At 33.8% G+C, this 989,163-nt stretch overlaps 2 protein-coding genes across 2 annotated transcripts; both read right to left on the bottom strand.

Moving 5' to 3' along the window:
- Positions 1-14,248: 14,248 nt before the first annotated feature.
- LOC114337267 (uncharacterized) lies at positions 14,249-735,893 on the bottom strand. Its single transcript, XM_050641250.1, has 56 exons — positions 735,635-735,893; positions 717,909-717,953; positions 711,004-711,271; positions 706,392-706,689; positions 702,129-702,562; positions 693,741-694,098; positions 685,641-685,938; positions 682,435-682,608; positions 677,662-677,771; positions 673,317-673,508; positions 672,899-673,027; positions 665,673-665,850; positions 660,628-660,826; positions 653,153-653,739; positions 644,778-645,073; positions 642,783-643,184; positions 641,541-641,726; positions 638,782-638,960; positions 636,115-636,329; positions 628,856-629,018; positions 628,262-628,487; positions 623,848-624,321; positions 622,772-622,969; positions 584,485-584,763; positions 571,842-571,994; positions 551,312-551,533; positions 515,674-515,829; positions 511,495-511,733; positions 502,175-502,493; positions 500,152-500,285; positions 483,924-484,160; positions 482,509-482,707; positions 465,774-465,976; positions 456,072-456,221; positions 397,237-397,411; positions 391,419-391,622; positions 314,162-314,407; positions 308,510-308,734; positions 276,901-277,230; positions 244,572-244,740; positions 236,418-236,599; positions 232,452-232,841; positions 228,472-228,757; positions 224,156-224,567; positions 221,598-221,709; positions 220,654-220,783; positions 217,848-218,053; positions 194,434-194,590; positions 189,049-189,445; positions 184,368-184,568; positions 181,364-181,485; positions 174,656-174,777; positions 155,606-155,717; positions 43,346-43,477; positions 30,849-31,048; positions 14,249-14,413 (listed from the first exon to the last, which is right to left on the bottom strand). Exons 1-56 carry the CDS (start codon positions 735,696-735,698, stop codon positions 14,360-14,362), a joined length of 12,528 nt encoding a protein of 4,175 aa, XP_050497207.1. The 5' UTR covers positions 735,699-735,893; the 3' UTR covers positions 14,249-14,359.
- A 226,215-nt stretch (positions 735,894-962,108) lies between these two features.
- Positions 962,109-982,959, bottom strand: LOC126893030 (membrane-associated tyrosine- and threonine-specific cdc2-inhibitory kinase-like). Its single transcript, XM_050662972.1, has 5 exons — positions 982,932-982,959; positions 978,776-979,263; positions 974,390-974,555; positions 962,258-962,400; positions 962,109-962,195 (listed from the first exon to the last, which is right to left on the bottom strand). Exons 1-5 carry the CDS (start codon positions 982,957-982,959, stop codon positions 962,109-962,111), a joined length of 912 nt encoding a protein of 303 aa, XP_050518929.1.
- Positions 982,960-989,163: the final 6,204 nt, after the last annotated feature.

Raw genomic sequence — 989,163 nt, 5'->3', positions numbered from 1 at the left:
TTTTGCTTATTTATTTTTATATTTGTACCGATTATCCAACATCATTTTATTTAATAATGTTATGGCTTTTCATTTCCTCAGGTAGCTTTACCTCTTTGGCAATGTTAGTTGTAGCCTTGCGACTGCGGGTCTTCTAACAACCTGACCAAAATTGGTAACCTTGCTCCTGTAGTAATCCTTTTACAAGTTAACAAACAACTTTTTTAACTTGCTACACTATACTGACGAAGCCCAAATAGGCCGAAACACCGGTGTATATAGTTGCACAGAAATGTATGGAATGATGACCCTTCATCATTTTATATATTTCCAACTAAATTCACATTCACTTTACGAGTATTAGCCAATGATTTTACTTATTTATTTTTATATTTGTACTCGATTATCCAACATCATTTTATTTAATAATGTTATGGCTTTTCATTTCCTCAGGTAGCTTTACCTCCTTGGCAATGTTAGTTGTAGCCTTGCGACTGCGGGTCTTCTAACAACCTGACCAAAATTGGTAACCTTGCTCCTGTAGTAATCCTTTTACAAGTTAACAAACAACTTTTTTAACTTGCTACACTATACTGACGAAGCCCAAATAGGCCGAAACACCGGTGTATATAGTTGCACAGAAATGTATGGAATGATGACCCTTCATCATTTTATATATTTCCAACTAAATTCACATTCACTTTACGAGTATTAGCCAATGATTTTGCTTATTTATTTTTATATTTGTACTCGATTATCCAACATCATTTTATTTAATAATGTTATGGCTTTTCATTTCCTCAGGTAGCTTTACCTCCTTGGCAATGTTAGTTGTAGCCTTGCGACTGCGGGTCTTCTAACAACCTGACCAAAATTGGTAACCTTGCTCCTGTAGTAATCCTTTTACAAGTTAACAAACAACTTTTTTAACTTGCTACACTATACTGACGAAGCCCAAATAGGCCGAAACACCGGTGTATATAGTTGCACACAAATGTATGGAATGATGACCCTTCATCATTTTATATATTTCCAACTAAATTCACATTCAATTTACGAGTATTAGCCAATGATTTTGCTTATTTATTTTTATATTTGTACTCGATTATCCAACATCATTTTATTTAATAATGTTATGGCTTTTCATTTCCTCAGGTAGCTTTACCTCCTTGGCAATGTTAGTTGTAGCCTTGCGACTGCGGGTCTTCTAACAACCTGACCAAAATTGGTAACCTTGCTCCTGTAGTAATCCTTTTACAAGTTAACAAACAACTTTTTTAACTTGCTACACTATACTGACGAAGCCCAAATAGGCCGAAACACCGGTGTATATAGTTGCACAGAAATGTATGGAATGATGACCCTTCATCATTTTATATATTTCCAACTAAATTCACATTCACTTTACGAGTATTAGCCAATGATTTTGCTTATTTATTTTTATATTTGTACTCGATTATCCAACATCATTTTATTTAATAATGTTATGGCTTTTCATTTCCTCAGGTAGCTTTACCTCCTTGGCAATGTTAGTTGTAGCCTTGCGACTGCGGGTCTTCTAACAACCTGACCAAAATTGGTAACTTTGCTCCTGTAGTAATCCTTTTACAAGTTAACAAACAACTTTTTTAACTTGCTACACTATACTGACGAAGCCCAAATAGGCCGAAACACCGGTGTATATAGTTGCACAGAAATGTATGGAATGATGTCCTTTCATCATTTTATATATTTCCAACTAAATTCACATTCACTTTACGAGTATTAGCCAATGATTTTGCTTATTTATTTTTATATTTGTACTCGATTATCCAACATCATTTTATATTATATATATATATATATATATATATATATATATATATATATATATATATATATATATATATATATATATATATATATATATATATATATATATATATATATATATATATATATACCATAAGAGCAACGACTGTATATCAGAATAAGTAGTAGAGTGGACAGTGGAATGGAAAACCATACACACTGTGCTGCTTGAAGATATCAGTCAACAGAGAGGAGAAAGAAAAAGCTAAGTTGTTAATGCTAATCCATATAATTTTCGGAAACGTTTCGTTCCGTGCTCACAGAACAGCATCAGTCCAATATCTAAAAGAAAAGCTGCCTTTAGAAGTAGAACAACTGATAATAGTCCGCTTACTACAAGTCAGCAGAACCATGAGCAGTCGTCTGTATGAGAGAAAAGAAATGTTAAAATAAACTTACATGTGAAGCAATAAAAGTTGATGTTAAAAAGCAGCAGATCTGAGGAAATGGTCCTCCAATTAAATAATCACATTTAAAGTGAACATTGTGTCATCATGCACGAATATTTCATTATAAAATAACCAGATATGCAGATTGTATAAGACATAGTATTAGTGACAGATTGCCTAATTACATGGTGTGTGTGTGTGTAAAATACTAACTCCTGGACCATAAGTATATGTTGAGTGTAAAGAAATAAAGCCAATAAACTGTGTACAAATGCAGTAAGACAAAGATTAAGTCTGTCTTTTTTTGTCAGAAATCCAAAAAAACCGTCGCTGTGAATTTTAACTTTTTTAATCCACTGTGTTTTAAATAATTGAAAAAGCATTATTGTTTTTGTTGTAGCTTGAAGATGGAAAATCCACCATGTACAAATAGTTAAAAATATAAAGACGATACAAAACAAAAAGGTTAAAATATTTTACCATATTTTAACCTTTTTGTTTTGTATCGTCTTTATATTTTTAACTATTTGTACATGGTGGATTTTCCATCTTCAAGCTACAACAAAAACAATAATGCTTTTTCAATTATTTAAAACACAGTGGTTTAAAAAAGTTAAAATTCACAGCGACGTTTTTTTGGATTTCTGACAAAAAAGACAGACTTAATCTTTGTCTTACTGCATTTGTACACAGTTTATTGGCTTTATTTCTTTACACTCAACATATACTTATGGTCCAGGAGTTAGTATTTTACACACACACACACCATGTAATTAGGCAATCTGTCACTAATACTATGTCTTATACAATCTGCATATCTGGTTATTTTATAATGAAATATTCGTGCATGATGACACAATGTTCACTTTAAATGTGATTATTTAATTGGAGGACCATTTCCTCAGATCTGCTGCTTTTTAACATCAACTTTTATTGCTTCACATGTAAGTTTATTTTAACATTTCTTTTCTCTCATACAGACGACTGCTCATGGTTCTGCTGACTTGTAGTAAGCGGACTATTATCAGTTGTTCTACTTCTAAAGGCAGCTTTTCTTTTAGATATTGGACTGATGCTGTTCTGTGAGCACGGAACGAAACGTTTCCGAAAATTATATGGATTAGCATTAACAACTTAGCTTTTTCTTTCTCCTCTCTGTTGACTGATATCTTCAAGCAGCACAGTGTGTATGGTTTTCCATTCCACTGTCCACTCTACTATATATATATATATATATATATATATATATATATATATATATATAATATATATATATATAATATATATATAATATATATATATATATATATATATATATATATATATATATATATATATTATATATATATATATATGCTTTCTGTTGTTTTCCGGGTTTGACTCCGCGTTGAATAATTTTGGTTTTGATAAAAACCATTATTTTGACGACGTTTCGGCAAGATCTCACTTGCCATTGTCAAGTCAGGTAGTTCCGCTTCTCGCTGCTGCTTGAAGTAAACTGAATTTTTACTCACGATACCGTCGCTTATGTAGTTGATCCTGATGCTGCTTGCCCTGCGCGAACTCTGGCTCTTGTTATTGGTCCGGTGTAGGTTGCAGTCGTCGGCGGGATGTTACGCGTGGATGTTGCGGCCTGATTTATTTTGGTCTTTTTCTTCAATACCGTTTTCCAAGTTGTAGGAAGCCGTTGCGCATCATCTCTTTGGTTTAAGCCGTTGGGATTTCTTTCAATTTCTATCGATTCTCTGATTTCCCGTTTTCTTTTTATTTCGATGTTAGCTAACATCGTTGTTTGGTTCAGGTTTATTGTGTGTCCTGTATTTGCGACATGTTGAGCCAGGGATGACGTGGTTTCTGCCCTTTCGATAGCATTTCGGTGTTCTTCTCGTCTTACCTGAATTCTTCGGTTGGTCTGTCCAATGTACGACTTTCCACAATCCCCACACGGAATCTCGTATACACCTTGGCTTTCTAACGATATTTTGGTCTTTGGTGTTGGTAAAATAGTTGAGATCTTTCTGTCCGTATTAAATATCGTTTCTATGTTGTGTTTTCTCAGCACTCTCCCTATTTTCTCTGTCGTACCCTTCACATATGGCAGAATGGTTTTGCCGATCGGCTTATTGTCTTCTGTAGGGTCCTTATCTCTTCTTCGAGCATTTTGAGCTTTTTCGATGTTGTATGTTGAGAAGCCGTTTTTTTCTTAACGCTGTTTTCACGTTATGCATTTCTTCATTTTGATGTTCTTGGTCTGTCAGTCTTTCGGATCTTGTAATCAAGGTTTTGATGACTGAATGCAATTGTGCAGGATGGTGGTGTGAAGCAGCATTTAGGTATCTATCGGTATGTGTCGGTTTCCGATACACTGTATGGCCTATGTGTCCGTCTTGTTTCTTTATTATTAACACATCTAAGAATGGAATTTGATCGTTTTCTTCCAGTTCCATGGTAAACTGAATTTTATGGTGGATATTGTTGATGTGTTCTAAAAAAGCCTTTAGTTTTTCTTCTCCGTGGGTCCAGATAATAAAAGTGTCATCCACGTATCTAAGCCACAGTTTGGGTTTGTATTCAGCTGTTTCTATTGCCCGCTGTTCTATTTCCTTCATAAACAAGTTCGCTATTACTGGTGACAGTGGAGAACCCATCGGTGCTCCCTCATTTTGTTTATATATTTTTTCCTTATAGATGAAATAAGTGTTATTTAAACAGTGCTTGGTTAGGTTTAGTGTATCCGGTGATATTGGATACTTTTTGCTTATGATGTCCAGTGATTCATCTATAGGAACATTCGTGAAAAGTGAGACAACATCGAAGCTGACTAGCAAATGTCCCGGCTCAAGAGTCACACCTTTTATACGCTCGATGAAGTGGCTCGCGTTCTTGACGTAAGACTCCGCTTCTTCCGCGTATGGTTGCAGCTGTTGGGCCAGAAATTTCGCCAGCGGTTGTAAGGGAGATCCGATGGAACTCACAATTGGTCGCAGTGGTAATCCTGCCTTATGTACCTTGGGTAGGCCGTAAAATTTTGGGTATCTAGATGACTTCTCTCTAGGTATGAGATGGACCTGGTGTTCTTTATTGATATTTGAGGCTTTGATCTTGGCTTTTGTTATTTTCTCTAGATAGGTTGTCGGGTCTGACGAGATGCTTTGATATGTTGTATCATTTAAGATGTCGTTTATTTTTGTTTCGTAGTCTTGAATATTCATCACTACCGTAGCGTTGCCTTTGTCAGCTGGAAGCACGATGATTTCTTTGTTGTTCTTCAAATTATGTAAGGCTTCTTTCTCTTCCCGTGTTAAATTTCTTTTTGGTGGTTTAGCTGTTCTTAATATTTTTGATACGTCTTGGCGTATGATCTCGGCTGTTTCTGCTGGGAGATTAGTAATTGTAGTCTCTACCTCAGTAATGATGTTTTCTACGGGAATGTATGTAGGTGCAACGGCAAAATTGAAACCTTTTGCAAGAACACTATTCGTGGCTTCATCCAGTGTCAGATTTGAAAAGTTATATACTAAATTGTTTGTTTCTATTTGTGGATTTTCTTTCTTTTTTGGCCGCTGTTGTAGTAACAAATTTTCAGCGTATAAAAGGTGTGACTCTTGAGCCGGGACATTTGCTAGTCAGCTTCGATGTTGTCTCACTTTTCACGAATGTTCCTATAGATGAATCACTGGACATCATAAGCAAAAAGTATCCAATATCACCGGATACACTAAACCTAACCAAACACTGTTTAAATAACACTTATTTCATCTATAAGGAACAAAGATATAAACAAATTGAGGGAGCACCGATGGGTTCTCCACTGTCACCAGTAATAGCGAACTTGTTTATGAAGGAAATAGAACAGCGGGCAATAGAAACAGCTGAATACAAACCCAAACTGTGGCTTAGATACGTGGATGACACTTTTATTATCTGGACCCACGGAGAAGAAAAACTAAAGGCTTTTTTAGAACACATCAACAATATCCACCATAAAATTCAGTTTACCATGGAACTGGAAGAAAACGATCAAATTCCATTCTTAGATGTGTTAATAATAAAGAAACAAGACGGACACATAGGCCATACAGTGTATCGGAAACCGACACATACCGATAGATATCTAAATGCTGCTTCACACCACCATCCTGCACAATTGCATTCAGTCATCAAAACCTTGATTACAAGATCCGAAAGACTGACAGATCAAGAACATCAAAATGAAGAAATGCATAACGTGAAAACAGCGTTAAGAAAAAACGGCTTCTCAACATACAACATCGAAAAAGCTCAAAATGCTCGAAGAAGAGATAAGGACCCTACAGAAGACAATAAGCCGATCGGCAAAACCATTCTGCCATATGTGAAGGGTACGACAGAGAAAATAGGGAGAGTGCTGAGAAAACACAACATAGAAACGATATTTAATACGGACAGAAAGATCTCAACTATTTTACCAACACCAAAGACCAAAATATCGTTAGAAAGCCAAGGTGTATACGAGATTCCGTGTGGGGATTGTGGAAAGTCGTACATTGGACAGACCAACCGAAGAATTCAGGTAAGACGAGAAGAACACCGAAATGCTATCGAAAGGGGAGAAACCACGTCATCCCTGGCTCAACATGTCGCAAATACAGGACACACAATAAACCTGAACCAAACAACGATGTTAGCTAACATCGAAATAAAAAGAAAACGGGAAATCAGAGAATCGATAGAAATTGAAAGAAATCCCAACGGCTTAAACCAAAGAGATGATGCGCAACGGCTTCCTACAACTTGGAAAACGGTATTGAAGAAAAAGACCAAAATAAATCAGGCCGCAACATCCACGCGTAACATCCCGCCGACGACTGCAACCTACACCGGACCAATAACAAGAGCCAGAGTTCGCGCAGGGCAAGCAGCATCAGGATCAACTACATAAGCGACGGTATCGTGAGTAAAAATTCAGTTTACTTCAAGCAGCAGCGAGAAGCGGAACTACCTGACTTGACAATGGCAAGTGAGATCTTGCCGAAACGTCGTCAAAATAATGGTTTTTATCAAAACCAAAATTATTCAACGCGGAGTCAAACCCGGAAAACAACAGAAAGCACATATAGCTCCCGCGGAAACTTCAAGTGTAACATATATATATATATATATATATATATATATATATATATATATATATATATATATATATATATATATATATATATATATATATATATATATATAACAGGTATATAATCTTTGCTGAACAGTTAGGAAACAAGGTTGAAATATTGGGGTAGCAGCAATCTCAAAGAAAACTCTTTATAATAATTCCAAGCTTTCGATAATGTTTATTATCATCTTCAGGGAAACTACAAATATAAATATACAGTATTTAACAATTAGTCTAACTAAAATCAATAAAAATTGTTATCTTTTTGCCATCAAAGTGTTTTGGATTTTTGATGGCACAAAGATAACAATTTTTATTGATTTTAGTTAGACTAATTGTTAAATACTGTATATTTATATTTGTAGTTTCCCTGAAGATGATAATAAACATTATCGAAAGCTTAGAATTATTATAAAGAGTTTTCTTTGAGATTGCTGCTACCCCAATATTTCAACCTTGTTATATATATATATATATATATATATATATATATATATATATATATATATATATATATATATATATATATATATATATATATATATATATATATATATATATAATGAACCAAAAGTATTTGCTGACAACGTAAGGAAGTAAACGTTCAATATTGGGTTTGCAGCAATAAAAAGTGAAATGTGTACTCTTGTACATTTTTTATTCCGAGCTTTCGGACATGGTTATGTCCTTCATCAGGGAGCTACAAATGTGATGAATAGTTTGTTAACGTTGGTATAATTAATTAAAAAATTCGCTACTTACAAACTTATTGAGATTGTATCATCAATGATGTTATATTATAATGTTGATAAAATTTATCACAGTCTGTCATCTCTGTTAAGTCTAAAACTTACTCCTATATTTAAAATCAAAAATTGCTTTACATTCACAACACTTAATTGTTATAAAACCATGCCATGACATTGTTATTCTTAATTTTATTATATCGCCATTAGTTTTTGTCACGACAATCAAGTAGTTTTTATTATTGGCTTTTCGGAACTCTCCGTGTGTAAATTTAAAAATATTCGAATTGACAGATGAAAACTCCACACCCACAATATCAAGCAACTGGTAGTACAGCAAATTATAGGCCTATCATTGGGTGTATTGTGGCAATATAAATTATTTTATATTTGTTAATATTAGAAAGGAGTGAAGCTTTATAATAATTAAGTGTTGTGAATGTAAAGCAAATTTTGATTTTAAATATAGGAGTAAGTTTTAGACTTAACAAAGATGACAGACTGTGATAAATTTTATCAACATTATAATATAACATCATTGATGATACAATCTCAATAAGTTTTTAAGTAGCGAATTTTTTAATTAATTATACCAACGTTAACAAACTATTCATCACATTTGTAGCTCCCTGATGAAGGACATAACCATGTCCGAAAGCTTGGAATAAAAAATTTACAAGAGTACACATTTCACTTTTTATTGCTGCAAACCCAATATTGAACGTTTACTTATATATATATATATATATATATATATATATATATATATATATATATATATATATATATATATATTTGTACAAATATTATCGATCGTACTGTGTTAAATAGTAATGTTTGAATAACGGCGATTCGGTTAGTTGATTCAAGTTTGTTCTCAAAAACTAAAGCTATTACTCCAAACACATTGAAGAGCAACATAATTTACAAAATAAATTGCATTGGATGTCAAGGTTGTTACATTGGTCAAAGTAAACAATGGCTTAAGCAACGTGTCACTCAACATAGAAGTGACTGCAATATAAGAAAAAACTGTTGTGCCTTAGTAGATCACCACGTAAATAAAGGACATAAATTTGATTTTAATAATGTAAAAATATTGGAACAAGTTGATAATTATAAAAAGCGACTTTTCCTTGAAATGGTACATATTAACAAAACTCCAGAATCAATTAATTATAAGACTGACACTAACCATTTGAGTAATATCTACTGTAATATTCTAACTAATACATAACATTTAAATAAACAAATTACTCAGTTTATCTTCTAATAGTTAATCTACCTCAATTTTATTTAATTTCTAAATACCAGTCTTACACTAACTCATTAAGTACCATCAATTACATTTTATAAATCAATTTAACTTACTCTAGGTCCTTTCTTAGTTTTCTATTACCTTTCCACCTTAAAATTTCGTAAATGTATAATTTCCTTTTTTTTTACTTTGACCTATTCACTAAAAATTGTATTTATCATATAACATTCTATTAATATAAAATATATTGCAGTTACCATAACTCCCAAATAAGTCAAAATAAAATCTGTCATTTTCTAAATCAATTTTAAAAATACATAATGTTAAAGAAATTTAAATTTTTACTCTTATAGTTGTAAGTATCGAAATATTTAAGTTTGCCCATGTCTAATATTAATAAATTTGCAGTTTTCTCCTGAAGAAGTCACCAAATAGTGACGAAATATTGAGACTTAAAACAAATAGAGTTTTCTTTCAACTGACCGAATCGCCGTTATTCAAACATTACTATATATGTATATATATATATATATATATATATATATATATATATATATATATATATACAAAATATGCATAAGATGGAATGCAACCACAGACACGTGTTTCTGACTTATTAGTCGTCATCAGTATGGTATAGCCAAAACTCTCCTTCTATATATATATATATATATATATATATATATATATATATATATATATAAGATTATGGTATTCTTGACTGTATATTCAAATATCAAGCAGTGATTCTTGAGGATGCAGTCTATTTTGGCCCACAAGACAAAGAAAACTCTTTGACTTACTGTCAAGCTTTCTATATATATATATATTATTAATTTGGTTTCTTGGGTTTAGGTTCATAAAAACCCAATAAAAAAAGTTTTTATGAGCCTAAACCCAAGAAACCAAATTAATAAAATATATTAAGGTTCAAGAATCTAACTCAAACTATATATATATATATATATATATATATATATATATATATATATATATATATATATATTTCATACGAGTGACGTCATCCATATGGACGTGATGACGTAATCGATTATTTTTTTTATGAGAATAGGGGTCGTGCGATAGATCATTTAAAAGGGTATTCAATTTTGTATTTAGTAATATAAATATTAACATAATTGTTTATATAGTGTCAAAAAAAATTTAAATTAAATTAATTGAGAAAAAGGAGGAAAATTTTAATTCAAAATACATTTTACTTCTGTCGGAAAACAGAAAAACCATGTTTGTTTTGCAAATAAGCATTGCTTTTCGGATAAATTAAATGTTCAAACTTCCAAGAGGCAAGTGGTTGACGGGAGCTAGTTTAAACTGTGAATTTAAGCGAAAAATAAGGCTTATTTGTCAAATAAACATTTTTTTCTGTTTTGTGACAGCAGTAGAATGTATTTTGAATTAAATAAATTACATACATTCTTCTTTTTGTGTCAATTAATTTAATAATATTTTTTTCTTGGACACCCTGTATAAATAATTATGGTAGTATTTATATTGCTGAATAGAAAATTGAATAACCTTTTAAATGAGCTAGCACACGACCTCTATTCCCTATTTAAAAATAAGGGGTGGGGGAAGTGGAAGGGAGGTGGTTGACAAATGATAAATGTATGTACCGTAAAAATGTGTCCCCCTTAGATTACAAATCGACCTGTTTCGTCATTTCCCTAAAATCTAATAAATACTGCCAAATATCGAGGTGGACCGTTTTCTTTGGCCCACTCTGTATATGTTATAGTGACAAAACCAACTTACAAACTGCAGGTCTTTGTTAACAGATGTCTATGAAGAAGATATCGAAGATCTACTACACCTGACCCAACAAAAGAGGGTAAAAAATGAAAAAAAAAGTCAAGAAAGTGGGTTTGGAAGGATCACACACTCCGAAGAAATACTTACAGTATTGCATAGATTGCCTTAGAGAGGAATCCCCAAGGAAAAAGAAAGAGACGTCGTCCAGCACAAACTTGGAGAAGATCAATCATGGACGAGATAAGAGGTCAAGGAAAGTCTTGGAATGAGGTGAAGCCTTTAGCGCAAAATAGAACCCGATGACCCGTTTTCACTAAAGCTCTATGCTCCAATTAGGAGTTCAAGAACATTATATGCACCTGTATTATAAAGAAATTTCATGGCTTTAAAATTGTTGTGTTTAAGGAGTTAACAAACCTGTGGTACAAGAGATACAATAGTTCGTCTCTTTACAGATGTTCAAATTGGTTTTTCCAATTTTACGGCAAAAGATATAGATAGGTATTGTTTACTTACTCCGTGGCGTTACAACCCTTCGTGGGTTTTAGCCGACTCGACAACAACATAGGTATTGTTTGTCAACATAAAAAATTCTTATGACAATATTGATTTGAATAGAGTATGTGATAAAGTTGTCTTTCTTTATCACAGGCACACAAAATCTATGGCATATTTACTATCAAATAGTAAAAGACGGATCAAATCTAATTGCTTATTGATCCCAAACCAATTCGTGATTCAACTATTTGTGATCAAGGGAGTATTAGTATATTCGTCCGTAACATTCAGGAGTGAATTAACTTGTTGTGTCTTCGCCTTTGAGAAAAACTTTTCAAGCCTGAAGCAGAAACATCAGTGCTTTCAATTTCCTCATAGTGCTTCCTCCATGCGTCTTGCTTGGTTTCTGTTATAGCTCTATAGTATTACTATCGTATTACTGTTATTCTGTTATAGCTCTATAGTATTAATCCAAATCGGGTTTCGTTATCAAAATACAAAATACTACTAAATTAAACAAAAATGTTGTTGCTAGGTGAAAAAAGTTCTTCTAATAATTTATTTAATCTGACTTATTTATGTTGGCAATTCAGACGTATATTATACATTTTAAAGTAGAAGACTTTCAAATGATATCGCCAATACTTATGAGTTGCGTTCCTGGGACCACTTTACTAAAAGATAGTTCATTCGATTACATGAAATCAATCCCAACTCAAGAATATCCGTCACAAAAAAATTGTAGCATGTGATCTGTCTTTAAAAAGTTAACCAAATGCAACGATGACAGTAAAATTCTCGCGTTAGAGATTCCATAGTAAATCACGTGGGAAAACCAGGAAAAAACCTCGAGATACTATCCCGACATCGTAAGTATTTGGTCTTACATTTAATTAACTTTCAAAAACTAATACCAAATTCTGAATTTAATATGTTTAAATTATATATAATATTAATAATACATAAGTATACAATAAATAATACTAAAATATACTCTTACAGTATGAGTAACCACATCCTACTCCATTCTACCGAGGAATTTGCGACACAATTGGTTTCATTTAGCATAATTAGAGCCGCTTCTTTGATTTTTCTCTTTTTACTATCTGATTCATTCAGGACTATACCTACTTTCCTACCTATACCTACTCTCCACTGAACTCTATGTTCATTATCCCATGCGTGTTGACATGTTTGAGATCTATCAAATTCTCTATTTTTAATATAAGACTGATGTTCACTTATTCTAACGTTTAATGGTCTTGATGTTTCACCTAAATAAAATTGTTCGCATTCACAAGGTATTTTGTAAATGCAATTCTTTGTTCCTCTTGTTCATTGTTAGGTTTAGTTTTAGATAGAATAGACCTCAATGTGTTTGTTGTTTTGAATGTTGTGAAATTGTTGAAATAATGAACATAGAGTTCAGTGGAAAGATTCAAGTATAGTCCTGAAAGAATCAGATAGTAAAAAGAGAAAAATCAAAGAAGCGGCTCTAATTATGCTAAATGAAACCAAGTGTGTCGCAAATTCCTCGGTAGAATGCAGTAGCATGTGGTTACCCATACTGAAAGAGGAAGTCAATAGAAAGAAAATACCACGATTAGTAAGTCAATAACATATCGAGTTAGTACAAATTTTATATTTTAGTATTACTTATTGTATACCTATGTATTACTAATATTATTTATAATTTAAACATATTAAAATCAGAATTTGGTATTAGTTTTTGAAAGTAAATTAAATGTAAGACCAAATACTTACGATGTCGGGATAGTATCACGAGGTTTTTTCCTGGTTTTCCCTCGTGATTTACTATGGAATCTCTAACGCGAGAATTTTACTGTCATCGTTGCATTTGGTTGTCTTTTTAAAGACAGATCACATGCTATAATTTTTTTGTGACGGATATTCTTGAGTTGGGTTTGATTTCATGTAATCGAATGAACTATCTTTTAGTAAAGTCGTCCCAGGAACGCAACTCATAAATATTGGCCATATCATTTTAAAGTCTTCTACTTTAAAATGTGTAATATACGTCTGAATTATAAATGAGTCAGATTAAATAAATTATTAGAAGATTTTTTTTTACTTAGCAACAACATTTTTGTTTAATTTAGTAGTATTTTGTATTTTGACAACGAAACCCGATTTGGGCTTCGAAACGTTAATAAAATTATTTTTTCAATTTAATTATGGCTTATTTCCCATCTAAATAGTTAACTATAGTATTACGTCTGTGGGGTTCTGTATTCTCCCCACTTCATGGTTACTTTGCCTTTATTAAAGTTTTCTCGGCCTTTTCCTGAACACAGACATATATTTATTCCACCATGGCGTATTCCTGGCGGAACTCTTCTCCATTAGAGTGCAGGTTTCTTGAGATGCTGTAATGACATCTTCGTTAAGTCCGTAGTGCCAATATTAAGTTTCTCTTCAATTAATTTATTGAATGTTTGTTGCAATCCTTCTAGTTCATTTGTATGTATTTACAATTTAGTCAAATGTTATTTTTCTTTTGTTTCTTGTCCATCCATTAGTTATATACCATACCCACTTAAAAATAAAAAAATATTAGACAGGACGATTAAAGATAGGAAAATAAAAGTCGTTTATTTATTTAAAAACCCCGTTTACTTAAAATTACTGATCTTATCATTTAATTAGGTTTGTGTAAAAACATCAAAAACTTACATTAAAAATTTATATAACAAAAATTGATCTACCAACTAAACCCGTCGAATATATTTATGTCTTCGTCTTCTGACCCTGGCGTCTAAAACAAAAAAAAAACATTAATAGGTGTCTATTGTAAAGATGACATTCTTCATTATAAATTTTATTTATATTAAAGTTGTGTTTTACTGAGTCTGGCGTCTGAAGTTGTGCTCACTACGGAGAGCAATGGTTATAATTCGGATCGCTATGTAAAATAAATACATTATTTTAAATGCGGGAATTTACGAATATAAATACCAGGGAGCAAGGGTCGGAGCAAGGATACAATCCATTGCTCTCCGTAGTGAGCACACCCTAACAGAGCTCTGTACCCTTTACACGCAACAATACAGAGGAACTGATCTGCATGCTGAAAGAACTTAAACGAGAATCTGAGAAAATCGGTTTAAAGATGAATTTAAATAAAACAAAAGTGATGACCAATCAAAATATCACATCGACTTAGATGGAAGTGAAATCGAAAGTGTCGAAGAGTATGTATACGTAGGTCACACGATCAAACTAGGCAAACAGAATCAAACGCCAGAAATAACTAGACAAATCCGAATGACTTGGGCAGCCGTAGAAAGACTCAGTGATGTGTTAAAAATAAAAAGATACCAATAAATCTAAAGAAAAGGGTATTCAACAGTCGTATTCTACCAGTTATGACTTATGGAATGGAGACCGTGACACTTACAGAGTTGTCAACCAATCGATTAAAAACAGCACGAGGTGAATCGAACGAGCTATGTTGGGAGTATATCTGAGAGAACATATACGAAACGAGGACGTGCGAAGCAGTACGAAGGTGGAAGATGTAATTGGAAGAATTGCGCAAATGAAGTGGAACTGGGTGTGGGTAGGATACGTGACACGGCAAAACAATGACAGGTGGACGAGAAACATTGTACATTAGAGACCTCGCGAATACAGTCGTAATAGAGGAAGGCCACAAAAACGATGGCTAGACGACATCAAATCAAAAGTGGGGAGAAACTGGCACCAAATAGCACAAGACAGAGAAGAGTGGAGAGCTCATGGGGAGGCCTTTATCCAGGAGTGGATGCAAACAGGCTGAAGAAGAAGAAAAAGAAGACCCTTTACACACCACATCTCAAAGGCATACATTTTTTGGCCTTATTGTGTGCGAAAGTTCATATTTCTACTCCTTATAGAAATAGTGAGAATGCAAGTGCATTCATCAATATTATCTTTATTTCTTGAAAGATAAATCTGTCTTTCCAAACTTTAGCTAGGCGACTCATCGCATTTTTTGCTATATCAATGGATCTCTGCAATAACCAAAGCAGAGACAAAATCGGTCAGAACATCACCATCGATGACTTTAACTTTGAGCGCGTTAGAGAATTTAAGTACCGTAAGATGGGGCTACTTTAATCCCCGGGGGCTACTTTAATCATAACTTCCCGCCTAAAATGTATTTCATTTCAATCGAAACTGATCGAATATTTCTCTGTAATTTTTATACGTGGCAACAGTGGAATGTTATTGTTAACCATTGTGAGTCGTGTTTCACGTGTTCTCTGGCAAATATACATACATGTAAGTGTTATTGTAAGAAACAATAATTTGTGCATATTTTAGCACCAAAATTTCTTCTATGGTAAGCTATAGGCATGTTATTTAGGTAACAAAATCATTTCGTTATGTTAATATAGGTACTTTCATGATGTAGGTTTAACCTCAAATTTTAACGTACTGTATTTTACCATGTTCTTATTTTTAATATTGTGTCGCGGGGTAACTTTGATCGGAGAGGTGGGGCTTCTTTAATCAGTGATCAAAGTAACCCCAGCGTATAAAATAGTCTACTAGTGTACATTTTCTTTTTCAGAAATATGGTGCGTACGTACACAAAACGTCTTCGCAGTAGGCCTTACAAAAATTACGATGAAGAAACGGTAGAACGAGCACTTAATGACATCGTTACTGGAAGTCTTACCTTAAGAGTAGCTTCAGCAACGTATAAAATTCCGTTTGGAACACTTCGTAACAAATTCAAAGGGGCACATATTAAAAATCCAGGAGCTCAGCCGGTTTTCAGTCATGTTGAAGAAAAAGCTATTTTAGCAGCAGCGGCTAAGTGTGCAGATTATGGTTTTCCGCAAACTTTACTCGATATAAGAATGATGGCCAAATATTATTTGGAACGTCAAGGAAGGGTGGTCAATAAGTTTGTCAATAACATACCGGGAAAAGATTGGGCCCTTAGTCTATTAATACGACACAAAAATTCATTTGGCCAACGTTTATCCACAAACATTAAACAAGTACGAAGTAAAATTTCCAGAGAAACGATTGAGGCTTATTTTGCAAACTTATCAGATACTTTAAAAGATGTACCACCTGAAAACATATTTAATTATGATGAGTCCAATGTATCTGACGACTCAGGAAAGAAATGGGGAATATACAGACGAGGGGTAAAATACCCCGAAAAAATATGTAATCATTCCAAGACGGCAACTAGTATAATGATTTGTAGTTCTGCTAGTGGAATACTGTTACCTCCTTACATTATCTATAAAAGTACCCATCTTTACGACACGTGGAAAGAAAATGGTCCTGTTGGAGCACCTTGTTGCGATCAACCATGTTGTTCGAGAGGCAGTAGATACAATAGAACATTTAGCGGTTAGATACAGTCACTTTTCGCGACTGGTTTATGACTTCCTTTTTACCGCATGCCAAAAGATTACAAGGCAGAAAAGTACTCTTAGGAGATAACCTTTCTTCACACCTAGATGGGGATGTAATAAAAACATGCAATGAGAACAACATCAGTTTCGTTTGCTTAGTGCCAAATTCGACTCATCTGTGCCAACCCCTAGATGTCGGATTTTTAGACCCATGAAGAGCGCATGGCGTGCTACACTAACAACTTGGAAACTACAAAATTTACGTCTAACTACTGTGCCTAAAGATCGTTTTCCTATCCTTTTAAGACAGTGTTTAGATCAGATGGATAAATCAAAGTTTCAACCATCCAAACACAGGTCAAGTGAGCCACGTCCAGGTGATAAAGAAGAATCTGCGGTACGGCGAAATTTAATAAACAGTTTTGCTGCTACAGGTATATATCCCCTTAATAAATGTGAAGTATTAAATAAATTACCTTCAAATGAAAACGACGGTGAAATTGTGCAAAATGTAGAAAGTGTTCTAACGAATTTTCTAAAAGAAAAAAGGTTTGGCAATAACGACAACAATACGTCCAAACCGCTAAGAAAGAAACGATTAAATGTTGATCCGGGTAAGAGCATAGCCACAATTGAGAGCAGTGATAGTGAAAATTCTAGCATTCACGACGCACAAGAGTCCGATCATGACAAACTAGAATCTGAAACTGATGAATTAATTTCTGATGAGAAAGAGACTGGTAGTACAAAACATCATGGAAAGAACGAAAGTTCAAATATATCAAATGACATTGGTGAATGTTCTGGTATGGGACCAATAAAAAACTCTCCTTTTATAAAACCTAGTGTTGATAATCTCGAAAAAGATTGTTTCGTTGTGGTGCAGTTTATTTATGACAAACAGTTAAAAACTGAGAAAATTAAAAAATTTGTAGCTCAAATATTGGAAGCAGATAAAGCAAAACAGTCATATCTTATAAATTGTATGAGGCCATATGGTGAAAAAAATACTACTTTTATTTTTCCACATGTTAATGATATTTGTGAAGTACCCTTACATAATATCATTTTAAAATTGAGTCAGCCTATAATACACAGAGGTCGACATACTTTTGCAAATTCTGTCTTTGATTAGTTTTCTGTATAAAAACTTTCGTGTTTAATTAAAGCCTTGAAGAAATGTTAAATTTTTGTATATATTTAATACCTACCCTTGAATTTTCACCTATTTTTGTTTATAATTATCAGCAAACATAACAACAGTTTTTCTAATATTTTGTTTTTGAATTTTAGGGGTTACAATAAAATATCAGGTAAATTGTATGTGTGATCAAAGTAACCCCACTTGAAGTGTAACTTTGATCAGGCATTTATCTTTTTTTTTCTATTAAAATATTTTATTTTTTGAGAATATTTTTATATAGTGTAATAGCTAAGTAAAAACCGATTTAAATATATTTTTTTCAAAAAGCAAATCATAACTTTATGATTGCTAGGTGCGATGAAAGATTAATTTTGATCAAAGTAACCCCATCTTACGGTACCTTGGAACAACAATAACTGAAGACAATAACGGATTACAAGAAATAAACAATAGGATACAATCCGGCAACAGATGTCTTTATGCCCTTCAAAACCGTATGAAATCGAAACAACTAACCAGACGTACAAAGATACAACTATATTATTATTATTATTACAAAATAAGTAAGGGCAGAGGAGCAAGCTCCTATTATGCCCAAAAACAAAGAAACATTTCATTATAAAATTAATAACAAATGCTAAAGTACGATCAAGACGGATAACAAAATTATGGAAACAGTAGATAATGCGGTCCTAAAAATAATAGTGTCCTATTATAAATCAAATAAAGAACAATCAAGTCTATTTTTGAATATGTTTACACTAGGTGCTGATATGGTATCTTGGTCCAAGTTATTCCAGATATTAAATATTCTGTTCGGCAAGAAGTTCACCCTAGATCTTGCTGTTGTCTGTTCCCTCTTTAATTTGTAACGATGGCCTCTTAGTCTTTCATCTTGATTTAGAGTAAACATGGTATACAGGTTTCCAATATTGTATTTTAAAATACGGAAAGGCATAATTAGGTCACTGAGAAGACGTCGATGCTCGAATGTTGTCAGATGAGCCATGGAGGTGGTTATCTTCATAATTAGGTCATACACGGCCAAAAGCCAGTCTTGTGGCTTTCCGCTGAACATTTTCAAGTAGGCTTTTATCGCGACTAAGACTAAGATCTGGATTCCACACTGGACCGGCAAACTCAAGAATAGGTCTGACTTATATTGTGCACAGTTTACTAACAGAGGTTAAAGATAAACGTGTAAAATAATTTGCGGATCAGAAACAGTTTCTAATTTGCACGTTTACACACCGACACTATGTGATCAGATCAATTTAAGTCACTATTAATTATCACTCCAAGATCGTTGTGAGAGGTTACTGACATGATGGGATGTCCATGAATAAAGTATGATAGTGATGGATTATTTTTGCCGATATGTAGTACAACGCATTTTTCGATGGTAAGCGGAAGTAACCATTCGGAAGACCATTTAAATATTGCTTCAAGATTGTGTTGAAGAACATGTTGGTTAATAATTGGATTCACATATAACTTGGTATCGTCAGCGTAAATGGAAACATTACTGAATACAATGAGCGGAAGATCACTAGTGTAGATACAAAAGAGTAGTGGCCCACGTACTGGTCCTTGTGGGTCTCCGCTCTTGACTGGTTTATCTAGTAAATAGGCTTCCCCAACACGAACCCGGAAATATCTGTCAGATAGAAAATTTTGAATCCACATTTTTAACGTTCCTCGGATACCAAAGTGATCCAATTTAGCAAGTAATCGACATTTAGGAACACGATCAAAAGCTTTAGAGAAATCTAAGTAGACTACATTAACAGGAAGCCGGTTATTTAACGGTGACGTCCAGTCGTTTAAACAGTGAAGAAGGTTTGCGATGGTTGAACGATCCTTGATAAAGCCATGCTGTTGTTGGAGAATGACATTTTCTTGAAGGAGAAACTCAGACATAGCTTCCGAAATAATGGATTCCATGACCTTGCCGACAATAGGAACTAGGCTTATTGGACGATAATTGTTGCAATCAAGTTTATTTCCTTTCTTAAATATAGGAGTAACCGAAGCCAATTTCCAGGACAATGGGACATACCCCTGATTAAAAGAAACATTCATTATGAGAGATATGGGGATGGCTACAGATTCTGCACACTGTTTAAGGAAAAAGGATGTTAGTCCGTCTAATCCACGTGATCGATTATTGCGTAACTTACGTAAATACTGTTTAATTTTATCCGGTGTGAACGAGATATTATCAAGAGTTGAAAGAAGACGTGGGCACATTATTGGAGGAATGGTATCGTTCGGTTCATCTGTAAAAACCTGGGAAAAAATAGAGATAAAAATTCCGAAGATTCATGATTCGAAGAACATAAAGACCACTCAGCTTTCTGAAGTAGTGGTATGGACACTTTAGAAGATAAGGCAATCATACACTATAAAGCAATCATATGACCAGTAGTGGTGTATGCGTGACTACGTATTTGGGAAAGAAAAATCCTAAGGAAGATCTTTATGCCTGTGCTTGATGAAGCAGCAGGACAATATAGGATAAGAACTAACAAAAAGTTGGAAGAACTATACCCAGACGCCAACATAATAAAAGAAATAAAGTCCAGAAAACTCCAATGGGACACCTCAGAAGACATTCTGACCAAAGAACAGTGGATGCCCTCGACTTGGGTGACGAGATAATAAAGGAGGAGACCTGAAAGCTATGGGCGTGGAGATCTGGATGGAGATTGCTCAAGACAGAGAAGAGTGGAGGCATCTGTCGAGTCGGCTAAAACCCACGAAGGGTTGTAACGCCACCGAGTAAGTAATGGGTCTCCAAACTTCGGTTATTCAGTTGCTCTCTCTAAAGTTGTTATACTCAATCCAAGATAATTGAAGCTGTCTACTATTTTCTATTCTCACATGTGGTAACTCAGCAGACTATTGTTGAATCTGTCTATAATCAAAAGTAATGTCATCAGCAAATCTTAAATTTGAGATTTTTCTACCATAGTTTGGTTGGTTCATTTGTGGTTCTACCAAATGTTTTGCTACAATAACAAAAAGTCCAGCAAATACACGTCAGTTGCAATGTGGGGGTAAGCTTTCACGGTTGGTCACTTCGAGTATGGAGCAGCAGGCCTACGCCTCTCCGATGAGACTCCAATAAGAGTCGAAAATCGTCGATTCAGAGTGCTGGACTGCGCTCCGTATTCTAAGTGAAAAATAAGATTGTTTTGCCTTTGCATTGCAACTGAATAAAAATGGTATACATTTTTATTTTTATTTTATATTAGTATTATTCCTATAGAGTAACTAGGTCCATTTTCCGTTGGAAATTTACCAAGCTGCAGACGGGGGTTGTGAATTGCATAGTGTAGAATTCCTTCCCCTTTGCCTTCACTGCAGCATCCATCTGGCTTCCATATTGTAGAAGCCTTGGAGGTGTCACCAGGGAAATGGACCAATAAGTTTTCAATTTAAAAATCTTTTAGTAATATTATTAATATTTTTCAATATTATAAATGTTGCTATTAGGATTGAAAACTTTACCTTTCAATTGCCAGACGACGCTAGTCACCTAATCCATACACGTCAGTTGCAATGTGGGGGTAAGCTTTCACGGTTGGTTACTTCGAGTATGGAGCAGCAGGCCTATGTCTCTCCGATGAGACTCAAATAAGAGTCGAAAATCGTCGATTCAGAGTGCTGGACTGCGCTCCGTATTCTAAGTGAAAAATAAGACTGTTTTGCCTTCGCTTTGCAACTGAATAAAAATGGTATACATTTTTAGTTTTAGTCACTAGGATAGTTGCAAAACTTTCCTGCAGAGAATTACGTGTAGAATAAAATCATGCTTTGGAGGTGATCTATATACATGTAAAAGAAATTATACATAGACAAAAATCCTTCATCCACAATGGTTCCAACTCGATAATTGGAGATATGAATATAATCTATCTAGAATCTAATTCCAGATGGCTTCCAAATACCAAAAGAATTCATGTCCCGAAAGTCAGATCACAAACATAACCATGTAGAAAGGACATATAGGAAGTAAATTAATTATAAATTTATATAACCAGTTTCTCATAAAGATAAAATTAATTTCACCTAAAAATGTATTTAAAAAAATAAAGCAGGAAATTCGTACTAGATAAATTAATTTATCATCTCGTCGTTTCTATCTTTTAATCTAAAGCACATTTTGCTTTTGACAATATTCAAAAGATTATACCAAATCTCTTAAGAGTTTTCAATTTAAGTAAATGAAAAGAAAATATTCAGATTTTAATAACACATTCCCAACTTTTTCAAAATGAATAAAAATCGTCATTTATTTCAATATTCAATTCAGAGGTAAATCTAATATTAAAAAGTGTATGGCTCTTAAGTTTATACAAAAACATTTATTAGAACTGTTACCCAAAAACAAGGGACCAATATATTCCGTGAATAAAAACATAAAGGAGAACATTGCAATGGCAAATAAAAAAAATAAAAAAAGCAAATAATTAAATAGGAATCTATAAGACAAAAGGTACCAGACACAAAAAACAAAACTTGTAAAACCACACAAAACTACATAATACAAGGTTTTGGGCCCACCATTTAAAAAAATTGTTACCTCCCTTATGAGATTTTTTTATTGTTATTCATATCGAGTCGGACAACTTTTCTATTTCGGAAAATTTTCGGGAAGGGACGTTTCGCAAATATAAATGTTTCTAAAGTTTGGAGCGTCCGACAACTGGAGTATCTCTCTTGTCGTTTCTCCATTACTGAGGATCGTGATTTCTTCCAATATTCCTAACAATGTTTCTCGATTGGTCTCTATCTTCAGCTGCTCTAAGAGCTTCGCAGAATGAGTTTCCAGCTGAATTCTTAATTTGGTTGGACCATCTAGTTGGAGATCGTCCTCTTGATCTTCTCCCCGGAACGTTTCCAGAAACAATTAATCTCTCCAAACTGTCGTCGCCTCTGCGATCCACGTGACCAACGAATTGCAGAATTCGTTGCAGACATATTGTGGACATCCTTTTTAATCTTGACTTGGTTTAGAATGGAAACGTTTGTCCTATGAGCTGTTCAAGGTATGCGCAGCATTTTTCTCCTACACCACATCTAAATGGAATCAATTTTTTGACGCTTGCGTGCGCGAAGAGTTCAAGTCTCTGTCCTGTATAGAAATATTGAGAATACAAGGGCATTCACCAGTCTCATCTTGATATTTTAAGAGATAGATCTGTCTTTCCAAACTTTAGTTACGCGACTCATCGCATTTTTTGCCATACCAATACTTCTCCGAACTTCTGCTTCACAGTTGCCATCGTTAGTTATACTAGACCCGCGATAGACAAAGCTGTATACTATCGGGTATTCCTGTAACATATTAGTCAGCTAAATAGTGTGGAATATGTTGACCACCATTATTTTTGTCTTAGCTTTATTGATTTTCAGACCAACTTTATTGCTTTCGTACCCAACTCTTCGCAAGAGATCAAGCATTTCTTGCTCATTTGCTGCTATAAGTGTAGTGTCAGTTCGCCACATGTTCGCCATAAATGTTGAATAAGTTAGGTGACAACACGCATCCTTGTCTAACACCTCTCTCGGTCTTGAATTGGTTTGAGAACTACTGATCTAGTCGTACTGTTGCTATATTGGACTGGTACAGATTTTCAACAAGTGTAACCAGATGCATTGGTGTACCCATTTCTGGAGTATCTACCCTTAAACATTTGTGGAACACACATCCCATAGGTGAGGGGCGTATGCATCATAAAGAGTCATAAAATTTATACCTTCACAGCTGATTTTTTCAGGACTTTTTGGTAAAAATATATACGATTAACTGGTAATATTGTCCGACAAATTTTTAAGGGTACTCCAGTTGTCAGACGCACCTAAATTTAGAAACCTCTATATTTACGAAACGCCCCCTCCCGAAAATTTATCGAAATAAAAAAGTTGTCCAACTCGACATGAATAACTGTCTCATGAAGCAGGTAATATATTTTTTAATGATGGGCCCAAGGACTAATATATTCTATGATATTTTGTCTACTGAAGAAACTCCTTTTTTGCAAGCTGTCAAAAATAATAAAAATTCTGATTTGTTGCATTACTTTTGGTTAAAGAGATTATTTACACACTTGCCATCCCTGTGTTTATAAAGATGATCCCTTTACAATGTTTCCTAGCCTACCTCTTGTAGGATGATCATCTGTATCCGTAAAACTATAAAATGCGAAAAAATGTCATATCCTTAGGAATAAAGCATCTAAAATACGATTTTATCTCGTTTTATGGTGCCATATATTAGGGTCAGCATATTCAATAAATCTACTCCCTGACCTGTGTTTTGTACTTTCAAATCTCTTAAAGCTTCGCGCATATAAATAAAAAGAGATAACTATAAAAGCAACTGACACTAGTTTATTATGTGCAAAATAGTACGTTAAAAATGTAACAATGTTTGCATTACGTGATCTTCTTTTTAAGGGTTTATCGTTTCACCAGACAAGACTGAATTGGCATCAATTGTTAACTGGCATCATTTTTAGTGTTGTAAAAAATTCTCTCTCCAATCTTTAGAATAAACCATTTTTTTTTGTATGTCTTCATTTCTCAGAGATGATTTGACGAGACAGAAAATGACGGAAAAATACTGAATAAATGGAAAGAATATTTCGAAGAGCTTTTAAATGAAATACACACAACAGAATATGAAGAAGAAGAATTGAAGGAAAATGTCAATCAAGAACGGACAGAGGAAGACTGTCTAATGAGAAAAAAATAATAGAGAAGCTAAAGAAAAATAAGAGCCAAGGAACGGATGAAGTAACAACTGAACTGTTCAAATATAGAGTTCCAGTACTCATCAAGCATTTTAAAAAGTTACTGAAAGAAATATGGGAACCAGAACACATACCGAAAAAATGGACTGAAGCCACACTGTAGTCAATCTCTTTCTTTCTTTTTCCATTATTTTTAATTTTCATTCACCCGTCTCTTCCATTCTTTTTTATTTCCTGCCATTATTTTCAATTCCTCGACTAATTTTTGTTGAACTTTTCTCACCTCTACTACTTTCGGTATCTATTTTTTTTTTGTTGGTATACCTTTTTTTTACAATGTTCTTTGTTGTTTCGAGAACTTTTCTTGTAATTCTGTTGCGTTGTCTGTTTCGTTGCGTTGTATCATCAGATACCCATACCAGTTCATTTGTCTCTGTGTTATTTTATTCATTATTAGTTCTTTGTTGGCCGTTCTCCTAATAGTCTCGTTGCTTATTCTATCCCATTTTGTCTTTCCAACTATCCTTCTTAAGTGTCTTATCTTCATTGCATTTTTCCTGCTTTTATGATTTTCCAGAATTGTCCAGTTTTCACTTGCATAGAGAAGAGTCACTATTGTGTTTGTATATATTTCTATCCTTGTCTCTCGTGTAAGTTATCTTTTTTCCAGTATTGCAGCATAGTAAAACTTGTTTGATTTTTTTGCTCTATTTGTTACTTCCCAATCTATTTTCTTCTCAAATTTTTAATATTGCAACGCCACTGGAAGCCTCTTCGGAAATATTTCGTGGAACTTCTCGCAAGTGCATTTGGAACTAACTGTACATCTGGAGAAAATTCACATTTTAACTTAAAGATATATTATGTCCTTGCTTACTAATTCCCGTTAACCCTAGAGGATCGTACTTAAGGGTTGAAATATCCACTTATTCTAATTTATGTACTTTTAAGCGTCGTACTCTTGCGTTGAAACCGAAATCTCAAATTAGATATGTAGAGTTTTAAGGTATTTAGTTCCTGATAAAAAATATAAAATTACTATGATTAGTTTAATAATATAAAGTTATCATTCCACCCTACTAACATAAATCTACCATAGTATGTTAAAAAACAAGAACGACGGCGAATAAGGCAAAACATTACTATAAACGATCACAACTTCGAAGTCGAAGTGGTTAAATAATTTAAATATCTAGGAGCAACAATTACAAATGACAACAAATTAGAGCGAGAAGTTGAAACGAGAATAATGGCAGGAAATAGATCATTTTTGCAATGCAACATCTAATGAAGTCAAAACTTCTTTAAAGAGGTGCAAAAATCTAGATATATAAGACCATACTACGATCAGCAGTCGCGTATGGAAGCGAAACACGGACGCTAACAAAAAGAGAAGTAAATAAATTGCTGGTGTGGGAACGTAAAATCCTTCGAATGATATGCGGCCCTTGCAGAGACAGCGTGACAAACGAATGGAGGCGCAGTTACAATAACGAGCTAGAGTCTCTATTCGGAAAAGAAAATCTAGTCAGATATATAAAGCCCAATAGACTCAGACGGTCAGGGCATGTGATACGCAGTAGCGACAATCGCCCTAAAAACAATGTGTTCTGGGACAGGCCAGATGGAAGAAGGTCTGTAGGGCGGCCTAGAAAAGGTGGAAAGATGCAGTCAAAGAAGATCTGGAGAAAATGGGAGTGAGACAATCGGAATTAGTGGCACAGCACCGATAAACATGGAAGGCAATAGTAAACGCTGCAAAGACTCACGAAGAGTTGTAGCGCCATTGATGATGATGATCATAGTATGTTACAGTCATATATTGACAGAAATTTACAATGGGTACAACGAACAAACAATTACTTAACAAAATGTTAAACCAAAAACTACATAAGACAGTTCTAAAATTAGTCTTCCCACTACCACAGAAAAACCCAGTACCTTCTGCTCTATCACATATTATACAGGCAAGGTATCAACAAAAATTGCCAAAAACATAAAAAAGAAAGCAATTAAATACATTAAGAAAAATAAGAGCCAACAGAAAAAGAAAATACAGAGTGGTGAACACAAACTGACATGTGGTGATTGCCCAAAAACTAACATTAGTCAAACTGGTAGAACTTTTGACAAACGGATAGCAGAACACAAAAGGGCTTTCAATAATAGAAAAACAGATTCTACGTACGCACTTCACCTGGATCATAATTATTCCTTTAATAAACAGTATCAAATTCTTCATATTCAAAATAAAGGCATTAAGCTATCTTTATTAGAATCTATGGCAATTAATAAATTTAAAAAACATATAATTCTTAATGACCAATTTGAGACAAACAGCTCCCCACTCCTCAAACTATTCAATTAGAGACTTTAAAGTGTAGACGTATAGTGAAAACACATCACTTAAGAAGAGCACGTTACCGAAACAACTGTAGTGACATTAATGTATAATAAATGTTGTAGAAGTATTGAAAACAAAAAGTTTTAGTGTCTTATTGTTAGATAAGATGAATTTCCATTAAATAACGGTAGAAAAAATAGGGGGCTAAAAAATGCGAAGAATATCGAACAATCAGCCTAATGAGTTATATGTTTAAACTCTTTCTTAGAGTCATCCATGGATTTTATAATTTTTAAAAATAGAATTTATAAGAAGTTCGAGGAACAAATATTGGACAGACAGTTCGGGTTAATTAATGTAGTGGGTACCAGAGAGGCGCTTTTCGGAGTACATGTCCTGATTCAAAGATGCAGGGACGTTAACTGTGATGTATACGCATGCTTGATCGACGATGAAAAAGCATTTGACAGAGTTCAACACCACAAAGATGATTATAATTTTAAAAGAAGCAGACTTGAATGATAAAGACCTCAAAATAATTTCAGAACTCTACTGGAATCAGACCGCATATGTGAAAATTAACGGAGAAGAAATATATCACATAAAAATACTACGTGGAGTTAGACAGGGATGTATATTTAATAGGTACTCAGAGAGAATTTTTAACGAGGCTCTATACGGAGTAGGCGAAGGCATCCTTCTAAATGGAGAAAGAGTAAATAATATTAGATATGCTGATGACTTCATGGTGATAGCAGATAGTTTAGAGGGATAGAGACTAATGGACAGAATCAACGAGTACAGTCAACAGTACGGACTAAACATTAATACCCAAAAAACGAAACAAATGGTTATCAGCAAGGAGAATATAAACGGGGCCCATCGATACATTATTGGAACGCAGATAGAGCGCGTAGAACAGTATTGGTACCTGGGAACTATTATAAATGAGCAGTGGAGTAACGTACAGAAAATAAAGTACCGCATAGGAAAGGCAAGGATGGTCTTTAACAAAATGAGCGCCATATTCAAAAGCCACAATATTATCCCTAGATACAAAAATGAGACATTTGAGATGTTATGTTTTCTCTGTATTATTGTACGGTGCGGAGGCATGGACGCCTACAGACACCACTATTAGAAAACTTGTAGCATTTGAGATGTGGCTTTATATAAGAATGTTGAGAATATCATGGACAGCAAGGATCACGAACAAGGAAGTTCTAGGAAGGAAAAAGAAGGAACAGGAGATTGTGTTTACCATCAAACGCGTAAAATTGCAGTATCTGGGACACTTTATGAAAAATCAGCACCATTACTCGCTACTGCAGTCCATATTGCAAGGTAAAGTCGAAGGTAAGCGAGGTAAGCGAGAATATCATGACTGGGGAATTTGAGAACATGGTTTAAAAAAACCTCAACGGAACTTGCCGCAGCGAGCTAGGTTATGATTGCCAATATGATTTCCAACATCCCAAAACGGATAGGGACGAGAAGAAAAAGAAACGGTCGAATACATCAATAATATAAATCATTTTTAATTTATCTAAAGTAACTTGTTCCTGTTTTTATATCAATTTGAGGATTGCATCTACATATGAAAATTTTAGATTATGTTTAATAGAATAAGTTTGTAAACAGATCCTCAAGGAGTAGTTTAGCAAATAGTAAATGTTGGAGAGTCGATTCCCGATCCAAGCCGCGCCGGCACAGCATGGCGAGGAAAAAGAAATAGTGAGTTGTGAGTGTATAAATTTTCTGGGATATAAATTTGGATTGAATTGAGAATGGGCGGGGGATATGAGAAGTAGCAACGGACAAGTTACTGGCAATCTAATCTGAGAAGTACCATTTGTTAAACTGAAGGATTACTAAACGAGGAGAATGTGCGGTCGAAATAGAGAAAGGAGACGCAAGATGGAACGCTGTATTTGTCTAATAATCCTAAAAACGTGTTTGGATAAAAATATTCCGTAGGGACTTCGTTCGCGACTGGGCTAAAAAAGGCCTTTCTTCGTGTAGACCAGTCGATGTGACGGACGCCGTCTCAGGAAATTCAGATTCTTTTGTTTTATTTCTAAAAAGTTAATTTCAGGTGTCAGCCAATTTGAAATGATTTTTATTTTCCTTAAAAGATTTCAAGGAATTTTATGTTACAATGTCGACAGTTACGTCTACGGATTTTCTTAATATAAGTGAGAAAGGAATGATTCGTTTAATGGAGGACATTGTTTTGTAACGGCAGTGAAAAATTCAAACACACGCAGTGAATTTAACTTTTTATTCTTCATATGGTGCCATTTGGTTGAGAATATTCGTGCCCTATTAGTAAATGAATTTGATTGGTTAGCTAATGAATCAACTAATTAACTAACTATTATCTAGCACATTAATATCTAGCACAAAACGAAAATAATCAAATCAAAAAGGAAAACGAGGAAGACATGTAGTGAGTGGGGAAAGCACTAGAGCACGAGGCAGATCGGAAGAAAGCACTAGAAATTGTGGATTAACATTATGAAGAAAATATTATAGTTACGGCTAAACAGCTAAACGACGACTCAACACTATAGGTGTACATTACATTTTGCTGAAGATCAGGTGGTGGTTGCCCAGGACAAAGATGATCTAAAGTTTACGAAAATCCGGCTGGTTTGTCATGGCAAACAATAATTGGGCCTATACGTCAATGGGCAAATGAAATAGAATTAGGTAGGACACGTGGCACGAAAATCCTGTAATTTGATCGATCCATCTTGTTAGGGATCTACCCGTGTTCATCAGCCTTCCACTTTTCCATGTGTAATGAGTCTTTCCATGTTTTCTATGTTTGCTCTCATAATATATCCAAAGTATTTTAATTGTTGGAGATGGACTTTGGTGGAGAGTCGTTGGCTAACTCTCAGCTCTCTTAAAATTGAATTATGTGTCCTACGGTCGGTCGAAGGATTCTTAAAATTCGTCTCCAATAGAACATTTCAGTGGCGTCTATCTTTTTTCTCTTCGGTTGACTCAGGGTCCAATATTCACGTACATAGGTCAGTATTGGAAATATTAAGCAGTTGATCAACCTCATCTTTGAAATTTGATAGTGTTTCCATATTTTGGTCATTTCTGCTGTGGCAACGTTTGCTACGTTTAATCCCTTAAACGTAATCTAATCTATAATGACCCTGTGTTTGTGATTGAAGATGTATAAGAGAACATAGATTCAATGGCTAGGACATGATTTATGAATACCAAAAGAAAAAAACGTCCTAAAAGTTCTGCAAATAGGAGAACAAGGGATGCAAAGGAAAAGGAAACCAGGAAGGAAGTGGTTTGATGCCATCCGGAGAAGAAATTGGAATAAGGGACTGGACAGAATAATTACAGGACCGAAAAAAAGTGGAGGAAAGTCGTCGAACACGCTGTATATATACATACTATAAAACAAATACTTCTGTCTTTTTTAAAGTCACTACGCTTGACATAATTTGTTTAGTCTTTTAATATTCAATTGCGAAAATAGCATTAAAAGATTTTCTAAATATTACGTATTCATTTGTACATACTATGTATATGTGTGTTTTAATGCTTACCTCAAAGTTGAACCTCGTTGAATTAGCCATCGTACAAAGAGAACATTCCATGTAGGAAACTCCTGTATTAGGAGCAGTACACTCGCAGTCGACGCAGTGTGTAGGCATAGCTCTCCTCGCTAAGGACTTTGCTAACACAGTAGCAAACTTCTTGGCATTTTTCTTCTCTGTTTCGAGGAATTTAGCACTGTATATTGTACCTAAAATAAAATAAAATAAATTAAATAAACTAAGAAATTAATACAATCTACTATTTTTATTGGGAATAAGCCACAATTAGACTTTAAAATAAGTTTATTTTGACGTTTCGAATTCCATTTTGGAAATTCTGTTACATATTATTCAATGAAGATCAAATGATTATCAAATGATCAAAGTAAGCGTTTTTTAAGAAATGTTCGTCTTTTCAATTAACATGACTGATTTTATTTTACTAGACTGCGTACTAACACAGGTAAACCCTAATTAAGAAGTTTACTGGGGATTAACAATTAGACTCTAAGGTCTAGATTACGCTGATATAATATACCTAGGTATGGTTCTTGGCACATACGAAACACGACATGTAACTTAAAATAAAAATATTACAAGAACCAAAGAAGGTTAGAAATAAATATCAATAAAATAATTGGGCACCACCTACAACCAACCTATTACGACCCGTACATATCGTTACGTTAGCTACCTATCAATGACCTTCTAGAAAATTCTATTAATAAAACTCTAAGTAAACAGCACTCATCTACCTGCGAGAGGTACTGGGGTTCTCAAACCTTCTCGATATTTCGCTCATCCTAGCAGTAAACCGACCAGTCTTTTCCAGAAAGACTCTTCCAAATGAGCTGGTATTTACGTTACGAAAGGGTCCCGTTATTCTAGAAAATTCAAGATATTTCATTTGTAACATCAGTCTGAATAAGACAAGATTATTACTTGGATGATTTTAAGTCGGAAGTTTAAAAATTGTATCGAAAAGTCTGATAATCGCCTAGTATTGTCTGGAGATAACTTTGTATTATATAAATGATGTTTTAGTGTAAACAGTATTTAGTATAATAAATTAAAAATAAGTGTCAATAAATTAAAATAAAGACTAAATAAATTAAGTTTAAAATCGTTGCAATATCATAGATAACAATTTAACTTTTATTAAAAAGGATCAAGAAGTTGGTTATTATCTCGGATGTAATTGAGAGACCTCATATAATACACACATCAAAATAATCTAGATCTAGGGGACAAAAACAAAATGCGAGATTACAGACGGATTTCCAATAATTTATTTCAAATATTTAAAAAAGAAGTTATAAACAAGTGTCCCGAATATAAAATAATCATTTTTTCTTAGAATTATAGCAATCTCTCTTCGAAAAATTAAGAGAGAGCTCCATATAAGTCAAAAGGTGCTAACATAAAAAAAAATAAAAAACTAATTTATTGTCTCTCAACTTCCAACAAAGTAGTCTTTAGGTTAAGTTTGTATAGTGTATGACCTCCACGGTTCTTGATTACTGCCCTACATCTACTCTAACTTATGATCACATAATCAGTGTCTTTCTGCGGTATTCTGCTCCACTCCATTGAAAGAAACTCAAAACAGTTGCTGTCTTGTATTGAACGCAATATTTTGTTGTAAAGTGCATCTTCCCAATATGTCCCATACATGCTCAAATGGGTTTAAATCTGGCGATTGTGCAGGCCATGATAAAACCTCAATTTCAATATCTTCGAGGAATGATTGCAAGATCCTGGCACTATGTGGACGCGCATTGTCGTGCACTAATTGAAATTGGGAACCAGCTTGTTGTGGAAAGGGTACAACAATAGGTTCGAGAATAATATCGCGGTAGTCTGTTGCATTTATAAACCGTTCCAGACAAACGAGATTGGTTGTTACACCAAGAGTGATGCCACCCCATACCATTATACTGCCGCCTTGCTCACTATGAACCTCCTGCGCGGCGATCAATCGTTCAGCATTGCCAGATCGTCTCCAAATTCTTGTCAGTCTCGTATCTGGTGCCAATCCAAATCGAGACTCATCTGTGAACAAAAAGGAGGCCCACTCACGTCTAACCCAATTTGCTTGTTCTTGTACCCACTGAAGTCGACGAGCACGATTTCCTCTGGATAACACAGGCCCTCTCACAGGTCTATGAGCATCTAAAGCTACTTCATTCAGTTTATTTCTAATAGTTTGGCAACTTAAAAACACTTGATGGGTCTCTTGCAGCCTCATTTGTAATTGTGATGCAGTTCTAGTGAGATCTCGTAAAACATGCAACTAGTGTTGCCAGGTCCGATTTGTTTTTAATCGGTACATAAGCAAAAACAGATCGGGATTTAGGGTTGTAGATCGGGACAAATAAACAACAATGACCGTTTTGGAGTGCAATTTTCAGAGTCAACTCCGAATTGCATGAAAATCTGGTTTTAGGTTCTACTTACTGTCTACATCAAAGTTGAACTTGTGCCGTTGGTTGCTTTTACTTGGGGGGTGACAGTTACAGTTACCCCTGCTCGGGGGTAAAAAAATGCACGTTTAAAGTAAGTCCCAAAATGGATTAACTGACTAACTCTAAAAAACTGTTGTTCTTTATAATTTTTAAACTAAGTCAATACTTTTCGAGTAATTTTATCGAAAAAAATATTTTTAGAAAAAATGTAGCTTTTAAAAAGGCAAAATAATTGTATGTTCAGAAAGTCTATAAAACCAGTAAAAGCAAAGTTGTAGCTCATCAAAAATACGTTCTTATTCGTCAAATTCCAAATCGAATTTTTCAACTTGAAATAACCAAAAAATTAAGCAATTTTCGGGCAAAACCTATTAAAAATTTTTAAAGTGTTTAAAAAAATCTTTAATTTTGTTGTATATGAAAGTCTCTAGCAGTCTTAAAACTAAGCGAGTTACGCTCAAATTAAAGTTGGCTCCTTTTTTTGTTAAAAAAAAAATCGTGAAAATCTCCCCCTATTTAGCACCGTAAATAAAATTAATCGTTCCCCTTTACCATTTACTTTATATGTGTATTGTTTATACGATCTGTAAGGTTTACCAGTGGGAGTGCTTAGTTTTGAAAAAAAAATTGGTTTTATAGTAAAAATAAATTTTCCTCAAATATTGGAAAATGCCCTTTTTTCAAAATAATTTAAAGAGTATTAGGGATATTAAAAATCTCAAGGAGTAAAAAATAGGTAGGTTTTGCTTTTATCATTATGATAGATTCATTTTGTTTCTCTGTAAAACAAAAATTGGTTAAAATTGGTTGTTCATATTTTGCATACACTCGTGATTAGTGACTTTTTAGGCCCTTTTATCATGTAAAAAATATATAATAAGTAAAGTAAATTGTTTGTAAAGCGGTAACGATTAATTTCATTTGGGGTGCTAAATATGAGAGATTTTCACGATTTTTTACCCAAAAAAGGAGTTAACTTGATTTTGAGTATAAATCGCTTAGTTTTGATGTTCGAAACTTTTTTAAAACATAAAAATAAAGCTTTATTAGAAAAGTTTTAATTGGTTTTCCCGAAAAGTGCTTCATTTCTTGGTTATTTCACGTTGAAATATTTAATTTGGAATTTGACGAATAAGAACGTATTTTTCATGAGCTACAACTTTACTTTTGCTGGTTCTATAGACTTTACGAGTTCACATTTTTGTTCATTTTTTTATATTACGCTACATTTTTGCTAAGAATATTTTTTTCGATCGAATACTTACTTTTTGAGTTATTTGTGAAAATCTTCTGCAAACATGATTTTTTTGTCGAAAAATAAACATTTTCAATCGTAAACAACTCTGTAAAGAGTAGAGTAAAAAATTCTGTAGAACTAAAATTGCTTAGAATTAGTCCATTTTTCCAACTCCGGACTTATTTTAAACGAGCGGTTTTTCACCCTCAAATACCTATCGGGGGGTGACTGTCACCCCCCGAGTAAAAGCAACTAATGGCGCACAAGCCGTCCAAATTTTCATGCAATTCGGAGTTGATCGTGAAAATTACACGGTATCGCCGTATTTTCCGTTCATTTACTGGACTACAAGGTGTTTCTAGAATCTGTATTTAATCCTACGTAATAATAATAATCGGTCGAAATTACAAAAAAAATCGTAGATTTAGTAAATTATTTATTTTTTATTAAAATTGTATTGTTCATTCGATTTTGCCGCTTTTAGGAGTGCCTTGTTTTTATAACATATTTATAAAATTCACTGCAAGTCCTCCTGAAATTGGTTTTCGTGGGTGAAAATCGGGACACTTAGTGTCCCGATCAGGTAAAAATCGGTACGCGGCCCCAGACCCCTGAAAATCGGGACGTCCCGCGCAAATCGGGACACCTGGTAACGCTACATGCAACCTAAGAAAACGGTCTTCAATTTGGTTGGTTACCCTTGTACGGCCTGTATGACGTTCAGCAACGTTACTGGTTTCATGAAACTTTAAGCACCAACAACTAATGACATTACTGTTTGTGTGGAGGACCTCAGCCACGTCTCTTTGACTTCTGCCAGGTCTAAGCATCCCGAGAGCACGCCACTGCATTTCGCAATTTAAATGGTGTCTCTTCATTATTGGCAATTGCAAAACTAAATAAAAATCCACATAGACATCAAAAATCAAGTACCAATAAAGAAATATTACTTCTTATCTTATAAACAAAAACGCATACTGAAAACGTTTTGTTTTATTTTTTACAGCCATTCTTCTCAGCATTACCGTCCAAGTTCTTCTTCAGCATTACCATAATCGAAAAAACAACAATAAATATTAAAATCATACATTTATTTTTGTATTTGCTGCTAGCTAACATTGATTTAAAGCTGTTAATATAGGTGTCCACTAGATTATTTTGATGTGTGTATGTAGGAAAGTTACAGAACGCCAAAGAGCTACGCAGTGTTATAATCTATAAATGATTTTTTTCGTGTCTAATAGACCTGAACAGGACAATGGGGTTAAATACCACAGTTGAATTATTTACGTATTTAAGAAATCCATTCTGTTTATCTAAAGTTGCAGAATGTTCCAAAAAATGAAACTACAAATTGTTTAGACAACTTTATTCTGGCCGAGCATAAGATGGGTAATTACGTTGACCTCAGTTAGTCCAGAATTGCATTTGACAAGAGTAGGGGCTTGTTTTCAGCTCTCATTAGCTGAAGTTTGCCAACTAGACTAAAAGTAATTTAACATTACTAAATAAGGGCAACTAAAGCGTCACTGTATCAAATTGGTTTGCATGAAAACGTTATTTTGCGTATTATTTACCATTGTTACATGATCTAATACCTAAATAATAATAAAAATATAGAAATTATATTTTATTATCCACTGGCGAAGCGTCCATGTAACCATTGTTACCATTGGTAACAGTTGAAATTTGCAAATAAATATTTTATGACTACTATAAAATAATTCCATTTATATTTTTTAAAAATAGAAATATTTGTTAATAGTATCTACCTAATTCAGTAAAATAGCCAACTAGACGCACGAAAATATCAGCGAGTTTATGTAAAATCGGTTGCACGTTATTATAATACGCCCTTACCACAGTATAAAGAGGTTCCATATACTGTGCCCTTACCGTGCGCCGCGCCGTTATTTACCACTTCTGTGAGTGGCAACGATGGTAGGATCTTTGTATCGGTCAGGACTGGATCGTTTCTGAAAATTTTGCGGGCACGTTGGCTCTGAAGCCGCTGTGGATTAGTATTCGTGTTACCAAATTTTAATTTGGTGACGTTAGGTAGGTCCGGTGTCTATCGGGACAGAAAATACCGACCGTAAGAATATCAGACTTAATAAATGCAATTTTAATTATTATTATAATTATAGGTAATAATATAATTCCATTTATGAAGTCTGTTATTCTTAGGGCCGGTATTTTCTCGATTAAATTCCGGTTAGTTAACCGTACCGGCCCTTTGGATTCGATTATTGCATGATATGCATTATTAATTATTTGTTTATAACTTGTAACTGTACTTGCTTACTATACAGATAACACATCTATACCTTTTTATCCTATATAAATCATATTAATCGATTTTAATTACTTGTCGAAATATATTAATTAACAACAACATTATTATATGACATATAATAATATTGATTATACAGTACATTGTAGTGTATAATCAATGAAATAAAAATTATTTAATATTTTAGGCTAAAAATGACAAATGAATGTACTGATTAGTATACTAATTATACAATTTGGATTTTTTAATAAAGTATAAAGGTGATATAATACATATTTTACCTAAAAACAACAAATATGTTTTTAGTTTGTAGATACTTTATATAATTTTTTAAATTTTTAATTTTTTAATTTTATTTCTGTATTTCATCTATTTTTATGATAGACCTGGATCGCGCGTACCAAAAAAAAGTTGATTAATAGCAAGCTGAAAATTCACGGTGTCTAGTCGGACAAACTTTGATGTATGGGAACACTGTATATATAAAAATATTTATAAAATACATCTGGTTTTGGTAACACTTTAGAAAAAGTCACGCGTCGCCACTGATATTATCATAATAGGTACCTTATTTATTTATGTAGTGTAGAGTCGGCCGTTGAGTAATGTGTTTTATTTTGATTTTTTTAATTAAGTTTCCTGGCCCCAGAAAAGATATATGATAAGATAACTTAATTCACAGTGTTTTGTTTTATAATTAATTTTATTTTTTTCCACTGCCACAGAGCTGTATAAGAATGAGATTTTTTCGAAAAAATCTAATCATCTAATAAATGTCAAATTCGTTTTTTTTTTTTTTTTTAATTTATTATGGTCGCCTGAGCCAAAAAACGTGTTTGATAAGATAACTCCCATCATAGTATGTTTTTTATCCGATAAATAATTTTTTCCATTACCACAGAGCTATATAAAACTAAGGATTTTTGAAAAAAACTATATTTTTTTGTATGGTAGATTTTTTTGCATACAAAAAAAATAAATTGAGCTAAAGCTGACTTTCGTTTGAACACAAAAAGTAAACGAAAATACGCCCTCTCAACCGCTTGTGTGTGACAATGGTGTGCTGTTACATATGCCAAAAGACTGGTGTCGGGATTTTCAACAACTTCCCTTAGTTGGTCTTTTGATAGCTTCATAGCTACACGAGGCTCTGTTCATAAAACTTTCTGACAGTCGATAATCTCAAAGTATTCCTTAGCGCATAAAAAAATAATTCTGCTACTATGAAATATCGCTTATCTTTGTAATTTAATTATTTCCTCTTAAAAATTGTTTAAAATCCCAGTTGTCTTATGTGTTTACGTTCACCAAATAATAGCATAATCAAAATAATATTCTCTGGACTGCCAAAGTATCCCTTTCCTTAAATATTTTTGTCAGAGTCATATTGTCTTCAATAGATGTCTTGCACCATAAAGTCATGATGGTTGAGTCTTAATGCAAAACCACAGGGGCGCATACACTTTTATTCTAAAATGGCTTAGTATTTGTAAATTTTCCGAGGGGTTTCCGATTGCTACATATAACCGAAAGATGCGGGAAGCAGTGGTAAGCCATCAAGAATGAACTAAGATCGTCACTGCGGAAATCGTCAGCTGATGATTCTACTTTTGAAAATGAAGCTAAGATAGAGTTTCGCAAACATACAGTCGTTCTCCAAGAGGCCCGAAAATGCACGTGGTCCACTGGTACTGCTATCCAGTGTTCAAATTGATGTATTATAGGCAACTTGTTGGCAGACAAACCACTGCAGGGACCTTTCGATTTTATTCTCCAGTAGGTAACAATACAGGGTGTAACGAAAATACAGGTCATAAATTTAATCACATGTTCTGGGACCAAAAATAGTTTGATTGAACCTAGCTTACCTTAGTACAAATGTGCATACAAAAAAAGTTACAACCCTTTGAAATTACAAAATGAAAATCGATTTTTTCCAATATATCGAAAACAATTAAAGATTTTTTATTGAAAATGGACATATGGCATTCTTATGATAGTAGCATCTTAAGAAAAAATTAGAGTGAAATTTGGACACCCTATAAAAATTTTATGGGGGTTTAGTTCCTTTAAACCCCCCCAAACTTTTGTATACGTTCCAATTAAATTATTATTGTAGTACCATTACTTGCACACATTATTTTTAAAACTTTCTTGGCTCTTAGTACTTTTTCGAAAAGTCAGTTTTTATCGAGATATTTTGAATATTTTTCAAATCCACCACATATTTGTATATGGTTAAGTACGATTATGGAGACTTTGTAATAATATGAAAATTTATGTATGATTTGCATTTTTAGCTATATTTTGAACCGTATTAAAAAAGAAGCCATATCTCGATAAAAGGTGCCTTCTCGAAAAAATATAAAGAGGCAAAAAAGTTTTAAAAACACTGTGTTTAACTAATGGTACAGCAGCAATATTTTAATTGGAACGTACACAACCATTTGGGGGGTTTAAAAGAACAAAATCCCCATAAAAACTTTATGTAAACATATTAAAAAATAAGCCTCAACTCGATAAAAACTGTCTTATCGAAAAAATACTGAGAGGCAAAAAAGTTTTAAGAACATTAAATTTAACTAATGGTACCACAAAAATAATTTAATTGAGACGTACACAAAGTTTGGGGGGGTTTAAGGGAACAAAACCCCCATAAAATTTTTATGGGGTGCAAAGTTTTAACTATAATTTTTCTTTAAGATGCTCCTGCCATAAGAATGCCACATATACATTTTCAATAAAAAATCTCAAATAGTTTTCGATATATTCGAAAAAATCGATTTTCATTTTGTAACTTCAAAGGGCTATAACTTTTTTTATGTGCATATTTGTACTAAGGTAAGTCAGGTTAATTCGAACTATTTTTGGTCCCAGAATATGTGATTTAATTTATGACCTGTATTTTTGTTACACCCTGTATAATGCCTCCTTTACGCCTGTATTTATGACAGTACCGTTCAGTACGAAAGCGTTGACGTCCAAGGTTACGTTATTTTAGAAGTGAAATAACGATTGGTAATGTTAACTTTTTTACACTATCGTATATTTTATTTGAGTATATCATCACATTTTTTGAAGTAGGTTTCTAAATTAATTTTTGTCTATTTATTATTTAGTGGCGACATAGCCAAATAAAGTATACGTTAGTATAAGATAACGTATACACATGAACCAGCCACAACAATACAGATTTTATTTAAACTTTTTTTGGGGTACAAAATAAATAACCCTGATGTTTCAAAAATTAGATAATAAAAAAATATGAAGATATGTGTTTGAAAAAGTTAATTTTTTTTATTTTTTCCACTGCCACAATGACATTTTATATTAAAATAATATAGAGCCTTTATGGGAGTGGAGAAAAATATTTTTAGCTACTCATTTTGGGCTTTAAATTTGTGTTTTAGTACAACGCAACTTTTTTGACCTCAGGTGTTGTTATTTTACAGAAAAAAATTTTTCGGCCCACCCTAAGACCCATACCTAAAATATAATACAGTGGATTAAACGTATAAAGAAAAAGTCGAGACTACGTAAAAGCACACATAAAGCAAGTAAAAGTGAAGAAAAAGCTTGGAAACAACATATGAAAGATAAAATAAACCAGAATTAAATAGCTATGTTCTTCTGCATGTGCCATGTCCGTTCCGAACGTAAGCTATTAACATGGATATTCTGACTTTGTTTACGGCAGGTCTGAATAGTTCGGCAGATGACAATCCGAACAATTGCCGCAAGTTTTAGAGCCATGCGTGTCTCTTCTTCCCTGGACCCCTTCTGCAGTCTATTTTCCCTTGGATAATTAGCTAAAATACTCTATATTTACTGTGCCTCATAAAGTGACACAAGTATTCCAACTTTCGTTTATTTGTAGTTATTCCTACCCAGTCCCGGACTATAAATCTTGAGGTCCCAGGCAACCCAAGCTAGGAGGCCCCTTAAGAAACTTTTGTCTTTTCCCTCCAAAAGCTCGGATAACCCCCTCCATCTCCGAGCGGTATTCGTTTTATATTATATTAGTGGACATTTTGTAGATTTATACTTAAATTCTTGTTTCCTTTTGTAAAGCTTCTTGCTTGAAGAAAAAAAAACAAATAAATAGTCAAGAGACTGTTAATTTATATAATTTTGCTTAAATTTTGCAATAAAAAGTTATAATATTTTAGTATAATAATTTTAAGGTATAATAATTTTTCTAATGAAAAACAAAGAAGGTCGTAGAGAAAGTATAGTATTCTACTCACATGTAATGGCTATTACTCACTCTGATGAATAACGACACTCGCCTTCGGCTCGTGGAATTGAGGGTAATGCTAGTCTATTTTGTGCCGGCGACAATTTTTAATAATAATTTTTTAAAATGACCCTTTGCCTGCTCCATTAGCGTAAGATAAATCTTACAAGCTACTGACAAATTTCGAAACTTCGATTCGAATTTGTTCTCATAAATAACCAAAAAATACTATGAAGCAGAAATAAATTATTTTCGCTACAAGTTATGAAGATGGACCAAAAAATATTTGAACTGAGTAGTTTATCTTAAATTTCAGTTTCGATATCAAATCATGAGTATAGTTTTCATGTAGTTTTGAAGCATACACCTTTATTTGAGTATCACTCAGTTTTGGAAAAACAAACAAACCACCAAATACTGAGTTAGTGACTCGTAACTGTCAACTTACGACTCACCTCAATAATTAACTTATCCAAAATTGGTAGATTCCTTTCAACCTTTAACTTTTCTCCTCCCTGTAGAAAAACTTCATTGGATTAGCATTAGCATCATCAAAATGTAGTTTTTCTGCTAGCGTTTGTTTACTCTCGTCGGTATATTCAGAGTATTGTAGATCGCAGACCTTCTGCTCGTAGTAAGCAAAATTATCTCTTTGGGATTTTAAGAATTCCAAAAGTCATTTTAGAAGCTGAACTGCAGTTTCAAGTTCAACCTCTTCTCTCTGTAATGATTTACTGACCGCGTTGATGAGTTCTAGAATTGTTGCACAGAACTCATTCAATGTGAATGTTTCTGTTGAAACATTTATTGCAACAAACACCTAGCCTTTAGCCTCAGGAACTGTTTCAGCTTTCTGGTTAGGGGCTTCAGCAAGAGTACGAAGAGCAGATTTGAAGTTGTAACCTTTAGACAAAGCTCTTGTTGCATCAGCGCTTGCAGTCCATCTAGTGCTGCTTGTTCTTTCAAGGACAAGGTTTAGATCGTAGCTTCCCAACGGTGGGTGGAGGCTAAAAAAAAGATGTACGCGGACTGAACAAATCCAAAATACGATAATGCTCCAACGGGTCCAACGTAACTTTTAGCAGCACTTACTCCAACTAAAGCGAGTGTGCAGCAAAAAAATTGAAATTGCAAGTTTGTTAATCGTAAATAAATGAGCCTGGATACCATTGTGTTTGCCTAGCATGTAGCGAAAGGCATGGGTAATGATGAAGGAGAGGGTAGCGAGGGGGCGCTGACTCATTTGTTGCTCTTGCTGTCATTACTACTTTTTTAAGAAACCGTGCAGACTGATAGGCAGTACTGTTTCGTTCTACCAAACGGCATTCAATAGCGACTTATTCTCACAACATAGGCTTTCTATGTGAACAAAAGTATGCATTGTAATGTAGTTTTATACGTCCACCATCACTTTTATGGTATTACGTGATATTTGAATTTTTCAACATAATATGATTTATAGTTTTGCTTTAATTCGAATTATTATTTTTCCGTTTTAGGCCCTGCGAGGCCTCCTCTGGGGCCAAGGACCCTATAGGCAACTGCCTACTTTGCCTATTGGTTAATCCGGCACTGTTCCTACCTCCCTCTCCTTACCTATCCGACGTAGTACCTCCTCGTTGGTCACGTACTCGGTCCAGGATATACGTCGGTAAGCCCACATTTCGAAGGCTTCTACTTTTTTCATTAATGTTACGGTCATTGTCATCGTCATTGTTCACCTTTTTGGGTTCAAAAAATCTTAGAATATGAGGATATGGAGTGCAGATAATCTACATTATTTTATTGAAACACCTTTATATCCACAGAAACTTGGAGTTTGGGCTGATATAAGCAAGCGACGTACTGTAGGACCCATATTTTTCGAGGGTATTCCAAATGCTGAAAGATACCGTCAAGAAATGTTACAGAATACAACGCTACAAAATTTGAGTTTTGTTATGTTTTTCGACAATAGGGTCATAACTTTAAATAGGTCTATTATATTCCCCTCTGCGATTTCTTTATGTTGCCACAATTAAATCTGTATATATACAGTCAAATGTACCAAAAGTTTTAATATTAACTATCCTAATTGGGGTGGCTTATTTCCCAATTAGAATAGTTAATTACAAAAATGCCACAAAGAAATAGCTTCAAAGTTTTAAAACTTCAAAGTAAAATTTGATTATTGCGTATCTTTAAAAATAATAAAAAAAACTTTAACAGTAATACAGAAATGTAAAAGATAATTTATAAGATCTCTTTGATACCGTAAATTACATTTTCACTTACCATTTGTTTCCAGAGAAAGAGACATACAAAGACCCAAAGTAGATTTAGGAGGCATGATTGATTTTCTGAGTGTCTGATCCCCGACAAGGTTTTTCACGTCTCGTTTGGTATACGCGAATCTTCTGTCTATACCTGCAAAACCAAATATGATAAGTAATTAGAATTGCTTATTGTTCAGCAGTTCAATTTTCAACTCCAACAACTTCATCTTGAATAAAACAAACAGAGCTTTAGTTTGACAAAAAATGAATACAAATATTAGGTATAGTGTTTAAATGTATCTCTATACAGGGCAAATCGTAAGTAATTACTTAAATTGGCTAAAGACTCAAATAAAGTAAAATAAGGTTATCTTCCAAATGTCACGTCATGTCCACGAATCGGAATATATAAGCATTTATGACTCATTACTTGTTACTGATTAATGTTTATTTGAGTCTTGTCTGTTTGTTATACTAAAGTATGCGGTCAAGAAATCTATAGCATTTAATAGACACCTGGTTCTCATTTAGGTATCAGACTGCAGAATAGACCATGTGAATATTTATTTACGAAGCTCAGATGGTCTGGATGGCTTCTTTTCCAATCATGCTACTAATTTAGCTTACTATTTTCCTCCACTAATCCCTGTTTGTTGCTTTTTCTTCCCAACCATCAATTTCTTCTTTTCTGAGATCTTTCTTATTGGGCCCCGTTTAGGATCATCGCTGGTATCCTCTCTCTTTCCATTCTCATCACCTGCCCCATACATATCACTCTCTGTGCTTTTATGAAGTGACTGATTCTTGGCTCGTTATGCAGATCCTCTAGCTCCCTGTTTGTTCGTCGCACCCAACCTTTCATCATGTTTTAGCTACATATATAGCTCTAAGCTTAAAATACAGTGTTTTTCTCTGAGCTATTGAACCACTGAAGCGAATACGTCAGATTATGGAAAAGGGAAAGAAAGGGATTCTATATTTCCTATAAGACGAGTAAAAAACCAACAAGATCCCATGCTAGCCAAGAAAGAAAAGAAGAATCTGACAGCGACGACGCAGGTGATGCTTACTTACTAAGACAAGTGTACAAAGATCTAAGAGAAATAAATAAAGATAATATAAATAAATAACGATAACGATAAAAATAATAATAAGCATATAAACAAGAGGTATTAAAATTTTAAAAATCTAAGCTAAAAAAAAAGGAATTAGAAAAAACAAAGTAACATCTAAATGAGGTGGAAATAGATTGGGAAGGCTAAAAAAGGTATCGAAAAAAACAATATTGTTGTGTTGTAACTGAATTAAAGATTAGGATATGGCAAATGTTATAAGAATACACCTAAACGAGGAAGTAAATATAGAAGGAGCAATACAACTAGGGCCGAAACACGGTGAAAACATAGAATTATGAAAAAAGGGTCAGTTGAAAGAGTTAAAGGGAGAAACGGTATTAATAAATAATAATCTAACAACCAAAGAAAAATAAATAGGAAAACACATAACTGAAAAATGTAAAGAACTCTTTAAAAAGATCATAGTAGAAAATAAAGGCCTTTTTAAATACATTATGATGAAAAAATGAGGTGTAGCGGAGAAGGAAAAGAAGTCGGAGAAACGGAGACAATTTATGCCAAAAAATAAGGAAAATTATAAAGGTAAAACTGACTAATTTGAAAACTTACAGAATTCCAAAAAACACACGTAGGAGTTTACACCTTTTCTGTCAATAAATAACTATATATTCAAAAAAATATATCGTTGTTTAAAATCTTCCATACGTTGATCTTACATATTACATTTCTTAAGGAGGTATGAAATGAAAATACTTCTTCTTCTTCTTTGCCCTTTAGTTGGTCCAATTTTGAACATAGGCTTCCCCCAGTTTCCTCCATTCGCTTTTGTTTAGTGCTTTCTGTTTTCAGTGCGTTCCTCCTATCTTTTTAATGTCATCTCCCCATTTCATCTGGGGTCGTCCTCTTGATTTCTTTCCTGTCCATGGTCTCCATTGTTGTATCGTGGTATTCCACCTATTGCCCGTTTGTCTTGCGTTATGACCTGCGAAGCTCCATTTTAGCCTGGCTATATGTTGTCCTGCGTCTTTGACTTTTGTATTATTTCTTACCCAGTTGTTTTGTTGTGTCTTCATTATTTTATCCATGTTTGCTTTGGGCAAGGTATGCGTATGTGAGAATTGGGAGTATGTACTGGTCAAGCACTAGTGTTTTTAACTATTGTTCTATTTTTTTATTCTTTAAGGTGAGAAATGATAAGAAATGAAAGTACATAACTTCAGAAATACTCTCTGGAATTTCAGATCTATCGGAGCAAAATTACCGGCAATACAGCATGTTGAATATCCCTACGTTCGACTCACTTTACAGCAGCTTCGCGCCAGCGTTCTTGAGGGTAGTTAGAAACGTTCAGCAGCTGTTCCCCTTCTCTTTTTTAAATTACTCAGTGATTAAAAAACATATTCCGGTGTGCATCGCTTAAGGATTTGACAGACAAAAAAGAAATTGAAAATAAAATTTATCAAAACTTCCTCAAAACTGCAAAAGTTTCAAATGCGGTGAACATTGTAACTCCAAAAAAACTACTTAAACGATCCACCTGAAATGTTCCATACATTTTTTTTACTAAAATGACTTTCTTTACATACTTTAGATATTTCGTGAGGTAACGCTGTCGAGATATTGTTTCACAATAATAAATATGTTTACAGTGTTACCTCGAGAAACTCATAAACTAATAAAATCTTTTTAAATTTTTTTTTTCACATGATCCAATAAAGAGTTCTAATGTCCACCGCCAAATCCATTTTTTTAAGTGTCTGTAAAAATTTGCTACCGTTGGCTTGTATTTCAATTTCTGCCTTGAATGTTTTTTAATATTCTTTGAATTATACTGACTATGGTTATTTAATTTATGTAAAAATATTCTAGAATAGTTTTAAAAAAATCAGCTTGAAATGTTGTAAATATATACAAAGTGTTTCCTATTGTGGAAATACCGCCTGATGAAGCTTTAAAAATACATGTTTTGGTGGTCTTTTTTCTTTACTGTGATCGCCAAATTTTCTTTTAGAATGTTTGTCCAGTTTTTACAATAGCTTCCCCATGCTGTATGCTACTATCCAACACATAATACTGAAGCTTTAATGCATTCACAGGCACAGGGTATAGAAAGCAGAGATCTATTGTGTTTTTTATTTACTATATCATGTTACTGAGTTGAATAACATGTTTTTGTCGTGGTGAATTCAGTTTCCCGTTAAAGTCCCACTTCACTTTGTTTTTATACTAAAAATATCCATGTACTCCATACAGAAGGATTATATATAAAAGTTTCTTTTACATTTAGGTTTGTGGAACTCGTAGAGAAATTAAATATAATACTAGATACGTCTCTCAAAATAAATGTTGCTATGGTCATTAAATACACTTTTATGGAATAAGTAAGAAGCTTATGCTTAAGTATCGAGTAAGTACTCTTTGCATCGTAAAAGCAGTTATACAATAATATTTATATAAAGAACATCGAATATAGTCGGCTTACTTTTAAAACCATGTAAGTCTTTTTACTGTTTCTGAGTTTTTAAAGCAATCACTTTGAAAATTTCATTGTTTACCATCATACAAAAATATTGTATTTATATTATATATTATTTAAAATATTATATATTATATTTATGTATTTAATAAAATATCAATTCACAAGAATGATGCATGATACATAAAGTTTTTTGTCCTTCCTGCAAAATTAGTCTAAAATGACAAAAGGTTTTGAAAGTAAGTCGACGATATGCAAGATAGACGAAAGCAGATAATAGACCTGGGCATTTAGCACAAAATAAATCGATTTTTAAATGTACAGTACCTAGAAACTTGCAACTTTTTGCATTATGTTCAGGATGATGTCAATAAAAAAGTCTACTATAGAAAAATGGGTGGAAATGCTTATTTGCATTTTAAACTGCATAAAATGCATCGAAAAAGTGCATAAATATGTCAAAATAAGAGTATTAAGGGCCAGATTTTGTCACTCGGGGGATTTTTGGGGTCGCTGAAGACGAATACGACATCAGAACCGACCACCGGAGCACCTGGAGCCCAAGTTCATTGCTAAGGAACTTCATCTGGAGTTTAGAGGGTTTTAGACACTAAATTGATGCAAACAGACTACTCGGGTTGTTCTGGGGCAAGAATATGCCATCAGAACCGACCTCCGGTGCACCTGGTGCCCAAAAACGTTATAAACTCCAGAAGATAACATGCCTTAACAGTGACATTGGGCACCAGGTGGTCCAGGAGTAGATTCTGATGAAGTACTCGTATTCAGTGACCCCAAAAACTGCCTAGCAATCTATTAGCATGCATTCAGTGGCGAAAACTTTCGAAACTCCAGAAGATGATGTTCCTTAGAAGTGACAATGCGCACCAGGTGCTCCGGGAGTCAGTTCTAATAGAGTGTTAGTATTTAGTAACACCAAAAACCCCCGTGTAACCTGTTTGCATCAATTTAGTTCCGAAATCCCTCGAAATTCCAGAAAATAACGTGATATTAGACAGCAGGTACTCCGGGTGTCGTTCTGATTGAATATTCGTTTTCAGCAACCCCAAAAACGTCCTGAGAAATCTATTTGCATCAATTTATTGCCAAAAACCCTCGAAACGCCAGAAGATGACGTGCCTTGACAGTGACACTGGACAGTAGGTGCTCCGAGGGTCGATTCTGATGACGTATTCATGTTCAACGACTCCAAAAACCTCCTAGTAATCTGTGTGCATCAATTCAAATCTCTCTCAAATCTTCGTTTTAGTTTTTCTGTGGGGTCATAAAAATGTTATCGCCTGTTAATTGAAGACCTTATTAAAGAATGGCATCATAACCCAAACTTGTGGTGGCATAAAAGGGTGGCATCACTAAAGATTAAAATTAATGATTTTTGTTAAAAAAAAATTTGTGAAAAAAATAAATGGTTTTAGTAACAAAACTCATTGGTTTTATGACCTTTATAGCTTAAAAAAGCTTTAGGCTTAAAGCCAATTACTTGCATAAAAATCAAATAATTTAAAATTGTTTTACTGCCTTAATAATTTGGTCACCCACTGTAGATAAATACTTTATTTGGCTCCTTAGTTAGTTTTAAGTTTATTCTATTTAATTTTAAACCAAAAATGTTTATTTTTCCTTAATGTTAAATATTCCTGTCGAAGAATACTACATATTCACCGTCACATTTATTGTTAAAAACGATTTATTTTCCGTTTCCGTTCAGGAATTCTGCCTTTCTCGATACAATACTAACGAAAATAATTTTCCCCAAAACTTTTTCACACCCTCATCTAAGTGCTAAAAATCCCGCGAAGCACCAAAGAAAAATGTGGAAAGCTCGCCCTAGCTCATTTAGTTACCCCACCATCCCCATTCTTCATATTTCGTGCATTTGTGTTGGGTAGGAAAACGAAGGCAAATTTGCAGTTTCACCAATTATAGAAAATTTTGTTAAAGGGTCGTTGGGTTGAAAATAAACGTATTTCTTTATTGATCCTACAAAGAAAGATATCTAACAGCAACGGTTTGGTCCGGTGACTTTGTTAGTTAAATTCACGTACATATTTTTTGTCAAATGATATTTATTCTTTTCTTTCGTTTTCCTTACAGTTTAGAGAAAAATTTGCTTATTTATAAAGAAGCTGGGGTTTTGTGATCTTAGGATAACAAGATTCTAGGAATGTAATGATCGTGAAAAACTTTTTTCACAATCACATTTGGTACTGAGAAAAAGTATTCAATCACTGTCAGTTGGTCACTATTATTGTAGAACTAAATAACAAACTGAATACTTTAGGATAAAAGTGCGAAATTACAATATTTCTTATAAACAGTTATTGTTCGAATTCCTATGAATTTACCTCTAAATACTATACAGATACTTGAAAAATAGGATTAAGCAATAAACTGGAGCTATACTCGTTTGTCATGCAGATCGCAAGATTAGAATGTTAAAACCATCAAATGATAAACTATAATTACTATAAATACACGCACACACTCTATTTATTAGATATGCCAATACTATCTCTCCTATGGCACTATAGCCCAAGTATCCCAAGTATCTCTGTCCTTGGCTGCTCTCCTCCAGTTATCCATCCTCAATATCTCTTTACCATCGGTTCTCACTTCGTCTATCCACCTCTTCCTTGGTCTTCCTACTGACCGACGTCCCACCATAGTTCCAGTAAGCGTTCTACTAAGTGTTCTGTCATTATGCATTCTTTGGCGTCCTTCTAAGGTGTCCTTCCCAGTGCAATCTTGATGTTTTTGCTATAGAGAGTTTCTTATAGAGGGTTATTTGTAATATCGATACAACTCGTGATTGAATCTTTTTCTCCATATACGATTGTCGCAAATGGGCCCCAATATCCCCCTTAATATCTTTTTTTCAAAAGTATTAATAATGTTTATTGTCCTTTCTCTCTCATGATCCACGTTTCATCATTTGATATTCGCAGATGACATCATCCTTATAGCCGATCGTATGGATGATGCAATAATAATGTTGAACGCTTCCTTAGAGGTCGGATTAAAGATTAACATCAAGAAGACGCAAATAATGACTAATCTTGTGCTAAATCGTAATATTGTTGTTGATGGAATGGATATTGAGCAGACTGCCTCTTATAAGTACTTGGGACATGAAATTCGGTTGGAAAGAGATAACCAGACGTGCGAGCTTACACGTCGCATAGGATTAGCCTGGGCAGCGTTTTGTAAACTTGAACTATGTATGTATTTAAATCGGACTTACCCATACGCCTCAAAAGGAAAACCTTTGACCAGTGTCTGTTACCTGTACTCATTTATGGAGCCGAAATATTAACACTCACAAAACAGATAGTGAACAAGATTCGCGTAACTCAGAGGGCTATGGAGCGCCAGATGTTGTCTCCCTGAGAGACCGAATCCCAAACGAAGAAATACACCGTAGAACAAAAACAACAGACGCTGTTGAATTGGGTAGGACAGGCCGCCAGATTGTCAGACAACCAATGGACAAAATCAAGTGTCGAGTGGAGGCCATGAGAAAAAGCACTACGGAGCAGAGGAAGCCCACCAACCGGATGGACCGACGAAATGACGCATGTTATCGGTAACTAGATGCAAGCCGCACAAAACAGAGACAGATGGAAATAGATGAGGGAGACCTATGTCCAGCAGTGGACGCATACAAGTTAATGATGATGATGATCCATCCGACAGAGTCCTGTGATGCCTGATGTTAAGTCCAGGAATGTTTTAAACATCACACTAATTTTAATACAATAATATAAACAAATAAAAACTATATAATATCTAAAGGGTTTTTGCCCTCATATCTTGGTGGCTCAGGCATGTATTTTAACCTGTAAAAGAGTACTGATGATGGAATTGTTATTCCACAAACGTCCTGTGATGTAGCCCTTCTTAGGGATTTTAGTACTTTTATAAAGGATTCTATAAAATCTTTACGAATAAAATAAATTAAAAGTATCTGTAACAAACAGCATCAAATGTAAATAAAGTGTGATTCATTCAGAGGTACTTTTTTTGGTGGGGATGTGATGGGAGATAGTGCATGAATTGCATCACCTGACGTTGCGTTTTTATTCAGTATTGTTTGACATTTCATCCTGGAAAGACTTAGCCCGGAACAGAGGAATTATTCAGCTGTATTACGAATAGAGGCGGTCTATGAGGAATGTGTTCCGTGCGCTTTTAGCAACTTATGGTCCACATAATTGGCCTCCCGAATGCACAATTCGCTATATCATGAGTAAGTTTGAAACCCACCACACCAGTTTTCATTATTGGATAAGACGTGACCAAATAGACCACATTCAGCACATACTGAAGAAAATATAGCGGCGGTAGTGGATGATGTACGTGAAAATAATGAAGAATCGATTCGTCGCCGTTTCCAACTATCCGTTTCCTTGGATTGTCGTATGCAACAACTTAGTGTATTTTACGTAAGTATCTTGGTTTAAAAGCATACAAAAGTTCAATTAGTGTCAGATCTGAAGCCGATCGGCCTTCCGAGTCGTCATCGTTTCAGTCGATGTGCTCTTGATAAGCTTGCAGAAGATCCACTGTTTTCGAAAAATAAATTTGTTTGTCGTGAATAAAAAAACAGCGTATTTGGGGTGATAAACAACCCGAAGGGGTTCAAGAGTCACCATTACATCCAGAAAAAAAAACAACTGTTTGGTATGGTTTATGGGCTGGTGGAATCGCTGGTCCATATTTCTTTAAAACTGAGGCCGGCCAGAATGTTTCTGTGAATGCAGACCGTTATCGCGCCATGATAACGAACTACTTGGTGCCTGAAATTATTGAAGCTCGTGGTCTCGACGGCATTTGGTTCCAACAAGATGGCACCACTTGCGATACAGCCCGTGAAACCAGGCTTTACTGCGAGAACGATTTGGTGAGCAATTTATTTCATGCTTTGGACCACGGAATTGGCTGTCTATATTCTGTAACATCACACTTCTAGACTTTTTCCTTTGTGGCTACCCAAAGTCCAAAGACTACTAAATAAACCAACAACGATTGAGATATTGGAGGGCAATATTGCTCGTGTCATTGGTCAAATACCAATCGAAATGATCTAACACGTCATCGAGAATTGGAACTTCAGATTGGACCATCTTAACCGCAGTCACGGTCAACATTTGAAAAAAATGATTTTAAGAAGTAATGGTAAAGGATGGTTTTTTTGTATGATAATAAAGATTTTTAAATAAAATTAATTTTTTTCTTTGTTTTTTCTTTTGGAAAAAAAGTGCCTCTAAATGAATAACCCTTTAAAAAAACCTTTTTCCATAATCTTTTTCAACAGTGTATTCAGCCTATTTTTAAAAACGTAGTGTTATAGAAAAACCGTTCATTTATATTATGGTAAGTGGCGAACTTAATGAAATCCTCAAAGTCCGCTAATATCGAGCAGATAGTGGTTAGTCCTTGTGGGTTTGTGGTCACTAAGCTTTTGGACATATAAACTACTGTGTATCTGTTTGGAAGCTCATAAATAAGTAAGGGGCTCTCGTGGCATTAACGGAGCCTTCTCATGTTTCATTAATTAATCTTTTTTGGCCCCATTTCTATTCGACTTGACGTTTACATTTGCGTACACAATAAGAAAAATAAAAAAAATGCTTACACATAATATTTTATGCATACTGTTTGCCTCTTGGTTTTGGGTATAGATATGAAATAAGAAAAAGAATTTATGTATACTTTTTTATAACCCAAGGATTCTGTGCCTTGTAAATAAAATTTAATTTGTTCGTGGTCAATTTTATACGGAGCTATCGAAAAAAAATCGTATTAGAAAGCGTCTAATAGCGTCAGTTGTTTGTAACATCAAGTGTCTCATAATATCATTAAAAAAGTTTAAAACAGTACTGATATAATTTTTACGTGTGTGGAGATTTAAAGTTAACAAAGCATCAACGACATATACCTAGTACTCAGAAACACATATAGTGTATAAAGCTACTGAGGAAATGAACCAAAAGTACATATAGCTTTTTATCCCAATAGACAAAATATGTCTATTACTATGTAATAGTATATTATATTTTCAAAAGCCCTGGTATCACATAGTGGTGTAGGACGACAATATATTAAAATTCCATGATCCCACCAACGCGGAGAAACTTTCCATGACTTTCTTTCCATATATTCTACGGTTGACTCTAGTTCCAAATCTTTTCTTATTTGAGTGTTCCGTAGTCTATCTCTTTTGGTAACTCCTCGAAAAGGTATTTCATTTCTACCTCCTGTATTTTACTCTTTTGTCGTTCTAATAGAACCAACGACTCGCAACCAAATGTTAATACAGGCCTATATAATTGTTTTGTACTCATTAGATTTTGATTTTCTTGTTATTTATTTTTATTTATGAATTTTTTGCTCATTGCATAGTATAGGTTCATCGTTTTTTTAATTCTATTATTAATTTCTGTTAACTGTCTTCCGTTATCTTCTAATTCTACTTCCAAGTATTGGAAGGTTCGTGCTTGTTGTACATATATTTACTTCTTCTATTTTTATTTTTATCTTTTCTTCTTTATTTTCTCCCATGACCTTAACTTTTGTTTTATTTTAAAATTTGTCATTCCATATTTTTTTACTATTTCATTTCGTATTTCTATATTTCTTTGTAGTTGCTTCTCATTTTCGGCAAATATAAAGACGTCGTCGGTCGTCAGCGAATGCTCCTTCTGAAATGTCAACTTTTCTTAAATTTCGATAACCCTATAATGCATGTTTTTCACTTTTACGTTACATTTTTTAATTATCTCATCCATGTAAATTATAAATAGTGTTGGACTAAATCCTCCTCCTTCTCTCAGAACCTTATTTGTAGTAAATGGTTTTGATGTTCTTATTGACTGATGACATAATTCATATTGTTGTAAATATTCTTAATTACCCTTATCATTTTGATAATAATACCTATTTTTTCTAATATTTCTACCGTGGTACTGTGTCAAAAGCCATTTCAAGGTCTATGTAAAGTAGGCCGTATATATTTTTTTCCTGTTGTTGGTATTTGTCCAAATGTACTTTGATGAGTTGTGATTCATCTAATCTTACACGAATCCTCTTGTATTCTGCAGGGAATACAAGACCTTCTAAGATAGCAAGCATCCTATACTGAAGTCAACGTACGAGACCTTGGTTTTTTTTTTGTTTGTTTGCGTTCACCTATGAATACTACGTGTTTGCTACTGAACTTCTTTTCCAATTCACGTATTTTTCTATTATTTGTTTACTATGGTATTATGGTAAATAATATGATCATGGGTGCTTCTGCCTTTTCTGAATCCGCTGTGTGATTCCTCGAGTGTGTTGTCAATTTTTTTATTTATTCTATTGTTCAGTATTTTTTCATATATTTTCATGGCAGAGCAGTGTTATTCCTCTGTAGTTGTTGCAATCCGTTCTATCGTCCTTTTTATAAATCGGTACTATCTGAGCCTTTAGTCAGTCTATTGGTATCTGTTCTTCTTTCCATATGTTATTAAATATCTTTAGTAACAACTGTGTTGCATTTTATCCCATTTTTTTTCATCACTTCACTGATTATTCTGTCATGCCCCGGTGCTTTTCCGTTCTCCATTTCTTCAATAGAGTCTTGCAGCTCATTTATGGTTATAGGACCTACATTATCACCTTCTGTTCTTTAGTTTAACACGTTTTTTTTTTCGTAAAAGCAGTGAGGTTGTAGGATCTCTTGGAAATATCCTCTCCATCTGTTCATTATTTCATTTTCTTCTGTGAGAATTTCGTAAGTTTTATTCTTTGTTTTCTATGTCTTGAATTTTTTCTTTTCTCATTGATTTTAAAACTACACAAATAAACCGGACTGTATCGTCGCCCCCGCTAGCGAAATTATTCCGATTCGATTTTTTTGCACAAACTTACTCAAAAAGAGGTCCTTATAACATATCCACAGGGTGCCGGGCGGTGCCGTGGTCAAAAATTGTTTAAACAATTTGTTTTAAACGAATTCAAAAAAATAATTTTTTTTTAGATAATTTGGGTTATTCTGAGCAAAAAGGGTCTCTTGTGATTTTTCTCTAAAATTGATTGTTGTCGAGTAATATGGCCATTTTCGCATTTTTCAAACTTTAAATCGCGTATAACTCGACAATCAATCAATTTTTAGAGAAAATTAACAAGATATTTTTTTGCTTAGAATGTCCCAAATTATCTAAAAAAAATTTGTTCGAAGTGAAACAATTATTTTTGTGAATTTGTCTAAAAAAATTCTTTAAACAATTTTTCGACCACGGCACCACCCGGCACCTTGTGGATATATTATAAGGACCTCTTTTTGAGTAAGTTTGTGCAAAAAAATCGAATCGGAATAATTTCACTAACGGGGGCGACGATACATCCTGGGCTATAGCACTAATTTTTAATAATTAAAAATAACAGCTTTGTAATAAAATAATGACAAAAATCTCTTCAGCCCTTGAAAAAGGGATTTGAAACTTGATTTGAACACTTTTTGAAATTCATAATAACAATTTTTAATCGAGTTATTAAGCCTTGAAAATGCTCATTTTCGCATTTTTGAAATTTTTAATCGCATATAACTCGACAACAATCAAGTTTAGAAAAAATGAAAAGAGACCTTTTTTGTTCAGAATGACCCAAATTATCTAAAAAAATATTGTTCGAAATGAAAAAAATATTTTTATGAATTTGTTTAAAAAAATTGTTTAAACAATTTTTCGACCACGGCACTGTCCGACACCCTGTGGATATGTTATAAGGACCTCTTTTTGAGTAAGTTTGTGCAAAAAAATCGAATCGGAATAATTTCTCTAGCAGGGGCGACGATACAACCCGATCTAAGAACAGTTTCTTATTTTCTTTACTAATACTAATAGTAAGAGATATAAATTGAATTAATTTAGCTCTTGCATTTTCTTTGATAACGATACACGATGATGATGTCGTTTTTCCGGGTAGTATGAAGTATGATTCATGATTATAGAGCACCCCTCGTACATCTTAGAAGCAGCGTAACTAACAGTGACATGACAGGTCTAAGGCAAGTAGAAATTCCTCATAGAGTATTAGAGGTTACAAATTAGGTACGTATCACTCATGAATTCCGCGAGACAAGTGCTTTGTGTAAGTCTAACGAAATTTATTATTTTAAACACAAGTCCCCTTGATGTCGCGGTTTTACCCCCACCCCTCACCCCTTCACTCCGGTATCGCCGTCAAGTTAACAAACCATTAAAAGGGATGTAAGCAAACTTTACCAAAACATAATTAATTTATTAATTAAAAAGTTATTAAGGATTTAGATTTAGAATATGCGGATTATAAAATATTAACTTCGCGGAAATTTACTAAATCTACTTATTATTTTCAGCAATATACAGAGAGGTCCTAAATTATGGAATAAGTTCATTTTCTCTAAAATGGACGATTATAGAGAAAAATCCTGAAACAGGTCGATTTTTGTTATTAAATTACAACTTTTTGGCATATATTTCATACTAGTGACGTCATCCATCTGAGCGTGATGACGTAATCGATGTTTTTTTAAATGCGAATAGGGGTCGTGTGATACCTCATTTGAAAGGGCGTTCAATTCTCTATTCAGCAATACAAACATTAATATCATTATTTATACAGGGGGAGAACCGGCAACGGTGTAGAACCAAGAGAAGGTTATTGAAATACCACCTACTATTTTACCGAATTTTGGATGTAGTAGTAGAAATTAAATAACAGTTTCCAATATAAAGTGTATATAAAAGTGCATACTGACGATACAAGTGAAAAATAAACAAAAATTACTAATTAAGTGTGAATTAAGAGTGTATAAACAAACACACAAAAAACGGGCATAGGAAAGTGAACGAGTTTCAACAGCCAGCTGGTAGACGGGTCACGCTCCACGTCACGGCGACGTTGCCAGACTGTAGTAAAAGTCGCGGAAAAAGGGAAAACTCTAAAAATTAAAATACTTAGCGAAGAAAAATAAAATAAACTACTTAGTTTGAGGACTCAAAGAGGAACCTAGCTTTTGAAGAGTCGATCTGGGCGAAGTTCCTATCGTTGAGATACCAACTAAGATACCGTGAAATAAACAAGAACATGGCGGAAGGCGATAATAAAATAATACAAAGCGAAACAAACAAGAACATGGAGGACAGCGACGACTGTTCGGACGACAGCAAAAGGAAAAGAGATCCGGACGATGCGACTCAAAGATCAAAAAATAGAAAACTCTCACAAATACCATCTAAAACAAATAGTAAAAGCAAAAACTAGATCTATTAATAGAGATGGTGTCGGAGCTGAAAAAGCAGAGTGACAAAACCAGTGAAGATATAAAAATGATAAGAGAAGGAAATAAGATATTGAGACAAGAAAATCAAAAACTAAAAGAAGAAAATAAAGATATAAAAGAGAAGCTAGAGGAAACAAATGATAGAATTGAATGGCTAGAGAGAGAGAAAAGGAAAAATAATATAGTGATGTCAGGAATTGAAATTGAGACAGAAAATAAAACAGAACTTAAACAATTCGTGGAGAACATGATAAAAAACACACTACAGATAAATATTAATGTAAAAACAGCTCATAAAATAGGAAGAAAAGTATGCTTAATTGAAATAAATAATGAAGTCGAAAAAGAACAAATCATGAAAAACAAATACAAATTAAAAGAACTGCAGCAGGAAAAGGTCTACATAAATCATGACATGACAACAAAGGAGCGTGAGAAGAGCAAGCAAATAAGAAAAATGGCAAAAGAAGAAGAATTAAAAGGGAATAAGGTGAAAATTGGATACAATAAAATAACTACAAATGGCGAGATATGGAAATGGAATAAGACTATGAAAAAACTAGAAGTAATAAATCCAAAAAACGAATAGCAGAAATTGAAAGCGACATGAAAACAAACACAACGAACCTGGCAAATAAAATGGACACGAATAAAAATATATATGAAGCTACAAATATAGCGAGGAACAAAAATGGTGAGATATATAAAAATACGGAACATAAGGAAAATGAAAAGGAAATCATAAAAATGGCTACATGGAACGTGCGAGGTATTAACGGTAAGGAAGAGGAAATAATTGAAGAGATGAAACTACAAAATATAGACTACTTGGGAGTAACTGAAATAAAAAAGAAAGGTAGAGGAATAGTAGATCTAAATGAGGATTACCGCTTATATTGGTCAGGAGTTGACTTAAAAGAATGGGGCGCGGGAGGTGTAGGCCTAATAGTAAAAACAGAAAAGACAAATAACATAATAGGTGAAAGATATATAAACGAAAGATTATTGGTAGTGGAAGTAAAACTAGATAATACAAATATAACCAGCATAATCGTAGCATATGGGCCAAATGATAATGCCAAAAAAGAGGAAAAAGATGAATTCTTTGAAATATTACAAGCAGAGATGGATAACGAAGGAGAAAACATTATATTAATGGGAGACTTAAATGGTAGGGTGGGAAGAGACAATAAAGGGATTGAACGATACTTAGGACAACATGGAGAATAAATTAAAAATGATAACGGAAACAGAATCGTAGACCTATGTATAGCAAATGATATGGTTATAACGAATTCAAAATTTATGCACAAAGACATACACAAATATACTAGAGAAATCTCATCGAGAAAAGAAAAATCCATAATAGACTATTTCCTAATAAAAAGAAAAGACCTAAAGATGATAAAAGACGTAAAGGTAAAAAGAGAGGCTGAAATAAGCAGTGACCATTACTTGCTTATAATGGAACTAAGGGTGCACACAGATAACACAACAGAAAAAAGAAAGAAGATAACTAAAGAAAAATAAAAAGCTACAAATTAAGAGACATAGATAGCAAAGAGGAATACCAGAAGAAGTTAACCAAACAGTTCGAGACTATAAAGGCAATTAACACAGGAATAGAAAATAAATGGAAGCAATTTAAGGAAATCATATTGAAAACAGCAAAAGAAGTATGCGGAACAACTAAAATCACAAACATATATTCGAAGAAAAGTAAATGGTGGACAGCGGAAATACAACGTAAAGTGAAAGAAAAGAAAAAAGTATGGAAAATGTATCGAAAAACCAAATCGGAGGACGATTTCGAAAAATATAAAATGGCCAGAAACGACATTAAACAAGAAATTAAAACGGCAAAAAAGAAGTCTTGGGAAGATTTTGGACACAAAATGAATGAAAACTATTTTAATAACCAAAAATTGTTCTATGGTACATTGAAACAGCTAAGACAAAAGAAAACACATAGATTAAGAAACATAAGAGATAAAGAAGGAAATATATTAACTACAGAAAGAGAAATAATGCAAAGATGGAAGCAGTACTTTGAAGAACTAACAGAATGGAAACAATATCAACATGAAAGAGAGGAAGACATGATCGAAAATACAGAGGAAATGCAGCAAATAACAAAAGAGGAAATTGCAGAAGCCATTGACAAATTAAAATTGGGAAAATCTCCAGGCCAAGATGAAATCACAGCTGAAATGTTAAAGTACATGAGTGAAAATTCAAAAGAAAAATTCCGAGAACTACTAAATGAAATATTCACAGCAAAGGAAATACCATCTGATTGGAAAACAGATATAATAGTACCACTGTTTAAGAAAGGAGACGCAAGAAATTGCGAAAATTATAGGGGTATTACATTGACAAGCGCTCCTGCCAAAATATTCAATAGAATAATTGAAAAAAGGCTAAGGGAAAAACTAGAAATAAAACTAGAAGAATCCCAGCATGGCTTCAGAAAAGGAAGGAGTACCCAAGATCTGATATTCATATTGAGACAAATAGGAGAAAAACTATTGATGAAAGGCAAAAAGATACACACATATGCTTTATTGATCTGAAAAAAGCTTTTGATAGAATAAGAAGGGAAGATATATGGAAATGTTTAAAGAAAAATGGAATAGAAAAGGATATGATAGAAATAATTAAAGCCTTATATAAAAATAATAAAATAAAAATAAGGACTCACAATCAAGAATCTGATGAATTCCAGGCAAAGATAGGACTAAAACAAGGCTGTGTACTAAGTCCATTACTTTTCTCAATGGTACTAGATGACGCAATAAAGCAATGCAAGGAGAAATCTAAAGACATGATATTGGGAAAATGGAAAATGAACAATGTACAAATACAAGAATTACTATTTGCAGATGATATGGTATTGTTAGCTGACACGGAAGAGAAACTGCAACAAATAATAAACACTTATATAAAAGAACTAAGAAAAATGAACATGGAAATAAAAATAGATAAAAGTAAAACAATGGTTATGGCAACTACAAAAAAAGTGATAAAAATTAAGGTAGAAGGACAAGTTTTGGAACAAGTAAACAGCTACAACTACCTAGGTAGAATTATTGAAGAAGATGGTAAAATAGACAAAGAAATAAACAATAAAATAGGAAAAGCAGGGATAATTTATAATACATTAAGAAATACGTTCTTTGGAAAGAAAGAGGTACCCAAAGAAGTCAAAACACAAGTGTACCAAAAAGTGGTTCGACCATCAATCGTCTATGGGAGTGAGTCGTGGACGCTAACAAAGAACAACAAAAGAAAAATCAAAGCTACAGAGATGAGATTCTTGAGAAAAATAGAATGGGTCACACGAAGAGACAAAATAAGAAACGACACAATAACTCAAGCTCTAAAGATAAAACCCATAGAGACAATTATAGGGGAACGACAGTTAGAATGGTTGGGCCACATCCACAGACTAAACGACACAAGAATAACGAAAAAAGTATATGAAGTCAGAGTACAAGGGAAAAATAAAGTAGGTCGCCCAAGAATGAGATGGGAAGAACAAGTTAGACAAGAAGCAGAGAATAAAGGACTGCAATGGAGTATGGCAAAACAATTGGCTCAAAATAGAACAGCATGGAAAAGAAGTATCAAAGAAGCACCACAAGATTAAAACATATGGACAGAAAAATGGGTCAAATAAGTAATTTATATTTATTAAAATTGTATTGTTAAAATAAAAGTATTGTATAATTATTAAAATGTATTGAAATGTAGATATTGAACTAGTTGTAAACAGACCAACACCGAAAGGTACGAATGGGCTTAACTGATTAAATAAAAATAAATAAAAATTTATACAGGGTGACCAAAAAAATAATTTTTGGAATAAATTAATTGACGAAAAAAGAAGAATGTATGCAATTTATTTAACTCAAAATACATTCTATCGCTGTCACAAAATAGAAAAAAATGTTTATTTGGCAAATAAACCTTGCTTTTCGCTTAAATTAAATGTTCAAACTGCCAAGTGGTAGGTGGGGGCTGTTTGTGATTTAATTTAAGCGAAAAGAAATGTTTATTTGTCAAATAAAGGTTTTTTTTGTATTTGCTGACAGCACTATAATGTACTTTGAGCTAAATAAATTGGATACATTCTTCTTTTTGCGTCAATTAATTTAATTCAAAAAATATTTTTGGTCACCCTGTATAAATAATAATATTATTGTTTATATTACTGAATAGAGAATTGAAAACCCTTTCAAATGAGGTGCCACACAACCCCTATTCCCATTTAAAAAAATCATCGATTACGTCATCACGCTCAGATGGATGACATCACTAGTATGAAATATATGTCAAAAAGTTTTAATTTAAAAACAAAAATCGACCTGTTTCCGGATTTTTCTCTATAGTCGTCCATTTTAGAGAAAATGAATTTATTCCATAATTTAGGACCTCTATATATCAGCAAATCGCTGTCTATTCGCACTGGATAAGCTTATAAAATCAAAAAATCTTACAAGAAGTTCCAAGATCAAAATTTATAAATCCATCGTTAGACCAGTACTAACATATGGATGCGAAACGTGGACCATGACCAAATCAAACGAAGAAAAGCTCAGATGTTTTGAACGAAAAATACTTAGAACAATTTTCGGACCTCACCACGACATTAACACAAACCAGTATAGGATCAGAACCAACATCGAATTAAAAGCACTTTACAATGACACCGATATTGTCCAAGAAATTAAATCACAGCGACTAAGATGGGCGGGCCACGTGCACAGACTTCATAACGAAAGACTTGTAAAACTGGTATGGGAGGAGATTCCTACAGGCAAAAGACCACTTGGACGTCCCAGAATGAGATGGAGAGATAACATCCAAGCAGATCTCCGGAAAATGAACATTCCATTTGACCCTAGGTTGATGGAAGACCGAAGAAATTGGAAGAAAGTTGTACAGTCAGCCAGGACCCACCCAGGGTTGTAGCGCTACGTGATGATGATGACTTATTATTTTCTATTAAAATCAATATACAGCAGCATTTTTTACTTTCGACTCCGTAACTATGGGGTTTTACGGGGTTGGATAGTTCCCAACGCCAACTTACTTTTCGGAGGACCATTTCACCTTTGGAGTGTTGGACAAATTCACATACTTAGGCTCCCTGGGAGCTCACTGAGGCTCACCTAGGAGAACATCATGCCGGAAGAAATCAAGCGAAGGATAATCCCAGCAAACAAATGCTATTTTGGACTGACTAGACATATGAGAAGCAGAAACTTAAGCCAAAAAACAAAAATGACCATATACCACTTCGTTCCATGTCTCTCATCGGTCATCCTCTACTTCTTTTCCCCTGCACCTTCGTTTCCCATATCTTCTTAACTGGTACTTCTTTTTGTAGTCGTTGTAAATGCCGCCACCAACTTAATTGTCTTTTTTCAGCATACTCCATCATTGTCTCGATTTTCAGTTCTTCTCTTATGTAGCGTATTCCTTACCCTATCCCTTCTAGTGACTCCTTGAACTCTGCTAAGATAACTCATTTCTGCAGCCTGTATCTTACTTTTGTGTTGTCTATTTAGTACACAGGATTCACATCCGTATGTAAGTACTGGTATGTTTAGATACTTCCTTCTTGTTAATAATTGTTTTTCCTATAGCCTGGTACAGTCTATTCACTTTATCAATTCCTTTATTGATCTCTGCTCCCTGTCTACCCGTATATTCAATGGTTACTCCCAAGTACTCAAATGAGTTTACCTGTCTAATCTCTGTATCATCTATCTGAACATGTACATCCTCTCTTTCTTTGGCTATTACCATTACCTTCGATTTTTCTTCGTTCATAGTCATACCATACTTTTTTAAAACTGAGTTCCATGTTTTTACGTTTCTTTGTAACTCGCCTTCAGTCGCTACTAAGCTTACTATATTGTCGGCAAATGTACAATCTGCTATATCAGTGATTTTCATATTTCTATACCCTATGTGTAGTGGTCTGACTTTTGTTTTTGTTTCTTTTATTATTTCGTCCATAAACGTAATAAACAGTAACGGGCTCAAGCTTCCCCTTGTCTTACACCTTCAGTTGTTCTGAACTGGTCAAATATCATATTTTTACTTATAACACGGTTTTTACTGTCTCTGTATATTGATTTAGTTACACGTATAAGTTTCTCTGGTATGTTTCTGTTCTTCAGACTTTTCCATACTTTTGATCTAGGTACTTTATCGAATGCTTTTTCTATATCAAGGAAACTGAGGTACGTTTTTTTCTTCCTAGATAATCTTTTATTTATTATATCGTTTAACGTAAAAATGTGATCTTGTGTAGATCTACCAGGTCTAAAACCACTTTGCGATTCTTCTAATGTTGGTTCTATTATTTTTCTCAATCTCTTCTCTACTATTAGCTCATAAACTTTCATCACTGTACTTAACAGAGTTATTCCTCTATACAGGGTGATTGATTAGTGGGGTAAAGCCTAATAGATCCTCTATAGTAATAGATAGCAATAAAAGTGAATAACAAAAATTGTAGCCAACCTTGAGCTTCATATTATAAAATTAGATAGAATGTTACAGGGTGTTCGATAACACAGCGGCAGACCAACCTTATATTTTCTTTAAATTGAACACCCTATATTTTATTTTATATTCGAAATCCTATTCACTTATCTATCACAAAAGTATAAAGGTTTGTTATGTTATACTGGGTATTTACAAAGTTATTACAAATTTTGTATGAAAATCGTAACAAGTTCAACTCCCTGTATAAATAAAAATAAGCACAACAGCAATGGATTATTAATGTCATATTTTTTTATTTATTATCAAAATTTTCAAGAATTATTGACATTGCTAATTTTCTTTATATCAAATACAGGGTGGGTCAAAACGCAAGTACATTATTTTCTTAGTAATGTTAAATGATACACCCTGTATTTTATATCATTATTGAAAAGTAACATTGCCGTACTTTAATTTTTATATAACATTCCCTATATCCAAATTCATTAGTTTTCGAGATAGTTTCATTTTTCAGAGCAAATTATTTTAGGTGTCTAAATTTATTTAAATTTTAAGTAAGCCATGACTGAATTGACAATTGACGAGTACTGATTATCAATCCGGTAATCAATGTAACAATGTATCAAATAAAGAAATAAAAATAATTTATTAGTACATAATACATTTTACAAAAAAAAACACAACAACAACATGCAACATTTTTGAAACAATTAAAAACTACTTTTTGTAAATGTAACAAATAAACAAAGAAAATTAGTAATCAATTTTACAAAAAAAATACAAAATACAACATTTTGTGAAGACAATTAAACACTACTTTTGTATGTAAATGTAACAATGTAACAAATAAAGAACGAAAAATAATTTATCAGTAATACATTTTGCAAAAAAGACATGTTTGAAAAAATTAGAAACTACTTTTAATAAAATATTTTTAATATTTAATTACATAAGGTGTTCAAAATTACCTCCTAACACATTTATGCATGCCTAAAAACGATCATTGAATGATCTATTTACTCTACGAAGCATTTGTAAATTAACACATCGAAATACACTTTGTATTCTATTTTTCATCTCATCACTTGTTGTTGGAGGTATTTTATAAACTTATTAACGGAACCCCAAAAAAATCAGTCCAGTTTATTAAATTCTGGTGATTTGGGTAGCCACGCTACTTGTCAATTGAAAAATGAAAATATCTCGAAAACTAATAAATTTAGATATAGGGAATGATCTAAAAATTAAATTACGGTAATGGTACCTTTCAATAGTGATATAAAATATAGGGTGTTCCATTTAAAATTACTGAGAAAATAATGTACTTGCGTTTTGACTCACCCTGTATTTGATATAAATAAAATTAGCAATATCAATCATTCTTGAAAATTTTGACAATACCTAAAAAAATATGGCATTAGTGAACCATTGCTGTTTTGCCTATTTTTATTTATACAGGGAGTTGAACTTGTTACGATTTTCATAAAAAATTCGTTATAACTTTGTAAATACCCTGTATAACATAATAAACCTTTATGTTTTTGTAATGGAGAAGTTAACAGGATTTCGAATTTAAAATTATAGGATGTTCCATTTAAAAAAAAAACATAAATTTGGTCTGCCACTGTGTTATCGAACACCCTGTAACATTCTAACTAATTTTTTAATATGAAGCTCAAAGGTGGCTACAATTTTTGTTATTAATTTTTATTGCTATCTATTACTATAGCGGATCTATTGAGCTAATATTCTAATATCTAATTGAGCCCTACTAATCAATCACCCTGTAGTTGTTGCGATTCTTGTTGTCACCCTTCTTATGTATTGGTACAATCAGACCAATTTCCCAGTCTGTGGGCATTTGTTCGTCTCTCCAAATCATTTGAAATAGTTCGAATAACTTTTGTAATCCCATATCAGTCTTGGTTTTAAACTGAGATGATTATTGCAATGAAATAACTTTATTTTCATAAAAGTTTTTTGAAACCAGTTTCCACTAAACTAGAGTTCTATAAATGTTGTGAATGGCATGACGTAGAAGTTCTAAAAACATTATTGAATAAAAGTGAGCACGATAATTTCCATGTAATTAACGAAGTTTCAAATCAACCCTTATGTAATTTTGTTATAAAATGTCGGTGTTGCGTCAGTTGAATTCCAATAGTAATTAATTATATAAGTTTGGAGGAAATCCTAGCAATAGCGGCTGTATCAGTACGTTTTGCTAACCGGCAGAGATACTATTGTGACCATTGACATGCAAAGTTAACATCCAGCGTCAAACAAAATGCATAAATCACCAATTTATGGTTACAGAATATTGGCGCTAAACGTCGGAAAATGTAAAATCAGGTTTTCATTGCAGAATGTTACAAAAGGTTAATTACATGCTATTAAGAATAGTGTGAATTGATTTGTTAAATTAAGTAATACACGGCTTCTACATAGGTAGAAAATCCAAAACAAAGTAGATTAAAACCAATTGACGAATCAGTAAACTAATTTAATGAATAAAAATAAATGAATACTTTGCATTATTGTGTACTACACAGAAAAGGAATCCAAACAAATAGTTTCGATCTGGGATTTAAAAGCAATAGAACTCACACGGTCTTGATAAAGGAAATTAAACCAATAGGAACAGTACAGTTATAAATTTTGTTTTTAAAGGTAAAATACATTTTAAAAATGTATTGTTCTTCTTCTTCTTTTTGCATGATAACCCTGACCCTGGATGGGTCTTTGCCTGTCTGGCTATGTACTTCCTATCAGATCTCGCTTGTGTCCTTCTCCTCCATTGTCTTATATTCATGGTTTTCAGGTCGTCTTCCACGTCATCCAACTATCTCGTTCAGATCTTCCTTTTTTCGCCTTCCTATCGGCTTCCATTGTAATATTTTCTTTGTTGTTTCTGCATCTTCTTCTCTCCGCACATGTCCCAGCCATAACAGTTTTTGACTTTTCACAAATCTTACAATATCATACCTTTCATTCAATTCTTTAACCTCGTCGTTTCTCCTGATTCTCCATGTGACGTTTTCCTTTTGCACCAGGCCATATACTTTTCTCAGTATTTTTCTATCGAATGTCCTAAGTTGGGCTTCACCTTTTTTCGTCATTACCCAAGTTTAAAACCATAGGTTACTACGGATCTAATCAATGTTCTGTAGATAGTCATTTTGGTTCTTCTGTCCAATAATTTTGATGTCATTAATCTTTTAATAGCAAAGGATGAAAATTCTCACTGGAAATCTTCTTCTTCTTCTTCTAATGGTGCTACAACCCTTTGTGAGTGTTGGCCTGCTTAACAATGTTTTTCCATTCTGCCCTGTCGGATACTTTCCTTCGCCTCTGCCTGATGTTCATGGATTTAATATCCCCCTCCACGTCATCTATCCATCTTTTACGGGGCCTTCCTCTTGTTGTATTTCCTTGGGGCTTCCATCTCTGGATTACTTTCACAGCTCGATTATCTGGCATTCTTTCTAAGTGACCAAGCCAGCTTAGTCTTTGAGACTTTCCAAATCTAACAATATCTGCGCTCTGCATTAGTTCATCCAGCTCGGCTTTTAATTCTCCACGATCCATCGCTGCAATTTGTTGGTCCAAATATCTTCCTTAGTATTTTGCGCTCAAATATTCTTAGTTGATTTCCCACTGGAAAATACGTGCATTAATTTGGCTACTTACGAAATTCTTCTGATTGATTTCTGTGTCCAGGAAAGTCATCCACACGCTCAATAGTATAGTTGCCTATTGCGATATTATTTTCTTAGTTAGATGATCTTTTTAGGGTTGTGTACTTCGTTTTTGTTTCGTTTATTTTGAGCCCTCTTTTTCGTGCTTCTGGATCAATTGTTCTTCTTTGAACTCCTCCATTAGTCGTGGTTTGCTATGAATAGCTACATCGTCAGCATATGCAGTGACTTTTACTGTTTTGAAAAATTATATTGTGGCGTCTTCTTAAAGGTTATCGTGGAGTCTTAGTGTCCACCAGCTAAAATTACCTTATCATTTACAATAGCATTTGCTCTATTTGATAAATATTGTATTGTATCTAGACCGTTAGCTAAAATAACGGTATCATCTGCAAAATCTTACTACTTAATATTAATTACGATACCTATATCTCAACTGTCTCCATTCTTTTCTTTTCGTAGTTGCACAAGTTTCTGATGTCTTTATTTAATGCCTTCTGAAAATCATTGAAACAAATACTCATTATCTTATTTACATCTACACATCTTTGCGCTAGCACATTAAAAGCTAAAAGTGCTTTTCTCGTTCCCATTCCTTTCCTGAAACCAAATTGGGTATCATTTGTATCCTCTTCCAGTTTTTTGTAAAAGTTTCCGTATATTATTTTAAGGAAAATTTTAAGTCTGTAGCTCATTAAAGATAATGCTCTGTATTGTGAACATTTTGTTGTATGTTCTGTCTTTGGTAATGCACAAAGGTGGAAAATAGTCATTCTTGGGGGAATGTAGCTGTTATTGATACAAACCCTCAAATCTAAGAAGCTTTTAAGAATTTCTAAAGCCGGCTACTCACGGTACTGCGGTGTCATTCGACAAAATCATCGATGAAATCAATTCTGCAGTATTGCCGCAGAGAGTAAAATCTCTCTGTGGTAAAATTGTACGATTTTGTTGGATGCACGGTCACACACGATCAAAATTTTTGTCAATTAGTCGAATGCGACAAAATTAAACGACGCTGTAATACCGTGGGTGGCCGGCTTAAAACAAGAGAAGCATAGAAAGGAAAAGAAATTAATGGATCTCATCATTCATTTAAAATAATGTGATGTACATCCCTTCTTTAAACTAAAACACGTTTTAAATATCGTGCATATAGGACACCTATGTGTTATTTAATTTTAATCCGCTTTGAAATAATACTGAGTCTCAACGGCGCGCGGCGGATCCAGCAACCTTGCAAGGTGGGAGCAATGAAATACAAATTTTCTCGTGACTGGCTTAAGGATTTTTTTTCGGGATGGGCTGTTATTTTTTTATTGTTCATGTACTATGTCCTTTCAGAACGTTGGTTACCATCATAGGTATCTTAATTTTATTTATTGTCACCCTAAATCAACCATAAAGTTCTTCTTCGTCCTGGACTGCGTTTGCTGCTATTTTCACTTGAATAATATCGCATATAGCAACCTATATTTGGGACCTCTCATTAAACGTCAGAAATAATCCAGCTATCTCTTCTTGATGCTTTTTATAATGGCAGTAGTCTTGCTGAGACATTCTAGTATTGTGGAATTTCGAATCTTCTCTATCCAAAAAACTCTTAAAATTCTTCTATTGCACCACACTTCGAGAGCCTCAAGACCATTTAGATTTAGATCGATTTTGTTCACAGTCCAAGATTCGACACCATACAGTAAAACCGAGAACACGTAGCAGCGAAGTAGTCGGATCCTTAATGCCAATTTTAGGTCTCTGTTACATATTACTTTGGACATCCTTCTAAAAGCGGCTCTTATTTGAGGGGTTTTATTAAATGTTCAAATTACCATAACATAGCACCAGCAATTACTATTTTTATCTGGTTTCTGGCAATGAATTGAATAGATGGCAATAAACAGATTTATTGTGGGACTTTTTCATTTATTATGTTCCAAAGACTTTTAATAATTTTCGATTTCAAGGAATTCTGCCATATTTATGTTTCAGTTATTCAGTTATCAACAGGACACAAAATTTACTATTTATGTTCAATCGTAATCTCTTTCTTAAAATCAGTGTCAGTAGACACCAGGGCCCTGATTCTAAATCAAATTTCGACACTAAACAAGTCGCTTTCAATATGGCGACGTCGAAATGCGACTGTGCGAGCCTTGTGGATTTTCGTTGAACTAACGAAATGACGTCACAAAATAGCGACTATCGAAATTAATAGCGACTCCAAAAAAGTGATCGCTATTATAATTTCGATGTCGAAATTATTTGACACGGAGATGAATGAATGGCCAAAAGCGAGGTTAGGTTTAGTTTAGATGTGTTTTGTTTATTTCTTGCAAGGAAAACTAAAGCAAAAGGCATTAATATGGCTGGATTTAACTGAAATTTGCTTGTTTTGAGGAATTAGATAGAGTAGTATTAATTTAGAAATATAATAATTGAGAATCTCCACAACATGAACCATCAACTCAATGAAAGATGTAAGGTAATAATCTGGGAAAATTAGTAAAAAACAAGGAAAATTAATTACCAGCTATTTTATTGCTGGACATGCTGAAATCAAATCTTAAAGGCTGTATGACACTATGCATTTTCTTGTATCATTTCTAATATCGTTTCTGATATCAGAAGTTGTATACATTTTCTTGTACGTACATTTCTGCCCTGTATGACACTATGCAAGTTCTTGTATCGAAAATTGTATGAAATTCGGCACGTGATTGGTCGAAATTTTGTTTGTCACCCTGTGTCACGTCTACAGCTGATTTTAAGGATTTTATAAACTTTTAAAAACATAACATTTTAATGTTAACCAGAATTTTTACGTTGACTGTTGATTATTTGTGTTTTTATTTTGTTTTGATATTTGTGGTAAAATATTTGCATCAGAATTATCTGCAGTTTGATCCAAATTAGGAACTATATGTATTGTATTTTCCTCTATTAAAAAATTATGCAACATGAAACTCAAAGTTATAGTTTGAACTTTACTAGGAGCTAAATATATGGTTATTAGTAGAACAGTAGTCCATACCAAACGAAAATTCGGGTTTTCCAAACAAAATATTTAATTTTCAACTAAAATTTGAGAGAATTATTTATCAATAATTAAATAATTTGGTGACAGTGACATAAATCTTTTTTGTCTTGAAGATATGAAAATTTGTATGTAAAAAGAGGACCGGAATTAAAAGGTATCTAATGGTTCAAAGATTAAAATCCTGTTGTTTATAACTCTGTCGCAAATGCCGGTCAAATTTGACCGGTTATACCTGGAATCACTCCTCGCAATTCAATTTTTTTTTCTTCGAAAAGGGCACAGAAGCCGTGCCGTGCCCTTTTCAACAGCGTTAACTTAATTTAATTTAATCTAATATTTTCTGAGGGGTTCCATTTGTTTATAAGCCAAAAAATTGTTTCTTTATAACATTCCTGAGACCGCTCAAATGGTCCAATTTCAATCCTGTAAAATACGTTGAATAGGTATAGTGCTTTTTTATACGAAAATCATAGTTATTCTGGTGTACCATAATCTTTCTGGTTATTATTTCGACCGAAATTTTTTAACTAACATTTTAATTATTGCTAAACTATTGGTTAGATTGTCGCCGGTCTCCTGATATACAGAAAGGGGCTAAATTATGGAATAAATCCATTTTCTCTAAAATGGACGATTTTAGAGGAAAGTCCCGAAAGAGGTCGACTTTTATTTTGAAATTAAATTTTTTTGGCATATATTTCAAACTAGTGACGCCATCCATCCGAGCGTGATGACGTAATCGATTATTTTTTTAAATAGGACTAGGGGTTCGTGTTGTAGCTCATTTACAAAGGCGTTCAATTCTCTATTCAGTATTATAAACATTAATATTATTATTTATACAGGGAGGCCAAAAAATTTTTTGAATTAAATTAATTGACGCAAGAAGAAGAATGAATGTAATTTATTTAACTCAAAATACATTCTATTGCTGTCAGAAAATAGAAAAAAATGTTTATTTTGCAAATAAAGATTGCTTTTAGCTTAAATTAAATGTTCAAACTGCCAATAGGTAGGAGGGAGGCTGTTTGTGATTTAATTTAAGCGAAAAGAAATGTTTATTTGTGAAATAAATCTTTTTTTCTATTTTCTGACAGCAGTACAATGTATTTTGAGTTAAATATATTACATACATTCTTCTTTTTGCGCCAATTATTTTAATTCAAAAATTATTTTTTGGCAACCCTGTATAAATATCTAATGATATTAATGTTTATATTACTGAATAGAGAATTGAACGCCATTTCAAATGACCTACCACACGACCCCTATTCTCATTAACAAATTATCGATTACGTCATCACGCTCAGATGGATCAAATATTTAATTATTGATAAATAATTAGGTACTTCCCTAAAATTTTAATTGAAAATTGCAGATTTTTTGGGAAAACTCGGATTTTCTGAGTAAAATTTTTGTTGAAGGAAATCGGAAAAAAAATAACTTTGTGCAGAACTAAATTACGGTGAATTTTTATTTGAGTGTTTTTGGCTCAAAGGAAAAAATCTTAGGAGTTACAGAGCACTAATTGAAAAAAAAGAAGATTTAGGAGTGCTAATTTGTTTATAAATAAAATAACACACTTTCTGCGGACTTGTCATACCCCATATTACTAATATATGCAATCTTAAGATTCGATTTTAGCAATAAAATAGCTGGTAAATAATTTTTCCCAAAAATGGCATTTTTTCGATAATTTTACCAGACTATCAACAAATTCCAATAAGCCGGAGCGCCAACCCAAATTCTGAGCAGTGTCAACGTGATAAGGTTAATGTCCCCAGTTGTAACTAATATCGAAATGAATAAGAATCGCTATACTCTGCGGCTGTCATGGCGGTGTCGAAATGAAATTGCGACTGTCGAAATGAATTAGAATCAGGGGCCAGGCGAGGTCTCAAGGAGGGGGCAATTGACTCCATTGACCCCCCCTTGGATCCGCGCCTGCTGAGTCTAGTATATAAAGGCCTGAAAACAAATATTCATGGCATGTTATTTTGTTAACTATGAGATAATTTGGATGTTTTTGTTGGATAATAATGTGTACAAATTTTCAAAACAAGCGTTAACTCCCTGTAAAATATGTTATATTGTTGTTATTAATATTTTTCGGTTGTCCCGGTTATGGACAACAATAGGTTGTTTCTGTGGGTTAAATTCTATTATGCTGGTGCACAGCGTAATGTCGACATACATTTTATATAGAATTATAGTATTTAACAAAAAGTTCTTCGCTGAAATATTTCATTCAATTAACCTCTCTAGCAATGGTGGGCAAATAGGCAGAGAAGTTAGTAAAATAAAGCTAGTTCCAGTAAAAATTAAAATTTGTTTTGATAAATTTACTGATAACAATGTGTAATAAACAAAATATGCAAAATATTTTTAAGAGGAGTGCGACGGGCATGTATTTTGTCTAATGTGCTGTAGAATATCTATGGAGAATATTTTTGCAGAGGCGCTTAAAGGCTCTGACTGTGGTATAAAGGTCATCGGGTATCCGATAAAAAAAAATTGGTTACGCCGACGACACCGCGATAATCACAGATAACGAACATGATATGCAGTTGACGCTAGGTAAAATAAATACCGCAGGAAGAATACATAGCTTGAAGATAAATACTGGAAAAACTAAATCCATGGCAATAAGAAGGGGCGCACTTTTAAGAGTACAACTACAAGTAGATAAAATAGTAGCTCCAATCGAGCAAGTAAAAACATTCAAATACTTGGGAATGATGTTGAATGACCAATGGGATTCTCAACAAGAAATAAAATGCCGTACCGAATAAGGAAGACAAGCTTTCCTTAAATTTATATCGCTACTTTGTAACCGCAATATTTCCTTCAATCTCCGTTACAGAATAGTTAGTGCTATGACATGTATGGTCCATATTGTTATACGGCATGGAGACATGGACGTTGAATATATCTTGCATTAATAAGTTCTCTAACTTCTTCGAAATGTGGACTTCGCGAAAAATGTTCCACATATCATGGACAGATATAGGGTGAGAAACGAGGACGCCTTAAAAAGAACAAATACTGAGAGATAATTGCTTAACTTGGATAAGGTACGAGAAAGTGGATACCTGGGACATATCCTGATAGGGAAAAAATACGCAATCCCTCAACTAATCATTCAAGGAAAGATTGAGGGCAAGAGCGGAGTAGGTCGCAAACAAATGTAGTGCCTGCGAAATATAAAGAACTGGATAGGCATAACTAACACTGGCGAGCTTTTGCATGTGGCAAAAGACAGACGACTGACCTTAACATAATTCGCCAAAGCACCAAGTGCAAATCAAAGATCTTACATTGTTTATATACAGGGTGTTTCATTGGGAAAGTAACATACGTTAACTGTAGAAAGAGGACACTTAGGCGGTCTCAAAAATACCATACTTAATGGGTTTTACTCCATTAATAACAAAGATACTGGGTGTTTTATCTATTTTGCCATTTCCTTAATTGGTCATAACTTTTTAACCACACTGTATATTTATTTTATATTTGGCACGCAAATATCATTTAAGGTGTACAATAAATTAATTTATTTACAATTGTAAAAAATCCAGGTCCGGATTAAAAAATATTTGAAACATTTTCCGACCCAAAAAAACACCCTGTACATTAAATTTTTTTAAAATAGATTTTTCAGTTGAAAAGAGGATGAAATACCAAATTTAGTGGTATACTTTGAGTTTTCGGCAAAATGATTTTTCTGGTCAAATTTTGAGTTTGAATTCTGAAATTATGTGAATTGCGAGAGCTCTAAGTAGAAAAAAATTGAAATACAGCTTACAACTTGTCAACCGCACTGTATATTGATTTTATATTTAACACGCGAATATTCTTTTAGGTACCAAATCAATTAATTTATTTACAATTATAAAAAATCCAGGTCCGTATTAAAAAATATTGTATAAATATTCCGACCCAAAAAAATACCCTGTATATTAAATTTTTTTAAATAAATTTTGCATTTGAAAAGATGGTGAAAAACTAAATTTAGTAGTATACTTTGAATTTTCGGCAAAATGATTTTTCTGGTAAAATTTTGAATTTGAATTCTGAAATTATGTCAATTGCGAGAGCTCTAAGCAGAAAAAAATTGAAATACAGCTTACAACTTAACGACTTACGACTTAATTTTAATTAATATTTATTTAGCGAATATTTATCTTTAAATAATGAATAAATTATAAAGGGTCAATAAAGAATACATCAATTTAATCAACAAAGTATCTAAAAATTATAACAAACAGCGAAAATTTGCAGTATAATAACTATTCAAAACTAAAGCACTTATTCAAAATTACCACCATAAAAAATTATTGTTATATGTGCAAATGTTTTACCAATTTAGATTAAATAATGGTATTGATTAAAATTAAGTCATATTTTAATTTATTTTACTTGGAGCTTCGCAATGCACATAATTTCAGAATTCAAATTCAAAATTTTACCAGAAAAATCATTTTGCCGAAAATTCAAAGTATACCACTAAATTTAGTTTTTCATATTCTTTTCAAATGCAAAATCCATTTAAAAAAAATTTAATATACAGGGTATTTTTTTGGGTCGGAACATTTATACAATGTTTTAATCCGGACCTGGATTTTTTATAATTGTAAATAAATTAATTGATTGGACACCTAAAAGAATATTCGCGTGTTAAATATAAAATCAATATGCAATGCGGTTGACAAGTTGTAAGCTGTATTTCAATTTTTTTCTACTTAGAGCTCTCGCAATTCACATAATTTCAGAATTCAAATTCAAAATTTGACCAGAAAAATCATTTTGCCGAAAATTCAAAATATACCACTAAATTTAGTTTTTCATCCTATTTTCAACTGAAAAATCTATTTTAAAAAAATTTAATGTACAGGGTGTTGTTTTTTGGTCGGAATATTTTTCCAATATTTTTTAATCCGGACCTGGATTTTTTACAATTGTAAACAAATTAGTTTATTGTACACCTTAAATGATATTTGCGTGCCAAATATAAAATAAATATATAGTGTGGTTAAAAAGTTATGAAACAATTAAGAAAATGGCAAAATAGATAAAACACCCAGTATCTTTGTTATTAATGGAGTGACCCATTAAGTATGGTATTTTTGAGACCGCCAAAGTGTCCTCTTTCTACAGTTAACGTATGTTACTTTCCCAATGAAACACCCTGTATTGTTTAGAAGTGAAAAATGACGTTTACTCTTTTGTATATTTTACTTATTACTAAAGCGCGGCATGGCATATATGCAACATGTTTTTGAAAAAATATGCACATATGTATGCATCTTTTTTCATGAACACTGTTATAACATATAGCCGCGGTAATCCACGATCCACGTTCCCCATCTGGTAATTACAAGTTATGGTGGTAAACTAACTCCAGGACTCTAGGGAGTCTCTCCCTATACATCTGTTTTAACATTTGAAATTAGCTTATTTACTAACGAAAATTCTGTTCTGATGGTTTCTGCTACTCGGTTTATCCCGTGCAGAAGACATGTAACATGCACCAAATTGGGGTAAAATACTTTAAGGTTCTGTCCTACTTTTACCATATAGGATGCGGCATCCGATAGAAGCACCAACAACTTTTCTTCGGGCACTGGGTTTCGAAGAAAGGAGTTTGATAGAGACTGCTGTATGAATCTGAATACCGTCACATTATTGGTTTTGTCCAACTGCTTCGAAGCTATTAAGTACGGGTTTGCAGAATTATTTTCTTGAAGTGCTCCAATCATCAGATGTGCGATATATCTGCCACAAGCATCGGTACTCTCATCCACAACGATCTAGAAGTTTTTCTCGCCAAATGAAGATTTTATTTCCTGAAGAACTGTCTCGCAGACCGAATGAATGGTTTGGTTGCAATAGCTTTGTAAAAAACTTCTAAATTGGGGATGCTGAAGTTTTCTTAGTGGTATGTTAGCTGCCATCATAGTTTTACACAAGTCTTCTTGAAAAAGTTCCTTATCTGACTTAGATTTTGCACCCACATTTTGAAATACGTTTTTAACATTCTGTTGAACAGGCGCACATTTCATTTTTGCAAACTTCCCGATCTGCAGCACTGTTTTTAAATGCTGATCCACGTGAAACTTTTTCTAACAAACAAAATTATTTTTGAACAGGTTTTGCAAAAAACGTTTTCTCCACCAAATTCTAACTCGGAAGTACCCTTAATCCACGTCGCAGTTTTTACTATTTTCGCCATTTTTAAAACCAATCAAAACTCGCTATTTAGGCATATGTTAACACACCAAAGCTTTTCGACAAACTGAAATTACTAACCTGACTTACCTGACTCTAGTTATGCCTACCCAATATTTAATGTGCAAACCAACAACCGTATTATAAGATCATAAAAACCTCCTTAAAATGGTATGGGATTGTCCATTTTCTAACAGTAGTAGAATTATTCCCAAATATAGTGTCTCATTCATTATTATAAAAGTCATTTAGATTACGGTAATAAAAATAAATAGTCCCTTGTGAATATTCTATTGTTGTCTAATGACCACAGTGAGATCGGGTTAAAAAAAATACCTGAATACGACCATTCAACTTGGAAATTCCTTAAATCCTTCGATCTTATCAGAATCAGGGAATAACTTTTGGGTAAAGATGACCATAATATGCAGGTGCATTAAAATGTTCTCAAAATATGCATATTTTTTCAAAAACTGACAAAATATGCACGTATATGCAATTTGCATATAATCCGCGCTCGTACTTATTACACATGTAGTGAAATTGTTAATTGATTTCACCATCGTCTCAATAAAATTTAGGACTGGCCACATTTGGTCAGCAAAATTTCCATTTTTATATACCCACATAACAATTTCATGTTCTTAGTAGATTCATAGAACATACTTTTCAGAAAAAGTATATACTTAGAATATGCGTAATTACCATTGCGAATGTGCAGAGCATATACTGAGTATATACTACATTACAGTACTTAAACGTTCTATGTATATACTTAGAATGTACTACCGCACTTCTTTTCAGTATATACCAAGAACATACTTTTTAGAAGATTCTAAGGAGGTGCTATAAACCTTCTATTTATATACTTAGAATGTACTATCGCACATATTTTTAGTATATGGGAAGAATATTCCAAGGAAGTGCTATATACCTTCTAGTTATATACTTAGAATGTACTACCGCACATATTTTTAGTATATGGGAAGAATATTCCAAGGAAGTGCTATATACTTTCTATGTATATACGTAGAATGTAATATTGCACATATTTTTAGTATATGGGAAGAATATTCCAATGATGTGCTGTATTTCTCAGGAGTATGTTTTCAACCTTCACCCAATCTCATCCTAGGTTCTACTAATATTATTTACATATTCTAATTGCATATGAGAATGTAGTTATTACATTCTACAATATTACGTAAAAAGTAAGTATAAAATATATAAACTTTAGTTATGTTATATAGGTACCTATGTATAATAAATATTATATGGGTAAGTAGCCTATATATAAAATATAAGTAATATATTTAGTTATTATGTGCACATCAAAATAAAAATGCTGCTTATATAATTATATAATAGCCAAATATATATATCTGTAAATTACTAAAATTTATAGGTATCTATATACATTATACATACTTTTACTTACTAGGTATTTAGGAAATATTGAAGTAACAATATATGAATTTATTATTTTCAAGCTGCTTTTTATGTTCTTAAAAATGTTTTAGTAGCTAGAAATACTTCGCTTCGTCCTAACAGCGTAAACATAAATGCCTAACTCTGGACCTCGGAGGTAAACTATACTATGTCGACATGGCGTTTTTTTTAATAAGTATTTTTAATCCACTTATTTTATTAGTTGGATTACACAAATTGGTTATTTATTATCTCTAAGATATTGTCATATTGTCTTTCAACCAATTATGGGATACATCAGATTTTTATTAACATATATTAAAACTCTCTAAACTTTTTTGCAAACATACGCTAAACAAAATTGTTTGAAATGACATAGTGTAGTTTACCTCCGAGGTCCAGAACTGTACTCTGGAAACTATTTTCATATTTTACCCTTTTGTTACCTACCCCCTTCCCTTGTGCAGGTATAAAATATGCAATGCAAGGGGTCAGAATGACAATGAATAGCCGTTTCCGAATTCCCGAAAATTATAGGTAAAAATACTTATGGTATAAACTCAAATCAAAATGGTATTATATTCATTTCAATTGAAAACGAAACGAGAATTTCTCATTTTTCTTCAATAGAATTAAGTTTTAAACTTTTTTACCATACAATTAAAACGGTTTAAAAAAAATGAATTAGATAGTTCAGTAGTACTTACCTACCAAAATACCTAAATTTTATTAATTATTCTTAACGCGAAGTTGATAATCTATAGGCTAACATTATTCTTCTTCCTATAGGTACATACAGTATATTATTTTTAAGATATTTTAAAAGTATATACAAGTATGTGTTAAGTATATACTTTTGCATATACTTACGCATATACTAAGAATATTCGATTAAGGTATATTCCAAGAATAAACTTTTACGAACATTCCGAGATACTACGTACATGAATGTGCTCAGTATATTCGGTGCAAGAATATTCTTTGAAGCACATGCAAAGAACATGAAATTTAGAATGTTTTTTATGGTACATGCTATGCTTGTACTACGCATATACTAAAAAGGATATACTTCGACGAATGTTGGTAGGATATGCTTAGAACATGATGCGAACATCATTGTTATGTGGGTACCTACTTATATTATTTTGTAGATATAAATATAATAGTATAATAGTATAAAGTGCTTTATGAAAACAATATATCATCTAGTCTTCTAAATTGTTCCATTGAAATATTCCCCTTTCAAGCGAAGTAAACTATGGCAATGTGCATAAAACGTAAAGAGGGCTGATATCCTCTTAGTGAAACTATGACCCTCTTATCCAAATCTCATATCCCAACCCTAGCCCTTCGAAGTCGGTATATTTAATATCGAATTAAGAGAATAAGGAGAGGAGATATAACAATGTCTAATTGGAATCCGTAATGTGGAAGCATCTGACGATAACTGAATGGCAGTGGATGAACGTCCGAAAGTCAGGGCGTTTAGTTAATTGAGGTAAAGTTTGGTCAGTTAACGCTCGATGGGCACGCGCTTGCCGCTCAGCGCCCCGGCCGGGCCTAAATACGGAGCTGACTCTTTACACCTGACTTAACAAAATTAACCCGAATTAGTATCATCGTTTATACGAGTCGTGCTAAAAGGTTTTCATATTTTATGATATTTTCTACTACTCTTTTACAACTTCACTTTTGTTTCTACATTTTCAAAAACTTTAGTAATAAATTCATATTTATTATGAATAATTAATAGCGTTAACTAATAAACTGGATAAGTGATAGAAAATTATATTTCGAAAGTTATAATATCTAATATTATATGACTCTCCGTCCGTCCTCGTCGCATTAAGAGTCCGTTCACATGAGAGGCGCTTAACGCGCGTTTTCATAGCGCGCGATTACAACTACATGCATTTTACTTGAGACTGTTCACATGCTAACTAGAGCATGATAAATCTTCTTCAAGCTGTTGGCATCCAGTAAAATAAATAAATAGTAAATAGTAAATAAATCGCGCGTTATCAAAACGCGCTTTAAGCGCCTGTTATGTGAACGGGCTCCAAGGATTTTTACACATGTGAGCGCTTTGCGAGCGCTTTCGCCGCGTTTCACCTAATAAGCGTAAACGCCGCGTTTCAAGTTACGTAGAAACCAATGGTATCATACACACGCAAACGCGCGTTTAACAGTTAGACCCCTTTCACATGACAAGCGCTTAACGCGCGTTCTGATAACGCGCGATTACAACTACATACATTTTATACACATTTTATTCAGGCCGTTCACATTCTAAGGCGCGTTTCAATGATTTAAAACGTGCGTTAGCATGTGAAAGGTTTCAAATAAAATATACAGGGTGTTTCATTGGGAAACGGAAATACTTTATTGGTGAATAGAGGTCACCGAGCCGGTTCTAGATATAGTACATTTTTTGCCCTACCGACTTTTATAACCGAGTTACAGGGTGTTTTATCGATTTTGCCCATTTCTTTCCTAAGAAATAACTTTGGAACCACCCTGTATATTTTTTTAATATTTGGTACACATATGTCTCATTCAAAACCCAAACGACAGACATACTAACCATAAGATAAATCCAGGTCCGGACTAACAAAAAATTATAAAGTAATTGTGACCTTAAAACAACACCCTGTATATTGAAATTTTGAAAATCTGTTTGCATATTTGAAAAGAGCACAAAAAATTAAGTTTAATGGTTCGCTTCAATTCTTCGGCCAGACAATTTTGTGACTTTCATTTTGAAATTATATTGAATTTTTTAAGAACTTTGACAGTAAAAAGCAGATATTAACTTTTAGTTATAAATTATTAAAGCTAATGAATAAATACTAATTTTAAAAATAATCAATACTTATTTACCACATTGGAACGACGCAATTACTAATGACAAGAAAAATCCAGATCCGGATTAAAAAAAATTATAAAGTAATTGTGACCTTGAAACAACACCCTGTATATTGAAATTTTGAAAATTTGTTTGTGTATTTTAAAAGAGCATAAAAAACTGCGTTAAAAGGTGCATGTCAAATCTTTGCGCAGATAATTTAATTACGGCAATTTTGAAATCATATTGATTAATTCTGTCAAGGTCACAAGAAACTACCAGAAAAATGAAGAACAATCCAAATGTACTTAGAAAATCGATTCGAAATATTTTAAAACGAGCAAGGAACTGCATCGAACAAAATGGCGACATTTTGAGCAACTGTTATAGTTCAAATATTTTTAATTTATGTTAAATTGTTGAATTGTAACGAATTTTTGTTTTATTAGATATAGCAGTTTTTTAATTCTTTACTAAATCATTAAAATATCCCAATTCTCGCAATTGTAATTTTGAATGATGTGCATATAGCTACAAATCCAGAGAATCTATGAAGCCAGCGTAGGAAGTAAGTATTAAGTATTTTTAAAATAAGTATTGATTCATTAACATTAAATTATTATTAAAAGTTAACAATACCTGGTTTTTAATCTCAGAGTTCTTTAAAATTTCAATATAATTTAAAAATTGATGTAATTAAATCAACGGCGAAAAAATTAAAATAAGCCTTTAATCACAGTTTTTCATGCTCTTTTGAAATGCGCAGACAAATTTTTAAAATTTTAATATACAGGGTGTTGCTTCAAGGTCACAATTACTTTGTATTTTTTTCTTAATCCGGACTTGGACTTTTCTTGTCATTAGTAATTGGGTCGTTCCAATGCGGTAAATAAATATTGATTATTTTTAAAATGAGTATTTATTCAATAACTTTAATAATTTATAACAAAAAGTTAATAATGTCTGCTTTTTAATGTCAAAGTTCTTAAAAAATTCAATATAATTTCAAAATTAAAGTCATAAAATTGTCTGGTCGAAAAATTGAAGAGAACCGTTAAACTTACTTTTTTGTGCTCTTTTCAAATATGCAAACAGATTTTCAAAATTTCAATATACAGGGTGTTGTTTTAAGGTCACAATTACTTTATAATTTTTTGTTAATCTGGACCTGGATTTTTCTTATGGTTAGTATGTCGGGCGTTTGGGTTTTGAATGAGACATATGTGTACCAAATATCAAAAAATATACAGGGTGGTTCTAAAGTTATGGCTTAGGAAAGAAATGGGCAAAATCGATAAAACACCCTGTAATTCGGTTATAAAAGTCGCTAGGGCAAAAAATGTACTATATCTAGAACCGACTCGGTGACGTCTATTCACCATTAAAGTATTTCCGTATCCCAATGAAACACCCTGTATATAGTTGTATAATGTGCCGTTTGGTGTGTGTTGACGGAATTAATTATATAAAATAAATATTAATTAAAACGCAAACAACTGTCAATAATATACTTATTTATTTTGGTAAAAAAAAGGTGTTTTGCTTACAGATCTCGTAAGAGTGTCGGACCACTTGCCGGGATGCGAAATCGACCGAGACTGGTGAAAACCACTCCGCTGAACTAAAAACATTAGTTTGTAGTTTTTAAACTAATTTATGGGCCTAGGGTCTGATAAGGTAATTTCCCATACAAGGGCGTATAACATCTGTTTTTTTTTTAAAGCTGAGAACTGATATATTTCGTTTCTTAAAACTAACAGGCCATTCTACGAATGTGAATTTTAAATGGAGCGTATTATTTCATTTTGAAAAAGTTATTAAAAATAAAAATTAAAGTTAGCAAAAATAGTAATTAAAGCGTATCGCTATACACCCCCTTCGAGAAATATAAGCCGCTAGGTAATACATATCATATAATGAAAATTGAAAATAACAGAAAATACATTGCAGTGTTTATACGAGGAGAAAAAAAATCACTGAATTCACTAATGCCCGACACTTTCTTGATAACTTCCGGTAAATCTTGCTTTTCTCTTCAGTCTGTTGTTTTCATTGTCTGTGTTCGTTTTGCTGGACACTGTCATTCTTTTTGGCTCGTGATGGATACTTTCGTGAAGCTCGTACGCCGGCTTCAATCTATCTATGGAAATTGTTGTTTCTTTTCCATTTACACGGACGACAAAAGTCTTGTCACCTCGCTTAATAACTGGAAAAAGACCGTGATATGGGTTTTCTAAGCTGCTTTTGATTGTATTACGGCGGATGAAAACGTGAGAGGTGGTTTTCATGTCTTTGAAAATGAAGGTGTTTTGGATCCATGATGCGATGGTTGCGTAGGACGGAGGTTTTCGAAATGGTTTCGAAGCGTTTTTAAGTATATGTGAGCACTGTCGTCGGTGTTTCTTCGCGACGAAAACAATAGTTCACCTGGCACACAATGGTTCTCCGTACACGAGTTCGGCGGCTGAAGTACCTAAATCTTCTCTCCACGCTGCTCGTATGCCCAGTAACACTGAAGGTAGGCTTTCGGTCCATCGGATGTTTTCATGACATCGAATTGCTGCTTTTAACTGTCGATGAAACCTTTCTACCATACCATTTGCTTGCGGATGATAGGTGGTTGTCCTTAAATGGGTAGTTCCAGTTAATTTTCAGATTGATTTGAAGAGATGCGATTCGAATTGTCGGCCTTGATCTATTGTGATGCGCTTGGGAGTGCCAAAACGAGCTATCCAACCAGAAAAAAATGTTCTGGCTACTGTGTCTGCTTCTTGACTAGGCATCGGGAAAGCTTCTGGCCAACGTGTGAAACGGTCGACGCATGTTAGACAGTATCTGTTTCCTTCTGAGACCGGCATCACTATAATGTCTATGTGGACATGTTCGAATCGGCTGGAAGGTGGTAGAAAACTTCCAGTAGGTGAAACAATGTGGCGCGATATTTTCGATTTTTGGCACTGTAGACACGCTCGAGTCCATTTCCTCACATCTGATTTAATGGATGGCCAAACATATCGCTGTGTGATCATCTTCACAGAACTGTTGATTCCGGGATGTGCTAGGTTATGCATGGTGCGAAAAATTGTCATTCGAAGTGGTTTCGGTACAAATGGTCTGGCTGTAGATGTTGATATGTCACAGTACAAACTCACGTTTTGTTCGGAAAAGCGTATTTTCTTCATTTGCAGTGATGTTTTCTCACTTAAAAAAGGTTACAATTCTGGATCAGTTTCTTGTGCGAGAGCTAAGTCCATGATGTCGATATCTTTCTTGATGCTATCGACTCGAGATAGTGCGTCTGCCACAATATTTGTTAATCCAGAAATGTGCTGAATGATAGTGCAAAACTGTCCTATATAGTCTAAATATCTAAACTGTCTAGGACTACATTTATCTAGCTTCTGAGTAAAGGCGAAAGTGATTGGTTTCTGGTCTGTGTATATAGTTATGTCCTTGCCTTCGATCATATGTCTGAAGTGTTTTATGGCTAGATATATAGCTAATAGTTCTCTGCCGTATGCACTATATTTCTTTTCGCTAGGTGAGAATTTCTTAGAAAAGAAAGCTAAAGGTTTCATACCTGTATCCGTTTTTTGTTGTAGTACAGCTTCCGCACAAATATCAGAAGCGTCACAAGTGATGGAGATATCATCATCGTTTACAGGGTGGCTCAGTGAAGCGGCGTTAGCTAAACTGTTTTTGCAGTCAAAGGCTTGGATTCGCTGTGGTGTCCATTCAATTGGTGCTTTTCCTTTGACATTACCTTTTAGGGAATCATGTAGTGGTGCTTGTAGCTCAGCTGCATTGGGTATGAACCTTCGGTAGAAGTTTAACTTACCTAGAAATCTGCGTAGGTCTTTCACTGTTTTTGGCTGAGTGAAATTTTGTACGGCTGCTACTTTTTCTTGTGGAGGTGTGAGTCCTCCGTCTAATACTGTGTATCCCAAAAAGGTAAACTCGTTTTTGCCGAATTGACACTTTGCTGGATTTATCACAACGCCAAACTGCTTGAGCCTTTTAAAAATTTCTTCCAAATGCGACATATGCTGCTCTTCGGATTCTGACGCAATGAGAATGTCATCGATGTAGGCGTAGGCGAAGTCCAGACCACGTAAAATCTCGTCTATGAAACGCTGGAATGTCTGTCCTGCGTTTCGTAAACCAAAAGACATATATAAGTATTCGTACAACCCAAATGGTGTGGTAACGGCGGTTTTTGGTATGTCTTCGGTGGCTACTGTTATCTGGTTGTATGCTCTCACTAAATCTATTGTAGAGAAAATTGTCTTACCAGCTAGTGACTGACCGAAATCTTCGATGTGCGGAATTGGATATCGATCTGGAACTGTTCTTTGGTTTAGACGTCGATAATCTCCGCAGGGTCTCCATTCCTCACCTTTCTTCGGGACCATGTGCAGTGGAGTAGACCAGTTACTTTTTGATGGTCTTATAATGCCTAGTCGTAGAAGATTTTCGAACTCTTTTTTAGCCCATTGCAGTTTGTCAGGTGCTAATCGTCACGGTTTCGAAAAAACGGGTGGACCTGGTGTTGTATCGATGTGGTGCTTGGTTTGATGCTGAATGTCTTTCACGATACCGGCGAGTCGCGTGATTTCCGGAAATCGTAGCAGCAGTTCATGGTAACGCGACACTTCCGCGATAGTCTTTACGCTGCCGTCGAAACACTCTTTAACGAGTCCCTTTGTTCGAAGGGTTGTCGTACTGTCTACTAAGCACTGGTTAGAAACGTCCACTAGGAGAGCGAAACGGGAAAGAAAATCAGCTCCAATGATAGGCTTTGAAATGTCTGCCACTACGAATCGCCACGTAAAATCACGCCGTAGTCCGATGTTTAATGTCAAGTTCACATAACCGTATATCGCGATTTTAGTGTCATTGGCCGCGTATAGTTCATATGAAGTCTTTTCGCGTGCACCCCGTACATATTTCCGCGGGAAAACGCACAGATCGGCACCGGTGTCGATTAAAAATTGTTTTTTAGTATCATAGTCTGTTACGTAAAGGCGGCGAGACTTTGGGCTTGGATCGGATGCCGCACTCACCGACTTCCCGCGATGTTTCCCTGATGCTTGCACGGAGGAGAGTACTTTTGAGCCTGGTCACCAAAACGGTAGTGATACCAACATAATATGTCACTATTATGTTCCCTACTGCAGCTACTGTCTCTAGGATATGGTCTGCGTCTCGAGTTGCTGCGGTTGCGACGGTATGTTTGTTTGTGCTTGAGCCTGCGACAAGCTAGCTAGCTGGATTTTCATGTCGGCTAATTTGGCTGTCAATTTATCAATGGTGCTTTCAAGAGCGTTAGAAGCTTCTGAAATTTGGGCCCTAGGAGCTATAGCTTCAGATATTGTGTCAGATAGCTCGGCAACTGCGTCCAAACTAGCTTTAGCTTGAGTAGCTAGAATAGCCTGTGTAGACGATGGCAGTCTACCTAACCACAGAGACCTTACAATATTGTCTGGTACCGTTGTGCCTGCTAAAGACTGTAAATGTCGTAAGAACTGGAAAGGTCTTCGATCGCCCAGTTCCTCATGCTCAAGTAGTCTTTTAATTTTTTGTTGCTGTGATGCACTAAGTCTCTTAATTAACTCTGACTTTAATTTTACATACCTCTCTGTGGCTGGTGGTGAAACAATAATGTCCCTAACTTCTAATATGTAAGCTGTGTCTAAATTGGCAACTATATAGTTAAATTTTGTGGCGTCACTTGTTATGTTTGCCAGTGTAAATTGATTTTTCACTTGCAGGAACCAAATTTCAGGATTGTTGGGCCAGAACGGTGGGATTTTAACTGAAATCCGATCCATGTGGTGAACCATCCTGTTCTAAAGATCTGTTATCGATACCTTCTAAAGACATTTCCAATAAAGTAAAGAAACTTAGAAGGTATCGATAACAGATCTTTAGAACAGGATGGTTCACCACATGTCGGGCCCCACGTTGGGCGCCAAAAGTGAGGCGATAAACTACCCCAGATAATTGAAATAATATTCGAGAATAATATTTCAATCAACTACGATAGCTATCGTCTACCCTAGACTAGCTCAATCTCCCAAGTTGTGAGTCCACCTTGTCCTAATCAAAAACATGAACAATGAAAATGCAGAATGGAGCAAATAAAACAATAATGGGAGCTTCCCCGAAACTGGAGCCACTAATGTCGCCGGCGATACATCAATGCAGCAGCAACTAGACTCCTAACAACCATCCAACACCTGTAGGCCTGGTGGCCACAACATCCACGTCGCCAGAGCCCGTTGCAGAACAACAGCAAGACACCAAGAACCCGCAGACAGATACCAAGTGCCATCGATAAGTATAATCTCTGATCTGTAAAGTTTCGGCAAGGTCTTGTAAATTATTTTTTTGATACTTTAATTATGTCTTTTATGAAAAATAAACATGATTAGTTAAATATTATTGTTTTGTTTGCTCCATTCTGCATTTTCATTGTTCATGTTTTTGATTAGGACAAGGTGGACTCACAACTTGGGAGATTGAGCTAGTCTAGGGTAGATAATAGCTATCGTAGTTGATTGAAATATTATTACGTAATACTAAAAAGATGTAACGTTACAAACGTCACATCTTTGCTATTTTATTTTCAAATAATTATTTTATTCTATTTTCTTTAATAATTCTTTAATAATAATCATCTTCTATTTGTTTTACCTTTTTTCCCGTTAAAAATTGGTTGGCGCCCTCTTTCGTTATTTATAGGCATATCTCAACATTCTTGTTCTATCTCAGAATTCACATTCTTATTCAATCGTTCTGTGGTTCATGACAGTGACTTCGCACTGTCGTTTCTCGTTTCAAATTTTAAGCCCCCACTCACGAACTCTGTCAATGTCAAGTCAAACCCTTTCTCTTTGTCAAAATGAAGAATATTTTTTCATTAAATTCTAAAATCTACTTAAGGCAATGTCTGGCCTCATAGCCATATTTTCAAACAGACGTTCTTAATTGGGTTTTCTGGACAAACTACAACTACAACAGAATAGAACAACCCTTCACCTCGTGGGAGGACTTCTTCAAGCTGGAGCCCCCAATGTCGCCGGCGATGCAGCGATAGTACATAGCATAGACTCCTAACAACCATCCAACACCTGTAGGCCTGGTGGCCAGAACATCCACGTCGCCAGAGCCCGTTGCAGAACAACAGCAAGACACCAAGAACCCACAGACAGATACCAAGTGCCATCGATAAGTATAATCTCTGATCTGTAAAGTTTCGGCAAGGTCTTGTAAATTATTTTTTTTAATACATTAATTATGTCTTTTATGAAAAATAAAAACATGATTAGTTAAATATTATTGTTTTATTTGCTCCATTCTGCATTTTCATTGTTCATGTTTTTGATTAGGACAAGGTGGACTCACAACTTGGGAGATTGAGCTAGTCTAGGGTAGACGATAGCTATCGTAGTTGATTGAAATATTATTCTCGAATATTATTTCAATTATCTGGGGTAGTTTATCGCCTCACTTTTGGCGCCCAACTTGAATTGTCTTACTCAAAGATTTGAGCTGTGGATTTGTAGTTCGGTAGCAAATAATAAAGCATTAATAAATACTGTTTTAATATTATATTCATGTTTTGCAGTACATCTTAGTATTTGCAAATTTTTGATACTTTTTGAGCATTTTCTATATATTTAACCATTTTTCAAATGTTTGGGGTAAAGAGTATTACCATTTTTATAATATATCTTATATTTCAGCATATTTAATTTGCATTTAATACATTGTTGCTTTTTTACATAATTTTTTTTCCTCATTCTTATAATGGTACTTTTATAGTGAGTTAAATGGTCTGTTCTTTTTTTCAACTTAACCAGTTTTTGTGGATAGTGTACTTTTAATTCTTTCTTTGATTTTTATTAAATTTTTTTCTCTTCAACATGAAACCTGCACATCTTACCACAAATGAATTGACATATGAGCTTCACATTAGAGATGTCTCTGCTCCTGATGATATTGAAGAAAAACGTACAGTTCTTACTGGTCTTCTTTCTCAGGAGACTAGTAACCGTAGTTTTTTAGATATTTCAGTCACTTTGTCTTTTGAGGATGATTATAAACAAGCTCTAGCCTCTTATACTGAACTTCAGATTCTCATATCTGAATTTACAGGAACCAAGTCTGATATTCTATATAAAACCTTCAATTCTCGTCTCCAACATTTGTCTGGTAGGATTTCTCGTTTGCGGTCATCTTCCGAAGAAGAAGAAAGGTTGAAGAAAGCTATCCGCTTCGATTTGTTAAAGTTAGAAGGTACTTTGTGTAACATTGTAGAACAACCTGATCTTCTAGACCAACCCATGACATCTACTAGAGTTAATCTTAATTGTTCGGAATCTTCAACATCACCTTCCAAACCTGTTCCTGTGTATAAATGGGGTATCAAAAAATTTTCTGGTAAACAACCTTTAATCCCTTTTCTGGAACAGATTGAAATTTTTAAATTTTCAAGGAACTGCACAGATGAAGATTTATTCATCTCTGCATGTGATTTGTTTGAAGGTGCTGCTTTTACTTGGTGGCATAATAATTTCTCTCAAAAGAAATTTCATTCGTGGGCTGATCTAGTTACTTCTTTAAAAGAAACTTATTTACCTTATAACTATGAAAGAGATTTATGGGAACAAATACGTTCCACAAAACAGTTTTCACGACAACCAGTTTCTGCATATATTTCCCATATGGAATCTTTGATGCTCCGGTCGTCCAAATCTATTTCGGATATTGAAAAGGTGGATGAAATTATCAATGGTCTTCTTCCTGAATATGTTAAAGCTCTTGCTTTCCAAGATGTTAAGTCAGTTGCTGAGCTTACAAAGTATTGTAAGAAGTTTGAATCTGCTTTGGCAATTTCCTCACGAAGCAAATTTTCTGTAGAATCCCTTCGTTCAACCCCAACTTGTTGGAATTGTGATGTGAAAGGACACAATTTCCATGTCTGTAGAAAACCCAAGAGAACGTTTTGTTTCGGTTGTGGCTCGAAGGATGTAACTACTGCGGAATGCATGAGGTGCTCAAAAAACGACCAGCGAGGACACGCTTCGACAGACAGCATGCCTCAAAGCAGTCAAACGTCTGTCCCAGGAACATCGAGCAAAGGCAAGAATATTCCGGGAAAAACTTTTCAAAAAGGGTCGAACAAAAATCTGTAAACATTTCTAAACCACTTCCATCTAAATCTACTTCTACTTTTTCTTCAGTACAATCTGAAATTTTACCTTCTTCTAGTACTTCTGTTTCTTCTAGTGATTTATCTAATTCAAAAGTACATTTCAATTCCGGTCCTTTATTAGATATTCATAATAATGATAATAGACCATATATTTCTGTTTCTATAGGTAATGAAACAATTTCTGCACTCCTTGATAGTGGTAGTAATGTCAGCATAATTGGTTCTCCTTCCTTAGTTTTACTTAAAAAGCTTAATTTAAATCTTAATTATGATGTTTCAATTCAACTCACTACTGCTGATGGAAACATACAGAGTACTTTAGGATATGTTTGGTTACCTGTTACTTTATTGAATAAAACTCAATCACTTAAAGTGTTAGTAGTTCCTTCTATTTCACATAAAATGATATTAGGTATGGATTTTATTCAGTCGTTTCAACTCTCTTTGGACTTCTCTGATTTTTCTTTTACGGCAACAAATTTTTCTACTTGTGTAGTTAATACTATCATTAGTTCTGAAAATCTTTCTGATATTCAGCAATCTCAACTTAATTCTGTTGTTAAACTTTTTAAAGAAATAGGTCCTACAGATTCTATTGGCAGAACTCATCTGTATACACATCATATAGATACTGGCAATGCTAAACCTATTAAACAGAGACAGTATCCATTATCTCCTGCTATGCAGAAGGTTTTGAATGCTGGAGTTGATGAGATGCTTAAACTCAAAGTTATAGAGCCCTTAACTATTAGTACACCGTGGTCTTCGCCATTGTGGCTCGTACCAAAGAAAGATGGTTCACATCGAGTTTGCTTTGATGGTAGGAAACTTAATTCAATTACAGTTCCTGATAGTTATCCTATGCCTTTAATTGACACAATTATTTCTAAAGTAAGAGATGCTAAGTTCATATCTTCTATTGATCTTAAACAGGCTTTTTATCAAATTCCTTTAGATGAAGAATCCAAATTGAAAACTGCTTTTTCTGTGCAAAATAGAGGTTTATTTTGTTTTAATGTTTTACCTTTCGGTCTTAATAATAGCGCACAAGCTATGTGTAGAGTCATGGACTCTGTTATAGGTCCTTTATTAGAACCTTATGTTTTTTATTATCTTGATGATATTATCGTTGTAACTCCAGATTTTGATACTCATGTCAAAACTTTGAAGATGCTATTCAAACGTTTGAAAGATGCAAATCTCACTGTCAATTTTGAGAAATGCCAGTTTTGCAGATCTTCATTGCAATTCCTTGGATTTGTAGTGGATGATCAAGGGTTAAGAACTGATCCTGGTAAGGTCCAGTCTATTTTGGAATATCCTGTACCCACAAATACAACCCAGATACGTAGGTTGATTGGCTTAATTGGTTATTACCGTAGGTTTTTAAACAATTTTGCTACTATTTGCAGTCCCATTTCTGACTTATGAAAGGCAGGAAGAAAGGTCAACCTATTACTTGGACTCCTGAAGCTGATGCTTTTCATAAAATTAAACAGGTTCTTACAACAGCTCCTGTTCTTGCAAGTCCTGATTTTTCCAAGCATTTCTATCTTGCTTGTGATGCAAGTGACACTGGTGTGGGTGGTGTTTTATTTCAAAAGGATGATGGATTAGAACATCCTATTGCTTACTTCAGCAAAACTTTAACTAGAGCTCAGCGAAAGTACACAACTACTGAGAAAGAATTATTAGCAATTTTGCTTTCAATTGAAAAATTTAGATGCTATATTGAGGGTAGTGATGACTTTACTGTGATTACAGATCACTCCTCATTGCAGTGGTTATATAACATGAAGAATCCTTCTCCTAGAATTGCTAGATGGATAATGAAACTGTCTTGTCACAAATTTACTGTTGTTCATCGTAGTGGTTCTTTGAATGTAGTAGCTGACTCTCTTTCAAGAATTCCTGAAGCATCTCAAGTTTCTCTATTAAATTTGTCTGATTTAAAAACAGATGCTTGGTATAAAAATATGATAGCAAAAGTTACAGATAATCCTGATTTATATCCTGCTTTTAAGGTTCAAGATAATGTTCTTTATAAACATGTTTTTTCTAAATCTAAATTTTCTGAATCTACTCCAGAATGGAAAATTTTTGTTCCTGCTCCACATAGGAAGGAAATTTTACATATGTATCATGATGATCCTACAGCTGCTCATTTAGGTGTCTTTAAAACCCTTTCTAGGATATCAGAACTTTATTACTGGCCTAAAATGAGATCTTTTGTTGTGAACTATGTTCATAAATGTAAAGTTTGTGCTTCTTGTAAGCCTAGTAACTTACCTCCAGCTGGTTTTATGGGACAATATCGTGATATTAATTTTCCTTTTCAATTTTTATCTGCTGATTTACTTGGTCCGTATCCTAGATCTAAAAGTGGAAATCGTTTTCTTTTAGTTGTTGTTGACTGGTTTACAAAGTTTATGGTTGTACATCCTTTGGCTAATGCTACTTCTAAAGCTATTGTCAAGTTTATTGAAAATCAAGTTTTTCTAATTTTTGGTGTACCGCAAATCTTTGCAGTTGATAATGGAAAACAATTTGTTTCCAATGATTTTAAAACTTTGATGGAAAAATACAAGGTACAAAAAATTTGGTATAATGCTAGATACTTCCCTCAGATTAACCCTACTGAACGAGTTAATAAAACGATTGTTACTGCAATCAGATCTTTCATCCAAGACGATCATAAAGATTGGGACAAGGAAATTTTTAAAATAGCCCAAGCCATTCGTCTAGCTAAACATGAAGTAACTCAATTTTCTCCTTCATTTTTGACGTTTGCTAGAAACATTCCTGTTGATGGTTCATTCTTTGGTGCTATTAAAGAAACATCTAATAATATTGTTAACATCAATAATAAATTGTTTGATCCCAAGCCTTTAGAGAATATGTCTTCTATCTTTGATGAAGTTCAGAAAAGAATACGTCACTCTTACAATATCAACACTAAACGCTACAATCTTCGTAGACGAGATGTAAGATTTCATGTAGGTGATAAAGTCTGGAAGAAAAATACCCTTCTTTCAAAAGCTGTGGATGATTTTTCTGCTAAATTAGCTCCCAAATTTATTCCATGTATTATAAATAGAGTTTTATCTCCTTTGGTATATAATCTTAAGGATCTAGATGGTAAAGACCTTGGCAATTTTCATGTGCAAGATATTAAGTTGAATGTTACTGATTCTAGTGATGATGAGTCTCAATAATTTTGTTTAATATGGTAAAGCAATATTTCTTATTGTATATCTTTATATTATAGCATTTTGTCTGATTATGATAAACATATTAACCTTTTTCATTTGACAATACCCTTGTTTAGATTGGTATTATTTTACCTTGGGTAATTTTTTTGATTTTGATACAATTAAAAGCCTCATCCGGCACTTGTAAGTTGTTTATGGCATATATGTTGCTGCATAGACACCTAGTGTTTTTATTTTCCTAGGATACATGATATCCTGAGGATATTATGGGCCAGATCATATGAATCTGTGTTCCTTTTTTTTTGTCTTCGAGACAGTTGAGATACAGTTAAACCTGTTTATATATTTTTAAGGATGATGTGTTTTTTCTTATTTCTTTTGGAGTTAAAACAATTCTATGCATATCTACTTTTAGAAATCTGGTGTAGAATTGTGGCGCTTTGAAGTATGATTGTAGTATACCTACTTTCACTTGTTTTCTTCTATTTTTTGTAAACTATATTTATGCAGTATTTTACTCTTTTGTGTAGATCCCTGGTTTATATTTAGTGAGAATAACATTTATTATGTATCATTATCTTTCTTTCATTACTAACCTACTTTTAATCTTTTAGGCCTTGTTTTATGCAGTTACTGTAACTCTTTTGTGTAGAACTTAGTCATATTTGACATATCAGTACAGTTAGTACATTTTTTTTGAGGTGTTTATCAATAATTACATTTGCATTTTATTATTTATATGCTTTTACTCATATTGTTATGTGATTATTATTATTATTACCTGACTTTAGGTACTCAACCTATTCAGAGTACTTGGTATATTTTTTGAGATTCATTCAACATTTTCTTTTGACAGTCTTCATTTTGACTATTCCTTTATTTGAGATATTATCTCTATTTTATATATTTGCCTTACTTTATGTATTTGCCTTTAACGTATATACTTACTTGATTTGACTTTAATAATTATAAATTAGACTTCATACTATGTGTATAGTATGTTGTCTTGCAAAGGAAGTCGTTGTACTTCCGAAGAAGAATTTCTGAAGACAGAATTCTTCAACAATGCATATCTGAATATGCCAGATGCATTGTCCCCTTTGTTATTTTTTTTATTGTGTGCCTGAGCTTTGGTGCAGATGTACATTCGTACCACTGGATCTTCCTTCAATGGTAGATTGTCTCCAGGGTATGGCGTCGGGGGGTCCATGGCACCATAGGATTGTCGTCTCTGAGGAGCGCTGTCGTGGTTTAACCGTGGGTTATGGGCTACTGCGTTCGTGCCAACATGGTTTCAATCGCTCCTTTGGTATGGTCCATGTACAGTACCAAGGTCTCCAGATCCCCGATTAATTTAAATTTATCCCTCCAATATTTTTAGTTTGATGGATACTAAAATCCATTGGGTAATATTCAATGTTGGATAATTGAATATTCCCCTGAGCGTTTCCCTCAAAAACTGTATATTATATTAATTATTAAATTTTATTTAAAAAAAACATACTGTACCATTTTACTGGTTACGTTATAACAGTACCTTATTTAATTTCAGTTTAATGAATACTAAAATTCATTGAATAATTTTTTATTTATTTTTTTTCGCTCCAGAGATAGTCTCTGTAGTCATTATTAATTATAAATTACTAATTTTAGTGTGATGAATACTAGAATTCATTGGGTAATGTTTTTTATTTTCCCCAGAGTAACATCTGAAAATTATCTTTATACTTTAAAACTTTTTATGATTCATAATTTCAATTCAATAAATTCATTAACTTAATAAATTTATAATGAGTATTTATTTTTGATTTGTTCTTAACGATTACTACTACATATATTTATTCCTGGTTAGAACTTTTTGTTCTTGTTTTCTTTTAGAAAAATTTCTCAGCTGTGTTCAAAATTTTTCTGATGGGTGGTAGGAGTGTGTAACGTTACAAACGTCACATCTTTGCTATTTTATTTTCAAATAATTATTTTATTCTATTTTCTTTAATAATTCTTTAATAATAATCATCTTCTATTTGTTTTACCTTTTTTCCCGTTAAAAATTGGTTGGCGCCCTCTTTCGTTATTTATAGGCACATCCCAACATTCTTGTTCTATCTCAGAATTCACATTCTTATTCAATCGTTCTGTGGTTCATGACAGTGACTTCGCACTGTCGTTTCTAGTTTCAAATTTTAAGCCCCCACTCACGAACTCTGTCAATGTCAAGTCAAACCCTTTCTCTTTGTCAAAATGAAGAATATTTTTTCATTAAATTCTAAAATCTACTTAAGGCAATGTCTGGCCTCATAGCCATATTTTCAAACAGACGTTATTAATTGGGTTTTCTGGACAAATTACAACTACAACAGAATAGAACAACCCTTCACCTCGTGGGAGGACTTCTTCAAGCTGGAGCCCCCAATGTCGCCGGCGATGCAGCGATAGTACATAGCATAGACTCCTGACAACCATCCAACACCTGTAGGCCTGGTGGCCAGAACATCCACGTCGCCAGAGCCCGTTGCAGAACAACAGCAAGACACCAAGAATAAATGAAAGATATCCTTGCCATTCCAAGAAATAATCCAGAAATGTTGCAGAAAGGCAAGGTTAAACAGAATGAATAGTGTAAAATAATGTTAGTAGTTAAATAGTTGTGGATTACTACACACATATGAAGATAATAGATAATATAAAAATTTTACCATGTGGTACAACAATAAAAAGTACGAAAATAAGGTTAGATAGGAACATAAAAAAGATTACGGATATATGCTTAGAAAAATGTGTACATTTATATTTAAACACTTACCCCAATTAAGAACGTCTGTTTGAAAATATGGCTATGAGGCCAGACATTGCCTTAAGTAGATTTTAGAATTTAATGAAAAAATATTCTTCATTTTGACAAAGAGAAAGGGTTTGACTTGACATTGACAGAGTTCGTGAGTGGGGGCTTAAAATTTGAAACGAGAAACGACAGTGCGAAGTCACTGTCATGAACCACAGAACGATTGAATAAGAATGTGAATTCTGAGATAGAACAAGAATGTTGAGATATGCCTATAAATAACGAAAGAGGGCGCCAACCAATTTTTAACGGGAAAAAAGGTAAAACAAATAGAAGATGATTATTATTAAAGAATTATTAAAGAAAATAGAATAAAATAATTATTTGAAAATAAAATAGCAAAGATGTGACGTTTGTAACGTTACAAACTGAAGCACTGAAGCACTGGTATTGTCCGTCATTTTCGACGTTCACTGTATTTTAAACCAGCAAAAGAATATTATTAACACTTTTTCAATTTTCGCGGCGTTCTAAATATTCTCGGGGTCACCAATAAAATGTTCCGTTTGGTGTGTGTTGACGGAATTAATTATATAAAATAAATATTAATTAAAACGCAAACAACTGTCAATAATATACTTATTTATTTTGGTAAAAAAAGGCGTTTTGCTTATAGATCTCGTAAGAGTGTCAGACCACTTGCCGGGATGCGAAATCGACCGAGACTGGTGAAAACGACTCCGCTGAACTAAAAATATTAGTTTGTGGTTTTTAAACTAATTTATGGGCCTAGGGTCTGATAAGGTAATTTCCCATACAAGGGCGTATAACATCTGTTTTTTTTTTAAAGCTGAGAACTGATATATTTCGTTTCTTAAAACTAACGCAAAAATAGTAATTAAAGCGTATCGCTATAGTTGCAATCGCGCGTTATCAAAACCCGCGTTAAGCTCTTATCATGAGAACAGGCTCTTAAATCGCGGCGAAAGCGCTGACAAAGCGCCCGCATATGTACAAAGCTTTAGACAATTCTCTAAATACATGTACATATACCAACAAACTAATTGTAGATGCGCTTAAAAAGTTAAGGATCCTAGGTTTCCTAAGAAGAATTGTTAACTTTGTGTGGGTAAAAGGTCACTCCAATATTCCAGGCAATGAAAAGTAGACCGTTTGGCTAAAAATGCTACTTTAGCTGGTCTTGAATACAGCAAGTTGCCCACATGGGATTTAATTACAGCTGGAAGAAACACGTTAGACTTAATTGGAAAATTGAATGCTAATCCTTTACCCACAATAGCAAAAATACATAAGTACTGAAATATAGATGGCAGTTTTGATGACCTTAACCACTGATTGTCTCAGTGCTGGTATAATCAAGAAGCCATACAATTTTTATTTGTACCGAACGTACCAAAGGTAAAATTTAAACTGGCTTTTTTCCTATGTGTGAACTCAAAATTGTAGGACTTTAGTTGTATTTCTTACTGTTTTATCTTTTATATTATTTGCGTTTGCGGACTAGATGGACCGACGACGTAAAAATAGTGGCGAGAAACTGGCTACAAGCGGCCCAGTGTGGAGAACACTGTAGACAACTGAGGAGGCCTATGTCAAGCAATGAACGCGATTGGCTGATTACATATTGGTCATGTAGCGAGAATTTCCAATAAGGTATCCATAATAGCCTGCTCGAGAGCAGGTTGGTATGTACACTTAGTACATCTGATGAGTTATTTCGGGAAGTCTTTTGTATTTCGTTATCTTCATCTCTTTGTATGTAGTTGTAGGTTAAAAAACATTTTCTAAACATTCCGCAACATACTGCAACACTTTAAATACTAATTTCATAATAGTAAGTCGTAGGACAAAATTTTCTTGGAGCAAGTATACGAAACTTAAATGCACATCTAGCGGTGTCTTATACACGCCTTAATTTAAATTGCACTTTCTTATCATATTGAGGAGACCAAGTAGGCCGTGGAATATGATGATGGTGTTCGAAAAGTATAATCGCATTTAGGGAAAGTTCAATATATAAAATAAAACTAGTTAAAGTCCAAAATATTTATTGCAAGTTTTCTCAAAAACTATAAACGATAAAACGTGAAGTATTCCTTTAAGAGCTTGCTCTATTTTTTAAACAGTTGTGTATTATTTTTTATATACTTCAATAGAGCAACATTAAAAAAATAAGGCATCAATATGTTCTTATTTATCTAAAACCATTGGATATAATGCATTTATAATAATTATATTATTTATAATGCACTTATCTCATAATAACAGATGTGGACTGCCTCTCAGTTAGAAAAACATCATACCCAGGGCTGCTTTATCCATTACGCAATATAGGCAGTTGCCTAGAGCGGCAAATTATGAGAGCATGAGAGGGCGGCAAAAATACTGTACAAAAAATATTTGTATATAAAAATTAAAATCGAATAACATTTAAGTACATAGTACATCCATCAATGGAATATAAGTGGGCATTCATTTCTAGAAAACAAATTGCATTTTCTTAAGACTATTCATTCAAAAAGACAGAAGTCGTAAATTTAGGGATTATTGGGCCGCCGGCAGCACAGCAAAGGCGGCGGGCGCACTATTATATAATTTTTTTTAAACTGAAACCTTTTGGGTTATTCGTAGTTGAAAATTTGCCATTTTCATTGAAAAATGTCGCCTTTTCGGACGGTTTTTTGCGAATACCTTAAAAATTATGCATCTAACGAAAAAAACTATATAAAAATTTTTTGTAGCTTATGAAAAATCAAAGAGATTCGTTCCTTCATAAGTCTTCTGGTGATAACATAAAAAGAGATATGGTAGGTGAAAAGAATTTTTTTTGTGCATGCTCAAATGGGTGTGTTCAACTTAATAACAGAGAAATGGTCAATTTTAAGGGTATAATGCTATCAATATCTTTTGTAATTACTGCCTGAAAAGACCTTTAAAACGACCGCACTGTTAAATTTCGATTTCATTCAAACTAAGAGAGATATGGTGCAACAAAAAAGGATGACTAATTTATTTTAAGATAAAATGCGAAGTATGTGTATTTTAACCCCTCATCCACCAGATTTAAATGCATCGTTTTGCTTCTACAAAACCTTTTACTATAGTGTTATTTCTATGTTCAATAAGTTGGACGGGTTTAAATGGTATGGTTTTTGAAAAAAAAAATAAGATCAAATTATTTTTTTTAAATCTTCCTTTTTCTCCATGTAACTAGAAAATTATAATGAAATACAGTAATGAAAGACAAATAAAATTGTTTATCGAAAAGAAAACCTACATTTTTGTAAGGTATTTTTTTACGTATCTCTTATCACTTTCGAATTACATGGAGAAAAAAGAAGGTTTTTAAGAAAATTTAAAAATGCGCTCTATAATTTGATCTTGTTCTTTTCAAAAATCATTCATTTAAACCCGCCCAACATTTTAAATATAGAAATAACACTATAGTAGAAGGTATTCTAGAAGAAAAACGATGCATTTAAATTCTGTTGGATGAGGGGTCAAATATACTTCTCATTTTTCCTTAAAATACATTAGCCATAAGATTTTTTGCACCATATCTCGCTTAGTTTGAATATAACCGACATTTAACAGTTCTCGTTTTAAAGGTCTTTTCAAGCACTACAAAAGGTATTCGTAGCATTATACCCCTAAAATCGACAATTTCTCTGTTATTTTAAGTTGAATACACCGATTTGAGCATGCACCAAAAAAATCTTTTTTCACCTACCATCTCTTTTTTTTTATTAAAACTAGAAGATTTATGAAAAAATAAATATCTCTGATTTTTCATAAACTACAAAAATGTTTTATATAGTTTTTTCGTTAGATGCACACTTTTTATGCAGTGGCGTGCTGCACATATAAATGAATCGGTGTAATCACCGAGAGGCCGCGGCCTCTTGAGGCCGGGCAAATAGGTTTTCTTCACAAAAAATTTTAGATGTAACAAAACAATATTTTTTTAAACTAAAAGGGAAGTTCCCTAGGTTGGCTGTATACCATATAGTTAAAAAAACCGTGCCGTTTTTTTAATTTCTATCGAATGTTAATTTTGCTAAAAATATTAATAAAACATTTCAAAAAAAATTAAAAATTTTTCAATTGTAAAATAGGTACAGTCTAACACGTTGACGGACATTAGTCAAAAGTGTAAGCACGTGATGTGGCACTATATTTATGTATTTTTCAAAGTAGAATATGAATAGATAACTTGCTGAATTTCTTAATTTGTGGAAACAATGAGTTTTTAACATTTATTGCAAACATGTGGACGACGACCATTATTGTTTAATTCATTTAATATGCATATGACACCGATTTTTTGTCACAACTCGTTATTTTAAAAAGACGTCTATAGACGTTGTGTCACATTACATCAATGGAAATTAGACGTCTATAGACGTTCTCTCTGTCAACGTGTTAAGTAGGTAAATGAATAAGACTCTATATACATAAACATATTGCTACAGATAATATTTATTTTCATACATACAAGTATATTTATGGTTTTCCAATTTCCTTCAAACATGTATGTACTTGCAGAATAATAAATGGAAAAACGTCTTGCATATTTTTGACCGAATTATTGGAAGTATTAAAAATGATTTGATCAAGACAAATCGTTTTATGATGATATAAGCACTCTACATCCTAGAAATTTTGATACAAAAAAAATGGTATACCTTTAACGGCATTTAAATCATTTATTGAAAAATTAAGAAATTTTTATCCTACCATATCTGCGACTGCAATAATTAGAGAAGAACTCGTGGATTTTGCTGATAAACGGATTGCATTAGAGAATAGGATTTTGCAAAATACTGAAATTATAGAAGATCGAGTTAATGATGAATATGTTCAGTCTACAGAAAATATGAAGGACGATATCATTAATCTAAGTGATAATCAACATGAAGTAACAAATAAATGACAATGTTGTTGATACCGTGAAAACTTCATCTCCGTGTGGTACTAACAACTGTAAAGATTGTATAGCTTGCTGTTATGCTGTTTTGCATAAGTATAACTTATATCAGTGTGCTTATCCAAATTTAAATACTATATAAGCATTTATTAACTCTGTCAGTATCTTGCGAAAGAAGCTTTTGAACGTTAAAATATATAAAAAAAACGGTTAAGAAGTACTTTAGCACAAGATAACTTGGAAACATTTATGCTAATGGCTATAGAAAAAGAAGCTTTGTATGAGCTTAAAAATAATGAAATAATAATCGACGAATTTGCTCAAAAATCTACTTTATTGCGGAAATTATTGATCGAGAGTTAAGTAATTATTTTATAAAATAATTGCAAAAGAATGTTTAGATTATTGCGTTGTATTAACATTTTAAATATCGTTACATTAAAGTATTTGCACTGTACTTGTATTTTGTACTCTCTTGTATAATTGATTTACTAAAATTGAACTTAATACACAATTGAAAACTTATTCAAATTTTATTTTATTTTTATCTTAATTACATCACATTCATATTATATTTATTCAGGAATTTACGGTTTCTACCTTATTGCATACAATATTGTCATACATGTCATTCATTATTTGTAAGATTGCTTATTCTTAAAAAAATACAGCAAATTAAACAAAAAATCATTGAATTCGAAGTTTTATGTTTGATTTAAAAATAATTTTATATATTTTTTTATTTTATAATAACGAATAAAACATCCTGATAATATAAGGTAAACTAAGGATGGGAGGCCGCTTTTCTATAAAATCACCGGGCCGCTTAAAAAGATCCAGCACGCCACTGTTTTTATGGTATTCCCAAAAAAACAGTCTCGGAAAAGTGTCATTTTTCAATGAAAATGGCAAATTTTTAAGCACGAATAACTCAAAAAGTATTGAGTATTCAAAAAAAAATTATAAAACAGTTATTGCTTAGAATTAGGTTGTTTGGCCACTTCCGGTGTTAGTTTGATAAAAAAATTTCCACACCCGAGAAAGGGTGGGAACCACCCCTAAGTTAAAAGTGTCATAGGATATAGCGTAGACTTTGTTTCTTGAGCTATTCCCAACTTACAGTGAAAATATCAAGTAAATTGATGCCAAATCGTAGGAGCCAAATACCCTCACTCAGGGGCGTAACAGAGGGCCCCGCAGCGTGAAGCTTGCGGGGGGGCCCCCAATCGCTTAAGGGCCCCATCTTGTCATCTGATATTATGTAAAAATCTGTTATTGTTATATTATTTTTACGTTGTCTGTTTAAATTTAAAAACGTAAAAATTTCTAACTAGACGTATTTGCCAAGTGAATCATCTCATAATATCTAGAAACTTAATCCCTTCCGGCCTACCGAAATTTTATGGCAGCGACAATAAACTATATAATGCTTTGTACGTGACTATTGAAAGATATTAGAATTGCAATTTGACGAACAATATTTTTATATATAAAAATGGGTTTTCTTTCTCTCTGTTCTTTACCTACTTTTAGTATTTCGATACAATATTATCACCAGTAATTTTATATTGGTTGTTTGCATTGAATGTTATTTATGTTTGTGTTGTTTTACGGTTATAGTTGCATCAGTTTGGTACGCATTTATTTAACAATTATTGACGACTTTTCTTGTGTAGGTAATCATTGGACCATCTCCCAACAGATAAACGGTAAGATAAGGAAATTATAACACTTTCGCTTTAGGGGAGTCAATGTAGAAAAGCTTGGCATTGTTTCGGTTTCGGAAAAAATTAAAGAAGCTTATATTTCTCTAAAACATTTTTTATTAGTTTATATATCTTATCTTAAAGTGAAAAGTTCTACTCACAGATGCCTCTAATTGTTTATTAATTCTTTAAACAATAAAACTGTTTTAAAGTTATTTTTCTACAACCGTGTTAAAAATGCAATTTTTAGCACTCCATACGTGCGTTAAAAATGCTACTTTAAGGCACTAGTGCTTTAAAATATTTTTAAGGCACTGCGGTTCGTATTGACCGTATAGACAATTTTGATGTAATGTCAAAAAAATATAAAAATGGAATGTCAGTCACGTTCAAGTAAAAGTTTTTGTAGATATTGTCCTGTAATTACGTTTGTAGAAAAAATATTGTATGATATGCGTGTTAAAAAGTACATTTTTAAGGCACTCATGTGAATTGCAGAACTCGCTATCGCTCATACTGCAAACTTTCACATGCGTGCCTTAAACGTGTACTTTTAACACTTATATCATAAATAATTTTAAAAGATATCGGCGAATTCATCATTTTAATTTGTTCAAAAATGTTTCTATTTGCTTTTTGATTATGCTGAATTCGAACATGTCATAAAATCAGGGCCATAAATCCGATGTTGGGGGCCCCGGGGCAAACGTGATCTGGGGCCCCCTACCGGGAGGTCTGGGGTTAATCACCCAGTAGAAGGAGTCCGGGAAAATTGATATTTAACCACTTGAAAACGCATTTTAATGTACTCCATGGCTGAAGTTTCCTGTACCTACCTACATATATTGCTATTTTAGTTGACCAACACAAAAAAAATTGAAATCACATTATTTTAAGCAAAATATTTACCATCAATATAACATCTTTTCTGTTTTCATAAAAAATATACTACATATAATGTTACTTACATTCTTCGGCTATAATGTAGGTTTTTAATCGCGTTATATTGCCTATAGGCAGTATAACGCGATTACAATCGCGGGGCCCCCTTCGCCGGGGGCCCCGAGGCACTGCCCCGGTTGCCCCAATGGCAGTTACGGCCCTGTCAGACATTACAATTTGAAAATTCAAAATAAATTTTTTTGAGCACTTATACAGTATGTCTGCGTGGCTTCGAACCATATGGGAAACATTTTTATTATCAATTTTACGAAAAAAGTTATTCTTCATGAAATGCTCCGAATGGTCTTAAATCTGAGATACAAGATAAGCCAGATAAACCATCAGATATCAAAGCTTATCAATTTTATACGAGGTAAGTCAAAAAATAGGAATTTAACTCAAGGACAAAGTACTTTTATATTTAACAATATACGATTTTAATTTTAATATGTAATTACATCCTGGTAAATAAAAAATTCATTTTTTCAAATATTTCTCAAATTACCGATAACCAACATCATTTTATTACAATAATTATAATAACTATTTTATTATTAATTTTTAAATTTCACGAAAAAATTCTTTATAAAATTCTTATCAGATTCTTTAAAAAGCTCTGCATTATCTCAAAACGAAGATTCAATCTTAATATATCACATTTTACCAACTTTATACGAAGTATGTCGAAAAATATGAATTTCTCTCTAAGAGTTAAGTATCTTTATAGTTCACAATATTTCAACTGCAATGATATAATTGCATATTTAAACATAGTTTTTAATTGCGAACAACTTTTTATCATAAAATTTTTCAATATTCGTGCAAAAAAAAATTTTTTAGATTTCATTTTTTTTTCGAAGTTTTGAGTCCCCCTGAGTCTAAAAAGCAAATAAAAAAAACTAGCCGGAAGTATGTACGTACGTACGTTTTTGCCCAGCAAAAACTACCGGACCGATTTTGATGAAATTCGGTATAAGTAAGTTTAAGAGAATTTTGTCGAGAAACTAAGCTTTTAAAAAAACCTCTCAAAGTGGGGCCGAAATAAGGGGGTTATTTAGGGCCCATTTTTGCAATTTTTGAAATTCAACTCAAAGTAAGCTCATCGATAGGTAAATAAAAATACGGAATTTGACATTTCCAAATTCAAAATGGCGGCCAACATGGCCGACCGCCCACCCGACACATTTCCCTACCTATCTAAAAATTTGTTTAAGATTAATTAATATAATAAGTTTAATTTGAAAAAGTCGTTATATAGCCTAAAGATGGGGATATAAGAAGGATGTTATCGTTTTTCAGAAAAAGTTACGGGTTGTCTATATTTAAGGGGTCAAAATTTGACATAAATTTGAACCAGATTTTCTCAAAAATGGCTCCAAGGAATTTTTTCATTTTTTGATATATTTTTGATATCCTATCGATGAATTGAATGACATTAGTCAGATTTCTTAACTCCCCATAGGATGGAAGTTATCGAGTTTTTTATAAAAAAATATTCGAGTGCCCGTAACTTCCTTCGTAATAGAAACTAAAATTTGAAATTTTGCAGACATGTATGGTACTTTATTATATATTATCAAAATAAATTTTAATAAAAATATCGCTTCGGGTTGAACCGGAAATGAATAAAAAAATCTTAATTTTTTTAGATACGGCCTATATATTTTTACATATTTTAAAAGAATGCAAAATTACCTTTCCAATGACATAAAATTTATTGCTGTAACTCAAAAACTCGAAAAGTTATGGTAAATAGAAATTTTGCTATAAACTTATGTGTGTCCTCTCTCACGCGATCATAGCAGAGCATTATTGTAGGGCAGTCAATGAGGGTATTTGGCTCCGAATTCCATCCTACTACATTGATATACTTGATATTTTCACAGTAAGTAGGGAATAGCTCAAGAAACAAAATCTACCCTATATACTATGGAGCTTTTTATCTTGGGGCGGTTCCCACTTCTTCAAGTGGGTGGAAAATTTGTTGGTCAAAATAAGCACGAAAGTGGCTAATGAACCTATTTCTAAGCAAAAACTGGTTTATACTTTTTTTGAGAACTCAATACTTTTTGAGTTATGCGTAGTTGAAAATTGGCCATTTTCATTTAAAAATGACACCTTTTCGGACGAATTTTTTGTGAATACCTTAAAAACTATGCATCGAATTAAAAACACTATATAAAACATTTTTTAGATTATAAATAATAAAGAGATTCGTTCCTTCGTAAATGTTCTATTTATAATACAAAAAGAGATATGGTAGGTGAAAATAGTTTGTTTTTTGGTGCATGCTCAAATTGGTGTATTCAATTTGAAATAACAGAGGAATGGTAGGTTTTAGGTGTATAATACTACCAACACCTTTTGTAGTGTTTGAAAAGGCCTTTAAAACGAGCACCGTTAAATGTCGGTTACATACAAATTAAGCGAGATATGGTGCAAAAAAATATATGACTAATGTACTTTAAGGAAAAATGAAAAGTATATACATTTAACTCTCCATCCACCATAATTTAAATGCATTGTTTTTCTTTTGCAATACCTTTTAATATAGTGTTATTTCTACTTTCAAAAAGTTGAACGAGTTTAAAATGAATGGTTTTTGTAAAAAATATGATCAAATTATAAAATGAATTTTTAAATTTTCTTAAAAATCTTTCTTTTTCTCCATGTAATTCGAAAATACAAATATTTCACCCCTGAGAAGTGGTGGGAACCGCCCCCATGATAAAAGCGCCATAGTATATAGGATATACTTTGAATTATGAGATTGGGCTACTCCCAAAATTTCATTAAAATCCATGCAGTAGGATAGAATTCGGAGATAACATCTTGTTCTTAATCTCGCGCATTGACTGGCGTAATCGAAATAGAATGAAATGCAAATATTGTAAACTATTAATTTCTCAGAAAAAATGAACTAATTTGAAATGAAAGTATGACTATAATATTCTATTAATTTATGCAATAATATATACATCTATAGCGTGTCCCCGAAATATGGCATCGAACATTTTCTCAAATGCAGGAATTAATGATGCGTAGAACCATAAAATACTTTTAAGTACAGAAGGTGTTTCTAAAATATCAAAATAACGAGTAACTTTGTTATTTTTATAGAATGCCAGTATCTAGTACCATAACGATAATAGATCGGTACGATAAAGTTCTCGGGCGACCCTTCCGTCCAGCGTTTTTGATATAGGTACCTCGTATAAAATCAATAAAATTTATTTAATATCTGATTATTGCAACTTAGGTTTTATACCATGAAGAGCATTTTATGAAGAATAACTTTTTTTCGTAATATAGATATGTAATAAAAAAGTTTCCCATAGGTTCCAAGCTACGCAAACACATTTTTTTGGAATGGGTCTGTATACCGATAGAGATGAGAAATGTAAGTTGTTATGAACAGTGAATGATAACGCTAACACAAAAAAGTTTTTGTTAAATAAGTCGTATTTAGTAATTGTTTAACGCGGGAGCAGTCCCGCTCACTTCTGTCGCGGGTAAGCAGTCGCGCGTAGAACAAAATCTAACAATACGAATTTAAAACAAATTTCAATTTTATAATATTTTTGTTTGCTTGTTATGTTAAAAATATCTATTTCTAACAATTTTAAAACTAATTGGTTCCCACCAAAGCCATAAATTCCACCAAAAAGAATAAAAATGAAATTAAAAAAAATAAAAAAAATCCTAAGCATTACTACAATCTTCTTCGAGGCACTTACAAGTGGAAAGTTATGCTGCAAAATTGTTCATTAAGTTATCACGGAAAATTATAAAAAGTTGGATTTTTTCTAACGGCGCGACTGCTCCCGGATTAAAAGGGGCCCCATTTCAAATTCTGCGGGGGGGCCCCGACGGAGTTTGTTACGCCACTGCCCTCACTGACTGAACTAATAGATACCTACATCATTCATACATGAATGCATTCACTATAAGGTTCATTTGGATACCACAATAAAATCATCAATAATTGGCATATCTAAATATTTAAAGAAGAGTGGATTGAAAGATATTTTCCCTAATTTTGATATTGCTTTGCGCATTTATTTGTGCCTCCCAGTTGCCAACCAACGTAACGTGTCCGCTGAAAGGTCATTTTCGAAAATGTCAAGAATTTAAAATAGTCATGAAAATAATTTCCGATCAAGTAAGACGCAAGAACGTCTTAACAATTTGTCGATTTTGTCCATAGAAAGTGACGAAACAAAGGCGATAAATTATGACTACATTATAGATGATTTTCCCAAAGAAAATCAAGAAAGAAATCTCGATGTGATCGACCTGGAATGACAATTTTTATGTATTCTTATTTAAATAAAAAATCTGCTTGCAATTTTTTTTTCGCAAAAATGGTACATGCTTGAAGGGCGGTTACTAGAGAATTGCCTAGGGCGTCAATTGACCTAAACGCGGCCCTAATCATACCTAGGCCACATACTGAGAAATAATGAGTAATATGTTCAACTAATAGTGAAAGGAAAGATCGAGTGAAAGAGAGGACTAAGAAAGAAAAGACTATCGTATCTAAGAAATATCCGACAATGGATAGGGCTAAATTTTGAACAGCTAATAAGAACAGCTGAAGACGGACAAGAGTTTTCAATAATTGTAGTATAGCTAACCTCTATTGAGGGGAGGGCACTTTAAGAAAAGGTGGAAATAAATGGAAAATGCATAAAAAGAGAGATGTTTTTTAGATTAGACATCATCTTATTTTAAAAGTACTTTTAAAAAAAGAATGAGACCGTAGAGGAAAAGTTTTCGTGAAACGAATTCATGACAGTGACAATAATATTCTTTTATTATATCGTAAAGAAACTCTTACGACAAATTGCAAGTCAACTATCAATATTTTGTGGTCAAGATCATAAAAGGTCCCATTGCAAGTCAAAATGTAACTCCCTTAAATGCTGTAAATTCGCTGAAGTTTATGTAACTACAGTTTACACCACACAAATAAATGAAGTATTGTGAATTTGTAATACTCTGTCTTCTATTTTGCAATAAGTTTAAAATGAATTCGCACATAAGGTCCTGTCGCAAAGATGTCTAGATATGAATCAGGAACTGTACGTATGTTTTATAGGCTATAATAAGGCTTTTGATAAGGTTAGCCATGACCAACTGATTGAAGATTACCTCAAGATGACTTCATAAATATAAGAATAATTTCAAAGTTATACTATGGTAACAAAGCAGTAGTGAGAATAGAAGACATAACATCAGAAGAAATAGAAACACAAAGAGGTGTTCGACAAGGGTGTATACTTTCACCAATATTATTTAATAATACGTGGAAGACATATTACGTAAGGCAATGGATGAAAAAAACGTAGGCATTAGAATTAATGGCATGATCCTAAAAATAACCTGAGATACGCTGATGATACAGTTCTCTTAGCAGAATCACATGAAGACCTACAGATACTACATAATAAAGTGACCGCAGTAAGTGAAGTATATGGACTATTGCTCAACATAAGCAAGACAAAATATATGATAATAACACAGACAACTCAGGACATTTTTGAGAAATATGTACAGAATCACTCTACTGAAAGAGTAAGAGAATTCAAATAGCTAGGTACAACCATTAATGAAAACAATGACAGTTCTAAAGAAATAGGAATCAGAATCGAACATTCCAGAAGCACATTTACAAAAATGAAGAAGCGTCTCTACTGTCGGGATTTACACCTGTAGTTAAAAATACGACTGCTGAGGTACTATGTGGTATCCATATTGTATTACGAGATGATAGCGTGGGCACTGAAGAAAATTGACGTGGGGAGACTGGAGGCATTCGAGATATGGATGTACCGAATAGTAGTGATGATCTGATGAGTAGATAGAATAACCAACGTAGAGGTAGTAAGACGTAAGCATAAGGAAAGAGGAGTATTTCTAACAATTAAGAGAAGAAAACTGAGATATATGGGACATGTAATGAGAGGAGATGAATATCCAATACTCTAATAAGTCATTATGCAATGAAAAATCCAGGGAAAAAATTCATAGGAAGGAGACGTTACTCATAGCTGAAGAATCTTAGGGAATGGTTTGGAGGTAGTAACAAATTATTATTTAGAGCCGCAGTAATCACGTATGGAGCGCAAATTTGGACACTAGTCAAGAATAATATGGATAAATTTATAACACAGAGAGCAATAAAACACAGATATTGCACATACACTTGAAGGACAAAAATAGAAACGAGTGGATTCGAAATATGTATTACAAAGTTGAAGGATGTAAGAGAAGAAGTAACCAAATATCAATGGAAATTTGCGGGGCACAATATCAGACATAGAGACGATAGGTGGAACAAGGAAATACTACACTGGAGACCGTACGAATACAAAAACAGTAGAGGAATACCACAGAAGAGATGGGTTGATGACTTGAAGAGGTAAGACGGTCCCAGATGGATGAACTTAGCTCAGGACAGACACAAATGGAGACAAGAAGGGGAGACATCCTAAAATGGATAACATGGGCTACGTAGATAGATATATAGATATAATGTAGCTACGGAAATCTCGAAATAGAACTGGAAGATCAAATGAATAGACCCAAAAGAGGAGCAAACTCCTTTGCCTGACTGAAACAATATGGAGACATAAAAATATCGGGAAAATGAAAGCCAAAATTTACAAAACAGTCAACAGACTAAAAATGACATATTTATGAGGCAGAAACCCAACCTGACAGATAGGACAAATAGAATGCTAGAAACTACAGAGATAAAACCCTTATGTCCACTTTACATCAACAATAAATTGAACAAGAAATTGACAAAGGCCATTATTCAAGGCCAAATTTGACGAGTGCAAAATGTATGGTTTGTAAAAGAAAATGAAGGAATTTGATGAAATAGAACAATTGGATATGTTTTATTTTGTCAAATTTCTTTATTTTCTTTTTATTCACGGCAAAACTGGATGTAGAATTGTGTTTTGTATAAGCCAAATTTGACCTTGAATAACTTTGTCAATTTCTTGTTCAATTTATTGTTGATGTAAAGTGCACTTTTGAAAAACCGATGGTAAGACACTATGGGACAGATAGAAGAAGATTTATTAACTTCAAACGTAACAAGGTTGGTTTTTACATAAAATAAAAATAATTTACAAAGTTTTAAGACTCGCCTACGATTTTTTCTTTGGTTTTTTTCTTTAAAAAAGATAATACAATGTATAAAATCAAGAAATTATTAATATCAGATTCAATAGTATTTTTCTTTATATCAAGGTAAATCTATTATACCAAGTTTCAAAATTCTACAGTGTTTCTTTCAAAAGTTATAGCACAAATTGTTACGTCCTACCCTGAATTACCTAGAATTACTTGTTAAAAATATTTTAAAATAAATTTTTCCTTGGAATTAGGTACAAAATGTTTGTATGTCTGGGTGCAACAACCCACAGAACTGGTTTTTTCAGCGAAAATACTGTTTTCGATAATATTCGCAGACACATCCGGTGCATGTCGGCAGCGTCAAAAGGCACTACGATCGATTATAGATCATAGCAATCGTAGAAAAATTCTTTCATTTTTCATTATCATTGTTGCAAGCGTCACGTACACACTTAGTTCTAACAAAATAGCCAAATAGTAAGTGTATTATTGAAATAAATGTAAAATGATACTGAATTTGTAATACATACATTTATTTTCATGTTAGAGTTAATATTACTTGTGTATATTGTGTAATTTTATCTATTAACAGTTTTTTTGTTGTTCCAGTACACTGTTAGTGTTGTGAGCAAAAAATGGAAGTGAATTTATGGATAGGCAGGAAAGCTGGCATACCATGGTGAGTTTTATAAATGATTTCATATTATTTATTGTACTATTAATGTTATTATGTAAATATATTTATTTTTGAAGCCCACTAGCACTAGACATAATAACTTCAGTTCATCATCATCATTCTCTTTGCCTTATCCCTATGCGGGGTCGGCTTCCCTAATTGCATTTCTCCACACAACTCTATCTTGGGTCATAGCAATGTTAATCCCCTTTACCAACATGTCTGCCTTATCGTCTCCCCCCAGGTCTTCTTTGGTCTTCCTCTCCTACTCCTTCCAGGAATCTGCACTTCAGCTATTCTTCGTATTGGGTGATTAACGTCTCGACATTGAACATGACCAAACCATCTTAACCTATGCTCTCTCATTTTGGCATCAATTGGTGCCACACCTAGACTTCCCCTAATATACTCATTTCTAATTTTATCCTTCTTTGTCACTCCACTCATCCATCTAAGCATTATAATTTCCGCCACATGCATTCGTTGTTCCTCTTTCTTTTTCACTGCCCAACATTCAGTTCCGTTCATCATAGCCGGTTTTATGGCTGTTTTATAGAATTTTCCCTTCAGCTTCATTGGAATTTTTCTGTCACACAACATACCACTCGCTCCTTTCCACTTCATCCATCCAGCCCTAATTCTACTGCATGCATCTCCATCTATTTCTCTGTCTTCAGATAGACAAAGTAAAAAGCTTTAGTTCGTTCGGAAAACTATTTCGATGAGATTTTTTGCATAATCTCTTTTTTATACTGTCATACTCTTCTTCTTTTTGTGTAGACATGTGTGTTTTGTAGACATTGTTTTTTCAATGTGCCTCTAGTAAGTTGTCGTTCCATCGTTTTCGTGGTCTTCCCACTGATCGTCTTCCTATTGGGAAACCGTCTCTCGCCGTCCTTGCTACTCTATTTGCTGTCATTCTGCTTATGTGGTCATTCCATTCTACTCTTCTGTTTTTACCCAGTTATATGAATGTTGTTCACCTTGCATCTTCGTCGTATATCTGCACTTCTAGCTCTATCCCATAGTGTCTTACCATTGATTTTTTCCAAGTGTTTTCATCTCTGCTGTTTCTAGTATTCTTTTTGTCCTTTCTGTTTCTGTATCAGATCGTGTTTCTGCCGCGTATGTCATTATTGTTCTGATGACTGTTTTGTAAATTCTGCCTTTCACTTCTTCTCCGATATTTTTATTTCTTCATATTGTTTCATTCAGGCAACCTGAGGCTCTGTTTGCTCTATTTACTGGATCTTCCACTTATGTTTCGAGCTTTCCGTATAGCTAGATAGTGTGATGCCTAGATATTTAAACTCCATGACTTGTTCTATTATCCTCTCCAGCTCCAATCTACACCTTATAGTCCAGGGTAATAAGGATTTTCTCGGGAGACTCAAAGATCCAGGTAGCTGACTACTTTTTTAGTTACTGTAGACCTATAGGAAGAAAACCTACCTGTTTCCTGCCTAGAGTTCGCGTCCGTTTTTTATTTATTAACAATTTAGTACAAAAACCTCGATTTTTTCGATTTTTTGCACCCCATTCAAAAGCTAAATAGTTGACATAAAACTACAAAATTCAATTTTTTAAAACATTGAAAACCCTTCAAAATGTCGTTTTTTCAAGTTAAAAAATTAATTTGTTGCTACACAAACTGGAAAATAAATGAAACTCGATATTTGTTACTAACTATTACTAAAACTACCTTAGAACTTTAGTGTTTCACCCAAAAATTGGATATTGGGGTACTTAACAAACCTTTAAAATTTGAGATCGATCCATTAATTAGTTTAAGAGTTATTCTATCAAAATGTATTAAAAAAAGTTAAAAAAATTAATCAATATAATCAAAAATCCTAATGTCAAATTTTTGAAATTTTATAGTTTATAAACATTTAGAATAACTTTACAAATATTGTCCGTAGGAACAATCTGTTTATACATATATTCGAAAAGCTAGTATTTTAACACAAATTTTCAAATAAAAAAAATTTAGCCTGGGTTCATTAGGGACAAAGTTAGCCATGTGTGTTTTTTAATTCACAGCTAATTTGTTTATAATAATTAAGGAATTTCATTGATGCCATTTTAAATAATGGGATTTGTATTTTTTGTTAAAAAATTTGCATAAACATTGTATCTTCACAGCACTCTCTACGATTTTTCAAAATTGTAGTTCAAACGGTTACTAGGGGGAACCTACAAATCCACCGAGTTAAAATACCGAAAAAGCCATTTCAAACGAATAGGTATAATTTTCGGCCGCATATGAAATGCCTCCCGAAAAAGGGTTTCTTACCTGTCGCTAAAATGGTCACATACGAATTGCCTCCAAGCTTTAAATAAATTACATGCTTCTAATTTTTATGTGAAGGTGAGACGTTGCCACATCTTCGTCCCTTTGTAAATTTTTGGTAAAATTGGTATTGTGTGATTTAATTTATTTTATTTTCAACCTTTATGTATTAAACATTATTTATTGACACTAGGCGATATTTATAAATTTTAACTAACTTATACATATATAATTAGTTTTATAATCATTATAATAAATTTTATAATAACCATTATTTTTTGTTATTTAATAATTTAACAAAAAATACAAAAACATAATAAGTATTTTATAGATTTATTAAAAATAACATCACAAAAAACTTATTTGGGAAATATTACAAAATGTGTATAGAAATATAAAATTACAAAATATTTTTCCTAAATTTATATGATACTACTTCGACAACTTCTAATCTGTTTATTTTACATTCTCTTAATTCTAAAATTTTTTCATTTAGAAAATTTATTTTTGTTGTACTTTACGCAACAATTTTTTTTTGGTGTGGAAACAGAATTCATTTTAATTTAGGTATTTATTTGAAATTGTAAAATTATATCAATAAAATTATCAATGTTAGGATGAGGGCAGTAGAAAGAAGAATTATTATACTTGGAATGAAAATTTTCGCATGGATTTGTGTTCTTTGTAAGGATGAAAGTGCTCAGCCCAAAGATGTGGAGGAAATGTCGAATTTTCAGGTATGTAATTATCAACAAGATAATCACAAAACTGGGTGACTCTTTCATCGACTGGTTTAAATTCTGCCAAATCTATAGCAAAAAAAATCGCTAACATCTTCAGGATGTAAGAATGAAAGACCAAAAATATAAATAAGAAAATGCGTAATTTCGGTTGAGTCAACACCTTTTTTCTGGTATTCTGGGGCTAATCCCAGTGCTTGAACCTTTCTATATATGTGGTTCTAGCATAATATAAATTTTGTCTCACCCTAGTGATATCATTGATAGTAAATGTCTCTATAAATTTTTTTACAGATGAGTTTCGTTGGTTTTTCGCTGAGATCTTCCGCGGCTGCGCTTTTTACTGAATTGCTTACGGCTTTTCTATTGTAAATTTCGGCAGACAACTTCTCGTGGTTATGATCTAATATGGATTCAATTATCGTCTTTCCATATCCCTGTGTTTTCACAAATTCTTTGCAGGTTTTTTAGTAGGTAGGTACATGTCTACCGTTTTACTGTAACTTTGGTAAACATTTTTTGAAAACCGAATGTAAAACTGGTAAAACCATCAATTGATAGTAAAGGTTTGCCCTTTAAACTGACATTTATCGTTGATTCCATTGTTAATGATGGATGTTATAACTTAAACACAATTTCATCTTAAAATCGAAGAACTGACAAACTTGAAATAGACAAACTGACTGATGCAGGAACTAATAAACTTTCAAGTATGTATTTGTACAACATTAAGCCCATTAGCACAATTTACAAAAGAGAATATAAACAAACAAAAAGATTAAGGTAAAAGTACCTATTCATGGAATCGTTAAGAACAGATTAGAATCGGAATTGGAATTACCCAGAAAATACCCAGAGAATATAAACAACCAAAAAATTAAGATAAAAGTCCCTATTTATCGAATTATAACATGAAATTATAAATATGGAAGAGATTATAATCGGAATTGGAATTACCCAGAAAAGCTGGATATTAGATTTAGTCCAGAGTAATCCCCCTCCAGGCCGAAACCAAATTTTTTGAGTAGTTGGACATCTATATTAATAACCTATATTATGTTTCCTGCAGCCGATTTTGATGATATACGCGTACATAGTTATAAACAAATAAAAATCAAAAAACCGTAAATTTTCGCTTCTTTCGTCTATTACTAAAAAGTGAAGCATTCTAAACAAATTTGAGAATAAGAAACTCATAAATCATATAAAAAAACTTCAATATGACGTTCGCTGAATATGTCTATCCTTATTTGTTGCTTAGAAAATTGCAAAATAAATCATACATTTTGTGATTTTATAAATGTTCATAACTTATGTAAAAATTAAGTTAGAACCTTCTTTTTATACGGGGTGCTGAGACTTCTTGTGCTTAAATTATATTTTAAATTTCAAAGCAATTGGTCAAATAGTTTAAAAGTTGTTTAATTTGTTTATCCCAAATTCATTTTTTTGCAACACTATAAGTAAGCCAGAAAATTATGAGGTTACAGTAATACTTCGGACAGTTTAACCTTTAACTACACGCGCTGGCGTATTTTTTACGCCAGATATAAGAATTCTACTGCAAATATATTTAAAAATTTAATTTTTGACCTTGTTTATGTCTCTAACCTATCAGTAGAATGTGCTTTACAATTTGGTTTTAGTTTCGTTATAATCGGCGTTCTGGGAAGATCGTAATTTACAGTTTATTATTTGTTGTTTCCGGTGGTGCACAATATGCGCCACGATTATATTAATATAAGTAGTAATATAAGTACATATTTCAATTGTTTTTTAGTCATTATGGCACAAAATATATTTTTCTTTATAAACAATACTTTTTCTCCCGTAAAAAATCACATTTCAAAAAACTTTTTATTAGCAATTTTATTTATCATGGAATCCAGTTATTCCGTAATTCCAGTTATAAATCCCAATTGGTTTACTGAGAAGGAACTCCAATTATTCACTGATGCCAAATAAGGTTTATAACAAACAACTAAGCGTATTTTTTCAAAAAAAAAAAAATAAACAAATCCGCTGTTATTTTGTATTTTCTTGTGGCGTATAAAGTAAAATTATTTTGCAAAAACATGTCGATTTTTTGCTTACTTATAAACTATTAAAATAACTTTTTAACTGTTACCCGTAGAAAAATTATTTTTTCATATTTTAGAAAGACTGAATTTTTATACACATTTAGAAAGAAAAACAATTGTCCTAGGATAATTAGCGACGAAGTTAATAATAATAATAATAATAATAAACCGACTTTTATTTCCAAAAAATAATAAGTATAACAAAAATGTACATTCTCTAAAGTAGAGGGCGAAGTTTATTTTTGCTGTGTTCTAAGACACAACAAAAATATTCTTCCACTTAACGCCAGTGTAATAGTAGTCTTATGGTTCTAACAAAACAGTAGTAAAGAATATAATATTGAACAGTAAGATAGTAAAAAATGCACCTCACAAGGAAGACGGACCCATTTACTTTTTTATTACTATGAGAAAGAGAAAAAAAATCACGGCACCTTAATTTTGAATGTTTAGGAGACGGCGTTTAAGCAAGAATTTAAATTTTGGTATGTTACATGTTTTTAATGTAGATGGAATCTTATTATATAAACTGCTGATTTGATAACTATAAGAGCGTCGATAAAGCTCACTTGAAAAAGGAGGAATAGTCAACAATCCCCTATTTCTTATATTTATATTGTGAACATCAGAGCGATATTTTATTTTTCGATGTAGGTAAGATGGTTTTTTATTTACAATTACTTTATGACAAAGAGTGAGAAAATGATGTTTTCTTCTATTCTCCATATTTAGCCATTTATACCTCGTCCAATTTACTTACCGTTGCACGTCATTTGCGCCATAGCCTGTGACACGATACCAACACGAAATATTTAGGCGGTGGGTGTGTTATTTTTTAGAATCAAAATGATTCTAAAGGGGAACACACCTACCGCCTAGATATTTCGTGTTGGTATCGTGTCACAGGCTATGGCGCGGATGACGTGCAACGGTAAGTAAATTGGACGAGGTATAGTTTCTTTTAATTTATGCGATACTCTTTGGCGCCTTCTTATACCAAAAATTAAACGAAGACACGAATTTTGAACTTTTTGGATCTCATTTTTATATACTAGAGTTAAATTTGGTCCATACAATACATCCGCGTAATTAAATAATAATAATACAAGTGTTTCACAAAGCTGTTTTTCATATGAATTGAAAATAAATGGCGATTTCCATAAATCATTTTAATATTACAGTAAGCGCGTTGTATCAGTATATTTACATGTTTCTGAAACCTTAGTTCGGAGTCAAGAGTAACACCTAAGTTTTTTGCAGCATTTACAACTTCAAGTTTTTCATTGTTTATATAAATGTTAATTGAATTTATCAAATATTGCTGATGATGCTTATTACCAAATAACATTACTTTTGATTTCGTTGGATTAATAATCAGGCAGTGCTCAGTTGCATAATCAATCAATGCTTTTAGATTTTCATTAATAATTTTGCAGGCATTTTCCACATGATCTGGCTTAAAATTTAAATACAATTGGGTATCATCAGCATTATAAGTGCACGTTGAAATTCCGAATTTTGGTTAAAAGTTGAGAAGTATATATAAAAAACAATAAAGGTCCAAGTATGGAACCTTGTGGAACACCTGATTTAAGTAATAGAAAGTTTGAATTTACACCATTGATATAAACTTGCTGCTCTCTAAATTTGAGATACTGTTCAAGTAAAGTACTGGCATTATTAGAAAATCCTATATATTTTAACATACTAATCATAAGATCGTAATGTATCATATCGAATGCACGACTGAAATCTAATAACACTAACACTGTGCACTCACCTTGATCTACTCCTTTTAAAATATCATCAGTAATATGAAGTAAAGCAGTAGTACAACTATATCCTTTACGGAAACCTGACTGAATAGAAGGAAGTAATGAATTAACATGTAAATAATCTTTAATTTGTGTTTCCAAAGCTCTTTCTAAAACTTTCGACAGAGTAGGCAAAATACTTATTGGTCGCAAATCTTGAAATTCAACAGGATTTTGCTTTTTAGGCAAAACCTTAATAATTGCTTTTTTCCAGGAAGTTGGAACGACACAGTTAGTTATGCAAAAATTAACAATATGAGTAATATAGGAAATTATATGTGGACAACATAGTTTAATCAAATTAACATTTAAACCATCACATCCCACAGAATTAGTTTTTATGTCACAAATTGCTTTGTAAACAAACAAGTCATTAATTTCATAACAGTTAGCACCCCTTTTTTTAATTCACATGTTCTTGCAAAATAATTTTGCAATATTTAGAATTATTTTTTTGTCATTTTTTTAAATTAAATTAATAGTGTAAATCTTCTTCTTTTATAAACTACCCAAAGTATTACTGTAACGTCATCATTTTTTGACTTATAGTGTTGCAAAAAAAAATAATTTGGGATAAACAAATTAAATAACTTTTAAACTATTTGACCAATTGTTTTGAAATTTAGGATATCATTTAAGCACCACAAGTCTCAACATTCCGTGTAGTAAGAAGGTTTTAAGTTAATTTTTACATAAGTTATGAATATTTATATAAACTCAAAATTTATGATTTATTTTGCAATTTTCTAAGCAACCAATAAGGATATACATATTCAGCGAACGCCATATTGAAGTTTTTTATACGATTTATGAGCTTCTTACCCTCTTTGTTTAAAATGCTTAACTTTTTGGTCATAGACGAAAAAAGCGAAAATTTACCGTTTTTTGATCTTCATTTGTTTATAACTATGTACCTTTTGAACTATTTATAATGGGAAATAAGCCACAATATTATTAAAAAATGATTTTTATTAACGTTTCGACGCCCAAATCGAAAAAATGGGCGTCGAAACGTTAATAAAAATCATTTTTTAATAATATTGTGGCCTATTTCCCATTATAAATAGTTAAAATTGTAAAAATGCCACAAGAAAATAGCTTCAGAACAACAACTATGTACCTATATCATCAAAATCGGTTGTAGGAAACATAAGTTATTATTATAGATGTCCATACTACTCAAAAAGTTTGGTATCGGCTTGGAGGGGGTTGTGTCACCAACAGGATATTTTTCCCTTATTTTTCTGAACTAATTGTCGGGTAACAACTTTCTTTTCTAAAAAGAAATATGTCGCAATGTGATATATTTATGTGAAACAAATTTTATGTACACTGCATTAAGAATTAGAAAAATCAAAATAGATACTACCTATTTAAATTATGATTTGGCAACATTGTATCATTATACAGGGATTAAATAGACAAAATATCAGCCTAAATGATTAACGAAACGGAGGCATTTCAATTGTACCTGGGAGGCATTTCATGTATGAAAATATGTACCTGAAAAAGTGGGATGCATTTCGATAACGCCGTAATTTTCTGTATCTCCGGATCGACTCAATGGATTTTGATCTTTCCTTTTTAATGTGTATGTAATTTCTACGTACATTACAAATATGCAATTTGTTTATAAATTTATTAATTAATAATCAGTCTAATTTGTTTAAACAATTCTTAAAAAAGTATTTTTTTACAAAAATCTATTTTTTTAATCATAGTATCATTAATGATCATACAAAAAGTTAAAGTTCACTTTAATAAATAAATTATTTTTATTAGATAATTATTTATTAAAGATAATTTATTTATTAAAGTATACCTTAACTGTTTGTATGACAATAATGATAGTCTGATTAAAAACATGGATTTTTGAAAAAAAATTATTTTTTCAAATTTGTTTAAACAAATTAAACTTTTTATTAATTAATAAATGTCATATTGCAAATAGACAAATTACATATTTGTAATGTACAGAAAAATTACATACAAATTAAAAAAAGAAAGATCAAAATATATTCAGTAGATCCCGAGATATAGAAAATGATAATAGTTTTAAGTTGCCTTTTTTAGTTTTTGAAATCGTGCATTTGTCGTCTCCCAGCTCCCCCTTCACTTACCACGAGTAGTCACCAATTGAACAAAATTTTAAAATTCGTATAAAATAACAACTTTTCGAGTACAATGATTTTTTCTACGGACAATATTTTTAAAGCTGTTCTAAATGTTTATAAACTACAAAATTTCAAAAATTTGACATTAGTATTTTTGACTATATTGATAATTTGTTTATCTTTTTTTAGTACCTACATTTTGATAGTATCACTTTTCTACTTTCATTTGACATACGCAGAATTGCCTTATCTTCATTATTTTCTGTCTTATGTTATTGCAAAATAAATGTCTCTGGAATAAACAAATAGAATAACTTTTAAACTATGATTAATGTATTTGTAGGAATATTATGAAAATTTTAAATTATGTACCTTCTGGAAAGAAACTTAATCAAAATATATCTTTTTGGTTTGAGAAAAACTTGTTTATCGTAGCATCATGCTATATATATTATTGTGTATCATTTTATCAATCAAAGATAGAATAAAAACTATTTTTTTTTTAATATAACGCGGACACATAAATTTGATACACCCTGTATATTGATTTGTAACTATTTATTATAAGTTAGTTTTTAAGCAATGGGTTTATCCTTAATGAGTTTTTCCCTGAAGAATTAAAGACATTAGTAAATAAAGTGTTAAATAGACAAATTATTTCTGGATTATAATTTAAAAAAAGGTTGCTTTGTTACTAGCGAGGCCAAAAGCCACAGGTAATTATTATGTTTAGAAAAATAATGTGGAGAAAGTTGGAATTTTAAGTCCTTTGTTTAAGCCCCAAGTCAATTTGTAGAATTCCCGAAAAGTAATTATCATTAGTAGAAGCATTTGTTTGGAAAGTGCATGGGTTTTTTCGAATGAAAAAAGTGGAATGGGAATGAGAGAAGGTTGAATGTCAGATAGTTTGAAAAAAGGAGATTATTATGTGACCGGCATCGCAGAAGAGCAGTCAAAGTTTTCGTGAATAGTTCAGAAGCAAGTACCAGTGGTTGTTAGATAGTGAATAGTGTAGCTGAAAAGTGGAACGAGAGACAGATCAAATTGAGAAGAAATACCTCTTTGATTCTGTAAAGTCAAGGGAGAGAATATTATTGTGAGAAAGAGAGGAGAGAATTTTGGAGTTTTTTTTTAACGAGTACTGGTCAAAAGAGGCCTGGCTCGTGTTTTGGAGATTTAGTTGCTAGTATGCTGTTGGATTGATGCTGAGAACGGAGAAGGCTTTGATGGGTAGCCTAACATAATCAACAAGGAAGAGCTGTTTGGGTCAAGAGGAGACATCATTGTGTGTGAATCAAAGGTCAGTCAATAACTTATGTGATAGATTTTCTGTATGTTCAGAAGTTAATTTTTTTGGGTATAAGCATATGAACTAAGATTCCAATATTTCAAAAATTTAATAGGAAGTACAAGTAGTTTTGCGAATATCTAAATTTGTTTGTTTAGTTTGTTTTATCAATGTTATCAAGAACAAACCGATAAATATTTGTTGAATTAAAATTAATTTAGGTGGTAAAAGTTTCATTGGGACAGTAGTGCCCACAGGATTTAATTGATAAATTTGCAGAATATTGCTTTTGATAATAAAAGATATTTGTATGTGCTTATTTATGGTATTTCTATTTATTTCTTTTTCCTATTTTATCCCGATAAGGATCAACTAAGAGATACTGAAACCACGGGAAAGCATAAGTATAACCTAAGATAATATAGTTATTTTTTTTTGTATGATAAAAATGCACCCTGAGATTTTTCTTAATTTTTATGTATGATTTGCGACAATTGACTAATTAATTAAATAAATACTAATTATTATAAAAGTAAGAGAAAGCAGATCATAACAATATATATCACTGTAAATATCTTAAAAAATGCTGCAAAATGACACCTCTCCCAGCATTCTAGCTCAATCAGGTCAGCTTCTACAACCATTCCAATAAAGTATTGTCGCGGTGTTTTGGACCTTTTTGGAAAATTTTACATAACCATATTTCGAAAACGGCTTGAGATAAAAATTAAAAATTTTGTGTTTCCCTTATTAGCCACCATGAGTATTCCAAATTATAATCAAATCTCAAGAGGGGTGGGAATTAGGTGTGTTGAGTTGATATGGAATGACCCTGTAATTAATGCAAAATATCTGTATGTTCTAACAAATTTTCTTTTTGTTACAGCATCCAGTGCCGTGTCGTTAATGTCGGGTCGTTATTATCGGTAAAGGTAAGAGTATATTTATGTCTGGTGGAGATATGAGATATATAAAAGATTAAATAATAATTAATAATAATGATGAGCTACAAAATTTTTGATATAATAATTTAAGATTAAATATTGAAATATGTTTTAACATGTGCGAACATTTTAACATGTTAAATTATGTGCGATTTTGATAACTGTTAAGTGGGATCATTATAGATAGTTTCTGGGTCAATAAGCGTAACTAATCTTCGGGGGCGCTATTGTTGACCGTACGTAAACTTTAAAGACCTCGCAATTTAGTATTTAGAATATACTTCATCGAGACCCTCAGCGAAGTTTACGATCGGTCAAGAATACCCAGGATATTGTTCAAGGGTGACCAAGGTAAATCCAAAAAGTTGTCTAAAGGAGGAATTTTTATACGAAGAACGAAGAGGAAATGAAGTAGAATAAAAAGATAGACGAAGAGGAGGCGAGCAATGTAATCGCTAAAATGCAAGAAAATTACAAAAGCTCGCAACCCACAAATGGATTTTTTGCAGGAGAGTAACAAAACATGCTCTGCATGCGAAAGTCATTAGACCTAAATGGAGAATTGTTGATTTAAAATCAATGGTATTAGTATCACCTTGTTATTGAATCAATAATTTTCTAGTTAGGTTTTGTGATTTTCGCATGCAGAGCATGTTTTGTTACTTTCCTGTACAAAAACCCATTTGTGAGTTGCGAGCTTTTGATCTTAAGCGACGACAAGTATTGATAAGAAATCAACAAAATTCTTTCTTTAGACAACTTAATGGACAACTGATAGAAACTGTTTTGTGATGGCGTGTATCTGTTAGAATGCCCGAATGTCAGAATGAGTTGGTCGCCGCCGGGATCAGAGGATGTCCGGAGTGATTCACGCGAACTAAGATGAAAAAGATGCAGAGAAGCGCCAGTTTACGAGTAATGGATGCTGATACAGACGAGCAGAATTGGAGATATGATTCTACGTAGATTTTACTTTAAAGGTAAGTGTTTGCGCCAATATGAATATATATTTCATTTATTTTAATTCGGGAACGTCTTGGCAACACAGTTCTAAGTAAGCATAATCTTCTGTCCTTTATGTTAAGTCAGTCAGTCGTTAACAGACATACGGTCGGAACGTATAGTACACTTTGACAATTTTAATTTGATTTTGTGTGTGTTTTCCGTGAGACAAATTGACGATACCAGACAACATATTTTCGGTAAGTTCCCTTCTTTTATCCCATCCTTCATTTTCCTTAATGCCACCGAAAATAGTGCTTCAACATTTAACAACACGAAGAAAATCTAAGAAAATCTCGGTAAGTTATTATTATTAAATTTTTTCCATTTGGTTTGCTAAAAGCCAAAACATAATTTGGTCAATTTCGAGCTCGGATATTCAGCGTAGGTTTACAGTTTGCTTTGCTTAGTTTTGTATTATTAAATAATAATATTCTTATTTAGAAACAAATTGTTCGGTAAAATTTAATGTCGGCACGTATCGGAAAAAAAAACTCTGTGATAACTTTTTGCTGATTTTTGTATTTGTATCGTTTTTGTTTCTCGGAACAACTTGGGCTTCGGGCGTGAAAGAAGTTAGGTTTTTAAATATTTGCGGTGTTGTCAAACGTGAATATTTTTCGAGTCAATCGGTTACGGAAAAATTCGGATGTATGAATAAAAATTATTTTGTAAACAATACTAAATTTGATTCACGGTTCTAAACAAAATAAAGAGTTTGCATAATAACTGCCCGGAAGGCTTGTTTTTTAACAAATCTCTATAATTAATTAATTTTATTCAAAATTTATACTCAGACCTGGTTTGTTATATGCTACAGTTTTCTTAAAGTAGACTTTGTTTTTTTTTCTGATTTTGCGGATTGATTTCAGTAACAATGACTACTTACGAAAGGCAATTTAAAATATTAACGGCTAAAAAAGAAACGCTTTATACAATCATTCAGACTTTATATGACTTATCGAAAAACTTAACTACGGATAACACCATTAAAAAATTCACAAACTTGTATCAGTCGATGGATTCGACAAGGACAGAAATTCTCAAAATTTTGGATGAAATCAACGCAGTCGGGTTTGACGTTGATGAAAACTATAAACCAGATTTTCAGGTGATGTCTGTTATTAACGAAATGTGTTGTGAAGCAAGGGCGGCTTATACAAAATTAAAACCAAGCACCAATATTGTAAATCCAACTTTACAGCAAAGTACACAACAACAGTGTAATATACACAGTCTTTTGCCAAAAATCACTATTCCAGATTTCCACGGAGAACCAAAGGAATGGGAAACTTTTTATTCGATTTACAAACCATTGGTACACGATAATTTCCAGCTGACGGATGCAGATAAGGCTCGGCTTTTGGTTTCACATTTAAAGGGATCGGCCCTTAGTATTTGTGCGGGAATAGCTACTTCTGGGGATAATTATGACACGTTATGGAAAGCACTTTTAGAAAAATATCATAATAAAAGGTTGTTAGCAAACACTTATTTACAACAAATTTTTAATTTTAAATCCTTGCAATCGGAATCTGAAAAAAATCTAAACAGTTTTTTAGAAATCTTTGACGCCTCGGTTAATGCCTTAAAAAAGTTGGATGTCCCGGATTTAACGGATTTTATTTTACTTTATCATGCACTCTCAAAACTGGACAGGGAAACGGTAAAATCTTTTGAAAATCACATGCGCGGAACGGTTATTCCTACTTACACGGATTTAATTAAATTTGTTAAGGATCAAACAAAAATTTTGCATAATAGTGACTCACAAGAGGCTAGCTCCGGTGGCTATCATAAAAATAAAAATTCGAAATCATTTTTTGTAAGCCAGCATGAGAATAAAAACAATAACAGAATGCCTTTTTGTGTTTTATGTAAAAAATCGTCACATTTTTTGGGTAGGTGTGATAAATTTAAGGCTATGAATCCTACACAAAGGTACGATTTGGTAAAAAATAATAATTTATGCTTTCTGTGTTTTTCCCAGTCACATGGTGTAAGACAGTGCTTAAAAAGACCGTGTGCCCAGTGTGCCAAGAATCATCATTTTCTTTTATGCGCAGGAAAACCGGAAATAAGGGGTGCGAAGGAAAATAATCAAAATAATCAACCAAATTCTGGTGTCGGTATTCCAGAAACGGGTTCCAATAACCACAATTCGGGTTCAGTTAATTGTGCGTTTCAAAATTCTAGTTTTTTGAGTAGAAATCAGGAAAAAACGGTTCTATTAGCAACGGTAACGGTATGTGTGTTAAATAGTCCTTTACAAAATGCAACGGCGCGGTTTATTTTGGACAACGGTAGTCAGTGTAATCTTTTGACCACGGAATGTTGTAAAAAACTAGGTCTTAGATATACAAAAATTAATTCTTCGGTACAAGGTTTGGGACAAAACTCTCAGTCGGTAAGGGGAGTAACGGACATTATTATCGCTTCGCGTTTTGATCAGACTAAAAAATACGATGTTCAAGCTTTAGTTATTGATCATATTACAGATAAATTGCCAAAAACGAAATTAAATTTGCAAACTTTATCGGAATTTAAAAATTTACAATTAGCGGACGATAAATTTTTTGAACCTAAATCAATCGATGGCATAATCGGTGCGCAGTTTTTTCCTATTCTTTTCGGCGGTAATCGGATTTTGAGTTCTTCAGGTTTAGGGGCGGCTTTAGAAACAACGTTCGGGTATGTTATTATGGGTCAGGTGGATACGGAATATTCCACTCCCATAAATTTGCTCACTTTAAGGGAAGAAACATCGATTGAACAAATTTTGACAAAATTTTGGGAATTAGAGCAGGTTCCAAAACGGGAAATTCCGGATTTAGACGCTATAGAATGTGAAAATATTTATAAAACCACGGTTTCCAGGGATATATCGGGCCGGTTTACTGTTGCATTACCTTTTAAAAGTTCACCAAAAAATTTGGGAAATTCAAGGGTTTCGGCGGAAAATCGGTTAAAAACCTTGGAAAAACGGTTAACAAAATCGGACAGCTTGCGTGCGGATTACAATAAAATTATGCAGGATTTTTTGGATCAAGGTTACTTAAAATTATTGGAAAAAGAAGATTGTGACTTATCCTATTATATTAGTCATCACCCTGTAATAAAATTAGAGAGTTTAAGTACACCTATACGTATCGTATTGGATGCATCTTGCCCTTCAGACAGTGATGTCTCCTTGAATGATTTATTGCATAGCGGGCCTAAACTGCAGGCGGACATATGCACTTTATTAATAAATTTTCGGCTTTTTCCAGTAGCATTGAGTTCGGATTTAAAAAAGATGTTTTTACAAATAAAATTAGTACAAGATCACTGGCGGTTTCAAAGAATATTATGGAGATTTGATCCAAACGAGGAAATAAAAACGTATGAATTTACGGTGGTTGCGTTCGGTTTAAGGTCGTCACCTTTTTTAGCGCTACGGACGGTTCAGCAATTGATAAATAAAGATGGCAAAGATTATCCTTTAGCTAAAAAATATATTTCTTCGGGGCTATATATGGATGATTTTTTAACGAGTGTTCCGGACGAAATTGAAGCTAAAGAATTATATAATCAATCGGTAAATCTCTTCAAAGGTGGTTGTTTTGACTTAGTTAAATGGTCGACTAATTTGGACAATTTGTTATCAGAAATTCCGCTGGAAAAACGTTTACAAAATTCGGTTACATTTAAATCGGAGACTAAAGTTTTAGGGATGCAATGGGATCCGCAGAGGGATGTTTTGAATTATAGGTTAACCACCCCCGATAAAAATTGTACAAAACGTAAGATTTTATCTCTTACTGCAAAATGTTATGTTCCTATTGGTCTGATTGCTCCATTTATTTTGCATTTAAAGTTAACGATCAGGGAGTTATGGCAACTAAAATTGGGTTGGGATGACTCACCCCCGGATACGATTAAAAAATCATGGGAAAAGGTATGCAATGAATGGCAAGATTTTTCAAAATTTGAGGTCCCTAGACATGTAGGAGCCATGAGGGATGTTCCGATTATGATTTTGGGGTTTGCGGATGCAAGTCAAGACGGTTACGGTGGGGTAGTTTATTTAAGGGTTGTAAATTCTAGCGGTGAAGTGAGTGTGAGACTGGTTGCTGCAAAATCGAGATGTGCACCTTTAAAAAAGACCATGACCATTCCGAAGCTAGAATTATGCGCGGCTTTGTTGTTATCATCTTTGCTGAAATTAATATTTGAAAATTATAGCAAACTTACTCATATTTCACAACTAGTTGCGTATTCTGATTCGACCACGGTGGTGAGTTGGTTAACTTCGGCAAATACCAAAGATATTTTTGTAGCTAATCGAGTGCAGCAAATTAAAGAAAACCTTCCTAATATTTCATGGCAACATATTGAAGGTAAAAATAATCCCGCGGACTGCTTGTCAAGAGGGTTGACACCCTCACAATTAATAAATCATGAACTTTGGTTACAAGGTCCTAGTTGGATAAAATTACGGGAATCGGACTGGCCTTCTTCAATATTAGAATCGGATATTTCGGAGGTTAAGGTTTTGGTTATTGAGGAGGAGAAGCAGGGTGAAAAAATTCATCCCTTACTTGAATTGGTTGAACGTCATTCTAGCTGGCATAAAATTTTACGGATTACGGTTCGGGTTTTAATGTTGTTAAAATTAATTCCTGTGCAAAAATTAATTACGGCTACTGTGCTAAGAACAGCAGAATGTTATTTAATTCAGTTAATTCAGTTAAAACATTTTGAAACTGAAATAAAAATGATAAAAGAAAACAAACAATGTAAAACACAGCTTAAGAAATTACGGCCATTTTTACAAGACGGTTTACTTATGGTGGGGGGACGACTTAATAATTCATCCCTTAGTTTTTCGGGAAAACATCCACTAATTTTACCGGGAAAAGAAACGTTAGTTGAACGGATTGTTGATTTTTATCATATAATTTATATGCATACGGGGGCATATTTGCTTGAAGCTTTATTGCGTCAAAAGTATTGGATTCTTGGTGCAAGAAATCTTATAAGAAATCGGGTTTTTAAATGCAATCGTTGTTTTAGAAAGAAACCGAAAATTTTGACACCGCTCATGGCAGATTTACCGGTATCGAGGGTAACTGCTACTAAACCCTTTTTACACGTAGGGGTTGACTATTTTGGGCCAATAAATATTACATTAGGTAAAAAACGTAATGCGGCGGTTCATAAATCGTATTGTTTATTAGCGGTTTGTTTAAGCACAAAAGCGGTTCATTTAGAATTGGTGAGTTCTTTAAGCACACCACATTTTATGCAAGCATTTAAAAGACTTTTAGCAAGAAGGGGCCCATGCAAGGTTTTGTATTCTGATCAGGGATCATCTTTTGTTTGTGCGAAAACGGTTTTAAGTGAAATTAATCGGTTTGCTAGTTCGGAAGAATATCAAAATGCACTGTTATGTGAATTAAATTTGAACGGTGTGGAATGGAAATTTATAAGTCCACAAAGTCCGAGTCACGGGGGTCTTTGGGAAAGTAATGTAAAGAACGCTAAGTCGCATCTCTATAAGGTCATAGGGGATCAGTTGTTAACATATGAAGAGTTAAATACTCTATTAATTCAAATAGAGGCAATCTTAAATTCGAGACCTCTTTGTCGTCGACCAACTGATTCATCTCAAATATCGGTATTAACTCCATCACATTTTTTAAATTTAACACCGTTAGGAAGTTTGCCGGCCGACGATTTAACAGATTTAAATACAAACCGGTTAGATAGGTTCCAGTTAATCGATCGAATGGTGCAAGATTTCTGGAAAAGGTGGCGTTTGGAATATTTGACTACCTTACAAACTAGAGAAAAATGGAATATAGATTTGCCTAATGTTAAAATCGGAACGGTTGTTATTTTAAAGGTAGACAATGTACCTACACTTTGTTGGCCGTTGGCCATTGTTACTGAGGTTCATCCGGGTAAAGACGGAGTTGTTAGAAATGTTACTGTAAAAACTTCGAAAGGGACATTTACACGACCAGTTTTGAAGTTATGCCCTCTTCCGAATCAATAAATTTACAGTAATATCTTTTGTATATAGTTATAGGTATTTTTCATTAGAATTTATTTATTTTTTTTCGATTATTTTTTTTTTGAGTTACGGTAATTAACTCTGAAAATTTTGGTATATTAATTTATGCCTGGTCCTTTGAGTATTTATTTGGAACTAGTTTTTTTTATTGTGTTTTCGGCACAAATTGCATACAGATTTGGCTGAAAAATGGGTTTTTCAGGGCGGGGGCTATGTTTGCGCCAATATGAATATATATTTCATTTATTTTAATTCGGGAACGTCTTGGCAACACAGTTCTAAGTAAGCATAATCTTCTGTCCTTTATGTTAAGTCAGTCAGTCGTTAACAGACATACGGTCGGAACGTATAGTACACTTTGAAAATTTTAATTTGATTTTGTGTGTGTTTTCCGTGAGACAAATTGACGATACCAGACAACATATTTTCGGTAAGTTCCCTTCTTTTATCCCATCCTTCATTTTCCTTAATGCCACCGAAAATAGTGCTTCAACATTTAACAACACGAAGAAAATCTAAGAAAATCTCGGTAAGTTATTATTATTAAATTTTTTCCATTTGGTTTGCTAAAAGCCAAAACAAGCTTTAAAGCCCTTTCCAGTCAGATGATTTCATTTGGGATCAAGGCAATGTTACATTGATTTATTTGACATTTCTGTCATTGACTTATTAGACACTGCATTTGAGATTCATTTGACACTTTATTGATTTATTTGACGGTGCATTAATTTATTTAACAGTTCGATCAGTAAGCCTTAATGAGAAATGAATGTAAAACTTCGAAATTCAAAAATAATTAGGGCTGGAAATGGTTAAGCAGTCCTTTTTTAAAAACGATTTTATAACTTGGCTTGGTTGTTGTCACGGTCTCCGCAAATTTTATAATCCATTTTAAAAATAGTTCTAGGCTACCTAGGTACCTGAATTTTTCAGAATAGCTTAGAACTAGCTAACAATGCAATATTTAACTGCTATTATACAGGGTGATTGATTAGGGGGTAAAGCTCCGTAGATCCGTTATAGTAATGGATAGCGATAAAAGTTAATAACAAAAATTGTAGCCAACTTTGAACTTTACACTACAAAATTAGTTAGAATGTTACAGGGTGTTCGATAACATAGTGACCGATCAGTTATGTTTTTTAAATGGAACACCCTGTATTTTATTTTATATTCAAAATTTTCTTAACTTCTCCCTTTTACAAAAATATAAAATTTAGTAGGTATGTTATACAGAGTATTTACAAAGTTATAACCAATTTTATATGAAAATTGTAACAAGTTCAACTCCCTGTATAAATAAAAATAAGCATGACGGCAATGGTTTATTAATGCCATATTTTTTTGTTTATTGTCAAAATTTTCATAAATAATCGATATTGCTAATTTTCTTTATATTAAATACTTCTTCTTTTTGTAGTTCCTTCTCCTATCGGAGGTTGGCTATCATCACAGCTATCCGTACCTTATTTGAAACCCAGGGTGAGTCAAAACGCAAGTACATTATTTTCTCAGTAATAAATGAAACACCCTGCATTTTATATCACTATCGAAAAGTACCATTACCGTACTTTAATTTTTATATAGCATTTCCTATGTCTAAATTTATTAGTTTTCGAGATATTTTCATTTTTCAGAGCAAATTATTAATTACGGGTCTAAATCTATCCAAATTTTAGGCAAGCCATGACTGAATTGTCTAAAACTGACAGTTTACGATTACTGATTATCAATCTGTAATCAAAGTTGGTTACAATTTTTGTTATTAACTTTTATTGCTATCTATTACTATAACGTATCTACGGAGCTTTACCCCACTAATCAATAAATCAATTACCCTGTATGGATAAATCGATTTTTTTATTTCGAACTATTTTAAAAACGTGAAATATACAATATTTTAAAATACGTTAATAAATCGATATCTACAAATTTATGGTGGGTCAGTGGCATTAGACTGCAGATTGAGAGTTCCCTAGTTCGAACACGGCTGTTGCGTATCTTTTTTTAAAATTATTTTAATACATAAATAATTAAAAGTTGATATATTTAAAATTCATATTTTATAAGCTAATTATTATATATACCATTTTAAACAACCGTGGTTTTATAAAAAGTACTTTTTCATACTAGTGTAATTTTTGGAATTATAATTTTAACCGTTAATACACCTACTAAAAATTCATATTTTATTCTTTGGAAACATGTTTTGTCCTGTGTATAACAAAACCGTGTTATTATAAAAAGTACTTTTGTATTATAGTGTAATTTTTGGAATTTTAAGCATTTTATATCGTCAAATTATTTTATGTTCTCTCCTATAAATAATAAAAACGTGTTATTATAAAAAAGTTCTTTTTTATAAAAGTGTAATTATTTATTGCGTTACCACATTTTCCAATGTTTTCGTTTCGATGTTTCCGTTATCTCATTGAAATATATTTACAAATATTTTCCACTTTGTTTAGTTTATTTTGTTTACAAAAATTTTTAATTCGTTTTTCAGAAAGTTCTTCTTGCCCTCTCGCAATATTTTTTGATCATTTGTGTCAATTTTTAATACTTATTATTGCATTTTGCTCCTTCTTTCTTTGTTCAGTTTCTCTATTTTTTTTTAATTGACCTATTTGTTTTTTCATTTGTTTGTTGTATCTTTCTTATTCGGCCCCTTATGTTTTAAGGATATTTTGTTATTTTGATATTTTTGTTAATTTAGGCTTTATGTATAGCTACAGTTTTAATGTCTTAATTAAGGCAGTTTTGATAATCTCGTGTTATTCGTCTGCCAATATCGCTTTTTGGATTTTTTCTAGAGTATATTTTCCCAAATCTTTGCTGGTTGCTTTGTTTCTTTTTCTTTCTTCATCTTTCTCATTTATTCTTTACTTGTGTTTATATTCTCTTTTGTGTTTTCTCTTTTTTATCAGGGTTTTAGTTTCACTAGTTTTTAGAGGTGATTGTGATAAAATGCAAATAACTCGGATAGAAAACTAACTTGATCCAATTTTGGCGTTTATTCTTCTCCTTCTTTGCCAACCATTTTCTATCCACTTCTCCTGAATGTAGGTCTCTCTCAATAGCTTCCATTTTTTCTATTTTCGCTATCCATCGCTCTTGAGGTCTTCCCATACTTCTTGCCGTCCTCCTTGTTCTCTATTCTAGGATCCACTGTATTCACCTATATCTGACCCTGTGACATGTCCATTTCAGTTTTTTGTAGTTTCTTCCACGATATTCCTGATCTTCGGTCTACGTCTTATCTTGGTGTTTATAATCTTGTCTCGCAGTGATATTCCAAGCATGTTTCGTTCCATTGCCTTTGTGTTACATCAAGTTTGTTAGCAGATTTTCTGGTAAGAGCTGCGGTCTCCTAGCCGTATGTTCAAGCTGGTAATATGCATGCGTTGTAGTATGCAGCTGTGTTCTTCTTTTAATTTCAACATATTAATTTAGCTTTCCCAATTTGATGTATTTTTAACATTATCTCTATGGTATGATTTTGTATGGTTATATTTGTCTGGTCCTGGCTCATTATTTTTCTTTTACTGACATTTTTATGGTATTTTCTAGCGCAAGGGTGAATAGTTTGGGATAAATGGTATCTCCTTGTCTCACTCTTTATATTATGAGATTCGTTTTTGTGCTTTCGTCCAGCTTTATTTGCATAGTGGCATTTTCATATATATTTATAGTTACGTTAGTGTATCTTAAATCGATACGTGCGTTTTCTAGAGATTCAAGTACAGCCTTTAATTCGATGAAGTCAAATGCGTTTTGAAAATCCACAAACACCAAATGAATTGAAACGTTATACTTGGTACATTTTTCTATTACTGTTCTTACAGTTTGTAAGTGGTCTATGGCCCTAAAATGTTTTCTGAATCCAGCCTGCTCTATTTGTTGATGGAAGTCGAGCTTATTTGTTAGGTTATGATTTTGATTTATTTATACAGGCTTATTTATACAGAAGGGAAGCAGGGATTGGTAACTAATTTTGGATGTCCGTTTTGTCTCCTTTCTTGAATAGTAGGATGACTTCTGAATTGTGCCATTCTTGAGGAACTTTTCCTTCATTGATTTCTTTTTTAAATGTTCTTCTTCCTTGCCGGATTGATACCTCCATGGAAGGTTGTCCTCCATCTTTTGCGCGGTCGGCCAATACTTCTATCGATTGGTGATTTATCTCTTGCTATTTTGACCACACGTGTCTCCCCTTTCTGCTTTTGTGGTTATTCAATTCTTTTTTTTTTCTATTTAGTGCCTATTCGTTTATACGCTGTACGTGACATTTTCTTCTAATATCTTCACTCCTCTTTCGATCTCTCAGTGTATTTCCTGGAATTCTTCTCAGCACTCTCATCTGTCGTTTCCAGTAGTCTTTGTGTTGTAGCTGTATCTGGTCTTGTTTCTGATGCATATGTCATTATTGGTTTTACACTGGTTCTATAAATTCTTGATTTCATCTCAGTGTTAATAGCTGCACAATGTAATTCCAAGGTATTTTATTTCTATTACGTGTTCAATACTGATGCCATCAATTTCTATTTAATATCTAATTGGTTCTTTACTGATTACTATTGTTTTAGTTTTCTGAGATGAAATTGTCGTACTGAATTCTTTTGCTTTACGTTAAATCTCTGGACTAATATTTGCAGATTATCTTCATCTTGGGCTATCAACATTGCGTCGTCTGCATAACAGAGTATTTTTACTTCTTTGTTTCCCATTCGGTATTCTATTCCTTTATTTTCGCTTTTGATGATTTCATCCATGATTAAATTGAAGAGCATAGGGCTTAGTGAGTCTTCCTGTCTTTCAGCTGCCTATGTCTATAGGTCCTATAGGTTGTCCATCTATCCTGGCTTCCATTCTGTTGTTTTGGTAGATGTTTTCAATAGTTTTTATGATATCTAGGGGAACTTCTCTATTATACAGAAGATGGATTGCATCTTTAAGTCTTTCTCGGCCAAATGCTTTCTCTGATTCAATCAGACATAATAATGCTGGTGTAATATACTTTATTAGTGATTTCTCAGTAATTTGCTTTATTACGAATATTGCATCTGTACACGATAAAAAGCAAAACAAAATTCTGTTGTTTAGCTGCTAAACTTATCGTCTTGATTAATTAGTTGTAAGTTTTAGTTCAGTATTTAAAAAGTTGATAACTCTTTAATTTTCTGACTGCTTTTTACCTCTTTTTTTTTTAAATACTTAGTAGAATTAATTTGCTCGTCCTCCATTCTTTCAGTATTTCATTGTTTTATAATTTTGTTAATTTTTTATTAAATAAACCTGTAATATTTCCGGATTAAGAGGCTATCCTAGTGTAAAAGTACGAAATTCATATTCTTTTTTTGTGAATTTCTAAAATAAATTGGACTGTACCAATTGTTTTGAAAATGTGCAAGAGATTTATATAAAGAAGTACAGGTAAAACAATATTCCTAAAAAAATATTGAAAATTAAACGATTTATGCACCATCTACTGGCACCATGAAAATAAAAACATGGCCCCACTGCTGCAGTGATTGAGACGAATAGAGATCCTGAAACATAAAATTTTAAAGTAATTATTGAAATATAAGTTATTTCCTATACCATCAACTAGGATTTTTAAAAAATATTGAAATTTTGGAAAAATGACGAACTGTTAAAAAATGTTTTTAAATTAGCTAAAACATTTTCCGTTTCAACAACCGCCAAACTGACATTTTTTTATCCGATCAAAAAGCCCCTAGTTGATGGTATAGAAACTAACCTATATTTCAATAATAATTTTGAAAATTTATGTATCAGGATCTCTATTAGTCCCAATCACTGCAGCAGCGGAGCTATGTTTTTATTTTCACGGTGCCAGCAGATGGCGCATAGATCGTTTAATTTTCAATATTTTTTATGAAAATTGTTTTACATGTACTTCTTTTTATAATAAATGCTCATGCAAATTTTTAAAACAATTGATACAGTACTTTTAATTTTAGCAATTCCCAAAAAAGTATATGAATTTCGTACTTTTACACTAGGATAGCCTCTTAAAGCGTAGATAACATAAGTATTTTAAAAATTTCTTAAAACTAACCTATTAAAAAAATATAAATTTACTCAGTTAGCATTTTTTACAAGTTTAACCTAAACCCAAAACGCTTTCTATTTGTCATGTGCTTCCAAAGAAATTAATCTGACCTATAACTTATTATGTCATGTCCACTAACTCCCAGCAAAGCGTCATTTATTCGGGGTCCCAACAATCATAAAGAAAATTGTAGAACATAAATTATGGCTAAATAAAAAGTCTAATTTGCCAGTCCTTATGAGCACTAGTCGTGTTTTAGTGCAATCAACTTTAACGCCTTTATTTCTAGGTAGCTAAGTGCTACGATTTTTAGGCCAGTCTTTGAATTATTTACCCCTTAATTATCCTGTAAATTAAATTTTATGGTGTCCCTAATGCACAGATATATCAGACTGGGAAACGGGACATCTAATCCTATAAAAATTAATAGAGGTGTAAGGCACGTACGCTTCTTGTTTATTTTATTTATTTTCTATGCGGAAGCAACGAGAGAAGAACTATTGGATAAAAAACACTAATTTTTGTGTTGTAATATACTAATTTAATATACAGTGGGTGATCAAATTATTATGATCAGTTACAAAATTTTAAGTTTCTCACATTTTTTGGAAAGATTTATTGTAAAATCATATGCGGCTACACAATTAAGATATGCTAATGTTTTGTCACTAATAACCTTACTTTTTTGACGTTGACTCCAATTTGCACTTGGAGGTTTTTGAAAGATTATTATCGTTTTATCTATGTATTATGTTTTAATAATGTATTAGTGGTGATTGTGAGCGAAAAAAATTATCAGTTTTAATTTTGAAGACATTTTTTAAAAAATACGGATTTTTGTGAGTAAAATAATAATGGGTAAGGCTAAAGACGGCCCTGGAACTAAAATACGTTAGATGGCTCAACAGTGCCAAGTACCGCAAGCAACAGTGAGTAACATAAAAAAAATCGATACCAACAAACTCCTGACTCATCAACGCGCCCAGAAATGTGGTCACTACATCCAGAGACGATAGAAAAACGAGGGATATCTTCGTAAGCACCCGAAAGAAATCACGAAAAATCCTTACGGGACTTATTCGTGAAGCTGGGATGGCAGTTTATGATATGACAGTCCGCAGAAGGCTTGCTGAACAAGGTTTCAAATCATGTCGTCCTGCCAAAAAAACAATATTCACTATTGTAATGATGAAAAGAGACTGCAATGGGTAAAATCACACCAATTGTCCAATTTTGGTGTTCTTCGGCCCTTTGCAGTCTCATTTTCATCATTGCAATAGTGAACATTAGTTTTTTGAGAGGACGACGTGATTTGAAACATTGCTTAGCAAGCCTTGTGCGGACTGTTATGTTAGAAACTGGCATACGAGATACAAAGAAGTGCTTACGAAGATATCCCTCATTTTTCTCTCGTCTCTGGGTGTAGTGACAAGCTTTCGTCCACATTTTTGGGCACGTTGATGAGTCAGGGGTTTGTTGGTATCCATTTTTTCTTGATATTGCTCTGTTGCTTGCGCTGCTGACGCTGAGCCATCTGACGTTGAGAAAGCATTATATTCAATACAAATGTATTTATCTCCACTATTTTAGTTACAGGGTCGTCTTTAGCCTTACCCATTATGATTTTATACTCAAAAATCGATATTTTTTGAAAAATGTCTTTAAACTTAAAACTGATGGTTTTTTCGCTCACAATCGCCATTAATACATTATTAAGGCACAATACATAAATAAAACGATAATATTCTTTCAAAAACAAAATAAACACATACAAATTAAATTCTAACCTCCAAGTGCAAATTCTCCACAATGTGTAGGTTGACATAATTGGACACGAATGACAGTTCAAAAAAGTAAAGCAATTAGTATATCGTAATTGAGTAGTGTAGCAGTACATGATTTTATTATAAAATTTTCGCACAAATATGAAAAACTTAAAATTTTGTGACTGATCATAATAATTTCATCGCCCACTGTATGGGGATTTTGCCTATAAATTAGATATGATTAAGTATTTTTTTATATATTCTTAGGATTTCCACAGTTTTCACTGTATTTCTTCACTCAACCGGTTTCTCCAGTTCTTTCTGTTTTACCAGTCCCCTTCCTGCAGATTTCTTCTTTACATTGCTTCGTTCACTTCAACTCTGAAAGATCTTTGAGGTCTGCCTCTCTTCCTTCTTCCTATCGTACTCCACTCTGTTATTCTATTTATCCAACGATTTTGGTCTGCTTTTCTGACATGCCCGTGCCAGATTAATCTCTTCTATTCTATGTAGTCTATTATATCTGAGTTCATTCCCATTCTTTTTTAATCCCTATGTTATTTTATTATATCTCTTCTTGTTACTCTGCAGTTTTTCCTTAGAAATTCCATCAATGTTGCTCTTATTTTCTTTTTGTTTCCTCATTTATTGTCCAATTTTTACACCCATAAGTGAGAATACCTCTTGTCATGGTGTTATATAATCTTCTTTTTGTTTTTATACTGATGTTCTTATCACTCAGTACCGGGTTCAATTTTAGTATGCAGTCTCTTGTTTGTCCTAGTCCGTTTTTTGTATTTTCTTCAGTTGTTCCTTTGGTTGATATTATGAAACCTAAATATTTGTGCTTGTCTGTTCCTTTATAGAATAGAATAGAAATATGCTTTATTGTCATGGAAAATTTAACAATTTTATAGACAAAGCTTACAAGAGTCATAAATAAAAAAAATAAAAACAATAACAAATACAATTTACTAAAATCATATAAATCGTCATAATTTATTTGTTTTGTTTTCGTCATCTTTGATTTGTTTCTTCTTCTTATCGTGCCTATTAAGTCCCCTTGACGTTGACGATTAACATGGCTAAACTGTTTCTGTCTCGAGCTATTCTAAATAGTTGCTCCGCTTTCTTTATGCTTGTCCACTCCCTGATATTCTTCAACCAAGAGGCCTGTTTTCTACCAATTCCCCTTTGTCCTTCGATTTTACTCATCATAAGTTGAAGAATATTATATCGATCTCCCCTTACTACGTGTCCAAAATAGGCCATCTTTCTACATTTGATATTATCGAGCAGCTCGCTCTTAAGTCCTGCCACATTTGTCAGTCTAGTGCATTTGATTTCTGTACTTCGTCTATTTTCATCTGTTATATTTCTTTATTCTCTGTTGCTAGGTATTCAGTTTTCTTTGAGTATATTTAGATCCCATTTTTTATACATTCCTGTTCCAGTTTTCTCATCATAAAATTGAAGTCATCTTCATCTTGTGCGATCACTATTTGGTCATCAGCAAAACTTTGGGTATATAGTTATATAAGTAGTCGTTTCTTACTGGTATACCCATTTCTTCGGACTTTCTTTTCCAGGGTTTGTATTTTGGTACACAGGTTAGGGGATGTGGAGCAGCCGTGTAGTAGTCCTTTTGTCGTCTTAAATGATCAAATTCTCTTGGCCGTTTTGATAGCTACTTTGTTATTCTTTTTTATTTATTTTGCTCAACAGGCCATGTAGGCCCTGGGCGTGAAAAACACAATTATATATATTTTTTTACTATACATATCTAAAATATACAATATTAATTTGTCTATTTAAAAAATACATCATATAAATATATACATATATATATATATATATATATATATATATATATATATATATATATATATATATATATAGCTCTCAGTTTACAATTCATGGCACATTCTTCTGTTACAATTTCTCTTGCGCTCTTCTTACCACTCCTCCCATTCTTTTCGGTCTAATACCTTGTTTCTCCAGTTATCTATTTTTAATTCTCGTAAATCTGCTTGGACGCTGTCAAACCATCTTTTACGGGGTCTTCCTTTCCTTTTTTCCCTACTGGTTTCCTGTTCAATATCATCCTGGTCATTCTATGGTTTTCCAATCTTTGCACATGTCCCAGCCATTTTATTCTATGCGCCTTTATTATTGCGGTGATTTTTGGTTCCGTATACAGCTCTTCCAACTCTTTATTTGTCCTTCTTCTCCATCCCATTTGTGTATTTATGCCGCCGTAAATTGATCGGAGAATTTTCCTCTCCCATCTTTCTAATCTTTCTTCATCTGCCTTTCTTAAAACCCATAATTCAGCTCCATATACAACCGTAGCTCTAATCACTGTCTTGTAAATTCTTTCTTTTGTTTGTTTTGAAACAAACTTCGACTTCATTAAGGATCTCAGCATTCCGTATTTCTGGTTGCCTTTTGTAATTCTGGATTCTATTTCTTTATCTTCATGTCCATTTTCCTTTACTTTCACACCAAGGTAAGTAAACTCTTCCACTCTGTCAAAACTGTATATGTAATCTTTCTCCCCTTGTATTTTTATAAACTCTTCATTGTCTTGCTGTGTATCACCCATTATCATGTATTTAGTTTTCTTTTCATTTTTCTTTAGACCAAACCTATTTGCTTCTTTTTCTATCTTTTTCACAATTCTTTTCAATTCTTTCTTTGATTTTGCTAATATTGTTAGATCATCTGCAGAAGCAATACATTGATGTTCGTTTTTAAATATGGTTTCTTCCATTTTTATGCTGCAATTCCTCATTATTACTTCAAGAACAAGATTGAACAACGTGGTTGACATCGGGTCTGAGTCCTTGTTTGATTTCGAAGTCCTCTGAGATGTCTTTCCACACTACTTCGCTTTTCGTTTTTGCCAACGTCATTTCAAGCTAATCAATTTTTTGGGGATTTGTAGTTGTTTCAAAGCACGGTACATTTCTTTTCTATTGATACGATCATATGCCTGTTTGAAATCTACGAACAGCGCATACAGGGTTGTTATTCTTTTAGAGCGCTTTTACCGTTTTTAATAATATTCGTGGAACTTCAATATCTTCCATGGTTTTCCATAGCTTGCTTCTAGGTACCGAGTCATAGGTCTTCTTAAGTTTTACAAAATTTAGATGGACCAATCTATTTTTTTCCGTCGTTTTCTCCATTACTTTCTCTATTAGTTGTTCGACCGTGTAAATATGATCTAAGCTTGCTTTCCCCACTGTGAAACCTGCCTGGTCTTCTTCAATTTTCTTCTTTATATGCATTTCTAATTTTTCCTGAGTATTTTTTATATGGAGTTAATTTTAGCCCAGCAATGCCCAAATTATTTTTTTTCAAATTTCAGAATTTTATTTATAGGTACATAATTATTATTAATATTGATCTCAATATGGAAATATTTATGAAATTGTTTTATAAAAAACTAAGTTTTCAATCTAATAGCACATAAAACAACACCCAAAAATGTTACTCTACATCCTACCAGATTGAAAATGGTTATTCATTTTTAAATTGTTTTATGTTTGCCTGTTTGCCCAGTGATCTATAAATAGATCACTGGGCGTTAGTGATATTTTAATTGCAAATATAGATGAATGGTTAAAAAGGTTCTGTTCTATGATATTGTATAAAACAATTCTTACACAATGTTACAGGAGGTACATTTTCTATATGTTACTCATTTGGGATTACTATTGAGATAACTTTACAAAATAATGAAAATATTGAGATAAATTCTTCTCTTTACATTTTTCCACGAAGTATTCTTTTTCATCGAATGTTACATTCGTAAATACTTTAGACGCTGATCTTCTCGATCTTCCTACTGTAGTAGCAACATACATTACATACTTCCATATAAAAATTTTTAGGGGGGGCAGACGTAAAGATGTTGCACATTAAATTTTGTATACCTACTTTGAATGACAGTGTATAGTTAATGGCACCCGAAAAGAGAGGGGGCACGCCCCCCTTGCCGCCCATGGGTATGAGCGCCTATGTGGATCCAGGTCTCCTATGAATCTATTATTTGCGGTGAAGAAATAAAATTTCTACGTGGTAGAAACTGCAGGACCACTAACTGTCTGGCCCCAAGTTTCTTTATTGTTAAGGACATTAAAATCTAATTTATTATTCCCTTAAATGCATCAATTATCCTAATTAATGTTTTATTATACAGCCAGAAAAATTAAGTAGAAAAATCTCTTCCGTATATTTTTACTAGCAGCCATCAATTTTATGACGGTCACAATTATAAAAATGATGGAATCTCTTTTATTAGGTATGCACAAAATTTGAATACGTTTTTACGTAGATTTCGAAAAACACTTTTATCAGCTTCATGTGCTGATGAATGCTGCTTAATGGGTTCCATCTAATTTAGTACCTACAAGAAACGTGCACTGACAATTAGATTGGCAGACAGACAGACTGACAGAAAAATTAAAAAAGACATGAAACCTAGACTGTAATCAATTTAGCATAAGCTGATATAAAGTTACGTACAGAAAAATCTACTGTAATAAATTTATGACCAAACTTATAAAATTTATTCGAAAATTAGTTTAATACTATGTTTATATGGTATTAAGTATTAAGCCACAATTATTGCTGAAATGAAAATTACATTTTTAATCAACTAATGTAAGATTTGCCGATGACCTAGTATGTACTCATAAGCAACAATACAGAGGAACTTACATATCTACATGCTAAAGTAGCTTAAACAAGGATCTGAGAAAATCGATTTACAAATGAATTTAAATAAAACAAAAGTTTTGACAAATCAAAATATCACAATCGACTTGGAAGTAAGATCGAAAGTGTCGAAGAATATATAATATACACTCATTGGCAAAATTAACGCCCACCTTGTATTTCTTTCAATTTGGTGAAATTATCAATCTTGGACTATATTTTATGAAAGATAAGGTGAAAACCACCTTTGAGGAAAACAAAACAGTAAAATTTTTGGAAAAAAAAAGTTGTCTATCAAAGAACTCTTAGAAAAATCCAATGTATAAAAACCTTCAAAGGAAATTCAAACAAACATAATTTTGAAAATCATAGTCTAATTAAAAAATATATGAGTATTAATAATGGGTGTTGTATTAATGAACGCCTCTGGCCGTTATAGGCCAGGGTAATAAGGCAATATTATACCCTGTTCGTGACACTCGAGCAGCCAGGGTACTGAAGCGTTTTTTCGACAGGTAATACCTATGAGAACAAATTGTAACTATTTCCTGCGTAGGATCTAACGGCCATTTTTATTTATAAACAATTTAATGTCGAAAAACGGCATTTTTTCCGTTTTTTCTCAAATCAATGGATAACAGTGTACCTTGTGGTTACATTAGTACAAACATCTTCGTGAGCATGGAAAAAGCTTTAAAATGACGTATTACACAGATTGATATACTTATTTATTGTTAATATAATTGAGAAAAAAGGTCTAAATTGCAAAAAAATTAATTTCGCAATAACTATTGTAGAAATTAGTGTACAGCTTTGAAATTTTTGTCAAATGAGGGTTCTGTAGTGCCTAATATGTGACAAAAATTTCGAAGCCATTTATTCAATTGTTTATATTTTATTCAAATTGTTTATCCCAGAGAGCTTTTTTTTGCAATAAAATAAGTCAGAAAAACAGAATGTTAGAACCATTCTGCAGGTGTCAAATAAAAGAGCATAAGCTAAACTTTAAAACTTGTTTAAAAAAAGTTAATAAAAAGTGCATTTATTAGTAATAAATAATTGTGCAAAAGTCTCGTCAATTTTTCCTTATAAACAATTTGAATAGCTTTTTTGTTATGGCCGGTACAAACATTTTTTTACATATTCTACAAGATGGTATTTTTACACGAACTTAAAAAAAAATAATTTAGCCTAGTTCAATTAGGGCCAAAGTTAGCAACATTTTTTTAAAAATTTACAGCTAATTTGTTTATAATAAATAAGGATCGAAAATAGCGCTTTTTCACTTTTAAAGACACGAAGTGTTCATAAAAAATTTTTGACTCTATTTGCTTTTCAAGGGAGTCGTCAATATAACTTCAGAAATGAAGTATGTAAATCCATGCGACCTAAAATTGAAATATTAACTTCAAAATCCTACAGTTTTTTGTATCTTGGGAACCAACCAATGGATTTTAATGTTTTTTTAATTTGTATGTACTTTTAGCGTACTTTACAAGTATGGAGTCAGTTGATTCATAAATTATAATAACCAATTTAATTTATTTAAACAAAAAAAAAACAATTTATTTATTTTTTACCGTGTTTTAGGTGCACAACTACCAAGTAATGTTATGTAGGTATATATTAATTGATAAAAAATTGTTATGAATATATATAATATATACAGGGAGTGGCTAAATTATGGAAAAAATTAATTTTCTCTAAAATGGAGGATTGTGGAGAAATCCCGAAACAGGTCGATTTTTATTTTTAAATTACAATGTTTTGGCATATATTTCATATTAGTGACGTCATCCACCAGAGCGTGATGACGTAATCGATGATTTTTTTAAATAGCAATAGGGGTCATGTGACACCCCATTTGAAAGGGTGTTCAATTCTCTATTCAGTAATATAAACATTAATATCATTATTTATACAGGGTGGCCAAAAAAATAATTTTTGAATTAAGTTAATTGACGAAAAAAGAAGAATGTATACAGTTTATTTATCTCAACATACTTTCTATCGCTGTCAGAAAATTTATTTTCGCTCAAATTAAAGGTTAAAACTGCAAAGAGGTTGTTTATGATTTAATTTAAGCGAAAAGAAGTGTTTATTTGTGAAATATTTTTTTTTATTTACTGACAACAGTACAATGTATTTTGAGTTAAATAAATTACATACATTCTTCTTTTTGCGTCAATTAATTTAATTCAAAAATTATTATTTTGGTCACCCTGTATAAATAAGGATATTATTGTTTATATTGCTGAATAGACAATTGAACACCCTTTCAAATGAGGTGCCACATGACCCCTATTCCCATTTAAAATAATCATCGATTACGTCGTCACGCTCAGATGGATGACGACACTAGTATAAAATATATGCCAAAAAAATTGAAATTTAAAAATAAAAATCGACCTGTTTTTTTTTTTCAAAGATTTTTCTTCAAAGTCGTCGATTATATTATATATTCTCTGTATATATTATATAATAAAAGAAAAATTTCTATAAAAGTGCGACTTTTACTCTATAAGTTTGCTTACAGTTGCAGTAATTTGAATTTTGTGATTCATTGTTTATCAAATCATTTTTTGTCTTAGATTTTATATTTATATGAATAAAAAATATAAAGTTTTTTTCAATTACAAATTTAAGAAGATTTTTTAATTTTCTATTAAAAAAAAATCAATGTGAGAAGAACTCATTTGGAATGTATGTATAACAGCTACTAAGTTGAGACATTTTTTACTTTTTTTGTAAAAAGGACATGTAAACATCTATTTGTAAGCTAATTTTTGAAGTATCCGAATATCTCTTTTCTTGTAAGAGCTGTAAATAAAAACACTGCTTTGAAGGTTTATTTAATTAAAAATATCAAGCGCACTAAAATTAAAAAAAAAAAACAAAACAAAATTAACAACAAAACGAAACAATTCAATAGTGAGTATGTCCATCTCTTGCAGCAACGACTTCTCGCAATCTGTTTGGCATCGAATAAAGGTGTGTTAATATTGCCTGGGGAATAGTCCGATATTCCTCTACCAAGGCCATAACTGTACCAAATTTTCTGGAGGCCTGGGATAACGGCGAATAGCTCTTTTTAATTCATCCCATAAATGCTCAACAGGATTGAGATCTGGGCTGCATGCGGGCCATTCTAATCTTATCAATCCAACCTCTATTTTATGAGTCAATCAGTGTTTTACTTACAAAAAATGATGCAGCTCTTACAAGAAAAGAGATATTCGGATAATTCAAAAAACAAAATTTTAGCGATGTCTCTGGGATATTAATATGACAGGACTATGACACAAAATGAGCCCTTCCGTTTTCCCACAGAATTTTTTAAAGTTAGTAGAAAATACAACGCTTCCATTCACCCCTGTATAATGCCATGCAAGCAAATTTTTTTTGTTACCGGAAAAATATGAAACGATATCAATATATGTATCTACAAATTGGTGCAAGAATCTTAAAAATCGGAGCACAAATAATAAAGTTATAAACTATTAAACTTAATAAAAAATTTTGGGTGGCCGAATTTTGTGCCGGTGAGTGTAGTAATAATATATTTATTACAATTTTTTATCAATTAGTACATACATAACATTGTAGTTGTTCACCCAAAATACGGTAAAAAATTTTTTTTTTGAAAAAAATTTTTTTTAAACAAATTAAATTGTTTATGAAATAATTTATAAATCAACAGACTCCATATTTGTAAAGTACGCTAAAAGTACATAGAAATTAAAAAAAAAAACATTAAAATCCATTGGTTGGTTCCCAAGTTACAAAAAATTGTAGGATTTTGAAGTTGATATTTCAATTTTAGGTCACACTGATTTTATGCTTCTACTTCGTCGGTTGCAAGCGGGTCGCGTTTGTACTTCATTTTTGAAGCTTTATTGACGACTCCCTTAAAGAGCAAATAAATCCAAAATTTTTTCTGAATACTTCGTGTCTTTGAAAGTGGAAGAGCGCTATTTTCGATTCTTATTTATCATAAATAAATTAGCTGTGGATTTTTAAAAAAATGTTGCTAACTTTGGCCCTAATTGACCTAGGCTAACTTATTTTTTTCTAAGGTCGTATAAAAATGCCATCTTTTAGAATGTGCAAAAAAAATGTTTGTATCGGCCATAACAAGAAAGTTATTCAAATTGTTTAATAGAAAAAATTGACGAGACTTTTGCATAATTATTTATTACTAATAAATGCACTCTTTATTAACATTTTTTAAACAGGTTTGAAAGTTTAGCTTATGCTCTTATATTTGACACCTGCAGAGTGGTTCTAACATTCTGTTTTTCTGACTTATGTTATTGCAAAAAAAAGCTCTCTGGGAAAAACAATTTGAATAAAATATAAACAATTGAATGAATCACTTCGAAATTTTTGTCACGTGTTAAGCACTAATGAACCCTCATTTGACAAAAATTTCAAAGTTGTACACTAATCTTTACAATAGTTATTTCAAAATTAATTTTTTTGAAATTTAGATTTTTCTCAATTATATTTACAATAAATAAGTGTATCAACCTTTGTAATACGTCATTTTAAAGGTTTTTCCATGCGCTCGAAGATTTTTGTAATAATGTAACCACAAGGTACACTGTTTTCCATTGATTAAAAAAACGGAAAAAATGTCGTTTTTCGACATTAAATTGTTTATAAATAAAAATGGCCGCCAGATCCTACGCAGGAAATAGTTACAATTTGTTCTCATAGGCATTACCTGTCGAAAAAACGCTTCAGTACCCTGGCTGCTCGAGTGTCATGGAAAAAACCTTATTACCCTGGTCTATTAGCAGTTCTTGGTATAATACGATTTATTTGGTGCTAAATGCCCTGGTCTAAAAATAGGAAGATGATTGATCCATCACATCTTGACCACACCAAATTATGGAAATAATTTTTTAAAATGTTCTTTTGTATTTTGTATGTGACAATCGAACATAAAGTAGTGAAATAATTTTTTAAAATGTTTTTTTCTGTGTTTTTTATATAACTATCGAATAAACCAAATTTAATTTTAATTTATTTCGTATTGCCACACAAATATAGCAAACTAGTTCTTTCATTTCTCACTTTAAATTTTCAACATATCTAAAAATTTAATGCTGGTCTTGGGAAAGATTTTCGAGACGTCCGTCTAAATAGCTCCGATTAAAATCAATTATGAAGAAGAGAATGGTAATTAAACCAAAAAAGTTTTAATTATTCAATTAAACTTCAAATTTGCTTACGAAAAATTAAATTCAGCTGAGGTGCAGTAGAAGATAGAGAGTTCAGAATATATTTTATCGTTTACCCAATTTTTCTTTGATTAGAAAATGATTAATTATTGGACAGTTGAGCGCTCTATTCAGCGTTTTAATAAAAGTAAAATATAAAGCTGTTAAAATTGTATTTTCTCAATATTTCTGTGGTGCATAATTTTTTATTTTGCGATATGTTTAAAGTTTGTTAAATCTGCTCTAAAAATGGCTTCTCTAAAAATGAGTCAATAAGTCAAATCTCAAAAAGTATTTTGTTTATATGGAATTGAGCCACAATTATTGGTGTAATGAAAATTAAGTGAAATAAGAACACCAGTATAAAACAAAATAAAAAAGGAATATATAACACCATGTCAAGAAGTATCCTGACTTATGGGTGTGAAGATTAGACAATAAATATAAGAAAACCAAAAACAAAATACGAGCAACAGAGATTCAATGCCTAATGAGAAGCTGCAGAGTCACAAGAAGATGTAGAATAAAAACATAGATATTATGAAAAGAACGGGAATGGAATGGATATACCTAATAGAGTAAATAGAATAGAAAGGACATGTCAGAAGAGCGGACAAAAAAGAGCGTGGGATAAACATAATTTCATTTGTGTATACACATGTCAAAATCAGTGTATTAAGGGCAGATTTTGTTATTCAGGGGGTTTTTGGAGTCACTGAACACGAATACGCCATCAGAACCGACCGCCCGAAGCACCTGGTGCCTAGGATTCTGCTAAGGAGTCATCTGGAGTTTCGAGGGCTTTTGGTACTCAATAGATGCAAACAGATTACTTGGAGGTTTTTGGGATCGTTGAACACGAATACGTCATCAGAACCGACCTCCGCAGCACCTGGTGGCCAGAGTCACTGATGAGGCACGTCATTTTTTGGAGTTTCGAGAGTTTTCGACATTAAATTGAAGCAAATAGATTACTCGGGGGGTTTTTGGAATTGCTGAATACGAATACGCTATCACAGAGGTCACCAATAGTTTCCCTGAGGGTCCGTTTCGAAAACCTATGACACTCCGGGGTCCGGATTTATGCTGCCTGTGTCTGACTGTTCTGATTCGGTTTCTTTGTGGATTCTTGTTAAAAAATATCCCCTATAAACAAATCAGAAGGGTGCCTGGCGAAATTTTTGGACAGAAATTTTTTAATATATTTTTTAACAAATTCAAAACATTACCTTTTTGCCCGCGAAAATATGTTTTTAGCATTTTTGGGTCATTTTAAATAAAAAAGATCTGTCATTTTATTAAAACTTCAGAGTTTTCAGGCATCGCAAATGCATATTTTCGCATTTTTCAGATTTTAAATCGCTTATAACTCGAAAACTATCAACTTTTCAGAAATATGACAAGAGACCTTTATTATTTACAATTACCCAAGAAACCTAAAAATGCATTTTTCGAGGCAAAAAAGTAATTTTGAATTTGCTTAAAAAATTGTTTCACCCGGCACACTTCTGATTTGTTTAAACGGGACATTTTTGAACAGGAATCCGCAAAGGAATCGAGTCAGAAACATTTTCCATACGAAAGTGGCCTCACACATGGACTAATATGGAAAGGAAAACTAATAATATCTGATTGTTCCATGGTTACTGCATACTTTTCTGTAAGTTTTCCTGGTACAATAAATAAAATATAAATTCATTGTGTATTGTTTTGATGTTATTATCAGTATATTTTGAAAACAGCAGTATTGTAAATTGTTACGGAGAATATTTTAAAAATTAGGAATTTATATTTTGAATGCTAAGGAAGTTTTTAGACATCTTCAATTTTGTAGAAAGGAAACTGATGAATTTAAAATAAATAATCATAGTACAAAATGCTAATTACCATGTTTTTTTTTCTTATTAGTTTCAATGCAAGGTGTTTGTTGCAAACTTATTAAATCTGAAAATTATTTTAATTAAATGCAAATCTGAAAAGTACTCATACTTAACATACAGTAGAGAGGAAATAAATATAAAAAAATGCACATGACAATTTTATATTACAGCTTACTTAATTTCAAAATTAATGACAAGTAAGTATAACAATAAGGGGGAAAACTCTTTACAAAATTCAATTGTCAGAGAGAAAAATGACATTTTTTATGTACAACCTGTCTGAAGTAGTTTAGTGCAACTGAGTCTCGTTAGGGAGTTGAGATATTCATCTGTTAAGTGAGATCTCGAAGATGTTAATATAAGTGCACAGGAAGTACGGAAAACACTCGAAAAGCTGAAGAACAGAAAAGCTGCAGGTAAGGATGGAATACGAAACGAATTACTGAAATATTGTGGAGCAGCAATGACAGAACAATTAACAACATTAATTAACAAAATCATAAAACACAATAAAATACCAGAAGAATGGAGAACGAGCGAACTAATTCTACTATTCAAAAAAGGAGATAAAAAGTAGCCAGAAAACTACAGAGGTATCAACTTGTTAAATACTACCCTAAAACTTACAACTAAAATCTTACAAGACGTAATGAATCAGAGGATAAGTTTAGCACATGAACAACAGTGTTTTCGTACTGGAAAATCGTGTACAGATGCAATATTAGTCATAAAGCAAATTACTGAGAAATCGCTAGAGTATAATAGACCAGCATTTCTATGTCTGATTGACTTAAAGAAAGCATTTGACAGAGTAAGACTCAAAGATGTAATCCATCTTCTGTATAATAGAGAAATTCCTCTAGATATCATAAAAACTATTGATAACATCTACCAAAACAACAAAATGGAAGTCAGAATAGATGGACAACTTACAGAACCTATTGATATAGGCAGCGAAATAAGACAGAGATACTCATTGAGTCCTATGCTTTTTAATTTAATCATGGATGAAATCATCAAAAACGTCAACAAAGGAAGAGGATATAGAATGGGAAACACAGAAGTAAAAATACTCTGCTACGCAGACGATGCAATATTGATAGCCCAAGATGAAGATAGTCTGCAAAGATTAGTCCACAGATTTAACATAAGAGCAAAAGCATTCAATATGACAATTTCATCTCAGAAAACCAAAACAATAGTAATCAGTAAAGAACCAATCAGATGCAAAATAGAAATTGATGGTATCAGTATTGAACAAGTAATGGAAGTAAAATACCTTGGAATTACATTGTCAAGTTACGGAGACCTAGACAAAGAAGTGAGAAATCAAGTACAAAAAGCAAATAGATTGGCAGGATGCCTTAATAACACTATATGGCGAAACCGACATATTAACACTGAGATGAAGTCAATAATTTATAAAGCCAGTTTAAGACCAATAATGACCTATGCATCATAAACAAGACCCGATACAGCCACAACACAAAGACTACTGGAAACAGCAGAGATGAGAGTACTGAGAAGAATTCCAGGAAATACACTGAGAGATGGAAAGAGGAGCGAAGATATTAGAAGACAATGTAACGTACAGTGTATAAACGAATGGACACTAAATATAAAAAAATAATGGAACAACCACATAACCAGAATGGGGGAGACACGTGTGGTCAAAATAGTACGAGATAAATCACCAATCGGCAGAAGAAGTATCGGCCGACCGCGCAAAAGATGGAGTGACAACCTTCCATAGAGGTATCAATCCGCCAATGAACAAGCAGAATTGCTTATAAAGAGGAAGAAGAAGAATAAGAAAAAGTGAGATCTCTACCGATTTTTAATAAAGTTCATTCTTGATAAAGCAGCTTTGCACACATAAGTTGAGCCAAACATAGTACACAATTTCATGGCCAAACATTTTCAAAATTGCCAAAGACTAGGTATATTCTGAATTTATTGATGGTCCGCACAAAACTAGCTCACGGTCCGGATGCGGACCGCGGTCCCGTAATTGGTGACCCCTGCGCTATCAGAACCGTCCTCTGAAAACCGAAAATGCTCGAAATTCCGTCGGTAGACCACCTACAAGATGGACCAACGATTTAAGAAGCTCAAATAAAAAGTGGATGAGAGCGGCTCAAGATAGACCGGATTGGAAACAGGTGGAAGAGGCCTATGTTCAGCAGTGGACTTTTGGGGCTAGATGATGAATAAAACTAAATAAACTAAACCGATCATTCAAAACTTGTAACTGCCTTGCTATCATTCCCGTGTTATTTTTTTTATATTCGTAATAATACAAAAAGAATAAAAATGTCGCCACTATCAAAAGAGAAATCAAAAGTGGTTTTTCAGGGTCATTGCGCCCGACTGCGCTGAAATCAATATTGCGCCCAACTGAGCGTTAATTATTATCCTCTTTTGTTTTTGTTTCGGGAAAGCTTTTATTTCACATACGGCTGGCTCCCTTATTATATATTCTGACCATCCACAGATTTGCGTTTCAGACTTATTAATATAAATTATAAATATAAAAATAAATTTCTATTTACTATCAAAACTGTATACACGGTGAGTCACCACTAACAGGACGGAAGATTAGAGCGAAATGGTAAAAGATTAAAAAAATGTTTACGTTAACAATTTGTAAGTTGATAAAAGCTACATTTTAAAATTATTTTGAAATATACAGGGTGTGCCAATAAATTGTGCCATATTGCACTTTCTAATTGTCGTCAAAAAATAAAGTAGGGTCCTATAGTTTCATTTCTTCAGGGTTCTCTATACCTAAGTACAGAGTGTTCTGAGTTATGTCGACTTTTCTTAAAATGAAAAGTTTTAAAATATTCACAACTTACTTAAGCAATACCAAATTAAAAAAAAAACTATGACATCTATGTGTAGAACATTCTTATACTAGTCAAAAGAGGAAACTTTTTTTAATACTACTATTGATTAAAAAATGATGTTCCATTTAAAATAAGCCTCATATTACACATTGAATAATCCTATAATGAAATTATAAATTTTGAACATCCTGTAAAAATATGTTTAATAATTAAATATGGAATAGATTCAACGAATATCCTAGATGTAAGAGTAAAGGAGACCGCACACATCTTATGGAAAATATAATCTCACTCAAATGAAATAAAATTTACATGAATAGATGCGTCCTGAAATTTCAATAATTTGATACCATTGCGCCAACTCTGTATTTTGATTAACAAGAGCGAAAATTGATAAAAATAAATCTAAAATCAAATAGGAATGCACGTGGGTCAAAGAGAGAAAAAAGGTCTTGTGATTCGCTTACTCCATAAATCTTTCTCGAGGGATTAGGGCAGAGGCTTACTGTTATCATTTCCTATTATTATTGATAATAAAGTAGGTATAATTTGGTTAGTTGTACCGCCTCTAATCGGCTTAAGCTAGTGGTGAATAGACTGATTTCAATAGCCGCTAGACTAATATTATTTATGAATGCCAGTTTTATGGACTTCAAAATGCGATTTTGATAAACTTTAATTACAATTAACGCCCTAATTAAGCAAAATTCAGAGTTGGCGCAATGGTATCAAATTATTGAAATTTCAGGACGCATCTATTCATGTAAATTTTATTTCATTTGAGTGACATTATATTTTCCATAAGATGTGTGCGGTGTCCTTGTTATAATTGCTTAAAGAAGTTGAGACTGAGCATAGGTGTACCAAGGGGGGCTTGGGGGTTATAAGCCCCCCCATTTGGATGTACTTTGAGCTCTATACGCTTAACACCATTACTATTACATAACCCCCAGAGACCATCAAGTAGTTGAAACCCCCCTCCCTTAGGATCATTCTGGTTACACCTCTGAGACTTAGTCTTGTTTTAAAACTTTACATTTTAATAAAAGTCGGCTTAACTCAGAACACTTTGTATTTATGAAACTATACCTTACTTTTGGCGAACAATTAGAAAATATAATAAATACAGAGTATCCCATAAGAAAATATAATTTAATATTTCTTCTTAAACTCTCCTCTCCTCAATGGAGGTTGGCTACTACAATTGCAAACTCTTCTCTGTCTTCAGCTATTCTTATTAGCTGTTGAAGATTTAGCCCTGTCCATCGTCCTTTGTTTCATAGCCACTGTAGTATTTTTCTTCCTAGTCCGCTTCTTCCCTCGATCTTTCCTTTCACGATTAGTTGATTATATTGCTATCTACTTATTATTTCTCAATATGTGGTCTAGGTATATTATTCTTCTAACTTTCATAGTGTTGAAAAGTTCTCTTTCGTAACTTATTCTGTACAGCACTTCTTGGTTTGTGGTGTGGTATGTCCATGGAATTTTGAGGATTCTCGTGTAGATCCACGTTTCAAAAGCCTCCAATTTATTTACGGTTGATTTTTGAGGGTTCGCGTCTCAATTGCATAGAGAAGAGTCGACTAGACATAACAATTTGACAGACGTAGTCGAATTTTTTCACGATGTGAATATTTTCTGGCGGTTTCTAGATCAGGATATAGGCTGCTATCGACCAATCATCCCAGGTACTTAATATTGATCTGTTCTAAAATGTGCCTATTTACTGTGCAAGGTTGAGGTACATTGTGGTTTTTTGGATTGACACTTTGATAACCACTTTGGTGTCTTTGATACGCCGTACTTTATTGGAACACCCTGTATATTTCAAAATAATTTTAAAATGTAGCTTTTACCAATTTACAAATAACTAATCTAAAATAATTTTTAAATCTTTTACGCTTTCGCTGTAATCTGTCCTGTTCTGGGTAGTGATTCTCCCTCTTCTTCTTCTTCATGTGCCGTGCTCGATCATCGAGCGTTGACTATCCAATTGGCTATAGTAATTTTATTGACGGCAGCTCGGAAAAGGGATGTAAAGGATCTGTTAAACCATTTTCTCAGGTTTTTAAGCTATGACGTTCTTCTTCGACCTGGCCCACTTCTTCCGTCTATCTTGCCTTGTATTAATAAATGGAGTTTATTATATCTCTTTGGGTGTCTCATAACCTGGCCAAAGTATTCAAGTTTGCGATTTTTATCTGTTCTGACGACTTCTGTGACTTTTCCCATCCGATGCAAAATAACTTTGTTACAACGTATTCGTAGGATTGATTCTCCGATACACCCAGATTTCAAAGGCTTCCAGTTTCTTGACATATGTATCCGTTAAAGTCCAACCTTCGACACTTTACAAAAGAGTAGAGAACACATAACATCTCACTCGTCTAATTTTCAGATTCAAAGTATCTCAAATTATTAATATTGACGCCATTCAAATACCACATTCAACATGATCCACTGTTTTATTGAAAACAAACTAAAAATAGTTGTTAAATATTAGTAGGGACAAATGCAACCCTCCCTACTCCTCTTCGTATTTAAAGTTCTCCAGAACTCTCCCGGCCAATCCTGATGTTTGCACGTTGATGCAATTAAACATTTTTAATAATGTGTAGGTCTTTATCATCAACATCCATCTGCCAAAGAATGGCGATCATTTCAGTATATTTGTACTCGATCAAAGGCCTACTTAAAGTTATTGAAACACATATAATCCGGATGCCTGGCATCTTTGTACCATAACCTGAATACTAAATACTGCTTCTCTGGTTCCAAGGTTATTGCAAAATCCAAACTGTATATCACCCAGTTGTTCTTTTCTCTTTTTTTCTCTTGTTCTCGTTTTTGATTCTCCCTGTATTGAGCAATGCTTTAATATTTGTAGAATAAAGTTTTAGATCTACTGAGCAAGTACATTAAAGAGCAATTAGTAAAATCATTATTAATATTTCAGGCCGTAAATTATTCTTTCGTTTAAAATTTTAAATCCTTGTCATGAATAATTATAAATGATAATGTTGCATCCCAGCACTAAATTTTCATTTAGCTTTTGCGTAAACCAGCTTACATTTTTATCGTACAGCCACTCTCGGTATAAAAGTCTGGGAATAATTAGCCAACAATAAAACGAACAAAAAAATACTCACCAAATGGAATTTTGATTTCTCTTTCCTTTTGCATCGCAAAATGACTGTTCATTAGGATGTGCAGGGAGATGGAACTTTCTGATAGGAACTGATGAAGTGTTGAGTAGTCATGCTGAAAGCAAATGAACAATAATGTAATAATTTTTTAAGAGTGTTATGTACAGTTGAGTCCGCGAGTCTTTACACGTGCGTCATTAATAGCTGCCGAGATAAAACACATACTTTTTATCTAGCATCATTCTCTTCCACGCATGAAACTTATGACAAACCAGCTGCCGTTTGTTATTAAGTAAAAACACATGTTATTTTTATGAACTATCTAGACTCAGTGCATTGAAAAGAGATAGATACAAAAAAAGACGATTCGGTATGTTTTCATATTTTAAGCACAATTTGTTTGACGTTTCTGCTTTGTTTACTTTTGTGGCTGTCAGTCAGTTGAATTTTTTGCGGTTTTTGTCGAATTTTTGCGTTTTGAAGTTTCTTTATATTACACAAACAGTTGTTTTCACAACTAATTTTATATTGGGCTTTGAAATTTTAAGGTAAATAATTATATTTTGGCAATTAATATTTAAAACATACAAAGCTAACGTCATTCACACAGTAAAGAAATGATTGTGTTTAGATTTCCGTCAAAGTGAATAAAATAACAAAAATAAAATATGTTATTAAATTTTTTTATAAATTGTTTATTTATTTATTAATCAATAATAATAAAAGAATTTATTAAGCTACTTCAAATGCTGCTGTAATTCTGCACAAAAATTTTGAAGCAAAACTTACATTTGACATTCTATATATTTGATAACGTCAAATTTTATAATAAAACCCGTAATCGAAACAGTAGCCACTTTCTGTCAGTTGTTGTTGCGTGAAATAGATTTCCGACTTATTTCGTATGCTTTAAATGATGACGCACGGGTAAAGACTCGCGGACTCAACTGTACACAATAATCCTCTAGTGGAAATCAGTGTTGTCTACGATCATTTATTAAATTTACTAACGAGAATAAATTATAACTTTAACATTCCAGTTGGATACTTAGACCATATACACATGCGAAATTATTAAAATAATTTCACAGAGTTTAAGGACTGTATTATAGGGGTGGTTCAAATGAATTAGGACAGGTAATTACAATATACACTACTACTACTACTATATGTCGGTTTATAACTTTCTTCGCCGTTTTCCAACTTTCAATCGCCACTTCGTCCGGTTTTTCCATAGGTCCTCTTCTATATTTCTTTCTCTCAGCTCTTTGTCTATTTCTTCGCTCTAACTTTTTTTCGGTCTACCTCGTTTTCTCTTTCCTTCTGGTTGCCATTTTAATTTCCTTTGGTATTCGTTGTTCATCTCCATTCTTTGCATATACAGGGTGTTTGGTAAAGAATGAGCCATAGCTTAACCTTAGATTCCTGAGGTTAAAATAGGTCGATTTAAGCTAACTTACCTTAGTACAAAAGTTGATAATAACCGAAATACAGGGTATCAAAATCAAACTTTTATTTTATTTATTTTTGAATATATCCTGACAGGCATGGGACAACAACACGAAATTTGGTAAGTGGTGCTGGTACTGTACACCCTAATAAATTATGATCAACAAACGTTTCTGGCTACTATCAGAGGCGTGCGACGGGGGAACGTAAATGGTTCACCCTTCCCAAATTCTACGTCACTTGACAATTTCTATTTTAGTGCAATTTTTTGATTCTCCAATACTTTCTATGTAAATAACATACTCTTCATTCGTAACGATAAAGCCATTAGTTTTCGAGATATTTGAAGCTAAAAACGAAGGAGCATAATACATTAATCAAAATAAGCGTGCTTTTTCATTTTTAACTTTAAATATCTCGAAAACTAATGACTTTATCCTTACGAATGAAGAGTATATTATTTGCATAAAACATATATTGTAGAATCTAAAAATTATGCTAAAATAGCAGTTTCGTCAGTGGCGTAGAATTTGGGAAGGGTCAACCATTCACTTTCCCCTGTCGTACGCCTCTGGTATTAACCAGAAACGATTATTTAACATAATTTAGTAGGATGTACAGTACCTACACTTTCTGCCAAGTATCATAAGGATATGTCAAATAGTTTTATAGTACCGGGCACACATATTTCTTATAGTTTTAAATAAAGAATAAATTATTTTAAAAAAATAATACTTTAAAATGATTTGAGATATCCGTATCATACTTGGCAGAAAGTATAGGCACTGTACACCCTACTAAATTATGTTAAATACTCGTTTCTGGCTACTACCAGAGACGTACGACAGGGGAAAGAGAATGGTTGACCCTTCCCAAATTCTACGCCACTGATGAAACTGCTATTGTAGCATAATTTTTAGATTGTACAATACTTTCTATGCAAATAATATAGTCTTCATTCGTAACGATAAAGTCATTAATTTTCGAGATATTTGGAGTTAAAAATAAAAAGTCCCACTTATTTTGATTAATGTATTATGCTCCTTCGTTTTTAACTTCAAATATCTCGAAATGTAACGGCTTTATCGTTACGAATAAAGAGTATGTTATTTACATAGAAAATATTGGAGAATCAAAAAATTGCACTAAAATAGAAATTCTTCCAGTGGCATAGAATTTGGGAAGGGTCAACCATTCACGTTCCCCCGTCGTACGCCTCTGGTAGTAGCCAGAAACGATTGTTTAACATAATTTAGTAGCGTGTACAGTACCAGCACCTCTTACCAAATTTCGTGTTGTTGTCCCATGCCTGTCAGGAAATATGCAAAAATAAATAAAATAAAAGTTTAACTTCGACACCCTGTATTTCGGTTATTTTCAACTTTGGTACTAAGGTAAGTTAGCTTAAATCGACCTATTTTAACGTCAGGAATCGAAGGTTAAGCTATGGCCCATTCTTTACGAAACACCCTGTATGTCTGTAACCAGATAAGTTATTTTGGCGATAAGTCATCGGTGATTGTTCGTTTGATTTTTCTAATGCGTTCGTTGGTAATCCTTTCTCTTCTAGATCTTCCTGCTGCTCTTCTCCAAAAATCCACTTCCGTTGCCAGTGTTCTTTCTTTCAGTGGCCATTGTGGCCATACCTCATAGCTGTATAGAGTGATACTTTTCACTATAGTCTCATATATCCTTTTTTGTTTTCTTTGCTGATGGATTGGTCCCATCAAATGCCAAATGCTGTTTAACGTTGTGATGGTTTTCCTACCTGATGTATTTCTTTCTCGTATGGATTTCCCTAATGTTCCATCTTTATCGTGGTCGTGTCGTCTAATATGAGATATTTCTGTTCTCCAATGCATAGGTTTCTTATTATTCACTTCTAGACCCCATATATCATAACATACTATATGTATTCTTCTCTTAATCTAAATGAATATAACGTAGAGCAAACTTCAGAGTTTTGTGCAATTTATATACCTTCAATGAGAACCAATGTTTTAACTGTATACAGATCAGGTAATGGTGACTGTGACTTGTTCTTGGTGAATTTTGAGAATGTTATAGCATTCTTACTTAACAAAGCAGACAAACTGATTATACTTGGGGATTTTAATATAAATTTTAAAATTAAATCTGACTCTTCTTATGATATTCAAAATCTGTTAATGTCTTTTGGTCTAGAAATAACGATAAACGATTATACTAGAATCACATCTCAATCCAGTAGTTGCATCGATAACATTATGACTAACTTTTCTGAAAATATCTACAGGGTGGGCGTATTTGAACCTTGTTTCTCTGACCATCGAGCACAATTTATATCTATTGATTCTGATCTTAAAGTTGTTGACACTAATCAATCACTTCAACGGTCTATTACTTCTTCTGGTTTGCAGAAGCTTAAATATGCACTAGCTAGTACAAAGATGGACTTTTTCTATGACACCAATAACGATCCCGATGTCTTGATGTTCTTTTTAACTGAAACTTATATCAACTTAATATTAAAGTTTTTTCCATTAAAAAAAGTACGACAAACTGCTAAAATAACACCCGTGCAATGGTTTAATGACGAATTAAGGTCTTACAGATCTAATCTTTCTCTCATTAAACACATGGCAGATGTCACTAAGGATCCCGATATTTTCAAACTATATAAACAACAAAAATATGAATATAATCGGCAGTTACAAAATGCTAAAAAGTCGGCTTACTCTGGTTTTATTACTAACTCCAATAATAAACCTAGAGACTGCTGGAAAATATTAAACTTCGAAAGAGGCAATACAAGATCCAGTTCGGTACAACCAGATCTATCTCCAGACGAAATAAATCAATTTTTTATTACAATCGCAGAGAATATAATTACATCCCTTCCCACTATTAATAACGATATCCTCTTCAGTTACAGAAACTATCCTTCCTCGAGTAAGTCCTTTTGTTTCCGACCCGTTGTGGAAGATGAGATCTCTCAAATAATTAAATCTCTTAATAATTCCAATTGTAAGGACGTTCACGAAATTAATAGCAAAATTTTAAAAGAAACTTACCAAATAGTTTTAACACCTTTCACTCATCTTATTAACTTAATTTTATCAACTGGAGTATTTCCAGAAGCACTAAAGTACTCAAAGGTACTACCTATCTATAAAAAAGGTGATTCCTCGAAAGCTGACAATTACAGACCCATAAGCATTGTTTCTACATTCGGGAAAGTGATTGAAAAGGTGATCAAACAACAATTATATTCTTATTTTGAGTCTAAAAGTTATTTTAGCAACTCGCAATATGGATTCAGAAGTGCTCGTTCTACTACAAACGCGGTATATAATATTGTGAGCGAGGTGATTGAGGGGCTTGAACGTGGCAATCGCATAGCAATTTCTCTCTGCGATTTGTCGAAGGCTTTTGACTGCGTTTCACATGACATTTTGCTCCACAAATTAAACTATTATGGAATCAGAGGTATCCCTCTTAAGCTTATCTCTTCGTACCTATGTGGTAGACACCAGGCTGTAGTGTCTAAAGGTTATCTCTCCGATTTTCGACCCGTAAAACATGGAGTACCACAAGGTTCGGTCTTGGGACCTCTTTTATTCATTATATATGTCAACGATTTGCCTCATTTCATATCTCCGTACAAATCAGTACAATTTGCGGATGATACGACATACATAATATCAGGTAATAAAAATGAGGATTTAAAAATGGCTTACGAGGAAGTCTCTGATAAATCTAGCACATGGTTTGCTGCGAACAAACTAAAACTCAATACTGAAAAAACGCAGGACATGATTATATCTGCAAGTGGTTTACATGGCGATCCAGATGACAAAGACACTGCTAAACTATTAGGAATAACCATAGACAATCGATTGAACTGGTCGGCTCATATTTCACAAGTAAAGGCGAAGCTGTCTAGTTCATTGTTTCTTATTCGTCAACTAGCAAGGGTTGTCAACTTTGAGACATTGAAGGTGACATATTTTTCTTTATTTCACTCACACCTAAGGTATGGATTAATCTTATGGGGCAATTCAACAAATGCTCTTCAAATTTTCAGGATGCAAAAGAAAGCTATCCGGATTTTAGCAGGGGTTAGTTATCTGGAACATTGCCGACCTCTCTTCATCAAATTAAAAATTATGCCGCTACCTACTCTGTTGATATATCAAGTTCTGACTGAAATTCACAGAAAAAGGTCCTATTTAACAAAGCAGTCTGATGTTCACGTTCACAATACGCGATACTCTCACTATTTACGAACAAATCGCTCTAGATTGCGTCTTTCAGATAAAAATTGTCTTAATTATAACTACTACAATATTTTACCAAAAGATATTAAACAGCTAAGCTGTAACAGTTTCAAAAAAGTAATAAAAAGGTATCTGTTGAAACATTGCTTTTATTGCTCGGAAGAATATATGACTCATTGCAGAACATCTACTGAAATGCTTACCGTGACACAAAATATTTTTTGTTAATCTATATTCTTGTTTGTGATACATATTTATAAGTTGTGTTTTATATTTCTGTTTTATATACCTTGTAATTTTTATATTCCTTATTTTGACTTTGTAATTTTGACTTGCTACAAACAATTTTTTTTTTGTAAAGTAGTTAAATAAATATATCTATCTATCTATCTATCTATCTACTCTTCAATTAATTTTTGGGCCATATATTTTAAATCGTCATAATCTTGAGTGATTATTACTTGATCATCTGTAAAGTTTAGCGTATATACCGTGAGTGATATCCCCAATGTCCTACGTTTTTGTTTTCATGTTTTTAAAACACTTCCAAGGTATATTTTAAATAAAGTGGGGGACAGGCAACATCCTATCCAGCTATCTGTCTATCTTTCCTCACATCGTTCTCTCTTCTTCTACGTTTTCATTTCTTCGTAAGCACCCGAAATAAATCACGTAAAATCCTCACGGGACTTATTCGTGAAGCTTTGATGGCTGTTTATGATATGACAGTCCGCAGAAGGCTTGCTGGGCAAGGTTTCAAAGCATGTCGTCCTGCCAAAAAACGAATGTTCACTATTTTAATGATGAAGAAGAGACCGCAATGGGTAAAAGAACACCAATTGTCAAATTTTGGTGTTCTTCGGCTCTTTGCAGTCTCAGTTTCATCATTGCAACAGTGAACATTAGTTTTTTGAGAGGACGACGTTGATTTGAAACATTGCTTAGCAAGCCTTGTGCGGACTGTCATGTCAGAAACTGGCATACGAGATACGAAGAAGTGCTTACGAAGATATCCCTCATTTTTCTCTCGTCTCTGGGTGTAGTGACAAGATTTCGACCACATTTTTGGGCACGTTGATGAGTCAGGGGTTTGTTGGTATCCATTTTTTTCTTGATATTGCTCTGTTGCTTGCGCTACTTGACACTGCTGACGCTGAGCCATCTGACGTTGAAAAAGCATTATATTCAATACAAATGTATTTATTCTCCACTATTTTAGTTACAGGGCCGTCTTTAGCCTTACCCATTATGATTTTATTCTCAAAAATCGATATTTTTTGAAAAATGTCTTTAAACTTAAAACTGAGGGTTTTTTTCGCTCACAATCACCATTAATACATTATTAAGATACAATATATAAATAAAACGATAATATTCTTTCAAAAACAAAATAAACACATACAAAATAAATTCTAACCTCCAAGTGCAAATTCTCCACAATGTGTAGGTTGACATAATTTGACACGAATGACAGATCAAAAAAGTAAAGCAATTAGCATATTGTAATTGTGTAGTGTCGCAGTACATGATTTTACTATAATATTTTTGCACAAATGTGAAAAACTTAAAATTTTGTGACTGATCATAATAATTTGATCACCCACTGTAAGGTCTTTATTTTCTTGTTCCGTTAATAATTCTTTAAAATAGTTGGTAAATCTTCTTTAAACTCTTCATCATTTTCTGATACTTTTCCATTATCCTTTTTGTCTAATCCAAAATGATCGCAAATTCCTGAAATGTACTGTATTTATCCTCTTGTTTTATACAAGGGAGAAAATAAAGTAACTGTATAAATAAAAATCCAAGTAAGCGATTTTAGCCAAAACACTCACCTTCACCTTCTCATATAAGAAACCATCTAAGAGTAAAGTTTTCTTCGAGATTCTCAAGGCACATTAATAGTGTAATATATCAAGCTATCGGGGTTGTATAGCTGGGCTAGAAAGCTGCAAAAGGCATGAAAAGTTTGTAAAGAACCCCTCCGAAGGGTAGCGCGTGTATGGTGAATGATTAAAGTGGAGAATTGATTATACAGATTGTTATAAGTAGAGGGTAGTGCCCCATTTATTTAACCTTTAATTTGTCTTTTGGCAATTGCCTCATACAGAAGAAGGAGGGTTACGTCGACTTAAACTTTTAATTGTTATCTTTTAAAAAATATGAGATGACACAAGTCGTTACCAAATAGGGGAATAGGGGAAGGGGATGTTTCCGATTTAACGTTAACTGTTTCATTCATAGAACCGCTTCGTTAGGGGTCTCACAATAAATCTGATAAAGTTGAAAGATATAATTGGAGGTAGAGGGTTGTTTTGTTGAGAAGGGTGGCTATACATTTTCCATATCAGAGTGTAGATAATAAAGACATTAGATAGTCATTTCACTAGGAGTATTTGGTGACGATTTGTTGTTAATTGGAAATAATAATTTCTTGTGTTTTCGTTTATATTCAACATTTTTTTTTTGATTTAAATTTGTTATAAAAGTTATTCTTAGTAACAATTCAATTCGAAATTTTATTTCCAAAGAAATAAAACCTGTAACGGACTAAGTTTCTCGTTACGCCTATTCGTGGTTTCTATTATTGGCAAACCAAACGAATGATTAATCAAAGAAGACACGGGGAAGTTTAAAAGTTGCACATCACTACATGTTTATTCATCATGGCCAAATTTCAACGAAAACTTGTTCCCGATACTCAGGAGTAAAACTAGTATAAAATAATTCGCTGTAAAACGAAATTGAGAGGCATTTTTTGTTTCAGTTTATTCAGAGAGGATCATAAACGCCCTTACATTGCGGCGGCATCGAAACGGCCGGCGATGAACCGGCGGCATCGAAACGTCCCATTCCGGTATATATGGTCATCTCTGAAGGAACTGAAATATAAAAGGCCTCTATTTTGTTTCACAGCGAATTATTTTATATTATTATTAGTGTTTAAATTATGTATAGAATTTGAACTTACTTGGCAAAAATTCAGGTTCAACTCAATGAAACACTTGTTTTTTTAATCGTCAACCTGACATATTTGTCTGTAAAATCATTTTTCTAAAATTGACAATCTAAAGTAACTATTTTAATGTGTATGAAAATTAATACTACAGTCGAACCCGCTTATTAGAATTTCTGTTATAGGAATATCCCAGTTTATGGAATATAAATTCGAGGTCCCGAAACGTTTCCATTTACTTCTTAATAAATTTATCCGTTTATTGGAATATGTTCTAAATAAATAATACCGCTTATTAGAATATTTTTCAGGTCGACGAATAAATTTTTTGTACAATTTACTAAAAAATTAAAATATGTTTGGTATTATGGTTTGTCGTCAAGGGCCTGTAACATCTGTATTGCTGGTTTATATATTATTAGGGTTTCATAATAAGTAGATAATAAATGTTTATTACTTTTTTACGAAAAACGCATGGGTCATAAACAAACTTTTATTTGTCTACAAAGTTCTATACCTACATATTGTCACCCACTTAGTTGCCTGTTGTAAAATTTTTAGAAGCAGTTTACATATTTAGAATTTACCCATAGAATACCTACTTGTTTGCAAGAAGTGAATCATGGCTTTGTTAAATTTGAAAAGAAAAGATCTTTAACCAGACGTGAGGTTGAATAATGTAACAATCCATGTCTTGCCGCCAATACAACGTCGATTCAACCAATGGATTAAGGATGACCACAAGGATTAACAACAAAAAAGATATAATTACCGATGATTTTTCAAGAAAAAATAGGTAATTTTGTTATATATGCATATGCATTTTAATAAGAAAATATTCTTACATATCTATTGATGTGATCTTGATTATTGATATGAGATAATATTCTTATTTGTCATTTAATTTAATCAATGCATTAATAATAATTTAATTAATTAACCAGATCACATATCAATATGTTTTCAATCTCAGGGCGAATTATAAAATTAATTACTTACTTACGTGGCTTCTAAGTATTTCTCAATGGTTCCTAATCGGGATAGGAAAGAAAAGAGTAAAATAATACACACATATGGGTTACAATTATAATCAAAATATTGTTTATTTTATTTAAATGGCAATCACTGCTTAATATTTGCTAGATCTTATTATTCTTAAACATAACATTTACAAATGGGAATCTTATTTCCTTTTGGTTTCCAATTGAAAGTTTTTATTAACATTTAACTATTAGGATTTATTAGCAACAATTCTATTTAAGTTTCATGAAGCTTTTCTGATATTATTTATTATGTTCTTCAATTTATAATGTGGTATTTAATACGAAAAACCCATACATTCATGTCCAAACAAATGAGACTGACCTTTTTCTGGTGAACTGAGAATGTCTTCACACAAGACCCGTTTCCTGCTATCCTTGGCTGCGATCAAAACCTCGTCCTGGCTTTCAGTAATGTTCTCCTTTGAAAACTAGCTCGTATATCTCTCGTTCCTGCTTCTGTCGTGATGCTGTATTCTACCTTTTTCGAAACTGCAATCAGCTACCGGGACACTCTTGGCTCAAGGAGGTTCTTTTACTCTCAACCTGGCCTACCTCTCGTTCCACGATAGATACTCCACACTCACGGAACTACACCGGCTTTTTCACTCTCCGTACACTACCGTCTACTACTGGACTTCCTTCTCGACAGCTCAAAACATTCTGATCTCTATTTTTCATTCATTCCCCTACTTTCTAAATATCCCTTCCAGATTCACAAATCAAACTTCCACCACCAACTCTCATTCGCAGTATTCCTCAAAACCAATTTTTAATCTTTCTAAATATGCTTAATGGATTTCAAACAAAAATAGTTAATTCCCATTCTAAAATTACTTTCTACTATTTACAAAATTTAATGACCTATTATCTACTTGAACTGAGTCTTATTTAGCATAGGCTAATGATCGAACCTTCCGCGAACAACGATAATGACCTATTATCTATTTCAACTGAGTCTTATTTAGCATAGGCTAATGATCGAACCTTCCGCGAACAACGATAATGGTACGCGCCATTCACTTTGTTTATTCTCGGCGCATTGTCCCGAGTTTCGTAAGCTTCTTCTAATCACTTCTTAAAATTACATATAACAATTTGTTGTATACAGGATGTTCTAAATTTATATGCCCGTGGTTGAGAAAATTGAAAATATTTTATATTAAATTGAATTCTGTTTATAATTATCAAAATTTAATTTTCATATCAAATAGAAATATAACACTATATATTGCATACATTTCATATTAATTACTGTATTTATTCACATACATATAATGTAATTAAATTTGATATTTAATACATAGATAAGTATTAGTTACACTTCTACTACTGTATTATGTATTGACATAAAAAGACGTAAAACCATATACATATACATTATACATATTAGCATAGTATATGAATACTATTATTACGTATATTCGGTACACTTATTTCGGCTAGACACCAATGATCGGTTATTCGAATATCGCGGTTGTAAGAACAATTTTGCCTGGCACGAAGGCTATTAGGGGTGGGCAATCATCATTGCTATTCTAACTTTTGACACTACAGCCCGAAAGAGTTCAGTTGAGCTGTATCCAAACCATTCTCTGAGATTTCTCAGCCAAGACATTTTTCTTCTACCTATGCTGCGCCTTCCTTGAAGCTTTCCCAACATTATTAATTTTAATAAGTTCATATCTGTCACCACGTGTTGCATGACGCAAGTATTGCAGTTTTCTTATTTTGATGGAATCCAGTACCTCCCTGCTGTTCTCTATTCTTCTTAGTACTTCTTCATTGGTTATTCTGTCTGCCCAGGAGATTCCCAGTATTCTTCGATATGTCCACATTTCAAATGCCTCCAATTTATTGAGACATTGTTTATTAAGAGTCCATGTTTCCACACCATGCAAAAGAACAGGAAATACATAACACTTTAGTACTCGTTTTCTAAGATTTAGGCTGAAGTCTCTACTACATAATATTTGTTTCATATTAGTGAATGTATACTTCTAGCCTTTTCTATTCTAATTCTGATTTCTTTGGTATAATCGTTGTTCATTAATGTTTGTCCCTAAATAGTTATAGATAGATTGCTATAGATATTCAATTAAACCCTTTTCGCTCTCACTGCTCCTTGGAATTAATAATGTATGATTTTTTTGCCATAAAAGGAAAGATACATTTAAAATCATATAAATAAGTTCGAATATTAAGTGTATTGTTTTAAGTGCACAAGTGTAAATAGATCAGCGTGGATGTAGCATATAGCGCTAAGACTGATAATCAAGAATCCAAAGCACAATAAAAGTTCGCTTGGGTAAATATGTAGCAGGAAACATGCAACGTTTATTAGGGAATGAAAGGGTGTACTACCCCCAAATTTGCACAGTATGTAAGCTTTTAGGTTAGAACAGACAATTATTATACATGTATAAATTTAAATGTGAAAAAGGAAATTAGGCTGTATGGTTTTGCTCTGTTTCTGGGCATAATCCCTTTTAAAAAGCTGATATTTCTAAATATTATAAGATTGTGATACACACATCGGAAATGTCGAAGGATATTTTTAAAAAGGGGCATAATTTCTTCGTTAATTGTTTTAAATAAATAATAATCGATTTGTAGTATTTAATGGTATTTAATATACTTGCTTGCTGTCACAAGTATATAAACTATTAACAAGAGTTATTACCAACAGACTAGGAAGTAAGTTGCATTTCTATCAAAAGAACAAGCAGGTTTTAGAGCAGGCTATGGCACCAATGATCATTTACAAGTCACTAAGAACTTAATAGAAAAGAATGATGAATATAACAAGCCATTGGGCCTGATATTTGTTGACTCAGAAAAAGCTTTTGACACCATAGGTCATCAAAAAATGTTAAAAGCCTTAACAGAGTGTCGTATAGATCATCGCTATATAAACATGATTAAATACATCTATCAAAATGCGACATCAAGCGTGAAACTGGCAGATAAAAAGACCAACGCATTTAAAATAAAACGGAGAGTGCGACAGGGAGACACAATTTCGCCAAAATTGTTTACAACATTATTAGAGCATATTTTTAAGAATGCAAATCTGAGTGTTTAATATCAACGGAGAAATACTTTGTCATTTGAGATTCGCTGACGATATTGTTCTTTTTGCTGACAGCATCCATGATGCAGTATCGCAACTGGAGAAACTATACCTAGCCTCCTTACAAGTTGGATTAAAAGTCAACCATACAAAAACACAAATCATGACAAATCTTGTGTTAAGCGAATAGATTTCAGTAAATGGCATGCCTCGTATGCGTAGGTATATACCTCGTATTTAGGGCATGAGATACGCAAAGAAAGAGATAATCAAACGTGCGAACTAAGCCGCTGCATAGGACTCACTTGGGTGGCATTCGGCAAGCTGAGCTATGTCCGTAAGTCAGAACTGCCTGTGTCTCAAAAAAAAGTCTTTGATCAGTGTGTGTTGCCAGTACTTACATATGGTGCAGAAACTTTAACAATATCCAAAAAAGTAAGAAATAAAATTTGTGTTACCCAAAGAGCCATGGAAGGCTCAATGTTCTCGTAGAAGATCTACCCAAGAGTTCTCGTAGGGATCGAATTACGAACAGAGAGATAAGACGTAGAACAGGAGTGACGATGCCATAGAAAAAAATTTTACTCTAAAGTGGAACTGGGTAGGGCACATAGCTAGAATTTCGGATAACACATGGTCTGATGACATAAAACAGATCGACAAAAATTAGATGCAAACAGCACTAAACAAAAATGCATGGAAAAGACTGAGGGAGAACTATATCCAGCAGTGGATAGATCCGGGTTGAATGATGATGATGAATATACAAAAAAATTTCTTGAAATGTCAAAAATATTGGGAAGTACAATTTAAAAAAATGGGTCATCACAAAATATGGTCGTAAGAGGAAAAAAACAAAATGAATACAAAGTATCGTGTCCACCCTGGTTTATTAAGGCTCTCTACATCTGTCGTTCATAAACAAAATGAGATTGTCAATACCCTGTTGAGGTACGGTTGCCCATTCTCCTATCATGCGTTCTCGGAAAGGAAACGACATGTATATGTTACCCATATTTGGAGTAATTCTTCGTTGAAGCATGTCCCATACGTGCCCGATGGGATTTAGGTCGAGGGATTATGCTGGCCAAGGCAACACATAAATACCTTCGTTGGTAAGCCAGTATGTCACTGAATGTACGACGTGTGAACGAGCAGCATCATGCACGAGGTGGAAGTTTTAACCAATCGCTCTAGCAAACAGACGAGCGATAAGTTGTAGAATGGTGTCGAGGCACTGCTGAGCTGTCAGAAAACGGTTTGGAAAAACGAAGTCCGTTCTGCTACCAACTATTATTCCACTCCATACCATTACTCTGCACCACCTCTGTATGTGTAAACGCCCTGAACATGTTTTAAGCGTTTTACATTTCCAGATCGTTTCCATATTCTTACTCGACGAGAATCTGGATGAAATCCAAATCTAGATTCGTCGGAGAATAAAACTGTAGCCCAATAATTTACACCCCATCCCAGTTTTGATGTTCTTGACACCACTCTAATCTTGTAGCCCGATTGCCTCTAGAGATAGGTGGACATCTCAATAGCCTTCGATTGTGGAGATTGGCTTCATGGAGACGATTTCCTACAGTATCACAGCTTATGGTCATCTGGTGTGCCCTCTATAGTCGCTAACCAATTCAGATGCTGTATTTGTTGGTTGTCTTCTAGCGGTTAACACTAAAAATCTGTCTTGACCTGCAGTTGTAGCATGGTCACATTCTTAATGACATTAGACTGCACTTCCAGTGTCACAAAAATGCCGCCACAATTGATTTGTAACACTTTTGGAGACTCCCATGCGCTCAACTACAGTTGAGTCCCTGAATCTTTACCCGTGGGTCATCATTTAAAGCATACGAAATAAGTCGATGATAAGTCGGAAATTGAAATCTACTAAACGCAACTGCAAGTCGCTTACTATCACTTGCTGTTGCGTTTAGTAAATTTCAATTTCCGACTTATCATCGACTCATTTCGTATGCTTTAAATGATGACGCACGGGTAAAGATTCAGGGACTCAACTGTATATTATTGTGCCACATACCACATTGAAGAAGGCCTATAGCCCTACACATCCAAAGTTAAATGACGTCGTTCCATGATAAAAAAACAATATTTTCAATGCACTTCGTAAATAAGAACTTTATAGCAGGAACAAAATCGAAACTATCCGAATATTTGTACTGCATTGTAAAACCTATAGTTTGTTCCTCTCGTTTAAAAAGCTTTGTCAAACATTCGTTATCACTTTTGCCGTTATGTTTTACTCACAAAAATCTACAGGATGAGCCATTGTATAAATTCAATTGAAATTAAATGATCACGTGAATAATTTATTCTTTATTTATTATATTATTATGTTATATTATTTCTATTATATTTATTATTTTTCTATTATACTTATTTTATTATATTATAACAATATCCCTAGACTTTTCCTATGTGTGTGTATTAAAATCGTATTATCATTTCGTAAAAATCTTCTAGTTTGATTTTATTGGGATCCCATTAAATTTCACTGAAAATTCCAAAGTTTGTCTCTAGGTTTAGATATTAGGAAAGTTCATTGATTTTAGCTTAAAACAAATAAAGTAAATTTAATTAGAGCGGAGGAAGTTCTAAGTTATGTGATAAATGCATGAAATGCTTCGAATCTTAATTTAGAGGTAAAGCGAACCCTTAAACCTAAATATAAATTTGTGTAGCAAGAATCGATCTAATAAGATAAGTCTCTCAATAGATAAATTAAAAGGTGCAAGAAAAATTACAAATTTGGTTCCTTTTTTATTAATTCGAATAGTTTCGAAATCTTTAAAAATTTTAAACAACAATCTTTAACAATATTAAATATTGTTGATAGTCTATATATTTTTTTTGTTTCTACTTCTCTACTCTCGGTTGTGGAGTAGAAAATACTCCGAAGATCTTCCATAATGACTTAAAACAAATCGAAACCACAGTCAAAACTTCTTGAAGGGACGGTAAGCTGGGGAGATGTTCGATATTTGGTACTATCACCAAATAATTAAACTCTATACTAAAATCACAATAAAGATGCATTTGAAATAAACAAACCAAGAAACGTGGAATGTTACGAAGAGCACTCCCGAATCATAATTTACAATGTATAAACTTTGTGATATTTATTGTGATTTTAGGATAGACTTTGCTTTTGACATTTTACAAAAGTTAGAATGATGGCTTTTGACCAATCGATCGGAAATAAATTTGTTGTTTTGCCAAATTTGTTTTGTTCTGGAGTAGTCATAGTAGTAGTTTAGAGGAAAAGGAAAGATGTTATTGGTATGCGGTCAGACAATGGGCTAGTGATTTTTAATCCCATTAGGGTATTATTTTTAATCCAATAGATAAAAAGGAACACAATCGCTTTAATTGTGCCACAGTATAAGAGGGACAGTAGAACCACTCTCCGAAAAATTGGAAGTAAAATCTGTAGTCGCGCATGGCGACTGCGCAATGTTGGCAGTCGCTTTTGCCCCACTCTCGCATTGCTATTCGCATAGAAACGTACGGCTTTTAACAGGGAAAACCCGCATCCACCACTGGTGAATTACCAATTGCGTACTGCCGGTATTACTTCCTGAGATCAAAGCGCCGACAGAAGAGTGATTTTACTGTGGAACCTCTATATACTGTGATTGTGCACTGCAGCGAGATGCTTTTATACATAATTCTAGGCAGATTAGAGCCCAAAACTATTGATACAAAAATGAGACTGGTAAGAAGTCTAGTTTTTTCAGTTTTCACTTATGCATCGGAATGCTGGACCCTTATGGAGAAATATACAAAGATTGTAGATGTATTTGTGTAAAATATCAGAGAGTTCAGGTTCGTTAATGCAGTGGGTACCAGAGAGGTACTTCTTGGAGTACAGGTACTGATTCAAAGATGCAGGGAAGTTAACTGCGATGTATACGCGTGCTTGATCGACTATGAAAACGCATTTGACAGAGTTTAATACCAAAAGATGATTAACATTTTAAAAGAAGCAGACTTGGATGATAAAGACCTAAAAATAATGTCAGAACTCTACTGTAATCAGATCGCATATATTAAAATTAATGGAGAAGACACAAATCACATAAAAATACTACGTGGAGTTAAACAGGGATGTATCCTATCGCCGTTGATATTTAATATGAACTAAGAGAGAATTTTTAACGTTGCTCTATACGGAGTAGACGAAGGCGTCCTTCTAAATGAAGAAAAAGTAAACAATATTAGATAGAAATGCCGACGACACCATGGTGATTGCAGATAGTTTAGAGGGACTTCAGAGGCTAAAGAATCAACGAGTACAGTCAACAGTACGGACTAAACATTAATACTCAGAAAACGAAACAAATGATTATCAGCAACAATGTACAGGAAATAAAGTGCCACATAAGAACGGCAAGTACGGTCTTTAACAAAATGAGCGCCATTTTCAAAAGTCACAAAATATCCCTAGATACAAAAATGAGACATTTGAGATGTTAGATTTTGTCTGTATTGTTGTACGACGCGAAGGCATGGACGCTTACAGACACCACTATTAAAAAACTTAAAGCAATTGAGATGAGGTTTTATAGAAGAATGCTGAGAATATCACGGACATCAAGCATCACGAACAAGGAAGTCCTAAGAAGAATGAAGAAGGAACCGGAGATTGTGTTTACCATCAAACGCATAAAATTGCAGTATCTGGGACACGTTATGAGAAATTAGCACCGTTACTCCCTGCTGCAGTCCATATTGCAAGGTAAAGTCAAAGGTAAGCGGGTACCCGGTAGAAGGAGAATATCATGGCTGCGGAATTTGAGAACATGGTTTAAGAAAACCTCAATGGAATTGTTTCGAGCCTCAGCGAGCAAGGTTATGATTGCCCATATGATTTCCAACATCCGAAGCGGATAAGAACCAGAAGAAGAAGATGTATTTGAGATGTACTTCTGGAGACGAACGCTGAGAATACCTTGGGTGGACCGAAGAACAAATGAATTTATAGGCACTGAAACAACCAAACATAAAGACGAAACTAAAAAAAAACAAATGTCAGGACAAATAATAGACTATTTTGGACAAGTACTTCAAGGTAGAAGGCAATGAAGTCGAGATAGATCGCCCACACGATAAACGGACTATATTGTTGCTACTATTGGCTCTGCGGTTGTCAGAATGCTAGAATGGCAAAAGATAGAGATAATAGGGGTAACATTGGAAAAATCAGCTAATATCTTCATGATATCACGATACATGAAGCCACTAAGAAGAAGAAGAAGGATTTTTCATGTCCCACTTTCTGGCAAATTTCCACTTTCAGCTTGTATCTTATAATAAAGAAAGCATGACTGTAGTTTTTGTTAGAAACAATATTATTAAATGTTTTAGCTAATTTATTAGCTATTTCAAGAGGTAACCGGTGAATTGCTCGAATGCAATTGCTCGAAATCAATTGCTCGAATTAATTTCTCGAAAATCAATTGCTCGAAATACATTGCTCGAATAAAAAAAGAAAATTAAATATCTAAAATATTTATTCACAATAACACAAAATATAGGCATAAGAAAGATTCTTGAAATAGGACAAATTATGTGATATTCCACGTATATAATCGTATATTAATTTATGCTGAAAAAGTATTTATTACAAATCTAAAATATCTTTGAACTTTTAAAATAATAAGAAAAATAACGGTTTTGATTTTCTTTCATTATGATAATTAGGGATTATAATAATTTACAGGTATTAGGGAAAGATGAAATCATTAAATGCCCATTAACATGCTTACCCATCACCAACGTTTCTTTATTGGGTATGTATTATTATTATTTTGCAGTATTGTGAATAAATATTTTAGATATATAATTCTCTTTTTTATTCGAGCAATTTGTATTTCGAGCAATTTTCATGTCGAGCAATTGATTTTCGAGCAATTGATTTCGAGCAATTGATTTCGAGCAATTGCATTCGAGCAATTGACCTAGAACCATTTCAAGAGGACAGTTAGAAACTTCATTATTAATTTTCAATTTTGAGTTTAAATCATGTTATTATTATAAAGTATTTTTGGTTTAAAACTAAAGTATACTTTATTATACACAAATGTTAGTTTAAGTGGAATACCCGTTTGTTCGCAAATCATGCAACCTATCCATGTACCCTTAAGGGTAAGATTAAAATGTACATACATATTTCAAGAATCTTAATTCTAAAACGCAAAGCTTTGTTCGCTAATGAAACTTTTAGGTGAATTCATTAAAGATACTTACTAGCATGTTGTTCTTGTTACATTCAGAACAAGGCACCAACACAAAATTTCTTGAAACTCCGGGCCGGAATATAAGATTATTTGCAAACATAATGCCGTTGAATATATCAGTATTCCCTTGCCCTAAAACATAAGAACTTTTTGTTTTAGCAGTTTCGCATCTGGATACTCCAACAAGTAACCCACGAAAACACTTATTTGCTTAAATGCATATTTTCCAATGAGTTAAATGGAAAATACTCGAAGGAAAATTAATAAAATTACAAATCTGTTAGGGTAAATTAAAAACTGATTTACAGTGATAGAAAAGACTTTTTTTTATTTGAAAACTTGCAAATTTACAATCTACTCTGTAAGTAAAATACTTTTATCATCATCAAAGGCGTTACAATTCTTCGTGAGTATTTGTCGCGTTTACTATTGCCTTCCATGTTTGTCGGTCCTGTGCCACTAATTCCCATTGTCTCACTCCCATTTTCTCTAGATCTTCTTTGACTGCATATTTCCACCTTTTTCTAGGCCGTCCTACAGACCTCCTTCCATCTGGCCTTTCCCAAAACACATTGTTTATAAGGCAATTGTCGTTACAGCTTATCACATGCCCTGCCCATCTGAGGGTAACCGGTCAATTGCTCGAAAATCAATTGCTCGACATGAAAATTGCTCGAAATACAAATTGCTCGAATAAAAAGAAAATTATATATCTAAAATATTTATTCAAAATAATACAAAATATAGACATAAGAAAGATTCTTGAATTAGGACAAATTATGTGATATGTCATATATATATAGTATATTAATTTATGCTGAAAAAGTATTTATTACAAATCTAAACTATCTTTAAAATTTTAAAATAATAAGAAAAATAACGGTTTTGATTTTCTCTCATTATGATAATTAGGTATTATAATAATTTCCAGGTATTAGGGACAGATTAAAATCATTAAATACCCATTAACATGCTTACCCATTACCAATGTTTCTTTATTGGGTATGTATTGGATTGGGTCATAGGAGATATAGAGACACTGCTGATAGGTTATTGCGTTTAATTAACAATTATGAACCACAAATTAACATCTGTGATTATATACGTGGAATTTCACATAATTTGTCATAATATTAAGAGTGTCTTTCTTATGTAAGTACTTACATATTAATATTTTTCATTATAATTAGATATATACTTGTCTTTTTTATTTTATTTTATTTTATTCGAGCAATTTATATTTCGAGCAATGTTCATGTCGAGCAATTGATTTTCGAGCAATTGCATTCGAGCAATTGCATTCGAGCAACTGACCTAGAACCCCATCTGAGTCTATTGGCCTTTATACAGGGTGTCCAGAAACTCTACCGACAAACGAAGACAGGAGATTCCTCAGGTAATTTTAAGACAATTTAACCAAATTCACCCAGTCCGAAAATGCTTCCTAAGGGAGCTAGAGCTCTTTGAAAATGGCGTCTTGTAATTAGTTTTTCTTACATACCTCCAGAACGCTTCTAGTTAGAAAAACAAAAATTGGTACGCATATTTATCTTCCAGAGATAAATCGATTCCATCCATTGCGAATTTATAGTACCGGTCATAGGCGTTCGTTTTGGGTAGAGTAACGGTTATTTGATCGCATAACTTTTTTATCTTTACATTTTAAGCATCTTTCACTTTGGATTATTAAATCGTGAGGTATGCTAGTACTAAAAGGTACTCTTGATTTAAGTCGGTAGGACACACCGTTTTCTAGAAAAATCGATTTGATAATTTTTCGTCTCTCGAATTTGATAAAAATTTTAAAAAAATTTGAAAAACAAACGGTGTATTTTACCAACCTGAAGCAAGAGGAACTTTTACTACTAGAATACCTCATAATTTAATAATCTAGTGTCAAAAATGCTTAAAAATTAAAGACAAAAAAGTTATGCGATAAAATAACCGTTGTTCTGAAGCTATTTCCTTGTGGCATTTTTATAATTACGTATTTTTTTATGGGAAATAAGCCACAATTTTACTAAAAAATGAATTTATTAACGTTTCGAAGCCCAAATCGGGTTTCGTTGTCAAAATACAAAATACTATTAAAATAAAACAAACATGTTGTTGCTAAGTAAAAAAATTCTTCTAATAATTTATTTAGTCTGACTCATTTATATTGGCAATTCAGACGTATATTATACATTTTAAAGTAGAAGACTTTAAAATGATATCGCCAATATTTATGAGTTGCGTTCCTGGGACGACTTTACTAAAAGATAGTTCATTCGATAACATGAAATCAATCCCAACTCAAGAATATCCGTCGCAAAAAAATCATAGCATGTGATCTGTCTTTAAAAAGACAACCAAATGCAACGATGACATTAAAATTCTCGCGTTAGAGATTCCATAGTAAATCACGAGGGAAAAACCAGGAAAAAACCTCGTGATACTATCCCGACATCGTAAGTATTTGGTCTTACATTTAATCTACCTTCAAAAAACTAATACCAAATTCTGACTTTAATATGTTTAAATTATAAATAATATTAATATTACATAGATATACAATAAGTAATACTAAAATAAAAAATTTGTACTAACTCGATATGTTATTGACTTACTAATCGTGGTATTTTCTTTCTATTGACTTCCTCTTTCAGTATGGGTAACCACATCCTACTGCATTCTACCGAGGAATTTGCGACACAATTGGTTTCATTTAGCATAATTAGAGCCGCTTCTTTGATTTTTCTCTTTTTACTATCTGATTCTTTCAGGACTATACTTGAATCTCTCCACTGAACTCTATGTTCATTATCCCATGCGTGTTGACATATCTGAGATCTATCGAATTCTCTGTTTTTAATATAAGACTGATGTTCACTTATTCTAACGTTTAATGGTCTTGATGTTTCACCTAAATAAAATTGTTCGCATTCACAAGGTATTCTATAAATGCAATTCTTTGTTCTTTCTTGTTCATTGTTAGGTTTAGTTTTAGATAGAATAGATCTCAATGTGTTTGTAGTTTTGAATGTTGTTGAAATGTTGAATTTATTTCCTATCGTTTTAAGTTTCTCGGATAGTCCTTTTATATATGGTAATGTTATTTTCCTCGTATTATTTCTTGTGAATGTTGTAGGATCCCGTTCTAAGTTGTTCTGTTCCATTCGATCTAATCTTGTCAATTCCTTATTTATAAACGATAAAGGATAATCATTTTTTAATAAAACAGATGTTAACAATTGTTTTTCTTCTAAAAATGAATTTTCGTTAGAACAAGTAATTTTGGCTCTATCATATAAGGATTTAATGATTCCCTTTTTAACGTTGATGTTGTGATTTGATTTGTAATTGAGATATCTGTTGGTGTGTGTTGGTTTTCTATACACTTGAGTCTCATATCCAGTATCCTTCTTTGAGACTAAAACATCGAGGAAAGGCAAAGTGTTATTGTATTTTTTAAAGACATTATTATTATATTTTTAAAGACAGATCACATGCTATGATTTTTTTGCGACGGATATTCTTGAGTTGGGATTGATTTCATGTTATCGAATGAACTATCTTTTAGTAAAGTCGTCCCAGGAACGCAACTCATAAATATTGGCGATATCATTTTAAAGTCTTCTACTTTAAAATGTATAATATACGTCTGAATTGCCAATATAAATGAGTCAGATTAAATAAATTATTAGAAGAATTTTTTTACTTAGCAACAACATGTTTGTTTTATTTTAATAGTATTTTGTATTTTGACAACGAAAGCCGATTTGGGCTTCGAAACGTTAATAAATTCATTTTTTAGTAAAATTGTGGCTTATTTCCCATAAAAACAAATACGTAAAAATAACCGTTGACCTACCCAAAACCGACGCATATGACCGATACCAGAAATTCGCAATTAATGAAATCGATTCATCTCTGGAATATAATTGAACGTTTTTCTAAATAGTTTTTTTTTTTTAATTTTTTTGAAATTTAAAAAACGAAAATTTTTTAAAATCAATTTTTCTAGAAAACGGTGTATCCTATCGACTTAAAACAAGAGTGCCTTTTAGTACAATGATACCTGATAATTAAATAATCCAGAGTCAAAAGTGCTTAAAATTTAAAGACAAAAAAGTTATGCGATGAAGTAACCGTTGCCCTACCCAAAACGGACGCCTATGACCGATACCAGAAATTTGCAATGGATGGAATCGATTTATCTCTGGAAGATAAATATGCATACCAATTTTTGTTTTTCTAAATAGAAGAGTTCCGGAGGTATTTAAGAAAAACTAATTACCAGACGCCATCTTCAAATAGCTCTAGCTCCCTTAGGAAGCATTTTTAAACTAAGTGAATTGGGTTAAATTGTCTTAAAATTATCTGAGGAATCTCCTGTATTTGTTTGTCGGTAGAGTTTCTGGACACCCTGTATATCTGACTAGATTTTCCTTACCGAACAGAGACTCTAACTCGTTATTGTAACTGCGCTTCCATTCGTTTGTCACGCTGTGTCTGCAAGGGCCCTATATGATTCGAAGGATTTTACGTTCCCACACCAGCATTTTATTTACTTCTCTTTTTTGTTAGCGTCCATGTTTCGCTTCCATACGCGACTGCTGATCGTATTATGGTCTTATAATCTGGATTTTTGCACCTCGTGAAAGAAGTTCTGACTTCATTAGATTTATCATTGCAAAAAAAGATCTATTTCCTGCCATTATTCGCGTTTCAATTTCTCGCTCTATTTTGTTGTCATTTGTAATTGTTGCTCCTAGATATTTAAATTCTTTAACCCCTTCGAAGTTTTGATAGTTTATAGTAATATTTCGCCTTATTCGCCGTCGTTCTTGTTTTGAGACGACCATGTATTTTGTTTTGTCTTCATTTATTTTTAGACTGATGTTTAATACAGCTTCTTCAAAGCTCGAGAAAATATCCTTAAAGTCGCGTTTACACGATGACAATTGGCGAGACAATTGTCAGAAGACAACTGACTGGCATGAAATTATTGTCTTCGTGTAAACACTTCAGGCCAATTGCCTTGCCAACTGCCTTCACAATTGGCCCAAAATTCAGTTGTCTCCGGGAGTAGACTGAGGACAATTAGCTGCGCTCAGTAAGCCCCCCACCACTCGAAATCTCAATTGTCGCGACAATTGGCGCCGTGTGAACGGTGTAGGCCAGTTGTGCTGTCTTGTTTTTTGCCAGTTCCCTCTAGATGACGAGCAGTCGGCCATGTTTTAGCTGTCTACTGCCATGGCAATAGTTGGCCCCGTGTAAACATCTTCTCTTTCAACTGGACTGGACTCCGACAATCCGCAACCACGTGATGACAATTGTCCAATGACAATTGTCTCGCCAATTGCCATCGTGTAAACGCGACTTAACTTCTAATGTTGATTGCGCCACTGCATCTACGTCATCGGCAAAGGCCAGTATGATCTTTGCTCCCCGAACAGTTATGTCTGGTTTGATTTTTTGGTAATTTTTTCGCATAACATATCTTAAGGCCAGGTTAAACAACAATGGAGATAACGGATCTCCTTGTCTCAGTCCAGAATTTACGCAGAAAGCATTTGATATTTTGCCCCTATTCTAACTTGTGCAAAGGAGTTACTTACACACATTTGTGTTACCGCAGGTGCAGTTAGTTTCTTGGGTACGCCGAGCTCGATCATTGCCTTCCATAATGTTGCACGAATTATTGAATGGTAAGCCTCTTTGAAATCTATAAAGATCTGATGCACGTCCTAATTATATTCCCAATACTTTTCAAGCATTTGTCTCATTGTAAATATTTGATCAATAGTCGAGCTTCCAGGCCTGAAACCACACTGGTAGTCACCAACTATTTCTTCGGCGTATGGTAGTAATCTTTTTAATAATACCGAAGCCAATATTTTATACGTAGTGTTGATTAGTGATAGAAAAGACTTTGAGGAACTAAAAGGATGTAATTTTGAGAGAGATATATTTCAGGGAATTTGTTATACACTAGGCATGAAGAAGACAAGGACTACAGCCTCTCACCCGCAATCGGATGGAATGGTGGAGCGGATGATTAAGACAGCCGGCAAGTATTTGACAAAGATGGTGTCCAATCACCTGCGAGACTGGGACCAGTACCTTCCGTTTTTCGCAATGACCTATAGATCCGCTGTTAATGAATCAACGGCCAAACACCAGCAAAAGTCCGATTTGGATGCGAGATGCGTCTACCCTGCGATCTAGAGTTTGGATGTCGACTTGGAGAAGATGTCGCTGGTGAGGATTATGTAAATGAATTGCGAAGAAGAATCGACAATATCCAATAATTGGTCCGTTCTCATCTTCAGATCGCCAGCGAACGAATGAAGACACGGTCCGATATCCAAGCCGAAAATAGATGCTTCAAGAGGAGCGACAACGCACCGTATAAATACTTAGGACATTAATTTCGATTGGGCAGAGATATCCAGACATGCCAACTCCAATAGGATTAGCATGGGCAGTGCTAAATTAAACTATGTATTTAAATCCCACATAGATCAAAAAGAATATCTTTGATCAGTGTGTGTTACACCTGTATTCAGTCATAGAGCAGAAACATTAATACTCTTTGACAAACTTTGACTCAGATCTTTCACACAGTCGTGGATATGATATACTTAGTTGCTTCAGTCAGTTATCCATCCTTCCAGGGTCAGATTTCACAAGAGGTGCTAAGGATTTCCCCTAGTATTTATTTTATACATACCTATTTGAATTTGATCGAAATAAGTTAATATAGATTTAGCATCAGTAAATGTTTTTCCATCGACAACGATACTTCTTGGTTCCTCGAATACTCCATCTCCACCAAAAGTGACAACGGCATAACTGTAAAATAAAAACAGAAAATTAGTTCAGTTGTTTGCTGGTTTCGTTATGGTCTTAGAACGGTTATAAATGATGCTGTGAATAGTTAAACTTTTCGTTAAAACATATTTAATAAACCACTTTTATAGCGTTATATGCCTTTCCGTTACTAAACGTCCCTCCTTTCTATTGTGGCGGTCATCATCTCTTAAATTTCTTTCCGACATCTCCTTGAAGATGCGCTTCATCCATGTGGTTTCTGGTCTTCCTCGTATTCGTCTTCTTCTTTCATTTTATCTGCTTCATTCTTCTTACGTGCCCGTACCGTACTAGTTGTTGCTTTTTGATGTCATCTATGATTGTTCTTTCTATTCCCATTTGTTGTCTAATGTCGTCGTTTCTTATGTGTTCTATTCCAGATCTTCTTACTGACCTCTTCCAAAAATCATCTCCATGGCTAGTTATTTAGCGTTGTACTTCTCGGTTAATTGCCAAACTTCAGTTCCATAGCTTAATATTGGTTTTAATATTGTATTGTAAATTCGTTTTGTATTTTCCGTTCTAATATTTTTTTGCCACAGTACCGAATTCAGGGCTTCTGTTATCTGTCTTCCATTTACTATACTTTTTTAATATTTTCTTCGTTCGGTCCTGTACTCGTTAGTTTTATTCCGAGATATACATATTCAGTGCAGCTTGCAATTGTCTCCTGTTCCAGATTTAGGTTCTCCGTTCCTTTCCTTCCTACGCATAGATATTGATTTTTTTTTGTATTTACCTCCAGACCCCATTTTCTACATGTCACTATTAGTTTCCTTGCCATATGTCCTGTGCAATCCATCTTCCTTGTCCTGTGCAATTACAATTTGGTCATCTGTATAGTGCAGCGTGTAAAGTATCGTATCTCATATCGGTAGCCCCATTCCATTGCCCTTCTTCTTCCACTGTGTCAGGGTCTCATCAATATATATTGAACAATACTGGCCATAGTGGCCATACCCAGCACCCTTGCTTTAGCCCTTTAGTGACCAGGAAACCTTTTGATATTTTATTTCCAGTTTTAATTTTGGATGTCGAGTTTCTATATAGTTCTTTTATAGATACATCTTTTTTTCTCTATTACTTCCCATAGTCTATAATGTGTACCGGGTCATATGCCTTCGTTAGATCTATCGTAAATAAATCCAATTCTTGGGTAGGGATGGCAACGATGTATCGATAAATTAAATATATTATCGCCCACACAGGATTAATATACCATATTGGCAAGTTATAAAATTATAATAAAATCTTATAATATAAATTATATTCTTAGTTTTTTGAGACGCTTAGTATACTATAGGTACTAAAGAAATATTCTATTACAATAAAGAAATATCATAATCAAGATTTTCGACCAGTATTATTTAATTTGAATCTCGTATACCTACCCTTAGCTTGTTTTCCAAGTTTCAGGTAGTACCATATATTTTTTAACTTTTATGTTTAACAATGTTTTTCAAGGGGACATGCTATGTAAACCCTAATAAAACGATTTCAAATTTAACATTTGTCACGTTCACGCAGTACGTTCTATAAAGTTTTATAATAACTGTATTGTATTTACTGAAACCCTAAAACTCAAGATGTCAATATTACTGGTGTTGGAATCCAACATTTCGTTTTTACCATCTACCATCGAGAATTCGTCCACGTAGGTACCTATTATTGAATTTGTGTGCAGTGGTGTCATGGCAAAATTAGCAGTGCCGGAACGAACTGCTATATAATTTTTGTTTACAAAACCTAAATTCTCTATTTTTTTTTCTTTTCTTAACCAGTGTGGGAACGGCGTTCCCACGCGTTCCCACACCATGACACCACTGTTTGTGTGTAGTTAATAATAATAAAACGAGAAACAATAATGGCTCCACCCAAAAGCAATGTTTGGTTGTATTTTAAAAAAATTAATAAAAAACAATCTCGCTGCAATTTTTGCTCTAAAGTCTAAAGCTTTAAAAACATCAGGAAATACCTCCAATTTATATGCCCATTTAAAACAAAAACATGGTGGAGCTTTTAATCAAGAAAACCAAAGAAAAGACAGCGAGAATACGAACATAAGTGAAGACCAACCATCAAAAAGCAATGCAATGGTTGATGAAGATAAAACTAAGAATGTACAGGTATGTAACTTAACACCTACTTTGCAATATGTTTACAGATTGAGTAGTAGTTACTTGTCGTAATTCATAAGAGTGAGTAATAGTCATTACATTCGAGTAGAATACTACACTTTATCTATGACCTTCTTTTTATTAGTAGAAAAATTATTCTCCTCTTTTATTTTGTATATAAATTTTGAAGAAAACGTCATCCTTTTGTTTATTATTTTTTATAATTTACTTTTTTAATAGTTTATTTTAGTAAGTCTTTTATTTTATTTAATTATATAAGAATATATCGAAATATTGCATATATCGATATATTATCTCTGATTTATATCGTATATCGATATCGTCATTCGATGTATCATATGATACGATATATCGATGTGTAATTTTTTTCCCCATCCCTAGTCTTGGGCGCTTGGCAGTCTTTTTTTCTATTACTTGGGTTATGCAGAAAATGTTGTTTATTGTGGATCTACCTCCCTAAAGCCACTTTGTTCCTCTTCTTATTATAATTCTTAATATTCTTCTTCTGTAAATATTCAATTATTATTAAATTATAATTTTATGTTTGTCTTATAAAATGATGAATCACATCAATATGCTTTGATAGCTTATGAAATGCGGAATTAACAGACAGCTTCTCTGCATCTGACTGTCAATATTATACTGTAATATTTATGTTAGTTAAATGTATTAACTGTATTTTAAGAACAATTTCAAAAACAAAAAATAGAAAAAAGAAAATAGTACCTGTTATTTCTAATCTTCAAATCATCCAACTCCTTCTCAATTTGTTCAACAAGCAAGTCGAAATTTCTTGACTTTTTCAAATCCTTATTACACATTTTCGCTTCGACTATAAAAACGATATCTGCACTTCGTGGAACATCGCTTCCCTGTAATCGAATTAAGTCACCTTCTTGTATCTGCGTGCCATTTAGTAAATTACACCTAAAACAAGAAAAACTAATTGCAAAGGTCCAAAAAAGACACTAAATCTCGGCTGAGGTTAACAGTTATTACATTATCTTGTCACTTTTATCCACGGCGAGACCACGAGGGGTCCAAGCTTTGGGATAGCCTTTTTACTTTTAGTCCATTCACTCGCGGTAAAATATTGCAAAACCTCCGGATTTTAAAGAACCTTGGATTGACATGAAATTTGGCATAAACATAGCTAACATGTCAAAGAAAAAGGTGATATTGTGCTTTTGCCCTGAGGGTGAGTTTCAACCCTTCTCGGGGGTGAAAAAAGATACAATCAAAAATTCTAAGCCACTTTTGTTGTATGGAGTTTTTTCACTAAGTCAATAATTTTCGAGTTATTAGCTAATCAATATGTCCATTTTCCAACAAAAAAACACATGTTTAGACGGTTTTTTAAAAAATGTCTATTTCACAAAAATAAACACTGCTTTTCGCTTAAATTCAATGTTCAAGCTGTCACCCTCGTTGACAGCTTAAACATTTAGTTAAGTGAAAGCAATGTTTATTTGTGAAATAAATATTTTTTTCTGTTTTCTGACAACAGTAAAATGTATTTTGAATTAAATAAGTTAAATACATTCTTCTTTTTGTGTCAATTATTTTAATTTAAAAATATATTTTTGGAAATCCTGTATAAATAATTATGTTAGTGTTTATATTGATGAATATATAATTGAATAACCTTTCAAATAAGCTAGCACATGACAACGATTCTCATTAAAAAATCATCTATTACGTCATCACGCCCAGCTGAATGACGTCACTAGTATGATACAGGGTGTTTCATTAGGAAACGGAAATACTTGAATGGTGAATAGAGGACACTGAGGCGGTTCTAAATATACTACTCTTATTGCCTCACCTATTTTTATAACTAAGTTACAGGGTGTTGTATCGATTTTGCAAAAACTTTTTCTGGACCCATAACTTTAGAACTACCTCGTATATTTCTTTAGATATTTATTACATATATATCTCATTGAGAACCCAAGCCACCCAACTACTAATCACAAGGAAAATCCAGGTCCGGACTAAAAAAATTATAATTCATTTAGGCCTTGAAACACCCTGTATATTATTAAAATTTTCAAAATCCGTTTGCACATTTGAAAACTGCACATAAAACTGAGTTTATTGCTTAGCTTTAATTTTTTGCGCAGAAAATTTAATGACTTTAATTTTGAAATGAAATATTGAAATATTTAAGAACTCTAAAATTTAAACGCAGGTTTTTAAAACACTTTTAATAATAAATTATTAGAGTTATTTAATAAATATTCATTTCAAAAATAATCAATAATTTTTACTACAATGGAACGACCCACTTAATAATCTCAAGAAAAATCCAGGTCATGATTAACAAAAAAATATAAAGTAATTATGACCTTGAAAAAAAAACACCCTATATATTGAAATTTTCAAATTACGTTTGTACATTAGAAAAGAGCACAAAAATCTAGGTTTAATGGCTCGCTTCAATTTTTTGCGCAGACAGTTTAATTACATTAGGTCAGTGGCGGCCCGTGAGGTAGTGCCATAGAGCCATGGCACTACCTTGCTAACTATCCATAAACATATTTTTATCTTCAAAACTTTTTAATTCCTATTAATTTTTTTGTGTGTATTTCTTTTGATCTTCATAAATTATATAAAATATGGCAACTATGGGCGCAATACAATCCCTGCCGACAGCGGAGAGTATTCGACAGGAGAATCTCCTTCGCGCCGAAGTCAGTACTGGCACGAGTAAAGAGAGAAAGATTTTACGAGCATTATATGTAAGTGACAGAGAAAGAGCTATATTGGACTATTAGTATACCTTAACATTAGAATCTCTGTGCCAGGCACGAGGGTATGAAGCCAGGTCTATTAATTTTGAGTTTCTTGACGTGCTGGTTTGTCGCATTTATTATGTATATTTTCTGTTAAAAAGTTTTTGTATTTATAATTCAACTTTTAGTGCATCATGATCGTGGGTATTTTGATAATATTTTGATTATTTATTAAGTTTAATTTATTAATTGACAATAAATATTGGTATTTTAAAAATTTTTTTGGTGGTTTTTCGCTAGAAAAAAAAAACTACAAATGTTATAAGGTGTTGTGGAGCTTTCGAGTTAGCTTTAAGAGGTCACGACGAAAAAGAAAATTCAGAAAATAGAGGTATATTTAAGGAGCTGGTCAATTTTTAGCGCCGAATTAGACAACGACTTAAAGGTTCATATTATTCAAAGTACCAGATCTTTCAAAGGTCTACCTTCTCCGGACATTTAGTTGCTTCTAATTTATTTATGTCGGAGAAGTTTTCTGCTTATAAGCATCATTTCTCCGAATCATTTCTTAATGAACCATGGAGACAATTTTAATTTTTAAGCAAAACTCGGTTTAAAACTGAATTAGAAGTAGGTACTGTATTAGCGAGACGAATTAAGTACTACCTCTGAGGCTGTTTGGCTATCGGTTTTATTGTAGAGGGAAGGTTTAAAAAGCACATTTGAAGAAACTATTAAACTTTTAAGTATTTTAGTTACCATTCCTATATCAACATCTAAATCAGAACGCTGTTTTTCGATGTTTACATCGAAACCTAGTGCTTTAGGTATACTATCTGCAGAAAAGCATTTTGTAAATTGTATCGATAATTTTAATTATAAAGTCATTGAAAACTTTCCAACCAAAAAATAGAAGAATGAGCTTCATATATCGTAAACTTTAAAAGTGACATTACAAAAATTTGTGCATGTGTGTGAATAATGAAATAGTATTATTTTTATAAATTGGTAAATAGAGACTAAATCGTAATAACAATTTTCAAGCACTATCAGCAGTAAATGCTGGTGGTAGGTTAAGAGGTTTTTATTATTAATTAATTTACGGAACTGTTTTGATCAATGTTGGACAATTGCTTGGCACCTCAGATCAATAAACTTAAGATATGTACATAAGATTAAAGTATCCGCGCATATTTTTTTTTAGTTTTTGTTGTCAGTATACCTTTTTTTGACAATATCGTGAATCCGTCACTAAAAATTTTGGCGGCTGCCCGAGTTGTGGCACTACCTTCTTAAAGTGGTACGAGCCACCACTGCATTAGGTCTTTGTGAAATTACATCGAAATTTTTGTTAGAGCTCTCACAGTTCTTAAAAATTTCGACATAATTTCAAAATTAAGGCCATTAAATTGTCTGGCCAAAAAATTGAAGAGAACAATGAAACTTAGTTTCTTGTGCTCTTTTCAAATGTGCAAACGGATTTTGAAAATTTCAATATAGGTACAGGGTGTTGATTCAAGGTCACAATTATTACTTTATATTTTTTTGTTAATCCGGACCTGGATTTTTCTTGTGATTAGTAAGTAGGTCGTTCCAATGTAGTAAATATTTATTGATTATTTTTAAAATGATTTTATTGATTATTTTTCATTCATCAACTTTAATAATTGTTATTAAAAGTTATTATATTAAATTTCAAAATTAAAGTCATTAAATTTTCTGCGCAAAAAAATTAAAACAAAACTATAAACTCAGTTTTGTGTGCCCTTTTCAAATATGCAAACTAATTTTGAAAATTCCAATATACAGGGTGTTGTTTCGAGGTAACAATTACTTTATGTTTTTTTGTTGAACGGGACGTGTATTTTTCTTGTGATTACTAAATGGGTCGTTCCAAGGTAGTAAATAAGTATTGAGTATTTTTAAAATGAGTATTTGTTGATTAACTTTAATAATTTATTATTAAAAGTTAATACCTGTTTTTTATCCTGAGTTCTTGAAATGATCAATATAATTTCAAAATTAAAGACATTATATTGCCTGGCCAAAAAATTAAAGGGAACCATTAAACTTAGTTTTTTTGCTCTTTTCAAATATGCAAACAGATTTTTAAAACTTCAATATACAGGGTGTTGTTTCAAGGTTACAATGAATTTATAATTTTTTTTAGTCCGGAACTGGATTTTTCTTGTGATTAGTAGTTGGGTGGTTTGGGTTCTCAATGAGACATACGTGTATCAAACATCAAAGAAATATACAGGGTGGTTCTAAAGTTATGGATCCAGAAAGAAATTGGAAAAACGATAAACCACCCTGTAACTCGGTTATAAAAATCGGTAAGGCAATAAATGTAGTATGTCTAGAACCGCCTCAGTGACCTCTATTCATCATGTAAGTATTTCCGTTTTCCAATTAAACACCCTGTATCTATATATGCCAAAAAATTATAATTTAAAAATAAAAATTGACCTGTCTCCGGATTTTTCTCCAAAGTGGCCTATTCTCGAAAAAACGAATTTATTCCAGAATGTTGAACCCCTCTGTATATAAATTTTATTTAAAAACATTCGAAATATAGTTGAATTGTGAAATCGAATTTTGTAGATGAAATAGAACAAGCAGCGAGTAACCCTGTAATGTGTGTATATATATATGTAGTGATCGATACTTACTTTACACACGTGTCTGGTATCCTCAACGGTGTATTTGCATATGAACATAGGTTAATGTAAGATACGGCTGACATGCAAGCCTCTTGTTCCGTTGTACTATTCAGGCACATATAGAGGAAACTGTCCTTTGGTATTCGCGAAAAACATGTGCTAAGTTGAGATACTTTACTCGTGAAAAATTCCTCACAAAGAGCCAATATTTCCTGAGACGGCTGTTTTCTACTCCCCCTTTGCGCTGTTGGAATGTCGTTCCTGCAATTTTTGTCTAGGGACCAACTATCCCCGAAAATCTTTAAAGCTGAATTAGTGACTCGAGTTTTGTTTGAGGTTAAGAAGTCGTCGGTGGGCTCGTTGTTGTAAGTTCCCCAAAGACCGGCGGTTTTTCCAAAATACCAACCTAATTTGAAAATTATTCATAAGTCGGGTTAAAAAATAAACGGAAAATAAATATATAAAACATACAGTAAGTACTATAAAACAAAGGTCAAATATTGAAAAAATATCTCAACCTTGGAAGAACACCGTCATATATAAAAATGTGACAATTTTCAGAAACGGCAATTTTAAAAATCGATAAATTTAAGATATATCATAAACTTTACCTATAACTGCAAACAGGAAATTATGTAGCCAATCCCATATTTTTCTAATTTTAATTTAGGTCATAAATTTTTTGAGTCGTGACGTTTTTCTTTAAAAAACGTGTTCTAGGATTAATATCTAGATGTTAGGAAATAATTCACTTCTGTATTAAAATTGCTTTATTTGTTTTTTTTTTACAAATTATGTATATTTGTCACAAACATAAGAACAAAGACGACATAGTGTAAAAACTAAAAAATGCTGTTATTCTGCAATAAGTTCTTCTTCTTCTTTTTGTATAGACATGACTCTGTCTGGTTTTTCAATGTGCCTCTAGTAAGTTGTCGTTCCATCGTTTTCGTGGTCTTCCCACTGATCGTCTTCCTATTGGGGAACCGTCTCTCGCTGTCTTGACTATCCTATTTGTTGTCATTTGGCTTATGTGGTCATTCCATTCTATTCTTCTGTTTCTTACCCAGTTAATAATGTTATACACCTTGCATCTCCGTCGTATATCTGTACTTCTAGCTCTGTCCCATAGAGTCTTACCATCGATTTTTCGAAGGGTTTTCATCTCCGCTGTTTCGAGCAATCTTTTTGTCCTCTCTGTGTCGGGTCGTGTTTCTGCCGTGTATGTCATTATTGGTCTGATCACTGTTTTGTAAATTCTGCCTTTAATTTCGTTTCCGATATTTCTATTTCTCCATATTGTGTCATTCAGGCAACCTGCGGCTATATTTGTTCTATTCACTTGATCTTCCACTTCTGTTTCGAGCCTTCCATAGCTAGATAATGTGATGCCTAGGTATTTAAACTCCATCACTTGTTCTATTATCTGACCTTCATCTGAATTTACATCTCATTGGATCTGCTGTTATAACCATGCATTTTGTCTTTTGCGAGGAAATTAACATGTTAAATTTTCTGGCGATTATGTTGAATTGGTGCAGCATACGTTGTAAATCATCTTCACTTTGAGAGATTAGTATTGCATCGAATAGCAGATTATTTTAAGTTGTTTTTCTCCCATTTGGTATCCTTTTTTAGTTCTTACTTTTTTTATTATTTCGTCCATGATCAGGTTGAACAATATTGGACTCAATGCAGTAAGTTATCGTTAAAAAATATTTTATTTAAAAATTTAGTCTTTCCAAAAACTTTCCATAATCCACTCTTCATCATTTTTGGCAGAAGTCAACTTTAGCATGAGTCTACCCCTAAATCCTTGAGATATTTTTATCATTTGACATAATTCCAACTTGATTTATTTTTTTCAACATCAAGTCGAAATAATTTGTAGATAGTTTTTTGATCAAAAGCTGAAAAAGTTCTAATAACTTTTTAAAAGACTTCTTCTTTAAGTGCCGCCTCCCAATAGGAGGTTGAATATGATCATCACTGTCTCTACTTTATCTACCGCTTCTCTGCAAAGTTTTATAGAACTGCATTTAAACCAGTCCCTTAAATTCTTCAACCATGACACTCTCATTCTTCCTATACTTCTTCCGCCTCTATCTTTCCCTGTATTATCAGTCTTAGCATTTCATATTGCTGTTCCCTCATTACGTGTCCTAGATATTGTAACTTTCTTATTATTTTTATTGTTTATTATTTCGTATTCTTTGCCCATTTCTCGCAATACTTCCGTATTCGTTTTCTTCTGTGTCCATGCTATTCTAAGCATCCTTCTGTAACACCACATTTCAATTGACTGTAGTTTATTTATGTGTTCTTGCTTCAATGCTCAGCTTTCAAGTTCATATGGCAGTATCAGAACACGTAGCATCCCAAAGCTCTTACTCTCAGTTCTAATGTAAAATCTTTGTTGCAGAGAATTGTTTTCATTTTAACAAACGCATTTCTTGCTACTTCTATCCTGGCCCTTATTTCTGTTGTTTGGTCATTATTGTTTGAAATCCAGGTTCCTAGGTATTGGTATTTATCAATCCTTTCTATCGGTACATTTCCCAAATGTATGCTTGTTGGTATGTTTGTTATCTTAACTATTATCATGTATTTGGTCTTCTTTATATTCAATTTCAGTCCATATTCCTCACAGGAACTATTTTGTTTAGTAATAGTTGGAGTTGTTCAGCAGAGCTTGTCATAATCACGATATATGTTCATATCATATGTTGTTGGTAGATCTTACGTTAATTATTATTCCTTCTCTTTGAGATAGTAATGCTTCTTCAAAAATGGCTTCACTATATACATTAAATAGTAATGGAGATATAATACATCCCTGCCTAATACCTCTCCTGATTTCAATTTCTGGACTGGATTCCTTATCTATTACAGTTTATGTTCTTTACTACCAGTAAAGGTTTGTTATTATTCGTAAATCCCGTTTGTCTATATTTTTGTCTTTAGAATTTGGACTACATTTTCATGTTTAACTTTGTCAAATGCTTTTTCAAAATTAACGTAACAAGCATCTAAAAGACTGACCTCACAAGAATATTACAACTAATTTTAAACATAACCTCAACCTCTTTACATAACTGACCCAACTCAAAATAATGAATTATTCTTTACGTATAAAGTATTGTATTATCTTAATATGTTGTATACTTGTGTCTAATTCTAAGGTAGCGATATAGTGTATATTTTAATTCAAGACACTTACACACACCCAAACTTATATGGAATCATCTGATATTTCTTACGATTCCGTGCGAATTTAAAAAAACGAACACATGAAGTTAAACAATATTTATTTTAAAGCAATTTAATAACAAATACATAACAATTAAATAAAACAATAAAGTATTTAACAAACAAATTGAAAGTAGTTGTTTTAAAGTTAATAGCATACAAAATTTCAATGTAAAACAAATCATGTTTAACTTGTTTTTATTTATTTTTTTTGTATTTTGTGGTAGTCAGTGTTATCACCTCTAGTCCTTATGCAAGCTTCAGTTTGCGTGGGCACGCTCCTAATCAAATTATCAACATTTTGTTGTGGTAGGTTGCTCCATCCTTTAAAAGCAGCTTGTACTAGCCGTGCGGTGTTTTATGGATTATCCCGTCGAGCTCTAATTTTTCCTTTAAGCATATCCCACAAATACTCTATAGGATTAAGCTCGGGTGAGCAAGCAGGCCACTCCAAACAAGGGATACCTTCTGCTTCAATGATGTCTGTAGTCACTCTAATGGTATGTAGAGGTCCATTATCATGCAATAAAATTAAATTTTCCCCTGTTGCACCTCTCCAGAGCCTGACTACAGGTTATCAACATACCTGTGAGCAGTTAAAGTTGATTGGATGAAAATTAAAGGAGTTTTTTTACGGATCACAATTCCTCTCCAGAACATTACACTTCCCCTTGTATATTTGTGAACAGATCTGACAGTTTTCGTTCTTGCTTGTCTTCCTCGACCTCTAAGTACACGATTTCGTGGGTCATCTGATTTTCCATCTGATTACAATAAATCCTGACTGTTTTTGAAAATAGCACATTTTGTCAATTCCTAATGTTCCAGTTTTTGGTGGTGAAGACACCAATTTAGGCGATCAATCTTGTGCTGCCTGAATAACTCGGGAACCCATAACTGTCTCCTGCTGTATACTTCTTGGTACGAGCTCTTCTTCTCATCGTTTCAACTGAAACAGTTACACCTGTAGCTTCGAAAAACTGCCTTTGGAGCTGCAGGTGAGAAATGGTTGGGTGTCTTCCAGATGATTGGACAATTAAATGATCGTGGAGAGCCGTTATTACTTTTGGCGACTTTCCCTTGCTTTATTTTTAGTTTTCCTGGTTCCTTTTACCTAACATATGTTTTGGACAGAACGCCCTGTATTACGCCTAGCTCTGCAGCTATGTCCATCTGAGAACATTACTTTCTCTACAAGACCAATAATCTTTCCTCGTTGTAAGTTTTATAACCCCACATGATGCATATTTTCGTTTTTGGACGCAAAAGTTAGTTTACTTATTTTCGTTCAACTTGCAACTCAAGCAAATAATCTATACCGTACCGGGCTGTACTATCCGATTGTCTTACATATTTGTTTATTTTCAATAAAAACCTTTAACCTTCGCAACAATAACAAGTTTTTTCAAAAGAAATAAATATTAAAAGACTAAGTTTTCACTCTAACGGCATATAAAGCAACATAATGTTACTCTACATCCCACCAGACTGAAAACAATGGGAACCTTCTCTGGTTACACCTCCGAGGCTTCTACAATTTGCAAGCCATAGCAGCCATTGCGGCTGTATTTTCGTTTTGCAACGAAATTGAAAATGGTTATTCATTTTTGAAATAAATATTACTTTGAAATACATGGTGATTCCATATAAGTTTGGGTGTGTGTATTTGCAAGAGACAAATTGGTAATATTTGGAGCAGATACAATAAAGCTACTTATTTTTCCTAGCGGGTCATCACCTTGGATTAGGTATCCGAGAAACACAAGAAAAGGTTTATAGGAAAATTTAAAGAAGTTGCCCATCAGAAGTTTCCAAATATAGATTTGCAATCTAAAACGAAGAAGAAGATATGGACATTTAATCACGAGATGGGTGACCGGAAAGACATTGTCGAACCAAGAAACAAATTTTCTGCCAAAAGAAATGAAAACGTAGAGCTGATGAATCAATAAAACCAATAAAATATATAATACAGATGATCTTAAATAATTGAAAGATTGAGAAATGTTAATCGTCCTTTATTTAAAGTCTAAATTTAGAAACTTTTATTCACTATTTTAGCTTTAGCTCCGAAAATTGCAAAAGTCAAAATAAAATATTTCCGACTGTGTACTTCGTCTGATATTTTCCGAAAAGATATCTTACCCGACATTTCAAACATGCAGGTATGGAACTTCATATTACACTCCAAAATAAATCCTAACTGACTTTCTGCTTTGAATATTCCTGAGTCTTTGTAAAGATATGTTTCTCCAATTTGCATCGGTAGACGCTCCATTTTAGATTCTCCAACAAGAACTTTCTGAAACAAAAAATATTTTGCTATATATCGTCTGTAATACACAGTGAGAAGTGAGAAAGTTGCTTTATACTATGGTTTTATATCAAAAAGGTGAAAAGTCTACGAAAAATAATTATTTCAAATTTTGAAATACAAAAAATAAAGGGACTAAAGCAAATATAAAAGTAAAAGAATAATCTAGTATGAAAGAAAACTATATCTAAATTTCGGATAAAGGTGTATCAAAAGTTATACACGAAGCATCAAAATTAACGCACATTTGATGTCTCGTATTGCCTAAAACTGTTGTCCGATTATTTGAGTGATTGTTTTAGTATGTTATAGCTTTATTCTTCAGGAATATCGATGTAATAATATTATTGCTAAAGAGATAAGTGTCATTGTATACCGGGTGTAACAATGATAGTGCGTTTTTTCCTCAAAGTTTGGAACACCCTGTGGAATATTCTAGCGTATATAAAATATTTAAATTAGGACCCAACTGTAGCCTTAGGTTTTCTTAACATTTTACTTTTTGATTCATTTGCTTATGTTAGATAATAAAAAAGTTAGGTACTTTAACAACTAGCAATGTTATTCATCAATACAGGGTGTTTTTAAATAAATGTGCGACAAACGTTAAGGGGTAATTCTGCATGAAAAAATAATGAACGTTCGCTTTATAAACATATGTCTGAAAATGCTTTGTTTCCGAGGTACGGGATGTTGAATTTTTTCTTACAAACTGACGATTTAATTATTGCTCTAAAACTGGTTGAGATATACAAATGAAGTTTGGTAGGTTTTAAGGGGTAGTTATTGTGAATTTTTTGACATACAATTAAGAATTTTGTATTCACCATTGGCGTGCATACGGGTATAAACATTTTAGATAAATCCCGTATGCATGTCAATGGTGAATATAAACTTCTTGATTGTATGTCAAAAAATGCGCAATAACTACCTCTTAAAACCTACCAAATTTCATTTGGATATCTCAACCGGTTTTAGAGCAATAAATAAATCGTCAGTTTGTAAGAAAAAATCAACATCCCGTATCTCGGAAACGAAGTATTTGTGGACATCTGTTTATAAGGCAAACGGTCATTATTTTTTTATGCAGAATTACCCCTTAAAGTTTGTTGCACTTATTTAGAAACACCCTGTATTGATGAATAACACGGCTAGTTGTTAAAGTACTTAACTTTTTTACTATCCCACATCAGCGAATGAATCAAAATGTTAAGAAAGCCTAAGGATATAGTTGAGTTTTAATTTCAATATTTTATATACGCTATAATATTACACAGGGTGTTCCAAACTTTGAGGAAAAACACACTATCATTGTTACACCCGGTATACAATGGCACATACCTGTTTAGCAATAATATTACTACATCGATATTTTTGAAGAATTAAGATATAATATACTTAAAAATTCACTAAAATCGGACAGCACGTTTAGGAAATACGAGCCATCAAAAGGTCCCATTTTTAAGGTGGTGTAGGTGGTCAGTAACTTAATTTGGAATTAAATGTAGTTCTAGTAGAAAAGGTTAACAAACTTAAAAAGGTCTAAGAGGTGTAGGCAGAAAGCAAGTTTCTTGGCTAGGGGTCATTCAAGATTGGACTGAGCTACGAACAGCAAGTCGACAACTTTTTTATATACCTACCAAAGAGGAAGAATGCTTACATGACCTTCATACAGACTATGATCATCATCATTGGCTCTACAGCCCATGGAGGGTCTTGGCCAGTTCTAGAATCAGCATATATTCCTTCTCTTCCTTCCAATCCTTCTTTACCTTGGTTTTCCAATGTCTTACACTCGTAAGTCGTCGTTCATCTAATCCTTAAATCGTGCTCTGGACCTGCCTCACCTCCTCACTCAATCCGATATTTGGTTATAAATGTGTTTCGACGGCTCCATCTAATTTATTCTCTCTAAGTGGCCTAGCCACCGTAGCCTATTTATTTTGATAGACCTAACAATACTAAGCTCCGTGTAACGGCAGGAAAACTCAAAATTATAGCGTCTACGTCATAATTCGTTTTCCTGCACGCCCTTATAATATATCTGAAGATTTTACGTTCAAAACAAACTAAACGTTCTTCGTTACTTTTTGTTATCGTCCACGTTTCTGTCGAGTAAGTGAGGACGAGCTTGATTAGTTCTGTATATCAATATTTTCGTTCTTTTTGTTACTATGTTTTAGTTAACAGTTCCTTTAATCCATAGTGTGCTTTAATAATATTTTGTATTTTGACAACGACGTCCGATTTAGACGTCTAAACGTTAATAAAATCATTTTTCAGTTAAATTGTGGCTTATTTCCCATTTAGAATAGTTAATTATTTGCTAGATTTATACATCTGTTAATTTCTGCAGTTACTGTATTACTTTGGTTCATTTTTGAGCCTAGATATAGTTATGAACTCTCTTCCTTCTTCGAAACTTTATGTCCCAACCGCCAGATCTCCAGGTTTTGCTACTTGATTATTGTTTGTGAACATATACCTACCCAGTTTTGTTACTATTAAAGGCTGATTTATGTTACACCGGGAAGTGGACGACACAGCGCGCAGAACAATAGAAATCGCACGTCCTCGGCACTTCCCGGTCTCGCCCCGTTCCGTTGTAAGATAAATCAGCCAATGCTTTTCATATCGGACAATCTTTCAACGTGCCACGTCCCCGTTGTAACACAAATCCGGCTTTAACATGTGTTACTATTATTAACGTGTAGCCCCATTCTTTTTGCTGCTGCTTCCAATGCCGTGAACAATTGAACCAAGTCCGCCTTTCTTCTTGCGATGATATAGATGTCGTCTGCATACGCTAGTACTATTTGTACTCTCCTATTAATAATGGTTCGTCTTGTTATTATTCCAGATTCTCTAATAGCTTTCTCTGGGGCAATGTTGACATACAGACTAGATATTTAGAAAAATCGTTAGAATTATGTTAGCTCTGGGACATATTTCTTAATAATACATGCTAAATTGTTTTCTTATTCAATAGTCTAATCGAATACTTGCAGAAATATCAATATAACTTGGTGGATAATAAGACACTAACTAATATTTGTATACTAATTAGACGATAAACTAATTCCCTATGTGCTTTAAAATTAATTGTCAAACATTTAGCAGTTAATTTATAGGTTGATCTTAATATTGGTGTTCGTTATATTATAATTAAACAGAATCATCAAAGTATAAACAGTAACCTCAATAAATGTGGAATAGTATCTGTACACCAACGTGTATTTGGTAACACTGTAATCGTGTTGATCAAGAGTTTAATCGTTAGAGAACTGAAACGACTAAATTTGGAATATGCCAATAAAGCCGTATATAATATGACTCAAAAAAATATAAGTAATTTGTTTCAACAAATAACTATAGAGAGATCAGTGTAACGCAGTCAATAGCAAGAATCTTTTACACAGTTATAAAGGAAAAAGTAGAATTGCAAATGGACCATTACGGCGAAAAATAAGCTGGATTTCTAAAAACGAGATCATGTCTAGAGAATAATAATATATTTATCATGAGACAAGTGATAGAAAAGAACAAAGAGAAAAATGTTGAAACACATATTATGACCTTTACCCACTTGGAGAAAGCATAGGATAGCGTGCCCAGGAAACAACTGTGGGAAGCGATGAGAATAATGCACGTTAGAGAGAAATGGGTGTACATAACACGAATACCGTAAAAAAACACAGGTTCAAATAAACTTGTGTAATGAAATAACAAAAACAATTATCGCAACCAAAGGCATCAAACAGGGTTTGGTCTATCACCTACACTTTTTAACATACATATATATCAATCCTGTTTTAAAAAGATGGCATAGACAATGTGGAATCTTGGGCACACCAGTATAAGATAATATATTAGATTCACTACTTTTCGCCGATGCCTAAATCATTTTTGCACAAAACAGGGAGGTCATGGAATATATAATAAGGAAATTAAAGGAAGATAATAAGCTATGGGGCTCAAGATAAATATGTGTAATACCGAACACCTATGTATTAGATCCAAGTATATTTAAACTTAAGTTTAGAAGAGACTATAAAAAGTTGTAAGACTTTCAAGTATTTAGGGTCAATAATAAACCGAGATGGTACTTGTATGAAAGATTTAGAAATGAAAATAGCACAGGACAACAAGCCACGAAAGCACTCCATGGAGTGATACGGAACAACACTCTAACTAAAGAAAAAAGGATTTTTCAGACCAGAATGCTGCATATTACCCCATATGGAGCGGAAGTATGGCCAATGACAACAACAATACGAAATAAAACATGAACAGTTGAATGGAGTTTATGAGAAGATGTCTATAAATCACCAGAGAGGATAGAATAAGAACAGAGGAAATATGGAACAGAATATAGACTGCTCAATTACAAAAATGTTGGAAAACAGAGAATGGTACGGGCAAGTACAAAGAATGTCGGAGCGCAGGTAGCCGAAAAGAGTACTGTACTGGGATCCTTCGGGAAGGAAAAGAGGAATAGGAAGGGAGAGGAAGACTTGCTATGAAATGGAAAACTTACTTAGGAAATGCTATGATAGATAGAGAGATAGATAGAACTCATATGAAAAAGCCAAAGAAGAAGAAGTATTTTTTGCAAATCTTTATCTTTAGGAAAAACCCTGAACCTTTTTAAAATCAAACAGACAGTTTTTTAGATTTTCTGTATTTTTCTAACATCTTTGTGCTTTTGATTACAGTTTAATTGAGTTTTTACTAGAGTAATTTTGTTCTAAAAATTGTTAAAAGAATTCAAAGAGAATTTTCCGGACAAAAATCTAGTCGACGACTTGGCGCGAAAAACGAAAATGACTTAGGATTATATACGCGAAATATAAAATCAATATATGGGCCAGTGGCACCACGGATGCTCATTCTCACTCTAAATAAGAACATTTCCGATATAATTGCACTCCAGGAAATGAGATAAAGAAAATATTTAAAATTATGAAGTTTGCGATGATGCTAAGTATATTACCTAAAGCAATGTTTAGACGCCGCGATAAGTCTCATCAATTTGTTGTGACGATAAATTGCTGCGATTTATTGATCATTGAAACGCTGTCTACACGTTGCCGTATGTTGCTGAGATTTATCGCGATGTGATTGACCACGACAAACTGAAGAGCGGAGTATTGTGTACACTTTACACCCTTCGATAAATTATAACGAGTTGTCATCCTAATAGATCCTGTTAACTTCTTCATCACAAAAATATAAAGGTTGGGTTTGTTATACAGGGTATTTACAAAGTTATAACCAATTTACTATGAAAATCATAACAAGTTCAACTCACTGTATAAATAAAAATGAACACAACGGCAATCGTTTATTTAGTTTTTGATTGCCAAATTCTTAAAAATAATTGATATTGCTAATTTTCTTTATATCTAATACAGGGTGGGTCAAAACTCAAGTACATTATTTTCTCAATAAAATTTAAATGGGGTACCCTGTATTTTATATCACTATTAAAAAGTACCATTACCGTACTTTAATTTGTATATAGCATTCCCTATGTCTAAATTTATTAGTTTTCGAGATATTTTCATTTTTCAATGGACCAGTAGCGTGACTACCCAGATCACCAGAATTTAATAAACTGGACTGATTTTTTTGGGGTTACTTTAAGAATGAAGATTATAAAATGCCTCCAACAACAAGAGATGAGACGAAAAATAGAATACAGAGTGTATTTCGAAGTGTTAATTTACAAATGCTTCGTAGTGTAAGTAACTCATTCAATGACCGTTTTTAGGCATGCATAAAATGTGTTAGGCGGTCATTTTGAACAACTTTGTAATTACATAAATATTTAAAATATTCTAATTTTTTCAAAAATGTGTTTTCTGTTCATGTCTTTTTGTAAAATTCTTTACTGATAAATTATTTTTCGTTCTTAATTTGTTGCATTGGTACATTTACATACAACATTAGTTTTTATTTGTTTTCACAAAATGTTTGTTTTGTGTTTGTTTTTTTTTTGCAAAATTTATAACTAATAAATTATTTTTCTTCCTTTTTTCTTACACTTACACACAAAAGTAGTTTTAATGGCTTACTTAAAATTTGGAAAGTTTTAGACCCGTAATTAATAATTTACTCGGAAAAATTAAAATATCTCGAAAACTAATAAATTTAGACATAGGGAATGTTTTATAAAAATTAAAGTACGGTAATGATACTTTACGATAGTGATATAAAATACAGTGTGTTCCATTTAAAATTACTGAGAAAATAATGTACTTGCGTTTTGACTCACCCTGTATTCAACATAAAGAAAATTAGCAATATTAATCCTTTATCTCAAATTTTGACAATAAATAAAAAAATATGGTATCAATAATCCATTGCTTTTGTGCTTATTTTTATTTATACAGTGAGTTGAACTTGTTACGATTTTCATATAAAATTGGTTATAATTTTGTAAGTACCATGTATAACATGACAAACCTTTATATTTTTGTAATGGAGAAGTTAAGATGATTTCGAGTATAAAATAAAATATAGGGTGTTCCATTAAAAAACAACGTAAGTTTGATCTGCCACTATGTTATCGAACACCCTGTAACATTCTAATTAATTTTGAACTGTGAATCTCAAAGTTGGCTACAATTTTTGTTATTAAATTTTATTGCTATCTATTACTATAACGGATCTACGGAGCTTTACCCCACTAATCAATCACCCTGTACATATAATTCTTATAGTTGATAAAAGTATTATAAATTGTTGATTAATTAGCAAAGTATCAAATTATAAGCTTAATGGTATCCGTTTAATTTTATAGGTAAATAAATTCTAATTCGGTAAGATTCTCCGAAATTGATGAAATACATGCAATCCAACTTCAATTCCGATAAATCGCTGCAATGTACCGTTTACACACGACGATAAATTGAAACAACTCGATCGTTACAATAAGTGGGTGCAATCTATGAAATCGATGCAATCCAACTCTAATTCCGATAAATCGCTGCGATGTACCGTTTACATACAACGATAAATTGCAACAACTCGATTGATATCGATAAATTGTTTGATTTATCGCTGTGTCTAAACGCCGCTTTACAACCATTCTATACAGGATAGTTGAAAATAAAAATTATGGATATTTTTTTTACATTGTTTCAAAGTGAATTCTTTGGAGAATTCTTTCTGTATAATAAGAAAGAGTATAAGGAGACGTAATATTTTAGATTTGAGGAATATCTAAAAAGTATCGTCTTCATCACTGGATATTAGCGGTGGTGGTGGCAAATATTTCTCTATTTTCAGCTGTAGGCATTATTTATTCAGAGCCTTGTTCTATCCAGTTTCTAATATTAGGCACTCGGGACAATGTTTTCCTTCCAATCCCTCTTTTCATATATTCTTCTTCTTTAAGTGCCATTTCCGCGACGAAGGTTGGCAATCATCATGGCTATTTTTCTTCTCCCTTCCAGATCTGAATCTAAGTTGATCCTATCCCAATTCTTCTTCACATTTTTTATATCATCTGCTGTGAATTTTAGATACTTGTCTCATAAGATTTACTAATCTGAAATCTGCACATATCGTCTGGAGCATGTTTTGGTAAAGGAATAAAAATAAATAGATTCTAACCATTTTTCTGGTATTTCATCATTTTCTATCAATTTGAGTATTTTAGTCCATTCTTTCATCCAGAGCAGCTCTTGAATACATTTTTTCCATTTTTGTATTTGATCTTTGGTGTTATAAATTAATTGTTCGTTGGTATATAGAGGATTCGATGACAGCGGTAATAAAAATAGGTGAAGAGTATCTAAACAACTTACGTTTCGCCGATGTTCTAGTCATAATAGTTGAGGATCTAGGAATGACAAGTAAGATGGTGCAGTAACTCGTTGTGGCTACAGAAAATGTAGGTTTAAATATAAACATCTCTAAAAACAAAAATAATGACAAATTTGGTACCCAACCAGAACATCAGTATTGGTGGGAAAGAAAAGAACTCGTAGATAGATATGAATACCTGGGAAATGAAATTATGGTTGGCAGGGATAATCAAACCCATGAACTGAAGAGAAGAATCGGTCTTGGGTGGGCAGCATATGGAAAACAGAGAAGTTTTTAAAAGTGAGCTGCCCACATACCTCAAAAGAAAGATATTTGATCAATGCGTTCTACCAGTCTTAGCATAGGGAGCGGAAACGACATATACCTTAACAAAAGTCTCGGCTATCAAACTAAGAGGCACACAGAGAAGAATGGAATGATTCATGTTAAGAATACCTCTGCGAGAGAGAATAAAAAACGAAGAGATCAGGAGAAGAACCAAGCAATTGACGTCATTGACACAGTCAAAATTAAAAATGAGCGATGGACAAAGAGGCTATTGGAGTGGAGACCAAGGGAAGACAAGAAAAGCGTCGGTCGGCCACCTACAAGATGGAATGACGATTTAAGAAAGCTAAATAAAAACGGGAGAAAGAAAAAAAGGAAAAAACTACAGAAAGGAAAAAAGGAATCATGCATGAATTACAGAGGAATCTCACTAATCAACACTACGTATAAAATATTGGCTTTGATATTATTAAAAATATTAGTACCCTACGCCGAAGAAATAGTTGGTGACTACCGGTGTGGTTTCAGGCCTGGCAGGTCGACTATTGATCAAATATTTACAATAAGACAAATGCTTGAAAAGTATTGGGAATATAATCAGGACGTTCATCAGATCTTTATAGACTTTAAACAGGCTTATGATTCAATTAATCGTGCAACATTATGGAAGGCAATGATCGAGCTCGGCGTACCCAAGAAACTAGCTGCGGTAACACAAATGTGTGTAAGTAACTCCTTTGCACTAGTTCGAATAGGGGGAAAATATCAAATGCTTTCTGCGTAAATTCTAGACTGAGACAAGGAGATCCGTTGTCCCATTGTTGTTTAACCTGGCCTTAGAATATGTCATGCGAAAAATTTATCCAAAAACCAAACCAGACATAACTGCTCGAGGAGCAAAAATCATACTCGCCTTTGCTTATGACGTAGACGCAGTAGCAAAATCAACATTAGAAATTAAGGATATTTTCTCGAGCGTTGAAGAAGCTGCATTAAACATCGGTCTAAAAAGAAATGAAGACAAAACAAAATACATGGTCGTCTCAAAACAAGAACGACGGCGAGTAAAGCAAAATATTACTATAAACGATCATAACTTCGAAGTGGTTATAGAATTTAAATATCTAGGAGCAACAATCACAAATGACAACAAATTAGAGCGAGAAGTTGAAACGCGAATAATGGCAGGAAACAGATCTTTCTTTGCAATTAAACATCTAATAAACTCAAAACTTCTTTCAAAGGTGCAAAAATCGAGATATATAAGACCATAATACGACTAGCAGTCGCGTATGGAAGCAAAATATGGACGCTACAAAAAGAGAAGTAAATAAATTGCTGGTGTGGGAACGTAAAATCCTTCGAATGATATATGGACCTTGCAGAGACAGCGAGCGTGACAAACGAATGGAGGCGCAGATAAAATAGCAAGTTAGAGTCTATATTCGGAATAAAAATCTAGTCAGATATATAAAGGCTAGTAGACTCAGATAGGCAGGGGATGTGATACGCAGTAACGACAATCGCCTTATAAACAATGTGTTCTGGGAAAGGCCAGATGGAAGAAGGTCTGTAGGGCGGCCTATAAAAAGGTGGAAAGATGCAGTCAAAGAAGATCTATAGAAAATTGGAGTGCTACAATGGGAATTAGTGGCATAGGACCGACAAACATGGAAGGCAATAGTAAACGCGGCAAAGACAACGAAGAGTTGTAGCGCCATTGATGATGATGATGAAATAAAAACTGGATGAGTGCGACGCAAGATAGACGGGTTTGGAAACATGAGGAAGAGGCCTATGCTCAGCAGTGGACTTTTGAGGCTGGATGATGATGATGATTTACGAGAGGGTACTTTGTTTTTTATTGAAATATGAAAAGTCTTTCACTTTATTAAAAGAAGCACGCCTATTTTCTAATTCTTTATTTCTGTACATTTTTATTCTAGCCAAGTAGTTCCTTCACAAGTGTCCCAAGGTAATAACTAATCAACTTTAGTAGTCGGAAGTTCCTATATTTGCTGATATCAAAAACTATACGATTTTAACTTTAACCCCTACATTATATTTACAAATAATAAAGTAATCAAAAATTTTGATGGATGGAATTATGGAAAACTAATAATAATTGAACTTTTGTTATAATAATAAATTTAGTGAAATTCGATATATTTTTGTAGTTAAAAATAATTGTTTATAGTTAAGTTGATCTAACAAGCCTATGTGGTAATAAGGATTATATACACAACAAACCCAAAACGTATCGCAATACGTTATATTTTGAAGGTAATGTAAATATTTAATAATAGTAGAAAATTTAAAGGAAAAGCAAAATTTTAGAAAATAAGATTATCAAGAATATTTATTCTACTTTTTTTAATCAATAATAAGAGTAACAATAAAATTATGAATATCCGATTTGGTTCGACACGAGTACCTGAGCGAGGAACATCGTTTTTGCTGTTCTCGTAAATTACCGTGTTTATAAATAGTTTTTAAACTTATTTTACGTTTTTAAACTAGTTCCGGACAAAAACAAAGTGTAATGTATACAAGTGTAGAGTGTATCTACGTGTACTTTCGCAACTTTCACCGGTATGGTCCATAATAAGTTGAATAAAAAGGTGCAATCTCCTGACTTTCAATAATTATGGCAAACCAAACTGATGAAGCTGTCTTTGACTACGAGGACAGCTCAAAACCAACAATGTCAACAAACCAAACTGCAAACAACACCAACTCAACCACCAACAATAACTTATCGTACACTGCTGTATTAAAAGCCGTCCCGAGGCCATCGTTTCCAAAAAAAAATCAGGCAGTAGTTCTTCATGCCGAGAACAGTTTAAAAATATATGACTACGTTCACGCAATTGGTAATATCATTGGAGCCAAGAATATTTGCTTCGCATCTAGAATATCTAATAATAGGGTATGTATTTACTTATCTTACGCCGAACTAGTTGAAAAATTGATAAATTCTCACCATTAATTCAAATCAACACATTGTCTCTCAACATTCGAAGGCTTATATCTCCAACGAAAAGAATTTTAATTTCGAATATTCCACCTGTTATTCCTCATGAACTTGCTGAAAACGCTATAAAAAGTCTTGGTTTACACCTAGCATCCCCCATATCGTTTCTCAAAGCAGGTATCCCTGGAAATGAATACAGCCACGTATTAAGTTTCAGGCGCCAAGTTTGTATAAATTCCCCTTTTGAAAACTAGGAAATACAGACATCATTACTTATTCCATACGATGGCACCGAACATAGAATATTCCTTTCTACAGATAGAATGGAATGTTTCCTGTGCAAGCAAACCGGACACGTTGCAAATAATTGCAACAATCCACCATCTTCCAGTATTCCTGCACAGTCAGAGACCCAAGCCCCAACTTCTAACATTGAACCTAGCACAAACATAAATGAAAGCGACCAGTCATCTCAAATTCAAGCAACAGTCCAAAAAAGACCTCCTTCATCTTCCATCATTCCTACACAGACAGAGACCCAAGCCCCACCCATTAACATTGAACCTAGCACGAGCATGAATAAAAGCGACCAGTCATCTCAAATTCCAGCAACAGGCTTAAAAAGACCTCATTCGGACTCACTTAATGACGAATCTAGTCTTCCTACATTTCCCTTAGCTGATACCTCCGAAATGCAACCTCCTGATATTCCCAATGAATTAAAAAGTAATAAGAAATCCAAGAAGAAGATGCGAAAAACGGATGATACTATTATCACCGATATCACTAGACTGGACATAACTGAATACTACAACAAAAATCCACAAAATATCCTCTCTCTAAACGAACTTTTTGCGTTTTTATAAAATAGTAAAGGTAGCAGTGACCCCTACTATGAAGCCCTATAGTTTACAAACGACGTCCACACACTTCTTACCAATTTAGATTCTATGTATACACACCTTTCTGAAAGAACAATAAAAAACAGACTCACACGATTAATAAAAAAAATCAAACAACAATGCAATGATAAATCTGCAGAAAATAATGATACATCAACAATACCGTGTCTTTTACAAACAGATCATAGTGATGACGAGTCATTCTCCGATACTTCTCTTACCTCCCAACAGTCACAAACGTAAATAATATCTTTCACTTTACTTTATGCTTCACCCCAATCCAGTGGAACTGCGATGGATTTTATCCACGCTTAGAACACCTTCAACATCTCACCTCTGAATTCTCCCCAGTTTTTCTGTCTCCAAGAAACAAATTTTACCCATTCTCATACACCTTTTCTAAAAAACTACATTGGCTACCATTTTATCAGAACTTCGCACCTACGATCAAGTGGCGGTACATCAATCTTCGTTTCCTCTGATGTATACCATCAACAATTCCATCTAGACACCGATCTCGAAGTTACAGCAATAACCGCTTGGTGTCCACAAAAAATCGTAATATTCAACTTATACATCCCTCCAAATTACAAACTATCTCCAACTGAAATCAAAAATTTAATTAATCAGCTTCCAAGTCCATTTATTCTAGTTGGTGACTTTAACTCCCATAGTCCTATGTGGGGGTCCAAATATACATCTGCGCATGGCAAACTAATTGCAAAGGTGATAAATGATTTAAATATAAATGTTCTAAATACAGGTAGCAGCACATATTTTCATGTCCAATCTGGCAGCACATCATCTATTGATCTAAGTATTTGTGACCCTGGTTTTGCTCCTCTCCTCTCCTGGTACACATTGGAAGACCTATACAATAGTAACCACTACCCAATCATCATCTCTAATAATACTTCTCAACCCATTCAAACTAAGATTAAATGGAAAATTTCAAAAGCGAACTGGAATATTTTTAGCGAAACTGTTAGGGAAAAACCGATCAGATCTTGTTTGAATATGATGTAAACAAAAACGTAGATGTTTTTACTAATTGTTCACTCTCTTCAGCTGAACAATGCATTGGCACATACAATACAAATTTCACAAGAAAAATAGCTGTTCCATGGTGGAATAATACATGCCAAACTGCTGTAAGAGAATGTAAAAAAGCTTTAAATAAATATCGACGAACACGCAATGAAACAGATCTTATACATTTCAAAAAAATGAGAGCCTTATCGAAACGTACCCTCAAGGAAAGCAAGAAGGATTCGTGGAAAAAATACGTTAGCTCTATTAACACAAACCCCTCTCAAGTGTGGAATAAAATCAGACAAATGAAAGGACACAACATATCATATAAAATTCCTGCACTCATCCAAGAAAATAAAGTTATTACCGATGACCAGGAAATTTCAGAAATAATTGCTGAATATTTTAGCAACAAAACGAAAGGTAAAAATATATCCTTAGAACAACAAACATCCACAAAAACTTACGCAACAAATTCCAGTCATGTAGAGTGTATAAATCTTCATTTTTCTTTGTCAGAACTCGAATTTTCCATTTCCACTTTAAAAAATTCGGCAGCAGGACCCGACATGATCCCCTCAATTTTCCTTAAAAATCTACATCCAAGTACACAATCGAAACTACTTGAGCTATATAACATTATGGACAAGCCAAGAATTTCCTTCTCTTTGGCAACAATTGCTTGTTATTCCAATCAAGAAATCTGACTCACTGTATAACACAGTAAACTGTTTCAGACCAATCTCTTTGACATGCACACTGTGCAAACTCTTAGAAAAGATGCTAAATTTTCGACTTATCTGGTATCTTGAAAAGCAATGTTTTTTGACAAAGCCCAATCAGGATTTAGGAAAAATCGCTGTACACTAGACAACCTAATTATCTTACAAAATGAAATTGCACATGCCTTCGCCAGCAACAGAGATTTAATTGCTGTATCTCTCGACATAGAGAGCGCATTTGATATAGTTCAGAAATCGGTAGTTCTAGAAACACTTCAAAAAATGAAATTATATGGTAATGTATATTACTTTCTCGAGAACTTTTTGTCTAATAGAACGTTCAGAGTCTCTACCAACGGAAAATTCTCGGCAATACATCTTACTGAAAATGGTATACCACAAGGATCGGTTCTAAGTACTACTCTATTCTTGATGAGTATAAATAATATTGGCACACTGATTCGACCCCCAGTCAAATATACAATATACGCAGATGATCTGGCAAAACCACATCATCCACTTGCGCCTTAATTCAAACTGCTTTAAATGATATCCACAGTTGGTCAAAAGGAACAGGATTTAAATTTTCATCAAAAAAATCTAAAATAGTTCATTTTAGTAAAAAACATAATCTCAACTTACTTAATTTAACCTTAAATGGCACCCCACTACAAGTAGTTCATCAACAAAAAATTTTAGGTGTAATCTTTGATAAAAGTTATCTTGGAGATATCATATTCAAGAATTAAAAGGTACCTGTCTTAAAAGAATAAATATCTTAAAATCACTAGCGCATCATCAGTGGGGAACAGATGAAGATATGTTGCTGAGAATTTACCGATCTTTAATTCGTTCAAACTATGGAAGTATATTATACATGTCAGCTCCCAATTCACAACTAAATTGCCTCAATATCATCCAAAACACCGCTCTTCGAATATGTCTTGGTGCGTTTAGATCTAGTCCCATTTAAAGTATTCAAATCGAAGCTAACGAACCACCTACTCATATTCTGCGTCAGCGACTTCTTTTGTCATACTTTGTCAAAGCATCAGCTAATCCAAATAATCCAGCCAATGGATTAATCAACTCTACCAAACCAACGATAGTAAACAAACAGAGAACAGTAATACCAGCTTCTCAAATTCTTGAAAAACTAGTAGGTAATATAGACTTACGAACTACTACTCCAATCTCATATTCTAACATTCCACCATGGACAATAACATTGCCCAGTATAAACACCAGTCTATCAAAACATTGTAACAAAAAAGAAACCCCTAGTTCCGCCCTAAAGTCATCCTTCCTTGAACTCATCCACACCAAACGTATGACTCAATCATCTACACAGATGCTTCTAAACTCGAAGATCAAGTTGGTTCGTCTGTGACTACCACCAACGAAGTTATAGCTACCGTCTTCCATATTACTGTAGCATCTTCACAGCCGAACTATATGCTGTCATGAAAGCACTTAGTTGTCCAACCAACAAAAACAAAAACCTTGCAATCTGCAATGATTCGCTATCTTCCATACTATCCATCAAGGACTTTTACTCCCAAAACCCACTAATTCAAAATATCCACAATACATGCCACCTATTGTTAGATAAGAACGTATCGGTTAGCATTATTTGGACTCCATCGCACGACTCCATCGTGGGTATTACAGGAAACGAAAACGCTGATCAAGCGGCCAAATAGGCATCCCGTTCTGACATTCCAATGGAGACTATACAACTTGGTGTAGATTTACAACATACAGTAAACCAAATGTGCTTGAGAGTCTGGCAAAACCTCTGAAATAGAACAAACTCAAAACTCCATAGTATTCAACCCAGAATACTTACCTTAAAAATACCAGCACCTTGTAGAAGGAACAAAGTTTTCATGACAAAACTAAGAATTGGACATTGCCGTTTTACACATTGTTACCTGATGAGCCAGGGATATCCTCCTTGGTGTCACACCTGCAACATTCGTGTCACACCTGCAACACTCGTGTCACCGTCAAACACATACTAGTTGAGTGCCAGCTATACACGAACACCCGAAGACAACATAAACTGGATGAAGACCAAACCGCCACTCTTAATTATAATAGTAACTTTAATAATGTGATAATGTTTCTCAAAGACTCTCGGTTATACTACGCCATATAAATGTTGTTTTTATCATTTTGCTGATATTGTAATTTCTTAATTTAAATTCTTTATTTTCTTAATTCTTGTAATTTAAACATACTGTAAACCTTACTTTTGTAACCGTATCAATGGCCTGCGTTGCTGAGACACGTTAATTTAAAAAAAATACAAATTATATTAGGAGTTATATAATAATACAATTAAAATATTAAATTTATAAGACAAGTAAGATTTCATCTAGGCTCAAGCGAAAAATTTTTCGTATAATAATTTTATTGTTAATATTTTCAGCTGGATTTTTGAAATTACAAACGTCAGCAGCTTTTCAAAATATCTTATACTCATCATCCACTATAAGTAGAATTTTGTGTTGCCGCTTTTTCTACCTTTTTATAAATAAATAATTTTTCCAACATGAAACAGTTTTGACCCTTCTGGAAATCTACATGCCAGTGTATCCGAGATTATTTATCCATTATTAGGAAACTAGAATTTTCACGTGCCGTTTAACAAAAACCTGTGGAAAATTCTATGATTTTAATCAGACCAATAATTTTGACGATTTTGCGGAACGTATCAGAGAAAAAATAATAAAGCGCAACTGTGGATCGGTCACTGCTTTTAATCATCCTAATTAAGTTTCTGCCATAAGAGTATTTTGTATGGGTGGAATTTGGTCTTCTTCGTCTTTGGATAATCGCTTAATTTTTTGTTCCTTATGTCCTTATATCATATAATTTACTTAGTGCGACAAATGTGAAATAAAACAAAAGCTGGCCAAACAAACAAATTAAAATTTGAACCATTGACGTGATAAATGAACTAATTAAGCAGGTAGATACAATTTAAAGTTTAATTTTTTTTTTCAATAAATAAAATAAAGGATTGAAACTAATTTAAAAATTTAGACCAATGTATAGAGAATTGGGGACTACCAGCAAGGATTCAGAAAATGCAGATCCACTACAGATGCAATCCACATAATTACACAAGCAATCGAGAAATGCCACAAACACAATATAGATCTTCACCCCATCTTCGTAGACTTCAGACAAGCTTTTGACTATATTGGAAGAACTATTTATTGAAAGGAAAAATCAAGATATACCGGCAAAGCTAATCAGATTAACAAAATTGATTATGGATGGATCTCGAGATAAAGTAATAATAGAACAAGGTAGCACAACATCAATTGCAATAGAAACAGGAGAGCGACAAGGCGATTACCTGTCAACCACACTATTCAACATAGCATTAGAAGGAACAGTCAAGGCCAGCGGAATTAAAAGAACTATAGCACATTCCTCAACACAAATAGTAGCATATGCAGATGACATAGTTCTTATGGAAAGAGGCAAGGAAATATTAAAAGAAGTAGTAACAACACCAGCAAATGAAGCACCGACAAGAGGTCCATAAATTAACGAAGGAAAAACAAAATATCTACTCTGCTCTAGAACAGAAGACAACAAGATGAGAGAAATCTAGAACAGAAGATAACAAGATGAGAGAAATCAAGATAGAAAACTACACTTTTGAAAGAGTTCAACCAATTAAATATTTGGCGGTAATTGTAAATGGCAAAAATAAGAGAAGTGAAGAAGTAACGGAGCGAATATTAGCAGGCAATAAAACACACTAGAGAAACCATAGGCTAATGAAGGACAAGAACTTATTCAGAAATACACAACTGAAAATATACTGTTGTTACAATCAGACTGGTAGTTACATATATGCAGCTGAGACAATGTGCCTCACAGATAAAGATGAATGAGAATTAAGAATATTCGAAAGCAAAATATTAAGAAGAATTGCGGGCCCTATAAGAATGGGAGACGGAGAAATGAGAATGAACCACGAACTAAGACAAATAATGAAGGGAGAAGATATAATACGAGTTATTAAAGCGTAGAGACTGAGATGGCTAGGACACATAGAGGGAAGGAAAAACGTCCTACTGATTAAGAAGATCACTAGATGGAAGCCAGAAACTGAAAGACCAAGGGGAAGTCCCTGAGGGACATCAAAATTTTGAAAGTGAGAAACTGGAGGAAAATCTGCACATATCGAAATCAGTGGAAGAAAAATAATACCGAATGATTCATCACAATAAGCTAATCAGAGAGCTCTAAGTAAGAGCGGCAAACATTCCATCCGTAATGAGAAGCCCTAATGATGATGATGATGATAGAGAATTGCAAAGGCTTTAAAACGATGTCTTCTTTGATCCCTATTGCCATTTAAAAAGTTGGGTTACTTCGTACTCTGGCTTAGTGGAAAAAATAAATAATCGAAAACACCGAAAAATTGTGTCTTGCTTGAATAAAAAATTTACCTGTTACTGGGTTTTTTAAAAACAAAAATAGTAGATTCTTTGTAAAAGGTATATTCAAAAGTCCCTCGATAAGGGTTACATTACATCACAGAACGTTTTCGGATTAAAAAATCCGTCATCAGTGTTAAAAAAGCCAATAGTGTGCATGCCTGAACTACCAAAATGTTTTGGGTAAAAACCCTTTAAATGTTGAAAAATATTATTACATACTACATATTTTTAATAATATTTTGTAATGTTGCAAATATTCCTGGATCTTACCCAGGGCAAAACAGGACTCTTCCCACGTCGTTGGAATGTAAGGAGGATTGAAACCTCACATATTGGAGTTGAAAGGCAACTCTTTGTTGCACATGTTGTCACATATTGGAGTTGCCTTTCAACTCCAATATGTGAGGTTTCAATCCTCCTTATATTCTAACTACGTGGGAAGAGTCCTGTGTTGCCCTGGGTAATATCCAGAAATATTTGCAACATCACAAAATATTATTAAAAATATGTAGTATATATATAATAATATTTTTCAACATTAAAGGGTTTTTACCCAAAACATTTTGGTGGCTCAGGCATGCACACTATTGCCTTTTTGAACACTGATGATGGATTTTTCATCCGAAAACGTTCTGTGATGTAATGTAACCCTTATCGAGGGACTTTTGAATATATCTTCTACAAAGGATCTAGTATTTTTGTGATTTATGGTTATAGGTATACAGGAATTTTATTTTCCTCGTGATTTTTTTAAAAACGTCGTATTTCCTGATAATGCCTCTGGTTCGTTTTTGTCCGGTCACCCTATATGCATTATTTTGTCATTTTACTTTCCATTCCTTTGAATAATATTTAGTAATTTCCAATTAGAAACATACATCGAGCCTTCAATTCCATAACTGCAGATTTGCTTCAGCTTCGTATTGTAAGTGACTACTTTGTTAAAGATAATCCTATTTTATATCCTATTAACCAATAAAGTTACCGAAGTCTACACTCAAGTTGTTTACACTTTATGGGAACAAAAGGACTATAACTTTTTGATTGGAGAAGTTGAAGTTAGTGTTGGTGAATTGTTGGATTTTCTTTGATGTGACACTGTATACTGCTTACGGTTAGGAGAATGTTTTTCTATTTACGTAGTAGTTTAGTTTAAATAGGGTGTCGATAGAAAATAAAGATTTAACATGTCTCATTTAGCATGTCATTCAATCTATTATCTTTTATAAAGTACTCCGCACAAACCTTATGGAAATTAGGTCCCAGTGGATTTAGTTAATACTTTGGGAAAATACACTTTGAAGCATAGTGATTAAAAGTTCTCATGGGCACAACTCGATCGTACGGAGGGTTTTCAAGATATAGAGGCACAAACTCAGAAAATTGTAAGATATAAGTACTGGGTGTTCCAATATTCTAATTCCGTGAGTTACTGGTTATCTGGTAACATGTAAAAGTTTGGATCAAAGAAAAGTAATACATAGTCCTACAGAAAAATATGGAGAACAGTGCCTACGTTCCTTCCGATGAAGGCTCCAATAAGAGCCGAAAATCGCGATTCAAGGGCCTGGACTGCACTCCGTATTCTAATTGAAAAGTAAGATTGTTTTGCCTTTGCATTGCAACTGAATAAAAATGGTATACATTTTTATTTTATAGTCATATTACTCCGTAGAGTAACTAGGTGCATTTTTCCGTTGGAACTTTACCAGCTGCAGACGGGGGATGTGAATTGCATAGTGTAGAATTCCTTCCCTCTCGTCTTCACTGCAGCATCCATTTGACTTGCAAATTGTAGAAGTCTTGGAGGTGTCACCAGGAAAGTGTACCAATAAGTTTTCAATTTAAAAATCTTTTAGTAATATTTTTAATATTTTCAATATTATTAATTTACTATTAGGATTAAAAACTACTTCGTCTTTCGTCTAATACATAGTAGTCTAGGATTTTTTCCTGGCTATCCAATGGCTACCTTTACTTTGACCTTGACCTTCAACTGACGTCATATTCTAGAGTTTCGAGGGTTCTCGGCATTAAATTGATATAAACAGATTACTCATGGGTTTTTGTGATTGCTAAACACGAATATGCCATCATAATTGAACACCGGAGCACGTGGTGTTCTAGAGCACGTTCTAGAGTTTCGATGGTTTTCGGCATTTAATTGTTGAAAATGAATTACTGGAGGGTTTTTTGAGGTCGCTAAACACGAATATGCCACCAGAACCGACTCCCGGAGCACCTGGTTTCCAAGGTCAATGAAAGGGGCTCCTGGAGTTTCGAGGGTCTTCGGTACTACATTATTGCCAACGGATTAATTATAGGTTTTTGGGGTTGCTGAACACGAATACGTGATCAGCACAGACACAGGAGCACCTGGTGTCTAAGACAGGTTATCTTCTGGAGGTTCGGAGGAATCAAATGGAGCAATCAAATGGAGGAATCAAATGGATTACTCTTAGGTTTTTGGGGTTGCTGAACATGCATACACTATCAGATCCGAGCCACGAATCACATTGTGTTTAACGGTACGTCATCTTATGGAGTTTCGAGTGTTTTCGGCATTAAATTGATAAAAACGGATTACTCATGGATCTTTGGGGTCGCTGAACGCTAATACGCCATTAGATCCGACCCACGGAGCACCTGGTGCCTAAGGTTATTTATCTGTTCGAGTTTCGAGAGTTTTCGGCATTAATTGATACGAATGGATTACTCATGGCTTTTTCGAGTTGCTGAACACCAATACGCCATCGGAACAGACACCGGAGCACCTATCGCCTAAGGCACGTTTCTATCTTCTGGAGTTTCGAGAGCTTTCGGTACTAAATTGATGCAAACGGATTGGTACACACCGAGTACACAGAGGTTTTCTGAGTTGCTGTTCAAAGAAAGCGTACAAATTGGTGAAAAGTTTTTTTGCTATTTGTATATTTTTATTAAAATAACTATGTTGTGCTATTCAATTGTTTTAATTAATTATAAATATGAATTCAATTTATATCTGACAATGTTTTTCCTTCATTTATTTTAAGATCGATTTACTATATTCTATTTTGATAGTGTTCTTCATTGTGGTCACTAGATACTCCAGAGGGTTTTATCTAAGTTATATTCGTGTTCAGCAACCCCAAAAACACAACAGTAATCCGCTTGCATACCCCAGAAGATGATGTGTCGTAGGCACCAGGTACGCCGGTATCTGTTCTTATGGCGTGTTTGTGTTCAGCAGCCCCAAAAACCCATGAGTAATACCCATCTGCATCAATTTAATGTCGAAACCTGTCGAAACTCTAGAAGAAGACCTGCCTTTGGCACCACCAGGTGCTCCGTGGGTTGGATCTGATGACGTATTCACATTCAGCAGCCCCAAAAACCTGTAAGTAATCAGTTTGCATTAATTTAGTAACGAAAGCTCTCGAATCTCCAAAGCATGACTTGCCTTAGGAACGAGGTACTCCGATGTCTGTTCTGATGGGGTATTCGTGTTCAGAAACTCCAAAAACCTATGAGTAATCCGTTTGCATTAATGTAGTACCGAATACCCTCGAAACTCCAGGAGCTCTTTCATTTACCTTGGAAACCAGGTGCTCCACGAGTGGTTCTGGTGGCATATTCGTGTTTAGCGACCTCAAAAAACTCTCCAGTAATTCATTTGCATCAATTAAATGCCGAAAACCATAGAAACTCTAGAAGATGACGTCCCTTGCAATGTCCCTGGCCACCACGTGCTCCGGAGGTCAATTCTGATGGCATATTCGTGTTTAGCGATCCCAAAAACCCATGAGTAATCTATGTATATCAATTTAATGCTGAAAACCCTCGAAACTCTAGAAGATGACGTCCGCTGAAGGTCAAGGTCAAAGTTAAGGTCGCCATTGGATAGCCAGGAAAAAATCCTAGACTACTAGTACTTTTATTTAATCCAAACCTCTACATGTTGCCAGATAACCAGTAATTCAAGGAATTAGAATACCCGCTAAATCTGATAATTTTCAGAGTTTGTGCCTCTATATCTTGAAAATCCTCCATACGATCGAGATGTGCCGATGAGAACTTTTTATCAGGATGCTTCAAAGATTATTTTCCCAAAGTATGAACTAAATCCACTGGCATCTAATTTCCATAAGGTTTGTGCGGGGTACTTTACATAAGATTGTAAGGGGTTGTAAGTTTACTAAATTTATAAAATTAAATATCTACAAAATAGGTGCTTGTTTCGTAAATTATCTTCATTCGAGCTGAAATTTTTATTTACGAGCCATCTCTTCGGATTTGGCAACACACAATATTCAGAGGTGGCCAAATCAGGAGAATAAGCTGGATAAAAGAGCAATTCGAAGCCCAACTCATGAATTTCAGTGAAAAAGAAAAAAATTAATAGAAAAAGAAAATAATCGTTTTCGTTTTGATTCAATTCGAGTCTCTTGCCATCCTCTGACACGGTGTTTCTGGATCTTTATCCTTTATCAAAGAGGCTATTGCAAGTAGACTGAATTGAATCAACTCGAGACGAAGAAGAACTGCATCTATTAAAATATCTGCAGTATATTGTGGTTAGACTGTCCTCTAACGGGGAATGACAAAATAAATAAAATAATTTCGACCACGAGTCAGGATTCTGTTAACCGAGATACTATAGTATCAAGCGGCGCCGCTAGGAGGAGCTTCTCCAACAATGCGTCTCAGAATACTTTAAGAACACTTGGTCATTTTGTACTCTAAACCGAGTAAAGCATGAAAAAGAAAAAGAAAATAATCGTTTTCGTTTTGATTCAATTCGAGTCTCTTGCCATCCTCTGACACGGTGTTTCTGGATCTTTATCCTTTATCAAAGAGGCTATTGCAAGTAGACTGAATTGAATCAACTCGAGACGAAGAAGAACTGCATCTATTAAAATATCTGCAGTATATTGTGGTTAGACTGTCCTCTAACGGGGAATGACAAAATAAATAAAATATAATTATAAAATAAAAATATAAAATAAAATATAAAATATATTTTATTTATTTTAAAAAAATTAATGTTTTGGATATACTTACTTGGGTCGACATATTGATTCTAACCACTTCTTTTCCTACTAGTAAAATCAACTCATTACTTTTTCCTACGTTATCATAAGATACAAGAACTGTAAAGTTCTTATCGACGAAATCGGATGCTAGCAAATAGGTACATTTTCCACGGAACTCGTAGTACTTTTTGTCAAACGTTACATAGTACTTTGATCCTACAATCATCGCATGTCCTAAAAATAAGCAAAGGTTTATTATAGCAGTATGGATAGAGACCAAGATTTAGGCAGAATACAACTATTAATGACCACAACTTCAAAGTAGTAAAAGAATTTAAATATCTGGAAGAGGTAATCGCAGATGATAACCACATTAAAAAAAGATCTCGGCAAGGATAGCTGCGGGGAACAGAGCATTATACTACATATCATCAATAATAAGATCTAAGCTGCTAAAAAATCTAAATTAAGACTGGAAGTAAAACATGGACATCAGCGGAAAATAAATAAGCTGCTGGTATTTGAAAGGAAGGTTCTCAGAATGATATTTGACTCTTAAAGAGATTTATTAACAGCAGAATACACCACCAAGATTAAAGTCGAAAGCTTACAGGACAACTCCACAAGATACCTATTCCAAAAAAGACCAACGGAAAAAAGCAGCAACATGTATATCACAGAAAGTGACGGAGTCGAAGAAAGCTGGGCAAAAATTAAGTCTAATATCTTAGCCTCAGCCAAGGAAGTTCTTGGTGAAAAAGACATTAATAAAAATAAATCGCTTCCAAGACGAAGAACTCCATGGTTTTGTACAGAAGTGAAGGAAAAATGTAAAGAGAAGAAAAAAGCTTACCTAAAATACATGTCAACTAAAACACAAGACGCATACGATAATTATAAGACTATAAGAAACGAAACACATTCAGTAGTAAGAAGAATAAAAAATGATCACTGGGAACGTTTTTCGAAAGTAATGGAACATGATTTTTATGGTCTCGAAAGGAAATACGGCTCTTTATAAGAGGTCAAAGAACGGAGGTAAAGGAACTAATACAACCAAAACACATAGAAAAGGATACAAGGATTGACTATCTAAAAAAGCTCTATGCAGAGGAAGAACAAATGATGCTAGAACCGGAAACACCAGAAATTACCACAAATTAAGATGTTAATATAAGTGCACAGGATGTACAAAAAACACTCGAAAAGCTGAAGAACTGAAAAGCTGCAGGTAAGGATGGAATACCAAACTCTACTATTCAAAAAAGGAGATAAACAGCAGCCAGAAAACTACAGAGGTATCAACTTGTTAAATACTACCCTAAAACTTACAACTAAAATCTTACAAGGTGTAATGAATCAGAGGATAAGTTTAGCAGATGAACAACAGGGTTGTTGTACTGGAAGATCGTGTACAGATGCAATATTCGTCATAAAGCAAATTACTGAGAAATCACTTGAGTATAATAGACCAGCATTTCTATGTCTAATTAACTCAAAGAAAGCATTTGACAGAGTAAGACTCAAAGATGTAATCCATCTTCTGTATAATAGAGAAGTCCCTCTAGATATCATAAAAACTATTGAGAACATCTACCAAAAGAACAAAATGGAAGTCAGAATAGACGGACAACTTACAGAACCTATAGATATAGGTAGCGGCATAAGACAGGAAGACTCATTGAGTCTATGCTTTTCAATTTAATCAAAAACGTCAACAATGGAAGAGGATATAGAATGGAAAACAAAGAAGAAAAAATACTCTGCTACGCAGACGACGCAATATTGATGGCCCAAGAAGATTAGTCCACAGATTTAACATAAGAGCAAAAGAATTCAATATGACAATTTCATCTCAGAAAACCAAAACAATAGTAATCAGTAAAGAACCAATCAGGTGCAAAATAGAAATTATTGATGGTCTCAGTATTGAACAAGTAATGGAAGTAAAATATCTTGGAATTACATTGTCAAGTTACGGAGACCTAGACAAAGAAGTGAGAAATCAAGTACAAAAAGCAAATAGATTGGCAGGATGCCTTAATAACACTATATGGCGAAATCGACATATTAACACTGAGATGAAGTCAAGAATTTATAAATCCAGTGTAAGACCAATAATGACATATGCCGATACAGCCACAACACAAAGACTACTGGAAACGGCAGAGATGAGAGTACTGAGAAAAATTACAGGAAATGCACTGAGAGATAGAAAGAGGAGCGAAGATATTAAAAGACAAAGTAACGTACAGTGTATAAACAAATGGACATTAAATAGAAAAAAAGAATGGAACAACCACATAACCAGAATGGGGGAGACACTTGTGGTCAAAATAGCACGAGATAAATCACCAATCGGTAGAAGAAGTATCGGCCGACCGCGCATAAGATGGAGTGACAACCTTCCATAGAGGTACCAGTTCTCCAATGAACAAGCAGAATTGCTTATAAAGAGGAAGAAGAAGAATAAGAAGAAAGATATGTATTGACAGGAGGGTGGAGAATGCTAAATTGGTGCTATAATAAGATCAACAGGTCATGTCGTAAGATCAGAGGAAGACAGAGAGTTAAAGATAATATTTTTTGAGAGACCAGATGGTACAAGATCAGTAAAAGATGGAAGGATTTATCTAGGATTGGGATACAACAATGGGAAATGGAATCTCAAGATTGTAGAAGATGTGAAGCTATAGTGGATGGGGTGAAGCCTTACCCCGAGTCGTAAAGCCAGTCAAAAAGAAGATGGGTAAAGACGGTTGGCAGTTGTTTTATTATTTGAGTGATTTCATTAATAAATGACAATTTTACCACGAGCAAACCAACTAACTCACCCTTAAATGGTGGCAGCCAATCGTTAGGGTCAATGTATGGTTTATAATCGTAGTACAAACTCCAAAATGAAAGTTCAGTTTCTTCTAAGTAGCTCTGAAGATCGAAAAACCTTTTTATTTCTGGAATTTCCTAAAAATATTCATTACAGTTAAACCAAGAATAATTCCTATAAAATAGTGTTTTTGTATTAATGTATAAACTTAAAATTATGTATGTATAATAGTTCAGTCAAGTCAAATAATTTCTTGAATTTAAAGCATCATCATCATCACTGGTTCTACAACCCATGGTGGGTCTTGGCCTGTTCTAGAATTAACTTCCATTCCTTCTTATCCTTTGCCTTATTTTTCGAATTTCGTACTCTTAATACTCGTAAGTCCTTTTTCATCTGGTCCTTAAATCGTGTTCTCCCACTCCATCCGGTCTTTGGTTATAAATGTATTTGGACGGCTCCATCTCATCTGGTTTCCAACAGTCAGCTGAAAAACACCGTTAGTCTAGCATCCTGCAAGTCACCCAGACACCTTGCCCCAGCGTTTCTTCGGACTGTTTGCTTTTACTGCCTACACGTACATTCAACACATACTCTGAAGAGGACCACAATCCTAAACAGGGACCAAACAATGTATTCCTCTCAAATGAAGTCCTTTACATATACACGTAATATATATTGCCTATCTATCTATCCATCTCATTCATGGTCCTCTAAGTGGCCTAGCTACCGTAGCCTGTTTATTTTGATGGCCTACGCCATAATCCGTTTTCCTGCAAGCCTTTGTAAATATATCTGAGGGTTTTACGTTAAAAATAGCCTAACCGTTCTTCATCACTTTTTGTTGTCGTCCATGTTTCTGACGCGCTCGACTAGTTTAAAGAGTTTAAAGCATAATTAAGAATAAAAAAGATTAGGATATTTCTTATATGTTTATTGCTAAAACTTTACCTTGAATTTGGGTGTTTCATTAAATGAGTGCCACGACATCGGTAACTTCTGTTGCAGTAGCATAATTCCATCATTTGGTTCGAAAATAAATTTAGTCTTTGGTACTCGTTGTCTACAAAAAAAAAAGAATAAATACAATAGTTAGACTCGCGAAAAATTTAAATATTTTATTTAAGCACTACAATTGCAAACTCGTCTCTTCTTTAGCTAGTCCAAATTTAGCCCTGTCCATTGTCGGATGTTTCTTAATCACGATAGTCCTCTTTTTCCATCGACCTTTCCTCTCACTGTTCGTTGAGCATATTGGTACTTATTATTTATCAGTATGTTACTTAGCTATGATGTTTTTCTGTTCACTACGTTGAAAAGCTTTAGTTCTTTGCCTATTCTCCGCAGCACTTCTTCATTTGAGGTATGCGATGTCCATGAAATTTTGAGTATTCTCCGGTAGATCCACATTTTAAAGGCCTCCAGTTTATTTCTGGTTGATTTTTTGAGGTTCCACGTTTCCACTGCATATAGAAAAGTCAACCAGACGTAGCATTTTGATAAACGCAGTCGAATTTCTAGTTTTATTCGCGAATAACTTAGCAGACCTTTTATTTTTTTAAAACTATGTTCTGATCTGTTCTATTCTAGATCTAATTTCTAGATCAGGATTTGGGTTGCTATCGATATAACATCCTAGGTACTTACATTTAGTGACCTCTTCTAAAATGTGCCCATTAATTGTGCAAGATTGAGGTACATTCTAGTTTTTTCGGAGTGACATCAATTTTAGTTTTCTTAGTGTTTATTTTTATATCGAACTGCTCTTAGATTGAGTTGGTCATGTCAAAGAGTCGTCGTAGACCCAAGTTGGAATTCGCAATCAACAGCATCATCGGCGTATCTGATGTTAATGATTACGCCATTCACCTTGACTCCATCCTTGGAATCCTCCAGTTCATCCTTAAATAGAAGCTCGGAATAAAGATTAAATAGCAGAGGTGACAAAACACATATTTGTCTAAATCCCCTCCTAATTTCTACTTCTGGCGTTTTGGTTCCAGTAAGAGAATTTTAGTAGTTTGATGTCTTTCGAATCTAAACCGACTTCTTGTAATTCTTCTAATAGTAGATCGTGTCTAACTCTATCAAATGCTTTTTCGAAGTATATGAAGCATAAAAATATATGTTTATGTTGGTAGTAGCATTTTGAGCCAGACTAGTAAACTGAACAGTGATTCCCTCCTTCCCAGAGTAGAGAATTAAATTTATAAAAAAATAAAAAAAATTAAAATTACACAAATGTTACATGTCAATATTTTTGAGATATTCAGTTGTCCTTTTTTATATTCAGTTGTCAGCCTAATTTATAACAAGTAAGTATGACATTAAATAGAATTTAATATCGATATTGACAGGAAAATAAGTATTAGAGGAAATAGTGGTCCTATTGTGTGTATTCATAATGCGCCGTCTTCGAACTATCGGGAAGGTTTTTATCTGTATCCCGATACATGAACTGAGATTTTTCTCATTTCGTCTTCTTTGGAAGTTCTCGCTGATGAAGCGCGACATACGTACAAGTAGATGGCAAATTGGACGACATGAATATTCTGTTCGTATATATTCTTGTAAATACTTTTTATATGCCCACAAAATCATCTTGATGTGATTTGTTTATTTTGATGTTTTAATTTTCCCTTTCCAAAGGAAAAACCACAACAAGTGCTGCAAGAGCGGCACAAGACATCTCTTGTTTTCACGCATGCAGAATAGAGTGCGTCTAAAAAACATTAAATAAGTCGACGAAGCAGTAGTTTTTGCAAATACCTTAGAAGGTTTGAAAGGAATAATGTCCCGCATATCAGATAAAAGTAGAAAACATGGACTTAATCTCAATACGAAAAAAAAAACAAAGTAGATGGTAGTCAGTGATAGCAACAATTTGTTAGTACAATAGTAGATCGTGTTAGAACATCTCTCATTCAAATGCGGTTAATTTTGTAAAACATTGGTTCAAATCTTGTCGTGCGATAGTTGCTTGTATTTGATGAGTTTTCCCTATTCCCCCCGTAAATCCGCCACTGTTCAGTAGTTTGCTAAAGATTAGGCGGAACTGCTGTCATGCTGGCCTTGGATATGTGTGAATCATTCATGAAAACTTGATAATTCTTATGTCGCTCTAGAAGCACATTTTCTATCGCACTTCTTCAGTTTTATGAGGACTTTTCTGGGGTTTTCTGAAAACTAAAATACGATGTATCTATTTTTGACCAGGAATTCATATACAACACGCAAATATGCATGAAGAAAATGAGTCTCTCTTCTTTCCATAATAATTATTTTCGTTCACTTGACCGTGAATTAGTGCGCTTAACGTGAACCGAGCACCTGAATCCAATATCTTCAGAATAATAGTTTTTGAGACCTAGGTCCCATGGACTTGTTTAATCTAGGCACTGAGAACTATCATTGACCGAAATTTCGTTTAATTTGACCGGAGCCGCTTTTCCATAAGAAGTGTTGCGGGGTCCTTTCTGTAATCAAAAATACACATCTAACAATCTTACCTATTTTCCATTTCCAAAGCTGTTGTGGATAAATCGGAAATCTTGAAATAAACAGTACGAATAAGACCATGCAGTTTCGTCTCCATATCAAAATATTCGTAATAATATTTAAAATAATCGTAGGCTTCCCAACCTTTCGCAATAAGGAATTTAACAGACGGTATTTCAGCTATTTGTTGTAACTCTTCCAAGATTTCATTTATAACATCCATCGTCTCCTTTCCAAATGGAATTACTGTTAAGTATTTCTCCTTTAAGAAGTTCCAACCTACTTGGGCATATTTGTATATACTGGCAAACGTGTTGGGACCAGTTATATCTTTATAGAACTTATCGATGTCTTGAGAGAATTTGGTGAATCGTAGGAAATACGGAGATTCTATGATCTCATTTTTTCTCATATATAGGAAATCTGTAATAAAAATATAAGATTAAAATTATGTATTTTACGAAGTGTGATTTTTTAGTTTTGCATAAAGCCACTTAGAGGGCGCCACCAATAAAACCTTACTGACACCAATATAACCTCAATCTTTTGTTGACGTAAATCCAGAGTTTCATTGCGATAAAACAAATCGTGTAGATAAGTACAGTGAATTTTTTAAATTAGCAAGTCGATCGAAAAATAGATCTTGGAGAACATTTTCGAGCAATATTTTTTTACTCTTTTCGGAGAGGATTGTGCCAACAGCATTATCTCGCTGAAATGCTTTCTGTGTTTGGGAATAAAACATCACACTAGTCAACTATTTACCGCTGCTATTGCAAATTTCAACGTGGTCTCTCCAGTCTCACGGACGAATCCAGGCCAGGTCCACCCAAAACAGCAGTCACACAGAAGAACATTGATGCGGTTCGTCGGCTATTTAAAGATGACCGCCGTGTAACATACCGGGAGATAGAGGTATCTTTGGGTATTCAAAAACCTCGATCCAAAAGATTCTACATGAAGAACTGGTTGTTACGAAGTTGGTTTACCGTTGGATCCCTCACAGAAGAGCAAAAAGCGGTTCGCGTCAATTGATGCCGAAAATATAGTTTATAATATAAATGTTATGGACCATATGATTAATTGGTCATTTTTCATAATGCCCGGGCTATATAAAAAATGCCCAATACTGTCGGTCAATATAATAAATACTATTAAATTCATCACATTGCCCGGGCATTATGTATAATGCTTGGCATCTACTAGACAGGATGATTAAAACTACTTTTATTTTTATTAAATATGAAATATATTTATTTTGATACAATCAAGTATGTAGTAAAAACTAAAATATTTCTTATATACTAATGAAAACAGTCTTGCAGTCTTCTGTGAAATGGCACATGAGTACATTTAATGAATAAGTATACATAAAAAATATAATACGTATTAACGGTAATTGAGGAAACCAAAAAAAGAATTCTGTGTTTTTATTTGCATTTTTTTCTAATGACCGAAATCGATGGTAACACACAAAGCGGCCAGTGAGAAATTAAATCGTTTTTCTTCTAAATCAAACTCAATTTTAAATAAAAATACACTTACCACCTTTGCGTGCTACATCATCGAAATTTATTTTGTATGAATGACTTACAATACATAACTATTTGTTGAAACATGTTCCACTATGGTGACACTTGGAGTTACATATTTTTTTTTCTTTACGACACTTACACTTATCAGATTTACACCCACCTTTACAACCGCACCTACTGTATCCTTGTCCCCCACAGTTAGAAGATTTTCTTGCGCATTCTCTAAGAGATATCTCAGTGTCTGGAATCTCTTCTATGGAGATAAACTTTTCTTTACAAACGGTAAACTGGTTTCTTGAATATAACTGATTTAGTATGCCATATTTTGTGCCTAGTTTGTAAAGCTTTTTTTCAGTTATCTCTGTCACGATAGCTAGTAGATTTCTTTGATCACTACGAGCTCGGTCCACATCTGGCACTCGTATCCTAACTGTGTTACCTAGTTTAGCCGATGGATATTTGGAATTGGAAAATTTTAACATCTTCTCTGCTTGTTTTTCTAGATTCGTCAAAGCCAATTTTCTTTTCTTCCTTACATCGTTTATTCTAATATCTATATTGGAATCCAGATTTTCATTATTTTCTAAATTAACTACAATAGCCGTTTCTACCGCATTTGTTAAAAATTCTGGAACTTGACTAGATTCACGAGATGAATTTTGAACATGAGATGAACTTGATTCGGGCAACATTATTGAAGAGTCCACATTTATATTATTATTTTGTATTATATCCGGTTCTGTAGATAGCCCAGCCTCTTGATTTTTGAACAGGACCTCTAAGTCTTCCTCCGAATTAACATCAGTCAGAACTTCTTGGGGTGGAGAGCTTTTTAAACCAACTGTCAACTTTGTGCCGAACATGGCTTCATATGGACTACAACCTATACCAGTGTGATGAGCTCTATTTTTCATTAGTTGAACAAAACGTAAGCCTTCAGACCATTTGTTTGTATTGTTGTCTTCTAACCACGAACTAAGCATATTCTCTACGTCTTGATTGGCCCTTTCTATAGATCCTTGACTCTGAGAATGCCTGGGTTTGCCATGTACCATTTTTAACTCGGGACACATGCTACACAGCTCTTTGATAAGATGGTTAGAGAATTCTCTGCCATTATCACTATGAAGCACACTCGGCGCCCCAAATATTGTGAAAATATCCAAAAGTACATGCGATACTTCTTCTGCTCTTTTACTTGTAAGAGGTCGAAGTTGGACAAATTTGGTAAGATGGTCTTGATAAACAAGCACAAATTTATAACAGCCATCGGCTTGTGACTGCATATCGATTAAATCGACTTGGCATCTTGAATTCATTTCCTTGCTCAATATTGGTTTCACCACCAAGCCTTTCTTTGGAACATTATGTTTTTTCTGACAGGTCATGCATAAATTTAAATAGATAACAATCATCTCCCTTGTAATATTTTTAAATTTAGAATGTACTTCCTTCTCCATTCGGTTTCTACCACCATGCCCGATAGTAATATGAAGATCGCGCAATGTATCAAATATTTCTTCTGTATGGACGTAGTATTTAATTACGTTATCTTATTTAACAGGAACAATCAATTTTTCTACTTCTCTAATCGTCATAACGTCGAATCTTCGTAAGCGCTGATAATCACTCGGCGTTTTATTTGTCTGTTTACTTTTAGAGTTTTTTACCTTCTGTATCATTTCCATGTAGGCTGTTTTTGTGAAAATTTGTGAATTTTGACTTTTTACTGAAACTAATTCAGTTAACCGATTGTTAAATCGATTTTTCATATCACTTAATGGTTCTTCTTTTTCCATAGTTCACTATGCAATACTTTATAAACAAAGAATTAACAAAGAAATGTCACAAACAAACCACTTGTCGTATATACCATTACTAACATTCAACTGCAATATGATTTATAAATAATGGCCGACGTGCTTCGGTGACTGTAACCTTGGATACAGCGCGTTGATTCGCTGCTGAAGATCGCATGATTTACTAAGAACGCCGATTTATCACATTGCCCGGCCATAGTATAGCATTTTTCATAATGACCAGACAATATGATAAATTGTAAAAAGTTATCAAATTGCCCGCTGAAGTTAGTCATTATTAATAATGACCGGGCATTATACATAATGGCTAACATAATCACTTTGTCCATAACATAAACACCAATCCGCTGTGTACGTGTTTCAAGATGAGGAAAAACCAACAAAAGTGATCCGTTCTCGAAGTGTGTCAAAGAAAATGGTCGCAACTTTTGTGTCAAAATCTGGTCATGTGGCAACAATTGGTTTAGAAGATCGAACAACGGTCACTTCCAATTTGCTATATAACCGTTTGTTTACCAGAACTTATCGCGAAACTCTGGCAAAGCAAACACAAAACGGCGAATCATCTTACATCAAAACAATACAAGTGCTCACACTGCCAAAGAATAATAGAGATTGTGGAGCTTCAAAATGTCGAATTGTTAAACCATCCACGGTATAGCCCCGACCTAAGTCTCAACGACTTCTTCACATTCCCAAACATCAGGAATTTAGTGCGTCGCGTCAGCAGCGATTTCAGTCGCCAGGAGCCATCGATGTTAAAACAGCAATTTTGCAGGTGTCCACTGAGTCCGGAATAACTGTTTTACCAATTGGTTTGAAGGTACGCAAAAGTGTATCGATCTTGGTGGGACACATTTTGAAAAGTAATAAGGTACTTTAAGTCTTTATATTTTTTGTCTTTATGGCTATATGCAAAACTAAAAAGAAAGCTTTATTTATTTTTTAAAAGCTCTAACTTTAATAGCTTACCTAAAAATTCACTTCCTGTACTCCAAGCGATAGATTCTAGATAATGGATGAATTTCAAGAACGCTGGTTCTATACTTGCCAATGTTTTATGCCAATATTCCACAACCAGAGTATACATTTGAGACCACAAGTTTTCCATATATTGTATTATAGTAACATGAAGACTCTTAATAAAAGCATCGTATTTCTCAACTATTTTATCTAGACCTATGGTAAGGCTTTCAACGGGATCTCCATTAAGTAGTCCATGAATAAAGTCTGTTGCGTTTTTAAAATAGGTTTTAATCTGAAACAATATTAAATGCATGTATTATCGAAATTTACTTCTAAAATGATGAAAAACAGAACAGCTTTGGTCATATCTTTCATGAGTTAAGGAAGTTTTATGCACACTGGATGTGACAAAAGTGTTTTCTAAATAAAATAGGGAGTTAAAACAAAACTGAAAAGTCCTGTGGATCGTTACACAGCCTCCCCACGATTTTAACTTGGTGTAAACCATGGTTTTAAATCGGAATATAAACTATGCAAGAAAATTGGAACGATACAAAAAAGACTAATTCGTTGCAGTCTTGCAACACAAGGGTAAACTGGATGTTCGACTTGAAGCGTCGACACCAGGTACGGTTCGTTGACTCGCAAACACAACGACTAATGGTAGAAAATGGCTGAGCCTAACCAAAAAGGTGGTACAGACCTGTGTTAAAGTTTCTGGATGCGACAAATGTAGGTGCTTCCAGCTTAACAAAGGCGGGTAGCCAACAACCAACTACATATAGCCAAAATTTGAATGGTAAGTCAAACAGATAATTGATTTCGCGCGCGTCACTGAAATTCAAAGTCGCCGGTTCATTCTACACGAATAGTACTAACAAATATTTTTGTTCAAAATTATCTCAGCTACATTTCTTGTTTGAAACATTTCATACATGTTTTTAGGGTTTTAGGGGAAGCCCGGGGTAGGCGTGGCAAACTTTTTGTATCTTTTTTGGGGTCCAAAAATAGTCATTCTCAGCAAAATTCAGAATGTTTGTCTCGTTTTTAGAGATCAAATCTGGACTGAACTATAACCGATAAGCAATAAACACAAAAGTACGTAATCGTGAAATTATTGCCTATTGCTTCGTAATGCCGATAATCCAACATTGCTCACTTTTTGATTGTATTTCGTATAGGATATAATATATAATATAAACAATCGACTGAATAATAAAAGAGCCTGCTAAACCACGCAAAAACCCGTTTAGCTAGCAATACAAGTGATTTCGGTGTATTTCGATCTATTCTGCGGTGTTCCGATACTCAATAGTATGCTGTGCACTCTAATTAGCTAATATGTTTTTAAATTACCGATCCCCTCCATTCTATCCCGTTCTGCAATAATGAGCGACCTGCTGTATTGAATTTAATATTACTTTCCTATTAGCTTTAAGATACGCCGTATTGTTGTGTGTTAGTATTCGATTTGCTTTGCTAATTGGTATCAATAAAACTAATGACCTACACTCGCATGCACAATTAACCACCCATCTTGTATTTCTTTCAATTTGCAGAAACTGTCAATCTTGGACCACATTTTATGAAAGATATGGTGAAAACTATCTTTGAGGAAAAGAAAACAATAAAAAAGTAGTTTATTAAGGGATGGTTAGGAAAAATATATGTTTAAAAATCTTCGAAGAAAATTCAAACAATTTTGAAAATTATAGTCTAATTAAAAAATATGAGTATTAATAATAGGTGTTGCAGCCTCTATCTCTTAGTCTTGGAGCCAGTTCAGCAATACATTCATGATATCCTGGGTATACGATTGGAGCATATATTGTCAATCCTCTACCGCAGCCATCTTTTGCTCCCCGAAGGATGTAGGGGCTGAACTACGGTACCAGATGCTATCAAACGATATCGGGAGACAGGTTCATATACCCGTAGGTCAGGTCTGATCAAGGCCGACATCGATGTATTCCAATTCGAGATAGCCGCTTCATTGTTAGCAACGTGTGGAGAAATCGCTTTTGCACCGCTCCTGAAGCTCGCACGTGTCTTTTTGAGGTAAGAAATGTTAGTGTGGGCACAGTATAAAGAGGGACAGTAAAACCTCTTCCATGTCGGCACTTTGATCTCAAGAAGTAATACCGGCAGTACGCAATTGGTAATTCACCAGTGGTGGATGCGGGTTTTCCCTTTTAAAACCCGTACGTTTCTATGCGACTAGCAATGCGAGAGTGAGGCAAAAGCGACTGAGAACATTGCGCGGTCGCCGTGCGCGACTAAAGATTTTACTTCCAATTTTTCGGAGAGTGCTTCTATTGTGGTGTGGGTTAACGTACCATGAGAAGAAGACTGGCAGAAAGAAATTTGAGGGCATTCCATCCAGCTTGTGCCCTACAGCTGTTCCCACAACACCGTAGAGCTAGGCTTGGTTTTGTACGAAAATATGCTGACTGCAATGTGGCGGAATAGAAGAACATACTGTTCTTAGTAGAGAGCAGAATAGCCTTAAGACGTCTAGGCGGATGTCAGTGTGTCTACAGACGTCAAAATGAACGGTGTGCTCCATGCACTATAACCATAACAGTGGCTTACCGAGGAGGATCAATAATGATTTGGGGAGGTATCTCTTACGAAGCTCGTACTTAACTTGTGTTCGATAGGGGCTGTGTGAATGTTCAAAAATACGTAGAAGTTGTCCAATACCATGGCATGCCTTTCGCGCTGTTCATTGGTGAAAACTTTAGATTAATGCATGACAATGCACGTTGTCAAACCGCCACATTCACCCGTGGGTACCTTAATGAGTTCGGGATTCAGGTTTTACCATGGGCGGCACGCAGTCCCGATCTTAACCCAATTTAATACATTTGGGACAACCTCAAAAACCGGTTAAGAGCAAGAGTACCAGCTCCTACCTCTGTGGAGAGCTCAAAACGGCTGCGGTAGTGGAATCGCAAAAAATACCCCAATCGGATATCCAGGATGTCATGAATTGATTACCTAACCAGCTCCAAGAAGTGCTAAGGGCCAGAGAGGCAACACCCATTATTACTACTCATATTTTTTTCAAATTAGACTAAGATTTTCAAAATTATGTCTGTTTGAATTTTCTTCGAAGATTTTGATTGGATTTTTGCCAAGTATCCCTTGATAAATGACTTTTTTTTAATAATATTATTGTTTTCTTCCTTGAAGGTAGTTTTCACGGAATCTTTCATGAAATGTGGTCCAAGATTAATATAGAAAATTCCAAGTCCAAGTTGGAAATATTAATTTAGATCAAGGTCAGCTTCCTCTTGATGGAGAGGAGTTAGAACGGGTAAATCATTTCAATTACCTTGACAGCTGGTTAAATGTAAATTGTGACTCTGATGAAGAGATAATAACTAGGATCGAAATATCACGGAAGGCTTTTATGACCTGGAAACCAGTTTTATGTACCATAAACCTGTCGATGAATATTCGAAAGAAGGTGCTGAAATGTTATGTGTGGTCTATCCTATTGTATGGTTGTGAGACATGGACGTTAAAAACCACAATGCTAAACAAAATAGAAGTATTCCAATTGTGGTGCTATCGACGAATCTTAACAATATCGTGGGTTTCGCACACTTCCAATGAAGATGTTCTTCAAATGCTGAATTCAGAACGTCTGCTCATAAGCATCATAGAGAGGAGAAAAACAGAATACTTCGGCCATATAATTAGAGGGCCTAAATACCATTTGCTTCGCCTTATAATACAAGGAAAAGTGGAGGGAAAGAGATGGATTGGTCGAAAGAAACTTTCATGGCTGCGTAATATTAGACAATGGTTGACAATGGCTGCACAGTAGAAGAATTATTTCGCGTAGCAGCCGATAGAGAGAGATTTCAGGAAATTGTAAACATGCTGACGGCCAACGTCTGAATACAGACACGGCACCTAAAGAAGAAGAAGAAGGTTCCAAGATTGACAATATTTGCAAAGTGTATCTTCATACTTACTTTCTCATAGACCCAAATAACGCTCTTTTTAATTTTATGTCCAGAGTCCCCCATTACCGTCCAAATTTCTTGAACAATTTTTGGTAACGACTGCAATTTGGATTTAATAGCTAAGTCGTCAAAAACTGTGATGACAACACCGATAAGGTCTTTGACATAAAAGTCGTTAGCATAGTATGAATTATTTAGGAAAGCTTTCAGTTCTTCAATATCGTCTTCTATGATAGTCAAGTTGTGGAGATCTCTATGAAAATCTTGCAGGAATGGTTTAGAGTCGGTCCAGATACCAATAAGAGCATCGATAGTTTCAGCTTTGATGTACTGTTTGGTATTATTTATTGATTCTAGTGTATCCTGGTAGAATCGTCTGAGACTTCCCCTTATTCCACTCTGAAATTAAAAAATATATAAATACGTGTATAGAAGAGTCAGGATATTATTATCAAACTTATAATATACGTTCGTAATGGAAGAGTAAAAATCAGATAGATAATATCATAATAAAGTAAACATGATAAGACAATAGTCGAATACAGGAGTACAGTGACGACTATCGAGAGTGACCGAATAGTAATAATAGCAAAATTAAAAAAAATAATAACCAACATATCGAAAACTTGTTAGAGATAGATTAAATTATCAATTAGAGCGCCGTAAAGAAAAACATGTAATGTATAAACAGACTAGAGGAAGAAATAAATGAAAGGCTAGAGAATCCAGTCAAGGCATACCGTACAGGCTGCTACACACTACCAAACTTATATGGAATCATCTGATATTTCTTATTATTTCGTGCGAATTTAAAAAAACGAACACACGAAGTCAAACATAACTTATTTTAAAGCAATTTAATAACAAATACGTAACAATTAAATAAAACAAGAAAGTATTTAACAAACAAATTGGAACTAGTTGTTTTAAAGTCAATAGAATAAAAAATTTCAATGTAAAACTAATAATGTTTAAATTGATTTTTTTTAATTCTCTAATTTTTTTGTAGCCAGTGTTATCACCTCTAGTCCTATGCAAGCTTCAGTTTGCGTGGGCACTCTCCTAATCAAATTATCAACATTTTATTGTGGTAGGTTGCTCCATCCTTCAAGAGCAGCTTATACTAGACGTGCGGTGTTTTGTGATTTATCCCAGCGAGCTCTAATTTTTATATTAAGCCTATCGCACATATACTCTATTCTCTCTGCTCGGGTGAGCAAGCAGTCCACTCCAAACAAGGGATACCTTCTGCTTCAATGATGTCTCTAGTCACTCTAATAGTATGTGGAGGTCCATTAACATGCATTAAAATTAAATTTTCTCCTGTTACATCTCTCCAGAGCCTAACTGCAGGTTATCAAATTATCAACATACCTGTGAGCAGTTAAAGTTAATTGATTTAAAATTAAAGGAGTTTTTTTACGGATCACAATTTCTCTCCAGAACATTATATTCTCTCCCTTGTTGTATATTTGTGAACAGATCTGACAGTTTTCGTTCTTGCTTGTATTCTTCGACCTCAAGTACACGATTTCGTGGGTCATCTGATTTTACACCAATCCTGACTTTCCTGAAAACAGCACATTTTGTCAATTCTCAATGTTCCAGTTTTGGTGGTGAAGACACCAATTTAGGCGATCAATCTTGTGCTGTCTGAATAACTCTGGAACTCATAATTGTCTCCTGCTGTATACTTCTTGGCGCGAACTCTTCTTCTTATCGTTTCAACTGAAACAGTTACACCTGTAGCTTCCAAAAGCTGCCATTGGAGCTGCAGGTGAGAAATGGTTTGACGTCTACCAGCTGATTGGACAATTAAACGGTCGCGGCGAGCCGTTATTACTTTTTGGCTACTTTCCCTTGCTTTATTTTAAAACTTTCCTAGTTCCTGTTACCTAGCATAGGTTTTGGACAGAACGCCCTGTGTTACGCCTAGCTCTACAGCTATGTCCCTCTGAGAACATTACTTTCTCCACAAATACCAATATTTTTCCCCGTTGTAAGTTCTATAACCCCACATGAGGCATATTTTCGTTTTTGGACGCAAAAGTTAGTTTATTTATTTTCGTTCAATTTGCAACTCAAACAAATAACCTATACCGTACCCAGCTGTACTATCTGATTGTCTTATCGATTTGTTTATTTTCAATAAAAACCCTTATTCTTCGCAACAATAACAAGTTTTTTCAAAAGAAATAAATATTGCTTTGAAATACATGGTGATTCCATATAAGTTTGGTTGTGTGTATTTCAGTAGTAGCCGAGAAGTGTATAGGAACAGTGCATATAAAGAGTAAAGAGACATTAAGACTGGTTCGATGAAGAATGCAGTAATGCTTTGGCAAGAAGGAACAGGGCCAAACTACAAGGAAACAGAAAAATTTCGTAAAATACGGTCGAAAATTATGTGTCTAGATGAAGAAAGCTTAAAAGAATTTGCATTAAGGAAGGGGAGGTACGGTGCACATTTTTGTGGATTTCATTTGAAACTATGAGAGAATTATTTTATTTTTACATTGAATAATAGTTATTTATGTACCAAGTCCGTAAAGTGACTCTTTATCGAACGAGTCTGATATTATGAGCCGAGCGAGCCTAGCGAGCGAGGCGAATAACAGACGAGTTCGATAAAGAGTCTTTACTGACGTGGTAAAACATTAACACTTACTTAATTACATCCTAATGAAAAAAGAGTGTGTGTACTTGGTACGCACGTAAGACGTTATACTTCTATTATTATGATTTCAACGAAATAAATATATTTTAAACAGTTTAATCGTATTTTTATTTAAATATTAAATCAATTTTAACACTTAAAATAAAATACCAAAAATTAAAAATACCGTTAATAGTTACGTTATGTTTATGAAGTGTAGCCTACCGTAGCGCAGTTGCTTTTCCCTTGATGAATAGTAGAAAATCTAAATAAATATATTTGCTAAAGAATTATCATTAATATCTGTCACCATCCTGTATACATATAATCCAATTAACAAAAACACCATTATACAATTTGTATTTGCATTAATACAAAACTTAAAATATTTAAGAATTTTATTAATTTTAGACGAAATAAACATTTCGTGTGACAGTAATGACGATGACAGAAAGCTTTTGCATGATGGCCGATTTCGATGTTTAATCGATAGTTGTTATCAATATTGAATAAGTACTAAATCTCTAAAGTTTTGATTTATATTTTATGAATATAATTGCAGAATACTACAAAATTTCAATTTTTGACATAAATGTAATTAATAATAACGTAAATTTTGTACAACATTTTTAATAATTAAAGTAAATAAATTTTAAGTTCACTCAAATAAATAATCGATTACTGCCATCGACCACTTACATTCAATCTCAGTTTATTTTGATTAATCGCGGCAGGTAAAGTAAAATTCTTCTTTCAGTACAATAAAGTGTTACTTTACTGCCGCAAATGGCGTCAAATGAGTACAATAATGAATGACTTAAGTGACGGTTGACGATAAACATATTTAGTACAATTCAAAGTATATTCAAAAAAAGTTTCAAGGCAAAATATTGCAAAATAAGCCAACGGTGGAGTTTTTGTCAGTCAAATCGTAAAGTGATGCACTCCGGAATATATTGATGAATCGCGGAGTAATCTACAAAAGGGAAGGAGAACAGCTGTTAAACGTTTCTCACTACGCTCAAGCGCGCTGGCGCGAAGCTGCTGTAAGGCGGGTAGAGGTAGGGATATTCAACAAGCTGCATTTCCGGTAATTTTGCTCCGATCAATCTGAAATTTTTAGAGTATTTTTGAAGTTTTGTGCTTTCATTTAAAATCATAAAAAATCGAAAATTACAATATTTATCGAAATCGTTACAACCTTTTGGAAAAAATTCTTTATATAGATTAAAAGTTATATTATTACTACGACTATTAAATTTTTGTTTTAATAGTTAAAAAATTCAACTGTAATATATTGCTCATACTTCAAAACTTACCGTCACATCCGAGATTAGCTCTGGTCTCCATTTCAAACTCGACGTTATCAGTCTGGAATGATTAAGACGTAGGTAATACGCTACATCGGAAATTCTCCTATCGTCATAATCGCGCCAAATATCAAAAAGTGCACTTCTGGCGTCTGGAATAACGCCATAACTGTGTAAACTCTGGGTTCCGTCTGAAATTATTAATATGGAGAACTGCGTAAATAAAATTAAGGTTGAAAATTACTTGAGATTTGATTTTATACACTATATACTAAACAACAAACAAAGAAACAATATATTTTTGACGTATGTAAAATATTTAAATCTCTGTTCTTCTTCTTCTTCCTTTTTATAAGTAATTCTGCTTGTTCATTGGCGGATTGATACCTCTATGGAAAGTTGTCTACCGATTGGTGATTTTTCTCCTGCTATTTTGACCACACGTGTCTCCCACAATCTGATTATATGGATTCCATTCTTTTTTTCTATTTAGTGTCTATTCGTTTATACATTTTACGTTACATTTTCTTCTAATGTCTTCAGTCCTCTTCCGATCTCTCAGTGTATTTCCTGTAATTCTTCTCCGGACTCTTATTTCTGCTGTTTCTCTATTGTGGTTGTACCGGATCTTGTTTCTGATGCATCAGTCATTATTGGTCCTACATTGGCTTTATAATTTCTTGAATTCATCTCAGTGTTAATAGGTCGGTTTCACCATATAGTGTTATTAAGGTATCCTGCCAGTCTGTTTGCTTTTTGTACTTGATTTATCACTTCTTTGTCCAGGTCTGTGTAGCTGGACAATAGAATTCCAAGGCATTTTATTTCCATTACTTGTTGAAGACTGATGCCATCAATTTCTATTTTACATCTGATTGGTTCTTTACTGATTACTATTGTTTTAGTTTTATGAGATGAAATTGTTATATTGAATTCTTTGCTCTTATGTTAAAACTGTAACTTAATCTTTGCAGACTATCTTCATCTTGGACTATTAGTATTGCGTCGTCTGCGTAACGTGTATTTTTACTTCTTTGTTGCCCATTCTGTATTCTCTTCCTTTGTTGACGCTTTTGATGATTTCATACATGATTAAATTGAATAAAATAGGGCTCAATGTATTCCTTATGCCTATTTCTATAGGTTCTGTAAGTTGTTTAACTTTTCCGACTTCCATTTTGTTGTTAGGGTAGATGTTTTCAATAGTTTATATGATATCTAGCATCTAGGGGAACTTTTCTATAATACAGTAGATGAATTAAATTGTATAATGTATAATCCCTCTGGGGATCAGTGGAGAACGTTGTTCAGATGGAAACACCAATAGCGATAAAGGAATTTATTTATAGAACCGACACTAGGGTATTTTTACCCCGGGAGAACTTTTGAACACTGACTTGTTACTGGTACGCGTTTAGTTGAAGACTGATGAAGACTCTATGTGAAGTTACATCTTGACAGCTTGAGTTGATTCTTGAGAATGATTCTAAATGAGTATACTTTCTCAGCGGTGGCACTTAGTATTGGTGTCAAGCCACGCGCTGAGTATATTTACAAATATTGAGAACAAAGAAATATATTTGATCATCAAATTAAATAATGCAATTGCCCGAATTATTGTTTACAATTTACAATTCGTGAACTAAATTAGAAACCCGTACATGTATTATACCATAACAAATTGGCTCATGTGATATACGGGGTGATAAAAATATACTGTTCAATATCGGATATGAATAATGAATGTTTGATATTGGACATAAATCTTTGAGTCTTACTCTGCCAAATGCCTTTTCAGGTCAATCAGACAGAAGCTGTTATCTAGTATACTCTAATGATTTCTCAGTAATTTGCTTTATGATGAATATTGCATCTGTACACGATCTTCCAGTACGAAAGCCCTGTTGTTCATCTGCTAAACTTATCCTCTGATTCAATAGTTCTTTTAAAATTTTAGTTGTAAGTTTTAGTGTTGTTCTGAAGCTATTTTCTTGTGGCATTTTTTATGATTAACTATTTATATGGGAAATATAGGGAACGTAACTCATAAATATTGGCACTATCGTTTTAAAGTTTTCTACTTTAAAATGTATAATATATGTCTGAATTGCTATTATAAATGAGTCAGAATAAATAAATTATTAGAAGAATTTTTTACTAAGCAACAACATTTTTGTTTAATCTAGTAGTATTTTCTATTTTGACAACGACACCCGATTTGGGCGTCGAAACGTTAACAAAATTATTTTGTTCAATTTAATTGTGGCTTATTTCCCATATAAATATGTAAGTTTTAAGGTAGTATTTAACAAGTTGATACCTCTGTAGTTTTCTGGCTGTTTTTATCTCCTTTTTTCAATGATGGAATTAGTTCGCCCGGTATTTTATTTTGTTTTATTTTTGTTAATTAATGTTATTAATCATTCTGTCATTTTGAGTCAACTAAAAGTGCTTAGGGAATTTTTTCTTCTTCTTCTTCTTGCAATACCGTCTCCTATCGGAGGTTGGCTACCATCACAGCAATCTTAACTTTTTTGGCTGCAGCTCTAAACAATTGTATTGAACTGCACCCGTACCACTCCCTTAAATTTCGCAACCAGAAAATCCTCCTACGTCCCACATTTCTCTTTCCCGAGATTTTTCCTTGGATTATGAGCCTTATCAGGGAGTACTTTTCTCCTCTCATTATGTGGCCTAGATATTCCAGTTTTCTCGTTTGTATGGTTTTTATGACTTCGCATTCCTTCCCCATCTTCAACAAAACATTTTGATTTGTTACTCTCTCTGTCCATGGTATTTTCGACATTCTTCTGTAGCATCACATCTCGAATGCTTCAATGATTTTGATGGGAATTTTTTAATAAAATAAAACTACAAAATTTATCTACTACAGATTATTGATAAATACAAGGTACATCCTGAAGTGATTACAGCAAAAAAACAGACTCTTATGGAAAATGTCCAATTTAAAACTTATCCTGTCTGGACTATTGATTTTCGAAAATAATTATTTGCCATTTTAGCTAAGTGCATGATTGAATCGTGCTGGGATTTTAGCTCTCGTAAAGTTAATTATATCTAAAATTCCTGGATAGATACTGAAATTATATTGGCACTACTTAAACAAATTATTTGCATTGCAAATATTATAATATATTAGAGCTGTACTTAAAATGCCTGAAATTAAATTCCAAATTTACCATATTTTATACTTGAAATAGTAGTTAACGTGGAAATAATAATTACCTAATATACTTCCAACATTGCAAGTGACTTCAAATTTATCATTTACGAATTATTTTATAATTACTATCATAATAACTATATTAGCTAATTATTTTTGAATAATACTCCATTGTAAAACTGGGCAATATGAAATCAGATTTTAATAATACGAGGGTCATTCGTAAATAAAGGTTCACTATGCTGATGAGAAAGAATGCAGCGTCCTAAGAGAAATGTGACAACACTGTCTTACACATCAATTCTCCCTCTCTCCCACCCCATCGCTTTCGCCTCGCTGCATTGTTCAGCAGCCTTCGAAGTTGGAGGTCCCTGTCGCTGTTACCGCCAATGTGAAATTCATGCTGTGATACGTTTTTAAAATGCAAAATGGATTTCACCTATTGACATTCATTGTCAGTTAATCGAAGTTTATGGGTAAAAGTGCATATCTGTTTAACATGTTCGCGAATGGTATAGGGAATTCAGTGAAGACAGAACGAAAATTCACGATAAATCTGAAGGCCTGACAGAAGTATATTTTTCTATTATTCAAAGCCTTTTTAGTGTTACGCTATACGTTTGATAAAGGTTCTGCCAGTGACCGATGTAAGTTTTTTGACGGTCACCACATGTACTTTTGTATACTTAGTACTTACTTATTCCTCTTCACTCCATGCGGAACGTAGGGTGTCAACTGTCTACCTCCATTCTGTACTATCATTTGCGCTGATCTTTATTTCTGACCAGGTTTTCCCAATGGCATTAATTTCCTTCTCGACACTTCTTTTCCACGTTTCTACGGGTCTACCTGGTCTTCTCTTTCCATGTGGTGTGTATTCTAGGGATTCTCGACCATTGAAGACCAGTCTATAACTCTGAACTGATCCAAACAATCAATAGTATCAAGAGCAAATCATCTTGTAGTACTGATGGACTATCTATAAAAATTTTCTCTAATCTCACAGAAAATGTGTGGAAATCCTCGTCTCACTAATTAATGATTCCTTTGAAAAAGGTAAATTTCCAGAGTGCCTAAAGACAGCTATTATTATTCCTCTGTATAAGGGTGGTGAAGAATCTGTTGCCTGCAACTATAGACCTATTGCCTTACTACCGGTACTCTCCAAAATTATTGAGAGACTCATTAAAACTCGACTTATGTCCTTTATCGTTGATAACAACACTTTATCACAAAATCAGTTCGGCTTTTTAACAAATAATTGTACCACTGATGCCATATTTTCTGTACTACATGAGGTTTACCAAGCACTAAACAATAATCTTTATACTGCCACTGTTTTTAATAATTGTACCACTGATGCCATATTTTCTGTACTACATGAGGTTTACCAAGCACTAAACAATAATCTTTATACTGCCACTGTTTTCTGCGACTATGCCAAAGCTTTTTATTGTGTAAATCACGACATCTTGATTACAAAACTAATTTCTATGGAATTCGAGCTATTTCTTTGAATTGGTTCCAATCCTACTTGAATAATAGGAAACAACTAGTTAGAGCCAATGATACTGACTCTAGTCTCAAAAACATTGTATGTGGAGTACCACAAGGTTCAGTATTGGGTCCTCTTCTGTTCCTTATCTTTATAAATGACATCACTAATTTAAAAATCGATGGGAAAATTTTTCTTTTTGCTGATAATACCAGTATCATCTGGAGCAACTCAACTATTGCATCTCTTCATGAAACTATAACTTCGGATCTAATGACGATAAAGACCTGGTCTGACTCTAATTTACTTTCTTTTAACGTAAATAAAACAGTAGCATTCTCCTATAAAGGAGCTCTTCAACCTTTGCCTCTAACAGCCAGATCAGTACCGTTGATTCTGTAAAATTTCTTGGTATTTTTTGAGACAGCAACCTCAAATGGCCCCTTTATATCGATTCGTTAAGTAAGAAACTCGCCTCAGCTTGCTATGCAGTAATATCTGTCTTAAGGGAACTCAATTTAGCATCTTCTAAAATAACATATTTTTCGTTGTTCAAGTCTCATCTTCGATGTGGTCTTCCTTTTTGGGGTTCTAGAACAGCTGCTCAATTTGATGTTATTTTTAAATTGCAAAAAAGAGCAATAAGATATCTGTTTGACCTCAGAAGATCTACACATTGCAGAAGTTACTTCAGAGATCACGGAATTTTAACACTTCCATCTTTATATATTCTAGAAACGGTTTGTTTAATTCGTAAACACCTTCACGTCTTTCCAGCAAGGCCCAATCATCTTTACTCCACCAGAAATTCAATATTTGACATTTATTTACCGATTCCATCCACTGAGTTAGTAAAAAAATCTATATTATATTCCGCAAAGAAACTGTACAACCATCTCCCGTTACAACTTAAATCTGCAACATCTTTCCCAAAGTTCCGTAAAATGACAAAAGCCTATCTATCTAAAAGATCATACTATTAAATAGAAGAATTTCTTAATGAATAACTAAGAAAATTGGGTTTCATACGCAGTAGCATAAACTTGTCAGTTCCTTATGTTGTATTTTATTTTATTTGTTGTAAGTATGTTCAATTTGCAATTTATATAAATTTTGCAATAAATTGTTTTTGTCTTGGCTTTTATATCTTATATATACTGTACATATATTGACGATTTATCTAATTTTAGTAAATTATAGTTGTTATTTTTTATTGGTATTATGTTTTCTTTTGACTGTATGTAAGCTTTGTCCATAAAATTGTAAAAATTTTCAGTGACAATAAAGCATATTTCTATTCTATTCTATTTTCTCGCTATATCTGTGTCAGGTTTCCTTAGTGGGTGCTCCATCCAACTCAATTTCCTTTTGCATATTGTCTGAGATATAGGTTCCTGGTTAGTTCTTGTCCTCTTGGTTTGATATGCGGTTTGGCCAGTAGATTTGTCTCGATACATTTTCTTGACACTTTCCAAATTTCTGATCCGTATAGTAGCACAGTCTTCACGTTGCTGTTGAATAATCTTATCTTGGTTTTAGTTGTCATCTGGCGTGAAGACCACATTTTCCTTAGCATATTAATGCGTTTTGAGATATTCCTATTCTCCGTTTTACGTCCTATTCCGTCCCTCCTTTGTTGTTCAAAATACTACCCAAGTAGTTAAATTTCTCTACCGTTTCTAATTCCGTACCTCCCAGTGATATACCCATTTCTCTTGGTGCAATTATTTTCATTATCTTAGTTTTTCTGACGTTTATGTTAAGTCCGACTTTCTTCCCTGAACCTGTTACTTTTTCAGTTTTGCATGTGTTGTCTTTTTTCTCTTAAAAGGCATATATCATCCAAAAATTTCAAGTCCTCAAGTTGGTTGAAAACATTCCATCTGATTCCAGTTTTATTACCAGTAGCCTTGGACATGATTCATTCGATTACTATCAGGAATAAGGTCGGAGAGAGCACACAGCCTTGCCTTACTCCTGTACCAATATATATTTGTTCTGTAACTTCCCTTCGTGCTGTGGACCCTTCGTACAATAGTTTTATAATTCTGATATACTTGCAAAGCATTTCGTATTTCTCTAGCAATTTCCATAAGGCTTTGCGATCTACACGATCAAACGCTTTCTCGAAGTCTATTAAGTTCACATATAGCTTATTCTGTAATTTTGTATACATCACTGTGTAATTGCCTTTTCTTTACCTCTGGATGTTCCTATTGTATTTATATAAGTTATTGTTTTTTTTTGAAAGCCGGTACTACTCCTTTCTTTTTTATTGTGTCTGTACATAAATCACAACTTAAGTAAAAAGAATATACAGGTTGTTAGTAAATAAGTATGAAAAACTTTAAGGGCTAATTCTACATAAGAAAATAATGCCGGTTTGCTTTATAAACATATGTCTGCAAATGCTCCGTTTCTGAGATACGGGGTGTTGAAATTTTTGTTTCAAACTGCCAATTTATTTATTGCTCTAAGACCAGTTGAGCTCTGAAAATAAAATTTGGTCGAGTCTTAGGAGGTAGTTATTGCGCATTTTTTGACATACAATTAAGAGTTTTGTATTCATTATTGGCGCGCCTACGGGTAATTGTCTGAATTTTTTTAAAGAAACAAAAATAGTACGCCACTGATTTTATCATTTTTTATCCTAAATTGAACGAGGAATTAAAAAATAATTTTTAGTTTGACACATCTCAGTGGCGTACTATTTTTTTTCTTAAAAAAATGGAGACCATTACCCGTACGCGCGCCAATGAGGAATATAAAATCCTTCTGTTACCTATAAAGCAGATCATTTTAAATATTTCTAGCAGCTTTGCACATAGTTAAAATCTTGTTAGTTTTCTCTTATTGTTCGAGTTTAGTATTATTATATTGGATAGTTCTTGATAATGTATTAAGAAATGAAAAATACGCGTCAAGATGATTTATTTTTCTGCATAAAAACGGTGCACCATATGAAAAATAGACAGGAAAGGTTTTTTATCATAAATTAGACGTGGAATTTAAAAATAATTTTTTATTTGAAATATTTCAGTGGCGTACTATTTTTTTCTTTAAAAAAATTCAGACTATTACCCGTATGCGCACCAATGATGAATGAATAATTCTAATTTGTATGTCAAAAAATGCGCAATAACTACCTCCTAAAACTCACCAAATTTCATTTTCATAGCTCAACTGGTCTTAGAGCAATAAATAAATTGGCTGTTTGAAATAAAAAATTCAACACCCCGTATCTCGGAACCGAAGCGATTGCGGACATATGTTTTTAGAGCAAACCGGCATTATTTTTTCATGTAGAATTAGCCCTTAAAGTTTTTCATACTTATTTACTAACGCCCTGTATATAATATATTATTATATAATGGAGACAATCTCATTTCCTTGGTGTTCTTAGTTTCCCCGTAATTATAATAATGAGTAAAGTAAAAACAGAAAATATTTGAATTAAAGAGTAAGGACATTTATCATAGTTTACCTTCTGTCATGTTGAGGTTTAGGTAAAGCAACTTCTTCTTGAAATTAATGTAAAACTCCCCTTTGGTGTCATTAGTATCGTAGATGGCTGACATGTTTGCAGTATAAACAGGATATTCTCCATTGTACCTTGCCCAGAAATAGGATTTTCCGCTTGCAATGTTATCCCTCTGTAACCAAATGATAATAAAATATTTTTCTACGTTTAAACTACATTTTTAATAGAATATCTCAATACGGCAACATAAGATACTAAATTTATATATTTTACATAATGTTTTGCACAAAACTGTATAAAAATATACAAGATATAAAATATGTTGAAATAGGTTATATTTAACTAATGTTGAACAAATTGGAATGAAAATGTGTCATTTTTATTCCCATAAGATATTTTTATCTCCATAGTATGAATAAAAAAATCAAATTGAATAAAAAACATGGAAATGGAAATTTTTTTTGGACGCAACAAAGAAAACACAGAAATTTATTTTTCAACAAAATCTTTTTTAAAATGTTTTAAAATTTGAAATTACAAAAAATTAAATAGTGAATTCGAGAAAAGTCACTGTACTAGGTGATCTCAATACAAATATTGAAAAGGAGCAAAGTGGAAAGTATGTAGGAAACTCTGCATTGGGAAATATCAGCGAGAGAGAGAGAGAGAGAGAGAGAGAGAGAGAGAGAGAGAGAGAGAGAGAGAGAGAGAATTGCCTATTACAATTTTGCCCAAAGCAGAACTTGATTATTACAGAAAGCTTTGCACAAGAAATTTGAAGTTAGACCTAAGAATTAGGTTGAATAGGTGCTACGATTTCTCGACTGTGTTTTATGGAGTGGAAGCTTGGACCTTGAATGCTGCATCAATGAAAAAACTAGAATCATTCGAGTTGTGGGTGTATAGAAGAACAACTTGGTGATACACTATTTGGGTTCCGCAATGACCTTGAAACCAGAGAAGCACTATTTAGTATTCGGTTTATACGTGTTTTATTGACTTTGAGAACGCCTTTGATTAAGTAAAACATATTGAAATGATTGCCATTCTTCAGCAGGTGGGTATTGATGATAAAGACCTACGCATTATTAAAAATTTTTACTGGCATCAACGTGCAAACATCAGGATTGGCCGGGACACTTAGAAACAGCTTCAAATACGAAGAGGAGTAAGGGAGGGCTTCGTTTTGTCCCCACTAATATTTAACATCTATTCTGGGTTCGTTTTCAATAAAGTAGTGTATAATGTTCAATGTGGTATCGAAATGAATGGCGTCAATATTAATAATTTGAGATATACGTGGATGACACGGTGTTAATTGCAAGCACTTACAAAGAACATCAACATCTGATTAATAGGATTACTACAACGTGTGATGAATAGGAACTCAAGCTAAATACTACAAAGACAAAGGTGATGGTTGTCAGTAAAATTCCAATACAACCGGAAGTGGTAACAGCTTATGGTTAACAACTGGAGAGAACTAACAGTATCATCTACATGGTTGTAATCAAAATGAGAACTGGGACATGTGCAAAAAATTAGAATACGTATAGAGGAGGCCAGAGCTGATTTATTTAAGATGAAGAAACTGTTATGTGGAAACAATATTACTTTGGGTCTGAAAATTAGGTTAGTGAGATGTTATGTGAGGCTATTATTTCCAAAAGTCGCTATTTGATTTAGAGACATTTTTTGGGAGGTCGAAGAAGAAAAAAACGATTAACGGCCGTGTAATGTTTAGCTCACAACGTAAAGAATTTTAATAGTGTTGGTTAAACATTAAGCGACATCTAAACAACGAAGTTGTTTTTCATTAGATGGGAATTTTCATTAGATGGAAAAAGTTACGGAAATCGTCAGAACAGTTCAACATCACAAACTGGAATATTTTGGCCATGTTATGCGACTTCCAGAGAGATATAATATATTCCATTTAATAATACAAGGCAAGGTAGACGAAAGAAGGGGGCCAGGTAGAAGAAGAATGTCATGGCTGAGAAACCTGAGAGAATGGTTTAAATCTTTGACATCTCTTTTCCGAGCTGTCGTCAACAAAATTACTATAGGTAATTTGATAGACAACGCTCGAAAATCGAGCACGGCACAAGAAGAAGTGTACAGAAGAATTCTGAAACTATCGTGGATAAAACACAAACATCTTTCTAGAAGCACGTGTTCGGCGTTGAACGACCTACTAGAGAATTCGATCGGACTATAAGTAAACAACTCTCGCCTACCTATCAGGTAGCGTGGTTTTAGAGTCGCCATGTTATCTCCAGAGCAATTCTATTTATTCCAAACAAGCTGTTGAAAATTTCTGGTGAAATCGAGAACCGAGGACAGGGATATTTAAAAAGAGAATTTGTATTGTACAATTATTGAGCCTGAAGAATACATTACAACTGATAAAAGCGCGTATTATTGCCGGGAAATATAAATGTACTTATATAAGTAGGGTTTAGTATAAATAAAATAAAATAAATGTAAATAAATTAAATTAAAAACTAAATCAAATAAGTGTTAAAATCATTAATAAATTAGGAAAAACGTCACATTATATATTAAATCATGTATGTTAAAAACTAAATAATGACACCACTTAAAATATGTATATTGTTATGATCTGCTGTCTCTTACTTTTATAATAATTAGTATTTATTTAATTAATTATTCAATTGTCGAAAATCTTACATAAAAATTCTTAGGGTGCCTTTTTGTCATACAAAACAAAATAACTAAATTATCTTAGGTTATACTTATCCTTTCTCTTGGCTTCAGTATCTCTTAGTTGATCCTTATTGGGATAAAATAGGAAAAGCAAATAAATAGAAATACCATAAATAAGCACATACAAATATCTTTTATTGTCCAAATGTAATACTCTGAAAATTTATCAATAAAATCCTGTGGGCATAACTGTCCCAATGAAACTTTTACCACATAAATTAATTTTAATTCAACAAATATTTATCGGTTTGTTCTTGATAACATTGATAAAACAAGCTAAACAAACAAATTTAGGTATTCGCAAAACTACTTATATTTCCTATTAAATTTTTGAAATATTGGAATCTTAGTTCATATGCTTTTACTCAAAAACATTAAATTCTGAACATAAAGAAAATCTATCACATAAATTATTGACTGACCTTTTGATTCACACACAATGATGTCTCCTCTTGACCCAAACAGCTCTTCCTTGTTGATTATATTAGGCTACCCATCAAAGCCCTCTCCGTTCTCAGCATCAATCCAGCAGCATACCAGCAACTAATTCTCCAATACAAGAGCCAGGCCTCTTTTAACCAGTACTCGTTAAAAAAAACTCCAAAATTCTTTCCTCTCTTTCTCACAATAATATTCTCTCCCTTGGACTTTACAGAATCAAAGAGGTATTTCTTCTCAATTTGATCTGTCTCTCGTTCCACTTTTCAGCTACACTCTTCACTATCTAACCACTGATACTTGCTTCTGAACTATTCACGAAAACTTTGACTGCTCTTCTCGGATGCCGGTCACATCATAATCTCCTTTTTCAAACTGTCTGAACATTCAACCTTCTCTCACCCCCATTCCACTTTTTTCATTCGAAAAACCCATGCATCCTTCCAAACAGTTACTTCTACTCATGATAATTACTTTTAGGGAATTCTACAAATTTACTTGGGGCTTAAACAAAGAGACAACTTTCTCTACCATTACTTTTCTAACTATAATAATTACCTGTGACTTTTGGCCTCCCCGTAACAAAGCAACCGTTTTAAAATTATAATCCGAAATAAGTTGTCTATTCACATCACTTTATTTACTAATGTCTTTAATTCTTCAGGGAAAAACTCATTAAGGATAAACCCACTGCTTAAAAGCTAACTTCTAATAAATAGTTACAAATCAATATACAGGGCGTATCAAATTTATGTGCCCGCGTTATATTAAAAAAAATAAAAATTTTATTCTATCTTTGATTGACAAAATGATACACAATAATATATATATTGTTATGATCTGCTTTCTCTTACTTTTATAATAATTAGTATTTATTTAATTAATTATTCAACTGTCGCAAATCATACATAAAAATTAAGAAAAATCTCAGGATGCATTTTTATCATACAAAAAAATAACTAAATTATCTTAGGTTATACTTATCCTTTCTCGTGGTTTCAGTATCTCTTAGTTGATCCTTATCGGGATAAAATAGGAAAGGGAAATAAATAGAAATACCATAAATAACCACATACAAATATCTTTTATTATCAAATGCAATACTCTGAAAACCTATCAATTAAATCCTGTGGGCATAACTGTCCCAATGAAAATTTTACCACATAAATTAATTTTAATTCAACAAATATTTGCCGGTTTGTTCTTGATAACATTGATAAAACAAACTAAACAAACAAATTTAGGTATTCGCAAAACTACTTATACTTCCTATTAAATTTTTGAAATATTGGAATCTTAGCTCATATGCTTTTACGCAAAAAAAATTAACTTCTGAACATAAAGAAAATCTATCACATAAATTATTGACTGACCTTTTGATTCACACACAATGATGTCTCCTCTTGACCCAAACAGCTCTTCCTTGTTGATTATGTTAGGCTACCCATCAAAGGCCTCTCCGTTCTCAGCATCAATCCAGCAGCATACCAGCAACTAATTCTTCAAAGCACGAGCCAGGCCTCTTTTGACCGGTACTCGTTAAAAAAACTCCAAAATTCTCTCCTCTCTTTCTCACAATAATATTCTCTCCCTTGGACTTTACAGAATCAAAGAGGTATTTCTTCTCAATTTGATCTGTCTCTCGTACCACTTTTCAGCTACACTCTTCACTAACAACCACTGGTACTTGCTTCTGAACTATTCACGAACACTTTGACTGCTCTTCTGCGGTGCAGGTCACATAATAATCTCCTTTTCCAAACTATCTGAACATTAAACCTTCTCTCATCCCCATTCCAAATTGCTAAACCAATCAGAAATATTTCTCTCTCCCCACTCCTCTATTTTCATTCGAAAAAAAACCCATGCATCCTTCCAACAAATACTTCTACTCATGATAATTACTTTTCGGGAATTCTACAAATTTACTTGGGGCTTAAACAAAGAGCCTTAAAATTCCAACTTTCTCTACATTATTTTTTCTAAATATAATAATTACCTGTGGCTTTTGGCCTAGCCCGTAACAAAATAAAACAGAAGGTACCTAACATATGCGTACCTTCTGTTTTCGGCAGAGAGCGCTGCCTAACGCTAAGATGTAAATACCAAATAAATAAAAATTTAAATAAATGGTAAAAAACAGCACACGTCGTTTCTCTCCTGGCTATGAGTTGGTGTTCAATAGGATGATACAGCGCTGTTTCGGACTCTCGTCACTCATCAGCCATCCGAGGAGAACACGAAATCGTAACCAGAATAGACTCGACGTGTCAGGGGAAATTCACAATTTCAGTTAGGCAGTACAAGAGCGCCATCTACTCTGATGGCAGTGCCGCAGGTCATCTCAAAAAGAGAAGATTCCAGCTATCTCTTGTACTGTATAGAACGATGCGTACCTTCTGGGTTCAGCAGAGAGCGCTGCCTAACCCTAAGATGTAAATACCAAATAAATAAAAATTTAAATAAATGGTAAAAAACAGCACACATCGTTTCTCTCCTGGCTACGAGTTGGTGTTCAATAGGATGATACAGCGCTGTTTCGGACTCTCGTCACTCATCTGCCATCCGAGGAGAACACGAAATCGTAACCAGAATAGACTCGACGTGTCAGGGGAAATTAACAATTTCAGTGAGGCAGTACAAGAGCGCCATCTACTCTGATGGCAGTGCCGCAGGTCATCTCAAAAAGAGAAGATTCCTGCTATCTCTTGTACCGTATAGAACGATGCGTACCTTCTGGGTTCGGCAGAGAGCGCTGCCTAACACTAAGATGTAATTACCAAATAAATAAAAATTTAAATAAATGGTAAAAAACAGCACACATCGTTTCTCTCCTGGCTACGGCTTGGTGTTCAATAGTATGATACAGCGCTGTTTCGGACTCTCGTCACTCATCAGCTATCCGAGGAGAACACGAAATCGTAACCAGAATAGACTTGACGTGTCAGGGGAAATTCACAAGTTCAGTGAGGCAGTACAAGAGCGCCATCTATTCTGATGGCAGTGCCGCAGGTCATCATCATCCTATTGAACACCAACTCGTAGCCAGGAGAGAAACGATGTGTGCTGTTTTTTACCATTTATTTAAATTTTTATTTATTGGGTATTTACATCTTAGCGTTAGGCAGCGCTCTCTGCCGAACCCAGAAGGTACGCATCGTTCTATACAGTACACGAGATAGCTGGAATCTTCTCTTTTTGAGATGACCTGCGGCACTGCCATCAGAGTAGATGGCGCTCTTGTACTGCCTCACTGAAATTGTGAATTTCCCCTGACACATCGAGTCTATTCTGGTTACGATTTCGTGTTCTCCTCGGATGGCTGATGAGTGACGAGAGTCCGAAACAGCGCTGTATCATCCTATTGAACACCAACTCGTAGCCAGGAGAGAAACGATGTGTGCTGTTTTTTACCATTTATTTAAATTTCTATTTATTTGGTATTTACATATATATAAGAAATACTGGATATTAGTGACTGTCAATATCAACAAACAAGTGGTTTATTAGGGTTGCAGTCAGAAGTTTGGCCAGGATATCAAAGAAACACTCTTTTGACTTTTTGTCTAGCTTTCGGGGTATTTATTTGGTATTTACATATATATATATATATATATATATATATATATATATATATATATATATATATATATATATAAGAAATACTGGATATTAGTGACTGTCAATATCAACAAACAAGTGGTTTATTAGGGTTGCAGTCAGAAGTTTGGCCAGGATATCAAAGAAACACTCTTTTGACTTTTTGTCTAGCTTTCGGGGTTGTTTGACCCCTTTATCAAGACTCTGTAATATAAAACAAAAATGTAAGTATTTTAAAATATTACATTGTTTTAGTAAACCTTCTAGTCGTTGAGATTATTAAAAAGAAGCTTGATGATGCTCAACATTTCAAATTAACACAAATATTGAAAACAGAAAACAAAGGACACAATACATTTTAAAATTTTTGAATAATTAGCAGAAATACAATAATTATTCTGTCATGTTGACCTACTGATAATGTAAGTCAAAAACTCTGACACATAGAGAACAGAAAGAAGAAACAATCAAATTAAAAAGTATCAAATAAAAAAGTAATTAAGTGTTATGATTATTGTGGTTCTTTTTAAAACATCAGAGGCCCATACAAGGTGTGTTTAAATTCACTAACTGTACTTAAGAGTATGCAACTCATTATACGTCCATGTGTATTTTGTAAAACAAACAAGTATTTTTATGTTTTGGTTTTTAGTGTTGCGCAAGTAGATAACAATATATGTTGCTAAGTTTGTCTATATCTGATTTTTTATTTATACATGAGTTGCTAGATTTTATGCAACACATTTCCACAAAAACGCGTTTAGAGTGGTTTGTTTCCCTTGCCAAAATACAGGAACGCTCGAAATTGAACTAATGTTTCAATGTTATAGCATGTTCTGTTAGTGCACATGCATTTATTTTGTTAACTTTTATGTCACTACGGTGACTGATAGCTCTACTATGGAAATTACGAGATGTTTCGCCAATGTACATGTTGTTACAATTGAAACAAGGTATAGAATATACAACATTCGAAGATTCGTGTATAGTGAAGGGATCCTTAGTTTTTGTGTATAACATAGACACCGTTTTCACATTCCTTGTTGAGATTTTTAAGCCATTCACATTTTTGAAAATGTTGAATAGCTTCGGTGTCAGATCAGGAATGTAGGGCAAGGAACCAAAAGTTATTTTGGGTGGTACTACTGATGTGTTGCCTGTCAGTTGTCGGACTTCATTATTATGACAATTTCGTCCGTCAGCTGATTGACAACAAGGAGAACCAAAAATAAGTTTGTTTAGAAGCCCTATGGGATAAGAATTTTCTAATAATATGGATCTCAGCTTTTTTAGTCCCCTATCCCTAAATTCCAGGTGCGACAATTTAGTGACTCTACTTTTTAAGGCCAAAACCAAGTTTTATTTTCATCTTAGATGGGTGTTGGGAATGAAAATTTATGAAACGGTTACTAAAACAAGGCTTGCGATACCACTCAGTCTTCAGAATGCCATCCCTGCCACGATGAATAAGCATGTCTAAAAAAGGAATCATATTATCCGCCTCCCTCTCAACCGTAAACTTAAGGTATTCACATTGGTCATTAAAAGTGTTTAAAACATCAGTTACTTTGTTCTCTGGAACCGATAAAATCAAGTCATCTACATATCGTTTAATAAGAGGTATGTGAAAAGGTATTCTTTCTTTACACGTTGTTATAAGTTCATCCAAAACAAAATTACATAGGATGGGAGATATTTTACTGAAAATTTATAATGCAGTGGCACCTAGGTTTTATACACTACCTAAAGTTCATAAACCCATTATCTCAATGAGGCCAATTGTTTCTTCTATTGATGCCCCTAACAGTAAACTTGCTAAACACCTCACGGATATTCTCACGATTTCCTATAATGAGTCTAACGAATTCTATATTAGAGATTCTTTCACTTTTAGTAACTTCATTAACAATGTTAAAGTTCCGAATAATTATATATTAATTAGTTTAGATGTTGTGTCACTTTTTACAAACTTACCGTTAGATGCTATTCTCAACAGCATCAAAAATAACTGGAATAACATTGCTCCACATACCAAGATCAATTTAGATGATTTCATTAGAATTCTAACGTTCATATTTGACTCCAATGTCTTCTTGTTTAATGGTACTTATTTTAAACAAATATTTGGCACTCCCATGGGCAGTAAAATATCTCCCATCCTATGTAGTTTTGTTTTGGATGAACTTATAACAACGTGTAAAGAAAGGATACCTTTTCACATACCTTTTATTAAACGATATGACTTGATTTTATCGGTTCCAGAGAACAAAGTAACTGATGTTTTAAACACTTTTAATGACCAATGTGAACACCTTAAGTTTACGGTTGAGAGGGAGGCGGATAATATGATTCCTTTTTTAGACATGCTTATTCATCGTGGCAGGGATGGCATTCTGAAGACTGAGTGGTATCGCAAGCCTTGTTTTAGTAACCGTTTCATAAATTTTCATTCCCAACACCCATCTAAGATGAAAACAAACTTGGTTTTTGCCTTAAAAAGTAGAGTCACTAAATTGTTGCACCTGGAATTTAGGGATAGGGGACTAAAAAAGCTGAGATCCATATTATTAGAAAATTCTTATCCCATAGGGCTTCTAAACAAACTTATTTTTGGTTCTCCTTGTTGTCAATCAGCTGACGGACGAAATTGTCATAATAATGAAGTCCGACAACTGACAGGCAACACATCAGTAGTACCACCCAAAATAACTTTTGGTTCCTTGCCCTACATTCCTGATCTGACACCGAAGCTATTCAACATTTTCAAAAATGTGAATGGCTTAAAAATCGCAACAAGGAATGTGAAAACGGTGTCTATGTTATACACAAAAACTAAGGATCCCTTCACTATACAGGAATCTTCGAATGTTGTATATTCTATACCTTGTTTCAATTGTAACAACGTGTACATTGGCGAAACATCTCGTAATTTCCATAGTAGAGCTATCAGTCACCGTAGTGACATAAAAGTTAACAAAATAAATGCATGTGCACTAACAGAACATGCTATAACATTGAAACATGAGTTCAATTTCGAGGGTTCCTGTATTTTGGCAAGGGAAACAAACCACTGTAAACGCGTTTTTGTGGAAATGTGTTGCATAAAATCTAGCAACTCATGTATAAATAAAAAATCAGATATAGACAAACTTAGCAACATATATTGTTATCTACTTGCGCAACACTAAAAACCAAAACATAAAAATACTTGTTTGTTTTACAGAACACACATGGACGTATAATGAGTTGCATACTCTTAAGTACAGTTAGTGAATTTAAACACACCTTGTATGGGCTTCTGATGTTTTAAAAAGAACCACAATAATCATAACACTTAATTACTTTTTTATTTGATACTTTTTAATTTGATTGTTTCTTCTTTCTGTTCTCTATGTGTCAGAGTTTTTGACTTACATTATCAGTAGGTCAACATGACAGAATAATTATTGTATTTCTGCTAATTATTCAAAAATTTTAAAATGTATTGTGTCCTTTGTTTTCTGTTTTCAATATTTGTGTTAATTTGAAATGTTGAGCATCATCAAGCTTCTTTTTAATAATCTCAACGACTAGTAGGTTTACTAAAACAATGTAATATTTTAAAATACTTACATTTTTGTTTTATATTACAGAGTCTTGATAAAGGGGTCAAACAACCCCGAAAGCTAGACAAAAAGTCAAAAGAGTGTTTCTTTGATATCCTGGCCAAACTTCTGACTGCAACCCTAATAAACCACTTGTTTGTTATATAGATATATATATATATATATATATATATATATATATATATATATACACCAGTATGTTTAACTCCTCCTTTCGGAAAGCAGCTATAAGTCGTCTCCCAGAAGGAGTGAGTATATGTACTTTTCGATTTGAGTATATCGCTTGAAACACCTTTATGATATGCAGTGTGGAAAAATATAAATCATTTTTTTTGTTATTTTTTTAATCTACTATTTTTCTCTCCTCCTTACATTGTGCAATGTTTGAATCTTCCACGTGTATAATTACATTATCCATTTCTAACAGGTTTCGGTCTTCCTGAGTATATTTTTGTTACAAAATGCATTTAATAGATTAACCAACCTGTGTTGCCAGATTTAGACGTTTGTCTCGCCATGGCAAAATTTTAAAAGAACTGTGACGTCATGAAATCACCTGTTTGTTCATAGTGATGCGTTTGTTTAAGTTTTATTTTTGATGTTATACCTTTGCTTTAATTTGGTTTTGTTTTGTGGTTTTTAACATTTAAATGAAATGAATACTTGTGGTGAATCTGATAATAATTATTATAAATATATTATTATCTCTGTTTTTAAAATGTTATAGGTATATTTTGTTTTAGTTTAATTGCGTTATGTACCTACTTTCGTTAATGAAAAAGTCGATTTCTAAAATAATATTAATGTCTGTAAGGTGTAAATTTTGTTTATTCTTTTGTTATTTAACTCGGGTTCCGTAAATTTGAATCAACATAACAAAGATATTTTAGTAAATTATGTTTTACTTCAGCATTTGCCCTAAAACGAGTTTGGAATCTTAAAGTTATTGATAAAACATTAATTCTTCAACTAGAAAAATCCATACTTATAAAGAATGTAGGCATCTATTCTATTTATAAATATGTGTATTATAATCAGATCCTGGAAGCTCGTAAGATTCTATTAGAAAACATCATCAGTTTTTTATTCATAAGTTCTCTTTATTCTTGTGGTAGGTATTTGTCATACCCCTATTGGGCTGGTCCCCCCACTTTGCACAAATTAAAAAACAACTGCGATAAATTACGAGCTATATATGAGAGTTTTGTACTTGTTTTGGGATTCTATCCTCATCCATTCTTTGTACGTGACCAAACCATCTTAGTTATATTTAGTTGATTTCCTCATTTATTGTATGTGTGACCTTCATTATTTCTCGTATCCGTTCATTGGTGACATGTTCTCTTCTTGATCTTCCAGAAATCCATTTCGGTGACCTTTAACATTTGTTTTGATTTTTCCTTCATATGCCATACTGTGCAGCTGTACGTTATAATGCTTTATACTACGGCATTATAGATCTATTTCTTGTTTTGATTGTTTATCTGCTTGTCCCAGAGTACTGAGTTTAAAAGCGTAATTGCTTTCCTGCCCTGAATATTCCGTTTTTAATGGCCCCGTCCAGTGTTCGTGATTTTCGTGGTTTTAGCTCCCGGTATTTATAATCGTTACATTTACTAATTGTTTCTCCTCCGTCTAGTAGCAAGTCCCGCTGCGTTCCATCGATATTCATATATTTGTCTCTTTGATCTCTAGTCTACATTTCCTATATTCCTCTATTAGCTTTCTTGTCATGTAACAGATATCATCGTAGTCTTGTCATCGTTGTCTTAACCCCCCAAACAACCCTTTAATTGATTCAACAAAGAGAAAAACGTTGGGAAAGATTAAAATATTTATCGTACCGCAGATATGATTCGTATAGCATATAAAGTATAAGATTAAACTCTTAAAATTCGCGCATTTTGATTATTGAGCTACAACCCCCTCTCAACATCTTCCAGCCTTAAGAGAGAATTGAACTTAAATTGAATAAAATTAATTATTAAACATCTAATAAATTCCTTACTTGAAAAAACTTTTAATAGAATAACCTTTCGATTTTTTAGGAAAAAGTGAAAAATAAAACAGACGCCATTTTCCACAAAAATTAAAATATTTAGTAATCCCTATGCGACTTTTTTATTTTTGGCATAAGTAATGACATCATAAATTTTGACCTGTTTATAGAGTTTTTTTTGACACAGAACGAAATTTATGTTTCTTTGTTAGCAAAGATTTTACTTGTCTTTTTTTTATTTTTGAAGGATACAAAATAACCGAGACAGAAACACTTGAAGCCTAAATTATACTGCGAAAACCATGTAACCGGGGCCCTTTAATTAATCCCTTTAAAAAATGTATTTAAATTTAATAAAATTTTATAGCTAATAAAATTGCCTTTCAAATGGTTTTTGGATCAACCTGATATAATAAAAATTAACGGAGTTATGAAAAAAAAACAATAACATTTGCTTGGAAAAATGTTTGGAGCATAAATTTGGATGCTATCAACTTCTTCTGTAGCTCAGTTAATAGGTATTTCAAAGTATTTTGACAAGTGTTAAGTAAGTGTATGTTATAAAATGCACCGTTTTCTCGTTATTTAAGCTTGAACGCTTAGATTTGAGTAGGTACTCGCCGAAAAAAAAATATACATTAAATTAACTATTCGCTCCGTGCATGACTCCACAATTTGGCATTAAACATATACACATTTAAAATATTTGACGTTAATATGTAATATTTATTTGCCATTTTTGATTAAATTTGTTATACAGACATATAGTCTAAGATCCGAATAGGAGGTAGAAATGTACCCATCTGCTTGCCGGATGAAACACGTTTATTTATTAAATTTCATATATAGACAAACTCGACCAGCATGAGTTGTCTATCAAAATCGTGTCATAGCAATCCCTAAGGGGGAGGGCGTAGTTTTTTGCACAAAAAAGGGCGAAAATCAACATATTTATTATTGTTAAATAATAAGCATAAAGCAAAAAATATGTCGACAGCGTTACCTCAAGGAATGTCTAAAGAAAATGTATACGCAATTCCAGGTGGGTCGGTCAAGTAGTTCTTGAGTTGCAATGTCTACAGCCTTTGAAAAAAGCAGTTTTGAGGAAAAGGCGTTTAAAGTATTGTCAACTTTTATTTTCAATTTCTTTTTTGTCTGTCAAATCGTCAAATGATGTACACCGGAATATATTTTTGAATCGCGGAGTAATTTACAAAAGAAAATGAGAACAGCTGCTGACCGTTGTTCTTACGTTCAAGCGTGCTAACGCGAACCTGCTGCAAAGCGAGCCGAAGATAGGGATATTCAACACTATCTTCCTACCTTCGACTCGGTTTGCAGTATCTTCGCGCCAACGCGCTTGAGCTAGAAACGGTCAATAGCTGTTCTCATTTTCTTTTGTAAATTACCCCGCGATTCAAAAACATTCCGGTTTGCATCACTATATGTTTTGACAGACAAAAAAAAATGAAAATAAAAGTTGACAATACTTTAAAAGCGTTTTTCTCAAAACTGCTATTTTCAAAGACTTTAGACATTGTAACTCAAAACCACTTGACCAACTCACCTGGAATTTTGTACATATTTTCGTTAGACATTCCTTTAGGTAACACTGTCGAGATATCGTAATACACTTTGTTTTATGCTTATATTTTGTTTAACAATAATGAATATGTTGATTTTCACCCTTTTTTCTGTAAAAAATTTCATTGTTTTGTCTTCTGAGTGATACTAAAAAGTCAAAGATCATTAAAACTAAAAGAAACTTGACAACGTTACCTCGAGAAGTCATAAGCTAATAAAATCTTTTTGAATTTTTTGTCTACCATGATTCAATGATAAATTCTGATGTCCACCGTTGGCTTATTTTTCAATATTTTTTCCTGAATTTTTTTTTAAATAGTTTTCGAATTATACTTAATATGCTTATTTAATTTAAAAATAAAATTATTCTCTCATACTTTCAAAAAAAATTCAAAAAAATGTGCTTAAAATGTTGATTTCAACCCCTACGGTCCCCCTTAAGGATAGCTATGACACGATTTTGATAAGCAACCCATGCTGGTAGTGTTTGTCTATGTATGAAATTTAATAAAAAAAATGTTTCATCCGGCAAGCAGATGGGTACATTTCGACCCCCTATTCGGATCCCGTACTATTAAGTGTGTTCGCGGAGACAGTCAAGGACTAGTCCACGACAAGTGGAGCATGCGCACTTTAAAATAATATAAATAATACCGTTGATAGATAAATATACACGATATATTTAATATTATTAATTATACAGACAATTAAAATATACGGGGCAGAAAACTTGGTACTGAACGACAGACAAAGCAAAAGATTACAAGCTACAAAAATGAGATAGTTTAGAATGGTGGTGGGAGCAAGAAGATTAGACAAAAGAAGAAACGAAGATATAAGACATGAACTACAGGTAAAATCGTTCAACGAAAAAATTAAAGAAAAGACGTTAAATGGGCTGGACACATAATAAGAATGACTGTTTACATAGAAGTGAAAATGGCATGGGAGGCCAAAGCAGTGGATAAAAGCACGAGGGGTACACCAAGCAAAAGCTGGAACACTAATGTAAACGAAATACTGGAGAAAAGAGGAACATCGTGGAAAGCAAAAGTTTTAGCAGCAGATAGGAAGAAGTGGCGGAAATTTGCAGAGAGCAGCATATAACCTATGGGTATAAGAGGCAATCGATTATGTATGTATGTATTAATTATTAAAATACAGGTATATTTACTAATAAACGATAATACATTACATAAATATAATTGGAATTAAAATGCCCATGCGTTTGTCGTGGACTAAAACTCACTATATTAATTTTAATTAAAATAATAGTAAGAATAGCGAAATGTATGTTTTGATCTATATTATAGAATTATATGTACACACATCTAAATCAAATGTAAGATTAAACAAAATAAAACAAATATAAAAAATAACTACTAAATCCACTGAAAAACTAGAACGAACACACAAATAAACATAGTTTAATAAACAATGGAAAAAATAACAAAACAAAAAAAAAACAGAAACAAAAAACATCAAAAATAAAAAAACACTGAAAAATTATACACGCATTTATTTATGAAACCACTATATAGGTAGTCATAAATAAACGGTGCTAATACTTCAAGATATTAGGCGATAAACGACGCGAGAGACCAACAGTCGAATATTCCTAAAATAGATTTAATTGCATGCAGTGTTGCCCGATTTGCGGAATACCTATGCTATGTAAAAATATAAACATATATTCAGCGGAAGACCTACCATCGGAAATACCTACATTTCGTATACTGCAGTCAATATACGTAGAGCGGTGGCGCCGCCGCAACTCTCGGTCATGTCTCAAACTAAATTATACAAAATGTTAAAAAAACCATAATAAGTCGTCCCTCTAAAAAGTTGTAGAAAGGTGAAATATGATAAATTAAATCGATTTACATTGATTTCTTTCGCTCCTCCATATACTGTGGAGCTATGTCGGTCGGACGACCTAACATATGAAAAATGTCAATGAATGGAAGAGTGAAACATGGTGGGGTATATATATATATATATATATATATATATATATATATATATATATATATATATATATATAAAGACGTGTGTGTACTAAAAAATACTTTTCTAAAGACTTTCTTTGATATTTGGAAACTAAAGAAATTAATTTAAACTTTTTCTTTAGTGGTTAAATCTCTCTTTTCACGGTCTGGCATACGGAACAAAATGAGACCTGAAGGTAGATATGTGTTATAGACATTAAGGATTCAAAAATATGCTGGATGCATATAAATCATGTTCTTTTCAAAGCTCGGAAAGTTATAATTGAGTAAAAAAATGTTTTTTCTTCCTCAGGGACCACTTTAAACAACTGACCTGGAAGAAACCAAATTTGATCTCAATTATTTCCTGTTAAGCGCTTTGCCGTAGTTCAGGAAGAAATATATTTGAACATAGGGGAGAAATTTGAAAGAAACGTAAAACAATAATGACTTTGTTTACTGCCTATTATATATTTTATATAGGGTGTGTCACTCAAGGGAACTGAGTTTAACGGGAAAACTATCAGTGATGTTAAATATTCTTGTAAATAATAGTGGGTATAAATTACAGGGTGTTCCAATTTAGAGCAACTATTTTTTTCTTATTTTCAATTCTATTATAAAAATTTTGTAGGATTTAATTTGCAAATGCCTTTTCGATATTTTTCAATTTTCCTTCTGCAATAATCTATTTGTTTATGTATTTGTTTCACTTCCTTTATTAGAGCTATACATTGTTCTTTATTATTTTTACTTAGATATATTATCGTTTTTACTATTGCTTCTCTTTGCTTTAATACATTTGCCATTTTTGCATATCCATTTTTAAACATTGGTATACTATAGCGTTGATTCAATAATATAGCATATTTTTTTGTTCAAACCACCTTATTTAGGAATTCTAACTTTGTTTGTATTTTACCCATTTGTATCTTATCGATTCTTCTTCTTCAAGTGCCATTTCCGCTACGGATGTCGGCGATCATCTTAACTATTAGGACTTTAGGGACGGTTGCTCTGAATTCATTTGAAGACGACTTATAAATTCTATATGTCATTGTAGTCTATTTTCTTCTATTTCAGAACAATCATTAATTGTTGTTCATGTAGTATTAAATCTAGGTTGATCAGGACGCTGCTAGCATTGATACAGAATTGTTCACACTCATTGTGATGTGACGTCACTTATAAATAACTTTTATTGAATTATTTTCTATCTTATGTGTTTCAGGTACGTGATATAAATACAACTGATGTTAAAATCCTACGTGTCAGTAGGATCGTCAATACTATGTATATTCAAAAAGGTTTGTACCTATATTTTTTATTGAAATAATTTACGCGCTCAGAGCAACAGTGGCCTAACTCATAATCCACAATTTTACCAAAATGATTTTATTACATTAAATTTAAATCATATTAAAGCAACCAATGCTTGAGCCACTCTTCGTCTGAAAATACTTAAATAAGGTATAACTTAAATGTAATAAAAGCGTTTTGGTAAAATTGTGGATTGTGGGTTAGGCCACTGTTGCTCTGAGCCACTTAATTTGCCTGCATATAATAAAAACCCACGAGAGTTTGTAAATTATTGTGATTGTATTATTTGTATTTGCTAGTAATTTACATTTCATTTATTAATGTTCCTCCTGTATGACTTCTTTTTGCCATCAGGTGTCGAACATGATTTTAAAGTGAATATCTATCTTTTGCTATGGTGTGTCTAAAGTTTTATGTTCTATCTATTCTATTCCTTCTTCTGCCAATAGATTTGCTATATCCCACATTAAACGTTTACCTTCAATAGATATATCTCTCTCACTTTCTCTATCTCCGTCTCTCTCTCACTCACTCTCTATCTCTCTATCTCTTTACCTCTCTATCACTCTATCTCTCTATATATCTCTGTATTTCTATTTATCTTTCTATCTCTCTCTATCTCTTTAAATCTCCCACTCTCTCTATCTCTCTATTGTTCTATCTCTCTCTATCTCTGTAACTCTCTATCTCTTTATGTCTTTATTTCTTTATCTCTTTATCTCTTTATCTCTTTATCTCTTTATCTCTTTATCTCTTTATCTCTTTATCTCTTTATCTCTTTATCTCTTTATCTCTTTATCTCTTTATCTCTTTATCTCTTTATCTCTTTATCTCTTTATCTCTTTATCTCTTTATCTCTTTATCTCTTTATCTCTTTATCTCTTTATCTCTTTATCTCTTTATCTCTTTATCTCTTTATCTCTTTATCTCTTTATCTCTTTATCTCTTTATCTCTTTATCTCTTTATCTCTTTATCTCTTTATCTCTTTATCTCTTTATCTCTTTATCTCTTTATCTCTTTATCTCTTTATCTCTTTATCTCTTTATCTCTTTATCTCTTTATCTCTTTATCTCTTTATCTCTTTATCTCTTTATCTCTTTATCTCTTTATCTCTTTATCTCTTTATCTCTTTATCTCTTTATCTCTTTATCTCTTTATCTCTTTATCTCTTTATCTCTTTATCTCTTTATCTCTTTATCTCTTTATCTCTTTATCTCTTTATCTCTTTATCTCTTTATCTCTCTATCTATATCTTTCTCTCGATTTTTTTCTCTCTATCTTCCTATCTCTCTCTCAATCTTTTTGTCTTCAATTGTCTAACACCTCTTCAAATTTTGACATTCAGCAAATTGTGGTCGTCCGTTGCCAGTTTTTTTAGACATTTGGCCTATTTTAAATTCTTTAGTAAATCACATTTTCTATTAATCTTTTGGTATTTCTTTTCTTCAAGCCACTTTATTTCACCATTCTGTGTATTTGTGTTTTACCCATTTGTATTGTATTTATTATTCTTCTTCAAATGGCATCTCCGCGACGGAGGTTGGCAATCATCATAGTTATTCGGACTTTGGAGACGTCTGCTCTGAAAAGTTCATTTTGATGTACATCCGTACCATTCATTTTATCACCCTAGCTTCTTTCCCTGTTTCATGGAATCTTTCCCTGCATAACCAGTAGTAGGAGAAAGTTGTATCTCTCTCCATGTGTAATATGTCCGAATTATTCTAATTTTCTTGTTTTGATTGAATTTTAAAATTCCATTTCTTTATTAATCCTTGTAAGATCAAACCAGATTTTGTTTTTGCCTATTTATCTTCTTTGTTGTTGAGTTATTACTAATTCTGACTATACAAATAGTATTCTTATAAATAATATTACAATTATTATTCGATCAATTTCTCATGAAATATGATAAATAGTAATTTGTAAAATCTAAAAAATAAAGTAATGTACGCAGATCATGTAAACTTGATGGGAAGAACCGCAAGAGACATCACAGAACTTTAGGTGGGGCTTCCAGAAAATGCGAAAGAAATATGGCTAGCCGTCTACGTAGATAAAACTAAAGCCTTAATATAAGCTAGGAAACAACGAAACTTGCAGAATTTGACTATAGACTACGCTAATATTGAAGTACTGTTTGTCTAACTGTTTCCTACGTTTGACAAACTATAGCAACACAGTTCGCATAACTGGGTGTACAAATAACTGAGGACAGCAGAAAGGAGGAGGAAACTTGGAAAAGGATAATGCTTGGTAACAAAGCATGCTTCGCTCTGTCGAAGGTGTTTCGATCCAAAGATATCTATAAGGAAGTAAAGTTTAAAATATACAAAACCATCATCAATAGCAACATATCGCGGATCATGATAGAAAAGACAATAAACCTTATTAATCCTTTTGAAAAAAGATATTAAGGAGAATATTGGGATCGATTTGTGACAATGGTATATGGAGAATAAGGTTCAATCACGAGCTGTACCAAAATTACAAAGAACCCTCTACAGCAAATTATGCAAAAGTACCGGGTGTCCCAATAAGAATGGCTCTCGGCCGTATCTCAGGAACCGTTTATAGTACAGCTTTGAGAAAAAAATATTTATAAAAAAAGTTGTCTCGGGAAAAGCCTGGAAATTATTTTTATAATTGTGGGTCCACCGCTAGAGGGCGTAATTGAATATCAAAAATTAAAAAATCTAAGTTTTTCAAAATTTTTCTAATGAAGGGGCACTGGAAATCCGATCATCGTATTCATCATAAAATTCTGCGCATATTTGATTTCACAAGTTTCAGTCTACCTTTGCAAATAAGAGGAGGGGGTGAGTGGGAACCTTGTTATGAACAAATAGCTGTAAGTCCGGTTCTGCTAAATAGAATTTTGCAAACTTGGTCTTGTTGAATACAGATTTTTTTCATCAATATAAGAGTTATAATTTCGAACCAGCCTAATAAGCAATATGCCAGCTAGGAGGCGTTATTTATTTTTTTTCAGAAATCTAGTTTTCTTTAGCAATCATTAAATACAAGTATGCATTTTTAATAATGTATTACAAAATTAGATTAAATTAGCAATAGAATAGCGAAAACCGCATGTCGATACCTTTGTTCTATCTCGAGATATCTTCAGAAACGTGTAAATTTAAAAACATAACTGCTACTGTTACCGGTAAACGAATTTAAGGAAAAGTAGTGTGCTATGGAAAAAATAAAGAAACATTTTCCAGATGTCAACGTTTATAAAAGGGCTTTTCAACGCTTCTCATTTGTTTCTGGCCTCCGTCATATGTCGTATATTAATATTATACACGGATTTAACGACACGTGACAGAGGCTCGAAACAAATGAGAAGCGTTGAAAAGCCCTATTAATTAAAACAACAATAAGACAAAAAATATAAACATAACATATAAACATACATATAAACGAACAATATACAAGCATATAAACAATAAACAATAAACAAACATATAAACATAAAACATAACAAAGAAATAAAAATAACTATTTAGTGACCACCTAAATGTTCAAATTGTTGCCATCGTTTTCGATGCAAGCATTTACTCTTTCAAGAGTAGATTGAACAGCAGTCTCAATTTCTGCTGTCGAAATGCTTTGAATGGCGTTTCGTATTCTCTGGATCATATTTTCTCGACTAGTCTAGTAGTAGTGTAGTAAATGATTGCATCGAAAGTGATGGGCAACAATTTAAACATTTAGGTCGTCACTAAATATTTGTTTTTATTTCTTTGTTATATTTTATAGTGTTGTTTGTCTTATTGTTGTTTTAAATAATGATATTTATATACGATGACATCTGGAAAATGTTTCTTTGTTTTTCCATAGCACACTACTTTTCCCTAACTTAGTTTACCGGTGACAGTAACAGCTATAATATTTAAAATTTACACGTTTCTGAAGATATCTCGAGATAGAAAAAAGGTATGACCTGCGGTTTTCGCTATTCTGTTGCTAATTTAATATAATTTTATAATACAAGATTAAAAACACATACTTGTATTTAATATTTTCCAAAAAAAACTATATTTCTGAAAAAAATTAAATAACGCCTCCTATCTGGCATATTACTTATTAGTCTGATTCGAAATTATAACTCTTACATTGATAAAAAAGGTCTATTTTCAACAAGACCAAGATTGCAAAATTTGACTTAGCAGAACCGGACTTACAGCCATGTTTTCATAACAAGGTTCCCACTCACCCCCACCTTTTATTTGGAAAGGTAGACTTAAACTTGTGAAATAAAATATGCGCAGAATTTTATGAAGAATACGATGATCGAATTTCTAGTGCCCCTTCTTTAGGAAAATTTTTGTAAAATTTAGATTTTTTAATTTTTGATATTCAATTACGCCCTCTCACGGTGGACCCACAATTATGAAAATAATTTCCTGGCTCTTCCCGAGGCAACTTTTGTTATAAATTTTTTTTTCTTAAAGCTATACTATAAACGGTTCCTGAGATATGGCCGAGGGCCATTGTTATTGGGACACCCGGTACAAAAAATTGCGTCATCTGAGGTCATGAGGTCATCTCATAAGAATAGACAATGACCAGAACACCTAGTAGAACACTTAGCAAAACTATGGTGGGACGTCGGTCAGAAGGAAGACCAAGGAAGAGGTAGATAGATGAAGTTAGAATCGATGCCAAAGAGCTATTGAGGGTGGATAATTGGAGAAGAGCAACCAGGGATAGAGATACTTGGAGGCGGATGCTAGGGAAGGCCAGGGCCCAACTTGGAGAGAAAGAGAAAAATGAAAAATGTAAATAAATATTTTTCCACCTCATCCTTCCAGTGGGTAATCTCAAGTTTTTTCAGATTTTGTTCCACTAGTTCCATGTATCTAGTTTGGGTCTTCCCTTTGACCTTCTCCCTACTGGTGTTTGCTTCATTATATGTTTTGGTGTTTCGGTCTCCAACATTAGTTCAACGTGGCCCATCCAGCGCAGACGTCCGATCTTTATGGATGTTATGACGTCGGGTTCGTTGTATGCTGTGTATAGTTCAAAATTATATCTTCTGCGCCATACGTCATTTTCTTTCACCCCCTTATATATGTGTCTGAGAATTTTTCGTTCAAACGTACCTAATAAGTTCTCATCGCTTTTCGACAGTGTCCATGTCTCTGATACATATATAAGGACCGGTTTTATCAGGGATTTGTATATTTGGCATTTGGTTTTTCTCGTGATGTTGTTAGATCTTAGATGTTTAATTAGTCCATTATATGTTTTATTAGCAATATGTATTCTTCTCTTAACTTCTACGCTGACATTGTTATCTGCGGTAACTAGTGAACCTAGATATGTAAAAATTTTTACGCTTTCGATGTTATAATTCCTATTGTCAGATTCTGATTTATTCACTTACCTCTACCGAAAGTATACTTTTCCTGACCTGATTGTAGGGAGCGAAGTCGTACTTTTCTTCCCTAGGGAGTAAAAGTAAAAGTGACGTCATGATATTTCATTGATGAAATAACTTATTGACGCCCTATACAATATTTTATTATCTATTATAAGTATCTATACATTTGAACGTTTATTTATAGAACAACCTGTATTTTGCAGAATGGTAAAAAAACAGTAAATTGTTATTTTGATTTAACAATGTTTACATTAATAATTTGACTTATATTTGACTTATATTTAACAGTTGACAGTTATAATGTACCTATTAGTTAGTTTTAGTTCTCTAATAAATTTTGTTAGTTAGTTACATAAATAAATTATTTAAAAATGAAAAATGACTTGTTATGACTTGAGGAAGGTGGAAAAATCATATGTATAACATGGGAGTAAAGTGCCCATTTCTCCCTTGAATTCTTCATTCTCGGGAGGAAAAGTAGCACTTTCCTCCCTTGTTATACAAATGGCTATTATTTTTATCTCGACAACCCTCAAAATTTGGCACCCCGTGTGATCACTTGGCTTTCCCGCCCCTTTATCCGCCTGTGTATACATACATGGCAGCTTATACTGTTATCTTCAAATCTACTGTTAACTTTTTAATTGGTACACAAATTTATTGTATTTTCATTATAAATTTGCATTATTATTTGAACACTTTTTATATCCAATATCGTAATTTATAATTTAAATTTTAATCACCATTACAATAATTATAACATGTACTTCTATTATGATTTACAGAACTTCATAAATAAAATTAAATAGATATTGCATAATTTCGTTATTATTTCTGATATTAAGTTACAAAATATCATTTTTTCGCACAAATATTTTACTGTTATACACGAAAAGCTATTTGTGAAAGTATTTTATTTGTTATCATTCGATGAGCTTTGTTACAAATTCTTTTTAAAATAATACTGATCAGTTTCAATTCAAGTACTTTACAACGGGATACAGGCACTACGTTTTCTATGAGTGTAAGCCGATCGCAAAGACATCATCGGACTTTTGACCGTTCTTTTAATTATTGTTAGTTATTAAGGACTTATTTCTACAAGTTCGAGTCAACAATTCTTAAATATGAGAATTGTAGGCTAATATTACGAAAACTACAAAAATAAAAATAGCTTATGCCGTATATAAAAATAACAAAGAAACTTTTCAAAACTTCATTTACACCCAAAAAATCTTACTAAAAATCTTACTAGATTTTTTGTTGACTTGTACGTTGAGATCACCATGCAAGTTTTCGGAAGGCAAATAGTAATATGCTTTTAAAAGCATGTATATATCTTTTTCTTCCTACTTCATAAATAGGCTCATGCCTGTTTTACTTCGGTTTTTTTTAGCCCCAATTGACGTTGTCCGACCATCTTTTCCAAGGTGGTCCCAATGATCTTCTTCCATTAGGCATTAGGCGATTTGGCTCTTGCTATTCGTATACTATTCTATTTTCTGTCATTCTTTCTATGTGTTGATTCCATTCTATTTTTCTTCTTTTAGTCCACATGTTTATTTCCTCTATATCACATCTCGCTCGCATTTCCTCACTTCTTACCCTGTCTTTTAGAGTTTGGTTTGTTATTTACCGTAAGACTTTCATTTCAGCTGTTTCCAGCAGTCTTCTTGTTTTCGCCGTATCTGCTCTTGTTTTCGCTGTGTACGTCATTATCGGTCTTATTGTTTATTTATATATCCTGGTTTTCGTTTCCGTTGTGAGGTATTGGTTTCTCCAGATTGTGTTGTTGACACATCCTGCTGCTCTGTTTGCCATATTCACTTGTTTTTGTACTTCTTTTTCCACTTTTCCGTAACTTTACAGTTTTATTCCTAAGTATTCCGTTTCCATCACTTGCTCTATTATTTTGCTATTTACAACCAGTTTATATCGTCTCGGTTCCGCTAATATCACTATCGGTTTAGTTTTCTCTTTTGAGATCACCATACTGTAAATGAGCGCTGTGTTTTCGAATTCTTTAATTAATCTTTGTAGGTCGTCTTCAATTTTTGGCTGTTATTATGGCGTCGTCGGCGTAGCATATTATCTTTATTTCCTTTTCTCTCATTATACAGTATGTCCCTGTAAGTTGTATCCATATGGAAAACTTTTTTATTATTAATTTTACGAAAAAAACTTATTCCTTATAAAAAGCTCTGCATGGTCCAAAACCTAAGATTTAACTATAAAATATCAAATTTTTTGAATATTATACGAGTTATGTTAAAAAGTTTGAATTTCACTCAAGAGTAAAGTAGCTTTATTTTTCGTAATATTGGAAATTGCTATTATGAAAAGTTGTTTGGAATTAAAAACTATATTCTAATATGCAACTACATCCTTCTAATTGAAAAATTTTTTTTTTAAATTATGTACCGGGTGTCCCAATAAGAATGGCTCTCGGCCATATCTCAGGAACCGTTTATAGTAGAGTTTTGAAATAAAAAATTTTATAACAAAAGTTGTCTCAGCAAAAGCCTGGAAATTATTTTCATAATTGTGGGTCCACCGCTAGAGGGCGTAATTGAATATCAAAAATAAAAAAATCTAAATTTTAAAAAATTTTCCTAATGAAGGGGCACTGGAAATCCGATTATTGTATTCTTCATCAAATTCTGCGCATATTTGATTTAACAAGTTTAACTCTACCTTTGCAAATAAGAGGTGGGGGTGAGTGGGAATCTTGTTATGAAAAAATGGCTGTAAGTCCGGTTCTGCTAAATAAAATCTTGAAAACTGGGTCTTGTTGAAGACAGATCTTTTTCTTCAATGTAAGCGTGATAATTTTGAACCATCCTAATAAGTAATAAGCCAGCTGGGAGGCGGTATTTAATTTTTTTCAGAAATCTAGTTTTCTTGGAAAATATTAAATACAAGTATGCATTTTTAATCATACTTTATAAAATTAGATTAAATTAGCAATAGAATAGCGAAAACCGCATGTCGATATCGTTTTTCTATCTCAAGATATCTCGAGAAACGTGTAAATTTTATACATAACTGTTACTATCACCGATAAACTAAGTGAATGAAAGGTAGTGTGCTGTGGAAAAAACAAAATAACATTTTCCAGATGTCAACGTATAAAAATATAATTAATTAAAACAACAATATAAAGAGAAACAATACTATTAAAATTAAATATAACACAGAACAAAAAGAACTACTTAGTGACGACCTAAATATTCAAATTGTTGCCCATCATACACTACTCTAGAATACATTATCCAGAGAATACTACACGCCATTCAAAGCATATGGAGAGCAGAAATTGAGACTGCTGTTCAATCTACTCTTGAAAGAGTAAATGTTTACAACGAAAATGATGGGCAAAAATTTGAACGTTTATGTCATCACTAAATAGTTGTTTTTATTTCTTTGTAATAGGGCTTTTCAACGCTTCTCATTTGTTTCGAGCCTCTGTCATATGCCGTATAATCCGTGTATAATATTAATATACGAGATATGAACGAGGCTCGAAACAAATGAGAACCGTTGAAAAGACCTAATATACGTTGACAGCTGGAAAATGTTTCTTTGTCGTTTCCATAGCACACTACTTTTAATGAATTTCGTTTACCGGTGACAGTAACAGATATGTTTTTAAATTTACACTTTTGTAAGATATCTCGAGATAGAAAAAAGGTATTAACATGCGGTTTTCGCTATTCTGTTGCTAATTTTGTCTAATTTTGTAATATGCTATTAAAAATGCATGTTTGTATTTAATATTTTCCAAGGAACACTAGATTTCTGAAAAAAATTAAATAACGCCTTCTAGCTGGCATATTACTCAGTAAGTTGGTTCGAAATCATAAATTTTACATTGACGAAAAAGATCTGTCTTCAACAAGACCAAGTTTGCAAAATTTGATTAAGCAGAACCGGACTCACAGTCAGTTTTTCATAACAAGGTTCCCACTCACCCCCACCTCTTATTTCCAAAGGTAGACCTAAACTTGTCAAATCAAATATGCGTAGAATTTTATGAAGAATACGACGATCGGATTTCCAGTGCCCCTTCATTAGGAAAATTTTGTAAAATTTAGATTTTTTAATTTTTGATATTCAATTACGCCCTCTAGCGGTGGTCCCACAATTATGAAAATAATTTCCAGGCTTTTCCTGAGGCAACTTTTGTTATAAAATTTTTTATTTCAAAGCTCTACTATAAACGGTTCCTGAGATATGGCCGAGAGCCATTCTTATTGGAACACCCGGTACAACTCATTATTTTTTCAGTTATTTCAATTCTGATAACTCTTTTATTATTAATTTTACTAAAAAAAGTGATTCTTAATAAAAAGTTCTGGATGGTCTAAAACTTAAAATACAACCATCTTATATCAAATTTTATCAATTTTATACGAGGTATGTCAAAAAAGATAAATTTAGATCAAAATTTAAGATAGATAAATAAAGATATCTTTTATAGATAAATAAAGACATACTGTTTTTTTAATTTTTCAGGACATTTAGCATACTTATACTTTCATAATTGAATTACATATATTTTTTCTTTCCTCCAAAAACATAAGTATACTGTAATTTATCAGAGCCATACCTAAAGTTGATAGTGTTCCCCAAATTTACATAATTCCTTGGTAGAAGTTTCGAGCTCGAATATTCTTCCCACATATATGTTCTTTACCCTTGGTTTGTATTAATTTTAGACTTGTTCCCATGTAAATTAAATATATAATTGTCTTAATTCTCTAACTTTAAAATCATTTAACTTGCTTTCATACTTTATCAATTTTTATTAGTTTTTTGCAAATATTATTTAACGTTAACGTATCAATCATTTCCTTTTTATATTAACTTTGAATCCATCCCTAGTACCTAGCCCCCCAGGACGGTACTAGTTTTACTTGTTATTATTATTAAGAACCACTAGTCAAAAAAGGGTTTTTGTATCCAGTACTACGTTGGTTCATTTAGGGGCTTGTTACCCGTCAACTCATTGAGAGTTATATAAAAATATTATTTATATTAGGTATTTTTATTATTATATTATCAGGTAGTATTCAATTAGGCTGTACGTATTTTATTCGTACTATTATTTGGTGAAGGGTTGTCATTTAACCTAGATGTAAGTTGAGGGTATGCTTCCTAGGAAAGCTACTCCAATAATAATTTAATAGGTAATTATATTTATATCACAATAGGTAATTATTTCTCATTGTCATTTTAGAGTTACATAGTTACACTTGTCATAACTTAGAGGTTGTCAATAATCTAGATAGTTATATATAATAAATATTTATTTGTTTTGTATACCAATTATTTTTTTTTCCCAGTTTTGAATTTAATAATTTAATATATTGAATATTTTACAGCAGTGTAAGATACCTGGAAGTTTGGTCCATTCCAACTTCTGGCGCCCACAATTCAGTCTATTTTATTTATCTTCTATATTCTTCTATTTTTATTATATTATTATATTTATTTAATTTATTTTCTGAACATATATTTTTATCTTAAGATTTCCCTTTTCTAGTCATCATCTCTCTTTAGGTTGAGCTACTGTTCTTTGACAGGCATGCAAACGAGCCGTATCCATCCTTGAGTGTCAAGTTGTTCTCTTGCTAGCCAACTCTATTCAGTTTGCCTCTGTCTCTCCATACTTCCATTATCAGTTCATCACCCTTCCTTCATTCATTTCATCTTATCATTTTAGTTCAACAAATACTACTGCAAAGTGGTAAATTTTTGTTACAATTGGCCTGGTACCTTTATAGTTCAGAATATTTCAATTAGAAGAATGTAATTACATACTGAAACATAGTTTTTAATTCTAAATAACTTTTCATAATAACAATTTTCGATATTGTGAAAAATAAACGTATTTTACTCTTGAGCGAAATTCATATTTTTTGACATACCTCGTATAAAATTGATAAAATTTGACAAAAGATGGTTGTATTTTAGATTTTAGGTCATGCAAAACTTTTTATTAAGAATCACTTTTTTTCGTAAAATTAATAATAAAAGAGTTATCTGAATTAAAATAACCGAAAATAATGTTAGTTACCCAAATTTTTTCAAAAAAAAATTTTCAATTAGAAGGATGTAATTGCATACTAGAATACAGTTTTTAATTCCAAACAACTTTTCATAATAGAAATTTTCAATATTGTGAAAAATAAAGCTACTTTACTCTTGAGTGAAATTCAAACTTTTTGACATACCTCGTATAATATTCAAAAAATTTGATATTTGATGGTTAAATCTTAGGTTTTGGACCATGCAGAGCTTTTTATAAAGAATAACTTTTTTTCGTAAAATTAATAATAAAAAAGTTTTCCATATGGATACAACTTACAGGGACATACTGTATATCTTGTTTTTTAACTTTCTTTATGATTTCATCCATTATCAGATTAAATATTAATGAGCTCAGCGAATCTCCTTTTTAATGCCAGCTTCATACTTGATAGGCTGCGATAGTTTTCCTTTACATCTTACCATAGCTATGTTATCTTTGCATTATTCTCAATGGTTTTTACTAAATCCAGTGATATTCCCTTTTCATATAATCAATGTATCGCGTCCCGAATATTCTCACTCTATCAAACGCTTTCTTACTAAACTTACTAAAAATCTGACTAGATTTTTTGTTGACTTATATTTTGATTATCACCATGTAAGTTTTCGGAAGGCAAATAGTAATATGCTTTTAAAAGCAAGGAGCTTATATCTTATAAAAAAATAAAAATAATTCACTCCTTTTCTAACTTGGCTGTACCATACTGATGACGACCAAATAGTCAGATGTACGTATTTACGGTTGCCTTCCATCTTTTTATCCATTTTCAGCAGCACTCAAGATGAAATATTTATTCCGAAAACATTCTGTGATTTAAACTGAAAGAGTTCTTTTAAATAAATACACCATTTATAAAGGATTTTTTACTAAAATTTTTTGTTATACATTATATGGTTATAGTATTTTGGTAAAATGCTCATAAAGTACCTAGCGTACAAAAACTTGTCAACATACTATATTGTAACAACAAAAATAATTTAATTCATACATTATAATATGTCAATAAAAAATAATAGTAATACTAAGAATAGGATATGGTATTATAGAAAACATCAAAAAGCTGGGTCTAAATGAAAATCTTTACGAGACTATTCACAAAGCTGTGCTACTCTCGACGTCGGGATGTGTACGAAAATTTTTGAGAGATACTTCGGCGTATCAAGTCACCTAGGGCTCGATAACACGGAAAGAGTCCCACCAGAGCTCAATCCTTTTGATACCGTAGGTATCTGGGATGAGTCAATTTTCCCCTTAGAGGAAGTGTGGGCCGTACGGCTAAATCTGGATAGAACATTACATAGTAGGCGCGTACGAAAATTTTTGGGAGATACTCCAGCGTATCAAGTCGCCTAGGGCTCGATAACACGTAAAGAGTTTCACTAGTGCTCAATCCTTTTGATACCCTAGGTATCTGGGATGAGTGAATTTTCCCCTTAGAGGGAGTGTGGGCCGTATGAGTAAATCTGGATAGGACATTACATAATAGATGCGTACGAAAAGTTTTGGGAGATAATCTGGTGTATCAAGTCACCTAGGGCTCGATAACACGTAAATACTTCCACCAGAGCTCAATCCTTTTGATAACCTATGTGTCTGGGATGAGTAAATTTTCCCCTTAGAGGGAGTGTTAGCCGTACGGCTAAATCTGGAAAGGACATTACGTAATAGATGCGTACGAAATTTTTTGGGAGATACTCCGGCGTGTCAAGTAACCTAGGGCTCGATAACACGGAAATAGTTCCACCAGAGCTCAATCCTTTTCGTACCCTAGGTATCTGGGATGAGTGAATTTTCCCCTTAGAGGGAGTGTGGGCCGTATGAGTAAATTTGGATAAGACATTACGTAATAGATGCGTACGAAAATTTTTGGGAGATACTCCGGGGTATCAAGTCACCTAGGGCTCGATAACATGGAAAGAGTTCCACCAGAGCTCAATCCTTTTGATACCCTATGTATCTGGGATGAGTGAATTTCCCCTTAGAGGAAGTGTGGGCCGTATGCCTAAATCTGGATAGGACATTACGTAATAGATGCGTACGAAATTTTTTGGGAGATACTCCGGCGTGTCAAGTAACCTAGGGCTCGATAACACGGAAATAGTTCCACCAGAGCTCAATCCTTTTCATACCCAAGGTATCTGGGATGAGTAAATTTTCCCCTTAGACGGAGTGTTAGCCGTACGGCTAAATCTGGATAGGACATTACGTAATAGATGCGTACGAAATTTTTTGGGAGATACTCCGGCGTGTCAAGTAACCTAGGGCTCGATAACACGGAAATAGTTCCACCAGAGTTCAATCCTTTTCATACCCAAGGTATCTGGGATGAGTAAATTTTCCCCTTAGAGGGAGTGTTAGCCGTACGGCTAAATCTGGATAGGACATTACGTAATAGATGCGTACGAAAATTTTTGGGAGATACTCCGGCGTATCAAGTCTCCTAGGGCTCGATAACACGGAAAGAGTTCCACTAGAGCTCAACCCTTTTGATACCCTAGGTATCTGGGATGAGTGAATTTTTCCCTTAGAGGGAGTGTGAGCCGTATGGCTAAATCTGGACAATAAAATAGAAAACACTATACAAATATTAATAGCTGTACAACACTGGCATAAATCACGCAAGTCAAGCAGTATTTATCTTACCTTTTCATGACATATAATGTAGGGACACCCTCCGACCGTCGCCGGCGATATCGAATGTCCAAGTAGCATGTAAAATATTGGTGCTTTTGAATAACATGTCAATGCCCAATATTTATTTTATTTGCTTTACCTTTCATTTTCTGTTTATTTCATCTCTCTCGTACGAAGTACGGGGATTGTTCAGATACGTTTGAAACATTGTCGCGTGTTATTTATAATTTAACTTGATTACTGGTAAATATGGTATTGAACATATCTTAAGTAGAGACAACTAGACCAATGAGTTAATACGTAGAAGAGGGTTGACTTGGGTAGCTTATGGAAAACTAAGAGACCTTTTCAAATCAGCTCTTTTCATCTGCTTGAAGATAAGGGTGTTTCATCAGTGTATGCTGCCAGTTCTAATCTATGGTGCGGGAACGCTAACGCTCACCAAGACGTCCGCAAACAAAATTCGAACAACACAGAGGGCAATGGAACGGTCTATGTTGGGATTAACCTTAAGAGACCGAATAGCCAACACAAAATTGCGCCGTAGATCAGAAATAACCGACGCAATCAAAAGAATATCGACCTTAAAATGGAAATGGGCAGGGCATATAGCGCGAACGAGGGACAGCAGATGGACGAAACGTATTCTCGAGTGGAGAACCACACAGGATGCCTTTCGAAGCAGAGGACTACAACCAACAAGATGGACAGCTGACCTGAAGCGGATATGCCAAAATTGGATGCAAGCGGCTCCGGACAGGAATTTTTGGGGTGAACTACATTCAGCAGTGGACAAGTACAGGCTGAATGATGATGATGATGATGGCATTGAACTGCCCTTATAAATCGCGTAGGAATGAAATGTTTCAACTGACATTATAAATACTATACAGGCGACTACAGGAAATTAATTGTTCCTTGTGGATTGTAATTAAAACAAATTTCCTTACCTTCAATTCAATTTCGTTATTTAGCAGGTTAATTTTGGCCAGTGTTTCCGATACAGATGAAGGTAAATATGATCGCTGGTAATTCGTTATATGTTCGGTGCCCAAAGCATTGGGATTCCAGTAAAAATCGCCCGTGGAATTTAAATTTAAATTCGTCGCAATGTGTTCCGCCCAAACATTGTACGTGTAGTTATAGGTCACTGAGTTAGAATTATCGTTTACTTTTCCGCATAGAGTCAGCTTTTGATCTGGATTTAATGAATACACCACCGACAATTGCCCATCGATTGACGAGTTATCGTATCCATATTCGCTACTCATTGTGATGTCCTGCAAATAGAATAAAATTACTTTAAAAAGTATTTGGATACAATCAACTTTTTGTTCAAAATTATTTTTTCATAAAAACTATAATGTTAAACATTGCAGTGTATTACATATTGCTTTTTTACTTAAAAACCACTGGTTTATAAGAGACGTATGCTAAAATATACAGCTAATTAAAAAAATTATTGAGATATGCCAAGACATCATCGAAAATGCACGGTTTCAGGAATATATTTTTTTACATTCTACAAGTTTTCCTGATGCGGGTTGAATAACTCGAAATATGTGTAAGATAATGGTGGAGCTGGAATTGAAAAGAAATTCAATCGTCTACTTTCATTTGGTGTCACTCTCTCCCCAACAATGTTTAACCTGATTTCTTTATCAACTCCCTGTCTCCAACTTCTTCTAGGCCTTCCTGGTCTGTGCCTACCTCTTGGTTGCCATTCGAGAATCTGTCTTGGCATTCTATTCTCCGGCATTCTCTTTACGAGTCCATACCAGCTGAGTTATTTCGTTCTGATGTCGTCAACAATAATATGTGTAACCTCCATGGTTTCTCGGACTCTCTCGTTTGTTATTCTGTAGCGTCTAGATATTCCCTCCGAACGGCGCCACAAGTCCATTTCTGTTGTTCTAAGCATTTTCTCTTTTCTATCTTTTAGGGGCCAAACTTCGCATCCATGTGTTGTGATGCTTTTTATTAGAGTGTTGTATATTCTTCTTTTATTTTCCTTATAGATGTTTTTATCCCACAGTACGCTGTTCAGTAAGGATATGACTTTCCTTCCCTGTATATTTCGTTCCTTAATAGCTGCATCTAATTTTCCGTCCTGAGTGATCTTTATTCCCAGGTATTTTTAGTCTTCACATGTTATTTCTTGATTTTCCTCTACTAGGAGGCTATGTTGGTCTCCTCCCATACTCATGTACTCAGTTTTTTCCCGTGACCCGTCAAAATGGCCCGTCAAAACAGCCCCTGATACAAAATAGCCTCGACAAAATAGCCCGTAAACAAAATAGCCCCGACAAAATAGATCACACACAAAATAGCCCCGGTCAAGAGAGCTCCGGTTAAAATAGCCCCGGCTAAAACAGCCCGGCGAAAACACCCCCAATAAAAAGTTTTTCCTTTTAACGGAGTACCATATTTATTTTAAATCAGTATTCTAATTGGGAAATAAGCCACAATTTAACTAAAAAAATTATTTTATTAACGTTTCGATTTCCACTTCGGATGTCGTTGTCAAAATACAAAATATTAATAAATTAAACAAAAATATTGTTGCTTAGTAAAAAAATTCTTCTAAGAATATAATTTAATCTGACTCATTCATATCGGCAATTCAGACTTAGAGTATGGTGCAAATTAAAGGAATAAATTAGTTATTTCGTAAACCCGCAACGTTAAGGAAAAATCATGAAACAGGTCGATTTGTATTTTTGAATTACGATATTTTGGTATATATTTCATACTAGTGTCATCATCCATCTGGGCGTGATGACGTAATCGATGATTTTTTTAAATAAGAATATGGGTCGTGTGCTAGCTCATTTGAAAGGTTATTTAGTTATCTATTCAGTAATATAAACATTTACATAATTATTTATACAAGGTGTCCAAAAACTTTTTTTGTAACTTAAATTATTTGACAAAATAAAGAAGAATGTATGTAATTTATTTAATTCAAAATACATTTTACTGCTGTCAAAAATGAGACAAAAATGTTTATATCACAAATAAACATTGATTTTCGCTTAAATTAAATGTTCAAACTTCCAAGAGGCAGATGGCTGGCGGCGGGAGCTGGCTTGAACATTGAATTTAATCGAAAAGTAGAACACATTTAATCGAAACAGAAAACAAAGTTCGAGTTCTCTGAAAAGACCATTTTTCTTTAATGTAGTTGATAAACACCTTAATAGAGGATAATTACCATTTTCGAAAAAATGTATTTTTAAGGAATTATTTCATGATGAATTCTGAAGGGAGCTTTTTTGTCGGGACTATTTTGTCTGGGCTATTTTGTGGGCAAGCTATTATTCCGCGGCTATTTTGTCTGCAGACTATTTTGTGTGCGGGATATTATGTCGGGCCTATTTTGTCGGAGATTTTTCGACGGGGCTATTTTGACGGGGTACCGTTTTTTCCATATTCACTTCTAAACCCCACTCTGTAAACCTTTCTAATAGTTTTCGCACCATGTAACTAAGATCTTCAGTCAATGATCACCTGGTCATCCGCAAAGTACAGCATGTACAAAGTTGAGTCCGTTAGTGGTATGCCCATATTCGTACAGTTTTTCTTCCATTTGTTGAGTGCTGCTTCTAGGTATATTTTAACCTGATATTGGAAGTAATCATAAGGAAGACAAACTTTGCAAACAAAACATTAATATAGATCAACTTCAAGTAATAGCATATGCAGATGATCTAGTCATTATAGTGAAGACGAAGATGGCACTTACAAAATCAGTGGAAAAATTAAGGAAGCGAAGACAATAGGGCTAGAAATAAACCAGCACAAAACAAAATACATGACGATAGGGAAGGACAACACTACAACTCACAAATGTCTAATAACACAGAACCATAAATTTGAAACTGTATCCACCTTTAGCTACTTGGGAGTAACAATAGGGAAAACCGAATAAGAGAGAACGCAGGAAAGAATTCTGAAAGGCAACAAAACATAAGGAATTAATAGAAATCTACTGAGAAGCAAGAAGTAAGAGAATAAAGATGAAAATCATCATCATCATCATCATCATCATCATCATCATTATCATCATCATCAGTAGCTCGACAACCCTTTTTGGGTCCTGGCTTGTTCTAGGATTTTCCGCCATTCTGTTCTGTTGCTTGCTTTGTTCTTCCAGTGGGTAATCTCAAGTGTTTTTAGATCTTGTTCCACTTGTTCCATGTATCTAAGTTTGGGTCTTGCCTTTGACCTTCTCCCTACTGGTGTTTGCTTCATTATATGTTTTGGTGTTTCGGTCTCCAACATTCGTTCAACATGGCCCATCCAGCGCAGACGTCCGATCTTTATGGATGTTATGACGTCGGGTTCGTTGTATGCTGCGTATAGTTCAAAATTATATCTTCTGCGCCATACGTCATTTTCTTTCACCCCCTTATATATGTGTCTAAGGATTTTTCGTTCAAACGTACCTAATAAGTTCTTATCGCTTTTCGACAGCGTCCATGTCTCTGATCCATATATAAGGACCGATTTTATCAGGGTTTTGTATATTTTGCATTTGGTTTTTCTCGTGATATTGTTAGATCTTAGATGTTTAATGAGTCCATTATATGTTTTATTAGCAATATGTATTCTTCTCTTAACTTCTTCGCTGGCATTGTTACCTGTGGTAACTAGTGAACCTAGATATGTAAAAATTTTTACGCTTTCGATGTTATAGTCTCCTATTGTCAGATTCTGTAGGTTTCTTTGGCCTGTCAATTTGCTAGCCTTCATGTATTTGGTTTTTATTTCATTAATATTTAGCGCACTGTTTTGTGCCGCTCTTTCTATAGCATTAAATGCTTCTATCATTTCTCTTTTGCTTCTGACTATGATATCAACATCATCTGCAAATGCCAATATTTGTACACATTTTGTTATTATTGTTCCTCTGGTGATGACTTTTGACTCTCTAATTATTTTCTCTAATGTGATGTTGAATAGAATACAGGATAGGGCATCTCCCTATCGTAGGCCCGTTCTAACATGGATTGTATCTGTTAGTGCGTTTTGAATTCGAACCCTGCTTTGTACTTTAGGTGTTTCTTTTACAACGTCAATGAGATGAGTTGGAATATTAAACTCTTTCAGGGCGTTGATCAGAAATTCTCGATGGATACTATCATAGGCACTCTCAAAGTCAATGATGTGTTTCTATATTAAATTCACTAGTCTTTTCCAAGATTTGTCTCAAAACGAAGATCTGATCTATTGTGGACTTCTGCCTGCATAAACCACATTGATATCCCCCAACTATTTGTTCCGCATATGGTCTCAATCGCTCATACACAATATTTGACAGTATTTTATATGCCACAGTCAGTAGCGTTATTGCCCGGTAGTTTTTACATTGAAGCTGATCTCCCTTTTTATGTAGTGGAATGATTACTCCTGTATTCCAGTCTTGTGGCAGTTGTTTATTATTCCACATGTTCACTATAAGTTCGTGTATCGCATTCAATAGGGAGTCTCCGCCTTCTTTTATTAATTCTGTGCTAATGATGAAAACATAAAACCTTAATAAGGCCTGTAGTTACATATGGGATGGAAACAACGACGACTAACAAGAAAGAGGAGGATAGATCTCTGAAATTTGAATGAAAAATAATGCTAAACGATATTGGGCCACAATGTAACAAGATAAGGAGAAATAAGAATGAAAACAAATGCCGAAAGAAGAATCAAGGGGGAGGGGGAATATAGTCAGATACATAAAATATCTTCGCTTGGAATGGATAGGACATATACAGTGACGCCCACACTCAGATATATTGAGAAGGGTAACTAACTGGACACCACTATGGCCTAGGTGTAGAGGAAGACCTAAAATAAGATGACTGGATAATGTAAAAGAATACATACGACCATTGAATGTTTCGTAGTCATTATTTTGCTTTTTAAGTAATGTTTTATTTGCACAATAAGCTTTATTCGCTGTCAGTATTTTTTCTTTTATTTCTGCCATCCTTTCACCGGTTTTACTTATTGAAACTCCCAAATATTTGAAATGTTTTCTACATCTTCAAACTCTGAATTCGTTATTTTGGTTTTTCCTTTTATTGTTGTTTTCCCTAGTCTTATTATTTTTGTCTTTTCTTGATTTAATCTGATTCCCATTGTCTCCCGTTTCTCTTTAATTTCTTCTAGCATCTCTTTCATTATGTTTCTATTTTTTGCAACAATAACAGTATCGTCTGCGTAGACGATTATTTATCCACCTCTTGTTCTTAGGTTTCCTTTATTTATATTCCGTAGTACATATTCTAAAGCTAGATTATACAGTATTGTAGATAAGGCATCTCCTTGTTTCACTCATTTATTTATAATGAGTTCATCTGTCTCCCCTCTTTGTGTCTTTATGCTAATTTTGGTATTTCCCATTGTCATATGTATTAATTTTTTGAGTTTATGTAGGATTGTTAATTTTTCCAGGACTGTCATTAATTATTTTCTCTATTTTTAATTCTAGTTTGTATTCATTTGCTTTTTCCATTATTTGTTTTATTGTGTGTATAGCATCTATTGTTGATCTTTCTTCTGTGAATCCATATTGGTATTGTCCGACTCTCTTCTTTGTGATTTTTTACCACGAAAATCGATTAGCCAGATTAAATATTGAATTTTGTAATCAACTATTTTTAATGGGAATAAGCCACAATTTTACTAAAAAATGATTTTATTAACGTTTCGAAGCCCAAATCGGGTTTCGTTGTCAAAATACAAAATACTACTAAAATAAACAAAAATGTTGTTGCTAAGTAAAAAAATTCCTCTAATAATTTATTTAATCTGACTCATTTATATTGGCAATTCAGACGTATACTATACATTTTAAAGTAGGAGACTTTAAAATGATATCGCCAATATTTATGAGTTGCGTTCCTGGGACGACTTTACTAAAAGATAGTTCATTCGATTACATGAAATCAATCCCAACTCAAGAATATCCGTCACAAAAAAATTACAGCATGTGATCTGTCTTTAAAAAGACAACCAAATGCAACGATGACGGTAAAATTCTCGCGTTAGAGATTCCATAGTAAATCACGATTGAAAACCAGGAAAAAACCTCGTGATACTATCCCGATATCGTAAGTATTTGGTCTTACATTTAATTTAACTTCAAAAAACTAATACAGAATTCTGACTTTAATATGTTTAAATTTTAAATAATATTAATAATACATATATATATATATATATATATATATATATATATATATATATATATATATATATATATATATATATATTACTAGATCTATACATAGATATATTATTAGATATATACATAGATATATAAATACTTTAATATGTTTAAATTATAAATAATATTAATAATACATAGATATCCTGTGGGAGTTTTTTGTCAGTTCTTCTATCAGGCGCGGCCCCCTGCGAGTGGGGGATGCTTTCTGGGTATTCGTAGCGCCAATACCCAGAGAGTAGCAGGGATACTTGCCGTGGAACACAAACTGACACCTGGCAGTAGGTATAAAATGCACACCCATTAGAATGGAGATAAACAATTTATGTTTAGGATCGCTGCATGGGGATCGCCAGGGCACGTCTGGAGCCGGCGCTGGACGTGACAGCATACGGGACGTCGGTGGCAGGTTGTTGAGGAGGCGGGCCCCTGTCATACAATCAGCTACAGTCCAACCACAACCACAAGCGAGCCAAACAACAAGAGCTCCACCCGCCGAAGGTGCTGCGCTGGATCATCAGCCGGCGCTCACTCAAGCGGGACGACCGAGGCAGCGCATGAAATGGACTGTGTCCATTAATGAAAACATTTTGCGCTTCTATTACAAGGTGACAAACCTCGGTCAAGAAACAATCGGCTACCGACAACAGCTGTATGCCGAATTTTGCAGGTCATACCCAGATATTCAAGTATCGGAGCAAAGAGTACCAGATCAATACCTGGTAATCATAAGGAACAACCTTATCCCAGAGACTAGACCCAATTCGATCAAAAGCGAAGTCGAACGGGAGATTAATAACCAAGAACAAGTTTTAGATCAAGTCCCTAATCAAATCCTCGATGAGCAGATTCCTGGGATTCCTATGCCAGAAACTCAACCTGATAATACACAGCAGGAAAACAACGAGTTGCGCGATAGTCTAGTGAACGAAATGGCTCGTGCCGTACAAGAGTTTAATGGAACAAACCCACTTAGCAGACCACCTCTACCACGAATAAACTCTTGTAAGAAACTAGGTGCGCTGTTACAAATTGTGAACACTGAAGTTCTACCCAACTATGTCGTAGAAGCTCACACGTTAGAATATTTGCATATCGATGGCTTAGTGTGAAAACCTCGTATCTCATTTTTTTTTTCGAAAATTACATTTTGGTGGTTTTAGTTTGAAAACCTTATATCTCACGATTTACAACTGTTAGAAAAAATCCAAATACACTAGACTATTTTCTACAGCCGAAAAAAGAAACCACGTATATCAATAGCTCTCTTGATTTATTGTGAATACCACGTATATTTATAACCAAGACTTTGGTACTTAATTTGGAGTATTTGTTTGAGAGATTCGACTTGCAGAAATGTTTTTTGTGAACAGTAAAAGGTAGTCCTGTGTACAGAAACATTTTATGAACCTTAAATCAAAAGATTTGTACTGTATCAACCTAGTATTTGGAGGTGTGCAATAAGCTATGAAAAATGAAAACCTCGTAAATAATATTAAACACAACCTCATTTAAGATGAAAAACACGTATATCAAGATATACGAAGTTATCATAGTTACTTGGGCAAAGGCTCTATATACTGCAAGGATATTTACGTGTTTTTCATAGTTAATATTTGTATTTCCAATTTAATAGCAACATTTAACACTTTTAGCTCTAGGCCAATATCAGATATTTGTCTCAATGTGCTCGAATTAAAAATATGTAGCGGTAATTTTTGTTTTTAGGTTATATTATGCAGAAAATAAGTTTTTTGCCTCTCCTGTAAAATTGTAATTTAATGAGATACGAGGTTTTCACACTAAGCCATCGATATGCTAATCTACTGTGCAGCAACAGCAATTGCTAATGTAATGGGTGTTAAGATCAGAGCACGACGGGGCACTAATAACGAATGAACTGGTAACAGAATTGCACCCTGGGAAAAAAGACTGCTCGGAAAGATCGAATTACTACGTAGGGATATTGGTATAATCACAGAATACATACGAGGTGTAACAAGTAGAAAAGTCATCAGGAGTGCTGAAGAAATAATGCTGACTACCGCAAGACACTCAAGATATGATCCAGAAAACAACACAGCCCATCAGTGTCTGGATACATTAAAACAAAAGCTCTCCGTTTATTCAGGATGACTAAGGAGGTACAAAGTTAGTAACAACCGCAAAAGCGACAATGCTCTTTTTGAAAGTTCTGAAAAGGCGTTCTATCGAAAACTCAATTCCACTGTAGAACGTGTCGATAAGACTTACCCAAGCCAAGAAGAAATTCATGAGTTTTGGGGAAATCAACTTTCCACGCCAGCTGCTCTTAACAACAATGCTGGATGGATAGAAGATACGACACAGAACTGCCAACACTACATTACCACCCTTTACGAACGCTTCACTACTGAAGAAGTCTCAAATACCATCAAAGAGCTTCATAAATGGAAATCTCCTGGACCAGACGGAGTTCAAAACTTTTGGCTCAAGAAGTTTTGGAGTGTTCTTGAATGCTTATCAACACTAATTAATCATGTTATTTCTAATCCGCAGGATATACCATCATTCCTAACTCAGGGAACCACTTATTTAATTCCGAAGGATCAAAATAACACCCAAGATCCAGCCAAATACCGCCCAATTACTTGTCTTCCAACTTTGTATAAATTGGTCACATCATGTGTAGCCCGGCGTATCTACCAACATTGTGCTCTGAACAATATCATAGAGCCTCAACAGAAAGGATGCGCTAAGGGTTCCATGGGTTGCAAAGAACAACTCTTCATCGACTCAGTCATTTCTAACCAGGCATATTCCAAAAAGAGGAATCTTTTTACTGCCTTCATTGATTACAAGAAGGCCTTTGATTCAGTGCCGCATGAATGGCTTATAGATATATTGAGAATATATAAAGTCGATGATAATATAGTGACCTTTTTAGAGCATATAATGACGGAGTGGAAGACTAGAATTCACCTTCAAATACCTGGTGAAAATAACATCGAAACTGAAAATATTGCAATCAGCCGGGGCCTGTTTCAAGGAGATTCGTTGAGTCCACTGTGGTTCTGTCTAGCTATGAACCCACTATCTCAGCTATTGAACTCCACAGACGCAGGTTTTAGCATCAAAAATAACAACAATGTGGTGACGAAGCTTAATCATTTATTGTATATGGATGAATTGAAATTAATGGCTTCCACTCGAAACCAACTCGATGAGATGCTAAAAACTGTAGAAACTTTTTCTAATGACATCAGTATGCACTTCGGACTAGACAAGTGCCGTATTTTAAATATAGTCAGAGGAAAAGTACAGCCCGGAGGATTCGATATGCAAAATGGCCAGAACATCGAGGCCATGGGTGAAAACGATATGTATAAATATCTTGGAGTAAAGCAAGCGCGGAAAATTGACCATAAACAAATGAAAACAGAGATAACTACTGAGTTTATACGAAGGGTAAAACAGCTGCTTCGCTCACACCTTAACAGTAGAAATTTGTTTAAGGCACTAAACACCTACGCATGCTCCGCGCTGAGCTCATTTGGCATTGTTAAGTGGACAAAAACGGACATAGAAAATTTTCAGCGAAAAGTAAGAACGAACCTCACAAAGGCACAAAAACACCATCCAAAAAGTGCAGTAGAAAGAACGACAATACCACGGAATTTAGGAGGAAGAGGACTTATGGATATAGGTGAGCAATTAGACAAACAAATTGCTAATTTAAGATCTTATTTTCAGATGCAGGCTGAAACATCCACTCTACATCGCGCTATCTGCGCAGTAGATGACACAACACCGATTAAACTGAGGGAAGCTGAACTGCGCATAAACCACCTTACTAAGGACGAACAAGTGCTCGCCTGGATGGGTAAACCTCTGCACGGGCGACATCCCAACGAGGTCAGCCAAGATTATGTCGACAATATAGCGTCGAACTACTGGTTGGCATCAGGAAAGATGTTCTCTGAAACGGAGGGTTCATTACTGGCCATTCAGGATCAGGTTATACCAACCAGAAATTACCTGAAATATATCATCAAAGACCCTCATGTTCAAAACGACAGATGCCGATATGGATGTCAAGCCCAAGAAACCATCCAACATCTTACAGGGGGATGCCAGGCATTTGCTGCAACTGAGTACAAGGAGCGGCATGACGCAGTGGGAAAAATCATTCATCAGGAGATTGCTATCAAACTGGGACTTCTCCAAACCGACCATCTCCCATATTATCAATACGTCCCTGAGAGTATGCTTGAGGATGGCACCTACAAGCTATACTGGGACCGCACTGTGCTCACAGACCAAACAGTGGCGCATAATAGACCAGATCTCGTATTAGTCAATAAATTAACGAGACAAACAACCCTCATTGATGTGGCGATTCCTAACAACAATAATCTACGTACTAAATTTACTGAAAAGATCGCCAAGTACAGAGATCTGGAAATTCAAATACGGAGACAATGGAGAATGCAAAGTACCCAGACGATACCGATTGTTATGTCTACTACTGGAGTCATTCCGAAGACCCTCCTCGAAAGCATAAAAAAGCTGGGTCTTAATGAACATCTTTATAAGACCATGCAGAAAGCAGTACTACTCGCAACGGCCAGATGTGTACAAAAATTTTTGGGAGATACACCTGCATACCAAGTCACCTAGGGCTCGATAACACGGAAAGAGTCCCACCAGAGCTCAATCCTTTTGATACCGTAGGTATCTGGGATGAGTCAATTTTCCCCTTAGAGGGAGTGTGAGCCGTATGGCTAAATCTGGATACATAGATATACAATAAGTAATACTAAAATATAAAATTTGTACTAACTCGTATGTTATTGACTTACTAATCGTGGTATTTTCTTTCTATTGACTTTCTCTGTCAGTATTGGCAACCACATCCTACTGCATTCTACCGAGGAATTTGCGACACAATTGGTTTCATTTAGCATAATTAGAGCCGCTTCTTTGATTTTTCTCTTTTTACTATCTGATTCTTTCAGGACTATACTTGAATCTCTCCACTGAACTCTATGTTCATTATCCCATGCGTGTTGACATATTTGGGATCTATCAAATTCTCTATTTTTAATATAAGACTGATGTTCACTTATTCTAACGTTTAATGGTCTTGATGTTAGTAGAGAGATTTTAGACCCTCTACTTTTTGACGTACGTTAAACGTAAAACGTTATACTTGTCATGCGCAATGAGTGATAAATAAGGGATAATGTATGTGCTTAAAATAGATTTTGAAACCCTTCAGAAAATACACACACAGATTAACGATAATTGACATTTGGCAAATGTAACCTATAAAACGGCAGTTGTGTGCTATAACTTATTTTATTGAATTATTTGCCATAATGGAAGAAAATGTATTAAGACGTTCACCAAAGACAATTTACTACTTTAGGAACACAAAACACCCATCCTAGGTTTAACAAGACAATTCAATCAAGTGTCAGATTTCTCAAGAAATGGTGTAATTTAGAATTATTCTACCAGGGTTGCCAAGCAGATTATATTCAATTATATTATAATATGTTTATTACCTGATAGTTTTTTTTTAAATAAATTTTGATTACAATTTTATACATCGTTACTATATTTTTTATTCTAGTTGTCTCTGGTTCAGCTCATATGACTTTTTTTTCGTTTTTTATGATTTAGATATATGACATTTGGCAATCTTACAAATACGTATTCCCTTAATAACGTGAATCTTATTTCTACCTAAATAAGGGGACACCTTATCCGCTAATAAGGTAATATGTTATTTTTCAGTTAATGCGCATGAGCAGAATAGCGTATAACGTTTAACGTTGCTGAAATAAGGGGCTTAAGAACTCTCTAGTAAGTCAATAATAATGATTAGTAAGTCAATAACATACGAGTTAGTACAAATTTTATATTTTAGTATTACTTATTGTATATCTATGGGTTTACGGGCATTTCGCCCCCGCCGTTTCGCCCTTGACCGTTTCGCCCCCGCTGTTTCGTCCCCAGCTGTTTCGCCCCCGAACCGTTTCGCACCCGAACCGTTTTGCCCCCGGGATTTTACCTAACATTTTTAACTAGTTGCATTGAATTATAAATACAATGTTAGTAGTACATTTACCTATTGATCATTTTTTTTAAATGCTTGAATACTAGCAAGTTCGAAATCCGTCATAAGTAGAGTTGGCTGTAATCCAGGTTGCAGATGCAAAAATTTTACATACGTAGCTCTTGTTTTATTTGGTAAGAGAGCGTATACTAGCGGTACAACGGCATTGCTTTTGGTGGCGTGGATTGTATAAACTTGTTGAAACTCGTGTAAATAAAGTACAAATAAATATCGTATATAAATCGAACCGTTAGTTTTATTTAACTATAAGTTAAAGGTAGTTACAGTAAACGCTACAGTGAAAGCACTTATAAGAAAAACAAACAAAAAAATGATCAATAGGTAAATGTATTACTAACATTGTATTTATAACACAATGCAACTAGTTAAAAATGTTGGGTAAAATCCTGGGGGCGAAACGGTTCGGGTGCGAAACGGTTCGGGGTCGAAACGGCTGGGGACGAAACGACGGGGGCGAAACGGTCGGGGGCAAAACGGCGGGGGCGAAACGTCCGTATCCCATATCTATGTATTATTAATATTATTTATAATTTAAACATATTAAAGTCAGAATTTGGTATTAGTTTTTTGAAGGTAAATTAAATGTAAGACCAAATACTTACGATATCGGGATAGTATCACGAGGTTTTTTCCTGGTTTTCAATCGTAGCAAGCAAGCAATTTGATTCAACCCGACCTGTGGGAGATGTCCACCCTATCGAAAAAGTACATTCGGGTGTAACAATTCATTGGGGCGAGGTGTTTTGACCCGAGTAAAAACAGGGATCACCCCACCTCGCTCCAATGCCCCAGGCCATCCCTTTCCCCCCATAGCACGCTGATACGCGATGGGGGCACAACTATCCTAGCCAAATGCTCTTCACAATGGAATCCTGGGTAATAAGATTCTATGTGGTACCCTAATCGAATGCAAAAAACTAGGCCAGCGTGAAGTGCTCTATGCCTTTATCTTCTTAAGGTTTTCAATCGTGATTTACTATGGAATCTCTAACGCGAGAATTTTACCGTCATCGTTGCATTTGGTTGTCTTTTTAAAGACAGATCATATGCTATGATTTTTTTGTGACGGATATTCTTGAGTTGGGATTGATTTCATGTAATCGAATGAACTATCTTTTAGTAAAGTCGTCCCAGGAACGCAACTCATAAATATTGGCGATATCATTTTAAAGTCTTCTACTTTAAAATGTATAATATACGTTTGAATTGCCAATATAAATGAGTCAGATTAAATAAATTATTAGAAGAATTTTTTTTACTTAGCAACAACATTTTTGTTTATTTTAGTAGTATTTTGTATTTTGACAACGAAACCCGATTTGGGCTTCGAAACGTTAATAAAATCATTTTTTGGTAAAATTGTGGCTTATTTCCATTAAAAATAGTTGATTATAAAAATGCCACAAAGAAATAGCTTCAGAACAACATTGAATTTTGTTTTCAAATTTTTTGCTGCATGGTTAATATTGGTCTCAAAAACTTTGCTTTCTTTCAACATAGGTATATATTGATATTTTGTTGTTTGCAATTTTTTTTCTGCAACCTTTCAACCTTATTACCTTTAAAAATTGCAGATAATCAGAAATGCAAAACAATTATCCGAATTTTTTGTCAAGAGCGTGTTAAACCCATTCATACGAAATGGCCCTGTGTATTCTATACATGAATAAATGAGGGAACTGTAATCATAAAGTTCCAAGCAATATTGAGACTGGGATAGTAAACTATTTAACTTTTATCATTGCATGAAACTCTTTGAATTGTTGCCCTTTGTGACTCCTGCTGACAATCAAACAAATAATTTGATCCAGTTCTAAAAATCAATGGATTTCCGAGGTGTTCATCAATTTTCGATACTAAAATTTTTTAGTCCCTTTTGAAGTTAAAAATTGTGATTGTGTATATATGTAGTAGTTTTTTTATTAAACATGGCAGACAACTTTGTTGAAATCATGTCAATAGTGGTATATACTTTTTTTAAATATTTGTTTCGCTATATTGGAATATGCATTTGCAATAAATATTAGGGCCAAAAATTTAATAAAGTACCATTGTATCTGGTATGAGTTATCAGGCCACAACAATACATTGAAACAACATACTGGTTTGCTAAGCTTCAACCTAAGCTTTTTTAAACTTCAATAAATACATACATAATCATGATTTCGTTGATTAATGCAGAAATAATTATACAAATTATATAAAGCAACTGTCGGGAAAAGTTGTAAAATTGTAAAAAACTAGAGAATATTATTTTAATAATCTCAAATATTGAGCTATAACGCAATATTTAACAAGTCTGATCTTGAGAAAAAAGGATCTTTCTTGAGCGGTTGCTAGTAGAGAAAAGTTCCATGATATTTGTTGGGAGTATTGACTCAGAAATTAGACAGGCAGAGACGTTATCTCCCAAACTCTTTACGGCAGTACTTGAACATGCTTTCAAACAATTGGAATGGGACGCCAAAGGAATAAATGTCGACGGCGAAAGGCTCTCTCACCTATGATTCGCAGACGACAGCTCTTTTAACAGACAACTTAAAAGAGATTAGAACTATGCTTACTGAGTTAGATACCGCCTGTAAGAAAGTTGGTTTAAACATTAACTTTGGAAAGACACAGTACATGACAAACCTGGTACCAAGCGAAAATCCAAAAGTCAACTTCAACGAAATAGCACTGGTCCATAAATATAAATACTTAGGACTTGGAAGCCGAATTGCCAGGGACAATCAAACTGCCGAATTACAAAGAAGGATCACCTTAGCATGGACCGCATATGGAGCTATCAAACATCTTCAAGAGCAACATGCCAAATTATTTGAAAAAGAAAACGTACAAAACAATTAACGTACATTAAGAAACATTATCTTTAACCCACGCCACAGCAACCAAATTTAGAGTGGCCCAAAGAAGAATGGAACGGTCACTTCTTGGATTGACTCCCAGAGGCAGGGTTAGAAACGAGGAAATCAGAAAAAGACATGCGTCATAGATATCATATAGCGAGTAACATGGCTGAAGAGGAATTAGGCGGGCCATGTAGCCAGAATCAAGGAAGGGAGGTGGACCCAAAAGATTTCAGTGTGGAGACCACGAGCAGACAGAAAAAGTAGAGGTAGACCACCTACACGATGGACAGACGACGTCAAAGGGATAATTGGTAATTTATCATGTAGTAACTGGTAATTGATCATGTAATAAATAATCATGTAATAACTGGTAATTGGTTGCAGGAAGTCCAAGACCGACAAAACTGGAAGAAATTAGGGGAAGCCTATGTTCAACTTTGGATGCAGAAGGCTGGATGATGATGATGATGATGATGATGATGATGATGATGATGATGATGATGATGATGATGATGATGATGATGATTGACTCCGTGCAGCATATCTCCATGTTAAGAGCTCTTACAGAGTGCAGTATTGATCTTAGGTACGCAACTCTTCTTCGGAGTATAATAGCGCAACAGTTTTAGTGAGAATGTACTAGGTGACACAAATACATTTCCCTTGGAGAAAGGTATTTAGCAAGGATACACCGCGTCTCCTGAACTAATCAGCGCTTTATTACAGAGTGCTATGAGAGACAATAATTAAAAAAATATTAGAGTCATAAATTGGGACTTTCTGAATAACTTGAGGTTAGCAGACGAAATAGTCCTTATTGCAGAACGGATAGATCATGTATGCCACCTTATTTAAGACCTATCTGGCTAACGAGATTAGGAAGTGATAACAAACAAGAGTTAAACATAAGGCTAGGACTGATATGGGCAGCTTACGCAAAACTGAGGAAAGTCTTTAGATCAGATATTCTCATATTTTTGAAAAATAAGGTATTTGATCAATGTTTACTCCTCCCAGTTCTAATATATGGAGCAGAAACATTGAAATCATAAACACTGAAACATTGAAACATAGAAACAATTTCTGGACAATACCAGAAAAGTAATCAATAAGATACAAGTGGTACAGAGAGCAATAGAGAGGTCAATGTTGAATGGATTCCTCAGAGATAGAGTTTCAAATCAAATAGTTATGAGAAAAGTGGAGTTACGGACACAATTAAAACAATTACAACGTTGGAATATATCTTGGCGGGACATGTTTACAGAGTCAGAGATGGAAGAGGGATCAAGAAAACGTTAGAATGGAGACCTAAACACGATGCTTATCGTAATCGAGGACGTACTTTAACACGTTGACGGACAGTGCGTCAAATGTATAAGCAAGTGTTGTGACACTATATGTATTTTTCAAAGTAGAACAGGGAAAAATGCAACGTCTATAGACGTTGTGTCACATTACATCAATGGAAATTAGACGACTACAGACGTTCTGTCCGTCAACGTGTTAACAAGAAGGTTGAAACTGGATTCAGGGCGCTCAAGATCGGACGCAATGGAATTATTGACGGATGGAATATGGATCATGACTGAAAAGACAATAAACCTTATCAATACTTTTGAAAAAAAGATATTAAGGAGGATATTGGAACCCATTTGCGACAATGGTATAATAATATGGAGAATAAGGTTCAACCACGAGTTATACCAATATTACAGAGAACCCTCTGTAGCAAATTATGCAAAAATGCAAAGATTGCGCTGGGCAGGTCACCTTATCAGAATGGATAACGACATAACACTTAGTAGCACGCTTAACGGAACTATGGTGGGACGTCGGCCAGTAGGAAGACCAATGAAGAGGTGGATAGACGAAGTGAGAACCGATGCTAAAGATACTTGGAGGAGGATGCTGTGAGAGGTCAGGGCCCGACTTGGACTGTAGCGCTATAGGAGAAAGAGGTCTATGTTCAGCAGTGGACTCAAAACGGCTAATGATTAAGATAATTATGAAGTAAACATCTCAAGATAGACAGAAGAATAAAATAGCTGAACATTTTGCATCACATAGGTAAACTCTGAGTTACAAAATTCTGTTAGCTTGCGTTTTCAGTGACTGATGCCTTGATGAATTAATTTTACATTATATGTTAAATATATTTTAGTATAAATGTCCTCACAAACATCATGTATTGTTTCCAAAACATTAATTCTAGTGAGGTTCATAGGCTCAGTAAATTTGTGTATTGAATAGTCGTAAAACGAGAGAAACGAGGCAAGATATTCTCACTGGACTTGACCAAAACATTTATTTTAGCACATAGAACCTGTCACGAGTTAAGCAATTACTCTGCTGCCAAAAACACAAAACTACACTGTTAAATATTTCAAAGGGCTTACGCAGATTACTATATTCTTTATATATTACAGAATAATTCTGATGTACCATCTATTGTCTGCTCTTCTCGCTAAATGTCCCGCCCACTGCCAGTTTAAAGATTTGATTCCAAAGACCAGGGTTTTCTGTCTGATCCGTTCTAATGTTTTACAATCTCTCTTTGTTATGACGTCTAAGATGCATCGCTTTGAGTGACTTTGAGTTTCGTCATTATCTTCTTCTTTCTTCTTAGTGTCCAACTTTCGCACCCGTATGTCATGATTGTAGTATACAACTGATCGAGTGCTCCTTTCTTCAGATGGACTGGAATTCTGAATTTGCCCAGAAGATACCCAAACGAATTTCATTCTTCTGTTGATTTCTGGGACTAAGAGCCAGATGTCTGTATTCATTTTCCCAGCTATACATACTGGTCGACTGTCGACTTTTTGACATCCACTAACTCATTGTACATGTTTTCTTATTTTTTCCTAAGTTCATTTTTAAATCAACTTCATTCCTAGCTGCATTTAATTGCGTGTAAGTTCTTGTAGTTGTCTAGGACTATTAGCGATCAGAAGGATGGCATCTGCAAATCCTAGATGACTGGGGTATTATCCATTAATGGATAATCTTTTGTTCTACCAGTTCATTTTGCTGAATATATTTTCTACAGTTGCAGTGAAGAGCTTTGGCGATATTGCGTCTCCTTGTCGAATGCCTCTGGTAGCGGAAAATTTCCTAGTGTTTTCATAAAATTTTTCCTTAGCTTTTGTTTTTCTGTATATATTTTCTAGAGTCTGTATGTACGGTTTGTTAATGCCTTGGTTGGTTCTAAGCTTATATTACTGCCTTAGGATATATAGAATCAAAAGCCTTCTCGAAGTCTACGAAGGTTCATGGTAACGGTATTCCATATTCTTTAGTTCTGTTCATTAGTTCTCGAAGCGTATGGATATAATCAAGTGTGCTATCTTCTTTGTTACCTTCTTTATGAATAAGAAATATGTTTGGTGTATTCCAGTGGTCTGGTATGGATCTTGATCTTATGTAGCTCGTAAATATACCTGATTAGATGTTCCAGGTTATTTGCCAACGTATTTAAATAGAAGACGAAAGACTAAATTTTCAATCTAATAGCACATAAAATAATATTAAAAATATTACTCTACATCCCACCAGATTGAAAACAATGGGAACCTTCTCTGGTTACACCTCCGAGGCTTCTAAAATTTGCAAACTATAACGGATGCTGAGACTAAAGAAGATGAGGGAATTTTACAATTTATAATTCACGTCCCATCCGCTTAGCGCGGTAAAGTTCCAACGAGAATGGTTCCCTTCGTACTATAATCAGAGTCAACATGTAAATCAAAAGTGAATAACCATTTTCAATTTCGTTGCAACAGGAAACTACAGCCGCATTATATTCAAGTTCAATCAGAGAGTGCAGCAAGCACCTCTACCGGTTTCGAAACTTATTAGTCTCTCATCAGGAGGCACATATATAGACTAGAATATAGATTGACCTAGAATATAAAGCGGCTGTAGTTTCGTGTTGCAACGAAATTGAAAATGGTTATTCATTTTTGAATTTAAATAATTCTGTGATACCATCTATTCCAGCTGCTTTACCGCATTTCATTTTCATGGTTGTCGATTCTACTTCCTCTAGAAGGACTTCTGATATATCTTCTGGGTTACTGGTTGTTTCTTCAAGTGTTTCAGAGGCTTTGCATAGTTCGTTGTAGAATTTATTCACGAGTTGTATTATTTCATGTCTGTCTTCAATCCTGGTGTTTTCGTTTGTTATAGCAACAACTTGATTCTTCCCAAGAATTACCTAATCCTGGCCGTCATCATGTTTACAATTTCCTGAAACCTTTTTCTATCAGCTGCTGCGTGAAATAATTCTTCCACTGTGGGGTTACACCATTATCGTGTAACATTGTGGTCTTTAACGCCCATGCCTTACAACCATACAATAGGATAGACTTACACATAACATTTCAGGACCTTCTTGCGAATATTCATCGACAGGTTTATGTTACATAAAACTGGTTTCCAAGCCATAAAAGCCTTACGTGATATTTTGATCCTGATTATCATCTCTTCATCAGAGTCAAAACTTACATTTAACCAGCTGCCAAGGTATTTGAAATCCTCACTTTGAAATTGTCAGTTTTACCACACAAATTGAACAACAAAAAAACCAAGTTTAAAATCTTAAAAAATTGATTATTTCAATAAATTTAACAAATGTAGTGCTACTCCTTACCAATTTTAAACCATTTGTTGTCTTGTCTGTGTAGTTGTGATCAATTCTATGTGTGTGTGTCGTGTGTTATGTTAATTTATTTATTTATTTTTAAAATTAATCAATGTAAGTGTCTACACCCTGTAATTAATAATACATTCTTTTCTGAACGTATACCAACTTCCAATAGCTTTAACAACCCCCGTTTATTTATATTTCTATTAACTTTAATTACATTTCATTTTATTTTAATTTTTTCTCCCGTACTTCTCTACAGTTAAAAGTTACTAGTATCAAGCACCTACATTGATGTAAACTCACTGACATCCCTTAGTCTTTTGACTGAAAACAATACAATCTAACAATTGATTTCCATTTTGTCTTTTCCTTACTTCGACCTTTGCCCTCAGCTCAAAACATCTAAGAGCAAGGACCTTTACAGTCATACAAGTGCATACACAGAGTTAATTACCACTTTAGCTGCATTTACGAACATTTCCATCCGAAGGTGGTCTTTCTCATAGCTAATACACATAACATTAAAATTAAATTAATAGTCTCTCCGTTAAAAATTAAAACAAATTAAAACTTCATTCCGCTACACTCAAAAAAGTTCAACTTTTCGATTTCTCCAATTACAAATCACAAACAAAATACCCTACAGATAACTGTTGGTGTTCTATATTTCTTTTCTTCCGTCTATCTTTTGTTTCACATTACACATCTACCTTCAAGATCTATTCCAATATACTATGTGTTAACCTACGAAGTATGTCCGCCTACCCAGTCCTACACCTAGTTATCCTACTAGCATAATCTGGACGTGAAAACATGTTACCGATGAACTTACAAATCATCCCTTGCAAGGGCATCATTTCATTCACTTGTAACGTTGACAAGATGATCTGTATATTGTAGAGATCGAAACCGGTCGTCGTAGTAAAATTAAAAGATTGTGAGTACGTCTGTCTTTCTTACTTAATTTAAAATAAACTCACATATGCAACCCCTTCTGCATTTGAAATGGTTTATCCGTTCTATCCACTCTCCATTAAAAGAAAGCAGACCTTAATCTATATTAAGTCATCTATGTACTTTATGTTGAAGGCTTCTTGAAATGTTGATGTTAAGGCTTCTCCGATAACTTACTTCACTGACTAGATTTAGTAATGTCTGGAGATCTTCTAAATTTTCTGCAAGAATGGTTGTATCGTCAGCGTATCTAATATTGTTGATTACTTCTCTGCCTGGTCTTACTCCCTCTTGTCTGTTATCCAAAGCCTCCAAAGATTTCTTCAGAGTACAGATTAAAAAGACTGGGTGATAAAACACAACCATGTCGTACTCCGCGTTTGATGGGTAGTTTTTCAGTAAGACTATCTCAAATTTGGATAGAGGCTACTTGATTGTAATAATTATTTATATACTACTCAATACTAATTATTCAATACCCAAAAAGCCTAACGCAATGAAATGTCAAGAATATAGAATGATCAGCTTGACGAACCGTTAATTTTCGTCCAGGTTAAAAGATTTAAAGCAGTGGTGTGGAAATATTTAGCTGGAAATACTACCACCGTATCAACTAATGCATGATCGATCAAAGATTTATCTGCTTAACATATATACGTGGAATGTGTTAACCACTACAAAATTTGCCAACCGTATCTACATTGACCTTTCATTTATTCCTTTTTGCAGTGTATGGTATTTGCTGTGGTTTGGCAATCGATATGATTCGTTGCGTCCGCATGTTTTCATTCGATTCTGAGGTCTTGATTGAAATTATTATTTAGTTCTAGTTCCCTTCCCCAAATCACTATTCTATCTATTCAAAATGTCTGCTATGAAACCGAATATGGGTAACTTTGTAGAGTTAAACTCTCTTTTTGTGTTTACGATTTTGACAGACCGCCAAACTTGTTGATATAAATTCCGGGATAATATGCATGGTTTATCCTAAATTTATAAATAGTCAAAAGTATGCGGGTATGCACCCTCGGGAAACATCTTAGGGTAGTTGGGGTAGTTACCCCCTACCAATAGGGGTTGCTGAATTAAACAATATTTATAACTACTTGTTTATTACCAACTATAAAGACCACAGTAAATTGTTGATGTGCTCACGGTAAAACCATCTGCTAGTGCATCTGGATACGGAATGATCTTTTTAATAATACGAATGAATTAGAATGAATCACGATGCCTTCATGTTTATATAAACAAACTTGTAACATGTAGTTTGTTTATATTGTCGACTCAGCTTGACCATGACTTACGAAGATATGAATTAGTTGACTATGCAATATTGTCGACTGGTGCTTCTAACAAATCTAGGTGACCTACTAAAATGTAAACAAATGTGTATGTTTTGGTTTCGTTTCTAGTACATTTAAGAATTAAATGAATATGTGTTGATCTCAATTTTGGATGTTGATAAACCCTTACATCCATCCCTTTCGGGAAATTTTCTGACTACATGCAAGGAAGAAAATTGTTGTTTGATAGCGCCACCAACTGGTTACTGTGTTTTAATCGATACAAAATTAAATATTTATTTCCTATAACTAATTAGTAAATAAAGTAAGGTACAAAAAAATGTTCTACATCAACACTGTTCCCGTTTCACTGTCACTCACTGTGTCCTCGGACAGTAAGCATATAATCTATTCTTATGTATTTCCTTGATTTTATTGTTTTCTGTTTTGATCTTACAATTAACGTTATTTACCTCTGTTATTGCGAAGGGACCTACATAAAGACTATCAAACTTACCATTCTCTTCCCTTTTTACCAGGACTAGGTCTCCTATTTTAAAGTGTTGTGGTGTTGCTTTGAGCTTATTCTTTTCTTGTCGTTCTTTTTTGTGCTTTAGTAAGAAGGTTCTAGCTCTCTCGTGTGCGCTTTGTAGTTTGTAGCGTAACTCATTGTAGTAAGCATCTATATTGTAACATGGTTGAATCTCCTGTGTAAGGTCTTCTGGTAGGTTAACCTTCCTGCCATATAACAGTTCAAACGGTGTGTAACCATGATACGCGTTAGGGGTTGTATTGTAGCAGTATGTGAACATCCTGCAACACACATCCCAATTTTCTCTGTCTTAATCTATGAATGCTCTTACGTACTCGTTTAATGTTCTGTGCAGTTTTTCGCAACTTCCAATGGACTGTGGATGGTATGCCGTTGAGAAGTTGTGCTCTATCTTTAGTAGCTTTGTTAGTTCCTGCATTACTTCATTCTTATACTCTGTGCCTTGGTCTGTTCTTATTTGCTTCATAAGTCCGTATGTTGGTATAAAATGATCAAAAATTCTTCGGGCTATTGTCTCTGCTTCTTTATTGCACACGGGTATACTGACCGCGTATTTAGTAAGTTCACATAACATTGTTATACAGTATCTATTACCTTCGTTACTTTTAGTGAATGGACCCATCGTATCTATGTATACTATGTCCCATGGTTTGGAAGAAGTGTCCGATATCACGAATTCTTCGACATGTGTTCTTTTCGGTTTGTTAATTTGACATTTATGACATTGTTTAACGAATTTTTTTCGTCTTTTTCCAAATTTTTCCATCTAAATCTTGCTTTTAGCTTCTTTATTAGTCTATTATTTCCTACGTGTCCTCCAAACATCGGATGATTATGATATTCTTCTATTAACCTGTGTTTTTCTTTGTCATCTTCTATTGTTTCTGGTACTTCACATATGTATATTTCTACATTCTTCAATATTTTGTTTCCTTGTTTAATAAATTCCTCAATTGTGCACAATTTAAAAATAATATCGTTTACGTATATTTTTACTTTACGTACTGCATTCTCTACCGCCAGCTTATCAAGCTGTGCCAACATTTGGTTTAAATCGAAATGATTGAATCCTGCGGCTATGCTTTTGCTGCAATTTATTTTGTTTTTGACTCTAATGCTCAGCCTTGGTGAGATTAGTTCTGCTCCAAAAGACAAAATTGGTGGTCTATGCGCCTCTAAATTATTTAGTACCTTTCTTACTGTCTGTTTGGGGACTTCTGGCTGTAGTGCGAGTTCACTTTCTGCCTTTCGTTTGCCTTGCTTCTTTCTTCTGTTCTCTTGCTTGAGCTCGTGTTATAGCTAATATATGGGTATTGTTTATGTATAGGTTCTTTAGTTGATGTAATGTTATTCTTGAAAGACTGTCTGCGTAGTTATTTTTCCCTGTTATATACTCTATTTCGAAATCGTATTCCTCTAAATCTAATCTGATCCTTGTAAGTTTCGAAGTTGGTTCTTTCATTGCAAATAAATGTGTTAGTGGTTTATGATCCGTTTTTACTAAAAATGTTGGTGCTCCATATAAATAACATTTAAAATGATTAATTCCCCAATGAATCGCTAGTAATTCCTTAACGATTATAGGTTTATTACATTCTCCTTTATTGAAACTTCTTGATGCGTATGCTATTGGTAGGTCTGTTCCGTTATAATCTTGACTTAAAATTGCTGAACAACTCTCGTTGGATGCGTCTGTTGTTAGGATGAATTGTTTATTGAAATCTGGATATTTTAGGATCGGTGGCTTCATCAGAGATGATTTAAGCTTATTGAATGCTTTTTCACATTCTTCTGACCAAAAAACTTCTACTCCTTTTCTCGATAATCTGTTGAGTGGTCTGCATATTTCAGCAAAATTTTGAATAAAACGTCTATAATAGTTACAAAATGCTACGAATCTTTTTGATTCTTCCGCTGTCTTAGGTGTCGGGTATTGTTCAATCGTTGCATATTTCGCTTTGTCTGGTGATACTCCTTCCTGAGAAAGATCATGTCCTAAATATGTTACTTCTCTTCTAAAAAATTGACATTTTCCTGGGTTAAGTTTCAAATTGAATTTTCGACATGTCTCGAATGTCTTTTTCATGTTTTTCAGATATTCCTATTACTACTATATCGTCCATGTAAACAAATGCTTTGGCTGGTGTTAATCCTGAAAATGCTATTGACATCATCCTTGAAAAGCTATTCGGGCTCACGTTTAATCCAAAAGGTAATCTGGTAAATTGAAATGCTCAATTTTCCGTGCTAAACGATGTGTATTTCCTAGATGATTTTTCTAATGGTATTTGGTGAAAACCTGACATTAAGTCTATAACTGAAAACCATTTTGCTCTTCCTAGTTGATCTAATATCGAGTCTATTCTTGGTAAAGGAAATTTATCAGTGACTATTTTCTTGTTCAGTTGTCTAAAATCTATGCATAATCTCCATGCTTTATTTCCATCTATAGCTTTTTTCGGTACCAGCACTACTGGGCTGTTGTATTCTGATGTGGACGGTTCTATTATTCCTTGGTCTCTCAGTTTTTGTACTTGTCGGTTTAATTCCTCTGTTTGTGCATGAGGTGTCCTATAGTTTTTCATATATACCGGAGTTTGCTCTTTAACTCTCAGTTTCTGTTCGTAGAAGTTGTTACATGTTAGCATGTCATGCCTTAGGGCGAATGTATCTGAATAATCTTTGCATAAAGATACTAATTTATCGCGCATGTATTCTGGAATGTCTAACTTCAGTGATTCCCGTAATTCCTTTTTCCTATCCTTGCTGTCGTTGATCAGTCTATATATGTTGAATAATTTAATGTCTAATGTTTTGATTGCGTTTGTCTCTACTTTTACTGTTTCGAAGGTTGTGTTCAAAATTTTCATGTATGGATTATTACTTGAAATAATTGCTCTCGCTATGAATATTCCTGGTTGTATTTCCTGTTGTCCCACTATCCTGTCGTTCTTCAGCGTTTGAAAAATTTTTACGACTCTGTAAATTTCACATCTAGGCGGTATTATTATCGTGTCATTATCTATATTATCCAAAATGTTCGTACTAATGTAACAATCGTTGTCCTCTTTAATGTGCATTTTAAGGTTAGCGTAGTCTAGTATGCATTGAGAGTTTGAAATAAAGTCTCTCCCAATGATTCCGTCGGTTGGAATAGGAAAGCTAGGTTCAACTAATTGAAAGATATGCTCAAATCGAGATCCTTTTACTTCTAGTGTTGTTTCAACTTCTCCCATTGTTTGTAATTCTCCGTTAGTTACTCCTTTTATTTTCGACTTTGTGTTTGGTTTCACATGTTCCTTCATAAAATCTTGTGAACATTTCAGTATTGAAATATCAGCTCCTGTGTCTATGATAAATGTATTTGTATGTTCTAGGATTCCTGTTTTCATTCGTACAAAATTCGTTAGGTTTAAGTCGAAGTTGTAAATATTATATTCCACTTCTGACTGTGTACTTTCCTTGTTTCGTTCATTCAAAACCCCAACTGCTGGTTTTCTGGTTCCTCTTGGCTGTTCTCTAACTCCAGTAGCCTTACGTTTCTGTTACGTCCTCCTCTCTGGTTCCCTCTGTACGTTTGGTTGTTAAATTGTCTATATCCTCTGTTCGAATAGTTCCGTTGGTTTTCTGTTGCTTCTCCTTCGTTCCGTTGTCCGAAATTATTTCTTCTTCCTCTATCGTATTTGTTATGGTATCCTCTTCTGTATTGCTGCTGTCCTCTCCTATTTTCATAATTCGTCCTATAATTGAACACTCTTCCCTGTGTGTTCTCTGTCGTATCAATCGATAAAAATTTGGATACTACTTCCTGCGGTGTTGTGAAATTACCTGCCTCCAGTATTAACTTAGCTCTATCCGTATTAACATTCCGTTTCATTGTTGCTACAACTGTTTCCGTTGTGTATTTTTTCGCTAGTTCCAATGGCATTCCTTCCGCTATGTATGCTACCTTTAACTGTTCCGCTAGTTCCTCTACTTCAGATGCGTACACTGCTGCATCTTTGCTTCCTTGCCTTTTCTTTGGTAACTTGTCTATTATCGTTTTCGGATTGTCGCCTCTTAATTCTTTCTTCAGTGCCGCGGCTATAAGTGGGATCGTATCCTCTGTAGTTATCAGGTTTCTAGCCTTATTGGTCAATCTTGTCTTTATTAATGTTATCGCTGTTTCTTCATGTCCTTCTGCTATTTTTCCAAGTAGTTCTAGTGCGTCTAAAAATGGTTGTAGTTTACCTGCGCTTCCATCAAACTCGTTGGGCAATACCTTGCTTGCAATATTCAAAAATTCGTTGATTGTCAGAGCCATGTTTAATATTTTTATATCTTGTTTTATGTCGCTTTTTCCCTCTTCTATTTCCTCGTCAATTTTTTCCTCTATCTCCTCGTCACTTGTTTCCTCTTCTACTTCTTCGTCGCTTTGTTCTTCCTCTATTTCCTTGTCGATTGGTTGGTGTATTGAACTTGGAACTGCTGTTCTTAAGTTTACAGCTTGAAATGAGCGTATAACTTTGTCTTCCAAAAGAATCAGAGACACGAAAGCATAAATTCGATAGTCTTACGAGGTATAGTAAATATGTATATAAAATATTATGTCAAAAATAGTAAAAATATAGTAAATTGCAATAAAAAATCATTATATCAATCAATATAAATCACCATAAAAATCAGTATTCAAATCAAAATGTCATAAAAATCAGTAGGTAAAATAATAATTGGATAAAGAGTCGGTAAAGATAAAAATATATGCTAGTAAATATATAAAAATCATATAAAAATGTAAAAATGTATCAATACGTCCTATTGATAAATAAATCAATACCATAATACTTGAGAAAAGTTCTCGATAATAGATTCTAGATAATAGATGAGCAATTAAAAATAGATTAAGTAGATAAAAAATCAGTAGGTAAAAATTAGATTATGTGTATCTTACATTACGGTTATATTACTTTATTATATGCTTATACGAATTAGAACTAATATCTTGGAAATATCATAAGAATAAATAATAATGGACTTACTACTTTTAAACGTCTGTGTTCGTATCACCAAAAGTCCTCGCTGCACGTCCCATACCATGTTCCATTTTCACACGATGTTCCATCTCCATACCATTCCATCCTCAGCTCCGTCTCGGGCCTGACGTCTCCATCCTTTTTCTATATACCACACTGTTCTAGGGTGGTCGAGGTGCAAGAAACCTCATCCATTGACGTTTCTCTTTCCATTTCTCGTTCCATATGCTAGTTCCTGTGTTCGTCCCTGGTCTTAGATCGCCATATGCGGGTATGCACAGTCGGGAAACATCTTAGGGTATTTGGGGGTAGTTACCCCCTACCAATAGGGGTTGCTGAATTAAACAATATTTATAACTACTTGTTTATTACCAACTATAAAGACCACAGTAAATAGTTGATGTGCTCACGGTAAAACCATATGCTAGTGCATCTGGATTAAGAATGATCTTTTTAATAATACAAATGAATTAGAATGAATCACGATGCCTTCATGTTTATATAAACAGACTTGTAACATGTAGTTTGTTTATATTGTCGACTCAGCTTGACCATGACTTACGAAAATATGAATTAGTTGACTATGCAATATTGTCGACTGGTGCTTCTAACAAATCTAGGTGACCTACTAAAATGTAAACAAATGTGCATGTTTTGGTCTCGTTTCTAGTACATTTAAGAATTAAATGAATATGTGTTGATCTCAATTTTGGATGTTGATAAACCCTTACAAAAGGCCGTTCTTGCCAGCAATGGTAGTAATGCTAGTGATATTTAAAATCAAAAATCAATTGGATTACAGAATGTTGAGAAAAAAAAGGAAAGAAGTAATAAAATTACATATAATTAATATTACTTATTAATATTATGCTTGAAAACGACAACTAAGAACTCTATTGGGATAGCACTGTGCTCACAGACCAACGAGTGGCACATAACAGACCGGATCTTATACTAGTTAATAAACTTACTAGACAAACAACACTATTAGATGTGGCAATACCTAACGACGATAATATGCGTGTTAAGTACAACTAAAAGATCGCCAAGTATAGAGATCTCGAAATACAAATAAGAAGACAATGGAGAATGGAAAGTATCCAGACAATACCTTGTTCTTTCTACTACTGGAGTCATTCCGAAGAACCTCATACGAAACATCAAAAAGCTGGATCTAAATGAACATATCTACAAGACTATGCAGAAATGGGAGATACTCCTGCGTATCAAGTCACCTAGGGCGCGATAACACGGAAAGAGTCCCACCAGAGCTCAATCATTTTGATACCGTAGGTATCTTAGAAAAAGTAAATTTTCCCCTTAGAGGGAGTGTGAGCCGTATGGCTAAATCTGGTTAATAATATTAAAGGATTAATATATCATTATATATCATTAAATTAAAGCCAGTAAAACGGCCGGATGCCTAAACGACACAATTTGGAAAAACAAACACCTAAGATTGGAAACAAAGGCCCGAATATATGTCAGTTATTAGGCCAGTTATGACTTACACTGCCGAAATAAGACCAGATACAAGCAAAACACGAAGACATCTGGAAACCAACGAAATGAAGATCTTAAGAAGGATTGCTGGAAAAGGACTGCAGGATAGGGTAAGAAGTGAGGAAATCAGACGCATATGTGGGGTAGACAATATAAATACCTGGGTAAAGAACAGAAAAGAAGAGTGGAATGAGCACATAAGCAGGATGTCTGAATCAAGGATAGTAAGAATAGCCAGGGACAAGTCACCGTTAGGCAGCAGAAGTATAGGACGCCCAAGGAAAAGATGGAATGACAACTTAGGGGCAGAATGAAAGGCACCGTTGAAGAAAAAGAGGCAGTACTGCCTATATAAAAGAAGAAGAATATTATATCATTACAAGACAGTTAATAGAAAAATACAGAAATAACAAAATAAACCATCCATCCAATGGCACTACAGCCCAAACCGGACATTGGCCTCCTTCATTAGGGTTTTTCAATAATTTCGATATACTGCTGTTCTTTTCCATGAACGCGTTTTTAGGAGGTTTTTAGCATTCTCATCTACTTTCCTCACCTACTCATCGTCTTTCCATCTCTTTTTTGTCCTTCCAACAGGTCTTTTTCCTCGCATTCTTGCATTTAGCAATTTTTTGGGGATTCTATTCTCGTGCATGCGGACCACATGTACTACCCACTATAATCTCTGCAGTTTAGTGTATAGTGCTAGAGTTGGTTCGTTATATTGATCGTATATTTCTTTATTATACCTAATTCACCAGTTGTTATTTTCACTTATTGGGCCTAGTATTCTACCTAATATTTTTCTTAGAAACACGTCTAATGTATTGGCATATATCTGTGTCACAACCCTTGTTTCATACCCATAACTTACTATGGTCCTGATTATTGTTCTTATAGACCCGGAGTTTTGTTTTCCGGTATACGTCTCCGCTATTTGAATATGTCGCCCCTCGCGAAATAAGCTGTACTTGCCAGCATTATCATTCTATTTATTTCTGGTTCTTCTTCATTGTTTGCGACCAGGTCCATTCCTAAGTACTGTATCCTCCATAAAGTGTTGTTTTTGTGCCGGTCTATTTGATCTGGCCTATTTGATCTGGTGTTCTGTAGCGTCTATAAATTGTTGTTGTTGTGCCGGTCTATTTGAACTGGTTTTTATAAGTAGTTTTGATTTATTGGTATTTATTGCTAGCCCTACAGCTTCTGCACTTTGTTTCAACTCAACGTAGGTTTCTTCCGCTGCATTCATTGTTCTGCTGATTATGTTTATATCATCTGTGTATGCTGCTAATTGGGTAGATTTGTTTGTGAGTATGTTATTTGCACTTACCGTCAACCGTCTAATTACATATTCAAGAACAAGATTAGAAAGCATTCGAGCCAATCGGTCGCCCTGTTTCAGTCTTGCGTTATCAGAAACACATCAGTGATCTGTCCTTGAATACATACATGTGCTTCTGTTTCTGTCACTGTCATTTGCACCAGTCGTATTCATTTTGATGGTACATATATGCCAAATTCTTGCCATATATGATGTAGAATTGTTCTATCTACTGAATCATAGGCTTGCTTAAAATCTACAAAGAGATTGTAAACGTCCATGTCATACCACATCTTTGGTCGTTTTTATCCCGAATAAAGTAAAGATATGCCTCTATAATTCTGGCATAACAGTTTATCTCCTTTTTATGAATAGAGCAGATTATACTTTGCTTCCCTTGTTGAGGGGGTTTTTTCTTCTCTTAGAGAAAAAAAGAGAAGAGAAGGAAGAAACAAACGCTCATAATATATGATATTCATTGATCTTCTCAATAAAAAAAGAGTTCCGTTGAATATGTAAATATTGTGACAGATATGTATGAGGAAGTACCAGCTAGTGTTATGACAGGTGTGTGATAGTTGATAAAGAAAACAACCTTAGTTCATGTCCTAGTCAGTGGCCTTTAAACTGTAAAAGTGCTATTGTGTTTGTGTTTCGCGAACTAGTGTGAATTGGACAGTGAATTTTGCGGTTGAAATATAAAAACTTTATGAAAAAACTTTGACCAGATCTTAATTTAGTAATAGTAAAAATTTTTGTAATTAAATTACAAATTTGTTAATGTATTCGTCTATTCCCACATTAGTGGGTGATCCATAGAATTGCAATACGTTCTAAATGGTAGAAAGATCGCCATCTTAATGTATTGTTTATCTTTCTCCTTGTTTCAACGTTAAATTTTGTTGATCATTTTCTGACATCCTAAAAAAACTTATATATGTATAAATAATACTTTCTACTAATTAGTTCGAAAAACCTAAAAAGAAAAAGGAATCGGTCTGTTTCTCACAGTCGTAGTGCTAATAAAAAAAGTAAACTGTAAACTATAACAATACATATTCATACATACCCTTTCAAAAGAAGGATGCTTAATTTGAAGTAATAATTGTTCGCGATGAAGCGAGGCACGTCGCCAATCCAGTCCCGCTTGAACTGTTTTATTGTCCTTGTCATACACCAGAGACACGTCAGTTGATACAATTGAATCACTTATATTGTAGAAACCCTGAGCCGTGAAGCTGCGCCGGGGGTAGATCACGTTAATGACAACTTTCTGAGCGTCAAACGTTTCATCCTGAAATTAACGGGTGGAATCATTCATTTTATGCAATAAACATGCTCTGCAGAAAAACAAGATCAACAAAGTAAATATTTTTATTATTATGAATATTATATGAATAATGTGTTATTAGAAAATAATATGAAATATACAATGATAAAAATAATTTAAAGATATATAAATTCAATTCTAAAGACGGAACGATTCTAAATTTTTATAATTTTTTTTATTGGATTAGTGTGTCTTTCCCATGGAATGCTGGATGAGCCATACAGTCTGTGTCTGTAGTCAACACCCCTAAATATTTGATGGATTGGACAGTTACTTGATGGAAGTTAATTTTATCTAACAATTAAACACTGAAAACGTTTGTTTTCTATAATTCCACAAAATTTATTATAACTATTTATTTTCTATATTACCAGACTACACAACAAACATTACTTCTCCGTATATCATAAACCTACCCATACTATCACAACTATACACAATTCATCATCCCATCATACACAACTTAAATTAGCAGCCTACCATAGCATGATACATAGACTAACAGAAATTCCCATGTCAAAAAATAACTTCGAAATAGAACTGAACATCATTAAACAAATAGCAGTAAACAATGGCTATAATGAGCAAACAATTAATAAAATTTTAAACCAAAAACTCCATAAGAAAGCCCTGAAATTAGTCTATCCACCACCACAGAAAGAACCCAGTACCTTCTGCTCTATCACATATACTGGCAAGATAACAACAAAAATAGCCAGATACATAAAAAAGAATGGAATAACACCAGCTTTCAGAACTAACAACAGCTTAAGCAAATATATTAACAACAATAAGAGCCGAAAGAGAAAACAACTACAGAGTAGTTTCTACAAACTAACTCGTGGTGACTGTCCGAAAACTTACATCGGTCAAACTGGCAGAACCTTTGACAAACGGATAGCAGAACACAAAAGGGCATTCAACAATAGAAAAACAGACACTTTTACATACGCACTTCACCTTCTAGATCATAATCATTCTTTTAATGAAGAGTTTCAAATTCTGCATATTCAAAATAAAGGCCTTAAGCTATCTTTATTAGAATCTATGGAAATTAATAAATTAAAAAATACAGATATAATTCTGAATGACCAACTCGAGACAAACAGCTCCCCACTCCTCAACCTCTTCAGTTAAAGGCTTAAAAAGGCAAACACATAGTAAACTAAACCACTTGAGAAAGGCACTCTGCCGAAACAGCTGTAGTCACATAGTTATAATAAATTTTGTGGAAGTATAGAAAACAAACGTTTTCAGTGTTTTATTGTTATAACCCCTAAATATTTTTTAAAGTGTGTCTTTTTCATGGGATGCTGGATGAGCCATATATTCTGTGTCTGTAGTCAACACCCCTAAATTTGAGCGGGAATACAAAGTGTATCAATACTCATACGCTTATGAAACGCATCTGGCGGATCATCAGGCACCTGGTACTCTTTTTCAACTTGTCTTGACTAAAAGTCTTCATTTGTTCCTATCAATCACATTTGGCTAACTCTTGTTTATTCCGACCCCTAAAGGCTATTACATTTCCGAAGGCAGACGGGTCACTATATTTGTTTCTACTACATAATCTTCACAGAGTGATTGTAGGTATAAGCAATCCACCACTTACTGAGCAACGGCTTTGGTCAGATGAGTTGGTAAGTGGTAGGGCACTGCAGACAAAGAAGAGAAAGAATCAATTGAATCATTCATATGGATTATTTTAATGGCAAGCTTGGAGCTGGAAATAAAATACAATAAACAACACAGAGCACATCGACTTGGAATCTAAAGAAGAGACCTAGAAAAATTCGCAAAAGCCTCAGAACCAGTTCTCACCAACACATTGATTCCCTCAATATAGCCCAGGGAGAATTATTAGGAAACAAATGGATTACATTTTAGCAAATAAAAGACTCTGAAACAGTTTTACATCTAGCACGACTTATCTTAGAGCAGACTTGGGGACGGACCACGTTCCACTGGTGAGAGTATTCAGAGTCAAACTCAAAAAAGTACAGAAAAGGAGATCACAATCAACCGATCTACGTATGCTAAAAGACCTTAATAAGAAAATAAGGGGCCAAACCATGTTAAACCATCAATTGGCCCAATTAGAGATGAATCGAACGAAGAACAAACGTTAAAACAGATTACAGATATTCTTCAAAGTGTAATTGATAAACACTTATTTATAATCAAGAAAAAGTCATGAGATCTTGAAACTAACAGATCAAAGAAGAAAAGCGAAAAATGACCCAGACAAATATTAAACGATAAATATTTCACTAAGAAGAAATTAAGACACTACAGTCAAAGTACGATAGTTACAATGCACATAGAAAAGATAAAGAACTCACAGGCGGACGAAGACCGAGACGGAAAGGAAATCTAACTATTTCTGACGGAAACGTCATCTTGGATAAAAAGTAAGAAAAGGAAAAGGATACCTAGAGAAACTATTTGAAGACCAAAGAGATAATATCTTTAAGCTAGAAGAAGAGGTAACTGATGGACCAAGAATATTACAGCATGAAGTTTATTCTGCAATAACACAGCTTAAGGATGACAAAATCATATCATTGTATATTATACAAGTAGAATTACTCAAATTAATGGAGAACGAATCAATAGCAATAACCACAAAGATACTCAAGTACATAATACAACTCTGGAGAAGTACTAACACAATAGCTGAAGTCCAAAAAAACTAGAAGCCAAAAAAATGCGAAAAATACCGTACGATAAGTCTCATGAGTCATGTCCTAAAGTTTTTCCTAAAGATAATCTGTAAGAGAATTTACCAGCTGTGTGAAAGACAAATTTCTTACAACCAGTTCGGGTTCATACAGTCGGAAAAATGAAAGAATACCCATGAACGAACATATAAAACACGCTGTATTTTCCTGTCACCGTGTCACAAAGAAAATTGTCCAGTTCAAGTACATGTAACAATAATTATTACATGTACTTGCGCTGGCCAATTTTTTGTGTGACACGGTGACAGGAAAATACAGCGTGTTTTATATGTTCGTTCATGGGTATTCTTTCATTTTTCCTACTGTAAATGTTGTTAGTACGAGAGAGGCTTTGTTCTCAAAGTCTTATTCCAGAGATGCAGAGACTTAAATTACGAAGTACATATACGCATGTACAGGGTGTCCAGAAACTCTACCGACAAACGAAGACAGGAGATTCCTCAGATAATTTTAAGACAATTTAACCAAATTTACCTAGTCCGAAAATGCTTCAGCTAAGGGAGCTAGAGCTCTTTGAAGATGGCGTCTTGTAATTAGTTTTTCTTAAATACCTCCAGAACGCTTCTAGTTAGAAAAACGAAAATTGGTACACCTATTTATCTTTCAGAGATAAATCGATTCCATTCATTGCGAATTTCTAGTACCAGTCATAGGCGCCCGTTTTGGGTGGGGCAACGGCTGTTTTATCGCATACCTTTTTTGTCTTTAACTTTTAAGCATTTTTGATATTATTAAATTGTGAGGTATTTTAGTACTAAAAGGTACTCTTGCTTTAAGTCGGTAGGACACACCGACTAGAAAAATCAGAAATCTAGAAAAATCGATTTGAAAATTTTTCGTTTCCTGAATTTGAAGAAAAATTTAAAAAAAGTTTAAAAAACGGTGTATTTTACCAACTTAAAGCAAGACTAACTTTTAGTACTAGAATACCTCATAATTTTATAATCTAATGTCAAAATTTTTTAAGAATTAAACACAAAAAAGTTATGCGATAAAATAACCCTAGACCTACCCAAAACGGACGCATATGACCAGTACTAGAAATTCGCAATTAATGAAATCGATTCATCTCGGGAATATAAATAAACGTACCAGTTTTCATTTTTTTAAATGGTTTTTTTAATTTTTTTTTTTTTTTTTGGAAATTCAATAAACGAAAAATTTTCAAATCAATTTTTCTAGAAAATGGTGTGTTCTACCGACTTAAAGCAAGAATACCTTTTAGTACTATCATACCTCATAATTTAATAATCCAGTGTCAAAAATGCTTGAAAGTTAAAAACATAAAAGTTATGCGATAAAATAACCGTTGCCCTACCCAAAACGGACGCCTACGACGGGTACTAGAAATTCTCAGTAAATGTAATCGATTTATCTCTGGAAGCTAAGTATGCGTACCAATTTTCATTTTTCTAAATAAAAGCGTTCTGTTATTTAAGAAAACCTAATTACAAGACGCCATCTTCAAAGAGCTCTAGCTCCCTTAGGAAGCATTTTCGGACTAGAAGAATTAGGTTAAAATATCTTAAATTTATCTGAGGAATATTGTGTGTTCGTTCGTCGGTAGAGTTTCTGGACACCCTGTATAGTTGATTATATGAAAGCGTTTGATCGAGTAAAGCACGCCAAGATGATGCAAATTTTAAATTAAGAAGAAATTAACAACCAAGATCTGAAAATTATTAAAGAACCTTTAATGAAGAATAGACCAACAACTAGGAGATAAGAGCGCGCATTACATATCTAGTAAAGCTAGATCCAACTTAAACCGGATTCTTCTTCAAGAGCCACCACCTCTCTCTTGGTATAAAAGTAATAACGCTACGGCTTCTCTCTCCTTTTTTATCGTGTTGAATCGTGATCTTTGAACAAAGATATGTTTAGAAAATTGGGAGCATTTAATTCTTTTTGGACAAAGTTATCTTATATTATTTTTAGTTGCTTTTCCAGTAATGTTCTTTTCATTTGCCTGCATATTCATTTAGCTTCTCCCCTTTTGGTAATATAATGTTCTTTACTTTTTTTCTGTATTACTCATTTCCCATTTCTGCGTTGTTCCTGTGCGCTAGGATTCAAATGCTCAGTGTTTTGATAAGATCTATTGTGTTTTCGTTCATGACTATTTTCCTCTAAATGTATATGTAAGGAAAATAGCTCTCAAACGTGTCTTTAGCTATCCAATATGGTTTTCAAAAGGAAAGCTATCATGAATAAATACTCCAAAACATGCAGTACAGAACGTTAGATTCATATAATTTGATTTACTCTGTCTTTATATACAAATTTTAGCAATTTTTGTAGGTGTTTCGTTTCGTACTTTTCTTGTTATATATGTTACATCTATTATGTTGTTTATAAACACGTTTGATAATTTAAAAATTTTACAGTACAAACTGCTACTTTATTAAAAGTTGTGACTTTTATTTTTGAAACTAAAAATTACTTTAGTTTCACGACTCTAAACTGTATTCAAAGAAAGCATTTTTATTTTATGTTTTCTTTTATATTTGTAAACAAAATTAAAACCTTTAAAACTCCCGAGCAAAAATACAATCATAAAATTGCGAGAATAAAAGGAAACTTAAAAATTCTACCTGCGTACAACTCAGATTTGAAAGTTTTGATATAAAAAGAAACATTTTATTACCAGACTCTTGTTCAAAACATTGAGGTTGTATTCGATCCAGTGTGTGGGACTCAATTCCAGTCGTGAATGCTGCTTGTACCCTTTATCCTGGGCCTCGTAGTCCGTCCAGAGCTTAACAATTCTTTTTGAGTGGACGGCAGTTAGAAAGTATTCTTGACCGTTCCACTTTGTTAGTACATCCAATTCCCCGCTTACATTAAATTTCCTTCGATTTGCCAAATTGTAAAGATGAATTGCACGATTTTCCTGCAAATAAAAAATATAAAATAACCAGTGAACTGCACTTGAAGGCAAAAAATAGACTTAAAAGTAAAATAGGTATAGTTTTGATTACCCCGTTTGGCAAGTGTCTATCCACACACAATGTAAATTTAAAAGTAAAATATTGTTAAAAGTATTTTTTATTGTTGTTATGAAGCCATTTTCTTGTGGAATTTTTGCAATTAACTATTTTTAATGGGAAATAAGCCACAATTTTATTAAAAAATTATTTTATTGACGTTTCGACGTCCAAATCAGATGCCGTTGTCAAAATACAAAAAATATTAATATTAAACAAAAATATTGCTTAGTAAAAAATTCTTCTAATAATTTATTTAATCTGACTCATTTATATCTGCAATTCAGACATATATTATACATTTTAAAGTAGGAGACTTTAAAATGATATAGCCAATATTTATGAGTTTCGTTCCTGGGACGACTTTACTGAAAGATAGTTCATTCGATTACATGAAATCAACCCCAACTCAACAATATCCGTCACAAAAAAATTATAGCATGTGATATTATCCTGTAATCAACGGGCGCTCATCGATTTCAGTGGGCACAAGAACAGGCAAATTGGATTAGACGTGAGTGGGCCTCTACTTTGTTCACAGATGAGTCCCGATTTGGATTTGCACCAGATACAAGACGCACCAAAAAATTTGGAGACGATCCGGCAATGCTGAACGATTGGCCGTCGGCGTCGTGCAGGAGGTTCATAGATAGCAAGGCATTATAATGGTATGGGGTGGCATCACTCTTTGTGGAAGAACCAACCTCGTTTTTTTGGAAAAATTTCTAAATGCAACAGACTGTTGCATATTATTGCGACTGTTGCGATATTATTCTAGAACCTATTGCTGTGTCCTTTGCACAACAAGTTGATCTCCAATTTCAATAAATGCATGACAATGCGCGACCTCATACTGCCAGGGTCATCCGAACATTCCTCGAAGATAATGAAATTGAGGTTTTACCATGGCCTGCACAATCGCCAGATTTAAACCCAATTGAGCATGTATGGAGGATAATGGTCAGACGCATTTTACAACAAAATATTGCGTTTAATACAAGAGACCAACTGTTTGAGAGCCTTTAAATAAAGTGGAACAGAATACCGCAACACGACATAGACCATCTGATCATGAATTTGCTTAACAGATGTAGGACAGTAATCAACAATTGTGGAGGTCATACACTATACTAACTTAACCTCAAGACTACTTTATTGGGATTTGAGGGGCAACAAATTAGTTTTTATTGTTTTTGTTACCATTTTCTGACTTATGGAGTTCTCTTTTAATTTTCTTAAGATCTTTTGCGGTAATTAAAAATAATGTTTATTTTATATTCGGGACTGTACAATAAATATATTATACACGGCTCACTAAAATAATTAGTTACGCCCCTGTACTACTGATTACTTAAAATTCAAGTAGTATTTATGTAACCTTTCTGGAAACTCCAGGTTATTGTTGAGACTCGCATTTGAACCCCTCGCCGGGGCAGATCGTCAAAAGCTTCCTAACGAGAATCATCTCTAATCTATCGACGCTCCCGCTATTCGTAAAAAGGCCGCATTTTACCGGCTTTTTTTGCTATCGTTTTATACCGCTCAGATAATTCAATCTGCTCAGTATTATCGACGATGATTTATTTAGCGTATTAGTGAGTGCCTTACAAATGAACCAAATGGATTATGGAATTCAATCAGAGCTCTGATGTGACACGTCATCAAGGAATAAAACTGTAAGTACTCTACATGTATGTGAACATAACTTATTAGTCGTGATACTGTATGCATTTTGAACCATATACCTCTCGTAGCAAATATTCTTTGTGCCATTTATGCAGATAATACTTTAAATTACATATGAAAAATCGTTATCTACTCTTAACCAGCTTACCTATGGGAATATACTCTATAACCGTACAATAAGTATAGGTTACTATTGTTAAGGATACTTTACGTATTGCCTAAACATTTCTGTTCCATCGAGCCGTATCATATTAATTATTTATTAATTAAATCCTCAAGGTCCTTCGTATTTGCATATTTTGATAATCTCTATTCTGAGAATAACGGTTTTTCATTTATAGTGTCTTTCTGTTGCATTTGGAAATTTCCAAGCCACGCCGCCCCGGCACAAAAATAAAATATTCCTCTCTTTCTGCACTCAAATTCTCAGTATTTAACCCAGCACGTCTCTACAATAGCTGGTAGGTTGTTAAGCCCGGTCTACACGTGCAATTTCAGAAACTACTTGCTTTGTTCAAATAAAGGAGTCGTTTTGTTTGTATGAAAAAATATTTGCATATATTACATTATTTTATTTTCGTAAATATATTTTTCTGTTTATAGTATACAAAAAGTGTACTCATTTCTTGGCTGATAGTACGGGTGTTATAATTTTAACATTGTTTGTTCAACCTTTTGATTTAAATTAAATTTATAATTTTGAATCCGATTAAGCCTGGTTCACAGGTTACAAAAATTATTAAAAATAATTTTGTTTTCTTGCATAAATTGTAAGTTTTTGCTACATTTAGCTTCGCTTAAGCTCATTTTACACTTCTAGAAAACTATAGAAAATAAATAATTGTTTTTTCCTTCAATTTAATTAATTTAAATACTTGTTAAGGGTGTCTCACACTTGCTGAAAAATACCCATTTTGGAAAATTGCATATATTTTGAAATTTTATAGTTTTGCATTTCATATACTAATCTGCGCTCATACAGGGTGATACTATTAAGCCAATCTCACACTATTAAACGTGTAATATATAATATATTGTACATATTCTCTCATTTTCGCATCGATTTATAGGTTTAGACATTTGCAAATAATCTATCTAATCTCACATTCTCGCAACATGGCTGACCGATCAAAATATAACCGACAGAGGCTCACCGCAAAACTTGATATAACCAAGTTGGCTGATTCGGTTCCCACAACTCTTAATTCTCTAAACAAATATAAAATTCGTGAAATAATTTCACAACTCAAACATTCTTACGGACTTTTCCGCGATGCTCAAAATGTGCTGGAGACGATCCCCGAGGAACCTACCCCCTCTACTGATTCCTCTGTGGTTTTTGATAAATATTTGGATACAATTTCTCTATTGGAAGAAAGGTTAGAGGTCATTGAAAGTTCTAATGTGACTGCTACCCCCTCCCTCCAATTTGACCCTAATTCTTCTCTAACCTCACAGTCTATGGCTAGGCAACGAACAGTAAACCTCCCTCGTATTCAGTTAAAACCATTTAGTGGCTTAGTTACTGAATACAATTCATTCATTGAGACCTTTGATACAATAATAGGATCTGATACTACATTAAGTGATCTGGAAAAACTCATTTACCTCAAAAGTTTTCTAACTTCCGAGCCTTTGACGCTTCTCGAGCATATCCCACTCACAGGTGACAATTACAAAATAGCCCGGGATAACCTGACACAAAGGTACGCCAACTCTAAATCGCTTATCAAAACTCTCATCTCTCAAATTCTTGATGCGCCTCCTATTTCTGGAAACGCAAATCACTCACAATTAAGAAATTTTCATACGGTCATGTCAAATAATTTCAAGGCCCTATTGAACTTGAATAGGCCCCCTTCAGATCTCTTGCATTTACTTCTCATACATATCGCTACTCAGAAACTCGACGCACCTACCATTAGGGCTCTTGAGTTCCAATCCGGTGGTAGCCAAGCTACCCCTGATTTTGTCCATTTTCTAGGGGAAATCGAGACACGCGTTGTTCATCTTGAGAATATTCAATCTCAATCAAAACCAAAATCGACTACTACTTCCAGACACTCTTTACACCTAGCCTCAGACACTTCTACCAGTAACCTTTCGCCTCGCTTAGGTCCTAAGAAATGTTCCTATTGCAACGACTCTCACTCGATCTACTCTTGTCCTCAGTTCAAGCAGTTGAATTCTAAAGAACGTTTTAGTTTTGTCAAACAAAATAAATTTTGTATTAATTGTCTTGGGTCTCACATGCTCGATCAGTGTAAATCCAAATTCTCTTGCATAGTTTGTAAATCTCGTCATCACACGTTGCTCCATTTCGACAAAACGGGTCATAGTAACCCTTCCGCGGCTGTTGGCCAACACAACTCAAATAATCATAATAAAACCGCTATCTCAAATAACTCCCATACACAGGGTAATTCACAACAGGGGCCCTCACATGTTAGAGCTCCTGAAACGGAAGTTAATCTTCAAAATTCGACTCCACATTCAATGGCTCTATCTGCAGCCTCGCTTGATAATCATTTGGTGTTATTAAGCACACTCCAGGTCTATCTTGTCGCTCCTAGCGGCAAGAGGGTCTTCGCAAAGGCACTCTTAGACTCGGCCTCACAGGTTTCATTTATTAGTGCTGACCTCGTAAAGGAACTGTCACTCACCACTAGAGATGGAAAATTACGGATCAATGGAATTAACTCCACCTCATCCTCGTCTCAATCTATTGTAGATACAACAATTTTCGCTGTCGCTAACGACGTTCCTTTTGACATCTCGTGCTCTGTACTCCCAAAGATAACAAATCCGCTTCCTCAAATTTCTATTTCGGCGAGCAAACTAAACATACCCTCAGAGATACCATTAGGTGATCCGATGTTCCATGTAACATCCCCAATTGGTATCCTGCTCGGTGCAGACCTGTATAACGATATCATTCAACCTGAAATAATTCGTTTGGGAAAAGGTCTTCCCGTTCTTCAACGCACTCTACTCGGGTACACGATATCAGGGTCAGTTCCAGACTTTGCTCTTAAGTCGAAAAATACTAAAAAGGCTTTGGAATTTTATTCAAACTCTCTCGTTACTTGTTGTTCTCATAACACTCCTTCCGCCGTAAATGAGCCGGTAGTGTCCAACGAGGAACTATCCGATCATTTACAAAAATTCTGGGAGCTGGAAGAAGCCGCTCCTCAGAACACCGATCTCATTAATGATCACCCCGCTGAAATTAATTTTGTAAAACATGTTAATGTTCTCCCCAATGGACGATATGAGTCCACACTCAATCTCAAACTCCCTATCGAAGATATAGACATGGGAAATTCGTTTCTCTCGGCAAAAAGACGTTTTCTCAGTCTCGAGAAACGTTTTCAACTCAACCCTGATTTATTGGAAAAATATCAGGACATTATATCGGAATATCTCAATAACGGACAAATAATTCAAGTGCCGTTAAAAATGCTAAATGACTCAGGTAAACCTAATTACTTTCTCCCTCACTTTCCCGTTTTCAAATCCAACTCTACTACTTCCACTCGTATAGTTTTCGATCCAAACAATAAATCGTCTACGGGAATCTCCCTCAGTGACGTCATAGACAAAGGTTATGTCGTCCAACATGAACTTTTTGACATTCTCGCTAAGTTTCGTCAGTTTAAATTCGCACTAGTAGGCGACATCAAGGCTATGTTCCTACAAATCGCCATTTGTCCCACTGAAACATTTCTGTTAAATTTTCTCTTTAGGGACAATATTCAGCAGCCTTTACGGTGCTATCAATTTCAAAGATTACCCTTCGGGCTCCCAAGTAGCCCATTTATCGCTCAAAGAGTTATCAAGCACATCGCTGACAACAACAAACATACCCACGAACTTGCTACTAGTGTTCTGCAAGAATCTATCTATATGGATGACCTGATCAGCGGTGCTGACAGTCTTCATGAATTAAGTTGTCTTTTCGAACAATTAACTTCTTTGCTAGAAACCCATGGTTTCCTCCTCCACAAGTGGAACTGCAGTTCTTCAGAATTTCTGTCTCAACACAATTTAAATCCCGTCTCTGAAGTCAGTCTTAACTTCACGGGATCTGATAAAGTCTTAGGCATATTCTGGGATTCAGAACGCGACCACTTTTCGTTTAAAACTCCTATCTTCAAATTGGCTAATGTTGTTACTAAACGTACTATTCTCTCCTACATTGCTACTTTGTATGACCCGCTAGGATGGTTATCCCCTGTCCTTGTGAACGCTAAGCTCTTGATACAGGAAATATGGTCCCAGAAATTGGACTGGGATCAACCCATTGACTCACCCATCATTATGAAAAATTGGCAAAACCTCTTATCGACATTCAAAACTATAGAAGAGGTCAAGGTACCTCGATGCTTACTTTTACAAAAGAAAGTTGTTGATGTTCAATTAATTATTTTCACCGACGCATCGGAAAAAATATACAGCACTTGTGTGTATCTCAAAGCGACATACTCAGACTTTTCTGTATCGTCGCGGCTTATCGCTTCTAAAAACAAAATTTCTCCGCTAAAAAATAAACTCACCATCCCCAAATTGGAACTTTGTGGAATAGTGTTGGGAGTCACTCTGGCTCATAGACTTTTTCACATCTTCAAGAAAAATTTGAGTATATCTTCATCTCATCTCTTTGCTGACTCTACAATTGCCTTGTCTTGGATACTTTCTAAAAAACACATTTGGAACATTTTTGTACAAAACAGAATTCAAAAGGTCAATTCCTTGTTGGAAACTTTTCCTTGTGATTTCCATTTCGTCAGAAGTCACGAAAACATCGCTGACCCCGCTTCCAGAGGGATAAATGTCTTTGATAATCCCCAGACCACCGAAGACTGGTTATGCGGACCTAGCTTTATTAGAGACAATCCCATCGATTTTTCTCTTCATCAAATTCCTCACTTTCAGGATGATCTTCCTGAATTAAGGAAGTTAGTTGTCTCAAACATAGCAACAAATCACGAACTCAACGACACCTTTGAAAATCTATTCGCTAAATCTTCTTCTTTTCGTAAAATTCAAAGAATTGTCGCTTATCTTTTTAGATTCATCAGTAATATTAAAAAGAAAATAAATAACTCTCCACGAGATACGGATATATTGACGCCACCCGAAATGGAGATCGCTGATCACGCGATCATCAGGTATATCCAAAGTATCTACTTTAAAAAAGAGATTCTTGAATTGAAAAATGCTAAACTCGTGACCAATAAAGCCATTCGTAAACTCAACCCCTTCCTACAACATAATGATGGGCTGATTCGTGTGGGAGGACGTCTCCGACACGCCCCCATATCGTATAATCAAAAACACCCCATTCTACTTCCTTCTAAATGTCGAGTTGTAGAACTAATCTTGACTCAAGCTCATCATAAGTTATTACATTCAGGCGCGCAAACAGTACTTTCGTATGTCAAAATGAAGTACTGGCCAATTGACGGATTAAGACAGATTAAACGCTTAATTCGTAAGTGTGTAAACTGTTTCCGATTCATGACACCCAATTCTGTTCAACAGATGGCAGATATGCATCCCGATCGTGTACTCCCCACTAGACCCTTCCAAGTCGTCTCAGTGGACTATGGGGGGTTCTTCTTAATTAAGTCCTCACATTTGAGGAAGGCACCGCTTTACAAAGCATACGTAGCCTATTTCATTTGCATGAGCACTAAATGTGTTCATATCGAACTCGTCACAGGATTAAGCGCAGAAGCCTATATTCTTACTCTGAAAAGGTTTATTGCCAGAAGATCCACGCCCAGTATTATTTGGAGCGACAATGCCACAAATTTCCATGGGGCAAAAAATGAAATGCGCGAATTCTATGATTTTTTCTTAAATCAAAATAATTCGGAACAGATTAAGGAATTCTGTACTCAAAACTCCATAACTTTCAAGATGGGTGTTCCCCGCAACCCCCATCAATTCGGCCTCCATGAGGTAGGAATAAAGAGTGTGAAGTATCACCTCTATCGAATTATAGGAAATTCCCACTTCACCTTTGAAGTGTTTAACACAGTATTATGCCAAATCGAGGCTATTCTAAATTCGAGACCCATCACTAGGATGTCGTCTGACGCCAATGACTTCGCTTTCCTATCTCCAGCTCACTTCTTAGTTCAAAGAAGTTTAACCGCGCCCCCTGAACCAAGTGTTTCAGAGATACCTGAAAATAGGTTGAATCTTTTTCAGCGTATTAGTAAAATTCAACAGCAATTTTGGAAATTGTGGAAAAAAGACTATCTTTGCCTCCTGCAGCAAAGAAATAAATGGACCGACCCTACTGACCCTGTCAAGATCGGGGATTTGGTTCTGTTGAAGGAGGATGGTACTCCTCCACTCTTATGGCCAACTGCCAGGGTAATAGATGTATTGCCTGGTAAGGATGGTCTAGTTCGTACTGTCAAGATTCACACTACTCACGGTGATTTTCTTCGTGGTATTACGAAAATCGCTGTGATTCCCCTGGAAGATTAAAATCTATCCCTAGGGGGAAAACTTATCGTTTTCCTCCATTTTATCGTTGTTACCCCTTGTGTATATAAACTCTAATTTCTTCAAACATTTCTTATCGTTGTGCACATCTTTGCCAATCCCCTCTCTTCGAGGTGATATAGGCCATCTCTCTCGCCTGTCGCCCCCGGCAATATGTACAATAAATATATTATACACGGCTCACTAAAATAATTAGTTACGCCCCTGTACTACTGATTACTTAAAATTCAAGTAGTATTTATGTAACCTTTCTGGAAACTCCAGGTTATTGTTGAGACTCGCATTTGAACCCCTCGCCGGGGCAGATCGTCAAAAGCTTCCTAACGAGAATCATCTCTAATCTATCGACGCTCCCGCTATTCGTAAAAAGGCCGCATTTTACCGGCTTTTTTTGCTATCGTTTTATACCGCTCAGATAATTCAATCTGCTCAGTATTATCGACGATGATTTATTTAGCGTATTAGTGAGTGCCTTACAAATGAACCAAATGGATTATGGAATTCAATCAGAGCTCTGATGTGACACGTCATCAAGGAATAAAACTGTAAGTACTCTACATGTATGTGAACATAACTTATTAGTCGTGATACTGTATGCATTTTGAACCATATACCTCTCGTAGCAAATATTCTTTGTGCCATTTATGCAGATAATACTTTAAATTACATATGAAAAATCGTTATCTACTCTTAACCAGCTTACCTATGGGAATATACTCTATAACCGTACAATAAGTATAGGTTACTATTGTTAAGGATACTTTACGTATTGCCTAAACAGGGACACTTGTTTATATTTTTTTTTAAATATTTGAAATAAATTATTTAAAATCCTTCTGTAATCTCGCATTTTGTTTTTGTCCCCTAGATTATTTTGATATAATTATTATTAATGGTGTTTACTGGGAGTTATACTAAACACGTAGTTGTTTTATATAATTAGTTATATATTACATATTCTGAAAAACTAACAGTTAAATCAGCTTCATATAATTAGTTGCCTCGGAATAATGACTATTTTACACTGTTTTTATGTACAAATAATTTGAATAACTAAATGAAAATTTTATGGCTGTTTTTAACTTACGAAACTCCCGTTAACAGTAACATTAAAAACGAAATGTGAAGATATTATATGGTCAAATAATTTTATGGTAGCACGAAAGTTTGTCCACAAATTTAATAAAATTAGTAAACTATTAGCAAATAGAAAATAAACTCTTTGACTCCTCTTATTAGTAGAGGACAAGGAAATAGCCTCCATAAAATCAATAGTGCCACATTAACTACAGAATATCCAACACTATTGACAGCGGCTCCCTGAAACGTCTACTAGTAGGCTAATCCTTTCAACACTAGACTAAACCAAATCAGATGGCAAACAAAATGTGAGGTATTGTGAATTCAAGAAACCCAAAGAGACCTAACTGCAGCGGAAATGAAAATTAAGTATGTAACTGATTGCGGAGATATCACATAAGAGGCATGGGAGCACGGTATTTGTTAGTCTCATCTGTGGGAACGACGAACGTAAATGGTTTAGAGATAACCATTGAGATTTATAAAATGCACAAGAACCTCGGTATATAAACCCCCAAACTAGCCTTTTATATTTTCACCCGCATCTAACTTCCAATAACAGCCCAACCAGCTTATACTGGGAGACTTTAACAGTCACAGTTTACTCTGGGGTATGTAGATTCGGACTCAAACTGAACGCAGTAAAAGCATGGGCTGAGATTAATGGTTTCACATTAATCCATGATCATAAACTTCCACTTCCACTATCAATCCTATTCAGAACAAAGGATATAACCCGAATATATTTTTTTCAATTACTAATCTCGAAGATCGATGTACCAAATGTATGTGTATAATATTGCCCACACCAAAAACTCAGCACAGACCAGCTGGTATAAACATCTTTCCGATTGTCATACCACAAGCTCTCCCATTCAGAAGAAGATTTAACTTCAAAAGGACAAACTGGGAAAAGTATGCAGACATGCTAGATTTTGAGCTGCTATATTTTGATCCAAAATCAGAAAACTATAAAAAATTTGTAGAATTAATAAAAAATGTGTCTATGAAAAGTATCTCCAGGGGCGGTGGCGCCCAAAATCCCGACAGCCAAAATCCCGACATGCAACAATACTCACATAAGTAAAAATTCCCGACCACTACATTTTGAATATTTATTGTTTTCTTTTCAAATGCAATACCAAATCATATTATGGAGTATTGAAATTGAAAGAATATTACTTACTAATAAGTACGGGTACTAATTATTATGTATTTTAAAAGAAAAAATTATTTAAACACTTCATTTTATAATATAAAAGCTATACTTACTGAAATGGAAGGTTGTAAGTGACATGATAATATCTATTATATGAAAGTAAACTTGAATTCAGGATTTGATTATACATACAGTGCTAGTCAAAAGTCCGTACCCTCCTTCGTATCTTTTGAACGGTTATACCTATAATAGTGAAATTTGGAGGGAGGAAATAAACGGACGTAAGCTTCTTAACTAGTCATGACAGGTGACGTAATTATGACAGATGACTTTACAGCGCCACTGTGACAGATAATTTTAAATGGGACCTTATGGCAAGTGATACCTTGTTTGAAAGGTATTGAAAATACCTATTCAGTCATACTAATTTTGTTTGAGTTTAAGCTAATTTTAATGAATAAATGAAATAATTATAAAATTGTAGTTTCGCATTTAATTACATATTAAAAATTCAAAATTCCGCATATGAATACTTGTCAAAAAAGGTTGACGTTGACGTAAAAACTACTAGAGAATTGAAAAACGTCAACGTTTTTGACAAAAAAAACATATCCGGACATTTGAATTTTTATTAATTAAATGCGAAACTACAATATTATATTTATTTAATTTATTTGCCAAAATCAAAATCAACTAAAACCCAAAAAAATTAGTATAACTGAACAGGTATTTTGAATATCTTTCAAACGAGGTATCATTTGCCATAAGGTCCCATTTAAAATTATCGGTCACAGTGGCTCTGTAACGTCATCTGTCACTATTACGTCATCTGTCATGACTAGTTAAGAAGCTTACGTCCGTTTATTTCCTCCCTCCAAATTTCACTATTATAGGTGTAACCGTTCAAAAGATACGAAGGGGGGTACGGACTTTTGACTAGCACTGTATATTATTGGACTATATATTGGCAAAAAATAATTTAATTCATACAGGGTGTTTCATTAATAATTGTCCATATAGTAACTGGAGAAACCTTAGTACAAAATACGAAGAGTTAACCTAAAACACTTAAATAAAATGTGGTTCCTTACTGAGTTACAGGGTGTTTTATCTTAAAATTTAAAAAATATTTTTGCTCAGCATTTTAAAACTATTCGGCGTATCCTTTTCATACTTAGCAGGAAGTATAGGTACTGTGTACTGTACAAACTACTAAATTATGACAAACAAACGTTTGTGGCTATTACCAGAGGTGTACGACGGGGGAAAGTGAATGGTTGACTCTTTCCAAATTCTACGCCACTGGCGAAATTGCTATTTTAGTTCAATTTTTGGATTCTCCCATACTTTCTATGAAAATAATATACTCTTCATTCGTAACGATAAAGTCATTAGTTTTCGAGATATTTAAAGTTAAAAATGAAACGACACGGTTATTTTGATTAATTTATTGTGTCGCTTCATTTTTATTTTCAAATATCTCGAAAACTAATCATTTTATCGCTATGAATGAAGAGAAACGCTATTTACATAAAAAGTATTTCAAAATAAAAAAATTACACTAAAATAGCAATTTTGTCAGTGGCGTAGAATTTGAGAAGGGTCAACCAGCCACTATCCCCTGTCGTACCCCTTTGGTAGTAGCTAGAAACGTTTATTTATCTTAGTTTATTAGGGTGTACAGTACCTACACTTTCTGCCAAGTATGATAAGGATACGCCAAATAGTTTTAAAGTACAGGGTACAAATAATTTTTAAATTTTAATCATATTAATCATTATCATAAATTAATCAAAATAACTGTGCCATTTCATATTTAAGTTCAAATATCTCTAAAACTAATGACTTAATCGTTACCAATAAAGAGTATATTATTTACGTAGAAAGTATTGGAGAATCTAAAAATGGCACCAAAATAATAATTCCTCCAGTGGTGTAGAATTTGAGAAGGGTCAACCATTCACCATCCCCTGTCGTACGTCTCTGGTAGTAGCTAGAAACGTTTGTTTATCATAGTTTAGTAGGGTATCTAGTAGTCGCACTTTCTGCCAAGTATGAAAGGGATACGTTAAATAGTTTTAAAATGCTGAGCAAAAATAATTTTTAATATTTTAGATAAAACACCCTGTAACTCAGTAACTAACCACATCTTATTTAAATGATTTAGGTTAAATCTTCGTATTTTGTGTCAGAGTTTCTCCAGTTACTATATGGACAATTATTAATGAAACACCCTGTATACCCATGTTAGAAATTTTATTTAGAAAATTAGTTCATATTAAATGGTAAATACTTTTGTTTAGTAACACAAAATAAAAACAGATGTCCCTAAACAAAAAACAAGAAATAAATGTAATTATATGTTAAAAAGAAACTTATTAAACCTGTTGGGATTCTGGCCTGTCGGGATTTTGGCCTGTCGGGATTCTGGCGTGTCGGGATTTTGGCAGTCGGGATTGTGGCTGTTGGGATTTTGGTCGTCGGGATTTTGGGGTAGACCCCTCCAGGGGATGTAGACAACAATACGATCCCGTGATGTCCACCTAATCCAAAGAACTAATGAGTACGTACAAAGCAGCTAACCCGCTTGGTGGTGTTCCTAAGGAACATAAACCACCTTTCAAGGTTACATAAAACCTGGGTACTACTCAACTCCTTGTAAATGGAAGAACTAAGAACCAAGACAAAGATCCAAATACTACCAGAAGGCTGAATTAGGAGAGAAACCATCTATGAACTATGAACTCCATCTACACTAAAAGAACTCCACGACGGTATGCACAGTTTAAAAAACGGGAAAGCTGAAGGTTCGGATGATATATCCAGTGAACAAAGAAAGCTTCTATACCAAGGAGCAAAAAAATGGATCTTATACCTCTATAATACGTGCTGTAAATCATGCGAAATTCCAAAATTATGAGAAATTCAAAATTAACTCTCTCTCTTGTCGTTTCCCAATTACTGAGGATCGTGATTTCTTCCAATATTCCTAATAATTTTTTTCCATTGGTCTCTATCTTCAGCTGCTCTAAGAGCTTCGCAGAATGAGCTTCCAGCTGAATTCCTAATTTGGTCGGACCATCTAGTTGGTGATCGTCCTCTTGATCTTCTCCCCGGAACGTTTCCAGAAACAATTAATCTCTCAAAATTAACCGTCTTGTTAAAACCAGGAACGGAACCAAAGAATAGACTCATCTTGGCCAAAAAAAAAAGTCTACAAGCACCTCATCCCACAACAAGAAGAATTTTCTTCTTCTTCTTTGAGTACCATCTCCTTGACGAAGGTTGGTAATCATCATGGCTATTTTGACCTTCGGGGCAGCTGCTCTGAACAGTTGCCTTGAGCTGCAACCAAACAATTCTCTCAGGTTCTTGAACAAGGAAACGCGTTTCCTTCCTACGCTTCTTCTACCCTCTATTTTTCCTCGAATTATGAGTCTCAAGGTGTTATATCTTTCGCCTTTCATCACATGTCCGAGATATTGAAATTTTCTTTCTGTTGTTATGTTTTCAATTTCCCCGTCTCTGCCTATTCTCCTTAACACTTCTATATTAGTGACCAGAGCTGGGCCGGGTACTGATAAATTGTACTCGGGTACAGAGTACCGGGTACTTTTCCATATTAAAGGAACGAGTACAGAGTACCGAGTACATTGCTCCAGAAAAGTACTCAGAGTACAATACTCAAAGTATAATTACCCGAATTTCTCGGGTACTTCTACTTATTTCGAGTACATTCGAATGTAAAACCCGAAAAAAGGTAAGAAGGTAATACAGTAGACTCTCTCTATAACGAACACGGTTATTACGAGGTTTCGTTTAAAACGAGGTACGCTAGATGTCCCATGAAATTCCTACTGAACTGTAACACCTCTATAACGAGGCATATTTGGTTATAACGAGGAAAAATTTAATCGAAGAATATGTTTCTTTACCTATTTTTAGCGCAGTAATGGCTATAAATAAACTGCCTGTATACAGATATCCCCAACCTGTGTGGTTATCGAGGCCAGTGTTATAATAACATCCACCGCCTATAAAAAACTTCTTCCTAATTTGTTTCATTTTCGACAGACATTGAATATTATAGGAAATTTACAATTTATGATGGCCGAAGCCTTATTGTTGAGGAAACAGTATTTAGCATTTTATATTGCTCCGAATGGCTTAACTATAGGAAGTTAATGTCTTAGAAAAGTATATATATATATATATATATATATATATATATATATATATATATATATATATATATATATATATATATATATATATATATATATTCGTATGTATGTACAATATTATTGTTGTCTGATATAACGAGATCCGCTTATAACGAGGTAATTAGTTCCATTTCAGTTCTCGTTATAGAGGGAGTCTACTGTAATTATCTCTGCATCTCTAAAAATATTTGAGGCGCTCAGAGCAACAGTGGTCTAACCCACAAATTGAGCATTTTTAGATTAATACATCAATAAATCCAGAAACGTTGGATCTATTGATCAACACTGGTCTACACAACCTAGCTTCATATTTGGCTAGATGGCACTATATAATTTATTGTTGCCTTGATAAATATACTGGAAATACGAATTCAACAGTGGCCTAACCCTCAATTGTGTGGCTCCGGCCAATGTTGATTTTACAGTTAGTAAAAACATCTATCAACAAGTGTTCATCGTATCAGAATAATACGCATAATTCATAAGAATGACTATTTTTAATTTTTAATTTTATAAAGTAATATTTAATCAATTTCCTATTTAGTAGCCAATTTTGTGGCTTATTACGAACTAAAATAGTAAATTAGATATCTAGTAATACAAAGTATTAATTTGTATTAATGTATTGATTAAAATAAATAATTCTTCTGCGTCTTATTCAATTTGTAAAATTTGTTTCTGTCGGTAGCCTACTGTGTACAGGTAATGCTAACAATTACCACAATATTTTCTCGGAAGGCTTTGTACACAATGATGAAAGACGATACTACTTGTACGTGACGACCCAAAGATACCAAAAATGTAGGTATATTGCTAAGTAATAATAAAAATTTTTACTACCTTTTTTTTATTTAGTTTCTTTGATTGTGTGAATAACACCTTAAACTTTTCCCAGGGTACTTATATGCAAATATCAACCCATCTTTTCAATAAATAAAATGAAAGGTAGATTTACATAATTAGCTAAGTCTTGATTATCAACAACAAAGTATCTGGAACGAGATCGATTTATTGTATTTCATTATTTTGTCCAAATAAAGCATTCAGCTGGAAACTCATTCTGCGAAGCTCTTAGAGCAGTTGAAGATAGAGACCAATGGAGAAACATTGTTAGGAATATTGGAAGAAATCACGATCCTCAGTAATGGGGAAACGACAAGAGAGAGAGAGAGAGAGAGAGAGAGAGAGAGAGAGAGAGAGAGAGAGAGAGAGAGAGAGAGAGAGAGAGAGAGAGAGAGAGAGATTATTTTGTGCAAATACTGTAGTAGCACCTAGCACCTTTTTGTGTTTATTATTATAAATATTTAATAAAAGTGCTCTAACCTTAATGCAAAATGAATTACGAATTTTCTTTTAATGAAGGTAGGTTTAATTATCCCATAACATACATTTTAAGTAACTAAAAAAATTAAGAATTCAGTATTTATTGGTAAAAAACTTGGCCTATCCAACAATTTTAAATAAAGCAGCAGTGGCCTAACCCACATTTTTTCTTTAAATTTTTTCTTTAAATTTATCAAAATTTTGCTCACTATGCATCATTCGAAACATAATAAAAAACTAAATTAAAAAATATCTCAATATAAATTTTAATTACCATATTGTTAGAATACTATTAAATCAAATTTGAATACGCGTTTTTGCGTGTTGCTGTTAATTTGCTCTCCCACATGCAGCGACAAGTTTAGACTTGCAAAAAGTACTCGGAAAATGTACTCGTATAATAAACGCGGGTACCGGGTATTTTACCCATATGCTACGGGTACGAGTACCTAGTACTTTATTGAAAATGTACTCGGATACCGGGTACTGAGTACCCAAAATGTACTCAGAGTACAAAATTCGGGTACTTGTACCCGGGTATTGTCCAGCTCTGTTAGTGACTCTATCTACCCATTTTCAAGAATAATTTAGACCCGGCAAATCTTGCACCGGTCAACTCCTCGCACTAATAGAACACATTGAAAAGGGCTTAGAAGAAAAAAGGGACAACAGCCTTTAATACAGTAGCGCATAGGACATTGCTTCACAAATTGTACAAGACTATCAATGACCACCATATAGGTAGGATCGTACATTATTTACTGCAAAACATGCTTTTTCGTCATGCTGGAAGCGAAAGTATGTAGGTGGAGAGTTCAAAAGTTCAAAAGAACAGGTATCCCACTTTTTCTATAGTTTCCAATATATTAAAAATTTAGTAAAAAATATGTAATTGGTATAACAGAAAAATATTAAAGTTGTCATTCATTTTTATCAAGTGTTTTATAATAAATATGTTTTATAATAATCTATATATAAACTCCGCCAAGTATTTATTTTTCGCTGCCAAATGTATATAAGAAAAAACTTTCTCCTGAAAATCTGAAAAGCCATATTTTAAAAATTCAAACTTTGCGATTCAGGAACAGAAAAGTTAAATTGCTTTAACATTAGAATTATTGATTTTTAGCATCCTCAGATACGTCAAAGAAAAATTTCTGGCTCTTTAAATATAAATTGAAGGGCTCTCGAATTTTTAAGGAGCAAAATGACAATGCCTGATTTAAATTGTCGTTTTCTAGTTCGAGTGGTCAATTTCTGCAAGTTAAAGGTGTGAATGAGAATGGTGAATATCAAATAATTATTTTATGTATGAACCCTATTATATTTTTTTTACAAATGACAATGGGAATGTGAAACTAGAAAAATATGAAAATTATATTATGATACCCATAACCCTGTGCATATCGACCATGTTGAGTTCTGATGTGATTAAGTGTTCACCAAGTCTTACATGGAAGGTCAAATACAGGAGGTGTCTCTGTGATGCAAGGTATGACCGTATATGGTTAAGTTTCCGAGCATTCATGGATCCATTTGGTGATCATGTTGAACCTGGTGGCTGATTCTGCGGTTTGTATTGCGAGATTTTCTGGAGCGCAGTCGACTTTTGGTTGCATATTCTGTATAGTTATGAATCGGCAGCGCCGTGTTGATAAGGATCTTGTTATATTCTTTGGTTAGCAGATTGAGTCGGTGAAGATGTGGTGATGGGATGTCAACATTCTCATGGTGTTATTTAGCTAGGTATCAATCTTTTTAACGTAAGCATTGTGGATTCATATTGGTGCGGAATATTCAGCTATAGAATAAACAATACATAACCTGAAGATCCGAGTGTGGATGACGATACCCTCCATGTTGTGCCACGGAGCTTCTAGTCCAGGGCGGATCTGGTTTGAGATGGACGTTGAGAGGTGACTTAAATTTTTTTGCAGAAATTGCTTGAAAATAACTCAAATAATAATATTTGAGTTATCCTCCCATTCAAAATGGTTCGTAACATTGTTTAAATAATCAAAATGTCAAAATATGTAGGAAAATTTCGATTTTTTTATTGGTTTTTTGATTATAACTTTAAAATTATTCATTTCTGAGAAAAGTTGTACTGACATAAAAGATGCGTAATTAAATTTCCTACAATACAGAATTGGTTAAAAATTTAAAAAATAGTCACCCTTGTTGCAAAATAGCAATAATTGCGAAAAAAAAACCATACAAAAACAAGTATTTGCATTTTACGTTTTTCAACCATTTACGCTACACTTAGGACCTTCGTATTTTACCCAGAAAAACTTTATTATATAGTAAAACAACACTGTAAATTTCATTAAGATCAAAAGATTAAAATTCATTTTTTAAATGTTGCAGGACTGAAAATAAAGCAGATAGCAAGTTGAATTTTTTTTGTTTATAGAAGTGTACTGTACCTTTCATTTGCAATTTTCAAAATTAAAATCGATTAAATACCACGGCGTCAGGAAATTTTTTAAATAAACATTAATTTTTGGTGCTACGCGCAGGACAGCGGTGTTCGATTCACACAAGTTGATTTCCACCAAAATTTCTTCTAATCTTTATCTAATATATTATTTTCTTACTCTATATTTTGTTGTAATTTAATATTTTAATTCCACAAAAATCAAACTAATTTTATTATTGTTTGTGAAATAATTGTTTAAATAATTGCATATGTTTAAAAATAATAAACTTTTATTCTAAGTTAAAATATATGAACAAAGAAAGTTTTTGCTAAAAAAAGTGTTATTTCAAAAGATAGAGTATGTGTTTTTATTTTGCAATAAACAAATTTATTTATTTATATCGAAATGTAATAAAAATTAAAATGTATCAATCATTATCAAAGGTCATTGGAATGCCCAATCAGAGCAAACTATCCGCTGTCCTGCGCGTAGCACCAATAATTAATGTTTATTTAAAAAAATTCCTGACGCCGTGGTAGTTAATTTATTTTAATTTTGCAAATTGCAAATGAAAGTTACAGTACACTTCTATACGCAAAAAAATTTCAACTTGCTATCTGCTTTATTTTCAGTCCTGTAACATTTTGAAATAATGAATTTTTTTTTTGCGAAAGCTGGATTGCAAAATTTATTTTGCAAAATCTATTGAACCGATCTTAATGAAATTTACAGTGTTGTTTTACTGTATCATTCTTTCTGAGTTTTTTTGGGCAAAATATGAAGGTCCTAAGTGTAGCGTAAAAGGTTGAAAAACGTAAAATGCGAATATTTGTTTTTGTATGGTTTTTTCGCATATTGCTATTTTGCAACAAGGGTGACTATGTTTTAAATTCTTAACCAATTCTATATTGTAGGAAATTTAATTATGCAACTCTTAAGTCAGTACAACTTTTCTCGAAAATGAATACTTTTAAAGTTATAATCTAAAAACGAAGACAAAAATCGAATTTTTCCTTCATTTTTTGACATTTTAATTATTTAAACAATGTTCCGGACCTTTTTGAGAGGGAGGATAACTCAAATATTATTATTTGGGTTATTTTCAAGCAATTTCTGCAAAAAAAATTGAGTCACCTCCCAACGTCCAAATGTACTAATATTTTTACAGATGCGCCCTGGTCTATTCTGAATGATGTTATTTCTAGTTTTTAGCTTCTCGACAACTATACTTAAATGTCCTCTAAAGCTTAACGTTCTCTCCAAGCTCACTCCTAGGTATTTTGGATGTTTATTGTGGTTGAGTCGTCTATTATCGTTAAGAGCTCTTGATGCCAGATTGTTGTTTAAATGGAAGCAAGTTACTTCGGTTTTAGAGACATTGGGGCAAAGTCTCCATTTTTGAAAATAACTTCCCATAACCTCTAAGTCTTCCGTCAGAACCTCTTCAGCTTCTTCTAGTGATTTTTTTGTGTTAATAAAGCCCAGTCATCAGCATAGCCAAACTTTGTTGATGTTGTTGTTGGCAGGTCTGTGATGTAAAAGCTAAAAAGCAATTATGTGAGCACCGAGCCTTGTGGCAGACCATTTTGAGTTTTCTCTGGTTGCTTACTCCGAATCCCATAGTTACTTGAAATACTCTGTAGGTGAGTATATTGTTAATTAATCTAGCGGTGAATTTGTAAGGAATAGTGCGTAAGAATTTATAAAATATTCCTTCTTGCCAGACTGTGTCGAAAGCTGCTGAGACATCTATGAATGCAGCAGAACTCTTTAGTTTTCTTTGAAAGCCAGCTTCTATGTAAGTACAGAAAGATAACACCTGGTAAGTGCGTCCTCGATGTAGTCTAAAACTTGCTTGTTCAATTGCGATAGCTTTGAGAATTGTTGGGCTTATTCTGTTAAAAATTAGTCTTTGAACTAGTTTATACATTATAGACAGTAAACCAATTGGTCGATAGCTTTTTGGGTAGTCAGCTGGTGTTTAACTGTTCGATCACCCCCGTAGTACAAATATTTAAGATGCAACGGTAAACCATTTCTTCACCCCGCGCGGCCGTACCGGCTTGTACCTGGTTACCCACATCTGCCAACCCCGAACACCCCGAGAACACAGAACCCGAGGACATTCTTCATTCAACATTCAAATACATAACATGTACAATTTGTAAAACTTTATTTATATTTAAATTCATTAAAAGTTTTCTTATTCTAAAAATATTTCTTATGTATAAAATTCGTACATAATTAAATTGGTCCTTCGAACGGATTAATCAGTGCAATTAAAATTATTAATTAGTTATTGTGCAAAATTCCGAAAAATCGCTGTGACAATCCAGGCCGCATTTTTCGACGATAAGCAGACGAGAAGCAGATCATCCGGAACGAGAATCAAAAGGTCAGTGTAAGCGTTCTATATTCTATTCTACCAATTCCTTTACGATTTTATCCCCGTTTCGACTTGATTTATTCACTTTAGTCTTTCTCAAACGTTTCATTACTTTTATAAAATATAACATTTATTTCTTTCTGAATTTACATACATTTTTCACATTATTTTAAACTCATACTTACATTATATTGCGTCACTTCTTATATTTAACCTTTTTTTTTAATTCTATCGATTATAATAAGCATTTTAAACCATTTTTAAACCTTACGTTGTCTACTTACGGGCTTATTCTTGTCATTTTACATCACATTCTACATTTTGTTATTTTACATTTACACATATTAAGGTAGGTTTACATTTAACAGTACATAACACTTTTATTAACACTATAATTATTCAAAATGTCGCAGGAACAAAATGTTCCATCCCAAAAAAACGATGAGCTTGCTTCTGAGCTCAAAAGGCTCCACATCACGCGTGGAAATTGTAAATCTCAAATAACAAAATTCAAAACCTATCTAGATAAAGAAAAATCAAAAAAGAATCCTGATTTTGCTCAGCTTAAAGTTAGACTATCAAAAATTGAACCTCTTTTTCAAGCTTTCGATGACATTCAGATTCAAATAGAATGTTTAGAGACTAGCAAGTAGCAAATCAAAACGAGCATCTAGAATTTGAAGATAGCTATTTTAGTGTCGTTTCTGAGGGTCAAGCAATCTTAAATTAGTCTACTGATCAACAGGTAGCAAATGCATCAATCTCTAGCAATCCTAATAGTTCTAATGCAGCAACACAACACGTTAAGCTGCCTTCCATAAGTTTACCGTATTTCGATGAAAGTTTCGATCAATTCTTGTTCTATAAAGATACCTTTCAAGCATTAATTCATAATGACAAATCCATACCTGACATCAATAAATTCCATTACTTGCGCTTATCGTTAAAAGGTCAAGCAGCGGATTTATTGAAATCGCTTGAAATATCAGCAAATAATTACAGTGTCGCATGGAATCTACTAGTTCAACGCTATGAAAATAAACCTCTATTAAAAAAGAACCATATAAAAGCCTTATTCGAGACAAAACCTGCTACAAAAGAATGCCATGTAGAATTAAGAAACATTCTAGATGACATGAATCGGCATTTAAGAGCCTTAAAAGTCCTAGAAGAACCTGTAGATTCCTGGGACGCATTGATAATTCATTTATTCTCCATAAAGCTGGACTCAACAACTCGTCGTGAATGGGAGAGTGAATATGCCAAACATGACAAGGTAACTAGAGAAATATTTTGCAATTTTCTCTCTGAAAAATGCAGAATTTTGGAAACTTTAAATATTCAAGGTAATAAAGTCAAACAAAATGTAAAAACCTTTTTTCAAGTAATTCTCCAACTTGTTATTTTTACAATAAAGAGCATACAATTTATAACTGTAAATCATTTATCGAGTTAAGTCCAAGGTCTAGACTAGCTGAGGTCAAAAAATTGAAACTTTGTGTCAATTGTTTGCGAAATAATCATTCAACTAACCAGTGTCGGTCTATGCATTGTCGAAAATGTGACAGTAAACACAACACCCTGTTACACTTTGGTGTCAACAATCAAGATAACAATCATAATTTCAACTCGAATAATCCTGGTACATCTAGAAGAAATACCTCGCAAAATAATCATAACTCCAATTTTAATGCTAACCATTCCACTGAAACTTCTAATTCTCCTGAAATTAGCTCAAATTGTTTAATTGCAGGTAATAATTCCCCAAGCATTGTTTTATTGTCAACTGCCCTGGTATACATTTTTGATAATCATGGTAATGTATTTTCTTGTCGTATACTTCTTGATAGCGGCAGTGAGTCAAGTTTTATCTCTGAGGAAATGTGTAACAAATTAAACGTAAATACAACTCCAATACAATGTTCTATTACAGGGGTTGGGCAAAAAACAACAAATATTTTAAAACAAACTGTTGTATCGGTTCAAGCACGTCAAGTCCCGTTTAAAACTAGTTTCAAATGTTTAGTTATTCCTAAAATCACAAGCAGAATACCCTCAAACTTTATTAATACGTCAAGCCTAAAAATTTCTCATAATCTGATACTAGCAGACCCAACATTCAATGAACCCGGTCCAATCGACATTTTGATTGGTGCTGATAACTTCTGGGATCTGCTCATGGTAGGTCAGGTAAAACTTGGCAAGCATTTGCCTATATTACAAAAAACTCAATTTGGTTGGATCGTCTCGGGCACTATACATTCACCCCAGTTCATACAACCTTCTAACATTTCTATCTCATGCAATCTAAGCACTTCTGATCAGGCTATTCATTCACAAATAGCTAAATTCTGGGAAATTGAAGAAATCAAAGTTCCTAAATCCTCATCTTCAGATGACATTCTCTGTGAAGAACTCTTCAAAACTAATACAATTAGAAACTCGTTGGGTCAATTTATCGTCCAACTACAGTTTCAGAAACCGGCTTGCTCTCTTGGCGATTCAAAAGAAGTAGCAACCAAATTCTTATTCAATTTGGAGAAACGATTACAAAGAAATCCTGAACTAAAGGCTAACTATACAGATTTCTTAAGCGAATACGAAGCCCTTGGTCACATGACCCAGATAAATGACTCTGAATTATCAGATAAACCTTGCTATTATTTAACCCACCACGGCGTGGTAAAGGAGTCAAGTACTACTACTAAATTAAGAGTGGTTTTCAATGGATCAGCTACAAAAGCTAGTGCCTTATCACTTAATGACATTTTAGTAGCCGGTCCAACTATTCAAGATGATCTATTTTCTATAGTTTTACGGGCAAGAAAACATAATATTATGCTGACCGGAGACATAACTAAAATGTACCGGCAAGTATTGGTAGATTCATCACAACGCTCGCTACAACTTATTCTTTGGAGGTCTAATCCTGAATCAGAAATACATACGTATCAATTAAATACGCTTACATACGGCACAGCACCTGCAGCCTTTCTATCTACGAGATGCTTAAAGGAACTGTCAATACAATGTAAAGATACACATCCAGACATTAGCAGAATAATCGCAAAGGACTTTTACGTTGATGATCTTTGCACAGGGTGTTCATCAGTTGATGAGGCAATATATCTTAAACAAAGGCTTTCTGAAATTCTCATTTCTGGTGGCTTTCCACTCCGTAAATTCATGTGCAATGCACCAGAAGTACTTTGTGAACAATCTGAAGGAGATAATATCATATTAAATTTCAGTGAGGATTGCAATAACAAAACTTTAGGTCTTCTCTGGAACTCTCAATCTGACACACTACAATTTTCAATAAAATCTCCTTACAATTCATGTCCAACAAAACGAAAAATCCTATCTTGTGTCTCTCAAATATTCGACCCATTAGGATTAGTTCAACCTGCAATAATCATAGCAAAATGCATTATTCAAAAATTGTGGCAACACAAACTTGATTGGGATGAATCAATCCCACAAGACCTTTATACTAGCTGGATTAAATTCCATAATCAACTTCAAGATTTAAATACATTAAAAATCCCTAGGCATGTTCTACCTATCAATCCACTTCTATTAGAAATCCATGGCTTCTCTGACGCCAGTGAAATGGCATACGGTGCTTGTATATACATTCGATCCTTAGATTCAGAGGGTACTTATCATTGCCACTTACTTTGCTCTAAAACAAGAGTGGCTCCCCTCAAAACAATTACGATTCCTAGGCTCGAATTGTGCGCAGCCTTGTTGCTGGCAGAGTTGACTCAAAAGGTCATAATCTCTTTAGATCTTTCTATTACTCAAATCTTCTACTGGTGTGACTCAACTATAGTCTTATCATGGATCAAATCTCCTTCTACTCAGTGGAAAATTTTTGTCGCTAATAGAGTGACACAAATACAATCATTAACAAATTCGGATTCTTGGAGATACGTCAATACTCATGAAAATCCAGCTGACTTGCTCTCTCGGGGTCTTAGCCCTACGTCTTTATGACCCTAAGTAATGGCCCTAAGTGGTTGCTGTATCCTGAAGAACAATGGCCCACTAGTGTTTCAAACACTATAGGTAATTCTGATCTACCTGAGAGGCGCAAAGAAAAATTAATTTCCTTTCAGTCTACAGTTACTGAAGGACTAGATCTTATCAACAGATTTTCTCGTCTTAACAAGCTTCAACGAGTCACTGCTTATTGTTATCGATTCTTCGATAATCGCCGTGTACCTAAGGCAAATAGAAAATCCGGAGCACTTGATGCTCAAGAACTTAATCATGCTCTTCTTCTTCTTCTTCAGGTGCCATCTCCGCTACGGAGGTTGGCAATCATCATAGCTATTTTAATTTTTGAGGCAGTAGCTCTAAATAGTTGTTTTGAGCTGCATCCAAACCATTCTCTCAGGTTCTTCAGCCATGAAATTCGTCTTCTGCCGATGCTTCTTCTGCCATCTATCTTTCCCTGCATTATGAGTCGCAGGATGCCATACTTCTCGCCCCGCATCACATGTCCGAGGTACTGTAGTTTTCTTTCTTTAATTGTCAGTTCAACTTCCTTCTCTTTACCTATTCTTCTCAGTACTTCATTGTTCGTAACTCTATCTACCCAGGAAACCCTCATAATTCTTCTATACGTCCACATTTCAAAGCTCTAAATACATCACAGGACAAATCATGCTCTAAATACTCTTATTAGAATTGTTCAAAGGCAAGAATTTCCTAATGAATATCTTGACTTATCAAAATCTAAACCTATTAACTCTAAAAGTAAGATTTTACGATTAGCCCCATTTTTAGATGACAAGGGCATAATTAGAGTTGGTGGCAGACTTAAACATTCCAAATTTGATTTTCAAAAGAAACATCCTGCAATAATACCCGGTAAACATGTACTTTCTAAATTAATTGTAAATCAAGAACATTTGCGCCTTCTTCATGCAGGGCCACAACTATTACTAGCCTCAATACCAGAACGGTTTTGGCCTACTTCTGGCAGAAACTTAATCAAACAAGTTGTGAGACAATGATTACCTTGTTTTCGCTTTAGTGCTTCTCCCACTCCATATTTGATGGGAGATTTACCAGAGCATCGAGTAACGCCTCAACGGCCTTTCTATAATACAGGTACAGATTTTTGCGGACCCTTTTTATTAAAGGATCGACAAACTAGAAATTACAAAACAATTAAAGCTTACGTGTGTGTTTTTGTGTGTCTCTCAACGAGAGCGATGCATTTGGAACTTGTAAGCAGTCTTACTACAGACGCTCTTATTGCTACTCTTCGTAGATTTTTCGCTAGAAGAGGTTTAAGCGCAAATATATATTTCGATCATGGCACCAACTTTGTTGGCGCTAAAAATGAGATTTATAAATTTCTACGCACGAGTGAAAATGAAGTCAAATCTATTTTAAATTCTGAAAACGTCAGATGGCATTTTATACCACCTCATGCTCCTCATTTTGGTGGTATCTGGGAAGCGGGAGTCAAATCCACTAAATTTCATTTAAAGAGGGTACTCGGTCAAATCCCACTTTCTTACGAATACTTCGTAACTGTTCTTCATTAAGTCGAAGCGTGTTTAAATTTCCGACCTTTATCCCAGATTTCCAATGATCCCAATGATCCACAGTCTTTGACACCTGCACATTTCCTAATTGGAGAACGCATTACTGCTTTACCTGACCATGACTATTCTACATTCAAAGAAAATTCGCTCAGTAAGTTTCAACGTCTTCAAAGAATCATCCAAAGTTTCTGGAAGCGATGGTCAAAGGAATATATTTCCGAACTCCAGCAACGGTCTAAATGGAAAAAGACCTACCCCACAATTTTGAAACCTGGACTCCTCTCGTCTTGGTTAAAGAAGATGAAATCCCGCCAATGAAATGGAAAATTGGCATAATTGAACTCATTCATCCTGGTGTTGATGGTATAGTCAGAGCTGTTACCATTAGAACTGGCTCCGCCGTATACAAACGACCCGCCATGAAGATCTGTGTACTTCCAGAGGATCTTCCCAATCATTAGTTGCTTGTTGAAGCCTACCAGCTGTCAAGGGGGCCGGTATGTTTAACTGTTCGATCACCCCCGTAGTACAAATATTTAAGATGCAACGGTAAACCATTTCTTCACCCCGCGCGGCCGTACCGGCTTGTACCTGGTTACCCACATCTGCCAACCCCGAACACCCCGAGAACACAGAACCCGAGGACATTCTTCATTCAACATTCAGATACATAACATGTACAATTTGTAAAACTTTATTTATATTTAAATTCATTAAAAGTTTTCTTATTCTAAAAACATTTCTTATGTATAAAATTCGTATAGCTGGTTTACCCGTTTTTAGTATTGCTATGACTTTTCATTGTTTATATTCCCGTGGGGTTCTGTCGGTCTGAATTATATTTGTGAAGAAATGTGCTAAGAAGGGGTTTGTTTATAATCCAGATTTATTCATAAATTAGAGAGAAAATAAGTACGAAGCTTGTTCAATTGAAACCCATTTTTCAGGGTTGTTTCGTTTTAAACATTTTGTTTTAAACAACTGTTTTAAACATGTTTTAAACATTTTTTTATTTTTAAAACAGTTTCAAACACTTGAGGGGACCAGATGCTAAGTGATAAAATAGTTCAATTGAGAAAAACGAAGTCAAAGTTATGAAAAGCTTTTGTAAAGTTAGTATTCATTTTCATTCAAATTATTTGAAATTTGGAAAAAAACGTTCGCACTTGTACCCCTTTGCTTCAAATTTTGCACTTGTTGCTCTTTGCCACTTAAATACCTTACGAATTTCTTAAATCCTTAAACTGAAATAAAAAAAAAATTACGTAAAAATTAAACATTCTTATTTATGAAAACTGACTTGGTACATTTTGTGTTATTATTTCGAATACTTTATTATATATATTTATTGGAATATACACACACCGGCAAAATTAGCCGAACACCTTAAAAATGGGACATGTTTGAGGTCTCGAATTTCCTAAACCAGTAGTCCGATTTGAGTGATTCTTTTAGTATGTTATAGCCTTATTATTTAAGAATACCGTTGTAGTAATATCGTTGCTAGACAGGTAAAGATCATTTTATACCGGGTGTACAAATCATACTGTGTTTTTTTTTTTCTTAAAGTTTGGAACAGCCTGTGGAATATTCTAGCATATGAAAAATATTAAAATTAAAACTCGATTGTAGACTTAGGCTTTCTTAACATTTTCCTTTTTGATTCATTTACTTATGTGGGATAATAAAACAGTTATGTGCGTTAACATCTATCCATGTTTTTCATCAATAAATCCTCATAGTAGGGGAGGAAAGTATGATAAATTCGCAGTTACTCGAGCGTTATGGGGACCTATTGGATTGTGAAGAGTATGTGCTGAAACCAGAAACATGTTAAGTTAAGTTTTCCGTAAAGTGGGGGACTTTTCATTTTTTAATTTAATTTTCCATTTGAAACAATCGTTTTTTTCCGATTATAGCGCTATCTATCCATAATTCGAAAAAATGTGTCGAATTAAAGTTGCTTATTTTTAGGTAAAGAATCCATATCTGCAATAAAAATTGGGGGCTCCTATTTAAGATTTTAAATTAAATCCACCCACCCCACCTCCGTGGGGGCTCGTGTTTGGTGTCATTCATAGATTTTCCAAAAATAGTAAATACGTGTATTTTGGAGTTTTTCGATCTGATGTTCATTTCGCGAAATATCGCAGGGTTCGTATTTAAAATTTTTCATTTACCACTCACCCCTTTCCCTGGGGGTTCGTTTTTGGTATCATTCGATAGACTTTTGAAAAATATTGAACACGTATTTTTTAGTTTTCGATCTGACGTACATTTTGCGAAATATTCGCTTTTTGTGAAACTTTGTGACTCACCCATTTTCTTAGGCCCCGTCCAAATCTTCAGATTTTTTAAATATACACTATTTTGCGCGTACTTAACGTACCTTATCTTAATATGACGATTTCGAATTTTTCTAAAAGGATAGATTTTTTTTCGGATCCCCCTTAACGAACTCCCCTGTATTAAGAACCAACATTATGGTAAAGGTACATTTACAGAGTACAAGGTTTCTCACTATTTGCTTATGTTGAATAATAAAAAAGTTATGTACGTTAACAACTAGCCATGTTTTCCATAATAACTCCTCATTTTCTGCTTAGTTTAATAAACAATCCTTAACTAGGCTATGATAAAGTTTCACAAAAAAAACGAACATTTCGCGAAATAAACGTCAGATCAAAAAACTAAAAAATGCGTATTCAATATTTTTCAAAAATCTATCGAATGGCACCAAACACGACCCCCCACGAAGGTGTGGTCTGGGGTCACTTTAAAATCTTAAATAGGAGCCCCCAATTTTTATTGCAGATTTAGATACTTGACGTTAAAATAAGCAACTTTTATTCGCAACATTTTTTCCAATTATGGATAGATGGCGGTTTAATCGGAAAGAACGATTGGTGGAAATTAAAAATTAAATTAAAAAATGGAGAGTCCCACACTTTATGGAAAACTTAACTTAACTTTTTTTGGTTTTAGCACCCACTCTTCTAAATCCAATAGGTCCCCATAACGCTCGAGTAACAGCAAATTTAGCATACTTTCCTACTTTCCTCCCTTACTATGAGGATTTATTGATGAAAAACATGGCTAGTTGGTAAAGCACATAACTTTTTTATTTTCCAACATAGGCAAATGAATCAAAAAAGAAAATGTTAAGAAAGCCTACAGCAACAATTGAGTTTTAATTTCAATATTTTATATATGCTAGAATATGCCAGAGGGTGTTCCGAAATTTAAGAAAAAAACACAATATGATTGTGACACCCGGTATAAAATGACATTTACCTGTCTAGCAACAATATTATTACACCGATATTCTTAAATAATAAGGCTATAACATACTAAAAGAATCACTCAAATCGGACAACAGGTTTAGGAAATTCGAGACATCAAACATGTCCCATTTTTAAGGTGTTCGGCTAATTTTGCCGGTGTGTGTATATCTATTTTGAATACTTTTTTAAAGGCTTAATTTACAAAGATACTAAACAAATCCCCAAAAATAATATCCAACACCTTAACCCGCCATTACACGCGCTATGAGGGAATCCCTCACCATATTTGTTTATAATCAATGAAATTGTGTAAACTAATACGATAACCTTAAGCACCCAGGAATGTCTTTAGCATGGTTCATGATGAAAAAGTTATAGAATATTTCAGGCGGTCAGTGTGGTGTGTGATAGTTGAAAGAAGAGACATCCCTCTTCAAGTGAGGGAATTCCTCACTGCGCGTGCAATCACAGTGAAATCACGTTTCTATTATCTCAAAGCAACTTTTAGGTTTTTATTTAATATTTAGGTAGGTTTAATTAAAATATTATTGTTTGGATTAGGTTTGGAACAGTGGCACAACGAGGGGGGGGGTTTGGGGGTTAAAATCCCACCCAGAGCATATAGAAATATATATAAAAGAAAGTAGGAAAATGTAACTTGTCTTTCACAAATAATACAAAAAACTTTCGGTACCCAAGCAAACCCCCCCTCCCCCCCCCAGAGGAAAATTCTAGGTGCGCCACTGGTTAGGAACCCTTTTTAAATTTACCTATTCTAATTGGGAAATAAGCCACAATTTGACTTGAAAAATTGATTTTATTGACGTTTCGAATTCCACCTCGGACGTCGTTATCAAAATACAAAATATTAATAGTTAAATTACATAAATGCCACAAAGCGATAGCTTCAGAACAGTTGTTAATTTTAATTTGTATTTTTAGTAAAATGAATTCGCGTAAAGGACGTTAATTTCTTAAGTGGCTTGCTGAAATTGAAAATTAAGAAAATTTGCTTTTGATGTATATTATTTTTACTTTTGTTTTGTTAAATTATTAAAAAAAATTGGTTTACGAGACTTTCTATAATATGTGAGTACAACCCATTTTATATTTCTACATGTTGACATTCATTCTTCCTCGAAATAAGTCGAATTTATGTAGGTGAGGGCGACGCTCATACGCGTGCAACCACGTCACAATAGAAGACGCGTGTAACGGCGGGTTAAGGGCAAAGGAATACAAGTGTAGTTATAACTGTTTGCCGCAACTTCTTTTTAAATATCTCGTAAGTAGTCAAACTAGAACCTGCGGTATGTCGCCACCAGTAGTTTAATTCACCTGTATCTATTTCCCACTAAATTTTTAATACTATCTAGTATTATTTTGTGCACTTAACTCAGTTTACAATAGGTTTGTTCTAGCAAACAGTCAAACTAGTCAGAAACCGTCAGCAAACAGTTGGTCAGTGAGAGAACATAATACAGTCACCAGTGCTATCCCCTCTACTCGCGTTGGTCCACTATTCGCTGATGGTTTCAAACCGTTTGAAACTGATGCTAGAACAAACCTATTATTTTGTCACTTGTTCCCCTTAGCATCTAATCCCCTTACTTAAATTAAACAAGCTTGTTTTTTTTCATTTTCTTTATTAAAATAATAAATAAATATGAAAAAAATTCTCAAATACATTATACAAACTTTTTAACATACACAATATTTATTTATTAATAACCGGAACTTAACAAAAATTGGAAAACTTAAAACGTTTTGCATACAAGAGTTAATAAATTTCTCAAAACTGTTCCAGCCTCATAGTAACCTTGTAAGCTAAAATTATCAATCTGATATATGATGTTTAAAAACTGAAACCAACTTAGCAGCTTTGACATTGCCTAGCCGATTACGTAGTTTGAAATGATAAACCGTATGTTGAGGAGAAGAGTCTGACGATGCATTAGCTGTGTGGAGCTGTTGAGCAAGTTCCAATGCTGTAGTGTTTATATTTTTTATAGAACGCCACCATGTCTATGGTATTACATTCTCAATTAAATGTTTAGAATGTTGAGATGTATCAAAAAATAAGTATGTATTTTAATACATGTAGCGCCATCGGTTGATAACCAATGTAAACATATTGTATTGTATTGTAAGTTGCCTATGTGACGTATTGAAATAAAATAGTCGTTGATATTGAACAGAACATGGCGTTTGCTCATTTCTAAGTACCCCAGAATATCCTTCCTTCCACATTAATTTTAAGAGGATTTGGGTCCAGTTAACGAGTTTTAAGGTAGTTTTAACCTGAAGGAATAAGTTGAAGGTTTTTCTGGAAACGTTGTCACGTCGGGTCAAGTGAAAAGTGAGTTAGCAGTTTGTTCGTTGTTCGTAGACAGAAAATGGCGGCGACTAATTATTTAGCAAGTGTCCCAAAGTTAATGGGTCGTGAGAATTACAATGACTGGTCGTTTGCAATCGAAAACGTGTTTGTGCTTGATGGACTATGTGATTGCCTGGTACAGGGCGGGGAAAAAGATGAAGACAAGCAACAGAAAGCGAGAGCAAAACTTTGTTTGTGCATAGATCCCTCCATTTATGTACATATTCTCGAAGAAAAAACAGTGTTTGACGTGTGGACAGCACTAAAAAACTGTATGGTGGGAAAACTTTTATGCGAAAGATTGATTTACTTAGGACTCTCATAAATATACGACTGGATAATTGTGATAGTATGGAACAGTATATAGGGCAGATGATTGAAACAGCCCAGAAATTAACTCAGAGTGGATTCGAAATTACTAGTGAATGGGTCTGTTCGTTGTGACTCGCGGGATTGCCGAATATATTTGCTCCAATGACAATGGCTTTGGAACACTCGGGCATTAAAATAACAGCAGATTCAATAAAACCCAAGTTAATCGATATGCAGAAAGATTGTAACGGTAGGAACACAGACAGTGAAAAATCTACCGGTAGTGCTTTTGTAAGTCAAAGTCAAGGCAAGTTCCGAAAACATCCCAAAGAGGGCGGTGGTAGTTCCAAAAAAATGACAGAAATGACAATCATAACAAAAACAAAGAACATGTGATTTGCTATGGATGTCAACAGGTCGGCCATTACAAAAACAAGTGCCCAATTTTGAAACGGGAGTTTGAGAATTTTCGAAAACAGCAGAGAAAACAGGAAGATAAAAGTGCCTTTAGTGCGGTCTTTTTAAATGGTGGATTTAATAATAGTGATTGGTACATTGACTCTGGAGCTAGTGTGCATCTTACGTCAAGAAATGACTGGATAAAGAATGCATCCCAGGATATGGAGCTCAAAGAAATTTTAGTAGCCAACAATGAAAATATATCTGCGTTGTGTACCGGAGAAGTAGAGTTAACTACAATAAGTAGCAACAAAAACTTTGACATTGTAGTTAAAAACGTTGATTGTGTACCAAATATTACAATCAATTTACTGTCAGTTAGCCAGTTGATTTTAAATGGCAACAAGGTTATTTTTAACCAGAAGGGTTGTGAGATTTTTAATAGTAAAGGTACAAGTGTAGCTACAGCTGATTTAATAAATCAAGTTTATAGACTTAATTTTGTCAAGTCTCAGCCAGTGGCGTTCTCTACGTATTCTCAAGATGGTTGTGATTTGTGGCATAGACGTTTCGGTCATATCAACTTTAGAGACTTGGGTATAATAAAGGGACGGGGCAGTTGCAGGCTTGGACTATAAAGTGCGGTCAAGTTTGCATAATCTGTGTCAGGTGTGCTGTGAGGGAAAGCAGACTCGGTTACCGTTCAAGAGCAGTAGAAATAGTGCTGCAGAACTACTCGAGGTTGTGCATGGTGATTTGTGTGGTCCCATGGAGGTGATGTCCATCGGAGGATTCAGATATTTTTTGGTTCTTGAAGATGACCTGAGTAAGATGGTTTTTGTTTATTTTTTAAAACACAAAAGTGAAGCTCTAGATAGGTTTAGGGAATTTAAATTGCTAGTTGAAAACCCAAAAGGGCACAAAATCAAATGTTTTAGGTCTGACAACGGAGGAAAATTTTGTAGTGCTGACTTTGAATCTTTTTTAAGTAAGAATGGTATAACACATCAAAAAACAAATCCTTACACGCCAGAGCAGAATGGTACTTCGGAGAGAATGAACCGTACGCTGGTGGAGAAGGCGAGGTGCTTGTTGTTCGATGCAGATTTTCCTAAGCAGTTTTGGGCTGAAGCCATTAATACGGCTGCTTACTTAAGAAAAAGGTCTGTGGTCAGAGGTCTTAAAGGTAGAACACCATATGAACTATTCTATAATAAAAAGCCAGATGTGAGTCATGTTCGAATTTTTGGTAGTGAGACAATGGTGCATGTACCCAAAGAAAAAAGACAGAAGTTTGACAAAAAGGCAGAGAAGATGTTCTTGGTTAGTTATGGTCAAAATGTGAAGGGCTATAGGCTCTATGATCCCATTAAGAAGAGTGTAATTACTAGTAGATGTGGTCATTAATGAAAAACCAAAGCTGCTTAAAAACTTTGATTTTTTAGAATCACCAAGCAATGAGATTGCGTTGACAGAGGTGTTACCTCAAGTGGGGGATCCAGACCAAGGTAAATTCCCAGACAGACTCTCAGATGAGGAAGAAAACCATCATATTTTTGATGATGACCTCAGAGATGACTCAAATGACCCAGAGTATGTTCCAGATAAAGTGATCACACCAGAAATACCAAGTATCTCAAGACGATCCGATAGAACCAAGAAGCCCAAGGTCTTCAAGGACTATGTGACATTCCAATGTCATAAACAGCAGGAAGTAAATCTAGAAGATATTCCATCCAGTGTGTCAGAAGCTCTATCCAGACCAGATTCTGACAGATGGAAGAGGGCCATGGATGAAGAGATGCAGTCTTTTGCAGAAAGTGATGCATGGGAGTTTGTCGATACTCCAAAAAGTGGAACTTTAGTTGAGTGTAAGTGGGTTTTTAAAACCAAAGTTGATTGTGATGATCGGGCGTGTTATCGAGCTCGCTTAGTGGCTAAGGGATACACTCAACGTGAAGGTGTGGATTATGAGGAGACGTTCTCTCCTGTAATAAGGTATTCAAGTTTACGATTGTTATTAGCCTTATCTGTAAAGTTAGATTTAGATGTTATTCACTTGGACGTGAAGACAGCTTTTTTAAATGGTGACTTTAAATGAAACAGTATTCATGCGTCAACCAGAAGGTTATATTTTTAAAGGCAATGAAAATAAAGTTTGTCATTTAAAAAAGGCCATTTATGGATTAAAGCAGTCTTCTCGAGCCTGGTATCAAAAAGTGAATGAAATTTTGATTGGCCAAGCATTTAATAAATCAGACTATGAATCATGTGTCTATATTAAGAAAATTGATAAGAGCTTAGTTGTAGTGGCTCTATATGTGGATGATTTTATTATTTTTAGTAATGATAAAGCCCAAACTGATTTATTAAAGGCAGAATTATGTTCAAAATTTAAAATTAAAGACTTAGGTCAGTTAAAATTGTGTCTTGGTATGAAAATTCATAGGGATAAAGATACTATTAGATTAGACCAGAGTACTTATATTGCAAACTTATTAAGAAAGGTTAATATGGACCAGTGCAATGTTGTAAGCTCACCGATAGATAGTTTTGATTTTGGAGAAAGTAGTTTCAAAGAAAAAATTGAAAATCCTTTATATCAAAAGTTAATTGGTAGTTTAATGTTTTTAGCAGTTTTGACAAGGCCAGACATTGCATATAGTGTAAGTTTTCAATAAGTGTAAGTCAATTTAATAAAAGTCATAATGAGTATCATTGGAAATGTGCTAAAAAGATATTGAGGTACTTAAAGGGGACTAAAGATATTTGTTTGACATATAAAAGGGATGATTTAGATTTAACAGGGTTTGTTGATGCTGATTGGGCCTCAAATAAGTTAGATAGAATATCTTACACAGGTTTTGCTTTTAAACTTTCGGGTGGTGCAATTTCTTGGAAGAGTGTTAAACAGAAATCAGTGGCTCTTTCTAGCACTGAAGCAGAGTATGTAGCTTTAGGGGAGGCTACTAAGGAAGCCATTTATTTGAGAAATTTGTTGTCGGAAATTCAAGGAACACTGGAATCAGTTGTTTTGTATAATTACAATCAAGGGGCTCAGAAGTTATGTATGAATCCAGTATTCCATGAAAAAACAAAACATATTGACATCCGTCACCATTTTATCAGAGAGGCTGTTCAAAATAATGTTGAATTGAAGCATTTATGTACTGATGAAATGTTGGCTGACATCCTTACTAAAGGGTTGAAGAATGTTAAAAATTCTAAATTTAGGCTAGGTTTAGGTTTGAAGGTTTAGATTTTTTTGATAAGTGGGGGTGTTGAGATGTATCAAAAAATAAGTATTTTAATACATGTAGCGCCATCGGTTGATAACCAATGTAAACATATTGTATTGTATTGTAAGTTGCCTATGTGACGTATTGAAATAAAATAGTCGTTGATATTGAACAAAACATGGCGTTTGCTCATTTCTAAGTACCCCAGAATAATCATTCCTTCCACATTAATTTCAAGATAGAAAACATATGGTCTAAAGGGACACTTTGGTAATTAATAATAATTGGCAATGCTTCTGAATGATAATTTATAATGTATGGATGATAAGTTTATTTCCACTAAAGCGCTTATCAAGCAAATTTCTCAAAAAATGAGCTGGGGTCAAAGCCATTTCTATACGCTCCTTGAAGCTCCTTCCTATCACGTACAAAAATTCACCATTTACATGTTTCAAAAAAACACTAAACACCACAAAATAATTTACAGTAGGCGTTATTGCAATAGCCAATTTGCAATACGAATTTATCAATAATAAATAGTCTTCCCCCAAGCAATAGCTCCTAATTGCAATTGGTTTTCTTATGTATTATGTTAAAGAAAAGTTCAAATCAAAGTTATTAATAATATGTTTAAGAAAATATGATTTAAACAATGTTTTCTTTTAAGTTTTATTATTTAAAATAAAAAAATGTTTAAAACAAAAAAATATGTTTAAAATAAAAAAACATGTGTTTTTAACATGGTTTATTTGTTTAAAACATGAAATTTAAAAACAAAAAAAACATGTATTTTGTATAAAATTAAAAAAAAACATGTTTTTTTTTTCAACCCTGCCATTTTTGGTCCAAAGAAAATTATTGGCAAATATATCTACAAATAAGTACCACTACTCTAGTATCTGAAGCATGGAAGTTTATAAAAAAGCTTCTAAAAGCTCACAAAGAAAAAAAGAAATTAAAAAACTCATAAGTATATCAGATTGGCAAGAATATTACAAATCTATATAGACAGAAACAAGAGCACATTGCGAAATAAATTACAGAGAAAAGTAGCTCATTTTCTTTCCTTCCTCCCAAGAATGTTGAATATTTCTTTTCTTTTTTTTTTATATTTCGTAATGTTTGCGTGTTTGTTACCTGTTTTGCGCATGATATTTTCCACATTCTTTGATAACACCACATCTCAAAGTCTTTTTTCAGTTGCGTCCGTAATTGTCCAGGTTTCAACTCTACCCTGCTTATTGAAGCTAATTAAAGAACATTTTAAGATTTAAATTTTTCATTGGAACAATTTTTCTCTAAAATGTTTAAGAAACGTTTTATAGGCAGTTAGTTTTTCACTTTATATGATTGTTTAAAAAAATCAAAGCAAAGTTAGCTGTACGTGTTTAAGGATGTTATCAGCTATCCCTCATATATCTTTTAGCATCTTCAAAAGCTTGTAAGTATAATTGTTTTACGTGCAATCGATTATTTTATCACAAAATACACTGGGGTAATACTTTTCATTTTTTACCTAACCTCGATTTTCAGTGTATCGAAAAACACGTCCGTATACTGAGACAGCTTAGCATCGAAAAATAAATAAATATCAACAAAAATATTTGAGCGTATTACTCCCCCAAATTGTCGGAAAATAAGCAGTTAATTAATATAATCAGTTAAGTACGCGCAGCACTTATGATCAGCAGCCGCAGCCGCAGAGTTTAAGTGATGAATGTGTGCCGACTCGAGCGATCCATTCGTTAATGTGAAATATCGGTCGGACGAGAAAAACAAACGGCCAATGGACACAACTCATAAGCCTGCTCCGAGCTCCAAGCTCCAACTTGGAGAGCAGGTTGAACAAGCCGATTTGTTCCTAATCCATCGAAAAATAAATTATCACCAATTCAAACTTTTCTACGACGCTAACTTTTTACCGAAATGAACTATACTTCAGTTGAGTTAAATTTATACCCCATCGTTTTACACATTGCACTCCTTTACATCGCTCGGTTCTTTAGAAAGCGATGAATTATTAGTTATTACATGCATACATGATGTTTTGTTACTACTTATGCTTACTAGATGTCTAGCTAAATATTAATATAGTAACCTTGACTTTAAAGTTCAATATATCTTCTCAGTTAAGACAATAAATTTGGTAGTTATGGAAGTAAATTTAGCAAAATTTAAAGAGCAAAAGGAGCATTACTTGTATGTTCAGCCTTAACAACACTGAATATTATCAGTTATGTCATCTAGCATTTTCACTAAAATTTTGACAGTAATATTACCTCCTTGAGAACGGTTTATTATTTGGGCACGATTTACTTTTTTTTTATATCGATTAAGAGTTAGTAATTAAATAACCTGACGAAAAATGGTCATATTATCATCTTCTTCTTCTTCTTTTTGTATAGACATGAATCTGTCTGTTTTTTCAATGTGCCTCTAGCAACTTGTCGTTCCATCGTTTTCGTGGTCTTCCCACTGATCGTCTTTCTATTGGGGAACCGTCTCTCGCTGTCCTGACTACTCTATTTGTTGTCATTCGGCTTATGTGTTCATTCCATTATATTTTTCTGTTTCTTACCAGTTATTAATGCTATCCACCTTGCATCTCCATCGTATATCTGTACTTCTAGCTCTGTCCCATAGAGTCTTACCATCGATTTTTCGAAGGATTTTCATCTCCGCTGTTTCGAGCAATCTTTTTGTCATCTCTGTATCGGGTCGTGTTTCTGCCGCGTATGTCATTATTGGTCTGATGACTGTTTTGTAAATTCTGCCTTTCATTTCTTTTCCGATATTTTTATTTCTCCATATTGTGTCATTCAGGCAACCTGCGGCTCTGCTCTATTCACTTGATCGTCCACTTCTGTTTCGAGCCTTCCTTAGCTAGATAGTGTGATGCCTAGGTATTTAAACTCCATCACTTGTTCTATTATCTGACCTTCCAGCTCCAATTTACATCTTATTGGATCTGCTGTTATAATAGGCATTTTGTCTTTTTTGAGGAAATTAACATGTTAAATTTTCTGGCGATTATGTTGAATTGGTGCAGCATACGTTGTAAATCATCTTCACTTTAAGAGATTTGGTATCCTTTTTTAGTTCTTACTTTTTTTATTATTTCGTCCATGATCAGGTTGAACAACAAAGGACTCAAGGAATCCCCCTGTCTTATCCCATTGCCGGCTTCAGTTGGGTCAGTTAGTTCATCTTCCACTTTTACTTTTATTGCGTTGTTCTGGTAGATGTTTTCTATCGTCTTAATTATTCCCAGAGGAATGTTTTCTCTCGAGTATAACAAGTGGATAACGTCCTTTAATGTGACCCTGTCAAATGGTTTCTTATGCTTTATGCAGTATAGTTATCATAAGGGTTTATGCACCTAACGAAAATGCTGTGATAAGACATAAAGAAGAATTTTACCATAATCCACTGAACATATTAGAAGGAAGTAAGAAAAACAAGGAAGTTATTCTGGGAGATATAAATGTCAGAGTCTAAAGAAGGAACAAGTCAGATTATTATAAAGTATGGAGGGACTATTTTAAATCAAAACGAATTATGGCTCCGTGGCTATTGACCGCCACGGCTGGCTCTGACGTAATCTAATCTGGAGGTCCAATTTTCGACGACTTTTTTCCAACATTTGTGGCCGTTTATCGGCAATAACGCGGCGAATGTTGTCCTCCAATTGGTCAATCGTTTCAGGCTTATCGGCATAGACTAGCGACTTCACATAATCCCACAGAAAATAGTCTAGCGATGTTAAATCGCACGATCTTGGAGGCCAATTCATGGGTCCGAAACGTGAGATTATGCGGTTACCAAACGTTTCCCTCATTCGTGCCAAATCCATTGTGGCACGAGCTGTGTGACATGTTGCGCCGTCTTGCTGAAACCACAGCCCTTGCACATCATGGTTGTTCAATTGAGGAATAAAAAAGTCAGTAATCATGGTGTACAGGACTTATATTATCATTCCAAAATAAAAGCAACTCATATTCATTTAATTTTTAAATATCTTAAAACAAACATTGCCTGTTGTTGTAAATAACTAGGTGACACAAATTTCCCAATATAATGCACTTGTTTCAAGATCACCTTAGTCAGCTATTTTGATATAATTATTTCATTAGGTCGAATCGTGTCAACAATCATAATAAACAATTGGGATTGATTATAGATACGTAACAAGTAAAGAAAGAGATCATTCATTATTCAGCATTCATTATTCAACCATCAAGGTAGTTATAATATAGACTTTCGTCCACCAACTTGTTACTGATAATAAGTAGTAGTGTTCAATAAATAAAGTATGAACAAATAGTGTATTCCTAACAACCAACCCTCTTCTCAGAGTAACTACCCCGTTACGACACGTATTCTATTATATGGCGACCTGGAGAGACGAACTGGACTTCTGAGGTAGGGATCAGGAAAGATGGCGAGCTTCTATAATTGGAAGAGAAGGAAAAAATTGGTAGATGGAGTATGAGATGGATTTGGAGAGACCTAGCCGCAGGGTAGAAATGGTAGATGTCGGCAGGAATGAAGTTCGGAGACTTGGGACCACGCCCAGCTTCAAGAGGACTTGGAAAGCAAATAGACAGTAGTGGACAATGTCAATAGTGAATGTGAGTAACTCTTAACTATTTTTTTTTAAATTGCATACAGTCTCACAGACACGTACAAATTTTCTTTTAGTAAATATAATGCATAATATATAATTATTATGGAAGTATTAGGGTAATTATTTTTTAATATAATTAGTAAATTAGGTCTAGTTTTCGTAATATTCGTTTCAAGAAACATTTACTTGACAAGTTACTTGATATTTTAACTACATAAGTGATGTTATATTTTATTTTTTGAAAATAGATGAACTTTGATTTAAATACCTAGATAGAACTTTTTTACGATTTTTTTATTTACATAATAGCTATTTTTAACTCAATACGAGTACATATTATACATAAATCTATTTTTAACTTGAACGGATTAAAATGCTATATCAGGCTTTTATTTGGCATAATATTATACTTTTGTTACCTGACCCTGAACGAGTCAGAAATACATACATGAGGAATTTGCTGAATAGAGTTTTACGCATTACATAAGACATAAAAATTACTGAAATTATACACTAGGAAAGGTGAATTAGAAATATTTTTAATGGAATTACGATAATGAAGATTGAGAGAATTTTTTTTACAAAGGACAAGACAAAGAGAAGAATCCTAAAAAGGAAAATAAAAAAACATGAAGATGACAAAGAAAATAAAATTATTTATGTACAAGGATATACAAGAATTTTTATACAATGATTTTAAGAAGAAAAGAAAGTAATGATGTAAGAAGAAAATAAAGACATACAAGTTATAATGACGTAAGGAAGATATATATGACAAGGAAACCCCATTGGAGGAAAAAGACAAAAGAATATGGACAATTAAGCCTTAAAAATTATCATAATGAAGGACAAGTTTTAAGGATAATTTAAAGAAGATTTGACTACAAAAGATTAGGAAACCGAATAATTAAAAAGAATTTTATACAGTAAAAAGTACTATTTAAGAAGAATATGTTTTATTGCTTCAAGTACATGTAGATATTTAGTATAATATTAAGTTACTTTAATTTTTTTTTAAGGTAAACTAACTTTAAATTCTATAACATAAATATACTTATTTAAGCCAAATGAAGTCATGTAAGACTGTATCTCAATAATTGGTTCGCGAATAATTCGGTTCGGTTCGCGAATGGTCACTAATTACGTCACAAAAAAAAGTCTCTGTTTCTCTAATTATTAGAGAAATAGAGACTTTTTTTTGTGACGTAATTAGTGACCATTCGCGAACCGAACCGAACTAAGCTGAACTAAGTGAGAAAAAACTATTATTTAGTAAATAGCAAAATCTCACATTATTTATTTAGCGTTTATTCATAAGTTTTTCTCGTTCTTAACTTTTAGGTTAATTTTATAGGTAGTAGATGTGCACATAGTATAGGCCCTAGATAGGAAAAATAACCCTAGATAGATAGATGTTATATAGATAAATAGGATTGAAATAGAATAGTCCTAGCTAGATAGAATAATGATAGGTAAATAGATTTTTCGTGATTTTTTTTAAATAAAATATAGTCTATTTTTATTACGACTTTCTTCCGAATTTTTATTGAATGTTGAAGTTTTGATACCGACAATAAGATTTTTGATTTCAAGTTTTTAATATTGGTCGAATTTTAGTATAAATTTATATGATTTTTAATGTTTTATGATAATGAAGTAATGAGCTAACTGATTTTTTTAATATATTAAAAGCATAATTAATATGAGACAATCTAGACAAAACAAAAAAAAACACAATCTTGTCAAGAAAAAAGGTACAAAATGAAGATCAGAAGTGTGTTCAATAAATAAAGTATGGACAAATAGTGTATTCCTAACAACCAACCCTCTTCTCAGAGTAACTACCCCATTACGACACGTATTCTATTATAATGGCTCTATAGCGGTCACCATTACCGTAACGTTCTGGTCAGCATTGTTTTTGAAGAAGTACCGACCAATGATTCCACCAGCCCATAAACACACCAAACAGTCAATTTTTCTGGATGTAGTGGTGTCTCAATAGGGTCTGAATAGGCACCAAAAGAAGAAGGAATAGGGAATTAAGAAAACTGTGAGAGGAGAAGATACTCGTGACTCCAAAACTCGCGGCAATGGTTCGGATTGTCATCTGCCGAACTATTCAGATCTGCCATAAACAAAGTCAGAATATCCATGTTAATTGCCCCCGTTCGGAACGGACAAAGCATATGAAGAAGAAGAAGAAGTGATCAAAAGAAAACGAAACGAAATGTGGGACAAAAATATGAAGAAATAAACATATATACGAGTGGAACTCGAGTACCTGAAGCCTGGAAGTTTATAGGAGACCTCAGGAAAAATCATAAAGGAACAGGGAGGTTAAATCCCACAAGTAGGTACGTCAGAGTGGGACGAGTATTACAAATCCTTATTTACCGAAACAAGACTTTATTGCTAATTATATTACAGATACTTCAGAATAGATCCAATAGAATCAGATAAAGACGAAGTACAAATAATCAGTGTGGACGAGGTAAGAAGATCCTTAAAGAACATGAAGAACTGGAAAGCTACGGGATAAGGAAACATCCCCATTGAATTAATAAAACTCGGACCATCAATGCTAATAAAATTGTGGCAGTAGATCTTTAATAAATGCCTAATCAAACAAGATAATTTTCCAGAAGGTTGAAGCTTGGCGTGTATAAGCTACATCCACAAAATAGGAGACAAAAAGAAATGTAAAAATTGGTTTACTATAAAGAGGCCGAAATCATTAGATCGAAAGCAGTAGACCGAATTCAGTAGACCGAAAAGCACTTCACCGAAACCTCACTGGACCGAACAGTAGGAGACCGAAAAGCAGGAGCCCGAAAAGCATTAGATACATAATACAGGGTGCTCAAAACAGGATTGTAATCTGAGCAAGGGTAACATCAACCTCCCTTCACCCGTAATCCAGGCTTATGACTGGCAGAACAAAGTACTGGCTAGTTTTGAGGTTGTTTTTTTGCTTTGTTTTTTGTTTGTTTTTTTTTGTTTTTATTTGTTTTTGGTTTATGTCAGACTGTACAGAGTAACAATTTACACCTTCTATATGTAAAATAATAGAAAAAAAAATACAATAATCAAAAATACAGATATACAAAATCTTAGCATAATTTACTGCAATCGTTTTTAATTTATGTACCATTTCGGTGTAATGCTGTTCGGTCTAGTGAGGTTTCGATAAAGTGCTTTTCGGTGTAATGAGTTTGGTCTACTGCTTTCGGTCTAATGATTTTGGTCTAATTGTCGTGTACCGTAAAAATTACAGAGTTAAAATCATTGATAACTTATTGGAAGGTTATACGGTCGATTGATAAAAGAGCGGTCAGAAATTTACCGAATCATTTAGTGTTCATCGACTTAGAAAAGGCCTGTGATACAGTACCCTTAAAAAGATTGTTTGAAATGTTGACGAAGGTAGGCCTAAGTAATGCATACATAAAAGCTATGGCAAACATGCACATAAGTGCAAAAAGTGCCGTTAAAACGGAGAATAAAAATAAATGTCAGCAGACGCACTTTCTGTTACAAAAAGCCTTAAATAAAGGCAATAATGTTCTTTATCACACTCTATCCAAAATCTATATTCAAGAAGCATTAAACAACTGAAAGAGAAAATGCACAGCTTATTTTAAATCAGCTAAAATTATACTGAGAATGAAGAAGTGGAAACTGTAGATACATATTTTTTATATTTACAGTATATAACTGTTGATGGATTCGACCGTTACTTGATGTAAGTTCATTTTATCTCACAATAAAACACTGAAAACTTTTGTTTTCTATACTTCCACAAAATTTATTATTTACGACTATGTGACTACAGCTGTTTCGGCAGAGTGCCTTTCTCAAGTGATATAATTTACAATGTGTTTGCCTTTTTAAGTCTCTAACTGAAGAGGTTGAGGAGTGGGGAGCTGTTTGTCTCGAGTTGGTCATTCAGAATTATATCTGTATTTTTCAGTTTATTAATTTCCATAGATTCTAAAAAAGATAGCTTGGCTTTTATTTTGGATATGCAGAATAGAAAATAAAAGTTTTCAGTGTTTTATTGTGAGTATATAACTGTATATATACCATTGCACAAACGAAATTTTTACCTCTGTATGATTTTTAATTATGGTATACAGCCAGCTATTGGGATTTTCCCATTGATTTTAATGATTTTGTTTTTATATTTTTTGTTTCAATGGAGTTTTACGATTTTTTAGATCGAAAAAGATGTAATAGCCTCACTTTCTTTTAAGAAGAACCCGATTGTTGATAAATATATATTTTTTCTGTAAAATAATAAATGCTTGTGCATTTTAGTCATCATTAAATAACACAATCAAATAAAGAGGGTTATGGTTTTCTGAAATTAAATGAATATTTTTTAGATTTTTTTTTAAACATTAAACCTTATATCTCCTGTATATTGAAAAAATAATAATCTTTCATTCCCTTCTATTAACTCTACGCGAGGGTCGCATTTTAAGATAGTGTGACGCCATTTTTTATTGGGATTTTATGATGCTGAATCTTTATATACTGCCTATATTTTAAATTTGAACTTACGTCTTACAAGTGGCAGTGGTGCCATCCTATCGTTTATCCAAACCAAACCAAAGTAGAAATCGATAACGATTTTGCATATGCCGAAGTAGGTAAATATATATTGAGATGTCTAGATAAAATTATGAGTTGTCACCGTTATTACAATTACCGCTTGACGAAGAGAAGAGAAAACAAATATAAACACAACACAAACTGAATTTCGTTGATATTGATGGATTAGTTCAAACGCCCGCCCGCATGGTTATATTTAATACAATACAGCACAAAAAGTGTTAGGTGTTGAGTTTCCCACGTTGTCGTTATTGTAATTTTAAACTGATTTTAAATAGTAGTTTGTTTTATTTTTTATGCATTCATACGTACACATGTACATATACATAATATACATAAATACATACAAATATAGGCTATTCTTTATAGTGTAGTTAGTAATATTTTTATGGTCGATATCTATACCGGTGTCTTTGATGGGGGCTTCCATTTTTTTTCTGATATAGAATCGTTAATTTTCACCACTATTTAAAAGAAAGCCGTTCAAACATAGGCTCTAACTATCATTTTATCACAAGACCCTATACTCAAACTTCCAACGAAAGTTCTAGGATCACTGATCATGCGCAGTGAAGAAAGGTGAACGCACAATAAACCCGAGTTGTATCTTTGCAATAAACAAACATACCTTTTATAGAGGTGCATAAAAAAGCCCTAAACAACAGACTACTGAAGAGGAACATACCAGCAACAAAAGTAGATTCGGAGATATCCACCAAGGGTTAAGGGAACTTATTAGGCAAAAAACAGCAGAGCAAACAAAAGAGCCAGAAGAACAAGAACCCAAGAAGACAAAAACAGATAAAACAGACTAAATAGGCAGATCAAAGATGAACTCCAAAACATGCTAGAGCAAAATGGGACAAACATTCGTGAACTAACAACAAGAAAACAGCAAAAACATGGACCATGTGTAGAAACTACAGAAAATCATAACAAACAACAGGAAATCAATGTCAAGTCTACACGGAGAAAACTACATAGTATACACCGTCGAAGACTAGACCGAAGACATGAGAACCACCCTAAAAAGACAGTGTTCTATAAACAATCACAAACAATAAGACTAAAGGACAAAGTCTAAGAAGACTACTACAGTAGACTGACAGAAGTGCAAGATCCACCACTGAAACACAACCCCAAAGAAGTGAGTGACTTGATCTGTAAAACCTCACCAAAGAAAGCACCTTAACCCGGTGAAATAACCTTCCTAGATGGAAGCAAAGCATTCGATAGAGTCTTACACAAAGAACTGATCTACAAAATGAAGAACTATGAATACAGCACTCCTATGATGTAGCTACTCTCCTAGTACGTCGCAAGCTGAAAATTGAGGATTTATATAGCATAAGTCTTAAAGTTTCGCAAAAATTATTGCTAAAAAGATTAAAACCAATAATAGAGGAAAGGAACCTCATAACAGCTCATCAGTTAAGTCTTTGGAGAGTCATTTGAATTTGGATCAATATATTTTGGACTTTAATAGAAAGAGCACTGGAAGGACAGAAAATGTGTTCAGCGTCTTCGTGAATGCTGATCAAGCTTTTGATAAAGTATGGCATAAAGGCTTTATTTACAAACTAAAAAGATTGCTCCTAAAACAATGCTCTCAATGATTAGAATATTACATTTTAAACAGATTCTTCAGAGTCAAGCAGGCGGTCTATTTTGCATTGAAATAAATCAAAGCTGGTAGTATACTGAGATCGCTCCTCTACCTGCTATACAATAATGATATTCCAGACTTTGAAGAAGATATGATATGCACTTTCACTGACGCTCAAGCTATCGTATCAGTTGAAGAAGACCATAAAGAAAATGCAAAAAAATGTCCAGTGAAAAAACTGTAGTCATTCTAGTTGTGACAGTTCACAAACCAAGAGGTTTTGAAAAGAATGAATATTTGAGAAATGGAAATTTTAAATACAATCAAAACAAGAAAATTGGAATATCTCGGACATAATATTATACGTGGAGAAAGATAGGCATTGCTCCAAATGATTATGCAAGAAAAGATCCAGGAAAGAGAAGCAAAGGAAGATGTAGAATATTCTGGCTAAGAAAATGGTACCGATATAAATCAAATCAACCCTCTCTAAAGTACGAATAGGTATGATGATTGCCGACTTCTTTCCCGGAAATGGCACTCGAACAAGAAGAAAGTGCAGTATTACCCCCACCCGCTCAGATTTTTCTACCGGCTATGATCCCTATTTTAAGGACTGCCTTGTCAGCCAGTGTTGAATTGGATATTATCTCATACGAAATTTTAATTTTTACAATTGTTCGCAATACCTCATGCTCTTTGTTTTGTAATTTTCCATTATTATTAGTAAACTCATACACAAGTAAAAACTTCAAATTGTATTCTGGTATAAAATCGTTTATTAAAAACTATCTAAAATGTCATCCAAATGGATTGCAAAACGTTTTCGTTCTAATTCAGAACATCTTCAGTGCCTATAATGAAGTATTTCTACGTTAGAATAAAGCAAAAAGTCAAAAATTGTTGACTGTTTGAAAGAAAAAGCATGTGGGAATACTTACATTCTGCTGAGTAGTTTGAAACTAGTACACTATTTAAAGTGGTAACCCCATAATATATGGTTTACATATTATCTATTAATATAATATGGTGACTACAAGTCGATGTTGTTAGATTTATTTGAATACATGCCCAAAGGGCAACATGCTTCCTTGCTCGAGAATTCTAGGTACTTGCCAGTTCAATGGGCACAGACCAACTGAGAAAATAGGAAATGGACGTTCAATAAGACAAGAGTGACATGACATGACAAGATAAAGCCGATTTTTTGGTTAAAGCTTAAAAACTGTAGTTTGATTTTGGATTTTTTAAAAATTTAATGGTTGTTAATAAATATATGAAAATGCAATTTAAATTATTTAAATATTATTGTAGAGTTTCAAACAAACTTTTTAGCTTATTTTGTTTCTTTTTATTTTTTGCAACAGTGATAACTACGCCGCTGTGTTAAAACCCGCATACACGGCTCTGCCTCTATCAACTCAGCGAATTCCGGGATTAACTTTCGTGATCGTATGATCAGCCAGCAGGAGATGCGCGGGGAAGCGCGAATTCAGGGTCAAAAGTCAGACCATAGGAAAATGAGATCACATTAGACATTCCATTCGATTCGTTTTTTCGCATTCGTAAGATTCACATCACACAAGAGACATAAGAACTAAAACACTACGCGAAGCTACCGGCCTTTTGTAACGTCGTATATCTAATTGTAATTATATTTGTTTGTCTAACCGGACTGCCCTTAAAATAATTAGTTCATTTTGAAGTTGTTCATTTTTTATTTTTATTTGAATAAATCATTATAACGAGTGTTAAGTTTTCCATCACCTGATGCCAGCTAACACAAGGGTAAATGCGAAGATACAATTTCGCCTTCTCTCCAGATTTTCTAATTATAATCTATTGTAAAGTCTCAATCAGCAACTCCCTATTCCAGAAAAACTTATGGATTTGAATAGAGAGTTGTTAATTGAGACTTTACAATAGATTATAATATTTAAATAATTTAAATTTCATTTTCATATATTTATTAACAACCATTAAATTTTCTAAAAATACAAAATCAAACTACACTTTTTAAGAAAAAAAAAATCAATGGGAAAATCCCAATAGTTTTAAGCTTTAACTTTTTAAGCTTTAACCAAAAATCGGCTTTATCTTGTCATGTCATGTCACTCTTGTAATATTGAACGTCCATTTTCTATTTTCCCAGTTGGTCTGTGCCCATTGAACTGGCAAGTACCTAGCATTTTCGAGCAGGGAAGCATGTTGCCCTTTGAGCATGTAGTATATTAAATCTAACAACATCGACTTGTAGTCACCATATTATGTTAATAGGTAATATGTAAACCATATATTATGGGGTTACCACTTTAAATAGTGTGCTAGTTTCAAACTACTCAGCAGAATGTAAGTATTCCCACATGTTTTTTCTTTCTAACAGTCACAATTTTTAACTTTTTGCTTTATTCTAACGTGGAAATACTTCATTCTAGGCACTGAAGATGTTCTGAATTAGAACGAAAACGTTTTGCTATCCATTTGGATGACATTTTATATAGTTTTTAATAAAAGATTTTATACCAGAATACAATTTGAAGTTTTTACTTCTGTATGAGTTTTTTAAACTATGGTCAGCCAACTATTGGGATTTTCCCATTGATTTTTTATTATTATTAGTGGCTAGTTTTCTTTGACCCAATTTTGTTTTATTATTTATGGGTTTTGTTATTTTCATTGTTTCATAATGTTATAATCATATAGATTTTATCTTTTATTTATCTTTATATTTTAACTACTTGTGCATTTTATATTATAATTTTTTAGGATTTTTTTAATATACAGGGTGTTTGGTAAGGAATGAGCCATAGCTTAACCTTAGATTCCTGAGATTAAAATAGGTCGATTTAAGTTAACTTACCTTAGTACGAAAGTTGGTAATAACCGAAATACAGGTTGTCAAAGTTAAACTTTTATTTTATTTATTCTTAAATATTTTGGTAATCGGGAATTTAATTTTGTCACCCTGTATTTCGGTTATTATCAACTTTAGTACTTAGGTAAGTTAGCTTAAATCAAAATATTTTAATCTCGGGAATCTAAGGTTAAGCTATGGCCCATTCTTTACCAAACACCCTATATAATATATACCTATTCCATTTGCTATAACCAGCTCGTTATAATCACCTATTATATTTTTAGATGCCTTTTTTTGTGTTTTCCTTATCAGGGTAAAAGTAGTCAGACCAAAAAATACTTAAAAATATTACAAGGTTAATAAACTGTGTCTTTTGTTTATATCCCACATTAACGGCCCTTTTACTTTCCTATAAGTTGACTCGAGAGCAATGAAAGGTTTCCTACCACAAAACCATATAAACGTAAACAACATTGTAAAGCGAATTTAGTAGTGAGCAGTTTTTCTTTGATGAAACTTTCTGCCTATTGCTATAATAAATCCAACGGCAGTATAAAGCAGATTTATTTCATGCACCACCCACCTTCTAACTGCAAAATGACTGCATCCAAAAGTCAATTACCGCTTTCAGATATTGGTTAATAACTCCCATGGGTCTGCAGAGACGTTATTGGAAGTGTTCTTAACAATGTAATGGCGAACAATAGCTATGTAAACACATACGTGCATTTTACGGGTCTATTAGGGATTCAAAGTTTTGCAGCTGAGCTCCATAACCGCATGTATTGTCGTTAGATTTTACTTTGTTTTTACAAATACACCTATTATAATTTGTGAAACGGAATAATAGTTTATGGTCATGTATAGGTACACATAGTTTTAACAGTTATGCATCTAAAATTATGCTCATTATCATAATTGATTTTTTTAGTGAACGTATTAACGGAGTCCGCTTTTTTTTATTATTTTAGATTTTTCTTTGGTGTTTACACAGGTCGGCAAAGGTTTACTCAAACTTCTTTTGTTGAACGTATACCGGGTGGAGGAAAAGAAATGTTATGTTCGGGAATACTGTAGTCAGGACAAGGTGAAATGTGGGTATACATGGAAATCGTATTGTAGCCTTATGTTTTATGAACATTTTGTTTTTTTTTAATGTCCCTGATGTCTTCAGAAACAAAGAAAATACAAGGTTTTATTAATCAACATGTGTTTTAACTGAAACAAAACTAAATTAACAATAAAAAATAACAGTTAACAAAACTGCGTGAGCGGCATGCACAGCGCAACATAAGATAGGCGAGATTGTTTAATGGAGGCTCTGTGATATTTTGGGGATGTTTTGAGAGTAAGTACGAATTTGGGGTTTTTACGTGAAGGCTCCTTAATGAGCGAGAGGTACAATACACAGAAGATAGGACCTCCTCACGTATCGCATGTCGTTATTATATTTAAGTGAAGTGAATATTTTTATATTGAATTGGCCCCCTCACAGTCCCGATATTACTCGTATTTGATCACGTACGGGATATTGTCGGTAGACAATTAAGACTTCGTTAGCCCTATTCTGTTTTCCTGCAAGATATAGAAACTATGATTACTGCTATATGTAACTCCATAGAAAAAACTCAAATAGCCTGCTTAATATCCAGCATGTGGATAAGCTATTTGTATAAGAGGAGCAACCCGCGATATTAGCTAATAATTTACGTTATGTTTCTTTCTGTATATTTTGATATATTTGAGAATATTTTTCAAATATACACCGTTTTTTGGCGTCAACACCTTTCCGGTAGGCATCTATGGAGGAGTATCACCGAGCCGCAAGCCCTTATCCCTTTCCGTACCGCTCTCCCATAGGCCGATCAGATACCAACATATTCCAGACCAAGCCGGAGATTCTTTAGAATTTTAGACTACGACGTCAGCCTTTTTATTTTTCTATTCACCAGCCGGGGCTCGAACCTCGATCGCATATCCTCTAGATTTGTCGAGCGAGCGCCTCTGACCGCTTAGTTTAGTATTGTTTCACTTAAAAAACATGTTAAAGAGTAAAATCATACATCTTCTTTGTTTTTAAAAATAGAGAAATTAAAAAAAATCAAATGTGCACAAAATATAACACTACAACATAATTTCGATGTATAACCACATTTGTACCTTTTCCTCGCTACGGGGTGTCTCAAACTTAACATAAGAAAAACATTTCTTTTCTTCCACCAGGTATAAGTACAAAAAAGAAGTTTGAGTAAACCTTTGCACAACCGTGTAAATACCGTTAGTCTGTTTACGAAAACATCAAGTATGAAAATGAGCATAAGTTTGGGCGATGCATAACTTTTGAACGTATGTGTATTTATGGTATTTATATACGAGTAGAATAATAAGTAGGACAGATGATCTGTAGTGACCAGACTATTATTATTATAGTCATTAAAATAATAAAATAACAGCCTTTTTCGTGACACTTTTTGATGTAGGTATTTAACAACTGCTTTTGTTAAATTATTTAATAAAAATATGTAATAAACAAAATATGCAAAAAATTAAATATCATTTTTTACTTATAAACAATATATAAACAATGTAAGATCGATATTTGAATTTAAATATTAAAGGTAAAGGAAAACCGGCAAAGTATGAGGAAAAGTGAGACAATTTTACCAAAAAAGTATGGAAAATCCTTATTTTATAATTTCTCTGCTCTATTACTAATAACTATTAGGTGGATGCGAGTTTTGCGACTTTTAAATAAAAAAAAAATGATTTTTCAACGTCGGCGTCTTTAGTTACATAGCGATAAATAATAGAATCAATAAGAATGTGCCAAATGGGCATGAGCTTCGAGAAAAGACTTGATATCGATGAGAGCAAAGGTCTATAGGGTACATTACGTTTATCTGTTCCCTCCCTACTCCCTATAACCTAAAGACAAAATGATAGAGAACCGAAGAACAAAATAATAGAAAATTAAAAGCACTCCTCGAAGTTTTGGAAAGTGAGGCAGGTTGTAAGTTGAAGTATGGGAGGAATTGACGGAGTCTAGCTATAGATTACGCCAGATAAGGATTTCATGGGGGATGCTGATTTATCGAGCTTCTACGCTGTCACGTGACTTCTCTTTTTTGCTTGAGAACTATCAACGGTCACGTAACAACTTTTTCCTAGCAGTGATGCATGTGTACGATTCGGTCAAGAATATCAATGGTGAAATTTACTGTCTTGCATTATCTCGATTTCAAATCAAAAGTGCTTCAGTCTGTAAAGGTAGAAGTTTCTTTTATTTATTTATGTATAAGATTTACTTTTATATTTCACACTGAAAAAACATTCTCAGAATGTTTTTTTAAAATATGCTAATTCATATAAATAAAAGACAGTAGTATAAAAAAAATAGCAAAGAAACACAATTCTTTTTAACATGAATGACAAACAGAATTCCAAAAATAATGATACTGTTTATTGATTACACCAGTGGCGGCTAGTCCTATGAGGCAGGTGAGGCAGTGCCTCACCGGTATATCAATCGACTCTTTACATTATTTCGTTATTTCATCATCAATTCTTTAAATACAATTTAACTGTTTGAAATTTGCTAAATAACTTTATTTTCGTTATTTCATCATCAATTATTTAAATACAATTTAACTTTTTGAAACTTGCTAAATAACTTAATTTTTATTTTAAAACTTAATAACTTTATTTTTATGATAAAAAATAAAAATAGGTAGGTACGGCCCTGACCCCGTATCTTTGTAGTTAAGCGTTCTTCATAAATACATCGGTAGGTACCTACCCTACGTGGAAGTATATATGCGTTTCATTCTCACTTTCTCAAATTATAGCAGAAGCACTGCCTCAGATGGGTCCTTGTCTAGCATATTACGAAGCCGGCGGTGATCGGCCGGCCGCAATAAAATTTAAACTGAGAATAATTTTTGGAGCCGGGATTAAATATCCTTTCAGAGGCTCGCAAAAATATGCCTCTAGCATGGTTTTGCAGTTTTAGTTAGGTAGTTTGTTAAAGAAGTTTGTTCTGGTTACGTGTACTTGGCCTTCTTACACTCTGGTTACTTACTATTAGTATAATTAGATGTTTAGAATATGTTATCATGCTGTGACTAGCTGTATGCCATTTTCCAAATGTCAATTAAATAAGTAAATTAATAAAAAAATTAGAAATTATGATTTCTTTCATAATAATTTTACTTTTAAGCACGCTGTTTAATAAAAAATATAAAAAACCAAAAAAATAAAATTTAACCCTTAGTTTATTTAACATAAAAAATCAATCTTATAATATAACAGTAATTTGCTTACTTGCTTGTTTTTATTTCCTATATATTCAATACATTTACAATATAAGATTGGTTCCAAATGAAATTATCACGTGTTTGAAGGTATATTGATTGCGCACAATAATTTCATTTTGGCAAGTGATTAATAATAAAAGAATCAGTCAACAGCGTAACCAGGATGATCCTAAGGGGGTATGGGTCTCCGGGGGTATGGAATTAAGGAGGATGTTAAGAGTATGGGGCGCTTATAACCCCTAAAAACGCCCTGGTTACACCACTGAAATCAGTTGTACGTTCTTGTCATGTAGTATATAATGTAAATTTTGCTTAATATGACTGTACAACGCTGATGAGACCAAGAAAGGACGAAACATCTGACTCACACTGTTTTGATATGTGGTATCATATTAATTATTTTTAGCTAAAAAAACAGCTATTAAGAGTATGAACGATGTTATAGACTTAGAATTTCGACTTTATTTTGCGAATAAAATAATTGTTATTTAATATCGTTTGCAAGCCTTAAAATAAATACGGTGCCGTTTTTTGACGTTATGACGCTACAAAATCGACCTTCCGGCTATTAAAGAAAAGCTAACCATAATAATACAGTAAACTCCCTCTATAACGAGAACTGAAATGGCGTACTAATTACCTCGTTATAAGCGGATCTCGTTATATCAGACAACAATATTATGTAATATATTATGTTTAGGATGTAAAAGAAGAAGACCAACGACAGACAGATGTCAGCGACGTAACGCCATTCCGGCTAGCATCATGTAACTTGTAAGTTGTAGCTTCTTGATTGCTAATAAAAATTTGTATGAACAATACTGTTTAATATTTGATTTACATGACGAAAGGAACTTAAAACAGTACATATCACCACTACTGAAATGTTTTGAAGCCTCCTACATAGTTTATTAGGTGTCGATCATCGACTTCAACAATGAAACTTGGCCATCGCAAATTGTAAATTTCCTACTATATTCAATATCGGTCGACAGATAAATAGGAAGTTACAGGCGGTGGAATTTATTACAGCACTGGCCTCGGTAAGCACACAGATGTTGGACATACCTCGTTATAAGCGAAACTTCGTAATACCCGTGTTCGTTATAGAGAGAGTCTATTGTAATATTCCTCAAGTGTGGTGTGCCTCACCATCTTATACTATCACGAGCCGCCCCTGGATTACACATTCTTAAAGTTAGATCGAATTATAACATATCTATATTTTAAATAACATGCACACATACGTATTAACGAACGAACATCAGAAGAATTCGAAATTAAAAGAAGAGTGCGACAGGGGTGTGTATTGTCACCACTACTTACTTACTTACTTATTCCTCTTCATTCCATGCGGAGCATAGGGCGTCAACTGTATGCGTCCATTCTGTCCTATCCTTTGCACTAATCTTTATTTCTGCCCAGGTTTTCCCAATAGCACTTATTTCTTTGTCCACACTTCTTTTCCACGTTTCTACGGGTCTACCTGGTCTTCTCTTGCCATGTGGTGTGTATTCTAGGGCTTGCCTCGCTATGTCTATATCAGGTCTTCTTAGTGTGTGCTCCATCCAACTCCATTTCCTTTTGCATATTGTCTTAGATATAGGTACCTGGTTAGTTCTTGTCCATAATTCTTGGTTTGATATGCGGTTTGGCCAGTAAATGTTAAGAATCTTCCTTAGGCATTTATTTATAAACACTTGCATCTGTCCGATACATTTTCTTGACACTTTCCAAGTTTCTGCTCCGTATAATAACACAGTCTTCACGTTGCTGTTGAATAATCTTATCTTGGTTTGACTTGTCAACTGACGTGAAGACCACATTTTCCTGAGAATATTGAATGCGTTTTGAGCTATTCCTATTCTCCGTTTTACGTCCTCCTCCGTCCCTCCTTTGTTGTTCAAAATACTGTCCAAGTAGTTAAATTTCTCTACCGTTTCTAATTCCGTGCCTCCCAGTGATATTCCCATTTCTCTTGGTGTATTTATTTTCATTATCTTAGTTTTTCTGACGTTTATGTTAAGTCCGACCTTCTTCCCTGCCTCTGCTACTTTTTCAGTTTTGCGTTGCATTTGTTGTCTTTTTTCTGTTAAAAGGCATATGTCATCTGCAAATTCCAAGTCCTCAAGTTAGTTAAAAACATTCCATCTTATTCCAGTCTTATTACTAGTAGCCTTAGACATGATCCAGTCGATTACTATCAGGAATAAGGTTGGAGAGAGCACACAGCCTTGCCTTACTCCTGTACCAATATCTATTTGTTCTATTAACTTGCCTTCGTGGACTATGCGTGCTGTGGACCCTTCGTAGAACAGTTTTATAATTCTGATATACTTGGGAGGCATTCCGTATTTCTCTAGCAATTTCCATAAGGCTTTGCGATCTACACGATCAAACGCTTTCTCGAAGTCTATAAAGTTCACATATAGCTTATTCTGTCACCACTACTATTCAATGCATACTCTGAAGAAATTATGAAAAGAGCTCTTGAGGGAGAAACAGCAGGAATAAAGGTCAATGGAACGCCAATTAACAACATTAGATATGCGGACGATACTATCGTAATAGCGGTCAACCTCCAAGACCTCCAAAATCTAATGAACAAGATAGTTGAGTATGGAGAGGAATATGGATGATCAATAAACATCAAGAAAACTGAATTTATGAGGATATCAAAATCCAAAAAAAAAATGATGAAAGCCCGACAATTGACGGTCAAACTTAAGTACAAGTTGAAAACTACAACTATCTTGGCACAATAATTAATCACACAAACGGTTACTCCAAAGAAATTAAAGTTCGAATAGAGAAAGCATGAAAAAACTTCAATAAAATGAGAAAGGTACTTTGTGCAACAGAACTGAAATTAGACTTGAGAGTTTGGCTCGCAAGGTGTTATATTTTCTCAACTCTGCTTTACGGGATAGAAGCAAGGACACTTAACGCGTCGACTACTAAAAGTTGGAAGCATTTGAACTGTGGGTGTATAGAAGAATCCTGAAGATGTCATAGACCGTGCATGTAACAAAAAACGAAGTCATGAGAAGAGTCAACAAAAGAATGGAAATATTGGAACTTATCAAGGCACAAAAGCTGCAGTACCTGGGGCATGGTATTCGTAATGAGAGATACAACATACTTCAATTAAATATATAAGGGAAAATCCAGGGCAAGAGAAGTGTAGGAGGGAGAAGAATCTCATGGCTGCGTAACTTGAGGGAATGGTACGGATGCACATCGACCAAACTGTTCATAGCAGCGGCGTCTAAGATCAGAATTGCCGTGATGATTGCCAACCTCCGTCGCTGAGATGGCACGTAAAGAAGAAGAGAAAGCTAGATCCTCTAACAAGCGGTAATTTCAACAATGTGAACATACCGGGGTGATGCTACTAGTAGTGTGGGTCGATACAACCAATGAAAATATGCAAGATTTCGTCCACCTCTATCTTTAATATTTATATACATCAAGGCACCAATAACCAGTGAGGACACACTTTGTGCTAATATGAAGCACAAACGATCCAAAAGAATAAACCATAGCAATTAATCTAAGGTTCTCTACACCACTCAAATCAAGGAACAAGGTAAGAGCAATTTCAAAATGTAAATATTTATTATTTAATATTTAATTATTTATTTATGATATTGATTTATTTATGTAAAATTAAAGAATGATATGGTTGACTCAACTTACTAATGTCAGTTCTCTCGGTGAGTGCCTTGGGATGCTTTATGTATAAAATACATTTCCAACAATTAACCTCAAAATTGACATTATGCTGAGAAGAAATAGCATGTTGTGCTAAAGCGCAACAATTTTTGGATAAATTAATATCACTACGATGTGAAGTTAATCTACCCTTAAGTGAACGTCTGGTCTGCCCTATATAATAAGTGTTTACCACATTCCTTGTGCAGAATGTAACTTGGGGTTATCTTCTTCAAGTGCCATCTCCGCTACGGAGGTCGGCAATCATCATAGCTATTCAGACTTTACAGGCGGCTGTTCTGAAAGTTCACCTGATGTAGATCCGTACCATTCTCTTAAGTTGCGCAACCACGACATTATACGTCTCATTGGGCTTCTCTTTCATTTAATATTTCCTTACATATTCAGATGGACCAAGTTGGATCTCTCTCCACGTGTATCCCAGATACTTCAATTTTCTTTTTTTTATTGTACTCACAAGATTTTAATTTCTTTATTTATTTTTCTCAGAACCTCCTTGCTTGTGTCGTATTCTGTCCACAGTTTCTCGTCAATGATACCAGTTTTTCGTTGATGCTGCTTTCATTGCATGAAACAAAGACTAGAAAACGTATCACTTAGCCAACCTAAAACTTAGCTCCAATTTTAAATCTGTTGTAAAGATCACTGTTCTCATTTTGTTGAAATTTGCTCTAGGCTTTTCTATTTTGATTTTTCTTTCCTGGAAGTAAATATTTATGGAGTTAATCATTATTCCAAGATATGCATATTTGTCCACTTATTCTACATGGGTTTCTTTTATTAATAGATTCTCGTGATTTTTGTTAGTTTTCGATATTCTCATAAATATTGTCTTCTTGCCGTTCATTTTTAGACCGCATTCTCTTCTGGTCACCAGTCTCGCAAGATATTCGAGCTTGAGGCTAACATGGCAGTGTCATCCGTATATCCAATGGTGTTAATGGGAACTTCATTTACCCTTATTCCAGCTGTTTCACCTTCAACACCTTTTCAGGATCTCTTCAGGAGTAGGTATTAAAAATAATTGGCGACAATACGCATCCCTGTGTCATTTTAGTTTCCTCTTTAGCACATGGGGCATCAAGATAATGGTGCGGTAGTCGTCGCATTCTCTTGCGTTTTTCTTTTTTGGGGGGCAAGTAAAGATAGACGTTAACTAGTCTTTGAGTAATATGCATGGTAATAAGGTATCCCTTATGCAAAATTAAATTAACAGTTACTTTTTTAAAACAAACAAATAATTCACAATTCTATGTCATACGTTCACTCCAGAGCATTACCAGATTAGTTGAATGATGAAATAATAAGCTGGTTAATAAAACAGTACTCCGCTGTAGTTTCTGAAAAATTACGACAATTTAGTAAATTTTTGTAAGAATTTAATACGAAGCCAGATGCCAGACTAAATTTCTTTAAACTCAGAGTTGTTCCTTTTTCACTAAGGAGAAAAGTTGAGATGGAATTGAATAAAATGGTCCAGAAGGGTATTATCTCAACAGTAGAACTTTCGGAATAGGGAACCGATTTTAAAAATTAGATCGAGGTGTTGGGATTTGCGGTGATTTCATAATAAATATAAATCCTTTTATCTAACCAGATAAATATCTACTACCACGGATTGTTTATTTATTTGTTAAGTTACAGGGTGGTCAAAAATTCTCTAAATTTGTCCTTGTTCATGCACTTGTTGTATGATAGTTGAAATTCATTCAGATTTTTTAATGGAATCGAATCGAATTTGGCATATAAGCGCTGTAAGAAGTAATAACTTCTGTCGGCACTCCTCAAGTGCTAATCTTTTTTTATATATGAGGATCATTCGTAAAAAAAGATTTCCTATGCCGCTAAGAAAGGGTGCGACGTGGTGGGAGAAATTTGGCTACACTGTCTTACACACCAATTCTCCCTCTCTCTCACCCCATCGCTTTCGCCTCGCTGCATTGCTCAGTGTTGGCCTAGCAGCCTTCGAAGATGGAGGTCCCGGTCACTGTTACCGCCAATGTAAAATTCATGCTGTGATACGATGGATTTTACCAATTGACATCCTTCGTCCGTGATCGAGGTTTAAAGTGCATATCTGTTCAACATGTCTACAAATGTAAAACAAATAATGTTTAAATTGTTTTGATTTTTTTTTTTGTTTTTTTGGTAGTCACTGTTATCACCTCTAGTTCTTATGCAAGGTTTAATTTGCGTGGCCACGCTCCTAATCAAATTATCAACATTTTGTTGTGGTGCGTCGGTCCATTATTCAAGAGCAGCTTGTACTACCCGTGCCGTGTTTTGTGGATTTTCCCGGTGAGTTCTAATTTTTCTTTTAAGCATATCCCACAAATACTCTATAGGGTTAAGCTCGGGTGAGCAAGCAGGCCACTGCAAACAAGGGATATATTCTGCTTCAATGATGTCTCTAGTCACTCTAATGGTATGTGGAGGTCCATTATCATGTATGAAAATTAAATTATCTCCTATTGCACCTCTCCAAAGTCTAACTACAGGTTATCAACATACCTGTGAGCAGTTAAAGTTGACTGAATGAAAATTAAAGGAGTTTTTTTACGGATCACAATGCCTCTCCAGAAAATTACACTTCCCCTTTTATATATGTGACCAGATCTGACAGTTTTCGTTCTTGCTTGTCTTCCACGACCTCGAAGTACACGATTTCGTGGGTCATCTGATTTTATAAAATCCTGGCTTTTTCTGAAATTAGCACATTTTGTCAATTCCTAATATTCCAGTTTTGGTGGTAAAGACATCAATTTATGCGATCAATCTTGTGCTGCTTGGATAACTCTGGAACTCATAACTGTCTCCTGCTGTATACTTCTTGGCACGAATTCTTCTTCTTATCGTTTCAACTGAAAAAGTAACACCTGTAGCTTCCAAAAGCTGCCTTTGAAGCTGCAGGTGAGAAATGGTTGGATGTTTTCCAGCTGATTGGATAATTAAACGATCGTGGCGAGCCGTTATTACTTTTTGGCGGCTTTCCCTTGCTTTATTTTTGGGCTTTCCTAATTCCTTATACCTAGCATAGGTTTTGGACAGAACGCCCTGTGTTATGCCTAGCTCTGCAGCTATGTCCCTCTGACAACAATATTTGCTCCACAAGACCAATAAAATTTCCTCGTTGTAAGTCCTATAACCCCACATAAGGCATATTTTTATTTATTTTCGTTCAATTTGCAACTCAAGCAAATAACCTATACCGTACCGAGCTGTACCGTCTGATTGTCTTATCGATTTGTTTATTTTCAATAAGAACCTTTATTCTTCACAACAATAACAAGTTTTTTCAAAAGAAATAAATATTGCTTTGAAATATTCCATATAAGTTTGGTTGTGTATATGTATTTTTGTATTTTAATTTTTCCACTCGAAATCTATCTCAAACAACAGGATCATATCCCCTTAAACAGCGATGCGGTACAGAAATAGTCGTCATCATTGAGAAGAATTATTTGCACGCCAGCAGGAAAAAATCCAATATACATCGTCTCGTATTCCAAAACGTGCCATGAGGACTGATGAAAAAGTATGTAACTCTCAGAGTAGAAAAACGCGGAAATGATATTTCGCTTAATCTCTTTCTAACGATTCTTTTATAGATCATGCATTTTCACTTTACAAACACATACTTATCTAAATCGCCCTTCGCCATTTGCGGAATATCATTAAGCCGTGAATGAGAAATATGCTTTAAGAACTTACAAAAAAATGCAACTAAAAATACTTTTACTTAGAAAAGTTCTTAGAAAACAGTATCTACAAGGGCTATCCAGAAATTGCGTTACGTTTTGATCTGTCGCTAAAGGTATAAGCCGCTAAAGTAGGGGCTAGCGCGGCCATCGTAACATCGTGGCGTTCTTCCGTTCAGTAGCTGTCATAGATAAATAATATATAGTATTACCAGATAGATAGGCAACTCACTGTAAAAATTTGGTTCCTTACGCCATTTGCGAGCGATGTGTTAACTAATCACCATTTGGCGGGAAATTCAAATGGACAAGCATTAATTTTATCCGTTTAGCGCCTCTTGCGGGCAATTTCGTTACTAATTAAAATATCTTGTTATTTTACAAGAAATAATCTCATCTATATTATTAAAATAAAATACCAAAACTTACTAAGCTTGTTAAAGTATTTTATTTAAATAATATCTAAGTAATACCCATAAATTATTCGGAATTCTCAAGTTGCAAAATATGTTATTTTTGCTGTCAAATTTAGTAAGGAAGGTTAGTTAGAAAAGGGATATAAAAAAGTTAGACAATTTTTTTCTAAATATAGGTACGTGTATTTATTTGTTGTTTCAGATAAAACAGTTATAAACTAATTACTATTTACCTATGCATTTTCTAACTTTTCTATGATTTGTACACAACAATAATAAACCATGTTTATTTTTTTATTAACACAACACCAAAGTTCTTTCGCAACTAAAACAAAACTACACACTACACTTTATAAACGAAGGATAAGGAACCAACTGAAATTGAAATTACTAAGAATAAATCGTTACAGATAATACAATAAAAACTGTAAACTAATAGAAAATTATTTGTATTTGCACTAACTCTAACTGTCATTACGTCATTACTTTTGACAATAATTGACATCGTCGAGTTAAGCCTCGTTTGATTATTTTATTTGTGACATTCAGGTATGGTGTTTTAACAGAAATGATTGGTTAAAGTCTTCGTGAGCGAGAAAGGCTGTCGTTTCTCTTTATTTAGCTGAGCGGTGTGGAAGTGGTGGGGGAAATTCCCCAATTTTTCCATATGAGATTCCGGGGCATGGTAGCTGTTCAGCCGTCCTAGCGCGAAGTCACTGTCTCTTCTCGTTATTTTACAACATCTGTTTGAAATGTGTGCCGAGATTGAAAACCTCGCCAGTTGTGAGGTGCGATAATACGGTTCTTGTTGGCTAAAAACAACAAACCAATTGAAATTTATCGCGAAATGTGTGCTGTTTATGGGAACAATGTGATCACTGAAGGTAGAGAGCATCAATGATGAATTCAAAATTGGCCGAACCAATGTGCACGATGAAGAACGAAGTAGACGGCCAAGCATTGTGACTGATGAACTTGTTTCTTCAATTTAAGTGGGATGTGTTTTATCATCCGCCGTATAGTCCGTATCTTATACCTACCGACTACCACCTGTTTCGAGCCATGAAGACCTGGCTTGCAACGCAGCGCTTTGATGACGATGCGGAACTACGGGACGGCGTTGAACACCTGGTTGAATAAGTGCCTGAATCTATTGGGAGATTATGTATAAAAATAGTATTTCGGTGTTTCTTTCAAATGTATATAATAAAATATTTCTATTGTACTTGTTTTTTTTATTCCAAAACGTAATGTACTTTCTGGATAGCCGTCATATATAGTATATTTGACTTAAATGTCTTTAGGCTACGGCTCCACGGGCTGGAAATTGACGCTAGCAGTAGCCGCAAAACAAACTTAAGGTTCCGCAGAACGGAATAGGAATAGCCGAACTGTACCGACTACGCACAAGTCCTGTAGTCGGTACAGTTCGGCTATTCCTGTTCCGTTCTGCGGAACCTTAAGTTCGTTTTGCGGCTACTGCTAGCGTCAATTTCCAGCCCGTGGAGCCGTAGCCTTACAGACATGTTTTTTGTTTTCACGCATTTTGTCTCAAATTTCAAAGTTACAACCTTCAGGAAGATCTTTAGTCTTAGGGTGTGGTGTGGTTTCTTAAAACTGACTTAAGATTCGTCTCACTAATACACTCACACGTTTATGTACGGATTGAACTGGTCGCAAAGAGTCTCCATTGTTTTTGCGTCAGTAAAATAAGCGTACAAATTAAATATTCATTAATTCCTGATGCGTTATAATCCCTAGGGATTATAGCTAACATTTCGAACAGTATTCAAAATCCTATTCTTTGGTGAGGTAAATTATTCTGCCGTGTCATTTATAGCTTGCTGTTTGCCTTTTCTGCTGCCATGACTCTTTACCATTTCTTCCTGTCCTTGCACTTCAACTCTTTAACATTTATTGTTCTTAATTTTCTTCTACATCATCCAGCCATCTTCTTCTAGGCCTTCTTCTACATCTGGACCATAGTGTGTCTAGTTAGTTATCCTTACCAAAATATCTAATTGTAGACGTCCACATAGCTCTTTATTTATTTATTTAGCGTATGGCAATTTGATACACAACATTATCACACATATGTTATAGTCTAACATCTAATGTATTAATATATTCAATCGACGCTGGTGTTGCAGAGGCGAAGTCCAGAGGATCTCCATCATACTTTTTCCGAGGGCATTCGGCAATCATATGCTGGATGGTCTGTTTCTCGGTGCCGCAGTCGCACTCAGCAGAGGTTCTCATTTTCCATTTATAAAGGGAATCTGCGCAGACTCCATGACCCGTTCTTATCCTGTTAAGAGTTGACCATGATTTTCGGGGGAGGTCAAAACCTGGTGGAGTTTCTGTGATGCATGGTGTGTTTCTCATTATTAGGTTAGGTCTGTCGCTCTGCATGTTCTTCCACTGGGAGTTCATTTGGAAATTGTTGGAACTCAAGTTTATTGCATCTCTAGTCGGAGGTTTTCTGGAGCGCAATCGATGTGAGTTAGCCTCGGCGACATATGTGTGTATAGGTAACTGCGGGTTGTTAAGCAGCTTTTGGAATTCTCTAAGCAGAGCATGCTGACGACGAAGGTTAGGTGGAGGTATGTGGCTCAGTAGTGGAAGCCACTCCACAGTTGTAGACTTGATCGTTCCAGATATGAGACGCATGGCGACATTGAGCTGAGTATCTATAATTTTTGTGTGAACGCTGTTCAGCCAAACAGGGGAGTAGTATTCAGCTGCGGAGTATACGAGTCCAAGGGCTGAACACCGAAGTGTACTTGCTGTTGAGCCCCATGTAGTCCCGCAAAGCTTCTGTATGATGTTGTTACGGGTTCTCAGCTTTGCTGCGGTGTTCTCAAGATGTTTCTTAAAGGAGAGTGTTCTGTCCAGGGTGACGCCGAGGTACTTGGGATTATAGTTGTGCGTGAGCAGTTGGTTATCAATGTACACTTTAAGTTTTGTGTGGGCCATATTGTTGTTCAGGTGAAAACAGCTAACCTCGGTTTTTTTGGGGTTAGGTTTAAGTCTCCATTGTTTAAAGTACTTAACCAGGCGTTCCAGATCTTCCGTTAGGATTGCCTCGGTCGGAGTTTTGTATTAAGGAGTTTTGAGTTGCAAGTGCCCAGTCGTCTGCATATCCAAATTTTTTAGATCTGGTAGGGGGCATATCAGCTATATACATACTAAATAGCAGCGGTGCAAGTACGGAGCCCTGGGGGAGGCCGTTGTTAGGCGTTCTCTGTTTGCTCACTGTAGTTCCCATGGTTACACGAAAGTTTCTACTGCTCAGCATAGTATTTATGAGTCGGGCGGTTGCTTTGCAGGAGATTATTTTCAGGAGCTTATAGATGAGGCCATCTTTCCAAACCGTGTCATATGCAGCCGATAAATCGATGAATGCCACAGACGTCTTCAGTTTTCTTTGGTAAGCTGCCTCTATGTAGGTAGTTATAGAGAGCACTTGGTCAGTGGTGCTTCGTTGAGGCCTGAATCCTGCTTGTTCAATTGGTATTTTTTGAAGTAGCTTTGGGCCGATCCTGTTCAGGACCAGTCTTTCGAGGAGCTTGTAAGCTGAACTGAGTAAAGCGATGGGGCGGTAACTCGCTGGGTTGTCTGTTGGTTTTCCAGGTTTTAGAATGGCTATGATTTTTGTTTGTTTAAAGATGTTTGGTAGGTTACCTGTTTTGAGTATATCTGTATAGAATTTAGACAACCAGGTTTTTGCAAATTTCCCACAATGGATCAGGAATTCGGGAGGTATACCATCTGTACCAGGAGCTTTGTTAGGTTTAATGTCTTTGATGGCGTTTGAGACTTCTTCTGGAGTGAACGGTGCGGAGTACTCTGTATCTGATGGACAGGCAGCTTTTAGATGTTTAAGCTCCCTTTTTATAGTAGTGGTAAACTTTTTATCACATGCTCCTCTGGAGGTGGCAACTATATGCAATGCAATTTTATTAGGGTTGAAGTCGTGGATTTGTCGTGTTGCCAGTTTGTCACTTCCGAGTTTTCTTAGGAGCGACCACGCTTTACGGCTAGACTTTTTGAAATCTAACGATTCGACTTCATTTGTCCATTTCTTCCTTCTTGCTACATCAAGGCTCAGGAGAAGTTCGTCCGCAATGTCACTTTCACCGGTTTCAAGATATTCTTCGTAGAGGTTTTGGCTTTCCTCACTCCATCCTGGTATGTATTGCTTACGATGGCCCCTGGGAATGTGTTTCTTTGCTGTAGCAATTATTGCCCCTCTAAACCTTTCATAATTTTTGTATGTTGGTGGAATCCATCGTAGGATTTTATCGAGTTCGTTGGTAAAGGCGGGCCAGTTACCTTTGTTAAAGTTCCAGCGTGGTCGTGGAATGGTTGTGACTAGTGGGATTTGGATACCAATCTCAATAATGATCGGCCTGTGCTGGCTATGCGGGAAGTCATGAAGTACTCTTCTCTTGGTTGGTAAGGGGTAGCTTTTCTGGTTTTTGCTCACAAAACATAAATCTGGATTGTACTCTTGTTTCCATGCCGCCGATTTAAAAGTGCCCCGGTCTTTGGCATCGAAGACGTGATGGAGGTGGTTACTCTCTGCCCAGTCTAGCAGTGTCTCCCCGTTTTCATCGTTATTTCTGTATTTCCATTCTTGATGATGGCTGTTAAAATCACCTAAATAGATGGCGGGATGGGGCCTAATGTCTATGACGTGGCTTGGCCATGTAATACTTGGGGGTTTATAAACATTTGTCACTTCCATTTCACATATTTTGGTAACGGTCAAATGTATATTATCTTGCATGGTGGAAGATATGAGGTGAGCGTTTTCTACGGAGTTTTTTACGTAGTTGGCGGTACCATAAGCATGGTGATAGGTTGCTCCCAGAAGATCATAGCCTGGAATTTTGCCTCTACTTGCGAGTTGTTGTTCGTTCGCAGCATGGGTTTCCTGTATGACTACCAGGTCGATGTCGTTAGGAAGTAGTATGTTTGACAGCATTTCGCTTTTGGATCGACTAATGCCTTCAATATTTATCTGACAAATCCGGACAATGGGTCCCAGAGTTCTAGTCGCTTGGTTCTCATAAGAACCATTTCTTGGTTGGGTGTTTGCAGTTGTGTAGACGTCCACATAGCTCTTATCCACTCGAAACGGAAAGAGTATATGTATCTGACTATATTTTCGCCCTTTATTTCCTTTACAATATCGGCATTTGTTTTCATTATTATTTCTCTTCTTTGTTCTCATTATTTTTCCTTCGAATTTCAGAAGGCTATCTTCCTCTTTCTTTTTAATCGTCGTTGTTTACATTCAATATTTGTAACAACAGGTCTTATAAAGTCTTATATCTATATTCTATAACTTTTTTCTCTTACTTGGAGTCTTGCTTCTTCGCAGATTTCTATTAATTCCATATGTTTTTTGCCTTTTATAACTTTTTCCTCTGTTCTCTATTTTCCGGTTTTCCTTATTTTTACCGTCAAGTAGCTAAAGGTAGGTACAGTTTCAAGTTTATAGTTCTGTGTTATGTATTAGATATTTCTGAGTTGTTGTGTCGTCCCTCCCTATCGTCATGCATTTTATTTTTTACTGGTTTATTTATAGCCATATTCTCTGTGCTTCCTTATTTAAATTTTCAAATGCTCTTATGCATATGCATATTCCCTTTTTAAAATTTAGAGGTTGTGAAACTGGAAGTGAGGGTGTTGATAAATGACAAATGTCTGAAATTGCTCTCTGTCCCCTTTGGAATAAAAATCGATCTGTTTCACTATATATATATATATATATATATATATATATATATATATATATATATATATATATATATATATATAAGAAATACTGGATATTAGTGACTGTCAATATCAACAAACAAGTGGTTTATTAGGGTTGCAGTCAGAAGTTTGGCCAGGATATCAAAGAAACACTCTTTTGACTTTTTGTCTAGCTTTCGGGGTTGTTTGACCCCTTTATCAAGACTCTGTAATATAAAACAAAAATGTAAGTATTTTAAAATATTACATTGTTTTAGTAAACCTACTAGTCGTTGAGATTATTAAAGAGAAGCTTGATGATGCTCAACATTTCAAATTAACACAAATATTGAAAACAGAAAACAAACGACACAATACATTTTAAAATTTTTGAATAATTAGCAGAAATACAATAATTATTCTGTCATGTTAACCTACTGATAATGTAAGTCAAAAACTCTGACACATAGAGAACAGAAAGAAGAAACAATCAAATTAAAAAGTATCAAATAAAAAAGTAATTAAGTGTTATGATTATTGTGGTTCTTTTTAAAACATCAGAGGCCCATACAAGGTGTGTTCAAATTCACTAACTGTACTTAAGAGTATGCAACTCATTATACGTCCATGTGTGTTTTGTAAAACAAACAAGTATTTTTATGTTTTGGTTTTTAGTGTTGCGCAAGTAGATAACAATATATGTTGCTAAGTTTTTCTATATCTGATTTTTTATTTATACATGAGTTGCTAGATTTTATGCAACACATTTCCACAAAAACGCGTTTACAGTGGTTTGTTTCCCTTGCCAAAATACAGGAACCCTCGAAAGTGAACTCATGTTTCAATGTTATAGCATGTTCTGTTAGTGCACATGCATTTATTTTGTTAACTTTTATGTCACTACGGTGACTGATGGCTCTACTATGGAAATTACGAGATGTTTCGCCAATGTACACGTTGTTACAATTGAAACAAGGTATAGAATATACAACATTCGAAGATTCCTGCATAGTGAAGGGATCCTTAGTTTTTGTGTATAACATAGACACCGTTTTCACATTCCTTGTTGCGATTTTTAAGCCATTCACATTTTTGAAAATGTTGAATAGCTTCGGTGTCAGATCAGGAATGTAGGGCAAGGAACCAAAAGTTATTTTGGGTGGTACTACTGATGTGTTGCCTGTCAGTTGTCGGACTTCATTATTATGACAATTTCGTCCGTCAGCTGATTGACAAGAAGGAGAACCAAAAATAAGTTTGTTTAGAAGCCCTATGGGATAAGAATTTTCTAATAATATGGATCTCAGCTTTTTTAGTCCCCTATCCCTAAATTCCAGGTGCGACAATTTAGTGACTCTACTTTTTAAGGCCAAAACCAAGTTTGTTTTCATCTTAGATGGGTGTTGGGAATGAAAATTTATGAAACGGTTACTAAAACAAGGCTTGCGATACCACTCAGTCTTCAGAATGCCATCCCTGCCACGATGAATGAGCATGTCTAAAAAAGGAATCATATTATCCGCCTCCCTCTCAACCGTAAACTTAAGGTGTTCACATTGGTTATTAAAAGTGTTTAAAACATCAGTTACTTTGTTCTCTGGAACCGATAAAATCAAGTCATCTACATATCGTTTAATAAAAGGTATGTGAAAAGGTATCCTTTCTTTACACGTTGTTATAAGTTCATCCAAAACAAAATTACATAGGATGGGAGATATTTTACTGCCCATGGGAGTGCCAAATATTTGTTTAAAATAAGTACCATTAAACAAGAAGACATTGGAGTCAAATATGAATGTTAGAATTCTAATGAAATCATCTAAATTAATCTTGGTATGTGGAGCAATGTTATTCCAGTTATTTTTGATGCTGTTGAGAATAGCATCTAACGGTAAGTTTGTAAAAAGTGACACAACATCTAAACTAATTAATATATAATTATTCGGAACTTTAACATTGTTAATGAAGTTACTAAAAGTGAAAGAATCTCTAATATAGAATTCGTTAGACTCATTATAGGAAATCGTGAGAATATCCGTGAGGTGTTTGGCAAGTTTACTGTTAGGGGCATCAATAGAAGAAACAATTGGCCTCATTGAGATAATGGGTTTATGAACTTTAGGTAGTGTATAAAACCTAGGTGCCACTGCATTATAAATTTTCAAGGATTTAGCAACTTCTGTTGTTATGGATTTGGAAGAAGCTAAATCCGAAACCAGCTTGTTCGCCTTTTGTTGGAGGGTGCATACCGGACTGTTCTTTAGTTTGATGTAACTTTTTGTGTCATTTAGTAAACTATTACTTTTTTCAATGTAATCGTTCTTATACATTGCTACTGTTACATTTCCTTTGTCACTCCTCACAATGTAAATTTCCGGATGTGATTTTAAAAATTGTTTGCACTCATTATATATATCGTTCAAAAAATGCCCTTCTTTACTTGTTTTGTGTAAATAGTTAGTGATAACATTAGTGCTGTGAGATCTCATGATGTCTTTCTCCTGGTGTTCTAGACCAGAAATTAGAAACTCGATATCTGAAAGCAGAGAAGACATCCTGAAATCTCTAGCACTAGGAAACAGGCAAAATTTTGGACCCAGCGACAAAAGTTTTTTAACATTGTAAGGAAAATTGATGTCAGTTAGATTTTTAACCCACTTATCTTGAAAAGTTATTTTTGAGAATTGATCTATTTTTATTCTGTCAAATTTTTTGATGTTTTGATTTCTAATTTGGAAAAATACTTTATTATATTTAATTTTTTGTCTTCTATAAAATTCTTGTAGTAAAGGAGCAGGTAAATGTTGTTCTAATGTATTATTTAGTTGATGTAAATTATTTTCTATATGTTTAATATCACTTATTGTAACTGAAATTTCTAAGTTTAGGATTTTTGTTTTTAAATTTGAATTAAAGTTTTGAATTTTACTACCTAATTTACCTCCTTTGTGATGTAATAAGTTGTTAATGTTAAACTTTCCATTCTCTATGTGTACAGGAAAACAAAGATTTCTTCTACACTTCAGAAGGAAAATCCTTCTATTGTTGAGTGATGCAAGCTTGATGTTAAAGTTGGCCCATTGTTTAAGGAAATCCACGCTAGCAGAGCCATATCCTCTTCGGATGTTCTCAAAAAACCCCATATTGTAAATACAAGAAATACTGGATATTAGTGACTGTCAATATCAACAAACAAGTGGTTTATTAGGGTTGCAGTCAGAAGTTTGGCCAGGATATCAAAGAAACACTCTTTTGACTTTTTGTCTAGCTTTCGGGGTTGTTTGACCCCTTTATCAAGACTCTGTAATATAAAACAAAAATGTAAGTATTTTAAAATATTACATTGTTTTAGTAAACCTACTAGTCGTTGGCAAGGGAAACAAACCACTGTAAACGCGTTTTTGTGGAAATGTGTTGCATAAAATCTAGCAACTCATGTATAAATAAAAAATCAGATATAGAAAAACTTAGCAACATATATTGTTATCTACTTGCGCAACACTAAAAACCAAAACATAAAAATACTTGTTTGTTTTACAAAACACACATGGACGTATAATGAGTTGCATACTCTTAAGTACAGTTAGTGAATTTGAACACACCTTGTATGGGCCTCTGATGTTTTAAAAAGAACCACAATAATCATAACACTTAATTACTTTTTTATTTGATACTTTTTAATTTGATTGTTTCTTCTTTCTGATCTCTATGTGTCAGAGTTTTTGACTTACATTATCAGTAGGTTAACATGACAGAATAATTATTGTATTTCTGCTAATTATTCAAAAATTTTAAAATGTATTGTGTCCTTTGTTTTCTGATTTCAATATTTGTGTTAATTTGAAATGTTGAGCATCATCAAGCTTCTCTTTAATAATCTCAACGACTAGTAGGTTTACTAAAACAATGTAATATTTTAAAATACTTACATTTTTGTTTTATATTACAGAGTCTTGATAAAGGGGTCAAACAACCCCGAAAGCTAGACAAAAAGTCAAAAGAGTGTTTCTTTGATATCCTGGCCAAACTTCTGACTGCAACCCTAATAAACCACTTGTTTGTTGATATTGACAGTCACTAATATCCAGTATTTCTTGTATTTACAATATGGGGTTTTTTGAGAACATCCGAAGAGGATATGGCTCTGCTAGCGTGGATTTCCTTAAACAATGGGCCAACTTTAACATCAAGCTTGCATCACTCAACAATAGAAGGATTTTCCTTCTGAAGTGTAGAAGAAATCTTTGTTTTCCTGTACACATAGAGAATGGAAAGTTTAACATTAACAACTTATTACATCACAAAGGAGGTAAATTAGGTAGTAAAATTCAAAACTTTAATTCAAATTTAAAAACAAAAATCCTAAACTTAGAAATTTCAGTTACAATAAGTGATATTAAACATATAGAAAATAATTTACATCAACTAAATAATACATTAGAACAACATTTACCTGCTCCTTTACTACAAGAATTTTATAGAAGACAAAAAATTAAATATAATAAAGTATTTTTCCAAATTAGAAATCAAAACATCAAAAAATTTGACAGAATAAAAATAGATCAATTCTCAAAAATAACTTTTCAAGATAAGTGGTTTAAAAATCTAACTGACATCAATTTTCCTTACAATGTTAAAAAACTTTTGTCGCTGGGTCCAAAATTTTGCCTGTTTCCTAGTGCTAGAGATTTCAGGATGTCTTCTCTGCTTTCAGATATCGAGTTTCTAATTTCTGGTCTAGAACACCAGGAGAAAGACATCATGAGATCTCACAGCACTAATGTTATCACTAACTATTTACACAAAACAAGTAAAGAAGGGCATTTTTTGAACGATATATATAATGAGTGCAAACAATTTTTAAAATCACATCCGGAAATTTACATTGTGAGGAGTGACAAAGGAAATGTAACAGTAGCAATGTATAAGAACGATTACATTGAAAAAAGTAATAGTTTACTAAATGACACAAAAAGTTACATCAAACTAAAGAACAGTCCGGTATGCACCCTCCAACAAAAGGCGAACAAGCTGGTTTCGGATTTAGCTTCTTCCAAATCCATAACAACAGAAGTTGCTAAATCCTTGAAAATTTATAATGCAGTGGCACCTAGGTTTTATACACTACCTAAAGTTCATAAACCCATTATCTCAATGAGGCCAATTGTTTCTTCTATTGATGCCCCTAACAGTAAACTTGCCAAACACCTCACGGATATTCTCACGATTTCCTATAATGAGTCTAACGAATTCTATATTAGAGATTCTTTCACTTTTAGTAACTTCATTAACAATGTTAAAGTTCCGAATAATTATATATTAATTAGTTTAGATGTTGTGTCACTTTTTACAAACTTACCGTTAGATGCTATTCTCAACAGCATCAAAAATAACTGGAATAACATTGCTCCACATACCAAGATTAATTTAGATGATTTCATTAGAATTCTAACATTCATATTTGACTCCAATGTCTTCTTGTTTAATGGTACTTATTTTAAACAAATATTTGGCACTCCCATGGGCAGTAAAATATCTCCCATCCTATGTAATTTTGTTTTGGATGAACTTATAACAACGTGTAAAGAAAGGATACCTTTTCACATACCTTTTATTAAACGATATGTAGATGACTTGATTTTATCGGTTCCAGAGAACAAAGTAACTGATGTTTTAAACACTTTTAATAACCAATGTGAACACCTTAAGTTTACGGTTGAGAGGGAGGCGGATAATATGATTCCTTTTTTAGACATGCTCATTCATCGTGGCAGGGATGGCATTCTGAAGACTGAGTGGTATCGCAAGCCTTGTTTTAGTAACCGTTTCATAAATTTTCATTCCCAACACCCATCTAAGATGAAAACAAACTTGGTTTTGGCCTTAAAAAGTAGAGTCACTAAATTGTCGCACCTGGAATTTAGGGATAGGGGACTAAAAAAGCTGAGATCCATATTATTAGAAAATTCTTATCCCATAGGGCTTCTAAACAAACTTATTTTTGGTTCTCCTTCTTGTCAATCAGCTGACGGACGAAATTGTCATAATAATGAAGTCCGACAACTGACAGGCAACACATCAGTAGTACCACCCAAAATAACTTTTGGTTCCTTGCCCTACATTCCTGATCTGACACCGAAGCTATTCAACATTTTCAAAAATGTGAATGGCTTAAAAATCGCAACAAGGAATGTGAAAACGGTGTCTATGTTATACACAAAAACTAAGGATCCCTTCACTATGCAGGAATCTTCGAATGTTGTATATTCTATACCTTGTTTCAATTGTAACAACGTGTACATTGGCGAAACATCTCGTAATTTCCATAGTAGAGCCATCAGTCACCGTAGTGACATAAAAGTTAACAAAATAAATGCATGTGCACTAACAGAACATGCTATAACATTGAAACATGAGTTCACTTTCGAGGGTTCCTGTATTTTGGCAAGGGAAACAAACCACTGTAAACGCGTTTTTGTGGAAATGTGTTGCATAAAATCTAGCAACTCATGTATAAATAAAAAATCAGATATAGAAAAACTTAGCAACATATATTGTTATCTACTTGCGCAACACTAAAAACCAAAACATAAAAATACTTGTTTGTTTTACAAAACACACATGGACGTATAATGAGTTGCATACTCTTAAGTACAGTTAGTGAATTTGAACACACCTTGTATGGGCCTCTGATGTTTTAAAAAGAACCACAATAATCATAACACTTAATTACTTTTTTATTTGATACTTTTTAATTTGATTGTTTCTTCTTTCTGTTCTCTATGTGTCAGAGTTTTTGACTTACATTATCAGTAGGTTAACATGACAGAATAATTATTGTATTTCTGCTAATTATTCAAAAATTTTAAAATGTATTGTGTCCTTTGTTTTCTGTTTTCAATATTTGTGTTAATTTGAAATGTTGAGCATCATCAAGCTTCTCTTTAATAATCTCAACGACTAGTAGGTTTACTAAAACAATGTAATATTTTAAAATACTTACATTTTTGTTTTATATTACAGAGTCTTGATAAAGGGGTCAAACAACCCCGAAAGCTAGACAAAAAGTCAAAAGAGTGTTTCTTTGATATCCTGGCCAAACTTCTGACTGCAACCCTAATAAACCACTTGTTTGTTATATATATATATATATATATATATATATATATATATATATATATATATATATATATATATATATATATATATATATATAATAATTGTCTAGACTGATTTCAGTGGACCACTCTGTATATTATTTTACTGCTTGTTAAATTAACTATAGTTTTTATATTTTTATTTTGTTTGTAGTTTATTATTTAAGTAAAAGATTATAATATGTATAAATCCTTTGGACATATTTTTAAATAATAACAAACAAATGTTCGTTTCTATTTCCTATCCTTTAAGAACATTTTTATGGGTATGTTCCCTAGAGTATTCTAATAATATAATAATAGGCGAAGCAACGAAGCACTAAAAAGCCTAAAACCTAGGAATTTTGTGCAGTAAGATGAATCGTCATACAACTTTTTGCATTCGATTCGAAAGAGTGTCAGACAATTTTGTGAACTGAATTGATCACCTGCAAAAAATTTTATTCATAAGAAAATGCATTTTCACAGTGCATCTCGAAGAGATGGAAAATGAAAAAATTAAAACTCATGAAATATTGACGGAAATGAGTTCAATTTTTATACTTTGTGGGTTTGGAGGTCACTGAACACGAATTTCATGACGGCGATGGTCTCCGAGGTACCTGGTGCCCAGGGTGGAACTCGTCGCCTGGGACGATCGAATAATTCAGGAAATGAAGATTGGATCGAAAAACTGAAAAATACGTGTTCAATATTTTTCAAAAATCTATCGAATCACACTAAACACACCCCCCTCCACCCTTTGGAGGTGGGGTGGGGCTAACTTTAAAATCTTAAATGGAAACCCCCTTTGTTATTGGATATTTGAATTGTTTACGTAAAAATAAGCAAATTTTATTCGAGACATTTTTTCGGATTGTGGATAGATGGCGCTATAATCGAAACAAACGATTTATCCTGATACCAAAAGATACGTGTTTAATATTTTTTAAGAACCTATCGAATAACATCAAACACGACTCTCCAATCCATCCCTTGGAGGTGAGGTGGGAGGTAATTTTAAAATCTTAAATAGGAGCCCCCATTTTTTAATGCAGATTTGGATTCCTTACCTAAAAATAAATAACTTTTGTTCGAGACATTTTTTCAAATTATGGATAGATGGCGCTATAATCGGAAAAACACTATTTATTAGCGCCATCTGGCAACAATTCTAAAAAATGTTTTAAATAAATGTTACTTTTTTTCATGAGGAATCCAAATCTGCAATAAAACATGGGGATTCCTATTTGATTTTAAAGTTAGCCCCACCCCACCTTCAGGGGGTGGAGTGGAGGGTCGCGTTTGATGTTATTCGATAAGTTCTTGAAAAATATTAAACACGTATTTTTTTGGTTTTTTATTTGGAAGTGTATTTCTATAATTTACCTATGGTATCACGAAAAATCATTTTTTTTCGATTATAGCGCCATCTATCCACAATTCGACAAAATGTCTCGAATAAAAGTTGCTTATTTTTATGTAAGCAATCCAAATCTGCAATAACAAATGGGGGTTTCCATTTAAGATTTTAAAGTTACGCCACCCCACCTCCAGTGGGTAGAGTGGGGGAGGGTCGAATTTAGTGTCATTCGATAGATTTTTGAAAAATATTGAACACGTATTTTTCAGTTTTTCGACCCAATCTTCATTTCGCGAATTATTCGATCGCCCTAGGCGATGAGTTCCACCCTGGGCACCAGGTACCTCGGAGACCAGCGCTGTCATGAAATCCATGTTCAGTGTTCAGTGACCTCCAAACCCCCCAAGTATAAAAATTGAACTCATTTCCGTCAATATTTCCTGAGTTCTAAATTTTTCATTTTCCATCTCTTCGAGATGCACTTTGAAACTGCATTGATGCACAAAAATTTTTGCCGGAGATCAATTTAGTTCACAAAATTCCCTGACACTCTGTCGAATCGAATGCAAAAAGTTGAATGACGATTATCTTACTGCACAAAATTCCTAGGTTTAATGCTTCGTTGCCTTGCCTATAACATGATTGTGGAGCTATAATGAAAAAATGCTAGATTTATAACCTCCAATTAAAATTATAAAACAGGTCAGCTTTTTATTAAATAACCCCCAGACTAAGTTACCTTGAACGAATTAAGTAGATTAGCCACGCTTCGTGTACAACTGGCGGCAGGCAAAATATTTTTTGTTAAAAAGCACAAAACTTACCCTGGCCGATTCATCTGGCATTCCGTAATTGTGTTTGTAGATATAATCCGCACCAACAGGCATCAGATCATTCTGGAGTTCCACATGGACCGTGTCCTTATCCTTACCCGCCTGGGACTCCGACAAGCGGTTATATTTTCCCTCCAGGACTTTGTCTCCATTATATTTGACCGTTGCCGCACCTACACTGGCTTTTGTTCTTTCCTAGTGACAGGACAGAAAGATATAGAAGGTTAATGGGATGTACAGGTCCGTAATATACATATTGGTCATAAATTATACTATGATTTTTTATTATTGATCCAAAACGGTGTAAAACATTTTTATGAAAATTTATATATGTGTTAGCATGACACGGTTAATAAAACCGAAGTAACGAAAATAGTTTTTTATCGATTTTTCTTGATGCTTAGTCTCACCCCAAGTTTTTGTTGTTTTTTGTATGTTCGGCAGCAAATGTTTCCCCAACAACCTCAACAACAGATTATGATGTACAACCAGTGTCCAATATCAAACATTCATTATTCATATCCGATATTGAACAGTATATTTTTATCACCCCGTACATCACACGAGCCCATTTGTTATCATATATGTACATGTGCGGGTCTCTAATTTAGTTCACGAATTGTAAATTGTAAACAATAATTCGGGCAATTGCATATTTAATTTGATGATCGAATATATTTCTTTGTTCTCAATATTTGTAAATATACTCAGCGCGTGGCTTGACACGAATACTAAGTGCCACCGCTGAGAAAGAACACACATTTAGAATCATTCTCAAGAATCACTTCAACCAGGCCAGAGGTGCCTTTAACTTCATTCATTACATTCAACATGTAGTATCATAGAGTCTTCAACTAAAGCGTGTATAAGTAACAAGTCAGTAGTCAAAGTTCTCCGGGGGTAACAACCTTTAGTGTCGGTCTTATAAATAAACTCTCGAATTGCTATTTGGTGTTTCCCTTATCTGAAGAACAGCCTCCACTGAGCCCTAGGAATTATACAACCAGCTACAGAATAACATACAAAGCGGCATCCAAAAAACAAATGATTACTCAAGCGAGTCGATGGAAAGTGACAGAAAACAACTACAGAAATGTGAGGTAAACAAAAATTAATGAAGATGATACTACAACTACCATCAGAAAATGTAACATCTTGGAAGCCAAGGATGCTATAAACGGTTCAAATGAAAAAAGTCAAACCAACGAGCCCAAACCACCTCCGATCTGCGTCGAGAGGGTCAAAAATATTAACCCTTAACTCTCATCCTTTCTGGCATAGACTGGATCAAACCAGCAATCTCGTTTTACGTTATTTGTTCCCACTGATTTATATACGCCTGTTATAACGCTACTACAGTTTCAAACTCGCCAATAATTTTACTGAACAAAAATATTAACCCTTAACTCTCATCCTTTCTGGCATAGACTGGATCAAACCAGCAATCTCGTTTTACGTTATTTGTTCCCACTGATTTATCTACGCCTGTTATAACGCTAGTACAGTTTTAAACTCGCCAATAATTTTACTGAACTACTCTTTTCAAGATGTCCTACACACGCTCTATAGGTTAAAGTCTGGACTTCTAGAAGGCTAAGCTAACACCAGAATGCAAACATCTGTAAAGTGTAGCATTGTTACCCTGGTTACATGCGGCCGAGCATTATCCTGCATTAGATAAAAAATGCATAAAAGATGTCACTTGTTCTTCCAAACATTTCCTAATTTACCTCCTACTACTAATATATCAAGATCTCTATGTGCTTTCAAATAAATGCCGTCCAATGCCACTATAATTCCACTACCAAACTGTACTCTAGGAGAAAAGCAAAAGTGTTGCTTTGCATAATGACGGTTGTTCCATTCGGTATGTGAAAGAAAGGCTTGACGTTCCGTAAAGTACTGTTTCAACTTTGAATAGATGACTGGATCATATTCATGGTACTATAGTAGGTATCACCTAATACCATAAGCAGATGATGAGGTAAACAAAATTTATTATCCTATACCTGCTCTGGGCCTTTATATCGTCGTAGCTCATCGAAGACAAGCACTGAAACTGGTCAGAAGTAGTGCACAAAAAGCAGAGTTATTTGCTACATATCTTGAAAATATTTTCAAGCCAAATGCACATGTAGAGGATAAAGAAAGATGGGAAAAGCCTATTCAATTAGAGGAAGAAATTTGACTAATTACATCAAAAGAAGTGCTTGGAGAAATAAAGGAAATATTAACCCGAGGAAAGCTCCTGGCTATGATTTAATTACAAGTAAGGTACTGAAATCTTCCTCGAAAGGCTATCATACAACTACAAATCTAATTAATGTTGCATTCAGATAAAGATATATCAATGATAGGAAAATAACAGAAATCGTTATGATTCCTAAACCAGAAAATCCAGTACCTACATGAGGTTTCGTCATACAGACCGATATCTCTGCTTTTTGTGATATCGAAGCTCTTTAAAAAACTTCTCTTCAAGAGACTTGAACTAATTATTGAAGCAAAATTCTAATATCATTCCGACACATCAATTTGGGTTTAGGAATAAGCATTCAACGATCAACCAGGTTCACAGAATCACAAATATTATGGAGAGATCGCTAGAAGAAAAGAAAGTCTGTTCAGTTGTCTTCATCGATGCTTTACAGGCTTTCAAAGTTTGGCATTAAGGTATATTACCTAAATTAAAAAAAATGCCCAAACAGTAGCCACAACTTTTACAGTCGTAGATAAATGAATGGCATTTTAGAATTAAGCAGGAAGACTCTTTTTCAGTTTTAAAAGAAATGAGAGCACGTATCCACAAGACAGTGAGTTGAGTCCATACATTTGCTGATAATACGACTATCCAAGCTGTAGGGACAACTATTGAAGAGACAATCAAGGTCGAAATAGCAGTTAACCAAATCAATAGGTAGTTAAATGATGGAGAATCAGACTGAATAAAGCTAAATCTATTTATGCTAATTTTACCAACAAAAAATACAATTTATGCCAGGTATAATCAACAATATCCAAGTACCAAATGGAGATACTGCTAAGTATTTAGATACAACATTAGATGACAAAATACGCTAAAAGGCACACGTCAAGAAAAAAGGGAAAAACTAAATACTCGTATAAGGTATAAAAAAATGTATTGGCTAATTGGAAGAAACTCCACTCGATTTTTCCATAATAAGGCACTACTTTACAAGCAAATATTTAGACTTATTGGACTTATTGATGCCTACAATGGGGATGTGCTAGTGCTAGACCAAGCAATACAAGAATAATAAAAGGATTTCACAACAAAATACTAAGTTATTACTTTACAAGTAAATATTGAACCTGGTATGGACTTATGTATGCTCACTATGGGGGTGTGCTAGACTAGACCATGCAATACAGTACTAATAAAAAGATTTCACAAAAAAAAATTAAGAAAAATTGTAGATGCTCCTTGGTACGTGGCAAACAGTGACCTCCATAAGGACCTAGAAATGGAAACTGTGGATATATTCTTCAAGAAGATCTAACGACTTCATAGGTAGGAGAATATTGAGGTAATCCAGATTCTCGATACTACTGGTCAACCTAGAAGATTGAAGGGGACAAAGCTTTTTGAACTAGTTTGAATGAAAAGCTAAGTATAAAGCCTATCCGAGTGCACTACCTTGTTAGTTTAGATACGCTATAGAGTAAGCTCTTAATTTTAAGGAACAGAAGTAATTTAGGCTGAATTGATAATTGAAAAAAAAAATAAAAATCAGCCAGTAATATACCAAAATGGAATAAAATTGATTTTACAAATAATAAAACACTGAAAACTTATTTTCAGAATTTAATTCCTAAATAAAATGAATTCTCATCAAGTAATGGAAGCATAGAATACATAGAAATGCATAGAATGCGTATAGCAAGGCTCAAGTGACAATGGGTCGGACATGTTGCCCGAGATAATCCCGAAAAATGAACACAGAGACTAACAAACTGGAGACTAAGAGAGAACAGGCGAGGAGTAGGCAGACAGAAGAAGAGGTGGGCAGATGATATCAAACAAGTCGCGGGCAAGCAGTGGATGAGAATTGCCAAGAGTAGAAATCAATGGAAGCAAATGGAAGAGGCCCATGTCCAGCAGTGGACGAACGCAGGCTGAAGAAGAAGAAGAAGAAGAAGAAGTATGGTAGAATAAAAGATTTTATGGGCAAAAACATGGTAAAATTTATTTTTTTTATATACAGCACACAAAATCCAATAGATAAAGATAGAGACGTTAAAAAGTTTTATGTTTATAAAATGTCTTGTAAGTAGCTAAGTTATACAAATGTAGAAACATAAAATAAAATTGTGCCTCTGCTAGACGAAGAAGATTTATCAGATGATTTATAATGTAATATTTCTAAAAAAAAAACAAAAAAAATATATCCATCATAATAGCAACGGAAAGAGAAGAATATCAGCGTGTTTGCCCAATTAATAAATGAATAGAAGAAAAAGCATAATAGACTAATTATTATTCTGACTAATAATCTGATCTATAAAAATTACCATATCTTGTTTAATATTGCCAATAAATCTAACCAAAATAAAGCAACTGATGCTGAAATGAAAGGTGATCTTAAATTAGTTATATAGCTACTTACAGAATAATCAAAGTCAACCAACGCAATATGTGTTGTAGACAGGGGTAATTCAATAATTCATTTACCCTTCGTGTGTCGATTCAGCAAAGTGGGGTAAATACAAGATATATGCGAATATGCGCATATGCGTATGATATTGCCATAATAAACCGCAACAAAAGGGTATTAAGCGAAAAAGCTATAGAGCTGAAACGGGAAGCAGCTACATTTAGTCTATATATAAATAAACGCAAAACAAAATATATGAAGTGCACAAAGTCAAATCAACATGAGAATCTGAAGGTACCTATGAATATGCCTCCACTTTTCCTTATCAAGGCTCAATAATAAATGACAACGAGAAATACAAGCACGGATTCTTATCGGTAATAAGTTTTTTTATTCATACAAGGACTTAATGTAAAGTGAGTTACTCAATCGTGAGTCTAAGCTTAGAATCTACAAAACGGTAACTAGACTAATGGCAATATATGAATGTGAAACATGGAGCCTGTCAACGGCTGATAAAAATCAACTGAGAATATTTGAGCGCAAAATACTAACAAAGATATTTGCACCAATTCATTGCAGTGATGGTTCGTGGAGAATTAAAATGAACTACGAGCTGGATGAAATAAGCAGATATTGTTAGATTTGTAGTCACAAAGACTAAACTGGCTTGGTCACATATAAAGAATGCCAGATAATCGAGCTGTAAAAGTAATCCAGAGATGGAAGCCTCAAGGAAATAGAACAAGGGGAAGACCCCGTAAAAGATGGATATACGACGTAGAGGAAGATTTTAAAACCATGAATATTAGGGAGTGGCATAATAAAGTATCCGACAGGGCAGAAAGGAAGAACATTGTTAAGCATGCCAAGACTAACAAAGGGTTGTAGCGCAATTATAAGAAGACGAAGAAGATTTTTAGCACACGAAACCCAATGGATAAAAATAGAGACGTCAAAAAGTTTCCTAAATCTAATATTTCTTAAAAAAAACAAAGAAAATGGATAAGCCTGCTTATCTAATTAATAAATGAATAGAGGACAAAGCATAATAGACTAATTATTATTCTGACTAACAATCTGATCTATAAAAATTACCATGTCTTGTTTAATATTGCCAATAAATCTAACCAAAATAAAGCAACTGATGCTAAAATGAAAGGTGATCTTAAATTAGTTATATAGCTACTTACAGAATAATCAAAGTCAACCAACGCAATATGTCTTGTAGACAGGGGTAATTCAATAATTAATTTACCCTTCGTGTGTCGATCCAGTAAAGTGGGGCCTGTTTGAATGTCACATTTGCTGTCTAAAAGTGCATTATCATCATCCCAAAATACCTTGATGTATCGATTGTACGTGTTGCTGAAAATAAAAATGCATTATTGGGGCTGATTTTGAGCTGAGCTTTTGTGTTAAAAGTGTGCTCTCATATACGTTATTGAATTTTTCCCTTAAATGATATAGCGAGGTAGGTCTTTTAAACTATAAATTTCAATAACTTTATCATTGAAAACTGCATTTCACACAGGTGACTGCTTCACATATGCTTTTAGCTTTTACTTTGACATCAAATGCTTTGATATTTTGCACTTTAAAATACGCGTGTTTACATGCATGGATTTTCAGATTATGTTATATTAAACTATACTATATGTCTTTTATTTTTTATAGTACTGAGTCCAAAATAGTTTTACCGAAAACGATATAATATCATATTAAATTAACTGAAGTCTTAACATTATATTTATTTACAAAGCTTAAAGGATATTAACCCTTAAACGCCCAACCTTTTTTAGGTTCCATGTACGCCCAAGGGTGGGTAAAAAATGTCCACCTCGAAAATAGCTAATATATTTATTGAGAGTTGTTGGAAATGGATTAAACTTGAGAATCTTATGCTTCATAAACACAGCATCTTCTAAAATATTAATATAAACAATTTACAAACCTTACAACAAAATTACAATGTACATCAAAATTAACCATACCAGTAAAATTCATTAATTCAGATTTGTCGATTTTCTCCACATTCTTCCTTTCAACCTCCTCATTGGCGGATAATTATGTCGATAATGTAATTATACATCGATAATTATATGGATTATGTTCCTACCAACGAGAAATTATAGAGAAACCTTTAGTAACAAGTTTTACCAAGGGTGTAATTTTTATGCCCACCCATATTGAACTCAAGATATTACTTTTATTTTCTAAAATATCGGTAAAACCAAAATAACATTCGATAAATTGCTGTATTTGTAACAATAAATAATTTTTGAAAAATTTTTAAACACGTAATAAATATGTTACAAGGGAATATGCATTAGGTGGGCATTTTTTATCCACCCTTGGGCGTTTAAGGGTTAAAGGCCCAGTGGGGTTTCTTATTGTCCAATCATGCTCCTTGCCTACTAAATTGACTTCCTATTCTCCTCCATTCTTTTTTTGTTTGTTTGTTTTTCTTTCTTTCCAATAATAAATTCCGTCTTTTCTGAGATCATCGTATCAATAATAAGTACACTGTATTCCAGGGTAATAAGGTTTTCTCCATGATACTCGAGCAGCCAGGGTACTGAAGCGTTTTTTCGACAGGTAATGCCTATGAGAACAAATTGTAACTATTTCCTGCGTAGGATCTGGCGACCATTTTTATTTATAAACAATTTAGTGTCAAAAACGGCCTTTTTTCCTTTTTTTTTCAAATCAAGGGAAAACAGTGGACCTTATGGTTACTTTAGAACAAACATCTTAGAGAGCATGGAAAAATCTTTAAAATGACATATTACAAAGGTTGATATTTTTATTTATTGTTAATATAATTGAGAAAAAAGTCTAAATTGCAAAAAAATTAATTTTGAAATAACTAATGTAAAAATTAGCATACAGCTTTAAAATTTTTGTCAAATGAGGGTTCTTTGGTGCGTAATATGGGACAAGAATTTCGAACCAAATCATTCAATTGTTTATATTTTATTCAAATTGTTTATCCCAGAGACCTTTTTTGCAATAACATAAGTCAGAAAAAGATAATATTAGTAAGTAAGTAAGTAAGTAATGTAAGTAAGAAAAACATAATGTTAGAACCATTCTGCAGGTGTCAACAAAAAAGAGCACAAGCTAAACTTTCAAACTTGTTTAAAAAAGTTAATAAAAAATGCGCTTATTAGTAATAAATAATTATGCAAAAGTCTCGTCAATTTTTCCTTATAAACAATTTGAATAACTTTCTTGTTATGGCCGGTACAAAATTTTTTTTACACATTTTAAAAGATGGCCTTTTTACACGAACTTAAAAAAAAATAAGTTAGCCTAGGTCAATTAGGGCCAAAGTTAGCAACATTTTTTTAAAAATTCACAGCTAATTTGTTTATAATAAATAGTGATCGAAAATAGCGCTCTCTCGCTTTCAAAGCCACGAAGTATTCATAAAAAAATTTTGGTTTTATTTGCCCTTCAAGGGAGTCGTCACTAAAGCTTCAAAAATGAAGTACAAACACGACCCGCTTGCAACCGACTAAGTAGAAGCATAAAATCCGTGCGACCTAAAATAATTGAAATATCAACTTCAAAATCCTACAGTTTTTTGTATCTTGGGAACCAACCAATGGATTTTAATGTTTTTATTTAATTTTTATGTACTTTTAGCGTACTTTACAAATATGGAGTGAGTTCATAAATTATGTATGTAATAAACAATTTGATTGGTTAAAAAAATTTTTTTTTCAAAAAATTTTTTTTACCGTGTTTTAGGTGCACAACTATAATGTTATGTATGTAATAATTGATAAGAAATTGTAATAAATATATATACAGAATGAGTCTGTAATTTGGAATAAATTCAATAGTTCAAATACTGATTGTGTTTTTGAAAAATACTTTACAGACATCATTTTGTTATTTTTTATTATCTTGTAAATGGTAGGGAATAAAAATTTGATATTTTGCAGTTGTGTATAACTTTACACACCCTATTAAAGTAGCTATAGTGTTGCCGTTTAAGACAATCAACGATGACGTCATATCTCTAAATTGGGACACCCTCTATACATTATTATTGTATGTAAAAAATTTCGATTTGAAATACTAACCGACAGATCTGAGAATTTAAAAAAAAACAATCAGTATTAAAGCTATTGAATTTATTCCAAATTACAGACTCACTCTGTATAAATTACTATGTATATAAAAAAGAAAAATTTTAATAAAAGTGCGACTTTTACTCTATACATTTGTTTAGAGTTGCAGTAATTTGAATCTTTTAATTGACTATTTAACAAATCATTAACATGCCTTAAAACCCCTCTGTGGCTCAGTGGTAAGATCGCCTACCTTTGGATCGAAAGGCCCGAATGGTCGTGAGCTCGAATCTCACCAGGGTCAGAAATTTTTTGTTTATTATAAATTAATAACTAAAAATAGTTTCTGTCCTTGTGGAATCGGTACTCACCGGAGGGACCACAGACGTTCGAATACAATTAGCGCCTCTTTGAAAAAGATAATGACGTCGACTTTGCAAAGTAACAAGACACTTACTCAACAAACACACTACACATGACACTAGGTACCTAACTGCAAAAATTCAGCGTACCTACCATGCCAATGGCCATTAGTTGTCGAGGCATTAGCTAAATAAAAAAACATGCCTTAAATTAAAAATATATTTATGTGAAAACGTTATGAAATTATTATAAAAACAAACATTATTTTTTTTTTCAAATAAGTACAGTGTTTTACATTTATAATTATGCACCTAAAACACGGTAAAAAATTAAATAAAATGTTTTTTTGTTTAAACAAATTAAATTGTTTATTGTAATTTACGAATAAACTGACTCCATATTTGTAAAGTACGCTAAAAGTACATAAAAATTAAACAAAAACATGAAAATCCATTGGTTGGTTCCCAAGATACAAAAAACTGTAGGATTTTGAAGTTCATATTTCAATTTTAGGTCGCACGGATTTTATGCTTCCACTAGGTCGGTTGGGAGGAAAACTACAACTTTGCTCCCTACAATCAGGACCGGAAAAGTATACTTTCGGTAGAGGCAGGTGGAAAAAATATTTTTATAACATTTCCTAATTCCTTTCCTGTTTTCGTTTTTCCAAGTAAATATTTGATATAAATATATAATCCATAATCCATCGCTAATAATACCACTCATATTAGAGAACGTTAGCGCATGTGAAAATTAACACTTGAAAACGAAAACGATTAAAATCCTGTTCATACCTTGTTTTCGTTCAAACCTAACGTAAAAACCTCGAGTATTTATGTCTGATGCTGAATTGGGATACACAGCATCTCAGTAAACATCATATTAAAAATAAACCTTTTAATAATTAAATGCCCGTGGTAATGTTTGTTTTTAATAAATACGATTAACCTAGTTTTTGCATCGATGCATGCTAGTATTTGATACAAGGTCGAGTTGCAATAATATTCAGTGGGTGTTTATTAACAGTCAGCACTTTTGAATCACGTTCACCTTGGCTTACCAAAACAGTAAATAAACAATAATCGACTTTAATTATATTTTTACGAGAACAGATAAATCAATTAGCAGTTGAGATTCCAGGGGGTAACATCGATTTCAAGTAAATACTATACCACCAGTTACTTTCTGTGATATATTTAACGTGTAAATAAATGTATTAACAACGAACGATATTTACTACATCAACCCTCATAGTCGGGGTAACGACCCCTAAGTATCCAGGGTGGCTCAGAAGACAGGAGCCACCAGATGGCGATCCAAGACCAGGCGAGAACGTAAGGAACAAGTAGTCTAGAACGAGAAATGGGAAAACACGTCAATGTTCTTGCACCTCGACCACCCTAGATAGCAGCGGGGTGCCCACATAAAAAGGATGGAGACGTCAGGCCCGAGACGGAGCTGAGGTATGGAAAATGGAATGGTATGGAAAATGGAATATGGTATGGAGATGGAACATCGTGGGAAAATGGACAATGCTATGGAACGTGTAGCGAGAACTTTTGGGTGATACGAACAAAGACGTTTAAAGTGGTAAGTCCATATTAGCTATTTTTATGGTATTTCCTGATTCGTATAAAGTATAAAGTATAAAGTAATATTAACGTAATTATAATTTAAGACGCACATTACCTTTTAAGTTTTACCTATTTTTACTTAATTATTCTATTTTAATTTCCTTATGATACCAATATTTACCAAAATATACAGAATTTTTTTTAACCCTGATATTAGTTATTATAGGACGTAATGATACATTTTTATTTGATACTGATTTTTATATGATTTTTTATATATTTACCAACATATTTTATCTTTGCTGATTCTTATCCATTTATTATTGGACTACTGATTTTTATTACAATTTTATTGGTCTACTGCTTTTAATGGTGATTTATATTGAGTGATATACTGATTTTTTTATGGCAATTTACTATATTTTTTTACTATTTTTGACACAATATTTTTCATATATATTTACTATACCTCGTAAGACTGTCAAATTTATGCGTTCGTTACGGGTACAAGAATAAGAAAATTATGAATAAATGAGTAGCAACAAAGTTACTTGGGAAGACTTCGTCAAAATAGTTGAGGAGATTACGCAAGAAGTAACAACGCAAAGCAAAAGGGTCTTGAAGAAGAAAGGATATAAAAGAAGAAGTAACGACACAGTTAATTAAATTGTATAACAAATTTACACATTTAACGAAGAAAAATTGGGAAGCGCTATCGGACAATCAAAGAGAAGCGTGCAACAAATATTTCGGAAAAATAAGAGACAAAGTTATACGCTCATTTCAAGCTGTAAACTTAAGAACAGTAGTTCCAAGTTCAATACACCAACCAATCGACAAGGAAATAGAGGAAGAACAAAGCGACGAAGAAGTAGAAGAGGAAAAAAGTGACGAGGAGATAGAGGAAAAAATTGACGAGGAAATAAAAGAGGGAAAAAGCGACATAAAATAAGATATAAAAATAAAAAAAAAAAAAAAAAAAGAAGGTTCCCATTGTTTTCATTCTGGTGGGATATGCTATATGCCATTAGAGTGAAAACTTAGTCTAGATATAAAAATATTAAACATGGCTCTGACAATCAACGAATTTTTGAATATTGCAAGCAAGGTATTGCCCAACGAGTTTGATGGAAGCGCAGGGAAACTACAACCATTTTTAGACGCATTAGAGTTACTTGGAAAGATAGCAGAAGCACATGAAGAAACAGCGATAACATTAATAAAAACAAGATTGACTAATAAGGCTAGAAACCTGATAACCACAGAGGATACGATCCCACTTATAGCAGCGGCACTGAAGAAGGAATTAAGAGGCGACAATCCGAAAACGATAATAGACAAGTTAGGAAAGAAAAGGCAAGGAAACAAAGATGCAGCAGTGTATGCATCCGAAGTAGAGGAATTAGCGGAACAGTTGAAGGTAGCATACATAGCGGAAGGAATGCCATTGGAGCTAGCGAAAAAATACACAACGAAAACAGTCGTAGCAACAATGAAACGAAATGTTAATACGGATAGAGCTAAGTTAATACTGGAGGCAGGTAATTTCACAACACCGCAGGAAGTAGTATCTAAACTTTTATCGATTGATACGACAGAGGAGAACACACAGGGGAGAGTGTTCAATTATAGGACGAATTATGAAAATAGGAGAGGACAACAGCAATACCGAAGAGGATACCATAACAAATACGACAGAGGAAGAAGAAATAACTTCGGACAACGGAACGAAGGAGAAGAAACAGGAAACCAACGGAATTATTCCAACAGAGGATATAGACAATTCAACAACCAAACATACAGAGGAAACCAGAGAGGAGGACGAAACAGAAACGTAAGGCTACTTTAGTTAGAAGACAGACAAGAGGACACAGAAAACCAGCAGTTGGGGTTTTGAATGAACGAAACAAGGAAAGTACACAGCCAGAAGTGGAATATAATATTTACAACTTCGATTTAAACCTAACGAATTTTGTACGAATGAAAACAGGAATCCTAGAAAACACAAATACCTTTATCATAGACACAGGAGCTGATATTTCAATACTGAAGTGTTACAAGATTTTATGAAGGAACATGTGAAACCAAACACAAAAGCGAAAATAAAAGGAGTAACTAAAGGAGAATTACAAACAATAGGAGAAGTTGAAACAACGCTAGAAGTAAGAGGATCTCGATTTGAGCATATCTTTCAGTTAGTGGAACCTAGCTTTCCTATTCCAACCGACGGAATCATTGGGAGAGACTTTATTTCAAATTTTCAATGCATACTAGACTACGCTAACCTTAAAATGCACATTAAAGAGGACAACGATTGTTACATTAGTACAAACATTTTGGATAATATACATAATGACACGATAATAATACCACCTAGATGTGAAATTTACAGAGTTGTAAAAATTTTTCAAACGCTGAAGAACGACAGGATAGTGGAACAACAAGAAATACAACCAGGAATATTCATAGCGAGAGCAATTATTTCAAGTAATAATCCGTACATCAAAATTTTGAACACAACCTACGAAACAGTAAAAGTAGAGACAAACGAAATCAAAACATTAGACATTAAATTATTCAACATATATAGACTGATCAACGACAGCAAGGATAGGAAAAAGGAATTACGGGAATCATTCAAGTTAGACATTCCAGAATACATACGCGATAAGTTAGTATCTTTATGTGAAGATTATTCAGATATATTCGCCCTAAGGCATGACATGCTAACATGTAACAACTTCTACGAGCAGAAACTGAGAGTTAAAGACCAAACTCCGGTATACATTAAAAACTATAGGACACCTCATGCACAAACAGAGGAATTAAACCGACAAGTACAAAAGCTGAGAGACCAAGGGATAATAGAACCGTGTACATCAGAATACAACAGCCCAGTAGTACTGGTACCGAAAAAGGCGATAGATGGAAATAAAGCATGGAGATTATGCATAGATTTTAGACAACTGAACAAGAAAATAGTCACAGACAAATTTCCTTTACCAAGGATAGACTCGATACTAGATCAACTAGGAAGAGCAAAATGGTTTTCAGTTATAGACTTAATGTCAGGTTTTCACCAGATACCATTAGAAAAATCATCGAGAAAATACACATCGTTTAGCACAGAAAATGGAGCATTTCAATTTACCAGATTACCTTTTGGATTAAATGTAAGCCCAAATAGCTTTTCAAGGATGATGTCAATAGCATTTTCGGGATTAACACCGGACAAAGCATTTCTTTACATGGACGATATAGTAGTGATAGGAATATCCGAACAACATCACCTAGACAACCTTAAAAAGATATTCGAGACATGTCGAAAATTCAATTTGAAACTTAACCCAGGAAAATGTCAATTTTTTAGAAGAGAAGTAACATATTTAGGACATGATCTTTCTCAGGAAGGAGTATCACCAGACAAAGCGAAATATGCAACGATTGAACAATACCCGACACCTAAGACAGCGGAAGAAACAAAAAAATGCGTAGCATTTTGTACCTATTATAGACGTTTTATTCAAAATTTTGCTGAAATGTGCAGACCACTCAACAGATTATCAAGAAAAGGAGTAGAATTTTTTTGGTCAGAAGAATGTGAAAAGGCATTCAATAAGCTTAAATCATCTCTGATGAAGCCACCGATCCTAAAATATCCAGATTTCAATAAACAATTCATCCTAACAACAGACGCATCCAACGAGAGTTGTTCAGCAATTTTAAGTCAAGATTATAACGGAATAGACCTACCAATAGCATACGCATCAAGAAGTTTCAATAAAGGAGAATGTAATAAACCTATAATCGTTAAGGAATTACTAGCGATTCATTGGGGAATTAATCATTTCAAATGTTATTTATATGGAGCACCAACATTTTTAGTCAAAACGGATCATAAACCACTAACACATTTATTTGCAATGAAAGAACCAACTTCGAAACTTACAAGAATCAGATTAGATTTAGAGGAATACGATTTCGAAATAGAATACATAACAGGGAAAAATAACTATGCAGATAGTCTTTCAAGAATAACATTACATCAACTAAAGAACCTATACATAGACAATACCCATATATTAGCTATAACACGAGCTCAAGCAAGAGAAAAAAAGAAGGAAGCAAGGCAAACGAAGGCAGAAAGTGAACTCGCACTACAGCCAGAAGCCCACAAACAAACAGTAAGAAAGGTACTAAACAATTTAGAGGCGCATAGACTACCAATTTTGTCTTTTGGAGCAGAACTAATCTCACCAAGGCTGAGCATTAGGGTCAAAAACAAAATAAAGTGCAGCAAGAGCATAGCCACAGGATTCAATCATTTCGATTTAAACCAAACGTTGGCACAGCTTGTTAAGCTGGCGGTAGAGAATGCAGTACGTAAAGTAAAAATATACGTAAACGATATTATTTTGAAAGTGTGCACAATTGAGGAATTTATTAAACAAGGAAACAAAATATTAAAGAATGTTGAAATATACATATGTGAAGTACCAGAAACAATAGAAGATGACAAAGAAAAACACAGGCTAATAGAAGAATATCACAATCATCCGATGTTTGGAGGACACGTAGGAAATAACAGACTCATAAAGAAGCTAAAAGCAAGATTTAGATGGAAAAATTTGGAAAAAGACGTAAGAAAATACGTTAAACAATGTCATAAATGTCAAATTAATAAACCGAAAAAAACACATGTGGAAGAATTCGTGATATCGGACACTTCTTCCAAACCATGGGACATAGTATACATAGATACGATAGGTCCATTCACTAAAAGTAACGAAGGTAATAGATACTGTATAACAATGTTATGTGAACTTACTAAATACGCGGTCAGCATACCCGTGTGCAATAAAGAAGCAGATACAATAGCCCGAGGAATTTTTGATCATTTCATACCAACATACGGACTCATGAAGCAAATAAGAACAGACCAAGGCACAGAATATAAAAATGAAGTAATGCAGGAATTAACAAAGCTATTAAAAATAGATCACAACTTCTCAACGGCATACCATCCACAGTCCATTGGAAGTTGCGAAAAACTACACAGAACATTAAACGAGTACGTAAGAGCATTCATAGATGAAGACAGAGAAAATTGGGATGTGTGTTGCAGGATGTTCACATACTGCTACAATACAACCCCTAACGCGTATCATGGTTACACACCGTTTGAACTATTATATGGCAGGAAGGTTAACCTACCAGAAGACCTTACACAGGAGGTTCAACCATGTTACAATATAGATGCTTACTACAATGAGTTACGTTACAAACTACAAAGCGCACACGAGAGAGCTAGAACCTTCTTACTAAAGCACAAAAAAGAGCGACAAGAAAAGAATAAGCTCAAAGCAACACCACAACACTTTAAAATAGGAGACCTAGTCCTGGTAAAAAGGGAAGAGAATGGTAAGTTTGATAGTCTTTATGTAGGCCCTTTCACAATAACAGAGGTAAATAATGTTAATTGTAAGATCAGATCGGAAAACAATAAAATCAAGGAAATACATAAGAATAGATTATATGCTTACAACCCGAGAACACCGTGAGTGACAAGTGGAACGGGAACAGTGTAGATAACGAACATTTTCACTTTTATTTTTTTTCTATTTAATTAGTATTTATAGGAAAAATGTATATATTGTACTTCGTAAAACGCAGCAAGTAATTAGTGGTACTATTAGAAAAATTTTCTTCCTTTTCTGTAGTCAGAAAATTTTCGGGGGAAGGGGAAGATGAATTGGGATACACAGCATCTCAGTAAACATCATATTAAAAATAAACCTTTTAATAATTAAATGCCCGTGGTAATGTTTGTTTTTAATAAATACGATTAACCTAGTTTTTGCATCGATGCATGCTAGTATTTGATACAAGGTCGAGTTGCAATAATATTCAGTGGGTGTTTATTAACAGTCAGCACTTTTCAATCACGTTCACCTTGGCTTACCAAAACAGTAAATAAACAATAATCGTCTTTAATTATATTTTTACGAGAACAGATAAATCAATTAGCAGTTGAGATTCCAGGGGGTAACATCGATTTCAAGTAAATACTATACCACCAGTTACTTTCTGTGATATATTTAACGTGTAAATAAATGTATTAACAACGAACGATATTTACTACATCAACCCTCATAGTCGGGGTAACCACCCCTAAGTATCCAGGGTGGCTCAGAAGACAGGAGCCACCATAATGCAATGTGATGGATTTATTTTCAAAAGTATTTTTTCGATTTTCGAAATCATTTTAAACGAAGGGTGATATATCTACACTAAAATCAAAATAAAGATGCACTAGAAATAAACAAACCAAGACACGTTGAATGTTACAGGGAACACTCCCAAATCATGATTTACAATGTACAAACCTACATTGTAAATCCCAAATCATAATTTACAATTTTTATACATTGCATGTTCAGCAGTGGACTTTTGAGTCTTGATAACGAAACAATATACCTGAAAAAACAAAAGATAATAGACAAATATGATGGTGAGTCCAAAGAAAATGAAATCTCTTTGTCTAAGGCCGCACCTACATTGGATCCGTTTTTGTCCGATCAGATCAGATCCGACGTCGGCCGACGCGACGTCGGAATAAAAAATAAACCCATAGTATTAAATGGGGGTGCCTACATTGGATCCGTTTTTCTCCGATCCGATCAGATCAGATCAGATCCGATATCGGCCGACGTAGGGAGTAGCTTCTCCCCTATTCTCATCGAGAAGTGTTTGGTTTCATTCCGGTTTTTGCATATAAGTAATTGAATTTTTTGTTTTAACTATTTCATGAAATAAATCAACAATAAATAGCTTCCAAATCTTAATATTTCATTTTGTAATATGTATCTCTACAAGATAGATATTTTATAATGTTGTATTGAATAAAATGACAAAATCTCTTTATTTATACAGGTATAAAATTTAATACCGCTAGCACAGAATATGAAACAATTATTGTTTCCTATTATAGATAGATAGATAGATAGATAGATAGATAGATAGATAGATAGAATTTTATTGTTTATAAAAACTTTACAGTTTCATAACAAGAAATTTAGTTCGCTACATGTACATAAATAACTTAGATATAAATAGCATTAAAAAAGTATAAAAATGCAAGTAAGTTCTAGAATACAAACTTATACATATATAGACATACCTATATTACATATTATATAAACATACACACCTATACCCACCTACCCGCATACACATACATATACATAATTACATATCTAGGAAGAACAAGATAAATATATAATGAGATTAAGGGAACACGTAACTGCAATATTACTTACATTATAAATTTTAAAATAAATAAATAAATAAATAATAAAAAAGAAACAAACTTGTGAGTTATTCGGATACTTTTAAGTGCTACTAATAATCTTTTAAGGTACGCTAATAATACATTGAGAAATTAGAGCTTGCGTTATTAATTTTTTTTTATTCGTTAATTACGAAAGCTCGTAGCTTCAGAATATTCCATATATGATTTGAAATTGTTTTCGCGGTAGAGGGCGTAATTTTATTCAGGGTGTTTGCTAAATGTTCTGGATTTAACAGATTGGTAATATTTTGTGGTCTCATTGCTGTGTAAATAGGACATTCGAACAGAAGGTGACGCAGAGTTTCCAGCTCACGTTTGTTGCATATTGTACACAACTGTTTTGGATCAATCTTATATGTTAGTCCTTGAAAAATGAACCGAATACAAAACTCATTCGACAGTCTAAGTTGTGCTATTGTTCTGGTAAATTGTAGAGGCATTCGAATATGAAGATACTGTTGCGGTTGATCGCTCAGGTCTAAAGCCCTATAAAAAGTGAGAAATGATGAGTCATTCAGTTGTCGCAAATCATTTTGGTTTACCTTTTGTTTAAATGTGTCTATTAAGTCATTTTTGTTTGCTTTTAGGAACGCTACATTGATATCTCTCCATGATCTTTGACAGTTTGCAAATTCTAAAAGATTTTTAACTTGTGATGCCCAATTATATTTATTCTCTATGCTTGTGATTTCCAGTTGACATAGAAAGCACATTTTAGGTAGTCGATTTTCTCCCATCTCATAAAGTTTAATGAGCCAGTTTAGCATGTGTTTAAATATCACAAGTGAAAATTTAGCTGTACTTGTTTCAAGTCGAACAGCAAAATCTGGCGTATTGATAGGAACCAAAAGGATACGTTTTAAAAATGTTAATTGCACCCGTTCTAGTATGTCGGCGTATCGTAACCCCCCAAATGGCAATGCAGTTAGTTACTATACTAAGAATTAAGGAATTTAGCAGATGTATTCGGGATGTCCAACTATCCATCTTGGTTTTTGTCATGAGCGGTATTGTTGTTCCGATGGCATGTTTGGCCTTTTGAACGGTATCATATGCCATTTCTCTAAAAAGCGAAGAAGACGAAAAAGTAATGCCCAAATATGTAAATTTAGAGACAATATCGATAGGTTTGATCTTATAACTGAAAGTACAGGCTTTTGGGATACCGCCTCCTCTAGAAAATCAACTATTTTGGTTTTGCTAGTGTTAACTTCAAGATAATTTTGGTCACTATATCTTTCCAGTGCTCTTAGACTCTTACCTAATTCCACTTCAGACTCTGCTACGATGACTAAATCGTCAGCATAAAGTAATAATACGATGTCTCGTTTATTTCCGATGTTTATGCCAGTAACCCCGCTATCGAGAAAAAATGTTTCTATGTCTGCGAGAAATAATGAGAATAGAATCGGGCTTAATGATTCACCCTGTAGGACTCCGGCACTTATATCAAGTTGAGAGGTGAATCCATCTGAGGCAGCTACTTGCATTGATGCTTCATTGTATATATTTCTTAAAAGTAAAATTATGCGACCACTAACCCCTATATTGTACAGTTTTTGCCATAGCAAGTTGTGGCTAACAGAATCGAAAGCCCTCTTGTAGTCCACAAATGCAACGAATACTTTGCGTTTTTTTAACCTTAATCGTGACTGTATGATCGAGTTAAGAACAAATACATTGTCAATGCAGCTTCGATGTTTTCGAAATCCAGATTGAATTTCAGGAATAATGTTGTTATTATCTGTCCACTCATTAAGTCTGTTGAGTAATACTTGTGTGAATATTTTTTCTAAGCAAGACATTAGAGCAATTCCTCTGTAGTTAGAAGGATTGTCGATAGGCCCCTTTTTGTGTATCATTTTTAATATTACTTCAGTCCAAGTTCTAGGTATTGTAGCTGTATTAAATATGTTATTGAACAAACAAGTCATGTACAATATCCAATTATTTGGTAGATATTTATAAAACTCATAGGATATTTTATCATTTCCTGGACTTTTGTTGTTTTTGCAATTGTTTAAAACTAAATAAATCTCATCAGGTGTTATGGATTTGTCCAGAAATTGATGTCTAACATCGTAATACAGGGTGTCCCGGAAAATAGTGCGTTCCTTTAAGGTATGGAGAGAATACACAATTTGGAACAAAAAAGTCCTATACCATTTTTTTCTAAAGTTAACCGTTTCCAAAAAAAAGTAACATTGTTTTCCATATACCTGTATTTTAATGTTTGGAAATTTTAATAAACTGGCAACATCGTACGCACTACGGAATAATAACATAATAAGAACTCGTTTGTGATTGTGATTAACAGTATTTAAAATAATCCAACCTTTTTTTTTTTTTTTTTTTTTTTTTTTTTGGGAGGTGAGAATCTTCAAAAGACCGTCTGGGAAGGTGTCCCAGGTGTGTCGGATTCGATCCGTCACGCTTCACCGTGCCGAACCGCCTACCGACTAAACTCACCTCCTCTTCCTCCAGCCGACAGGTCTGGAACCGCTCTTGGCGAGCATGTCTGACCCGTCGACCTTACTCATAACTCCCCCCGGGCACCCTCTGCGTGCACTCCGTAGATTAAGCGGCCACCCAGCCGCCCCGTCCCGCACACACCCCGCACAAAGACCGGTCGGTGAAGACGACCGTCCCGTGCAGCCCATGTGCGGGTGGGGCGACCGGGGTGCCCCCAATCAAACATGAACTAGCAAAAGGATACCAGTCGACAGTTACGAGCAACTCCAAACATTCGTGCTTTCATCAATTCGCACTCACACTCATACCCATTCATTCTACAGTTAACAGGAAGCAGTCAGTGAGGTTGGGTGTAAAAATCCTCCCCCACTACCTGATACAAAACAAAAAACAGACTAAAACAAGACAAAACAGAAAGTAAACAAAACAATACAAAGGCGGTCAGCATGGGTTAGATGTAAAAGGTCCTCCCCCTGCTGACTACCGCTTACAACACGCAACACATTTGAGTAATAAAATTGATTTAAAATGATAAATATTGTATAAATAAGATTGAAGAAGTAAATAAGAAGATAAAACAAGATAAAATAAATAAATAAGTAAAACTAGTTAAAATAAGACAGACAGCGCAGGTTGGATGTAAAGGATCCTCCCCCCACTGGCTGCCATCTGCGACACAAAAATAAAAACGTTAAAAAAATAAATAAATAGACGGTCATCCCGCTTGCAGTCGCCTCTCTTTCTCCTCTTTGTGCTTCATTGTCTTCGTGACAAAAGCAATGATCAGGTCGAAGTCTCTCTTGCTATTGATAGCTTTATCAATTAGCTCGTGAGGCTCGCCTAGAGGGGATCCCAGTCCCAGCTGCAGCTCGGTACGTCCCGCCTGGTATGCAGGGCACACGAAGACGACATGCTGCGCGTCATCCACTACTCCACACTCAGGGCATAGATCGTCCATGGTTTTCCCTATACGATGAGTAAACTTCCTGAACGATCCATGTCCCGTCAAAAATTGTGTGAAATAGTAGCCGACGCGCCGATGCCGGCACTCGTACCACCTCACCACATCTGGAATCAGGGATCTCGTCCAGGCCGCCTTCTCGACTTCGGCTGCCCATTCCCTCTGCCACATCTCTAGACTTCTTTTCCTTTCTTGTGGACCTGAACCTATTGCCCCGTTGCCCCTCTGGTACATTCGGACTCTTTCTCTGGCCAGGATGTGCACCGGTACAGACCCAGCCACCACCTGTAAGGCAATGGTTGATACGGTTCTATACGCGCTGCACACCCTGATCAGAGGTTTCCTTTGTGTCCTAAGAAGCACGTCTTTATACATTTTCATTCGAAGGACCTCGTGCCACACTGGGGCTCCGTATAAAACTATGGATAAGATGGATTGTGCCATCACTATTCTCTTCTGGGATCCAGGACCCCCTATATTTGGCATAAATTTATTTAGTATAGAGGTCCTTTCTTCTGCCTTCCGACATGCTTCTTGTACGTGTTGTCCGAATTTAAGCTTGTCGTCGAAAATAATTCCGAGGTACTTAACCGTCTTTTGGGGTCTTATTACAGAGCCTTTATATCCAAATATTATGTCATCTCTCTTTCTTGGTCCCCTCAAGATAATGGATTCTGTCTTCTCTACTGCTAACTTTAGATCATTTCTCTCTATCCAATCTGCGGTCTTCTGTATTGCTTCGTTTACTTTTTGTATTATTCCCCTATTCATGTCGTCTTCGACCAGTAGTGCTAGGTCGTCCGCGTATGCAATCGCTCTCACTCCTCTCTGCCTGTTTACTTCTAGTACCCCGTTGTATAGTATATTCCAAAGTAAGGGTCCCAGGACTGACCCCTGGGGTACACCCGCGGTCATTTCTTTCTTCTTTTTCTTCGATATGCATACGGTTCTTTCAGATAGGTAGTCCTTTATTATGTTGGACACATACTCTGGAGCCCCAAATTCGACTATTCGGTCTACTATGTGACCCCAGTTTGCTGAATTAAAAGCATTTTTTATGTCCAACAGAACAAGGACCACCCATCTTTTTTTACTTGCTTTAGCCGCGTCCCTTATCCAGGTCGCGGCATCGACTGTCGATTTACCTTTTCGAAATCCATATTGTTGATTTGATAGCACTCTTTGATCTTCCAACACGCCCTCCAGCCTCTTCTTGATAAGCCCTTCGTAGAACTTACCAAGGCAGTCCAGAAGGCATATTGGCCGATAAGAGGCTGCTGAATCGGGGGGTTTCCCAGGCTTTAGGAGTAGAACTAAGTTCGCTTCCTTTAAGTCCCTGGGAAACTCTTGCTTCTGCAGTAGGTCGTTGTATATTCTTCTGATCAAACCTGGTTTCTCCGTTGCTATTAATCCAAAAATAATCCAACCTAACAGTAGGTAATACTTATGTATTTACTATTTGTTTACTAAAATTATTTTCTTTTGAAATGTATTGAAATACCTATTGCATAACTTTAAACGAATTACACATCTTTTAACATAAAAACACATCTTTTAACTGAACCATTATTATGTATTTAGTAAGGTTTAAATGGGTTGAATGCTGAGTATTGCCGAGTGCTTTAACTGAGTTACATAGTTTTAATAGTTTACAGTGGAACTTAAATACACCAGATAATGTCTCAGTAATTTGTTTACTTGTGAACTGAAATAACTAAGTTGTACTTACTTGAAAATAATTATTATACCGAATAGATGTTTCAAGTAACCTTTCACAAACACCATCCATAGGTAATAACATAATAGGTAATACACTCACTATTCGAAAACATTTTCGGCATTGACACTAAACAGGATTCTTTAAAACTATCTGTTTACTATCTATCTTCTATCTATTTATTTACATGGGACTGTCTATGCTTAAATTTGCGTACCGCACATAGTTGTCAGATTTAAATTTGCCTACCAAAATACATTTTAATTTTTTGGTCAAACGGTTGCATTTAGAAAAAAATGTTATAAAAGTTTTTTGTTCTACATAGTGCCTTCTACCTATACCTTTAAGGAACGCACTATTTTCCGGGACACCCTGTATGTAATAAACGAAATTATTTTAGGAATGTATATATCTCTGTAAAAAGTTTGCCATACATTCATGGGTAAATTTGATGAAGGCGAATAACTACGAAATTTTTTTAAGGTTGACCAAAAAGTTTTAGGGTTTCGGCTGTTACTTAAATCAGTTATTATGTTATTAAAATAGATTTGCTTTTTGAATTTTAGTGTTGTCTTGTATTCTTTTTTTATCTGTACATATTTTAGTTTGGTGCTTTCTGAGAAATTATTTACTTTACATATTTTTAATTCATGTTTAAGCTGCTTTTTTAAACAGACATTCATAATCGAACCAAGGGGATGAGAATATTTTGGTATGAAATGATCCTGTTTTTTTGATCATATTTAACTTTGTGGCTGTTTCTGTTATTGCAGTATATAGATTATTGTATGAATTGTGCAACTGAGAATTATATTGAATTCGGGGAGAGTTTGCCATTAATATCTTGTGGGTTAATGTTAGTTCTTCATTCCATTTATATATAGTGTGTGAAGTATTACTGGAGGAACCATTAGTACAGTTATTTCCGTCAAATATATTTAAGTTTAAAGAGGGAGCTATGGCAAAGTGATCAGATGAGCTATATTCATTTAAAACATAAAAGTTCTGAACAAGTGATAGCGATGAGTTGGATATCCAAGCAAAGTCAATTACACTTTTACCTATAGAACTAACATACGTAAACTGAGCCGGTGAGTCTGAAATTGTACGACCGTTTAATAAACAAAAAGAGTTTTCTGACATAAAATCGGTAATATTACGCCCTCTGGTGTTAAGTACTTTATCATTAGATGTTCTCTGGTCAAAGACATTTGTATCCTCTAAAATCTCAGGTGGTACTAAATTAAGTTCAGCTACTCTACAGTTAAAGTCGCCCCCTATAACTACAGGCGTGTTTTGAAGATTATCTATAATATCTAATAAACATGTTTGAAAAATATCCAACACGTGTGAAAGATCTAATGAGGGTTTAAAATACACTGAGCATAGTATGATTTTTTCATGGAGAGAAAGAGTCAACTCGCAGATTATCCACCAAGGGGAGGCATCTAATAGCTTTAGTTTAAATGAATTTTTATAGAGTATACAGATACCGCCACTGGCTCTGCCGGTCGACTTTTCCTTTACAGCAGGTGAGCTTAGAATATTATATTTTTTTAAAAAAGCAGGAGTAATTTGAATTTTATCTGATAACTACGTTTCACATACACATAAAATAGAAAAATCTTTATTTTCTTCGACAAAGTCTTTTAGATTAGTGAACCCTTGACAGTTCCAAAACAACAAAATTAATGGTTGCTATATATTATTTCTAGTGTCTGCTTTGGAGATTTTTATTTCAGATGAAGAGCGTGGTGAACCCTCTTCTTCCCGATATCTTTTTGAAGAGGGCAACTCAACAATCTTGGGTATGTTTTTGACGTATTTTATTGTTAAGTTTTTTTCGCCGTCATTGCTACGTTGCTGAAGTTGTTGTCTTAGCTCTCTCAAGTGTTCTATGTGCATTTCTTCATGGTCCAGAAACTTTTTTTCTAAGACTTCAACTTGTCTATTAAGTTGTTGGTTTTCTGATTGTAGTGCAGTTATATTTTTGTTACAGGCAATAATTTCTGCATTTTGGGCTGTGACCAGCGCAGATAAATCTTCAATTTTTGTTGTAAAGGTAGCTTGCATTGTGTTAAGCTGAGCCATAATAGCGTTAAATCTAATGGATTCAACATCTTCATGTGCGCTTGTCAATTTTGTGTTAAGACAACTTTCACATATCCAAGCTCGTAGCGTATTTGGTTCGAGATCCGTAGGTTGGGGACGAGCACAGACACCGTGCCAATGCGCTAGACATACTGAACAATTTACGGTACTGGAGTCGTTTGCTTCCTTCGGTGGTATTAATTTTTGACACGCTTGGCAGTTATTTGTAGTCGACATAATTAATATTAGAAATTCAGAATGATTCAAGATGACTTTTTGTTTTCTTCTTTTTGTTACTTTTTATATTTTGCTAATTAATTCTAGTCACTTACTTGAAATGTTTAAATTGATAAGAATGCTTATTCACTTTATTTCACTAACTATGTAATTAGTATTATTACTTATTGATTAACATTTACTTCAACAAAGCGGAGCGATGTTTACACATCGAAGGTTCGAACTAAACTCCCGTGTTTCCTATTATGTCCCTCTAGGTAAATAGTTTTATTGGTATGGTCAATTTCACTTTGGTTATAAAATTCTAACGGGTACTGCGTGTCTCAACAACAGCCAACACATTAACACATCTTCATTGGAACTCATTTTCGGTGGTCGGTGGTCGGAAGTTAACGGAACCAATGTAGGCCCCTCGCCGGAAAATCGATCTATATCGGATCTGATCTGATCGGAGAAATGCGGATCCAATGTAGGTGCCGCCTATCGGATCTGATCTGATCGGAGAAAAACGGATCCAATGTAGGTGCGGCCTAAGGCGAATCGCTTCCTTCCCTGGTTATGGACTACTTGACATATTATATGACATGTAACACTCAACGTAAGTTATTAAATATTGCTGAAAGCAGCTAACGTGTTAACTCCTTTAAGATGATCAACCGCTGTTTAAGAATTCTGATAGCTGAAAATGAAGACGACCTACAACGCTTCCTCTACAGATATAACCTAGCGACATAAAGTCTCAATGATCTTCTCGGCCGAGTCTCCTCTTCGCCTTTCCAGCAATGATCTCCATCATTTTCTGTGGTCACCTGTCTCCATTCATACAGCTTACATGTCCATACCGTCAAACTCTTGGCTTAAATGGTGTCAATTATGGTTGTCTTAATGCCCCTTATTTTCCGTATCTCATTATTTCTTATTTAGTTGTGAAGTTTTGTGAATTATTCCAACTTACGTCTCATTTCGTTCATTTTATTGAACAGTAGACGAGCGACACACTTGTAATTTGAAATTATGGAAAAAGCGACCATGATAGGTGAACAGCAAATTTTGGTCATTCTTTATGTTTTTGAGGTTGTTGAATCCGAATATGAAGTTTATTTTTATCTAGAAGTGGTGAAACATTCAAAAATCAAATTTTAAGCAAAAGTGAGAAAAATCAATTTTGATGATTTTTCAACTTTAACTCACTGTATCTTTAGTCGATGTAAATATTTCCTTTTGAAAATTTTACTGTATCATCTTTGAAATATTTAGATAACAATGAGATTGTCTTGAAATGTTTAAAATAATTAAAAGATGAGTTGTTAATTTTTAAACATTTTGTCGTCGGATTTCGTTAGTTTCATGTTTACTTAAAAAAGTTGAGTGTACTTGAAAGAAATAATTACAGTGACCAAAACCAAAGATACAGCAAGTTTTATACTTGAAAGAAATAATTACAGTGACCAAAACCAAAATTGGTCATTCACCTGAAAGTTGATTTTCGTGGTCGGTATATCGTCATTTTAGGGGTTGCTGCCGCTCGCCTACAGTTATGTTGTTTGGTTCAGCCATCTAAGAACCTCCCCATTTCTAATATTGTCGACCCAGCTTATCTTTGGTAGTCGTCCGTATAACCAAATCTCAAAGGCTTATTATTAGCAGTTGTCTGTATGTAAGGCGTCCAAGCGTTTAGCATAGCCTCATTTGGAATCCACGCTTCCACTTCATACAGTTACAATGGAAAGATATAGCAATATTTAATTCGAACGCGAAGATCAATATTAAGATCGTGGCTGCAAAGTACGTTCCTGGTGTTGTTTGGTCTTCCTTTCCAATTTCGTTCATAAACTTCTCCCAGATAGTCCTCCAGAAAGTCAGCATTTCTTAGTATTTGGTAATTAATAGTTACTTAATTTGATTAAAATGCCTTGTTTCTGTTTTAGCTTTAGCATTGCTACTTTCTGATTCTTTTTGGCGACCTTATAGTTTTCAAGACCTGTGTTACCGATTTCGTTGTCATTGTTTTTTACAGTTTTCTATTTTCGTTTATTTTTTATATACCGTGTGTTTAATTTTAAATTAGATACAGGAGTACACACAATACATGGCCACACTACTTCCCCGCTTCCCAGACCCGAGTCGCACGGATTTATTCAGTCATTCGTCAATTCTACAGTGGCAATGGAACTCTTTCCCATAAGCAATGTTGCCGATTTTAGCGTTTCCTTCAGTCGCGTATCTATAATCGAAAACTAAACGTATGGTATATATCTTCATATCCGTAATATTTTCAGCACTATTATAAATAAATAATGTCTTTAAATGATAATTTATTATTATAATTACTACTTACATATTATAATATCCTATGCCCAATGAAAAACGGATTATATTCATTTTAGGGGAAACGATTTCCTGTTTAGTGGTAAAAGTCCTTATTTGTCGGGAGTTTATTAAAAGTGTTTGATGATCTCTCTATTAAAAATCATTTTTTAAACTTTCATTCATCATACACTTCATCCACAATAGCTAATCAAATAGAGTATTTTTAGATTTAATCGGAAAAATGAATGTCGAAAAATAAAGCCCTAATGGGTATTGGCATTTTTAGATAAAACGGCGCACTTAGTTTATGTGGAATTCAGTTTTGTTTTATATTTTTTATAGTATTTAGTTTATCACATAACTTTATACAGGGTGTTTGCATTTTTACGTTCAGTGTAAAACATTTTTGCTTACCGATATCGTCAACAAATTTGTAGCAGAACTTTGTGATTCATTCAGTTAAAATCCAATAGAATCTTAATATTTACAATAAAACAAAATAAATAACAGAAAGGAGTCTAACAAGAGAACTTGTTTCATGATGTGGGATGAAATAAGTTTCTACCTTTTTAATATAATAATGGAACACAATTAAAAGTTTCAATTAAATTAATTGGTACCTACTAAGTAAAAGTAATTTATACTAAAGTAATTTATAATAATAATTAAAGAGACAAAATATAGTCAAATACATAAAACAGTTTCGCTTAATTTATTAGTTAAAAATTTTAAAAATTGAGTTTAAAAGTGTTTATTTAAAAAAATTCCTGACGCCGTGGTAGATAGCCAATTTTAATTTTGCAAATTGCAAATGAAAGGTACGGTATTCTTCTACATGTAAAAACAATGTCAACTTGCTATCTGCATTATTTTCAGTCCTGCAAAATTTTGAAAATGCATTTTTTTGCCAAAGCTGGATTTCAAAATTTATTTTGCAAAATCTTTTTAACCGATTTTAATGAAATTTACAGTATTGTTTTACTATATCATAAAGTTTTTTTGGGTGAAATATGAAGGTCCTTAGTGTAGCATTGAAAAACGTAAAATTCGAATACTTGTTTTTTATGGTTGTTTCGCAATTATTGCTTTTTTGCAACAAGGGTGACAATTTTCAAAAAGGGCCTCGCAGAAGCCTTGTGGGAAATGGCTCTCTGTCAAATGCTCTGAAACTTTGGGTTCTGGTAGTCCTCGATGTGTAGAACAAAAGACTCAATGGGCGCATAGCTCCAAAAAATCATGGTTTTAAGATATAATCCTCTGAAGTTACAGGTACAGTGAGGACGTTTGAGTTGGAATAAATTCATTTCCTCGAGAATAGGCGACTCTGGAGATAAATTACAAATCAGGTAGATTTTTATTTTTAAAGTATAATTTTTTGACATATGAAAGGTACGGTATTACTACTATAGTAGTACGGACATCCTAGTGACGTCATCCATCAATAGGAGTCGTGTGATAGCTCATTTGAAAGGTTATTAAATTATCTATTCAATAATATAAACATTGACAATATTATTTATACAGGAAGCCCAAAAAAATTATTTTAATTAAATTAATTGAGACAAAAAGAAGAATGTATATAATTTATTTAATTCGAAATACATTTTACTGTTGTCCGAAACCAGGAAAAAATGTTTATTTGATAAATAAATATCGTTTTTCGCTTAAATTCAATATTAAAAGCTGCCACCCACCTGTCTCTTAGTAGTTTGACCATTTAATTTAAGCGAAAGGGGTCGTGTGATAGCTCATTTGAATGGTTATTTAATTCTCTCTTCACTAATATAAACATTAACATAATTATTTTTACAGGGTGCCCAAAAATTTGTTTAATTAAATAAATTGAGACAAAAAGAAGAATGTGAAAAAATTTTATTTTGAAAAATAAACATTGCTTTTCGCGTAATTTAAATGTTCAAACTGCTAAGAGGCAGGTTTGTTGTCAGCTTGAATATTGAATGTAAGCGAAAAACAATATTTATTCATCAAATAAACATTTTTTCCTGGTTTCGGACAACAGTAAAATGTATTTCGAATTAAATAAATTATATACATTTTTCTTTTTGTCTCAATAAATTTAATTCAAAAAAATTTTTTGGGCACCCTGTATAAATAATATTGTTAATAATAAATATAATTATATAAATATAATAATAATAATAATAATAATAATAATCCACAACCGAAAATGTGACAATGCACTTTTTGAGAACTCTGAGAAGGCGTTTTACCGAAAACTCAATTCCACCGTAGAAAGTGTCGACAAGTCTTACCCAAGCCAAGAAGAAATTCATGAGTTTTGGGGAAATCAACTTTCCACGCCAGCTGCTTTTAACAACAATGCTGGCTGGATAGAAGATACGACGCACAACTGTCACCACTACGTCACTGCTAACTACGAACCATTCACGACTGAAGAAGTCTCAAATGTCATCAAAGAGCTTCAACTGGAAATCTCCTGGACCAGACGGAGTTCAGAACTTCTGGCTTAAAAAGTTTTGGAGTATTCATGAGTGCTTATCAACATTAATTAATCATGTTATTTCTAATCCGCAGGAATTACCATCATTTCTAACTCAGGGAACTACTTATTTAATACCCAAGGATCAAAATAACACCCAAGATCCATCCAAGTACCGCCCAATTACTTGTCTTCCAACTTTGTATAAATTGGTCACATCCTGTGTAACCCGGTGTATCTACCAACACTGTGCTCTAAACGATATCATAGAGCCTCAACAGAAAGGATGCGCTAAGGGTTCCATGGGTTGCAAAGAACAGCTTATCATCGATTCAGTCATTTCTAACCAGGCATTCACTAAAAAAAGGAACCTTTTTACTGCTTTTATTGACTATAAAAAGGCCTTTGATTCAGTACCGCATGAATGGCTAATAGATATTTTGAAAATATACAAAGTCGATGATAACATAGTGACCTTTTTAAGGCATATAATGAGAGATTGGAAGACTAAAATTCACCTCCAAATACCTGGTGAAAAAAATATTGAAACCGAAAATATCGCAATCAACCGGGGCCTGTTTCAAGGAGACTCGTTGAGTCCACTGTGGTTCTGTTTAGCTTTGAACCCCCTTTCCCAGCTATTAAACTCCACTGACTCAGGTTTTAGCATTAAAAGCAATAATACTGTGGTAGCGAAGCTCAATCATCTGTTGTATATGGATGATTTGAAATTAATGGCTTCCACTCGAGAACACCTAGAAGAGATGCTAAAAACTGTAGAAACATTCTCTAATGATATTAGTATGCAGTTCGGTCTAGACAAGTGCCGTGTTTTGAATATAGTCAGAGGAAAGGTACAGCCCGGTGGATTCGATATGCAAAATGGCCAGAACATCGAGGCCATGGGCGACAACGATATGTATAAATATCTTGGAGTAAAACAGGCGCGGAAAATTGACCATAAGCAAATGAAAACTGAGATAACTACTGAGTTTATAACAAGGGTAAAACAGCTGCTTCGTTCACAGCTTAACAGTAAAAATTTGTTTAAGGCACTAAACACCTACGCTTGTTCCGCGCTTAGCTATTCATTTGGTATTGTTAAGTGGACAAAAACGGATATAGAAAATCTTCAGCGAAAAGTACGAACACACCTCACAAAGGCACAAAAACACCACCCTAAAAGTGCAGTAGAACGAACAACATTACCCCGGTATTTAGGAGGAAGAGGACTTATGGATATAGGTGAGCAATTAGATAAACAAATTGCTAATTTAAGAACTTATTTTCAGATGCAGGCTGAGACAACTACTCTACACCGCGCAATTTGCGCAGTAGATGACACAACACCGATCAAACTGAGGGAACCAGAAATGCGCATAAACCACCTTACTAAGGACGAAAAACTGCGCACCTGGATGGGTAAACCTCTGCACGGGCGACATCCCAATGAGGTCAGCCAAGACTATGTCGACAATACAGCGTCGAACTATTGGTTGACATCAGGAAAGGTGTTCCCTGAAACGGAGGGTTCATTACTGGCCATTCAGGATCAGGTTATACCAACCAGAAATTACCTGAAATATATCGTCAAAGACCCTCAGGTTCAAAACGACAGATGCCGATATGGATGTCAAGCCCAAGAAACCATCCAACATATTACAGGGGGCTGCCAGGCATTTGCTGCAACTGAATACAAGGAACGGCATGACGCAGAGGGAAAAATCCTTCATCAAGAGATAGCTAACAAGCTGGGACTTCTCCAAACGGACCATCTCCCATATTATCAATACGTTCCTGAGAGTATGCTTGAGGATGGCAACTACAAGCTATACTGGGACCGCAGTGTGCTCACAGACCAAACAGTGGCACATAATAGACCAGATCTCGTACTAGTTAATAAATTAACAAGACAAACAACACTAATTGATGTGGCGATACCTAACAACAATAATCTACGTAGTAAATTTACTGAAAAGATCGCCAAGTATAGAGATCTGGAAATTCAAATACGGAGACAATGGAGAATGCAAAGTACCCAGACGATACCTATTGTTATGTCTACTACTGGAGTCATTCCGAAGACCCTCCTCGAAAGCATAAAAAAGCTGGGTCTCAATGAACATATTTATAAGACCATGCAGGAAGCTGTACTACTTGCGACGGCCAGAAGTGTAAGAAAATTTTTGGGAGATACACCTGCATTCCAAGTCATCTAGGGCTCGATAACACGGAAAGAGTCCCACCAGAGCTCAATCCTTTTGATACCGTAGGTATCTGGGATGAGTCAATTTTCCCCTCAGCGGGAGTGTGAGCCGTATGGCTAAATCTGGGATAATCAATAATAATCCTGTGGGAGTTTTTTGTCAGTTCTTCTATCAGGCGCGGCCCCCTGCGAATGGGGGATGCTTTCTGGGTATTCGTAGCGCCAATACCCAGAGACTAGCAGGAATACTTGCCGTGGAACAAAAACTGACACCTGGCAGTAGGTATAAAATGCACACCCATGAGAATGGAGAATAATAATTTGTGTTTAGGATCGCTGCCTGGGGATCGCCAGGGCACGTCTGGAGCCGGCGCTGGACGTGACAGCATGCGGGACGTCGGTGGCAGGGTGTTGAGGAGGCGGGCCCCTGTCATACAATCAGCTACAGCCCAACCACAACCACAAGCGAGCCAAATAACAACAAGAGCTCCACGTGCCGAAGGTGCTGCGCTGGATCATCAGCCGGCGCTCACTCAAGCGGGACGACCGAGGCAGCGCATGAAATGGACTGTGTCCATCAACGAAAGCATTTTGCGCTTCTATTATAAGGTGACAAACCTCGGTCAAGAAACGATCGGCTACAGACAACAGCTGTATGCCGAATTTTGCAGGGAGTACCCAGATATTCAAGTATCGGAGCAAAGAGTATCAGATCAATACCGGGTAATCATAAGAAATAATCTTATCCCAGAGACTAGACGCGATGCCATCAAAAGCGAAGTCGAACGGGAGATTAATAACCAAGAGCTAGTTTTAGATCAAGTCCCTAATGAAATCCTTGAGGAGCAGATTCCTGAGATTCCCATACCAGAAACTCAACCTGACAATACACAGCAGGAAAACAACGAGTTGCGCCATAGTCTAGAAAACGAAATGGCTCGTGCCGTACAAGAGTTTAATGGAACAAATCCACTTAGCAGACCACCGCTACCACGAATAAACTCTTGTAAGAAACTAGGTGCGCTGTTACAAATTGTGAACACTGAAGTCCTACCCAATTATGTCGTAGAAGCCCACACATTGGAATATCTGCATATGCTAATCTACTGTGCAGCAACAGCAATTGCCCATGTAATGGGCGTTAAGATCAGAACACGACGGGGTACTAATAACGGAAAGACTGGTAACAGAATTGCACCATGAGAAAAAAGACTTCTCGGAAAAATTGAATTACTGCGTAGGGATATTGGTCAAGTCACAGAATATATAAGAGGTGTAACAAGTAGAAAAGTCATTAAGAGAGCTGAAGAAATAATGCGGAGCACTTCAAGACACTCGAGATACGATCCAGAAAATAACACAGCCCAACAGTGTCTGGATACATTAAAACAAAAACTCTCCGTCTATTCAGGACGATTAAGAAGGTATAAAGTTAGTAACAACCGAAAATGTGACAATGCACTTTTTGAGAACTCTGAGAAAGCGTTTTACCGAAAACTCAATTCCACCGTAGAAAGTGTCGACAAGTCTTACCCAAGCCAAGAAGAAATTCATGAGTTTTGGGGAAATCAACTTTCCACGCCAGCTGCTTTTAACAACAATGCTGGCTGGACAGAAGATACGACGCACAACTGTCACCACTACGTCACTGCTAACTACGAACCATTCACGACTGAAGAAGTCTCAAATGTCATCAAAGAGCTTCATAACTGGAAATCTCCTGGACCAGACGGAGTTCAGAACTTCTGGCTTAAAAAGTTTTGGAGTATTCATGAGTGCTTATCAACATTAATTAATCATGTTATTTCTAATCCGCAGGAATTACCATCATTTCTAACTCAGGGAACTACTTATTTAATACCCAAGGATCAAAATAACACCCAAGATCCATCCAAGTACCGCCCAATTACTTGTCTTCCAACTTTGTATAAATTGGTCACATCCTGTGTAACCCGGTGTATCTACCAACACTGTGCTCTAAACGATATCATAGAGCCTCAACAGAAAGGATGCGCTAAGGGTTCCATGGGTTGCAAAGAACAGCTTATCATCGATTCAGTCATTTCTAACCAGGCATTCACTAAAAAAAGGAACCTTTTTACTGCTTTTATTGACTATAAAAAGGCCTTTGATTCAGTACCGCATGAATGGCTAATAGATATTTTGAAAATATACAAAGTCGATGATAACATAGTGACCTTTTTAAGGCATATAATGAGAGATTGGAAGACTAAAATTCACCTCCAAATACCTGGTGAAAAAAATATTGAAACCGAAAATATCGCAATCAACCGGGGCCTGTTTCAAGGAGACTCGTTGAGTCCACTGTGGTTCTGTTTAGCTTTGAACCCCCTTTTCCAGCTATTAAACTCCACTGACTCAGGTTTTAGCATTAAAAGCAATAATACTGTGGTAGCGAAGCTCAATCATCTGTTGTATATGGATGATTTGAAATTAATGGCTTCCACTCGAGAACACCTAGAAGAGATGCTAAAAACTTTAGAAACATTCTCTAATGATATTAGTATGCAGTTCGGTCTAGACAAGTGCCGTGTTTTGAATATAGTCAGAGGAAAGGTACAGCCCGGTGGATTCGATATGCAAAATGGCCAGAACATCGAGGCCATGGGCGACAACGATATGTATAAATATCTTGGAGTAAAACAGGCGCGGAAAATTGACCATAAGCAAATGAAAACTGAGATAACTACTGAGTTTATAACAAGGGTAAAACAGCTGCTTCGTTCACAGCTTAACAGTAAAAATTTGTTTAAGGCACTAAACACCTACGCTTGTTCCGCGCTTAGCTATTCATTTGGTATTGTTAAGTGGACAAAAACGGATATAGAAAATCTTCAGCGAAAAGTACGAACACACCTCACAAAGGCACAAAAACACCACCCTAAAAGTGCAGTAGAACAAACAACATTACCCCGGTATTTAGGAGGAAGAGGACTTATGTATATAGGTGAGCAATTAGATAAACAAATTGCTAATTTAAGAACTTATTTTCAGATGCAGGCTGAGACATCTACTCTACACCGCGCAATTTGCGCAGTAGATGACACAACACTGATCAAACTGAGGGAACCAGAAATGCGCATAAACCACCTTACTAAGGACGAAAAACTGCGCACCTGGATGGGTAAACCTCTGCACGGGCGACATCCCAATGAGGTCAGCCAAGACTATGTCGACAATACAGCGTCGAACTATTGGTTGACATCAGGAAAGATGTTCCCTGAAACGGAGGGTTCATTACTGGCCATTCAGGATCAGGTTATACCAACCAGAAATTACCTGAAATATATCGTCAAGGACCCTCAGGTTCAAAACGGCAGATGCCGATATGGATGTCAAGCCCAAGAAACCATCCAACATATTACAGGGGGCTGACAGGCATTTGCTGCAACTGAATACAAGGAACGGCATGACGCAGTGGGAAAAATCCTTCATCAAGAGATAGCTAACAAGCTGGGACTTCTCCAAACGGACCATCTCCCATATTATCAATACGTTCCTGAGAGTATGCTTGAGGATGGCAACTACAAGCTATACTGGGACCGCAGTGTGCTCACAGACCAAACAGTGGCACATAATAGACCAGATCTCGTACTAGTTAATAAATTAACAAGACAAACAACACTAATTGATGTGGCGATACCTAACAACAATAATCTACGTAGTAAATTTACTGAAAAGATCGCCAAGTATAGAGATCTGGAAATTCAAATACGGAGACAATGGAGAATGCAAAGTACCCAGACGATACCTATTGTTATGTCTACTACTGGACTCATTCCGAAGACCCTCCTCGAAAGCATAAAAAAGCTGGGTCTCAATGAACATATTTATAAGACCATGCAGAAAGCTGTACTACTTGCGACGGCCAGAAGTGTAAGAAAATTTTTGGGAGATACACCTGCATTCCAAGTCATCTAGGGCTCGATAACACGGAAAGAGTCCCACCAGAGCTCAATCCTTTTGATACCGTAGGTATCTGGGATGAGTCAATTTTCCCCTCAGCGGGAGTGTGAGCCGTATGGCTAAATCTGATAATAATCAATAATGCAAAGTACCCAGACGATACCTATTGTTATGTCTACTACTGGAGTCATTCCGAAGAACCTCATCGAAAGCATAAAAAGGCTGGGTCAAAATGAACATCTTTACAAGACCATGCAGAAAGCTGTACTACTCGCAACGGCCAGATGTGTACGAAAATTTTTGGGAGATACACCTGCATACCAAGTCACCTAGGGCTCGATAACACGGAAAGAGTCCCACCAGAGCTCAATCCTTTTGATACCGTAGGTATCTGGGATGAGTCAATTTTCCCCTTAGAGGGAGTGTGAGCCGTATGGCTAAATCTGGATAATCAATAATAGCCTGTGGGAGTTTTTTGTCAGTTCTTCTATCAGGCGCGGCCCCCTGCGAATTGGGGATGCTTTCTGGGTATTCGTAGCGCCAATACCCAGAGAGTAGCAGGGATACTTGCCGTGGAACAAAAACTGACACCTGGCAGTAGGTATAAAATGCACACCCATGAGAATGGAGAATAATAATTTATGTTTAGGATCGCTGCCTGGGGATCGCCAGGGCACGTCTGGAGCCGGCGCTGGACGTGACAGCATGCGGGACGTCGGTGGCAGGGTGTTGAGGAGGCGGGCCCCTGTCATACAATCAGCTAAAGCCCAACCACAACCACAAGCGAGCCAAACAACAACAAGAGCTCCACCCGCCGAAGGTGCTGCGCTGGATCATCAGCCGGCGCTCACTCAAGCGGGACGACCGAGGCAGCGCATGAAATGAAATGGACTGTGTCCATCAATGAGAACATTTTGCGCTTCTACTACAAGGTGACAAACCTCGGTCAAGAAACAATCGGCTACCGACAACAGCTGTATGCCGAATTTTGCAGGACGTACCCAGACATTCAAGTATCGGAGCAACGAGTATCAGACCAATACCGGGTAATTATAAGAAACAACCTTATCCCAGAGACTAGACGCAATATCATCAGAAGCGAAGTCGAACGGGAGATTCATAACGATGTTGTAATTGAAGATCAAGTCCCCAATGAAGTGCATGAGCAGATTCCTGAGCTGGCCATACAAGAAACTCAACCTGACAATACAGAGCAGGAAAACAACGAGCTACATGATAAACTAGTAAGCGAAATGGCACGTGCTGTACAAGAGTTTAATGGAACAAATCCACTTAGCAGACCACCGCTACCACGAATAAACTCTTGTAAGAGACTAGGTGTGCTGTTACAAATTGTGAACACTGAAGTCCTACCCAATTATGTCGTAGAAGCCCACACATTAGAGTATCTGCACATGCTAATCTACTGTGCAGCAACAGCAATTGCTAATGTAATGGGCATTAAGATCAGAACACGACGGGGTTCTAATAACGGAAGGACTGGTAGCAGAATTGCACCCTGGGAAAAAAGACTGCTCGGAAAGATTGAATTGCTGCGTAGGGATATTGGTCAAGTCACAGAATATATACGAGGTGTAAGAAGTACAAGAGTCGTCAGGAGAGCTGAAGAAATAATACGGAATACTGCAAGACACTCAAGATACGATCCAGAAAACAACACAGCCCAACAGTGCCTGGATACATTAAAACAAAGACTCTCAGTTTATTCAGGACGACTAAGAAGGTACAAAGTGAGTAACAACCGAAAATCCGACAATGCCCTTTTTGAGACTGCTGAGAAGGCGTTCTATCGAAAACTCAATTCCACCGTAGAAAATCTCGATAAGTCTTACCCAAGCCAAGAAGAAATTCATGAGTTTTGGGGAAATCAACTTTCCACACCAGCTGCTCTTAACAACAATGCTGGATGGATAGAAGATACGGCACAGAACTGCCAACACTACACTACTACTCTCTACGAACCCTTCACCACTGAAGAAGTCTCAAATATCATCAAAGAGCTTCATAACTGGAAATCTCCTGGACCAGACGGAGTTCAAAACTTTTGGCTCAAGAAGTTTTGGAGTGCTCATGAATGCTTATCAACATTAATTAATTATGTTATTTCTCATCCGCAGGATATACCATCATTCCTAACTCAGGGAACCACTTATTTAATACCGAAGGATCAAAATAACACCCAAGATCCAGCAAAATACCGCCCAATTACTTATTTCCAACTTTGTATAAATTGGTCACATCCTGTGTAGCCCGGCGTATCTACCAACACTGTGCGCTGAACAATATTATAGAGCCTCAACAGAAAGGATGCGCTAAGGGTTCCATGGGCTGCAAAGAACAACTTATCATCGACTCAGTCATTTCTAATCAAGCATATTCCAAAAAGAGGAACCTATTTACTGCTTTTATTGATTACAAGAAGGCCTTTGATTCAGTGCCGCATGAATGGCTTATAGATATATTGAGAATATATAAAGTCGATGATAATATAGTGACCTTTTTACAACATACAATGACAGAGTGGAAAACTAGAATTCACCTTCAAATACCTGGTGAAAGTAACATCGAAACTGAAAATATCGCAATCAACCGGGGCCTGTTTCAAGGAGATTCGTTGAGTCCACTGTGGTTCTGTCTAGCTATGAACCCACTATCTCAGCTATTGAACTCCACAGATGCAGGTTTTAGCATAAAAAATAACAACAATGTGGTGGCGAAGCTTAATCATTTATTGTACATGGATGATTTGAAATTAATGGCTTCCACTCGAAACCAACTGGACGAGATGCTAAAAACTGTAGAAACTTTTTCTAATGATATTAGTATGCACTTCGGACTAGACAAGTGCCGTATTTTAAATATAGTCAGAGGAAAAGTACACCCCGGAGGATTCGATATGCAAAATGGTCAGAACATCGAGGCCATGGGTGAAAACGATATGTATAAATATCTTGGAGTAAAGCAAGCGCGGAAAATTGACCATAAACAATTGAAAACAGAGATAACTACTGAGTTTATACGAAGGGTAAAACAGCTGCTTCGCTCACACCTTAACAGTAGAAATTTGTTTAAGGCACTAAATACATACGCATGTTCCGCGCTTAGCTACTCATTTGGTATTGTTAAGTGGACAAAAACAGATATAGAAGCTCTTCAGCGAAAAGTACGAACACACCTCACAAAGGCACAAAAACACCATCCTAAAAGTGCAGTAGAAAGAACAACATTACCACGGAATCTAGGAGGAAGAGGACTTATGGATATAGGTGAGCAATTAGATAAACAAATTGCTAATTTAAGAACTTATTTTCAGATGCAGGCTGAGACATCTACTCTACATCGCGCTATCTGCGCAGTAGATGACACAACACCGATCAAACTGAGGGAACCAGAAATGCGCATAAACCACCTTACTAAGGACGAAAAAGTGCGCGCCTGGATGGGTAAACCTCTGCACGGGCGACATCCCAATGAGGTCAGCCAAGATTATGTCGACAATATAGCGTCGAACTACTGGTTGACATCAGGAAAGATGTTCCCTGAAACGGAGGGTTCATTACTGGCCATTCAGGATCAGGTTATACCAACCAGAAATTACCTGAAATATATCATCAAAGACCCTCAGGTTCAAAACGACAGATGCCGATATGGATGTCAAGCCCAAGAAACCATCCAACATCTTACAGGGGGCTGCCAGGCATTTGCTGCAACTGAATACAAGGAACGGCATGATGCAGTAGGAAAAATCCTTCATCAAGAGATAGCTATCAAGCTGGGACTTCTCCAAACAGACCATCTCACGTATTATCAATACGTTCCTGAGAGTATGCTTGAGGATGGCAACTACAAGCTATACTGGGACCGCACTGTGCTCACAGACCAAACAGTGGCACATAATAGACCAGATCTCGTACTAGTTAATAAATTAACAAGACAAACAACACTAATTGATGTGGCGATACCTAACAACAATAATCTACGTAGTAAATTTACTGAAAAGATCGCCAAATACAGAGATCTAGAAATTCAAATACGAAGGCAATGGAGAATGCAAAGTACCCAGACGATACCGATTATTATTTCTACTACTGGAGTCATTCCGAAGACCCTCCTCGAAAGCATAAAAAAGCTGGGTCTGAATGAACATCTTTATAAGACCATGCAGAAAGCTGTACTACTCGCGACGGCCAGATGCGTACGAAAATTTCTGGGAGATACACCTGCATTCCAAGTCACCTAGGGCTCGATAACACGGAAAGAGTCCCACCAGAGCTCAATCCTTTTGATACCGTAGGTATCTGGGATGAGTCAATTTTCCCCTTAGAGGGAGCGTGAGCCGTATGGCTAAATCTGATAATCAATAATAATAATAATCCCCCTTCAGCGAAAAGTACGAACACACCTCACAAAGGCACAAAAACACCACCCTAAAAGTGCAGTAGAACGAACGACATTACCCCGGTATTTAGGAGGAAGAGGACTTATGGATATAGGTGAGCAATTAGATAAACAAATTGCTAATTTAAGAACTTATTTTCAGATGCAGGCTGAGACATCTACTCTACACCGCGCTATCTGCGCAACAGATGACACAACACCGATCAAACTGAGGGAAGCAGAACTGCGCATAAACCACCTTACTAAGGACGAAAAAGTGCGCGCCTGGATGGGTAAACCTTTTCACGGGCGACATACCAATGAGGTCAGCCAAGATTATGTCGACAATATAGCGTCGAACTACTGGTTGACATCAGGAAAAATGTTCCCTGAAACGGAGGGTTCATTACTGGCCATTCAGGATCAGGTTATACCAACCAGAAACTACCTGAAATATATCATCAAAGACCCTCAGGTTCAAAACGACAGATGCCGATATGGATGTCAAGCCCAAGAAACCATCCAACATCTTACAGGGGGCTGCCAGGCATTTGGTGCAACTGAATACAAGGAACGGCATGACGCAGTGGGAAAAATCCTTCATCAGGAGATAGCTATCAAGCTGGGACTTCTCCAAATCGACCATCTCCCATATTATCAATACGTCCCTGAGAGTATGCTTGAGGATGGCAACTACAAGCTATACTGGGACCGCACTGTGCTCACAGACCAAACAGTGGCGCATAATAGACCAGATCTCGTATTAGTCAATAAATTAACGAGACAAAAAACCCTCATTGATGTAGCGATTCCTAACAACAATAATCTACGTACTAAATTTACTGAAAAGATCGCCAAGTACAGAGATCTGGAAATTCAAATACGGAGACAATGGAGAATGCAAAGTACCCAGACGATACCGATTATTATGTCTACTACTGGAGTCATTCCGAAGACTCTCCTCGAAAGCATAAAAAAGCTGGGTCTTAATGAACATCTTTATAAGACCATGCAGAAAGCAGTACTACTCGCAACGGCCAGATGTGTACGAAAATTTTTGGGAGATACACCTGCATACCAAGTCACCTAGGGCTCGATAACACGGAAAGAGTCCCATCAGAGCTCAATCCTTTTGATACCGTAGGTATCTGGGATGAGTCAATTTTCCCCTTAGAGGGAGTGTGAGCCGTATGGCTAAATCTGATAATAATAACCTGTGGGAGTTGTTTGTCAGTTCTTCTATCAGGCGCGGCCCCCTGCGAATGGGGATACTTTCTGGGTATTCGTAGCGCCAGTACCCAGAGAGTAGCAGGGATACTTGCCGTGGAACAAAAACTGACACCTGGCAGTAGGTATAAAATGCACACCCATGAGAATGGAGACTAATAGTTTATGTTTAGGGCCGCTGCCTGGGGATCGCCAGGGCACGTCTGGAGCCGACGCTGGACGTGACAGCATGCGGGACGTCGGTGGCAGAGTGTTGAGGAGGCGGGCCCCTGTCACACAAACAGCTACAGCCCAACAACAAGAACAACAACCACAAGCGAGCCAAACAACAGCAAGAGCTCCACTCGCTGAAGGTGCTGCGCCGAAACATCAGCCGGCGCTCACTCAAGCGGGACGACCGAGGCAGCGCATGAAATGGACTGTGTCCATGAACGAAAGCATTTTGCGCTTCTATTATAAGGTGACAAACCTCGGTCAAGAAACGATCGGCTACAGACAACAGCTGTATGCCGAATTTTGCAGGGAGTACCCAGATATTCAAGTATCGGAGCAAAGAGTATCAGATCAATACCGGGTAATCGTAAGAAACAACCTTATCCCAGAGACTAGACGCAATACGATCAAAAGCGAAGTCGAACGGGAGATTAATAACCAAGAGCTAGTTTTAAACCAAGTCCCTAATGAAATCCTTGATGAGCAGATTCCTGAGATTCCCATACCAGAAACTCAACCTGACAATACACAGCAGGAAAACAACGAGTTGCGCGATAGTCTAGAGAACGAAATGGCTCGTGCCGTACAAGAGTTTAACGGAACAAATCCACTTAGCAGACCACCGCTACCACGAATAAACTCTTGTAAGAAACTAGGTGCCCTGTTACAAATTGTGAATACTGAAGTCCTACCCAATTATGTCGTAGAAGCCCACACATTGGAATATCTGCATATGCTAATCTACTGTGCAGCTACAGCAATTGTAAATGTAATGGGCGTTAAGATCAGAACACGACGGGGTACTAATAACGGAAGGGCTGGTAACAGAATTGCACCCTGGGAAAAAAGACTTCTCGGAAAAATTGAATTACTACTTAGGGATATTGGTCAAGTCACAGAATATATAAGAGGTGTAACAAGTAGAAAAGTCATTAAAAGAGCTGAAGAAATAATGCGGAGCACTGCAAGACACTCGAGATACGATCCAGAAAATAACACAGCTCAACAGTGTCTGGATTCATTAAAACAAAAACTCTCCGTCTATTCAGGACGATTAAGAAGGTATAAAGTTAGAAACAACCGAAAATGTGACAATGCACTTTTTGAGAACTCTGAGAAGGCATTTTACCGAAAACTCAATTCCACCGTAGAAAGTGTCGACAAGTCTTACCCAAGCCAAGAAGAAATTCATGAGTTTTGGGGAAATCAACTTTCCATACCAGCTGCTTTTAACAACAATGCTGGCTGGATAGAACATACGACGCACAACTGTCACCACTACGTCACTTCTAACTACGAACCATTCACGAGTGAAGAAGTCTCAAATGTCATCAAAGAGCTTCATAACTGGAAGTCTCCTGGACCAGACGGAGTTCAGAACTTCTGGCTTAAAAAGGTTTGGAGTATTCATGAGTGCTTATCAACATTAATTAATCATGTTATTTCTAATCCGCAGGAATTACCATCATTTCTAACTCAGGGAACTACTTATTTAATACCCAAGGATCAAAATAACACCCAAGATCCATCCAAGTACCGCCCAATTACTTGTCTTCCAACTTTGTATACATTGGTCACATCCTGTGTAACCCGGCGTATCTACCAACACTGTGCTTTAAACAATATCATAGAGCCTCAACAGAAAGGATGCGCTAAGGGTTCCATGGGTTGCAAAGAACAGCTTATCATCGAGTCAGTCATTTCTAACCAGGCATTCACTAAAAAAAGGAACCTTTTTACTGCTTTTATTGACTATAAAAAGGCCTTTGATTCAGTACCGCATGAATGGCTAATAGATATATTGAAAATATACAAAGTAGATGATAACATAGTGACCTTTTTAAGGCATATAATGAGAGATTGGAAGACTAAAATTCACCTCCAAATACCTGGTGAGAACAATATCGAAACCGAAAATATCGCAATCAACCGGGGCCTATTTCAAGGAGACTCGTTGAGTCCATTGTGGTTCTGTTTAGCTTTGAACCCCCTTTCCCAGCTATTAAACTTCACTGACTCAGGTTTTAGCATTAAAAGCAATAATACTGTGGTAGCGAAGCTCAATCATCTGTTGTATATGGATGATTTGAAATTAATGGCTTCCACTCGAGAACACCTAGAAGAGATACTAAAAACTGTAGAAACATTTTCTAATGATATTAGTATGCAGTTCGGTCTAGACAAGTGCCGTGTTCTGAATATAGTCAGAGGAAAGGTACAGCCCGGTGGATTCGATATGCAAAATGGCCAGAACATCGAGGCCATGGGCGACAACGATATGTACAAATATCTTGGAGTAAATCAGGCGCGGAAAATTGACCATAAGCAAATGAAAACTGAGATAACTACTGAGTTTATAAGAATGGTAAAACAGCTGCTTCGTTCACAGCTTAACAGTAAAAATTTGTTTAAGGCACCCAACACCTACGCTTGTTCCGCGCTTAGCTATTCATTTGGTATTGTTAAGTGGACAAAAACGGATATAGAAAATCTTCAGCGAAAAGTACGAACACACCTCACAAAGGCACAAAAACACCACCCTAAAAGTGCAGTAGAACGAACGACATTACCCCGGTATTTAGGAGGAAGGGGACTTATGGATATAGGTGAGCAATTAGATAAACAAATTGCTAATTTAAGAACTTATTTTCAGATGCAGGCTGAGACATCTACTCTACATCGCGCTATCTGCGCAGTAGATGACACAACACCGATCAAACTGAGGGAAGCAGAACTGCGCATAAACCACCTTACTAAGGACGAAAAAGTGCGCGCCTGGATGGGTAAACCTTTGCACGGGCGACATCCCAATGAGGTCAGCCAAGATTATGTCGAAAATATAGCGTCGAACTACTGGTTGACATCAGGAAAGATGTTCCCTGAAACGGAGGGTTCATTACTGGCCATTCAGGATCAGGTTATACCAACCAGAAACTACCTGAAATATATCATCAAAGACCCTCAGGTTTCAAAACGACAGATGCCGATATGGATGTCAAGTCCAAGAAACAATCCAACATCTTACAGGGGGCTGCCAGGCATTTGCTGCAACTGAATACAAGGAACGGCATGACGCAGTGGGAAAAATCCTTCATCAAGAGATAGCTATCAAGCTGGGACTTCTCCAAACGGACCATCTCCCGTATTATCAATACGTCCCTGAGAGTATGCTTGAGGATGGCAACTACAAGCTATACTGGGATCGCACTGTGCTCACAGACCAAACAGTGGCACATAATAGACCAGATCTCGTACTAGTTAATAAATTAACAAGACAAACAACAATAATTGATGTGGCGATACCTAACAACAATAATCTACGTAGTAAATTCACTGAAAAGATCGCCAAGTACAGAGATCTAGAAATTCAAATACGAAGGCAATGGAGAATGCAAAGTACCCAGACGATACCTATTGTTATGTCTACTACTGGAGTCATTCCGAAGAACCTCCTCGAAAGCATAAAAAGGCTGGGTCTAAGTGAACATCTTTACAAGACCATGCAGAAAGCTGTACTACTCGCAACGGCCAGATGTGTACGAAAATTTTTGGGAGATACACCTGCATACCAAGTCACCTAGGGCTCGATAACACGGAAAGAGTCCCACCAGAGCTCAATCCTTTTGATACCGTAGGTATCTGGGATGAGTCAATTTTCCCCTTAGAGGGAGTGTGAGCCGTATGGCTAAATCTGGATAATAATAATAATAATAATGCTTCAGGATGGCAACTACAAGCTATACTGGGACAAGCACATAAATGGCTTATAGATATATTGAGAATATATAAAGTCGATGATAATATAGTGACCTTTTTAGAGCATATAATGACGGAGTGGAAGACTAGAATTCACCTTCAAATACCTGCTGAAAATAACATCGAAACTGAAAATATCGCAATCAGCCGGGGCCTGTTTCAAGGAGATTCGTTGAGTCCACTGTGGTTCTGTCTAGCTATGAACCCACTATCTCAGCTATTGAACTCCACAGACGCAGGTTTTAGCATCAAAAATAACAACAATGTGGTGGCGAAGCTTAATCATTTATTGTATATGGATGATTTGAAATTAATGGCTTCCACTCGAAACCAACTCGATGAGATGCTAAAAACTGTAGAAACTTTTTCTAATGATATTAGCATGCACTTCGGATTAGACAAGTGCCGTATTTTAAATATAGTCAAAGGAAAAGTACAGCCCGGAGGATTCGATATGCAAAATGGCCAGAACATCGAGGCCATGGGTGAAAACGATATGTATAAATATCTTGGAGTAAAGGAGGCGCGGAGAATTGACCATAAACAAATGAAAACAGAGATAACTACTGAGTTTATATGAAGAGTAAAACAGCTGCTTCGCTCACACCTTAATAGTAGAAATTTGTTTAAGGCACTAAACACCTACGCATGTTCCGCGCTTAGCTATTCATTTGGCATTGTTAAGTGGACAAAAACGGACATAGAAAATCTTCAGCGAAAAGTAAGAACGCACCTCACAAAGGCACAAAACCACCATCCAAAAAGTGCAGTAGAAAGAACGACATTACCGCGGAATTTAGGAGGAAGAGGACTTATGGATATAGGTGAGCAATTAGACAAACAAGATTGCTAATTTAAGATCTTATTTTCAGATGCAGGCTGAAACATCTACTCTACATCGCGCTATCTGTGCAGTAGATGACACAAGACCGATAAAACTGAGGGAAGCAGAACTGCGCATAAACCACCTTACTAAGGACGAAAAAGTGCGCGCCTTGATGGGTAAACCTCTGCACGGGCGACATCCCAATGAGGTCAGCCAAGATTATGTCGACAATATAGCGTCGAACTACTGGTTGATATCAAGAAAGATGTTCCCCGAAATGGAGGGTTCATTACTGGCCATTCAGGATCAGGTTATACCAACCAGAAATTACCTGAAATATATTATCAAAGACCCTCATGTTCAAAACGACAGATGCCGATCTGGATGTCAAGCCCAAGAAACCATCCAACATCTTACAGGGGGCTGCCAGGCATTTGCTGCAACTGAGTACAAGGAACGGCATGACGCAGTGGGAAAAATCCTTCATCAGGAGATAGCTATCAAGCTGGGACTTCTACAAACCGACCATCTCCCATATTATCAATACGTCCCTGAGAGTATGCTTGAGGATGGCAACTACAAGCTATACTGGGACCGCACTGTTCTCACAGACCAAACAGTGGCGCATAATAGACCAGATCTCGTATTAGTCAATAAATTAACGAGACAAACAACCCTCATTGATGTGGCGATTCCTAACAACAATAATCTACGTACTAAATTTACTGAAAAGATCGCCAAGTACAGAGATCTGGAAATTCAAATACGGAGACAATGGAGAATGCAAAGTACCCAGACGATACCGATTATTATGTCTACTACTGGAGTCATTCCGAAGACCCTCCTCGAAAGCATAAAAAAGCTGGGTCTTAATGAACATCTTTATAAGACCAAGCAGAAAGCAGTACTACTCGCAACGGCCAGATGTGTACGAAAATTTTTGGGAGATACACCTGCACCAAGTCACCTAGGGTTCGATAACACGGAAAGAGTCCCACCAGAGCTCAATCCTTTTGATACCGTAGGTATCTGGGATGAGTCAATTTTCCCCTTAGAGGGAGTGTGAGCCGTATGGCTAAATCTCGATAATAATAATAATAATCAAAGCGGAGCAAAGAGTATCAGATCAATACCGGGTGATCATAAGAAACAACCTTATCCCAGAGACTAGACGCAATACGATCAAAAGCGAAGTCGAACGGGAGATTAATAACCAAGAGCTAGTTTTAGATGAAGTCCCTAATGAAATCCTTGAAGAGCAGATTCCTGAGATTCCCATACCAGAAACTCAACCTGACAATACACAGCAGGAAAACAACGAGTTGCGCCATAGTCTAGAAAACGAAATGGCTCGTGCCGTACAGGAATTTAATGGAACAAATCCACTTAGCAGACCACCGCTACCACGAATAAACTCTTGTAAGGAACTAGGTGCGCTGTTACAAATTGTGAACACTGAAGTCCTACCCAATTATGTCGTAGAAGCCCACACATTGGAATATCTGCATATGCTAATCTACTGTGCAGCAACAGCAGTTGCCAATGTAATGGGCGTTAAGATCAGAACACGACGGGGTACTAATAACGGAAGGACTGGTAACAGAATTGCACCCTGGGAAAAAAGACTTCTCGGAAAAATTGAATTACTGCGTAGGGATATTGGTCAAGTCACAGAATATATAAGAGGTGTAACAAGTAGAAAAGTCATTAAGAGAGCTGAAGAAATAATGCGGAGTACTGCAAGACACTCGAGATACGATCCAGAAAATAACAGAGCCCAACAGTGTCTGGATACATTAAAACAAAAACTCTCCATCTATTCAGGACGATTAAGAAGGTATAAAGTTAGTAACAACAGAAAATGTGACAATACACTTTTTGAGACCTCTGAGAAGGCGCTCTACCGAAAACTCAATTCCAACGTAGAAAGTGTTGACAGGTCTTACCCAAGCCAAGAAGAAATTCATGAGTTTTGGGGAAATCAACTTTCCACACCAGCTGCTTTTAACAACAATGCTGGCTGGATAGAAGATACGACGCACAACTGTCACCACTACGTCACTGCTAACTACGAACCATTCACGACTGAAGAAATCTCAAATGTCATCAAAGAGCTTCATAACTGGAAATCTCCTGGACCAGACGGAGTTCAGAACTTCTGGCTTAAAAAGTTTTGGAGTATTCATGAGTGCTTATCAACATTAATTAATCATGTTATTTCTAATCCGCAGGAATTACCATCATTTCTAACTCAGGGAACTACTTATTTAATACCCAAGTATCAAAATAACACCCAAGATCCATCCAAGTACCGCCCAATTACTTATCTTCCAACTTTGTATAAATTGGTCACATCCTGTGTAACCCGGCGTATCTACCAACACTGTGCTCTAAACAATATCATAGAGCCTCAACAGAAAGGATGCGCTAAGGGTTCCATGGGTTGCAAAGAACAGCTTGTCATCGACTCAGTCATTTCTAACCAGGCATTCACTAAAAAAAAGGAACCTTTTTACTGCTTTTATTGACTATAAAAAGGCCTTTGATTCAGTACCACATGAATGGCTAATAGATATATTGAAAATATACAAAGTCGATGATAACATAGTGACCTTTTTAAGGCATATAATGAGAGATTGGAAGACTAAAATTCACCTCCAAATACCTGGTGAAAACAATATCGAAACCGAAAATATCGCAATCAACCGGGGCCTGTTTCAAGGAGACTCGTTGAGTCCACTGTGGTTCTGTTTAGCTTTGAACCCCCTTTCCCAGCTATTAAACTCCACTGACTCAGGTTTTAGCATTAAAAGCAATAATACTGTAGTAGCGAAGCTCAATCATCTGTTGTATATGGATGATTTGAAATTAATGGCTTCCACTCGAGAACACCTAGAAGAGATGTTAAAAACTGTAGAAACATTCTCTAATGATATTAGTATGCAGTTCGGTCTAGACAAGTGCCGTGTTTTGAATATAGTCAGAGGAAAGGTACAGCCCGGTGGATTCGATATGCAAAATGGCCAGAACATCGAGGCCATGAGCGATAACGATATGTACAAATATCTTGGAGTAAAGCAGGCGCGGAAAATTGACCATAAGCAAATGAAAGCTGAGATAACTACTGAGTTTATAAGAAGGGTAAAACAGCTGCTTCGTTCACAGCTTAACAGTAAAAATTTGTTTAAGGCACTAAACACCTACGCTTGTTCCGCGCTTAGCTATTCATTTGGTATTGTTAAGTGGACAAAAACGGATATAGAAAATCTTCAGCGAAAAGTACGAACACACCTCACAAAGGCACAAAAACACCACCCAAAAAGTGCAGTAGAACGAACGACAATACCCCGGTATTTAGGAGGAAGAGGACTTATGGATATAGGTGAGCAATTAGATAAACAAATTGCTAATTTAAGAACTTATTTTCAGATGCAGGCTGAGACATCTACTCTACACCGCGCAATTTGCGCAGTAGATGACACAACACCGATCAAACTGAGGGAACCAGAAATGCGCATAAACCACCTTACTAAGGACGAAAAACTGCGCACCTGGATGGGTAAACCTTTGCACGGGCGACATCCCAATAAGGTCAGCCAAGACTATGTCGACAATACAGCGTCGAACTATTGGTTGACATCAGGAAAGATGTTCCCTGAAACGGAGGGCTCATTACTAGCCATTCAGGATCAGGTTATACCAACCAGAAATTACCTGAAATATATCATCAAAGACATAAAGCATAAAAAAGCTGGGTCTTAATGAACATCTTTATAAGACCATGCAGAAAGCAGTACTACTCGCAACGGCCAGATGTGTACGAAAATTTTTGGGAGATACACCTGCATACCAAGTCACCTAGGGCTCGATAACACGGAAAGAGTCCCACCAGAGCTCAATCCTTTTGATACCGTAGGTATCTGGGATGAGTCAATTTTCCCCTTAGAGGGAGTGTGAGCCGTATTGCTAAAAATTATAATAATAATAACCTGTGGGAGTTTTTTGTCAGTTCTTCTATCAGGCGCGGCCCCCTGCGAATGGGGGATGCTTTCTGGGTATTCGTAGCGCCAATACCCAGAGAGTAGCAGGGATACTTGCCGTGGAACAAAAACTGACACCTGGCAGTAGGTATAAAATGCACACCCATGAGAATGGAGATAAATAATGTATGTTTAGGATCGTTGCCTGGGGATCGCCAGGGCACGTCTGGAGCCGGCGCTGGACGTGACAGCATGCGGGACGTCGGTGGCAGGGTGTGGAGGAGGCGGACCCCTGTCATACAATCAGCTACAGCCCAACCACAACCACAAGCGAGCCAAACAACAACAAGAGCTCCACCAGCCGAAAGTGCTGCGCTGGATCATCAGCCGGCGCTCACTCAAGCGGGACGACCGAGGCAGCGCATGAAATGGACTGTGTCCATTAATGAAAACATTTTGCGCTTCTATTACAAGGTGACAAACCTCGGTCAAGAAACAATCGGCTACCGACAACAACTACTTTCATTGATGGGTAATATATTTACCGAGGCACCTAAGTTATTCCTAATATAAACAACAACACCATCACATTTATTAGCTAATGATTCATTATGATGAATAATAAAACTTGGTATTATATAGTTACTAAGATCAGTTATTTCTCTAGTTTCTGACAAAATTATAACATCGAACATGTTTTTGAACATTTCAATGTACACTAGAAGTTCCTGAAAATTTTTTTGTATACTTCTTATATTAAAGTGAACGATGCCCAAAGAGTATCTATCGCCGTCAGTCCTATTCTGCATGCTATCCTCAAAATTGTTAAACACCATTGTGTTAATCTCATCATTATCTAAATTATCCAAATAATCAATCATTATTCAGATTTCTACGTCTGAACTCTCGAAATAACAAAAAGAGAATAAAAGAAAAATTATCTTACAAGTGCTAAACTGGTTAATGCAATTATGTAGTACGTGAGAGAAAAGTATATAAAATAAAATCAACACAAAAGCAGTTAATACTGAACAGATAGAACACTTCATTCTGGTTCATATTTTGTAGAAATAAGTAGATAAGAACAAAAAAAATATATATAAAAATATAAAAAGAAAATAAAAACAATAAATTACCACAACCTAATTGAATCAAAATAGATACCTGAACAATATAAAGAGATAACTAATTAACTAATTTTTCAAATTCGTCTTTATTTCTTGCAATCATCACTTTACCGTCCTTAGTAATATGAAGTTTACCATTATCAGACCAAACATTTGTTAAACCAAATTTTTCTATAGCGTGGTTCAGCATCTTGACTCTTAAGGGGGTTAAATCTTCACGTAAACTATACCAGTGCCTTTCAATAACTTTTTTTTTTCTATAAATAAGTTTTTTAGTAGTAATATGTAGTAATAATACATAATAACTAATAGTAGTTAATTGTGGAATAGGTTACAGGTTTCGAACGTCAGACTACGAAAATGCCCCATGTATTTTGTCGGACAGAACTTCCAATTGATTTGTTACCCTTTCATTAAACTGTCATGTAAATAGGACTGGTATTTATCACTAACTGGGCATTCTAACAAGTCCGACACGTAGAACATGTCAAATGACAGGAATTATGACAGGTGATAAATAGCAGTCTGATTTTTGCATGAGAGTTTAATGAAAGGGTAACAAACCAATTGGAAGTTCTGTCCGACAAAATACATGAGACTTTTTATTGTCTGACGTTCCAAATTTTTAACCTGTTCCACAATTAAAACTTCCCCTGTTCCAGTGTTCCGGCACATCAACGTTTGTTCGACTAGACACCGTTAAGCTATTAACAAATTTTCAACTTGCTATTAATAAACTTTTTTTAGTACGCGGGATCCAGGCCTATAATATATGGACATATTGTGCTCAGGTTACGAGGGACTTGTATAGAACATCAGTTTATTTGTTTTGCTATTGTAAAGCAATTATCAAGAAAGAGAAAAATTAAAAACCTACGATATGCTGATTACACGTTTATATTGGCGTCTACAACAGAAGGACTGGAACAAATTATGAATAATATGGGCAATGTGAGTACGGAATATGGTTTTGAAAATAAATATACAAAAAACCAAAGTAATAATCATCGATAAAAACAAAAACAACTAAACAGAGATAAGAAATATGGGAGGCTACGAAGCGGTCAGACAATTTAATTACTTGGGTTCCTTCATCACTAGAAGTGAATAATGCGAAGACGAAACCCGTCAACGCATCACAATGGTCCGATAGGTAACAGTCAAACTCACAAAAACATTGAAGAACACTGGCATCGCAAAAAATAAAAAAATACGCCTTCTTCCAACATCAATATTTCCTATCGCCACTAATGCTTCAGAAACATGGACTATCAAAAAAGCAGATTTGAAGCGTATAATGGTATTTGAAATGTGGGCCTACCTTAGAATGTTGCGCATGCCATGGACCACACATTGCATAAGTAATTTAATACTAGGAGAACTTAAGGTACTAGTACATTTTGAAGACCAAAAATAAGCATTTTTTCAAGATTTTTTTTTCTCAGAAACTTTATTAAAAATGAACATAAAGCTTTTTACATATTAATATGTAACTATTATAGAATACAAAAACTATATCTTTTTATATTTACGCACGTACACTAATATTGTAGAGGGCGCCAAAGTCGAGGCCTCGAGAAAAAGTAGTTCCGATGGCGGACAGTTAATCTCAGGATTGGGATCTCCGACACAAAAAAGTCGTACGGCATTTGAAAAAGGAAGGTTTCTTACGTGACAATTTACCACTGTTAGTGAAAAATTCAACAAAAAAAATATTTTACGGAAATTTGAAAAATGTTTGTGAAAAAATCGCCTGTTTTTCTTCAGTTTTTCACGGTTAAACAATATTTATTTTTCATTTTTTGGTCAAATTGTGGTAACTTGTCACGTTAGAAACCTTCCTTTTTCAAATGCAGTACGATTTTTTTGTTTCAGATATCCCAATCCTGAGATTAAATGTCCGCCATCATTTTTCGAGGCCTCGACTTTTGCGCCCTCTACAATATTAGTGTACGTACATAAATGAAAATAGATATATTTTTTATACTCTCTAAGAGTTAAGATATTAATATGTAAAAAGTTTTATGTTCATTTTTAATAAAGGTTCTGAGAAAAAAATTCTTGAAAAAAACGATTATTCTTGGTCTTAGAAAGTGTACTAGTACCTTAACATAAAAACTAGACTCACCACAACTCTCAACCAAAATATACTGTTTGGTTGATAGATATTTTGGACATAAAACTAGAAGAGAGTGTATGAAACGAATGATAGTTGAAGGCAACTTCTTCTTCTTAACGTGCCCTATCAAGTCACCTTGACGTTGGGAATTAACATGGCGAAACTGTCTCTGTCTCGAGCTATTCTAAATAGGTGTTTTGCTTTCTTTATTATTCCTGTCCACTCCCGGATATTCTTCAACCAACTGCTTTCTACCAATTCCTCTGCGTCTTCGATTTTACCCATCATAATAAGTTGAAGAATACTATACAGGTCTCCCCTTACTACGTGTCCAAAATAGGCCACCTTTCTATATTTGATGTTATCAAGCAGCTCGCGGGCAGCATTTGCTATCTTAAGGACTGCCACATTTGTCAGCATAGCCGTCCATGGTATTTTCAGTATACGTCTGTGCAGCCACATTTCAAAGGCCTCCAAACGATTAATGGTGGATATTTTTAATGTCCATGCTTCGACGCCATACAAGAGGACTGACCAAATGTAATATTTAATCATGAGCTTTCGAAGTTGAAGTTACAAGTTATCATTACAGAAGAATGACCTCATTTTTAAAAATGTCGTGCGGGCTAACACGATTCTTAGTCGAGGCATTGAAGCACAAAAATAGGCCTTACTGTCGATTTTTGGCGCAGTAAGACGGATTTTAATGCGGATTGGTGCGTTGGATTCGTGAGAATGTCAGGAAACTTTGTGAACTAATGTAATGAATAAGAAATCTCAAATTGCATTTGTGCATAAGAAAAATGCATTTCAAAAATGCATTTCGGTAAATAGTGGGAAAAATTGACTCAATTTTCTTACTCGGGGGTTTTTGGGGTCGCTGAAAACGAATATAAGGTCGGAGAGAGTGTGCAAACTACCTGGTGTCTGCAGCAGGTGTAATAAACGTCTTCTTCTGGAGTATTGTGGTAATTTATCATATAATTAGCTTAAACTCATAACTCGGGGGTTTTTGGGGTCGCTGAAAACGAATATGAGGTCGGCGAGAGTGTACAAACTACTTGGTGCCTACATCGGGTGTAATAAACGTCTTCCTCTGGAGTATTGTGGTAATTTATCATATAATTGGCTTAAACTCATTACTCGGGGCTTCTTGGGGTCGCTGAAAATGAATATGAGGTCGGCGAGAGTGTGCAAACTACCTGGTGCCTGCAGCAGGTGTAATAAACGTCTTTCTCTGGACTATTATGGTAATTTGTTAAATAATTGGCCCAAACTTGTTACTCGGGGGTCTTTGGTATCGCTGAAAATAAATATCGCAATGACTTAATTCTAATTTCATATCATTTAAAGCAGTTTGAATTAAGGCGCAAGTGAATGATGTGGTTTTGCCTTGAGAGAAAATTACTAGATACAGAATGTACTTAATGGCTATTGCCAAAAATAAAAAGATTGTCATTGAAAAAATTCTTTCATCTGTTGATGCATTTACCCAGCATTTAAAAAGGGTATATTTACAAACACAAATTTGGCTGCATGGAGAGGACAGTAACATGAACCCAACCGATTGGGGATGGGAATTACAAAATAATGTACTAATTCCAGTTAGAATGACTCAGCCACCTGGTCCTCCATACATTTTAAATTTAATATTTTGTAGTTGTAAGTCAGACTGCGGCAACTTATGCGGGTGCAGGAAGCATGGGTTAGTTTGTAATTTAGCCTGCAAAAATTATGCAGGCTCTGATTGCACAAATATTGCATTGAACTCGGGAGAGGAAGGCAATAATGAAGAAGAAGATGATAATGATGAAGAAAATGAATTTTAAAGATAAATTACGATAAATTTTGTATAATGAACTTTTTTAACCGTAAGTATATTATAATAATAAAAATTTATGTTTATTTATAATAAAAATACCACCCTTTTCGATCACTATAGTTACATCGAAGAAAATAGATTACCCCAAAAACCTCCGAGTAACGAGTTTAAACTAATTATATGATAAATTACCATAATACTCCAGAGAAAGACGTTTATTACACCCGCTGCAGGCACCAGGTAGTTTGCACACTCTCGCCGACCTCATATTCGTTTTCAGCGACCCCAAAAACGCCCCGAGTAATGAGTTTAAGCCAATTATATGATAAATTATCATAATACTCCAGAGGAAGACGTTTATTACACCCGCTGCAGACACCAGGTACTTTGCACACTCTCGCCGACCTCATATTCATTTTTAGCGACCCCAAAAACCCCCGAGTAATGAGTTTAAGCCAATTATATGATAAATTACCACAATACTCCAGAGGAAGACGTTTATTACACCCGCTGCAGGCACCAGGTAGTTTGTACACTCTCGCCGACCTCATATTCGTTTTCAGCGACCCCAAAAACCCCGAGTAAGAAAATTGAGTCAATTTTTCCCACTATTTAACGAAATGCATTTTTGAAATGCATTTTTCTTATGCACAAAATTCAATTTGAGATTTCTTATTCATCACATTAGTTCACAAAATTTCCTGACATTCTCACGAATCCAACGCACCAATCCGCATTAAAATCCGTCTTACTGCAAAAAAATCGACACTTCAATCCTTCAATGCCTCGACTATCTACATTTTATCTCTTTATCTGGATCTAGTTGTTCAGTAATATGGCAACCAAGATATTTAAAAGTGGGTACTCTTTGAATTATATGACCATCAACATATAACCGTGAATCTTGATGGGCCAAACGGCTAAATACCATGTATTTTGTTTTTGAACAGTTTATGTTTAGGCCAAACTCTCTTCCCACTATGTCAATGGCATTTAAAAGGTGTTGTGAAGGCAACATAGCGGGCAAAAGATCCGGAGGAAGATGTCCAGCACGATGGTCAGACCAAATAAAGGACTTGACTGGTTTCTCATTTCTTCGAATCAAAACAGCACGCAGAGAGAGAGAGAGAGAGAGAGAGAGAGAGAGAGAGAGAGAGAGAGAGAGAGATAGATAATTTTACTTGACGCCATTACATCTCTACGAAGGAGAAAAGATAGAGGAGCAGTGCCATTGTGGTATCGTGGCCACCTACTTTATATACATAGTCCAGTTAAGATTTCGGGTGATTTGTTTCTATCTAGTTTTTAGCTGCGTCTTTAACTTCACGAATCGTTAGTTGTTCCTCTTTTCTCTCGTCTGTTCCGCTTACCTCGACTCTTTTGTCTTTCAGGTTTTTTCTTCCTCCTCTACATATTAAGTATTCAGTATAGTCTTTCTATATTAAGTAGCCGGCCAAATTATTCCATCCATCGATCCAATACATCTTTCCTTTGGTTAATATGTCACAATTCGGATTTCTGAATCGGTTTGTAGTTTTTTTTTTATTTAAAGACACAAAGTCGCATCCACCCAAAGGTTATTAGCGACATTCCTGTAACATTTGTAATAATATTAAATTTAACATTTGTAACAATTAATCATTGTAACAATTTATTAGAATTTATGAACAATTGAACATTTGTAACAATTAATGAAGTTAAATTTTGTGTAACATATTTATACATTTTAAGTAACCTAATAAATTGTCCGGAACTAAATTTTTGTTGAGGAGTGCTTTCAGGTTATTTGGCAAATTGTAAAACTGTTTTTGATTTACATATTTAGGACAGTCTATCAAGAAGTGCTTTATACTGTCTACTGTATTGCATGTTTCGCATTTTGGAGGTTCACTATTTGAGAAGAGATAGGCGTGTGTATACCTAGAGTGTCCAAGTCGTAGACGTGTAATAATAGTTTGGCAATTTCTGTTTCTGACAGTGGACTTCCATGAAAAAATGTCACTTTTGATGGTTCTGAGTTTAGAACCAGAGTCATTCCACTCCCGATTCCACGCACTTAACACCTTATTTTTGAAATAAACTTTTAGATCGCCTGCGACACTCCGACACTCTGTTTCTGATGCGTCACTGTTGATAGCGTTACGCGCACTAGTATCTGCTTCTTCATTCCCTTCTATACCTATATGAGATGGTATCCACAGGAAGTGGATTCTTCTAAAATTATCTTGAGCTTTCATTAATTCGGCCTTGATCATTTTCTCAATGGGGTGTTTAGGGTATACATTTTGCAGAGCTTTGACTGCGCTGAGAGTGTCAGAAAGGACTAGACAACAAGGGATGTTTTTAATATTTATTTGCTTGATGGCTTTGAACAAACCAAATAGTTCTGTAGTATAGATGCTGGAATTTATAGGAAGTTTAAATTGAAAAGTGTCATTTGGGGTTACCACTGCTGCTCCAACGCCAAGGTCACCTTTGGATGCATCTGTATAAATTTTAATCCACTCATTGTATTGTTGATCTAGGATTGAATTTAGTTTGACTTTAAAAATAATAGGACTGGTTTCATATTTATTATATATACTTAACGCTGTATTGACTTTAGGCTGTTCGATAGTCCAAGGGAGATAGTTATTGGTATTCGTTTGAAATACTGTTGGGAATTGAATGTTTAGTCTGGAACTATATAATCGGATTCTCTCGTAGTAAGGTTTGGGGGCACGGGGCTTATTATTGTAATAGTTGATATATTTGTTATTAAAAGTATTACAGAAGAGAGGTGTTTTATATCTGAAGCTATAGATGTAGCATGTGCTAGAGCTAAGTACATTCTTCGGTAGTTTAGAGGTGGTTCGCCGGCTTCGCTCAGTATGCTTTCGGAGGGAGTTGTCCGGAAGGCTCCAAGTGCAATTCTAATACCAGCGATGTGTATGCTGTCAAGTTTTTTAAGTAATGTTTTTGAAGCAGATGCATATGCAATTGATCCATAATCTAATTTAGATCTAATTAGTGTTTTATATATTCTCAACAGAGTTTCCTGATCTGATCCCCAATTTCGGTTTGCCAAGGTTTTCATTAGATTCAGTCTTTTATGACATGTTAAAATTGTCTGTTTTATATGTTCCTGCCAAGTAAGTTGTTGATCAAACCACATACCTAAGAACTTTGCCGTTGGTTTAAATGGGAGCATAGTATTATATAATTTTAAGGTAGAGGGCGTTGATGAAACCTTTTTGGAGAAGAGTATTCCTGATGTTTTTGTTACTGAAAATTTGAATCCGGTCGTTAGAGACCATTGTTCTAATTGGTTTAGAAAATGCTGCAAAGCGTTTGTCATTGATGCGGTGTTATTTCCTTTGATATGCGCAACAAGGTCATCTGCAAAAAGTCGAGCCTTTAGAGGTTTAGTAAGGTTGTTAATAATATTATTTATTGCCACTAAGAATAATGTAGGGCTTAGGACTGATCCTTGGGGTGTTCCATTTTCTTCACTTTTCTCCTCTGAGTAAGTATTATGTAGTCTCACGCAAAAAGACCGGTTCTGTAAAAAGTTTTTAATAAATTTCAGGCAATTTCCACGAATATTCCATGAATGTAGTTCTTTCAGAATATTGAATTTCCAACAAGTATTAAATGCCCTTTTCAAGTCGAAAAATATTGCAATATAGTTTTGTTTGGTTGCTAGCGCTTCATGAATGTCAGATTCTAGATCAAGAATATTGTCAATGCCCGGGCGATTTTGTCTGAAACCGTTTTGTTCCGGATTCCGGAACTAAACGATTTGGTAATTCTAATGTCCACGTTAATCTAAGATTTACCATTTTTTTCATCAATTTGCTCATAGAGCATATTAAGCTGATTGGTATGTATGAGTCAGGTTCTGGGATTGATTTTTGAGGTTTTAAAAAAGGTAATATAATAGCTTTAGACCAAATTGATGGAAATTTATTATTTTGCCAAATTAAGTTAAAAAGTTGAAGAATAAATAATTTTGCTGAGTGAGGAAGATGTTTTAAAATATTGCCAAGATATCGTCTGGGCCCGGGCTAGTGTTTTTTAATTGGGATAAAGCATTTTCCAGTTCTTCAAAAGTGAAAGGTAGATCTAATGGATCATTTAAATTGTCATTTTATAAAAGATCAGTATTTTCTGTTATTATTTTTCTTTCAAGGAATGTATCATTGTAGTTACTGTTTGAAGACATTTCTCTAAAAGATTCAGCTAAAGTGTTAGCTATCTCTTGAGGAAAGTTGAAATCCTATTGTCAATTTTTAATTTTGAAGTCATTGGCGTGTATTTCAAACCAGAAATTTTTCTTATTATTTTCCATACTTCGCTGACAGGAGTTGAGGAATTTATTTCTGAAACATATTTGGACCAGGAAGCCTTCTTAGCTTGTTTTATAATAAGTTGTGTCTTAGATTTAAGTGATTTGAACATGATTTTATTTTCAGGTGTTTTATGTCTTTTATATTTATTAAATGCAGTTTTACTTGCTCTAATAGCTGCTCCACATTCTGAGTTCCGCCAAGGTACAGGAATCTGATTATTCTTTGTCTTTTTTGATTTCCCAACGAATTGCTCAGCACTACTCATAATAATGCTATTTCAAATTGTTTAAAGATTCATCAATGCTTTCAGCCATTTTACAGTTTGGCATTGAGTTGTCGATATAATTTTCAAATTTTAACCAATCGGCAGTTTCAGTTTTCCATCTGGGTATGAAAACGTCATGGGTCAGAGCCATAGAGTTTTTTATTACTGTAGGATGGTGCGCTCCCATAAGTGTATTGTAAAACTTCCCAAAATAATCGTGGTGTGAGTGCAGTGTCATAAAGACTTAGATCAATTGCTGAAGAATTTCCGGTATTAATGTTAAATCTGGTTGGAGCTTCGTCATTAAGAAAATTCAATTGAAAATCTGAAATTATATTTTCGACAATTTTTCCTCTAGCATCTGAATAAAAGGAGCCCCAAATAATATTATGACTATTAAAATCGCCTACAATAATGCGAGAGGATGGTATTTGACTTAATAAATTCTTTAAATCGTTGTACGTTACTTGGCGACTGGACGGTAAGTAAACGTTGCAAATAAAATACCTGTTTGATGATTGTATTTCCACGACTACAACTTCCAGATTTGTAGCCACTGGAAATTCTTTCGCCGATAGTGATTTTTTTACTAGTGTGTCTACACCACCTGAAGAAAAATTATTATTTGTTATCCTGTCTTTGCGAAAACAGTCATATTGGTTGGAGTTATATTTTTTTGGGACTCAGATTAGTTTCCTGTAGGAAATTAGATTCCTGTAGATTTCCAATTAGATGTTGGAGCATAGCAAGGCGATGGAAACATCCATCAATGTTCCACTAAAGTAGGGACTTGAATTTTAATATTGGCTTAATTGAGATGTGTCACTTTCCCAGTCCGATGCCTCACTGCCAAAATAACTATAGATTTTTTTCTTTATGGACGTGAATTTACGTTTTATTGATCTTTCCTTTAAATGGGGGTAAACTTGACTGAGCATATGGGACAAAGCTGATAGGTCTGTGGTATATTCTTGAATTGTGGTTATATGATCTGTTGATCCCGTGATATTCATTAGGAGCATGTTAAGTTGTTCAAAGTTTAGAGGGAAAGGTAGAGGGTGATTTTCTATGAAGTTTTTAGCAGGGTCAAGTAAGAGAGAAAATGAGCATTCAGAAGTGCTTGCTGAACTAGTTTTAGCTTTTTTAGATTTTGCTTGGGCTTTAGGTGGTGGAAAAATGTTACATTTTTTTGAAGATGGATCTGCTTCAGGTGAAATAATTTCATCATAGTTACGTTTTGGTTGATTGGTTGGTTGGTTGGTTGGTTGGTTGATTAATTATGTGACTGCCCTTATATGATGCATCTACTTTGTTCGGTATCTCTGGGAAATTAGAAGTAGACATTTGTTCACACTGAGAAGCGTTTGTATCATTGGGTGCTTGCGAAGATATATTTGTTGCGCTGGATACTGATGCTTCATTGTTTTGGTTGGGGTTTAGTTGAGGTTGAGCTAATGGTTCGGAGCACTGTGATGCAATGTGACCTGGCTTCTTGCATCTAAAGCAAACTAAACTGTCTTGAGGAATGAATATTCTATATATCGTGTTGTCAAAAACAAGAGTAAATGACTCTGGTAGTGTTAGACTGTGAGGACTGATATAGATTTGTTTTCGAAAACTAAGGATGTGATTGAACTCAGGTATAGAAGCACTAATTTTAAGGAATGTCATGGGGGAGACAGGAACTATGCCGATTTTTTGCAACTCATTGATTAGCAAGTCGTGCGGTATTGAAGGACATACGCCGGAGAGCACAAGTCGTTCCGCTGGTGTAACTAACCTTCTTGCTCTGACAATTTCACCTTGTATTTCTATTTGACCATGATTATTCATAAAATCATCCACTATTTGTTTATTGGATAAATACATACATATGCGATTATTAGATAATCTAGAAGAGAAGATTATATTTTTCGGTTGAATTATATTTCCAAGTGGGAGAAGGTAGTCTTGAAGTTTGGTGTTTTCTAAGGCACTAAAGATAATTGCTTGGGACTTTAAAGGAAATTGCACTCTCGACGCTGCCAAAGAGTATGACTGTGATGCGTTTATTTGACTTTGATGGTCTTGTATTGTAGAACTGTTTTGTGATTCCATGTTAGAATTCATTTTGATAAACGTTAAGTGAAAAGTAAGTCCGACCCTGTACACCTGCTAAAACAGGTATATCGGTCTTTACTAAAAGCGGTTATTTTGCTGGTACAACTGGATTTGTTTGTTGACAACAATAACAAATAATTGCAATTTGCCGACTTTAATGCTAATTTAACTGGATATTATGTAAAGAGTTTGTACACTTACAGTTTATTTCAATATATCACTAAGATTCACAATTTATAACTTATATTAAACTTTGTTAATATTAAAAATATTCGGAGCCCACATTGAATACAACATTATAGTTATCGGTGCAGAACCGAACTCCTCGGTTTGTAGTTGCCTTGAATTATTTTCTGTTGATATTAACTTTCTTATTTTTATTTTTCCCTATATAAAACTACTGATATCTGAATAAAACCTTTTTTTTTATTGAAATACGTTATTGTAAAAATGTAGTAATGGCTTTTACTGAATATAAGTGTGTTTAATTTTTAAACGAAAATCGAACAGTTAAAATCTAACGAAATTTTGGATTTTTTAATTTGATTTTTCAAATGTGATGCGAAAGTAAAGCATGAAAATTGACTAGACTTTTCAAATAAATCATCCTTTGATATTCATCAGTGCACCAAAAAATGATAATTGTCATTTTTGGCAATTGTTTTAGCTCAAAATATTAACTTTGGAGTAGAATTTGAATTGCAGGTAGAGTAATGCGCATTAATTTAATTATCATTCATCGCAATACAAAATCGCGTCAAAAATTGTTGAAAATAATTTATTTTTACAACTGTAAAAGTAATTTTTATTTTATAATTGAAAATGTGTTCTACACAGAACTACAGATATAGAATATATATGATATGATATGATATTATATTATACATTTAAAATTTTCACTGAATAAATATTGCAATATACAGGGTGGGACATTAGTGTGACAAAGTCCAATTACTCGTTTGTAGTAAGAGATACGAAAAAAAGTTATTTAGGTAAAAATTGGGGCGCAGATAGGACCATAATTTAACAATATTTTTAAATTTACAGGGCTACCCGTATTTACAGGGTGACACAAAATTTTGTTTTTTAACGGAACACAAGATAATTACGTTTTTTTGTTAATTTCGTAGCAATATTCACACCCTGTAGAATTGTAGTGATTTGGCATCAAGATTTCTATTTATGTTCAAACGATTTTTAATATAGTCTACTGTTGTTAAACATTAATAATATAGCAAAATGTTTAATTGTAATATACAGGGTTGGTCAAAACTCGGAATGAGTATTTTCAGTTTTTTATTTTTAAGCATTCCCTATACCTAAGTGCTTTAATTTTTGAGTTATTCGTGATTATGTAAGCCAATCATTAATTGCAACAACAATTACGTATAAATTTTATTAGGTGGCCGTGAAAATATTAAATCATAAATAATTTTTCGGAAAAAAATACATATCAATCTAGACTGACACTTAATTTATTAATATTGGATGAGATATCACAATACCTACGTAGTTAAGATTGTTGGTGCGTAAAAGATTAACAAAAACATATAATATTGTATCTAGTTAGCTATGACACTAAATTTGCATATCTTTTAAACTACCTTAAATAATATCACAATACCCTATATTTTCAGAAAGAAGACATCGAGGAGAATCCAAAAAATGTAAAAATATACAGGGTATTGATTTCCTAATCTGAGCCTTACAAGCTTCGCTTTGGCTCGATATTAACATCCAATAATAAATAATAAAGATGTAAAAAAAATTTAAATAAAATTTATTTCCTTTATGTTCCGTAACATAATTTTGAGACAAAGGGATGTTATTAGTAGTATTAATTAAAAGTTGCTACCAGGAGTAAAACAATTTAAAGGCCATGGAACGGGGTTAAACAAAAGCAAAGTTTTAATAATTTGGCACGGCGTCCTTTTCAGATAAAGGATAATGGTTATTTTATCTTATTTTATGTAAGAAGATAACAAATAATTCCACCCTTTTATACAAATTAGGTTTTTTTCAAATTAATGTCTTTCTTATTTCCTGGAATCAGCAGAACCCCAGATTTAATCTTAATAAGAGAAGAGGAATAAATGAATGTATAATACTCACGCATTGGTTTTTGTGCTGAAGGACGCTCCACTGTTGTTGAAGGGCTTACGGGGCATAGTCAGTTTCAGTATTCCGTTCATATTGGCCAATTCCTTATAATCCACTGTGCCATATGCAACAGATTGATCTTCCGGCGAGGATGCTTCAAATCTACAACAGGTATCAACTACATATATTTTTTATTTCACAAACTGTTTGATATAGCTCTATCAATATTTTGCTTCGTACATTTACAATATTCGACTCACTTTAATATAGAACTTTTTATAGATTTTTATTTTAATGTTTATTTAAATTGAAAATAAAGTGGGATTTTTAATTCCTACAATAAATATTTATAGGGCAGTAAAGACAAAAAACAGCTGAAAAAATCACATACAGATTTTTGAAGGTTCTACAGGGTATATAATATGCTGATTTTGCTTTCATTTCTAAACAATTATTTTTTTTTAGTAAAGATCCAGCAGAAATTTTATGATTACGAGTATTGCTATCTGATCATTACTGCGATCAATAAGCAAGTTAGTTGTATCTTAATTTAATACTACAGGAAACGTATCTAAGGTCATATTCACCAATAATCCTTATAGTCGAAGCAATAAAGCACTGAACCTCCGAAAAAAAAAACGACAATACTGATCTCAATAATTCTTTTTGCATTCGATTCGTGAATGCGCCAAAAAACTTTGTGACCCCTAGCCATGAGATAAAATTGAAAAACTGCATACAAAAAATGCATTCTTAAAGTGCATCTCAAACAGACAATAAAAAAATTCAGAACTCGTCAATTATCGGCGGAAATAAGTTCAATTTTGTCACTTGGGGGTTTTTGCGGTCGCTGAAAACGAATATGATATCGTAGGTAATCTCCGGAGTATCTGGTACACAGGGTACCTACTGTTTACCTCTTCTTTTGAAGTTTTCGGCAAATTCATTACTCGGGGGTTTTTTGGGACGCTGCCGACGAATATGACATCGAAAGTGATCTCCGGAGTACCTGGTGCCCAGGGTGCCTACTGTTTATTTCGTCGTGTGGAGTTTTCGGCAAAAAATTTATTAGAAAATTAGTCAAAAATCATAACTCGGTGGGTCTTTGGGGTCGCTAACAAAGAAATATGACATCGGAAGTGATCTCCGAAATACCTGATGCCCAGTGAGCCTACTGTTTACCTCGTCTTCTGGAGTTTTCGGCAAATTCATTAAAAAATTAGTCAAAATTTATTACCTAGGGATTTTTGGGGTCTCTGACGACGAATATGACATCGGAAGTGATCTCCGGAGTACCTGGTACCCAGGGTACCTACTGTTTACCTAGTCTTTGGGAATTTTTTCTGCAAATTCATTAAAAAATTAGTAAAAAATCATTTGTCACGAGATAAACAGTAGGTACCGTGGGCACCAGGTACTCCGGAGATCGCTTCCGATGTCATATTCGTCGTCAGAGACCCAAAAACTCCCGAGTAATGAATTTTGACTAATTTTTTAATGAATATTTGCCGAAAACTCCGGAAAACGAGGTAAACAGTGGGTACCCTGGGCACCAGGTACTCCGGAGATTTTATGACATCATATTCGTTTTCAGCAACCCCAAAAACCGCCCGAGTAACAAAATTGAACTTATTTCCGCCGATAATTGACGAGTTCTAAATTTTTTTTATTGTCTGTTTAAGATACACTTTAAGAATGCATTTTTTGTATGCAGTTTTTCAATATTGTCTCATGGCTAGGGGTCCCAAAGTTTCCTGGCGCATTCACGAATCGAATGCAAAAAGAATTATGAAGATCCGTCTTGTCGTTTCTTTTTTGGAGGTAAGGCCGATTTTAGTGCTTTATTGCTTCGTCTGTTAAGTTCTAATCATAATAATACTACTAACTAACGTGTACAGTGTGTACACTTAAGCCTCACTTTGCTCTGCACTTTCACTTATCGCGCTTACTTAACTTATCGCACTAACTCGAACGGCTTCGTTCTCTTAAAGTCTTCTTAGCGTTGTCTATGATGAGTTTGATGACGTCGTCATTCACATGGTTGGAGAGCCTTTTTTTATGACTCTAGGCAAACTTACTTATTGTCTGGCTAACCGTATCCATCTGGAGGTCTCGATGAAGATCACAATTTCTGAAGTACCAGGGAGCGTTAACGATGATCCTTAACAATTTATTCTGATATCGTTGTATAACTTAGATGTTACTTTTTTTTGTACAGCCCAATAGCTGTATGTCGTAATACAGTTGAACCCGCTTATTAAAATATCGGTTATAGGATTATACCGGTTTAAGGAATAGAAATTTGAGGTCCCGAAATATTTCTACCAGGCATGAATGATCGGTTATTAGAATATTCCGGTTATAGGAATACTTTTGCTTGACACGAAAGCTATTCCAATAAGCGGGTTCGACTGCATGTCCATATCGGCTTAAGGACTTGCTTATACAATAACAATGTGTTGTAAGTACACAGAACGAATTTTTTCTCATTAACCAGTACATCTTTCTGAACTTAATTTCTAAATCTTCTTTCTTTTTAATATGAGTTTTCCAGCGAAGCTTTTAATCGAATGCCATACTCAAATATTTAGCCGTATTTGAATAATGCATTGGGTTTCTATTTATACTGACTGGAATATGTTCTTCTTTTTTTTAGTAAAATTGACAGGAACAAATTTTGTTTCATTCAATTTGATTCGCCATCGCCTGATCCAGATGTTAATTTTTCAACATAATTTTGTAGCATGGTTGCTGCTTCCTCGTGGTGTTTTCCAACTGCTAAAATACATGTGTCATCTGCAAATGTCGCAATTATGTTGCCATGACTTCTAATTAATAAGATAAAGAAGAATATCAGGACAAGAAATATATTAAATTTTCCTAATAAAAATAATAAATAATACTGAAAATTTACTTTTACTACTTTTTCATCAATGTTCTTGTATTCAACAAAGTGTTATTTCTGCGTCGAAAATATATTTTTTGTGTATACGAAGGTTGCTATATCATGTTTGTAAATTTTTTAACAAACTGGCAGTGGAAATACGAATATTTGAAAACAAGGCTGTGCATGTCACATTATTTTATACAGGGTGTTTGGTAAAGAATGGGCCATAGATTAACCTTAGATTCCTGAGCTTAAAACAGGTCGATTTGAGCTAACTTACCTTAGCACGAAAGTTGATAATAACCGAAATACAGTGTGTCAAAATTAAACTTTTATTTTATTTATTCTTGAATATTTCCTGACAAACAGGAGATAACAACACGAAATTTGGTAAGCGAGGGTTTTTTGAGATGAGATATCTAAATTCGCCATTAAAAATCATGTATTACCCAGAGGGCGCCACATACGTCTTTCAGCCCTAATTTAATATGTTCAATTTTTTTATCCCACACTATATATTTTTGAATCAAAATTTTTATTATCTTAGTATGTTTACTTAAAAAAGGTATACTATATTCATCTCGCTAAACTCAACTGTTTTCGAGATAAACGCATTTTAATTCTGCGGTACAACATAATTTTTTGCATAATATCATTGTAGTTAGACCCGAAAAATAAACTTGAAACCATAATAATTGTGCCAGTTCTCATATTTGTGTCATTGCATGGCAAATTCCATTTAAAGAAATTAGCGATACATTTTTGTAAATTTTTATTGTTTAAAGTTGTTTTTCGGGTGTAACTACAATGATATTATGCAAAAAATTATGTTGCCTCTCAGATATAAAATGCGTTTATCTCGAAAACCGTTGAGTTTAGCGAGATGAATGTAGTATACCTTTTTTAAGTAAAAATATTAAGAGAATAAAAGTTTTGATTCAAAAAGTATGTAGAGTGAGTAATAAAAAAAATTGAACCTATTAAATGAGCGCTGAAAGGCGATGTGGCGCCCTCTGGGTAATACATCATTTTTGGTGGCGAATTTAGATTTGTCGTCCCAAAAAAACCCCGCTTACCAACGGGGTAATTTCGTATAACTAGCCCATGTCTGTTAGGAAATATTCAAGAATTAATAAAATAAAAGTGTAACTTTGACACCCTGTATTTCGGTTATTATCAACTTTCGTACTAAGGTAAGTTAGCTTAAATCGACCTATTTTAATCTCAGGAATCTGGTTAAGCTATGGTACATTCTGTACCAAACACCCTGTACATATTAGATTATTCATAGATGTGGAATCATTGTAAATTTATTTCATATTGGGGTTCCTTTTGTCTGGTAGTTACGAATTTAAGGTACACTGTAGAAAAATAAGCAACAATGTTTTTACCCTACTGAGAAGCAGTAAAAAAACAGACATCTCAATTCACCCCGTTGTTCTCAATGGAAATACCAATAAGTCGTTGATTATTATCGTTTGGTACTTCATGTTTACTGTGATTACCAGTTACTGCAGTATACAGAACTTCTTTTCCAACTTTCGCATTACAATCACCCGTTATTATCTTCATATCACTTGTAGGTAAGCGTCCGTTTTTGTCCGATGTTCCTAGTAAAGATCTTTTATTTCGTCGCCCTTCTCTTCTGATGGTGCATGAATATTGATTATACTCCCGTTCGCATATTTACAAATGCTCCTATACTACGGCACCAGAGTGCTGAAATCGGTTAGCCTTTGATATACACTATTACGCTACACACCCTCATTGATTTCGGCACCTATTAAATTATAAGACATCTATTAAAATATGGTGCCTAAGTTTTTATTGCAATTAATATTATGTAAGTATTGTATATTTCAATTTATTGTATTCAAATAGAAATGTCGACACTGCAATAAACCTAGCATAAGAATGTGTTTTTTGACCCTAACCCGAGAAGCAAATAAAACAACAATTAAAAAAAACGCCAGTGAATAAAAAACAAATAAATATTTTTTATTTTTATTTATTTATAGATACAGATATAATTACTCGTATACAGTGCGTCCATAAAGTTTCGCATACATTCATTATTAGCTAAATAAACATTATTAGAAATTACCGAAACATGTCGACTTTTGATTTTAATTTATGATATTTGGCATATATATCATACTAGTGACGTCATCCGTCTGGACGTGATGACGTAATCGATGATTTTTTTAAGGAGAATAATAGGGGTCGTGTGCTAGCCCATTTGAAAGGCAATTCAATTCTCTATTCAATAATATAAACATTAACATAATTATTTATACAGGGTATTCAATTTTTTTTATATTAAATTAATGGACACAAAAAGACGAATGTGCGTAATTTATTTAATTCAAAATACATTTTACTACTGTCATAAAACAGTAATAAAATTTTTATTTGGCAAATAAACATTGCTTTTCGCTTAAATTAAATGTTCAACCTGTCAAGATGCAGGTGGGTGGCAGCTTAAATATTGAATTTAAGCAAAAAGTAATGTTTATATTTGAAATAAACATTTTATTTCTGTTTTGTGACAGCAGTAAAATGTATTTTGAATTAAATAAACTACGCAAAGTCTTCTTTTTGTCAATAAATTTAATTAAAAAATTGTTTTTGGACACCCTGTATAAATAATTATGTTAATGTTTATATTACTGAATAGAGAATTGGATTGCCTTTGAAATGAGCTATCACACGATCCCTATTCTTATTGAAAAAATCATCGATTACGTCATCAGCTCCAGACGGATGACGTCACTAGTATGATATATACGCCAAAAAATCATAAATTAAAATCAAAAATCGACCTATTTCGGTTATTTCTAATAATGTTGTTTATTTAGTTATTAATGAATTTATGCGTTACTTTATGGACGCACTGTATACGAGTAATTATATCTGTACTTATAAATAAATAAAAATAAAAAGTATTTATTTGTTTTTTATTCATTGGGGTTTTTTTTTAATTGTTGTTTTATTTTCTTCTCGGGTTAGGGTCAAAAAACACATTCTTATGCTAGGTTTATTGCAGTTTCGACATTTCTATTTGAATACAATAAATTGAAATATACAATACTTACAATAATATTAATTGCAATAAAAACTTAGGCACCATAATTTAATAGATGTCTTATAATTTAATAGGTGCCTAAATCAATGAGGGTTTGTAGCGTAATAGTGTATTTCAAAGGCTAACCGATTTCAGCACTCTGGTGCCGTAGTATAGGAGCATTTGTAAATATGCCTCACGTTCTTTTAATTACTGTTAATTTGTATTGAACACATTCTATCAGAGGAAAGATTAACAGCTATTATTTTATGCTTGATACATTTAACTACCAAACAATTAGTTCCAAACTTTCTGTCTTTTCCTCAATTTTTAAAGAGCACCATTGTCTTCTATTTCAGTTATATCCGACACTAATTGTTTTGCCTCTTACAGAGTCACTAAACCGATTTTATACTTCCTTGCCGCCTCATTGATTAGTTCCTTTAGCCCACCTTTATAAAAGGTTTTTCTGAATTTCCATAGTTCGTAATCCGTTTCGTCGCATTGTTCGTCGCCATTTGTTTCCTTTTTATGCTGGTGCTTAATTTTTTGCTTTGGTCTCCACCACCAACGTTTCTTTCATGCCATCCCAGCGCCATATTTCATGATCGGAGTATATTTTCTTATACTCTACTTTCACATTTCACTTGCACATAATTTTTCGCTAAATTTTTTAGAGTGTGTCGGACATTTCTATTTACGTGTAAGTCCTGTATAATTATATGTTTATGCCTTTTTCCATTTTTTAAACTTTCAAACGTTTCAACAATAATTTATATTTCATATTAAATAAGAGACACCATTGTGATCTTAACACATCTGTTTTAACCTCAGGTTAGATTAAACTTGATTATTGGTCTAAAAGAGAACCAGCTTTTAGAAAGACAAAAATGTAGTTCATGGATATTTTCTGCAGCGTTTAGTATTTGTCACCTCCGCATATTTTTATCATTCTTTACCATTTTGTACAGCTGGTCTGTGTAGATCAATCTTCTTCTTCTTGACTGGCTTTACAACGCGGGATGAGTCTTCGCCGCATCAACATCAACCTTCCATCTTTTTCTGGGACGGCCTACTGATCTTCTACTGTATGGTTTATCAAAAAATACTGTCTTTAACACTCTCTCTTCCTCTGATTTTATGACATGACAAGCCCATCTTATACGGTTAGCTTTTATAATATGTCTGACGATGTTTTCAGTACCATACAGAGTCACCAATTCAGCATTACGGCGCCATCTCCACTGTCCTGTCAATTCATCTCTTTGAGGGCTAAATATCATTCGCAGAACCTTCCTTTCAAATACCAGCAGCTTAATTATTTCCCGATAATGTAGAGTCCATATTTTACTTCCGTATGTAACATCTGGGCGAATAATTGACATGTATACTGTACAGTCTTAGTTTAGATTTTCTTTTTAGCAGCTTAGATCGTAATAATAATGCTCTGTTCCACTCAGCTATCCTTGCTGAGACTTCTTTTTCTATGTGGTTTTCATCTGTGATTACCGCCCCCAGATATTTAAACTCTTTTAGTACTTCGAATATGAATAGTTCTGCCAATAGTTATGTACTTCGGTCATGAATAGTTATGTTCTGCCTAACTCTTGGCCTTGGATTTTTGGTTATGAGCGTGTATTTCGTCTTCTGTTCATTTATTCGAAGGCCCAGACTACCAGTTTCTTCCTCGAGTTCTGAAAACACTTATCTTACGTCTCTTGTAGAATGAGCGACTGCATCTAGATCATCAGCAAAGGCCAACACTAGTTTTGATTCTTGATTAGCAAATGCCCCCGTCAGCTCAGATAATATTTTACTTTTTGCGTATTCCAAGGCCAAATTGAATAGCAACGGTGATATTTTTTGAACGGTGAACTTGTCTATATTGTCTATACAATTGATACTAGATCAATCGTACACCACGGAAAAATCCTTTTTTCTACAACCACTATTAAAAATGCACTTCTCTGCACAGTTTTATGTTAACAAACTTGATATTTTCTCACAGTATGAGATATATGACATTAGTGTGCAGAAAAGTGACGTTTCTGTGCCGGAATAGTATATTGTTCAACAAGTGCAGAAAGGTACTAATTTCTCACGAATTTGAAAAGTTGCGGTACGAGTGCCGCAATTCAAACGAGTGAGAAATTACCTTTCTGCACGTGTTAAACACTATACTTTTTCTACAACCACAGTTTTTGCTAAAAATAAAAATCACAATTTCCAAGCGAAGATTTATTATAATAATAAATTATAAATTTTAAACTGTATTTAATTAATATTAATCAATTTAAATTCCTTATACCTAAACAAATTACACAGAAATCAGTTAAAAAATTAATGCACTGCCTTTTGTTTGAATTTAAACTATTTTAAATGAATTATTACAAAATAATGTCACATTTGACGTTATATTTATGCAGTCACGGATTTCCACCAGACTTACTTCATTCGACGTATCTTGCTGAGGTTGCTAAATTCTTATTGGTTAATTGATAATTATAAAATAATTATTAAGAATAAAATTGTAAAATAAAACAGTTGTAACATCCATAATTTAATTTATATTCGATAATTAAGTAGGTATAATAATTGTTTTACAGGTTGTATATTAATTTGTCTACATTTTAACCACAGATGTAAACAGAACATATAACGTTATTCAGAATGAGGTAGTCATTTGTAAAATACCAAATGTAAAGTTCAAAAATAATGTGTTAAAGTAGCGAATTTTGCAGATTTCTCGAACATGAGTTAAATCGGTTCTATTTTGAAAAGCACTATCAAATCTAATATCTTAAATAAAACCATTTGATCTGAACATGTTATAATTATATTTATGATTTTATTGTGGAATGTAATGGTACTGTGCAGAAACGTCACTTTCCGGCACAGAAACGTCACTTTTTTGCACACTAATGTCATAAATCTTATACTGTGAGAAAATATTAACTTTGGTAACATAAAACTGTGCAGAAAAGTGCACTTTGAATAGTGGTTGTAGAAAAAGTTCTTTTCTGCACATTTGACTACCTCATTCTGAGTAACGTTATATTCGGTTTACATCCGTGGTTAAAGTTTAGACAAATATATAACCTATAAGGCAATAATTATTATATTTTACTATAGAATAGAAATTAAATTATGGATGTTACAACTGTTTTATTTTACAATTTTATTCTTCATAAACATTTTATAATTATCAAATAACCAATTTAGGATTTAGCAACCTCAGCAAGATACGTTCAATGAAGTAGGTTTGGTGGAAATCCGTGACTGCATAAATATAACGTCAAATGTGACACTATTGTGTAATAATTTTTTTAAATAGTTTAAATTTAAACAAATTAAGGCAGTGCAATTTGTTTAGGTATAAGAAATTTATACTGAATAGTATTAATTAAGTGCAGTTTAAAGTTTATCACATATTATTATAATTAATCTTCGTTTGGAAATTGTGATTTTTATTTTTAGGAAACACTGTGCTTGTAGAAAAAGTATAGTGTGTAAAACGTGCAGAAAGGTAATTTCTCACTCGTTTGAATTGCGGCACTCGCTTACGCTCGTACAGCAACTTTTCAAACTCGTGAGAAATTACTACATTCCTGCACTTGTTGCGCAATATACTATTACAGTGTAGATACAGTGTAAAAAGTCTGTCTCGAAAGAAAAATTAAATGTAATTATTGACTGATGATTAAAATTTAAGAGTCTAATTTGAAAATTGAGAAGAAAAATTAAAAACGTCAGTTATACTTACGTTAAGTTATGGTGATCGCCTAAAGATTTATACTTAATTTCCGTTACCAGCAGTTGCCTGTCAATAAATTTGGGAGTTTTTAATTTGTAAATTAAGTCTAATGTTTTTTCGGATCTCCTCAGATTCGCGAAGTTATTGATGCGTTCTCCATTCCATTCCACTTCGATGTTTCCTGATAAGTTCTGTTTGTCTTCAGTGGAAATCTGTAAAACGGATATTTTGTTTCGTAAACCTTTTGTCAGTCTTTTAAAAAGAAACGGTTCGTAAAACGTCTCAACAAAATTGTCGTTTTTTTACGCAAACTGGAACAGACGCTTTGTAAACTACGGGGATCTAATAATATATACGAAAATATGTACCTAAGGTTCAAACAAAAATATATAAATATTTACGATATAATACGTCTCCTTCTTAAAGAGGTTCGTTTTTTATTTAGATTTTAGATTTTGTTTAGATGATATAATCCTATACGCGTCGATCTTTGTAAGGAAAACAACTTAATATTCAATTTTTGTTTCTTCATGTAAATATACGGGACCATTAACACTTCAATTTAAAAATAATGTGAATTACACAAGTCGTTCCAAAAAGAGTGGTAATGGAAGTTATAGTTTTTCATAGAAAACACCCTATATTTGATGACATTTCTGAATTGTTTCTAAATATACTTTCATGAGGGTTTCCTATACCTAAATATCATCATTAGCCCATAGTCGTCCACTGCTGAATATATGCTTCCTCGAAAAACTTCCATTCAGATCTATCATGGGTGGGCTTCCCGTGTTTTGTCTATATGCTCTCGGTCTCCATTTCCTAGATTTTTTGGTCCACCTAACATCTTTCATTCTCGAGACGTGTCCTGCCCACTTCCATTTAATTTTGGCTATGTGTTTTATAATGTTTTCTACACCACTTCTTCTACGAATTACGTTATGCCCAACAATTATCTTTCCATTCTACGTTGCGTCACTTCTAGTTTTCATGCAGATGTCCTTGTTAGAGTAAGTGTCTCTGCGCCATATGTAAGAACAGGCAGGACACATTGATTAAAGGCTCTTCTTTTTAAGCTGATAGGTATATTACCTTTCAAAATATCACGCAGTGTTCCATATGCCATCTCAGAGTTATTCTTCTTAGTAGCTCAGCAGTTTGATTGTCTCTGCTAATTTTTACCATATGTCCAAGGTATATGTAGCTGTCAATTTCACTTAAATTCGACGTCCTCTTCAATTCTTCTACCTTTAAAGGATGACTCGGCACTAAATTCGTCATCATTTTTGACTTTTGGTAATTAATATTTAGACCACATTTACGTGCTGTTCGCTTAGTTCATTCAACATATCATTGGCAGTTTTTAGGTCATCTGAAATCAGAACAATATCATCTGCGAATCGTAAATAACTAGGCATCTCACCATCGATATGTATTCCTTTATTTTCCCATTCCAGTGACTTCCAAGCATGTTCAAGTAAAGTAATGAACAACTTAGGCGACATAGTCTCTCCCTGTCGAATACCTCTCCTGATATGTATCTTATTGGTAGGACCGTGCAGATCTATAGTTGTAGCATTTCGGTATATATTTTTTATAATATTGGTGTACATAATATGATCAATTCGACACTGTTAGAATGCCTTTAGAGGTGCGGGTAGTTCGATAGTATCAAACGCTTTATGGAAGTCTACAAACGTTAGAACTAGAGGTCTATTGTATTCAATTGATTTTTCAATCAAGACTTTTATGCACTGTAGGTGGTCATTTGTGCCGCAGTTGGTGCGAAAACTAGCCTGTTCTCTTGGCTGATACAGCTCAAATTTTGCTTCCAATGGATTGATTATTATTCTGGTGTATAGTTTGTATAAATGGTTGAGTAGAGAAATTGGTCTGTAATTCTCTAGGTTCGTGTTGTCACCCTTTTTATGTATAAGATTCCAAGCTTATATTCCAAGAGAAGTTCCGCTAAGTCTTATAGCTTCTGTAACTATTCCATCATCTCCTGGAGCCTTGTTGTTTTGAATTTTTTTGAGTGCATATTGTATCTCATCTTGAGTAATTTCTGGAATATCCTCTGATCGCTGGTTTGTACCTTCTCTCTGTCGTCTTGGTTTATGTTATTGTTAATTTGGTTTGTGTATAACATAGTGTAGAACTCTTTATGCTATTCCTAGTATTTTCTGTCTGTCTGTTGTTACCTCACCATTTTTATCCCTAAGCTAGAAAATTTCTTTTCTACTAAATATAGCTGAATATAGGGTGTTTTTATTTATTTAAGGTTTTAGAAAAAATATCCTTAATTAATTTTTTTTGATCACTATTGTGAGTTCGCTATGTATTCTATTAGGTATATCTTTCAATATACATACTTAATAGAAATAAGATATTTTAGGCGACAAATAGTACCGATGCCACATAGCAGTTTGTATTTTTTTTCATGTCCTCCCACAAAAATGGATCGAACTTAAATAAATATTCCAAAGCATCTATATAATGACCATTATTTTCACTAAAAACACTTCATTTTTACTACGAAACGCTAAAGAGTATGAAGAAATAAATTTGATTGTCGCTACCACACGTTTGTACTTCCCTCCAATATATTTTTTTTATTATCATTTTTGTTTTTGTTCAGTGTCAATGCGACCGGTAATTTTAGGTCTTGTTATAAAAATTAAAATGGAGTTAATGTGGTCACTGGAGTTTTGATGCTCTGACAAAAATTTTTTATGTACATTTTTCCAATCATTCATTTTTTTGTCATTAGCTTTGTTTGTTTGTTTGAAAAATAATTTATAGAGATAAGAGTACTAGTTCCTGGGCCCTCCATTTAAAAAAATATTACCCCATGAGACTTTTTTATTGAGTTATTTATGTCGAATCGAATAACTTTCCTATTTCGGAAAATTTTCGGGAGGGGGCGTTTCCGACAATTGGAGTACCCTTAAAAATTTGTCGAACACTACCAGTAAATTGTAAGTACGTTTATCAAACAATCCTGCAAGAAAAATCATCATTTATGACTCCATAGTGCGCCTCCATTAGGATGTGGCACACGTACCATATAGTCATACAATTTATCGTGACCAGATATCTCGTAACGCGACAATTCGTAATCGGACAAGTGGTAACAGACAACTCGTAACGGCGACAGTTCGTAGCTATACAAATTCGTAACGGACTATTCGTAACGGACTATTCGTAACGTCAAAATTGAATTATTCTGTTTATTTTAGTTAACGTGGAAACTAACTGTTATTAGAGTTATAATTGAAATTATGTTTATCAATTTCGCCGTTACTAACTCTCGCTGTTACGAATTGTCCGTTACCATTTGTCCGGTTACCAACTGTCGCGTTACGAGATGTCATGGAACCAAAATTTATACCCTCGCAGCTGATTTTTGCAGGATTGTTTGATAAAAACATTTACAATTAACTGGTAATATGGTCCGACAAATTTTTAAGGGTACTCCAGTTGTTGGACGCAGCAAAATTTAGAAACATCTATATTTATGAAAAGCCCCCCTCACTAAAATTTTCTGAAATAGAAAAGTTGTCCGACTCGACAAGAATATCTATATAAAAGAGTTTCATAAGGGGATTATTTTTTTTTTGTAAAGGTGGTCCCAAGACCTATAGTGTTGGGAAAAGTATTTGCTCCCAACAAAGTTGCACAGTCTATGTTGCGCATAGAATTGTAAATGCTTGGCAGCACTGCATTGATGGCTGTCAACTTGTGACATTTTTGCTGTCATTAAGAAAAGAAAAATGTAAGAAAATGGTAGAAAGAAGGCATGTCTATATACATGTAATTGTACAAAATTACCCTTGTAAAATATTGTAAAAAGAATGTAATATAATGTAAATAGCCTACAGTCCATTATTAATAAAACCACTGAACATTTTGGTCCGTTAGAGACGGATGAATGATGAAGTGCTATGCTTTAAAAAAAATCTCCACGTGGCGTGGGTACAAGAGGAAAGCAAAGCAGCAGCCATTATTCCGATATTCTGCAACAAATGAATGCAACTGAGGCAACACGACACACAGCATGATTGTGATGAATCTGGTCCATCCATTGTTCACAGGAAGAGCAGATTGCCGTGTTTATAGTATGGGCCCCAGACCATAAAACATTCACACTAGGCCAAGTATTACTAGATTAATTTTTGTGACGTATTACATGTGCAAAGTAAGTAAGGCTTGTAAATAATATAGATAGACGCATTTCAGCTATAATTTCTGAATGAAAAATATTGTTTTGTGAAGAAAAGTTTGACAATGAGCAAACAAGATCTAGCAATTTTAAAAGGTAAAAGAGATCAATATAGACGCTCTTTGGCTAGAATAAACGAGTTTGTTTGTCAACAAGATGATGGTGATATCACAGATATAGTGAACCAACAACTTATTGTAAGACGAGAAAAATCTGATGATCTCTTAATTAAGTATTCAGATATTGATGCGGAAATTAAAACATTCGATAAGAAAGATCAAGACCAAATTGAGTCTTTTGAGAAGTTATAGTATAATGTACAATCTAAAATTAATGTTTTAAATTCCAAATCGAATTTAGGTCAGGCTAAGACACCAGGTGCAGATTGTGAAACGAGCAGAAATTCAGATTGGAGTCAGGGTATGTCTTCGACACGGTTGCCTTATGTTAATATTCCTGTGTTTAATGGTGTAAACTTGGATGATAATAAACCATTTCAAATTTTTTTTTAGCTATAATTCACAAAAACAAATGTTTATCTGAGGTAGAGAAGCTGTTTTATTTAAGATCGTATCTAAAAGTTGAAGCTTTGGCTTTAATAAGCAATTTAGAGCTAACTGATGAGTCATACAAAGAGGCTTTAAAATTGTTGGATGAAAGATACAACAATGAAGCACTATTGGTAAGTAGTCATATTTATAAAATTTTAGATATGCCACCAGTTGTAAAGGGGACTAGTTCTAGTCTAACAGAATTTGTTTCTCTTAAAAAACAGAAAGTGACTGCTCTTAAAAATCTAGACGAACCAACTGATGCTTGGAATTCTCTGTTGGTCTGTTTGCTTTCTAGAAAACTGGACTCACACACTAATAAATGTTTTCAACTTGACAGGGACAATTCCAAGTTATCAACCCTTAATGAGTTCTTGCAATATCTGGAAAATAGGGCCTTAGCTTTGGAGTCGGTCACAACAGCAGCTGATAATGTCAGTCGACAAAAAGTAAAAGTTTCTCATGTTACTGTAAATAATAAAAGTGACAAGAAATGTAAGTTTTGCCTTACTCTTGGCCATAAGCTACATAAATGTCAAAATTTTAAATTAGAAAACTATGAAAATAAATCAATTTCATTTTAAAAAACAAAATATGTATAGTGTGCCTCAATATGTATTCTCATTCGGGCAAATGTAGATTTAAATTTAAATGTAAAATTTGTTCTAGTTCAGAGCACAATTCTATTTTGTGCAATACTAATAATGTAGTGCAACATAAGGTAGGGTTAGTAGGGAGAATTCCTAATACCAACGTGCTTTTAACAACAGTAAAATTTAGAGAAAGACAATCAATATTTAATAATCAGAGGACTTATTGATTCTGGGTCAGAAGTGTCTCTTATAACACAACAGTTGGCAAAACAGTTAGGACATAGTATTGATGCGTCACAAATGACTCTTGTAGGTGTCACAAATGGTGCCAAAAATATCACAGAATCGGTTACAAAAAGTATGGAAGTTACTTGCCATATTATAGACAATATTACATGTATGTTACCACATTTGCAATTTGAAAGTAGTAAGCTTATCCCTAGTACCATACAGTTGTCAGATAATGCATTTAATACTCCTGGAACTATCGACATTTTGTTAGGGGCTAATATTTTCTTTAGCATATTGCTTACTGGTACTGTAAAGTTAGGTTGTAAAAATTAAGTATTGCAAAACACATTTTTGGGTTATGTTGTCAGTGGAGAAATTCCTGAGGTGGTAAAAAATAAATTTATGTGCAATACTGCAGTCAGCTTGTTTATACAAAATAACACCAGTAGCTTAGATATTAGTTCAAATCTAGAAAATATAATTTCAAAATTTTGGGAGTGTGAGCGAGTACCACAAGTCATAGTGGAGTATGATAACGATCAAGCTGCTTGTGAGCAAAGTTTTAGGAATTCAGTGTGTAGAATAAATAATCGTTTTCAAGCAGAATTGCCTTTAAAGTAGAACATTGAAAGCTTGAATATTGGTGATCGGTGATACTTTTTCAGCAGCACACAGTAGATTTTTAAATCTAGAAAAGAGACTTTACGGTAGTCCTGAATTGTTTGAGTCATATAAACAGTTCATTGATGAATATGTGGCCTTAGGCCATGCATAAATCTTGAATTTGGGTGAAATTGATGTTAACAATCCAAGTAATTATTTTCTGAGTCATCATGCAGTTATAAGACAAGATAAGAAAACTACTAAGGTCAGAGTTGTGTTTGATGGAAGTTTAAAATCCAAGAGAGGTATAAGTCTGAATGAATGTACGTTTAATGGGGCAGTAGTACAGCCAGAGCTGTTCGACATATTAATTTCTTTTCGTAAGTTTGATTATACATTGTTAGCTGATATAGAAAAAATATATAGAATGATCATGATTGATCCCAAGCATACATCTCTTTTAAACATTCTTTGGAGAGAACATCCAAGCATGCCATTAAAGATTATACAGTTGTTAACAGTTACGTATGGTCTTCGCAGTTCTCCATTCCTGGCCACTCTTTGTCTTGTTGAGTTAGCAAAGAACTTTTAATATCAATATCCTTTAGGTGCTGAGGTGCTTTTGAAGAACACATTATGTTGATGATGTCTTTTGTTCAAGCAATTCTTTAGAAGATGCCATTGAAACTCAAAGGCAACTAATTTTAATTTTAAACCTAGGATCATTCAAATTGCATAAATGGTCATCAAATTCAGAAAAAATTCTAAAAGAAATTCCCACTCATCTGCAACATTTGGATGATCAGGATTTCTTTCAAAACAATTTTGTTATTAAAGCACTTGGACTTGAGTACAATGTTAGAACAGATAATTTTGAAATCTCAGTGCCAAGAACTAATTTTGAAACATGTGTCACAAAAAGGCAAATCCTTAGTGCTATTTCAAAACTTTGGGATTCAATGGGTATTTGTGGACCTATTTTAGTAGAATCAAAACTAATAATGCAGAAACTGTGGTTAGCTAAATTAAAATGGGATGAAGTAGTTTCTGATGAGTTATTAGATTTATGGAAAAAATTTTCCAATGAGCTTGCTCAAATGGAAAAAATTATTTTACCAAGGAATTTAAAGTTCACAGGGGCATCTAGTATATCTCTTATTGGGTTTTGTGACTCTAGTATTTATGCCTATGGTGCAGTAATATATACACAGACTATTATAAAAGATGAAAAAATTCATATTAATATTTTGTGTTCGAAGTCACGAATTTCACCAATCAACAAAAAACTCTCCATTCCTCGCCTTGAGTTAAATAGTGCTCTTTTACTGAATAACCTGATTAATAAAATTTTTCTGTTATTGAAAAATGAAGCTTCAAAGGTATGTTTATATTCTGACTCAAATATTGTATTAGCATGGATAAAAAATGACCCAATTAATTGAAATCCCTATATTGCTAATAGAATAACTACAATCCAAAGTTTAACTAGGGATTTTAAATGGGGTTATGTTCCATCAAAACAAAATCCTGCGGATTGTCTGAGCAGAGGAGTGTCCCCACTAGACTTGAAGTTGGATTCAATTTGGTTTACAGGACCAGATTTTGTAAAAAATAATGACATCTCGTTGAATTTGTCCAAAATTTCTCAATTGAAAGGACCTCTTCCAGAACAAAAGAAAAAGTAATGGTTGTAAATATTTAAGAGTTGACAACCTTTTTCACAGACTTTTCTAATTTGTGTAGATTGCAACGAGTGACTGCATACCTTTTGAGATTTGCTTACAACATAAATAATAAAAACAACAAAAAATATGGGAATTTAACTGTTGAAGAATTAGACACAGCTTTAAAAAGAATTATAAAAAGTGAGCAATATCAAAAATTTTCCAGTGAAATCAAGTTATTAAGTAAAAAAGAAAATATTAAATCCAATTTAAAAAAATTACATCCATTCATGGATAGTGATGGCTTGATTCGTGTAGGGGGGAGGTTGCACAATGCAAATATTGCTTTTGATCAAAAGCACCCCATAATTTTGCCAAAAAATAGCCATGTTACTAATCTTATTATAAGGCGTGACCATATACGGTTATGTCATGCCGGACTGAAACAAATTTTAAGTAGCCTACATTTGAAATATTGGCTTATTACTGCACATAATGAAATTAAAAAGAACATTTTTAATTGTGTCATATGCTTTAGGCTTAAAGGTCAAGTGGCTAACCAGTTAATGGGCTCACTGCCTACAGATAGGGTAAATTCAAATAGAGTTTTTAGAAACGTAGGAATAGATTTTTTTGGTCCTATTCAGATAAAACAATCGCGAATTAGAAAGAACCTGATAACTAAAGGCTATGTTGCGTTTTTTGTGTGCTTTGCTGTGAAAGCAATTCACTTTGAATTATTATCAGATCTATCAACACAAACGTTTTTAGCTGCACTTAAACGATTCTTTAGTAGAAGAGGTAAAAGCTCTAAGATCTATTGTGATAATGGTGGATCATTTATTGGCGCAAAAAATGAACTAAGAGAGCTCTATAAGATACAGCGCAGTCAAGATTACCAAAATACAATCATTGATTATTCTGCTAATCAACAGATTGATTTTAAGTTTATTCCAAATTATAGTCCAGTATTTGGAGGATTATGGGAAAGTGGGGTTAGATGTACAAAATACCATCTAAAAAGAATAGTGGGTAACACCCTCTTAACCTATGAAGAATTTAATACAGTGTTGGCGGAAGTAGACGGTATTTTGAATTCTAGACCCATTACTCAATTGTCTTCAGATCCTTCAGATCTTTCGTATTTAACTCCAGGACACTTTCTTATAGGGGAGCCAATTTCAAGCTTCCCAGAAGTCAATTTAACAAATATTCCGGACAATCGTTTAAAGTTTTGGCAATTGTGCACAAAAATTAAGCAGGATGTCTGGAAAAAGTGGCATAAAGATTACTTAAATTCCTTGCAAACAAGGCCTAAATGGCATCATAGTGTGCCAAATTTAACAGAAAACATGCTTGTTCTTGTTAAGGAGGACAATGTCCCTCCTTTGCAATGGCCAATGGCAAGAATTTTGAGAACAATACCGGGGAAAGACTCCAAAGTTAGGGTGGTAGAGCTAAGAACAGCCAAAGGGACTTATTTGAGATCTGTGACCAAGATAGCTCCTCTACCCATAAACTAAAACCTTTGCTTTGTAAATTTGTAAATTGTTTTGTAAATAGCCTGTTAATTTGAAGAGACAACCAATGCAATGAAGAAAGGTGATTAGTGCGAACATTTTGGTGAAAAGTCTATAGTGCAAAATGTTTTGTGCAAGTTAAATGACTTTGTGTAAAGGTTTTCTTTCAAAATGTATGTATTACCTGTATGTAAATGTATGTAAATTTGTGTATATAGATTGAAATTTAAGTTAGTTTTGGAGTGTAAGATTTTTTATTTTTATATTGAGATTTTCTAGTAAAAAACACAGGTAAAGCTATATTTACTTATATATAAACTCAGATTCTTATAATTTCTTTTTTATACCAATGTATAAATTAGTAAGGTGGCTATATACACTTATAAAAAAAGCATACTTCTAAATATTTGAAATATTACAAAACCTAACAATCTGAATTTCTACTAAGTTTAGATTTAAACTGGTTTAATTTAATATATAATTGTTGGCAATATTGGCTTCCTAAGGCCTCCAACATGTTGGGAAAAGTATTTACTCCCAACAAAGTTGCACAGTCTATGTTGCGCATAGAATTGTAAATGCTTGGCAACACTGCATTGACGGCTGTCAACTTGTGACATTTTTGCTGTCATTAAGAAAAGAAAAATATAAGAAAATGATAGAAAGAAGGCATGTCTATATACATGTAATTGTACAAAATTGCCCTTGTAAAATATTGTAAAAAGAATGTAATATAATGTAAATAGTCTACAGTCCATTATTAATAAAACCAGCGAACATATACAATAAGTTGTTGTTTTCAGTACAAGCCAACCAATCTCTTGTAACTTTTTTCCCGCCATTAATTATTCTAAAAAAGGAGGCAATAGTTATTTTTTTGTAATTTGTTTTAAAAAAGGTCTACTTATTGATTTTGATGGATTTTTTTTAAGAGAATACTCTCGCATGACGTCTGTTAAGTATTCTGGCCATAATCCAATATTGTTTACAAAACTGTAAGTTTCATCATTACTTTGGAGATAATTTTATACGAAAATCACAATAAAGGTGCACTAGAAATAAACAAACCAAGACACGTTTAATGTTACTAGGAGCGCCTCCGAATCATACATTTACAATGTACATGTATACATTGTAAATCCCAAATCATGATTTACAAGGTTTTCAAAACATTCAACGTGTCTTTATTTGTTTATTTCTAGTGCATCTTTATTTCGATTTTAGTATACATTTATATTTTCTCATTATCTATCTATCGTCGAGCCTTAATTTATCCATCTTTGGACATGGGCCTCCCCTTCTCTTTTCCACTGGTTTCTATCCAGCGCTGTAGTCATCTATCTGGATCCGGCATGCCTTTTAAGGTCGTCGCTCCATCTCATCTAAGGCCTTCCTCTTCCTCTCTTATGTTCACTGTGTGACCTGCAAATTTCCATTTGAGTTTTGCCACCTGTTGCTTAACGTCTTTCACTTTTGGTTACTCCTCTGATCCCGATGTTTCTTTTGCAATCTTTAAGTTTTATATGCAACATCTGCCTTTCCATCGATATTTGCACTTTTGCCAATTTATCGATATTCTCCTTTGTAAGTTTCCAAACTTGGAAGCCTTATGTGAAAACAGGAAGAATACACTGGTTAAAATTTCACGTTCTAAGAATATATTGCGGGGATTTTTTGTTTTTCAAAATGAAGCTTAATTCACCAAGGCCAGTCTGATTCGCATTTTTTATTTCTGCCATTTGGAGAAATAGGTAAAAAGTTTGGCAGAAGAGAAGAAATAAAAATTTTTCTCATTTACTAAACAAAATATTATATTGTGTTAACATACTTTGCAAAATATAAAGCTAAATTATCCTTTCTACAATTTCCTATAAAATTTGGTCTTTGTTGCAGTTAACTACAGATGAAGATGCTGATTGGAATTCAGCATAAAAGGTCTTTAATATTCTACTCTTTGATTTCTATAAAACTATCGATTTTTTATCAAGATAACGAAAGCAGATTACAGTTAATATTATTTTAATAGCTGACTTTCTATTATACTCCCTTTACTTTCTGTCATTAGAAAATTTCAAAGTTTATAGGAAAACTTAAAAGGCAGACTGCTTACAAAAAGTTTCTTTGAAGTGAAGTATATAGCACATTTAATAAAAATAAGTAGCTAGAACTCGAAGTAAGCTGTTCGCTTTAAATAAAGAAAAAGTGCGAAATGTAATTAATTATACCGGATGGCCGGAAGAATAACTGAATACCTTGTACGCTCTGTATTTTGAGAACGATTTCCGAAGTGGAAATCGAAACGTCACTATAAACTTATATTAAATTAAAATTGTGGTCTGTTTGCATCCACTTCTGGACAAAGGCCTCCCCATGAGCTCTCCACTCTTCTCTGTCTTGTGCTATTTGGTGCCAGTTTCTCCCCACTTTTGATTTGATGTCGTCTAGCCATCATTTTTGTGGTCTTCCTCTACTGCGACTGTGCTCGCGTGATCTCCAATGTACAATGTTTCTCGTCCACCTGTCATTGTTTTGCCGTGCCACGTGTCCTATCCAGTTCCATTTCATTTACACAAATCTTCCAATTATATATTCCACCTTCGTTCTTCTTCGCAGTTGTTCATTTCGTATATGTTCCCTCAGAGATACTTACTCCTAACATAGCTCGTTCGATCGCCCTCTGTGTCGTTCTCAATCTATTAGCTGATACCTATATAAGTGCCATGGTCTCTATTCCATAAGTTATAACTGGTAGAATACCCTTTTCTTTAGATCTATTGGTATCTTTTTGTTTTTTAACACATCACTGAGTCTTCCTACTGTGTGATAGCAGTAAAATTGTGGTATACCCTCAATAGAAATTTTAAATTACATTAAGATGCAACAAGAAAATTGCTTCAGAACATATGAAGACTACAGGGAAAGAACTTGATAAGTCCAATTTTTGACATGTGTCGTTTTTAATACCAATTTGTAGCTTTAATTACATAGTTTCTAAGAGTAACACAATACAGAGTAATAACTTGATAAGGGAGCGTTCAAGTATTGCGTAACGCAATTTTTGAAGATTTTTGACCCCTCCTCCCCCATGTAACGCACCGTAACGTTTTCTGTACCCCCTCCCCCTGCCTAAACGTTACGTAACACCATTTGAACCTAAATGGAAAACGAGGTTGCGAAAAGTACCGGAAACTCGGTAGAAGTACTTAGTTATTATTTGATATAAATAAAAACTTACAATCATCATTCAGCCTTAAATGTCCACTGCTGAACATAGGCCTCCTCCCCTCGTTTCCAATCACGTCTATCCTGCGCCGCTCTCATCCAGTTTTTATTTAGTTTTCTTAAGTCGTCAGTCCATCTTGTAGGCGGTCGACCGACGTTTCTCTTGTCTTCTCTTGACCTCCATTCCAATAACCTTTTTGTCCATCACCCATCTGTCATTCTGGCAATGTGCCCTGCCCATCTCCACTTCAACCTGGCTAGCCTTTCGATGACGTCAGTCACCTTTGTTCTTCTCCTGATTTCTTCGTTTTTGATTTTGTCTTGCAGAGTTATTCCTAACATTGACCGCTCCATTCTTCTCTGCGTTACTCTTAGCTTGGTAGCCGAGGCTTTAGTTAAGGTAAGTGTTTCTGATCCGTACGTCAAGACTGGGAGGACGCACTGATCAAATACCTTTCTCTTTAGGCATGTGGGCAACTCACTTTTAAAAGTTTCTCTCAGTTTTCCAAATGCTGCCCACCCAAGAACGATTCTTCTATTCAGTTCATGTGTCTGGTTATCCCTGCCAATCGTAATTTCATGTCCCATGACATGAAATATGTTTAAAACTTACAATAATAATCTTTTATTATTAATTTTACATTTAAATTTACATTTTCCCTACTTGGCCCCATCCTTAAATACATTTTTGGCTACATTCTTTATTGTTCTTCTCGTGCATTCTTCCATTTTATCTTTTTTAATAAAAGCTTAAAATAAAATAACATATTTATTATTTCAACATGTTATTTTGCTTAATAAAAATTTTTGTATAACAAATAATATACGATGTTACCAGTAGTTTCGGAAAAATAGTGAAAAAAATGTGTAAAACTTTTTGTTCTTCGACGCCCTGTATCGTGAAAACGCATGCCGTTACAAAAATTATTTAGTAAGCAAGCCCCAATTATTTTTTAATTTTTCACCTATCCTAGAGATCGTGTTACCTTTTTCTGAAACACCCTGTATATATAATATATAAGAAGGCACTTATGAAATAAAATTATTTCTGTCCTTGTTTTAAATAATTTTAAAAAACTCGAGTATTTGGGTCACCTGATGAGAGGTCATAAATACGCATTACTTCAAAATATAATGCAAGGAAAAATAGAAGGAAAACGGAATCCAGGCCGTAAAAGAATGTCATGGATGCGGAATTTGAGAGAGTGATTTGGCTGCACCACTAATGAACTTTTTAGGTCAGCTGTAAACAAAGTCAGGGTAGCCTTGATGATTTCCAATCTCCGATAGGAGTGGCACAAGAAGAAGAAGAAGAAAAAACGCTGAGATCCGTAGATTTTCATATATGTATAAAAATGTGTACTTTTTAAACATAAATTTAAATGTACAGGGTGATTCATGCAAGCCTAGCGTAGTCCATTATCTTTAATTTTAATTAAACACCCTGTATATATTTTTTTAGAAGCTGCTTAACAACCTCATCTCAAAAATGTGTATTATGTAGGGTCTGTTATGTATAATGCAAGGTGAAATTTTGAAATTATGTATAATTTTCGTCAAGATGTTAATCACATAAAACTTTGAAATTAATAATTCAGGAATCACACTTTAAATAAGGGTATTATTTTTTAAAATATCTATCAATTTTCTAAACTAAGTATCAATATAGTGGGTCTTGTATTTAATGCTTTTTATTTAAAGACATTTTTAAATAATTTGAAAATTTGCGTATTTAACACATTAATGAATACCTACTGCTGAAAACGATACTGCATGTTATGGACTTCAAAAAACATACATGATTTATGAGCATGTAGTTCCCTCTGCAACCTCTTAATCCCATATGTATCTTTTCATCTTTTGTTGTGGAGAAAGTTCCAGCTAATTATTGCAAACACATGTTACAGTGCTTCACAAATTTTAAGATTTTTTCACTTGAATACCATTGTCCTGTTGTCGGAACATGAGCGGAGCGTGAGGGCAAGGTTGCCAGGTCAGTTTTGATTTCTTCAGTAGTTTTGCTTTCAAAATATCAGTAGCAATCGGTAAATTTTTAAATCATCTATAATACCCTGTGTTAACCTGTTGGCCTGTAACGGCCACCTTGACTAACGCCCAGTTTCTTACTAACGGCCAGTTTAAAAATTGTCCAAACCAATTATATTTATGCAGATTCCCTTAGTTATGAACTGGTATCAACGACCACCTTTATATTACGCACGCGGCCAAATAATCTCATATTTTCAAAACCTTCATAATACTTTAGTTATAAAATACTAAAATACTACAAAAAAAGCTACAACTTTACTGTAAAATAAGTTTATTTTGACGTTTTATTATTTATTTATTTATTTTATTTCAAAATAAACTCATCTTATGTGCTTCAGTGCTTATTCCCAACAAAAATATAAATTATAGAAATTAATTATTAATCATTTCTAATTAATAAATTAAAAACAAAGTACTGCTTATCCGATATTTAATTATTAAAATCAGCACCGCAAAGTCTACATACCACAACTTAACAAAACACGCTCTGCAGTTATTGGAAATTGGAAACAGAATAAGTTCTAAACTAAAGAAAAGACAAAAATTACCCATTTCATTTTTACCAAAATATAAAGTACCTATCTATCTATTCATCAGATAAACCCTAAACTCATAAATAACTCCGAGGGAACAGTTCCGGATATTGGAAACATAATATGACACATGGTTATTGAAAGCAAAACAATTCTCAACGAAAGAGTCAAAGGCACTTTATATCGCATTTTTACCCTGAAAATCCTATGTCACTAACTTTACCATCAAATATAATTTAGGTGAAGTGAAACGAAAGAAGAATGCGGATGTTGGGCTTTGGGTTGTATAATATACTAATGAGAAATGGTTTATTTGAGCAATGAATTTTTTTTATAGATTTTTCGGTACATTTTATACAGTTTTCAGTAGATAAGAAGATTGGAGTTCAAATCAGTAGGTTTTATACAGTTTTCAGTAGATCGGAGTTCAAAAGGTACCTAGGTAACTCTGCGTGAGGGTGCAACATAATACAATTCAGGGGTCTATGTAAAACATAAAAGAAATTATGTAGTTTTTTTTTATTTAAGTTAAAAAAGAATGTTACGTAACGCGCTGTTCGAACCCCCCTCCCCCCATGTAACGCGCCGTAACGTTTTACAAGACCCCCTACCCCCAAACTGCGTTACGTAATACTTAACTCTCCCTAAGTCAAAAGATATAAGTGTTTAAAAATAACCCTGTACAGGAAAAGAACTTGACATGTCCATTCCAAACAGGGAAAAACGTTGATAAGTCCATGTAATTAATATGCAATATATATTTTAAAAAAACTAAAATGTAAACCAACCACTATATGTAGACACCTATATCAATTTTTTTCTTTTTATTAGTAATTAATAATTTTAAAATGTATTTTAATATTTTAAAATCATAATCACATTTTTAATGTTTTAAACTTTAAAATGTTCTCCTGAACAAAACCAAAAATGTGACTTATCAAGTTATTTTCCTGTGGTCTTCATATTCGATAATGCTCAGCAGGAAATAAATACGAAATTAGATTTTTCCTCGTGGATATATGAACAAACCATTCCTCGGACAAACCTCAGTGCCTTGCGAAACGCCAGACTTCCGACTTGTTCAACATCTCAAAAGGGGATTGAATTTAATTCTCACGTATGTATCATTTTTCGCCAATAAAAATTCCCCCAGCCTGTGAAGACTGTTCCACGCCGGTCTTAATTAAAGCTCCGATAAAAGGCAATTTGGGCTAATGTAAATAAACATTTAATTGTTTATTCTATTTCAAGAGACACTAAGTGTTTTTAGGCGAAGTTTTGGGATTTTTATAAAAAAACTTTCCCAGAATAATAAATTTAAGACGCAGAATTAAAAAAATAGATAATGGAATTTCATTATATGAAATAAAACAAATACTTCTACTAAAAAACTGCATTAATTATGCAATTCCAAACAAATTTTGATTTACAGATAGTTTTACGAAAGTGTCTTCACAGTTTGTCGACCATGAAGACTATCAAAGTAAAAACATAACGACAATAATGTTGATCGAAGATTATTTGCAAAATTATTATAAAAATAGGCCAACAGTTACCTGTCCTGATGATCCATACTTCCGTTGTGAATACTTGGTTCTGTATTTAATAAAATAATCTATGTATCTAAATCCTGTTTTATAATCCACATTAGACCACAGACTGTAAGTTTCCTTATGTTCGTTAGGTAGCTTCAAATGGGTTTCCATGCCTTTATAATTACTTTGTGGAAGATTTAGCGTAATATTGTACCCAGATCTAAAAGTGAAAATGAACTTAATCTAAATAAAAGTTATTAAAACATTGATAAATTATCTAATAAAGTTATAGTTGATGCAATTGGTTATACAAGGGATAGAGGAAGGGAAAAAAGGCACAGGGAGACGCACGTCTTGGTTGAAAATTTGAATGCGGTGGAGTGGAAAAATAACAATAGAACTGCAGCTGCAGGACCGCGTCAAGCATCTCAAATTGGGTCGTAATGATGATCGTCAATCAATGGTGAAAGTTGTAGTATCTTTAGCTCATATGTTAGTGCAATCGTCTGTGGTACCGGTTCTATTCTTATTAAGAACAGAATGTCAAAACGTATTGCAAATATTTTGTCTAATAAGGTGCCAGGGTCACCTAGTATTGTTTTGTAAAGCTCCTCTACATTCGTAGGCTACTCGACATCCATTTCTCCTTTACATATTATCAGGGTGTAGTCAGGGTAAGTTGTGTTGTCCGTCACTCAGTTGCAGTTCTTGAATCAGTTCAACTGACTGTGTGGCTGCGGGAGTGGTTAAAAGACCGAAAAATCTTGTAGATTTGGTGTATCTTGATTTGGTTTGTAGACTAGGTAGCATCTTGAAGTCCTTGCGTCTACAAAGCTAAATCAAATATTATTTAAAGTAGGGCAGGTAGAGTGGCTCTACTTCAAGGGGTGATCGTAGGCTCTGAAACTCTCGACATTCTTGCTGCTGAAGGCATCTGGTACGTTGAAAACATCTGGTCTGCTGAAGATTTTAATATCAGATCAAAATCTGATTCGGATAAGAGGGATCTGAAGTGGACCTAATTGCTCAGGGAGAAGCTAAAGAAACATTCATGAGTAAACTGAGAAAATGAAAGACAGCTGATGTTTCATTTTGGTTTAGAGATGATCAATCATCCCTTTATGAACGTTTTACTCTCCCCAGAGATCATCAGAGGGGATATATGATCAGCACTGAATAGAAATGAAACCAAACTGTATATTTAAGCACAATTATTATAAAAATAATTTATAGTAAGTTTCTGAGTAATATTTCAACTTTATTCAATATGTCTCAGGTTTTAATTTAATTTCCAAAATTTCAAACAAATTCAATACTTCATTTTTTTTTTGTCCTTCATATACAATTTCCAAAGTTTGTTTTTGGGTATAATAGATAAATCTTTATCCCTAATACATAGCCTGTCGTTGAAACGAATCTCATAACTTTATACTTACTCCCATATTCTATCGAATTTGATATCACCTCCTCCCTTTAGAAGTTGGAATGATTTTTCTGGATTTTCATAAAAGCCTTCTATCGATGATTGGCTTGAGTATTGCTTATTTTCGAAAGAGCCAATTACTCGCACTAGCATATTTTCCATGTAAAGCCAAATCAAGTTGGCTTTAACGTTTCCTTTGGCATCGGTTAATTCGAAGAATCCGTCAATATCTCGCTGTAGTCCGTCATATCTACAATAAAAGAACATCGGTATAAAAATTGAAAATAATAATAATAATATTGCACATACATATATAGAGTGAGTGTTATTTATGAAACGTCTCAATTATCTACGAAACGATATGCACAATTTTTATAGATCTTGGCGTAAGGGTCTTGCGATGCGGCCGATATTATGGTGGTATTTATATTGTTGTCAGATTTTCCATTTTTCTGGAAATCTAATGAAATTTCTTATTTCAAATGACAATGACACCCTGTATATTTTTGCCATTTGCAGTCCTTAAACAGTACTGATTATTTTTTGTAATGCCCTTATATTAAAATGCGATCATTTCGGAATTTTTCTTAAAAAAATTGTTACGATCAGAGGAAGGACGTGGTCCTATGCTTTTTAGATTACGAAAAAGCGTTTAATCGTGTCCAACATCACAAGTTAATGCAGATCCTCAAGAAACTTGATATAGACCAAAAAGACATAAGATGCATTGAAAACTTGTATTCGTATCAAACAACACAATTAAAAATAGACAATTATATGCCCAAACCCATACATATAAGAAGGGGTGTTCAATAGGGATGAGTGCTTTCCCCTCTTTTATTTAACATTTATTCGGAATACATATTTTTCATTAGTCTTTTGAAGATGCAGAGATGGTAATCAAAGTGAAAGGAGTATTGATAAACAACATACGATATGCTGATGATGTTGTCTTAATTTGTGACAACATAGTCGATCTTCAACAACTTGTCACTATAATCGGAAAATATAGTAATCGAATAGGATTAGAGATTAATACCAAAAAGACCAAATTTATGATCATCTCCAGAAACTTGGATGCACTTGTAAACTGCACCATAACACTGAATACCAAGTCCATAGAAAGAGTGAGCAAATTTATATACCTGGGAACGTGGCTTTTTGAAGACTTTTTGAAGGTACTGACATGTTCAGAGTTCGATCTTCAACTGAGACTAAGGTTTACTAAGTGCTACGTATGGTCGGTGCTGCTATATGGCGTAGAGGGCTGGACACTCAAAACGAGGGATATAAACAGATTAGAAGCCTTCGAAATCGCCTTTATCGCCGTATCCTAAAGATACTATGGATGGAAGTAAAAAATGTCGATGTCCTTAAGAGAACCAACCAAGAACGCCAACTTTTCGAAACCATCGAGAAAAGGAAAACGGCATATCTGGATCACATCATGCGAAACGAAAAATACCAGTTCCTTCAATTTATATTCGAGGGTAAAATTGAAGAGGGAAGAGAGGAATAGGACACAAGAAAATGTCCTGGCTCCGAAACATAAGGCAATGGACAGGGATTAACGACATACAATCAGTGATACACATTGCAAGAAACAGAGAGTTAATGTGTGTTAATCCATTAGTGGATTTGCATCTGAAGAAGAAGAACAATAGCTTGACATTTCTTAAAAAGTTTTGTAAAATAAATTGTATTAATAACTAAAGCTTACAGTCGTTTTATGTGTTTTTAAAAGCTCTACAATAAAAGTGGTTTTCAATGGAAAAAGGGCGAATTACTGTTTTAATCGGTGAGGGGCTACTACGGTGATGAAAAACATCTTATAGGTAAGTAGCCAACTTCTTCAACAATATTTTCTCAAACCATTCTCCTATCCATAAGTAGACCGTACAAAAAATTATAAAGTGCTTATCTACAATTTTAAACAGTATCGAGTTTGGATGGTAAATAAATGTTTATTAAATTTATTAACAATGAATAAAGTTTACCACATGGTTGTTTCTGTAGATCTTATTAACAGAATTTCATAGATAGTATTCATTATTTGCTACCCGTTGAAAACTTTCTAAAATAGCATTTTTTAATCAAAAAATTCTCAACAAATTGTAATTAGATAATATGTATATTGTCAATTTAGTTTAACTTGTTAGGCTGATCAGTGATAACTTTAATAAGAGAAAAAAGTTTAAAAATCGTTTACGCTCTTCAAAAAAAGTTGAAGTTATTTTTATTTATATAGATGTTGGAAAGTTTATATGAAAGATGGAACTTCTTTTAAATGAAAGACCTCCAAATTCTGATTTAAGTCACAGGTACGTTATTGATTTGGAGCTTATTCTCCGAACCGTATTTGGTAGTAAAAAAATAAGAAATAACTCTGCGAGTACTTGATGAATATACTCAAACCTAGTACAAACATACCATTGAGAACAATAGAAGTATGAAAGTAGTGAGAAGAAGACTAAGAACGGGGACAAGTCAGATCATAAAGATTAAAGATAGAAATGGTCATCTTACAACCAACAGAGAGGAAACCCTTAAAATAGTCGAAGACTGGTACAAATTTCTGTACACAAGCCAACGCAAAGCAAATAGCAAAGAAGATCAAGTACCAGAAATATTAACAAGAAAAAAGGACATTGTCAACCAAGGATCAGAATAACTAACGGAAATCACAATAGACGAAATAAAACTAGCCCTAAGAAAAGTTAAGAATAACAAATCTCCAGGTGAAAACCTTTTTAACATGTGCCTTTTGGACAGTAATATACCCGACAAATGGCACAATGCTGAGATAATTCTAATGTACAAAAAAGGAGACCCCATGAATTAGAAAACTACAGACCTATAAGCCTTCTTAGTCATCTACACAAACTCCTTACAAGAATAGTAACGAATCGTCTTGAGAAAAAATGATTTCTACCAGCCAATAGGGCAAGCGGGATTTGGTACCGGATTTGGAACAAATGATCACCTACAGAGAATTAAAACGGTAATAGAAAAACTATCGAATACAATCAACCACTAGTTCTGACTTTTGTAGATTTCCATAAAGCCTTTGACACGGTAGAATTTGACAAAATCTTGGAAGCACTACAAGCATGCCTCATTGACTACCGATACACAAGGTTAATTTACAATACATACAAGAACGCAACTATGTCGGTGAAACTACATAAAAACACGGATCATATCACAATCGGCAGAGGAGTCCGACAGGGCGATACCTTATCGCCTGAATTGTTTACAGCAGTACTAGAATATGCTTGTAAAAAACTTGTAAAAAATTTGAAATTCGCAGACGACATAGTTTTGTTCTCTGACAACCTCAAGGAGATATTTACAATGTTACATGAACTTTAGTTAGTGTGTGCCAGTGTGAGTCTTAAATAAACATATCAAAAAAAAATTCATGACAAACCTAGTATTTAGCGGAAATATCAATATTGGAGACAACGAAGTAGAGCTGGTGGAAAAATACATATAGGTATCTTGGATATACAATAGAAATAAGGATCACAAGACACAACCAAACATGCGAACTACGAAGAAAAATAAACCTAGTATGGGCAGCCTATGGAAAAGTCAAAGACATCTTTAAAAGCGATATACCAATTTCTTTAAAACATAAAATATTTGACCAATGTGTGTTACCCTTTGGCATTGATAGCTACAACTTTCTAGCGCTGCAGATAGCTCAGACAAAATTGGAAATGTCAATGCTGTGTATTCGCTTCGTGACCGTCGTTGAAATGAAGACGTAAGACGAAGAACAGGAGTTACCGATGCAATTTCCTGAATTGCCACACTGAAATGGAACTGGGCCGGACACATCGCCTGAATCAGTGATGAAAGGTGAACGAACAGATTACTTGAGTGGAGGCCGATATTAGACAAAAGAAGTAGAGGAAACCCCCCTACTCGTTGGACTGTCAGTGTCAAGAAATTGGATGCAAAGTGCTCAAAATAGAGCACAATGGACAAAAATGAGGGAGGCTTATGCCTAGCAGTGGACGCAAAGGACTGGGTGATGATGGTGAACAAAGTTAGCCATTAAATTACATATTTGTTAATGCTTTTATTCTTTTATTCCCACATTAGTAGGCGATCCTTTGATTTGGAATTTATTACATTAATTATTACGCTCTAAATGGTAGTAACATCCCCATTCTAATTTATTGTTCATCTTTCACTAGCTACTAATTATATCAGAAAAATGATAAATGTGGCAACGTTACAGACATCAAATTGCAAGTCTTTATTTTGCAAAGAAGGTGGATAAGGGGTTGTATTTGCATTTATATGGGGTTTAATTGTAGAAATACACTTATTGAACCGTCAGTACTTTACAAGCAACCCCTTATCCAATATATGGCGATGCTGCCAGGGTCGCCATATGGTGGACAAGTAGTTGTATTTACCCTTATATGGGGTTGGATTGCAGGAATACACTTATCGAACCATCAGTACTTTATTGGACGTCAAATACAGTTCTTAATTCAGTGAATCGTACTCAGCTGATGATGGTACTCATTATATATTACGCTAGTCGGCACATATCTGGCAAACTCTTATCCAACGCAGGTGTATCCCTGTTTATGTATAATTTAGACCATCTACTTTATCACACTATACCAGGGCCTAGATTCCGTGCAATGTAGATATCTACATGTCCCTTTCTATCGATATTTGAATATCAAAATATTTGAATTTTTAGCTTTAATTGAATTATTTTCTAGTTTTGCTAGGTTATGCTCTAATTGATAAACTAGAGCAAAACTAGAAAATAATTCAATTAAAGCTAAATATTCATATATTTTGATATTCAAATATCGATAGAAAGCGACATGTAGGCCCAGACTTTTTATCACTCAGTACAGACATTTAATTCGTAAAGATAACTTCTATCCTTTTAACCTCTCGACATTTGACCCTGGAAAGCTATAGTGCAAAAATATATCGCAACTCAGCCGGTCTTACTGATCGGATGTTGAAAATATCTATTATAATAAAATTTACGGCCAAAGTAGTTGACGTGAGATAAAATTTTTGTTTTATTGGAAGGTACGAAAATACCCTGTCACATTTATTCGGCCTTTATACGTAACTCTATCTTGGAACTTACCTGCTAACGAAAATGGGGATGTAACCCTGTGGAATTTACAGCCACCAGTATAAGATAGCTTTGTTCGAAAATCTAAAGTATAGAGGTTCTCACAAGTGATTTTGAATTTAACCGATAAAGCTTTTTAGTTAAACTGGTGGATTGAAGTTGAGAACAATTTTAACATTAAGGGTATTTGTAGCAGTAAAGTTTTTTTATTATTAAAACACCTAAGCTGTGTTTATACCACTCAAATCTAGTCACACTTGACCAATTATATTAATTCATCATTGACCTCAATTACTAAATAATACTTAATTTCTAAGAGCTTAATCCTATGGTGTCCTCTTATTTTACCTAGCAACTATGCACTATAACTAACACACAATACAGCACCATGCTCTGCTTTTACACTAGTTAACACTTTACACTAACTCGAAGGGTTTTTTTTTTGTTTGAGTCTTCTTCCTAACACAGTATTGTTGAGTAGCTGGATGGCCTCGATGTTTACTATTGAGCCGTTGTTCGTGACTACCTGCCATCTTCTTGATAACTTCATCTACATCTTTCATCTCAATCCTTGTGGATGTTGCCATTTCTGATATACCAAGGAGTGTCAACGATGTTGCTTAATACTTTATTCTGGATGATCTGGATCTAATTTGAATTGGCACAGCCCCAGAATTGGCAACCACACATCCATACTGGTCTCAGTGTTTGTTTGCATAGCAGTTGTTTGCTACGCATGGACAATGCTGATTTCTTCTCATCAGCTAGTATGTACATTTTTTTGTTACAGATACCTAGTTCTTCTATTTTCTTTTTAATATGGACTTTCCAGCGAAGTCTTATATCAAGTGTGTTCGTATGTAAAGTTCGAATACGCTTCCTTGAGGGACTCCTGCTTTAGTTTCTTTTATATCGGTGTACACGTTATCTTGCGTAATTCTGAAATATCTGTCAGGTACTTATGTATGACTGCAAAATTTTTGAATATTGTTTAGGAATAAGAATTTGAGTTTATAGATTAAACCTTCATGCCATACTTTGTCGAAGGCCTACGTCTAAAAAGATTATACAGCAGAAATAATGCAGTGAGAAGATATATTATTAATTAATTAATTAATTAATTAATTATTAATGCGCAAACTCTTGCGCAGATGGTTATAACAGATAGAGAGAAGGTAAAACGACCTACTGATTAAAAAGGTCACCATATGGAAGCCATAAGCTAAAATACCAACGGCAAGACCCAGAAAGAGATAGGAGGACCAAGTCATGAGGGACATCAAAATTCTGAAAGTGAGAAACTGCAGAGAACTCTGCACATATCGAAATGAGTGGAAGAAAATTGTAACGAAAGTCAAGTCATACAACAAACTTTGACACTAAACAAGAATAATGCGGAGAGATCTATGTAAGAAGAGCAAACATTCTATCTGGAATGAAAAGCCTTGATAGTGGTGATATACAACTAAGAAATTAATTTATCCCTTAACTACTAACGTGGATGTTTCAGGTCGTTAAAACTGACATACGGTGTGTCATACCATTGCCTATTTTTGTTTGTTTTCAATATGAATTTGTCTAATATTACTGTACCTGTTTTTTTTACATCAACTACGGAATGATTCTTCATATACAACGTAGAATGAAGTAAACACTTCTGTTGTATATAGGTATATTATATTAGGTTTACCCTTTTAATGTTTGATTCTTCATATGGTCGCATGCATAATATAAAAAAATGGTGAAGGTTCTTACAAAATCGTTTATAAAATGAATTACATAAAAACTTGAGTATTGGTAACTAAAAAATAGTAAAATACAGTTGATGAACTTGCTGCCATACTAATAACGGAAGAACACACTGGACTGTTTTTAACTATAGAAACGTAACCACTGGCATGCGGTAAGTGATACCGCGAGAAAACTTTACGTCAACGTAGTTCAAAGACTAAACCAGACTAAAACTGCAGCAGTGGAGAGCAGATACAATTACACACCATTTTTGAAGGTACACAGATGCTGTTCCAGGAATCTATTATAAAACACGTTTTACAACTAAATATATTTTCAGTGCGGTATGGCACACTGCATTCAGTTGGTTAAGGGTTATAGTTATAATATGATATTCCGTGTCTTTGTAATATGATCGAGCGAATGTTTTGGTTGCTCCACCTCTACATAAATTTATCAAGTGACTTCATCAACCTCGCATAACAGAAACAGGGAACGAGACACCGCTGAAAATTTTATCAATTAAAATTTTCCGCACTAATATTTCGAATTGACAAACAGGAAAGATAAACTCCAAGTGAAATTAAAATGAATTACAATGCGAGGATTCAGTTTGTTGTTTATAAACCGTTAATAGTCTGTGAATTTCGGCAAATGTAAATAATAACTCAAACAAGAAAGTTAAACAAATAACATACAATAATATATTATTAGTATGTATGATATAAATATATAATATGTATATTTATAGGAAAAATAATAATTGAAAGGTTTATATTGAAACAGTGGTTACAAGGGGTTACAAAATATTTTAGGGTTTAGTTATAAAATGGGAACTTTAAATGTATATGAAATATTTAATAATATGTATGAAGTATGAATACAGAGTTCTAGTATTTGTTGAGTACAAAAAAGCCTTTGACACTATCGAGATGGTAGTCATCTTAATAGCTTTAAGAGATTGTAGAATCGACTACCGATATTCCAACATTGTTTAACATATGCAAATGCCACAATAGGAATAAACCTTGACATCCAAACGCAAAAAATAAAACTAAAAAGGGGAGGTAGATAAGGAGACAACATGTCACTAAAACTATTCAATGCCGTAATGCAGCATGCATTCCAGATGTTAGAATGGGAAAACAGAGGTTTGAATGTCGATGGCGAAAGGCTGAACCACCTACGATTCGCAGATGACTTAGTTCTAATAACCGACGACTTAAAGGAAGCTCACGAAATGCTACAAGAACTACAACAAGTTTTCCAAAAAGTAGGGTCGAAAATAAACTTTGGAAAAAATAAAATGATGACCAATTTAGTACCTAGCGTACCATTGAAACTAGAAAACTGCCATATCGAAACAGTTGACCAATACATCTATCTGGGCCACGAAATACAAATAAGTAGAAAAAACCAAACATGCGAATTATCTAGTAGAATATCTTTAGGATGGGCAGCGTATGGCAAACTAAGAGACGTGTTCAAGGAAAACATCCCAATAAAGCTAAAAAGAAAAGCATTTAACTAGTGCGTACTAAAATGGAAAAATCCATGCTTGGCCTAACTTTGAGAGACAGAATACGGAATGATGAGATACGACGAAGAACTGGAGAGGAAGATATCATAAAACGCATTACGAATTTGAAGTGGAAATGGTCGGGACACGTCGCAAGACAGAGGGACAACAGATGGACAAAAAAGATTATAAAGTGACGGCCAAGAGCAGACAAGCGAAGTCTTGGAAGACCACCTACCAGATGGACCGACGACATTAACCCTTATCCGGGCAAGGTGGGTCCAACGGGCCCGAGACGACAATTTTTTTATCATAAAGTGATAAAAAAAATTTATTTAATTTTATGCATCACTGAATTTGTTTAGAAATATGTTTCCTTCAACATAGTCATGAGCTATTCAAAATATTCATTATCATTTTTGAAATTATTGCGTCGAAAGAATTTTGTCACGTAAAGGGGCAACACGGGCCCGTCGAACCCTATTTGTATTTATACCTAAAGTCTAAATATTTGCTACAGAAGTTAAACTGGTAGACAGGTATTGTTTTTGTGAAATATCTTAACAACTTTTATGATTCCGGAAATCCAATAATAAAGTCTAAACGTGTGACAAACAATTTAAACATCTCTTGGATGTGAACATCAAATAGATGTTTACAATAGGTGTTATATCTATTCTAAATGAATTTTAACAACTGATAATCATTGTTGGAATGCAATAATATTGTTAGGTAGGTACCTACACATATTTTGAAATAAACAATGCATCTGCTATCAGTCGCTTGATATCGATGTTAGTGTCGACAACTAAGTTCCTAAAATTATATTGAATTACAGTGAAAGTAGATAGTGCTAGGAAAATGTCTTTAAAACAATTATCAGCAGCAGAACTGCAAGATATTGCTAATAATTTATGGGATTCCTATGATAAAGAATCTCCTGAAGTAGATGGCATTGAAACTATTGAAAGTGACTCTGAAATTGGAGATCATCTTTTGGAAGCAAGTGAAAAGAATGATCAGCAAGTAGTATTGAGTGATAATGAAGAAGAATGTGTAGCTACAAGTTTCCAGATTTCAGAGTGTGTAATTTTTGAAACTAAGGATGAAATTAACTGGAAGATTTAACCCCAACCGACAGGAGGTATGCGATACTGCGACATAATAAAAAGCAAAGTGCACAAAGTAATTTTAGGCCCTGGTCAAAGTGTAGATGATCCTGTTGATTCCTTTTGTTTGTTTGTGGACGAAAAAATTGTGAACGAAATAGTGAAGTGTACAAATAAAGAAGCCTAAGAAGTCCTGGGGATGCAGAACTGGAAATATTGCGACTCTACAGAGCTATATACCTCTATTGGACTACTACTAACTGCAGGGCACCTGAGTGCCAACATCCATAATGTAGATATACTTTGGAGTAAGTTTTATGGACCTACTATATCTAAAGCTACCATGTGGTTAAAACAATTCAAAAATTTGCTAAGATTTGTTCGATTTGACGATAAGTACACGAAGTCTGAACAAAGAAGGAACGACCAAATTAGCAGCAATACGCGATGTGTGGAATCAAGTCAACCAAAACTTTCAGAAATACTATTTACCAGGAAAACACATAACGGTAGATGAGCAACTTGCTCCGTATCGAGGTAGTCTTAATTTGGCTCCAAATGTTTATTACTTGTGAATAAATATTTTTTCTACAAAACTTTTCTTGCATTTCATTATTTTGTGCAAATCCTTCAGATAGATCGCACCCTCGAGGTAGACCGCATACTATTGTAGCACCTTTTTTTAATCTAGATAGTTTAAATTTAACTTTAATAAAAAAATCAAAAAAGAACATTAGAAATATATGGGTAAATATGAATAGTACATTCAAGAACAATAGTGGGCCCAACGGACCCGAGTTGCCCGGTTACGTAAGTAAAATGTGTTGCCCGGATAAGGGTTAAAAGAATAGCGACAAACTGGATTGCACCTGAGCAGGACGGAGAAAGGTGGAGACATCTTGAGGAGGCCTATGTCCGACAGTGGATAAATTTTGCTGTGTAATGATGAAGACAGATCGTCTATACCAAGTGGGACACTAACTAGAATTATTCATAAATTTGAAGAAGAACGTGGACATGTACGAGAACTCCCGAAAAGTGGTCGCCTTGGTATTCCAGAGGAAACAAAAACTGAGAAAAATTTTTTGTCGATGGTTGAAGATTCTTATAAGGCTACTAGAATAATTGCAACCGAAGTTTCAAACCGAATTAGTCAAACAATTGTTCGTAAATATTTATAAAAGGAAAATAACATCCCTATAAGACACAACTGGTATAGGAGCTGAATGAAGAAGATCCAGATCTCAGAATAGAGCTCTGTGAAAATTGTTAAATATATTAAAGTAATTATTTAAATATATTTATATTTAATACTAATGCTATTGTTTTTTAAAACCGAATGCCTGTTTTTGATGAGAGTACTTTACATTTAAACGGCACGTCAGTAAACAAATCTATAGGTACTGGTCAGATGAAAATTCGCATTGGATGGTGAAGGCACATACGCAGTATCGACAAAAGATCAATGTGTTGGCAGGGATTATTTAATACTAATTGAATTTAAAAGGCAAGGTGGTTATAGTGAATACCAACTTTAATTTTCTTCTTTAGCTGCCTTGTGTTTATACAGCAATATTAACTACAAAATAAACTTTTTTATTAATTTCTGCATCTCAATGGTCAATATTGTCCATTAACAGATTATATTGCATCGGCAATAAAACATTTTAACAAAAGATTGTAAAGTATACAAGTGGTCCCTTTTAAAAATACACATCAATACCTCATATTTTAAGATAGAAGACATCGAGAAAAATCCAAAAATATAAAAATATACAGGATGTTCTATCAAAAAAAAAACCTAAGATCCATCCTGAAGCACCCAGCATTACCAAGACAACCACAGACGTTATATCGACGTTTGGAAACCACTCGGTAAGTTTCGGCGTATGGCACATACAAATTTGAGGCATACACATTTCAGTACTTTTTATTTTGCCGTATACTGAATATTATAACCAACATATTATTGTTATTATATCATGCGGGGTATCACAGATATCTTTATATCTCGTATTAGGCGGCAAAACTATATAATTTATCTCGAGAATATTTTCGGCCTCTCTTAAAAACCTGGTTTTAGATTACAAGTGACATCACTTACAATTATTTTCTACTTGGGAGTATAATTGTTATGTTGGTATGCTTTTAACAGTGATAGCCATAAGTACGCGTATGTGCATCCTGTTTCATCTCTAAATATGAACTTCAAGCCGCACTATATTACACGGGAATATACGGTTGTAGTCGGAAATAGTTATGCTAAAAGCATTATTTCTTATTTCGGAGGTTTGTGGGATTAATATTTCTGTAATGGACTCCAACTATTAATTAACCAAACATAAATTGCATTAAGACTAGCGCTACATCAAGCTGATACGTCTCTAACTATTAAGTTGCATATTTTTGTAATTTCACAAGTAGCAGATATACACTGGCGGGCAAAAAATTTAGGTCACTAGATGAATTATACACGTTTGATGCCTCGAATTTCCTAAACCTGTAGTCCGATTTGTGTGATTTTTTTTAGTATCTTATAGCTTTATTATTTAGGAATCTCAGTGTATTCATATTGTTGCTAGACAGGTAAATGCCATTTTATACCGGGTATAACAATCACACTGTGTTTTTTCCTTAAAGTTCGGAACACTCTGTGGAATAATATAGCATAGATTAAATATTGACATTAAATTGTAGCCTTTGGCTTTCTTAACATTTTCCTTTTTGACTCATTTGCTTATGTTGGATAATAAAAAAGTTAGGTACTTTAACAACTAGCCATGTTCTTCATCAATACATGGTCTTTCTAAATAAGTACGACAAACTTTAAGGGGTAATTCTGCATGAAAAAATAATGTCTGTTGGCTTTATAAACATATGTCCACAAATGCTTCGTTCCCGAGATACGGGAACGTTGAACGGGATGTTGAATTTTTTCTTACAAACTGACAGGTTATTTGTTGCTCTAAAACCGGTTGAGATATGCAAAGGAAATTTGGTAGGTTCTAAGAGATAGTTATTGCGCACTTTTTGACATACAAATAAGAATTTTATATTCACCATTGGCGTGCATACGGGTATAAATATTTTAGATACATCCCGTACGCACGCCAATGGTGAATATAAAATTCTTTATTTTATGTCAAAAAATGCGCAATAACTACCTCTTAAAACCTACGAAATTTCAGTTACATATCTCAACCGGTTTTAGAGCAACAAATAAACCGACAGTTTGTAAAAAAAAATTCAACATCCCGTATCTCGGAAACGAAGCATTTGTGGACATATGTTTATAAAACAATAAGTCATTATTTTTTCATGCAGAATTAGCCCTTAAAGTTTGTCGCACTTATTTAGAAACACCCTGTATTTATGAAGAACATTACTGGTTGTTAAAGTACCTAACTTTTTTATTATCCAACATAAGCAAATGAATTAAACAAGAAAATGTTAAGAAAGCCTAAGGCTACAATTGAATTTTAATTTTAATATTTTATCTATGCTATAGTATTCCACCGAGTTTTCCGAACTCTAAGGAAAAAACACAGTATGATTGTTACTCCCGGTATAAAATGACATTTACCTGTCTAGCAACAATATTATTAACACAATGAGATTTTTAAATAATAAAGCTATAACATACCAAAAAAAATCACTCAAATCGGATAAGAGGTTTAGGAAATTCGAGGCATCAAACGTGTATAATCCATCTAGTGACCTAAATTTTTTTATTAGTATTAGGCCCGCCAGTGTATTAGACAATCCTATAGTAGAGCTTGATACGGTATAGGTTATTTGCTTGAGTGCAAATTAAACGAAAATAAATAAACTAACTTTTGCGCCCAAAAACGAAAATATGCCTCATGTGGGGTTATAGAACTTACAACGGGGAAAGATACTGGTCATGTGGAGAAAGTAATGTTCTCAGAGAGACATAGCTGTAGAGATATGCGTAATACAGGGCGTTTTGTCCAAAACCTAGGCTAGGTAACAGGAACTAGAAAAGCTTAAAAATAAAGCAAGGGAAAGTTAACAAAAAGTAATAAGGGCTCGCCACGATCGTTTAGTTGTCCAATTAGCTGGAAGATACCCAACCATTTCTCACCTGCAGCTCCAAAGGCAGACTAGAATCAACTAGAAATATGACTATGTTGATATGAGAAAGTTTTTTTCGTTTTTTTAATGGCATGGACTTTATGTCATTCAGCCATATTATATGAGAAAGTTGAATGCTCGAATATATGAAATTTATTGAAATAAAAGGCAGATATCGAGCACCGAGTTTTATTAAATCTTGCCCCAAGTATACTTTTGCTCCTAGTGCATCATCAGGGGTATTTCGTCAAATCAGAAAGGTATCTTATTAGAATGTGACATTTGTTTGATGGAAGTGATGGCAAATTTAACACACACTGGAAAAAAAACAAAACAGATTAAACAAATTATAAATGATCATTGTTCATATTTGACATCCAAATGAAGTAGTTTCGGCATTTATAATTCAGTGGTCGTTTACCAAAAGCAGATATGTCCATTTTTTTTACTTTTGAGGAGAGCAAATTCAAATCTCCACGACGGTCATAAAATTACAGTTTTAACTTATATGTGAACTCATATAAATAGTTTTATGAACATTAAACTCAAAACCAAATATGATATTTCTAAAACTGCGATTTCATGGACATTGTGGACATTTGAATTTGCTCTCCTGAAAAATATCGAAAATGGACATATCAACTTTTGGCAAACGGCTACTCAATTTGTTTAATCTGTTTTGTCCTTTGCTCAGTTAAATTTGTTATTTTCTTTGTTATTTGTTATTTGCTTTGTTAAATGCTACACACACCGGCAAAATTAGCCGAACACGTTAAAAATGGGACATGTTTGATGTCTCGTATTTCATAAACCAGTGGTCCGATTTGAGTGATTCTTTTAGTATGTTATAGCCTTATTATTTAAGAATATCGGTGTAATAATATTGTTGCTAGACAGGTAAATGTCATTTTATACCGGGTGTAACAAGCATACTGTGTTTTTTTCTTAAAGTTCGGAACACCCTGTGGAATATTCCAGCATATATAAAATATTAAAATTAAAACTCGATTGTAGAATTATGCTTTCTTAACATTTTATTTTTTGATTCATTTGCTTATGTTGGAAAATAAAAAAGTTATGTGCTTTAACAACTAGCCATGTTTTTTATCAATAAATCCTCATAGTAGGGGAGAAAAGTATGCTAAATTTGCAATTACTCGAGCGTTCTTGTGACCTGGAGTGGATTGTGAAGAGTGGGTGCTACAACCAAAAAAAGTGAAGTTAGTTTTCCATAAAGTGTGGGACTCTCCATTTTGCAATTTAATTTTCCATTTCCACCAATCGTTTTTTCCGATTATAGCGCTATTTATCCATAATAGGAAAAAATGTTGCAAATAAAAGTTGCTTATTTTTACGTCAAGGATCCAGATCTGCAATAAAAATTGGGGGCTCCTATTTAATATTTTAATGTAACCCCCCACCCCACCTCCGTGGGGGAATATTGAATACGTGTATTTTGCAGTTTTAAGATCTGATGTTCATTTCGCAAAATATCGCAGGGTTCGTATTTATAATTTTTAATTTACCCCCCACCCCTCTCCGTGGGGTGTCACGAGCCCCCCACAGAGGTGGGGTGGGGGATTTAATTTAAAATCTTAAATAGGAGCCCCCAATTTTTATTGCAGATTTGGATTCTTTACGTAAAAATAAGCAACTTTTATTCGACATATTTTTTCGAATTATAGATAGATCGGAGAAAAATGATTGTTTCAAATGGAAACTTAAATTAAAAAATGAAAAGTCCCCCACTTTATGGAAAACTTAACTTAACCTTTTTCTGATTTTGGCACATGCTCTTCACAATCCAATAGGTCCCCATAACGCTCGAGTAACTACAAATTTAGTATACTTTCCTCCCCTACTATGAGGATTTATTGATGAAAAACATGGATAGTTCTTAACGCACATAACTTTTTTATTATCTCACATAAGTAAATGAATCGAAAAGAAAAATGTTAAGCAAGCCTAAGTCTACAATCGAGTATTAATTCTAATATTTTACATATGCTAGAATATTCCACAGGGTGTTCCAAACTTTAAGAAAAAAACACAGTATGATTGGTACACTCAGTATAAAATGGTATTTACCTGTCTAGCAACAATATTATTACACCGATATTCTTAAATAATAAGGCTATAACATACTAAAAGAATTACTCAAATCGGACCACTGGTTTATGAAATACGAGACATCAAACATGTCCCATTTTTAACGTGTTCGGCTAATTTTGCCGGTGTGTGTATTTGTAAAAAATCACTACCATCAAACAAATGTCACATTCTATAGAGCGTTTCACGTTAAGAATAGAACATTGCGGAGATAGCCCCATGTATTTCTTATGGACGACAGAAGAGCGCCGATGCCACGCCGTACTGATTAGAATGAATCGTATATCGGCAATCGAGTAGCCACCTATGCCCGAGGGGTTTGGCAATACTGATCTCCATAAGCGTAGGTAACGTTCCATTCTTAACGTGAAACAAAGTATAGTAGGATACCTTCCTAATTTGACGAAATGCCCCTGATGATGTTCTAGGGGCGAAAGTATACTTGGGCAAGATTTAAGAAACTAGGTGCTCGATATCTGCCGTTTATTTCAATAAATTAATATGTTGACCGAAAAAAACTATTTATTATAATGAAAAATGTATCTCGTATACTTACGAATAAGTACCGCCAAATTTGGGTCGTTCCATTTTCATTATAGGCGTTTCAGCTTCGATGTTCAGGACAGATTTTTTGTCACCGAAAGTTGTAGTACCATGGACAATAAAGGTGTCGTTGTTGGATGTATCCATCTACATAAATATAAGTCATTTAAAGGTTAAAAGAAGAATTGTAATGGTTTCACAATTCTAAAGTGATAAGTCTAATAACTAAACATATTTTTGAACAAATATGTCATCAATGTGACATCACCAATGTCTTATATTAATTATTGGTTAACTTATAGGCGAGTTTTATACCTTGATACACTAGTTTGGTTGCACATTATCACTTAAAGAATATCAGAATTAATGAAATGAACAATAATATTATTCAAAAATTAAAAAAGATCAAAATTAATACTGTCCTCGTACTCAAAACAAAAACAAAAAATTAAGCCACATCATAAAACATCTTCTAGTCTAGAGGAAAGAACGTTTAGATAAAATCAGAATCATAACAAAAATGAACTAAGAATCATCTTTTTCTTTCTTGTATGTAGGTTTTAAAGCCTGTTTCCTCTTCAATATTATCCTCCTAAATTGTTTAAATTATCGCACCATCTTTTCTTGCTCTGCCAATACTTCTTCGTTCATTTGATGACTTGTCTCGTGCTATTCGTACTATCCTATCCTCCGCCAGTTCCACTCCGGTTTCCGTTTTGTCACCTATCCATTTATGTCTTCTACATTGCATGCTCTTCTTATGTTTTCGCTTCTCTCCCTATCCAACAGACTTTTCCCTGATCTAACTATTGTCATATCTGTTATTTCTAGTAGTCGTCTCGTTTTAGATGTGTCAGGTCTTGTCTCCGCCGTATATGTCAATATAGGTCTAATTGCTGCTTTATAGATTCTTGCTTTTGTGTCTTGTCTTAGGTGTTTGTTCTTCCAGATTGTGTCATTAAGAGATCCCGCGGCTTTACTTGCTTTTAAGCTTTGTTGTCGTACTTCTTTTTCAACAACTCCTTAACTAGTTATATCTATTCCCAGATATCTAAACCTCGCTTCCTGCTTTATTTTTTCCCATCAATTTCGATTTTACATCGGAGTGGGTATTTAGATGTTGTCACACATTTGGTTTTTCTGGTGATATTATCATATTGTATTTCTTGGCTGTTGTATTAAAGATGTGTGTTAATCTTTGGAGATCGTCTTCTGTCTCGAGCTGTGGGTGTACAGAAGAATTCTGAAAATATCGTGGACGGAACACGTCACAAACAAAGAGGTTCTGAGAAAGATGAATAAAAAATTAAAATCTTAAATACCATTAAAACAAGAAAATTGGAATATCTCGGACATATTACACGTGGAGAGAGATACAACTTGCTCCAATTGATTATACAGGGAAAGATTCAAGGAAAAAGAAGCATAGAAAGACGCAGAATATCGTGGCTGCGCAACCTTAGAGAATGGTACGGATATACATCAAATGAACTTTTCAGAGCAGCCGTCTCTAAAATCCGAATATCTATGATGATTGCCGACCTCCGTCGCGGAGATGGCACTTAAAGAAGAAGATAGAACAGACGGGTTTTAGAAAAGGCTACGGAACAAACGATCACGTATTGAAAATAAAAAATCTTATATAAAATGTACTGAATATAATAAACCACTACCTTTAATATTTGTGGGTTATGAAAAGGCCGTTGACAAAACTTATAGGAAACCAATGACAAATTTTTATAATATAATATGGAAAGTACTCTATTACATGGATATGGAAACTATAAATATAATTACGCAAAGAGCTAAATTTAGGTTGGACAAATTAAAATTCTCAGAGGAGAAACAGCCAATACAAGACTTGATATACAGAAAAAATTTCATAAATATGTCGATTTTACACTATGAATCAAAGAATAAAAGGACAAACAATTCCATTTGATAACACAAATGGCTCAATTATAAACTTTATATGAGTTTTCTATTATTTTAGCTGTTTGGTAAAGTAATTTTCATATTAATTCCAACATACATACCTTTAAATCGATTTGATAGTGGTGTTTGTCATCCGTAGTTGTTAAATTGGCATTAAACCTGGTAAATCTATGCGAATGTTGTATACTTCCTAATAGTTCATATCTATTGAGTGTTGTTGAGTTAATTCGGTATTCAAAAGTTACGGAAGGGCTATTGTCCTCAGGAGTAAATTTCACGGAAACGGCTGAAGGTAACGGGCCCATTAAATCGGCATTTCCTGTTATTTTGAACAGTTTCTCCCTTAACTTGAGAGTGCCTTTAAAATCTCTTCTGTCTCTCGACGGTTTCAGAATAGAGCAGTTGACGGTTATTGGAATTCTGAAAATCGAAAGCAATTTGTTAGTAAGTTGAGGTTTTCAAATACATCTTCTAAACAGAAATAAACTACTCCAATAAATTGACAGCAGGAATCTAGAGTTTAAAAACACCACCAGGAAAAATAAAACTTACTTTTGAAATATTTTAGACGGTAATACAGTGTGAGGCAAATATATGGAACACTTGAACTAATTTAGAAACGCCTAACAGGTGATTAAAATAATTTTATGAAGTATTTACATATACATTTATAAGATCTGTTTATTCCGTTTTCCGATAATATGGTGGACTTTGACTTTTCAAAAATATGCTTTTAATTTCAAGCTCAACTTAAATCACCGTTATTTGGGTAAATCCTATATGATCCTATTTTGTTTACTTTAATCGCTTCGAAATATTATTATAAATGATAATTCCACTATGCAGATACTTCAAAAGGTGGACTTAATTTCTTATTAAACAGTTTGTGAAAAAAATTACTCTTTTTCGTTGCAATATCTCGGCTTCTTTGCATTTTAAAAAAATTTGGTGACGACAAAAAAAGTGTTGCAACTAAATTTCCTACAAGGTAGCATTTATTGCAAATTTAAGAAATACTTATTATTGCAAAATGCAAACTGCAAAATGGGAAGCAGAAGAAACGCCCGAGGATTAGAAAGAAGGCAGAATTATACCAATATTTAAGAAAGGAGAAGTAAAAAACTGTAACAACTATAGTGGAATATCTCTACTGGGTACAACATATAAAATTCTAACATCCCTTTAGAGGCAGATTCAGAGAAGGCAGATCCACAACAGATGCGATCCACATAGTTACACAAACAATCGAAAAATGCTACAAACACAACATAGAACTCCACATCCTCTTCGTAGACTTCACACAAGCCTTTGACTGTGATGGAAGAAATAAATTGTTTATTGAAATGAAAAATCAAGATATACCAGCTAAATTAATCATATTAACAAAAATTACCATGGATGGATCTCGAGCTAAAGTAACAACAGAAGAAGGTAGCACAAAATCAATTGCAATAGAAACAGGAGTGCAACAAGGCGATTCCCTGTCAACCACATGATTCAACATAGCAGTAGAAGGAACAGTCAAGGCCAGCAAAATTAAAGGAACTATAGCCCACGCCTCAACACAAATAGTTGCATATGCAGATGATTAAGTTATTATGGGAAGAGACAAGGAAAGATTAAAAGAAACAGTAACAAACCTGGCCAAAGAAGCACGGAAAAGAGGTCTAGAAATTAACGAAACAAAAACAAAATATCGACTCTGCTCTAGAAGAGAAGATAACAGGACGAGAGAAATCAAAATAGAAAACTACACTTTTGAAAGAGTTCAACAATTTAAATATTTAGGAGTAATAGTGAATGGCCAAAACAAGAGAAGTGAAGAAGTAACGGAACGAATACTAGCAGGCGACAAAACATACTGGAGATATCATAGGCTTATGAAGGACAAGAACTTATCCAGAAATACAAAACTGAAAATATACAGAGTTGCTATCAGACCTGTAGTTACGTACGCAGCTGAGACAATATGCTAAGCTGAGACTAAGATGAAGAAAAATTGAGAATATTCGAAAGAAAAATCGTCAGACGGATTATGGGCCCGATAAGAATGGAAAACGGAGAAATGAGAAGAAGAATGAACCATGAACTAACAGACATAAGGAAGGGAGAAGATATAGTTAGATTTATTAAAGCACAGAGGCTGAGATGGCTGGGACACATAGAAAGAAGGAAAAACGACCTACTGATTAAGAAGATCACCAGATGGAAACGAGAAACTGAAAGACCAAGGGGAAGACCCAGAAAGAGATGGGAGCACCAGGTCATGAGAGATACCAAATTTCTGGAAGTGAGAAACTGGAGGGAACTATGCACATATCGAAATGAGTGGAAGAAAATTGTAACGAAAGCTAAGTCATACAACAAACCTTGACAACATACAAGTGGAATGCGGAGTGATTCACCGCAATAAGCGAATAAGAGAGCTCTAAGTAAGAGCGGCAAACATTCAACCCGGAATGAAATGCCCTGATGATGATGATTGCAAAATTAGCAAAAACTATTAAAAAAGGGTCAACAATCGATGTTTTTTCAATAATCTTTCAGAATTTAAAAGCCCTAATTGCAAATTTTTTGTCTTCACAACATTTTTCCTGGATATAGCAACTAAAGAAGAAAAAAAATTGAATATCAATTTTTTTCACAATCGTTTAATAAAAAATTTAGGCCACCTTTTGAAGTGTCGGTATAGTGAAATTATCGTTTCTAAAAATACTTCGAAGCAATTAAAGAAAAAAGTAGTATTATATACCATTTACTCAATCCACCTGGTCTATAAGCTAAAATACTAGATGTTTTAATACAATTTTAATAGACCTCTGAGTATGCTTACTGGTGCACAATTACTTCTTCTTGTTTTAAAAGTTATATAATATATTATGCTAAATGTACATTTATCTAGTAAATGTTATTGGGACCGTGCAAGTTCGGCAAAGCGACATCTGGTTTCTACGCTCAGCAACATTTTTCGCACTTTTAATTATATTGGCCAATTATATTAGTCCTGGTTACTGGATAATTGTCAAGGCCATAGTCCAAAAAAATAATAAAAAGAAAAAGTCAGATTCCGGTTATGTTATTAAAATGTAAACAATTGTATGTAGTAAATAAAATTAGTTATTAAAATGCAGTACTGGAAGCAAAATAAAATTAATTAAATTTACCTTTATATAATACAATTGCATATCATATCAATATTGTGGAGAAATATATAATTTTTCTTCTTCAATGACAGTAGGTATGAAATATACGTCAATTTGACAATTTCAATCTACAGTTTACATAGGGGACTTTAACAGTCACCACAACAAATGGGGGTATGAAAACAATGATGAAAATGGGGAAAAACTCCTGGAGTGGGCCGAAGAAAACAATATCCACCTTATCCATAGTCTAAAAGATAAACCTACTTTCTTTTCTAGAAGATGGCGCAAAGGCTACAACCCTGATCTATGCTGGGTTTCGAGTAACTCACAGTTACAACCACTCCCAAGCTCCCGAACTGTACTGCCTAGTTTCCCTCGCAGCCAACATCGACCTGTCATAATCGAAATAGGCATACAAATTTCTATCGTTGAATCCACGCCGAGACCCCGTTGGAATTTTAACAAAGCAAATTGGCCTGAATACACCAAAGAGCTGGACACCTGCATTCGCTTCATTGACCCAAAGGCCAACAATTACCACCGTTTTTTAGGAATGGTTATCTCTATCGCCAAAAAACATATCCCCCGAGGTTTTCGAAAGGAGTACATCCCAGGCTGGACGGAAGAAAGCCAAAAACTATATGAAGAATTTTTGAAATCAGAAGATCCCGAAATCGGTGACAACTTACTCAAGTCACTGGATTCAACTAGACTTAATAAATGGAAATCTACCGTAGAACATATTGATTTCTCCCGTTCCAGTCGGAAGGCATGGGGACTGATCCGCAAACTGGGCGAAGCAAGCAGAGCACAACACTTAAACAAATCAACAATTGAGCCAAATAAGATAGCCAATAGAATAATTGAGAACTCTCGAGCTCCATCTGAGAAAACTCATACATCGATGGTAAAAAAAGCTCTTAAACAACTTAAATCAAATACCCCCACAACATCAGAATACTCACGTGCCTTCTCATTGGATGAAATAAACGAAGCGCTTAACCAAACCAAAACGGGAAAAGCAGCTGGTTTCGATGGAATATATCCTGAGTTTATAGTCCACACTGGTACAAAAACAAGACAATGGCTCAAAGAATTCTTTAGCGACATTGTGACTACAGCTATGCTTCCCCCAGAATTTAAAAGAACAAAAATTATCGCAATCCAGAAGCCTGGCAAAGACAACAAGCTGCCTGAAAGTTACCGGCCTATCGCCTTACTCAGTTGCTGTTATAAATTACTAGAACGACTCTTATATAATAGAATATGTAACACCATTGAGGACGCTGTACCAATTGAGCAAGCTGGATTTAGAAAAGGACGAAGCTGTTGTGACCAAGTGCTGTCCTTAACTACATTCATCGAAGCTGGCTTTGAAAGACGTGAAAAATCTGCCATAACATTTATAGACCTTACGGCTGCCTATGACACTGTGTGGAGAGAGGGCCTTAATTATAAGTTGATGAAAATCATACCCTGTCTCAAAACTTGTCAGCTGATAAACAATCTACTAACTAACAGACTGTTTCAGGTATATATAAATGATGCACGAAGTAGCGTTAGAAAACTTAACAACGGCTTACCTCAAGGCTCAGTGCTAGCTCCTTTATTATTTAACCTTTATACGGCGGATATACCTGAAACAAAATCGAGAAAATTCGCTTATGCAGACGACCTGGCCATTGGCTTCCAAGATAATAGTAAGGAAGCTGGAGAACGAGCTCTAAACGAGGACCTAACTACACTTAGTAACTACTTTAAGAACTGGCGCTTACGTTCTAACACAAGCAAAACTGAAACCTGTCTCTTTCACCTGTCGAACCAACTTGCGGGCGATACCCTCAATGTAACTCTAAATGATGCAGCTATCAAACATAACAACAACCCCAAATATCTAGGCATCACACTTGATAGAACACTCACCTTCAAAAGCCATCTTACAAACGCAGCCGGTAAACTGAGAACAAGAAATAATATAATAACAAAACTTGCTGGAACAACTTGGGGTGCTTCTGCAGATACTCTTCGGACCTCTGCTCTAGCTTTGGTTTTTTCAGTGGCAGAATATTGTGCACCAGTATGGTTAAATAGTGCACATACAAACAAAATCGATGTCCAACTTAATCAAACCATGAGATTAATCACTGGAACAATAAAATCAACCCCAGTGAGATGGCTGCCTACTTTGAGCAATATTGCCCCACCAGATCTACGCCGTACAGCAGCATTAGTGAGAGAGTATCAGAAAATTGTAGCCAACATACAATTACCAATCCATCAAGACATACCAGACATCTCAAAAGAGCACCAGCGACTGAGGTCTAGAAATCCTCCAATCAGAACTGCCCGAACAATTGGTGATTCCTATGATATACAAAGGCAATGGTCCACAAGATGGATGCCAACAATAGCCGCAGACTATATTCAGATATCCACCCCAACCCAGGGTTTCATCGGATCGGGTCTGCCCCGGCCCACCTGGACGAGGCTTAATCGCATACGTACCGGACATGGTAAATGTGCTGATTCTCTGTTCAAATGGGGTCGTGCAGAAAGTCCACAGTGTGATTGTGGATCGCTTAGACAGACCATAAGTCATTGTGTTTCAGATTGCCTAAATCGGGCCTACCGTGGAAACCTCCAGGACTTTGTGGAATGCTCCCCAGATGCAATTGAATGGCTATGTAAATTGCACATTAATATTTAGATTCATTCATTATGTTTTGGTGTTTGAATAATATATGTGTATATGTGTATATATGTGTGTATATATGTATATATGTATATATATTATATTTGTGTATTTATCGTACTGAGAAAGTCCATACGCTAAATAAAAATAAAATAAAAAAAATTTCAATTGACAATATGAATTATTTAAGAAAGTTGTAATATTTCTCCGCTATTCGCGTACGATCGTTTCTCGTATCCCCTCCAAGTACTTGCACACCTCGAATATTAGATCAGAATGGTTGTATTTGTTCAAAATGGTTGTATTAAGTCAAAATGCACATTTTATTATTAGTGTGCCTTCAGTTATGCTTAGCAAATAGTACTTTTTACAGACACAGTAGGGAGCAGACTACTTTATAGTTTGGTAACCCTGTCCTACACTAGCTACTGTTTTTCTCCCAATTACACTCCATTCCCCAGAAGCAACAGACCCTTGCTTTTCATCCCACCCAATCCATACTTATTGCTTCCCATCACACATCCATTCTAAATCGGTATTTCCTTCAGTTTTTCGTCCTCAAATTCTGTTGTATTTTATTTAGAAGCTCTTAGAAGTATTCTTTCTATCTGTTCAGTGTTTCCTAGTCACTTACTAAATTCTTTCCATTTTTTCATTCCTTCCCTAATAAATTTGTAGTGTAGAGGTTTTCTTTTTAAATTTACCTTAATTATGTTTTCTTTTCTTTAATCGTGATTTTCTTCTGACGCGTTTTCTTTATCGTTGTATTTTCTCTCTATCTCTGGTGTTTTTTCTTGCATCATTTTGAATAGTTTATTGCATTATACAGGTTGTCCCGCAAAGATTGGTCATAAATTATATCACAGATTCTGGGGTCAAAAATAGGTTGATTGAAACTCACTTACCTATATACAATAGTGCACACAAAAAAGTTACAACCCTTTGAAATTACACAATGAAAATCGATTTTTTTTTCGTATATCGAAAACTCTTCGATTTTTTATCGAAAATGGACATGTGGCATTCTTATGGCAGGAACATCTTAAAAAAACCAACAGGGAAATTTGTACACCCCATAAAAATTTTATGGGGTTTTGTTCCCTTAAACCCCCCCAAACTTTTGGATACGTTCCAATTAAATTATTATTGTGGTACCATTAGTTAAACACAGTGTTTTTAAAACTTTTTTGCCTCTTAGTATTTCTCTGATAAGCCAGTTTTTATCGAGATGCGGTTGCCTTTTTAATATATTTACATAAAAAATTTATGGGGGTTTCGTTCCTTTAAACCGTGTGTGTACGTTCCAATTCAACTATTATTGCGGTACCATTAGTTAAACACAGTGTTTTTAAACCTTTTTGCTTCTTAATATTTTTTCGATAAGGCACCTTTTATCGAGATGTGGCTTCTTGTTTAATAAGTTTCAAAATATACCTAAAAATGTAAATTATAAATAACTTTTCATATTATTACCAGGCCTCTATAATCGTACTTAACCATATACAAATTTATTATGTATTGAATTTGACAAATATTCAAAATATCTCGATAAAAATTGGCTTGTGTTTAACATTGTGTTTAACTAATAATACTACAATAATAATTCAATAGGAACGTACACAAAAGTTTAGGGGGTTTAAGGGAACAAAACCCCCATAATTTTTTTATAGGATGCTCAAATTTCACTATATTTTTTTGAGATGTTCTTACAATAAGAATACCACATGTCCATTTTCAATAAAAAATCTCTAATAGTTTTTAATATATTGAAAAAAATTGATTTTCAATTTTTAACTTCAAAGGGCTGTAACTTTTTTTATGTGCACATTTGTACTAAGGTAAGTTAGATTCAATCAAGCTATTTTTTACCCCAAAATCTGTGGTATAATTTATGACCAATCTTTTCGGGACACCCTGTATATTACATTTCCCTGTGAACCATTATTTGTATTCATCTTTTTTTTTATTGATAGGTTATTGATAGGGTTAAGCAAAATTATGTATTTATTTAAGTAAACCGAAATTACAATAAATACTCATTCTTCTTCTTTTACTGCCTATTCGTTTCGAATATTGGCGATCATTCGGGCTATAATTATTTTATTACCTGATGCTTTAAATAGATTAGTTGTTTTCGTGAAGAAGCATTTCCTTAGGTTCTTTAACCATGATATTCTTCTTCTCATAATTCCTCGCTTTCCGAATACTGTACCTTGAAGGATTACCTTCAGTAATCTGTATTTAGTGCCGTTTCTCATTATGTGTCCGAGGTATTCTAACTTTCTCCTTTTAATGGTATACGTCACCTCTCTTTCTTTCCCCAATCTTCGTAATACGATCTCGTTGGTTATCTTGTCCGTCCATGATATCCTTAGGGTTCGCCTGTATAGCCACATCTCGAAGGCTTCAAGTTTTTTCTCCATTGCTTCAGTGAGTATCCAGGATTCAACTCCGTAATACAATATTGAGAAGATAAATAACATCGTAGGAGCCTTACTTTTATCTCCAGATTAAGGTTGTAGCTTTTACAGAGTTTGGCCATGTTATTGAATGCACTTCTAATGTGCATTTCACGTTAAGAATAGAACATTGCGGAGATAGCCTCATGCATATCATGAGCGATAGAAGCGCACCGATGTCACGCGCTGTACTGACTAGAATGAATCGTATATCGGCAGTCGAGTATTCACTCGTACGCGAGAGGTTTGGCAATACTGATCTCCGTAAGCGTAATGTTCTATTCTTAACGTGAAATAAACATTAGCCTTCTCTATTCTACATTTTATTTCTTGTGAGTGATCCCATCGTTCCTTTACTATTGTTCCAAGATAGGTATACTGTTTTACTCGGTCCACTGCTGTATTATTGATAAGTAGTTGGGCGTCTCTAATTTTATTTTTGCTGATGATCATAAATTTAGTTTTTGATATATTTACTCATACTAATTTAATTTTATTAAATACTCATATTATGATAGGAAAGAATTTATTGCCCGTCTTTCTCATTTCATAACTTCTGTAGGTCGTCAATTTCAATATTTCTTATAATTTTATTGTATATTTCTAAACATTTATTATAATTTAATTGAAATAATAAACGAACAGTTTTGGTTAACCCTGTAGAAATAAATATTCAAATAGTTGCACCGTTGCTAAGTCGATTAGGATCTTTTCAAATGAGGTATCCCGTGACCTCAGTCTGTATTTAAAAAATCGTCGATAACGTCATTACGCCAAAACTGATGACGTGATTTCTAACACATATTATAGCAATCGATGCCCGTTCAAAAATTAAAATTGACGTGTTTTAATATTTTTTAAAGTCACGTGTTTCCGAAATAATGAATCTATTCCATACTTTTGCATTATACTATATAATGATTTGTATACTTATGTTTAAATCACGATTAATCAATGATTATAAATGTTACTTACAAATTCAGTAAAAGCATGTCATAAGTAAATAGTATGAGTTAAAAGTGTTTATTAAAATATTATTATCTTTTTCATGAGGATAAACTATATCTTAAGTTAAACAATGTTTATTTGTAATATACGTCATATCGTATCCAATAGTTACTTACTTATCACCATTGAAGCCAAGCTGGGAATAAGCCAGAAGTACATTGTTATTCAATGTCGCGTTTACCTCAACTTCTAAGGGGTTAATCTGGGTCATGAATTGAACCGTCGATCTCAGATCCGAAACGAATACGTCTAAGCCTGCCCTTGTATTTTCCAGACCAGAGAATGGAGTTTCCAATTGGACCATCGCACCAAACTCGTTCCCAGATCGTATCATCCAAGATACTCGAGAGTATATCTGAAGGAAATACGTCACTTAAATTAAATGGCTTATTAAACTTGATTATATAATGAGGTAGTAACAAATATTAATTTAATACAAACAAGTACATAATATGTGCAAATTAGAAAAAAGTTAACTAAAACAAGATTAATTGTAAATAATTTCTCATTCGTACGTACTCATACGTATGACTGATTTTGCTTATAGTCCAGGACGCATCTGTTTTGAGATGGACGTTGAGAGGTGACTCTAATTTTTTTGCAGAAATTGCTTGGAATTCACTCATGTAATAGTAATTGAGTTATCCTTCCACTCAAAAAGGTCCGGAAAATTGTTTAAATAGTCAAAATATCAAAAAATTAAGGACCAATTCAATTTTTTTCTTTGTTTTTGATTATTAAAAGTATTCACTTCCGAGAAAAGTTGCACTGACATAAAAGTTGAGTAATTAAATTTCCTACAATATAGGATTAGTTAAAATGTTAAAAAATTGTCACCCTTCTTGCAAACTAGCAATAATTGCGAAAAAAAAAACATAAAAAACAAGTATTCGCATTTTACGTTTTTCAACATTTTATACTACACTTAGGACCTTGATTTTTTATCCAGAAAAACTATATGATATACTAAAACAATACTGTAAATTTCATTAAGATCGGTTCAATAGATTTTGCAAAATAAATTTTGCAATCCAGCTTTCGAAAAAAAAAATATTTTTTCAAAATGTTGCAGGACTGAAAATAAGATTTATTTAGTTAGTTTAAGTTATTTAAGCAAGTTATTTTTTTTACATATAGAAGAATAGTGTACCTTTCATTTGCAATTTGCAAAATTAAAATCGGTTAACTATCACGGCGTCAGGAATTTTTTTAAGTAAACATTAATTTTTGATGCTACGCGCAGGACAGCGGTGTTCGATTCACACAAGTTGAGTTCCACCAAAATATATTCCAATCTTTATCTAATATAGTATTTTCTTACTCTATATTTTGTTGTCTTTTAATATATATATATTAATTCCACAATAATCAAACTAATTTGATTATTTGTTTGTGAAATATTGTTTAAAGTTTAAACAATATGTTAAAGCATATGTTTAAAAATAATAAACTTTTATTCTCTAAGTTAAAATATATGAACAAAGAAAGTTTTTGCTAAAAAAAGTGTAATTTCAAAGGACAGAGTATGTGTTTTTATTTTGCAATAAACAAATTTATTTATTTATATCGAAATGAACTAGCTGAGCACATATATCATAGAGTTTTTCTGGGTGAAATATGAAGGTCCTAAGTGTAGCATAAATGGTTGAAAAACGTAAAATGCCAATACTTGTTTTTTATGTTTTTTTTGCAATTATTGCTATTTTGCAACAAGGGTGACAATTTCTAAAATTATTAACTATTTCTATATTGCAGGAAATTTAATTACGCAACTTTTATGTCAGTCCAACTTTTCTCGGAAATGAATACTTTTAAAGTCATAATCAAAAAACGAAGAAAAGAATCGAATTTTTCCTTCATTTTTTGACATTTTGATTATTTAAACAATGTTCCGGACCTATTTGAGTGGGAGGATAACACAAAAATATTATTATATTTTCAAGCAATTTTTTGCAAAAAAATATGAGTCACCTCTCAAAATCCAAATATACTAATATTTTTACAGATGCGCGCTGGTCTATTAGTTATTGTTAAACGAACATAAAAAGTGAAAAAATCATTTTTTGCCTAAAAAGAAAAAAAACAAGTAGTAGATCTTGAAGAGATCTTTAATATGCGAGTTTCTAAATGCTAAATGCCTAAATTATACTTAACAATTATTGGTTAAAAAATAACAATTATAATTTAAACAATAATTGTAATATTCCAAACAGTGACTCTAGAGGTATTTAGCATTTAGATTCCTTGAAGCTTCGATTTTAAGATTCATTAAACTAATTTTAACATTTAATCAAATTTTTTTATTAAAAAACCGATTGAAAAATGGCCGACATTTTAGTTTACAACCATTTCTATAAAAACTTTGTCATTTTTTTATGTCACGCGCTTGTAAGGAGGCTCACTGAAAAGATGGTAAAAACAATTTCATAAAAGAATCTTTTCTATGATCAACAGGAACCAAGACGGCAATTTTTTTCTTAAAACCATATTTTCCTTGTTTATTAACATTAACAATCTTCTAATAGCGCTTCAACCCTTTGTGAGTCTTGGCCTGCTTAACAATGTTCTTCCATTCTGCCCTGTCGGATACTTTCTTTCGCCACTGCCTGATGTTCATGGTTATAAGACCTTCTTCTACGTCGGCTATCCATCTTTTACGGGGCCCTCCTCTTGTTCTATTTCCTTGGGGCTTCCATTTCCATCTCTGGATTACTTTTACACCTCGATTATCTGACATTGTTTCTAAGTGACCAAGTTAGTTTAGTCTTTGTGACTTTACAAATCTAACAATATCTGCTGCGCTTTTTATTACTTCATCCAGCTCGCAGTTCATTTTAATTCTCCACGAACTGTCGCTGCAATGGGTTGGTCCAAACATCTTTCTCAGTTATTTGCTCTCAAATATTCTCAGTTGATTTTCATCAGTGGTTGAGAGGGTCCACGTTTCACATCCATATGCGACCACTGGTCTAATTACTGTTTTGTAAATTCTAAGCTTACTTTTCATTAAGTCTTTGTATGCTTAAAATCACTTATTACCGCTAAGAATCCATGCTTGTATTTCTTGACTGGTGTTGTTGTTGTCATTTATTATGCCTTGAGCCTAGGTAGGGAAAAGGGGAGGCATATTCGTAGTTATGGTAGGTCACATTCTGATGTTGATTCGACTTTGTACCCTCCATATATTTTGTTCTATTTTCATTTATATAAAGATCAAATGTAGCAGCCTCCCGTTTCAGATTTATAGCTTTTTCGCTTACTACCCTTTTGTTGCGGCTTATTATGTCAACATCATCCGTATTTGAGCAAATTTGCATAGACCTTGTATTAATACAGCCGTTCATATCCAATTTTCTAATGATAACTTTCACAGTTAGAATAAAAAGTGTTGTTGATAAGACATCACCTTGCCTACCTCCATTTTCAATATCAAATGCCTCTGTCATATCTCCATCTATTTTCACCATAGCTTTGGAGCCCTCCAAAATCATTCGTAAAAGTTTAACTAACTTATTGGATATAACTAACAACTAACATAGATATGTAGTTGCTTTAACATCTTTTGTCGATCTACTCTATCAAACGCCTGCTTGAACATAGGAAGTATGTTAAATTGATGGTATGTATTCTTAAAATATTGCCTCTACGAGCTCCGTTTGTTAGAATGGAACTTCAAATTTAAGGGCAGTGAAGCACACAAAAAATTGCAATATCTCGGTTTCTGTGGCACTCACAAGCTTGATTTTGTTTAATTGCGGTAGATCGATAAAATACAATAAGAACTGTGCTATTTCCACTTCACAGAAATAATTTTTCCATAATGTTTTTTTCAGTTTTTATGGATATTAAAGAAAAAGCAAAATCAGCTGTACTTCTTCAAGGATTTGTCATCAGCAATTAATATCTCAAATACATTTTCGAACCTTCAAGAATATCTGAATTTTTTAGTTGTTTTTTCTTTACTGGCCTACTTGTTCAATCTTTAGATTCCATCCATAATAAAAAAGAGAACAATAATTTTCAAACATTGCTAATTAAGAATGTTTACCTAAAATTTGAGAGAGCAAAACCACCTTGAATAAAAGCTTAGTCAAACTAAAAGTAAATAAGTATTATCCAGATTATTCGGTAAATTTACATCACGCTTGGTGTATCTTTATAACGTGTTCATTTGTCTCTTCTCTGCTGAGTTTGTCTCTCAGCTACTCAGCGACTTTTTTAATTGTTACGTTGCAGATAATTAATGCATGCGTTAAAACTTTTGAAAACAAACTACAACAAACTTTTGTACTTACATCACTTGTCAGTTTCTGCGGCATCTTTACATTAACATCAACGTAATTATTTGCTTCTGAGAATAATTTTGTCAGTCTTAATTCACAAGACGGAATGTTAATGGATGGAGTTGTGACATGGAAGAGAGACGTAAACTCCAACCGACCGTTGTCAATCTGAAAATTAAAATAGATTATGTACCCTACTAATATACATAATACACAATGTTACCACAATCAAAACCATGACTTATTACAGGTGCACAAACAATATACAATAAACTTTTTAAATAATATTTTTGTAATTAGTTATTTATCTAAAAAACAGAACACTACGTACGAAAATAGCACAACAGAAAGTGCTATTGCATAAGTTTGGTTAAGTATAAAGTGCTTAAAGCATGGATTACTCCAATTCACAAAAAAGATCCAAAAGATATTGAAAAAATGATACAACAAATGATTGAGAAAGAATACGAACCTCATGAAATTAAACAGCAAGGATTTAGAGCTGGAAGATCTTACGTAGACCGCATATTTACCCTAACACAACGCAATGAAAAGAAAATGGCAAGAAGCCAGGAAATACATATTTTATTTGTGTATCTCACAAAAGCATATGACACGATTCCGATGAGACAGCTGTGGGAGTCCCTTTAACGATCTTCGTTAAATAGCACGATCATTGCCGGAGTCAAACAATTATACAAGAAAGCAACTTCTAAAATCAAACTAAACAACACATTATCAGAAAAATTTCAAGTAACAAAAGGGTTACGACAAGGATGCTGTCTCTCTCCAGTACTATTTAAGATCTATTTAAATAAAACACTAAAACACTGAAGAAGATCTTTGTCAGGGATGGGGATCCAACTTGACGATGATACAACATAGTATACTCTACATTTTGCGGACGACCAAGTGGTAATGACAGCATACAATGAAGATTTAGAATTCATGACGAAACGGTTATTTCAAACATATGAAGAACCTTTCTGTAAATGGAAACAAAACACAATACTTATGCATCGGGAATGAAGCCGAAGATCTAATAGCCAACGAACATGAAGTAATCAAGGACTGTGAGGAATATATACTTGGCAATAACAATCAACAAAAGTGGGCGCACCAAAAAAGAGATAGCGCAAATGATCGTGAAAGGAAAAAGAGCGATTGGATGCCTAAACCCGATGCTATGCTAAAAGAACTATCAAATCAAACATCTCACCTTTAACTCCATCGTTAAAAGTATAGTGCTCTATGGATGCGAAACGTGGCAACTTATTAAATCTCTGGAACGACGCCTACTTGCATTGGAAATTTATTTCTTTCTGGAGAAAATCAGCTTTAAAATCAATTCTTGAAAGAATACAAAATAACAAAATCAGACATATCATGGGAGTCAAGGTAACTCTCATAGATGAAATTTAAAGGAAACAACTTGTATGGTATGATCATGTAAAAAGAATAGACGACACCAGGCTGCCAAATTTTCAAATAGATGCCAAGAGAAATAAGGAAAATATGAAGGACGAAACAATCCTGGCTAGGCAGCATTCAGAAGGCAATGTCGAAAAGGAACCTTCACTCTGACGAATGAAACAACCGACGAAGCTGGAAACTAGGAACCGGAAGACGGAGAACGCTATAAAAAAAAACGGAAAAATAAAAAAGATATCTATTTGCTCTTCCTGAAATAATAATGCTAAAATAGCTTGGATATTTAGTTGCTTGTCCTACGAAAATTTTACAGAATATACTGATATAAAAATTACTCTCTCTACTCTCTGCACCTCTAGAAGAAATTTTGGCAAGCAATTTAAGCAACATGTCCTTTTCTGAATCATGCTATTGTCTATCACATTCGGAAAATAAAATATCCAAATTCTTGCTGTTTACGCATGAATTGAACTTCAACTTCTGTTTGGAAAAGTATGCACTGTTTATTTAAATATAATATAAGCAGTGGGGTTCCTACGGTCTCCTCCGCATCCCGCATTTCGCTCGCCATCGTTTTCTATCCACCCTTTCGTTTTCTTCTATAGCTCTATCTGACATAGACTGTTCTTTGCCTTTCTTTCATGTTTCTGTTGGCCTTTCTCTTTTTATTTCTATTTATAGGTGTGTAATTTAATGCTCTTTTTCGCCATCTTTCATCTGGCATTCTCATAACATGACCATATCATAGCAATTTCTTTGTTTCTATTTGGTCAACCGTGGAATATACACTCTTTGTCCGTCGTCTTATTTCCTTATTTGGTACGTCTTCTAATCTGCTCTACGTAAGTAATCCATTTCCGCGACTTCTACATTTTTCTTTCCCTTTCCTGTGAGTTGCGAACACTTTGCTCCATAAGTTATAATAGGTTCCACAATTGTTCTGTAGTTCTTTATTTAAATATTTCAAAAAAAAAATATATAAAGGAAAAGATTCCTCTCATTGGCTGTATACCATAATAAAAACTTACTAATGAAGTAAAAACCTCACATGTAGGTAGGTGGTATATAATTTATTAAACATTTTTTTCTAAAAATGATCCAAGATGGATAAAATCACAAACGTTTTCGGACCAATCATAATAATTATGCCATTTAGGCTACAAAAATGTCGACAATAAGTCGATGTCACAAGAAATTAAATTGCAACGGTATTACAAAGTGGTCTTCATCTTGGCCTCAAACTGACAGACTAAAGTATGACATTGAACGGATATTGACAAGACCTTCTAGGGAATTTTATGTGTATGTAGTTATATTGTATTTTAGAAATGCAAAAAATATAAAAAATATTTTTACTTAACTGAATGAATTTAATTAGATATTAAATAAATGAGTAAGAATAAACAATTTAAATTAATAGTCACATGAAATTATTTATGAAAATTTCATGGCGGTGAAAGCGAAAATTTTGCCAACAGGTAATGACGTCACTTGGTAAAAAGAAGAAAAAAAAGAAAAATAAACTGAAGAAAAATAAAAATAAAATAAAAAGAAAATTATTAGATAATAATTATAAGGTAAAAGAATTAGTGAATAAATCTGGAATTTGGCTATAATGAAATGTAATATAGTTGATAGTCATAATGTAACAGTATAACTGGTTGTCTAATTTCAAGTAGATGTAATAGGGTGAATAAAACACAACTAAGTAAAATACTATGGTTTAACGGAATTGAGATTAAAGTACTAAATGGATGTATTATTTAAGAGAAAGTACTGTGAACTGTAAATAAGAAAACGATAAGTGAAAGTTAATATGGTGCGAAGTTAATAATTATATGATGCCAAATTATTGTTTGAAAATTATGTGAAAATAAAATTAAAATTAAAAATAAAAATGCAGAGGGAATAAAACGAGGGTGAAAATAAGGTAGAAATGATGCATTATAAAATAAAATATGATGCATAAGGTAGAAATGATGCATAATTGGTTAGCATGACGACGATCTTGGTTTCCATGACGACGATTCAAAACCACTGTTATTGTCTACTGATTTGACTTACGAATATTATGTCAAAATTATTTTATTTCATCGAATTCTCGCGTTAATTTCATCAAAACATGAACACAATAAGATATATGTATTTGAAATAAATTAGTAAATAATATCTACATAGGTATTAGTTTATTGTATGTATTATAATTACTTTAAGGCCATATTAATATATCTAAATTAACACGCGTGCGGAAAAGTAAAACGCGTGCGGAAAAGTAAAACGCGTGCGGAAAAGTAAAACGCGTGCGGAAAAGAAACACGCGTGCGGAAAAGTAAAACTTTCTAAACTAAAACGCGTTCGCGAAAGTAGACATTTTTGCACGCTCGTAGAAAAAAGGTATTTTGTGATTTTTCTCTAAAATTGATTGTTGTCGAGTTATACGCGATTTAAAATTTGAAAAATGCGAAAATAGCCACTTTCAAGGCTTAATAACTCGGTTAAAATCCATTATTATGAAAGTCAGAAAGCCCCCTCTACAAGATCCCGCAGAAATTTTTGTCACTATTTTATTACTAAGCTTTATCTTCAATTATTAACAATGAGCGTTAAGTGCGTATTAGGCGGCCGTCAATGGTGAGTGCTAAAGAGATGCACCATTCCAGCCGTCCAATGGTGAATCTCACTCGCACTCACATTGACGGCCGCCTCAATACACGGTTAGCGCTCATTGTTGATAATTAAAAATAATATCTTATTAATGAAATAATGACAAAAATTTCTTCAGGATCTTATAGAGGTAGCTTTAATCTTTGATTTTTTTTTTAGTTTCTGACTTTCATAAGAATAATATCGTATGGCATTTTTGCCTTTCGGACAGTTCCGGCGCCAATTCCACCTTTAACCCTGTTTCAAGTAACTAGTGTCGCTGTACACTAGCCCAAGGGGACCTACGGCTTAACGTGCTCTCCGAGGCACGGTGAGACGGCTCGTGTCATTATTGGAAATGAAAATGGTTTGTCTTTGGCAGGGCTCGAACCCACGTGCACTGGCGTATGAGGCCAGAGATTATGCCGTTACTCCACGGCCGCTCGCTCGACTTTCACAATAATTATCTTTAACCGAATTATTAAACATTGAAAATGGTTATTTTGGCAATTTTCAAATTTTAAGTCGCTAATAACTCGACAACAGTCAATTTTAGAGAAAAAAACGCCCAAAAGATCTAAAAAAAAATTGTACGAAGTGAAAAAATTATTTTTGCGAATTTGTTTAAAATCATTGTTTATCGCCAAACGTCACTAAAACCATTCATTATTGTACTCATTTGCCCTCATTTTCGGCAGTAAAGTATCACTTTGTTGTATTGAAAGAAGAATTTTACTTTACCTGCCGCGATTATTAACCAAATTAACCGAGATTGAATGTAGGTAAGTGGTCAATGGCAGCAATCGATTATTTATTTGAGTGAAATTAAAATTTATTTACTTTAATTATTAAAAATATTGTACAAAATTTATCTTATTATTAATAAAATTTATGTCAAAAAGTAAAATTCTGTAGTGCTTAGCAATTATATTCATACCAAATAAATCAAAACTTTACAGATTTAGTAATTAGGTAGGTATACAATATTGATAACTATCGATTAAACATCAAAACCGGCCATCGTGCAAAAGTCATCTGTCATTACTGTCATTACTGTCATACAAATTTTTTATTTCGTCTAAAATTAAAAAAATTTCCTCAAAGTTGTAAGTAAGTGTTAATGTTTTTTATGATTGACGATACAATTTTGTACGCACCATCTCAATACTCTTTATCGAACGCGTCTCTTGCTCGCTTCTCTTCCTCGCTCGTAATATCAGACTCGTTCGATAAAGAGCCACTTTACTGACTTGGTACATAAATAACTATTAAACAATTTTTCGACCACGGTACTGCCTAGTACCATCTGTCCGACAGCGAGTATAACTCCTCGTTAATTATAACAGGTAGAATGGCAAATGAGGTGTCAAAGGAAAGATTAATATCCAAGGATGGTACTAAAGGTGACAAATTTAACCTAGGCTGTCTATCCGTCCGTCCGCGAATATAACTCCTCCGTCATTATAACAGGTAGAATGACAAATCTTCTTCTTCTTCTTTTTGTATAGACATTACTTTGTCTGGTTTTTTCAATGTGCCTCTAGTAAGTTGTCGTTCCATCGTTTTCGTGGTCTTCCCACTGAACGTCCTCCTATTGGGGAACCGGCTCTCGCTGTCCTGACTACACTCTATTCTATTCTTCTGTTTCTTACCCAGTTATTAATGTTATCCACCTTGCATCTCCGTCGTATATCTGTACTTCTAGCTCTGTCCCATAGAGTCTTACTATCGATTTTTCGAAGGGTTTTCATCTCGGCTGTTTCGAGCAATCTTTTTGTCCTCTCTGTGTCGGGTTGTGTTTCTTCCGCGTATGTCATTATTGGTCTGATGACTGATTTGTAAATTCTGCCTTTCATTTCTTTTCCGATATGACAAATGATGTGTCAAATCAAAGCTTATAATCCAAGGATGGTAATATTCATTTTCTCCTTTCATCCATTAAATCCAATATTTCTTCTGTCATCCATCTTTGCTTCCGTGGTCGCTGTTTTGTGAGCATTTCAGTTGCCGTTGCAAGGGCGTGTCTGATTTCCTCCCGAAGGCGAAAGTTAAGGATGTTTAATTATATGACAGTGTGCTAAAAAACAGTGCGAAAAAGTAAAACCCATTTAAAATACATTGTTACTTCAGACACACTTTAAACCCTTCATGTACTGCTATCTATATTTACAATTTTCACACAATAAAACCTTTACATCAGCGGTTCTCAATCTTTATGAGTCATGTACCATCTAAAGTTTATTTTATTGTATTTCTATATTTTTAGATTGTATATTCAAGATTTACTATGTACTACTATTTTAAGTTTTTGTGTGTTTTGTGTACCACCGCAAATAATTATATGTACCACCAGTGGTACATGTACCACAGATTGAGAATCATAATTGGATTACTCCAATTCACAAAAAAGATCCAAAAGATATTGAAAAAATGATACAACAAATGATTGAGAAAGAATACGAACCTCATGAAATTAAACAGCAAGGATTTAGAGCTGGAAGATCTTACGTAGACCGCATATTTACCCTAACACAACGCAATGAAAAGAAAATGGCAAGAAGCCAGGAAATACATATTTTATTTGTGTATCTCACAAAAGCATATGACACGATTCCGATGAGACAGCTGTGGGAGTCCCTTTAACGATCTTCGTTAAATAGCACGATCATTGCCGGAGTCAAACAATTATACAAGAAAGCAACTTCTAAAATCAAACTAAACAACACATTATCAGAAAAATTTCAAGTAACAAAAGGGTTACGACAAGGATGCTGTCTCTCTCCAGTACTATTTAAGATCTATTTAAATAAAACACTAAAACACTGAAGAAGATCTTTGTCAGGGATGGGGATCCAACTTGACGATGATACAACATAGTATACTCTACATTTTGCGGACGACCAAGTGGTAATGACAGCATACAATGAAGATTTAGAATTCATGACGAAACGGTTATTTCAAACATATGAAGAACCTTTCTGTAAATGGAAACAAAACACAATACTTATGCATCGGGAATGAAGCCGAAGATCTAATAGCCAACGAACATGAAGTAATCAAGGACTGTGAGGAATATATACTTGGCAATAACAATCAACAAAAGTGGGCGCACCAAAAAAGAGATAGCGCAAATGATCGTGAAAGGAAAAAGAGCGATTGGATGCCTAAACCCGATGCTATGCTAAAAGAACTATCAAATCAAACATCTCACCTTTAACTCCATCGTTAAAAGTATAGTGCTCTATGGATGCGAAACGTGGCAACTTATTAAATCTCTGGAACGACGCCTACTTGCATTGGAAATTTATTTCTTTCTGGAGAAAATCAGCTTTAAAATCAATTCTTGAAAGAATACAAAATAACAAAATCAGACATATCATGGGAGTCAAGGCAACTCTCATAGATGAAATTTAAAGGAAACAACTTGTATGGTATGATCATGTAAAAAGAATAGACGACACCAGGCTGCCAAATTTTCAAATAGATGCCAAGAGAAATAAGGAAAATATGAAGGACGAAACAATCCTGGCTAGGCAGCATTCAGAAGGCAATGTCGAAAAGGAACCTTCACTCTGACGAATGAAACAACCGACGAAGCTGGAAACTAGGAACCGGAAGACGGAGAACGCTATAAAAAAAAACGGAAAAATAAAAAAGATATCTATTTGCTCTTCCTGAAATAATAATGCTAAAATAGCTTGGATATTTAGTTGCTTGTCCTACGAAAATTTTACAGAATATACTGATATAAAAATTACTCTCTCTACTCTCTGCACCTCTAGAAGAAATTTTGGCAAGCAATTTAAGCAACATGTCCTTTTCTGAATCATGCTATTGTCTATCACATTCGGAAAATAAAATATCCAAATTCTTGCTGTTTACGCATGAATTGAACTTCAACTTCTGTTTGGAAAAGTATGCACTGTTTATTTAAATATAATATAAGCAGTGGGGTTCCTACGGTCTCCTCCGCATCCCGCATTTCGCTCGCCATCGTTTTCTATCCACCCTTTCGTTTTCTTCTATAGCTCTATCTGACATAGACTGTTCTTTGCCTTTCTTTCATGTTTCTGTTGGCCTTTCTCTTTTTATTTCTATTTATAGGTGTGTAATTTAATGCTCTTTTTCGCCATCTTTCATCTGGCATTCTCATAACATGACCATATCATAGCAATTTCTTTGTTTCTATTTGGTCAACCGTGGAATATACACTCTTTGTCCGTCGTCTTATTTCCTTATTTGGTACGTCTTCTAATCTGCTCTACGTAAGTAATCCATTTCCGCGACTTCTACATTTTTCTTTCCCTTTCCTGTGAGTTGCGAACACTTTGCTCCATAAGTTATAATAGGTTCCACAATTGTTCTGTAGTTCTTTATTTAAATATTTCAAAAAAAAAATATATAAAGGAAAAGATTCCTCTCATTGGCTGTATACCATAATAAAAACTTACTAATGAAGTAAAAACCTCACATGTAGGTAGGTGGTATATAATTTATTAAACATTTTTTTCTAAAAATGATCCAAGATGGATAAAATCACAAACGTTTTCGGACCAATCATAATAATTATGCCATTTAGGCTACAAAAATGTCGACAATAAGTCGATGTCACAAGAAATTAAATTGCAACGGTATTACAAAGTGGTCTTCATCTTGGCCTCAAACTGACAGACTAAAGTATGACATTGAACGGATATTGACAAGACCTTCTAGGGAATTTTATGTGTATGTAGTTATATTGTATTTTAGAAATGCAAAAAATATAAAAAATATTTTTACTTAACTGAATGAATTTAATTAGATATTAAATAAATGAGTAAGAATAAACAATTTAAATTAATAGTCACATGAAATTATTTATGAAAATTTCATGGCGGTGAAAGCGAAAATTTTGCCAACAGGTAATGACGTCACTTGGTAAAAAGAAGAAAAAAAAAGAAAAATAAACTGAAGAAAAATAAAAATAAAATAAAAAGAAAATTATTAGATAATAATTATAAGGTAAAAGAATTAGTGAATAAATCTGGAATTTGGCTATAATGAAATGTAATATAGTTGATAGTCATAATGTAACAGTATAACTGGTTGTCTAATTTCAAGTAGATGTAATAGGGTGAATAAAACACAACTAAGTAAAATACTATGGTTTAACGGAATTGAGATTAAAGTACTAAATGGATGTATTATTTAAGAGAAAGTACTGTGAACTGTAAATAAGAAAACGATAAGTGAAAGTTAATATGGTGCGAAGTTAATAATTATATGATGCCAAATTATTGTTTGAAAATTATGTGAAAATAAAATTAAAATTAAAAATAAAAATGCAGAGGGAATAAAACGAGGGTGAAAATAAGGTAGAAATGATGCATTATAAAATAAAACAAAAATTGTAGGCCTTGAATTAATGGTTGTCTAACTTGAAGAGAGATTGACAATAAAATTAGGTAAAGAAATTAAATTAAAGTTAAAAAGAAAATGAACATTTTATGTGGTTACTGGACCAACAGAGACATGAAAACCTAAGCCTACCTCCACAAATGATAGGAGACACGCAAAGGCACACACATATCCGTCAGCTCAATGATCACATAATAATCATGACAAATTGGCAAAATAGTACTCAGATTAACATTGTAGGTAATGGTGTGATAAATATATAGTAAAAAGTAGAGGAAGGTCTTGCTTGTTGAATATAACAAAGCTAATAGAAAGCAAAATGAAAATGTTTGTGGTCAACAAACTGACAAGAGACAAACATGCCTAAACCTACCTCCACAAAGGATAAGAGACCTGTAAAGGCACACACATATCTGCCAGTCCAATGATCACAAACACTAATATCAACAATTTAACTTAGATGAACTGAAGGATTGTATATTAGAGGTGTCCAATAACCACCAGCAACCGAACCACAACCAAAAAACCTGTGTATAAGAATAAAAGGTAAATAGTTCAGAAAAATATATTGTAAATGGATGGAGGGTTTGTGAAATGTATATTAAGTAACATGTAGTTAGGTAAAGATGTGGATTCGGAGTTATCAAGCTGAAAAATAAGAATGTCTTAAAATAAAAATGAAGAGAAATATCATGTGAAGCATGGACCCTGTGGAAATAAAATAGATGTATTTAGAAAAATATGAATTAAGTGTACAAGGTTAATTCTAAACTATGGAAATAATTGACGGTGTATAGGAGTAAAGTCACGGTTTAATGAAGTTTGATGATTAACACAATTGGGGCTAGTACGTATGTCCTTGATAATCTCTAAATCCTCATACAAATTTGTATCGGAAATGCGGAAATTTCTCTTATAGGACAAACTATCATTATTTTTTCATGTAGAATTACTCATTAAAGTTTGACGCACTTATTTAGAAACACCCTGTATCCTTTTAAGGATTTCCACAGTTTTCAGTGTATTCCTTCACTCAACCGTTTTTTCCTGTTCTTTCTGTGTTGCCAGTCCCCTTCCCGCAGATTTCTTCTTTCCATTGCTTCGTCCACTTCATCTCTGAAAGATCTTCGGGGTCTGCCTCTCTTTCGTCTTCCTATCGGGCTCCAGTCTGTTATTCTGTTTATCCAACGTTTTTTGTTTGCTCTTCTCAGTGCCAATACCAGATTAATTGCTTCTGTTTTATGTAGTCTATTATATCTGAGTTCATCCCCATTAGTTTCTTAATCTCTTTGTTATTTATTCTATGTCTTTTTGATACTCTGCAGCTTCGCCTTAGGAATTCCATCTTTATTACTCTTATTGTGTTTTTGGTTTTCTTATTTGTTATACCATTTTCACATCCATAAGTCAGGATACTTCTTGTGATAGAAGTTCAATTTTCGAAGAGACACTTGTCGATGTCGAGACGATGTCTTTCTTCCATTATTTCCCATGGCATTGGTTCTAAGTATCGAGTCACAGGCCTACTCATTATATAATAAAACAATTAATCAATGATTTTCAATTGAACTTAGATGATTGTAGATGCCAAGGATATGACAACGGCTCTAACATGAAGGGAAAAAATAAAGGTGTACAAGCTCGTCTTTGCAAGGAATATCCTCGTGCTTTTTTTATAGGTACCATGTGGATGCCACTCCCTCAATTTAGTCATTGGAGATGCAGATTCTGCGCATACAGTGCGCACAATCAACATCTTTTTTGGTATTGTACAACGTTTATACACATTTTTTTTCTGGTAATTGACAATATGCATTTATCTTTTGTTTCGCTCCTTCGTCGCTTGAACTTCAATTGCGCTCGTTATGCCATGCCATATGTTTCAACAGTTATCAGTTATATATGTTACAGTTCAAGTTGATTATCCAGTTGGAGTTGACTCCAACTGGTTGGAGTCAACTCTAACGGCTGGTTTCAGTAAAAGTTGATTATAAATATAAAATGAAGATTTATATTCAACATTTACTAGTAAAAGTAGACTCCAATTAGGAAAAGTATACTCTTCCCAATGCCATTTAGTAAAAGTTGATTCTGATTCACACAAACAGCCGATTCTAGAAATTAAATGTTACTGAATATGTTCAAATTAGTCTAGGCTGCATCGTCGCCCCGTTAGGTAAATTACTCTGATTCGAATTTTTTGCACAAACTTACTCAAAAAGAGGTCCTTATAACAAATCTACTGGGTGCCAGGCAGTACCTTGATCGATAAATTGTTTAAACAATTTTTTTTAGACAAATTCACACAAATAATTTTTTCACTTCACAAAATAATTTTCCTAACAAGTGCAGAAAGTCATACTTTTCCGCACGCGACTGCAGTTTGCCGAACGACGCGAAGCGGGAGTTTTTTCTACGAGTAGCGGGAACAATATTTTTTCTACGAGTCTTTAAAAAATGACCAAATCTTAATCAATTAATTTAATTAATATGAAAATACATACACAAATTAATTCTTTGACAAGGTTGTCAAAACCAAACTTTCAGCATAATTGGTTAGCATGACGACGATCTTGGTTTCCATGACGACGATTCAAAACCACTGTTATTGTCTACTGATTTGACTTACGAATATTATGTCAAAATTATTTTATTTCATCGAATTCTCGCGTTAATTTCATCAAAACATGAACACAATAAGATATATGTATTTGAAATAAATTAGTAAATAATATCTACATAGGTATTAGTTTATTGTATGTATTATAATTACTTTAAGGCCATATTAATATATCTAAATTAACACGCGTGCGGAAAAGTAAAACGCGTGCGGAAAAGTAAAACGCGTGCGGAAAAGTAAAACGCGTGCGGAAAAGAAACACGCGTGCGGAAAAGTAAAACTTTCTAAACTAAAACGCGTTCGCGAAAGTAGACATTTTTGCACGCTCGTAGAAAAAAGGTATTTTGTGATTTTTCTCTAAAATTGATTGTTGTCGAGTTATACGCGATTTAAAATTTGAAAAATGCGAAAATAGCCACTTTCAAGGCTTAATAACTCGGTTAAAATCCATTATTATGAAAGTCAGAAAGCCCCCTCTACAAGATCCCGCAGAAATTTTTGTCACTATTTTATTACTAAGCTTTATCTTCAATTATTAACAATGAGCGTTAAGTGCGTATTAGGCGGCCGTCAATGGTGAGTGCTAAAGAGATGCACCATTCCAGCCGTCCAATGGTGAATCTCACTCGCACTCACATTGACGGCCGCCTCAATACACGGTTAGCGCTCATTGTTGATAATTAAAAATAATATCTTATTAATGAAATAATGACAAAAATTTCTTCAGGATCTTATAGAGGTAGCTTTAATCTTTGATTTTTTTTTAGTTTCTGACTTTCATAATAATAATATCGTATGGCATTTTTGCCTTTCGGACAGTTCCGGCGCCAATTACACCTTTAACCCTGTTTCAAGTAACTAGTGTCGCTGTACACTAGCCCAAGGGGACCTACGGCTTAACGTGCTCTCCGAGGCACGGTGAGACGGCTCGTGTCATTATTGGAAATGAAAATGGTTTGTCTTTGGCAGGGCTCGAACCCACGTGCACTGGCGTATGAGGCCAGAGATTATGCCGTTACTCCACGGCCGCTCGCTCGACTTTCACAATAATTATCTTTAACCGAATTATTAAACATTGAAAATGGTTATTTTGGCAATTTTCAAATTTTAAGTCGCTAATAACACGACAACAGTCAATTTTAGAGAAAAAAACGCCCAAAAGATCTAAAAAAAAATTGTACGAAGTGAAAAAATTATTTTTGCGAATTTGTTTAAAATCATTGTTTATCGCCAAACGTCACTAAAACCATTCATTATTGTACTCATTTGCCCTCATTTTCGGCAGTAAAGTATCACTTTGTTGTATTGAAAGAAGAATTTTACTTTACCTGCCGCGATTATTAATCAAATTAACCGAGATTGAATGTAGGTAAGTGGTCAATGGCAGCAATCGATTATTTATTTGAGTGAAATTAAAATTTATTTACTTTAATTATTAAAAATATTGTACAAAATTTATCTTATTATTAATAAAATTTATGTCAAAAAGTAAAATTCTGTAGTGCTTCGCAATTATATTCATACAAAATAAATCAAAACTTTACAGATTTAGTAATTAGGTAGGTATACAATATTGATAACTATCGATTAAACATCAAAACCGGCCATCGTGCAAAAGTCATCTGTCATTACTGTCATTACTGTCATACAAATTTTTTATTTCGTCTAAAATTAAAAAAATTTCCTCAAAGTTGTAAGTAAGTGTTAATGTTTTTTATGATTGACGATACAATTTTGTACGCACCATCTCAATACTCTTTATCGAACGCGTCTCTTGCTCGCTTCTCTTCCTCGCTCGTAATATCAGACTCGTTCGATAAAGAGCCACTTTACTGACTTGGTACATAAATAACTATTAAACAATTTTTCGACCACGGTACTGCCTAGTACCATCTGTCCGACAGCGAGTATAACTCCTCGTTAATTATAACAGGTAGAATGGCAAATGAGGTGTCAAAGGAAAGATTAATATCCAAGGATGGTACTAAAGGTGACAAATTTAACCTAGGCTGTCTATCCGTCCGTCCGCGAATATAACTCCTCCGTCATTATAACAGGTAGAATGACAAATCTTCTTCTTCTTCTTTTTGTATAGACATTACTTTGTCTGGTTTTTTCAATGTGCCTCTAGTAAGTTGTCGTTCCATCGTTTTCGTGGTCTTCCCACTGAACGTCCTCCTATTGGGGAACCGGCTCTCGCTGTCCTGACTACACTCTATTCTATTCTTCTGTTTCTTACCCAGTTATTAATGTTATCCACCTTGCATCTCCGTCGTATATCTGTACTTCTAGCTCTGTCCCATAGAGTCTTACTATCGATTTTTCGAAGGGTTTTCATCTCGGCTGTTTCGAGCAATCTTTTTGTCCTCTCTGTGTCGGGTTGTGTTTCTTCCGCGTATGTCATTATTGGTCTGATGACTGATTTGTAAATTCTGCCTTTCATTTCTTTTCCGATATGACAAATGATGTGTCAAATCAAAGCTTATAATCCAAGGATGGTAATATTCATTTTCTCCTTTCATCCATTAAATCCAATATTTCTTCTGTCATCCATCTTTGCTTCCGTGGTCGCTGTTTTGTGAGCATTTCAGTTGCCGTTGCAAGGGCGTGTCTGATTTCCTCCCGAAGGCGAAAGTTAAGGATGTTTAATTATATGACAGTGTGCTAAAAAACAGTGCGAAAAAGTGAAACCCATTTAAAATACATTGTTACTTCAGACACACTTTAAACCCTTCATGTACTGCTATCTATATTTACAATTTTCACACAATAAAACCTTTACATCAGCGGTTCTCAATCTTTATGAGTCATGTACCATCTAAAGTTTATTTTATTGTATTTCTATATTTTTAGATTGTATATTCAAGATTTACTATGTACTACTATTTTAAGTTTTTGTGTGTTTTGTGTACCACCGCAAATAATTATATGTACCACCAGTGGTACATGTACCACAGATTGAGAACCGCTGCTTTACATAATATGAGATAAAGTAGATAAAAATTATTTTTGTGAATTTGGTTAACAAAAATTGGTTAAACAATTTTTCGACCGCGGTACCGCGTGACACCCTGTGTATTTGTTATAAGGATTGTTATACGGATGCACATATTTCTTTGAGTAAGTTTGTGCAAAAAATCGAATCAGAATAATTTACCTAACGGGGGCGGCGTTACAGACTATACTAATAAGTAGTTGAAACGGTCAAAACAAAGAAACGCACACTCATCAAAAATGCACTTGAGATTCTCGTATAATCAACATTTACTGAATCGATCCAGTAAGAGTCAACTCCAACTAGTAAAAGTTGATTTAAATTTTTAAAATCAACTTTTACTGCTCGTTTCAGTTGGAGTTGAGTCCAACTAGTTGGAGTCAACTCTGAGAATCAACTTGAACTGTAACATATATAAAATATATGTAAAAATATATTTATTCAAGAAATAGTACAATAGTTATTATTTATAAATAATAACTATTGTACCATTTCTTGAATAAATATATTTTTACATAGTTCTTTATAATGAAATTTTGACTTTTTGCCTTTTTTACTATTTTTTATATTTGCAGTTAATTTGTATATTAGTATGAAAGGGAGCCAAATTTTGTTTTGCCCGGGCGCTCAAAACCCTAGAACCGGCCCTGTAGGGGGAAAAGGTAAAATGGTGGTTATGCATTGTTTCTTTCTCTCTCGAGAGCTAATATTTCTGACTCGGCTTTCTGTGTACTAGTTCAAATCCAATTTCTGCCGCTCTTCCTTCCTCTTTGAGTTTCTTTGCGTTGTGCAGGTTTAGGAAATAAATGGTCGGATTTGCTCAGGTGTAATCAGGATTATCATTAACATTGTAGGTGTAGGTTATTGAGGTAACGCTAGAGTCTTCAGAATTTGATGGTTTTTCAAAAAATATTGAAGCAACTTATGAAGAATACTGTGAAATAGCTGTATGCTTAATTGCAAGGTATTCTTGTTCTGATGAGGTAGAAGTATCAGTAGCTTATGCAGATGGAGGAGGCCGATCAGTTACATACTGGGAATTCTGCTTGAGTGAATGGCTCAAGTTCTGCGTTACAGCCAAAAGATAAATTTGTTCCCCAAGATCATCTACGCCGTAGATGGATATGGTTTTGCCTTGGTGATTCAGTGGCCAATCATTACAAATTTATATTGACTTCTAAATGGGGCAAAGACAACTCCATTTTCTGTTGCTATCATTATCACTTCTAAACCTACATGTTTCTCGTGATTCTCTAGAATCAACAATATTGGTTGGTCCTTAGTTCATTTTGTGTGACTAATTATGTATTCTAGACTCTGTTAAAAAGATCGCTTGACATCCAACTTCTCTTGCTAGTTAGTTCAAGGCTTCATGGAGGTGCACTTTTTAAGAAAAACTCCATCTGTGTGATTATGAGGAACACAAGTACAGGCCACAAAGCGTTTTCTATTGTATTCACTATAAAAAAGCCAGTTGTTTGCTCTCCTTTTCAGCCAATGTCATTCGTCCTACTTGATTTTCACCACGCTGGGCCACAACTTTGGGTGTAATATTGACTGTAATTACTCCTGTATCATCAAAATTGAATATACGATTTGGGGTGAGATTATATTTCTCATAGATAGCTTTTAAGTTATTTATATCAACATTTGTGTTGTTGAAGCGTGTTGCTCTTCCCAGGCTTGTATCTTCTGGATAACTTAGCAAAAGTTCTTTGTGGCGTTCCATGAAGCCAGTGAACCAGTCGTATCCTGCTATTTGATTTAACTTATGTTAGACCATGACGCATGTAGGGATTTTCCAATCAGAACCTTCATTTGGTCTGCTCATCCTGGATCTTTGTCTTAGGCCTTCTATCTTTCCTTCTACTACCAATAGTTGTAACCTATCTACGATTATTATTTTTATTTTTCCTGTTTTGATCTAAAGTCCGAATTCTTTGCTTATCCTATTTAGCCGTTCGGTAACAGTTATCCTTTCGACTGCAGTGCTCTTTATAGAAGTAGCCAAATATACAGAGAGGATCTAAATTATAACAGGTCGATTTTTATTTTTAAATTACAATTGTTTGGCATATATTTCCTACTAGTGACGTCATCCATCTGACCGTGATGAGACGTAATCAATGATTTTTTTTTAGTGGGAATAAGGGTCGTGTGGCACCTCATTTGAAAGGGTGTTATACCTCTATACAGTAATATAAACATTGATATCATTATTTATACGGGGTGACCAAAAAAATAATTTTTGAAATAAGTTAATTGACGCAAAAAGAAGAATGTATGTAATTTATTTAACTCAAAATACATTGCACGGCTGTCAGTAAATAGAAAAAAATGTTTATTTCACAAATAAACATTTCTTTTCGCTTAAATTAAATCACAAACAGCCTCCCACCTACCTCTTGGCAGTTTGAACATTTAATTTAAGCGAAAAGCAATGTTTTTTGCCAAATAAATATTTTTTTCTATTTTCTGACGACGATAGAATGTATTTTGAGTTAAATAAACTACATAGATTCTTCTTTTTGTGTCAATTAATTTAATTCAAAAATTATTATTTTGGCCATCCTGTATAAATAATGATATTAATGTTTATATTACTGTATAGAGAACACCCTTTCAAATGAGGTGCCACACGACCCCTATTCCCATTTAAAAAAATCATCGATTACGTCACCACGCTCAGATGGATGACGTCACTAGTATGAAATATATGCCAAACAATTGTAATTCGAAAATAAAAATCGACCTGTTTCGGGATTTTTCTCTAAAGTCATTCATTTTAGAGAAAATGAATTTATTCTATAATTTAGATTCTCTCTGTACCGGGTGTCCACTTATATTTTCCCCCATTTTAACTGCCTATAACTTCTAAACGGCTCAAGATAGAAATATGCGGTTTTCGCTGAAATGTTTTATTTTAGTAAAAGTTTTGTCTGAATGGACTGAATTTTTTATATCGCTTTCAAATACGAAAAGAAAAATGGCGGATTTTTGAAAAAACCGTTGTTGACTTTTTTTTAATGGAACACACAGTATATTTTTTTTAAATTGAAAGAAAGGTCATTCACCTATCCAGCTATATAAAGCTTTTCAAAATCGGTTGTCAAATCACTGAGTAATTAATTTTTAAAATGAGAGGTGCAACGTGGATATCACATACCTAAAATAACATAACTAAGCAAATTGATATTATGTTATGTGATTTCCACATTACATCTCTCATTTTAAAAATTAATTGCTCAGTCATTTGACCACCGATTTTAAAAAAATTTATATCGTTGGATAGGGAAATGACCGTTTTTTCAAGTTTTTAGGAAAATGACCATTTTTTATGTCACCTTTAAATAAAAAATGGCGGATTTTTGTAAAACAAAAACGTTGTTGACTTTTTTTATTGAAACACCCAGTATATTTTTTTGTAGCTTGAAAAAACGGTCATTTACCTATCCAGCGATATTAAATTTTTTAAAATCGGTTGTCAAATGACTGAGCAAATAATTTTTAAATTGAAAGATGCAGTGTGGAAATCACATAACATAATATCATTTTGCTTAGTTATGTTATTTACATAGGTATGTGATATCCACGTTGCACCGCTCATTTTAAAAATTAATTACTCAGTGATTTGACAACCGATTTTGAAAAACTTTATATCGCTGGATAGGTGAATGACATTTCTTTCAATTTACAAAAAAATATACTGGGTGTTTCATTAAAAAAAAGTCAACAACGTTTTTTTCAAAAATCCGCCATTTTTCTTTTTGTATTTGAAAGCGATATAAAAAATTCAATCCATTCAAACAAAACTTTTACTAAAATAAAACATTTCATCGAAAACCGCATATTTCTATCTTAAGCCGTTTAGAAGTTATAATAGGCAGTTAAAATGGGAGAAAATATAAGTGGACACCCGGTATAATGCAATAATATATCAATATGGCACCAATAATTTTCTCAATATTGGAAGTTATTTGACATTTATTTTGAAGTGAATCTAGCTAGAATTTTTTGCATAGAAAATCTACACATATCCAGGAAAACGGTCACCCTAATCACTTAAATTGGCAAATCCTCTTACAGTGACCATATGAGGGATTCCCTTTGATGCTTGTACCTGGAAAGGATACAATTAATCCGTTCTGTCTCCGATATCGCGTATAAATAGGCATTCATGATAGTTAGATAATAGTTAAAACCAATTGATTTTTTTGGAAGTGCGGTCCTGTATCGTGAATTAGACATCAAGGACATGGATTCGATCATAGAAAGGAGGCTGGGGACCGTATAAACGTCTATTATCGTTTACTCCTTCATTTCTATCTCCGATATCAAATTTTCAAACAAAAGGCGAAAATAGAATTATGTTTGATATCACAAATTTTACTGCCGCATCAGAGACTGCCGATCTAATTTTTGTGTAATTTTCGCCAGGGAAACAAATTTCGGATTTAAGAATGGATCGTTACCCAAAATGGAAAGGATTTGAATCGGTATGAAAAGAAGATTAAATAGAAATTATTGGAGATGTTTCGTATTTTACTTTAAAAGTTCATTTAAACGAAACGAAAAAGTAGACTATTATATACATTTTAAGTACCTATAACGTATCACTTAATGAAGATATCCTTACTAGGACCCAAGCACACAAGGGTACATAGTTCAGATCAGGAATCAACTTAATGTGACAAAGTAAATTGACCTAAATAATCTTCTTCTTCTTCTTTTTGTGAAGACTGTCTGTTTTTCAATGTACCTTCAATAGGTTGTCATTCCATCATTTTCGTGGTCTTCCCACTGGTCGTCTTCCTATTGCGGAACTGTTTCTTGCCATCCTTATACTCCGTTGTCATTCGGCTAATGTAGTTCCATTCTACTCTTCTGATTTTTACCCAGTTATTAATGTTGTCCATCTTACATATCTGTCGCATATCTGCACTTCTAGCTCTATGCCATAATGTCTTACCATCAATTTTTCGAAGGATTTTCATCTCTGCTATTTCTAGCAATTTTTATGTTCTCTCTGTGTCAGGTCGTGTTTCTGCCGCGTATGTCATTATTGGTCTGACGACCTTTCGTAAATTCTGCTTTTCATTTCTTTTCCGGTATTTTTCTTTCTCCATATTGTATCATTTAGGCAGCCTGCGGCTCTGTTTGCTTTATTCACTTGATCTTCCACTTCTATTTCGAGCCTTCCGTGGCGAGATAGTGTGATGTCTAGGTATTTAAACTAAATCTCTTGTTCTATTATCTGACCTTCCAGCTCCAATTTACATCTTATTGGATTTGCTGTTATAAACATGCATTTTGTCTTTTTTTGGGAAATTAATATGTTAAATTTTCGGCTGGTTATATTAAATTGGTGCAGCATACGTTGTAAATCATCTACACTTTGACAGATTAGTATTACCCATGATTGATATTACTATTGGTCCAAATATTGAATATGAAAATTCATACAGGACGATATAAAAGGGTTCAGAACAAGTGGTCTGAGAAAGCACGTATCTGATAATAAATACTCTAGGGACTTAAGTATGCGAAAGATAAGACCTCATTTAATTTTGTGAATTATCGTAAACTCGGATAAACTGATTCTCTGTGATTAATATTCTATATCCTGACAAAAAATTGTGTGTCCATTTTTTCTATTTAGATCAACGAAATCTATTAATCAAGGAAGTTATTTTAATAATTGTTTTACTGATAATCGTAAAAGACTATCGTGTTTCCATCAAATCAAGTATTTCTATTGAACTATTTAACACGAAAGTGTCCAGTCTAATTTTGTTAATAACAATATTGTTGTAGACGATCTTTATGTCGTTTATCTTAAAGGCAATTTGCTTTACAGTAGTAATGTTATTTTCATTCCAATTCCTCGGTCTAAATATATATGCCACTTGTAAAATTTGGCATAGAACTTACACAAAAACTTCTATAAAACTTGCAAAATCCGTAACGTTTGTATTTCTTATTCAATGTAAAGAACTGGTATGTATTAAATAGGCTGGGGGCAAGTGGTGTCCGAAGTGGAAGAATCCATTGAGTAAAAACATGCGTTGTAATGAACTTTGCAATTTAAATTTTTTGAGTGGCCTGTAATAGGAATAATTCCCAATATAAAAACTCAGAGCAATATTTCTAGCCCAAGTTAACTATAAGCGTTGATTGAGGTATTGGTATTTCAATCAACGCTATAAGGTATATGCATCGATAACAGAGAAAAGACTAAGGGAGTACGTTGAACCAAAACTGGAAGAAGAACAAGCAGCATTTAGGCTGTATACTTGACCATATTTACTTTTCTTCGTCTTTATTGACCTAAACACAGCTTTTAACTCGATTGATAGGAAAAAATATGGACATATCTAGAACAACTAGAAGTACCTATACTAAATTTATAATCAAGATACAGTAGAAATAAACAAACCAAGACACGTTAAATGCTACTAGGAGCACTCCCGAATCATAATTTACAATGTATATACATTGTAAATCCCAAATCATGATTTCCAAAGTGTATACATTATAAATTATGACTCGGAAGTGCTTTTAGTAGCATTTAACGTGTCTTGGTTTGTTTATTTCTACTGCATCTTGATTTTAAATTTAGTATAAAACATTAATCAGAATCAGAGAAAGTACATACGAGACAGTCATAGGAAAAGTATAAGTGGGAGAAGAAACATCCTTCTTCTCTAGGTGCCGTCTCCGCTTCGAATTTTGACAATCATCAGGGCGATTTTTACGTTTGAGACCACGGTTCTAAATAATTCGTTATTACTACATCCAAACTATTCCCTGCGGTTCTCCAGCCATGCGTTATGTCTCCTTCCTATGGATCTTTTCCCCTGAATTTTGCCTTGTATAATGATCTGGAGTATGTATTAGATATTTAGCTGCTCTCATCACATGTCCCATATATCTCAGTTTTCTTCTCTTAATAATTGTTAGAAGTACTTCTCTTTCATTATGAATACCTCTCATTATCTCTACTTTGGTTATTCTATCTACCCATGAGATCTTCAGTACTCTTCGGTACATTCACATCTCGAATGCGTTCAGTCTCCACACGTCAATTAGCTTCAGTGTCCACGCTTCCATCCCGTAGTATACGGATAGCACATAGCACCTCAGCAGTCGTATTTTTAACTCAAAGTTTAAGTCCCGACAGTAGAGACGCCTCTTCATTCTTGTAAATGTGCTTCTCTCCTGTTCGATTCTAATTCGTATTTCTTGAGAGCTGTCATTGTTTTCTTTAATTATTGTACCTAGGTATTCGACTTCTCTTACTTTTTCAATAGACTGATTCTGTACATATATCTCACGAATATGTCCTGAGTCCTGAGTTGTCTTTATTGTTATTATTACCAGTAAAAGAAAGATCCAATGAATTTTAAATAAACAAAAGAAATAAAACAGGGAGATAGTTTATGCCCATTGTTGTTCGTCATAATAATGGACAGAGTTATGAAAAACCTCAAAACTAAAGAAGAAAACCCAAATAGAATAATTGAATAAAACAAAAACGATGATAGTTAATAAACAGAAAGACCAAAACAATAAGAAAATTAAACGTAATGGATCGATATTAGAAAAAAATAATAAAGTATAGGTAATGGATTTTGGGAAGAGCTATGACCTTGAAAATGTCGGAAAGAATTTAACTAAATGTCTCTTTTCTTACTCAGACTCTAAATTATTTTACTGAGTAATATTTTAGAATCGAAAATATTTAGTTATATTATTAAGGTATTGGATTTTGACAAGAGCTATGAATTATATCGATTTAATACAGAAGTTTATGTGAAATTTTCTAGGTAATAGCTCTTTCCAAAATCTATTACCTGTACGAAAATCTGGGCATCATTGTGACTGGTAATGGCAAAATAGATGCGGAACTAACAAATAGAGGAAATAAATCTACAAGAGTATACTACACAATTAATACAATAATAATAGGACAAAAAGATATAAAATGGAAGCCAAGAGAAAAATTCACAATACGATAAGAGTGCCAGTAATAACATACGCAACCGAAAACTGGTCAATTCATAAAAAACATGAAGATCAACACAATCGAAATTAAGCATTCGGAAAAATGTACAACTGATAAACAAAATGGGACAGAGTAACAAGTGAAGCTATCAGACAAATGACAAAGCAGAAATGTATTTCTGAAGACTTTAAACAAGAGCAAATGTTCTGGTTCGGACAATTTAATAGAATGAAACTAGAAGAAATTACAGGGCAAATATTTGAATTGGGAAATAGAATGAAAGGAAGCAGAGGAAGACCCAAAAGGAAATGGATGGATCGAAGAAATAGGAAGCAATAAAGGGAAAAGCATTGAAGAATTAAAGATGATTGCAAAAATAGAAATGCATAGAAAAAATGAGTAGGTATATAAAGAACCGGAAGAACAAGTTCTTATCGATTTGTTCTATATTTTTAAATTAATTATCTTCTTCTTCTTCTTTTTCTTCGTGCAACTAGGATTACTCCTGTTTGTCTGCCTCTTATTCTGTTTCAGTTGTTGTTGTCTTTTCAACTTTTGGACGGCCTTCCAACGGGTCTTCTGCTATACGGCTTATTGTATTTACAGATGTTTGCTAATCTATCTGGTCCCATTCTGTTTACATGTTCTTTCCGTTTTTTTCTTGTTTTTATCCTCCTGTTAATATTTTGATTTTGGCATTTTTCCCGTATACTTCCCTTGCTTTGTCTGTCTCTTAATGGTAGGGTCGCTATTGATCTTAATACTTTGTTCGATGTTGTTGATTTGTTGTTTCGTCTTTCTTTTGTATCGGTCCTTGTCTCCGCTGCATATGTTAGGATTGGTCTTACTGTTGTCTTGTAGGTATACTTTTATTTTGCTTTCCGTGGTCAGATATTTGTTTCTCCATATGGTTTCTCGGAGGCAACCACTTCTCTTGCTGCTTTTGCTACTTGCCTTGTGGTCTCTGTTCTTATATTCCTGTCGCTAGTGATCTCTACTCCTAGGTAATTGAATTTCATTACTTGTTCTACAATTGTGCCGTCTATTTCTAATTTGCATCTACGCGGCTCTTTACTGATCTTATCATATTATCTGATGGTGTATTTGTTTAGCTTTTAATAAATTTAAGATGTCATTTCGCGTCACCCTGTCAAAAGCACTTTTTAAATCTACAAAGCATATGTATGCTGGTTTTCCATATTCAATAGACTTTTCTATTATTTGTCTGATAATAAAAATTGCGACTATTGTACTGCGGTTCTTCTGGAAGCCTTGTTCATCTGCCATGTTCGCTTTTTCCTCGATTTTACCTTTTATGACTGCTGTCAACAATTTTAATGTACTATTCATCAGACTAATGCCTCTATAATTTTCAAGATTTTTCGAGTCTCCGTTTTTAAATATCGGTAGCAGGAGACTTTCCTTCCATTCCGCTGGTACTACTCCGATATTTTTTTATATCGGCGAATAATTTTAGGAGCCATTTGAGTAATATTTTTTCTCCATATTTTAGCAGTTCATTGTTTATCTTATCAGGACCAGGTGCTTTTCTATTTTTTACTTTTTTTATTTGTTCTTGTAGCTCATCTTCCGATATTAGTACTCTATCGTGAGTTTCATTAATGCTCTTTTCTTTGTTCTCTTCTTCTCCTTCTCCATATAATTTCGTGAAATGATTGGTCCATTGTTCCTCCGTAAAGTTAACTATCCGTACAAATTCATTGATTTCTGTTTTTTGTCTCCTTAAGGCAAGCGTCCACAGACCCGCATCGTACGCATCGGACGCATCGTACGCAACGGATTTTAGTTTGCCTTGTACAAAAACTTATGTAACTGCGTCCACTGATCCGCATCATACGGTAAGGATGGAAAAAACCTGCCGGTTTTAACGTAAAACCGGTTTTTTTACTTCGCAAATAACCGGTTTTACCTGTTGTTTTTTTGTCCCGGTTATAATCAGTTTTTTTTTAAGTAAAAATCGGTTATTAGGTTTTTACGGTGATTAGGATTAGGTTAGGCTATATTTTGATTCTCAATCGTAATTATTATTCTCAAGTAATTATTCCAAACAAAACCATAATTCAAATTTTATTTTATAAATACAGAACAAACAGAAAGTGCAAACTCACATCAGCCAGAAACAATTAAGTTTTATTATAATATTTCGTTGAAAAGGTAATTGTAATCATAATATTTACATAAGAAGTGATCTGGTTGAAGTAGACGCAAACATCACCTATTTTTCACACTTGACTCTTGACATTGAAAGCGGGTGAATGACTTTCTGATTACCAAAAATATTATTCTGACTATGAATATCGAATTACCGATTACGAATACGAATCTCCAAGGATTTCCCTACGTTTTCAAAACGATACACCCATACAGGAAGTATTAAATGAGTTAGAATGTACCTATTATACAAATGTACAAACGTGTTAAAAGAAATACATGATAAATTTTTTTTTTGATGGTAGCACATGGTAGTAAAAATAAAAGATAAATTGAATTATCTAATTTATTTTTAAGTAAAATATTTATGTTGATATTATTTTTTTAAATCCCATTTGAAAGAGTCTGGGAAATTTTTTATAAGTTGAAATGGTTGGGTCAAATTGTATATTATTGCAATATGTATATATATATATATATATATATATATATATATATATATATATATATATATATATATATATATATATTTAAAGGTATTCAGCTAGTGAATTCAGAGGTTGAATCGGTCAATTTAGTTGGCAATTAAATAAAGAAGTCAACTACTTCATTGATATATTGAAAACGTTTCGCTTTACAATTTCGAAAGCTTCATCAGTTCACTACAAATAAAGGATGAAGTCTATAAGTATAAATAACCTTAACAAAAGTGATGTAATACTTACAAAGCAATTTGTAGTATGTTTAAGATGTTAAAACAAAAATTCTACAGATACTACTCATTCTATAACAACAACTTAACGATACACTGCGGAAAAATACACCATGTATTAATACATGGTGTATTTTTCCGCAGTGTATCGTTAAGTTGTTGTTATAGAATGAGTAGTATCTGTAGAATTTTTGTTTTAACATCTTAAACATACTACAAATTGCTTTGTAAGTATTATATCACTTTTGTTAAGGTTATTTATACTTATAGACTTCATCCTTTATTTGTAGTGAACTGATGAAGCTTTCGAAATTGTAAAGCGAAACGTTTTCAATATATCAATGAAGTAGTTGACTTCTTTATTTAATTGCCAACTAAATTGACCGATTCAACCTCTGAATTCACTAGCTGAATACCTTTAAATTTAAATTTAAATTAACGGTCGCATACCTTGCAATATATATATATATATATGTATATATATATATATATATATATTAATCTTACGCTATATTATATTTAATAATAATCAATAAATATATAATAATAATAAAATAATAAATAAATATAATAATTAATAGAATAAAATGGTTTTATTAAAAATTGTGTTTTATTTATATTAATATTGATGTTCTTTCGATAGTACTAATTTTGATCATATTGATATCGAGTATCGAGTTGAGTGGAGTATCGCAAACTAAAGTGCATTGTAAATGTAACATTGTAACCTATTGGATTAAAAAACTGAAAACCGGTTTTTGGAAAAACCGGTTTTTTTGGCCGGTTATAACCGCCAGGTTAAACCGTAAGCAAAAAAAAACGGTATAACCGAAAACCGGTGTTTTGTCAAAAACCGCCATCCCTAAGTACGGATCGCATTTTTGTACAAGGCAAACTAAAATCCGTTGCGTACGATGCGTCCGATGCGTACGATGCGGGTCTGTGGACGCTTGCCTTTATCATCTTCTACCCCTTTTTCTGGGATGCATAGAGGTCGTATTACATATCTTTGGTAAATTTCTCCCAGTGTTCTTTTTTGACGTTATGTATTTCTTGGTTTGCTCTATTCCTGATTCTCACGTAGTCCTTTCTTACCTCCGGTGTCTTCACTCTTTTGTATGTCAGGAAATAAAAGCTTGTTTTTTTTTATTTGCTAGTGCTGTCACCATTTCGTCGTACCATGGAGTTTTGTATTCCCGTTGATTTCTGTTGACCTTTCTTTTTACCTAAAGCTTCTTCTGCTGCTTGTAGGATACATTTTCTAATAATTTTCGAGATTTCTTCAAATTCAAATTAATTATGTTGTATAAATATATAAAATCATATAAAATTGTTAATTAATATTCCTTAGTATTTAAAATTACTTAAAAACGAGTATTCTCTTGAAACAATCAGCCATACTATTGAAGCTTAACCAAAGATATGTGATAAACGTCGGCCGGTATAAAAAATGTATACAAGAAATGAAAATAGATTGTTCCATTCTAGAGCATGGTTCGTCTCTACAAAAGAGATAAGTACCAAATTGAGGGAAAGCTGTGGTCCAACTGACCCTGAGGGACACATTCTACCGTTCACGCGCCCTTTCTGATAACTAGCTGCAGTCGAAGCTAATAATATATACGAGATTGAAACCAGTGGCGGGATTTCCTTCTGCTATTTCGGATTTTCTTTAGGAACTTATGCCAATAACTGACAACTCACAAATTGAAAGATTATTGGGTGGCGGTTTATGAGGGTCGAAGGAATCTATTAACAATAGTAGAGGATCCGATATAGGGTCGATCTGTTTAATGGATAAAAATTGTTTGATAAATATGTTAGCAATTATAAAAAGCAGGGGGTGGTCCATATAATTTTGTTCTGACTATAATTAATCAAAAATTAAAAAATGACTTTTTTAATAAATTTAAAAAAAAATGGGTCCGAGCAGATATTTTAAATTATGCTAATACTCCGGTCAACTTACGCATCCGAGGCTACAAAAATTACCATCAAGCTGAAAATTGGCAGGATTGTTAAAAATACCATCATAAATGAAATCTAAAAAGTCCTCATAAATCCGACCCCTGCTAAAAATGTTGCGCGGGGTCAAAGGTCACCAAATATGGTTTTTAGCGATTTTCAGCAAAACGGTAAGTTTTATGGTAAAATTAGTACTAACAAAAAATGTAGATTAGATAATTATCTATAAAAAATGCCTTATTACTTTTTTTCCTGGGAGCCACCGTTTTTGAGATATAACGAGTCAAAAAGTGGTAATCGTCATAATATGCGCACATGTTTCCACACCACCTTTGAGGTAGTGTACTTAGCGCGTTTTTTAACGTGGTTTCCCCAGTAGGCCTATTCCACGGATCTGTTATGATTGTGTTTAATTTAAAGCTATTTAATAATTGATATTGGCAAGGGTTAAAAATGATTAAACTTTATATAAAGCGGTATAAATTAAAAAAAGGGAAATTTATTAAACTGGTTCATAATTTTCTAACACTTCTGCTTCCCTTGTTCTTCTTCTCATTGTTCTTCTTCCTCTTCTTCATCTTCTAGTTCTTCTTCTTCTTCTTCTTGTTCATCCTGGGTGCAAGTAAATTGTCCCAATAATGACACATCGCATGGCTCCTCGATAGAATCAAATGAATCCTCAATTGTTGGTGATTCAACATTGGAGCACGACCGGTTTTGACAATTAGTGCATGCTACCGAACAAAACAGTCCAACTTTTTTGCAACCACATTTAGCGCTACATCCCTTTTTACAGTTGCAAAAAATTGTGTTCAGGAGTTTTTCCGGCGCAGGGGGGAGTAAAGTTTGAATTGGTTCTAATGAACTGTCGACTAATTTCCATCCCCAGTCTTTTGGATCTAGCTGATAACCAAGCCACATTTGAACTTGGTAATATACCCGAAAAAGATGTTGATGAGCAGCCGCTGAGGTTGGAGGAAGACAAGATAACTGCACTTGTTTTTTGTTTCGAGTACTTTTAAAAAAACATGCATATCGAAACTTATCTAAGCACGTAGTTTTCTTAGGCGCTCCATACATAGAGAGAGAAGAGATGGCCACAAAATAAGCATTGTTTTTTAAAACAAAAAGCTGGTTCACTTACACGTGCTCTAGTAAGAGGAGGACTTTTGGTCGATGTACTGGCTTCTTGTTTTTCATATTGTCTTTTAATAGCTGCAGCAATAGAACACTTTCGAGTATAACTTTTACGACACTCCACATGTATGGTCACAGATTTCTGCTGTTTAAGAAATTCTAAAAATCCATCAGCTCTTTTAGTACTTGCATTGATTAATGTTTTTATACCACATTCAACGGTAACAATTTCACCTTCAGTTAAAATTTTAGGGCAAATAAAACAATATTCTGACATTTATGTTATAACAATGAAAATAACACGAAATACACGATAAAAAAATATAGGTTTAACACGTATTTTCACTCCGGAGTAGTACTCAAGACTAATTAATACCTCGAGGGTGTCATCTACCTGAAGAATTTCGCCACCCAGGAAAATTACGGTGTAATTTGCATAAGTATTTATTAGTACTTAGCAATAAACATTTTGCCTAGAAAGTTGTCTTTCATTATTATGTTCAAACCCTTCTGAGAAGAGAATAGGTAGGGTGATTAGATTAGCTGACGAACGTGTTTATTCCGAAAAAACCCATCTTTGCAAATTGAACTAAGGCGCATAAATAAAAAGAATTATTATAAGTTAATACTTTGTCATTTGTTGTATTTTGTTGTGTATTTTTGTTGGAATTAAGCCGTAAAATTCAAATAATTCTTATTATTTTCGCGTTACATTCACTTTGTAAAGATTTTTTTTTTGGCACTGTAATATAATACAGCTTATGGATTGCATCCCTCGGTAGACCGCAAGCTGTATAGTAGAAACATTATCATATTTATAATCTTATATTATTATGTGTAATATAAGTTAAGTTGACCGTAGAATATTATCTTTACTTGTACTACAGCTTCAGTGATGTATATACCTGGTGTACTAATACATATATATTATGACGATTAGAAGTCTTTCAACTTTTTGAATCGTTGTATCTCAAAAACAGTGCCTCTTAGGAAAAAAACTATTAAGATATTTTTTATAGATAATTATCTAATCTACATTTTTTGTTAGAACTAATTTTACGATAAAACTTACCGTTTCGCTGAAAATCGCTAAAAACCATATTTGGTGACCTTTGACCCCGCGTAAATTTTTTAGGAGGGGTCAGATTTATGAGGACTTTTTAGATTTCATTTATGAGGGTATTTTGAACAATCCTGCCAATTTTCAGCTTGATGGTAATTATTGTAGCCTCACTCCTATTTTTGAGTCTAACTAGACCGGTCTATAAACAGAAAAGGTCTTTTGTAATTTTTCTCTTAAGTTGATCGTTTTCGAGTTTTTAAAAGTAAAAAAACGAATAGTCACGATGTTCAAGGCTCAAAAACACAAGTAAAAATATTATTCCTGTAATCATCAAGAACCTAAATTCAAGTTCAAACCTTCTTCTATTAGTCCCGATAATAATTCCTGCCACATTTTATTCTAAAATATATTTTTTAATTATTAATGAGGAACGTTCTTTATAGGAAGACGGGCGGTGGGGCTATATTAACAACTAAAAACATTGTTTTAAAATGAACTAAATCAAAAATACTTATCAGAAACTGATAGAATAAGGTTTGAACTTGAATTTAGGTACTTTGCAATTTCAAAAATGATATATTTTCATCCAATTTCTTCTCGATTGTATTCACGAAGTAGGAGAGGAAATGGACATTAAAATAAACTCAAAACCAAATTTATAGTCTTTAGTCGTAACCTACATCCAGATGCAGAGTTTAAATGAAGTCCAAGTTGAGATAGTTCACAAAATTACATATTTGGGAACTGTCATAACTGACCAACTAGAACCAGATAGAAATAAAACGCAGAATAGCAATGACTAAAACTAATTTTATGAAACAGACATTTCTTTGCAATAATCATCTCAGTTTATATCATATTTTTGGTCTGTACGGTGCAGAAATGTGGACACTAAAAGTATTAAGCATGCACAGAATTGAAGCATTGAAAATGTGGATTCATAGACGGATGTTGAAGATAACTTGGACAGCAAGAAAAATTAATGACGAAATACTAAGCAGGGTCAACAAAGATCAAGAATGACTAAAGACTGTTAAACACCAGAAAATGTCTTATCTGGAACATACAGTGATGGTTAATCGATATAAAATACTATAAGTGATCCTTAAACGCAAAATAGTAGGCCTTAGAAGTGTAGGAAGAAAACAAGTTTCTTGGTTAAAAACATTCGTGAATGGACTCAGATATCAAATGCAGGATAATTTTCCATATTGCAGAAGATCGAGAAGCCTTCGCAACGGTGATCGTCAAGATCGATTAATTCTGTCAAAAGACACGTCAGTAAAGAAGACTGACATTGGTATGACCCAAAATAGAAACTTCTATGGAGCGTTTCACGTTTAGAATAGAACATTACGGAGATAGCCCCATGTATTTCTTATGGACGATAGAAGCGCGTCGATGTCACGCCGTACTGATTAGAATGAATCGTATATCGGCAGTCGAGTATTCACTCGTACGCGAGAGGTTTGGCAATACTGATCTCTGTAAGCGTAATGTTCTATTTGTAATAAATAAAAATAATTTAAAAAAAATTTTTAGGAAACGGTTTTCTTTAGGTACGAGTGACTAAAATTAAAAATATTATAGAAAAATCAACTAAAAAGCAAAAAAAAAAATAAAATAGATTCAAACACATTCGTTAAAGAAAAGCTTGACGCGCATCTTCATCGAATAAAAGGGTTTCGCCGGACTGGGACGTTTCGCCGTCGTCGTTTCGCCGTCGCAATTTCGCCGTCGCCGTTTCGCCGTCGAGCCACTTCGCCGTCGGCCGTTTCGCCGTCGAGCCAGTTCGCCGTCGGCCGTTTCGCCGTCGCCATCCCGGCATTGGTTAAGTTTACAAGAACGTGATAACAAACTAACTTTTTTATACTAAATGTCGCAAGAACGTGATAACATACTAACTTTTTTTTATACTAAATGTCAGTGTAAATAAAATGCTGATGTTGCTAGTAAAACCAAAAACAAATCATTAAATAGATAAATATGACTATTATCAGATTCCCGGAAATAAACAATATTGAGAAAAGGGATTTCAATTTCAATTGTTTTTACTGTATCAAAAATAAAAAACTTCATTATGCAAAAGTGATAGTATATGTATAATCGTTCGAAAACCAATCAAAACTTATATACAAGTAATGATCATCCCGAAATTATAAGTACGAATGCTAACAACGAAATACCGACTGCGAAATGGCTCGACGGCGAAATGGCTCGACGGCGAAACGGCGACGGCGAAATGGCTCGACGGCGAAACGGCGACGGCGAAATGGCGACGGCGAAACGGCGACGGCGAAATGTCCTAGACCCGGGTTTCGCCCCACGCTTTTCTTTAACAAATGTGTTTGAATTTATTTTATTTTTTTTGCTTTTTAGTTGACTTTTTTATATTTTTAATTTTAGTCACTCGTACCTAAAGAAAAGCGTTTCCTAAAAACTTTTTTTCAATTTTTTTTACTTTTTACATTTTAGTCTTACACTTTCCGAACACAAAAATATATCATCATGTTTATTAAAATATATGTATAAAACATATGATGTACAAAAGTACAAACATGAAAATTACTCGAAATTGGCAAAAAATTTGAAACTTTATTGTTTATTTATGAAGCATAATGTAAGCAATTAACGTAAAAAGTGAAATTGTGCATAGTTTATATAATTAGCTACAGTTTGTAAAAGTTTCAAGTTTCTTCATTGTAAAAAACAAGAGAATTTAAGCATTTTGCATTAAAATCGTTTTTTTTATTTAAACAATTATTAAACATAAAAACAAAAATTTTATTGACTATTCGTGTATTGTTCCCGCGAATGCATATGTCTGCAAATTTTCATTCATTTGTATTGAAGAAAAGGCAGTCAAATTAACGTCTAAAAATTTGACGCAAACGATTGAACTAAAGAAAAGCGTTTAAAAATACAGTATGATGGTAGAAAAGTCCAAACTGCCGTACTGGACAAGGCAGAGAAACTCGTGTATCTCGGGAGAAATATCAACAAGAGCTGGGATCCAACCGTAGAAATTAAAAGCTAAATAGAACAAACACGGGCTACTTTTGTTAAAATGAGAAATGTATTTTGCAGCCAAGACTTATAATTGACCTTTACGTTTGAATCACATATTATTCTATCTATCCAGTATGGAGTGGAATCGTGTACTCTAAGTGAATAAACGTGCTTAAACGTTTGGAAGCCTTTGAGATGTGGGTGTACAGACGACTATTAAGAATAAGCTGGGTCGACAGATTTAAAAATGGGGAGGTCCTTAGACGGCTAAACCAAAGAGATGCAAGTTGGAATACTTCGATCACAGTATGAGATATCCTAACGAATATAAATTTACATTTGATCATTCAGGGAAAGGGGCAAGGTAAACGTGGTTCTGGTAGAAGAATACCATGATGGCTGAAAAATGTACGACAATGGTACGGAAAATCAACTACATCAAGTCACGGTAGTCAACATAATATTTTAGCCAACATGATATACAACTATCGATAATAATAATAATAATATCGTATGGCATATTTGCCAGGGAGAGCCTTTCGGACAGGTTCCGGCGCCATTTACATCTTTAACCCTGTTTCAAGTAACTAGTGTGTCGATGTTAACAGTAGCCCAGGGGGACCGACGGCTTAACATACTCTCCGAGGCACGGTGAACAGCTCGGTATCATTTTTAGAAATGAAAAATTGATTGTCTGTGCTGGGGCTCGAACCCAGGCGCTCTGGCTTATGAGATCAGTTTTCATGCAGTTGCGCTATGGTTGTTCACACAACTATCGATAATGGTAATGGAACTACAAGAACAAATAAAAAAACAAATAGTCCAGGGCGCATCTGTTTTGAGATGGACGTTGAGAGGTGACTCATATTTTTTTGCAGAAATTGCTTGGAATTAACTCATATAATAATAATTGAGTTATCCTCCCACTCAAAAAGGTCCGGAACATTGTTTAAATAATCAAAATGTCAAAAATGAAGGAAAATTCGATTTTTTTCTTCGTTTTTTGATTATAACTTTAAAAGTATTCACTTCCGAGAAAAGTTGTACTGAGATAAAAGTTGCGTAATTAAATTTCCAACAATATAAGATTGGTTAATAATTTTAAAAATTGTCACCCTTGTTGTAAAGTAGCAATAGTTGCGAAAAAAATATAAAAAAATAAGTATTGACATTTTACGTTTTACGACCATTTATGGTACAGTTAGGACCTTCATATTTTACCCAGAAAAACTAGATTATGTAGTAAAACAATACTATAAATTTCATTAAGATCGGTTCAATAGATTTTGCAAAATAAATTTTGCAATCCAACTTTCGCAAAAAAATTCATTTTTTCAACATGTTGCAGGACTGAAAATAAAGTAGATAGCAAGTTGAATTTTTTTTTGCTTATAGAAGTGTACTGTACCTTTCATTTGCAATTTGCAAAATTAAAATCGAATAATTACCACGGCGTCAGGAATTTTTTTTAAATAAACAATAATTTTTGGTGCTACGCGCAGGACAGCGGTGTTCGATTCACACAAGTTGATTTCCACCAAAATTTCTTCCAATCTTTATCTAATATATTGTTTTCTTACTCTATATTTTGTTGTATTTTAAATAATCCCACAAAAATCAAACTAATTTGATTATTAGACTAAGGAAATTAAAAATGGTTAATCATTTTTAATTTGATTATTGTTTGTTAAATATTGTTTACACAATTGCATGTGTTTAAAAATAATAAACTTTTATTCTCTAATTTAAAATATATGAACAAAGAAAGTTTTTGCTAAAAAAGTGTTATTTCAAAGGACAGAATATGTGTTTTTATTTTGCAATAAACTTTATTTGTTTATATCGAAATGTACTAAAAATTAAAATTTATCAACCTTTATCAAAGGTCATTGGAATGCGCAATCAGAGCAAACGTATCCGCTGTCATGTGCGTAACACCAAAAATTAATGTTTATTAAAAAAAATTCCTGACACCGTGGTAGTCAACCGATTTTAATTTTGCAAATTACACATGAGAGGTACGGTATTCTTCTATATCTAAAAAAAATCAACTTGCTGTCTACTTTATTTTCTGTCCTGCAACATTTCGAAAAAATTTATTTTTTTGCGAAAACTGGATTGCTAAATTTATTTTGCAAAATCTATTAAACCGATCTTAATGAAATTTACAGTATTATTTTACTGTATCATATATTATTATATGAGTTATTCTCAAGCAATTTCTGCAAAAAAATTTGAGTCACCTGTCAACATCCAAATGTACTAATATTTTTGCAAATGCGGTCTAAAAGTATTTTAATAACATATAAAACTTTTGAAAATATATTTAATGTTGTATTTCGTTGTAAAGGCAAAATTTTCTCAATTTAGCTTGAAATATACCCAAAAACAAAGTGTATCGAACGCGTTCATGAACTAAGGACACAAGTGTCCTCTCTTAAATTGGGGTGTCCGACTCGAAATTGAAAAGCATACCTCCTCCTGAAACTTAACATATTTACCTCAGTAGTAGCGTCCACTGATATATCACTCCTATTTGTGTTGAATAATAGCTTTGCGTGATAAAAATTCTGCTCAGTCTCCAAAGCACCAAACAAATTCAACTTTGGCAAAGCTTTAAATGGGGTATTAACTTTTAGAGTTACGTTATATGTCCTTTCTTGGGCGCCTATTCCTGGGACCACGTCCCTTGTTTCCACTATATATTTCGCGTACACTCCAGTCTGAAAAATATTTTTATATAGAGAACTTTCTTTTGCAGAAAAAAAATAAATTGAACAGAATAAGTGAAAATACATAAGGTGTATACACAGTAAATGCGGGAATTTTCTATTTGAGATATATAATCATTATACAGTGCGCTTCGAAAGTGACTTTCCACCTCAACGTATTTTCTAAACAGTGAAACTTATGTTAATAATTATGATGTAATAATTGTGCCATTTTGTCAAATTAATTTAAATTGGATTATATAGTTATAATAATAAAAAAAATGACTAATTTTTCTATATTTCTCACTCTCTGAATTATTTCTATCCACTTCAGGCCAATTCTTTCATAGTCTCTTGTTACATTTCTCCAGCTATTATCCGGCGTTCCTCTTCTTCTTCCATCTGGATGATATTCGAGTGCCTGTCTGGATAAGGTTTGTAATTTTTTGATAGTTGTTTCTTACTGTCTCCATGATTCTGCGCCATACAATAATATTTTCTTAATGAAGCTGTTAAATGTTTTGATTTTGATTAATTCAGTTATATCGCGTGTGTTCTAGATTTTCTTCAAAGAGTAATATGCATGTTGTTCCTTTACTATTCTTTTTTCTACATCTGATCTACCGCCTTTTTTCCGTAATTGATCCCAGATATGTAAAGTTATCTACTGCCTCTATTTGTCTTCCATTTATTTTAATTTTAGTTTCTTGGACGTTGTTTCTTAAGGCAAGCCGCACACCAAAGAAATATGAAACGAAAAACATGAAACATGAAACGTGAAACATGTTTCAATGCAAATAAAACACTGCTAAACAAATCTCAAAGTCCGCCTACCAATGAAACAAGTGTGACTCATGCTTATGATACATTTTTATTTTCAGAGACCTTCATAAAAGGCCGGACGTATATTTGTTCAGCAGTGTTTTATTTCCGTGAAACGTAATTTGCGTTTCTTTGATGTGCGGCCTGCCTTAGAGTTTCGTTTTTTTGTGTTTATCTTAAGACCCATTACATTGGACTATTCTGCAAGCTTGTCGATCTTCTTCTGCATGTGGTTGCTATGTTCGGGTAGGAGACAAATGTTGTATGCGAACTCCAAGTCCTACAACTGGTTGTGTAAATTCCACCTAATAACTATTTTTTATCGCTTACTTTCTTCATGATCCAAACCGTTATTATTAGGAATAGTGTCAAGTACAGCAGTCTTTCTTGTTTAACTCCGCTTTGGAAGGTAGACAATCTGAGCCTGTATTCCTTGTATAATTACTTGATCAGGGTGATGTATTTTATCGGTAGTCCATATATTTTCAGAATCTTCCACATTTTCTCTCTGTTTGTACTATCGAAGGCCTTTTCGAAGTCAATAAACATTATATTTATAAAAAATGAATAACCATTCTCAATTTCGTTGCAAAACGAAAATACAGCCGAACCATATTCTAGTCCAATCAGAGACTGCAGCAAGCACCTCTACCGGTTTCGAAACTTATCAGTCTCTCATCAGGAGGCACATATGCTGCTCTCTCTGATCCAACCAAAACAAACCCCAGCATGCAGTCTCGGATTGCAACGAACGAAATGGCATAGATGCCCTAGCGGCAACTGCTAGCAAAAAGACTAAGTTTTCACTCTAATGGCATATAAAACAACATAATGCTATTCTACATCCCACCAGAATGAAAACAATGGGAACCTTCTCTGGTTACACCTCCGAGGCTTCTAAAATTTGCAAGCCATACTGAGACGCTGAGACTAAGGAAGATGAGGGAATTCTACAATTTACAATTCACGTCGCATCTGCTCAGCGCGGTAAAGTTCCAACGAGAATGGTTCCCTTCGTACTCCACTCAGAGTAAATGTAAATCAAAAATGAATAACCATTCTCAATTTCGTTGCAAAACGAAAATACAGCCGAACCATATTCTAGTCCAATCAGAGAGTGCAGCAAGCACCTCTACCGGTTTCGAAACTTATTAGTCTCAGAGAAAGCAGCATATGTGCCTCCTGATGAGAGACTAATAAGTTTCGAAACCGGTAGAGGTGCTTGCTGCACTGTCTGATTGGACTAGAATATGGTTCGGCTGTATTTTCGTTTTGCAACGAAATTGATAATGGTTATTCATTTTTGATTTACATTTCTCTGATTGGAGTACAAAGGGAACCATTCTCGTTGGAACTTTACCGCGCTGAGCAGATGTGACGTGAATTGTAAATTGTAGAATTCCCTCATCTTCCTTAGTCTCAGCATCCGTATGGCTTGCAAATTGTAGAAGCCTCGGAGGTGTAACCAGAGAAGGTTCCCATTGTTTTCATTCTGGTGGGATGTAGAATAGCATTATGTTGTTTTATATGCCATTAGAGTGAAAACTTAGTCTTTTTATTATATTTATATTTCTGTGCCATTCGCTAGCTTGTTTCAAGATAATTCTTCGAGTACAAATCTGATCGATAGTGGATCGTTTAGGTTTAGACCAAAGTCTTGCTTAGTTGCTTCTTAGCTTCTTGTCTAGCTCTGGCTTCAGTCTGTTCAATATAATTTTTAAACATTATTTTTAATTCGGTGTTATTTCAAGAATAACACGGTCAACCGTGTTATTCTTCTTCTTCTTCTACGACACTACAGCCCAAATTGAGCCTTGGCCTCCTTTATTTTTTGCCTCCACCCTTACTTGTCTGTGGCTGTTCTTCTCCATACACGGACTCCTAAAAGAGCTTGCAACCCTGTTATTCCTCACCAATTTTCGCATCTACTAATATCGCCCTTTTTTGGTATCTAATGATGAGACCCTCGTTACATTCCTTTGGCCCTCGTCGGCCCATATCTTGTTAATTTTTTACTAATTTGTTTGCATCGGCCTTTATTGGATCCACGGTAGGTTGTCACTTCCAGCAGCTTTGCCACTTCTTAGTTACTTCATTGTATTTCTTCTTTCGTAATTTCAACTGTGCTAAAGTTTTACTCCTGTATTTAATTGTCTTCGTCTGCATCGGGTGTTCTGGTGTTACCGCGTATTTGGAGTCTATTTCTTTGAAGTGTTTTTTCCATCTTTGTATTATTTCATGTTTCACTTTAATTATATTTCCTTGTTTATCTTTGATTTGTTTATCAATTTTAGTATTTTCACTGTCAAGTTTCGTATGATGGTGTCAAAGTATTGTCAAGTCGTTTTCTTGCACAGCTCTTTCTGACATTTTCAGCAATATCATTTATATAATTCCTTTTATATTGTCTGGATTGTTTTTAACTGCTATATTCTTTCTTTGTATTTTCTTTCTTCTATTAGCTGTAATGTGTCGTTTCGTTTGTAGCTTTTGGCATTGTCCTTAAAGTTCCTCCATATTTCCTGCACTGTTTCCCCATTTTGGGGAGCTGCTGTTCGGTTTATTTTCAGCCTTTCTGTGAATTCGATTCTTGTTTTTTTTTCCTTGTTTAAGAGCTTCGACATTTTATCTTCTTCTCTTTACCTTCCGGTTTTTGTCACTGACTAAGATGGCCTTAATGTCATCTTAATGATTATACTCTTGTTCCATTCTTTTGGTAGCTCTTCGTTGACCTGTATCTTGTTAAAAAGTTGATGTATCATTTCTTCTGATTTGTTTGCATGGATCTTTTTTAAATCTACCGGTAGGTTGTCACTTTTTAGTTATTTCATTATCTTTTGTATTACTTCTTTCGTAATTTCACCTGTGCTAATATTTAACTCCTGTATTTTATTTTCTTCGTCTATATCTGGTGTTGCCCCGTGTTTCGAGTACTTATATGTCTTCTAAGTGTTTTTTTCATTTTTGTATTATTTCATGCTTTGCTTTAATTTTGTTTCCTTGTTTATCTTCTATTTGTTTATCAATGTTAGTGTTTTTATTTTCAAATTTCGTATGATTCTCAAATCGTTTTCTAACCCAGCTCTTTCTGATATTTCAACATAATATTTTTTTTAAGCTCCATTTAATTTACAATCTGTTATCACTCGTAACAATAAGTAAATTTTATGACAATTATTAGAAGAACAAATGACATGTAGGAATTCTCTCCAGTGAGAGACTTCCTTTAACATATAATTAACAAACAAAGTTAATGATGTAGTGGTAAATGTTAATTAATTAATTTTATTTAAATCTGTTTAATAAGTATGTAGGCTTAAAACGCTTTAGTCGACGCACTTCATCGTTGACATTAAACAGATCGCGCACTAAGTGATTAGAGTGAGCACTAGTTTTGTTTTTGTATTTTTCACTGTACTTTGTGACTTCAGTTTTTATGGATTGAACTTGGAGGTCTTTTTCTATTATGATGTTCAAAACATACCACGGAGCATTGGCTATAATTCGAAGAACTTTGTTCTGGAATCTTTGTAGGATTTCTAGGTTTGAATTGCTAGCAGAACCCCATAATTGAATTCCATACGTCCATATTGGCTTCAGTACGGCTTTATATATTAAGAGCTTATTTGTGAGATTTAATTGTGATTTTCTGCCAATAATCCAGTAAAGTTGTCTTAGTTTGAGACCCAATTGTTTTCGTTTTGTAAATATATGTGTTCTCTATGTTAATCTTCTGTCAAAATGTAAACCTAAATATTTGACTTCATTTCTCTGAGTAATAATTTGATTATTTAATAACACTGCTGGACATATACCTCTTCTTAGTGTAAAGGTAACATGGATTGATTTGGTCTCATTAACTCGAATTTTCCATTTTTTTAACCATGCTTGGATATTATTAAGGCTGGCTTGTAAGTTTCTTGAGGCAGTTACTGGATCATAATGTGAGGCGAGTATTGCAGTGTCATCTGCGAAGGTTGCTGTTATTGTAGTTCTTGAAGTTGGTAGATCTGCAGTAAAAAGCTGGTACAGCATTGGTCCTAACACGCTGCCTTGCGGTACTCCTGATTTTATTTGGTATAATTCTGAATATTCTGAATGGTATTTAACTGAAAAGAATCTGTCAGATAAGTAAGACTTTAGAAGTTCATAATACGAATGAGGCAATAGGTTTTTTAGTTTATAGAGTAGACCTTTGTGCCAGACTTTATCGAACGCTTGGCTTATGTCAAGAAACGCTGCTGAGCAATATCGCTTATTTTCCCAACTGCAAACCCAAACTGATGTTCTGGTATGAGATTTTTGCTATCTAGTATTGGCTTGATGCTTTTCATTATTAATTTTTCCAGCACTTTGGAAAGCACAGGCAGTAAACTTATTGGCCTATATGATGTTAATTCCTCTAGTTTTTTCCTGGTTTTGGGATCATAATTATAACTGCCATTTTCAGTTGTTGCGGAAAATAATTTAATCTTATTATTGCATTAAAAATTTGTAATATTGCCGTTATTCCTTTCTTTGTTAATTTTTGTAGTATCCTACCCGTTATCAGATCATAACCAGGAGCTTTTTTAGGATTAATTTCTTTCATTATTACATCCTTAACTTCATTGTACTTAAATTTCGGTATGGGCAGCTCCATTTGGTAAGGTTCATTTAGTTAAGGCATTTTGGTAAGGCTCTATTTATTTCCTCCAATTCTTCAGGTGTTGATTCCAAGCTGTTTGGTTGAAAGACTTGTGAAAGATAGCCACCAAAGGCATCTGCCTTCTCCATGTTATTTCTTGTCCATTTGCCATTGTTTTTTCTTATTGGTGGTATTGGTGTCTGAGGACTTTTTAGTTTCCTTGTGGCTTTCCATAGTGAGTAGTCGGTGGCTTCTGTTGGTGTAAGCTCTTCTAAGTATCTTTGTATAGAATCATTTTTTACTTCAAGTAATATTTTTTTTAGTTCCCTTGCTGCTTTATTAAATTTATTTTTATTGCTCACTGTTCTGTTTTGTTGCCAATTTCTTCTTAGCCTTCTTTTCTCTGAAATTTTTTCTTTTATAGTTGGAGGGCAGGATTTTTGTTGACTGTTTGTAGTTTGGAGTTGCTGCCCATGAAGCTTTCTGTATGTTTTTTATGAGGTTAGTTATCGCCCATTCAATATCTGCAGGTGTTTTTAATGGTATTTTTAAATTTATTGCTTCATCAAATACCTCTTGAAAAGTATCCCAATTGGTCTTTTTATTGCACAGAGCGGGTGGATTTGGATTCTGAGTTATATCAGAGTACATGTTCATAAGGACTGGAGTGTGATCCGAAGACATGTCTAAGCTGATGTTGCTGTGACTAGTTTACTGTCAATTCCTTTTGTGATATAGAAATCAAGAAGGTCTGGTATTTTATAAGGGTCCGAAGGCCAATATGTGGGTTCTCCTGTTGACAGGTAGTTTAGATTATTGCACTGCATTGCAGTTAGTAGTTCACGACCCTTAGTAGTTGTAACTCTCGCACCCCATACTGTGTTTTTAGTGTTGTAATCTCCACCCGCTATAAAGGCTATAGCGGGATAAGATGGTAAAATCTGCACTCGGCTGGATTCTTAGTTGGGGTTGAACAATCGAAAGTACATAATTCAAAAACCCCCTAACCAAATTTTTAGCTCCCTATGTGACCCCAGGTGTCCTCTATCGAAAAAGATGTGTTTTTTCGAAAAACATTTTTTTGGAGCGATCTTTTGCCTTAAAAAATGTGAAAAAAATTGTGAATGTACATTATTATACCCTAAATCCCACTGATTTTTTTCAGATTTTTTGGATCAAAATTGACGCCAGAAAAAATTTTTGAAGTTTTCAAAAAAATTTTAGGTTATGTAGGTAATTTTTGGCTAGCTCCGACAAAATTTTTTTTAGTGTATTTTTTTCCGTTCTTTTGAATGGCAGGGATAGTTTTGCCATTTTCTCGCCGGAAATTACTCAAAATTCGAAAAAACCCATTTTTTGGTTACCCCCCTCATATTTTTAGTGTTTACTGAGCGATCTTTCCTTTAAAAAATCTGAAAAAAATTATGAACATACATTGATGCCCAAAAATATACTATTTTTTTTTCAGATTTTTTGGATCAAAATTGAAAATTTTTTTATTTTTCAAAAAATTTTTAGGTTATGTAGGTAATTTTTGGCGAGCGCCGTCATAATTTTTTTTAGTGTATTTGTTTCCGTTCTTTTGAATGGCTGGGATATTTTTGCCATTTTCTCGCCGGAAATTGCTCAAAATTCGAAAAAACCCATTTTTTGGTTCCCCCCTCATATTTTTAGTGTTTACTGACCGATCTTTCCTTTAAAAAATCTGAAAAAAATTATGAACATACACTGATGCCCAAAAATATACTGTTTTTTTTTCAGATTTTTTGGATCATGAACCCATTTTCTGGTTTCCCTCCCCCCCTCCTTTAAAAAATCTGAAAAAAATTATGAACATACATTGATGCCCAAAAATATACTGGTTTTTTTTTCAGATTTTTTGGATCAAAATTGAAAAATTTTGAATTTTTCAAAAAATTTTTAGGTTATGTAGGTAATTTTTGGCTAGGTCCGACATAATTTTTTTTAGTGTATATTTTTCCGTTCTTTTGAATGGCTGGGATAGTTTTGCCATTTTCTCGCCGGCACAGTGCGCAGCACGTGGAAAATCGAGCACGAATTGGCTTATGCTTACCTATAGTATTATTGTATTATTATTCTATCTATGTATATCATGGATTGAAAATATAAATATGTAGATATTCACATACTTATTTAGTAAGCTACATTTATAGAAATAACTTGATTACGGTGCAATTTGCTTATTTAAAATGTAACTTTTAACGAATAATTTTATTTACTTTACACCTTTGAAAAGTAAAATTAATAAATCAAATAAAGTTGAAAATAAACGTTTGCCTATAACTGTATGGCATATTTCATGCTGTGAAAACGTTTTTAATAATTACTTATTACTTATTAATTACTTATTAATTACTTATAATTACTTATTAATAACATTAATAATGTCTATATATATTTAAATATTTATAATATTGATATATTTTTTAAAATAGGTACTCTAGCGTATCAAAAAATTAACTTTCAATTACCTTAAGTTAATTAATAAATACGCAAAAGGTAATATTAATATGGTAATTTCAATTGAGAAATCGGAAAACACAACTAAGACGAAGAAATATCTATGAATTGATCTATACATAATGTAATTAAGGTAGCCATGTACCTATAGTTAAGGGTTAAGGTTGTCTACTAAAAACATAGGAAAAATATCAACAAAGGGACTTTGTCGTATTTTATGCATATTCTCTTCTCAAAATGGCTACCTTCTCTTCTCAAAAAACCTGATCACGCTATTCAAAATAACGGAAAATCGTTATTTATTGACATCAAAAATCGTTATTTATTGACATGCAATTGAGTTTATGTGTACACATAGGGGGACACAAAGAAATGGCTCTTTTCGAATTGTGAGGAAATCCCGGAGAGAAAATGGCAAATCTAACCCAGTTATTCAAAAGATCGAAAAAAAAAAATACACAAATTATTTCGAAGTCTGTCAAAAATGGCTTACATAAACGATTTTTTTTGAAAAATTCAAAAAATTTCCCTGAGTAAAATTTTAATCCAAAAAATCTAAAAACAATCAGTATGTTTTTGGGCATAACAATGTATGCTCATAATTTTTTTCAGGTTATTTTAAGAAAATATCGCTCAGTAAACACTAAAAATATGAGGGGGGAAAACCAAAAAATGGGTTTCTTCAAATTTTGAGCAATTTCCGGCGAGAAAATGGCAAAACTATTCAAGCCATTCAAAAGAAGGAATAAAATACACTAAAAAAAATTATATCGGAGCTAGCCAAAAATTACCTACATACCCTAAAAATTTTTTGAAAAATTCAATAATTTTTTCTGGCGTCAATTTTGATCCAAAAAATCTGAAAAAAAAAGTATGTTTTTGGGCATCAATGTATGTTCATAATTTTTTTCAGATTTTTTAAAGAACAGATCGCTCAGTAAACACTAAAAATATGAGGGGGGGGGGAAACCAGAAAATGGGTTTTTTCGAATTTTGAGCAATTTCCGGCGAGAAAATGGCAAAACTACCCCAGCCATTCAAAAGAACGGAAAAAAATACACTAAAAAAAATTATGTCGGCGCTCGCCAAAAATTACCTACATAACCTAAAATTTTTTGAGAATTTCAATAATTTTTTTTAGCCTCAATTTTGATCCAAAAAATCTGATAAAAAAACAGTATGTTTTTGGCCATCAATGTAATAATTTTTTTCAGATTTTTTAAAGAACAGATCGCTCAGTAAACACTAAAAATATGAGGGGGGAACCAAAAAAATGGGTTTTTTCGAATTTTGAGCAATTTCCGGCGAGAAAATTGCAAAACTATCCCAGCCATTCAAAAGAACGGAAAAATGTACACTAAAAAAAATTATGTCGGACCCAGCCAAAAATTACCTACATAACCTAAAAAATTTTTGAAAAATTCAAAATTTTTCAATTTTGATCCAAAAAATCTGAAAAAAATACCGGTATATTTTTGGGATCTATGTATGTTCATAATTTTTTTTTCAGATTTTTTAAAGGAAAGATCGGTCAGTAAACACTAAAAATATGAGGGGGGAACCAAAAAATGGGTTTTTTCGAATTTTGAGCAATTTCCGGCGAGAAAATGGCAAAACTATCCCAGCCATTCAAAAGAACGAAAAAATACACTAAAAAAAATTATGTCGGCGCTCGCCAAAAATTACCTACATAACCTAAAAATTTTTTGAAAAATTCAAAATTTTTCAATTTTGATCCGAAAAATCTGAAAAAAAAATGGTATATTTTTGGACATCAATGTATGTTCATAATGTTTTTCAGATTTTTTAAAGAAAAGATCGCTCAGTAAACACTAAAAATATGAGGGGGGTAACCAAAAAAATGGGTTTTTTCGAATTTTGAGTAATTTCCGGCGAGAAAATGGCAAAACTATCCCTGCCATTCAAAAGAACAGAAAAAATACACTAAAAAAAATTATGTCGGAGGTAGCCACAAATTACCTACATAACCTAAAAATTTTTTGAGAAATTCAATAATTTTTTCTAGCCTCAATTTTGATCCAAAAAATCTGATAAAAAAAACAGTATGTTTTTGGCCATCAATGTATGTTCATAATTTTTTTTCAGATTTTTTAAAGAACAGATCGCTCAGTAAACACTAAAAATATGAGGGGGGGAACCAAAAAAATGGGTGTTTTTCGAATTTTGGGCAATTTCCGGCGAGAAAATGGCAAAACTATCCCAGCCATTCAAAAGAACGGCAAAATATACACTAAAAAAAATTATGTCGGACCTAGCCAAAAATTACCTACATAACCTAAAAAATTTTTGAAAAATTCAAAATTTTTGAAAAATTCAAAATTTTTGAAAAATTCAAAATTTTTCAATTTTGATCCAAAAAATCTGAAAAAAAAACCAGTATATTTTTGGGCATCAATGTATGTTCATAATTTTTTTCAGATTTTTTAAAGGAAAGATCGGTCAGTAATCACTAAAAATATGAGGGGGGAACCAAAAAATGGGTTTTTTCGAATTTTGAGCAATTTCCGGCGAGAAAATGGCAAAACTATCGCAGCCATTCAAAAGAACGGAAAAAAATACACTAAAAAAATTATGTCGGCGCTCGCCAAAAATTACCTACATAACCTAAAAATTTTTTGAAAAATTCAAAATTTTTCAATTTTGATCCAAAAGATCTGAAAAAAAAAATAGTATATTTTTGGGCATCAATGTATGTTCATAATTTTTTTCAGATTTTTTAAAGAAAAGATCGCTCAGTAAACACTAAAAATATGAGGGGGGTAACCAAAAAATGGGTTTTTTCGAATTTTGAGTAATTTCCGGCGAGAAAATGGCAAAACTATCCCTGCCATTCAAAAGAACGGAAAAAAATACACTAAAAAAAATTTTGTCGGAGCTAGCCAAAAATTACCTACATAACCTAAAAATTTTTTGAAAACTTCAAAAATTTTTTCTGGCGTCAATTTTGATCCAAAAAATCTGAAAAAAATCAGTGGGATTTAGGGTATAATAATGTACATTCACAATTTTTTTCACATTTTTTAAAGCAAAAGATCGCTCCAAAAAAATGTTTTTCGAAAAAACACATTTTTTTCGATAGGGGACACATGGGGTCACATAGGGAGCTAAAAATTTGGTTAGGGGGTTTTTGAATTATGTACTTTCGATTGCCTAACCCCAACTAAGAATCCAGCCGAGTGCAGATTTTACCATCTTATCCCGCTATAGCCTTTGTTTCCAAGCGTTTTGAAGAAAATCTCATAGTTGTCTCTTTTATTGTTGTGCTTGGGAGGGCAGTATACAGCAGATATTTTGGTGATTCCAGTAACTCCTTCTATTGCAATGGTAGTGGCTTGTAGGTGATTTTCTGTAAATCTTTCCAGTTCGTGATGTTTGATTGAGTTTCTTATTAGTATTGATGTGCCTTCATGTGCAGTCCCATCTGGATGGTTGGTAAAGTAAATTTTGTAGTTAACTAGGGCTAGGTGACTTTTATTTGTGAAGTGAGTTTCAGTAACTAGCATGACATCTATTTCATTGTTGGTTATGAAACTTTTGAGTTCATGAGTATGCTGGTTTAAGCCGTTTGCATTCCATAATGCTATTTTTAGTGTTTGGACCATTATGACCTATTTGAGACAAGAGCGGTGATAAGATTCATTATTGTTCCCATTTGCGTAATGAGATCTCTCATCATTGCTTTTAGGTCAGAGATATCATTAGGTTGACTTATACTATTTTGTTGGTACATAATGTTACCTTCTTGTTGATTATTTTGATTGGTTACCTGTGCATATGTCATTCCTTGTGTTGTAGCCCTGTTTCCTTTAGATGTTTGTCCATTTCGTTCTCTAAGTTTTGGATGTATTTTCTCTTTGAAGTTGCTTATGTATAATACACCCTCTGTAATTTGCGGGATGCTGTTCTCCACAATTTACACATGTCACATTTTCATCTTTTATTTTCCTGGTACATTCTGAAGTGTGATGTGACCCTGTACATTTTACACATCTGGATTCTCTATGGCAAAAGTTTTTTGTATGACCGAATCTCTGAAATTTGGTGCACTGTGGAATAACTCTTCTAGCATAAGAGGCTTCAATTGTAACTATCGAGTGTCCTAGTTTCTTGACATTATAGATGTCTTTAATATTTTCTTTAATTTTAAGATTGACAAAGAACATGGGCAATGGTTTTTTTGTTATGTTTTGTTTAACATTCCATATATTTAGAACTTCATGTCCAAGAGCTTCTATGTCCCGTTTAATATCGGCACGATTTGTTGAATAATGAATATTTTTTACTACTATTCTAAAGGGCTTGCTTTGTTTAGACTGGTATGTATGATACTCTGTTTTTTTACTGTCCAATGCTTTCACTATAGTAGTATATGCTTCACTCGAAGTTGGTTGGATTCTTACTTGATTTTCACCCAGGGCTTTTAAGGTGTACTGATCTTTAGCAATTTCAATAAGAAGTTTATTTAAGGGGTTCATATCTTCGACACCGGATACAAATATTGGTTGTGGTTTGGGTTCTGTTTTTCCGTTTCTGTTTTAGATTGGTGTATTTTATCCTCATCTTCTTCTTGGCGATTGTTATATATATTGCTGGTGCTGGTGCTAGGTTTAGACAACCAATAATCTTTTATTTTGGTTTGTCTTTTAGCGTTCCTGTTATCTTCAGGGCTTATTTTCCTTTTTTGTAGTTCACTGTTTGCCATATTCATTGTCCTGAGTAGTTGCAGGTGTAGTTAAACTGTTGTTTGTTCCAGAAGGGAAGTTGTTTTGGTTAAAGGGTTGTCCATTTATGGAATTTTGTGATAATGGCATAATTGGTTGCGTGTTTAGGTAAGATGTAGGTTGGTACACAGGTATTGGTTGATTCACTAACTATTCATGCTTTGCTTTAATTTTATTTCCTTGTTTATCTTCCATTTGTTTATCAATGTTAGTGTTTTTATTTTCAAATTTCGTATGATTCTCAAATCGTTTTCTAACCCAGCTCTTTCTGATATTTCAACATAATATAATTTACATAATTCCTTTTATATTTTCTGGCTTGCTTTTTAACTGCTATATTTTTTCTTTTTATTTTCTTTCTAGAACTCTCTACCTCTTTGTTTCCTTTTATAACATTTCTTTGACTTTCTTTCTTTCTTCTATTAGTTGTAATGTGTCTCGGGTTATCCATTTTGTGTTTTCTATTTTTGTAATCCCAATCTTCTCGTTTGCAGTTTTTGACATTATGTCCTAAAGTTCCTCCATATTTCCTCCACTGTTTCCTAATTTTGGGGCGCTGCTGTTTGGTTAATTTTCAGTCTTTCTGTGAATTCGATTCTTGTTTTTTCGTGTTTAAGAGCTTCGACATTGTATCTTCTTCTTCTTCTGTTTACCTTCCGGTTTTTGTCACTGCCTAATGTCATCTTTATTTTGACCCTGACTAGCATGTAGTGTGATCCCACATCTGCTCCTCGTAGGCTTCGTAACACCTTGTAGCCAGCTTTTCTATTTTGACTGGATCAGTACATAGTCGATTTGATTTCTGTATCTTCCTCATGGAGACCACGTTTCCTAGATAAATTACTACTCCGTGGTTTTGTCATTGTCTTTAACAGATGACCTTTCAGTCACTTTTGGTTTTTATGTTAATAGTGGAAATCCAACCCACACACCCTAACAACCGCCTTCACTGATGAGATATATAAAATACACATTAATAAGCATAAATTATTATTTACCATACAAATATTACGCAATACGCAAATATGTATGTTAACTTTCCAATTAAAATCAAACTAACTTTTGTATCTGTATAACTAGAGTTAATTTCAGTCAGACCATAACAAAGGCTCTATAGAAAGTAGAGTTAATAATTTTGAAGTGGCTACAGCTTTAATTGGAATATGGAATGTTATAATTAAATAGAATGATGCATTAAACTCAAAATATTTTTTAATTACATTTTATTGTGTTATTCATTTAATAACAATTAAAATATCGCTCAAATTAACACGTTTTAATCAAACTTGCAATTAACAAAAATATACATAATAAATTATAAGTATTGGTGACTATTGTCCAATGACTTGCAAAATTGAAAAGGTGGTGTAAATCACAAGAGAGGACAAGGGCGGTACCTAAATCCTATAGGCCGATCAGTCTTACATTAGTTCTGTTAAAGTCATTAGAAAAAGATTATGGAGGGACCATTGAAGGATCATCCTCTCAATGGCAACCAGCCTGGCTATCATGAAGGAAAATCAACAGGAACAACACTAGACGAGGTAGTTCAGAAAATTCATTAATAATGGAGAAATTGCATTCATTGCTTGTGTAGAGATAGAAGGAACATCTATTGTATCTTTATGATACAATATCCAAAGATATATCCACTACCATCTTCTTCTTCTTCGTCTAGCCATTCACGTCCAAATCTGAACATAAGCCTCTTCAAGTCTTCCTTTCCATTGTTTTTTATTGTACGCTACTTGTAGCCAATTTTTCCCGGCGGCAGTCCGTTTCAGATCACCTGTCCATCTCATAGGAGGTCTGCCTGTGGGTCTTGTGTGTTGGTATGGTCTCCAGGTTAGAATTCTTCTGTACCTTTTGTTTAGATCGCTCCTAGCTACATGTCCAGCGTATTCCCATTTCAATTTTAATGATTTTTGTACTACATCGGTGACTTTGGTTTTCTATCTTATCCATGTGTTTGTTTACCTGTCATTAAGTTATATGCCTAGCATTGCTCTTTCCATCGCGTATTGAGTGACTCTGAGTATATTCATATTCTTTTTTATGATTGTCTATGTTTGTGCCCCATATGTTAATATCGGAATAATCCATGCATCAAAAACTTTAGATCTATAGTATAGTTCTATACTACAGAACTGTATATATATATATATATGTAGAACTTAGTAGTATGTCCCTGTAAGTTGTATCCATATGAAAAACTTTTTTATTATTAATTTTACGAAAAAAGTTATTCTTCATAAAAAGCTCTACATGGTCCAAAACCTGAGATTCAACCATCAGATATCAAGTTTTATGAATATTATACGAGGTATGTCAAAAAGTTTGAATTTCACTCAAGAGTAAAGTAGCTTTATTTTTCACAATATTGAAAATTGCTATTATGAAAAGTTGTTTGGAATTAAAAACTATATTCTAATATGCAATTACATCCTTCTAATTGAAAAATTTTTTTTGATAAATTATGGATAACTAACATTATTTTCAGTAATTTTAATTCTAATAACTCTTTTATTATTAATTTTACGAAAAAAGTGATTCGTAATAAAAAGTTCTGCATGACCTAAAATACTCTAAACCTAAAATACAACCATCTTATGTCAATTTTATACGAGGTGTGTCAAAAAAGATAAATTTATATCAAAAGTAAAGTAATTTTATAATTCAAAATATTTCAATAAGAAGGCTGTAATTACATACTGAAACATGGTTTTTAATTCTTAATAACTTTTCATAATAACAATTTTCGATATTGTGAAAAATAAAGGTATTTTACTATTGAGCCAAATTCATATTTTTTGACATACCTTGTATAAAATTGATAAAATTTGACATACGATGGTTGTATTTTAGGTTTCAGACCATGCAGAATTTTTTTATTAAGAATCACTTTTTTTCGTAAAATTAATAATAAAAGAGTTAGTAGAATTAAAATTACTGAAAATAATGTTAGTTATCCATAATTTATCAAAAAAAAATTTTTCAATTAAAAGGATGTAATTGCATATTAGAATATAGTTTTTAATTCCAAACAACTTTTCATAATAGCAATTTTCAATATTGTGAAAAATAAAGCTACTTTACTCTTGAGTGAAATTCAAACTTTTTGACATACCTCGTATAATATTCATAAAACTTTATATCTGATGGTTGAATCTTAGGTTTTGGACCATGCAGAGCTTTTTATGAAGAATGACTTTTTTTCGTAAAATTAATAATAAAAAAGTTTTCCATATGGATACAACTTACAGGGACATACTGTATATAGAACTATGTATAGTATACAGGGTGTTTGGTAAAGAATGGGCCATAGCTTAACCTCAGGTTCCTGAGGTTAGAATAGGCCGATTTAACCTAACTTACCTTAGTACAAAGTTTATAATAACCGAGATACAGGGTGTCAAAGTTAAACTTTTTTATTTATTATTGAATATTTCCTGACAGGTATGAGATAACAACATGAAATTTGGTATGTGGGGGTTTTTTGGGTCGAGTAAACTAAATTCTCTACCAAAAATTATGTATTGCCTAGAGGGCGCCACATACGCCTTTCAGCACTCATTTATTACGTTCAATTTTTTTTATCCGTCACTCTGTATAATTTTGACATTAAAATTTTTATTCTCCTACTAGTTTTAGTTAAAAAAGGTATACTTCTTTCATCTTCCTAAACTCAACCGTTTTCGAGATAAACGCATTTTAAATCTGCGATACACCATCATTTTTAGCAAAATATCATTGTAGTTGCACCCGAAAAATAACTTAAAACTAAAATGATCCAAAAATGTATCGCAAATTTCTTCAAATGAAATTTGAGATGCAATGACATAAATTTGAGGACTGGCACAATTATTATGGTTTTAAGTTATTTTTCGGGTGTAATTACAATGATATTATGCTAAAAATGATGGTGTATCGAAGATTTAAAATGCGTTTATCTCGAAAACGGTTGAGTTTAGGGAGATGAAAGAAGTATACCTTTTTTAAGTAAAACTAATAGTAGAATAAAAATTGTAATGTCAAAATTATACAGAGTGAGGGATAAAAAAAATTAAACGTAATAAATGAATGCTGAAAAGCATATGTGGCGTCCTCTGGGCAATACATAATTTTTGGTAGGGAATTTAGTTTTCTCGACCCAAAAAACCCCCACATACCAAATTTCATGTTGTTATCTTATACCTGTCAGGAAATATTCAATAATAAATAAAAAAAAAAGTTTAATTTTGACACCCTGTATCTCGGTTATTATAAACTTTGTACTAAGGTAAGTTAGCTTAAATCGGCCTATTTTAACCTCAGGAACCCGAGGTTAAGCTATGGCCCATTCTTTACCAAACACCCTGTATAGTTCAGTTTGCCGAATTCTGCCCATGCTAACTTTCTTCTTCTTTTTATTACTTCCGTTTGAATTTCCCTATTTAGTATTATTTTTTGTCCTTAGTATATATATTATTCAACTTTTTCTATAATTTTGTTGTTTATTATTGTCACGGTTTCTTCGGAGTGCATGACTATTGTTTTGTTTAAATTTATTTTCAGTTCTATTTTAGAAGTTTAGGTATGTAGTGCTAAAAACATGGTTTGCAGTTCTTGTAGGTCAGTAGCTATCCGGATTTTGTCATCCGCAAATCGTAAATTACTGAGGTAGCGGCCATTGATGTTTATTCCCTTATATTTCCAATTTAGGTTTTTAAAAACGTCCTCCAAAACTAAGGTGAACAGTTTGGGTGATAGAGTGTCTCCCTGTTTGACTCCCCTGGTTAATGGTACAGGGTACATAGCTAGTATGTAGCTGTAGCTTGGTCCATAGTTTCTTTTAAGTTAATATATTTGCTGTCTATTCTACAATTTTGCATTACGTTTATTACGACCGTGTGTTTCATGGTGTCGAAAGCTTTTTCGTAGTGTACAAATGCTATAAAACTGGAAACTTGTATTCGTTACATTTTTCTATTAATATTTTTGTGGTTAACAGGTGATCGGAAGTTGAATAGCCTTTTCTAAAACCTGCCCGTTCATATGGGGTAGCGAGTAGACACTCTTTACGATCCAGGTAAAGACAGATCTGCTTCAGGTATGCGCCCCTGCCCTGCCTACGCGAGCTCGGCTTTTTCTCCCAATCCTCTTCCGGGAGAGAAACGGATCCTAATCCCTAAATCCTACCCACCATACCTACCTACCATAAAACCTACCCATATCCTTCCCTTCCCTCCTCAACCCGCACTGGACCAACGTGAGGAGATAGCGGTCCAAACCTTTAAGTCAATGAATAGGTCAAAAAAGAAAAGGCCCCCAGTCCCCAGCACTTCCCAAAGTCTCGATTACGGCAGCGATGAAACAACTGATGGAAGAGGGGGTGCTAAGAATCACTGGGCAGGACCCGGCTGCCACAAGATGACAATTTGGCTATGCTCTTACAATATTCGAATACTGACGGACGACAATAGATTCCCAGAAGTAGAAAGCGAATTAAAGGATACAAAATGGGCTATCTGTGGTATATGCGAAACTAGAAGAAAAAGTGATCCACTACCATATCCAACTTGAAAGCATCAAAGCATATGGAAAACAATGCTGGAATATAGACCGATTCTGACAAACTTGCAAGTAGAGGAGATTGTGGAAAAACATCTAAGGCATACCCACAGGGGAAAATGCTTTCTCCCACCATGTAGTCTCTTTCCAGGTCACTCCAGCCAACATTTAATATTGTTACTAAGTGATGCGATAGAGAAAAACTCTATGTCAATCCTAGCAAAACAGTAGTGGCCAGTTTCACACTTGTTTACTTGTTTGTCTCCTAGTTTGTCTCCTAGACTCTATCCTTATTTTTTTTCCTTTAGTACCGCTATGCTATCGAGTAGTTGTCTAATATGGCTAGGCCTTTTCCCTTTTTTTGTTTCTTGGATTGCAAACCTGTCTATCTGTGCATCATGAATGATTTTCCTGTTCTCTTGTGTTCAGGGATTTGATGTTCCAGGTGGCTTTCCTTAATATATTCATTATTTTTGTTGATGCTTGCATCATCCTTGGTTTTATTAACATTGCTGTATTTATAGTCATCAGATAGGGTACTAATCTGCTCTGAAGACTCTCTCCTCCGTTATTCAGCCTTGGGGCAGGCACTAACAACAGCTGATAAGCTATGCTATTCAATACATCCAACTATTATATAAAGAGAAAATCTTTATATAATAGTTGAAATTGTGGAAAAATAATCTTCAAAGCAGTTGGTGCTCAGGACGAGCTACGTCTCCGGGAGTTTTGTGAAAATTCGATACAAAATCAGTGTATAGTAGTTACTCGGGGGGTTTTGTTGTAACTAAACACGAATATCATGTCGGGAATGGTCTTCGAGGTACCTGGTACCCAGGAGGGATACCTTGTCCTGGAGTTATATCGAAATTCAATACAAATTGATAGGTTTTGGGCTTTTTACTGCTTTATGGTCTCGTATATATACCTGAAAACTTATTATTTTAATATACAGGGTGTCCCGAAAAGATTGGTCATAAATTATACCACAGATTCTGGGGCCAAAAATAGGTTGATTGAACCTCACTTACCTATATGCAATAGTGCACATAAAAAAAGTTACAGCCCTTTGAAGTTACAAAATGAAAATCGATTTTTTTTCATATATCGAAAACTCTCAAAGATTTTTTATTGAAAATGGACATGTGGCATTTATATGGCAGCAACATCTTAAAAAAAAATTTAAGTAAAATTTGTGCACCCCATAAAATTTTTATGGGGGTTTTGTTCCCTTAAACCCCCCCAAACTTTTGTGTACGTTCCAATTAAATTATTATTGTGGCACCATTAGTTAAACACATTATTTTTACAACTTTTTTGACTCTTAGTACTTTTTCTTTAAGCCAGTGTTTATCGAGATATTTTGAGTATTTTTCGAATCCACCACATATTTGTATATGGTTAAGTACGATTATAGAGACCTGTTAATAATCTGAAAATTTATTTATAATTTACATTTTTAGGTATATTTTGAAAAAGAAGCTACATCTCGATAAAAGGTGACTTATGAACAAAAGACTAAGAGGCAAAAGTTTTAAAAATACTGTGTTTAACTAATGGTACCACAATAATAATTTAATTGGAACGTACACAATCATTTGGGGGGTTTAAAGGAACAAACCCCCCATACAATTTTTACGTAAATATATTGAAAAAGAAGCCGCATCTCAATAAAAACTGACTTATCGAAAAAATACTAGGAGGCAAAAAAGTTTTAAAAACGTGGTGTTTAACTAATGGTACCACAATAATGAATTAATTGGAACGTACAAAAAAGTTTGGGGGGGTTTAAGGGAACAAAATCCCCATAAATTTTTTATTAGGTGGACAAATTTCACTAAAATTTTGTTTCAAGATGTTCCTGCAATAAGAGTGATATATGTCCATTTTCAATAAAAAATATCTAATAGTTTTCGATATATTGAAAAAAATCGATTTTCATTTTGTAACTTCAAAGGGCTATAACTTTTTTTATGAGCACATTTGTACTAAGGTAAGTTAGGTTAAATCGAACTATTTTTGACCCCAGAATGTGTGGTATAATTTATGACCATTCTTTTCGGGACACCCTGTATATGTATACTAATTGATTTCTTACCTCTACTGACTGAGTTTTGTTTTGATAATCCAAAGAAAAAGTAAAGAAATATTTATGTCCAGTTTGTACATCCAACTCAAAGGCGGAAGTGATTGTTTTCAAAGTTGGAAAAGGTGTTTTGACTTCCAAATCATTTTTGATTGCCAGAATATCCTAAAAATAAAAATTTATAAAGTTATATTGTTATTGTTTTTGTTTATAATCACTTCAATATTATATTCCATTGCTTGGAGCACTATATTTATTCCTGCTACTGAAAATTTAAGAACTTTTTCTTTATAATGTATAAAATGTAACTACTATTGCAGCTTATATAATTGCTATTCTTTTATTAACATAAAAATACATTTACTGTTAAATTGATTAGTTATATCTGAAAAGATTTCCAGTTCCCTATCTGAAGAGTATCCTCTGTTTGAAATTGCACCGGGAATATTGTCTACCGACCTTATATACTAGTTTAGGTTATTAAAAGATACGATTCTCGAGTTGAAGAAATACAAAAATGAAAGTAATACATCACTTATATCACACGCTGGTTTTCTCTCCTCCGTTTGAAAAGAGTTATAAAATTGTCTAAAACAAATTTGAGATTAACGCAGAACAACTTCTCAGACTCCTGACACGAATATATCAGATTTATTTGCTTTTTATTGCAGGATTGTGATATACGTCCAAGTCGATTAACGTATTGCTGTATTAATGCATCATAAATAGTCCAGGGTAATAAGGTTTTTTCCATGACACTCGAGCAGCCAGGGTACTGAAGCGTTTTTTCGACAGGTAATACCTATGAGAACAAATTGTAACTATTTCCTGCGTAGGATCTGGCGGCCATTTTTATTTATAAACAATTTATAGTCGAAAAAGGGCATTTTTTCCGTTATTTTCAAATCAATGGAAAACAGTGTATCTTGTGGTTACATTAGTACAAAAATCTTCGAGAGCATGGAAAAACCTTTAAAATGACGTATTAGAAAGGTTGATATACTTACTTATTGTTAATATAATTGAGAAAAAAGGTCTAAATTTCAAAAAAATTAATTTTGCAATAACTATTGTAAAAATTAGTGTACAACTTTAAAATTTTTGTCAAATGAGGGTTCATTAGTGCTTAACACGTGACAAAAATTTCGAAGCGATTCATTTAATTGTTTATATGTTATTCAAATTGATTATCCCAGAGAGATTTTTTTTGCAATAACATAAGTCAGAAAAACAGAATGTTAGAACCATTCTGCAGGTGTCAAATGAAAGAGCATAAGCTAAACTTTCAAACCTGTTTAAAAATGTTAATAAAGAGTGCATTTATTAGTAATAAATAATTATGCAAAAGTCTCGTCAATTTTTCCTTATAAACAATTTGAATAACTTTCTTGTTATAGCCGGTACAAACATTTTTTTTGCACATTCTAAAAGATGGCATTTTTATACGAACTTAGGAAAAAATAAGTTAGCCTAAGTCAATTAGGGCCAAAGTTAGCAACATTTTTTTAAAAATCCACAGCTAATGTGTTTATGATAAATAAGAATCGAAAGTAGAGCTCTTCCACTTTCAAAGACACGAAGTATTCAGAAAAAATTTTGGATTTATTTGCTCTTTAAGGGAGTTGTCTATAAAGCTTCAAAAATGAAGTACAAACGCGACCCGCTTGCTACCGACGAAGTAGAAGCATAAAATCCGTGCGACCTAAAATTGAAATATCAACTTTAAAATCCTACAATTTTTTGTAACTTGGGAACCAACCAATGGATTTTAATGTTTTTTATTTTAATTTGTATATACTTTTAGCGTACTTTACAAATATGGAGTCTGTTGATTTATAAATTATTTAATAAACAATTTAATTTGTTTAAAAAAAATTTTTTTACTGTATTTTAGGTGAACAACTACAATGTTATGTATGTAATAATTGATAAAAAATTGTAATCACTATATTATTACTACACTCACCGGCACAAAATTCGGCCACCCAGAATTTTTGATTAAGTTTAATAGTTTATAACTTTATTATTTGTTCTCCGATTTTTAAGATTCTTGCACCAATTTGTAGATACATATTGATGTCGTTTCGTATTTTTCCGGTAACACAAAAAATTTGCTTGCATGGCATTATACAGGGGTGAATGGAAGCGTTGTATTTTCTACTAACTTTAAAAAATTCTGTGGAAAAACGGAAAGGCTCATTTTGTGTCATAGTCCTGTCATATTATTCCAGAGACATCACTAAAATGTTGTCTTTTGAATTATCCGAATATCTCTTTTCTTGTAAGAGCTGTATCATTTTTTGTAAGTAAAACACTGATTGACTCATAAAATAGAGGTTGGATTGATAAGATTAGAATGGCCCGCATGCAGCCCAGATCTCAATCCTGTTAAGCATTTATGGGATGAATTAAAAAAAAGCTATTCGCCGTTATCCCAGGCCTCCAGAAAATTTGGTACAGTTATGGCCTTGGTAGAGGAATATCGGACTATTCCCCAGGCAATATTAACACACCTTTATTCGATGCCAAACAGATTGCGAGAAGTCGTTGCTGCAAGAGATGGACATACTCACTATTAAATTGTTTCGTTTTGTTTTTTTTTTATTTTAGTGCGCTTGATATTTTTAATTAAATAAACCTTCAAAGCAGTGTTTTTATTTACAGCTCTTACAAGAAAAGAGATATTCGGATACTTCAAAAATTAACTTACAAATAGATGTTTACATGTACTTTTTACAAAAAAGTAAAAAATGTCTCCACTTAATAGTAGCCGCTGTACATACTTTCCAAATGAGTTCTTCTCACATGGAATGTTTTTTAATAGAAAATTCGTATAAATAGTTACTCTATAGGTACATTTTAAAAGATCTTCTTAAATTTGTAATTGAAAAAAACTTTGTATTTTTATTCATATAAATATAAAATCTAAGACATAAAAATGATTTGATAAACAATGAATCACAAAATTCAAATTACTGCAACTGTAAGCAAACTTATAGAGTAAAAGTCGCACTTTTATAGAAATTTTTCTTTTATTATATAATTATATACGGAGAGGGGCTAAATTATGGAATACATTCATTTTCTCTAAAATCGACGACTTTGACGAAAAATCCCGAAACAGGTCGATTTTTATTTTTAAATTACAATTTTTTTGGCATATATCTTGTAGTGTCGTCATCCATCTGAGCGTGATGACGTAGGTAATCGATGATTTTTTTAAATGGGAATAGGGGTCATGTGGCACCTCGTTTGAAAGGGTGTTCAATTGTCGATTCAGTAATATAAACAATAATATCCTTATTTATACAGGGTGACCAAAATAATAATTTTTGAATTCGATTAATTGACGCAAAAAGAAGAATGTATGTAATTTATTTAACTCAAAATACATTGTACTGCTGTCAGTAAATAAAAAAAAATATTTCACAAATAAACATTTCTTTTCGCTTGAATTAAATCACAAACAACCTCTTTGCAGTTTTAACATTTAATTTGAGTGAAAATCAATGTTTATTTGCCAAATAAACATTTTTTTCAATTTTCTGACAGCGATAGAAAGTATTTTGAGATAAATAAACTGTATATATTCTTTTTTCGTCAATTAATTTAATTTAAAAATTATTTTTTTGGCCACCCTGTATAAATAATGATATTAATGTTTATATTACTGAATAGAGAATTGAACACCCTTTCAAATGGGGTGTCACACGACCCCTATTCCTATTTAAAAAATCATCGATTACGTTATCACGCTCTGGTGGATAACGTCACTAATATGAAATATATGCCAAAACATTGTAATTTAAAAATAAAAATCGACCTGTTTCGGGATTTCTTCACAATCCTCCATTTTAGAGAAAATTAATTTTTCCATAATTTAGCCCCTCCCTGTATATATCATATATATATTCATAACAATTTTTTATCAATTATTATATTCATAACATTACTTGGTAGTTGTGCACCTAAAACACGGTAAAAAATTAAATAAATTGTTTTTTTTGTTTAAATAAATTAAATTGGTTATTATAATTTATGAATCAACTGACTCCATACTTGTAAAGTACGCTAAAAGTACATACAAATTAAAAAACATTAAAATCCATTGGCTGGTTCCCAAGATACAAAAAACTGTAGGATTTTGAAGTTAATATTTCAATTTTAGGTCGCATGGATTTACATACTTCATTTCTGAAGACGACTCCATTAAAAAGCAAATAGAGCCAAAATTTTTTTATGAATACTTCGTGTCTTTAAAAGTGAAAAAGAGCTATTTTCGATCCTTATTTATTATAAACAAATTAGCTGTATATTTAAAAAAAAAGTTGCTAACTTTGGCCCTAATTGACCTAGGCTAAATTATTTTGTTTTAAAGTTCGTGTAAAAATACCATCTTGTAGAATATGTAAAAAAATGTTTGTACCGGCCATAACAAAAAAGCTATTCAAATTGTTTATAAGGAAAAATAGACGACACTTTTGCATAATTATTTATTACTAATAAATGCACTTTTTATTAACTTTTTTTAAACAAGTTTGAAAGTTTAGTTTATGCTCTTTTATTTGACACTTGCAGAATGGTTCTAATATTCTGTTTTTCTGACTTATTTTATTGCAAAAAAAAAGCTCTCTGGGATAAACAATTTGAATAAAATATAAACAATTGAATAAATCGCTTCGAAATTTTTGTCACGTATTACGCACTGCAGAACCCTCATTTGACAAAAATTTCAAAGCTGTACACTGATTTTTACAATAGTTATTGCAAAATTAATTTTTTTGAAATTTCTCAATTATATTAACAATAAATAAGTATATCAATCTGTGTAATACGTCATTTTAAAGCTTTTTCCATACTCACGAAGATGTTTGTACTAATGTAAAAACAGGGTACAGTGTTTTCCATTGATTTTAGAAAAAACGGAAATAATGCCGTTTTTCGACATTGAATTGTTTATAAATAAAAATGGCCGCCAGATCCTACGCAGGAAATAGTTACAATTTGCTCTCATATGTATTACCTGTCGAAAAAACGCTTCAGTACCTTGGCTGCTCGAGTGTCACGAACAGGGTATATTTTTGCCTTATTACCCTGGCCTAAAAGGCTAACTAAACAAATTACAATTACAAAAAACTCCAATTTGGATTGTAAAACTTTTAACTTGATCTGTTTTCGTTCCTTCTATGTCTATGTTCAGTAGTTCTCTTGTTTCTCCTATGTGTATATCTTTTAGGATAAGATATGAGGATATGGTGTATATCTTTTATTTTGTTAATACACTAAGCATAAAAATTAATGCACCACCTTAAAAATCGGACATTTTTGATGTCTCGTATTTCCTAAACCTGCTGTTAAATTTTAGTGATTTTTTTAGTATATTATAGCTTTATTCTTCAATGATATCGGTGTAATAATATAATTGCTAAAGAGGTAAGTGCAATTGTATACCGGGTGTAACAACGATAGTGTGTTTTTTCCTCAAAGTTTGGAACACACTGTGGAATATTCTAGCATATATAAAATATTGAAATTAAAACTCAACTGTATCCTTATGCTTTCTTAACATTTTGCTTTTTGATTTATTCGTTTATGTCGGATAATAAAAAACTTAGGTATTTTAACAACTAGCAATGTTATTCGTCAATACAGGGTGTTTCTAAATAAATGAGCAAACTTTAAGGGGTAATTCTGAATGAAAAAATAATGACAATTTGCTTTATAACCATATGTCCGCAATGCTCTGTTTCTGAGATACGGGATGTTGATTTTTTTCTTACAGACTGACGATTTATTTATGGCTCTAAAAGTGGTTGAGATATGCAAATGAAATTTGGTAGTTTTTAAGAGATAATTATTGTGCATTTTTTGACATACAATTAAGAATTTTATATTCACCATTGGCGTACACACGGGTATAAACATTTTAGATACATCCCGTATGCACGCCAATGGTGAATATAAAATTCTTAATTGTATGTCAAAAAATACGCAATAACTATCTCTTAAAACTTCCAAATTCCATTTGCATATCTCAACCGGTTTTAGAGCAATACATAAATCGTCAGTTTGTAAGAAAAAATTCAACATCTCGTATCTCAGAAACGAAGCATTTGTGGAAATATTTTTATAAAGCAAACAGTCATTATTTTTTCATGCAGAAATAACCCTTAAAGTTTGTCGCACTAATATAGAAATACCCTGTATTAATGAACAACCTGGCTAGTTGATAAAATAGCTAACTTTTTTATTATCCCAAATAAACGAATGAAATAAAAAGCATAAAGAAAGTCGTAGGCTACAGTTGAGTTTTAATTTTAATATCTTATATACGCTAGAATATTTCACAGGGTGTTCCAAACTTGTTTTTTCCAAAAAACACTATCATTTTTACACCCGGTATACAATGACACTTACCTGTTTAGTAATAATATTATTACATCGATATTCTTGAAGAATAAAGTTATAATATACAAAAAAAATAAGTAAAATCTGACAACAGGATTAGAAAATACGAGACATAAAAATGTCCCATTTTTAAGGTGGTGCGTTAATTTTGATGCTTAGTGTATTTATCTTCATTCCGTTTTCAGTACGTACCTACTTCTTTCCATATTTCCAAATTATTCTTCCAAAGCTCTTTTTCAATTTTTGCAATTGGCACCAATCCTTTAGGAAATATTCTTTTCGAGATTTCTACCCTTACACCCCCTACATTCAGTTTTTTATTCCCTGTAGTACATTTCTTGACATTTCTTAATAGTTTTGACCATAAATATTATAAATATTTACGATTTTATATTCCATTTATTGTAAACGTATCGAATGTTGAATTATTACTAATTACGGCATTATTGCTCTCATTATGCATGTATGTGTCAAACCTTAGTAGTTATTACATTCTCTCCTATCTGTTTTTTGTCCATCATGGGTGATATTTTCCAATCTTCCTCGATGCCTTCGGTTTCCCATATTTCATTGATTGTTTTTAGTAAGACTTGTTCTCCATTTTTTCCCACGTTTTTTATAATTTCCCAATTTTAATTTAATAATGTTTTTATTGTTCCTTCTAGTTCTTCCTCGTTCATTGAGTTCTCTGTTTTACCTTCCAATATTATTTTGTTCTTCGTTAAGGCCGTCTTGGTTTATATCCATAGTTCTTCAAAGTACCGTGCTGTTTATTTCATGTGTATTGTGTTCTTATCGTCTTAAGGGTTACGTAGAATAGCTTATATCTCCTTCTTCTTCTTCTTCTTCTTTACGTGCCATCTCCGCGACGAAGGTTGGCAATCATCATTGCTATTCTAACTTTCGACACTACAGCCCGAAAGAGTTCAGTTGAGCTGCATCCAAACCATTCTTTGAGATTTCTCAGCCAGGACATTTTTCTCCTACCTATGCTGCGTCTTCCTTGAATCTTTCCCTGCATAATTAATTTTAGGAGTTCATATCTGTCACCACGTGTTATATGACCCAAGTATTGAAGTTTTCTTATTTTGATGGAATCCAGTATCTCCCTGCTCTTCTGTATTCTCCTTAGTACTTCCTCATTGGTTATTCTGTCTGTCCAGGAGATTCTCAGCATTCTTCGATACGTCCACATCTCAAATGCTTCCAATCTATTGAGGCATTGTTTATTTAGAATCCATGTTTCCACACCATACAAAAGAACAGAAAATACATAACATTTTAGTACTCGCTTTCTAAGATCTAGGCTGAGGTCTCTACTACACAATATTTGTTTAATATTAGTAAATGCACTTCTAGCCTTTTCTATTCTAATTCGGATTTCTTTGGTATAATCGTTTGTTTCACTAATGTTCGTCCCTAAATAGTTATAATTCTGAACTCGTTCTATCGTCTTATTATTTACGTGTAGATTGATGTTTCTAATATTTTTCTTTGATATAACCATGAATTTCGTTTTCTTTATGTTTAGTGACAGACCAAATTCTTCACTTGTTGCAACAACCTTATTTAAAATTCTTTGTAGATCTGTAATAGTTTCTGCTATTAGTATTGTGTCATCGGCGTATCTAATTTCACATATGGGTAGGCCATTTATTTTTATGCCTGCTACTTCATCTTCTAATGCTTTTTTGAATATTTCTTCTGAGTATGCATTAAACAGTGATGGCGACAAGACACAGCTCTGTCTAACTCCTCTTTTGATTTTTATTTTATTGGTGTTTAAATTATTTATTGTTATGACAGCTTCTTGTTCATAATACAGATTATTTATTATTCTTATATCCCGTGTGTCGATGTTCTTTGTTCTCAGTAGATTTATTAACGGATTATGTTTCACCGTATCGAATGCCTTGTTATAATCTAGGAAGCAGACATAGATGTCCTGGTTTACATCTAAACATCTCTGTATTAGCACATTTACTGCAAATAATGCTTCTCTGGTTCCTTGAGCATGTCTAAATCCGAACTGAGTTTGTCCAATATCTTGTTCTAACTTTTTGTATATTCTACGATGAATAATCTTTAGAAATACTTTGAGTATGTGGCACATTAGACTGATGGTACGGTGTTCGCAACATTGTCTGGCGCAACATTATATCTCCTAAGTTTTCCCAATTATCTGTTTTTGTTTTTGTTACTGATTTATTAACCTTTTTTCTTTTATTTTTATAGTTATGGTAATTCTCGTTTGTTTTATCTTTCAGCTATTGTTTCCATACTTTTTTCTTCACTTTACTTGCTTTTTAATTTCTTTGGATGACTATGGTAATTGTAATAACACTGTGATAATTTGTTTATTGTCGATATACTATTATTTTATGTTATTTGGGACTATCTCAATTATTGTGCTATCATTATTAGTGAATAATATTTGAATTGTATTATATGGTTTATGTATTACGCTTATATGAGATTAAGCCACAATTAGTGATGAAATGAAAATTACAGTCTAATTAAATAATGTTAAACTAATGTAAATTGTAGCTCAATCCCATATTAACATAATAATTAAATTAGACATGCCACATTATAGAACCATATTATATTGTATTTTAAAATTATTTTTCAATAATTTAAAAATTAAAAAGGAAAAATTTTAGTTAATGTTTAAGGGAAATGGATACTTAATACAGGGTGATTCATTAAGAATGTCCAATCTCTGAGTTTTAGATCCTAGACCTCAAAATGTTACGATTTAACCCAAATCGCTTAAATAAAATGTCGCTCCTTACTAAGCTATATGGCAGCGGTTCTCAATCTGTGGTATATGTACCACTGGTGGTACATTTCATTTTTTGAGGTGGTACACAAAACGCAAAAACAGCCAAAATCAGCACCACTATTATAGTTAATTAGATCACCTAGTTAGATATGTATTTCAGTTAGGTGGTACCAAAAATAATAAAAAGTATTTGGTGGTACATGATACAAAAAGATTGAGAACCGCTGCAGTATATGGTGTTTTATTTAAAAATTTGAAAACTATTTGTACCCAGTACTTTAAAACTATGTGGCATATCCTTGTCATACTTGACAGAAAGTGTAGAGGTACTATACACCCTACTAAATTATGGTAAATAAACGTTTCTGGCTACTACGAGAGGCGTACGACACAGGAAAGTGAATGGTTAACCCTTCCCAAATTTTACGCCACTGGTAGAATTGCTATTTCAGCTTAATTTTTAGATTCTCCAATACTTTATAGTAAATAGCATACTGTTCATTCGTAATGATAAGATCATTAGTTTTTGAGATATTTGAAGTTAAAAATGAAGCTGCACAATACATTAATCAAAATAATTGTCTCTTTTAATTTTTAACTTCAAATATCTCGAAAACTAGTGATTATCGTTACGAATGAAGAGTATATTATTTTATAACCTATTGGAGAAGCGAAAAATTGCGCTAAAATAGCAATTCCGCCAGTGGTGTAGAATTTTGGAAGGGTCAACCATTTAGTGTCCCCCGTCTATACCTCTGGTAATAGCCAGAAAAGATTATTTAACATAATTCAGTGGAGTGTACAGCACCTACACTTTCTGCCAAGTATGATACGGATATGTCAAATAATTTTAAAGTACTGTTTACAAATATTTTTTAAATTAAACACCCTGTAACTCAGTAAGGAATCACACTTTATTAAGTGACTTGGGTTAAATCTTAATATTTTGAGTTTTAGAATCTAAAACTCAGAGAGAACATTCTCAATGATTCACCCTGTATTGTTACTATTTGTAGATACTATTGAATAGAGATATACAGGGTGTATTGATATATAAAGATTGGTCGTAAATTATGCCACAGATTCTGGGGTCAAAAATAGGTATTGAACCTAACTTACCTTAGTACAAAAATATGCACATAAAAAAAGTTACAGCCCTTTGAAGTTACAAAATGAAAATCAATTTTTTCCAATATTTCGAAAACTATTAGAAATTTTTTATTGAAACAGTGGCATATTAGATATGTGGCATTCTTATGGCAGGAACATCTTAAAAAGAATGTGTGTGTGTACTTTATACGCGTAAGAAATTATACTTCGATTATATATGATTTCAACGAAATAAATATACTTAAAAGTTTATTCGTATATTTTATTTAATTATTAAACTAATTTTGATATTACCAATTTCAAATTTTTTTATTAAAACAACACCAAAAATTAAAAAAAAAGGATAACAATCGTCCGTGTCAGGATTTGAATCCGGGACCTTCGCGTTATGTAGTCGAATACTCTACCAATAACCCATCAGGGTTTTGTTTTTACGGCTTCTGGGATGTAATTACAAACGACGGTGACAAATAGATCAAGTGAAGTATTAGATATAAGAATGTTTAAAATACTTATTATCTTACTCCCGAGGAAGACAAATCCAAAGACACAAAAATTATAATAAATATATTTACTAAAAACACTAATATATTATTTTCAAATCTTAGTTGCGCTGATACATACATAAATTGGATGATTTAGCAACTAACAACATACTGTTGGTGTGCGGATACGCCAGGGAATGTAAAAATTCACCCTCGTGCCTAAAGAAGTATAACTTATACCTTGATTTCACTTGATATAACTCACCTAAAAAATTATAGTGAAATTTATGCACCCCATTAATATTTACGGGGGTTTTATTCCCTTAAACCCCCCTAAACTTTTGTGTATGTTCTTATTAAATTATTATTATCCTATGAGTTAAACACAGCGTTTTTAAAACTTTTTTGCCTCTTATTACTTTCTCGAAAAGCCAGTTTTTCTCAAGATATTTTGAATATTTGTCAAATTCAGAACATATTTGTATATGGTTAGGTACGATTATAGAGACCTGGTAATAATATGAAAATTTATTTATAATTTACATTTTTGGGTATATTTTGAACCATATTAAAGAAGAAGCCACATCTCGATAAAAGGTGTCTTATCGAAAAAATACTGAGAGGCAATTAAAAACACTGTGTTTAACAAATTGTACCGCAATAACAGTTTAATTGGAACGTATACAAACATTTGGGGGTTTAAAAGAACGAAACCCAGATAAAATTTGTATATAAACATATTAAAAAGGAAGCCGCATCTCAATAAAAACTGGGTTATCGAAAAAATACTGAGAGGCAAAAAAGTTTTAAAAATACTGTGTTTAAATAATGGTACCACAATAATAATTTAATTGGAACGTACACAAAAGTTTGGGGGGGTTTTAGGGGAAAAAACCCCATAAAATTTTTATGGGGTCGACAAATTTCACTGCTGTTTTTTTTAAGATTTTTAAGTTCCTGCCATAAGAATGCCACATGTCCAATTTCAATAAAAAATCTGTAAAAGTTTTCGATATATGAAAAAAAATCGATTTTCATTTTGTAACTTCAAAGCGCTGTAACTTTTTTTGTGTGTACTATTGTATGTATACAGGGTGGTGAATCGGAAAACGGGCCATAGGATACTCAATGTAAAATTCTAAACTGTTGAATTTCTGCTTCCCTAATTATGTTACATCAAAAATCATCAGAAGTTATTTGTAGAGGATTGAAATCTGTATTAGAAACAGAAGTTACAATTGTTCTACGATTTAAACACATTCCAAAATTTTGAAAAAGTATAATGTATTTACCGCAGTAGGTATGTGTGGGCATGTTAGGCCACACGTTACTATTTAACTGACAGTGAGCACATTATTGACTGAAGAAGATATCTTTATTATTAATACTTCTCCTTAACTAAGGGTATCTTATCAACTTTATTGTGTTTTAAACAGTAAGTGATAAAATAAATAAAAAAATTGACAGTTCAAATTGTTAATATAATAAATTTATTGTCAACAAATGCAACCTTATACACATTATGGTATTGCGTGTGGCCTAACTTTGGCGTATTACTCTGAAAAATGTATTATATTTTTACAAAATTTTGAATAATTATTGTTCGTAGAACAATATTAACAGTTGTTTTCAATACAGATTTCAATTCTCTACAAATAGTTTCTTATGACTTTTGATGTAAAATAATTAGGGAAGCAGGAATTCAACAGTTTAGAATTTTACATTGAGTTTCCTATGGCCCGCTTTCCAATTCACCACCCGGTATAGGTAAGTGAGGTTCAATCAACCTATTTTTGACCCCAGAATCTGTGGTATAATTTATGACCAATCTTTTCGGGACACCCTGTAGATACCATAATATACTTACAACAAAATCAAACTCGTCGAAAATATCAATAAATCCTTGCGGTGTTTTTAGCTGAGATTTTATAATATAGGTCGTTCCTTTTTGGTCAATTTCCAGTTCACCTTTCATTGTGGGGTAAATTATGACATCCACTTCTATTAAACCCTCCCAACTGAGTGGATCATCGTAATCTTTTTCTTCTGTTTGTGCTTGTTTCGATCGCGTGTAGACATTTTTCAACTTAATACCTAATTCCTTAAGAGGTTTGGGTTTCGATTGACCCAGCAGCTTCACACCGATCTGAAAAATTACAAAATAACGTTTATTAGACAGAGGGTTTTAGACCAGAAGTACAATATTAACGTGCCAAAGGGATTTTCTGGGGACTATCTGGTCAATTCAATTAAGCTGTTAAACCTTATTTGGTATTGGGGAATAGTAATAAATTACTATTAAGTGGACCTTCCTTTAGCGTATCTGTTTATATGTGTAGATCTTAATATGTATATTCATTTTGACGACTAATGTACATTATAAATGCAGAAGTAAAATACAAGCGCAATATAAACTGACAACTGACTCATTCAGGATAAAAGTGCCGAAATAAAATATTTATTATAAAAAATTTTCTGAATTTTCTGTGGAAATAACCAACAAATGCTGTAAAAATATTTAAAAGAATAAAATAAGTAATAAACTAGCTAATATCCTAATTTATCCATTTTCTGATTTATAATTCAAATTTATTTTATAGTTCACATTTATTTTATAGTTCACATATGTTTCGTGGTCCTTAAGAAGACATTTGGCAGGGTCAAATTAAAGTCTGTTATCCACTTATTATATGCAAGAGAGAGTCTTGCAAAACAACAAATCTGCTAAGATCTAAATTGGAGCTGATGGGTCAGATAATAGAACAAGCGATGGAGTTTAAATATTTAGGCGTCAGTCTATCTAGCTAGAGATAGCTAGAAGCAGAAGTGGAAGATCAAGTGAATAGAGCAGAAAGAGCTGCAGGATTCTTGAATGAAACAATATGGCGAAACAAAAATTTCTGGAAATAATGAAAAGCAGAGTTTACAAAACAGTCATCAGATCAATAATAATACTCGGCAGAGGCATGACCCGATACAGAGAGGATCAAAAGAAAGCTAGAAACATCAGAGAGGAAAACCCTTAGAAAAATCGATGTCTACACAAAAAGAAGAAAAAGAATATATTTTAGACGCTCTTAGAAAATGAAAGTACAAATTTCTTGATTTAACAGATGGATACAAATTGTGGAATACGGGTAAAAACTCTAGATATGGTATTGTTATTCTTCTTTGGAATAACTTTATTCAAACACCAACAATATTACAATATTTTACAACTTTTACAGTTTTAACACAATGATAAGTATAAACTTCAAATACAACTGTTCCCTAAACTGTCAACTCTGACATTCTAGTCGTCACTAGACATTTCTGGGTTATTTCAAGATACCTCGAATATTCTTCAACTTAATACTTCTTCATTTACGTCAAAGAACTTCTGACGTAAACTCTTAGCTAAGCTAAGAGATGCACCATTCCGGCCGTCCAATGGCGCATCTCACTCTCACTTACATTGACGGCCGCCTCAATACGCGCTTAGCGCTCATTGTTAATAATTAAAAATAACAGCTTAGTAATAAAATATTGTAAAAAATTTCGTCAGGATCTTGTAGGGGGACTTTAAACTTTGACGTGGTTACTTTCTGACTTTTATAATGATAATTTTTAACCGAGTTATTAAGCCTTGAAAATGGCTATTTTCGCGTTTTTGAAATTTTAAATCGCCTGTAACTTGACCACAATAAATTTTAGAGAAAAATCACAAGAGACCTTTTTTGCTCAGAATGAACCAAAGGATCTAAAAAAACTTGAAGTGGAGGAAAAAAGTAAAAAAAAATGATTTTTTGAATTTGTTGAAAAAAAATTGTTTAAACAATTTTTCGACCGCGGTAGCTACTGGCACCCTGTGGATTTGTTACAAGAACCTCTGTTTGAGTAAGTTTGTGCAAAAAATGAATCGGAATAATTTACCTAATCGGGGCGAGCATACAGCCTGGACTATATTTGTCTTCAGGGGATATCTAAATTGATACAAAATAAAATATCTTGTTATCTTGAGTAAATTAAAGTAACTCGATCAATTATGTAGTATTAGAGATACTAATCGAATAAGTAGAAAGTTTATAACTTTATTTGCTGCACACTACGATTAGATCCTTTGCTCAAAATTTAAATGACTCGTTTTCATACAAATCTCCCAATACTACGCCAGAGTAATGCTGTTAAATGGAAATTGCTTGTTCTTTTTTCTTGACAAAAGTTAGTTTAACTTTTAAATATATTCAAATAGCTTTTCATAAAAGAGAGGAAGGAGAACATTGTACGCAAATCGGTTAGTATAAGTGTTAGTGTCCTACTTAATTATATTAGTACGCAATAGGTTATATTTTTTATCCTGTTTGGGGGAACAGAAATTAGGTTTCTGAGAAAGTTCAATTTTATTAATGCTTAATACTACGGTTTGTAGGTCTTTCTGCTTAAATTGTATATCTCTACAGGCCTAGAAAGCCCGTGGCTTGGTGTAATATTCTTTTCCATTTGTTCCTCTTTGCTGCTTTATTTTTCCAAATTAGGATTTAAGTTGTTCTATGCCTTTTTCAATAACCTTCTTCCAACTGGTTTTCGACCTACCTTTCTTGTTCTTGCTTTCTATTGTCCTGTTAGTATTATTTGAAAGAATATAGAATAAGTATCCTCTGACACAGTCTCGTGTTTCGAATCCTTTAGATATGTCCTAACCATATCAGTGTTTGTGATTTTATGATCCCTACGATATTCGGTTCTTCATATTATTTTCTCTAGTTCTATATTTGGTCTTTGTATCCACAGTCAATTCCATAGCTTTTCTCCAAATATTTTTCCGATGACTGTTCTTTTCCACACTTGGAACATGACTGCTTTGGATTTGTTCATCGTCCATGTTTCTCTAGCATTTGGCATATAATGCTGTAGGTCTTATCGCTGTCTTATATTCTTATCGTAGCCCTTCTAGATATGTTGTACTTCTTGATAACATGCTTAGAGCAAAGATACAACTATTACCAGCCATAAAACTTGTTCGGATTTCTTCCTTCAAATTTGATCTTCTGGCCAATATCGCTCTTAGGAACTGGAATATTTGTACTTCTTCGAATTTATATATTTTTTCTTCTGTAATTATTGTCAGGCATTCCCCTTGTATGAAATCTCGTTCTGTTAATTCTTTTTGTTTTTTTTTTCGTGTATGTATCACTAAGTATCTCTTTCTGTCTCGCTTTTGTTCCTAGTCTTTTTAATATTTTTTTGTAACTCTTGTTGGCTTCTGGCTATTAATACTATATCATCAGTGAATTCTAGGCATTGATGTTTTCATGTAGAAGTCCTCTCCTTTTGACGGCTTCTTTGGCGACAATTTGTGGCACCCCCTCACTGAGTTAAAACTTATTTGTTTCTCTTCCATTTATTTTAACCTTATTCTTTGTTTTTCTGACTGTCACTTTTATCATTCGTACTAATTTTTCACTAATTTTCACTAAAAAAAATATATATTGCAAATCACCCATGTTTCACATACCACCATAAAATGTCAAAAATACGAAATATAAACTTAAAATAAAGTATGGCCACCACGTTGGTTTATCACAGCTCTACATCTACTGTTGATGCTCCGAATCACATTGTTAATGTCTGCTTGAGGTAGTTGTGTCCATTGTTCTCTCAGAAGCTCTTTTAATTGAAACTCATTGTAGATATTGCCCATATGTAGAGTAATTCTTCGTTGGAGCATGTCCCATACATGCTCAATGGGATTCAAGTCCGGTGATTGTGCTGGCCACGGCAGTACGTCAATACCCTCGTTATCCAACGAGTTTGTTACAATATGCGCAGCATGTGGTCGAGCGTTATCATGCTTAAAGTAAACATTTTCTCCAACAGCAGCAGCAAACGGGCGCACAACAGGTTCAAGAATAGTGTCCAAATATTGCTGACTTCTGAGAAAGCCACATGGGAAAATGAGGTCAGTTCTTCCGTCAATCATGATTCCACCCCATACCATTAATGTACCACCTCTGTATGCATGCACTTCTTGAAGATGTCGTAATCGTTCTCCATTTCCGGGTCGTCTCCAAACTCTTGTCTGACGAGAATCCGGATGAAATCCATATCTAGACTCGTCACTAAACAAAACTGGGGCCCAGTCATTGTCAGTCCAATTCTGAAACTCTTGACACCAGGTTAATCTTGCAGCGCGATTGCCTCTAGATAGAGGTGGACATCTCAGTGGTCGCCGACTACGAAGATTGGCTTCATGGAGACGATTCCTCACAGTACTGCGGCTAATTGTTACATTATGTGCAAGCTGTAATTCATTAACCAGCTCGGGTGTTGTGATTGTTGACTGCCTTCTGGCATTTAAAATTAAATATCGGTATTGAGCGACGGTTGTAGAGCGACCACGTCCTGGATTTTGCTCGGCTGGACTCCCAGTTTCTCTAAACCGACGCCACAAACGACTTACGACGCTTTGGGAGACACCCAGCTGGTCAGCAACTTGAGTCGCATACCAGCTTGAAGGAGGTCCACTGCTCTACTCATCTCATCCAACGTTAAATGTTGTCGTTGCATGGTAAAAAGACAATATCTTTAACTCACCTATTAAGCAAGAATGGTATAAAGTGACTAAAATTTAAAGTAAACAAAACACGTATTGCTATCAGTTTTACAATTTTTTTTGATAAGAAGTGAGTGTCTGTATTAAAAATTATAGTACAAGCAAATTTATATGGTCATGAAATTTCTGTCATTGGTATTGTCAAATTATTAAAATATCCTTAGACTTTTGCGTTGTGTGTATATTCGTTTATTGTATTATTGTATTCTATTATTTTTAATACTTGTATTATTACATGTTTCCTCCTTCGTTCTCTCTCCAATTTCTTTATTGTTTCGTTTGGTGTGTTAATTTCCTTTCCTAACTGACCTATTTGTTTTATACATTTTCATCTTTGTAGCTTTTTTTAGTTTTGTGATTTCGTCTCCGGATTTATAGTGTTCTTTTTTATATCTTTTACATCCATTGCTAATAACCTCATCATTTTCATCACTTGGTCCGTTCCACTTGTGTTTTATGTATCTCTTTTTTGCGGTGTTCGCCGTATTTTTTATCTTTTGCTGCAGTATTATTCCTCTTCTTCTTTCCCATTTATCAGTTAGCCCGTCACGTAAATCCATTGTTCTTTATTCCTACTAATTTCCTGTACTATACTTATTAGATACTGATTAAATTAAGCCACATATAAAAAAATAACAAAAAAAATACACTGATATAAATAAAATATATTTTAAAATATTTTTGTATTATGCACTTCCAAATTAATAGAATTTTTGATTATTTCTTATCTAAAATTAGCTACATTAAATTTGGACTATTTGCCAACTCTCTAATTGATTTTAAGTTAATTTTATAAATGTAGTATTTTTCATTTTTAAACTTCCCATTTTCTTGAAAATATATTGTACAAAGTATAAAACACTTCCAATAGAAACGTTTTTAATAAGTCCCTCTGGGTTTTGTTCTCAGATTTCCCAGATGACAAAGACTCCTTTATATACACCAATCAATTACCATAGATGTAATATTTGTAGTCATGCCGTACAAATCTTTGGAAAATAAAGGGTGCAGTGTTTTTGTTTTTTTTTTGCAAACTTGATTAAATATTAACATAGATTAAGAATAGGTTATTCGTACCGAAATATGGCTGGTGAAATAACTGCACTGTATATTTAGGTATAAATGATAATCGAAATCAGAGCAAAGACATAATTTTTGGGTAGGACATTATATATTTTTATTATGTATTTTTAACTTTACATACAGGATATGTCACATGGAGGATTCCTGATAATGAAATTAATTTAAATTTTGTTCATAATACATTCTAATGATATTATCAACTATTTTTGAAAAAAAAACTTATTTTTTGAAAACAATTTTTGAGGAAAGTCTACGTTTTTTTAGAATATCTACGATTTATCAATTGAAAAGCAGGAAAACAAAGCCTGCATTTCATCAAAAAATGACTTTTTACCTCTTTTTTATCGAGAATTTACTATTTTTAATATTTTAAAGATGTGTCAAAACTACAACAGAAAATTAAAGGTTCATGAAAAAATGATGTATAACATTTTTTTGACAATTTACGTATTTTATAGCTTTCACAATTTATCAAAGGAAAATCAAAATGGCAACGGCTTTCAAATCAAAATAAATGAAGGATTAACATTTTTTTATCCAGAATTTATCTTCGTCTATGTCTGTTTCTTACCATTTGGTGCAACACCATTTCGTTAGTAATATGATCTGTCCGTGGTATTTTCAAAATTCTCTTAAATAGCCACATCTCAAAATATATCATTAAGTCCACATTAACAATCCAAGCTTCGGCACCATTAAGAAGAATAGAGTGGATATAACATTTTACCATTCAATATCGGATTTGCAGATTTAGTCTTTGGTTACTCAGAAATTTCCTTATCTTGATATATCTTAGAAATATCCTTGATCCAATTTCTTATTTCGGATTTATAACTTCCGTAATCCAGACTGCTAAATATTTCATTTTCTCGACTTGTTCAATATTTTCATTTTTATCTGGATCCTTGTTATGACTTTACCCCTCTGACTAATAACCATGATTTTTATTTTATTTATGTTTATTGTTGAACGAAACTGTTCCCGAGTATATCAAATTGTATTTAGTACCGTCTGGAGGTACGTCTCACTTTCAGCGATAATGACTGAATCGTCGGCATAACGAAGGTTATTTATATTTTTACCATATATCTTGGTCCCTTCTGTGCTTGTGTAAAAAAACTCTTTGGAGTATGTATTAAATAGTAATGGTGAAAGTACACCGCTCTGTTTCACGCCTCTACTTATCTGTAAAGTATATACAGAAACAAGTAACACTTTCTTTTATATCTTAAAACATTAGGTTTGTTCTAGCATCAGTTTCAAACGGTTTGAAACCATCATCGAATAGCGGACCAGCGCGAGTAGAGTGGATAGCACTGGTAACTGTATTATGTTCTCTCACTGACCAACTGTTTGCTGATGGTTTCTGACTAGTTTCACTGTTTGCTAGAACAAACCTATTAATATTGTATTTGAAGTTGCTAATACCAACTCGTGTAGATTATACAGGCTGTAACAAAAATACAGGTCATACATTTAATCACATATTCTGGGACCAAACATAGTTTGATTGAACTTAACTTACCTTAGTACAAATGTGCACATAAAAAAAGTTACAGCCCTTTGAAGTTACAAAATAAAAATCGATTTTTTCCAATATATCGAAGACTATTCGAGATATTTTATTGAAAATGGACATGAAACATTCTTATGGAAGTTAGTATCTTAAGAAAAAATTATAGTGAAATTTAGACACCCCATAAAAATTTTATGGGGGTTTTGTTCCTTTAAACCCCCCCCCCCAAACTTTTGTGTACATTCCAATTTAATTATTATTGTAGTACCATTAGTTAAACACAATGTTTTACAAACATTTTGCCTCTTAGTACTTTTTCGAAAAGTAGAGATTTATCGAGATATTTTGAATATTTGTCAAATCCATCACATATTTGTATATGGGGAAATACGATTATGGAGACTTGGTAATAAGATGAAAATTTATTTATGATTTACATTTTTAGGTATATTTTGAACCATATTAAAAAATAAGCCACATCTCGATAAAAGGTGCGTTATCGAAAAAATACAAACAGGCAAAAAAGTTTTAAAAACACTGTGTTCAACTAATGGTATCCAAGTAATAGTTTAATTGGAACGTACACAAACATTTGGGGGGGTTTACAGGAACAAAACCCCCATAAAATTTTTATGTAAACATATTAAAAAAGAAGCCGCAACTCGATAAAAACTGCCTTATCGAAAAAATACTAAGGGCCAAGAAAGGTTTAAAAATATTGAATTTCACTAATGGTACCACTATAATAATTTAATTGGAACGTACACAAAAGTTTGGGGGGTTTAAGGGAACAAAACCCCCATAAAATTTTTATGGGGTGCACAAATTTCACTATAATTTTTCTTTAAGATATTCCTGCCATAAAAATGCCACATATCCATTTTCAATAAAAAATCTCTAATAGTTTTCGAAATATTGGAAAAAATTAATTTTCATTTTGTAACTTCAAGGGGCTGTAACTTTTTTTATGTGCATATTTGTACTAAGGTACGAACATTAAGTAAGTTAGGTAAGTTAGGTTCATTCGAACTATTTTTGGTCCCAGAATATGTGGTTTAATTTATGACCTGTATTTTTGTTACACCCTGTATAACCAACAATACTGGTCTAAGAGCCAGCAACGGTTTCGAGAAAGTATTTTAAGACAGCTGATTCTTTAATATATTGTTCCCTATGCTTCCTCGAACACCGTACCGGCCATCTGGCTGCTGATACAGGTTGCGTTCATTACTGCGCAGCACACCTGTACAGGTAAATAAAAAATCAGGGTGATTGATTAGTGTGGTAAAGTAATAGATAGTAGATCCGCTATAGTAATAGATAGCAATAAAAGTTAATAACAAAAATTGTAGCCAACTTTGAGCTTCACATTACAAAATTAGTTAGAATGTTACAGGGTGTTCGATAACATAGTGGCAGACCCACGTTTTGTTTTTTTAAATGGAACTCCCTATATTTTATTTTATATTCGAAATTTTCTTAACTTTCCGAACACAAAAATATAAATTATTGTTATGTTATACAGGGTATTTACAAAGCTTTAACCAATGTCCTATGAAAATCGTAATAAGCTCAGCTTCCTGAATAAATAAAAATCAGTACAACAGCAATGGTTTATTGGTGACATATTTTTTTGTTGATTGTCAACATTTATAAAAATGGTTTATATTGCTAATTTTATTTATATCGAATACAGGGTGAGTCAAAACGCAAGTACATTATTTTCTCAGTAATTTTAAATAGAACACTCAAATTAATAACTTGCTCTGAAAAATGAAAATATCTCGAAATCTAACAAATTTAGACATAGCAAATATTTTAAAAATTAAACTGCAGTAATGCTACTTTTCGATAGTGACAAAATACAGGGTGTTCCATTTAAAATTTCTGAGAAAAGAATGTACTTGCGTTTTGACTCACCCTGTATTCGATATAAAGAAAATTAGCAATATCAACAATTCTTAAAAATTTTCAGTCAACAAAAAAATATGGCACCAATAAACCATTGATGTTGTGCTTATTTTTATTTATACAGGGAGCTGAACTTGTTACGATTTTCATAGAAAATTGGTTATAACTTTGTAAATGCCCGATATAACATAACAAAGGTTTATATATTTTTGTGATGGGGAAGCTAAAAGGATTTCGAATATAAAATAAAATGTAGGGTGTTCCATTTAAAAAACGTAAGTTTGGTCTGCCACTATGTTATCGAACTATGTAACATTATAACTAATTTTGTAATGTGAAGCTCAAAGTTGGCTACAATTGTTTTATTAACTTTTATTGCTATCTATTACTATAGCGGATCTACTGAGCGTTATCACACTAATCAATCACCCTGTATATTGAATTTAAAATTATTTTAAGACGAAAAATTTTTTTGGAATTACTTTTTAAACCACAGAAATGTCTGGCAATTATAATTAATATTTATAATAATGTTTAAAAAGTAATGACAAAAAAATTTTTCGTTTTAAAATTATTTTAAAGATATACCTACTTACCTGTACAAGTGTGCTGCGCAGTAATGAACGCAACCTGTACCAGTAGCCAGGTGGCGGGTACGGTGTTCGAGGAAGCATAGGGAATAATATATTAATAAACGAGTTGTCTAAAATACTTTTTTTTCCGTCGATAGCTCTTGGTCCATAGCGATATTTACATAGTTGTTATTCCTCAACTTTTAACACTTCCCTGTGCCTTCGCCAAAATTTACACTGTAATCATCGCTTTCGCCAAAATGTTAACTCGGTATTAAAAAAATCATTTACTTTTGTCACAAAATTTCAAAATTCTTAATTACCTGTTAACAGATCTAAAAAATTTAAAACTAAGCATTCCCAGTATCACTCTTTCATATTTCAGTAGTTTGTTGATGAAAGTAACTAAAAACAAGCATAACCAGTTGGAAGACTTGGGGTTCGCAGACGATCATAACAACCATATGCAAAAGAAAATCGACAATCGACATTAATATCGAAAAACCACCCAAATCACCAACGAAATATGTACATAGATCTAGCAGATGAACAACAAGGCTTTAGATCCGGATGCAATTTTTGTCGTCAAGCAAGTCATGGAAGAATCATTAAAATACAACGTCCCAGCTTACTGTTGCTTCATAGATCTACAAAAGGCATTCGACCGTGTACAGCTGAATGACGTAATTCTCCTATTATTTAAAGGAAACTATCGTCAAATAGTATCAAGACTATCGATACCAGTAGAAAGAGGCATACGTCAAAGAGACTCATTGAGCTCGCTGCTTTTTAACCTGTTCATCAAGGACGAAATTATTCATAAAGTCAAAAACCTGAGTAGAGGGTACTGAATGGGTGAAGAAATTATCTTATAGTATGCTATGGAAATGATACCATACTTATTGCAGAGAGTGAAGATGACTCGCAGAGACTTTTATATCAATTTAATATAACAGCAAGAAAGTTCAACATGATAATATCACCAAATAAAACAAAAAGTATGGTAATCTCTAAACATCCAATAATTTGCAAGCTGGAAGTAGACAGCAAAATAATCCAGAAAGAAAGAAGTATCAGCTACCTGGGAGTGCTAATGCAGTTATGGAGACACAGAAGCGGAAGAAGACACATCTACGGACAGAAACAAAGGCCAAGATCTATAGCACAGTAGTTAGGCCAATTATGACTTACACTGCGGAAACAAGACCTGGCACCACAAGGAAAAAAAGACTAATGGAAACGTGTGAAATGAAAATAGTCCGAGATATCACAGGAAAATTATTGTGGGACAGACAACGTTGCACAGACCTCAGGCAAAGCTGTAATATAGATAGAGAACATAAATGACTTGACACTGAAAAAAAAAAGAATGGTATAGCCATAAAAGCAGAATGGGAGAAAGACCACTGGTAAAGATAGCACAAGACAGATCACCAACCGGCCGAAGGAGTATAGGAAGACCTGGATATCTGATGAGGAGGCATCCGAAGATCGAACAGGCGTGAGCCTATTAAGGAAGCAGGAAGAAGAAGAAGAAAATATCGAAAAGAAGGAAATGCAAGAATAAAAACGAACAACAATAAAAAAATTTAAATAAAACAATCAAACAAGAAATCAAATAAGCGAAGGAATTGTGGCTATCAAAAAATGTGCAGAAATGGAAAAATTAGAAAAGAACAAGATCGCTTTAAAATATACAGAAAAATTAAAGAAACAGCTGGCATATAAAAAAAAAGAGGTATTGACATAATAGATGTAATAGGCAAATACAACAAAATAATAATTAAAAGTGCAGAGAGAATGAATCGATGGGAAGAGTATATTAAAGAGCTCTTTGCAGACGAAGAAAGACTGACGACAATAGAACCACGAGGTAGAAATGGACCTACAATTACCAAAAGGGAAATTCAAAAAGCACTAAAACATATAAAAAATGATAAAGCCATGGAACCGAATTAAATACTTACAGACATCTTAAGGCTAATAACAAAGAATTACAATGGGAAACTGGGATAGAAATTAGAACTAGAGTATTAAGATGCTACGTATTCTCTACCATTTTATATGAAGTTGAAGCCTGGACAATTACGGACGCAACAGAAGATTTGCGTCCGTAGCTTTGCGATATGGTGTTATCCAAGAATGTGGAACATATCATGGACAACACATAACAAACACGGAAACATTGGGAAAGATGAAAAAAGAAAAAGAAATACTTTTTTCCACCTACCTCTACCGAAAGTATACTTTTCCGGACCTGATTGTAGGGAGCAAAGTTGTACTTTTCCTCCCTAGGGAGGAAAATATTTTTCCTCGCTAGGGAGGAAAAGTAAAAGTGACGTCATAGTATTTCAATCATGAAATATAACTTATTGACGCCCTGTACAATATCTATTTTCTATTACGTAAGTATCTATACATTTTAACGTTTATTTAAAAACACTCTGTATTTTGCAGAATGGTAAAAAACAGTAAATTGTTATTCTGATTTAACAATGTTTACATTGTTAATTTATTTAATTTATTTATTTATTGATAATTTATTTATTTATTTATTTAGTTGATTTATATTTGACAGTTGACAGTTATATTGTACCTACTTGTTATTTTTAGTCCTAATAAATTTTGTTGGTTAGTTACATAAATAAATTAAGTAAAAATGAAAAAATGACTTGTTATTTGAGGAAGGTGTAAAAACCATATGTATAACATGGGAGTAAAGTGCCTTTTCCTCCCTTGAATGATTACTGCCCTCCGCTACGCGTCGGGCAGTAAACTTCATTCTCGGGAGGAAAAGTAGCACTTTCCTCCCTTGTTATACAAATAGCTATTAATCCGTTAAACTTTACTAAAAGTATATTTGAATTTTTGAATTCGCGTTTTTAATCTGTGGAACTCTCATTAGTGTCATTTTGTTGAAAAAATATTTTATCTCAAGAGTTATTCAGAATGCCACTGAGCAGTCTGAGCACTGAGTGTGTGTTCGTTTATTTCGTGTTAGCATTCGTTTCTTTTTAAATTCATTATAAGGAAAATACTTTCTACGGCTATTCATTATTTCCGTTTATGGCAGTATAATAGAAAAAGGGTATTTATAGAAAAGCAGATGCTCATAATGGTTCTCGCCAACGCCAACTAATTTTGTTCTCATACATAAAACACTCGGGGGTTAGGTTTTGATACTAATGGTTGCTGTAAAAGCAGAAGCAGAACCAGAACGTGCATGAATATCTTTTAGGAAAAAACATTTAAGACAATAGACGTGTATAATATTATAAAATCCTTGCTTAAATTTTAATAATTCACGTCGGTATTAGACCAGGCGTTATATCTTTTGATTTGGGTTTCGTAAATGATCATATTTTTTTGCTTTATTCGAAATAAATTTTTTTATTTAACAATTTGTGAGAAAAAATTGAAAATTCAATTTTGTATCTCCTTTTCGTTGCTCTATCTAGGTAGCCATCCATTTTAGAAGAATTTTGTGAAGAAAAAAAAATTTGCAATTAAATTTCCTACAAAATAGAATATTCGATGTGTGCAAGTACTTGGAGGGGATACGAGAAACGATCGTGCGCAGATAGCGGAGAAATCTTGCATTTTTCTTAGCATATTTCTTACATAATTCATATTGTCAATTGAAATTGTCATATAGGGCTTTTCAACGATTCTCATTTGTTTCGAGCTTCTGTCATATGTTGTACAATCCGTGTATATTAATATTATACACGGATTATACGAGACATGACAGAAGATCGAAACAAATGAGAATCGTTGAAAAGCCCTATTAACATATTTCATACCTACTGTCTTTGAAGAAAATATCGAACATCATATTTGGAAAAATATAGAACATTTAATAAACAGTAACTTACATATAGTTTTGCATCATATGGTTCAGTGGTGACTGAAGTTTGTCTAATTAGATGTGCTTGAATTAAATAGCTCTGCCCATTTTTTCTTAATTATTCCACATTCTTAACATGATTTTCTACGACTAACGCTTTTCCCTTTGACTCAGTGGTGGGTTGAAAAGTTATTTCGTGATTTATTTTCTCAAACCCAGTTTTTATTATTGCATCCATATAACAGTAATACTACGTTTTAATAATTAATTTTATTTATTACATACAATGTTTACAGTTTAATAACATAGCCTCAATCTTAATTTTTCTTCTTGTTGTTTTTTTTTGGGCTATGGCCTTGGCAGTTATCCAGCAACCAGGACTAATATAAGTGGCCAATATAATAATTATTAAAAGTGCTACAAATGTTGCTGAGCTATGAAACCAGGTGTCGCTCTTCCGAACTTGCACGGTCCCAATATTCTTCCTCTTAAGCCTGTCTGTATCCAGTTCTCGACAAAAGCCTCCCCATGAGTTCTCCAATCTTTTCTGTTTTGTGCCATTTGGTGCCAGTTTCTCCCAACTTTTGCTTTGATTTTTCTAGCCTAGGGTGATATGGATGCTTTTAAAGGAGACGCCCAGTTTGGAAAAAATTGAAGAAACTATATATGCTACTTCAATGTAAAAAGCATGTGTTTTCGATATTTGCCCATAATGGTAATACTGAAAGAATCTTTTCGCTTAAGAACATTCAATGGTCTGAGGAAAGGAACAAGATGGGAGTGGATCTTGCTTAATTGCGTTTTTATAAATTAGATTACATATTCATAGGTAAATTTAAAAAGATTTATAGGTCTCGAATTAACTAAAAAGAGCATGTTTCAATGATTACGTCTCAATGGAGGCCCCTTAAACTCCCCTTTAGCTAGAGGATATCGCTCAAACCCTCTTTGAATGAGTCCAGCTTTTTCAAGTTTATGATTTGGTCTAGAGAATTAACATATCGGAAAAAACGGGAAAAATTGGGAAATAACAGGTTTTTTCCGTTTTTTTTCCAGGCCATTGGAAAAATTGGAAAAAATGAGAAAATTTGAAAATATATTTCAATTGAGATATAAGTGTACTTAGAATAGAATAGAATAGAAATATGCTTTATTGTCATGAAAAATTTAACAATTTTATAGACAAAGCTTACAAGAATCATAAATAAAAACAATAACAAATACAATTTACTAAAATTATACAAATCGTCAATATAAATAAAACATAATAAAGTCAAATAAAAATCAGTAACAATCTATTGCAAAATTTAAAAAAAATTGCAAATTGCGTAATCTACCTTAAGAAATTTAATAAGTGATTTAATAAGTTATGCTGCTGCATATGACACTCAAATATAGATTAAGATTCTACTTATACATAAGAATACTGTAATTTCTTAGTTATTGGTTAAGAAACTCTGCTATCGAATAATATGGTCTTTCAGATAAATAGGCTTTTGTCATTTTACGGAACTTGGGGAAAGATGTTGCAGATTTAAGTTGTAGAGGGAGATGGTTGTATAGTTTTTTTGCAGAATATAATATAGATTTCTTTACTAACTCACTGGACGGGATCGGTAAATAGATGTCAAAAGTAGAATTTCTGGTGGAATAGTCATGTCTAGGTCTTTCTGGAAAGACATGTAGATGTTTACGAATTAAGCAAACAGTTTCTAAAATATATAAAGAAGGTAATGTTAGAATTCTGTGATCTTTAAAGTAGCTTCTGCAATGTGTTGTTCTTTTACAGATATCTGATTGCTCTTTTTTGCAATTTAAAAATAACATCGGATTGGGCAGCTGTACCAAAACCCCAAAAAGGCAGACCGTATCGAAGATGGGACTCGAACAATGAAAAGTATGTTATTTTGGAAGAGGCTAAATCCATTTCCTTCGAGACAGATCTTATTGTAAAGCAAGCTGAGGATAGTTTCTTGCTTAACACATCGATATGAAGGGACCATTTAAGGTTGCTATCTAAAAAAAATACCAAGAAACTTTACAGAATCAACGATACTGATCTGGCTGTTATGAAGAGGTAAGGGTTGAAGAGTTCTTTTATAGGGTAATGCGACTGTTTTATCTACGTTAAAAGAGAGTAAATTAGAATCTGACCAGGATTTTATTGTGAGTAGATCAGAAGTTATAGTAGCATGAAGAGTTGCGATATTTGAGTTGCTCCAAGTGATACTGGTATCGTCAGCAAAAAGAAAAACTTTTCCATCGATTTTTAAACTATTGATGTCATTCATAAAGATAAGGAAAAGGACCCAATACTGAACCTTGTGATACCCCACATACAACATTTCTGAGACTAGAGTCTGTACCATTTGCTCTAACCAGTTGTTTCCTATTTTCCAAGTAAGATTGAAACCAGTTCAAAGAAATACCTCGAATTCCATAGAAATCTAGTTTTTTTATCAAAATGTCGTGATTTACACAATCAAAAGCTTTGGCATAATCACAAAAAACAGTGGCAGTGTGGAGATTATTGTTTAATGCTTGATAAACCTCATGTAGTACAGAAAACATGGCATCGGTGGTACATTTATTATTTAAAAAGCCGAACTGATTTTGTGATAAAATCTTGTTATCAACGAGAAAGGACATAAGTCGGGCTTTTATGAGTCTTTCAATAATTTTGGAGAGTACCGGTAGTAATGCAATAGGTCTATAATTGCAGGCAATAGATTTTTCACCACCCTTATGAAGAGGAATAATGATGGCCGTCTTTAGGCACTCTGGAAATTTACCTTTCTCAAAAGAATCATTTATTAGGGAAATGAGGACTCCCAACACATTGTCTGGGAGGTTTGAGAAAATTTTTATGGATAGTCCATCGGTACTACAGGAAGATTTGCTTTTGATACTCTTGATTGTTTGGATCAGTTCAGATTTACCAATCGGTCTTATAAAGAATGAATTCGAAACCTTTCTTGAATTAGGGAGATAGGAAATGGGATCTTGTTGTGACACAATAGTTGATGTTATATTTTTACTCACATTAACAAAGTATTCATTTAGATTTTCTGGGTCTGGAAGGGAAAATGTTTGAGCTGTGTGAGTTTTATTTCGAAGATCGTTTATTATAGACCAAGTTTCTTTTGCAACACTTTTGGAGCTTCTGAGACGATTTTGATAATACAATTTTTTAGCCGATTTTATAATTTTTAAATAGATTGCCCTGTACTTGGTGATATATTCAATACAAGAGACGTTGGTAGTAAATTTCTTGATATACAGTAGTGAACGCATGTTTTTGGCTGATATGCGGACACCTTTGGTAGTCCAGGGTTTGCGATGTTTTTGCTTAATTGTGATTAAAGGAAATGCTGTATTGAAGATACAGACCAGCTTATTCAAAAAATCACTGAAATTGTGATCGACGTCCAAGGAAGGAAAGTGCCACTCAGAGGTTAAGCATAAATTTTGAAATTTACGAAAGTTCCGACCGGAAAAAATCCTGCCTAAACGTCGAGTTTTCGAGGAGGACTTGCTAAAGATGTTAAACTTCGTATAAACCGCTTCATGATCAGATAGTCCCGCATTAACAGTTGTAGCGCAGACATCAAGGGGTGAGAAATCTGAGACAACCTTAAACTAAGAGGCTTTAATTGTAAGTGTCAAAACCGAAACTAAAGGTAGAAAGCACATTATTTAACCAAATTGCTCAGTGGTATATTTTTATCTGAGTCTGAATCTGAATTTTCAGACCAAGCATCTGATTCAGACTCGATCTTCGCTTCACCATCCTGAACGGAGAACACAACATGCTTTTTGCCAGTCTCTTTTAAAAGTGGATCTCGTCTAGTATCGTAAATAAATATCTGTTTTTCGTTTATAACCAAATTTAAATGAATATCAACAACTTATAAATTTTATCCTGTGATAACATATTTTTTTTGCTTGTATATATGAGGCCGTGTAAAGACCAGTTTCTTTCCGAAGAGGCGGAAGATGGAGGACTATTTAAAATTCGGGAGGCAATTGGCATAGGTGGCTGCGATGTACATAAACCTTGCTACCATATAACGGGATTAGTACTACATATTTGCACTATCCCATAAAGAATTTTGACTAAAAAATCCAGTTTTTGTTCTAAATTGGGCTAGATTTGCCACCACCTTCCCTACATGTAGGTTTAGGCCCAGTCTTTTCACCTCCGAATAAATAGTTATCGGGAAGTTTATCCGGCAGATTACATGTAAATCTGTCAAATAAACTTCCCGATAACTAGTTATTCGGAGGTGAAAAACCGGGCCTTAGTGAACAAGCAATTTCAGAAATGAAGTCTATGGCTTTCATTGGTTGGTCTTCATTCAATTATTCTTCTTTAAAGCGAGCATCAAGAGGCTGCAAAGTGAAACAGCTTAGAACAAAATTCGTAGCGTTTTTCAGCATACATATTTCAGCAAGCTTTCGATAAGAGAACTAGTCTGGTTAACTTGTTGGGGAATATTTTTTAATACCGTGTCTTTTATATGCCTACTTAAAGACAAAAGGCACTTCTGATAATATAGATCCATCGAATTCTACTAAATTTATCGATTTTGATACGGGATGCAGAATTTGTTTAGTATATTGTAACAAATGTCAATTTTTCCGTATTTTTTCATTTTTTCCTGTTTTTTTCCGGAAAAAACAGGTTTTTTTCCTGTACCCAATTTTTCCGGAAATTTTAAATCTCTAATTTGGTCACCCTAGTCTAGCCACCATTTTTATTGTCTTCCTCTACTAACACAACGTTCGCGTGGTCTCCAATGTACAATGTTTGTCGTTCATCTTTTATTGTCTTTTCGTACCACATGTCTTACGCATCTCCATTTCATTTGTGCAATTTTTCCAATTACATCTTCCACCTTCGTCCTGCTTAGTCTTCGTCAGACTTATTGGTCTGTAATTTTCGAGCTTGTGTTTGTATCCTTTCTTATGTAATAAAGGCACCTGCTCATTTTGCCAATAAGTTGGAATAGTACCACAAAGAGATTAAGATGTTCATTAAGATTTTAACTGCCTCCAAAGTAGTTTAACCTCCCGCTATAATAATCTATTTTGTTATTTTACCGTCTCCAGTAGCTTTGTCACTTTTCATATGTTTTTTCTACGACCGTTTAATAATATGCTCATTATTCACTATTTTTGAGTAGATAATAACACTCATTACTTTACCCGTGAGTAATAGTTTATTACTCACGGGCTGAACTTACTCACGGGTTGAAGTTAGATTCAAGTGGTGCATGGTACTTTTAATATACTGATTATTAGCAAATAAAATTATTTAAACTTTATTTATTAAAATAATCATTGTAATTTATATCAACAATTTACTTCGAAAAATGTTTAAAAGTATTTTTAACTGTAACAATGGATCAGTATTTTTTTACGTTTATATTTCAACATTGACATATTAGATTGACGTTATTAAAAGTTAAACATAAACAACGGTTACTAATTCCCCAAAAGGGTTTACAGATATGAAATTTATATCAATGAATTCGGTTTCACTTACTGTTGATTGTACAATAGATTTTTATTAGGAGCAAACGTTCTTTTTCATGCAATTGCCTTAAAATATGTCTTATTTTTAAAAGATACCGCCATTATATACCATGACACTAATGACATTTCTATGATTCTGACAGTGTTGCCATAGTTATATAAAATATGTTTTCTTATGAAAAATCAAATATTTCGATTTTAAATAATGATAGTATGTAGTTGATAATTATATTTTTCTACTAATCCAAATAAAATATGTCGTAGAAAAACTATAGTATTCTACTCGCATGTAATGGCCGGCTATTCCTAACTCTGATGAATTACTACACTCGAATACGGGTCGTGTCGCAAACTTCATCATCGTGAGTAATAGCCATCATTACATGCTCGTGGAATAATATAATATTAAAACATTTTTATTTTTCTTATTGGTAACTTCTAGTAGTGTTTTAGATCCTACATTTAGTATTCTTGGTTCTATATCGTGATTTTCGGGTTTTGCTACGCTGGACGAGTATAATTCTTTATAGTAATCTTCAACAATATTTATTATCTGTTTTTGTCGTTTATAGCGATTCTATTTTTTAGGGTTTTTAACACTTCCATGTTCTTGTTTTTCTCTATCCTATTTTCAATTGTTTTCAGTATTGTTGTCGCTGATGTCCTAATGATTCATTAATTAGACCCGTAGTTAACGTATGGTTGTGAGACCTGGATAATGGCAAAAAACCGTTGAAGCGCAACTCAATACATTCGAGAGAAACATACTGAGAAAAATATCTGGCCCAGTGCAAGAGGAAGATTTTACATGGAGAATCAAGAGAAAGGGCGAGATTAATGAATTAATAAAGGGCACGATATTGTAAGATTTGTTAAACTTCACAGACTGTCATGGCTGGGGTTGTGTCCAAAGACAAGAATATACAAAATCTACAAAGAAAATATTACAGTGAAAGCCCATAGGGAGTCAAAAAAAAGGAAGACCTAAAACGAGATGGTCGGATGATGTGGAAGACGACCTGAAAAATATGAATGTAACACAATGGAGAAGAAGGGTATAAGAGAGGTCTAAATGGAAGGACATATCCAGACAGGTAAAGACTCATCAAGGGTTATGATGCCAAAAGAAAAATAAGGAGTGTAAATTATAAAAAATATAAGAAATAGTGTTTTTGGACCAATTTACAAGTCTGGTTTTAAATGCTTAATCCTCCACATCTCCGTAAGTAATATCTTAAAGTCTTAAAGGGTTTATGTTTCTTTAGCAAAATTGAGTAAATAGCGCGAACTCTCTTTGTTTGGTAGATCGTTGTCGGTCAAATATATAAACATCCTGTATATATTACCAAAAAATCTTGTTTAATCTCAAATATTCATCATTCATATCCGAGATTAAACAGTATATATTTATCACCCCGTATATCACATGAACCAATTTGTTATTATATTTACACATGTGCGGGTTAGTAATTTTTTTAATTGTTGCAAATCGTAAAAAATATGTTGGCAATGGACATTAATTTTGCTGACTAAATAAAAACCTTTGTTTGAGAGTCGTGTGGACTACGACCCAATTTATTCTGCAGCTAAGAAAGAGCATACATTAGATTCATTCCGTCGAGTAACTTCAACGAGTCAAGATGTGCCTTTAAATAAATTCCTTCGAGTAGCTTCAACGAGTAAGAAAACATTACAAAGACGTTTCTAATTGACTTAACTATTCCGGTAATACTCCCGTCCAGACATATTTTCACAATATTTAACCGTACTAAGAAAGAAAAAAATAACAAAAAGCATTTCGGAAAATAAAGTAATAAAAAACTTTTAAAACTAGACTCCCACTCTGCGGAAGAGGGTTTGATTCCCTTCGGTAACAACCATTCTTTTATATATTATTGATTGTGGCATATATGGAGAGATTTCAGAAGCCAATATTTATACTTTAAACATAGAAAACAACAAGAAATTGAGATTCAATGTTTAGTTTTTTTATTTAATAATTAGAACCAGTTCATTTTAAGGAAAATAAATATTGGTGATTGCCACTAGGCAGTCACAATATATTGATCTGTTCCAAAGTTCCAAAGAAAACAAGAATAAATATAAAATATAATAGGACTAAGGAGCAGAAGAACAGTTGCTATTTGAATTAACAATAACGGGTTCAATGAAATATTTATAAATATTGTTAGACCATCTATGCTTTATGTCATCCATAAAACCTGCTGTAAGGAAATCAAAAGAACAACACATCAAGAACCGACCCCATTATGTATCTTCAACCATTTATTTGGCATCCCATCTTTACCTGCAGCTTTTGTGTTCTCTAGTTTTTCAACTGTTTTTGTATGTTTATGTGAACTTCTTCGTTTATGATAATTTTTGGTATTTGTAGTTTCGTCATTTGTTGTTATTCTGAATATAACTTTTTTAGATAGTCAATCAACGCATCCTTTTCGATGTCTTTTGGGTCTTTTAATTCTTTCACCTCCTCTTTTATGAAGCGCCATATATCTTTTTGTAAACTATAAAACGCATGTTCCAATTTTTTTGAGAAGCTTTTCAAGTATTCGTTTTTAATTCTTCTTACAAGTACATGGGTTTCATCTCTTTTTCTCTTGTTTCCTTTGCCTATAAAGAGAAGCAAGGAGTTTTTCGCTTTGGGATAGACTTGCTTTTAATAAACACAAAACAAAATAAACAGAGATAATGAAATTAGACAACAGCGAGGAAAGCAGAATGAAGAAACAAGAGCAATGAGTGAAAATCTGAAAAACTGGAAAAATGCATAAGCAATAAGTGTTGAAGTTAATTCCCAGTGAAAGTCATAAGGAAAAGAAAGCAGAAGAAGAAGAAGAAGAAGAAAAATAACTAATTGGACACCATGTTTTTTTAATAAAGCTAAAAATTGAGATATCTGTTACAAATGATTTGAAAAGCGATATATTATTCAATGTCGATAAGAGAAACATCGTATTGAAACACTTCTAGAAATATTTTCAATACTAAGAAATAGTGAAAAATATCTCTTAAACGGTCTATTAAGGAAAAAGTGCTTTATTTTCAATGTAAATTAAAATCGATTTAAAACCGTTCTCTCATTATAAGAGAGTTTAAAAACATCGTTTTCAGTATTCCGCTGAGATTGTTTTTAATAAAATGTGTCAGCGAAATGCATTTTTAAATTAGATTTTTATTTTCTTGTTAAAATAATCCAAGTGAGAATATTTTAAAATGGAAAGAATTCGACGGTTTCATATGCATTCAATGTGACCAACTTTATCCATATCGATCGGGAATGCAGTGCTAGTGCCCTTTCATTAGTTCGTTTAGACAGGGGCAGTGTGCTGATGCTAAAGGATATTTACCTAAACCATGTTGAAGACTGAGTTTTTCTAAAAAAAATGCTGAAAATCTGAGAATTTGTTCTATAAAAAGTAGTTCTATTAAATGAAGCATCCCTCTACATCAGTTTAAAAAACTTAATAAAAAAACTAGTCATACAGCAACAAGAAAATATATCTATGGCAACGTAAACATTAGACTGACAGTATTCTGTCAGTCGCCTCGACCCCAGATGATTTTAATGTGTTTTTTATGAAGTCTTAACTAGTTTGCTAGATGTTTGTTCAATTTTAAATAATTTTTTTTTTCAAGGTGCAGTTGACCCACGATATGGTAAACATCAGCCATTGTTTGTTGAGTACTAATACCTCAAAAATAGTGAATTAGCATCGTTTAAAAATAGTGAAAGTGGTCCAGCAAGAACATTACACTATCCACTAGCTGGGTAAGTGTTTGCCAAATTCAAAGTGTCCAAATAGACTATTAATTAGAATTAGAATTACACAAAGACTATATAGACTTTTTATCAGCAATTTATTTTCAAATGTTTTTATTTTATTATTCTTGGGTGCGACTCAATTGCACTAGACAAGAAATATTAATCATCCATTTATAAAAATGTTTTTGGCTGGAAATGGGAACGGATCCGGTCCAGTCAACAATATATATAATGCACAAATGAATCAACCCTCAAATACAATGATACCAATGCAACCAAATCATCAATATATGCAACAACACAACTCTGTATCAGCAGACATGATGCACTATTATCAAAATCAATTCCCACCTCTTCCAAATATGTACACTCATCCATCTAATTTTCAAAATTTATCCTTACCTCAAATGAGCCAAAACTCAGTTCCTCCGCAGCCAGAGATACACTCAAAAACTTTCGAAGAAGGAATAGATTATTCCCTACCGTCCTCATCAAGTGACGATGAAAACATGGAAAGTGATGCAAATGCTTGTCCGTGGCAACAACTAAAAGAGTCGAGATCAAAAAGAAAACGTAGAAAAATAGCAGAAACTACTGAGCAAGGTGCTTCAGTAAGCACATCTAATAGGTTTCAAACTCTCTCAGAAGAAAACGCAGATACAAACCAAATCCATACCAGTAAAAGAAACGATGACAACCCAAATACCCAAACGAAAGATCCCAAGCCGCCCCCTATTTATGTTTACGGAGTAATAGACTACAAAGCAATGACTGACTCTATAGCGCAAGTTACTGAAGATGAAACATATTATACTACCACTCTTCCTGAAAATGTTGTTAAAATAAATGCTAAAACACCTGATTCTTATAGAAAAATAATAAATTACATGAGAGAAGAAAAAATAGTACACCATAGCTATCAACTCAAACAAGAAAGAGCATATAGAGTCGTACTAAGAGGTTTACACCATTCTATACCCTTAGAGCAAATAAAATCTGAATTATTAAGGCAAGGCCACACAGTCAGAAATGTTTTAAACATCCGGCACAGAGTAACAAAAGAGCCCCTACCATTATTTTTCGTCGATTTGGAACCAAAAAACAACAATAATAAAGTTTTTAATGTGGAATTTATATACAATACCAGAATTAGAGTAGAAGCTCCGAAACACAAGAACACCATTGTGCAATGCACTCGATGTCAGGCATACGGACACTCTAAGTCATACTGTTATAAACCTTATAAATGTGTTAAATGTGGAGGATCACACGACACCAAAAGTTGCACAAAGCCGAAAGACACACCTGCAACATGTACTCTTTGCAAGGGCAACCACCCAGCGAACTATAAAGGCTGCACTGTTTATCGAGACTTATTAAAAGCAAAGAACAGGAATAACGACACAACTGGACCTAGAAACACACAAGGATACATAAATCCCAATCCAGCACTGCACCAAATGACTCAACAATATGCGCAAAATGGAATGAATTATGCTCAAGTAACCTCAGGAAACATCAACAGACCAAATAATGGTGAAGATATAACACACATGATGTCAAGCTTCTTAAATGAATTCAAAAATCTATTTAATCAACTTCTGAACCAAAATAGCATGATTCTGAACATGCTAACAACAGTCATTAGTAAAATAACGAATTAATGGCTCCATCAATTAGAATAGCCGCCTGGAACGCCAACGGGCTACCAAACCATGTACTGGAAATCACAGCATTTTTAAAAGTAAATAAATTAGATGTTCTTCTCATCTCAGAATCACACTCAACCGAAAGAACAGTAGTAAAAATCCCTTTATACACAACGTACCTTACTTATCATCCTGATGGAACTGCTCACGCAGGAACAGCAATTATTATTAAATCTTCTATTAAACACTATTTCCTACAAAATTACGCCACACCTAAAATACAAGGAACCATACTAAAAATAGAAACATTCACATGGCCACTTGCCATTGCAGCAATTTACTGTCCTCCTAGACACTCCATATCAATTGAAGAATACGAGACCTTTTTTCAAGAACTAGGACCCCGATTTATAGCAGCTGGAGACTGGAACGCCAAACACACCGTATGGGGATCGAGGCTTATAACACCAAAGGGTAGAAATTTATTGGCGTGCTCGCAGAGAAATAATTTAAACTTCCTTTCGACAGGTCAGCCAACGTATTGGCCGACCGATCAAAACAGGATTCCTGACCTGCTAGACTTTGCCGTTATCAAAGGTATCTCAAATATACATTACAAAATAGAACCCAGTCTTGATTTAAGTTCAGATCACACCGCAATAATCATAACACTAAGTACAACTGTAATTTGGAAGGAACCTGTGGCAAAACTCTGCAATAAAAGAACCAACTGGGAACAATTTCAAGCTATTATTAACACAAATATAAACTTAAAACATCGAATTAAAGAACCCCATGAAATAGAAAAAGCAGTGCAACATTTAACAGAAGTAATACAAGATGCTGCATGGAAGTCAACTCCAGATGATAAAAAAATTACCACCCATGATCATAACATTCCTTTACAAATTAAAGAAATTTTAAATGAAAAAAGAAGAGCTAGAGCCAAATGGCAGCGGTCAAGGAATCCCCGGGATAAAACACAATTAAATCGGTTAACACATCAACTGCGTACAGCTTTAATCCAGGCCCGTAATGAGACTTTTAAATATTACATCTCCAACCTAACACCTAATGACCATTCATTATGGCAAGCGACCAAAAAATTCAAGAGACCAATAACATCTATTCCACCAATTAGAAAATCGGATCTAAGCTGGGCAAAAACTGATGAAGAAAAATCAAACACATTAGCACAACACCTCGCCCAGGTATTTAGTCTACATACAGAAGTCAATGCTGAAGATGAAGAAGTATACACATTTCTCGACGCTCCTTGTCAATTATCACTACCACTGAAACCATGTACACCAACAGAGATCTGGAAGGCGATAAATAAAACAAACCCTCATAAGGCTCCAGGTTATGACTTAATTAATGGTGATGTACTAAAGCATTTGCCTAGAAAAGCGATAGTCCTGCTAACTATTGTATATAACAGCATGATAAGACTGTGTCACTTTCCTATTCAATGGAAATACGCACAAATAATTATGATTGCGAAACCGGGAAAACCGCCTACAGAACCCTCCTCCTATCGTCCTATAAGCCTTCTACCAATAATGTCAAAAATTTTCGAAAGACTTCTTTTAGTCCGAATTCTCGAAAGAATAAACATAAATAACATAATACCTGACCATCAATTTGGCTTTCGACAGAACTACTCAACAATACAGCAGTGCCATAGGATTGTAAATTATATAAAAGAAACTTTAGAGGGAAAGAAAATGTGTGCGGCAGTATTCCTTGATGTGGAAAAAGCATTTGATAAGGTGTGGCATAAAGGCCTGTTGTATAAAGTGAAAAAGAATATGCCTAATGAAATATACCTGATATTAAAATCATATCTGAACGAGCGATTTTTCCAAATCAAAGTAAATACCTCACTTTCCAAATATCATCCTATACAATCCGGAGTACTTCAAGGTAGTGTCCTCGGTCCCTTCCTTTATCTCCTTTACACTGCTGATATACCTGCTGATGATGACATTACTATGGCCACATTTGCCGACGATACAGGAATCCTTACATCAGACGATAACCCAGATAGAGCTTCTAACAAACTGCAAAACTATTTAAGTTCACTTCAAACATGGTTAACAAAATGGAAGATTAAAGTAAACGGTGAAAAGTCTTCACAAATTACGTTTACAACAAGAAGGATCGACTGTCCACAGGTTCATATTAACAACATTCCTATCCCCTTAAAATCAGATGTCAAGTACCTGGGACTCCATTTGGACCGAAAGCTGACATGGAAGAACCATATCAAAACCAAGAAAGCTCAACTAAATTTAAAAGTCAGACAAATGTATTGGCTGCTAGGTAAAAGATCCCAGTTATCATTAGAAAACAAAGTATTATTATACAAAATTATACTAAAGCCGATATGGAGTTATGGTATAGAGTTATGGGGCTGCAGCAAACCGAGCAACACTAAAATACTGCAAACTTTTCAATCAAAGACGCTGCGCATGATAGCGAATGCACCATGGTACGTCTCCAATATAACTATCCATAATGACCTTGGGATACCATTCATCGAAGATGTTATTAGACTACAGGCAACCAAAGCCCAAGAAAGAAATTTCGCCCATGAAAGTCAAACTATTCAACAACTCTATCAGCCGCCACTTGTGGGAAGAAGACTGAAAAGGACATGGCCAGAGGACCTAACTGATTAGGTGTATTGGAGAACCATCGATGGATGGTGCCCAAAGCATGCCAGGATTCAAGACTTTGCTACTATTTGCTAAATACTCTGTGTTGTAATTGGAGTAGATTGTAAATTTGCACTTAATAAAATGAAAAAAAAAAAAAAAATAATTTTTTCGACCACCCTCCAAGTTTATTTGACTTCGGTAAAAGAATTGTATTTCTTCTTGTAGTGCCTATCCGTTTCGGATGTTGCAGACCATCACGTCAATCTGTACTTTGAAGACTGCTGCTCTGAAAAGATTTGTGGTTGTTGTGTTGAACCAGGTACGTAGATTTTTCGGCCAGGTAATCCTTCGCTTTCCTGGTCCTTGTTTTTTCTACTTTTCCCTGTAAGATTAGTTACAGCAGTCCATATCTCGCTGTTCCTCATGATGTGATCGAGATATTCGATTGTGGCTGTTTTTATTATGGTTAACAGCTCTTTTTCTTTTTGCATTCCTAACAAAACACTCTGATTAGTAACGTGGTCGGTATAAGATATCTTCAGGATTCGGCAATAAAGCCTCAATTTTCTTGCAGGTAGCGCACGTGAGAGTCCACTACTCAACTCCGTACAACAGTATATGAAAGGTATAAATTATTGCTTTCTCTGTCATACATTTGATTTCTAGAATGGTCCCAATTTTCATTGACGTTCATACCAAGGTAGGTGTATGTTTTTACTATTTCTATTTGTTGACTGACTGTTCACACTAATTCGTCCAAATTTCTGTTTCTTCTTAAAGATCATACATTTTGTTTTCTTAATGTTTAGTGAAAGTGCAAATCTCTGACTGATTTCTGTGATTCTATTCATTAACTTCTGGAGGGCTTCAGAACTGTCAGCAAATGCCTCCGTGTCATCTGCTTATATTATATTAATGATACATTCTCCGTTTATTCGAATTCCGGCTTCAACATCATCCTTGAAAGATTTCCGAGTGTATGTTGAACAGCAGTGGTGATAGTATACATCCCTGGCGGACCCCACGTTGGATTTTGATATCAGATTAACGATTTTGATATAAGAATTCTATAAGAAATCTTTTTAATAAGAAATGGGATCCCTATTTAGTAGTGGACTTTACTTTAGAGACTTTGACCATAGCTCTGAAGATGGCTTTATAAGCCGAAACCGCTAAATTAGGAATTAAATATTTTTACACAGTTCGAAAATACTTTTCTTTTCCCATTCATTCATTTTTCAGAAATGTGTACAAAAATATATCAGTCTTATCAATTTGTAAAAGATCTTTTCATCGACTATGTCCAGGTAATATACAGTTATATTTGAAAGACAGAACTTTTAAGATTTAAACAGGAAGACGACTATTCAGAACTCCGACCAACCAAAGCAGGAATTCTACAGAGCAGTATTCTGGGACCCATACTATATTTATTATATACCTGTGATATTTCTGTTACAGAAAATATTAAACTGTTCACATTTGCAGACGACACTGCAATATTATCAGTCATCATCACAGCATTCTTGCTTTTATGCCAAGACAGAGGTTGTGGCTCTTGAAGAAGGCCTTCATGCGGTTGAAAGTGGATCTAAATAACTTTTCCGATGCGCGCTCTTGTCTCATGGTTGTTGGTCCATTCTTCATTTATTATGATGCCTAGGTAGTTGTAATGCGTTACTCTTTCTACATGGGTTTGGTTGATGTATAGTTGACCTTCTGGTATCTCTATCTTGCTAACGATCATAATCTTTGTCTTATCTACGTTTATATTGAGTCCATATTATTGCCTGTAGTACGTGATGTTGTTGATAAGGACTTGTAGGTATTCTAGGTTGTTCGCAAATACTATGGTTTCATCTGCGTACTTGATGTTATTTAGCCGGTACCTGTTTAGTAGCTTACCTTTTTCAGTTTGTTGCAAAGCTTCAATAAACATTTTTTCAGAGTAGAGTTTCAATAGTAGAGAAGACAAAATACAGCCTTGCCTTACTCCACGCACGATTTTCACATATTCGGTATTTTCACCTTCAACCTTCTAAGGTTTTCAGTCTGATTCCAGTTAAGCTTTCTAATTATTTTCAGATCTTGGATCTTGGTTGGTAATTCCTGCCTTTTTAGTATTTGTACGCCTGTACTGGATCTCACGCTTTCTCGTAATCAACCAGACTTCCGTATACGTCGCAATTGACATCTCTGCATCTCTTTCAAATCTCGATTTCACTTACAAGACAATAAATAATCCCCCGTTATTCCCAAATTCATCGTAATTAATAATGTACACTGTAAATTTTTATTAATTTCTAGAGCTAGACTAAAAAGACTTATTAGTAAGGAACTGAGTATTCAAATTAAACCGGGAACCTCTAATCTAATAATACTCTAATGAAAAATCTTCTCTACTTCCTAATGCTGGATTGTCCGCGCAACTCTCTATGATTACTCAAGAGATCAAATTTATTGAGAAGACAAGTATGTAGTAAGATTAAAGTACGATCCCATCTGTGTACGATGTCAGTTCTCAATGAAGCAGACATTTCTAACGAAGGTGAACAGTTGTTCATCTCTCCCGGTAAATACGATAAATCGGAGAAATAATTGTAAAAGGCAATTTACTAGAAAAATACTTTATCTTTATTGAGTGAGTGCTAAATATAGTTTAAAAATGTTCTATTTTTCTACTAGATCAATTATCTTCAGCAATTTAATTTTTTTTGTTTAATGTTTATTTTGTAATCTGTTACATCATACAATAACAATAAGCATACTTGTTGATTAATACAATGTCGTGAAAGAGAGTTTGTCAAATGATCCAGTATCTCTGTATGTATTGTTACATTAAAATAAAATCAATGGGAAAATCCCAATAGTTGGCTGTATATGTATACCATAGTTTAAAAAACCTATACAGAAGTAAAAACTTCAAATTGTATTTTGGTATAAAATCGTTTATTTAAAAACTATCTAAAAGTCATACCGTACATATCAGGCAACCCACAATACTCAGCTATTTTAATTTAATTTCATATTAGTTCTTTTATATCATTCTTAATTCTGGTTAACATCTCTGTCATTTAAGATTATAAACTTGCACTAAAATTACATCAAACTTGGTTCAGTTTGTTCACTCCCCTACCATATACCACATCAAACTCATAGTTCGCTATCTCAGATACTCAGTCATTCTAGATTCTCCATTACATATTGACACTAACACATAATTTATCCTATATTAGTTAGATATCATTCCATTATTCACCCACACATTAACCACTGCTGCTGGAAGCCTTCATGGTATTTTTCCTTGAATAATTTTATTCCATCCTAAACAACATAAAGTGTAATTAGATTTTGCTGTCGCATATTTTATTTTCCTTTTCGTTACTAATTCATTACTATTTTATTAATTCCATTGTTTACAATTATTTCTTTAATATTGTCATCTACTCTTGATCTGTATTCTTTTAGTTATTTTAACTTTAATTTTTCCACAATTTCCTTTACAATTTTAACAGGCAGAATCATCATTACAACAGTATACAGCCAAATTTAACGTACATATATCTATAACATTTAAAATTAAAATCTGCTTTATTTACCATCCAATCTCTCCACTTCAGGTCATGTATTGTTTACATATAGTATATATCTCATTCTATTATACTAAATTAAACTTTCACCTTAAATTTTACAATCGATGACGTCACGCTTCTAACCGCGAAATATACCAATCTTATTTCCAACAAACCAAAAGTTTTTTCTGGATTAGAGAGTTGCTATTTTAGATTTTACAATAGATTCTCAACATATTTTTTAAACAGTTTTAATTATATTTTCAATCAGTTATTACCTACCTTTACATTTTAATTAAAATCCAAAAATTAAAACTACACTTTTTGAGTTTCGTAACCAAAAATTGACTTTACATTGTCTTGTCATGTCACTCTTTGTCATTCCTTTTCCTTTTATATCAGTTGGTCTGTGCTAATTGAAATGGCAAGTACCTAGTTTTTTCAAGCAGGGAAGCATGTTGCTCTTTAGGGACATACATAATTTAATCTTGTAACATCGACTTGTAGTCACAATATTTTATCAAAATTTATAATGTAAGCCATATATTATGAAGTTACCACCTTCATTGGTGTGCTAGTTACAACTACTTTGCGGAATGTAAGTATTCTCCACATATTTTTTTCATTAACAGTCACAATTTTAACCGTTTTGCCTTAATCTAACGTGGAAATACTTCATTCCAGGCACTGAAGATGTTCTGTTCAGAACGAAAACGTTTTGCAATCCATGTGGATGACTTTTAGATAGTTTTTAAATAAACGATTTTATACCAAAATACAATTTGAAGTTTTTACTTCTGTATAGGTTTTTTATTTGTTACATTCTTACATTTATATTAAAAGAATTAAAAATTTATAACATCACATTATTATATTGGCATTAAAATAATAAAACTATAACGCTTTCCAAACTTAACAGTCCAAATGTGTTCTTAGTTTCAGCCTTCGGGTTTCTTCACTGTTGTTGAACAGATTTATTGCCAGTGTGTTTGAATGTTGCTCTAAGCGTCTTGAGTCTTAGCTAGTTTGTGTTAAGCTGTTTTGTCACTGCAGTAACCGTTGGCATCTCTAAATCATGATATATGTCTCGGTTGGTTACGAACCAGGAAGCATCCACTATACTGCGAAGGGCTTTTGACTGGAATCTCTCGATGAGAGCAATGTTCGATTTAGATGCTGTTCCCTATAACTGGATTCCATAGGTCCACACTGGTTTGAGAACAATATTGTACGCTTGTAATTTTTGTTCCGTAATGATAATTGTTGCTGCTTTTTTTCCATATATGGGTACACCAGGTCAGATGTTTGTCCAGGTGTATTCCTAAATATTTTATGCTGTCTGTTTTAGGTATTCTTTCATGAATAATGTGATGCGTAGTGTTTCACTATGGCATTTTATAAATGTTATGTGTGCAGATTTACTTTTATTTATTGTAATTGCCATTTTCTTTCCCACTTTGCTATATTGTTAAGACTGGTTTGTAGTCTTGTCGCTGCTATTTCGGAATTTCTATTTACTGCTAATATAGCTGTGTCATCCCCAAGTGTAGAGGTGATTGTGTCACCAGTACATGTCAGATCAGTCGTGAAGATTAGGTATACGATTGGGCCTAAGACACTGCTTTGTGGGACTCCTAATTTGATGATGCGTTGTTTAGTTACTTCATTTTGATATCTGACTCTGAAATACCGTTCTTCTAAATAGGATTTTAGAATCAAATATACTGTTGTTGGTAGCTGCTTTTTTTAATTTGTAAAAGAGTTCCTCATGCCACACCTTGTCAAATGCTTTACTCAGATCCAAGAAAACTGATTCACAGTAACTTTTATCTTCGAATGCTTCACGCTGCACTTGTTCTACTGTCGAGTGTTTCTGACGAAACCCAAATTGATAGTCTGGGATTAAGCTTTTTGCTGCGACAGTTTGCATCAGTCTCTTCATCATTAACCTTTCCATTATGTTTGACAAGACTGGTAATAATCTGATTGGTCGAAGATCCTGAGAGAGATGGGAGGACCAGGTCATGAGGGATATCAAAATTCTGAAAGTGAGAAACTGTAAGGAACTATGCACATATCAAAATGAGTGGAAGAAAATTTGTAACGAAAGCCAAGTCATACTACAAACTTTGACAACACACAAGAGGAATGCAGAGTGATTCACCGCAATAAGCGAATCAGAGAGCTCTAAGTAAGAGCGTCAAACATTATATTCTGAATGAAAAGCCTTAATGATGATGAAGATTATGAGTGCGATATCTACTTAGGTTATTTAACAGGACTCTTTGGTTTTTTTCTATTATTTCCTATTACTCCACAAATACTCTGTATAATATTATTATAACGTAGTAGTTGATGCTTTTTTACAGCTATCCCTACGTAAACTACCTAGACCCAGATGTATTTTAGTCGTTTCGATGTTTGCAAATTGTAATAGATTATTGAACAAAGTGGCCGTTCAAATAAATTATTCTCAAACTTATATAAATGTCAGGCAATTCTCGAAAAAAAAGTATCCCATTTTGTTTTGAACGTAACCCTTTTGCGGACATTCTTTGACAAGGGTAGATAGAGTTCGTGACCTGACAATCACGTCGGGTCATAAATTAAATATCGATGTGCATGTCTATCTGTTCTGTCGATGTAGATAGATCTTAGGAGTGTGTTGAAGTAATTACAATTTATTGGTCAAATATTGGAATATTTTTCACAGTGTGGTTATAAACTCAAGATGAAAAAATTTACACTTAATATTTATACAAAATCATGGATTAGTGGAATAAGTGTCAAATAATTTCAATGATTAACCCCTAGTTTGATGAGCGATGTACTTAAAGTACTCCTTACTATCATTCACTCGCGCATGTACACCAAATTAGAAGAACAGCTGAGTGAAGTTCAATTTGGATTCAGAGCAGGACTCGGAACGAGGGAAGCACTTTTCAGCTTGCAAGTTCTAATACAGAGAGCTGGGAGATCAACTGCGATGTGTATGCATGTTTCATAGATTTCGAGAAGGCGTTTGATAAAGTCCCACATGGAAAACTAATCGATATCCTAAGAACATCAGGACTCGATGGTAAGGATGTAAGACTCGTCTCAAACTTATATCTCCAACAAAAAGCAACAGTTCGATTCGAAAATGAACTGTTCGAGATCTTCACAGTCGAAAAAGGAGTTAGACAGGGTTGCATACTGTCACCAGCATTATTTAACATATACTGTGAAAACATCTTTAGAGAAGCCTTGGACGAATTAGAAGATGGTATTGCAGTAAATGGACAACTTATAAATAATATTAGATATACAGACGATACAGTATTGCTGGCAGATAGTACTCAGGGGTTCCAAAGGATCATGGATAATGTTATAGAAGCATGTAACAAATACGGCCTAAAACTAAATTGTAAGAAGACAAAAATAATGATCATTAGTAAAAACACCAACATACACGCCCAAATTACCGTAAACAATACACCCCTAGAGAGTACAGAAATATGCTATCTGGGCTGTAACATTAAGGATACTTGGGATCATAGCTACGAAATAAAAACTCGTATTGAAAAAGCCAGAAGCTTCTTTAACAGTCTTAGGAAGATTCTGTGCAACTTGTCTTTAAGTATCAATATACGCATAAGAATTCTTAGATGTTACGTCTTTAGTGTCCTCCTCTACGGAGTTGAAAGCTTTCTGAATAACTCGATCGATGTTAGTCCAAATCATTGACGTAAATTTTGAAGACATGCGTCTGTTGGCGTCTGCTCTCTATTTTACCCTGTATTATCAGTTGGAGTATGATATTTTTATCATGTCTCATAACATGACCGAGGTATTTAAGTTTCCGTTTCTTAATTGTGAAAGATTTCATTTTGTTTTCCCATTCGGCGCAACACCTCTACGTTGGTGGTCTGAGTCGTCCAGGATATTTTGAGGATACGTCTGTACACCCACATTTCGAAGGCCTCCATCCAGCTTCCTCATTAATGTTTCCGTTATTATTGAGGTCTCTGCGCTATACAGCAATACTGGAAATACATAGCACTTTAGCAGCCGTATTTTTAGTGGGAGAGATATGTCGCAATGGGTGAATATATTTCTCATGTTGTTAAATGTTGCTCGGGCCTTTTTAATTCTAGATCGTGTTTCGGTTGTTTGATCCCATTTCGAGTTGACGACTGTTCCAAGGTATATATACGAGTTAGAGTGTTCAATTAATTAGTATTTTGTTTTCAATTATCTTGCAGGTTTTTGATTTTTGCTGGTTAGCATCCATTTTGTTTTATTTATGTTGAGGTTAAGTCCTTTTTCTTCACTCGCTCTTTGTACCCTGTCCGTAAGATGCTACTGGCAAGTACGACTGTATCATCCGCATATCGGATATTTAATAATATGCATAAAAGCAGTACAGTATATTTTTTCGCTATTAGTATGACACCAAGTTCATTCAGTTGTTCTATAGCTGCTATCAACATTATTTTACTATTTTTTAGTTACCAATACAAAAGTTTTTTTGTAATTCAGTTGGTTTATAATTATAAAGGATTTTCTAAGAACCTTCACCATTTTTTAAATATTATACATGCGTTCATAATAATTTTCTTGAATAAATCAATTTTTCTTTATTTGGAACAGCATTTTATTTTACAGCAGTGTAAAATCATTCCGTAGTTGATGTAAAAAACAAATAATACAGAGATATAAATAAGACAAATTAATATTGAAAACAAAGGAGAATAGGCAACGGTATGACATACCGCATGTCATAGTCTACGTCCTGAAACATCCACATAAGTAGTTAAGGAGGAAGTAATTATTTGAAACTAATTTCAAAAATCTGCATTAAAATCTCTGGGAATCAGGAGAGATTCAGAATATTTTATGTAAATGTTTATGATCAAGTTGTGTATCTTAATTGCTGTCTTAACGTTATGTTCGATTGAAAATTTTATTAGTTATTTTCCATTGTCAGTACTTTCTTTACGCAGGCTGTTACCACCTGTTATATTCACATCAATATTATATATTCCTACTTTTGCATTCATATCTCCCATAATTATTTTTATATCATATTATGGTACTTTTTCAATTAGCTCACCCAATTCATGGAACTCATTTTTTATTTCCATATCTTTCTCTTTCTAAGTTTTGCTGACAATCAAATAGTGATCGTACAAGCCGAAGATGACCTCAGTTTTATGATGAGAAAAAGGGAAAAGGAATATACAAAGAATGGGATGGAAATAAACCTAAAAAATACTCAATACCTAACAACGGAGAATACACAAATAAAACAGGTGGAAATAGACGAAGGTAACAAATCAAAAGAACAGACAAGTACAAATATTTAGGTTTCATAATATCAAACAAAGGAACAACCAAATAAGATATAAAAAATAGACTAGGATAAAAAAGAGACTGCATATGAAAATTGATCACACTTATGGGTGTGAAAATTGGACAATAAATACAAAAGAAAACCAAAAACAAAATAAGAGAAAAACATAGATGGTATCCGTAAGCAGAAACTACAGAGTAACAAGAAGAGATAGATTTATGTAACATAGAGATTAACCTCATAGGGACATGTCAGAAGAGCAGAACAAAATCGTTGGATAAATAGAATAACAGATTGGAGCTCGATAGGAAGAAGGAAGAGAGGCAGACCCCGAAGATCTTTCAGATATGAAGTGGACGAAGCAATACAAAGAAGAATTCTGCAGAAAGGGGACTGGCAAAACAGAAATAACTAGAGAGAACGATTGAGTGGAGGAATACAGTGCAAACTATAGAAATCCTTAATATAATATATTCTCTTCTGTAGAAGCATGTCCATTAATTATGCTGATTTCCCGCGCAATATTAAATAGCACAGTCTATCTGATAATGCTTAGATGTCAGTTTTCTTCTTATTCAGCCAGTTTGCATCCACTCCTGGACAAAGGCCTCCATATGAATTCTCCATTCTTTTCTGTTTTGTGCTATTTGGTGCCAGTTCCTCTCCATTTTTTGCTTTGATATCGTCTAGCTATCGTTTTTGTGGTCTTTCTTTATTATGACTCTGCTCGAATGGTCTCCAATGTACAATGTTTCTCGTCCACCTTTCGATGTTTTGTCGTGCCACAGATATCAGCTACTACTCCGCTTATTTTCTCGAACACCATAAAACCCATCCCTAGGTATCTACTTAGCCTGCCGCTTTTAAGAGGAAAGCTCCTTACTAACAAACAGGCGGTTATACACCCTTTTTAACACGATTCTTAAATAATCTTCTATTGAAAACGATTCGAATTTTTTGTTAAAAATATAATTGTCATTATAGTCAATTGTAACTTAATCCCATATAAATACAATATTGGACCTGAAATGTTATAGGAGACTATAACATCGAAAACGTAAATTTTTTTACATATCTAGGTTCACTAGTCACCGCAGATAACAATGTCAGCGAAGAAGTCAAGAGAAGAATACATATTGCTAATAAAACATATAATGGACTAATTAAACATCTAAGATCTAACAACATCACGAGAAAAACCAAATGCAAAATATACAAAACCCTGATAAAACCGGTCCTTATATATGGATCAGAGACATGGACACTGTCGAAAAGCGATGAGAACTTATTAGGTACGTTTGAACGAAAAATCCTCAGACACATATATAAGGGGGTGAAATAAAATGACGTATGGCGCAGAAGATATAATTTTGAACTATACGCAGCATACAACAAACCCGACGTCATAACATCCATAAAAATCGGACGTCTGCGCTGGATGGGCCATGTTGAACGGATGTTGGAGACCGAAACACCAAAACATATAATGAGGCAAGCACCAGTAGGGAGAAGGTCAAAGGGAAGACCCAAATTTAGATACATGGAACAAGTGGAACACGATCTGAAAACACTTGAGATTACCCCAAAGCAAGGAACAGAACAGAATGGAGGAAAATCCTAGAAAGAGAAAACAGCTTAAGTAGCTTACTACCAAGTAAAATATTAACTATTTAGATGGGAAATAAGCCACAATCGAATTGAAAAAATAATTTTATTAACGTTTCGACGCCCAAATCGGGTGTCGTTGTCAAAATACAAAATACTACTGATATCTTGACAACGACACCCGATTTGGGCGTCGAAACGTTAAGACAATTATTTTTTTTTTTTTTTATTTAATTGTGGCTTATTTCCCATCTCAATAGTTAATCATAAAAATGTCACAAGGAAATAGCTTCACAACAACATTAAGTAAAATATTATTTTATTCATAACTAAAAAATTTAAGTGAAAAGTGTTTCACCTAAAATAATCTTAACCAATCTTGTAAACAGCTATGTATATTGCATCATTGAAATTATCGTTCGAAAATAAAATATATAACAAATCCCTATTGCACTCAATATAGGCATCAACATATCAGTGTACTTACCTTATAGTAAGAAAACTTAATGGAAATTTCAAAGTCTAAGCCTTCTTTGAGTATGAGTTTGCCGACGATACCGTTTTCTTCAAAACCTTCGATTGGAGTGTAAATCTTGTAGGAGTAGTCGAAGTCTGTAACATTAGCATAATGCCAGACTCCAGAGAATCCCAGCAATAGAAAGTTCCATCCCACTCGAAAATCTGCCTGAAAAATATAGCAACTTCATTATTATGCCAAAACTCCTATTTAGTTGTCGAGCGTTGTTGTTTTTATTTAATTGAGGTTAGTAAATGCTCATAAATAAATTTAATTTTACCGTATGTATAGATGTCTCAGAATTATTTCGAAAGTACTATTCTAATTTTAAAAAAATTATATTTAAATTGAACAGTAAAATTTATCTAACAATAAAACACTGAAAACATTCGTTTTCAATACGTCCACAAAAAATTAATGACACTACAGCTGTTTCGGCAAAGTGCTTTTCTCAAGTGATGTATTTTTACTATGCGTCTATACTTTATAGTAATAAGTATTTTACACACTTTTAAATGAATAATTTTAGAAGAGGAGAGCTGTTTGTCTCAAGTTAGCAATTCAGAATATGTATATTTTTTAATTTATTAATTTCCGTAGATTCTAATACAGATAGCTTAAGACCTTTATTTTGAATATGGTGGATCTGAAAAGAATAATTACGATCTAGAAGGTGAAGTGCGTACATGGAATATATGTTTCTATTATTGTAAGCCTTTTGTGTCCTGCTATACGTGTGTTAAAGGTTTTAGCAGTTTGACCGATGTAAATTTTTGGGCAGTTACCACATGTAAGCTCGTATACACTGCGAGTGCCCAAATACTCACATCGGTTAAACCGGTAGAACATTAACCGGTAACAAACGTATAGCAAAACAGAAAAGAAAAGAACACAAAAATGAACTTTCATCAAGTAAAGGTCAAAACCATCACTTAGATTCTAACTTTTCATTGTAAATAAAACGACTAATCTTTAGTTTAACCACTTTAAACAAATTATTTTTCAAACATGCATTAATTCATGCTTTATTATTATTTAAAACTTACCCCTTCAGGTTGAAGTTTGGTCACCAATACTGCATCCTGCAAAAATTCTATCGGTGTTGCCAGATGCAACTTCATATCAAAATCGACAATACTATTGATAGAAACTAGAACCTCTGCACCCAAACCACCGCTGGGGTATGTAACCATTGCTACAAAATGCCTCTTGGCTAAGGAACTGATTAGTCGTAGCTGGTAGTCATCTCTGGCAGAAGTAGCATTAACTATCAAAAAGCAATTGGTGATTCTTTCAAATTTTCCATCGACATTAAAATCAATGTGGTTATGATCAAGAATTAATTCTGCACCTCCTCGAATAGACTTTTGGTCTTTTATCATAAATTTGCTCACGAGGAAACCATTTTTAAAAGCTTTGAATGGTGTTTTAGTAATAACTGTTCCTGTTAGATTTGTGTATGCGTTGTCTTTTTCTATTTTCCATTTGCTGTCGAAGCCGATCACAAAGTCAGGATTATACTGGAAAATAAAAAAAATACATAAAGAGAAACATGTTGTACAAAATGAACAGGTGTAACTTTTTTTATAACAACGTAAACAAGAGGACACATTCATTAAACACTTTATAGGGTTAAGGTCGGCTGAGCAAGCAGGCCACTCCAGAACAGCGACATCTTTTTCTTTAAGGAAGTCTGTATTTAATCTGCTAGTATGTGAGGTGCATTATCATGCATGAAAATTAAAGTTTCTCCTATTGCACCTCTGCAGAGTCTAACTACAGGTTCTAGAACCAAATTAACATATCTGCGAGCTGATAAAGTTGGTTGAATGAAAATTAAAGGCAGATGTGAACAGATCTATCAGTTTCCGTTCTTGTTTGTCTTTCTCGCCTTCTACAAACACGAATTCGTTGGTCATGTGATTTTACATAAATCCTGGTTTCTTCTGAAAATAGCACATTTTGACAATTTCCAATGTTCCTGTTTTGATGTTGAAGACACCAATTTGGGCCATTAATTTTGTGCTGCCTGGATAAAACGGAAACTCGTAACTGTCTCTTGCTGTATGGTCCTTGGACACGAACTCATTGTCTTATCGATTCAATTGAAACACTTAGACCTGTAGCTTCCAAAAGCTGCCTTTGGAGCTGCAGGTGAGAAATGGTTGGGAGTCTTCCAGCTGATTAGATAATTAAACGATCGTGACGAGCCATTGTCACTTTTTGGCGACTTTATCTTGGTCTATTTTTAAGCTTTCCTAATTTCTGTCACCTAGCACAGGGGTCACCAATTAGCGGACCGCGGTCCGTATCCGTACCGTGAGCTAGTTTTATGCGGACCGTCAATAAATTCAGAATATACCTAGTGTTTGGCAATTTTGAAAATGTTTGGCCATGAAATTGTGTACTATGTTTGGCTCAACTTATGTGTGCAAAGCTGCTTTATCAAGAATGAACTTTATTAAAAATCGGTAGAGATCTCACTTAACAGATGAATATCTCAACTCCCTAATGAGACTCAGTTGCACTAAACTCACTCCAAACTTCAGACAGGTTGTATATAAAAAAATGACATTTTTCTCTCTCATAATTTAATTTTGTAAAGAGTTTTCCCCCTTATTGTTATACTTACTAATCATTAATTTTGAAATTAAGTAAGCTGTAATATAAAATTGTCATGTGGATTTTTTATATTCATTTCCTCTCTACTATATGTTAAGTAGGAGTACTTTTCAGATGTGCATTTAATTAAAATAATTTTCAGATTTAATAAGTTTGCAACAAACACCTTGCATTGAAACTAATGTAGAAAAGACAACATGTTAATTAGTATTTTGTACTATGATTATTTATTTTAAATTCGTCACTTTCCTTTCTACAAAATTGAAGATGTCTAAAAACTTCATTAGCATTCAAAATATAAATTCCTAATTTTTAAAATATTCTCAGTAACAATTTGCAATACTGCTGTTTTCAAAATTTACAGATATCTCGTAATAACATAAAAACAATACACAATGTATTTATGTTTTATTTATTATACCAGGAAAACTTACAGAAAAGTATACAGTAACCAAAAAACAATAAGATATTATTAGTTTTCCTTTCCATATTAGTCCATGTGTGAGGCCACTTTCGTATGAAAAATGTTTGACTTGATTTCTTTGCGGATTCCTGTTCAAAAATGTCCCCTTTAAAAAAATCAGAAGGATGCCGGGTGAAATAATTTTTTAAGCAAATTCAAAATTACTTTTTTGCCTCGAAAAATGTATTTTTAAGTTTCTTGGGTAATTATAAACAATAAAGGTCTCTTGTCATATTTCTGAAAAGTTGATAGTTCTCGAGTTATAAGCGATTTAAAATCTGAAAAATGCGAAAATATGTATTTGCGATGCTTGAAAGTTTTAATAAAATGACAGATCTTTTTTATTTAAGGGGGGGGTATAGTTAATTCTACGTTTTTTTGCATAATTTTAAAACGTTTTCCCTTGAAAGTGGTAGGGTTAAATTAAATGGGTAAAAGGATATCTTAAAGAACAACACTTGAAGATTATTCAGTTAAATTTTTATTGAAAAATGACGCAGTGGCGTCATTTTTAAGTAGATGATCCAAGAAAGAAGATGATTTGCGGTGTACACCATATCTTCGGACAGAATCATTTGAAACATATAAACCAAAAAGATTATTTTAGTTTAAGAGTTTTTGAGGTAGTGAAAAAATCGAAAAAAACAAAAAAAAAAGTGTGTTCGGTAAAGAGAAAAATGGTAATATAAACAAAAAAAATATTAAAATAAACAAAAACTCTCGACGTCACTACCTAGGAAAATATCTAAAAAAAGAAGTGTGCAAAATTTCAGAAAGATCGGTGCATTACTTTTTGAGTTATGATGTACTCCGCCTCAAAAAAACATGTTTTTCAGAAAACGTGTTTAAAAAAATGTAGTTTTGTCAATATAATACTAAGCAAATTTTTGTATATATCCATATCTCCGTCAATTTTGCTCGGATTAACTTGAAATTTTAATGGTATACTCTTGAAAGTATTTTCAATCAAATAAGCCAATAAAAAAAATCGAAAAAATTAATCAAAAATACTATACCCCCTCCCCCTTAAGATAATCCAAAAATGCTAAAAACATATTATCGCGGGCAAAAAAGGTGATGTTTTGACACAGCGTCTTCTTGTGACACGCCTGCCACTGCAGCTATGTCCCTTAGACATTCCTTGCTCTACAAGACCAATAATATTTCCCCGTTCCACGTCTGTTACCCCTCCTTCTTCTTTAAGATCCATCTTCTATCGAAGGTTGGAAACCATCATGGCAATGCAGACCCTGTTGACAGCCGCTCTAAATAGCTCTGCACTATTGTATTCGAACCATTCCCTTAAGTTCTTAAGCCAGGATGTTCTTCGTCTTCCCACACTTCGCTTTCCTCGGATTTTGCCTTACATAATAAGTTGTAATAATGAATATTTTTTCCCTCTTATCACATGTCCCAAGTACTCAAGTTTTCGTCTTTTTATAGTCAATATTATTTCCGGTTGATTTCCTATCCTTCTAGTTACTTCCACGTGTGACATTCTTTGATTCCATGATATTCGTAGGATTCTTCTGTAACACCAAAATTTAAAGGCGGCCAACTTATTCAGATGGACTTGTTTTAATGTCCACGCTTCCAAGCCAGAAAGAAGAGTAGAGAACACGTAACACCGAAGCATCCTTAGGCGTAGTTCTAACCTTATATCCCGACAACAAAGAAACTTTTTAATTGTAATGAATTTCAATACGTGTCTTAATTTCTTTGGTTTGGTCTACATTTGATGTTATCCCTGTGCTTAAGTATTTGTAGTTATCCACACTCTCAATTACAGTATCTTCACCCTTCTGTTACCCCCATATAAGGTATATTTTCGGTTTTGAACGCAAAAGTTAGTTTATTCATTTTCGTTTAATTTAAAACTAGAACAAATGATCTAAAACATACCTACCGAGCTGTATTATCTAATTGTTTTATTGGTTTGTTTATTTTCACTTGTAATTACACAAGAGCTCTAAAATTTCCGATTTGTATGCCAAGTGACAATTTGACTGTTTTAATTTCCCAATCTGGAGGGGAGGGAAATTATGTCAAATTATCACGATGGCAATACAAATCGGCAATTTTTAAGAGCTCGAGTGTAAGTCGGTAAGATCATTTCATTTTAGTGATATCTTTTGCTATTGAATATTTGATAAACCTAGAATTATATTCATGGTGTTCTCTTGAACAAGTTTTAAAACATTAATTGTCATTAATGTCACTGAATGTTTATTTTTGCGTAGCAACGAAGGACACCTGACATGCTAATTATCGCTGAAATTTTTCATTTTGTCATGTCTATTGGTCAGATTCTCTTACATGGTGACTCCATATAAGTTTGGTTGTATATTGTTACTGTTAAATTTGTTCTTACTTACCATAAGATTCAAATCTGTATTAAAATGTGTTCCATTCTGCATATGACTAATCGTTGTATTGATATTGGGAACCCTATCAATTGAACTGGCCACGGCAACACTGTAGGTACAGGTAAAGTATTTGTCTAGGGATGTATAGTCTCCGAAAATACTAAGGTCTACTCTTTGTCTTCTTTCCCAGGACACAACTCCATGTAAATCATATAGATTGTTCAAATGTTCAAACCTAGTAAACCAAATATAATTTTAGAAAGAGGAAAATTTAAAGTAAAAATTTTCAACCTAATAGAAATATTAAAAATATTGAAAAATATTAAAAATATTCCTAAAAGATATTTAATTGAAAGATTATTGGAAACTTATAGGAAAATTTAATTTATATCTTAACGTCTATGAGAGAGATGAAAAATATCCTATATCAACGAACGTTTCGACGCTTCAGAGAGTAGAGTCAACTGAAAAGTTGAGAAAAAATTTCACCTAGCTATAGTCAATCGGACTCTGAGTATAGTAGATATGTAGCAAACTATCTCAGGCACCAATTAAAAGGCACAAAAAATGTTCTGTATAGAAGAAATAAATATGGGGTCTTACCTTCCTTTTAGTTGTGTTACTTTCCAATTATCAAATGGAGTCTTTAACTCTGAAGCGATTTCTAGGTAGAGCTTACTGTTATATTCGTACAAGACATCCAAATTAATAGCAAATATTTTCTCGACATCCCAGGAGAAGCTTATTAATGTATTTAAGTGTTTGCCTAGAAAAGTTACGAAGCAGTTTTTTAGTACATTTTTAAAAATATAAGGATTTGTAATTGATTCATCATTAGGTACTTGCCAAATATCAGCAGTTATATTACATGATGTTAAATTTGAAATAATGTGAACCAAAACTTTATTGCAACCATAATACCAACGAAATCTTGATAATAGAGGGCCAGCAGATCGAAAGAGTAAAAAAGTACACTTACCCAGAAACACTTATAACAGAAAATAATAACTACACTGCAGAAATCAAAGTCAGAATCGAAAAAGCACGTTCTAATTTTATGAAAATGAAGAAGGTCCTATGTAACAAAGATTTAACATTAGCTCTTAAAGTACGCCTAACAAAATGTTACATACACAGTGTACTATACTATGGAGTGGAATCATGGACGTTAAATCTAGAGACAATGAGACTTAACGCCTTTGAAATGTGGACCTATAGAAGAATTATGAGGGTTTCCTGGGTAGATAGAGTTACGAACAATCAAGTACTGAGAAGAATAGGTAAAGAGAAGGAAGTTGAACTTACAATTAAATAAAGAAAGCTACAGTATCTCGGACAAGTGATGCGGGGAAGAACAAATTCTAGGATTGTTGATGCTTCTATTTCCACACCGGAAATCGTTCTCAAAAAATTTTATTTTATAGTTAGGTTGATTATATCTTATAAATAAAGCTCGGATCTTAGGCAAAATGCCTTTTTTTGCCTATTTTGCCTATTATAATTGATTTTTGCACTTTTTGCCTTTTTTCGTAAATTCCGCCTATTTGTGCCTTTTTTAAAAGTTCATGGTGCGACCCATGATATTATTCTATTACTAAACCATTCTATAATAAAATTTTGGGTCAATAATAAAATATCAATGGTTTGTTTATATGTATAACAGATTTCTAGGAAAATGTACCTGATCGAGACTTGAGGGTTAACTATTTGGAAATCCCAAGCTTTATTAGTTTATTATCAGTTGTACAGTCGGTTACTGTATCAGAGTTTAGTCACAAATTGCTATATTCTAGTTTAGTTTTGTTGCGTATACCGAAAAGCAAAGAACAGGTTTTAAAACCTTTTAGACATTTGTGTGAAAAGATGACATCTAAATTAAGGCTATGGATCGCACCTTATTCGGAACTTTCTCTAGAAGGAGATGGAGCATTTTGTAAGCCATGCGGCAAATCGGGTAAGTTTTATTTTTTCTCTTTTTTTCTCGTCCCACAACATAACTAAATTCTAAAGCGGTTTTAGAATTCTAATTATTTTTTTTTTAATTCTCAGATTGCAAGTAGAAAAAAGTACTTTATTGACCAGAATTGTGGAACCCCACTTCATAAACGTAATTTGGAAAAATTAAATTCCTCTAAGTTAGCCCAAATATCTCTGCGGGATAGTTTAAGCAGTTCAAAAAAAAAGGAGGAAGACGCATTTAAATTTGATTTATGCCAGAACATTCCTCTATATAAAGTTAATAACCCTATTTTTAAATGCTTTTTCGAAAAATATCTTAATAAATCCTTACCGGACGAGAGTACATTGAGAAAACATACTGTGGAAAAATGTTATGTGGAATGTATTTCAAAAATTAAGCAGGAGTTAGAGGGCAATTTTTTGTATATTATCGTGTATGAAACGACAGATGTATGCGGCAGGTATATAGCTAATTTAATGATTGGAATTTTGAATTTGAACGAAAACTTTGCGAGAAAACCTTATTTAGTTGCCGTTAAAGAATTGGAAAAAACAAACAATTTAACAATAAGTCGATTTATACAAGATAGTTTAACAAACCTCTTTTTACCCAACCCTATACCAGTGAATAAAATAGTTTTAATGCTTTCAGATGCTGCGGCATATATGTTAAAAGCTGCTGTTAATTTAAAGATTTTTTATCCTAATTTAATTCATTGCACTTGTGTAGCCCACGGGGTAAATAGAATTGCTGAAGAAATAAGAAATCTGTTTCCGTTGGTAAATAATTTTATAAATTTTATGAAAAAAGTTTTTGTAAAGGCTCCGTTGAGGGTGCAAATATATAAAGAAAGACTTCCCGGTCTCCCTTTGCCACCTAAACCAGTAATTACAAGGTGGGGAACCTGGTTCGAAGCAGTTTTTTTTTACTTTGAACACTGCAATGAAATAGAATTAGTTATGTCAGAATTTGATGATGATATTTCCGAAGCCATTCGAGAAACAAAAAAAATATTAAAAAATCCCAAATTGAAACAGGAACTCACTTATATCGATGAAAATTATAAATTAATAGTTACCACAATTACCTTATTAGAAAAACAAGAGATAAATTTATGTGCGTCAGTAAAATTAATAGATAATTTAAAGACGAAAATTAAATCGGCACCTGGAAGTAACGGTCAATTAATTTAAAAAAAAATGAAATATGTTTTCGACAAGAATGAAGGTTTTTCGTTTTTGTCTAATGTTGCTAAAGTTTTGAATGGGACATTTTCCGAGGAATTACAAATTATGCCAGATTTATTATCCGCTCTGAAATATGCTCCAATTACATCTGTCGATGTCGAACGTTCGTTTTCAATGTACAAATTAATTTTAAGTGATCGAAGACATAGCTTTAAGACCGAAAATATTGAAAAACATTTAGTTGTTTCTATTAATGATAAAATTTTAAGTGGTTATAAATAATAAGTTATATTCCTTTATTGCCTATATTTTGCCTAAATGTTAATATTCCTGCCTTTTTAAATAAAAATCTTTGCCTATATAGGCGCCTTTTTCTTCAATTTTTGTTGCCTATAAATCCGATCTTTACTTATAAACCACTTTACACTCTTATCGGCATCGACCCCATACATGTCGTCGAACTATGAACTTTCTCCAAGAAGCTAAGAAGCTACCGGATTTAAATCCTATCGAACATGTATAAGATATGATGGAAAGGAGACTGTCCACTTTGCACCATTCTCCACAGACCCTGGCACAATTAATTCACGAAGTTCAAGTTGCTTGGAACGAGGTACCACAAGCAGACATCGATCATCTTATTTTTTTAATGCCTAGACGTGTACATGAGTGTATTCAGCTACGGGATAACCAAACACTAATTTGTTTGATCATATGTTAATAAAAATTCTTGCTAACTTTATCGTTTCATTCTTGATGTAAATCTACCATGGTGTCAAAAAACTGAGTTCAAGAAATTATTCTTTTTGGGTGTAACATTTCTAACGTGTTAATTCAAATTTAATAATTATGAAGACTGGGAAACCTACTGTTCCCCAATTCAGTACAATCCCTATACCCATTTGTCTCGTTCATGTTCAACTCAATTCTTGTCTTGTTTAACAGTTCTCGCAAATGTTTCAGTGTATCATTTAGAACAATATAATTGGTATAACACTATTTTTGGAAGCCTTTCGAGTACAAATTTGACACGAAATGATACAGCACGCATCCTTATCGAAATCGATACATCATTTCATATTCTTTTGACATCAACACTGCACAACTACGCAAATATCAAACCATTTTAAAGGCGGATGCAATAATAGCGTTCGAGATTTTCCTGCCTTTGTTATTTTCACTGATTTGAAAAATTCACTGTACTGTATTGAATTCATACAAAACGTATTTTTGATACTTTACGCGATAGTAATTTACGAAGCGTTTCATTAAACTGCTCTTTAAAATGAGAAACTAATAATTCGAAATTACTCATCGCTTTTCGATATCTGAAACTTAACTGAATACTTGTAATTGTATTATTTAAGCAAGTGTGCGATAAAGTAGTATTGATGATTTAAATTAGAATATAACGATTTTTCACAAATTTATACTTTTTCAAAAACAGCTTATTTTTAATTTCGGTTCAGAGAAACATGTAGCCCCATTGAAGACGTCTGGAGAGGTCGAAACGTATGTATGGTGATGGTGGATAATCTCTGAACCAAAATGAAACATAAGCTGTTTTTTATTTTCTTTTTAGTCATATTTTGTGTACAAGGAATCAACTTTGGTTGGAATTTTCCTAGACGAATAGACGGAATGTGACTGCATACTGTAGAGTCCCTTTCTTCTCCTTTATTCGTCGTCTTCTTACCTTATAAATTGTAAAAGGCAAAGATTAAGGATGTTACCAGAAAGTGATACCTATTCAATATTTCTGAATGGGTATTTAAGGAAGCTTTAGACGGTTGTGCGAAAGGAGTATTAATAAATGGTGAATGGTTGACATTAGATATGCAGATGACACCATAGTTTTTGGCGATAATCTGAATGATTTACAGATATTAATAAATCGTATAACAGAAGTTAGCAACAGATAAGGACTAACTCTTAACATAAAAACACCAAATTTATGACAATTAATAAAAAACCAGTTAAACGCTCAACTTACAATCAACCAACAGAATATCGAAAGAGTTGAGCAATATACATATCTGGGCACGAATTTAAATAGCCAATGGGACCACTCAACAGAAATTAAACAGCGAATAATAAAAGCGAAAGCAGCATATCTTAGAATGAGACCCATTTTCAACAGTCGAGACATACCATTAAAAACAAAATACCGTCTGTTGAAAATGCTACATATTCACAGTTCTGCTCTACGGAATGGAAGCTTGGACACTAACTGTTGCATCTATGAATCGGCTCGAAGCTTTCGAAATGTGGTGTTATAAGCGCATCTTACGTATATCCTGGGTTGACCGAATTACTAATGTGGAAGTCCTCCGTAGAATGGGGAAAGAGTGTGAAATTCTCATAACCACCAAAACAAAAAAAATTAGAATATCTAGGACATATAATGAGAAATAAAGAACGTTACGGCCTTCTCCAACTGATTCTCCAAGGGAAGGTAAATGGTAAAAGAGGACCGGGAAGAAGACGCATTTCCTGGCTTCAAAATTTACGGAAGTGGTATAACACGACTACCACTGAACTGTTCCGCGCTGCGGTAAACAAAGTCAAGATAGCCATGATGATCGCCAACATCCGGAACGGATAGACACTTTAAGAAGAAGACCAAAAGTGGTTCCAAGAGAAATTTCAGATGTATTGTTTAGATCTCGAACTTCTCATTTCTCTTACGTTGTTGTTTTTGTTATGTTTCTCTTATTGTTAATTTGAATATGATTGTTTTTATTTAAAATTCAGTATTGTACTGAACGCATGCTCAAAAGATAGATAGTGAAAATAAATTTGGCCTACACATGGACGCAACCTGTACTCCGTTGAGTGTGGGTTATTTGGCAGGATTGAGGAATTTTGTATCTTTTGTATCTTACCACAAACAAGAAAAGATATTGCAAGCCGCGGAAATGAGATGTTTAAGAAAATTCGTGGGAGCTAGGAGAACTGATAAAAGACGTAGCGAAGATATCAGAAGAAAATTAAAAGTAAGGAAAGTGTAAGATATTTTAATAAATCCCCTTTTAAATTTGTTATTTTCATGCTGAAAAACAGTGGCATTGTCATAGTCCATGGAATGACCTGTGGAATAGACGTGTTTAGCTAAATACACAAATTTTGACTGTTTTTATTGTGGTTATTTATCAGTTTAACCACCACAAATTAATAAGTAAATAATGGATTTTCGCAATTATCTCTATTTTTGGATTATTTTGATATTTTAACAGTGATAATAGAGCTCTAAATATTTAATTGTCTTTTTAATCATACATTTGTAATAAATACATGAAAATGAAACTAAAAGCATTGCTATTTTATATCAAAATTTGGTTATGCGAATAGACATAATATTTGAAGTTTATGGGCTTTATTTATTTTGTTTATATGTATTTTCCATTGGAAAAACATAAAAGTGACCGGATAAAACAAGAAACCATTACTGCCCTACTCGTTTTCCATCTAATTTGGCTAAAACGTTAAACATTTCCAATAAAACTAGCTTTATTCAGTTTCAGAGTTTAAACGCAACCTACATAATACTATTACGAATATAATATACAGAATAACAAGACACACTGAGGACAACTCTGTTGGATCACTATTATATTCTATTTTGTTTTTGAAACTATTTCTTGCTTATTACATTTAATTGAACATCATTTTTTTTATAAGTTACGGCTTAACTAAAATTAAACAAACCTGATCTGCTCCTCAACTCAGAATACCTAAGATAATAAAAATGCTTCGCATGATCCAAAGGGCCAAAAAGGAGACTCCATTATAGTGGACAAGTAACATCGATAATACAAAACACAACAAGAAATTAGCGTAACAAAAGTGGCTGCAACGAAATGACCCAGATGATAGACGAACATATGCAAGATCAAAAAGAGAAGTGAAAAATCTAATAACTAAAGCAATAACTTTATCCTTGGAAAGTAAATGCGAAGAGCTCAACAAATATATAGGGTCAACAACATAAAAAAAAGCATGAAAATCGGAAAAAAACCTGAGAACAAACACAAAATAAACGAGTAGAATAGATTTAATAGAAGAAAGATCTTGGATCGAACATTATTCACAACTTCTGACTGGAAAAGATCTCAATTCATAAATACCATTATAACAATATATAGAGTAGAATACGATGAAGACGAAGGAATAACAGTATAGGACGTTGAAGATGCAATACAAACTTTAAAAAATCGAAAAGCGTGCGGACCACAAGGTATACCGAACAAATAGTAAAACGCAGTCCACAAAACTATTAAGGAAAGTTTTAAACGAAACTACTTAAAAATATTTTCGCAACTCACCACGACATCACCATAAAACAGTATAGGATCAGAACCAATATCGAATTAAAGGCACTCTACAATGACGCCCCCCATATTGTCCAAGAAATCAAATCACAGCGACTAAGATGGGCAGGCCACGTGCACAGACTTCATAACGAGAGACTTGTAAGACTGGTATGGGAGGAGATTCCTACAGGCAAAAGACCACTCGGATGCCCCAGAATGCGATGGAAAGATAACACCCAAGCAGATCTCCGGAAAATGAACATTCCATTTGACCCTAGGTTGATGGAAGACCGAAAAAATTGGAAAAAGTTGTACAGTCAGCCAAGACCTACCTAGGGTTGTAACGCTACGTGATGATGATTACCGGAGTATTACGGGAATTATTTGCGTTTATTTACTTACCATCTATTAGAAATTTATAATCGCCTCTAATACCTCGACCTGGGTAAGTAATAATAAAGTTCGCAGTATAGTCGAAAGCAGCATTTTTCTTGTAGTTGGCAGTTATCATAATCTTCTGACTGGCATCTCTATTAGAATCCCAATTCATTTCAAACTCTAAGGTTTTGTCATAAGGTTTATTATTCACGTATACCGAAAATACAATATCTCGTAATCTGAAATAAGAAAATATATTATAGAGAGATATCACGACAGAGATGGTAGTAGTATAAAAGAAACTACAGTAGGAAAATGAAAGAATACCCATGAACGAACATATAAAACACGCTGTATTTTCCTGTCACCGTGTCAGACCAAAGATTGGCCAGCGCAAGTACATGTAATAATTATTGTTACATGTACTTGCACTGGAAAATTTTCTTTGTGACACGGTGACTGGAAAATACAGCGTGTTTTATATGTTCGTTCATGGGTATTCTTTCATTTTTCCGACTGTATCAGACATTATCTAGAAATAAGCTATAAAACACGAATTTTTAAAGCTACTTCAGTAATGATTAAAACTGCTTGAGCATCGACAATAATAGACAAGAAGAACCACAGAAACAAATAGGGCCGAAAATAATAATGTGCGAATTAGAATAGGCAATTAGAAGTGCAAAGTCCGCAAAAGCAATAGGCCCAAATCATATAACCACTGAGCTTATTAAATGCATTGACCAAGAAACACAACGTATATAAAACAGGAGTAGTACCTCAGAATTGGTTGCTGTCCACTTTTGTAACACTACCAAAGTCATTACATGCGACATAATGCTCTCAGTACAGAACAATTTCCTTAATAAACCACACACACTTAAGATATTCCTTAAAAGAATACATGGAAGACTTGACAAAAAAAAATAGAAGAAGATATTAATGACACCCAGTTTGGATTCAGAGGAGGACTAGGAACAAAATAGGCTCTGTTCGCTTTTAACGTTTTCACGCAAAGACGACTAGATATGAACCAGGATCTCTACGTCTGCTTTATAGATTATCAAAAGGCTTTCGAGAGAGTACGACATCAGAAACTCGTAGAACTTTTAAAAGAAAAAGAAGGTGGATAGTCGGAGTATACGAGTTATGGTCAATCTTTACTGGAATCAAAAAGCAAAGGCCAGAATCGAAAATTTTGAAACAGAAAATATAGAAATCAAAAAAGGTGTTAGACAGGGTCGCTTGTGATCCCCATTGTTATTGAATTTATACAGCGAAGCTATTTTTAATGAAGCAATATCAAAGGAAGAACAGGGTATATCAATATACGGAAAAATCTTGAACAACATAAGATTCGCAGATGACACCGCTATTTTTGCAGACAGTCTAGAAGCACTACAACGATTAGTAAATAGATTACATCAAGTCAGTATAAAATATGGATCTCAAGTTTATGATTATTTCTTAGCAACATACAGTATGAAGGAAGTAGAAAGAGTGAATATCTACAAATATCTGGGAACATGGGTAAATGAAAACAATGACCAAGGTTGAGAAATCAGGACACGCATTAAAATTGCAAGACATGCATTTATAAATATGAAAAACATGTTTGTTAATGGAGACCTTCTTCTGGAGCTGAGGATAAGAGCCTTAAGATGCTACGTTTTCTCGACTTTGAAGATACGAAGTAAAAGTAGATAATAAAAGAAGTTGGAAGCATTTGAAATGTATTGCTATAGATGAATTTTGAATATACCATGGATCCAACGAGTTACAAATGCAGAAGTGTGAAGAAGGCTACAAAAGGATTGCGAGGTCATAAAAACATCAAAACAAGAAAGCTGGAATATTTAGGCTACATTATGAGGGGTGTGAAATATGAGATATTAAGGCTCATAATGCAAGGTAAAATTAAGGGTAAAAGATCTATAGGAAGACGAAGAATTTCCTGACTGAGAAACCTATAGTTATAGGTATAGTTGGAGCTGAGTAGATCTTTTCATAGCAGCCGCCAATAAGGTACGGATAGCTATGATGATAGCCAACCTCCGATAGAAGTAACTACAAGAAGGATAAGGGACCGTTCAAGTATTACGTAACGCAGGTGGGGGGGGGTTCAAAAATCTTCAAAAACTGCGTTACGCAATAGTTAAACGCCCATTAGAGTGCGTTACGTAGGGGGGGAGGGGGGTCTAAGAGCTTATTACTCCTTTATAGGTACTCTCCACTCAAACATAACCTGTAAAAAGGGCATTTATACAGGTTTTTTAGAATTTTTGAATAGAATTGGCAAAATATTATTTATAATTCGTATTCTAGAATTGAAGGAGAAATTAATGACACGTAATTTGGTTTCCGTAATAATCTTGGAACAAGAGAGGCACTATTCTGCGGCAGGTGCTGGTTCAGAGATGTAGAGATATCAGTCATCTGTTGTACATGTGCTTTATAGACTTTATGAAAGCATTCAATAAATTTAGACATCAAAACCTGATAAAAACTCTTGGGCGAGTTGGAATAGACGACAAAGGTTTAAGAATTATACAATATCTCTACTATCAGCAGCAAGAAATATAATAATTGGCCTAGATACTTGAGGATCAATTGATATTCTCCTTAGGGTTTGACAGGGCTGCATCTTGTCACCACTATGAAAAGCAAGTGCCTCTTTGAGAATATACTTACTGATCAATGTGAATATTGGCATTAATTTTCTTGTAGTCGCCATCATAAACAGTTCCAGAGTAGCTGTATGATTTTCTGCCATATTTAAGATAAACTTCAGATGTTGTGTAATTTGTAGAAACCTTTTGATGCTTAAGAAATATTTCATAGTCGTATGTATCCTTCCTGTCTATGTCTCCCTAAAAATAAAAATTAATGGTATAAAAACGCATAAACCTATGTGAAATCAAAACTAATAAATACAAATTATATTAATTGCAAAAATTATTATTAACCCTTCAGTGGACGGATGAGGTCTCTCAGGCCTCACCCATATGAAAGTAGAACATAAACTTGGAAATTTTTTATTAATACCATTGAAAGGCTATATACCTGTTCTTCTTCTTAGCCTTCTATCGTCCACGTTTGGACATAGGCCTCTCCCAACTCCTTTCATCGGTCTCTATCCTGAGCAACATATTTCCAATTTGTTCCGGCTATTCGTTTAATATCATCAACCCATCTCATCTGTGGTCTTCCTCTTGGTCGTTTACTTTCGTAAGGTCTCCAGTGTTGTATTGCTGCGTTCCAACGTTGGTCTTTTTGTCTAGCAGTTTGGCCTGCGAAGCTCTATTTAAGTTTGGCAATTTTTTTGTTATGTCGTCGACTTTTGCTTTTGACCTTACCCAGTCGTTCCTCTTTTTATCTGACAGTCGTGTACGTAACATTGCTCTTTCTGTTGTGGCCAGTTTATTCATATTTGCCTTGGTTAAAGTCCAGGTTTGACATCCATATGTCATGATAGGAAGGATGCACTCGGTGAACACTTTGCCCTCAAGTATTGGGGTATTTTGCGGTTCTTAAGTATCCAACTAAGCTTTCCAAATCTTGCCATGCTAGTCTTGCTCTTCTAGTAATGTCCGCACTTTGGTTGTCTTTATCAAGTTTCAGGCTTTGGCATAGGTAGATATCTTCCTGGCCTTGTTCTATCTCACTGCCATTTATAGATATACTTCTGGGGTCATCTGAGTTTATCCTAGCTTTTCTAATAATAAAAACATAATTTTTCTGCAAATTTTGAAAAAAAAAGGTACAAAGGACTTGAGATATATCGGTAATGGTCCTGACTGGTCTCACCCGACCGAATTAGTAATTTTTTAAAGAATTGTTTAGCTACATGAAGTTACATTATGCTAAACCAACATTTTCGTGTAGACGTGGAAACGAACCGTGGCCTCCAAGTTGGCCGGGCATTACTCGTATGGATTTCTCAATCTGGTACATTCTTAAGAATAGAGTTTTTGCTCGAAGATCGAAAATATTGAAGATCTCAAACGTTGCGTAACAATCGAGTGATATCATCATTGAAGATCTCTCGATTTCGATCGAAGATTCGATCGAAAAACATTATTTGAAGTATATATTTAGATGAAATGTGAACAATTTGAATACGTACTTATTGGAACTATACAGGGTGTCCAGAAACTCTACCGACAAACGAAGACAAGAGATTCCTCAGATAATTTTAAGACAATTTAACCCAATTCATCTAGTCCGAAAATGCTTCCTAAAGGAGCTAGAGCTTTTTGAAGATAGCATCTGGTTTTTCTTAAATATCTCCAGAACGCTTCTATTTAGAAAAACAATAATTGGTACACATATTTATCTTCCAGAGATAAATCGATTCCATCTATTGCAAATTTTTGGTACCGGTTATAGGCGTCCGTTTTGGGTAGGAAACAGTTATATTATCGCATAACTTTTTTGTTTTTAAGTTTTAAGCATTTTTGATTCTGGATTATTAAAATGTAAGGTATTATAGTACTAAAAGTTACTATTACTTTGAGTCGATAGGATACACCGTTTTCTAGAAAAATCAATTTGAAAATTTTACGTTTTTTAAATATCAAAAAAAAAATTAAAAAAAAACTATCTAGAAAAACGAAAACTGGTACGTTTATTTATATTCCGGAGATGACTTAATTTCATTAATTGCGAATTTCTAGTACCGGTCATATGCGTCCGTTTTGGATAGGTCAACGGTTATTTTATCGCATAACTTTTTTGTCTTTAATTTTTAAAAAATTTTGACACTAGATTATTAAATTATGAGGTATTCTAGTACTAAAAGTTACTCTTGCTTTAAGTTGGTACAATACACCGTTCTTTTTTGATTTTTTTTTTCAATTTTGTTTCAAATTCAGGAAACGAAAAATTTTCAAATCGATTTTTCTAGAAAACCGTGTATCCTACCGACTTAAAGCAAAAGTACCTTTTAGTACTAGAATACCCCACACTTTAATAATCCTCTATCAAAAATGCTTAAAAGTTAAAGACAAAAAAGTTATGTGAGAAAATAACCGTTGCCCCACCCAAAACGGACGCCTATGACTGGTACTAGAAATTCACAATAAGTGGAATCGATTTATATCTCGAAGATAAATATGTGTACCAATTTTCGTTTTTCTAACTAGAAGCGTTCTGGATGTATTTAAGAAAAACTAATTACAAGACGCCATCTTCAAAGAGCTCTAGCTCCCGTATGAAGCATTTTCGTACTAGGTGAATTTAGTTAAATTGTCTTAAAATTATCTGAGGAATCTCCTGTCTTCGTTTGTCGGTAGAGTTTCTGGACACCCTGTATAATTATTTCTTGCAAATTTGACAGCAGACGTATGCCCACCCCTGTATAACTTCTTTCTCCCTATTTGCTATTTCCTAAATTCCGAAAATAATCGTTTTGACCCCATTAACATTGATATATCCGCAAGTACGCTTACCTTGAGCTCGAACTTCAATAAGTCATTGTCACGATAAAATTGCATGTCGGCAGTGATATCTTTAAAAGAGGGGGACATCAGGAGAAGCTTTACATGATGATCGGAGGATAGAGGTCCACTCTTGTCCTGATATGAGGCTGCAGCGTTGAGGCTATGACCGCTGAACCATGTACCCTTAAAGTCGATCTGAAATATGAAGTAGTAAATGGATTTTAAAAGGAGGAATAAATATGAGTTGAAATGGCATATACGGTGTGTCTGCGTAATTTGGAACCATATGAGAAACCTTTTTTATATCAATTTTAGGAAAAAAAGTTATTGTTCATACACTGCTCTGCATAATCTAAAACCTAAGACGCAATCATCAGATATCAAATTTTATTAACAATATACGAGGTATGTCAAAAAATATGAATTTCGCTTAAGAGTGCCTTTACATTTCACAATATACAGGGTGTTTCATTGGGAAACGGAAATACTTTAATGGTGAATAGAGGTCACCGAGCCGGTTCTAGATATAGTACATTTTTTGCCCTACCGACTTTTATAACTGAGTTACAGGGTGTTTTATCGATTTTGCCCATTTCTTTCCTAAGCCATAACTTTAGAACCACCCGGTATATATTTTTTTGATATTTGGTAAGCCATAACTTTAGAACCACCCGGTATATTTTTTTGATATTTGGTACACATATGTCTCATTCAAAACCCAAACGACCGACATACTAACCATAAGAAAAATCCAGGTCCGGATTAACAAAAAATTATAAAGTAATTGTGACCTTAAAACAACACCCTGTATATTGCAATTTTGAAAATCTGTTTGCATATTTGAAAAGAGCACAAAAAAGTAAGTTTAATGGTTCACTTCAATTTTTCGGCCAGACAATTTTATGACTTTCATTTTGAAATTATATTGAATTTTTTAAGAACTTTGACATTAAAAAGCAGATATTATTAACTTTTAGTTATAAATTATTAAAGTTAATGAATAAATACTCATTTTAAAAATAATCAATACTTATTTACCAGATTGGAACGACCCAATTACTAATGACAAGAAAAATCCAGGTCCGGATTAAGAAAAAAATATAAAGTAATCGTGACCTTGAAGCAACACCCTGTATATTGACCATTATAACTGCGGTCGAACTTATAGATACGCACTTCAATCTATAACATATAAATTACTAAAGACTATCTAGAATTCATAACATAAACAGATTTTATTTAAATAATTACCATGAAATCCTTGGGTTGTTTTTCTAATACTTCGAGCCTTAAAATCATAGGAGTAAAAGACGGAATGGTGACATTTATATGAGTCTTTATCTGTTCGAGATTAGAGCGTGGATGCGACCAGAACGTGGTGATCGAGACTTCTTTATTTTTTCCATACTGAATCACCAGAGCAGAACTAACATCGGACCGGTAGGTTTCATAGGTAAATTCTCCTCTCAAGCCTAAATTACTGGATTTTCGGATGATTGAAGTGTCGACTCTTAATTTTCTTCTGCCATCGACCAGGAATGAATGGGATGCCACTGTTTCAAATTTGAACATTTTGTCTTCAGCATCAGGGTGACTTTTAGGTAACGGACTTTGATAAAGTTTGAATACTAGATCTTTGTGGGAGTCGCTTCGCTAAAAGATAATATATGAATTAGAAAAGTAAATGTATAGTATTCATAGAAATATTTCCCGAACTCGTGCATTTTAGAGCTACATTTGTTATTAGATCAAGTTCCAAACAAATATATGTCTCTGATTATTTTACTTGTATTTGGTCTGAAATATTTCGCTCTTAGGTGCACGAAAGAGGTGCAGAGGAAATAATAAATGAACTCATAGAAATCTTTAAATCTCTATATAATATGTAACTGAGCAGAATAAGGTGCCATAACCTAAGGCAGCTAAAAGATGCCCTCAAGGGGATCTAGTCTCACCAAAATTATGGAATATAATCATTAATGACATGATTCATGTGCTTAACTACTAAGGAATCTGGATCCAGGATTTCGCAGAAGACATTGTGACTAGGAGAAAATTCTCCTAGATTTGCGGATCAGATGCGATATGCTCTTCGTTACATACAGTGTCTGAAGGTGTCAGAAGGAAAACCTCTTGGTGAAGAATTCCAAAACTAAATTAGTAGCCTTCATCAATAAGAGGAAGCTTACTGGACTGAGTGAGCTGAAATTATTTGGGGAGGAACATGAAAGAACCAATGAGGTAGTATCTAGAGCTAACCCTGAATTGCAAATTAAATTGCAGCTCTCATATTATAAGTATAACCAACAGGGTTCAACGACTCTTCTGGAACTGTAAGCCTGGAGTTTGAAACCAAATGTGATATCAGTCTTTCAACTACCAAATGTAATATGTTTATACATATCAGTGATACGACAGTTACTTATGGCTCAGTACTTTGGTGAAGAAAATCGGATTTGCAATCTTGTACAACATCTCTGACCATCCTACCAAGATAAGCGCTTCTAAATATAACAGGAGCCTTCAATAGTACAGGAACTTCATCTTTAGAGACTATCTCAGGTTTCCCTCCGCTGGAATGGTATATTTCGGCGGTAGCCTTTACGACCATTCTGAGATTTAAGGCAAACAATACTTGGAGCGCCAATTATGTATTGGAATAGCCACACAAATACTACTGTGACTTTTGAGAAATTCATCTTTATGATGAAGACCGTAACTAATCTTCACTGAGAAAGTCTCAAATAATAATGAGGGCTTCATGATCTAAAACTGATTGATCTAAAACTGCCCATGGTACTGGATCAGGAGACTTTGGACAAATATATATAGTTATAATAAATCTTACAGCCTTTTGTCTTTACTTGGCTGTACTTTTCTTCTAGTTGCCTAATCTTGTTTTCATAGTACTCTTTCTTCTTTCATCCTATAATGTTTATAGCCGCACACTTTTCTTCTTGTTATGTGTATTCATATACATCATTCTTATGTCCCTTCGTTTATTAATTTCCTTGCTATATTCATCGTCAAACTATAGTTTGTTCTTTACTCTTTTGCTTTTCCCTAAAGTTTCAAGGACAGAATTCTTGATGTTTGTCGCAATTGTGTCCAATCTGTCTCCCACACTGTTAGTGTGATTAAATTTGTGGATACCTGTGCATGCCTAATGAGAATGAATGACATAGAAATCGCAAAACTGACTAAATCTTGTAAATAACAATAAATGTCTAGCAAATCTATACTTACGTGGAATGTAGCGTTAGCATCCAAGTTCATATTTGGATAGGCGCTAGAAAGTATACCCAAAAATGCTGAATATATTTCTATATTTTTCTTGTGGGACTTATCCCCCAAACCGAAATTAAATGATACCCTATGTTTCTTTGTATGAGCAAATTGATAGTCATTGGTTAAGCTTCCTTGAATAGACGTGTCACCTTTTAAGACATACCCATAAAGCACAGATCGGAATCGTTTGGTTTCGAATTTTAACTTGACCGTATACTGGGATCTTCCTTTTTTGCTCATAGTATCCACATACCCTAAAATATAATATAATGTAAACATAATATCGAATTAATTTGCTTAATGAGCCACACTTTTAAGATTTCCCTAAGAATACTTTACAACATAATTAGACGTAAATGCGAAGAAGATCTTGATAATACCCAATTTGGTTTTAGAAATGACATGGGAATCATGGAGGAACTTTATGCGCTTATGCCTGGTTGCGCCAACAGATCTTAAGTTTAAGACGTGCATTAAGCTAAGCTTACGAAATATACGCGTTTCACCATTGAGTCTAAGATTAATTTTTAGCTTTCCACAATAGATTGCCACGTGGAATGCTTAGATAAAAATCGAAAATGATAGTACAACGTAAGTCAGGCTTAAAGCAGCCCTATCTATAAGCTGAGCTGGGCTAAGCTGTAGCTTAAGATTTGTTGGTGCAACCAGGCATTAATACCCTATTACAAAAATGCCCTAATCGAAAACAAGAAGTATTTGCATGCTTGGTGGATTTAGAAAAGGCATTTGATAAAATACAGCAAGTAAAATTAATGCAGATGCTAAAATAATAGAAAGGATGACAAAGATATTCGTGTCATCAAAAATTTGTACTGGAATCAAACTGCTATCTTAAATATTGGAAATAACTACACCGATGAAATCTCAATACAACGAGGAGTCAGACAAGGTCGCATTTTGTCCCCAACGTCGTTCAAGGTATACTCTGACCAGTTATTTAAAAAGGCGCTTGAGAGAGCTACACCAAGGAAATAAGGCAAAAATATACCATGCTCGGGACACTTCAGCAGCCAGGTTGCAAATGGGTTTTTTGGGTACTATACAGGGTGTAACGAAAATACAGGTCATAAATTTAATCACATATTCTGGGACAAAAAATAGTTTGATTGAACCTAACTTACCTTAGTACAAATGTGCATATAAAAAAAGTTACAGCCCTTTGAAGTTACAAAATGAAAATCGATTTTTTCCAATATATCGAAAACTATTAAAGATTTTTTATTGAAAATGGACATATGGCATTTTTATGACAGTAGCATCTTAAGAAAAAATTATAGTGAAATTTGGACACCCTATAAAAATTTTATGGGGGTTTAGTTCTTTAAACCCCCCCAAACTTTTGTGTACGTTCCAAATAAATTGTTATTGTAGTACCATTACTTAAACACAATATTTTTAAATCTTTTTTGGCTCTTAGTACTTTTTCGAAAATTCAGTTTTTATCGAGATATTTTAAATATTGTCAAATCCACCACATATTTGTATATGGTTAAGTACGATTATGGAGACTTGGTAAAAATATGAAAATTTATGTATGATTTACATTTTTAGGTATATTTTGAACCGTATTAAAAAAGAAGCCATATCTCGATAAAAGTTGCCTTCTTGAAAAAATACAAAGAGGCAAAAAAGTTTTAAAAACATTTTGTTTAACTACTGGTATCGCAGTAATAGTTTAATTGGAGCGTACACAAACATTTGGGGGGTTTAAAGAAACAAAACCCCCATAAAATTTTTATGTAAACATATTAAAAAAGAAGCCGCAACTCGATAAAAACTGCCTTATCGAAAAAATACTAAGAGCCAAAAAAGTTTTAAAGATATTGAATTTAACTAATGGTACCACAATAATAATTTAATTTGAACGCACAGAAAAGTTTGGGGGGGTTTAAGGGAACAAAACCCCCATAAAATTTTTATGGGGAGCACAAATTTCACTATAATTTTTTTTTAAGATGCTCCTGCCGTAAGAATGCCACATATCTATTTTCAATAAAAAATCTCTAATAGTTTTCGATATATTCGAAAAAATCGATTTTCATTTTGTAACTTCAAAGGGCTATAACTTTTTTTATATGCATATTTGTACTAAGGTAAGTTAGGTTCATTCGAACTATTTTTGGTTCCAGAATATGTGATTTAATTTATGACCTGTATTTTTGTTACACCCTGTATACCTAATACATTATAAATACAAAAATGCCCGTGACAGTTTGGACGAGAAATTTAGTTATTAACAAATAAGGGTCAAAAATGGAGTTTTTTCGTTTAAATCGCTACAGATAAAAATAGGGTAATTAAATGTCTTATTTATAATATTTTTCTTTTAGTAGATGAGCCAAAGTTTAAAATAGCGTTTTTTAAATTTTGGTCCGATTATTTGTTGCTTCGGATATTGCAAAATAAAACTAAAATTTCTAAAATAAAAAATTTGCTATAACTTTTGCGAAAATGAATTTAGGACTTTCATATTGCATGAAAAGTTGAGTCAAATAGTCCATACAATGCACAAACATTTTAAAGACGATGCGTCAATTAGTTTAAATTTTATTCAATTTGTTTATCCCAAAGAGGTTTTTTTTCGCAATGTTATTGTTCAGAAAATAATAATGATACAGCAATTCTGTGAAAACAACATGAAAGAAGAATAGTCATATTTTCAAAGCATTTAAAAAAACCATTAAAAAGTCATTTTTATCACTCAGAAAACATTTTACTAAAATAGAGTCATTTTTGGCTTATAAACAATTTGGATAACGTTGTTAACATTGACTGTAGGCTAAAACTACAATGGAATTTGAAAAACTGGTACTTTATATGAATTTTCAAAGAAAAACTCTTCGCCTAGGTTAATTACGGTCAAAGTTAGTCACTTTTTTTATTTAATTGACGGCTACTTTGTTTATAACAATTAAGCAACCTAACTAGAGCCATTTTGAAGTTGAAGATATATAGGTTATGTGTAAGAGTTTGAGTAAACTTTGAACCTTAACAGAGTGGTTAATAAAGTTTTAAAAATGGCGTCCGAACGGAATTAATTCGTGGTCGGTGGAGGGGAATTACTAAAATACGTGCACTCAAAAAATGAAGCTGATTCTGCAAACATATGCTGCGATTAATATCGCTGGAACTTGTTGATGGGATTTTGATCATAATTTTTTTAATTTGTATGTACTCTTAGTCTTATAGAGTACGTTATGTACACACAACCCCACCTAACATTACAAAATGTTAGGGGGAACTCCCCTTATCACTCCGGGATATGAAAAATAGATTACGACCGATTCTAAGACCTACCGAATATACATATATAATTTCATAAAAAAGGCCAAGCGGTCTCGGAGGAGTATGGAAACTAACACTGTGACAGGAGAATTTTATAGATGTAAATACAGTGCGTCCATAAAGTAACGCATAAATTCAGTATTTCGTAAGCCGGTGACTTTAAAGAAAAATACCGAAACAAGTCGATTTTTATTTTTAATTTCCGATTTTTTGGCATATATACCATACTAGTGACGTCATCCATCTGGGCGTGATGACGTAATCGATGATTTTTTTAAATAAGAATAGGGGTCATGTGCTAGCTTATTTGAAAGGGTATTCAATTCTCTATTCCATAATATAAACATTAACACAATTATTTATACAAGGTGTTCATAAAACATTTTTTTAATTAAAATAATTGAGACAAAAAGAAGAATGTATGTAATTTATCTAATTTAAAATACGTTTTAATGTTGTCATAAAACAGAAAAAAATCGTTTCTTTGACAAATACATATTGTTTTTCGCTTAAATTCAATGTTAAAGCTGCCACCCACCTGCCGCTTGCCAGTTTGAACATTTCGTTTAAGCGAAAATCAATGTTTATTTGTCAAATAAATTTTTTCTGTTTTCTGACAGTAGTAAAACGCATTTTGAATTAAATAAATTACATACATTCTTCTTTTTTCTCAATTATTTTAATTAAAAAAATGTTTTTTTGAACACCCTGTATAAATAATTATGTTAAGGTTTACATTAGTGAATAGAAAATTGAATACCCTTTCAATTGAACTATCACATGACCCCATTTCTCATTTAAAAAAATCATCGATTACGTCATCACGCCCAGATGGATGAAGTCACTAGTATGATATACAGCGTGTCTACTTAAGTTGGAAACATATGGGAAACTTTTTTATTATTAACTTTACGAAAAAAAGTTATTCTTTATAAAAAGATCTGCATGTCACAAAACATAAGATTCAATCATCAGATATCAAGTTTTCTCAATATTATACGAGGTATGTCAAAAAATATTAATTTCGGTCAAGGGTAAAGTACCTTTATTTCTCTCAATATCGAAAATTCTTATGATAGAAAGTTGTTTGAAATTAAAAACTAAGATCAAATATGCAATTACATGCTTCTAATTGAAATAAAAAATTTTTCTCGAACTTATGGATACCCAACATCGTTTTTAAATATTACAAATATGATAACTCGTTTATTATTCATTTTACGAAAAAAAGTTATTCTTCATAAAAAGCTTTGCATGATCTAAAACCTAAGACACAACCATGATATATCAACTTTTATTAATTTTATACGAGGTGTGTCAAAAAATATGAAATTCTCTCAAGATTATAGTACCTTTATATTTCACAATATTTCAATTAGAAGGATGTAATTGCATATTGAAACGTAGTTTTAATTCTAAACAACTTTTTTAATAACGCTTTTCAATATTGTGAAAAATAAAGGTACTTTACTCTTGAGTGAAATTCATATTTTTTGACATACCTCGTATAAAATTAATAAAATCTGATATCTGATGGTTGCATATTCGGTCTTAGGACATATAGAGCTTTTTATAAAGAATACCTTTTTTTCGTAAAAGTAATAATAAAAGAGTTATCGTATGTGTAATAAATAAAAACGAAGTTAGTATCAATAAATTTGAGAAAAATTTGGATAATATTTTTTTCCAATTAGAAGCATGTAATTGCATATTTAATCTTAGTTTTTATTTCCAAACAACTTTTCATAATAAGAATTTTCGATATTGAGAGAAATAAAGGTACTTTACTCTTGAACGAAGTTTATATTTTTTGACATACCTCGTATAATATTGATAAAATTTGATATCTGGTGATTAAATCTTAGGTTTAAGAGCGTGCAGAACTTTTTATAAAGAATAACTTTTTTTCGTAAAATGAATAACAAAAAAGTTTCCCATATGTTTCCAACTTAAGTAGACACGCCAAAATATATGCCAAAAAATCGGAAATTAAAAATAAAAATCGACCTGCTTCGGGATTTTTCCTTAATGTCGCCGGTTTACGAAATAATGAATTTATCCGTTACTTTATGGACGCACTGTATATGTACATCTATATTAACAAATAGGGGTTGGTGATAGAAGAATGAAAATTAACGGTTGTATGTATTTTTTAATTCTACATCATACAAAATTAGGGTAGATAATTTTGTCCAAAAAAAAATAAAAAAAAATGTCAGGGAAGCAACCCCCCTTATAACTTATGGTATAAAAATAGATTAAAACCTCTTCAACGTCCTACAGGATAAACATGTAAAATTTTATAAAAATCGGCCAAGCCGTTTCGGAGTAGTATGGTAACTAACACTGTTAGAGGAGAATTAAATAATAACAGTGACTAACTTTGAACCTAATTAACCTAGGCAAAAAGTTTTTTTCTGAAAATTTGTATAAAAATACCAGCTTTTGAAATCCTAAAGTAGATTTACTCTATAGTCAATATTAACAAAGTTATTCAAATTGTTTTGAAGCCAAAAATGACTCTATTTTACTAAACTATTTTCGGAGAGATAAAAACGACTTTTTAATGATTTTTTTCAATACTTTAAAAACATCACTATTATCCTTCCATGTGGTTTCCACAGAATTGCTATGTCATTATTATTTTCTGAACAATAACATTGCGAAACAAAATCTTTTTGGGATAAACAAATTGAATAAAATTTGAACTAATTGACGAATCTTCTTAAAATTTTTTGTGCATTATATGGAATGTTTGACTCAACTTTTCGTGCAATATGAAAGTCTTAAGGTCATTTTCGCAAAAGTTATAGCACATTTTTTATTTTTGAAATTTTAGTTTTATTTTGCACTTTCCGAAACAAAAAAGGACCGGACCAAAATTCAAAAAGTGCCATTTTAAACCTTGGCTCATCTACAAAAAGAAGAATATTATAAATAAGATATTAAATTACCCTATTTTTACCTGTAGCGATTTAAACGAAAAAACTGCCATTTTTGACCGATATTTGTTAATAACTAAGTTTCTCGACCGAACTGTGACGGGCATTTTTGTATTTATAGTGTATTAGGTATATATTATAGTAGCCAAAAAATCCATTTGCAACCTGGCTGCTTATGTGTCCCGACAAAAACCTTATTTCTCTGGACTAAGCATATTGAATAAAAATCAACGGGGAACTACATTATTAGTTATGAGGACGGTACAGTAAGTCTATCAGAAAATATTGAAGGCTTCTAAATTCTGCTTGATAGTATTGACGAAGTAGAAGAGGAAATTATGGCGATTGAAATAAACTTAAACAACATCAATTTTTTAGTCTTTGGTCGTAATCCACATCCAGATGCAGAGATTCAATGAAATAAAATCCAAATTGAAAAAGTTCACAAAATGTTGGAACTGTCATAACGGACCAACGAGATCCAGATATACAGGGTGTTTCATTGGGAAACGAAAATACTTTAACGGTGAATAGAGGTCACCGAGCCGGTTCTAGATATACTACATTTTTGCCCTGCCGACTTTTATAACCTTGTTACAGGGTGTTTTATCGATATTGCTCATTTCTTTCTTAAGCCATAACTTTAGAATCACCTTGTATATTTTTTTTGATATTTGGTGCACATATGTCTCATTCAAAATTCAAACGACCGATATGCTAACCATAATAAAAATCCAGGTCCGGATTAACAAAAAATTATAAAGTAATTGTGACCTTAAAACAACACCCTGCATATTCAAATTTTGAAAATCTGTTTGCATATTTGAAAATAGCACAAAAAAGTAAGTTTAATGGTTTGCTTTCATTTTTCGGCCAGACTATTGGAATTTTTTAAGGACTCTGACATTAAAAAGCAGGTATTATTAACTTTTAGTTATAAACTATTAAAGCTAATGAATAAATACTAATTTTAAAAATAATCAATACTTATTTACCACATTGGAACGACTCAATTACTAATGACAAGAAAAATCCAGGTCCGGATTAACAAAAAAATATAAAGTAATTGTGACCTTGAACCAACACCCTGTATATTGGAATTTTCAAAATTTGTCTGCGCATTTTAAAAGATCATAAAAAACTGTGATTAAAGGTTCATTTTAATTTTTTCGCCTCTGAGATTAAAATCAGGTATGTATTATTAACTTTTAATAATGTAATGTCAATGAATCAATACTTATGTATTTTAAAAATACTTAATACTTGTTTACTACGCTCGCTTCATGGATTCTCTGGATTTGTAGCTGTATGTAGATGTATGCTTTATCATTAAAAATTAGAATTGCGAGGATGTTTTAATGATTTAGTAAAGAATTAAAAAAACAGCTATATCTAATAAAAAAATTTAAACAATTCAACAATTTAACATAAATTAAAAATATTTGAATTATAGCAGTTGCTCAAAATGTCCTCCATTTTGTTCGGTGCATTTCCTTTCTCGTTTTAAAAGATTTCAAATGGATTTTCTAATTACATTGGGATTGTTCTTCATTTTTCTGGCAGCTTCTTGTGACCTTGACAGAATTAATCAATATGATTTCAAAATTGCCGTAATTAAATTATCTGCGCAAAAATTTGACATGCACCTTTTAAAGCAGTTTTTGATGCTCTTTTAAAATAAGCAAACAAATTTTCAAAATTTCAATATACAGGGTGTTGTTTCAAGGTCATAATATATAATTTATTATATAAAAAAATTAAACAGTTTATAAGGAAAAATTGACGACACTTTTGCACAATTATTTATTACTAGTAAATGCATAGCTCTCTGGGATTAACAATTTGAATGAAATTTAAACAACTGAATGAATCGCTTTGAAATTTTTGTCACAAATTAAGCACCAAAGAATCCCCATTTGATAAAAATTTGTACACTAATTTTTACATTAGTTATTGCATTACGCTGGCTGTTGAAGTGTCACGACAGAAACCTTATAGTCCTGGACTATAAGACCGATATGGAGAAGAAATATATAAAATAGGAAAGTGACATAAAATATACAAGGACTATGTTTTACAACTTACCTGAAAAACTAAAAACTCGTTCCCCGTTAAGTGCTAAATAGACGTCTGGTCTGTAGGAAGATCCAAGCCTTAGAGGAGACCTTACTAGAGCTATTTTAGCCTCAAAATGCTTCATATTGTTAATATCCAGCTCGAGATGTATAGACTTTTCATCATTGGTATTTTTATATCGTCCATAGGCCACAACTGTACCTGCAGCGGATTCAATGAGCATAGTGATATTTTGAGTCTGCTTATCAAGGGTTATATTGGTGGATAGTAGTCTCTTCACTCTTGATCCTGGCGTATCAAATGTTACTGATATGACACTGGAATGTGGTGATTGTTTCCATTTGTACTCAAACAAATACACAGTAGCAGTGGGATCAGCTTTGTGTAGAGATATTCTGAAATTAGCTGGTCCAGCTGTCAGTAAATAAGGTATGTTGGATAATTTGGTCAAGTTCACAAAATCATAGCTGGTGCACAATTTCAGGCCTATCGCCTGGTCAATCACAGGCCAAGAACATAAATTGTTTGATATTCGTTTTGATGATAAATTTTTCTGGGGCTGTTCGTTTTCATTTTGCTTCACCAACAATTCGGAACTAAAATAAAAAATAAATGAAAAATTATTACTTGAAAGACTAATAAATTTTGTGCTCACTTAAATGAATCAAGGAGATGAAAAAATAGTATGTCAAAGTGTATACACTCCTCTTGAAGTACAAAGAAGACAGAAGAATCAGATTGGCGTGGGCAGTGTTTGGAAAGTTAAGATGAATACTAAAAAGCACAAAAATACAACAATACCTAAAAACCCGTGTATTTGACCAGTGCATCCTTCCTGTTCTGACGTATGGCTCAGAAGCATGGACATTAACAAAGGCCAAAATAAACAAAATAGAAATAAACAAAAGAGAAAAATGGAAAAATCCATGTTGGGAATAAAAGTTCAAGACCGAAAATCAAACAAATGGACAAGAGAAAAAACAAAAGTAAAAAATGTAACTGAACATATAATACGGTTAAAGTGGAGATTTCCAGGCCAAAATGTGAGACAGGGAGATAAAAGATGGAATTCTGAAATACAAAACTGGAGATCGTGGACAGGAAGAAGAGGAAGAGGTAGACCTCAGATGCGATGGAAGGACGATATTTTAAAAGCTGCAGGAACTCACTGGAAAATGACAGACAGATATGGAAAGATTTGGGGAAGGCTTATGGCCAAAGTTGGATAAAAATGGGCTAAAGAAGAAGATGCAAAAAGTTTTAATTAGGCCAGGGTAATAAGACAAAAATATACCCTGTTCGTGACACTTTAACAGCCAGTGTACTGAAGCGTTTTTTCGAGAGGTAATACCTATAAGAAAAAATGGTAACTATTTTAAGTAAAAATTTAATAAAAAATAAAAAGTTGTGACAGGCAACTCAGTTGCCTGTCACCTCTTATAACATAATGACCTAATTAGTTAACCCACTTACCACCTGTGGGAGTCATATGTTGCCCTAAAGCCACATCCATAGGAATTTTAAGCATCTTTTGGATTTTAGGATGTTTATATTTATATAAGACTTTTAGTCTATTTGTAAAAGGTTTCAACCTTTGTGTTTTTGGGTGGTTCACCATGTGCTTGTAATACTGACGATGCTCTGATGCTCTTGTTACAGAGCGAAAACGTTTTGTTTTTATGTTTGTAGCCCTATAGGGGCTTTCTAAACTAATATACCTTTTACCAGGACAAAATTTTTTTTGCGAACTCGATACTAACGATAGTATTGACATAAGTGCAACACAAATTGAGAACCTCATCACCGAGGCTATCACGCACGCAATTCCAATCAAACAAATAACCTATACATCACCGGCACTTCCACAATACATCATAGCCAAAATCCAACAAAAAAGGCGTCTTCTACGCCAATATAAGGCCAACAGAAATCCACTAATCAAAACAGAATACAACCGAATCTGTGCCAGGATAAAGAGAGAGATATCCGACCTAACGGCTCGCCGGTGGGAGGATGCTACCTCAAAACTGGACTACAGGGACGGAAGTAAATTCTGGAACAAATTCAAAGTCCTAACTAATCAAAAACTTTCTCAACGATCTCATCTGTTGGTCAACAATCACATTGTCAATTCCCCAGAAGGGAAAGCTGAAGCATTCAGAAATTCGCTTCAAAACAACTTTCAAACTCCAGACAACCCAAACTTTGATCGCTTGTTTAAACTCCACACAGAATACATAGCAAATGTTACTCTCAACTACCACGTTCCAGTCTATGATCCTATCATGGACCGGACCCCCTCACAAACAGGGAAACGGAGAGCTTTTGCCAAATAGGTAAAAACAGCGCTCCCGGACCTGATGGCATCAACCGTAGGTGCCTCAAAAAACTTCCTGAGAGTATCATCCCTCTTCTAACTAAAATATTCAATGCATGTCTCAAAAACAGCCACTTCCGTACTCCTTGGAAAGTGGCCAATACCATCATGCTTTTGAAAAAAGGCAAACCCCTAACCGACGTGGAATCCTACAGACCAATCTGTCTAATAAACACTCTGGGTAAAGTTCTTGAGCTAATCCTAAAAGAAAGGCTCAATAACTTTCTCGAAACACACAACATCATCCCAAAATTTCAATATGGATTCCAGTCAGGTAAATCTACTAAACATGCATTAATAGATTTCACAACTAAAGTTACTCAAACCATCAACGATGGTTCATTCGCAATAGCCACATTCCTGTATGTGCAGAAAGCTTTCGATCAGGTCTGGCACGACGGACTTGTTCGGAAGCTTCTGGACATCGGGCTACCATTACAATTTACCAAACTTGTACACTCATACCTCCACAACCGAACTGTCAGAGTGAAAATAAGCGATCAAAAGTCCACCCCCTTCACTCCACAAACTGGAGTTCCCCAGGGTTCAGTCCTAGCACTACTGCTGTACATTATCTACAACAGTGACATCACAAACCAAAATATCCCAGGCACTCGGCTGTTTCTCTATGCAGACGACACGGCTCTACTCACGACAACTTCTCGATACAACCCATTACTCATCCACAGAAGAGCCCAGGCTCTGTTGGACGTGGTCGGGGATTGGCGTTGTAAGTGGAGAGTCACGCTGAACGCGAACAAAACAACAACAATTGTGTTTCGCGCCCCTTCTGTGTCAGCTAAAATCATCAGAAATGAAGACGACCAATACCCACTGAGATTGATGGGAGAAAGGCTTGTTCTCAGCCCGACTGCGACCTACTTAGGAGTACTGTTTACCAGGACTCTTAACTGGGACCCAGACCTAAAGGCAACTTTAGATAGGGTAAGGAACAGAGCCAGACTTCTCAACCCTCTCTCAGGAGATTGGCAAGACACAAAAGAAGACTCTCTTACACACTTACAAGACCTATATTCGACCCGTCATTGAGTACAAAGCATGTCTCTACTCTCTACGCGCTAGAGCACAGAAAGAGAGGTTGTTGCGAGTGGAAGGGAGAATCTTGCGTAGATGCAACTACGAGCACTGGAGATATCCCTCAAACGAAATCCATAACCTCTCAAACATACCCACAATTATCGAGAGAATAAACTCTCTGAACAGGAACTTCAAAACTAAAATAATCAACGATCCCCCCTCCGACACACAAGAATCTCTGAAATGTTCCTGTTCATCTTCTGGCCACGTATTCTACCACGCAAAGCCCAAGCGGAAAAAGATTCACCCACCGTCTGCTCTAATGCAAACATGCATTGACGAACTCCCAGTAGAATACGAAAACATCCTCGAGGCTACCCCGTTAGCCTACCGCACCCACCTTTAACTATCCTTTTCCCTACCCCGAACAGGGAGAAGTTGGTTTTTTGCGGTTTCCCAACTTCATTGCACAATTATACCTGTTCGCCCCAAGAAAATAGCCGCAACTATTTTCTCCACTCGAACGCTCACTGTCCACGCTGCGCTCAAAAGCCACCTCCTGACCGCCGACGAGGGACGCAGGCCTGCCTGTCGTTGTACAATGGTTTCTAGGGAGATTGGTCGAGAACAAAGCACGGATAGTACACGTAAATGTCAATGGAACCAACATCAACTCCATCAAACTTTCTTCTCTGTTGTCTTGTAGCCTTCTGGACACCACCGTCCGGCATAACCCAGGAACACCAGGAGCACCACACTTGCCCCAGTGCGTTTTTCGGACTGTTTGCTTTTGCGATCCAACACAATACATTCACCACAAACCCTGAAGAGGACAAAATTCTAAACGGGGACACTCATTGTAAGCATTTCTACAAAGCATTTCAATCTTTACACGCAAATCAATACAATGAGATGATGAACAAAATTTTTTATTAAATATTTACTTGTAATTAACGGTATACAGCCAGCTGCAGGAAATTCTTCCTTGTGGATTTTTGGTAACTATTTTGTTTCAAAAAGGGCCTTTTTTCCTTTTTTTTTTTTCCAAATTAATGGAAAACAGTAAGACTTATGGTTTTCTCAGTACAGGCATCTTCGAGAGAATGGAAAAAGCTTTAAAATGGCGTGTTACAAAGTTTAATACACTCATATATTGTTAATATAATTGCGAAACAAGGTCGAAATTTCAAAAAAATTAAATTCTCAATAACTATTGTAAAAATAAGTGTACGGCTTTGAAATTTTTGTCAAATGAGGATTCTTTGGTGATTAACCCATTAACCGCCAAGCAAAGAAATACTGCAATAATATGTAATATATTTGATTAACTAGAGTAAAATAAACTTAAACATTCGTAAAAAAATTGTTTTACACTTTGATAATGGCAGGTGTCACAACAACAAAATGGTTCGTTTTCGAACCTTTGGCGGAAATGAGATAAAAAAAATTGAAATACACAATTTTATTTTTTGTGAAAAGTCTCAAAACATTTAGAGTGTAAATGGTCCTGGAATTTTTGATAGACAAAAATAGTATGGTTAGAACATTGCCTACACCTTCTTCAGCTTCTTTCTCAAAAACGAAGTCGAACGGCCCTCTATCTTTTTTAGAAATTATTTTAGATATTTCCAGTTTACACTTTCCAATCCTGTATCTTGCATTGTGCCAGTTGTATAAATTCGACAAATCGACATATTGTCTACAACACTACACAACCTCCCTTATGCAGCCCCCTCCCCCTCCTCCAACACCCTAGATTATAACAAAACTGAATACCAGAATACCCGTCTTTCTAAAGGTACGTATCCACTACGTTCGTAATATTGGACCACCGAGGCACTGCCGCACGGTCGTTGGCGCACTGTTGCACGGTCCGGGAGCGCCAACCATCCACTATGTTCACGAACCTCTTGCACTCCGCGCTCCCTGCAACTGCTTCAATCGATACGGTATGCGCTCCTCTACATATAAACCGACACCAATTGGAACGCCGAGGCGGAGCGCGCACTGTTGCACGGTCCGGGAGTGCTTGCCATTCACTATGTTTACAAACCTCTTGCGCTCCGCGCTCCCTCCAGCTGCTCCCATCGATACGGCATGCGCTTCTCTACATATAAACCGCCACCTATTGGACCGGGAGCGCCAAACGTGCCCATTATGTGGAGCAGTTGCAGGAGCTCGGAGCGCAAGCATAGTGGATACGTGTTTTTACACATAATAAAGAAATATCATAACAAATTACTGCCTGTGCATCACCTTGAACTTATTCCTGATCAGACAGGATTATATGTCGACTTCCGCCAATGGTTCGTTATCGAACCATTATTTTCAAACACGAGATTTGATGACTCAGAAATTTTTTTTTTGTATTTTTATAACAATTGGTGTACAAATAGGTTAAAAAAATAATGTTTTAATTTATTTGACCACAAAAGTGTTATGCCAATAAAATTACTACAGTAAAAATAAAGTTGTGTCGAAGGATTGAAAATGTCGGACATTTAGAAAATATTTTTGTGATGAAAGCATGAGTTTGGAATTTAAACAAAATTAAATTTAGTTACACTTATATCTTTTGAATGCTTAAAAAATACAAAGATTTAAAAAAAATTAACGAATTGTCAAAAAAAAAATTCTACAAAAAAATGGTGCGTTTTCGCACCTTTGGCGCTAAATGGGTTAATATTGACAAAAATTTCAAAGCGATTCATTCAATTGTTTAAATTTTATTCAAATTGTTTATCCCGAAGAGCTTTTTTTGCAATAATATAAGTCAGAAAAAAATAATGTTAGAACCGTTTTACAGATGTCAAATAAAAGAGCATGAAATAAGCTTACAAATTGGTTTAAACAAGTAAATGAAAAATGTATTTATTAGTAATATATAATTATGCAAAAGTGTTGTCATTCCTTATAAACTTTTTGAATAACTTTTTTCAAAAAATCTATTTTTTACCGTTTTTTAGGTGCACAACTACCAAGTAATGTTATGTAGGTATATGATAATTGATGAAAAATTGTAATAAATATATATAATTTATTGTATAAAAAAATAAAAAGTTTATAAGGAAAAATTGAACATACTTTTGCATAATTATTTATTACTAATAAATGCATTTTTTATTTACTTTTTTTGAACCAATTTGAAAGTTTAGCTCCTGCTCTTTTATTTGACACCTGTAGAATGATTCTAACATTATTGTTTTCTGACTTATGCTATTGCAAAAAAAGCTCTCTGGGATAAACAATTTGAAAAAAATTTAAACAACTGAATGAATCTCTTTGAAATTGTTGTCACATATTAATCACCAAAGATCCCTCATTTGACAAAAATGTTAAAGCTCTACACTTATTTTTACAATAGTTATTGCGAAATTATTTTTTTTTAATTTCGAACTTTTTTCGCAATTATATTAACAATAAATGAGTGTATTAAACATTGTAATACGCCATATTAAAGCTTTTTCCATTCCCTCGAATATGTTTGTACGAAGAAAACCATAACTCTTATTGTTTTCCTTTAATTTCAAAAAAAGGAGACCGTTTTTAGACACTAAATTGTTTATAAGTAAAAATGGCCGCCGTCGAAAAAATGCTTCAGTACCCTGGCTGTTGAAGTGTCATGGAAAAAACCTTATTACCCTGGACAAAATGTGTTTGTAACGGTTTTGTGGCTTTTAATCTGTTTGTAACGGTTGTGTGGCCATTTTTCCAGTTTTTTTTCTTGGGGCTGTACGGAAGACAACTATAGTGTATACATGATTAAATGAAAAATTGTGTATAAAAAATAATACAACCAGATACTATTAAGATTCTCATGAACATAACCTCAAATAGTGGTACTTTTACCTTCTATTGACCATTAGCTCTGATGATGACTAGTTTGTAAAAAGCGCTTAGCTATAAGGAAATAAATAAATTTTATCCAGTTTGACATACAAATTTTTCACTTCCTTGCTAAAAAATTATTTCGAAACTTCAAAAATTCATCAGATATTTAGCAATGAAAAATACTGTTCGGGTCCATTTGACTATTGAAAAGTTGTTATTAATAAACCAAAATATTTACCTAGCTACAAATATTTCATTCTTCTCTCTAGGCAAACTAAACTTCACACTAACAAGTTTCGCCCCCTTAATTTTAATTTCTCCTTTAACAGCGCTGTCACTGTATAAGTTTGTCTTAAGTTTAATTCCAGTGCTGGCGAAAAAGGCGTCAACTGACATTTCTCCTGTCAGATCCACAGACATGGTAGGTTGAATATCAGCTGAAAGAATTAAATTATTATGTATTAAAATTCATTAAAAAGAAAATAAAGCTGGACGAAAACACATAAACGAATCCCATAAGCTACAACAGGGAGTAAGACAAGGTGACACCGTTTATTGTCCCGAACGATTCATTATGGTAGAAGACATTTTTTAAAATTAGAATGGAAAAACAAGGGTATAAACCTAAAAGGATCATACATCAAAGAATCCATTTGAGATTTGCAGATGACCTAGTTCTAATAGCAGATAATATGCAAGAACTAATGAAATGTTACAATAATTAGACGAATTTTATATACAAAACCATATCATAAATAATTTTGATCAATATGTACTTACATAATAATATATCCGGACCATGCCATGAAACTAGGAAATCCAAATAAAGATACTGAAATTAAAAGAAGAACACAACTGATGTGACGTTTAGGATGTCTGCAATTTTTTTTACGCAAAGATCCCTAGTTTGCAAAAGTGTAACAGAAAATAAGCTTCAATTGCAAATTGCACGAAAATTACTACTATTAAAAATACACGAGTTGCTAGTTTTTATTTCTTTCTGACCCGATGGTACAAAATCGACTAATAGTTCTATTTAAAAATATAACTACACAATCCTGATAAACTGTAATAATTATTATATTAGATTATTATACATCCCAGACGAAAAGTCATAAAATTTAATTGCTTGACACGTGACACCCTCGGTTCTTCGAGAGCTACTTCACGCTGAATTAGCGACTTTTTTAAACACGAACACTTCCACATATACAGTATGTCCCTGTAAGTTGTATCCATATGGAAAACTTTTTTATTATTAATTTTACGAAAAAAAGTTATTCTTCATAAAAAGCTCTGCATTGTCCAAAACCTAAGATTTAACCATCAAATATCAAATTTTTTGAATATTATACGAGGTATGTCAAAAAGTTTGAATTTCACTCAAGAGTAAAGTAGCTTTATTTTTCACAATATTGAAAATTGCTATTATGAAAAGTTGTTTGGAATTAAAAACTGTATGCTAGTATGCAATTACATCCTTCTAATTGAAATTTTTTTTTTTTGAAAAATTATGGATATCCAACATTATTTTAAGTTATTTTAATTCAGATAACTCTTTTAATATTAATTTTACGAAAAAAAGTGATTCTTAATAAAAAGTTCTGCATGGTCTAAAATCGAAATTACAACCATCTTTTGTCAAATTTTATCAATTTTATACGAGGTATGTCAAAAAATATGAATTTCGCTCAAGAGTAAAATACGTTTATTTTTCACAATATCGAAAATTGTTATTATGAAAAGTTATTTAGAATTAAAAACTATGTTTCAGTATGTAATTACATGCTTCTAATTGAAATATTCTGAACTATAAAGGTACTTTACTTTTGATCTAAATTTATCTTTTTTGACATAATACCTCTTATAAAATTGATAAAATTTGATATAAGTGTGTGTGTGTGTGTGTGTGTGTGTGTGTGTGTGTGTGTGTGTGTGTGTGTGTGTGTGTGTGTGTGTGTGTGTGTGTGTGTGTGTGTGTGTGTGTGTGTGTGTGTGTGTGGAAAGATAATGGCATGGAATCAAGTCCATTTGCCACAGAAAGTTGTAAAAGGAATTTTCTTATAGTATAACTACAGAGATGTGGGTTATGCCGTTTTAAATTTGTATTTTATTTTCTTTAATAAAATTTACTAAAAGTTCCAAGGTGTTTTTATTGGCAGCTAACAAAATGTGTGTGAGATTTAATGGAAGAAAATATTTCATTTCAATAAGTGTACGAATTAAATCATTGGATTTTTTAAATGTTTTTTGCAACCGAAAAATATATGATTTAGATCTCCGTAAGAGTTCTGATCACAACTACAGGCCGAGGACTGTATAATGCCCAGCTTAGCTCAAATTTGATATAAGATGGTTGTATTTTAAGTTTTAGACCATCCAGAACTTTTTATTAAGAATCACTTTTTTTCGTAAAATTAATAATAAAAGAGTTATCAGAATTGAAATAACTGAAAAAATAATTATAGTTATCCATAATTTCTCAAAAAAAAGTTTTCAATTAGAAGGATGTAATTGCATATTAGAATATAGTTTTTAATTCCAAACAACTTTTCATAATAGCAATTTCCAATATTACGAAAAATAAAGCTACTTTACTCTTGAGTGAAATTCAAACTTTTTGACATACCTCGTATAATATTCAAAAAATTTGATATTTGATGGTTAAATCTTAGGTTTTGGACCATGCAGAGCTTTTTATAAAGAATAACTTTTTTTCGTAAAATTAATAATAAAGAAGTTTTCCATATGGATACAACTTACAGGGACATACTGTATAATAGTCGAAGCAATAAAGCATTGAACCTCCGAAAAAAAAACGACAAGACAGGTCTTAATAGTTCTTTTTGCATTTGATTCGTGAATGCGCCAGGAAACTTTGTGACTCCTAGCCATGAGATAATATTGAAAAACTGCATACAAAAAATGCATTCTTAAAGTGCATCTCAAACAGACAATAAAAAAAAATTCAGAACTCGTCAATTATCGGCGGAAAGAGTTCAATTTTGGTACTCGGGGGTTTTTGGGGTCGCTGAAAACGTATATGACGTCTTAAGTGACCTCCGGAGTATCTGGTGCCAGGGTACCTACCTACTATTTACCTAGTCTTGTGGAGTTTTCGGCAAATTCATTAAACAATTAGTCAAAAATCATTACTTGTTGGGTTTTGGGTCGCTGACGACGAATATGACATCGACAGTGATCTCCAGAGTACCTGGTGCCCATGTTACCTACTGTTTACCGCGTCTTGTGGAGTTTTCGGCAAAAAATGTATTAAAAAATTGGTCAAAAATCATTACTCGGGGGGTTTTGGGGTCGCTAACGACATACATGGCATCGGAAGTGATCTCCGGAATACCTGGTACCCAGGGTACCTACTGTTTACCTTGTCTTCTGGAGTTTTCGGCAAGTTCATTAAAAAATTAGTCAAAAACCATTACTCGTTGGTTTTTGGGTCGCTGACGACGAATATAGCATCGGAAGTGATCTCTGGAGTATTTGGTGCCCAGAAAACTCCCAGAAGGTATTATAAGCAAAAAATGTATCAATAAACGCGAAAATCAGAATATATGAAACGATAATACGACCTAGTGTTGTATGCAAGCGAAACGTGGGTAATGGATCAACAAGAGGAGAAAAAGATACAGATATGGGAATGGAATATCCTAAGAAATATTTTTGGAGGTATACAGATAGAGGAGAAAACCTGGGGGAGACGAACAAATGAAGAAGTAATGCGAATGTATGGGAGACCAAAAATAACGATAAAAATACGAGCCTAAAGAGCTAGGTGGCTGGGTCATATTACTCGAATGCCAGATAGTAGAAACGTCAAAGAATATTGAATGACAAAGAATTTACAAAAAGGAGACGAGGACCCCCAAGGAAGAGATGGTTAGAGGCCGCAGAAAGGGATTTAGAAGAAATCGGGGTGAAGGACTGGATAAAGAGTGAAGACAACCGAAAAGTATGGAGAAATATTATCGTTTTCCACAGCTGTTATTGACATGATGCCGACATACAGGGTGTCCAGAAACTCTACCGACAAACGAAGACAGGAGTTTCCTCAGATAATTTTAAGGCAATTTAACCCAATTCACTTAGTCCGAAAATGTTTGCTAACGGAGCTAGAGCTATTTGAAGAAGGCGTCTGGTAATTAGTTTTTCTTAAATATCTCTAGAACTCTTCTATTTAGAAAAAGGTACACTTACATATTTATCTTCCAAAGATAAACCGATTCCATTCATTGCAAATTTCTAGTACCGGTCATAGGCGTCCGTTTTGGGTAAGGCAACAGTTATATTATCGCATAACTTTTTTGTTTTTAATTTTTAAGCATTTTTGAGTCTGGATTATTAAAACGTAAGGTATTATAGTAGTAAAAGGTAGTCTTACTTTAAGTCGATAAGATACACCGTTTTCTAGAAAAATCGATTTGAAAATTTTTCGTTTTTTGAATATCAAAAAAAAATTAAAAAAAAAACTATTTAGAAAAACGAAAACTGGTACGTTTATTTATATTCCAGAGATGAATCGATTTTATTAATTGCGAATTTCTAGTACCGGTCATATGCGTCCGTTTTGGGTAGTTCAACGATTATTTTATCGCATAACTTTTTGTCTTTAATTTTTAAGAATTTTTGACATTAGGTTATTAAATTATGAGGTATTCGAGCACTAAAATTTACTCTTGCTTTAAGTTGGTAAAATACATCGTTTTTTTAAAGTTTTTTCAATTTTTTTTTTTTCAAATTCAGAAAACGAAAAATTTTCAAATCGATTTTTCTACAAAACGGTGTGTCCTACCGACTTGAGTACCTTTTAGTACTAGAATATCTCACAATTTAACAATCCAGTATCAAAAATGCTTAAAAGTTAAAGACAAAAAAGTTATGCGATAATATAACTGTTTCCTACCCAAGACGGACGCCTATGACCGGTACTAAAAATTTGCAATAGATGGAATCGATTTATCTCTGGAAGATAAATATGTGTACCAATTTTTGTTTTTCTAACTAGAAGCGTTCTGGAGGTATTTAAGAAAAACTAGTTAAAAGAGCCATCTTCAAAGAGCTCTAGCTACCTTAGGAAGCATTTTCGAAGTAGGTGAATTTGGTTAAATTGTCTTAAGATTATCTGAGGAATCTCCTATCTTCGTTTGTCTGTAGAGTTTCTGGACACCCTGTATAAAGGAAGTCGGACGAGTACTATACAAATTTGAGATAAACATAAAGTGAAAATGCTTTTAAAGTACTTATTCTAAAAAATTAAATAAGGACTACCTGTGAGGTTAAGTTCAAATTCCTTGTCTTTGGAGTATCCTGTTGATGCAAGTGACCCAAATAATTTAATGTTAATCGATGCTGTTCCTGTGGCTGTAAGAGAAAGCGGTAGACCGGCACCAGTAGGAACAACGTACTTTCCATCCAAAAACATGGACGCTTTGTTGTAATTGATTTCCTGTGAAAAAGTAAAAAAGATGAAATATTATAAAGGATGACTAAGTTATTTAAAGCTCGAAGAATCTTTACTTATTGGCTTTTCGACTATTTTTAACGTGATTTTAAAAATTAGTATGTCCGTTAGTTTTTTCTACTTGTGCTTTAAATTTTACGTTAACTGAATTTAAATTCTCTGTTCGACTAAATAAAATTAGCTTGTTCCCAACTTTGTTAAATGCTTTTAAAAAATTATGATAGAATATTGAAGCATAAATATATAATTGAACAAATCTTGCATGAATTTAGTCTAGTGTAGGTTTTACTGAACAAAAATTTTAAAGCATAAATTAATTATTAGTGAAAAAGCACGGTATTGATTAAAGGGAGCCACATAAACATTATTACGTATATGTCTATATTAACTAAATTATCTCTCTCTACAGGAGTGAGTTCCTCGGAGGGAGTGTACTGATCGCCATGATAGGCGAAGCAATAAAGCACTAAAATTGGCCATATCTCCGAAAAAAAAAAGGACAAGACGGATCTTAATAATTATTTTTGCATTCGATTCGTGAATGCGCCAGGAAACTTTGTGACCCCGAGCGATGATATAATATTGAAAAACTGCATACAAAAATGCATTCCTAAAGTGCATCTCAAACAGACAATAAAAAAATTTAGAACTCGTCAATTATCGGCGGAAATGAGTTTAATTTTGTTACTCTGAGGTTTTTGGGGTCACTGAAAACGAATATGACATCGTAAATGATCTCCGGAGTACCTGGTGCCCAGGGTACCTACTGTTAACCTCGTCATTAAAATCCATTGAAGAATTAGTCAAAAATCATTACTTGGGAGGGTTTTTAGAGTCACTAACGACGAATATGACATCGGAAGTGATCTACAGAGTACCTGGTGCCCAGGGTACCTACTGTTTACCTCGTCTTGAGTTTTCGGCAAAAAATGTATTAAAAAATTAGTCAAAAATCATTACTTGGGGGGTTTTGGGGTCCCTAAAACGACGAATATGACATCGGAAGTGATCTCTGGAATATCTGGTGCCCAGGGTACCTCGGCTTCTGCGGGTTTTCAGCAAATTCATTAAAAAATTAGTCAAAAATCATTACTCGGGGGTTTTTGGGTCGCTGACGACGAATATGACATCGGAAGTGATCTACGGAATACCTGATAACCAGTGTACCTACTGTTTACCTTGTCTTCCGGAGTTGTCGGCAAATTCATTAAAAAATTAGTCAACAATCATTAGTCAAGAGATAATCAGTAGGTACCCTGGGCACCAGATACTCCGGAGATCACTTCCGATATCATATTTGTCGTCAGAGACCCCAAAAATCCCCTGAGTAATGATTTTTGACTAATTTTTTATTGAATTTGCCGAAAACTCCCGAAGACGAGGTAAAAGTAGGTACCCTGGGAACTAGGTAAGTATTCCGTAAATCACTTCCGATGTCATATTCATCGTTAGTGACCCTAGAAACCCCCCGAGTAATGATTTTTGACTAATGTTTTAATACATTTTTGCAGAAAACTCCACAAGATGAGGTAAACAGTAGGTACCCTGGGCACCAGGTACTCCGTAGATCACTTTCGATGTCATATTCTTCGTTAGTGACCCTAAAAATCCCCGAGTAATTATTTTTGACTAATTTTTTAATGAATTTTAACCTGAGGTACCCTGGGAACCAGGTATTCCTGAGATCACTTCCAATGTCATATTCGTCGTTAGCGACCCCAAAACCCTCCGAGTAATGATTTTTGACTAATTTTTTAATGAATTTGCCGAAAACTCCCGAAGACGAGGTAAAAGTAGGTACCCTGGGAACTAGGTATACCTCGTCCAATTTACTTACCGTTGCACGTCATCCGCGCCATAGCCTGTGACACGATACCAACACGAAATATCTAGGCGGTAGGTGTGTTCCCCTTTAGAATCATTTTGATTCTAAAAAAGAACACACACACCGCCTAAATATTTCGTGTTGTTATCGTGTCACAGGCTATGGCGCGGATGACGTGCAACGGTAAGTAAATTGGACGAGGTTATAAGTATTCCGTAAATCACTTCCGATGTCTTCATCGTTAGTGACCCTAGAAACCCCCCGAGTAATGATTTTTGACTAATGTTTTAATAAATTTTTGCAGAAAACTCCACAAGATGAGGTAAACAGTAGGTACCCTGGGCACCAGGTACTCCGTAGATCACTTTCGATGTCATATTCTTCGTTAGTGACCCTAAAAATCCCCGAGTAATTATTTTTTACTAATTTTTTAATGAATTTTAATGACGAGGTAAACAATGGGTACCCTGGATGGACACCAGGTATTCCGAAGATCACTTATGGCATCATATTCGTTTTCAGCGACCCCAAAAACCCCGGTGTAACAAAATTGAACTTATTTCCGCTGATAATTGACGAGTTTTGAATTTCTTTTATTTTCTGTTTGAGATGCACTTTAAGAATGCATTTTTTGTATGCAGTTTTTCAACGGAATGGGACGTTTCATCGTCGCCGGTTCATCGCCAGTCCATTTCATCGCCGTCATATCTTGCATTTCATAGGATTCCTAATTAATACTAAAAGTAAATAATAATTGTAACTGTCGAAAATTCGGAAATATATCATATAGCGATTAACTGACTGGCGATCAATCGGTCGGCGCTGAACTGGCGGCATCGAAACTGCGGCGATGAAACGTCCTAGACCCGTTTTTCCATATTATATCATGGCTCCGGTTCACAAAGTTTTCTGGCGCATTCATGAATCGAATGCAAAAAGAAATATTAAGATCTGTCTTGTCGTTTTTTTTTCGAAGGTTCAGTGCTTTATTGCTGCGACTATGATGTTTTTATGGTTCAACTTAATTATTGTTGGGGAACTGTAGTCTCCAAACAAAATAATTCTATTTAACCAAAATAAATTATAATTCATAATATATAATCAATATTTGTTAAGAACACACGCAAAGATCTTTTTTCCTACGCCGGTTTCTTCGAAGAGAATTCTTCGCGCGCCAATTTGCAAATAAAGCCGGTAGAGTGTGGAAAGATGTGTTGTGGCGATTTTACGGTTCCTAGCTGTTAACTCATTTAAATGTTCTATTTCTTGCCCTTTTCACATTTCATTACAGTCTATCTAAATAACGAGTGTTTTATTTACTTAACCAATTCAACAAGCCAGAATTAGCAACTTATGGAGGTCCATTAAAGTTTCTCCACTGATCTATCGAAGGCGAGCGGCACATCGAACTTATAGCAAGTAAGAACCGCTGAACGGAGATACTGATATCTATCAGACTTCATCATGAAGGGTTGTTGAAACCGGCATTCCTTCAATTATAAAGTTGTAAAAATGGAATATAAAGTCCATATTAACAATACTTCTGTACACACATTAAATATGCAGCTACGATGCTGACTGGGTGTCTGATACCGAAATCAGAAATACAGAAAGCCAAAAATAATAAATCACCGGGGCCCGATCAAATTCCTGCTGAGCTAGGTACTTAGAATGTGGGCCCAGAAAGCATTACCTACTTAACCCGCGAGTAGTCGCGCGGTGAGATAGAATCTCAATTTTTATCCTTTTTCGCGATAACTTAATGAAAAATTTTGCAATTTTGAAAAAATTTCGTAAGTGCCTCGAGGAAGGGTGTAGTAATGCGTAGGAATTTTTTTTCTTCTTTTTGTGGAATTTATGGCTTTGGGGAGAGCCAATTAGCTTTAACCCGCGAGTAGTCACGCCGTTAGATAGAATCTCACATTTCATCCTTTTTCGTAATACAGAAAAACCTGTTAGTAACGGCCACTAAAAATTAAAGAACTATTGGCCGATATAGAAAGGTGGTCGCTATTGCCAGTTTTTGTAGTCTACATATATGTAATTGGTTTAGGAAATTTTTAAACTGGCCGTTAGGGCAGGTGACCGATGTTGGCAGGTGGCCGTTAACACAGGTTTTACGTACAGTACAATTTGCCAGTCACTAAAAATGAAAGAACTATTGGCCGATATAGAAAGGTGGACGGTATTGCCAGTTTTTGTAGTCTACATATCGTCGGTATACTGCGAAAACCAGGTAAATGACAAATTTTAAAATATTGAGTTAAGTATACCAAAATTCTCAGCTTTTTACGCTCTACATACAGGTAAAACACAGTAAATGATACGACTTACCATTCAGCAGATAATTTGTGTGATAAACAAATAAGTTACACATAACCAACTTTTCATTTTCAACTAAAATAATATATCGTTACTTACTTTCACAAAATTAAAGTTCTGTTGCATGTAAAACCAAGTAAGCGCACATATATTATTTTGCCGGACAACAATATATTTCTACTGCTGTATGCTATATTCAGTAAAAAGGTAATAAATATCTTTAATACATTTTACATGTATATTTTATTAAAATTTCTCATTCATATCGACTGGTAAAATCGATAATATCGACTATGTTTCTTTGAATGGTCAAGAGGTACAGGTATGTGAGAAGTTTTTTTGTAAGACACTTTGTATATCAGCGTCGTTAATGCAAGATGTCGTAAGAAAAATTGATATTCTATGTTGTTATGCAGATGCGGGCAAGAGGCAAGCATATTATACTGCCAGATAAAACAAGCAATGAAAAACGCAAAATTGTGAAGGCTCATATTGAGTCTTTTCTAATCATGGTCCCACATTATATCCGCCAAAGTTCGAAGCGTAGGTCTTCTTCTTCTTCTTAGCCTTCTATCGTCCACGTTTGGACATAGGCCTCTCCCAACTCCTTCCATCGGGCTCTATCCTGAGCAACATATTTCCAATTCGTTCCGGCTACTCTTTTAATATCATCAACCCATCTCATCTGTGGTCTTCCTCTCGGTCGTTTACTTTGGTAAGGTCTCCAATGTTGTATCGTGGCATTCCAACGTTGGTCTTTTTGTCTAACAGTGTGGCCTGCAAAGCTTCATTTAAGTTTGGCACCTTTTGTTGTTATGTCCTCGACTTTTGTTTTTGATCTTACCCAGTCGCTCCTCTTTTTATCTGACAGTCGTATACCTAACATTGCTCTTCCCAAGCGTAGGTATTTGGACAAAAATTTGAGTATAAGGAAAATGTATCAACTTTATGTATATGATTGTCAGCTGAAGAAACCGGAAGATATTAGCGAAATTACATACCGAAGAATATTTTCTAACGACTATAATTTAAGCTTTTTTGTCCTAAATAAGATCAATGCTTAGTTTGTAATAAATAATATTTATTAGCCCTATCATATTATGATATGGCTGGCTAATCCAACTAAGAAACCGGATTTAGAAAACAGTTACAGACAACATCAGAAAAAAAAGAAGTATGGAATCTCGAAAAACGAAATGATAAGAAAAGCTCTAATCAACATCGGAATTTTGTTTCAATCACTTTCGATCTACAGGCTATACTACAGATTCCAGATTAACTGGACAATTCATATATTCTTCCCGAAAATTATGGGTCAACAATTTGTGTGTAAATGAAGCCGCATTACCAAAAATGTAGCTTACCGTTTTGCCTGGTCAGAAATTAACGGTAGACGAGGAAGTTCTGAAATAGAAAGCATTATACTCAACTACTTATCAAAATGTGCCCCAGAATATGTAAGCAAGTGAAATAAGTGTATATTCTTATACCTGTGGAGGACAGTATCGTGACATAAATTTTAGAGTGGGACAATCTTGTATGGAAGTTGACCCTATACATAGCAGTCATCTAAACCGCTAGAAATCAGATCTCTCTATGGTATGGCAGATTACTTGTCTGTTTTTGCAAAATGCAAGGGAAACTAAAAATGTCAAGGTCAGTGATCAAAAAGTATGTATAGAACCATGAAGTATGAATCCATTTCAATTATGACGCGTCACCAAGCTTCATTTCCTTATTGATACTGCACGGCAGTCAACAAGAAAAAAGCAAGCTGAGTTATCAACTAACATAAGCATGCTTATGTTAGTCGATAAAAACTTAAGCAACTTTATGATAGAACTTCGCCAACTAGCATAGCAAAAAACAGAGATTTATTACAGCTATTTGAAAAGGGAGTGATACCGGAGGAATATAACAAGTGGTATCGTATTTTACGATGCCAATGGCATCTTGTCAGATTCTGCTTTCAGTGACTAATCTATACGCATAGTAATATTATTTTCTTGTATCTGTAACACGTTCAACATAAATTTGTTTTTTCTATAAAACTGCCTATCATTTATGCAAATAATATCCATATAACTACAAACAGCTCTGAATAAAATGTTCAGGGAAAACCAGTTAAATGTTATAATCATCGACTAATCTCTTAAAAACATTGCTATTAACTAGTTAAATCCTCATATTCCGATCACAAAACTACAAAATATTATATTTGGTTTATTATATTTGTTATAAATGTGTTATTTTAAGGGTAACTGATTAATTTAGATTTACAGGTAAAACCGGGTAAGTGACCGCATCTCCATCTTAAATTTAGGTTTAATCAGCTACGTGTCTTAACTTTTTCAAACTAATGATAGAATATCATTTCTACTATATGCATCTTTTACTAGAATCCCGAATATCAAACACAAGTTGTCCTCTTAATTCAAAATAAAACACTAAACTTTAAAAATGTTTTTTCTCGGTTTCGGTATTTCGGCAGTTACCTGGTTTTCGCAGTATACCGACGATATAATTGGTTTGGGAAATTTTTAAACTGGCCGTTAGGACAGGTGGCCGATGTTGGCAGGTGGCCGTTAACACAGGTTTTTTTAATAAAATTGTTAGAAATATATATTTTCAATATAACAAGTAGATAAAAATAGTACAAAATAAAAATTTGTTTTAAATTCGTATTTTGAGATAGAATCTCACACGCGACTATCGACGTTACAGAAGTGAGCGCGACTACTCCCGGGTTAACCACTTTCTTTAACAAGGAAGGAGAAATACCAGATGATCTGTTTGACGGTTCAGCAGCGGCTAGGTCGAGATTTCTCATCTTCTTCGCGTAAATACCTAATACAATTTGTTTCCCTAACTTAATTATATACTTACTTTTCCAGATAATAGAGTTTTTAGATGATTGAGAGGATCTATGTTGTCGATCGCATCTTGTATTTCTTTTTTTCCATTGAAAGTCAGGTATTTCGCTTCATTTCCAAATATTTTCCACCCAAGGGCGATCTGAAAATAATATACCACACAAACTTAGTAATATTGTTATAGCAACTAAGCCTTATGATATTTTCCTTAATAGAAGATAACAGGGAAACAGTACAGCCCTAAAGACAAAGTCAAAAGAAATCGTACTAACATTGAATATAACAAATGGAGATACCTTAAAAATTAATTCCTATATACCTTTAAAGCTATTGAAGAAATTATTCTGCACAATAAAAATATAAAGAAGATTGAATTATACGTATATATATATACACACACACACTGTAGTACTTAAACAAAATATACCAACCTTGGGTTCCTTAGCAAAGTTGTCAACAACGTTAGGAAGTTGGTCTGCTTGTGCCTTTATGTCTGTGTTATTCTTTGCATCTCTTTTAAATCTAAGTGTATCCATAATATTATCCTTTAAACCCTGTGAGGGTCCTTTGGGTCCGAAAAACGATTCCAAGTAATGTTCAAATCCATCAACCCGACTATATATCTAAAAATATAAAATATATTACTAAAATGACAGTGTTGCATACTAGGTATTTATTAATTTAAAGCCTTAGAAAGAAATATCAAACTTATTGTGTAATTGGTATATTGAATTTACGCTAAAAATACCCAAAAGAATTAATAACATTTTGAAATATCTAAATAGACGCAAAGCTACGCTAGACAAATGCTTAAAATGACACTCAGACGTGACAAAAGATTCAACTCTTCGCCATGAAAGAATAAAATGAAGAAAATTGGACTGACATTGTCTTATAGGATTTTTCTTAGCCGGTTTTCCGCTCTTAAAATGTACTGTTGTTGGTGTTGATTTTCCTGTTCATAGTTCCTGCGCAGTTTATTATATTTTGTAGACCTTAGGCATTATTTACAAGTACAAGAAGTTAATACTTGTACAAGCTATCACCATCAATATAAACATTTTCCAAGTCTATGCTCCCACCGTAGATTAAGAGGAAGAAGAAGCATTTGCGTTTTATCAATAAAATCACACAGAAAATTCCAGCACAAAAAAGTTCTCATCGTTATGGGAGATTTTAATACTAAGCTTGCTTGAAGATGGAGATAAGCCACAGTACATCGAAGCACATGTAATTGGAGTCAGAAACGGGAGATGAGACCTCTTAGAGAGAAGAATACTCAAAACTAGTTGAATGTAAAGTATAAACACTTCAAGGCAGAAAAATTAATAAAAAAAATTATGGATGACAGAGGAGATCCCGAAAATAATAGACGAAACAAGAAAAGCAAAAGTTGACACAGATATAAAACGATAAATATAACTATAAGAAGGAAAAATCAGAAAAGAGAAGGAAAAAGATGTAATGGAAAGATGCGAAGATATTAATACTCTACAGTTAAATTACAATAGTCACAATGTACATAGAAAAGTTAACCAACTAATAGGTGGACTAAGATGGAGACAGCAAGGAAATCTAACTAATTCTGACGGAAACATCATCTTGGACAAACGGAGTAAAATAATAATGTGGCAAGAATACATAGAGAAACTCTTTGAAGACCAAAGAAATGACCTTTGAACTAGAGCAAGAGGTAAATGATAAACCAAGAATATTACAGCAGGAAGTTTATTCTTCAATAATAAAACTAAAGGATGGCAAGAAAGCAGGCTATAATAATACAAGCAAAATTACTCAATCTAATGGACGACGAATCAGTAGCAATAATCACAAAGATACTTAACAACATGTAAAACTCTGAAGAAATATCAACAGAATTGCTGACGTCTGAGTTTATTGCACTTCCAAAAGACCAGGACTCAAAAAATGCGAAGAATACCATAGGATAAAACTGATGAGTCATTGCCTAAAATCGTCCCTAAAAATTATTTTTATACAGTGCACTGAAATAAGTCTACATATTTACTTATACCGGGTGGTGAATCGGAAAACGGGCCATAGGAAACTCAATGTAAAATTCTAAACTGTTGAATTCCTGCTTCCCTATCTATTTTACATCAAAAGTCATGAGAAGTTATTTGTAGAGGATTGAAATCTGTATTAAAAACAGAAGTTACAATTGTTCTACGATTTAAACACATTCCAAAATTTTGAAAAATATAATGTATTTACCGCAGTAGGTATGTGTGGGTATGTTAGGCCACACGTTACTATTTAACTGACAGTGAGCACATTATTGACTGAAGAAAATATCTTTATTATTAATACTTTCTCCTTAACTAAGGGTATCTTATCAACTTTATTGTGTTTTAAACAAAAAATGATAAAATAATTTAAAAAATTGACAGTTCTAATTGTTAATATAATAAATTCATTGTCAACAAATGCAATCTTATACACATTATTGTATTGTGTGTGGCCTAGCTTTGGCGTATTACTCTGAAAATTGTATTATATTTTTACAAAATTTTGAATAATTATTGTTCATAGAACAATATTAACAGTTGTTTTCAATAGAGATTTCAATTCTCTACAAATAGTTTCTGATGACTTTTGATGTAAAATAATTAGGGAAGCAGGAATTTAACAGCTTAGAATTTTACATTGAGTTTCCTATGGCCCGCTTTCCAATTCACCACCCGGTATAGTTTTAGCATATAACCAAAACGCTCGGACAGGTCGATTTTTAAAATAATCATAGTATATTATAGCATCACTTTATGCAATCCCTCTTCAGGTGAGTCATATCTTTGGTTTTTTTAATAGGAAAGTACATCATGTGCCGCCTCATTTAAAAGCTTTTGAAATACTGATTACAAAAATGTATAAAAATTTAATATTTTTTTAGAGCGTAAACGCAAAATTTCCGTTCTAATGTTTTTTAAGTGCAATTATTTTTTTCGAATCCTGAGAAAACTAATAAGTATTTTTGAAAAATTTAAACGCAGAATGATAGATTACAGTATTATCGAGGGTAGGAACTACCTAAGAAATTCTATAATGTTTATTTTAGTAAGTTACAGGGGTGAAAAAAAGAAGATTTTGTGTGATTTTTAATTTCAAATAGCTCATTCTAAAGAAACTTTTTGGTCATACTAAGGGATTTTCGGCCCTCGGTAATAATGTAATCTTTCATTCGCGTTTCAATTTTTCAAAAATACTTATTAGTTTTCTCAGGATTCGAAAAAAAGTGAATGCATTTAAAAATAATTCGACCAAAATTTTGCGCCTACGCCGTCAAAAAAGATTAAAGTATTATACATTTTTGTAATCAGTATTCCAAAAGCTTTTAAATGAGATGTCACATGATGTACTTTCCCATTTAAAAAAATCAAAGTTATGCCTGTCACCTGAAGAGGGATCGCGTAAAGTTCGAAACATTGATGCTATAATATACTATGATTATTTTAAAAATCAACCTGTTAGAGCGTTTTGCTTATGTGCTAAAAATAAATAAGTTTATAGGGAGGGGTAACACTTATTCCAGCGCACTGTATAATTGTCGTATTTCTTCTGTCTGTTATCTTTTTTCTTATGTTATTTCTTGTGTCTGATAGAACGTCTGTTATCTCTATTTATTTTCAGGTATTAAAATATCAGAAATTTCATAAAAATGAAAATTTCTCAAGCAAAAGTGTAATATCTCAGTAACAAAAAAATATTTGAACAAAATTAACCGTATTTGAAAGAGAAAACATATACTTTAAGATTCTATGCGTATTATTTTAGGATAGAAAAAAAATTAACTTATTAATTAACAAATTAATCAACAAGTTGTTTTGTTTTATTTCTGTACTTGGTACTACTTACTTACATTACAACAAAATTTCAAATTTTAAATTAGAACACAAATTTTAAATTAAATGCTAAATAGAATATTATTAATGCTATCCTATAAACTTCTCCGTAGGTAAGTATTTTTCAATAAGTATCATTTTTGCACATACAGGGTGTAACAAAAATGAAGGTATAAATTAAATCACATATTCTTGGAACAAAAACAGTTCGACTGAACTTTACTTACCTTAGTACAAATGTGCACATAGAAAACGTTACAGCTCTTTGAAGTTACAAAAAAGTCTATTTTTTTGCAATATATCGAAAACCATTAGATATTTTTTTATTGAAAATGGGCATGTAGCATTTTTATGGCGGGAACATCAAATTTGTGCACCCCATAACAATTGTATGGAGCTTTTGTTATTTAAACCCCCCCTCCCCCCCCCCCCAGATATTTCTGTACATTTTAATTAAATTATCATTGTGGTAGTGGTACCAATAGTTAAACACATTATTTTTAAAACTTTTTTGCCTCTTAGTAGGTAATTTCTCGACAAGCCAGTTTTATTGAGATATTTTGAACATTTGTATAGTCCACTTCAAATTTATTTTTAAATCGTTAATGATTATAGAGACCTGGTAATAATATTATGAAAATAATATCTTACTTAACAATTTAAAATATATTTCAATAAAAAATCTCTAATAGTTTTCGATATATTGGAAAAAATCGATTTTCATTTTGCAACTTTAAAGGACTGAACCTTTTTTTATAGCAAATTTGTGCTGAGGTAAGTCAAGTTCAATCTAACTATTCTTGGTCCAAGAACATGTGATTTAATTTATAACCTCTCTTTTTATTACTGTATATAACTGTAGTATAACTCATAAATATGCTGAGTATTAAAAAACGCTCGTTAGACTTATTTAACCTACCTCTAGTACATTAAAGGACTCCCCAAACAAATCAACAGTCAGATTCAGCATAGCAGATTTGGGTACATACGATTCTGTGGAAAATATAACATTGCTCTCGTAGTTTCCACCTAGAAAAGCAAATAATGGATTGATGGTAAACATAAACGTGCAAGTGGGGTAATTTTAATCATAACGTTGGCAGTATGTAGACACATATGCATTATTTGGATGGTTTACGGTGGATTTAAGCGCCAATTTTCCCCAGAATTAGTTGTTAGCAGAAAATATAGCAATTTTTTTTATAAAGGAATAACTCTGTGCTACGAATATTACTGAATGAATTGAAATTAAAAGTATTTTAAAAGTAGAATAAAAATAGACGGTTTCGTTTTGATTCAAGTCGAGTCTCTTGCCATCCCCTGACGTGTTTCTAAGTTTACTAGTTATCAAAGAGGCTTTGCAAGAACCAAAACACTCCGACTGGTCGGTAAATATATTTAAATATTATTCTTCTTCTTAAAGTTCCCTCTCCTATCGGAGGTTGGATATCATAATGGCTATGGTCACTTTGTTGGCTGCTGCTCTGAACAGTTGTAATGAACTACAGTTAAACCATTCTCTAAGGTTCCTCAGCCAGGAGATGCGTCTTCTTCCTATGCTTCTTCTTCCTTGGATCCTTCCTTGCATAATAATTCTCAGCAACTCATATTTTTTCCCATGGTAATGTGCCCCAAATATTCCAGTTTTATAGTTTTTATACTCTTCATAATTTCTAACTCTTTATTTAAACGTCGTAGCACTTCAACATTGGTAATCCTTTGAACCCACTGAATTTTCAATATTCTTCTGTAACACCACATTTCGAACGCTTCTATTCTTCTTATGTGTTGTCTCTTCAATGTCAAAGCTTCCATTCCGTATAGCAATATGGAAAATATGTAGCAACTTAGAGCCCTCAATCTGAGAGGCAGCTGAAGGTCTGTGTTTGTAAGCAGTGTCTTCATTTTTATAAATGCTTGCCTTGCAGTTTCAATTCGGACTTTAATTTCTTGGCTTTGGTCATTTTTGTCATCAACCCAGGTTCCCAGATATTTGTATGTCTTCACTTTTTCTAACTGGGTTTGCTCTATCATTAACCTTTCATTTCCATGTTCTGTTTTTGAGACAATCATAAATTTAGTTTTTTTCTTGTTTATTTTTAGTCCGTATCGAATGCAATAATCTGCCATTATAGCGGTGTAATAAGCGAATCTTATGTTATTTACTATTCTTCCGTTTATAGAGATTCCATCACATAGCTCCGCTATCGCTTCCTGAAATATGGTTTCACTGTACAGGTTAAACAGTAGCTGCGACAAAACACAACCCTGTCTTACTCCTCTCTTTATATCAATATTCTCGAATTCTTGTTCTTTTATCTTTATATTGCCCTTTTGATTCCAATACAGATTGATGATAATTCGTAAATCTCGTCTGTCTATATCTCTGTTTTTCAATAATTCTATTAGTTTTTCATGTCGGACCCTGTCAAACGCTTTTTCGAAATCTATGAAACAGGGATAAATATCCAGGTTCATATCGAAGTATCTTTGAGAGAGGACATTAAACGCAAACAATGCTTCTCTTGTTCCAAGTCCTTTGCTGTGGCAGGCCGAGTGGGATGTAATGGAGCATGTGGCACAGTGGACGAAGTCACTGATACCGAATCTGCGAAGCTGGTTGGACTGCGGGCACAGGCGCCTAGACTATTATCTGACGCAAGTGCTCACAGGACATGGGAGCTTCCGTAGCTACTTACACAGATTCAAAAAGACTTAATCGGACAATTGCTTGTATTGTGGGACTTCGGACACTGTGTCACATACCCTTTTGGAGTGTGTCAGATGGGCAAGGGAAAGGAATGAGCTGGAAAGAGTGTTTGCGCCTATGAGAGAGACGGTAGAGAAGATGGTGATGGATGAGCGATGGTGGGACAAAATCCACAATTATGTCGGAAAGGTTTTGTCGATAAAAGAGAAGGAAGCGCGGGAGCTAGACGCAGTTCTGGCAGGTATCGAGGAGGCAGAGCTGGGCCCGCAGAGGTAGGAAGAATGAGAGGTTGACAGCATAGGATTGAAGGACCTAGTGGTTGGATGAGTGCGAGAGACGGAAGCTGATGTGTGATGACGAGTGACTGAGAATCGGGCAAAAGAATGACATCAAGGAGAAGTCATGCCTTAACGGGCGATTCCAACCTGATGCAATAGTATGAGAGGGGTGGGGTTTAGCTGGTCCCGGCCACATCGGAGTTACGGAGGGCAGGGAGGTCCGATTTAGGGCCAAACAGGTCGAAGTGACACTGATGAGGTTTTAGCTCAGGAACCCAGCACTGTCGGAAATGTTTACCTTCGTCGTCTGTTTGCAGATTCCCCACCTAGTGATGAAAAAAAAGTCCTTTGCTGAACCCAAATTGGGTATCATCCATATCATATTCTAGCTTTCTGTATAATCTTCCATGAATCACCTTTAGAAATATTTTGAGGGTATGGCTTATTAGTGATATAGTCCTATAGTCCGAACAATCTTTGGCATATATTGTTTTTGGTATTGTTACAAAGGTGGATACCAACCATTTCTGAGGGATTTTTCCGGCTTTATATACTTCATTAAACAGATCCAGTAGTACAGGTAGAGTTTCATCGTCTACACATTTCAGTAATTCTGCAGGTATTTCATCTGGACCTACAGTTTTTCCGTTTTTTGCGTTTCGTATTGCTTGTTCGGTTTCCTCCATAATGATCTCTGGTCCCGTTTCGCAGTCTATATATTATACTCCTATACCGGAGTAAAATACAGCCTAACGATACTCCGGTATAATATTTAAATATATTTACCCTTTTAGTTCAAATTAGTCTTCTTGCAAAGTTTCTTTGATAACGGGTAAATCTAGAAACATGTGAAACGAAAACGAAACCGTCCATTTTTATTTTGTTTTACACTATACTGGACATTAAAGTACAAAATTATGGAGATTTACAAGAGTAAACTGAGATGCGTTGGTGGAATATTTTCCTAAGCATTGTCCGATTGTTATTTCTATACCTGGATAAACAGTTTACTTGAATTGTTATCCTTCCCCATATCTAGGGTTGGCGTATCTTCGGGGTGAGCCGTATCTACTATAGCCCTTCATCTTCTACGATCTTGAGCTTCCATTTTCCATTGTTGTACCCCAATCCTAGATAAATCGGCTTCAACATAATCTTTACATCTTTTTCTGAGACGGCCTAATGATCTTCTACCATCTGGTCTCTCAAAAATACTGTCTTTAACACTGTGTCTTCGTCTGGTCTTACCACATGACCTGCCCATCTTATCTGGTTAGCTTTTCTATGTCTGACGATGTTTTCAGTACCATACAGAGTCACGAATAATTACGGCACCTTCTTCCTGTCACTTCATCTCTTTGAGGCCAAATATTCTGATAACCTTCCTTTCAAACTTCTTCTTCTTCTTTTGCCCTTTAATTCGTCCAATTTTGAACATAGGCTTCTCCCAGTTTCCTCCATTCGCATCTGTTTAGGGCTTTTTGTTTCCAGTGCGTTCCTACTATCTTTGTAATGTCTCCCCATCTCATCTGGAGTCGTCCTCTTGATCTCTTTCCTGTCCATGGTCTTCATTACTGTATCCTTTAAAACACCAGCAGCTGATTTATTTCCCGCTGATGTAGAGTCCACGTTTCGCTTCCATGTGTAACAGCTGGGCGAATAATTAACATGTACAGTCTTACTTTAAATTTTCTTTTCTAAGGTGTATAGTGTATAATGCTCTATTCCCCGCAGCTATCCTTGCTGCGGTTGTCGTCTGTGGTTACCTCTCCCAGATATTTAAACTCTTTTACCACTTCGAAGGTAGGTTTAAATATAAACATCTCGAAAACAAAAATAATGACAAATTTGGTACCCAACCAGAACATCAGTATTGGTGGGAAGGAAATAGAACTCGTAGATAGATATAAATACCTGGGACATGAAATTACGATTGGCAGGGATAACCAGACTCATGAGCTGAAGAGAAGAATCGGTCTTGGGTGGGCAGCATTTGGAAAACTGAGAGAAACTTTTAAAAGTGAGTTACCCACATGTCTAAAGAGAAAGGTATTCGATCAGTGCGTCCTCCCAGTCTTGACGTACGGATCAGAAACACTTACCTTAACTAAAGCCTCGGCTACCAAACTAAGAGTCACGCAGAGAAGAATGGAGCGGTCAATGTTAGGAATAGGTAACTCTGCGAGACAAAATCAGAAACGAAGAAATCAGGAGAAGAACAAAGGTGACTGACGTCATCGAGAGGATAGCCAGGTTGAAGTGGAGATGGGCAGGACACGTAGCCAGAATGACAGATGGGCGATGGACGAAGAGGTTATTGGAATGGAGGCCAAGAGAAGACAAGAGAAGCGTCGGTCGACCGCCTACAAGATGGACTGACGACTTAAGAAAGGTAAATAAAAACTGGATGAGGGCGGCGCAGGATAGATGGGGTTGGAAACGAGGGGAGGAGGCCTATGTTCAGCAGTGGACTTTTGAGGCTGGATGATGATGATGACCACTTCGAAGTTGTGGTCATTAATAGTTATCTTCTGCCTAAGAGGAATCCCATTGATCAAAAAATATAATTGTTTTTTCTTCAAAAGTTAAAAACTTCGAAAATTTCCAAAAAAAGGATCAAAAAGACAGCATATTAAAAGTTGCATGGTTAAAAGGGAAAAATAAATATTTATATTTTACTTTTATTCATACAATATTTACTTACCAACACTATACTCTTCAAAATACATAGAACCTTCAAAATTTCTTGAGAATTTTCTTATGTCGCTGTCAAATTTTTTTGCTAAATCTTTATCTGACAGAAGACTCTGAACTTCAACCTTACTTGGTTTTGCCGATGTCATCAGATTGTTGAGATGTGTCCATACAAAAGATCCAACTAAAACAGAATTATAGTTTATATACTACTGGAGAATCTTTTACAACTGGCTGAATAACTAGTGTCTATGCAATTAACAAAAAAAAATGAATAACCATTTTCAAATTCGTTGCAACACGAAACTACAGCCGCATCATTATTCCAGTTCAATCAGAGAGTGCAGCAAGCACCTGTACCGGTTTCGAAACTTATTAGTCTCTCATCAGGAGGCACATATGTTGTTCTCTCTGACCCAACTAGGACAAACCCCGGCGTGCAGTCACGGATTACAACGAACGAAATGGTAGGGATGCCCTAGAGGCAGCTGATAGAAAAAAAACTAAGTTTTCAATCTAATAGCACATTAAACAACATCCAAAAGTGCTATTCTACATCCTACTAGACTGAAAACAATGGGAACCTTCTCTGGTAACACCTCCGAGGCTTCTACAATTTGCAAGCCATAACGGATGCTGAGACTAAGAAAGATGAGCGAATTTTACAATTTATAATTCACGTCCCATCTGCTCAGCGCGGTGGAGTTCCAACGAAAATGGTTCCCTTCGTACTCCAATCAGAGTAAACATGTAAATCAAAAATGAATAACCGTTTTCAATTTCGTTGCAACACGAAACTACAGCCGCATCATTATTCCAGTTCAACCAGAGAGTGCAGCAAACACCTCAACCGGTTTCGAAACTTATTAGTCTCTTATCAGGAGGCACATATGCTGCTCTCTCTGACCCAACTAGGACAAACCCTGGCGTGCAGTCACGGATTGCAACGAACGAAATGGCAGGGATGCCCTAGCGGCAACTGCTAGCAAAAAAACTAAGTTTTCAATCTAATAGCACATAAAACAACATCCAAAAATGCTTTTCTACATCCTACCAGACTGAAAACAATGGGAACCTTCTCTGGTAACACCAGAGTCTGGTGTTGTTTTCAGTACGGTAGAATGTAGAATAGCATTTTTGGATGTTGTTTTATGTGCTATTAGATTGAAAACATAGTTTTTTTAATTGTTTATCTAATTCACCACCAATGAAGAATTTAAGAACATATAGGTAAGCCACTTGACATTTGTACAAGAAACAAAAGTGTTCTCACTTCTTCTTCTTATGGTGCTGTCTCCTGTGGGAGTTAGCGACTACCCTGGCATATCTACCTCGTTCCAATGCGGCTCTAAACAGAGATGTTGAATCAAGGCCGGTCCATTCTCTGATATTTTTAAACCATGAAATATGACGATTACCGGGCCCTGTTTTCCTTCAATCCTTCCCCTGGATGATCAGTTGCGCGAGGCGGCACTTTTCGCTTCTCATTATGTGTCCTAGGTAGCTAACTTTTCTAACTTTAATGATCTTTAACAGCTCCCTATCTGTACCTATTCTGCTCAAGACATTTTCGTTGGTGCTTTGGGTTGTCCAAGGTATTTTCAAGATCCTTCTATGAATACAGAGTTCAAAGGATTCTAGCTTGTTCACCACCGTTATGTTGAGCGTCCAGGCCTCCATTCCGTACAACAGTATTGACCACACATCTTCTTCTTGTTGTGCCACTCATATCGGAGATTGGAAATCATCAAGGCTCTCCTGACCTTGTTTACAGCTGACCTAAAAAGTGCATTAGTGGTGCAGCCAAACCACTCTCTCAAATTCCGCAACCATGACATTTTTCTACGGCCTGGATTCCGTTTTCCTTCTATTTTTCCTTGCATTATATTTTGAAGTAATGCGTATTTATGTCCTCTCATCAGGTGACCCAGATATTCGAGGTGTCTTCGTTTTATCGTTAACAAAATTTCTGGGTCTTTTGCTATCCTTCGTAATACTTCAAGGTTGGTGACTCTTTCAACCCAACTTATCTTCAGCATTCGACGGTAGCACCACATCTCGAAACTTTCAATATTTTTTATGTTGTTCTGTTTGAGAGTCTAGGCCTCTACACCCTATAATAGCGTGTTAAATACGTAGCCTCTTAGCATTCTTAATCGTAGAGGGATGCTTATATCTCTGTTGCAGAAGAATTTTCTCATCGTTATGAAGGTGGCCCTGGCAATTTCGATACGTTTTTTTAATTCATTGTTTTGGTCTCCAGTTTCGTTTATTAAAGTTCCCAAGTATTTGTAACTTCATACTTTTTCAATGACCATGAATCAAAACCATACATAGCAATGCAGAAAAAGACATAGGACTGATATTAATGCTACTGTTACAAAATAAGCTTTTCATTTTGATAAAGCTTTGTCGGACTACCCCTATTCTCGCTCGTACTTATTGTTTATAATCAAGTTGATTGTTGCAACAGCAGCCAAGATATTTGTATTGGTCTACGTATTCAAGCTGTTGGTGGTTCACATATATTGGAAGGGGTAAATTTCTGTTCTTTGAAATTTTCAAAACCTTGGTTTCCGTTTTATTGATCTTCATCAACATCTTTCACAACTCTCAGTGACCCTATTTAAGAGTATCTGGACACTATTATCCGAACAGGCATTAAAACATTGTCACCTGCATAATGGATGTTATTTACTCCTTGTCCATTTATCCTGATACCTCCTGAAGAGTGAGATAAAGCGGTTTCACTGAATACAAAAAAATTAAGTTTTGAAAAGAGAAATACAGGCAGTCTGAAAAGTCCCCAAATTAAACTATATCTACGTGGTATCATCATCACAATCAATCAGCCTATCGCCTGCACTGCTGGACATAGACCTCATAGTAGTTCTTTCCAGTGTTCTCTACACTGGGCAGCTTGTAGCCACTTTCTCACTACTCTTTTAAAACATTATAATTAAGTTAGCTCAAAGAGTCAGGAATTAAAATTCGAACTGTTATCCTCTAATGCATTTTAAGATGTAAATGTAATGCAATACAGAGTGATGAATTGGTCGACAAGGGCATCTATAATTACATCCACGACCTGTTGTTCATCGTGATAACAATATTTAGCGAACTAGTTCCATTTATACTCACAAAAGTGAATACAAATTAAGGTTAATTATGCATGCAATATAATAAGATAATTAAGAATAATAATTAAAAACAAACCTTGATTAACTTCTTCGTTCATTAGCGCATGTTTAATAGTTTTAACCATCAAATAATTTGGACATCTCATAATTTGTAAATAAGATGCAATCCTAACTTCAGAATTAACTTCCTGCCTTCTAAATATATGTTCAAAGTAACTTCTTGTCTCTTCACACCGAGTTCTCCTAAAAGTTTCTACGGCTGCAACTCGTATAGCCACGTCGATCTCAGGATTTTCTATAACTTTGAAAAGTTCTTGGTTGAAGTCTTCCGACATCACGCCAATGTTAGACAATGCCTTTAGCGTGACCATAATCTATGAGAAAAATAGAAAAGTTTTGTACAAAGAAAGCTGAGAAACTTTGAAATGCACATATTACAATACTAGAGAAATATCTAAATTGATATACCATATTGCCGATTCAATTATTCAATTATATGTATCTACATAATATATAATAAGTAAGTGTGTATGTATCTATATACATATACAGGGTTTTCCAACAGCGTTGGCCATCCGCTTTATCTTGAGAATTGCAACAGATTGAGTGAAAAAAAAAACATTCTAATAAGTTTGGAGTTCCAAATATTTCTGTTATTCAGACCGTACCGACGTATTTAAAATTCAGTGGTATCATTTGGTGAATAAAATTTAGTAGTAGGAATAAGTACAAATTTAATGACTAATTATTTGGGGAGAACGACAATTTTACTAATATAGGCCTAAAATAAAACAACAGAAAATGCAGGTGTGCGGTTCATGTTGTTTTTTATGATCATAAAATGAGGCTTAACCTTGTTGTACTGTCGGCTAGGATTGGCCCCACAAATATTATGTACATAATGTTTATTAATATATATCAGAGGTAATAAAAAAAAGAGTTCGAGTTGGACCCTATCCAATCATTCGTCAGATATCTTCCTCTTTTTATGAAGCATCGTTTTCCATTCCAGCAATCTACTTCCGTTCTATCCAGAACTACAGTCCCAAAGCGGAAGGGTATGAAGGTTGTTGAAACAACCTTTAGTCACAGACATTTTACTGACGTTGAACTTATATTAGGCATGTACAAAGAATGCCTAATAATAGAATCCCAAAGAAAATGTTACAGTGGAACCCAAAAGGGGAAAGAAGATGAGGAAGACCACGGAAGATTTGGCGAGAAGGTATTGACAAGGAGATGAGAGGAGGCCTGGATGATGACATGTGGACAAATAGGGAAGAATGGAGATTAGGAATCGCAAGACGTCGGCGCACGTTTTAACGCGATATGTACAGTGTGTCAATTTTAAAACTTACAATGGCTATATCTCACGAACAAAAGCTGAAGACGAAAAATGCTTGAAACCGTTTCTAGGATAGTAAGGGGGAACTAAAATGACATGAAAGAGAACTCACCCCCATCAACCCCTTAGGCCGCACCCACCTCAACCAAAAAAGTTTAAATTGCAAACCCCTACTTGTGATACATCATTGAAAAGGCTATAAAAAATGCTATCCAATGGTATAAACAATAATTATACAGGGTGACGCAATAATTGTGAAACTTTGGCTTAAATGAAAAATTTAATGAGGTTTTGTTGAATTGCAAATTTGATAAAAATGTCAATTAAGTAAATGTGCAAAGTGGGTTCCGTTGTTTTGTAAACAATAATACAGTCTATTTTCAAATTCTGCACGAAATTTGGCAAATGTTTTTCTAGTAATAGGGCGACATACTTGAGTAATTATTGCTCGCAATTTCCCAAGTGACGCAAGTTAAGTTTTATAAACAACTGATTTAAGGCAAAAATAGCAAATTAAGTTTTAATTCAACAAAAAAAAGTTCGAGCGGACATTTACCATTTAAAATAATAGTCCGGGAGATAGCATTACAAATACAAAAGTCATAGTAAGCCAGCTGATATTAACACCCTGTATAATTATTATTTATACCATTGGATGGTACTTTTTATAGTAGGATAGTATATTACTTTTTTCTATGGGGTTACCTTAAATCAGTTGTTTATAAAACTCAACTTGCATCACTTGGGGAATTGCGAGAAAGAATTACTCAAGCATGTCGCCCTATTACTAGAACATTTGCCAAATTTCGTGCAGAATTTGAAAATAGGCTGTATTATTGTTTACCAAACAACGGAATTCACATTAAATATTTACTTAATTGACATTTTTAATCAATTTGTAATTCAACAAAACCTTAGTAAATTTTTCATTTAAGCCAAAGTTTCACAATTATTGCTTCACCCTGTATAATTATTATTTATACCATTGGATAGCATTTTTTATAGCCTTTTCAATTATGTATCACAAGTAGGGGTTTGCAATTTAAAATTTTTTGGTTGTGATGGGTGGGGCCTAGGGGGTTGATGGGGGTGAGTTATCTTTCATGTCATTTTAGTTCCCCCTTACTATCCTAGAAACGTTTTCAAGCATTTTTTGATATCAGCTTTTGTTCGTGAGATATAGCCATTGTAAGTTTTTAAATTGACACACTGTATATACATATATACTAGGGCAGTCCGATAAGTACTTAGCCTCTCCGCCCGATGGCGCTACTATCGCAAATGAAGTGTACTGTCATTTAATGCGTTCTCGTAGATGACCAATGTCAAAATTTCAGCCAAATCGAAATTATAGTATTGTTGTGATTGCGCCTGAAAGTCAGCGTGTCCGCAGATTTTAATAAAGTGAAAAAAGAGCAATATCGGTTGGTGATTTGATTCTTGTTTTTGGAAGGGAAGTCACGCAGCGAAATCAAAGAGCGCTTAGATGCTGTGTACGGTGACTCTTCTCCTTCGATGACAACTGTCAAAAATTGGTTTAATGAGTTTCAACGTGAACGAACGTCGGTTTTTGATGAGCCACGTGTAGGTGCCCCGAAAATGGCTACAAGGGAGAATAACGTGACAAAAATCCACGATCTTGTATTGGTAGACCACCGACTGAAGGTGCGCGAGACAGCTGACACAGTAGGCATCTCAAAATACCGTGTAGGTCATATCCTGCATGAAATTTTGGGCATGAGAAAGCTGTCGGCGCGATGGGTGCCCCGTTTGCTCACTTCAGACAATAAACGCAACCGTGAGACCACTTCAGAGCAGTATTTGATGCTATTTAAGTGTGTTTCAAAGGAGTTTTTACGTCATTTTATAACCGTCGACGACACATGGATTCACTGGTGTACACCAGAAACCAAGTAACAGCTGAAAGAGTGGACAGCACCCGGCGAACGTGCTCCGAAGAAGGCCAAGACTGTCCAAACGGCCGGCGGCGAACGTGCTCCGAAGAAGGCCAAGACTGTCCAAACGGCCGGAAAGGTGATGGCCAGCATTTTCTGGGATTCACAAGGTGTGATCTACATCGACTACTTTAAGAAGGACAAAACGATCACAGGGCCCTTTTATGCCGAATTATTGGGCCGATTGGACGCCGAATTGAAGAAAAAACGACCCCATTTGGCAAAGAAAAAAGTGCTCTTCCACCATGACAACGCACCGGCTCACACCCCCGCCGTCGCCATGGCCAAATTGGTCGAATTGGGCTACGAACTGTTGCCCATCCACCGTACTCTCCATTACTATTGGTTTCCAAACTTGAAAAAGACACTCGCTGGGAAGAAATTTAAGTAGAATGAGGAGGTCATCGCCGCCACGGAAACCTATTTTGCAGACCTCGAGAACAGGTATTTTTCAGACAGGTTAAAGAAGTTGGAGCATTGCTGGGTCAAGTGTATCGAGCTAGAAGGAGACGTTGTAGAGAAATAAATTGCCACTTTTCCAAAATTTTCCTTTTTCTTTTGTAGGCTAAGTACTTATCGGACTGCCCACGTAAACTTATATTAATTTTAGTGTTTGACGTTTGAAAACCACGTAAAAAAAGAAGTGTGTGTGTGTGTGTGTGTGTGTGTGTGTGTGTGTGTGTGTGTGTGTGTGTGTGTGTGTGTGTGTGTGTGTGTGTGTGTGTGTGTGTGTGTGTGTGTGTGTGTGTGTGTGTGTGTGTGTGTGTGTGTGTGTGTGTGTGTGTGTGTGTGTGTGTGTGTGTGTGTGTGTGTGTGTGTGTGTGTGTGTGTGTGTGTGTGTGTGTGTGTGTGTGTGTGTGTGTGTGTGTGTGTGTGTGTGTGTGTGTGTGTGTGTGTGTGTGTGTGTGTGTGTGTGTGTGTGTGTGTGTGTGTGTGTGTGTGTGTGTGTGTGTGTGTGTGTGTGGTGTGTGTGTGTGTGTGTGTGTGTGTGTGTGTGTGTGTGTGTGTGTGTGTGTGTGTGTGTGTGTGTGTGTGTGTGTGTGTGTGTGTGTGTGTGTGTGTGTGTGTGTGTGTGTGTGTGTGTGTGTGTGTGTGTGTGTGTGTGTGTGTGTGTGTGTGTGTGTGTGTGTGTGTGTGTGTGTGTGTGTGTGTGTGTGTGTGTGTGTGTGTGTGTGTGTGTGTGTGTGTGTGTGTGTGTGTGTGTGTGTGTGTGTGTGTGTGTGTGTGTGTGTGTGTGTGTGTGTGTGTGTGTGTGTGTGTGTGTGTGTGTGTGTGGTGTGTGTGTGTGTGTGTGTGTGTGTGTGTGTGTGTGTGTGTGTGTGTGTGTGTGTGTGTGTGTGTGTGTGTGTGTGTGTGTGTGTGTGTGTGTGTGTGTGTGTGTGTGTGTGTGTGTGTGTGTGTGTGTGTGTGTGTGTGTGTGTGTGTGTGTGTGTGTGTGTGTGTGTGTGTGTGTGTGTGTGTGTGTGTGTGTGTGTGTGTGTGTGTGTGTGTGTGTGTGTGTGTGTGTGTGTGTGTGTGTGTGTGTGTGTGTGTGTGTGTGTGTGTGTGTGTGTGTGTGTGTGTGTGTGTGTGTGTGTGTGTGTGTGTGTGTGTGTGTGTGTGTGTGTGTGTGTGTGTGTGTGTGTGTGTGTGTGTGTGGTGTGTGTGTGTGTGTGTGTGTGTGTGTGTGTGTGTGTGTGTGTGTGTGTGTGTGTGTGTGTGTGTGTGTGTGTGTGTGTGTGTGTGTGTGTGTGTGTGTGTGTGTGTGTGTGTGTGTGTGTGTGTGTGTGTGTGTGTGTGTGTGTGTGTGTGTGTGTGTGTGTGTGTGTGGTGTGTGTGTGTGTGTGTGTGTGTGTGTGTGTGTGTTTGTGGCGGTGGGGGGTGCGGGTGTGGGTGTGTGTGTGTGTGTGTGTGTGTGTGTGTGTGTGTGTGTGTGTGTGTGTGTGTGTGTGTGTGTGTGTGTGTGTGTGTGTGTGTGTGTGTGTGTGTGTGTGTGTGTGTGTGTGTGTGTGTGTGTGTGTGTGTGTGTGTGTGTGTGTGTGTGTGTGTGTGTGTGTGTGTGTGTGTGTGTGTGTGTGTGTGTGTGTGTGTGTGTGTGTGTGTGTGTGTGTGTGTGTGTGTGTGTGTGTGTGTGTGTGTGTGTGTGTGTGTGTGTGTGTGTGTGTGTGGTGTGTGTGTGTGTGTGTGTGTGTGTGTGTGTGTGTGTGTGTGTGTGTGTGTGTGTGTGTGTGTGTGTGTGTGTGTGTGTGTGTGTGTGTGTGTGTGTGTGTGTGTGTGTGTGTGTGTGTGTGTGTGTGTGTGTGTGTGTGTGTGTGTGTGTGTGTGTGTGGTGTGTGTGTGTGTGTGTGTGTGTGTGTGTGTGTGTGTGTGTGTGTGTGTGTGTGTGTGTGTGTGTGTGTGTGTGTGTGTGTGTGTGTGTGTGTGTGTGTGTGTGTGTGTGTGTGTGTGTGTGTGTGTGTGTGTGTGTGTGTGTGTGTGTGTGTGTTTGTGGCGGTGGGGGGTGCGGGTGTGGGTGTGTGGGTGTGGGTGTGTGGGTGGGTGTGTGGGTGGGTGTGTGTGTGTGTGTGTGTGTGTGTGTGTGTACAGAGTGATCGGAAATAAACTAGAAAACAAAAAATTTTTGTATGACTTGGTAAAATTAATCATTTCTTTAGCACAACATAACAAGTTTGTTGTTTACTACTGTATGGTACAATGAATAATTTGTCTTTAACACAGGCAAATAAGTAAGATTTCATATTACTGTATGTAGTAATGGTTGCAATACAAAAGTTAAAAGAAATTCTCGTTCGTCACTTCATTTCATACATTTAATAACTTCCAACAAATTTTTAAATGAGATAAAAAACAATAGCTGTTTTGTTATTACTGTTCATATTTTATATGAGTTGGCACAATTCCTTAGCATTCTTAAATGTAATCAGAAGAGTTGATTTATTGCTACAAGTCAGTTTATTGTTATAAGTAGGGGTGAGTGGGGAATTTTTACTAAATGTATATTGTTATATTTCTATGTGATATGAAAATTAAAATTTGATAAAATATAAAATATTTTCAATTTTCTCAACCACGGGCATATAAATTTAGAACAACCTGTATACAACAAATTGTTATATTTAATTTTAAGAAGTGATTAAACGAAACTCGGGACAATGCGCTTAGAATGAACAAAGTGAATGGCGTACCATTATCGTTGTTCGCGGAAGGTTCGATCATTAGCCTATGCTAAATAAAACTCAAGTGAAATCGATAATAGGTCATTATCGTTGTTCGCGGAAGGTTCGATCATTAGCTTATGCTAAATAAGACTCAGTTGAAGTAGATAATAGATCATTAAATTTTGTAATTAGTAGAAAGTAATTTTAGAATGGGAATTAACTATTTTTCTTTTGAAATCCATTAAGCATATTTAGAAAGATTAAAAATTGGTTTTGAGGAATACTGCGAATGAGAGTTGGTGGTGGAAGTTTGATTTGTGAATCTGGAAGGGATATTTAGAAAGTAGGGGAATGAATGACAAATAGAGATCAGAATGTTTTGAGCTGTCGAGAAGTGAAGTCCAGTAGTAGACGGTAGTGTACGGAGAGTGAGAAAGCCGGTGTAGTTCCGTGAGTGTGGAGTATCTATCGTGGAACGAGAGGTAGGCCAGGTTGAGAGTAAAAGAACCTCCTTGAGCCAAGAGTTCCCGGTAGCTGATTGCAGTTTCGAAAAAGGTAGAACACAGCATCACGACAGAAGCAGGAAACGAGAGCTATACGAGCTAGTTTCAAAGGAGAACATTACTGGAAGCCAGGACGAGGTTTTGATTGCAGCCAAGGATAGCAGGAAACGGGTCTTGTGTGAAGACATTCTCAGTTCACCAGAAAAAGGTCAGTCTCATTTGTTTGGACATGAATGTATGGGTTTTTCGTATTAAATACCACATTTAAAATTGAAGAAACATAATCAATAATATCAGAAAAGCTTCATCAGACTTAAATAGAATTGTTGCTAATAAATCATAATAGTTAAATGTTAATAAAAACTTTCAATTGGAAACCAAAAGGAAATAAGATTCCCATGTGTAAATGTTATGTTTAAGAATAATAAGATATAGCAAATATTAAGCAGTGATTGCCATTTAAATAAAATAAACAATATTTTGATTACAATTGTAACCCATATGTGTTATTATTTTACTCTTTTCTTTCCTATCCCGATTAGGAACCATTGAGAAATACTTAGAACCACGTAAGTAAGTAATTAATTTTATAAAAAGCCCTGAGATTGAAAACATATTGATATGTGATCTGGTAAATTAATTAGATTATTATTAATGCATTGATTAAATTAAATGACATATAAAAATATTATCTCATATCAATAATTAAGATCACATCAATATGTATTATAATTATTATTAATATCGTCAAAACAAATAAATATAATAAACAAGGTGTGAGCTTTTGGACATCGGTCAAACTGGTAGAACGTTTAGCAAAGGTATCGCAGAACATAAAAGGGCTTTCAATATTAAAAAAATCAGATTCTACGTAGGCATTTCACCTTCTATAAATAAAGAAATAATGAGGATGTATGGAGAAGCAATGATTACGGCAAAAGTGGTAGCTCAAAGAGCTAGATAGCTTGGTCACATTATACGAATGCCAGAGAACCGAAATGTTAAAACAATACTAAAGGCGAGAGAAATGGGGTAAAAACAAGAGGAAGCCCAAAGAAGAAATGGTTGGAAGTAGTAAAGCAAAACTTGTCAGAAATATGTCTAAGATGTCAGACAGACAAAAACAAGGGAAAGGCAAAAATGGAAGGAAATAGCCCAGTTTTCGGAAGCCAGGGGTCTACAAGGCTTGGTTATATAGTATAAAAATATATATTAAAATGTTTAATAATAACTTACCTCGTCATGTGTTTCCCTGTTAAAGGGAGAGTTTTTGATCAATTCATTAAAATGATTTTGAAAATATTCGTTAATGGAATATATAGAATAATCACTGCTGCATTCTTTGGTATTACTGCAATATGTATGTGCCAGGGTAGATACACTTAAAGCTTTATTTGCAGAAAAAGTTTCAGATTCCTCTAAAAGACTTTGAGCTATTTCCATCATTTCGCTGGTAGGATTTGGGATAACGCCTATTGATGTTATAAATTCGTTAATCGTTGTTTCTGATGCTAATTTTTCAGTTATAATAGTCTTCATCAATGTTACGGAGCCAAGTGTGTTGACAAAAGGTAGAGCATGGAACAGGAATTGCCTAAAATATTATAAGAAAATTAATCACATTTATATTATAAATAAAGATATATATTGAGAGGTGTAGACTTTTGTCGTTATTGTTTTGGTCATGATACTGAATAGCTCATGAATGTTAAGTCATAATATATGATCATAGATAACTTGCACAATAAGTAATGTTGGTTGATAATTCGATAACAAAGAACAGGCAGCGCGAGCTTGCAGGAGAAGGATAGAAGTTAAGTAATTAGGATATATCATTATTAAACACTATTACATGGCGCAGTCTTATGGTTAATGAAACCTGCTGCTCCCAAACTAAAACGAAAACAAGAAGTTATTAGAATTAGACCAATATGGAGTTTAGAATCCTTCCACCATTATCATTTGAAGGTAATGTGGCTGAAAATTTCAGAGATTCAAACAGACATTTAAAATTTACCTCTTGGTCAGTGGCAAAGTGGAAAAGGAAGTAGTAAAAAATTGCTCTGGTGTTAAATTTTTGGAAGATGAAGGGCTTGATGTGTTTAACAACTTAAAGTTAACGGATGAGCAGAGCAAATATCATATGACACAGTATTAGGTGAATTAGATACCCCTACAAAGAATATCAGATAGTCAGATATATACAAGTTAGGTTATATATTATGATTTTCTATATTTATTCTTCTTCTTCTTCTTTTTACTTTATTAATAGGTTCAATGCCTGTTTTACTTCGATTTTTTAGCTTCAATAGATGTTCTCTGACAATATTTTCCTCGGTGTTGCCAATTATCTTCTTCCATTTGGCGATTTGTCTCTTGCTCTTAGTATATATTTATTAATTTATTATATTAACAATATAACCAACAGGGCTAAGCGACTATTCTGGAACTGCAGACGAATTGTAAGTCAAGACCAAAGGTAATCTGTTAAACGGATCAGTGATACGCCCGACAGTTACTTATGCTTCTGTACTTTGGTGGAAGAAGAAGTCTCCCTCTGCTGTCACCTAGTTTTGTGCCAAATATGCTTGAAGGTCCGAACGAGAAAATTGGCAGCCACTACATGGATGCACCTTTTGATATAACAGAACTTGAAGCTGCAATTAAGAGACCTCTAGATGTACTGCTCCGGGTAATGATTATGTTACATATGACATTATTAAAAATCTTCCCCAAGTTGCTAAAGAATTTATACTAAATATATACAATGATTGGTGGGTGAATTCAAACTATGTTGAGCATCTTAAACAAATTACCATTTGTTTAATTTTAAACCCTACTAAAGATAGAAATATACCTTCCTCTTATCGCCCTATATCTTTAAAGTCATGTATAACTAAAACGTTCGAAAGAATGATAAAAACAAGACTGGAGTGGTACATCGAGTATAACAATATCTTACCTAATACTCAATACGGTTTTAGAAGGGGATATGGTACTTTGGATGCAGTAACTCATTTAGTAAATGACATCCAGATTGCCTTTTCTCGCAACAAGTATCTAGCTTGTTTATTCCTAGATATAAAAGGGGCTTACGACTGTGTAAATATAAATATACTTAAACAGAAAATGGTTAAGATTGGTCTTAGCGAAACGACTGCTCTAAATATATTGCAACTATATTTTTCTAGATATGTCTATATTAGAGACCATAGAAATGTATTACATGGTCCAAGGATTGTTTATCATGGGTTGCCACAGGGATCCGTACTTAGTCCTATCCTCTTTAAATTCTGCCAATATTCATTCACTATTTCATAATTCCGTACTAGTATTACCCTTTCAACAGAAAAATGCTCTATTATGTTTTTTACCAGGCATAGACTACGTGCACCAGAGAGATTAACTCTGTGTGGGCCAGTGGCGTAACAAACTCCGTCGGCCTCCCCCCCCCCCCCGCAGAATTGGAAATGGGGCCCTTTTTAAAAAGTTACTAAATACGACGTATATATAATAGCCTAGTAAATGACAGTGAAATACGGAGATTCCGTGTAACTTTCAGTGTCACAACCGAAGTGATCAAGTCAATTCTTTTTAAATTATTTGCCAGTGAAAATGTTTATTTTTCAACAAGAAAACCAAGTTTTCAAGCGGTTTTTCGCAAATAACTCAAAAAGAATTTGATCTGAAAAATATTCTTAGCAAAAATGTAGCTTATAAAAAAAAAGATGTCTATCGACCCAGTAAAAACAAAGTTGTGACTTATGAAAAATTCTTCTTATTCTTCAAATTCCAAATCAAATATTTAAACGTGAAATAACCAAAAAAAATAAGCACTTTTCGGGAAAAACTCATTGAAACTTTTTAAAAAAAAAGCTTTATCTTTATTTTTTTTATAAAAGTTTCTAGCATCAAAACTAAGCGAGTTACACTCAAAATAAAGTTAACTTCTTATTTTGGTAAAAAATCGTGAAAGTCTGCCCCTCTTTAGCACCCCAAATTAAACTAATCATTACCGCTTTACAAATTACTTAAGTTTTTTTTTGTATGATCTGTAAGTTTCACTGGTCCAAAGACCTTATTTTTGAACGAGTTACTAATCACGAGTGTATGCATATTTTGAACAGCCATATCTTAACCAATTTTTGTGTTATAATATTTATATAATATTAAAATACATATTACAATTTATTAAAATATTACAATAACAAAATAAAACCATAATATTTATAAAAGCAAAACCTACATTTCTTTACTATTTGAGATTTTTTGTATCACTAATACTTTTTAAGTTATTTTGAAAAAGGAATTTTTACAAAATAAAAAAAACCCTTTCCTACTAAAAACCCAATTTTTTTCAAAAATAAAAACTTTGAACCGGTCAAACTGACAGATCATATAAACAATACATATATAGAGTAAATGATAATGATAATAAAAAAGTGGGCCAACTTTATTTTGAACTTAACTCAATTAGTTTTGATTCTAGATACTTTTATAAAAAATAAAGCTTTTTTTAAACATTTAAAAAAATTTATTGAATTTTCCCCGAAAAGTTCTTTATTTTGGTTATTTTACGTTGAAATATTCGATTTGGAATTGGACGAATAAGAACAATTTTTCATGAGCTTTAACTTTGCTTTTACTGCGTCAATTGACTTCATCAATAGGCCATTTTTTTTTGTTTTTTGTAAGCTATATTTTTGCTAAAAATATTTTTTTAGCAAAAAAACATTATGTCACAGGACGCGGAAACGCGTCCAACATGCGCTCTTAGTATATAGTATAGTTGATCCAAAAGATGGCATAACCCAGCCATCCAAAGTGAAAGTTATCCTTCAACACCAAATTGTTCTATATGGTCCACACAATGTCCAGAAAAAAGTCACACCATATCGGTAAATTCGTAGTTTTTAAGTTATTCGCCAATATTTCTAAAACTATGCGGTTTAGCATGAACAACCCTCTATACAAAATTGTTCTACACTAAATTTGAAATAAAAAAGACAATATGCATAATCTTTCTAGAATAAATGGTTCCAAAGTTACGGAGGTAGTATAGTATAACTGGTCCAAAAAAAGGCCTAACTCAAACATCCAAAGTAAAAGTTTTCCTCCAACACCAAAATGTTCTATATGGTCCACATATTATTCAGTAAAAAGTTACACACCATTTTGAGCGTCCGGTTTGTGAGGGAGATGGGAGAGAAGCAGGTAAATTAGTGGTTTTTTTTACGTTTTTCGTCAATATTTCTAAAACTATGCTTTAGCGTAAACAATGTTATATACAAAAATGTTCTACATGAAATTTAAAACAAAAAAGGTTCTATACATAATTGTTATAAAATCAACGGTTCCAGAGTTACGGAGGGTGAAAAGTCGAGGTTTTCGATACTTTTTATATTCTTTGGGCAATATTTATGATATTCCTATACCAAAAACCCAGACATCCAAAGTGAAAGTTATCCTCCAACACCAAATTGTTCTATATTTTGTTTGTTTGTTTTATATTTTGAGCGTCAGGTTGGGGGGGGGGGAGAGGGTGAAGAAATCGGTAAATATAAAAAGTATCGAAAACCTCCACTTTTCACCCTCCGTAACTCTGGAACCGTTGATTTTATAACAATTATGTATACAACCTTTTTTGTTTTAAATTTTATGTAGAACATATTTCTATAGAACATTCCTTACGCTAAAGCATAGTTTTAGAAATATTGACGAAAAACATAAAAAAAAACTACTAATTTACCGACTTTTCCCTAATCTCCACCCCAAACCGGACGCTCAAAATGTGTAACTTTTTACTGAACAATATGTGGACAATATAGAACAATTTGGTGTGGAAGGAAAACTTTTACTTTGGATGTCTGGGTTAGGCCTTTTTTGGACAAATTATACTATACTACCTCCGTAACTTTGGAACCGTTCATTTTAGAAGGGTTATGCATAGGGCCTTTTTTATTTCAAATTTAATGTAGAACAATTTTGTGAATATTTTGTAAATGACACATTTTTACATATCTTAGACGACAAGATGGAGCGCCTGACATATTGGTGCCTCCGCAAGCTTCAAGGCATGTAATCCATCTTCTGTATAATAGAGAAGTTCCTGTAGAATAGATGGACAACTTACAGAATCTCTAGACGTAGGTCAACGGAATATGGCAGGGGACTCATTGAGCCAAATTTTTTTGAATATTATCATCAATGAAATTGCCAATAGCATCAACAAAGGAAGGGGATACAAAGTGGGAAACAAAGAAGTAAAAATACTCTGTTATGAAGACGACGCAATATTGATAGCCCACGCTAAGGGGCCTCCTTTGCGCCTCTGGAAACTACTGACGATAATTGTATTGAAATACTAAAGGTAAAGAGAAAACCCATTTCTAGATTTAGAAATATTGTTCTGAAATTCGGCAAATTACAATTCTCAAATCTTTTAATGTTCACTTACAAAGCAATAAGTAGGTATAGTTTATTGCCGTTACTATAAAAATTCATGAGCCCGGAAAAGATTAAGTTTATATGAGATGATTCACTTGCCGAACATGCCTATTTAGAAATTTACGTTCTTAAATTTAAACACACAACGTAAAATAATGTACCAATAAAAGATTTTTACATAATATCATTACATAATATCAGACGACAAGATGGGGCACCAGATCGATTGGGGCCCCCCGCAAGCTTCATGCTGCGGGGGCCTCTGTTACGCCCCTGGTGTGGGCGTACCTTGTCGGTAGTTAAAGAGTTTAAGTATTTAGGTATCATTGTTGACACCAAGTTACTATGGTCGAGTCACATACGTCACTTAATAAACAAATGTGAGAAAGGCTATAATTTGCTTAGGTGTGTAACAAATCGAAGTTGAGGCGCAGCTACTGGTATAGCTTTATTGTTTTATAGAGCCTATGTGCGGTCTATCATTGACTATGGATGTTGTTTATACGGATCTGCTTGTAACACCAATCTACACAAAATAAACAGAGTTCAATATAAATGTCTTAGAACTTGCATCGGTGGAATGATATCATCACCGGTGAAAGCAATACTGGCAGAATGTAATGAATTACCTTTGGATTTGCGTCGACAGCTACTATCACAAAAATATCTTTTAAAACTAAAATCCTTAGAGTCAAACATGATCAACAAATTAAGTGATATTGCAAAAGATTTAACAAACCGCTATTGGAAAATAAAGAATTCTCCTCCCCTGGCAGAAGCTTTCGTTGAGATCAATGCTGATCACATTTCTTTTGATAAAAATAAAACATTGTTTATGTATACCATACCCTATAGATCACTAATAAAACCACACACAGTCATAATACCCAATTATACAGAATACCATCATATAAATCACACCCTTCTAAAATCCATATTAGGTGGATTAGTCAATAAGCCATTTATATATACAGATGGATCAAAAACAAAACACGGAGTTGGTTGTGGAGTTTTTATCCAAAATACAAAACAATCATTTATGTTTAAATTACCATCAATATGTAGCATATATACTGCTGAACTTATAGCAATTTGGAAGGCCATTACTTGGTTAAAATCAAGTAATTTACGAGATGGAGTAATACTAACTGATTCTAAGTCTGCTTTGGAGTCAATAAAAAGCATAAAATTTGAAAGAATGAAATGTCCTATATTATGCAATTTAAAAAATTTGATAGCAGATTTAAATACTTATAACATTTGTATGGGTCAAAGGTCATACAGGTATACTAGCTAATGAAAAAGCTGATGGTTTGGCTAAGGAAGCAGTACTTAACGGAGTTCTTTGTAATATTTATACATTACCAGACGTCTTTCATTTGATAAAAAATAAAATAAGATTAAAATGGGAACGACAGTGGGAAAATACTGTAGAAAACTCACAAAATACCTACTTTAAAATACATCCTACCCTACCATCCCCACCTCAATATATTTTCAACTACCCTACTTCAAAATTCTTTTCGGCAAGTTTTTTCGACTTAAAACAAATCATGGGCCATTTCCATCGCATCTTGATAAGCTGGGCATTATACAGTCCTCGGCCTGTAGTTGTGATCAGAACTCTTACGGAGATCTAAACCATATATTTTTCGGTTGCAAAAACATTTTAAAAAATCCAATGATTTAATTCGTACACTTATTGAAATGAAATATTTTCTTCCATTAAATCTCACACACATTTTGTTAGCTGCCAATAAAAACACCTTGGAACTTTTAGTAAATTTTATTAAAGAAAATAAAATACAAATTTAAGACGGCATAACCCACATCTCAGTAGTTATTCTATAAGAAAAATTCCTTTTACAACTTTCTGTGGCAAATGTACTTGATTCCATGCCATTATCTTTCCACACCACTCCCTCTGCTGGAGTTATATATTTCGATGGTAGCCATTATAACCATTTTGAGATTTGAAGCAAACAATACTTGGAGGCCCAATTATGTATTGAATAGCCATACAAATACTACCTGGACTATATTTGACGAATCCATCTTTATGATGAACGCAGATATGACGACACCAGAACTAACCTTCACGGACAAGACTAACATGTAGAGAACAAAAGTCTCAAATATTAATGGGAACTCTATATGGTTCACGGATTTGGATCCAAAACTGCCCTTGGTACTGGATCAGGAGTCTTTGGGCAAACATGAAATTATAATAAATCTTACAGCCTAGGTCAATATAGTACTGTGTTTCAGGCTGAAGTTTTTGGTGGTCTGTATTGACGAAATTATGGATGACCCCAAATAAATGAGAATCAACATTTATACAAATAGCCAAGTCGCTATTCTGGTTGTAAAGAACTTACTCACCAAATAAAAACTGGTGAGCAACTGGAAAGATCTCTTCAATAACATGCCAAAAGATAATAAAAGTGTCTTTAATATGGGTGCTGGGTTATGAAGAGGTACCTGGAAATGACCGTGCAGGTTTGTTGGCCAAACAAGGCTCGAGAGAAACCTTTCTAGTCCCAGGACCATTTTGTAGCATCACTTAAGACGCTAGAAAAAACGAGGTTCAAAAGTGGCTAATAAGAAATCATCAAAAGAACCACTCAAGGATAAATCGAGACTAAGAAAATAATCAAGAATATTGATAAAAAACTCTCGGACAATTTGATATACCTCAATAAACGAGAAATTAAAATGGTCACCTAAGTGATTACTAAACATTGCAGTTTAAGAAAACACCTATACAAACTAGGTAAGGTGAAAGAACCATTCTCATCCTACTCATTCTCTACCAATGCAATGTGCTAAGTGATGTGAGGTAGAAATTCACTAGTCAACTGAGGATCGAGTCAAAAGAAATCCTAAAACTACCAATAAGAAAACTGTTGGCCTTCGTTGAGGCTACATGACTTATTAGAGTTTAAAAGAAACAGGAAGGTATGGTACAAAGATCTTACCACCAATTACCAGAAAATACAGAGTCTCGTCTGACCTAAGAAGAAGAAGATACATGTATTATAAATTTCTTGTGTGGAAGAGACCAACTATTCGCAAGAAGGATGGATTATTCTCAGGTCTGCGTTAATTGCGTTTTATTTCAAAGGCTCGTTGTACTCTCATAATGTTATTTACAGTAATGTTTAAAAATGTACTTACTTTCCTGTGGAACAAATGTTGCCCGCCTCATTTTGTAGTTCCTCCAGACCATCATGAGAGAGTAACCTTAGACTATAAATAAATTTGCTGAACAAATTAGCGAGCTCCTTCCTGTCTGCCAATGCATCCAACTGACAGAGCGATTTTAGTGCCTGCGTTGCTTGTTCTACATCATTAGTCGTAGGCTTTGTAGAGATAACGTTGTCAAAAGTTAATGGGACTCTTCTTGTTATTTCATTTTCGTCCACTGCTGGTACTGAGTTTTCGTTTATAAGAACAAGCTTTTGGGAAACAGTTGTAACAGCGCCTTGGTCGTGATTGGAGAAGGGTTGAAGCAAGTAACTCTCTTGACATGAAATTTCTTTGTAGATATTGTGGTCAATAGACATAAGACAGGTACTTGTTGACTTGAGTATGTTGTCCTTATGGATATTCTAAAATACGATAAGAATAATGAAAATATTACCGATACATAATTTTTAACCGTAGTCTGTATAAGTTCTTCGCGGATTTTAAGCGTGTAAAAGAGGTATCTGACATGCACAAAGCAAACAGTTTTATGTTATGTAAATAGAAATATTGATTTTAAAGTAGACTATTAGATTATTTTTATTAGGGATACTTGAAAAGTAAAATTTATGAAACAAGTGTTGCAGAGCTAAGGCAAAGAATTATCGATGAATCCATATTAATTTCTAGAGAAACATGGAGAAATGTAATAGACGCATTCTACCATCGATTAAGATTACTGTCAAATTAACAACTTAGGACGTTTTGAATACTTGATTAGGTAGATATTAATTTTGCAATGTAGTATCCCGGTTTTTGTACAATTTGGAATTCGGACCATCCATCTAAAAGAGAATTATGCGTTTATAGGCTTTTATTTCACTCTGTATACACTCAGCATTGCTACTTGCTAGATTTTCTCTTGTTTTAACGAGAACATAATACAACATTTTTTCAGTACATTTCTGTTGGAACTGCCATAAATGATAAGAGCAGCGATGAGAGAGACTTAAATTCATTTCTATTGTACGCGGTTTATAGTGCAACTTCGACAATAGCAATGGTTTATGCTTTGTAGACAGTGGCGTAGCTTAACTTCAAAGGAATGGCCATTCCCCACAAGTGCGAGACGTGCATATCTATACGTACCTTAAAAAGTATAGTGTTCTCTCGTCATTGAGAGAGATTCTCATGCCATTACATTTTCTTTTCCACAACGTGAGCGCTGTACACTGTCATATGCTTTTTGTAAGTCTTCGTACACCAGGTGAACTTCTTTATTGACGGCTGTTTTTCTCTGTCTCAATAACTTGCGTAATAAATTACAAGTGGTCTACTGTGGACCGCCCAGCTTTAAAGTCAGCTTGCTCCTCTGCTTCGTAATGTCTATACTCATTTTTATTTTAAAATATAAAGGAAAAGATTCCTCTCATTGGCTGTATACCATAATAAAAACTTACTAATGAAGTAAAAACCTCACATGTAGGTAGGTGGTATATAATTTATTAAAAAATTTTTTTTAAAAATGATCCAAGATGGATAAAATCACAAACGTTTTCGGACCAATCAGTCCATCATCAGGTGGTAGAAACTTCAGATCCAAAGTAGTTGGAACTAGCTACATATTTAGGTCAAAAGACCTTAATGTAATAATAATTATGCCATTTAGGCTACAAAAATGTCGACAATAAGTCGATGTCACAAGAAATTAAATTGCAACGGTATTACAAAGTGGTCTTCATCTTGGCCTCCTGTCAGTTTGAGGCCAAGATGAAGACCAATTTGTAATACCGTTGCAATTTAATTTCTTGTGACATCGACTTATTGTCGACATTTTTGTAGCCTAAATGGCATAATTATTATTACATTAAGGTCTTTTGACCTAAATATGTAGCTAGTTCCAACTACTTTGGATCTGAAGTTTCTACCACCTGATGATGGACTGATTGGTCCGAAAACGTTTGTGATTTAATCCATCTTGGATCATTTTTAAAAAAAAATTTTTAATAAATTATATACCACCTACCTACATGTGAGGTTTTTACTTCATTAGTAAGTTAACATTTTTATTTTGTTCTTAATATTTTCTCATACATCCTACTTATTGTGCTGTTTACCTCAATTCCTCTGTAATTTTTACACTGATCATTGCGGCCCTCTTTGTGGATAGTTGGCGTGATAGATAATTTCCATTCTTTGGTAATTCCGCACCATTTAAGCAGTCATGAAAGAGTTTTCTTAGCTGTTCCTGGAGTTACTTTGTCTGTACCGGCTTTCACTAATTCTACAGGGATGTCACCAGTACCAGGGAATTTTCCATTTTTCAGGGATTTGGTTATTTGTTCCATCTCTGATTTACTTATTTTCAATGGTGATGAATTTATATGTATACGAGTACATACCTCTCGTGTTGTCTCTTCCATGTTAGTAATTCTGCTCTGTGTTCTGTTAGTATTTTTTTTTTAAATATTCTAGAACTATTTTAATATCAAGCTATCAAGAAAGTACGTTACATTTTGGAATAGAAAAAAAAACAGGTAAAATAAAAAGATTTTATTATATACAGGGTGTCTGCGTAACTTGGAACGATATGGGAAACTTTTTTAATATCAATTTTACGAAAAAAAAGTCATTCTTTATAAAGTGCTCTCCATAGTCTAAATCAGTGCTCCATAGTCAATCATCAGATATCAAATTTTGTCAACAGTATACGAGGTATGTCAAAAAATATGAATTTCGCCTCAAGAGCAAACTACCTTTATATTTCAAAATATCAAAAAATTTTATTATGGAAAGTTATTTGTAATTAAAAACCATATTCAAATATGCAATAACAGCCTTCTACTTCAAAAAAAAAATTCTGAAATTTTCCTAAATTACCGATTTCGAGTATCATTTTTATTTATTAGACATGTAATAACTCTTTTATTAATAATTTTACGAAAAAAGGTTATTCTTCATAAAAATCTGTGCATGGTGTAAACCTTAAGATGCAACCATCAGTTATCCAAGTTTGTTAATTTTATACAAGGTGTGTCAAATAATATGAATCTAGAAATAATTCTTTCTAAATTATTTCTAAATTCATATTATTTGACACACCTCGTATAAAATTAACAAACTTGGATAACTGATAATTGCATCTTGAGGTTTAGACCATGCACAGATTTTTATGAAGAAAAACTTTTTTCCTAAAATTATTAATAAAAGAGTTATTACATATCTAATAAATAAAAATGATGTTCTGAATCGGTAATTTAGGAAAATTTCAGAATTTTTTTTTAAGTAGAAGGCTGTTATTTCTTATTTGAATATGGTTTTTAATTACAAATAACTTTTCGTAATACAATTTTTTGATATTTTGAAATATAAATGTAGTTTGCTCTTGAGAGAAATTCATATTTTTTGACATACCTCGTATACTGTTGACAAAATTTGATATCTGATGATTGGATCTTATATTTTAGACTATGCGGAGCACTTTATAAAGAATGACTTTTTTCGTAAAATTGATGTTAAAAAGTTTCCCATATGGTTCCAAGTTACGCAGACACCCTGTATATTTGAAAAAGACACTCCAAGGTTATTTTTCTACACATCTCCCAACAAATTCAGGCACTTATCATAGCGGTGAACTAGCTTTGACATACCATTGCCATAAAATGCCTGAGACTTCAACCAGGTGTTCAAGGCCGTCCCTTAGCTCCGCATCGTCATCAAAGTGCTGCGTTGCAAGTCACCAGGTCCTCATTGCTCGAAAAATGTTGTAATTGCTAGGTGCAAGATCCGGACTATACGGCGGATGAGGAAATACCTCCCACTAGAATAAAAGAGACAAGTTCATCAGTCACAATCCCTTGCCGGTCACTTCCTTCTTCATCGTACACCTTGGTTCGACAATTTTTGAGTTTAATGCGCCATTGACGCACTCCATCTTCAGTGTTCACATTGTTCCCATAAACACAAATTTTGCAATAAATTTCAACTGGTTTGTTGTTTTTAGTCAACAAAAACTGTATTATCGCACTTCACAACGAGGGGTTTTCGATCGCGGCACATATTTCAAACAACGAGAAAAGACAGTGACTTCGCGCTAAGACGGATGGACAGCTACTGAACGGAGGAACGCCAGGATGCTAAGATGGCCGCGCTAGCCCCGCCCCTAGAGGCTACAGATCAAAACGTAACGAAGTTTTTAGATAACCCTCTATTCTAGTACAAAACTAAATATTTTTATTTGAAAGATATACATACCGCTTGAAAGATGGGTACAGCTTGCGACTGAATTGAAGAGTGCAGCTTTGACCTAGCATCGCATCGTTCCAGATCTTTACTTTTCTCAATCATTAGTGTAGTTTCCTTGACTCCGAAAACCTTGTACACCGTCGGGCATTTTCCTCTAACGTCTGTTTCATCTAGAGAATAGTCAAGATCTAGTCTTTTCATCGAATTTTGCAACATGGTTAAAATTCCTTTCTTGAAGTTTAGAGACCACTCTGTTTCTTCGTCTCTGGGACAGACTTCGTCAATAATGCCATCTTTGAATGAAAACCTGAAAAAATGTAAAGAAACTTAAATTTACTATCAACATATTTTGCCAGAAATTTTGACATACAAAAGCTTTTGTATATCCAAATACTATATTTTAATTGTTATTATTAAATGTCTTTTGATTCCAAAAGGTTTTTGATCGCAATTTAAAGTAGACCGGCTAAATGGGATACAAGAACCCAGTACTACAGCTCATGTTTGTATCGTTTCTTCCAATATGTTCTTTAAGATAAGTAAAGCTCTTCTAAGTATCCTTGGACATTGTATATATAATAATAGTCTCCCGTTTTATACCACTAACGTGGCTTTGGGATTATAGCAGGGTAGTCTGTTATATCTAGGGACTACAGTATACAAGGAAGGTAACAGGGCCAGTACTACGCTTCAACTGCCTATTATTACCCCTGGTTTTACCCATTGTACCCATGGTACCCATTTTTATTTAGGCTGAGTCGACCTGGGGTCTATAGACATTTTAAAAATGTCTAGATGTTCTGGCGGAGCTGGGTTTCGAACCCCGGCCTACCTGCGTTGAAGTGAGACATACTACCGCCTGAGCTATCCGGACCCTTGGACATTCTACAGTAATTTAATTACTTTTCAGTGCCTGCTTTTAATTAGTTATTAATGTATAGTATGTTCAGTTAATAATCTGTTCGATGTAATCGGATGCATCAATAGTGATCGTTGTCTAACGACGTTTACTTAGACTGACGCCTTAATAGAAGCACTAGAAGGAGTCTTTTGTGGTCTGAATCCATTGTTGAAATGAACAAACTGACTATTTTTTTCTCACTAATTACATTAAACACCAAACCCTTCCACACGAGCTACTTCACAGCGTTAGTTGTCGGCGCTACAAAATTGCCTGTCTAAGCCACTTTGTGGCGCCATTCAGTAGCGTTGTAGACGCTCGTGTGTTTCTACACCTAGAAAGTATTTTTGAATAAGGTCAAATCGATTGAGTTATCTTTTGTGAAGAGCTTTTTTTAAAAAGACTATAAAAATTGTATTGAATATAATTTTTAATTAATTTCCCCAAAAATGTTTGTTAAAAATTGTTATTCAGCATTATGGCATACTACTATCGATCCGTAGAAAGAAACATTTCCGTGGCCTCCTTAAATTACGATTTTTGTCACTAGGACTATATTATAGGACTCCTTGTCTTAAATTTAGAACAGGGTCTCTGTATTCAAATATATTCATGTTTGCTTTTAAATGTATATAAACTCTTAAAATACAAATCGTTGAAACTAAATAGTTTGACTTCGTAATCCAAATTCAAATGGAAACGGTTTATTCAAATAACAAAAATCCTTTTATCCCTTAAATTCAGTCGCTATTTAATAAACGGCATGTAAACATCGGCTTGTTTACGTGCAGTAGTTTTGGTGATATATGATTGTTATCGAACAATTACTATTGTAACTTATTCTGCTTTAGGTGTAAAAATTTACATTTACAGGATAAAATCAGTAATTATTTGCAGGATTTGTAATACTGAAATCTGTACAAAAAAATAAAAATTGCATCATTATATGTTTTGTTGGAAAGAAACATGGATTAACTCATTCACTAATAATTCACAAAAAAGTTCCAAAAGATATTTGCGAAAACTACAGGTGTATCTCGGTAACTAATACGTTTAACGTTTGGTAAAATAAAAAAAAATTGAATCCATCAATCTTCTCAATAGTAAAAAGATTAAACACTTGAATAAAATATTTTTATAAGAAACGTCCACCGAGCTAATAGCCATTTCCTGATTATTACGTTGACAGTTCGTATCAATGATATTACACATCGACGTACGTTCCACTTAATGGTTTGGTTTAACTTGTTTCAAAATGAATCATGACGTTTGAGCAATGATAAAATGGAATAAATGTTGAATGGGTTGCATATGTGAGTTCATTTTAAATGAAGTAAAGAAAGACAGACGTACTCAGAATCTTTTAATTTCACTACGACGACCGGTTTCGATCTCTACAATATACAGATCATCTTCAGGTCAGCGTTACAAGTGAATTAAATGATGCCGTTGCAAGGGATGATTTGTAAGTTCATCAGTATAACATGTTTTCACGTCCAGATTATGCTAGTAGGATAACTAGGTGTAGGACTGGGTAGGCGGACATGCTTCGTAGGTTAACACATAGTATATTGGAATAGATCTTGAAGGTAGATGTGTGATGTGAAACAAAAGATAGACGGAAGAAAAGGAATACAGAAGATTAACAGTTATCTGTAGGGTATTCTGTCAAAATCCCAAACAAAATACCCTACAGACAACTGTTGGTGTTCTGTATTCCTTTTTTCCGTCTATCTTTTGTTTCACATCACACATCTACCTTCAAGATCTATTCCAATACACTATGTGTTAACCTACGAAGCATGTCCGCCTACCCAGTCCTACACCTAGGTTATCCTACTAGCATAATCTGGACGTGAAAACATGTTATACTGATGAATTTACAAATCATCCCTTACAACGACATCATTTAATTCACTTGTAACGCTGACCTGAAGATTATCTGTATATTGTAGAGATCGAAACCGGTCGTCGTAGTGAAATTAAAAGATTCTGAGTACGTCTGTCTTGATTTACTTCATTTAAAATGGAACAACTTCACCAGACTGGAACCTAAGCCAAGATTTTCACTAACCACTAGAGCAAGCCGGGTATATGAGTGGCATTGGAACGAATGACCACCTACAAGTAATAAAATCCTTAATAGAGAAAGTTACAGAATACAACAAGCCATTGATATTAATAATTATAGACTTTGAGAAAGCATTTGGTCAGTCCAGCATAGCTCCATGTTAAGAGCTCTTACAGAGTGAGGTATTGATCGTAGGTGTACAACTCTGCTTCGAAATATATATGTAATATAATAGTGCAAGAGCGGCAGTGAGAATGTTCTATGGCGACAGAAATATATTTCCCTTGGAGAGAGGTATTATGCACGGAGACACCATCTCTCCTAACCTATTTACTGCTTTGTTAGGCAGGCCGCACATCAAAGAAACATGAAACGTAAATCACGTTTCATGGAAATAAAACACTGCTAAACAAATAGACGTCCGGCCATTTATGAAACTTCCGAAAATAAAAATGTGTTATGAGCATGAATCACACTCGTTTCATTGGTAGGCGGACTTCAAGATTTGTTTAGCCGTGTTTAATTTTCATGAAACTGTTTTACGTTGCATGTTTCATGTTTTTCGTTTCATGTTTCGTTGGTGTGCGGCTTGCCTTAGAGTGCTATGAGAAACAATAATTATGAAAATATTGGAGTCAACATAAATGGGGAGTTTCTGAACAACTTAATGTCTGTAGACGACATAGTCCTTATTGCAGATAGGGTAGATCATGAATGCCAACTTCTTCAAGACCTTCATAGCTTTTCCACACGAGTTGGCCTTAAAATAAATTTGTCCAAAACACAATGCATGACTAATCTTACTCTAACATCTCACCAACTGATAGCAAACATCTCAACTAACGGCATGCAAATTTAACAAGTAGTATATACTTATAAATTAGTATCTGGGCCACGAGACTAAATTAGAAAGAGATAATCAAACAACAGAGTTAAATATGAGAATAGGACTGGCATGGGAGGCTTATGGAAATCCTAGGGAAGTCCTTAGATCTGGTATTCCCATGTGCTTTAAAAGGAAGATCTTTGATCAATGTGTACTCCCGGTTCTGAAGTATGGAGCAGAAACATTGGCCTTTACCAAAAAAGTAATCAATAAAATACAAGTGGCACAGAGAGCAATGGAGAGGGCAATGTTGAATATATCCCTCAGAGACAGTTTCAAATAAAATAGTTAGGAGAAAACTGGTGTTACGGACGCAGTTAAAAGAATTACAACGCTGAAATAAAACTGGGCGGGACATGTTGCCGGATTCAAAGGTGGAAGATGGACCAAGAAAATTTTAGAATGGAGACCTAGAAACGATGCTTATCGTAATCGAGTACGTCCTCCAACAAGATGGTCGAACGACATCAAGCACATTCAGCACAACTGGATTCAGGGTGCTCAAGATCGGATTCAATCGAATTATTTACGGGAGGCCTGTGTTCAGCAGTGAACTCAAAACTGCCAATGATAATGATAATGATGATGTGGAATATATTTCAGAAATTTATTCAGCAACTCGGCTGATATGACAAATTTGTTAATGTAATTTTTTCATTTTTGTGAAACTTTTGGATTTTTAGGCTTTTAGAAACAAATGTACTTATCTGTAGGAGTTAATTTTTTGTGTAAATTTTGACTAGAATTTTATAAAACTACTTACCTTAAACTGTATGCTGATAGTATATCAGAGAACTGATGGCTATTGCCATGTTCGATAGCGTCTTCTCCATCTTGGGGTACATTCTCACTAAGTTTGATATCTGATAAAGTTAACATTCCATCGCATGATGTTAAGAAGCCCAAAGTAGCTTTTCCCTCGATAAAGAGACTGGATTCGTTCTTGCTAGTTCCATTAAAAAGTGTTTTTACTTCTACGGTGTATTTGTAGATTTTTTCGTCTGCGTATTTGAATTTTGCGTTTTCGTCAACTAAAAAAAGAAAGTTCAACATGATATTACCAAATAAAACAAAAAGTATGGTTATCTCTAAAGATCCAATAAGGTGCCAGCTAGAAGTGGACAGCAAAATAATCCAGTAAGAAAGAAGTATCGGGTACCTGGGAGTGCTAATGCACAGTTATGGAGACACAGAAGCGGAAGTTGCTCAACAAATAAACAAAGCCAGCAGAATAGCAGGATGTCTTAAACACACTATCTGGCGCAACAAACATCTATGGACAGAAACAAAGGCCAAGATCTATAGGACAGTAGTTAGGCCAATTATGACTTACACTGCGGAAACAAGATCTGCCAGCGCAAGGACAAAATATTGATGGAAACGTGTGAAATGAAAATAGTCCAAGATATCACAGGAAAATCATTATGGGACAAACAACGTAGCACAGACCTCAGGCAAAGCTGTAATATAGAGAATATAAATGACTGGACACTGAAAAAAAAGAATGGTATAGCCATATAGGCAGAATGGGAGAAGGAAGACTGGTAAAGATAGCACGAGACATATCACCAAACGGTCGAAGTAGTATAGAAAGGCCAAGGAAGAGATGGAGTGACAACCTGGATATCTGATGAGGTGGCATCCAAAGATGGAACAGGCGCGAGCCTATTAAGGAAGCAGGAAGAAGAAGAAATCAACTAATAAATAACAAATTTGAGCAACAAGCAAACAGTATTACATCTGCTGCAGTGCTGAATCTAGATTTCATTTGGGTGGCTCTGATGGGAGCATAAGAGTAAGACGGTTTCGAGGTGAGAGACGAAATATGTTGGCTGTTGAATGTCACACTGCAAGACAACCAAGCATGATGGTATGGTGTGCGTTATGTTTGGGAAGCAGATCACCACTAGTTCTTATTAATTGCACTCTGACAGCTCGACGATATATTCGTGAAGTATATGTGAATTTTACAACCGTACCTACAAACCATTCCAAACGCAATCTTTCAACAGAATAACGCAAGACCTAATTGGAGTGGCCATCAAGATAAGCTGATTTGTTACCCATAGAAAATGTGTGGTATATGGTAGGTCAAAACCTAAATCAATTGCAACGTCCTCCAGCAAGCTCGTCTTAGAAGAGCTGTGGCATGCTACAAGAACAATATCTTCTTCTTCTTCAGCTTTCAGTAATCCAACTTTGGACATAGGCCTCACCCAATTCAATCCAGTGCTGTCTATTTTGCGCCACCTGTTTCCAGTTGTGTCCTCCAAACTTCTTTATGTCATCGGCCCATCTCATGTGTGGCCTTCCTGTACTTCTTCTTCCTAACCACGGTCTCCTTGTTGTATTTCGTGATTCCATCTTTTATCCTTCAGTCGGGCATTGTGTCCTGCGAAGCTCCATTTTAATTTGGCAGCATGTTCTCCTGCGTCTTTTACTTTGGTTTTGCTTCTAATCCATCTATTTGTTTTTTTGTCTATGAGCCTCACCCCAAACATTGATCTTTCCATCGCTCTCTCTGTGCCTTTACTATTTTATCCATATTGGCCTTGGTGAGTGTCCACGTCTGTGAACCAAGAACAATATGGATGAGTATTCCGCATTATGATATAGACCACTTAATCAATGCCCCATAGAGTAACTGAGTATGAAGAAAATGAAGGAAGAGCCACTTATTATAAAATTTTTGACGAGAATGAAGTTGCAAAGTTTAAAATTTAATCAAATAATAACGTAAACTTCCATAAAAAATATTTAAAACAATATTTGTTCTTCTAGGTGTTGTATTTTTTTTTTTGGCCATCAGTATATTAATATTTTTAAAAAATCATACAGAAGTAAAAAAACTTCATTTGTACAATGGTATAAAAAGTTTATTAAAAACTATTAAAAGTACTACTAAAGACTACTAAAAAAACTATCCAAAAGGATTTGCAAAACGTTTTCGATCTAGATCAGATCATCTTCAGTGCGTTCTGCCTAGTACATGGAACTAGCAACCTTATGAAAATGATAACATCGAGAAATATGGTTTACATGATAATAATATAATATTTATAGCGACTCCAAGTCGATGTTAAAGGATTAATTTATGTGTTAGGAGTGCTCAAAGGGCAACATGGTTCCCTGCTCGATAAAAAATCGTGGTTCTTGCCAGTTCAATGGACACAAAGCAACTGATGATCTGATCTAGATCGAAAACGTTTTGTAAATCCTTTTGGATGACTTTTAATAGTTTTTAATAAACTTTTTATACCATTGTACAAATGAAGTTTTTTACTTCTGTATGATTTTTTAATTATGGTATACAGCCAGCTACTGGGTATTTTCCCATTGATTTTATTAATATTTTTAACATGATGTATTTTTGTTTAGAGTACTTACTACAAAGTTATTACCGGTTTTAATCTAGCTTTCGTCTGGCAGTTTTTCTCTTAATACCGAATGAAATAAAAACTATTTACAAAAATAGACAAGAAAATAACGAGGAGAGGAGATGAAAAGAAAGAAATATCGCCAGTTATTTGTGACACATAAAGGGAGTTCTCTGTAAGCTAGAGACGTTGTGAGGTAAAGTTCACATAAACTTGAGGGATAACATGCTGAAAAAGTAAGTGGAGGTGTGCAAATATATACGGAAAGATAACAACTATGAAGATGATATTATATATCTCAAACGTGATCTTATCAGGAGACACTTTGTCACTTAACTGCAAAGAGGCTGTGTTTCCGTTAAATTTATAAGCTTTGGAGATGGAAGCTGGCTTTACTAAAAAACATTTATATATAAAGCATAATACGGTAGTCTTCTGGTGAAATAGAAATGTGACTTCCATTAATAAACTTCTATAAGTTTTGAATTTTACATTTAATGTCATAGTCCGGTGAAATATCATAATACTCATAAAAATATAGACAGAAATTTAAGTCTATGAAACAATAATAAAACGAATAGTATTATAGGCATATTCAGTGAAGATATTTAGGTAACTTCTTTTTCTTCACTACTTTTTCCTTTATTTATGTATTTTCTCCTCTTTTTCTTTCTACTTCCCAATTCTAATTGTAATTCTTCCTGGTTTGACTCTGTTAATATGCCCGATCCATTTGATTCTGTTTAATGTAAGTACTCAATAATAGGTTTCTACTTTGTCATGTGTCTGATATCTTCATTTCTTATTGTCTGTCTATCTGGTCTAAATGCTGCATGTTCTTCTTCCAGTTTTGGTTCAACGTACTCCCTTAGTCTTTTCCCTACTATCAATGTATACAGCTTATAGCTAACTTTGGCTAGGCATATTGCTCTCTAGTTTTCACATTGGGTTTCTTCTACTTTCTTGTGTATTACTACATTTCAATTTTTTTCCCATTTCTCGGATATCTTTTTATTCTTCCAAACTTCTTTGCAAATTATGTACAGCCATTTCTTTCCCTGCCAATTCCCCCAAAAATATTTATGTATAATGTTCTTTACAAGCTTCTAATATTTCTATTTCCTCATTTTTTAGTTGACAGTCTTTGTATTTTATTGCTCTTATTTCTTTTCTTTTGTTGCCTTTTATGCGAGTTGATGGAAGTTTGTGCAAGTGTTGTTGGATTCTTTGTACGAGTCCATAATTGTCTGTTATTTTCTGCTATGTTTGTCTTTGTAATGTATTCCTTCTTATCACTTTCTATAAATGTTTGTTTGTATTTCTTCCAAGCAGTTTTCTTTCCTTTTCGTTATGTTTTAATTTCTTCACTCCACTATTCTGCCCTCTTAAAATGTATGTTAAATTTTCTGATTCCACATTATGTACTTCTTCCGCCATATCAGTCATTGTTATTTTGAATATTTTCCACTTTGCTTTGAGATTTATTTGGATTTCTTCACTTTCTAATTTTTGGAAGTCTTTATATGTATCTTATTGGTATTTTTCTTGTATTTTCCACTTCATTAGTTTGCATATTACTATTTTTCCGTACACAGTTTTATCTTCTTTGCTTTCTGGTCTTACTATACATTCTGTTACGATTAACCTATGCTGTGATCCTATTTATGCCTCTCGTCTTGTTTTAATTTTTTTTATTACCTTTTTTAATTCTTTAGTATGTACTATACAGGGTATTTCATTAATAATTGTCCATATAGTAACTGGAGAAACCTTAGCACAAAATACGAAGATTTAACCTAAAACATCTAAATAAAATGTGGTTCCTTACTGAGTTACAGGGTGTTTTATCTAAAAATTTAAAAATTATTTTTGCTCAGCATTTTAAAACTATTCGACGTATCCTTTTCATACTTGGCAGGAAGTATAGGTACTGTACACACTACTAAATTATGTTAAATAAACGTTTCTGGCTATTACCAGAGGCGTACGACGGGGGAAAGTGAATGGTTGACCCTTCTCAAATTCTACGCCACTGGCGAAATTGCTATTTAAGTTCAATTTTTGGATTCTCCAATATTTTCTATGAAAATAATATACTCTTCATTCGTAACGATAAAGTCATTAGTTTTCGAGATCTTTGAAGTTAAAAATAAAACGACACGGTTATTTTGATTAATGTATTGTGTCGTTTCATTTATAATTTCAAATATCTCGAAAACTAATCATTTTATCGTTACGAATGAAGAGTATATTATTTAGATAAAAAGTATTGCAAAATCAAAAATGTACACTAAAATAGCAATTTCGTCAGTGGCGTAGAATTTGGGAAGGGTCAACCAGCCACTATCCCCTGTCGTACGCCTCTGGTAGTAGCTAGAAAAGTTTATTTATCTTAATTTAGTAGGGTTTACAGTACCTACATTTTCTACCAAGTATGATAAGGATACGCCAAATAGTTTTAAAGTACTGGGTACAAATAATTTTTAAATTTTAATTATATGAATCATATCATAAATTAATCAATATAACTGTGCCGTTTCATATTTAACTTCAAATATCTCGAAAACTAATGACTTTATCGTTACCAATGAAGACTATATTATTTACGTAGAAAGTATTGGTGAATCTAAAAATGGCACTAAAATAGTAATTCCTCCAGTGGCGTAGAATTTGAGAAGGGTCAACCATTCACCATCCCCTGTCGTACGCCTCTGGTAGTAGCTAGAAACGTTTGTTTATCGTAATTTAGTAGGGTGTCTAGTAGTGGCACTTTTTGCCAAGTATGAAAAGGATACATCGAATAGTTTTAAAATGCTGAGCAAAAATAGTTTTTAAATTTTTAGATAAAACACCCTGTAACTCAGTAAGGAACCACATTTTATTTAGGTGTTTTAGGTTAAATATTCGTATTTTGTGCTAAGGTTTCTCCAGTTACTATATGGACAATTATTAATGAAACACCCTGTATAGTCTGTTCAACTTTTAGCAGTTCTTTTTTCTGCTATAAACGTGTACTTACCTTCTATTCGTTGGTTCCAATAGGTGTTTCCAATCTTTAGATAGTTTTGTCTACATAATTCGATCCTCCTTATTCCGTTTCTGTTTATGGTTCTATATTTTCCCATACAGCCAATCCTCTCTATATGATCTTTGCCTACTCTGGTGTTTCAATCATTCATTATTAATATTGCTTCGTATTCTTTTCTAGCTTTATTTAGGTTATTTTGAAAACCGAATGCTTGGATAAAACTTCCTACTTCTATGTTTTTCTTATTATGTATGTGTTCCACCTATTCCATTAAGGTATAATTTTTATAGTATCTAAGTCTGCGTTGTACCTATTCTTTTTCTGTAGCAAGCTTTATATGGTCAACCAACTTTTCCTTTGTTCCTATATTTCCTTTGATAAAATTTTCGTTTTTATTATTTTAGTTGCTTTAGATATTTTTATCTTCTTACTAAGTTCCTTTATCTCGATTAGAACTGGTCTTCCATTTTTCAAATTTGTTGCTCCAATCCTTCTAATCTCGTTTATAACATTTTCTGTATCTCCTTTGACCTGAAGAATTGACAGCACTTTTCCTATCTTTATTTTCAAACTTACCTTCTCTTCTTCGGATGTCATACATCGCCAAGTTTTTAAATCATCATCAAGTGTACTTAGAGTCACAATGTTTTCTCCAATTTTTCTTCTTTCAGTACCCCGTCCGATTATCGAACGTTAGCCATCATATTGACAATAATAATACTAATAATAATAATATTTACAAATAATAACTTTGTTTGCGGCGGCTTTAAACAGATTAGCAGTGGTCTTTGGATACCACTTCCGGAGATTTCGTACCCAGGATGTTCTTCTTCGGCCTGGGCCACTGCTTCCGGCGGTCTTGCCCAGTATTATGAGTTGTAGAAGGTTATACCCCTCTGGATGTCTCATTAAATGGCCGAAATATTGTAACTTTCGAATTTTTATTAACAGTACTAAATCTCGTCATAAAAACTGCAAAGTCTTTTAGCTCAGCCTGTATTTATAAAATGAAATTTTAAAAACTTGTTGCTGATAGAATATATAGTTTTATTATTAATAAACTCCACTTCAAAAGACGCGCAGTGAAATTTAATGTTGAGAGATTTGAATGAAATTTGTTTTCCTAATTGGAATTTTTTCATTCCATCTGATATTTCTTTGTTTTCAACAAAGAAATATCTTATCTTTATATCAATGTAGTAAAAAGTTTTTTATGTTCTACGTATACATTTCTTGATTTTTACTTCATTTGAATATACATACCTGTACATGTCGGCAGTCCGCATATATTAGGGTTTTCCAGAGGATCTAAAATGAAAAAAAGGATTAGTTTAATGTACCCTTATCGTTTGTATTATTTTATATACCTACTAAATTGGTCACTTAGAGATAATGAATGAGGCGTATCCGTCGAAACACATTTATGGCCAGAGACCGGATGGAGTGAGGAGAAGGGCACGATTTAAGGACCAGGTAGAAGACGACTTGCGAGTGTTAGGAGTGCGAAATTGGAAAACCAAGGCGAAGGATAGGAAGGAATGGAAGATGATTCTGGAACAGGCCAAGACCCACTATGGGTTGTAGAGCCGATGATGATGATGATGACTAAATTGGTCGTTATTATATTAACCTTTAAGTACTTGCATGGTAAACTCGTTGTAGACATCAAAGATAAGCTAAAATTTTGGCAGTATTACATAATGAAACTATTTGACAGTGATAGGACCACATGAACAAACAAGGCCGAAAATAATAATGTACGAATTAGAACAGGCAATTAGAAATGCAAAGACCGCAAAATCAGTTGGCCCAATTCGTATACCCACTGAGCTAATTAAATACATTGACGAAGAAACACTGCATATACATACTTTAACATATGTTCATCAAGGTATGGATATACATACAACAGGAGTAAGGACCCCAAGATTAGTTGCTCTCCACGTTTGTAACACTAAAAAGTCAGAACATGCGACAGAGTGCTCCCATTGCAGAACAATTTCCTTAATTTAATAAGCCACACACTTAAAATATTTCTCAAAGTAATACATGACAGACTATACAAAAAAATAGAAGAAGATATACATGACACCCAGTTTGGATTCAGAGGAGGACTAGAACTAGGAACGAGAGAGGCTCTGTTCTCTTTTGAAGTTCTCGCGTAATGACGACTAGATATGAATCAGGATCTATATGTCCGCTTTATAGATTATCAAAAGGCTTTTGATTGCGCTTTATAGATTATCAAAAGGCTTTTGATTGAGTACGACATCAGAAACTCGTAGAACTTTTAAAAGAAAGAATATGGATAGTCGAGATGTACGGGTTATTGTCAATCTGTACTGGAATCGAAAAAGCAAAGGATAGAATCGAAAATTTCCAAACAGAAACTATAGAAATCAAAGAGGTGTTAGACAGGGTTGCGTGTTTTTGTCATTTTTATTCAATCTGTATAGCGAAGCTATCCATAAGGAAGCAGGCAGCCAAGAAGAACTGCAACGCTTAGTAAATAGATTGCATCAAGTCAGAATAAAATTTGGACCACAAAAATGAACGTTAAAAAAATCAAGTTCATGATTATTTCTAGGCAATATACAGTAGGAAGGCTAGATATCGATAGAAAACAAGTAGAAAGAGTGAATAACTACAAACATCTGGGATTCTGGGTAAATGAAAACAATGACCAAGGTAGAGAAATAAGGACACGCATTGTTTACATAAATGTTTGTTAATCGGGACGTTCCTCTGGAGCTGAGGATAAGAGCCTTAATGTGCTGCATGTTCTCGACTTTGTTGTATGGAATGGAAGGCTGGACACTAAAAGTGGATAATATAAAGAAGTTGGAAATATTTGATATGTGGTGCTATAGAAGAATTTTGAAAATAGCATGGATCCAACGAGTTACAAATACAGAAATTTTAAGAAGGCGACAAAAGGATTGCCAGGTCATAAAAAACGTCAAAACAATAAAGCTGGAATATTTAGGCCACATTGCCAGAGTTGCGAAATATGAGATATTAAGGCTCATGATGCAAGTTAAATTTTCGTTACATTTTCGTAACGATAACTTTGTATTGTATAGTCATTGCCAATCCCAATCCTAGATGAGAAAGGAGGACTGACAAAATCAGATGATTCTCAACTGGTATATAATATGGTGAGATAATGCTAAAATGGCCTGTGGATAAGGCCATATAATTAGAATTTTATCAAGCTTCCGGAGAACCTAATATAGTAAATCTGATTTAAATCAGAAGACTGAGATGGATGGGTCATGTAGAGCGCATGGAACCCTCTGAACCGGAAAAAAATCATAATCTCGCAGTACGTAGTGGAAGAATCTGGAAGAACTAGAAATTAGAAATTGGAAAGGCGTCTTAAGCCCTGATTGGGAACTGTTGGAATATTTATTAAGCCATTGTTATTGGTATGTTTTCTGCATAGCACGCTGTATTGATTTATTTTTTTTTTATCTATTGTTCCTGTGTCTTCTGGGTCAAGGAGTTTATGGATACATTTTGTTTCTTCTAATACACTGTTTTAATAGCTTTTTTAGCTTTGATTCTGTTCTATTTCTTTCAAAAATGTTTATGCATATTTCCTGATCTCTTTTCGTCTGTATTCTACTGTGACGTTGTGTTTGAATCGTCTTTGTTTGTCAATAAGCTCTTTTGAGTGTTGTCTTATTTTATGAGATGTTTTATATATATGACTGGGCTATAAAATATTGTGTTCTATTTTGCAGAACAAAAAAATTGCCACAACTATTTAAAAACCTGCAGACATCTGTAGTAACAAGGGTAAAATAGATAATGTGAGTTATCTGTATTATCTAATATTTTGAAAATTACACATCGGCATATGCATAGATGGCAGAACTGTCGAAAGGAAGAAAATTTCTTATTGATCAATATTCTGATGACAGAAGGCCCTCTATGTTATTTAGTTTGTATTTCTATCAGTTTTAATAATATCTGCTGGTATAATAAAAAAAAATAAAATCGTTTTTATGTATATTACTCTTGATAAACGCTGCCTAAACCTAAACCCTATAATATAAGGATAAAAAGTATTGGGGCTCTTTTTAGGGTTGCAAAAAAGTCTATGGATGACACTATTATAGCAACAAGGAATGAAAATTGTGCGCCACCTACATTTCTGAATAGGTGAAAAATCTTAGAGTAGGGAGAATTTTACTTGTACTTTGACGAGTAATCTCCCTGCTCTAAGGGTGAAATTTATATACCCTTGTACAGATGGCGACATAAATGAGGGTAAGAAACTTTCGCATTACACAAATACTGATCAGAGATGGCGCCCTAATTTTTTTGAATTCTATTTTTATCACTCATGATATTGCAGTATGTATTCGAATAATATAAAATCGTATCTATGTAACTAAAAACGTAATGTATCTATGTAACTGCTAAATTATTGTGACTTGTATCAATAATTTTCGATTAAATTAAATTAATTGATTAATTTAATACAGAAAACCCTGAAGTAAAGAGAAGAAAATAGTCAGAGGCAGGTCTCAAAAATTGAGAGAAAATGACCTACATCCAGATCCAGAAGTAGGCTGGATTCTATTTGGTTCAGGTATATATCTATCTATAGCATATGTCGCCCATTTTTGAACGTAGACGTAGGCCTCCCCTTCTTCTCTCCAGGATTCTCTGTCCTGGGCTATACTCATCCGTTTGGAACCAGCATGTCTTTGGTGCTCTCGATCCATCTCATTTCATGCCTTCCTCTTCTTCTTCGGTATTCCCAGAGTCTCCAGTGTAATATTTGATTATTCCATCTGCCGTCCTTTTGCCTTGCATTGTGCCCAGCGAATGTCCATTTCAGTGCTGCTATTTTTTCATTTACATCTTTGACCTTAGTGATTTTCCTTATCCATTCGTTTGTTTTGTTTTCCTTCAGATTTACTTGTAGCATTTTTCTTTCCGTGGATCTTTGTATTTTTAATACCTTATCCATGTTATTTCTTGTCAGTTTCCAAGTTTGCGCTCCATATGTCTTTACAGGCCATGGTTGTAGACTTTTGTTTTTAAGTATGGCGGGTATCTCTTGTTTTTGAGAATATAGCTCAGCTTTCCAAACGCTAGCAATGCTAATCTGATTCTCCTGATCACCTCCGATGTTTGGTTCTCCTTGCTAGGCCTAAATTCTTGACCAAGATATATTATATACTCTTGCGCTTGTTGGATTTCTTAATTTTCAATAGTTATTGTACAGTTTTCATTAGTACCTATTAGTCACGATTAATACTAATTCGATTCAGGTAGCTGCATCCTATTTGGGTAAAGGTTAAACAAATTTCACATTTTTTTATGTGCAGATAGGGGTATTTTTATGCTGGTATAACATGGTCTATCTGTGAAATTATACAGCTATTTGAAAGTTCTGAAGTGTATTTGAGGGGTAGTTTATGACCAATCCGTGAAGATATACAACTGATTTTGCTTCGTTTTTTACGTATTAGGGAGTTATTATAGAGGAGAACGGTCAGGAAGAATGGGAACTGAATGCCAGATTAGCCAAGGGAAATAAAAGGATGGGAATCCTAAGAAATGGACAATGAAAAAAGCAAATACGGAGAAATTGGAAAGATGGGAAAGGAAAATGCTCAGAGTTATATATGGAGGTAAAAAAACGGAGGAAGGTTGGGTACTACAAACAAACAGTAAATTAGAAGAACTGTATAACGAACCAAGCATCAGTCGCTTCATAAAAGCACAGAGGGTGAAATGGATGGGACACGTGCTGCGAATGGAAAGGAAGAGGATGCCAATGATAAAGACGATCCTAAAACGGGGCCCAATCACGAAAAGGAGGAATGGAAGGCCCAGAAAAAGGGGTTTAATAGTGTACAGGAAGATCTCAGAAATGAGGGAGTTATTGGTTGGGAAGAAAAAGTTAGAAACAGGGAGGAATGGAGGAGAATTGTCGATTTAGTAGGCAAGGAGTATGACTGGACAAGAAGCTACCCCACTTGATAAAACTGGTGTAATATTATGTATATAGTACATAGTATAACGTATGGTCCTAAAGTTTTGGGAAAAATTTCACCTGGTCTGATTGAGAAGCAAAATGCATTTAACAAAGAAGGCCATGTAATTGAAATGTCATCAGTTATTGACATTTAATAAACAAAGCAGAATATTTTGGTTTGTGCTCTGCAAAATGTCTAATAGAATTGATATTCGTCGAGGTGTTTATAATATGGTTGGGCGAATGTCGAAACGAGATATTGTTAATATTTATCGAGATCAAAACATAAGCAAATCGACAATTTATCGCACAATCAGAGAATGTGAAGAAGGGATATTATAGTCCACAAAGCCACTGCGCATCCGCTACGAAAAATATTCTAATTCGGATTTTTTGCACAATCTTACTCAAAAAGGACTCCTTTTAACAAATTTGCATGTTGCCAGGACCAAAAGGTGGTCAAAAATTTTTTAAACGTTTTTTTTTTTGTTTTTTTTCCTAAAATTATTTTTTTTTGCATGGAAAAAAGTTTTTTAGGTTTTTTGGATCATTCCAAACCGAAAAGGTCTTTAGTGACTTTTCTCTAAAAATGATAGTTTTTGACATATAAGCGATTAAAAATTGAAAAATTGCGAAATCGGCCATTTTTAACCCTCGAAAACTATGTGAAAAACTGAAAACTTTAATGTTGCCAAGGTAGGTAGATATTCTTTAAACATTGATTGATGAAATCCCGAAGAGTTTTTTGCAATACAATATTCAAAACTCCTTTGTTTTTTAATTGCTAATCAAGCGTGCGCGACACTATTTTCCACCGACAGTATGGTGCAAATGAAAGGAATAAATTAGTTATTTCGTAAACCGGTGACTTTAAGGAAAAGTCCCGAAACAGGTCGATTTTTATTTTTAAGTTATGATATTGTGGCATATATGGTATACTAGTGACGTCATTCATCTGGACGTGATGACGTAATCGATGATTTTTTTAAACGAGAATAGGGGTCGTGTGCTAGCTCATTTGAAAGGTTCTTCAATTCTCTATTCAGTAATATAAACATTTACATAATTATTTATACAGAGCGTCCAAAAAATTTTTATTAAATTAAATTATTTGAAAATAAAAGAAGTAGAAGGACACCCTGTATAAATAATTATGTAAATGTTTACATTACTGAATAGAGAATTGAAGAACCTTTCAAATGAGCTACCACACGACCCCTATTCTCATTTAAAAAAATCATCGATTACGTCATCACGCCCAGACGGATGACGTCACTAGCATACCATATATGCCACAATATCATAACTTAAAAATAAAAATCGACCTGTTTCGGGATTTTTCCTTAAAGTCGCCGGTTTACGAAATAACGAATTTATTCCTTTCATTTGCACCATACTGACGGTGGAAAATAGTGTCGCGCACGCTTGATTAGCAATTAAAAAACAAAGGTGTTTTGAATATTTCATTGCAAAAAACTCTTCGGGATTTCATCAATCGATGTTTAAAGAATATCTACCTATCTTGGCAACATTAAAATTTTCAGTTTTTGACATAGTTTTCCAGGGTTAAAAATGTCCGATTTCGCAATTTTTCAATTTTTAATCGCTTGTATGTCAAAAACTATCATTTTTAGAGAAAAGTCACTAAAGACCTTTTCTGTTTGAAATGATCCAAAAAACCTAAAAAAACTTTTTTCTATGCAAAAAAAAATAAGTTTAGGAAAAAAACAAAAAAAAAACGTTTAAAAAATTTTTGACCACCTTTTGGTCCTGGCAACATGCAAATTTGTTAAAAGGAGTCCTTTTTGAGTAAGATTGTGCAAAAAATCCGAATTAGAATATTTTTCCTAGCGGATGCGCAGTGGCTTTCTGGACTAATACCATGTGTTAACTTGCGTAAAAGTGGCCGACCGCGGATTTTGAACCATATAAGAGAGGCAAGACTGATTGAAGCAGCTAAGAACAAAATTGGGGTCTCACAGCGAAAACTGGCCAGAAGATTTCATGTTGGAAAGACTACAGTATACAGGACCCTATCGAGTAACAATATTATCTACCGGAAAAGAAGGAAAGCTCCAAAATACACAGAGAATCAATTAGAGAGAATTCCGAGATGTTGCCGCGCGTTAAGGCGAGTGCATTTCGTCAACAAGTTGAGCGTGATGGACGATGAAAAATATTTTACTTTGTCCAACTCTGAGATGAAGGGTAACGATGGGTTTTACACGAACGATTACGAAAATGTACCTGATGAAATAAAATTCAAAAGTAAGAAAAAATTTGAGGACAAAATTTTGGTATGGTGTGCAATTTCTAAGGCTGGCTTTATCTCACAGCCCTACATTGGTGTTGTTCGAGGCGAAGCCTTAAACGCAAATATTTATTTTCAAAGATGTCTCTCTAAATTGCTTCAGTTTGTGAACACACATCATGTAAATGATCAAATAGTCTTTTAGCCAGATCTTGTTTCATGTCATTACGCGAGGATCACAAGGGACTGGTACGAAACTAACAACATTACCTTTGTACCGAAAGCAGACAATCCCCCCAACCTACCTCAGGCTCGTCCAATTGAAGAGTTCTGGGCAATATTAAGTCGGAAAGTCTATAATAACGGATGGGAAGCACAAAATCAGGAACAGTTAAAACGCCGCATATATACAAAAATTAGAGAAATTGACGCCGAGGTCCTCCAAAGGATGATGCAACGTGTCAGGGGAATTATTAGGCAAATCGAAAATAATGGTCCCTTTTCTGTCATTTGAATTTTGATTTATAATAAGGATAGTTAAGTTAAATTGTTGAATAATTTAATAAAAATATAAGATTATTGTGGTCAGAGTTATATGCTTTTGAAATTTTTCCCAAAACTTTAGGACCATACGTTATTTTCGTATTATTGTATTGTATCAATTGTATTTCTAGCCCTAGGCCTCTAAGGCCTATTAAGCTTTTAAATAAATAATGACTGTTTAAACAAAATAGAGCAAAATCAACTGTGCGTCTTGAACGATTTGTTATCAGCTATCTCTCATGTACCTTATCTCTCTTAGAACCTTTAAAAACTTGTACAAGATTGTTTCCGCTGTCTTTTTTACTGGTCTATATGGCCAGTTCGGGCCTGCCCGTAAACCACTACAAAATCTGACTTCAATGCGTTCTAAAATGATTATGCTCTCAACACCACAGTCGATAAAAAATGTAGCTAACCTTTTGAAAAGAAAGGTTTGAATTTTGTTATGTTGAAAGGTTTGAATTTTGAAGTGTTAAATAGAGTAAATATTTCCTAGAATTATGTCCTCTTGAATGTGTCGAAATGATATTTTCTCAAGTAAACGTTTAAAAAATATGACAATATTTTTGAAGCCAGTTCCAGAAATTATTTATATTAGGATAATTTATTACATGAAATCAATACATATATATTTTATATTAACAAAACATGAATCTTTATAGGACGAGTGTTGTAGCGTATTATTGGTCGTCGTTATCATATTCAGTTCTGCTAGTAAAACTCTCTCAATAATTATGTTGTAAAATGTGCTGATTAATTAAATATTTTATTTTCTGCTTAAAATCAAATATTTATCTTAATTTATATAATTCAGTAGATATCTTGGAAGTTAAATTGAATAGAAAGGTTTTTTTATAATATTGGTAGTTCACGAGATAAAATTTGCAAATTTTATTTGAATTATTCAATAATGGATAAGCTTTTTTTATTCTTTAGGGTCATATGTCAAGAATATGCAGAGACATCAAAGTACAGTGTGTCCCAAATTGGTATGTTTTGCAGTGTATACCGAAAACTAGAGGAGATAGAAAAAAAAGTAGTTAAGATGTCATGACTTCTTTTTTCGTTAAAGTAACGATTGCCCAATCAAATCATTAATAGCTCCTCACATTATCGAGATACTGGGCGATTATTGAAAAATGTCGAAAACGACAGGTTTACAGATCTTCTTTATTAAGAAAAATTTTAGGAACTTTTGATAGATATATTATGGACGGATTCAATGGCGTACAAAAAACTTTTTTAGGGGGTCTCGCTAAGGAAATATAAACCATACTTATGTTTTTTTAAATGGGACACCCTGTATATTTTGACATTTTTCGTTTACCTTTTTAATTCTCTTTCATCTGATATGACATATCATATATCTATTTTCAGTTGTTGGAGCTACCATTGCAAATAAATTGTTTATAGTTGACGTCAGGTTAAAGGCACTTAAAAATAAAACACTCGGTAACGTATTTTAACATTTTAATATTAGGATACCAATACTTGACAGTTTTATTAAATTTTTTTTTTTTTTTTTTCAAGAGCATTTTCAAGACTAAACTAGATGAACTAATTGACATAAACATCCCATTGAAAACAGAAAGTGACATCTACGCAGCAGTAGAAAATCTTCAGAAATCTATACAAGAAGCTGCTTGGTATGCTACCCCTGACTGCTACCAAACAGAATTGAAAGAGAATTGCCCAACTGTAATAAAGGAAATGATTGCTAGAAAGAGAAAAATAAAGGAAGAGTGGCGAAGAAAAAGAACACATGAGAACAAGGCGAAATTAAATAAAATCACCAAGGAAATTAAACTACAATTGCATAATATCAAAAATAACAAAATACAAGAATATCTTACAGGTTTATCAGCAAACGCAGATAGTGAATATACCCTTTGGAAGGCCACGAGAAAAATCAAACACCCGAAACAACAAATACCACCAATACGAAACCAAGAGGGAAACTGGTGTAGAAATAATAAGGAAAAAGCCGAAGCATTTGCAAATCACCTCACTAATGTATTCCAGCCACATCCCATGGAAGATGGTGACACAGAGGAAGAAATAAATGACTTCCTGGAATCGCCCTACCAGATGGATTTACCTATACAAAAAATCACCACTAAAGAAGTTAGAAATATGATCCAGCATTAAATCAGTCCAAAAAAAGCTCCAGGGTATGACTTGATCAACGGGAAAGTACTGCAGCAATTGACATGCAAAGGTCTGAAAATGATAACGCAAGTATTTAATGCAATATTTAGGCTAGGTTACTACCCAGAACAATGGAAAGTTGCTCAAATTATTCTCATACCTAAGCCAGGGAAAAATAAAACTCAGATGACTTCATACAGACCAATAAGCCTGCTACCTGTTCTATCAAAAATTTTGGAAAAACTTCTCCTTAAACAATTATCCCCAGTTATAGAAGAAAGGAAACTAATTCCCCAACACCAATTTGGGTTCAGAACACAACACGGAACGATAGAACAGGTACATAGACTGGTAAAACACATCAGAAGTGATCTAGAAAATAAAAGGTATTGTTCTGCTGCATTCCTGGACATTGGTCAGGCCTTCGACAAGGTATGGCATGCTGGTATGCTCTTTAAACTAAAGAAAAACCTTCCTCATCCTTTTTATCAAATCCTAAAAAGCTATATTTCCAACCGACATTTCCTAGTCAAGCAGGATAATGAATACACAAGCCTAAGACCAATAAAAGCCGGAGTACCACAAGGAAGTGTCTTGGGACGGATATTGTACTTGCTCTACACTGCTGACCTACCCACAAGTAACAAAACAACGTGTGCAAGTTTTGCTGATGACACTGCTGTACTAGCCTCTCACCATGATCCAAATACAGCATCCAGAACCCTTCAGAAAGACCTTAATAATATACAAATATGGCTTAAAAAATGGAAGATAAAGGCGAATGAGAGTAAATCCATCCATGTAACCTTCACCATGAGAAGACAAACATGTCCATCTGTAACACTAAATGAAACTCAACTCCCACAAACCGATACTGTCAAGTACCTAGGAATCCATCTTGATAGGAGATTAACTTGGCAAAAACACATTTTTACAAAAAGAAAACAACTAGGAATAAAATTTCGAGAAATGTACTGGATCATCGGTCGTAAATCTCAACTATCACTTGAAAACAAACTGCTGATATATAAAACTATATTAAAACCAGTGTGGACCTATGGTATCCAACTTTGGGGGACAGCCAGTCAAACTAACCTAGAAATATTGCAGAGATTCCAGAACAAAGTCCTTAGAACAATGCTGAATGCCCCTTGGTACGTGCCAAACTATGTGATAGAGCAAGACCTCAATGTGCCATCCATAAAAACAGTAATAACGGAATATTACAAAAAATATTCCAAGAGACTAGAATCTCATCCAAATGAGTTAGCCAGCAACCTTACTGATGACCACAATGATGTACGACGCCTGAAGAGATTCAAAGTAGTGGATCTAGCAAGAAGATTCGAATAATCTGTGATAACTAAACTTATTTTAATTTGTTTTAATTTAATTTATGTAAAGAGGGTGATCACTGGATCTCCCTCTACAGGTCAAAATTTTCAATTTTTGTCAAATAATTTACCTATTGTTCTCAGTTGAGGACAGATTGTAAATATTACAACATTAAATAACAAAAAAAAAAAAAAAAAACATGAATTTTGAAAATTATGAAAAATACGATATTCATTTGGCATATATTGAATGTCAAAAGAATGTTATTGCAGCATCTGAATTATATTTTCAACGATATCCAGAAAGAAGGCAACCAGACAAGAGAATTTTTAAAAAGCTTGATTCAAATTTATTACAGTATGGATGTTTCGTAAAACCACGGCGTCAGTATGAAAAAAATAATGAAGCGAGAGTTTTAAATACGTTGGGTTATATACACGCATACCTACCATAAAACTTCTTTACGTCAAATTGAGAAGGAAATAGGTATTCCAAAGACAAGTGCTGGGAGAATTTTAAAGAAACATAAATTTAGGCCTTATCGTACATCTGTCCGACAAAAATTATATCCTAACGATTATTTGAGAAGGATACAATTTGCAGAATGGTATATAGAAAAATGTAATGAAAATCCAAATTTTTATTCAAAGGTAATATTTAGCGATGAAGCTCGCATATCCAGTGCAGGAATATTTAACCGACACAATGAACTATATTGGAATTCAGGGCCGGCGATAACGGGCCTGCAAGGGATGCACTGCAGGCGGGCGCCCCTGTTTGGGGGGCGCCAAAATGAGCTTTTTTCTGCCGGTGCTATACAAAATACTAATTTAATAGAAACCGAAGGGTGCCTATGCTTCTTTCGCAGGCGGGCGCCTTATACCCTAGCGCCGGTACTGTTGGAATTACTCAAATTCCCACTTAGTTCAAGGGATCAGGAGGCAAGGCAGATTCGGCTTTAGCGTTAGTTGTTTTGTCAAGCATAATAAATTAGTTTATCACGTATTTGACGATAAACTAACTGCTGCCGGATATGTAGATATCTTAGAAACGAATTTAAATGACATTTTTGATGAGGAATATTTGGCTGATCGCAATACATTTTGGTTCCAACAAGATGGAGCACCTGCCCATAATGCAGAATTCGTTGGAAATTATTTAAATGAAAAATTTCATAATCAGTGGATTGTAACTTCTGGTCCTGTTAGGTGCCCCCCCTCCCCGTTCACCAGAACTAAATCCTTCTGATTTTTTTATTTGGGGATTTTTAAAAAACAATATTTATAAAACTGAATTTAACACCAAGGAAGAATTATTACAAAGCATTCATCAAGCATTTAGAAAAATAAAACCAGTGCATATACTCAATTGTGTAAGATCTGTAAGAAAAAGGTGTCAATTATTATTACAACAAAACGGGGAGTATTTTGAACATTTATTATAATTTTCATATTTTTGTAAAATTAATTATAGTTGTTAAATTGTTTATTATTGTTGTTTGTTGGTTTATGTTAATGTTATTATTTTGTAAAATTAGTTCTTGTAGTTTAGTTTTTTGTTGTTATTATTGATTTTATTTTTGCTAAATAAAAATGTCAAGGATTGGTACCCTAATATTAAAATGTTAAAATACGTTACCGGGTGTTTTATTTTTAAGTGCCTTTAAGCTGACGTCAACTATAAACAATTTATTTGCACAGTAGCTCCAAAAACTGAAAATAGATATATGATATGTCATATCAGATGAAAGAGAATTAAAAAGGTAAACTAAAAATGTCAAAATATACAGGGTGTACCATTTAAAAAAACATAAGTATGGTTTATATTTCCTTAGCGAGACCCCCTAAAAAGTTTTTTGTACGCCACTGAATCCGTCCATAATATATCTATCAAAGTTCCTATAGTTTTTTAAACTTTTTCTTAATAAAGAAGATCTGTGAAGTACATATGATCACCTACTGACAATGAAGTTACTTATTGAGAAAATAAATGAATACCAAATAATATATATGGCATTTATAGATTTTGAAAAGGCATTCAACTCCATAGAACACTGGGCAGTGAAACAATCACTACACAATAGCAGAGTAGATTACAGGTATACAGAACTAATCTCTATTATATACAGTAAGGCCACAACTACGATCCAACTTGAACAGAATACACACCCCATACCTATCAAAAGGGGCGTTAGACAGGGAGATACGATTTCGCCGAAACTCTTCAACCAAGCATTAGAAGACATTTTCAAGAGATTACAATGGGAAGAATATGGAATCATCATTAACGGCCAATACTTAAATCACCTAAGATACGCTGACGATATCGTCCTTATCGCTATAGACAAGGAACAACTACAAATAATGATACAACAACTAGACCAAGAAGCCAGTAAAGTTGGATTAAATATGAATTACAGCAAAGCAAAAGTGATAACAAATCAAGAAGATGAGTTAAGAATCGTAGTTAAACAAAACCAAATAGAGGAAGTGAATGAATACATATACTTGAGACAAATAATAAAATTGAATAGAGACAACCAAACAGCAGAAATAAAGAGACGAACGAAGTTAGCGTGGGCCTCGTTTGGTAAGCTCAGCTTCATATTGAAGAATAAAAAATACCCTCAATATCTAAAAACGAAAATCTACGACCAATGTATTCTTCCGGTCCTTACATATAGATGTCAAACATGGACGTTCACAAAAGCGAATATGGACAGAATTGCGAAAACACAAAGAGCAATGGAAAGACAAATGATCAACGTAAGACTGTCAGATAGAAAAAGGAATTCCTGGGTAAGAAATATCACAAAAGTTAAAGATGCTACTCGTCAAACAGCTAAACTAAAATGGAAATTCGCAGGTCATACGATTAGACAAAAAGATGAAAGATGGAATAAAATTATTACAGAGTGGAGACCATGGACATATAAACGAAAGAGAGGGAGACCACAGATGAGATGGGTAGATGACCTAAAACACCAAGCCGGCTCAAAATGGATGCACATGGCTCAGAATAGAGAAAGATGGAGGAGCGAAGGGGGGGGCTATGTCCAATATTGGATGTCGCAAGGCTAATAAAATAGAATAGAATAGAAAGAAGATCTGTAACCCTGTCGTTTTCGACATTTTTCAATAATCGCCCAGTATCTCGATATTGTGAGAACTATTGATGATTTGATTGGGCAATCGTTACTTGAACGAAAAAAGAAGTCATGACATCTTAACTACTTTTTTTTCTATCTCCTCTAGTTTTCGGTATACACTGCAAAACATACCAATTTGGGACACCCTGTACATACTATTAAATAAGGGGTCCCCATAACTTGTATTAATTGTATTTTAGACTATTTTGGCAATGTCAAACTCAAGTGAAATTAGGTAAAAAAAGAAAACAGGGAACAGTGAAAGCTGGAAAACTAGTGTCGTATACTACCAAAAAGTTCAAAAGATGGACAGAATACATCAGTGTGTTATTCAAAGACAATATAACATAGAACATATGCAAGTAGAAGTAAAATATGGTATGGTTTTAAGTATATTAAAAGAAAAAATTAAAATGGCATTAAAAAACAACAAAAATGGCAAAGCACTAGGTGCGTACCAAATTCCAGAAGAAAGCTTAAAATGCATAAATGGTAAAACAGTCACTTTGGGGTCAGAAACAGACCAGGAAACAGAGAGGCGTTATTTGATATTAATGTGATAGCTCACAGATGCATGGATATGAACGTTTATATGCATGTTTGTTACGTTGATTTTGAAAAAGCAATTAACAAAGTATGACATCAAAAATTCGTCCAAATGCAGAGAAAGAACGTAGGGAAAAAGGGTTTAAGAACAATAACAAACCTTTCACACCTGGGATCAAAGAGCACACATTTTAATAGATAACGAACCTAGTTCGGAAACTGAAATCAGAGGAGTTAGGCAGGGATGTATTATGTCGCCATTACTAGTCGATTTATTACAGTGAGTCCATTTGTGAAGAAGTATTACTATCTGAAAGTGAAGGAATAATAATTAACAGAACTATTACCAACATAAGATGTGCAGATGACACCGTGAATATGGCAAGCTCTGCTGAATAACTCTAACTACTATTAAACAAGACACACAAAATATGGACAAGAGAATATAAAGAGATTAAATAGGTATGTATATGATAATAACAAAGAAAATATAATTATAAGTATACAAACAAACATACACTTGAGAAGTGTACCGATAGACAGGATTGATAAATACAAATACCTAGGAACCTGTATTTCAGAAAATAATAATCAACCAACAGAAATAATGGCCAGGGCAGAAATAGCAAGAAAGGTGAAAAATGAAAACAATTATCTGCAATAAAGATCTTAGATTAGAACAGAGAGTAAAAGCTCTGAGAAATCACGTGTTTTCGATACTACAATATGGACTTAAAAGCTGGACATTGAAGCAAGAACACTAAATAAACTACAATCATTTGAAATGTGGTGTTACAAAAGGATGCTTAGAATTGCACGGACACAGAAGAAAACGAACACGAAAGTATTGCGAGAAATGGGCAAAGAATACCTAATAAATACAATAAAAATAAGAAAGTTACAATATTTGGGATACCCGATGAGGGGACAGTGACACGGGCGCCCATATAAAAATTTTTAGGGGGGGGGGGCAGACGTGAAGATGTTGAACATTACATTTTGTATACTTTGGGGCACGCCCCCTACCCATGGTTATGGGCGTCCATGAACAGTGATATGAAATGCTATGATTGATAATACAGGGAAAGATAAGAGGAATAAGGATTATAGGAAGAAGGAGAGTGACATGGTTGAAAAATTTAAGGGACTGGTTTAAATGCAGTTCAATAGAACTCTTCAACAAAGAAACGGCAGATAGAGAAAAGATAGTGATGATGATATCCAACCTCCAATTAGGAGATAGCACTTAAAAAAGAATGTGTGATTTCTGAACAATAATTGTTGGACAAATTTTAACTAAATACGTATTTTCTTAAAAAAATTATATAATAATATACTTACAATCATAAAATGTATAAAAAAAAATAAAAGTTTGTATTGGGGATTGAACCCACGTACATTGTGTTTAAATTCACGCGCCTTTAGATATCGGCTACGGGGGACATAATATGCATCTTACTGGAAGATAGAGCAACTGAACAACTTGACAGTTCCGAATTTAACCACATTAGTTTGATGTCTACGGAATTCAAATATTACAACACAAAAAAACAGAGCAAGAAAACAATATTAGATGAATATTTTTAGAAATTTTGTTGGTTAGGTAGGTTTATTTTACATTTTCCAAATAGGTTATGAAATTATTTATTGCGATACTTAAACATTTACAATTATTATTACGTACCGGTTGATTTTAAAAACTATTTAAAAAGTCACTACAATTATAAACTTTTTTGTTTCTGTCCTCACAACAATAAAACTAATATAATATACAACATTTGTTTACCTCCATATTGAACAATTATTATTGACAGATCATTTCAACACCCGACACGACAGAGCCCGTATAATGACTAATACCATGCTGTCGGTGTGCGCATGCGCGCAGATTAATAATAAATAATCACCCTCAATCGCGCCTAAAGAAGTATAACTTCAAAAAGAAGATCCAAACTATATTTCTTAATACACAAATAAAGTAATTGCAAATATTTCTAAATCAAATGGAATACATAACCTTATGCAATAATGTGCAACCCAGAGTAGTTTTGTTTTAATATAGAATATTGAACAATTTGAAATGACGCCACTGAAATGTTCTGTTGGAGACGAATGCTACGAATACCTTGGACCGACCATAGGACAAATAATTCAATTTTAAGAGAGCTAAAGCTAGCCAACAACTCTCCAGAAAAGTCCATCTCCAACAATTAAAATACTTTGGACATGTTATGAGAGCAAACACAGAAAACATGGAAATTCTCATTATACAATGGAAGGTAGGAGGCCAAAGATCACGAGGAAGATCCCCGACAAGATGGATCGATCAAATTACAGGAATATGCAAAAGACCTATGCATGAGTTAAAAGAGATGACCAGGAGACAGAGATCTTTGGAGACGGACAATACACGACATCACATCCACCACTACACTCCATCCGGGGGGTCAGGATATTGAAGAAAGATTGAACACTTTAACATAGTAAAAATTCGAAATAATAAACACAATAAAAATAAGACAGTTACAATATCTGGGATACCTACCTAATGAGGAGACGGTGGTATGAAATGCTATTATTGATAATACAGGGAAAGATAATACTAGGAAGGAGTATAGGAAGAAGGAGAGTATAATGGTTGAACAATTGTAAGAGACTAACAGAAATCTTCAGAGCAGCGGTAGATAGAGCAAAGATAGTGATGATGATATAAAACCTCTGATTGGAAGACAGCACTAAAAGATGATCAAAAATATATTTCTTAATACACAAATAAAGAAATTGCGAAAGTGTCTAAATCAAATGGAATACATAACCTTATGCAATAATAACGTGCAACCCCAAGCAGTTTTGTTTTTAATACAAAATTGAACACTAACATAGTAACAACATTTGTATATGAACTGATGGCCATTTTAATGAAGAATTTACTGTACGATGGGAGGTCTAGCACGTGCAATTTTATAAGTACACAAAATTAAGTCTCAAGGGTACTAAAATAGAGTTAAATTAATACTTACTATAATCAGCAAAACACAGTGTACTGAGTAAAAGCACCCCTAGAAAATGAAACGGAACCTTCATTGTCGCCACATTTATGCCAGAAACGGAAGTTCTTGTAAAACTAATTTTGGCTCGGTTTAAAACAAACACTGCAGCCAGACCAGCACAAGCAACAAGCACAGTCTCCCTAATACTAATACTTAGTAACTAACTTAATGAACCGTTGTCTCTCTGTGTAATACAAAGCTCTCGAAAATCGACATGTTAATGATAAGAAGTTCAAAAGGTCAGATGCTTTGATTGGTTCGTGATCAGTCAATATTAATAACAATTATCTCAGCCCGTGCACTGCAATTTTCTGGGAACCTATTTTGATTAATGAGCAATCATTCTGCGTAAATATTTAGAGTGGTCAGAGTGATTGACATAATGATTATTACACTCCTTTAACCGTTAAGATAATTCGTTGGTTTGATCTTTTATTACTGGTAGTATAAACATAGGGGCGATTATCACACCATTTGTTTATATTTTATTATAAAGTACAAGTAAAATAACGAAATTAATATTATTATAGAAAGAACTATAAATAGATATATTATAATAATTATTATTAGCAAAATTATATTAATTATCGCAAAGGCCTAGGAACTCATGGAGATCGTTTTTACTTAATATAATATCTACTAATACAAAGGTGCCTAGATGTCATTCAAGATATATAGGTATGCGTGTTTTATTGACAATAACAAAGCATTCGACAAAGTACGACATGAACAATTAATGCATGTCCTATGTCCTGAATTCAAAGAAGATAGACTACAATGACCTCAGGATTATATCGAACTTATACTATAAGCAACGAGCAAAAGTACGTGTTAACGATCACCTTTCAGAGGAAATTGAAATCAGACGTGGTGTGAGACAGGGATGCGTGCTGTCGCCAATTCTTTTTAATGCCTACTGGGAAGAGATCTTGAAAAAAGCTCTTGAGGGTGAAATAGCTGGAACAATGGTAAATGGAGTTCCCATTAACATTAGATATGCGGATGACACTGTCATATTAGATCTTAGCCAAAAATATTAGGGATCTTCAGAGGTTGTTGACCCGAGTAGCGTAGTTTGGACAAGAATACGGTCTAACAGTGAACGTCAAGAAGACAAAATGTGTGATAATATCGAAAACTCAAAGAAATAACCAGAATCTTCCATAAACGGAACCAGTGTCGAACGAGAAGCCCAATATGTATATCTTAGAACAATGATCAACTCCACAGGTGATTACTTCCAGGAAATCAAAATCAGAATAGAAAAGGCAAAATGAGAAAAGTGTTCTGCACAAAAGATTCGAAGTTGGAGCTAAGAGTTAGGTTGGTTAGGTGCTACGTTTTCTTGACTTTGTTTTATAGAATGGAAGCTTGGACCTTGAATGCGACATCAATGAAAAAACTAGAATCATTCGAGCTGTGGGTGTAGAAGAATTCTGAAAATATCGTGTACAACGTCAAAAACAGGTTCTGAGAAAGTTGAATAAAGAAATGGAAATCTTAAATACCATCATAACAAAAAAATTAGAATATCTCTTACATATTACCCGTGGAGAGAGATACAACTTGCTCTAATTGATTATAACGGGAATGATTCAAGGAAAAAGAAGCATAGGGAGACGCAGAATATCGTGGCTGCGCAACCTGAGAGAATAGTAAGGATGTACATCAAATTAACTTTTCAGAGCAGCTGTCTCTAAAGTCCGAATAGCTATGATGATTGCTGACCTACCTCGCGGAGGTGGCACTTGAAGATAATTATTATAAAACTATAATATACACTCACCGGCAGAGAAAACGGGCACCCCAAAAAATGGGTCATTTTTAATGTCTTGTATTTCCTAAACCTGATGTCCGATTTAAGTAATTTTTTTTAATATGTTATAGCCTTATTCTTTATCAATATCGCTGTAATAATATTGTTGCTAGACAGGTACATTGTCATTGTATACAGGGTGTACGAATCAAACTGTGTTTTTTTCTCAAACTTTGGAACACCCTGTGGAATGTTCTAGCTATTATAAAATACTAAAATTAAAACCCAACTATAGCCACAGATTTTCTTAACATTCTGTTTTTTATTCATTCGCTTATGTTGGATAATAAAAAAGTTAGGCACTTAACAACTACCCCTGTTTTTCGTCAATACAGGGTGTTTTTCAATAAGTACGGCAAGCTTTAAGGGGTAATTCTGCATGATAAAATAATGACAGTTTGCTTTATAAACTTATGCCCGCAAATACTTCGTTTCTGAGATAGGGGGTGTTGAAATTGTTCTTACAAACTGACGATTTATTTATTGCTCTAAAACGGTTTGTGATATGCAAATGAAATTTGGTAGATTTTAAGAGCTAGTTATTGCGCATTTTTTGGCATACAATTGAGAATTTTATATTCACCATTGGCGTGCATACGGGATATATCTAAAATATTTATACCTACCTCTTCATATTAGGCCAGTAATATCTTCTTCTTATTTGGCTTTCTGTTTCAGCTATTCCTCTATGGTTCGTTTTACCTTCATGATAGTTTTTTTATAATTTCTTTTTGTTGTTCTTCTAGATTAACATCTTCCAATAAAAGATTACATTTTACTAAGTCATATGCGTTGTTTTTGAAAGTTTTTCTGATAATTTCGCAAATTTCTGCAAAAATTTCTTCTTCTGCTTCAAATAAAATTGCATACTTCTTTTTCGGGTTGAGGTGTTCCTTAAAAATCTTTGTGGTATCAGCTTTTAACTGATCTTTCGATAGCTGGATATGATAACGTCTTTTATTCGGAAAGGTTTGTATAATTGCTGGAGGTCGTGGATTGTAGTTGACGATTTTGACTATAATTTGGTTATTGTAGAAGTTAAGTGGTTTTTCCGAAATAGGTATACCAAGAATTGGGTTTTCTACTGCTGTATGTATTGTTTCATTTCCGTCTTCATCCATGTTTTGATCTTCGTTTTCAATATTGTCTTCTGGGATGTTTTGATCTTCGTTTTCAACAGTGTCTTCTGGGATGTTTTTTGGGATTAATTCTGTTGCTTTTTCTTCTAAAATCGCGTCGATTATTCGATCTGCATCTGGATTATTAGTCGTTGACCATCCATCGTCTTCCATGTCTACTAAGTCGTCAAAGACTTCCTTAATTTGTGAATCGATGTCCTTAGTTTCCTTTGTGTGAATTTCGATTCGAGACAGTGCGTCCGCATTGGTATTAGCTTTTCCTTTTTTGTAAATTACCTCGTAGTCAAATTCTTCTAATTGTAATCTCCAACGTACTAGTTTGGAGTTGGGTTCCTTTAGGGAAAATAGATATTGAAAGGGACGGTGGTCTGAAAGTATTTTAAATTTCCTTCCAAACAGGTAGGATCGGAAATACTTAGTTGCCCACACCATTGCTAGCATTTCCTTTTCTATTGTTGAGTATTTGGTCTCAGTTTCATTTAGTTTCCTGGAAGCGAAGGCAATTGGTTTACACTGCCAACTGGTCCTTGGGAAAGTACTGCTCCGATAGCAAAATTGCTGGCATCTGTTGTGAGGTTAAACGGTTTGGAAAAATCTGGATATTGCAATAAAGGCTCATTCATTAATAATTTCCTGCATGTTTCAAAGCATTCTACGAATTCGGGTGTATGTTCGATCTTTGTGTCCTTTTTCAAGCATCTTGTTAGAGGTTTTGTGATTTTTGCGAAGTCTCGAATAAACTTTCTGTAATATCCCAAAAGTCCAAGGAATCCTCTAATTTCTTTTGCTGTTTTCGGTATTGGATATTTTTCTATTGCTTCAATTTTCCCTGGATTCGGTTTTATTCCTTCTTGTGTGACTACGTGTCCCAGAAAATGAACTTGCTTTTTTAAGAATTCGCATTTGTCAACTTGGATTTTTAGTCGGGCTTCTCTCAATCGTTGGAATACTTTTGTGAGATTTACTATGTGTTCCTGTAGTGATGTTGAGTATACTATTACGTCATCCATATAGACGAGACATATTTCTCCTTGAAGTCCCTTCAATACGTTGTCCATCATACGTTGGAACGTGGACGGAGCGTTCTTAAGTCCAAATGGCATTCTTAAATATTCATAGTGTCCATTTTCCACATTAAATGCTGTTTTGGGAATGTCTTCTTCAACCATCTCGATTTGATGAAATCCGCTCGCTAAGTCGAGGGTCGTAAAATATTGACATCTTCCCAATTTGTCCAAAATATCGCTAATGTGAGGAATTCTGTATCGGTCGTCAATTGTCTTCTCGTTGATCTTTCTATAATCTACCACTATCCTCCACTTTATTTTACCGGATGAATCTGGTTTCTTTGCCACAATCCAAATGGGCGAGGACCATGGCGATTGGATTGGTCGAATGATCCCTTGCTCTAACATTGAAGATATTTGTTTCTTTACTTCTTCTTTGTGCACATACGGATACCGGTATGATTTCGTATATACAGGCTCTTCATCCTTGGTTCTGATGTGGTGTTTAACTTCGTTAGTAAAGCTGAGAGGAGTATCTGGTTGATGAAATATATCGGAGAATTTTCGGCATAGCTGACGAACTTGATCCTCTTCTTCTTCGTTAAGATGTTCGGTTTTAATTAAGTCGTCGATATCTTGTCTGTAGTCTGGTCCGGAGGTTGTTTCCATGGAATATATATGGAAATCTTGAATGTCTATTTCCTGGCTTTCGAGTGGTTCCATAAGAGAAAGGTGAATGGGTTCTGACGTGAAGTTGGCAATTTCGGTCCAGGCGAGGTGGTTCTCGGCGTTAGTAAGGGCTTCTCGTACTACGACGCCTTGTACTTTTTGAGTTGGAATAATGATGGTTCCTTTTTCTTCTTTGACTGGAATTTTGACTTGGCTAATTGAATTTGGTTCCAAATTGATGGAATAAAATTGTGTTTTGTTTGTTTCATAATATATAATAGGGATTGTAGAATCTTTTGTAACTAGAAGTGATTTAGGAAAGTTTAATTGGGCTTCGAAGAGTTTTAGATTGTCGAGGCCAATAAGACCATCGAAAGTTTTGTGAAACTTGAAGAGATAAAATTTCATTTTGCTGTCAAATTAAATTCTGAAAATGAAGGAATTTCAGCACAATATTTTTGGGAATAATTTTGAAAAATTGATGTGACGACGAAGGGTTCGTGTTTTGTATAATTTGGAAAATATGAAGAAGCTATTTCTGGATTAAGAAATGACTTTGTGGATCCTGTATCGATTAAAAGTCGTAAAGAAGGCTCAGAAATTTCAATGTAAGGTAGCTCCTTCTTGTCGGGAAATGAATGAAGTTTAATTACGTTTCGGCTGCTTCTGGTGGGTCCTCTCGAAAATTTACGTTTTCTTCGTATTCGGTTGGTTGATTTTCGTATGTATCTTGTAGAAAATTGTCGTATTCGGGTTCATAGTAATCATTGTAGTCGGCATTCTCTTCTTGCTCATCTCTGTGGCATTGTATATTGTAAAGTTCTTCTACGGTGAATTTTGGTTGTGCTCGGTAATTTGGTGTAAATTTTTGACGGCCTCCGGTTGTGGTTTCTGATATTCCACTCATAGGTGTTGGTCTAGGCTGCTTTGGCTGTCCGGTTTTGGGTGCCCATACATTTGACTGGTTCTGGGTCCTGAATGCTGGAGGGTTTGAATTTTGTCTAAATTGGTTGAAGTTTTGCATTTGCTGAATGCAAGAATGCAGGGAAGAAGACCTGTTGGAAGACCTAAAAAGAGATGGGAAGACGAAGTCGATGAGGATGCCAGGAACTTTCTGGGAACGCGTTCATGGAAAAGAACAGCGGTAAATCGAAATGATTGGAGAAGCTTATTGAAGGAGGCCAAGGCTCGATTTGGGCTGTAGTGCCATTGGATGGATGGATGGATGGTTGAAGTTTTGTTGTCGATGTGGTTGTTGAAACTGATTCTGTGGGTAGAATTGCCTGATTGGTTGCTGCCATTGCGGACGTGCAAAATTTTGCTGTTGATAAAATGGTTTTTGGACAGGTAAAGGCAATTGCTGTCTCTGAGGTCGGCGTTCTTGATAATTTTCGCTTCTTCCTGATGTTGAAGGTTGACTTATTTGATTTTTTTGAAGATATCTAACATTATTTTCTTCTTGTACGTATTGTATCGCCGTAGCTAAACTTCCTGATCTCATTGCTCTGATAACAGAGCCCATTGGTTCTCGTAGGCCTGCTAAAAATGTTGTGAGAGCTTGTTGACGGAACAATTCTTGTTTGCTGCTTTTAATGTCGGCATTTACAGTATGTAATTCTAAGTAATTGTTGATACAGCTTAAAAGTCTCATTATTTTTTCGTAAAAATGCATGATAGATTCTGTTGCTCCTTGTCTTAAATTTACTAGGTCCCTTGTAAGCGAATTTTCGTCTCTTTGGTCTCCAAAATTTTGGATTAATGCATTTTTTATTTCATCAAAAGCTTCGCATCCATATACGGATATAACCTCTTTGGCTCTGCCTGTTAATTTACTTATAATACCATGAAGCAAAAATTTATTTTGGATATTAGCTGCATTTAGTCTATCATAATAATGGTTTAAAAGTATTGTAGAAACTTTAATAAATTCATGTAATTCATTTGGGTTTCCGTCGAAATTTGGAAGAATGCATAAATTTTTCACGTCAAATTGTGCAACTGCCATATTTAAAAAATAATAATTTTCAATATATATAGTCAATAGTCAAATAAGTATAGTAAATTTCAAATATATCAATCTTAAATTGCTTATTATCTATCTATTAATCTCTAGTGTATATTAATATAGTATTTATTAAGCTATTCAAATTTTTCTTTAAATAAGTTTCTAAATCTGGCTCTAAAGTCAATCTAAGGACTTGACAAGAGGAGATATTTCTAAATTATTTTAATCTTTCTATTAATTTATTCAAATCTTTGTTTTTATCTTCTTAATCTAGCTCTGATTCAATCTAAGGACTCAGAGGAATCTGATTTAATAATATTTCTTTTAAAATTTAATCTTCTTAATTCTAAGTAATAATAAAAATCGCTTACAGGATAAAGACGATGCTGATGTGCATTCCTTTGCTCCTGAAGGCTCCTAACTTCTATTTCTAACTGCTAATTCCCTCGGGTGAACTCTGCAACGGTTTCCCTGGGGCTGGTTCTTGGAACAGTGGACAAACACTTAAAAGTGACGAGGATCTGTAAAGACTCTTCCACTTCCGTACTGACTCTGCGCCAATTATGAATGTTCTTTGGAAAAACACTTTTTTAAAAACTGAACTAACTGAATTAAAACTTTTATTTCGACAAACAAAGATTTTAGATACAACTCAATAATTTAAAATCAGACTTTACTTTAACATTTAAATTAGACTTTTATTTAGAGATTTTAATCAGACTGAAAAATATTGATTTTTACATGGTGTTTTATAATTTTATAATTGCTGATCTTGCTGTCCAGTACGTCGCAATTAGGTCCAGAATGTTCAACGCTGCGACGCGGCGTAGCCTCGTGTTGATTCCACGTGGTAGAATATACTGGATGGTAGCGGTCGTTGTACAATAACTCGCGGCAGAAACACGACCCGACACAGAGAGGACAAAAAGATTGCTCGAAACAGCGGAGATGAAAACCCTTCGAAAAATCGATGGTAAGACTCTATGGGACAGAGCTAGAAGTACAGATATCCGACGGAGATGCAAGGTGGATAACATTAATAACTGGGTAAGGAACAGAAGAATAGAATGGAATGACCGCATAAGCCGAATGACAACAAATAGGGTAGTCAGGACAGCGAGAGACGGTTCCCCAATAAGAAGACGATCAGTGGGAAGACCACGAAAACGATGGAACGACAGCTTACTAGAGGCACATTGAAAAAACAGAGAGAGTCATGTCTATACAAAAAGAAGAAGAAGAGGAAGAAGAAGAAGAAGAAGAAGAAGAAGAACCTACATGTAAGACGTATACCCAATTTGATTCAGTTTGGCAAAACAAGAATCTAAACCAAGCTTTTAAAGCAAATATTGCTAAACATAATGAGTTTGTTAAAAAATAGATAGGTATATCCTTAGCACACTTATAATAGATACCGTATGTTTTTTGGCCAAACAAGAATTAGCGTTTCGTGGTCATTTTGAGGGCGACGACTCTGACAATTGAGGCAATTACAGGGAATTGTTAACATTAATTGCCAAAAAAGATCAATTTTGCCAACATCTAGAAACATCAACTATTTTTTCGAGAGTTTCAAGTGATATACAAAATGATATTATTGAAGCTATATATACATTTAGCCATATCTTCATTTTTTTAAATAAGATTTTTTGCATCTGGTTTTGGTAACACTTTGCATCACTAAAAAAAGTCACGCGTCACCACTGCTGCCAGGTTATGGTTTTTAGCCTTGCTGTGCTATGAATTATCACTACACAAATTTCTAGCCTTACACTATCTAGCCTTAGACTATTATGCCCTGTCTGTATCAAGTCGTGTTTCTGCTGCGTATGTCGTTGTTGGTTTGATGACTGTTTTATAAATTCTTTCCCGATATTTTTTTATTTCTCTTTATTATTTTATTCAGTCAACGTGCAGCTAGTTTTGCTCTATTTTTTATCAAGCTATCACTTGATCTTTCACTTCTGTTTCGAGTTTTCCGTAGCTAGATAGTGGGATGCCTAGATGTTTAAACTTCATCAATTGTTGTCTTATTCACCTCAAACGTTAATTAATCCCCTATCTTATCCCATTGCTAGCTTTAATTGGGACAGTTAGTTCGGCTTCTACTTTTAATTTTTGTTGTGATGTTCTGGTACATTTTGTAGATTGTAGATCGTTTTAATTATTTCTAGAGGTACCTCTCTTGCATACAATAAATGGATAACATTCTTTAATTTGCCCCTGTTAAACGCCTACTGCCTACTTAAGATCAATCAAATATATTGAATTATTGAAATAGTCTATATGATTTATACACACTTCTAAATGTAGGTCAAACCGGCAATAGGTGTACGTTTTCAGAAAAATTGTTATTGTGTAAAAATTTTTTATTAAAATCAGCTAAGTACTTTCGGCAATAGCACATACCATCATTAGAGCTTCGCCTTACAGGTTATAAATACCTCAAAAAAGAGTAAGTATAGAAATACAACTTAAAAATTACATAAATGGATTCCGGGCTAGGCCGCTGATCTGGGGTGAAAAGCCTTTTAAATATTAAAATCTTTCACGTCTGATGTGATTACACTACAATGGTCAATGGCTACCATATGGTAACGGAAACAGCTGTTATACTAGCATTTTTAAGAAAATACTTCTGAATATTTTAATATTCTAAGAGCTTTGAGATGCTAGGTGTTCTCAATACTGCAATATGGACTTGAAAGCTGAACATTGAAGCAAGAACACATAAATAAGCTACAGTCATTTGAAATGTGATGTTACAGAAGGATATTTAGAATAGCATAAACACAGAAGAAAACGAAGAAAGTTACAATATCTGGGACACGTAATGAGGGGACAGCGATATGAAATGCTAAGACTGATGATGCAGGGAAAGATAAGAGGCGGAAGGAGTATAGCAAGAAGGAGAGCGTCATAGTTAACGAATTTAAGGGACTGTAGACAGTCATTCACTGCCCGCAATCTTGGTCTGTCCCTACGATACCGCATGATAAAGTGTTATGTATATAGTGTACTATTACATGGCGTGGAAGCTTAGACGTTAACAGTCAGCTCATTACGACGTTTAGAGAGCTGTGAGATGTATGTATTTCGTCGTATGCTAAAAATTCCATGAACCTACGGCGTTAGAAATGAAGAAGTTTTAAGGCGTATGAATAGAGAACGTGGAATCACAGAAATTGTCAAGAAACGTAAAACATCTTATCTTGAACACATGTTTAGACACGACAGGTATAATTTTCTTTAACTTATTATAGAAGGGAAAATAGAAGGAAGACGTGGCCCGGGTAGACGACAAATGACCTGGCTGCGCAACATCAAAGAATGGACAGGATTAGACTTTCAAAGTCTAATAAGAAAAGTCCAAAATAGAGAAGACTTTGCAGAAGTCATCGCCAAACTTCGCTAAGAAGACGGCACCCAAAGAAGAAGAAGAGTAAAGATACTGATGATGATATCCAACCTCAGATTAGGAGACGGCACTTAAAGAAGAAGAAGAAGAAAGCTTATCTCAGCTACATATATTAGCTCTAACTCTATATATTATTGGATAAGATCTCTTATTTGTACCAAATAAATAAAACAAAAAAATGTGAATTATTGTTTTTATTGTATTAAAGTACAAAAATATCTTTGGCTACTAAAAAAATACAAACTCTAAAAACGATGGGTTTCAAATGATTGGGTTATTGCTCTATATAATTATTTTACAGACTAAATTTTATTTAGATCAAGTTCAGTGGCGTATCCGGTGGGGGGGGGGCTCAAACTAAGTGATTTAATTATTTTTTTTATACAGTAAACTTACTGTTTATTGTGTTTTTTACATACTGTAAATAAATACTGTAAAAACATTCACTTATTTTCGATGGATGCTGGATCCGCCACTGATCAAATTAGATCAGTGTTTCCCAAACTTATCTAAAGCGCGACCCCTTTTTGTTAAAAAAATTGTTCACGACCCCCTACTCATCACCCAAACCAAAATAGCGACAAAAATAGCGTGCCTAATTTACAACTGATGGTTTCTCAAATTTTATTTTACTTTACTGTTTAAATTCAAACTAAATAAATTTAAAAAATTCAACAATTATTTTAATAATTGCGATCTGTCCCACTCCCACTAGTACACTAGTAGTACTTCTGCCAGACTAGCATTTACAATAAAAATAAATAATAAAAAGTCGACTGCACATTGTACACCACGACATCTTTGTGTCTACATCGCAATACTTTTCCATGATATTCGCGAAGGCTCCACTCCTTACTTCGCTACTAGATGGCACTCTGGAACGTTCTCGTAGCCTCGTTTTGGCTTTATATAAGCGGCGATGTGCAATGAGACCTCAGCTCGAAACAGCACGTTGTGGCGAATGCAGCAGTATTAAGTAATGAGTAAATGTTTTGCGACTTACGTATTCCCGTTTACGTATTTACGTCTACGATAAATTACAAATTATGGATAAGTTTTTAAAAAGAAGTGCAGAACCATCTACGTCTGAAAGTGGCAGTAATAAAAAGAAAAACAGACTTTACAGGGATGAATATCTTAAATATGGTTTTACCATTATTTCCAATAAACCACAATGTGTTATTTGTGGAGAAGTATTGTCAAACGAAAGCATGAAGTCATCAAAGTTACTTCGACATTTAAATAGCAAACATCCAGATAAAAAAGACAAACCCGTAGAATTCTTTGAAAGAAAGCTGAACGTCCTTCACAAACAGCAAGATACTTTTCAATTGGCAACCACTACTAACGAAAAAGCATTATTAGCAAGTTATAAAGTTGCTTATCGCGTTGCCAAAACTAGTAATCCGCACACAATTGCTGAAAATCTGATTTTGCCAGCAGCTGTTGAAATGGTACATATAACGATTGGTGAAATAGAGTCTGCAAAGTTAAAAACAATACCTCTGTCAAATAATACTATCCAAAGAAGAATTAGTGATATGGCAGAAGATATTCAAGCGCAAGTTGTGGAAAATCTTAATAAATGCACGTACTTCTCTCTTCAAATGGACGAATCCACGGATATATCTAACTGTGCCCAATTTATTACGTTTGTAAGATATGATACAAATAATGGCATTCAAGAAGATATTTTATTTTGTTCCCCATTGGAGACCAATACCACTGGAAAATGTTTATTCGGCAGTTTTGTGAAACGCACAAATAAATATGTTATTGACTGGGGAAAATGTATTGCTATATGCACAGATGGCGCTAAAGCTATGACAGGACATCAATCTGGTCTTGTCGTCAGATTACAAGAAATAATGCCTAATGCCACATGGAGACATTGTTTTTTACATCGAGAAGCTCTGGCGTCAAAAACTTTACCTCCTGAAATGGACTGTGTTATGAAATCCATCATTAAAGTTGTAAATTCCATTAAAGGAAAAGCTTTACAGACCCGTATTTTTCGAAAAATCTGCGAAGACATGGGTGCTATATTTCAAAATCTTCTTTATCACACCGAAGTAAGGTGGCTTTCAAGGGGCAACGTCTTAAAAAGAGTATTTGACTTAAGAGCAGAGCTTTTAATGTATTTGAAAGATGAGAAGTCCCCATATGAAAATCAATTTTCCGATCCTATTTGGCTTTTGAAACTAGGTTTCCTTGCTGATATATTCGAACAATTAAATATTTTGAACAGTAATTTGCAAGGTCGCGACATTAATATAATTACAGCCACAGATAAAATTAAGAGGTTTATAAGAAAAATCGATTTATGGTCAACTTCACTTGGCAAAAAGCAGCTCGATTCATTCCAGTGCATTCAGGAAATTATAGAAAATGTATGTTACAGTGCTACAAATTTTGAACAAGTTTATGCAGGCATGCAAGTTACTTTGCTTAATTTAAAACAACAGCTCTGTGATTATTTCCCCGAATAAATTCAAAACAGTTACGACAGTTGCAGATGGATACTGAATCCATTTTTAGCCGATTCCTTTCAACATGCTGAAATACCAATAAACATGAAAGAACAACTTATTGAAATATCAAGTGATGGAATGTTGAAGCTCCAATTTTTTTCCCAGAACCCGGACGAATTTTGGACCAAAAAGATGCAGGAATACCCTCAGTTGGCGAATGAAGCTGTAAAATGTTTGGTTCCATTTGTAACATCATATTTATGTGAGTTAAGTTTCTCGTCTATGACTGCCATTAAAACAAAAGTGAGAAATCGTCTCGTACTTGAAAACGATATAATTGTGTGTGTCTCAAATACACAGCCTAGATTTGAAAGACTAGTTTCAAAAGAACAGGCGCATGGGTCTCATTAACATTGTAATATTTGACTTTATTTTTTTTCTTTTACTTTTAAGGACTTTTAATATTTAGTTTTATGTTTCGTTTGATAATTAATTGTTAATTTTTATTTACGGTTTTATTAAAATAAAAATACATGATTTAACAAAGTAGTGTTTTTGTCTTAATTTGGAAATTTCCGGCGACCCCCTAGTACCTCATTGCGACCCCCCAGGGGGTCGCAGCCCACACTTTGGGAAACACTGAATTAGATTGATCTGCAGGTATACCGGGTGAGTCTTTAAGAATGATACAGTCTCTGAGTAGTAGATTATAGACCTGAAAATATTAAATTACACCCAAATCGCTTAAATAAAATGTGACTCCTTACTGAGTTACAGGGTGTTTTATCTGAAAATTTAAAAATTATCTGTACCCAGTACTTTAAAACTACTTGATATATCCTTGTCATACTTAGCAGAAAGTGTTGTTACTGTAGACCGTACTAAATTTTGTTAAATAAACGTTTCTTGCTACCACCAGGGGCGTATGACAGGGAAAAGTGAACGGTTGACCCTTCCAACACTCTACGCCACTAGCGGAATTTCTATTTTAGCATAATTTTTAGATTCTCCAATACTTTCTATATAAATAATGTACTCTTCATTCGTAACGATAAAGTCATTAGTTTTCGAGATATTTGAAGTTAAAAATGAAACGGCACAGATATTTTGATTAATGTATTGTGTCCCTTCATTTTTAACTTCAAATATCTCCAAAACTAATCACTTTATTGCTACGCATAGAGAGGATATTATTTACATAGAAAGTATTGGAGACTCGAAAAATTGCGCTAAAGTAGCAATTCAGCTATATATATAACACCATAATAATATCTAAAAATGTATCTCAAATTCCTTCAAATGGAATTTGCGATGCAATAATAACTTAAATATGAGAACTGGCACAATTATTATGGTTTCAAGTTTATTTTCGGGTGTAACTACAATAATATTATGCAAAAAATTTTGTTGCATCGCAGATTTAAAATGCGTTTATCTCGAAAACAGTTGAGTTTAGAAAGATAAATGTACTTTAGCTTTTTTAAGTAAAGATATTATGAGAACAAAAGTTTTAAGTCAAAAAGTATGTAGAGTGGGGAATAAATAAATTGTTCGTATTAAATTAGCGCTAAAATATGCATGTGGAGCCCTCTGGATAATACATGATTTGTGGTGGCGAATTTAGATTTCTCGTCCCAAAAAAACCGCGCCTACCAAATTTCTTGTTGTTATCCCATGCTTGCCAGGAAATATTTAAGAATAAATAAAATCAAAGTTTAATTTTGACACCCTGTATTTCGGTTATTATCAACTTTTTTACTAAGGTGAGATAGTTTAATTTGGCCTATTTCAATCTCAGGAATCTAAGGTTAAGCTATGCCCATTCTTTGCCAAACACCCTGTATATATATAAGTGATTTGGGTTAAACCTTAATATATATTTTGAGGTCTATAATTTACAACTCTCGAGATTGGACATTCTTAATGAATCAACTGTTTATAGGGGATATTTATTTAAGGATCCCTCGAACTGCCGGGTAAGCTAAAAAATTCCTCCGATGACACTGGACTTAACTCATCTAGATATTCCAAATTCACCGTCTAAAAAGTACCCAAAGTGTTAAAGTTGTAGAAACATTTAAAAAAGAATATTATAAAATTATAGGCGATTAATAAACATATATAAGTATATCTTATAGATCTTCTTCTTCAGCTTCTCCCTTTTCAGAGGTCGCTGTTCCTTACTCTTCTTCGCCACTCATTTCTGTCCATCGTGTCTTCTTCATTGAAACATTCCGCCTTCTCCTCAGTTTTCCTCTACCTCTCCTTCCAGCGGCGTACTGATAGATCAGCGGGCCCTGGTTCCAGTTGGGACGAGGGCCCGCTCGCCCAATAATATCAAAAGTTTTTAATAAACATTAAATATACAAATCATATATTATTATTAGAGACTGGAAAATATGCACTAAAAAATGTCTAAAATATGCATGCAATATGCATTTTAAAACAAGCTGAATATGCACAATTAACATGCAAATATGCATTTATATATGCACTTATTTTTATATGAATAATTTTATGGTTTACGTTAAATACATAAATAAATAAAAAATAATAAAAATAAATAAATAGGTTTGAATTTAAACCAAATTGTATTATTATTTCTTAATATATTTTTTTAACTTCAGGTTTTGTGACAAATAAAACGGCAAAATATTTTATTTTGACCACAAGATAAATAAGAGTACAATAAAATAAATGTACATATTTTTATTGTTACAATATTGATTCATATTTTCTAAACTAATATTATAAAAAGAGTACAATAAAACAAATTTACATATTTTTATTGTTACAATAAATAATCATATATTGATTCATATTTTCTAAACTAATATTATGTCTTCTATCTGTTAATATTTGTTTATAGGCAGAAAAAGATCTCTCAACGTCACAAGATGTAATTGGGGCATATTTAAACTTTGCTATTAGAGACGGATCCATATTAATATTTTCATCGAAGTTTCCAAAATTGATTATATTATTTATTGAACGCAATAAAGTGAAACCCTCATTTTTGTTTAAAACGTCATCAAGTTTATCTTTAATTTTTACTCCAATTTCCCCATTCAGATTTGTTATTTTCTGTTTAACCGAATCAACAATAGACATACTATTGTGAAGACATAAATTTTGAGCCTCTAATTTTGTAATTGAACTTTCAATGATATCGAAATTCGATTTTATATACAACAATTGATTTTTAATAGACTTTTCTTTAAAAATATTTTGACAGTTATCAATAGCGGTACAAGTCGGATCAAAACTTGAAATAACGCTTTTGATGTCGTCGTAGTGTTCAGATAAAAATATAGCACTTTTAAGCCAAGTTCCCCATCTGGTTAATACTGGTTCTGGTGGTAAAGGAATATCGGGAAGCATCTCCCTATATACCTGTACACGTAGTGGTGCTTTCAGAAATACTTTTTTTACATTATTTATTAAGGTGTTTACATTGGGAAATTCAATTCTAACTTTCTCTGCAACTCTGTTTAGGCCGTGCGCCAAACATGTACAGTGAATTAAATTAGGGAAAAAGATTTTAAGATTGGATGCAGCTTTCATCATATATGAGGCGGCATCACTAAGCATTAATAATATTTTTTCAAATGGTACTTGATCAGGTAAAAAAAAATTTGTTAGGGATTCGTTAACAAATCTAGCTATTGTAGCATAGTTTGTTTTTTCCAAACATTTTACACTAATTAAGTATGAGTTTTTAAAATCGCCAGAGTCGTTAAGAACTCCAACAATTAGATTCGCAATTTGTCGACCCTTTGTATCCGTTGTTTCGTCGACGGAAATCCAAAGATATTCGGCTTTTAACTGATTTTTAATACTCGTCATCACATCTTTGTAACATGCACTGACATATTTTTTCCGAAGAGTTGAAGAACTTGGTATTTGAGCTGGTTTATCTTTAATCTTGCAATAAGTTTTTAAAAAGTTTTGACACGATTTATGTTCTAACTTGTGCAGAGGGATATTGCAGTTCAAAAAAAAATGGCATAAATCCTTTGCAAAGGTTTCTTGCCCAACTGACGTATTCTGAATCTGCAAACTGTTCTGTAGAATCTGCTGGCGAGGTTTATTATCATTTTTTGATAGCTTAGTTTGGTGAAGTGAAGTTTTTATGTGTTGAACTACTTGGAATTTCTTTTGACATGGAATCTGGAATATAATGATAATGATGTTTTAGATGTTTTCGTAAATAGATACCTACATTAAAATGATCAAACTTTTTAAACCTCCCCCAATTTTTTTTTATTTCTCAAAGTGAAATTGAAATCGTCAAACAATAAAGTACAGTCAGTGTACCGTAGTATACAGGGTGGGCCACTCTCAACACTTCGCTCTGTATAAGCCAAACCGTTGCGAACTTTAAAAAACAGTTTTTGAAGAAATGGGACGGTTTGTCATTTTAGAATAGACAGACACATAGATGTGCAAAGAAGTTTGATAAGTTTAAAAATCTATTGAAGTGGAGAACTTACCTTTTTATCACAAATGGTGCAAAACATACTTTCACTGTCGATAACTTTTAGATGATTGTTACTTCCAATCCAACTTCTGAGAAGACTTGATTTTTCCCTTGCTACTTTAGGCATTTTCACAATAATAATAAAATGATTTTTTTACACAGTATAGTCAATAACTTGCAATCACAAAAGTTGAATAATCGGCGATTGATTTAAGACTAACCATTCATAAAATAAAATAATCTATCCTACCCTTAAAATGCTTAAAATTTCGTTTTGGTTGGTTTTCCCAGAATAATTCATAGTTGGCCGACACCAGCAGAAAGTACAGGTAATATTTGTAATGTTATTCAAAATATAATCGGTATTTACTTAGGTAATTTGTAAATTCTGAGAAGTCTATAAATCTTAAATATCCGGATAATGATACCTGCAGCTATAAATAACGCCCATTATGTTTATGGGTACAACAACAAAGGAGCTTAACAGCAAAATATTTACTTTCACATTTTATTTTAATGGATGTTGATGTTACTAATATATACCTTATTTTTAAATGGGGTAGAGTAAATTCCCATCAAAATATGCATTTATATGCTCTTAAATCTCCAAATATGCAAGGCATATGCATTTATGAAAAACATGAGAAATATGCAGCATATATATGCATATGCATTTTGCATATAATCCAGTCTTTAATTATTATATATCATAATCATTATTGTAAATTATCATATATCATAAAATATAAATATCATATTTATAAAAACTCAAGCTAATTTATAGTCCATTTACTCACGGCTTTTGCTGTATATTTTAAAGAACCGCTTGAATTGACATGAAATTTTGTATACACATCGCTAACATGACAAACAAATAAAGTGATATTGTGCCGATGTGTGCTTTTGCCCGTGAGTTTCACCTACCCCTACCCCCCCCCCCCGGAGGTGAAAAAACATACGTTCAAGATAAGTCCGAAATTCGGTAAACTGACTAATTCTAAGCAACTTTATTAATTCTATAGAGTTTTTTTACTAGTCAATACTTTTTGAGTTATTTGCGAGTGAATATTTTCATTTTTCAACAACAAAAAACACGTTTTTAGACGGTTTTTCTCAAATAAACCAAAAAGTAAGTATTTTATCGAAAAAAATATTCTTAGTAGAAATATAGCTTATAAAAAAGTGAAAAAAATGGTGTACCTATATACGAAGTCTGTAGACTCAGTAGGAGCAGAGTTGTAGGTAACTAATGAAAAGTGGGTTCTTATTCGTCAAATTTCAAACCGAATATTTCAACGTGAAATAACCAAAAAATGAAGCACTTTTCGGGAAAAACTCATTATAACTTTTTAAAAGTGTTTAAAAGTTTTATTTTTTCGTTTTTTTTAAAGTTTCTAGCATCAAAATTAAGTATGAAACGGTCAAAAGAAGTTGGTCCCTTTTAAGTTATTGGTGATACCAAAATCTCAAGTAGTAAAAGAATATATGTTTTGCTATTGTAAGTATTTTGGACTTTTTTTTTCCTGAAGACAAAAATTGATAGGGCTGTTCAAATTGCATACACATGTGATAAGTGACTCGTTTAAGCTCATTTAACTATAGCCTTTTCAAAAATAGCACTATGAACTAATGAATCTTACAGATCTTATAAACAATACATAGGTAAAGTAATTTGTGAGGCGGTAATGATTAATGTCATTTTGGATGCTAATTATTAGGAGGTGATTTTCACGATTTTTTTACCAACAAAAAAAGGTCGAACATTCTTTTGATCGTAACTTACTTTTGATAATAATAGCGTTTATAATAATAATAGCGTTTATTGCCCAACAGTTACCCATTTACAGAGCAAATTTTACAATGATTTTTATAACAGCACATACGAATAAAGATACTAATGTAAAGAAAAATAAAAAGAATACTAAAATAAAGAAAGAAACAGAAAAAATGAAAATAACTTACTTTCACACATTCAAAATATGTGCCCGTGATTTATTTTTAAGTTCACATTCGCTGCACGTGAATATATCACAAACACCTACTAATTACTAATTTATTAGCATTACGGCACATTAGATTGATTGGTTTTTTGTACAAAATATTACTTTACGCTCTGTTACATAAAAAGATATTATTTTGGTTGTCTGGATGCTAATCTAGGAACCCATATTAATTTGTGAAAGTAACTTAGCACAATCTACCTTATTGTTTAACAATTTATGCAGAAATATGACAAAAGCTTGATTTCTACGCTTTTCTAACGAGACAAAGTCAAACTGATTGAGTAAGTTCAAGTAATTACAACCTCTAGGAGGATAAATTCCTGTCAGTTTAAAGCTTAAATGTTTTAAAAATTTCTTTTGGACTTTCTCAATAGTGGATGCATATTGAATGTATATTGGGTTCCAAATAATTGATCCATATTCTAATTTCGGTCTTATCAAACTATAATACAATGAAGTTAGTACAAATGGGTTATGAAAATTTTTGCAATTACGAATAACAAATCCATACGTACGATATGCAGCATTGACAATTACATTGATGTGTTCGTTAAAAGTAAGCTGGGAATCAAAGTAAATTCCTAAATCTTTAATAGTGTTGCTTCTCTCTAGTATTGTATCGTCAATCGAATAACGATATGACTAGATTATTTTTACGACTACATGTTAAAATTTTACATTTAGAAATATTTAAATAAAGGTGATTATTCAGACACCACTCCTGCAACAATTTAACTTGCCCCTGCAACCTAATTCAGTCATTTAAACAGGAAATGGACATATATAACTTCAGATCGTCTGCAAACATTAATTTGTTGTACTCAAGTACGTTACATAGATCATTTATAAATAAATACTTTCTATGGGAAATAAGCCACAATTTTACTAAAAAATGAATTTATTAACGTTTCGAAACCCACATCGGGTTTCGTTGTCAAAATACAAAATACTATTAAAATAGACAAAAATGTTGTTGCTAAGTAAAAAAATTCTTCTAATAATTTATTTAATCTGACTCATTTATATTGGCAATTCAGACGTATATTATACATTTTAAAGTAGAAGACTTTAAAATGATATCGCCAATATTTATGAGTTGCGTTCCTGGGACGACTTTACTAAAAGATAGTTCATTCGATTACATGAAATCAATCCCAACTCAAGAATATCCGCCGATCCGCCGCAAAAAAATCATAGCATGTGATCTGTCTTTAAAAAGACAACCAAATGCAAGAGATCACATGCTATGATTTTTTTGCGGCGGATATTCTTAAGTTGGGATTGCTTTCATGTAATCGAATGAACTATCTTTTAGTAAAGTCGTCCCAGGAACCCAATTCATAAATATTGGCGATATCATTTTAAAGTCTTCTACTTTAAAATGTATAATATACGTCTGAATTGCCAATATAAATGAGTCAGATTAAATAAATTATGAGAAGAATTTTTTTACTTAGCAACAACATTTTTGTTTATTTTAATAGTATTTTGTATTTTGACAACGAAACCCGATTTGGGCTTCGAAACGTTAATAAATTAATTTTTAGTAAAATTGTGGCTTATTTCCAGAAAGTACTTACTTATAAAAATGCCACAAGGAAATAGCTTCAGAACAACATCATTTATAAAGATTATAAATAACAATGGTCCTAGATTAGACCCTTGGGGAACTCCACTTGTCGCAAGATAAGTGTCTGAACAAAAACCATTATAACAAACACACTGTTTACGTTGTGTTAAGTAGGATTGTAATAAATTATAATATTGTTACAACTTCTTTAAAATACTTTATTTAACTTCAATTACAATACAAACTCAATGACAACTATCAACTTTAAATACTCAATTACAACTGAACTGTAAAATGTCAAACACGTATGTTTATATAGATTTCTGACGTTCTGGACGTCACCAGACATTTCTGGGTTATTCCATGACATCCAGAACATTCTCGTACGTGACTACTTCTTCTTTTACGTCAAGGGACTTTTTCAATGTAGGATCAATCTACGGAACTGTCATAACACTGCTCCCTCCTTTATAGCTATTCGCCTCGAATAACTGGTCTCTCAGGGTCTGGTTGAAGCCAACAGGGTGGATCAGTTGCATGATATCGGGCTAATCTCTCGATATGAACTACCTTGAGTTTACTTCTAGCTGAAAACTGGATGCGGTAGACTAGATCATTTATTTTCTTCAAAATGGTGTACGGGCCTTCCCAGTTTCGTTGAAGTTTCGGACAAAGTCCTTTCTTGCGTGTGGGATTTTATAGCCATACTGGGTCGCCTCTTTCGAAAATTGTCCCAGTAGCATGCATATCGAGCCTGGACTTGGCTCTATCACTTTGGAGCTTCAAACTTTTACGAGCAAATTCGTAGACTTTTTCCAATCTTTCTTTTAAGTTTTCAACGTAGGTCAGGGATGAAGGTTCTTCTTCGCAGGGAGGCAATCTTCCGAAAATAAGATCTTGAGGAAGCTTCATTTCTCTTCCGGCTATCATCATCGATGGAGAATAACCAGTTGCTTCATGTTCGGAACTTCTGTAGGCTAACAAGAACAGAGGAATTAGGGTATCCCAATCTTTTTGATTATCAGCAACAAACATTGAAAGATATTGACAAATAGTTCTATTATGTCTTTCGATCATTCCGTCTGATTGTGGATGGAGAGGCGTAGTTCGAGTTTTCTTAATACCCAAGATTTTCATTAATTCTTGCCATAATTCTGATTCAAAATTTCGACCTTGATCAGAATAAAGGGACCCCATGTCTTGATATGACGTGTGTTATAAATGCTTCTGCTACTGTAGTCGCTTCTTGATTAGGAAGGGGTGAAATTTCAGGCCATTTCGAAAAATAATCCATTGCAACCATTAAGTACTTGTTTCCTCTCTCTGTCAGCGGGAGTGGACCGAGAATATCTACTGCAAGTCGTTCAAAAGGCTCTCCGGAAAGATATTGTGCCATTTTACCACGACTTCTTGTTTTAGGACCTTTTCTTCCGTTACATAAATCGCATTTCTTACACCAAGCTTCTACATCTCGGTGACAATTTATCCAATAAAATCTGTCTCGAATTCTGGCCAGTGTTCTTTTTACTCCAAAATGTCCTCCAGACAGGCTGCTATGAAGGTCTTCCAACACACTTTTAATGTGTGATTTTGGCAGTACCACCTGTTGAACTATACGTACTCCATCGGAACTTTCCCACTTCCGATATAACAAACCATTCGAAAGATGCAAGGATTCCCATTGAGCCCAGTACGCCTTTATAGTTCGACTGTATTTAGATATTTCCTGCCAAAGAGGTCTTACTCCATTTTTAAGCCAATCTCGTATAACTCTTAAGTCGTTATCTTTCTTTTGACTTTTCTTAATGTTTTCCAGAGAAATCTGGTCATTATCTTCTTGTTGTTCAACTGTGGTCATCCGCAGACTAACTTCTTCGGTTACATTCTCTTTTTGTGCTAGCTGACGTTGGCTTTGAACTTGTAATTCATTTAATGCATTTTGGTATTCTTGAAATTGTTTATTTAACACATTCTTCTCTTTCATCAGTTTTTGACATTCGTTTTCCAGATTGGACTGTGTAGTTTTTGCATTATTTTGAATTACCTTACACTCTTCTTGCAATATTGTCACCTGTTCTCTTAATCTTTCTATTTTATTTTTACTAATCGCTAGTTGTTCCTTCAAATGGCTAACTTCAAATTCCAGTGTATTTTCTTCCTTTCTATGGTCAGTTGTAGGAAATCTGTTTCTTAGTGACCATCTACCATCATTTCTAGTGAGACTTTGCGACAGGCTTCTGGAAGTCGAACTAGGCGACCTTCTGATCTCATTCTTGTATTCTTCTTTTCGTGCTTGGGATCGGCTTCTGCAATTGGATTTTAGATGTCCCATTCTTCCGCAGTTAAAACATCTTCTGTTTTCATTTCGAGGTTTTTGTTGGATATTTTGTAGTAAGCTTAATATCTGGGATAAAACTAATTGTTCATTATCTGTGGTTGTGACTTGCTTATTTTCTGTAAATCTTATTTCTTTTAATTGTGGAAGAGATCTAGAAATATTTTTCGCCGCTTCGTACTCCTGAGCTGAGATTAGTGCTTTATCTAGCGTTTTGTGGTATTGTAATCGCAGAGCCTGTTGCATTTCGATATCATGCAGTCCATCTATGAAAGCCTGTATACCGATTTGTTCCAGAAAATCTCTTGGTGCCTGAGGATATGCCAAATGTAATAATCTTTTAATATCGGCTTTAAATTCTTGCACGCTCTCATTATATTTTTGATATCGAACTTTCAGCTGACTTTGAAAAACCTGCTTCAGATGTTGCTGGCCATACCTTGTCTCTAAAGCTTGTACGAGAGAGAGGTATAATTGGGTGCATCCTGGGGAAGAAATTGCAAAACGGTTGCTGCCTGACCTCGAAGCGACACCACCAAGGAAGCTGCCATTTCGTTCTCATTCCAGCCATTTGCTCTAGCTGCAGCTTCGAATTGAAAACGATAAGTTTCCCATGCTGTTTGGCCATCAAATGTCGGTGGTTTTAAGATTTTGCTCGTTCTGACGGTACCTGGATACACTATCGAAGATGAAGGGGCTGTTTGTTCAGAGTCGATATTAGTTACTGAAATATGTGATAATGAAGCTTGGGTATTAATTTTGGTTTGTAACTCAACTATTTGTCTTTGTAAATTAGATTTCAAATCGTTTTGTTGTTGCTCTAAATTAACTAAAGAATTTTGTTGCTGCTGTATTTTATTGTCTAAAGAGTTTTGTTTTTCATCTAATGTGTCTATTCTATTATTAAGTTGGCTTACCTCTAATTGAAAATTTTCATGAATTTGGGTTAAACTATTTATCATTTCTACCTCTGCTTTTCTACGCCTCTCCTCCTCTTCTTGTCTAAGCTTCTCCTTCGCCTCCCTACGCTTCTCCTTGTCCTCTTTCTCTTCTTGTCTACGCTTCTCCTTGTCCTCTTTCTCTTCTTGTCTACGCTTCTCTTCCTCTATATTTTCTTCTTGCCTACGTTTCTCTTCATCTGCTTTCATTTGTAAAAACCATTCTGGGGGTCCGGACTTATCCATTTCTTTCTTAAATTCTGTTGATCTCGTATTAACCATTCAAAATGTAGTTATGTCTTCAATCCCACCGCTGTCACCAATGTTACAACTTCTTTAAAATACTTTATTTAACTTCAATTACAATACAAACTCAATGACAACTATCAACTTTAAATACTCAATTACAACTGAACTGTAAAATGTCAAACACGTATGTTTATATAGATTTCTGACGTTCTGGACGTCACCAGACATTTCTGGGTTATTCCATGACATCCAGAACATTCTCGTACGTGACTACTTCTTCTTTTACGTCAAGGGACTTTTTCAATGTAGGATCAATCTACGGAACTGTCATAACAATATGTATTATTGATACCCAGACTTTTAAGCTTCTGAAGTAGTATTGAATGGTTAATTTTATCGAAAGCCTTCGAGAAATCCGTGTATACCACGTCAACCTGTACTCAATCGTCTAAATTTTCAGATAGATACTGACTGAACACGGTTAAGTTGGTGACAGTTGATCGTGATCGTGCGTTCATAAATCCGTGTTGATGAACAGATATTATATTTTTAGCTGACAGATAGGTATATGCCGGAGTACACAACAGACTCAAATATTTTAGCAAAATTATTTAAAATGGATAGTGGTCTATAATTAGCGATGTTAGTACGATTTTCGGACTTGTATATAGGACAAACTTTAGCTGTTTTCCAGACATCTGGAAAAACTGATGATTTTAGAATCAAGTTGAAAAGTATAGAAAGTGGCCTAGTTAGTACATGCAGGCAATATTTCAATAGAAATGAAGGTATTTTGTGAGGTCCCGAAGTAAATTTATTCTTCAATTTCTTTCCAGCTGCTAAAATTTCAAGTTCACTAATAGGTTCACAACTGATGTTTAAAAAAATATTGGGATCAAAATTGAAACCTAAATTTCCCTCGTCTATCTCAGGTAGAGAATAGACACTTTCAAAAAATGTTGTGAATGCATTTCGTATTGTCTAGGAGTATTAAATATTTCATCATTATAAACCATTTGTCCAGGAATTCGAGAAGACTTTTTATTGTTTACAAATTTCCAAAACAATATTGGTTAATCTTTTAGTTTCATTTGCACAGTTTGTAAATAAAGTGAATATGCTTCCTTAATTTTTTGTTTTACTACTAGCCTCGCTCTACTGAACTGTACATAATAATAATTATTTTTGGTTTTTTAAAATTTTTTATGTAATTTTGCTTTTTTCTGTTTGATGTTAAAACAGTAATAAAGCTTTTTTTTTAAATACTTTAAATAAGTTAAAATCAGTTTTCACGTTGAAATATTCAATTTGGAATTTGACTAGTAAGAACCTACTTTTCATTAGTTACAACTCTGCTTCTACTGGGTCTACAGATTACCATTTTTTTCACTTTTTTATAAACTATATTTTTGTTGATAATATATTTTTTGTTAAAATACTTACTTTTTGAGTTATTTGCGAAAACCGCCTAAAAAGTGTTTTTTTTTTGTTGAAAAATAAATATTTTCACTCGCAAATAACTCGAAAAGTGTCAACTTAGGGAAAAAACAGTATGCAAAAAAAGTGGCTTAGAATTAGTTAGTTCATTCAATTCCGTACTTATCCAGTTCCCTGTGTTCCTTAATAAATTTTGTTTTTTGATTAATAGGTACTCTTCATTTTTATTATTAGGGTAAAGGCCCTACATCAAAAATTAAAATTTATTAAGCAGTTACATTTGCTAGTGTGTACTTGTGTAGTTCAAAATGTCCTCATCAAATTAGAAACAAATGAAACAAAAAGTGCGTTAGAGCGGGCCCCTGCGGGGCCCGGGCCTGGTTCCACGGAACCATGCTCAGTACGCCATTGTCTCCTTCCATCAACGTGTAATAGCTCTATCTTTCGTCCCACATAGTTTTTATTTCAACGTCTAACGTGGCCAAACTATTGCAGTCTTTGTTGTTAAATTTTCTTGCGTCTGTTGTCATCCCGGCTCTTTCCCTGTACTAAGCCGTTCCTGATCCTGCCCCTTCTAGTCTAGTCTTACCCAGCATCCACCGTAAGGGTACAAATATGCAGAAGATACATGGATGAGCGCAGTGTAGGCCGCGATCTCGGTCGAGGTTTACATCGATGACGGGCAGAACATACCGAAGATACCTTCCTTTCGGTGTTCTTTGCGGTTTAAACAAGAAATGATTAAGTACACTAGCCGTATCTCCGGCGAATGTCACGAGCTTTAAAAACCACCAATAAACTTTAATTTACCACGCGATCAGCAACTCGATCGCGATGTAAAACAAACTATTTCCTTTTGGCATCGACATCGCTGTAAACCCCGATGATAGGTCGCGAGGGTGAACGGGTGACACATCCTTGGTATGTGCGATCTCATAAAAAAATGAAGGTTTGTTTTGACATCGATGTAGCGACCGCAATCGCGACCTACACGCCTACACCGCGCACATCCATGTATCTTCGGCATATTCGTACCCTTACATTTTCATTTCAGCTTCCACTTTCTCATTTTCCTGAATCGCCGTACATTAACGCAGGTCTCACCACACTCTCTCTTTCCTTTCAATCCTTCCCCGATTTTTCAATCATATAGAGTACCCCGCTCTTTCGCTTCCATTTAAACCAAACAGCCTGTATCCTGTGGACAATTTCTCAATCTAGTGTCCCATTTTCCGTTATGTAGGAGGCGAAGAATTAACAGTCTCCTACTCGGCCTAGTGTTTCTCTACTGTAAACAATTCTATGTAGTCGAAGCATTAAAGCACTGAACCTCCGAAAAAAAGGACAAGACGGATCTTGATCTTGTTTTCTGGAGTTTTTGACAAATTCATTAATAAATTAGTTAAAATTCATTACTCAGAGGTTTTTTAGGGTCTCTGACAGAGGCGTAGCTACCGCCGTATCAGCCGTATCAATTATATGGGGCCCCCGACATTCAGGGGCCCAACGCCGCATGTCGAAACAAAATTCCATTCAAAAAATTGAACGAAATATTCTACAATTATTTCACTATCAAAACGCTTTGAACAGTGTGTATTGTTTGTACAGTCGAACCCGCTTATTAGAATACCTGTTAAAGGAATATCCCGGTTTAAGGAATAGAAATTTGAGGACCCAAAACGTTTCTAGTAGCCACGAATGATCGATTATTAGAATATCCCGGTTTTAGGAATATTTTTGCTTGGCACGAAGGCAATTCCAATAAGCGGGTTTGACTGTATATCAACATTCTCGGGAGATTGATTCTTTATCTATATATAAACTATATTTATGTACAGGTATTTATCTATTTCTGTCTCTCGCCGTTCTATAACTACAGAGCTTTTTCGTTTTCAAGCTACTTTTTATTGTCTATTCACCGTTGGGTGTGTGTGAGACATTGTAAAATGTATATATAATGCCAAATTGCAATATTTGTAATCGCTTTTTGTCTTTTAAGCCTTTTAAGCCTTTTTGACACTGGATTCTTAAATTGTGAGGTATTCTAGTAATAAAAGGCACTCTTGATTTAAGTCAGTAGGATACACCGTTTTCTAGAATTGTCGATTTGAAAATTTTGTATTTTATTAATTTGAGAAAAATTTTCAAAAAAAATATGAAAACAAAAACAGAAAACTGGTACGTTTATTCCAGGGATGAATCGATTTCATTCAATTTATAGTACCGGTCACATGTGTCTGTTTTGGGTAGGAAAACATTTTCAAATCGATTTTTCTAGAAAACGGTGTATCCTACCGACTTAAAGTAAGAGTAACTTTTAGTACTAGAATACCTCACGATTTAATAATCAAATATCAAAAATGCCTAAAAGACAAGGACAAAAAAGTTATGCAATAAAATAACCGTTTCCCTACCCAAAGAGGACGCATATGACCGGTACTAGAAATTCTGAATTTATGAAATCGATTTATCTCTGGAAGATAATTAGATGTACCAGTTTTCGTTTTTCTAAATAGAAGTGTTCTAGAGGTACATATTAACAAAAAACTAATTAAAAAAACCATCTTCAAAGACGTCCAGCTCCCCTAGAGAGCATTTTCGGAGTAGGTGATTTGGGTTAACTCTTAATATTTTGAGCTCAAGAATCTACAGTTAAAATATTTCCAATTATTAATGAAACACCCTGTATTGCTTTATTTTGTAATAATATTGACGATTTATGTAATTTCAGTAAAATGTATTTGTTATTGTTTTTTCCTAATCTTTGTAAGCTTTGTCCATAAAATTGTAAAACTTTCAGTGACAATAAAGCATATTTCTATTCTATTCCATACACACGTTTTTGCTTCTTTTGTTGAACATTTTTTTAGCACTATGCCATATATCAGTGGTGGAAAAGGGCCCCGCGACAAACTTCAATATGGGGCCCGTGTGGGGCTAGCTACGCCACTGGTCTCTGACGACGAATATGACATCGGAAGTGATCTCCGGTGTACCTGGTGCCCAGGGTACCTACTGTTTATCTCGTAACTAATGAGGTGTGACTAATTTTTTAATGAATTTGCCGAAAACTCCAGAAAACGAGGTAAACAGTAGATACCCTGGGTACCAGGTACTCCGTAGATCACTTCCGATGTCATATTCGTCATCAGCGACCCAAAAACTCCCGAGTAATGATTTTTGGCTAATTTATTAATGAATTTTAATTTTTTTAAATTAATTTTTATTGAAAATCGACATTAGCATTCATCTTAAAAAAATAACAGAGAAATTTGTGCACCTCATAAAAATTTTATGAAGGTCTTTTTCCCTTAAATAGCCCCCCCCCCTCTCCCAAACTATTGTGTTGAGTATAAAAAGTATACTTTATATATTAGTATATTTTTTAACGTATTAAAATTTTTCATTAAAAGTTATTTAAGGTAAATGGTATACTAGTCTAAGAGCTAGTGAACCCTCCGACTAACGGTCTTCCTGTAAGGCTAGAAATTTGTATAGTGATAATTGAAACCATGACCTGGCAGGCATCAGCCCTGCACGTGTATCTACCAGGTGAATCGAAAAGTGCATAGTTTAGGGGAAAAATAAACTTTCTCCTGTAAAGTTTAAATTTAAGTATGTGTTTGAGTAAGCCATTTAGAAGAAATGTGTACAATGACAGGAGATTCTGAAGAGCATCAAATCTTGCCAGGCGAGGGGAAAGATTAGGGGTGTTTCCTAAAATTATTTTTTTTTGCATCGAACAAAGTTTTTTCAGGTTTTTTTAATCATTCCAAACAGAAAAGCTCTTTAGTGATTTTTCTCTTAGGTTAATAGATTTTCTTATACCGGGTGTCCACTTATATTTTCCCCCATTTTAGCTGCCTATAACTTCTAAACGGCTTAAGATAGGAAAATGCGGTTTTCGCTGAAATGTTTTATTTTAGTAAAAGTTTTGTCTGAATGTATTGAATTTTTTATATCACTTTCAAATACGAAAAAAAATGGCCGATTTTTGAAAAAAAAACGTTGTTGACTTTTTTTTAATAGAACACCCAGTATATAAAATATACTGGGTGTTTTAATAAAAAAAGTCAACAACGTTTTTTTTTTCAAAAATCCGCCATTTTTTATTTAAAAGCGATACAAAAATGGTCATTTAGCCAAAAACTTGAAAAAACGGTTATTTACCTATCCAAAGATATAAATTTTTTAAAAATCGGTTGTCTAATGACTGAGAAATTAATTTTTAAAATGAGAGATGCAATGTGGAAATCACATGACATAATATCAATTTGCTTAATTATGATGTACATAAAGTTAGCGAATCACTTCTCGCAAATATTATGGCAAGCACAATGGGAATTTGCCGCTTTTTTGCCGTTAATTAGTTGTGAAAAAATTAATTTGGTCGCTCTTTTATTTTTCTTAATATTCGATGTTTCGCTAACTTCGTATGAAGTTAGCGAATCACAACAGCAAAAAATGTTTCAAATTCAAATCGAGTTGGTGCTGAATTTGCCGCTTTTTTTCCGTTAATTAGTTGTGAAAAAATTAATTTTGCCGCTCTTTTATTTTTCTTAATATTCGATGTTTCGCTAACTTCATATGAAGTTAGCGAATCACAACAGCAAAAAATGTTTCAAATTCAAATCAAGTTGGTGCTGAATTTGCCGCTTTTTTGCCGTTAATTAGTTGTGAAAAAATTAATTTTGCCGCTCCTTTATTTTTCTTAATATTCGATGTTTCGCTAACTTCATATGAAGTTAGCGAATCACAACAGCAAAAAATGTTTCAAATTCAAATCGAGTTGATGCTGAATTTGCCGCTTTCTTGCCGTTAATTAGTTGTGAAAAAATTAATTTTGCCGCTCTTTTATTTTTCTTAATATTCGATGTTCCGCTAACTTCATATGAAGTTAGCGAATCAAAACAGCAAAAAATGTTTCAAATTCAAATCAAGTTGGTGCTGAATTTGCCGCTTTTTTGCCGTTAATTAGTTGTGAAAAAATTAATTTTGCCGCTCTTTTATTTTTCTTAATATTCGATGTTTCGCTAATTTCATAAAGGGTGGGGAATTAGTGTGAAGAAGTCCAATTACTCGTTTATCGTAGGAGATACGAAAAAAAAGTTATTTAGTTGAAAGTTGGTGCCTAGACAGGACCATAATCTGAAAATATTTTCAAATATACAGGTAGGGCTTACAATACCGGGATCCCGGGATCCCGAATACCGGGATCCCGAACGATTTTCGTCCGGTATTCGATACCGGTATTTATAATAAAAATACCGGTATTTCGGTATTAGCTTAATTTATAAAAAGTGAATTTATGCACAATAAACTTTCTTCTAAGATATTTTTTCTATTACAAGAAATTATTCAGATCTATTTTTCATTTTTTTGTGTATTGTGGTGTATAAATTAGGATTACTTATTTTCTGAATTATTAATAATAATTGAAAATATATAGCGGTCTAAATACAGAGTAATCCATATAAAATATTTGTCACAGTAAGTTAATCTTTATATTAATATACCGGGTGTCCACTTATATTTTCCCCCATTTTAACTGCCTATAACTTCTAAACGGCTCAAGATAGAAATATGCGATTTTCGCTGAAATGTTTTATTTAGTAAAAGTTTTGTCTGAATGGATTGAATTTTTTATATCGCTTTCAAATAAGATAACAAAAATGGCGGATTTTTGAAAATGAAAAAAACGTTGTTGACTTTTTTTAAATGGGACACCCAGTATAAATTTTGTAAATTGAAAGAAAGGTCATTCACCTATCCAGCGATATAAAGTTTTTCAAAATCGGTTGTCAAATCACTGAGTAATTAATTTTTAGAATGAGAGGTGCAACGTGGATATCACATACCTAACTAACATAACTAAGCAAATTGATATTATGTTATGTGATTTCCACATTGCATCTCTCATTTTAAAAATTAATTGCTCACTCATTTGACAACCGATTTTAAAAATTTTTATATCTCTGGATAGGTAAATGACCAGTTTTTCAAGTTACAAAAAAATATACTGAGTGTTTTAATAAAAAAAGTCAACAACGTTTTTTTTTTTCAAAAATCCGCCATTTTTTATTTAAAAGCGACATAAAAAATGGTCATTTACCTGAAAACTTGAAAAAACGGTCATTTACCTATCCAGCGACATAAAGTTTTTTAAAATCGGTTGTCAAATAACAGCAATTAATTTTTAAAATGAGAGATGCAATGTGGAAATCACATCACATAATATCAATTTGCTTAGTTATGTTATTTAGGTATGTGATATCCACGCTGCACCTCTCATTTTAAAAATTAATTACTCAGTGATTTAACAACCGATTTTAAAAACCTTTATATCGCTGGATAGGTAAATGATCTTCCTTTCAATTTACAAAAAAATATACTGGGTGTTCCATTAAAAAAAACTCAACAACGTTTTTTTCAAAAATCCGCCATTTTTGTTTTCGTACTTGAAAGCGATATAAAAAATTCAATCCATTCAGACAAAACTTTTACTAAAATAATACATTTCAGCGAAAACCGCATATTTCTATCTTGAGCCGTTTAGAAGTTATAGGTAGTTAAAATGGGGGAAAATATAAGTGGACACCCGGTATTTTAAAGTTAAATTAATTTACAAATAGCAAATTTCATAAGTAAAAGTACTATCCTATTGTATGCAAAATTTATCCTAGAATCAAATATATAGTTTTTCTATTTGCACATTTTTTGCATCATCTATCCCTACTCTCTATGTAATGTTATTAGATGTGGATTTGGTGAAGAATTTTCAGAATTTCACGTAAATTTTAATACAACAGATCTAAAACAAATTACAATAATTTGAATGTAAGGAGTAAAAATGTTCGTTCATCGAAGCGTTGGTTTTGTGTGTATTCTCGTCGTTATGTACTTTTTCGTCACCCAGTAACCCTGGCGAATGAACTTGGGTCACTTCGTTCGGCAATCTTCGGTAATACGCACTTGTACAATAATTGGCAGAGTCTAATAAATTTCAAAGTCAATGTACTTAACATATACTCCCCCACCTTGAAACCCCAAAGACCGGGTTTCAATAAAAAGTCTTAAAGAAAAAGTCAAAGATCATATTAATTATAGTTTTCAAACAAAAGTTATTGATCTTGGTTAGGCAGAACACATAATTTCACAACCGGTCGTTTAATCTCACCAGAGTTTGTCTTTATCACAACCGACCGCACAATATTGTCACTTCCGGTGTAAGTTTTTAAAATTCTGCCTAACTGCCACTTCAAGGGAGGAAGTCCATCATCCTTTACTAGAACCATGCGTCCAGGCTGGATCAGCTGTTGGCAATTCTCCTTCCACTTGACCCGCTGCTGAAGATGGGATACATATTCTTTGGACCATCTTGTCCAAAAGTGCTGTAATATCTGTTGCACCCTTTGGAATCTTGAAAGACGATTTTCATTAATGTCCATTAAGTTTTGTTGTGGTATACTCGTCAATGAAGATCCAATTAATAAGTGTGCAGGAGTAAGAGGGTTAGGGTCATTTGGGTCATTAGAAAGAGGATAGAGTGGTCTAGAATTGAGACAAGCCTCTATTTGATATAAAACCGTGGTAAATTCTTCAAATGTTAAAATTGCATTACCTACTACACGTTTCATGTGGTGCTTAACTGATTTAATGTTTGACTCCCATAATCCACCGAAGTGGGGAGCACGTGGAGTAATGAAATGCCATTGAATACCGTCGATTGAGAGGTCTGTAATAATGTGATCAGCATTTGTGTTAAAAAATTGTCTGAGTTCATTATTTGCTCCCACGAAAGTGCTGCCGTTATCTGAAAATATTTCGGAGCATTTACCGCGTCGGGCCGTGAATCGGCGTAATGCCGCTAAGAAGCATTCTGTCGTGAGATCACTGACAACTTCTAAATATATAGCCTTACTGGCGAAGCAAATGAAGAGAGCAATATAAGCTTTAGAAGTTTTGTAATTACGACCCTTTCTATCTCGTAATAAAACGGGACCAGCATAATCGACACCAGAAACCGTGAAGGGACGTGAAGGGGTAACTCGTGACTCCGGAAGATTGCCCATAAGATACTGTTCGGGTTTATTGTTAAATCTAAAACATCGGACACAATCACGAACAATTTTTCGAACCAAATTGCGCCCTGATATTGGCCAGTAATTTTCTCTTAAGGAAGCAAGAAGTGCTTGAGGACCAATATGTAAAAGTTTCAAATGCTCATGGCGAGCAATGAGTATCGTGAGGTGATCTTTCTGAGGTAGGACTATGGGGTGTTTCTTGTTAAAATCAAATGACGAATGATGTAAACGACCGCCAACGCGTATTAATTTTGTTGTTGTATCAAAGAATGGAGTTAGGCCAAGAAGTTTACTTCTTTTGTCAATTTGGTTGGAATTGGAAAGTGCATCATAATCATATGGAAATGACTGACGTTGTACGAACCTAATTAAGGTTAAAAGGGAATTATTGAGTTCTATTGTGGTCAAGGGACCTGTTATTCGTAAATGTTTATGAATCGACAGATTGTCTTTAAATCTTAAGACATAAGCAAAGACGCGTGTTAGTTTATTTAATGAAGAATATTTGTAGTAAAAGGTAAATTCGTTGTTGATGTGATGAAACACAAGAGTTTTGTTACGCAGTTCAGGTAATTCAGAAGTTATACAAACTTCTTGATGTTTTGTATATTGAGGCCATTCTTCTTGAGGCAAAGTGAGCCAAGAAGGGCCATGAAACCATATGTGGGAATTACTGAGCGAAGAAGGACTTATACCTCGTGACAGTAGATCTGCTGGATTATCATAAGTATTAATATATTTCCAAAATTCAGGGTTGGTCAGTTTATGTATTTGTGAGACTCGATTTGCTATAAAAGTCTTAAGTAAATGGGGAGAGGTGTTTATCCATGAAATAACAATTTTAGAGTCAGTCCAATACGTAATGTTTTTAAAGGAGACATTTACAGATGAAGTGACCTTTTCAACAAGTTCAGAAAGTAGTGATGCCCCACAAAGTTCGAGTCTTGGAATGGTTACAAGTTTCATAGGAGAAACTCGAGTTTTAGCACAATAAAGATTTGAAGTGTAATTTCCAAATGTATCTGTGCAGCATATGTAAATACATGCACCGTAAGCCGCCTCCGAGGCGTCAGAAAACCCATGAAGTTGAACAGAAACTGGGTTAGAAGAAAGTACATGTCTAGGTATTTTTAAAGTGTTTAATTTTGTAAGTTCGAAGTAGTATTTCGACCAAAGTGTGTAAATACTTTCAGGAACAGATTCATCCCAACTTATCTTGAGTTTCCAGAGCTCTTTAAGAATAATTTTCGATGTAACTGTTACGGGTGAAAGTAACCCCAAAGGATCAAATATTTGTGCTGTACAGGATAAAATCTGTCTTTTGCTAATCTTTAAGTTAATTGTGGAGATATTTATAGAATATTGTAGGGAATCACAAGACGGATTCCAAAGTAATCCTAGTGTTTTGTTATGTTCGTCAGAACCAAAATGCAAAAAATCAGGATCAGAATGATTTTGTAGAGACGAATCATTGGTAGTCCATTTTCTCAGAGGAAAACCGTAGGAAGATAATAAATATGAAATAGTTTCCTTGATTTCTCGGAGTTCTTCCGATGTGTCACAACCAGTTAATAGATCATCTACATAAAAATCGTGCAAAATTATAGAGGAAAATTTTGGGTATTCGGAAATATGTCGATGAGCAATTTCATGAAGAGACCTAATGGCAAGAAACGCTGCTGATGCAGTACCGTAGGTAACAGTATTCAGTGTATAAGCAGAAATTTCATCATTTTTATTAAATCTCCAAAGGATCTTTTGAAGGTAACGTTGTTCAGGAGTAAGAAAAACCTGACGATACATTTTAGTTATATCTGCACCCATTACGAATTTATGTTGACGAAATCTAAGTAAAATGTAAAATAAATTATCTTGTAAATGAGGGCCGACATACATGATGTCATTTAATGAGTAGCCTGTGGTAGTTTTCGCACTACCATCAAATATAACTCTTAACTTTGTAGTGGTTGAAGTTTCTTTTAAAACGCAGTGATGAGGTAAGAAGAATCCAGAATTATCATTAGTGTCATTTATTAGGGACATGTGACCAAGTTTAATGTACTCACGTATGAAGTCATGATATTCTAATTTCAATTGAATGTTATTTTCAAGTTTTCTCTCTAAGTTTAAAAAACGTTTTTTGGCAGTAGTTAGAGAATCCCCTAAAACTGATGGAGATTCCTTTAGTGGAAGAGTAGTGATAAAACGACCATCACAATGGCGAGAAATATGCTGCTTAAAATGATTTTCACAATAGATGTCTTCTTCGGAAACAAACTTAGTTTTAGGACACTCCTCTAGTTCCCAAAACTTTGTGAGCTGTGAATCTAATTCACTGGTAGAAGAAAAGTAACAATTATGTTGGGGGTGGTGTTGAATATTTGTTGGAATTGGGCCAGAAATTATCCAACCAAGAGTGGTTTTTTGAATGATCGGTAACCCAGGACCAAGTTTGATTTGTCCCACGCTTAAAATATCCCAAAATGTGTCAGCTCCAATAAGAAGGTCTACTGGACCAGGTGTTTCAAAATTCTGGTCAGCTAGAAGTAATTTTGTTGGAATATTGAGCTGGGAACGATTGATCTGTATGTAAGGTAAATTACTTGTTATGTTGGGCAAAATTAGACAAGATATTTTTTTTGAGAAATTGTTAATATCTGATTTAAATGTTAGTGATGTCCGGAAGTTAATATTGTGAGTTAATTGATTAATTCCCGAGATCGAAGTGTTGATTTTTTCCTTTGAAAGTTGTAAAATATCACAAAATTTCTCAGATATAAAGTTGGATTGACTTCCGTTGTCCAAGAGTACTCTGCATTTATGTGAGTTGCCGAACTTGTCAAAAACGTTAACAACAGCAGTTGAAAGTAGAATATACGGTTTAATAGCAGTGTGAACACTTGAGCTTATATGATGTGTTGAAGAGAAGTTAGAGGTAGAGGTAGATTCATTTGACTGCAGCCCAGTGTTTGGAACATTGGAAGGTAATGAAGATTGAGAAGAATTGTTTTCTGTGGAAACTGAATTTGAGGATTGTGAATTCTCGAAGTGTAACAGAGTGTGATGGATCTTTCCACATTTTCTACAACCAGTAGAACGACAATCCTTAGTACGATGGCATGTGCCAAGACAATTAAGGCATAAACGTAGACGTTTTGCATTGTTTAACCTATTAGTAGGATTTAGTTTTAAGAAGTCAGGACAATAATATATTTTATGTTCCTTGTTACAAAAGTTGCATTTAAACCTATTCTCTGTGTTAGAAACAAAGGCTCTTGTTTCAGACTTATTACCTTTGTATCGTGGTGAATTTTGATCCTGTTTATTATCATTGTAGTTATCTAATGACTCTAAGATACGACATCGTTCTTTTAAAAATTTCAGTAAATCATCTAAAACTGGTAGGTTGTCTTTACAATTTTGTGACTCCCAAGAGCGTCTTGTTGAGTTATCAAATTTAGTTGTTAACAAATAAATAATCAAATCATCCCAGTGTTTAGTGGGGCGTTTTAAAACTTCTAAAGCACGTAAATGTTTTTGTGTATTGTCTAGAAGTTGTCTGAGACCTTCATTTGATTCTTTTGTGACTAGTGGTAGATTAAAGAGAGCTTTAATGTGATTGTTTACAAGTAACTGTTTATTTTCAAATCTTTCGATCAATAAACTCCAAGCAATGTCGTAGTTTGCATCGCAGACTTGCAAAGATTTAATAGTGTCGGCAGCTATGCCACGTAATGACAGACGTAAGTAATGAAACTTTTGTACATTGGAAAGTGAAGTATCATCATTAATAATAGAATTAAAACTGTCGCGAAAGAAGAGGAATTGATCAAACGATCCATCAAATGTAGCTAGATTCAATGGAGGTAACTTAATGTTGCTTGTATTTGTAGGCCTAGCTGCTATTGAACCATTGACACTACGTGAATCAGACGTTTCAGTAGGTCGTCTAGATAAAATAAGTTTTTTGATGTCAGATATTATTTTAAAATATCTGTCCTCAAAAGTCTGCCTTTCAATGGCATGTAATGTGTCATAATTTTTCTCGCAGTCAGGATCATCAGTTTCAATAAGCAGCTGAACCTCATTAAAAACATCTAAAAGCTCTTCGGCTTTGGATAATCGCATTTCTAAATCTACGAGGTCGATAATTTCATTATTTTCTATACTTCGAAAATATGTTGTTAAACGTGTAAGAGCACCTTTAGTGGCCATTCTCTTTGTTTTGTTTTGGTCTGACATTTTTGACAATATGACCAAAATCTATGAAGATGCAAAATAATAAAATAATTATGTATGTGCGTTAATTAAATTATGTAATTTTAGTAATCTAATGTGTGTGACGTATATTATTATACAGATATAAACAATCAAAATGTGTTTGATGTTTCAAGAAATAAATATTTGATCTTCGATGAATGTAATTAAATTGCCCAGAAAACGGCAATAAATGTTTTGTGATTCAAATATTATTATGTACGTAAGAATTATTATTAACGTTTAGTTACGATCTGTCATAATAAAATAAAAAATCAGTTAGCACATTCACAATGAATACGAGAGTAGGTAAAACGTCAAATAATATGTCACTATTCGAAATAAATATATTAATTTAGATTGAAACTCATGTACTCATGTTCAGTATTCAGTGTTGTAAATGTAGCTTCCTGGGGTTGATACAGCGGGTCAAGTACGACGTCGGTTTGTAGAATGTAAAGCTGCTATTTTCTTTGTAGTTCTGCTGGCACTGTAGATTCGCAGTTCGAAGGACCAATAAATGTGGATTTGGTGAAGAATTTTCAGAATTTCACGTAAATTTTAATACAACAGATCTAAAACAAATTACAATAACTTGAATGTAAGGAGTAAAAATGTTCGTTCATCGAAGCGTTGGTTTTGTGTGTATTCTCGTCGTTATGTACTTTTTCGTCACCCAGTAACCCTGGCGAATGAACTTGGGTCACTTCGTTCGGCAATCTTCGGTAATACGCACTTGTACAATAATTGGCAGAGTCTAATAAATTTCAAAGTCAATGTACTTAACAGTTATAAACAACATCAACTCATTTCAAAACAAAATTTAATAGGTTTCATATATTATTATTTAATAACAAGTCGATATAACAACTGAGGATAGTATAAATATAACGTTTATATTTTTTATTCATAATACCGGTTTTAATACCGGGATCCCGGTTTTTGAAATTTTAAATACCAAATACCGGTATTGAGATTTTGGCTCGGTATTGTAAGCCCTATATACAGGGCTATCCGTATTGACAGGGTGACACAAACTTATGTTTTTTTTAAATAGAACACCCTATATATTTTTACGTTTTTGGATTCTCCTGTACGTCTACTTTCCTAAAATATAGGCTTTTGTAGTAATATACGAAGTAGTTTAAAAGATTATTACGTTTTTTGTTAATTTCGTAGCAATATTCATACCCTGTAGAATTGTATTAACTTGACATAAAAATTTCTATTTATATTGAAAATATTTTTAATATAGTCTACTATTGTTAAACATTATTAATATAGAGAAACGTTTAGTTTTAGTATACAAGGTTGGTCAAAACTAGGAATGAGTATTTTTTGAGCTTCCTTAAATGGATTTTAGTATAGTATTTTGGTATTGTGAACCAACAAATTTGTGATAGTTATAGAGCAATAACACTACTAAGCACAACGTATAAAATATTGACTTCAATAATAAGAAAAAGATTGTCGAAGTTCACGAAGAAGAGAGTGGGACAGTACCAATGTGGAGTCACAGAAGGAAGATATATGGAGGAAGAAAGAATAATGGAAAAAGCAAATGAATACAAACTGGAATTAGAAATGCTAATCATCGACTTCAAACAGGCATTTGATTCGATTAAGAGAAAACAACTAACGATTGCCCTGGAAAAATTAAAAATCCCACATAAACTCAGAAAATTAATAAATATGACAATGAGAACTACCAAAATTAGCATAAAAACGCAAAGAGGCGAGACAGATAAATTCATTATAAATAAAGGAGTGAAACAAGGGGATGCCTTATCCACTGTTTAATCTAAATTTAGAATATGTACTACGAAATATAAACAAAGGAAACCTAAGAACAAGAGGTGGACAAATAATCGCCTACGCAGACGACATTGTTATTATTGCAAAAAATAGAAACATAATGAAAGATATGCTAAAAGAAATAAAAAAAATGGGAGACAATGGGACTCAGATTAAATGAACAAAAGACAAAAATATTAAGACTAGGGAAAACAGCAATAAAAGGAAAATCCAAAATAGGAAATTCAGAGTTTGAAGATGTAGAACATTTCAAATACCTAGGAGTGACAATAAGCAAAACGGGTGAAAGAATACAGAAATAAAAGAAAAAATATTGGCAGCGAATAAAGCTTATTTTGCAAATAAAACACTACTTAAAAGCAAAATACTGTCTATTAAAACCAAAATAAGAATGTATAACACCATAATTAGAGCAATATTATTATACGCAGCGGAAACAATGACGATGACTAAAAAAGATGAAGAAAAGTTAAGAATAGTGGAGAGAAAGATCATGAGAACCATACTGGGACCAATCAGAACAGAGCAAAATGAATATAGAAGCCGAACAAATGCAGAGATTAAGAAAGTACTAAAAGGAGATATCGTGACCAAAATAAAGCAATGCAGAGTTAGATAGTTAGGTCACATCTGGCGGGCAGGAGATGAAGCAGTGATATATACTATGATAGAATGGAATCCAGTAGGAAGAAAGAAAAGAGGAAGACCAAGATCAAAATGGTTGCAAGAAGTTGAAGAAGACTTTTGCTGCTCTTTTATTTTTTTTAATATTCGATGTTTCGTTAACTTCACATGAAGTAAGCGAATCACAACAGCAAAAAACGTTTCAAATTCAAATCGAGTTGGTGCTGAATTTGCCGCTTTTTGCCGTTAATTAGTTGTGAAAAAATTAATTTTGCCGCGTTTTTATTTTTTTTAATATTAGGTGTTTCGCTTATTTCAAAAAGGGTGGGGAATTAGTGCGAAGAAGTCCAATTACTCATGTATCGTAAGAGATACGAAAAATGTTATTAGGTAAAAGTTGGTCCCCAGACAGGACCATAATTTAAAAATATTTTGAAATATACAGGGCTATCCGTATTGACAGGATTCCACAATCTTATGCTTTTTTTAATAGAACACCCTGAATATTTTTACATTTTTGAAGTCTCTTTTCCTAAAATATAGGCTTTTGTAGTAATATATATGAAGTAGTTTAAAAGATAATTAAGTGCGGTTTTTTTAAATTTCGTAGCAATATTCACACCCTGTAGAATTGTAGTAATTTGACATAAAAATATTTATTTATGTTCAAACGATTTTAATATATGTATTCTACTATTGTTAAACATTATTAATATAGAGAAACGTTTAGTTTTAGTACACAGGGTTGGCCCAAAGTAGGAATGAGTATTTTTGGAGTTTTCTTAAATGATACTTTTTTATTTCTAAGCATTCCCTATACCCTACAGGACACTACCTAAGTGTAAAATGCGAAAATGTATTGTTTAATTTTTGTGTATTATCTACTTGTCGATTGATTAGCGAATGGTGTTCAAATTTCTTTATATCAGGTAATCAGGTGTCTTGCAGTGAAATAATATATTTTGCGATAACAACGCGAGACATTCATTATGTTTTGTATTATAAATACCGGCTGAATTGCATTTTCAAATAAAGAACCTTTTTATTCATTGTTTCCTACTGTTCTACTGAAACAGTAGAACTATTCTTTGGTAGTTAGTCACAATAATTATATTGTATCTATGTTTTTGTATAATTTAAATATACACGGGGAAACAAAGAAGTACAGATGTTGACATTTTAACGGTTAATGGCAGAGAGCGACAATAATTATTGGTGTATGTTTGTCGTTTCGATTTACACTCCGGAAATCATTCTCAAAAAAGATTATTCTACAAATTCTGGAAACATTTTATAACCCTTAATCAAATCAGGTCATAAAATCTTCACAGTACCTATTTTTAGAATAAGGTTTTTTGAGAACAATTTCCGCAGTGGAAATCAAAACGTCAACCATTAGTTATTTAAATATCTATTTTTATTACACCAATAATTACGGATCAATCTCATTTAAACATAATATACATAAACATATAGAGTGAGGACGTTTGAGTTGGAATAAATTCATTATTTCGAGAATGGGCGAATTTGTAGAGAAATCCTGAGACAGGTCGATTTTTATTTTTAAATTATGACTTTTTAGCATATATACTATACTAGTGACGTCATCCATCTGGGCATGATGACGTAATCGATGATTTTTTTAAATAAGAGTTGGGGTTGTGTGATAGCTCAATTGAAAGGTTATTTAATTCTCTATTCAGTAGTATAAATATTAACATAATTATTTATACAGGGTGTACAATTTTTTTTATTATTAAAATTATTTACACATAAAGAAGAATGTAAGCAATTTAGTTAATTCAAAATACATTTTACTGCTGTCAGAAAAACAGTTTATAATGTTTATTTCACAAATAAACATTGCTTTTCGCTTAAATTCAATGTTAAAACTGCTAAGAGACAGATGGGTGTCAGTTTTAACGTTGAATTTAAGCGAAAAACAATGCTTATTTGTCAAATAAACATTTCATTCTGTTTTCTGACAGAATTCAAATGTATTTTGAAATAAATGAATTACGTACATTCTCCTTTTTGTCTCAATTATTTTAATTCAAGAAAAAATTGGACACCCTGTATAAATAATTATGTTAACGTTTATATTACTGAATAGAGAATTAAATAACCTTTCGAATGAGCTACCACACGACTCCTACTCTCATTTAAAAAAAATCATCCATTACGTAATCACGCCCAGATGTATGACGTCACTAGTGTGATATATATGCTAAAAAGTCATAATTTCAAAATAAAAATCGACCTGTCTCAGGATTTCTCTCCAAATTGGCTCCTTCTCGAGATAATGAATTTATTCCAACTCAAACGTCCTTACTGTATAAAATATTTGAAATAAAATATAAAAGGAGGGGGTAAATATATGAATTTATATTTTATAATAATATTATAAAATATATGAATTTATATTTTATAATAATATTATAAAATATAAATTCATATATTTACCCCCTCCTTTTATATTTTATTTAAAGTTTTTTATAATAATATTATAAAATATAAATTCATATATTCAGCCCCTCCTTTTATATTTTATTTCAAGTATTTTATACAGTAAGGACGTTTGAGTTGGAATAAATTCATTATACTATTAATAATATTATAAAATATAAACTCATATATTTACCCCCTCCTTTTATATTTTATTTCAAGTATTTTATACAGTGAGGATATTATGTTAGATGAAATTATATTATGTTTTAAGTAGGATATCCATAAATTAATAATAATCTATTCGTACCGCGTACCACTAGAAGCGTCAATCATGACCCAAAAGAGTTGTGCGGAGATGCAAGTCTACCAGACGTATCCTACGAAATTATCGTGCAGCGTTATCAGAATTATAAAAGAAGAAAAATATGTTACAATATCGTAAAAAAGTGGTACCATTCAGCATTCAGCACAAGCTTGATTTCAATTTGAGACAATATTCGCTGTTGTAATTCACCAAGTTCATATCTATGAAGTTATTGAAAAGTAGAATATTAAGAAATTAAAAAAGCGGCAAAATTTATTTTTTTTCGCGACTAATGAGCGGCAAAAGCGTCAAATTCAGCACCAACTCGATTTGAATTTGAAACATTTTTTGCTCTTGTGATTTGCTAACTTCATATGAAGTTAGCGAAATATCGAATATTAAAAAAAGCGGCAAAATTAATTTTTCCACAACTAATGAGCGGCAAAAAGCGGCAATGTCAGCACCAACTCGATTTGAATTTGAAACATTTTTTGCTGTTGTGATTCGCTAACTTCATATGAAGTTACGAAACATCGAATATTAAGAAAAATAAAAGAGCAGCAAAATTAATTTTTTCACAACTAATTAACGGCACAAAAGCGGTAAATTCAGCACCAAGTCGATTTGTATTTGAAACATTTTTTGCTGTTGTGATTCGCTAACTTCATATGAAGTTAGCGAAACATCGAATATTAAAAAAAAATAAAATGGCGGCAAAATTAATTTTTCCACAACTAATGAGCGGCAAAAAAGCGGAAAGTTCAACACCAACTCGATTTGAATTTGAAACGTTTTTTGCTGTTGTGATTCGCTAACTTCATTAACTTCATATGAAGTTAGCGAAACATCGAATATTAAAAAAATAAAAGAGCGGCAAAGTCTTCTTCAACTTCTTGCAACCATTTTGATCTTGTTCTTCCTCTTTTCTTTCTTCCTACTGGATTCCATTCTATCATAGTATATGTCACTGCTTCATCTCCTGCCCGCCAGATGTGACCTAACTATCTAACTCTGCATTGCTTTATTTTGGTCACGATATCTCCTTTTAGTACTTTCTTAATCTCTGCATTTGTTCGGCTTCTATATTCATTTTGCTCTGTTCTGATTGGTCCCAGTATGATTCTCATGATCTTTCTCTCCACTATTCTTAACTTTTCTTCATCTTTTTTAGTCATCGTCATTGTTTCCGCTGCGTATAATAATATTGCTCTAATTATGGTGTTATACATCCTTATCTTGGTTTTAATAGACAGTATTTTGCTTTTAAGTAGTGTTTTATTTGCAAAATAAGCTTTATTCGCTGCCAATATTTTTTCTTTTATTTCTGTATTCTTTCACCAGTTTTGCTTATTGTCACTCCTAGGTATTTGAAATGTTCTACATCTTCAAACTCTGAATTTCCTATTTTGGATTTTCCTTTTATTGCTGTTTTCCCTAGTCTTAATATTTTTGTCTTTTCTTCATTTAATCTGAGTAGATTAAACAGTGGATAAGGCATCCCCTTTTTTCACTCCTTTATTTATAATGAATTCATCTGTCTCGCCTCTTTGCGTTTTTATGCTAATTTTGATAGTTCTCATTGTCATATTTATTAATTTTCTGAGTTTATGTGGGATTTTTAATTTTTCCAGGGCAATCGTTAGTTGTTTTCTCTTAATCGAATCAAATGCCTGTTTGAAGTCGATAATTAGCATTTCTAATTCCAGTTTGTATTCATTTGCTTTTTCCCTTATTCTTCCTTCCTCCATATATCTTCCTTCTGTGACTCCACATTGGTACTGTCCCACTCTCTTCTTCGTGATCTTTGACAATCTTTTTCTTATTATTGAAGTCAATATTTTATATGTTGTGCTTAGTAGTGTTATTGATCTATAATTATCACAAATTTTGTTGGTTCACAATACCAAAATACTATACTAAAATCCATTTAAGAAAGCTCAAAAAATACTCATTCCTAGTTTTGACCAACCTTGTATACTAAAACTAAACGTGTCTCTATATTAATAATATTTAACAATAGTAGACTATATTAAAAGTATTTTCAATATTAATAGAAATTTGTATGTCAAGTTACTACAATTCTACAGGGTGTGAATATTGCTACGAAATTAACAAAAAACGTAATTATCTTTTAAACTACTTCGTATATTACTACAAAAGCCTATATTTTAGTAAAGTAGACGTACAGGAGAATCCAAAAACGTAAAAATATATAGGGTGTTCTATTTAAAAAAACATAAGTTTGTGTCACCCTGTCAATACAGATAGCTCTGTATATTTGAAAATATTTTCAGATTATGGTCCTGTCTAGGCACCAACTTTCAACTAAATAACTTTTTTTCGTATCTCCTACGATAAACGAGTAATTGGACTTCTTCACACTAATTCCCCACCCTTTATGAAATTAGCGAAACATCGAATATTAAGAAAAATAAAAGAGCGGCAAAATTAATTTTTTCACAACTAATTAACGGCAAAAAAGCGGCAAATTCAGCACCAACTCGATTTGAATTTGAAACATTTTTTGCTGTTGTGATTCGCTAACTTCATATGAAGTTAGCGAAACATTGAATATTAAGAAAAATAAAAGAGCGACAAAATTAATTTTTTCACAACTAATTAACGGCAAAAAAGCGGCAAATTCCCATTGTGCTTGTCATAATATTTGCGAGAAGTGATTCGCTAACTTTATGTACATTTAATTATGTTATTTAGGTATGTGATATCTACGTTGCACCTCTCATTTTAAAAAATTAATTACTCAGTAATGTGACAACCGATTTTGAAAAACCTTATATCGTTGGATAGGTTAATGACCTTTCTTTCAATTTACAAAAAAATATACTGGGTGTTCCATTAAAAAAAATTCAACAACTTTTTTTCAAAAATCCGCCATTTTTATTTTCGTATTTGAAAGCGATATAAAAAATTCAGTCCATTCAGAGAAAACTTTTGCTAAAATAAAACATTTCAGCGAAAACCGCATATTTCTATCTTGAGTCGTTTAGAAGTTATAGGCAGTTAAAATGGGGGAAAATATAAGTGGACACCCGGTATAAGCGATTGAAAATTTTGAAAATTGCGAAATCGACCATTTTTAACCCTAAATCGGACATTTAACTAAAAATTTCAATGTTGCCAAGGTGGGTAGATATTCTTTAAACATTGATTGATGAAATCCTGAAGAGTTTTTTGCAATACAATATCGAAAACCCCTTTGTTTTTTTAATTGCTAATCAAGCGGGCGCAACACTGTAGGATAAGTGAGGACGTTTGAGTTTGCATAAATTCATTATCTCGGGAAAGGGCAAATTTGAAAAGAAATCCTTAGACAGGTCGATTTTGTCGAAACTGTTCGATGCAAAAAAAATAATTTTAGGAAAAACCCCTAATCTTTCCCCACGCCTGGCAAGGTCTTATGCTCTTCAGCATCGCCTGTCATTGTACACATTTTTTTCTAAATGACTTACTCAAACACATACTTAAATTTAAACTTTACAGGAGAAAGTTTATTTTTCCCCTAAACTATGCACTTTTCGATTCACCTGGTAGATACACGTGCAGGGCTCATGCCTGCCAGGTCATGGTTTTTAGCCTTGGTGTGCTATGAATTATCACTATGCAAATTTCTAGCCTTACAGGAAGACTGTTAGTCGGAGGGTTCACTAGCTCTTTTAGACTATACAGCAAGCTACAGAAAATTCTTCCTTGTGGATTTTATCAAAAAGAAGCCGCATCTCGCATCGCAATAAAAACTGGCTGATCGAAAAAATGCTAAGAGGCAAAAAGTTTTAAAAACATTGTGTTTAACTAATGGTACTGCAATGTAATTTGAACGTACACAAACATTTGGGGGATTTAAGGGAACAAAACCCCCTTACAATTTTTATGTTAACATATTAAAAAGGAAGCCGCATCTCGATAAAAACTGGCTTGTCGAAAAATACTGGGGCAAAAAAGTTTTAAAAACATTGTGTTTAACTAATTGTACTACAAAAATATTTCAATGCAAACATGCACACAAAAGTTTGGGGGTTAAGGGAACAAAAACCTCATAAAATTTTTATGGGATGTTCAAATTTCACTGTTATTTTTTTAAGATGCTCTTGCCGTAAGAATACCACATGTCCATTTTCAATAAAAAATATTCAATAGTTTTCGATATCTTCGAAAAAATCGATTTTTATTTTGTAACTTCAAAGGGATGTAACTTTATTTATGTGCACATTTGTACTAAGGTAAGTAAAGTTCAATCGAACCATTTTTGGTCCCAGAATATTTGAGTTAATTTATGACCTGCCTTTTTGTTACACCCTGTATATGTATGTACTTACAGTATATAACTCCCTTAATTGATGTTCCAACCTTCTTTTAGCAGGTCTCAGGTCATGTGAATTTAAAATTTGTTCCATGGATGGTCTGCTTGTGTGAATCAGTACTTTCATTCGTGAAAGTATCACTAAGAGTTTAGTAGTAACTCCTAAAAAGTAATTAACGAAGATAATAGTATAGAATTATTAATATAGATATTTATAAGATGTTGTTTCATCGACTTCGAAAAAGTATTCGACAGGGTCCGACATAAAAAACTAATAGAATTATTGAAAAACAGATATAAACAGACGAGATTTACGAATTATCATCAATGTGTATTGGAATTAAAAGGTCAATAAGATAGAAGAACAAGAGTCCGAGAAAATTGATATAAAGAGAGGAGTAAGACAGGGCTGTGTTCTGTCGCCAATACTATTTAACGTATACAGTGAAGCCATATTTCAGGAAGCGATAGCGGATCTAAGTGAAGTAATCTCTATAAACGGAAGAATAGTAAATAACATAAGATTCGATGATGACACCGTTATAATGGCAGATATCCTGGAATCGCTGCAAGAATTGGTAAATAGAATTAACGATTATTGTATTAGATATGGACTAAAAATATACAAGAAAAAAACTAAATTTATGATTGTCTCAAAAACAGAACATGGAAATGAAAGGTTAATGATAGAGCAAAACCAAATAGAATAAGTAAAGACATACAAATATCCGAGAACCAGGGTTGATGACAAAAATGGCCAAAGCAAGTAAATTAAAGTCCGAATTGAAACTGCAAGGCAAGCAGTTATAAAAATGAAGACAGTGCTTACAAACAAAGACTTTTAGTTACCTCTCAGATTGATGGCTCTAAGTTGCTACATATTTTCTATACTACTATAGGGAATGGAAACTTTCACATTGAAGAGACAACACATAAGAAAAATAGAAGCATTCAAAATGTGGTGTTACAGAAGAATATTGAAAATTCAGTGAGTTCAAAGGATTACCAATGTTAAAGTAAAGTAAATTACGACGTTTAAATATGGAATTAGAAATTATAAAGAGTATAAAAACAAGAAAACTGGAATATTTGGGTCACATAACCAGAGGAGAAAAATATGAGTTGCTGAGAATTATTATGCAAGGAAGGATCCAAGGAAGAAGACGCATCTCCTGACTGAGGAACCTTAGAAAATGATTTAATTGTAGTTCATTACAACTATTCAGGGCAGAAGTCAACAAAGTGACTACAGCCATTATGATATCCAACTTCCGATAGGATATGGAACTTTAAGAAGAAAATATAATATACAATTTCAAAAAATCCAGTAAAATTATGTCTTGGAGTTGAGATATCCAGTCACCATATTTCTTTATTTTTTCGGCAATAATCAGTACTTACTTTTGGTAATACGAGTTTCTTCTATGATCCCTGAAAGAGTTTGCGCGAATTCATATACGTCAACTGAAGAGCGTTCTCTGCGATCAATAATTGTTGCGTCTGCTAAACTGTCAAAAACTGTTCTTCTGTAGATATGACGTGGCTGTAAAAAAATGTTACACTCAGAAAGCGCCGATAAACGTGAAAATTTTTATAGTTAGATGTGGAAAATGCCTTCTAGATTGAAATAATTTATTTTTATTTTCCAGTGATTCTAAATTTACAAAACACTGCAAAACTTTAAGTAATGTCTAAGTCTACCAAATAGGAACAATATCACCACACTACATCAGGATACCACAGTTATACGGAGTTCCAAAAACTTACAAAACTCTTCAGATCAATTTACAGCAGCATTGGTTCTCCTTGCATCTAACTGTCAAAATTCCTTCTGGACAAAATACAGCCTCTATCAGATAACACAACATCTTTTAACAAAAACTCAAACAATTCTGGCAAAAAATGCAGAGATATATTATAATTCCAACAATATGCTACTCAGTTTTGAAATTTCTTTTTTCCAATGTACCGCTGGAAAAAACTTTGAAAATAAGAGGCACACTAAAGAGAGATGATACATTGATATCAAAAACCAAACTGAATGTATCAAATGTCATGGAGGTAATAACACTTTGCACATTTAACACTTATTTTCAACTAGATAATGACTAGATAGATTGTTATAAACAAAATTTCAGATTAGCTATGGGCTCATTTTTATCTCCATTATTAGCTGATACATTTATGGAGGATATTGAACAAAACACAGTACACAAACAAGTCAAACAAGCCACATGATGGAGGAGATATTTAGATGATGTGTTCTACGTTTGGCCTCAAGGACCATAAGCATTGAATAAATTTCTGATGGACATCAACAATAAAGAAAAATTAATAAAATTCACCATGGAACTAGAAAACGATAATTCATTTTTTTTTTCAAGACGTGTTAATTACAAAAGAAGACACAGAAATCCCGAAGCACCTGCTTCATTAAGAGTTTATTTCAGGAGAAAAAAACCTGCTAAGAAAGATTTGGATAACTTACCTCCTTCATGTCATATATATTTCCAAAATCTCCTAACTTGAAGCTTTTTCTGAGTATCATGATGTTGTCGGCCTTGACGTCATAATGAACTATGCTTCTCTTATGCAGGTACTGTAATGCGTTGCCTATGTCAAGCAGGCAGTCCCATAACAAAGTTTCTTGTAGAGTATCTTTTTTGTCAACTACAAATTTTGATAGACTTGTTTGGCATGGTTCTATGACCATGTATGCATTATGGTCCTCATACCAAGCCGTATAGTATTTAACAAGGTTAGGATGAAACCCAACTTTTTCGTTATTTCTAACCTCATTGTATATGTATCGTGTGGGTAATGCGGATTTTATTTTTTTTATAGCGTATCTTCTCTTTGTAAAATTTTGTATCACATAGAAAACATCGCCAAAAGCTCCTGATCCTGCATACTTAATCTCCGTATAAATTTGTTGGTAATAGGATCCGTCTAATGATGGATCATATTCTGATTCAAGACTAACTAAAATAAAAAATATTTTCTCATATATACTAAAGCTAAGTATAAAAATATTCCGCAGTTAGATAAAGAAGTAGAATTTTTGGTCAACGATATTCAGCAAGCAGCTTAGGTTTGGAAAAAATGGAGGAGAAGCCTTGTACAGTTCTATATACAAGCTAATTCAAGACATTTTTCCAGAAGCAATGCCAGATGAATGGAAAGAAGGAGTTATTGTACCAATCCACAAAAAAGGAAACTAAAAGCAATGTACTTACTACCTATCAATGCGGATTATCAATGCGGATTTAGACCGGGCCGCTATACTATTAACCAGATATTCACAATAAAACAGATAATAGAAAATGCTGGGAGTTTGATCGTGAGCTTCATCAGATGTTCATAGATTTTAAACAAGCATTTGATATAGTATTCAGGGCTAGACTGTGGACAGCGATGCAGGAACTTGGCTTTCCAAAAAACTAGTTGGTTACGATGTAAAGTGAGAGTTGGACAACAATACTTGGAGAAATTCGAAATAACGAATGGACTATAATAATATAATATCGTATAGCATTTTTGCTGGGGAGATCCTTTCGGACAGTTCCGGCGCCATTTAAATATTTAACCCTGTTTTAAGTAACTAGTGCCGATGTACACTAGCCCAGGGGGACCGACGGTTTAACGTGCTCTCCGAGGCACGGTGAGACGGCTCGTGTCATTATTGGAAATGAAAATGGTTTGTCTTTGGCAGGGCTCGAACCCACGTGCACTGGCGTATGAGGCCAGCGATTATGCCGTTACTCCACGGCCGCTCACAACAATGGACTATAACAGGGAGATGCAGTTTCACCACAACTCTTCAACTTAGCTCTGGAACACATAATCAGAAGTGCAATAATCGAAAACCGAATAAAGTATTTCATCGAGAAGGACCAAACTTACTACTGGCATTTGCAGACGATATCGATTTAATTGGAAACACCCGAATAAGGATGAAGGAGACTTTCGTGACGTTCGAGAAGGAAGCAGAGAACATGGGGCTCCAAATCAATGAAAACAAGACGCAATATATGTATATGAGCCGCAATAGCAAAAGCAGAGACAGAATCGGTCAGAACATCACCATCGATGACTTTAACTTTGAGCGCCTTTGGGAATTTAAGTATCTTGGAACAACAATAACTGAAGAAAATAACGGATCACAAGAAATAAACAATAGGATACAGGCCGGCAACAGATGTCTTTTTGCCCTCCAAAACCTTATAAAATCGAAACAACTAACAAGACGTACGAAAATACAAGTGTATAAAACAAGCATACGACCCGTTGTGATGTATGGAAGCGAAATGTGGACGATAACAAAGGCAAACAAAGCAAGACTCCGTGTTTGGAAAAGAAAAATCCTAAAGAAAATCTTTGGGCCTGTGCTGCAAATAAGCATCAGGACAATATGGGATAAGAACTAACAAAGACCTCGAAGAACTTTACCCAAACGCCAACATTATAAAATAAATAAAGGCCACAAGACTCCAATGGGTAGGGCACCTCAGAAAACATTCTGACCGAAGAACAGTAAGACTGGCGTAGGAGGAAGTACCAACTGGAAGAAGACCACGCGGACACCCTCGACTCCGGTGGCCAGATAATATAGCAGGAGACCTGAACACTATGGACGTGGAGCATTGGATGGAGGTTGCTGAAGACAGAGAACAGTGGAGGCATGGTATCGAGTCTGCTAAAACCCACAAAGAGTTGTAATGCCACGGAGTAAGTAAGTAAACTTAGAAAAACAAACCTAGTTTAAACGGAAACAATTATTCAAACCAAATAAAGAACATGATAATTCAGAAAAGGAAGCTGAGAAGAATTTTGCAATAAACAAGGGCTCCTTCTCCACCAAATGGTACAAGTCAACAGCTCAAAAAGACTATCCTACAACTAAAGAATGATTTAATCAAGTATTACTTAAAGGAGTTAATAGATAACGGTAGCACTGATTAGTCCTCATGGAAAGCTACTAAAAGACTAACAAATTGAAAAGACTATATTTCAGACCTCAAAGAAATTAGAGCAAGTGTCGGATAAGGCAGTGTGTTGGGTCTGATCATATACGTATGATATGTTTGTACCGGAAGACAACACAGTGGCCACCTTTGCTGATGATACAGCTATCCTAGCAGTAGGGAAGATTAGTGAAGGGTCGAAATAGTAGTTCTAGTTGTCCTAGTTCACAAATGGGGAACATAGTTCACCAAATCTATGGATCCACAAAATATGGAGAATTAGGCTGAATGAATATTTAGGTATAACAGTAGATGGCAAACTACACTGGAAAGCTCACATCAAGCAAAAAAGGGAAGAACTAAATATAAGGTACAAAATAATGTATTGGCTAATCGAAAGAAACTCAAATTTGTCCATCCAAAATTGATTACTACTTCACAAACAAATATTGAGACCTGTATGGACTTAGAATGCCCACTATGGAGATATTCTACAGCTAGACTAAGCAATGATACAATAAGACACTTATTCCAAAACAGAATACTGAGAAACATTGACCTCCATAAGGACCTAGGAATAGAACGTATGGATATAATCATCAAGAAGACGGCAAGAGGTCAACAATAATTAAATAAATGGTAGAACAGCACACATCGTTTTCCTTCTGGTTACGAATTGGTATTCAACAGAGTGATACAGGCCTGTTTCTGTATCTCGACGTCATCTTCCACCCGAGTAGAACACGAATCCGTAAACAGAAGGCAATCGATGTGTCTTAGGAAATTCACAATTTCAATGAATATAATTAAATAATTTAAAAACATTACCTTGTATAAGGCTATATGCAGGTGTTGCTCCTTTCTTGGGTGGTTCAGCTTTCTTGACCAGTTCACCCAGGAAGTCAGTTTTCTTCTCGCCAGGATCCTAAAAACGAATATTAACAATACAGTAGAAAATTCAAATATTTAGGCAAGCTGTGAATAGATTAAGAATCACCATAATTATTTTTAACCTCCGATAGAGGAAGGAGACTTAAGTACAAATTTTGAAATTGTAAAAGTCTAATGTGTACAGTTTAAATAGTCTACTATTCGCAGATGATATAGTGCTTATAGCCAATAATAAAAATAAAATGCAGAAAACTTAATATGTATAAGGACTGAAGAAATTGAAAATGAACATAGACAAAAACAAAATAATGATAATAAATAACAAGGAGGACCTATAAAAAGTATCAACCTATGAATACCTCGGGAGTATAATAACTGACGACGGGAAAATACACGATGAAATTGCAAACAGAGGAAACAAATCAACACGAATATTTTACGTTTTAAATAAACCCATACTAGGACATAAAGACATACAAATGGAAGTGAAAAGGAAGATTCATAATATAATAATAAGACCAGTAATAATCTATGCAAGTGAAAATTGGACAATACAGAAGAAACATGAGTCAAAAATAGAAGCCATGGAGATGAAACACTTTAAAAAGATCGCAGGAAAATAAAAATGGGATACAATAAGAAATGGAGAAATAAGAAGAAAAACGGAAATAGAGCCAATAATATATCACATCCAAAATAAACAATGGTATGGACATGTGATAAGAATGAAACCAGAAAGGATGCCCAGGAAAATTCTGGAAATGGGAAACACGACAGAAAGGAGAAGAGGCCGTCCGCGAAAGAATTGGAGGGATCAAATAGAGTATATAGGAAATGTACGAGGGAAAATGAAAGAAGATATGAAACGTCTATCCAAAAACAGAAAAGCGTGGAAAAATGGGTGAAAGAAACAACGGACCATAATCCGCCGTCGTATTAGGCGTAAGGAAAAAAGACAAGAAGAAGAAATGTACAAGTCGCAAAGTTATTTTATTTATGTTTAAGCCACAAAATTGTTTATAACTTAAAACAAATTATATAGGTTCTCTAGTTAACCGATTTTAATTTTTCAAAGTGCGATTGAAAGCTTGAGCTTTTTTCCACTATTTATAATGCTTATTTTGGGCCCAGCATAATTTTGCAAACTTAAACTTTTTTGCGGACCCTGGATTGCAAAATTATTATGCAAAAACTATTGAACCGATCCCAATGGAATTTGGAATACTTTTTTAGTATTATAAAGTTTTTCTAGGGGTCAAAAGCCTAAGAGTCGAAAGTATTTAAAGGAAAACCCCCATTTTTTGCACTTTTTTCTCCAATTATTGCTATTTTTAAACAAGAAAAATTAAATTTTCAATTCCTAGCTAGTCAATTATTATGTAAAATTGAAAAACGAAACTTTTTACCTTTTATATACATATATTTTTGTTTTTTTTAGGAGCAATATCTCTCGATTTATAGACGAAAATCTGGTGACACAAAGCAAAAAATTTTTAATTTCTTTTTAATCATGTTAAAAAAAATAAGCACAAGGTTTGCGACTGACGAAGATCGTGATTATTGATAGATAGAAGAAAGTTATTCCAGCAAAAAATAGACTCCAGTAAAAAGTTTTTACCAGTAAAAATAGTAAATTGTATAAATTAGCTTCAAAACAATATTTTATACGTTTATATGTTTGTAAAAATGTGGCCGTTTATAAATATACAGAGTGTAACAAAAACAGCAGGTCATAAAAATCACATATTCTGGTATCAAAATAGTTCGTTTGTACAAATAAAAAAAGTTAGAGCCATTTGTAGTTACAAAATGAAAACCAATTTTTTCCAATATATCGAAAACTATTAGAGAATTTTCATTGAAAATAGACATGTGGCATTCTTACGGCAGGATTTTTGCACCCCATGAAATTATTATTGCGGTACCATTAGTTAAACACAATGTTTTTAAAACTTTTTACCTGTTAGTACTTTTTCGCTAGCCAGATTTTATCGGGATATTTTGAACATTTATAAAATCCACCAGATATTTTTTAAATAGTTAAGTAAGAAGATAGAATATTATTTTCATTACATTATGCCAGGGGTCTATAATCTTACTTAAAAATGTGACAAAATGTCAAATGAATTTGCCAAACACGTTAAAAATATCTTGATAAAAACTGGCTTATCGAAAAAGTACCAAGAGGCAAAAAAGTTTGAGAATATTGCATTTAAATAAATGTACCACAATAATTATTATTGTGGTACTAATAATTATTATTATAATTATAATTTAATAAATCTTTGGGGGGTATAAGAGAACACAACCCCCCAAAAATTTTTATACGATGAACAAATTTGGCTGTTACTTTTTTTTAAGATGGTCCTGCCGTAAGAATGCCACATGTACAGTTTCAATAAAAAATCTCTAATAGTTTTCGATATATGTATTGGAAAAAATCGATTTTCATTTTGTAACTTCAAAGAGCTGTAACTTTTTTTAAGTGCACATTTGTTCTAAGGTAAGTTAGGTTCAATTGAACTATTTTTGGTCCCAGAATATGTGATTTAATGTATGGCGTGCCTTTTTGTTACACTCTGTATTGGTTACTTACCTCTTTTTTATTTTGTCTGTCCATTTTAAAACTATTTCAGTGGTAGTAATTTTACAACAGATTCTATAGGTGTTATTCAAGTGTCTATGGATTTGTATTCTCTAAAACAGTTACAAAATTACAATTTTTTAGCTTAACACAAGTAAAAAGAGATGGAAAACATACACAAATATAAATATTAGGAAGATGAAAAAAAGAAAGAGAAAAATGACTATAAACAGGAAATAATGAGGAATTGCAAAGAATAGAGCTGGAGAGAGAGAGCAATTTGATATGTAAGATAGATGGAAAGTACTAAAAGATACACTATAATATAAAACAGCAGAGAAAATTTGCTGAAAAAAGTCAATAAATAAATATGACAAGGGAACAGAATGGTGGAGTCAAGAAATAAAGAAAATAATAAAGGAGAAGAAGCAAGGCTGGAAAAAATATCAACAGAGTAGAGATGAAATTAACAAAGCAAGATATATAAAGAAATGTAATAGAGCAAAGACAAAAAGAAAACTTGAACTGGTTCGGCCACATAGAACAAATGGAGCAGAAGAGACTTACAAAGAAGGTACATGAAGCCAAAATGGCAAACAAAAGAAAAAAGGGAAGGATGAGGAAGACATGGATGGACCAGATCCATGATATAGGTGAAAGGAGAGACATGAAGGACCTGGCCACCAATAGAGGCGCGTGGAAAAAATGGATAAGAGGTGGAACCCTACATACGACTCCCTGAAAGTCCTAAGGATTATGAGAAACAAAAAGCGAAATAAGTGTTTTTAAATACTATCCTTGCCTTTTTATCTGTTTGGTTCATTTACTCACGGTCCTTTTACATACACATAGCTAACATGTCAAAGAAAAAAAGTGATATTGTGCCGATGTGTGCTTTTGTCCTAGGGGGAGTTTCACCCCTTCTCGGGGGTAAAACAATATACGTTCAAAATCAGTCTGGAAGTTCACTCACTAATTCCAAGTAACTTTTGTTCTATAGCGTTTTTCACTAAGTCAAAACTTTACTAGTGACAAAAATTCTTTTTGCATTCGATTCGTGAATGTGCCAGGAAACTTGGTGAACCGGAGCCATGATATAATATTGAAAGCATACAAAAAAATGTATTCTTAAAGTGCATCTCAAACAGACAATAAAAAAAATTCAGAACTCGTCAATTATCGACGGAAATGAGTTCAATTTTGTTACTCGATGGTTCTAGGGGTCACTGAAAACGAATATGACGTCAAAAGTGATCTCCGGAGTACCACGTGCCCAGGGTACCTACTGTTTAGTTCGTCTTATGGAGTTTTCGCCAAAAAATGTATTAAAAAATTAGTCAAAAATAATTACTCGGTGGTTTTTGGGGTCGCTTACGACGAATATGACATCGGAAGCGATCTCCGGAATATATGGTGCCCAGGGTACCTACTTCTTATCGAGTTTTCGGCAAATTCAATAAAAAATTAGCCAAAATTCATTATTCGGGAGTTTTTGGGTCGTTGATGACAAATATGACATCGGAAGTGATCTACGGAGTACCTGGTACCCAGGGTACCTACTATTTACCTCGTTTTCTGGAGTTTTCGACAAATTCATTAAAAAATTAGCCAAAAATCATTAGTCACGGGATAAACAGTAGGTACCCTGGGCACCAGGTACACCGGATATCACTTCTGATGTCATATTCGTCGTCAGAGACCCCAAAAACCCCTGAGTAATGAATTTTGACTAATTTTTTATTGAATTTGCAAAAAACTCCAGAAAACGAGGTAAACAGTAGGTAGGTACCCTGGGTACCAAGTACTCTGTAGAGCACTTCCGATGTAATATTCGTCGTCAGCGACCCAAAAATCCCCGAGTAATGATTTTTGGGTAATTTTTTAATGAATTTGCCGAAAACTCCATAAGAAGTAGGTACCCTTGAATTTGCCAAAAACTCCAGAAAACGAGGTAAACAGTAGGTACCCTGGGTACCAAGTACTCCGGAGATCACTTCCGATGTCATATTGGTCGTTAGCGACCCCAAAAACCCCCGAGTAATTATTTTTGACTAATTTTTTAATACATTTTTTGCCGAAAACTCCACAAGACGAGGTAAACAGTAGGTACCCTGGGCACCATGTACTTCGGAGATCACTTTTGACGTCATATTCTTTTTCAGCGGCCCCAAGAACCCCCGAGTAAAAAAATTGAACTCATTTCCTCCGCTGATAATTGAAGAGTTCTGAATTTTTTTATTATCTGTTTGAGATGCACTTTAAGAATGCATTGCAGTTTTTCAATATTATATCATGGATCTGGTTCACAAAGTTTCCTGGCGCATTCACGAATCGAATGCAAAAAGAATTATTAAGATCCGTCTTGTCCTTTTTTTCGGAGGTTCAGTGCTTTATTGCTTCGACTAATAATAGGCAATGCAGTCATGTCATTATGATAGTTTTTAGCGCGGTCATGCCGATTTTATCAAAAAGATTTTGTAATCTAACATTAGAGAGATTAAATTAAAATTGTTTTAGAAAAGCAATCTACAATTTTAGGATTCATATTCTTAATAACTATAGTATACCAAATCAACTTGACGCATATGAATCCTAAAATTATAGATTGCCTTTCTAAAACAGTTTTAATTTAATCTTTTTAATGTTCGATTACAAATTCTTTTTGATAAAATCGGCATCACCGCGCTAAATACTCTTGAGGACTGCATTGCCTATAAATATATTTTTTAAACTCTTCTGTTACAACAATCTCTTTATCATCTCCAAAAAAAACTTTAAAAAAGTTAATTATTCTGCTTGTCTAAAGATTAAAAATATATATATCTGTTATAAATTATATAATTATTATTAGTTATTTACATCGGTAGCGACATCTATTGTACTCTAAGTTAACATCATTTTGAAAACAAAACTGATGAAACTCTGGATAAAATAATTATTAAAATATACCTAATAACTTGCTTATAGATATTTAAGTTTTCTTTATGATTGCTCTTTTATGAATTATACCTTTCTTAAGAAAAGTTTAGACATGATAGTCATTAGAGGAGGTTAAAGGGCCTATTGTTTTGAAACGATGTAATTTTACAGTGGCGGATCCAGCATCTTCAAGACGGGGGCTGGCGATTGGCTAAATATCTATGAAGAATAAACGAATAAATGAATGTTTTTATAATCTGTATATAACTTGGTTAGAGAGGGGGGCAGATCGCCCTCCCCTGGATCCACCATGGGTAATTTAGCAATAAAATACTCATTTTTAAATATAAAACAATAATTTACATTAACTTGTACGATCTACTGTCTGCTACTTTGTCTTAAGGTTCTAGAATTCATGTAGGTATTAAAATATCTTGATGTTATCTACTTATAATATTCGAAATTACAGGTAATATCGTTTCCCTCGTATTCTATGTAACAAAAATATGAAAAAATAATTGATTTACGATATTTAGCAAATAACAGATATAAAAATTAACATTCAAATACTTACATATCTTTCTCAATCGCAGTTTTTAATTGCTTCTTTTTATCTTTGCAATATATTTTAATGAATTATTGTATACACGGCTGTTCGCCCTTTATCACACGTTAGAACAAAGACGTATTGTTGAGAACTGGAGGGAACTTAAGCTAATATTTACGTCAGGTGCGTTCGAAAAATTTGTGTCTATGTACACGCTAACGTGTAGTGTAAGAAACAGAGGTTGAACCTCGCAAACTGGACACAAGTCCAGTTTTAATTTTTTGTTCTGGTATATTAAGGGGTGCTTACTATGAGACTGACTTTTTCTCTAAAAATTTCGCCCCGGAACCCCATTTTCATCCCTTTAAATGGGGTAGTTTGTGGTTTTTGCGAAACTTAGCCTTCCTGTACGTCTGAAAAAAATTTCTTTAATAGAAATATTAAGAGGACTATATTTCCTACAATTTATTTCCCGCCATCATATGTCTATCAGTCACCGGATAGCGGGGGTGGAACCCCAAAGTTGATAAGTTTTTAAAAAAGATGTTCTTTAAAAAAATATTTTTTCCTTAACTGTAACGGGAATCAAGAAGAAACCCTGCGGCAATTAATCACAAATAAGTGGCTGACTTTTTGGTATAGGTTTCATTTAAGGGTAATTGTCCATTTTTAATTACAGGGTGTTACATTTTAAACAACCCTTTTTATACCATCTGAACCGCTTATACTAGAGTAAAAAAATTTTCAGTGATTACCCATGTACTGGTGTTATTAACAAGTTTTTATAATGCACCCCAATTTTTTCCCCGGAACCACCCCAAAAAAAAGGAGAATTAATAAAGAAAGTGATTTTCTTAGAATCCTTCACAAACCATGCCCTTTATTAAAATGCTTCATATTATATCATTTTGTGCACGTTCTTATTACCCATGCATGGACACGAAAAGCGATTTTTTGGTGCAACCCCTGTAGCAAAAAAAAATAAAATTGGGGTTGAAAATTTTTTTTATTTTTTGACACATATGGGCATATGCTCCATCAATAGGGTTTTCATAAATATATATGTTTATTGCAATGTCCCTGCGGAAACTACCCCCATCCCTGAGAATAAGTTTGGCGAGCATGTTTTTACGATTGTCTCATTACTAATGCATTTTTTTTAACAAAACTTATACAGAATTAAAGACCACTAATTTCTTTGCAAATAAAGTCCTATGCATTTTTGTCGTATAAGCAACCGTTACGGCACAGTGGCGCCGTAAAGCTCAGAAATGCTTTGACGGGCTCCAGTTTTTGCATTTTTTTTCTTCACCTATTTATTTTAATGATAACGTACTTATGGCAAATTAAAGAAATCACTACCTGCTACACATTATGACATATGCATATTTTACTTTCTTTGTACCATAAAGCCACAGTGGTGCCCAAAATCAATTTTTGCATATTATGTTCTTTATTAATTCTCCTTTTTTTGGGTGGTTCCGGGGAAAATATGGGGGTGCATGTAGAAATATATAGTCTGCAATAAAATCTGCAAATATTAGGGAATAGAGACTGTAATAAAAGAGAAGAAGTTTTTAGTTTTGTAGACGTAGAGAGATTGAGGTTATGTAACAAGATGTAAGAATGTAAGACACGAGGTATGAAGAATAAAGACTGTTTAGCATGTACCATTTTATTTAATGGATGAAAGTAGGAGGCCGAGAGATAATTAGAAGACCAACAAATCCTACAGTGCATTTTACACATTTGTAAATAATACTTGTACATGGGTAATCGTTGAAAGTTTTGTTACACTACCATAAGCGGTTCAGATGTTATATAAAGGGGTTTTTTTTAAATATAACACCCTGTAATTAAAAATTGGCCAATTGCCCTTAAATGAAACCTATACCAAAAAATCAGCTACTTATTTGTGATTAATTGCCGCAGGGTTTCTTCTTGAATCCCGTTACATTGCCCTACAGTTAGGAAAAGAATATATTTTTTTAAACCCATCTTTTTTAAAAACTTATCAACTTGTTAACTATTATGTTATACAGGGTATTTACAAAGTTATAATCAATTTTCTATGAAAATCGTAACAAGTTCAACTCCCTGTATAAATATGAATAAACACAACAGCATTGGTTTATAAACTTACGTATAAAAATTAGCAGTGTTTTGTGTTTTGTACATGTCGTGTCAACTAAATATTTATTTTGTTAATTTGAATATATACTTTAAATACACATTGATGTATTACAATAAAGTTTGAAACATCTGAATAGTTCTGCTTCCCTTTCCCGTTTCTTAAAACAAATATTATTCTATCAAACAAACACTAAACATATCAAAATAGCGTGTACCAAAATATAATTTGTAATTACCTAACTATTTTATTTGCGTACACGTTACCGTGCACCTAGACACAGCGAAAATTTAAATGTGTCATAATATAACGTATATATAAAAAATAGGAATAGATATACTAAAGAATTTAGTTAAATAAGAATTTATTTATTAAACTAATAATTAAGCTAAATTTCTATTAGTTTGGTACAATATGATTACCTATCATTTACCTATAATGAACTCATATATTATTACCGTAATTTCGGGTGACTTTGGCACGCCAGTGTGACTCATTTTGGGAGAAATATATTTTAGTAACTAGGGCATTTGTACAATATATTATCAAGTAAATGTCATTATATCTCACCATCAGTACCAATTGAACTTTAGAAAAAAATTTAATAAAACACAGTAATATTTGTTATATACAAAAAAAAGAATTTCTAAAATGTAGCCATTTCACATAAGATTTCTTGACTGTAAAAATTAGTTGGCAACCAATAATACTTCCAAGGGTAAGATTAATTGCATAGTTGCATATTGAAAATCTGCGAATTATTAACCACCTTGTATTATTTCAGTCTAAACATAGACAATAAGGAAGGTCGGGTTTTATTTGGAAAATGTTACAGAATTTAACGGTTTTCGGGTGACTTTGACCCAGCCTGTTGATTAACGGATTTTGGTCATTCATTGGATCTATATTTAGATTAAAGTAAATAAAGGCAGATTTTAAATTTGAATTTAGCTTTGTAACAACTGCAGAGTTTATTGTAGCACTAACGACAAACCTTTTTAGATGCCCTCAAATTACAAATGTGTTGCTAGTAGTAGGAGTTAGGGAAATTACACAGCAAACACAGCAGAAATTGCTCTAAAAGCTATCAGAAGTAATGGTACAAGTAATGGTGCAAGTACTGAGTAAAAGAAGTTTATGGCAATGGCCCAAAGTCGCCATAAGAAAAGCCTACCACTTGTGTTATACTGATTTCACACAGCCATTTATTTGAACATGGTCATGGAACTTCCAGATTTAAAAGCAAAGCTTACAAATCGTTTTTATTGTTCATTTTTTGTTAAGAAATGTTTTTTGTGAATCTAGGGTCCTATGTAGAGGTTGATATCAGTTTTAGGTTTTTTGTTTGAAATTTAAATAGATATTTTTTATATCTAACAAAATGATTGTTTCTGATTCAGCTCGTGTTGTGAAATCAGCCCAAACAATAATATTCACAGAGTTAAATGTAAAATATAGCTTGAGACAAAGTCACCCGACACCAGCGGGTGACTTTGCACACTACAGTTTTATTTTTTTATGATAAAGTAAAGCGCTTCTTTATTTTTTAGTGTAATTTTTACAAAAAAGTAGTTTAAGACTCACATAGAAATAAGCTAAAAAAAATATACTTTTATGTATTGAGAATACTGAAATCTACATTTAAACTTCGAAAGTGAGTCAAATTCATCCGAAATTACCGTATTATAAATTGGATAGTCTGTCTGTACAGTTTTTCCATTCATAATTTTCCAACATAAACATGCCTCCTTTTGATATCAGAGAGACCCGCTTTCGAATCAAGGTTGTCAGATATATTTCCTAAAATTCCTAAGTTTATATATTATTATGAAAATATTCTATATTCTCTATTCGTTAGTATTCAATTGGTAGTCAACGAGACTCTTATATGAAAATACATATTCTTAAAAAATATATCTATAAATTAATTAACTAGGTAAGTACTTAATATTTCAATGGACCATTCACTATGAATTAAAGCAACTTTGAACTTGGTATATATTACTTATGTTCCCAGAAATTTTCGAATATCGGCAACATTGTAGTCTGACATAATTTAGTCCTTCTTTTTAAATCGACGTTGCCATGTTGATGATTTTAGCGGTAATACTCTTAGATATGATCTACTTTTCAAACATAGATAACTTTTAAGAATCCAATAATTTCTCAAAAACAGTTTCAAGAATATTATTTTTTTCCAAATTTCATTGATATTATGTCTTACCTGTAAACATGAAAAATTGAAGATATATTGATATGGTATTAAAGTGGCTACATATTGTACAGGGTTATTCACTATATTTTGACCCCCCTGTAAACTGCTTTATTTACAGAAATAGAAAAAAATGTAAAATACAAAAGTTATTCGATTTTTAAATTGTTTTTCTGACATATACATATATCGTACTAGTGACGTCATCCATTTGGGCGTGATGACGTAATCGACTATTTTTTTTTTAATGGGAATAGGGGTCGACTGCTAGCTCATTTGAAAGGTTATTCAATTCCCTATTCCGTAAAATAAATATTAACATGCTTACTTATACAGAGTGTCCAAAAAAAATTTTAATTAAATTAATTGACACAAAAAGAAGAATGTAAATAATTTATTTAATTCAAAATACATTCTACTGCTGTCAGAAAACAGAAATAAATGTTTATTGAACAAATAAACATTACTTTTCACTTAAATTTAATGTTCAAGCTACCACCCATCAGCCTCTTGGCATTTTGAACATTGAATTTAAGCAAAAATCAATGTTTATTTGTGCAATAAACTTTTATTTCTGTTTTCTAACAGCAGTAAAATGTATTTCAAATTAAATAAATTACACACATTCTTCTTTTTGTGTCAAATAATTTAATAAAAAAACTTTTTTTGGACACCCTGTAAAAATAATTATATTAATGTTTATATTACTGAATAGAGAATTTAATTGCCTTTGAAATGAGCTAGCACACGACCCCTATTCTCATTTAAAAAAAATAGTCGATTACGTTTTCACTCCCAGATGGATGACGTCACTAGTCACTAGTATGTTATATATGTCAAAAAATCATATTTTAAAAATCGAGTAACTTTTGTATTTAACATTTTTTTCTAGTTCTGTAAATAAAGCAGTTTATAGGGGGGTCAAAATATAGTGAATAGCCCTGTACATAATAAAGCAGATCAGTTAATTTAATTTTTTTCATTATGAAAATATGGTAAGAATTTGCTTTCATAAAGTTTAAATATTGAAATTTTAAGTACCTAATTAAAAAAGAATGTGTGTGTACTTTGTACGCACGTAAGAAGTTATACTTCTATTATATGATTTAAACGAAATTAATATATTTTTATTTATCTTTTATTTACATATTAAACTAATTTATACTTACTACTTCTCAAACATTTTTATTAAAACAGTGCCAAAAATTAAAATAATAAAATAAAACACACACAAACACATTAAACATGCCACAAATGATTTCTGAACATTAATTGTCGGAAATTTTTTTAACTAAATACGTATTTTCTGAAAATAAAATTATATAATAAATATACTTACAATCATAAAATGTATAAAAAAAAATAAAAGTTTCTATTGGGATTCGAACCAGCTTATCAGCGCGGTTGGTATTGGCGTTGTATTGGGGTTCATTCGCCTTAAACACTTCGCCACGGAGACAATGTGTCATTATGTGCGAAGATCGACTAACTAAACGGATTAAACTTTTGACATTTTTGAACTAAATTAAATTATTTTGATTTTGAATTGAAATGATTTAGAATTGAAAAAATACAACAAAATATAGAGTAAGAAAACAATATATTAGGTGAATATTGATGAAATTTTGATGGTAATCAAATTATGTAAATAAAAGTATTACATACCACGGTAGACAGAGACCGGTATGCCTATACGCAAGCTAGCTAAGGAGTGACGTCACGTGCGAAGCAAAGTTTCTATTAGAACAGTAACGCTTGCCCTGTTAGGCAAGCCGCACACCAAAGAAACATGAAACGAAAAACATGAAACATGAATCGTGAAACATGTTTCATGAAAATAAAACACTGCTAAACAAATCTCAAAGTCCGCCTACCAATGAAACGAGTGTGATTCATGCTCATGACACATTTTTATTTTCGGAGAGTTTCATAATTGGCCGGACGTATATTTATTTAGCAGTGTTTTATTTCCATGAAACGTAAAACATGAAACGTAAAACACGTTTCATGAAAATAAAACACAGGTAAACAAATCTTGAAGTCCGCCTACCAATGAAACGAGTGTGATTCATGCTCATAAAACATTTTTATTTTCGGAGAGTTTCATAAATGGCCGGACGTGTATTTGTTTAGTAGTGTTTTATTTCCATGAAACGTGTTATACGTTTCATGTTTCTTTGATGTGCGGTTAATATTAAACATAAGCATGAAGATTTGGTACTTTATTTTATATGGTGTGTAGTTTACAATTTTTAACATTTTCTTGGGTATAGGTTTTCTGATTAATGACAAATAAAACAACTATTTTCGACATTTCGCCGCTACATAAAGTGTGTATATTCATATTAATGTAGAAATATAATATATTAATAATGAGTTCTATTTTATACATATTTCGATGGTCGGATTCATTACTGGAATATTTCGAAAATCGTGTATTTTGAACAAAGTAGGTAGAATGGTTAAATATTAAAAACACTTTACGAATTACTTAACTAACGTTTACAATAATTAGAGGTTACAAAATATCTTCTACCTTTCATTTGCATTTTCCAACATTAGCTTACTTTACAATGTTCCAATAATCAGAGGTGTAACCAGGATGATCGGATCATCATGATCCTAAGGGGGGGTTACAAGTACTTGATGGCCTCTGGGGATATGGAATAGTAATGGTGTTAAGCGTATAGAGCTCAAAGTACATTCAAATGAGGGGGTTATAACCACCAAATCCCCCCTGGTTACGCCTATGCCAATAATGAATCCGGCCTACAATTTATAATGAAGATATATTGCACATTTATTGAATACCTATTTTTATACATTACTTATTAAAATTTATTTCTTAGAGTTAACAAACTTTGATATTTTTTTGTCAAGTTTTCTTTGATAGTTACTCAGACTAATCGTTCTGTTCATTTCTCTTAATCTTATATACCTATATACGTATCCTATTGAGGCATAAAAGTACCTCAAATGGTATCGTGATATTCACAAGTTGAGCCAAAGTTTTCTGTGCCAGCTCTTGAAAGATTTTAGTTTTTTTTGACACAGCTTCCATGGATTGTACAAAACAGTGATTCCATTTTTAGTGCAGCTTCCCACAATTCTTCGTTTGGGTACATAAGAGAACCTGTTGAGACTGTCTGTAGCCAACTTGGTTCCATATGTGTCTCATAGGTTTTTATATGGTTTCCTAAATTATATTTATGCTTGAATTTGAATGCCACAAAAGCAGCGACATACTTTAAAGAGTCCCGATGAATTTTTTCATTCGCCTCATAATTTTCTGCGACTTTCAAAATGTCATCGTCATTTATATGATACTCCTCCAAGTAGTGAGCTTCTATATATTTATTTTGAAGTATTTTGTCCTCTTCAGACTGAGATTTTTTCGAACCTTCAGTTTTTTCTCTCAAATTAGACAGCACTTTTTGTGTCAAGCAAATATCTTCCGATGGCGAAATATCGCTTGGCAATTGAGGACTTTCTATTGAGCTGTTACCAGGCACGTGGCCAGGAAATGTCCTTGAGGGGGGTCCAAACACAACTCAAATTTTAGATCCATATGCAAAATTTGAAAAAAACTATTTTAACCCTAGAATACTTAGAATATACGACGTCGAAATATTTTCTGCGAAATTTCTGAGCAACGGAAAATCCCAAGAACTTGGGTTCCAGAGTTCTTTAGTACTAGAGTAACGTTGGTGTATAAACGTCAGTTAACTTTTGTGCAGAAGTGTGTGAATTAGGTATCCTGTCGTAATTATTACGACGCTTTAGTGTTAACGATAGTAACATAAGCCGTCTATGTACAAGCATTAGGGTAAGAACAAAACAAGTGGGTCTCGGTGGAGGTGGAGGTCGCGGTCGATGTCGACATCCATCTAAAACAAACACATTGTAGTGAATGGAAGAGAACAGAGCAGGTAAGTCGCGGTGGAGGTTTAGCGCGATGCCATTCAGGAGGTTTACATCGATGCTTTTGAAAATAAAATGAGTTTGTTTTACTTGGATGTCTACTGCGCGGCCTACAAGGATGCTTCCCTGTGATTGGTCCGTTTGAAGCCAAGTTGTCATTACCTACGTTATCCGAGTTGATACTTTTTATTTAATCTCTTTTTTGTATTCAATTTATTTTTGATTTTCTAAAGTAATTAAATTCAGTACATTTTTGAAATATGAAGGAGGATCTGATTATTTACAGCTGACATTTCATCACTATCATCACTTGACTGACACAACATCGCAAAAGCACAGTCTTTTTGGCATTCAAATTTCATTAAACTACTTCACTTGATAGTGATTCTAGCTCCGACTGACAGCGCAGGTGACCTCATTGCTATGTACTATCGACATCGATCGCGACTTAACTAGTAGCATCCACCGCGACCTACACCTCTAGCTCGACCTACTTGTTCTGGTCTTACCCTAAAGATTGCTATGCTTTGGGATTAATTCTCCAAATAGGTATATGATTGATGCCAGTCCCTATCTTTGCAAAAACTTCGATACCGGAGGATTACCTCTTACAAATTTTTATGTGAAGGAATTGACAAAATCGGTCCAATTTCGAAAGAAAACGGACAGTATGCTACTTATGCCCTAGCCGTCTAAGAAGAATGACAACAAACTTTTGTGTACAGTGTAAACGAGCAATCTGCGGACAAATGTTTCTAAATTTAAAATATTTCAACCATATAAAACTTACGTTTTTAAAAATTTTCAAATTACTTTTACTAAGTGCAAGGTAGAATGTACGGAATCGGAATTTAGAACGGAATCCTATATTTTGTTAGTAGTCACTAACATCATCAGGGACGGTAAAATTATATTAAAGCTACAATGGTGAAATTAGGTATTAAAAACAACTTACTAGGGTAAGATGTACATATATGACGACAATCTCACCCTAGTAAGTTATTTTAATACCTAATTTCACCATTGTATCTTTCATATCATTTTAGAGTCCCTGGCGATGCGCGATGTTAGTGACTACTAACGAAATATAGGATTCCATAGAAAAGAGTAGATACACCTGGTCTTCTATAAAAAGTAAAAGGTAAAAGAATTTGAAATGCTGATAAAATATTTTCGTTTTTGGTAAATCTGATGTTTAAATTATATATTAATTTTTTCCGTACACTGAATAAAAATAGAAATAACCCTAGTAAAAATTAATAATAATTTCGTAAAAGCCGAGACAGTTTTGGGAGGGGTCCGGACCCCATGGACCCCTCCCTTGGTTACGTGCCTGGCTGTTACTTACGCAAGATTCAGTAGTTTCAATAGTATTGCGACATTCAGTAAAGATCGCCGCTGAATTTTTTCCTAAAATATACCACCTTAATCTAAATTTAAAATCTATTGGCGAAGGATGATCGTTTGCACCACCCGTTCCTCGAATATAAGAAAAAAAGTTCTCTAGCACATCCTGATTCAGCTTCGATGTAAAAATATAGTCAACGTTGTATTTTGCTTGTAGGTAAGGAAGTAACTCTTTCAGAGATCTATTAGTAAGCAATATTCCTTTTTGAAATGGAATAAGTCCTTTATGTTGTCATTTTGGCGCCGACATGCAACGACCCATTGCTTTACAAACTCTTCATTTTGAGGAAATCGAAAGTATTTTATGTCTGATCCTTTCGTCACCCGATTATAATTCTTACAATTAGCTACGGCACAACCCGGCATGTTTTTGTTAATACATAAAAACTTAACAAAACAGACTTAAATAATAGAAAAAGACAGTGCCGGATTAATCATTAGGCGGACTATGCGGCCGCCTAGGGCCCGGGCACTTGATGGGGCCCGCATCCCACACAAATGCATTAATTAATATTGAATTATTTAAGCAGTAATTTAACAAAAATTTAAAATGTTAAACAAATCAAATACGGCTAACTGGGACAAAAAGAAGAAAATGGTTAATTTATGATTTCCAATCAAACTCAGTTTTTTGCTTTGTCTTCTGTCAAATATTAGGAAAATACAACCGACTTCAAGACAAATTAAGCAGTTATCTTCAAAGGCATTTTTATATTCCATGTTCTAATCATTCCCTCAATTTGGTAATCAATTTTACAAGCAAATTTTGCTTAGAAGCTGGTAATTATTTTGGTATGGTACGTTATTTTTTTCAATTTCTCCCCATCGATGGGTCTTATAGTTCATTCACTCATGGTAAAATATTGCAAAACCTCCGGATTTTAAAGAACCTTTGGATTTGTTGAAACAAGAGCTTGGATTGACATGAAATTTGGTGTAAGCATAGCTAACATGTCAAAGAAAAAAGTGATATTGTGCCAATATGTGTTTTTGCTCTACGGTTGACTCCACCCCTTCTCGGGGGGTGAATACTGTCAAAATACGTCCGGAAGTGGATAAGCTGACTAATTCGCAACTTTTGTTCGATAGAGTTTTTTCATCAAGTCAATAGATTTCTAGTTATTTGCAAGTGAATATCTTCATTTTTCAACAAAAAATAACACGTTTTTAGACGGTTTTTCGTAAATAACTCAAAAAGTAAGTATTTTATCGAAAAAATATTTTTAGCAAAAATATAGCTTTTAAAAAATTGAAAACATGGTGTATGTGTGCAGTCTGTAGACCCAGTAGAAGCAGAGTTGTAGCTAATGAAAAGTAGGTTGTTATTCGTCAAATTCCAAATCGAATATTTCAACGTGAAATGATCAAAAAATGAAGCACTTTTCATGGAAAACTCATCATAACTTGTTTAAATGTTTAAAAAAGCATTATTCTTGTTTTTTAAAAAAAAATTATAGCTTAAATAGTAAGCAAAATGCGCTCAGAATAAAGTTGATCCCATTTTTTGGGTAAAAAAACTGGTGAAAATAACCGCCTAATTACCATCCCAAATGATTTGGTCATGTTCAATGTCGAGACGTTAATCACACAATACGAAGAATTGCTGAAGTGCAGATTCCTGGAAGGAGTAGGAGAGGAAAACCAAAGAAGACGTGGGGGGAGACAATTAGGTAGGACATTTTGGTAAAGGGGATTAATATTGATATGACCCAATATAGAATTGTGTGGAGAAATGTAATTAGGGAAGCCGACCACGCATAGGGATAAGGCAAAGAGAATGATGATGATACCATCCCAAATGAAATTAATCCTTACCGCTTCACAAGCTACTTTACTTATGTATTGGTTATATGCTCTGTAAGTTTTATCGGTATACACTTTATTTATAAAAGGGCTGTAGTAGAAACGGCTTGAACAAGTCACTAATCACGAGTGTATGCAATTTTTTTATTTGGCTTAATGCCTCGACAACTACTGGCCATTGGCATGGTACAGTACAGTGGATTTTTCCAATCAGGTACCTAGTGTAATGGGTAGTGTGTGTGTTGAGTAAGTGTCTTGTTACTTAGCAAAGTCGTCAATGTTTTTGCAAATAAACGCTAATTGTATCCGAACGTCTGCGGTCCCTCCGGTGAGTACCGATCCCACAAGGATAGAAACAATTTTCATTTATTAATTTTTAATAAATGAAAAATTCTCTACCCAGGGTATGCAAATTATGAACAGTCATATCTTAACCAATTTTTATCTTCCAAAAAAGCAAAAATCTGAAATATTTAGAAAAGCAAAAACTACATTTTTTGCTCTTTAAGATTTTTGGTACCATTAATAATTTTTAGTTAATTTAAAAAAAAGACAAACTTTCAAAAAATTTGTTTTACTTTAAATCGAAATTTTTTGAAATATAAGCACTGGGAACCGGTGAAACTTACAGATCATATAAATAATATACTTTTAATTATAAGTTTTTTCAAGATTTTCATAAATTTTCAAGATTTTTTTGCCAAAAAAAGGAATCAACATTATTTTAAGCTTTACTGGCTTAATTTTTATACTTGAAACTTGTTAAAAAAACAAAAACAAAACTTTTTTAACACTTTAAAAAAGTTGTGATTATTTTTCACCGAAAAGTGCTTCATTTTATTGGTTATTTACGTTGAAATATTTGATTTGGAATTTGTCGAATAAGAATCTACTTTTCATTAGCTCCAGTTCTGCTTATACTGGGTCTATATACTTCATACATACACCATTTTTTAAAATTTTGTATACGCTATATTTTTCCTTAGAATAATTTTTCGATAAAATACTTAATTTTGGAGTTATTTGCGAAAAACCGTCTAAAAACTTGTTTTTTTTTTGTTGAAAAATGAACATATTCACTCGCAAATAACTCAAAAATATCGATTTAGTGAAAAAACTAGATAGAACAAAAGTTACTTAGAATTAACCGTTTTGTCCATTTCCGCACTTATTTTGGATGTATGTTTTTTCACCCCCGAAGGGGTGGCACTCATACCCAGGGCAAAATCACATATCGACACAATATCCCTTTTTTTGGCATATTAGCTATGGACTCTTGGGAGAAGTTGTTGCGAAATTAAAAAAAAAAAAAGAAAAATGATCTTTTTTACATTGTCGTAATTTATTTTTGGAGTAACTACTTCCCAAAACAACATAAATATCTGTAAATTTGTTTTAAGTAAATGGTCGCTATAATGGGGCCTACTTCTTATGACCTGCCTAGGGCCCCATGATGCCTTAAACCGTCACTAGAAAAAGATCGAAACGAGAGGCTTTGTAAAAACAGTTCATCTATTGTACGATACACAAATAGATCAACCGGGACACGGGTGGTTTCTACATCTGGAACCTGTATTGTTGCTTCGTAGGTGACATCATGCGCGTCAGGGCACACATTTTGATTTATTTACGAGCATACCGGTCTCTGTCTACCGTGATTACATACTATGTATTTTGCTAGGTTCAAATAGGTGGGTACCTATGATACATTTACAATTATTACGTACCTGTTGCTTTTAAAAACTATTTAAAAGTCACTACAATTAAAAACTTTTTTGTTTCTGTCCTCACAACAATAAAACTAATATATTATACATTTGTTTACCTTCATATTGAACAATTATTTATTATTGACAGATCATTTCAACGCCCAATCACAGCCCGTATAACGACTAATAGTACCATACTGTCGGTGTGCGCATGAGCGCAGATTAATATAAATTCACCCTCAATCTCAATCGCGCCTAAAGAAATATAACTTCAAAAACCAAATAAATCCCATGATCATCACTGGATGTGAGGGTCACATGCCGAGTATTTCGTTTAAATAAAAGAACACTACTATTATTATATTACTTTAAAACTTATTTTCACATTATTTCGATGTCAAAGCACGCTTATTATGTCCGTGTATGTACTTTTTAAGAAAATAAATTTTGAATGTTCAAGCTCTTGTAGCACAGAGTACAGCGTTACATTCAATATTAAACTTTACATACATGATTATTTTTATGATACGTCACTAAATGATCATTGAAATGAGTAATAAAAATGAATACCTTCCCTTACAAAAAAAAATAAAGAAAACTTATTAAAAAAAAATAGGGACATACATTATACAATGTGTAGATATATAGAAATAAATATTATTATTATCACCGAAGCAAATAATTGTCCAAAATGACATCGTGCATTATGGCAACACCGATTTGCAAACCAATAAATCATACGGACACCTGTTGTCTAGCCGACCAAATTCTTTAATTTCTTAGCCTGCAGTCAGTAGCGGAGCATTGTAATAGGAAAGTTTGATTATATTTTTGCTAATAAATAGAAAGTAATACGGTGTTTTGAGACCATTTGAAATGAGTGATCAAGATGCATCATCTTCTGTGTTAACCATTTATTGACATCTATTCAATTTGTATAAATGATTAATTTTTTTTAGTCTTCATTTTAGAGTCAATCGTTTTTCCTCTCATAATTTTTTTGCATTTTCTTTTTTTTTAATACATTTTTTTAAAGTCTTCAAACTTATATCATAGATTTTTTTTTATGTATTGTAGGATCTTATTCAATTTGAGGTCAATATATCGTCTACTTCTCATATCCTTAAGCCTTTACTTTTCTTTAGCCCTTTAACAAAAAAAAAAAACAAGTCTATTTGTTCTTCCTCTTTTTATGTTCGTATGCTATTTCCTTTTCTTAAACGATGAGTTCTAAAGGATTGAATCGTTGTGAGTACAAAGGTTTCCCTTGGCGTAAAGAGGAACCTTTATTTAGGGTAGAATGTAGAATGTAGAAAATGAGGCGGCCAATAGAGCCTGATACACTGCGACCTTTTCAGATCTATTGTGTTTCCCCCTTTTTTTAAAGCACTTCATCTAGCTTGGTCCTCTTAATGAGACTCAACAGCCTTGATAGTGGCCTTTACATGTAGCCTGGTGCTTTCGGTTTTTCCTCCCCGAGTTCTAGAAACCGCACTCGTGCGAGACCTTCGCAATGACACATAACGTGTAGAGCGGTTTCCTCTTCTTCCAGACAGAACCGACAGGTGTCCTCTTCTGTCAGGCCTATGAGACTCAAGTGTCTATTGAGTCTACAGTGTCCAGTCAGCAGACCCACTATCATTCTGACAGTGCTGCGACTGCGCGAAAGTAAGTCTGCTGTAAATTTAGCCGAATGTCCTTTGATGAACTGTTTGGCCTGCTTCTGTCCTGGGGAGTTGTTCCACCATTCAAGAGACTTCTGTTGCACCCATTTGTGTATACCTGCTCTTTTTATCGTATTTGCAATTCCAAAGGAGGGTTCCGGACCAACCAGTGGCGTAGATGCGCCTTCTCGGGCCAATCCATCGGCCTTCTCGTTGCCACGATGATCCTTATGTCCCGGCACCCAGGCAAGTGTCAACCTGTTTCGACTTCCCACCTGAGAGAGGACATTCAAACAGTTCCATACCAGCCAAGAACCGACCTGCACCGAGAGCCTTTAGAGCCGCTTGACTATCCGAATAGATAACGATGGAGTCGTTATCTAGATTTCGGCTGATTAGTTCCATAGCGCACCTTTGTATAGCAGCTACTTCGGCTTGAAATACGGTCGCATATGTTCCTAGACATACCCGGACTTCCGTTCTTGGTTTTATGCCATATATTCCAGCCCCTGTACCTATATCGGTTTTGGAGCCGTCCGTATACCATATTGAGTTTGCCGTTATCGGCAGACCAATTTCCCAGTCCTCTCTTTTTGGTATTGTGATTTGAAAATTTTTGTTAAAGCTATTCCTCATAACCATTAGCTCTACATACATTCCTAAAACGGGGTCTGCCTTTATATCCTGGTTTAGCCTTAAGTTATCAGCTCCCCGCATCATACTTATTGGAGCTTGGCCCTGGATCAACCGATGTACTACTGATCTGGCTTCACTCTGTATGTATATAGGCAGAGGTGGTAGGTTTAGCAGAACTTCTAGCGCGTCCGTTGGGGCTGTTCTCATGGCTCCTGTAACACTCAAGCATGCAAGCCTTCGTGTGCTACTGAGCAATCGGATCGCCCCGGATTGTTGCGTTTTCTTCCACCAGGCCACTGAACCGTAAGTTATCATGGGTCTTATAACCCTTGTGTATAACCAGAGGTTCATTTTAGGATTTAACCCCCAATTCTTGTCTACATATGTTCAGGGCCATAATGGGCTTCTGTGTGACTTTTCGAATGTGTGCATTCCATGTCATCGTCTGGTCGAATATCACACCTAAGTACTTGGCCTGACTTGTGAATGGGATTTCTACTCCCTTGAGCGCTAGCGGCTGTAAGCCTTGCAGTGCTCTTTTCCTGGTGAAGGGAACAACGGATGTTTTTTGAGGGTTAACCTTCAGGCCTTCTTCCTCACACCAGCTGTTCACCATCCTCAGAGCGACTTGAAGTCTCTCTGAAATTACTTTGGTAAGGCGTCCCCGAACTACAATAATTACCAAGTGGTCCGCATAACCAAGACAGTAAAAGCCCTCCCTAGATAGCGTGTTAAGTAGGTCGTCCATAAGCGTAGCCCACAGTAATGGGGATAGAACTCCTCCTTATGGGCAGCCGCTTACTGCCTTAGCTTCAATGGTGGCTTCACCTAACGAGGACACCATGATCCTGTTTGCTAAGGTCGCCTTTATCTACTCGCCTATGAAGGGCGGAACTCCTCTCCTTTTAAGCGCTTCCGTTACAGACTCGAAGAAGACGTTATTAAACGCTCCCTCCACGTCAAGAAACGTCGCCACCGCTATCTCCTTGTCATCTAGCGACTTCGGGAGCAGTCTGTTAAGATCATCCAGCGCTAAGTCAGTTGATTTTCCTGGCTGGTATGCATATTGACGATCGCTAAATGGATTCTCCATCAGCACATCGTCCCTAATATACCTGTCTATCAATCTGTCCAGCGTTTAACCTTGGGGATATATGTTACTTTTACCCTTCGCCATGCAGTTGGAATATATCTCCATGCCAAACTAGTTTTGAAGATCTTTGTTAGATTCGGGATAATCACATCCTGTCCCTTCTGTAGGAAGGCTGGATAAATCCCGTCCATTCCAGGTGATCTGTATGGCTGGAATTTATTGATCGCCCACATGACTTTTTCCGGTCTCGTGATGTCGGTAGCTAATTTCCAGTCCGCCTTACTAGGCCTTCTGGGATGAGCGGCCTCTACCGGAGGATTATTGTCAGTTGATGAGCCGGGGAAATGTACCTTAGTGAGCATTATTAAGCTTTCCTCCAGGGTTTCCACATACGTTCCATCCTCTTTCTTCAAGAGGCCGACCTGATTTGCAATACCATCCTTAGCCAGGACCTTGTGGATTCTGGAGCATGCGGGAGCCTGCTCGACTTCCTCTCAGAACCCTCGTTATTTAGGGTAATATTGTCGTCGGATAATATATAATAAATCTTCTTATATTGTCGTCGGACTAGGGTTTCGGACACTCTTTTTTCCATTAAGCGTTCCACACGATATTCGGTTCTCCATTCATTTTGATCCACATTCTATTCCATTCGGTGTTTCACTTTCATAATTTTTTGTAATTTTTCACTAATTCTCATTTCACGTAGTGTTGTATACAGGGTGTCTGCGTAACTTTGCACCATATGGGAAATTTTTTTAATATCAATTTTACGAAAAAAAGTCATTCTTTATAAAGTGCTCTGCATAGTCTAAAACCCAAGGTGCAATCATCAGATATCAAATTTTGTCAACAGTATACGAGGTATGTCAAAAAATATTAATTTCGCTCAAGAGCAAACTACCTTTATATTTCAAAATATCAAAAAAATTTATTATGAAAAGTTATTTGTAATTAAAAACCATATTCAAATATGCAATAACAGCCATCTACGAAAAAAAAAATTTCTGAGATTTTCCTAAATTACTGATTCCGAACATCATTTTTATTTATTAGACCTGTAATAACTCTTTTATTAATAATTTTAGGAAAAAAAGGTATTCTTCATAAAAATCTGTGCATGGTCTAAACCTCAAGATGCAACCATCAGTTATCCAAGTTTGTTAATTTTATACGAGGTGTATCAAATAATATGAATTTAGAAAGAATTCTTTCTATATTCTTTCTAAATTCATATTATTTGACACACCTCGTATAAAATTAACAAACTTGGAAAACTGATGGTTTTATCTTGAGGTTTAGAGCATGCACAGATTTTTATGAAGAATAAGTTTTTTTCCTAAAATTATTAATAAAAGAGTTATTACATGTCTAATAAATAAAAATGATGTTCGGAATCGGTAATTTAGGAAAATCTCAGAAATTTTTTTTTCACGTAGAAGGCTGTTATTGCATATTTGAGTATGGTTTTTAATTACAAATAACTTTTCATAATAAAATTTTTTGATATTTTGTAGTATAAAGGTAGTTTGCTCTTGAGCGAAATTAATATTTTTTGACATACCTCGTATACTGTTGACAAAATTTGATATCTGATGATTGCATCTTAGGTTTTAGACTATGCAGAGCACTTTATAAAGAATGACTTTTTTTCGTAAAATTGATATTAAAAAAGTTTCCCATATGGTGCAAAGTTACGCAGACACCCTGTATATTTTGTTTCTACTTTACCGTCAAAAGCTTGTTTAAAGTCGATTAGGACCACCGTAGATTGCCCATGTTCGTAGCTTGTATTTCGCGCAGTGGGAAAATTTGGTCCACTCCTCTTCGTCCACTTCTGAATCTGAATCCATATTAATATTCTCACAAGTATATCATTATCTACGTTTTGTGATATCTTATCTTTTATATGTAGATACTGCAAGTATTTTATATGCAACATTTAGTAACGCTGTTCCCTTCTAATTACTATGGCATAAACTTTTGTTACCTTTTTTATGAATTGGGCACATTGTGGCTTTAGACCTTTGTTTCGTTATGTGTTCTTGTTCCCTTATTAATTTCTTTTTTTTTTTCAAATGCTTAACCAAATTTGTACTGGTCCTCTATATTTGATTATTTCAGCTGTTGCTTCATCCTTTCCTGGGCTCTTATTTTTCTTTATTTGCTGTATTATTTCTTTTCATTAGGAGGTCTTTCCTCTGTTCGTCCTTGGTCTGTATTTTCCTTTATGTCTTCTCCTTCAAATTCTGTTGTGGTATTTATTTAGAAACTCTTCGAAGTATTCTTTTTATCTGTTCATTATTTCCTCGTCACTTATTAAATTACTTCTAATTTTCTTTTGGAGTGTACAGTGTACAGGTCATCTTTGGTAACCCTTTTTCTCATTTTTAACTCTTGATATAAGTTTCTAATTTTTCTATTTTTAAAGCTTTCTGTGCATTTTAAATTACCTACCTTTAATGTATTTTTTTAAAAACTTTTAGCGTATAAGTTTTTATGACTTATCAAAGGAAAAGTAATTAAGCAGAATAATATACAGCTCATCAAAAAATGATGTACTGATATTTTTTATCGAAAATTTACTATTTTGAATGTTGGATTTTGGATATAAGTTTTTTGGGTTTTTAGGATTTATCAAGGAAAAGCAGAAAATAAATGCTATACTTTAACACGTAACACATCGGATAACTATTTCTCTACTTGTTCTCTACTTGTCTCGTTTAATTTCTTACCTCATCATCATCCAACCAATTTACGTCCACTACTGGACATAGGTCTCCCCTAATTGTTTCTACACTTCATGGTTTTGTACTAATTGTTGCCAGTTTTTACTAATACGCCTAATATCATCTGTCTCTACTGCGTTTATCTTCTCTTGGTCTCCATTCTATTAGCTTTCGTCTCCCTCTTGAATCTTTCAGCCTGGCGACGTGTCCTGCCCAGTTCCATTTGAGCCTGGTGATACGTTCTATAACATCTGTGATACGGGTTCTTTGTCTCAGATCTTGATTTCTTATTTTATCCCGTAGGGTTACGCCCAGTATAAGATCTTTTCATACGCCTTTGAGCAACCCCTTATTTTCGACGCTGTTGCCTTGGTTAGTCAGTGTCTCTGCTCCATATGTCATTACCGGTAACACACATTGATCAAATACTTGTATTTTTAAACTGATTGGTATACTGCTCTTAAATATGTCTCTCAGAGCTCCTAGGCTGCCCAAGCAAGAATTAATCTTCTTTTTATTTCGCATGTTTGGTTATCTCTGTCAATTCTAATTTCATGGCCTAAGTAAATGTACTTTTCTACTAGCTCTACTTTCTGTTCAAGTATAATCAGCTGTCCGCTAGTAATCAGATTAGTCCTAAATTTAGTTTTAATAAAGTTCATTTTCAGGCCTATTTTCCAGCAGATAGAGTCTAAGTCATTTAACATTTCGTTTGCTTCTTCTAGGTCATCAGTTTGTTACGTTTTAAAAATTTAATCATCTATATATTATTTTTATTAATAAGGTTATTCCACTCTTTCATATCGTTTCCCACATTTCTTCTATTTTCTTAAATAAATAATCGAATAGATAGCAGACTTTGAATTTGGCAAGGGTTGTCATGGATACGTTACGGTACGTCACTTTGACAGTCGTCGAATTCTAAAATTGGGGTGCTACTTGCAACATAAGTTTTCAGGCAATTGATCTTGAATAAATCACCCTCATTGGGGATATCGGCCTGAACTTATGTTAATTGAACTTGGTATATTGTAGTGTTGTTGTAGGTACATTTTGTGTAGTTGTCAAGTTCACACCGTATGATACGGGACCTATTTTTAAAGCACCATTCTAGATACGCCGTAACGATTCCTGAAACCATTCTGAAGGAAGAGAACATCAGGTATGTCTAATTCGATTCCTTAAGCACTGCAATACGTACATTTTTGATTTCCGAGCTTTTTATTTATTCGTTTCTCTGAGAGTTGTTATTTTTCTATTGCAGTTATTAAACCACAAAATAGATAGGGGTAGATAGTACCTAGTTATTGTTGGAAATACTCTGTGGGAAGTAGAAGAGTTTTTTGGTATATGTACCCCTTGGAAAACCCTTCTTACCAAAGGTTAGTATAAGATCTTCTATTGTTTTCTTATTTATTGGTTGATATAGAATTTGAATCGTTGCTCTGACGTCATTTTGAAGAAATCTACATTAATTTACAGTTTTCATTTTTTTTTCTTATTTGACATTGCTGCTAAAATATAATTATTTTTTTGACATCATTTTCAGTCAGTTTTTAGTTTTTAATTTTGTTAATTTATTAGTTGCTGTAGTAGTAGACGTCATTTTGACAGTTTAGGTTAACTTATTAGATTTAGATTTAGTTTTATAAAATATGATAGTGTAAATACAAGGAGATATTCCAACTATTTTTCTCTTTTAGGGTTTCCGTTTGCTTCCATTTACTTCCAATTTCTTCTTGCAATTTATAGTTTCGTTGTGTTTGCAATTGTTTGATCACGTAGTTAATTCGTTACTGGTTATTCTTCTCATTGGAATTGGATACATCGTTGAATACCTCACTACAGAATTAAGATAAGGATTTTTATTAATTTATTTTTTTTATGCGTTTATGTTCATCAGTCTTTATTAAGTTTAGTTTATTTGTGAGTAGTATCTAGTGCATTTTCAGTTTGTTATACTGGTTTATGTTTTACAGCGGTTACGCCTGAGCTCACGCGACGCTTATAATTTTCGGTTAATTTTGAGGACTAGAAGCCCTATTTGCTTTGTCGCAACTAGTTACTAGGTAGGTTGTCGTTGTGGTTGTTCAATATTATTATATTTGTTCACTTTATTTTTTTTTGTTAATTATTGCATATTTACGTATTAAATTTATTTATTATTTATTTATTTATTATTAATAGATAATTTATACGTGAGGTATCGCTTAATTTCATTTTTTCTATACACCACATGATTTGTACTGCAACAATTTGGTAGGTTTGGAGTTGCAGTCTGCTTTAAGCGTGGGCCGTGGGGCAAATCTTCCTGGCGCCCAGTTAACATCTATATTAAGGTTGAAAGAGAAGTCTCAACGAACCCCCCATCTCCACTAGAGCATAGCGGGCTACGCCTTTGTTGTCATCTGACCGCCGGTGTAGCAACGTAGCGTCCGCGCACGAGCGGCGAGGCGTTGCAAATTATAAGGATTACGTCATAAGCAAAACGAAGATGATTTAACTTTTCTCCATCTATTGTGATCGCTTTATTATGCCAGTTGAGCGTCTTAGAGGTATATTCCAAAACAGTTATGAATGGTTTTGGTGAGAGTGTGTCGCCTTGTCTTACGCCACGCTATATGCTTATTTGCTTGGTTTTATCATGTACCTTAACACTCATTGTTGCCGCTTTATACATATAATACGATAAATGAGTATACTATAACGATAGTCAATGCGGCATTCATTTAGGCTTTAGGCAAAAGGCTTTATAAAAATTCACGAATGCTAGGACAAGGGGCTTATTATATTCTATTGTCTTTTCAATTAGTAACTTTACTGCCTGCAGATGGTCGTTTGTTCCAAAGTTTGTGCGAAATCCAGCTTGTTCTTTTGGCTGGTAAAAATCTAGCTTCTTATCTGCTTGTATAAAAATCTAAGGGTCTCCATGTCAATTTTTTTAGATAGGTTTCTATGATCCTCCTATAATATTTCAATCAACGGTTGTACTCAATTAATATTTAGTCTTTTTTATAGAAATAAAAAAGTACTGCCTCGGGAATTGATCAAATAAAGTATCCAATGTTAGAAAGCCTACCAGTTATAGCAAAATGGATTCTTCTACAAATTTTTGATGAGATTCTTGCAGGTGAGTGCATTGAAGATTTTATAAAAATTATAATCATACCGATTCCTAAATAAGGTAAAGACCCTAGGTTGGCCCAATCTTATATGTATTTATTTATAGTAAATACAAATGACCTGGCCTCTTGAGACTAATCCAGGTCGTTTCCTGATAGAATTACAGTAGTTGATACATATAATTTTTATTTTAACAATTTTCTAATTTAATTTAACTAATTAATAATGGCCCTAATCTATTACTAATTCTGAAAATTATAAATAATTCTAATAAACAATTTTAGTAATCAATTCTAAACAATTTTAAAAAACAAAATATAATTTTTATTTTATTTTTTTTTGTTTCAAATTTTATTTATTTTTTTTGTGAAAATAATTTTTATAGTGCTTCCAGTTCTCATTCTCAGATGAGAAATTAATCTATTAATCTAAAAATAGTCAGAAATAATTGTAAGTGTAGATCTATTTGACTTGTATAATATTCCCAATGGTATTTCGGGGAGCCTCAGACCCCTAGTCGAAAATATCCATTAAGTTTTAAATTTCAAGTTTTGAGCTATATTTTTTTTGTTTGATTAATAATTTTTAATTTTTTATTTATTTTATTTTATTTTATATTTAATATTAATTTTTAATTTTTAATTTTTTTATTATATAAATATTTGCTTAGTTAGGTTAAATATTTATTTTATTCCATATTTTTATATATAATTTTAATTTTTAATTTTTTAAATTTCTTATTCAAATTCATATAGGTTGGATATTTTATAGGTCTCTTCTCATTCTTTGTAATTCATGTGTATTTGTTTGGCATTCGCAATTAAATAATAATGTGTTCTGGTATGCCTATTTCTCCACATTCACAGTATTCACCATCTTTTAAATTAAATCTATGCAGGTATGTAGGGTACGGACCGTGCCCTGTAAGGAAATGTATTAATATTAATCCTTTTTTTGGGTTAAAATAATTTGGTATATTATTTAAATTTGGAATAAAATGATAGAGACGTCTTGCTTTAGGGTAATTATTGTCCCATTCGTTTTGCCATTTTCTATATAATATTGCTTCTAGTTCTGTTTTTGTTCTTATTTCCATTCCCATTAATTGTATTATTTTTTCATAATTTTCTTTTCTCTGCCAATATCTACATGCACGTTTTTGTGCTTCCAAGTGCATGGGCATTACACCAGTCAAGACTGTTAAAGCTGTTGTTGCTATAGTACTGAAGGCTCCTGTCATTCTAACAAGGAAACCTCTTTGTGCTTTATTTAATTTTTCAATATTTTTATTATTTGTTAGTCTGTGTGCCCATGCACTTGCACCGTACCCTACAATAGAGGCAAGTATCGTACTCAGGTATACGCGCATATGCTGGAACGGAATTCTATACTGCCTTTGTGCTAGGCTTGCAATGCAAAGCCTGACTTTCGCAGCCCTAGTTGTTTTTGTTATTTTTATTGCTTTCCCTCGTATTTGTATACTTGGATTTCTTTCAAGTTTTCATTTCCCATTCTTATAGACCGATTTCTCTGCTATCATGTGTGGAAAAAACTTTCGAACGTATGATAAAATATAGGCTGGAATGGTGGCTACATACAAAAGAGGAGTGCTTACGCTAGATGCCCTTTCACCTTTAGTAACAAATATTCAAAATAATTGCTCTAGAAATAACTTCCTTCCAATAGTTTTTATTGATATTGAGAAAGCATATAACACCTTAAGCTTAAATATTTTGATTAAAAAATTATTATTGATTTTAAAATTCCTAAGACAATAGCATATGCTATTATCGGATTATATTCAGAAAGACATGTTTATATCAGGGATATTAACAACAATTTATTAGGCCCAAGATATGTTTTTACAGGAATTCCACAAGGAGCTGTCTTAAGTCCCTTTCTTTTCAATTTATACACGGCTGACCTACATAAATTAAAGTTGGAGAAATATCCTTTTAAAATTATCCAATATGCAGATGACTTCAGCATATGCTGTGAAACAAAGAAGAGAGATGAAGCTTTTGGATTTTAATGGATATTTAAACCGTTGTAGAAATATGGTTGGAAGAAAACCACCTTCAACTATCTACCACAAAATCAGTAATGGCCATTTTCAGTAGTCATAATATTCCCAATATATAAACATTTGTAGTAAAACCGCGAGAAATTCCTTTTAAAAAGGTAATTAAATATTTGGGAATTATACTGGATGACAAACTCACATGGAAATTTCACATAGAATATAATGTTAAATAGATGTGAAAAAAGGCCCAAACTTTCTGAAAATGACAACTAAAACTTGGTTGGGAACAGATGTACAGACTTCCTTACTTTTTTATAGAACGTACATTCGCTCTATCGTAGATTATGGATGTTGGTTATATGGATCTTGTTACATATGATACTTATATCATTGCGTACATAGGTGGCAGTAGACACTCTCAATGTAATAGTCACTGTCAACCAATAATGACAGTTATATAAGATCCGCAACTATTAACATATGAAACATGGTGTCAGGTATGTAACACTAAGTGGAGCCTTTAAGTAAGGAAATAGTTTCGATAAAAAGAAAGATAAACCAAACTAAAAATGGATTTGAATTTGCCGTCACCCATTTGTTTTGACCAAAACGTGGCAAAAAGTTATGAAAAGTTCAAACAGCAATTTGATTTGTATTTGTTGGCTGCAGGCCTGGAAGAAAAGTCTGATGAAAGAAAAGTAGCCCTGTTTCTAACTGCTGCTGGTGAGGAAGCCCTAGATGTGTACAACACCCTTAACCTTTCTGAGGTCGACAAGAATGATTATAAAAAGGTAACGGAAGCTTTTGACCAGTATTGTAAACCACGTAGTAATGTGACATCACAGGTTTAAATTTTTTTCTCGTTCACAAGCTGAAAGTGAAAGTTTTGGCAACTTTTTAAAAGACTTAAAAGTAATGGCAAAATCCTGTAATTTTGACACTCAAGAAGAGTCGCTCATTAAATATAGAATAGTGTTGGGCATTCGCGACCCGAATATGCAAGAAAAGTTACTCAGTAAAGATAATTTAGATCTGAAGACTGCTGAGGAAATGTGTAGGTCCTCAGAAGCTACAAAAATTCAGGCGAGAAGTTTACAAGGTCAAGAAACAGTTGATGCTGTTATAAAGAAAAAAACTCAGTAGTGAAGGAAGAAAACAAAGTAATGAAGCTGTTGGGAGACAAGAGTTTAATAAAAGTGGTAAGGAATCCTATGACTGTTTTAGATGTGGTCTCAACCATGACAAGGGACTTTGTTAAAAATTTTACAATTTTTCATGACAATAAAGCTTATTTCTATTCTATTCTCTTCTGTTATGCTTATGGAAAGGTATGTAATAAATGTGGTAAAGATAACCATTTTGCTGTAGGGTGTAGAGTGAAAAAATCACAATTTAATAGGTCTCAGCAATTTATTCAACGAAATGTACACGAGGTAGAACAAAGTAGCGATGAAGACATTGTAGGCATGATAGAGGTAGGTAATGTTAGCACGTTACAATACAATAAGAAAGAAAAAAGTGGGTTGAAACTATATCAGTTAATAATGAGTTTTTGGATATAAAGCTAGATTGTGGTGCCCAGTGTAATGTTTTACCTCTAGATGTTGTCAAGAAATGTAATGCTATCAAGGAAATAGTTAATGAAAATCATGTGTTAATGTCATATGGCAATAATAGACTAAATGCTATTGGTCATGTAATTCTTAGGTGTGTCGTCAGCAGTAAAGAATATAAAATAAAGTTAATTGTTGTTAATAATGTAGGTAAGCCTTTGTTTGGGTTAAATGCTTGTAAACGATTAAATTTAATAAAGAGAGTTGAAGAGGTACAGTTGCAAGGCAGTTGCACGGGTAACTTAAAAAACAAGTTTATTAATGATAACAATGATGTATTTAAAGTAGGGTGACCAAATCATAAACTTGAAAAAACGGGACACATCCAAGGAGCAGTAGCGCACCTAGAATTGTTCTATAGGGGGGGTGAAATTTTTTTTGTATTTTTTGTGAGAGATAAATTATATTTTCCTACTATTCTTTATTCTTTCACTGCTAAGGAGGGGCCTCCATCGAGATGTAATTATTGAAACATGGTGTTTTAGCTTATTTGGGAAATATAAATCCTTTTCAATTGACTTACGTAAATTACATGATCGTAAATTAAGGCTGCGAAACCGACAGAACACTAAAAAAACTCCAAAACGCCAGAATGACATGAATCAACAACCCGTCAGAACAAAACAGGAAAGAATACAAAATAGCGAGAAATAAGGCTAACGTAACAAATAAAAAGAAGAAAAATGACTGGTTTCGCTGGAGGATATTGAAAAGGACAGGAAAGACCATAAAATAAAACAATTTTACAAAAAAGTCAGAGCAACCAAAAATACGCCTAGCAGTAAAACAATAGGACTAAAAAACCAAAAATGAGAAATCGCGTTTGAAGACAAACAGAACAGTAGAATATGGGAAGAATATTACGAAAAAATGCTATTCACTGCAAAGGAAGACTGTGATGAAGAAGTAAGGCCGTACAATTAAAATAACACAGAACCATAAATATTTGAAACTGTATCCACCTTTAGCTGCTTATGAGTAACAATAGGGAAAACCGGAAAAGAGAGAACCGAAGAAAGAATATTCTGAAAGCCAAAAAAAAAACATAAATATGGATTGAATAAAAATCTGCTGAGAAACAAAACTCTAAGTAAGAGAACAAAGATGAATCTATATAAGACAATAAGATCTTAATAAGACCTGTTGTTACATATGGGATGGAAACAATGACGATTAACAAGAAAGAGGAAGGAAGACCTTCTGAAATTTGAAAGAAAAATAATGAGAATAATACTGGGCCACAATGTAAATACGGGACATGTAGGCGTCCCGAGAGACTTTTTGGGGACACCGGGACAAATCGTTAAAAAACGGGACAATCCCGTTTTTACGGGACGTTTGGTCACCCTAATTTAAAGGGACTGGTAAAGTTCCTTATGTCTATAAAATAGTCTTAAAAAATAACTATGTTCCAGTGGTAAGCAGTTGTAGAAGGTTGCCAGATAAAGTCAAAACAAAATTAAAGGCAACGTTAGAAAAAATGGTAAGAAACAAAATAATAGAGAACGATGATGGACCCTCAGAGTGGGTGAACAACATTGTTTGTGTAGAAAAGCCTAATGGTGCTCTAAGGATTTGTCTAGATCCTCTTCATCTTAATCAAAACATTTGTTTTAATAGGCACCCTATTCCTACTTCAGAAGAAATAGGTAGAAAGCTGCAGGGTAAGTGTGTATTTTCAGTGCTTGACATGAAAGAGGGTTTTTACCATATTCCACTCGATAGTGAAAGCAGTAAGATCTGCACTTTTATAACACCTTTTGGTAAATACAGGTTTAAACGCTTGCCTTTTGGCTTGACTTCTAGCCCAGAAGTATTCCATAGAATCAATCAAAAAATGTTTGGTGATTTAAAAGTGCAAATCTACTTTGATGACATTATAGTAGCAGGAAGTTTTGTAGAGGAGCATGATAAAATAATGATGGAAGTGTTAGAAAGAGCGAGAAAGTATAATGTTAGTTTTAATGAAAGTAAGTTGCAGTGAGGGTGAGGTTAAATACATAGGTCAAATATATTCAAAAGAAGGAGTTAAACCAGACAACAGTTATGTTAAAGCCATTTTGAGCTTGGAGGTGCCTAAAAATAAAAAAGAGTTGTTGAGTTTGTTAGGAATGGCAAATTATTTAACAAAATATATTCCAAATTTATCTGGTATTGTTGAACCATTAAGAAATTTAATCAAAAAAGATGTAGAATATCTTTGGACTAGTGAACATGATAGTGCGTTTCAAAGTTTAAAGGCTGTAACAAGCAACTTGCCTACCTTAAAAATTTTTGATAGTAAGTTGCCATTAGTTATACAAGCTGATGCAAGTCAGAATGGTATTGGGGGTTGTCTTATGCAAGAGGGGAAGCCCATAGCCTTTTTTTCCAGAAGACTGACTGAGAGTGAGTGTAGGTTTGCACAAATTGAGAAAGAGTATCTAGCAGTGTGTTTTTGTCTTTTAAAATTTCATCAGTTTGTATATGGCCAGGATATTTTAGTACAGCCTGATCATAAACCTTTAGTAAGAATTCAGTTAAAAGATATAAATAACATTACCTCTCGACTTCAAAAAATGCGACTAAAAGTTTTAAAATATAATTTTAAGATTGAATACTTGCCCGGAAATAAAATGTACAGCTGGTTCCAAAAAAAACTGATACGACTCTTAAAGCGTATTTTGTAGAAAATTGAGCAGTGTACTTTCTTCTTCTTCTTCTTTTTGTTTTTGGTCTCGCCGCAAGGCAATTACCAGCACGATTTATATGGGATCTTGATGTAGTCTGGCTCTAAGCCATGTCAAAATCGCTGACTATGTTCTAGTAAAAAGCTTTTGATGAGGTGTGATAATGAATATGAGTTTAATTATATTTAATTTATTATATTTTGAAGGATAAATACTTATTATTTACATACTGTCACTGTCACTGCCAAATCTTAAAATTTGTCAGAAACTTCAACCTCAAAAAATGGCTGTGTGTTTGTTTATTTTATTATTTGTCTGTCATAACAAATATAATATAATGTCAGACCAATCATACACTGCTCATAAATGTGTATATATTACACATTTATAACATCGTTGACTAAAATCTCAAACTGGTGAGTTATTTTTTAATACCCAGTTTCACTATTATACCTTTAATATTATTTCAGCGTCCCTGATGATGTTAACGACTGTTAACGAAATATTGGAATCGTAGAAAAGAGTACACTGAGTCTTCCATTTCAGCTGTTAACCCAATAATTTGTAAATTGATATATATATATATATATATATATATATATATATATATAGTATGTCCCTGTAAGTTGTATCCATATGGAAAACTTTTTTATTATTAATTTAACGAAAAAAAGTTATTCTTCATAAAAAGCTCTGCATGGTCCAAAACCTAAGATTTAACCATCAAATATCAAATTTTTTGAATATTATACGAGGTATGTCAAAAAGTTTGAATTTCACTCAAGAGTAAAGTAGCTTTATTTTTCACAATATTGAAAATTGCTATTATGAAAAGTTGTTCGGAATTAAAAACTACATTCTAGTATGCAATTACATCCTTCTAATTGAAAAATTATTTTTTTGAAAAATTATGGATAACTAACATTATTTTCAGTTATTTCAATTCAGATAACTCTTTTATTATTAATTTTACGAAAAAAAGTGATTCTTAATAAAAAGTTCTGCATGGTCTAAAACCTAAGATACAACCATCTTATGTCAAATTTTATCAATTTTATACGAGGTATGTCAAAAAATATGAAAATATGACTTTCGCTCAAGAGTTAAATACGTTTATTTTTCATAATATCACAATATAAAAACTATGTTTCAGTATGTAATTACATCCTTCTAATTGAAATATTCTGAACTATAAAGGTACTTTATTTTGATCTAAATTTATCTTTTTTGACATACCTTGTATAAATTGATAAAATTTGATATATAATGGTTGTATTTTAGGTTTTAGACTATCCAGAACTTTTTATTAAGAATCACTATTTTTCGTGAAATTAATAATAAAAGAGTTATCTGAATTGAAATAACGGAAAATAATGTTAGTTTTCCCTAATTCTTAAAAAAATTTTTTTTTCAATTAGAAGGATGTAATTGCATACTAGAATATAGTTTTTAATTGCAAACAACTTTTCATAATAGCAATGTTCAATTTTGTGAAAAATAAAGCTACTTTACTCTTGAGTGAAATTCAAACTTTTTGACATACCTCGTATAATATTCAAAAAATTTGATATTTGATGGTTAAATCTTAGGTTTTGGACCATGCAGAGCTTTTTATAAAGAACAACTTTTTTCGTAAAATTAATAATAAAAAAGTTTTCCATATGGATACAACTTACAGGGACATACTGTATATATATATATATATATATATAATTTTATTTTCTTTTCATTAATAATTGTTGTACTGATTTTCCAACTTTAAATTTATTTATTTTAGTATTTCAGTCTATTCGATGCAAACAGGAGCGTCATTTGAAATTTTGTTAGGGGGGCAAGCATTGTATATACAATACATTTATATGCAAACATAATACAAAATTGATCTATTTTTTGTAAATTTCAGTAATTTTTAGGGCCAGGGGGGGGGGCAAATGCCCCCCCTGCCCCTATCAAATGACGCCCCTGGATGCAAATAATGCAAATAATTTATTTAAGCCATACACACATAGTGTAAAGCTTTTACTGCGCCTAATGAGATTAAAGGATCATGTACTAACTGGCTGTATGGCAAACTGCCAAAGCCATTAAATAAAAAAACTGTTTATATGGGATATATTTAATAAAAATATTTATAAAAATTTATTAAAAAAAATTATAAAAATTTAAAATTATATTTAGTAAAAATTGCTGGTTGCAAAAAAAAGACGCTGTTGCCTTGGTTAGTCAGTGTCTCTGCTCCATATGTCATTACCGGTAACACACATTGATCAAATACTTGTATTTTTAAACTGATTGGTATACTGCTCTTAAATATGTCTCTCAGAGCTCCTAGGCTGCCCAAGCAAGAATTAATCTTCTTCTTATTTCGCATGTTTGGTTATCTCTGTCAATTCTAATTTCATGGCCTAAGTAAATGTACTTTTCCACTAGCTCTACTTTCTGTTCAAGTATAATCAGCTGTCCGCTAGTAATCAGATTAGTCCTAAATTTAGTTTTAATAAAGTTCATTTTCAGGCCTATTTTCCAGCAGATAGAGTCTAAGTCATTTAACATTTCGTTTGCTTCTTCTAGGTCATCAGTTTGTTACGTTTTAAAAATTTAATCATCTATATATTATTTTTATTAATAAGATTATTCCACTCTTTCATATCGTTTCCCACATTTCTTCTATTTTCTTAAATAAATAATCGAATAGATAGCAGACTTTGAATTTGGCAAGGGTTGTCATGGATACGTTACGGTACGTCACTTTGACAGTCGTCGAATTCTAAAATTGGGGTGCTACTTGCAACATAAGTTTTCAGGCAATTGATCTTGAATAAATCACCCTCATTGGGGATATCGGCCTGAACTTATGTTAATTGAACTTGGTATATTGTAGTGTTGTTGTAGGTACATTTTGTGTAGTTGTCAAGTTCACACCGTATGATACGGGACCTATTTTTAAAGCACCATTCTAGATACGCCGTAACGATTCCTGAAACCATTCTGAAGGAAGAGAACATCAGGTATGTCTAATTCGATTCCTTAAGCACTGCAATACGTACATTTTTGATTTCCGAGCTTTTTATTTATTCGTTTCTCTGAGAGTTGTTATTTTTCTATTGCAGTTATTAAACCACAAAATAGATAAGGGTAGATAGTACCTAGTTATTGTTGGAAATACTCTGTGGGAAGTAGAAGAGTTTTTTGGTATATGTACCCCTTGGAAAACCCTTCTGACCAAAGGTTAGTATAAGATCTTCTATTGTTTTCTTATTTATTGGTTGATATAGAATTTGAATCGTTGCTCTGACGTCATTTTGAAGAAATCTACATTAATTTACAGTTTTCATTTTTTTTTCTTATTTGACATTGCTGCTAAAATATAATTATTTTTTTGACATCATTTTCAGTCAGTTTTTAGTTTTTAATTTTGTTAATTTATTAGTTGCTGTAGTAGTAGACGTCATTTTAACAGTTTAGGTTAACTTATTAGATTTAGATTTAGTTTTATAAAATACGAAAGTGTAAATACAAGGAGATATTCCAACTATTTTTCTCTTTTAGGGTTTCCGTTTGCTTCCATTTACTTCCAATTTCTTCTTGCAATTTATAGTTTCGTTGTGTTTGCAATTGTTTGATCACGTAGTTAATTCGTTACTGGTTATTCTTCTCATTCGAATTGGATACATCGTTGAATACCTCACTACAGAATTAAGATAATGATTTTTATTAATTTATTTTTTTATGCGTTTATGTTCATCAGTCTTTATTAAGTTTAGTTTATTTGTGAGTAGTATCTAGTACATTTTCGGTTTGTTATACTGGTTTATGTTTTACAGCGGTTACGCCTGAGCTCACGCGACGCTTATAATTTTCGGTTAATTTTGAGGACTAGAAGCCCTATTTGCTTTGTCGCAACTAGTTACTAGGTAGGTTGTCGTTGTGGTTGTTCAATATTATTATATTTGTTCACTTTATTTTTTTTTTTGTTAATTATTGCATATTTACGTACTAAATTTATTTATTATTTATTTATTTATTATTAATAGATAATTTATACGTGAGGTATCGCTTAATTTCATTTGTTCTATACACCACATGATTTGTACTGCAACAATTTGGTAGGTTTGGAGTTGCAGTCTGCTTTAAGCGTGGGCCGTGGGGCAAATCTTCCTGGCGCCCAGTTAACATCTATATTAAGGTTGAAAGAGAAGTCTCAACGAACCCCCCATCTCCACTAGAGCATAGTGGGCTACGCCTTTGTTGTCATCTGACCGGCGGTGTAGCAACGTAGCGTCCGCGCACGAGCGGCGAGGCGTTGCAAGTTATAAGGATTATGTCATAAGCAAAACGAAGATGATTTAACTTTTCTCCATCTATTGTGATCGCTTTATTATGCCAGTTGAGCGTCTTAGAGGTATATTCCAAAACAGTTATGAATGGTTTTGGTGAGAGTGTGTCGCCTTGTCTTACGCCACGCTATATGCTTATTTGCTTGGTTTTATCATGTACCTTAACACTCATTGTTGCCGCTTTATACATATAATACGATAAATGAGTATACTATAACGATAGTCAATGCGGCATTCATTTAGGCTTTAGGCAAAAGGCTTTATAAAAATTCACGAATGCTAGGACAAGGGGCTTATTATATTCTATTGTCTTTTCAATTAGTAACTTTACTGCCTGCAGATGGTCGTTTGTTCCAAAGTTTGTGCGAAATCCAGCTTGTTCTTTTGGCTGCTAAAAATCTAGCTTCTTATCTGCTTGTATAAAAATCTAAGGGTCTCCATGTCAATTTTTTTAGATAGGTTTCTATGATCCTCCTATAATATTTCAATCAACGGTTGTACTCAATTAATATTTAGTCTTTTTTATAGAAATAAAAAAGTACTGCCTCGGGAATTGATCAAATAAAGTATCCAATGTTAGAAAGCCTACCAATTATAGCAAAAAGGATTCTTCTACAAATTTTTGATGAGATTCTTGCAGGTGAGTGCATTGAAGATTTTATAAAAATTATAATCATACCGATTCCTAAATAAGGTAAAGACCCTAGGTTGGCCCAATCTTATATGTATTTATTTATAGTAAATACAAATGACCTGGCCTCTTGAGACTAATCTAGGTCGTTTCCTGATAGAATTACAGTAGTTGATACATATAATTTTTATTTTAACAATTTTCTAATTTAATTTAACTAATTAATAATGGCCCTAATCTATTACTAATTCTGAAAATTATAAATAATTCTAATAAACAATTTTAGTAATCAATTCTAAACAATTTTAAAAAACAAAATATAATTTTTATTTTATTTTTTTTTGTTTCAAATTTTATTTATTTTTTTTGTGAAAATAATTTTTATAGTGCTTCCAGTTCTCATTCTCAGATGAGAAATTAATCTATTAATCTAAAAATAGTCAGAAATAATTGTAAGTGTAGATCTATTTGACTTGTATAATATTCCCAATGGTATTTCGGGGAGCCTCAGACCCCTAGTCGAAAATATCCATTGAGTTTTAAATTTCAAGTTTTCAGCTATATTTTTTTTGTTTGATTAATAATTTTTAATTTTTTATTTATTTTATTTTATTTTATATTTAATATTAATTTTTAATTTTTAATTTTTTTATTATATAAATATTTGCTTAGTTAGGTTAAATATTTATTTTATTCCATATTTTTATATATAATTTTAATTTTTAATTTTTTAAATTTCTTATTCAAATTCATATAGGTTGGATATTTACTTGATTTTTTCTTCGTCTGATATTATATAATTCTACTTATGTTTTCTCTATTTATGCCAACAAGGTCTCTTCTCATTCTTTGTAATTCATGTGTATTTGTTTGGCTTTCGCAATGAAATAATAATGTGTTCTGGTACGCCTATTTCTCCACATTCACAGTATTCACCATCTTTTAAATTAAATCTATGCAGGTATGTAGGGTACGGACCGTGCCCTGTAAGGAAATGTATTAATATTAATCCTTTTTTTGGGTTAAAATAATTTGGTATATTATTTAAATTTGGAATAAAATGATAGAGACGTCTTGCTTTAGGGTAATTATTGTCCCATTCGTTTTGCCATTTTCTATATAATATTGCTTCTAGTTCTGTTTTTGTTCTTATTTCCATTCCCATTAATTGTATTATTTTTTCATAATTTTCTTTTCTCTGCCAATATCTACATGCACGTTTTTGTGCTTCCAAGTGCATGGGCATTACACCAGTCAAGACTGTTAAAGCTGTTGTTGCTATAGTACTGAAGGCTCCTGTCATTCTAACAAGGAAACCTCTTTGTGCTTTATTTAATTTTTCAATATTTTTATTATTTGTTAGTCTGTGTGCCCATGCACTTGCACCGTACCCTACAATAGAGGCAAGTATCGTACTCAGGTATACGCGCATATGCTGGAACGGAATTCTATACTGCCTTTGTGCTAGGCTTGCAATGCAAAGCCTGACTTTCGCAGCCCTAGTTGTTTTTGTTATTTTTATTGCTTTCCCTCGTATTTGTATACTTGGATTTCTTTCAAGTTTTCATTTCCCATTCTTATAGACCGATTTCTCTGCTATCATGTGTGGAAAAAACTTTCGAACGTATGATAAAATATAGGCTGGAATGGTGGCTACATACTGTTGTGATCTTATTTATTTATATGTGATGATATTCTTATATGTAATTTAATTTAATTAATGCATTAATGATAATCTAATTAATCAACCAGATCACATACCAATATGTTTTCAATCTCAGGGCGAATTATAAAATTACTTACTTACTTTCGTGACTTCTAAGTATTTCTCAGTGGTTCCTAATCGGGATAGGAAAAAAATAAAATAATACACACATATGGATTACAATTATAAATCAAAATTTTGTTTATTTTATATAAATGGTAATTAATGCTTAATATTTGTTAGATCTTATATTTATTTAATACAAACATTTAAAAATGGGAATCTTATTTCCTTTTGGTTTCCAATTTAGAATTTTTATTAATAATGAACTATTAAGATTTATTAGCAACAAATTGATTTAAGTTTGATGAAAATCTTCTGATATTAGCGATTATGTTCTTCAATTTTTAATGTGGTATTTAATACAAAACCCATACATTCATGTCCTGACAAATGAGACTGACCTTTATCTGGTGAACTGCGAATGTCCTCACACAAAACCCGTTTCCTCCTACCCTTGGTTGCGATGAAAAACTCGTCCTGGCCTCCAGTAATGTTCTCCTTTGAAAACTACCTCGTATAGCTCTCGTTCATGCTTTTCTCGTGATGCCGTGTTCTACCTTTTTTGAACCACTTCAATCAGCTACCGGGGCACTCTTTGCTCAAGGAGATTCTTTTCTCTCGACTCGGCCTACCTCTCGTTCCCCTTGGGTACTCAACACTCACGGAACTACCGGCTTTTTCACTCTTCGTACACTACCGTCTACCACTGGACTTCACCTCTCGACCGCTCAAAACATTCTGATCTCTCCACCTCATTCATTTCCCTACTTTCTAAATATCCCTTCCAGATTCAAAAATCAACATTCCACCACAAATTTTAATTCGCCGTATTCCTCAATACCAACTTTTAATCTTTCTAAATATGTTTAATGGATTTCAAGAAAAAATAATCATTTCCCAATTTAAACTTACTTTCTACTTTTTACAAAACTTAATGACCTATTATCTATTTCACTGAGTCTTATTTAGCGTAGGCTAATGATCGAATCTTCCGCGAACACTATAATGTTCCGCGTCACTCAACTTGTTTATCTTATGCGCATTGTTATCGAGTTTCGTACACTTCTTCGAATCACTTTCTTATGTATAATTTGTTGTATACAGGTTGTTCTAAATTTACATGCCCGTGGTTGAGAAAATTGAAGATCTTTTATATTAATTTGAATTTTGCTTATAATTATAAAATTTTAATTCTCATATCAAATAAGAATATAACAAATCCCCGCCTTGTATTCGATAAAATTTATCTGCATTTTTAAATAAATTTTCTCGAGGCAAAACCAACTCCCTGTATATTTCCCTACTTTAATCTACGTCTTATACCCTAACTTACTATCTACTTTATGTAATTCTGTCTTTTATTCGTGATATTTGTATACATCGTGAATATTATAAATTCCTCGGATCTTTTCCGAGTTCCTATGCCTCAACTCATAACTATTTATCCCATTTTCATTATTCACGATGTACGGACCTTCGAAAACAGGCATCAACTTTGCGCAAATGCCCCCAGGAAGATTTGATACTCGTAATGCCCTCACGAGTACTTTTTCGCCCTTTTGGAACGTCACTGGTCTTCTTTTTCTATTGTGTTCCTGTCTTTGGATATACTTTTCGTTGCTTCGCCGCAATCTTCTCTGTACTGTTTCAATCACCTGTTGATATTCCTTTGGCTCTGGGTCTTCCCATGGCCTTATCGGCAGTACACCTTTCATGATGTATTCTGGGGTCTATTTTGTTACTGTGCTCGGAATTGTATTTAGATACATTTCTATTTCCGCCATTTTCCTGTCCCAGTGGCGATGTTGACCATCTGTTGCAATGCGAAGAAATTTCGTCACTTCCTGTATGAATCGTTCCGAAGGATTACTCTGTGGATGCCTGATGCTGACAAAATTTGTCTCTATTCCGCGTTCTCGAAGTTGTCCCTTGAAACGATCATTTCGGAAATACGTTGCATTGTCCAGTAGAATCTTTTTTGGTGTTCCTACTGTGGCTATAAAATTGTCGATTTTTCTTAATATTTCTTCCCCCTTTGTGGTGCGGCAACTATATAATTTTACGTATTTTGAAAACACATCCACCATCACTAGAATATGTTTGTTCCTTTTAGTGGTCATAATTAGATCGCTTAACATATCTATTGCTACAATGTCTAGTTTGTATCGGGCTTCAATATTTTTGGCAATATTTTCGTTTTTGAAATTTCTACTCTTATATTTTTGACATACATCGCACTTCTGGGTAATTTCCTTTGCAATGCGGTAATCCTGTCGGCTGATGTAATTTTCCCTAAAAACGAGCCAAACCTTTCTGCTACCAATATGCCCATTGTCCTCATGTAATTTCTTTATTATCTTTTCTGCCAATGTCTGTGTCACTAAATATAGTTCCTTTCCGTCTATTATCTTAAAATATATGTTATTTTCTACCTCCGCTCTTCTTTTCTCTCTTTCCTCTAGGTCTTCCTGGTTTGTCCTTATCTCATTTAACGAATATATCCCTTCTTCTTTTATTAATCTATTTAGTCCCACCTGTAGAGTAATTGTTTCCTTTTTTCCGGTGTCCTCATCCCGTGTTAGAGCGTCGGCTATTATGTTGTCTTTTCCTTTTATATATCGGAACTCAAAATCATACTCCTGTAATAATAGAATGCCTCTATGTATTCTATTATTTACTAATCTATTCTTCATGATATGTACTAAAGCTGCATGGTCTGTTTCGATTGTGAATTTTGCTCCCAATAAGTAAAACCTCAATTTGTTTACGCAATATAGTACACTGGCAAACTCCAATTCTGTAACACTATATTTTCTCTCATGTGTTTTAGTCACTCGAGATATAAAGCATATCGGCACTTCTTGGTCGTTTTGTATTTGAGACAGAACTCCTGCAAATTTTTGTATGGACGCATCAGTTCGGAGTATAAAAGGTAACTTGTAAATGGGGTGGTATATTTTCGTTCCTTTTGCGAATTCTCGTTTTAATGTTTTGAAAGCTTCCTCCTGTTCTTCTTTCCAATTCCATTTTATTCCCTTTTTTAGCAATTTTATCAGAGGAATTTCCTTTTGGCTCAAATCGGGAATCAGCTTTTTAAAATAATTAATCGTGCCAAGAAAACCTCTCAATGTTTTCAAATTCGTTGGTCTTGGGTATTCATCTATGAGCTTGACTCTGTCTTCGGCTAATCTGACTGTTTTGGTGTCCAATTGAAAACCCAAATAAATTACTTCTTTTTGAAAAAATTGACATTTTTCAATGTTTAATTTCAATCCCGCTGTGTCCAATTCTTCCAGAATTATTTTTATGTGGTCCAGATGACTCTGAGTATCTTGTGAAAAAATTAATAAATCATCGATATAATGAACTATGAAATTTTCATGGCGATTTAAAATGGTATGTAGAGCTCGGACGAGTGCAGCACAAGCACTCTGCAATCCAAATGGCACTACCTTAAATCGGTAGACAATACCATCAATTGAGAAAGCGGTAATGATGATATTCTTATATGTAATTTAATTTAATTAATGCATTAATGATAATCTAATTAATCAACCAGATCACATACCAATATGTTTTCAATCTCAGGGCGAATTATAAAATTACTTACTTACTTTCGTGACTTCTAAGTATTTCTCAGTGGTTCCTAATCGGGATAGGAAAAAAATAAAATAATACACACATATGGATTACAATTAAAAATCAAAATTTTGTTTATTTTATATAAATGGTAATTAATGCTTAATATTTGTTAGATCTTATATTTATTTAATACAAACATTTAAAAATGGGAATCTTATTTCCTTTTGGTTTCCAATTTAGAATTTTTATTAATAATGAACTATTAAGATTTATTAGCAACAAATTGATTTAAGTTTGATGAAAATCTTCTGATATTAGCGATTATGTTCTTCAATTTGTAATGTGGTATTTAATACAAAACCCATACATTCATGTCCTGACAAATGAGACTGACCTTTATCTGGTGAACTGCGAATGTCCTCACACAAAACCCGTTTCCTCCTACCCTTGGTTGCGATGAAAAACTCGTCCTGGCCTCCAGTAATGTTCTCCTTTGAAAACTACCTCGTATAGCTCTCGTTCATGCTTTTCTCGTGATGCCGTGTTCTACCTTTTTTGAACCACTTCAATCAGCTACCGGGACACTCTTTGCTCAAGGAGATTCTTTTCTCTCGACTCGGCCTACCTCTCGTTCCCCTTGGGTACTCAACACTCACGGAACTACCGGCTTTTTCACTCTTCGTACACTACCGTCTACCACTGGACTTCACCTCTCGACCGCTCAAAACATTCTGATCTCTCCACCTCATTCATTTCCCTACTTTCTAAATATCCCTTCCAGATTCAAAAATCAACATTCCACCACAAATTTTAATTCGCCGTATTCCTCAATACCAACTTTTAATCTTTCTAAATATGTTTAATGGATTTCAAGAAAAAATAATCATTTCCCAATTTAAACTTACTTTCTATTTTTTACAAAACTTAATGACCTATTATCTATTTCACTGAGTCTTATTTAGCGTAGGCTAATGATCGAATCTTCCGCGAACACTATAATGTTCCGCGTCACTCAACTTGTTTATCTTATGCGCATTGTTATCGAGTTTCGTACACTTCTTCGAATCACTTTCTTAAAAACTAAATATAATAATTTGTTGTATACAGGTTGTTCTAAATTTACATGCCCGTGGTTGAGAAAATTGAAGATCTTTTATATTAATTTGAATTTTGCTTATAATTATAAAATTTTAATTCTCATATCAAATAAAAATATAACAATACAAAAGAGGAGTGCGTACGCTAGATGCCCTTTCACCTTTAGTAACAAATATTCAAAATAATTGCTCTAGAAATAACTTCCTTCCAATAGTTTTTATTGATATTGAGAAAGCATATAACACCTTAAGCTTAAATATTTTGATTAAAAAATTATTATTGATTTTAAAATTCCTAAGACAATAGCATATGCTATTATCGGATTATATTCAGAAAGACATGTTTATATCAGGGATATTAACAACAATTTATTAGGCCCAAGATATGTTTTTACAGGAATTCCACAAGGAGCTGTCTTAAGTCCCTTTCTTTTCAATTTATACACGGCTGACCTACATAAATTAAAGTTGGAGAAATATCCTTTTAAAATTATCCAATATGCAGATGACTTCAGCATATGCTGTGAAACAAAGAAGAGAGATGAAGCTTTTGGATTTTAATGGATATTTAAACCGTTGTAGAAATATGGTTGGAAGAAAACCACCTTCAACTATCTACCACAAAATCAGTAATGACCATTTTAAGTAGTCATAATATTCCCAATATATAAACATTTGTAGTAAAACCGCGAGAAATTCCTTTTAAAAAGGTAATTAAATATTTGGGAATTATACTGGATGACAAACTCACATGGAAATTTCACATAGAATATAATGGTAAATAGATGTGAAAAAAGGCCCAAACTTTCTGAAAATGACAACTAAAACTGGGTTGGGAACAGATGTACAGACTTCCTTACTTTTTTATAGAACGTACATCCGCTCTATCGTAGATTATGGATGTTGGTTATATGGATCTTGTTACATATGATACTTATATCATTGCGTACATAGGTGGCAGTAGACACTCTCAATGTAATAGTCACTGTCAACCAATAATGACAGTTAATAAAAGTTGTATCTTGAAATGGCGTTGTTTTAATTATGGTTTTAATTTATCTTAATAAATATAAGATCCGCAACTATTAACATATGAAACATGGTGTCAGGTATGTAACACTAAGTGGAGTCTTTAAGTAAGGAAATAGTTTCGATGAAAAGAAAGATAAACCAAACTAAAAATGGATTTGAATTTGCCGTCACCCATTTGTTTTGACCAAAACGTGGCAAAAAGTTATGAAAAGTTCAAACAGCAATTTGATTTGTATTTGTTGGCTGCAGGCCTGGAAGAAAAGTCTGATGAAAGAAAAGTAGCCCTGTTTCTAACTGCTGCTGGTGAGGAAGCCCTAGTTGTGTACAACACCCTTAACCTTTCTGAGGTCGACAAGAAGGATTATAAAAAGGTAACGGAAGCTTTTGACCAGTATTGTAAACCACGTAGTAATGTGACATCACAGGTTTAAATTTTTTTCTCGTTCACAAGCTGAAAGTGAAAGTTTTGGCAACTTTTTAAAAGACTTAAAAGTAATGGCAAAATCCTGTTATTTTGACACTCAAGAAGAGTCGCTCATTAAATATAGAATAGTGTTGGGCATTCGCGACCCGAATATGCAAGAAAAGTTACTCAGTAAAGATAATTTAGATCTGAAGACTGCTGAGGAAATGTGTAGGTCCTCAGAAGCTACAAAAATTCAGGCGAGAAGTTTACAAGGTCAAGAAACAGTTGATGCTGTTATAAAGAAAAAACTCAGTAGTGAAGGAAGAAAACAAAGTAATGAAGCTGTTGGGAGACAAGAGTTTAATAAAAGTGGTAAGGAATCCTATGACTGTTTTAGATGTGGTCTCAACCATGACAAGGGACTTTGTTAAAAATTGTACAATTTTTCATGACAATAAAGCATATTTCTATTCTATTCTATTCTGTTATGCTTATGGAAAGGTATGTAATAAATGTGGTAAAGATAACCATTTTGCTGTAGGGTGTAGAGTGAAAAAATCACAATTTAATAGGTCTCAGCAATTTATTCAACGAAATGTACACGAGGTAGAACAAAGTAGCGATGAAGACATTGTAGGCATGATAGAGGTAGGTAATGTTAGCACGTTACAATACAATAAGAAAGAAAAAAGTGGGTTGAAACTATATCAGTTAATAATGAGATGTTGTCAAGAAATGTAATGCTATCAAGGAAATAGTTAATGAAAATCATGTGTTAATGTCATATGGCAATAATAGACTAAATGCTATTGGTCATGTAATTCTTAGGTGTGTCGTCAGCAGTAAAGAATATAAAATAAAGTTAATTGTTGTTAATAATGTAGGTAAGCCTTTGTTTGGGTTAAATGCTTGTAAACGATTAATTTTAATAAAGAGAGTTGAAGAGGTACAGTTGCAAGGCAGTTGCACGGGTAACTTAAAAAACAAGTTTATTAATGATAACAATGATGTATTTAAAGTAGGGTGACCAAATCATAAACTTGAAAAAACGGGACACATCCAAGGAGCAGTAGCGCATCTAGAATTGTTCTATAGGGGGGGTGAAATTTTTTTTGTATTTTTTGTGAGAGATAAATTATATTTTCCTACTATTCTTTATTCTTTCACTGCCAAGGAGGGGCCTCCATCGAGACGTAATTATTGAAACATAGTGTTTTAGCTTATTTGGGAAATATAAATCCTTTTCAATTGACTTACGTAAATTACATGATCGTAAATTAAGGCTGCGAAACAGACAGAACACTAAAAAAACTCCAAAACGCCAGAATGACATGAATCAACAACCCGTCAGAACAAAACAGGAAAGAATACAAAATAGCGAGAAATAAGGCTAACGTAACAAATAAAAAGAAGAAAAATGACTGGTTTCGCTGGAGGATATTGAAAAGGACAGGAAAGACCATAAAATAAAACAATTTTACAAAAAGGTCAGAGCAACCAAAAATACGCCTAGCAGTAAAACAATAGGACTAAAAAACCAAAAAGGAGAAATCGCGTTTGAAGACAAACAGAACAGTAGAATATGGGAAGAATATTACGAAAAAATGCTATTCACTGCAAAGGAAGACTGTGATGAAGAAGTAAGGCCGTACAATTAAAATAACACAGAACCATAAATATTTGAAACTGTATCCACCTTTAGCTGCTTATGAGTAACAATAGGGAAAACCGGAAAAGAGAGAACCGAAGAAAGAATATTCTGAAAGCCAAAAAAAAACATAAATATGGATTGAATAAAAATCTGCTGAGAAACAAAACTCTAAGTAAGAGAACAAAGATGAATCTATATAAGACAATAAGATCTTAATAAGACCTGTTGTTACATATGGGATGGAAACAATGACGATTAACAAGAAAGAGGAAGGAAGACCTTCTGAAATTTGAAAGAAAAATAATGAGAATAATACTGGGCCACAATGTAAATACGGGACATGTAGGCGTCCCGAGAGACTTTTTGGGGACACCGGGACAAATCGTTAAAAAACGGGACAATCCCGTTTTTACGGGACGTTTGGTCACCCTAATTTAAAGGGACTGGTAAAGTTCCTTATGTCTATAAAATAGTCTTAAAAAATAACTATGTTCCAGTGGTAAGCAGTTGTAGAAGGTTGCCAGATAAAGTCAAAACAAAATTAAAGGCAACGTTGGAAAAAATGGTAAGAAACAAAATAATAGAGAACGATGATGGACCCTCAGAGTGGGTGAACAACATTGTTTGTGTAGAAAAGCCTAATGGTGCTCTAAGGATTTGTCTAGATCCTCTTCATCTTAATCAAAACATTTGTTTTAATAGGCACCCTATTCCTACTTCAGAAGAAATAGGTAGAAAGCTGCAGGGTACGTGTGTATTTTCAGTGCTTGACATGAAAGAGGGTTTTTACCATATTCCACTCGATAGTGAAAGCAGTAAGATCTGCACTTTTATAACACCTTTTGGTAAATACAGGTTTAAACGCTTGCCTTTTGGCTTGGCTTCTAGCCCAGAAGTATTCCATAGAATCAATCAAAAAATGTTTGGTGATTTAAAAGTGCAAATCTACTTTGATGACATTATAGTAGCAGGAAGTTTTGTAGAGGAGCATGATAAAATAATGATGGAAGTGTTAGAAAGAGCGAGAAAGTATAATGTTAGGTTTAATGAAAGTAAGTTGCAGTGAGGGTGAGGTTAAATACATAGGTCAAATATATTCAAAAGAAGGAGTTAAACCAGACAACAGTTATGTTAAAACCATTTTGAGCTTGGAGGTGCCTAAAAATAAAAAAGAGTTGTTGAGTTTGTTAGGAATGGCAAATTATTTAACAAAATATATTCCAAATTTATCTGGTATTGTTGAACCATTAAGAAATTTAATCCAAAAAGATGTAGAATATCTTTGGACTAGTGAACATGATAGTGCGTTTCAAAGTTTAAAGGCTGTAACAAGCAACTTGCCTACCTTAAAAATTTTTTATAGTAAGTTGCCATTAGTTATACAAGCTGATGCAAGTCAGAATGGTATTGGGGGTTGTCTTATGGGAGAGTGAGTGTAGGTTTGCACAAATTGAGAAAGAGTATCTAGCAGTGTGTTTTTGTCTTTTAAAATTTCATCAGTTTGTATATGGCCAGGATATTTTAGTACAGTCTGATCATAAACCTTTAGTAAGAATTCAGTTAAAAGATATAAATAACATTACCTCTCGACTTCAAAAAATGCGACTAAAAGTTTTAAAATATAATTTTAAGATTGAATACTTGCCCGGAAATAAAATTTACATTGCTGACTTGTTGAGCAGATTATTCATAAAAGATAAAGTAAAGGAGGACATAGATGTTTCAGAGGTAATTCATTGTGTTGAAAGAGATCTTCCAATAACACTAAATCGGTTGCATGATATCAAAAACAAAACAAAGGCTGGCCTAGATTTTAAAGTTGTAAAAGAGTATTGTTCAGATGGCTGGCCAGATAAAAATTTTCGGAATCAACAGAAATTAAACAATTTGCGAAACTTAAAGATGATTTGCTTGTCAAGAATGGCATAATTTTTTATCATGATCGTGTTTGCATTCCTAAAACTCTTAGATTGCATATGTTGAATCAGCTGCATAAAACTCATTTAGGGATAGAAAAAACTAAAGCAAAAGCAAGAAAACTTTTTTACTGGCCTGGTATGTCGTCATATGTACAGGAATTTATTAGTAAGTGTCGAACATGCGAAACCTATAGTAGAAACTGTGAAAGGGAACCACTTATGTGTCATGAAGTACCCAAGCTTCTTTTTGAGATAGTTGCTTCAGATATCTTGGACTTTGGTGGAAAGTCATACTTAGTCATAGTTGATTATTACAGTATTGGATTGAGCTCATTAGAATAAAAAGTAAGAGTATCAGTGAAATTATTTTACAGCTAAAAAACGTATTTGCTACACATGGCTTGCCAAGAAAATTTGTGCCTGACAATGTACGATATAACAGTATTAAATTCAAAAATTTTTGTAACTACTATAATATTGAATACTCGTTTTCCAGTCCAAGATATCCCAGAAGTAATGGCTTAGCCGAAAAGGCTGTAGGTATTTGCAAACAAATGTTAAGGAAGTGTTCAAATCATGATGATCTTTTTTATTATTTGCTAGAGTACAGAAACAGCCCATTGTGTGGTCTTAATGTATCACCTGCCGAACTTTTGAGTAATAGAATTTTAAGGTCAAGTTTGCCGGTATCAAACAATATTTTACAACCAAAAGTTGTAAATGTGTATGATAAAAGGTTACAGAGGCAAGGGATAACAAAAGATCATCATGACAAAACGGCTAAGCAAAGATGTAATTTTCAATTAAACGACAATGTACTAGTGAAAGTAAGAAAGGAAGATATGTCGTGGGAACCGGCAAAAGTAGTTGAAGAATACCCAGCACCAAGGTCATATCACAGATTAACCCAACATGTTGGGTTAATCTGTGGTCATATATTGTTCAAGACCAAAGTGGTCACACATATAGAAAAAATTCTTCCTTTCTTAAACACACTAAAAATGAGACTTTGATCAATCCATCTTGTAGTACAGATAACTTTGACTATAGTGAAAGTACAGAATGTAATAATAATAGTTATGACAAAGATGAGGAACAGCAAAATATTAGTGGTAATATCAATGATCCAGGCTTGGGTGTAAGCCTGAATAAAAGTTCAAGGCCTGGTAGGTGTATTAAACGACCACAAAGGTTTGATGACTTTGTTACGTATTAGTTATAAGTACTTTGTATAAAGAGGGGGATGTTACATATGATACTTGTATCATTGCGTACATAGGTGGCAGTAGACACTCTCAATGTAATAGTCACTGTCAACCAATAATGACAGTTAATAAAAGTTGTATCTTGAAATGGCGTTGTTTTAATTATGGTTTTAATTTATCTTAATAAATATAAGATCCGCAACTATTAACATATGACACAGATCTGCCAGCAAGAACTTTCTAAACAAATTAAACATATTTATAAACCATTGTCTGCGGATCTGTATTGGTGCCATGAAGACAACTCCTATTGAGCCCCTTTATGTTGAAGCACTTGAGCCTTCAATTTTTCTTAGACGACATTTCCTTGCCGAAAAATTTTTACTGAAAATTAAACACTTTCCTTTTTGCCGAATTAATAAATTTAAACAATTATGATTTAACGAATAAATATTGGATAAAGAAAAACTCTCCAACCCTATGTGAAGCTCATAGAGAAAACACAGTTTATGCTGATGAAGCTATTAATTTAAAATCACATACAGATATAAATGATTTTGAAACATTTTTTCTAGCGTTAAATTTATTAAATCAAATTACTGGAAGAGCAAATAACAACATTATAACAAGCATCTTGTCTAATTGGGATTACTACAGTACTATCTACGCGGATTCTTTCAAATCAGAAAATGGTACAGGATGTGCCTTTTACATCCCCATGGAGAAGTTAGAAAGAATGTTTAAATTAAAAGCAAACATTTCCATATTTAGTGCGGAAGCAATTGCCATATATCAAGCCCTACTTTTTATTTCTAACAGAGAATCCTCCGTTATTATTGTTTCAGATTCCATGTCAGTTCTCACAGCCATTAACCAACCCATTTTCCAACCACATACTTCAATCCCTACATAATATTAATTAAAAAATTAGTGAAACATTTTAAAGAAAATAGAAAAATGTGATATTTATATGGGCCAAACCACACAGTGGAATTAAACATAATGAACATGTGGACCAATTAGCCAAATTAAGTATTTATTCAGAGGATACCACAGAATATCTACCCAGTATTTCTGATTTGGTTGCTACACGTAAGTCAGTCTTGAAATATAAATGGAGTGATCTATGGTCTGAGTTTTGTTTTACCAACCCAAATAGATACACTTCTTTACACACAACTGTCCCTGTTTCACATTGGCATGGAACTTATAATGTCGCTAGGCATTATATAACAACTACATACATTTAGGCTAAAATTTGGACATGCTAGCTTTCCTGCTCATCTTGCAAGAATTCATGTGATTGAGAGTAAAAACTGTGTGGAATGTGGAGTACAAGGCGACCTAGATCATGTAATTTTTGGTTGTGCCAGTGCCAAATATAATTTGAAATCCACTTTATTACATAATAATATAGTTCATATTATCGGTAAATCTCCTTTTACCGTTTTATCTGCTCTAGCGACTCAAAATAGATTAATTTACGACTGTATAATCGATTTCTTGAGTAAATATAATATTTTTCTTTAGTTCGAAAAAAAAAATAATATTTTTGTTTTTAGTTTTTACTTTTGTTTTCTCTCCTTTATATGTTTAATCCTACTTACAGTGACCTAGTTTTCCTGTGTATGTTATACAGAGAGGGTCTAAATTATGGAATAAATTCATTTTCTCTAAAATGGGCGACTTTGGAAAAAAATCCTGAAACAGGTCGATTTTTATTTTTAAATTACAATTGTTCGGCATATATTTTATACTATTGGCGTCATACATCTGAGCGTGATGACGTAATCGATAATTTTTTTAAATGAGAGTAGAGATAGTGTGATCGCTCATTTGAAAGGCTATTTAATTCTCTATTCAGTAATATAAACGATAATATCATTATTTGTACAGGGTGACCAAAATATTTTTTGAATTAAATTAATTGATGCAAAAAGAAGAATGTATGTAATTTTAACTCACAATACATTATACGGCTGTCAGTAAATAGAAAGAAATGTTTATTTCACAAATAAACATTTCTTTTCGCTTAAACTAAATCACAAACGGCCTCCCACCTACCTCTTGGCAGTTTGAACATTTAATTTAAGCGAAAACATTTTCATACATTCCTCTTTTTTCGTCTATTAATTTAATTAAAAAATTATTATTTTGGCCACCCTGTATAAATAATTATATTAATGTTTATATTACTGTATAGATATAGAGAATTGAACACCCTTTCAGATGAGGTGCCACACGATCCCTATTCCCATTTAAAAAATCATCGATTACGTCACCACGCTCAGATGGATGACGTCACTAGTATGAAATATATGCCAAAAAATTGTAATTTGAAAATAAAAATCGACCTGATCCGGGATTTTTCTCTAAAGTAGTCCATTTTAGAGAAAATGAATTTATTCCATAATTTAGATCCTCTCTGTATATTATAATATCCTGATGGGCCCCTGGACGTGAAGCGAGTGACATATGTTGATTGTATCATTGTATGTGTCTATGGAATTAGATATACATATATATATATATATATATATATATATATATATATATATATATATATATATATATATATATATATATATATATATATATATATATATTGTTATATTTCTATTTGATATGAAAATTAAAATTTGATAATTATAGACAAAATTCAATTTAATATAAAATATTTTCAATTTTCTCAACCACGGGCATATAAATTTAGAACAACCTGTATACAACAAATTGTTATATTTAATTTTAAGAAGTGATTAAATAAGACTCAAGTGAAATCGATAATAGGTAATTATGTTTGTTCGCGGAAGGATCGATCATTAGCCGATGCTAAATAAGACTAAGTGGAAATAGAGAATAGGTCATTAAAATTTGTATATAGTAGAAAGTAATTTTAGAATGGGAATTAACTATTTTCTTTGAAATCCATTAAGCATATTTAGAAAGTAGGGGAATGAATGACAAATAGAGATCAGAATGTTTTGAGCTGTCGAGAAGTGAAGTCGAGTAGTAGACGGTAGTGTACGGAGAGTGAAAAAGCCGGTAGTTCCGTGAGGTTGGAGTATCTATCGTGGAACGAGAAGTAGGCCAGGTCGAGAGTAAAAGAACCTCCTTGAGCCAAGAGTGTCCCGGTAGCTGATAGCAGTTTCGAGAAAAGTAGAACACAGCATCACGACAGACGCAGGAACGAGAGCTATTCGAGCTAGTTTTTCAAAGGAGAACATTACTGGAAGCCAGGACGAGGTTTGATCGCAGCCAAGGATAGCAGGAAACGGGTCTTGTGTGAGGACATTTTCAGTTCACCAGGAAAAGGTCAGTCTCATTTGTTTGGACATGAATGTATGGGTTTTTCGTATTAAATTCCACATAAAAAATTGAATAACATAATCAATAATATCAGAAAAGCTTCATCAAACTTAAATAGAGTTGTTCCTAATAACTCCTAATAGTTAAATGTTAATAAAAACTTTCAATTGAAAACCAAAAGGAAATAAGATTCCCATTTGTAAATGTTATGTTTAAGAATAATAAGAAATAGCAAATATTAAGCATTGATTGCCTTTTAAATAAAATAAAAAATATTTTGATTATAATTGTAACCCATATGTGTATTTTTTTTACTCTTTTCTTTTCTATCCCGATTAGGAACAATTAAGAAATATTTAGAAGCCACGAAAGTAAGTAATTAATTTATAATTCGCCCTGAGATTGAAAACATATTGATATGTGATCTGGTTAATTAATTAGATTAGTATTAATACATTGATTAAATTAAGTGACATATAAGAATATTATCTCATATCAATAATCAAGATCACGATAACTGGCGCCCAACGTGGGGCATTGTAAAGTATTTCTAGTGGCAAATTTGAAGGATAGAAAGAGTAAAGCCGGTATTTGAAAATTTATATGCCTGTGGTAAAAAGTGAGATACTTACATTTGATAACATAAAATTTTAGATCTCTTTAGGTACAAATTTTACATAACTGATTTAATATTTTATTTTTACGACATTTACATTTGATATATTTATTGACAATTTATAATATTTGGGTGAGAAAAAGTCGTTTTGGTAACATACTAGTAAAATTTCATATTTGGCGGGGACAGTACTTCTTGAAAACAAATATCTGTGACAAGAAGCCAAAGCAAAGACAATAAAAAACAAAAAGAACATTCAAATCAAGAGGAAAATTCAGACCAAGAAGATATTTTAGACACAACAATCATGGAAACAGGAAAAAAAGAATTGTCAGAATTAGAAAAGATATTACAACTTATGCAACTCCAGTCACAATAAATGGATGAAGCAAAACGAACAATGGATAAAAATCAGGAAGAAACATCAAAGAAAATGGATGAATCACAACAAAAAATGGATCAAAAAATGGATGAAACAAAAAGAATAATGCAAGAAAATCAGAAGGAAACAAAACAAGCCATAGAAGAGAACAACAAGAAAATGGAGGAACGCATAGAAAAGTATGAAATGAAAATTAAAGATCACATGCAAGAACAAGAAATGAGATTGAAGGATCACATGAAAGAACAAGAAATGAAAACTCAAAATAAAATAAAGGAGTTAACGAATGGCCAGAAAAAGGAACTAGAAAATTTGGAAAATAAGTTGGAAAATGCTATTCAAGCAATCAGAGAAGAAATGGAAAGAAAGATTGCGGAAATCAATATTCAACAAAATGTAGGAGAAAGAAGAGAAATGGTTATACATAGCACAGATGACGTGAAGATAAGGTTTGGCGGGGATGTAAGAAGATTACACCCAGTGCCGTTCATAAATAGCCTGAAAAAGAAAATACAGCACATCGGAAATTTCGAAACAGCAAAAGAAACTATCAGAAACCATCTAAAATATGAAGCAAGCCTATGGTTCGATTGCAAAGAAGAAGAATTTGACAGTTGGCAACAATTTGAACAAAAATTTTTGAATTATTTCTGGGGAAAAGTCCAACAATTGGAAATTAACAAGGAATTGCAAAATGGGAAATACAATGATAGGATGGGGGTATCAGAAAGGACATATGCTTTACAAATTTACAATAATGCAAAGCATTTACAATATAATTACTCATCGGAACAATTAGTCGAACTGATTGCAAGACATTTCGAGGAAACGCTGGAAGACCATATCACATTGCAAAATTACAAAGACATAGATAGTTTATGCCAATTCCTACAAATAAGAGAATCACGTCTAAGAGAAAGAAAATCAAGAAGGTCGCGAGAAGATTACAGGCCCCGAGAAAAACAGGATTACAGAGATAGAAATCAAAATAGGAGGGACTATACAAGACGAGATATTAATCCCAGAAGGGAAAACGAAAATAGAGACAACGGAAGAGGAAATTATGAACAAAGAAATAGGCAATGGAATGAGGACAGAAATCGAGAATACCAGAATAGAAACACCACACTCGCAAATCAAGAAAACTGAAATAATGGTAGACAAAATGAACAGGGATATCGAGAAAACCGAAACAGATCCGACAGACCAAGAGAAAATAGAAGAGAAGTAAATAATACCCAGACAGATGAATATGACGGAGAGAGACATTATGACGAAAATATAAACAACAATGAGCAACCGGCGTCTTTTCACGACGGCGCTCACTAATAACCAAAAATCAAACAGGAATCTTTTGTAACCCCAAGGAGTTTATTAAATTGGCAAGAAACAACGAAAAGAAAAATGGAGTTGATTTAAAATTTGTGGATAGATTTATCAACGAGAAACCAATTAAAATTATGATAGACACTGGATCAGAAATAACATTGGTCAACAGAAAACTAATAGAAGAAGTTAACTTAACAAATTTAATTTACAAAATACCTAGGGTAAATTTAGTGGGCGCAAACAAACGGACATTGGCAACTATAAATGAAGGCATACGAGTAATGGTACGACTGGGTAAGAAGATGTATGCACTACAATGTGTAATAATGCCAAACATGTCACATGACATGATAGTAGGAGTTGACGAATTGGCAGAAAAACATGTAGTGATAGATTTTAAAAATAATACGATGAATCTAACAGAAGAAAAAGAAGAAGAACAGGACAAGGAACAGGAGAAACAAAATACGGACGAATCAGGTAAAGAACAAACAGTGGAAATGAATTTGGCAACGAAGCAAGGACAAAGAAGAAAAGGGAGAAAAAGTCAGAAAAAGACAAAAGAAAATGAAACCTGTGGCTCCTCAAAAGAAGAGTTGAGCCCAGAAGAAGAAAAATTGAGAGTATCAAAAGCAAAAGAAAACTGGGATTCCTCAAAAGAAGAGATGAGCTCAGGAGAAGAAGAAATAAAGCTAACAAATGAAAGCGAAAAAGATATGATCGAAACAGTGGCATTTGAAGAGGAGGCATATGAAAACGAGGATGCAGAATACACGGTAAAGGTATGTGAAAAATCTGAGGAAAAAGACAGAAGATTGATATGGGAAAAAGGGAAAGACAACATAATAGCCGACACTCTAACACAGGATGAGGACACTGAAAATAAGGAAACAATTACTCTACAGGTGGGACTAATTAGAGTAATACAAGAAGAAGGGGTATAAGACGTAGATTAAAGTAAGGAAATATACAGGGAGTTGGTTTTGCCTCGAGAAAATTTATTTAAAAATGCAGATAAATTTTATCGAATACAAGGCGGGAATTTGTTATATTTCTATTTGATATGAAAATTAAAATTTGATAATTATAGACAAAATTCAATTTAATATAAAATATTTTCAATTTTCTCAACCACGGGCATATAAATTTAGAACAACCTGTATACAACAAATTGTTATATTTAATTTTAAGAAGTGATTAAATAAGACTCAAGTGAAATCGATAATAGGTAATTATGTTTGTTCGCGGAAGGATCGATCATTAGCCGATGCTAAATAAGACTAAGTGGAAATAGAGAATAGGTCATTAAAATTTGTATATAGTAGAAAGTAATTTTAGAATGGGAATTAACTATTTTCTTTGAAATCCATTAAGCATATTTAGAAAGTAGGGGAATGAATGACAAATAGAGATCAGAATGTTTTGAGCTGTCGAGAAGTGAAGTCGAGTAGTAGACGGTAGTGTACGGAGAGTGAAAAAGCCGGTAGTTCCGTGAGGTTGGAGTATCTATCGTGGAACGAGAAGTAGGCCAGGTCGAGAGTAAAAGAACCTCCTTGAGCCAAGAGTGTCCCGGTAGCTGATAGCAGTTTCGAGAAAGGTAGAACACAGCATCACGACAGACGCAGGAACGAGAGCTATTCGAGCTAGTTTTTCAAAGGAGAACATTACTGGAAGCCAGGACGAGGTTTGATCGCAGCCAAGGATAGCAGGAAACGGGTCTTGTGTGAGGACATTTTCAGTTCACCAGGAAAAGGTCAGTCTCATTTGTTTGGACATGAATGTATGGGTTTTTCGTATTAAATTCCACATAAAAAATTGAATAACATAATCAATAATATCAGAAAAGCTTCATCAAACTTAAATAGAGTTGTTCCTAATAACTCCTAATAGTTAAATGTTAATAAAAACTTTCAATTGAAAACCAAAAGGAAATAAGATTCCCATTTGTAAATGTTATGTTTAAGAATAATAAGAAATAGCAAATATTAAGCATTGATTGCCTTTTAAATAAAATAAAAAATATTTTGATTATAATTGTAACCCATATGTGTATTTTTTTTACTCTTTTCTTTTCTATCCCGATTAGGAACCATTAAGAAATATTTAGAAGCCACGAAAGTAAGTAATTAATTTATAATTCGCCCTGAGATTGAAAACATATTGATATGTGATCTGGTTAATTAATTAGATTAGTATTAATACATTGATTAAATTAAGTGACATATAAGAATATTATCTCATATCAATAATCAAGATCACGATAATATATATATATATATATATATATATATATATATATATATAATTTTATTTTCTTTTCATTAATAATTGTTGTACTGATTTTCCAACTTTAAATTTATTTATTTTAGTATTTCAGTCTATTCGATGCAAACAGGAGCGTCATTTGAAATTTTGTTAGGGGGGCAAGCATTGTATATACAATACATTTATATGCAAACATAATACAAAATTGATCTATTTTTTGTAAATTTCAGTAATTTTTAGGGCCGGGGGGGGGGGGGCAAATGCCCCCCTGCCCCTATCAAATGACGCCCCTGGATGCAAATAATGCAAATAATTTATTTAAGCCATACACACATAGTGTAAAGCTTTTACTGCGCCTAATGAGATTAAAGGATCATGTACTAACTGGCTGTATGGCAAACTGCCAAAGCCATTAAATAAAAAAACTGTTTATATGGGATATATTTAATAAAAATATTTATAAAAATTTATTAAAAAAAATTATAAAAATTTAAAATTATATTTAGTAAAAATTAATCCGATGGTACTGGACTTATTTCATCTAGATATTCCAAATTCTCCGTCTAAAAAGTACACAAAGTGTTAAAGTTGTAGGAAAATTTATAAAAGAATATTTTAAAAGTCAAAGTTTTCAACTTAACAAAATATTTAAAAATATAATATCAAATTAAAAAGTTATTGGACCATTTTCCTGGTAACACCTCCACGGTTTCTAAAATTTGCAAGCCAGATGGATGCTGCAAAGAAGACAAGAGGCAATTCTAAAACTTGCAATTCATAACTCCGTCTGTTCAGCGTGGTAAATTCCAACGGAAAATGGACCTAGTTACTCGATAGGAGTAATACTAATATGAAATAAATTTCGAAGCCAAAACTGTTTTAATTTTTACTTAATTCAGAGAGTGAATTAAGTGAACTCTGTTTGAGTCTGTTGTGATCCCGGCTCTTTCCCTAATTAAGTCGTTTCTGATCCTGTCCCTGACAGATTTTTTGTCACAAATGGAACGAGGCATTTAAAACTGATTGTTAATTTGAATTATGTCAGTGGCGTACTATTTTTTCTTTAAAAAGTTCAAATCATTCTTATCATAAAATTCTTAATTTTATGTCAAAAATGCACAATAGCTACCGCTTAAAACCTGCCAAATTTTACAATGTTGCCAGTAATTTCGGCAAAATCGTAAAAAATGTGTAAAATTTTGTTTTCTTCAACGACCTGTATCTTGAAAATGGATGGCGTTACAAAAATTTTTTATTAAGCAAACCCCAATTATTTTTTCAGTTTTGTGTTACCTTTTTTTAAACTCCCTGTATAAAATTGTTTCAAAAGTGAAAAAAAAGCGAAAAAATGCGGATGCGGTTTTTTATTTTTAAAAGTACGTTTCACCAATTTCAAAAATTTGAAAAAATTCAAGGTGATACATTATGCAAAAATACACGTTATAAATTTTTTTCGTGAGAACGAATGCCTTAGTTATTTTTTATACTCGTTTAAAATTTTAAAATCGTCCTAAAATTTAAATTTCCCGCCAAAATTAAAAAAAAATCGCACAGAACTTTTTGAAACTTAACTTTTTTTATTTAACTGGAACGCCAAACACACCGTATGGGGATCGAGGCTTATAACACCAAAGGGTCGAAATTTATTGGCGTGCTCGCAGAGAAATAATTTAAACTTCCTTTCGACAGGTCAGCCAACGTATTGGCCGACCGATCAAAACAGGATTCCTGACCTGCTAGACTTTGCCGTTATCAAAGGTATCTCAAATATACATTACAAAATAGAACCCAGTCTTGATTTAAGTTCAGATCACACCGCAATAATCATAACACTAAGTACAACTGTAATATGGAAGGAACCTGTGGCAAAACTCTGCAATAAAAGAACCAACTGGGAACAAATTCAAGCTATTATTAACACAAATATAAACTTAACACATCGAATTAAAGAACCCCATGAAATAGAAAAAGCAGTGCAACATTTAACAGAAGTAATAGAAGATGCTGCATGGAAGTCAACTCCAGATGATAAAAAAATTACCACCCATTATCATAACATTCCTTTACAAATTAAAGAAATTTTAAATGAAAAAAGAAGAGCTAGAGCCAAATGGCAGCGGTCAAGGAATCCCCGGGATAAAACACAATTAAATCGGTTAACAAATCAACTGCGTACAGCTTTAATCCAGGCCCGTAATGAGACTTTTAAATATTACATCTCCAACCTAACACCTAATGACCATTCATTATGGCAAGCGACCAAAAAATTCAAGAGACCCAATAGCATCTATTCCACCAATTAGAAAATCGGATCTAAGCTGGGCAAAAACTGATGAAGAAAAATCAAACACATTAGCACAACACCTCGCCCAGGTATTTAGTCTACTTACAGAAGTCAATGCTGAAGATGAAGAAGTATACACATTTCTCGACGCTCCTTGTCAATTATCACTACCACTGAAACCATGTACACCAACAGAGATCTGGAAGGCGATAAATAAAATAAACCCTCATAAGGCTCCAGGTTATGACTTAATTAATGGTGATGTACTAAAGCATTTGCCTAGAAAAGCGATAGTCCTGCTAACTATTGTATATAACAGCATGATAAGACTGTGTCACTTTCCTATTCAATGGAAATACGCACAAATAATTATATTGCGAAACCGGGTAAACCGCCTACAGAACCCTCCTCCTATCGTCCTATAAGCCTTCTACCAATAATGTCAAAAATTTTCGAAAGACTTCTCTTAGTCCGAATTATCGAAGGAATAAACATAAATAACATAATACCTGACCATCAATTTGGCTTTCGACAGAACTACTCAACAATACAGCAGTGCCATAGGATTGTAAATTATATAAAAGAAACTTTAGAGGGAAAGAAAATGTGTGCGGCAGTATTCCTTGATGTGGAAAAGGCATTTGATAAGGTGTGGCATAAAGGCCTGTTGTATAAAGTGAAAAAGAATATGCCTAATGAAATATACCTGATATTAAAATCATATCTGAGCGAGCGATTTTTACAAATCAAAATAAATACCTCACTTTCCAAATATCATCCTATACAATCCGGAGTACCTCAAGGTAGTGTCCTCGGTCCCTTCCTTTATCTCCTTTACACTGCTGATATACCTGCTGATGATGACATTACTATGGCCACATTTGCCGACGATACAGGAATCCTTACATCAGACGATAACCTAGATAGAGCTTCTAACAAACTGCAAAACTATTTAAATTCACTTCAAACATGGTTAACAAAATGGAAGATTAAAGTAAACGGTGAAAAGTCTTCACAAATTACGTTCACAACAAGAAGGATCGACTGTCCACAGGTTCATATTAACAACATTCCTATCCCCTTAAAATCAGATGTCAAGTACCTGGGACTCCATTTGGACCGAAAGCTGACATGGAAGAACCATATAAAAACCAAGAAAGCTCAACTAAATTTAAAAGTCAGATAAATGTATTGGCTGCTATGTAAAAGATCCCAGTTATCATTAGAAAACGAAGTATTATTATACAAAATTATACTAAAGCCGATATGGAGTTATGGTATAGAGTTATGGGGCTGCAGCAAACCGAGCAACATTAAAATACCGCAAACTTTCCAATCAAAGACGCTGCGCATGATAACAAATGATCCATGGTAGGTTTCCAATATAACTATCCATAATGACCTTGGGATACCATTCATCGAAGATGTTATTAAACTACAGGCAAACAAAGCCCAAGAAAGAAATTTCGCCCATGAAAGTCAAACTATTCAACAACTCTACCAGCCGCCACTTGTGGGAAGAAGACTGAAAAGGACATGGCCAGAGGACCTAAACTGATTAGGTGTATTGGAGAACCATCGATGGATGGTGCCCAAAGCATGCCAGGATTCAAGACTTTGCTACTATTTGCTAAATACTCTGTGTTGTAATTGGAGTAGATTGCAAATTTGCACTTAATAAAATGGAGAAAAAAAAAACTTTTTTATTTAAAGTTTTTCGCTAGCTCTCGATGCGGCTGAGATAAAAAATAAAAACATAAAAAGCCTAATTAGGCTCTGGGTGGGTCACGTGACCACCTAGGGGGCTAAAAATTTCAGAAAAGTGAGTTTTTCTATATGTGATAAACGGTGACCTATATGGAATTCCAATCGAGTTGGGGGCGTTTTTCATCATTTTACCCGGCTAGGCTCTTTGGATGTCGCTTGATTTCTTTGCTCTTTCAAAGCGAACGTGATCTGCATCGCATTCTAGATGTATATGGCCGGGCTCTAAAAACTGCTTGTTAAACATTTCCAAGGATGAATGTTTCTTTAATGGTATTAACATCATGATAGAAAAATGTATATTTCGGTTCTGGGTAGAACACGTGTCATATCCCGAACCGTTTCATTGAGTGTCCACAGTTGGCGTTTGTAATATATTCCATTTGTTGTCTAGATCAGACGTAGGCTAACACTTTTCCAAATCAAATGCAATAACTCTTTCATTGGTATTTTCCATTGCCACTTTTTTGTTTTATTCTTTTGAACGATATGCTAGTTCATATGTAGTTTCGTGTTCTGATTTGTTCTTCTCAATATTCATATTTTCATCTGCATTTAAATTTTTTAATTGTGTTTTGAAGGTATCACTCTTTTTAGCAAGTGTCAATTGGGCCATGTTAAACAAAAAGCAACCAACCCTCAATTTGTAAATTAAGAGAAAATTAACTTTTTATGTTTTTCTAAATATTTAATTTTCCGTCGTATTTTTTTAAATGATAACTTCACTAATCAATAGTTTAATTTTAGAGCAATTTTATCATAGTAGTACCAAAATTATCCTAATAAATTTTTACAAAAAAATAGCCATATTGAGGGTTGGTTTCTATTTGCTGTTGGAAATATATCTAATAAAATGCAATCTGCAAAATCCAACCAACCCACAAAATCCATGAATAAAACCGAATAATTTCAGTCAACTCAGTAATACCATACAGTAGAATTTCTACTATTAAACATAATATCAATACAAATAAAAAATATGCGATAATCAGTCAAAACAACAAACCATAATATTTAAAAAGTAAGATAAACATAGCCTTAATCCTAAAACTTACCATTTTCTGCAATTTCAGGCGCTTTAATTATTTTAACAGTTCTTGATTTAAACATATTTTTCGCATTAAAGATTCAAAGATTTCTTCATAATATAATAGATATAACACAACAAATATTTTAATATTTAAGCACTAACTAATATTGGTCAGTACCTCAACGTAAAAGAAAAGATGCAACATTCCAGGAACCGTAATCGGCATAACAATATCAACCCACTTGGCTGGTACTTTTCGACAGTGCAATGTAATAATATGTTCAGTCACACAAACAATCCAAGTGGGTTGGTTGTCTTATGCGAAATCTTAAATGAACTATTATTAAACAGAAATAATTTGGAGTAGTATTTTTCATGGTTTAATATTTAGAATAGCTTGGTTGATTTTTACACAATGTAGAATAAACATTTTTAAATCGATATGTGACATTATCTTGTTTTCCTCAAAAATGTGGGTTGGTTGCTTTTTGCATAACAAGGCCCAATTAAAGGTTTCTTGATTTTTTACACTGTTGTTTGAAATACAATACAGTATAATCGATAAGGAGCTGGCTTTTCACCCTTTGATTTTTTTCAGTTCTTCATAAAATAATTCATACATTTTACGTATATTCAGCATGTGCGATGGGTAATATTTATTTGCATGTCGACGTTAATAGTGGCTTAAAAACCTAGGAAAACTTTTAATATGGTTTAATCTATCAAGCTTTTCTTCTAAAAAAATTCACTGCGCGGAGGATGTTTGCCACTTCCTGTCATTGGGCAGATGCCAGTTTTTTAAGGTCTCTTCTTGTTATAGATCCTACCATAAGCATTTTGAAAGAAAACTTTATATACTTCTGTTCTATCAAAAATGAATAACCATTTTCAATTTCGTTGCAACGACTTTGCCTTTTAATAACAGTCAGATCAGTACCGTTGATTCTGTAAAATTTCTTGGTATTTTTTTAGACAGCAACCTCAAATGGTCCCTTCATATCGATTCGTTAAGTAAGAAACTCGCCTCAGCTGGCTACGCAATAAGATCTGCCTCAAGAGAACTCAATTTAGCATCTTCTGAAATAACATATTTTTCGTTGTTCGAGTCTCATCTTCGATATGGTCTGCCTTTTTGGGGTTCTAGAAAAGCTTCTCAATTTGATGTTATTTTTAAATTGCAAAAAAGAGCAATAAGATATCTGTTTGGCCTCAGAAGATCTACACATTGCAGAAGTTACTTCAGAAATTACGGAACACTTCAATCTTTATATATTCTAGAAACGGTTTGTTTAATTCGTAAACACCTTCATGTCTTTCCAGCAAGGCCCAATCATCTTTACTCCACCAGAAATTCAATCTTTGATATTTTTTATTTACCGATTCTATCCACTGAGTTAGTAAAGAAATCTATATTATATTCCGCAAAGACATTGCTCTACATCCTACCAGATTGAAAACAATTGGAACCTTCTCTGGTTACACCTCCGAGGCTTCTACCATTTGCAAGCCATAACGGATGCTGAGACTATCCATCAACCTTTGGTATTGGCAAAGAGTACGACCCAACTTGTAGAATACTTCATGAATTAGCTTTTGCATCTCCACTTATTTTGTCGTGACAGTTTATTCGACAACATTTTTTAACCCCATGCACAATAACCTTTTCTTGATATGTAGGCACTTTAACACATATACTGTTGATCCATTTTTTAGTTCAATTCATTCTTTTAGGCAATTGTTAAATTGTGTTGATCATGTTTAGTTTGTTTATGGTGTTACATCATATTTTAAACACGTTTTATATTGTATTTTATTGTATATGTTAGAATTTAACATGTCAACTATTTTATAATTCATTGTATTACTTTTTTGAACAATGGTGAAACCGTTAATAAATAAATAAATAAATGTAGTCTAGGCCCAACATTTTCATTTTTTTCATGCACTTTCTCTTATCCCCTTCGTAATGTGTGTTTTGTGGAACTGTAGGGGAAACCCGGGCAAAATGGGGTACTTAAGGTTTAAATTAGGATTTAAAACACATCTGTAAATTTTAAGGTCTGGAAATAAGCCAAATACCATTGTTATAGTAGTAACTATTGATTAATATAACTTAAAGTTAAAAAAAGTAAAGATTTTCTTATCATATAAAAAAAACAAAAAGTAATGTAAAGTACCCCATTATGCCCGTCATATAGGGTAAAATGGGGTACCAAATTAAAACCAAGAAAAAGTTATTGACAAAATTCGCATACAAGTACTGCTTCGTCATCCTCATCTTCTACACCTGCACATTAATTTTTAGCCCATTTAAGGCAACTGGATCAGCTTATCCATCCTTCTGTGGAACTTAAATAAAAGTTTCCGCAGAACCAGTCAGTGTCACTATCTTCGCCTTCTGAATCTGACTCTACTTTTTTAGTTTTATTCAATTGCGATTTCTTACTCGTCTGTGATTTGGTTTGATCATCGGCTATCTTACTTGGTATGGTAAAAAGGGTAAAGACTACCAATAGGTATGGTAAAAAGGGTACCCCATTTTACCCTACCTATTGGTACCCCGTTTTGCCCAAAGAGCAGATTTTGAGATTATGACCTGTTTAAATTATTACAAGTTTTTATTTTTTAACATAATGACAAACGAATACTCTAGAACACATTCTCTGTTAATTGGAAGTAATAATATTAAATAATAAATTGTTTTAGTAATAATAACGATGGATTATTTTTCGGCCGATATTATAACTTGGTTAACTAAAAACGCGCATGTACTGTTTACAACAATCGACTAACAGTTAATTATATCTGCTATATGACAGAAGGCGTAAACAGGCGTCTATAATATAATTTCATTAACGTTGTATATATCGAGCGAGTGATATTGAAAAAAAAGGGGTACCCCGTTTTAGGCAGCTACCCCGTTTTGCCCGCCTTTCCCCTATATGTCCTTAAATCAGTAACAGTTTTGTTATTCCTATCTTTTTTAAGCTTCTTCTGGACATTTCTTCTGTTTCTGTTAGATAACACAGCTGAGCTACTTAACTGCTATCACTTTCAATCCACGGTTTGTAGTCATCGGAAATCGGAACTATGTTCAAATAAATCCCCGACAAAAAATGCTTGTACAAATAAAGGTTATAATATTACTCCCGACATGTCACGTTTTGACCTACACTGCTCACACACTATAAGTTGTTTTGTCATATTGTGCCACAAACATATCAGCTTTTGACGTTCTCTGAATCCTTCAAAAATAACATATTAAATACCCAAGCTCTTTCTCATTCTATGTTTCAACGTAGACATGTCATGTTCAGGCAAGGGGGGTCAGGGAGGCTCCGCCGACCCGGATAATTACAGCTTAAGATAAAACAAGGTTGTTCGCAAAATTATATTCCGACATAGGGCGCTCAAAATTTAAAAGATGGACGATAACTCTACGAAAACAATTCATTTTGTCATTTGACCACCTCACAGTTCTAAAACGTTAAATTAAAATCAGTTACACGAGTGTTTTGCCAAAGTAACCACTAAGTTTTGCCACTAAGCAGGGGCGTAACAGAGGGCCCCGCAGCATGAAGCTTGCGGGGGGCCCCAATCGCTTAAGGGCCCCATCTTGTCATCTGATATTATGTAAAAATCTGTTCTTGTTATAATATTTTACGTTGTCTGTTTAAATTTAAAAACGTAAAAATTTATAACTAATAGACGTATTTGCCAAGTGAATCATCTCATAATATCTAGAAACTTAATCCCTTCCGGCCTACCGAAATTTTATGACAGCGACAATAAACTATATAATGCTTTGTACGTGACTATTGAAAGATACTAGAATTGCAATTTGCCGAATTTAAGAAGAATATTTTTAAATTTAAAAATGGGTTTTCTTTCTCTCTGTTCTTTACCTACTTTTAGTATTTCGATACAATAATTATCGCCAGTAATTTCATATTGGTTGTTTTGCATTGAATGGTATTTATGTTTGTGTTTGGTACGCATTTATTTAGCAATTATTGACGACTTTTCTATTGTAATCATTGGACAATCTCTCAACAAATAAACGGTAAGATAAGGAAATTATAACAGTTAACGCTATAGGGGAGTCAATGTAGAAAAACTTGCATTGTTTCGGTTTCGAAAAAAATCAAACAAGCTTATATTTTTCTAAAACATTTTTTGTTAGTTTATATATATATATATATATATATATATATATATCTTATATAATATATAAAGTAGGATTGCATCAAGGTTCTGTGCTTAGTCCGTATTTATTCTCATTAGTTTTGGACCAGATAACAGCGAAAATACAGGGTAACATTCCATGGTGCTTAATGTATGCTGATGATGTCGTGTTAGTAGGAAATAGTGAAAGAGACTTAGAACAAAAACTGGAACAGTGGAGACAAGCTCTGGAGGAAAAAGGTTTAAAACTTAGTAGGACAAAAACAGAGTATTTGGAATGTTCATTTAAAGATGGAGCTACTACAAATAAAATGGTATCTTTGGATGGTGAAATGATTGTAAAAAGCAATAGTTTTAAGTACCTAGGATCGGTATTACAGAGTAATGGAGAAATAGATGGAGATGCATGCAGTAGAATTAGGGCTGGATGGATGAAGTGGAAAGAAGCGAGTGGTGTGTTGTGTGACAGAAAAATTCCAATGAAGCTGAAGGGAAAATTCTATAAAACAGCCATAAGACCAGCTATGATGTACGGAACTGAATGTTGGGCAGTGAAAAAGAAAGAGGAACAGCGAATGCATGTGGCGGAAATGAGAATGCTTAGATGGATGAGTGGAGTGACAAAGAAGGATAAAATTAGAAATGAGTATATTAGGGGAAGTCTAGGTGTGGCACCAATTGATGCCAAAATGAGAGAGCATAGGTTAAGATGGTTTGGTCATGTTCAACGTCGAGACGTTAACCACCCAATACGAAGAATAGCTGAAGTGCAGATTCCTGGAAGGAGTAGGAGAGGAAGACCAAAGAAGACCTGGGGGGAGACGATAAGGCAGGACATGTTGGTAAAGGGGATTAACATTGATATGGCCCAAGATAGAATTGTGTGGAGAAATGCAATTAGGGAAGCCGACCCCGCATAGGGATAAGGCAAAGAGAATGATGATGATATATATATATCTTATCTTCAAGTGAAAAGTTCTACTCACAGATGCCTCTAATTGTTTATTAATTCTTTAAACAATAAAACTGTTTTATATTAAATAATTTTAAAAGATATCGGTGAATTCATCATTTTACTTTGTTCAAAAATGTTTCTATTTGCTTTTTGATTATGCTGAATTCGAATATGACATTAAATGAGGGCCATAAGTACGATGTTGGGGGCCCCGGGGCAAACGTGATCTGGGGGCCCCCTACCGGGGGTCTGGGGTTAATCACCCAGCAGAAGGAGCCCGGGAAAATTGATACTTAACCATTTGAAAACGCATTTTAATGTACCCCATGACTGAAGTTTCCTGTACCTACCTACATATTGCTATTTTAGTTGACCAACACAAAAAAAAATTGAAATCACATTATTTTAAGCTAATATTTTGCAAATATTTACCATCAATATAACATATTTTCTGTTTTCATAAAAAATATACTACATATAATGTTACTTACATTCTTCGGCTATAATGTAGGTTTTTAATCGCATTATATTGCCTATAGGCAGTATAACGCGATTAAAATCGCGGGACCCCCTTCGCCGGGGGCCACGAGGCACTGCCCCGGTTACCCCAATGATAGTTACGGTCCTGTCAGACATTACAATTTGAAAATTCAAAATAAATTTTTTTGAGCACTTATACAGTATGTCTGCGTGTCTTCGAACCATATAGGAAACATTTTTATTACCAATTTTACGAAAAAAGTTATTCTTCATGAAATGCTCTGAATGGTCTTAAATCTGAGATACAAAATAAGCCAGGTAAACCATCAGATATCAAAGCTTATCAACTCAAGGGTAAAGTACTTTTATATTTAAAAATATACGATTTTAATTTTAATTATGGTTCATTCCACCAACATACGCCTGTTTTGGATTATCGCGACAACGAATATTTCAGTGTGCAACATAAGAAGTACGAAAGTAAATGGCTCTAATAATTATTCCATTAAACAACAATGTAATTTGCAATTTATTTTCGTTCTTCATATTTTGCACAATAACATATTCGTTGTCGAAATAATCCAACACAGGCGTATATTCGTGGAATAGGGTATAATATGTAATTACATCCTTGTAAATAAAAAATAAATTTTTCCAAATATTTCTCAAATTACCGATAACCGACATCATTTTATTACAATTATAATAACTATTTTATTATTAATTTTTTAATTTTACGAAAAAATTCTTTATAAAATTCTTATCAGATTCTTTATAAAAAGCTCTGCATTATCTCAAAACGAAGATTCAATCGTAATATATCACATTTTACCAACTTTATACGAGGTATGTCGAAAAATATGAATTTCTCTCTAAGAGTTAAGTACCTTCATAGTTCACAATATTTCAACTGGAATGATATAATTGCATATTTAAACATAGTAGAGCTTGCTTAGAACACTGATGATGCTCTCTTTAGAGCGAAAACGTTCTGTATTTTAATGTAGCCCTTTATTGGGGTTTTAAACTAATATACCTTTTACGCAGAAGATCTTTTTCTTCAATTTTTGTAATTAATGGTATATAGCCGGCTACAGGAAAATTTTCCTTATGGATTTTAACATATATTTATGTTTTTATAATTTTTATAATTTCCTTACAAAATTTTTGTGTTATCTAATCTATAATCTACTTAAGTAAATCTTTAATCATATATTTATGTTTTTATAATTTTTATAATTTCCTTATAAAGTTTTTGTTTTTTCCCTATATTAGGGCGGCTCACGCTGCCCCCTTGCACCCCGGTTCGGAATGGGTCTGTATACCAATAAAGATGAGAAATTTAAGTTGTTATGAACAGTGAATGATAACGCTAACACAAAAAAGTTTTTGTTAAATAAGTCTTATTTAGTAATTGTTTAACGCGGGAGCAGTCGCGCTCACTTCTGTCACGTAAGCAGTCGCGCGTAGAACAAAATCTAACAATATGAATTTAAAACAAATTTCAATTTTATAATATTTTTGTTTGCTTGTTATGTTAAAACTACCTATTTCTAACAATTCTAAAACTAATTGGTTCCCAGCAAAGCCATAAATTCCACAAAAAAAAATAAAAATGAAATTAAAAAAATAAAAAAAAAATCCTACGTATTACTACAATCTTCTTCGAGGCACTTACAAGTGGAAAGTTATGTTGCAAAATTTTTCATTAGGTTATCACGGAAAATGATAAAAAGTTGGATTTTTTCTAACGGCGCGACTGCTCCCGGGTTAAAAGGGGCCCCACTTCAAATTCTGCGGGGGGGGCCGACGGAGTTTGTTAAGCCACTGCCACTAAGACATCTTATATGTTAAAGACGACTCAAAATTATGTTTTATCTGTATGTATTCATTAAAATTTGATGCTATACTGATTTATTTTTACCTTTTTTTCATAAAAATATATGGCCATCAATAATCAGCGTTTTAAAAATTATTAATCTATCTTAGAATTTCTAATTTTGTTTTTAATTTAGTTAATAGGTACACTACAATTTATTTTACACCAACAGATAACAATTTTTAAATAATTAAATAAAAACTGGAAACTAAGTAGGTAGGTGAATTTATTTTATAATAATTGTGTTCTGGAAAGTATGAGGTGGTCGGAATATTTTGCATAACAATTTACATTCTATGTACAGAATATATATGTACCACATTTTATTTAATTATTTAATTTTGTATTTGCTTAAACATTAAAAAATACTACGTTTCATACAAACGTTAAATTAACCAAATTTGTGATTTGGCATTGGTTAGTTTACGTCATTACGTAGAGTATAATAGAAATGAATACTGAGGAACACTGCAATAGTTTTTTTAAGTCGAAATCATTGTTAATTACAACATAAACTGACGGCAAATATGCACACAAATTAGTGACAAAGTCGATGTTTTCCTAGAGTTGATGCTTTTCAAATTCGCCACCAGGCGTCGCCCACTTTGCGGTGCCTCACCAATTGATAAATTTGGTCAGGATCGAAGGAAATTACAGTTTTTATTTACCGATTAATCTTTTTTTGCATCATATATGATTATTAAAATATAAATTTTTGTTGTTATTTCATTCATTTCTAGAATAGAAAAGCGACTTAAAGATTTTGACCCTCCCTTAATTTTTTTTTTGGCGGCGGCCCTGGTCATATTTTGCCAAGATGTGGAGATGAACCACATATTTATTCAGGGAACACATAACCTCAGATTGTGATTTTAGGACATGTCAGCTTATGGCTTTCATCCACATAGCTTTCAGTGATATAACAAAATTCATAACCAAGACCGTCCAAAGTCAAACCTCATCACATTGAAAAACAGGAGTCATGTCTGCATAAAAAGAAGAAGAAGAAGACAAAGATTGTTTTATTTATTACTCGATATATTTATTATTAATATTATAGAGTGCGCCAACACGATCATGTAGGATCAAATAGACAGAAAGAGGAGGATCAAGAACCTCATTAAGAAACCTCCGTCATATGATGGTGTGGCTACACCAAATTTTTGATAAAATTATCTCATAATAAGTGCACCTCATTTTATGCAAGTTTTGTTCTCTTAAACACCCCCCCCCCCCCTCCCCACAATTCGCACCAACAAAACTTTTGTGTTGTAGGTTCCAATTTCTACACCGTTAGTTAAACAACAACGTTCTTCGTTTTAAAACTTTTTTGCCTCTCAGTATTTTTTCGATAAGCCAGTTTTTATCGAGATATTTTGAACATTTGTATAATCTGTCTCATCCATATTGTAAATGGTTAAGTAAGGTTATTGAGACCAGGTCATAATATGAAAATTTAATTATACTTTAATTAAAAAATATACCTACTTAATTTAAAAGTATATTTTTTAACATATTAAAATTTTTCATTAAAAGTTATTTAATGTAAATGATATACAGCAAGCTAGAGAAAATTCTTCCTTGTGGAATTTATCAAAAAAGAAGCAGCATCTCGCATCTCGATAAAACTGGCTTATCGAAAAAATGATATCGAAGAGGCAAAAAAGTTTTAAAAACATTGTGTTTAACTAAATGTACCACAAAAATAACTCAATTCAAACATACACACTAAAGTTTGGGGGGTTAAGGGAAAAAACCCTCATAAAATTTTCATGGAGTGTACAAATTTCACTGTTATTTTTTAAGATGTTCTTGCCGTAAGAATACCACATGTCCATTTTCAATAAAAAATCTCTAATAGTTTTCGATATCTTCGAAAAAATCGATTTTAATTTTGTAAGTTAAAAGGGCTGTAACTTTTTTTATGTGCACATTTGTACTAAGGTTAGTTAAGTTCAATCGAATCATTTTTGGTCCTAGAATATTTGAGTTAATTTATGACCTCCCTTTTTGTTACATCCTGTATATGTATGTACTTACAGTATATAGCTCCCTTAATCGAAATGCCCACCTTCTTTTAACAGCTCTCATGTCATCTGAATTTAAAATGTCTTCTATTGATTCTTCCGTAGTGGATAAAAATACTGTCATTCGTTCCATTATATTTATAAGTTTAGTAGAATGTCCTTAAAAGTAATGAACGAAGATAACAATATAGAATTATTAATATATCTAGATATAATAATAATATGCTGTTTCATCGACTTCGAAAAAGTATTCGACAGGGTCCGACATGAAAAACTAATAGAATTATTGAAAAACAGAGATATAGACAGACGAGATTTACGAATAATTATCATCAATCTGTATTGGAATCAAAAGGCCAATATAAAGATAGGAGAACAAGAGTCCGAGAATATTGATATAAAGAGAGGAGTAAGACCGGGCTGTGTTCTGTCGCCAATACTGTTTAACGTATACAGTGAAGCCATATTTCAGAAAGCGATAGCGGATCTAAGTGAAGGAATTTTTATAAACGGAAGAATAGTAAATAACATAAGATTTGCTGATGACACCGTTATAATGGCAGGCACCCTGGAATCGCTACAAGAATTGGTAAATAGAATTAAAGATTATTGTATTAGATATGGACTAAAAATTAACAAGAAAAAAACTAAATTTTTGATTGTCTCAAAAACACAACATGGAAATGAAAGGTTAATGATAAAGCAAACCCAAATAGAATAAGTAAAGACATACAAATATCTAGGAACCTGGGTTGATGACAAACATGACCAAAGCAAATAAATTAAAGTCCGAATTGAAACTACAAGGCAAGCATTTATAAAAATGAAGACAATGCTTACAAACAATGACTTTCAGTTGCCTCTCAGATTGAAGGCTCTAAGTTGATACATATTTTCTATATTACTATACAGAATGGAAGCTTGGACATTGAAGAGACAACACATAAGAAAAATAGAAGGGTTCAAAATGTGGTGTTACAGAAGAATATTGAAAATTCAGTGGGTTCAAAGGATTACCAATGTTAAAGTGCTACGACGTTTAAATAAGGAGTTAGAAATTATGAACAGTATAAAAACAAGAAAACTGGAATATTTGGGTTACATAACCAGAGGAGAAAAATATGAGTTGCTGAGAATTATTATGCAAGGAAAGATCCAAGGAAGAAGAAGCATAGTTTAAGAACAAGATATAATATACAAAGTCATAAAGTCAAATTAGTAAAATTAAATAAAATAAAAAAGTAAAATTATGTCTTGGAGTTGAGTTATCTAGTCACCATATTTCATTATTTTTTCCTCAATAATCAGTACTTACTTATGAGAATCCGACAGAGAGTTTGCCCTAAGGCATATATGTCCACTAGACGAAGCTTTTTATACGGAATAATTGTCCCATCTGGTAATTTGTGAGTAAATTCAGGACGTGGCTGTAAAAAAAAAATGTTACACTCAGAAGGTGACGATAAAAGTGCAAATTTTTATAGGCAGATGTGGAAAACGCCTTCTAGATTGAAATAATTTATTTTTATTTTCCAAAGATTCGAAATTTACAAAACACTGCATAACTTTAAGGAATATCTAAGTCTACCAAAGAGGAACATTACATCACACTACATTAGTCCAGAGAAATAAGGATTTTCTCAGGACACCCAAATATCCAGGTAGATGACTACTTTTTTAGTTATTGTAGACCTATAGGAAGAAAACCTACCTATTTCCTGCCTAGAGTTCGCGTCCGTTTTTTTTTGATTATTAACAATTTAGTGCAAAAAACGCGATCTTTTCGATTTTTTGCACCCCGTTAAAAAGCTAAATAATTGACACAAAGCTACAAAATTTGATTTTTTAGAACATTGAAAAAGCTTCAAAATGCCGTTTTTTAATGTTAAAAAGTCAATTTGCTGTTTTGCAAATTGCAAAATAATTAAAAATCGACATTTGTTAATAACTATTACTAAATTTAACTGTATTGTAACAAAATTAACAGTATTGGGGTACTTAACAAACTCTCAAAATTTGAGGCTGATCCATTAATTAGTTTAAAAGTTATTCTATTTATTTATCCCAGAGACCTTTGTTTTGCACTAACATAAGAAAATAATGAAGATATGGCAATTTTGCGTGGTTTCACCCCTATTCAGCGGTCCCCATAATCGCGGTCCCCGATTGAGCGGTCTCAATACAGCGGTCCCCGTTTCAGCGGGTCCCCGTTTCAGCAGTACCCCGATTCAGCGGTGCCCGATTCAGCGGTCCCCATAAACGCGGTCCCCAATAGAGCGGTCTCAATAAGAAAATAATAATATGACAATGATAAGTAATTAGTTTTATTGTAGGATATTATTTTAACCTATTCTTGTTTGAAAATATACAGGTAATATCTAAGTATCTGGTATATACTATATACCCCAGTTAATAGGGAAAAAAATCATCAATTTCAGGTAAACATGTTCTACAGGGTTTTCAAAGTTTTAAACGTTAGATGAGGGATAACTGATGATAATTCCGTGAAGACGTACAGCTGTTTTTGCTTTTTTTTTAAACAATTGCAAAGAATGAAAAAAGCAGTTTTTTGACTATAAAACGTTTCTTGTACATTTTAGAGAAAAATGTTTCAAATAAATGTAGATCTTAAAAAGTTCTTTAATTTGGTGGTAAGCATATTGTAATATATAAACAATTGACCGAGATAATTGCAAAAAACCCTCATTTTGAAGTAAATTATAAATATTAATAACTTTATTTTTTGCACAATGACGTAAAATTTAATGACTTTAAATTATGTAAATTAATGAGTTATTTAAGTGTGCTAAATTTCAACCAGATCGACCAAATAGTTTATAAGTTATTCAATTTGTTTATCCCAGAGAGCAATTGTTTATACAACTGTTCTTGCCCTACAGTGACTGTGAGATATTTAGCAGATCGCAGTCGATTATTTGAGACTTTAATTTTAAGACGTATTAAAAAATTTTTAACATTTTATTGAAATTGTTATTAAAAAAACTGTTTGAAAAAGACCTGACTTTTTAGCTTATAAACAATTAGAATAACTTAGATATTTTTTATGTTCCGTGCTTGTATGTAGGCTCAATGAAAAGCTGATGAAAAAATGCATATAAAAAAAGAAAAAATAATTTTATATGTTCATTTTTTATTGTTAAAACTACTGTCCCCAAGAGGGTCCTGTTTTTACTCATTTTCCTGAACGATGCCTCTCAAATGGCATGCTGCAGAACCAAACGCCGCTGAAACGGGTCGGTGGAATCGAGAACCGCCGAAACGGGGACTGCTGAAATGGGTACCGCTGAACCGGGGACTGCTGAAAAGGGTCGGTGGAATCGAGAACCGCTGAAACGGGGACTGTTAAAATGGGGTCTTACCATTTTGCGTATGCCAAATGAAAGCTGAAGAGTGATTCTATCAAAATGTATTAAAAAATAGAATGTGTGTGTACTTTGTACGCACGTAAGAAGTTATACTTCTATTATATAATTTCAACGAAATAAATATACTTAACAGGTTATTTGTATTTTATTTAAATATTGAACTAACTTTCTTATCTCCCACTTTCAAAAAGTTTTTATTAAAACAACCAAAAATTAAAAAAAAAAAAAGAATATGAATCGTCCAGGATTGGAACCCGGGACCTCTCGATCTCTGGTCCAACTCTCTACCAACCAAGCTACCGAGCCTCTTGTAAGTGACGTTTCGGATATAGGATATAATTACACAACACGGTTACAAATAGATCAAGTGAAGTATAAAAATGTTATAATAAACATTTTATTATCTTACTACCGAGGAAGACAAATTCAAAGGCACAAAAATTATAATAAAATAAAACATTTACTAAAAACACTAATATATTAAAACCTTTTTATATACTTGGCTTGGTTGGTGTCACGGACTACGCAAATTTTATAATCCATTTTAAAAAAGTTCTAGGCTACCTAGACACCTGAAATTTTCAGGATAGCTTAGAACTAGCTAACAATGCAATAGTTTACTTCTATTATACAGGGTGATTAATAATTAGTGGGGTGAAGCTCCGTAGATCCGTCATAGTATTGTATAGCGATAAAACTTAATAACAAAAATAGTAGCGAACTTTGAGCTTCACATTACAAAATTAGTTAGAATGTTACAGGGTGTTCGATAACATAGTTGCAGACCAAACTTATGTTTTTTTTAATAGAACACCCTGTATTTTATTTTATATTCGAAATCTTCGTAACTTTTCGATTACAAAAATATAAAGGTTTGGTATGTTATACGGGGTATTTACAAAGTTATAACCAATTTTATATGAAAATCGTAACAAGTTTAACTACCTGTATGAATAAAAGCAAGCACAAGGTCAATGGTTTATTGACGTCATATTTTTTAAAAAACCATTACAGAAGTAAAAACTTCGAGATGTATTCTGGTATAAAAGAATACATCTCGAAGTTTTTACTTCTGTATTGGTTTTTTAAACTATGGTATACAGCCAACTATTGGGATTTTCCCATTGATTTTTCATATTTTTTATTTATTGTCAAAATTTTCGAAAATGGTTGTTTTGCTAATTTTCTTCATATTGAATACAGGATGAGTCAAAACGCAAGTACATTATTTTCTCAGTAATTTTAAATAGAACACCCTGTATTTTATATCATTATCGAAAAGTACCATTACTATACTATAATTTTTGTATAACATTCCCTATGCGTAAATTTATTAGTTTTCGAGATAATATCATTTTTCAGAGCAAAATTATTAATAATTAGGGGTCTAAATCTTTCCAAATTTTAAGTTAACCCATGACTGAATAATTGTCTAAAACTTACGAGTTACGATTGCTGATTATCAATCTGTAATCAAAGTTGGCTACAATTTTTGTTATTAACTTTTATTACTATCTATTACTTATAACGGATTTACAAAGCTTTACCCCACTGACCAATCACATTGTATGGATAAATCGATTTTTTTTATTTCAAACTATTTTAAAAATGTGACTGATGCAATGATATTTTAAAGTACGTTAATAAATCGATATCTACAAATTGATGTTGCCTCAGTGGCATTAGACTGCACATCGAGAGGTCCCCAGTTGTAACCCGGCTGTTGCGTAACTTTTTTAAATTTTTTTAATAAATAATTAAAAGTTTTTATACTTAAAATTATTTATACCATTTTAAACAACCGTGGCATTATAAAAAATACTATTTTATACTAGTGTAATTTTTGGAATCATAATTATAAATAACAGTTAATACACCTACTAAAAAATCATATTTTATAAGTTAATTATTCTTTCCAAACATGTTGTGTCCTATATGTACAATAACAAAACCGTGATATTATAAAAAGTACTTTTTTATTAGAGTGTAATTTTTGGAATTTTAAGCATGTTATCGTTAAATTATTTTATATTCTTGCCTATAAAAAATAAAATGGTTTTAAGTATTATAAAAAAGTTCTTTTCTATAAAAGTGTAATTTTACGAACTACTTCATACAGATTGCATCTAAACAATCCATATATATATATATATATATATATATATATATATATATATATATATATATATATATATATATATCATCTGTTTTATATATATGTTACAGTGAAAGTTGACGTTTCAGGGAAGGTTAACCTTTACTAGTCACGGTCGACTCTCGCTGGGCATCTTAGTGAAAGTTGAATTCTGAAATAACAAGATCAACTTTCACTAGTGAAGGTTGACCATTCTTAGTGAACGTCAACCTCCCCTACAGCAGTCTAGGGAAAGTTACACAGACGTACAAACAAGATCAACATCCACTAGTGAAGGTTGACAATTCCTATAGTGAATGACAACCTCCTCTACAACAGTCTAGGGAAAGTTAGAGAGAAATAAAAGACTAATCTTAAATCACGTATACTTTTATAACAAAAGTAAATTTAGAATTTGAAAGATGAACAAATAAGAACAAAATAAAACGTGAAACTATAGTCTACAATTTAAAGACTATAATAGAGACGAAAATACTATAGTCAACAATAATAAAATTATTTGTTGCAACATGATAATGCTTTATGGCATTTGGAATTGCATAAAACATTGTTTTTTATGCAGTAACACTTCTTTGTTTGGCACTTCTTGTTACAACTGCACTTAAAAAATCCTTGCCCACTTCCGGTTGACTGAGTAGTAGCAACTGTTCGTAAAGTAAGTGTCTTTTCCATTGGAATTTCATCTTCTTTTATAATGTTTACTGGACAAGTATTAAACTGGGATCTGCAAATAAAAAGATACTTGCAGGCTTAAATGTAAAATTACTAATTATTATACTATGCGGTATTAAATACGTTCAAACAAGTTAAACTTCATAAAAGTATTAAAAATGTAAACTAAATTGACGACAGGTCAAGGTCGTTCGCCCGCCGTGCACATCCGCCAGATGTTCAACATTCCCTAGGCTGATTCCGTGAAGGTTCACCTTCCCTAGTGAAAGCTGATATATATTTTCTACTATCAACATTCACTGGTCATTTCAGTGAAGGTCGACAATCACTAGCGACGGTACACCTTGACTAATATTCAGCTTTCACTGTAACATATATATATACAGTGCCGGCAAAAAAATCTTTACATTGCCAAATAAAACACCAAATTTGAAGACAATTTGCATGCGTTCTGTGTGCGCTTGGAGGGGAGGGGGGATAGCGTACTTGCGACGGCAATTATCTGTAGTTTACGGACCACTTGGCTTATTTAGGGTATTCTGCGCGTTTGCACTGTAAACAGTTGGCTTTGTGCGGGTAGTCAGTGTTAAACTTATTCTCATTTACCGCGTAAAGTTTGAGATCGTCAAATTCTAAATTGAACTGACAAACATGAGTCGAAAGAAACTCACAAAAGAGGAGAAGGTTCGTGCTTGAACATTAGTGGTGAAAGGGGACTCTGTAATTACCGTAGCACGTGATTTTGGTGCTTCAAGAGGGACTATTTATCAACTGAAACGTTCGACTGCAACGTTTCAGTTGCAACTAAAAATTATCCCTCAATTATAAAAATTGTTATTTATTTTTCCATGGAGCGTTTTGGTGACTCTTAGAATTGCGGAGCATCATTGCCTTTTTGCACTTGAATCTGTTGGTGCAACAGTTTTTGTTCCAGCTGCATTTGACAAAACATTGTTCGATCCAACTGAATCTCTCGTAGCTGCAACCCTTAGCGATATTTTAGAGATAATTGTTCATTTATCTAACTTTTTAGGGCATTAATGTCTCTGTCTTTTTTATATCAGAATTCGACATTTGACATCAAACTTTTTTAGAGGTACATAATATATATAAACTAATGCTCTGAAATATCGTTGCAGGCTTAAGGGTTGCAGCTACGAGAGGTTCAGTTGGATAAGGACAAGGTTTTGTCAAATGTAGCTACAACAAAAACCTGTTCCTCAAACAGATGCCAAAGCAAGAAGGTAATGATAATCCGCAATTATAAGTGCACTGAAAACACTTCATGAAAAAATAAATAATTTTTACAATTGAGGTAGATATCTATAATTATTGCTTTTATAAAAAAACAATGATTATTTTTCACAACATAATTGTTTGTATTACCAATTGTCTATAAATTTTAACGACGAGTCATATTCTTTAAATAAAAATGATTATGTTCCAATTACAGAGTATTTTATCCAGTTTCTCTATTTATTTTGGTTTTGTAGGTATATTATAAAGGCCTTACTAGTTTATCCTGCAGTGCCCGTATTAATGTCAGGATAAACTCGTTTCAGTTTATCCTGAAATCGGATTTGGCCGGTAACATATATAACAAATAAAAAATCTGTTTGGATAACTTACCTCCTCTAAGTCGTATGTGCATCCAAAGTCACCTAACTTGAAACTTTTCCGGAATAACATAATATTATCTTCCTTAACGTCATAATGAACCAAGCTTCTCTTATGTAGGTACTGTAATGCGTTGCCTATGTCAAGCAGGCAATCCCATAGTACAGCTTCTTTTAGAGTATCTTTTTTGTCAGTTACAAATTTTGAAAGAGTTATTTGGCATGGTTCTATCACCATGTATACCATAGACTCTATCTCCGTAGACTCTTTCCAAGACTTGTAAAATTTAAGGATATTTGGATGAAATCCAAATCCTACTTTTCTATTGTTTTCAGTCTCATGGTTCCAGTATGAACAGTTTAATGGGAATCTTGTTTTTTTTACTGCATATTTAAGCTCAGTAAAATTATCTATTACGTGTACCACATTGCCAAAACAGCCTGTTCCTGCGTATTTAAGTTCTGTATAATTTTTTCTGTAATATAGTGTATTATAATGTGACTCAAGACTAACTAAAATAAAAAATATTTTCTCATTATATACTAAAACTAAATATAACTTTTAATGATTGATAAAAACATTCAACAGTTAGATAAAGAAGTAGAATTTTTGGTCAACAATATTCGACAAGCAGCTTAGGAAAACATATAGGAGAAGCCTTGTACAGTTCTATATACAAGCTAATTCAAGGCATTTGGCGAGTAGAAACAATGCCAGATGAATGGAAAGAAGGGGTTATTGTACCAATCCACAAAAAAAGAAACTAAAAGCAATGTACTAACTACCGGGGAATAACACTCCTAAACACCACCTACAAAATCCTTGCAAACATCCTGCTAGAAAGAACCAAGACATACACAAAAGAATCCGTTGGGGATTATCAATGCGGATTTAGACCGGGCCGCTATACTATTGACCAGATATTCACAATAAAACAGATAATGGAAAAATGCTGGGAGTTTGATCGTGAGCTTCATCAGATGTTCATAGATTTTAAACAAGCATTTGATAAAGTATGCAGGGCTAGACTGTGGACAGCGATGCAGGAAGTTGGCTTTCCAAAAAAAAATAGTCACGTTGATACGGATGTGTATGGAATGGCTACCATGTAAAGTGAGAGTTGAACAACAATACTTGGAGACATTCGAAATAAACAATGGACTAAAACAGGGAGATGCACTTTCACCACAACTCTTCAGCTTAGCTCTGGAACACATAATCAGAAAAGCAATAATCGAAAAGCCGACTACAATATTTCATCGAGAAGGACCAAACTTACTGGCATTTGCAGACGATATTGATTTAATAGGAAACACCCGATTAAGGATGAAGGAGACTTTCGTGAGGTTCGAGAAGGAAGCAGAGAACATGGAGCTCCAAAACAATGAAAACAAGACGCAATGTATGAATATGAGCCGCAATAACAAAAGCTGAGACAGAATCGGTCAGAACATCACCATCGATGACCTTAACTTTGAGCGCCTTAGAGAATTTAAGTATCTTGGAACAACAATAACTGAAGAAAATAACGGATCACAAGAAATAAACAATAGGATACAGGCCGGCAACAGATGTCTTTTTGCCCTCCAAAACCTTATAAAATCGAAACAACTAACAAGACGTACGAAAATACAAGTGTATAAAACAAGCATACGACCCGTTGTGATGTATGGAAGCGAAATGTGGACGATAACAAAGGCAAACAAAGCAAGACTCCGTGTTTGGAAAAAAAAAATCCTAAAAAAAATCCTAAAGAAAATCTTTGGGCCTGTGCTGTAATAAGCATCAGGACAATATGGGATAAGAACTAACAAAGAGCTCGAAGAACTTTACTCAAACGCCAACATCATAAAAGGAATAAAGTCCAGAAGACTCCAATGGGCAGGACACATCAGAAAACATTCTGACCGAAGAACAGTAAGACTGGCGTAGGAGGAAGTACCAACTGGAAGAAGACCACGCGGACACCCTCGACTCCGGTGGCCAGATAATATAGCAGGAGACCTGAACACTATGGACGTGGAGAATTGGAGGGAGGTTGCTGAAGACAGAGAACAGTGGAGGCATGTTGTCGAGTCTGCTAAAACCCACAAAGGGTTGTAACGCCACGGAGTAAGTATGTAAGTAAGCTTAGAAAAACAATCCTAGATTAAAAAGAAACAATTATTCAAACCAAGTAAAAAACATGATAATTCAGAAAAGGAAGCTGAGAAGAATTTTGCAATAAACAAGGGCTCCTCCTCCACCAAATGGTACAAGTCAACAGCTCAAAAGGACTATTCTACAACTAAAGAATGATTCAATTAATTATTATTTATAGGAGTTAATAGATAACGGTAGCACTGGTTAGTCCTCATGAAAAGTTACTAAAAGACAAAAAAACTGAGAAAGAGTATTTTTCAGACTTAAAAGAAATTAGATCAAGTGTCGCATAAGGCAGTGTGTTGGGTCTGATCATATACCTACTATATACGTATGATATGTCTGTACCGGAAAACAGCACAGTGGCCACCTTTGCTGATGATACGGCTATCCTAGCAGTAGGGAAGATTAGTGAAGAGGTGACTATGTAGGTCGAAATAATAGTTCACCAAATCTATGGATGGACAAAAAAATGGAGAATTAGGCTGAATCAATATTTAGGTATAATATTAGATGGCAAACTACACTGGAAAGCTCACATCAAGCAAAAAAGGGAAGAACTAAATATAAAGTACAAAATAATGTATTGGCTAATTGGAAGAAAGTCAAATCTGTCTATCCAAAATTGATTACTACTTGACAAACAAATTAATATTGAGACCTGTATGGACTTGGAATGCCCACTATGGAGATATTCTACATCTAGACTAAGCAATGATACAATAAGACACTTATTCCAAAATAGAATACTTAGAAACATTGACGTCCATAAGGACCTAGAAATAGAACGTATGGATATAATCATCAAGAAGACGGCAAGAGGTCAACAATAATTAAATAAATGGTAGAACAGCACACATCGTTTTCCTTCTAGTTACGAATTGGTATTCAACAGAGTGATACAGGCCTGTTTCTGTATCTCGACGTCATCTTCCACCTGAGTAGAATACGAATCCGTAAACAGAAGGCAATCGATGTGTCTTAGGAAATTCACAATTTCAATGAATATAATTAAATAATTTAAAAACATTACCTGGTTTAAGGCCATATGCAGGTGTTGCTGCTTTCTTGGGTGGTTCAGCTTTCTTGAAGCTGCGTTTAAGAACCGCACCAGTTTTCTTCTCACCAGGATCCTAAAAACGAATATTAACAATACCTACAGTAGGAAATTCAAATATTTAGGCGAGCTGTGAATAGAATAAGGATCGCCATAATTATTTTCAACCTCCTATAGAAGAAGGAGACTTGAGTACAAATTTTGAAATTGATATTATGTGTACAACTCTAATGTGTAAAGTTTAAATAGTTCACTATACGCTGATGATGATACAGTGCTTATAGCCAATAATAAAAATAAAATGCAGAAAATTTAATATTTATATGGACTGAAGAAATTGAAAATAAACATAGACCAAACCAAAACAATGATAACAAATAATAAGGTGGACCTAAACAACAGAGAGATAAAGTGTAATCAGATAACATTAGAAAAAGTATCAACCTATGAATACCTAGGGAGTATAATAACTGACGACGGGAAAATAGACGCTGAAATTGCAAACAGAGGAAGCAAATCAACACGAATATTTTACGTTTTAAATAAACCCATACTAGGACTGTCATGAGACTGAATAGCTCATAAATGTAAAGTCCTGTGATCATAGATCACTTGAAGTGATTGTTGACAGAGCGATGACACAGGACAAGGGCACGAGGCCTCATGGCAGGGGTTAGGTTAGGTAACCAGAATAGAGCAATGACTTTTAATTATAAAGTATAATTATATAATAAAGTACTACAACAATTGATAAGACCTTAAACATTATTACATGGCGCAATCTAGTGGAAAATAAACCAAAATCATGGAAGCAAGGTTACCAAATACATTGTCATTTGAAGGAAATGTGGCCGAAAATTTTAAAAGATTCAGACAAAGTTTTGAAATATATCTGACGGCCTCTGGAAAGAGTGGTAAAAGTGATGACGTTAAGGTAGCAATTTTACTCAATCTAATTGGAGAAGAAGGCATTGAAATTTATAACACTTTGGAATTAACGAAGGCCCAAAAAGGCAAGCTAGCAGATGTATTGGAAGCATTTGAGTCTTATGTCACGCCTAATAAAAACGTGGTCTATGAAAGATATTTGTTTTACAACCGCATTTAAGAAGAAAGAGAGCCTTTTGACCACTTTTTAACAGATTTAAAAAACAAAGTAAAAAATTGTGAGTTTGGAGCCGAAGCATCTTCAATGGTAAGAGATAGAATAGTATTAGGCACTAATAGTAAGGATGCACAACAAAACATGTTAAAGACCATTAATTTAGATCTGGCTAAAGCTATTGAAATATGTAAAATGCATGAAATATCCCAAGCTCAAATAAAAGAAGTTCAGAACAGCTTGGAGAAGGTTAAAATTGAATCAATTGGGAGTAAAGCCAAGCAGGGGCAAAATTCAATCCAAACATTCAGGAGTGCAAATTCTAGAGATGAATGTAGCTGCAGAAACTGTGGGAGAGTCTATGGGTCAAGGAGGTGTCCAGCATATGAAAAAAAGTGCAGAAAGTGCGGTAAAAATAACCATTTCGATAAAGTGTGTAATCATAGCAGGTTAGTGAGAGAGGTACAAGTGGAAGAAAGTGAAAATAACGAGGTAGGTGATTTTATGATATCATCAATCACTGTTAATGAAATCAAGAATAAAAATAATAAAGACTGGATCGAAAATTTAAAAATTAATAATGTTGATATACCTTTTAAAATAGATAAAGGGGCACAGGTTAACATTTTGCCTAATGGTTTTGTTCAAAAAGTTTGCAAAATTACTGATTTAAAAGAAACTAAGGTCATACTTGAAACATATGTTGGTTTTAAGGTCTTTCCTATTGGTACAATAAAACTTGTCTGTAAATATAAAAAATTGAAGGCACTCGTGGGAGTGCCGACAGAAGTGAAAACTTTTTACAGTAAATAAATTACGAGCTCAATCCTTTTTCCACATCCAAAAAGAACTGCTATACATATATATCATATACGCGATGCGTATGCCCTATGCTATTTATGTATACATACACGTAATTTATATGCGTACAAAATTTATTTCAGCGAAGTGATGACGGTCTCAAATTCAATACTTTTTTCCCATCCAAGAAGTGCACAACGTCCCTAAAGAAATTTTCAATTCAAAAATTTATTTCGTCGAAGCGATGACGTTCCCTAATTTAATACTTTTTCCCCATCCAAAAAGTACACAACGTCCCTCAAGAAGTTTTCACTTCAAATATTTATTTCGTCGAAGCGATGATGGTCGCGATGACGGTCGCTAATTTAATACTTTTCCCATTTAAAAAGTGCACGACGTCCCTGAAGAAATTTTCAATTCAAAAATTTATTTCGTTGAAGCGATGACGTTCCCTAATTTAATACTTTTTCCCCATCCAAAAAGTACACAACGTCCCTCAAGAAGTTTTCACTTCAAATATTTATTTCGTCGAAGCGATGATGGTCGCGATGACGGTCGCTAATTTAATACTTTTTCCCATTTAAAAAGTGCACGACGTCCCTGAAGAAATTTTCAATTCAAAAATGTATTTCGTCGAAGCGATGACGATCGCTAATTTAATATTTTTCCGCATCCAAAAAGTGCACAACGTCCCTAAAGGAATGATCAATTCAAAAATTTATTTTGTCGAAGCGATGACGGTCTCTAATTTAATACTTTTTCCCCATCCAAAAAGTTCACAACGTCCCTCAAGAAATTTATTTCGTCGAAGCGATGACGGTCGCTAATTTAATACTTTTTCCCCATCCAAAAAGTGCACAACGTTCCTCACGAAGTTTTCACTTTAAAAATTTATTTCGTCGAAGCGATGACGGTCGCGAAGACGGTCTCTAATTCAATACTTCTCCCCCATCCAAGAAGTGCACAACGTCCCCAAAGAAATTTGAACTTCAAAAATTAATGTCGTAGAAGCGATGACGGTCGCTAATTTAATACTTTTTCCCATCCAAAAAGTGCACAACGTCCCTAAAGAAATTTTCAATTCAAAACTTTATTTCGTCGAAGCGATGACGGTCGCTAATTTAATACTTTTTACGCATCCAAAAAGTTCACAACGTCCCTCAAAAAGTATTCACTTCAAAAATTGATTTCGTCGAAGCGATGACGGTCGCTAATTTAATACTTATTCCCTATCCAAAAAGTGCACAACATCCCTCAAGAAGTTTTTACTTCAAATATTTATTTCGTCGGAGCGATGACGGTCGCGATGATGCATGACGGTCGCTAAATTAATACTTTTTCCCATCCAAAAAGTGCACAACGTCCCTCAAGAAGTTTTCACTTCAAAAATCAATTTCATCTAAGCGATGACGGTCGCGCTGACGGTCGCTAATTTAATACTTTTTTCCATCCAAAAAGTGCACGACGTCCCTAAAGAAGTTTTTTATTCAAAAATTTATTTCGCCGAAGCGATGACGGTCGCTAATTTAATAATTTTCGAAAAAATCCACAACGTCCCTCAAGAAGCTTTCACTTCAAAAATGTATTTCTTCGAAGCGATGACGGTCGCGATGGCGGTCGCTAATTCAAGACTTTTTTCCCATCTAAAAAGTGCATAACGTCCCTAAAGGAATTTTCACTTCAAAAATTTATTTCTTCGAAGCGATGACGGTCGCGATGACAGTCGCCAATTTAATACATTTTCCTATCCAAAATGTGCACAACGACCGTATAGAAGTTTTCACTTCAATAATATATGTACGTACAAAATTTATTTCGCCGAAGAGATGACGGTCGCGATGACGGTCGCGAAATAAATCCTTTTTCCTCATCCAAAAATAGGTTTTACATTTATTTTAAATTTTAATACTTCTATACAATTTATGTATACATACACATAATATAGATACGTACAAAATTTATTTCGGCAAAGAGATGACGGTCGCGATGACGGTCGCGAAATAAATCCTTTTCCCCATCCTAAAATAGGTTTTACATTTATTTTAAATTTAAATACTTCTATACAATTTATATATACAGTGGAACCCCGTTAACTCGGATTAATCGGGACCGCGGCCGATCCGGGTTATCGAAAATCCGGGTTAGCCGGAGAAAATGGTAAAAATTAATATAATATCTGTCAAATTAATATAATATAATAATATCAGTGTCACACAGACACTGGTAAACCACGTTCGCGTTACGCACAAAACCACACATACAAAGCGTCGTCGAGTCTCATTTTTAGCTTTATTATTAGCTTTGCACCGATTGTCCAAACTGTCTTTTGTTATCATTTTGAAACAAAATTCTTCGATTTTAGTTCTATTTTTCTTCCAATCCGATACTGTAGATGTACCGATACCATATGATGCTGCAATATTCGCCTTTATCAATTCTACTTAATGCTTCTAGTTTCTTTTCCATTGTCACTACAACATTTTACGTTTTGTTGCCCTTACGTAGACAAAAAACACGCAAACACAAAATCTGAATAGATTTACGAACGATTACAGAACGGAAGCGAACAATACGACTTTACTACACACAATACCGTCTCTGATGTTATGTTATTTAATAACAGTGATGACTAAGACCATTGTTAAAAAAGAATTTTAATAGTCTTTTAGTTTTTCTAAACAATGCTAAGGCAGTTTCAAATAAATAAAGGATACTACAGGTGCCTGTTGTTTTCGATAACAGGACAAAGAATGTGGTGTGCCATGAGTCATTTTTACTATGGTATATGTAGTTCAAATTACACAAATACCCATTATCTCTCAAATATTATATTACATACATTTTTATTGTTGAAATGTTTGTCTGATAAAAATCGGTCCGGGTTAGCCGGAGTTTCGGGTTATCGGGGGCCGACTTATCGGGGTTCCACTGTACATACAAAAATAATGTACATATAGCATAAGCGATGACGGTCGCAATGACGGTCGCGATGACGGTCGCGATGACGGTCGCGATGACGGTCGCAATGACGGTCGCGAATTCAATGCTTTTTCCCCTATCCAAAAATCGCACAACGTCCCTAAAGAAGTTTTCACTTCAAAAATATTGATTATTTATTAGAATTTGTTGTAGTTAAAGATAGCCTTACACCAATTTTAGGGTTAAAATCATGCTTAGATTTAGATTTGATACGAAGAGTAGATAACATAGATTTAAACATAACAAAAGTGCCTTTATTAAACAAAATAGTGATGTATTCATTGGATTAGGCAAATGTCCTCAAAAATGTAAACTTAAACTTAAAGATAATTGTGTTCCTGTAGCTAAACCACCACGAAGGGTCTCTTTAGCCATTAAAAAAAGATTAGAAAACACACTTTTAGATTTAGAAAAACGTGGCATCATATCTAAATGTGAGGATCCTACTGAGTGGTTGAGCAATTTAGTCGTTGAAAAGCCTGATAAAACGTTAAGAATCTATTTGGATCCTAAAGATTTAAACCAAGCGCTTGAAAAGGAATATTGCTTAATACCTACCTATTGAAGAGATATGCAATAAGTTAAAAAACAAATGCTATTTTTCAGTTTTAGACTTTAAAGAGGGATTCTATCAAGTTCAGCTAGATGAGGAGTCCAGTAGAGTTTGTGCATTTGGAACTCCCTTTGGAATTTGGAAATTTGATAGACTTCCATTTGGACTAAATATTGCCCCCGAATTTTTTCAAAGAATTAACTTAGAGAATTTTGGTGATATTGAGGGCTGTCTTATATATTTTGATGATCTTTTGATATTTGCTGATAGTATTAAAGAATATGATAGAATCCTTAATGAAGTATTGGAACGTGCTAGAAATATTGGGGTAAAATTTAATTCTAATAAGATACAATATAGAACGTCTGAAGTAAAATATTTGGGAAATACATTTGATAAAAATGGTATGAGACCTGACTTAGATAAAATAAAAGCTATTATTAATTTAAAAGAACCCAATAATAAAAAAGAGTTACAAAAAATATTGGGCATGATCAATTATCATCGCAGTTTTATACCAAACTTATCGGATGTATCAGCCCCATTAAGAGAATTGTTAAGAAAAAATACACTTTGGGTGTGGACTAAAAGTCACACAGACGCATTAAATTTAATAAAAAAGTTAATTTGCTCACCTCCAGTTCTTGCAAATTTTGATGAAAATAAGTCAATAATAATTCAAACAGATTCAAGTCAAAATGGCGTGGGATGTGTATTACTACAGAATCATAAACCGGTATCTTTTGCTTCTAGGTCTTTAACTGATTGTGAAACTAGATTTAGCCAGATTGAAGAGGAACTAAATACAATCCTATTTTCTTGTACTAAATTTCATAATTATATTTATGGTAGAGGAGTTAAGGTATTCACAGATCATAAGCCATTGATTTCGATAATAAAGAAAGGCATAGCCGAAGTAGATTCTCCTAGACTACAACGTATGAAGGTAAAATTATTAAAATATGACTTAACTGTGGAATATATGCCAGGCAAGGAAATGCTAATAGCTGATTTGTTGTCTCGTAATTTTGTGAAGGAAGAGGTAGAGGATGATGTTTTTGTAACAGAAATAGTGCATACAATAAATATAACAGATGAAAGGAGAGAGGAATTTATAGCTGAAACTAAACAGGATAAAAAACTTCAATTGATTAAAGATTTTTGTGAAAAAGGGTGGCCGTCATGCTCTTCGAGGGTACCTTATGTAGTAAAAGATTATTTTAATATTAGGCATGACATCTACATATTGAATGATTTGATATTTTATATGGACAGAGTTATAGTTCCGGATTCTTTGAGACCTAGGATGTTAAAGTTTCTTCATGAAACACACTTTGGGGTTACAAAGACACAGCAAAGAGCAAGGCAAGTGTTGTCTGGCCAAATATGAATAAGGACATAGTGGATTTGGTTAGAAATTGTGTTGATTGTGAGAAATATCACAGAAGTAATGTTAAAGAGCCGTTAATACTAAGAGAAATTCCAGAACTTCCATTTCAAATGCTAGCAGCTGATATTTGTGAGTTCGGAGGAGCATCTTATTTAATTGTAATGGATTATCTCAAAAAGTGGATTGAAATTGTTCTGTTGCCGTCCAAAACATCCCAGTCAATAATAAAAACATTTAAGACCATGTTTGCCACTCATGGGATTCCTTTGGAAGTTGTATCTGACAATATGCCTTTTGGCTCTAAGGAATGTAGAGAATTCTCTAAAGAATGGAATTTTAAATTTGTGACATCTAGCCCTAGATATCCTAGATCAAATGGGCAGCAGGCGGAACGAGCTGTTCAGATAGCTAAAAATATTCTCAGAAAGTGTGGTGATCTTCAGTTAGCATTATTAGAATATAGGAACACACCACTGTTAGGATCAGATAAGTCCCCAGCACAACTCTTGAATAGTCGTAGACTTATAAGCAAACTTCCAGTCTTACATGAAAAATATTTACCAGAACAGGTAGACCTAACAAGTGAAAAGAATAAATTGGATGACAAAAGAAAATTGTACAAGCACTACTATGATAGAAATACAACGCTGCAAGAGAAGAATTAAGTGAAGGCGATAACGTTGTTATAAGAGAAGATGGGCAATGGAAACGTGCTATGGTCAGACAATGTTTACAAGAGCCAACATCATATGTTGTTGAGAAAGAAAATTGAACATTGGTAAGAAGAAATAAATATCACTTGAGACCATCTAGTAATATGCCTAAACATCACATTAAATTAGAAGATGATCTTGATAATAATCAGAGTAACAAACCTTCAACATCAATGGCCTGTGAGAGTGAAGTACCGAATCAGTTTCCTACCAGAGGTAAAAGAGTAATTAAACCCCCAACTCGATATAATGATCTCGAGATGTACTAGTTTTGTAATCACTTAGTATTATTGTTAGTCGTAGGTAGTATTAGTATTTTATAATATTTTATTCTGGGTTTATTGTTGTAAGTTCTTTGCTTTATAGGAAGGGAAAGATGTCATGAGACTGAATAGCTCATAAATGTAAAGTCCTGTGATCATAGATCACTTGAAGTGATTGTTGACAGAGCGATGACACAGGACAAGGGCACGAGGCCTCATGGCAGGGGTTAGGTTAGGTAACCAGAATAGAGCAATGACTTTTAATTATAAAGTATAATTATTTAGTACTACAACAATTGATAAGACTTTAAACAATTTTATTTATTTATTTAGCGTATGGACGTTCTCAGTACGATAAATAAGCAAATATAATATATATTATTCAAACACTAAAACATAATGAATGAATCTAAATATTAATGTCCAATTTACATAGCCATTAAATTGCATCTGGGGAGCATTCCACAAAGTCCTGGAGGTTTCCACGGTAGGCACGATTTAGGCAATCTGAAACACAATGACTTATGGTTTGTCTAGGCGATCCACAATCGCACTGTGGACTTTCTGCACGACCCCATTTGAACAGAGAATCAGCACATTTACCATGTCCGGTACGTATGCGATTAAGCCTCGGCCAGGTGGGCCGGGGCAGACCCGATTCGATGAAACCCTGGGTTGGTGTGGATATCTGAATATAGTCTGCTGCTATTGTTGGCATCCATCTTGTGGACCATTGCCTTTGTATATCATAGGAATCACCAATTGTTCGGGCAGTTCTGATTGGAGGATTTCTAGACCTCAGTCGCTGGTGCTCTTTTGAGATGTCTGGTATGTCTTGATGGATTGGTAATTGTATGTTGGCTACAATTGTCTGATATTCTCTCACTAATGCTGCTGTACGGCGTAGATCTGGTGGAGCAATATTGCTCAAAGTAGGCAGCCATCTCACTGGGGTTGATTTTATTGTTCCAGTGATTATTCTCATGGTTTGATTAAGTTGGACATCGATTTTGTTTGTGTGTGCACTATTTAACCATACTGGTGCACAATATTCTGCCACTGAAAAAACCAAAGCTAGAGCAGAGGTCCGAAGAGTATCTGCAGAAGCACCCCAAGTTGTTCCAGCAAGTTTTGTTATTATATTGTTTCTTTTTCTCAGTTTACCGGCTGCGTTTGTAAGATGGCTTTTGAAGGTGGGTGTTCTATCAAGTTTGACGCCTAGATATTTGGGGTTGTTGTTATGTTTGATAGCTGCATCATTTAGAGTTACATTGAGGGTATCGCCCGCAAGTTGATTCGACAGGTGAAAGAGACAGGTTTCAGTTTTGCTTGTGTTAGGACGTAAGCGCCAATTCTTAAAGTAGTTACTAAGTGTAGTTAGGTCCTCGTTCTCCAGCTTCCTTACTATTATCTTGGAAGCCAATGACCAGATCGTCTGCATAAGCGAATTTTCTCGATTTGGTTTCAGGTATATCCGCCGTATAAAGGTTAAATAATGAAGGAGCTAGCACTGAGCCTTGAGGTAAGCCGTTGTAAAATTTTCTAACGCTACTTCGTGCATCATTTATATATACCTGAAACAGTCTGTTAGTTAGTAGATTGTTTATCAGCTGACAAGTTTTGAGACAGAGTATGATTTTCATCAACTTATAAATAAGGCCCTCTCTCCACACAGTGTCATAGGCAGCCGTAAGGTCTATAAATGTTATGGCAGATTTTTCACGTCTTTCAAAGCCAGCTTCGATGAATGTAGTTAAGGACAGCACTTGGTCACAACAGCTTCGTCCTTTTCTAAATCCAGCTTGCTCAATTGGTACAGCGTCCTCAATGGTGTTACATATTCTATTATATAAGAGTCGTTCTAGTAATTTATAACAGCAACTGAGTAAGGCGATAGGCCGGTAACTTTCAGGCAGCTTGTTGTCTTTGCCAGGCTTCTGGATTGCGATAATTTTTGTTCTTTTGAATTCTGGGGGTAGCATAGCTGTAGTCACAATGTCGCTAAAGAATTCTTTGAGCCATTGTCTTGTTTTTGTACCAGTGTGGACTATAAACTCAGGATATATTCCATCGAAACCAGCTGCTTTTCCCGTTTTGGTTTGGTTAAGCGCTTCGTTTATTTCATCCAATGAGAAGGCACGTGAGTATTCTGATGTTGCGGGGGTATTTGCTTTAAGTTGTTTAAGAGCTTTTTTTACCATCGATGTATGAGTTTTCTCAGATGGAGCTCGAGAGTTCTCAATTAGTCTATTGGTTATCTTATTTGGCTGAATTGTTGATTTGTTTAAGTGTTGTGCTCTGCTTGCTTCGCCCAGTTTGCGGATCAGTCCCCATGCCTTCCGACTGGAACGGGAGAAATCAATATGTTCTACGGTAGATTTCCATTTATTAAGTCTAGTTGAATCCAGTGACTTGAGTAAGTTGTCACCGATTTCGGGATCTTCTGATTTCAAAAATTCTTCATATAGTTTTGGCTTTCTTCCGTCCAGCCTGGGATGTACTCCTTTCGAAAACCTCGGGGGATATGTTTTTTGGCGATAGAGATAACCATTCCTAAAAAACGGTGGTAATTGTTGGCCTTCGGGTCAATGAAGCGAATGCAGGTGTCCAGCTCTTTGGTGTATTCAGGCCAATTTGCTTTGTTAAAATTCCAACGGGGTCTCGGCGTGGATTCAACGATAGAAATTTGTATGCCTATATCGATTATGACAGGTCGATGTTGGCTGCGAGGGAAACTAGGCAGTACAGTTCGGGAGCTTGGTAGTGGTGGCAACTGTGAGTTACTCGAAACCCAGCATAGATCAGGGTTGTAGCCTTTGCGCCATCTTCTAGAAAAGAAAGTAGGATTATCTTTTAGACTATGGATAAGGTGGATATTGTTTTCTTCGGCCCACTCCAGGAGTTTTTCCCCATTTTCATCATTGTTTTCATACCCCCATTTGTTGTGGTGACTGTTAAAATCCCCTATGTAAACTGTAGGTTGGTTGTCCTCAGTTTTGATTACATTTATTGGCCATTTAGTTAATGGTGGTTTGTAGATGTTCTTTATGGTTATGTCATTCACTTCTGTAGAGATTATGAATACACTATTTTCGCAGCTGCAGTCCTTCACCTTGGAATTTTGTATACTGTTATTCACGTAAGTTGCAGTTCCGTAAACATTGCTGTAAGTGGCTCCAATCATGCTATATCCCGGAATTTTACTTTAAACATTATTACAAGGACATTAAGACATACAAATGGAGGTGAAAAGGAAGATTCATAATATAATAATAAGACCAGTAATAATCTATACAAGTGAAAATTGGACAATACAGAAGAAACATGAGTCAAAAATAGAAGCCATTGAGATAAAACACTTAAAAAAGATCGCAGGAAAATAAAAATGGGATAGAATAAGAAATGGAGAAATAAGAAGAAGAACGGAAATAGAGTCAATATATCACATCCAAAATAAACAATGGTATGGACATGTGATAAGAATGAAACCAGAAAGGATGCCCAGGAAAATTCTGGAAATGGAAAACACGATAAAAAGGAGAAGAGGGCGTCCCCGAAAAAATTGGAGGGATCAAATAGAGGATATAGGAAATGTACGAGGGAAAACGAAGGAAGAAATGAAACGCCTAGCCAAAAACAGAAAAGCGTGGAAAAAATGGGTGAAAGAAACAACGGACCATAATCCGACGCCGTACTAGGCATAAGGAAAAAAGACAAGAAGAAGAAGTGTACAAGTCGCAAAGTTATTTTAGTTATGTTTAAGCCACACAATTGTTTATAACTTTAAAAAATTCTCTAGGTTCTCTAGTTAACCGATTTTAATTTTTCAAAGTGCGATTGAAAGTTTGAGCTTTTTTTCCACTATGTATGTATAATGCTTATTTTGGGCCCAGCATAATTTTTCAAACTTGAATTTTTTTGCGGACCCTGGATTGCAAAATTATTATGCAAAAACTATTGAACCGATCCTAATGATATTTAGAATACGTTTTTTAGTATTATAAAGTTTTTCTAGGGGTCGAAAGCCTAAGAGTCGAAAGTATTTAAAGGAAAACCCCCATTTTTTGCACTTGTTTCTCCAATTATTGCTATTTCTAAACAAGAAAAATTAAATTTTCAATTCCTAGCTAGTCAATTATTATGTAAAATTGAAAAAAGAAACTTTTTACCTTTTATATACATATTTTTTGTTTTTTTTTGAGGAGCAATATCTCCCGATTTATAGGCGTATGGTGATTCCTATCTTCTGATCCACCTTAGATAATTAGGGGTTGGTTACCCCCGACCATAAGGGTTGATGTAGTAAATAACTCTTACTGTTAATACATTTATTTATACGTGGAGTATTTAACGGTAAGTAGCTGGTGGTATATTATTTGCTTAATGTGATGTTACTCGCTGGAATCTCAACTACTAATTGATTTATCTGTTCCCCGTGAAGGTATAATTAAAGGTCGATTGTTTTGTTTTATGTTTTGGTAAGCAAAAGTGAGAGTGATTAAAAATGCTGACTGCTAACAAACATACCTTGAATATTATTTCAACTTGACCTTGTATCAAATACTAGCATGTATCGATGTGGTAATCTAGGTTAATCGTATTTATTAAAAACAAACATATTTGTTTTTACCACGGGCATTTAATTATTAAAGAGTTTGTCTGAAGAAGATGTTTACTGAGATGCTATGTATCACAACACATCTTCCTTTCCTTCCAAAAATTTTCTGACTACGGAAAAGGAAGAAAATTTTTTCTATTAGTACCACCACCTGCTTACTGCGTTTTAATAAATACAATATATATATTTTTTATTTCCTATAAATAATAATCAAATACAAAAAAATAAAAATGTTCGTTATCGACATTGTTCCCGTTTCACTTGTCACTCACTGTGTTCTCGGATTGTAAGCATATAATCTATTCTTATGTATTTCCCTGATTTTATTGTTTTCCAATCTGATCTTACAATTAACATTATTTACCTCTGTTATTGTGAAGGGGCCTACATAAAGACTATGACTATCAAACTTACCATTCTCTTCCCTTTTTACCAGGACTAGGTCTCCTATTTTAAAGTGTTGTGATGTTGTTTTGGGCTTATTTTCTTCTTGTCGCTCTTTTTTGTCTTCCTTGCTTTCATTGCTTCTAGTGAATTGACCTATCGTATCTATGTATTCTGTGTCCTCTGGTTTCGAAGAAGTGTCCGATATCACGTCTTCTTTGACATGTGTTCTATTCGGTTTGTTAATTTGACATTCATGACATTGTTTAACGTATTTTCTTACGTCTTTTTCTAAATTTTTCCATCTAAATCTTGCTTTTAGCTTCTTTATTAATCTATTTTTCTTTAAGTGTCCTCCGAACATCGGGTGATTATGATATTCTTCTATTAACCTGTGTTTTTCTTTGTCGTCTTCTATGGTTTCTGGTACTTCACATATGTATATTTCTACATTCTTCAATATTTCGTTTCCTTGTTTAATAAATTCCTCAATTGTGCACACTTTAAAAATAATATCGTTTACGTATATTTTTACTTTACGTACTGCATTCTCTACCGCCAGCTTATCAAGCTGTGCCAACATTTGGTTTAGATCAAAATGATTGAATCCTGTGGCTATGCTCTTGTTGCACTTTATTTTGTTTTTGACCCTAATGCTCAGTCTTGGTGAGATTAGTTCTGCTCCAAAAGACAAAATTGGTAGTCTATGCGCCTCTAAATTATTTAGTACCTTTCTTACTGTTTGTCTGTGGGCTTCTGGCTGTAGTGCGAGTTCACTTTCTGCCTTCGTTTGCCTTGCTTCCTTCTTCTTTTCTCTTGCTTGAGCTCGTGTTATAGCTAATATATGGGTATTGTCTATGTATAGGTTCTTTAGTTGATGTAATGTTATTCTTGAAAGACTATCTGCATAGTTATTTTTCCCTGTTATGTATTCTATTTCGAAATCGTATTCCTCTAAATCTAATCTGATTCTTGTAAGTTTCGAAGTTGGTTCTTTCATTGCAAATAAATGTGTTAGTGGTTTATGATCCGTTTTTACTAAAAATGTTGGTGCTCCATATAAATAACATTTGAAATGATTAATTCCCCAATGAATCGCTAGTAATTCCGTAACGATTATAGGTTTATTACATTCTCCTTTATTGAAACTTCTTGATGCGTATACTATTGGTAGGTCTATTCCGTTATAATCTTGACTTAAAATTGCTGAACAACTCTCGTTGGATGCGTGTGTTGTTAGGATGAATTGTTTATTGAAATCCGGATATTTTAGGATCGGTGGCTTCATCAGAGATGATTTAAGCTTATTGAATGCCTTTTCACATTCTTCTGACCAAAAAAATTCTACTCCTTTTCTTGATAATCTGTTGAGTGGTCTGCATATTTCAGCAAAATTTTGAATAAAACGTCTATAATAGTTACAAAATGCTACGAATCTTTTTGTTTCTTCCGCTGTCTTAGGTGTCGGGTATTGTTCAATCGTTGCATATTTCGCTTTGTCTGGTGATACTCCTTCCTGGGAAAGATCATGTCCTAAATATGTTACTTCTCTTCTAAAAAATTAACATTTTCCTGGGTTAAGTTTCAAATTGAATTTTCGACATGTCTCGAATGTCTTTTTCAGGTTGTCTAGGTGATGTTGTTCGGATATTCCTATTACTACTATATCGTCCATGTAGAGAAATGCTTTGTCTGGTGTTAATCCCGAAAATGCTATTGACATCATCCTTGAAAAGCTATTTGGGCTTACATTTAATCCAAAAGGTAATCTGGTAAATTGAAATGCTCCATTTTCTGTGCTAAACGATGTGTATTTTCTCGATGATTTTTCTAATGGTATCTGGTGAAAACCTGACATTAAGTCTATAACTGAAAACCATTTTGCTCTTCCTAGTTGATCTAGTATCGAGTCTATCCTTGGTAAAGGAAATTTGTCTGTGACTATTTTCTTGTTCAATTGTCTAAAATCTATGCATAATCTCCATGCTTTATTTCCATCTATCGCCTTTTTCGGTACCAGTACTACTGGGCTGTTGTATTCTGATGTAGACGGTTCTATTATTCCTTGGTCTCTCAGTTTTTGTACTTGCCGGTTTAATTCCTCTGTTTGTGCATGAGGTGTCCTATAGTTTTTAATGTATACCGGAGTTTGGTCTTTAACTCTCAGTTTATGCTCGTAGAAGTTGTTACATGTTAGCATGTCATGCCTTAGGGCGAATATATCTGAATAATCTTCACATAAAGATACTAACTTATCGCGTATGTATTCTGGAATGTCTAACTTCAATGATTCCCGTAATTCCTTTTTCCTATCCTTGCTGTCGTTGATCAGTCTATATATGTTGAATAATTTAATGTCTAATGTTTTGATTGCGTTTGTCTCTACTTTTACTGTTTCGTAGGTTGTGTTCAAAATTTTGATGTACGGATTATTACTTGAAATAATTGCTCTCGCTATGAATATTCCTGGTTGTATTTCTTGTTGTTCCACTATCCTGTCGTTCTTCAGCGTTTGAAAAATTTTTACGACTCTGTAAATTTCACATCTAGGCGGTATTATTATCGTGTCATTATCTATATTATCCAAAATGTTTGTACTGATGTAACAATCGTTGTCTTCTTTAATGTGCATTTTAAGGTTAGCGTAGTCTAGTATGCATTGAAAATTTGAAATAAAGTCTCTCCCAATGATTCTGTCGGTTGGAATAGGAAAGCTAGGTTCCACTAACTGAAAGATATGCTCAAATCGAGATCCTTTTACTTCTAGCGTTGTTTCAACTTCTCCCATTGTTTGTAATTCTCCTTTAGTTACTCCTTTTATTTTCGCTTTTGTGTTTGGTTTCACATGTTCCTTCATAAAATCTTGTGAACATTTCAGTATTGAAATATCAGCTCCTGTGTCTATGATAAAGGTATTTGTGTTTTCTAGGATTCCTGTTTTCATTCGTACAAAATTCGTTAGGTTTAAGTCGAAGTTGTAAATATTATATTCCACTTCTGACTGTGTACTTTCCTTGTTTCGTTCATTCAAAACCCCAACTGCTGGTTTTCTGTTTCCTCTTGGCTGTCTTCTAACTCAAGTAGCCTTACGTTTCTGTTTCGTCCTCCTCTCTGGTTCCCTCTGTATGTTTGGTTGTTGAATTGTCTATATCCTCTGTTGGAATAATTCCGTTGGTTTCCTGTTTCTTCTCCTTCTTTCCGTTGTCTGAAGTTATTTCTTCTTCCTCTGTCGTATTTGTTATGGTATCCTCTTCGGTATTGCTGTTGTCCTCTCCTATTTTCATAATTCGTCCTATAATTGAACACTCTTCCCTGTGTGTTCTCCTCTGTCGTATCAATCGATAAAAATTTAGATACTACTTCCTGCGGTGTCGTGAAATTACCTGCCTCCAGTATTAACTTAGCTCTATCCGTATTAACATTTCGTTTCATAGTTGCTACGACTGTTTCCGTTGTGTATTTTTTCGCTAGCTCCAATGGCATTCCTTCCGCTATGTATGCTACCTTCAACTGTTCCGCTAATTCCTCTACTTCGGATGCGTACACTGCTGCATCTTTGTTTCCTTGCCTTTTCTTTGCTAACTTGTCTATTATCGTTTTCGGATTGTCGCCTCTTAATTCCTTCTTCAGTGCCGCTGCTATAAGTGGGATCGTATCCTCTGTAGTTATCAGGTTTCTAGCCTTATTAGTCAATCTTGTTTTTATTATTGTTATTGCTGTTTCTTCATGTCCTTCTGCTATTTTTCCAAGTAACTCTAATGCGTCTAAAAATGGTTGTAATTTCCCTGCGCTTCCATCAAACTCGTTGGGCAATACTTTGCTTGCAATATTAAAAAATTCGTTGATTGTCAGAGCCATGTTTAATATTTTTATATCTTGTTTTATGTCGCTTTTTCCCTCTTTTATTTCATCGTCAATTTTTTCCTCTATCTCCTCGTCACTTTTTTCCTCTTCTACTTCTTCGTCGCTTTGTTCTTCCTCTATTTCCTTGTCGATTGGTTGGTGTATTGAACTTGGAACTACTGTTCTTAAGTTTACAGCTTGAAATGAGCGTATAACTTTGTCTCTTATTTTTCCGAAATATTTGTTGCACGCTTCTCTTTGTTTGTCCGATAGCGCTTCCCAATTTTTCTTCGTTAAATGTGTGAATTTGTTATACAGTGTAATTAACTGTGTCGTTACTTCTTCTTGTATATCCTTAGATTTAGGTACTTTCTTCTTCAAGACCCTTCTACTTTGTCTTGTTACTTCTTGCGTAATCTCCTCGACTATTTTGATGAAGTCTTCCCAAGTAACTTTGTTGCTACTCATTTATTCATAATTCATTTATTCCTGTAATATTCATTTTCCTTATTCCTGTACTCGTAACGAACGCATAAATTTGACAGTCTTACGATGTATAGTAAATATATATGTATATGAAATGTTATGTCAAAAATAGTAAAAATATAGTAAATTGCAATAAAAAATCATTATATCAATCAATATAAATCACCATAAAAATCAGTAGACCAAAAAATGTAATAAAAATCATTAGGTAAAATAATAAATGGATAAAAAGTCAGTAAAGATAAAAATATGCTAGTAAATATATAAAAATCCAATAAAAATCGATATCAAATAAAAATGTATCATTACGTCCTATAAATAACCATAATATTTGTAAAAAAAAATTCCTTATAATACCAATAAGGTAATTAAAATAAACTAGGTAGATAAAAATAGGTAAAACTTAGATTATGTATCTTAAATTACGATTATATTACGTTATTATATGGTTATACGAATCAGGAGTAATATCATAAAATACTTAATTATTATACGAATCAGGAAATACCATAAAAATAGCTAATATGGACTTACCACTTTTACGTCTGTGTTCGTATCACCAAAAAGTCCTCGCTGCACGTTCCATAGCATTGTCCATTGTCCACACGAAGTTCCATCTCCATACCAAGTTCCATTCAGCTCCATGTCAGGCCTGACGTCTCCATCCTTTTTATGTGGGCACCCCGCTGCTATCTAGGGTGGTCGAGGTGCAAGAACATTGACGTGTTTTCCCATTTCTCGTTCTAGACTGCTAGTTCCTTACGTTCTCGCCTGGTCTTGGATCGCCATATGGTGGTTCCTATCTTCTGATCCACCTTAGATAATTAGGGGTTGGTTACCCCCGACCATAAGGGTTGATGTAGTAAATAACTCTTACTGTTAATACATTTATTTATACGTGGAGTATTTAACGGTAAGTAGCTGGTGGTATATTATTTGCTTAATGTGATGTTACTCGCTGGAATCTCAACTACTAATTGATTTATCTGTTCCCCGTGAAGGTATAATTAAAGGTCGATTGTTTTGTTTTATGTTTTGGTAAGCAAAAGTGAGAGTGATTAAAAATGCTGACTGCTAACAAACATACCTTGAATATTATTGCAACTTGACCTTGTATCAAATACTAGCATGTATCGATGTGGTAATCTAGGTTAATCGTATTTATTAAAAACAAACATATTTGTTTTTACCACGGGCATTTAATTATTAAAGAGTTTGTCTGAAGAAGATGTTTACTGAGATGCTGTGTATCCCAACACAGGCGAAAATCTGGTCGCAAAAAGCAAAAAAATTTCAATTTTTTTAAAATTATGTTAAAAAAATTAAGCACAAGGTTTGCGACTGAGACGCAGATCGTGATTATTGATAGATAGAAGAAAGTTATTCCAGCAAAAAATAGACTCCAGTAAAAAGTTTTTACTAGTAAAAATAGTAAATTGTATAAATTAGCTTCAAAACAATATTTAATACGTTTATATGTTTGTAAAACGTGGCTGTTTATAAATATACAGAGTGCAACAAAAATAGCAGGTCACAAAAATCACATATTCTGGTATCAAAAATAGTTAGTTTGTACATGTACAAATAAAAAAAGTTAGAGCCATTTGTTACAAAAGTTACAATATAAAAGCCGATTTTTTCCAATAAGTATATCGAAAACTATTAGAAAATTTTCATCGAAAATAGACATGTGACATTCTTACGGCATGAACATATTTAAAAAAATAACAGTGACATTTTTGCACCCCATGAAAATTTCATGGGGGTTTTGTTCCCTTAGACCCCCCCCAAATATTTGTGTACGTTCCAATTAAATTAATATTGTGTTACCATTAGTTAAACACAATGTTTTTAAAACTTTTTTGCCTTTTAGTACTTTTTCGCTAAGCCAGATTTTATCAGGGTATTTTGAACATTTGTAAAATCCACCACAGAGTTTTTTAATAGTTAAGTAAGCATATAGAATATTATTTTCATTACATTATGCCAGGGGTCTATAATCTTACTTAAAAATGTGACAAAATGTCAAATGGATTTGACAAACACGTTAAAAATATCTCGATAAAAACTGGCTTATCGAAAAAGTACCAAGAGACAAAAAGTTTGAGATTATTGCATTTAAATAATGGTACCACAATAATAATTATAATTTAATAAATCTTTGGGGGGGGGTATAAGAGAACAAAACCCCCCAAAATTTTTTATAAGATGCACAAATTTGGCTGTTATTTTTTTTAAGATGATCCTGCAAAAGAATGCCACATGTACATTTTCAATAAAAAGTCTCTAATAGTTTTCAATAGGTATATTGGAAAAAATCGATTTTCATTTTGTAACTTCAAAGAACTGTAACTTTTTTTATGTGCACATAAGGGTACTTAGTCCACATCGTTCGTATTTCGCAGTTCGTATTTGTACTAAGGTAAGTTAGGTTCAATCGAACTATTTTTGGTCCCAGAATATGTGATTTAATGTATTGCCCGTCTTTTTGTACACCCTGCATTGGTTACCTACCTCGTTTTTATTTGGTCTGTCCATGTCTGTCCAGTCTGTCCAAAACTACTTCAGTGGTAGTAATTACAACAGATTCTATAGGTGTTGTTCAAGTGTCTATGGATTTGTATTCTCTAAAACAGTTACAAAATTACAATTTTCTAACTTAACTCAAGGTGAAAGAGATGGAAAACATACACAAAGATAAATATTAGGAAGATAAAAAAATTGAAGGCACTCATTAGAGTGCCGACAGAAGTGAAAATAATAAGCTTCTTATAGTAAATAAACTACGAGCTCAATGCTTTTTCCCCCTGTAAAAAGAAGTGCTATACCTATATCATATTATAGGCGATGCGTATGCTCTATGCTATTTACGTATACATATACGTAATTTTTATACGTACAAAATTTATTTCAGCGAAGTAATGACGGTCGCAACTTCAATACTTTTCCCCATCCAAGAAATGCATAGCGTCCCTAAAGAAATTTTCAATTAAAAAATTTATTTCTTCAAAGCGATGACGTTCCCTAATTTAATATTTTTGAAGTGAAAACTTCTTTAGGGACGTTGTGCACTTTCTTTGGATAGGGGAAAAAGCATTGAATTCGCGACCGTCATCGCGACCCTCATCGCGACCGTCATTGCGACCGTCATTGCGACCGTCATCGCTCATGCTATATATTATGTGTATGTATATATACATTGTGTAGACGTATTTACATTTATAATAAATGTAAAACCTATTTTACGGTGGGGAAAAAAGATTAATTTCGCGACCATCATAGCGACCGTCATCTCTTCGGCGAAATAAATTTTGTATATATATTAATTTATTATGTGTATGTGTATATAAATTGTATAGAAGTATTAAATTTAAAATAAATATAAAACCTATTTTACGATGGGGAAAAAGATTAATTTCGCGACCATCATAGCGACCGTCATCTCTCCGGCGAAATAAATTTTGTAGGTACAATATATATATTTTATGTGTATGTATATATAAATTGTGTAGAAGTATTAAAATTTAAAATAAATGTGAAACCTATTTTTGGATGGTGAAAAAGGATTTATTTCGCGACCGTCATAGCGACCGTCATCTCTTCGGCGAAATAAATTTTGTACGTGTATTTATTATCTGTATGGTATGTATACATAAATTGTGTAGAAGTATTTAAATTTAAAATAAATATAAAATCTATTTTAGAATGGGGAAGAAGGATTGATTTCGCGATTGTCATCGCGACATCGCTTCGACGAAATAAATTTTGTACGTATATTATCATAATATACGTATAATAAGAGTAATATTATCTATTTTCTGATTGAACTCACGAAATGTAAATTGCTTGTTGAAGTGAAAACTTCTTTAGGGACGTTGTGCGATTTTTGGATAGGGGAAAAAGCATTGAATTCGCGACCGTCATTGCGACCGTCATCACTTATGCTATATATATATATATATATATATATATATATATATATATATATATATATATATATATATATATATATATTATTTGTATGTATATGTAAATTGTATAGAAGTATTTAAATTTAAAATAAATATAAAACCTACTTTAGGATGGAGAAAAATGATTTATTTCGCGACCGTCATAGTGACCGTCATCTCTTCGCCGAAATAAATTTTGTACTTTTCTATATTACGTGTACCTATACATAAATTGTATAGAAGTATTTAAATTTAAAATAAATGTAAAACCTATTTTTCGATAGAGAAAAAGGATTTATTTCGCGACCGTCATCTCTTCGGCGAAATAAATATTTTGCACGTATATGTATTGAAGTTAAAACTTCTTTAGAGACGTTGTGCACTTTTTGGATGGAGAAAAAGTATTAAATTAGCGACCGTCATCGTTTCGACGAAATAACTTTTTAAAGTGAAAATTTCTTTAGGGACGTTGTGCACTTTTTAGATAGAGAAAAAGTATTGAATTAGCGAACGTCATGGCGACCGTCATCGCTTCAGCAAAATAAATTTTTAAAGTAAAAACTTCTTTTGGGGACGTTGTGCACTTTTTAGATGGGAAAGAAGTATTGAATTAGCGACCATCATCGCTTCGGCGAAATACATTTTTGAAGTGAAAACTTCTTTAGGGACGTTGTGCACTTTTTGGATGGTGAAAATTATTAAATTTGAATGGGGAGAAAGTAATAAATAAGCGACCGTCATCGCTTCGACGAAATAAACATTTGCAGTGAAAACTTCTTTAGGGACGTTGTGCTCTTTTTGGATGGAAAAAAGTATTAATTATCGACCGTCATCGCTTCGATGAAATAAATTTGTAAAGTGAAAACTTCTTGAGGGACGTTGTGCACTTTTTGGATGGGGAAAAATATTAAAATAGAGACCGTCATCGCTTCGACGAAATAAATATTTGAAGTGAAACTTCTTTAGGGACGTTGTGCACTTTTTCGATGGAAAAAGTATTAAATTAGCGATCGTCGTCGTTTCGATGATATCAATTTTTGAAGTGGAAACTTCTTGAGGGACGTTGTGCACTTTTTGAATGGAGAAAAATATTAAATTAGCGACCTTTATCGCTTCGACGAAATAAATGTTTGAAGTCAAAAATTTCTTTAGGGACTTTTTGCACTCTTTGGATGGGGATAAATTACTAAATTAGGGACCGTCATCGCTTCGACGAAATAAATATTTGAAGTGAAACTTCTTTAGGGACGTTGTGCACATTTTGGATGGCGGAAAAGTATTGAATTAGGGACTGTCATCCATCGCTTCGACGAAATAAATATTTGAAGTGAAAGTTCTTTAGGGACGTTGTGCACTTTTTCTTTCGATGGAAAAAGTATTAAATTAGCGACCGTCATCGCTTCGATGAAATCAATTTTAGAAGTGGAAAGTTCTTGAGAGACGTTGTGCACTTTTTGGATGGGAAAAATATTATATTAGCAAACCTTCATCGCTTCGACGAAATAAATTTTTGAAATGAAAACTTCTTGAGGGACGTTGTGCACTTTTTGGATAAGAAAAAAATATTAAATTAGCGACCGTCATCGCTTCGACGAAATAAATTTTTTAAGTAAAAACTTTTTTAGGGACGTTGTGCACGTTTTTATGGAGGAAAGTATTGAATTAGGGCCGTAATCGCTTCGACGAAATAAATATTTAAAATGAAACTTATTTAGGGACGTTGTGCACTTTTTCGATGTAAAAAAGTAATAAATTAGCAACTATGATCGCTTCGACGAAATAAATATTTGAAGTGAAAACTTCTTGAGGGACGTTGTGCACTTTTTGGATGGAGAAAATTATTAAATTAGCGACCGTTATCGCTTCGACGAAATAAATTTTTGAATTGAAAATTTCTTTATGGTCATCACTTCGCTGAAATAAATTTTGTACATATATAAATTATGTGTATGTATACATAAATAGCACAGGGCTTACGCATCGCGTATATCGTATATGATATAGGAACAGCACTTCTTTTAGGATGGGGTAAAAGCATTGAGCTCGTAATTTATATACTATAAGAAGTTTTCACTTCTGTCGGCACTCCCACGAGTGCCTTCAATTTTTTTTTAATATTTTTCCCCATCCAAAAAGTGCACAACGTCCCTCAAGAAGTTTTCACTTCAAATATTTATTTCGTCGAACGATGACGGTCGCTAATTTAATACTTTTCCCATCCAAAAAGTGCACAACGTCCCTAAAGAAATTTTCACTTCAAAAATTTATATCGTCGAAGCGATGACGGTCGCTAATTTAATAATTTTTCCCCTTCCAAAAAGTGCACAACGTCCGTCAAGAAGTTTTCACTTCAAAAATGTATTTCATCGAAGCGATGATAGTCGCTAATTTAATACTTTTTTCCATCCAAAAATTGCACAACGTCCCTAAAGAAGTTTTCAATTCAAAAATTTATTTCGTGGAAGCGATGACGGTCGCTAATTTAATATTTTCCCCATCCAAAAAGTGCACAAGGTCCCTTAAGAAGTTTTCACTTCAAAAATGTATTTCGTCGAAGCGATGAAGGTCGCTAATTTAATACTTTTTCCCCATCCAAAAAGTGCATAACGTCCCTCAAGAAGTTTTCACTTCAAAAATGTATTTCGTCGAAGCGATGACGGTCGCTAATTTAATACTTTTTCCCCATCCAAAAAGTGCACAACGTCCCTCAAGAAGTTTTTACTTCAAAAATTTATTTCTTCGAAGCGATGACGGTCGCCAATTTAATACATTTTCCCATCCAAAAAGTGCACAACGTCCCTAAAAAAGTTTTCACTTCAATAAATATACGTACAAAATTTATTTCGTCGAAGAGATGACGGTCGCGATGACGGTCGCGAAATAAATCCTTTTTCACCATCCAAAAGTAGGTTTTACATTTATTTTAAATTTAAATACTTCTATACAACTTATGTATACATACACATAATATTATAGATACGTACAAAATTTATTTCGCCGAACAGATGACGGTCATGATGACGGTCGCGAAATAAATCCTTTTTCCTCATCCAAAAATAGGTTTTACATTTATTTTAAATTTAAGTACTTCTATATAACTTATGTATACATACACATAATATTATTATAGATACGTACAAAATTTATTTCGCCGAACAAATGACGGTCGCGAAATAAATCCTTTTTCCCCATCCAAAAATAGGTTTTACATTTATTTTAAATTTAAATACTTCTATACAATTTATATATACATACAAATAATATACCGGGTGGTGAATTGAAAAACGGGCCATAGGAAACTCAATGTAAAATTCTAAATTGTTGAATTCCTGCTTCCCTAATTATTTTACATCAAAAGTCATGAGAAACTATTTGTAGAGGATTAAAATCTGTATTAAAAACAAAAGTTAAAATTGTTCTACGATTTAAACAGAGTCCAAAATTTTGAAAAATAGAATACATTTGCCATACCTAAGTAAGTGCGTAAAAGGTCACACGTTACTATTTCTAACAGTACGCAAACTATTGACTGAATAAAACATCTTTATTATTACTACTTTCTCCTCAACTGAGGTCATCTTTTCGACTTTATTGTTTTTTAAACAATAAAAACGATAAAATAAAAATACTGACAGTTCAAAATATTGTTAATATAATAATTTCATTGTGACCGAAGGCAACCTTATACACATTGTTGCACTGTGTGTAGCCTAAATTTGGCAAATACTTTGATAAAATTTATTATATTTTACAACATTCTGGAATGTGTTTAATTCGTAGAACAATTTTAACAATTGTTTTCAATAAAGATTTCAATCCTCTACAAATAGTTTCTCATGTCTTTTGATGTAGAATAATAAGGGAAGCAGGAATTCAACAGTTTAGAATTTTACATTGATTTTCCTATGGCCCGTTTTCCAATTCACCACCCTGTATAGCATAAGCGATGACGGTCGCAATGACGGTCGCGATGACTGTCGCGATGACGGTCGCGATGACGGTCGCGATGACGGTCGCCAATTCAATGCTTTTTCCCTTATCCAAAAACCGCACAACGTCCCTAAAGAAGTTTTCACTTCAAAAAAGAGAAAGATAAAGTGACTATAAACAGGAAATTATGAGGAATTGCAAAGAATAGAGCTGGAGAGAGACCAATTTGATATGTAAGAAAGATGGAAAGTACTAAAAGATACACTATAATATAAAGCGGCAGAGAAAATTTTGCGGAAAAAAGTCAGTAAATAAATATCACAAGTGAACAGAGTAGTGGAGTCAAGAAATAAAGAAAACAATAAAGGAGAAGAACCAAGGCTGGAAAAAATATCAACAGAGTAGAGATGAAATTAACAAAGCAAGATATATAAAGAAATGTAATAGACCAAAGACAAAAAAATCAACTATTTATAATGGGAAATAAGCCACAATTTTACCAAAAAAAGATTTTATTAACGTTTCGAAGCCCAAATCGGGTTTCATTGTCAAAATACAAAATACTAATAAAATAAACAAAAATGTTGTTGCTAAGTAAAAAAAAATTGAAGGCACTCGTGGGAGTGCCGACAGAAATGAAAACTTCTTATAGTATATAAATTACGAGCTCAATGCTTTTTACCCTTCCAAAAGAAGTGCTATACCTACATCACATACGCGATGCGTATGCCCTATGCTATATTATACATACACATAAGTTATATTATACATACAAAATTCATTTCAGCGAAGTGATGACGGTCGCAAATTCAATACTTTTCCTTTCTAAGAAGTGCACAACGTCCCTAAAGAAATTTTCAATTCAAAAATTTATTTCGTCGAAGCGAATACTTTTTTCCATCGAAAAAGTGCACAACGTCCCTCAAGAAGTTTTTACTTCAAAAATGAATGTCATCGAAGCGATAACGGTCGCTAATTTAATACTTTTTCCATCCAAAAAGAGCACAACGTCCCTAAAGAAGTTTTCACTTCAAAAATTTATTTCGCCGAAGCGATAACGGTCACCAGTTCAATACTTTTTCCCCATTTAAAAGTACACAATGTCCCCAAAAGAAGTTTTCATTTTAAAAGTTTATTTCGACGAAGCGATGACGGTCGCGATGATGACGCACGGTCGCTAATTCAATATTTTTTCCCATCTAAAAAGTGCACAACGTCTCTAAAGAAATTTTCACTTCAAAAATTTATTTCCCCGAAGAGATGACGGTCGCGAAGACGGTCGCGAAATAAATCCTTTTTCCCCATCCTAAAATAGGTTTTACACTTATTTTAAATGTAAATACTTCTATACAATTTATATACACATACAAATATGTAATATATGGCATAAGCGATGACAGTCACAATGACGGTCGCGATGACGGTCGCGAATTCAATGCTTTTTCCCCTATCCAAAAATCGCACAACGTCCCCAAAAAATTTTCACTTCAAAAATTTATTTCGCCGAAGAGATGACGGTCGCCAATTCAATACTTTCTCCCCATCTAAAAAGTGCACAACGTCCCCAAAAGAAGTTTTCACTTTAAAAGTTTTTTTCTCCGAAGCGATGAAGGTCGCGATGATGACGGACGCTCAATTACGGACGGACTAATTCAATACTGTTTTCCCATCTAAAAAGTGTACAACGTCTCTAAACAAATTTTCACTTCAAAAATTTATTTCGTCGAAGCGATGACTCTCGCGATGACAGTCGCTGACTTAATATTTTTCCCCATCCAAAAAGTGCACAACGACCCTCAAGAAGTTGTAACTTCAAAAACTTATTTCTTCGAAGCGATGATGGTCGATAATTTACTATTTTTTCCCATCCAAAATGTGCACAACGTCCCTCAAGAAATTTTCACTTCAAATATTTATTTCGTCGAAGCGATGACGGTCGCTAATTTAATATTTCTTCCCATCCAAAAAGTGTACAACTTCCCTAAAGAAGTTTTAACTTTAAAAATTTATTTCGTCGAAGCGATGACGGTCCCTAACTCAATACTTTTGCCCCATCCAAAAAATGTACAACGTCCGCGTCCCTAAATAAATTTTCACTTCAAAAATTTATTTCGTCGAAGCCATGACGGTCGCTAATTTAATAATTGTTTCCCATCCAAAAAGTGCACAATGTCCCTCAAGAAGTTTTCGCTTCAAAAATTTATTTCGCCGAAGCGATGACGATTGCTAATTTAATAATTTTTCCCCATCCAAAAAGTGCACAAGTTTTCACTTCAAACATTTATTTCGTCGAAGCGATGACGGTCGCTGATTTAATCATTTTTCCCCATCCAAGAAGTGTACAACGTCCCTAAACAAGTTTTCACTTTAAAAACTTATTTCGTCGAAGCGATGACGGTCCCTAATTCAATACTTTTGCCCCATCCAAAAAGTGTACAACGTCCCTACATAAATTTTCACTTCAAAAATTTATTTCGTCGAAGCGATGACGGTCGCTAATTCAATAATTTTCCCCATCCCCAGAGTGCACAACGTCCCCAAAAGAAGTTTTCACTTCAAAAATTTATTTCGCCGAAGCGATGATGACGGTCGCGATGACGGTCGCTAATTCAATACTTTTTCCCCATCTAAAAAAAATTTATGTCGTTGAAGCGATGACGGTCGCTAATTTAATACTTTTCCTTATCAAAAAAGTGCCCAGCGTCCCTCAAGAAGTTTTCACTTCAAAAATTTATTTCTTCGAAGCGATGACGGTCGCGATAACGGTCGCCAATTTAATACTTTTTCCCATCCAAAAAGAGCACAACGTCCCTAAAGAAGTTTTCACTTCAATAAATATACGTACAAAATTTATTTCGCCAAAAAGATGACGGTCGCGAAATAAATCCTTTATCCTCATCCAAAAATAGGTTAGTAAATGTAAATTTATTTTAAATTTAAATACTTCTATACAATTTATGTATAAATACACATAATATAGATACGTACAAAATTTATTTCTCCGAAGAAATGACGGTCGCGAAATAAATCTTTTTTCCCCACCCTAAAATAGGTTTTACATTTATTTTAAATTTAAATACTTCTGTACAATTCATCTATAAATACACATAATATAGACGCGTACAAAATTTATTTCGCCGAAGAGATTACTTTTTGGTGAAAACTCATCAGAAACTTAAAAAAAAATAAGCTTTTTTTAAACACTTTAAAAAGTTTGTGGTGAGTTTTCCCGAAAAGTGCTTCATTTTTTGATTATTTCACGTTGAAATATTCTATTTGAAATTTGACTAATAAGAACCTACTTTTCATTAGCTAGAACTCTGTTTCTACTGGGTCTATAGACTTCGTATATAGGTACACCATTTTTTCACTTTTTCATAAGCTATAATTTCGATAAGAATATTTTTGAAGTGAAAACTTCTTTAGGGACGTTGTGCACTTTTTGGATAGGGGAAAAAAGCATTGAATTGGCGACCGTCATCGCGACCGTCATTGCGACCGTCATCGATTATGCTATATATTATATATAATTTGTGTAGAGGTATTTAAATTTAAAAAATCATATTTTATGATGGGGAAAAAAGATTTATTTCGCGACCGTCATCGCGACCGTCTTCTCTTCGGGTAATGTAAAACCTATTTTTTGACGGGGCAAAAGGATTTATTTGGCGACCGTCATCGCGACCATCATCTCTTCGGCGAAATAAATTTTGTACGTGTGTATATTATGTGTATGCATATATAAATTGTATAGAAATATTTAAATTTAAAATAAATGTAAAACCTAGTTTTGGATGGAGAAAAAGGGTTTTTTTGGCGACCGTCATCTCTTCGGCGAAATAAATTTTGTACGTATATTTATTAAGTGTCATCATCATCATTCTCTTTGCCTTATCCCTATGCGGGGTCGGCTTCCCTAATTGCATTTCTCCACACAATTCTGTCTTGGGTCATATCAATGTTAATCCCCTTTACCAACATGTCCTGCCTTATCGCCTCCCCCCAGGTCTTCTTTGGTCTTCCTCTCCTACTCCTTCCAGGAATCTGCACTTCAGCTATTCTTCGTATTGGGTGATTAACGTCTCGACGTTGAACATGACCGAACCATCTTAACCTATGCTCTCTCATTTTGGCATCAATTGGTGCCACACCTAGACTTCCCCTAATATACTCATTTCTAATTTTATCCTTCTTTGTCACTCCACTCATCCATCTAAGCATTCTCATTTCCGCCACATGCATTCGTTGTTCCTCTTTCTTTTTCACTGCCCAACATTCAGTTCCGTACATCATAGCCGGTCTTATGGCTGTTTTATAGAATTTTCCCTTCAGCTTCATTGGAATTTTTCTGTCACACAACACACCACTCGCTTCTTTCCACTTCATCCATCCAGCCCTAATTCTACTGCATGCATCTCCATCTATTTCTCCATTACTCTGTAATACCGATCCTAGGTACTTAAAACTATTGCTTTTCACAATCATTTCACCATCCAAAGATACCATTTTATTTGTAGTAGCTCCATCTTTAAATGAACATTCCAAATACTCTGTTTTTGTCCTACTAAGTTTTAAACCTTTTTCCTCCAGAGCTTGTCTCCACTGTTCCAGTTTTTGTTCTAAGTCTCTTTCACTATTTCCTACTAACACGACATCATCAGCATACATTAAGCACCATGGAATGTTACCCTGTAGTTTCGCTGTTATCTGGTCCAAAACTAATGAGAATAAATACGGACTAAGCACAGAGCCTTGGTGCAATCCTACTTTCACATGAAATTTATCAGTCTCTCCCACACCTGTCCTAACACTAGTCGTTACTCCCTCATACATATCCCTCACAATCTTTACATATTCACCAGGGACTCCTTTCTTATTGAGTGCCCACCACAGAATCTCTCGAGGAACTCTATCATATGCTTTCTCAAGATCAATGAATACCATATGAGCGTTTGTTTCTTTACTCCTGTATTTTTCCATCAACTGCCTTATAATGAAAATTGCATCTGTTGTTGATCTACCCTGCATAAAGCCAAATTGATTCTCGGATATTTCGGTCTCTTCACGTATCCGTCTGTCAATTACTCTTTCCCATATTTTCATGGTGTGGCTAAGCAGTTTTATAGCCCTGTAGTTTGTACATTGTTGTATATCTCCCTTGTTTTTGTAAACAGGTACCAGTATACTGCTTCTCCATTCGTCTGGCATTTGTCCGACTTCCATAATTCTATTAAATAGACCTGCTAGCCACCTTGTTCCTGTCTCTCCCAATGCTCTCCATACTTCCCCAGGAATATCATCTGGTCCTACCGCTTTTCCTTTCTTTATTTTTTGAAGCGCTTGAGCCACTTCCTCGTTGGTTATTTTGGTGACCATTGCTGCTACTGTCTCCGTTGACTCTACAGGCTGTCTGTCAAATTCTTCATTTAATAAGCTGTCAAAGTACTTTCTCCATCTCTTTTTGACTTCCCTTTCTTGAACTAGTATTTTATTATTTTCATCTCGGATACATCTAATCTGATTAAAATCTTTTGCTTTCCTTGCTCTCTGTTTGGCTATTTTATATATCTTCGTTTCGCCTTCCCTGGTATCAAGTTGATCATATAGGTTTGAATACGCTTCTGCTTTGGCTTTTGCTACTGCTACTTTCGCTTCCTTTTTCGCCACCATATAGTTTTGAAGATCTGTGTCGGATCTGGTTTCTTGCCACTTTTTATATAATTTTCTCTTCTCTTTTATTTTTCCTTGTACTTCGTTTGACCACCACCAAGTCTCTTTATCCTCAAACTTTTTTCCTGACGTTTTCCCAAGTATTTCAATAGCAGTCTCTCTAATACTACTGGCCATTTTTCTCCAAATTGTATTAGGGCTTCCTTTCATGTTCCAACATATTTTTTCTACTATTCTTCTCCTGAATAGACCTTCTTTCTCATCTTTCAGCAGCCACCATTTGATTTTTTGTGGTCCTCTCCGATATTTTTGTTTAGTTTCGCTTTTTACTTCGATGTCCAGAACAAGCAGCTTATGTTGTTGGCTTACTGTCTCACTCACTATTACCTTGCAGTCCTTGCATTCACGTATGTCTTCTTTCCTTATCATGAAGTAGTCTATTTGGGATTGATGTTGTCCACTTTTGTAGGTAATAAGTTGAGTTTCTCTCTTTTTAAAGAATGTGTTAACAATCGCCATATCCAATGCTGTTGCTAATTCAAGCATGTCATCTCCAGCTTCATTTCTAGTTCCAAAGCCTAATCCCCCATGTATTGTTTCATATCCTGTCTTGGTTTGGCCCACATGTGCATTGAAATCACCTCCTATTATAACTTTCTCCTCTGCTGGAATATCACTCAGTACGTCTCCTAATTGATCATAGAAAGCTCTTCTTTCATTCTCACCCAGACCTGTTTGGGGAGCATATACACAAACAACATTCAATACCTCTTTATCAATTACAAATTTCACTGACATCATTCTATCACTCGTTCTTACAACTTCTACTACGTTACCTTTCATTTCACTATCAGCAATTATACCAACTCCATTTCTAGTGTTACTACTCCCTACATACCACAATTTGTATCCTTCACCTAGTTCTTTCGCCCTTTGTCCTTTCCACCTAGTTTCTTGAATACAAGCAATTTGAACTCTTCTTCGTTTGAGCGCATCCACTAACTCCAGACTCTTACCTGTAAGACTACCAAGATTCCAAGACCCTATCCTGATTTTTCTAACCTGCAATGGTGTTCCCCCTGAGATAGTCCTCACCCGGAGATCCGAACGGAGGCTCATTTTACTTCCGGAACATTTTACCTCAGGAGATGCCATCATTTCAGTATAAGTTTTTACTGCGTTTGGAGAAGGTCTTTTCATTATTATGGCCTGAAAAGATTTTTGGATATTTGATGCCTGAATGCCTTTTCTATCAGCACCATACCCTGCCCTGCACGTTTAGCCAATACACCACCAATGCAACCAAAGTGCAGTATTACCCCACACCCGCCTGCATTTTTCTGTATAGGCCAGGATCCCTACTGTAAGGACTGCCCTATAAGCCAATGTATTGTTGCCCGTATCCCGCCGCTAGGAGGCACGTACTTTGGTTATTTCGGGATACGTATATTTATTAAGTGTATGTATATATAAATTGTGTAGAAGTATTTAAATTTAAAATAAATGTAAAATCTATTTTAGGATGGGGAGAAATGATTGATTTTGCGACTGTCATCGCTTCGACGAAATAAATTTTGTACGTATATTATTATAATGTACGTATAATAATAGTAATAATAATAGTAATATTATTGAAGTGAAAACTTATTTAAAGACGTTGTGCACTTTTTAGATGGGAAAAAAGCATTGCATTTGCGACCGTCATTGCGACCGTCATCGCTTCGGCGAAATAAATTTTGTACGTATACATATATTATTATGTGTATGTACATATAAATAGTGTAGAAGGCACGCAACGCGTATGTAATATTGGTATAACACCTATATTTGGATGGGGATAAAGAATTGATTTCGCGATCGTCATCGTTTAGTCGAAATAAATTTTGTATATTTGCTTCTTCTTTAGCCTGTTTGCATCCACTACGGGACAAAGGCCTCCCCATGGGTTCTCCATTATTCTCTGTTTTGTACTATTTGGTGCCAGTTTCTCCCCATTTTTGCTTTGATGTCGTCTAGCCATCGTTTTTGTGGTCTTCCTCTACTACGAGTGTGCTCGCGTGGTCTCCAATGTACAATGTTTCTCGTCCACGTTTCGATGTTTTGTCGTGCCACGTGTCCTACCCAGGTCCGTTTTATTTGCATTTCAATTCTTCCACTTTCGTCCTGCTTCGCACGTCCTCATTTTGAATAATATATGTTCCCTCAGAGATCTGTGTCGTTCTCAATCTATTGGCTTATACCTCTGTAAGTGTCATCGTCCCCATTCTATAAGTCATAATTGGTAGAATACAACTGTTGAATACCCTTTTTTTAGATTTATTGGTATCTTTTTGTTCTTTAACACATCACTGAGTCTTGCTACTGCTGCCCAGGTCATTCGCATTCTTCTAGTTATTTCTGCCGTTTGATTATGTTTGCCTAATTTGATCTGTGACCTAGGTATACTTTTCGACACTTTCGATATCACTTCCATCATTCGATTCTGATATATTGATTTGTCATCACTTTTATTTTATTTGTTTTTGTCCTCTGTCTAACTTCTCTCTCCGTTCTTATTTTGCTTTTTGTTAGACCTTCTCATACATCTATTTGCATAGTTGCATTGTCGTATATGTATTTGAGGAGTATTCTATATCTAAAATCAATCCTTGCGTTATTCATTCCTTTTAATATGGCCCAGAGTTCTATGGAATCGAATGCCTTATTGTAATCTACAAATACCAAACGAAGAGGTTCATTGTATTCGTTACACTTTTCGGTAAGTGTCGTTATTGTCTGTAGATGTTCTATGGTACTATGTCAACAGGCTGGTAACTATCAAATTTATTTGATAGCCTGTTAGTAATTATTTTGGTAAGCATTCTGTACGGATGTGGCAAGAGGCTTATTGGTTTGAAATTTTCGCGTTTGTGGTACCTACATATTAGGTGTATGTATTATTGTGTTTCAAGTTATCAATCAAAGATAGAATAAAAATTTTAATTTTTTTAATATAACGCGGGCACATAAATTTGATACACCCTGTATATTGATTTGTAAATATTTATTAGAAGTTAGCTTTCAACGCAAAGTGGTTTCTCCTTAATGAATTTTTCCATGAAGAATATTAAAAACATTTTTGTAAATAAAAGTGAAGTGAAAGTTATTTAGGATTAGTATTTTAAACCTATTGTTTATTACGGGAAATATAGAAGCCATAGGTAATTAGTTCTTAGAAAATTAAGGTAAAGAAAGTTTGGAATTTTAAGCTTTTTGTTTAACCCCGAGTAAATTTTGTAGAATTTCCCGAAAGTAATTAGTATGATGGTAGGAATATTTTTGAAAGTATGAATGGGTGTTTCGAATGAAAAAAAGAAGGGGGAAGAAGAAATGTCTCTGATTGGTTTGGCAATTTGGAATGAGAAGGAGAGAAGGTTGAATTTTCAGATAGTTTTGGAAAGAGGGATTATTGTGTTACCGGCATCCGAAAGGAGCAGTCAAAAGTTTTCGTGAGTAGTTCAGAAGCAAGTACTAGTGTTTTGTTTTGATAGTGAGAGTAGCGGAAAAGTGGAACGAGAGACAAATCAAATCGAGAAGAAATACCTCTTTGATTCTGTAAAGTCCAAATGAGTAAGTTACAAGAATTATCATTATTAAAATTATTTGTGACACCAAGTAAAAAAGATACTTGGGTATCAGGAGATTATTGTTGAGAGAAAGAGAGGAGAGAGTTTTGGAGTTTAGTGAAAGAGTGCTGGCAAAAAAGAGGCCTGGCTTGTGTTTTTGGAGAAATAGTTGCTGGTATCCTGCTGGATTGTTTGCTGGAAACGGAAAGGGCTTTGATTGGTAGCCTAACATAATCAACAAGGAGCCGTTTGGGTCAAGAGGAGACATCATTGTGTGTGAATCAAAAAGGTCAGTCAATAACCTATGGGATAGATTTTTTTTATAATCAGAAGTTAATTTTTTTACGTAAAAGCATATGAATTTAAGATTCCAACATTTCAAAAATTTAATAGGAAGTATAAGTAATTTTGCGAATACCAAATTTGTTTGGTTAGCTGGGTTTATTAAGGGTATCAAGAACAAAGCGATAAATATTTGTTTGAATTAGATTAAGTTATATGGTAAAAGTTTCTTTTGGACAGTTATACCCACAGGATTTAATTGATAAATTTATAGAGCATTGCTTTTGATAATAAAGGTATTTGTATGTGTTTATTTATGATTTTTCTATTTACTTCCTTTTCCTATTTTATCCCGATAAGGATCAACTAAGAGATACTGAAACCACGAGAAAGAGAATATAACCTAAGAGAATTTAATTAATTTTTTTTTGACAAAAGGCACCCTGAGAGTTTTTCTTAATATTTTTATGTATGATTTGCGTCAATGAAATAATTGATCAAATAAATAATAATTAATATAAAAGTAATGGAAAGCAGATCATAACAGTATATACATAAATAGTATAGGACGTACGCAACGCGTGTATAATATAGGTATAGAACTTCTTTTTGGATTGAGAAAAAACATTGAATTCGCAACCGTCATCGCTACGGCGAGATATTAGTAAGTTATATACTATAGGTTGAATTGCGTATGTATAAGTTCAAATGAAGTTATAATGATTGGAGGAGGGATAGAGTGTGTACCCGAAAGGGCTTGCGAAGCAAGCGCATAAGAGGCCACACGGTCCCTACTCTAATCATGATAAGTGATTAGAGTTTAAAGTATTTTTTAATTTGAAAAGTTCTGTAGCGACTTTGTACACTTTCTGGATGGCGAAAAAGCATTGAGTTCGTTACCGTCATCGCTTCGCCGAAATAAATTCTGTACGTTTATGTATTATGTGTATGTATATATAAATAGTATAGGATGCACCCAATGGGTATATAATGTAGGTATATCACTTCTCTTTGGATTGGGAAAAAGCATTGAACTCGCGATCGTTATCGACACGGCAAATATTAGTCATTTATATACTATAGATTGATTTGCATTCGATCGAAGTTATAATGGTTGGAGGAGGGATAGAGTGTGTACCCGAAGGGGCTTGCTTCATAAGAAGTTTTCACTTCTGTCGGCACTCCCACGAGTGCCCTAATTTTTTTTTTTTTTTTTTTAGATAAAAATAAACCGTCTAAAAACGTGTTTTTTTGTTGAAAGATTAACACATTCACTCGCAAATAACTCGAGAACACGCTATAGAACAAAAGTTACTTAGAATTAGTCAATTTATCAATCCAAGCAGTTCTTTAAAACTTTTTGATTTTGCAATATTTTACCGTGAGTGAATGGACTAGTATATTTTCTCATTTTTTTAGATTAAAAATAAATTCTACGAACTTAGTATTTGAATCGTATTTGTGTAATTATAATATTAATTTTAATTATAGCTAGCAAATATTGAAGCTATTTAACTGTTCAAACTTTATAGTTATGGAAATAGTCGAACTATAGTCTCTCCCACCTTGACTTTACAATATGAGGAACATATAGACGAAGGAATAAATACTAAAATCGGCCTTGCCTCCGAAAAAAAAAGGACAAGACGGATCTTAATAATTCTTTTTGTATTCGATTCGTGAATACGCCAGGAAACTTTGTGAGCCGGAGCCATGCCATGATATAATATTGAAAAACTGCATACAAAAAATGTATTCTTAAAGTGCATCTCAAACAGACAATAAAAAAATTCAGAACTCGTCAATTAGCAGCGGAAATGGGTTCAATTTTGTTACTCGGCGGTTTTTGTGGTCGCTAACGACGAATATGACATCGGAAGCGATCTCCGGAATACCTGGTGCCCAGGGTACCTACTTCTTATCGAGTTTTCGGCAAATTCATTAAAAAATTAGCCAAAAATCATTACTCGGTGGTTTTTGGGTCGCTGATGACGAATATGACATCGGAAGTGATCTACAGAGTATCTGGTACCCAGGGTACCTACTGTTTACCACGTTTTCTAGAGTTTTCGGCAAATTCATTAAAAAATTAGTAAAAAATCATTAGTCACGAGATAAACAGTAGGTACCCTGGGCACCAGGTACACCGGGGATCACTTCCGATGTCATATTCGTCGTCAGAGATCCCAAAAACCCCTGAGTAATGAATTTTGACTAATTTTTTATTGAATTTGCCAGAAACTCCAGAAAACGAGGTCAACAGTAGGTACCCTGGGTACCAAGTACTCCGTAGAGCACTTCCGACGTCATATTCGTCGTCAGCGACCCAAAAACCCCGAGTAATGATTTTTGGCTAATTTTTTAACGAATTTGCCGAAAACTCCATAAGAAGTAGGTACCCTTGAATTTGCCGAAAACTCCAGAAAACAAGGTAAACAGTAGGTACCCTGTGTACCAAGTACTCCGGAGATCACTTCCGATGTCATATTCGTCGTTAGCGACCCCAAAAACCCTAATGATTCTTGACTCATTTTTAATGAATTTGCCGAAAACTTCACAAGACGAGGTAAACAGTAGGTACCCTGGGTACCAGGTACTTCGGAGATCACTTTTGACGTCATATTCGTTTTCAGCGACCCCAAAAACCCTCGAGTAACAAAATTGAACTCATTTCCGCTGATAATAATTGACGAGTTCTGAATTTTTTTATTGTCTGTTTGAGATGCACTTTAAGAATGCATTGCAGTTTTTTAATACTATATCATGGATCCGGTTCACAAAGTTTTCTGGCGCATTCACGAAATGAATGCAAATAGAATTATTAAGATCCGTCTTGTCTTTTTTTCCGAGGTTCAGTGCTTTATTGCTTCGACTAATAATAGGCAATGCAGTCATGTCATTATGATAGTTTTTAGCGCTGTGATGCCGATTTTATCAAAAAGATTTTGTAATCGAACATTAGAGAGATTAAATTAAAATTGTTTTAGAAAAGCAATCTACAATTTTAGGATTCATATGCTTAATAACTATAGTATACCAAATCAACTTGACGCATATGAATCCTAAAATTATAGATTGCCTTTCTAAAACAGAAAACAGTTTTAATTTAATCTTTGTAATGTTCGATTACAAATTCTTTTTGATATAATCGGCATCGCCGCGCTAAAAACTCTTGACTGCATTGCCTATAAATATTATTTTTTAACTCTTCTGTTACAACAATCTCTTTATCATCTCCAAAAAAAACTTTAAAAAAGTTAATTATTCTGCTTGTCTAAAGATTAAAAAAATATATATATCTGTTATAAATTATATAATTATTATTAGTTATTTACATCGGTAGCGACATCTATTTTACTCTACGTTAACATCATTTTGAAAACAAAACTGATGAAACTCTGGATAAAATAATTATTAAAATATACCTAATAACTTGCTTATAGATATTTAAGTTTTCTTTATGATTGCTCTTTAATGAATTATACCTTTCTTAAGAAAAATTAAGGCATGATAGTCATTAGAGGAGGTTAAAGGACCTATTGTTTTGAAACGATGTAATTTTACAGTGGCGGATCCAGCATCTTCAAGACGGGGACGGGCGATTGACTAAATATCTATGAAGAATAAACGAATAAATGAATGTTTATAATCTGTATATAACTTGGTTAGAGAGGGGGCAGATTGCCCCCCCTGGATCCACCATGGGTAATTTAGCAATAAAATACTCATTTTTAAATATAAAACAATAATTTACATTAACTTGTAAGATCTACTTTCTGCTACTTTGTCTTAAGGGTCTAGAATTCATGTATAAACTAAAATATCTTCATGTTATCTACTTATAATATTCGAAATTACAGGTAATATCGTTTCCCTTGTATTCTATGTAACAAAAATATGAAAAAATAATTGATTTACGATATTTAGCAAACAACAGATATCAAAATTAACATTCAAATACTTACATATCTTTCTCAATCGCAGTTTTTAATTGCTCCTTTTTATCTTTGCAATATATTTTAATGAATTATTGTATACACGGCTATTCACCCTTTATCACACGTTAAAACAAAGACGTATTGTTGAGAATTGGAGGGAACTGAAGCACGATACACTTAACCAGGGAACTGCAGGTATAATAACATCAGGTGTGTTGGGAAAAATTGTGTCTAGGTACACGCTAACGTGTACTGTAGGAAACAGAGGTTGAACCTCGCCAACTGGACACAAGTCCGGTTTTATTTTTTTTTCTGGTATATAAAGGGGCGCTTACTATGAAACTAATTTTTCTTAAGAAATTTCGTCCCGGAACCTCCATTTTCACCCCTTTAAATGGGGTAGTTTGTGGGTTTTGCGAAACTTAGCCCTTCCTGTAGGTTCTGAAAAAAATTTCTTTAATAGAAATATGAAGAGGACTATATTTCCTACAATTTATTTTCCGCCATCATATGGTCTATCAGCCACCGGTTAGCGGGGGTGGAACCCCAAAGTTAATAAATTTTTAAAAAAGATGTTCTTTAAAAAAATATTTTTTCCTTAACTGTAACGGGAATCAAGAAGAAATCTTGCGGCAATTAATCGCAAATAAGTGGCTGATTTTTAGGTATAGGTTTCATTTAAGGGTAATTGTCCATTTTTAATTGCAGGATGTTACATTTTAAAAAACCCCTTTTTATACCATCTGAACCGCTTATGCTAGAGTAAAAAAATTTTCAGTGATTACTCATGTACTGGTGCTATTAACAAATTTGTATAATGCACCCCCATTTTTCCCCGGAACCACCCCAAAAAAAGGAGAATTAATATTCTTAGAAACCTTCACAAACCATTCCCTTTATTAAAATGCTTCATATATCATTTTGTGCACGTTCTTATTACCCATGCATGGACACTAAAAGCGATTTCTTGGTGCAACCCCTGTAGTAAAAAAAAATAAATAAAATGGGGGTTGAAATTTTTTTTTGTTTTTTGACACATATGGGCACATGCTCCATCAATAGGGTTTTTCATAAATATATATGTTTATTGCAATGTCCCTGAGGAAACTACCCCTATCCCTGAAAACAAGTTTGGCGAGCATGTTTTTACGATTTTCTCATTACTAATGCATTTTTTTAAACAAAACTTATACAGAATTAAAGACCACTAATTTCTGTACAAATAAGGTCCTATGCATTTTTTTTTGTATAAGTAACCGTTACGGCACAGTGGCGCCGTAAAGCTCAGAAATCCTTTGGCGGACTCCAGTTTTTGCTTTTTTTCTTCACCTATTTATTTTATTGATAATGTACTTATGGCAAATTAAATAAACCGCTGCCTCCTATACATTATGACATAATGCATATTTTACTTTCTTTGTACCATAAAGCCACAGCGGTGGCCCAAAATAAATGTTTGCATAATATGTTCTTTATTAATTCTCTTTTTTTGGGGTGGTTCCGGGCAAAATATGGGGGTGCATTTTACACTCTTGTAAATAATACTTGTACATGAGTGATCGCTGAAAGTTATTTACTCTAGCATAAGCGGTTCAGATGGTATAAAAAGGGGTTTTTTAAAATGTAACACCCTGTAATTAAAAAATGGACAATTGCCCTTAAATGAAACCTATACCAAAAAATCAGCTATTTATTTGTGATTAATTGCCGCAGGGTTTCTTCTTGAAATCGTTACATTGCCCTACAGTTAGGAAAAGAATATATTTTTTTAAAAACGTCTTTTTTATAAACTTGTCAACTTGTTAACTATTATGTTATACAGGGTATTACAAAGATATAATCAATTTTCTATGAAAATCGTAACAAGTTCAACTCCCTGTATAAATAAAAATAAACACAACAGCATTGGTTTACAAACTGGTATAATTAACTTACGTATAAAAATTATTTTAGCAGTATTTTGTACATGTCATATCAACTAAATATTTATTTTGCTAACCTGAATATATACTTTATATACACATTGATTTATTATGTACAATTAAGTTTGAAACATCTGAATAATTCTGCTTCCCTTAACCCTTTCCTTAAAACAAATATTATTCTATCAAGCAGACACTAAACATATCAAAATAGCGTGTTACCAAAATATAATTTGTAATTACCTAACTATTTTATTTGCGTACACGTTACCGTGCACCTAGACACAGCGAAAATTTAAATGTGTCATAATATATAACGTATAATATATAAAAAAATAGTAATAGGTATACTAAATTTAGTTAAATAAGAATTTATTAATTAAACTAATAATTAAGTTAAATTTCTATTAGTTTGGTATATAATATGATTACCTATAATGAACTAACATATATACCGTAATTTCGAGTGACTGGCCCGTCAGGGTGACTTTGGCTCATTTTGGGAGAAACATATTTTAGTAACTAGGGCATTTGTACAATATATTATCAAGTAAATTTCATTATACCTCACCATCAGTACCAATTGAACTTTAGAAAAATTTTAATAAAACACAGTAATATTTGTTATATTACAAAAAAAAAAGAATTTCTAAAATGTAGCCATTTCACGTAAGATTTCTTGTTTGTAAAAATTGGTTGGCAACCAATAATACTTCCAAGGTTAAGATTAATTGCATAGTTGCATATTGAAAATTTGCGAATTCTAATTCTTAAATTTTAAATTTATTAATTAAAGGCTGATTTTAAATTTGAATTTAGCTTTGTAACAACTGCAGAGTTTATTGTAGCACTAACGACATAGGTAACCTTTTTTAGATGCCCTCAAATTACAAATGTGTTGCTAGTAATAGGAGTTAGGGAAATTACACAGCAAACACAGCAGAAAGTGCTCTAAAAGCTATCAGAAGTAATGGTACAAGTAATGGTGCAAGTACTGGGTGAAAGAAGTTTATGGCAATGGCCCAAAGTCGCCATAAGAAAATCCTACCACTTGGGTAATACTGATTTTACACAGCCATTTATTTAAACATGGTCATGGAATTTCCAGATTTAAAAGCAAAGCTTACAAATCGTCTTTATTGTTCATTTTTGTTAAGAAATGATGTTTTTTTGTGAGTCTAGGGTCCTATGTAGAGGTTGATATCAGTTTTAGGTTTTTTGTTTTAAATTTAAATAAATATTTTTTATACCTAACAAAATGATTGTTTCTGATTCAGCTTGTGGGGTGACTTCAGCCCAAACAATAAGATTCACAGAGTTAACTGTAAAATATAGCTTGAGACAAAGTCACCGACACCAGCGGGCGACTTTGCACACTACATTTTTATTTTTTTATGATAAAGGCTGATTCTCATTAGACGTGCAAGGAACCGGCAAGGCACGTGCTCGGCAAAGATTGTTTCGAAAAGAACGTCGCATGCCTGGCACGCATAGTGTGAATTAAGCCTGATTCTCATTAGACGTGCAAGGAACCGGACCGGCAACGGCAAGGCACGGGCAAGGTTTTCGGAGCCAATTCACACTGCGAAAGGCTTGCCGCGGGTTGGTTGCTTATTGTAGTGAATGTTGAAATTGAACTTTAATAAAAATTGCTCTAATATTAGACGAAGAAACAGAAAATGGAAGCAAATATTGAAGAAATAGAAAAAGACGTTGTTGGGTGCTTAAAATGCTAAAGAAACGCACAAAAGACGGAGAATTTGCAACCATACACTCCGAACTTCAATGACAATGACTCCGAATGACAGTGGATGAATTTAACAACTTATGGCTGCATATTGAACCATAATATTCAACCTAGATTCCGTAAGGATCGAAATTAATGCACGTATTTCCAGAAGGGAATCGTACATACTATACTATGCTATTAAAAGATTGATGACATCGAAATTATTAGACAAAAGAACCAAAATGACTATCTACAGAACATTGATTAGACCTGTATGGTTGTGAAACCTGAGCAATGACGAAAAGGGCTGAAGCCCAACTCAGTACATTCGACAGAAAAATACTGAGAAAAGTATATGGCTCGGTGCAAGAGGAAGACGGCACATGGAGAATCAGTAGAAAAAACGAGGTTAATTAATTTAATGAAGGTTACGATATTGCACAATTTGTGAAAAGTCAAAGACTGTCATGGCTGGGACATGTGCAGAGAAAAGACAATGAATAAACAACAAAGAAAATATTACAATGGAAGCCGATAGGAAGGCGAAAAAAAAAAGAAAGGGCCAGAACGAGAGGGATGGATGACGTGGAAGACGACATGAAACCATGAACATAAGACAATGGAGAAAAAGCACAAAAGAGAAATCCGAATGGAAGGACATAGCCAGATATGCAAAGTCCCATTCAGAGTTATGATGCCAAAAGAAGAAGAAAAATTGGCGCATATTGAGGGACCTCTTCAAAAACAAAATACTTCTTTTCTCTATCGTCTTTGTAAAACTGATTTTAAACAACCAATATTGCAGATTGCTTGCCGGTAAGGTATTCACACTGTCGTGATCTTCACGGCACATTCTAGGCAAAGATTGTTTCGAAAAGAACGTCGCATGCAAAGCTCGTCGCTTGCCGGTGCCTGGCACGCATAGTGTGAATTACATCCCGTGAAGTGCATAAGATTTTATGTAAAATGTATCTTGCCGAGCCGATGCCTTGCCCATGCCGAGCACTTGCCTTGCACGCTAGTAAGAATCAGCCTTATAAAGTAAGCACTTCTTTATTTTTTAGTGTAATTTTTACAAAAAAGTAGTTTAAGACTCACATAGAAATAAGTTAAAAAATATACTTTTATGTATTGAGAATACTGAAATCTACATTTAAACTTCGAAAGTGAGTCAAATGCACCCGAAATTACGGTATTATAAATTGGAGTCTGTCTGTACATACGTGTCCTGCAGAATATAAACAAAGAGAAAAAAACTCAGAACATCTCAAGTAAAAAATAAACATTTGTGTTTGAATTTTTGGTAAATTGCATTTTAAAGTGCATAAAATGCATTCAAAAGTGCATAAAAATGTCAAAATAATCATATTAGGGTCCAGATTTTGTTACTCGGGAGGTTTTTGTGTCTCTAAATACGAATATGCCATCAGAACCGACCCTCAGACCACCTGGTGACCAAGGTCACCGGTCGGGTCACCAGTTTTTGGGGTTGCTGAACAAGAATACGCCATCAGAACCGATTCGCGGGGCACCTGGTGCCCACGGTCACTGCTAACGGCACGTCAGCTTCTAGAGTTTCGAAAGTTTTTAGCACTGAATACATTCAAATAGATTACTAAGCCACTTTTTGGGATAGCTGAATACGGATACGCCATCAGAACTGATACCCGGACAACCTGGTGCCCAAGGTCACTGCTAAGGCATGTTATCTTCTGAAGTTTGAAGGGTTTTTAGGCACCAGGTGCACGGGAAATTAGTTCTGATGGCGTATTAATTCTTGTTCTGCAACCCCGATAAACCCCGAGTAATCTGTTTGCATCAATTTAGTGCCGAAAACCCTCGAAAGGCACTTGGTGCTCCGTCTTCAACGACCCCAAAAACTCCCGAGTAACAAAATATGGCCCTTAATTTAATACACTTCTTTTTGACATGTTTATGAACTTTTAGATGCATTTTATGCACTTTAAAATGGAACTTAACATTTCCACCCATTTTTCTATTGTAGACTTTTGTCTTAGTTCTGAAAATAATGCAAAATTGCAAGTTTTTATGCGCTGTATTTAAAAATCAATTTATTTTGTGCTAAATGCCCTGGTCTAATAAGTAGTGAAGTTTTTTACAGATTGTACAAATTAGATAGCTTGATGATAATTTGATTATAAAAAATCAATTGCTTATCCATTTATTGACATCTATTCAATTTTTATAAATGGTTAATTTTATTAAGTCTTCATTTTAGAGTCAATCGTTTTTCCTCTCATAATTTTTTGCATTTTACTTTTTTTAATAAATTTTTAAAGTCTTCAAACTTATATCATAGATTTTTTTTATGTATAGGGCTAAAGGGCCCTATTCATATTCACATGCGTATTTGTCCGGCGGATATGTACGGCGGACAGATACTCCGGACAGATCCGCATGTGTGTATCCGTGCGTACGCCGTATGTGTCTTGCTCGCCGTCTGTGGTTCAAGACGACGACCACAGACAGCGAGCCAGACATATACGCATGTGTGTGAACGTTTCAAGGATTTGTTCGCCGGATGAGTTAAATTTGTATCAATTTTCATTCTAACCACGGTAGTAGGCGTGTATTTATATTACATTAAAATGGCATTTTCGGATAATAAAGTATTTTGGGAAAGTTTTATTTCGTTATATAAGTTGAAGCCATGCTTGTGGAATGTAAAAAGTAAAGAATATTGTAACAGGCAATTGCGAAAAATTCATATGAAGAATTAGTGGAAAAATGCCAAGAAATTTGTCCAGATGCAGATATAAAGTACGTAAGAAAGAAAATAGATTCCTTGTGTGTTGGATTTCGACGTGAGTTAAGAGAAATGAGGAAGAGTAAGAGAACCAGGATGAGAAATGAGGAAGAGTTTTGACCATATAGTCTTTTCTTTTTTCTATCATCAAATAAAACCATATATCCTCCAATTATTGCTAGTTGTTTTTATTATTCATAGCACAGTGGAAAACAGATACACACAGCGCGGGAACAAGTAGGTACAACTGAGAGATTTGTCCGTGAATGTGTAGCACCAACGAATTTGTCTGGAGACACATCTGCCTGTATATAGCTAACAACGGATCTGTCCGCCGTACATATCCGCCGGACAAATACGCATGTGAATAGGCCCCTTTAGAATAGAATAGAAATATGCGTTATTGTCGTGAAAAATTTAACAGTTATGGACAAAGCTTACAAGCATCATAAATAAAAACAATAATAAATACAATTCACTACAATTATATAAATTGTCGATATAAATAAAATATAATAAAGTGAAATAAAAATCAGTAACAATCTATTGCAAAATTAAAAAAAATGCAAATTGCGTAATCTACCTTAAGAAATTTAATAAGTTAAGCTGCTGCATATGACACTCAAATATACATAGATTAAGATTCTACTTATACAAAAGAATACTGTACTTTCTTAGTTATTGGTTAAGAACTCTGCTATTGAATAATATGGTCTTTCAGATAAACAGGCTTTTGTCATTTTACGGAACTTAAGGAAAGTTGTTGCAGATTTAAGTTGTAGAGGGAGATGGTTGTATAGTTTTTTTTTGCAGAATATAATATAGATTTTTTTACTAACTCACTGGACGGGATCGGTAAATAGATGTCAAAGGTATAATTTCTGGTGGAATAGTCATGTCTAAATCTGACTGGAAAGACATGTAGATGTTTACGAATTAAGCAAACAGTTTCTAAAATATATAAAGAAGGTAGTGTTAGAATCCTGTTATCTTTGAAGTAGCTTCTGCAATGTGTTGTTCTTCTGAGGACAAACAGATATCTTATTGCTCTTTTTTGTAATTTAAAAATAACATCGGATTAGGCAGCTGTACCAGAACCCCAAGAAGGAAGACCATATCGAAGATGGGACTCGAACAAAGAAAAATATGTTATTTTGGAAGAGGCCAAATTCATTTCCTTCGAAACAGATCTTATTGCAAAGTAAGCTGAGGATAGTTTCTTGCTTAACACATTGATATGAAGGGACCATTTAAGGTTGCTATCTAAAAAAATACAAAGAAACTTTACAAAATCAACGGTACTGATCTGGCTGTTATGAAGAGGTAAAGGTTGAAGAGTTCCTTTGTAGAATAATGCTACTGTTTTATCTACGTTAAAAGAGAGTAAGTTAGAATCGAACCAGGATTTTATTGTGAGTAGATCAGAAGTTATAGTAGCATGAAGAATTGCGATATTTGAGTTGCTCCAAGTGATACTGGTATCGTCAGCAAAAAGAAAAACTTTCCCATCGATTTTTAAACTGGTCATGTCATTAATAAAGATAAGGAAAAGTAGAGGACCCAATACAGAACCTTGTGGTACCCCACATACAACATTTTTGAAACTAGAGTCTCTATCATTTGCTCTAACCAGTTGTTTCCCATTATCCAAGTAAGATTGAAACCAATTCAAAGAAATACCTCGAGTTTCATAGAAATATAGTTCTTTTATCAAAATGACGTGATTTACACAATCAAAAGCTTTGACATAATCACAAAAAACAGTGGCAGTGTGCAGATTATTGTTTAATGCTTGATAAACCTCATGTAGTACAGAAAACATGGCATCGGTGGTACATTTATTATTTAAAAAGCCGAACTGGTTTTGTGATAAAATACTGTTTTCAACGAGAAAGGACATAAGTCGGGCTTTTATGAGTCTCTCAATAATTTTGGAGAGTACCGGTAGTAATGCAATACGTCTATAATTGCAGGTATTATATTTTTCAGCACCCTTATGAAGAGAAACAATGATGGCCGTCTTTAGGCACTCTGGAAATTTAACTCTCTTAAAAGAATCATTAATTAGAGAGACGAGGACTCCCAACACATTGTCTGGGACATTTGAGAAAATTTTTATGGATAGTCCATCGGTACTACATGAAGATTTGCTTTTGATACTATTGATTGTTTGGATCAGTTCAGATTTATCAACCGGTCTTATAAAGAATGAATTGGAAACCTTTCTTGAATTAGGGAGATAGGAAATGGGATCTTGTTTTGACACAATAGTTTATGTTATATTTTTACTCACATTAACAAAGTATTCATTTAGATTTTCTGGGTCTGGAAGGGAAAATGTTTGAGCTGCGTGAGTTTTATTTCGAAGATCGTTTATTATGGACCAAGTTTCTTTTGCAACACTTTTAGAGCTTCTGAGACGATTTTGATAGTACAATTTTTTAGCTGATTTTATAAGTTTTAAATAGATTGCCCTGTACTTGGTGATATATTCAGTAACAGAGACGTTGGTAGTAAATTTCTTGATGTACAGTAAGTAGTGAACGCATATTTTTGGCTGATATGCGGACACCTTTGGTAGTCCAGGGTTTGCGATGTTTTGGTTTAATTGTGATTAAAGGAAATGCTTTATTGACGATACAGACAAGCTTATTCAAAAAATCACTGAAATTATAATCGACGTCCATAGAAGGGAAGTGCCACTCAGAGGTTAAGCATAAATTTTGGAATTTACGAAAGTTTCGAGCGGAAAAAATCCTGCCTAAACGTCGAGTTTTCGAGAACGACTTACTGAAGATGTTAACTTCTAACTAGATTTTTTTATGTATTGTAGGATCTTATTAAATTTGAGGTCAATAGATCGTCTTTTTCTCATATCCTTAAGGCTTTACTTTTCTTTAGCCTTCTAACAAAAAGAAACAAGTCTCTTTGTTCTTCTTCTTTTTGTGCTCGTATGCTCTTTCCTTTTCTTAAACGATGTGTTCTAAAGGATTGAATATTTGTAAGTACAAAGGTTTCTCTTGGCGTAAAGAGGAACCTTTATTTAGGGTAAATAGGTCTTCGTATATTGTCGTCGGACTAGGGTTTCGGCCACTCCTTTTTCCATTAAGCGTTCCACACGATATTTGGTCCTCCATTCATTTTGATCCACATTCTATTCCATTCGGTGTTTCACTTTCATTTTTTTTATTTTTAACTAATTCTTATTTCACCCCTTGAAGTTTGCCATACTTATTGAAAAACACCCTGTATTGATGAAAAACATGGCTAACTGGTAAAGTACCTAACATTTTTACGGGCCAACATAAGCGAATGAACAAAATGTTGAGAAAACATGAGGCTATAGTTGGATTTTAATTTGAGTATTTTATAAATGCTAGAATATTCCACAGGGTGATGCGAAGTTTGAGAAAACAACAGAGTTTCATTGGTAGGTACACCCGGTATACAATGAAAATGTAACTGTTTATCATCAATATTATTACAGCGATATTGTTAAAGAATAAGGCTATAACATAATAAAAAATTACTTAAATCGGACAACAGGTTTAGAAAATTCAAGACATCAAAAATGATCTATTTTTGAGGTGTCCGGTTAATTTTGCACCCCAGTGTATTTTGTTTCTTCTTTACTGTCAAAAGCTTGTTTAAAGTCGATGAATAGGACCACCGTAGATTGCCCATGTTCGTAGCTTGTATTTCGCGCAGCGGGAAAATTTGATCCACTCCTCTTCGTCCTCTTCTGAATCCATATTTATATTCTCCTAAGTACCTATAACATTATCTACGTTTTGTGTTATCTTATATTTTATATGTAGATACTGCACGTATTTTATATGCAACATTTATTAACGCTGTTCCCCTCTAATTACTATGGCATAAACTTTTGTTACCTTTTTTGTGAATTGGGCACATTGTGGCTTTAGACCATTCTTTCGGTATGTGTTCTTGTTCCCTTATTTCTTTTTTTCCAAATGCTTAATTTGTACTGGTCCTCTATATTTGATTATTTCAGCTGTTGCTTCATCCTTTTCTGGGCTCTTATTTTTCTTTAGTTGCTGTATTATTTCTTTTTCTTTGGGAGGTCTTTCCTCTGTTCGTCCTTGCTCTGTATTTTCCTTTACGTCTTCTCCTTCAAAGTCTGTTGTTAGCTTCTGTATTTATTTAGAAGCTTTTCGAAGTATTCTTTTCATCTGTGCATTATCTCCTCGTCACTTATTAAATTACTTCTAATTTTTTTTCTGTAGTGTACAGTGTACAGGTCTTGTTTGGTGACCCTTTTTCTCATTTTTTACCTCTTGATATTTGTTTATAATTTTTCTATTTTTAAAGCTTTGTTCTGTGCATTTCAAATTACCTTTATTATATTTTTTTAGATACTTTTATCGTATGATTCTTTTGGCTAGTCTTCTTTGGACGTTGTATTTTCTCTCTCTATCACTTTTATTTTTCTTACATTGTTTATTTGAATCTTGTTATTTCGTTCATTTACTTCTATTTTATACTCCTCGTCGAACCATTCCTTGTAATCATCTTTTATATTTCTATATGTTCGAAAAGAGCTGATACTTATCAATTTTCACCGATTTTCTTTACAACAAAGTAAGTGAGGCGACTCAAAATATCAGCAGATTTCAACAAACTAAGCAGAATAATGGAGAAAGAGGTCCGAAAAGACAGAACTACAATACTGAAATTATATAGATGTCTGTCTAAAGTATAAGATATGAGTAAAGTAATAAGGCCTAAATTATATTTTGGAAGAAAAAATATAACAAAACTGATAAAGAAAGAGAAGTGATTGTGAAAAGAGGTAGAAGCATTCCTCAGAAAAGACGGGTAGATGATATCCGAATTAGAGCATAAAAACCAATATGTAAAGCATTTGACAGATATCACTGGAGTCACTTAGATGTAGGGTGACCAAACGTCCCGTAAAATGGGATTGTCCCGTTTTTTAACAATCGAACCCGGGGGCACGAAAAAGTCTAGTACCTATAAGAAGATTCATTGAAAATGGCAATTCGCCCAATAGTGTGAAAATTAATTCATTCTTTTATTAATCTCAGACTGTTAAAATCAAGATATTTAAATAAAATTTTATCAATGTTTTATATATTATTATTACCTCCTATCTAATTATTCATTTTTGTTTCAGGTATGTGATTCAATGGTTTACTAAAATTGGTAAGTTGATTACGGCATATTTTGTAAGCACTCTTATTTCGTGAATGAACGATTTTGGACATAAATCCCGAAATAGTTGATTTTTATTTTTAAATTATGATTTTTTGGTATATACAGGGTGATTGATTAGTGGGGTAAAGCTCAATAGATCCGCTATAGTAATAGATAGCAATATAAGTTAATAACAAAAATTGTAGAAATCTTTGAAATTCACATTACAAAATTAGTTAGAATGTTACAGGGTGTTCGATAGCCTAGTGGCAGACCAAACCTATGTTTTTTTATCTTATACAGGGTATTTACAAAGTTATAACCAATTTTATAACAAAATCGTAACAAGTTCAACTCCCTGTATAAATAAAAATAAACAAAATAGCAATGGTTTATTGATGCCATATTTTTTAATTTATTGTCAAAATTTTCAAACATGACTGATATTGCTAATTTTATTTATATCAAATACAGGATGAGTCAAAACGCAAGTACATTATTTTCTCAGTAATTTTATGTGAACATTTTATATAAAATGGAACATCCTATATTTTATATTACTATTAAAAAGTACTATTACCTTTCTTGAATTTTTATATAACATTCCCTATGTCTAAATTTATTAGTTTTCGAGATATTTTCATTTTTCAGAACAAATTATTAATTAGGTGTCTAAATTTTTCCAAATTTTAAGTAAGCCATGACTGAACCGTTTTTATGAAACGTGTAGCTTCATCTCCAAATATCAAGAAATCTGTCGGTTGATTGATTTTATCAAAGGCCCAGTCACAAAATAATATTCTCTTTTCAAAATATTCCTGAATTAATTCTTGGTGCATTTGAATGCGGTAAGGTGCATTCTGTTTTTTGCAAGATTTTTTTTGCACAGAGTCGTAAGTTTGTTCTTTTTAAAAAACTCTAACATGAAGTCAAAACCACTTCTATGTAATTGGTATATTTATTAAAATTTTAAAAATCCCAATGGATTGAATAGAATGTGTCAAATTCAGAACGTTTTCAGACCTATCAGTCCATCATCAGTGAATTCGAATACTTGCTAAATAGCCCCAGAACCAAACAATGGTTGATATTATAATTCTATCTACATTATGTCGTAGTAATATTGAACAGGCTAAACGCCGATGTTAAAAGATATAACTATTTGATTTATTAATATATTGGACACATTTTATTCAATTCATTGGGATTTTTAAAATTTTAATAAATATACCAATTATATAGAAGCGGTTTTTACTTCATGTTAGAGTTTTTAACTATATGGTATACAGCCAATCTAGGGAACTTCCCGTTTTAGTTTGTTCTTTTTCTTTGGAAATATCTCGTATTCTTGTATGTGGGTTTTCAGTAACTGCCAGCAACACATTCATTTCGTTTTCCTCTGTTAGAGTACTTTGTGTACGTTCGTTTTTTTTTATACCTCACTGAACACGGGCGGTTAAACTGATCCTTTAATCTTTCAAAGCTTGCTGTTGTAGGTTGTCGTCTTTCAGGGAACCGTTCATATTCATGATAAATTATTATTACTGATAATAAGGCATTTTTATTGCACTACCCCAATATCCAGCCATTTCCTCAACAGTAAAATTCATCTCAACTATTTAATAACACAATACCAGTTTTATCATGATGAACTGTCAGTTTTCGACAATTCGGTCATGGCTTGCTTAAAATTTGGAAGAATTTAAACACCTGTTAATAATTTGCTCTGAAAAATGAAAATATCTCGAAAACTAATAAATTTAAGCATAGGGAATGTTATATAAAAATTAAACTACCTACTGTAATGGCACTTTTTAATAGTGGTATAAAATATATGATGTTTCATTTAAAATTACTAAGAAAATATTGTACTTGCGTTTTGACTCACCCTGTATTCGGTATAAAGAATATTAGCAATATTAATCATTTCTGAAAAATTTGACAATCAACAAAAAAATATGGAACCAATAAACCATTTCTGTTGTGCTTATTTTTATTTATACAGGATGTTGAACTTGTTACGATTTTCTTATAAAATTGGTTATAACTCTGTAAATACCCTGCATAACATAACAAACCATAACAAATATTTTTGAGTTCGGATAGTTAAGGAGATTTCAAATGTAAAATAAAATATAGGGTGTTCCATTAAAAAAAGTTTGGTCTGCCGCTAGGTTATCGAACACACTGTAACATTCTAACTAATTTTGTAATATGAATCTCAAAGTTGTCTACAATTTTTATTATTAACTTCTATTGCTATTTATTACTATAGCGGATCTATTGTGCTTTGCCCCACTAATCAATCGCCCTGTATACTGGGTGTCAAGGGAGAATCAATTGCTGACGAGGCAAGTTTATCAAAAAATGATATTTTTTATTGAGAATTTTCCATTTTTAATGCTTTTGAGATTTGGCAAAATACAGCAAAAATTCAAAGGCCTTTGTTCATGAAAAAATTATGGTATAATATACCATATACAATGGTTTGGGTAAAGTCAATGTTTTTTTAGAGTTTTTACGACTTATCAAAGGAAAAGTAATTAAGCAGAATATACAGCTCATCAAAAAATGATGTACTGATATTTTTATCGAAAATTTACTATTTTGAATGTTGGATTTTGGATATACCTTTTTTAGGGTTTTTAGGATTTATCAAGTAAAACCAGAAAATAAATGCTATACTTTAACACGTAACACATCTGATAACTACCAGTTGCAGCATCGAGTTCTCTACTTGTCTCGTTTAATTCCTTATCTCATGATCATCATCCAACCAATTTACGTCCACTGCTGGACATAGGTCTCCCCTAATTGTTTCTACACTTGGTTTTGTGCTGATTGTTGCCAGTTTTTACTAATCCGCCTAATATCATCTGTCTCTACTGCGTTTATCTTCTATTGGTCTCCATTCTATTAGCTTTCGTGTCCATCTTGAGTCCTTCAGACTGGCGATGTATCCTGCCCAGTTCCATTTGAGCTTGGTGACACGTTCTATAGCATCTGTGATACGGGTTCTTTATCTCAGATCTTCATTTATTATTTTATCCCGTAGGGTTACGCCCAGTATAAGATCTTTTCATACGCCTTTGAGCAACCCCTTATTTTCGACGCTGTTGCCTTGGTTAGAGTCAGTGTCTCTGCTCCATATGTCATTGCCGGTAACACACATTGATCAAATACTCGTATTTTTAAACTGATTGGTATACTGCTCTTAAATATGTCTCTCAGAGCTCAGTAGGCTGCCCAAGAAAGAATTAATCTTCTTTTTATTTTGCATGTTTGGTTATCTCTGCCAATTCTAATTTCATGACCTAAGTAAATGTACTTTTCCACTAGCTCTACTTTCTGTTGACGTATAATCAGCTGTCCGCTAGGAATCAGTTTAGTCATTAAAATAAAGTTCATTTTCAGGCTTATTTTCCAGCAGATAACGTCTAACTCATTTAACATTTCATTTGCTTGAAGATGATTTAACTTTTCTCCATCTATTGCGATCCTTTTATTGTCCCAGTTGAGCATCTTAAAGGCATATTCCAAAACAGTTATGAATAGTTTTGGCCAGAGTGTATCGCCTTGTCTTACGCCACGTTTTATGCTTATTCGTTTGGTTTTACTTAACACTCATTTATCATTTACCTTAACACTCATTGTTGCCTCTTTATAAATATTATAGATAAGTGTACTATTAGTCGAAGCAATAAAGCACTGAACCTGAGAAAAAAAAGGACAAAACGGATCTTAATAATTCTTTTTGCATTCGATTCGTAAATGCGCCAGAAAACCTTGTGAACCGGAGCCAAGATATAATATTGAAAAACTGCATACAAAAAATAAATTCTTAAAGTGCATCTCAAACACACTAAAAATAATTCAGAACTCGTCAATTATCGGCGGTAATGATTTCAATTTTGTCACTCGGGGGTTTTTGGGGTCGCTGAAACCGAATATGACGTCAAAAGTGATCTCCGGAGTACCTGCTGCCCAGGGTACCTACTGTGTACCTCGTCTTGTGGAGTTTTCGGCAAGTTCATTAAAAGTTAGTCAAAAATCATTACTCGGGGGTTTTGGGGCCGCTAACGACGAATGTGGCATCGGAAGTAATTTCCGGAGTACCTAATGTCCAGGTACCTACTGTTTATCTCGTAACTAATGATTTTTGACTAATTTTTTAGTGAATTTGCCGAAAACTCCAGAAAATGAGGTAAACTCCCAGTCCCCTGGGCGCCAGGTACTCCGAAAATCACTTTCGATGTCATATTCGTCGTCAGAGACCCAAAAACCCCCGAATAATGATTTTTGGCTAATTTTTTAATGAATTTACCGAAAACTCCATAAGAAGTAGGTACCCTGGGCACCAGGTATTCCGGAGATCGCCTCCGATGTCATATTCGTCGTTAGTGACCCCAAAAACACCCGAGTAATGATTTTTGACTAATTTGTAATGAATTTGCCGAAAACTTCACAAGACGAGGTAAACAGTAGTTACCCTGGGCACCAAGTACTCCGGAGATCACTTTTGACGTCATATTCGTTTTCAGCGACCCCTAGAACCCCCGAGTAACAAAATTGAACTCATTTTCGCCGATAATTGACGAGTTCTGAATTTTTTTTATTGTCTGTTTGAGATGCACTTTAAGAATACATTTTTTATATGTAGTTTCTCAATATTATATCATGGCTCGGGATCACAGAGTTTCCTGGCGCATCCACGAATCGAATGCAAAAAGAATTATTAAGATCCGTCTTGTCCTTTTTTTTTGGAGGTAAGGCCGACTTTAGTGCTTTATTGCTTCGTCTATATAACGATAGTCAATGCGGCATTCATTTAGAGCTTCTAAAATGCTATCCAGCTCTATCGTGTCAAGGGGCTTATTATATTCTATTGACTTCAGCTTAATCCGGCTTGTTCTTTTGGCTGGTAAAAATCTAGCTTCTTATCTGCTTGTATAAAAATCTAAGGGTTTTCAGGTCAATTTTTTTTAGATATTTTTCTATGATCCTCCTATAATATTTCAATCAACGGTTGTACCCAATTAATATCTAGTTTTTCTAGCTACGCCTCATTCGCAGTAGTTTAATTTGTTATGTTGTTGATTCCACTTTTATTATAATATTTATGTCAATACATAATACATTTTTTTGAAAAAATAATATTTATTAATAATATAATATGTACATGAAGAAAACGTATAAACACTATTAACTAAACTAATTTGTCTTACTTTACTAATACTAATTATGAAGATATATTTTATCTCCAGGTAAATTACAAAATGATCAATATATTATAATACCTATGTCTAATGCGCCCAAAAAGTAACGCATAGGTAAATTCATTATTAGTTAAATAAACAACATTGTTGGAAATTCCCCAAACAGGTCGATTTTGGATCTTGATTTAAGATTTTATGGCGTATATATCATACTAGTGACGTCATCCATTTAGACGTAATGACGTAATCGATGACTGTTTAAATGACAATAGGGATTGTGTGCTAGCTCATTTGATAGATAGATAGATATCTTTATTTCCAAAAATAGGTAACCTAATATACAAAACATTTTTTAACTTAAATACATTTTTACATATAAACGAAAGAAAATCAATCAATGCAATGCTTAACAATAAAAAAATACAAGACGTGCTGAAAGGTAATTATATTCTCTATTCAGTAATATAAACATAATTATTTATGTAGAGTGACCAAAAAAAATTTTTAATTAAATTAATTGACTCAAAAAAAAGAATGTGCGTATTTTATTTAATTCAAAATACATTTTACTTCTGTCAGAAAACAAATAAAATGTTTATTTGACAAATAAATTTTGCTTTTCGCTTAAGGAGGGGGTATGGTTTGAAATATTTAAATTTTTTTATTATTCCAAATAAAAGTGCATACTTTCAAGAATACTCTCTGAAAATTTCAAAATAATCGGAGTAAAATTACCAGAGATACAGGGTGTTGAATATCCCTACCTTCGACTCGCTTTGCCGCGGCTTCGCGCCAGCACGCCGGAGCGTAGTGAGAAACGTTAAACAACTGTTCGCCTTCTCTTTTGTAGATTACTCCCCAATTTAAAAAACATATTCCAATGTTCATCACTTTACGATTTGGCAGACAAATAAGAAGATGAAGATGCAGTTGTCAAAACTTTAAACGCATTTTTCTCAAAATTGCTTTTTCAAATGCGGTGGACATTGTAACTGAAAAACCACTCGGCCTATCTACCTGATATTTTGCACAGATTTTCTTTAGACATTTCGTGAGGTAACAACGTCGAGATATTTTTCGTTTTGTGCTTATTTTTTGTTCAACAATATTAAATCTCTTGGTTTTCACAAAATTTTTATCAAAAATTTCGTATTTTTGATTTTGAGTGATAGGTACCAAAAATTCAAAAATCATTAAAAATAAAAAAAACTCGACGTTGTTACCTCGCGAAACTCATAACCTAATAAAATCTTTTTGAATTTTTTGTTTCATATAATCCAGTGATGAGTTCTGATGTCCACCGCAAAATCCATTTTTTTTTGAGCTGCCTGCCAAAATTTGTCGCCAATGGCTTATTTTTCAATATTTTGGATTGAATTTTTTCTTAAATATTCTTTGAATTGTACTTAATGTGTTTATTTAATTTAAAAATAAAATAATTCTACCATAGTTTCGAAAAAAATTCACAAAAATGTGCTTGATATGTTGATTTCAAACCATACCCCCTCCTTAATAAATGTTCAGACTGCCAAGAGGCAGGTGGGTGGCAGCTTGAACATTGAGTTTAAGCGAAAAGCAATGTTTTGTTGTCAAATATTAATTTTTTCTATTTCTAATAGCAGTAAAATTTATTTTGAATTAAATGAATTACACACATTCTTCTTTTTGTGTCAATTAATTGAATTAAAAAACTATTTTTTGGACACCCAATATAAATAATTTTGTTAATGTTTATATTACTTATAAAGAATGGAATTACCTTTCAAATGAGCTAGCACAAGACCCCTATTTTCCTTTAAAAAATTATCGAGTACGTCAACACATTCAGATGGGGGACATCACTAGTATGATAAATATGCCAAAAAATCATGAATTAAAATCAAAAATCGACATGTTTCTGGAATTTTCAATAATGTTGTTTATTTAGCTAATAATAAATTTATACGCTACTTTATGGACTCACTGTAAAATACAGTTTATTTAATAATAATATTTATTAATAAGATAATAGGTATGATAATGATAAGATAAGATCATGTATAGTAATGATAATAATACATGACGAAAATGTATAAACACTATTAACTAAACTAATTCCTCTTACGTTACTAATACTAATTATGAATATATATTTTATCTCCAGGTGAATTACAAAATGATCATTTTTTATTGATTTAAGACTTCCTTAAAATAGTTCATACAAATCACTACAAAACTGAATCATAATACCTATAAGTAAATGGCAAACACATTTTCTTAACATAACAAAAACTTAAAACTCAAGTCAATCTTCATAAAATACGGTTATGTGTAGATAGTTTCATCTTATTGAACTGGTTTCTGAGTGGTGTTTGAGAGGAATAGGCAGAGAAGACCTCCTCCTATCAATAAACCAGTTACGATGAAGGTAGGTGCTGCACAGTATAAGTCAAGTAACTGAGCAATTACTATGTTACCAATTATGCCACCAAGAGCATCAACCGTGGATACAGCAATACATAGCTCTGTAACAAAACATAAACAGGTGAAAATCTCAATTATTCAATTGTACCACTGTTCTCGTCAGTTATTTCATTGGGAAAACACTGTAGCACTACAAAATACTGGTCATAAGAGCCTTAAATCATTGACTCGGTAGCTCTTCATATAGACACTTTGTCAGGTCTAAAAAACATACATTCATACATCGATACGTCTTTGCGATGATGCAAGTAGATCCATTGAACTCTCTTGTTTATGTAAAACAAGTCCCCATCAAAAATAGCTACTGCGAAAATCACATCAATAGGAGCATTCACGGGCTTTAATCTCCCGCTCAATCTCAACCCAAAATCTCACATACTAAAGGGTCTCTTCCTTACAGGAATAATGTAAATATGAATAAAGACAATATTTACCCCCCAAACTAAAACTTTCATCTCTTGTCCGATCACTCAAAGGCAACATTCCATATGAACACCACGGAGTTTATGAAATTCCTTGTGCAGACTGTCCGCGATCTTACATAGGGCAAACTAATCGTGGAATACAAAATAGGATTTGTGAGAACATTACATTTCTGCTCCCAAAAGTCAGAGGAACAACCGATCAGATATTCATAATGAAAGAGGTATTGACCAGCTGCTAATATGTATACAAAATCCCGGCAATAGTATTATTCATAGATTTTAAAAAGGCGTATAACTCTGTCATGAGAGAAAAAATTGCGGAAGTTATGGAAGAATTTGAAATACCTACGAAGCTAAAGAAACTAGTGACGATGAAATTGAAGCATACGACCTGCAACGTAACAGTAAAAGAGGGAACCTGAGAAGATTTTGCAGTCAGATCAGGACTTAGACAAAGAGACCCGCTATCAACGCTAATATTTTTTAACATGATACTAGAAAAACTCATTAGAAATAGCAACTTAAATAGAAATGGGCACATATTATACAAGATCATCAATTGGGAAGAGTGGGATATGCAGATGATGTGGCAATTGTAGCGACGAGTGAAGAGTTACTGAAAGAGATAACAGAAAGATTAGTAAATGAAGCGTACAAGCTGGGTCTACAAATACCTAAATGAAAAGAAAAGCAAAGTTATGAAAGTAGGAATAGAAAGGCGAGATGGGACAAAGTTCAATGTAAGCACACAATTAGAAGAGTTTAAGTTTGAGGAAATAGAGGAATTTGTATATCTAGGAGCAAGGATAACAAAAAAAAAATGTGAAGAAATAAAAGAAATTGATGCCAGATTAAGTAATACCAATCGATCTGCGGGAGTCATGAATTGTTTACTAAGATCAAAACAGCTGTCATGGAATACGAAATTTAGGATTTACAAGACTTTAATAAGACCAAAAGTGATATACGGATGTGTGACGTGGATACTCAACCAAACAACAAAAGAAACAGTAAGAAGATGGGAGAGGAGAATAGTCAGAAGAATATTAGGTGGGAAGAGAAAGAGGAAGGGTATATAAGAAGGACAAATGAGGAAGTTTATAATATTTACAAAGAACCACAAATAGATAGCGTAATAAAATCAAGAAGGTTGCAGTGGCTGGGCCATATAGAAAGAATGAACGATGACAGAGTGATCAAGAAAATAGCATGGAGAGTACCAGATTATAAAAGAAAGAGAGGAAGACCACGAAAGTGATGGAGAGAGGCGGTAGTAGAAGACCTAAAGGAAATGGGAATAACAGACTGGAAGAAGTTGACAAATAACAGAAAGCTATGGAAAAGAACAACAAAGCTCTGGGACTAAAAGGCCTGTAAAAAAGCTATATATATATATATATATATATATATATATATATATATATATATATATATATATATATATATATATATATATATATATATATATATATATACAGTATGTCCCTGTAAGTTGTATCCATATGGAAAACTTTTTTATTATTAATTGTACGAAAAAAAGTTATTCTTCATAAAAAGCTCTGCATGGTCCAAAACCGAAGATTCAACCATCAGATATCAAATTTTATGAATATTATACGAGGTATGTCAAAAAGTTTGAATTTCACTCAAGAGTAAAGTAGCTTTATTTTTCACAATATTGAAAATTGCTATTATGAAAAGTTGTTTGGAATTAAAAACTTTATTCTAGTATGCAATTATATCTTTCTAATTGAAAAAAATTTTTTTTTGAAAAATTGTGGATAACTAACATTATTTTCAGTTATTTCAATTCAGATAACTCTTTTATTATTAATTTTACGAAAAAAAGTGATTCTTAATAAAAAGTTCTGCATGGTCTAAAACCTAAAATACAACCATCTTATGTCAAAGTTTATCAGTTTTATACGAGGTATGTCAAAAAATATGAATTTAGCTCAAGAGTAAAATACGTTTATTTTTCACAATATCGAAAATTGTTATTAAGGTGATACAGTAGCGATCAACAGGTAGCAAAAACGCGTTCCAAGATTGCGGCTGTAATTTTGAATATTTTTTCGAGATATTTGGCACACGTATTCGTAATATAATAAAGAATGGCGGTACAGAGCCCAATTTAAAAAATATATTAATATGTGGAAATTACTCTGTAATTATATACAATATTAAAAAAACGAGCATGTACCGCCATTAAGAAGAACAAAAAAATACACTTTCTTCAAATATACTTTTTTATCCGATGCCTAGATTTTGTGTCATTTTGGAACTATTAAATTTTTTTATTTCATTAGTAGTTCCAAAATGACACAAAATCTAGGCATCGGATAAAAAAGTTTATTTGAAGAAAGTGTATTTTTTGTTCTTCTTAATGGCGGTACAGGCTCGTTTTTTTAATATTGTATTTAATTACAGAGTAATTTCCACATATTAATATATTTTTAAAATTGGGCTCTGTACCGCCATTCTTTATTATATTACGAATACGTGTGCCAAATATCTCGAAAAAATATTCAACATTAAAACCGCAATCTTGGAACGCGTTTTCGCGACCTGTTGATCGCTACTGTTTCCTCTTAAAAAAATTATTTAGAATTAAAAACTATGTTTCAGTATGTAATTAGATAATTTTAATTGAAATAACCTGAACTATAAAGGTACTTTACTTTTGATCTAAATTTACCTTTTGATAAAATTTATTATAAGATGGTTGTATTTTAGGTTTTAGACCATCCAGAACTTTTTATTAAGAATCACTTTTTTTCGTAAAATTAATAATAAAATAATTATGAGAATTGAAATAATTGAAAATAATGTTCGCTATACATACTTTTTCTAAAAAAAAATTTTCAATTAGAAGAATGTAATTTCATATTAGAATATAGTTTTTAATTCCAAACAACTTTTCATAATAGCAATTTTCAATATTGTGAAAAATAAAGCTACTTTACTCTTGAGTGAAATTCAAACTTTTTGACATACCTCGTATAATATTCATAAAATTTGATATCTGATGGTTGAATCTTCGGTTTTGGACCATGCATAGCTTTTTATGAAGAATAACTTTTTTTCGTAAAATTAATAATAAAAAAGTTTTCCATATGGATACAACTTACAGGGACATACTGTATATATATATATATATATATTGTTATATTACTATTTGATATGAGAATTAGAATTTTATAATTATAAGCAAAATTCAAATTAATACAAAAGATCTTCAATTTTCTCAACCACGGGCATGTAAATTTAGAACAACCTGTATACAACAAATTATTATATTTAGTTTTTAAGAAAGTGATTCGAAGAAGTGTACGAAACTCGATAACAATGCGCCTAAGATAAACAAGTTTGAGTGACGCGGACCATTATAGAGTTCGCGGAAGATTCGATCATTAGCCTACGCTAAATAAGACTCAGTGAAATAGATAATAGGTCATTAAGTTTTGTAAAAAGTAGAAAGTAAGTTTAAATTGGGAAATGATTATTTTTTCTTGAAATCCATTAAACATATTTAGAAAGATTAAAAGTTGGTATTGAGGAATACGGCGAATTAAAATTTGTGGTGGAATGTTGATTTAGGAATCTGGAAGGGATATTGAGAAAGTAGGGAAATGAATGATGATGAGAGAGCAGAATGTTTTGAGCGGTCGAGAGGTGAAGTCCAGTGGTAGACGGTAGTGTACGAAGAGTGAAAAAGCCGGTATAATTCCGTGAGTGTTGAGTACCCATCGGAACAAGAGGTAGGCCGAGTCGAGAGAAAAGAATCTCCTTGAGCAAAGAGTGTCCCGGTAGCTGATTGAAGTGGTTCGAAAAAGGTAGAACACGGCATCACGAGAAAAGCAGGAACGAGAGCGATACGAGGTAGTTTTCAAAGGAGAACATTACTGGAGGCCAGGACGAGTTTTTCATCGCAACCAAGGGTAGGAGGAAACGGGTCTTGTGTGAGGACATTCGCAGTTCACCAGATAAAGGTCAGTCTCATTTGTCAGGACATGAATGTATGGTTTTTTGTATTAAATACCACATTAAAAATTGAAGAACATAATCGCTAATATCAGAAGATTTTCAACAAACTTAAATCAATTTGTTGCTAATAAATCCTAATAGTTCATTATTAATAAAAATTTCAAATTGGAAACCAAAAGGAAATAAGATTCCCATTTTTAAATGTTTGTATTAAATAAATATAAGATCTAACAAATATTAAGCAGTAATTGCCATTTATATAAAATAAACAAAATTTTGATTTATAATTGTAATCCATATGTGTGTATTATTTTATTTTTTTTCTATCCCGATTAGGAACCACTGAGAAATACTTAGAAGTCACGAAAGTAAGTAAGTAATTTTATAATTCGCCCTGAGATTTGAAAACATATTGATATGTGATCTGGTTGATTAATTAGATTATCATTAATGCATTAATTAAATTAAATTACATATAAGAATATCATCACATATAAATAAATAAGATCACAACAACAAATGTCGTCCAACGTGGAAAGCATTGAAAAGTATTTCTAGTGGCAAATTTGAAGGATAGAAAGAGAAAAGCCGGTAGTTGGAAATTTATATGCCTGTGGTAAAAAGTGAGAGACTTACAGTTGATAACATAAAAATTTAGATCTTTTAGGTACAAATTTTACATAACTCATTTAATACTTTATTTTTACGATATTTACATTTGATATATTTATGAACAATTTATAATATTTGGGTGAGAAAAAGTCGTTTTGGTAACATACTAGTAAAATTTCATATTTGGCGGGGATAGTACTTCTTGAAAACAAATGTCTGTGACAAGAAGCCAAAGCAAAGACAACAAAAAACAAAAAGAATATTCAGATCAAGAAGATATTTTAGACACGACAATCATGGCATCAGAACAGCAAGAATTATCAGAATTAGAAAAGATATTACAACTGATGCAACTCCAGTCACAAAAAATGGATGAAGCAAAAAGGACAATGGATGACAATCAAAGAGAAACAAAACAAGCAATGGATGAAGCAAAAAGGACAATGGATAAAAATCAGGAAGAAACATCAAAGAAAATGGATAAAGTGGATCAGAAAATGGATGAAACACAACAAAAAATGGATGAAACACAACAAAAAATGGATGAAACACAACAAAAATTGGATCAAAAAATGGATGAAACACAACAAAAAATGAAACAATCAATAGAAGAGAACAACAAGAAAATGGAGGAACGCATAGGAAAGTATGAAAAGGAAGTAAAAGGATGTTTGACAATGATCAAGAACGAGATGGGACAACAAGAGACAGAGATTAAAGAAATCAAAATCAAAATAAAGGAGATAACGAATTGCCAGAAAAAGGAAATAGAAAATTTGGAAAACAAGTTTGAAAACGCTATTCAAGCAGACAGAGAAGAAATGGAAAGAAAGATTGCGGAAATCAATATTCAACAAAATGTAGGAGAAAGAAGAGAAATGGTTATACATAGCACAGATGACGTGAAGATAAGGTTTGGCGGGGATGTAAGAAGATTACACCCAGTGCCGTTCATAAATAGCCTGAAAAAGAAAATACAACACATCGGAAATTTCGAAACAGCAAAAGAAACTATCAGAAACCATCTCAAATATGAAGCAAGCCTATGGTTCGATAGCAAAGAAGAAGAATTCGGCAATTGGCAACAATTTGAACAAAAATTTTTGAATTATTTCTGGGGAAAAGTCCAACAATTGGAAATTAACAAGGAACTGCAAAATGGGAAATACAATGATAGGATGGGGGTATCAGAAAGGACATATGCTTTACAAATTTACAATAATGCAAAACATTTACAATATAATTACTCATCGGAACAATTAGTCGAGCTGATTGCAAGACATTTCGAAGAAACGCTGGAAGACCATATCACATTGCAAAACTACAAAGACATAGATAGTCTATGCCAATGCTTACAAATAAGAGAATCACGTTTAAGAGAAAGAAAATCAAGAAGGTCGCGAGAAGATTACAGGCCCCGAGAGACACAGGATTACAGAGACAGAAATCAAAATAGGAGAGACTATACAAGACGAGATTTTAATCCCAGAAGGGAAAATGAAAATAGAGACAACGGAAGAGGAAATTATGAACAAAGAAATAGACAATGGAATGAGGACAGAAATCGAGAAGACCAGAGTAGAAACATCACACGCTCAAATCAAGAAAACAGAAATAATGGTAGACAAAATGAACAGGGATATCGAGAAAACCGAAACAGATCCGACAGACCAAGAGAAAATAGAAGAGAGGTAAATAATACCCAGACAGAAGAATATGACGGAGAGAGAAATTATGACGAAAATATAAACAACGAGGAGCAATCGGCGTCTTTTCACGACGGCGCTCACTAAAAACAAAAAATCAAACAGGAATCTTTTGTCACCCCAAGGAGTTTATTAAATTAACAGGAAACAACGAAAAGAAAAATGGAGTTAATTTAAAATTTGTGGATGGATTTATCAACGAGAAACCAATTAAAATTATGATAGATACTGGATCTGAAATAACATTGGTCAACAGAAAAGTAATAGAAGAAGTTAATTTAACAAATTTAATTTACAAAATACCTAGGGTAAATTTAGTGGGCGCAAACAAACGGACATTGGCAACTATAAATGAAGGCATACGAGTAAGGGTACGACTGGGTAAGAAGATGTATGCACTACAATGTGTAATAATGCCAAACATGTCACATGACATGATAGTAGGAGTTGACGAATTGGCAGAAAAACATGTAGTGATAGATTTTAAAAATAATACGATGAAACTAACAGAAGAAAAAGAAAAAGAACAGGACAAGGAACAGGAGAAACAAAATACGGACGAATCAGGTAAAGAACAAACAGTGGAAATTAATTTGGCAACGAAGCAAGGACAAAGAAGAAAAGGGAGAAAAAGTCAGAAAAAGATAAAAGAAAATGAAACCTGTGGCTCCTCAAAAGAAGAGTTGAGCCCAGAAGAAGAAAAATTGAGAGTATCAAAAGCAAAAGAAACCTGGGATTCCTCAAAAGAAGAGACGAGCTCAGGAGAAGAAGAAATAAAGCTAACAAATGAAAGTGAAAGGAATATGATTGAAACAGTGGTATTTGAAGAGGAGGTATATGCAAACGAGGATGCAGAATGCACGGTAAACATATGTGAAGAATCTGAGGAAAAAGACAGAAAATTGATATGTGGAGAAGGGAAAGAAAAAGAATTGCGGTTGATGTTAAGAAACTACGAAAATTTGATCAATGAGGAAAACAGAGTGGCGAAAAAGTACGAACATTCATTTGAGGTGAAAAACTTGGGAAATTTTCGATCAAAGACTTACCCGATTCCATACAAGTATCGACAAGAGGTGAAAGAAGAAATTAATAAAATGTTGGAAGATCAAATCATCGAAAGATGTGATTCACCGTATGTTAACCCGATTGTGATAGTAAAGAAAAGCAATGGAGAATATCAACCAGCACACTGTATCACAATATGAATCACCTCTAAACATCGAGGCCATTTTTGGAAGAATTACGGGATCACACATATTTTCTAAAATTGACTTAAAACACAGTTTTTGGTTGATACCTTTAGCTGAAAAGTGTAGAAACTACACCGCTTTCTCAATTGATGGTATTGTCTACCGGTTTAAGGTAGTGCCATTTGGATTGCAGAGTGCTTGTGCTGCACTCGTCCGAGCTCTACATGCCATTTTAAATCGCCATGAAGATTTTATAGTTCATTATATCGATGATTTATTAATTTTTTCACAAGATACTCAGAGTCATCTGGAACACATAAAAATAATTCTGGAAGAATTGGACACAGCGGGATTGAAATTAAACATTGAAAAATGTCAATTTTTTCAAAAAGAAGTAATTTATTTGGGTTTTCAATTGGACACCAAAACAGTCAGATTAGCCGAAGACAGAGTCAAGCTCATAGATGAATACCCAAGACCAACGAATTTGAAAACATTGAGAGGTTTTCTTGGCACGATTAATTATTTTAAAAAGCTGATTCCCGATTTGAGCCAAAAGGAAATCCCTCTGATAAAATTGCTTAAAAAAGGAATAAAATGGAATTGGAAAGAAGAACAGGAGGAAGCTTTCGAAACATTAAAACGAGAATTCGCAAAAGGAACGAAAATATACCACCCCATTTACAATTTACCTTTTATACTCCGAACTGATGCGTCCATACAAAAATTTGCAGGAGTTCTGTCTCAAATACAAAACGACCAAGAAGTGCCGATATGTTTTATATCTCGAGTGACTAAAACACATGAGAGAAAATATAGTGTTACAGAATTGGAGTTTGCCAGTGTACTATATTGCGTAAACAAATTGAGGTTTTACTTATTGGGAGCAAAATTCACAATCGAAACAGACCATGCAGCTTTAGTACATATCATGAAGAATCTATTAGTAAATAATAGAATACATAGAGGCATTCTATTATTACAGGAGTATGATTTTGAGTTCCGATATATAAAAGAAAAATCGACAATTTTATAGCCACAGTAGGAACACCAAAAAAGATTCTACTGGACAATGCAACGTATTTCCGAAATGATCGTTTCAAGGGACAACTTCGAGAACGCGGAATAGAGACAAATTTTGTCAGCATCAGGCATCCACAGAGTAATCCTTCGGAACGATTCATACAGGAAGTGACGAAATTTCTTCGCATTGCAACAGATGGTCAACATCGCCACTGGGACAGGAAAATGGCGGAAATAGAAATGTATCTAAATACAATTCCGAGCACAGTAACAAAAGAGACCCCAGAATACATCATGAAGGGTGTACTGCCGATAAGGCCATGGGAAGACCCAGAGCCAAAGGAATATCAACAGGTGATTGAAACAGTACAGAGAAGATTGCGGCGAAGCAACGAAAAGTATATCCAAAGACAGGAACACAATAGAAAAAGAAGACCAGTGACTTTCCAAAAGGGCGAAAAAGTACTCGTGAGGGCATTACGAGTATCAAATCTTCCTGGGGGCATTTGCGCAAAGTTGATGCCTGTTTTCGAAGGCCCGTACATCGTGAATAATGAAAATGGGATAAATAGTTATGAGTTGAGGCAGAGGAACTCGGAAAAGATCCGAGGAATTTATAATATTCACGATGTATACAAATATCACGAATAAAAGACAGAATTACATAAAGTAGATAGTAAGTTAGGGTATAAGACGTAGATTAAAGTAAGGAAATATACAGGGAGTTGGTTTTGCCTCGAGTAAATTTATTTAAAAATGCAGATAAATTTTATCGAATACAAAGGCGGGGATTTGTTATATTACTATTTGATATGAGAATTAGAATTTTATAATTATAAGCAAAATTCAAATTAATACAAAAGATCTTCAATTTTCTCAACCACGGGCATGTAAATTTAGAACAACCTGTATACAACAAATTATTATATTTAGTTTTTAAGAAAGTGATTCGAAGAAGTGTACGAAACTCGATAACAATGCGCCTAAGATAAACAAGTTTGAGTGACGCGGACCATTATAGAGTTCGCGGAAGATTCGATCATTAGCCTACGCTAAATAAGACTCAGTGAAATAGATAATAGGTCATTAAGTTTTGTAAAAAGTAGAAAGTAAGTTTAAATTGGGAAATGATTATTTTTTCTTGAAATCCATTAAACATATTTAGAAAGATTAAAAGTTGGTATTGAGGAATACGGCGAATTAAAATTTGTGGTGGAATGTTGATTTAGGAATCTGGAAGGGATATTGAGAAAGTAGGGAAATGAATGAGGATGAGAGAGCAGAATGTTTTGAGCGGTCGAGAGGTGAAGTCCAGTGGTAGACGGTAGTGTACGAAGAGTGAAAAAGCCGGTATAATTCCGTGAGTGTTGAGTACCCATCGGAACAAGAGGTAGGCCGAGTCGAGAGAAAAGAATCTCCTTGAGCAAAGAGTGTCCCGGTAGCTGATTGAAGTGGTTCGAAAAAGGTAGAACACGGCATCACGAGAAAAGCAGGAACGAGAGCGATACGAGGTAGTTTTCAAAGGAGAACATTACTGGAGGTCAGGACGAGTTTTTCATCGCAACCAAGGGTAGGAGGAAACGGGTCTTGTGTGAGGACATTCGCAGTTCACCAGATAAAGGTCAGTCTCATTTGTCAGGACATGAATGTATGGTTTTTTGTATTAAATACCACATTAAAAATTGAAGAACATAATCGCTAATATCAGAAGATTTTCATCAAACTTAAATCAATTTGTTGCTAATAAATCCTAATAGTTCATTATTAATAAAAATTTCAAATTGGAAACCAAAAGGAAATAAGATTCCCATTTTTAAATGTTTGTATTAAATAAATATAAGATCTAACAAATATTAAGCAGTAATTGCCATTTATATAAAATAAACAAAATTTTGATTTATAATTGTAATCCATATGTGTGTATTATTTTATTTTTTTTCTATCCCGATTAGGAACCACTGAGAAATACTTAGAAGTCACGAAAGTAAGTAAGTAATTTTATAATTCGCCCTGAGATTTGAAAACATATTGATATGTGATCTGGTTGATTAATTAGATTATCATTAATGCATTAATTAAATTAAATTACATATAAGAATATCATCACATATAAATAAATAAGATCACAACAATATATATTGATGTGATCTTGATTATTGATATGAGATAATATTCTTATATGTTACTTAATTTAATCAATGTATTAATACTAATCTAATTAATTAACCAGATCACATATCAATATGTTTTCAATCTCAGGGCGAATTATAAATTAATTACTTACTTCCGTGGCTTCTAAATATTTCTTAATGGTTCCTAATCGGGATAGAAAAGAAAAGAGTAAAAAAAATACACATATGGGTTACAATTATAATCAAAATATTTTTTTATTTTATTTAAAAAGGCAATCAATGCTTAATATTTGCTATTTCTTATTATTCTTAAACATAACATTTACAAATGGGAATCTTATTTCCTCTTGGTTTTCAATTGAAAGTTTTTATTAACATTTAACTATTAGGAGTTATTAGGAACAACTCTATTTAAGTTTGATGAAGCTTTTCTGATATTATTGATTATGTTATTCAATTTTTTTATGTGGAATTTAATACGAAAAACCCATACATTCATGTCCAAACAAATGAGACTGACCTTTTCCTGGTGAACTGAAAATGTCCTCACACAAGACCCGTTTCCTGCTATCCTTGGCTGCGATCAAACCTCGTCCTGGCTTCCAGTAATGTTCTCCTTTGAAAAACTAGCTCGTATAGCTCTCGTTCCTGCGTCTGTCGTGATGCTGTGTTCTACCTTTCTCGAAACTGCTATCAGCTACCGGGACGCTCTTGGCTCAAGGAGGTTCTTTTACTCTCGACCTGGCCTACTTCTCGTTCCACGTCCACACTCACGGAACTACATCGGCTTTCTCACTCTCCGTACACTACCGTCTACTACTCGACTTCACTTCTCGACAGCTCAAAACATTCTGCTCTCTATTTTTCATTCATTCCCCTACTTTCTAAATATCCCTTCCAGATTCACAAATCAACCTTCCACCACCAACTCTCATTCGCAGTCTTCCTCAAAACCAATTTTTAAACTTTCTAAATATGCTTAATGGATTTCCAAAGAAAATATTTAATTCCCATTCTAAAATACTTTCTAACTATTTACAAATTTTAATGACCTATTCTCTCTTTCAAATGAGTCTTATTTAGCATAGGCTAATGATCGAAACCTTCCGCGAAAAACGATAATGAACTATCATCTATTTCACTGAGTTTTATTTAGCATAGGCTAATGATCGACCTTCCGAGAAGAACGATAATGGTACGCGTCATTCACTTTGTTTATCTAAGCACATTGTTCCGAGTTTCGTACGCTTATTCTAATCACTTCTTAAAATTAAATATAACAATTTGTTGTATACAGGTTGTTCTAAATTTATATGCCCGAGGTTGAGAAAATTAAAAATATTTTATATTAAAGTGAATTTTGTTTATAATTATCAAATTTTAATTTTTATATCAAATAGAAATATAACAAATCCCCGCCTTGTATTCGATAAAATTTATCTGCATTTTTAAATAAATTTTCTCGAGGCAAAACCAACTCCCTGTATATTTCCTTACTTTAATCTACGTCTTATACCCCTTCTTCTTGTATTACTCTAATTAGTCCCACCTGTAGAGTAATTGTTTCCTTAATTTCAGTGTCCTCATCCTGTGTTAGAGTGTCGGCTATTATGTTGTCTTTCCCTTTTTCCCATATTAATCTTCTGTCTTTTTCCTCAGATTTTTCACATACTTTTATCGTGTATTCTGCATCCTCGTTTTCATATGCCTCCTCTTCAAATGCCACTGTTTCGATCATATCTTTTTCGCTTTCATTTTTTTGCTTTATTTCTTCTTCTCCTGAGCTCGTCTCTTCTTTTGAGGAATCCCAGGTTTCCTTTGTTTCTGATACTCTCAAATTTTCTTCTTCTGGGCTCAACTCTTCTTTTGAGGAGCCACAGGTTTCATTTTCTTTTGTCTTTTTCTGACTTTTTCTCCCTTTTCTTCTTTGTCCTTGCTTCGTTGCCAAATTCATTTCCACTGTTTGTTCTTTACCTGATTCGTCCGTATTTTGTTTCTCCTGTTCCTTGTCCTGTTCTTCTTCTTTTTCTTCTGTTAGATTCATCGTATTATTTTTAAAATCTATCACTACATGCTTTTCTGCCAATTCGTCAACTCCTACTATCATGTCATGTGACATGTTTGGCATTATTACACATTGTAGTGCATACATCTTCTTACCCAGTCGTACCATTACTCGTATGCCTTCATTTATAGTTGCCAATGTCCGTTTGTTTGCGCCCACTAAATTTACCCTAGGTATTTTGTAAATTAAATTTGTTAAGTTAACTTCTTCTATTAGTTTTCTATTGACCAATGTTATTTCAGATCCAGTGTCTATCATAATTTTAATTGGTTTCTCGTTGATAAATCCATCCACAAATTTTAAATTAACTCCATTTTTCTTTTCGTTGTTTCTTGCCAATTTAATAAACTCCTTGGGGTTACAAAAGATTCCTGTTTGATTTTTTGGTTTTTAGTGAGCGCCGTCGTGAAAAAACGCCGGTTGCTCATCGTTGTTTATATTTTCGTCATAATGTCTCTCTCCGTCATATCCATCTGTCTGGGTATTATTTACTTCTCTTCTATTTTCTCTTGGTCTGTCGGATCTGTTTCGGTTTTCTTGATATCCCTGTTCATTTTGTCTACCATTATTTCTGTTTTCTTGATTTGAGCGTGTGGTGTTTCTATTCTGGTATTCTCGATTTCTGTCCTCATTCCATTGCCTATTTCTTTGTTCATAATTTCCTCTTCCGTTGTCTCTATTTTCGTTTTCCCTTCTGGGATTAAAATCTCGTCTTGTATAGTCCGTCCTATTTTGATTTCTATCTCTGTAATCCTGTGTTTCTCGGGGCCTGTAATCTTCTCGCGACCTTCTTGATTTTGTTTCTCTTACACGTAATTCTCTTATTTGTAGGAATTGGCATAAACTATCTATGTCTTTGTAGTTTTGCAATGTGATATGGTCTTCCAGCGTTTCTTCGAAATGTCTTGCAATCAGTTCGACTAATTGTTCCGATGAGTAATTATATTGTAAATGTTTTGCGTTATAGTAAATTTGTAATGCATATGTCCTTTCTGATATACCCATCCTATCATTGTATTTCCCATTTTGCAATTCCTTGTTAATTTCCAATTGTTGCACTTTTCCCCAGAAATAATTCAAAAATTTTTGTTCAAATTGTTGCCAACTGTCAAATTCTTCTTCTTTGCAATCGAACCATAGGCTTGCTTCATTTTTGAGATGGTTTCTGATAGTTTCTTTTGCTGTTTCGAAATTTCCGATGTGCTGTATTTTCTTTTTCAGGCTATTTATGAACGGCACTGGGTGTAATCTTCTTACATCCCCGCCAAACCTTATCTTCACGTCATCTGTGCTATGTATAACCATTTCTCTTCTTTCTCCGACATTTTGTTGCGTCCGGTTTTCGGTGACTTGTTTTTCTATTTCTGTGATTCTTTTTTCCACTTCTTCTCTGTCTACTTGAATAGCATTTTCCAACTTATTTTCCAAATTTTCTAGTTCCTTTTTCTGGCCATTCATTAACTCCTTTATTTTATCTTGAATTTTCATTTCATACTTTTCTATGCGTTCCTCCATTTTCTTGTTGTTCTCTTCTATGGCTTGTTTTGTTTCCTTCTGATTTTCTTGCGTTATTCTTTTTGTTTCATCCATTTTTTGATCCAATTTTTGTTGTGTTTCATCCATTTTTCGTTGTGTTTCTTCCTGATTTTTATCCATTGTCCTTTTTGCTTCATCCATTGCTTGTTTTGTTTCTCTTTGATTGTCATCCAGTTTTTGTGACTGGAGTTGCATCAGTTGTAATAGTTTATCTATTCCTGATAATTCTTGCTGTTCTGATGCCATGATTGTCGTGTCTAGAATATCTTCTTGGTCTGAATGTTCTTTTTGTTTTTTGTTGTCCTTGCTTTGGCTTCTTGTCACAGACATTTGTTTTCAAGAAGTACTGTCCCCGCCAAATATGAAATTTTACTAGTATGTTACCAAGACGACTTTTTCTCACCCAAATATTATAAATTGTCAATAAATATATCAAATGTAAATATCGTAAAAATAAAATATTAAATCAGTTATGTAAATTTGTACCTAAAGAGATCTAAAATTTTATGTTATCAAATGTAAGTATCTCACTTTTTACCACAGGCATATAAATTTTCAAATACCGGCTTTACTCTTTCTATCCTTCAAATTTGCCACTAGAAATACTTATCAATGCCCTCCACGTTGGACGACAGTTGATGTGATCTTGATTATTGATATGAGATAATATTCTTATATGTTACTTAATTTAATCAATGTATTAATACTAATCTAATTAATTAACCAGATCACATATCAATATGTTTTCAATCTCAGGGCGAATTATAAATTAATTACTTACTTCCGTGGCTTCTAAATATTTCTTAATGGTTCCTAATCGGGATAGAAAAGAAAAGAGTAAAAAAAATACACATATGGGTTACAATTATAATCAAAATATTTTTTTATTTTATTTAAAAAGGCAATCAATGCTTAATATTTGCTATTTCTTATTATTCTTAAACATAACATTTACAAATGGGAATCTTATTTCCTTTTGGTTTTCAATTGAAAGTTTTTATTAACATTTAACTATTAGGAGTTATTAGGAACAACTCTATTTAAGTTTGATGAAGCTTTTCTGATATTATTGATTATGTTATTCAATTTTTTTATGTGGAATTTAATACGAAAAACCCATACATTCATGTCCAAACAAATGAGACTGACCTTTTCCTGGTGAACTGAAAATGTCCTCACACAAGACCCGTTTCCTGCTATCCTTGGCTGCGATCAAACCTCGTCCTGGCTTCCAGTAATGTTCTCCTTTGAAAAACTAGCTCGTATAGCTCTCGTTCCTGCGTCTGTCGTGATGCTGTGTTCTACCTTTCTCGAAACTGCTATCAGCTACCGGGACACTCTTGGCTCAAGGAGGTTCTTTTACTCTCGACCTGGCCTACTTCTCGTTCCACGATAGATACTCCACACTCACGGAACTACATCGGCTTTCTCACTCTCCGTACACTACCGTCTACTACTCGACTTCACTTCTCGACAGCTCAAAACATTCTGCTCTCTATTTTTCATTCATTCCCCTACTTTCTAAATATCCCTTCCAGATTCACAAATCAACCTTCCACCACCAACTCTCATTCGCAGTCTTCCTCAAAACCAATTTTTAAACTTTCTAAATATGCTTAATGGATTTCCAAAGAAAATATTTAATTCCCATTCTAAAATACTTTCTAACTATTTACAAATTGTAATGACCTATTCTCTCTTTCAAATGAGTCTTATTTAGCATAGGCTAATGATCGAAACCTTCCGCGAAAAACGATAATGAACTATCATCTATTTCACTGAGTTTTATTTAGCATAGGCTAATGATCGACCTTCCGAGAAGAACGATAATGGTACGCGTCATTCACTTTGTTTATCTAAGCACATTGTTCCGAGTTTCGTACGCTTATTCTAATCACTTCTTAAAATTAAATATAACAATTTGTTGTATACAGGTTGTTCTAAATTTATATGCCCGAGGTTGAGAAAATTAAAAATATTTTATATTAAAGTGAATTTTGTTTATAATTATCAAATTTTAATTTTTATATCAAATAGAAATATAACAATATATATATATATATATATATATATATATATATATATATATAGCTTTATGAAACATGAAATTCCTTGTGCAGACTGCCCCCGATCTTACATAGGACAAACCAATCGTAGAATCCAAAATAGGATTTATGAACATTCCATATCTGTTCGCAATTCCGATTCAGTTTCAGCCCTAGGCCAACACTATCTTCATACAGGTCACAAAATTGACTTTGAACACTCCAGAACCATAGCCCCCATCCGCTTCTATAAACAAAAGATTATCCGAGAAGCTATAGAAATCGAAAAACGGCCAAATTGTCTCAATAAAAGAGATGACGCCATCCGTTTACCTTCGACTTGGAGACCCATCCTAAAGAAAACATCGTCTGCTCCAATTCCCGCCGTCAAAAATCTTCGCGCCAATCCAAATCCCGCTCCGAATAGTCTTCGCGCTAATTCCCACTCCGCCACGTCATCGACAGCCACGTCAGTCACGCCAGTCCACGGTATAAATAACCGCCCCAGCGTCAACAACAACAGTAGTGCAGTGAGTAGTGAAGTAGTGAGTAGTGACTGTAGTGTCTGGAGCCTCAGGAGACTGAGACCCCGGAAGCCCTGAAGATGACGTCAGAGAGGACGTCGAAAGCTCGGCCTAGAAACCAACGACGCGGTTCAACCCGGAAGCCTGGTGAGTTTATTTTTAATATTAATTCTTTTATTGATATTGATTTTAGCTTTAAGTTTCATATATATATATATATATATATATATATATATATATATATATATATGTATATACGAATTTCACTATTTTTGGGTATAGAAGTCAAACTGGGGCCTTAAAGTACACTATTATCCAATATTCAAGCTTTCGGAAACGTTTATTTCCTTTCTCAAGAATTTCTACAATGCAATAAGATAAAATTTATAACATATGTATGAAAGAACAAAAAATATTAATGAGTAACTTACTATTTAATTACTTAATATTTTTTGTTCTTTCATACATATGTTATAAATTTTATCTTATTGCATTGTAGAAATTCTTGAGAAAGGAAATAAACGTTTCCGAAAGCTTGAATATTGGATAATAGTGTACTTTAAGGCCCCAGTTTGACTTCTATACCCAAAAATAGTGAAATTCGTATTTCCTAATAAGTCAATTAAGATACTATTTGTGTATATAAAGGGTGGTTCATCTTATTCGCCTCGGTCTCTGTACGGAAAACCACTTGATATTTTAAAAAAATTTCTTCACAGAAATATACACGGCCTTTAATACTACAATCTAAAAATTATGTGAATTATACAGGGTGCTCCAAGAAAGGGTGGTATATCAAAGTTATATTTTTTCTTATGGAATGCCCTATATCTGATGACATTAGTGAATTAACCTTAATAAATAAGCTATACTTTCATAAGGGCTCCCTATACCTAAATACAGGGTGTTTTGATTTATTTCGATTTTTATAAAAATGTAAGGTTTTAGAAAAAAATAAATATTTACGAATCTAAGAAGCAGTAACAAATTATTTCTTGGATCTTAATAACAGACTATTTAGCATACTTAAACAGATGCTTATTGCAACAAAATTTCTTACAGGGTGGTCAAAATATTAGATTGTTCTATTAACAAATTCAAGCTGTAATAACTTACTTATTTTAAATGGAACACCCTGTATCTTACTAGTCTATCGCGTATAAAATTTACTTAGCTTTCAATTTTTATTAGGGTTTCCTATACCTATCTCCCTTCATTTTTTAAATATTTAAAGATTTCCTAATTTGTAAGCTGTAAAAATTAGAATTAAATACCTATGTCGTGGTTATGTACAACACATCACCAACACCGCCAATAAACTTAAATATCTTAGTCAAGATAGTTTCATTAATAAAATTCACATTATTATCATTTAATCACACAGAGTGTTCTTATTTTAAATGACATACTCGATATTCTATTCTTTATAATGGAAGATATTTAAAATCTCTACAATTCCATGTAAATATTCTCAATACACATGTTATTCTGTAAATATAAATTCCATGTTATTCTGTAAATACCCATTTTTACATATTTTTGTACAATAGGCTCGTTTTCGTCAAAGTAGCCATTGCATTTAATTGTTTGTAATTGCGATTCAAAGATTCAAACAAAAAGTGGTGTTCTTAAATTTACTTAATAACCGTTGGGTTATTAAGATATGGAAAATATTTATACAGAATGAAATATAATTTAAATATCTTCCAGAATACGGCATCTAATATAGGGTTTGCAGTTTAATATAAACATATTATTCAATGTCACATGTAGGCCAAAATCAACTAAAATAATACAACACTCTGTGTGATTACATGATAACAATGACAATTTTATTAATGACAGTATCTTGTCTAAGTATATTGCCGGTGTTGGTGATGTGTTGTACATAAACACGACATAGGTACTTAATTCTAATTTTTAAAGCTTACAAATTAGGAAATCTTTAAATATTTAAAAAATGAAGGGACATAGGTATAGGAAACCCTAATAAGAATTGAAAGCTAAGTAAATCTTCTACGCGATAGACTAGTAAGATACAGTGTGTTCCATTTAAAATAAGTAAGTTATTACACCTTGAATTTGTTAATAGAACAATCTAATATTTTGACCACCCTGTAAAAAGATAGGTATAGGAAACCCTAAAATAAGAATTGAAATCTAAGTATATTTTCTGCGCGATAGACTAGTAAGATATAGGGTGTTCTATTTAAAATAAGTAAGTTATTACAGCTTGAATTTGTTAATAGACCAATCTAATATTTTGACCACCCTGTAAAAAGATAGGTATAGGAAACCCTAATACAGATTGAAAGCTAATTAAATTTTCTACGCGATAGACTAGTAAGATACAGGGTGTTCCATTTAAAATAAGTAAGTTATTACAGCTTGAATTTCTTAATAGAACAATCTCATATTTTGACCACCCAGTAAAAAATTTTGTTGCAATAATCATCTGCTTAAGTATGCTAAATAGTCTATTATTAAGATCCAAGAAAGAATTTGTTACTGCTTCTTAGATTCGTAGATATTTATTTTTTTCTAAAACCTTACATTTTTATAAAAATCGAAATAAATCAAAACACCCTGTATTTAGGTATAGGGAACCCTTATGAAAGTATAGCTTATTTTTTAAGGTCAATTTAATAATGTCATCAGATATAGGGCATTCCGTAAGAAAAAATATAACTTTGATATACCACTCTTTTTTGGAACACCCTGTATAATTCACATTATTTTTAGGTTGTAGTATTAAAGGCCCTGTATATTTCTGTGAAGAAATTTTTTTTTGATATCCAGTGGTTTTCCGTACAGAGACCGAGGCGAATAAGATGAAGCACCCTGTATATATATATATATATATATATATATATATATATATATATATATATATATATATATATATATATATATTAATGTGATATCAAGAATTTTAATTTTAAACTTTACAAAAAAAATATATATAAATTATTTAAATTTTTGATTTATGATTTATATCACATTTTTCAATTTTGTTATCTCAGGTTTTACTCGTGCTTCAATATCTAGACTTTACAGCTGATGGTTTGGGTCCAAAGAATAACGGAATAAAACAACATAATATGATATGAACATCATGTAATAAAATAAACTGATTAAAATACCTCCAAAGATTATTAGCATACAATGTTTATCAAACAAAATCGTTCTACATACGTGAACCTTCAATAATGCATGTATAATACAATACAATTCCAATCTAAAATCGAGCTTATTATCCTACATAAACAAATCAAGTAATATTCAGTGTCCTTTCTAATGTAATTTTGGTATATCGATTGTACCAAAAAAAATTGTATGAATTATCCAATTCTCTCCACAGCTCCGTCCCCTCTGAAAACAACTTTGATCTCCTTCGACTATCGACAACGTATTCACACGTTACTAATATGATATAATATTATTTGCCCCAAAATTCTCAAATTGAAATTAATTATGAATGTTTCTCCTGTTGAAACGCTTCCTCTGCCTTGAGTTGTCCCATTCCTCGTTCTATGCAAAATAAACTATCAGTTCTCAGCCGCCTCCCATGTGATTGGCACTTTCCAATGATGCCAGCCTCCTTTCCTCTCGCCAAAAACTTAATCTCTCGTTCCGAAATAAACAGCGATCCGGCTAATACAACTAGGAAAAGTTTACTTACAAATTGGTACCAGATCAGCTACCGTCGGACACACTTACTTCACCAACTCACAAATTTTTCTTTATCATTTACTACCATGGGAGACCACCTCGAAAATCGACCATTCCCTTTAAGAAACTGGAACTAACTAACTATATCCTCTCCTCTCTCCATCCATCCAACCTCTCAGTATACATACCCATCTCATCCCTTTCCAAAATCTCGGCCAATCAGAAATTTGCATACCACTCCCCACATAAAATCATAAATACCTACAAAATTTCCTACTTCATATTTCATAAATGGCTTAACCAACAATATAATCAAGCTGCTGAACGGAATTCCTAAAATCAAAATAGCGAAATACAATAGCATATCCAACTATAGCTTATTCTCGAAGCTTAAAGACCAGACACCGCTTCTAAATCAGAGTCATATCATCTATCAACTTTCTTGTCTCGAATGTGATGGGCAGTATATAGGACAAACATCGCAATGGTTGAAACAAAGAATAACGCAGCACAAAAGTGATTGTAAAACACACAAAAATACTTGTGCTGCAGCACACCATTCCATAACAACAGGACACCAATTTAATTTGTCAGATATCAAGATCTTAGATTCAGAAAGCAATTATAAGAAAATATTGTTTCTCGAGATGTACCACATAAACAGTAATAAACGTTCAATTAATTACAAATCAGACACAAGTAGATTAAGCGAAATTTACTGCAATGTTTTAAAATTCGAAAAATAGCAGAATATTAAACAGATGGCTCGATATTGGAACTTTTGACCCTTAACACATGTGAGAAAAGATACCTGACTCAGTGCCGTCCTCGACGTTCTCGTGAAACGACATGCATAGCTTTAAGTTAAATTGCTTTATATAACATACCTACAACAATTCGTAAGTTATATCATTGTAATATTATGTTTGTACCTAACTGTTAGTTAATTTTGTAGTTTGTTCCTGATGAAGATGAAAAATTAATAAATACTTATCGAAATATCAAATTCGACAGAATTAAATGTAGTTTCAATCTAAGCCACAGACTGCAATTCCCGATAATTTCAACACTGTTTTATAGTGTTATAGAATATATATATATATATATATATATATATATATATATATATATATATATATATATATATATATATATATATATATATATATATATATATACCGGGTGGTGAATTGGAAAGCGGGCCATAGGAAACTCAATGTAAAATTCTAAACTGTTGAATTCCTGCTTCCCTAATTATTTTACATCAAAAGTCATAAGAAACTATTGGTAGAGAATTGAAATCTGTATTGAAAACAACTGTTAATATTGTTCTACGAACAATAATTATTCAAAATTTTGTAAAAATATAATACATTTTTCAGAGTAATACGCCAAAGTTAGGCCACACGCAATACCATAATGTGTATAAGGTTGCATTTGTTGACAATAAATTTATTATATTAACAATTTGAACTGTCAATTTTTTTATTTATTTTATCACTTACTGTTTAAAACACAATAAAGTTGATAAGATACCTTTAGTTAAGGAGAAGTATTAATAATAAAGATATCTTCTTCAGTCAATAATGTGCTCACTGTCAGTTAAATAGTAACGTGTGGCCTAACATGCCCACACATACCTACTGCGGTAAATACATTATATTTTTCAAAATTTTGGAATGTGTTTAAATCGTAGAACAACTGTAACTTCTGTTTCTAATACAGATTTCAATCCTCTACAAATAACTTCTCATGACTTTTGATGTAACATAATTAGGGAAGCAGAAATTCAACAGTTTAGAATTTTACATTGAGTATCCTATGGCCCGTTTTCCGATTCACCACCCTGTATATATATATATATATATATATATATATATATATATATATATATATATATATATTAGAGCGGAGTAATTTTTTTTGTCATCGGGTCACAATCAGTTTCTGATTCTACAATGAATTCTGTGAAAAAAAAACATTACACCATAGGTATCTGATGAATTTCGAGGCGCCACATTTTTCATTTTAGTTTTGAGGTACATCAGAACTCGTCATTTTACGACTTCTGATGTACATTGAGGTTGATTGTGGACAAAATTTCAACTTTTTTTTATTACGGAAAACTGTATTTTTGTAGCTTTTGAGACGAGGAATCCATTCTTGATATCTATCTGTACCAAAAACACTCACCAGGGGGCGCTACAATGCAATTTTATGAACATCAGAATTTGTCATTTTATGACTTCTGATGTACATTACGGTTCACTGGGGACATATTTAAACTTTTTTTTACGGAAAAGTATATTTTAGTAGCTTTTGAGACAAGAAATTTATTTTTGATATCTATTGGTCCCAAAAGTACTCACCAGGGGGCGCTACAGTGCCATTTTTGTCATTTTACGACTACTTTTTTGGATAAAACAGTGTTAATATTATTTTTTCAACGTTTTTATTTAATATGCCCTGATTTTATGTTACAAAAAATAGGTAATATTAATTAGTTTATTATAAACTTTACTAAACAATATTTTGCTTAATTAAATTTATTTGAAATATAATAAATTAGATGTTTTTGAGTAACCAAACCACTCAATTTTGGATCAAAAAAATTTTGGATCTTAGATTTTTCTAAAACCTGATGTATAGCTTCTGAGGAACGTAAAAATAAGCTTGAGCTGAAACATTTAAGCCCGAACAGTCTTCTTCTTTTTTCTCAATTTGTATATTTTATCATATTTCAATGGAAAAATAAAGTATTAATACGAGGGACTCAAAAATGTCAGTATAAGGCATTATAACAAATTATTATGATTCAAAACGAGGTTTTGGTCAAATTTGGTGTAGAAAACGTTAGAGTGCCGTTTCTTACATTTTCCTCCATTCCCAAAACATTGTATATTTCGATTTTGCTGATCATCTTGGCAATATTTTGCCAAGCATAATTCCTGTCCTTTAACATGTTCGACGTGTCGGACTTATGACTTATTAAAATGTCCAGTTGGTGATAAATAGCAGTCTGATTTTCCAAATGTGTGAGTGTTTAATGAAAGGGTAACAAATCAATTGGAAGTTCTGCCTGACAAAATATATGGGACGTTTTCGTAGTCTGACGTTCCAAATTTTTAACCTGTTCCCCAATTAAAACTTCCCTTCTTCCAGTGTTCCCATATATCAGAGTTTGTCCGACTAGACACCCTTAAGCTAGTAACAAATTTTTAGCTTGCTATTAATCATTTTTTTTGTACGCGGGATCCAGGCCTATATACTTTTAGAGCGCTCACTTTCGCCTTTATCTTAATTGTAAGATATTTATACCTTTTTTGTCTTGGAGTTATATGACTCTACCAGATGTAATACGTTCGTATTAGTAGGGGAGGCAGGTGTGCTGCTACCTATTGGATTGTGAAAATTAAGTCCGAAAACCAAAAAACTTAAGTCAAGTTTGCCATTTTACTGGAGACTTTCCATTTTTTTATTTTCCAAAAATAATTTTTTCCGATTACAGTGCCATCTATCCATAATTCGAAAAAATGTCTCGAATAAAAGTTACTTATTTTTACCTAAGAAATCCAAATCTGCAATAAAAAAATGGGGAATCCTATTTTAATGTTTTAAAGTAACCCCCCACCCCACCATCGTGGGTGGTCGTGTTTGATGTCATTTGATAGATTTTAAAAAAATATTGAACACGTATTCTTTAGTTTTTTGATCTCATATTCATTTCGCGAATTATCGCGGGGTTCCTGATTTGGGGGGATTTGTGAAAAATATTGAACACGTAGTTTTCAGTTTTTCGATCTGACGTTCATTTCCGATGATCAAAGTTGTGAAACTTTGTGACTCATCCATTTCCTTACTGATCCGCTCAAATCGCAAGAGTTTTTAAATATACCGCATGTACTTAACTTACCTTATCTTAATCTGATGATTTCGAGATTTTCTAAGGATAAATTCTTTCGGACCCCCCTTAACGAAATCCTCTGTAGTCAGAGTCCATATATGGTAGGGGTACATTTACAGGGTACAATGTTTCTCCCCATGTGATATTCTGACGTGCTCGAGAAACTGCAGAAATCCCCGCTTAGGCTCCCCTACCTAATATAAAAGTAATTGCTTAAGGTCTAGTTAATTATTATATTTTAATTAATTTCATTAACAGAATTATTAATTTTTTAAAATTTTATAATTATCAAGTTAATGTTAAATATTCTTAATAACACAGAAATAATATCTACTAAATAAAAATTAAAGAAAAAATAATAATATTAACATTTTTTTACTCACAAAATGACGCAAATTGCACTGTAGCTCCCCCTGGTGAGTATGTTTGGTACAAATAGATAAAAAAATCAATTTCTCGTCTCAAAAACTACTAAAATAAACTTTTTCGTAAAAAAATGTTTAAAATTTGTACACAATCACCCGCAATCTACATCAGTAGTCAGAAAATGACAACTTCTGATGTTCATAAAATTGCATTGTAGCGCCCCCTGGTGAGTGTTTTTGATAGAAATACATATCAAAAATTGATTACTCGTCTCAAAAACTACTAAAATACACTTTTTCGTAAAAAAATGTTTAAAATTTGTACACAATCACCCGCAATCTACATCAGTAGTCAGAAAATGACAACTTCTGATGTTCATAAAATTGCATTGTGGCGCCCCCTGGTGAGTGTTTTTGATAGAAATACATATCAAAAATAGATTACTCGTCTCAAAAACTACTAAAATAAACTTTTTCATAAAAAAATGTTTAAAATTTGTACACTATCACCCGCAATCTACATCAGTAGTCAGAAAATGACAACTTCTGATGTTCATAAAATTGCATTGTAGCGCCCCCTGGTGAGTGTTTTTGATAGAAATACATATCAAAAATAGATTACTTGTCTCAAAAACTACTGAAATACACTTTTGCGTAAAAAATATTTAAAATTTGTCCACAATCAAACGCCATGTACATCAGAAGTCATAAAATGACAACTTCTGATAATCATAAAATTGCAATGTAGCGCCCCCTGGTGGGTGTTTTTGGTACAAATAGATATCAAAAATGGATTCCTCGTCTCAAAAGCTACTAAAATACACTTTTCCGTAAAAAAAAACTTTAAAATTTGTCCACAATCAACGGCAATGTAGATCAGAAGTCATAAAATGACAATTTCTAATATTCATATAATTGTATTGTAGCGCCAACTGGTGAGTGTTTTTGATAGAAATACATATCAAAAATAGATTACTCGTCTCAAAAACTACTAAAATACACTTTTGCGTAAAAAATATTTAAAATTTGTCCACAATCAAACGCCATGTACATCAGAAGTCATAAAATGACAACTTCTGATAATCATAAAATTGCAATGTAGCGCCCCTGGTGGGTGTTTTTGGTACAAATAGATATCAAAAATGGATTCCTCGTCTCAAAAGCTACTAAAATACACTTTTCGGTAAAAAAAAAAACTTTAAAATTTGTCCACAATCAACGGCAATGTAGATCAGAAGTCATAAAATGACAATTTCTAATATTCATATAATTGTATTGTAGCGCCCCCTAGTGAGTGTTTTTGGTAGAAAAACATATTAAATTTAAATTTATAGTCTCAAGAAATACTAAAATTCACTTTTCCGTAAACAAAGTTTAAAACTTGTCCACAATTAACCGCAATGCACATCAGTAGTCATAAAATGACAACTTCTGACGTTCACAAAATTGCATTGTAGCGCCCCCTGGTGAGTAATTTTGGTTAAAATAGATATCAAAAATGGATTCTTCGTCTCAAAAGCTACTAAAATAAACTTTTCCGTAATAAAAGAAGTTAAAATTTTGTCCACAATCAACCTCAATGTACATCAGAAGTCGTAAAATGACGAGTTCTGATGTACCTCAAAACTAAAATGAAAAATGTGGCGCCTCGAAATTCATCAGATACCTATGGTGTAATGTTTTTTTTTCACAGAATTCATTGTAGAATCAGAAACTGATTGTGACCCGATGACTTTTTTTTTTGTCATATAAATTACTCCGCTCTAATATATATATATATATATATATATATATATATATATATATATATATATATATATATATATATATATATATATATATATATATATATATATATGTATATATATATATATATATATATATATATATATATATATATATATATATATATATATGGATGTAGTTTATATATCTCGGATGTTGTTTTTTGATGGAATGTGTCTAAAGATATTCAACCTCTCATCTTTACCGACGAGCCCAGGGAGGTTGAAGAGGGCGAAACACATTTCTGAGAACTGGTGTTTGGATCTTTGATTCTATTCAGAAAATTTTTCCCAGCCCGAAATAGGGGATGTGTGAGTTATTCGTAAGGGGATTTTTCCACATTCTCTATTTCATTTGTTGATATATATATATGTAAACAATAACTAAGGTATTATTGCTTCATCGTGACTAATCGATTGATCTGAATGTCTCGTCACTTCTCTGGTTCGTTTATATAGGCTGTCCCAAAAGTAGCGGAACGGTCAAATATTTCGCGAACTAAACATTGGATCGAAAAACTGAAAAATACGTGTTCAATCATTTTCAAAAATGTATCCAATGACACCAAACACCAATCCCCACTACACCCCCTGGAGGTGGGGTGGGGGGTAACTTTAAAATCTTAAATAGAAACCCCCAATTTTTCTTCCAAATTTGAATTCGTTACGTAAAAGTAGGCAACTTTTATTCAAGACATTTTTTCGAACTGTGGATAGATGGCGCTATAATTGGGAAAAACGATTTATCCTGATACCATAGGTAAAGTTATAGAAACGGTCTAATATCTCACGAAATACACTTCCAAAAGAGAAACCAAAAAACAGATTTTTAATCTTTTTCGAAAACCTATCGAATAACACCAAACGTGACCCTCCAACCAACCCCCTGGAGGTGGGGTGGGGGGTAACTTTAAAATCTTAAATAGCAACCTCCACTTTTTATTGCAGATTCGGATTCGTCATAAAAAATTAAGCAACATTTATTCGAAACATTTTTTAAAATTTCTGATAGATGGCGCTAATAAATCGTATTTTTCCAATTAAAGCGCCATCTATTAACAATTCTAAAAAATGTTTCAAATAAATGTTGCTTAATTTTTTATGACGGATCCGAATCTGTAATAAAAAGTGGGGGTTGCTATTTAAGATTTTAAAGTTACCCCCACCCCACCTCCAGGGGGTGGGTTGGAGGGTCACGTTTGGTGTTATTCGAAAGGTTTTCGAAAAAGATTAAAAATCTGTTTCTTATTTTCTCATTTGGAAGTGTATTTCGTGAGATATTAGACCGTTTCTATAATTTACCTATGGTATCAGGATAAATCGTTTTTCCCAATTATAGCGCCATCTATCCACAGTTCGAAAAAATGTCTTGAATAAAAGTTGCCTACTTTTACGTAACGAATTAAAATCTGCAAGAAAAACTGGGAGTTTCCATTTGAGATTTTAAAGTTACCCTCCACCCCACCTCCAGGGGGTGTAGTGGGGGTTGGTGTTTGGTGTCATTGGATAGATTTTTAAAAATGATTGAAAACGTATTTTTCAGTTTTTTGATCCGATATTTAGTTCGCGAAATATTCGACCGTTCCACTACTTTTGGGACACCTTGTATATACAACAATAAAGCATAACATGGATAAGTTCAATACCGGTCAATGACGAACATATTTACATTACTATAAACTATACCTATTATATTTTATTCAATGCTAAGGGTTAACGTACCATGTTACACTGAGATTAACTGTCCGCCATCAGAACTACTTTTTTTCGAGGCCTCAACTTTGGCCCCCTCTACAATATTTATTAGTAGTGTAGGTATGTGCATAAATGAAAAAAGATGTATTTTTGTATTCTCTAAGAGTTAGATATTAATATGTAAAAAGTTTTATATTCATTTTGTACAAAGGTTCTGAGAAAAACAATCTTGAAAAATGGTTATTTCTGGTCTTCTAAAGTGTACTAGTACCTTAAATAATATTCAATGCTCGTGCTAAAATAATATGATCATATGTTTTTTTAGTTTATTCGTTAAAAAATAACAAAAGATCATTTGACATAACGGAAATTCCAGTTCCGATCCCATTTGGCGTTATACCTCCCTACTTAGAGACTCACAATTTCATCTTTTGACAGATGTTTTCTAATTCTTCTATAAAACTGCTCCGGTTTCAGCTTTATAGAGAAGAGGCGGGGCAATTGTATGACGCTAGTCTAAGTGACTGAAGAGTTTAGCTTTTTAGACTAAAAACTTCGAAAATTGTCTAAAAAGCTGGATTTTTCAGCCTTGTAGAAAAGAGGGCGGAGACATTAAATTTCATTAATCTAAGAAGCGCTTCTTAGCTAAGTGACTGGTTTCTTAGCTAAACGGCTGATTCTCTAAGAAACTATAACATATACATTTCTGTTCAAAATTCCCCGTCAATTTCAGCACCATGGATACCGCTCCTAAAGAAAATATCGCACATGTATAATAATAATAAAGATAACTACTTACTTGACGATTCACAGGTCTTTTGAGCAACGAGGTAGAGATTCTGCAGATTGTGGTGCTGGAACCACAAATGTTTCCAGATCCTCTAAATTCTCCGGCTGCAAAATATTTATAAAAATATTAAAAGCATTAGAAATAGTTTAATTTAGTGTAAACTTACAGTATAAATGTTTCTCAAGTTATTTTCGTATTTCTGAACCGCTTTTTCCAATTCGGGTAGTTCTAGTATTTCCGCCGCTGTTGGCCTGGCAGTTTCGTCAAAATTTATCATCCTCTCCAACAGTCTTCTAAATGTAGTAGAATCTAAAAAGTAAGGGCAAATTCGTTAATATACAGAGAGGTTCAAAATTATCGAATAAATTCATTTTTTGGTGAAAAGGCCATTTTTGGAGAAAAATCCCCAGAGACAGGGCGATTTTTATTGTGAAATTACGATTTTATAAAATATAGGTATATCATAATAGTGACGTCATCAATTTGGGTGTGATGATGTAATAAATGATTTTTTTAATGGGAATAGGGGTGATGTGATACCTCATTTGAAAGGTAATTTAATTCCCTCTTCAGTAATATAAACATTAACATCATTATTTATACAAGGTGGCCAAAAAATAATTTTCGAATTAAATTAATGACGCAAAAAGAAGAATTTCTGTAATTTATTTAACTCAAGATACATTTTACGGCTGTCAGAAAATACAAAAAAATGTTTATTTCAGGAATAAACATTGCTTATCGGTAAAATTAAATGTTCAAACTACCAAGAGGCAGGTAAGTGGCTGTTTGAAGATTTAATTTAAGCGAAAAGCAATGTTTACTTAACAAATAAACTGCCTTTTCTTCAATGCAAATGAATTAAAATTTGCAGACATATGCGTTCGCGGGAACAATACACGAATAGTCAATAAAAAAGAATTTTTTATGTTTATTAATTGTTTAAATAAAAAAAACGATTTTAATGGAAAATGCTTAAATTCTCTTGTTATTTACAATGTAGGATCTTGAAACTTTTACGGATTGTAGCTAATGATATGAACTATACATAATTCCACTTTCTACGTTAATTGTTTACGTTATGCTTCATAAATAAACAATAAAGTTTCAAAATTTGAACGCTCATATCTGTTTATATAAAAATCGGCGCTTATTCGTGTCAAATTTCAATACGATACGAAACAAAACTTCAACCAAAACTCGAATTAAAAAATTCGTGTTTCTATGGTAGTCTTAGAAAAACCACCGGTAGAGACGTTTTGTGCTACAATTAACATTAGAATTCGTTTTGGCGTATTAACTAAACGCTTTTCTTTAGTTCAATCGTTTGGGTCAAATCTTTGGACGTTAATTTGAGTGCCTTTTCTTCAATGCAAATGACTAAAAATTTGCAGACATATATACATTCGCGGAAACAATACATGAATAGTCAATAATTTTTTTATGTTTATTAATTGTTTAAATAAAAAAACGATTTTAACGGAAAATGCTTAAATTTTCTTGTTTTTTACAATGAAGACACTTGAAACTTTTACAGATTGTAGCTAATTATATGAACTTTATTATATGAATAAAATTATATGAATTTCACTTTTTACGTTAATTGTTTACGTTATGCTTCATAAATAAACAATAAAGTTTCAAATTTTTTGCCGATTCCGACTACTTTTCATATTTGTATATCATATATTTATGTTTTATACATATTTTAATAAACATGACGATATAGTTTAATTTTTGAAAAGTGTAAGACTAAAAAGTAAAAAATAAAAAAATATGAAAAACAATTTTTTAAGAAACGCTTTTCTTTAGTTACGAGTGACTAAAATTGAAAATATAAAAAAATCAACAAAAAAGCAAAAAATAAAAAAAAAATTGAAAAAATGTAACGCATTCGTTAAAGAAAAGCGTGGGGCGAAAACCGTTTATTTGATGAAGACGCGGCACGCTTTTCTTTGACGAATGTGTTAGATTTTTTCAATTTTTTTTTATTTTTTGCTTTTTAGTTGATTTTTTTATAATATTTTTAATTTTAGTCACTCGTAACTAAAGAAAAGCGTTTCTTAAAAAATTTTTTTCATATTTTTTTATTATACCTATTATCTAGCAGCAGTAAAATGTATTTTGAGTCAAATAAATTGCATCTTTTTGCATCAATTAGTTTAATTCAAAAAATTTTTTGGTCGCCCTGTATAAATAATGATGTTAATGTTTATATTACTGAATAGAGAATTGAATTACCTTTCAAATAAGGTATCACTCTATCTCTATTCCCATTTAAAAAAATCATCGATTACGTCATCACCTCCAAATGGATGATCTCACTATTATAGCATATACGTCAACAAATCATAATTTAAAAATAAAAAAATATGAAAAAAAAATTTTAAGAAACGCTTTTCTTTATTTATGAGTTACTAAAATTAAAATATTATAAAAAATCAACTAAAAAGCAAAAAATAAAAAAAATCAAACTCGAAGGATTATTCGAAAAAAACGTTCGTTAAAAAAATAAAAAAATCTAACACATTCGTTAAAGAAAAGCGTGGGACGCTATCCTCAAACCGTTTATTCGATGAAGACGCGCCCCACGCTTTTCTTTAACGAATGTGTTAGATTTTTTCAATTTATTAACGAATGTGTGAGATTTTTGTATATTTAATATGTCTAACAGTTTTTTTTTTTTTTCGAATAATCCTTCGGGTTTTATTTTTTTTTATTTTTTGCTTTATAGTTGTTTTTTTATAATACTTTAATTTTAGTCACTCATAACTAAAGTCTTTTTAGTCTTACACTTTTCAAACATTCAAATATATCGTCATGTTTAAAAAAAGGATGTAAGTATATGACAGATACCTTTTTTGCATTTATTTCAACTTTTGATGCATACATTGTACATTTTCTGTAATTTCTTCATACATTTCTTAAATCAAAATCATTATTTACACCTATTACAGTTTTCGCAGTATTTCCATATCTTCTAATACTTTACTATTGCAGTGTAGACCCTTAATTTCTCGCAACGCAGTTCTTCGATGCGCAAGCCGTCTAAAGGTACGTATCCATACAAGGGTAAACCTCGATCGGTGTAGTAGCTCCACATAGTGGATACGTCGGTGATCGCCGTTCGGCGCTTACCCTCTTCGATTCAACCGGTTTGTGGTTTATATGTAGGGGAGCGCATGCCGTATCCATTTGAGCAGCTACACCGAGAGGGGTTCACCCTTGTATGGATACGTACCTTAATGATCGTACTCGGCTCAACGCAACGTAAGCTTTGCAGGCTTTTAAGCCTGTCCTTACGCAAACACTTTCGGGCCCAAGTTCACGACAGTGTAGTCAACAGCCGAACCTTACGTTTTATGGACAGTCGAAACCCAACACAATACTAAGGGTAGCATTCGTCTCTCTGCGGTGCCATAACTTTTTTTCGCTGACAACTGGATAGAAATCGGACAGAAACTGGATAAATTTGAAACTTTATTGTTTATGTATGAAGCATAACGTAAACAATTAACGTAAAAAGTGAAATTATGTATAGTTCATATAATTAGCTACAATCTGTAAAAGTTTCAAGTTTCTACATTGGAAAAAACAAGAGAATTTAAGCATTTTCCATTAAAATCGTTTTTTGTTTATTTAAACAATTTATAAACACAAAAAAAAATTTTGATCGACTATTCGTGTATTGTTCCCGCGAATGCATATGTCTGCAAAATTTCATTCATTTTCATTGAAGAAAAGGCAGTCAAATTAACGTCTAAAGATTTGACGCAAACGATTGAACTAAATAAAAGCGTTTGATAATAAAAATCGACCTGTTCTAATAAAAAAAGGAGACAAAACCAAGTTACCTTATCATAGAGGCATCTCCCTACTTAATACGACATACAAATCTTATCCAATATCCTTTAAGTAGGTTAACCTTTTGTAAAAATTGTTATATAGAGGAATACCAAGCTGGATTCAGAAAAAAATTAATCGATCATAGATCAGATTTTTACTCTGAAGCGGCTGCATGGCATGACAATCACCGCAGATAACGATATCACGGAAGAGACAAAAGATTGAATTCAGGCTGCAAACATATGTATTGTTATGATCTGCTTTCTATTACTTTTATTTTAATTGAGTATTTATTTAATTAATTATTGAATTGACGCAAATCATACATAAACAATTAATAAAAAATCTCAGGGCGCCTTTTTGTCACAAAAATTAACTAAAATTATCTTAGGTTATACTTATCCTTTCTCGTGGCTTCAGTATCTCTTAGTTGATCCTTATCGGGATAAAATAGGAAAAGGAAATAAATAGAAAAATCATAAATAAGCACATACAAATACCTTTATTATCAAAAGCACTGCTCTGAAAATCTATCAATTAAATCCTGTGGGCATAATTGTCCAAATGGAACTTTTACCATAATATAATTAATCTAATTTAAACAAATATTTATCGCTTTGTTCCTGATATCATTTATAAAATAAGCTATACAAACAAATTTAGGTATTTGCAAAACTACTTATACTTCCTATTAAATTATTGAAATGTTGGAATCTTAATTCATATGCTTTTACGCAAATATGTTAACTTCTGATTATAAAGAACATCTATCACATAAGTTATTGACTGACATTTTTGATTCACACACAATGATGTCTCCTCTTGACCCAAGCAGCTCTTCCTTGTTGATTATGTTAGGCTACCAATCAAAGTCCTCTCCGTACTCAGCATCAATCCAGCAGCATACCAGCAACTATTTCTCCAAACCACAAGCCAGGCCGCTTTTGACCAGTACTCGTTCAATAAACTCCAAAACTCTCTCCTCTCTTTCTCTCAATAATAATCTCCTGAGACCAAGTATCTTTTTTACTTGGTGTCACCAATAATTTTAATAACGATAAATCTTGTAACTTACTCTCTTGAACTTTACAGAATCAAAGAGGTATTTCTTCTCGATTTGATTTGTCTCTCGTTCCACTTTTCAGCTACTCTACACTAGCAAACAAAACCACTAATACTTGCTTCTGAACTCTACGCGAAAACTTTCGACTGCCCTTCTTGGATGCCCGCAACACAATATCTTTCTTTTCCAAACTGTCTGAACATTCAAAACCTCTCTTTCCCCCTTCCAAATTGCCAAGCCAATCAGAAACATTTCTCTTTTCCATTCGAAAAACCAGGCATTCTTTCAAACAATACTTCTACTCAAACTAATCACTTTTCGGAAATTATACAAAATTCTTGTGTTTTAACAAACAGACTGAAAATTCCAAATCTCTCTACCTTTATTTTTCTAAAAACTAATAATTAAAATTACCTGTGGATTTTACCTTTCTTGTAACAAAAAATCTTCTTAAAATTATAATCCGAAATAAATTGTCTTTCACTTCACTTATTAACAAATGTCTTTAATTCTTCAGGGAAAAACTCATTAAGGAGAAACCCACTGCGTAAAAGCTACCTTCTAACAACTAGTTACAAATCAATATACAGGGTGTATCAAATTTATGTGCCCGCGTTAAGTTAAAAAAAAATAAATTTTTATTCTATCTTTGATTGATAAAGTGATACATAATAGTATATATACAGGGTGTCCCCGAAAATAGTGCGTCCCTTAAAGGTATAGGTAGAAGGCACCATGTAGAGCAAAAAAGGCTTATAACATTTTTTTCTAAATGCAACCGTTTGGCCAAAAAACCAAAAGGCATTTTAGTATGCAAATTGAAATCTAACAACTATGTATACAAAAATCTAAACATAGACAATCACAATTCAAAAATAGTTGCAGCATTAGCCATAAGTATTTACATTAAACCCTGTCTTCATCCTAAACAAACAAACAAATTCTTGTTTTGTTGGATTTCATTCATGGGGTGGTACAATTATTTTGCAGGTGTACCTGTCTGACCTACATTTGTGGTGTCAATAACCTAAGTCACAAACAGTTCTTGTACAAATTAGTTAATTTTATGAAAATAAAAGTTCGCTTATATGGAGAACAATGTAATTTTGTTTTGGAAACGGTTAACTTTGTATTACATCCATACCTTAAAGGAACGCACTATTTTCGGGGACACCCTGTATATACCTATAGCCTCCATGACACTCTTATAGTCGGTTCGCTAAACTTAGACAGAACTGGCTGGGATTTTAGTAGCTAATTTTTTTGTTTTTTGACAATTTTGACAAAATTGTCAAAATTACTAATTATTTAGTAATTATTAACTATTCAGTAATTGAAGTAAAGAAACACAGACGTACTCACAATCATTTAATTTACTTCGACGACCGGTTTCGATCTCTACAATATACAGATCATTTTCAGGTCGGCGTTACAAGTGATTAAATGCTACAATTAAAGAAAGCCAGAGTTAGAACAAACAGACATTGTTCTAACTCTGGTTTTCTTTAATTGTAGCATTTAATCACTTGTAACGCCGACCTGAAGATGATCTGTGTATTGTAGAGATCGAAACCAGTCGTCGAAGTAAATTAAATGATTGTGAGTAGGTACGTCTTTGTTTCTTTACTTCATTTAAAATGAACTCACATATGCAACCCATTCAACAATTATTCAGTAATTATTTTTTGCCAATTTTACCAAATTGGCAAAATTTCTTACTAAAATCACTAGCAAATTGTGTCTGAGTTTAGCGAATCGATTATAATTCCAAATATCAGGATATGTTACACAGTGATTAGATCGATGCTCATGTATGTGTGTGAGACGTGGACGCTGACAAAACCTATAGAAAGAAAACTCGGATGTTTTTAGAGAAACATCCTCAGAAGGATCATTGGGCCCTATCATCACGACCCGAATACTAACCCATGCTTGATGAGAACAAATGCCGATGTCAAACACATGTACACACAACCAAATTTATATGGAATCACCATATATTTCAAAGTAATATTTATTTCTTTTGAAAAAAATTGTTATTGTTGCGAAGAATAAAGGTTTTTATTGAAAATAAATAAATCTATAAGACAATCAGATAGTACAGTTCGGTACGATATAGGTTATTTGCTTGAGTTGCAAATTGAACGAATATAAATAAACTAACTTTTGCGTCTACAAACGAAAATATGCCTCATGTGGAATTATAGAACTTACAACGGGGAAAGATTATTGGTCTTGTGGAGCAAGTAATGTTCCAGGAACTAGGAAAGCTCAAAAATAAAGCAAGGGAAAGTCGCCAAAAAGTAATAACAGCTCGCCATGATCGTTTAATTGCCCAATCAGTTGGAAGACACCCAATCATTTCTCACCTGCAGCTCCAAAGGCAGTTTTTGGAAGCTACAGGTGTAACTGTTTCTGTTGAAACGATAAGAAGAAGAGTTCGTGCCAATGAAGCACAATGAAGCACAGCAGGAGACAATTATGGGTTCCCAAATAATCCAGGCAGTACAAAATTGATCGCCTAAAATGGTGTCTTCACCACCAAAACTGGAACATTGGGAAATGATAAAATGTGCTATTTTCAGAAAAGTCAGGATGTGTGTAAAATTAGATGACCCACGATATCGTGTACTTAGAGGTCGAGGAAGACAAGCAAGAGCGAAAACTGTCAGATCTGTTCACAAATATACAAGGCGAAGTGTAATGTTCTGGAGAGGAATTGTGATCCGTAAAAAACTCCTTTAATTTTCATCCGATCAACTTTAACTGCTCACAGGTATGTTGATAACCTGTAGTTAGGCTCTGGATAGGTGTAACAGGAGACAATTTAATTTTCTTGCATGATAATGGACCTCCACATACCATTAGAGTAACTAAAGACATCATTGAAGCAGAAGGTATCCCTTGTTGGGAGTGGCCTGCTTGCTCACCCAAGCTTAACTCTATAGAGTATTTGTGGGATATACTTAAAAGAAAAATTATAGCTCGCCGGGATAATCCACAAAACACCGCACGTCTAGTACAAGCTGCTCGTGAAGGATGGAGCAACTAGTGTTGCCAGGTCCGATTTGTTTTTAATCGGTACATAAGCAAAAACAAATCGGGATTTAGGATTGTAGATCGGGACAAATAAACAACAATAGCCCAGTAAATGACCGTTTTGGAGTGTAATTTTCAGAGTCAACTCCGAATTGCATGAAAATCTGGTTTCAGGTTCTACTTACTGTCTACTTCAAAGTTGAACTTGTATTGTTGGTTGCTTTTGCTTGGGTGGTGACAGTTACAGTTACCCCTTCTCGGGGATAAAAAACGCGCGTTTAAAGTAAATCCCAAAATGGATCAACTGACTAACTCTAAAAAACTTTTGTTCTATATAATTTATAAACTAAGTCAATACTTTTCGAGTAATTTTATCGAAAAAAATTTTCTTAGCAAAAATGTAGCTTTTAAAAAAGCAAAAAAAAAATTGTATGTTCAGAAAGTCTATAAAACCAGTAAAAGCAAAGTTGTAGCTCATCAAAAATAAGTTCTTATTCGTCAAATTCCAAATAGAATTTTTCAACTTGAAATAACCAAAAAATTAAGCAATTTTCGAGCAAAATTTTTTTAAGACTTTTTAAAGTGTTTAAAAAAATCTTTAATTTTGTTTTATATAAAAGTCTTTAGCAATAAAACTAAGCGAGTTACCCTCAAAATAAAGTTGGCTCCTCTTTTGGGTAAAAAAATATCGTGAAAATCTCCCCCTATTTAGCACCGTAAATAAAATTAATCGTTACCGCTTTACCATTTACTTTATATGTGTATTGTTTATACGATCTGTAAGGTTTACCGGTTGGGAGTGCTTAGTTTTGAAAAAAATTGGTTTTATAGTAAAAAAAAATTCCTAAAATATTGGAAAATGCCCTTTTTTCAAAATAACTTAAAAAGTATTAGGGATACTAAAAATCTCAAGGAGTAAAAAGTAGGTAGGTTTTGCTTTTAAAAATATGATAGATTTATTTTATTTTTCTGTTGACAAAAAATGGTTCAAATATGGCTGTTCATATTTTGCATACACTCGTGATTAGTGACTCGTTCCGGCCCTTTCAATCATGTAAAAAATACATAAGTAAATTAAATTGTTTGTAAAGCTTTAACGATTAATTTCATTTGGGGTGCTGAGTAGGGGAAGATTTTCACGATTTTTTTACCAAAAAAATAGGAGTCAACTTAATTTTTGAGCATAACCCTCTTAGTTTTGATGCTAGAAACTTTTTTAAACATAAAATTATAGCTTTATTAAAAAAGTTTTAATTGTTTTTTCCCGAAAAGTGCTTCATTTCTTGGTTATTTCACGTTGAAATATTTGATTTGGAATTTGACGAATAAGAACGTATTTTCCATGAGTTACAACTTTGCATTTGCTGGGTTCGAAAAGTATTAACTAAGTTAAAATTCTATAGAACTAAAATTGCTCAGAATTAGTCAATTTATCGGTCTCCGAACTTATTTTAAACGCGCGGTTTTTCAGCCCCAAATAGTGGTGACTGTCACCTTCCGAGTAAAAGCAACGAATGGCACAAGCCGTCCAAATTTTTATGTAATTCGTAGTTGATCCTGAAAATTACACCGTATCGCCGTATTTCCAGTTCATTTACTGGACTACAAGGTGTTTCTATAATCTGTATTTAATCCTACATAATAATAACAATAATCAGAAGAAATTACAAAAAAATCGTAGATTAAGTAAATTATTTATTTTTTATTAAAATTATATTTTTCATTCGATTTTGCCGCTTTTAGGAGTGCCTTGTTTTTATAACTTAGTTCTAAAATTCACTGCCAGTCCTCCTGAAATTGGTTTTCGTGGGTCAAAATCGGGACATTTAATGTCCCGATCAGGTACAAATCGTTACGCGTCCCCAGACCCCTGCAAATCGGGACGTCCCGCGCAAATCGGGACACCTGGTAACGCTAGGAGCAACCTACCACAAATGTTGATAATTTGATTAGGAGCGTGCCCACGCAAACTGAAGCTTGCATAAGGACTAGAGGTGATAACACTGACTACCAAAAAAAAAAACAAAAAAATATAAATAAAAACAATTTAAACATTATTCGTTTTATATTGAAATTTTTTTTGCTATTGACTTTAAAACAACTAGTTTCAATTTGTTAAATACTGTATTGTTTTATTTAATTTTTATGTACATATTTGTTATTAGATTGTTTTAAAATAAATATTGTTTGACTTCGTTTGTTCGTTTTTTTAATTCGCACGAAATAATAAGAAATATCAGATGAATTCTTATAAGTTTGGTTGTGTGTATATGGCTAAAATCGCAACGTCTAATATCAGGCTATGTCCATAGGCTCCCTAATAACCGGCTTACCAATTTAATCTGGGAGGAAGCCCCGACAAGGAGAAGGTCCTTAGAACGTCCACGAATGCACTGAAGAGATAACATATGGTCATATTATATTTAAGAACATTGGGGCCACTTACTGACCCAACTATTAAGGACATCCGTTCGAGATGGAAGGGGGTTGTGCAAGCAGCCAAGACAAGAAATCTACGTGGTCCAGATATATTTTTACAAGATATTTAAATAGTCAAAGAGATTACTACATTATTACTTTTTTTATCTTCAGTAGTCAATCCTCTTTTCCACTGAGAAAAGAGGACATAGAACTAATTCTATCCCTACACTGAGAGACAATCAAGGCCAAATGATAATCGACGAAAAAGAACCAACTGAAGAATGGAACGGGTATTTCAGGGACCTTCTAAACATCATACAGGAAGAACAGCACAAAGAAGAGATCTATATCACAGCGGACATACCCGTCAAAAATCCCTCTTTTGAAGAAACCCAAAAAGCCTTAAATAAGCTGAAAAATCACAAAGCGCCGGGGTACGGAGATACCAGCAGAATTTTTGAAATATGGTGGAGACGCACCATATCCACCAAATCCACCAGTTAATAACACAAATATGGTTAGAAGAAAGGATACCAGCAACATGGAAGGAAAACATCATAGTGCCCAGTCACAGAAAAAGGGACAAAACAAAATTCGCGAATTAGAGAGGAATTTCACTCCTAAACACGGCATATAAAATCCTCTCATTCTTAGTAGACTAACCTCTTAAGCTGAAAATGTCCTAGGCGAATATCAAGATGGTTTTAGGGCAAACAGATCAACAATAGATCAACTATTCACGCTGAGGCAGCTTCTAGAAAAGGGATGGTAGTATAGCAGACCCATACACAATCTGTTCATAGGCTTTCGACAGGCATATGATAGCGTAAAAAGAAGCCAAGTATGGAATGCTATGGCGGAGTTCTCAATACCAAAAAAGCTGATGGTCAAAGTCTGTATGGAGGGTGGAATAGCTTAAGTACGTGTAAATAATAAACTGTCTGGCATCTTTGAAATCAACAGTGGACTCAAACAGGGTGATGCGTTATCTCCATTACTTTTCAACCTTGTATTAGAGTATTAGAGGAAGCCATGAGGTCGGTCGAAATAAAAACAGGACTGCTATCGGTTCAAGGTCCCCGGCACTAGCATACGCAGATGACATTGATCTCGTTGGAGACTCCATCCTATCCACAAAAGACATTTTCAACAAGGTGGAAGGAGCAACAAGTGAAATAGTGCTGAAGATTTATGAAGGGAAGACGAAATATATGCGTATAAATAGAACGACACGAAGAGACAGGATAAGACAAAATTTGACGGTAAATAGCTTCAATTTTGAAAGAGTACAACGTTTTAAATATCTCGGGGCCGTAATCACAGCCGGCGACGATGTTACTGAAGAAATAAAAGACAGAATCCAATCGGCAAATCGCTGTCTATTCGCACTGGATAAGCTTATAAAATAAAAAAATCTTACAAGAATTTCCAAGATCAAAAACTATAAATCCATCGTCAGACCTGTACTAACATATGGATGCGAAACGTGGACCATGACCAAAGCAAACGAAGAAAAGCTTAGACGTTTCAAACGAAAAATACTTAGAAAAATTTTCGGACCTCACCACGACATTAACGCAAGCCAGTATAGGATCAGAATCAATATCAAATTAAAAGCACTCTACGATGTCACCGATATTGTCCAAGAAATTAAATCACAGCGGCTAAGATGGGCAGGCCACGTGCACAGACTTCATAACGAGAGACGTATAAAACTGATATGGGAGGATATTCCTACAGGCAAAAGACCACTCGGACGCGCCAGAATGCGATGGAGGGAAAACATCCAAGCAGATCTCCGAAAAATGAATATCCCATTTGACCCTAGGTTGATGGAAGACCGAACAAATTGGAAGAAAGTTGTACAGTCAGCCAGGACCCACCCAGGGTTGTAGCGCTACGTGATGACGATGAATAGTCAATACTTACACTTCATTAATTCAGTACCGGACACTCTTGGAGGAGTGTAGTGTGCTGTCTCTGTCGTAGGGGAGGACCAAGTAACATCAGAGAGCAATTTGGTGAACATTCTTCCTAAGTCCTTTATGTCCCGCGAAGGTTTATTTTTGGCTAGCTCATCTTGTGATATATCTGGCTATAAAATTAATTAAAATGTAAGTACATTGTTCAGAATTAACCGCAAAAATTTTGTACCACCAAAAAGGATGCTCATTTTGATAATTGATTTTCTCGTGAACGGAGGCACGGATTTCGCCCATTTTTTTTTAGAATTTTTCTCTAATATTTACACCGTTGGGCAAAGGGTTGCTCAAACTTCTCTTTTGGGCTTATACCGGGTGCAAGAAACGAAATGTTTTTCATATGTTAAGTTTGAGATACTTTTTTATCGATAAAAAATATAAGAAAAGAAAATAAAGGGCAGAGTATTTTAAATTTAATAAGTACCAAAGAATGGGAAGATTACTATAAGATACTACTGAAGGAAACTAGACCCGAATTTGAGGTAAATTAGCCCGATCAAAGAACAATTTGACCCCAAAAAAATAAAGCAAGGACGAAAATTTGGGAATAGGTAGTTGAAATTGTCTATTATTATATAAGAAAAAGTTTACAATTCTACATCCCCTCCATTTTACAAAAATTGAGGGAAATACCCCCTCTCGAAGGTGAAAAAAATACATCCAAAATAAGACCGGAATTGGATAAAATGACTAATTCTAAACAACTTTTGGTCTATAGAATTTTTTCATTAAGTCAATACTTTTGACTTATTTGCGGGTGAATATGTTCATGTTTAACAAAATAAAACATGTTTTTGGACGGTTTTTCGGAGACTCAAAAAGTAAGTATTTTAGCGAAAAAAATATTATTAACAAAAATATAGCTAATAAAAAATTTAAAAAATGGTGTATACATGAGGTCTGTAGATCCAGTAGAAGCAGAGTTGAAGCTAATAAAAAGTAGGTTCTTCTTCGTCAAATTCCAAATCGAATGTTTCAATGTGAAATAACCCAAAAACGGAGCACTTTTCGGAGAAAATTCATTTTAACTTTTTTAAAGTGTTTAAAAAAAGGTTTATTTTTGTTTTCTAAAAAAACTTGTAACATTAAAACTAAGTGAGTTACGCTCAAAATATTGTTGGTCCCTTTTATATTTTGGTAAAAAAATCACGAAAATCACACCCTAATTAGCATCACAAATAAATGTTATCATTACCACTTCACAAGTTACTTTGTCTATGTATTATTTATACAATCTGTAAGTTTCATCGGTTCAAAGTGCTTCTTTTTTAAAAAGCTCTAGTTAAAATGGCTTGAACGAGTAACTAATCACGAGTTTAGGCAAATTTTGAATAGCCATAGCATAACCAATTTTTGTCTAACCAAAAAACTAAAATTCAGAAATATTCACAAAAGCAAAACGTACATTTTATTACCCTTTGAGATTTTTAGTATTACTAATAATTTTTAAGTTAATTCCATAAACAATTACGATTTTTGTCAAAATTTTAAAAAAATCTTTATTTTAAACCCAACTTTTTTCAAAACAGAGCACTTTGAACCAATGAAACTTATAGATAATATAAACAATACATAAGTAAAGTAACTTGTGAAGCGGTAACGATTAATTTTATTTGAGAAGCTAATTAAGGTGTGAATTTCGCCATTTTTTTACCAAAAAATAAAAGGGACCAAAAATATTTTGAGCGTAGCTCACTTACTTTTAATGTTAGAAATTGTTCTAAAAAACAAAAATAAACCTTTTTTTGAACAATTTAAAAAGTTGTAATGAATTTTCCCCGAAAAGTGCTCCGTTTTCACATTGAAATATTCGATTTGGAATTTGACGAAGAAGAACCTACTTTTCATTAGCTGCAACTCTGCTTCTACTGGATCTGCAGACCTCAAGCATACACCATTTTTTTCAATTTTTTATAAGCTGTCTGTATGTTTACTAAGAATATTTTTTTCGCTAAAATACTTACTTTTTGAGTTTTCTCCGAAAAACCGTCCAAAAACATGTTTTTTTTTGTTAAAAATGAACATATTCACTCGCCAATAACTCGAAAAGTATTAACTTAGTAAAAAAACTCTATAGAACAAAAGTTGCTTAGAGTAATTAGTCATTTTATCCAATTCCGGACTTATTTTGAACGTATATTTTTCACCCCGTATTTTCCAATTTTTGTAAAATGGAGGGGATGTAGAATTGTAAACTTTTTCTTATACCGGGTGTCCACTTATATTTTCCCCCATTTTAACTGCCTATAACTTCTAAACGGCTTAAGATAGAAATATGCGGTTTTCGCTTAAATGTTTTATTTTAGGAAAAGTTTTGTCTGAATGGACTGAATTTTTTATATCGCTTTCAAATACGAAAAGAAAAATGGCGGATTTTTGAAAAAAACGTTGTTGACTTTTTTTTAATGGAACACCCAGTATATTTTTTTGTAAATTGAAAGAAAGGTCATTCACCTATCCAGCGATATAAAGTTTTTCAAAATCGGTTGTCAAATCACTTAGTAATTAATTTTTAAAATGAGAGGTGCAACGTGGATATCACATACCTAAATAACATAACTAAGCAAATTGATATTATGTTATGTGATTTCCACATTGCATCTCTCATTTTAAAAATTAATTGACCACCATTTCCACCAGGTGGTCATTTGACCACCTATTTTTAAAAAATTTATATCGTTGGATAGGGAAATGGCCGTTTTTTCAAGTTTTTAGGTAAATGACCATTTTTTATGTCGCTTTTAAATAAAAAATGGCGGCTTTTTGGAAAAAAAACGTTGTTGACTTCTTTTATTGAAACACCTAGTATATTTTTGTAGCTTGAAAAAACGGTCATTTACCTATCCAGCGATATTAAATTTTTTAAAATCAGTTGTCAAATGACTGAGCAAATAATTTTTAAAATGAAAGATGCAATGTGGAAATCACATAACATAATATCATTTTGCTTAGTTGTTATTTAGGTATGTGATATCCACGTTGCACCGCTCATTTTAAAAATTAATTACTCAGTGATTTGACAACTGATTTTGAAAAACTTTATATCGCTGGATAGGTGAATGACCTTTCTTTCAATTTATAATAAAATATACTGGGTGTTCCATTAAAAAAAAGTCAACAACGTTTTTTTCAAAAATCCGCCATTTTTCTTTTCGTATTTGAAAGCGATATAAAAAATTTAATCCATTCATACAAAACTTTTACTAAAATAAAACATTTCATCGAAAACCGCATATTTCTATCTTAAGCCGTTTAGAAGTTATAGGCAGTTAAAATGGGGGAAAATATAAGTGGACACCCGGTATAATAATAGACAATTTCAACTACCTATTCCCAAATTTTCATCCTTCCTTTATTTTTATTGGAGGTTTTCATAAAATTTTGTGTTCCCTGATCGGGCTAAATGAAATAGACATAGAGAAATAGACGTTAGGAAAATAACTACAAAAGAAATAAAAGAAGCCTTATTATTAGAATCAAAAAATGGGAAAACTGATAAAATGTGGATTAGACATACTGCACGAAATGATGACGGAACTCTTCAACAAGTGCATGGTGAAGGGCGTAGGGAGAACGAATACCAGAAGACTGAAATTGTGGAATTGTGCATAAATTAGCTCAATTTACAAAAAAGGAGACAAAACGTTGTGCAAAAACTACAGAGCTATAGGTATACCAGTGCAATGGGGATGTTGGATGGCCGAGTATTAAAGAATAGGGTGGAATTAGAAATCCAGGACATGGAAGAACAAAGTGGTTTTCGCGCCGGTAGATCGTGCGCAGATAACATATTCGTGATGCAACAAGTAATAGAGAAAAGAAGAGCAAGGAATCTGTCTATTCACCTAACATTTATTGATCTGGAAAAAGCCTACGATACGATACCTTTAAAGAAACTCTTTGAAATTTTGACGACGACAGGCATAAGTGAAGGATAATATGTGCGAGTAATTAAAAATATGTATCAAAACCCGAAAAGCTGCATTAGACAGGAAAAATCTATGTCGAAACCATTCCTTGTTACAAAAGGTTTAAGGCAAGGGTGCTGCTTATCGCCAACACTATTTAAAATATACATCCAGAAAGCTCTGGAGCAATGGAGGAAAACAGTTGCTGGGATGGGAATAATGATTGAGGAAAACTGCTTAACAACTTTGGCATACTCTATAGCTATACGAGCACGTATTTCGAGCTCGTGATCAAGATCATTTGTTATCCAGCAACCAAGATACTGAAATCTTTGTACTGGTTCTGAGTATCTGTTTGTTATAAACGAATATTAATGTCGGAATTTGGTGTACATGTAACAGCCATTACTTTTTTGGTTACTTACCGTTGTCCGGTCGAATAATGTGCCAAAATCACCGAGTTTGAAATGGGTTCCACTCACTAAAATGTTATCCGCTTTAACGTCTAAGTGGACCAAGTTTTTGCCATGTAAATATTTTAATGCCTTAGTTATGTCCATTAGTATGTCCCACAATGTATTTTGTGGGACGCTATACTTCTTCATGAAGGCGGTCAGGCTTGTTTGGCAAGCTTCAAGACACAGATACCCCTCTCCAAATTGAGTCCAAGCCATGAAGTATCTAACACAGTTGGGGTGAACCCCAACTTTCTCGTTGTTCATTACTTCTCGGTGGATGAACATTGTGGGTATTGACTTTTTAAAAACTTTTACTGCGTATATGGTGTTGTTGTGTTTGTTTCTTGCCTTGTACACCTCGCCAAAAAAGCCTGCCCCTATTTTAGTCGGCGACGTGAATATCTGCTGGTAGTACGATCTTTCATCTTTTTCATCATAGTTTACATCCAAGACAACTAAAATAAAAAAAAAACATATTTAGTTAATCTTATTACATACTTTAGTGTTAGACCATAGGATCTGGTAAAACAAAAAGACCTCTGCAAGTTAGCAAGTTCACATCTCAGCTTATTCTAAATAATACAGTACCTATATAGATATATTGTTATCCAGTGTTGATATACAGGGTGTCCACAAACTCTACCTACAAACGAAGACAGGACGTTCCTCAGATAATTTTAAGACAATTTAACCCAATTCACCTAGACCTAGTCCGAAAATGCTTCCTAAGAAAGCTAGAGCTCTTTAAAGATGGCGTCTTGTAATTAGTTTTTCATAAATGCCTCCAGAACGGTTCTAGTTAGAAAAACGAAAATTGGTAAGTACACATATTTTTCTTCCAGAGGTAAATCGATTCCATTCATTGCAAATTTCTAGTACCGGTCATAGGCGTCCGTTTTGGGTAGGGGTATGGTTATTTTATCGCATAACTTTTTTGTCTTTAACTTTTAAGCATTTTTGACTCTAGATTATTAAATTCTGAGGTATTCTAGTACTAATAGTTACATTTGTTTAAATCGGTAGAACACACCGTTTTCTAGAAAACGCGATTTGAAAATTTTTCGTTTTTTGAACTTAAAAAAAATTTAAAAAATTTAAAAAAACGGTGTATTTCACCAATTTAAAGCAAGAGTAACTTTAGGTAGGTACTACAATTCCTTATAATTTAATAATCTAGTGTCAAAAATGCTTAAAAACTAAAGACAAAAAATTATGCGATAAAATATCCGTTGACCTACCCAAAACGGACGCATATGGCCGGTACTAAAAATTCGCAATTAAAGAAATCGATTCATCTCTGGAATATAAATACACGTACCAGTTTTCGTTTTTCTAAATAGTTTTTTTTCAAATTTTTTTTTTCAAATTCACAAAACGAAAAATTTTCAAATCGGTTTTTCTGGAAAACGGTATATCCTATCGACTTAAAGCAAGAGTACCTTTTAGTACTAGATACCTTACACCAGTGGTTCTCAACCTGGGGGGCGTGAGAGAATTTCAGGGGAGGCGTGAGGGTACAAAAAAAAATTAAAATTAAAAAATATATGAGCATCATTACAGCTGCTTTCCTGATGAGAACAAAAGAGTTCGAAATGGTCCATAGAAAGATGGTAATGATCTCTGAATCGAAATTAAATATAATGCCTTTTATCTACCCACGGTACTACTCACGTATCGAGTACTAGGAAGCAGATTTGTTGATCTTTACCTCGGTGAATTGATATGTTGTGGAGTGCAACTATGTAGACTCCCCATGTCTATACATTCATCACCCTTTTCCTTGCAATTTTTAGAAGGATGGGAATAGGTATAAGAGAGAATCTGTTTCCGAACTAAGAAATCCAAAGATTTTATTATTTTTAAACATTTATTTGTTTGAAAATGGAGTCTTTTGGGTTTCGACATTTTGTTAAAAAACAAAATATTTTTTATTTCGTATTTTTATTTTGTTTAGAAATATTTCTTTATTTAAACGTGATAAAAATCGTTTTACTCAAACACACAACCTGAGTTAAACACGACAGTCTTGTGTATGGCAACATCGTAGGAGCGCAAAGTATATTTACCAACACTGTATTGCAAGCACTCCTGGCTCCAGTTCAGTGACTAAGTCTCACGCGTCAGTCTCAGTCGACAGGTCTGTGTGCTATTTGTAGTAATCGTTATTTAATAACAGAGTGATTGTTTATGAATTATTTAATAGTGTTGTGTAACAGCTTTGAAAATGGCTAAATCACTTCCAAAGAAAATATTGTATTCAGACGATTATACAAGTATGGTTTTACCTTTATGGAGAAAAAGGCAGTCATTTACCCCAGTGTGTCAACTGCCATGCTGTTCTTAGTAATGATGCAATGCGCCCCGGACGTTTGGAACGGCATCTAATTACAAATCATTCTTCTTTGAAACCAGAATTTTTTTATTGCCAAAAAAAGCAGCCTAAAACGTATGAAACTTGACTCTACTGCAAATTTTCGTGTTAAAAATGAGAAAGCTGTGGAAGCATCATACAAAATAGCACTTTTGATAGTTAAGACAAGAAACCACATACTATTGGTGAGTCACTAATTAAATCTTGTTTACTTACTGCTTGTAGTACCGTACTTAGTGAAGACAGTTGTAAGAAAGTAGAAAAAATGTCTCTCTCAAACGACACAGTTAAACGTAGAATTGATGACATGGCCTTGGATTTGAAAAATCAACTATTGCAAAAATTAAAAGGTTCACCGTTTTTTCTTTGCAGTGTGACGAAACAACTGATATTTCAAAGCATGCACAGATATTGTTTTACTGTCGATTTATTAACAGAAAACGGTTCCTGGAGGAAATATTGTTTTCAACATCTCTTGAAACAACAACTAAAGCCATTGACATATTTTCTGCTCTTGAAGATTTTTTAGTAATCAATAAACTTCTATGGGAGAAAGTAATTGGCATATGTACCGATGGGGCCCAAGCCATGACAGGATTTCGATCTGGATTTATGGAATTGGCAAAACAGAAGAACCCTAGCAGGGCCGGACTGGCTCATAAAAAAGGCGCCAACCCAAATTATAAAAAAAGGCGCCAGACCAAATTCTAAAAAAGGCGCCAACCTAATATCTAAACAATGACACATATAAACTTTGACATCAAACTTTTTTGAAATCCTAATGCGTGTAAAGTAAATCAATATTACTAATTTTAATTTAAATCCATAAAATAATTTACTATTTTTATTGGGAATAGTAAATTATATTAATATTCCACAAAAATATAGCTTCAGTTTCCCAGTATCTGTTTTACTCTGCTACTTTTTGATACTCTCTGAAGACTCGAAAACAATTTTCGAAAAGTATGAGTAATTTTCACTTGCTACTAAAAAAGAATCTATTGGCTCAAAAACATTATTTAACAAAAATCATGATGATTTGTGTTCAATAGAAATCACCTTTTTGAATATTTTCAAATTTTTTACTAAATTCCATACAGCATAAGAGTAAACCTCGATAAAAAATCCGCAACCACACACGGTGTCAGGCGATCCGTACCTAAGTGGTGAATGGCCAAACGTCAGACGGTCGCAAACGGAGCCCTCGAAGAACTGGTGAAACTCCTTTGTAATTTAAGCCTTAGCGTTGGCAAGGGCGCACTGCCTCGCCAGACAGTATAGATTGCCCCTACTCGTGGGAACTATATGGCAAATGGATAAGTATTTAATCATGCAGGAAAAAGGGAAACAACAAAACGAAGGGATAATGGAGCGAGTCACCAGTGATGGTGCAGCTGAAACAAGCTATGAATGAGATGATCAGGTGTTCATTGTAGTAAAGGGAACAAAGGGAAAGTACTCAGTGAAGAGGAAAAGAGGAAGGAGGAGACTATGATCTTCGGAAGAAGATCTGCTGGAAGATCTCCAGTCAGGGGTAGCGACCTGATCAAGACGGATCTTCCACAGGAGACAACCTTGCAGAGGAGCTCCTCACATGGGGAGAAAACACCTAGAGACTTAGAGAGAAGGAGGAGAGCTCGGACATAACGGCCATGGTAAGAGCAATGGAGTAACTTACCAGCGTTACAAATAATTTAGTGAAACTAATATCCGACCATACAAACATTAAGGTCAAGATCAAGAATGAGGTACAAAACCTTAAGAGAATCACCGAAGACATGGAGGTTACTTTCAGACAAGTCGCCCTCGGCAGCATTAAGAAACGAAATAGAATAGTGTAGAAAACCGGTGAGGAAAAAACGACTAGGGAGACTGTACGAGTGTCCACACAGATGGATTTCGACGAGTTCTTCCCCGAAAATCTTAGTGAAGGAGGGATAAAAATGATCGCAACGATCCTGAACTCAGGGGAAAATAAAGGACATTATAAAGTCGAATTGGAAGAGGTTCACTATACGGTCGCTAAACCGGGAAGAGGGAATAAACTTGCAGGCGACTTAGTAGTGGTGGTGGAACATGGACTTTTCGGTGAGGAAGAAAGGTTCCACGAACTGATAAAGGAAAACATGAACTGGGAATATGTGCAGGAGGTGCAAACACACCAGGAGAGGTGGAGTACCTCCAACTTAATACTATGACTACAATTACAAGGAAGAATCAGAAGGAAGAGAACCCAGGAAACCGTCAGACTATTTTCATGGTCCCCCGTAGAGACAAGGGTGACGGAAATGGACGGTGACGAGAGACTACTGACAATTATTTATAAATTGAGGGAAGACATGGAGACACTGGAGACCAGAGAGGCATACCTAAGAGTAGTGGGAGCTACAGAGGTAGCAACCTCAGGAAGCTCCTGGAACTCACCTTTATGAGTGTGAACCTCCACCTCGCGCTGGAGGAGTATAAACTAGGGGAAAGGAGAGTGGAGGCGTAGAAGGTGATCATGAAGGGAGGCAGAAAATCCTACGCCGAGTTGCTCAAGCAAATCAAGGGTAGCGTAGACACGAGGAAAAAGGGGATTAGCGTTAAAAGCACTAAAGAAGGCATAAGAGGGGACCTCATCCTCGAAGTGACAGGGAAAGAACAGACCGAGCGCCTGAAGAAGACTATCTTAGCCCGCACGGAGGGAAACGCAGTAGAGGTTATCCGGGGCTATCAGGTCCAGGTGTACCTATTTGATATAGACGGAGGAGTCTCAAGGTAGAAATCCTAAGACAAGTTCGAAGGTATACCGGCAGCAGGGAGCCTGACGACGTCAAACTCGTCTGTATAAGGGAAAATAGAGAACACAAACGTCACGGTTGGACTGACACGTACCGCAGCCAAGAAGGCAATGGAAAGAGAACATATATTTATTGGCTGGAACTCATGCAAAATACGAGAGAGACTGCTTGTCCAGGGGTGCTTTAGATTCCTGCAGTTCAGGCATAGTAAAACGGACTGCAAGAGAGAACAAGGAGGACTCCTACTACAGATGTGGTAAGGACGGGGCACCAGTCACGAGAGTGCAGTAGTGAAACGACTTTTTCCCTCACTTTTAAAGAATCCGGTCACAGTGCCGACAGCTTACAGTGCCCGGAGTGTAAAAAACTGATCCTGGAAAAGCGGGACCTCAAGAGACACCCTGCCACAAGCGATGAGAAAAGGGTGGGTGAAAACACCTAGGACCAGGAATCAGACAGCGTATGGGTAAGTAAGTTAGAAAGATAAAAACCATGTAATGAGCAGTTCCTTTAAATAAATGTGGGAAGGGCGAGAGCTGCTCACGACGTTGCAGAGGCGCTCGCACGAAGGGATGGTGTGACATTTGGTCTTTCGACAGAGAATCGTTAAAGATAGGGGGTCTGACGTGACCGTATACGTGGTGAACCGAGGTATTGGAAATGTAAATAGGTATGTTAAGGCATAAGTTGTAGACCGGCTGGCGTACAATTGTTATGTTTCACAAAATGTCCGGCTTCGAGAGGGGAATACCTATCAGAATGGATCCACGACATGGGGCTTACCGTGCTAAATGACGGTAAGCCACCTACGTTTGCAAGAAGTAATAGTTCTGGACCTCTGGACCTCTCGCTGGTTTCAACATCACTTCTAAACAGTGTCATAAGCTGGACTGGTTTGGAAGAACAATCGCTCAGCTTACATAAGTATGTGAGTTTTGAACTAACGAGCAAAAGGAAGAAACGGAAAGATGAAGATAGCGATCTAAAAAGATTTTGAAATCAGGAAGCTTTTGTGGATACTCTTGGCTTGATTGGTCCGATGTGCGTGGATGTGAAGGAGTTGATCGAGAGATCAGGTTTCAGATAACGAAATAGCTTAGATGCGACGCGTAGTGCTTTAGCGTATAAATATCCGTTATTTGATAAACAGCGGAAATTGATACCCACAAAAGGTGCCCCAATCGTAAAAATGGTCTTCTAGGGCGCCGCTCGTTGCACCTAAGCTATTTTTTATAATAGAAACAGCGGAAATTGATACCCACGAAAGGCGCCCGAATCATAAAAATAGTCTTCGAGGGCGTCGCGCTTCGCACCTAAGCTACTTATTATAATATAAACAGCGGATATTGACCCTAACGAAAGACGCCTGAATCGTAAAATGGTCTTTGAGGGCGCTGCGCGTCGCATCTAAGCCATTTGATTATCTGACACCTGATACAAGTTGTATTTTATTGTACCTACTGGCTTCATTATTTAGGAGTTTTGGACACAAAAATCCTGCATGTATAATGTAGTTTTGGAGCACTGAAAACCACACTTGTATATTTTAGTCCAATTGTGGGATGTAACACTCTTTGTATCATGTATCAGATAATCAAATAGCTTAGATGCGACGCGCAGCGCCCTCGAAGATCATTTTTCGATTTGGGCGCCTTCCGTAGGTATAAATATCCGTTATCTGATAAACAGTGGAAATTGATACCCACGAAAGGTGCACCAATCGTAAAAATGGTCTTCGAGGGCGCCACTCGTTGCATCTAAGCTGTTTTTATAAGAGAAACAGTGGAAATTGATACCCACGAAAGGCGCCCGAATCACAAACATAGTCTTCGAGAGAGCCGCGCGTCGCATCTAAGCTATTTATTACAATAGAAACAGCGAATATTGAACCTACGAAAGGCGCGCGAATAGTAAAATGGTCTTCGAGGGCGCCGCGTATCCTATCTAAGCCTAAGCTATTTGATTATCTGATGTCTGGTATTTTGTTGTACCCAATGGCTTTATTATGTAGGTTTCTGGTGCGCCTTCGGTGCCAAACGGTGAAATCAGAAGCAAATAAAAACATTTTTTAGGGGAATTATCATTTTTGTGTAAAGGTCCAAAAAAAATTTTTTTTTCAGCGTTTAATTTTTTAATGGATAGATACTAACCAAGGCAAAAGGCGCACCGGCCCGCGGACCGGTGGGCCGGCGGCCCAGTCCGGGTCTAAACCCTAGGATAATTGGTTCTCACTGCATTATCCACAGACAAGCTTTAGCTAGTCAGACTTTACCTGAACCTCTCAACGTCACATTAAACTTAACAATTAAAATAGTTAACCACATCAAATCCAGCGCAATAAACACTAGGCTCTTTAAGGCACTATGTCAAGAACTGAATAGTGATCAGGAAACCCTCCTGTTTCACACAGAACTCAGGTGGTTATCCAAAGGAAATATGCTTGCAAGATTATTCAATTTAAAGTCAGAAGTTGAAATTTTGTTAATGACTTCAAAACAAGAAGATCTTCACAGAAGATTTACAGATGATAAAAATATCTTTTACTTGGCTTATTTGTCTGACTTTTTTGAGACACTTAATGTCCTGAATCTGAAGCTTCAAGGCCGTAAAAACCTCTTAAACACTTATCCTTAGTTCCTTTGGCTTAGTTCCAAGCCAAACTTTTCCTCTTTTCCTAAACTGAACGACCTCCTCGATGATATTCAAACCCTTCCACTACATCTAGTTTCGAATTTGAAAGAGGTCATATCACGGCATTTGGAAGAACTGAAAAATTAAATTCGAAAGTACTTTCCAGATGTTAGCTCGGAAAACTGGGAATTTAAGTTGACAAGATATCCTTTTCATATAGAAGTTGACATTTTTCCAGTTAACCTTCAAGAGCAGGCAATTGGCCTAAAAAGTGATTCACAAGCAAAAGCAGATTTTGCAAACATGGACTTGGAAGAATTTTGGTTAACCTACTTTCCTGTTTACCCAGAAGTGGCTTTAGTATCTGCGAAGTTATTAGTCCAATTTTCATGCACATATCTTGGCGAATCTGGTTTTACTGCATTAGCGTATATAAAATTAAAATACCGTTCAAGGCTGGACGTTGAAAGTGACTTGAGGTGTGCTCTGATACAGTTTCAACCGAATATCGAAAAACTTGTCAAGAACAGACAATCATTAAAAGTGCAAAAACACTCATATAAATCAAACTTTCAATTTTATATGCGTATTTGATTTTTTGATTATTCTTTTTCTCAAATAAATAAACAATGTTAAGTTTAATGAGACATCAAATAAACTTTCGTATTTAAATATATCTGGATTTTTATTTTGCATCCCAGCTTTTGCTAACGTAGAGTTAGCATCGTCAGTTTCACAATTTCACTGTTCTAACTTGAACCAACCAATTATTGACTGGAGGGGAGGCGTGAGCTATCTTCAATGTTCAAAGGGGGCGCCAGTGCTAAAAGGTTGAGAACCGCTGCCTTACAGATTAATAATTCAGAGTCAAAAATGCTTAAAAGTTATATGAAAATAAGTTATGCTATAAAATAACCGTTGCCCTACCCAAAACGGACGCCTATGACCGGTACTACAAATTCGCAACGGATGGAATCGATTTATCTCTGGAAGATAAATATGCGTACCAATTTTCGTTTTTCTAAATAAAAGCGTTCTGGAAGTATTTAAGAAAAACTAATTATAAGACGCCATTTTCAAATAGCTCTAGCTCCCTTAGGAAGCACTTTTTTGCTAATTGGTGAATTGGGTTAAATTGTCTTAAAATTGTCTGAGGAATCACCTGTCTTCGTTTGTCGGTTGAGTTTCTGGACACCCTGTATATTATAAAAGAAAGTATATAAAAGTAGAGGTCTTAGTAGAGGATTCGACATAAGGTCGATTTGCACCGATCCGATCTGTTTAATGGATAAAAATTATTGGATATGTAATTTATCATGTTAACAATTACAAAAAACAAGGGTTGCCCGATCTAATCTTGTTCTAACTATAATAATTAATAATAATTAAAAAATGACATTTTTTATGAATTGAAAAAAAATTTCGATCCGGGCAGATATTATTTCAGATTTTTTGGATCGTTCTTAACAAAAAAGGTATTTTGTAAAGTTGATGGTTTTCGAGTTATAAACAATTTAAAACTGAAAAAAAAACGAAAGATGACAATTTTCAAGGCTCAAAAACATAAGTAAAAAATATAATTTTTGTAATCATCAAGTACATAAAATCAAGTTCAAACGTTTGAAATATGTTTTATTCTAAAACATATTTTTTAATTGTTAATGAGGAAGGTTTCTTATGGGGAGACGGGCATTAACAACTAAAAATCAATGTTTGAGAATGAAATAAGTCAAAAAGACTTATCAAGAACTGATAGAATAAGGTTTGAACATGAATTTAGGTACTCCGTAATTTCAAAAATAATATTTTATACTTATGTTTTCGAGCCTTGAAAATTGTCATCTGACGTTATTTTTTCAGTTTTAAATTGTTTATAACTAGAAAACGATCAACTTTAGAGAAAAATTACAAAAGACCTTTTTTGTTTAGAATGACCTAAAAAATCTGAAATAATATCTGCCCGGATCCAATTTTTTTTTATTTATAAAAAAATGTCATTTTCCTAGGAGAGAATTTAATAAATCCCTCAATATAAGCATTTCTTAAAACGGTTCTTGAAAAAGATGACAAAAATGTAACAGCTATGTCACACAGTAAGGAATACTGTTCGCAGAAGAATAGACGATATTAGTGAAGGTATTGAAAAACAAATTTTTAAGATTGTTGAAAAGCTGAAAACAAGAAATTTCGCAGTGCAAATGGATGGACCAACTTTGAGGGACTATGCAATGTTGATTGCTTTAAGACATATTGATACAGGGCATTTTGCTGAAGAAATGTGGTTCTGTAAAAGATTAAAAAGTAGATCTACCATAATAAGCTAAAAAGCTACTTAGATGTCAATATGTACCAGTGAAAAATATAACATCTTTTGCTGTTAATGGTGCAGTAAGTACTGACGTAATAAATGCCGTAAATAAAAAAGACTGCTTGAAAAATATGTACCTATTTATGGAACTGTTTGGCACGGGTGGTTTCTTAAGCAAAAAAGATGAAATGAATTAACCGTTAACAATCAATAGTACCTACAGTATTTGTGAATTATTTAGCCGTTATCTTTGAAAAAATAA

The sequence above is a fragment of the Diabrotica virgifera genome, chromosome 10 (assembly GCF_917563875.1).
Source record: "Diabrotica virgifera virgifera chromosome 10, PGI_DIABVI_V3a".
Classification (NCBI taxonomy): Eukaryota; Metazoa; Arthropoda; class Insecta; order Coleoptera; family Chrysomelidae; genus Diabrotica; species Diabrotica virgifera.
This window is presented reverse-complemented; position numbering and strand designations above follow the sequence as displayed.

What these genes read in the sequence shown, in the direction of transcription:
- LOC114337267 (XM_050641250.1), bottom strand. Translation starts at nt 735,698, where the DNA reads ATGAAGGTTCCGTTTCATTTTCTAGGGGTGCTTTTACTCAGTACACTG. An exon ending in GAACGAAGAAGTTAATCAAG is followed by an intron (nt 682,609 to 685,640) that starts GTTTGTTTTTAA and finishes ATTCTGTTTTAG; the next exon opens with TTGGATCTTTTGTATGGACA. An exon ending in AGAAATCAAAATTCCATTTG is followed by an intron (nt 43,478 to 155,605) that starts GTGAGTATTTTT and finishes TTGGTTTTGCAG; the next exon opens with GTATAGACAGAAGATTCGCG.
- LOC126893030 (XM_050662972.1), bottom strand. Translation starts at nt 982,959, where the DNA reads ATGTCTTCGGTGATTCTCTTAAGGTTTT. An exon ending in CGGTACTGAATTAATGAAGT is followed by an intron (nt 962,401 to 974,389) that starts GTAAGTATTGAC and finishes CTTACTTTTTAG; the next exon opens with ATTCTACTACATTTAGAAGA. An exon ending in ACTTGAGAAACATTTATACT is followed by an intron (nt 962,196 to 962,257) that starts GTAAGTTTACAC and finishes AATATTTTGCAG; the next exon opens with CCGGAGAATTTAGAGGATCT.